Source organism: Sus scrofa, chromosome 1, assembly GCF_054392235.1.
Source record: "Sus scrofa isolate SSC_HxYL_T2T_F1_AM1 chromosome 1, Sscrofa_HxYL_maternal_Yorkshire_Landrace_v2.0, whole genome shotgun sequence".
In the NCBI taxonomy this organism is placed as follows: Eukaryota; Metazoa; Chordata; class Mammalia; order Artiodactyla; family Suidae; genus Sus; species Sus scrofa.
Window position 1 is genome coordinate 71,290,905 of NC_139383.1, and position 1,097,513 is coordinate 72,388,417.

At 40.2% G+C, this 1,097,513-nt stretch overlaps 5 protein-coding genes, 3 long non-coding RNA genes and 1 pseudogene across 33 annotated transcripts; 5 read left to right on the forward strand and 4 right to left on the reverse strand.

The window, feature by feature from the left end:
• The first annotated feature begins 36,970 nt into the window (after positions 1-36,970).
• On the forward strand, positions 36,971-178,585 carry LIN28B (lin-28 homolog B). Of its 5 annotated transcripts, XM_085004470.1 has the most exons (5): positions 36,971-37,286; positions 45,541-45,589; positions 53,331-53,518; positions 118,970-119,154; positions 173,608-176,150. In XM_085004470.1, exons 2-5 carry the CDS (start codon positions 45,556-45,558, stop codon positions 173,975-173,977), a joined length of 777 nt encoding a protein of 258 aa, XP_084860596.1. In that variant the 5' UTR covers positions 36,971-37,286; positions 45,541-45,555; the 3' UTR covers positions 173,978-176,150.
• A 10,983-nt stretch (positions 178,586-189,568) lies between these two features.
• LOC110256964 (uncharacterized) lies at positions 189,569-196,698 on the forward strand. The gene is made up of 4 exons (XR_002339057.2): positions 189,569-189,987; positions 190,190-190,347; positions 191,198-191,348; positions 192,121-196,698. It is a non-coding gene; the product is annotated as an uncharacterized LOC110256964 (long non-coding RNA).
• BVES (blood vessel epicardial substance) lies at positions 193,058-239,125 on the reverse strand. Of its 2 annotated transcripts, none has more exons than XM_021087483.2 (8): positions 237,719-239,125; positions 234,869-235,105; positions 231,962-232,086; positions 228,924-229,111; positions 227,943-228,051; positions 219,896-220,063; positions 218,504-218,645; positions 193,058-196,957 (listed from the first exon to the last, which is right to left on the reverse strand). In XM_021087483.2, exons 2-8 carry the CDS (start codon positions 235,092-235,094, stop codon positions 196,833-196,835), a joined length of 1,083 nt encoding a protein of 360 aa, XP_020943142.1. In that variant the 5' UTR covers positions 235,095-235,105; positions 237,719-239,125; the 3' UTR covers positions 193,058-196,832.
• Positions 239,126-239,210: 85 nt separating this feature from the next.
• Positions 239,211-395,292, forward strand: LOC106508909 (uncharacterized). Of its 9 annotated transcripts, XR_014806494.1 has the most exons (8): positions 239,211-239,828; positions 295,577-295,728; positions 315,035-315,323; positions 359,995-360,206; positions 381,660-381,828; positions 389,008-389,062; positions 392,048-392,310; positions 393,049-395,292. It is a non-coding gene; the product is annotated as an uncharacterized LOC106508909 (long non-coding RNA). The 9 variants fall into 9 exon arrangements; XR_014806506.1 differs by lacking the exons at positions 381,660-381,828; positions 393,049-395,292 and adding an exon at positions 297,162-297,272 and having other exon boundaries at positions 315,035-315,090; positions 392,048-392,406; XR_014806499.1 differs by lacking the exons at positions 381,660-381,828; positions 393,049-395,292 and adding an exon at positions 336,495-336,538 and having other exon boundaries at positions 392,048-392,406.
• POPDC3 (popeye domain containing 3) lies at positions 259,609-279,038 on the reverse strand. 4 transcript variants are annotated; one of them, XM_085011064.1, is made up of 4 exons: positions 278,871-279,038; positions 262,974-263,325; positions 261,285-261,341; positions 259,609-260,083 (listed from the first exon to the last, which is right to left on the reverse strand). In XM_085011064.1, exons 2-4 carry the CDS (start codon positions 263,085-263,087, stop codon positions 259,802-259,804), a joined length of 453 nt encoding a protein of 150 aa, XP_084867190.1. In that variant the 5' UTR covers positions 263,088-263,325; positions 278,871-279,038; the 3' UTR covers positions 259,609-259,801.
• LOC146406140 (uncharacterized) lies at positions 337,327-343,451 on the forward strand. Its single transcript, XR_014806517.1, has 3 exons — positions 337,327-337,820; positions 337,944-340,018; positions 340,056-343,451. It is a non-coding gene; the product is annotated as an uncharacterized LOC146406140 (long non-coding RNA).
• On the reverse strand, positions 375,204-937,642 carry PREP (prolyl endopeptidase). 10 transcript variants are annotated; one of them, XM_085011429.1, is made up of 18 exons: positions 905,962-906,055; positions 579,996-580,086; positions 555,216-555,345; positions 553,784-553,976; positions 509,678-509,752; positions 488,961-489,094; positions 487,678-487,808; positions 480,651-480,860; positions 475,839-475,960; positions 450,504-450,609; positions 435,374-435,565; positions 431,061-431,258; positions 425,055-425,158; positions 395,806-395,942; positions 393,110-393,204; positions 390,023-390,154; positions 378,865-379,021; positions 375,204-375,955 (listed from the first exon to the last, which is right to left on the reverse strand). In XM_085011429.1, the coding sequence occupies exons 4-18, from the start codon at positions 553,889-553,891 to the stop codon at positions 375,661-375,663; spliced, it is 2,196 nt and encodes a 731-aa protein (XP_084867555.1). In that variant the 5' UTR covers positions 553,892-553,976; positions 555,216-555,345; positions 579,996-580,086; positions 905,962-906,055; the 3' UTR covers positions 375,204-375,660.
• Positions 937,643-1,013,572: 75,930 nt separating this feature from the next.
• LOC100513702 (large ribosomal subunit protein eL6 pseudogene) lies at positions 1,013,573-1,015,711 on the forward strand (annotated as a pseudogene).
• Positions 1,015,712-1,087,800: 72,089 nt separating this feature from the next.
• Positions 1,087,801-1,093,747, reverse strand: LOC106507207 (uncharacterized). The gene is made up of 4 exons (XM_085013101.1): positions 1,093,711-1,093,747; positions 1,092,099-1,092,518; positions 1,088,196-1,088,354; positions 1,087,801-1,088,100 (listed from the first exon to the last, which is right to left on the reverse strand). The coding sequence occupies exons 1-4, from the start codon at positions 1,093,745-1,093,747 to the stop codon at positions 1,088,039-1,088,041; spliced, it is 678 nt and encodes a 225-aa protein (XP_084869227.1). The 3' UTR covers positions 1,087,801-1,088,038.
• Between the last annotated feature and the right edge of the window lie 3,766 nt (positions 1,093,748-1,097,513).

The following is a 1,097,513-nucleotide window of genomic DNA, read 5'->3' on the forward strand; positions in this document are numbered from 1 at the left end:
TTTGGTGGTAGAATAAAAAGCATTACCAGAGACAGAAAAGAATTTCCATTGGACAGATGAGACTGAGATCTAATACATCAGATGAGTTGTCCAGAGCTACACAGCTAGTTATGGCAGAACTAAAATTAGCATTCTTAATACGCACTACTATCTCTTCTCTACAGTAGTCCATCTTCTATAAGACATATTGCCTTTTATGAAAATCTCACTACAGATTTGATTCTGGAAATATGCTCCTACATATGGAAGGGACACAGATCTGCCTCAGTGATGTATGAAGTGATGTTACTTACATGAAGGCAAATATCTGGGTTTTGAGAAAGATTAATAATGTACAATATCACTTATTTGTGGAATCTAAAAAAGAAAAACTTAGAGAAACAGAGAGTTAGAGTGGTGGTTACCAGGAGTTGGGGGAAGGGGGAAATGGAGAGATATTGGCCAAATAGTACAAATTCCAGTTATAAGAATAACAAGTTTAGGGATCTAATGTACAGCATGGTGATTATAGCTAATAATATTGTATCATATACTTGAATGTTGCTAGGAGTTAGATCTTAAATGTTCTCATCAGAAAAAAGAAATGGTAACAATGTGATAGGACTGAGGTGGTAATCATTTTGCAATTTTGGGGGGGTCTCATTCTCGGCATGTGGGAGCTCCCAGGGATCAAACCAGAGCCACAGCAGTAACCTGAGCCTCAGCAGTGACAATGCTGAATCCTTAATCACTAGGCCAGCAGGATTAATTACAATTATTACTGTAATTGATAAAATTTCTAAATGTATCAAATCAACACATTGTATACCTTAAATTTATACAATCACATCTCAGAAAAGCTGGGAGCAGGGAACAGCTAATACAAGAGGAAAAAAAAAATCTGAGATTTAAGGGAGCAAGTAATGTTTTTAAGACCTTGTCAATAATATGGGGTGCTTTTGTGCTATCACCCCCATTAAGCAAATCAGATGATTATGTCCCTGTCAGTGCTCTTATGTTGTAATTGCAGTAATTGTATACTCAATCAAAGTAACAGAGAACAACTGACAGGCAGTCATGAGTGCATGGATGACCCAGAGTGAAGTTGTCAGACTCTACATGTTAGGATGTAATTATAGGACCAGAGCAGAATCCACCATGACTGGAAGTCTAATTTTGGCTCGGTACCATGACTCTGGGAAAACTAGAGAAGTAAAACACTACTGCCAGGTATTTTATAAGCTCAGACTAACAATTCATCATGTCTACATGGATTGTGGTAATAATAGATGGTAAACAGTTTCTTTTATCTTTAAAATTGCATCCTTTTTTTTTTTTTCCTACACCAGGAAGTCCCAGAAGCTTGTCATTAGAAAAGTGAGGCAACAGATTCAGTCCTAAGATGAAATAGGTTTGTTTTTTGGGGTTTTTTGTTTGTTTGTTTGTTTGCTTGCTTGTTTTTGTTTTTGCTTTTTAAGGGCCACACCTGTAGTATATGGAAGTTCCCAAGCTAGGGGTCAAATCGGAGGTGCAGCTGCCGGGCCACAGCCACAGCAACGTGGGATCTGAACCATATCTGTGACCTACACCACAGCTCACAGCAATGCTGGGTCCTTAACCCACTGAGCAAGGCCAGGGATCAAACCTGAATCCTTGGAGTTCCTGTCATGGCTCAGCGGTTAACGAACCTGACTAGTATCCATGAGGACTTGGGTTCTGGTGCATCCCTGAAATGACATAAGGCAAAAAAAAAAAAAAAAACAAACAAACCTGAATCCTTATGCATGTTAGTTAGGTTCGTAACCTGCCGAGCCACAACAAGAACTCCAGTATCTTAAATAGAGGAGTAAATTCCTTTTTCATAACTATTACTATCTCTCGAATGCAGTGAAGTTTAAAATTCAGTTGGCAGGAATTCCCATCATGGCTCAGTGGTTAACAAATCCGACTAGGAACCATGAGGTTGCAGGTTCGATCCCTGACCTTGCTCAGTGGGTTAAGGATCTGGCGTTGCCTCGAGCTGTGGTGTAAGTCACAGACGAGGCTCAGATCTCGTGTTGCTGTGGCTGTGGTGTAGGCCGGCAGCTACAGCTCTGATTAGACCCCTAGGCTGGGAACATTCATATGCCGTGGGTGCAGCCCTAGAAAAGACAAAAAACAAACAGACAAAATAAATAAATAAAATTCAATTGGCAAAGAAATTATACAATATTTTAATGCATATGTGTATAACAGACCTATACATTGATCACATTTAAATTTACATGTTGATATTAATTCTTTTTTTAAGTCTTCGAGGATAGTACCCACAAACCTGATAATGATGTCAATTCTGAGGAGGGACATTATATTGAGATAAGAAAAGTTAAGATTACATACAGAAATTTATGTATTCCATGTCTCTGTATTTTTTAAAAAGTTTTTATCAAAAAAAAACAAAAAAACAAACCTAAGTTGGGAGTTCCTGTGTGGCTCAGTGGGTTAAGAACCCCACTAGTATCCATGAGAATGAGGGTTCAATCCCTGGCTTCAATCAGTGTGTTAAGGATCTGGCATTGCCAAAAGCTGTGGCATAGGTTGAAGATGTAGCTCAGATCCCACAGCATAGGCCAGCAGCTGCAGCTCTGATTAGACTCCCTAGCTTGGGAACTTCCATATGCCTCAGGTGTGGCTCTAAAAAGAAAAAGAAAAAAAAAATCCCAAGTTGTTTTGTGTTTTATTTTTTCTGCTTTTTATGGCTGCACCTGTGGCATGTGGAGGTTCCCAGGCTAGGGGTCAAATCGGAGCTACAACTGCCAGCCTACACCACAGCCACAGCAACTTGGGATCCGAGCCACATCTGCAAACTACACCAAAGCTCACAGAAATGCCAGATACTTAACCAGCTGAGTGAGACCAGGGATCGAACCTTTGTCCTTGTTGGATCCTTGTCGGGTTCGTTAACTGAGCCATGAAGGGAATTCCTGCATTAAGTATTAATCTTGCAAGTTTAAAAAAAATAAAAACTCATGAATTGTTAGAGCAGGATTTGACACTGACTTGATAGAATTTCCTATGCCCTTAATAGCTCTGTTATAGTGACATAATTCTATTATAAGCATATTTACATAAAACATTCAAAATAATTTCAATATGTATCTGGTATTTTATTATGTAGATGTAATATAATTTTATTCATAAGTCTTTTCTTTCCAGCTATGTAAAACAAATTTAGAACTTTTTGTAGGAGTTCCCCATGTGGCTCAGTGAGTTAAGGATCTTGCTGCAGCTTGGGTTTCTGCTGTAGTGTGAGTTCAATCCCTGGCCAGGGAACTTCTGCTTTCCATAGGTGTGGCAAAAGAAAAAAAAATTCTGTTATGCTTTTCAGACACACAAAAAAGTAGAGGGAATATATGTAAGGAACCCCCAAGTATCCATAACAGCATCAATAATTATCAATTCTTTTTTCTTCTCTTTCTCTTTTTTTTTTTTCTCCATGCCTATGACATATGGAAGTTCCTGGGCCAGGAATCAAATCCATGCCACAGCAGCAACCAAATCATCTTTATCTGAAGATAAAGAAAATATCTTATCTTTTTTTTTTTTTTTTTTTTTTTTGTCTTTTCAGGGCCACACCCACAGCATATGGAGGTTCCCAGGCTAGGGGTCCAATCAGAGCTACAGCTGCCAGCCTATGCCAGAGCCTCAGCAACACCAGATCTGAGACGCGTCTTTGACCTACACCACAGCTCATGGCAACATCGGATCCTTAACCCACTGAGTGAGGCCAGGGATCACACCCAAAACCTCATGGTTCCTAGTTGGATTCATTTCTGCTGCTCCACAATGGGAACTCCTTTTTTGTCTTTTTAGAGCTGCACCTGAGGCATATGGAGGTTCCCCGGATAGGGGTCGAATCGGAGCTACAGCTGCTGGCCTACACCAGAGCCACAGCAACGCCAGATCTGAGCCGTGTCTGTGGCCTACACCACAGCTCACAGCAATGTTGGATCCTTAACCCACTGAGCGAGGCCAGGGATTAAACCTGAAACTTCATGGTTCCCAGTTGGATTCATTTCCGCTGCGCCAGGATGGAAACTCCCAAGAAGATATTTTATAAATATCTGGATTCTGTTCCACTGACCATTCTCAACAGCTTTAACTAGGCTTTGGAACCATCTTTCATTACTACCAAGGTCATTTATCAGAGTTTCAAACTATTGGGGCAAGCTTATGTAAAATCTAGGTCCCCAAAGATTTCTCTACCCCTGTGACAAAAACAAAATATAAAAAAAATACAAATCCTGTGCAAAGAACTATAATGATAATTATGGATATAAACCTATCAGTGTATACTAACAGATATTAAAGAGGTAAGTAAAATAGAGGGATAAGAAGGAATTCCTGTCCTGGCTCAGTGAAAAAGAACCTGTAGTATCCATGAGGACACAGGTTTGATCCCTGGCCTCACCTAGTGGGTTAAGGATCTGGTGTTGCCACAAGCTGTGGTATAGGTCACAGAGGCAGCTCAGATCCCGTGTTGCTCTGGCTGTGGTGTAGGTTGGCGGCAACAGCTCTGATTAGACCCTTAGTTTGGGATCTTCCATATACCGAGGGTGCAGCCCTAAAAAGAAAAAAAAAATAGTGACAGGATATAAGGGTTGTACTCACACTTAACAATTTCTTGGAGTTCCCGTCGTGGCGCAGTGGTTAACGAATCCGGTGGCTACAGCTCCGATTGGACCCCTAGCCTGGGAACCTCCATATGCCGCGGGAGCGGCCCAAGAAATAGCAAAAAGACAAAAAAAAAATTTAAAAAAAAAGAAAAAACAATTTCTTTCAAGTCATGGTCTTTGGTTTTAAACAACATCTTTTGATCAAATGAAAATAAACTCAGGTGGCAGATATAGACAAATTCACTTTTCAGTATCTCCACCTAGTATCCTCTTGGAGGTGGCTGCAATGTAAAATAGTGTTCATGTCCAGTGCTTGGCAGAATAGAGGCCAAGACCATGAACAAGGCTGGAGAGCAAGATAAATGGTGTGTAGGTAAATCAGAGAAGACACCATGGTGTTTTAGCACAGCGGTGTTTCAGGACCATGGACAGTGGTGTACATGCTCATGCCCCCTTATCAACTTATCTACTTTGAATAGTTTGCTTTTCCAGAAAAGCATATTTTATTGTATGTCAGGAATGACTGGAGTGAAAGCACAGACAGTTCAGAGGCCAACTGCAGAGTCCAATCTGACATCCACAGAACTCAAGCAGAGGCATGGTAAAGGTCTTAAAATCTAAGGGCAGATAACCAGATAGGGGAAAAGAAAAATCAAATCTGAGGGCAAAAGGAAGGCTTGGTGTACAAGTTAAGGCTGAATAAAATAGAAAATGGAAGGTATCCAGACTTGAGAATTAGAAAAAGTGAAGAAGCAGGCAAGTAGATGCCAAAAACTGTGCACTCAGAATAAGGTCTTCCTGCCCTTGACCTGATTCAATTCAAGTTGATTCAAACTCACAAGTACTCGGTACATGCCAATAATAGGGAGATAGTGGTTTTAAGCAATAATTCATGTGGACAGATAAGCGCTGACAGATTTGCTTGGCTCACAGGTGTGAACAGCATTAAACGGAGACCATTGATTACACCTGTGAATAGGTCTTCTGGAGCACTCATGATCTTGACATTTTGGAAGGAAATACCTTAATTCAACTACCAATTATTTTGCACTAACCCATAGAAGATCTTTTAAAAAACAGAATGAAAAGAGGTGAGAGGTAATTTAGGGAAGGGGGGAAATTAATGAGGACCGACATGATTATTCCCATCCTTATGTTAGGTATTTCATTTCAACATTTTTCTGGTCTCTTGAGACAAAAAAATGACTTTATATAAACTTGCTTTAGGAAGAAAACCATAAGTGTGTGTGTGTGTTTGTATACATTTGCTTGTAAGTTGAGAAAAACTTTTGATTTCATTCAAAATAGTTAAAGGGGTGCCATAGACAAGTAAATATAGTATATATAGAAAAGTTTTTTTAATTCAAGAAGAAAATCACCTCTTACTTAAGGTAAGAATCCTTTTAATCTTTTTTTACATATTTTAAATAAAGGGCAGTCTTATTAGGAGAAACAAAATAAGAGGACAAGAGGTTAGATGCTTAACATCAGAGGCTCTTTTCTAGAGACTGGCAATGCTAGCTGGCCAACTTAGTGGGAAGAAACTATAAATAGAAGTTCAAGAGTTAGGCAAATAAGCAAGCAGAAGTAGTAGAGGACCATATACCCACTCTCTTTGTTACATCACCAGTATAATTATCATAGATACAAATGTAATGTGGTATTAACATAAGTTTATTGACCTCTACCATGGATTGGTATGATGTGAGTGACCATATGGATGTCTTCAAACCTCCAAGTGTACTTTTTCCAAATTTGTGCTTTGTTGGTCGTAAGATAACTTTCCAGATAAGAGATTCACTCTCTGGTCAGAGATATACATGAAACTATACTACTGCCTAAGACATTCAGGTATTCCTTAATAACTAGGAATATCAAGGGCCAAGCCTAGACCATAATGATTTTTATTCTGTACACACTATGATTGGAGCATTGGAGCCAACTCCTAGAATAAGGGTTAACTAATTTTCTATAAAGAGCCAGATAGTTAATATTTTTAAGCCTTTGTAAGCCCCAAATTCCTCTCTATCACATATGCTACTTCATTTTAAAAAGTTTTGAACAACAATTTTAAAATGTAAAAAGCAAAACAAAACAACATTCTTAATTTAAACAGACCACAAGCCAAATTTGTCCCATAGGGCATAGTTTGCCAACTCCTGCCCGGAAAATGTTTAGATAATTAGAGTTACTTGGCCTAAAGGAAGTAGTGGGATGAGGGCCTATTAATTAAACCAGGCTAATATAAATGACTTTCTAAAGAAGATGTACCACTTTTTTTTTTTCAAAGGAACAATATGGCCATGTTTTATATATTTTGGGGTTTCTTATTTGCAGGGGGGGGGGTCATCTTTTTAGGACTGCACCTGCAGCATATGAAGTTTCCCAAGCTAAGGGTCAAATTGGAGTCATGGCTGCAGGCCTACGCCACAACCCTATAGCAACGCCAGATCCTAGCTGCATTCACGACCTATGCCTCAGCTTGCAAAAACAGCAACACTGGATGTTTTAACCCACAGAACGAGGGTGGGGATTGAACCCATATCCTCATGGATACTAGTCAGGTTCCTAACCTGCTGAGGCACAACAAGAACTCCTATATGTTTTGGTTTTTTTGACAACCAAAATTAATTTGTCCCTTGGAAAACAATATGATGTGTCCATTCCACATGAGTAGCAATGTTTACAGCAGTAAATTAAGAAAGACAGCTGATGAATTCAAGTGGAGTATCACTCTTGTCCTTGATTTTCTTCCTTAGAACTGTTTATGCAACAATTCAAGAGAGGAAAACTTCCCTCTATATTGTGTGGAGAAAATCTGTATGTGTATAGGTATGTATATATAGGAAATAGATAAAATATGTGTTATATACATGCATATATAATAACAAATGAAATAAGCACAGATATAATATACATAGGCATGTACTTACATATTTTCACTAGTTCATGTCTCCTACTTTTGCAGGACACAGCTTTCACACATAATTTTAAAAGATATATAAAGGAGGTAATGGAGTATGATTGGGCGAGTAGGAATAGTCATTGCACAGTCATCTAATTCACTAGTTTTATGCAGTCATTGCCTCCCACCCCGCAAGGTACTAGACATACCCAACTTATGTAGCAAAGAAGTTTCCAGTGTCACATTAGAGCAGTGTTCATGTCTGAAGTGAAGAGACTTCTGCACTTGCCTGATGACCATGGCCAAGATACACCTGTTTCCATTTATCAATCTGCCACTCCTCTTAGGGGAAAAAGATTTTCATAAATGTATGTATTTGGATTAAATGTATTGTCATGGAGGTGACACTGCTTGCTACAAGTGGATCCCATATGTGCTAATTACCTTACAGAACACAGAAGCTATAGAGAGATTAGGATAATGACTTGCATGGATGAACAAATAGGTCAGCTAGAGATGAGGGAACTGATTTGTCTAATATTAGAACCAAGCCCTACAAACCCCCTGCCTGAACTAAATCATTCAATTTCTTCTGCAGCTTCAGAACTTAAAGTATGATTTTAAACCTTCGAAGTTTTTGATCTTAATGTATTTGCAGGTCTCCTGCCTCTGGAGAATTATGGGAGAAGTAAAATCACACTATCTACCAAAATTACATTCCTAGAGATTTAGGATTTGTCAAAAGATTCTCTACCATTCTGTAAGGCTTTCCTGATTTCTCTAATACCCATTATAGAAAGGTTTTGGGCATGAAAATCCTCAGCAACTGCCTGAGCTGCAGTCATGAACAAATATCAAAATATAACAGAAGAATGTTCCTCCATAATATTTATCAGCAGATTGCATTTTATGATTTGAGTAGATAATAGAAGGTGATAAACTAAGCAGCTAATACAGAGGGTTAGTTAGCCAGTACAGGCTCTTGCCTCAAGGGGCTTTGTGAAGTTAAGATATTTAACCCTTCAGTGTCTCATTTTTCACCTTATAAAATTGATTTCACATGCTAGAATTTATACCTACGCTAATGCTAACATCTGAAAGAAGGAAAGGAGAGGGTTCTTTAATATTTTCTTTTCTTTTATTTCCTTTTGTCTTTTTGCCTTTTCTAGGGCCACTCCTGAGGCCTATGGAAGTTCCCAGGCTAGGGGTCTAATCAGAGCTGTAGCTGCTGGCCTACGCCACAGCCACAGCAACATGGGATCCAAACCGCATCTGTGACCTACACCACAGCTCACGGCAATGCCGGATCCTTAAGCCACTGATCGAGGCCAGGGATGGAACTCTCAACCTCATCTTTCCTAGTCGGATTCGTTAACCCCTGAGCCACGATGGGAACTCCAGGAGAGGGTTCTTTAGTGTGCATTTTCCCCTGCCTTTCAATATACCCTTCTTAATTTTTATCCCACAAAAGTAAAAATGCCAGATTTAGTGACAGGATGAGAAGGAGCATTGGTTAAAAAAAACCCCAAAAGCTAAGCTATTGAACAATATGCTCCGATGTAACAGATTTTAATTTCCTTAAGAAACCAAAGACCATCCTAAATGTGCTGCCTAGGCATCTCACCTCTACGGTAAGAACTAGGTCAGAGAGTTTAAAAGAGACCAGTTCTTCCCACCACAAGAAAAATTGAAGGTTGTTCATACGATTTGATGTAGCAGGACCTTACTGCATCAGAACCAGCATTTAGACACGTCTGGACCAGACTTTTATTTTTCTACTTTTCTTTTTTCCCCGGCTCTCTCCCACACTTGCACACTCTCCACAACCTCAAAGAGAAAACATTATGTTCTATGACTTAGGTGCTCATCCTCAAGCTCTGTTACATTTATTCCTATTGGAGTCCTTCAGAAAGAGAAGTTACAAAAAATTTCCAAGGAACATGTTATATACAAAAAATTTCCAAGGAACACAGCTTGATATAAGCATTGTTATATGCTTGATAAAAGGTACATTCTCCACCTGTCTTTTCACAGCACAGCACGACTTGGCATCATCATCAAGAGCCTCAGAAAATTCAGGGCTGCTTCAGGACCTCCAGATTTGGCAGCTCTGAAAGCAATGCAAGATGGTACCTTCAATAGATTCAATATTGTATTGGAACATGGGCAATGAAGCCAGGTACCACTTCAAGGACTTCTCTTTTTGGGCAACCTATTAACAAAGTGACCAGAATTCCAGAGCATATGAGAGGATGTCCTAAGCTGATGTGAAACATACCTTAAGGATTTAGAGGGATCTTGAAGGTCCAGTGATAGTAGGTGAGGGCAGGAATGTGAAATTTGATCATTTGTAACCATGGGCTGGTGAAAACTGAGGAATTCAGCATATGCGGATTTTCTGGTGAATTCTAGATTTCAGATAAACCACGGAAATGCATAAATTTCATCTTCAAATTATATGCCCATGGAGTTCCCATCGTGGCTCAGCAGTTAACAAACCCAACTAGCAACCATGAGGATGCAGGTTCAATCTCTGGCCTTGCTCAGTGGGTTAAGGATCTTGTGTTGCCATGAGCTGTGGTGTAGGTCACAGATGAGGCTCAGATCCAGCGTGGCTGTGGCTGTGGCACAGGATGGTGGCTACGGCTCTGATTGGACCTGGGAACTTCCATATGCCTCGCGTGCAGCCCTAAAAGGACAAGTAAATAACAACAACAGCAAAAAACCCAAATTATATGCAGTAATTGGGGCAGAAATATGGTTACCATATTCATTTGTTATTATCAGAGAGGGATGGGGAGACCCTTGCTAAGAGAATAATCATTTTCATTGATTGCTGAAATTCCACCATAAATAATGTACTCCTTTTTGTTGAGCACAGCTCTCTGACAGCAGATCTGTTCCTTTATCAGATGAAAAGAAGATAGAAAGGGAGTTTAGATAGTAGGAAAAAGCAAAAATGAGAGGAAACAATGAAGAAAATATCTTGTGCCATATAGTCTTCCGCTGTCTGGAAGGTAGCAAGAAAGGGGCCTTTCAGTCTCTGCTCAGTGTCCCCCTCCCACTGTGTCTCTGAGCAGTTTTTAGTTATGCTGGTGAGACGGATGGCATGGTTTGGTGAAAAGATCACTTGACTTAGGAATAGGAAACCTAGTTTTAGACCTGTATCTCTGCTAGCTAACAATAGGTTCTTGGAATGAGGGGTGGTGGGAGATGAGTGACCATGATTTGTGGTATTTGTCAGTTTCCTTGATGTATATATTCCCACATGACCTATATCAAACCACCAGCTTGAGGTCAATGAACGTGGAGTTGGGAAAAGTGGCACAACATCATACAGTATTGCCACTATGCAGATAAAACAGACGTAAATAGTAACCCCAAGAACATAGACGACAATAGAATGTAGTAAAATAACTGGGAACTAATGAGCTCTGAGTGTTTCTTACCTGTGTGTTTGTGTGTGAGTTCATAATAGCTAAATTTTATTGAATTACCACTGTGGGTCAGAGTTTTGTTTTGTTTTGTATTGTACACTTATTTAAATTTGATAATTTTTGATATATGTGTGTACCCATGAGACCATTAACAAAATATCCATTCCCCCCAAAATTCCCTTTTACACTTTCATAACCCCTGCCTTCTGCCCCTCCCATCTTCACTCGATTCCTCAGGCTGATTTGCTTCCTGTCACTATAATTTGGTTTTTGTAGAACTTTATGTGAGTAGAGTCATACAGTATGTATCCTTTTGTTATCTTGCTTCTCTCACAGACTAATTATTTTGAGGTTCACTTATGTCATATACATCAATAATTTATCCTGTTTATTGCTGAACCATATTCCATTGTGTGAATATACTATAATTGCGTATCCATCTGCCTACTGATGGATGTTATGCTTGTTTCTATTTCATAGTTCAATGGTGCTCATTTCATTAAAAAAATTCTTTTTACTCTTTGGGTTTCATTTTATCCAGTTTCTATTGCTGTGTATTCAAGTTTGGCAATTTTCTACAATGTCTAATCAGCTGTTAATCCAACCTAGTATATCTTTTCATCTCTGACATTGTCGTTTCATCTCTAGAAGTTATGTATGGGTCTTTTTTTTTTTCTTCCATGCTTCTACTTAAATATTGAGCACACAGAATATAGCTAAAATAAATGCTTTATAGTCTTTCTGATAATTATGACTTCTATCTAGTCTGAGTTGGGTTTAATTGATTTCTTTTCCTTTTTATGGCTCCTGTTTTCCTGCTTCTTTGCAATCCTGGTAATCTTGGATTAGATATTGTGAATTTTACCTTGTTGAGTGTTGCATATGTTTGTACTCCTCTAAATTTTCTTGAGCTTTTTCCAAGATGTAGTTACGTTACTTGAAAACACTTTGTTCCTTTTGGGCTTCAAATATCAGATTTTTAAGGTGAGGCCAGGGCAGTATTTAGTCCAGAAATAGTTATTCCCCACAACTGAGGCACGACCTTTCTGAGTTTTTATCCACATTATGAGTTTTTACAGCTAACCAGAACAGATCCTATTTCAGACCATGTATAAACACAAAATACTATTTTCTGTAATCCTTTCAGATAGCTGTTTTGCCAGGATGAAGTAATTTCCTTGGATACATGTGTTGCTTGGTACTCTACAGGATACTGCAGAGGAACCCTGTCCAGGGCTCTGAGATGCTCTTTCCCCGCAGCTCTCACCTGAAGACGGTAGCTGCCTTGGTTTTCCTGGACCCTCAGCTCTGTCTTCTCAATTCAGGGAGTCCTGGCCTCTGATTTCGTGTTCCCTCCCCGCTCCATGGCCTGGGACCTTTCTCAAGGCAGTAAGCTGGGGCCATGTGCAGGCTTGTTTTTGTTTATCTCTCAGGAATCACTCCCTTTTGTTACTGGATGTCCCGTATCTAGAAAACTATTGTTTCACCTGCTTTGTCTAAATCAGAAAATTTTTTTCAGGTGGAAAAATCAATCCATTTCTTGTTACTTCATCATGGCTGGGAGCAGAGTAATTACCTTTACTTTTAGTGCAATTTATTTCATTATATGTGTATACAATTTAATTTTTAATAATGACTGTGTAAATCAACTGGTTCACCAAATTCCTGAAAATTTAGCAATTGGCTCTCATAAGCCGGTATAAGCTGCCTCGAGCCCACCTCTGAGCTTCCCTTTCTATATTCATCTGATAAAGAGGTAATGTCAGGAGTTCCCAGCATGGTGCAGTGGAAACGAATCCGACTAGGAACCATGAGATTGTGGGTTCGATCCCTGGCCTCGCTCAGTGGGTTAAGGATCCAACGTTGCTGTGAGCTGTGGTGTAGGCCAGCAGCTGCGGCTCTGATTTGACCCCTAGCCTGAGAACCATATGCTACAGGTGTGGTGCTAAAAAAAAAAAAAAAAAAAAGGAGGTAATGTCAAACAATTTAAAATTTCTTCTAATTTGTTAAGTCTAATTTCCATGACCTAAAGAAGAACTGAAGATTTATTTAGTAATTTAAGAAAATGAAGTAAATGGGGAATTTCTGGTGGTTCAGTGGGTTAAGAATCTGGCAATTGTCACTGCTGTGGCTCAGGTTACTGCTGTGCTGTGGGTTTAATCCCTTGCCTGGGAGCGTCCACTTGCTGCAAGCACAGCCAGAAAAAAAAAAAAAAAAAAAAGGAGGAAATAAAAATAAAAATAATAAATTCTTCAAAATTCAGCCTCAGGATTTAACCTACTGTATTACTCTCTTCTCTTTACTCAATGGAGTCTTCTGCCTCTATGCAAGCCAAGGCACATTTTTGGCTTAGGCCTTTGCGTAAGAATAACTTCTAGAATAAGAAGTTACTGCAACTGGCATTTCTGCTTTTAGTTGTGCTTCTTTTCAAGTCTACTCTCCATGACATCAGGGGAAGCAGCATTCTAAAATCATAGGTTTGATCAGGTGTTTTCCTATCATCTGTAGGATGAAGTCCAAGCTCCTTAGGATAATATGAAAGTACTTGGCAATAAGTGAAATATAACAAAATAAAACACTGCCGAATCTTATTCCTTTTGGTAGTATTTTTTTTCCCCACACCCATGACATATGGAAGTTCCTGAATTGGGGATTGAACCTACCTGGCCACAGAGACAATGCCAGATCCTCAACCTGCTGCACTACAGCGGAAACTCCCCCCTCGACAGTATTATACCTTCACATCCTTCTCATCGGGGCCCTTGACCTGGGGTGTCACACAGGGCCTCCCCACCTCTGACTTTGGACTTAGCCATGTGATTGTCTTGACCAGTGGTATGTTTGGAATGTGACTTGAACAGAGGCTTCAGATGAACGGAGGCTTGCATGGTTGGCCTTGTGCTTCTGCTATCACTATAAGAGCATATCCTGATAGCCTTTGTCCCTACAGCCTGAGCTCAGGATGAGATATATGGGCAGGACCTGAGGCAGAGCTTCCCAGCCAACACCAGCCTAGACCAGCTGATTGGCAGTTGACCTGCAGATCAATGGGCGTGAAAATAAATACTAATTATTGCAGGCCATAAAAATTTTTGTGGTTATTTATTATGCAGCAACAGATGATAGATACAATAATTAACATTTTAGTCCTTATTCAATGGCAGGAAATTTCACATATATTACCTCATTTAACTTTCCTGATAACCTATGAAACAGTCTTTCTTGCATCTCTGGATAGGAGAACTGATACTTGTGAGCTTAGGTTATTTGCTTAAGTATACAGACTAAGTAAGTGTGGTAGATATGGGATTTGAACTCAGATTTGTCTTTCCCCACTTTATAACTTCATTTCCTACTGTTTCCCTAAATTCTCCTATTTTCTGCTTTAGCAATAACATACTCTAAATACCATTTCTCTCTCCAGCCTTTGCACATGCTGCACCCCATTAGGTGCCTACTATATAGTAGATAGTCAATAAATATTTATTCATTTTTTCTTTTTAGAGCTGCACTTACAACATATGAAGTTCATAGGCTAGGGAAGGGTTGAATCAGAGCTGTAGCTATTGGCCTATGCCACAGCCAACAGCAATGCCAGACTGGAGCTGAATCTGTGACCTATGCCACAGCTTGTGGCAATGCTGGATCCTTAACCCACTGAGCAAGGCCAGGGATCAAACCTGGATCCTCATGGATACTACTCCAGTTCTTACCCGCTGAAACCACAATGGCTACTCCCAATAAATATTTATTGAATGGGAGTTCTGTTGTGGCTCAATGGTTAATGAACTTGACTAGCATCCATGAGGATATGGATTCGATCCCCGGCCTCACTTGGTGGGTTAAGGATCTGGCATTGCGATGTGCTGTGGTATAGGTCACGGACATGGCTCGGATCCCGTGTTGCTGTGGCAGTGGTGTGGGCCGGTGGCTGCAGCTCTGATTCAACCCCTAGCCTGGAAAACTCCATGTGCTGTGGATATGGCCCTAAAAAGGCAAAAAAAAAAATTATTGAATGGCTAATGAATAAATGACTAACTATAGTGCCTCTTCTCTGTCACCTAGGTAATTCATAAATAATCTCCAAAACCTGGTTTAGAGATCACTCCTATGTGAAGCTTTTCTTCATCTCTTCAATAATTTCCTCTTTTGTGCTTTTCAGTCTTTACCACAGTAAAACTTTTCCCTCTCATACAAACTTGCAATTATTTCATGACAAATTTTCCTTACCTTAAAATTTCTCAATGTTAAATTTCACAATAATTCGCTTTATATTCCTAGGGCTAATCTGGGCCATGTCTAATAAGTGTATGTTTTAATTCTGATTTGGTCTTAGTGATCACCAAAGTAGTATGAGATCTAAGCTTCCGGGAAATTCCAGTGAATTTAAACATTATGATCATTCAGCAATGCTATCCACATTCATAAGCAGACACTAAAGAAAAACTTAAAACCAGAATGTTTCAAGAAGTTTAGGAAACTCCTTACTTGTACCCTTGGATTCCCACCTCTATTCCTTTTCCTTCCTAAAAATCATTGAAATAGTAGGATGCTATGATCTGAAAGCACTGCACTTGTGAAGGGCATACTTCAAGGGAGAAAAGTTTGAAAATCCTGCATTTAATTTCAAAATTGAAGAATGATTTTTCCTAACCAAAGTATTTGAAATACATAGAGTTTTATGAAGAGGGATAAAATTACCTAAGTTTTGCAGTAAGTTCTTTTAAAATCACTTATTTTAATAGAACATGCAGAAAAGACTTCCTGGATATTAACTTTCTCCAAGAATAGCAACAACCACTAGATGTCAGCACTTATGAACTGCAAGGCTGCCAATGGGTCTGGTGTCAGTTTCATTTTTTCTTTGCGTTTATAATTTAGGGTAAATGATAACTGGAAAACGTAAGAAATGTTTGCTTAAATTATATATATAATGATATTAGAAAATAGCAAACTCAATTATGGTGTCAGTTCTTTGCCGTGCCCATTGGCACATGGAAGTTCCTGGTCCAGGAATCAAACCCTCATCACTGCAGTTATGAAAGCCACAGCAGTGACAATACTAGATCTCCAACCTTCTGAGCCACAAGGGAACTCCAGTGGTGACAACTGTTAAAATGAGAATAAAAATTTCACTTTACATGATGTTTTGCAAGCCCTGGAGGTTCATGAACTGGCTCTTTGACAAAACAGGCCCAGGACAAAATTCTATACGCAAGGACTCTCCATAGGTAATACACTAGCATCTCAAGAACTGAAGAAGTGGACTCTGAAACTACGTATCTGGGATTTTCTTCAGGTTGTGAGAGCAAGATGCTCTTCTTCACAAAAGAACCACACTAATTATGGTCCTGAACACTTGCTCCCTGTGTTGCTTCTTGGCACCTGTCCAACAATCGTCTTCAATCTCTCCTTTTAGACTTAAGCCATGAAATCACTAAGTTCCCTAGTGCACCTCTTTTGAAGTACAGTCAACAAATCAAAAATCAGTGCATGACAGGCTATTTAAAATACAAAAGTTGTTTGTTTGTTTTTCCTAGAACATAAAAATCCCTCTTGGGCTGCTTCTAAACAGCAAAACAAAGTGAGATCCATCAGAAGAAAGGAGACTGGCAAAGGTGTGCCCACTGGGCGGGGTCTGTGAGCCTGTGGCTGAAAGTAATGCAAGTCTAATTAGCTGCTTAATGAACCATTATTAAGCTGTCTAGGGTTGAGTGAGGAATGCACACACTTGGCTCAGCTGACAGGCATCATTTGCTCAGAGTCTGAAATGAAACAATAGAATTTGTTAGGCCGTTAGATATTTTCACAGGTATGCTTAAAAATCTCTTCCATAAGCAACGTCTATACTGTGAGGCTAGTTAAATAGCCCCAGTCTCTTGCAGCACCTGACCTTAATTTTAAGAAAAGAAAAATTTTTATTTTAAAAATTAAAATATGGTAAAATCACATCATTAACATTTCTATTTAGCCTGCCTTTTGACAGTGAAGTAACAGAAGGCATTAATATTGCTTTCCATTTTCCCCAACTTCACATTTTGGTTTGCATGCTCTGAGAAGTATTACAATTAAATTATTATTATACGCAAAGATTTTCTTTCAGTGATTATAAGATTTATATTCTGCTTTTTAAACTATAATTACCAGTTATTTGAATATAATTCTGTGTTTAAGTGGCTTCAGTGTGTATTGATAGTTCTTTCCTACACACTGCTCGTATATTTTGATTTACATTTTAATAATAAAGAAAAAAAAATTTTTTGGCCATGTCTGTGGCATGTGGAAGTTCCAGGGCCAGGGATCAAACTCTCACCAGCAACCTAAGCCACTGCAGTAACAACACTGGGTCCTTAGCCCACTGTGCCACAAGGGAACTCTAAGAAAAAAATTTTAAGTGCTTTTGTTTACTTGTTTTAGTAACTATTATACAGAGGGCAAGAGATAGAATTGGGGGTATTAGACATTGCCTTGTTTTGTAGTATTCATATTTTCTTTAGTTGTTTTTCCTGTTTATATATTTTAAACCTTTTAAAAGATTGGAGTATGGTTAATTCACAATATTGTGTCAGTTTAGGGTGAACAGCAAAGTAATTCAGTTATGTACATATTCTTTTTCAAATTATTTTCCATTATAGGTTATTACAAGATATTGAATATAGTTCCTCGTGCTATACAGTAGGTCCTTGTTGTTTATCTATTTTATATATGGTAGTGAGTACATGTTAATCCCAAACTCGTAATTTTATCTCTGCTCCCCATCCCCTTTAGTAACTATAATTTTGTTTTCTATGTCTGTGAATTTGTTTTTATTTTATAAATAAGTTCATTTGTACCATATTTTAGATTCCACATAAAAGTGATATCATATATTTGTCTTTCTCTGACCTACTTCACTTAATATGATAATCCCTAGGTCCATCCATGCTGTTACAAATGGTGTTATTTCATTCTTTTTTACTCCTGAGTAATATTCTGTTGTGTATACATACCATATCTTCTTTATCCATCTATCTGTCCATGAACACTTAGGCTGCTTCTATGTCTTGGCTATTGTAAATAGTGTTGCTATGAACATTGGGGCGCATGCATCTTTTAGAATTAGAGTTTTCCTGAGATATATGCCCAGAAGTGGGACTGCAGATATGGTAAATCTATTTTTAGTTTTTAGGAACCACCATACTATTTCAATAGCTGCTGCACCAACTTAACATTCCCATTCCCACAAGTGTAGGAAGATTCCTTTTTCTCCACAACATCTCTAGCATTTATTATTTTTAGACTTTTTGAAGATGGCCATTCTGACAAGTGTGAGGTGATACCTCTTTGTAGTTCTGATTTGCATTTCTCTAATAATTGCAAGTGTTGATCATCTTTTCATGTGCTTGTTGGCCATATGTATGTTTTCTTTGGAGAAATGTCTATTTAGGTCTTCTGCTCATTTGTGTGTGTGTGTGTGTGTGTTTAGGACCCAGGCTAGGGGTAGAATCAGAGCTATAACTACTGGCCTTTTCCAACAGCCACAGCAACACAGGATCCAAGTTGCATCTGCAATCTATACCACAGCTCTCGGCAATGCCGGATCCTTAACCTGCTAAGGAAGGCCAGGGATTGAACCTGCATCCTCATGGATACTAGTCAGATTTGTTTCTGCTGAGTCACTATGGGAACTCCTTCTCCTTATTTTTTGATTGAGTTTTTTTTTTTTAATTGAGCTTTATGAGCTGTTTGCATATTTTGGAAATTAACCCCTTGTCAGTATCATCATTTGTAAATACTTTCTCACAGTCCAGGTTGTCTTTTTGCTTTTTTTTTTTAATGATTTGCTTTGATGTGCAAAAGCTTGTAAGTTTAAATAGGTCCCCTTTATTTACTTTTGTTTTTATTTTACTGTAGGAGATGTATCCCCCCAAAATACTGCTGCAATTTATGTCAAAGAGTGTCCTGCCTATGTTTTTCTCTAGGAGTTTTATAATATCTGGTCTTACATTTAGGTCTTTAATCCATTTTGAGTTTATTTTTGTACATAGTATTAGAAAATATTCTAATTTCACTCATCTATATGTAGCTGTCCAGTTTTCCCAGCACCACTTATTGAAAAGACTGTTTTTTTCTCCATTGTGTATTATTGCCTCCTTTGTCGTAGATTAATTGACCATAAATGCATGGGTTTATTTCTGGGCTTTCTATCCTGTTCCATTGAACTCTATGTCTGTTTTGATTAGGGTAGCTTCTTAGTATAGTCTGAAGTCAGGGAGCATGATGCCTCCAGCTCTGCTCTTCTTTTTCAAGATTGTTTTGGCTATTTGGGGTCTTTTGTGTTTCCATACAAATTAAAAAAAAATTTTTTTTGTTCTAGTTCTGTGAAAAATGCCATGAGAATTTGATAGGGATTGCATTAAATCTCTAGATTGTCTTGGGTGGTATATATTTTAACAATATTGATTCTTACAGTCAAAGAACATGATGTATCTTTCCATCTGTTTGTGTCATCTTCAATTTCTTTCATTAGTGCCTCCTAAGGTAGGTCTATTCCTAGTTATTTTATTCTTTTTGATGGGATGGTAAATGGGATTGTTTCCTTAATTTCTCTTTCTGATCTTTTGTTGTTAGTGTATAGAAATACAACAGATTTCTGTATATTAATTTAATATCCAGCAACTTTGCTGAATTCATCAATGACTTCTAGTGGTTTGCTGATAGCATCTTTAGATATTCTATGTATAGTATCATCTGACTGCTATGGCAATCAGAAAGAATTTTATCCTTCTTATTCAGTAGGATGTCCTTGAGTGTTGATTTATTCTCTAGCTTAAGTGTGAATCAAAGAATCTGGATAAAAAAAAATCAGGTTAGTGTGACAAATCCAGGATTTGTTAACCATTTTCTTTTTCTCTTTCTTTCTCCCTTCCTTCCTTTCTCTCCTTTTCTTTCTTCCTTTCTTCTTTCCTTTCTTTCTTTCTTTGAGTCAACCTATACTTTTCCACCCAATCATTTTTGTTCCTCTGCAGCAAATATGCTTTCTAATATAAACTTCCCTCTGTCTTACCTTTGAAAGCTCTATTACCCTGATTAAGAAGCCAAATTAAAGAATTTTAAAAACAGCAGCTAGGGGCATAGGGCCTATTACAAGTGACCATCTGCAGTGAGGGAATGGGCTCCAGGAGGCTTCATCTCTGTTGTTCTTGCTGCCTCCCATGCTTTTAATCTTGCATCTTCAAAACAAGGGTATAATGGAAATCTTATTACCTTGACTTACTTATGACAATACTACAAATGATGAGAGTTCCCACTGTGGCACAGTGGGTTGAGAATCCAGTGTTGCCACAGCTGTGGTGTAGGTCACAGCTGTAGCTCAGTTTTGATCCCTGGCCAAGGAACTCCCATATGTTGTGGGTGAGGTTGAAAAAGAAAAAAGCAAATACTGAACTCTTAACTCTGAGAATTCTGCTAGTTACATTACATACTCTATCATGTTCTAATTTTTCAATAAACTTGTTTCATTTAAATAATTTTAAGATTAAAGTTTAAAAAATTAGTCAGCTTTAATAATGCAGCAAATAAATTTTTAGTACTGGAAATTTAAATGTGTAATGTATGTAAAATATAAATAATAAGAAAATACTTTGTAGAAGAAAATGGATAGAACTATGATTAGAAGTATCAATAATAAACAAATATTTCTAAAATGAAGATAAATTCACCAGAACAAGTACATGAGCTGAAGAAAGGGCACTAGTTGCAATGCAATTAAAATTATATTAAATATAATTTAAATATCAATTTGAAGAAAATATTGAAGGAAAAGGGGTCTACAGCTTCTTATTGAACTAACTTCAGAAATGTTCAAACTTTGAAGATGCTGGAACTGCTTTTGCATTTATAGATATGCTCTGATTTTCCCAATTATCATGAAAATGATTCCAGTTCAATAAACCACAGGCATCAATCATAAGCCCTTGAAAGAACCTTCCAGGTGTTTCTATGAGTTGGTGATTATATTGCAGATGCTCACACAGATATTATAACTTGAACCAGACAATTCCCTCATCATACATTAATTATTATTGAAACCCCTTCCAAGTCACCTGAACAGCTAAGTAGGGATGCCTGTGTTCCAAGCCACTACAGAACCCTGCAGAAACCTGAGAGTTTAAAGAATTTGAGCATCTCCACACCACTCTAAATCAGCAGTTTATTTTATGGCTAACTGCCCCACAGGTTTATTTTTTATTTTATTCTTTTTATTATCAATGAGCACTTACTAGATGTTCATCAGAAAATGAGACTTCCATTTGTACAGAAAGTTTCTTCTTTTTTTTATTTTTTTATTACTCAAATGAATTTATCACATCTATAGTTGTATAATGATCATAACAATCCAATTTCACAGGATTTCCATCCCACAACCCAAGCACATCCCCCCACCCCCCAGACTGTCTCCTCCAGAGACCATAAGTTTTTCAGTGCCTGTGAGTCAGCATCTGTTCTGCAAAGAAGTTCAGTCTGTCCTTTTTTCAGATTCCACATGTCAGTGAAAGCATTTGATGATGGTGTCTCATTGTATGGCTGACTTCACTTAGCATGATAATTTCTAGGTCCATCCATGTTGCTAAAAATGCTGGTATTTCCTTCATTTTAATGGCTGAGTACTATTCCATTGTGTATATGTACCACATCTTCTTGATCCACTCCTCTGTCGGTGGACATTTAGGTTGTTTCCATGTCTTGGCTATTGCAAATAGTGCTGCAATGAACATTGGAGTACATGTGTCTTTTTGAGTCATGGTTTTCTCTGGATAGATGCCCAGGAGTGGGATTGCTGGATCAAATGGTAGTTCTATGTTTAGTTTTCTGAGGAATCTCCATACTGTTTTCCAGCCACAGGTTTATTTTGAAGACAGGAGCATCACCATAGCAAAATGAGTTGTTAGATAAAAGCATTGTTCTATCAATCAATATCATAGGTCATATTTTAGTCCCAATTCTGCTTCTTATTAGTTGTGTTAAACACAGCCCCATTCGTCTCCAGTTCATTTTCCTATTATTGGCCAAACAACCATTGGAATAACCATACCATACCTCCCAATGTTTTGGGAGGTGATGAGAATTGGCTTGAGCTTCTACCTACCATTAGGACTGGGTCCTAATCCCTTTCTTTGACTAGCCCATGTAGTTCATGCTTTTCTTTGGTAAATATTGCAGGATTCTATTCCTTGGCAAGGCTTTCTAGGCTACCATTTTCACTATCATCCTGAAGTTGGCACACTTCTTTGCATATCCATCCATAATGTTTTCCTGGTGGTTGTTGTATTGACCCCACAGTGGAAGGCAGAGAAGTGATACATTGTTCTTTCTAAATGATACCCTTTTAGCCTCCAAATTTAACTGCTACTATGAAATAATTTCTCATTCTACCCTAAAGTGCCCTCTATGAAGGAAGGCACCCAACTCTGTCTTGTTCATTTCCACATCTCTAAGGCACTTCCTGGCACATAGTAAGTGCTTAATAATATTTGCTCCATAAATGTTCCAAGTCTCTCAAGGATTGGCTAGAGAATATTTTAAAGGACAACACTGCTCTTTCTTTCTTTCTTTCTTTGGCTGTGCCCATAGCATGTGGAAGTTCCTGGGCCAGGGACTGAATCCATGCAATAATAGTGACTCCAGCTGTTACAGTAACAATGCCAGATCCTCAGCTCACACTGCCACAGAAGAACTATAACACTGCCTTTTAAAATAGTCTTTCCAGTTGGGTTTTTCATCCAGATAACATAGTACAGACTTGTCTAAGTATGACTATAAATCCTGAAAATAACAAAAGAGGCAATCATAGAGGACTCTGAAAGGTGAAAACGGAAAGGCAAACTGGCTAGGGACTTGAGACTGGAGGAACCACACCGTGGCTGGTATCTTATGATCCTCCCTACCAGCAATAATAGAAGGTAACCCACCCCACCTCCCCTTGTCTCTCAAACCTCAACCTAGTGGCAGAAGATGACCCAGGAGGGCTCATCCCACTCCTGGATCAAACACAAGCCCCACCAACAATACCAGGCAGGCCAAGTGGCACTGGCAAGGGGGACAGATTGGAAGCACCCCTGAAAACAAGTGGCCTGGAGGAACAATTCATCATCCCTGTGGGCTGAAGACTTCCTTTTCCCACTTAAAGGCCAGATGGCCTAGGACCAGGGTCTTTCATTCACACAGGGATCAATGGGAACCCTAGTGGCGCTAGAGGAGCCAAACAGACCAAAATAGCACAGCAAAGGCTTTGAAAATTAAATTGTCAATGAAATCACAGGCTACAAGAGGGCCAGGCCCTGCATACTAAACCTAAACAGAGTGGTTACCTGCTAAAATAGCAGATTTCTATAGGATCTAGAATTTCCCAATACAACAGCCCAAATGTCCAGGATACAACAGGAAGTCGCCTGTCACACTTAGAGCTGGCAAAATCACAACCTGAATGAAAGAAGACAAAATGCAATGACCAACACTGAGATGCGTCAGAGGTTGGAATTATCTGTCATGGATTGTTGAGGACCATCATAGAAATGCTTCAATAAGCAATTAGAATTTTCCTTGAAACAAATGAAAATGCAGAAAATTGCAGCAGAAAAACAAAGTTAGGAAAATAAGCCAAGGGAGCTCCCATTGTGGTTTAGTGGGTTAAGAACCCAACCAGTACCCATGAGGATGCAGGTTCGATCCCTGGCCTCGCTCACAAGGTTAAGGATCCAGCATTGCCCGCAAGCTACTGTGTATGTCACAGATGCTGATGCAGCTCAGATCTGGCATTGCTAGCTGTAGGCTGACAGCTGCAGCTCCGACTTAACTCCTAGCCTGGGAACTTCCATGTGAAGGAGAAGGAAGAGAAGGAGAAAAAAACGAGCCAGGTGGAAAAGAGAAAACTGAAAAATTCAATAACCAAAAGTTAAAATATCAGTGGATGGGCTCACTTGTTAGAATGATGACAGGATAGTAGCAGTGAACTTGAGGACAGATAAAGAAAATTCACTGAGCCCAAATACCAGGGGGAAAAAATTAGACTGAAAAGAATATCCTTTTTCTGATGATCAACAAGAACCTCTCTTTTGCTATGTGGTGCACTGTTTCCCCTCCTAATGCATTAATCCCAACCCCTCCTCCACAGAGGCTGAGGGATTTCATCTCCCCTTTGCCCTAATTTCATTATCACAGGGACCTAGCTGTTAGGTGCAAATCTTTCTCCAAGGGCTCCTAGGACTCTAAGCAAAACAGGAAATTCTGTAATATGCTGTGAGGTTCACACTGGGTGGATTAATTACCAATGCGACTTTTTGCATCTTTCTATCTCCCACTCATCAGATATTTCTTTTCTTTTTCTTTTCTTTTCTTTTCTTTTTTTGGCCACACTTGTGGCATATAGAAGTTCCCAAGGCTAGGGGTCTAATTAGAGCTGCAGATGCCGGCCTACACCACAGTCACAGAAACACCAGATCCGAACTTCATTTGGCAAATTACAACATAGCTTGCAGCAACCCTGGATCCTTAATCTACTGAGCAAGGCCAGGGATCAAACCCACATCTGCATGAACACTGTGTCAGGTTCTTAACTCACTGAGCCACAATGAGAACTCCAAATATTTCTTATGGTTCCTCATTAAGATAGCGCTGGGCTGCCCCACTAGGATTCAGAAGCACAGGCTCCTAGCTGGAATCTACTCATGACAATTCTTTGAGCTCTAGAAGTTAGCTCTGTAAATTTGAGAAGCAAATGTTTAATGTAAATATAAAACTTTTATTAAAAGAAACAAAAGTGGAAAGTATACAAAAAGTAAAAGAAACATATTTGAGGTGCAAGTCACATTCCTTTCAGAGTAAATCTTATATCTAAGCTTCCTTGATCTTTAGTTTTCTTTGCTACCTTTAAGAAAAACAGATATCTTCCACTTCTGGTATTTGGGACCTGTTCATAACTATGTTTGCTGTTTCAATTTGCATGTTCTACTCTGGGAACAATTTTGACATCTAAAGACTTTGGCTGTTTCAGCTGCTTTGTGACTCTATGTTGTTAATGCTTAGGCAGAAGGTCTGTTGTTAAGTAATTAGCTCTGGCTAATTACTTACATAATATAATTGCCCCAGCTATCTATGACTGAATCCACCATAATCTCTGGGACCTGATTTCTCGGCACTTCTCTCGCTGTCAGATCTGGCTTCTGTCTGTTTTGATGCTTGCCTGCTAAACCATCTCCTTCCTGTCTCTCTTCAAACCAGGAGCCTAACAGCTTTGGTATTCTAGGGAAATGGTCTGTTGAGAAAAGTAACCACACTTATGCATCTTCCCAGTTAAGTCTCTCTTCCCATTTGATCTCCTGGGGTTTGTGCTTAGAATACTTTGCATATTATTCTTCCTGAGTTTAAATCTTAAAGACTGTGTGTCCATGAGTAAACTATTTAACACCTACTCCCCACCCCCCAAGCCTCAGTTTATCCATTTATAAATAAAGAACTCCTTTAGGACCTATTAAAGTTAATTCTGTGGTTAGGATCAACTGAGTGTTATGATCACCCGGAATATAGTAAGCATATGATACATGCTGTCACTCTTCTTATTTCTATTACTGAAATAAGTTGTTCTCATCTCCTTTATTTACTGAACTATAAATTCTGCGAGGGTGGGACAGTCTTATTCATCTCTGAATACCATTTTAGGAGGCTTTACCTGAAACCGGTTGACCCTGTTTCATGGTTTCTATTGCCACTGCTAATTGTCACCATCACCACCGACTGTCATGCTCTTCCAAGCAGAGCTCTGTGCTATGTGGCAGCAAAAAAATAAAAAATAAAAATAAAAAAAGCAGAACTCTCTATTATATGGCTACAATACATACTTACATATATTCTAAATGTCTAAATACAAATGTACTAATATCCATGCCCAGCTTAAAACTATCTGCTAGAAACATGACTGGAGGCTACTTACAGTTGTCTCTGTTACTACTCTCTGGACTTGACATTTGAAGCAGTGATTCCAGGTAAGTAGGTCACTCCATGGTCTAGACAGTGAGAAGCATTACAAAGCTAGATTGGTTGTTGATCTAAGCCCTAGTTTTCAAACTAGCTTTTCTTCTTCTTCTTCTTCTTCTTTTTTTTTAATCTCCATCTGCCTTGCTTCTATCTCCATAACTTAATTGTTTCAGAACTAGGAAAGGAGAATGGAGTATTATTTAATGTCTCATCAAGTCAGCAGAAACTAGTGACAAACTCAAGGCACAGCAAGGAAAGAAAAATTAGTGTGCTGTAAGAAAGTAGAAAAGAAGCCAAAATAAGAAAAGCAAAATAAAAAGGATATATTTCAAAAATAACTACCAGTGATAAGAATGGCACTAACAACGGCTTTCAATGCTGTTTTTGACAGTCAATTGAGGACAAGACTAGGTAGACACTAAAGTCTAGAATGCTGGTCCCTTTCCTCTTGATTAAGCTGTCTTCATTTGGAGATTCAAAAAATAGTAATGGTCTGTTTATAGTACAGACCATTATAGATACAGATACTGGTCATTAAGGAATTTTGTCATGAATGGAGTTAGATTAACTGACAACTTTACACTCACTCACCAAAGGAGTTCATATGTTTTATACTTTTTGTGTAATTTGGTTCTTTGGTTCTCTTGAAAGTGTCTCAGAAATTATGACTCAGGGGAATCTGATTTGAGGTCCAATAATTTAAACTGCTACTAAACTCTCTAGGTGATATTGGTGTAGGTGATTGGTGGAACACCTTTGAGAAACATGGAGTAGCCATAGAATCCTCTTCTGTAAAGGGAAATGATTATGCTTACTTTATAGGTTTTTAAAAGAGATATAAATGAGATAATGTACATAAATGCTCAGTACAGGGTCTGGCACTTAGCAAAGATTCAACACAGTTAATTCTTCACCCACATGTCTTCCTTTCTATTTTAGAGGTCATTTTCCACTATACAAAAAAAGAAAAAGCAGTGAATTGCAATATAATTTCTCCCTACTCAATTAGATCACAGTAAATACATTCTGGTGTTCAGCTAGATTTACTTCTTTTCTTTTTAGGGCCAAACCTGCAGCATATGGAAGTTCCCAGGCTAGGGATAAAATTGGAGTTGCAGCTGCCAGCCTATGCCACAGTGGCAGCAATGCCACAACTGTGAACTACAATGAGGCTTGTGGCAATGCTGGATCCTTAACTCACTGAGCAAAGCCAGGGATAGAATCTACATCCTCAGGGATACTAACTGGATTCTTTTTTTTTTTTTTATTTTTATTTTTTGTCTTTTGTCTTTTTGTTGTTGTTGTTGTTGTTGTTGCTATTTCTTGGGCCGCTCCTGCGGCATATGGAGGTTCCCAGGCTAGGGGTCGAATCGGAGCTGTAGCCACCGGCCTACGCCAGAGTCACAGCAACGCGGGATCCGAGCCGCGTCTGCAACCTACACCACAGCTCATGGCAACGCCGGATCGTTAACCCACTGAGCAAGGGCAGGGACCGAACCCGCAACCTCATGGTTCCTAGTCGGATTCGTTAACCACTGTGCCACGACGGGAACTCCCTAACTGGATTCTTAATCACTGAGCCACAATGGGAACTCCTGGATTTACCTCTGAATAGCTTTGCTGACTGTGTACCACTAGTCTATCACCTGCCACAGGTTAACATCCATTATATTATGTTTCTAATAAATGGAGATCAAGAAGGCTACCACCATATTTTAATTGTTCCATAATTTAAGCTAACTTGTCCATGCTTATCTTAAATAACAAATACAATTTGTACTTTAACAATATCTTTCCCTGTCTTGATCTATAGGGCTGAAAGCACAGCAATTTCAGTTACTAAGGTAAGACTAATGGAGGAAATGACCCAGGGAAGGTCATCAGTTAGGGATTCTTCACCCATCAACTCCATAACGCTTTTTTAAAAATCAACTATTTGGGAGTTCCCACCGTAGCTCAGCATAAACAAATCTGACTAGCATTCATGAGGATGCAAGTTCCATCCCTGGCCTCATGCAGTGGGTTAAGGATCCGGCGTGAGCTGTGGTATAAGTCACAGACACGGCTCGGATCTCACATTGCTGTGGCTGTGGCTGTGGCTGTGGCTGTGGTATAGCCCAGCAGCTACCGCTAGCCTGGGAACCTCCACATGCCATGGGTGTGGCCCTGAAAAAGACCTCACCCCCCCAAAAAATCAAGTGTTTAATACTATGCTAAAGTTAAATAACAAGACAAGCTGTGTGCAACATAACAAGACAAGCTGCGTGCAACTCTGTAAAGTTTTGAGGCATCCTTCATTTTCCTTCTTTAACATTTCAAAATACGTTGAAACGGATTAAATCCATTCTCTTTCTATTCTCAGTTGATATATTCTTACGACAATCCTTGACCCTTCTGTGAATTTTTTTTTGGGGGGGGAATCTAGAATTTAAAACTTGAAAATAGGCTGTAAAAGTTAGATACATCTTCATGCCTACCACCACCTACAATCCTGATGGACACTTCTGGTTAAAAAGAGAAAACCATTTACAAAATTATTTAAAATACATCATCTCATATGTTGTACTTCTGACAAAACTAAAAGCTGATGACTCCAGGCACTCCTCTTCTGCATTAAATGATTATACAACAGAAACTTGAACTATACTGCCATAGTACCTCTTATGATTTATATTTAGAAAAGTTTGAGTAAGATTATTGAAGGGAGAACTGTCGAAAGATGGAAGTTCCTGAATTTATTTTTATTCATATGTCATTCTTTAACCTTTTTATTCAGTGGCTAGTGAGTCAGTAATAATTTTATGTAAAAAAAAAGATGAGCATAATTTGAAGATTAACAAAGTGTTCTCCATCTATGCTTCCCAAATACCATTCCCTACTCCCCCATACTGCAAGTGACTCAAACCAAATTTGCCTGTTCTGGACATTCTTTGCCAAGAGTCCTGTTTAGAAAGCAAAGATAGGAAAAATTGTGTGAGAAGCCACATAAACAATACTAGCCTACGATTACATGTACACAAACAGTTTATTTACCAAGTTAGTTCTTATCTGAGTGAAAGTGGGTGTGGATGAAAATGGGAGGGTAACAAAGAGGCCATGGAAAAATGCCCTGACCCACTTCTCCAGGTGTGAGTGAGTGGACCCTCTTATCCTAGAGACATCATACGATAGAGGCTGGCCATGGGTCTCAGGATCTGAGTTCATATCAATTACCTTCAGCTATGTAATAACCACCTGAAAATGTTGTGCCTAAAATCTCAAACACTTAGTATTTCTCATTTATCTTTGTGTTGGCTGGGTGACATCTGGTCCGGATTGACTTGACTTGTGGCTAGATGGTCTTGGATGGCCTTATTCACTTGTAAGGCAGTTGGCCTACTGGTTGATCTAGATCTTACCTGGTAATGCCTTTGGCAGAATAACTCTAGCAAACTATAGGCTTCTATTCTATATGATAACAAGCCAGTTACTGGCTCACTGTGCCATGAACAATACCCATAGTTTATTCCGATTTTTTTTTCCGCCTTTTTTTAGGGCTTCACCCATGGCACATGGAAGTTGCCAAGCTAGGAGTTGAATTGGAGCTACAGCTGCAGCCTACACCACAGCCACAGCAATGCGGGATCCGAGCCGCGTCTGCAACCTATGTGGGATACTTAACCCACTGAGCGAGGCCAGGGATCAAACCTGCAACCTCATGCTTCCTAGTCAGATTCGTTTCCACTGTACCGCAACGGGAACTACAGTTTATCCTGATTTGAATTATTTCCCCATCTGTCTCTCTAATGATGAATGGTTTGAAAAATCCATACCTTAGCCTCTTTTTCTTGAGACAACAAAAAGCATCCCAACATCCCAATGAAGATTTATGGGTGTTCCATCCTTGATTTGATCTTTGTACTAAGATATCATGACCCTTTCAGATGTTTTTTGTTTAATTTGGCTTCTGATTCAAGACCAATTTTTAATTAGCCAAAGCTTTAAAAATTCTTTTAAAATGTAGAAAAAAAAATGTAGTCACTTTTTTAAACACTGCAAGACCCTGAATATCTGACCCTCTCGTGGCTAGTGTTAGTAAACCCTTTCCTGCCTCAAAGTTCTGGAAGAACTGAATGAAATTAGTGCAAGAATTGAATCTATTCTACAACTGTTTGTTGTATACCTACTCTCTCTCTCTCTTTTTTTTTTTTTTATCTTTTTGCCATTTCTAGGGCTGCTCCTGCGGCATATGGAAGTTCCCAGGCTAGGGGTCTAATCGGAGCTGTAGCAACTGGGGATCTGAGCTGCGTCTGCGACCTACACCACAGCTCATGGCAACACCGGATCCTTAACCCACTGAGCGAGGTCAGGAATTGAACCCGAAACCTCATGGTTCTTAGTTGGATTCGTTAACCACTGAGCCCCGACGGGAACTCCCTGTATACCTACTCTTAAGAATAAAAATAAGCAAATACACCTGTCCTCATGGGGCTAAATTGTTATTACATTATAACACTTGAGATGTAGCTCAGTGGTAATTAACCCAAATACTGTCCATGGGGAGGCAGGTTTGATCCCTGGCCTCACTCAGTGGGTTAAGGATCTAGAGTTGTGGTGAGCTGCGGTGTAGGTTGCAGATGTGGCTGGGATCTGGCATTGCTGTGGCTGTGGTGCAGGCCAGCAGCTGCATCTTGGATTCAACTCCTAGCCTGGGAAAGTCCATATGCCACAGATGCAGCCCTAAAAACCAAAAAAAAAAAAAAAAAATATATATATATATATATATATATATGTACACACACACACACACACACACACACACATATATATATTGAAGATGATGCTACAAATTCAGAGTCATTAAATCTTGGGTCTTAGTTTTCCAGAAGTCAGGAAATGAGGATACAGTTCCTGTTAATCTGTACTTTTTTTTTTTTCTTTTTCTGTTTTCGCTGTGCCCTTATGCAACACCAGGGCAGGATTAGGATTGTGTACTGTCCCTGGAATCCAGTCTGGATGCTCAAGTTCAGCAGTCTCCAAGTAGAATGAGCACAGAAGAAAACCCAGTGAGAAATGGGAAATACATGATTACAATTTGATTTTTCTTTCATTATCTTAAATTTCTACTTTGTACACATTTAAAAGTGTATACAATGTATTAGTACACAACTATATGCACACTCTCTATCTGTGTATCTACTGGAGGTGTGTGGTCACTGCTGGGATACAACGTAAAGATTTTTACACTGTGATTCTAATAATTTAAAATACCATTAAAATGCAACTAGAGATTATCATACCAAGTGAGGTCAGAGAAAGACAAATATTACACGCTATAACTTATATGTAGAATCTAAAATATGACACAAATGAACCTATCTAAGAGACAGAAACAGACTCAAGGACTAGGAGACTATACTTGTGGTTACCAAGCAGGAGGGGATTGGGGGAGGGCTGGGGTAGGAGGTTGGGGTTAGCAGACGTAAGCTTTTATACATGGGAGGGATAAACAACAAAGTCCTACTATATAGCACAGAGAACTATATTTGATATCCTATGATAAACTATAATGGAAAAGAATATTTAAAAAAAATATATATATATATAAAACTGAATTACTTTGCTGTAGAGTAGAAATTAAGACATTGTAAATCAACTATACTTCAACAAAAAATAAAATACAATAAAAATTTTTTAAATGAACACTAATTACTCTTTTAGAAGTTGGAGCTAGGTGAGGAAGTTTGATTTTAAAACTCTGGGGTCTAGGAGTTCCTTGGTGGCTCAGCAGGTTAGGGATCCAGCATTGTCACTGGGATGGCTCGGGTAGCTGCTGCTGTGCAGTTTTGATCTTCTGCCTGGGAATCCCTACAAGCTGTGGGCATGGCCAAAAAAAAAAAAAAAAAAAAAAAGTTGGAGTCTATGGCAATATGTATGACTATGACAGGTACTGTTGACAGGGCTGTGGGTTGCATACAGTATGATACTATAATAAGTCTTTCTGCCAAGCATTCCTTTCCTCCTGATTGGCTTACTTGACCAGACTTACCCACTCAAAAAGGTTTTAGTGGTTATTGCCTTAAAACCTTGAATTAGGTAGACTTCCCTAAAGCCAGGCATTTCAGGAATTAACTTTTTTTTTTTCCTGTCTTTTTAGGGCCGCACCCACGGCACATGCAGGTTCCCAGGCTAGGGGTCTAATCAGAGCTACAGCTGCCGGCCTAGGCCACTGCCACAGCAAAACTAGATCCAAGCCGTATCTTTGACCTACATGGCAATGCCGGATCCTTAACCCACTGAGCGAAGCCAGGGATGGAGCCTGTGTCCTCATGGATGCTAGCTAGTCAGATTTGTTTCTGCTGAGCCACAAGTGGGAACTCTAGGAATTAACATTTTTAAGTGACATCTGATTTCTCTAACTTTTTAGAAATTTATCCAATTTTTAGATAACTCATGAAATTTTATAAATTCTAATGATTATGAGAACATTAGAATTATGATGGTCAAACACATAAAATTAAAAAGACCATTATGATGAACAATTCAACAGTTAAGATTTTGCTATGTTCCTTCATTGATCCATTCTCTTTCATTTTTTTGAGACATTAACAATTGAGCTTTCAAAAACCAAAAAGGTTTTACAGAGTGTTTTTCATACAAGTAGCATTAATAACTTGTCATACTTTACTGGTTTGACTAAAACTTTTTCAAATAAGTAATACCCTCATATGGTTCAAATATCCAAACTATGTAACAAGCATATATTGTCTTGCTCCCACCCCTATTCCATCCACTCTGATCTCCCTATCTGTCCCCAAAAGGCAAAGATTTCATTTCCTATGTATCCTTCTAGCATTTCTATATACAAAATAACAACAAATATGAGCAGTATATTCCTATTATCTCTTCCCTTTCTCATAGGACAGGCATCATATGGGGTGTCTGGCATGCAGCCTTTTATATTTAACAATGTATCCTAGGAGTTCCCGTTGTGGTGCAGTGGTTAACGAATCCGACTAGGAACCATGAGGTAGCAGGTTCGATCCCTGGCCTTGCTCAGTGGGTTAACGATCCGGCGTTGCCATGAGCTGTGGTGTAGGTTGCAGACGCGGCTCGGATCCCGCGTTGCTGTGACTCTGGCGTAGGTGGGTGGCTATGGCTCCGATTCGACCCCTAGCCTGGGAAATCTCCACATGCCGCAGGGATGGCCCAAGAAATAGCAAAAAGACAAAAAACAAACAAACAAACAAAAAACAATGTATCCTATAGTCCTCTCCACAGAGAGATTTTCCATCCATTGTGTCCATGTACCATTGTTTTTTATTTATTCAGCCTTTCTACATGGATACAGGTTATTTCCATTGTTCTGCTATGATAAAAATTTTCAATCCAGCTACACACATACTTTGCTGTGTATGCACTTATACCTGTAGGATAGTTTCTCAGGTCAGAGCACGTAATTTTAATAGATTTCACCAAATTGTCCTTAAAGCTGTGCCTTTCTGCACTTCCACAGCCTTGCCAAGGGAGTATGCTGTCAAACCAGGATTTTTGACAGTTTTGAAAACAAGTTTTGCTAGGTGAAAACAAGTATGTCATAACTTATATGAATGTTAAACTTTGTGCCCACTTTTTTCTCTTCTATATCTGAGGGACAGTTCAATAGATCCCTTTTAATTTGGGTGACAGTGCTTGCTTTATAAATTTTTAATTTTTTAAAATAAGAAAAACTGTGTTCTTGATAGGCATATAGAAGTTCTAAAACAGGCACTTATCACTGGAAGGAGTTAGTTTTTTAATTAAAGTTTTTCTTTTTTTTTTTTTTTTTTTTTTTTTTGGCGATGCCTTCAGCATGCGGAAGTTCCTAGGTCAAGAATCAAACCTGAGCCACAGCAGTGACCCAGGCCACTGCAGCGACAATGCCAGATCCTTAATCCACTGTACCACAAGGGAACTCCAGGAGTTATTTCTTTTACCATGATACATGGGGGGAAAAAACTCAGTGTGGATCTAGTCAGTTCTCTGTAGGAAGATGTGCACTTTTTTTTTCGGTGAAGAAACAAAATCATCTAGTTTAACAATGATATAAGTTGAATTGTGCCTTTTCCAAAAGATATTGAAGTCCTATCCCCAGTACCTATGAATGTGATTTTATTTAGAAATAGGGTCTTCACAGATGATTAGGCTAAGACTATTAGGGTGTAAGACTATTAGGGTGAACTCCAGCAAATAAATCCAATATTATTCTTTCCTTATTCTTTTTGTTTGTTCGTTTTCGGGGCCATAGCTGTAGCATATGCAAGTTCCCAGGCTAGGGGTTGAATTGGAGTTGCAGCTGCCAGCCTACACCACAGCCACAGCAACTCAGGATCTGAGCAGCATCTGTGACCTACACCGTAGCTCACTGCAACACCAGATCCTTAAACCACTGAGTGAGGCCAGGGAAACTGCATCCTCATGGATACTAGTCGGATTCATAATCTTCTGAGCCACAATAGGAACTGCTTCTTTCCTTATTCTTAAGCTCTATTTTAGAAGTTGTTTTAGAGCAGGAGAATAAATATGTAAAGAGCCTAGTTTTCCAATATTGTAACATCCAATACTTGTAATTCATAAGTAAAATGACATGATGTCTGCAATTTACTTTCATATATTATAGTCATTAAAAAAAAGAGAGGATAAGATATAACACACTGTATTCTATATTTTCTAAATGTCTTGTTACTTATTTGCTTGAAAAATGTAATCAGGGTGCATTGTTATGCACTAATTAAAAAATGACATTTCTTTCACATCCACTCTGTGCCAGTTCTGTTGTAGGCACTGGGGATATCAAGAAGAGTAAGATAAAGCCTGTGCTCTCAGGGACTAATTATCAGATATAATTTTAAAGTAAAGCAAATTACCACCATGGCCCCAGGTAGAAAGATACATTTTTAGAAAGTAATTGCCAAGGGCCACATGCAAATGATAAATTCACTTGCCTTTAACTTTCTCTTGTGGCTTTTAATCCACTTCTAATCATGCTAAAATATTCTTTAGTAAGTATTTAGTCTATCAAAGTTCATTATCTCCTCTTCCTGGCACCTGGTATAATACATTAAGTATTATAATGGCCCATTTTTCATTTCTGCAACAGCAACTGATGCCATGATGATAATTAGTTTTAAATAAAAAAGACGACTTCGTGATTGTTTGGAATACTACCTCTAGGTTATATTTTAATGTTTTTTGTTTTCTGATTAAAATTCTCCTCAGACTTTAAACAGGTAAATGTACTTAAAGTCTTATAAAGCACCTAAAAGACATAGGATTGGGAAAAAAAAACAAACCCAACCAGTTCGTTCTGTAAGCGTATCATCTGTAAATTCCACTCATAAATAAAAAGTCACTAAAATGCTTTTAAGTCAAAGCATATCATATTTCAGATGGTGATATATAATTAATTGCTTTGTTTTTATTTCTAGTGACCAATGTCTGCATTCTTTTCAACTAAGTTATATTTGAACTCATTAAGTATGTAACATTATATCAAATCATTTGCAATGGATTGATACAAAGGTTATAACTAACAACTGTATCTAAAAGACTCCTCAGTATATTCAATGAGTAATGTGAAATACTTTATGTACTTGCCAAGGAAAAGGCAAGTTTAAAGTCAGTCATATTAGAAAAAAAAAAGAAGAGAGAGAGGACAACAATCAAAAACCCCCCCCAAACCCAAAGTCAGTCATGTCCTACACATGCTCAGTGGAAAACTGGGCAGCCTTTTAGGGATTTGGTCAGAGGTAGCCAATTGGGACATTCTTAGGGAGTCAAATGGGATTTTGCTTCTGATCAATTTGCACTTACCTCACCAGCAGGCTAGAAAAAAAATTTTTTTTCCCCAAGATTATGGCTATCTCTGACAGATGAACTGATTTCCTAATCTTAATCCAAGGATTGGAAGGGAGAATATGATCATTTCACAGGAGTGGTTTGGAGGCTTGCCTTTTAGTCACAGGTTATCCAGCTAACTGGGTTTTATTCATCATGTTCAAAGTCTTCCAATTTTACTATAGATACACATCTGGTTTTTAGTTTTCTGAAATATTTAACCCCTTTAATCAGTTCCAACAAATAGACTTTATTTGATCATATCCATTAACAGATCGGAAGGCTGTGTTCAGTTTTGTAGCTGGTCAGACTATGATTGATCAGGACTATTTGTTTCTGAGAAAACAGAGAAACTTTGACAGGAAAGAACTCTGAAGTCATTAGGTAGAACATAATAGGGGAGAAGGCAGTGATACTGAAAGAAAAGAAACCAAAATACCACGGTTAGGTATACACATAGCATAGTGTTTTTGGCCACAGATCTTTTGGCATCGTGTGAGATAATGTTTGTATTCAATTTAAGGGTGAGTACTTTATCGTTTAGGAAATGCAATGTAGACTACAGCTGACAATAGTATCAACTTCGACACTGTGATTCTCAAAGGATTCTGATATATACTCACTGCTTTGAATTGCACAGTTAGGAATTCACTATATCCTATTTTCGTTTGTTAGTTATGGAGCAGACACCGGGGCTGAGGACAGGATTTGGTACCTTCTTACAGTTTCGCTCCCACCTCCCTCAAAGCGCACCCCAGGGGCCGCCAGCTGAGGTTCCCGTAGGATCCCATGCAGCCGAGGAGGGACCCGAGCGGCAGGCCTCGACGCTCGCAACCGAGAAGGCGGGCAGCGGCGGCAGCGACCGTGCGCGCCCACAGTTCGCGCGAGGACGCGCCTTCGGGTCGGGGCGGGCGGCGCGCGTCCCCGAGAGCCGGCGGGGAAAATTGCACCGCCTCCGCGCGCGCCCGCCGGGCCCAAGAATGAATGGAAAGTTCAATCTCGCGCGCTCGGCGCTGTCAGCCAATGGCGCAGCCCAGAGCGGCGGCGGGCAGGTGTGCGCGTGCCGCCGCCTGACGCAGGGCTCCAGTGTAGCAGCCTGGTGCCGCCGCGCCCCGCGCCCCCCCCCCGCCCGGCCCGGCCCCCTCCTCCCCGCCGGGCAGTGGCGGCGGAGCGGCGGCGACAGCGGATTCCGCGTCCGGCAGCCGAGCGCCGCCCTTGCTCTCCGGCCCTTCCGCGCCGCGTCCCTTCGCCGGCTCACAATGTGCTGACCCGCCTGGCCCTGCCGCGCGCATCCAGGGTCTCAGGCTGCCGCGCTCCCTCAGGAAGTGACAGACACCAGGCCCCTTCCTCCGCCCGGTCCCCCCGGACTGAACGCCACACACGTACTCACACCCAATCCCCCGCTCACACCCGGGCGAACGACGCGACCATGAGGCCCCGGAGGTAAGCAGCGCGCCCTGCGGCCGGGCGAGTGAGACTGTAGCCGGGTGTGCGCGCGGGAGCGGACGCCGCTCGCGGCCCCGGGGCTGGCACGTGAGCAACGTCGAGGGGAGCTGGGTGCCGCCGTGCAGGAAGAAAGGAGGAGGCGCGAGCGCCAGGGACGGGGAAGGACGGGGCAAGGTGGGGAAGTGACAGGTCTCGCAGCAAGTTGCAGTTCGGGAGCTGGAGCGGCGTCCTGCCTTCGCCGGCCCTGATTTATTGCCCCGGTGTTCCCACCGAGATGCGGGAGGGCGATGTACTTCCGGGTTCACACCTTTCTCTCCCCGCTCCGCGCCGCTGGGTCGGCGCTCTGTGCTGGCGCGGCATCTACTGCGAGGCCACCTGATCTCGCCGCAGCGGTCGCCGCCCGGCAGCGGGAGCGGGAGGGCCCTGTGGGGAGGGGGCCGAGGCGACTCCAGCGCTGTGGTGATGGTGGGCTGGGGTCCCGGCGGCCTGTCGGCGCCTCGGGGGTCGGCGCCTTGGGCCCGCGAGGTTGCGCCGCCAGGGGGCGTCCGCTCCTGCCCTTCCCACACTCCGCAACGGAGCTGCTTTGTAGCCGGCAGGCGTCGGGGATCCTTTTTGCTTCGGGATTGGTAATGTAAATTCATGAATTAAAATTAAGGATTTGAGGAGAACGGAGAAAAACGCACTTGGATTTAGATTGCTTTTGGAAAGAAAAACCAAAGAAGAATTGATACATTCGCAGGAGCAGTATCTGACTACTGACCGGAACACTGGATGCGGGTGTCTTACGACGATTTGTACTCCAAAAACTTTCTTTCTTTTCTTTTTTTTTAAACTGCATGTTGGTAAATATTGAGGGTTTCCGAATAACATCTTACAGTATGTATTTAGTGTCCTCATTGCGGAAATTTCTTAAATGTAAGTAATAGTCCGCCATTTTGAATTGTTTCATGTAACACAGACTGAAATCTTACGTTCCTGTGTTTCCTTGGGTTCCTTTCTGTTCTTTCTGTGGATTTGTTTTCATCTATAGGACTTTAAAGTTATCAGGTATAATTTTTCAGTGAGAATTTTTATGCCTACAGTTGTTAATGCGAGGGGGATATGCTCGTGTTTTAGTGTAGTTTTTATTCTTGGTCAAAATATTGTGGAAGTTAAAACTACACCTGACAACTGGTATTAGAATGACTTTAAAACATTTTACAACATCCTTGGAAACGTGTGACTTTAAATGATTTTTACCCGGATCAAAAAATTCCTCGTGTTTCATTTTTTGTGCAGATTACCACATTTAACTAAATGTTAATGTTAATAACGCTTTTTAAATTGCATCTGTTGGTAAAGCACATTTTTGGGTCCAACAATAAGGTATGAAGCATCACGATTTAATTTTATAAGGACTTAAGGGAAACTTTAAGATTTTAAACTGAATTATTGGGAATTCATGCCAATTTAAGTGATTTTCAAAATGTAAATTTAATTGTTATGAGATTTATGCCTTTTTTGTTATGGGTTTGCGCAGCTGTAATAGAGGAGTCGTATAATAAATGAACAATACAATATGTAATAGTATTTCATTTAGACTAATAATTAATTACACCCTTGTTCATTTGTGGGAGAATTTCTGCTTCCCATATTCCTTATCCCTGAACATATGAAATAAGGAGAGTCCAGTGTGCCTAAATTTCCAAAAAAGCTTTAGGAATTAAACTGACACAGGCCTCTTTCTAGTGCTTGGTGGGAGGGGGAAGGTTCTGCAAATGAATAAAATGCTCTGACGTTTCCATTTTACTAATAGGATCAGCTAATCATTGCTTGATAATAAAATGTCAAAAGAATGTAAGGATCTAAATCAATTTGTGGTGCATATTGGTTATTAAAACTGTTTGTAGCTGCTTCGCGGTTGCTCTGGAATCAAATGAATCAACGATCAAGTCTCATTAATTCTTGTCAAATTGTAAAATGTCTTATTATATGTCTGTGTCAGATTTATTTCAGAAATAATGAAAAGTTTGTTGTGAAATTAATCAGGATTTAAATAAAAAATTGACTATATTATGGGGGGAAATGCAGTTAACTATACCTCTTTGTAAGTCAAGCAGATTGTTTTAATATGGTAGTGCTCAAAGTCTTCAGAATGACTTAAAGTTTGTTGTACATGTAAATTAAAGAAATCACTAGAATAATTAGTAAATATACTGGATTTAAGGGTTTTTTTCCTCCCTGTTTACTCTGAACAAAGAGAATATTAAACAGATCTTACCTAACAGTTTGGTAATGTTTGGTATCTGATCAGTAACTTTTTTTTTCTCTTTGTAACACACTGCTATCATTATTTACAAATCATGATTAAGAAGAAAGTAAGCTATTAAATGAAACATACATGCATGTTTTCAGGTAACAGTCTTCATAACAATTCTCAGGTAAAGAATTGATGTTTCTTTTAAAATAATTGAAGTGCTATTCAAAACTACCAAATTTGGGGACTGTGTTAGAAAGCTCAGGTTAAGAAATGATCTATTAACATTTACCTTAATCCATAGTGAAGCTGATTGAAAAAAAAAAAAAGGAAAATGGAGATTCAGAGATGAATCAGTTCAGGAGTTAATTAGAGCTATGGATTATGAAAGAGACATTACAAAATTTTGGTCAGTTAAAGGATTTCCTTATTTGGTAATTTTTAGTAGAATGTTATTTCTTTTCAAATTCTATAGTCCATAAATGCCCCAAAGTTTTTATGTATAAATGATTTAGAGCCTGTACTTTATTTTCTTGCCTTTTAAAAGGGACTATATTTTCTTTATAAATAGTACTGGGTTTGATGAACCACAAGGTAAAGAATTTCTAGCTTGCCAAGCAGACTGATGAAAATCCTTTACATTATAAAACTTATGATTGATTTATATGAACATATATATGAATATATGAAGTGTAGAATCACGCTGGTTTGAGAAATTTGCCCAGTATGTACATGTACACTGTTGGATTTCTCTGACACAATGACGCTCTATGAAGTCGCTGACCATAGTGCTGAACCAAGACAGCCATATTGGTCACTGCTAAATCTGACTAAAAACTGTACACAGAAATTGTGTAGGTGTTCAAGTAGCATCATCACTGTAGGAAATATATACATATATTTCACATATTCTTTTCTGTATATTCTTTTTACCCACATGTATTGAAATCAATGAGAAATTGTGATAGAGAAATTTTATCTCTGAAGTATATTAATGTAACATTGATTTTTGAGTCATGTCGGTAAAATCAATGGGATCAATGCTAGAGGTTTTTTTTTTCTTTGAAAGCTGCCACTTGCAGATGAAGACAAGATTTTAAAACCAATTTAAGTGACCAATGAGTTCTCTCAAAAACTACAATTTTAGGGGATGCCACTGTAAGCTTGAGTATGAACTTGATATTTGCAATTTTTGATTCATGTGTATATATCACTGTCAAACTGGCACTATCAAAACCAACATCAAAACATGGTGATCAGAAATAATAAAGTTATATTACTCATGAAATAAATTTGACTTAGAAACAATAATGCAGGCAACTTTTAAAATAGAAAAATGTAAGTCTTGAAATTATAATGATCTTGACTTACCACTTTGGGGAAATTTTCTATTGTTTGAAGCAGGACAAACACCAGACTGTCACTCCTAACAATATTATTGTGTTCTGCATTGTAGGAAATGAACACTGGTATGAAACCACTGCAGAAATTACCTGAAAACAATGTTGTAATATGTTTAATATTTAAGTAAAAAGTACTATTTTAGGCATAGAACTTTGACATTATTTTCCTAAAAATAGAATGGGTTGACATGAAGGATCATCAAATTAAGGGTCAAAGGTGACAAACCAGGACAAAGGGCATGCAGCTCATTTTCAAGCAATCAGTTTCTAGTTTTTTCATGGCTGAACAAAAGCTTAATTATATAGGGAAAAGGACTTAGTATTGAATGACCAGTTCTAACGGTGGAAAAACGTTTTAAATTTTTTAGATATTTTCAAATTAGTATTTCTTATTTGAGAATGCAAGAGCTGAAATGCTACTACTTTTATATTTTTCAAATAATTCTTTTACGTAACATTTCTTTCAAGACACTACAAAGACATGCCCACTAAAATATTCTGTGCTGTATAGATAAAAACAAACTTTACTTGTTTGTAGACTTAAAGTTTTAGGGAAAAAAATCTATAAATTAAGTTTTGTCTTTTTTGCATTAGTTTCCCGGCATAATCTTTGCTAGTTAAAATCCTAATTTTTAAGAAATGTCAATTTATTACACTATTAGATTACTGGCAGGGATGTAAGTGAGCAGCTTCTAAAACATCTCTTAATCTTTATAAAATGTTTATTGAAACTATTTCAAATGCACTAAACGTTCTCATTTAGTTTTTAATCTCTTGATATAAAATTTTAACCACTAATGTTGTAAATTAAAGTGTATATCAAACAAAATTTCTTGTTAACACTGTAATTATTTAGAAGTATTCAGGTTTACTTAGAATTATTTTTGCTTATCATATCAAGAAGCTACTTCAAGTTTTTAAAGTTATGGTGGGTATTGAAAATATATGTGATTAGCTTATTTAAGACAGGACTTTTGCCATTATTTTGACTCTTTAATCTAAAACCACTTTTTTTTATGCGATATGACCGCAACAATAGTTCATCTATGAGGTTTATTATATGAAACTATTGTTTGATAAGGTGAAAAATAACAGTGATTTACATTAGCAAAACCAATTGTATCATGACCTGTGTTATAACATTCACTTTGACCCAAAGAATTGTCTTTACCATTTGTGTTATAGTTTTACTATACATTATTATATATTTACTACATATTAAACATTTCTGTAGAGGACAGTGTAAGAAAACATTCTCATAAAGCACACAATTCACATCAGTGTTGACCTTCCACATTTGATGTTTTATTTCATGTGTCTGTATGTTATATTTAAGGTATAATGAATGTAAATAAGTACTGTGCTCTAGTTTTTACTCTAGGGTGGTATGTTTGCTGTATGATTTTAAGTAGTCATTTAAAAACTTTTCTTCCAACTATTCTTCTAACAAAGGAGTCACATTATTCCTTATTTTGCTTTCCAAAGAATGTTTTTAATTCAGTAATGATTGAGATGTGTTGTAAATAGACTAGAATTTTTGTTATAAACCACAAAGTGAATATTTAGTAAACTATAATGTGCTTTATACTGACATTATTTTAGAAAATACCAATAATAAGAAAAACAAAAACTTGTTATCGTAAATTTTTTTATGTTGAGAAATTGTAAAGATAAGAATAAATAATGAAACAATTTTCATTTTATTATGGTGAATATTGATTGTAAAATCATTTTTTTTTGGCAACCTAAAGTAACTTTCACATTTTAATATTAGAGGTAAAAGCTGATATGATGTAAACTGAATTGAAATAAAGTTCTCAGTAATATGTTATGTGGTAGTATTTTATTTTATTTATTATTATTTAGTTCTCTGGGCTTGACAGCTTGGCAATTTTTCAATAAATTACAGTATGTAATGCATAGTAGTAATCATTTTCCTTTACATTCAATAGTTAGAACAGTGTACTAATAGCAGTATGTTATGTACTTAGAAGAATATTGTTAAATATTTTTTTGGCTGCACCCCAGCATACAGAAGTTCCCAGGCCAGGGATCAAACCCCATGCCACAGCAGCGACCCCAGCGGCAGTGACAATGCTGGATCCTTAACCTGCTGTGCCACAAGGGAACTCCTTGTCATGTATTTTAATAGAAGGAAATATGAAATCTAGGAGTGTTTGCAGTGAATGGTGTTAAGATAGGCAATTTTGTAACAGTAAGTCTATAGTATATTTAAAAGGAAATTATTGAAGTCACTTTGTATGTACACATTTTATATTTGCAACAAAAAATAATTTATTGCCTATCACATTCTCTTTTGATGAAAAGATGGTTTTTAAGAAAAATTTGTGTACAAGTCCATTTAATTCAAAAAGGCCTCCTAGAGATAATCAGCACAGGTTTGGAAATCCATTGTTATTGATTCAGTAAAAAAAATCCATATTGAATACTAAAGAAGGCTAGGATTATAATGATATATGTTATATACACAGTCCTTCTCACATGGAGCATAGAATCAAGTTGGGAAAGAGAACATCTTCATGGGCTATTACAGTCAATTTCAGTATAGTATTATATGGTAGAGGCATTGTACTCAATATGAAACAATAAGAAAAAGAGATCTAAGTGGAAATTTAAATGATGACTAGGGATAATTCTGGTGAAGGGGCAGATAAGTGCATTATGATAAGTAGAAATACCTGTGTGTAAAATTACAAATAGCTGTTTGGGAATATTTAAAGAATTACTTTCTTTCTTCATGGTTATTATTTCAAAAGTAGTCAACCAATAATAAGAATATGACATTTAATATTGTGAATATTTTATATACCATTAACCTATCTAATTGCTATCATAGTTGTTCAGTAAACATTGGATAGATTTTAATATCCATATTTAAACTTAATTCTGTTTACCAACTCTTGTTTTTGAAATATTTTAAGTCATTACTTAACATCAGTGAAATATATTAATATCTGTGAAATATTTCCATCTTACTTTTCTTACTGAAAAGGATGATAATATTAAATCCACCAATAACCAAAAATATCACGTGTAAGTTTGGATAGTGAAAAATCTGAACGTCTTTATCATTCAAATTGACTGGCTTTCTTTAAACCCCAAAAGCTCACAGATAGAGCTCCTAAAGTTAATGTTATTTAACTAACTTTCTATCACACCATATGACTTTCCCTTTATTAAACCTATTATTTATAATAATTTCTCATCTGAATTATTTAAAAAAATTTGCAAACACATTCCATATTTCTTTCACATCTTTAGAATATATTGTTTTGAACTTTTTTTGTAAATAAAATAAGAGTAAGCCTGAGCTGTGGGCTATTAGAAAAACATGAGCTAGATTTTGTTGAAATTTATGTGTAATATTTAAATATACCCTCACATAAACCAAATGTGTGAAACTTAATATAAGCTTAGTGTAAAGGAAAAGTATTTGAATAAGTTTTAATAATGAATTTTGTTAACATTAGAATTATCTTCTGTCTTTTGATTGTAAACACAGGATAACTGAAGGATTTAATATACAGACGTTCACGTGCCTTTTGTTCACATTCTTCCTCTATTCTTTTCAAATCTTACTCAGTGGGATTGTCATCCTTTGTAAGAAGAATCTTGGGTCAACATTCAGTAGAACTCTGCACTTGAGGAAGCCTCCCTTTCATTTTGAGAAGGAAATTAGATTGCACCTTAAAGAATTTACATATAAGGGTGTATATTTTTTGTGAGTTTATATAGTAGGTATGGTGAATAAAACTTAGTAAAGGGAGGAAAGGTAACCCTGGGTAGCAGATGAATGGATGCATGTTCAAACCAATCTATTTCCCAAGCCTTAATAATTCTGACCTGAGGAGAAAAATGATAATTCAGTGGTCATCAGGAGTTCCTCTTCCAATCACTATACTTCATTACCGGGTGACTTCTTTATTGCAAGTTTTATTGTGTTGTGCCATCTGCCAGTAGATATAGTATAAAAATCGGTACTTGTTTATTATTTTTTGAAGGAGGGTTTTTTGCTTTTTAAAAACTGGGTTAAAGCGTATTAGATTTTTTTTTATAAAATATACTGAAGGATTAAATGTATTACTATTAAACTTTTTTTCTCAAAAAATATTTGAATGTAATAGGCCAGTATTATGCGGTATATTATCACAATAAGATTCTCATGATTTATCTTCTAAAAGATACCTGAAGAGAATAGTCAAATAAGTTCATCAAGGAACAAAATATTGTAGGTTAGGTTTATTTTTAACTCTGGTTAAAAAAAAATGAGATTTTTGAAATACAGGGTAAAATGAAATATTAAAAAATAAAAATGCATTGTTCTTGAGATCTGAATCTTTGAGTACATCTCATTGGTTTTGTTTAGAATGTTTTTAAAACTACTATCCCTTAATGGAATGAAAGGCAAGTTTATGCCAACTGGTTATCAAATTTTGCTAGGTGAGTCTTAAATTGTAAAAAAAAAGTTTACAGGTCACTTCACAGAGTCAAAACCTAAGCATTTTACTGCTTTCTAATGAGCCATTAAGCTGAAGAAGAGGCAATTAAATGAGCAATTAATGTAGTACTGACTTGAGCTCTCTGATTTTAGGTTCTTCAGAAGACAATGAGGTCATTCAACCAGGTTTCATCAGCCCCAGGTTAGTCTTTTTTTTTTTTTCCCCCAATGAAATATTTTACTTAACTAATACTTATTTAAAAAGCTGACTGGGGGCATAAGAGAAAACTTGACAGCCCTCAGGAATTCTCTACTTTGGCAAGGTAAATACCATATCCTGCTATACTCCAGATAACAATCTATGAACTGATAGTCCCACAAGAATTGCATGGATGAAATCTTCTCATTAACTGCTTACTTCTTTTCTTCCTGATTTTAGCAGTACTGGATTTTGTGGTTCCCTTATCCATAACTCAGGCAAAATACATAATAGATATTTAAATGTTTATGGAGCTGAATCTAAAGTATTTGTGACTTGTTCATTTTCGTAAATCCCAAAGGAAAATGGACATTCACACACATCTGTTTAATTAATTTAAAGATAGAGACTTGCTACTCTTTTCAAAATAATTGACCATAACATAAATAGCACAATATTTTAGACATTTTATTCAGGGAATTGAAGAATTCTCCTAATCTAGGGAAGCTCCATTTATTTTGCTTTTCATGAGCATGTATCAAATTTGTTCCTCATTATATTACAAAAACGAGTCATATAAACTTTCAATATCTTAAACCTACACTTTTAAAATATATATCCAGGAGTTCTCTGGTGGCTCAATGGGTTAAGGAGCTGACATTGTCACTGATGTGGCTTGTCACTGCTGTGGCTCAGGTTCGATCCCTGGCCTGGAAACTTCTGCATGCTGTGGTGTGGCAAAAAAACCCCAAACTTTATTTAGGTGTACTGTAAAACCTAGGCTTTTGATGTATAAATATTTTCTTGTTTTATTGAAATTAACTGAAAACTGACAACACTTTTTTTAATAATCATTTTATTTGGTAATGTATTACTCTGGCTTTTGCTCTGTTGAATTTAATGTCTTGTCTCTGCTCTTGACTAATACTACTTTCAGAACACACTTAAGAGCTGTGAGATGACAGAGTTTATGAGCAGGTGAAAAGATGTTATTCTATTATTCTGATCAAATACTGGATTGTAGGTGGCAAGAGGAAAGCAGTAGGGATCAAAAGTTTTAATGAGGAAACCACTGTTCTGCATTGCCTTTTGACAAGCACTTTTTTCTAAAGTGAATCTTTTGACCCAAGAGATTATGCTCCAAAGAGTATCATAAAAAGAAGATTCTGAAAAGTTGCTAAAATATTTTAATTTACCAACTAGTTTCCCCATACCATTGATTGTGGTTTTCCTTTGGGGGCAAACTGGAAGCAGTCCAGAGGCCCTTTTCTCTTCTTTTGGGATAATGTTAACACCAATGTGTTAAGTGACTGCAATAAAGTTTCATGCCTGTGTTTCCTTGTGATTAAAAAAGAGTTGGCCTGGGAGAAGTTCCACTTTCACCAAAAGGTTATTGCCAGAGATTACATTTATGCCAAAGACTTGAACATCAACTGCTCCAGTTTCCTCACTTTGCAGATGAGGAGACTGAGGCCCAAAGAAGCTTAATGATCCAAGATCACAAGGTCACTAAGTGGGACCAGAACTCTGGCCTCCAATTTCTAGCTGGATGCTTTTTCTCCACAGGTTTGCCTCCCATACAGACATCTTTAAAGCCTGAAGATTTCTTCTCATTTGTCTCATCTTTTACTCCTGTACTGTTTTTTCCCTTCCCATTGTCCATGTACCTGTACTTTTCCCCCAAACAAACTCTAAGTAAAAATATTAAAAGAAATATCTGAGAAACAGTCCACACTCTTCAGTTGTTTGTTTTGATGAGATTAACTTTTACAGAATAAACCTTCATTCATTCCTTTGAGAGGGGGGGCAGAATTGTATGTTTATATTTATTGGTGTCATTTCTGTAGACTCAATATTTATTGCAAAAAGATCTTTAAATTATGAGGTATACATGTTCAAGTACTATAGGTGAAAAATATGGATTCATCTTTTCAAATAAAATAAGCTTTCTTTTTTGCTATTCTGGGCAAAGTAATATGGTGCCTATTACTAACTGATTTCTCTATCCTATTGCTATTATAGTTAAAATCACTTGGAAAGTATTTATTGAGCACAGTTCAGAACCTATTTGGGAGGAATAATAATAAATTTTTAATTTTAATTGAAGAAGTATGTTAATAGAATATGATTTTTTGCTATTCAATTAAAAAAATTCTACAAAATAGTGTTAAAATAATGCCCATTTTCTGAATTAATTTTGTTGCACTAAGTACTTCGCTTGATGAAACATAATGGACCAAAAAGCAGGAAATATTTGCAAATGCTTGTTTTTTGAAATATAAAGATAATTTGGCAAACTTAAAATTTATGCTAATCGGTTCCTGTATTTTCATAACTTTATACCTGGAGAAATGTATTAAGATATTTAAGGAAAAATTTTAAGGGATTTTTATAGCTTTGTAAAAATTCTGAAATTGAAACAATTAAGCCAGAGCATTTAGATTCCAGATAAAGAAATTAAATGTGAACGGAATTTTGCTCCTTGGAAACAAAAACAAATAGCCCCCATGTTCTAAAGTGCCTCTACTATAAGACCAAAGTACCCGGCCGAGTACTCCTTTCGTCGACTCCGTATTTTAATAATTTCATGAGTTATTTACCAGTAGTTTACTGAAACGCAGTTGTGAGACCTGCAACAGTTTGCCCGACGTGCAGGTCCGCAGCTTTTGGGCGGGAAACCTCAAGCCGCGGCCAAAGAGCTGGTTCCCCAAAATCGCCCCCGGCCGCCCCCCACCCCCTTCCCCGCAGAGGGCTTTTCCTGATCTCCCAAAGGCGCTGGGCGACGTTTCCGTGGCTTCCCGAAAGGATGGCGCCAGGGGTCTGTCTGAAGACAGCTCCATTTTAGGCATGGCCTGGTGGGGGAGTGGGGGTGTGTGTGGTAATTTTTCTCGGGTTCTCCTGGTCCCGTCCCCCACCCCGCCCTCCTCCAGACTTGACTTTTCTGATTGCGGAGACTTTGACATCTCACAGATGAGAGGGATCAGATTATAAATGATATATGTCTGGAAATGCAGTAAAAGTAGATTGTGCCAAGTGTTGTCTTCATCATGGTGAAATGAAGGCAAAGGTTTCTTTTGTTTGGTGTTCATTTTGGGGGGACAAAATGACATGTGAAAGTCCCCTAATTAGTGAGACATCATCATCCTTCCTTGGAACTGCGCGACTTCTAGAGAGGAGGTGGTGCTGTGGTGAATAAGGGAAAGGTGACTGAAGAGAGAAAGGGGAGAGGAAGTGCAGGGGCGGTCGGTGGAGGGAAAGGGCAGATCCGCTGACCTGGGGGTCTCAGCCACCCTGGGGCGCGAGCTGCGCGTGAAGCTCCGCGGCAGCGAGGGCAGTGTGGGGGCCGCAGACCCCAGCCTTATTTGCCGGGAGGATGGCGCGGGTGGAGTCGCTCGCCACAGTGCCGCAGCCCCTCCTCCTAGTTTTAAGAAAAACCGAAGCATTGTTTCTGCTTTAATAGAAGTCACTCATGGCTTATAGTTGAAAACGACGGCGGTGGGCTCTGCTACCTCTTTTGGTTCCTTGCATTGAACGGTTGGAGTTTTAAAAAAAGAAGAAAAGAAAACGTGTACTTCGTTTTTAAAACGTAGAAGTCTTAGGTTGCGATAATCAATGGCCGTAGGATAGGTTATTTCCTTGATTTTTTTTCACCCCGAGTGCACTGAGGATTCTTTGTAGCTACTTGTACTCATTTTAAAGACATTTTGAAAGAAGTAGGATAAATCAAGCTACTGAAACATTTGGCTTCCACAAGTATAAAACATGCGTTTTGAGTAAAGCACAGGTCTTTCTGGCCCTAAAAACAAGTAGGAAATGAGAAAAAAATTAAAACCAGAAGACTTCAGGAAGGTGACAAATTGGAAAGCGTTCTAGGAGATTCATGGGACATTTTAGGTGAAAGAAGCACTCTATGAGCTTAAAGAGATTATGGTTAGTTTTATAAAAGGATCTTAGGCTCAAAAGATTGGGGGGGGGGCGCAGAAAAGATGAATCTATTTAAAAGAAAGTGCCATGTCCCTGAAATGGGTTCTGATATTTTCTGTGTCACTGTGTCTACTTTCTTCTCCCCCCCCCCCCAATTCTCTTTCCTGCCTCTCTTCATTCTGCCCTCTCCTTTTCCTTTCTCTTCTTTCTTTTACCCTCCCCATCTCCCACCCCCAGGTATGTAAATGAATTTGCCTTAAATTCTTTGTGAATGAATGTTAGAGGATTTTCTCAAAGTTCCCAGTTGGAAAAAGCTTTCTACAGGACTTGAAAGGCCGATGTCCCTCTCAGGAAATGAATGAGTCGATAACCTCTGACACCAGTGACCAGTCCAGTGAACCCTACCTTAATTCTACTAATACTGGAGGCCCCCAATCAGGCAAGACTGAATCTCATAACCATACCATCCAGTGTGGTTCACTTGTGGTATTTCACACCTTTCATCAGTGTATTTATAGGTTTGAATTTCCTCAAATTTAGCAAACAAGGATTCAGAATCTACCTACACATTTCTGATTTTATGATGACTAGACTTTTCTAATTAAAAGCAAACTTACAGATAAAATATTGTTTATCATAAATGTGTTAGTGACAAAACTAAATTATACTGGTCTGTGAATTTTATGATAATTTTGCATAAATACTGGCATTTCCCCTAAATTTGCATGAATGCTTTTTCAGATTATTTTTCTGTCACCAGATGTTGACTTTTATAAAAGTAAATCTTTCATTTAAAATTAAAAAAAAAACCACCCAACTTAAACTAGTTTTTCTATTTTGTGTTATTCAAAATATTTAACCTGGAACATAAAGTTATTTCATTATAGGTCAGTGTAATCAGTTGATTTCTGCTATTAAAGTAATATGTAGTAAATGTTTTGTTAGCAAATAGCTTTTTTTTTTTTTTTTTTTTTTGAGCGCTTCAAGCTTTTGGGACTCTTGCAAAATCATTTGGATTTTTACACCTTTTTCTTTCCTCCCAACCAGCTGGCACATGGTTATCTATTGCCCCCCCCCCCCCCCCCCGCAAGTAAATAAAATGAGAAAGCTTTGCCCCCTTTCTTGAGCCAACAACAAAGGAAATAAACGAAAAATGTTTTCAAATTCATCAGTCCCTTTGCCTTCTACCACAAACAGCTGAAAATACCATTTTATTTATGTACAACCATTTATTTCAGGTCTGAACTAATTAATATAAATTTATATCTTTGTTTAAAATGGGGAGGAGGTGTAAATAGGTGCATTATGTGGGTTTCAAAAGCTTTTTGATTTGGAATCCGTTTTAGTTTGTATGAAACAATGTTAGAGTTAGGAGTGTGTTTGGAGAGACGGGGAGGGGGGTTGCGGGCATGGTGGGGGAGGGTCAACTCGGTAGCTTTGCCGAAGGGAAGTGGTATCTGTACAGTTTCTCCGTAAACTGCTTGTTTAAGAAAATGGGGGGTGGGGTGGGGGGAAGAGTAGTGGTGCGTTTTAATGTTTCAAAGGCGTGCGTTATTTTATATTCTAAAGGAAATCAAGAATTTCTAGTTGATCTATAATATTTGCTGTAGTAGTCGATGAGGGAGGCATTATTGGTGTCAGCATCTAGTAATCAACAATCGTTTGAACCAGTTTGAAAGGTAAACAGTAAGCATTTTGAAACTGGGGGCTGGCCGGGAAGGGAAGGTAGGAGCCTAATCCGTTATTAAATTTTCGTTTATTCAACTCTTCTTTCTACTGGTAGTGGACTTTTTAAATGTCAGGTTAGAGTTAATACGATATGAATTTACCTTTTTTCTCCCACTTGCCCCTTTTTCACCCCCCTCCCCCTGCCCGAGCCCGCTGTTTCTCCCCCACCTCTTTCTCTGGCTCTGCAGCCGCCTGTGCTGGCGGCTCCTCTTCACCTCCCCTGCCTGGCGCTCCCCTCCCCCTCCCTGCCCTATGTCGCCTTGCTCTTGGGGAACAATCGCCACTGATTGAGGTTCACTCTATGTTAGGCTGGAAAACCGGGCTGTTATTTAGGAAGTCATTAATCACATCTCCTCCCCCGGAAAGAGATGGCGGAGAAACCTGTGAAGTACAATTCCTTACCAACCTCCTACAAAATTTTCGAAATGGTAAACCTAAACACAATTTGACTACATGAAGGTGATACCGATTTTTCCAGTAGGATTTTATTTTAAATTTGAAAAAATTTCCGGGCACAATTAGGTAATTGTGTGCATTTATCTTATTGGAGGTGTAGGTTACCACTATCCAAAGTTTCATGGGTATGTAATTAGATTTAATTAGATCTTTCGTTAATTATATATTTTCCTCTAAGAATTGAATTAAATATGAAATTTGTGCCCCAAGCAGGTTTACTGTTATCAAGCAGCTGAATTCTTATGGGAAAAAGAGCATAACATCGGTTGCTTTATTTAAATGGCTTTTTCCCCTAAAAGATTATTTAGACAGCCTTGTGCGTAAGGCACGCGTGTGCACATACATGACTGCCGTTTTTTCTAAATCGACGATTCACAAGGACCCTCCATTGTGTTTAAGCAAAAGCACGAAATCGGCATTCTGATTTATCGTAAAGAAGCGTCCCAAATTGTCTTTAAGATAACATGTTTGAGTTTTTCTTGTTCATTCATAAATTATTTTGATGTCAGCGTAGATGAAATGGCGATTGGTTATCTCTTCCTCTTGCCAGCCCCTTAAGGATCCGAGGTGAAATTAGTAGCAAGAAAGCATGTAATTGACAAAGTCACGTGTGCTCAGGGGGCCAGAAACTGGAGAGAGAAGAGAAAAAAATCAAAAGAGGGAAAGCACATTAGACCATGCGAGCAAAATTTGTGATCGCACAAAATCAAGATGTTAGATTGATGCAGAAGATCACTCCGTTCCAAAGGGAAAGTTTTCATCTCACGAGTTTGGAGCAGAGGGCCCGTGGGGCAACATGGCCGAAGGTTAATTTTCTTTTCTATTGTTTTACTGTGATTTTCTCTCTTCCTTTCTCTCTCCTCCCCCTCTCCCACCCTCTTTGCCCGTCCCCCCTTCCCCTTTTACCCCAATACTGAGCAATACCCCCACCCCCCACCGCGCAAGGGGGCTTTCTGCAACCTATTGTTATAGATCTCCAAAAATGTTTTGTACCGCCCACACTGATTCACAACTTGAAAAGCTTTCAGGGGGCTATTGTTTGAATTGTTTGAGTGTGATTAAGCGCAGTTTCAGTTAGCGAGCCCAAGAAAACTTTTATACACCTGCCCCCTCCCCCATTCCACCCTAACTTTAATTGAAAGTTATGGGGGGGAGGGGAACGCACATTGCAAATAACCCTGCATTCACTGCTGCCGCTTGTGCATTAACTAGTTCTAACCATCTTCACTATTTCTCTTTCCTCCTCGTGCCCGCCGGAAAAGAATCCGTTTCGCTGAAAATTTCTCTTTGTAAATGGGATCAGTGTTACAGCAGCAATATGCAAGTAAAGTATCGCATGCTGTACTGTAATATGTGGCTGAAAAACGGAGTTAAATGAAAAAGTACACGTATGTACAGAAACGTGGAAGTTGTGATCGATAGAACAGTGTGGCTCCCCCCTCCCCCGCTTTCCTTTTAACCCTTTCATTTAAAATATTTTTCTGCAGAATAAAAGAAGGAATCAACCATATACTAGCGTTTTTTTTTTTTTTAGTTTTTATTTCCACCCTCCACCCCCACTCCCAAGCAGTTTTTTTCCCTCTTTCAATGAACAGTTTGGGACTACTAACTGACTTTTTTGTCCTGTTCTACCCAGGCGGGGCAAGCAAAGGTGGTGGAGAAGAGCCCGGGAAGCTGCCGGAGCAGGCAGAGGAGGAATCCCAGGTTTTGCACGGAACTGGCCACTGTAAATGGTTCAACGTGCGAATGGGATTTGGATTCATCTCCATGATAAGCCGAGAGGGAAGCCCCTTGGATATTCCAGTCGATGTATTTGTACACCAAGTAAGCCAAAACTTTTTTTTCCTCCCCCTTTTCACCTTTTTCCAGAAGGAGTTGGTCGGTCGTTTTGTCAATGGACTTAAAATAATGTGCCTTTCAAAATCTCCCTTACAGTCACGGGTGAATCCAGTTTTTAGGGCGTGTTCATGGGCTTCTTCCAGGATGTCTTTTCTTAAGCAGAAAATCTTTGAAATTTCACTGCTGGGTGTTGGCTGATTTTTACTAAGCAAGTTCCCCTCTTCATTCGACAGCGAAATTGCCCTGGTGTAGCTTCCGGTATTATTGGTTACAGTGCATTCTGTGGCCTGTGCCTGGGGAATGAGTGCGAAATGAATGTAGAAATAGTGGTCATTTAAATTTAAAACAACAACAACAACAACCAATTTGCCGTTAAAAGAAATCTATAGATCCTCTTATTTTAGACATTTCTTATCAATAGCTTCCCGTTTCATCTCTGCCTGTCTGGTAGTCATTTGTAGAGTCGAATTGAAAATAATTTGATTTCACAGTAAAATAAAGATGAACATTGTTGGCCTAGAATGAGTTTGAAAAAAAATGCAAGAGAGGATTTTTCGTAATCAAACATTTTGGAAATGTGCATCCTGTTGGGTATAGGTTCAAGGATACTGTCCCTTTAAGAGACTGAACTCAAAAAAACATGTGGCCAGAGGCGGCTCTAGTATGTGTGTTTAAAATGTGCTAGTAGGCTACTTGGAATAAATTTCCACCATTGCTTATATTGTATTGTAATTTTTTAAGATGCTTAAATACCAAATAGAATGCCATTGCTTCTTATTTTTTGAAATTTTACTCAGGAACAAGTAAATTAATACCTCTCGCCTTTTCACTCCTCTCTCTTGTTTCATCTCTTCATAGTAAAAAGATGTATTTACAGTTTGCAAGCTTGATTGTTTGATCAAAAAAAGTTAAAGAAATATAAATTATCTATAGTAAATTATTTGCTAGGATAAGAGGGATTTAGGACCAAAGAAGTTTATTTTTGCTTGTCATCTAAGTTAAAAAGCATTGAATGAATGGATCTGAGGACTTCAGGTTGACTGACACAGATACATGCAGGAATACTTAGTATATTTGCATGAAAATTATCTGTCTTGTTTGATAGTATGTTGCATGTTCCTGGTAATAATTTACAACCTCCTTTCTCCCTAAGGAATATCATCTTCAAATTAAGTATATAAACAATAGAAACATATGAAACCATTCTGTTTTGATCTGTTGTTCTGTGTGCTTGGTAGCTTCCTGACCTTGCTGTATGGTGTGTGTTTTCCTTTCCTTGAGGCCTGGCTATCATTATTGGCTGTTTACATGTGGAAGGATCAGCATAATCTGTGAATTGAAACAGGGTTTAAATACATAAATAGAAGTCCACAGACAGGCTACTGGATTTTATCCCTCCTACTTCACATGGCTGTATGAAGCCATGTTTTCTGCTTTTTTCCTCCCTGGATTGAAAGACTAAAAGCATTGACAAATCCGTTTTCGCTCAGGCTCTGGCTTTCCCCCCTTTGAACCTCCTTTAGGTTGTTAAATTGTTCTTTACAATCTCATAAATTTGTTTTATAGATGAATGAAAAAAAATAGCCCTTTTCTTCTTTGTCTGATCACACCTTGTTGTAATTTGGTTTTCTGTGTTTACCTTTTAATATATTCAAATATTAGACATTTTATTAATTGATATTATTGTTTAGAACCATGAGATACCCAATTTTAAGTCATTTAATGGTTATATGTTGATAAACATTGCTGTATCCAGTGGGTTAAGAAATGCTGTATTGCTGGAAAAGTTTTCTTTATGTAGATAGTGAGCACTTTCTAGAGTACAAACATTGATTATTCATATTAGACTTCCTTTAATCTTCTATTACACATCATATATTTACTAGTAGAACAGTATTAAAATGATGTATATGATAAAAACTCAAAATATGTGTATTTGTATTCTTCATAAGGATATATCTGGATACATTCTTGGGAAGAAGTATGTAAAAAGTCAACAAAACTCAAATATTAGCATTTTTGTTATGTAAAAAACCAGAGCAGTAATAATCTTTAAATTTAAATTTGGAAAGTGTCATTGTAGGGCATCTTTGATGGTCGCAGTATATGTTTTGTGAAATATTATCTCAGTTTATTTTTTTTCTCCCTAGGGAAAATTATTGAAAATCAGTAGCTTTAGGTTTTTTTGTTTCTTGACTTTGATACCTAGGTAAAGGGGTTTCTGTCTTATGTTGAAACTTCTAGATTGCATTTAAATCCTATGAATAATTGTTTTGAAGAAGGCAGTATCCTACTGATTTTAGCCAACAACCACAAGTAACAATTTGGTGGCCACAAATGATGTGTGCAGGTATCATGTGAGCATCACTTACACAATCAGGTTGCAATTGAAGACCATTTTACAAAAGTTTTAAAGATATTTAAAAATTATTATTTTAGCTGCCTTTTTTTAACTGTATGAGCATTTTTGAAAGCATACTAGATTTTGTGTATAATTGTAAATTAGGCTTTCTCCATTATGTCTATGTGCTATTTTGTTGGAAAATAATAGATTTCACTGATAATTAGGAATTTTAAATATCTAGGTATTATTTTAAATATATAAAATAGTGGTTTTTACTGTTTAGAAGTACATGTGTCATTGGATTTTTTTAAAGTATTCTGAAGCATGTTTTTAATAGTGGATATTTGGGGAAATAAAAACTAAATTATTTAGTTTCTTTAAAATAATATTTAAAAATTCATGCCAAGGATATTTTTCAATCTTTAAAAATATTGACTGCAAGGAAATGCACATCAAAAACAATTTAGTTACTATGGAATAAAGAGTGTATATGTGAGTGTGTTTTTAAAATAGAGTTGTGCATTTGTAGTTCCATAATTCTATTTGAAATTTGTTAGCAACAATACAATCAAACTTTCTTTTACTTTCTGTAATGTCACCACCTCAAAAAGAATCCCAAGACCTAGGTGCTGTCCTTTCTCTGCCTTCAGACTTTTTGATAAATGAAGTGAGACTGTTGTTTGAGGATGGTATGTGACCATTTTGGTTGAAAATGACTTTCTTCATTGGACTTCTTGATGTTAATTGGAGATTTAAATGTTTGTATTTTTATGGATTTGTAATGAATAGATGTATTATGACACATTGAAAACTTTCAATATTTTTAAAAACAACAAAAATCTTTAAATATTATATATTTGAATTTTGTCACACTGTTTGGAGTTTTTCCTTAAATTTTTTTAATATTTAAATTTTTTGATGATTTATTTTGTAAATAGGATAAGTTTGTAGGAATTTCTTAAGTGTGCAATGCGAAATACAGTTTTGTCTCTCAATTGAAGTAAGAGTATACATAATGAATACAGATTTGTAAGTCTGGGTTCTACTCAGGTGATTTTATCAATTAGAATACAGTTTTTTTGTAAGTGCTAATAATTAATAATTCTCTCAACTGATTGTTATTAATAACTTTTTAAAAATTTGCATCCATAGTTAGATTGTGGAGTAACATGTTTAAATTACCTGGAAAGGTCTCTGGCAACTTTCTGAAATATTATAATCTTTTAATAGAACTTAAATATGTGGTGGTACTTTAAATGAATCACATGATAATTAAACATTAGGTATTTTTTAGAAGAAGACAGTATTACTCAACAGCCCATTGAGGCTATCATGTTTTTTTTCACACAGATTTTGACATTTATTTTTAAAGTCATTATCTCAACTGATACGATAAAATGATCATTTGAACTTTACTTTGTCCAGCAGTGGGATGAACTCATTCTCCTTATTACCCTCTCTTCAGCTCATTTGCGTAATGATATTTTCTTATTGGGTTATATAGTTGGGATTCTTTGCCATCAACTATGATACAAAAATTTTTAACAAATATTTCATTTATTTCATAATTTATATAAGAATTCTTTTTCAAAGAGAAGGAATAATTTCAAAATGACTGCATTAGCTACCATTACTCTTTGGGCTTAAATATTTATTTTAATTTGGTTTTGAAGGCTTTATTTATTTTTCAGGTATTGATGTTTTCTTCTTATGCCCTTTATTTCTGATTTATAGTTTGATTTTTTTGGAGAATACAGATGCTTATATTACAAAGATTTTATATATTTTATTACTTTGCTCAGAAAACATTTCAAAGAATAATAGAAACAGGAAAAAAGTAAGAATAACTATTGTAAAAGAGTTAAGTTTAAAGCATTTTTATTAACAATATAGGGTATAAAAATATTTGGAGATGACTAATATTTAAATATATGAAAACAAGTATCATACACAGTTCTGTTGATATAGCAAGGAGATTGTCTCAGTGTTTTCAACATTAATTAGTTACACAATTATGAAAACAAATTTATTCTAATATGCTCATGTTTACAGGCTTTTCATAATACCAACTTATTAGCCATATTACTTTTATCATAGATTAGCATGAAACCATTTTTCACCTGTGGGATATGACTTATTATTCTTGGAGCTATTGAAAAAGTCTATATCTATATATATGTGTAGGCATATAGATGTATATTTAGACAAATATTGTAAGTGCAAAAATGTGATCATATAGTAGTTCATTTGTTTGTGAGTTATGCATTTTAATATTTTGAAATTGGTTCCTGAAGCTACCAAATTTTTAGGATGATTTGCCCAGTTGATAAGTTTGGAGGAATCCCAAGTGAAGTCCTTTAAAGCTACTTAAATCATAAAATCACATTTTTAAGGCATTTAGTTAAAGTGTTGTAAGGCTTTAACTATCTTAAAAGATAGTGAGTACTGTCCTGATTTTCAAATGCTGGTCCATTTTCAGGATCTTTTTTGTGTATTTCTAAAAAGATATTCTCATTTAATTTAAACATGAAATGTGAATTGAGTACATAATTAGGACATTGTCTTCCCTCCTCATTTTAAAGATTATTGATGTAACTCAGGTATTTCCCTCTTACTTATTTGTGATTCTTTTTTAAAAAGACCATTTACAACAAATGAAGGCAATAAATCTAAGAATTGTTTTTTAAACAAATATATAACTGACAAGCCACTTACAAGTATTTAGCATGACATCTTCAACCTATCTTTTAACTCATCTCAGAGTTCTTCAGTTTCATAAGAAGTTAAAAACTTCTTTTGTTACCTGCATTCAACATCGTAGTCCTTCATTGTAAATTTTGTTGCTTTTGGATATCAAGGAACACTTATTATTTGAATTTGATTGAATTCATCTTCCTGTTCAGAAACTACTTAACTACTGCAGATAGTTTTATACATCCTAGCTGAGCTGTTCTGTTGGTTTTGTGATTAATTTGAAAGTTACTGTTTAAAAATACAGTGTACTGTATTTTTATTTCTAAACCAAGTGTAACCTGACAAAGTAAGGATATTTCTGATTAATTAAACTGGAAATTTGTTACTTTAAATATGATATTTTAGACAGTTTGGAACTAAATATTGAGGTATTTCTCACTGAATTTTATGTAGCTGAAACTTTAGTAGTTACTAAAGTTATGGCATTGTAACATACAGTCCATAAGAAATTTAAACGATTTATATTCTTCTCTAAAACAATTTGATTATAACACTTTCTAATATAAACATTGATAACAGTAATATATTCAATAAAATACATTGTAGATCAGTGAGGTACATTTAGAAATGATCTTTTAAAGAGAACTCTATCAAATGAGTAAAAAAAGTGTTTGTTATGTTACAACAGATTGGAAGATTATTTTATGATTGTCCCTTTCCCCATATCTAAATATTTGACAATTTATAATTATCTGACAATTTAGACAACTTATAAATCTATAAATAAGATTTATAGATAATTGATAACTTTAGTCATATTTCTTTCTATAATCAACTGCAATTTGGAATAACAATATCTATCTTTGTGAAGAGTAGCGATATTGTTATACAAATTCCCTAGCAAGTGTATGTTGAATAAACAGGTTTTATTTTAATAGTTTGTTATATCCTGAGATTTTACCTGTATATTCAAGTATAACTCTTCAGTTCGTGAATTCCTCAGTATAGGCTAAGGAAAAAACATAAAACATTGTGATAATTTAATATCTATTGCCCTATTAATAATTAATCCTCATGAGATACTATACAATGATATAGAGTCTAGTCAAATAGATCAGTGTTCAAAGCCCAGTTTATTATGTGTCTGTAGAGGAAGTGACTTACCTTGTTAGTTATCTTACAAAGGACGGGACAACCCTTTCTATAGGGTTATTATGAGGATTAAATGTTATTACACATGTAAAGCATTTAACACAGAGCTTGGCAGATAGTGAGAACTCAGCAATGATTGTATATAGTATTATTACCAAAGAGATGTCATGTGTTAGAGTGAGGTAAAAAATATCAAAAATGAAGGTTTGGGTTTGGTAGTGCAACTTGGTAGGTTTTTTACTTTTGGCTAGTTCTTCCAAGGAGCTACAGTATTCTTATGGGTAAAATATGGTTGATAATATCTTCCCTCCCTAATTTGGAGGAGGAGGGTAAGGGTCAACTGAGGTAGCATACATGAAAATAATCTAAGAATTCTAACCCTCCAGGTTTAGTTTTAATCTTTAATTCAGGCAGTATATTTTTATTAATACTTTCACCATATTGTCAGAATTTAAAAAAGATAGTAAATTATTCTTGCCTGGTCAACTTAATTGATGAAATTTATATAGAATAAAATTTGCCAAATTTAATCGTATGTGATGTTTTGACAAATTGTGTAACCATCACCACAGACAAGATACAGAATATTTCATCACCGTTCCCCCAAATTTCCCTTGTGCTCTTTGTAGTCACCTTTGAAAATGAGAGTCCCAGCTGTCCTATATGATATTGATATGTCTATCATATTAACTGGTTAAATGACCTATTTCCTTTTAACTCTGTCTCTCTGTAAGCTATAATCCAGTACACTTCATGAAATACAATCCACACTTACTTTCATGTTTTTTGTTGTTTCTCTAGTTATTTCTGTTTGGCAATGGCCTTTTCACCAGTAATTTCTGTGCTCGTGAAAGTGAGATTAAATAATATACATTTCACTAAATCTTCAGTCATTCCTTGCTTACCCAAGGACATAATTAGGCTTATTGATATTCATATTTCTTATCAGAAATTTAATGAATAACTGAGTTTTTACATATACATTCCTAGAGGTATAAATCAGCAAGATGGCTATTATATAAAAGTTTGTATAAAATTTTTAAGAAAATGGTTACTTTAGAAAAATTTCTAGTTTAATAACTTATCTATTCAACTAATTTTTTTAATTGATCACATCCTAAGTGTAAAGTACTGTTGGATGATAAATTTAAGACTTCTGCTCCAGATTGCTACATATTCTGTTTTCTTCCTTATACCAAACTTTTTAATAAGATTTTCCAAAATAATTCTCATTCTTTTCATACAAGGTTGGAAGCAAGGGCTCATTTTTTTCCCATATACTTTCATTTTTTTTAACAAAGTTTAACTCTGCAACCTCTACCCATAATTTGAGGATAATTATGATGAAACAAATAAATGTTAGTTTTTAAACTTTTGAACTAAATACAATGATTTCCCATCAGTTACAAAATATATAGTTTCCAGGAGTTCCCATTGTGGCTCAGTGGTAACAAGCCTGACTAGTATCCATGAGGATGCGGGTTTGATCCCTGGCCTTGCTCAGTGGGTTAAGGATCCAGTGTTGCTATAAGCAGCAGTGTAGGTTGCAGATGTGGCTAGGATTCTGTGTTGCTGGCTGGCAGCTGTAGTTCCTATTTGACCCCTAGCCTGGGAACTTCCATATGCTGCAGGTGCAGCCCTAAAAAGAAAGACACACACACACACACACACACACACACACACACACACACACACATATATTTTCAGATTTCATGCATAGAAACTGCCTTTACCATTCTGAGAATAATATCATTCTATTGTGCTATTAATAATATATTTAATTTTTATCAGATGCTCTTTTTGTTATGAGACACTTTAAAAACTCAGACCCCACTGAAATGTATTACTTTTGTTGGTCTTCACTTAGCTTCTATTTCAAAATCTTGAATGTTTAATTTGCTAATAACTCTAAAATTTTTGCTCAGTTTTATTAGTCTACATTATGTAAATAATCTATGTAAATTTCAAATTAATTTTACTTTGGCTGCAATTTGTTCATGATTGTTGCTTAAGCTTTGCAATTCCCTAGACCATTACTGATAATAGCTAGGATGTTCCCAGAAAATGTAATTCCTCAACTCTTTTATCTTAACATGTTTTCATTCAAATGCCTTGTCTTTATCCTTAGTTCAGTCTGTAGCAGAAATCTGACAACATGGGTTTTATCTATCACTTTAAATACTTAATAGAGCATTGATGCGTTGTAAAGCTTGGTGTGAATAAATTCTATCAAATTTTTCCTCAAGCTAGGATTTTAATAATATATCATTGTCTCTATAATATGGAAACACCGGTGTTTGGAAATGAATTCCACTTTTCAGCAACTCCTTTAACTAGATTAAATCATACTGGAGAGATGTACCTAACATAGTTCAGTGTAAGCCATACATTTAAAAAGATAAACAAATGAATCTTTTTCAATTTTTTCAAATCTTTTTAGGATTGGTTAAACTATGAGTCAAATTTAATCACAGCATTGACCTCATTTTTTTAGCTCTCTAATTAAAATTTTTAGTTGAATACTAAATCTAAGGACAGTGGATTTGCATGTTTGCCCCTTGCACTGTTTCCTCCCCCTTGCCATTGAAGAATTTTGAATGGTGAGGAATTTGCGCCCTTTGGCTCAGGTTGCAGACCCACTTGATCAAACCAGAGAAGCCCGGGTCAGAACTATTCATTGCTTATCTTTTCCTTGGGCCACATATAAATCCTGCCTTTCTGCTCTCAAAAAAACAAAACAAATCCCCCCCAAAAAAACAAAAACAAACAAACAAAAAAACCCCCTCCTTATATTAAACTTACAATAAAGCCTGGAGGAAAAAAATGAGCATAATAGTTGATGCTTGCTTGTGACTCCACAAAGTTTAATTTCACTATTTTGGGAACTTTTTCATGGCATTGCAGCTTATTTAATGATGTGATTTTGTTTACATACAAGCTATTTAATTAGATATTAGAAAAGCATCCCATTGGTAGTGAAAATGTGGTGATACGATATTCTAGCTCAGGTTGAGATTTAACACCTTTGAAATGTAGTGATTACTTTTAAGTAAATTGAATTAGTTAATTTGAATCAGATCTATAAAAAGCCCCAAAGTATTTTGTTTAAAGCCCCAAAGTATTTTGTTTTGATGTGCTTAATTTCTAGCCTTTATGCTGACACTTTAAATTTGTCTGAATCAATTAGGGCACAAGTTTATGAACTGTATCAATAATGGTGTAAAGACTTTAAATATAGACCCAGGTTTAAGCAAACACAAAACACTTTGTTCTTATCTCAGCATCCCTCAAAAGTATACAGCTCTGGTTCAGGACCTCAGGACCACCCATCACCCTGGACATTGGATACTCCTATTTATTCTAGAAGCTTGTGAAGTATCTGTGTGCTGGTGGGGGGATGGTGTGTGGATCTGTGTAGGGAATCACAGCTAGGTGATTTTACCCCCAACAAAAGCAGCAACATTGTTTATAAACTGAATTTTGTCCTGGTAGAATTTCCTAGTTGGTAAAATCTAATTTACGTTAAATGTTTGTTATTTCATGCACATGCTAGTTGGCAGTTTTCACATTTTTGCTGCTTTCAGAAGGTTAGAGTGGGCCCCCATTAAGATTAACCTCAGTCCATTACAGCTTTTTGGCTTGCAGGCCCCACCCATTGGCCTTGGATAGCTAATACCGAGCTTTTGTTTCTTCCTGTAAAAAGGAAAGGAAAGAAAACTGTTCTTTCTCTTTCATTGTGTAAGTCATGTGATTTCCTTTTTAGTTAGTTACAGATAAGGTCCAAGTGAATCTCAAAATGCATAAGATATCAAATTTTATGTTTATATGAAATATTTATTGAAATGTGCCTAATTCATGTATTTTATACATTAAAATTTTTATTTTGAATAACTACCTTATTTTACATTCACACAGTTTTGTAGAATTCAAAAAAGGTTACTAAATAGATTTAAAAAATAATGCTGATCTTTTTATCTACATCATGGTAGTTTCTTAGTGTACTGATTTTTCTCAGTTATCTTGTAGCATCATTTGAGGTTTCTAAACTAGCTAATTTCTCAGAACTCAGTGTAAAGAAAGTAGGGGTAATGGTTTGGGATGATTTAGCAAGGAAAAATTGCTGATAGGAAAAAAAGAAATGTGGTATAGGACTGCATGTAAATATCAGAAGGAACTAATTGGATATATTTCTTTTGCTTCTCTTCTGACTCACCTCTCTATAATAATAAGCTGTGTAACTAGCTGTTAGATGGGAAGTGCTTTACAGCTCTTAGAATATTTTGGTTGATGTTTTAGTCCCAATATGGTGATTCAGTCATGATGTTACAATTTGCTATTAAATATTTTATCTTTAAAATTATTTGAATTTGTTCTTAAGCTATTTTTCCAAACCTTTAAATTCTATTTTAGTAAATAGTATGGCTGTCTTCAAATAATAAATAAAATGCTTTTAAAAACAGTAGTTCTAAAAGAAGTACCCTGTCAGCAGTTTTTAAAATGTAATGTTCCTTGACTCATGGTATTGCTGAGCACGTAAGTACTTTTAAAAGACTTCTAAGAATTCTATTGTTTTAAAATCCTGCAGTCATTTTTATTTAAAATGTTGTGTTTTAATAAAATAAATTTTTCCATAAAAGCGTTATTTCTTATATTTTACTAGCTTTGTAGATCTTAAAAGGCAGTGATATGTAATCCTATGATTTTGCTATTGTCCAAGATAACTTGGTTAGATAAGATTTTTTAATATGAAAAATGTGTTGAGATTATAGAAAAGCTACTTAAGTTTGATTAACACTGGGTTATCAGGTTTTCGATAACCAGGATCTGGTATGAAGTCTGTGATGTGTTCTGTATTTTCATTGACATTAAAATTTATAGCAAGTGATTTATTTTGCATGTGCTTTTTGAACATTTGAATTTCAGCTTATTTCTTTAATTGACTTCTGAATATTTATTGATTATTGAATGTTTAGATTGCTTCTAAAATTTTGCTTTGGGGAAGGTTTAGGATACTGAATCTTGCAAATCTGTGATAATCCTTCATTTACCATTTGGATTGCACAGTATTCATAAAAAAGCAATGGTCTATTATTAGGTATTTGAATTAGTACTGACATTTTTTGTTGAAATAATCATTTAGTATCTTTGTGTCACTATGAGTTTAAAATGAAGAGATTAAGAAACAAAGTCTAAACTGGAAGGTGCATACTGGCCACAAACATGATATGTTTCTAAATCCCCCCCAAAAAACCCCCAAAACCAAAACAAACAAAAAAAGAAACAAAGTCTAACTTAAAAAAACTATTAACAGGTTTTTTTGTACCACATACTTTTTTTTTTGCCTCCCTAACAAAATTTGGTATTAGAAAGTGTGAAATTGAGTGCTATTCCCTTTATAACTCTATTTTCTTATGCAAAAGTTTTCTTTAACTTGTGTGGAGAAAAGTAGTTTTTAAATTAAATTATGTGGCTTTAAGTGTCTTCATGTTTAGTCAGAAAAACAAGGTTCATTTGTGGGGGAGTAACACCAGTTGAGTTATTGCTACTTATTTTTGTTAGAGTTATTTTAAATATATGATTGATGAATGATTTCTGGACTTTCTTTTTCCTAAAATAAACTATAATAAGTGGGAAATAATTTTTCAAATTGTTGAAATATCTGAAGGCCAAGTAAATAGGGACATTTATTTCAGTACATATTCTTTACATTAGGGTTGGGTATTCATGTTTTTATAGATATTCTAATATAGAAGAACCTTAACAAATAATGTTTGGGAAGCTGTCTTGTTCGTTTTTGACCACTTTTCCATACTCTCTGCCTTTACTTTTAAAAGTATCTAGTATTATTAAATCATTAATATTCCTAAATGTAACCTAAAATTTCCTATGAAATTCAGTGCTCCACCTGTATTCAGTTACCTGAATTTACAAAATTCAAATGATATTTGGAACATCTCATAAGACATGGGATAATATTTTCTGATTAAGATTTAATAGAATTCATTATTTTGATACATGTTTCCATTTTTAGCTTAAATTGAAAAAAGAAATTGCTGCAATTACTAAAGCATTGTGTTGCCCCCGAATTATTCCCTGTCCTAACATTACTATTTGATCTACCACCAGGAATTATTACAGCCTTAAGTGGTCTCTCTCTTTAGTGTCCTCCTCCCCTTTCTTCCCCTCCCCCACCCCCTTAGGGAAGGAAGCCTGGGGCCCCTGCTCTAGAGATACCAGGAAAAAAGCAGTCACTCAGCAGAAAGTGTCTGTCTCTAGCAGAAGTATCATCCCTTGGAGAAGAGGGTAGTTGAGTAGAGGTTAATAATAGGAGAGTTTATCAGATTTACATTAATTTAGAATTTATTTTTTGTTATAGCTGGATATTGTGCTATGAAAAAAGAAGTCTACTTTGTCTCAGGCATTAGCAAAAGTCAAATCCAGTCCTTTCACCACTTTCCTCTCTTCACTTAGCTTTGGTTAAATCTTTCCTACTTTTTCTAAAGGCTATTGCCAGTGATTTTCATTGAAGAAGAGAGTGAGTTCTGAATAAAAGCCATGGATGGCTAGGTAATTTTAACATTTCTAAACATTTACTGATTATTTGCAATATTTTCCTAAATTTCCAAAGAAAATATATATATGAAATGTTTTACTCTGTATCATTTATCATCTAAGGAGAATGTGTGTAACACTATTTTTGCCTAGAAGGCTTTTTAAACCACAGGCTAACTCATAAAAGGCTAACAATGAAAATAAATTGATATTGATAGATCTAGAAATGTTTTCTTTACTTCCATAGATTGTTCATAAATCCCTTTTGTTTTGTTTGTTTCAGGATGAGTAGGGAAATGCAGATTCAGTGGGGTACTACAGTTGTAGTGTAAGATTGATGCAGGGCCCATGTATCTTTTATTGTGCTATCTAGCTATTTCTGCTAGCATTTCTTCATCTTAAAGGGCAGTCCCTTTACTTAGCTTCACATGTGAGGCTCTCATACTTGTTGATCATTGTTTGAAAAACTTAAGCAAATGTACATGGGATCTCACAATTAGCTTAAAAAGGATTTTAGAAATTATAATTTATGTTGAAAGATAATAAAAGAGAATAATGCTTAATATTTATGTTTTATAGGATGAACCAGTGATATTTTGAAATTTTTGAATATCACTTATTAAAACAGAACTAATTGCAAGCATATTTAAGGTAACATAAAAATGATAAGTAGAAGCAATCTTTTGATAGAGTGACTTTAAAAATACAGTTAGAATGTAACCATATATTCCAGTAGTCTATTCCCATTCCAGATCAACATTTGTATTTATTTTGTTTTAGCTGCTTGCTAATGCTAAGTTCCCACTACTACATTCCCTGAGGATAGATCCCAGTTTGTCATCATTTGATCCTATCTCCTCATCATCCAAAGATTCTGGTGTAACTCCCTTATATCAAGGTTTCTGTTCTGCCAACACAAGAGAATCCTTCAACTGTGGCCAGTCAGTATTGTAGCAATGACAGTGATCATGACATCAGCAACAGTAGCAGAATGGTAATAATAGTATCATGTAAGTCTTATAGAGGTTTTACATGTGCAAAGTATTATGTTAACATTTTACATTCATTAAGTTTTTGCAACTTGATAGTTACTACTTTTGTCATTTTTACAGATGAAAAAAAATGATATTAGGATAGGTAATTGCCTAATTTCACACAATTGATCCTGCAGTTTGACTCCAGAGCAGTGCTCTTAAATCTGTCAGTTCCAGCCACATTTCTGTCTGTTTTAATTTTATGTTAATGTGATTAGGCTGAGGGCTTTAAGATTCAGTTGTGAGCCCAAAGCAGAGTGGGATTGATTCTGACTTCATAGAGATTAAAGAACAGTAGAGGAGACAAACAATCTGATCACACTAGTGAAAGTAAAATAAAACCACTATAAGTGCTATGAAGAAAAGGTACATAGTGCTGGGAGTATATAACCATGAGACCCCTAACCTAGACTCCGGGTCAAGGACGCTTCTTTGGGGCAGTAAATTTGTGATGAAGGATGAAAAGTGAGTAGACAAAGACATGGAAAAGAATATTCCAACAGAGGAAGGGTTGATGTGCAGAGGCAGGAGTGAAAGTAAATATTAGCTTTATAAGGCGTTAGGATTACAAAGATCAGTAGTAAATTTCCAGTCCCTGTCTTCAAGAAGCTTGCAGTTAGGTGTGTGTGTGTGTGTCCAGCAGTGACTACAGTGATAAGTGCTATAGGAAAAAGATCATGATGAAAACAGGAATTGCCGTTGGATTTTGTTTGTTTGTTTGTTTTTTTCTGCTTTTTAGGGCTGCACCCACAGCATATGGAAGTTCCCAGGCCAGGGTGCCAATTGGAGCTACAGTTGCTGGCCACAGCCACAGCCACAGCAATGCCAGATCCAAGCCGAGTCTGCGACCTACGCCACAGCTCACGGCAAAGCTGGATCTTTAACCCACTGAGCAAGGCCAGGGATTGAACCCTCAACCTCATGGTTCCTAGGTGGATTTGTTTCCGCTGTGCCACGACGGGAAGCCTACCCTTTGTTTTAGTAATGAGGAGGGCGTTATAAAGAAAGAGACAATTTGAGATGGACCCGAGAAATACCTAGGAGCTTGGCAGCCCAAGAGGGCATTTCATAAAGTTCTTGTGCAAAGATGAGAGGTGAAAGAGCTTCTAGGGGCCAAAGTGTAGATAAGGTACAGGTGGCTTGATGGGTGGAAGGAGCAGGCAGAGGGCCTGGTGGACCAGGGGTAGAAGGTGAAACTCAAGCCAGGGCTGGGCCACTTTGAGATCAGGCAGGTTTATCCTTTGGTCCTCACCCTAAACATTGCTTTTGGTGAATTTCTTTAAAGTACTCCCTCCTCTAAAATCTTCACTGGCTATTTGTTTTCAAATATAATTTAGACTTTTTAGCCAGGCATCTCAGCACTTCATGACCTGATTGAATCTACTTTTCCATTTTTCTTCTCATATTTAAGTTGTTTGCTCTGTCAAGTCACTTGGTAAATGTACCCTATACTTCTTTGCCTCCTCCCCTTTGCGTAGACAATATGATGTCTTTCCTCTAAATTCCTTCCTACAATCATTTTTGGAAATCCTTGCCTCCTTTCAGAATCTAGCTCCGAATTCAGTTCCTTTTTTCCCTGAGGCCTTTCCTCATCATTCTAGGTAGAATTGCTTGCTTACTTATAAACTCCAGAACTCTTTATAAATAATGTATCACTTGTCATAGATTGTTTTCTATTACATTTTTTCTTGTGTCTCTGACTTAATTGCAAATTCTAAGTAGAATTGTTTCATCAAGTTTTTTTTTATTCCCTGCAATGTATGGGTGCATGCTTTTCATAATTCCCACTCAAAAACACTTCTTGAACATTTAAAAAACACATGTTACAGGAGTTCCCATTGTGGCGCAGTGGTAACGAACCTGACTAATATCCATGAGGATGCGGGTTCAATCCCTGGCCTCTCTTAATAGGTTAAAGATCGGGCATTCTCATGAGCTATGGTGTAGGCCACAGATGTGGCTCGGATCTTACATTGCTGCGGGCATAGGCCAGCAGCTGCAGCTTTGATTTGACCCCTAGCCTGGGAACTTGCAAATGCTGTAGGTGCGGCCCTGACAACCCAAACAAAAACAAAAAACAAAGAAATGAAAAAAAAAAAAGCTGGAATCTTTTCCCCTATCTTCCATTGGTGGATAAAAAGATAGTGGATATTATCCAAGAGATCATATGTAAACTCTTGCTTAAGAAAACCTAGGCTCCAACTTACGTTCAGTTCCCTTTTAGTATCACTCTTACTTGTTCGTTATGCATCGAGTTTTGCCTCTGTAGGCTCAAAATGTTTTTGGGCTTCTGCCTGTCCCCCTCCCTGCCTTGAGCATTAAAGATGGTGGCTTCTGTGCCATATTTATTACCAATTTGTTGCTAAGTGTAAAGTCTCTGAAGTTTATTGGAGGGGAAGCATCTATGTGTCTTCTCTTTTTAAGTCCAGAGAACTTGACATGGATGTTTAATAAATATTTTAAGTGGCGGAGTTCCTGTTGTGGCGCAGTGGAAACAAATCCAACTAGGAACCATGAAGTTGAGGGTTCCATCCCTGGCCTTGCTCAGTGGGTTAAGGATCCGGTGTTGCCATCAGCTGTGGTGTAGGTCGCAGACGCAGCTCGGATCCAGCATTGCTGCGGCTGTGGTGTAGGCCAGCAACTGTAGCTCCGATTCGACCCCTGGCCTGGGAACTTCCATATGCCGTGGGTGCAGCCCTAAAAAGACAAAAGACAAATATATATATGTTTTAAGTGGCAATATCATTAGAGATAGTAAATGTAAATGGTAGAGACATTGTAGTGAGATAGACTTGGGTTTGAATACCAGCTCTAGTTCTTACTAGTTGTTTGAATTTTGCCACTTACCTTACCTCAGATTTCCTACCTATAGAAATCAAATAGCAATAAACATTTTATAAGGTTGTGAGGATTAGAATTAATGTATTTTAGTGTCTAGCCTAGTGCCTAAAAGGAGAGTAAAAGATACACCGAATGCCCTTCTCTTTTTGTTTTGTTTTTTTTTTAAATAAAAAAAAAGTAGTTATGCTACAACTGATATAACGCAGAGAAGGATATCTGGTGTAAGATATGGCAGGGCCAAGGTTTAGCAGATAAATGAGCCTAACCACACATGTGAAACTTGATGGAGAAAATGTAGATATCTGCATCTTAAGAGCGTAATGGATGGGGAAGTCAGTTCCATGTAGGATGGGCCTAGTCTTGGTATCTGCTTGTGTGAGAAAGAGCTGAGGTGTTTGTAGTGGACACTGTAAGTTGGCTTCTTCAGTCTTGAGGGTGCAACTGTTTACATTTTATTATGAATAGATTCACTGTTCTTCTACGTCTGTGATTCTTACCTTCTCTCTACCTTTATTCTGTTCCCTTGTGTAGAACTCCCACCAGTAACAATTCCTTTCATATATAGTCTCTGGGTCAGGGTGGAGCTTTTAGGCTAGATAGTTCTTTGTTGTGAGGGGCTTGCCTGTGCTTTATAGGAAGTGTGGCAGTATCTGACCTCTATTTACTAGATGCCAAGAGCATTACCTCCCCAGTTTTGATAACCAAAAATATCTCCCAATGTTGCTAAACATCCCCTGGACGGCAAAATCATCCCTATTTGAGAGCTGTTGATTAAATGACTTTGGTAAGTGCTTTACCAAATATATAATGCTTCATAACTAATATCTATCATCTTTTGTTTAGACAGAAATATAGTCTTAAAATAATTTTAGAGGGCCTGAACACTTGGGATAAGAAATTACCAATAAGTTCATATTTAAGTAACAATATGAACTGAAAGCTAAATATGAAACATTTTAACAGTTTTATTTTTAGGATGTTACACACTGTATTCTGATGATAAATGTAGTCCATGTTGATTACAGGAATTTTAGATAAAGAAGAGTATAAAAGATGATAAAAATCACCCACTGTCCCACCATCCAGAGATAACCACTGTTTACCTTTCAGTGTATTTTTTTTACTCTTTTTCTCCTCTTCATAACTTAAAAAAAAAACACTATTTTTGAATCATTTATTTTTTTATGCTATTTGCCTAAAAGTTTTTTTTTTTTTACAGATGGGAAAAATAACTTTCAATTCCCCTTGTCAAAATACTGCCAATTATAAATTAGAGAAGTTTAAAAGTAATAAATTATAATAGGAGAAATAGATTTATAAATTAATTTATAAAATTGTGTCATCTCAGACAATTCAGAAAAAAACAATAGAATTATATTAAAATGTCTTTATTTTTACATGCTAAAGAATGGACTGATATATTGTATTTATCTTGTATAAAAATTTAGAAGCTAACATTAAATCTTTGGCTAGTTTTCAGTTTTATAGGCAAGTTAATGATTTTTTTCTCATAGCTGATATGGAATTCAATTCTGCTAGCCATATTTAGAGATGACCTTCATTTCTAAAATATATTATTTAAAGTTCTGTAATTTAGTTGTCTTAAATTTAATAAAATGCCATAAAGTAATTGTTTTTAAATGTATCAAGTTTTGATGAATCTGTATATATAGCCAAAGTATGTTTAGTACCGTGTCAATGTTATTTGCCTTTGATAGAAGATGAGTTTTTATTTCTTCTTGCCATAGAGCAAGAAGGAAAAGCATTGTGGACAGGAAAAATGATATAGATATTAAAAGGTGGAAACTGTCCTTTTTTGAGTTTGAACATTTTATATGCCATAGCAAGTTCCCAGGAGCCCCCCTCAACTTGAAATTCCCAAATTGGTTTCAGAGATGCACAAAGTACATATTCCTTTTATGTTGACTTAATTTTAAGTGGCGAATATACTTCAGGTCTATCTTGCATTATAGGAATTAAAGACCTGGATTAAAGGAACAATTTTCATGCAATATGAAAGGAAACAGCGTTTATTATGTACCCTATTTAAATGTTCCTTTCTCAACAGTGATTATTTCATTATTTGCTCATCCACATATTCATTAGTTGCCACCTATGTATCTTTAACACTGAGAATCTCTCTACACTCAAACTGAATTAGCATTTTCATATCATGTCCACTTAAATTGTTGGCTAGTCTACTCTTTTCTCAACACAACCACTAGGAACAGCCCATCCCTAATTTAATGCTATTAATTTTATAACAGCCATATATTCAAAGGTATGTATATTGCTGTCAGATTCTGCTATGTATTTCTTGCTATAATTTTTTTCTTGTTTCCTGGGTGCTTGGCCCATTTTTAATATAATATTAATCAGATTTGAGGTTGGATACCACAGTAGAGTCTGGAACGTCTTATTTTAGCTAGCAAAAATAAAGCATCACAAAGGATGCAGGGCATATCCTTCCACATTATAAATTTCCCTTAGCCTTTGTTTCCTTTGTGCTATTATTTTTCCATCTTTTCTAAAACAGTGCTATTTCAAAAATCTTTCATCATTTTGCTTCTCTCACCAGTTTGTGTGTGTGTATGTGTTTCTTCTCTTTCTCAACTTCCACCCCCACTCCCTCTTCCTGGTGTAAAGAGCTTCTGTAGGAAATTGATAATCGGTGTCTTTCTGCTTCAAAGTCTTTAACACATGGAGCTGGCTGCTAAGAGAAATTGACCAGGTTCCTGTGATCCTTGTCAGTTTCTCTGATTAATCAATTTTTCTTTACTGGAGAAGCTGCTTTTAACAAAAGAAAACTAGCTTGAAATTTCAGTCATTTGCCCATTGCTGCCCAGTTTATATCTGCTCTTCTTCTGTTCTTATCTGTAACTTTACCGTTTTTTGGTAAACTTCTAATTCTTGGCTTTCAGTTACCTCATTTACACTGGAGACTGAAGAGCCAATTTCATTTAATTTGTATATCCTCCACAATTACAGCTAATTCTAGTACTTGCACAATTTAATTTTTAAAGCTTCTTCCTATTCAGAAAATGAATAGGAGAGAATGACTGCAAATCAAATGAGTGCATTTCTTTCCTAATTCTAGTTGACTTTCTTACAAAAACGGAGGCAAAGCAGTTCCAAAGCACTTAAAAGGAAATCATGCTGTCATAGAAATTAATGCAATGAGGTCTAGAAAAACCAGGGAGAGTTACTATATTGCTTTTTTTAAATAGAGATATTTCTTTAAACATGTCTAGTATTGTTATACTTCGGTACAGTTAAAAGAATTTGTCTTTAGGTCATAGACAAGTTTGAGCAGCCAGCTAGTCTGATAATAAGGTTATAAGATCTGATGAGAAAATTTACAAAATGACCAAAATGTATTTGGACTATTCCTTTGGCATTATATAAAGGCTTTTGCATATAATAATATTAGAGATGTACAGGATTATTGTAGGATGGAGTTAATTTGAATGGCTTTAAGCCACTGATGAGACTGAGTGATGGCTAATACTCCAAAGCATGTTTTGCAAGCAAGTGGTTCTGTGGTGTTTTAGCAAGTGTTCCCTGAAAGGGGAAAAAAGTCCCTTTTCAGTAAGTTTGGGAAATTCTTGGTTATACGAAGTTCAGCCTGTTCTTCATTTGATATATAACTTCTCAGTGCCTTATTTTACCAAAGTGTGTTACTAGTCTCAAGGTAATGGCGTGGGGTATAGTATTTTCCATACTTATTGAACACTGGCACCTCTTTTTTTTTTTTTTTTTTTTTTAAAGAATTGTCTTATGGGGCATGATTCCATGGAAAGAAGCACTGAGAAATTCTTGCGTGATGGTCAAGAGTTAGTCCAGTTAACAGTTATATTAATTATCGTGTGATAATCATATATCAGTATATATCAGTAAATAATAACATCTTTACTTTTTAGCTTATAATTTATCCTTAAGATAATTAAGGTTCTTTTAAACATTTTTTAAACTTTTTTTTTCTTTTGTCTTTTGTCTCTTTTAGGAATGTACCTGCGGCATATGGAGGTTCCCAGGCTAGGGGTCCAATTGGAGTTACAGCTGCCAGCCTACGCCACAGCCACAGCAACGCCAGATCTGAGCTGCGTCTGCGATCTACACCACAGCTCAAGGCAACGGCAGATCCTTAACCCACTGAGCAAGGCCAGGGATTGAACCCACAACCTCATGGTTCCCAGTCGGATTCGTTTCCACTGTGCCATGACGGGAACTCCTCTAAACATTTTTAATGATATATTCTTATTTTTACAAAACCAAAAATATAAATAGTATTTAAGATATCCAGACAAGCTGGGAGAGGGGGGTGGTTCATCATATAAAAATAGCCTGAGATGAACTAAAATCAGGTATTTAGAAAACATCAGCCATGCATCTGGGCATTTAAAAAAGAGTGAAGATAGCTCAAGACTGGTAAATGGTAGTGGTGGTGGTGGTATAAGGAATCTGAAATTTGGCCACAGTAGGTTAAGTGTCAGATGGAATTAAAAAAACAGTAAGTAGTACTCATTTGTCTTTCACTAGCAGCTTCTGGGGATGGCCTCTGGCACCTGGCTGCCTTTTTTTTTTAATTGAAGAAATGAGATATAGTTGATGTAAAATATTGTTTAAGTTACAGGTGTGCAAGATAGTAATTCATAATTTTTGAAGTTATAGCTTATAAAATTTATAGTTATTAAAATATTGGCTGTGTTCCCTGTGTTGTATAATATATCCTATTATTCATTTTATACATAATAGTTTGTACCTCTTAATCCCCAACCCTATCTTAACCCCTGCCCCCCATTCCCTCTCCTAACTGGTAACTACCAGTTTGTTCTCTATATTTGTGAGTCTGTTTCCTTTTTGTTATATTCACTAGTTTGTTGTATTTTTTAGATTGAACATGTAAGTGATGTCATATAGTATTTGTCTTTCTCTGTCTGATATATTTTACTTAGCATAATACCCTCCAAGTCCATCCACGTTGTTGCAGTTGGCAAAATTTCATTCTCTGTTATATAGCTAGCTGCCTTTTTTTTTGAGTAACAGTGGAGTTTGCTGGAAGGCAGCTACCCCAGTTGCTCAACAGGACAATTTCAAGTGTACTCTCCTGGCAAATTTTGACGTCCTAGAGTAGTGATTCCAGGCTTTTTTTTTTTCAATATAAAAAATTTCTGATCTCTTGCACACAAATGCTTTTCTCAGTTTGTATCCTTGTCATGGTCCAATAATAAACAGCTTACTTACCAGCACTGATCCTCAGATTTCACGAGCAATGTTTCTGAATTATCACCGCTTCTACCCTGCTCTCAACTTGAAAATGTCTCACCACTTACAACTGCCCCAAATTCTTCCTACCGAGAACTAAACCGTTTATTCTACAACTAGAGAAAAAAGTGATTTGAAAGTATAAATGCTGTTTCTGTATCAGATTGTAATTTTGGTAATTTGTGGACCTGTAGACATTAAAAAAAATTTGGAAGTAGTGATTTGGTAAATCTTTAATAATTGGCTTTCAAAAAGAAATTGAGTGTGTCTTATAAATTTCGCTGATATAAAGGATGTAGAATACAGTTTGCATATAAGAATACATATATAATACTCTTTATTATAAATTCTATGTGACCAATTGATTCTCACAGAATACCCTCCTTGATTTTTTTTCTGAACTCTTGTGTCTGTTGTCAAACTCTGCTTGCAATTGATGAGCAAATATATTTCTTACAGGGATGTTAAGTGATTTTTTTTTAATACTAATGAGTTAACACTTTATTCATTTAGGAAAACAACAAAGAAAGATGACTGTTGGAACTTTATTGTGACTTCTTTGCTGAATCAGATAACAGTTTTTGAATACTGTAAGAATATTTCCTAAATTTTTATACTATTTACAATATAATAGCTATGGACATGAATCACTTATATTTAACGTGCATTATTAACATTCTTTCCATCACTTTCCCAAGTATCTTGACAGTCAGCACAATAATACATCATGCCTTGATTTGTAGTACTTGCCAATTTCCATGGTGTAAATATTTCCATCATGGCCAATTTCCGGCTATCAATGTGATGTCAGTGAAGAGAAGTGGGAAGAAATGCATAGTGACACGTCATTATGTAGTAGTTCCACTGTACAGATTCAAGAGAGGTAAAATAACCTCACAACACAGGTGATAATAGTACAGTGTAGTAAAATAATTAGGGAGTAATAAGTTTTGAGTATTTTTTACCTTTTTTCATATAATTATTTAACTTTATTTTTATAATGTAATTTTTATAATAGCTGTGTTTAACAATTATCTTACGGAATTCCTACAAATTTATCAGTCAGCTGTCTTAAACTGATAGAAGCCAGCTCCAGCATATTGCTGCATTGCCTCTTTCTTATTTTGCAATGTGAGGACATTTATTTCTAATTACTATCATTTCATGAGAGGAGTATCATCTCTGAATATAGGAAAAACCCTAAGAAAGACAACTTGAAGCATCAGCATTGTTCTTATGTTTTACATTTCTGCAATGGAGTATTTAAAATGGCATCGGACAGCTCTGTGGGAACCACTTTTCTGGCTAGTATGGTGACATTTAAATTAAGCTAATTTTTACTTAAGTCTAGCAAACATGTACCAGGGATCACCCAGATACTTTTCTGTTTTGATAGAGATAGTGAGTTACTGTTAGTCATACAAATTTCATAATCTAAATGGGCGAGGAGAGGCACTCACGGATAAGAAAGTATGTAGAAAACAAACCCCAAAGACTTAAACTTTTATGTAGGCGTTTATTATTTTTTTTAACCTTCCATGTTGCAGGAGGAGGTAGATGCTGCCTAAGAGCTATTGTTACCCTGGGGCTGTTATTTTTGAGCTGTAGGATAGTCCTTGAGCACTACTTCCTGCAGTTTATGAGGTATACATTTTTTTTTTTTTACACTTCTTTTCCCGTCTTTTCCTTCCTCCCAATTCGATACTGAATTACCACAAACTCAGTGGCTTAAAACAATACCTGTTTATTGGCTCTCAGTCTATAGGTCAGAAGTCTGGCACAGTGTGTCTCGGTTCTCTGGTGCTGGGTGCTCAAAATGTCGCAAGGCTGAAATCAAGGTGTCAGACAGCTTGTTTTCATCTCTAGCTCATGGCTCTCTTTCTAGTTCATTCTTGTCATTAGTACAAATCAGTTCCTCGTGGTTATAAGAACTGAGGTCTCCATTTTCTCATCAGCTGTGAGCCAGGTTCCAACCACTCTCAGCTCCTAGAGGCCATCTTTACATCCCTGCCTCGTGGACCCCTCCATCTTCATGTCAGCAGTAGTTGGTCAGAGTCTTCTCCTGCCTCAGATCTGTGACTTCCCCTTCTGTCACCAGCCAGAGAAAAATTTTCTGCTCTTAAAAAACTTATGTGATTATATAGAGCCCAAGACACACCCCATAATCTCCCTTTTGATTAACTCAAAGTCAACTGGTTAGTTACTATATCTATGTAACATAATCACAGGAGCGACACTTCCCTATCACCTTCACAAAGGGGGGTATTATATAAGGATTAGCAGAAACTGGGAGTGATAAAATTCTGTCTGTCAGTTTTGTCAAACAAATACAAAATATATCTCATTTAAACCTAATGAAGGCTATGTTAAAACTTTCCATATAGTGATAAAGCTTTAAAAGTTGTATCTGAACCCAATAGTCATTTCCTTTAGAACAGAAATTAATTTTTAGTATACATAAAAATTTAATCTCTTGAATTAGCAACTTAAAATAATGGGGGGAAGGTACCGATGTGTAGAAAATAGTGAAGTAAAATAGTGAAGACAAGATTGTATTGTATTTTATTCTTAAGTCTAGGTAGTAATTATTTACTTAAAATATATTACAGAGAAAACTTATTTTGAATGTTATCTAAATGATGGATCAGAAAACCAGTTCAAAGATATCTAAACATTATCTAAAAAGGAAATACTTAATATACCTGTATAAAATATAAAGCCTTGTGTCTGAACAGGTAGTCCAACTAATATGCTTACCCAAGAAGAGGGAGTTTCTCCAAGGTAGTGGTAAAAAGGTTGAAATTCATACTAAATAAAAATTATTCTTTATTGAAAAACCTGGCTTATAAAGAAATAGTTAAGTCAAGGTTTATGGCAAAATTTATTGCATTATTGATAACAATGTAAACATTGACATGAAGAAAAATGTACAAAAATCAGCCAGTGGTCTAATTATGATATGTCCATACAATGGAAAAACTTGGACTTACTCATCCATTGTTTATTGAACATCTACCATATGCCAAACATTTTATTCAGCTCTGAATAAAATAATATACTACCCATCAAAAAAATAATTGAAGAATAACTAATGATTTAGGGTATGGTCATTATGTAATGTTAAATACTATAAAGCTAAATTTACTACTGATATGCATAGAAAAAATAAATGCATTTTAAATAATTAAATTTTGAATGGTCCTTTTTATTTTTCTTAATCATGGTTATAAAGGGTTAAAAGCCTCTTTTTCTTAGTTACTCCCCAAATTTACACTCTGGTTTTCTATAAAACATTCCTGAGTTCATGTAACAGCTGTGTTAACATGTTAGTTTTGACTTTCTGACATATAAATTATTTTGACAATTTTTTTAATGTCATATTAAAACATAGTGTAATCTATGGCATGGGGTACTTTTTTGATGCTATATAGTTTAATATTATGTTTTTTTCTAAGTTATTCCAAAAACAAAGCTTTGAATTTAAAAAAAAAATGAGTAAAAGAGGAAAATGTCTTTTTACTCAGAAGAAGAGTAAAAGAGCAAGGTTTGGTTATTTTGGAGAGATCAGAATAGCCTTCTGTTCATGTGGAAAGAGAAAGGGGGATGTGGGAAAGGCAAATCACATTTAGGAAGTTTCTAATAAGGGTCAGAGAGATTTGTTATTTCACTTAATTTCATCTTGATATTCATCTGGGTTAGATATCTATTATTCCATTTTTTAAAAATCATTTTTATTTTTTGTCTTTTTAGGGCCACACATGTGGCATATAGAGATTCCCAGGCTAGGGGTAGAATCAGAGCTGCAACTGCAGGCCTATGCCAGAGCCACAGCAACCCCAGATCCAAGCCACGTCTGTGACCTATACCACAGCTCACAGCAATGACAGATCCTTAACCCACTGATCGAGGCCAGGGATCAAATCTGCGTCCTCATGGATACTAGTCAGATTTGTTTCCACTGAGCCAGGACCGGAACTCCTTATTCCATTTTAAAATGTGAAGATTGAAGCTCAGAAGGTTAAATAGACTTTACTGAAGTCACAGAATTAGTAAGTGCCAGAGCCAGTATTCTCATCTGTGACAACAGATTTCCTATTATATTTTTGGTAGGAGAATGGAAATGTAATTGTATGGTTTGGGTAGCTGTGCGGTTTCAATGGAGATTTTAGGTGTGAAAGGACCTAGAGAAATGTAAAATGTCTTTTTTTATAACCAAAGCACCTTTCCATCCAACATCTGAGCTTTGATTTAGTGGTGATAGATGAAAAGCAAAAAACATTATACTTTAATATAGACTTATTATTTAAAAAAGTCAACAGCTTATTAAGATGCCAAAACTAGATATTTTATAGTTATGCCGTGCATAACAATTCTTCTTAGTTATGTTTCTATGAAGGAAGCATTTGGGGTTATATAGTTCAGTATGATAATGACTTGTAAAATATAGCTTTTTAGGAGTTCCCTTGTGGGGCAGTGGGTTAAGGATCTGAGATTGTTACTACAGTGGCTTGGGTTGCTGCTGTGGCACAGTTTCAACCCCTGGCCTGGGAACTTCCACATGCCGCAGGTGTGTCCCCCTCCTTCCTGCAAAAAAAAAAAAAAAAAAAAAAAAAAGTATACATATATATATCTTTAAATTAATTAAATTTAAAATTTAGTTTCTCTGTTGCAATAGCCACATTTCAAGTGCTCAGTATCTACATGTGACTAGTAGCTATTGTATTGCATACTATAAATAGAGGATGTTACCATCATCACAAAATTCTGTTGGGTAGTGCTGACTTAGATCCTTCATTTTTATTTTATAAAAAATAACTTGTTGGAGTTCCCACTGTGGCACAGTGGGTTAGAATCTGACTGCAGCAGGCTTGGGTCACTATGGAGATGGGGATTCGATTCCTGGCCTGGCAGTAGTGAGTTAAAGGATCTGGCATTGCTGCAGCTGTGGCTCAGATTCAATCCCTGGCCCAGGGAACTTCTATATATTGAGGGTGTGGCCATTAAACAAAAAGTAGTCAGTCATACAATAGTTTTTCCATTTATATTTCTTTGGGATTAGAACAAAATAAGAAGCTAAGAGGTAGTTTATTATGGCTTTTTTTTTTTTTTTTTTACTATTTAAAATTGATTTTTGTGCTTAATATTTAAAGACATTATTATATGTAGCTGTAATTAATCCATATTCATATCGATATTCATACATCCATAATTTGTATTGTATATGACTATACCATAATTATTCTATTATCACTTTTAATCAATTGATTTTTTAATGTTTTTGCTGTTATAAATAATACTCTACTGAACAGTCTCTTACAAGTCTTCAAGTGCACATACGCAAGAGTTTTTCTAGGTTACAAATCTAGAAATAGAAATTTTCAGTCATAAGGTAGGTGTATTTTCAACTTGATTAAGAAATGTTGGAGTTCCCATCCTGCCTCAGTGATAATGAACCTGACTAGTATCTGTGAGGACGTGGGTTCCATCCCTGGCCTCACTCAGTGGGTAAAAGATCTGGCATTGCTGTGAGCTGTGGTGTAGTTCACAGATGCTGCTCAGATCTGGCGTTGCTATGGTTGTGGTATAGACGGGGCAGCTACAGTTCCGATTTGACCCCTAGCCTTAGAACCTTCATATGCTGCAGGTACAGCCCTAAAAAGACAAGAGGAAATGATAAATTGTTTTCTACAGTGGTTATCAGTTACTACTCTGAGATTATAAAGTTGTTTTCCTTAATTTTGTTTTTAAAGCTTTAAAATATTTTCTTTTAGGAATTTCTTAGTGGCTTGGTGGTTTAGGGGTCCAGCATTGTTACTGCTGTGGCTTGGATTTGATCCCTGGCCTGGGAATTTTCTGTATGCTTCAGGCACAGCCAAACAAAATTTCCTTTTACCTTTAAGTCCCTGATTTTATAGGTTTCTATTAATTAGCATTATTACAATTAATTTTAGACTTAAACCAAAGATAAGACACCATAAAACTCTTAGAAGAGAATATAGACAAAACATTTCTGACATCAACCATATGAATGTTTTCTTAGGTCAGTCTCCTAAGTCAGTAGAAAGAAAAAAACAAAAATAAACCAGTGGGACCTAATCAGACTTACAAGCTTTTCCACAGCAAAGGAAACCATTAAAAAAACAAAAAGACAACCTACAGAATGGGGGAAAATAGTTCAAACAAAGCAACCAACAAGGGCTTAATCACCAAAATATATAAACAACTCACACAACTCAACACCAAAAAAACAACCCAAATGAAAAATGTCCAGAAGACCTGAATAGACATTTCTCCAAAGAAGACAGACAGATGGCCAACAGGCACATGAAAAAAATGCTCAACATCACTAATTATTGGAGAAATGCAAGTCTAAACTACAATGAGGTACCACCTCATAACAGTCAGAATGGCTATCATGAATAAGTACAAATAAAAATTGCTGGGAGTTCCCGTTGTGGCTCAGTGATTAATGAATCTGACTAGGAACCCATGAGGTTGTGGGTTCAATTCCTGGCCTTGCTCAGTGGGTTGAGGATCTGGCACTGCCGTGAGCTGTGGTGTGGGTCGCAGATGCAGCTTGAATCCCATGTTGCTGTGGCTCTGGCGTGGGCCAGCGGCTGCAGCTCCGATTCAACCCCTAGCCTGGGAACCTCCATATGCTACAGGAGCGGCCCTAAAAATGGCAAAAAGACAAAAAAAAAAAAAAAAAAAAAAGATGCTGGAGAGGATGTGGAGAAAAGGGAACCCTCCTATACTGTTGGGGTATAACCACTGTAGAAAACAGTATGGAGGAACCTCAGAAAACTAAATATAGAATTTGAAAAGAAAATATATGCTTGGTTTGTCAGGGTATTGAAAAAACATCTGCGGTCATTATTAACCTGAGTTGTATAAGGGGAGAGTATTTGTCATTTAGACTTGCAGGGAAGTGATTCTCAGAAGTGGGAAGATTACGTACGCCCAAAGCCTGGCATTTTCAGGACACTTCAAATAGTTGAGTGTGACTGAAGGATGAGGGACAGTGCCAGAGAGTCAGTTGAAGAGGTGGAAAAGATGGAAGGTTTGGCCTTCAACTTAATGACACTGGGGAGCCACTGGAGGATTTTAAGCCAGGAGCTGATTTGAACAGGTTTTTCAATCTAGATAGTTTTGTGCTCTTATATTGAGTATGGATTTGAGGGACATAAGAGAACTGTAGTTTAAGAGGAAGGGTGGTGAGGAACTTAACAATGGTACTAATGCCGCAAGTAAACAGGAAGATGAGGAATGCTAAGAAAAACAAAAAATGCTCAAGATTTGTTAAACTATTAGTTAAACTATTGTTAAACTATGGTAGAGGAAAGTCCAGATTTCTGACTTGGATGATTGAGTGAATGGGAGAGACCCAGGTTTTGGGGGCCAGATACTGACTTCTGTTTTAGAAATGTGAGCATTAGGGCCTTGGGAGTGTCCAGTTGGATAGGTCCAGGTGTATCTTAGAAGAAAAGTCTGGTTATAGTTACAGATTTAGAAGTCAGCAGACTTAGGTGGTAGGGAAAGTGAGGTGGGTAGCCTCAGATCATATCACACCAGAGGAAAATGTAACTGGGAAGAGAAAGATCCAGGAACAGGATTTTGGAAAGTACCAGTACATAAAAGGGATTAATTACATATACGTGCCTTCTTTGTAGTGAAATAAAGTTACAAATGTTTCGATCCACAAGGAGCTTATTTTTGTTTTTTAATGGCGTTAATAGGCAAATGTATATATATGTTATTTTTAATTAATGAAATTTATTGCATTTATAGGTGTACAACAATAATCACAACCAAATTTTATAGCATTTCCATCCCAAACCCTCAGCACAACCCCTCACCCCCCCAACCTGTTTCATTTGGAAACCATAAGTTTTTCAAAATCTGTGAGTTAGTATCTGCTCTGCAAAGAAATTCATTGTGTCCTTTTTTTAGATTCCACCTGTAAGTGATAGCATTTGATGTTGGTGTCTCATTGTCTGACTGACTTCACTTAGCATGATAATTTCTATATCCATCCATGTTGCTGCAAATGCCATGATTTCTTTCCTTTTCATGGCCAAGTAATATTCCATTGTGTATATGTACCACATCTTTATCCACTCTTCAGTCATTGGACGTTTAGGTTGTTTCCATGTCTTGGCTGTTAATTGTAGTGAAAAAACCTCTGCTTAATGTGTAAGTAAGTGCATAAAATGTAATATGAGCTGTAAAAGTGTATACTGAAACTAAAAATACCTTGGTTTCAAATAATAGAGACATTTTAGTTAATATGTGATCTGAACAAAACTAAAAACAGTAAGCATTATATAATTATATATATACATATTTATATATATGTAAACACACCTGAACCAAAAAAACCTGGCTTTATGAACTTGGTAGCAAGGGACATTGCACATTGTGTGGAATCTTGGAGCATCTCATAAGGGTGTGTTAGAAAAGACTTATCATCAGATTGGGGTTTATGTTAAGTGATTTGCTGGAAAGGTCGAGGAAGTGAGATTTTGCTCTAGAGTGGATACTGTGAGAAGAAAGGAATCATTCTGTGATTAGGTATCTTAATAATTCTTATCTAGAAGACAGGGAGAACCTGGTGGGCTCTAACTGGAATTGGTTAGAAAGTAGACAAATTAGAAAAGGGGAGTGTTTGACCATTTTTTGATTTGGACGGTGTTTTTGTTTCTGTTCAGATAAAGTCACAGAGTGGCCTTGTTTGGTGTTGGTGTTCTCTGAAAAGGTTTATGTTCAGAATAAAGTGCTAATGTTATGCACATCCTGGAGTAACTGTGAGTGCCAAGCCAACTCCCAGCAACATAGCACCTGACTCATAGCGACAGGCCAGCCCCCAGCTGTCAGGGGCTGCGTTTGTGTTTGTCAGTCTATAATAGAGATAAGTGAAGAGGAGATTTCAGCAGAGGCACAGTGGCAAAGACAAATGTTGGGTGTCATTAGGAGGTACTCTAGTAAGTCCATAGTTAGAATACAAAAAAGATAGTAAGTAAGGGAGATTAGGTTACCCTGGAAGGGCAAGGAGAGACCAGTTGATGACTGGTTTTAGATTATCAACTTAGAATATAGTTTTGTTTTGTTTTGTTTTTTAGGGCCATACCTGCAGCATATGGAGGTTCCCAGGCTAAGGGTTGAATCGGAGCTGTAGTCGCTGGCCTATACCACAGACAACACAGGATCCGAGCCACATCTGTGACCTACACAGCTCACCCAAACCCCAGATCCTTAACCCACTGAGCGAGCCAGGGATTGTACCTGTGTCCTCATGGATGCTAGTCAGATTCGTTTCCACTGAGCCACAGCAGGAACTCCAACCTAGAATATAGTTCAGGTAGCTTCCTAAACCAGATTATGGTATAATGAGTATCTGTGGGTGATACAACTGCTTTTAAAGTATATTTTCTTACATTGCTATTATTACAATTTTATATTCTGAATTTTAAAAAGTTTTTGGTCAGTGTACCACCATACACTTTATTCTGTGTTTTTACCTTGTTAGAAGATCATTCCATTAGTTACATGTGAACTATCAGTTTTCTTAGGGAAAGACAGTAAAAGCAGTGATATAAGGGAAATGGCAAGCATCTTGGAGGAAGAACTAGTAAAGCTCTGTTACTGATAAATGGAGTGAAGTGAAGTGAAGAATAAAAAATTCCGAATCCTTGAAAGTGACAGAATTGAATTTATACTTAGATACATAGTTTCTTCATTGCATAATGAGTATCAACAAAGGTATCAAACACCCACCAATGCTTTTTCTATAAGACATTCTAAAAGTTGTGAGGTACGACATGATTATTAGAGGGTTAGTGTGTGTTTTTAGGTTGAAAGTTTTAACATTTGGTGACAATGGTAGAAAATCTGATACAGTAGACTTTGCTGGTGGTAAGAGTTCATACTTAACACTAAACTCAGAATTTATAATCTGTGTGTGGCTAGGTTCAAACCCTATAAAAATTAGTCTGAGAGCAGTAGTGAAGGCTGACACTTTATGTCTAGCATCCATCCCCATTACCTTGGTGGCATTCATTGGAAGGAGCACTTGTCTTTCATCCTTAATTTGTACCCTGGTGCCTTTTCGATGAGATTTTTTTCTTTAGATGTCTTTGAAAAAACTGTCTTATTTATACACAGTAATAAACTAAGGAGAGAAAGGTTCCATTATTGGCGACATCTGGTTGTTCAAAGATTGTTTTAAACACTTTAATACTGTAAATTGTAAGCAGTTTTGCTGTCCACTTAATTTGTTTTTAATCATATACAGAATAGTTTTAGATGTAGTATATAGTACAAATCAAACCATATTATAGCGGAGTATTAAAGTGAATATGCCTAATTCCTGTCCCATAATTTTAAGAAGTATTTCACGTTGTAAAACTTCATCAGGAAAAAATTTAGAAATGGTCGAAGTTCATTGTAGTAGAATTTAATCTATCATCTAATTCAAGTCCTAAGACTACAATTCATTCATAAAGCATAAAGTTCAAAAAAAGAATGTAATATTAATTAATATTTTATCATTTTATTTAGATTTTTCAGTGTTAAAACTTAAGAGGAAATGTGCTTAACAATGAACATAGCCTGAAATAATTTAGGATTAAATGATTTACTTTATCTAATTTTACTCTTAGTATAATTGTTTAATTTATTGTTAAAATATAGACAATAACAACAAAGTAAGATTTGTGATTTGAAACTTTTTTGACCTTTGCTGTTTATATTTAGCTGCTTTTTTCTTTCCAGACGTGCCAGCTGTGTCATATTACAACTGCATGTATAAAAAATTAATTTATTCTTGCTTCTTCATTTCCTCTTAGGATCCAATATCATTAATCATTCACTGACATTGACACTTAAAGTCAATTTTATATTTAGATGACCTATCGCTTATAAAAGTAATGATGGCTACTTATTTTATTCCAAATATCTTTTAATTTCGTAAAAGTACAGTTTAGTTACACAGTTTGGAGTCTTACACATTTAAGTAAAGTGAGTAAATTATGTGTAAATTAATATGTATGTATCCAGATTTTTTTATATTATGCTTGACCATAGATCTTTTTCATATTAACTCTATTTTTATTTTTAATGATTTAAATAGCCTGTAGAAACTTATTAAGAAATTAAGGAGTTCCCGCCGTGGCGCAGTGGTTAACGAATCCGACTAGGAACCATGAGGTTGCAGGTTCGGTCCCTGCCCTTGCTCAGTGGGTTAACGATCCGGCGTTGCCGTGAGCTGTGGTGTAGGTTGCAGACGCGGCTCGGATCTCACGTTGCTGTGGCTCTGGCGTAGGCTGGTGGCTAAGCTCCTATTCGACCCCTAGCCTGGGAACCTCCATATGCCGTGGGAGCGGCCCAAAGAAATAGCAAAAAGACCAAAAAAAAAAAAAAGAAATTAAAAGGCAAATTGCAAAGTAAGATAATTATTTACAATGCAAAGGCAAAGGATTAATGTCCTTGCATTATAAAGAAATCTGGTGACTTAGTAAGAAAAAAACAAGAAAAAATCAATTTATCCTCATAGAAAATGGGCAGAGAACGGGGACATAAAATTTCACAAAAGTATAACTAGAAAAGAAAGTGCAAGTTTAGAATAGCATTTAATAGGAGTTCCTGTTGTGGCTCAGCAGTTAACGAACCTGACTGGCACCCATGAGGATGCAGTTTCGATCGCTAGCCTCGCTCAGTGGGTTAAGGATCCTGCATTGCTGTAAGCTGTGGTGTGGGGTCGCAGACCCTGCTGACACCGCTCTGATCCTGCGTTGCTGTGGCCCTGGTGTAGGCTGGCGGCTACAGCTCCTATTGGACCCTGGCCTGGGAACCTCCATATGCTGTGGGTGCAGCCCTAAAAAGAGAGAAAGAAAAAAAAATAGCATTTAATAGATTAAAGTTTGGCAATATTATTATTTTAGTTATCAGATGATGTTAATAAAGATGCAAAGACATGGTCAGTCTTACATATCTCCGGCACACATGTGCTAATAAAAGTTTCTAGAGTATAATTTAGCAATACATTTGGCAATACATGTAAAAAGCCTGTAAATAATTAGGATAGATATACACAAAGGTTTTTCTCATAGCACTTTTTTTTTGTCTTTTTAGGGTTGCACCCTCAGCATATGGAGGTTCCCAGGCTAGGGGTTGAATCAGAGCTGAAGCTGCCAGTCTATGCCACAGCCACAGCAACACGAGGTCAGAGCCATGTCTGCGATCCACACCACAGTTCAAGGCAACGCTGATCCTTAAACCATAGAGTGAGGCCAGGGATGTCCTCATGGATACTAGTTGGGTTTGTTACTGCTGAGCCATGACAGGAACTCCCATAGCACTTTTTATAATAACAAAAAATTGGAAGGAATTAATGTTCTTCATTAGGTGAAATTATGAACATCCATGTAATCAAATACTGTATAGCCAATTTTTAAAAAATGTTTTCAAACTTTGATTGTTAAACTGTATTCAGAAGTGCCTTTGTTTTCCTTGGAGGAGGGGGAGATCGAGTACAAATTCATTCTGCTTCAACCAGTGCAGTTTTGTCTGTATTAGTTTTTGATTTTTGTTTTTATTAAAGTATAATTTACTTACAATATAATATTTGTTTCAAGTGTGCCACATAGTGATTCGATATTTTTTACACTACAAAATGATCACCACGATAAGCCTAGAAACCATCTGGCCCCAAAATTGTTACAGTATTGTTGACTGTATTTCCTAGATTGTACATTGCATTCCCATGGCTTATTTATTTTATAACTGGAAGTTTATACCTCTTAATCTCCTTTACCTAATTCACTCATCCCCCCACCTCCCTCCCCTCTGGCACCCATCAGTTTGTTCTCTATATCTAAGAGTTTGTTTTTATTTTTTTATCTTTGTTTCAGTTTTCAGGTTCCACATATAAGTGAAATGATACTGTATTTGTCTTTCAGTGTCTGACTTATTTCGTTTAGCATAATACCCTCTGGGTCCATCCATGTTGTCGTAAATAGCAAGATTTAATTCTTTTTTTTTTTAATATAACTTTATTGGGAAATAGTTGACCTATGGCGCTGTACCAACTTCAGGTGCACAGGAAAGTGAATCACCTACATGTATACATATATCCCTTCTTTTCTCAGTGTAGGTTACCACAAACCTCTGAGTAGATTTCCCTGTGCCACACAGCAGACTCCTGTTAATCATCTGTTCTATACAGTAGTGTGTATGTGCTATTCCCATCCTGCTAATTCCTCCCTCCCCTGCCACAACTTCCCCTGCGGCAACCGTAAGATTGGTTTTGAAATCTGTGTCTGTTTCTATTCTATAAACAAATTCCTTTGTATCACTTATTAGACTCCACACATAGGTGCTATTATATGCCATGTGTCCTTCTCTGTCTGATGAGCTTTGCTGAGTATGATAATCTCTAGGTCCATCCATAGGGCTGCAAATGGGATTACTTCACTCTTCCCTGTGGCTGAGCAATACTCTACTCCATATGTGCACCGTATCTTCTCTATTCATTCCTCTGTCAATGAACATCCAGGTCACCTCCCTGTCTTGGGCACTATAAGCTGCGCTGCAACGAACATTGGGGTACATACATCCCCTCGAACTATGTTTATTTCTGGATATCTGCCCAGGAGTGGGATTGCTGTGTCACATGGTAGTTCTATATTTGTTTTTTAAGGAACCTTTATACTGTCCTCCATAGTGGTTGCCATTCCCACTGTGTAGGAGGATTCCTTTTTCTCTACACCCTCTTGTGCATTTATTGTTTGTGGGCTTTTTGATGATTGCCACCCTGATGGCTGTTAGGAAGATTTTGTTCCTGTTTGTTTGTTTATTTTAGGGCTGCACCTAGGGCATATGGAAGTTCCCAGACTAGGGGTCAAATCAGAGCTGTAGCTACTGCCTATGACACAGCCACAGCAATGCCAGATCCAAGCTGCGTTTGTAACCTACACCACAGCTCAGGGCAATACCAGATGCTTAACCCACTGAGTGAGGCCAGGGATTGAACCTGTGTCCTCATGGATGGGTTTGTACTGCTGAGCCACAATGGGAACTCTGAAAATGCTTCTTTACCAAGAATAATAGCAGAACTATAGGATATACTACATGCCAGGTACAGTGCTAAGCAGTTGACATATGTTAACTCATCTAATTTTTATAACAACCCAATTTAGGTACTGTCCTTACATAGAGAGCTTAAATAATATGACCAAGGCCATATTCAGATTACTTGGATGTATCTGCTTTTGTTTTCAAAGAATTTCATTTCCCTGAATCCCAGTTCATATCACTAATTATGTTAAATTTCAGAAATAGTTCCTAGATGGTAGATGTGAAAACATAAATATGTTGACATGTTTGTATATATTTTATATTTGCTCATATTTTCAGTTTTTTATGTCATCTGTTAGAAGCCTTTGATCTGCTACTGCTATTGCTTCACTCATTGCCACCATTTTATGCAGAAAGGACGCAAGAGGATCTTTCAAGTCAGTCTAATGCCCATTCTTTTTTTGTTGTTGTTGTCTTTTTAGGGTTGCGCCTGTGGCATATGGGGGTTCTCAGGCTAGGGGTGCTGTTCCCACAGCCACAGCAACGCAGGATCCAAGCCACGTCTGCAACCTACACGATAGCTCACAGCAATGTTGGATCCTTAACCCACTGAGCGAGGCCATGGATCGAACCTGTGTCCTCGTGGATGCTAGTCAGATTCGTTTCCACTGAGCCATGTCGGGAACTCCCTGATGCCCATTCTTATTAAAACATTTTAGAAGCCTGTCTGTGGTAGCCCTGGCCCTGAGTTACTATGTTTGCTTCAAAGTAAGCCGAGTACTGTACTTCTATGGAAAGTGTCTACATGCTGTGCCTCTGGAATAAATAGAAATCATTTGCCCTTGGAACACACACGAATCACAGTTTTTTGTACTCAAAGATGTTATTTCTTTTGGTATTATTTCCTGGTCCAGACTTTCCACTGTCAGCAGGATTTCTGCTTGACTTATTTATGGTGGTAACTGATTGTGTCGAGCCATCCGCATACTCTCTTATCCATGATCCTGGGGGCCTTCACAGAGCTAGGTAAAAAAGCTAGGAGTGGTCTGAGTGCCTTTCAAGACCAATCATTTTTAGGAATATGCTTTTTTTTCCCCCGGCAGGAGATAGTTTATTTCCAAAATGCTGTATCAGTTTGTTGAGCGTTAGGAGAAAAATTATCAAGATTTTAAGGGAAAAAGAGACATGTATAAGAGACAGGAAGAGTTATTACCAAGGGCAATGAAGTATTCAGAATGATTAGGTAGAGAAGTTTAAAGGCTATAAATATAGGGTAAACAGCGAAAAATCACAGAAATTTAAACAGTATTACTGAAAGATGATAAGCTAATGAAAGAAATACTATGATATCCCTAGGAGTAAAATCAGCCCTTCTCCAAGATTTTCTTGATAGTAAAAAATTTGTATTCCTAGCTGGAAGTTAATTTTTTTTGGCAAGTACTTAAATGTGAGAGAAAGGGGAGGAGGAGTGAAATACACAGCATGGTCATGAGTTAATGAAGTCCTCACTTAAAATTTACGTAATTTTTGTTTTCACTCCGGTTATTTGGAACAATTTGTAGTAATGCAGACATTATAACGTGGCATAGCTGGGACATTGCCTTACATGTATCCAGTGATTTATCCAGTGAAAGAATTAGAGCAGAGTTGTGGAACTTGTTTCATGCCTGGGGAGATTCCCTGGGGCTTTGTGACCCTTCTGTGATCACTGGAGCAGGCTGGGCACTTGAAGAGATCTCTGATTTTTTTTCAGAGGAGGAGGGTTGTTCATTTATTTGCCCAACTTTGCACCAGCCATAAAGATTTCTCCCATGACATGTATATCCTGCTCTCTGATGCATAGATTGGAAAAAGAAGATGGTTAGGTGGTCATGCCATCAGTAAAAAAATTTCAAAATAACATCATCCCTTTGTCAGACTGAGCAGTATAGAGATGTGATTTCCTTCCTTCCTTCCTTCCCTCCCTCCCTCCTTTCTTTCTTGTCCTTTTAGGGCCACACCGAGGCATATGGAGGTTCCCAGGCTAGGGGTTGAATCGGAGCTGTAGCCACCTGCCTACACCACAACCACAGCAACACAGGATCTAAGGCACCTCTGCAACCTACACCGCAGCTCATGGCAATGCTGGATCCTTAACCCACTGAGCAAGGCCAAGGATCAAACCTGCATCCTCATGGGTGCTCATCAGATTTGTTTCCCCAGAGCCACAATGGAAACTCTCGTGATCCATTTTCAAACCTCCTTTGCAAAGTAGCTCTCAGATCTCTATGACATAATTCTAAAAGTGCCCTGTCCAAGATGGTAGTCACTAGCTTGATTGGCTATTTAAATTTAAATTAATAAAAATTATAAAATATTATGTATTTAGAAAATGGAGCACTAACAGTCTTTCAAGTGCTCAGTTACCACATGTTGCTGGTTAGCAGCTACCATCTTAGACAGCTCAAATGTAGAGTGTTTCTGTCATTGCATAAAATTCTTTTAGTCTGCTGTCCTCTAATAAATTTTATCTGTTGAGGCAAGTCATTGGTATTGCCTTATCCGTAGCTTTTAAAGTGTAGGTTTATTGAAGAGAAACCATTGTGTTCTTTCAAGTTGGGCAGACATTGTTCTTACAACTTTGATGATACATAACAATGACAGTGGATTTATGAGTTAGCTAACTTTAGTATGAGGGGAGTTCTGTTCAAGTTACTCGGTAATGGCAATTTGCTGTGTTAAGCTATAAAATACTGTCAGGGTGGGGCTTGCGGGAAACTGCATTATGAAGGTCAAGAAAAAGAACACTAACTTTTTTTTCTGTCTTTTGTCTCTTTTTAGAGCCACACTCACGGCTAATGGAGGTTCCCAGGTGAGGAGTCTAATTGGAGCTGTTGCCGCCGGCCTACACCAGAGCCACAGCAACGTGGGATCCGAGCCGAGACTGCAACCCACACCACAGCTCACAGCAAGGCTGGATCCTTAACCCACTGAGCAAGGCCAGGGATTGAACCTGAAACCTCAGGTTCGTAGTCAAATTCGTTTCTGCTGTGCCACAATGGGAACTCCAATGAACACTAACTTTGAAAGATAGGAAATGTGATCTTGTCCTGGCTTTGCCACTAACTAGTTGTAAGATTTTAGATGTTTAATTTTACGAGTTAACTTGGGATTTAATTTCTTTTTCTTAAAATTGCAGATTTAAATGAAAAAAAAATTTTTTTTTTGTCTTTTTAGGGCCTTACCTGAAGCATGAGTGTTCCCAGGCTGGGGGTCAAATCAGAGCTATAGCAGCCAGCCTACGCCACAGCAACACCAGATGTGAACCACATCTGCAACCTACACTGCAACTCATGGCAATACCGGATCCTTCACTCATTGAGGGAGGCCAGGGATCAAACCTGCAACCTCATGGTTACTATTCAGAGTCGTTTCTCCTGGGCCACAATGGGAACTCCCTAAATGAAATATTTTTAAAGTCTCTTTTGTTATAGTATCTAATTCTGGGTCCTTTGTTCCCTAAGTACAACTTTTATCAGAGGCCTATGGTTTTGAATGAAAGAGGTAATACAAAGAGAAAAAGAAGGTGTAAATGAAGCTGCTAAGAGAACCAGGCCCTTATTCACAGTCATTTTAAGATAGAGCAGTTAGCTGTAAAAACCACTAATGGTGGCCCAGGAATATGAGGACTGCATTGGTCTTAAATTATAGCAGCTTATTTGAAAATGTTGCTTTCATTGTATTCTTTCCTTCTACCTAAAAAACCTTTTTAGCTTTGGACTCATGCATACCTGGCTTTAGATAGCATTTCCCCATTACTGGCTGTGTGACCTTGAGCAAGTTACATAACCTACCTGCCTCCATTGCCTGTGGGACAAATGAAATGAAGTGATAACATTGGAGCCTGCAGTCGGTTCAGAGAGAAAGGCACATAATTACAGTAATAGATGGGAAAGTCTGTAATAGACTTAAAGTCTGCATACCAGGTATTATTAAAAGAGAAAGTGAGGTTGTCTACTTGAGAGCTGGCCAAGGAGAGAAGAGAACACTGCAAAGCTATTCCAGGCAGGGTGGCATGTGCCTGGGCCCTGGGAAGTGAGGTAAGCCGGTAAAGCATTGAGAAGGAGTACAAGAGTACATAAGGGGTAAGTCTGGGAATAGAAGCAGAGACTCGAAAATAAAGGATTAAGAAGGTTAAACTTCATGCTGGGAGATCCCGTTGTGGCGAAGCGGAAACAAATCCAACTAGAAACCGTGAGGTTGCAGGTTCCATCCCTGGCCTTGCTCAGTGGGTTAAGGATCCGGCTTTGCCATGATCTGTGGTAGGTCGCAGACATGGCTTGGGCCCTGCGTTGCTGTGGCTGTGGTGTAGGCCAGCAGCTGTAGCTCCGATTTGACCCCTAGCCTGGGAATCTCCACATGCCACAGGTGCGGCCCTAAGAAGCAAAAAAAAAAATAGAATAAAATAAAATAAAATAAACTTCATGCTGAACACCAGGGATACACTGAAAAGTGTTAAACTTGTATATATGAGCAGGGTAGTATAAAGGTGTGGGGAGAGAAGGAGCAAACCTGTGCCTCAGGATGTTCACTCCAGAAGCAGCATGGAGAATGGGTTCAAGGGAAAGAGAACAGCAGGAAGCTCTTACTCCATTTACTTACTAGTCTCTGCTTCTATTCCCAGGCTTACCCTTGCGTATGAGATACATATGAGATATGGTGAAGATTCATCTTAGGGAACTGGGAGGAAGGGGCAGATTCTGCCCCTTCCTGTTAAAATAAAATCAGTATGCATTGTACTTGGTGGCTGATGGATGTGGGGTTGAGGGAGGTGGAGGATTCTGTCTCAGGTGACTGGATGGATGATGGTCACTTTTCACTGGGTAAGGAAAACATTGACTTGACCGGTGCGGTAGTATAGTATGTGTCTCAGAGGCTAGTCCTTGGAGCCAGACTGCCTGGGTGAAAAATCCTAGCTTTGCCATTTATTAGTTTTGTGGTCCTGGGCTTGTTACTTCATCTCTTTGTACCTTAATTTCATCCATTAGGTTCATTTACACATGTGTTAATGTGTGTAAAATGCTTAGGATAGTTCCTGGTGGGTAAGCCCTATATATCTTCGCTGTTATTATTATTGGAGGATTGAGTTAGTTAAATTTTAGACATAATAAGGGAGAATCACGTGGAAATACGTAGTGAGCAGTTGATACGTAAGGCTGGATGGAGGCGCTCAATAGAGCAGTCTGTGCTGGAAATACTACAGCGGGAGTTATCATTAGAGGTTAAGGGAATATAGAAACTATCCCAGGGAAAGCAGATAGAGTGAGAACAAGGCCAAGGTGGAGTTCTACAGAAGCCCAATAATTTAGAAGTCAAGGAAGATAGTCTGGCTTTCCATGAGGGGGAGTGACCAGAGGCATGAGGAAGAAAATCAGGCCTTAGGATTTGAATACTAGTGAGGAAGTGATTAATGTCAAATATTGTAAAGCTGATAAGTATGATAAAGACTGAAGATTGAAGAGTCCACTGGATACACAATGAGAGCATTTCTGTAGAGTACCGTGGAGGTACTCTTCCTCTCTTTCACTGATTTAAAAAAGTTAGTTTCATCAAAGTTGTAGTTTAAAAATCAAATAGTTTTAAAAAGTGAAATAGAAGGAAAAAAGGACAAACCAGTCCTGTGCCCCATTTCTCCACACCCCACTTCCATTTTTATAGAGGAAATGTAAATAAAATTGTCCAGCTGTTTCTTCTGGACTTTACAGCCGTGTTTCATTCGATTACTTTTTCTCCCAAGATATCATCTGTAGACTTCCTGAAGACTTAGCTACTTTATTTCCTCCATTCTTCAAAAAAAAAAAAAAAAAAAGAATTTAGCACAATTTTTATTCAATAAATATTTAGTATTATTTGTAGCTGTAGTTGTTAACAGTGGAATCAGTGTACTGTGTTTTTCTTTTTTCCTTTTTTAAAACAGTTTTTAGAGTTAATTATTACTTTTTTCTTTTGCTTGATTGGTATTGTTACTATGTCTCTAAACTATTCAGCAGAACTGGAGAGCTACTCCATTAGCTTCTAACATCTCAGAGCATCTGCCAATTTCAGGTTTTTTTTGCTGTTGGCACATTCCTCCCAGAGTTTTAACCACACTCTGGCTCCAGTCTAAATTCTGTTGTTCTTTTCAGGCCTGCTGGACAACTGTTGTCCTCATGGTTTTTTTTTTTTTAAACTCTCATCTTTGGAATTTCCTTTGCCTCATTATTCTTTCTGGAACTCTTATCTTTATCTCTCTTGGTTTTATCCCAGTTTTGGATGGAACGCATACTTAAACTGCTTCCTAAGAAAGAGTACCGTGGAGGTAAAGCTTTCAAGATTCCAGTGTCTGTTAGTTTGGCTAGGTATAGAATTCATCTAGAAATACTTTTTCCTCATATTTAAAAATATTTCTCTATCATCTTCTAGTGTCTGTTGTTGCTGCTAAAAATTGAAATGCCATTCTGATTCTTATTTCTTTTTAGAAGACTCCTCCTTTCTTTCTTCCTAGAAGCTTTTGGTCTCCTCACCTCCCACCAACCTCTTAAAGCCTCTACCCAAAGGTATCTAAGCTACTTCTACTCACATTTCTTCTTATTTATTTATTTATTGTCTTTTTAGGGTTGCATCCACGGCAAATGAAAGTTCCCAGGATAGGGGGCGATAATGGCAGATATTTTAGGCTTTGGGTATGGCCACAACTCACTTTTAGGTTCCTTTTTCTGTACCATGCAGGAGAACCTAGGTTATGTTTTGGTAACAAACAACTTCAGATTTTCAGTTGTGTACACAGTTCTGTCTCTGTCACATGTACAATATGGTCTTGTACTCATGATCCTTACTAGAGGACTCAGGCTGTATTGGAGGCTCCGTCATAAAACTTGCTTCTCTGCTCCTTGAAGCAGGGATAGGTAATATGGCAGATATTGCACTAGCTCTTAAAGCCTCTACTCAAAGGTATCTAAACTACTTCTACTCACATTTCTTTTTATTTATTTATTTATTTATTTATTGTCTTTTTAGGGCTGCATCCATGGCAAATGGAAGTTCCCAGGCTAGGGGTTGAATCAGAGCTACAGCTGCTGACCTGCTCCACAGCACAGCAATGTGGGATCCTAGCCACATCCTTGGCCTACACCACAGCTCATGGCAGTGCTGATCCTTAATCCACTGAACGAGGCCAGGGATTGAACCCACATCCTTATGGATACTAGTCAGGTTCCTTAACCGCTGAGCCATGATGGGAACTCCCACTTCTACTCACATTTCATTGGCCAAAGCATGTCACATGGCCATGTCTAATTTAAAATACTGGTGAAGTGCAAGCCTACCATTTGCTCAGGGGAAGAGGGCAACTACCATGTTATTTTCACTTATACATGTCCTATGATTTCTTTATGTTCTCGCTATTTTAATGAATTTTACAATATATATAGCCTCTAAGAATGAATTGTCTAAGAAAGTTCCTTTCCAGATTCAAATCCTATGGGTGTAGGAGTTAATAACTACCACTCATCCCTGAAAACTTGTTGAAAATTACTGTGTTCAATAAATGTAGTGAAAATAGAACCACTAATATTCCATCAGAGATAGGAACTATTTTTCTCAATAGCAGTGTATTTTTTTTTTTTTAAAGAAACAAATTTGGAAGCTTGTCAGAATTGTAGGACACTTTTGTTTCTGTGTTGAATCACTATCAATATTAACAACTGCTTATGTTCTTAAATTATAAGCATCCAATTCGGAGGTTTTAAGTGACCAGATTCGGAGTTCCCGTCATGGCGCAGTGGTTAACAAATCCGACTAGGAACCATGAGGTTGCGGGTTCGGTCCCTGCCCTTGCTCAGTGGGTTAACGATCCGGCGTTGCCGTGAGCTGTGGTGTAGGTTGAAGTCGCGGCTCGGATCCCATGTTGCTGTGGCTCTGGCGTAGGCTGGCAGCTACAGTTCCGATTCGACCCCTAGCCTGGGAACCTTCATACGCCGCAGGATCCGCCCAAGAAATGGCAAAAAGACAAAAAAAAAATAAATAAATCAAAAAAATAAGTGACCAGATTCCTCAGCTAACTTAAGTGGTCTTTCTTGGTTGTATATTTTTAAATGTATCTTTTTAAAAATTATGTTATTCTGTGTTGTTTTTAAGTTACCTCAAATACCTTGGTACCCTTCAGTCAGATGAAGTTTCAGGCACATTTATTTTGTGCTTTAGGTTCAAGCTTTAATTTTATTGCTGATGTTATCCTTGTAAGCCTAGTGACACTGTAACACTGCATTGCTAAATCACTAATCTTTTTCCCTGTACATGACTCTTTTCCCAAAATATTCAATTTAGTAGTTAATTTAAATGACACAGTTTTGTTTTTCCAAACCACTAAGTTGTTCAACTTACTCTAAAAATAAATTAACAGCTTTATTTTCATTTTGTATTTGAAAATGACATTGTATCTTGACAGTGATCATGCAAACAACTTGTTCAATTTCATTATTTGAAATCCATGTATGTTTGGACAATTTTTATTTTCAAAAAGGAGTACCCCAGCATGAAATAATGTTATAATATTTCCTCGACTTTGAATGATGATTTTATATGAGAGTTTTAGGCACTATTCACCTAGTAGAAACAGTTGAACAGTTTGTTATCAGCATAATGAAACTTATTTTGCTTTGGGTCTACAGACTCAACACATTTATTATTTTTTTTATTGAAGTATAGTTGATTTACAATGTTATATTAGTTTCAAGTGCATAGCAAAGTGATCCAGATAAATTCTCTTTCAGCACATTATTTTTTGGCTGTGCCCATGGCATGTGGAAGTTCCTAGGCCTGGGATTGAACTGTTGTCACTGCTGCAGTGACAACACCAGATCCTTAACCTGCTGCACCACAAGGCAACTTCCTCGACATATTTATTTTTAAATGCTCTACTTTTAGGCAAGAAATAGAAAATCTTCTCAGCTTTAAAAGTAGTTATTTCTACATTAACACACATTGATAGTCAGCTAAGAGGAACTCTTGAAATATTATAACAAAGCGTGTTATGTTTTCTCTTGTTAATAAACAACTGACAATTGCATTATATGCTAGGGTCTTGCCACATTTGTGTTATCATATGTGCTCTAGTAGTAACTGCATTTATTTGACTTTTTTTGTGAGTGGCCATGAACAAACCAGAAGCTTTAATGAAAGAGCAATACAGGGAATTCCCGTCGTGGCTCAGCGGAAACGAATCTGACTAGCATCCATGAGGATGTGGGTTCGATCCCTGGTCTCACTCAGTGGGTTGAGGATCTGGCGTTGCTGTAAGCTGTGGTGCAGGTCGCAGACAAGGCTCAAATCTGGCGTTACTGTGGCTGTGGTGTAGGGCAGCAGCTGCAGCTCCATTTCGATCCTAGCCTGGGAACCTCCATATGCCATAGATGTGGCCCTAAGAAACAAAAACAAAAACAAAGAGCAATACAGGGCCATACTATTTTAAATCAAAAGCACAAGTTTTAATATATACATTAAAAAATATCAGTAGAAACTTCTAAAATCTGCACCCCCAAAAATGTGTAAACCCAGTGGTACCAAATAACATGTTATACATTCTACTGACTCAATATTGAGTGTCTAGTATGATTGTTGTATGCTATAGATCTTAAGAGACTTTAAAAATATACCTAAAGATAGAAATCCAAATCAGCTATTGTAGACTCACTGAAGCTTTTCTCTGAACTCCAGAGTTTTTTAAGTTGCAAGCTTTCAGAATTACTCTTTCAGAGGGCATCAGATGTGGGTGAGCAGGATGAGTTTTGGAAAGCTGAGTTAACTGATTTTTTCCCGCATTAAATAAACCCAAAAAGATAAGCTTGGAGTTTTTGTTATCATCTGTGCAACTTGAGAAGTTTCTAATTTTTTCCTTAGCTCTAAAGAGAAAGTGGATGCACTTTTCATTGATTCATCTTCTGTGCTACCCAGCCCCAACAGTGGTCATGGTGATAAAGGGTGAATAATCATACTGTTCTCAGAGCTAGATCAGCTCCATGCAGAGGGCGAAAGCTGCCTTGCAGGAAAGGATCCAGTGTAATTCCTCTGAGAAAATCTGCTAAATTGGAGATCAGGATACCCCTATCAATTGTTCCCTGTCGTTTCAAGATCTGTGTTCTCCTGTGCTGTGCTGTCATCTAAATCACTTTCCTGCTGCCTTGCAAATTCAGGCAGCAGCTCAGCAGCCCAGAGCGTAGAGTCAGAAAATAATTCCACACATTCATTCCAAACATCTTATATTCATTTGTTCTCAGTTCCATTCATGTTTATATTTATTCTTTCTTTCCTTTTTCTTCTTTCTTTTTTCGTCCACCCTGCGGCATATAGAGTTCCTGGGCCAGGAATGAGATCTGAGCTGCAGCTGAGGCAAACACAGGATCCTTAACCTAATGTGCCAGGATTGAACCTGTGTCCCAGAGTTCCAGAGATGTCTCCTATCCCACTGCGCCACAGCAGGAATTCCTATATTCATTATTTCTTCTTATTCATCTCTCTTTCCCTGCCATCTACTTTCTCTTCTTTTCCAATTAGACAAGTAATATAAAATGTCAGATTGTTGAATCAATAAAATATTTAATTTTCTAAAACTTGTTGGTAATGTCCAATATAATGCCATATACAAGCTGATCTTATTAGATACTTTAAATATAATAATGATAACTTTAATTTCAACTTAATACTTGAATAAAATTTAAGTATGCTGACATAACTCTTACTTGAAATCACTCCTTATCAAAGATGTGTTTTAACAGTATTTTTAAATGAAAAATTTGAAACCTACAAAGAAGTTGAAAGAGTTTTTAACAGTGAACTCTTATATCCAACATCTAGTTTGTGTAATTAACATTTTCCTATACTTGTTTTTTCACATAATTCTGTATCTGTTAATGTGGATCCATTAATCTGGGTTTTTTTTTTTTTTTTGGTGGTTGTTGTTGTTGTTGTTGTTGTTGTTGCTATTTCTTGGGCCGCTCCCGCGGCATATGGAGGTTCCCAGGCTAGGGGTTGAATCGGAGCTGTAGCCACCGGCCTACGCCAGAGCCACAGCAACGCGGGATCCGAGCCTCGTCTGCAACCTACACCACAGCTCACGGCAACGCCGGATCGTTAACCCACTGAGCAAGGGCAGGGACCGAACCCGCAACCTTATGGTTCCTAGTTGGATTCGTTAACCACTGCGCCACGACGGGAACTCTTTTCTTTTCTTTTCTTTTCTTTTTTTTTTTAATCTGGGTTTTTTTTGATGCATTTCAAGAGAAGTTGCAAACATCAATGCACTCCCCACCTCAGTCCTTCAACATGCATATCATTAACTAGAGTTCAATATCTTTTTTGAGGTAAAATTGATAAACAATGAAATGCACAAACTCTAAGTGCACCATTCAATAACTTTGACAAATGACTACACTTTTTTAACCTGAGTCACTCTCAAAACATTGAACATTATTACTCCAGAAGGATCCCTTATGTCCTTCCTAGTCAATTCTGTACTCTTTTTGTATAAAGCTGCTTTTACTCTGTATTGTTGGGAAACAGTTTTCCCTGGGTCTCCCAGATTGCTGCCTGTTTTGTGCATGAGGCCCTGACTCTCCTTTGTCTTAGACTGTATTTTCAAGGATGTTTATGTAGCAAACAGTCTTGGAACATAGAGTGTTTTCCTTCCAGAGTCAAGTACCGTTGCCCATTATAAAAATCCAGGTTCCCTAAGGTCAGTGTTCTTCTCTATAATGCAACTGACTGTGTTTTATTTGACCTTCTTCACATCACCCTGTGGGAATCAGAGTTTGTAGAACCTGCATAAGGATGCTAATGCCCTGGTTACTACTATTGCTCTGAATAATAAACTGTCCTTTGTCTGTGAATCATTAGTACTTATATCAGCATCTGTGAAGTTCTAGTGGGCTAATTTTTAAACCTGTATTTGAGGTAAAATTGAAGACCCTTTGCAGTTCTTGACAAGTATTATGATGTGTATACCAGTAGTTCATTCCTTTTTATTTCTTAGTATTGTGCTGTTGTATGTACATAGCAGAATATTTCTGTTCTATTATTGAAAGTTACTTGCAGTGTTGCTGGTTTCTTAGCTATTATAGATAAAATCATTATAAACATTTGCATATGTCTTTAGGGGTGCATGTGTTTTCATTTATCTTGGGTAAATACCTTGGAGTGAAATACTAAGCCATATGACATACATGTCAGTAATTCTATTAGAAATTACAGAATTTTTTCCTAAGAAGATGTACCATTTCATACTCTTACCTACAGTTTATAAGAATTGTAATTGTTCCATAAGATTCTGACTGTAGATTTTTTGACCCTACCACTAAGCAGTCCTATGACACCAGCTGAGTGTACTACATTCAACTCAATTCTGACAATGTCTACTTGGAGATAGCATCATTTCCTGCAGTTAAAGACTCAGTTCCACAAGACTGCACCCCCTTTTACATGCCAATTGCAAGCCCACATTGTTACCTGCACTTCTGACTGTATAGCTATTTAATTAAGGCTCCTACGTTCCTCTCAGTTTTGATTAATTTGTTAGAGCAGGTCACAGAACTCAGAGAAACGTATAACTTACTAGATTACTGTTTTTATTATAAAAGGATATCACTAATGAACAGCTAGGTGGAAGAGGCTCATAGGTCAAGGTATGTGGGGAGAGGGACAGAGCTTCCATGTCCTCTCTGAGCACCCTCTCCAAGTACCTCCATGTATTCACCAACCCAGAAGCTATTGGAATACAACTTTTTGGTTTTTATGGAGGCTTCAATACCAAGGCATGATTGATTAAACCATTAGCCATTGGCAATTGAACTCAACCTCTAGTCCTTCTCTTGTCCCCAGAGGTTGATGCCTGGGGGTAGGATGGTGGTGCAAAAAGCATGCAGGGGGCAAGACTGCAAGTTCCTAAGCTCTCACTCTAGGTTGGTTTCCCTAGCAACCAGCCTCCATCCTTAGGTGCTATCCTGGAGTCACCTCATCATAATAAAAGACACCTTAAGGAAATTTCAAGGGTTTCAAGAGCTCTGTGTCAGAAACTGGAATGAAGACCAAATATATTTCTGCCTTTCTCACTGCCCCCCACCCCATTGCAGTGGTTAAGACCTCCCATACATTGGAATAGAGGTGATGAAAGTGAGTATCTTTGCTTATCCCCAGTCTGAGGAGGAAAGTGTTCAATACTTCATTAGTTAGTTTGATTTTCCTTTTTTTTTTGTTTTTGTCTTTTGTCTTTTTAGGGCCACACCTGAGACATATGGAGGTTCCCAGGCTGGGGGTCGAATAGGAGCTGTAGCCACCAGCCTACACCACAGCCATAGCAACAAGATCTGAGCCACATCTGTGATCAACACCATAGCTCACAGCAATGCCAGATCCTTAACCCGCTGAGCGAGGCCAGGGATCGAACCTGTGTCCTCGTGGATGCTAGTTGGGTTCATTAACCACTGAGCCAAGACGGGAACTCCCAGTAAGTTTGATTTATTAGGTTTTTCATAGATGTTATTTAGTGGATCAGAATGTTTACTTCTATTCCTAGTTTGCTCAGAGGTTTTGTTGATTTTTATTTTATTTTATTTTCAGTTCTTATTTTCCCTTTAAATTGTCTTATTTTTCAAATAAGAAAATTTGTCCATTTGTCCTAGGCTGTCAGGATTTTTTTGGTAATCATTTATTCATAACATACCTTTACTTTCCTTTCTATGTAGGATTTCTAGGCCCACTATAGTTCCTGCTTTGGATAATTTGTGTTCTTTTTTTTCTTGTTAATCTACCTAAAGGTTTATTAGTTTTGTTGAAAGCCCTGACTTTTGGGTTTCTTAGTTTTCTCTATTTTCCTCTATTTTATTGATTCATGCTCTCACTATTTTTTCCATTTACTAACTTTGGATCTTTTTTCTTTTATTTTTTTCCTCCCTTCTTAAGGTGAAACCCTATGACATCAACTTGAGGCCTCTCTTTTATTTCTAATATAAACATTTAAATCTGTAAGTTTTCCTTTATGGATGGTTTTAGCCACATTACACAAATTTTGATATGTTGTGTTTTTTATTATTTATTTAAAACATTTTTCAAATTTCCATGTGATTTTTTTTTTCTTTTATCTATCAGGTTAATCAAAAGCAATTAGTTTAGTTACAAAAATTTTTATTTATTTATGGGTATTGCTTTCTATTTTAATTCTGTTTTGACCTAAGGATATACTCTGTAAATCATCTGAATTGTATTGAGACTATTTTTTATGGCATACCTTATGGTCCATTTTGGTGCACAGGTCATGGAATTGCAGAAAATTTTATCTTCAGTTGATGATAGTTTATAAATGTGTGTGTGTGATCTATATCTATTTCTATATCTGTATTTATTTTATTAGGGTAAATTGCTTAATTGTGTTTTTTAAGATTGTCTTTTGTCCGAAGTTATTTTTTTTTTTTCTAGCTCTGCCAACTGCTGAGAGTAGCATATTAGAAAACCTCCATGGAGTCCCCTAGTGGCTCAGTGGGTTAAGGATCCAGTGTTGTCATTGCTGTGGTGCAGGTTTGATCCCTGGCTTGGGAACCTCTGCAAGTTGTGGGTGCAGGCAAAAAAAAAAAAAAAAAAAAAGTAAAGAAAAAGCAAAAGAAAAACTCCAGCTGTGATTTTGGTTTTGTGTCTTCTTTACAATTCTGTCAATATTTGATTTATGCATTTCAGAGCTCTGTTACCAGGTAATACACGTTTAAGATTGTTATGACTTCTTAGTAAGTTATGTTTCATTTCATTTTGAAATGTCATTCTTTATTTTTGGTACTACAGTATCTTAATTTCACTTTTGCCATGATTAATATAGCTTTAACCTTCTTGTTGCTTATTGTTTTCATGTTGTATCTTTTCCATTCTCTTCTTTTTTTTTAAGTATTCTGTATCTTTTTATTAAGGTATTTTTTTTCAAACAGCACATAGTCATAAATTGCCTTTTTATCCATTCTGTCAATCTTTGTGTTTTAATTGGAGTATTAAGATCATGTATACTTAATATATTCATTTATATGGTTTGATTTGGATCTGCCACTTTGCCATTTTTTGTTTATACCATCCAGTTTTTTGGCCTTTTTTTTGGTACCTCTTTTCTTTCATTTCTGCTTTCTGTCTTAGTATAATGTTTTTAAAGTCCCATTTTAATTCATCCATTGGCAGTTTTAAAAAAAAATTATTTATTTATTATTTATTTATTTATTTTTGTCTTTTTGCCTAGTCTAGGGCTGCACCCGCGGCATATGGAGGTTCCCAGGCTAGGGGTCTAATAGGAGCTACGTCTGAGCCACAGCGACTCGGGATCCGAGCCACATCTGCAACCTACACCACAGCTCACAGCACCACCGGATCCTCAACCCACTGAGCAAGGCCAAGGATCGGACCCTCAACCTCATGGTTCCTAGTCAAATTTGTTAACCACTGAGCCACCACAGGAACTCCAGCTTTTTTTTAATGCAATTTATTTATTTATTTATTTTTTTGGCTGCATCTGTGGCATCTGGGTCAGGGATTGAATCTGAGCCACAGCTGTGTGACCTATGTGGCTGCTTGTGGCAACATCAGATGGATCCTTAGTGCACTGCACTGGGCTAAGGATCGAACTGGTGCCACTGTAGAGACAATGCTGGATCCTTAACCCGCTGTATCACAGCAGGAACTCCCCATGGGCTTTTTTTTTTTTCCTTTTATGGTTGCACCTCCGCATATGGAAGTTTCTTGGCTAGGGATCAAATGGGAGCTGTAGCTGCAGGCCTATGCCACAGCCACTGGCAATTCCAGCTCCAAGCCACATCTAAGACCTACAGTGCAGCTTGTGGCAACAATGGATCCTTAACCCACTGAACAAGGCCAGGGATCGAACCTGCATCTTCATGGACACTGTGTCTGGTTCTTAACTCACTGAGCCAAAAAGGGAACTCCCTCAAGGCTTTTCAGTTATGCTTTTTTGTATTACTTTTAGTGGTTGCTCTAAGGCTTGCATTCTCGAAGAAGAAAATATCACAAGAGTATTAAAATTGGCTTTGGGGAAGGGGGCAAAAAACTTCCAGATATAGTAGTGTGTGGCCGGGCAAAGACCCACGGTACAAAAATATTCAGTATATCTATGTTATTAAAAATTTCATGGGGATGGCAAATAAGAAAAAAGGCTTCTTATGAGGGGATGATGAAAAACAGGTTGAGAAACAATTCTCTCTGTTTATAGTATATACCCTTATTTCACAATGTACATCCACTTAATATCTTACCACAAATTAAACCAGAGGTATTTTTTAAAAATCATTTTTGTTGGAGTTCCCGTCGTGGTTCAGTGGTTAACGAATCCGACTAGGAACCATGAGGTTGCGGGTTTGATCCCTGGCCTTGCTCAGCGGGTTAAGGATCCGGCATTGCTGTGAGCTGTGGTGTAGGGCAGACGTGGCTAAGATCCTGCGTTGCTGTGGCTCTGGTGTGGGCTGGCGACTACGGCTTCGGTTTGACCCCTAGCCTGGGAACCTACATGTGCCGTGGGAGTGGCCCAGGAAATGGCAAAAAGACAAAAGACAAAAAAAAAAAAATCATTTATTTTCATGACATTTTATGTTATACCCTTTAAGATTTTATTTAAGGTGGTTTTAGGTTCAGAGCAAGATTGTGATGAAAATATAGAGATTTCTCATGAATTTCCTCCGCACATGCATTGTCTCCCCAATTATCAACATCCCCTGACAGAGTGGTATGTTCGTTACAGTTGTTGAACCTATAGTGACTCATCTTAATCACCCAGAGACCATGATTCACCTTAGGATTCACTGTTGGTGTTGTAACATTCGATGGGTTTGGTCAAATGTATCATGATAATGTATCCATTGTTATAGTCTTATACAGAGTATTCCACTGCCCTAAAACCCCTCTATGCTCTGACTATTCATCCATCTCCCTTTTTTCAAACCCCTGGGAAACACTGATCTTTTTCATTCTCTCCATAGTTTTGCCTTTTCCACAAAGTATCTAACTGGAAGCATACAAAGTATGTAGACTTCTCAGATTGGCTTTCTTCACTTAGGAATGTGCATTTAAGGTTCCTTCATGTCTTTTCATGGTATATTAGCTCAATTTCCTTTCAGTGATGAATAATATGATATTATCTGGATGTACCACAGTTCCTTTATCCATTTACATACTGAAGGACATCCTGGCTGCTTCCAAGTTTTGATAGTGATGAGTAAAGCTGCTATAAACATCTGTATGCAAGTATTTGATGGACATATGTTTTTTACTTTTTGGGCAGATACCAAGGAGTGAGTTCAGTTACTGGATTGTGTGGTAGGGATATATTTAGTTTGGTTAGGAAATCACTAAACTGTCTTCCAAAGTGGCTGCACAGTTTTGTATTTCCATCAGCAATGAATGAGATTTCCTGTTGCTATACATCCTGCCAGCATTTGGTGTTGTCAGTGTTACAGATTTTGGCCATTCTAGTAGGTGTATTATTATATTTCATTTTAATTAACATTTCCCTGATGACATACAATATGGAACATCTTTTCATATGGGTACTTGCCATCTATGTATCTTTTTTAAAATAGGTATTTGTTAAGATCTTTGGCCCATTTTTAAAAACAGATTGTTCATTTTCTTATTGTTGAATTTTAAGAATTCTTTGTGTATTTGAATTATAGTCCTTTATCAGAGGTGTCATTTGCAAGTATATTTCCCAATCTTTGACTTATCTTCTCATTTTCTTGACCTTGTATTCTGCAGGGCAGAATTTTTAATTTTAATTAGGTCCAGGTTATCGGGTTTTTTTCCATGGTCATGTCTTTGGTGTTGTAGTTGAAAAGTCACCATCATACCCAAGGTCATTAGGTTTTCTTCTCTGGTATCTTTTAGGAGTTTTATAGTTTTGTGTTTTAAATTTAAGTCTATGATTCATGTTGAGTTAATTTTTGTGTAAGATGTAAGAGCTGTGTAGACTTTTTTTTCTCTAATGTTAATGTCCAGTTGGTCCAATACCGTTTGTTGAGATGAATTTTTTATAAGTAAGATATAATTCTATGTGTTATATGTATAATTATATCTAATTATATACTTAAATATATTATAATAGGTAATGGAATTATTATTAATATATAAAATAAATATATAATGGTTTCTATTTGATGAAACATGAATATAGTTAAAGCTTACAGTTGATTAGGATTTTAAAAAATTTCTTGGAGTTCCTGTCATGGCTCAGTGGTGATGAACCTGACTAGGATCCATGAGGATGCGGGATAGATCCCTGGCCTCGCTGAGAAGGTTAAAGGATCTGGTGTTGCCATGAGCTGTGTTGTAGGTCGCAGAAAAGACTTGGATCCCATATTGCTGTGGCTGTGGTGTAGGCTGGCAGCTGAAGCTCTGATTCAACCCTTAGCCTGAGAACTTCCATATGCCATGGGTGCAGCCCAAAAGACAAAAAAATGAAAAAATAAAAATGAAAAAAATAAATTATTTAGTCATCATGTATTAAGTAACCTCTTATTTTCGAAGGGTGGCAATAAAAATGAGATGTTCTACAATAGAAAGATTCAGTTCTTAAAATTTAGTGTATCAGCTAAGAAGTTTATTATTTTATTTTATTTTATTTATTTATTTTTGTCTTTTTGCCTTTTCTAGGGCCGCTTCCCACGGCATATGGAGGTTCCCAGGCTAGGGGTCTAATCAGAGCTGTAGCCGCCGGCCTACACCACAGCCACAGCAACTCAGGATCCGAGCCGCATCTGCAACCTACACCACAGCTCAAGGCAACCCCAGATCCTTATCCCACTGAGCAAGGCCAGGGATGGAACCCTCAACCTCATGGTTCCTAGTCAGATTCGTTAACCACTGAGCCACGACAGAAACTCCTAAGAAGTTTTTTAAAAGAGAAATTTTTAAAGAGTTTAACAAAACAATTTTAACAAAAAAATTTTACAAAAAATTATTTAAAAAGAGTTTAACAGGAGTTCCTGTTGTGGCACAGTGGAAACAAATCTGACTAGGAACCATAAGGTTGCGGGTTTGATCCCTGGCCTCGATCAGTGGGTTGAGGATCCGGCGTTGCCGTGAGCTGTGGTGTAGGTCAAAGACACGGCTCGGATCTGGCATTGCTGTGTGTGGTGTGGGCCGGCAGCTACAGCTCTGATTGTATCCCTGGCCTGGGAACCTCCATATACTGCGGGTGTGGCCCTAAGAAGACAAAAAGACAAAAGACAAATGACAAAAAAAAAAAAAAGTTTAACAAGAGAGCAAAGATGTGCATGAGTTGAGCGAGAAGGCCTGCCAGAGGCCTATAGCATCAAGATTCTAAACCTAATGTGACTATGGTGTTGTGGGACAATTGAAATATTCTGGTGTTGTGAGATCCCAGATATTAAATTGTATACTAAAGCAATCAGGTCCTGCTGCATAGCACAGGGAACTATAACCCGTCTCTTGGGATAGACTATTATGGAAGAATATAAGAAAGGGAATATGTGTAAGCATATATGACCAGGGCACTTTGCTGTGCAGCATTATAAACCAACTATACTGTAATAAATTTTTTATAAATTGTACTGCACAAGGACAATACCTAAAGTAAAAATAAAAATGTGACACTAGGCATCATGGTATGTAAAGGCTTTTGATGTTAAAAGATCTAGTTTTGAGTCCTGGCCCTATCATTTATCAGACTTGACTTCTCAGTGTCCTTATCTAAAAGAGACAAAGTCACAGCTCCTTTTTTTTTTTTTTTAGGGCTGCACCTCTGGCATATAGAAATTCCCAGGCATAGGGGTCAAATCAGAGCTGCAGCTGCCAGCCTACACCACAGCCACAGCAATGTGGGATCCAGGCTGCAGCTGCCAGTCTACACCACAGCCACATCAGTGTGGGATCCAAGCTGCATCTGCCACCTGTACCACAGCTCACTGCAATGCCGGATTGTTAACCCATTGAGCAAGGCCAGGGATCAAACCCGGGTCCTCATAGATACTAGTCAGGTTCATCACCATTGAGCTACAGCAGGAATTCCACCAAGTTACAGCTACTTTGTCCTTCTTGTTCCCTCTCTCCTTTGCTCCCCACCACCCTAATTCTCCTCCTTGGCCTTGAATATATATTGAGCACCTGCCATGCTTCAGGGAGAGTTGTAGGTGTGGTGATGTAAACGAAAAATTATATTTCCTTTTAAGGAAGTTTGTAATCTGATACGAAAACAGTCACATGTTAATGCAGTATAGTAAGTGTTATAAAGATGATATATGCCATGTGTAATTTAAAAAAGTACCTGTATTTGTTCAAGAATGTCATGAAGAGGTTTGAAGATGAGATCATGTTTATACTGAAATTCAGTGCTGTGCAGACGTTTGCCAAGTGGAGGTCAGGGGTAAGTGTAGTTTGGATCAAATGAAAGCATTCAGTTAGTGTCTGTTTTTGAATAGGTTCTTGAACCTGTTTGTTTTCTCTTACCCTCTCCCATACTTGTGTTAGCAGGTAGAGAAGCTGACTGGATACTTAGCAAAAAAGTATAAACCATTTATTGAGCTGCTCTTCAGTCTGCTAAGCATCCTTTTAGACATTTTACCTTAATTATTTAGAATCTACCAGTAACTGTGGTAAATACTTTTTATTCCTTGAAGATGTTACTATCCTCAGGTGATAGATAAGGAAACTGAGGCACAGGTTTTTTTTTTTTTTTTTTTTTTTAAGTATCTCTCTAGTCATGCAGTTTGAGGTTGTTAAGCAATAGGATTAGGATTCAAACCACTATTCAAATCCAGCTTTAATCCCTGCATGCTTTCCATTATGTCTTTTTAAATACAATTCTAGCAGTGTTGCCAGTTTTAGTGTATCGTTCTCAGTTTTGAAGTATAGGCTAGATGAAGGGACTTAGTTAGGATTTACTTTAATATCAAGAAAAGTAGAAAAATTTATTTTTTAATCCTGTTTATGTGAAATTGAGTGATGTGACTGGGGCTAACTTGGATTTTTATCTATGTAGGTAAAGCTGAGTAAACATCAACTTTTTCTTTTAGTTTCTGTTTTTAGAGATTTAAGTGAGAACTAAAATCTCGCTCCTCAAGTAAACTGGAAAATTATAAGAATACCTAAAGGGAAATTTCAGTCTTGACTAAATAAATTGTTGCTCATTCATTTTGACCATGTCTATATAGACAGAGTGAAGTTATAGAATTAAATATATATACATATATATATATGTATATATATTTTTAATGAAGGATAGAGACTCGTGTTCTTCTATAACAAAGAAAACAGGGGACCCACCCAATGGTAAGCAATTTGTCCCTGGTTGTGCAACACAGTAGTTGTTGTTGGAGCCAAGGCTAGAGCCCAGATCTCCTAATACTTAGCCCAGTGATATTTTTATTGTGTTCCTGTAGGTGCCTCAGACTTAATGATTCGTGGAGTATCTTGGCATATAGATCAAAAGCATATAGTCCTTAACAGTCTTGGCCATTACTCATGTATATTGTATAATATCTTTAATGCATATTGTATAATAATTAATTGCCCATCACTAATTGTATATTTTTCCACTGATACTTTAGAAAAAGTAGTCTTTCCCTCATAAAAATATTGAAAAGAAACAAAATGTGTTTGAATTTTCAGCTCTTCAGCCTCATAATATTATCTGTTATTCTAGAAATCTGTATCACCCAGATTTATTGGAGAAATTCTTCTGCAACTTAATTTTTAATTATATTCTCATTATATTGCCTAACAATGAAGTGAATCACTTAAATCTATGGTTATAATTAAAGTAAGCTGGCTATCATGAAGGTATTAATTGGCTCTTCAAGGAATGGTGGTTTAAAAAATGCCAGTTTTTGATTTTTAGAGTTGTCTTCCAGCTGACAGTGTGTTAAATGATCTTTTTTTGTGATGAAGTACTTGGAGCAGTCTTGCAAATATGTTTGTGTTGTTTGTATAATGTCACTATCCATTTACCAGTAAATTGTTACATAAGGCAAACAATGATTTTTTAGCAGATGATATATATGGCTTAGAATGGGTTTTTTTTTCAAAACCAGTTCCTTCTTTCATTTTTTAGTTTAGTTGTAACCTCCTCTTGCTGAGACTATGACAGTTACGTTGTAGTAAGGCATCCTCACATACATTCCTCATGTCTCCACACATCCATGGTATCGCCAAGCAAGTTACATATTTTAAAACACAGATTTGATCTTGCTACTTTTGATAGCAAAAATGAATCAGTAGGTGTTTATACGGAATAAATGCTTAGGATGTCAGTCATAAATTTCCGTTACTTGGCTCTAACTTGGATTATCTATCCTCATTTATGGTCACCCTCTTCTCACTCATACACTGAAAATAATAAGCTTCTTTCCTTCTCTAAACATGTATTAACTATCATGCTATGTAAGCATATAGTTAAATCCTTAGCTCAGTTTAGATTACTGTCTTTAATCTCCATTGAAATTTCACTCTCTCTTCATGCATTTAAAAATGTACTTAATATGAAAAAGCTTATATATATAATGTATACTCTACTCAGTATAGGCCTCTCCTTAATGTTCCCTTTAGATCTGGGGAATTTTCTCATACTGTGCATTTTTGAATTTGTCTTCCTCCATCTTCTGTATTCTCTTTCCCAGGGTTCTCTATACTTCTCTTTTACCGCCTTTTTTTTTTTTTTTTTTTTTTTTTTTTTTGGTCTTTTTGCCTTTTCTAGGGCTGCACCCGTGGCATATGGAGGTTCCCAGGCTAGGGGTCGAATCGGAGCTGTAGCCACCAGCCTACGCCAGAGCCACAGCAACACGGGATCCGAGCCTTGTCTGCAACCTACACCACAGCTCACGGCAATGCCAGATCCCTAACCCACTGAGCAAGGCCAGGGATCGAACCCACAACCTCATGGTTCCTAGTCAGATTTGTTTACCACTGCGCCACGATGGGAACTCCTCCCTCATACATTTCATTTTGGACAGACAGTCTGTTTATGCTATGTCCTGAGAGATTTTCTAAATTTTTTTCCAGCCCACTTAATTCTAACAATCATTTTTAACTTTCTGAGAGTATTTTAAAAATTCTCTGATTGTTTTTAGTCATGTTTTGTTGATACATTGTCTCAAATATCTGTGGAGATAACTGCTTAGATGGTGTATAAAATTTCTTTTGTTCCCTCATTTATCTTGGCCTTTTGTCATTATGCTGCATGTTTTGTGATTCTTGGTTCACCCTTCAGATATATGAATGCAGGGTGAATGTGGGATAGGAATGATTTAAGGTTGAGTGGGTAAGGAGACGGCTCTTGCACCAGTGGCTTCTTAATTGTCAGAATGAATAGAGGTTTGTGTGTAGGATCCAATATTTCACAAGTTGCCCAGATATTTCCTTCTTAAGAGAAGGGCCTGGCATTATTTGCAGTGGGGTGTTGTTTGCCTGTTTTTACCAATGTAGGTGGGACTATGGGTGGGAGATTGAAATGGGCATCTTATCCATATACAGACCATCCATCAGTACTTCTCTTTTCATTGTATGTGTAGGGTCTCAGCACAGCCTCTCTGAGTTCTGTTAGGAATGCTGGTTCCTATTTTTGCTGCTGCTTCTTTCATTAGTTTTCCTAGGGTCTGACTCCTATTCAGTTAATCAGTCAGCAGTCTTTCTAACTTCCAGAAGTTTCTTTAAATCTACTTTCTCTTAATGGTATCCCTCTTATTCTCTTCCTTATTGTGAGTTTTTTTTCTTTTTATTATTTTGCTGTCCTTTTGATGGCTTCTAAGAGTAACATGAGACACATTTATTCAACCTGCCACCTTGAATTAGAAGTCAGTTTATGCTTCTAGAGTAGAAAATATACTCACTCTATTGAGGAGAATCAAGAATATAACTGTAGCAACACCTTATCTTCCCAACCTAGTTAGAAAAAGCATGTGCCAAAGAGATAAGTAATCTCATTACTGACTGGAACCTTGGGTTAGAACACTTGGCAAATAAAGCATAGTATTTGTTCCACTTTCTTTTAACTCCATGTTCCTATCATTTTAAAATGATTGGGAGGAGGAAAGGGAGTATAGCAAGGAAATTGAGAGCCAGTATTTTTGTAATTCTATAATAAATTCCTTCCAAAATGAATTTTAAAATTTGGGAATGAAGGGAAGTGGGAGGAGAGAGAATCACAAATTAGAGATGTTGGATGAGATAATATTTGCACGGTTGGCTTGTCCCCTTTGCCTGATATCTTAGTAGACATGGCAGCAGCTTCTTCTTCCTTTTTTTCTTTTTAGGGCCACACTTGCAACATATGGAAGTTCCCAGGCTAGGGGCCGAATTGGAGCTGCAGCTGCCAGCCTGTGCCACAGCCATAGCAACATGGGATCAGAGCTGCATTTGTGACTACACTGTGGCCTACAGCAATGCTGGATCTTTAACCCACTGAGTGAGGAGAAGGATTGAACCCACATCCTCATGGATACTTGTTGGGTTCTTAACCTGCTGAGCTTCAGCAGAAACTCCAGCAGTTTCTTCTAAATGCTTCTTCATTCATTTGGTCATTCCTTTATTCATTTAATAATTTTAATTCTGTCCTGTAGGAAATAAATGTTTATTTTGTCCAAATAGCATCACAGATGACAAAGTAAACCCAAACAGCAAATGTCTCACCTTATGCAAGTCTTATGTTTATAAATTCACGGGTTCGCATAGGAAGAATATCATGAATTGTGAGGCATATCAGTGAGAGTGACTGGAGAATATTGGAAGAAGGAGGAATAAGAAAAATAGGTTCATATTAACTTCTGAATAGAGTCAGAAAATAACATTATTACCATGAACCATTTTAATCCTATCAGCATTTTAACCTACAGGTACCATGCAGTATCACATTGACAGTAAAAATAGGAGAAGTTATTTTATATAGCAGAAGTAGGAGCTGGGAAGTTTAACTTTGCTTCAGCAATTCTCTTAACCTCTTAGGGTTCAGTCCACCTTTTTTTCAAGTGGAAGTTGGACTAAATAGTCTAGGACTCCTTTAAGTACTTACTGAATGATAGTTATTTGCAGGCATTGGGCTAAACCATTTAGGAAAAACAAAGATATATATCATAATCGCTTGCCTTCAGGAGAAAAGTCCAGAAGAGCAGATAGAAGTAAGGCATACACAAATATATGCATTACACACCAGTGAATTGTAAAAAGTATATAGGAGAATCAACTAAATGAAAAAGGAGAGAATTTCCACCTTGGGTAATTGAGAATGATGCATAAAGGATGATCTGAATTTTGCCTTGAATCTTTTTAAAAAATTTTTTTTTATTTTTTCCATTATAGTTGGTTAATGGTATTCTGTCAATTTCTATTATACAGCAATGTGACCCAGTCTAACACACACACACACACATATGTATCCTTTTTTCTCACATTATCCTCCATCATATTCCATCATAAGTGACTAGACGTAGTTCCTTGTGCTATACAGCAGGATCTCATTGCTTTTCCACTCCAAAAGCAATAGTTTGCATCTGTTAACCCCGGACTCCATCCCACTCCCTACCTCTCCCTCTTGGCAACCACAAGTCTCTTCTCCAAGTCCATGAGTTTCTGCCTTGAATCTTGAATAAGATTTTGATAGATAGCTATGACTAAGACAGTGTATCTGCTCCAGCATAAGCTCGAGTACAGAGGTGAGAAAACATCAAGTATGTTCAATAAAGTACAAGTCAGCCAGCTTTATTAATGGAGGAGTTGTGTCATAGAGTAATGGGAAAGGAACTGACAAATGGGACTAGAGGTAACATTAGAGTGGTCTCACCTACAACTTAAGAGGATTGTAGATTTTTTTTCCCTTTGGTCTTTTTTCGGGGGAGGGGGCACACCCGTGGCATATGAAGGTTCCCAGGCTAGAGGTAGAATCGGAGCTGAAGTTGCCTGCCTATGCCACAGCCACAGCCACACGGGACCTGAGCCGCATCTGTGACCTACACCACAGCTCACTGCAACGCCAGATCCTCAACCCGCTCACTGAGCAAGGCTAGGGAGTGAACCTGCGTCCTCATGGATACTAGTCGGGTTCATTAACCACTGAGCCACTACGGTAACTCCAGATTGTAGATATTTTGAAACTGGAGAGGAACAGGCTGATTTATTCAGAGAGATATGCAAGTGTGGAGCATGCTAAGGAGTAGGGAGGAGATGTGATGCTGAAATAGCAGTGAAGAAACTTCCACTCATCCAGGTAGGAGATAGGACCAGAGAAAGGGCAGCAGCAATCCAATGAAATGGTTGGGGCAGATGAGATTATGAAGTAAGAATGCACACAATTCAATAAATGGTAGAACTAAGGACTGAAACCAGTGTGATTCGAAAAATGGAGGCACTTCTAATAAAAAATTTCCAAGGCAAGAGGAGAAGTTGATTTTTGTGAAGAAATAAAATGATCTATTTTCCCATCTTTCAACAAATCTTTCCCACTTATGTAGCTGCAATTTTGGTGTAATAGCAAAGATAGGATACTCTCTGTGAATTCTTGTCCTTTTCTTGCAAAGCCGTTATAGTTTCTTAGGGACTTTTCGTGTGCGTGTGTGTGTCAATTATTGTGAATCTAAATTACCTTATACTCATTTGGGGAAGGGGGGCAGTAAATGATAGAACAAAAAAAAGTATTCTTTCACAATATGAAGAATAGTCAGAACTTAGTGGTCCATAAGAGCAAATTTGGAAAAGCAGTTCACTTATAAATAATACCTTTTAAAAATTGTAATACTAGAAAATGAAATCAAATTAAGAGTACCTGTACACAAGGAACTATGAGGAAATAAGTGATAGAATGTTGATTCCAGAAACAAAATATGAACCTATGATAGCTCTAATTAAAACTATCCCTCCTTTCTCTTAATTGTGGTAGGTGACTGATGCTCCACTTCATCTGATTTGATAATCTGCACTTTCTTGAGTGGGGAGTAAGAAGGAAAATGAAAACAAAGGACTATTAATAAGTAGGAGAGAGCTTGGGAGAACAAAAAAATAGAAGATTTGGAAATAGTATATAAAGCTTTCAAAAAAAGAATTTAAAAAAACATTTAAAGCGTGTAGGCAGTTATCTGTGTCTCCCTCCCCCCACCGCATCAGAGCAGTAAAGATGCTGCCAAACTGTACTTCCACATGAAGGTTTCTCAGTATCAGATGACCTGCGTTAGAAACAGGTTAAAAACCCTGTTTTCATGTGTCGTATTACTTTCACAATGACTAATCTCTTTTATCCTTGAAATTTGAAGCGTTATTTTTATTGTTTCCATGTAATTATTTGGTTACATGTAAGTATTTACCTGCCTTTAGAGTCATAGACTTGGGAAGGGTGGAGATTTTTCTGGTCCAACATTTCCCTAAGTATGCTAGTCATCTTTGGTTATAACGAAAGCACTCTGAGATCAATTAGGTTGGAAATTGCTGGGTTGACACAGTTACACAAGGTTTTTATTTCAGTGGCGGTGGGGAAGGCTATGGAACCTCAGAGATTTTAATACCTACTATGGTTCAACTAAGGAGAAACTATAGATAGCAATTCTAAACGTATGTGACCACCAAATCTTTTTTCGTAGGGTCTTTTCAGAATGCTTTTTCCTCAGAGGACATGTGGGAGAACTCAATCCTTTAAATTTACAGATAAACAAAAAGGAGATAAATGGCTCATTCAGAGCTGCATAGTTATTGACTTAAAGAACTATACTTGAACCAAGATCTCCTGCCATATTCAGATTTGCTTCCTTTTGCCCCCAAGTTCAGAAAAGTCTTTAAAAACTACGTGGTCCTTGAGATTAGATCTGTAAACTGTACCCAAGGGGATTTGAAGAAATAAATAAAATGACTGATTTAATTATTTCAGTACATTTTGAATTGGCACATTTCCTTTGAAAGAGATTGAAAGAGCCATTTAAGGAGTTTCCTGGTGGCTCAGCAGGTTAAAGATCTGGCTTTGTCACTGCTGTGGGTCTGGTTACTGCTGTGGCATGGGTTCAATCCCTGGCCCTAGAACTTCCGCATGCTGCAGGCATGGTCAAAAAAAAAGCTCAAAGCTTAGTACATTACAATGATGTACAATAATATGTGTATCTGAAATCTTCCCCTTTTTCCCAAAAAAGACTGGCAAAAATGACTATAATTTGCTGTTTTGTTGTTCCAGATCTCATTGCTGCATGTATACATGTAAACGTGCATCTTTTATTTATTTATCACTCAATGAATTTATCACATCTGTAGTTGTATAATGATTGTCACAATTCAATTTCATAGGATTTCCATCCCACAACCCAAGCACTAAACATGTATCTTTTAAAAACTTCTTGGAGTTCCCGTCGTGGCGCAGTGGTTAATGAATCCGACTAGGAACCATGAGGTTGCGGGTTCGGTCCCTGGCCTCACTCAGTGGGTTAAGGATCCGGCGTTGCCATGAGCTGTGGTGTAGGTTGCAGACGCGGCTCAGATCCCGCGTTCGTTGCTGTGGCTTCGGCGTAGGCCAGCGGCTACAGCTCCTATTCGACCCCTAGCCTGGGAACCTCCATATGCCGTGGGAGCGGCCCAAAGAAATAGCAAAAAGACAAAACAAAAACAAAAAAAAACTTCTTTATATAGGTGGGATTATGGTGGACACATTGTTTTTTACCCTTAATTTTTTTTACTCAACAGTATTACGTATTTGTCTTTCCCACATTAATACATGTAACCTTCTGGAATTCCTGTCGTGGCTGAGCAGAAATGAATCTAACTAGCATCCATGAGGATACAGGTTCAATCCCTAGCCTTGCTCAGTGGGTTAAGGATCGGACGTTGCCGGAAGCTGTGGTGTGGGTTGCAGACTCAGCTCAGATCCCGCATTGCTATGGCTTTGGTGTGGGCCAGCAGCTATAGCTCTGACTCAGCCCCTAGCCTGGGAACTTCATATGCTGTGGGTGCAGCTGTAAAAAAAAAAAAGACAAAAAAATACATGTAATCCTCTAATGGCTCAATAATGTTACATTATATGGCTCTACTATTAATTTATTTAATCTGTTTCCCATGGATGAACATTAGAAGAGCTGTAATTTTTTTACCAGACAGCAGTGCTGTAGTGAATTTTGATACAGGTTGTGGGGGGAGCTTTGTGTGACTATGTCTGTAGGAGAGTCCTTGAAGTGGAATTGCTGGGTCAAAAAATAAACATTTTTGAATTTTGTAAGTATTGCCAAGTTGCCTTAAATATGGTGTAAGTTTTATTCTCCCGCTTCTAGCATTGCAACAGGAAACTTTTAAATGGTGTACCTTTCACTGGACTTAAAAAAAAAAAGGATCTTTGTAAGATTTTATGCCTTATAATGAATAACTGCAAATATCTTTTGTCAATTTTAAAATCATAGAGATAATGTGTAAAGCATTAATGATCCTGATCCCTCTTTCTCTCTCTCTCTCTCCCTCCACTGCTCTTTTCAGAGCAAATTATTCATGGAAGGATTTAGAAGCCTAAAAGAAGGAGAACCAGTGGAATTCACATTTAAAAAATCTTCCAAAGGCCTTGAATCAATACGGGTAACAGGACCTGGTGGGAGCCCCTGTTTAGGAAGTGAAAGAAGACCCAAAGGGAAGACACTACAAAAAAGAAAACCAAAGGGAGACAGGTAATTTTACTTTGTTGATTTTGAGTTGATTGTATTTGGAAAAGATTTCTGAAAACTCAGTTTATATTTTCATTATGTTATTGGACTTTATATCATCTAGCCAAAATAAAATGCCACTGATGAGTATTTGAGTGGAATTTATTAGAGATATAGGCCATCTTGCAGTTAGAACTCTCTGAAGAATGTACTTACCTAAGCCTTTAGCACTGAGCACTGGACAGTCTCCCACCCACTATTTCCATCTCTCTGGAGACCACGATGTGGACTTGAAGTTTCCAACAGGCAGAGGTACCCCTCTGAACATCTTAACACCTCACCAGTCTTTTTCAAGTGAAAATACACTTATTGTTTTTCTGCTTTGAAAAGATAACTTAATACTGAAAATTCAAATATTAAAAAAAAAAAATCACTGGAAATTTTAACTAGAGGTAGGAATCAATACATATGCACTGTTTTTGAAATGCATCTTTTTTTCACTTAACAGGGTGTGGTGGAATGTTTCATGTCAGTCTTTAGCACCTGCATAAATTTCTGTTGTGTGAATGTACCAAAATTTAAACGAGACTATGCTAAATTAATTTAATTGTTAAATTTAGGCTATTTTCAATATTTTTAATTTATCAATAGCACCACAGTAAGAATCCATATATATATTTTTTTGAAAAATTGTCTGATTATATGATGAGTTAAATACCTAATAGTGAAAAATCTGGGTCAAAAACTATGCACTTCGGAGTTCCCATCATGGCTCACTGGTTAACGAATCTGACTGGCATCCATGAGGACACAGGTTCGATCCCTGGCCTTGCTCAGTGGGTTAAGGATCCCACATTGCCGTAGCTGTGGTGTAGGTCGCAGATGCAGCTCAGATCCTTCATTACTGTGGCTGTGGTATAGGCCAGCATCTACAGCTCCAATTCGACCCCTAGCTTGGGAACCTCCATAAGCTGAGGGTGTGGCCCTAAAAAGCAAAAACAAACACACAAACAAAAACCTATGCACTTAAAAAATTTTGATATCAGTTTCCAAACTACTCTTCAGAAACGTTTAAGGCCAATGTACAACTGCTTTAAAAGTGAGACTGTTCATTGAATAATGTCATCTTTTTAATCTCTTCCAGTTACTTAGACAAATGCCCCTCATTTTTTTTCTTTGCCTCCTTTGATTTGAGGTTAAATATATTCTTACGCTTTAATTTTCATTTTTATTTTTTTATCTATGAATTGTGTGTTTCTTGTCTTTGCTTATTTTTCTACTGAGATGTTCATTTGCTGTTATTGATTTCTAAGTTCTCTCTTTAGAAAAAAATCTGTTTTCCTCTTTCCTATGCTGGGAAAAACTCAGTTTTTCCATTTTATGTTTCTCGCCTTTATGTCTCCATTACTTTTACAGAGAACAGTATACTTCTGGTCATGAAATGTGTGGAGGTTTTTCCGTACACCAAGCAATTCTCCACAATGCCAGCTGGCTGTCCTACACTTTAACTCAATTCTAACCCTATCTACCTGGAGATAGTGTCTGTTCCCACAGCCTAAGAGGTCAGTCCCATGAGACTGCTCCCACTGTAATTTAGATGCCAGGTGCAGGTACCCAGTTACCTGCAACTCCTGTCTGAGTTGGCCCCAAATTGGGGATTTCCATGACCCCTGCCTCAGGTTTGATTTATTTGCTGGAGTGGCTCACAGAACTCAGGGAAACACTTATATATATATCAGCTTATTAAAGGATATGACAACAGCCAGGTAAAGGATATGGATGAACAACCAGATGGAGAGATAGGTTAGGCGAGGTCTGGGAGGGTCCCAAGCACACTTCTGTCTCCAGGAGGCTAGGGTGCTTCACCCTCTCAGTGTGGATTGTTTACCAATCTAGAAGCTCTTTCCAGCTCATACTTTTGGAATTTTTCAGAGGCTTCATCACATAGGTTTGAAAAACAAAGGTTTTTCAGCCCCTTTCCCTTCTTTCAAGAAAATTGGGGGTGGATGACAATTCTGAGCCTCTGAAGCTTGTAGTGACCCTCATCCAGGAGCCATCTGGTAGCCCACCCAGAGTCACTTCATTAGAACAGAAAACCGGGAGTTCCCATCGTGGCACAGCAGAAACAAATCCGACTAGGAACCATGAGGTTGTGGGTTCGATCCCTGGCCTTGCTCAGTGGGTTAAGGATCTTGTGTTGCCGTGAGCTGTGGTGCAGGTCACAGATTTCGGATCTGGCGTTGCTGTGGCTGGGGTGTAGGCCGGTCTGAATAGACCCCTAGCCTGGGAACCTCTATATACTGCTGGTGTGGCCCTAAAAAGACAAAAAAATAAAAGAACAGAAAACCCTTCTGTCACACCAGGATATTTTAAGGGTTTCAAGAGTCTTGTGTCAGGAACAGAGATCAAAGACTAATATTAGAGAAAAAAGTTCTATTGGATTTCTTTGAAAAAAATTTTTTATTATAGTTGATTTACAATGTTTTATCAGTATCTGTTTATAGCAAGGTGACCCCATTATACATATATATATATACATGTTCTTTTCCTCATATTGTATTCTATCGTGTTCTATCACAAGTGATTGAATATAGTTCCCTGTGCTGTACAGCAGGACCTCATTGCTTATCTGTTCTAAAGGTAATAGTTCCCACCTACTCACCCTAAACTCCTGGTCCATTCTAATCCTTCCCCCTCCCCCTTGGCAACCACAAGTCTGTTCTCTGTGTCCATGAGTTTATTTCTGTTCTACTAGTGTTCTTGTCATTTAGGAAGTTACAAAGGTCTTAGGAGCTCTGTGCTGGGAACCAGGAGCAGAGACCAATATCTATTTCCTGTTATCTCACATTCTCTTATAAAGTCCCCATGTTAATCTTTGTCTCAAATATATAAGAAATATCCTTTTCAGCTTGTGAAATGTATTTTAGCTTTAATTATAGAGACTTTTAAAAATAGTACTGATGTTTTGATAAGTCTGTCACTCCCTCCTTAATACTATCTGGCTTTTCAAACCACCAAATTGAAAATATACTGAATTCATCTATATTTTCTTACATAATTTTTATTAATTTATCTTTTACATTTAACTGTCTTTTTTTGTATGTAACTATTTTGGAAGAGAGGATTATAAGGGTGGAGCTTTTCTTTCCTCTGCAGATTGCTAAGTAGTTGTCACTACAGTGTTTATCGTCTAGTGCATATTTTCATACTGGTTTGAAAAGCCATCAGTAAGAGAATAAATTCAGTTTCCATCTTCATTTTTTTAGGAGTTCATTTTATATAAAGAAAAGTCCACGAAAACATGTGAAAGTATAATGATACACTTACCTATTAAAGTGATTTTTTTTAATCCCAAAGAGAGATTATATATCCACATACATTCAAGTAAAGCAGAGTAAAACGAAACAAAATCCTTTCTTTTCCTATGTCTTTTAGATAAACTCTTTAACTGTAGTTGTGGCGTGTTTTACACATGTGCTGAATTGAAATCTCTGCAAGAGAGAGTTATGGAAGCTGATAGTAGAGAAATAAGATAGCAAGACATTCCTTCATGTAGGATCTTGTCAACCATTGTAAGGACTTTGATTTGGGGAAAAATGAGAAATCTTTGGGAAAATCTTAAATTTAAAAGTAACATGAACAGATCTAGTTACCTAAAGTATCATTCAGGCAGCTGTGAAAACAACCTAAAGTGAACAAAGATGGCAGCTGATAGATGACACGAGGGCAGTTCTGGTAATACCAGAAAGGGAAGAGGTTATGGTGTTTCCCATTGGGATGCTAGAGTAGGAGTGGTGAGCAAAAGTTCTGAAATGTTTTGAAGGTAGAAACAACAGCATTTACTACCAGATCAGATGTTGACTCTAAGAGAGAGTGAAGTGTTCAGGAAGACTCCAGGATTCGATTGGCCAGAGCAACTAGAAAAATGAAGGGAGTGTTTACCAAGATGAAGAAGCAGGGAAGGAGCAAACAATCAGAAGTATGGTTTTGGATGTTTTAACTGGATGTGCATAATAGACATCTAAGTGGAATGTAGGTTAAACAGATGTGTGCATGAACATGGAGTTCCAGAGCTGGAGGCAAGAATTGGGTGGTATTTGGCCAAAAGACTAAATGAGGTATTTACAGCCTTAAGACTAAATGAGATCACTGTCAGAGTGGGTATACATAGAAAAGGGAAGAGGAGGAGTTCTCCTTGTGGCTTAGTGGTAATGAGCCCGACTAGTATCTGTGAGGATGAGGGTTTGATCCCTGGCCTTGCTCAGTCAGTTAAAGATCTGGCATTGCTGTAAGCTGTGGTATAACTTGCAGACATGGCTCAGATCCAGAGATGCTTTGGCTGTGATGTAGGCCAACAGTTGCAGCTCCTATTTGACTCGTAGCCTAGCCTGGGAACTTCCATATACTGCAGGTGCACCCCTAAAAAGGCAAAAAAATAAAAATAAAAAAAAAAAGAAAGAAAGAAAGTAAAAGGAAGAGGACTGAGCCTTAGGCCATTTCAGCACGTAGAGATCAAAAAGATTAGGAGATGCCGAACAGCAGAAATTAACAGAACATTGTAACCAAGAGAGGATTTTACTTCAAAAGTCAAGGCAAGAAGTGCTTGAAAGAAAGGGTATTAGATGTGTTCAATGGTGCTGCTGGTGAAAATGATCAAGTAAGATGACCACCAAGACTTGAAAATTTAGCTACAAGAAAGTCTTTGGTGAAATTGGCGAGATCAGATTGAGTGCACTGGTGGGAGTGAAAGCCTGAGTGGATTTGTGTTCTACTGAGAAGGAAAAGAGAGGACGTGGAGACGGCAAATATAGACAATTTTTTTAGTTTTCCTACAAATGGGAGCAGAAAAGTGAAGCAGTAGCTGAGGGGAAGAAATTATAGCATGTTTATGCATTAGTGGGGATAGTCTAGTATGAAAGGAAAGATTGAGCATTCAAGAAGGGGAGAGGAAAATTGATGGAGTGATTTCTTTGATTGGGATTTAAAGCACAACTGAGAGAGCTAGCCACATAAGCACAGACAATTTGTTCTTCAAAATGGGATGTATGTAAGGCACGTATACAGGTATAGATACAAATGGGTAGGTACTTGTGAGGATGGGGTAAGATTCTCACATTTTTATGCTATTTGCTTAGTGAAATTTGAAGCAAGGCCATCAAGTGAATGATGGTGGAAGAGGAGGTTGTGGGGATTTAAAAAGAAAGGAAAAGATTTAAAATAGGAAAATAGAAGAGTGAATGCATTAAGGAGGGAAATGTAGAATTCCCAGCTAGATCAAAAACCCACTTATGGTTAGGGGGCATGAATTTAAAATAAAGTTAGTCAGTATGATCGTGAATTTTCTCCAGCCTTTGCTGACTTCCTTGCTACAGCTGTCAAATAGGCAGAAAGATGGATTTAACTAGAATTAGGGTTTTCCTAGTTGAGAATAATGAAAGGAGAGAAGCAAGAGCACTGAGCAAGGGATTAGTTGTAGTGGTGGATCATAGCATATAAACTGGGTACTGAGTAAAGACACAAAGAGGTGGCAGCCTCATGGTGGGTAGGGTGCAACTGCAGCCGGAGAATTGCTGTAGCTGGAGGACTAGAGGGAGTGATCTGAGAATGTAGAAAAAAGATAGTGGTGGTCAAAGGGTGAGTAACTTCTCCAACTGCCTATGTTGTGTGTCTTTTTAACAAAATTTTTACACATTTCGTAACTAATGATTTTCAACTAAGCTCAGGAGGTCCATAATTTTTGTCACTAGGATTAGCAGTTCCAGCTTTACATGTGCCATTTGTTTTTATAAAATAATAGAGATAAACTGCAATAAAATACTCAAATAAGCCTAGAGATTCTGTTGAAACTGAAACAATGAGAAAACAAGATGTGACAGTGGTAAGTGATGGCTGAAACAGTTACTAAGGTGTTGATTTTCTCTGTAAATATTTAAAAGGCTTTAAAGAGCTTTTTCTTCCCTTTCTCCTTGATTAGATATTTTATTGTACTTCAAAGAACTAACTCTGGATTAATTTATTTTATACTTTTTGTCTAATGCTTTCTGTGATTATGTTTATTACTTCCTTCTATTTTATTATGGAAATTTTCAAAATAAAAAGAGTATATCATGTATACCCACATTTTTTTTTGTCTTTTTTTTTTTTTTTTTTTTTTTGCTATTTCTGGGGCCGCTCCCACGGCATATGGAGGTTCCCAGGCTAGGGGTCCAATCGGAGCTGCAGCCGCCGGCCTATGCCAGAGCCACAGCAACTCGGGATCTGAGCTGCCTCTGTAACCTATACCACAGCTCACGGCAACGCCGGATCGTCAACCCACTGAGCAAGGCCAGGAATCGAACCCGCAACCTCATTCGTTAACCACTGGGCCACGACGGGAACTCCCCCACATTTATATTTTGATAATTATAAACATTTTTGTGGAAACTGTTTAAACTAGTATATTGCAGGTGCATTGCACTGTAATACCATGTCTCATTATTCATATCAAAGTGAACAAGACATTCTTAATAGGAATCTAATACCAGTCCATATTAACATTTCCCCAGGTTTCCTCTGGCAGCCACCAATCTGTTCCTAGGATATAAGAGCTTGATTTTTGTTTTTATTTTTATTTTTTATTTTTTTGCTTTTTAGGGCCTCACCTGTGGCATATGGAAGTTCCCAGGATAGGGGTCAAATTGGAGCCACAGCTGCCAGCCTACGCCACAGCAACGCTGGATCCGAGCCTGGTCTGTGATCTACACCACAGCTCACGGCAATGCCGAATCCCTGACCCACTGAGGGAGGCCAGGGATCAAGCCTGCATCCTCATGGATACTAGATGGAATTGTTTCCGCTGAGCCATGATGGGAACTCCCTGTTTTTATTTTTAGACTCTACATATAGGGGAGATATATGGTATTTGTCTTTTTCTGACTTATTTTACTTAGAGTAATGCCAAGAGTAATGCCATCAGTGTCCATCCATGTTGTCACAGTGGAAGGATTTCATTCTTTTTTATGGCTTTAATGTTCCTGTGTGTGTGTGTTTATATCACACACACACACACTCAAACACACACACACAAATCATATCTTCTTTCTCCATTCATCCATTGCACACTTTGGTTGTTTCCACATCTTGCCTATTGTAGATAATGCTGCAGTGAAAGTGTGATTGCATATATCTATTTAAGGTAGTGTTTTCTTTTTCTTTTCTTTTGTTCTTTTTTTTTTTTTTTTTTTTTTTTTTTTTGGTCTTTTTAGGGATGTACCTGTGGCATATGGAAGTTCCCAAGCTAGTGGTTGAATTGGAACTGCAGCTGCCAGCCTGGCACTACAGTCACAGCAATGCTGGATGCGTGCCTCATCTGCAACCTACACCACAGCTCACAGCAGTGCTGGATCCTTAACCCACTGAGCAAGGCCAGGGATCGAACCTGCATCCTCATGAATACTAGCTGGGTTCATTACTGCTGAGCCATGATGGGAACTCCTCAAGTTAGTGTTTTAATTTTTCTTCAGATAAATGCCTGGAAGTGCAATTGCTGAATAGTATTGAAGTCCTATTTTTAATTTTTTGAGAAATTTCCAAAGTGTTTTCTGTAGTGGCTGCATGAATTTACTTTTTTCCAACAGTGCACACGGTTTCCCCTTTCTCCACATTGTTGCCAACACTTGTTATTTCTTGTCTTTTTGATAATAGCTGTTCTAAGAGGTGTGAGGTGATATCTCACTGGTTTTCATTTGCATTTCCTTCATGATTAGTAATGTTGAGCACCTTTTTATGTGCCTGTTGGTCATTTGTATATTCTCCTTGCAAAAATGTCTCTTCAGTTCCTCAGCCCATTTTTTTTTATTGAGGTATAGATTTATTATATTAGTTTCAGATGTATAGCAGTGATTTTTATAGATTATACTCCATATACAGCTATTATATTTTTATAGATTATACTCCATTTTGAGCTGTTATAAAATATTGACTATATTCCCTTTGCTGTATACTATGTCTTTGTAGCTAATTTATTTTATAAATAGTAGTTTGTATTCTTGATCCTTTACCTCATGTCTCCCTCCCCCCATTTCCTCTCCCCACTGGTAACCAGTAGTTAGTTCTCCATGTCTATAAATCTGTTTCTCTTTTGCTCTATGCATTCATTTGTTTTATTTTTCATATTCCACATACAGTATTTGTCTTTCTCTGTCTGACTTCTTTCTCTAACATAATATCCTTAAGGTCTATTCATGTTGTTGGAACTGGCAAAATTTCATTCTTTTTTATGGCTAAGTAGTATTCCATTGTACGTGTGTATGTGTGTGTGTGTGTGTATTTACATATCACGCTTTCTTTATCCATTCATCTGTTGATGGACACTTAGGTTGCTTCCATATCTTAGCTATTGTAAATAATAACATTTGGGTGCACATATCTCTTTTAATTAGTGTCCTTGTGTTCCTTAGACATATACCCAAGAGAGAAATTGCTGGATCTCATGGTACTGTTTTTAGTTTTTTTGAGGAACCTCTGTAGTGTTTCCCACAGTGGCAGAATCAATTTACATTCGCACCAATAGTGTACAAGAGTACCATTTTCTCCTCATCTTCACAAACATTTGTTATTTGTGTTCTTTTTGATGATAGTCATTCTCACAGTTGTGAGGTGACATCTCACTGTGGTTTTGAATTGGGTATCTCTGGTGATTAGCAATGGTGAGTATCTTTTCATGTGCCTATTGGAATTAATGGAATTGCTTAGGTTTTGATATTGAGTTGTATGGGCTATATATATTTTGGATATTGACCTCTTATTGATTGTATCATTTACAAATATTTTCTTCTCTTCAATAGGTTGTCTTTTCATTTGTCATTGGTTTCCTTTGTTGTACTAAACCTTTAAGTTTAATTAGGTCCCATTTGTTTGTTTGTTTGTTGTGCTTTTGTTTTCTTTGCCTTAGGAGACAGATCCCAAAAAGTATTGCTGTAATTTATGTCAAAGAGTGTTCTGCCTGTGTTTTCTTCTTGTTTTATGCCTTCCAGTCATACATTTAGGTCTTTAATCCATTTTCAGTTTGTTTTTATATATGGTATAAGAAAATGTTCAATTTCATTGTTTTACATGTAGCTGTTCAGTTTTCCCAGTACACTTATTGAAGAGACTGTCTTGTCCCTGTTGTATTCTTTCTCCTTTATCATAGATTGATCATAAGAGTGGGTTTATTTCTGGTCTTTCTGTCCTGGTGCATGGATATATGTGCCTATTTTTTGTACAAGTACAATATTGTTTTGATAACTATAGTTTTGTAGTATTGTCTGAAGCCAAAGAACATGATTCCTCCCACTCTGTCTTTCTTTCTCATGATTATTTTAGTTATTTGGGGTCTTCTGTGTTTCCACAAAAATTTTAAAATTATTTATTCTAGTTCTGTGAAAAATGCCATTGGAATTTTAATAGAGATTGCATTGAATCTGTAAATTTTCTTGGCTGGTATGGTCAGTTTAATAATATTAATTCTGCTACTCCATGAACATCTTTACATCTGTTTGTGCCCTTTAATTTCTTATCAGTGTCTTATAGTTTCTTGAGTACAGATTTTTTATCTCCTTAGTTTATTCCTAGAAACTTTGTTCTTTTTGATGTGATTGTAAATGGCTTCTGCCCGTTTTTTTAATTGGATTACTTGTTTGCTGTTGACTGGTGTGATTCCTTTTTTATACTTTGGATATTAATCCCTTATCTACCTGATAAAAATATTTGCAAATACTTTCTCCCATTTTCTAAGTTGCCTTTTTTGCTAATTGTTTCCTTTGCTGTGCAGGAGTGTTTTAGCTTGATGTAGTTCCATTTCTTTATCTTTGTTTTTCTTGCCTTTGTTTTTGGTGTTGAAACCAAGAAATCATTGCCAAGACCATTGTCAAAGAGATTATCTTATATTTTCTAAGTTTTTAACCTGTTTTGAATTGATTTTCATGTATAGTGTATGGCAGTGTTCAAGTTTCATTCTTTTGTGTGTGGCTGTCTAATTTTCCCAACACCATTTATTGAAGAGGCTATCCTTTCCCCATTGTATATTCTTAGTTCCTTTGTTGTAAATTAATTGGCCATATATGTGTGGGCTTAGTTTTTATCTTACCATTTTATTCCATCAATCTGAGTATCTGTTTTTATGCCAAATGCCATACTGCTTGAGTACTATTGTTTTGTAATATAGTTTGAACTCAGGAGGTGTGATGCCTCAAAATTATTTTGGCTGTCCAGGGTCTTTTGTGGTTCCACATAAATTTAAAATAGTTTGAACTATTTCTGCACAAAATGCCATGGGAAACATCAATAAGGGTTGTATTGAATCTGTAGATCACTTTTGGTGATACAGACTTCTTAATAGTGTTAATTCTTCCAGTCCATGAGCACAGAAATCTTTCCATTTATTTGTGTTTTCTTCAATATCTTTCATCAAATGGCTTTTAGCTTTTAGCATATAGATATCTCACGTCTCTGGTTAAATTTACTCCTAAGTATTTTCATTGTTTTTCATGCAGTTGTACATGGGGTTGTTTTCTTAACTTTCCTTTCTGATAGTTTGTTGTTATTGTATAGAAACCAACTGATTTTTATATTGATTTTTTTTATCCTGCAAATTTATTGAATTCATTTATTCTAAGAGTGTTTAAATGGAGTTTTTGGAGGTTTCTAGTGTAATAATACCATGTTATTTGCAAGGATTTACCTTTTCCTTTCCAATTCAGAATGCTTTCCTTTCTTTTTCTTGCCTAACTGTTCTGTCTATAACTTCCAGTACTATGTAAATCAGAGTGGCAAGAATAGGTGTTCTTGATCTTAGAGGAAAGCCCTGGCTTTTCACCATTGTATGTCAGCTGTGCTTGTCACTTATACCCTTTATTATGTTGAGGAATGTTTTCTATACCTAATTTATTGAGAGAGGAATTCTGTCAAATGCTTTATATGCAGCTACTGAGATGATCACTTGGTTTTTATCTTTCATTTTGTTAATGTGGTATATCACATTGATTGATTTGCAGGTGTTGAACCATCTTTGTATTTCTGGAATAAATCCCACTAGATTGTGATGTATGATCCTTGTAATCTGTTGTTCAATTTGGTTTTCTAATACTTTGTTGAGGATTTTGCATTTGTGTTCATTGGGGATATTGACCTTTTTTTTTCTTGTATTCTTGTCTGGTTTTGGTATTAGGGTTATTCTGGCCTCATGAGATGAGTTTTGAAGTGTTCTTTCCTCTTCTATTTTGGGGGAGAGTTTAAGAAGTTTTGCTTTTAAGTTTTTTTTTAATGTTTGGTAGAATCCAAGAGTAATCCACTTGGTTGTGGACTTTTTGGGGAGGGTTTTTTTTTTTTTTTTTTTAACTGATTCAGTCTCCTTACTAATAATTGGTATGCTCAGTTTTCTATTAATTTATGATTCAGGCTTGGTAGGTTGCATGTTTATTTCTTTTAGGTTGTTCTTTTTGTTGGTGTGTAATTGCTCATGGTAGTCTTTTAGAATCCTTTTATTTATGCTGCATCAATTGCAATGCCTTCTCTTTCATGTCTAATTTTATTTATTTGTGTCCTCTGTCTCTCTCTCTCTGTAAGTTTAACTCAAATTTTGTCTACTTTGTTTAATTTTTCAAAATATCAGCTCTTAGTCTCATTGATCTTTTCTATTGTGTTTTTAATCTCTGTATCATTTATTTCCACTCTGGTCTTTATTTTCTTCCTTCTACTCATTTGTGCTAGGTTTGTTTGTAACATTTTGAAATTGGCTTCTTTTACTCAGTGTAATGGCTTTGAAATACACTCAAAAGCTTGGATGACTCAATACAATATTCTCTACATAACCACATTTTTGCTTTCAGTTACCCATGGTCAACAAAAATATTAAGTGGAAAATTCCAGAAATAAACAATTCATAAGTATTAAATTATGCACTGTTATGAGTAATGTGAAGAAATTTTGCACCATTTACTTTGTCCTACCTGGGATGTGAATCATCCTTTTGTTCAGCATATTCTGCCCATTAGTCACTTTGTAGCCATCTTGGTTATCAGATTGACTGTCATAGTATGACAGTGCTTGTGTTCAAATAAACCTTTTTAAACTTAATAATGGCTCCAAAACACAGGAGTTGTGATGCTGGCAATTTGAATGTGCCAAAGAACAGCCTCAAAGTGTTTCTTTTAAGTGAAAGGAGAAAATTATTAACATAATAAGGCAAGAAAAAATTCATGTGCTGAGGTTGCTAAGGTAATACGAAGGAATCTTCTATCTGTGACATTGTGAAGAAGGAGAAGAAGTTCATGGTAGTTGAAACTGCAAAAATTATGGCCACAGTGTAAGTGTATAGTTAGGATGGAATAGGCATTAATTTTAATACAATAAGATACTGTGAGAGAGACGTTCATATACTTTATTATTATTATTATTGTAAACCTTTTCCTTTGCCTCATTTATAAATTAAACTTAACTATAGGTCTGTATGTATAGGAAAAAACATTGTATATATAGGTTTTGGTACTATCTGTGCTTTCAGGCATTCACTCAGAGTCCTGTAATATGTCCCTGACAGATAAGGCAGATTATTATAGTTTATTCATTTTTATTGCTTAGTAGTGTTCCATTGTATGGATATAGTACTGTTTTTCCATTTATCTATTGAAGGCCATTTAGGTGGTTTCCAGTTTGGGCTGCTGTGAAGATTTGTGTACCAGTTTCAGTATGAACATAATTTTTCATTTATCTAGGAATGAAACTGCTGGATAATATAGTTACAGGTATCATGTTTATAAGAAACTGCCAATTTTTCCCCAAATTTATCATAATGTTTTGAATTCCTACCAGCAACATATGAGAGTTCCAGTTGCTGTACATCTTGACCAGCACTTGGTATTGTCAGTACTATTTTTTTTAAGCAAATTTTAAGCCATGTAATTATGCAGTGGTATCTCTTTATAGTTTTAATTCCCTTTTCTCAAGTGGCTGCTGATATTTAGCTCCTTTTATGTTTTTGTTATCCTTATATCTTCATCAGTGAAGTGTGTTCATACATTTTGCCCATTTTTTGCTAGATTGTTTTCTTGTTGCATTTTGAGAGCTCTTTATATAAATTGTGGATACAAGTTCATAGGTACGTGATTTGCAGTTATTTTTTTTCCAAGTTTGTGGTTTATTTTTCCAGTCTTTTAAATATCTCTCACAAAGCAAAAGTTTTAAATTTTAAATTCTGAGATATTTCTCAATCTTTTATGTCATGTTTAAAAAATCTTTGATTAACCCCAGATTTGATTAATCACAAAGTTTTTTCCCTCGTGTGGGGTTGAGGTCTAGGCTCATTTTTTGCCTGTGAATAATGTGAATTGTTCAAACAACATCTATTGAAAAGAGTGTATTTTCTCTTGACATGTTTTTAATTAGAATGTTTAATTTCTAAGTTAAATTTTCATTTTAGGTTAAAAAAGTAAAACTTTAAAGTTTTTGTTACATTATTAATAACAAATTCACAATTTAGTTTTCATCACTCATGAAAACATACTTGTTTTATATATATTTTGTGAAGATTTTAATTTTTGTGGCAAGAAGTGTAATTTTAAAGATTCTGTCTTAATTTTAAGTAAACTATTTACAAAAGAAAGTGGGTTTTTTTTTTATTCTGTCCTAATTCTGCTGAATTTAGTGTCCAGTTACTAGTGTCCAGTTACTCAATAGCAGTGTTATCTTGTTTTATTTTAAATTCTCCACATTTAAAATGTCTTAAAATTTTAACTGAAATAATTTTTGATTTATATTTGCTATTTACTTTTTCCTATGTTCATTATCAAAAGAGTAAAGAGATTTAATGACTCATAAAAAGCTCTCTATATATTAAAATAAAGGTTGTTAATAAAAAACTTAAAAACTTTATTCTTATTCCAAAAACTGGCCTATACTTGATACCTTTTTATTCTTTAAAGAGCCACAATTTACCATGAGGAAAAAGAAATAACTTTTAACAGAGTGAAGATGTGGGGGAAGATAGTAGAATGATGATTTTATTTGTTTGTCACTATTGAGTTTTCCTATTAATATGAAACAATCATGTCAACCTATAGTATAGAATTAAATATTTTATATAATAAAATTTTAGTTTATAGTAATGAAAACATTGTATTAATAAAATGGATGTGGACTGATACAACTGGTTGGAAATCTTTCTATGTAGGTTAAATGATTTTAATCTTTAATAATAAATAAAAATGTATATAATTAAGAAAAACATTTTTGAAATACATGTATACATGATAGATATATATGTTGGGTGTGTGTATATATATATATATATATATATATATATATATATTTGTATTTTCTTATTTATGGTTTCTTTTTTATCCCCCTTTTTATTCTAATTTTTTTCTAGGGTAGTGACTGTCTTCTTTGTTCTCCTTAACCTTACACATCTTTTGACCCAAACCACACAGTCGAAGAAGTGCTATTCATAATAATGCAAGTTCCCTTTCAACAATGTTGACTTGAGATTTTTTAAATAACTTAGGAAATAATACCAATGTTCCTTTGCTTTCATTCCATTTCAGGCAATAATTCATTTGCATCACTGCATTAGCACATGTGTAAGCTTCTTGATTTTCTACATGAGTTGAAGTTTTAATGTATTTTGTTTAGAAAGGTTAATTGTTATGATGTTCAGTATTACTGCTTTTGGCATGGAAGCGTAGGAAATTCCTTTTATTTGTTCATGTTAGAAAGACACATTAATTTATCATTTTTAAGATACTTTTCATTTATTCTTAAAAATTCGATTATGAAATTTGACATTCCTTTTAGTCCAGAATTAAAATGGTGTTAGAGTGGTACACCTAACATGTATTTACTGTTTATGGTCAGAAAGAGCAAGGTGAACATAAATAGAAACTCATTATGTATGTCTAAATTATCCTCAGCTCAGAGGAGCCAACTTGCCCTTTTCTCAAATTAAAGATGTATGATAGAAAAGTTAATTTTACAAAAGGGCCATCATTTTGTGGTTTCAAATTCTTTAAATTTGCAAGAAAGTGTGGAAACCATAAAACTTTTTTGTTTTTATCTATTTAGGCTGTCTTCATTGAAAGACTGAATTTTCACTTCTTTATTAAAAAGAAACATTTATTTAATACCCTCATTCACCTTCAGAGCAAGTCAGCTCAAAACTAACTCATGGTAACCTTCCTCCACCCCCTTCCCCATCCACCTCTGAGGCAGTACAATCTCTTTGACTCATTATCTCTGTGGTATAATTTGAGGTTTTCCAGGTACTTTATACTTTGGAAATCTAGTACTCTACTTTTTGAATTCCACATGGCATTCCTGAAAATAATAAACTATACTTAGGTTTGTGGTGCTATTTTATTAAGTTCTTTTAATGACTTTATTCTCATATTTATTCTAGCACAGAACCTGTTTCCAAAAGAAAAAGAAAAATATTCTTTAGGTGTTGGAGATGTTTGAAAAATGTAAATCAACAAATTCCAATAAATAACTGTTTCACCCTGATACTTGTGTGATTAGATTTAGGAATTTGCTGTTTAGTAGGTTCCTATTGTGGAAGAGAAATCTCTCAGGCATGAATTGATAGTCCAGATCCTTTGAGGTCTGTCTAGTCTGACCTATGACCCCTATTCTTACAGGGTCAACATCTGAGGGCAGGAGATTAAGGCAGTTTAAAGACCGGAATGGTAAATGGAATGGAAAAATTAGCCAGCACATTTTGGGTGCAAAACATCAAAGTCATCAAATAGTTTGCTTATTTTAAACCTGGCTTATGGTTGTAACAAGCTAATTTTACTGTGTTTGTTGAAATCAAAAAATTTCATAATTTACTTCAGGATTCTATTTGTATAGTATAATATTAGCTGTATAATACAAATTATGTTTGTAAAGCTAAATTTCAAAATATCAGGAAATGCAAAAATAGTTTGTCACAGTTTTAATATGTTTTATTTTTTATCCAGTTTAGACGTTTAATTTAAATTAAAAATGGGAAAATATTTACCTTAGCTTTTACTATGAAATAATCCTGATTTATCAGCAGTGTTGAATTTATATATATACATATATATATATATATATATATATATATATATGCTGATAATTTAAAGTGACCGAGGATTTAGTTGTAATTATATGCTATTAACTTGTAAGAAAAATATGTTTTTAAAAAGTAGAGACAGAAAGTAGAGGTAAATTGGTCAGTCAATTTCCTTTTTCCCTCGTTTTTTCCTTTCTTTTTTACCCCCTCCTGTTCTTATTTGCTCTTTTATGTTTTACATCTTTCTCTCTTAAAATGTTCCGTATGTCTTTAATTGTGTATTCTTCATTGTAATTTCAAAATACAGACTTAAAGTCTTAGTTCCTAATTTTGGTCCCTTGTAAGTGGTTCTCCACTACCTTTTATTTTACATTTGTTTGTAATCTGGACAGCTGTGAATTTGCATCTTCTGCTTCTTACTATTGACTGGCCAGGGCTAGAGTTGAATAACTGAACTGTTACATCCAAGTTTACATTCATTCATACAGTGATTTAGGAAATTAGTAAAACCAATTGATTACCCAACTCTCCTTAATTCCCCTGCATTTTAAAAATTTACTCCAAATCTTCCTTATTATAGACTCAATTTTAGGGTGGTTTTCCAAGGCCTTTCTTCTTGTGACTATTTGGCCAGAGATCTCCTAATGAGGCAATTATGGTTGTTTCCTTCATTCACATTATCTTAGCAGATGCTCTCCCTGCTGTGACCTCTGTTCAGACTGGGCAGACAATGTGCCATTCTCATCACCCTCCACAAGACATTGTGTGGGGTTGAGCTTCATTTGGCGCTGCATAGGTCTCCCAAGATGCCTGATGAGAGTGGTCAGAAGCCCAGTGGCAGAAAATCACAATTTTAGGTTGATTTTTTGATTGTCATTTTATTCTAAGGAAAATAAATAATCAGATAATGCCTATAGGAAAAAATGGTCCAGAAGCAACTATGATAATATTACAAATAGAATTTGTGGGTTTAAGAAGTAACTTTACATGGCTTCCTTCCTTTAGACTGTGGTCTTGGTAAAAATAAGATTAAATATTTATTGTATGGTTTTAAGATAAGGGATTATGAAATATGGGTGGTATTTTTAAACTTGGAGATCCTTTCAAAAAGAAAACTAATTTAGCCTTTAATAGTAAGAATGTGCATTTTTAATGAACAGATGACATTGTTCAGAATGTTACTTTTAAACTTTTAAAAACATAAATTCTTATATTTATATTTGCTATGAGGTCCAGTCTATTCCTGTATGAACAATAAGGGCTGATTAAGCTCAAGACTAATCAACAGAAAATTTTTATACTTTATTTTATAATGCTAAATCCCTCCACTGAAATACTAGTCCCATGCCCCAAGCTCAAGTAATAATTGAGAGAATTACAAAGTTGTTAGCAGCTTTCAGCTAACCTTTCTTTTTGCAAAGCTCCTTCTAAATTTACAGCGGAGTTTTATTTTTTGAAATTTGGTTAAAATAAATTAAGAGCTATGACTTGAATTATTCTCATATAATAAAGAAAATGTTCTTTTCGTTTGTGTAAAAGGATCATCAAATTTTAATAAATAGATTATAATCTATTTGCACTCATCAGTAAGAAGTAGTAATTTAGTAAAGCAGGTTCTATTTTTGTATAATTAGGTCAATAAAAAATTTCCATATAAAGTAAAAATTTTAACGTGTGTTTTTACCTAATGAAGGACTTCCTGTAAAGCATAGGTTCTCTGGATATAAAAGAACAGATATTAAATATAGAGAATGTTTTGTAAAGGGGAGAATGTTCTCTTAAATGAAAATCTAGAATGAGTCAAGCAAGAATTCAAGAATTTTGACTTCTAAAAATTTTTTATTTAAAAATTTCCGGAGTTCCCGTCGTGGCGCAGTGGTTAACAAATCCGACTAGGAACCATGAGGTTGCGGGTTCGGTCCCTGCCCTTGCTCAGTGGGTTAACGATCCGGCGTTGCCATGGGCTGTGGTGTAGGTTGCAGACGCGGCTCGGATCCTGCGTTGCTGTGGCTCTGGCGTAGGCCGGTGGCTACAGCTCCGATTCAACCCCTAGCCTGGGAACCTCCATATGCCGCGGGAGCGGCCCAAGAAATAGCAACAACAGCAACAACAACAACGACAACAACAAAAAGACAAAAAAAAAAAATTTCCTTTAAGTCTTAGCTGTTGTATGATTATTTTAAGTATGTGGGTTAATAAGGATCAAAATCAAGAGTTCCCTGGTGGCGCACAGTGTGTTAAGGATCTGGCATTGTCATTGCTATGGCTCAGGTCACTACTGTTGCATGGATTTGATCCCTGCCTGGCCCAGGAACTTTTGCATGCTGTAGGTGTGCTCCAGAAAAAGGATTGAGCTCAAATGTTTCCTTTCCTTTTGGTATAGTTATTTGTTTGCTCTTAGTGGCTATAGAAAATATTTAGAATCTCTAGAAATGCTAAAAATATACTTATGCTCATCTATAAAGGCTAATATTATCTATACTTTTTTTGCTTTTTAGGGCCACACCTTTGGCATATGGAAGTTCCCAGCCTAGGGGTTGAATCGGAACTGCTGCTGCCAGCCTACGCCACAGCCACAGCAGTGCCAGTTCTGAGCCATGTCTGCAACCTACACTGCAGTGCATGGCAACACTGGACCCTTAACCCACTGAGTAGGGCCAGAGGTCAAACCCGCATCTTCATGGATACTGGTCGGGTTTGTCAATGCTGAGCCACAATGGGAACTCCTTATCTATACTTTTTATAATTATTTTTACAACTCAGTTTTTCAAGAATCTTTTACTAAGTACTACTAAGTACGTTGAATTTCATAGATGTCTTCATTAATTGGGAAAGCAGGTATATGATCTTAGAGGAGCACAATTGCCTTGCTAAATTTCAATTAGGATTCTCTTTATACCTAAACTGCTTCTTCCCTAGTCAGTTCTCTACTCTTATAAATAAAAGCCTCTGGGGACAGGGACATTTTTTAATGGGATCATTGTATGGAACTGCTATTAATTCAATTCTTTCTTTTTCCTGCTTGACTTACTTGAGAGTCTGTTCTCTTAATTTAAGCATTTGCTCTTAGTCCTCTCAGTTTTAATAACCCATCTAGGCTTATTTTGTGTGTGTGTCTTTTTGTCCTTCTAGGGCTGCACCCACAGCACATGGAGGTTCCCAGGCTAGGTGTCTAAACAGAGCTGTAGCCGCCGGCCTACGCCACAGCCACAGCAATGCCAGATCCGAGCCCCGTCTGTGACCTACCACCACAGCTCATGGCAACACCGGGATCCTTAACCCATTGAGCAAGGCCAGGGATCAAACCCGCAACCTCAGGGTTCCTAGTTGGATTCGTTTCCGCTGCGCCATGACAGGAACTCCAATATGATTTTATATTCATGGTTTTCTACAAATAATTGGTATAAATAAAAGAATTTCACAAGATTCACAAAAGTCAAACTGAGAACAACTAAACATCTGGAATGTTAGTATAGTTTTTTATCCCAGAAACTCACAATTAGAAATTGTAATTTCAAAAAAGTGTTTGTTTCACAGGTGGAACATAAACTATAGTATACTGTACTTAGGACTAAGTCTAATAAAACTATGAAAGACTTTTATGTAGGAAATGATAAACTTACACTGAGCAATATAAAAGCAGACCTAAACAAATAGAGAAAGATATTTTATTAATGAATAGCAAGACTCAGTATTTTAAAGAGGGTAATTCCCCATAAGTTAATCTACAAATTCAATGTAATTTCTTTCAAAATTCCAATAAGGTTGATTTTAAATTGGTTTTGAGGTGAATAGGGCCAATAAAACCACAGTTTTATAGATGAATATCAAAGTGTGAAGACTCTCCCTTCTATTTATATTTATTATACAACTTTGTAAGTATATGTAATTAAGTGAGTTGATGGCCCAGTGAAAGACGAATAGACCACTGAGAATGTGAGTATGTATACATCTTGATAAATGCATTTTAGGTCTTAGAAAATAATGGAAAGATTATAAATGGTCCTGGGAATATATATGACCATCAAGAAAAAGTAAAATTGAACCTCTTCCTCATTCCATATTTTAAAAAAACCCTAAAAGTGTAAAGCAAAACTTTATAGCTCTTAAGTTTGGGAAAGATTTTTTTTAAACAAGACAGAAAAAACACAAACTGTAAAGGATAGCATTAAATTGACTACTTCAGAATTTAAAACTTATACCTGGCAAAGGTTTCATTTGGAAGACTAGAACTAAGCATGAGGAAATTTGAGGATTTAGATCTTACACAAATGTGCGAGTTCCTGGGGCAGGGAAGAGTCAACACATTGGAGAAATAGTTACTAACCAGTCCTCAGAAGTTTTGAACTAGATTTTAAAAATCAGCACTTGCAGGAAAATACAAAAAGCCAGACATAACTGGTATTGCAGAGGAACTGGGAAGAGGGAGCCCCTGGGGAGGTCAGTGGAAACTGCTGCCTCTTTGTTGTGATAGCCTTTCTGAGTTTGCAGATGAGAGATGGTGGCAGGCTGCTGGGCAGCAAGACCAATTTTGGGAAGACAGGCTGGGCACAGAGCGCAAGAGAGGACAAGCAGGGACCTGCTGGGCAATCTGTGTCTGTACCCGTGTATGACTGTGATGACCCTCCATGAATAATGGCTTCTGTTTTATTTTTGCTTCCTATGTTTTGTATATGAGTTTCTCTTTTGGCTGACTCTAACCTGAACCATCTAGAAAAAATGATTCTGGGGAAAATCACAGACGTAACCAAATTGGCATAAAATGGTCTAGCACCAACAATGTAAACAAAGTTAGAAAATACAATATAGAGTGGGAAAAGATAGTTGGAATGAGTTTAATTGAGAAAGTATTCATATCCATAATATATAAAGGACTACAATTCAAAAAGAAGTAAAAACCCAATAGAAAAATAAGCAAATAAACAGTACGCTATAAAAGAGAAAAATAAATATTCAATAAACAGGTAAAAAGATACTCAGCATTACTGATTTAAAAGAGACACCATTTCATTCCCATAGAATTAGAAGAAACGTTAAGGTCTGACAATACTGCTTGTTGTAAAGAATGTCAGGCAGTCCTGATATGACTCATAACTGATGACTCTACCTGAGAGAGCAATCTGGTAATATCTGCTGGAACCAAAATTGTTCATATTCTTTGATTCTACTTCTATGTGGATTTCCCAGGGCAGCGGAAAATTGTGGGTTGGGACCCACTGGTGGCTTTTGATATTAATTTGTTAGACTTATGACAAGTATTGTTACTATTTTTTAATGAAATAGAATAATCATGTGGGTAGTAAGAATAACCATTGCTTCATATACTTTTGGGTCATGCTAGGTATGTTTGTGTGCATGAGTATTGAATTGTGATGCAAAATGTTTTCTCTCTGGGTCGTGGTTGTATGTACATGAAGAGAATTGTGCAAAAAAGTGTTTATTGCAGCACTGTTTGTAATAGCAAAAAAAAAAAAAAAAAAAAAAAAAAGGAAACAGCCTAAAAGTTTGTTAACAAGGGAATGATTAAATTGTAGTATATTCTCATACAGAGTTAAAATACACAGATTACAGCTTCCTCTATCAATCTGGGTTACTCTTTAAAATCCCACTATAATGTTGAATAATAAAGCAAGTTGCAGAATGGTCCCTGCAATGTTAATTCATCTTTATTAATTTTTAAAAACCATCATATATTGTCTATGGATACTTGCATGTGTGATAAAAATATAAAAGCATAATAAACTCCTAGTTCATGATAATGCTACTCTGAGAAGCAGAGAAGAGAATGGGATTGGATGAACAGAGGTTGTATTGACCCATTTTTTCAAGTTATTTTTGTATCCTTTAATAGGTTACTTAGATTTCCTGCTGTTCTTACGATGATTATTCTTAGGTATTATAATTTTTGATGCTATTGTGAATGATTTTTTTTTCTTTTAACTGATTATTGCTACTATAGGGGAAAATGATGGAAATGGGGCATAGTTTTGTCTCTTTTCCACTAGTCATATATTTTATTTCATTTTCTTATGGAATGGACTAGAATTTCCTAAACAGTGTTGAAAATGCTGCTGACAGCAGGCATCTTGTCTTTTGAGTTAACGAAAATGGCTTTACTATTTCAAATTTAATCTGTTACTGTTTTCCAGTATAGCATCATGTTTAATTGCCTCCCTTCTCTTTTGCTAAGTTTTTATTATGAATAGCTGTTGGATTGTAACAAAAGTCTTTTCAGCATCTACTGACATAATTATGTAATTTTTGACTTCAAGTTATTAATAAAAGAATTATATATATAGATTCTTTGAAGTTGAACAATTCTTATATTCCTGAAAAAAGGCCTTTCTTAGTCATGATATGATGATGTGTTCAATTTTTCTGCTTCCTGTTGGTCAAACTTGGTATATTTTGCTAGGAAGTTACTTCCTTTATATTTTCTAATATATTGCCATGAAGCTGCAATTAGAGTCTCTTATTCTTTTAGGCTCTTCATTATGCAATTGGATTTTAATAATCCCTAGCATTTTACATTTTTTCTTTTCCCTCTTCCTATTTAGGCTTCTTGTGGATTTAGCTTCTTAAACAATTAGCTATTTCTTATCTACTTTTTTGCTGCTTTTCTCTGTTTCTTTACTTTCAGATCTTAAAGTAAAAATGTCTTCAACTTCTTTTAATTTTTTTCTGTTTTCTGAAGTTGAATACTTAGCTTATTTTCAGTCTTTATTTTTATTAATGATGAGAATTTCAGACAATATTCCTTTTAGAAAAGCTTCACTGTGTTGCATTGGTTTGGGTATAAGTTTCTAATTATTTTCTAAATAATTTAAATTTTTCATTTTAATTTTTACTTTGCTTCAAGAGTTGCTTTCCATCTGACTAAAGATATGTTGGTCACTAATATTTTTGGTGTAGGTAATATGAACCAGCTTGTAATGACTTAAGGCAGTTGTTCATAATTGTGGTCCCAGGAGCACCATCACCATCACATGGAGTCTTGTTAGAAATGCATATTCCCAAGCCCCATAGAGTCTCACCTCAGGATGTGGATCTTGGCAATCTGTCTTTTGTTCTGTTACGTTTTTTTTTTAAACAAATTGCGATGTGCTCTGAAGTTTGGGAACCACTGGCTTAAGGAAGAAAAAAGGAAATTTATTGACTCATATAATTTATAGTTCCAAGAATTAGAATAGTTTCAGATACATCTGGATTTGAGTGCTCAATCCACATGCCAAGAGAAATAGAATTCTGAGCAATTGTAAGAAAAAGCACAGGCATGATCATATTGTTGCAAATCAGTGTGGCACTCTGGTTTGCTAGACAGGACTCATTTGCCCACCCCTTGAGCTGAGGAGTGAGGTGAGCCCCCATACCAGGATTTAAATTAGGGGAAGGAGGACTCTCCACAAGAAAACCAAGGTGCTGTTATGAAAGGAGATACTGGATGAGTTAGGCAAAACAATTGATATCCATAAAACTGTGGTGTTTCAAGCAGCCACTCTGCAGACTCTTTCCGTTTTTCAACACCACCAGGAACTTGTAACATAATGTGAAGCATGCTGCTTCCTTCACTGAGAAAGTCTTAGTACAAAAACAGTGTCTCCTGTACTAAATATTTATTTCTTCACGTGTTTCGATTTTCTTCTGTAATTTTTTACTTATTTCCTGTTTCCTTTTCTCTCTTTATTTTCATAACAAGGGGAAACTGTTTATTGGACCTAACTTTTTTTAATTCTTTTTTTAAAATTATAGTTTCCTTTTCTCTTTTTAGAACTCTTCTTATTAAACTCTTAGTTCCAACATTGGTCTTCAAAGTTTATCTTTTTTCTGGAGTTCCCTTCGTAGCGCAGTGGAAATGAATCCAACAAGGAACCATGAGGTTGCGGGTTCGATCCCTGGCCTTGCTCAGTGGGTTAAGGATCCCGGTGTTGCCGTGAGCTGTGGTGTAGGCCGCAGATGCGGCTTGGATCTGATGTTGCTGCGGCTCTGGCTCTGGCTCTGGCGTAGGCCGGCAGCTACAGCTCTGAATGGACCCCTAGCCTGGGAACCTCCATAAGCAACGGGTGCAGCCCTGAAAAGACAAAAAACAAACAAACAAAACAAAAACAAACAAAAAAACACCTAAAGTTTATCTTTTTGTTATTAGATTGTTCCTCTTGAACTTCCAGAATGTGGAGTTCTCAGGTGTGACTGTAGCTTTCATTGTTCTTTCTTTTGATTGATTGATTGTCTTTTTAGGACCACACCTGCAGCATATGGAGGTTCCCAGACTAGGGGTCTAATTGGAGCTATTGCTGCTGGCCTACACCACAGCCACAGCAACACCTGATCTTTAACCCACTGAGTGAGCCCAGGGATCGAACCTGCATCCTCATGGATACTAGTCAGATTAGTTTCCACTGAGCCATGATGGAAACTCCTGTTCTTTTTCTTTAATTTTAAAATTACAAATCATGTTATTAGTTCCAGAGAAACTACCCCCCTCATTTTGAGCTAATTGGTTTATGTTAAAATTTTCATAGAGAATTTCAGTAGGAGCCACATTTTCTAAAGATGCATCTTTCTTCAGCTTACATTGTCTCTGTGAGTTGCTGTGTTTTTTGTTTTTCCTCTAATTGTGGGTTTTCTTCCCTTAATATTAGTGCAGAGCTGGCTTTTAGCATTTCTTGAGCAGGGACAGCTCTCCAAGCTGTGGAAGGTACAGTTTCTGCTTTTCTGAGCTGTCATTAAACAAACTCTCAAACCATGACCCTTCTGTTAAGGCAGATAGGAAGATGGAAGGCGGAGGAGAGAAACTCTGTATCTTTCTCTGCTCAGTGAAGAATATATTTCATTTTCCAAGGGAATGAAAAATGAAAACAGGAATAAAGCTTAATAAGAGATATACAGGACCTAAATAAAGAAAATGAAAACTATGCTTTGTTAGCATAAAAAAGAAGTCAGGTAATCTAAACACATGTCTAAAATCTATCCTGGGGCATGTTATCCGTGTGTGTGTGTGTGTGTTTTACTAAAATTGACATTTTTTCTCTTTTTTCTAAATAGAATTGATTTTGTATAATTTTTGTAACCAGCCACCTTCTTTTTATTGATTTTAATAATTTTTCAATGTATTTATGGTTTTCAAGGTATGCAGTAGTTTCACCTATAAATAATAGTTTTGCTTCTTCTGTGATAATTTATGACTTTATTGCTCTTTTCATTTGGTGAGGTCTTCCACTTTGTTCTGGCTTTGTTTCTAACAGATCAGATAAATACTAATGTATGTTTTTTCTGGTTTATTTCTTTCAACTCAAATCCATCTATATTTAATTTGTAACTTTATATAATATAAAGCTTTAATCTAAATTTCTGCATACTCAGTATCTCTTGTTTGAACTCTCTCCATTTATTTGTGAAGACTTTTGTTACATGATTTCTTCTATGTTACTTCTAATGTGTATGTTTCAAGACTTTAATTTTGTATTATTTGTCTTGCTTTTTTCTTCCACCAATTGTTTTTATTTCTTTATGCTTGTAATACCTTTTAGTTCCTAGAAAGCCAAACTCCCTTTATTACTGTTCTAAAATATTCTTGTAGCTCCTAGATGATCTCTAAAATGGCATTGACAAGTCTTCCTATTACTATTACCAAGAGAATCTCACTGGTATTTTGCTAGGAATTTAAGTTATTTTATTCATGAAGTTCTTGAGGTACAGGAATCCCAGTTTGGCCGTTGATAAATCTGAGGTACAATACTATAAATAGAAATTTAAATTTCTATGATGAAGTCATAGATCTAATCATAGCTAGAAACCTTGATCTATTGTTTTCGTGCTCTAAGAATTGGATTAATACAGCCATTGGAAATTAATAGCAACAGTTTAAAATCTTCATCTTTATTAAGAATAACTTACTCTGACATTTAATATCTATCACCATGTAATAAAGTAAAATTTGGATCTATAATATATCAGAAAGATGTTGCTAAAAGTAGAAGGGAAAAATAATGCAATAAGTATATGTATTATGAATAATTTAGCAATTAAACTGTTAAGAGTAGTAAGAGATAAAGCAGATAAATAATCCCATCACAGACTGAAAATTATAGGAGGGCATTGTCTGTCTATTCTATATAGGCAGACCTGTTTAATTGCATTCTGAGTGATCATATCTGCAAACACTTGAATTATGCTAAAAAAAATCACTCATTTTTTGGCACAGCAGGGAAGTCTCATGTCCAATTATAGTACATGGCCAGGCTGCTTTGCAAAGTCGATTTGGTGGGATACTGTGCAAAATCTGGCCAGAACTCAAAACTATAAACTTGGACTATATCCCTCTCCAAATGATCAATATACGATGTGCTTGATACCTAATACTACTTTTTTTTAAAAAACTGAAGTTTAGGCATTCTTTTATTCATATAGTTTTCATTCTATTTTATGAAAGAGCATTTTTATAGTAATTTTAATTAATGCTAAGTGATTTTTAATGTTTTAACATAACTTTGTTTTTGTATTATAGATCAATTATAGGCTTCATTAATTAAAATTTTTTCCTTAAACACAGATAACCAAAATATCTGAGAAATATTGACTTAGCCACTTTGTTTTATTAGGAAATTCAAGACATGGTATAAAATGTAAGACTTTTATAAATGATGCTGTGAAAGGTACATAGGGCTCTTCTAGGCAAAGGAGATATATCTAAAAGAAAAAAAAGCAGTTATACTGGAAAGTTGCTAATAAATCTTAAGAATTCTCATCACAAGAAGAACAATTTTTGTAACTATAATGGATTATTAACTAGACTTATTATAGTTATCATTTCACAATATATAAAATACTGAATCATTATATTGTACACCTGAAAATCATGTAATGCTGGATGCCAATTACAGCTCAATTTTTTAAGAAAGAAAAAAATGCAGTTTTTAATGAATAAAAGAAATGGACAACCAAGGAACACCTGGTTGTAGCTGAATTTCTAAGGGATGTTGTGTTTTATCTTTGTTTACTTTGCTCAAAAGATTTTTTTTTTCTTTTTTTTTTTCTTTTTTGGAGGGGGACAACATACCTGCAGCAGGTTCCTGGGCCAGGGATCAAACCTGAGCTGCTGCAGTGACCTGCAAATCATTCATTCCAGTGATTATACTAGATCCTTAACCCGCTGCACCACAAGAGAACTCCTTAAAGGACTTTTTTAAAGTTTCAAAGAAGTGTGTGTCATAGAAAGAGCAGAGGGCCCAGGGACCTGCAGTCTGACTTGCTTTGACATAGAAAATCCATGAGGATAGGATCTGCTTTTCTTTGTTTATCACTGTATATCTAGCTCCAAGCACCTAGTGTGGTATATAATTGGTCTTTGGTAGATACTTAGTATAAGCAGCTGTGGCCTTGGGCATTTAACTTTCCTTGAGCCTCAGTTTCCTAATCTGTAAAATCATTCATTCCACTGTTATCTGAAAACACACACACACACAGACAACCTAAAAGTTGAGAATTACATTTTGTTTGGCACACTTTCTGAGAACTTAAGCCTGGAAGACAGCCTCAGATAGTTCTAAGGGACTGCTCCAAAGAGAGAAGGGAGGAGGCAAGATATTAAGGAGTTTTTGCATCTAAAACCAAGTAGTTAGAACATCAAAAGATTATTGTTAATTAAAGAAAATGGACAGCTCAGGTTAATGAATTTAGTGCTTTTCTATGTATGGGAAGATGCAACAAGTCTGGGTTCATTGCAGTCATTCCTTTGATATACACCTTAACTATCTAGGACCTGTTTTCTCTCCATCCTGAATTCCCTCAGGGTGCACTGCAGGGGTGAGGCGGGTGGGGGTGGCTGCATTGGTTATGATTTGGTGGCTACAACATCCTTGTTTACTGATATGGTTGGGCATATCCTATCCCAAAGAAGAATATATTCTTTGTCCACACCACCAACTTCTGTTGCATACCTACTGTGTGCCAGGCATTGTTCTCAGCACTGAGCATATAGTGGAGAATGAGACATATATGGGTTTTGCCATTCTGGAGCAAACATTTTGGAGTGAGGCTGATGGCAAACATATTTAAGTAAATGCTAAATGTAAAGTCAGGTAGTGGTAACTCCTGTGAAGAGGAATGTAGCAGGGTAGAGGGACAGAGGGTAGCAGTAGGACTCTTTTAGGTCAAGTGGTCAGGAAATGCCCAAGGAGTTGACACCTGAGCAGAGACCTGAATGAAGAGAGAGAACAAACCTTATAGGGAAGTGCTTCCTATTCAGAAGGCAAAACTAATCAAAGACTCTGAGACAGTAATAAATTGATTCTGTCTGAGGGGCTGCCAGCCAGCCAGTGTGATGAGAGTGAGGTGAATGGTGGGAGAGGTGCAAGATTATAATTTTCCCAAAATATATCTTCTCAGAATTTTCTGTACGAACATCTGTTTGTATTTTCTCTCAGCATTCTGAAGACATTATGATACTGATTCTTGGTTTCCATTAATGCAGTCTAATTGCTATTTCTTTGCAGCTGATCTTTCCTGTCTAGCTGCTTGTAATATCTTTTTATTCTAGGTGTTTACAGTTTTACTATATCATACACAAATATGGATTAATTTCTACTTGTTCTGCTTGGTATATGTAATAGTCCCTTTATCTGTATGTTAAAGTCTTTCATTTCTTCTGGAAAATTTTCAGCCATTCATTATCTCTTCAAACATCATTCTCCTTTATTCTTTCTATTCTCTCTTTCTCTTTCCTCCCTCGCCCCCAGACACAAACACACATACAAACACATGTATATGACGTACTTTATAGACATTCTTACTTATGATGTACTTAGACATGTTTATTCTCAACATCTTTTTTTTTTTTTTTTTTTTGTCTTTTTGCTATTTCTTGGGCCGCTCCCGTGGCATATGGAGGTTCCCAGGCTAGGGGTCCAATCGGAGCTGTGGCCACCAGCCTATGCAAGAGCCACAGCAATGTGGGATCCGAGCTGCGTCTGCAACCTACACCACAGCTCATGGCAACGCCGGATCGTCAACCCACTGAGCAAGGGCAGGGACCAAACCCGCAACCTCATGGTTCCTAGTCGGATTCCTTAACCACTGCGCCACGATGGGAACTCCCTCAACATCTTTTAACCCTTTACATTTTCAATCTTACTTATTCATGCTATATTGTGTAATTTCTTCATATTTATTTTCCAGTTGACTAATCTAACCTTTAGCTGTGTCTAAGTGCTATTTAATAGTTCAACTGAATTTTAAATGTAAACCATATCATTGATATATAATGATTCTATTGATTACATATTTTCAAATATGCTTGGTTACTTTTGCTAGTCTCTTGTTAATTGTTCATTTTTGTAATTTCATGTTTTACTTCTTTAAAAACTGTGTCTCTAGCTATTTTATAGCCTGTTTTTGACAATTCCAATAAAGTTCTTAGAAGTCTAACTCCGTAGTTTGTTGTTTCTGGTGACCCTTACCTCATGGTGGTTTATTTCTTGGTGTCTCATTATCTTTGATGAAGTCACACATGTTTGATTATTATCTGTGGAATTAGTGCAGGCTTAAATTGAGAAAACTCTCCTTTAGAAAGAATTGTATTTGCTTCTGCCTGAAACTAGGGATTTCCTTAGCTTTGATCATTATAACTAATTTCAGAGATCCTTGCTTTTGTGTGGAAGTGAGTTTAGATGCTGCTGGTCCCATGACTAGTCATTTGTTTTTTCTAGGTGTGTATTTTTTTCAAATTTGCCTTGTGATATCTAGAGTCTTGCTTCTGATCATATTTTTAATTCCTTGTTATTTCTTTAGAACAGTGATTCTCAACCAGCATGGTCCAATCACACAGAAGGTATTTGGAAATTTCAGGAGGGTATTTTGGTTCTTTTCTGTACACTTGATACTCAGTGATGGGAAAGGGTATTTTGGTCATCTCCACTTTGGTCAATATTGGGAAAAGGTAGTTGCTGTCATGTAGTAATGCTAGACAATTCCTGTGTTTGAGAAAGTCTCACATAACACACACATTGTTCTACCTACATTATTACTTTTAGATTTTCATGCCAGCATTTGTATGGCTAAAAAACCTGTTAGTAAATATCTCAGCATCAAATTTTATTCTTTTTTACATTTCAGTACAAATGTACTGAATGGGAGGGACTCTTTGATCTATTCTAATATAATACCAAATTTTATAGATGTGAAACTACTATAAATCAAAGTTATGCTTTGTTTTGTTTAAAAGTCTTTGTTTTTCAGAAAATGACGTCACTGACAGCTGTGCCACAGATAATATTTGAGTTGCCAACACAGCACATCAGTATAAGCATGCATTTGTAGTTGTCATATGTAAATATGTTGAAGAGAAAATTTGAGCTTTCTTTTAACAGATTTGAATTCAAATATTGTCAAGTTAGCATACACAAATGAGTAAGGGTTATATAAAATATTTTCATCATCCCATGAAATACCTCATGCCTATTTCCAGCCAATCTTTGCTCTCTGCATGAAATCACTCTTGATTTTTGTCCCTATAGATTTGTTTTGCCTGAACCTAAGATAAATGGAATGAATCATGCAGTATACAGTTTTGTTTCTAGTTTGTTTTGCTCAATGAAATGATTGTGAGATTGATTAATCTTGTTGTCTGAATCACTAGGTCATTTTAATTTCAATTACAATGTAGTTTTTGTATGAATATTCCATAATTTGCATATACATTTACCTGTTGGTAAATATTTAGCTCATTAACAGTGTGTTGCTTTTATAAATAAAGCTGCCATAAAGTTTTGTAAGAGACTTTTTGTGCACATGTATTTTTTATTTTTCTTGAGTAATTCCATGAAAATGGGATTGCACGATCACAGAGTAGTTTTCCAAACTTTGTAGGAAACTGTTAGTTTTCTAAACCATCAGTGTTTGGTTTCAGGTTGTTCCACATCCTTCTCAATACTTAAAACTCTAGTTTGTTTTTCTTTTTTTCCTTTTTAGAGCCACACCTGCGGCATATGGAAGTTCCTCTCCTGATCGACTGGGAACTGCAACTGCTGGTCCACACCACAGCCACAGCAACACCAGATCCAAGCTGAATCTGTGACTTATGCCTCAGGTTTCGGCAATGCTGGATCCCTAATCCACTGAGCAAGGCCAGGGGTTGAACCTGCATCCTCACAGAGACTAGTTGGGTTCTTAACCCACTGCGCCACAGTAGAAACTTGAAAATTCCAGTGTTTTTAATTTTAGTGTTTCTGTTGATGATGCTGTGATAGCTCTTTTTTTTTGTCTTTTTTTTTTTTTTTTTTGTCTTTTGTCTTTTTAGTGCCACATCCGTGGCATATGGAGGTTCCCAGGCTAGGAGTTGAATCGGAGCTGTTGTTACAGGCCTATGCCACAGCCACAGCAATGCATCTCCAACCTACACCACAGCTCATGGCAATGCCGGATCCTTAACCCACTGAGCAAGGCCAGGGATCAAACCCACAACCTCATGGCTCCTAGTCGGATTTGTTTCCACTGTACCACGACGGGAACTCCTGATATCTCATTTTGATTTTAGTTTTCATTCCCATAATGATGAGGAGCATCTTTTCCTGTACTCTGAGCCACTTGTATTTCTTCTTTTGCTTGTTTGTTTCTTAAATTGGGTAGCTTTTTTTGTTTCCAAATTATGAAAATTCTTTATATATTCTGGATACAGTCTCATTGACAGGATGTACTGAGAATATCTCTTAAGTCTGAGGTTTCTCTTTTTCATTTTTATATCAGTGTTTTTTTCTTTGAGGAGGGGAATTACTCCTGGCATCTAGTGGGTAGAGGCTGTGGATACTGTTAAAAATCTTAGGATGCATAACATAGCTCACACAACAAGAATTATCTGGCCTAATGTCATAGTGCTGAGATTGAAAATCCTGCTGTATCTTTATAGTAACTCTTGAAATCAGGTAGTTATCAGTCCATATTTATCTTTTTTCAAAATTGCCTTGAATATTTGAGGTTCTTTGCATTTTTATATAAATTACAAATGATCTTATAAACTGGAATTTTTTTTGTCTTTTGTCTTTTTAGGGCCGCACCTGTGGCATATGGAGGTTCCCAGGCTAGCAGTCTAATCGGAGCTAAAACTGCTGGCCTACACCACAGCTCACGGCAACACTGGAACCTTAACTCACTGAGTGAGGCCAGGGTTCAAACCCACAGACTCATGGTTCCTAGTCAGATTCGTTTCTGTGCTCCATGGTGGGAACTATGTAAACTGGAAATTTGATTGGGATTGCACTTAATCTACTGTATGCAGAATGTTGTTGGTAATAGTTGTAAGGAATCTGGGCTTTTATCTTTTTTTATGAAGTGTTGAGTTTTATTCTGGCAGGCAATTGAATTATTGTTAGAATTTTATTCTGCCAGCCTTGTTTTTATTCTAACTTTGTATAGATCTATTTTGGTTTTGTGTTTAGTCCTAGGTTTATAGCACTTCTTCTGGGATATGGTCCTTATTCCTGAAGTATGAATTTCTGGGATCTCAATTGAAGGTGCCAGATGCTGGATTAATAATTCAGTGTGGGAGTTCCCGTCGTGGCTCAGTGGTTAACGAATCCGACTGGGAACCATGAGGTTGAGGGTTCGATCCCTGGCCTTGCTCAGTGGGTTAACGATCCGGCATTGCCATGAGCTATGGTGTAGGTTGCAGACACGGCTCAGATCCTGCATTGCTGTGGCTCTGGTGTAGGCCAGCAGCTACAGCTCCGATTAGACCCCTTGCCTGGGAACCCCCACATGCTGTGGGAGCGGCCCAAGAAATGGCAAAAAGACAAAAAAAAAAAAGGAATCCAGTGTGGGAGTTCCTGTCATGGCTCAGTGGAAGAGAATCTGACTAGCATCCATGAGGACGCAGGTTTGATCCCTGGCCTTGCTCAGTGGGTTAAGGATCCGATGTTGCTGTGAGCTGTGGTGTAGGTTGCAGACGAGGCTCGGATGTGGTGTTTGCTATGGCTATGGTATAGGCCAGTGGCTACAGCTCCAATTCAACCCCTAGCCTGGGAACCTCCATATGGTGCAGGTGTGGCCCTAAAAAGCCACACACAAAAAGAATCCAGTGTGGTCTTACCACTCTGGCTGGGTAGAACTCCTGTATCTCCCAGCACTGTGTGACCTTGGATATCTACTTTTCTCTCCACCAAATAGCAGCAGCCTCTTCCTGTTGTGCTCAGCAGTCACACTTTGTAATTGGGGGTAAGTGCTGCTCTTTTGTACAGATTTCTCCTAGCCAGTAGTCTCTTCCACAGTTTCCACTGCTTCATAAACCTCTAGCTCAGATGTTTAATTCTTGTGCTCATTGACACCACTGTGCTGTGCCTGGGTTCCATCTCTTTGACCCTTCGTCCCAAAAGTCTACTTAGAAAACCAGGTCACACTGAGTGCTTACTTTGGTATTTCCCTTCTATAAAGCATCACAGTTTCCACTGCCTGTTGTCCCATCTTGTGCCTATAAACAGTTACTTCATATATCTTTTCCAGTTTTTTATTTGTTTACTAAAGTAGGACAAGTATAGTAACAGTGAGTCTGTCATGGTTAGATGCCTACTGAACCTGTATGTTCTTCATTTTTTTTCCATAACATAGATTAAAAATTACATGTAGAAATTATTCATTTTGGGGTTGCAAGATGTTTTTCAGCCCCACTATAACATTGTCTTATTGTTTTGTTTTCCAATCCATCAGCTATTCCTTGTCACCTATTACAGGGTATGGTTTCCAAAGTCTTTTTATATACTTGTCACTGAATTCATGTCTCAGTGTATGGTAGAGCTCAAAGATAGATGGTATGTTTTCTGCTCTGCTTTATCACTGCTGTTTACCATATTATATATAACATGGGGAATGGGGCACTGCATTTAGAAATAAGGTCTATCTCATTTGAAGAGTGTTGTATTTTCTCATATTTTATATGTTGATTGTTTTTTGGATTGTTTTTTAGTTCGTCTTGACATGATATGCTGCTTCAGTTAAGGTCATTTCCTTTCTTGTTATATATGGCACACTACTAATATTTATCCTAGTGTTGCCCTAGACCTCTTCTTTTTTTATTTGCTGGTACTTGTATGGAATGGTTTCTCTTAAGTCCAAATTTATTTATCATAGACAAGTATAAGCGCTGACAATTTTATTATGTCTTATAGTGTAGTTTTGTTACTGCATTTTTTTATTCAAATATGTATTGTTTCACTCTAAATTACTTTTTTCCTATATTTTATACTTAAGATGTGTATAAATATGTGAATACATATGTAGATTATATATAGATTATATTATTTTCTAGGAGAATTACAAGATTATTTTTTATAAAAAGTAGACATGGGGAGTTACTGTTGTGGCTCAGTGGTAGCGAAACTTACTAACATCCATGAGGATGTGGGTTCAATCCCTGGCCTCTGTCAGTGGGTTAAGGATCTGGTGTTGCCATGAACTGTGGTGTAGATCACAGATGCAGCTTGGATCCTGCGTTGCTGTGGCTATGGCATAGGTTGGCAGCTGCAGCTCTGATTTGATTTGACCCTGGAAACTTCCATATGCCACAGGTGCAGCCCTAAAAGGACAAAACAAAAACAAAAGTTGACATGGGCCTGATAATGTTAAGAACAATTGCTTTAAACGTATAAGAATGTATTTGTTTTACAATCTGAATCTAATTAACCCAATATCTGAAGTCTTTGTGTCTGATTCTACTGGCTATGGTTAATGGTGCCCTATTTTTTTTTTTTTACGTTTTTTCCTTTTTCTTTTTTCTTTTCTTTCTTTTTTTTTTTTTTGCCTTGTCCGCAGCATGTGGAAGTTCCCAGGGTAGGGGTGGAACCTGAGCCATAGCAATAGCAATGCCAAATCCTTAACCCGCTGAGCCACTAGGGAACTCCTTTTATGATTTCTTTTTTAAACTAGTCATATTTCTTGGACTTATATCTATGGGAATTCTTTGACTCTTGGCTTGTAATACATTTTTCCAGAGATTTTGTGTGTGTATGTATTTGCTTTATCACATGCCTGGAGACACTTGTACCAGCTGGGAACCGTTATAAGAAATGCTCAGCTGATGTATGCCACATCCCCACGTGAACTGCAGTCTACATTGTGGTTATCATTTCGCAGGGGAGACTTGTTTTCTCTTCCTCCCAGCACCATGTTGGGGGTGGGAAAGTTTCCATGGCATCCTCTTCTTCAGGGCAAGTTTATTTTTCATTTGTCTTTACATTGTGGGTGCAGATTTTGGGGGGGGGGAGGTTCTAGCTCTGTTGAAGAGGATCTCTGATGACACCCCCAACTTCGGGGCAGATTCCAGACTTTGTTTCCTGCCCTTTTTGCTCCATCATCCCCTTTACAAGGTCAAAGCTTAAGGTTGTCAGTGTTCTGTGGATGCCTCCAGGGTGAGAGTCAGTTCAATGCTCTACTGAGGGCCCTGGTTTCCTGCTTTCACTTCCTTTTTGACTTCTAAGCATTCCGTACTTTATTGTCTGATCAGTTATGCATTTCAAAAGATGTTTTTAAAATATTTTGTCCAGTATTTTTAGTCATTCTCAGTGGTATAGTCAGAGTATTTTTATATGCTACTTTAAAGGGAATATAATTTATTGCTTTTTTTGGTATAGTTGATTAAAAATTTTTTCATTTTTACTAGTGTGTGTATTTAAAAAGTATTTGCGTCATTTTTCTTTCCCTTTTTTTGAATTTCCTATTCATGTCTTTTTTATGTTTTTTTTTTTTTTTTTTTTGACTCATTTTCAAAAGAAAATGCAGTAAACAGCTTTGGAAAGGGCTTATTAATACTCCACCCTCTATGAGAGACCCCTATTTCCTAAGATAAGTGTGTTTGACTTTGAGGAAGTTAAGTTTGATACTGGCACTGCAGTTCACTTTTAGCTCCTTCATTCTGTGTATTCATTGTATGTTCTATCTGAGGCTCCTTATCACCTCCTGTTTGCTAAATCCATCAACCTATTTTAATACCTTGTCCTATTTGGTCACTATTAGCCACTTTCTCTGCTACAAAACTGTGCTTTCTTTTTTTTTTTTTAACTAGGGAAACACCTCTTTTTTGTCTTCCTGTAATTCTCCGACTCTTCTTTCTTAGGCACCTCCCTGGTTCTCTGCCTGAAAATTATTGAAAAGAAGTATTTCTGAAAACTTTATCGGCAGGTCTCTTCTCACTCTTCTCATTTTGCTGATAGACCTCTGTCCCATGGCCTTAACGACTGTCTGTCTTTTCAGTGCTGCCTCCCAAATCTGTGACTTCACCCTCAGGACCTCCTCAGATCTCAGGCAGCAGTAACTCCAAAGATGTACATCAACGTACATGTACAGTTAACTTTTCTTTCTCCTGTTTCTGCTACTTTCAAAACTCCTTATATAGTGATCACTGAAGCTTAGTCAAAAGCCTAAAAGACTTGTCAAAATACGACCAGGTATTGGAGTTCCTGTCGTGGCTCAGTGGCTACCGAATCCGGCTAGGAACCATGAGGTTGTGGGTTCGATCCCTGGCCTTGCTCAGTGGGTTAAGGATCCGGCGTTACCGTGAGCTGTGGTGTAGGTTTCAGACGAGGCTCGGATCCTGCATTGCTGTGGCTCTGGCATAGGCTGGCAGCTACAGCTCCGATTAGACCCCTGGTCTGGGAACCTCGATATGCGGCCGGAGCGGCCCAAGAAATGGCAAAAAGACAAAAAAAAAATATATATATATATATATACACACACACACATATATGTATATATGTATATGACTAGATAACGGGAAATTGAGCTGAGTTCAGTCGTTTTTGCCCAGGAGATGAGGCTGCTGCCATAGGGTTATATGATAGCTTAGTGGGAGAGTGTTACTCTGCGGTATTGACTAGAATACGTGATAGTAACATTGGTACAAAAAGTATGGTAGATGGGAATTTATGCTTTTATTTCTCTTTGACATTAATCACTCTACACCTCACCCACTTTAATGATGCTGCCCTTTTGGTACTAAATTCTCTCTTTTCCACCTTCAGGTTCCAGCAGCTCATATTAGTTTCCTTTTCATTGATTTTATTCTATTATTACACTGTTAAAAATAATACAGTGACTAATTTAATAAATTTTGTTAGTTTCATTTACATGATCTAAGGTAATAGTAATATGATCATACATGAGTGGCCCAGGTCGGTTGAGAGATGTACCTGGATTATCAGTTAGCATGACCAATCTTTGGCTTGGCATGAAGGCAGGAGACCAGAAATCTGTCCCCACAAGGACAAAAAGTGAGAAGACTGTTTATAGGTTTAGGAAAGTTGACCCACAAGTAAGCTTTATGTTTCCATTTTTGCTTTTAAAGGACGAAAAGATAGCAAAGATTTTAATTGTATCTTTTCCTTTTCTTTGAGCCACCCAAGTAGTATAACAATAAACACTCTGAATGGGATGATGAATGATGGAACTTACAGGAAAATTAATCAATATTGGAAGACATCTGGAAACAAGGGGTCAAAATGGCCTTGAATGGATGAGTTGAGTTAGAGTTTACATGAAGACATCAAAGTGGGAATAATATAATAAAGAAAATAGTTCATTTACAGGAAATGGGTCGGTTTTTCAAAGGAGAGATGCTAGAAGAGCTTATATTTAGATCTTGGTGAATCCAGGAAGACACTGAGAATAAGACAGGAAAATAATGTCAGAAGGTACAAAGAAAAGCAATGACATAGAGTATCCTAAAGGCTAGATGAAAGAATAGTTTCTAGAACATAGCCATAGTGAGCAAGTTTCCCATACATAAAACTCTATTATTCACAGATTAATGTCTTTATAATTTTCTTTATCTACAAAATTTTCTGATAGAATTTATTAAAATAAAGTTACCCTAGATTTGATTTTTAGGGACTCCAATATATAAATCAGAGAAATACTAAGTGTTTCAACTACCTACATACAAGAAAAAATGCTTGGCACCTGCAACAAAGCACATTAATTTACTGGTACCTCATCAAAATGCAGAGCAGGATACGGTAAAGGAAATAGTAGTGGAAAATGAATGGTAAATGCAAATTTAGTATAGAGCATCCATAAGATATGCATAATAGCATTATTAGGCTATTTAGTTGGTTCTTTACTATTCTTAAAAAGGGAAATCTACTTTAAGCTTTTCCTGTCAGTTATTTTTGCCTTTTCCCACCCTAATTCCCAAGAACTTCAGTTCTTCTACTGTTAATTATCTTACTACTAGTGGGGTAGAAGTGCTTCAGGAATATAATATCTAAGATTTGGGAAAGGCATTATATCTACCATTTATATAGAGCTTTGTGACTTGCAAAGCATTTTTAAATATTTATCTCATTTGAGATCAACAGCAACTATGTGAAGTAAGTGGGAATCATTATCATCTTTAAATAATGATTCCTGAATGATGAACTTTATTTATGGTTGAGGAAACCCAGAGAGATTAGATGATTTATCATGCATCACTGGAACTATAGGGTGAAACCCTGGGCTGTCCATTATTAGGTTTGTGGTCATGAGCAATGTGTGTCAACTTTGAAACTCAGTTTTTTCAAGTATAAGATGAAAGATTAACAAAAAATTTAGTTACAAAATACATTTAATACATTTAATCTGCTCAGTAATCTTGGTTTCCATTTTCTTTTCCAAGCTAGCCAATTGCCTTCCTAAACGTATCCTCCCGTTTTCTAGTTCTGTCTTCTTATTCATGGCATATACTCACTTCACATGTTTTCTCTTCCATCTATATAAATCTTACTCATTGTAAATAGCTTTTAACTAGCTTGTGGTATCCAGGCAACTCCCTTACAAAACCATTTCTATTGCTCCCAGTAATTGCGATGATTTCTTCTCTGGAAAAGATGTAACACTTTCTATCTTTTGCACCATTTATCAAATTCTACATTTTATTAATAACAGTATACTGGGAAGAATAGTCATTACCAGCTATCATCTGAGTCTAATGGACTCTTGTATAACATATTTAAAAATTTCACAAATAATAAAAATCATTTAAAAAATTTTTACAAATAATTTACAGATATAAACATAAAAGAATGTTGTGAAAAACAGCTGGACTGGAAATTAGTAAGAATTTAAATATAACATGCTGAAATTTTATTCCTTACTTTTCTGGTGTGAATATACACATATCCACAATGGGCAGCATCCTTTGAATGAGAATAATTGCTCATGGAGGAGCCTGGGACATCGCCATCTGATAAATAATGATCAGATTTCAAATATATTTTAAGCAATTCCAGATTTTTATTACCTCTGGTTCTTCTTGTACTTGTTTTGTCAAAATGCAAAAAAGCTTTGAAACCTTTCATGGTTTATAATTTTGTTGAAGAGAGGGTGGTTATTTTCATCAGTCAGTAGTAACAAAATGTTTTCATTTTTAGATATTGATTAGAATGATCAGTTCAATGAACTTTTTCATTTCTGTGCTATTTATTTCCTTTCAGTGCCTTCAGCATTTGTTTACCTGTGAACCATATCAAGTAAATTCCCTAGCACAAACTTGATAAAAGGTGAAAATGTACTGTTAAATGTCCTTTAGCAAACATTTCTTATGCAGAAAATATTGCATTATGATATCCTCCTTGTAGAGTGACTAACTGGAAAACAAATTTCCTATTTGTCCTTAAAAGTATTTTGTTCACTCATTGATTCTTGAGTCTGAGAAAATATGCTTCTAGGATATATTATGTGACAGCTTATAATCTGAGATTTAGCTGATTAATATCATCATCATCATTTGAGTCTGGAGTATTGCTGTCTTTTTGTATTTGTGTTCTTATTCATCTAACGATTGCAAATTATCTTCTGTCAGTTTTCTTCTCTTTGCCATTATGGACAAAAAGGGAAAATTTCTGAATTCACAACTGTATTTGATGAAGGGTTAAAAAGAAAAAGACAACAAAAATCCTGTCTTTTGATGTTTTTATACCTTCTGGAAAGATCAGACGATACTTTGGGCGAATGCATTAAGAAGGATGATTCGTTCTTGATTTTGGTGCAGTGAGTTGAGGATCTGGCATTGTCTCTGCAGCAGCTCAGATCACTGCTGAGGTGTGGGTTCCATCCCTGGCTCCGAGCAGTGGGTTACGGCAAAACTGTTGCTACAGCTGCGTTATAGATTGCAGCTGCAACTAGGATTCAGTCCCTGGCCCGGGAACTTCCACATGCTGTGGGTATGGCAAAAAAAAAAAAGAAAGAAAAGAAAAAGGATGATGAAATAGCAATGATTTGTTTCAGGATTTTTTATCCTTCTAGATGATTACATCATTTTTAAGCTTTTTTTTTTTTTTTCTTCTATGAAAGCTTTAAATTTAATATGGCTATTTTCCAGTTAACAGAAAAGTATGTCATTATAGTTAATAGATCACTATGGAGGCAGATCAGAATAACGTTAAACAGGCTTAAGTCTCTGCCAACACTTTTGAACTCCAGCTTGCATGGGGCAGTTGAATGATAATTTATATAATCTCATTTCCAAATGAACATATAGTATAACTGATATTTACAGTTTGACGTTAGATAAGATTGAGACTGTTGGGTCTAGGTATTTAAAAATCCATCTTCTCCCCTTGTTTTTTCATCTTCTGAGTTGTTTTAGTCTCACGTGCCTTTCCTCCCAGTTTGGACCCACTCATTTCAATAATGCTTTTACCAGCAAACTAGTCCCCCTCATCCCCTTGTACCTTCCCACCATCTACCTTCCCAACCCCAACTCTGCCTCCCACTGACCGACCACTGTCAGGCTGGCACATATTTCTTGGAGAAAGTCATAAAATCAGACTGAGTTGTGCATTATGAGGGTAGAGAGATACCAAGATCATAGACAGTTTAACCTGGGATAGAATCAAGAGAATTTGCGTCCCAGCACCGTCTTGCAAGTGAGTGGAGAGTCAGTGAGTAGTAGAGCTCTCAACAGGACCTCAGGTTTCCTGACCATTGTTTCAGTGAGTTTCCAGCATGGTGAATTGGGAAGTAGGAAAGTTGTATAAAACATGAGAGAAGAGGAAGTTCCAGTAGGCTAAGGATCTGGCATTGCTGCAGCTGTGGCACAGGCTGCAATTGCTGCACAGGTTCGATCCCTGGCCCAGGAACTTTAGAAGAAAAGAAAATATGACCGAAGAGAAGAATCATTAAAGTGGCATGAGGTACTTTAAGGGGAATATTCTAATCCCCCTCCCCGCCCCAGCTTTATTGAGGTAATAATCAACAGGTAAAATTGTAAAGTATTGAAAGCATGCATCGTGATGATTTTATATACATATACATTGTGAAAAAATTCCTTCCATCTAGTTAATTAACACGTCCATCACTTCACATATTTATCTCTTTTTTTGTAAGAAAATTTAAATACTACTTATTTGACTAATTTCAGTTATACAGTACAATATTGTCTTGATTAAAGACAATATTGTACTGTATAACTGAAATTAATCACCGTGTTATACGTTAGACCATCACCTTATTCATCTTACAGCTGAGAGTTTGTATTTTTTTACAAACTCCCTATTTCTCCCACCTCCCTCCAGCCCCTGGCAACCACTTTCCTATTATCTGCTTCTATGAGTTTGACTTTTTTTTTTTAAAGATTCCACATGTAAGTGTTTGTTGTTTAGCGTCTGATTTATTACACTTAGCATAATGCCTTCTCAGTCCTTTCATGTTGTAAAGGGCAGTATTCCTTTTTTCTGAATAATATTGGATTATGTGTATAAAAACACCATATGTTCTTTATCCGTTCATCCATCAGTGGACACTTAGGTTGTTTCTGTGTCTTAGCTGTTGTAACCCCAGTGAACATGGGGGTGGAGATACCTTCTCAAGGAAAGGATTGCCTTTCCCTTAAATCTATATCCAGAAGTGGAATCGCTGGATCCTATTTAATTTCTTGAAGAAAGTCTGTACTGTTTTCCATAGCAGCTGCACCACTTTACATTTCCACCAGCAGTGCACAAGGGTTTCCTGTTTTCCGCACCCTCACCAACTTGTTATCCCTTGTCTTTTTGATGACAGCCACTCTAGCCAGTGTGAGGTGATATTTCATTGTGCTTTTGATAGGCATTTCCTGGATGATTATGATGTTAGGTGCCTTTTCAAGTGCCTGTTGGCCATTTGTATATCTTCTTTGGAAAAATTTAGTTGTTTTTAGTTATTTTAAGCTCCTTAGCATAGTTGGAAATAATTTCCAGGATTATGAAAGAGCAAAATGTTTCAAGGTATAGGAAAAATATGGTTACTGAGAAGAAACACAAAAAATTAAATTGGGTCCCATAACCCTGAGGGTTAAAGTTAAAGTTCAGTTGGGCATTTATCTGATCTCTTTTCTGGGTCCTGTGTGCTTAATGATCTTTGCATCACTTGCAGAGGCTTTCATGGTATAAGAATTATAGGATAGTTTTCAAAATAGGTAACATGATGATTCTCATACAGATAACATGAGCAAGTGTTAAAGAGTTTATTTAACTCAAATGAAGGAAACAAGCAGATGTTATACCCTTTTCAGAGGAGAATCCAAGGACCAGACACATTTGTAGAGCAGTAATATTGAAATTAACATGCAAATGGAAACAACAGGAGCCCTTTCCAGGTGGGAAAGGGAAGTCAGTTCATCCTGACAGAGCAGAATTTGCTGCTCTTTGAGCAAGAATAACTTTGCAGTTATTGGCGATTTAAAGAGCTGTAAAAGAACTCCCACAGAATCAGAATCAGATAATCAGTAATTGTGAGTACTAGGTCTGAACAATGCACAATTTTACACTGAAACACAGCTCTTTCCTTCCACATATGTTGTATTCAAGTAAATTATAAAAATAAAACATATAAAGGAGTTCCCATCGTGGCACAGGAGAAACAAATCCAACTAGAAACCATGAGGTTGCAGTTTCCATCCCTGGCCTCACTCAGTGGGTTAAGGATCTGGCATTGCCTTGAGCTGTGGTGTAGGTCGTAGACGTGGCTTGGATCTGGCATTGCTGTGGCCATGGCATAGGCTGGCACGATTAGACCCCTGGCCTGGGAACCTCCATATGCCACGGATGTGGCCCTAAAAGGAAATAGAAGAATAATGATAAAACATAGAAAGAGAACTTCACACTCAGTGAAGCCATTTGCAGCTATCATATTTTAAAATGCTTATTAGTTTTCTGAAATACATACCTTTTGGAGTTTCTGTTGTGACTTAGCAGCTTAAGAACTGGTTGTGGTGTCTGTGAGGATTCAGGTTCAATCCCCAGCTTTGCTCAGTGGGTTGCTGCAAGCCGTGGCATAGGTTGCACATGTGGCTCAGATCTGATGTTGCTGTGGAGTAGGCTGGCAGCTGTAGCTCTGATTTGACCCTTAGCCCAGGAACGTCCATATGCTGCAGGTGCAGCCATAAAAAGAAATACATACATTGTTAGATTAAAAAGATCAAGTATCATCCAGAGAAGGTTACCTCTTTTCACCACATCTGCCAGAATATTTTTCAAGACTTTTGTTAGAAAAACATGGAAAAATTATTCAGTGGCTTTGTTTCTTTTGTCCCATTTAAGAGAATAAACCAAATTCTCCATGTTAACTTTACCAGCCAAATTCAAAGAATGACCCAATGAGATGAAAATTCCATTTGTTCAAATGCTAGAGGAATTGTCTTCAAGACAAGCCATCATTTGGCTTATAAAATATGCACAAAAAGAATTGTTAATGTGTAGAATCTAGTTATAATTGTTCATACTTATTAAGGGTGTTGGACATGTGTTAACCCCGCCTTGACTCGATCCAAGGACCTGTCTGCTTTAATCATACCTACCTTTATTCTTGCTTTACTTTTTATGTCCATACCTACCCTTTTATTCATGCCTACCTTTAGTTTTTATGTCCATCCTTGGCCTGACAACCGTCTCTTTCTACACCAGTATCCATGTATTCGCAAAGTCACAGCCTTATAATGTTAAAATAGGGAAAGAAGATTACTTACGGGATCAGTGATTAGAAAAAAGATCTGCAAGGATGCTTTAATGGCTTGACCATCAATCTCGAGTCATTTGAAAAGCTGGTTGATGTGAAGGGCAGCTGCAACAATAAGGAGGAAAAAAAAGAAGCAGCCATGAGGCCTAAAGTACCTTTTACCTGACTTTACCTTAAACTTTAATTTTCAGAATCAGATCTACACAGAGAGGAGATAATATCCCAATTTATGGAGGTTATCTGAACAGAGTAGTAATTTTCCTTGTTCAGTTTTCACCTCCCACCCACCTACCTACCTACCTACCTTCCTACATGGTAAACAGTTTGAGAACTGCTGATTCTAGGCAAAGGGCAGTATATAGCCAGTCAGAGGAAGACCAGTGGACTGGAGGGGGCAGTGAGCAGAGGTAATTAACATCTCACCTGTACTTCATCATTTCCCTAGCAATAGCTGGTGCTGGAACAGGAGATCAAACTTATCGATCATTAGAAGCCTTTCCTTGGTGACTTCAGCAGAATAGTTTTAACTCCTTCTGATTCCTGAGTAGCTAGAGCAACAGAGATGGCTTAACACAGTCTACTTTTGCATCTTGCACAGAAATTAATCCTGAGGGTACATTTTGGATAGCTCGCACCAAGCAACATGTTCTAGGACAGCAGGTCTTTATGTTTTTTAATGCTGCTCACGTAAACATTACCAAAATGGGAAGTTTACACATAGTTCTTACTAATTCAGCAAGATAGCAACAACATGGTATTAATATTAAAAATATTAATTCAGTAATACAATAGGGAATTATCTTAATGTTATCTTTATGGAAACTCAAATACTACTCACATTATTACTTATATTGAAGGTAATTAAGCTGAGGTAACTTCTACGCTTCAAATAAGCATTTTGGCTAAATAATACTAATAATAACTCATTTGGCTAGAACTAGGATCGAATCTTTTAATCCAGCCCTCTTTTTGTATCCATCTTGCAAATAACTAGCATAAATCTGGAATTGTTATCTAACCTGGGCAGTTCATTAGTCATTGCCACTAAAATTCTTGATCTGTCTACATCTTCCTTTCCTTTGAAATTTCTCATGCTGTCTCTTCCGTCTATATTTTAACAGAGGAGGTGTGTGTGACAAAATATGAATAAGTCCCTTTTTTTTTTTAGTCTTTTTAGGGCTACACCCACGGCATATGGAGGTTCCCAGGCTAGGGGTCGAATTGGAGATGTAGCTACCAGCCTACACCACAGCCACAGCAATGCCAGATCTTTAACCCACTGAGCAAGGCCAGGCATTGAACCTGAGTCCTTATGGATACTAGTCAGATTCGTTTCCACTGAGCCACGACGGGGACTCCTGAACTAGTCACTTTATAATTTTGCAGTCCTTATTTGAATACCTAAGGTTTTAAAATATCTAAGTATTTCTTTTATGTGTTTAAATTATTTCATATATTGTTATGTTTACATTTGATTCTCTACCTAACACATTATTGTTTCACCTATCAAGTAATCATAATGAAATTACTCTTTTAAAATCTATTGCGCCTCTGGCCAAATGTTTAATAATAAGAAGAAATTCAATGTACACATAAAGAGAAATATATCACTTTAGAATGATTTGTGAAATAATGTCAGCCATAAAAATCAGGCTGGTTTTCTGAGCCAGAGCCTAAAAGAAATCATGTGATGAGCAAGAAAAAAGCATTTATAAAAGTTGACACGGATGTGGTGGTGGAATTGTCTTTCTTCAGGCCAAACTGGTGCTTATTTACAGAAGGTGTCACACCTCTGACACTGGCGAGTGTGAAATGGCCTGGTGAAGAAGAGAGCAGACAGCTTTGGGGGTTGTAAGTTTTCCCACAAGGCTGCTATCATAGATAAAGGAACCACCCTTTTCGGATTGCTGTAATCAGATTATTATAATCTGATTCTTCCATCTAAATAAATACCTAATTTTAACCATCTCAGGAGAAGTTAAATACTGAATGTCTGCGCCTTCATATTTAACACCTGCACTTCTAAAAATACTGTGTACCCGAAGGTCATCATGACCAAGTATGGGGATAAATTGACCTTGGTTCCTGCAGTTTGGATAGCTGCAACACTGCCACTGCAGAAATGCATGTGGCTTGTGTGTGTGTGTGTGAGTGTGTGTGTGTGTGTGTTGTCCTGACCTAGACACACCTCCTTAGTTGTGTTGGGATCATAAAAGCCATGCTGGCAGAGTGCCCACTGCATGTGAGATTGGGGTCCTATTTTATAACAAACTGCTTTTACTGCCAAGAAATTGGAAAACATTAAGTTATCTGCGTTTGAGTACATCTTTCTCCTTGTTTTTTTCACCTTTTCCATTAGGCAGAAGAGATTACCTGTGTGGGATATTGTTTGTCACCTAAAAGATAACATTTCTATTTCAAATACAGATTTGACTTATGACCTAGAATTCATTATTATGCTCCTTCTCAAGTTCTGGTACAAAGTAACCAATTCTCAACAAACAATTATTTTTCCATAGAATTGCTGCATTACTTAGGAGCACTTTTAAACATGATGGAATGAAATACAAAAATGCCTGACTCATAATTAATTACACATGATGGAAGGCCCTTCCATAAAAAAGGCTCCTTCTGTCCCAATTTCTCCAGTGATTTCTTGCCCCTTTCATGTCCTCTTCTCTTTAAAAACTGCTGTATGTTCCATTTCTGCTTCTCTTGACCCTGCACCAACATTCATCACGTATCTGTCCCCCACATTCTCCATCTTATCTTCTTGTTTTTATAAGATGATAAAAGGTTTGCGAATAGAGCCATTACTATATTTTAGCTGGTTGTCAAGATATTCTGGTGCCATTTTAGCTGGTGTTATGATACAGGCGACAGACCATGGCATTAATCAGAGAGAGTGTCCAAAAACTAATAAACATAAGACCATCCAAAAAGCAGTCAGGAGAAGATATCAAACATGATTTTACACACACACACATACACACCCACTACCATCCAACTAACAATTTGCATACATTTCCCGAGTAGTACAAAGTCATATTCATTGTAGATATTCGTGTCTTTTTTTTCTATTTTTCATTTGACTTTATGAAAATGCTTGCATGGATATTAGAAGCAGATGAATATACTCACTAATAGGCACGGTATCTAGATAATTGCACATCATAGAAGCAGATGATACAAGAGGTTAGAACAGTAGTTGCTAAGTAAAAATTTCCCCTTAAACTCAGTGCACACCCTAGATTAGTTAGTAAATGGGCTGAACACTGAGGTTTGGAGGAGACAGAGTGTTCATGTTTCACTGCCAGCAGTTTTGGTTCCATCCACAATAGACTGACCCTTGCTCACTATGACTAAAGCTAGGCAACTCTGCGCTATCCACACATCTGTTTACCCACCAGAAAGAACTGAATGGCAGTTTTATTGACTAAATTTTGCTTTTTAAAAATAACATTGAAAACTGATCCTTGGGGTAGTCTAATAAACAGGGTTTTTTTTTGTTTTCTTATTTTCAAATGATTTTTATTTTTTCCATTATAGTTGGTTTACAGTGTTCTGTCAGTTTTCTACTGTACAGCAAGTGACCTAGTTAAACATACATATATACATTCTTTTTGTCACATTATCCTCCATCATGCTCCATCATAAGTGACTGAATATAGTTCCCAGTGCTATATAGCAGAACCTCATTGCTTATCTAATAAGCAGGTTTGAAACCATTTATGATGCACTTTCTTTTTCTCTAAGTTTAGAAAACCAAGTGAACAATAGTAACTTTATCAATGGCACTCTTAGGTGAAATATATTTTAAATATTAGAGGTTTTTTTTAGGAGTTCCCATTGTGGCGCAGCGGAAAAAAATCCAACTAGGAAACATGAGGTTTCAGATTCGGTCCCTGGACTCACTCAGTGGGTTAAGGATCAGATGTTGCAATGAGCTGTGGTGTAGGTCACAGATGCTGCTCTGATCTGGTGTTGCTGTGGCTGTGGTGTAGGCTGGCAGCTACAGCTCCACTTAGACCCCAAGCCTGGGAAGCTCCATATGCCATGGGTATGGCCCTAAAAAGACCCCCCCCCAAAAAAAAAATTAGAAGTTTTTTTTAATATTCCATGACTAATAAATTTTAGAAGAAGCAGAGTTTTTAAAATTATATTTATATTTATTTTCTATGTAAGATCCAACAGAATTTGACCATTGAAAATGTTTGCAGGGATCTCTCTGTGGCAAACAAATGTGTATGGTTTAAGGAATTATTTTAGATGCAGGCAACAAAAGATGAAGAATTAAAACAGTTATTATGGGAAATCAATAAATGTTAATCGGTAATGATAGTGAAGTTTAGAGAAAGGAGCAATTGATTCAAGAGCTGTAAATTACCACCCGTTTTGATGACAGGGGGCCTTCACCATTGAACCCATCCTTGATTGATGAACCAAAAATTGAGTAATGGTCTCAGAAACAGAGAAAGCACTTCTGAAGCTAAACTCAGTAGATTTTTGCAATGTTGGCCTTCCAAAATCGGCAGGAATCAGTGATGGTAAAAAATTGTAGGTTTATGTAGCCAGAAATTTCAGGAGGGAATCATTTTAGTTCACAGTAAAGAAATAGGATCCATACACACCCTTTGCTTCCTTCCTCCCTCTCCCTTCTTTCTCCCTCGTTCCCTCCCTCTTTCTCTTCTCCCTCCCTCCCTCCCTCCCTTCCTGTCTCCTTCCTTTCAAGGCATCATGAACTATTGAAAGAGCATTTCAGCAGTAGTTCATATTCTGTTTTGACCACATTCCTTATGGTTGGTAAGGCTCTCAGTGCTAAACTCAGATGTATACATAGTAGCTACTCACTGTCACTTGGGGGACTTTTTTAAAAGTACTGATGCCTGGGACTCCACACTCAGAGATTCTGATTTAATGATCTGGAGTAGAGCCCAGGCATAAGTAATTTTTTTTAAAAAAAAGCCTCTAGGATGATTCTAGAGTTGAAAATGATACGTTTACTGCCAGATGACTAATAATAATAATGAAGGTCAAATTACACAATGGAAGTGCAGCTTTATAATTACTTTTTCCTTTTTTAATTACATAAATTATATATTCTGGTTATTTAAAAAAGAAACTACATGAGCGGGTTCCCATCGTGGTGCAGCAGAAACGAATCCGACTAGAGACCATGAGGTTTCGGGTTCTATCCCTAGCCTTGCTGCTCAGTGGGTCAAGGATCCGGCGTTGCCATGAGTTGTGGACGCGGCTGGGATCTGGCATTGCTGTGGCTGTGGTGTAAGCTCCACTTAGACCCCTAGCCTGGGAACCTCCATGTGCAGCGGGTGCGGCCCTAAGGAGACCAAAAAACAAGAAACTATATGAGAATTTATGGGGAGTTCCCGTTGTGGTTCAGCGGTAACGAACCTGATTAGTATCCATGAGGATGCGGCCACAATCAATGGGTTAATAAGGATCTGGCATTGCCTTGAGCTGTGGTGTAAGTCACAGATGCAGCTTGGATCCCGCGTTGCTGTGGCTGTAGTTTAGGCAGGTTGGCGGCTATAGCTCTGATTCGACCTCCAGCCTGGCAACTTCCATATGCCCCACGTGCGGCCCTAAAAAGAAAAAAAAAAAGAATTTATGGAGTAAAAATGAAAGTCCCCCTTTATCTCTTCTCCTCTCTAGACGTAATATACTGTTTATCCTTCCAGTGGTTTTCCATGCATTTTAAAATGCATATAATTACTTACCATATGTAGTGCTTTTGAAACACAGTGGAATTATGCTGTATTTATGTAGTATCATGTGGTTTGCTTTTTTCACTTAATTTGTCGTAAGAGATCTTTCCCTGTCAATGCATGTAGTTCTATCTTATTTTAAAAAATATTCTTTTACGTCATTCCTTTTAATGCCTATAGGATATTTCTCAGTATATGGTGGCTTTAATTTCTTGTTCATTTTCGCATATTTGCAGCTTGGTGGCAAAGAGTAAAAACTCTAGCTAGACCTAGTTTTGATTATAAATATTTATTATTATTTTTTGTATTATTTAATTTTTCTATTTTTTACCAATATGGGCAACAATCTAGTAATTATTTTAGTACCCAAATCATTGTGCCTACCTGTGAATATTCCTGTATGGCAAATTCTGAGAGTTAGATTTGCTGGGTCAGAGAATATGCATATTAATATTTTGAAATATGCTATCAGATTTCCCTCCAATAGCAATTTATATTTACTTCAGCCACTAGACTCTCATTGGAATATTTATTTCAAAGCCTAAATAAATGATTCACATCACAGTGTGACTTCATGGGCTAACTTAAGTGGTAGAATTTATTTTCTTTATTTTAGCCAGAATGTCATTGAGTCAGTTTGATAGCGCTGACAGCATGTCAACCTGAAGTTCCCATTTATAGTCTTACACATATGATAAAGGAGAATGGAAAAATTATTTACTGTTTTAAACAAAAATTTTTAACATAAAGTACATGAGGGGTAGAAATAAAACTGGGCATTGGCAGTGAAAAGTTTGGACTGGACTAGTTGCAGTCTTTGATTTTATAGATGAGAGAGTTCAAAGACAGAAGCTTACTGCTCCACAACATAATGACGGAACAGTAGCCCAAATCTCGAGAATAATCTACTTCAGTAGTTCCCTGGTGGTGTAGCAGGTTAAAGATCCAGCATTGTCACTGCAGCGGCTCGGGTTGCTGCTGTGGTTCAGGTTCAATCCCTACCCCAGGAACTTCTGCATTCCCCGGGCATGGCCCCCCCAAAACAAAAAAGACAAAACTACACTCTGGATCCTTTGCTCTCTTCTGCTGTCTCAGGTTCTGTGATGGCCTTTCTGCCCATCCACCTCCCTCCCGCCTCCATACTGAGATCTGGCTATCCCAAGTCTTAGGTTGATTGACACACAGTAGAATTAGTGTTCAGACAGTGAAATAAAAAGTTGTAGACTTGGAGTTCCCTTCATGGCTCAGCGATTAACAAACCCAACTAGTATCCATGGGAACTTGGGTTCGATCCCTGGCCTTGCTCATTGGGTTAAGGATCCGGCATTGCCATGAGCTGTGGTGTAGGTCTCAGACATGGTGTGGATCTGGTGTTGCTGTAGCTGTGGTGTAGGCCAGCAACTGTAGCCCCTATTGGACCCCTGGTCTGGGAACTTTTTTTTTTTTTTTTTTTTTTTTTTTGGCTTTTTAGGGCCACACCTGCTGTACGTGGAGGTTCCCAGGCCATGGGTTGAATCAGAGCTTCAGCTGCTGGCCACAGCCTCAACCACAGCAATGCCAGATCCACGCCATGTCTGCAACCTACACCACAGTCCACGGCAACGCAGGATCCTTAACCCCTGAGCAAAACCAGGGATCGAATCCACATCCTCATGGATACTGGTAGGTTCCTTACTGGTGAGCCACAACAGGAATTTCCTGCAGCTTCTCTTTACCTCTCTGGCCTCCCATTTGGAAACTTTATTGATGCTTTCATCTTTTTTCCAAGGCATTTTTATGTAGTTCTTTCCTTTATTCATTTCTCCTCCCTGCCCCATTGCTTGCTCTCTGTCTGCAGTGTCACCCCTCTTCTCATGTTTTAAAAAAACTATTTTTTTAAAGTATAGTTGATTTACAATGTTGTGCCAATTTCTGCTGTATAGCAAAGTGGCTCAGTTACACACACACACATATACACACATACACACATTGTTTTTTTATCCCTCTTCCCATTTTAAAAAATCAGTTTGGGGACATTTTTAGTGCTTGCATTGCAACCTAAAATTCATTCAAATTAACAAAAGCAGGCTGATTTGGAAAGGTGTGGAGAGTGAACAAAGAAGACTAGTATCACACAGAGCTTTGTATGGAATATGTGGTGTGGTATCATTTGTGAGCTGAAAGGTAGCTGAACATTTTCATTTTGGTGTCAGCCCCTTGGGAAGGAAGGGATCTCATAATGGGGTGTGATCTGCACTCTTAGAGTGATTGGCATTGAATGATTAAATAGAAGAGCATACATACCACTCCTCCCCTTTTAAGGCTAAGCACATATACACTGAATGCAAATCTTTTCAGTGTGGGAGGCAGTCTGGCCTAATGAGAACTGGAATCTGAAAAGCTAGGAGGGCGAATTAACTATGCAGATCAAAATGCAAGGAAACCAAAATTACATAGTATTCTTAAAAATAACCTTAAAAGCCCAAATGTAATGGTAAATGCAAATATGGAATATGATGGAAGACCCCATGTGTAAAAATGGAATCCCGACATCAGGCCCTTGGTAAATGAGTGGGCGAATGGTCCCTTGAATCGGATAACACAGTGCACACCACAGCAATGGATGAAATTGATGTGTCCGCGGGAGAGCGGCTCTATTACTCAAGCCTGTAACCTATTTTCTCTCTTCAAAAATGAGCTCCTAAGTGGTTGTGATCCTTAAGGAAGTGAATTTAATTCAAAAGAAGACATTTTATAGATGGGCAAATTTAAGTATCCACTTAGCCATTTTGAAAGACAAGTATGGGGAAAACATTATCATAAGTTATATGGTTACTTATATTCCTCAGATGCCATTTTTTCGTGTATTTTGGGCACCTGAATTTCAAGTATTAGTCAGTTATTCTTATTGCTTTTTAATTTTGCATGATCTTTTAGAACAATTGGCTGAAACAATATTGAATCTGCATTGTAATATTGTTTCATTAATTTATGATACTAAGGTATGTAATTATACAATAAATAATTTAATCGTAACAATGATTTCTTGGTTTTTCCCTTAAATTTCTGAAAACTTGATGCTTTCTCTTTTCCTGACATAAATACTTATTAATTACTGCAAAGAATAAAAGCCCATCTTGCTAATTCATTATTCTAAAATCTTCGAGGTAATATTGATACCTGGAGAAGCAGGCTGTAGTTATCTTAGTTTTTCCAAGTAAAAAAACATCACTCTATAACATCTCAGAAGATAAAATACTAAATATACTACATATATTTACCAGGTTAATAATAGCTTGTCTTCGAAATATATGGTAATATATTATTAAGCGTGCAGGTCTCATACACACACTAATCTAATTAATTATAATTAGGTATTTTGTCATTATGATCTTAAGCTGATTCTCACAGTTACCACCTGTTTTGCTGTTGCTTTTTAAAAATGTGACCTATTGTGTATATTTCATAATGAGAATTATAGTGTCATAAATGTATTTGGAAAATAAATTTAAAAGAGAAAGTCTTTAAAATGCTTCATTTAGAGACAAATTAGTAAATTTCATACTTGAATAGAGCAAAACCCTTCTTTAAATACAAAATTCTATTTTTCTCCACTGGATGTTTTATTGTTTTAGTATAAAATTTTAAACAAAAATCTGATTGAAATTGAGCAAATATATCTTCCAAATAATTTTTCAGCTTTTAGAAGCTGTCAAAATTTTACACATATAGTATAAGCTGTGTCCCCAGTGTGCATTCAGATATTAATTAAAGATGGATTAATATTTATTTCAATTTAGAATTTACCCTAAAGAAAACTTCTTAGAGAAAGAAAAGAAAGCACATTTTTCCCGTCGCTGAACCAGCATCAGGCTTTATTAATCTGATCTAAGTATCTAGAAGCTTTCTTCTGTAGCATTCTTCTGATTCAGATACTTTCCGTCTCACTCTATCTGGGTAATTTCCCAGATAGCATTCACGGTAGATGTCTGACTTTCTTATTTATCAAATTTTCACTGCACTAATTTGTGCAGAGGGAAAAAAATTCTTCCAGTGCAACTGGTTTCCGCAGCCAAAATAATTAACATCCAAAGAAATGTTAAACTCATAAAATTTAATTTGGTCTCTAATTTTCCCAATTGCTGATTCAATTGGCATTGCCTATTAAGTCAGCAGCTGTGTTTTTAACTGTCTTTTTAAGGCTGTGGGTTGTTTTTGTTGAACGTGGCCGCCCTCTAGTGGACTAAACTTTCTTTACCATAACTTGTCAGCTCCAAAGAAGTCATTTCTCTGTGGAAGTGATTAAATAATCCTTCATGCTTTAGTACTCTTGTTTTTCATTGACCTTTGTGTCTAGTACAAGTTTTATACCTTTGCTGGGGCATTTTGATAGTGATTATCTGTGAAGCAATATACTTTAAATAGCATTACATACTTATTAAGAAGACCTATTAAGGAGTTCCTCCTGTGGTGCAGTGGGTTAAGAACCCGACTGCAGTGGCTCTGGTCGCTGTGGAGTTGTGGGTTCTATCCCCTGACTGGCTCAGTGGTTAAAGGGTCCAGTAACAGTATAGATCACAGCTGTGACTCGGATTCAATCCTTGGCCTAGGAACTTCCACATGCCTCAGGTGTGGCCATAAAATAAAATTTTTAAAAAGAAGGCCTATTAAAATAGGCTGATCTCATCGACAGTTGGTGTATTTCAGTATATTTTTGACTTAGGTATTTTATGACCCATGCTCCCACTTAAGATGCTTTCATTATTCCTGTTGCAGATGCTACAACTGTGGCGGCCTTGATCATCATGCTAAGGAATGCAGTCTACCTCCTCAGCCAAAGAAGTGCCATTGCTGTCAGAGCATCACGCACATGGTGGCGAACTGCCCTCATAAAACTGTGGTGCAGGCGCCCACCAGTTCTCAGGGAAGACAGGAAGCAGAGCCCCAGCCATGCACGTCGACTTTCCCTCGAGAGGTGGGGGGAGGGCATGGCTGTACATCACCACCGTTTCCTCAGGAGGCGAGGTCCGAGATCTCAGAGTGGCCAGGCAGGTCGCCTCAAGAAGCTTCCTCCATGAAGTCCTCTGCAGCGCCAGAAGAACAAAGCAAAAAGGGGCCTTCCGTTCAAAAAAGGAAAAAGACATAACCCTTCTTCTTAGCGTGTCGTTTTCTCTCCCTGGTTGGGACGTCTACCTCATGCGAGTACAGGGGAACAGTATTTCACAAGAAGCAGCTGACCTGGGATTTTAACTACTGTTGAGGAACTGTGAATTTTTTTAAACAGACAAATCACTCTAAGCAAATTAACCTTTGAGCAGGGTGTCGTGTTGTATGTGACTCAGAGGACAAGATGCTGTGTATCGGATCGTGCATGTGTGAGAGGGAGAGAGCCTGCGTCTGTGTGTGTGTGTGTGTGTGTGTGTGTCGGAGGAGTTTATAGAGAATGTAGACATGTATATAAAGAGGGCCTGTCTTTATATATGTGTGTCTAGAGCTAAAAGCACACACCCTCCCTCCCAGAATTGGACATTCCCAAGAATTGAAGACCCATGTGAAGCATTTTAGATGGTTTGGAAAATAACCCCTGGAGTTTTTCTTGAAATACCAGTCCCTGTAGGTTACATTAAGGAAAAAACAACAACAAAAAAAATGTGACTGTTACCTTTTGTGTGAACCAAAGGATTCTCCAGATCGCACAGCTGCCAATCATATGGTACTAAAGGTTTTTAAGACATCCGTTCTCCCAAGTTCAGGATTGCCTCTTTTTCTTGCTATCTATAGAGTGTGTCCCTCGCTCCCATCCCCTTTGAAGGCAGTCCCTTAACTCCATATGCCTCTGACTGCCATAAGCTCTTTTGAATCTGGGATACATAACTCCAGAAAAGACAATGAATGTGTACTTTCTGTGCCGATATTTCAAAAGTTTTTTAATTCCTATGTTTTAATTGTAAATTAGATGCCTATTAAGAGAAGTGAAGGGGCGGGCCGTGTCTACATGTAGTGACTTGATTGTTGTCAGTGGTATTTTGATACCAGCTCCTTATAATCTCTTACCTGTTGTGAAGCTTTTATGGGACTGTGGCAACAGCAGCTTCCCTTTGACTGAGTCCATCCTTCCGAGCATCACTTCGAGCGGGGGCCTCCTAGTTTACTACTGAAGATCTTGGAGGAAAACTCCAGTCATTTGGTGTATGTTTTTGGTGGCTGTTTTTAATTTCCCCCTGGAGAGTGACCCAACTTGTTTCTAAAACAAACAAAACATCACAGATACGAGTAAAATGCCAGGGTTGAGAGTGCAGATTAAGTGGATGTTCACAGTTGCCCCGTATGTCTGACCCGGAATAACGTTAGAAAGCGCCGAGTTTGGTGGCAGGCAGCGCGGAGAGTGATGAGCCGGGGGCTAGAGGTTCCCAGGCCTCTCCTAGCCAAGAGCTAGGAGTGTTTTCTACAGTACAGTTGATCTTATGGAAATTCCCTCATGACTCATACTGAAGGGACCTGGATGGTGGATTCAGGGTGAACACTCAGTGATAGGGACCCTTCTCAGGTTGCTCCTCAGTTACGTTAAGAAACTGGCTGGGGGCCAGTCGTAGTATTGGTCCCTTCAGGTTTCAGTCATGAAACCTGACAAGAGGACAAGAAAGTCATTTTGGTGTCATCTTGGTTCCAGATGTTACAGATAAATTTCAGAAACATCTCCTAGAAGATTCCAATGAGTGATGATGCCGAACACAGGCAGTAAATATAGTTTCGTATGAGCCAATTGGTGGAAGCTCAGATAATCAAAAAAAGAAAGAAAGAAAATAACATGATTCAAATGAGACACAGCTTGCTGAACAGTTTCTGCTCCCTCCCCGGCTGGTCCTGCCAAGGGAGACAGGGCTGCTGCCCCGCGCCAGGAGAGGGTGCTCAGGCTGGGCTGCCAGCCCTTCCCAACTCAGCTTGAGTTGACAGTGTTTGTGAGAATCTCTGTGGGATACACTGAAATATCAGTGTGCTGCGATGCAAAGCTTACCTTTGACGATATTGAATGTGATGATACATAGCTAGAGAGAAGTACTTCCTTGCCTTACGTGAGGATCGTAAGCTTATTTAAATTATGTAGACAAATCAAAGTGGCATTGCTTAATTTCTAGCAGGTGTAATAAGCAGGTTAACAGTTAAAAAAAAAAATGCAACCCTAAGAAGTCACTTTGAGAATTCAAACCAAAGTTCCTTGACCTTATTAGAAATAGGAAATTATGGACTTGAGAATTGGACATTCCCTGTTTACATATAAAACGTTCATAACTGAGAGATCATGGTTAAAAACAAAGAAACAGAGAAAGAAAGCTTTTATAACCGTGGACCTTATGGGTGCAATTTGAAATCATTTTCAGCATCTTACTAGACTGAACTGAGAGCACATACCGAACCTATCTTATGATTAAAAGCTGGGGTTTATTTTTTATAAAGAATATTATCACTATTACATAACATACTCAGGACAAAGAACTTTGCTCAGGGAACATACCATGTAATATTGTTGTTTCTTTACAGAATAGTCTACAGTCCTGCTTACTCAAAACAAACCAAAAGACTTAGACCTTTATATAAGTATTATTATGTACTGACGCTAGTAATAACTACCTCTGAGTTTGACATAGATCAAAATTTCTGAATATCAGATTTCAGTTCTTCTATTTTTGTTTCATGTGAAAAGTACTCTAAAGGAGACTTCCCGAGCTCCTCGCATATGTGAATATCACTGACGTAAGCACAGTGTCCATTTACATGGGTGAAATATTATTCTGTTTACAGCAAAAGGCTACCTCATCGTTGATGCACAGCATACCTTTATGCTGCTCCAGCCTTACAGTGGCTGATAATTCTCTGGTACAGAACCTTTTTTATCTCTAGGATAGATAGCAATTCACAACTGCATGTTCCTGACAAACACCCGTCAATAAGGAAGCATCTCATTTAGTTAGCAAAGTCTCCAAGCATCTCCTTCAAGTTCCATGTATTTAGTTTAAAGACTTACGGGGCCTCTTCCACTGAAGCAAGGCAGAACCGGCAAGCAGTTTTGGAAACGGCTGCTTTGCTCAGACGTCGGTAGCGGGAAAAGGTGGGGAAGAGAGGTTGGGTGTGTGAGTGTGTTTGTGCTGGGCAGAAGTATCAGAGATGCCAATCTCCTTCCTTTGTGGCTGTGCTACCCCGAGGCCAAGTGTAGTGCAGCATTATTGTCCTAGAAGTAACTAAGGAGCATAGCTGCCAAGGAGTGAACATAGAGTGAACGTGCAATGCCATTTCTAGCTACTGAGGGGTAGGGTCTGTGAGAAGCATCAGTTTACAGGAGTTGCTAACGGGCTGGGCAGGAGGTCTGTGAATTAGCTGCCCCTTGACCTCATCTCCTCCCCCCCTCCCCATGTCAACACAAACGTAATTCCTAAGAAAGATGCACTGCCGGTCTCAGCCCTGTGAGCTATTCATTGTTACATGGCAGATTATAGTAGAAACATTTTTATACTTGCATTTCTAGTCCTTACTAGAAGACTTTGGATGTATTTTTACAAGTGGAAAGATTTAGAAAGATTTTTACCTGCTTATAACTTGGAAGTTTGGCGTGCAATGTAGGGGAAAAGATCAAGAAACATCGAGTTATTCGCATTGGTCCACCTACAAATATAGGGTGTTTTTATTGCCGATACATTTTTTTTTTTTCATGTTCTGGCCTGGTTTTATTTTGCACCAATGTGGCCCCACATTACTGCTCGTTGTATTTAGTTTGTGAATAGAAGCCCATACGTGTTAATAGACTTTGTAACATTCACTGTAAGATGAATTATACAGGACATGGGAAATCTCATTAAGTCTTAAAGTTAATTTAAATTAATTTATCTGTTTTCTCTAAGAAATGTTTATCATAAAATATATATGTGTGTTTCCCCTTTGGTTATAAAATTTGGAAAAGTATGTACAAGTGCAGCTGCACGGACTTTCATTTTCTAGATGTCTTAATGAGATTTATTTGTTTTAGGGAAGAACAACTTTTGATCAAAGCATCGAATTCTGTCTTACATCACTGTCAACAGCCTCTTTCAGTTGTGGTGGTTGTGTGTGATCTGTGTCATAGTTGTTCAATTAGAGTGAGGTTGACCTCTGAGTTGTTTTTAAATTGTCCATTTGGAACAAAGCTACAACGTTGTGGTAAAGTACTGTACTGGGAGAGACTATTACAGCATTTAATACATCTGTGGCTTCGCACATGTGAGAGTTACCAGCTTGAAAATGATGGTGTTGACTACCTCTTGAATTACTTACATCCACCAACCACTGGCACCCACCACCAGCTGGCTATTATTAGTATGTGTTGCTTTTTGGTATTAACACCTTTAACCATAATAGAGACCAAAGTGAACACTGATTGCTATATGTCTTTAATATGGTGTTTTATCTAGTGTTTTTAAAATTATCCTGTGTAGTATTTAGATGACCTCATTGTCCATTTTGGCTCCTGTTGTTTACAAGTGAAAAAACAAAACAAAGCAAAACACTTGAACTATATGTTTTTAAAGGACATAAAAAGCGTAGGTGTTTGGAATGGCATTCACTCGTGTAGTCATCTTATGGACTAAAAAGTACTGTTTGCCTTTCTGCAGACCATGGATTTTATATGCTCATTTCATGCCTAGTGTCTTATTCTGTCAATTATGGATATTTTGAGGTTTAAAGAAATTACTTGATTAAAAATAAAACATATAACGTTGGCATTTATGGTGAGTTTTGGAGGTTTTTCGTTATTTGTGTGATTGAAGAAAAGGCTGCTTAGGCAGTATTTATACCAATCTGATCATAAATAAAATAGTTTTAACATATCCTCAGCAGTGATTATAAATATAAAACTTACTTATGGGAGTTCCCTTATGGTCTAGTGGTTAGCACTTGGCACTCTCATTTCTGCGGCCTGGGTTTGATCCCTGGTCGGGAAACTGAGATCCCACATCAAACTGCTGCATGCTGTGGCAAAAACAAACACAAACACCTTACTTATGACAATACAAAATGCCAATAAATTCTGAATGAATGAAGAAGGAAAGGTGGGCCCTGTCATTCTTAAGAATTGTTCCTACAAAATGAAAGTAAACTCTCAGAAAACAAACCATGGTCACCAAACGAGAAAGGAGGGGGAGGGATAAATCAGGAATTTGGGATTAATATATACACATTATTATATATAACATAGATAATCAACAAAGACCTGCTGTATAGCACAGGGAACTATATTCAACATCTTGTAATAATGGATGAGGGAAAAGAAACTGGAAAAGTCTGGATATATATATATATATATATAAACAAATCACTTTGCTATACAACTGAAACTAACCCCAAATTGGAAATCAACTATAATTCAATTAAAAAAAAAAATCGTCCTGCATCAGCCAGCATGGACTCGGCAGGTTTGTGAATCAAGACACATACTTCACGGGGTCAGGAAAAGTAGCCTGAAACAAAAGTGTTCAAACCTTTTTGGAGAAACGATTTTAGGATTTTCGTGTGATTTTTTCCCTAAGAATTTTTGACTCTTTGAAAAGAACACCTAAGGCCAGGTTACCTCAGTACCAAATATCTAAAATGTAAATATAGATTTATCAAGCTTTGCATACAGCCTTGCTATACTCTACAAACAATTTGATAAAAACTGCTCAGTTCCAGGAGTTCCCGTCGTGGTGCAGTGGTTAACGAATCCGACTAGGAACCATCAGGTGGCGGGGTTCAGTCCCTGCCCTTGCTCAGTGGGTTAACGATCCGGTGTTGCCCTGAGCTGTGGTGTAGGTCGCAGACATGGCTTGGATCCCGTGTTGCTGTGGCTCTGGTGTACGCCAGTGGCTACAGCTCCGATTCGACCCCTAGCCTGGGAACCTCCATATGCTGCGGGAGCGGCCCAAGAAATAGCAAAAAGACAAAAAACAAAAACAAAAAAACAAAACAAAACAAAACAAAACCCTGCTCAGTTCCAGAAATTGTCCAGCCCCACAATTTTACACTGATTGTCATTTCCGCTCTATTATGTCCCGGATGATTTACTTTTTTCCCTTTGTGGTCTACTCTCACTTTTTTTCCCTTTTAATTACGGCAAAAACACAATAATGTCATTTATCATTTTAACATCTCTTAAGTGTAGGGTTCAGTAAGATGAAGTACACTCACTTTCTTGTGCAACAGTGACGTGAAGGACTTGATCTTAAATGCTCACTACAAGCTTATTACATAAACATTTCAACCATGTTTACTTTCATTGATAACTATTATTGGAAAGAGTAGCTTTTTGTTACAAGCATACTTACTGTACAGAATATGGAGAACCTTGAAAGAAAATTAAAATGGTACATAATCCCATCACCTGCATTTTATTAATTTAAATTTACATTTAAATTTATTTTAAGTTTAAATTTTGAATTTAAATGTATTAATTAAATATAGTTTTATTGATTAAACTTAAATTTCTTAATTTCAAATACAGACAACCTTTTAAAGATACATAATCTCATTACCTACAAGTAACCGTTAACAGTCTTCATTGATTTTCAATGTTGTGTGTAGATGGAGTTTTAAAAATAAAATTAGATTAGAAATGGTTTCCAACTTTACGCTTTTCCCTTAACATCAATTTTTTTTTTTCTTTTTTAGGGCCATACCCATGGCATATGGAGGTTCCCGAGCTTGGGGTCTAATTGGAGCTGTAGCTACTGGTGTACGCCAGACCACAGCAATGCCAGATCCAAGCCGAATCTGTGACCTACACCACAGCTCAGGGCAATGCCGGATCTTTAACCCACTGAGTGAGGCCAGGGATCGAACCCTCAACCTCATGGTTCCTAGTCAGATTCGTTTCTGCTGCTCCATGATGGGAACTCCCATCATTTAATGTTTTGTCACACCAGGAAACATTGTTAAGAAACACCATTTTTGGTAAGTGCACATGTGGTCTGAGAAAGGGAGATCAGGCAGTAGGGCAGGGAGGATGGGCTTGGTTTGAGAGGGAAACGGAGGCGCATTCTTCAGGACAGATGAAACGGCATAAACACAAGGTCAGAGGTGAAACCAAGCAGTGCAGGTGTCATCGATCAGTAAAGAGATGAATTTGGCGGCACAGAGTATTAAAAGCAACTTTTTGAATGGAGGGGGAGGGCCACCAATGCAGCCAGGAACTCGAGGGGCTTACCATTTTGAAAAGGGAAAAGTGCAAGCTGAGCACATTCATCCCACCTTTTGCCCTCTGGTCACTTTCCAGTTCCCAGAGAACTGGAACCCAAGTGGTAGAATCACACAGGAGGCAAGCAGTCTTACTGAGCTGAGGAAACAAATGCAGGGCTGTCAGACCAGCAGAAAATTGAGGGACAAGCCCCAGAGGGTAGGGGTCACAAAGAAGGAAGACCCCCAAAGCTTCAAAGAGATTCCTCTCAAGTCATTGACTGACTCTTAAAGACTCAGCAGAAAACAGCCATCGAGTGCAGGGCCACAACCAGGGTGAGGTGAGGGAGGCCCCTGGGGTGTGAAATTTAAGAAGGTACCCACCTAAGGTGGTACCTTGACATAGGGTAGCATCCTTGCCTCATCCTAGTCCAGCCCCTGGCTGGGAGACAAGGGAGTTACCACATATTTCCGTAGCCATCTTTGCTGGAGAGAGGGAACTGCAAGGCACAGAGATTAGATGGGCCTTGGTAAACGCCTGAGCTTTTTCTCTAGCTCCCAGAGGGCTAACCATAGGAGTATAGGACTAACACTTTCAAGTATAGGACATACACTAGAAATAGGGCAAAACTGAAATAGACCAGCCCTAACAAAGCCTAAAATAAACACTGGATGGGACCAAGGTGACTAGCTGGTCCACTACCTACCTACCAAAGGATAACTCAACCCTCTTTGGAAGAATTTAACATCATCCATTTGTTACAAATTTTCATCTACACTGTCCAGCATCCAGTCCAAAAGGATGAAGTATGCCACTAAATAGGATCAGTTGACTGGAAACAAAGAAAAACAAACATACAAGCACACAGGAGACTCAGATATTGCAATTGTCATACAAGGACTTTAAAAATAACTATAGAAATTAAATAGAGATAGTACAGAAGTCAAAACGCAATTTTAGAACCAAAAATTAAAGCTAAAACTAAGAATGCAACAGATAATTTTTAACAGCAGGTTAAAAGCAACAGAACAGAAGATTAGTCAATGAGAAGACAGGTCAATAGAAAGTATCTAGATTGATGGACAGAAAAATTTTGATGGAACAATATGGGTGAAACCAAATCACTGAGGTTTTAAAAAAATAATGGAATCTACGCTTGTTTGAAATGGGAATGAGAGGGAGGATAAATGGAAAGCAGCAACTAGAAAATGTAAAAGTTAATCTTTTAAGATGAAAAAAAATTGACTACTTTTAAAAAATTTACTGTTTATTTCATGATTGGAAAAATATATAAAATAGCAAAACAGTGAATGTGGAGAAGCTACAGGTGTTAAGTGATCCAGATGATTACAAAGTTGCTTCCTTAGAGTTCTTTCAATGTTATCATCTTGCCTCCCAACTTTTGTGCTACAATCGTAGCTGCCAGCCCTGTTGAAATTCTACTCTTTAGTTTTATTCCTGAAGGTGTCTGTCTTTCCCAAGACCTCATTGTGGGTATGAAACCAGAGACTCTGATGATAAAACAGGCAGAAAGGACAGACAGGTAGACAAGACAGACAGGCAAAGAGACAAGACACACCTGTCCTAATACCAGGGAAAAGCAACCCTCTGCTTCTAGCCCTTAATAGCAGCTTCTCATGACCTTGTCCTTTTCCCTCTAGGGTTACTGAGCACGTGTTTGAAGGCAGAGGGAATGGAACCAGTGAAGAGAGATGTACGTGACGTTCTAGAAGAGGCTCTAAGTATGGAACTACTTTCAGGAAAGAAAAGCAGTTTTTCTTTCGGGGGGAAAAGGCTTCTCACCACTCCCTTTGGTTGCTCTATAGGTGGTCCTTTTTTGGGGGCGGGGGGCAGAGATCATTGTTGAAAAGCTGGGGCTCAGGTAGTCTAAATTTTTCTAAACATTTGGAAATGCACAAGCATGTTCCCCTGGAGCACCCCGTGTGGAGTTGGAGACATTTCCCCAAGCTTCTCCCCTCCAGAGAGCTACCCTGGGGGAGGAAGTTGGTGTTTAAATGATGGGAGAATTAAAATATAGGTAGTCCAATAGGCTTCTGTAATTAACGTTTCCTTTCTCCTAATAGAGAGCACATGGAAGGCTCATTCCAGAAAATGGGAAGCTCCAGAATCCTCGGTTTTTAATTAATTTTTAAATTTTTTTGTCTTTTAGGGCCGTGCTAGTGGTATATGGAGGTTCCCAGGCTAGAAGTCGAATCGAAGCTGTAGCTCCTGGCCTATGCCACAGCCACAGCAACACCAGATCCTTAACCCACTGAATAAGGCCAGGGATCAAACCTGCGTCCTCATGGATGCTAGTTGGGTTTGTTAACCACTGAGCCATGAGGGGACCTCCAGACCCCTCAGCTTTTCTTATGTATCCACAGAGCACTGCATTTGAGCCACTTCTCATGTCTGCTCCTCTTGTATAAGCTTTTTGGAAAAGCTTTTATATGAAGCCAGGCTCCTAAATCAAAACAAAATTGCTTATGTGACAGTCTAACATTTTGTAGCTAGATCCTGCTCCTGTTTTCTTGTTATTTTCATGAAATTGATTTTTCCTCAAAAACACTGTGTATTCTCTGCTTTGCTGTTTAGAAACAATTAAAATTTAAAAGAAAAGCCTTTATTGTTACTCAAATATAATTTGTCATCTTCAGTTTAGAAATTATTGTACATTACTCTTTCTAATCCTCTCTCTCTCCCTCCTTGCCTCCCTCCCTCCCTCTCTTTCACACACACACACACACACACACACACACACACACACACACACACACTCTTCCTGAAGTGGTCTTAGGTATCCTGGAAGATGATAAGTGTTTCTGAGGCTGCATATCAGGCGTGTTTCTTAGCACAATTATTTCCACTCACAAAGTGTCCTGACTTTAGGACACATGTATGCATACTTTGCTTTTGAAATTAAAGTTTTTTGGAGATGTGAATTGTTTCACTCACAGTCAAGGGCCTAGATTTCTAGTTGATTTCTGAGCTGCCTATCATCTAGAGCTATCTGCCTGCTCCAGGTGGTAAAAATTCTTTAGGATACTAACTAGCCTTGGGGTTTTTGCTTACTCCTAAATGACATAGTTCAGTCTGCTATTGTCAGAAAAACTGGACTCATACCTAAGTATTATAGCAGCAGCAATACTGCAAAATCAGAGTATAGGGGAAGACAATTTCATGCAAAACTCAAACCATATTTACATTTGTTTTGCTTTTTCTTTTAGCTGCACCCACAGCATGCAAAAACTCCCTGGCCAGATATTGAACTCTCACAATAGCAGAAGCGGCCTGAGCCACTGCAGTGATAAGGCCGGATCCTTAACCTACGGAATCACCAGGGAACTCCAAACCATATCTAGGTTTGACTTAGTTCAAATACATGTATTATTGACATGTGGTCTTGTCGTCCACATTTTCTTCTCAGAATGTGGCCTCATTCCTTCTAGCCCTACTTTTTACTTCTTTCATTTAGATTATGTCACATATTCAAGTCACTACATTTATCTCCGCATTGGGCTCTTCAAATTCTCTCATGTCTTTTTTTTTCTTTTCTTTTTAGGGCTGCACCTGCGCATATGGATGTTCCCAGGCTAGGGGCCTACACCACAGCAATAGCCACAGGAACACCAGAGCTGAACACCCTCCCCACAGCTCTTGGCAACACTGGATCCTTAACCCACCAAACGAGGCCAGGGATTGAACCCACATCCTCATGGGTACTATGTCAGGTTCTTAACCCACTGAGCCACGACAGGAACTCCATAATTCTTTCATGTCTTGGTGAAATTAACTCTGTACAGATAATTGTCATTAACTAGTCCAGATATTAGTTTGCCATTCCTGTGTTAACTTTGCTTCTGCCATTCACCCAGAGCAATCCATTTAAAACTACAATAGTAAAATCTAATTATGACCAAAATAAACTTTCTCATGGTAGAAAATTTGAAAAATACAAAGAAGCGGCTGAAGTAGGAGCAACTGTTGGAGAAGCATTCTGGAGATGCGCTAGCTCACTCTACTTCTCTAGGCATGTATTTTCATTTTGTGAACACTGCACAGCAGTAAAAGGGAGACGTATCAGATTTCCAGGGAGAATTTCACATAGAACATAATGGTCAAAGAGGACCCTGAAATGTCATTTGGCCCAATAGTCTATCTTTTGTAGGGTTACACTGGATCATCCTGGATGGTTATTCCCAAAACCTGCCACAGAAGATGTAATAAGTCCATCAGAATCCCAGCACAAGGTTTAAATGTTCCAACACAATACCCAACAGCACTCAAAACCAAAACAAATAAGCAACAAAAAACTCTGGGCCAAGATCACATTATTTAAGAGATTCCATTTGGAAGTGCCATATTAACAACCTACAGTTCTGCTTTTCATTTTTATTTTTTGCTTTTTGGCCGCAAGTGTGGCATATGGAAGTTCCCAGGCTAGGGGTCAAATAGGAGCTGCAGGCCTACACCACAGCCACAGCAATGCCAGATCTGTAACCCACTGAGCGAGGCCATGGATAAAACCCAAGTCCTCACGGATATTAGTTGGGCTCTTAACCCGCTGAGCCACGACATGAACTCCTACAGTGCTGCTTTTTAATTAGAAATTTCTGGAGTTCCTACCATGGTGCAGTGGGTTAAGAAATCAACTTCAGCAGCTTGGATCATTGCAGAGGTGTGAGTTTGATCCCTGGCCTGGCACATTAGGTTGAAGTTTCCAGCCTTGCAGTGTAGGTTGCAGCTGCAGCTCAGATTCAGTCCCTGGCCGGAAGCTTCATATGCCACAGTGCAGCCATAAAATATATATAAATGGTACACTGTCTCAATTAGAATTTTCTTTAGGCCTCTGTAAAAGATAAACTAAATAATATAAAATAATTAAAATGTGTGCTCTAATGGAGTCCTTGTTCAATGGGACTTTCGAAATGTAAAAAGTCTTTATGGTTAAGATGAACATATGAATTGGAACAACATTTCAGATAAGCTGTACTTTAATTAAAAAAAAGATGATGTAGGTTGCAGACGCAGCTCGGATCCCGCGTTGCTGTGGCTCTGGCGTAGGCCGGTGGTTACAGCTCCGATTGGACCCCTAGCCTGGGAACCTCCATATGCCACGGGAGCGGCCCAAGAAATAGCAACAACAACAACAACAACAAAAAAAGACAAAAAAAAAAAAAGATGAAAGTTTGACTCAAGAAACTAGAAATGTTGTTTAATAATTCTGATTAAAGACCGCACATTTCGGTTATGCATGCTGCCACTAGAGGGCACCCTTCACTTACTCTCAAACAATTTTACAGCAGTTCAGAGCTACCCACATATTTGAATGAGTATTTCACCTGAATAATAAATTTATCCAGGAAAATCCATAGTTATGTAATGACTTAATAGGCTCTTTTGCACAAGACAGAGACTGTTAATATGAAGTCCATGACACTGAAGGGATAGTGATAGTAATAACTTGTCTAGGACAAAATATTTTATCAGAATTTTTCTAGGTCTTCTTGTAATTAGAAAAAATTCACAACTGTAAACACCTGTATAATATTAAGTACTCACAGTGCATTACTACCCCATAAATTCTCATCTACCTTTCAATCTATAAGAAATACAAGACTTCTAAATTTTTTGGTGGGGGACAGTGCCTGAGGCACATGCAAGTCCTCTGGCCAGGGACTGAACCTATGCCATGGCAGCAACCCAAGACGCTGCAGTGACAACGCTGGATCCTTAACTCGTTACACCACAAGGGAACTCCAAGCCTTCCAAATTTTTTGTTTGGGATTTTAGTACTTAAAAATTTGAAGTTGTCTTTCTCACTTAGACACATTTCTAAGTCTGTCTGTGCTCCCATTATCTGAGAGGAAACCGTATCTTGTGAAAATGCACACATCATCACCCCCAGGTGTTCTGGATTTAAGGTTTGTGTGTGCACACCAAGAGGCGAGGACAAATTAGATACAAGTTCCCAGAGAATTCCCAGACATAATTTAGTGAAGATATTTCTTTTACCTCGAGCTTCCATTTATATGTCATTGGTTAACATAATTACAGCTTTCACTTTTATAATGCTTTATAGTTAACATGGGCTTTGAAATTTGGTTCTGACAAAACCCTTCCAAGGAAAAGATGGCAGAAATTACTATGCCTATATTACAAAGGAATATACAGTTGGGCTTTACCATTTACTGCTCAGGCCACATAGCCAAGCTTGGAGCTAGAAAATTCACCTCAAAATTCTCATTCTAATTATTCTTTTCTCCTGAACACCAAAACCAGGTAGTTAGCATCTTTCTCACTCTGTAATTTAGGAAGCTATAGGAAGCCAAAGGAAGTAAGGGAGTTAAAAGGATCAAAATCATACACCAACAGTGTTCAAAAGGTGCAAACCTTTTCAAAGGTATAATTAGAAAGTCATGGAAATGTGATGTATAGCATGGTAACTATAGCTAATAATGCTGTCTTCATATTTGAAAGTTGTTAAAGAATAGATCTTAAAAGTTCTCATCATAAGGAAAAAGTTTTGTAACTGTGCGGTAACAGAGGTTAACCAGACATATTTTGGTGATCGTTTTGCAATACATACAAATATCAAACCATTGTTTTATACCTGAAATTAATAAGTTATAGGTCAATTACATCTCAGTAAAAAAGAAGCAATGTTCCAAAAATAAACATTGGTATATACAGGAAAAATATCACACGCCAGGACGGCCTCCCTTTGCTTTGGTCTAAACATTTCCCCCTATGCTGCCTGCTTCTGCTTGTCACGCTTCAAACCTCACACTAACACTTCTGTGGTTTTGTGTCTCCTAAAGCAGGAGCAAGACCAGGAAAGGTTTCACCTGCAAAGTCTGGACCAGCCCACAGCTACAGCTGAATTACCTGGGATGCCTGTACTAGTGAGGATTGCCGACCTTCCTCCAGACCAGAGCTTCTCAAATTTACTACCCATTTGAGTCACCTGGGGAGTTTTTACGACTCCTGAAGCCCAGATACATTACTCAAGAATCTCTGACTCCACTGTGAAGCCAGAGTTACCACTCCCTGTTCTAGGTGTATTGAGTTCCTGGGGCCAGATTTTTACCTGGTTTCCTAAGTGACTCTTTCATTAAAACTTTGGGAACTATTGGCCTAGAGCCAAAAAAAAAAAAAAAAAAAAAAAAAAAAAAAAAAAAAAAAAAAAGGCAATTTGCTTATGACTGAAAGTCATTGGATTATGATTGAGGATCCCTGAGTTCTGGTTTTTCTTGGGTTCAGGCTTCTCAGCCATACCCTCTTAAAGGGGTTGGGGCTAATTACAGGGACTTCAAAGTGTGGTGCCTTAATGGCATCACCCTTATCTGGGAACCGACTAGAAGAGCAGTGTTTGGGCCCTACCCCATGAACTGAATCAGACTCAGGGGGTGGAGCCTAGCGAGTTGGGCTTTAAGGAGCCTCCAGGTGATTCTGATACTTGCTCAAGTTTGAGAACTTCTCGATGAGTTGAACTTTATCTATCTATTCCAAAATCCCACAATGTTGTCCCTGGCAAAGGGAAACGTCAATCCATGCCATTCCAGAAGGGCTGAAGAGGGGTTTTCAGCAAGCTGACTGCTTTGAGAACAACTTCTGAAAAATCCTTTAAATGATATACAAGGAAAAACTGTGAACACTTGGTGATAAAGGACCTGGAAGGACATGGGTCTTTTTTTTTTTTTTTTTGTCTTTTTGTCTTTTTAGGGCCGCACCTGCAGCATATGGAGGTTCCCAGGCTAGGGGTTGAATCTGAGCTGTAGCCACCAGCCTACGCCAGAGCCACAGCAACGCCAGATCCAAATCACGTCTGGTGACCTACACCACAGCTCATAGCAATGCCGGATCCTTAACCCACTGAGCGAGGCCGGGGATCGAACCCGAAACCTCAGGGTTCCTAGTTGGATTCATTTCCAATGTGCCATGACGGGAACTCCAGAAGACCTGGGTCTTGATAGCTGTGGTACTCTCACAACTTCAAACTGAGGCGGCATTTGTGAGGACACGCCGAGGACGGGGGGCAGCCTGGATAGGAAGATGGCAGGTGAGCCTCTGCCGAACCCCCAAATTATCCTCAGCCCAATCCAACAAAACAAAACAAGTCGTGATTCACTTGGATCACAAGGAACATGAGGGGAAAAGAGACACCATGTCAGCCCTTAAGAAGCCCGCACCCTGGGAATTAAATTCAGGCACCAGAACCGGAAGAACCTTCACCTGGTCTGACCTCATTTTACAGGTGACACTGAGGGCCCAGAAGCAGACACAAGCTGTCATCCTTTAGCCATCAAACCGCATCAGGAACACACATCTCCTGCATGTTTGAGAACTTCACCCCCCACCTCACAATCTGTGGTCTAGAAGACCTTCTGGTGTCAAAACTTACCCATCTTGGGCTCCATGTACCTCCACCCATCTGCTCTTAGCTCTCACATGGTCACCATGGGAATTCTTTCAAAACAACCACAGCTGAAGGCATTCTTCCTTCTCTTCACCTCCTGGAGTGCCTTACTTAACCTAACGCGAGGGTTTTCCACCCTCAGCTACCTCAGAAATGCGCCAACAGCCTCCTCTCCCTGCCTGCTGCTCCCTGGGGCCACTTGTCCAGGTCAGGCAGATCCAGAGAGACTAAGCCTATGAGCCGGGCCCCTGGCCCGTGGACATTAATCCTGTGAGCAGAAGGGGCCTTGGGAAGGGTCCCCTGCTCTGCCTGTCCCTCAGGTCCTGCTGGCATCCATGCTCTGGCTCTTTATGAGGACTGTGGTTGTCAAGGAGTCCAGAAACCTTAAGGATTCAACATGGCAACCAAGGGGAAAAGAGGATGAGAAGGAACACGTACGTTCTGTCATGTTTGGGACGGTTCTGGAAGGCACGCAAGGGCACAGCGGCTTTAAAAGGGGAAATGACTTGCTGAAGAGGTCAAGGGAGACGAGAGACGAGAAATCTTTTGAGGGCAACAGGTAAGTAGGACCCCACATTTTCACACGAGCAGATAGATTTGTTTTTTAATGCATTTTAGGGCCACACCTGTGGCAGCGGGTAGATTGTTTTAAAGGTCAATATCAAATGTTAGCTTCTCTTTTTTTTCTAAAAGAGTCTCTCCCTTAAAAAATACATTTTTTTTCTACAAAAACTAAAAAGCATTATATTTTTAAATTTCAGCATGGAAGCTCCTTGATAGCCTGAGGCAGGAAGTTGAGAATAAGACAGGAGCTGCAGGCTTCCTGAGGAAGGGGGTTGGAAAGAGCCGCAGAGTGAGCAGGTCTGCAGGCCAGAGATCTGGAACGGGATCCCGACCTTCTCCTAGCTGGGCTTTCGTGGTAAAGTCAACCGATCTGAGCTTCAGTTCTATTGCCTTACCCACCTGCCAGGATTTTTGTGAAAATACTAAGTGGTGTGTTTTAAATGTCTGTAACTGCCTCTGGTAAATAGCAGGCACTCGATAGGCAGCTATTATTACCACATCACATTCTATTGTAATTATTCTTGTAGCAAAATGTGTCAGTACTAATAGGGAGAAGAATTGAAAGGGATCAAATGACTGTCGTCAGATGAATGGATAAAGAGGGTGTGGTACATATGTATATAATGGAATATTACTCAGCCATAAAAAGAACAAAATAATGCCATTTGCAGCAATGTGGATGCAACTAGAGATTCTCATACTAAGTCAGAAAGACAAATGCCGTATCATCACTTAGATATGGAATATAAAATATGGCACCAATGAACCTATCTATACTATAGAAACTGACTCATGGACGTGGAGAACAGACTTGTGGTTACCAAGCAGGAGGGGGAAGGGAGTGGGATGGACTGGGAGTTTGGGGTTAGTAGATGCAAATTATTACATTTAGAATGGATAAGCAATGAGGTCGTATTGTATAGGACCACAGGGAACTATATCCAGTCTCTTGGGATAGACCATGATGGAAGATAATGAGAAAAAGAATATATATACCTATGTACAACTGGGTCACCATGCTGTACAGCAGAAATTCTTAGTTTAAAAAATATGCAGAATGAAACAACAACCAAAAAAAGAGGTCAGATGAGAAAAACATGGTGGGAAGCACATTGAAGAAGATTGCTGTGGTCTCTGAGATAACACAAACCCTTCTCTGAGAGATGGATTCAGAGCAGCTGACCAACTGGTTGTCCTATTCCCAGGGCAGCACCGCCACCCATCAGTCTGAGCTTCTTCTTGGGGACTCCGTGTCTCACCTTTGTCATCTCGGCACAGATGGCCTAATTCCACATAACCACCAATGAACTGGAGCAGCTTGGAAAGTTTTCATCATTGGCAGAGAAGTACCAAGAGGTAAATGGCTCTGATCATGTCCCCCTGAAGACTCCTTTTAAGAACCCGGTTATCCTTGTGGGGCTTCATTTAATCAGCTGGAAGGTAGTTTAGTGACATCCAAACCATGTTTGCTTCTGCTGGTCTGTCCTGCAAGAAGTTAGAGGGTGAAATCCCGAGCCAGCCCAGTGATGCAGAGTCCTGGCTGCACCAAGCAGCTGGGCCAGGTAGACAGGGGAAGAAAAGCCGAGATCTTAGCTGCCAGCCGGCAAGTCATAGGTGCTTTAGTGACAGGGTGAGGGAGGCAGCTGGGAGGGGCTGAAAGTCAGTGGGGATATGCCTGTACCTACTAAATAGCAAGAACATGGTTTTATTTTTTATAGTAGGACATGATTGTTTATCTATTTTAGGTATAGTAGTTCGTGTCTGCTAATCCCAAACTCCTGATTTATCCTCCCACACCCCCTTTCCCCTTTGGTAACCATAAGTTTCCTATGTCTGTGAGTGTTTCTGTTTTGTAAATAAGTTCATCTGTGCCACATTTTAAATTTCACGTATAAGTGATATCATATAATATTGATTATTCTCTGACTTACCTCACTTAGTATGAGAATCTCTAGGCCATCCATGTTGCTGCAGCAAGGAAATATTGATGTGGTGTATCCATTCTTATTTATTCATCACACATGCACCCACACACATACACAAACACAAAACCTTAGAAAACTTTTTATATACTGGGAAGCTGTCAAGCTCATGGTGCCATCTTCAACTCTGAAATCTGTATCTTTAGCCTTGGCCCCTTGACTGAGTTCCAGATTTACTCACCCACCTGCCTACTTGACACCTCTCTGCTCCCTCGAAGACCCCTCAAACTCAGCTTGAAGAAAACACGCTCAGTCTCTCCACTCAAGTCTGGTCCTCGCTGGAGAGTGGCCAGCAGTAACTCTGGCCAGAGAACCTCTGAAAGGCTCCCTGTCTTACCATCACCTCTGTCCCCACAAATCTGAAGCCAAATCCTGTTGATTTTTCCACCGGGTGGGTTGTACCTACATCTGTCCACAGAAGACACCCCCATGTGGATGTAAATGGGAACTCGTAGATCTCATAGCACAAACCAGGTAAGGGGGATTGGCCCCAAAGCAGGCTCAGCAAGAAGTTCAGGGCTCAGAACCAGACCTTAGGGCTAGTGACACAGCTTCCTGAGCCAGAGGATTAATTCCTTTACTAGTAGCATAAGAGGACCCTTCCAGCTGAGTCCAATTTGGAGGCTGATGAGGGCAAATTTATTAGATGTCAAAGACCTACGATCAAGTGCCAAGAGGCGGGCTGTGCAGTTCCCTGTCCCACCCTGAGCACAGGTGATGAGGAAAACATGGGTTTCTCCCTGAGTAGAAAGACTGCCCCACACAGACGTTTTCTGCTTCTTTCATGTGACTCTGTGCATTGCTGAAACTTATGAAACCAGAAGAGGTTTCGAATACAGTGGGTTAATCTACCCACACAGAGGAACTCTGGAGACTTCTCAATTACTGCCTGGTGGCCCCTTCTCTTCACAGCCAAAGGTGGCAAGATTTCGGACCTCCAAAATGATGTGGAACTAACCCAAGAGCATGCTCGGCACATCCGCATGGGCAATTCCCATCACCTCTGAAGATCCTTGAACCTCTGGGCATGACGTTAGAAGAAACCAACTACATGTCAGAGAAATGAAATAAAAAACATGCACATTTTCCACGGAAGAAATTTATTTGATCAAATGACCATATGAAGATATTTTAAACTATAAGGCTCTCTTCCAACAAAATGTAAATTTCATATAAAGTAAAATGGTATCAATGTAAATGGCACCTAAAAGCAGAAAGAATGCCTCTCCTGTAAATAGCATATCTGTATAAAGTAGTCACAAATACTCATGTACTCTAGGATTTTGACAGTCTACCTACCACGCTAATGAGGCACCTCCTCATGCACTTTAAAACTGGGTTGCAGGTATATCAGAAAATTCACCTGTAAATAGTACTTAAAGTGGGTTTCTTAAATTTCTCTTATAAGATGTCATTCCATGCAGGTGTCTGGGGGTCTGCGGCGACCCAACCAGGCTGCCATCAGTAGGTGATGTAGGATGAGCACTGGGCTACTTAGAGTTTGCTACAGTGTCCATCCCTTCACATCCTTGGGAATCTGAACTGCATGGGTGGGAATTTCTAACCACTCTAATTAGGGATAATTAGGAAAAGAGCTTGGGAGACAAGGGATGGAGAGGGAAGGGAAGCATGGCAAGTTTCTGAAGAGCAGCTTTAGAAATGATCAAGGAAATGGATTAAAAAAATAATATGGTTGATCCTTCACACTGCAAGAAGAGGTCTTCACGGAAGAGGGCCAGTCCCCAAAGGTCGGGACTGACCAGCATGCCCAAGTGCTCAGCTGGGTGCCACCACCCACGAGCATGAGACCTTCACAGGTGGCAAGGTCATCACGTGAGCAAACCGAGGACAGGGCAGAGTGTACAGGCTGCATCCACTCTCCCAACCTTTTTTTCCAGCATCCAAGTGACTCTGACTTTGGGGCCACGATAGGACCTGGGAGGCAGGAATCGGCAGCTCCCAGTTATACAATCAGAAAAGCCTCAGGTATGTGGAAGGAGAACCAGACAGGAAGGTGGTGACATCTCCCAGTTGACCCAGCACGCTGTCGGCAGCAGAGCACAAAGGTACCCGATGATTAAAGTGAAACTGAACCATAGGGAGAAGAAGAATCATAGAGCACCCATTATGACCAATCAAAGATCTATAAACATCACAAGGGAGCTACATAGGGCCTGTGCTATTATTTTATAAATATAAATATTTATGAGGGCTTTCAAAATATTATAAATGACATACATTCTGGTATAAATGTTACACTCCAGATTCATACAGCAGACGATGTTACATTTAAACATAGATTTGGGGTAATATACAGAATAGTTTTTGCACATCGCTTTCTGAACCTTGGTCACACGGCTCAATGAATGACAAAAAACACAGGAAGCATTATTGGTGGCTTTGGCAGCAAACATGTTTTTTCTCTATGTGTTCATTATACAAAGATACACTTGTTAACTCACTCACAGGAGATCTTTTTTGCGCTGTTATGCTTCTTTGCTGTCAAATCCAGTGGGAGGGCTACTCAATGGCTTCGGCTCCTTTTCTCTGAGTCTCATTGTCCTCCTCAGAGGGATGTATTTAAAAATAGTTTTGTGTTTCCTATTCAGGCTAAGTGGTTCTTTGAAGATTCCTAATCTAGAGATTACAATCTTCATCCTCAATGGCACAAAACACACATATACATTTTAATAAAAACGGTAAATGACTTCACATCACCTACATTTTAGCAGTGCGCTTTTAAACATGTTTATTCTCAGCACTAGAGAAAATAACCTCCAAACACATTCACGTTCATCAGTAGAGACGACCCTCTCTGCTGCCTGAGGTTGATAAAGTGAGACCTGAAGATGGGTCGGGGTGAGAAACCGTTAAGGTTCTGTGGACTCACTGAGCATCAAAAACCTGGCTTTAGTAGAATCTAAAATTATTCAGAAGGATGCACTATCTAATGACTCTATAGAGTGGCTTTGCAAATTAGTCATACGCATGTGTAAACTCATTGGGCCACGTGACCTCACCCCCCCCCAGTTAAAGGAAAGCAGTTTGAACACCATTGTACCATATGCACATGACTGAGGTGCAGAACCAGAAGGTTCATGCTCCCATCTCTTTACAGTCTTAAAGTCAAGGCAAAGTCATTCTTTCATTTCATTTCCCCCAAAATAAAATGACACTTTAGCAAATAGAAGAGACCATGATAGCAGTAAAGTGAAGTCAGCCGTTCTACTGTGAGGTTAATAAGCCCACATGTGATAAATACATTCAGAGCTGGATATCCAGTCTGGGCAAGTTTTCTCAGTGAGTGACCAAGCATGTAAATTTAACTCCAGTGAAATGACTAAAATGACTGGCTTTTAAAAATGAGTTTAGGAAAATGAGGTGACCCTAGAGTAGCTTTTTTTTTTTTTTTTTTTAATATCTTCTCTAACAGAAATCACCTCTTGGCAAAAGATGCTTTTGGCTCAGCTCACCTGAAAATAATCTCATTTGCAACTTTTCTTGGCTATTTAACATCACAGGGGACTGCTTCAACATTGGTACCAGTGGTATGTTGGTACCCCCACTGACCAAAATAAAAGTCAGTGGGGGTAAGTGGGGCACAGCCCATCAGGGGGCTTCCCCCCGTGGGTGGCCTGGCCAAGTGCCACCGTCACACTGACCAGCCTGACGATTCAAGCAAACTGCTAATTTCCCAAATACCATCATTTCTGGAGTTAAGGCCCTCACGGCACTAGCTAGGCTGGTGCTCACACAGGCCTGTGGTGGACTAGCTGCCCACCGCTGTGTCCATGTGTCCGGCCTTGGTACCCCACACCCGGACACATCAGAACAAACAGCCATGGCCCTGGAGGAATAATCTGAAACGTCAGAAGAGCAACAAAAGAGTGCAGTGGCTCTGATGGCCCTGTCATCCTGGGCCACTTGATTGGCCCCTTGACTCCTCAATCATCCTGCCCCAAGTAACGTGCTTCCTGCAGCAGCATGTGGGGCCAGATGGCTCCACATGGCCGGTGAGTTGGTTTAGCCGAAGGCCGGCGCTGAGCTCAGAACAGCTTCCATCTGTCATCCTTCTTTAGGTTTCAGCCCCGCTTATGAACATCGCTCTACAAGGGAGATGTGAGCAAAGTCTGACGAGTTTTGTCCATTATCAAGCCACCCACACAGGGCCCACCTAAGTGAGGCGATCCGGTACGTGTCCGGCCTGAGAGAAAAATCTGCATGAGTGACATCACATCTTTCTTTAAACTTTTCCATCCGAAAGAGTCAACAAAGCCTGAGAGTCCCTGCCTTTAGATGTTACCTCAGCCTCGATTTCAGATTGACCTTGTTAAAATGATCACACAGACAACCCCACTGCCGTGGCAGAAAAAAAATCATCTCTGAAGAAAACCCACAATAACTTGGAAGGAGAAAGTGAAGGCATTTGCGATGACAAAGCGCTAAGATTTTAAGTTAAGTGATAATATATCTAGAAAATACTGTGAAAATATCTCTCTCAAAAATAGCACTAGGTTTAGTCAGAAGGCTCAGTAAAACAAAAAGCTGACTAGTGAAGACAGCAGAGATACCTCCCTCCCCCATTTTTTTTTATTTTGCCATGTGCATGGCATGGGGAAGTTCCCAGGCTAGGGATCAAACCCTTGCCAGTTATGACAATGCCAGGTCCTTAACTGCTAGGCCACCAGGGAACTCCCAACCTTCCCATTTTTGAATCTCCATCATGTTCCTGCCCTCAGACTCTACCAGGCTGGGTGTGTTAAAGCAGAAAAATCTAAAAGCCGTGAAAAAGTGCTGGTATTTTTCAGGATCTCTTCAAGAGAGTTTCCTTCTTGGTAACTTGAATCCTCTCTCCAGATCAAGGCAATTGGCGAACTTTGAATGTATTTGGAGTCTCTGGTTCAAAGACCTCATCGTCATCCTCCACTCCTTCTTCTATTGGCTTCATCTTGGCAGAGGCTCGCTGGTGTGGGGATGGCACATCTGTCAGAGACACAGAAAGGAAAACCACTCAGTGGACACCTGCCCTGATGCTGGTGTGAAACATCAAAGATAAACTCCAGCTGAAAAAGAAAACTCTCTGGGAACTGTAGCTGGCACCAGGAATGCCATTTCCCTAAATATTGTATTTTCAATCCAGCATTTCAAGAAGACAATAAAGGGTGTGCAGACGTTTGATCCACACCAAAAGGTCTCTGGAATGTGGTCCTATCCAAAATATTCATGAGTAAATTTGGCTCATGCCAAAAAGTCCTTGATACATGGCCCCTTGCAAAACATCCATGCCAAATCATTTTGGACAAGACCAAATACCAAGGGCCTTTTAGCATAAACTAATGTCTTTTGGATATTTTGGACAGGACTAGGTAGGTGGCCCTGCAAATATCAAGGACCTTGGTGTGGACCATATGTCCTGCCAGGCCAGCAAAGTTAAGGAGCCATTCTCAGTGGCGAGGACAGATGTAGAGGGGATTCCACTGCAGGTGTCTGGCTGGTGTAAGCATCTCAAACAAATGCAATTCCCAGCGGGTTGCCCCAGTGGGTTCTGAGCTTAGAGCTCAGAACATACATTGGTACATTAATAACATACATGGTGGTGCAAGTCCCTCAAGGCTGATTTAACTCCTAATTTCCCTGAAGAATGGTTCTACTCTAAAACCACAGAACCTAACCAGTTAAGAGAACACTTCTTGCCACCACTCCCTGGACTCTTGTGGGAGAGAGAGTGGGGGGAGGATTTGGAGGGGGGGAGAATGGAGACTCACAGGAGGAAGGAGCCAAGCAAGAAAATACTACCCCAAAGAGCAGCAGATCCACAGGCCCTTGTAGCATATGCCCTTACATCCAAGGAACCAAACATAACTCATTCATTCCATCCCTCATTCATCCATGCATTCACCAAATGCTTATTTAGGACACCATGATTGATGTAGAAAATATACTTCCTAAAAGTAGGAGTACAAGTTATTATAAATAGGTGCAAAAGCGTGTCAAAGTGCCTAATGTCACCACACACGCCAACTCTCCTCCACACAGTTCCACATTCTGTGTCAGGCTCCGCTTTGTCCAGGTCTTTCTCGGCCCCACCCACACCTGTGCTGCATTCTTGCTCTGCACTCCAGCAGGGCGGGGTCTGTTAGCAATACGATCAATCCGCAAAGGAGTAAGGTTGATGACGGAGGCGTAATGAGTGAAATCTGACTTTTCAAGCACTTGCAATAGAGCAAAGGACAGGAAGCAGAATGGTTTATAAGAAATTATCAAGATCAGCTATTAATCCCTGGCAAGAGTCCGCAGCAGATGCAGGGCCAGGCCGCCCAGAGAGCAGTCAGCCAGAAGGAGGGGCAAGGCCTGGGGTGAGCTCCACATATATACAGGGGCCCCGGGGGGCCAAGGCCAGAGACTCAGCAGACACTTCCAGGGTTCACATCCCTGCTGTGTGGTGTGCCTTTCCTGCACTGCTAAACCTCTCCAGGCCTGTGTCCATATCTTTGGAAAAGAGGCATTCACAGGGCCTGCTTCATGGGGTTGGAGAGAGGACTAAACAAAATAATCATCGCATGTGCTTGGCTGGGTACATAGAAAATGTCACTGTCACTTATTATTTTTTCTATATATATATATCACTTATATGTGGAAGGAATACATAGATATCACTTATATATATATATACACATATTTTATTTCATCTTTATTCATCTGGATAAAAAGCATATGACATTGCTTATATTTAGATAGAATTTTGAGATCAGGATAAAGATACCTGGGAAACTGACTTTGGGCGGCCTTATATGTACATACTTGGGGGCTCTGTGTGTTCCTTCCACTGACAATTTCATAAGCAAAGTCACCATTGTTGAGAGAGAATGTTAATATCATATTTAGCAAGACATGATTTGTTTACATGTTCTTATTTTAATTTAAGAAGTCTCTTGGGAAATACAACATTTATCACTGTTTTCCAGTTAGAGAAACATCATTACATAAATGTTCACATTTTTTTTGTTAACGTTATTGAGGAATAGTTGATGTACAATGTTATATAAATTAAGGTATACAATATTCACAATTTTTAAAGGTTATACTCTATTTTTTTTTCATTTTTTAAAGTTTTATTGAAGTATAGTTGACTTACAATGTCGTGATAATTTCTGCTGTACAACAAAATGATTCAGTTATACATACACAAATCATTCTTTTTCAGATTCTTTTCCCATATAGATTATCACAGAACATTGGGTAGAATTCCTTATGCTACATAGCAGGTCCCTGTTGGCCAGTCATCCCATATACCTCAGTGCGCATATGCCAATCCCAAACCCCCAGTCCATCCCTCCCCTCCCCACCTGTCCCCTTTAGTAACAATAAGTTTGTTTCAAAGTCTGTGAATCTGTTTCTATTCTGCAAATAAGTTTATTTGTATCCTTTATTAGAGTCCACATATAAGCAATATCACATGATGTTTGTCTTCACTGTCTAACTTCACTTGGTATGATAGTTTCTAAATCCACCCATGTTGCTGCAAATGGCATTATTTCATTCTTTTTTAAGGCTGAGTAATATTCCATTGCATATACCTACCACATCCTCTGTCTGTTCCTCTGTTGATGGACGTTTAGGTTGCTTCCAGGTCTTAGCTATCGTAAACAGTGCTGCAATGAGCACTGAGGTGTATGTATCTTTGAATTATGGTTTTCTCTCGATAGATGCCTGGGAGTGGGATTGCTGGATTATATGGCAGGGTTTTTTTTTTTTGTCTTTTTAGGGCTGCACCTGTGGCATATGGAAGTTCCCAGGTTAGGGGTCAAATCTGAGCTACAGCTGCCGGCCTACACCACAGCCACAGCAATGCAGGATCTGAGCCACGTCTGCCACCCACATCACAGCTCACAGCCATGCTGGATCCTTGACCCACTGAGCAAGGCCAGGAATCCAACCCATATCCTCATGGATACTAGTCAGGTTGGTTAACCACTGAGCCATGACAGGAACTCCCTATTTTTTGTTTTTTGAGGAATCTCTATACTGTTTAACAAAGTGTAAAATGTATCAATTTACATTCCCACCAATGGTGTAGGTGTTTCCCTTTTCCCTGCACCCTCTCCAGTATTCATTGTTTGTAGACTTTTTGATGGTGGCCATTCTGGCTGGTGTAAGGTGGTGCCTCATAGTAGTTTTGATTTTCATTTCTCTAATAATTAGTGATGTTGAGCATTTTTTCATGTGTTTTTTTTCTTTCTTTTTTTTTTTTTTGCCATCTGTAGGTCTTCTTTGGAGAATTGTGTGTTTAGATCTTCCGTCCATTTTTTGATGGTTTTTTTTTTTAATTGAGCCACAGGAGATGTTGTATATTTTGGAGATTAATTCCTCGTCAGCCACTTCATTTGCAAATATTTTCTCCCATTCTGTGGGTTGTCTAATTATTTTGTTTATGGTTTCCTTTGCTGTGCAAAAACTTTTAAGTTTAATTAGATCCCATTTGTTTACTTTTTTCATTGTCATTACTCGAAGAAAGTAAAAGATCTGAAAAGATATTGCCACAGCTTTATGTCAGAGAGTGTTCTACCTATATTTTCCTCTAAGAATTTTATAATTTCTGATTTTACATTTAGGTCTTTAATCCATTTTGAGTTTATTTTTGGTATGGTGTTAGAGAAGGTTCTAATATCATTCTTTCACATGGAGCTGCCCAGTTTTCCCATCACTCTTATTGAAGAGACTGTCTTTTCTTCATTGTATATTCTTGCCTCCTTTGTCGTGGATTGTTCACCATAGGTGTGAGGGTTTATTTCTGGGCTTTCTGTCCTGTTCCAATGATCTATATGTCTGTATTTGTGCTGGTACCATACTGTTTTTGATGACTATAGCTTTGTGGTATAGTCTGAAGTCAGGGAGCCTGATTCTTCCAGCTCTGTTTTTCTTTCTCAGTATTGCTTTGGTTGGTTACTTTGGTTGGTTACTAGGTCTTTTGTGTTTCCATATACATTTAAAATTTTTTGATCTAGTTCTGTGAAAAATGCTATTGATAATTTGAAAGGGATTGCATTGACTCTGTAGATTACCTTGGGTAGTATAGCTATTTTGACAATATTGATTCTTCTAATCCAAGATTATTGTATATTGTTCCATCTGTTTGTGTCATCTTCTTTCATCAAAGTCTTAAAAGTTTTTAGAGTACAGGTCTTTTGTCTCTTTAGGTAGGTTTATTCCTAGGCATTTTATTCTTTTTGATGCAATGGTAAATAGGATGGTTTCCTTAATTTCTCTTTCTCATCTTTCATTGTTAGTATGTAGAAATGCAGTCAATTTCTGTGTATCAATTTTGTATCCTGCAACTTTACCAAATTCACTGATGAGCTCTAACAGTTTTCTGGTAGTGTCTTTAGGATTTTCTATGTATAGTATCATGTTATCTGCAAATTGTGATAGTTTACTTCTTCTTTTCCAATTTGGATTCCTTTTATTTCTTTTTCTTTTCTGATTGCCATGGCTAAGACTTCCAAAACATGTTGAATAAAAGTGGTGAGAGTGACTATCCCTGTCTTGTTCCTGATTTTAGAGGACATGCTTTTAGCTTTTTCACTGTTGAGAATGATGTTAACTGAGGGTTTGTCATGTATGGCCTTTATTATGTTGAGGTAGGTTCCATTTATGCCCACTTTCTGGAGGGTTTTTTTTAATCTAAATGGATGTTGGATTTTGTCAAAAAATTTTTTCCTCATCTATTGGGATAGTCATATATTTTTTTAATCCTTCAGTTTGTTAATGTGGTGTATCACACTGATTGATTTATAGATATTGAAAAACTTTGCATCCCTGGGATAAATCCCACTTGATCATGGTGTATGATCCTTTTAATGTATTACTGGATTCAATCTGCTGGTATTTTGTTGAGGATTTTCGCATCTATGTTTATGAATGATGTTAGCTTGCAGTTTTCTTTTTTTGTGGTTTCTTTGACTGGTTTTGGTATCAGGGTGGTAGTGGCTACATAATGAGTTTGCGAGTATTCCTTCCTCTGCAATTTTTTAGAATAGTTTCAGAGGATAAGCATTAATGCTTTTCTAAATGTTTGATAGAATTTACCTGTGAAGCCATCTGGTCCTGGACTTTTGTGTGTTAGAAGTTTTTAAATCACAGTTTCAATTTCAGTACTTGAAGTTCTGTTCATCTTTTCCATTTCTTCCTGGTTCAGTCTTGGAATATTGTACCATTCTGAGAATTTGCCCATTTTTTCTAGGTTGTCCATTTTATTGGCATATGGTTGCTTGCAGTAGTCTCTTATGATCCTTTGCATTTCTGTGATGTCCATTGTAATTTCTCCATTTTCATTTCTAATTTTATTGATTTGAGCCCCTCTCCCTTTTTTTTCTTGATGTGTCTGGCTAAAGGTTTGTCAATTTTGTTGATCTTTTCAAAGAACCAGCTTTTAGTTTCATTGGTCTTTTCTATTACTTTCTTCATTTCTATTTCATTTATTTCTGCTCTGATATTTATGTTTTCTTTCCTTCTGCTAACTTTGGATTTTGTTTCTTCTTATTTCTCTAGTTGCTTTAGATGTAAGGTTTTTCTTGTTTCCTGAGGTAGGCTTGTATTGCTATAAACTTCCCTCTTAGAACTGCTTTGGCTGAATCCCATAGGTTTTGGATTGTTGTGTTTTCATTTTAATTTGTCTCTAGATATTGTTTGATATTCTCTTTGATTTCTTCAGTGATCCATTGGTTATTTAGTAGCATAATGTTTAGTCTCTACATGTTTGTATTTTTTCCAATTTTTTTTCTTATCATTGATTTCTACTGTATTGTTGTAGTCAGAAAAGATGCTTGATATTATTTCAGTTTTCTTAACTCTACTAAGGCTTGATTTGTGGCCCAGAATGTGATCTATCTTGGAAAATGTTTTGTATGCACTTGAGAAGAGTGTGTATTCTGGTGCTTTTCTGGTGCTTTTCTGGTGCTTTTGGATGAGATGTTCTAAAAATATCTATTAAGTCCATCTGGCCTAATGTGTCATTTAAGGCCTGTGTTTCCTTGATCTTCTGTTGGGATGATTTGTCCATTACTGTGAGTGGGGTGTTAAAGTCCCCCACTATTATTGTGTAATTGTCTATTTTTCATTTTATAGTTATCAGCAGTTACCTTATATATTGAGGTGCTCCTATGTTGGATGCATATGTATTTACAATTGTTATATCTTCTTGGATTGATCCTTTTATCATTATGTAATGTCTTTGTCTCTTGTAACCATCTTTAAATTCTATTTTGTCTGGTATAAGTATTGCTACTCCAACTTTCTTTTGATTTCTGTTTGCATGGAACATCTTTTTCCATCCTCATTTTCGGTCTGTATGTGTCTCTAGAACTGAATTGGGTCTCTTATAGACAGTATATATATGGACATTGTTTTTGTTTTTGTATCCATTCAGCCAGTCTATGTCTTTTGGTTGGAGCATTAAGCCCATTAACATTTAAGGCAATTATTGATATGTATGTTCTCTCTCTCTCTCTCTCTCTCTCTCTTTTTTTTTTTTTTTTGCTTTTTAGGGCCATACTTGTGGCACATGGAAATTCCAAGGCTAGGGGTTGAATTGGAGCTACAGCTGCTGGCCTATACCACAGCCACAGCAATGCAGGATCCAAGCCATGTCTGTGACCTACAGTACAGATCGTGGCAACACTGGATCATTAACCCACTGAGCAAGGCCAGGGATCGAACCTGCATCCTCATGGATCCTAGTCGGGTTCGTTAACTGCTGAGCCACGAAGGGAACCCTGATATGTATGTTATTATGGACATTTTGTTAATTGTTTCTGGATTTGGTCTGTTGGTCTTTTTTCTTCCCTTCTTTTATTCTCTTCTCTTGTGGTTTGATGACTTTTAGCGTTGTGTTTGGATTGCTTTTTCTTATTTGTGTGTGAATCTACTATAGATTTTTGGTTTACAGGTACCATGAGGTTTTGATATAGGAGTGTGTATACACACACACACACACACACACACAGGATTGTTTTATGTTGCTTGTCTCTTAACTGCAAATGCATTTCCAGTACCCTGTATTTGTACCCTCCTCTTCTCATGATTGCTGGTTTTAATATCATATTTGTGTCTGGATTATTTTCTATCTTTGCTATATGTTTGCCTTTACTAGCAAATCTTCTAAATTGTAATTTTCTTGTTTCTAGTTGTGGCCTTTTCTTTTCCACCTAGAGCAGTTCCTTCATTATTTGTTATAAAGCTAGTTTGATGGTGCTGAATTCTCTTAGCTTTTGCTTGTCTGTAAAGTTTCTGACGTCTCCTTCAAATGTGAATGAGACCCTTGCTGGTTAGAATATCTCGGTTGTATGCTTTTTCCTTTCATCACTTTAAATATATCATGTCACTCCCTTCTGGCCTGCAGAATTTCTGCTGAAAAATCAGCTGATAACCTTATTGAGGTTCCCTTGTATGGTATTTGTTGCTTTTCCCTAACTGATTTCCATACTTTGTCTTCAATTTTGGTCATTTTGATTAATGTGTGTCTTGGGGTGTTCCTCTTTGGCTTTATTCCATATGGTATTCGTTATGCTTCCTGGATTTGAGTGAATGATTCCTTTCCCATGTTAGGGAAATTTGCAGCTATTATCTCTTCAAATAGTTTCTCTGGCCCTTTTTCTCTCTTCCTCTGGTACCCCTACAATGCGAATGTTAGTGTGCTTAAAGTCCCAGAGTTCTCTTAGACTGTCTTTTCTTTTTATTCTTTTTTCTTTATTCTGTTCCTCGTCAGTGATTTCCATCAGTCTGTTTTCCACCTTGCTTATTTGTTCTTCTGCCTCCTGTATTCTGCTGTTGGTTCCTTCCAGTGAATTTTTCATTTTGATTATTGTGTTGTTCATTTCTGCTTATTTATTCTTTAAATCTTCTATTTCATTTTAAACATTTCCTGTAATTTATTGATCCTGCCTCCAGTTTTTTTCCTCCAAGATCTTGAATCATCTTTACTATCATTATGCTAAAGTCTTATTCATGTAGGTTATTCATCTCCAGATCACTTAGCTATTTTTTTTTTTCTCGTTCTTTCATCTGGTTCATATTTCTCTGCCTTTTCTTTTCTTTTTTTTTTGTCTTTTTGCCTTTTCTAGGGCCGTGCCCACGGCATATGGAGATTCCCAGGCTAGGGGTCTAATTGGAGCTGTAGCCACCGGCCTACATCAGAGCCACAGCAACGTGGGATCTGAGCCGCGCCTGCAACCTACACTACAGCTCACGGCATCGCCGGATCGTCAACCCACTGAGCAAGGCCAGGGATTGAACCCGCAACCTCATGGTTCCTAGTCGGATTCGTTAACCACTGCGCCACGACGGGAACTCCTGCCTTTTCATTTTGTATAGATTTTTGTATGGTCTCTTTTTTGCAGGCTACAGGGTTATAGCCTCACTTGCTTCTTGTGTCTGCTCCCTTGTAGATGAAGTTGACACAGGGGCTTGTGGCAGGCTTCCTGATGGGAGGGACTGGTGCCTGACTGCTGGTAGGTGAAGCTAACTCTTGCCCCTCTGGTGGGTGAGACTTTGTCTCTGGGTGTAATTAGAGGCAGCTGTGTGCCTGGGAAGACTTTAGACAGCCTGTTTGTTGAAGGTATTTACACCTTGTTTGCTGTTTGGCCTGGGGCTTCTCAGGCCTGATGAGAAGGGCCAATTTTTTCCAAATGGCCACCTTCAGGGGAGCTCATGCTGATGATTATTCCCTGGGATATTCCCTCCACCACTAATGTCCTGCCCCCATGGTGAGCCACAGCCAACCCCTGCTTTCCTAGGAGACCCTCAGGTAGGTCTGACGCTGACTCTTATGGAGTCCCTGCTTTGCCCTGGAACCCAGTACACATGAAACTCTATGTGAGCCCTCCAAGAGCGGAGTCTCTGTTTCCCCCAGTCCTATGGTGCTCCTGCCCTCAAGCGCCATTGGCCTTCAATGCCAAATGTTCCAGGACTCCTCTTCCCAATGCCAGACCCCCAGGCTGGGAAACATGATAGGAAGTTCAGAACTCTCACTCCTGTGGGTGAACCTCTGTGAAGCAGTTATTTTCCAGTCTGTGGGTCATCCACCTGGCAGGTATGGGATTGCTTATATTGCAAAAGTGCCCCTCCTACCATCTTGATGTGGCTTTTTCTTTGTCTTTGGGAGTAGGGTATCTTTTTTGGTAGCTTCTGGTCTATTTTGTTGATGGCTGTTCAGCAGTTAGTTGTAATTTTGGTGTTTTCATGAGAAGAGGTGAGCTTGAGTCCTTCTACTCTGCCATCTTGTCTCTCCAATCTGCATTTATTGTTATTATAAAATGTTAGCTGTATTTCTGTGCTATACAATATATCCTTGTAGTTTATCTTATACATAATAGTTTGCACCTCGTAGTCTCCTACCCCTAATTTCCCCCTCCTCCTTTGCCTCTCCTCACTGGTAACCACTAGTTTGTTCTCCACATCTATAAATCTGTTTCTTTTTTTTTATATTACTAGTTGTATTTTTTAGAGTCCAGATATAAGTGATATCATATAGTATCTGTCTTCTTCTATTTCACTTGGCATAACACCTTCCAAATCCATCCATGTTGTTGCAAATTCTTTTCTACGGCTGGGCTTTTTTGGCGTGTGTGGGCGAACAACTAGTTACATATAATAACTGTCACTTATTAATTACCTATGTAGTTATTGACATATATCTGGGGAGATGCCATGACCCACAACCACATCTTCCAACATTAAAAGATCATAATTATGCAGGGCTAGACTTTGGCAGAGCTAATGTGTTTGTTGTACATACACAAAAATTGTTTACTTGCAAACATCTATGGTCAATTAAAATACTGTTTCTAGAGAGACAATTACTGATGTAAAGTCTGTAAAGGCTGTAAAATCAGCCTCTATTAAAACAATCCAAGAAGACAATTCTGCCTCTTAGCACAGCATGGAGAATCTCCCAGGTACATTCTTTGCATCCTTTTTCACAGGGCGACGGCAAACATACCAAACACAACCTCAAATTGGCATATCTGCTCAAATGGAAATGTAGCCTATCTGTGTGACCTTGGGTGGGTTACTTCACTTCTGTGTGCCTTGATTTCTCAGTCTATAAAACAGGAATCATAATAATGCCATCTACTTCATATAGTTATTAAGAGGATTACATGACTAACACTTGTAAAGGTCTTATATCTGTGCCTAGAATGTCATAATCCCGTTGTAAAAAGTCAGTAAAATGAGTTAATTAATATGATCTAGGGAAGGCAATGACCTAAATCATTAGAAAATTTATTAAAATTCATCATCGCTCATAGCAAAGGCAAATAAAGGAAATGGGACTTGTGCTCAAATAGGGATTTGTGGTTTTCAATCTAAACTGTCCTGAGTACAGGAAAAAAAAAACTTTTTTAAGAAAAAAACAATAGCCATAGAGTTCCCTGGTGGCCTAGAAATTAAGGATTCAGTGTTGTTACTTCTATGGCATGGGTTTGACCCCTGGCCTGGAAACTTCCGCATGCTGCAGGCATGGCAAAAAAAAAAAAAATCATAATCATAATAATAGCCATGGCTTCCATCATATTTTGAACCTGAAGTTATGACTGAATCTCATGAAATATTAAATTAGACTGAATATTTGCAATCAGATAAAATGCTCAGAACAAACAAGATGGGATGTCTAAGAGCATTAAGCCAAATCAATAATGTAGAGCATTCGAAAAATAATTGTACAATACACATAAACACAAACATGCCCACGGCATTATGCCTGGAGAAGTGGGGAGAATTAGTCTCTGGTTTTTATGGTCATCTATCAAACCAGGGGTGACACTCTGTAATAACCTGAAGCTGCCATCTGCATCAGGTCAAATGCTATCTGACTCTCTTGACTGCCTTTTTTCCACTGAGAGGGTAAGAAAAAAGGACCCAATACAGCTGGAAATGACCTAGAGAAACTTTCTAAGAACATTCAACTTCTCTGCAAAAGAATTTATTCAGTTCTCATTCTATTTGCCTGGGAAAGGAAGGGCTGTAGAGCTTATGATAGAACCTTAAGACAGAAAAGCAAGAGCCATCCTCAGTCCTAGGGTGACCCCTGGGGTCTCCAAATTGGGCCTCTTTCTCTTCTGGTTCAAGCTCTGGCAAACTCACTGCTCCCCAAATCCAGCCCATCCTCTTCCTCTTCTCCTCTTGCTCTTCCCTTCCCCTAGAATGGTTTCTCCACTCTCATCTCTGCCCATAAAATTCCTACCCACTCCTCAAGGTGGGTTTCAAGGCCCTCCTTCACTGCTGGTCTTCCCTAGTTCCTTCTGTGGGGAGACACCATCTTCCTCTGCATGTGTGCATCCCTTACGTGCGGTGGTCACAAGGACTTGCATCTCCTTTACTGGAAAACAAGCATCTCGAGGGCTGTCATCCCATCCTCTCTGAAGCAGCCTACACATAGCCAGGTCCTTGACAATTACTTAGTACATGAGAAAAATCGCACCTCTAGAACTCAACACGGGGCCTTCTGAAAGCTGATCCTGAGGAACGTGGGAAGATCACATGAACATACCCTTGATCTCAAAAGGGTCAGGCCCCACCCTACCAGTGAGGCACCAGCAGCATCCCTCACATGTAGTGGGGCTCTGGTCACACCTCACTATGAAAAGTGACTGTTATCACTCTATTCTGTACCATGTCCCCTGAAGGAAACCACTTTCATAGCGTTGATGACTTGAAAGTACTTACAGCCCAGGCTCCTGGAAGGGGATCTAGGCTTCTCTGTGTGAAAAGAACATCAGCGCACATGTTCAGCCTTGCATGGCCATGGAGTACCAAGCCCTGAAGTCAGCGCCAGCGAGGTTTGTCACTACTGTCGCCAGCTACAAAGTTTTCATCCAATCAGCCCAAAGAAGTCCCAAATGACTACAAGGTGCTGGAGGCTGGGTTAAAGGTTGGGGAAATCAAAATGAGCCAAGCATAGTCTCTGCCTCTAGCTGGTTTTATTTCTCGGGAACTGCACTGTACTTTCAGGAGCAATCTATCCTCATTACATCCATATCATTATTTCTACTTTCCACTCAGAGGCTGAAACAAAGACAGCCTGGATGCCTGTGAAAGAAACAGAGCAAGGGAGACGCAGTGGGCAAATACCTTTCCCACCAGGGAGGGAATCACTCAGAAACGGATTTGGCCCTAAATAAACCAGGGTGCCCTAATGGCCATGCAAGGCTGAACATGTGTGCTGATGTTCTTTTCACACAGAGAAGCCTAGATCCCCTTCCAGGAGCCATGGCTGCATCACAGCCCATGAGCCCCCTGCATCCCAGTTCCCAGCATGATGCTGTGGCTCTTTTGCTATCAGGCCAGATGCACCAGAAGATGACAGGAATATCATTGGACTTGTAGATGCCAGCGTCAGCGGGCTGCCTGATCCCTCAATAGGAGTCAGAGGCACAGAGAGAACCCACTCTGTATCAACCTCAGATAGCCTGGGCTGTTCTACCACTAAGGGCCAAGTGTGATGTTCACTTGGCCCTACCTGGGAATTGGCCTCAGTCATGGCCAGGAGAAAGGTGGGCTTCCCAGGGAAGGGGTTCACTGGCTTTGAACCCAGGACTCTCCACTCTCCCCAGAGACTTGCTAGTTCACTGAAAAGTCTCAGAGCTGATCACTATGCTGCTACAAATCATTTCTTTGTCCACTAATAAATCCAAATCCAACTTGGAGTATGAACAAAAAGAAAGAATACTCTGCTTCAATGGGACTGTCTTACATTTCACAAGTTGAATGTTAATAAATTCTTTCTACAAGGTGGTCTCATTTGTCATTAATCTCATGAGCTGATGCATCATCAGAAGTTCTCCTAGAAGGCCTATTACCTTCCCTAAGTGTGAGAGCAAGAGGAGAGAACAGAGGAAGAAACTGAGCTTCTCTTTGGCTAAGTGTTTATTAATGTTTCTTTTGCCCCTCAAGGATGCTACTATGAGGTTTATGGCTTCTGTATAATGCTTTACTTTTCATTTATTCCAAATTCTAGAGGAGCAAATAATTCCATATCCATAAAATTTCCAGAAATTGGATTTTTATCCTTCTATTAAAATCACGTTTACAAGTGGGAGACAGAAGTGGTTAACTATATTTTTGTATTTATTATAATCAAAAAGGGATAATTAACATTATTTTTGGCTATTACCTACCTCTCAATTGGCTCTGGATGCTAATTAACACAGTTTATTCTAAAAGTATGTAAAACAAAGGCCTTGGACTGAACTTTAATCCAGACTTATCAGGTGTGAAGTTGGCTTGTTTGTGTATTTGTTTGTTTTTTGCTTTTTTAGGGCCACACCCGTGGCATATGGAAGTTCCCAGGCTAGGGGTCAGAACTACAGCTGCTGGCCTACGCCACAGCCACTGCAACGCAGGATCTAAGCTGCATAGACATCAAGGGCTGGAGAAGGCACAGGCAGCAGAGAGGCATTTACTCTGAGCTGTGCACCAAATTCAGCATGTTCAGGTGGGAAAGAGAATGGGAGCACCAGGCAGCAATCCTGAGGGTCAAAGAGAAGAAAACCTCAAAAACACAGGCTCTGAGCAAAGGTTGAAGAGAGACTTCAATGTAAGATGCCTGAACTAAGCAGTGGACACCTCCACTCCTGCCAGACCACAGAGGGGTGACAATGCCAGGGACACCCAGAGGGGAATTTGGATCTGGGAAGCAAAGTCTCTCCTCAGTAGACCTATTCACATAGTGGTTCCTGGTGGAGCCTAGTTGAGAAGAAAAGGAGCTGGTGATCGAGACCCACTCTGCATCTCGAAGGGTCACTGCCTACAGGGGCAAACCAACCATGGGCCTCCACAGGCTCAGGCTTTTCCTGTCTTCTAAGTTCTGAAGTCAGAGAACCATAGGAAGCCCTTTTATGCACAGACCAAGGAGATCCTACACAGCAACCAGTTCCAACTCTGCTATCCAAGTGGTAAAGAATTGGGTGAGAAAAATTCCCTTTGACAGAACTCTGTCCTTATTGAGCTTATTTCTATTTCCATGTGCTTCTGGTTACATGAGGGCCTGAGGGTCTCTCTTCCCAGGAAAAAATAAACAAACATATTTGTTGTTCTTAAATCCAGAGTGAAGATCACACCTGTTCCCGAGAATGAAGACCCGACCTCAAGTTTGATCCTCAAGTAAGAACAGGACTGTGATACGAAGATTGTCAAGTGGCTTATCTCTCTGCTTCAGAAATACAGTTTTTAACAAGGAGTGACACTTTTGTGAAGTAAGCAATATAATGCTGTAAGGTTTTTCCCCCCTTTTCCTCTGTTAACTTTGATGACATTTTCATTCCTTTCAAAGTGTTCTTATATTTATTATGTTGAACCATCTGGCCAACTGCCTTAGCAAGTAAATTAAAAATAAGGATTTGGAATTTTAATTAGATGATACATTTTTTTTTTGATGAATGGGGATGGGGAAGCATTTAATGGTTTCTTTACTAGAAAGGATTATCATCCCCTTTCCTGCCTTTGCCTATTTATATTGTGACTTTTTTAAATTAAAAAAAAAGTTTTTTTTTTAATTGAGGTTATAAGCTTTTTTTTTTTTTTTTTAAATTGGAGAAACTGACTTTGGATGGGAGCTTTCTGGACAATAATGCTGAAGGGTGGGTATGGCCTTTGTGTCTAATTTCCCATAGAGGGACTCAGCACCAGCACTGAGGGATGCAAATAAAGAATACAAGTTATGGCAAATGGGGAGGATGAGGAGGTTAGTGGATCCCATGAGGAGGTTTGCAGATCAGTTCCTGACTGCTCAGATAGTCAGGGCCCTGGGCTGCAAGGACGAGTGGGAATTCTGTAGCCCCTTCCTGCCCCAAAGAGAAAGGTTTAGGGCTGCAGAGATGGTGGGTAAGTTCAGGGGAACAGGGGAGGTGGTTTCAGGAGGCAGCTGTGCAACAGACCCAGAGAATCGCTGGGCCAGGGTGACACGGGAGCATGGGAAGCTCTGTGTGGAAGGCCTGAGAAAAAGGGGACATGGAGTTAAGGGCCTGAGAGAGTGGGGATGTATGACAAAAAAGGCAGGGATGAGGGAAAAGAAAGGCAACTAGTGATGCCAATAAAACAAGAAGAGAATGGAAAGGCATGGCTCAAAGAGGCAACAGCCACTCAGACGTTAAGAAGAAATGAAATGATTCGCCTGAAAAAATGAGCAGCTAGAAGACACCACAGACGTGGTGAATAAATGCCCCAACAGGAGGTCAATGAAGCACATGAGGGGAAGGAGGAGGGTCAAGGCCTGAAGCTCACGGAAGCAGAGAAGAAAGCTTATGTCCATGTGACGGCATTCAATCACTCTCCTGTGTCTCGGACATCCTATCTCACGATCACACTTCCAAACATGGAACTCAAGTAAATGAAGCAAGAAGAAAGCAAAAAAGTTAAACTGCCTGGATTATATGCTACTGAATAAACAGGAAGCAGTCTTTCTCAGACTATGTCATTATTTCACTTTCTTGCCTTTGAATGATCATTTGAAGTGGAATCCAGACTCTGTGGTAAAGAGTAGAGATCTTACTCTGGGTTCAGCATCACGTGTGAACACAGAGCACAGGATAAGAAATGGGGTCAGCAGCAACTTTGTTGAAATAATTCACTTCAAGTTTCCCTTCTTTCTCTGACTGCATTTCTTTTTTAAAATTATAGTTGATTTACAAGTTATGCCAATTTCTGCTGTACAGCCAAGTGACCTAGTCAAACAAATACACACATTCTCTTTCTTATATAATCTTCCATCATGTCCTATCCCAAGAGACTGGAAATAGTTCCCTGTGCTGTACAGTAGGACTTCATTGCTTTTCCATTCTAAATGTAATAGTTTGCATCTACTAACCCCAAACTCCCAGTCCATCCCATTCTCTCCCTGCTCCTCCTGAGCAACCACAAGTCTGTTCTCTATGTCTGTGAGTCTGTTTCTGTTTTACAGATAGGTTTATTTTTGCCATATTTTAGATTCCACATGTAAATGATGTCATATGGTATTTGTCTTTCTCTTTGTGACTTACTTAGGATGAGAGTCTCTAGTTCCATCCATGTTGCTACAAATGGCAGTATTTTGTCCTTTTTATGGTTGAGCAGTATTCCATTGCGTATAGGTACCACATCTTAATCCATTCATCCGTTGATGGACATTTGGGTTGTTTCCATGTCTTGGCTATTGTGAATAGTGCTGCTTTGAACATATGAGTGCAGGTATCTTTCTGAATTATAGTTTTGTCCAGATACATGCCCAGGAGTGGGCTTGCTGGGTCATATGGTAGTTCTATATCTCATTGCATTTATGTTTAACTAAATGTTTGCTGTTTGATGTTATGCAATACATCTGTGGCATTATATCCCACACTGTTTGAGATCTTTAAAAGTAGAGCCTTCACAAGAACCTGGGTGAGCTTCAAGAAACATCTTCATCACCTACCACAGGAACGCAATCAGCCAAATTCAAGGACACAGGCAATTCTACAGCCTCACTACCCCAAGTATAGTTCAAGGACCAGTCACATCAACCTCACCTGGGTGCCTATTAAGCACAGGGGCTCCCAGGCCCCATCCTAGTCTGCAGCACAGAAACCTTTCATAATATCGCCAAGTGATGCGTGTGCACAGGCATATTTAAGAAGCTCAGCTCTACAGGACAAACAAAACAAGACAAAACAAAAGAAAAAAGCAGAAACACATGGAGGGAGACAGAGATGGAAGTGGAGCCTCGCGATTCAGACAGAGACTTTTCAACCAAATGCAATGGGCACATTCTGATCCTGATTTAAAAAATAATTATGAGAAATGTTGAAATGAATGTTAATGAATGAGTGACTAGAATGGCTAATGTCAAAGTTGTTGGATTAGGAAAATAAATAAAAACTTTAATTTGTACAGAGCAGCACTGCTCATCTTTCTCTCAGTTATATATGAGGTAACATGAAAGCTGATGCAAAGCTAACTGACCAGAGAGGATTACTGGATAATTTTAAATGTTCCTAGGTAGAAGCCCCATACAAAGAAGAAGGCCAAAATTTTCTTTGAAATGGAAATTAAGAAAACCTATTCAGGGAGTTCCCGTTGTGGCTCAGTGGATTAAGAACGTGACACAGTGTCCATGAGGATGCAGGTTCGATCCCCAGACTTGCTCAGTGGGTTAAGGATCCAGCATTGCCGGAAGGTGTGGTATAGGTTGTGGCCCTACATATTTCCATACTCTGTAGGTGTGGCCCTAAAAAAGGGAAAAAAAAAAAAAAAAAGAAAACCTATTTGCAGCACCGCTAGGTCCTAATGAAGGAATTAGGGGGGAAGGTAAGTTTCTCAGAGGAGGCGGGTGGAGGGGGAAGAAGTGACTTTGGGCCAATATTCCCTTCTCACTGAGTGTTATGGACTCTGCAAAGACGTAACAGCAGCAGCTGTGCCCAGCATGCAGAACCACCAGGTTCAAGGGCAAGAATGGGTGTGAAAGCTACCTGTACATTATAAAGCACTGGTCAAATATTTCATGTGTCTTTTCTTTTTCTTTCTTTCTTTTTTTTTTTTTTTGTATTTTTAGGGCAAAAGGCATATGGAAGTTCCAAGGCTAGGGGTCTAAGCGGAGCTACAGTTGCTGGCCTACGCTAGAGCCACAGCAACATGGGATGTGAGCCACGTCTGCGACCTACACCACTGCTTACGGCAACACTAGATCCTTAACCCACTGAGCGAGGCCAGGGATGGAACCTGCAACCTTATTGCTCCTAATTGGATTCGTTAACCACTGAGTCATGACGGGAACTCCTCCTTTTTCTTTTTTAAACCACAGGGGCAATATGGTCTAAAGCCTGGCCTGAGGGGTGAGACAGGGTGTGTAGGTCTATCTGCCAGCACCTCTCCCTGCGGAACTGGCACAGTGAGTAAGCTTCTCATAGTCCCAATTTCCTCACCAAGGTAGATGGTGTTATTGTCAACATACCTGCTTTCCCTGGTCCCCTTCCCATGGATTAAAGATCCACCCACTAGGGGTAGTTCTGGCTAAGTGACCTCTCTGGTCCAGCGGACATAAGTGCGAGAGGCAAGTGCCACTTTGAGACAGGAGCTTTAAGAGCCGTGGGGTGATTCTGCCACCACCGCCTGCCCTCTTCCATGCATGGCAGTGACCCAAACACTGGGCACTCCCATGTCCCAGAGTGAGGAGGACACACCTGGAGCAGCACCCAGTGAGAGAGAAAGAAGGCAGTGTCTTTCTTCCTTGTAGCCAGAGGTCCGGGGACTGTCTTAGCACAGCATCATCTAGTGAAAGCTGAGATACCTCTGTGCAGGGTTACAGTGAAGATTAAATGTGATTATGCACAGAGAATAAGAAATAATCCTGGTGCTGCTATTGTCAATAAACATTCCCTTCTGTCCACCAGCATTCATGCAGCTGACATACTGGTGCTGAGAGCAGCTGCCCCCACGTGCACATCAAAATCCAGAAGAATAAGAACTGAGGCACCCATTTTAGGGACCTAACATGGACTAAGGCTTACCATGTGCTCAATATGTGCTAAGTTTTGTTATCGCAGCCTAACATTCCTAAGAGATTGGTTTCGTAGTCTCTATTTCACAAGAAATGTCATTTGTAACATGGAAAAGTCAATGGCATATTGATGGGTCTGGCAATAGAAAAACAAAAACAGTCTTCAGAAGTTCTGGGGTAAAAATCTAGGTGAGAGAAATAAGAACCAACCAGTTTTTAATGCATCATGTGTTAAGGTGAATTAAATAATTCAGAATGGAATATCAGTGTTGTGCTCAAATACTCATGTCTTTCATTAAACTGCAGGAGTGAAGCCAAGAAACTCAGAGGGAGGACTGGTCACAAGGAAGCAGGTATGAACATGGATCTGCTGTGCAGTTCACACACGCATACACACACACTCACATTCAAAAGTATGCACACAGATGTGGCTCTGCATTTGCAGAAACATGTAAGATTTTGTATAATAAACCCAAGGCTAAGATAATTAAATAAACAATGTAAGCAGGTTGAACACATTTTTTAGCATAGCAAAGTTCAACTGGACAAGGGAACTGAGAAGAAATGCTGCAACCCTGCCTCCCAGGACGGCATACCTCTCCACAGACATGGAAGCATCAATTATCCACACAGGGATTGGCCTTGAAATTAAACTTGAAATTCACCGTAAGAAGAGGGAAGGGGGCGTTCCTGTTGTGGTGCAGTGGTAACAAACCCGACTAGATCCATGAGGTTGAGGGTTCGATCCCTGGCCCCGCTCAGTGGGTTAAGGATCCAGTGTTACCGTGAGCTGTGGTGTACGTCGAAGATGCAGCTCAGATCTGGCGTTGTTGTGTCCGTGGTGTAGGCCTGCAGCTGCAGTTCCAATAGGACCCCTAGGCTGGGAACTTCCATATGCTGCAAGTGCGGCCCTTAAAAGAAGAAAAAAAAAAAAAAAAAAAAAAAAAAAGAGGAGGAGGAGAAGTAGGAGGGGTTGAAGAAGAAAAAGAAGAAAGGAAGGAAACAGACCAGGAGTTGTGACTAGATCCAAGCCAATGCTGAGATATGACAGCTCATGTCAGGTTAGAAAGGTCATGTGACTTCCACCAAGACACACAGCTAATGCTTACTGGAGCCAAGAACCCTGGCCTGTATGCACAGCATGTCATCCACCCACAGAACACCAGGAAGTATGGTTCTGGAGGCAAGTACAGTACCAATGTTAATCTGTAAAACATGTTTTAATTCTATTTAAGTGACGTACCCAAGAGAAGCTTTTTGCCCCTAAAACGTTATTTTACCACCCAAAGATTTAGATTCTATAATAAAAATAGTATAGATAAATGATTTAAGAAAATGGTACTGCATAGCACAGGAAAGTATATCCAGCCTCTGGGAAGAGACCATGATGGAAGATAACATAAGAAAGGGAATGTGTATATATGTGTATGTATGACTAGGTCACAGCAGAAATTGGCATACTATTGTAAATCAACTATACTTAAAAAACGAAAGAAAAGACAATGAATGGTCTCAGTGCTTCCTAAGCAAGCCTGTAGGATTAAAAAAAAATAGTAACTACTAAAATATGCTATTCTATAGGAAAAATAATTCACATACCATCTTTAACTATAATTCTCTTTCTGCTGGCTTTCTTAGTAATCGTTATGCATGTAAGTAAGATGGATCCATTTGAAAATTCTTACCACTAACCATTTTCAACAAGGCTGATAATACATTAGATTTGCTATTAGATTCAGAGTTTGGTCAACCTCAGTTATACTTCCAGAAAGTTACTTTGGAGTAAAATATAGCCATTTCTAACTGTGTTGCTTCCCAAAATTTCCCTTAGGTGCACAACGCATTTCTATGCTCAGGCTTTTGCCAACCACAGGGACCTGTAATTCCACCCTCTCCTGACTATGAAATACTTAAAAATCTTAATCCAATGTATCTAAATCATCCAAAGTTACAAGATTATTTTACATAAACACTTAGGGCTGTTGAATGTGTATCTGGATTTTCTTAAAAGTTACTTTGGATTAACATACAGTTGTAAAGATTAATAATTTTTAGCTCAGGCAGTGGGAGAATCTGTCTGCCTTTTTGCTATTTCCCATGAATTTGTTCAGCATTATACAATCATTTTTGGAATAATTCTTACAATAATTTTAAGCATTTCTTGAAATCTTTTATTTCACTTATTAAACTTCAACATTTGTCATTAGTGTTATTTAAAATGTTTTAAAACAAGCTAGACTCTCGAAGAATCTTGGAAAACTTGCCTCTTGGTGGGTGTGTGAAGGAGGTGACTCACAGGGGTGTTGAGTGGCCTCCTTCATCTTCAGGAAAATTCTAGCACCCAATTACCTGTTAACTCCTGGTGCTCACCCCTAGATAACAAGTTGGCAGCAAAACCTCCAGCATGTTTCCTGCCATTTTAAACACAACACTGGGCCTGAGACTTTCACTAAAATCATGACAACAACACGGCCAGATCCCCAGCAAAACACGTGGACTCTTTCACACTATGCTACTGAACTAGCGTTTGAGAAAAGTCTATGGCAAAAAAAGAGGATAATTTCTGAAATAGAAATGAGAGTTCTAAAGTTGGATTTTAACTCATGTGCTAAATAAGAAAAGAAGCTAGGAAAAGTGTGATTATTTTTATTGTTACTTTTAGGTTGCCAAATAGTTACTATCTGAAAAGTTACTTTTTTTTTGCTTTTTAGGGCCACACCTGTGGCATATGGAAGTTTCTGGGCTAGGGGTCGAATTGCAACTGCAGCTGCCAGTGTACACCAGACACAGCAACACCAGATCCAACCTACATCTGTGACCTATACCACAGCTCATGGTAATGATGGATCCTTAACCCACTGAGCAAGGCTAGGAATCAAACCCACATCCTCATGGATATTAGTTGGGTTCGTTACCACTGAGCCATGACGGGAAGTCCTGAAACCTTCTGATCAGAGTTGTCATTTGTCCCTTTCCAGCAACATCCATCAAAATCCCACAGTATCATCGGGGCGGGAATGACTTACAAAGAGAGGACACGCTGGAGGTGCCCCGAAGAAACTGGTGTAAGCCGTCCTCGCTGTCACTGGTGCTGACTATGCTGTTCCTCATTTCCAGCATGGAGAGCTGCGTGCAAAGACTGAGCTGGTGGTCCAACTTTTTGATTGTCTGCAAAGAGAAATTTTAAGATTTCTGAGCTCTATAGGACTTAGATCCTACATTCCCTGTAAGTAGCATTTACTTTTCCTTGAAATAGAAAACTATTGGTACATAGAAAGTGCCCATTACATATTAGCTTTAATTTTTATTGTAAGTTATTAGTACAAATACATTATAAAAATTTAATATACTCAATAGATATTTATTAATCCAAACAATAATTAGCACCAACCTTAATTTTTTTTCTTTTTTAGGGCTGTACCTGTGGCATAAGGAAGTTCCCAAGCTAGGGGTGGAATCGGAACTGCAGCTGCCAGCCTACATCACAGCCACAGCAAAGCAGGATCTGAGCTGCATCTGAGACCTACATCACAGCTCACAGCAATGCCAGACCCTTAACCCACTGAGCAAGGCCAGGGATCAAACCCGCGTCCTCATGGATACTAGTCAGGCTTGATACTGCTGAGCCATGACAGGACCTCCTAGCACCAACCTAATTTGATAACATCCCAGACCAGAAGACCTGACAAGTGCACACACCCCTACTCACAGTCCTTAGAGAACGTCATCTATCACAGAACAATGTTTTGCAAGTTCTCTTCTAGAATTGTTTTAATTTCCTTCTACACAAATGTGGTGAAATGAAGCTCAAGTTGCAAACCGTTGAAGATCTGCATGGCTCTGAAATTCCTAACTGAATGGCCACAGGCTTCCATTCCATACCTCTCTTGTCAGTTATGATCTTTCTGGGGACCTGACCAGGAGGATGTGCAAGACTGGAAGACGCAGGGTCAACACGCCGACCTCCTGCTCACTGGGGTCTGTCAGCCTTTAACAGCCTGCAACCTCCCCGCTGCCTGGCCTTCCCTGGCAAAAGCCACCCCCAAGCCCTCTTTCAAGCAGCCTAAGGAAGATGGTAAGTAAGTCGGGGGTTAGGGTTATGGGGGACTCACTTACCATCTTCCTTGGACTGCTTGAAAGACTATAAAGAGGATAGCACTTCATCACCACAAATGGAGGCCCCTGACATTCACAAGAAGACACCTCACTAGGTCATGGCAAATTCATGATATTTCTTTACTCTGGATAAATGGTTCCCTGAAGGGTCTCCAATTTGCAAGCATCCTCGTTTCACCCTCATTTCACTTAACACACGACTACTTAATGAAGATCCAGGAAAACATACATTGCACAAAGGAAGGTATACCTCACTAGGCATATTTATTCAATGAAATAAACACACTCAGAAAAACACTTACTTTATCATTTAAGGTGGGATCATTCAATGAGTAGAGCTTATTTGTAATGTCTTTTCCTATAAGATATCTAAATACTTCATACAGGAAAGGCTCTGATTCCAGAAAGTAGGTTAACCTTTCTCTTGACCAGCATAAAAATCTGCAGTTATCATCTGCAATAATGGTGACCTGACACAGAAACAAACAGAGAGAGCAAAATGTATTTGAGTTGTGACATTAGTAACTTGGGGAGAGGGCAGAATAATTTAGTGGGTATTATTATAGCAATGATTTGTCATATTCGTTAAAATAAGATCCATACACACAAGCTTATCTGTGTATAGCATTATGATTAAAATCAAGCAATCTGCAGACTTCATGAAAGTAAACTCTCCAAGTTTTGCTGTTCTGGTTTTGTGAGGTCTGGTGATGGAAGACCAGCCACCATGTCGGTAGTCCTGCTAAAGAATGTACTAGACTAATGATCCAATTGGACAGATAATTTATGACTAAATATTCCTTTTCACCCAGATAAATACCCTACAGAATGAGAAAATGGACTCATGTGAATTGCTTTTATGGCCTCGACTGTTACCGAGGAATACAGCTAGCAAGGGTCCTACTGTCATAGGCATTTCTTCCTTCCTACCCTCCCTCCCTCCCCCTTTTCTTTTCTTTTCTCTTCTCCTTTCCTTTTTTCTTTTTCTTCCTTCCTTTCTCTTTCTCTCTTTCTTTCTTTCTTTCTTTCTTTCTTTCTTTCTTTCTTTCTTTCTTTCTTTCTTTCTTTCTTTCTTTCTTTCTTTCTTTCTTTTTCTTTCTTTTCTTTCTTCTATCTTCTTCTCCTTCTCCTTTTTCTTGTCTTTTTTAGGGCTGCACCTGCAGCAAGTGCAAGTTTCCAGGCTAGAGGTAGAATAGCAGCTGCAGCTGCTGGCCTACCACAGCCACAGCAACATGGGATCTGAGCCACGTCTGAGACCTACACCACAGCTCATGGCTGGATCCTTAACCCATCAAGCAACGCCAGGGATCGAACCTGCGTCATCATGGATACTAGTCGGGTTCCTTACCACTGAGCCACGACAGGAATTCCCTGTCATAGCTATCTCTTAAGTGTGACCTGCCAAAGCTAGCTTCAGCGTTCCCATAGGTGACAGACACGGAGATCCCCCAGTTAGCTCAGAACTAGGAAACCCCACCCTTTCTTTAAGAATTCTTACATAGGAAAGTGGGAAAGCACTGTAACTCACTATGCAGAGCCCAAGTATTCCTTAAAAGGGCCTCTCTCCAGGGCGATGGGCCATGCCCTCACTCCAGGCTCAGTGTCAGTAAGCCCTTTCTCCTGGGCAGGTCCTCCCATCATCTGCCTGTGGTGATGCTATCACTGAGCCCAAGCTCATCTGTGGTGCCCTGTATCTCCTGAGCACCCTTAAGGAAGGGGCTGAGTATCTTCCCAACTGAATACCTGGCTCCAACACAAAGTGGTGCTCGGTACAGATTTATTGTACAAAAGAATTAACAAATGTACATAAATACTGTGGAAGGCACAGACCATTTTTATATCCTCAACATGAAACCCGATGCCTGTCCAAGTGGGAGATTAATAAAGGTTTTTCAAATTGACATAAAATCATATCTGGGCTCAGAAAAAAATATTTTGAAAGGAGCTCTTTCCTCTTTGTTAGTCAAAAAATTGAACATGTTTCAGGTGGAAAGGGGGTATTTATGTCTACAAAGAGAGAACACAGAAACCTCAGCCTCCTTCCTTAACCAGTGGCTGAAATCTGATCTTTTAAAAATTGGCGAATTTGGCTGCAACAGGTGGGTCAATGTTCCAAGGGAAATTATTCTTATTTATTATATTAAAAGTAGAGACCCCCAAACCAAGCACACTGGGATTTAAGAAATGCATCAGCAGCTCTGTGACTCCATATAAAACACTAGATTTCATTTGTTCTTTCAACTAACATTGTTCGGTTCATACTTCACGCCAGATGCTGTTCAAGGCACTGAAGTTATAGCGGTGAACAAGAAAGACAAGATCCATGCCCTGTGATGCTTACGTCCTGGTGGAGGAAGCTGATGATACGTAAAGAAATGTGACAACCTCAGGTGGCAATAAGTGCTTTGACAAATACAGAACAGGGGAAAAGGGTAGAGGAGTTCTAGGAAATGACAGACACACATAATGCCACTCATTTTACCTATGTATTATATTTTAAACTTTAAGGTCCTTGTCTATCTATCATGTAAGCAGATTTTTAAAACTGCCTCTGAGATAAGACAGAACATTCTTCCTCGTTTTCCAGATGCCCAATAAAAAGCAGGAAGAAACTTAAGAACATGCTAATGAAGGGTGGAGCAAACACTTCTGACTTCCAGCCCAGACATATTTTCCCACCAGGTCAAACCCTACCCAAGGTGTCCTATATTTATCAAGACAGTCAGTCACACAGAAAGCACTTTGGTGAAGTGACCACAAGCTTGGCTCACCATCGAGAATCCCGCATACAAAGAGCAGCTGTGCACTGTGTCATGAAGCCTACATTCTAATGGAGGAAGCTGATAACAAGGAAAAACAAGACCAAAAAAAAAAATTTGTATATATATATATATATATATATATATATATACACATATATATATGTATATATGTGTATATATATATATAATAAAGAGAAGTATAAGGTCAAGAGACATATAAGCCAATCCTGAGGTGTTCCCAGAAAGAACAGGGGATGGGTATATAAATACAAAGCCACTGAATGATATTCAGTGGAAGAAATCCACTGGAAGAAACTAGAGAAAGTGAGCCCTGGGTACTCAGAGTGGCCCAGTCAGGCACCCAAGGGTTGCAGAAAGGGTTAGGGGAGTTGAGGTCTCCATTTCGCAAAGACTTCGCCCATGCCTTTGGAAGATACAATCCATGCACAGATATAATCCATCCAAGAAGTGGAAAGAGGAATTGGAAATCATCCAGGAAAAGAAGAAATGTACTTAGGTGATGTAAATGCATTTAACTTTTCTTTCGCCGTGTTAATAACCTCACATTTCCACTGAGGCACTTTTCCACAATGCCACTTTTAATATGCTACTATAATTTGCTTAGCAACTGTTTCCTTTTTTAAAAAAACATTTATTTATTTATTTATTTAGTCTTTTTAGGTTATACCCATGGTTCCCAGGCTAGGGGTTGAATTGGAGCTGTAGCTGCTGGTCTACACCACAGCCACAGCCACAACAATGCAGGATCCGAGCTGTATCTTTGACCTACACCACAGCTCACAGCAACACCGGGTCCTTAACCCACTGAGCGAGGCCAGAGATCGATCAAACATGAGTCCTCATGGATACTAGCTAGATTTGTTTCCACTGAGCCATGATGGGAACTCCAACAACAACAAAAATTTTATTTTTTCAAGTGAAGTATAGTTGGTTTACAGTGTTTCAGGTGTACAGCAAAGTGATTCACTTATACATATGTATGTATATATATATATATATATATATATATATTTCTTCAGATTCTTATCCATTATGAGTTATTACAAGATATTCAATAGAGTTCCATGTGCTATGCATTAGGTCCTTGTTGTTTATCTATCAACCATTTCTTTTTTAAATTGGAGTATAGTTGATTTATAATGTGTTAATTTCTGTTGTACAATTTCAGTTATACATACATATACATTCTTTCTAATAACTTTCTCATATTACAGTTTATCACAGTAAACTGTGTATAGTTTACTACACTATATAGTAGTTGAATATAGTTCTCTTGAATATATAGTTCTCTATGCTATACAGTAGGACCTTGCTGTTTATCTATTTTCTATATAATAATTAGCCTCTGCTAATTCCAAACTCCCAATCCTTCCTTCCCCTGCCCTCCCTTCAGACATGGCAACAACATGTCTCTTCTCTATGTCTGTGAGTCTGTTTCTGTTTTATAGATAAGTTCATTTGTGTCATATTTTAGATTTCACATATAAGTGATAACATATGGTATTTGTTTTTCTCTGACTATGTCACTTAGTATGAGAATCTGTGGGCCCACCTATGTTGCTGCAAATGGCATTATGCAACCATTTCTTACTGATGACTGAAAACTAGTTTAAACTTGTTTAAATGATTATTACATTTAAATGTAATAATGGCATTCCAGTAATAAGCCATACCTACAGTATGTATGTGTCTTACAAGCTCATAAGAGTAGGCATCTAGCTGGAAGAGGGTAGTTAGCATATTGACTGAGGTCATTTTACTTGGTAGCTATGGCTTCATTTCTGCCAAACAGACAATTTTGCTTAATGATTTCCTGGGACAACAGTCAAGTGAAACATATTTTTAAGGAGTTTTTATGAAGCAATCTAGGAATTTTTAAAGCTTCCATAAAATACATTTGCTTCTTAGGTTATTAGGGACCTCAGCAGTGCCATGCTTGCGTTCTTGGCAAGAATTTCATAGAAGAAATAAAAGTAAACACATTAATGGAAGATGCAAGAGAATTTCTTTCACGATTAGACCAGGCATTTGGAAGTGAGTTTGCTGTGATTATCTCCAGGCGCTGGATGAGTCCCAAACCAAGCCTACACCCTCACAGAAGGAAAAGACCTCACCCAAGAACAAGGGCACTAGAGGGAACTGCTGAAGGTGCTAGAACGGCAAATGGCAGGCTGACGTTGGACTGTCCTCGGGGGCGATTTTATTATCTTCATCATGTGCTGCACAACATTTCACACACCAGGAACATGAAAATGTCCAGAATGTGGTCTATTCAACTAATTCTTCTTGCGTTCTCATCAACACTAAAACACAGCAGGGTCAGGTCTTGCAGATTAAATTGCTTTGCAACCAAAAGATCTACTAAGCACCAAGATAAGGTTTTATTGAAATGCCAGCGAAAACCTAGTCTTCCTTTATTTCACCAGAGCTTGGACATCTGCCTCCAAGACATTCCTCTTCCCTTAAAGTCAATAAAGGTTTGATTTTAAGGCTTCGAAGCACAGGACATGCGACTGACTTTGGGAAGGCAATGGGGAGATGGAAGCTGAAAGAAAAATGGGCATGGCAAAGCTCACCGGATATAAAGCAACTGCACAAAGAAATCAAACCCCAGAGACTACTTCTGCCTTTTGTAATAATGATACTCAAGATCTTCCCAGCAGTTCTGAGCAGTGGCTTGGGTCTGTAAGTGATAAAACAGCCCTGGGGAGCAGCTAGAAGTTCAAAGTTGCTGTCTCAACTCTGTTACTCTGCTTGGCACTATAATTACCACAGGTACCTGAACAACATTCGCTGTGCAGGTTGAAGGGGCATTGAGTCCACTTGCTTTCTCTTCTTCCTCCACCCTACTGTAGAACTCATTGGAATGAATGCCAAAGAATGGATCTTTTTTTTTTTTTTTTCAGGGCCGCAGGTGCGGCACATAGAAGTTGCCAAGCTAGGGGTCGAACTGGAGCTGTAGCTGCTGGTCTACACGACAGCCACGGCAACTGGGGCTCCAAGCTGAATCTGTGACCTACACCACAGCTCACAGCAAGGCCCAATCCTTAACCCACTGAGCGAGGCCAGGGATTGAACCCACATCCCCAAGGATAGTAACTGGGTTCATTTCCACTGAGCCACAATGGGAACTCCTAAAGAATGAATTTAAAAAGATAAAAAGGCAAGAGAAGCGGGGTCTTGTCAGAACACCTGTAACTGGGCAGAGTTAGAGAAAAATGAGACCAGCAGGTAACAGAGTGTGTGGGTGGAGAAATCTGGCCACTGACAATTCCAAGTGTCCTCTGCCATAGGCCCAGATAGGGAAAAGCTGGTCCTTGGGAACACATGACATTTTTTCATTTGGGAACTTGGTCCGGGAAGAGGCAGTAGACTCCCAAACAGATGTGCAAGAGCTATTTTATTCTTGAGCGTCCGCCAGTCGGAACATTTGGTAAACAATCAAAACAGAATTTCTCCCGAGGGCCTGCTCTGGTGGAGTCTGCTCCAGTTCTACACGGCACAGGTTCAGCGATGGCTGGGGTAGTTTTTATCCACTGGCTAATCAGGAAATGCCCACCAGACTCTATGCAGAGAAAAGTTGACTAACTTTCCTTCACTCCGTGACCTTGAGTTTGGTCATGTTTTTAGAAACATGAGGAACACATCAATCACGAGGAACATTTCTCAACTACCAAATCCTAACCCTGGACCCCCAAAAAAGAGAACTGTGTGACTAGCAGAAGAAATGCCCTCTTTCATGTAATCATACATAGAATTTGAAGTCTGGTGGAAAAGACAGTGCATGTTATATGCTAGGATATATATATATATATGCATATATCCATGTATGCTTCTGAAAATAGAGGAGGTTCTGTTCCCACCCTTTCCCCAAATGACAGTCTCTAGGATTATGTGAAACTGAGTTATTGTGTAAAACCATTTGCGACTATAAACAGAGAAACGGACGTATCAGATAGATGCTGGGCTTTGGAAGAAAAAATTGTAAGGCAGTCAGAGACAAAGGAAAGGAAAAAGATGTGGCCCTGTATGTCTTTTCCCTTTCCTTTGCCTCTGACCACCTTACAATTTCTTCTTCCAAAGAAGATGGTGGTGATTAAAGACACTATAGAATCAGTCTCAGTGCTCAGCTGACCCTCGAAAACACAAGGGAGAGTATAAACGAGAGGAGCCAGGATTATAGCATCTGCTTTCTCCTCTTGTATTGTCAGCTCAGGCAGCTTGGACACAGCACTGCAGCCAGGTAGTAAATTTATATGAGTCCTTCTGGAAGATGCACATAACTTTAACAAGTTGTGTGGTTACTCAGGCAGGGTGGGAGCATGGCAGGCCTGAAACCTCTGTACATAAACTTAACAAATGTCTAAACGCCTCCTTTCATCTTCACGTGGCCTCCTGAGTTGTATGGCATCTCAAAATGAGACTCAAACATTTTGTCATCAAGAAGCACTGATTGTTTTCCTTCCTCAGGTGAGAGCATCCTTCTACTCCATTTTCTACCTAAAGACATCCTCCCTCCTGCTCCTAAGAAACCCTGTTCTCAAGTTATTTCCTTACTGCTCTTTATCTTGAAGCTGAGACTAAAGGAAACTCTCACCCATTACTTGGTTATTGTCCTAACAATCATGAGGGGAATGAAATAGGAGAGCTGGACACTTGACAGGAAGAGTCAGAACAAAGTGTCACAAAATGGAATATATATATATTTTTAAGATACAAAAAGAACCATGCCGAGTAGTCAGGTTCTAATTATCATGAACTGTGAAGAACTTTGTTCTTTGCTCTTAAAGATATTCATTAACTATAAGAGGATAGTGGTTAGATTTTTTTTTCCCCATAAGGATTAACAAAGTTAAGTTCTCTAGGGCAAAGTCAGTTATCTGGTTTTCCCCAATGAAGGTAACCAATTAAATGTTTCAAGAACACTAATTATCCATAACTGACATTTTCCCCTTTTTCTCATAATGAATGCATTAGCTGTTCTCTACGGAGAAATTATAACAATTCAAATAAGCAAAAAAGGAAAACAAAAAAAGCAATTAAGCGCACAACCCAGAAATGACAGGTTTTTTTGGTTTCTTTGTTTGTTTGTCTTTTTGTCTTTTCTAGGGCTGCATCCGTGGCATATTGAGGTTCCCAGGCTATGGGTCTAATCAGAGCTGTAGCCACCAGCCTACACCAGAGGCACAGCAACGCCAGATCCGAGCCGCATCTGTGACCTACATCACAGCTCACGGCAACGCTGGATTCTTAACCCACTGAGCAAGGCCAGGGATTGAACCTGCAACCTCATGGTTCTTAGTCAGACTCGTTAACCACTGAGCCATGACGGGAACTCCCCAGAAATGACAGTGTTCACAAGAGGGCTAAATCAGGTCTTTCTAGACCTCTGCTTGTGCACGTACACACACTTCTTTAAGTTCTATAAAAATGGGATCATACTGCATATACCATAGGGGCACTTCTTTTTTCAAGAAATCATGGCCACTTTTCCATCTATAACCTTTGGATTCTGAATGAGACATTAACTTGTTTCAATCTCCTGAAAACTCATGCCAAAACATACCTGGAATTTTTCACCTTTGTGCATCTGGGTTGATCTAAATTCAGGAGAATCTATGAAGGCACAGGGGTAAATGTTATGCAGAAAGTGTCCTCGATAGGAGACCTTCATTCTGAGAACAGAGATTAGTGTTAACAAAGACATGATATTTCACACAGAACACAGAAAGCCATTTTAAAATCTCCATCAACTAATGGGTTTGTATTTTTGTCAAGTTTTAAAGACCCCACAGATGACTGCCATAATGAAAAAGCACTGAAGCACAAGTGTGTACTTCAAAATAAATTTCACCACCAACAAGGAAAAAAAGGAGTCCATATGGAAGGGGACATGGGCCTTCCAATAGTTATCATCACTGTTATAGCTGGAATGACCATAAAATTTACTACTCAAACCAGGGCACTTTTGAGAGGGAAAGAAGTTGTATAAATATCTATGCCAGGGCAATAGACACTAGCTTTCTCCTCAGGAGACTGATATTCCTGGAAGTTGTTTTGTGACATTCAAAAAAATAAGCAAGTCACTTCTGAAACACTATAAGCTTCTTAAATTTTTTTTGGCCGCACTCATGGCATGTGTTAGTTCCCAGATCAGGGATCAAACCCATGCCAGAGCAGTGTCCTTAGCCAATGCTGTGACAACGCCAGATCCTTAACCTGCTGAGCCACACGGGAACTCTGAAGCTTCTTAAATTTTAATACCTAATTTAAACCTACTTCAATTCTGCCTCATTAAATTTAAACAAAACCTCCCCCCCCCCCCGCAAAGGTGAAAACTATGCACAAATGAAAATCCTGATATCAACAAGATGCGGAGCAGTACATTCTTTCTAACTGCAAGCTGTCCAGTGGAAGTTCACCAACCGCCAACTCTGTGACCACCTCCTCCATTGGTTGGCAAGATTCCCTTCCATTCATCTCCTGCCCAGAGGCCATGGGAAGCTTCAAGGCAACGGAGGCATTTCAGTTTCCACAGAGCACTTACTTTCCTTTCAGGAGAATACTCAGACGGTCGTCAACTGAGGTTTTATCCTCTGCAGCATAGGCCTGGCCCTTTTTCAACGTTTGGATCATGCAAAACTGTCCTGTTAATCTTTTGAACAGATCTGGAGGCACACGGAGTGGTTCAAACAATCGCTGGTAGATGCCTTTGAGTTCCTTTTCGATCTTCACCTGAAACACAGCAATGACCAGATGCTGTACTAAGGCGGCGAGACTGAAACATTGGCTTCTGTGGTCTAAATGGGGTTTTGAGAGCGGACAAGTCTGCAGCACATGCTATCACCCTTGGGTGTTTTGCTCAGGCGAACCTTACCACAGAGGGTAAGCAGTGACACAAGTTTAGGTGTTAAAAGGGCACTTCTGCAGTTCACCTGGACTCTGAGAACATATGGTGAAGATCTGTGCTGCTGATTACATCTCTCCCTGTAAAGCAGCTGTGGAGGTTCTGAATGCGGTTCACAACACTCACCTTGCCAATCTCTGCATTTTCTATAAATAACGCAAGGCCCCTTCATTTTTAGAACACTTTGTTTCACAGAAAGAAACTGCACTAACTTTGAAATATTACAGCAAGAAAATAAGCACATAAAGTAGGATCAATTTGGATACAAATTTATGAAGATACATACATTACACACTTTATGTGACTGTTATCCAACACGTTAATATAGGAAAACAAACATCCACAGCGGCAATCTTCTCTTTTACTTATTCTGAAGCAAAGTGAAGTGTCGTAAAAAGGTTTCCATGTAGCAGTTGCACCTTGAGCTACCCTAAATTTGGTAGAATGGAGAACCCGAAGGCTACCAGAAGAGAAAGCAAAAGGGCTCAATCATCCACCGCTGTCAGACTATCCAAGGCCCAGGTCATGCCCTGCCTTTGGGCCCAGCAAATGTGGGAAATCAGAACTGCGTGTGAATGCACTTAGGGGTTTAAAGGATCATCTATTTCAATGGAATCAACGGCAACCAAGACGTGAAACTTAGAAACCCAACTGATGAGGGCTGCTCAGATGTCTCTGCAGCCTTTCCAATGCTCCCATGTGTCCTGCCGTTTCATTTTAATTAGGACCTAGCATTTATAGTTTCCAAAAAGGTAAGTTTATAGTCGAAGAAGAAACAAAAGCACAGATACTAAGTAATATTTCCTTGTTGCTACCATCACATTAGCAACTTTTGAATCTTAGGTTTAGAACTAGGGGTCCTAGTAAGTTGATATTCAAAAGATAAAATCCTGATTATTATTATCATCTACCTTAGAGCTCTCGTAATGAGTGTTTAAAATAATTTATTCACAAATATGTCTCGCTTCCGGCATGCATACTACCCAATGTGGCATAGCAACGAACATACGAACTGACAAATTTGATTAATATTCATAATCTGCTCATCCTGAAAGTTTTTACTCAAGTACTAATTCCTTCTTGAAACCCTCTTAGGAGTTCCCTTCATGGCTCAGTGGTTAACGAACCTGACTAGGAACCATGAGGATTCCGGTTTGATCCTTGGCCTTGCTCAGTGGGTTAATTAAGGATCCGGCATTGCCATGAGCTGTGGTGTAGGTTGCAGATGCGGCTCGGATCCTGCTTTGCTGTGGCTATAGCATAGGCCAGCAGCTGTAGCTCCAATTTGACCCCTAGCCTGGGAACTTCCACGTGCCTCAGGTTTGGCCCTAAAAACAAACAAACAACAACACCTTGAAGCCCTCTTAATTCTTCTCTTTGAAAGCATCCACTTACCAAATGTTTTTCTGAGCACGTATTAAATGCCAATCATGGTTGGCAGGAATTGAGAATACAACAGTCAGTGTGGTAGATGACAGTATTGTTTCCAGCTATTTGCTGCTCCCACCTCCTGTAAGAGGATTGTATATCCTCTTATGCCATCCCACTCCCACATTATCTGGCTTGGCCATGTCATTTCTTTGGCCAATGAAATGGGAACAGAATTGACACATGCCTCTTCTGAGCAGAAGTTTTAAAAGACATTGTGTATCATTTTTGTTCTCTTATATTTTTCTCTCTGCCCTAGGAATACATGTCATGTCCAAATAGAAACTGCAGCTTCAGCAGAGACTCTGAAATAAAGAAGACACCTGGAATACAATCACGGTTGACACACAGGCTGCCACAGTCAGGTGAGTGAGGAAAAAACACCTGTTACTGTTATATGGCACTGGGATTTTCAGATCACTTATACAGCATAATAGTGAAATCTGACTAATACAGTAAACAAAAGAGCCTGGGTTACAATGTTTGAGGAGGTGACAATCTAATGGAATGCCTATTTTATATATATATAATCTGTATCACTGAAATTATAACTTCCTATGAATTGCCTGGTTTTCTAATGGTTTAGTTTTCTACATGACTGGCTGGCTTTGAACATAAGATTAGAGCAAGCTTTATATCTTTTACTTTACTGAATATTTCTGTGGTCTTTGGAGAGTCAGCAAAGGGCCATGGCATGATTTACATCTGTTTGTTCTTGGTATGACCAAGAAAACACAAGATGAATCAGAGTGGAAAAGAAAAAGTTAAATGTAATGTTTTTAATAATAACTCACCCAAACGGTGATTTCCTTGAATGAGTGTTTGGGGCATAAGAAAAAATAATTAGTCATTACATTTTAAAAATAACATGAAAAATAGCACAAGCTATTTGTCAATCTTTAGCATGTTTATGGACATTGTCTATGAGTACTTAATTTTATAGCTAGGCAAAGACAGTCCCAAGTGATAATGGAACATCATTAGGCAAAAGAAATAATATAGTTCTAAAAAGAGAGAATAATGTAAATTGCCCTAATGATTAAAAATGTTTTTAGTCATTTGTAGAACAAATTTCATGGTATTCAAGTGTGCTACTTTCAGGGACATGCACATAGAAAGTTGAATCTTCAGCAAAATGATATTAAAAGGGTCTCAAGATGCTAGGCACTCATTCTCAAGTCTGAACAAAATACTTCAAAAGCTTTTCAGTGTTAAAGTCTCTCCCTTGATAATTAATTCTTAGTAATTACCGGTCTCTTCTTGTACAAAAGATATGAAAGATGCAAAACGTTGATCCCCAGGAACACAGAGTTCCAGATCATGATATCCAAGGCACAGCGGTAGAGAGTGGCCCAGACGATATAAAGGGTACATCCTGTTGAACAATGAAGTAGGCATGTTATACATCGAGAGTAGCTTCAGCAAGTAGCTTAAGACATTTGTGGTCCTCTGTATATAAAATACACCAAACACTTCTTAGAAACACCTAAGCCAAAAATCATATTAAGCTACATTTTGAGAGTTCCTGTCATGGCGCAACGGAAACGAATCCAACTAGGAACCATGAGGTTGCAGGTTCGATCCTTGGCCTCGATCAGTGGGTTAAGGATCCAGTGTTGCCATGAGCTGTGGTGTAGGCTGCAAACGCAGCTTGGATCTGGCATTGCTGTGGCTGTGGCGTAGGCTGGCAGCAACAACTCCAACTAGACCCCTACCCTGGGAACCTCCCTATGTTGCAAGTGCAGCCCTAAAAAGAACAAGAAAAAAAAAAGTTACATTTTGTTTTTTGTCTGATTACCAAAAATAAACAAAACCAAATGGTGCTTTTTTGCAGAAAACTTACAAAGTATAAAAAACAATTTTTAAAAGGGGGAAAAAAAACCCCTCATAATTCCACTACTTAAAGAAAACCACTATTGATAGGTAATACTTTCTCACAGTTTCTATGCATTTTTATCTTAAGCAAACCTAAAGAATACACAATTTAAAACCTACTCTCTTACTGCAGTGATGTTCCAATTTCATTAAAACTCTTCATATACATAGCTTTTAAGGACTGAAACTGATTAAACCCTAATTTTTAAACCATCTCCCTACTGGTAGACAGATGAAATATTTTGGCTGTAATTTCTGGTAAGTAGCCAAAACAGGTTTCTACATAAAAATGTTATCTGTTTTTATGACTGCTTGCTTAGAGGGGATTACCTGACAGTGTGCCAGGGGAAGGAACTTTATAGGTTTTGATGACATTAAAGGACTGTTTTCCAAGAAGTCTGTACAAATTTGCAGTTTTGGGAGATCAATTTTATGATAGAAGATTCAATATATATTTTTAATTTAAAATAAAATTATAAATACTAATGATCAATACAAGTATATCAACAGCATATATGCACATCAAAACTAACCTCCCATTTAAAAAAATTATTCATTTGCAATTTTAAATTTCATCTGAGTAATTTGGGACACTGGAGTAATAGCCCAAAACATAAAAATGTAATGTTCTTTAGATAACATTATATACTAAATATTGAAGACATTTAAAATATTATTACTCAAAGGAGACAGGGTAACATAACTGAAGGACTGACTAGGAAGTTGGAAGACCTGAATTATAGTGCTGGTTTGGCCACTTTCTCCTGGTCTTAATTTTGGATGAGTCATTTAATTTCTCTGGGCTTCAGTTTCTTCATTTATAAAAATGTTACATTTAATGATCTCTCTCCCTCCTGTTTCACCTCCAAAACTGTCTTAAAATTCAGAATTAGCTTTTGATTTTTATAGAGTATGGTTTTCTTTTCTCATTCACACTGCTCCTCCTGTTGTAATCCCTACCCTACTCAGAGGTAACAAGCCACAGAAGTCCTACAAGCTATCTTCTAGCTATCCTTCCAGTATTTTCTTTTTGGCCACACCTGCAGCCTATGGGAGTTCCCTGGCCACGGACTGAAGTTGAGCCGCAGATGTGACCTATGTCACAACTGTGGCAATGCTGGATACTTAACCTACTGCATCAGGCTAGGAATGGAACCCGCGCCTCAGCAGTGACCTGTGCCTGGCACGGAGACAACAGCAGATCTTTAACTAGCTGCACCACAGCAGAAACTCCTCCAGCATCTTCTTTGACCATTCCTTGTCATCTGTCATATATTTCAGTCACCATGAACTACTCCGCATTCTCCCTCAATATGCGGAATCTTCCTCTCCTCTGTGTCTTTTACCTGGATACCACACTCACACTCAGAAATTCTCCTCATCTTCCAAAAGCCAGCTCTAATGCCATCTCCTTAGTGGGACCCTCATCCATTTCTCTCAGACTCTGGGAGCACACCTGCAGCATAGCATCTGATGTATCGTATGTGACCACCTGCCCATCTGTTTCTCTCTGGCCCCCAAAAGAGTGTCCTTCTCAAGGACGGAGACTGCATTCTTCAGTCTCTGTATGACATATTACAGGTGCTCAAAAATGCACCTGAATAAATGAATCATCAGGGACATAATCATATCGACTAATTTGTTAGGAATCACTGGCTGAAATAGTAAATTGGATCATTTTAGTATTTTGATGAGAATTAATTTAATCTGCTTCATCAGGGTTAATGGAATGTCCCCTCTCCCCCCAATTTTACTTGAACAATTGTGTCTGGGTAACTGTTTTTGTTCCCATTGTTGCTTTACTGGTCAGAGAAAGTAAACGGCTATTCAAATAATGAGATTTGAAACTCTGGAGTATTTACCATGTGCCAGGCATTATTATAAGTCAAATATCTCTCTCACACACACACCTAATTCTCACTACCTCAGGAGGTGATATTATTCTTACCCTTATTTAACACATGGGGAAACCAAGGTATAGAAAGGTTATCACCCCAGTTTCAGAGTTGGAATGGCTTCAAGGTTCACATTCTCACTCATGGATGGATTTTCTGATATCTGGAAAACCTAAACAACTCATGAACACATACTTAGCTTTATCTAAAGTACATAAGGGTGAGCCTGTGTTCTCAGTTACCTGATCTACTGTTAATTTGTTAATGAAGACTTAATTTTTTGGTATGCTATAGACCTGACAGAGGAGTACTCAGAAGCCCCCCATACAAAGTCCATCTAATGCCAGTTATAGAAAGGTTACATAAAATCTCAGTTAGGTATCTTACCTATAGTTAACATTCCCCTAAGAAGTATCATATGAAGGTGAAGAGTAGTTGGAAGAACCAACCCAATGGCAAAAAAAATATTTGCTACATGAAACACTAGATGATGTATCTCTCGCCAGTTTTCGCAGGTGGTCTCATTGGAAGGCACAGGTGTGATACTTCCTAACTCAGGTGTGAAACCTATGGCTGTTGATTCTGCCAATGGGCTGGACTCGGTGTAATTCATCTTGAAAATTCCTATAAAAACAAACAAAAGGAAGATAAAAAAATGACAGCTGTATTTTATCACCCCAATGGGTGTTACACCAAATTATTTCTGTGACCTAAATGTTAATGAATAGATTTCTCTGGTGTTTATGAATTAGGCCCAGGTTCAAATCCCGGCTCTGTCACATTTTAAATATATCCTTATCAGTTAATGATAATACTTCACTGACTTTATGATTAAATGAAATATATAAAATACTTAGCATAGTGTACTACTATTCCTTGACATAGATATATGTCTATAGATAGATATATATCTCCATATATTTATATACTTGTATCTAAACGTACTTGGAGGAGAGAGGAATAAGGGAATTAACTAGTCTCAAAGACAAAAACCAATGTTCATAAACCACAGCAATTACAAAGTTATTTATCATAGCTTTCCATCATAGTCCCACTGGTGACACTGACTCCAACCAAACACAGGAAAAATAACTAGAAAAACAGATTTTTTTTCATACTTTCAAAAAAAATTAACACCCTATTATTTACTATTTGAAGGCTTAGGATATTTGGAAGGTTCTAATTTTATGCTGTTGTTAAATCACTATGTAATACATATATACATTCCATGTTCTCGCATATGCACATGGTAAATACATTATTTATTTATAGAGAGTCTCTGTAGAGAGAGACTTTACATTTACTCCTTCTCTACCTGCCTAAAGATCTAAAAATAATAAATAAAAATCTACTTTCTTTCCCATAAAAATTCTAACTGGTAGCATCTCACAAATTGGAAAGTAGTAAATTTCCTTACATGGAGGAGGAGTCGTGAATGTACATTTGCCTACTTAGTATTAGAATCTGTAGCAAATACATTTCAAAGAATATACATTTTACACATGCCTACCTAAGCCTTAATGCAAAGGGCCATTATTTCCTGACTATATGATCTGTCTTTGTTCCCTGGTACTTAAAAAAACTCTTCCTATTATTAATTATACAAATTGGCCCCTGTCAAAAATTATGTAGTTTTACAGAATGTTTGAATTGCTCTGTTTCAGAGAAAGAATTCCAAACAGGGACCCAAAATACCTTTAGATTGAATTTAGAAATATGAATTTCTTTCCAAAGAAGAGTGTGCCATAAGCCTTACTTTTCCATTTTTTTTATTACTAAAAAAAAACAAAACAAAAAAAAACAAAACAAAAAAAAACTAAAGGTTTTAGGTGGTAGAATAAATTGCATTGGGTTGGGCCTTTTGAAAGGATGTTAACAGATTAATGTGAAATAATTCCATATCTCTTAAGATAATGGAAAAACATACATACCCAAATTTATAAATTATGAATGAAATGATCAAGTCAATTAAAGAGCTCTTTCTATAATTCTAAAACAGATCATAAATACGAGAAATAGCTGAATTAGATATAGATTTGGTACAAAAAGGAAAGAAATCATAAAAGTTCAACTACTTTCCAAGTGTTTTTTTCACGTCAGTATACTTGATGTGTATTACATAAGTTATAGGTGCACAATCTAGTGATTTACAATTTTTAAAGGCTATCATTTATAGTTATAATAAAATACTGGCTATATTCCCTTCTTAATCCCCTTCTTTCCAAATGTTTGAGACAATAAAAATATAAGCCTATTGGGATGGGGAGGCATCATTATTTCAAAAACTCAATTTATAAAAAGTTTGTTTTCAAGAACCAAGCCAGACTCAATCTCATCATTTCTTCAGGAGGAAGAATGATATTAAATGTCCTGCAATACTCATGATGTCAACATTAGCTTATGCATTAGCATTATGTAAGCTAATAATAATTACCATTTCTAGGCAGTTTAGAAGGTGCTTTCACTCCCACTGTCCCATTTGTTCCTCTAATTACCCTATGTTCTTTATGGGGCAGGGACAGTGTCACATTCGTCTAGGTATATCCAAGGCCTAGACTCTGCAGAGAATGCCAGAGGCAGACGTGAAAGCCATATGGAAGAAGTTACAAAAGAATGACAAACACTTTTGGAAATTACTTTTCGGTCGCCCCAAACCTCAGTGGTAAAGACAAGAGAGTACCAAGCCTTCCTGAGGTTGAGAGGGTGAGGTTCTATACCACAAGCCCCAGGGAGACACATAAGCCAGGGGAAGTCACTTCTGCTCCTTGGGTCACCTTTTTCCTCGGAATTGAGACAACTGGATATGTTATCTTTGAAAGCCCTCCCAGTTTTACTAGTCTGTGGCTCTAACTCATATTTCTATAGTCAGTTAATGAATACATATTCCCCTTTAGATTCACTTATTACACCTACTGCCAACTAAACCACTGTAATTAAATTTCAAGCTTTTAAAAGTTCTCCAAGTGGCACTAAAGAATTAATTTCTGGTCAAGAGAAATGACAGGAAAACTATGATCTACTAACCCAAGAACCAAGGACACAGTAATATGAATCTTTAAAAGATGAGATAATCCTACAACACATTTTGATGCACCGCAATGTATTAAAAATATATAGTCCATATATTCATTTTATTTTCTCTATGTATTACATATTGCATAGTAATTAACATAATATATGATTCATTTTTGTATGTTTATAACATACAAAGTCTATTATTTACCTATGTATACTTACCTGTGTCTCTATTTTGAAACACCAGTAACCTATTGTCAATAAATATCGATCGGATCTTGCCGATTTCAGCTTCTTTTGACCACTACTTAAAGGAATTATGTGGCTTAAGCTGAACTATCCTTTATGCTGAGAACGAATTGATCTAACAAGGAAAAGTTAGACAGGTAAGTTGACAAACGTTCAGATTAATTTTGACGAAATCAAGGCAAATTTTCTTTCTCCTATTAGTTCCCGGAGTCAAATTCCTTAAAGTCCCTGTTCTAGTAAAGTCCTGTATATCTACTGGTTTTCAAATAGGTGTGTGCAGGGCTGAACAGATAAAGGCGGAACTAACATTAACCCTTCACCAACCTACAGAATTGAAAAAGGTAACAGCGGTGAGCAAAAGTGGTGCTGGTAGACTCGCTCAATTCATTCTGCAATTCTAACTGAACCTTGGCATATCTTCGGAATGGCAAAAGGCATTAAGTTGCTAAGAGTCTTTTCACACTTATTCTTGCCTCAAAGCCAACAGTTTCTGGGACTTGTCCGGCCAGCAACCGGTTTCCTAAAGCCTCAAAAATGAAGGCGCGGGTGGATCACGGGTTCTCCAGCTATCTGCGCTCCCCAGGCGCCCTGTTCACCTTGCTCCTTAATGAGAGAGGGTCAGTGTCAGCTCTTCTTGACCCGAAGCTCTCGGGCTCCGGGGTGTGGGTAGTGAGCGCCTTGACCCACTTCGCATTCCCTGCGCCAAGCCAGGGCGGGCGGTACCGTGCGCCTAGCGGCCCTACAGGGGGCGAGGAGGAGCCGTAGTAGGTTCGCGGACCGGGAGCCCCGGGAGCCTCGCCGGGAGAGGAAAGGCCAGGCTCATCCACGGCTTGAGGGCAGCAGAGCGCGGGAATGGCCACCCGATGAGGCCGGAGCGCCCGAGGACGCTGGCGCTGTCAGACCCGAGTGGCGGCAGCTGACACCTGAGGGTCTCTGAGGGCGAAGCCCAAAACCGGGGTGAAGGGCGGCTTCCAAGGACAGGGAACCCCGGGAAGGCGCGGCTAGAAAGGCGAGGGCGGGGATCCCGGCGGCCGAGGCTTGGAAAACAGGCAGCCGCTGCCCGGGAGTGCAAAGTTGCTCCCAACCGAGCAGGGATCCAACTTTCGGTTCCCGATTTAGCCGGGGGAGAGCTGGGCTGCAAACAGCCGGGCGCGCTGGGGGAGCCGCCGACAGCTGCGCCTCCCGCTCCTTACCTGGCTAGTCCCTGGAGCAGAGCCTGGGCGGCGCTGGCCAAAGTTTGGGGAGTCAGCGGCGGGACGCGAGGGACACGGACGCGACGGCTCGACGGGCGCCAGACGCGAAAGCCTCGGCGGATCCGCGGGTCAGAAGGCTGCTGCGCGGATGCCGGGTCCCAGCGCTGGCAGCGGCTTTGACTAAAATAGGCATAGCGGAGACCGCAGCCAGGGCTGGGGCCGCACCGCGCACGCGCCCGGCGCCCCGGCGCCCCCCGGCGGGCGGAGTCCCCGGCCTTGGCCAGGACTCCCCGCCCGGCTCTTCCAAGTCGCCGCCGCGTCTGCACAAGCGTGGTACATTTGAAACACCCGCTTCTTTCTTTCCTGGTTTCCTCCCTACTTCTCGGTTCTGTCCTTGTTTGGGCATGAGTGGGGGGCGAGGAACGTTTTGGGGTCAGCGGCGTTGGTTGCTCATCTCCGCGGGGATAACTCGAGCAACAGGGTTCTCGCAGAGAGAGCAATCAGGAATAGAAGAACTAGATCCTTCTTTTCCCCACAAAATCAAACGACCCATTCGCACAATTCCTTTCTGGGACAAACGCCAGCATCTCCGCACAAGCCGGAAGAACCGGGAGAGTGCGCAATCGGCGTCCGAGCATGGCAGCGAAGGTTGGCCGTTTGGTCCACAGGGACGCGGGACAGCGCCTCCGGGGACCCGGCAAGGAGCGGGAGCAAGCCAGCCCTGCTGCTGCAGGGGCACTTGGAAGGGCGCGTCGACCTGAGCCACGGTTTTATTTCCATAGAAGGAGGATACTTATCCGAAATTTACATTCTCGTGGAGGCGCCTGGCCCTCAGCTGTAGGCAAAGCTCCATCTGAATCTGGCACGTGTGTTTGGCATTGAAAACCAAGGTATGAAAGTATGGTCCAATCCATCATTACTTTTATAGAGGATCGTTCTTTTGGGTGAGGAATGCTGGGTGAATTAATGAAGAATTGGTATAGGGGAGGAGTTGGAGGACAAAAGAGTAAGTAAGGTTAGCTAGGCATTCAGTTTCCAGCCAGAAGTGTCCCGTGGACGGATAGAATTTGTGCTGATTATAAGAAGATGAGGTTTTTCCTGCGTGCCAAACATGACCTAAAGACCACAAGTACGTTATAAAGTGAGTACCTGGGTGTGCACACGCGCCAAGTCTGTCTAGTGGAGAAGCAGCGTCTTCAAGAACCTGGGCGATAGTGCTGCACAGGCCAGGTTTGAATCCTGCCTCTGCTACCAACTGACTGTGTGACCTTGGGGAAGTTACGTGGCTTTTCTGTGTCTGTTTCCTCTTGTGTTGAGGACTAAATGGCTAGATATATATAAGAGGCTTAGAATGGTGTGTGGTACATAGTAAATTCTATGTATGTGAATATATATTCTACTTACAAAGCTCTGTCTCTCACATTTGAAATTTGCTCTAACGGCCCAAGATTCATTTTCAAGGCTGCTTCTTCAGAGTCTTTTTCTTTTTAGCTGCTTGGCCAGCCATTTTGATAGCTACCACTACGTACATATTAAGTAAGGTTTAGTAATAAATGTGCATAAATCTATCTTTGCATGGATATTTGAGGATGGCTTATAATGACAAACACTGGAAATAATCTAAATTCTAACTATAGGGGACTAAGTAAATTATAGGACATCCAAACAATCTTGTTCTAAGCAGCCATTAAAATTGATTTATAAACAGATATTAGAGACATAATAACATCTGCTAATTATATAGAACAGAGGTTAGCAAACTCTGGCTCAAAGGCCTAGTCCACTGCCGATTTTTGCACAGCTCATGAGCTAAAATGGTTTTTACATTTTTTAATGGTCCAAATCACCAAAAGAAGAGTATTTCATGACATGTGAAAACGATATGAAACTCAAATTCACTGTCCATAAAGTTTAACTGGAACCCAGCCCCACGCTCGTTCATTTATGGCTGCTTTTGTGCCAAAAGGCAGCATTGAGGAGTTGTGGCAGAAACTATATGAACTTGCAAGGCCTAAAATATTTACAATCTGGGTCTTTACTGAAAAAAAGTGTACTGCCCCTTGATAGAGGATGTATTTTGTGCCAGGCAGTATTATACATGGTTCAGATATATTAAGCCATTGAATCCTCATGGAAAACTCTGTGAAGAAGTAGCTTCTGTTATTAATCTCCATTTTATAGCCAGGAAACTAAGATAACAGCAAGGTCGAGTAGGCTGCTCAGGCTCACACAGCTAGTGAGAAGCTGGGCCAGGATGTTAACCGGGCAGTGTAGTTCTGGAACTTACACTCTCGTCCGCTACCTATATAGTTTCTGCCACCTTCTATCACTGCCTACACTGCCTCCTGTACAAAGATGTTAAATAGAAAAAGGCAAGTTACAAGAGTGAGAAGAACATGACAACTCATCCATGATGTTAAAAGACTAAAATGCTTATGTTCCTTGCCTCAGAGTGTTGAGATTATAAATGATTTTTCATTTTTCCCTCCTTCCTTCCTTTCCACCTTCTCCCCCTCTCTCTTATCTCCCTCCTTTCTTCTCTCCCGTCCTTCCTCTCTCCCTCTTCATCTTCTAACTTCTGCTCTTCCTCCTGCTTCTTTTTTAAATTGAAGTATAGTTGATTTACAATGCCGTGTTAATTTCTGCTGTACAGCAAAGTGATTCAGTTATACATATATCTATTTATACATTTTTAAAGTATATATATATAGAGAGAGAGACAGACAGACAGAGAGAGGGAGAGACAGAGAGTCCTTTTAGGGCCACACTCGCCCTAAATGGAAGTTCCCGGGCTAGGATTGAATTGGAGCTGCAGCTGCCGGCCTGCACCACAGCCACAGCAATGTGGGATCTGAGCCATGTCTGTGACCTGTGCCTCGGCTCATGGCAATGCTGGATCCTTGACTGACTGAGCGGAGCCAGGGATCAAACCTGCATCCTCAGGGATACTAGTTGGGTTCGTTATCACTGAGCCACAGTGGGAACGCCATATTCTTTTCCATTATGGTTAAATCTCAGAATATTGAATATAGTTCCCTGTGCTGTACAGTAGGACCTTGTTTATCCATTCTATGTGTAATAGTTTGCATCTGCTAATCCCAAACTCTCTGTCCATCCCTCCACCACCCCCTCCTCCTGCTTCTTCTGTTTAATTTTCTATGATGATTACATGTTACTTTTGTAATAATTTAAACTCATATTTACTAAAATTGTAGAGCCCAGTTCTGGCTTTGCAGACTGGAATATCAGACTCCAGAGGTGCGGTTATGGAGTCAGCTCTTAGAGGATGAACTCACTCCTTACGGGACAGGTTAAGATCTAAGGCATTTAGATCCTTTCAAGATCGTGCACTTTTATGAAAAGAGTACTGGATTCAGTATCGTAAGACTTGCATCCCGAACTTGGATAGAGTCTGCTTTGGCTGAGTCTGTGTTCCACAGAGACAGGAGACTGAACTAAAGCTCTCCCCTACGTGACTATAACCCATTTAAGGATTAAAAGCATACATTTTATGTTTAAATTTCTCATCATTGATATATGAGTACCAGTTCTATAAAATGAAAAGTAAGAATTCTAGACATAAAAACTCAGGTTTGGGAGTGCCCTAGTCTCCCTGGTGTCCTCCTGCTGCTCAGATTGAACGATTCTGAGCACTATTTGAAAACGAATGTGAGGCAAGAAGGTAACTTGCATCGAAGCGTAGAATGAAAAGGATATGAAGCATAAATAACAAAATACAGGGCAGCCTGTCTCCTCTGCAAGAGTGCCAGCTAGTACAGCTTAGATTGACATAAACAGTTACTTCTACCTTTATTTCTCTATGGACATCTTAGTTTGCTTTTATAACTTGGACATAACCATGATGAGATTTCCAAGTTCAGACAGAATAAACTCTGTGAAAATAAAACAAGACCTGAGGGAGTCACTGGTTTTGAAAGTGTATAGCATTACTTTCCTCATCTCTATCTGCCCATGGTTTACATCAGTGTAGACTTTCTTTTGTATGTTAGTCCCAATTGCACAGAGACCGTGGCTTCTTCTGGTATGGTCTCATAGCAGAGAGTTCTGATCACCTATTAAACAGTGATTTGATTAGATTTTTTTTTCTTTTTAAAATTTTTTATTTTATTGCCATATAGTCGATTTACAATGTTGTATTAGTTTCTGCTGTAGAGCAAAGTTAGTTATATATATGTGTGTATGTGTGCATTCTTTTCATATTCTTTTCCATTACGGTTTATCACAGGATATTGCATATAGTTTCTTGTGCTATACAATAGAACCTTCTTGTTTATCTATTCTACATATAATAGTTTGCACCTGCTAATCCCAAACTCCCAATCCATCCCTCCCCTACCCCCTTGCCTCCTTGGCAATCATAAGTCTGTTTTCTATGTCTATGAGTCTGTTTCTGTTTGGTAGGTAAGTTCATTTGTGCCGTATTTTAGATTACACATATAAGTCACATCATATGGTATTTGTCTTTTTTTTTCAGACTTCACTTAGTATGATAACCTCTAGGACCATCTATGTTGCTGCAAATGGCATTATTTCATTCTTTTTTATGGCTGAGTAATATTCCATCATATATATATGTGCATTACATCTTCTTCATCCCTTTGTAGATGGACATTTAGATTGCTTCTATGTCTTGGCTATTGTAATTTTTTTTTTTGTCTTTTTTTTTTTGCTATTCCTTTGGGCCGCTCCCGCGGCATATGGAGGTTCCCAGGCTAGGGGTCTAATCGGAGCTGTAGCCGCCCGCCTACGCCAGAGCCACAGCAACGCGGGATCCGAGCCGCGTCTGCAACCTACACCACAGCTCAGGGCAATGCGGGATCGTTAACCCACTGAGCAAGGGCAGGGACCGAACCTGCAACCTCATGGTTCCTAGTCGGATTCGTTAACCACTGCGCCATGATGGGAACTCCCCTTGGCTATTGTAATTAGTACTGCAATGAACACAAGGGTGCATGCATCTTTTCGAATTTTTTTTGGAGGGGGAGCATATGCCCAAGAGTAGGATTGTTGGATCACATGGCAACTCTGTCTTTAGTATTTTGAGGAACCTCCATACTGTTCTCCATAGTGGCTGCACAAATTTACATTCTTACCAACAATGTAGGAGAGTTTCCTTTTGATTAGATTCTTTCTGCACCTTAGCTTATCATGTTATTAAATGTTACATTAACTTTTTCATTGACCTGTTCGACAACCAACTTTATTAGCTCTATTAAAATTTATTTTCCTTTTTAAAAAAATTAATAGACTTGGTTTTGTTAGAGCAGTTTTAGGTTCATAGATGATTAAGCAGATAGTAGAGAAAGCTCCTATATACCCCCTTTTTCCTCAGTTCACAGATCCCCCAATTATTAACATCTTGCATTAGCATGATAACATGTGTCATGATTAAAGAACCCATATTGTTACATAATTATTAACGAAAGTTTACATTAGGGTCTGTCTTTGTGTTGTACAGTTCTTTGGGTTTTGCCAAATGTATTTGTCACGTATCCACCGGTGAAATAAATAAGGAATATATATTTGGTATCTTCTCCCAGTTCCTGAAGCAGCGTTCCTAAAACCCTGTAATTTCCTGACTGACTGGGTGCTAGGAGAATCTTTTGTTCTAATATCTAGTCTTTCATCCCCAATTCCTGACATAGGGCTCCTTCATAATTTCCTGAGTAATGGGGTGATAGGAGAACCTTACACAGAGCTTCCTTAATGCCTTGGAAATTCCTGGGTGACAGGAGTGTGTTTTGTTCTAAGGAGGTGACTCTGAGTGGGCCTCTGAATAGCTTCAGAATGGGGCCACATCACCAGAAAGACCAAGCCACAAAGCTTGGAACTTTCATCCACCCTCCATCCTCAGGGGGAGGGAGAGAGGCTGGAGATTGAGTTAATAATCAATCATGCTGACATGATGAAGCTTATAAAAAAAAAATCCATAAACTAAGGGGTTTTGAGAGCTTGGGTTGGTGAATACAGCCATGTGCTGGGAGGGTGGCACACCCCAGCTCCACGGGACAGAGGTTCTTGCACTGGGGAACATTCTGCACCTTGCTCTATGTACCTCTTCATCTGGATGTTCATATACATCCTTTATAATACACTGGTCTACATGTTTCCCTCAGTTCTTTGAGTTTTTACTGCAAATTATCAAGCCAGAGGACAAAGTTGTGGGAGTTATAGCCGAGTCAGAATGAAGTATGAACCTGGTGGGCCCATTACTTCTGACGGGCATCCAAAGTGGGGGCAGTCTTATGTCACTGAGACCTTGTGTGGTGTCTGCGCTAACTCTGGGTAGTTAGAATCAGAATTGAATTGTAGGACACCCTTTTGGTATCTGGAAGTTGGAGAAGGGGTTGGTGGTAGAAAACCCCCACACATTTGTTGTCTGAAGTGTTGTGAGTACAGGAAGCAGAGTTTCTTTTTCTTCTTTTTTTAAGTAATGCCATGTAGCCACCATTACAGTGTCATACCTAATAATTTCACTGCCGTAAAAATCCCTGTGCTTCCCCTGTCCAACCCTTTTCTTCCTCACCTCCCTAACTTCTGGCAGCCACCAAATTTTTTTTTTTTTTTTTTTTTTTTTTTTTTTTTTTTTTTTGCTGTCTACATACTGTTGCCCTTTCCAGAATGTCATATAGTTGGCCTCATACAGAATACTGACCTTTCAGACTGGCTTCTTTCACTAAAATTTTCATTTTGGCTTCTTCCATGTCTTTTTGTGTTTTGATAGGTCATTTTTTAAATCACTGAATAATATTCCATTGTGTGCATGTACCACAGTTTGTTTCTCCATTCAACATCTTACGAACATCTTGGTTTCTTCCAGTTTGGCAATTATGACTAAAACTGCTATAAACACATGTGGTAGGTTTTTGTCTGCCCATGTTTTGAGCTCATTTGGGTAAATGCGAAGGAGTGCGATTGCTAGATTGCATGATTAGACCCTGTTAGCTTTGTAGGAAGCTGCCACATGGTCTTCCAAAGTGGCTGTACACCATTTTCCAGTCCCAGTAGCAATGGACGAGAATTACTGTTGCTCCACATTCTTGCTAGCATTTGATACAATCAGTTTGTGGATTTTAGCCATTCTAATAGGTACTGCTTTTTGCTTAGACTGACTCACTTTGTTAATTTGTTCAAAATAACTGAAGAGGTTATGCACTGAACAGGTTTATATCTTGGCTAAATAAAAAACAGGAAATAACAAAGCGAAGAGGTATAATCTTTCATATTATTGCATCCAAAAGACCCACAGTCTAAAAAAATGGTAAAACACTGTCTAAATATTTCTAATATTAAATTTAAGGAGAGGCTCCCTTAAAATTTGAGTGATATTTGAGTCATTGAACAATGAGTTTTTATCCAAAATGGTTCAACCCTTAAAAGAAACAAAACCTAACTAAAACTCAAAAAAGTGACCCAGTCCTGGAGTTCCCATTGTGGCTCAGCAGTAACGAACCCAACTAGGATCCATGAAGATATGGGTTGATCCCTGGCCTCACTCAGATCTTGCGTTGCTGTGAGCTGTGGTGTAGGTCAGCAGCTGTAGCTCTGATTGGACCACTAGCCTGGGAACTTCCACATGCCACGGGTGCAGCCCTAAAAAAAAAAGTGACCCAGTCCTTTAAGAGGACAGTAATTATTAAGGTAGTCAAAAGAGTGAGGGATTTGGAATTAGCAGCTGGGTTTGAACCATGGTTTTATATTTAATAAACTGGGCAAAGTCAAATCACTTATTAAACTTTTCTGAGCATCAATTTCTTGTCTGCAAAAATAATTCTTAGGGAGTTCCTGTTGTGGCTCAGGGGAAATGAATCTGACTGGTATCCATGAGGACGCAGTTTTTATCCCTGGTCTCGCTCAGTGGGTTAAGGATCTGGTGTTGCCATGAGCTGTGGTGTAGGTTGCAGATGCAGCTCGGATCCTGTGTTGCTGTGGCTGTGGTGTAGGCTGGTGACTACAGTTCCAGTTTGACCTCTAGCCTGGAGACCTCCATATGCCTCGGGTGCCGCCCTAAAAAAGACAAAACAAAACAAAACAATTCTTAGTTTACAGGATTATCTTGATCTTTAGAAACTATGTTTTAAAAAATGCCTGGCATCCAACTTTGGTAGCTTAACCATATTTCTTTTTACTCCACTTACGAGTGTTCTGCACATGATACGCAATCAATAAAAATTATTAGAATTTCCATCATCAAAACTCCCGTTTGATGAAATAGTTGAAATAGTCTAACACCTGAAATAAAAATGTAGTTTCATCTTCTATGTATTTGCTTGTTTTAAATAGCTGAACGTAGCATATGCAAGACTTGAGATTTCAAACCAAATTTGTAGATTGGAAGACTTTGGCTAATGCTAAAATATCCAGTGGTTTGGGATTTCCCTGGAGTAGCCAGAAATGAGATAGTGGCTTCAAAAGCAAATTCATAAAATATGCAATAGTATAGATTCTTGAAAGTGGGCACTTGACAGAACTAAGTTACAGTAATTCACTGTTTTGGAATTTGACAGAAATGTGTGCACAGTGACTATGGTCAGAAACTAAAAGCCTGATATTTCCTCTATTCTTCCTCATGTAACTTTCCTTCTAAAACAGAAGAGTCACATTTGCGAATTATTTGTTTAAAACATTAAAATAACAAAGGCCATAGATGAAGAATTTAATAGGATTTTCTAACCATTCTGATGGTAATTTCTAAGAGAAAGAAGTTAATATAAGCAACTAAGCATAACAGAATCATATTTTTTTTTTTTCTAAAGTGGGAAAAGAGGATCAGGGAAGTAGCTCTGAATTCACAGTCATTCCCAGAGAAGCCTCAAAGCCGGGCCCATGTTGGATTCTCAAAACAAAAATGAATCCCAGGCCCAGGCAGATCCCTCCCCAACCCCCAGAGAAGCAGGTTCAAAAGTCTTGCACTGTTGAAGGAAGGGGGGACTTCCTTCCAGGGCCTGAGCATGGGCTCTTGTCTAACACTGGGAAGTGTCTGAGGAGATGCATGTGCTGATGAAGCAAAAGACTTTATTCGGAAGAGGCTCCTGGGCAGAGAGCAGCAAGGTCAGGGAACCCAGGAGAATTCTCTGCCACGTGGCTTGCAGCCTCAGATGGTATGGGAATGGTATTAGTTTCAGGTGGTCTCTGGGCAATTATCCAGCTCGTGTCCATATTTGGTCTGGCTCAGGGCCCTTCCTGGTGGTGCACCTCTCAGCCAAGAGGGATTCCAGGGAGGCTGTGAGGGCTTCAGGAAGGTTGATAGGACACACTACGGACTGGGGTCTCCTTCAGCCCCTCCCGAATTCTCTGAGTTAGTTTTCAGCAGCACCACCACCAGCAGCAGCAGCACCAGCAGCACCAACACCAGCAGCAGCAGCAGCAGCACCAGCAGCAGCAACACCACCAGCAGCAGCACCAGTACCACCATGTTCCTTATCGGCACCTCCTCTTGTGAGACAGTGTGCAGGCAAGTGGTTATTATTGCACCTGACCAAGACAGGTGGTTCCCATTAATGGTTTCCTAACAGCACCACCCACTGTAAAGACCTCTCGTGTTTTGTTCTTTCCCTTTTAGGAAATTCCAGAAATTCACAGACCCTTGAAGCCTGTCTCTGAATCCCACTTTAAGCACCTCTGCTTTTGTTAGGGAACCATTGACTGAAAGCTCCTACCTTGGGCAGGCATGATAATAACTGCTTGCATGAGTTGTCTCATAACTGGAGGACCCAATAAAGAACATGGTGCTGCCCTGAAAACTAACCAGGAGGATTTGGGAGGGGCCCGTAGGAGAGAGGAGACGACCAACCTCCCAGAATCCTTGGCGCTGGAATCCATGTTGGCCGAGAGATGCCAGTGCTGCCAGGAAGGGCTCTGACTCGGACCAATATAAGCCAAGCAAGATGATTGGCCAGAGACAACCTGAAACTAACCTCATTATCTGAGGCTGCAAGCAACTGGTTCCCTTACCCTACTGCTCTCCTCCCAGGAGCCCCTTCCCAGAAAAGTCTTTTGCTTTGTCAGTAGGTATGTCTCCCTCAGACAGTTCATTTTCGAGTGTTAGACAAGAGCCCACGCTCGGGCCTTGAAAAGGCCTCCCCCTTCCTGCAACACTTTTAGAGAAGAGAAATGCTACAGCTCTGAAGATGATGCTTTTAAAGGTACTGTTTCTTAGTGTATAAATAACTCCTTTACATGATTAATTTGGTGATTAGAAAGGAAAAAGTGTTAATGATAGAAAAATAACTCGACAATTTTTAATAACACGTAATTTTGAATGTATAGATAAGATTTTGATTGAAAGTGAAGCCAGGGCGTAGCTTTTAATCTATATCTGGTGAAAGCAGAGCTTTCAATCATGGAGTTTCTACTGAGCGATATCAATCTGTTATGTAATTAATCCTTAAAAAAAAAAAAAAAGCTGGTTTTGGAAGACTGATAATAGCCAGCCCAGTGATTGACATTGGCTAGAAACAAAACCCCAAAGCAACGCATTATAAAGATGGAATAATAAAATAAAACTGGGAATAATGATGCTGCCATCCAGCATTAATTGATGTGCAAAAGTACTCAGAGTTCCCAGGAGAAAGGAATTATTTAAATGCAAATTTTTATTACTACGACTACGTAAATTGTTGTAATAAATCCATGAAAATAAGATACCTCACTGGCTTGATGCATATATTAAAACTAATAAAATATTTATGAGCCACACAACAGCAACTTTATCATTTGGCATAAAAATGGTAAACAAGATGAGTCATTACTTTAGTCCAAGATCAAACATATTTAGTAAAATTAGGCCCACATAAAGTGATGACAATGATGTCTGGTTTGAAGACTATGGCGACCCCACATAGGAGAAAAAAAAAAATGACATGATTTGAAAAGATGCAGATTTGACTGTCACCGCCTCTCTTTAGAGCATGGGAAAAACTGAAGTACTTGGGAATTCCTTAATATTTATTACATCGACTACATCACTTTAAGTTATCCAGAGAGAAGTATAATGAATATAAGCTCAGAAAATGGCATCTGAAAGCAGCAGAGCGTTCCAACGTGAGTCAGGAAATCTTGTAGATGATGTCATTTGCTTAATGAGTGCATAAAACCAAGAAAATAGATGCTGAGCGGAAAAAAACATCTAGTAGAAAATATTACTGTTAATGACCATTGTAATATGCCATATGATGAAGTCATTAAAAATACCTTGACATTCATACCGACATCATTGATGACTCAGCCTGCTGGCATGTGATTCCCACCTATTTTCAAGTGATATTGCAGAGATGGATTCCCCAGAGCAGTTTGTCTCTGTCTCTATCATGACTTTTCTTACTTGCTGCCTTTAACATATTGACCTACAAGTCCTACTTCTCCTTCAAGGTTGTAAGATTCTGGAGGGTAGGAAGTGTGCTTGATTTATCTTTCATGTCTTCATGGTACCTCACACATGGTTCGTGTATATTTGGGACTCAGTAAATATTAGGTAATGGAATAATGGAGTACATTTGCTTTCACGTATTAGTCTCCAATAGAAGAAATAATTAAATATTTTAACAAACTGTGTTTTCAATTTAAATTTTTATGACTGGGAGATAGAATAGAAGAAATATATTCCAACACGTTAATAGAAATTGGGTTAGAATAGTGAAATTGGAGTTCCGATCGTGGCTCAGTGGTTAATGAATCCAACTAGGAACCATGAGGTTGCGGGTTCGATCCCTGACCTTGCTCAGTGGGTTAAGGATCCAGTGTTGCCGTGAGCTATGGTGTAGGTTGCAGACACGGCTCAGATCCTGCGTTGCTGTGGCTCTGGTAGGCAGGTGGCTACAGCTCCGATTCGACCCCTAGCCTGGGAACCTCCATATGCCGCAGGAGCAGTCCAAGAAATGGCAAAAAGACAAAAAAAAAAAAAAAAAAAAAAAAAAGAATAGTGAAATTAATGTTTTTCTTTTTTCTCCTTCAACTTGATTATGATACAGTCATATTATCTTTCTAATAGAAGGAATAAATAACAGCAAAATGACATTTAATATTCTCCCAGATTAAAAATCCCTGGAGTTCCCTGATGGCCTAGTGTTTAGGGATCTGGCATTGTCATTGCTATGGCTCGGCTCACTTCTGTGGTGCCGGTTCCTTCCCTGGCTCGGGAACTTCCATGTGCCCTGGGCGTGGCTTAAAAATTACTTTATTAGAATTACCATGACCTCTCCATTATAACAGTGATAATAGTGACACTCCTCTCCCCTACCCCTGCTCACTCTCACCAATATCTTCCTCTCCCCTGACTTACCACCTAAATGATTTATGATGGAACAGAACAAGGTGGAAAAGATAGGTTTGGAAGGAGAGAAGGGGTGGTGTTTAACCATGAGATGTACATTTATTCATTTAGAAACACTGAATAGTCTGATGGTCGGCAATTGCCTGGGGTCAGGACACAGCAGTGGGGGAGGGTCACAGAGCCCTCAAGTCAGAACCAACTGCAGGACCCTAGGGTTCCCCATCCTGGATGCCCAGAGATCATGTGACCAAGCAACATAGCAGTCAATCCAGGAAGGACTTACAGGACAGGGAGAGGCTGAAACACCTCTTCTGTTCTATCATGAGGTCTTATAAACTTGTCCCTGCACCTCCCGGAATAAGGAGAGAAACAGAAAGACTAATGGGTTCATTTTAAATGACTGTTTAAAATGGGAAGAAATTACTTTTAAGTGGTAGGATCAAGTGTTTTCTGTTGTCACTGGGAAGAGGGTGTGAGAATAAGGATGAGGTCAAAGAAAGATGTGTTTTGCATATGTCTGATCAGTGTCTCCTCAATTTATACCTGCTATACATTTTATTATCTTTTTAAAATTAATGAGCACTTACTATATACTAAGCATTAGATCAGGGATGACTTGTTCATAGAAAAGTGTACTTATAACAGAAGTATGGAGACTGGCTTTACATGAGGTCAGAGGAGCTCCTAAACTATATAAATTTTTGAGAAAAATGAAATACAAAGGCCAGTTATATTATTTATCATTTAAAATGGAATTACTTACAGGGAACACAGTAATCTGTTGTGTTACTAATGCAAAAGCCCCTAAGCTAAATCAGCTTTCAGGTTTTCAATGCAAAGAATGATCTTGAAGCCTGAAAACTAATAGCTAAATTCTGAACAAGTGCTGTTAAATTCACTTCAACAGTATCAGCAAGAAAAATGTGGCTTTGAAAGTCATTTAAAGAAATAATATCTCTGCATCATGCAGAAAAAAATGATGTGCAGGAAAAATAAGATTATTACCTCTTACATTTTATTTCATGATAAAACTTCTGATGGCATTGCATCATGAAGTCAGATTGGGAGGGGGATTCATTGTTAAAATCCAGATACAGATTCAAGAACAGATGCAATTTCTTTCCTTCTACATAACAAATATTACAAAACAGCTGTCATATGCCAGGCACTGGTTCCCAAATGGTAAACAAAATGTAGACTACTAGGGAAGTTAAAAAGAGAATTCCTTTTCTCAGAAAAATAGATATTGCGCATGTGCATTGGCTGAACTTTTATCTCAGATGAACCAAGTTACATCCCACTTCAGATATATTCCTTGTTCTTCAGAAACCTCCACTTACTCCACATCAAAAAATATCTTCTCTGTCAGAGACCTTACTGGCTACTATCAGAAAAAGCTTCAGTTTACAAAGTTTCAGTATACATCAAATTTTATTCCATTTCAGAAAAGAGAGAGAAAAACAGCACTAAAAAGATCACTGAATTCATTTATCTGTAATAAACATCAGGGCGGCGCCACAAAAAGCATGATAGCCTTCTTGGGAAAATTTCTGGAGACATCTCAAATGAGCTGTGGAAATATATGAAATGAAATTGGAGAGATCCAAAATTTAAAGAACTTATTTCAACTGCCTCGAAGAAGCTTGGCTATGCTTTCTTATCATAAGCTTATAGCCATTTAAATAGAGTTACGTTTAATTGCATATTTCACCTGTAAATCGCATTTGAGCTTAAGGTAGTTGATGATGACTCGGAAGAAAGGTTCGTGATTGAATAATATTCCTCACGCTCTCACTAACAAGTCCAGCAGATGTGTAGCTAGCATTTGAGTTTTGAGTTTTCCCTTAGTTCAGATTAAGGGCATTTTAGTTCTCTTCAAGACACTTAGTGGCTCCATGGTTACTGTAGTGTGAAAAGTCTAAGATCACTGCTTTGGAAGAACTGGCTTGAGTTCAGTGTCACCGTTATCTGTTATTCAACCTTTCTAATCTTTTTTAGCCTATTTGAAAAATTCTTTTCCATTATGACTTATTAGAGGATATCGAATGTAATTCTCTGTGCTATCTAGTAAGACTTTATTGTTTATTTATATATGGTAGTTTTTAGCTGTTAATTCCGAACTTCTAATTTATCCCTCCATACCCTTTCCTTTTGGTGACTATAAGTTTGTTTTCCAAAGTCTGTGAGTTTATTTCTGTTTTGTAGATAGATTCATTTGTGCCGTATATTAGATTCCAGATATAAGTGATATCATATGGTGTTCATCTCTTTCTGACTGACTTACTATGAGAATCTCTAGTTGCATCCATGTTGCTGCAAATGCCACCATTCTTTTTTATGGTTGGGTAGTATTCCATTGTGTGTATATATACACACACATACACACAAATATATATCACATCTTAATCCATTCATCTGTTGATGGACATGTAGGTGTTTCCATGTATTGGCTATTGTGAATAGTTCTACAATGAACATAGGAATGCATGTATTTTTTTAAATTACAGTTATGTCTGGTTATACGCCCAGGAGTGGGATTGCTGGATCATACAGCAACTCTGTTTTTAGTTTTTTGAGTAATCTCCATACTGTTCTCCATAGTGGCTATACTAATTTATATTTCTACCAACAGCGTAGGAGGCTTCCTTTTTCTTTACATCCTTTCCAGTATTTATTATTTACAGACTTTTTGATGGTGGCCATTCTGACTGATGTGAGGTAATATCTCATTGTCGTTTCGATTAGAATTTCTCTAATAATTAGTGATGTTGAGCATCTTTTCATGTGTTTATTGGCCATCTGTATGTCTCTTTGGAGAAATGTCTGTTTAGGTCTTCTGCCCATTTTTTGATGGGGTAGTTTGTTTTTTTTTTTTTGTTACTGAGTTGTATGAGGTGTTTGAATATTTTGAAAATCAAGCCTTTGTCAGTTGTATCATTTGCAAATATTTTCTCCCATTCTGTAGGTTGTCTTTTTATTTTGTTTATGGTTTCCTTGTTGTGCAAAAGCTTATAAGTTTGATTATAACCTCTCCAATCTTTAGCCATAAAATGGAATTCTTCCAAGGAACAAGCAAATGAAATCATGTATAGATGCTTTGTATACTATGAAGTATTAAATAGATATATCGTTTTGTAAGTATATGTTTTGGAAGATAAGTTTATATTGAATAAGTTGTAATCTCAAGTTAGATGACTCAAAACATCTGGTGTTATATCACATGGAGGTAAAAATCCTACTATTATATAGAAACAAATATTTGGGGAATCCAATAAATAAAATAAATTTATTAAATTTGCCAAAGCTTAAATCAAAAGAGAGTAAAGGGAAAAATTAGAGTTCAAGACTAATTATCAGTTCCAAGGGGGAAAAAGTTACCTGTCAATCTTTAATAGCTAGCAGGTTTTAAAACTAGTCAAATGTAGCATAATAATAAAACTTCATTATGTTGAAACCATGCTGATATTATATGCAAATGTACAATCAAGCGTTAAAATGATGGTAATTCTCATAATGAGATGACTAAGTGCTAAAGAACTAATATTTCATTCTTGCCGCATCTTTTCATTATTGTAAGATTTTTTGACCTTGAAATAATATAGTTCTATCAAATTAAACCTATATTTTATTATAATAGGTCTATATGATATTGATATTTATTTGTATTTTAAATTGATATACAATGTGTTAATTTTTGGTAGAATGAAGAAAAATAATGGGATTAGGTCCATTGATTTCTCCAATTTGTATAAAAACTGTTTTTTAATCTTTCATTAAAAAATATTAATTTGAAAACACCATTTCTGAAGATTAATTTCTTCTATAACCACATGTAACATTAACAGAACATGGAACCCAGTTAGATGTGCAATCCAATACCACATTTATATTTATACCCTTGATCAAACCAGAGGACTCAAGTACATACTGTTGTGTAATATGTTGCTCTTATAATAATGTATACTGTCTGCCGAGTACAATATGTTTTGTTTTATGTCTCTTGCCAGCTTAGTTGAGGGATTTCACTATGTAATGGCTCCGTCAAATCAATTCTGTCCTTCTGGTTCTGTGCCGTGTGACAGTATGACATCCAGAGCTTATTCAGATGAGCAGAGAGCAAATGAATTTCCTTCTGCTCCTCTGTTGAAGAGGAGAGAACATTCTTCAACCTGTAAATGCTGAGTGAGCATCGTACTATTTTTCACGGTAGATGAATTTCAGCACCCTCTGTTCCTAAGGGTGCGGAGTCCAGTGCAAATCACACTGGTCCTCTCTTATATTTGCACAGAGGTCAAAGCAAGTTCAAAGGACTCCCCCCTCCCCCGCCGCCCCCAACATCCTACCCCAAGGAAATGGGAAGCCTCCAAATGGCCAGGTGAAATAAAAGACTGTGTAACAAGGGGCCTGCAACCTCTGGGAACTTGTCTTGGTGGCTGGGGTTAACTTGGGGTGCATGGCGGGTGGGGTTATGGGTTCATTTTAAGACAAAGCCACTCCCTTTCCCCCTCAGGCTACTTCTCAGAGTCCTTCCTCACCACAGAATTTAGGACCAAAAAAGCACAAAGCAGTCACCTCAGGAACTTCAAGTCATAGGGACCACACTTGGACAGGGCCAGCTTCGAGGGCCTGTGATCTTTACAGTCGCCAAGAGCCCCAGGCTTGGAAGAGCCCCACACTGGGGATAATGCTCGAATGCCTCGATCTTGAAATCTTTTCAACAAGGTGCTCCACTTCTTTGGGCATGTACACATAGTGTATACAGAGCCACAAAGCATTTTTAACACAAGAAAATATCGGTAGCTTAACTTACAGCTTTCTTACCAGCGATAAAGGAATCCAAGGATTTTAGGGCTGGAAATAATTAGGCTGAGATTAAAATGAGCCCAATTTTTAATAGAGATTAAATTTAAGTGCACTGTGATACTGCACTTCCAGAGTACTCTTCCAGGACATCAGTGCTTTCTCCTTTCCCTCCAGGTTGATTAGAGTATTTGGAGATAGTAAAATGTGGTTTGCTAGACATTTCAAATAGAAGTCACTATAGGGTTTTTATTTTATTTTATTTTATTTTTTGGTTTTTAGGGCCACACCTGTGGCATATGGAGGTTCCCAGGCAAGGGTCTAATCGCAGCTGCAGCTGCTGGCCTATGCCACAGCCACAGCAACACTGGATCTGAGCCCCATCTGCGACCTACACCACAGCTCACGGCAATGCTGGATCCTTAACCCACTGAGCAAGGCCAAGGATTGAACCCACAACCTCATGGTTCCTAGTTGGATTCGTTTCTGCTGCGCCATGATGGGAACTCCTATTTTATTTTATTTTATTTTTGGAGGTGCGAGAAACTGGGTGCAAGCCAAGGTGTTGGATAATTTCCGATCTGTTAATACTGAGGGATGGTGCCTGACCTACCCAAAGGTGTGAGGATGGAAAGGTTTCACAGCATCTCTTAGCATCTCCTTATCCTGTGATGTTTGTCCTCCTTCCCTCTCATCCTAAAAATGGTTAGATTCCTGGAAAACTTATATGTAAATCCTTCCCCTTCCTCTGCCACCTGATTTGAGCCAAAAGTCTATATCCTATTTCTGTGTGACTTTGTTCTCAGTTGACTTTCATGGTTAGAAAACTATCTGATAATCAACCCCTGTTACATTATTAGCTAGGAATAACTTAAGGTATGACTGCTACTTGGGGTGCTCTGTATTTTAGTATTTAATACCACAAAGTCTTACAGATGCAAAGGAATGAATTTCTCCCAGAGCCACTGTGAAGCCAGTGGATACTTCTTGGAGGCCTCCAATGGCACCAGAGAGCTGCCATTGTGTTTGCTTGTAAGAGCTGCCTGTGACAGCCATGTGTGGCTGGGAGACAAAAGAACCTTCTGACTGTCCATTTAGTTCATGCCCCGCTTGAATAACTCAGTAGCTCATCCCAACTAGTGATTCAGATGCTGTCCCACTTAGGGCAGATGCCAACCTACAGACAAACTAAGGTACTTTACATAACCCCAATACTTCCTCCCCATCCTCTGTGCTGACTTTCCCTCTCAGGCCACTGAGAAAATAAAAGTAATTATGAGAGAGCTTTCACAAGCTCCCATTACATCACGCATTTGCCAGAAAGCTGCATTCCCGTTTACTCTGCCCTCTCTTCTTACTGATGATTAACTGTCCCAGTGCCTGTTTAAAGTCATTGGATCCCATTATCACTCATCTTCCCACAGTCATCACTCCAGCAATTCACCCCTTTCTTCTGGATCATTCTCATCAGCAAATAAATCTGCCATGAGCAGAAGCTGGCTTCTTGCCTCTCATTTCCCCTCAATTGAACTTCAGTCAAGTTTTTATCCCCAGTCACTCCACTAAAAGCGCTTCCTGTCAAGCTCACCAGTGGCCTCCATGCTGCTCAACCCAATGGTTTGTTCTCAGGTTTCGCATCACTGACGGGGACTTCTGAAGCGGTTCATTGCTCCCTTCTCCTGGAAACACTTTCTTCCCTTGGCTTCCAGGACCCCACACTCCTGATTTTCTTCCTCCCTCACCACCTGCTCCTTCTCACATCCTTGCTGACCTCTCCCCACCTCCTTGTCCTCCTAACTAGGTTGTGCACTTGAGGAAGTGACCTTGGACCATTTTTTCTTCTGAATCTACATTCACTCCCTTGACCATCGCATCTAGTCTCGTGGCTTTAAATATCAACTATATGCGAAATACTCCCAAATCTTTCTCTGGAACTCTAGACCCCTCCAACTCTTTTTAACTTCAGAGCATCTCACAACTAACCCTGGTCCCCCTTCCAAATCCCTTCCTGTCCCAGTTTCCACTGGTCTGTTCTCAGCAGACCAGCCAACGTGATTCTATTCAAACATGGGCAGATCACATTGCTCTTCTGTTTAAAACTCTCCAATGGCTTCTGGTCATTCTCAGAATCAAAGTCAAGGTCTTGCTATGAATAACTGGGCCCTACAACCCCCTCTTTGCCCTCTCTCCCTAGCGCTCACTCTGTTTAAGACCTTTACATTTGCTCTTCTTCAGCCCAGATTGCTCTGTCCCCAGATATCTGCATGGATGTTCCTTTGCCTCTTTCAAGTCTTTGTTAAATGTTATCTTTCTCACCTGGGCCTTCCTTGACCACTATTAAAACTGCAGTGCCCCTTCCTATCTGTCTTCCCTGATTTAGCATTCTCCATCGTACTATCTCTTTCTGCCTCTAGGTGTTTCTGAGTTACTGTTTTATCTGTCTCCCTCACCTCCAGAAGGTAAGCTCTATGAGGGATAAGATCTCTGTCATCTGCAGTATTCAGGGCCCAGGTCAGCACCGGAAGACACAGTACGTGCTCAATATACACTTAAGTGTAGGATGCTCTTTCTACAAAAATAAATAAATAAATAAATAAACAAATAAACAAACTTGGCCTACACGTGACTTTCAGAAACCCAGACTTCAGTTTTCCAGATAGGGATCAGATCTGTGACAGAAGATCTGTCTTTCTCTCAAGCTCTTCTTTACAAATCCAAGGAAGGGCTGAAAGGCAGGCTCTCCTGCTTGTGCGGTGGGTGGGGCTTTCAATAGGAGTCCCTCACTGTCCAGTCAAACCACCTCCTCTTGCACTTTCAGCCCAACAGGTGAAATTGAGATGTTCTGCTACATTTTTACTATTTGTTCACAGGTAGTCTTTTTACTCAGTAATTAATACGTAGCTTTGTTTCCCATGAAATGCCTCTTTTAAAGTATTTTATAGTAATGATTAAGCCGATCAATTACTTGCAGCAATAAAATAAAGATTGGAATACTATCATATCTAGCATTTATTCTACTTTCTATCCATATTAAATAACTTCACATTGAAAATAAATAGTTGCCGCCCACTGCAATAATATATCTTGATTTCATCAGAGGTTGTAGCAAAAAAGTGGATTCTGGGAACACTGATGTGGACATTCTCTTGCTGAGAGAACTTACTGTCTGCTTTTTTTGCTTTTTAGGGCCGCACCTGTGGCATATGGAAGTTCCCAGACTATAGGCTGAATCGGAGCTGCAGCTGCCAGTCTATGCCACAGCCACAGCAACGGGGATCTGAGTTGCATCTGTGACCTACACCACAGCTCACAGCAACACCGGATCCTTAACCCACTGAGCAAAGCCAGGGGTTGAACCTACATCCTCATGGATACTAGCTGAGTTCATTCCTGCTGAGCTGAAATGGGAACTGTCTGCTTCTTGAGAAGCAACACCTAACTCGATAGGGGAAGGCAGCAGATCTGAATAAATCTGGGGACATATTCGAGAATGGAGAATTTCATTCTGCCAGTTCTCAAGCAGAAAAGGGCAAACTACCTATGGTTATTCACCCCTCCCCAAATATTCCAATGAGAAATACAGAAAAAAATTGTAAAATTTATTGACAATGCACAAGTTGAAATGAATAAAACAGTTGGCAATGGCATCTTGCCTCTGAGTTGGATTTATAAAAATATCAGTGAACTCAATTTTCTGTATTTTGCTGTTACATCTGGGGAATGATAACGAGAGTCTTTTTTTATAATTACAAAACTTCAGACTTTGCGGGGTCACTTATCACAATATCTTCTGGAATTCCGAAACTGTTCCGTCAGGGGTGATCTGGACATTTCTGGACTTGACATTTGATAGAAGTTGGGTAACCGAATATCGTAATGATATCTTTTTCCTATATATACCCTGTCATTCAAGGCATAGAGTTTGTCTGCAATGTCACTGCCAATTAAGACTGAAAACAGGCGGGAGATGTAACGATGTTGAGCCAAGAGCAAGTATAATTTCTTTCTCCTCCAAGACACATAGCGACAATCAGTTTCTGCTGTGAGAGTTACCTAAAAAAAAAAAGACCACACACATAAACAGAGGTTAAGAAACAAGAAATGTTCTGCCACAAGGTTTTTTGGCTCCAAGGTGGATTTTTTTTGTTTTTTTTTTTTTTATTTCTTTGTTTTTTTCATGGCTGCATGTGAGGCCCACCGAAGTTCCCAGGCCAGGGGATGAATTGGAGCTGCGGGTGCCAGCCTACACCACAGCCACAGCAAAGCAGGATCTGAGCTGCATCTGGGACCCACGCCACAGCCTGCAGCAATGTTTTAGACTCAAGTTGTAAAGGAATGTCGCTTGCTGATTTTTACATTAAAAAAAGCCCATGGACTCTCCATATTTTGTAAAAATAGAAACTATAAAATTTATTACTATGTATGTAATTAATAACACAAATAAGCGCCATGTCGTGCCCATCACCAGTTTGTTTGTTTTCTAAATTCAGGTGTCTATATTTTGCATTTTACTGAAGTGAGGGCTACTTAATATTAAACAATAGTAAAGTTAGCTAATGTGAGAGAAATAGTTCTAAGTCTATCCTGAAGACTAGGGACATTTAACCCTAATACAGTTTCTGTCATACGGAATAGAATTTATTTACCTATTCTGCTGATGTATATGAATCTGCATTTGGGTACACACACAGGTATGTCACGTGTATTAACCAGATGAAAACAGTACACCATCATAGACAGTACCTACTGAAAGAATTATCTTTCAAAACGACCAGACAGGACAGCAGAGTAGTAACAGTAAGTTTAGTATTTTGTTGCCAGCAAACAACTGAAATTCATCAGCATTTTGAATTTTAAGTCACTAATTTTGAAATAAGGACAGATTTTTTTTTTTTTTTGGTGGTGTTTTTTTAAACTGTGACAGGGGGCAGTGTTTAGTTTAGGGTCAAATATCAATTAATTATATTTCAATTCCCATATATGCAGCTAAGTGAAGGAAAATAACGTTTATCACAGACTCCTTTCAGGCATATGTTAAATCCATTCTTCTGTTGCCCAACCTGTAAAGCGATATTCATCAGCCAGACTCAAGTAGGATTGAGAAGTCATGCCTGCTACCCCGTACGTTCCAGAGTCAAATCTAAGTTATTCCTGGGTCATCTGCCGTTCCATTTGTTTGCTAGCCTGTATTTAAACAAGGCGTGATTCTGTTGAGAAGAGGCAGTGTTCACGCCATGGTCTAGTTATCCCTTACCTGAAAGATGCCTTCCTCTGTGGGTCTCAGTGAGTCCCATTCAGGAGAATCCAGAAACTGGAAGGGGAAAATGTAATGCAGAAATTCGCCATCAACTGTCACTCTGATCCTACCCAAACACAAAGGACATCAGTTATGAGGGAAGGAGAAAGAGAGCACTAAATTGGGGATGGGGGGCGGGCAGCAGTATTTCAGATCTCTGATGATTATTTTTTGGCTTTTAAAATCATGAAGGGCAAAATATTAAATTCATACATTATGATAAGTGACAGAAATCTCTTGTAAGATTTATGTACTGCTGTTCCTCACATAGTTAGGATTCTGGTATAGTGGGTGAAATTCATCAGAAAATTCATCAAACTCTACGCTTATGATATGTGCCCACTTATGTGTGTATAATATATTTCAATAAAAAGTTTCAATGCACTCAGTCAGATTTTAAATTAAGGAGAACACTGAAGAACATAAAGAAGTAGCACTGGAAATGCTTCTGGAAACTAAATATTGAGCTTTTTTAAAAACATGAATAATCACATTATTGTTTCCTCCCCCAAACTTTCTGTTTACAAATTTTATATATAGTTCACTTCCCCCCACTTGCACTTGCTAGAATTTACTGAAAACACTGACCATTATAAAATGTGAATATTCTCTATTACTTTTTTTTTTTTGTCTTTTTGCCTTTTCTAGGGCCGTACCCACAGCATATGGAGGTTCCCAGACTAGGGGTCTAATCGGAGCTGTAGCCACTGGCCTATGCCACAGCCATAGCAACTCGGGATCCGAGCTGCATCTGCAACCCACACCACAGTTCATGGTAACGCCGGATCCTTAACCCACTGAGCAAGGCCAGGGATTGAACCCGCAACCTCATGGTTCCTAGTCAGATTCGTTAGTCACTGAGCCACGACAGGAACTCCTGAATATTCTCTATTACTTAAAAAAATGCCCAATCAGAATCTACTTTAAACCCTTTGCATGCTGACATAAGTATTCTAAAAATTCAAGCTGGCATCATCCTCTTCTTGACTCTTAGTGATTAGCTTGGAAGCAAATAGCATATCCAGACAAACCAATTCATCCATTTGATTTCTAAGAAGAAATATGAAGACTCTAGATTATATCTTGCTTCAAGCAAATAACATCATGGACTCTAAATGACTCTGCCCTTGATTCATGTGTCAAGGGCCTTCTCATGCCTCAGGGTGCAGAATGCTGCCCAGGACTATGCTATGTTGAGACGGGAAAATGCAGCAGAAAGAAACATAAGGTACTAAGTAATAAAGAGGAAAGACATGCAAGCACCAAGAGTACAAACCTTCCTGAAACAAGCAGGGAGAGTTTGTCAATGGAGGTTTTCCCCTGCATGGCATAACAATGCTCCTTTTCCAAAGTAACCACTTCTGAGCTCAGAGCAATAGTTCTGAAGTCAGGTAGAGAGGTCCCCAGAGGCTGGAAGAGGGAGCTGTACAACAGCTGAAATTCTCGGGCAAAGGTTATGCTGCGAACTTGATAGGCAATGTGAACAAACCGCATGAAGCAGATGACAAACAATATAAAATTCCAGGAAAATATGTCGGCTGCACAGACATCCACCCAGGCCCAGATAGCGGAGCACAGAAAACCCAGCCCCAGCAAGCTGAAGACGTAAAGGAGCCCGAAGAAGCCGCTGCCGCCCATGAAACCTACTACAAATAAAATACTGGCGAGATGACAGATGGCTCCCTCAGCCTCCTGCTTCCAGCTGGTGCAGACTGGGTGCTCATCTATTAAGTTCTTCCATAAACTTGAATTTCTTTCCATGGCTGTGCTATGGTCTGCTTCACGTTTCAGTGGATGTGAGATGATATCGAAGCAAGTGATTAAGTCCTTGGCTTTTCCATCATCAGAGTTTTGCTCTCTTCACAAAATCGAAAGCCTGGACACTGGACTGGGGCTTGATGTATATGGATCTTAAAAAACTAAGAATCCCATGTTATAGCATCCTTAAGTTCATCTGGGCCTCTGACTTACATGTAGTCCTCAAATATTCTGTGGTTTCCTATGGAAGAAAAAAAAAAGGATCCTAATTAAACAAGGGGAATTGAGAACTAGATGTAATGAATCACCAGCATTACTTATTCAAATTGACATCCTATTTTCTATGAAGTTAAAATATTTTCAGCACAAATTCTGTCGTGTTAGATTTCTAAGATATAGAATGCATATTTTAGAGTTATGCTTATTAATAATAATAAATTACTTACAGAAATTTTAGTGTTTGTTAGAGTTAGCTGTCATGTGAGAATTAAATGTTAGTGTTACATATTTTTCAAGAAAGCCAAGTGCTAGAATCAGCTGCTCTCTATAACAGTAATTCAGTGTAACCCAGAATCTCCTGGGACAGTGACTAAAATGCAGATTCACAGACTGTTTCCAGATATCCTGAGTCAGAATCTCTGAGGGTGGGGCCCGAGTGTTGGGATTTTCAACAAGATCCCCACATGATTCTGATGCATCCAGCCATGGTCCACCCTTTGAGAAATACTGTTTGACAATATGTTATTCGCTCTTTACTGATGAAGAATCTGAGGCTCAGAGAAGCCCAGTAATTTATCCCAGGCCTCACAGTGCTTGGTGGCAGAGCAGAACTTCAGTACTTGAGCCTGTATGCCAGACCCAATCGGGTGGTCTCCCATGAAAGATATTTTATTTTATTTTAATATATATATATATTTTTTTTGCTTTTTAGGGCAGCACCTGTGGCATATGAGAGTTCCCAGGCTAGTGGTCTAATCGGAGCTAACAGCTGCAGGCCTACGCCACAGGCACAGGGACTCGGGATCCGAGCCACATCTGCGACATACACCACAGCTCAAGGCAACACCAGATTATTAACCCACTGAACGAGGCCAGGGATCGAACCCGTAACCTCATGGTTCCTAGTCGGATTCGTTTCCACTGCACCATGACGGGAACTCCCCCATGAAAGATATTTTAAATTAGGCACTGTAAGGAGCCTGAATAAATCAGTAAACATAAGAAGCACAAAATTAGGAGTCAGATTATAAGAGCACATAGTAGACTGAAAATGTTTAATTAAAAATTGAGAAATATAAATTCAGTTTTACTTGACTGTATTAGAGGCTATTTCAGGTTAAAGGCTGCATCCACATAACTAAATAAATAATATTAAAATTCCTGCTACTTACACATTTATTTACCAGATGGTCAAAAATGTTACTGACTTGTTCCTCCACACATATATTCCCTACCCTTTCAGCCATATGGTAAAAATGCTAATATGTGATCTGACTCACCAGAGATTTAACCATGATGACAGAAGCTGTAGGGTATGTATCATTTAGTACCAGTGTTAACAATAAATGGTTTCTTTTTTTTTTTTTTTTTTTTCATTTTAGGGCCGCACCTGCCTATGCCACAGCCATGCCAGATTCGAGCTGTGTCTGCGACCTATGCCACAGCTTATGGCACTGCCGGATCCTTAGTCCATTGAGTGACTCCAGGAATCAAACCTGCATCTTCATGGATATTAGATGGGTTCTCAACCTTCTAAGCCACAATGGGAACTCCGATAAGTGGTTTCAATGTGAAGTATTCATTAAACTGATTTTTTTGAAACAAAAATAATATTCAAGAACCTTAAACTTGTTGGCCATATTTAGTGTTTTGATTTTTGAGACGGATTTTTTTTTTTTCCTGGAACACCTGAATAAAAGATCAGATACCCCAGATCTTGTCTCAGGAAAAAAAAAAAAAATACATACATACAGAGGTGAAAATGACCTAGCTGAAGTCAAAAAAAGGAACAGCATTACTCCCAACAATGAAAGAAATGAAAATAAAGAAGCTACTGCTGCCGAAGTTCCTAGTTTTTCATCCTGGTTAATGATTCTTTTCTCAGCAAGTAATGACTTTAAGAACATCACTAAGTGAATCATTAAAAGAAAAAAATAAACAACACGGATCTACAACTTACAGTCCTATGGTTATTTCTACTTATGCTGCTCTCAAATACATTTTAAACATTCTGCATCCTTCTATCACTCCACCGATCCCTCTGCGAGAGATGAGATTCAAGGCAGACTGGCACCCTGAACATGTTTCGTTTCTCCCCTTTAAACAAAAATGCAAAAAGACAAAAATACAAAACAAAACAAACAAAAAAAAAACCCCGCAAAAAACGCAAGACTATGTATTACTGGATTTTCACAACAAAGAAACATTTTTTTAAAAAAAAATACGAGTAGCGTGAAATGCAGACTGCAAATGTCAGTCTCCCTGCCGCTTTACTTTTAAAACTCAGGTATTTTTAAATTAATCACTTCCTCAGGATGCCAAGCATTGCCACGAAAAGTCAATATAAAAAAGCACTGCCGTTAGAGCCCTGAACTTGGGTTTGAACTGCCTGAAAAATTTATAATCCTCCACAAATTGTTAAAATGATGCTAATTGAAAAAGACCATGTAAAACGTTTGTGGTTGTTCAGAAGGGCTCTTATGGCAATTCCATCCCCTTAAACTCTTGACGTGGGGGATGTGCTGGGCCACCTCCATTCCTGGAGTATGACCCATTATAAGAGGAACAGTACTTCCGGCCCTTTCCAGTCAACTTCTGTTTCAATGAGCTGCTACAAAACCATCTTCCTATGCTTGATACTGTATCGCTCAACAGGGAGTGCTGACTTGCCCTGATTAAATTACTCCACACCCAGCCTTTCTCCACGTGGTGTGTTTTTATTCAGTCACCAAAACAGATGTACTTTATTAGGAGAGGAAGAACTGACAGGGGCAGGTGATGAGCCTGAGTGTTCCTCTGAAATGTGCCAGCAGCACTATAGGAATGTTGAACATGATTCATCCACCAGCTGCCTGTTTTAAAGGCCTGTAGGCCTAAAGTCATGTTTGGGGTAAATAAATGCCGAAATGCCCAAGTAGCACAATGGATTTCTTCAGTAACAAAGTCAATCTTCCCTGTGAAAGAAGTTAATATACGGAGATACAAATGATGGAAACAAAATTAAGTACAAATAAACAATATTTCTGAGTCCCCCCATTTTTTCTATTTAAATTGTAAGACCGTGGAGTTAGTTCCCATCGTGGCTCAGTGGTTAACGAATCCGACTAGGAATCATGAGGTTGCGTGTTCGATCCCTGGCCTCGCTCAGTGGGTTGAGGATCCGGTGTTGCCGTGAGCTGTGGTGTAGGTCTCAGACACGGCTCGGATCCAGTGTTGCTGTGGCTGTGGTGTAGGCCAGAGGCTATAGCTCCGATTAGACCCCTAGCCTGGGAACCTCCATATGCCACGGGTGTGGCCCTAGAAAAAGACAAAATAAATAAATAAATAAATTGTAAGACCGTGAGATACAAGGAACAAGGGCGTTCAATGAAACGTAATATAAACTTGGTGGCAAACGGTTGATTAGTTCAGAAACGGCATTTATCAGTTCAGAACTTGGATATTTCTTATCTCCGTGCATCACAGGGCCAGGAGGGAGGCAGTTTCTGAATCCTCATGCTCAGCTTACAGGTGAGAAAGGCGGGGCACAGGGTAAGGTTATAACTTGCTTCAGGTAAAAGAGGCTGTTAGTCTCAGCAGGGGGATGGAAGTTCAAGTCCACCTCCGCTCAGCTTCCTGCCCTCCCCATCAGGCAATGCTCCTCTCAAGGTTTCAAATGCAATTTAATATGTTGCGAGACCACTGGGATATTCTGCCAGGATGGTCTGCCAGGAAAATAATCATCCTAACAGTGGCTATCTGAGATGTGCTCTATCTGATTGTACTGCTCAATCCATAATGCTTAGAATACTGCCAGGGACAGAGACTCATGAAAGAGTCTGATGTATTACTGTTCAACATTGACTCACTCCCCTTTTCTAGGTTCCAAAATTCTAAGGGGATGAGACAAAATATTTTTGTATTTCTGACCCCTGACATACAATGAATGTGGATTAAACACACGGGTATAGAGGTGCAAGCTCTCTCCCTGCCTTCTCCATCTCATTTCAATTCAACAGATGTTCTAACATCTTCTGTCACCTCGGGAAAAGAAATGGGGGAGGTCCTGACATTCAAGGGAATTTAGAACGAAGACACTAAAGGGTTGGGACATCACTTATTTAAAAGATGTCTGGCACAACTCCAAATTCATAGGAGAATCTTTTTCTTAAAACATTCAGTTCGTGAAGAGCATCTGAATTCCTGATCTGATTAAAACAACTTTAGTAGCTTGTGGTATTGTGTTAGTTTTGGTTGCTAAGCAACCCAGAAGATCAAAATTCCATCAATATTCTACTCATTAATTGGAATCATAGCCCAACTTTGGTATGTGTGCCATATGGGAAATAATCATTAACTTAAAGCTAGTTTTCCCTACTTATCTTTCAGGAGGTATACTTACTCAGCAACTATGTGCCAGACATATTTAAAAATTATCTCACTCAATCTTCACAACAGCCCCACAAGGAAGGTATTATCATCTCCGTCTCACAAATGAGGACATTGAAACCCAGAGAAGGCAAGTAAATTGTTAAAGGTCACCACACTGCTCATATTGGAACTAAAAGTCTATCCAGGTCTGCCTGACTCTGAAACTCACAGTCTAAATCAGAAGCAGATCATTCTGCTTCCACAGTACCAGAATTTAGCAAATGTAGGCATCAGTTTCCTCCCTGCGACTTAGATGAACTTAGACATGTTTATTCAGCAGTGAAGCAGAAGTAACATTACCTATTCTGTCCACTTTAAAGGATGCTGGAAGATTCAAATGAGAAAATCTCCGTTACTCCTTAGCAATGTAAAAAAATAACATATTAATGGCATTACTGTACTTGGCACTTGCATGTTACAGAGCTGAGCCATTTGAAGAATAGTTTTTAGAAGAATGCTTTCCTTCAGGGGATTACAACTGAAGGCAAACTAACCTTATATTGTAAATTCTAAATTTACTCATTCCTGCAGGAGTGATCTCAGTTATTCTCTATCTTGTTTCCTAACCACCTGCTGCTGGTAGGTATTCACTCAGAACTAACCCATCCTGAACTCTTCACTTTCCGATAGCCAGGAAGCCAGTCTCTGGAAGCCATCAACAATTTTGTACCTTACACCGGTGCCTAGTGATTCCCAGCGAGTGTCCTCCAATCACTTCCATCAGAATCACCCAGGTGGTTGGTTAAACCGCCCCTTCCCTGGCTCTGCCCTAGAACTGCTGAGCCAGGAAGGGACCTAGGAAGATGCATTTCTGATAGGATCCCAGTTAATTCTTATGCCCTCCAAAGTTTGAAAGCCATTATTTTATGCTATTCCTGAAGCATCTCTGAATTATCCTTGCTTACAGGGCTTCAGCTTTGTCCATGTCTGGCTGATTTCTATCTTTCTGTGCTGATTACTACATGTTATGTTCTCTGATCCCTAGTTATCTATTCACGGCAGTGGTCCTGGTGTTAGTGCTCCTGTCTGCTATCTATTCGGTCCAGTTGGCATTCCTACTTAAGAGAAGGGTCCTAGTCTTAGCTGTGCCCCTAAACAGCGTGTGGTTTTAATCTTCCCAGACCTGTTTCTTCACTGACAAAGAATTACACAAATAATGTGAGGCTCCTTTTAGCTCTAAAATAACATGGCTCTCTATGATACGGAATAGAAGATTTATTTCTAGCACAGGTCAAAATATAGAGCTGAGGGGCAGACCTGAATTATGACTACAGGTCCTAACACCAGGTTTGTGCCTGGACCAACCCTAGAGACTGTTTAATTACTTTGGGCTTGTGGTGGAGCCTGGGCACTGGCATTTTTACACAAACTGCCCAGGGATTGTGTTGTGCAACCAGGGTTTGGAACTATTAGGAGAGTGGGGTTGAGAGACACCAGAGCATTCTGTAGAGTAAGGATCTGGATTTTATTCCTTATTTCTAAAGGGCTGGAAAGGCACATTTTATCCTGTGGGTTCTCATTTCCATGCTTTGCTCAGGTGAGGAGGCATTTTTCTTCCTCACACTCATCATTCCAGGGGGGCTCAAGGTTTGTGGATGTTTTGCTGCAGCCTTTCCTTAACATGGTGGCCTGAGGTGTACTTTCTAAGCCCTGAGGTCTTATGGCTTTTGTTATCTGTCTACATGGCTTCCACTATATATTAAATTGACCATTAAGTAAATGTTCCTTTTTAAAGCATCATGATTTCTTCTCTCAGATGGGATATATATTTAATTTTTTAAAAAAATGAATGTAGATAGTGTGTATTTTTAAAATATTGGCTTTATTAATTGGCCATTCTCTGATGACTATATATGTATATATACATAATATGCTATGTATTTAGCATATATATATATATATATACACACACACACACATATCAGTGATAATAATGCTCAGGTGGGAAAGCAGTGTTTAGAACAAGCTGGTTAATAAGCCAGGAAGCTCAAGTGAGATATAACCAATACCAGAATCAATGTCTTAGGTGTTAGACTAAAAGGAAGAAATGAAAGGAAGATGTCTCTACTGAGATATTGAACACAAAAGGGGCAAAGACACTTTGGAATTATGAGATCTCGAAGCTTGGAAGGAAATCCAAGGAAAGGGGGACTCGACCTGAGTCATGTTTAACCTAATGCTCCTGGTCTAGCAATAGAGTTCACAGCCGAAGATAAAGGGCAGGATGGAGGGATATTTAACAACGATCCTATAATACCACAGGATAACACTGAATAAGGACTGGAACTGGTAAAGTTATTTATAAAGTGAGCACAAAGCAAAATGAGAGTCAAAGTTCAACGCCCATGACCAGAGAGACCTTAAAATTCTAGAATTGTGCTGTCCATGGCAGTAGCCACCAGCCACACATGGTGGTGGGGCACCTGAAGTGTGGCTGGTTTGAGTAAGATGCAATGTATACAAGGGATTTTGAAGACTTAGTGCAAAGATTACATTAATAATTTTTATAAATGTGATGACATGTTGAGATGATAATGTTTTGGAAATACTGGGTTCAATTAAACAGATTACTAAAGTGAATTTCACTCATTTTTTTTTTCTTTTTCCATGTTACTAGAACATTTTAAATTACATGTGTGGCTCGCATTACATTTCTCTTGGACTGTGCTGGTCTAGAGCCTCTCAAGCAACAGAGAGGAAATGAAAAGACTTGGCATGATGCTGTGTCAACAGTGCATATGTATAGCATATAAATGTATAAATGTGGAAGAATTATCTAAGATTAAGAGCAGGAGTTGATATAAATGTAAATGATATTTGGCTACAATATTCACATGCTACAGTCAGATGTTATCCAAGGCATAGATGTGTCACCATCTGGTCTCTGCCTATATAGACGGCCAACCCTACTCAGCTCTTGGCCTCTTTATCCTACAAAGGAAGTCACTACTTTTTCCTTTTGCCTTAAGAGAACTCCACTTTCCTGAGCACTTATAAGGAATGGTTTTCTCATTTCATCTTCTGATGATACTTCGTGGAAGTATCAGACAGACCATCTCAGACTGGAAATCTTAGATCATTTCATCCATACCACCCTTTATTTTTACATAATGCTCGAGTCTCTTATAGGCTTCTAGCCTGCAGTAATACCTTTGACCTTTCATACCAACGAAAGCTTGCCTTCTCTTGAGACTTGAAATTAGAGAACATGCCCACAGACTATGCCAGGCTTCTCTGATTGTTGTGTCTCAGCTAAAGCCATATTTGATTATCTGCAGCCATGGTTGATTTCTCACTTTATGACATATGGTGGCAGGGAGGACCCTAAGCTGACCCCCAAGATTCCTGCCCTGCTTGTGTACACACCCTAAAATCCTCTTCCCTTGAATCTGTGTAGGACCTATGAATGAGGTGGGTCAGTGGCTCCTTGATTAGAGAATCTTATATGGCCAATGGGCACCCCTGTGATTATGTTAAGTTATATAAGACTCCACTGTAGGATTGGAGAGGACTTGGAAAGTAAAGAAACATATTTTTACTGGCCTGGAAAAAAAGCAAACCCTGTGCTGTGAACTGCCTATGGGGACCACAAGGGAAGAAAATGTAGGCAGTCTCTGAGTTGAAAGAAGTACCCAACCAACAGTTACCAGGATAACAGGAACTTCAGTCCTGCAACTACAAGGAGCTGAATTCTGCCAACTACCTGAAAAGCTGGGAAGAGGAGGATGGACTCCAAACAAGGAGTGCAGTGTGGCTGACACCTGGAGTGTAAGCTTTGGAGGCTGATCAGAGGATTCAGTTTAGCCGTGCTTGGAGTTCTGACTCACAATAATAGAGGTAATAAATGTGTGTTGTTTTAAGCCACTACACTTGTGGTAATTTGTTATAAAGCAATAGGAAATGAATACACACAGTTAGTAATACTCATTATATGTGAAGCTTTTCGTTAACTTCATAATCTCCATTATATGATGGACTTGGACTAGAGGTCTATAGAGCAAAAGATACTCAATCCTTGCTAGATTTAAATTAGGAAAATCAGGTGATAACAGGTCTTTGATCATGTCTGGAAAACAGGCAGGATAAGTGGCCCTGGGAATGACATTTAAATTCACTCATAAATTCATTCATAAAGTGGTTCCCAGCACCACTTTACAGGTTTTCCTCATGGAGTGGCCCCAACCTTGTTGAGCATTTGGACACAGGGGGAATGTCTAGAATAGTCTGGTCATTCATATACCAATCTCCAAAGTCCCAGAATACCATGCTTCCTTGGTTGACCTTCAGTTGGATCAGTTCTTTGTAAAATTGAGCCTTATATATATGGCAAATATTTGATCTTTTGGACACACCCAGAGATTAACACTAAAAACAAAACAAAACAGGCATCCCCGTCACGGCGCAATGGAAACAATCCGACTAGGAACCATGAGGTTGCAGGTTTGATCCCTGGCTTCGCTCAGTGGGTTAAGGATCCAGCATTGCTGTGAGCTATGTTGTAGGTCGCAGACACGGTTTGGTTCCCGCGTTGCTGTGGCTGTAGTGTAGGCTGGCAGCAACAGCTCCGATTCCACCCCTAGCTTGGGAACCTCCATATGCCACAGGTGTGGCCTTAAAAAGACCGAAAAAAAAAATCATTAAAAAAAAAAAAACCCAGGAGTTCCCGTCGTGGCGCAGTGGGTAACAAATCCGACTAGGAACCATGAGGTTGCGGGTTCGATCCCTGCCCTTGCTCAGTGGGTTAATGATCCGGCGTTGCCGTGAGCTGTGGTGTAGGTCGCAGACGCGGCTCGGATCCCGCGCTGCTGTGGCTCTGGCGTAGGCCGGTGGCTACAGCTCCGATTCAACCCCTAGCCTGGGAATCTCCATATGCCGCGGGAGCGGCCCAAGAAATAGCAACAACAACAACAACAACAACAAAAAAAAAAAACCCAGCAACAAAAAAAGAGCCCATAGAAACTCATCACAAATAGTTCTGTAATTCTTCTAATTGTGTGACTCTACCAAATTTAGATAAGTTGTGCAATGGGAAATTAATGTAATATCTATTTTCCATCTTTTTTTAAGTGATTTTTATTTTTACCATTATAGTTTGTTTACAGTGTTCTGTCAATTTCTACTGTACAGCAAAATGACCCAGTCACACACACACACACACACACACACATACATACATTCTTTTTCTCACATTTTTCTCCATCATGTTCCATCATAAGTGACTAGATATAGTTTCCTATTATTTTCCATCTTCTTAAGCCTCATATACTACTACCAGCACTCTTACTGTTATGGTATTACCTACATTTACTAAACACTCACTACATGACAGGCATGCTTCTAAGAACCTTAATATATTACATCATTTAATCTTCACAACTTTTGAAGTAGGTAGTTTCACTGTCTCCATTTTACAGATGAGAAAAACTGAGGTATAGGGAAATTAAGTAGCTTGTTTAAGGATATATTAATGATAGAGTCCAGATTCACACCCAGGCAGGTAGATGCCAAGACTCTGCTCTCTTAAACCAGGACATGCTGCTTCATGCACAGTTTGGATCTAAATATCTTGACCTAATGGAACAAACCAACAACATTCTTGTTTCCCCCCTTCAGTCCTAGATTCAATGAATTTAAATGTCTTCTTAAAAAATTACAATTTCTCAGCAGGACAGATGAGAGAAATAGATGAGGGAGATTAAGAGGTACAAACTTGCAGTCACAAAATAAATGAGTCATGAGCATGAAATCTACAGTGTGGGAAATATAGTCAATAATTATACAATATCTTTTATGGTGACAGATGGTAACCAGCCTTATGGTGATCATTTTGAAACGTACAGAAATATCAATTCACTATGCTGTGCACCAGGAGCTAACACAATGTTGTAGGTCAATTATACTTCAAAAACAAACATAGAAAAAGAAATGAGATTTGTGGTTACCAGAAGCAGGGGGTGGGAGGAGAGGGAACTGGATGAAGGTAGTCAAAATGAAGAAACTCCCAGTTATAAGTAAATAACGTATAACATGATAAATATAATTAACATTGCTGTATGTTATATGTGAAAGTTGTTAAGAGGGTAAATTCTAAGTGCTCTCATCACAGGGAAAAAAATATTTTTTCCATTTATTTAATTCTGTATCTATATGAGATGATGGATATTTACTAAACTTGTTGTGGTCATCATTTCATGATGTGTGTAAGATCAGTCATTATGCTACATGTCTTAAAGTGATACAGTGCTATATGTCAGTTATATCTCAATAAAATTGGAAAGAAAAAAAGAAATTACAATTTTTGGAGCGACAGAAAGATAGGAAGTTGATCCTGTGCCAAATCACTCAGTGCTTTATAACTGTTAATTTGAAGAAACAGCAGTAAACCTCTCCATTTGATCACTTTAAATGAACAGTCCTCATGCTCTGCTTCAAGCTCTTCTGACGTCTGCATATCCTGGAAATGGTTAAAGCACAAGCAGGAAGCCACTCCCTTTCCATCAGCCGCTATCACATCACGCAGTAGGTTCCCCCGAGATTCCCGATGAAAGATGCAAGAAAAGCTGGACTCATGGATGCATCAAACAGTCTTTTCTGGTATGAATCCAAGGTAGACACCTCCCTTTACCTCTCCTCCAAGTGACCTACATGCAGCAAATGAACTCACTTTTTTTCTGGTTATCTACTACAGGTTCTCAGGTTCTTTGCTGGCAAACACACCTAATCAGTTCCTGTGTGCTAGCTAATTGGCTATTGGCTTTCCTTTCTCATTTTGGGGGCTAAATGAGCATGTGAGCCACACACCAGGGTCAGCGATGTTTGAAACCATCAAAGCAGCCATGACAGATGCCTGAAGGGCACAGTGATTCCTTTTCAAGTGTCCCTCTGGAGAGAGGAGCTTTCTCGTTGACCGCAAGAAAGACTGTTCATGGTCCTCCAACCACATGCTCAACAGTCTTTCCATTTCTTCCATTTCTTTCAGCCTCGTTGTTACTGACATTGTGGTAGTTGAGGTTCCAGCCACAGATGTTTCTTTGATTTCTGTCCACTGCCTGTCATGATCCACATTGTGTGTACTTCCCTTATTCCTGCTGCTCAGGAAATGACACATATTCTCTTGATTCTTTCAAAATGTTTGATTATCTCAAGCTTCTCTTCAATACTGAAGCTTTCCTTCTGCATGCACTATTTGGCATTTTTGAATCAAGATGCTTAGGTATTCTTGCGGTGTTACATGAGTGTGTTTTATGTAAAAAATTCATAAGTGCAAAAGAACAGGAAAACACAGTTTTGCAGGATACCATGCCATGAAGCAAGGTAGCTGGTGTTTGTCTGAGGTCTGTGTGTGTTTGCAGTTTGTGTATTCCTATAGGACTCGGCTAGCTGGTTGCAGGTTAATGTGTTCATCTGGTGCTTCTGGCTGAGTAAACCATGTATAAGCAAGTGCAAAATTCACATTATGCTCAAATTGTTCCTTAATATTTTAACTGCATTTGGAATGTTGCTGGTTTTCAAAACAAGCATTATAGTATAGTTGACTGTATCATAAACTTGCAAATGGCCAGGAAAATATTACTAATGAACATGCAGTAATTCAATAAATCCCTCATGGAGCTTGCATCTTAGTAAAATTCAGATGTTGACACTGTTGAAGCCCAGTTTCAAATGATGAGATCTGTTTTATATTATTTTATTATTATTATTATTATTTTGCCTTTTAGCGCTGCACATGCGGAATATAGAAATTCTCAGGCTATAGCAACACAGGATCCAAGTCGTGTCTGCGACCCGTACCACAGCTCAGCTGGATCCTTAACCCACTGAGCGAGGCCAGGGATCAAACCTGCATCCTCACGGATACCAGTCGGGTTTGTTACTGCTAAGCCATGATGGGAACTCCCATGAGGTGTATTTTAAAGAGCTAAAAATACATCTTAGATGCAAATAAACTTAAGCTACTTAAAACTCATTTAAAGTCAGAGCTGTTGCATACTGAATTTTTAAATAAATGCTAAAGTTTAAAAAGCAGTCTAAAGTCCTGAAAATCAAAAATACAAACAACGGAGTTCCCGTTGTGGCGCAGTGGTTAAGGAATCTGACTAGGAACCATGAGGTTGCGGGTTCGGTCCCTGCCCTTGCTCAGTGGGTTAACGATCCGGCGTTGCCGTGAGCTGTGGTGTAGGTTAAAGACACGGTTCGGATCCCGCGCTGCTGTGGCTCTGGCGTAGGCTAATGGCTACAGCTCCGATTAGACCCCTAGCCTGGGAACCTCCATATGCCGAGGGAGTGGCCCAAGAAATAGCAAAAAGACAAAAATAAAATTAAAAAAAATAATAAAAAAAATACAAACAAGTTTGTTTTTTCAAAACTTCTATCAAAGACTAAAAATAAACAAACCCTAAAACACTATACAGAACATTACATATTAATGTGTCTGTATCCTTCTATTTGCATAAATGCAAAAAATGCAATGATCTTCACTCACTGTTAGGGATAGTTATTTCTGGATGGTGGGACATTATTTTTCCTTTGCCATTTCTGTATTGTTTGCTACTTTTATAATCATTTTATAAAAGGTGATTTCAGAGAATAAAAATCCATGAACCCAACATCCAGAATTAACAAATACCAACACTGTCACATTTTTGGATCTTTTTAAAATAAAAAAAAAGACTCCACAAAAAACTGAAGGTCACCATGGACTGCCTTCTAGTACCATTCCCTACCCATCCACTTCTTCCATATAAGAATCACTAAGAGGTCATTCTGTTGAAAAACACAAAATGAGAAGGTCTCACTTTAGGTCTGTGTGAATTGATCCCTGAACTCCCTGGGCTGGAGGAGGAGCCAGCATTGTTACAGGAGCTTTAAGTTTTCATTTTTTATTTTTTCGCCTTTTAAATTATTTTATTTTATTTATTTATTTTTAGGGTCACGCCCACAGCACTTTGAGGTTCCCAGGCTAGGGGTCAAATTGGACCTGTAGCCACTGACCTATACCACAGCCACAGCAGCACAGGATCTAAGCCGAGTCTGCGACCTACACCACAGCTCATGGCAACACGGATCCTCAACCCACTGAGCGAGGCCAGGGATTGAAACTTTGTTCTCATGGATACTAGTCAGATTTGCTTCTGCTGAGCCATGATGGGAACTCCTAATGTTTTTATTTTTTGGCCACAGCATGCAGTGGCTTGATGTGGGATCTCAGCTCCCAAATCAGGTACTGAAACCAGGCTACAGTGGTGAAAGCACCAAGTCCTAACCACTAGACCAGGGAACTCTCCTGGTTATTTATTTAATTTACAAAATGACCTGTTGTAACTTTCATTTTAAGACATTTTTCTGTAACTACTTAGATAAAAGAGAAATATTTTTTTTTCCTTTTCCTTTAAAAAATTATTAGTGATTCAGTAGACTCTTGTAAATTCTTCCCTATTCTCTACAGCTCATAATCCCAGCTGACCAACAACCGTAATTACCAAAAAATGATTTTAAGTGCAATTTGCAGGCTTGCAAATCTATTGTGGATATTTTCTAAAGCACTTTTGAAACTTCTTGCTTGTCATGTTGCTTACGTGTTGCTATGCTCATGTACAACAGCAAATGCTTCATAACCATTCTTGATCTTACCTGGGGACTGTTTCAAAATAAGCAGACCTGAATGCTGCAGTGTGTCAACCCTATTAGTCTTGTGATAAGAAGCATGGGATTTTGGTTTCCCATGACACATTTTTACTTAATAGCATAGACTGTCACCATTTAGAAACACAGGATGCACAATGATTCAGCTTTTTTGAGAGACTGATGAGATTAAAGAAACTCAACCATCAAAGGTCTCTCAGTTTATATGCATAAAATTTTAGGACCGATAACATCTTACTCTAGATTTCACTCAATCTGTGTATCCCAAACTCTTCAAAAGACAAACCGAGTCCCTCAGGGAAGGGAAGAGCCTTAAAGACCATCTGGGATCCACTGGACCACTTCATTTTGCAAATGTAGAAAGAGATCTAATTTTTGTTTATATTTTGTTTCACCTACTTCTTGTTTGGTTTTCCATTGCCACAAAGAACAATGCCAAGTTCCTGTACTGTCACACGAGGGGTATGTTCATGCAACAGTCCCTGGTACTAAAAGTGACAGAAAATGGCCACCAAACCTTAGTATAAACAGACAGCAATAATTTTTTTAAAGCTGCTATAAAACTCACTTGGCAGTGTGCAAGCTTGCAAACTGAAAATGCCAAACCACGAAAGAGTAAAAAGTTAGGAAGGAAGATTCTAGAAGTTTGGTAAATCAAGTTAGGTTTTACGTTCAAAAGCAGGCTTCTAGTTTCACTTTTCCATTTATTATTCACATATAGAACTTTTTCACTTTTTGCAAAATGTCCCCTAAAACTTTTTTTTTTTTTTTTTTGGTTATAGCTCTATTATTGCATTTGATTCTGTGCCTTTAATCTCTTGTAAAATACCGACACTTAAAATGTATCGTTACCTCTTCACCGATCTTGGTGAGGAGGTAATTTAGTGGTTTTCAAATATCTTTTCTCTTTCTATCCTCTCCCCACCCCCCACCCCCGCCGCAGGGGGATTCCCCAAATAGAGTATGCAGGTCAGCTTGACCTTGGATGAGGCCGCTTTCTGCGTCCCCAACTCAGCCGGAAAACCCTGCCCCAGTGAGACCCTATGCAGAGGGAAACTCCCCGCCGCTGCCCGACTCCCCCAAGGCGAACCTAAAGCTCTCGCGGTCCCCTGGACCAGCTTTTCTACCTAGGAAATTCGCCCCCCAAAGAGGGGAACTCCAGGGTGCTCATTGCAAGAGTGGGAGCGACAGCAGATCTGAGAGGAAGCTTCGCCTCTATGGGGCGGACCCCCGAGCGCCCACCCGCAGCAGCGACCGCCAGCCCTTCGAGCTCGAGCGGCGCGACGCCTACCTGAGGGCTCCCACTTAGCCCGAGCGGGGCCGGGAGCCGGGCGGCGCGGCCAGCCGGGGAGCACTGGCTGCGAAGGGGCTCTGAGCGGCCTGAGGCTCGCGGCCCCCACACTGGGGCAGGGCCCGGGCGGAGGCCGTGCGGGTCGAGCAGCCCCGGCTTCGCGATGAGCGAGGGTGCGGACGGCGGCGGGAGGCCGGGGCCGCGGCGCCCCGGCCCCTCCTTACCTGGATTCCTCGGCCCCTCGCGGAGCTCCAGCCTCTCACCCGCAGAAGTTTCCCAGCCGAAAGCGCCGGGCCCCACCGGCAGGTGCCAAGCTCCTGACGCCGGGGTCGCGCGCTCCTGCCCGCCGCCCGCCCAGCGCCAGAGCTCTCAGTGACCGCAGCCCGGCTCCCGAGCGGCTCGGCGGCGCGGGTGGGGGCCGAGCCCGGGCGCGCGCCCCGTGGGCCGCGGGGAGGGTGGGGGCGGCCGTGCGGGCCGGGCGGCCGCAGCCTCGGGGGAGTCTCTCGACTGGTTATGAGCCTGGTGGCGGCGGCCGACCAAAGTTTGCAAAGACGGGTTTCCCGAGGTGAACACCGCTGACAGTTATAAAATGAACCTAGTCTTCGCTGTTATCCTAGGCAGAGAGCCATGGGGTGGCCTCCTGGGATGGGAAGCGACAGTACGTCTGCCCTCTCACTCCCCGCCCCCCACTGTAAACAAAATGAGATAAAGGACCCGAGCAGGGATGAGAATATTTGGGTGTATAGGACCCAGAGCGATTAATATCTTGATTCAAATCGATGAACGGCTCAAAAAAAGCAGAGAGATAAAGAGTATGGACAGTCATAGAAGGGAAAAACGTTAAATACAAATGATGAAAAAAAAAAGTTTAAATTAGTAATAAGCCGATGCATACAACTTAAGGCAAAAATCAAATGCATTTTTTCCTTCGATGAAGTTGGTGGGTTGGTTTGGTTTTGGTGATCAAACCCTATGGTGGTTGATGAAAGAACAGCAAAAACCTACTCACTTTCAGGTTATAAAGCCGGGTTGGTGACATTGATTCCAGAAACATTTACTGAGTAATCATTGTCTCTTTTGAGGAATAACCACAGAAGTAGTACAAATGGTAAAACTAACCTCCTTTAATTGCCTCCTTTTGGCACTGAGGGCCAAAATATACCCATATTCCTCCATCCCATATGTGGCCAGAAACCACTTGTCTTCCAAGCCTTCGCTCTTATTCTTCACTCTGGGAATTTACTCAGTAGTGTAGGAAATCTAGTTCAAACTGAATCTAGTCCATGGTATATACATATATCTTTGAAACAGTGCTAGGGAAGCGAGAAATCATGAGGTTTGACATAAGCTGTATTCTATGTTTAGATTTTACTTCTTAGTGTAGTACATTACAATTTTTTTTTTTAAAGATTATACTCATGGTCATTTTTATTTAATTACTTACCTAATTAATTTTTATGGCTGCATATGGGAGTTCCTGGGCTAGGGGTCAGATCAGAGCTGCAGCTGCCAGTCTGCACTACAGCCACAGCAATACAGGACCCACGTGGAATCTGTGACTTATGCCACAGTTTGCAGCAAGGTGGGATCCTTAAGCCACTGAGCCAGGCCAGGGATGGAACCCGCATACTCATGGACACTATGTCAGGTTTTTAACCCAGTGAGTCGCAACAGGAACTCCTCCTGGTCATTTTTAATTTAAAAACTCAGAAGCAACAAAGGTATGCTTATGTGATAGACAGATTGTAAGGTGGCTTCATGATTCCCACTACCTCCTGGTGTTCATGCCTTTGTGGGATCCCTCCCCTCCAGTGCAATTGGGACCTGACCTGCTTGTAAACAATAAATATAGCACAAGTGATGGATGTCACTCCTGTGATTACACTACATTACAAAGGACTCAGTCTTGCTGACACACTCTTTCTAGAGACTGTGCTTTCTGGCTTGATGAAGTAAGTGGCCATGCTGGGGAAGTCCATGAGGTGAGGAGATGCAGGTGGCCTCTAGGAGCTAAAAGCAGCCTCCAGACAATAGCCAGCAAGAAGCCAGGACCCTTGGGGTTCTACAAGGACAAGGAAATGAAACCTGTCCACCATCTAAGTGACCTTGGAGATGTTCTTCCCCAGACAAGCCTCCAGATGAGAATGCAGACCAGGAGACACCTTAATTTCAGTTTTGTGAAACCTTAAGCAGAGGACCCAGTTGAGCCATGCCTGGACTCCTGACCCACCCAAATTGTGTGTTATTTTAAGCCATTAAGTTTGCAGTAACTAAGATAGCTTGTAAGTGTTGTTCACCATGTTAATACACACAGCATACTCCCTTCTTTGATAAATTTTGTGTTAAATGTTGCTGTCCTGTTGCATTCTGACTTTTCTCTTTCTCCTTCACATACATGTCCTTGCCTTGATCCTCACTGCAGAATCTCCATGAGACAAAAACTAATGAAATGGTGCCCCATAGATCAGTCACGGGTCCAGGGCTGTCTGAGACTTCCAGCCACACTTCTGCTTCAAAAACTGTGTGTCTGAGATCCACAGCCTTTGGTATGGTCCTTGATGAAACTTCTGTGGCTGAATAGAAACAGTCAATTCAGCTTGCACAACTCAAGTGGTAACTGCAATGTGAGGAGTGTTTGTGGTAAAGAAGTAGTAGCAAACAAGTACTAAACTAGGTCTCATTTCATCTAGTGTGCTTGCTTGTTAATTGCCCCTACTTCCAGGTATGAATCCAGCCTGGCTTGCTCACTACCCCCTTTTTTCATCCTTCCTTCCCCCATTCTTTCTTTCTTTCTTCCATGGTGTTCATGCCTTTGTGGGATTCTTCCCCTCCAGTGCAGTTGGGACCTGACCTGCTTGTGAACAATAAATATAATTTTCCATAATTCTTTCCCTGTATCCATCATTTCTTTTTATTAACAAAGTTTTTTATTATACAAGTAATACGTAGATATAATGTCAAAGACTAATGTACATTGTGTGGCATCAAACTACATTGTCAGCTATCTTTTTTTAGAACAAAAAATAACTTGGAACTCATTTCTTTTTTCATATATGTATAAAATATATATGACTATATAAAATACACAAGAATACATATGATTATATATGAAATATATATGTACGTGTGTGTGTGTGTATATATATATATATATATAATCATTCTTTTAAACTACTGTGTAATATTAGGGTATTATTAGTGTATCAGAATATATCCATTCCCAGGAGTTCCCATCATGGCTCAGAGGAAATGAATTTGACTAGGAACCATGAGGTTGCAGGTTGGATCCCTGGCCTTGCTCAGTGGGTTAAGGATCTGGCATTGCCCTGAGCTATGGTGTAGGTCGCAGACACAGCTAGGATCTGTCGTATGCTGTGGGTGTGGCCCTAAAAAGCAGAAGAAAAAAAAAGTCCATTCCCTTAACTATTTAAGTTATTTCTGATACATGGGTATTATTAGCAAATGTTGTATGTATGATTCCTTGCACACATATGTAATGATCTCCCTAAGGCAGATTAGATACCAGAAGTGGAACTCTTGAGTATGTCCATTTTATTTTTATTTTTTATTTTTTATATTGAGGTATAATTGGCATACCACATTATATTAGTTTCAGGTGTACAACATAAAGGTTTGATATTGGTGTGTATTGTGAAATAATCACAATAAGTCTAGTTAACATCTGTCACCTGCCGTAGTTACAGATTTTTTCTTGTGGTGAGAACTTTTAAATTTATTATTTATTTATTTATTTATTTAAGGGCTGCACCTGTGGCATATTGGAAGTTTCCAGGCTAGGGGTTGAATTGGAGCTACAGCTGCTTGCCTATGCCACAGCCACAGCAACACAGGATCCTTAACCCACCAGCAGGGCCAGGGATTGAACCTGTGTCCTCTGGATACTAGTTGGCTTTGTTATTGCTAAGTCACAACGGGAACTCCAGTGTGATGAAAACTTTTTAGCTCTACTCTCCTAGTAACTTTCAAATCTGCAGCAGAGTATTACTAGCTAGAGTTGCCATTCTGAACATTACCAGGTTATGTCCATTTTGATTTTATTAACTACTAACCAGTTATTCTCCAAAGTGTCTGTGCAGTTCATGCTCCTACCAGCTGTGAGGGAGACAGCTTCTATCCTCATAGGCCCTCTGACACTTGATATCACTAACTTTAAAATTCTTGCTCTAGTTCTCCTTTCTTTTCTCCTTTTTCTCATCCTCTCCTTCCCCCCATTTTTCTCTCCCTGTCTCACTTCTCCTGGATCTTGTACTCTTAATTACCTTTGCAATTTTGTTTCCTTATATTCTTTTGTTTTTTTAATTCATAATTTTTTAATTTTGAAGAATTTTTTTAAATTTTCATTTTTTCGTGACATGTGGAATTCCCAGGCCAGGGATCGGATCTGAGCCGTAGTTGTGACCTATGCTACAGCTGCCACAATGCAGGATCCTTTAACCCACCATCTGGGCTGGAGATTGAACCTGCGTCATAATCCGATTTATTACTTAAAGAAAATCATGAAAATATCTGTCAGCAAATGTACGTTTATAAAATCATTGTCAAAGGCTACATCACTCTCCCACCATACTTTCAAAAATTAAGGTAAAATATCCTTAACATAAAACTAACCATTACAAGTTCTACATTTCAGTGGCATTTAGCACATTGACAATGTCATACAACTACCATCTTCATCAAATTCCAAAATATTTTCATAACCCCAAAAGGAAAGGGTATGGGTACCTTGTACTCATAGAGCAGTCACTTCCCAATTCTTCCTTCTCCCTTCCCCTGACAATCACTAATCCGATTTCTTCTCTATGGATTTACCTATTCTGCGTATTTCATATAAATGGATTTATACAATATGTGTGCATCTAGTTCCTTTAACTTTGCATAATGTTTTTGAAGTTAATTCATGGTGTAGCATGTGTTTGTACTTCATTCCTTTTTAGGGCTTAAAAATGTTCCATTGAATGGATATGCCACAATTCATTCACTCGTTCATTAGTTGATGAACATTTAGGTAATTTCCACCTCTTGACTATTTTGAATAGTGCTTTAATGAACACTTGTGTATAAGTTTTTGTTTGAACATATGTTTTCAGTTCTTTTGGGTCTACACAGAGTGGAATTTCTGGGTCATATAGTAATCCTATGTTTCCCTTTTTGAGGAAGTGCCAAACTGTTTCCTATAGCAGCTATACCATTTTACATTCCTACTAGCAAAGTATGAAGGTTTATGTTTCTCTACATTCTTGACAACCCTGTTTTTTTCTTATTTTTAAAAAAACTATGGCTATCATAATGGATATGGAATGGTATCTTGTTATTTTAATTTTCATTTCCCAATAACTATATATATATATATTTCCTTTTCTAGGGCCGCTGCCACAGCATGTGGAGGTTCCCAGGCTAGGGGTCTAATCGGAGCTGTAGCCACTGGCCTACACCAGAGCCACAGCAACTCAGGATCCGAGCCGCGTCTGCGACCTACACCACAGCTCACGCAACACCGGATCCTTAACCCATTAAGTAAGGCCAGGGATCGAACCTGCAGCCTCATGATTCCTAGTCAGATTTGTTAACCACTGAGCCACGATGGTAACTCTCCCCAGTAACTATTGATATTAAATATCTTTTCAGGTATTTGTTGGCCATTGGTATATCTTCTTTGAAGAAATGTCTATTAGTCCTTTACTTATTTTTAAATTGATTATCTGTCTTCTTGTTGAGTTATAAGAGTTCTTTATATATTCTGGGTATTAGACAACACCTATCAGATTTTTTTTCAAAAATTTCTCCCATGTCATCGTTGTCTTTTCACTTTCTTGGTAGTATCTTTTGATGCACAACAGTTTTTAATTTTGATCAAGTCTGATTTATCTAATTTTTCTTTTTTTGCTTATGCTTTGGGGGCCATATCTAAGAATGCATTGCCAAATCCAATGTTACAAAGATTTACCTTTATGTTTTCCTCTCAGAACATTTTGGTTTTAGCTTTTATATTTGTATTATTGATACATTTTGAATAAATCTTTGCATGTATGAGACAGGGGTCCAGTTTTATCCTTTTGTATCTATATCTAGTTGTTCCAGCATTAATTGTTGAAGAGTTTTATTTTTTTCCCCATTGAGTGGTCTTGGCATCTTTATCAAAATCAATTGACCATAGGAGTTCTTGCTGTGGCACAACGGGATCCGCAGCATCTTGGGAAGCACTGGAATGCAGGTTTGATCCCCGTGTCAGTGGTTTAAAGATATGGCGTTGCTGCAGCTGTGGCTTAGGTCACAACTGTGGCTTGGATTTGATCCCTGGCCTGGGAACTCCATATGCCATGGGTTAGTCAAAAATGAAGAAAAAAAAAAAAAAAAAAAAAAGTCAGTTCACCATAGATGTATGGATTTATTTTTGGATTCTCAATTCTATTTCATTGATCTTTATGTCAGTACTACACATTGTTTTTATTACTAATAAGTTTGCTTTAAGTCTTTTTTTTTTTCTTTTTTTTTTTTTTTTTTTGGTCTCTTTGTCTTAGGGCCGTACCTGTGGCATATGGAGGTTGAATCAGAGCTGTAGCCACCATCCTCTGCCAGAGCCTCAGCAACTCGGGATCTGAGCCGCAACTCAACTTACACCACAGCTCATGACAACACTGGATCCTTAACCCACTGAGCAAGGCCAGGGATCAAACCAGCATCCTCATGGTTACTAGTCGGGTTCATTAACCACTGAGTCACGATGGAAACACCTGTTTTTCCTTTTTCAAAATAGTTTTGGCTGTTTGGGCTCTAGGGAAATTACTTTTGCATTTTTGGATCATCTTTTCCATTTCTGCACAGAAAGTAATTGGGATTTGGATTCAGATTACAAAAGAATCTGCACATGACTTTGGGTAGTATTGCCATCTTAACAATGTTAAGTCTTCCAGTACATGAACATAGAATCTTTTTCATTTATTTAGGTTTTCTTTAATTTCTTTCAGCAATGTTTTATAGTTTTCAGGGCATAAATCTTATACTTTCTTGGTTAAATTTATTCCTAACTCTTTTGCTCTCACTCCCTATCTATCCTTTTTCTTTGTTGTTGGTTTGTATCAGAAGTGGAACATTTCTCCCATTTAAATACCAAGTCCATTACAAAACTTTAGGTCAAAGCACTTCTTAAGTTGCCCAGACTCCACCTCCTTGCTCTTCCTGTGATCTTTTCATAGAAAGTCTTTGAGCTCCTCTTCTTTGTGCATATGTCAGTGTCAAGGCTGTCAGAGCTGCTTCCAGAATTGCAAGTGCTGCTGCTTTTAGGTGGATGACATCCCAGCAGACCTTAGGGATGCAGGACCTGGGCTGGGGATTTTCCAGGGGAATAGGACACCTTTTGTGATGTAGTCCTACACAATACCTGTGTAGCTCTCCATCAGCACCCAGGAAAAACCTGTCATTTTTATTCCTGTCTGAAACAAGTGCTGTGTGGTATGTCCAGGCTGTCCATTAGTTTCTTTTTGGCGGTTTCCCTCTGCTTTCCCAAAGCCTTGTGTGTTGTCTCCATTTGAACATGTGCCTAGAGTCAGTTCCTTGAGAGATTCACAAGCTCCCAGCTTTTAGGTGAAGGTCATATCCTGGGGGAAGAAGTTTGCCCCTTCATCCACCAAGAAGCCCTTATTCTCTGTTTAACAGCAGAAGTGTCTGCTTGGAGTAGATTGGGGGATATCTTAGGCATTCAGAATTCTTAGTTTAGTGAACCCTGATAATCAAGAGAGCCTCTGGTTGGTATAGAATTTCAGTGCTTTTGAACATTCAACTGGAGATATTTCCTGAAAGATGAAACATGAACTTATGCATGTCCCAGTGAGGCCCAGGCAATTTTCAAAGTTTCAGTCCTCATCTGGAGATATTTTTTTCTATATTGTAGTGCAGGAGGCAAAAGACTTAGGTAAGGATAGAGTACTGAATATTATGGAAAAAATAATACCTAAATTTTTACATCATCAAAGGTATGGCATCATTGTTTTTACATACATTTTGTTCTGAACAAGACCTAAATTCAGGAAATTCAGTATGTAGCTAGTTGCTTTTCGAATGGTAAATGAAACTGATTGATATAAAAGTTACAGTTAGATCTAGACAATATCATTATGGAGCTGATTAAAGAAAGATAAACACTGATATATGAACAAACGAGCAAGAACCATGATATATTCTCATTCCACCTGAACAAATACAAAATTAATTGCAGTTAGTTATGTCTCAGTAAAAATTAATTGTAAATCGGAGTTCCCGTCGTGGCGCAGTGGTTAACGAATCCGACTAGGAACCGTGAGGTTGCGGGTTCGATCCCTGCCCCTTGCTCAATGGGTTAACGATCCGGCGTTGCCATGAGCTGTGGTGTAGGTTGCAGACGTGGCTTGGATCCCGCGTTGCTGTGGCTCTGGCGTAGGCTGGCAGCTACAGCTCTGATTAGACCCCTAGCCTGGGAACCTCCATATGCCGCGGGAGCGGCCCAAGAAATGGCAAAAAGACCAAAAAAAAAAAAAATTAATTGTAAGTAAAAATGGGGAAAATGACGATAATCAATATATACAGTACAAATGAAGAATAACCAATAATAAAGAAATTTATTTATTTAGAGAGTTCCCATTGTGGCCCAGCAGGTTACCAACCTACCTGGTATCCATGGGGATGCGAGTTCAATCCTTGGCCTTACTCAGTGGGTTGAGAATCCAGCGTTGCCATGAACTATGGTGTAGGTCGCAGACATGGCTTGGACCCTGCATTGCTGTGGCTGTGGTGTAGGCTGGCAGCTGCCGCTTTGATTTGACCTGTAGCCTGGGAACTTCCATATGCCACAGGTGTGGCCGTAAAAAGAAAAAAAAAATTATTTAAATGCTCACTCACCAACGATGTCATTCAAATATATGTAAGTGTACAATTAAACTTTTTCTATTATAACCATTCAAAGAGAATATTCTTCTGTGTATCCTATAAAGAGGGTGTCGTCACATGAGTAGCTATAACTGGAACACAAATCTTAATGTTAGGAATTCCCATTGTGGCACAGCAGAAGTGAATCCAACTAAGAACCATGAGGTTTGGAGTTCGATCCCTGGCCTGGCTCAGTGGGTTAAGGATCTGGTGTTGCCATGAGCTGTGGTGTAGCTCTCAGATGCGGCTCAGATCCTGTGTTGCTGTGGCTGTGGTGTAGGCCAGCGGCTACAGCTCTGATGAGACCCTTAGCCTGGGAACCTCCATATGCCGCAAGTAAGGCCCTAAAAAGACAAAAAACAAAACAAAACAAAACAAATCTTAATGTTAATAAGCAGTTGTTCTCTCTCAGGAATTTGGATGGAGACCTAAATAATATCTAACAGCTACTTTTCTACTTTGTGTCAAAGAGGTTCTTAGGAAAATTATGAAGGTCAGCATTTGAGGTCCAAGTCAGTATTCATGAAAAGACCTCACTCTCCTCTGTAGCAGCAACTCAACTGCAGCCAACATTTGAGGCCAGGAACCAAATGATTTAGGGTGACTGCCCTTTGTGCAACCTGGGAAGGGCTGAGGTTTTCTTGGCTTGGTTCCTGGTAGGAGGCAGAGACTAGAGCTGCCCATTTCTCACTGTGCTCCTAGGATCATTTCATCATTTGCAAATTCATTCATTCTACAAATATTTATGACGTACCACCATGTGCCAGACAGTTCTAGGCATACACATGCCCACAGCCTTCATTATGGCTCTATGGTACATTGCCACGGCACGGCAGTGGTCTGAAGTTGGCAGCTCATCTCAAAACCCAAATTCCAAGGAAAATATACTCAGGAAAAAAAGCAGATTAGCCTTTAAATGTATTCTGCTCACCTCTCATTTTTTTTTTCTTTTTCTTTGTCTTTTCTAGGGCCACACCCTCGGCACATGGAGGTTCCTAGTCTAGGGGTCAAATCAGAGCCGCAGCCGCCAGCCTATGCTAGAGCCACAGCAACACCGGATCCTCAACCCACTGAGCAAGGCCAGGGATCAAACCTGCAACCTCATAATTCCTAGTCAGATTCGTTAACCACTGAGCCACGATGGGAACTCCCCTCTCATGTTTTTAAACCTGATTTGAGTGACCTGGTAGAGTTGCTTTAATGTGTGGAATTAGTGAATGGGACATGTCTATTTTTCTGCCTAATAGGTAACAGTTGGAATTGAGGCACAATACAAAGAAAAATACATTACGTTTTTTTTTTTTTTCTTTTTAGGGCTGCACCTGAAGCATACAGATGTCTCCAGGCGAGGGGTTGAATTGAAGCTGCAACTGCTGGCCTACACAACAGCCAAGCAATGCCAGATCCGAGCCATGTCTGAGACCTACACCACAAATCATGGCAATGCTGGATCCTTAACCCACTGAGTGAGGCCAGGGATCAAACCCACATCCTTATGGATACTAGTCAGAATGGTAACCCACAATGGGAGCTCTCTAAATAAATTTCTTTATTATTGGTTATTCTTCATTTGTACTTTATATATACTTTATATATTGATTATTGTCATTTTCCCCATTTTTATTTACTTTACAATTAATTTTATATTGAGATATAGCTGACTACAATTAATTTTTTATTTGTTCAGGTGGAATGGAAATATTTCATGGTTCTTGCTCATTTGTTCATATATCAGTGTTTATCTTTCTTTAATCATCACAAAAAATTTAGTTTCCATTCATCACCATGCAGTTGATCCTTTTTACCCATTTCCCTACCTCTGCCCTTCTGGTAACCACTACTCTGTTCCTTAAAGGATTTTTAAATCAAAAATTATCTCAGTTCCAGAGGGGAGAATTAATGTTTAGAGTTAGTAGAAAAATGGAAAGTTGCTTAGAAATAGAAATACAAACCAACCAAAGTAAAAGAGAAAACAAGAGTTTGGAAATGTGGATTCCTCTGTAAGGACTTTACAGTTTTTATTGACCATTGTTCAATATTATATTACATTCCAAAGACAATTCTATTAAGAAATTGTAGATGAGCAGTTTATTATTTAGATGTTCTGATCTTTTTTTTTTTTTTAATGGCTCCATCCATGGCATATGGAAGTTCCAGGGCCAGGGATTGAATATAAGCTGCAGTTGCAACCTATGCCACAGCTAGGGCAACACAGGATCCTTTAATGCACTGTTCTAGGCCAGGGATCGAACTCTCACCTCCACCATGGCCCAAGCCACTGCAGTCAGATTCTTAACCCACTGTACCACAGTGGGAACTTCTGTGCTGGCCTTTTAAATTCTTTCATAAAGCTTAGTAGAAAGTTTGTATTAGCATCATCTTTACTAGTTACAAGACTGAAAATTACAGAATTAAAAAGAAAAGTAGACCTTTACAGAGGGTCATCAAAATAAAGTGTGGCTGAAGCACAAACTCTAAACAGTTCTGAAATCAGACAGATAATTTTACTATTGGCCAGGTGATTAAGTGTGGTGGGCCATTGTTGAATTTTCAGATTAGCAGAGTCAAGAGGGGCCTTACAAATCTAAAAGCTTATTAGTCATATTAATTTTTGTAAACTCAGGTTGTAATATTAACCGTACCTCTGAGGCTATAAAGATGATAAGATGAACTAGCTGATTTTGATATTCTGGTATCATTAGATTTTTTTTTTTTTAAGAAAGGGAAAAGAAAATATCTGGAGTTCCTGTCGTGGCGCAGTGGTTAACGAATCCGACTAGGAACCATGAGGTTGCGGGTTCGGTCCCTGCCCTTGCTCAGTGGGTTAACGATCCAGTGTTGCCGTGAGCTGTGGTGTAGGTTGCAGACGCGGCTCGGATCCCGCGTTGCTGTGGCTCTGGCGTAGGCTGGTGGCTACAACTCCGATTCAACCCCTAGCCTGGGAACCTCCATATGCCGCAGGAGCGGCCCAAGAAATAGCAACAACAACAACAACAACAACAAAAGACAAAAAGAAAAAAAAAAAAAAAGAAAATATCTAACTCTTTAAAAATGCCATAATGGATTGGAGCTGGAGGAAGTGTCAAATAATTCCTGTCCAAGATTTCTTTCATTAAGAGAGATGATACAAGGTGGGCGGCTCAGCAGATTAAGGATCTAGAGTTGTCACTGCTGTGGTGCAGGTTCAGTTCCTAGCTTGAGAACTTCTGGGCATGGCCAAAAAAGAGGCTATGCAAATTAAGCCCTTAGCACAGCATCTGACACATAAGCTATTTCATTATTATTATTACTGTTATCCATATCATAAACATATAGCTGAGTTTTATAAGGAAAAAATACCATGTATAGTAAATATATGATCTTTTTTAAAAAACTGAAATATAGTTAATTTATAATTTTGTGTTATTTTCTGTTGTACAACAAAGTGATTCAGTTATACATATATATTCTCTTTCAGATCCTTTTCCATTATGGGTTATTACAGGATATTGAATGTAGTTCCCTGTGCTATCTGATTTTCTTTATATTGTTTATCTGCTTTGGTTTACTTTTCTGTTTTTTCCTTTTTTGTGTTAATTATGTGGTATGCATAATCAGGGAAAAAAAAACTATTAAGAGAAAAAGTACCCTGTAGAAAGAGCATGGGCACAAGAAAGGATCTGACTTTATCGTGGGCCAGTGATTTGAGTAATGGGTCTCTTTCACAGGCCTGTTTATGCAGAGGGGAAGAGCTGAGCTGGGCCACAGGTTTATGGCACCAGCCATCACAAACATTCCTTTGATTACACCCAAATTACACCCCCCATGCCCTGGGGCCCTGTGCACTTCTTCTCCTTCAGGGATAGGTGTGGACCCTCCCTGATGTCGTGGGGCTGCCTGTCAAGCAGTCCCTTTTCCTGTGAATTGAGTGTCTGGGCCTCACCTCCCACCATTAAATGAGAAGACAGTAAAGTCTTATCCCCCTTTAGAGAGGTGTTCCAGGAATCTGCTGAGAACTATCTGTCACTAGCTGTGGGCAAAATCTGTCTAGCTTTGCCACATTCCTTAGTGATGTCCGGGGTGGATTCCAAGAACCCTGAGATGGAAGGGACTCTCAGGAGGCACCTGTCCAAGCCCGACTTCAAGGAGGGCTGCAATTAAGTGACCCAAACTTCCTGGCTGATTCTTCCTGGGCTTCCCTGCATAACTCATTTATGGCTCTAGAACCCAGCAGAGCCAGTAATGGCCTTTCGCTCCCTCTTCGTATCTTTCCACCCGTAAACTGCATCCCTCTTGGACCTTCAATCAAACAGGTTCCTAGTCTTTTTGGACTTCCTGCAATTTCTATGCATTCAATTTGAGAAGCTCTAAACTCAACCTTGCCTCTAATAGATGCTAAGCATTCTTGTTAGAGCAGAGAAAAGGGTAATTTGTACCTTCCATTGTCATACAGAGGTGATCGATTCAGGGCCGAGGGAACATGTAGAGGGAAATTGGGGGCTTCAGTGAACTGAGATCAATATTCTGCTCCACAGCACACCTGCCTCAGTCCCTCACAGGTGAAAAAGGAATACTTACAAATACTTCATAAGGCCACTGTCAAGAATAAATGAGATACTTTGTATAAAGTGCTTGGTTAATGTGGTGCTTGTTTTTTCTACAAGACTGGCTTAAACGCAAGTCAATTTCTTTATTGGGTGTTTAACAGGAAAAAAAGCGATCTGTTTGAAAGCTGGAGGAAAAAAGTGACTATAGTGGATTTACTGACAAAGCGGAGTTCAAGAGTATTTTTTTTTTTTTTTGGTCTTTTTGTCTTTTTAGGGCCTTACTTGTGGCATATGGAAGTTCCCAGGCCAGGGGTCCAATTGGAGCTGCAGCCGCTGGCCTACACCACAGCCGAAGCAACTTGGGATCTGAGCCGTGTCTGCGACCTACACCACAGCTCAGGGCAACACCAGATCCTTAACCCGCTGAGCGAGGCCAGGGATCAAACCCGCACCCTTGTAGATGCTAGTCAGGTTCGCTAACTGCTGAGCCATGACAGTTAATCCTAATGTGTGTGTGTGTGTGTGTGTGTGTGTGTGTGTGTGTGTGTGTGTGTGTGTGTGTGTGTGTGTTTTGGGGGCCATGTCTGTGGCATATGGAAGTTCCCATGCTAGGGGTTGAAACAGAGCTGCAGCTGCTGGCCTACACAGCCATAGCAGCATGGGATCTGAGCTGAGTCTGCGACCTACACCACAGCTCAGGGGAACGCCAGATCCTTAACCAAATGAGCGAGGCCAGGGATCAAACCCATATATCCTCATGGAGATGTTAGGTTTGTTTTCGCTGAGGCAAACAGGAACTCCCAAAAGTAAGCTTAATTATGTTTAATTTTTGCCTTAAATGCTGACTTTAAAGCTAGACTCCGTGATAAAATCCAATTTCCCTGAGTGAGAATTTACCTGACAGTTTTAGAGCTCTCAGCAATTTACAATGCAGTTCTGATAACCACTTTTTAAAGCTTAGTGGTTTTGGACCCATTGCCCCAAAGATAAATAACTTAACACCTAAAAGTCCTCGCAAAGGAATAGCTTGATTTAGAAGTATCTTCTTCACGTCCCAGAAATCCCTGTGAAATAGGATTAAAAAACATACATGAGCAGTGTTTGAAGTAGTCAGTGCTTGAAGGAGAAAAGGTACTGCCCCAGGTTTGTGGGACAGAGTAAGAATCATGTAAATGAGGCAATGTCCCACAGATTCAGTAACAAATAAATGAAGGACAAAACCAACCTTAGCACGTTTCCCATGTGTCCATCAAGGTAAGTAACATTTAATAACTGCTTGTAATAGATAAGTTGTTGTTCTAAGCAAATTGCCTGCATTAAGGAATTTATCATTCTATGAACTTATGGGCAGGTATTGTTTCCATCCTCACTTTCTAGGTCAAAAAGCTTAGGCACAGAGATATTCAGTAATTTTTCCAAGGTTTTTGTTTGTTTGTTTGTTTGTTTTTGTTTTTGTCACATGTGGCAGAGCTAGATTCAAACCCAGGAGTGGGTACCAAGAAGCCACAACTTTTGCCCCTGTACCACTTGCTTCTCTTGAGTGTCGCTTGTTGGGAACTACTGGCACAGCCCAGTCTTTATCCCTAACTTGGGAAGCAGTTACAGCACAGTAGTCAAATGTGTGTATTGGTACCTAAAAGATTTTAATCCTGGCTCCACCTTTTAGTGGAGAAGCAGGAAGGGAGATGATGCCTTCCCTGTGCCCTCCATTCCAAAGCCTGGCTGATAAAGAAACTGAGGTCTAAGGGAATTAGCTCTTTAAACTAGAATTTGTGTTCTCTACCCAAACACTGAATTGTTTTGCCACCTCTGAGTCAGCTTGCTGTAGTCAAATTATCATGTATTTGGAAAGGTTTCTGGACATCAGCTGTCGCATATGTACTTACTGGTGTTTGGTTTTGTTTTGTTTTTTAATAATCTATTAAGGAGTTCCCATTGTGGGCCAGTGGGTTAGAGACCACATATTGTCTCTGTGGGGATGTGGCTTTGATCCCTGGCCTCACTCATTGGGTTAAGGATCACGTGTTGCTACAAGACGTGGTATAGGTCGAAGCTGCAACTTGGATCTGGTGTTGCTGTGCCTGTGGTGTAGGCCCCAGCTGCAGCTCAGATTTAACCCATGGCCTGGGGACTTCCATATGCCACAGGTTTGGCTATAAAAAAAGAAAAAGAAATCTACTGAGTGTACATGGTTAAGGAAGTGTGGATTGCGGAGAAAATTAGTGTATTAGCGTATTAGTTAACACTAATTCAAATAAGATAAATTGTTACTATTTCCTTTGATTTGGTATGTAATCTTCACTATTACCTGAAGCAGAAGTATCACATTGATTTAATGGTTTAAGCAGCAAGTAGAAATGCTTACCACTTGTTGAGTACTTTGTGCGAGGAGCTTTGCTTAAATTATGTCATTCAATGTCTCAGTGAGGATGGTTGCTATCCTACCCCTCATTGTTGATGGGACGTTGAGGTATAGAGAGGGCTCCAGCAATTAACATCAGTTCCATCATAACCTTAAGTGACAGAGGGAGTATTAAAACTTTGAATCCTTCTTGTGAGTCCCCTGGTGGTCTATTGGTTAGGACTCAGTGCTTTCACTGCTGTGGCCCAGGTTTGATCCCTGGTCTGGGAACTGAGCCCACATCAAGCCACTGCACGCTGTGGCCAAAAATCAAAACAAAACAAAACAAAAAACAAAACTTTAAATCATTCTGATATCCTCATGTGCATATTTATCATAATCTTCTACTGCTTCCCAAGGAACAAAGACAAGGCTATATTTATAGCTTCTGACCTGCTCTAGCTTTAAATGTCAGTATCTCTGGAATATGCATCTAATAACCATTTTTTACAACATTTGCATAGTTGTTTATCACCTTGAATACCCTGCTTCTCTAAATTAATCTCTAATCTGGCAGATTCCATTCTCTGATCCTCAGTAAAAAAATGTTCAAATAAAAAACCAAAAGGCTTATTTATGGCTCCCTCCTATTATATGGAAAGGAAGGAAAATCAATTGACACCTTTCTTCAAATGTGGATAAAGATTAGCTCTGATTAACTCAACCTCTGACTCGGTAACAAGGGCAAGAATTCTTGGCTGTGTTAATCACATTTGGATGAAACATCAAGTTTTATAGAAATTATCCCCACATCATTGCTTTGTTTCCGGCACCTCAATACAACCACTTCATCAGCAGAATGAACAAGCCATTCCTGGAGCAGAGCAGAGCTTCCTTTGATGAAACAGAGCCACCCCAAGCTGTTCTTCAGAGTCTGGGAAAGGGTTGGATGAGTCTGTGTTATGCATTCTTTGCTTTTTAATTCAAACAGCCACTGACAAGAATGTGCTCATAAGAGCTGTTTAAGGCAATAGGAAACCTAGTTCCAGGACATGAGTTCCAGGTTCTTGCTGGTTTATTTTTTCAAATATGCTTTTTCTAAATTACCTAATTAACGCATGTACACATTCACATGCCATTTCAGACCATATGAATTTCTTCATTGTGTGACCTGGTCACTAACCAAAAACGAATGATTGAGAGAAGTAAACAGAAATGAGCCAATCCCCAGTGGAAATGGGAATCAGAGCAACTGATCTGAACTCCAGAGACTCCTCTTTCCCCTCCATCTCAAAGGTAAGCACACAAATGGGTCAGATCTTGTTGCTGTGGATGTAGATGGTGAGTAACAACTCTCTACTTGTACTGAGCTGACCAAGGAGACCCATAGAACAGAGATGGTTGGTAAGGAGTGGTAAGCATGGTGGTCCCTCCTTCCAATTTTGCAAAAAAGACCAATTCCCTACTGAGCAAAAGAAAACAGAAATTGTCAACATGTGTAGAGTCCCTAGACACATTCCGTATAAAATATCTCCTACAGCTGGGTACATTTTATAAAATAGACATGGTGCATGACTTCCTTGATGAACTGGGCTTGTTAAGTTGACAGTAATTAGGTCTTTAGGACTAGGGTAGAGAGGTCCTTTCTGAAAGCTATAATAATGTTTCTGAGCTACAAAGATGCATTATTGGTTCCTATGGACTAGGGGTGACTAAATTGTACTCTTGTGCTCTAGGAGGGCTGGGAGAACTTGGCCAGAGTCACAACAGGAGGACATGGGAAGTAGAGCTATCACAATTGCAGGAAGGGAAAAAGTGGACCTAGGGACTTAAATATATTTAAATGTAAAACTATCTTTCAGAGGATCCTAGGTGTGACATGCTTGAATTAACCTGACTTATACCATGTAGAAAAATAAACAACTACCAGAAAAAGGAAAAGTCATGAAAATTTATCTACACAACTAAAGAAACTGGATGGATTTTTTTAATCTACCCATGATGAGTGGATATTCAGCTCCTTTAGCATTTTTTTCCCAAAAACCTCTTTTGTTTCTCGATCTACAAAGAGAAATCAATTTATAATGACAAACTGACATGTTAAACACCAAACTCAAATTTAACTGAAATTATGTCATGCTCCTGTGAAGCATGATAATCCTTTTTTGTTTTCTCTTGACTATGGAAGGGGAAAAAAAGAAATAATAATTTTAAAAAAAAAGGAGCTCTCAAACTCCTTTTGCCTTGTCAAGAGCTCAGGGAGGAGGGCGGTTGAATGTTTGCATTTAGTGTTTGAGATACTTAAGAGGATAATTTAAATTGGGTGAGGCCACACAGAAGAATCCCATTATTTTGTGCCCTGTAGACATGACGTGGCTCCCTTCCAGGAGCTCACACTCTGCCCCTTCTGGGTAAACTGAAGTGACGGAAGTTATGCCAAAATGAGCCTGAGTAACATGTCCCCGCAGAGACAGCCATGGTGTGACTGGCAGCAAGCCAGGGTTTTATCTTCCGTTGGATCCTTCATGGTGGGCATGCCTGACTAGTGAGTGAAGAAACAAAGAAATGCTTCACTTGCTCCCGGAAATGAGTGAGCAAGGGAAGGAACCTTCTCCTCCACTCAAAGAAGCTTCTCTCCAAAGATGAAAGCTGCCTGCTTTCTCCCTGGGGCAGAGGATCTGGTGCAATTAGAAATTTAATTTATGACTTTTACTTTCATCCCTTTTAAGTTTCACCATAAACCAGTGAGAGGTGGGAACTGGCAAAATGCAATACCTAATCATACAATGTGTTGAGCCTGCACCATGGGCCAGGTACTCTGCTGGGATCATGCACACAAAGTAAGTATAAGGAGGTCCCTGTTCTGAAGGGAGGGGCATACGTTCTAGTGGGAAATTGAGACCAGAAATTGTCCATGAAATTGTTGTGTTGGTATACTAGGAGGAAGCTGTTCTGAACTTAAGGATTCAGTCTTGGCAAGAAGGCAGAGAGGAAGACAAGGGGTGTTTGGGGTGTTTCATACTAGTAAGGTGATGTGCTATATGTTTTAGTAAGCAGGATACATAATTCTTTTTCTTCCTGTCCATTTCAATCTAAAAAGTATTTAAAGAGTTCCTCCATAAACGATTATGATCCAAAGAAAAGAATAAGATAAAACCTCAGGTCAGGGGGGACCCTAATGAAATTGAAATATGTAATTTATCTGATTAAGAATTCAAAGTAATGGTCATCGGGATGCTTGCCAAATCTGCAAGAAGAAAGGAGGAACACAGTGAGAACTTCAACAAAGTGTTAGAAGCTGTAAGAAAGAAGCAATTAGGGTTGAATAATACAACAACTGAACTGGAAAATAAATTAGAAAAAATCTACAGCAGATGATACGGAGATATGGATCAGCAATCTGGAAAACAGAATGGTGAAAATCATCCAATCAGAAAAAAAAGAATGTTTAAATGAGGATAGCTTAAGGAAACTCTGGAAAAAAATCGAGCATACTAGCCCCCCCCCACTTTTTTTTTTTTTTTAAAGGGCCACATTTATGGCATATGAAGCTTCCCAGGCTAGGGGTAGAATCAGAGCCATAAGTTGCCAGCCTATACTACAGCCACAGTAACTTGGGATCTGAGCCTCATCTGTGACGTATACCATCGCTCACAGCAACACCGGATCCTTAACCCTCTTAGGGAAGACAGGGATTGAACCTTCGTCCTCATGTATACTAGTTGGGTTCATTTACCACTGAGCCACAATGGGAACTCCAATACTAGTACTTTTACTTGCACTGTAGAGGAAGGAGAGAGAAGAGACAAAGGTCCAGAAAAATTGTTTGAAGAAGTGACGTCTGAAATCTTCCCTAACCTGGGGAAGGAAATAGACATCTAGTTGCAGAAGTGCAAAAATTCCCAAACAAGCTGTACTCAAAGATTCATACCAGGATATATATAATTGACATGGCAAAAGTTAAAGGGAGAATTTTAAAGACTTTAAGAGAAAAATAACTAGTCACATACAAGGGAACCCCAAAAGACTATCAGCTGATTTTTCAACAGAAACTTTGCAGACTGTATGGAGTAGCATGTTTATTCAAAGTGCTAAAAGGAAAAAACTGACAGCCAAGAATACCTACCCAGCAAGGTTATCATTCGGAATTGAAAGAGAGAGAAAGATTTTCCCAGAATAGCAAAAACTAAAAAAGTTCATCACCACTAAACTGGCCTTAAAAGAAATGTTACCAGGTTTTCTTTAAGTGAAAAAGAAAAGGCCATAACCGGGAATGAAAATATATAAAGAAAGCATCTCACTAGTAAAGGCAAGTATATATCTATATTTATATCTGTATATATCTATATTTATATATATAAATGCAACCACTTAAAAAGCTAGCAGGAAAGTTAAAGACAAAGTAATAAAATTAACTATAAAATGAATAGTTAAGGGATATACACACAAAGATATAAAGTATGACACCAAAAACATAAAACGTGGCCAGGGAGGATTAAAAATGCAGTGCTTTTAGAATGCATCCTGACTTGCGTAATTATCAGCTTGAAATAAACTAACATATTATAGGTCAATATATGTGAACCTCATGGAAACCACAAACCAAAAACCAACAGCTGATGCAAAAAAAGAAAGACAGACAGAAAGAAACAACCCAAATAGAACACTAAAGAAAATCATCAGACCACAAGAAAAGAGTCCAAGAAGAACAGAGAACTCCAAAAACAATCCCAAAACATTTAATGAAATGGCAATAAGTACATATGTATTAATAACTTTAAATGTAAATGGTAAAAATGCTTCAATCAAAGCACATAAGGTGTTTCTCTGATAATTAGCAATATTGAGCATCTTTTCATATGCCTGTTGACCACTTATATGTCTTTCTTGAGAGGTGTCTATTTACGTCTTCTGCCCATTTTGACTGGGTTGTTGGGGGTTTTTTTAATATTAAGCTGTATGAGCTGTTTTTACATTTTGGAGATTAATCCATTGCCTGTAGCATCATCTGCAAATGTTTTCTCCCATCCTATGGTTGTCTTTTTTTTTTTTTTTTCTTTCTAGGGCTGCACTAGTGGCATATGGAGGTTCCCAGGCTAGGGGTTCAATCAGGGCTGTAGCCTCTGGCCCACACCAGAGCCACAGCAACGCAGGATCTGAGCAGCATCTGCCACCTACACTACAGCTCATGGCAGTGCTGGATCCTTAGCCCACTGAGCAAGGCCAGGGATTGAACCCACATCCTCATGGATGCTAGTCGAGTTTGTTAACTGCTCAGCCATGACGGGAACTCCTCTATGAGTTGTCTTTTCATTTTGTTTATGATGTTCTTTGCTGCTCAAAAACTTTTAAGTTTAGGCCTAATTTGTTTATTTTTGTTTTTATTTCCATTATTCTGCCTATGTTTTCCACTAGGAATATACACTTTTCCATTTAGGTCTTCAATTTATTTTGAGTTTATTTCTGTATATGGTGTTAAGAATATGTTCTAATTTCATTATTGTATGATAGTTATCCAGTTTTCCCAGCACCACTTATTGAAGAGATTATTTTTTCTCCATTGTATATGCTTACCTTCTTTGTATTAGATTAGTTGACCATAGGTGTGTGGGTTTATTTCTGGACTTCCTATTCTTTTCCATTGATCTATGTGTCTATTTTTATACAAGTACCATATGATAGTACTGTATGACTGTAGCTTTGTAGTATAGTCTGAAGCCAGGGGGCCTGACTCCTCCAGTTTTGTACTTTCTCAAGATTGTTTTGGCTATTTGGGGTCTTTTGTGTTTCCATACAGATTTAAAGTTATTTTGTTCTATTTCTATGACAAAATGCCATTGGAAATTTAATCAGGATTGCATTGAATCTGTGGATTTCCTTAGGATTCTTCCAATCCAAGAACACATTATATCTTTCCATCTGTGTTGACTTCAGTTTCTTTCGTCAATATCTTACAGTTTTTGGAGAAGAGGTCTTTTGCTTATTTAGGTAAGTCTGTTTCTAGCTATTTTATTCTTTTTGATGCCATGGTAAACAGGATTGTTTCTTTAGTTTGTCTTTCTGATATTTCATTGTTAGTGTATAGAAATGCAGTGTATTAATTTTTAATCCAGCAACTTTACTGAATTCATGGATGAGCTCTAGTGGTTTTCTGATAGCATCTTTAGGATTTTCTATGTATAACACCACATCATCTGTAAGCAGTGATAGTTTTCCTTCTTTTCCAATTTGGGTTTCTTTTATTTCTTTTTCTTTTCTGTTTACTGTGCCTAGAACTTCCAAAACTATGTTGCTATTATTTCAACAATATCCAAATCAAAGAGAAATGCAAACCAAAATTACAATGAGATATCACCTTATGCTGGTCAGGATGGCCATCATCAAAAATCTACAGACACTGGAGAAGGTATGGAGAAAAAGAAACCCCCCATACTGATGGCAGAAATATAAATTGGTGCAGCCACTATGGAGACACCATGGAGGTTCCTTAAGAGTCTAAAAATAGAGTTATCATGTGGTCCTGCAATTCCACTCCTGAGCATATATCTGGTGAAAACTGTAATTGAATAAGATACATATACCCCAATGTTCACTGCAGCACTAGTTACAATAACCATGACATGAAACAACCTAAGTGTCCATTAACAGATGAATGAATTAAAAAATGGAATATTACTCAGCCGTATAAAAGAATGAAATACTGCCATTTGTAGCAACATGGATGGACCTAGAGATTATCATATTAATTGAGGTAAGACAGAGAAAGACAAACACTATATTATGATATCACTTATATGCGGAATCTAAAAAAATGATAGAAATGAACTTATATACCAAAGAGAAATAGACTCATAGACATAGAAAACAAACTTATGGTTACCAGAATGAAAGAGATGGTAGACAAATTAGGAGTTTGGGATTAATATACATACATACTACTATATATAAAATAGATAACAGACAAGGACCTACTGTATAGCACAGGGAACTATATTCAATGCTTTATAATAACCTATAATGGAAAAGAATCTGAAAACGAATGTATGTATAGATTTATACATATACATTCTGTGTGCATATGTATATCTGAATCATTTTGTACACCTGATAGTAACACAACACTGTAAATTAAGTATACTTCAATTTTTAAAAAATCTTAAAAAAACTTAAAAAAATCACATAGGGTGGCTGAATGGATTAAAAAAAAAAAAAAAAAAAAAGACCTAACTCTATGTACTACCTAAAAGGGACTAAATTCAGATTTAAAGACATACACAGACTCAAAGTGAAAAGATAGAAAAGGATATTCCAGGTAAATGGAAATGAAAAGAAAGCAATACTCATACCAGATAAATAAACTTTAAAACAAAGAAACAAAGACTAACAAAAGACAGAGGTCAATACATAGTGATAAAGAGTTCAATCCAAGAAGAGGGTATAACATTTATAAATATTTATGCTCTCAACATAGGAGCACCTAAATTTATAAAGCAAACACTAACAGACATAAAGAGAGAAATTAAGAGTAATATAGAGAAATTTAATAATCACACCTACATTGATGGATAGATATTTCAGACAGTAAATCAAAAAGGAAGTGCTGACTTTAAATGACACATTATACCAGGTAGATGTAACAGATATACTTAGAACATTTCATCACAAAGCAACAGAATACATGTTCTTTTCAAGAGTGCATGGAACATTCTCCAGGATAAATCACCTAGGCCACACACACACACACACACACATACATACCCTAAATTAATTTAAGAAAATTGAAATCATATCAAGCATCTTTTCCAATCACAATGCTATGAGACTAGAAATCAACCACAAAACATTGCAAAAATCACAAATGTATGGAGGCTAAAAACATGTCGGCAAACAAATGGTTAACTGAAGAACTCAGAGGAAAATTAAAAAAAAGTACCTGGAGACAAATGAAAATGGAAACACAGGAGTTTCTGCTATGGCATAGGGGATTGGTGGCATCTCTACAGCACCAGGACACAGGTTTGATCCCTGGCCTGGCACAGGTTAAAGATCCAATGTTGCCACTGTGGTAGTATCAGTCACAACTGTTCTTTGGCTTGATACCTGCCCTGGGAACTCCGTATGCCATGGGTGGCGCCAACACTCCCGCCCCACAAAAAGGGAGGTGCAGCAAAAGCAGTTATGAGAGGGAAGTTTATAATCATACAAGCCTATCTCTGGAAACAAGAAAAATCTCAAATAAATAACCTAAGCTTACATCTAAAGGAACTAGAAAAAAAAGAGCAATCAAAACCTAAAGTTAGTAGAAGGAAAGAAATCATAAAAATCAGGGTCGAAAGGAATGAAATAAAGACTAAAAAACAATAGAAAGTATCAGTGAACCTAGGAGAGGGTTCTTTGAAAAGATAAGCAAAATTGATAGATTATTAGCCTGACTCATCAAGAAAAAAACAAAGAGAGCCCAAATAAATAAAATTAGAAAAGAAAGAGAAGAATTTACAACTGACACCACATAAATATGAAAGATCACAAGAGATTAACAAACAAGTATGGGCCAATGCAAAAGAAAACCTAGAAAAAAAATGGAAACATTCAGAGCAATATGCAATCCCTTAACAGTGAATTGGGAAGAAATAGAAAATATTAACAGACCAATTATTAGTAATGAAAATGAAACAGTAATTGAAAAGTTCCCCAAACCCAAAAGCTCAGGACCCAGTCAGCCTCACAGGTAAATTCTACCAAATATTTAAAGAAGAGTTAGTAATTATCCTTCTCAAACTATTTCAAAAATTGTGGAGGAAGGAATGCTCATTCTACAAGGCTAGAATTATCCTATTATCAAAAACAGACACGGATATGACAAAAAATTATAGGCCAACACCACGGATGAACATACACCTAAAGATCCTCAAACCTTAGCAAACAAACAAGCAACAAAAAAAAGAATTCCCCAATGGCCTGGTGGTTAAAGATCTGGTGATGTCACTGCTGCAGATTGGGTCACTGCTGTGACACGGGTTCAATCCCTTTTGTATTAAACTTCTGCATGCCGCAGATGTGGCCCAAAAAATTAGCAAAGTAAATCAACAATACATTAAAAGAATCATACACCATGATCAAGTGGGATTTACCCCAAGAATGCAAGGAAATTTCAACATTTATAAATCAATCAACGTGATACACTACATTAAAAGAACAAAAGATAAACATTATGTGATCTTCTCAATAGATGCAGAAAAAACATTTGATAAAATTCAATATCCATTTACAATAAAAACTCTCAACAAAGTGGATATAGAAGGAACATACCTCAACATATGAAAAGCAATACATGCATAAGTTGTTTTACTACACTTAGCTTTATTGCACTTCACAGATGTTGTTGTTTTGTTTTTTGTTTTTTGTTTTTACAAATTGAACATTTGTGGCAACTTGATAGCAAACAAGTTTATATTTTTTCTGGCTGTGCCTGCAGCATGAGGAAGTTCTTGGGCCAGGGATTGAACCTGCACCACAGCAATGACCTGAGCTACGGCAATGACAATGCCAGATCTGTAATCTGCTAGGCCATCAGGGAACTCCTCTGCCATTTTTTCAATATCATTTGTTCGCTTCATGTCTCTCTTTCACATTTTTGTAATTCTCAGTGTTTAAAAATTTTTCATTAATACTATATTTGTTATGGTGATCTGTGGTCTGTGATCTTTGATGTTACTGTTGCAAAATATTACAACTTGCTAAAAGCTCAGATCATGGTTAGCCTTCTTTAGCAATAAAGTATTCTAAAATTAATTTATGTACTTTTTAAAAGAACATAATCAGTGCTATTACCCACTTAATAGCAGTGTAGTATATACAAATCTTTTTAAGCACTGGGAAACAAAAAAAAAAAGCGTATGAGTCTCTTTATCGTGACACTTGCTTTATTGCAGTGGTTTGGAATTGAACCCACAATATTTTTGAGGTATGCCTATATAGGACAAACTCATGAGTAATAGCATACTCAATAGTGAAAAGCTGAAAGAATTTCCTCTAGGATCAGGAATGAGGCAAAGATGCCCACTTTCTCCACCTTTATTCAATATAGTTTTGATATTTCTAGCCACAACAATCAGACAAGAAAAAGAAACAAGATACATCCAAATTGGAAGGAAAGAAGTAAAATAGTAACTATTTGCAGATGACATAATACTATATATAGAAAACCCTAAAGAGGCAACAACAAAGCTATTAAAACTAATCAATGAATTTTGTGAAGTTGCAGATACAAAATTAATATACAGGAGGGTTCCCTTTTCTCCACAGCCCCTCCAGCACTTGTTATTTGTGGATTTATTAATGATGGCCATTCTGACTGGTGTGAGGTGGTATCTCATGGTAGTTTTGATTTGCATTTCTCTTATAATCAGCGATGTTGAGCATTTTTTCATGTGTTTGTTGGCCATCTGTATATCTTCTTTGGAGAAATGTCTTTTCAGGTCTTTTGCCCATTTTTCCATTGATTGATTGGTTTTTTTGCTGTTGGATTGTATAAGTTGTTTATATATTCTAGAGATTAAGCCCTTGTCAGTTGCATCATTTGAAACTATTTTCTCCCATTCTGTAAGTTGTCTTTTTGTTTTCTTTTTTGTTTCCTTTGCTGTGCAAAAGCTTTTCAGTTTGATGAGGTCCCATGGGTTTATTTTTGCTCTAATTTCTATTGCTTGGGAGACTGACCTGAGAAAATATTCATGATGTTGATGTCAGAGAGTGTTTTGCCTATGTTTTCTTCTAGGAGTTTGATGGTGTCCTGTCGTATATTTAAGTCTTTCAGCCATTTGGAGTTTATTTTTGTGCATGGTGTGAGGGTGTGTTCTAGTTTCATTGCTTTGCATGCAGCTGTCCAGGTTTCCCAGCAATGCTTGCTGAATAGACTTTCTTTTTCCCATTTTATGTTGGAGAAAAGGGAACCCTCCGGCACTGCTGGTGGGAATGTAAACTGATACAGCCACTATGGAGAACAGTTTGGAGATACCTTAGAAATCTACACATAGAACTTCCATATGACCCTGCAATCCCACTCTTGGGCATCTATCCGGACAAAACTCTACTTAAAAGAGACACATGCACCCGCACGTTGATTGCAGCACTATTCACAATAGCCAGGACATGGAAACAATCCAAATGTCCATCGACAGAGGATTGGATTCGGAAGATGTGGTATATATACACAATGGAATACTACTCAGCCATAAAAAGGATGACATAATGCCATTTGCAGCAACATGGATGGAACTAGAGAATCTCATACTGAGTGAAATGAGCCAGAAAGATAAAGACAAATACCATATGATATCACTTATAACTGGAATCTAATATCCAGCACAAATGAACATCTCAGAAGAGAAAATCATGGACTTGGAGAAGAGACTTGTGGTTGCCTGATGGGAGGGGGAGGGAGTGGGAGGGATCGGGAGCTTGGGCTTATCAGACACAACCTAGAATAGATTTACAAGGAGATCCTGCTAAATAGCATTGATAACTTTGTCTAGATACTCATGTTGCAACAGAAGAAAGGGTGGGGAAAAAAATGTAATTGCAATGTATACATGTAAGGATAACCTGACCCCCTTGCTGTACAGTGGGAAAATAAATTTAAAAAAATTAAAAAAAATAATATACAGAAATTGGTTGCATTTGATAATGTACAATAAGAAAGGGAAATTAATAATAAAATAATCCCACTTACAAGTGCATCAAAAATAATTTAACATTTAGGAATAAATTTAACTGAAGAGATGAGACATATACTTTGTAAACTGTAAGACTTTGATGAAAGAAATTGAAAACAAAAAAAGTGAAAAGATATATCATATTCATGAGTTGAAGAAATAATATTGTCAAAATGTCTATATTACCCAAAGGAATCTACAGATTCAATACAATATCTTTCAAAATACTCATGGCATTTCTCAGAGAACCAGAGTAAATAATCCTAAAATTTGTGTGGAACCACAAAAGATAGTAAATAGCTACAGCACTACTGAGAAAGAAAAATGGAGCTGGAGGAATCAGCAAAACACAAAGGCAACCTGCTGAATGGAAGAAGATATTTTCAAATGATATATCCAATAAGGGTAAATATTCAAAATACATAAAAACTCATACAACTCAATATAAAAAAAATCCAGTTAAAAAAATGGACAGAAGACCTGACTAGACATGTTTCCAAAGAAAACATACAGGTAGACAACAGGCACATGAAAAGATGCTCAACATCACTAATCATTAGGAAAAAGCAAATCAAAAACGCAATTAGATATTACCTCTTACCTAATAGAATAGCTGTTATCAAAAAGACAAGGAATAGCAAGTGTTGGCAAGGTTGTGGAGAAAAGTACACACTTGCGCATTGAATATAAATTGGTGTAGCCACTATGGAAAACAGTATGGAATTTCTTCAAAAAATTAAAAATAAGACTGCCAAATGATCCTGCAATTCAAGTTCTGGGTATTTATCTAAAGAAAATGAAAACAGTAGTTTGAAAAGTTATATGTACCGCAGTTTTCATTGCAGCATTAGTAACAATAGCCAAGACACAGAAGAAACCTAAATGTCTGTAGATTGGAGACTAGATAAAGATGATGAGGTATATATACACAGTGAAATATTACTCAGCCATAAAAAAGAATGAAATTTTGCCATTGTCAACAATGTGATGTGCCTGGAGGGCATTATACTAAGAAAAATAAGTTAGAAAAGGAAAGATACGTAATATGACTTCACTGAGATGTGGAATAAAAACCAAAACAAATGAACAAACAAAACAAGAATAGACTCATAGATACACATAACAAATTGGTGGTTTCCCAATGGAGGGGGATGGCAGAATGTGCAAAATAGATGAAGATGATTAAGAGATACAAACTGCAGTTATACAGTAAATAAGGCCTTGGGATAGAATGTACAACATAGGGAATACAGTCAATAATACTCTAATAACACTGCATGGTGACAGATGGTAACTAGACTTACTGTGGTGATCATTTTTTAATGTATCAAATCTCTATGTTGTACACTTGAAACCAACATAGTATTGTAAGTCAGTTATACTTCAATAAGAAAATTTTAAATAAATATTTTAAGTGTGTTCAAAGGTAAAACTACCATGTGTTCCCTCTAAAAGATAAAAGTGAGAAGTATCCAAATTATCTAAGAAGTTATATTAAATTTATGTTGGCAATGCTGAATTCACTTTTTAATTTTTAAAATTAAGTATCAAATACATCAAAAGAGTATTTATACGATATGTATGTTGTGATTCTCATCCCTGGGACTTAAAAATCCTGTTATGAGCAGTTTCAAACATACACAAAAAGGAAGAGAATATGGTGAGCCCTATACCTATCACTCAGCTCCATGAATTATTGACACACAGTTATTCCTGTTTCATGTGATCCTTAGCTATGGCATTATTTTAAAGAAAATTACAGATTTCATATAGTTTCATCCATAAATACTTTAAAATGTATTTCTAAAAGATAAGGACTTGTGTTAAACCTAATACCAGGGTCATATCTAAAATTAATTGCAGTGGAGTTCCCATTGTTACCGAATCTGACTAGAAACCGTGAGGTTGCGGGTTTGATCCCTGGCCTTGCTCAGAGGGTTAAGGATCTGGCGTTGCTGTGAGCGGTGGTCTAGTTCACAGACGCAGCTTGGATCCCTTGGATCCCAAGTTGCTGTGGCTCTGGCGTAGGCCGGTGGCTACAGCTCCGATTCGACCCCTAGCCTGGGAACCTCCGTATGCCATGGGAAGCAGCCCTAGAAAAAGGCAAAAAGACAAAAATAAATAAATAAATAAATAAATAAATAAATAAATAGAAATTAATTGCAGTAACATGGATGGAACTATAGACTCTCATACTAAGTGAAGTAAGAAAGAGAAAGACAAATACCATATGATATCACTTATATTTGGAATCTAATATATGGCACAGATGAACTTTTCCACAGAGAAGAAAATCATGAACATGGAGAAGAGACTTGTGGCTGCCAAGGGGGAGAGGGAGGGAGTGGGAAGGATTGGGAATTTGGGGTTAATAGATGCAAACTATTACCTTTGGAATGAATAAGCAATGAGATCCTGCTGTATAGCACTGGGAACTATGTCTAGTCACTTATGATAGAGCGTGATAATGTGAGAAAAAAAGGTATACATACATGTGTAACTGGGTCACCTTGCTAATACAGTAGAAAATTGACAGAACACTGTAAACCAGCTATAATGGAAAAAATAAAAATCATTATAAATGGAAAAAAAATTAAAAAATAAAAGCAAAAAAACTAAATTAATAATAATTCTTAGGTGTCAGTATTTTCCCAGAGCCCTTTATAGCAAATATAGATGCTGTTGTAGTTATCGTTGCTGTGCAGCAAACTACCCTGAAACCTGGAGGCTTTAAATAAGAGCCCATTATTATCTCTCATGTAGAAAGGTTTTTAGCCTTTTTTTTTTTTTTTTAACCACACCCTCTTCACATGGAATTTTCCCAGACCAGGGACTGAATCTGAGCCACAGTTGCGACCTACATCACTGCTGTGGCAACGCTGTTTCATAAGCCTCTGAGCCAGCCCAGGGATCAAACTGTGCCAGCCACAGAGACAATGCTGGATCATTAACCCACGGCGTCACAGTGGGAACTCCAAGGTTTTTAATCATTAAGTCAATTTCTTTTTTTTTTTTTTTTTGTCTTTTTGCCTTTTCTAGGGCCGCACCCTGAGGCATATGGAGGTTCCCAGGCTAATCAGAGCTGTAGCCACCAGCCTACACCAGAGCCACAGCAACACAGGATCTAAGCCATGTCTGCAACCTACACCACAGCTCATGGCAACAATGGATCCTTAACCCACTGAGCAAGGCCAGGGATTGAACTCGCAACCTCATGGTTCCTAGTTGGATTCGTTAACCACTGCACCAAGATGGGAACTCCTGTTTTTTGCTTTTTAGGGCTGCACCCTTTGCATATGGAGATTTTCAGGCTAGGGGTCCAATCGGAGCTACAGCTGCTGGCCTACACCACAGCTGCAGCAACATCAGACCCGGGCCACGTTTGCAACCTACATCACAGCTCATGGCTACGCCAGATCCTCAACCCACTGAGCAAGGCCAGGGATCAGACCTGCATCCTCATGGTTGCTGCTCAGATTCATTAACCACTGAACCACGATGGGAACTCTGGGTTATTTTTTATTATAACTTTTTTTTTCTTTTTTCACTCATTAGCCATTACCTTTGCCATCCTCTCGGAGATAGGAGTTCATCCTTCCATTGAGGATTTACTCTGGGTGCGAGCTCTACTGTCTGTGCGTTTCAAAGCTCCTGTTCACCTAGTTCAGTGTGTGCCCTCAAGATGGAAGCAGACCAGCGTCCTCTCCTCCCTGCATGCTCTCCTTTAGTTTTTGACCACAGTATTTCTTATGGTCTCTTCTCACCAGTTTTCAATGCATTTAAGAAGTTTTTTGGGGGTTTCATTTTTTGCTTTTTTAGGACCACACCAGTGGCATATGGAAGTTCCCAGGCTACGGGTTGACTAGGAGCTGCAGCTGCCAGCCTACACCATAGCCACGTCTGTAATCTACACCACAGCTCAAGGTACTGCTGGATCCTTAATCCACTGAGCAAGGCCAGGGATCGCTCATGGAAACTAGTTGGGTATATTACTGATGAGCCACAATAGGAACTTCCTAAGAAGTTTTTAAAAATTACATATTATCCATCGCTTCTCACTGGTTGTGAAACTAGTCTGCTATAGTCCATCAGGTAAAGCTGATATTGGCATCTTATTTGGTGACTGTTGAATTCCTGTGACATGGAATAAGTAACATATTTCAGAAGATCAAGGCTTTGCCATTTCTTGACACAAGCACTGGAAATGCTCTTAGAGAATAATTTAACAAAATATGTAGAGTGAATGTTCACAAATAGTAGCCCAACATCTAATAAAGACATACACACTGAAAAGAGAGAAATCATATATTTTTAAGTTCCATTCAGAGTCCTCAAAAATACAGCCAATAAATCTGAATTGACTGCCATATGTTTGGCAAAAAAATACATAGGAGTATTCATAGCAGCATCTCTCCCATCAAAAATTGAAGGAAAAGAAAAGAACCAACAAATACCTATCAATGGTAAGACAGATGCTCCATAGCAGTAAGAATGGACAAACGACAAGCCATGCAACCATGTAATGAATCTCATAAATAGTGTTGAATGAGAGACACTCAGAACAATAATATGTAAATTTGTGTGGCTCCATTTATATGATGTTCCAAAACAGACAGAGTTAATTTATTGAGTTACAATTCAAGATGTTAGTGATAGGGGTGGGTGCATGAGGACTTCTGGGGATCAGTTCATGTTCAATTTCTTTATCTGAAAGCTTGTTACATAGGTATGTTTATTTTGTGAAAATTGGTTGAACTCTATGCACTTTTTGTATATATACTTCAATAACATTTTACACTACAGAAAATCCAGAGCGAAAGATAAAAAGTCGCTAATGTATTTAAGAAATGAAATATCCTCCTGAGACTGCTCTTGATTTTTAAAGGAAAAGTTTATGCTAATGAAGTGTTTAAAAAATGAAACTGTAACTGTTTAATGACTCCTCTGGAAAGCTTGTGACCTTGATCTTGAGAAGTGGGAATAAGGAAAATGGAGATATATTTCCTCTAAGTGTAGGAAAACGCTCCAAGTTATACTGTGGAATTGTGAAGGGCTCTTTGTTTTTTTTTTTTTTAACTCTCATTTAAATGTTTTAAATTGAGGTATAGTTAACATACAGTGTTTTGTTCATTTCAGGCATACAGTAAAGTGATTCTGTTTCTTTCCTGATATATACATCCAGGTTCTTTTCCATTATAGGTTATTACAAGATATTGAATATTGTTCCCTGTGCTATATAGTTTAATAGTGTTTATGTTTACTGATCACCCGCAAAACTTGTGGAAATTTAAAAATCTATTCTTGTGAACTAGTGCAAAAAGGCTCCAGCACAGAAACCCCTTTTCTACCCCTGGGCAGCTTTGTGTGACCTTGAAGAAATTACTTTACTTATGGAGCTTTAGTTTTCTCATCTGAAATGTAGTGATACAATATCAGGTTATGGAAAAGGGTAAAACATTTGTGACCATGCCTCACAGATGGATGGATCTCTTAGATGGTTAGAGCTCTAACCATCTAAGAGCTCTTCTTAATAGGACAATAGAAAGAGCCATTTGTTAGTCTTATTCTTTGGCAGTTGCCCTCATTCCACTCCAAGCCTGCATCTTCATCTGTAGAAAGAGAATACACACTCTGTCCGGCACCTGGTAAATGATCTTTTGATTATTAATAATATTATGAGAATATTGATGAGCACCAGGTCTGGTTCTAGTTGTTTTTAATTTCTGCAGTGACTCATCATCTAAGTGCAATTATATCCCTGAGGGCCCTGAATGATTCCTCTGCATGTCACAAAGAAACATCGAAGTGGTTTCCATTCCTGGCCCTCCCAGTAAAATCCTCTTTGCCACCAGTAAAGCATCATGATCTTACTAAGAAACGCAGTGGGTCATTTCATTCTACGCATATAGTTTGTCTTGGGCTACAGAAAAATCTCAGGTTAGCATTCCAACTCTGCGGACTTGCCAAAACTTGTCAGTAGATTTTTGGATTCTTTATAAGAATTTTGGTTCTTCATTTTAATTCATGCCCTAACTTTAAACATAGATTATCCCCTATTCTGCTATTTGTCAAGATGCCTACATTTTTCATTTTAACCTCATTTTCTGCATCGTAGGTTTCCATTCTGAGATGGAGATAAATCATGCTGCCCCAGCCTGTTCGTAGGGTATTAATCATCCAGTTCTCTTCAATGGGCTTTTCATATGGTTGCCTGTTTTACATCTGTTCATTCTTTTCTCATATAAGAGGTACAGCCTACTCCTATTTCTATTTCTTTTAAAAATCTGATGTAAAATAGTGGATTTTCCCCATGACATTTGCATTGGTTGAAGATTTATCAGAAATTATTTGACTTAGGAGGATACCATAATTTCTGTTTGCATTATTTCTTTGCATTTCATGGTATCTCACCTCCCAAACCCCTATGGGGAAGCAGCACTGGCAATAACCTCTTAAACTGATTCTCTCAAGTCTTCCTCCTTAGAGTTTAGGCAGGTCTCAAATTTCTTCAGGGCAGAGATTACCTGTTTCCTTTATCAGCTAATCCATAGGTAAACCTAGTGATTCTTTTGCTATGGAAGGATATAGGGAGGAATTTATTTGCAAGGCAAATAAAAGAAAAAAAAACTGAACCTTTATACTCTTAGGATAGGATGTTGGGAGAAACTTATTCTTCAAAAATGTTTATCTTTTCTTAAGACTTAGTCATTCCTGAAATAAACATCAGTTGTAATTTTTACTTTAAAATTAGAGTTAAGCTAGAAACTGTTAATAAAGCCTTGTATAGACATTCTGCTGCTGCCAGTGACATTACTTTAGTCATGTGATAGTAACCATGATATCATTGGTATAACCTAATATTCCTTTGCATTTGGGGTTATGTTTTGACAGTGACCTTTGTCTGTGTTTTTCAAAGGATAGATAAGCAATTGCTGAATTTTTTTTTCCCCCAAGCAAGCATTTGAAGGCTATTATCGGTATATTTCTAGACAAAGTTCTTTTCTTTTTGTCTTTTTAGGGCCGCACCAGCTGCATATGGAAGATCCCAGGCTAGGGGTTGAATTGGAGCTGTAGCTGCCGGCCTACACCACAGCCACAGCAACTTAGTATCTCGGAATGGGTGCTTCTTTGAAGCACTGAGTTGCTTTTAACTTGGGGTCTCAATGAAATGTGTGCTTGCTTGTGTTTCTCTCTGCTTTGCCACTAGGAAGCTCAGGACTGATTTGGTGGCCTTTGTTGTTGTAGTTGTTGTCATTCAGGGTCTGCCTTTTGCTTTTGTGTTAACCTTAACCTGCCTTAATTCTTTTCCACTCAATTTTTTCACCTATTTATTTTCATCCTGCTATAATGTGCATATTTATATAGCCTTATTTTGGAATAGTCAAAGTAGAACTACTGTAAGTAATATGATATGAGATGTTATATATATACACTCCCTTCTGAACATCTCCAGCTTTGATGGTCCATATGGATATAATTTTTTTTCTTTTTACAACCACACCTGCAGTATATGGATGTTCCTGGGCTAGGGGTTGAATCAGAGTTGCAGATGCAGGCCAACGTCACAGTCATCAAAACACCAGATCTGAGAGGCATCTGCGATCTACACTTCAGCTGCGGCAACGCAGGATTCTCATCCCACTGAGGGAGGCCAGGGATCAAACCCTTAACCCGCTGAACCGCAGTGGGAACCCCCCATGTGGGTATAACTTAAATTCCACATCTTAGAAATATATCCTCCTCCTAACACTCTCTACCATGAACTGATCTCCCAAACTAGTAGTAATCCTAACTTAATCTTTGACTCTTCTTTCATCACATCCAGTCAGTCACCAAATTCTCCCAGTTTCTTGTGGGACTTCTTTTTCATCCCCAGTTTGTTCTGTGTTCTGCTTTCAGAACAACCATCCTAAAATATGTATCAGATCTTGTTAGTGCCAATTTAAAACCCTCCACTGTCTCCTCATTGTCCACAAGATAAATCCCAAACCACTTTGCATCATGAGCAAGCTCTTCATGATTTGAACAGTGAACTCTTTTCTCTCCATAGTGGGAGCTTATTCTCCTTCCAGAAGTCTGCCACTCGCCAAGTCACTGTTTGCTTCAGGTTGGGTTCCCTTGGAAGCAGACCCTGAGGCAGACAGAATTGGAGTGTAGGAGTTTGATCAGGCTGTGCTCTTTGGGATTACCATGACAAGAAGGGGACAAAGCAGAAAGGGGCTGAGAGAGAAGCTGAGCTGTCCTAAGTGGAGCCTGCTTGTGGGAATTGGCCAAGGCTGTCAATCAGGGCTTTCCCTCCTCCTCTGGAGAGCCAGCTCCCCTCAGCCCCGGCCCCAGCTCAGTCTCAAACAAGGCCTCAGCTGCCCCCACAGAGTGTTTGAAAGCCGGGATGGCCCTTTGGGGTTGTCCTAAATTTGAGGTGAGAGGGCTGGGCCTCTATACCCCTCTGTTATCAGTCCCTGGGTGTGGCCGTCTCCCTGGAAGGGGGCATCGCCTGGGGCAAACTCTCTTCAGCTGAGGCAGTTCCCAAAGAAGGCTGTCAGCAGAAGGCCGTGTGGAAGCACCTCCCCGGCAGCTGGAGTGGGAGAGCTTCAAGAGCAGCTCACGATGAGGTCTAGAAGCCTCGCCAACTTGCAGCTCTCTGAGCACCCCTGGTTCGGCTGGGTTGGGAGCCACGTGACAGTGTGCAACTCAAGTTTGAGAGTGGCTCTCATAGCCTGGCCCCTGTACCAGGTAAAGGAGTCTTTAGGCAAAGTCAGATGGAGTCTCCTGTTTTCTCTCCAACCTTTGAATTAAGGATTTACGAATTATGGACTGTCACCTTCTTTTATTAAGCTCTCCACCCCTGAAGTCCTTTACTTTATCAGCTTCTCCATGTTCTTTTCTGACAGTGGTTCTCAACTGGGGACAAACTTGCCATCCAAGATGATACCACAGAGTTGGTCTGGTGAGGACACTGCCCTGGGCACCCTGAACACTGACTTGTACACCCTGTGCCTTGGCTAGGGTGTTCCACCGCTGGTGCTGGGTCCTTGCAGCCCCTCAGCCCTGGGTGCCGCCACTGCTGCCACTGTGGAAACTCTGCTTGCTGTTCCTGCTCCTTTGCATCCCCTGTCTCAAGGTCTGGAGTATATGGAACCCGTGAAGCTCGAGATGTTAGCTGCAAAGGATGCTGAGAGCGTGAGTATCTGGCAGTTTCAGCTTGGACGGTGGGAGGTAGTCATTACCTGTGACCAAAACTCACAAGGAGGGCCAATTCCCAGACACAGAAGGTGTTTTAGATGCTGGAGAGCAAAATAGCGACTTGTAGGTGAAAAAGGTGTGCATTCCTCCTGCCACTTGCATGTATTTCAGGCCATTTTGTTGTACGATCTCCAACAGCAAAAGCTTGGGTGTGTATAGCACTCTATTTTTCTAGTGCATTATCTCAGGTTAATTCGTAGATTTCTGACCCTGTCATAACTGATCTTTACTTTATTACACACATACACACTCATACCTTGGTGCGATAGCCTAGTTACCGTATTTACTTCCTCTGTGTAAAAATAGGTGTATGTCTCCTGAAGATCTTACCTTTATTATTCAAATTCATTTCCTCCTGTATTAGCAGTGCCAAAATAAACAATGCTGGAAACAGCTTCCTAATGAAATAGAGCTAGACAGTGTGACTTTTCATTTCTGTCTTTGATTAATTATGTGCTTGTCTTCTCTTTTATGAAAGAGAAATCCACACGTAAAGCTGTATTGAGGCAGAAAAACAAAGAGACTCTTATTAAGAGTTCTTAGTTCTAGTGTGACATTTTCTTTTCTTTTTTTTTTCTTGTTGTCACTTGATGGATCTTTTCATTCACCTTTTCTGACATCCAAGTTGAAAACTTTTATGTTTCATAGACGAGCTGCTGATCCTCTGACAGAGCTCTGCAAAAGTTTCTGGGTTTGCCATTCTCATAAAATACCAATATTGTCTGGAAGACAGCAGAAACTGCCAGTGTAGTAGGACAGATTTTCAAGTGAATTTAATGAGACATCCTGAAGGAAGAATCCAGAGGCAGATCCAGTTTGACTTTCACATAAAGACTAGGGGCGGCCAGTTTGCCTGTCACTGTTGGAGATGCTTGGGTATGTGGGTAAGAACCCATCCTGCAAGTTAACAAACCCAGGCCTAGGATCACTTTTTCACTGCTCCTCGAGATGTCCCCCCACACTGTCATCGATCATCATTCCAGCTTTATAGATGGAGAAACTGACTTGTAGGAAAAGCAGCCCACAGACTCAGTATTAAAAGTAATAGGAAAACAAATCATCAAAGCAAAAACCCAAGACTTTCCAGAGCAGGAAGGAAGGAGGGGAGTCCTTCCCAGTCGGAGGCTGCCGATCCCCAACCCGGGTTTCTTAACTCCTCAGAATGGCAGGCTTTGTCTTCTTTTTAAATAAACTTTTAATTTTAGAAGAGTTTTAGATTTATAGAAAAGTTGTAAAGATAGAACAGAGAGTTCCAATATTCCCATATTGTTAGCATCGTATATTAGTATGGTACATTTGTCACAGTTAATGAGCCAAGACTGAGATATATTATTATTAACTAAGTCCATAGAGTTGATTCAGATTTCCTTATTTTTTTTTAATTTACTTTTTGTCTTTTTATGGCCGCACCTCCAGCATATGGAGGTTCCCAGGCTTGGGGTCGAATTGGAGCTGCAGCTGCTGACCTACACCACAGCCAGAGCAACTCAGGATCTGAGCTGCATCTGTGATCCACATCACAGCTCAGGTAACACTGGATCTTTAACCCACTGAGCAAGGCCAGGGATCGAACCCAAGTCCTCATGGATAATAGTTGGTTTCATTAACTGCTGAGCCATGACGGGAACTCCCAGCTTTCTTTAGGTTTTTTTTTTTTTTTTTAATTGAAATACAATTGACATACATGATTATGTTAGTATCGGGTGTACAATATAATGATTGAATATTTGTATACATGCCAAAATGATCACCACAAGTTTAGTTAATGTCCATCACCACATGTAGGTACACAATTTTTCCTTGTGATGAGAACATTTAAGATCTACTTTTTAGCAACTGTCAAGTATACGGGACAGCACTATTAACTGTAGTCACCATGCTATACATTACATCCCCACGACTTATTCATTTTATAGCCAGATGTTTGTACCTTTTGACCACCTTCATGCATTTCATCCACACCCTCCCCCTGCCTCTGGCAAGCACCAATCTGTTCTCTGTATTTATGAATTAGAGTTTTTCCCCCAGATTCCACGTACAAGGGAGATCATTTGGTATTTATCTTTCTCTGTCTGATTCGTTTTATTTAGCATAATGCCCTCAAGGTACATCTATGTTGTCACATATGGCAGGATTTCCTTCTTTTTTTTTTTTTTTAGCTTTTTAGGGCTGCGCTTGTGGCATATGGAGTTTCCCAGGCTAGGGGTCGAATCAGAGCTATAGCTGCCAGCCTATGCCACAGCCACAGCAATGCCAGATCCAAGCTGTGTCTGCAACCTACACCACAGATCATGGCAATACCGGATCCCTAACCCACTGAGCAAGGCCAGGGATCAAATCCACAACCTCATGGTTCCTAGTTAGATTCGTTTCCACTGTGCCATAATGGGAACTCCAGGATTTCCTTCTTTTTTAATGGCTGAATAATATTCCACTGCACGTGCATGCGTGTGTGTGTGTGTGTGTGTGTGTGTGTGTGTGTGTGTTATATTTCTTTATCCATTCATCTGTCAATGGACACTAAGGTGTTTCTGTGTCTTAGTTCTTGCACATAATGCTGCAGTGAAAATGGGGGCACATATGTCTTTTACAGTTATTGTTTTAATTTTTTTCAAATAAATACACAGATGGAATTTCAGATTATATTGTAGTTCTATTTTGATTTTTTTAGCTTAATACAGTCCAATGGTTTATTTTTGCTTTTGTTGTCTTTTCTTTCGGATTCAAACCCAAAAAATCATTACCAAGACTGATGTCAAGGAGCCTATTACTGTTTTCTGGTTTCAGATCTTAATTTTTGTGCATAGTATAAGACAGTGGTCCAGTCTCATTCTTTCGCATGTGCCTGTCCAGTTTTCCAACACATTGTGTATTCTCAGCTCCTTTGTCATAAATTAATTGGTAATATATATATGGGTTTATTTCTGGGCTCTCTATTCTATTCCATTGATCTATGTGTCAGTTTTTATGACAATACCATACTGTTTTGATTACTGTAGCATTACAGTATAGTTTGAAATAAGGGAGTATGATGCCTCCAGCTTTGTTCTTCTTTCTTAGGGTTGTTTTGACTATTCGGAGTCTTCTGCGGTTCCATACAAATTTTAGAATTGTTTGTTCTATTTCTGTGAAAAATGACATTGGAATTTTGACAGGAACTGAATCAAATATATAGGTTATTTTGGGTAGTATAAACATGTTATCAAGTTAATTCTTCCAGTTATGCTTTTTTTGTTATTTATGAAACTAATCATGAAATTCTAACTCATGTAGATTGTCTCCCATGAAGAAATATAAAGCAGGGTCAGGGGATAAAGGACGATAGGGGCCATTCTAGGTAGGGTCATCAAGAAAGGGCTCTCTGAGAAGAGACTTAAGAAAGTGAGACAAAAATATATGAAGACCCAGAAGGGAAAATACCAGGTAGAGAGAAGAGAAGGGCAGAGTTATTTTATTTCTGAATGTAACATATGTGATTCGTAGAAACCATGGTCCAGTCACATCTGGATTATGGATTCTTCAAATAATTGAATGCAACATACAATCAGACTATAGACACACACACACACACACACACGCATGCAGGCACACTCTTCTGTCAACAAGCCAACCAGGAACATGAATTAGATAAATAGTTCTCAAACTCTAATATGCATGAGAATGACCTGGAGAATCTCAGTAAAAATGAAAAGTGAACATTGCAGGATGGCAGGCAGGTTGCTAGGTGTTCAATTAGCTCTCCTTTTCATTGTAGTGATCAGGTTTCAATTTTCTCAGGATCCAGGAAGCAGAAGGTTCTCATTGAAAAGAACAAAGGGTCACTTCAAACTGGAAATAGCAGATGAGCACTTCTTCCACTGGAGATAACTACAAAATCTGGATGAAATTTTTAAACATTGTAAAGCACTGTAGAGATAAAACAACTGTATGGATTTTCTAGGCCAAATTTCTGGATAGGAAATTCTTAGTCTTCTGTCTTTGATCTGGAAGAATCTGCTAAAAAAATGGTCTTAGGACAGCAGGGAGATGGTGGGAAGGAGTATCATAAATCTGAGTCTAGTAAGTAGCAGCGTTAGAAGCTGCTGACTCTCTTCCTCAGGCCCTGGGTTGGGATCCAAAGGGCCCTGCCGTGCAAGTGAGGCTACAGATGTGGGTCATGGACTGCTTAGCACCCTCAGGAGTTGGTGGAAGAAATACTTTCTAGTGGGAGAAAACATCATTGTAGATCCAAAGTAGTTCTATAACTTTCTTTTTTAAGCACAATGCACTGCAAAACAAAAACACCAAAATCATGGTCAACCCAACCATCCAGACATTTTCGTACTGATGACACTTGAATGCATCTAATCGAAATTTAACAGCTAACTGTTAATAAATTAGAAAATACTAATTTCACTACATTACATTACTAGTCAAAGCAGCTACTGGTCAAACACATAAATTATGCCCAATGGTAATGAAAAGGAATTACTTCGGCATGAAAAAACATGGGTAGATATCAAAAACATTAAGCTAAACAAAAGAAGGCTGCCGGGTACTGTATCTATGTATGTATGGTACCATTTATATGAAATTCTAGAAAAGGCAAAAATAATCTAGAGTGGCAGAAGTCAGATTAGTGGTCACCTGGAGCTGGGGAGAGAGGGACTAAATTCGAAATGGCATGAGGAATCTTTTCGGGTGATGGAAATGTTTTAGATCTTGATTGTGGTGATGGCCACAGGGGTATATAGGCTTGTCAAATTCATCAAATTTTACACTTAAAAATAGATGATTTTATTGTATGTAAATTATACCTTAACAAAGTCGATTTGAAAAAGATATTATAGGGAGTTCCTGTTGTGGCTCAGTGGTTAACGAATCCAACTAGGAACCATGAGGTTGTGGGTTCGATCCCTGGCCTTCTCAGTGGGTTAAGGATCCGATGTTGCCTTGAGCTGTGGTGTAGGTTGCAGATGTGGCTCCGATCCCATGTTGTTGTGGCTCTGGCGTAGGCCGGTGGCTACAGCTCCGATTGGACACCTAGCCTGGGAACCTTCTTATGCTGTGGGAGTGGCCCAAGAAATGGCAAAAAGACAAAAAAAAAAAAAAAAGATATTATAGCCCACCTTCTGCATTCTTTTATTCTATGTACTTTTCTCATCCAAACAATTCCAAGACATTTAATATGAGGATTACCGCATTATTTGTTAAAATGTGCTCTTATTTATTATGTGCGTTGGTACTCTCAATAGTAATAATAATATTATCAGCCACATTTTATTAGACTGTTGCTCATGTTATTTAGTGAATATCTTCTTTAGGACCTGCCTGATATGAGCATCCACAGCTAAACTGTGCTCCTGAAAGCCATCCGACAAAACTTTCTCATTGGTTTATTCTTTTCTGCTGAGAAACAATAGAGATGTGATGTTTCATAATTTTAATACATTATGAAATACACAAATATATATTTAAATGTGCATTAGAGGATTACAACAAATTGGTGAGTGTGATTTCCATCTTGGTCTTTTTGGTTGGTAATTATTACAAATAATAGGTTATTGAACCAAAGTTCTTATTACTGCTAGAATTGGAATTACATTAACAAAATAGGACTAACAAAGGAAAAAAGATGGAAAGAGCTCAAATAAAAAGTATTTTTACTTGAGAATTGTGAATCTCATAGGAAGAAATAAAGAATGAACACAATTGGCATTTCTGAGAAGTATTGGAAATCGTAATCCATGCTAGCTGGTTCTTTTGTTTCTGTTAACAAGCCAGTCACTTCTTGGACTCAGATTGAGAAAGTCATTATTTTTCTTTGTTGGCTGTAATTCTGCTGATGCTGGTGCTCTTGTTATAGCAATCCTGTAACTCAGTTGGCTAGGATGCATTTGTAGACTCTGGGTCTTTATTGATAACTTTACTGACCTTGTAAGAATCACAGTTCCTCATTATGGCAAAAGTCCAAAGTGCTTCATGAAACAAAATGTTTTGGCACAAGCATGTGATTCTGTGAACAGCAGACTGAAGAGAGCTTGCTTTGCAATGAGAGCCCATGCTGCTTAAACCAACCATTTCCCTGGAAGAGCCCAGTGCCAGATACACACATGGATGTGTTTATCCTTCAGCAGGGCACATCTAGCTCCCTGCTCCTGCATTCTTTATACTCCAAGAAAATTAAGGCATGCCTCAAATTCTGATAATGCAGAGTCAACACAAAACCCACTAAATCTTATGCATGTCTGTGTTGACATAAATTGAGATCCTTTCCAGCTCTCATAGCAAAATTGAATTCCTCCAACAAGATGCAATCTCTTAAACCTTTTACGAATGGTTTCTTAGCATTAAATCTGGAGAATTATGTTTTGGGAATGTGAATACGTTAGTGAAGAAAATAATGTTATGAAACTCAGAGAAGCAGCTTTTTATTGGTATTCATAAAAACCAAATCCTTTTTTGCTGGAAGAGCAGAGCAAATGATGACATTCCTTGCAGTAACTTTATCAGTTAGTTCATAAATTTCCTTGAGTGTCCACCCACGGAATAGAGAAGCCTATTTCATCTGCCCTGGAGCATCAGGAGAGGAAACACAGGAGGAGGTGATTTGCCCCCACGTTACATAAATTTTAATCACTATTAACTGAGAAACACAAAAGAACACTGTGTGTGTTCGTGTGTGTGTGCGCGCGTGTGGTGTGGTGTGGTGTGTGTGTACATATACACACATATCTACATTATCTATCTATCTATCATCTATCTATCTTTATCATCATCATCTATCTTCTGCAACTAAATACGAGGTTAACCAGGGGTGGTGGCTGTGCTTGGGCAAAGGGGAAGTAAGTGGATCAGCACGGACAATTAATGTCACTAAAAAGAAGATCTCTGCTAGCACTGCCATCATCCTTTACTTCCTCCTCTTAAGTAAAGGCCTTACTTTGACCACGTATTAGACATGCACTAGGCACAGTGACTCCTGCAGCAGGAATACAGAAAGAACTTGCTACAGTTGGGTTCCAAAGGACTCACTTGGATCTTCAGTGTTCCCCACCAACCTTTCCATTTTAGGGAGAACCATAATCTGGTGTGGACATTGGCAACTATTTATGAAATCTTTTAGTGTATTTTTTTTTTTTTTTTTTTTTTTTACCAATGCCACTTACCAGCCAGAGTCTGAGAACCAAGCTGATACTCCAAGGATACTCTGACACTTGGCACTTACCTTCTGTCTACATAGGCTTGTCTTACAGGAAATGTGTAGCCCTTCTCTGGCTCCTAGCTTTCCTCGGGAACATTCCAGGCCATCTGGACATGGTTCCATTATTTTTTTTTTAAGGGCCACACCTGCAGCATATAGAAGTTCCCAGGCTAGGGGTTGAATCAGAGCTGCAGCCCCCAGCCTATGCCACAGCCATAGCAACACAGGATCTGAGCCACATCTGCAGCCTATACCACAGATCATGGCAACAGAGGATCCTTAACCCATTGAGTGAGGCTGGCGATCAAATCCACATTCTCATGGATCCTAGTCAGGTTCGTTACCACTGAGCCACAATGGAAACTCTGGTTCCAAAATCTTGAATCTTGAAAAAATAGGACTGAGGTCTCAGTTTTTTCCCTCCAGAAGACTTCTTATCTCCCATGAAAATAACATGTGTTTAATCAAAACACAAAAAAACAAAAAAATAAAACTTCAAACTCATATGATAACAGCAATAGAGATATATATTATGTGAAGATACCTACATGCTCACCAGATGCTTACCAAGCCAGGGTTGTGTTAAACCTTTCTGTCTAGATCCCCTGTACCTCCTTCAAACAGGGAGTATAACTCAGGGAAGTTAAGTATCAAAATTTAAAGCTGTTACATGTTTTCCCTGAAAAAAATCAAGAAAAATATGCACGCTAGTATACATACAGTCTTATTTAACAATAAAATACTCTTAAGAAATTTGTTTATGGGAGTTCCCGTTGTGGCTCAGCAGGTTAAGAACCCAACACGATGTCTGTGAGGATGTGGTTTCGATCCATGGCCTTGCTCAGTGGGTTAAGGATCTGGTATTGCTGCAAGCTGCAGCATAGGTGCTGTGGCCTAGTCCTGAAGCTGTAGCTCAGATTTGACCCCTAGTCTGGGAACTTCTATCTGCCACAGGTGAAGCCATAAAAAGAAGAAAAAAAATTGTTTTAATTTGTTTGTTCCTCAAATATTTATGTGAAATTGACAGCTTAGAAAATGCCCTACGTTTACTCTGTGGTTTTGCCTATATTCTAGTCCACTGTCAAGGTGGGTATAAATACTCAAGTTAGAAAAGCATGAAAGTGATCACTGACTTGCAAAAAGTACAAAGCAAGTGCTTTAGAATCTCACAGGAAGGAAAAATCATTTCTGTTTGGAGAATGTTCAAGGAAAACTTGATGGAGGAGTTATTTTCAATTGCTTCAGCAACGGCACAGACTTGGGCCAGCCTCCACCCGTCGCTTTGCTCTCTGCAGTGCTTCTCTCTTCCTAGTTCTGCTGCAATTTCAAGACAGCAGTTTGTATGGAATTTTCAAAGAAGGTCAAGGAATGGATAGGATGGAGGGTATGGTACTGAAAATAGGTGAGTTGTATTTGCAAAATTGAGAGACTGTTTTGGCTGGATTATGTCAGGTTTATGATGTCAGGGTAAAGGAGGGGTTACTCTCAGACGTCAAGGGCACATTTGATAGAAACGCTCCTATTGTACTAGTCTCTGAGGAGAAAGACCCTTTCTCCCAGCCCAGAAATCAGAGTGCAGCCCTTCTCTCTGCCTGCTTCCATTAGGGGAATACAATACCTTCTTATCTCTCTTGTGATATTATCAGCCATTGATAGGTAGAAAATAATGGACCCATTATTTTATAAGAGATTGTGAAATGGTGATATTTTAGTTCTATAATTTCTTCATTATATATTAACTCATATAATGCCAATTTCCTTTGTGTCTTCATCCATTTGGTTACCCTGTACCTAATGATGTTCCCTAGAAACCAAAGTTTTAGGCAGAGTTTGCATGCTGAAGTTTTTTTGTTTGTTTTTTTGGGATTTTTTCAGCCATGCCAGTGGCATGTGGGAGTTCCCAGGATGCGGATTTACATGGTAAAGTTTCACTGGAAGAGGCAATTCAACGACAGCGTGAGTGAAGGAGAAAGGAATGGGAGGCACGAAAGGAGGAAAAGCAAATGTAAAGTGGCATGTTAACTGCACTGGCATAGCCTCACAAAAACATACACAGGACGGCTGCCAGAGAGCAACATGAACACTACATCTTGGAACAGTCCATAAAGGAGGAAGAGATGCAAATTCTATCTGCTGATGATTTCCCATATCCGGTTTTTTCTTGGGCAAATTAGAGCCCATGCACTAACATTTGACACTGTATCTGGGTCCAGAAGTAGTGGGAAGAGCCATTAGTGGGAGGGTCCAGAAATAGGGGGAGGAGCCATTAGTGGGAGGGTCCAGAAATAGGGGGAGGAGCCAGTAGTGGGTGGGCCCAGAAATAGGGGGAGGTCCAAAAGTAGTGAGAGGAGCCATCGTGGGAGGGTCCAGAAGTAGTGGGAGGAGCTTTATGTCTATCCTCTCAAGTTGGACCTGAACCCCAGAGCTGCTGCTGCTGCCTCCATAGCAGCAGGGATGACAGGTGCCACACTCAGAGTTCAGACATTTTCTCAGGGGAGGCTGAGACAGTTAGCCATGTTAGGAGAGCAGGCAGTGGTGGTAGTGGTGGGGATGTCCACGTCTCAGGGGCAGGTGGGCTGTGCAAATGTGGGGAGGTGCAGGAATGCAGTTTTACAGGCTCTGAGGTCTGCTTCATACAAAAAAGTAGGATAAATGCTTGAATTTTTCCTTTTCAAACCGTTTTTCAGAGTAGTGACTTGGTCCCGTAGATCCTCCAAGGATGATCAATGAGGATTTTAAATTTTGTTTTGGTTTTTAGGAGGATGAGCATATCACCACAAATCCATCGATTTTTAAAAAACTTAATTGATTTATTTCATTCCATTGAAATTTGTATTTCACCTAAAGGTGTATTTTTTAAATGTTCAAACTGTCTCTTCTTTGGCCAGTAGAAGTTGTTTCAAGTTGCTTCCTAACTTATACTGACATGACTTTGGAAGTCTTCAAGAGCTTCTTTGCTTTCTGATGTAACAAGGTATCTTCTACATTTCCTACTTCAGCCCTGTAATTGGTCATGTCTGCAGGGTGCCCTGGTTATTTTTTTTTTTTTTTCTTTTTTGGCCACCCTGCAGCATATGGAGTTCCCAGGCCAGGAATTAGATCCAAGCCATAGTTGTGACCCAAGCCACAATTGCTGCAATACCTGATCCTTAACCTGTTGTGCCAGGCTGGGTTCAAACCTGCATCCCAGTGCTCCCAAGATGCTGCTGATACCATTGTGCCACAGCAGGAACTCTACCTGGTTTCAGTTTTGTGAGAACATATTCAGAGCCACACTAGGCACTAAGGGTAAAGTAGCAGAGTGTTGAAGGTAAATTCAAATGTTAGGAAAGTTTTATTAAATAAAAAGCTTCAGAAAACAGAAAAATTAGGGAGTTCCCATTGTGGCTCTGTGGGTTAAGAACCCGATATAGTGTCCGTGAGGACATGGATTCAATTCCTGGCTTTGTTCAATGAGTTAAGGATCTGGCAGTGCCGCAAGCTGCACCGTAGTTTGCAGATGTGGCTCGGATCTGGCATTGCAATGGCTGTGGCATAGGCCTGCAGCTGCAGTTCAGATTTGACTCCTAGCCTGGAAATTTCCATATGCCGCAGGTGTGGCCATAAAATAAAAAAAATAGAAAAATTAAATCTCAACAGGAAAACTAAAAATTTGACTAATGCATTTAATGGAATTGTTGTATATATTTCAAACCTAAAGGAAAATTCAAATTTTTACTTTAGTGACATGGCAAATTCCTCTTTAAAGACTCCTTAAAGAAAGCTTTTCATTCAGCTGGTCAACTAAAATTATTTGGGTACTTTCTGTTGCAAATTATTTGGCTCTCTGAGTGCTCATAGGTTTTTAAAAAGTGTTCATGGGTCCTGAGAATGGAAGCCTGCAGCAAGCCAGGGACCTGTGTACATATATTTTACAAAGGAAACTCTCTCTCTCTTTTTTTTGGGGGGGAGGGTGGGTGGCACACCTGCAGCATAGGGAAGTTCCCAGGGGGTTGAATTGGAGCTGCAGCTGCCAACCTACACCATAGCCATAGCAATGCAGGATCCAAGCCGCATCTGTGACATGCACCACAGCTCACAACAATGCTGGATCCTTAATCCACTGAGAGAGGCCAGGGATCGGACCCTTATCCTCATGGATACTACGTCAGGTTCTTAACTCGCTGAGCCACAATGAGAACTCCAAGGAAGCTCTGTTAAGTACAATAGTTATGCATAAGTGGACCCAGGGAGAATGGAGTGACAGAGAGAATTTATTTAGTTAACAGCCATTTACTTTCTATGTGCTGAGCTTTGCCATGGAGAATTCAAAAATGAATTTAAATATAATGTGTATCCCTCTAAGTATTTCCAGATAATTTGAAAGTAATAAAAGAAAATTGCTAATTAAAATACCGTATCTTAACTAGTAACTGGGCTCCTAACTTTTGTAGACAGAAGAGGGAGAGAACTTCAGCCAAAGTGGAGCTGGGGGAAGGCTTCCAGGAGAGAGAAGCATTAAACTTGGGCTTGAAGAATGACTTATCCAGATAGAGAATGGTTGTGAAAAAAAAGAACACATAAGCTATAGAACAAAGCAGGTGCAAAGCCAAAGAGATGGGAAATGGTCCCAATGGAATGACAAAATGGTCTGTCTGTTGAAAACAAAAGAGTATGTGGAGCAGGTCTGTGATGGGGAAAGCAGAAGAAATTGAGGCTGGAGATGCAAGAAGTCTGACTTAGAATGGGGTTATATGCCATGCTAAGCATTTGAGCACTTTAGATAATTTAACAAGATTGAGTTTGTGTGAGACGTATCATTTAAGAATACAGGTTTGTCATTTCCTTCATAGATAAGGTGTTAACCTTAACACAAGTTTTGAACTTAGGTGGAAAGACCACAGTATTCTGAGTAGATCAGAGAGCATTTGGAGGACAGGGGGTCAAGCTAGGGGTGCAGGGAATGCAGGTGGGAGGTGGCTGCTCCAGAGAGCCAGGAGGGTCCCAGAGCACCCTTACTGTAGCCCTGATTTCATGACGGCAGTTCCGCTCTTGACGTCTAGCCTTGACCACATAGTGACTTCATTAAGAACTCTATTTCCTTCTTAGTTCTTGACTTTGCTGATGATTTTCCCAGTGGCAGAATCCTCTAGGATAGGAATCCCTAGTTAGTAATGGGAACCATCTTTGGGCCCTGAAGTCTCACCTAGTTTATCTTTAAGCTGATAAGACTGTAGGTTCCTGACAGTGTTTATAAATTGATCTATTTGGGGATTGGAACTTCCATGGGAGTTTGAAATAAGGTCTGACAAATGAGACCCTGTGGATGGTGTCTCACTACTTGTACTGGGATAAATCTAAACTTTAGTAATAAAGACACTCCCAAATACTGTGACTTTAATAATAATAATAATAACAACAATTTCTTTCTCTCTCACACATAACAGTATCAAAGTGAGTGTGGCAGGTCAGTGGGATAGCTCTGCTCCATTGAGGACCCAGTTTCCTTCTAAGTCATGACTCTGCCATTTCTTAGCCAATGAATTCAAACTTCACTGTGCTTATGAATTCTCTACGGATCTTGTTAAAATGCAGGTTTGGGGTGGGGCCTGAGATTCTGCATTTCTGACAGCTCCCAGGTGATGCAATGATGCTGTTCCCTGACTATGCTGGAGGAGCAAGACCCTAGGGCATTATCATAGTCTGCATGGTCAACACTGAGTCACTGCAACATTCGAGGACTAACCTATTGGTAAGGGAAGGGCAGGGGGCAGAGGCTGATGGGTTGGGGGAGACATATAACACTTCTGCTCACATTACCTGGGTAAAATCTTAGTCACCTGGCCACACTGAACGGCAAGAATGTCTTGAAAATGTAATCTTGCTGGGCAGCCATGTGCGCAGCCAAGGTTCTTACTTCTGGAAAGCAGGGAGCAGATGTTGGCAGACAACTCGCAGTCCTGGCCACATTCCTCTAGCTAAAGTCCCCTCCTGCACCTCTCAGAGGCTTGCGGTGGTCGCCCAATAATGTGAGGTGTACTCAGGGAAGTGTCTGTGATGTTTTCCAGACGGCTCTTCACAGCATTCTTTATCCCACGTGTTCTAGAAATATCCCGCTCCCAGAATTTCCTGGGTACAGAGGTAGCCTCTTTAGGAGAGAGCGCATGAGTAGACTTTCTCTTTACCTTTATGACTTTGAAAGTGAACGAGATGCGAGATGACCTGATTATACCTCTCCAAGATCTACTTGTTTAATGCTTCCGGTTTTTGCGAGGATAAATCAAAGCTTCAAACCCAGTAATACATTATCCTGTTAAAGACAGTCTTGCTGGGCTGAATCGACTCTGCTGCAGGTTTTCGCATCTGATGAGTGAGATAAGATAATAAACGAATCCAGGCCGCTGCAAAATACACAGGCAGCCTCAGAGAGAAGCATAACTACGGTACATTTATAATCAAACCCCAGTTTATATGCTGGCCGACAACAGCATTAGAGGGTCAAATAGCTCAAGGATATTGAATGAAAACTTACAGTTCATGAGTGATAATATTTTCCCTTCTATTTTTATTTACCTAACTGAAAAGTGCCCAGTTTATTCACTGAAAGAAATTTTCATTTCCTGATCCTCTTCTCAATATTCATGCCAGTGAAATAGAATTAACTAAAAATGGAATGATATAATCTGTTTTAGGCAAAGGGCTAGAAGGGCAAAGAATGATTAAGAATTCCATGGCTGCTTTAATGTGTTCTTAATAAACAAATATCTAGGAAGAGATACTAAGCCGCTCTCTGAAAAAAAAAAAATTAAATATGTATATTCTCCCCTCAAAATACAAGCCTAGGGAACAATGAGCCTTTAGTTGAATTTTCTCCTCAGCATGACATTTCTCGTTGTCTTTCACTGAAATGAAAAATTTCAAAGCAAGAAAAAAAGCCCGGAAATACTACTCTTGAAATCAAATAAGGCCACCATGTCTGTCCATTAGCCCCAGTGGTTGCTTCCACCGATTATGACCAGATTTTCTCATTTGTGCTTTTTGGAGAAACAATATTTGAATCTCAGGAGGACAGCTGAGGATTGAATCAGGTTATAAAAATGCTCAAGACTGTGGCAGCAGTCTAGAAGGGAAGGAATATTTCTCCCCGGATTCTAAGTCAAAATATATACATTTCAATTCCAGACACTTAGTTTTCAAATAATCATGGTGATGTTGAAAAGAGGGATGACAGAGCTGATGATGATGATAGTAGCCAGCATCTATGGAGGGCCGACTAAGAACATGACAGGGTTCAAAGGCTTTCTGTGTATTAACTCACTTCATCTTCATATAGACTCTTAGAGGCAGGTCATATTCTAATCCCTACTTTATCGTTGAGAACAAATGAGGCACAGAGATGCTAAGTAAGTCTCCCGGGGTCACACAGCTAGTATAGCAGAAACCACATGCCTAAGATCTGTTTCTTCTTTCTTGGCATATAGCCAGCTGACATTTCCCAGTCTCTTTTGCAGGACGAGTAGCCACCAGGCTAAGTGCCAGCTGATGGAATGTGAGAGATGTGTGCCCTTTCCAGACTAAAGGTTTTTAGAGGCAGGAGTGCCCCTCCTTGCTCTTTCCCCATTTGCCTGCTGGAGGGACTATAATGAGGCCCTGGGGGATGGCAGCACTGTATGTGGAAGGGGCCTGAGTCATTCCCACCAGTCAGGAGCACCCTCCTTGGCGCATCAGAGAGAAGAAAAACACATTTTGAACCATTACACCTTTGAGGGGTCTACTTGTTACACAGTATAGCCATCCTCACTCACTTAACACCCCAGAAAGTAGTGGAATCTGGATGTGAATCTAGGCAGCCTGACTGCATAGTCCACCTTGGTTATTGCTTCTTCATTTGAAAAAATGGGAATGACCATTAGAGCCGGTCTCTCCAGGCTTCTAAGCTGGTGTCTTGAGGTCAGGTCGGTGTAGCTCCTGAGGAAATCTGAGATGGGGTCAGAAGTATCCTAGGCGAGGTGTTCTGCCAGGATCAGGCCTTAGCATTGCTAGGGCCAGGATACTCTTTCTGCAGATCTTAGTCATCACCTGGGCTTCTATAGGCTCTGTGAGGCTCGTTGTGCTTTTACCTTCTCCAAATGAGATGTCTTCTGGTCCAGGGCAGACCCAGTCCATCCCTTCTCTGTAATGTGCTCCATGGCTTTCCCTCTAAGGGGTTTGCCCTTTGCCAGTGCCTGTTCTAACTGCAGTCCCTCCCACTATAGCTTCTTTCTGTTTCTGACCTGTCTACTGCTGAGCTCCTGGTGTGACAGAAACCATCTTGCCTAACTTTTTCCCCTGAGAGTAGCTAACCTACCTTACCTGACTGGGTTATCGTAAAGATGAATGAGAGTTAGTGTAAGGATGAATTTAGGTGTATAATACTGTTTACTGGTTCAAATGTATGGTATAAAATGAGATATTACTATTAACATGTTTAAATCTTTGATTATCAAGTCAAAGAGGCAATTTTATTTTGTTCAAATAGATGTTAGTTGAAGAAATGACCTAAATTTTTTTTTAATTTTTTTTTATTTTCCCACTGTACAGCAAGGGGGTCAGGTTATCCTTACATGTATACATTACAATTACATTTTTCCCCCACCCTTTGTTCTGTTGCAACATGAGTATCTAGACATAGTTCTCAATGCTATTCAGCAGGATCTCCTTGTAAATCTATTCTAAATTGTGTCTGATAAGCCCAAGCTCCCAATCCCACCCACTCCCTCCCCCTCCCATCAGGCAGCCACAAGTCTCTTCTCCAAGTCCATGATTTTCTTTTCTGAGGAGATGTTCATTTGTGCTGGATATTAGATTCCAGTTATAAGTGATATCATATGGTATTTGTCTTTGTCTTTCTGGCTCATTTCACTCAGTATGAGATTCTCTAGTTCCATCCATGTTGCTGCAAATGGCATTATGTCATTCTTTTTTATGGCTGAATAGTATTCCTTGTGTATATATACCACTTCTTCCAAATCCAATCATCTGTCGATGGACATTTGGGTTGTTTCCATGTCTTGGCTATTGTGAATAGTGCTGCAATCAACGTGCGGGTGCATGTGTCTCTTTTAAGTAGAGTTTTGTCCGGATAGATGCCCAAGAGTGGGATTGCGGGGTCATATGGAAGTTCTATGTATAGATTTCTAAGGTATCTCCAAACTGTTCTCCATAGTGGCTGTACCAGTTTACATTCCCACCAACAGTGCAGGAGGGTTCCCTTTTCTCCACACCCCCTCCAGCACTTGTTATTTGTGGATTTATTAATGATGGCCATTCTGACTGGTGTGAGGTGGTATCTCATGGTAGTTTTGATTTGCATTTCTCTTATAATCAGCGATGTTGAGCATTTTTTCATGTGTTTGTTGGCCATCTGTATATCTTCTTTGGAGAAATGTCTTTTCAGGTCTTTTGCCCATTTTTCCATTGATTGATTGGTTTTTTTGCTGTTGGATTGTATAAGTTGTTTATATATTCTAGAGATTAAGCCCTTGTCAGTTGCATCATTTGAAACTATTTTCTCCCATTCTGTAAGTTGTCTTTTTGTTTTCTTTTTTGTTTCCTTTGCTGTGCAAAAGCTTTTCAGTTTGATGAGGTCCCATGGGTTTATTTTTGCTCTAATTTCTATTGCTTGGGAGACTGACCTGAGAAAATATTCATGATGTTGATGTCAGAGAGTGTTTTGCCTATGTTTTCTTCTAGGAGTTTGATGGTGTCCTGTCGTATATTTAAGTCTTTCAGCCATTTGGAGTTTATTTTTGGTGTGAGGGTGTGTTCTAGTTTCATTGCTTGGCATGCAGCTGTCCAGGTTTCCCAGCAATGCTTGCTGAATAGACTTTCTTTTTCCCATTTGATGTTCTTGCCTCCCTTGTCAAAGATTAATTGACCATAGGTGTCAGGGTTTATTTCTGGGTTCTCTATTCTGTTCCATTGGTCTGTCTGTCTGTTTTGATACCAGTACCACACTGTTTTGATGACTGTGGCTTTGTAGTATTTCTTGAAGTCTGGGAGAGTTATGCCTCCTGCTTGGTTTTTGTTTCTCAGGATTGCTTTGGCGATTCTGGGTCTTTTGTGGTTCCATATAAATGTTTGGATTATTTGTTCTAGTTCTGTGAAAAATGTCATGGGTAATTTGATAGGGATTGCATTGAATCTGTAGATTGCTTTGGGTAGTATGGCCATTTTCACAATATTGATTTTCCCAATCCGGGAACATGGAATATCTTTCCATTTCTTTACATCTTCTTTGATTTCTTTGATTAAAGTTTTATAGTTCTGGGCATATAGGTCCTTTACCTCCTTGGTCAGGTGTATTCCGAGGTATTTGATTTTGTGAGGTGCAATTTTAAAAGGTATCCTATTTTTGTATTCCTTTTCTAATGTTTCATTGCTGGTATACAGAAATGCAACTGACTTCTGAATGTTAATCTTATATCCTGCTACTTTGCTGAATTTATTAATCAGTTCAAGGAGTTTTGGTGTTGAGTCCTTAGGGTTTTCTATGTATAGTATCATGTCATCTGCATACAGTGACAGTTTGATCTCTTCTCTTCCTATATGGATGCATTTTATTTCTTTTGTTTGTCTAATTGCTGTGGCCAGGACTTCCAAAACGATGTTGAAGAGCAGTGGTGAGAGTGGGCATCCCTGTCTGGTTCCAGATTTGAGTGAGAAGGCTTTCAGTTTTTCCCCATTGAGTATTATATTTGCTGTGGGTTTACCATAAATGGATTTGATTATATTCAGGAATGTTCCCTCTATACCCACTTTGGCGAGGGTCTTGATCATGAATGGATGTTGAACTTTGTCAAATGCTTTTTCTGCGTCTATTGAGATGATCATATGATTTTTGACTTTTTTTTTGTTAATGTGGTGTATGATGCTGATTGATTTGCATATGTTGAACCATCCTTGTGTACCTGGGATGAACCCAACCTGGTCATGGTGTATAATTTTTTTGGTATGTTGTTGGATTCAGTTGGCTAAGATTTTGTTGAGAATTTTTGCATCTATATTCATCAATGATATTGGCCGATAGTTTTCTTTTTTGGTGGTATCTCTGTCTGGTTTTGGAATGAGGGTGGTGGTGGCATCATAGAATGTCTTTGGGAGTATTCCTTCTTCTTCAACCTTTTGAAAGAGTTTAAGGAGGATGGGCACCAATTCCTCTTTATATGTTTGATAGAATTCACCTGTGAAGCCATCTGGTCCTGGACTTTTATTTGTAGGGAGTGATTTTATGACCTCTTCAATTTCATTTCTAGTGATCGGTCTGTTCAGTTGGTCTGTTTCTGCTTGATTCAGTTTTGGCAGGCTGTAAGATTCTAGAAAATTGTCCATTTCTTCCAGATTGTCAGACTTGTGGCAGTATAGTTGTTCATAGTATTCTCTTATGGTTTTTTGTATTTCTGCTGTATCCATTGTGATTTCTCCTTTTTCATTTATAATTTTGGTTATTTGGGTTCTTTCTCTCCTCTTTTTAGTGAGTCTGGCCAGGGGTTTGTCAATTTTGTTCACCTTTTCAAAGAACCAGCTCTTGGTTTTATTAATTTTCTCTATTGTTTTTTGAGTCTCTATTTTATTGATTTCTTCTTTGATCTTTATAATTTCCTTCCTTCTGCTGACTTTAGGACTTTTTTGTTCTTCTTTTTCTAATTCGTTTAGGTGGAGGGTTAAGTTGTCCATTTGGGATCTTTCTTCTTTTTTGAGAAAGGCCTGTATTGCTATAAATTTCCCTCTGAGCACTGCTTTCGCAGCATCCCATAGATTTTGAGAGGTTGTGTCTTCATTACCATTTGTTTCAAGGTATTTTTTAATTTCCTTCTTGATTTCCTCATTGACCCATTGGTTTTTTAGTAGCATGTTGTTTAGTCTCCATGGAGTAGGTTTTTCCTCTTTCCTTTTCCCATGGTTGATTTCTAATTTCATGGCATTGTGGTCAGAGAAGATACTTGAGATAATTTCTATGCTCCTAAATTTATTGAGGTTAGCTTTGTGTCCCAATATGTGGTCGATTCTTGAGAATGTTCCATGAGCATTTGAGAAGAATGTGTATTCTGCTTTTTTTGGATGTAGTGTCCTGAAGATATCAATTAAGTCTAACTTTTCTATTGTTTCCTTTAGGATCTCTGTTGCTTTATTGGTTTTCTGTCTAGAGGATCTGTCCACTGATGTGAGGGGTGTATTAAGGTCTCCTACTATGATTGTATTCTCATCAATATCTCCCTTTATGTCTGTTAAGATTTGTTGTATGTATCTGGGTGCTCCTATATTTGGGGCATATATGTTGATGATAGTAACATCCTCTCCTTGGATGGATCCCTTAATCATTAAATAGTGTCCTTCTTTGTCTTTCTTTATGTCTTTTGTTTTAAAGTCTATTTTGTCTGATATGAGTGTTGCGACTCCTGCTTTTCTGTCATGTCTATTGGCGTGAAATATTTTTCCCCACCCTTTCACTTTCAATCTATATGTATCTTTTGTCCTAAAGTGAGTTTCTTGTAGGCAGCATATTGAAGGTTTTTGCCTTTTTATCCACTCAGCCACTCTGTGTCTTTTGATTGGGGCATTCAGTCCATTGACATTTAAGGTGATAATTGATAGATGATTATTTATTGCCATTTGAACCTCGTGTTCCAGTTGATTCTATGGTTCTCCATTCTTCCTTTCTTTTTTTTTTTTTGGTTGGATGGTCTCCTATTGTTATCTGCTTGAGTGTATTTTTTTTTTCATTTTTTGCAAATGCAATATTTGGTTTTGGCTTGTGGTTGCCCTGTTTTTTAAATATGCTAACCCTTTCCCATAATTGTGTGTTTTAGCCTGATGGTCCTGTAAGTTCAAACACTTCATTACTATATCAAAATTAAGAAGAGAAACATACAAACAAACAAAAGGGTTATTTACTTCCTAACATCCCTTGCCCATATTTTATGGTTTTGATGACTCTTTTTTATTTTTTTCTTTTTAATTTTATTTTGTTTGAAGCATGTTCATGATTAAATCTGTATGCTGGCTTATTTGAGTGACTGCTCTCTGATTGTGGTTTCCTCAGTCCTAGTTCTTCCTCTTCTTCTTTTTTTTTTCTTTTCTTTTTTCTTCCCTTTCCTTCCTTTCTTTTTGGTTTAGAGAAGCCCTTTCAATATTTCCTTTAACCTGGGTTTTGTGTTGCTGTATTCTTTAAGTTTTTGTTTGTTGGAAAAAATTTTTATTTCCCCTTCTATTTTAAATGATATTCTTGCTGGATAGAGTATTCTAGGTTGCATATTTTTTCCTTTTAGCACTTTAAATATCTCTTGCCATTCCCTCCTGGCCTGTAGTGTTTCTGTAGAGAAATCATCTGATATTCTTATGGGGGTTCCCTTGTAGGTAACATTCTGTTTTTCTCTTGCTGCCTTTAGGATCCTCTCTTTATCACTAACTTTTGCCATTTTTATTATGATGTGTCTTGGTGTGGGTCTGTTTGGGTTCAGTTTGTTTGGGGCCCTCTGTGCTTCTTGTATCTTGAACCCAGTATCCTTGAGATTTGGGAAGTTTCCATCGATAATTTCTTCAAGTATATTTTCCATTCCCTTATCTTTTTCTACTCCTTCTGGAATTCCTATTATGCGTAGATTGGCCCGCTTTATATTATCCCATAGGTCTCTTATATTGCTTTCCAGTTTTTTGATTTGGTTTTCTGTCTGTTGACTGGATTGAGTGATTTCCATTATTCTATCTGGAATAATGATTCGTTCTTCTGCATTATTCATTCTGGTTTTTACTGCCCCTAGTTCAGTTTGCATCTCTGTAAATGAATGTTCTAGTTTTTCTTGGCTCCTCCTTATATTTTCTAGTTCCTTTCTGAGGGTATCTGCATTACTGTTCATATCTTCTCCTAATTCCTTCAGTATTTTCACTATTTCTCTTTTGAACTCCAGGTCTGTCTGACTGCAGAGATCTGTTTCATTGCTGACTGTTTTAGGTGAGTTCTCCTGTTGGTTTGACTGGGGGTGGTTTCTCAGCTTCTTCATCTTGCTTGTTGTTTTCTTTCTCCTGAGGGAGTTGTACTCTCTGTTATCGGGCAGTGTTTGCCTTGTCACTGCCGTGGATTATTTCCTGAGGGCTGGCGTTGTTGGTCAATCTTTTTTGAGGCAGTGTGGCTTTTCTGGAGTGTTGATGGGGCTAACAGTGTTTCTTTGAAGCAAAGGACGGCTTCCTGAGGGCAGACAGGACTGGGAGGTCCACACCACGATGGTAGCAGATTTCACTTGGTCATGCAGAGCTTGCTCTGGTGTTTTTAGGCTGTGGGGTTCTTGCAGGGGGTTGGCGGTGTTGGGCAGCTGCTCCTCAGGAGTGCAGCACCCCTTGGGGGCGGGAGCAGCTATCTGGGTCACTGAGAACCTAAGAGGCTCTTTCCTAGGGCAGCCCAACTCAGAAGGACAGCCTGAGAATGTAGGTGGATCTTTTCACAATCTGGCCGAGCTTGTTGCAGCTTTTCTGGGCTGCAGGGGCTCTTCCAGGGGGCTGGTGGTGCTGAGCAGCTATTCCGCGGGAGTGGGGCACCCCCTGGGGGCTTGGGTGGGTAGCAGGGCCACTGGAAACCCAAGAGGCTCCTCCCCAGGGCAGCCCGACTCAGAAAGACCGTCTGAGATCTTTTCCCGACTCGGCCAGGCTTGTTGCAGCTTTTCTGGGCTGCAGGGGGTCCTGCCTGGAGCTGGCAGTCCTATGCAGCTGGTCCACTAGGTCTCAGCACCCCCTGGGGGCTTAGGTGGGTAGCAGGGCCGTTGGAGACCCAAGAGGCTCCTCCCCGGGGCAGCCTGACTCAGAAAAACCGTCCGAGAATTAGGCAGATCTATTCACAGCCTGGCTAGGCTTGTTCTAGCTTTTCTGGGCTGCAGGCCTTTTCTCGGGGGCTGGTGGTGTTTGGTGCTGCTCTGCGGAAGTGTAGCCCCTCCAAAGGGCAAGCAGGCCTGTGCAGGGACAGCCCCTGCAGTGGTAGGCTTCAGGCAATTGTTGAGGCCAGCCCTCCTGGATGGCAGGCAGCCCCAGGTTCCGCGAGAGCGTAGGGGGTGGCAGGGGTGGGGGGAGGGAATGCACTGGGAAGCACAGCTTTCTGCTAGCTAGTGGGCCTATAAGCTTGCTGTGGCATGGGGGGTATTCTATGGGGACCCACCCCTTCTTCTCTCCCCTCCCCAGCACGGGCGCAGACCAGGCTCTTCTCCCAGGTTCCCTCTGATGCGGCTTTCCACTTCCCCGCCCCTAGAGTATTGTTCCCTTCCTCTGCGACAGCTTTGTTTTCTGGTCTCCCAGGCAGTCTCTGCCCCGTCAAATGGTTTCTAGACCTCCCAAGCAGTTTCCGCTCCGCTCCGCCCCCCCAGCCCGGGGAGTAACCTCCTGGGCCGAGGTCTCGGTGCCCAGCCCCCACCCAGGCGCCCCCCGGCCCTTTCTCGGGGACTAACCTTCTGCGGCGAGGTCTCCGTGCCCAGCCCCCACCCAGGCGTCTCAATTTTTGGTGACTGTGCCCGTAGTTCAGATGGTCCGTTGGGTTCTTGATCGGCTTTTCCGTACTCCAACTTACTGCTACACTCTTCTCTGCATCTGGAGATTTCTCCGGTTTGTTTGATCTTTCCCCCGGTAGGTGACTTTCCAGGGTGCGGGATCCCTTTCTCCTCCGCAGTTCCCTTTCGGGAGTGCCCGTCCCGCTGGGATTCACCTTCTCTCACTCTCCTCTTTTCTCCCGTTCTGCCCAGTAATGTCACGAACTTCTTGCCGTTATTGGAGTTTAGGTTCCTCTGCCAGCGATTGGTTGCTGTTCTGTGCGAGTCATTTATTCTGTAGATGTGCTTTTTTTGTTGTGTTAGTGGGAGAGGGCGAGTGTGTCTCCCTACTCCTCCGCCATCTTGTCCTCCCTAAATGTTTTTTAAACACTAGTTTAAAAAAATTTGGTTTTGGCTGTGCCCATGGCACAGGGAAGTTCCCAGGCCAGGGATTGAACCTGAGCCCACAGCAGTGACAATGCCAGATCCTTTAAGTGCTAGGTGACCTGGGAATACTTAACATTTTCTAAATTGAAGTATAGTATATTTAAAAATTAGTTTCAGGTGTACAGCATTGTGATTCAGTATTTTTATAGATTATACTCTGTTTAAAAGTTATTACCAGGTGATAGTTATAATTCCTTGTGCTATACAATATACCTGTTGCTTATCTATTTTATACATAGTAGTTTGTATCTCTTAATTTCACACCCCTAATTTTCCCCCAATCCTTTTCTCTCCTCTTTGGTAACCACTAATTTGTTTTCTATATCTGTAAGTCTCTTTTTGTTTTGCATATACATTCATTTGTATTATTATTTATTTTTGTATTTTTTAAAACTTTTTTGGCTGAACCCACAGCATATGGAAGTTTCTGGGCTAGAGACTGAATTTGAGCCACAACTGCAACCACAGTTGTAGCAACGTTGGATCCTTAACCCACTGTGCCATGTTGGGAATATCTGTATTATTTTTTAGATTCTAAATATAAGTAATATTATATGGTATTTGTATTTATCTGACTTATTTCACTAAACATAATAATCTCTAGGTCAATTCATTTTGCTGCTCACAGCAGGATTTCATTATTTTCATGACTGAGCAATATTCCATTGCATATGTAGACCATGTCTTTATCCATTCATCTGTTGGTGTACATTCAGGTTATTTCCATATCTTGGCTATTGTAAAAAAGTGCTATTATGAACATTGGGGTGCAGGTATCTTTTTATATTCACTTTTTTTTCTTCCAAATATATATCCAGGGATGGGATTGCTGGATCATATGGTAATTCTATTTTCAGTTCTTTGAGGGCCCTCCATACTGTTTTCCATAGTGTCTGCACCAATTTATATTCCCAGCAACAGTGTACAAGGGTTCCATTCTCTCTGTATTCTCTTCAATGTTTGTTATTTGTAGACTTTTTGATGATAGCCAGTATAGCTGATGTGAGGTGATACCTCACTGTGGTTTTGATTTGCATTTCTCTAATAACTATGCATATTGAGCATTTTTCATGTGCCTGTTAGCCATCTGTATCTCTTAGGAAGAATGTAGATTCAAGCCTTCTGCTTTTTTTGATTACTTTTTTTTGATATTGATTAGTATGAACTGTCTATATAGTTTGGATATTAACCCTTTTTGCTCATGTCATTTGCAAATATCTTCTCCCATTCTGTAGGTTTTCTTCCAATTTTGTTGGTGGTTTCCTTTGCTGTGTAAACTTTTACATTTAATTAGGTCCCCTTTGTTTATTTTTGCTTTTATTTCTTTTGCCTTAGGAGACAGATCCAAAAAACACTGCTATGATTTATAGCAGAGTGTTCTGTTTATGTTTTCTTCCAGGAGATTTACTGTTCAGGTCTTACTTTTAGGTCTTTAAGCCATTTTGATTTATTATTGTATATGGTGTGAAAAAAATGTTGTAATCTCATTGTTTTACATATAGCTGTCCTTCCCAGCACCCCTTGTTGAAGAGACTATTTTTTGTCCACTGCTTCTTTTGTCACAGATTAATTAACCATAAGTGCATAGGTTTATTTCTGGGTTCTCTATTCTCTTCTATTGATGTATGTGTTTGTTTTAGTGCCAGTACCATACTGTTTTGATCACTGTAGCTTTGTAGTATAGTCTGAAATCTGGGAGGGTGATACCTTCAGGCTCTGCATCCTAAGATCAAGTGTTTTCTCTGGTTCTTACAGCCCCAGATCCAGTGCCATGTTGCAGTGTGGAATGAGTTTTGCTGGAGCATTTACTTAGCTTGGACTAGAGTCTACAGTGAGGTGGTTGCAGGAAATCTGGCAGCTGCTAGAGCAGACCTCTCCCCATGCTGCAGTGGGAGCATGTCAGCCCATGCACACTCTTACCAGCAGAGTTCAGGCTTCTCCAAGCTTTCCAGCTGTTACAGTGGTCCTCCAACCAGCCAAGAAAGCTTGTCTCCTCTGCATAGGACTCCAGGATTGGAATGCCCAGTCTGTGGCTTGACTTGCTCACTGCCACTGGTATCTACCAGTGTAATCTCCCTTTTCATCTGAGTCCTCTCCCTGGGGTACAGGTCCCTAGAAGATTACTTTTCTTCCCTTCCTACCTGATAATCTGTAGCCTTGGTTTTACAAGAGTTCTTCTGCCAGTTTTCAGTTAGTATTCAGCCAGGACTGTTCCACATGCAGATGTATTTTTGATGTGTTAGTGGGAGAAGTTAAAGTCTATGTCTCCTTACTCTGCCATCTTGATCTCTACTTTTAGTTTTTAAAATTTGATTTTGCAGGTAAAATTAATCTAAACACACTATGTGTTGTAAGAGAGTTTTAGAAAGAATTGGAGTGAAAAATGAAGGTGGTGTTGGAGTCTAGAAGTAATTACCAAAGATCACAACTGAGAAGTGTTAATAGTTGCAAATAACATAGTCACTAGCAATTCTTCATGGCAAAGACTACTGGTTCCTTTTATGCTGAATTATGGCACTGAAGCAAGCTGTTAATTTCAAAAGGCTAAGATGCAGCGTTTTCAATGCTGACCTATAACTCTTATTTGCTCATCTTTGGTAGATGCTATCCCCAGGCATCACAAGCTCTGCCCAGGGGGTTGAAAGTATTTCTATAATATTAATTTCATTGTTGAGGAGAAGGCTTTCTTCCAGATCCACTCATCCTGGTTGATTTTAAGGAACTGGGTTTCAGCTTCCAGGCAAAGCAAATTCAGAATAAATGAAACAGAAGCACCAGGATGGAGAGAGTTCTTCTGTACTCTTCAGCAGCTTCTGCCAATGTTAACATCTTACAGAGCCACAGTGTATTTGTCAAACTAAGAAAATAATGCTGGAATACTATTAACTCAACTACAAATTTTATTCACATTTCTCTGGCTTTCCCACTACTATCCTTTTTCTAGTCCGGGTTCTGGGATCTAAGATACCACACACTGTATGTGGTTGTAATGTCTCCATAATTCGTTTTAACATCTCCTTTATTCTCCTCTGGTCTGTGACAGTTTCTTAGTCTTTCTTTGATTTTCATGATCTTGACAGTTTTGAAGAGTATTGGTCAGGTATTATTTGTAGACTGTCCCTCAATTTTTGGTTTGTCTGATGTTTTTTGATGACTATACTGGCGTTCGAGGTTTGGGGGATGAATGCTACAGAGGCAAAATGCCATTCTCACCATATCATATCAAGGAGTGTATTTGACGAACTTGACTTCTGACTGGTGATGTTAAGTTGTTAACCTTGATCATCTCTCCAAAGTAGTGTTTGATAGGTTTCTCCACTGTAAAGTAAGCCTCCCCAGCTTACCATAGTCTGTTCTTTGGAAGGAAGATGCTAAATCAAGGAGGAAAGAGGATTTAGCTTCACCTCCTCGAGGATGGGGTATCTACATGAATTATTTGAAATTATTTAAGCAGGTATTTTTCTCTTCTCCCACATTCATTTCTTCGATCATTCATTTATATCAGTATGGACTCGTGGATATTTATATAGTAACTTGGGTTATAATCCAATGCTGTGTTATTTCATTGCTCAAATTATTCCTGCTTTGTCCATTGGGATCTCTTTCAGGTTTATTTTTTGTTTTCCCCACCCTACAGCATATGGAGTTCCCAGGCCAGGGATCAGATCCAAGCCACAGTTGCGACTTACACCACAGCTTCAGCAATGCCTGATCCTTTAACTCCCTGTGCAGGGCCAGGGATCTGACCTGTGTCTTGGTGCTGCAAAGATGCCACTGGTCCCTTTGTGCTATAGAAAAGACTCCTCTTTCGGGACTCTTGAGTCCCTTTGACATTCCATGTCTTTTATTTTTATTTATTTTTTGAGCAACTCCATCTTTTCTGGCACTAAAAGATTATCTCAGCTTATCTTGTATTTTCACTGTCCTCCAACCAGCCATTTATTTAAGAAGCTCTGATTCCTTTAACTGGAGAATCTTACCTCATATTTAATACTAGCCTGGAAGCTTTAACAGTGGTCTCTGTAAAGAAAACTTTGTCACAAGCAGGTTGGCCTTGGCCCAGATTGAGGATTGAAGTTCAGTACTCTCAAGTGGCCCTGCAAGGGGCTTTGGGGGCCTGGGTCCAGAAGATTTGATATCATGGGTAAAGTGACAGGACTATCTCTTCTTGGCCTTTCGGATTTGATGCTGAGGAATGTGAATCTTTTTGCACAGTTTCTCCACAGGAATCGGGATGCCTAAGTCCATTGTATCCACATGCCTCTGTTGTTTTCTGTGATTGTTAGGCTTCCAGAATCAATCTTAGTGTCTTTATTGCCAACAGCAGTTTCAGTTAGAAATCTCTTTTCTCAGTCATAAATTGTTATTGGAACTTGTTGTGTGCGGATGTTATAAACCAAAAACAGACTGGAGATGTCGTTTGGAGATTGTGTGTTAGAGAAAAGTTGAGTAACAGTGAATTGTCTGTTAGTGGCAGAGAGATGATAGTGAAGACTGACGGGATTAATCAGTAAAAGACTTTGGTCAAAATGTTCCTTTAAAAAAGTCAAATTTACTACTTCTGATATATCATTTTTATGCTTTATTCGTGGTGTTGTGGGAGATTCAAAGAATAAAAGATTAGGAGTTCCTGTTGTGGCTTAGAAGTAATGAACCCAACTAGTATCCATGAGGATGTGGGTTTGATCCCTGGCCTTGCTCAGTGTGTTAAGGATCTGGTGTTGCCATGAGTTGTTGCGTAGGTCACCGACACTGCTCAGATTTGGCATCGCTGTGACTGTGGTGTAGGCCAGCAGCTGTAGCTCTGATTCGACCCCTAGCATGGGAACTTCCATATGCCACAGGAGCAGCCCTGAAAAGAAAAAAAGAAAAAAAAAGAAAAAGAAAAAAGAAAGAAAGAGAGAAGAAAAAGATTAATTCCCACCTACCCTCTGAAACCAAAACACCTCTAACTCGAACAGAGGCAGAACCCATATTGGAACTTGAACCCACAATTTTTTAATCATTCACCTGGTGTTTGGACTTACTGAGGCTTAGGTTCTTTGTTTCTCAGCTCAGAAGGAATTCAGTGAGAGACAAAGCAATAGGCAAGAAATATACTTGTTAAAATAGGATGCTTGTGAAAGATACATGTGGGTGGGTGAGAAGGCTCTGCCCTGAGGATTAGGTGGGCTACATTTTTATAATCCAAGGCAAGTGGGGAGGGGAAAAAGATTGCCTTCTTCCTCCTTCTTCAAGTAGACATTGTAAGGTTGGCTGAAAGGACAAGACCTGAGTTCAGGCATAAAAGACTTTATTAGCGGGGTATACTGCCGGGCTGACCCACAAGGGGAGGTCAGCAGTCAGCCTGTTTGAGGAAGGAGGTTATATGTGGGTGCCAATAAAGGGGGTTTCTGTGCAGAAGCTGATTGGCCATTTCTTATGTAAATAGGGTGAAAAGGAACAGGCCAATCAGTTTGGGGGAATTGTTAGTAGGATATGAACAGAAGTTTAGACATTCTCCTGGGTAGTGGGGTAGTCTTTAAGATTGGGTCACATGATTTCGGGGAAGACTTAGTCATGTCTTAGCCCTGTCTCTCCAGGAGCTGGGCGAGAGCCTAGAGCTAAGTCTTGTTTTTCCCGGGACGAACCTAACAGACATAAGGCTTACATCATTAGCTCCTCCTTCATATCATGTAAGAGAATATTTGACCTTCTGAGGTCAAACTAGGACTGTCATGGCATTTTTTCAAATCAGTAGAAGGGTGGTGACATATGCTAAAATATGTTGAATCATCTCAGGTTTCCATATAATGAGGGTCTCCTGCTTTGGAATGTCATCTTTCCCTTAAATTCCTCTCCTAGGTCCTAAGGATTTTTATGTTGTTGAACTTGAATGCAGGTCCCATTTTATTTTTCACTTAATTGCTTGAGGCGTATCTGGTGCTTTTATTTATGCAAGCCTGCCCCATTCCATGATGTTCTGATGGCTTTCTCTATCGATTACTAACTGACAGTGGTCTCCCAAAGTTCCCTAGGTTTCCCTCTCTATCCATGGTCCCCTCCTGGGACTTCTACAACTACCTGTGTAACTATCCTACTCTCTTCCTACCACTTCCCCTGATATTGTGATATTATAAGAAATATATATTTGGTCTTTGTCTTCAGTTCCTGGCACAGAACTACTAAAATCCTTGGAATTTCCTGAATGATAGGGGTTAGGAGAGTGTCTTTGTTATATATTTCAGCCATACCTGAGTTTATGCTAATAAGGTGGCTCCTAGAGGGTGACAACTGGTTGTCAGAGGAACCAACAAAGCTGTGAGAGAGTTAGAACTTTCAGCCCCACCCTTGACCTCTGGGGAAGGAAAAGGAGTGGAGACTGACTAATCACCAATGGCCAATACTATAATTGATCATATGTATGTAATGAGGCCTCCATTAAAAGCCTAAATGATGGGGTTTAGAGAGCTTGCAGGTCAGTGCCATGTGCTGCAAGGTTAAGGGAACACAATTTCACAGAGATAAAAGCTTCTGAGCGCAGGACCCTCTGGACCTCACCCTGTGTACCTCTTCTTTTGGCTGTTCATCTGTATATCCTTTATAATAAACCAGTAGTAGTAAGCAAAGTGTTTCCTTGAGTTCTGTGAGCTATTATATCAAATTATCAAATCTGATGAGGAGGTTGTGGGAACTCCTGATTTGTAGCCACGTTGGTCAGAAGTACAAAGGACTAGAAATTATGATTGGCATCTGAAGTGGGGGTGCTCTTATGGCACTGTGCCCTTAACATGTAGGGTCTGATGCTAACTCCAGGTGGTTAGTGTCAGAATTTAATTAAATTGTAGGACATCCAACTGGAGAATTGGTTGGTTTGGGTAAAACAAAATAAAACAAAATAAAAACAAGCAAAGCTCACACAGTTGGTGTCAGGGTGTTGCGAGTAAAGAAACAATTTTTTTTTTTATCCTCCCTTCTTCTCTCTCTACTTCCTTAACACATACATGTATTACATACATACATATATATATATGTATGTATGTAATACAAACACACACACATCCATTCCCACCCCCATTTATCAGAATTAGATCTTTGCTCTTGTGCTCTAGTATTCATAGCCCCTGAAAGGAATTAACAGTTTTTAGGGACTGAGAACCAAACTCTGAGCAGTAAGGACTTTTCTTTTCATCTGAAAGGTGTACCCTTCAAGGAAGGAAGGGGCTGGGATAGAATCTCTAGAAACTGTATTATTCTGGAGATGTCTGAACTTTGGCACATGGAGTAGGAGAGAGTGGAGTGGAATGTCCATGTCTCAGCTTGTGGACAGCAGGAAGCACCACTGAAAGGGCAACGCTGGAAATGCCTGGGCCACAGAAAAAGAAGCAATAGTGAAATAGCAGCCATAGAATTACAGCTTCTTGCAGGGCTCTCCCATAATTCTAGGTAGAGCAAGGAACCTCAAAAATGACAACAATATATATCAGCCTTGGTGAACGATGGATCTGGACCAGGATTGCTTTGATAAGAAAGGTAAGGAAAAATTATAGCGTCTGAACTGGAAGAATGGCTATCATGACTCACAGGATTCAGCTCATTATTGTACTCATGACTATGATTTACTGCAGCGAAAGGATATCAAACATGATCAGCAAAGGGAAAAAAGTGCATAAAGCAAATCTTGGGAGACCAGGTGCAGCTCCCAGGGCCCTCTCCAGCGGAGCCTCAAGGCATGTGCTTAATTCTCCCAACAAGTTGAGATGATATGTGTGAAATGTTGCAAACAAGGAGAGTTCATTAGAGACTTATTGTCCGCAGGTTTTAATGGGACCCTCTCTGCCTGGCAGATACCCAGATCCAGACTCCCAGAAGGAAAATATGCATTCATCGCAAGCCATATTGTCTGTACAAATAGTTTAGGTACAGTGAGACACTCACTATTATTAACTGATAAAATTAGTCGTGGGAACCCTCCTGAATTATAACTTCTGGGACACCAGTCAAGGGCCACCTTTGTAAGCACACCTTTCAAAAGATGGCATCAGGTCTGCTACATGAGCTTTTTTCTGCACAGCATGGTTTTAAACTCTGGGTAGGCCAAGTCTCTAGAAACTTTGTATTACTCTTCCTTCAGAATGTATGGAAACCATTGGTGGTTCTGACTGGACCTTTGTCTCAGTTGTATACCCTTCGGATTTTTAATGTATGGAGGTCACCAATTAACAATACAGAGAGGCTAATGCCATTGAAAGAAGAATTTTTTACAGTTCCCAAGAGAAGGGTTGGAGGGACAGGCCATGCCAGGCAGGGCCACATGGAGAAGCACCTGGTCTGGTCGAAAGGCAGAAGGAATAAAAGGAAAGCATGGCTCAGAGTCTTTATTGTGTTTCCTATAAGAAACGTAAGGCAGGGTGAACAAGGTCCTCTATAGAATTAACTAGCTCAGATAATGTCAATGGGCTCTGGGCTCTAGGTTGCTCTCTGGTTTTCTGGTACTTGGCCCTAGACTGACCTAGGGGAGGGGAAATTTGTCTTGGTGTATGAGTTACATAAAGGCAGTGGTTGAGGACATGGATTTGGGATTAGCTGGTTTGTATATGAAAGTCATGTTTGTAGGTGAGTTATTCCTTATTATCTCTAGGAATCAGTCAGCCCTAGGAGGGACATTCGTTCCCCTACCAGGAAGGCCCTTGAGATGTCAAAACATCATAAAATAAAAAAGCATGACCACCACACACTTATTCCATTTGTGAGTATTTACACAAGACAGAAACAAATAGGGGCTGTCTGTTAAGAATAAAGAAAGGAAAGACAAATCCTCCAGCCTTGGCAACATGAAGGATGGAGAGCAAAAAGATGGAAACAACTCAAGTACCCATAAACAGATGAATGGATAAACAAAGTGTAGTATATACATACAATGGAATATTATCCACCTTAAAAAGAATAAAATTCTAATACATTCTATAAGATGGATAAAGCTCGAAGACATCATGCTAAGAAATTAACCAGACACACAAAGGAACAAATGGTGTATGATACCACTTACATGAAGTAATGAGAATAGGCAAATTCACAGAGATGAAAAGCAGAATAATGTTTACTATGAGCAGAGGAAAAGGGAAATTATTTTTAATGAGGACACAGTTTCTGTTTGGGATGATTAAAAAGTTCTGGAAAGAGATAATGGTGGTGGTCACACAACATATGAATGTATTTAAATAACACCAAGTTGTATGACTAAAAGTGGTTAAAATGGTAAATTTTAGGTTATGCATATTTTACCACAATAAAAAAAAAAGAAAAACACCATGGGATGAATGACAGTTGAAAACTGAGATGATGAGCAAGGGAACAAGATGGGTGGTAACTCTGAGGGGTGTGGGAATTTGATGGTTGGTAGAGCTGATACCAAGGCCTAGACTCTATAACTACATGGACCTATCAGGTTTCTCGAGTGCCTGGGCACTGACTGCTATTACCCCTCGTTAAGCACTGTGTGAATGCATGGTTTGCTGGGAGTGAGTACTGATGAAACAATGTCACTTTATCAGTGCTCCTGAAAAATAACATAAATGCTTCATAACAGTGAATCAGGAGATTGGTCTGTGTGTATATATGTGGCGTATATGAGTGTGTGTGGCTAACGTAGAGATACTGTTCATACCAAAATATAATAATAAACCCCAAAGTATCAGGCAAAGAACAAGAAATCAAAGGACTGGCTGTATTTGTAGAAAGAGCTGTAGACCAGGCGTCCCACGTGTGAGTGGTAGTTCTCTCTCTGGCTTCACTGCCTGACCTTGGACAAGTCACCTGCCTGCTCTCAATCTCAGTTTCCTAAATTGTCCTTCATTTCCACCCCAAAATAAGGAAGTGACTCACTTTATGTCTGTTTGTGGACATTACCCTTAAAAATTTTAATTCATAGTTACCCTTTAAAATGTTAAATTTCTTTAAAACTAATCAGTACATCTTCATCTTGGGGGCTGGCACTGTTGCTAGCCCACCCAAAGGCTGATCTTCTTTTCTTCCTTGTCATAGAGTTTGCCTCCCACCAAGGTATTGAAAATAGCAATACCCCTTTGCTGTGCTCACTTTTCTAGCCTATCTTCCATCAAGAACACCAGCATTCGACAGACCCCTCACCCAGGTGCCTGAGGGGAAGTCTGCTGGTGGGAAAGTTTTCCTATCTGGAAACAAGAGACATGTGAGGAGCAATGCAATGTTGCTATCCCTCATCTGTGCCACTCTTCAGATACTGTTATATATGCAGCAGCCACCCTACAATCACAAAGAGACAAGCTGAAGCAGGTTGATACCTGAGGGCTGCAAATGTAAATCTGGAAAGAGCCAGAATCCTGGAAAGAGTCACCCCTGAGCTACTGAACATAACCTGGGACTGTCTACTTTAGAATTTCTTATAATGAGTGCCATTATTTAAGCCATTTTGGGTTGGATATTTTCCCTTTTCCAGCCAAGATATTCTATATGGTACAAACCACTTCCTGAAAAATACAAAAACTTTATAAAAAACATGAAGAAATTCAAACATGACTTCAATACCCACCCTTTGAGTGTAGCCATCTACTCCTCTGTGTGCCCACACCCTGCTCCCCATCTGTTACAGCAGATGAGCCACCCTTGCTCCTGCATAGACTACCCCTTCAATTGGACGTGGGTCCCATCCTCTTCTTCTTACTCAAGGACATCCATCTCTTTCCTCATGGCCAGTGTTTACCTCTTTTCTGGGTTATTCCCATCAGTATACAAATATCTCCCCTTCAATACAAAAACAGAACAGGGAGTTCCCTTTGTGGCTTAGTGGTTAATGAACCCAACTAGGATCTATGAGGATGCGGGTTTGACCCCTGGCCTCACTCAGTGGGTTAAGGATCCGGCGTTGCTGTGAGCTATGGCCTAGGCCAGCAGCTATAGCTCATGTTCAACCCCTAGCCTAGGAACTTCCAAACTTCCATATGCCATGGGTGTGATCCTAAAAAGCAAAAAAAAAAAAAAAAAAACAAAAAACCCAAAGCAATAAAAAAAACAAAAAATCCAAAACCAGAACAGAACATAACGAAACAAAACAACAACTGCTTGACTCCATCTCCCAATAGAGTCATTACTGCATTTCCTTACTTCCCATTACATCAACATTCTTTGAAATATTTCTCTGTACCTCACATTTTTCTGTTTACTCTCCTCTCTTGAGCCAACTCCATGTAGGTTTTTGTCTCTTCCACTTTTCAGAGACACGTAGCAGTCACCCGTGACTTCCATGTTACCAAATTCAATGGCCAATTCTCAGTTCACATGGTTTTTAACCCCTCAGGAGCATTTGATACAATTGTCACTCTCTCTTTGACATTTAATTCACTTGGCTTTCACTGTTTACTTCTCTTTCGTTTGTCTTCCGACATCCTGGGGCTCCTCCTCAGTTTCCTTTGAGGGCTCTTTTCAACTTCCTGACCACTAAATGGTGGAGGGCTTCAGAGCTCAGACTTCAGACTCTTCTGTTTTCTACCTGCACCCCCCCCATGTGGTTTTATTTAATTATATTCCATCACTACAATGACAGATCTCAGCTCAGAATGACAGCTCAGTACACCCAACTGTCTGGTGGACATTTAGGTTTGGTTGTCTAAAGGGCATTTCAAACTTAATATTGTTTAGTACTATACTCTTTATGTTTCTCTTAAAACTGCTTTTTTTTTTTTTTTCCATTCCTTTTCCATCTTATTAAATGGTCTGGCCAAAATCTTAGAGTCATCCTTAAATTTTTTTTTTTAAATATTCTATAGTCAATCAATCAGCAAATGCCTCTCAGTTCCATTTCTACTGCTACCATCTTTGTCCAGTCTACTGTTAATGCTCACCCATATTATTGCAATAGATTCTAAATCAGTCAAAGACTGAATCTGGCTATGAGGAAATTGTTCACAAAAATGCTCTTTTCTTGGACTAGGATTGTTCAGATAGTAAAGGGTCTTTAATGCCACAAATAAATAATGGGATTATCTTGCTGTAAGATCTCTTTCCCAGCATAATCATAGTAAGGACTTTTTTAAGCTTTTCACTAGGAAAGTTTTCTTTTTTTTAATTGTGGTACAGTTGATTTATACTGTTGTGTGAGGCAACAAGGATTTTTGATTGCTTCTCTTTCCTAACACTATTCATCCTCACCTTTGTGAACAAGGGAAAGAACTGCTAGCTCACTCCTCATTTTCCCTAAAGGACTGTTCCTAATTCTTAATTTGCTTCACCAGGACAGGCCTATGACCTCCTGTTTTTCTTTCCATATATACAGTGCTACAAAAGGCGCTGCTGAAGAATGGCTTGGTTTGACCCTGCTATCCCACACCTTCAATAAGCTGAAATTGTGGGGAGCAGCAGGCAGCCATAGCCTGACCCTTGCTTGCCCCCTCTGGGAGCTGAATACTGTGGCACTCATTAAATATTCAGCAATCTATTCCCAGTTTAAAACAAACAGAGGTGATCTTTTCAAACCATCTAGTGGATCTGCATTACAACTGAAGAATGACTTTCCTGCTTCATTAAACATTTAGGTCACTCCTAGGCTTGGGGGGCTGCCTGTCATGGTGACAGCAGGCAGAGTACAGCAGTGCAACTCCCTTCCTGATGCAAGAAAACTCCCCTCACATTCTTACTGATGATTTTATTTATTTATTTATCTACTTTGGCAAAGATGACAAGAAGGAGGATGAAAGTATCCTCTAATTCCCAGGAAGTTGGCATGTGTTCTCAAGACACAAGTGTTAGGGCTATCTCATATGCAGGGTGTTTAACAATTGCATTATAACCATTTATTTCACTTTGGAAAGGCATTCTCTCCTACTCTGTAATCATGGTGAAAGCATCAGGGATGTCTAAGAACTGAACTAAAACCATTCGTACATTATTAGTCATACTAGTGATAGTCATACTCATGATGACCTAAAACAGGCACTAAACGTTTAAGCTTGTCTGGTACCTTCAACTTTCACCTTTACCTTGGGAGCTGTTGGAACTTCCTACATTTTACCATTATTATTTGAAGATTATAATTTTGTCATACAATTGTTTTAAGAGCCCATCTATGATCTGGGTTGTCAACTGCTGCTTTTGTAGCATATATTTGACGTCCCTGAGTAAGCGCTGGGCGCACTGGGGTTTCAGAGAACCCATGCTCGCACTGAACTAGTTAAATAATAATGAAAACTGCAACTGCTGTATACTTGCAAAGTGCTTTAAAATTGTGCTCATAACACTTTTTTAAATTTATGAGACAACTTTGCCTTTCTTCTTTCTCCCCTAAAAGCAACGAAAATGTAAAAGATATTAAGTATGAAGGAACTCATGTTAAATATAAGGTCTCAAATTATTTTGTTTCCTTTCACTGTCTCTCCAGCTTCCATCAATTTTTTTCTTGCATTGGCACCTCCTCTGCGTGGTCCCACAGAGCCAACCTCAAAAAGGCTTTGGGAGTAGATCATGTGCTGTTTCAGTTTTTGTTCAAATTCTACCTTGGAGCAGGGAGGGGTTTTTTTTTTTTATTGGTTTTAATGCAGTGTGTCATAGAAGACATTTTAGGGGATAACTTGACTTTGGCCTAATTCTTCTGCTTTCTGTTGATTCTTAAATATCATTTAGCAATGCCATTTTTAAACTGAATATGATCTCAGAGATTATCTAACTTCCTTCTTTTATAGATGTGAATCCGAGGTCTAGACAAGTGACATGCACTGTCTGAGGATTGTCTCAGGTCCTCAATTTTCTCAATCTATTTTCTATCCCATAGCATAAGTGTTTCCTATTTGTCATCAGCCCCCTGGCCTTTATGAGGCTCCACTTTGTTCCACTTACCATGACCTTTTGAGGGGCATGCCTTTCTGGGTTGTACATATGTCTCTCCCACTCCATGTTATTTCTCCAGCTTCGTTACATTGTGTCAGGGCATTGGGGGTGGGTGTTTGACCCTTGACCTCCAGATCTTGTCATCCTCTGCCTTATACAAATTTATTTAACTGAGACGAGATTATGTATAAGTAATGCCCGACTTCCTCTGATAGTAGAGCCAAGAAGTGTTTTCTGAGTCTTCGTCCTCATTTGAGCTGCCTACAAAGATTTCCATCCATTGGATCTCCATACCTTGTTCTGATGAGTCACGTAGAACAAACACACAGTAAGTTGACACCGAGAAACGGCTTAGGGTAAGTTTTGTTTTCCTTCCTTCAGTTAATGTCCAAAGTCACCCTTGCTCTTGCATTCTTATACTGTAGATTTCCTTCTTCGTGTTCTTTCAATTTAAAACCTGTGATGGGAATTTTCACTGGCCCAGCTCCCATGCATACATCTTCAATAAAGAACCATGTCTCCACTTTCTTTTGTGGCTTTTCATTTTTTGCTTTGTTGACTGTTGTTTTACACTCTCTGGGTTATCAGATCTGAATGGCAAGCCAGAACACCGATGTATTCATTTGCATGGAGACATAAAACACTCAGAATCAGCATCCCTTTCCCTGGACAGGGCTGACTCACCCTCACACACCTGTCCCCTTGACTTGCCTTTTCTAGGCTTTGGGCTGAACAACAGTTTCCTAAGCATGCTGCTTCTTGCTGTCAGACCTGTGGTTCAGTGGCATAAAGTACACTGGCCACATTCCAGACTCAGATCTGTACCCTGGTCACCGTGATAGGGCTCTGCCAGCTCCTGGCACATGACATGAAATAAGAAACCCTTAGGTGTTTATTTAAGTGGATCTATTTTAATTTCCAAGTACCAAGCAGCAACATTTCCCCAACAAATACTTGGGTGGCTTATTCTCTCTTCTGCTTGATTTCTCCCATTTTATTTATTAGCTTCCTTCTGAAGGTGCCCCTCATCTCCTTCTTTAGAGGATTTATTTCAAGTTTATCAAATACAATAACAATTTCTAGATCTGTTCATTTTTTATTTTTGTTTTTATTTTTTATGGCTGTACCTAGCGCATATGTACATTCCCAGGCCAGGAGTCAAATCAGAGCTGCAGCTGCAGGCCTACACCAAGGCATGGAGACACCAGATCTGAGCCACATCTTGTGGCAAGGCCAGATCCTTAACCCACTGAGCGAAGCCAGGGATCAAACCCGCATTCCCACAGATACAATGTCGGGTCCTTAACCCACTGAGCCACAACAGGAACTCTTAGATCTAATGTTTAGGAATGTCAGTGGTCTTCAGGGCCAATATTCTCCCTATTTGCTTGTACAATTAATTCTTGCCAGCTCTCCTTATTTCATTGTGCTTTTCTTTCGGTCACAGCTCTCTGTGGACCCCTCTCTGGCTTCCATCTGGGTGAATACTGGGGCTAAAGCACATGGTCTCAAGTTTCATGGCACAACAGCAACCTTCCTCTCCACTTATCTGCTCTCCAAAGCACATGCCTCTCTCAATCAGCAACTTAGAATAGCACAGAGAACGTCAGCAGGCTTCTAAGCTAGCTACTGTTGTCTCTTCCTGGCTCCGGTCCACCAGCCAGCTTCTAACAGATCGTGGCCTAGAGATGTGCCATTTAGTCTGAGGGCCCTGCTAGTACCTCAGCCTCCTCCACTTGATCAGAAGCCAATGGCCTTGAACCATAATGATTTGTTTCGAGGTGGTTTAATTGCTGGTCATTAGGAGAACTCAGTTTCATGGAAGCCACTCCTGTATTGGCTGTAGAACAACTTAAGGGCATTTCTAGCATGTGACTCAGTGTCACCTGGATGAGAGCTTGTGTGAGGAGTGTCCTTTAGGATCCACCATCAGCACTTCCATGGCATCTTGTTTTCCATTGTTGCACAACTAGTTTTATAGTTGCTCATCTCCCCTCTCTGCTCCCTCCCTAGACTGTACATTCCTGGCACCCAGCCCCTGACTTACTCATCCTACATTGCCTGTAGCCCTGTGTCTGGAAGGAATTGTCTGAAATGTCTGTAAAGGCATTTCACAAAATATTTCATAGAACTGTGGTTGAGAATGTGCAGAATCTTTGAAGGATGGTCAAGAGCTGTTGGGGCAGCAGAAGACCTTTCTGCAGCTGTCAGAGGTTTGAAAAGCTGAAGTTCTTACAGTAAGGAAGGCATCATCTTTTGAAATAGTATTTAAAGAGAAGGAGTTTGGAGGTTCTTGTTGTGGCTCAGCGGTTTCCAACCTGACGAGTATCCATGAGGATGCAGGTTTGATCCCTGGTCTTGCTCAGTGGGCTAAGGATCCAGTGTTGCCGTGAGCCATGGTGTAGGTCGCAGATGTGGCTCAGATCCCGTGCTGCTGTGGCTGTGGTGTAGGCTGGCAGCTGCAGCTCTGATTCGACCCATAGCCTGGGAACTTCCATATGCTGCATGTGTGGCCCTAAAAAGACAAAAAAATAAAAATAAAAAATAAAGAGAAGGGGTATATGTGCTTTGATCCAGTTGTCTTGTAATCTACACATGACCATGGGATAGGAGGTGATGTGGTAAAACAAAAAGCCACATGCCTTGCTTCCCCTGCAACTAATCCGTGCTTTCCCCAAGTTCCCCATTTAATGTAGTCTTCTGAGGGGAGATTTTAAGTTCTGTTTAATCAGAAGAAAGGAAATGTGAGGTGGAGAGAGAGACTGTTACAGTGGGAGATGTGTCTTTCTGGAGAATGTGTATATTCTTGGAAAAAAATAAAGTGCAGATTTGCATTTTCTGACCGGAAATATCTGGTTTGCCCTGAGGGAAGATTCGGAGCACCACAGCAGGCGTACAAAGAGAAAGATTCGATATCTGGCCTTTGACACCTGGAGGAGGACTTCTGGGTCTGCAGAAAAACATTTGATTTCAAAGGCAATCTTTGTGGAAAGAGCATTTCTTCTGCATCTACCAAGAGCTGTCCTGTGGACTAAATCGTGAGAAAAGCCTGGGAGAGAGAGAAGTCAGTGTATGACTTAGAAGAGGAGGCATGTGTGAAGTGGAAGGAAAACAGAGTGAGAGGAGACAGGTGGTGAGACCCGTGTCTTCAGCACTCCTCTTTGGGCTGATATCCAGGAGCCCCGGGAAGTAGGTGGACCCCAAAGCAAAGACCAAACAAAGGGCTCTGTGCCCTGCATCCTTCCGGGTCCCCAGGAGGCTGGCAAGATCCCCTGGTAGGCACATCCACCACCCGCCACAATGCAGCCCTAAAGGAGAAGTTGGCTTGGCAGACAGGCCCAGGAAGCTCCCAGCTGTCCCAGCCTGCCAGAGGTGTGCAGGGAGCCAGCGGTCCTCAGTGGCCCACTGAAGACTTTCAGAGATTCTGGGAGGGCAGAGGACTATTTGGAACCTGAGTCAGGGTGAAGAAGCTATAGATGGAGGGGAAATGGCCAGCATGCTGGAGCCAGCAGGTGGGTGACTGAATGCTGTCCCCAGGGGGCAGACCAATGGTCTCGCTGAGCCCCAGCAGTTGCCAGTGGAGGACATGAGCAGGATATTACCATGTCATAGAGGCTGGACCTGAGGAGGAGGCTGGAGAGAGACCAGCTGGAGGAAGACGGGAAGAAGATTCTTAGTGAGGGAAGATGCCACCCACTGCATTGTATGTATATTAAGTCCTTTGAGCCAAACAATTTTTTTTTTTTTTTTTTTTTTTTTTGTGGCTGTAGAAGCTGCGGCTCCTGAAGTTTAGAGTCACTTATCGCAGTCCTGGTGGACTCAGGGCAAAAATTCAGCGCTCCGCTCTAGCAGTTCATCCAGCAATTCAGCATTGCTTTCTCTGCTCCTCTGAAGCATTTTATGTTTTATGGTTTTTACTTGTAGATGTCTTGTTTAATTTTGAAAAATACTCAGAGATCTTCCAAGATCCACATTCCAAACAAATAAAATGCAGTGTGGTTTGGTGCTGTGGTAATGACTCAATCAATCACCTTTTCATAGAAAGGCTATAGTAATCCCAAATGAAAAATTCCACACCAGATGAAAGTGGCTTTGGGAAAAACCCCTGATTCATTCTCTAGCTGATTTTATGACTCACTCATTTGGAGCTTATTGGATTTACAGTTTAGACTCTACTCTCAAGAGGAAATAGTTAAACATAGCAGAATACTGAATTTTCAAGGCATCGCTCTTCATGTATTTTCCATTTTCCTGTGCTTAAGTCTGTGACAAAGCTTTATCTCAACACCTGTATTTTCCTCATTAATTGACCAAAACAGAAAATATGACCCAAAGAAACTCCATCCCTTAATCAAGATTTTGTCATAGTTTATGTTGTTTTTCTTACCAGATAAAAAATGTGGGAGTTTCTGTTGTGGCTCTGTGGTAACCAACCCCACTAGGTTCGAGTGGCCTTGCTCAGTGGGTCAGGAATCCGGTGTTGCCATGAGCTGAGGTGTGGTCACAGACACGGCTTGGATCCTGCATTGCTGCAGCTGTGGCACAGGCTGGCATCTGCATCTCCAGTTCAACCCCCTAGCCTGGGAACTTCCATATGCCGCAGATGCGGCCCCCAGCCCAAAAAAGATGAAAAAAAGTATACTTTTGTCACCAAAAAAAACTAATGGAGGAAGAAGGAGGTGGTGAAGGATTTTAATTAGTGCTCAGCCTGAGAAGGAGGCACATTCTGTGTGGTTTTGACTTAGAGACAAGGAGCTTAGGTGTCTGGGTGCTTATAGCCCATCACAGCCAATCATACACCTGCTCAGCTCCTCATCTTTTTTCTCTGCCAGCATTTCTCCTAGAAGTTCAAATGCAAAACTCTTCCAGAGGTGGAAGGAGGTATGGGTTGACGGTAAAAATAAACAAACAAACAAACCAAAAAAACTGACTAAATGCCACTACTCTTATATTATTGGGAGATAAAATATGTGTTCACATTGTATATTTAATTTTTTTTCTTTTTATGCCCCCCTGTGGCATATGGAAGTTCCTAGGCCAAGGGCTGAATCCAAGTGGCATCTGTGACCTTCACCACAGATGCTACAATGCTGGGTCTGCACAGGGCTGGGGATCAAACCAGCACCTCCACAGAAACTGGCCAGATCATTACTGAGCTGCAGTGGGAACTCCTCACATTATATATTTAATTTGACTCTAAGTCTCATTGGTATGATATGTATTTTGCTTAAAAATGAAGCTAAGGATTACTGTTGGGAATAATTTTGAGACTTACCTAAGTCTGTCATGGGGGTTTTGGAAAGTTTTGATCCCTATAAAAGTACAGTAAACTTGACATAAAAAATTACTTGCTTGGGTTCTTGAAATTGCTTAGTTTTTACTTAAATTTGAAAATATTTGGATGACTAAAAATATATTATTTAGCACTGGAACTGACTGTGTTTGTTTTTCAAACTTCAGGTGCCAAGATGACACAAAGTTGGCACTTATTAAGGTGCCACCACCAGGCTCACTGCCCAGCCAGGGTTTTAAACTACAGAGACCAGTGCTTGGCGAATGCCTTTGCTGGATACTAACAGTGGTTGGGATCTTTAAAGTAGGACAATAAAACTTCATATCATGATCCCAAAAGGATTATATTGGCACCACAAGGGAGTTTTAGGAAATAAAATGACCACCTTTTAAAGTTAGAACAATTAGAGTTCTGTTATGGCTCAGCAGGTTAAGAACCCAACCAACATAGTGTCCCATGAGGATATGAGTTCAATTCCTGGCCTTGCTCAGTGAGTTAAGGATCTGGCATTGCTGTGGCTGTGCGTGGCCCTACAGCAGCACCTCCAATTCCACTGCTAGCCCAGGAACTTCCATATTTCGCAGGTGTGACCATAAGAAAAAGTAAATAAATAAATAAACTTAGAACAATTATAACATCCTTGTAATATGTGCAAGTTTGATAGACATGAGACTATGCCAGAAATTATTTGGCAGAGTTTTATTTAGTGTAATTTAAAATAAATTTGGGTGCATTGAACAATTACAGCAAAATTGCAACAGCATTTCAGAAATTAAGGAGTTAGAGAAAATTTTTCTTGTAGCTCCCCCTAAGAATGAGTATCATTTTGATGTGTTTAATCAGTGATTCCTTGGGGTGATCCCATCTTATTTGCTTTTTAAAGCTCACTCTGGAGTTGATGAGTAGATAGAACTTGAGAAGAGCAAGACTTGGAGTCAGGGAGACAAATTATGAAACATGGTGAGAGCAGAGAGAAGTGGACACAGCCAAGTCATATTTAGAAGATGGAATTGGTAGAAGCTGCTGATAGCTGATTTAGGAAGGAAGTATCGAGATTTTGGAACAGAAAAAGACTACTCTTTGAGATAGGATGTGGGGTTCTTATGTGTCCTATCTGAAAGAGTAGTCTTTTTCTGTTTCCAAAACCTTGATTCTGTGTCCTGATCACTATATGCAGAAGCGTATATCCTCTGTTATCATTTCTCTCAAATACTTTCCCCAAAGTGGTGTTTAAACATGTATTTTAATTTGGGTAAAATATAGTCACCATGAAATTATAACATAAGCTTCAGGAGGGAAAAGTGGCCTTCTTCCATGGTATCAAGGTCCCTGAAAGGCATGGAAAAAACTGAGGCACTGTCACAGACTGAAGGAGACTGAGGGGATGTGACAACTAAATACAATGTGAGACCAGGGGCAGAAAAAAAAAACATTTAGTGGGGAAGCTGAAAAAATTTAAATAAGATGCGTAGGTCAGTTTATATTTGTGATAGTTTCCTGCTTTTGTTAAATGTACAATGATTATGGAAGAGGTTCACATTAGGAAAATCTGGCTGAAGGGCACATGGGCTCTCTCTGTACCATTTTAGCAACTTTTTGGTACAAATATTAAAATATAAAAAAATTCACAGGCAGCATTTATTTTGGCAACAATTTCAAAAATATTTTACTATTTATTTTTTCTCAAATTTTTAACAGTTTCTGGGGTAAAAAACACTGGTGCTTGAGACTGTATATGAGGTGGACAGTATCTGTGTGATACTGTTAATTCTGGTTCCTGTGAGTCTAATAATTTTCCTTGATCAGTTTGGACTGGTTCAGGCTACAAAACCTCTGCACAGTTGACCCTTGAACAATGTTGGCATTAAGCGGATCAACAGCCCTTCCAGTTGAAAATCCGTGTATAACTAAAGTTAGCTGGATACGTGGTTCCTTAGTTTCCAAGGATCCACATCCGTGGATTCAACTAAGCACAGATTGTATAGTAGTGTAGTACGTATTGGGAAAAAAAAATCTGGGTAGTTTGAAATGCAGTTCAAGCCTGTTTTGTTCAAGAATCAGCTGTATTTTTACCACCGTGACCATTGCTCTCTGCTGGGGCTCTATGCATTGTGGGATTGGGGCAGGGGTAACTCTTTTGCAGCAGGTGAGACCCTGTTAACCATACTCCTGGGCTGAGATCCGAAAGCAAGAGTGAAAAGTAGGTAAACTCTGTAATATGTTCCCTCATTTCCCGTCCGGAATTGTCTCTTCCCAGAACCCACCAATGTATTCTGACCATTCTCACCCTCGCCAAGTAAACCTGAAACCCGCTTCTACCCACAGGCGGGCCTAGCTTTGCCATTCATTAGGAAATAGCAAAATCAACTCAGAAGTTCAGGTGTTAACAACTGATGAAGCCCCGCCCACTCAATTTCCTATTAAACGGCATTCCCATTTAACCACCGCCTTGGACCAACGAGAGGGAGTCTTACACCGAGGCAAGAACAGCGGCCAGCGGAGGAGCTGGCGAGTTCCCGGAGTTCCGGATTCATCAGGTACGTGCAAATTCCGGGGACTGAGGTTTGGGGGAACCCGGCACTCCGAGAAAGGCCGTTTCCAGGGCTAGTCCCTGAATGTCTTGGAGGACGTAATGTGGCATCACCTGGGTTAAGTTCTATCATTTCCTCCAGAATTTTGGGTTATGTTTTGCTGCTGACCTTGTTTTCAGGTTACTCCTTCAAAAGGACTGGAAACTCTTGCCTTTGATAATTAGCAGAGCCTGTCATACTTTGGAACTAAAGAGTCACAGATATATTTTCATTGCCGACTAAATGTGAATCACTTGCTAAATCACACATAACCATTAAGGTGGTTGGTTTACAGTTCCTAGGGTTAGTTCGCATTAACAACTCCTGTGAATGAGAACTGAAACACTCTCTTCAACAGTATAGAAAACTATTGCTTTCTCAGGTGTTCACCCAGCATTCAACACAGCCTGCTTGCATCTGTGCCTCCTGCCTGCCTTAGGGTGCTACAGTTATGGCTCTGCTGGAGGCCCTGAGCTCTGGAACAGAGAGAAGCCTGGAAAGTGGCTTCTGGCATTAGTGGTATCAGCAGTCTGCCTTCAGGACCAGAGAGGGAGCGGGACAGCTGTGCCCCGAGAAGTGAACTCTGCCACAAGAACCTTCCTCGAAATAGTCCTTGTTCTCCTTGCTGGAAGCTGATGAAGCTTCAGTCTCAGTTGTTTCCTGTCACCTGCCTTTCCTATATGACCTTGCAGTCCTCCAGGTTTCCTGAAGGTGCTCATCCAAAGGTTCACCTGCTCCTTTTTTCTCTCACTACCAGTTTATCCTGGCAACTTTATTAAAGTATAACATATGCACCATGAAATCCAGCCATTTAAAATGTGCAATTCAGGAGTTCCTGTCGTGGCGCAGTGGTTGACAAGTAAGACTAGGAACCATGAGGTTGCGGGTTCGATCCCTGGCCTTGCTCAGTGGTTAAGGATCCTGCATTGCCATGAGCTGTGGTGTAGGTTGCAGACGCGGCTCGGATCCCGCGTTGCTGTGGCTCTGGCGTAGGCCGGTGGCTACAGCTCCAATTCGACCCCCTAGCCTGGGAACCTCCATATGCCGCGGGAGCGGCCCAAGAAAAGACAAAAAATAAATAAAGTGTGCAATTCAATGACTTTTTGGTAAATTTATGGGATTGTGCAACCATTACTATAACCCAATTTTAGAACATTTTCATCACCCCAGTAAGATCCTTTATGCCCAATTAGTTAAGCCCCAATTTCTCCCCAACTCCAGGCAATCTCTTTTTATTTTTTCTTTTTTGGTCTTTTTTAGGGCCACACCTGCAACATATGGAAGTTCCTGGGCTAGGGATCGAATCTGAGCTTCAGCGGATGGCCTACACCATAGCCACAACAATGCCAGATCGAATCTGCATCCTTGTGGATACTAGTCATATTCTTAATCGCTGAGCCACAACAGGAACTCCCCCAGGCAACCTCTTTTCGATGTTCTTCTGTCTTTAGAGTTTTGCCTTGTCTGGACATTTCCAGACAAGTGATATCATGTAGGACGTGGTCATCTTTGTCTGGCTTCTAAACATAATATTGATGAGCTTCATCTTTGAGGTAGCACGTCAGCTATTTTTGTGATGATGGGCTCCTGCTCCCCAACACCAAAATTCCTTAGAGGTGCTAAGGCCCCCTGCTCTTCATATGGTGCTGCTTCTCTTCACTTGCCCTGCAGTCAGTGTTCCATGTGGTTGTTGAGTCTGATGCTCTTTCACTGCTCAGATCCCCAGATGGCCTCACCTCAACTGAACCATCCAGTCTTCTCCAGTCTGTCCCACCAGGTTGGGGTCTCTGTTCAAATGTTCCCTCCCTTTAAAGAAGTCCTTGCTGACCTCTTTCACTAAGATGACATCCTTCGTCATGGCTATTCACTTGGCCTGCTTTGTTTCTTAATTTTATTGACTCTTGAAATATATTTTCTGCTTAGTACCTTTATTTATTTTTGGCCATGTCCATGGCATGTGGAAGTTCCCAGGCCAGAGATCAATCCAAGCCCCTTCAGTGACAACACCAGACCCTTATCCCACTGCGCCACGGGAGAACCCCTGCTTAGTACTTTTATTTTTAATTGAGATTTAATTGCCATATAATCTTAGCTTCAGGTGTACAACATAATTGAGTATTTGTATAAATTGTGAATTAATCACAATAAGACTAGTTAATATCCATCACCACCTATACTTACAATTTTTTTTTCTTACAATAAGAACGTTTAAGATTTACTCTCTTAGCAACTTTCAAATAGCCAGTAGAGTGTTATTAATAGTCACCATGCTGGAAAAAACAAAAAACAAGGCTTTCCCATCATGGCGCAGCAGAAACAAATCCAATCAGGAACCATGAGGTTGCAGCTTCGATCCCTGGTCTCGCTCCCTGGTCCCGATCAGTGGGTTAAAGATCTGGTGTTGCTGTGAGCTGTGGTGAAGGCTGGCAGCTCTAGCTCCAATCAGACCCGTAGCCTGGGAATCTCCATGTGCTGTGGGTGCAGCCCTAAAAAGCCAAAAAAAAAATAAAATAAAATAGTCACCGTGCTAAGCATTACAGCCCCAGGACCTATTTATTTCACAACTACAAGTTTATCCCCTTTGACCTTCTTCACCCATTTTGCACCCCCTTTCCCTCACTTCTGGCAACCACTAATCTGTTCTTTCTACAAGTTAATATTTTTTTTTCAGATTTCACATATAAGAGAGATCATACATTATCTGTATTTCTCTGATTTATTTCACTTTAATGCCCTCAAGTTCCATCTGTTGCAAATAGAAGGGTTTCCTTTTTTTATGACTGAATAATAAACCATTGTGTCTGTATTCCATATTTTCCTTATTCATCTATCAGTGGAATTCATTTGTTCCCATATATTGGCTATTGTAAATAATGTTGTAGTGACCATGGAGGTGTAGATATCTCTTGAAGATGATGTTCAATATCCAGAAGTAAGATTGCTGAATCATATGGTAGTTCTATTTTTGACTTTTCGAGGAACCTCTATACTGTTTGTCATAGTGGCCGCATCAATTTATATTCCTATCAACAGTGCACAAGAGTTTTCTTTTCTCCAGAACCCCATAATCTCAGAATCACTTGATATTTCTTGTTATATTGATAATAGCCTTTTTTTTTTTTTTTTTTTTTTAGGGCCACACCTTACAGAAGTTCCCAGGCTAGGGGTAGAATCAATTGGAGCTGCAGCTGTAGGCTGATGCAATGCCAGATCCCTGAGTCTATGACCTACACCACAGCTCATGGCAATGCTGGATCCTTAACCCACTGAGCAAGGCCAGGGATCAAACCCACATCCTCATGGACACTAGTCGGGTTCATAACCCACTGAGCCACAACAAGAACTTCAATAATAGCCATTCTTACAGGTATGAGGTGTTACCTCATTGTGATTTTTTTTTTTTTTTAATAAGGGCCATACCCACAGCATACGGAGGTTCCCAGGCTAGGAGTTGAATTGGAGCTGCAGCTGCTCACCTAGGCCACAGCCACAGCAATGCCAGATCTGAGCTGCATCTGTGACCTATGCTACAGCTCACGGCAATGCTAGATCCTTAACCCACTGAGTAAGGCCAGGGATTGAACCTACGTCCTCATGGATGCTAGTCAGATTCCTTTCTACTGAACCACGATGGGAACCCCTCATTGTGATTTTTGATATGCCTTGCCCTGATTATCGATAAGTGATGCTGAGCACATTTTCAAGTACCTGTTGGCCATCTGTATATCTTCTTTGGAAAAATGTCTATTCAGATCCTCTGCCCATTTTTAATTGAATTTATGTGGGTTGTTTCTTTGTTTTGTTTTGTTTTTTTTGCTATTCAGTTGTGTAATTTTTTTTTCATTTATTTTGGATCTTAACTGCTTATCAGATACATGATGGTTGGAAATATTTTCTCCTGTGTGGTAGGTTGCCTTTTCATTTTGTTGATGGTTGCCTTTGCAGAAATTTTTTAGTTTGATATAGTCCCACTTGTTGATTTTTGCTTTTTTGCCTTTGTTTTTGGTGTCAAAACTAAGAAAATACCAGAGTTCCTGTCATGGTGCAGGGGAAACGAATTGACTAGGACCTATGAGATTGTGTGTTCGATCCCAGGCCTCACTCAGTGGGGGTAAGGATCCAGCGTTGCCATGTGCTGTGGTGTAGGTCACAGATGTGGCTCGGATCCCACATTGCTGTGGCTGTGGTGTAGGCCGGTGGCTACAGCTCCAATTTGACCCCTAGCCTGGGAACCTCCATATGCCATGGGTGCAGCCGTAAAAAACAAACAAACAAACCAAAAACACTAAGAAAATACCTCCAACACCAGTATCAAGGAGCTTATGTCTTTGTTTTTTCTAGGAGTTTTATGGTTTCAAGTTTGTATGTTCAGGTCTTTAATCCATTTTGAGTTAATCTTTGTGTATGGTGTAAGGCAGTGGTCCAGTTTCATTCTTTTCCCAGTGGTTGTCCAATTTTCCCAACACCATTTATTGAAAAGATGATTCTTTCTCCATTGTAAATCCTTGGCTCCTTTATTGTAAATTAATTGCTCATGTATGTGTGGGTTTATTTCTGGGCTCTGTTTATCCACATATTTGTTTTTATGCCAATATCATACTGTTTTGATTATTATAGCTTTATAACATTGTTTAAGATCAGGGATCATGCTGCCTCCAGCTTTATTGTTCTTTCTCAAGATTGCTTTTTCTATTTAAGGTCTATTGTGGTTCTGCACAAATTTTATGATGAATGTTTTCTATTTCTATAAAAATGCCATTGGAATTTTGATAGAGATTGTGTTGAATCTTTGGGTATTGGATCCTTTGGGTAGTATGGATATTTTAACAATATTAATTCTTCCAACATATGAGCACAATTTTTTTTCCGTTTATTTGTGTTGTCTTCAATTTCTTTCATCAAAGTCTTATAGTATTTTAATATGTTATATAGTCTTTCACCACTTTGTTAAACTTATTCCTAAGTATTCTTTTTTGGGGGGGATTAAATTTAGTTTATTTCTTTTAAATTTTATTTAAGTATTGTTGATTTAACATTAATTTCTGCTATACATAAAAGTGATTTAGTTATACATATATATGTATATATATACTTCTTAAAAATATTCTTTTCTATGGTTTGTCATAGGATAGTGAATATATTTCTTTTATTGATTATCCTGTCCCTGTATCATAGCTCATATCTGCTAACCTTCTGTCCATGTATTATAGCTTATATCTGGTAACCCTAATCTCCTACTCCATCCCCCACCCAAACCCCTCCTCCTTGGCAACCAGTTTTTTCTCTGTGTCAGAGTCTGTTTCTGTTTTGTAGGTTCATTTGTATTATATTTTAGATTCCATATATAAGTGATATCATGGTATGTGTCTTTCTCTTTCTGACTTAACTTCCTTTAGTATGATAATCTCTAGGTCCATCCATGTTACTGAGAATGTCATCATTTTGTTCTTTATGATGGCTGGGAAATATTCCATCGTATGTATGCACTACATCTTCTGTATCCAGTTATCTGTTGATAGCCATTTAGGTTTCTTCCATGTTTTGGCTATTGTGGATGATGCTACTCTGAACAGAGGGGTGCATGTATCTTCTTGAATTAGAGTTTTGTCTGGATGTATGCCTCAGAATGGGAATGCTGAATCATGTGGTAATTCTACCCTTAGTTTTCTGAGGAAATTCCATACTGATCTCTGTCGTAGCTGTACCCTCTTCAGCATTTGTTATTTGTAGACTTTTTGGTAATGGCCATTCTGACTGGTGTGAGGTGGTACCTCATTGTAGTTTTGATTTGCATTTCTCTAATAATTAGTGATGTTGAGCATTTTTTTCATGTGCCTGTGGGCCATCTGTATGTCTTCTTTGGAGAAATGTCCATGGAGAAATATCCATTTAGGTCTTTTGCCCATTTTTCAATTTTTTTTAATTGTTGTTGAATTGTATGAGCTGTTTGCATATTTTTGAAATTAAGCCCATAAGTTGTATTTGTTGCATCATTGCAACTATTTTCTCCCATTCCATTTGTTGTCTTTTCATTTTGTTTATGGTTTCCTATGCTGTACAAAAGCTTGGAAGTTTATGTCCCATCTGTTTGTTTGTTTGTTTGTTTTTTATTTCTATAGCTTTGGGAGACTGACCTAAAAAAACATTGATATGATTTATGTCAAAGAATACTTTTCCTGTGATATGTTCTAGGAGCTCTATGGTATCATGTCTTATATTTAAGACTCTTTTTTTTTTTCTGTCTTTTTGGGGCCGTACCCATGGCATATGGAGGTTCCCAGGCTAGAGGTTGAATTGGAGCTGTAGCTGCTGGCCTGTGCCATAGCCATAGCAACATAGGATCTGAGCTACATCTGCGACCACTGAGCCACAACAGGAACGCCTGGCCAGGCCTTTCAATACTATGTTGAGTAAGGGTGGTGAGAGTAGGCATTCTTGCCTTGTTCCTGATCTTAGAGGTAAAGCTTTTAGCATTTCACCACTGAATATAATAGTAGATGTGGGTTTGTGATATATGGTCTTTATTATGTTGAGTTATATTTCTTCTTACCCATTTTGCTGATAGTGTTTAATCACAAATTAATGCTGAGTTTTGTCAAAAGCTTTTTTTTTTCTTTTCTATATCATTCTTTCTGCTGCATTTTCTCTATTTCAAGCCACAGGTCTACTTGGAGGGTCATGAAGCAGGTGGTTATAAATAAAATCAGAGTCTGTGAATAGTGTCATGACATTAAAAGACAGAATTGCTGGATTCTCTCAATAGGTAAAGAACTAGCATCTTTGGAATCCATGAGTTGGTATTATTTATGGCATACCTGAGAGGTACCTTGCTCTGATTAACATTACCATGCTATTTACTATAAAAAAGCACAAGGGTAGACTGCAGAAGATACTAGGATCACCACTTTCTGAAGACTGACTTGTAACTTAACCCATTGACTTCATCATGGCTTTTTTTCCACATAGAATAATGGGTTTCACTTTCCTCAGTGTTGATCAAAAGCTTTTTCTGCATCTATTGAAATGATCATGTGATTTTCATTCTTTAATTTGTTTATGTGCTATATCATGTAGATTTTTTTTTTTTAAACAGACATTGCACCATCCTTATGTCCTCTGGGAGAAATCCCACTTGATAATGGTGTATGATCATTTTAATGCATTGAATTCAGTTTGCTGACATTTTGCTGAAGATTTTTGCATCTATATTCATCAGGGAAATTGGCCTATAACTTTCTTGTGGTGTCCATCTCTGATTTTGTTATCAGGGTAATGCTGGACTCATAAAATAGGTTTTTAGAAAGAGTTTGAAAAGGATTGGTCTGTTTTCTTTAAAAGTTTGGTAAAATTTATCTGTGAAGTCATCTGGTCCTGGACTTTTGTTGTTGATAAGTTTTTGAATACTGATTCAATCTCCTTACTAGTAAAATCAGTCTATAGAGATTTTCTGTTTCTCACGACTCATTTTTAGTAAGTTGTATGTTTCTAGGAATTTATCCATTTCTTCGGGGCAGTCTAATTTGTTGCTGTATAATTGTTCATAGTAATTTCTTTCTTTCTTTCTTTTTTTTTTTTTTTTTTTTTTTTTTTGGTCTTTTTGCCATTTCTTGGGCCGCTCCCATGGCATATTGAGGTTCCCAGGCTAGGGGTGGAATCAGAGCCATAGCTGCTGGCCTACGCACAGCCATAGCAACACAGGATCTGAGCTGTGTCTGCAACCTACACCACAGCTCACGGCAACGTTGGATCCTTAACCCACTGAGCAAGGCCAGGGATCGAACCCATAACCCCATGGTTCCTAGTTGGATCCGTTAACCACTGAGCCACGACGGGAACTCCTTTCTCTGTCTCTGTCTCTCTCTCTCTCTCTCTCTATCTCTTTCTTTCTTTCTTTCTCTTTCTAGGGCTGCACCTGTGGCATATGGAGGTTCCCAGGCTAGGGGTACAATCAGAGCTGTAGCCTCTGGCCTATGCCACAGCCACAACAATGCCAGATCCCAGCCAAGTCTGTGACCTACACCACAGCTCATGGCAACGCTGGATCCTTCACCCACTGAGCGAGGCCAGGGATCAAACCTACAACCTCATGGTTCCTAGTCAGATTTGTTTCTACTGTGCCATGATGGGAACTCCTCATTGGCCTTTTCTACCTGAATCTCTATTTCATTTATTTCTCCTCTGATCTTTACTTCTATTAATTTTAGGCTTAGTTTTTTTCTTTTCTTAGTTTCTTGAGGTGTACATTTAGGTTGTGTAATTGAAACTTTCTTGTTTCTTACTGCAGGCATCTTCACAATGAACTTCTGTCTTAGAACTATTTTGCTGCATCCTATAAACTTTGATATGTTCTATTTCCATTTTTCTTTGTCTCTAGGTATTTTTAAAGTTATCTTTTGATTTCTTTTTGACCCATTGCTTGTTCAGTGGAATGTTGTTTAATCTTCACATATTTGTAAGTTTTTCAATTTTCTTCTTGTAGTTGATTTTCTAGTTTCATACCATTGTAGTTGGAAAAAATGCTTGATATGATTTCAATATTCTTAAATTTAAGACCTGTTTTGTGGCTTAACATATGATCTATCCTGGAGAATGTTACAGGTTCACTTGAGAAGAATGTTCATTACTTTTGTATAGGATATTTTGTAGATGGCAATTCCATCTGGTCTAATGTGTCTTTTAAAGCAAAAATTCCTTATTGATTTTTCTGTCTGGATGATCTATCCATCGATGAAAGTAAGGTATTAAAGTTTCCTACTGTTACACATGGCTATTTATTTCTCCCTTTAAGTCTGTTAATATTTGCTTTATATATTTAGGTGCTCCTATGTTGGGTGCATAAAATATTTACCAATATTATATTCTCTTGTTGGTTTGACCTCTTTATCATTTATATAGTGAACTTTGTCTCTTATTACAATCTTTGTCTTAATGTCTTTGTCTGATAGAAGTATAGATATCCCAGCTTACTTTTGTTTTCCATTTGCATGAGATATCTTTTTCTATTCCTTCACTTTCAATCTGTGTGTGTCCATACATCTGAAATGAGCTCTTGTAGGCAGCATACTTATAGCATGTAGGATCTTGGTTTTCTTTTTTCTTTTTTTTTCTTTTAATCTATTTAACCAGCCTTTGTTATTTGACTGGGAGAATTTAGTCCAATTTTACATTTAAAGTAGTTATTCGCAGGTATGTACTTATAGCCATTTTGTTAATTGTTTTCTGGCACTTATGTGATGCCTTCCTTCTTTTCTGGCTGTCTTCCTTTGTGATTTGGTGATTTTATGTAGTGGTATGCTTAGATTCCTTTCTCTATAGTATACCTACTTTAGGTTTTTACTTTGTGATTCCCATGAGCTTACACAGAACAACTTACATTTGTAAGCCTGTTTTAAGTTGATATCAACTTAAATTTGAACACATTCTAAAGCTCTATATGTTTATTACCACTACTCCACCCAGTTTTATGTTCGTTTTGATGTCACAATCTACCTGTTTTTATCTTGTGTATCCATTAAAAATTTTTGTAAACTAGTTTTTTTTAAAACTACTTTTGTTTCTTAACCTTCATACTAGCTTTACAAGTGATTAACCCATCACCTTTATATTAAATTATTCTGAATTTTACTATGTATTTACTTTTACCAGTGAGATTTAGGCTTTCACGTGATTTCCTGTTACTAGTTAGCACCCTTTCCTTTCAGCTTAAGGAATTCTCTGTAACATTTCTTATAAGGGCAGTTTGGTGGTGATGAATTCCTTTAGCTTTTGCTTATCTGGAAAACCCTACCTCTCATTCAATTCTAAAGAACAGCTTTGCCAAATATTCTTGGTTGGCAGTTTTTTTTTCCTTTCTGTACTTTGAATGTATTGTCCCTCTCCTTTCTGGTCTTCAAAGTTTCTGCTAAAAATCTGCTTATAGTCTTACTGGGATTCCTCTGTACATAACAAGTTGTTTTCCTTTCAAGAGTCTCTTCTTTAACTTTTGACAATTATGTGTCTTGGTGTGGGTTTCTTTGGGTTTATCTTATTTGGTGCTCTCTAGACTTCCTGGATCTGGTGTCTTCTTCCTTCCCCATTATTTCTTCAAATAAGTTTTCTGCCCCTTGCTCTTTTTTCCTTCTGGGGCTCCTATAATGCAAACATTGCTCTGCTTGATCTTGTCCCATAAATCCCTTAAGCTCTTTTTACTCTTTTTCATTTTGCTTCTCTTATTATATGAGCTCCAGTGCCCTGTTTTTTATTTCACTGATCCTTTCTTTTGCTTTAACTAGTCTGCTGTTGAACCCTCTAGTGTATTTTTCAGTGCAATTATTGTATTCTTCAACACTGGCTTCTATTTGGTACTTTGTTATATTTTTCTATCTCTTTTTTGAAGTTCTCACTTTGTTCATTCATTCTTTTTTTTTTTTTTTTTGTCTTTTTGCTATTTCTTGGGCCGCTCCTGCGGCATATGGAGGTTCCCAGGCTAGGGGTCTAATCGGAGCTGTGGCCGCCAGCCTACGCCAGAGCCACAGCAACATAGGATCCGAGCCACGTCTGCAACCTACACCACAGCTCACGGCAACACCAGATCTTTAACCCACTGAGCAAGGGCAGGGACCGAACCCACAACCTCATGGTTCCTAGTCGGATTCGTTAACCACTGCGCCATGACGGGAACTCCTGTTCATTCATTCTTATCTCAGGCTTGGTGAGCATCTTTATGACTGTTACTTTGAACATTTTATTAGGAAATCACTTTTCTCTTTTTCATTAAGGATTTCTCTGTGGTTTTATCTTGTTCTTTGTTTGAAATATATTCCTTTCTTTATTCATTTTCCTTAACATTTTGTTTTCTATGCATTAGCTAAAACATCCCCCTCTCCCAGTCTTGAAGGAGTGGTCTGGTGTAGGAGATGGACCTTATTGTTACACCCTAGTCTAGCTCTTGGTTTTCTCGAACCTTTGTGATTGTCCAAGCAGGCTGCTTTATTCTTGGTGCCCTCTGGTAGTTGAGCATGTGTAAATACTGGTCATTGTCCCAAAGGGGAGGATCTCAGTCAGCATCTAGATTCAGGCTAATGGCAAAGCTAGATCCTCAGGCAGAAGCTTTATAGGTTTGCAAATATAGCTCTTTCAGGGGTAGATGGGCATTTCTGTCTGCTTTCTCTGTACTGGGACCTGAGGTAATAACCAATTAAGAAGTTTATTTGATGCTATCCCATTAATTCAAGAACACAAGCCTTGCTACTCACCAGACTCGGGCTATCTAGGATGTGGCACAGCTACAAAAGTTGGGGTACCACACATACACCAGTGTCTCCTCTTTTGGAGACACTGGAGACCTGGGGCAAGACAGAGGGAGAGTGTGACAATGATACCCATTGGCCTCCCTGATCTCTGGAGGCCTTTAGAAGTAAGTGTTTAATTAGAAGCCTGCCCCTCAGGCCACAGCTATAAAGATATAAGTAATAGCCTTTTTCACAAAAAGTCTGGGGGTATATTTCAGTCTCTGTGCTGTGCCCTGGGGTGGGTAGCCAGTTAAGAACTGTTTCTCCATTTGCTGCAGTCCTGGGGGACCCACTGACCAATAGAGCCAGGTGATCAAGGAGTGTCCCTTGGGTGGCGGCCACCAAGAACCAGGGCACCGGACATGTGCACAGGGTCCTTTCTGGGAGGTACTGGTGACCCAGAATGAAGGAGAGGGAGAGTACTACAGTGGCCCCACCAGCCTCTGTGATCTTTGGAGAGTATTTCAGTAGGCTTCCAGATGTGTGTTAAATTAGAATCCTGCCCCTGAGGCCAAAGCTTTAAGATAAGAAAGTAAGTGTCTTTCCCAGAAAGACTGAGTACTTTTCAGGCAGCAACCTTTCCACTGAGCCCTGGGGCGGGTGGGAGGGAGGGTAGCCAGATGAGTCACTTGAGCCCTTTAAGACCTGTTTTTGGGTGGTTAAATTGGGTGAAGATGGTAGAAACTTCCAGCTATAAATAAGTTCTGGGATGTAGTGTATGATGGCTATAGTTAGTAATACTGTATTGTATATTTAAGTAGATTTAAAAAAAATACTTAAAATTTTAGTAGATTTAAAAAATTTTCCACATGCTCAGAGCTTTTTAATCTTTTAAATTAAAAGGGTGACTAGAGAGTAGAAACAAAAACAAGTTTCTTGTTCACTATAGCCTGGTGTTCTCATAGAGGCAAGCATTCTTGACTTTCAAAGCTAAGTGTTCTGGAGGCTTGTCTCTTAGATGCAAGTCTTTAAAAGCTGGGGTGCCTGATGTGGGGTCCAAACCCCACATTCTCCTTGGGGAGAAGGGAGGAGTTGTGGGTTCCCTCCTGACTAGGTGGCTGTGCCAGGAGTGGGGTGTTTGGTGAGACTGTGTCTTGGTCCCTCCTACCTGTTTCAATGTGGGTTTCTTCTTATTCACCTGATGTGGAGAAGTTGTTCAGCTGGTTTGGGAGTTTGTTTCAGAGCACAACGTTCTGTGTGCAGCTGTCGATTTAGGTGTGTTTGTGGGAGGAGTGAGTTAAGGACCCTCCTACATGACCATCTTGAGCCAGAACCCTCTTGCTTTTTATCTTCTTATTTGACTAGTGGGTAAGATACCATCTCTAGGGTCTAGCTGCCAGGGTTAGTGCTCAGCATTTGTGCTTCCTGGCCAAGGAACGTGTGCCTTTGTCAGATGGGGGTAAGGGTAGCACATGGTTTATAACACACACACAGAATGCTTAGAGCATAGGAGACTGAGCAACATAATTTGTCATCTGTCCCCTCCCTTTGGAGTGTGAACTTCATCAAGACAGGACTTTTTTTTCTTGGCACTCCCAGCCCCTAGAATAGGAATGGATGCAAAATACCGTCAAATGTTCTTTATTCCCTGACCTCAGCCCTCATTCCACTGGCCTGACTACCCCCTTAAAGTCTGACCTTTGCTTTTTTATGGGCCTCCTGACAGCTTTCCAGCCTGGCCTTAACTCATCTTTGAGGCTCTGTAAGCCTTCTGGGCATTGGTTATGTGGTCTGCTCTGGGGAACTCTCTGAGGCTATTAAAATTATCTGATCAACATGGAGCAACAGGCTTTCTTCGTTGAAAGCTGACCTTTCCTACCAGCAGCACCATTTGTGTGTAACTGCCTAAATTTTCGTGGGAACATTAGGAAACATGATTAATCGCAGTTTTACAATATTCCAGGTGTGTATACATTAAATGTCATAAATGTGATGTTACCTTACCAAGGTAGCAAAGGCCTTGTGTGTTTAGCAGGGCCCTGTGATGAGATAGTTGGAACACCTGGACAATGTATGCACATTTTGCTCAAAATACCAGGGTGCAGCATAAGATGGAGCAGCAGAGTAGAGCAGGACACAGAGGAGGATGGCGCCAAATAGCGAAAACACTCCGAGATCTGGGGAGGAGCCCACCTCCCAAGTCCCAAGTCATCTAGCATTTAAGGTTTAAAAAATCTGCCTTCATTCTGTGGGCTCAGTTGTTCAGCTAAAAATCTAGATATGAGAATTAGCCTGGGAAAAGAGAGCTAACAATTGGAGACCAGTTACACGCTAGGCACTTCTAAGTATATTAGCTTTTTTATTCCTCATAATCACAAAATGACAGTTCATATCTGAACCTGGGCCTGATTGACTTTTCTTGAAGCTGAGACTATACACTGCATTTTCACTTTCTGCTGTTAAGACCTCAGTGGGGAAGTACTGTTGGATTCTGTGCCAACTTGAAAATGCTCTGGACTGAATGGATACAATGCACATGTCTGTACCCCACATGACCAAGACAGTCTAGGAATAAAAGTTGTCTTTGGATTACCCAGACAAATGTATTTTTCTTTTCTTTTTTTTTTTTTTTCCTGCCACGCTGATCAGGGGTTAGGTAGCAGCTGGTGTTAGTATCTCTCCAGGCAGATGGTGATGTCAGCCTTTGTATGCACTGCTAGCTTGTGGCACACTTTTCCTCTGGAGATTGAAAAGTGAATCATAAATGGCAGCCGCATTCTATACAGTGCCTTTGTTTTGTCTTTTTAGGGGTGCACCCATGGCACACGGAGGTTCCCAGGCTGGGGGTTGAATTGGAGTGGTAGCTGCAGACCTATGCCACAGTAATGAAGGATCCAAGCTGTGTCTGCAACCTACACCACAGCTCACGGCAACGTCAGATCCTTAACCCACTGAGTGAGGATGGGGATGAACCTGTGTCCTCATGGATGCTTGTCAGATTCGTTTCCGCTGAGCCATGAAGGGACCTCCCTACAGTGTTTAAACTAACAGTAACAGAAAACATGATGCTAGAAAAGCCAAACCATGTAACCACCTTTCAGCTGTGCTTGTTATGTAGTGGTAAGTTTAAAATAGTGTCTAACTTTAGACCACAATTTGAGAGGTAGAGCTCTCCAGAGAAGCACAAATATGTATGATTTGGAAAATAGCACTTACCTGGAAAAGAACAAGCTATTAGAATGATGAAGCAATTTTTTAAACTTTTTTTAAGGTTAAAATTCTTTTTACAAAATAGTAATTTTTGTGACATCTGAAAAATAAGACAGAAGAAACTGTTTTTTTCCCCCTTCATAAATTAGATCAGCACTTCCCAAACTGATGCCCAAAGGAACAACGGTTCATGAAGTGTTAAAACAAATGTCTTAATTTTTTTTTAAATGGGCAATAGTTTGAAGAATGATATATCCTCCTCTTACAAGGCTGGGGAGGCTATTTTTAAAGTATGACTATTTCTATTTCTAGGAAGTGGTCTATGGGGAATGAACTGCTGTCAAATGCTGAAATTTCTGGTCTCTTGGTTCTATAATCCTAGGTACTTTGATTTCCAGGAATATTCTGTAATCAAATTGATAGACAGGTGAATGTGAGTCCAGTGACTTTCACAGTCTGGGAACCAACCTGTGTGGAAAGTGATGGATGCAGTGCAGGGTGACAGCACCTCTGGGGAAGGAACAGAGGAACCAGAAATCAAGCCTCCCATTCTTAAATAACATTTATTATTGTTGCAAAGAAGTCTTTTTTTCATGAGAGCACTTCCCACATTTATTTAAAGATATATTGGTTATCGTGATAGAAGCAAATTTCCACTGAGGTGCAATATATGAAGTATGCCCAACTACGATTCTTAATTCAGCAAAATCTCATATTCACAATGTGAGGGCTGCCACTCAGCTCTTTATCCAAACATGCCTTTTTTTTTTTTTTTTTTTTCTTTCAAAACATGTGCCTGCACAGGGCGGAAAAGAAACGCCAAGGGCCAGTTAAAAAGGAGAAGCCTAGAAAAGATAAAATCCCCGAGGCAGTTCTGTTCAACTGCAGTCTGAGTGCAGGCTGAGTGTTCGTGTGGGGAAGCGTGACGTCCAGTGGTTTCTCCGTTTTAATGGCGGGACAGCCCTTGAGGTTTTCCGCAGCTGGAGGAGTGGGAATGTCAGTTACGGAATCCAGTCGATGTTCAGGCACCGCGCTATGAAGGCGAACATGTCAGAGACTTCTTCTATCACTTTGGCTGTGGGCTTTCCTGCCCCGTGGCCCGCCTTGGTGTCCACGTGGATAAGCAGAGGGTTGTTCTGCTTCCGGCTGCGGCCCACGATGTACTGAAGGGTGGCAATGAACTTGAGGGAGTGAAGCGGGACCACTCGGTCATCGTGGTCGGCGGTGAGGAGAAGCATGGATGGGTACTGGATGTCGTCTGCCTCTGGCAGCTTAACGTTGTGCAACGGAGAATATCTGAAAGGCGAAGGCATTTCCATGAGGGCAGATATGAAAAGCACAGCTGCGTGTTCACTAGGGGAGTCAAGGGGCGTGGCGGGCAGTGACCTGTGTGGTTCACTGGCAGTGAGGTCTGCAGCTAACTGGCATGGGGGTGACCGCTGTGGAGTAGGTTGGCATCAGTTTGGGCTGTGACTGGCCAAGGTTACTGGAAGCTGGGGAGCTGTGTCCTTTATTTGGTTCCCACTTTGGAAGACTGTGTAAGAAAGAAACTCACAGGGTTCTTGAAGCAACCCAAACTCTATGCCCACTAACTGTCCTGAGCTGAATATTTTCATTTTATTTTTCACTGCTACAAAGTGGACTGATAGTCCATTTTTTTTTTTTTTTTCTTTTTAGGGCAGCACCCACAGCATATAGAAGTTCCCAGGCTTAGGGGTCTAATCGGAGCTACAGCTGCCAGCCTACACCACAGCCACAGCAACGCCAGATCCTTAACCCACTGAGCGAGACCAGGGATAGAACATGCATCCTCATGGATGCTAGTCAGCTTCATTTCTGTTGAGCCATGATGGGATCTCCCATTTGTTTTTTACATGAAAAAAATTTATAATTGATATGCAGCTGATTTACAATATTAGTTTCAGGTATATAACAGTGATTAAATATTTTTATAGATTATATTCCATTTGACGTTAAAAAATATTGGCTATATTCCCTATGCTGTATAGTATATCCTCATAGATTATTTATTTTATACATGATAGTGTCTTAATTCCCTACCCCTATCTTGCTGATTGTTTTTTTTAAACTACTGACTGTGGATATAATAGGTGCAAATCTTTCTTTTGTCGAAAAACTTGAAATCCAAAGTGTCTTATGGAGAAACAAGTTAGTAATATCTCTTAAAATACTGTGCCACATTTATACATTAAAGATTCTTAGAAGTTTTGAAGAAAAAAAAATCTGTTAGGCTTTATCCTAGCCATTCACAAACTTGGAGATCTAGATCTTTTGGGGGGGGGGAAGCTCCTTTAATATGCTTGATTGAACTCCCTGCTCGTTTGGAGCAGCATGTAAGAGGAAAATACAGCCCTGTGAGTGCTGGGTTGGAAAGTTAAAGTCTGAAAGAATATTATCACAGACATCTTGAGAAAAATATTTAGAACTTGCTTTAAAATTAATTTTAGAGGTATTAAGTCCCATTGAATTATTTTGTTGCCTTCAATATACAATTAACTCAATATACAATTAACTCAGTCTTCTCAACTGAGTTTAAATGGGACTTAACCCCCTAAGGACATTATTTTATGTATGCTACAAATCTGAACTACAGCTTCAAATATTCAGCTTTTACCAGTGTGTGTCAATGAGGCTATATGTGTATTTTCAAAGTAATAGCCTTCAAAGTAAATTTTTCTTCCCCTTAAAGAACAGAATTTTAATAGTTTTTTAAAGTATTCAATTAAAAAAAAATTCAGTCTCTAAGTAGAGAGCTAGCCACACAAAGCACATAAAATGAAAAAAAAAAAAAAGACTTTGGAAATTACTCTATCAAAACTTATAGCTGACTGAGAAGACAGGGGACATAGGCTTCTGATACAATTCCAAGAGCAATGCCTAAACACTGCTGATAACAATCCCCAAACCCTATTTGTGAGAAGTAAAGAGTGAAAAGCCAAAAAAGAATGTAGCTTATAGTACCAAGCATCTAAATGAATGCAATTTTCTCACTATTATTGCCAAAGTGGTTGAGGAATATGAATATTTCAGTAATGCAACTTGTAGTTCCAAATATATGTGGTTGTACTGAAAGTAAAAAAGTTTAACTGTACTTGGTATATTCCTCTTTATTTCCTTATTTCTAAATTTAGAAAAAGAAGTCCCATATATATGTAAGTTATGACACTTTTTAAAATTAGTTTTTGACGGTTGCAGTAACAGATGACCACAAATGTAGCAGCTTTTAAAAACAAGACAGGTTTCTGATCTCATAGTAAGTCAGAAGTCTGTGTTGGCTCAATTGGGCTCTCTGGCTCTTTCAAGGCTGAAATCAAGGTGCTGGCTAGCTGGGCTCTTACCAGGAAATTCTAGGAAAAAAATCTGTTTCCAGTCTCTTGGCAGAATTCAGTTCCATGTGGCTGTAGGTGGGTTTGTTCTTAGGTCCTAAAGGCCCTCTCCTCCTCCTTCAGGGCCAGCAGTGACAGGCTGAGTCCTTCCCGCACTTCTGGTCCCTCTGACTTCCCCTTTCTGCTGTGTCCCTGATTCCCGCCAGAGAAAGTGCTCTGCCTTAAGGGTTTGTCATTAGGTTGGTCCCACTCAGATAATCCAGGATAATCTCTTTAGTGTAAGGTCAGCTGATTAGTAACTTTAATCTGTACAGTCCTCCTTCACAACACAACCTAGAGTGGTGGTTGACTGAAGAACCAGGGGACAAGAATCCCAGAGACCATCTTTTTTTTTTTTTTCTTTTTAGGACCACACCCATGATATATAGAGGTCCCCAGGCTAGGGGTCGAATTGGAGCTACAGCTGCTGGCCTATGCCACAGTAACGTGGGATCCGAGCCATGTCCACACCACAGCTCATGGCAATGCTGGATCCTTAACCCACTGAGTGAACCTGTATCCTCATGGATACTGGTCAGGTTCGTTACCACTAAGCCATGAAGGGGACTCTGTAGGGTCTATCTTTAGAATTCTGCCTATCATATCTTTGTAGAGTGTTCTTTTTGTTAAAGACCAGATCAAAACAGGGAAGACAAATTGGTATTCCCACCACTTACCCTACTTCTATAGAAAATTACATGCAAATATGAGTCATGGAAGGGGACTATGAGTCCAACACTCATCCTTTTGACTCTGTTCAGTATTCTGATAACAAACTGGTAGCAACACAGATATGTCAAGATGATTTAAAAACCTTACTTGATGAGCCATTCAAAGTGTTGTTTGCTGTCCGAGCACCCATAATCGGTGGTCCAGGCATGACCAATGGTATATTTATGGAACTTCAGCATGTCCATTACTCCAACTTGAGCAATAACACAACCAAAGAGGTCAGGTCGTTGATTTGCACAAGTAGCTAAAAACCAAGATAGAAAAGGGAGGTGGTCCATCATTAAACATTTCTGTAATGAACGAAACCAAAATAGAACACAGCAACACTTAAATGCTTTCAGAATTCTAACTTTTTTTTCCAAGAGCACACAGGAAGACACCATCAGAAATCACATACTCAGTGGCCCATGAGCTCTCCCCCTTCCTTCCACTGTACCCAAGGGTGGAATATTCTCGTCAGTAGTAGAGATTTACTCCCTAAAGAGAATCTCAAAAAAGACGATCCAGCATTGACTGCCATGAGGTGTGGTGTAGGTTGCAGACATGGCTTGGATCCCTCACTGCTGTGGCTATGGTGTAGGCTGGCAGCTACACTTCTAATTCAATCCACCCCTAGCCTGGGAACCTCCATATGCTGTGGGTGTGGCCCTAAAAAGACACACACCAAAAAAAAGACAAAAAAAGAAATACCTATTTTTCCTTGACCCTGGTTCCTAGAACAGAGCTCCTAAAACCCTGGGAATTTCCTGAGTGACGGGGTGAGAGGAATGTCTTTCCAAATTCCTAACTAGCCCATTTCAACCATAGCTGAGCTTATGCTGATGAGGTGGCTCCTGGTAGGTCCCTAGATAGCTTTAGGATGGGGGCTGGTTGCCCAAGGAACCCGCAGTGTGGTTAGAGGATTGGAACTTTTGGTCCTACCCTGAAGCCTGGGGAGGGGAGAGAGGCTGGAGATCAAGTTAATGATTTAATGGCTCATGATTCAATCCATCTTGCCTGCACAGAAGTTCCATACAACCCACCAAACAAGTCTGGAGAGCTTCTGGGCTGGTGAACAGACTGAGATGTAGGGAGGGTCAGGTGCTCAAGGACAGCATGGAAGCTCTGCATGCACCTGCGCCCCTGCCCCCACCTCACTCCGTGCATCTGCTCGGTCTGACTGTTCCTGAGTTCTACCCTTTATAACAAACTGATAACTCTAAGAAGAGTGTTCCTGAGTTGTAGCAAAGTATGAATTGAACAAGGAGGGCATGGGAACTCACAGGATGTCAGTCAGAAGTACGGGAGGCCCAGAACGTGCACTGGTGTCTGAAGTGGGGGCAGGCCTGTGGGACTGAACCCCTCCCTGGTGGGGTGTGTGCTGTCAGAAGTCAACTGAATTGCAGGACACCTGGGGGGTGTCTGGAGAGTTGGAGAACTGGGTTGGTGTGGGGGAAAAAAAATTCTGACACATGTGGTGTCAGAATTGTGAGTACAAACAGTTCATGTAGACTGAGGCAGAAGGGGGCCTAAACCCCAGCTCAGAGCTCTAACCAATACTGACAGAGCTTCTTGTTCTGTTTTTTTTTTTGTCTTCTTAGGGCTGCACCCACGGCATATGGAAATTTCTAGGCTAGGGGTTGAATCAGAGCTGCAGCTGCCGGCCTACGCCACAGCCACGCCAGAACTGAGCCTCGTCTGCGACCTTCACCACAGCTCATGGCAACTTAACCCACTGAGAGGCTAGGGATTGAACCTGAGTCCTCATGGATGCTAGTTGGGTTTGTTACTGCTGAGCCATAATGGGAACTCCTTGTTCTGTTTTTTTAATACTCTTCTCATATACTTAAAAACTTATTTTTTAGATAATTCAACAAATACTTATTGAACTACTGCCACATGCCTGACTCTGGGCTTGGGGATATATCATTGAACAATTTAGTGGGAAAGATAAAGACGTGAACAAGTAATCACAGTGCAGCTCTCACAACTGCTGGGAAAGTACAGGTGCCATAGAGCAGGGATCGGGGTACCTAAGGCAGCGCAAGGAAGTGGAGAGGCATTGGGAGGAAGTACATCAGAGGTGGAGTGACTGGGAGCTACTTGAGGGAGCTGAACTTTTCCGACCTCTGGGAAAAACAACAACAACACAAAAAACACAAGGTTCCTGTTCCAGTTCTGACTTCAGTGTTTGTGATCCTAAATCCTGAGTGCTACCCCTGGAGATCCTATTTCCCACTCAGAGGACAGAGGGGCAGGAATCTGGAATCTGGACTTTCATATAAGTATCTCGGCAGCCTGATGGGGGAACTCAGGTTCCTTAAAGGACTTGGTTTGTTAATAGGCATAAACCAATTCCTGAATATAAAACTCTGAAAATAAAATGGAGTTATACGATGGAACTGGTAAACTGTAACACAGCTCTCCTACTATTGAAATCAGATGGCATTGCAATGTCCTTTCCCATTAAATTTTACACTTGCCCTTAGTTCTTCTCTTCCTTTAACCTCCATATTTAATCTGTATGCAAATTTATTTGGCCCAAATTCAAAATATACCCAGAATCTGACAACCCAGGTCCAAGCCACCATTTTCTCTCACTGAGACGGAAGCCACATACCTGGCCTCCTGCTTTTCTGCCCTTGCCTCCCCTTCTGTCTACCCTAACACAGTAATGGGATCAATGCATGATCCTGATTAAAAAAAAAATATGCCAAAGGAGTTCCCTTGTGTCAGAGCAGCATAAGGATCTAGTGTCACTGAAGTAGCTTGGGTTGCTGCTGTGGTGCAGGTTTGATCCCTGGCCCAGAAAAGTCTCTATGCTGTGGGCATGGTCAAGGGAAAAAAAAAAAAAAAAAAAAAAGTCAAATTATGACACTTCTCTGCTCAAAACTTTCCCAAAGGCTTCTCACTTCACAGAATAAACTATGTTCTCTACACTGGTGAAGACGTCCATCCCTCACCTCTCCCAACACCCTCCTGGCTCTCTGCGCAGACAGATGTGGGCCATGCTGGCCTCAGGTGTGTCGTCTGCCGCCTCTGACAGAAGGAAAGCTCCATGCAGGCACAGAGGTATTTTCTGTTCCTTTTGCTGACATATGCCCAGTAGTTGGAAAAATGCCCAGCACTTCATGTTGCTCAACAAATATTTGTGGAGTGCATGAATTAAACTTGTGATTATTTGGTGTTTAAGAATGTTATCCATACCCTTTCTAAATTAAGGTTTTAAAAAAACTGAAGTATAATTGACGTATATTAGTCTCAGATGTAAAACAATGATTTGGTATTTTTATAATCACAAAATGATTATCATGATAAGTCTAGTTACCATCTGTCACACAATTATGAAATATTATTGACTATATTCCCTATGCTATCTGTACATTATATCTTTGTGATATTTTTATAACGAAGCTTGTATCTCTTAATTACCCTCATCTCCCCACTCCACTCCCCTTTGGCAACCACTAGTTTGTTCTCTGTACCTATGAGTCTGTTTATGCTTTTTAGTTTCCTCATAAAAGTGAAATCCTAAAGTATTTGTCTCTTTCCAACTTACATCACTTGGCATAGTATCCTCTAGGTCCATCCATGTTGCTGCAAGTGGCAAGATGTCATTCCTTTTTAAAGAGCTGAGTATATTCCACTCTGGGTATCTCTCTCTCTCTCTCTCTCTCTCACACACACACACACACACACACACACACACTCTATCCATTAATTTATCAATGAACACTTAGGTTGCTTCCATAACTTCGCTATAGGGAATAATGCTGCAGTGAACCTAGGGGAGCATGTATCTTTTTGAACTAGCGGTTTTGATTTCTTTGAAAAAAAAAAAAAAAAAAAGAAGAAGGGGAACTTCTAAATCATACAAGCAGTTCTATTTTAAATTTCCCGAAGAACCTTCATACAGTTTTCCATAATGGCTGCAGCCAATTTACATTTTGACTAACAGTGCATGAGGGTTCCCCTTTAGCCACATCCTTGTTAATACTTGCTATTTGCTGTCCTTTTGATACTGGTCATACTGACAAGTGTGAGGTGGTATCTCATTGTTGTTTTAAATTTTTTTTTTTTTGTCTTTTTGCCTTATCTAGGAACAATTCCGCAGCACATGGAGATTCCCAGGCTAGGGGTCTAATCGGAGCTGTAGCCACTGGCCTATACCACAGCCACAGCAACACTGGATCCGAGCTGCATCTGCAACCTACACCACAGCTCACGGCAACACCAGATCCTTAGCCCACTGAGCAAGGCCAGGGATCGAACCCGCAACCTCATGATTCCTAGTCGGATTTGTTGACAACTGTGCCATGACAGGAACTCTGTTAAATTTATTTTTTTTTAATTTTATTAAATTTTTTTTTGGTTACACTCATGGTATACAGAAGTTCCTGGGCCAGAGATCAGATCTGCGCTGTAGTCGTGACCTACACCACAAGCTGCTATAATGCCAGATCCTTAACCTACTGTGCTGGGCCAGAGATTGAACCCATGCCTCAGCATTGACCTGAACTGCTGTAGACACCATACCAGATCCTTAACCTGCTGTGTCACTTTTCCAACACCATTTATTGAAGAGGCTGTCTTTTCCCACTGCACATTCTCAATTCCTTTGTTGTAGATTGACCATATATGCATGGGTTTATTTTTTGGTTCTCTATTTGGTTCCATTGATCTATACCTCTGTTTTTGTGCCACTACCATACTGTCTTGGTTACTAGAGTTTTGCAGGATAGTTGAAATCAAGGGGTATAATACCTCCAGCTTTGTTTGTCTTTCTCAAGATTGTTTTGGCTCTTTGGAGTCTTTTCTGTTTCCACGTATGTTTTAGAATTCTTTGTTCTGTGAAAAATGCCATTGGTATATTGATAGGGATTGCACTGACTCTGTACAATGCCTTGGGTAGTATGGCAGTTTAGGCAGTATTAATTCTTCCAATCCAAGGGCATGGTACATCTTTGAATTTGTTTGTGTCATCTTCAGTTTCTTTCATTAGTGTCCTATAGTTTTTAGTGTACAGGACTTTTACCTCCTTGGTTAGATTTATTCCTCAGTATTTTATTCTTTTTGATAACAATTTTAAATGGGACTGTTTTACTTTCTCTAATAGTTGTTAATATATAGATATGCAACAGATTTCTATATTAATTTTGCACCCTACAACTTTACTGAATTCATTTATTAGTTGTTTGCTGGTATCTTTAGGATTTTCTATATGTAGTATCATGTTATCTAGAAATGGTGACAGTTTTGCCTCTGACTTTCCAAACTGGATTCCTTTGATTTTCCTTGTCTGACTGCTGAGGCTAGGACTCCCAATACAATGTAAATAGAAGTGGTGAGAGTGGACATCCTCGTCTTGTCCCTCATCTTAGAGGAATGCTTTCAGCTTTTCACCACTGAGTATGGTGTTAGTGGTGGGCTGGTCATATGTGGCCTCTGTTATGTTGAGATATACCCTCTATACCCTGTTTGCTAAAAGATTTTAATCACAAAGGGATGTTGAATTTCATCAAAAATTTTTTCTGTATCTATGGAGATATGATTTTTATTCTTCAACTTGTTAATGTGGAATACCACATTGATTGATTTACAGATACTGAACTATCCTTGAATCCCTGGGATAAATCCCACCTTATTATGGTGTATGATGCTTTTTTTTTTTTTTTTTTTTTTTTTTTTTGTCTTTTGTCTTTTTGTTGTTGTTGTTGTTGCTATTTCTTGGGCTGCTCCCGCGGCATATGGAGGTTCCCAGGCTAGGGGTCCAATCGGAGCTGTAGCCACCAGCCTACGCCAGAGCCACAGCAACGCGGGATCCGAGCCGCGTCTGCAACCTACACCACAGCTCATGGCAACGCTGGATCGTTAACCCTCTGAGCAAGGGCAGGGACCGAACCCGCAACCTCATGGTTCCTAGTCAGATTCATCAACCACTGCGCCACAACGGGAACTCCGGTGTATGATGCTTTTGCTGTATTATTGAATTTGGTTTGATAATACTTCATGTTGATTTGTGCATCTATGTTAACCACAATATTGGCCTGTAATTTTTTTGTGTGTGGTGTCTTTGGTTTTTATATATGGTTGTTGCTGGCCTTGTAGAATGAGTTCAGATGTGTTCCTTCCTCTTCAATTTTTTGGATCATCTTGAGAAGAATAGATGCTTAAGTCTTCTGTAAATATTGGTAGAATTCACCTGAGAAGACATGTGGTCCTGGACTATTTGGGAGGTTTTTTTTTTTCTTTTTGTAAATTTCTGATTCAACTTCATTACTGGTAATTGGTCTATTTCTATTTTCTACCTGATTTGGTCTTGGGAGAGTTGAAGTTTGCAGGAATTTATTTCTTCTAGATTGTCCATTTTTGTTCATAGTAATCTCTTATAATCCATTGCATGTCTGTGGTGTTGGATGTAGCTTCTCTTTCTAATTTTCTTTGGACAGGCCCTCTGTTTTTCTTAGCAAGGCTGGTAAAAGGTTTATCAATTTTGTTTATCTTTTGAAAGAACCAGCTCTTAGTTCTACTGATCTTTTCTATTCCTTTTTACTCTACTTTTGCCCTGATCTTTTATTATTTTAGTTCCTTTAGGTGTTAAGTTAGATTGAGATTTCTCTTGTTTCCTGAGGCAGGCTTATATCGCTATAAAGCTTAGAAACGCTTTGGCTGCATCCTACTGATTTTGGATCACTGTGTTTCCATTTTCATTTGTCTCCAGGTATTTTTTAATTTTCCTCTTTGATTTCTCAGTGACCCATTGGTTGTCTAGTAGCATATTTAGCCTCTATGTATTTTTTTGTAGTTTATTTCTTATAATGTCTAATCACATATTGTTGTTGGGAAAGATTATTGATATGATTTCAGTTTTCTTAAATTTATTGACATGTTTTGTGGCTTAGCATTTGATCTATCCTGGAGAATGTTCCATGTGCACTTGAAAAGAATGTGTATTCTGCTGTTTCTGGATGGAATGTTCTAAATCTATTAAGTCCACCTGGTCTCATGGATCACTTAAAGCCAGTCTTTTCCTCAATGATTTTCTGTCTGGAACATCTATCCACTGGTGCACTTGGAGTATTAAAGTCCCCAGTTACTGTTTTGTTCTCAATTCCTCCCTTTATGTCTGTGAATATTTGCCTTATACATATTAAGTTGCTCCTATGTTGGGTGCATACATATTTATGCATATTATATCCTACTCTTCTATTGACCCCTTCATCATTATGTAATGCCCTTCTTTGTCTTTTGTTAAAATCTTTGTTTTAAATCTATTAGGTCTGATATGAGTATAGCTACCCAATCTTCCTTTTTGTTCCATTGGTATTTAATACCTTTTCCCATCCCCTTACTCTCAGTCTGTGTGTAGTTTTGGAGCCAAACTGAGTGCACATAAGTTTCACATGCTCCAAGTCCTAGCATAGAGGCAGTAATTAGAAAGTAGCATATAGTTGAGTCTTATTTTATTATCCATATAGCCACTCGATCTTTTGATTGGAGCATTTAGTTTATTTATATTTAAATTAATTATTGATGGGTATTTTTTTGCCATTTAAAAAACTTTTCCTGGTAGTTTTTGTAGTTTTTATTTTTAATTTTTTGCTCTGTTCCCTGTGATGTGATGATGGTATTTAGTGTTTGATTTATTTTCTCTCTACTTATGTAGCTACTGTTGATTTTTGTTTTTGGTTGTCATAAGGCTCAGATATAACAACCTAAATATATTTGTGATTACTTTAAATTGATGACCTATCTCTTAAACTTGAGTATTTTTTAAAAATTCAATGACATTTATTATATTTATAGTTGTAAAACCATCATCACAACCTAGTATTAGAATATTTCCATCCGAAAGCCCCAGTCTACCCCCCCCACCAGTCCCTTTTGGTAACCATAAGTTTTTCAAAGTCTGAGTCTGTGTCCTGCAAGTAAGTTCATTTGTATCCATTTTTTAGATACCACGTGTAAGTGGTAATTATGATGTCTGTCCTATCATATCATATGAACACTTTCTAATGATCCTGTATTTATATTCCCCCCTGCCATGTTTAATGTCTTAACATATTTTACAACTTTTTGTGTATCGCTTTATTATTATGGATATAAATTATTTTACTACTTTGTCTTTTAACTTTACTAGCTTTATTAGTGATTGATCTATCTTTACGTTTTCCTTTACCAATGAGGTTTTTTTCTTTCATAATTTTCATCTTTCTAGTTGTGGGCTTTTTCTCCCCACTTAGAAAAGTCCTTTAACATTTCTTTACAGCCAGTTTAGTAGTCCTGAACTCTTAGCTTTTGCTTGTCTGTATAAGTCTTGATCTCTCACTCAGGTCTGAAAGAGAACTTTGCCAGATAGTATATTCTTGATTGTATGTTTTTTCCTTTCATCACTTTGAGTATATTGTACACTCCCTTCTGGCCTGAGGAGTCTGATGAAAAGCCAGCTGACAGTCTTATGGGAGCTCCCTTATAAGTGACTAATTGCTTTTCTCTTGCTGCTCTTAAGATTCTCTCTTTAACTTTTGTGATTTTAATTAAAATGTGTCTTGGTGTGGATCTTTGGGTTCATTCTGTTTGGGACTTTCTGTGGCCTCTCAATCTGGATGTCTGTTTCCTTCACCAGGTTAGGGAAGCTTTCAGCTATTTCTCTTCAGATAAGTTCTCTGCCCCTTTCTCTCTCTGCTCTCCCTCTTGGACCTGTATAATGTGAATGTCAATTTGATGCTGTCCCTGAGGACACTCAAGCTATCCTTATTTCAAAAAGTTCTTTTTTCCAGTTCTCTGATCCATCCCACTATATCATCTGATCTACTGTTGATTTCCTTCTAGTATGTTTTTTATTTCAGTTATTGTACTCTTTAACTTCTAGCTGGCTCCCCCCTTATATTTTCTCTTTGTTAAATTTCTCACTGCGTTCATCCATTCTTCTCCTTCATTCATTGAGTATCTTTATGATCATTACCTTGAACTCTTTATTGGGTAGGTTTCTTATCTCATCTTCTGGGGTTTTGTCTTGCTCCTTAGTTTGCAACATAGATAAAAATGAGAAGTCAGAGGATTCATTCTCTGTGTTTCTATGTATTAGGTGGGATGGTTACGTTTTCTGCCCTTGGAGAAGTATCCTAAGGTAGGATGTCCTATAGGGCCCAGCAGCATGCTCCCCTCTGGTGAACAGAGTTATATGCTCTAGGGGTGCCTCCTATATAGGCTGCATGGGCCCTTCAGTTGTGGCAGGGTGGACTACTTTGGGCATGTTGGTGGGCAAGGCCTGACCTCTGCATGGCTGGCTACAGAACTAATAGCCAGAGGGATGACTCCAAAATGGCACTTGTCAGCAGCAGCAGCCTTGTAGTAGAATGAGCTCCCCTGAGATGACTACCACCAGCATCTGTGTCCCTATTAAGAGTCCCAGTTGCCTCCTGCCCCTGTGGAAGGCTCTTTAAGATCAGCAAGTAGGGAGTTTCTGTAGTGACTGAGCATAACAAATCTGACTAGCATCAATGAGGACGTGGGTTCAATCCCTGGCCTCACTCAGTGGGTTAAGGATCTGGCATTGCCCTGACCTGTGGTGTAGGTTGCAGACACACCTTGAATCCCGTATTGCTGTGGCATAGGCTGGCGGCTACAGTTCTTATTCAACCCCTATCCCGAGAACTTCCATATGCCATGGGTGAGGCCCCCAAAAAGCGCACACACACACACACACACAAATTAGCAAGTGGGTCTGACCAGGCTCTTTTCAAATTGCTGCCTCTGCCAGGACTTGGAGCATGTGAGAATGTGTGTGTACTCTTTAAGCGTGGAGTCTCTATTTCCCACAGCCCTCTGGCTCTTCTGAAAGTAAGTCCCAATGGCTTCAAAGCCAGATGTCCTTGGGGCTCATCTTCCTGGTGCAGGGGAGCCCACTCTGGGTCTAGACTCCCTCTCGTGTTGGAGAGGACTTCTGCAAATGTGATATTGTCCTATTTGTGGCTGCCTGCCAAAGTTTTGGGTCCTGACTATACTGTGTGTCTGAGCCTCCATACCTGTCTCACAGTGGTTGATTCTTTCTGTCAGTCTTCAGGTTGTTCTCACACACAGTTGTTCCATAAATAGTTGTAATTTTAGTGTGCCTGTGAAAGGAAGTGTGCTCAGAGGCTTCTAATTTGCCATCTTGGCCACATCTCCACCCTTTCCAAATTTAAACAAATTACTTTGGACATATATATTTTTCATCCATGGGAAACTGTGTTTTTTTTTTTTTTTTAGACCATATTCTACTGGGATGTAAAAAGTAAGAACAGGAATCCAAGTCTTGACATAGGTAAGTATATTTCAAAGACAAGGAAACTTAGTGAATGTGTCATTATCTTTGATAACAGTGGATTGAAAACTGAAAATTGTCATGTGTTTTTTTAGGTTGAGTCTATATGTACCAATCTACATTTGTACAATTGTTCCCTCATTTCCTAATGACATTAGATGTTGGATCTAGCAAGGAAAATTCAGGCCCACCATAAATTCATTATAATGTTAAGTGCTGTTGAGAGACAAAAAAGCAAAGTACCAAAAATGAGGAAAATCTACTTGGAGGCAGGGCCACATAGAGGTCACAAAGGCAGAATCTAAAGCCACAGTGCTCAGTATCAATCCCAGTTTTACTGTCCTACTAACAAGCCATTCAACCTCTCAGTACCCCAGTGTCCTCCTCTGTCACATGGGAATAACACCTAAACCCATATCCCAGGCTGTGTGCATAGACTCAACATGGAGCCTGGCACACAAGGTGCTCAGCAAGAATGAATGATTGCTGTGAGCTATTTCATTACTATCAAGCTGCAGACCCATCTCTGCATGTACCTCATGTTCTGTAATAACTTCTCTCTCTGTACCCACAGTGTTTAGCACCCCACAGCTTATAAGCTCTGGGTAACACAGTCATAGGGATGTTATTAGACTCTGTCCTGTGCTGACTGAACCCTAGAAACCAGGGGTCCACTTTGTGGAGAGAAAGGGGTCCTACCCAGGGTGGGTGTTTGAGAACTCTGGTTCAGCCCAGAACTCAGAGCAGGAGGAGGAACAGTTTTTCAGGCTATGACAGGTTGAGTCAGCAGTATAATGGGGGTTTAGCTATGTCTTCATATGCTGTTTCTTAGATGCCCAGATACAAATAAGTTTTGCTTTTTTTTGTACCACAGCTCCCATCCAATAGCCAAAGTAAAGTGAGTATCTGAAAACTCCAAGCGTTAACTAGTAGATATAACAAATAAAACTGAATTCTCACCTACTAAGAGGCCTCCATTTGAACCTCCGTTAATAGTTAGCCTCTTGGGAGATGTGTAACCTTCCTTGATAAGATATTCAGCAGCACACTGAAAGTCATCAAAGCAGTTCTGTTTATTGGCCAAGATACCACCTACAATGTGCCAAAGTGAAAGAAAGTTAATTAACAAAACATTAAAAAACAAACAATATTTTAACCTAAGGGGAATTCAAATAATGATAAGGCATAGTTTGAATTATTGACAACTTAAAACACAGAGGGCTAACACAAAATGCCTCGATTTAAATTTTGTTATGCATTGTGGAAATCCACTGTCAGTACCACAACTGCTACTTCCTATGGTGGATTTGTGTTTTTCTAAAATCTCTTAGAATTTAAAAGGCAAATGCCTCAAAGGGAAAAAAGATGGTCTGTTAAGACATCAGAGAATGACAATGTGAAAGTGTGTCATCAAAAAGAACCTGAGGTCTGGGAGGAGCTGGATTAAAAACTGAAACAAGAGCTGGAGCAGTCCTGTCCTGCTTAAAATCCACATAGCAAGTGAGGAGGAGGCTGAGTGTATGGCCCCTACCCCTTCGGACCCCCCCACCACCCTACAAGGAAGAAAGAGATTAGTGCAGAGAGGTGCACTTCTCACCCCTCCTCTTTGCAGGGGTTTGAGGTGGGTAAGTGATTAGGAGAACTCAGCTCTCGGACTTTAAGCAACTAAGGGCAAAGAACTTAAGTAGGAATTAGGTGGGGAGGTGGCAGTGCACAGAGCACCCCATTACAATTTCTTCAGTCTTGAATGAAGAGGAGCTGAGCTTCCTCCTCTAGAAGTCATTCCACTATATAGAGCCAAACAAAAAAACTACTTAAAGAGAGGAACATTTGTAAGGTCTTGGAACATTTTAAAAGTAAAGGCCAAAAGTCAAAGTTGTGCCCTCGAAGGATGGATGTCTGAAATAACTATCTATGAAATGAACGAAAAGCAGACACAGATCTAATTAGATATTTGAGATTAATCACTTTTGCCGAAATACAATTAAAGATGAAGAAGTACTACTGAAGAAATTTTTTCATATCAAAATAAATGTTATTAAGATTCTAATAAGAAATTATTGGTGAATTAGAACAGCTAGGATTACTTAGTTTCCAGGAATAATATCATTTTGGGTATATAAGTATATTTTTTAAAGAACATTAAATTTTAAACTCAATTAACAGAATGGAATCTAAATTTATCAATCCTCACTATACTAGAGTCTAATTGGAAAAAGTCCATTTTGGGCCCCTTCACTGCCTAAATTAGGAGAAAGTTTGTGATCAGTCTAAACACAGGTAATCAACTTTTAGCCTCAGTCAAGCTGCAAACTCCCCTCCCCTCAAGGCTTTTGGATAATAACTTGGTTATAATTAACACAGAGTTGAGAAAGAGAGAGGTGACCAAGACCAGGACACCCTTCCCTATCAGAGCATGGTGGACACCTGATAACTAGAGGAATTTGTGGTGAAGAACCCAGGTTCTTGGGGTGAGAAGGCCACGGGGTCAGGAGTCCATGCAGTTGGGTGTCTAAGTGTGTCCCTCACCAACATCTTTACCCAAGAAAACAGGTGAGTCAAGGGGTCCAGACTTTAGCATATAGATTTGGGATATAAAACATATGATATGTGCAGGGATTTTATTTTTATTCTTCTTTTATTAGTCATCTCTTAATATCACAGTTTTGCAGTATGATTTTAGTGGAATTAAACTCTAATACAGGTCCAAGTCAAAACTGCACAAGGAATTCCATGCTGCTGTAAGTACAATGACAATTGATAAAGTCTTCAGGGATGACACCTGGCAGCAGTGACCCAACAATGGCTGACAGGCTGGGGCTTGTGTGTGAAGTAGGGACACTCACTTTTGCTAAGATGCTCAGATGCTCAAAGAGTCTGCTGTCTGACATCGGTCCTAGGGGTACATGCTGAACACCCAGAGGTCAAGCTCGGGGCTTTCCTACCTCTTGACACCTAACAGGTCCTTATGAAAACTCTTTACAGGTCTACCCCCCTCATCCTTGCTAATGTGATGCAGAAAACCAGAGCCACTGGCCTAGGGAGGCAGAAAAGAACGAGAGGGTGCACAGACGTGAAGGGTGGTCTTGAATGCTCCTCTTGCGGGAGAAGAGCCCCCTCGCCGGGTGCTGTGGCCATGCTGAGCGCTGGGGGCAAGCTCGTCCCAGCAGAGTCTCATACACAGCAGGTGATGTGCAGAGGAGTGAAGGTGCGCCTCACATGCCCCTCCCCCAAAACACAGGACTAAGGTAAGGGGAGAACGTCCTCTTCCAGTCATTGGTTAGTCTATGAATTCCAGTTACACAGAAGTCTGGGAGGCGGGAGTGCTCCGTATATAAAGAAAAGGAAAAGACAGGGTTTTAAAAATAAAGATTGCCATATTTTTTTTTTAAAGAATGACAACCTAGGGAATAAAGCCGAGTATAGAAGCAATTTGCTCAACTAGAATACATACTTCAGGGAGGCCAGAGCACGGGGACAAAATCATTAAAACCAGAAAAGAAAAATGACTGCGTTCTTGTGTTTAATAAAACCTGTACGTGATAGAGCCCCAGCAGCAGTGCTAGGAGGATGCAATTTCTCAGCAGTGCTGGGAAAAATCAGAGCAAACAGGCAAAAAGATGCCCAAACTGGGAACAGAAAGTTCTATTTCAGACTGCTCTCTGCTTTCATAGAGAAAATGCTATGTTATGAGATAGCTGGGCTTTTACTGTTTAGCATTATTTGGCTAACAGAAGACACAATAAATACCAAAAGTGTCCCCAGACTCACCTCCGACAGTGAAAGATAAAAATGTACCTCATTCATTGCTTAAAAAAAAAAGTGGATTATGGTCTTTAGGGGATGCTTCTGAAAAATACGTACTTCACTAAACAGACTGTAAAGGAAAAGAAAACGTGAAAAGACCAAGTTGTTAACATTTAAAAGGGGAGTGGTACCCGAACTGTGTTTGAAAGTATCCTTATTTTTCTGCCCTAACCTCTCAGCTCATTCAGACCTTGCTTTGATGATGCCATATTCGTGTCCCTGCAGAGAAAAGAACCTCACCTTTGTGCCACGTCTCTCCGTATTCGCCGCCTCCTCGGATGTTGGCCACTGCAAGGACACCACCCATGTGCCTCACAAAGATGAGCCTGGACACACTGAGCACAGTAAGAAGAGTTAACCTGCCGTTAACTGCCTAGTGAGGACCACGCTGCCTCCCTCCATCCCCCCGCCTCTCCACGTATCCCTAAGACACTGCACGTGACGGCATCTAAATAGGAGCCCCATACTTAATGTATATTACTTGACTGAAGTGGAAAATAGAACTTCTGACAAATGATTAACTGCAAAGCTCATACATTTTCATGAGCATTCAGCATTCCTCATTTTTAACAACTGTCTTGGCAAACAAAATACTGCCAGCCATGTGACACTGCAAGTGAATGGTGCTGTGCTTGAAGGAACATGGGTAATGGTCCCTGGTACTATTTTCCTCAGTATCTCTCTCCAAATTGTTCAAGTTGGAAAAAAGAAAGCTCCTGAGTTAGTGTCGTGACTCAGTGGAAACGAGCCCAACTAGTATCCTGAGGACTCTGGTTTGATCCCTGGCCTCACTCAGTGGGTCAAGGATCCAAAAAGAAAGCTCCTTCTGAAACAGGAATTTAAAACAGGTTTTCCAGTTTCAGAGAAACTGCGACAAACTAGGTGGGATGCAGGTAGAGGAGATCAAGGATACAGACCAGAAAATAAGAATGCAGTGCCCAGGACTGCTAGACATCAACAGAAGAAACCTTAGCACAAAGCTTCTAGGAGAAAGTTAAGTTCCATTGGAAAATTTGCATTTTATGTTTTCCTCCTTCTCTTCTCCTCTGACCCTAACAGTACTGAATGAGGCTAGCTTTCAATGTGCTGTTAGCTAAAATTAATTTTGCTTTGAGAACTCTTTCTGAAAATTTTATCTTTCTTTCTTTTAGTAACTGGGGAAACTGCAGGCTTCTGCAACCTGAGGCTGTAGATGGTCTGAGCGCTAATTTTCTGGATGTTGGGGATGCGAGGAAAGGAGAGTTGGGGTGAGTGATCAGACTACACCCATGTGGCTCTCTCTCTTCAAATTTTTTTTTGGGGGGGCGTCTTTTTAGGGCTGCACCTGTGGCATATGGAGGTTCCCAGGATAGGGGTCGAATCAGAGCTGTAGCTGCTGCCCGTGCCAGGCACAGCAATGCCAGATCTGAGCAGTGTCTGCAACCTACACCATAGCTCACGGCAATGCTGGATCCTTAACCCATTGAGCGAGGTCAGGGATCAAACCTGCATCCTTAGGGATATTAGTTGGGTTCGTTACTGCTGAGTAACGGACATTTTTCATGCACCTCAGATGGTCTCTACTGAAACTATCAGCATACCCGCTGGGTTCTAGGACACTTCCTTACTCATCTTTGATTCCCGACCCAGAGCAAGCTTAGTAAATACTTGTTGCACAGATGTGCTCAGGCAGTGTTGTCTTGCTCCAAGCTCCCTGTGGGGACTGAGGCAATGGGGCTCAAGTGCAGTCCTCTGACTTGTTCGCTGGATAAAACACATGTTCATGCATCTCTGTGACTTGAAACTGAAGCCTGTGTTTCATCACTTTCAGTGATAAGAGGGGCAAATAATAACACATTTCATTTTTTGCTGTAAGGACTAGGTAAAGCTAATGAACCACTAGCTAGTAGCTGATGCACAGACTAATAATGACAGAATAAATATGGTCCTACCACACAGACATGGATGTACCAATGCAAAGGCAAATCTCACTGCCTGGGGAACTCTCTGGCAAGAGATGAGCAGGCCGTCTATGGGCTCAGACTGGGGCTTGGTATAAAGAAGTCACCACAGAATGTAGCTTCCAATCAGTTTCCCTTCAATTTACTCACATGAGGATGTCTTAGAAATCTTCCAAAAATATTGTTCTATATGATGATTTCATACCTTCATCAACTCTTCACTAACAAAAGGATAAAATCAAACTCTTTCCCCAGCTGGTCAAAGAAGCTCACAACTTGGCAATAAACCACTTGAGGGCAGGGATTGAATTTCAAACCTCATCAGGTCTGAAATAACTAGCAGAGTGCTCTGCTGATATCAGTGCTCAACTTAACTCCTTGATTTTATTCAAAATGCTCAAAATTTAAAAATCATCAAGAATTTGCTCAAATTCCATTTTACACTATGAATGGGATAATAAAATCAATAGCAAATGTAAAAAATGTATGTTTTTTTCTCCCCGAACACAAGTTATTAGGAAATAGTCACAGAAACAGTACAGAACAATTTACAACGGTTGAATAGAGTATACAAAAAATATACTTGGGCTGAATATTAAGAGAGCCTATTTTAAGACTGTGCTGCTGAAAAATAGAGTCATTAGCCGAAACATCATTCCTCTGGAGAGAACCTCAGGGCAGGGGGTGGCAGCAAATGACAAACACGAGGGGGGAGCTTCCTTTCTTCTAGGCCTCACTTGACACTGACCTTCTGCAGCCTGGCAGCTGGCCTCAGCATCAAACCACTTAGTGCACTAAAGATGCAAAATTAGCTTGTCATGATCCTGAAACTCCTGACACTCCAACGTAGGTAGTTAACACATAATCCTGCCTCTTTTTGGAAACAACCAGCAAGAAACAGACACTTAAATGTATGAGAAAAGCATGATGCAGCAGACCAGTCTCTGGTTCTCTCCACTGTGGAGAGAAGATCCGCTACAGCTGAGGTTCCCTTACCTGTAGTTGGGAGTGATGGATATGTTGAAGCCGCCGTAGCCGTAGAGGAAGGCAGGATGAGAGCCATCCAATTTTATGCCCTTTTTATGGACGATGAACATGGGGATCTTTGTACCATCCTTGCTAGGGTAGAAAATCTAGGACAAAAGAAAGTAGAATAGTTAAGAGTTAGCATCCCTGAATAGACGCTTGCATGCTCTCACACGGGAAAAACAGGAAGAGAATTTTCTCTTCAAGATGCAGAGCCGCACAGTGAAGATCCAGCACCACGCAGCAACTAGCTGATGGTGAAGAATCTTTCTGTTTTCAGGGAGACAGTGTGGAGTAGTGAAAACAGACTTGAATTTGAATTCTTATTCCATAACGATCAAAAGCTAGGTGACCCCTGGGAAGCTGTTTATCCTCGCTCCACCTCAGTCCTTCCCTAAAAGGTGACTGTCACACCCACCTCCCAGGGTCTCCTCATGGCCCACGGAAGAGAAGAGGCCTTCAGTTCTTTGTTCACTCCCAGCCTCCCGCCCCAGCACTGGAAGTCAAATTTAGCTCTTCTGCCAAACAATCCAATCAAGGAAGACTTCTTTTCTAGGACAGAAATTTCATACTCGATTTCCTCTCTAAATGTGAAGACTCAACTTTTCTTCATGTCCCTATGTTCAGGTATTAAATAAACATTAGCAACAACATGTATTAGCTTAGAGAACAGAAGAGGAACAACTTAGAAATCCTATTGTTCCTGATTAAACAAAGACACCTTGTCCAGTATTAGCAATTAAGGCCCATGAGACCTTTCGGAATCTGGGCAACCTCAGGCCGGTTAACATTTCTACCTTCATTACTTTTTGGATAAAAGAAATAAGAAAATAAGGATTAGGAAGAGAGCAAACGGTCAGCCACAGAAAAAGCCCTAAGTCACCAAAAGCTGATAATCGTTTCTTTCAGATAGAAAATATGTAAATAGCTTTCTCTCTGGGCAATCCTGCTGTCTTTATCCCAAATGACACCTGGAAAGTGCCCCAGCCTAGAAACCTCTTGATGACCTCACATGTCACAATCAAGGACAAAAGCTTCTATACTGAGTGTGACTTGAAGCCATATTCTATCCAAAGCTTTTAAAGGTACAGGTGCTATTGTAAAGTCCTTTGAAATGAACAGTTGGTGGGCACGGGGAGAGGCAAGGTAGATTTGGAGAAAGGCACTCCAGGGCCACAATGAATGCCTGCAAATCTGGTCATTTTTTGAAACCTGCCAAGTAGTATAAAAAGCATTTATTTCTGACTTTGGAGAGAAACACTGAGAGGGACGTAAATTTGGCAGTTTAGGACTCATGGAGAATACACTGCAGAGTTCAAGATGATCAGAGGTGACACAGTTGTATTTAAAGCTAATGCCAGTCACTGTGTGTGTGGTAAAGTAAATGCAGAGTAAGAGGAACACGTGGTTGGCTGGGGCCAATGAGCTAAAATAAAATGCCTTCAACCAGACTTGGGGACGATCTGGAACATTCTTACCACAGAAGCAATGGCATTGAAGAGGCGGAGGGCCAAACTGTCTCACAGGATTCTACCGATACTGAACAATCTATTTAAAAATGAGTGTTCCCTCCAGTTACCTAACTTACCACCTATCCTCAAATTCCACCCTGGGCCCCATCCCTCTCCAGTCCTGCTAAGTCCTCATCAGGCAACACCCTTCCTGCACCCCCCTGTCAGCTGGACGGTGCACCTCTGTCCCCACTATGCACTCTCAGACCCTCCTGCTCGTAGAGTGCACCCATCACCTTGCTATAGCTTGGCCCTTAGAACTTGAAACTCTTCTGTAAGGAATTCGCATTTTCCTGTGACTCCAACTTGTTCTTTCTCCACCTCCCTCCCTTCCTTCCTTTTTTTTTTTTTTTTTTTTTTTTTTTGTCTTTTGTCTTTTGTTGTTGTTGTTGTTGTTGCTATTTCTTGGGCCGCTCCTGCAGCATATGGAGGTTCCCAGGCTAGGGGTTGAATCGGAGCTGTAGCCACCAGCCTACGCCAGAGCCACAGCAACGCGGGATCCGAGCCGTGTCTGCAACCTACACCACAGCTCACGGCAACACCGGATCGTTAACCCACTGAGCAAGGGCAGACACCGAACCCGCAACCTCATGGTTCCTAGTTGGATTCGTTAACCACTGTGCCACGACGGGAACTTCCCTTCCTTTTTTTAAAAGAAAACTTTTATTACAACATTCTGTCCCTTATGTCGCTCCACTGAGCTTTCCTGCACAGCTTGTGACCCTTAGCCAGCCCTTTAAGTGTCACTAATGCTTGAAATCTTCTAATTCTAACCTAACCCACGGGGTTCCTTTCCTCCTCTGGGCTGCTGGGCACTCAGGAAATGCCAACTCACTTCATTACATATTAGTAATATTGAACACATGGGCTCTGAACGTATGCCTTAGGTCTTTTTTTCTTTCCTCTAATGAATTTACGTTTTTTTCCCCTTGACTTTTCTTTCCTATGTCTTTCCCAAGTGTCTTTCTTATACCTATTTTTTTGTGCCTAATTAATACCAAAGGAGCTGTTCTCAGTGTTCTCCATTTTCTTCCATTCCCAACACTGCCCACTGTAATCTCCTCCTCTTTGTCCCCAGCTTTGCCTATCTTCACGGGGGCCGTCTGTGTGGAGTTCTTGAAAGACCTGCCACCAACTTCACTCGCCCTCTATGACCCCAGAGAAAGACGGACCACTTGTTTCTTACCAAGTCCACCACCCTCAGAATCTTCTAGTTACCACAACTTTTCCTTTTTGTACTGTCTCCCTTTTTTGGGCAAACAAACAGACTCAAATTTCTCCTATCCCATATAACTAAAGAAAAGAAACAAAATCTTCTGTACTGCCCTGTTGGCCTCTCAAGCTAAATTTCCATCCCATTTCCTTCCTGATGAAACAAATCCACAGTAACCTACACCCACAGCTCACAGGTCCCCACATCTCACTCAGTCCTGTCCCCAAGAGCACCCTTTCAAAGGGCATCGATGAATATTTCCATCCTTCTTGTACCTCCATCCCTGCCTCTATATATAATGATGTATATCCTTGCCAATGTTTTCATATGCTTATAACAAAACCTCTATTTACACATATTCATATACACAGGTTAGTATTAAATGGCAATAGAATCAGTCCAATGTCAGGCTACAACTTCTGCCTCCTCTCTTACCAAGATATTATGAAATTCTTTCCAGGTGAGGACACCCAAACTTATTACCTCATCAAAAAGAAAAAAAAAAAAAAAAAAAAAAAGGCTGTCTAGTATTTTATCGTATGAAAGTACACACATTTATTTAACTGTTTTCTCTTCAAAGGCTATTCAAACTATTCTTTGTTTTTCTGTTAATCAACAATGATGGAGTAAGTCCCTTTTACATAAATCTTAAGTACTTATGCTATGATTTTTCTTTTTCTTTTTTTTTGGAGGGGTCTTTTTAGGGCCGCAACTGAGGCATATGGAGGTTCCCAGGCTGGGGTCAAAATGGAGCTTTAGCCTGTGGCCTATGCCACAGCCACCATAATGCCAGATCCAAGATGCATCTGTGACCTACACCACAGATCACAGCAATGGCAGCACCAGATCCTTAAACCACTGAACAAGGCCAGGGATCGAACCTGTGTTCTCATGGATACCAGTCAAATTCACTTCTGCTGAATCACAATGGGAACTCCTGCTATGATTTATACAGGATATATTTTTAGACATGAGCCAGCTAGATTAAAGTGTATGTACATTTAAAACGTCGATAGATTCTGACAAATAATTCTCTAAAAATGGTATATCAACATAAGCTCTTAATGACAGTTATTACCTAAGTGTCAATTTCTCATTAGCAGTGGATGTTAAGATGGATTTTAATCTTCGCTAGTCTAAGAGGCAAACATTACCATCTCATTATCATTTTAAGATTCAGTTTTTAAGTTACGAGACATTTTCATCTGTTACTGTATAGCTCTTCCTCAGAAAACGAAGTGTGCCTACCTTTTCGTGTGTTACTTTCTCATTAGTTTACAGAAATTCTTCTTTTTTTTTTTTTTTTTTTTTTTTTGCTTTTTAGGGCCACACTTGTGGCATATAGAAGTTTCGAAGATAGCAGTCCAATTGGAGCTACAGCTGCCGGGCTACACCACAGCCATAGCCACATCAGATCCTAGCTGTGTCTGCAACCTACACCATAGCTCTCAGCGATGCTAGATCCTTAACCCAGTGAGCAAGGCCAGGGATCATACCCGTAACCTCAAGGTTCCTAGTCAGATTTGTTTCTGCTGCACCATAACGGGAACTCCCAGAAACTTTTCTTATATTAAGGATATTTACCCTTTTTTTCCTACCATACATTTTGTTGGTATTTCCTCCCCATCCATATAGCCTGTTTTTAAACTTTCTTTGAATATAGATGCCACACACACACACACATATATTTATGTGTATACATATATATATATATATATTTACGTATGTGTGCACACACACACAAATAGATAGGACTCCCTCACTCCAAGTTGTAGAAAATATTTTTTTGTATTTTGAATTTTTATATTTATAGTTATAACCCAAATGAAGTTTATTTTTACATATAGCCTAGTATCTAACCGCTCTTCCCCAAATGGCCAACTACTACACCAGAATAATTCTTTTCCCCACTGTTCAGAAATGCCACTTTTGAATTAGGTTCTGCCCAGGCCTCATCCATTTCGATTCCTATCTGGCAACTGCTTCTTTGGCTTCCAAGTTGGAATATTTCTCTTTTCCAACTTTCCCAACAGATCTACTACTAGCTCTTCCTCCTGCTGCCAAATGCATTGTTTTGCAGTTGTCTACTTTTGGTCTTCTCTTTTCTCTGTGAATTCCCCACCTGCCATCTCACAGAGCTCCAGTAAACTACCCTGGGCTAAGGACCTTCATTCTACACTGGCAGGTCCCCATGAGGGGCTGGTTAGGAAGCCCCTCTGGCTGCACTGCTCTGAGGGCTATGGTTGCACACGGTGGGTGGCCTGTCTGCATCCACAAGCCAACGTGCTCTAGGAATACCTGGTACGGGCTCCTCTTTGGGGCCTCTCGTTTTGGCTAGCAACAGGGGTCCCTTGTCACACCCCAACTGCCAACTCTGGAATCGCATCCTGTGTCAAGGACCCCACCCTCAGGCACCAGTTCCTCCATTCCTCTCCCATGTGTACTGGTGACCCCGCCCGGTTCCCTCTGCTGCACTAGTCTCAGACTACCTGGTTTCCTGACTCCTCTCATTTACTAAAAAGAAGCTGTGGCAGGAGTAATAGAACCCTGGACTATTATTAGTAACATATACTAATCACAATGTACTTTTTATATTTATATCATACAGAAGCCATTGGTGCTTGATGAGGAGACAACTGCTGGAGCTTAAACCCACGGGCGTGTTCCTATTATTCAATAGTTTATTGCTACAACAACACTCAGGTTCAAGTTAAAAAGCAGAAAGGCTTATTATACTTCATTCCCTCATACTTGTAACCAAATGAGAGTGAACTGACAATACAAATCCATTCCTTTAGAGTGTCCATTGCGGGCACAGCCCTGTACTGAAATGCCAAAGCCTTCAGGGGCCCCTTAGTGGACAGGAAAACAAAGTGCTCACATGGGATCTAGCAGGCAGCCACTTGAGGAACAGAAAGGCTGTCCGTCACCCAGGGCCAACTGCTCACGCCAAGCTGACCCCCTCCCCCCGCCCCCCCATCTTCCCCGATCCTGTCAGTGACAGAGCAAACACTTTGTGGGGCAGAGCCAGTCCAACCAGGAGCTGGTGACACCGACATGAGCCCCAGGGTCTTTGCCTGGCACACCTGTCCACCTTTACAGACACAAGCACCACCAAAGAAACTGAGATGGACAGAAGGTCTTTAGAAGGACCCATGAGACCTCATGCGAGGGACTCTCTTGGCATGTTTCTATGTGTCCCCTTCATCAGGGACACCACAGCCGAAAAATAAACAAGACCATGATCAAAGCCACAGTTATTCTAGACGTGAGTGAGCTGACCAACTGATCGAACACTGAATTAAGAAAGGTTCCTTCCTTAATCTAGTGTTCCTCCCTTTTAAAACTTAAATTCTTCATTGCGAGACGCTCACAGCAGCATGACAATGTTAGTCCATACTTAAAACCAGGACATTCAGCACAAGGTGATAAGGAACCAGACCCCCTGGGAAGCCCAGGCCACTTCTCCACAAAGGATGGAGATGGGTATTTTCAAGCAGTTGTGAGACTGTGCCACCTGGGGAAGAAAGCTGGTGTCAGCTCTTTCTCAGCCCTAGGATCATCCCAAATCCTGGGGAGAAACATGAGACCGCTACTCTGGGACCTCATCTAGCTGGTCACCCTCTTATTTTACAGCGAGAAACCTGAGATCCATGAAGCTAAGATAAAGGCCAAGGTAGCACTGCCAGTGCCTATAAAATTATCTCCTAGTCCCAAAGTAATTCACTTCAAGCTGTTACTTCCTGGAAGCATCTTTACTGGGTGTAATTATGTAAAATTTTGCAAACGTTAGAACCTTTGGCATAGGTATAATAGTTCCTCCTTCCCCCAAGACAGTGATCACCAGTTTCTGTGGAATCTAGGGGACAAATATTTGGCTAGAGATATCATACTTTATTTACTTTTCTGTTTCTGTTACCCTCTTGAAAACATTCATTCCAGACAGAGGGGTTATTATTACTATTTTTAAGGCAAAATGAAGTCTGCTTATAAAGATCCTTATCCCAGGAGTCATCAATGTTAAAATCTTGAGGACAGAAAGAATATTAAAACAGTAACAAAAATCCCACTCTCTCACACCATTCTACTAAAAAATTCAATTGTATTTTTAAAAGGCACAATTCACTTCAGAATTAAACAAAAAATACTTGAGAGAACATAAGCAAATTAAAGCCAACTTGCTAAGTAATCACTTTAAAGCAGCTCATTTTGCACATTTAAAACCAGATGCTAATGAACAACTGTTTCACAGATAAGCATTCACTGATCTTTGAGATGAATCCTTTAAATTAAAAAACACTTGAGGAAAAGAAAGAAAAGGTTTATATAATTGTACCTCATCAAAAGTGTCAGAAATGAGCCATTCTTATTGTCAAGTATGACAGTGCAGAAGTATCACTAAATATAGAGTGCTTTTACTCTGGAAGTGTGTTGGCACAGAGGGCACTCCCTGTATGTATGTCCAGCTGTCTTAACATGTGAATCTGGTTTCTTACAGATGAAATAAAAGCATATTCCTTTAAAGGAAAAACAGGAGCAAGGGAATGTAACAAATCAAGGTTCCGTTACTGTTCTTCAGAATGACATCAGGGAGTTCCCGTTGTGGCTCAGTGGGTTACGAACTTGAGTAGTATCCATGAGGATGCAGGTTCGATCCCTGGCCTCAGTGGGCTAAGGATCCGGAGTTGCCCTGAGCTGTGATGTAGGTTGCAGAGAAAGCTTGGATCCTGTGTTGCTGTGGCTGTGGTGTAGGCTGGCAGCTACAGCTCTGATTCAACCCCTAGCCTGGGAACCTCCGTATGTTGCAGATGCGGCCCTAAAAAAGCAAAAAAAAAAAAAAAAAAAAGAATGACATCAGTCATGAAAAGATCACCTCTCTACCGAAATGATTCCTTTTCTTGAGATAAAGATATTTAGTAATAAAATCAATCTTGCTAACACATTTGAACATGTGTAACCATTTAACTTCCTCAAACAAGCGATCTTCACCCCCACAGTTTGCTCCCTGAGGCAAACGCCAGGACTCTCCTTATCACCGGTAATGGGATGTGCTCATCCTCAGAAGATGAAGGAAAACTGTAAAGTGCAAGCCTTTCGCAGAGGAGAATGTCTGGTGACAGCAACTCCCACCTAATTTTAGAGGCTCACAGGTTGAAAGGAGAATGTTCACGAAAGGGTGCTGAGCTTCCCTTTTCATCAGACCTGACAGAGGCCACTCGTGTGGCCTGTGCTGAGTGTGGCAAATACATGTGACGAGGAGCAGAGCTGCTCAGAAATTCCATGCTCAATGCAGACAGGGAACAAGACATTCCATCACCCAAAGAGCTGGGCAGAGGGCAACCTCTGTGCCCCATTATCTTGTAAGACAAGTGGATGCAGAACTGTGAGGAGGCCCTGTACATTTCTGTGCTTAGGTTAAAAATACCAGCCCGGCACTGGGAGGCTGTAATCCTATCTCTTTCACAGACTTGATTTTGGAGGGGCGGGAGGAGTTTAAGTTACCTCTGGGCAGAAAATATATAGGGGAGTGTCTACTCTGGATTGTTTTAGCTTGCATTCCAAAGGACAGCTAAACACTTTTGTACCACCAGAGATGTAAAGAACTCCCGTGAGGCACCTCTATGACAGCAAAGTCAGTCTATTTAAAATCCACTTTGCCTTTTGGGGCACTTTTTGAGTCCCAAGAACGTACTAAGTGGTATATGCAGAGTCCCTGCAGAAATGCACCAGCTCTCAGAGGCTCAGCTATCTGTTCTTTGGGATAACAAACCTATTTCCAGGCTCAAACTGTGCAGCAAGATGTGAATTAGAAAGTGGAAGGTTCTGAACACAAGTAAAGACAATGGTACTGGCAGAACTGGAACATGACACTGATGAGCTTGGAAGAGTTGAGAAGTGTTCAGGTATTTAAAGGTAGTAAGACATCTGGGGCTGTGATGAAAAACAGGATTTGACTGTGAGACAGAAAAGCCGTCTTTAGTTCCACTGCTCTGATCTCTTTGTGGTGGAGGCAAACACAGAGACATTTCCATCGAAGTGAAGGACCTACTCACTACACGCAGAGGTCCTGTTTTGTAACAGAGATCAGTTCCAAGGGCGTGCTCACAGGACGCACGCTGCCCTGTGATGAGGCTTACTACAAGGGGGTCAGGCTGCACAGGGAAGGCACGTGTGTTTGCTTTGTTCTTCATTAAAACGGCACGATGAGTCCACCTTCAGGATTACGAGTGTTGCACTATGTGCATTCAATAAATGTTTGCTGAATAAATAAATGAGGTAGAACTCCATATTAACCACTTTTTCTGATTGCATCAATACCTTATTTACCAGCTTGCCTCAGTTCCTCAGGCTCAAAGTCACCCTGGCTGCCTCTCACATATCATCTTATCTCTCCCTGCCTATCCACATGGAGGCCTTGTTTCCTAACAGGACTCTTGCTTTCAATTTGGGGAAATCTGTTACCAGATTAATCTTCCTGATATTAAAACAAATGTCCCCCTTTTTTTGGTCTTTTTTTTAGGACCACACCCAAGGCATATGGAAGTTCCCAGGCTATGGGTCAAATCAGAGTTGTAGCTGCTGGCCTATGCCACAGCCATGACAATGCCAGATCTGAGTTGTGGAACTCCTCAACATCTATTTATGATAAAAACTCTCAACAATGTGGGCACCGAGGGAACATACCTCAACATAATAAAAGCCATATGTGATAAGCCCGCAGCTAAAATCATACTCAATGGTGAAAAACTGAAAGCTTTTCTCTAAGGCCAGGAACCAGACAAGATGTCCATTCTCGCCACTATTTTTCAACATGGTATTGCAAATCTTAGCCAGAGCAATTAGACAAGAAAAAGAAGTAAGTATCTATACTAGAAAAAAAGAAGTAAAACTGTAACTATTCTCAGATAACATGATATCATATATATAAAAACCCTAAAGACTCCACCAAAACACTATTAGAACTAATCCACAAATTTAGTAAAGTGGCAGGATACAAAATCAGTGCGCAAAAGTTTGTTGCATTTCTTTACACTTATAATGAACTATGAGAGGAGTTCCCGTCATGGCTCAGTGGTGAACGAACCACTAGTATCCATAAGGACACGGGTTCAATCCCTGGCCTTACTCATAGGGTTAAGGATCCAGCATTGATGTGAGTTACATGGTCACAGATGCAGCTCAGATCCCAAATTGCTGCGGCTGAGGTATAGGCTGGCAGCTACAGCTCTGACTGGACCCCTAGCCTGGGACCCTCCATATGCTGCAGGTGTGGCCCTGAAAAGACCAAAAAAAAAAAAAAAAAAAAGAAAAAAAGAAAAAAGAAAGAACTATGAGAAAGAGAAATTAACAGTCCTATTTGCAATTCCATCAAAAAGAATAAAAGACCTAAAAATAAGTCTGAGGGGGTTAAAGACCTATATATTGAAAACTACAAGACATTAATTGAAGAAACTGAAAAAGACATAAATAAATGGAAGGACATTCCATGCTCATGGACTGGAAGAATTAATATTGTTAAAATGCCCATATCATGAAAAGCAATATACAGATTCAATGCAACCCCTATCAAAATTCCAACAGTTTTTTTCACAGAAATGGAAAAAAAAAATCTTAAAATTGGTATGGAACTGCAAGAAAGATCCTAAATAGCCAAAGCAATCTTGAGAAAGAACAAAGCTGGAGGTAATCATGCCTCCAGATTTCAAACTATATTATAAAGTTACAGTAATCAAAGCAGTATGGTACCAGTATAAAAACAGACACATAGATCAATGGAGCAGAACAGAAAACCCAGAAATAAACCCATGCTCATATGGTCAACTAATTTACAACAAAGGAACAAGAATGTCAAGAGAGAAAAGACAGTTTCTTCAACAAATGGTGACTGGAAAACTGGACAGCCACGTGTGAAAGAATAAAAATGGATCACCATCTTACACAATACACCAAAGGTAACTCAAAATAGACTAAACACTTGGCCATAACACGTGAAACCATAAAACTCCCAGATGAAAACATAGTTGGTAAGTTCCTTGACATGGGTATTGATGATTTTTTGAATCTGACACCAAAAGCAAAAGCAAGAAAAGTGAAAATAAGTAAGTGGGACTAATGAAACTAAAGCTTCCGCATAGCAAAGGATGTATAACCTTTAGACCATCAATAAAATGAAAGGGCAATCTACTAAATGGGGAAAAATAACTTCAAATCATGTATCCGATAAGGGGCTATTCTCCAAAATACATGAAGAACACATACACCTCAATAGAAAAAAAGCCAACAATCCAATTAAAAAATGGGCAGGAAGAAAAAAATGGGCAGAAGATCTGGATAGACATTTTTCCAAAGAAGACATACAGATAGCCAACAAGTACATGAAAAGATATGCAACATCAGTAATCATCAGGCAAATGAAAATCAAAACACTGAGATATCACTTTACCTGTTAGAATGGCTATTATCAAAAAAGACAAGAAATAATACATGTTGGCAAAGATGTGGAGAAAAGGGAACATTATGTACTATTGTTGGTGGGAATGTAAATTGGTGCAACCACTATGGAAAACAGTATGGAGGTTCCTTAAAAAAAACAAAAACAAAAAAACACCCAGAACTATCATATGATTTAGCAATCCCACTTCTGGGTATTTATCTGAAGAAAATGAAAACACTAATTAAAAAAAATATATATGCACCCTTATGTTTTTGCAGCATTATTTACAATAGCCAAGACATGAAAATAACCTAAGTGTCCAACAACAGATAAAGAAATGGTGAGATACACAAACACACATATACAGGAGTATTATTCAGTCATAAAAAAGAATGAATCTTGATATTTGAGACAATATGGGTGGACCCTGAGGGCATTATGCTAAGTCAAATAAGTGAGTCAGAGAAAGACAAATACTCTGCCATCTCTCTTACATGTGGAATCCAAGAAAACAAAGTAAAAAAACCCAAAACAAAACCCTGCTCATAGAGAAAGACTGGTGGTTGCCAGAGCTGGGGGTGGGGGAGAAATGGGTGAACTGTTTTGTCTTGTTTTTAGCTTTAATACATTGTATAAATTTTTTTTAAAGAAAAAACTCCAAACAAACACAGCAGTCGAGAGTCTTGCATCAAAATGTTTGTAAGCTGAAAAGTAAGAAAGTATAAATTAACTCTGGTTGAGGTACTTAAGAGACTATATAAAGCATGGATAAAGTCCCAAACTTCCAACTTATTACTAATGAAAAACACTGCACATCTGACATTTTCCTCTGTGTAGCTGTTAATCTATTAATTTGGCAATGCCATGGCAGATGAGCTTTACGGCTCTTAAACTGTTCAGTTATGTTAATTTACTCATGAGATGGCACCGGCATCATAAATATCCAACAAGAACACTTGTAATCCATTCCAAATCTTCATTAACTCAAACCTACAGCAGACCACTTTTTAATTTTATCGCACTAGAAAAATAAAATTAATAACCAAAATGCTGGAAAGACAAACTCCAGCCAGACTGTTCAGTAACAGACGAGAAATGTGCAGCTTACCAATTTGTGGCTGGCAGTCATGCATCCTTAAAAGCATGAACTATTAAAGAGAGACAGATGTTAGGAGAAAGTGGAGTGGTGCTTCTGCCATCAAGCAGTTTGTGGTCATGGGGGCAGGGGGGTAATAAAATAACCTGCACAGAGTGGCCCTGAATAGAGGACAGTGTTGGCAAAAGCCCCAGAACCAGGAAGCTGGCACAACTGTCCAATTACCGTTTTCCCTTTGAACATCCAAAGGAAAACTGCAAAACACTGAGGAGCAAATGCACACAAAATAATCCAGTTGCAGAAAAATGAATGACTGGAATACTGAAAGGGTGAATTTGGAAGTAAAATTCATATCACAAAGCTATTTATTTATGAGAGTTTCTGCTGGCATCCAATACTACCATTACACTCGGATCTACTTCTACCTAGTTTCTCAGACAACCGACATGCAAACCACCAAAACAGACCCCTCAGGTGAGTAAGAGGTAAAAAAGAAGCCCATCATAGATGATTTCATGTCACTTTAAAAACCATCATTAGGAAGCTCATGAGTGCGCAGTGCCTTTCACTCCCCCCAATAGGACAAGTAGGCCCAGAAGTGGACTTGTGCTGGCGAGGATGGGCTGCAAAAGGGTGGCCAATTAGAAGGGACAGAACAGAGGCCCAGAGGCACAAACAGCTACTGGAAGGCAACTCACCAGGGGGCAGAGAAGAGCAATGGGGGAAAAATGAAGGCAAATCACAAAGTTCAGAAATCCTCCCGTGAAGGTACAAGCACCATTCTTCCATGTTTTCTGTTCTCAACTTGGCTGTGTGAATGCTTTATATGTGTGCAGGAGGATGACAGTAACAGAAGTCTTATCAGGGAAACCATATATAATCTTTTTTTGATGGCTGTTCAATGCCTCCCACTGCCTTGTTTACCCCAGTGCTATCAGGGAAGAAAGATCTTTTCACTGAAAAATATTCTAAAATATGGAAATAATACACTTTTGATCCTACATACATACCCCTTTTTTATTATCACCTGTCATCAAAACAGTGCTAAAGCTGTGAAAAATCAAAATCTAAGAAAAATGAAAGCTTAAGATGAACAATTAAATCACGTTCATGAAGACATAGAAACTAAAGACAGATGGCATTCAGGATGGTGAATGGAGAACATTCAATGGTTATGAGGCACTGGGGCGGGGGTGGGGGGTGCAGAAAAGCTGGCTACAAAGACGGCGCACCGGAGTTCCCGTCGTGGCGCAGTGGTTAACATATCCGACTAGGAACCATGAGGTTGCGGGTTCAATCCCTGCCCTTGCTCAGTGGATTAACGATCTGGCATTGCCGTGAGCGGTGGTGTAGGTCGCAGACGCAGCTTGGATCCTGCGTTGCTCTGGCTCTGGCGTAGGCTGGCAGCTACAGCTCCGATTCGACCCCTAGCCTGGGAACCTCCGTATGCTGCGGGAGGGGCCCAAGAAATGGCAAAAAGACAAAAAAAAAAAAAAAAAAAAAAAAAAAAAAAAAAAAAAAAAAAGACGGCACACTGAGTACAAAAACTTTTATTTAGTAAATTTTGTGTAGTATCTTTCCTGCCTAGTAATCAACCTACACAGCCCAGGGCTGTAAAGAGACCCCTCACTCCCTTAGAAGGGGATGGGTCCCCTGGCTTCACTCACAGGCTCTTCAGGCCACTGCCCCTGACTTGCTGGATGCTCTCCCTACCAGATGGTAGTGGCCAAGCCCGACACTGACAATCCACAGCCATGACTCCCCCGCCTCCTTCTCAAAACTTCTCCCCTGTGATGCAAGCTCTCCTGGCTCCTCTGGTCCTCTCCGCTCTCTATACATACTACTGGGGTGCTCAAGCTGTGCCCAGATGCCATCCACCACCACCCTGCCCACCTTCACGACTCTCCCTGACTTCCTGACACCTGGTACACGCCCCATGTACCTTCGGCTCAGGCCCTTTCAAGGGCTCCCCACTGAAGAGCATAAAGAGCTCACCCCGTTTGGGTTATATCAGACCCTTTGCATTTGGGCCTGTCTCCTTTCCAGGCTCATCTCTTGCCACCGGGCTGCAGCCGTGGTGCCGAAGTTAGTGCTGCTGTGGACAAGCTTTCCTCCCTCAGAACCCTGGCCCTGTCTGCCCAAAGCCCCTTTTCTGGAAGCTTTCTTCCCAAGAACAGTCTTAGATGCTCCCCATCCTCTGGGTTCCCACATGACCTGTGATCAATTTAAATCTAACTGCTAAAAATCTTTGATTGCATCCCCATTTCCCTAGTAAATCCTAGCCTTTCCTTATATTCCCAGCACTGTCAGATGGAAGGCAGCTGCTTAATACGTATTTGTGAAATAACTTTTTATTTGCTTAAGCAATTGTTTCACCCAGTCGTTCTTAGATACTCGCTGTAATCTCTCACTTGAAAATTCCATTAGTTAGTAAAACTATCACTGTCTGAAGCATCCTTTGTCTTCTCTCGGAGGCACAGAGACTTCTGGGACCTCACATGGACTAACACAGCGTGGAAACACCTTATAAGAACCAGACACACAATCAATAAAAATGGTGAGAAGTGAAGAAGGAAAGGGAAACTGAATGCATGAAATAAGAGGCTGCTTTAGAAACAAGTTAGTGGGACTTTCCTGGTGGCTCAGTGGGCCAAGGATCCAGGACTGTCACTGTTGAGGGTTGGGTGACTGCTGTGGTGAGGGTTTCATTCCTGGCCTGGGGACTTCCACATGCTGTGAGAGCAGACAAAACAAAACAAAAAAACAGAAAACAAGTTAGAAAAGCCAAAAGCCACTTAAAAGAAAGTTTAGCTTCCCAAGTATGGAAAAAGTAGTAAAAAAAATCCAAAGTAAAGATTACAAACTCTCATAAAACAGAAGGAATGGGGTCAGTTGAATTTACATGTTAGTAGAACTGCTTTTTGTATTGCTCAACTTGTCTAAAAGGTTCCCAAACATTTGCAGGCAGGCATCAACACATCAACAACATCATAAATGTGTACTAGGACAATATAAAGAAAATTTTACTCTGATGCTCTAAGAGGGAGGACAGTGCTATTTCCTGCTTTTGTCACCGACTATGACTCAAAATAGTCTTAAAAGTCTAGATCACACAAAACATTTCACAGCAGTATATATGGTAGTAAACATTCATTTTCTGACATTATTTGTTGGTTTTGAATGGACAGAACCAAGGATCCCAGGAGAGAAGGAAACGGTCCAACGCAGAACTTTCACAGAAAGGAAATGTTCCATTTGTATAGGTTTCTGGCAATGATACCTAGATGATTTCAGAGCACTGCATCAATCATGGCCTCTCTCTTCATTTATGAAGTACTTATATGCATCTACTCTGGGCCCTGGAGACTCAGCAGTGGGGAAAAACCACTTTCTAAAGGGAAGAGAAATGAACACATAAACAAATAAAAAGATGTCAGCTGGGGATAACTGTGATGGGGTGGGGTGGGATGAAGCTAGGCAAGGGACCAGGATGGGGCAATGAGAGTAGGTGAAGGACAGCCCCAGAGGGGGGTGGATGTTCCAGGCACAGAAAAAGAGAGGGGAGGAAGGGACTGTTGGGGGGCAGTGAGTGTGCCTGGGCGATGCAAGCTAAGTGAGGTGGCCAGTCTGACTGCAGCTGGGTGGATGAGGGGGAGACGGCAGGGGCTGGGCCGTGGGGTCTGTGGGCATGACTCAAGGCTGGTCAAGCACAATCATAAAGGATATGCTGCTTATTAAGAAGCCACATCAGCCTATGAAACAATAGTAACGAGCCACTTCCCTAGGACCACTGATCTCAGAACTGGCTCTCCCGCCTGCTGGTACCGACCCCAGCCAGGAGGTCTGCCTGCCATTGTATCAAGAAGAATATCAATCATTCACCCAAACTGACACCACCCTAAACCCTCAATACTGTGGGTGATATGTTTACAGAGGACTGTAACTCACTGATGTCACCCAAGGGAAGACCCTGGCTACATCACATCTGCTTTTGCCCACAGACGAGGGTCCAGCAGCAATCTAGCAGAGTGCTCCAGTTTCATCTCCCACAGACCAGCCCCGCTCCTGGCCAGCCCTGAGGCTGTGGAGGAGAGGGCAGCCATAGAGAAGATCCAGCCCTCAGAGGGGTGGGGAGAGAGGGAGGAGGCCTGAGGGGTAAGACAAAGAGGGCAGGGGCAAGGAGGGGCTGGAGCGAACAGATGGAAAAGTTAAGGAGAATGAGGACAGGCCGTGTAGCTGAGGGGGTGACGTGGCCACAAGCCCCGGGTGCCCCCTGCCTCCAGCATCGTCCTGCCCTCCTCTCACAGGCCAAGGCGGCTGGAAACTGTGGGGCCCCATCCAAGTTCCTGGATCCAGATGGGTCCACCAATTAGTAACGGAGGCCCCAGGGCTATGGGCAGAATTCCCAACAGACCTGTGAGACGATGCTGCAGAGATCAGGCTGGTGTGTGGAACCTTGACAGCAGCTCTATGTGTTCTTTATTAAGTCACCTGGGACAATAAACATTACTTTAAAGAGTGTGTTCAGGATACACCCTCTCCTACAATTTTGAACCCACCAGAGACTAAATAAAGGTCCTTGGTTTTCTAGAGCTGTTTGTATTTCTGAAGAAAATACATGGAAAAAGGAAAGCTGGAAAATAATGGGATGGATTTCTAGTGATGGAATTCTAGGTGCTGTGGTTTAAGGATGGGGCTGGGTACAGAGGTAAACCAAGCCCCACGGAGGCCTACTCTGCCCTCTCTGGGGAGGATGTGTGGTGTCTGCATCATATATCTTAAGGCATCATCGCTAGTCCAGGAGACGCTCGAAATTCAAAATTGATGTACAGTTTCTACTGAACTTGTACTGCTTTCACACCATCGTACAGTCAAACCATCACAAGCCGGGGACTGTTTGTATATGAACACCATGTACATCCTCTCCCCTCTTTCTCCATAAACCCTCTTCAGCCACCAGTCTGGCCCAACTGGTCAATCACTGCACATGCTCTTGTCAACATCGTCAATGAATCCACCGTGTTAAATTCAAGAACTCCTCTTTCCTCCTTACTGATCAGCCAAACACGCTGGGTGTGGTCTGCCACTCCCTCCCCTTCCATACTTCCACCCTGGCTTCCTGGTCTGCGGCTTGACACACTTGTGCTGAAGATGCCCTCCTTTATGACTCCCGCCCACATCTCTCCTTTGACCATAAGACCCAAATATCAAACTCCTTACTTGATTTTGCCACCTGGATGACAATTTAACAGGCAGGCCCCACACTTTTTCCCTCCTAAACTGGTCCTCCTCGACCCACTGCTGCCAACCTGATTTATGATACCAGAGGTTCAATTCAAAATCTGAGTCATCTTTGCTGTGTCCCTTTCCCTCTCCCCTGCAAATCAATCCCTTCCTCTGTTCGGTTGACACGGCCCAGGTGTATTCCAAATGATGATGCTTTCTCTAAGGTCTTAATAAAGCCTCAATATCTTATGTTGATTTCCACATGAAGGCCTAGAACGCCCTACCTCAGGGCACTAACTGGTGTGTTGTGGCTGCCCGATCAGAGAAGCAGGTGCAGCTGCTCAGCAGCACTGCAGAATCGGAGACCTGGTTAACATGCCACTGTGTGATCTGGGGCAACTCATCTAACTTCCCTGTACCAGAGGCTCCTCATCTAGAAGATAGAGATCACGAGAGCACTGATCTCCAAGGATGGTTTTTCTCAGCAAAAGCATGATAATGTGCAGAGAACCCTGGTGTGGAGGCAGCACATTGTGTGCACACACCCATGCTATGTGAATATCCCCTCTCCTTGTGCGTTGCTTTTGACCAAGTTCCCGAGCGCAGGAAGAAGGGAGGCTTCTATACAGGAGCTGGGACTTGGCTGAATACTGGAAAATGTGCAGAGTTTCAGAGAGCGGAGTGACGAAGTCGAGTGGTGCCAGGATGGAGCATGGAGGAAGGAGATCCAGGCAGAGGCAAGTCTGAGGATGGTGGTGGAGGGCCATTCAAGAGGTGCGCCTGGGTGGTGGAAAGTTTGGGGTAGGGACTCAGGGTGCTGAGGTGGCACCCCTGTAGGGCTGGATGGAGGTGGACACCAAGTGTTGGGAGAGCAGCTCACGTGTGACACCGACAATGCTAGAATCCCTCGTGTGTCCCTGTTAAGTACCTCATGATGCCATCCACTTCCTATCACGTTCATCACTGTGACATTTCTAACCTACGCCTGACGCTGTGTCAGGCACATCAGGGCACACTGGACCCAAATCAAAAGATTATACTTACAGAAACAGAAAATGTTTCTTCCCTTCTTCACAGACCAATGATAAGCCAGGAATGGCTTGTCCTCCAGGGAGATGATAAATCATCCAGTGCCTGGTACTCCCGCCATCATCTGCTGACCCCAATATAACACCAGGCAAAGGCAGAAGGCAGGGAAGAAACTGTGATATGTAGGGAGTCCACCCTAAGCTCCCATGGTCTCCCCTCTCCTTTCACTCGAAGGGAGAGTAGATAGAGCAGGACACCAAAGAGCACTCATCTAGCTGGCAACCTACATAAAAGGCACCCTGGGGGTTAGGAGTGACGCTGTCACAGAAAAGCTAAAGAAAGATAAACCCCTAACTCTCTTTTGCTGAGCTTTCTCAATGCAGGGAAAATCCAAACAGTTATCAGATCTCTAGAGACACTCCTAATCCTACTAATTCCTTGTCCTTCTTCGCCTATGAAGAAGGCAGAAAGCCGCAGACAGACCCTGGAATGGATGTCTCTAAGAAAAAGCCATAGAGAGAAAGTCTGCTTCAGGCAGTTAAGTTGCTTTCCAGGTCACAAATCTTGGGTTAGAGCTTCCAAAATAAATCTGTGAATATTCTGACTTTGAATGAGAGGCAACCTGGTGCCAGTGTGAGTATTAATACCAATTCCTGAGTAATAATCTTAGGGGAAGTCCAGCAGAGAGAGGAGAAAAGCAAAAACATAAATACTTGAATTTTTTACTTCTAAACATTACTTTAAATGGAGTTTCAAGTTGCCACATAGTAACCTATATTTAAGACCTAAATAAAGCTCCTCTGTATATTGTATTTTTTCTTTTTTTCTCTGTATATTTTAATACATTAAAATATAAATGTACACATTTTCCTGTACATTATAAACATGATATAAATAAATGGATAAATGAGAATCTCTACTAAAATACAATGAAGAGACTAGAAGGGAATATTTAAATAAATCATAGCAATATTTGTAAGTCATTAAAAATAAATTTATGGGCCCTTATTGCCTCCCCTTTCACAGAGGGCATTTTTATTATTTAAGAGGTTCCATAAAAGCCTACAAAGTACTCACTAGATCTTTACCTGATGTAGAAACATACTTTTATAGGTAAGGAAGCTTAGGGCTTTAGAGGCCTTTAGTCTAATTAGTTTATTTCAAAGCTGAAAAAAAAACCCCAAAACAAAACCCGATTGAGCTATAGAGAGTGCAAATAACTTATTGTCATGACAGAATGTGCAGGATTTGCACAGCTCTGGAATTCTGCACTCCGTCTCGGCTCTGTCAATTACCTGATGGTGTGACCTTAGCAGTAGTTTTCTCATCTTTAAAACAAGAGTGTTCGAAGTTCCTGCTGTGGCACAATGGGATCTGTGGCATCTCTGTAGCACTAGGATGCAGGTTCAATCCCTGGCCTGGCACAGCAGGTGAAAGGATCAGGCGTTGCTGCAGGTGTGGCATAGACTGCCAAGTGCAGCTTGGATCTGATTCCTGGCCCAGGAACTCCATATGCCATGGGTTGGCCAAAAAAAAAAACAAAACAAAAGAAACACCACCAACTCCCCCACCCCAAAACAGAAAAAAAAACAACAACAACAACAACAAAAAAAACCCAAAAAACACAACCTGAGAGGGTTCAAATAGATGACTCATGATGTGTATGTAATTTGTCCAGAGCCCAAATCCTTATTAGTGGAAAATCATACCACCTGGGAAAAAGCAGAAGTGGTACCCATGAAATTAGGGACCTAAAGTCTGATTTGTGCCATGCTTCCATTCCAAAGAGCAGGCCCCCTCCAGAACGGCCTGTGTCCACATCCTCTACAAGGACAGTGTGGGGGTGGGGTGGGAGTAGTTGAGGATTGGTTATTGCAGGCAGGAAGAAGACTCTAGCACAGAAAAATACACCTGGAGAGCCACATGCACACTGCTTACCTAGCTTCCTCATCATGGCAGGGGTAACCTCTCAGTTCATCTTGATTTGAATGCTCAAACAGTCTCATAGACTTCTGCACCACTCTTGTTAAAGTCAAGATGAGAGTTCAGGGCCAGCAAATACTCATGTGCCAGAGGTAATACTAAATATCTTTCTTCATGGGGGATAAGAGCCTCTTTAGAAGGTGCCTCCATTTTTTTAGTGTGTGATTTCTACTGCCCACAATGATAGTATTTGAAAATTCAACTTTTTTGGAGTTGTTCCAATGGGAGTACAAGGTGGCATTTGGATTCTGGAGTCTCAGGGCCCACAGCAACCAATTTTGTTGCAGGCTTGTTTTACCTCATGTGGCAAATTGCTAGCTGTCCCCCAATATCCATTCCTCCATTTATTTGATTATAAGGCCCTAATTTTTAGCTGGCACACTTTTTCTGGGAATAAAACTACATCGCTAAACCTCCTTGCGTGAAGCGTGGCCATATGAGTAGGTGTCACCAAAAAAATGAAGCAGAGACAATACATGTCACCTTCTGGCAAACATCCTTAAAAGACACCTTCCCCCTGCCCTTCCATTTTCTTCCATATTACTGCCCCCATGCTGGCTGGACAGTGGATATAAGACGGCTGGAACACCTGCAGCCTCTAGGACCATGAAGGGATGATGGGAATGAAGCCATGTATGGATAGAGCAGCAAAAGAGAAGCAGTTTGGATTCCTTACATCTTAGACACCGAGCCTTCCCGGGCTGATCTCCCCTGCACTTCTTTTATGTGAGAGGGAAAAACAAACATCTCTCTCCTTTATTTCTGCCTTCTTCTCCTGCTGCTCACAGTGGAATCTAATCTGAGTAACACCCCTTAAATTCAGATTCATTTCTAAAAACAGAAATAACTACAAAATGGCAAAAGATAAGCCCCCTTAGCACACATACTATTCACAGATGATAATGTTACTACTGATTCAATCCTAATAAGAAACAAGCGACTTTCTACTTTGTTTTTAAAGGATAAGGAAACACAACCTTCTTTTCCCAAACTAGTTTTCAAGCAAAGAGCTGAGCTAGTTGTTTGCTGCGAATAACCTGAAATCTACCCACCTCAGTATCAGCAAAGCGCAGCAACTCGCAGCTTCTATGCATCTCAGAAGCCATGACACTTGGAAAAATTTAAACACAATTTGAATCTATTTAAGTGGCTTTATTACCTATAACAGCAAACTCAGCATCATCTGTAGATACATAATATTAAAGATTTTGTGTATACTAAGGATGAACAAATCTCCAATGAGTACAGCTGTCATCTATGGTACTGAGTTTTTGCGAAGCCTGATCTCTGACAGTTACAACCTCAACCCACAACAACTCTGTTAAAGAACAATAAACTCAGCCGAGGGCCAGAAGTGAATCTAAGCCACCTAAACTAAATTCACACCTGTTTAACTCATTAACTTCTCAGCAAAATAAGCTTAGCAAACTCTCAAGATGTCAGGTCATTGCCACGACCCCAGGCAAGCCGACCCATGGGGCTTCTCTTCCTGGCCGCCCTCCCCAAGCTTTCAGTCACCAGGCATGGGGGGTTCAGCTGCTTTCAAGGTCCCCGTTTCCTTGAAGACCCCTTTCCTCAGACCAAGTTCAGAGACACTCAGAGGAAGATGGGCCTTTAGCTGCTGTCCACCTTGCCACAAGGAAGCCTCGCAGGAGACTCAAGAGATTGCCCCAGGTTTATGGTTCTGGGGACTGAATGCTCAAGCCCACCTTGTGGTTTTTACTCTAAGTGGGTTACATTGTCTCGGGCTGCTGCAAAGCAATGTCCTTTCTAAAACATGGAAGAGGATTTATTTAGTGGTATAAAGACTGCAGAAATCACATACCTGGGCCCCATAACCCAATTCTCTACTATGAAAGAGCAAGAAAACACAGACTTTTTTTTTTTTTTTTTTTTGGTTTTTAGGGCCACATCTGAGGCATATGGAGGTTTCCAGGCCAGGGGTCGAATCTACAGCTGCTGGCCTACACCACAGCAACGCAGGATCCTTAACCCACTGAGCAAGGCCAGGGATCGAACCTGCAACCTCATGGTTACTAGTCGGATTTGTTTCCACTGCGCCACAACTGGAACTCCCAGACTTTTTCTTACCATCTTTTATAGTCGAATTATTTCAATACGACTGCTATCGAAAAAGAGAAGAGACACAAACACATGCCCTCTGAATACGAATATTCTCAATCTAGAATGCCTGCATGACAAAGAGAATTCTAAAGAAAGGCAGGAATTTGTTTATGCAAAAATATGTTACTATGAAGCATAACAGGCACAAAATCATCAAGAACAACTGATTCAGTTTGGAGCAATTCCCTAATCATATGCAAGCACCATGTCCTCTCAGAAGGTTTATTTTGAAAACACTCCCCCATTCACTCTTCACTAACACGTTCTGAAGATGTCTGACTTATTCCTAATTGTGAGAACACCGAGCTACAGGAAACATTATCAACCATCAGCTCACCAAGGATGTGGATGAGTCAAAAACTGCATGTGCCAGGCATGCTCTCAGCACAGAAGTTAATGAGCATGAAAAACACTAATTAACGTTCTGAGAACATGATCTCTGGATGGCAATGCCCGTACACTTACAACTACAAATTAGATACCAATGTTAGAAAAATCTAGACTGAATTAAAGGGAAAAAAATTCTCACTGCCTCCACCCTTAGATCATAAACCCAAAGGATCATCTAATTTTAACATTTCTGGTTAGCTACAGAGTAAACCACCCTTGGGATATTCTTGATGTTTCACATGCATTACTGCAGGTAAACCTCAGAAGAGTAGAATTCCTCACTATAAGAGAACAGAAAATCAAGATACTAAAATCTGTGTCAAAGCTTGTAATTCTTACCATTTTTGTACTATACTGATTTAGGTTTGCTATCACCCCATAAAAACTGAATCTTCTTTCTTTTTCCTTGCTCTTTAGGGCTACATTTATGGCACTTGGAAATTCCCAGGCTATGGGTTGAATAGGAGCTGCAGCTGCCGGCCTACACCACAGCCACAGCGACACAGGATCCAAGCCTTGTTGTCTGTGACCTGCACCACAGATCATGGCCAGATCCTTAACCCACTGAGTGAGGTCAGGGATTGAACCCACATCCTCATGGATACTAGTCAGATTCATAACCTGCTAAGCCACAATGGGAACTCCCCTGAATCTTCTAATTCATTCCTTTATAAAATGTGAAAACTATAGTTAATGGAGTTTATTCAGAGTACACTCAGTTCATCATTCCTTTAAAGGTCTATAAATTTTGTCTTTCATTTTGGGAGGAAAAGAGCCAACGTTTCAGCTGGCTGAACAAAAAGGAGATACTGAGAAACCATAAAGTGCATTTCTGCTACACTATATCCTTTCTCACTTCAGCCCTGGGCCGATACCACTCCCATTCACAGAAGACAGCTGCCAAAGGCAAATCTGCAGCCCAGGGCGCTGAGGGTACCATTCCTTTCTCAAATGATTGTGAAGTTATGAAATTACACTGCTGAGGAAAGGGTTGTGGTAAAGTACTCACGAGCCCCAGTGTGGACCTGGGCATCATGAAAGCCACCACTGCTCAGAGCCCTGCCCAGCGCCCACCTTTCCCGAGATGGGCCCTGTACCAGCCGGCCAGGACGAGACAGCACTGACTGAAGCCCTCACTTTTCCCTCGAGTCCTGAGATGACATGCTTGGGGTGTCTGGCCTTTTGGATCTCTGGATCTCGACTTTTTCAACTTTCCAGTCAGACTGTGAAGGTTCCAGGGGCAGCGCCTGTGTCTGGAATTTCTTGTATTCACACAGTACCACCTGGTTTTGCATGTCAGGTCATAAATATGTGTTGAGGGGTAAATTAACTACCATTTCTGCATTTCTTTGCTTCTGTTTAAAATGAAACTTATTAATAGTGATTATAAATACAGATTTTTCGAGTAAACCATTTATCACCAAACCAGTTTTATAAATGTAATTTTCAATGGTTAGTATTTCAATCGCTTTTTAAAGACATGGGCACAGAGGTTCTAACCAATATTATGTGGTCATGTCACCCACAATAAAAGAAGGAAAAATATCAGTCAATTGCAGATTTGATAAACCTATCTAACACTGAATTCTTCTGTGTACCTCAGATTGGAAGATAAATAGTTTTTCAAGGATATGATTTTAAAAATCATATTTCTGATCAGATCAATTTTTCTCCTCCCTCCCTCTCTCTCTTTCTTCCTCCTTCCTTCCTTTTCTCTCTCTCTCTCTCCCTCTCCCTCTCTCTTTCTTCCTTTTTAGGGCTGCACCCCTGGCATATGGAAGTTCCCAGGCTAGGGGTTACATCAGAGCTGAACCTGCCGGCCTACACCACACTCACACCAATGCCAGATCTGAGACTCATCTGTGACCTATATCATAGCTCACAGCAATGCTACATCCTTAACCCACAGAGCAAGGCTAGGGATCAAACCCACATCCTCGTGGATGTTAGTTGGGTTTATAAACCGCTGAGCCACAATGGGAACTTCCAGGCAAATTTTCTATCCACAGCTGTAGTCAGGAATAATAAACACCATATGGTTTTATTCTAAGTCTGTTGGGAAAATACAACACCCCATCTCCCAGCCATTCGAAATGCTCTGGATCCTGAATGGAAGTACATCCTGCAAAGAACACCCCGCCCCCACACATGGCTTACTTAGCCACGTGTTCCTTCCTTCCGTCCTCCTCCTCTATCTCTCTCCTTGGCTTGGTCCATCTCACCAGCTACATCACCAGGTAGATCTGCATGGTCGTGACCACCATCAATCACGCTGACCAACCAGGCAGGGTAATTAGTGCTGTAGTACTTGCTTCAAGATGATAACGTGCTCCACAGATGGAAGACAGATGACAAACAGCCTGGGGGATTTTCTTTTAAAATCACATACAGAGTAAATATAAGCATCAGTCTGATTAGATCCCATTGGTTTATTTTTGCTTTTATTTCTGTTGCTTTGGGAGATTGAACTAAGAAAACATTTGTATGGTTCATGTCAGAGAATGTTTTGCCAGTGTTCTCAGAGTTTGATGGTGCCTTGTCTCAACGTTTAAGTCTTTAAGTCATTTTGAGTTTATTTTTGTGCACGGTGTTAGAATAAATATAAGCATCAAGGTCAAGCGAAATCAAAAGCGGCATTATCCTGAAATAACTGAAAACAGAAACAGGGTATCTATACCCCCCCTCCCAAAAAAAAGGCTAAGGTTTCTAGTACACATTGTGAGGATTTTTTCTATTCACACACAAATTCCTCTCTAGGGCCTGTTTTTATCACAGTAGGTCATTTGTTGGCTACACCAACAAGAGCCCGATCAAAATGTGAGCACATCTGTCACACACTTCCTGTCAAATCTCTGCTGTGCACACCTGAGCTAAAGCATTGCAAAGTAGGTTTTAGGTCTACAGTGACATCACAGTACCTTCAAAGGCACCTTTACACAATCAAAGAATTCTATTTTAATAACTCAGTGCAATATGTATGACGTGTATAATCAACAGATACGAAATCATCTGCTGGCATTACACTAGAGAGGCTGTACTCTGCTCACAGCAGAGGTCCACTTTCTCAAACATGGAAACGAGGAGCTGGGCATCAAGATTTGTAAAACCAGTGCATTCTGTCCAGTTACTCAATTACCATCTCTTTAAATATTTACCATGAATCTTTCATTTTCTTTCCCCTATTGTAGCAGTATGAATAAAATGTTAGTAAGTATTTCAATAGCTCAACATCAGAGAAGTTTTCCTTTGTGGACAGTCAGAGTTGTTCAGTGAGTTTTCCAACTCCTGGATAAAAAGGAGTGGATAAAAGAGGAGAAGCATAGCAGCTGGCATTATTAGCCCAGCACATTTCCTCCCCAGTTTAATCTAGAAATTTCAGGTTGCTATGCACATGGCTGAGGGATTTCTGTTCCACACAAGTACTTGCTGAGCTGTAAAGTTTTACCTTTTCATTTAGAGACAAAAATAATACATCTTAGGTTGGAACTAGTTTCTCTGTGTAGAGAAAGAGAAATGAGAAGTGAGATACTCATGGAGAAGTGAGTCACTTCGCTGCCTCCCCGGCAGCTGTCAGCATTGCACAAGGACCCTTTCCCTGCCCGAGACTCCAAAGGTAACTATTCACTTGGGTACTAATTGTGGGAAGTGGCTACAAGAGGAGAATAACTTCTAAAAAAAAATCCAGACCAGAGGGGCCGCACAGTAGAGATGAGAAGATGGGCAACTCTGCCCCATCCTAGAGCAGCCATGGCTGCACCCCTGTGAGCAGAAGAGGGAGTCACTGGTCCCTGCCTGGGCATCCTTTGAATTTCAGATGGGAGAGGCAGTGGCACCCCTACCCCAGCCTCAGCCCCAAGGATGCCCAGGCAAGGATAAGAAGCAGTTCCTGAGAAGGCCAAATGTTACAGTTGATGGGGACATATTCCCTACACCTGGAGGGAAGGAAAAATAGTGAAGAAGGACAGCCTGAAAGTGACTTTAAAAAGTCTAATGCAGGACTGGGGTGAGTTAATGAACCATTTAAGCACTAGACAGGTGCTACTGGCCCCTACAGATTTCCAGGCAACAGCTTGCCTTGAAAATGCAAGAAGCCAAAATAGCCAAGGAAGACTAACAGTCTGCTCTATGTATCTCTAACACTGATGCTATTCTACATACCAGACACTTAACACAAGCATACCTTGCAGATACTGCAGGTTCACTTCCAGACCATAATAAAGCAAGGATCACAATAAACTGGGCCACAGGAATTATTTGGTTTCCCAGGGCATAGAAAAGTTACGTTTGCACTGCACCGTGGTCTATTCAGTGTGCAACAGCATTAAGTCTAAAAAAAAACACTGTGCATCCCTTAATTAAAAAATATTGCTAAATCATCTAAGCCTTCAGTGAGTTGTAATCTTTTTTGCAATAGTAATATCAAAGGTCACTGATCACAGATCATATCAAATATAATGAGAATGAAAAAGTTTGAAATTATGAGAACTGCCAAAATTTGATAGAAACATGAAATGAACAAATGCTACTGGAAAAATGGCCCTGACAGACATTCTGGACTCAGCATTGCCATAAACCTTCAATCTGTAAAAAATACAGCATCTGCAAAGCACAATAAAATGAGGCATGCCTGTATACAGCATTTCCTATAGGCCTGCAAGAATCTTACAGATACTATCTCTGCTTAACTGCTGAGAAAATGGTGGCAGGAAGGGGAAATGACTCGCCCAATGTCACTCAAGGAGCATATGCAGATTTCAGTCCTGGCAGAGCTTCATGACAAAGGCCCTGTGTGTCTCTACTGAGAACACTCTGATTTCACATATAGTAGAGAGCAAGATCAACAAAGTTTTTCTTAGAGGGCCAAATACTAAGCATTTTAGCCTCTGCAGGTCACACAGTCTCTGCTGCACTGTTAAAGCACTAAAGCAGCTACAGGCACCATGTGAACAAGCGGGTGTGGCTGTTCTCCAATAAGACCAGAGGCCATTATACAGAATGGGGGTTGAGGAGTTCCCGTCGTGGCTCAGTGGTTACCGAATCTGACTAGGAACCATGAGGTTGCGGGTTCGATCCTTGGCCTTGCTCAGTGGGTTGGGGATGCGGCATTGCCATGAGCTGTGGTGTAGGTTGCAGACGTGGCTCGGATCCCGTGTTGCTGCGACTCTGGCGTAGGCTGGCGGCTACAGCTCTGATTCGACCCCTAGCTTGGGAACGTCCATATGCCACAGGAGCAGCCCAAGAAATGGCAAAAAGACCAAAAAAAAAAAAACCCCAAAAAACAGAATGGGGGTTGGCAAACTGCAGCCCCTGGGCCAGATCCAGCCTGCCATTCGTTTCTGTAAACAAAGCTTTATGTACTTGTGATTTGGATCTAGCCTGTCATCTCAAGAGTATTCCTAGACAGGTGAAGGGCAATTCACTGAGCTAACATAATGCCCTGCTTCCACAGAAACATTCTCGGTAGCAACCAGTGCTCTTTTATCTAACTTTCCTTTGCAAACGACACTCTGATCCCTAATCTGTGGTCCATGTGGTCAAACTCCCAGGGTGGGAAAGCCCTGTTAAACACCTGGTGCCCGGCAGGTGACCTCTCACTGCAAAGGAACAGTCATTCTGCTTCTTCGATCAATACGTGACTCAGTTTCTGGGAAACTGAGCACCTTTTGGGAGCTGAAACACAAAAATGGAGATTCTTAACCTGAAAGAATGGTGACCAGAGACTGAGCTTGTGGTGCCATGACAATTAGGTAGGTAGGTAATTAATTAAGTAGTTTCATCCGTTCTAATTATTTTATGGCTCCCTCATCCCATGCTGGGCAGATACAACAGTGATCTTGAGACTGAAAAGACTGGTTCACAGCACCTGAGTGAATACTTTATAGATCAAATCTATGTTGTTACTTGTGACACCACAAAACCTGAGCCAAAAAACAACTCACTTTCAAACAAACAGATAAACTGTGGCTCTGATCTCCCCGACAAAGGACTTTGGATTCCCATCAGGAGGAGCAGCTACGAGAGCAGCACCTTTAAGCACTGGGCCGGCAGGGACCAGGCTCAATGCCAAGAAACAGCAGGCGTCCCAGAAGTACCTGCTGTCTGTCTATATTGTTGAAGATTACCTCCATGGCTTCTAATGGCCTGGGGTGTGCATGGCCCTGACCTCAAAGTCAGATTTCCTAACTCACTTTATCGAGATCAGATGCCCCCTACCTGGACCGTCTGGTAATCGGAAGCATCAATTCCTTTCACCGTCACCTCGCGGAACACTCTTGGCTCCAGTTCTTCTTTGGTCAGATCACAGTGATAAATGATACCTAGAAAGAAGCAGAAGTCTTAGTTCAATCCACAAACTCACCCTGTACACGATGGGCAAGGAAGGATCACAGAGCACGGTCAGCTCTGCATGTGCGGTCACTGCAGGAAGAGCTCTCATGGGTCCTCTGTGTGGATGCTACGCAAGCATGCCTGCTTCAGCACCATCATCGCGTGTGGCCTTCCTTCTTCCAACAGTCACTGCATATACATTTTAGACCATTCTAATGCATTCCACAAGTATTCGAAGAGGTAAAACCTAACGCAGGAACTGAATAGGTCTTCCCCATGCCGGGTTGCTTAGGAGTACAGATTAAAGGAGATGGGAAGCTTCCCTGTAGAGCCATTTTTGCCGAGAAGTAATGAAGATGGAAAACTCAAGTGATCTGCCCAAAGTCAAGAGCCATTCAGGGGTCTCTTGATGGGGACTCTGGGACGCCTGCTACCTGACACCCACCCATCTGTGGACACACACGTGGACAGCAATTAGGGGCCAAAGAGAGCCTTTTAGGGAAGCCTTTTAGAATTGCCTTTAAAATTTGGATTATCCCAGTAATTGTGCACAACACAAATTAATGAATACACACCAATAATTTTCAGCTTGTTTAACCACGAATTAAAATTCCATTTCCTTAACTGAATGCTACCGCACTGTTAACATTTAAGAACTAAATTAAAAGAAATGCTAAGTAAGACAAGTCATTACTGTTTGAAAACAGCAACACTGCTATGGTTTATGAAACAGAATTAGTCACCCAGAGTGGCTGGTGTGGAAACAGCCCTCCTACATAATACTTTAAACATATGCTATCAAGTATATGAAACATTGATTGAGAGATCCCAATACTTGCTGGAAAACCAGAAACTAAGAGGTACTCCCACTGGGCACATTCAAATTGACTGATCATGTACGAAAATGGCAGCCTGCTTTCTTTTCAGCTCTTCTGTGTATGTACGTACTTCCCTAACAGCGGAATATAGGACTCTGCACCCACGGCAAAAAGTAATGCATTAGATTCACTGACAACACGACTGCTAAGCCTAGGAAGGTTACCTCAATCCTCATGCTTACAAATTGTTTTAAGGTTTATAACAGGAAATGTGATTAACACAGACGTGGAAGAGTTGTGTAACGTGACTGGAGTACTGGCTTTCTTAGTTTAAATGATACTTGGGTAGCTGTCAGAATATATCTTTATATATAAAGTACTGCCAGATTATATGCTGGACATACATTCTAAATGACCAGATACACCACAGGTCTACTTGCCTGAATACATGGAATCTCAAGGGCAAAGGCTGCCTTCATGTATCTGCCAATTTTTGAGAAGCTTCTTTATCAGTACCTGTCCCCATTCCTTAAAACAGAAGAAGCACCTGAATCCTTGGGGAAAAAAAAAACAAAAACAAAACAACCAAAAACCCAACTAACCAAATAAAAACAAGAGATTGTAGAACAAGTAGGTGCCCTTTGCACACTGGGCTCATCCCAGCATCACTGCTACCTGTGCTACAATGAACAAGGAGGGATCTGGGAGCCAGGACTCCCAGCTCTGACCACTGACCAGGTCAGTGACCTGAGATAAGTCACCAAAGTATAAGACTGCAACTTCCCCAGTGAAAGACAACCAGTTGGAAACACACCCTAAACACCTGTTTATTTAGAAAAGTTGAGACATCAAAGCCACTAATGGCAGAATGAAGTAAGCATACAACATGGCTGGTTACTGTTAAGTGCCAAGTGCTAGATCTCTATCCTTCTGCTTGGAGCAATAAGTGTCACTTTGGGGGAGGCTGGATTATACCTAATGGTACCAGAGCTTACTATATTTGATCAATCCTTTCTAGTTACAGACCCATCTGGGCCAGTCCAGGTTAGCCCACTGCATAATGTAAGGTCAATCTAATGATGCTCCGTACCCTGGCTGCACTGGTCTGGTAAGGACAGAAGGGGGCAGGGGGCTGGAGAAAACATCCTAGAATCACAACTCCGAGAGAACTGGTTATGCGATCTCTGGAAAATAATTTCAAAGTTTAAGGGCAAAAGAGAACTGGATTATGGAAATAAATCCCTTAAGCCCAGAGGAGGCACGTGGACTTGAGCAGCTGCCACGGTGCTTTAATAAGGCAAACTCTAGCAGTAGGAAGGAGGCAGGGATGATTAGTTCAGATATTCCTGCTATAATCTGAAATAAATGTAAGGAGGTAAAGGAAATGGGAGTGAGGAGGAAGGGGCAACTCTAGGAGAAACCACAAAAGAATCATCAGAGGAATTTGAAAATTCACATATGCAAAGAGAAGGTGAAAGAATTTTGTAAAGAAAACCCAGGTAGATACTGTTTCATCCGATTATAGGCTGGGTCTCAAGGTTATCAAAATAAGAAAAAAAAAAAAGCTAAAACGAGTCTCTTAAAATTTTCTTGCACTCCTTGGATATTTACCCAAAGGAGTTGAACACATGTTCACACAGAAAAGGGCACATGGGTGTTTAAAACAGCTTCGGTCATGACTGCCCAAACTTGGAAGCATCCAAGATGACCTTCAGTGGGTCAATGTGTAGATAAGTTGTGGGACATCCAGACAATGGAATATTATTCACCATTAAAAAGAAATAAGCTCTCAAGCCATAGAACAACCTTAAATACATATTGGTAAGTGAAGGAGCTGATCTGAAAAGGCTACATACTCCATGATTCCAACTATATGACATTCTGGAAAAAGGCAAAGCTTTGGAGACAGTGAAAAGATCAATGCTTGCCAGGGGCTGGCAGAGGAGGAAGGAATGAAAGAGCAGAACAGAGGCTTTTTAGGGCAGTGCAAATACTCTGTATGATATTGTGATGAGGGATACATGTCATCATACATTTGTCTAAACTCATAGAACACCAAGAACAAATCCTAAGGTCAGTTACGGGCTTTGGGTAGTTATGATGTGCCAGTGCAGGTTCACCAACTGTAACGAAGGTACCGCTGTGGTAGGGATGTTGATATCAGGACAGGCAGCGTGTGGGGGCAGGAAGAAATCTGAACCCTCCCTCAATTCTGCTGTGGGCCTAAAACTGCTCTAAAAAAATAAAGTCTTAAAACATTTTTTTTTTTTCCCTTTTCCCAAAGAGTCTTAGAAAAGTTCTCAGACTTACCCTGTTTCTCAGAACCACGCACCTGGGATGGCTGTACTGATTATGACAACACAGGCAAGTCTACCGTGAGCCTCAGACAACTCTCTGAGGTTTCACAAGTACAGAATCAGTCAGTTCCACCACTAAGTGGTTTGAGTCACAGGGAATAAGTGCATCGTGCTCCAAGTTGTCCTGGCTGCCTGTTTTCCTCCAAGTGTAACTCCGGGTACAAATGGCTTGGCTCACGATGTGCTTGTACCACGTACCTCCATAGGAAATAAAGTCAGCGGGTGTACACCTGTCAGACGTGCCACATGGCTACAAGCAGCTGGCACTGCAGGTATTTCTGACTCTGGGACTGTCTGCTGTTTCCTGCAGTAGTGGACAGCTGACCTTCAGAGACCAGTGCCAGACAGCTTTTGAGCTGACAAGCAGGTACAAGGACATGTCGATGCAAACCACCATTCCTGCTTTCAAGGGATCTCATTTAATTATCTGATGGCCATTTTACACCTAGATTAGAAGATCTGAGTCTGGAATCCCTTGGTTTTAGAAATCAAATTACATTAAGGAGAGAAAAGAAGAGGCTGGAGGCAAAATGAATCAGAAAAGACAAAGGAGAAGAACAAAGCATGTAACAAATGAAAGCTTGTTCAGAGGCTGCCTGTTAGTCCAGAACTGAGAACCATACTTCTTCTCTTTCCAAACTTCACAGGCACAGTCCCAGGTAACATTTCACTGCTTGGCTCAGAACCAACATTTTATGCTGGGACAATGGCCCTTTCATCTCCAGGTAATGATGAACTTGTTCCTGAAATAAATGGCCACATGGGGTCACTGAAGGTGGTTTATAGGCCTCTGGGGATCTGGCTTTTATGAAGAGCAGGTGAGTCAGCCCTGCTCTGTTCTCCTTATTGCCCTTTACTCTGACTGTTTAACAGCTATAAGGTTTTCCAAAGCAAAATTTCTGGGACCAGTGTAAGCTGAGGAAATAAAGTGCAGACCCCATAGCCATGGGCTGAGAATGGCTATCTAGAGGAAAGCAATTTCCCTTGGTTCCTGCTGACTGGCTGTCATTGTCCTACAGGTCCTGGGGAAGGAGAGGTGAAGCACAGGATACTCTGACATGAGTTTCTTGACCTGTCTGTCCTAGAATCCTGGCCTTGGGCATGGTTTTCACATCCTTGTGGGCACTCTTCCCAGCCCCCAAGATCCTCTGAAAGGCACATGGACAAGTAAAGCTTATAAGATGCTCCAGGGGCACCATCAGACCTACATACAGAACAACATTCTTTTGGCTTCAAAAACCCTGATAGCAACCCACTAAGGTAAGACGGTAAGATGCTTTATAGACTGCCTGCTCTGCAACTCCGAGGTGCAAAGAGGGAAAAAAAAAAAAAAAAAAAAAAATTAGTCACCCAACACTGTCATCTGCCAAACCCCAGGAGGAAGACAAAGCCATTTTTGCACCTGCCTGGCTCTCCACTATGTCTGCTTTATTTGCCAAGGCCCAAACTATTGAAAAAAGACTGGGTAAGACAAAAAGGATGATGAAGGAGCTCCAAAAACAGACAAGAAAAGTGTAAATATTTTTTCAGCCAGACTGATTTTAGGATAGGGTCTGCCCGGTCAACTGCAAGCTGCCAACTGAGCCAGGCTCCTGGGACAGATGAGAGTATGTGTTACAGCTTCAGCTACAACACAAATAGTGCAGCCAAGTGGAGACACAAGGAAAAAAACCAAAACAAGCAAAATAAATGTGGCCAATTTAAAAAAAAAAGTTATAAAGAGAGGTATGTTTACTTTGGGGAAAATTACTTGGTACTATGAAAGAGCAATCTGCAAGGCTTTTTGTTTTGTTTTGTTTTGTTTTAGCCGCACCCAAGGCATACAGAGGTTCCCAGGCTAGGGGTCCAATCGGAGCTATAGCCGCCAGCCTACGCCAGAGCCACAGTAACGCCAGATCCGAGCCGCGTCTGTGACCCACACCACAGCTCATGGCAATACTGGATCCTTAACCCACTGAGCGAGGCCAGGGATCAAACCTGCATCCACATGGATGCTAGTCAGATTTGCTTCTGCTGAGCCACAAAGGGAACTTGCAAGTTTTTTTTTTTTTTTCCTTTTCTACTAGAACCGAATAACAAGTTCCCCCTGCCATATGATATAAAACTATATGTTCAGATTTTTTTTTTTGGCCATACCCACAGCATATGAAATCCCCATGCCAGGGATAGAACCTGAGCCATAGGTGCAGCAACACCAGATCCTGAACCCACCGTACTAAGCCTGAGATTGAACCTGTGCCTCCAGAGACAATGCCAGAACCTTAACCTGACGTGCCACAGCGGGAACTCTGTAGAAACATTTTAATCCATTTTAACAAAAGCAGAACTTACTCTCAATTCTTGAACAGTTTTTAAATGTCAGATGTAACTACAGATTCTTATTTAATGCGTTTAGTTATCGGCACTGTGTGTGTTCTGGTATATACAGACCAAAGGTTGAAACTAAGGCAACACTTGTTCATATGAATTTTCTAAATCAGCCTAGAACAACCGGTGGTCCTGTCCTTGGAAAAGAGACTCAGTATATAAGATTAATGAGAGTGCAGTTTTAGGTGTTCAGGTTTCCCTTTGTTCTGAGCTTCTGTTTTACTCCCACTAAGTAATTTTGGCTGTAATGCAGCCTATGTGATCTTCAACAACACAGCACTGTATTTCCATTCCTCAAAAGACACCCAAACGTTACTCTGATTTTTGAACACTGCTGGAAAGACTCCCACCTGGAGATAAAAAGGAAGTAAACTGATAGAAGATTTCCGTGTCCTTCTTCTGACCGCTGTAGCCCACGACACTGCCGACCTCGAGCGGGAAGATCTTGAGGAGAGCACCAGTGGCCAGGTCGTGAAGCTGCAAGGTATTCTTCACATCATGGAGGTAGCACAGCACCAAAAAGTTGGACCTGACGCAAGCCACCCATTCTGAAAGGACAAGGCCAGATAAAACCGCATGTAGTTTTGAAAATTAGCCCCAAACACATTCCTTTCACTGAACACAGTCCTTGAGCTCTGCATTGTGCTCTGCAGCTGTGCAACTTGCTTGGTGATTTTTATAATTGGTTTTAATCATTCATTGAGTTTTCAGCCTATTCCTTTAATAAATCACTGCAACTGTCACATCCGGAGGAAACAAAATATTCTCCACCTGGGCCAGGAGCCTTTGATGATCCAGATAGCATGTGTAATGCAAACAGCCCTGCTTACCTATTTTATGTCTAATATCACACTACAGGAGGTATAAAGACAGTAACAAAAACTCTATCATGCATCATGTCTGTCAGGGTTGATTATTCGCAGAAATGTTTGGTATGTATAGATAACCCGCAAGGTGTTAGACAAGCAAAGGGATGAGGTCACTCCTGCCCTTGAGTTACAATCATGCAAAATTACAAGTAGTAACCTGTAAACAAAGGGGAGTAAATGGTTGGTCGGGACCCCAAAAAAGTGGGAGCTTGTCAGCAAGTGCTGAATTACATCTCGAGGACAGGGGTATGAAGGTGGGGGTGCCTGGGTGGTGTCACAGATGGACTGCTCTCTGGGGGACAAGGAGGTGAAAACACACGACTCTGGGAATGAAGGCCAGACCTGGGAATGAGGAGAGGGAAAAGGAGTATGAATGAACAAACAGGAAGGGAGGGAGTGAGGGGGACTGAGAGCAAGTGAGAGGTCTATTTGTACGAAGAAGAAAACAGCTACTCCATCATTCAGGGTAGGCGGGGCCAGAGGTGGTGGTGTGCTGGGGGATTTTGATGGGAGATTCAGGCAGAGGGGAGTTCAGTTCTGACCCAGCTGTCACTGAGGAGCTGCTCTTCAACAGAAGGGCGACACAAATATGGGCGACACCCAGAAGGCTGTGTGGCTTGTGGCTGACCAGAGCCCAGTGGAGGTGCCTGGAAGGTGGGGTCAGAGCAAGACTGCAACTAACAGGCAGAACACCACATCCAGCTACAGATGAAGTTGGGGGCAGGGGGAATGAAGGGCATGTCCCAGGAAGAGTCACCCTGACATGATGACCATGGGCATATAGAGAGTGGGGCAGAGATGCGAGTCCCCCTCGGTCACCAGGGCTGCTGCTCAGTCATGGCGCTGCCAGTCAGGGAGCTGGGCAGGTGGAGGTGCAGAGCAGTGGAGGAAAGGAGAACGCAGGAGGGCAGGTGCAGAAATCGGATTGCAGCAAGGCCGGGCGGTCCAGAGAGAGACGCTGTGGTGCAGGGACAAGGCCAGGGCTGCAGGTAATAGCCCTGGCATGTGGCCAAGACAAGTCTTTCTTGGTTGTCACGGTGGGTGTGGGGTAAGGGACTCTTAACTAATTTTTATAACCCAAGGAACTAGTAGTTTACACACACAACATTATCAATTATCCACAAGACACTGGCCAGAGGGAGCTGCGAGGGTCACCAGGGGCCTCAGTCCTGCTGGGAGCTGTTTAGATCACTACTACAAACTCTTCCCCAAGAGAGGATATGGGAACTCTTATCCAAAAGCAATCTGCTCATTCGCTAATATGATATTTTACAAAAGGGCTTCAGTCAAGCCATATATTTCATGTGGCTTTCATGTTTTAAAGGAAGTAGGGGGGGAAGACAGAAGTCAATTCTTTCTGTCAAAAAATAATCAATCTGTGTTAACTATGAGTACATCAAAATTATAAAACAGAGAATGTGAAGAAGAAAAGGACAAGGTGATTTGTAGACTGTCGTTAATAAAAGCTCTGACTTTATAGCTGTACTTTATGAGTCATCTCTAGTTTTATTCTCAATAGGGCATTCAGTGCTAATGATATATGGCAAATTCAACTGTGCTTCTCTCTGAATTGATGAGTTCTAGTGAATAGTGAAGGTTTCCCCTTTCCAGTCTAAAGAACTTATAACCTCTCAGAAGGAAGCTTATAAAAACATATCACCCCTCCCCCCAAAATCTTGAAGCCCTGATGTGCATTTCATTAGATCTACAGTGAGATAGGACGTCACCTTAATGCACAGTTAAAATTGCTTTGGGGAGGCTTTAAAAGGCAGAAAATTCACATACTTTGGGGACTATGTGCATCTGATGATTCCCTATATAAGAATGTTCCAATCTGACTTACACCTGAAAACCCCCAGGGCACCCCTTCACAAAGCCGTTCACAAAGACCTGTGTCACCAAGTCTCCTTCAGACCCACCAGGGCACAAGGGTCCCTCCTGTGTGGCACTCAGGAAGTACTCACTAAATGCTGGCTCTTACCAACCTTTTGGGGGACGGGGAGGGAGGGACACTCTGTTTCGGTTTGGACAGAAGCCATCAGGCTACCGAAGTCACTGCGAACCAGTCTCCTCGCATGAAGGTGTTAATGGAAAAGGCCAAAAACCTTATGAGGGTCAGAAAGAGAATGGAAGGTTTTGAGGAGATAAGTGAAGAGATTTCCTTGGAAAGGGCCCCTGTCACATGGTAAGTCCTGCTCCCTGCCCCCATGCCCAAGACGGCAATGGTGGAGCACTAGTGCTCTCACAGAGACAGAGCATTGGGGCCCAGTGCAAACCTGACAAGCAGGTTTGACTGTGGAAGAGCCTGGGATGGGCTGCTGCCTCGGGACTGCAGATGTGGATTTTGCAGGACAGAGCATGGATATCAGTGACCTCTGTACAGAGCAGATGGAGGGGTGAGCCAGATGCCCAGGGGCTGAGGGGATCCCAGGCGAGCACTCAGGGCAGGGCCTCCTCCAGGGCCAAGGGAACTGCCCAGATCAGGGCCTGGCAGGAGTGCCCTTGGATAGTGCTCCCTGGAAGTCAGCTAGAGTCTGCCCACCTTCCACTCTGCCCAAAAGGCAAGTCCAGGTTTAAGTATCCGCAGGCACAGAGCACACACCCTGAGCTGGGGCGGGGCGGGGTGTGTCCTTGCTTTTCCAGGATGTGCACCTACATCTGTTTGACTCCAATCCCTGCATTAATTCACTGAAAAACCCAGGCCAGGAATGGGACAGGGCCACTCTGCAGCTCTCAAAAGGAGTTATTCTAATTACAATAACTTATATCTTTATACACACACACACACACACACACACACATATATATATATATTTTTTTTTTTTCCTATGGCTGCACCTGTGACATATGGAAGTTCCTGGGCTAAGGCTGGAGCTGGAGCTGCTGGCCTACAGCACAGCCACAGCAACACAGGATCTGAGCCATGTCTATGACCTATACCAAAGCTCAGGGTAACGCCAGATCCTTAACCCACTGAGCAAGGCCAGGGATCAAACCTATGTCCTCAGGTCCTTAACCCGCTAAGCCTCAAAGGGAACTCCCCTTTCTAGTTCTGTTATGGCCCTAGATTTTATACCCATTCAACCCATCAGAAGAAATTCATATCCACAAGCAAACTATTCCTTTGTTTAAAGGTACCAGACTATCTTTTTGTGTCATAAACTGTAGCCAAATAAGTGAGTCTCCTTTTAAATCAAATCCAGCTTTCAGGCAGTAAATAATTTATAAAGCAGTGTATCATTTTTGGGAAATCACAGAGAAAGTAAATAAAAGGGAACGCAGAGGCACTCTGAAACACAATGGATACAGGAGTGTGGTTCTCAAGAGGTTACTGCAGCATAGCTCACAGCAGCAAGCACAATGGATTTCAACTCAGTCTGACTACAGTCTATTCTCTTTTCTGATAAGAGGACTGTAAATCCACCCTAAGCTCTACAACAGGTAGAATACAAACAGCTAAAGGTTATTCAGAAGCTAAAAGCTAAGGATTCTGAACCTAAAAGGTTTAAAAAGAAATTAAATATTATTATTATCAGAGTATAACTACGTAAAGATGACTGGTACATCTTTGAAAGTCTGTCTTCACAACTTCAACCTTTTATGAAGACCCTGCACAGTACTGATCTAACGAGAAAGGTGTCATACAGTAAACCCTTGGTTGTGCTATTGCGACATTTCACAATTAGCGATTGAAGGTCTTTTATCTTGTCACCGGTCACCAGACAACGAGAGATGTGCCAACTTCTTGACTTTCTCATCAGAAAGACAGCACAGCTTCCGAGCAGCACTCTTACCTAAGACGTCCTTCTCGTGCTCAGGCACGAGCACCTTCCACTTGGACTCCTCGGGATCCGTGAAGTCAATGTTGATCAGGCGGTAGTTGGGAGAATGGCGGTTTGTCTTGAACGTGAAGACCGTGCCCTCGTTGGTCACGTAGTCATATTCTCCTTCGAAGTTGTCGATCAGTTTTACCCACTTCAGGATTCCTGGTGAGAGACCAAGTGCCTTGTCACCTCTCTGGGTCTGAAATGGTGCAAATCTGGGTATAGGGAGGGGATGGATCTTTCTGTTTATAGAGCACAAAGCAGACACAACATCTGGGAGATTGAAGTCACTGGAAAGAGCAAGGACATGGGTGGGTGAATTTTGAGGTTTCCAAGAAGGGCAAAGGAAAAACCTGGGAATGAAGGAGAGTGGAGAATTCTCTCAGCTCACCTCCCCATGCAATCAGGCCCATCCTCTTCTACCTGAGGGGGTCTCCAGTCAGAGCACATCTTTCTACCTCTACTGCCATTGCTCCATCCTGAGTGTTCACCATTTCCCCCTGGTCTATGGCAGTGGCTCACAAATGGGGATGATCTTACCCCTCCAACCCGCCACCCCCAGGGGCTTCTGGAAATGTCTGCACACAAAGGTTGTCGCAACTTGAAAAGAGAGAGGAGGTTCTACTATTAGCCTCTGCTGGGTAGAGACCAGAGATGGAGCTTCAATGCACAGCACAGCTCCTTGGACAAGGAATCAGCCAGCCCCAGACATCAACAGTGCGTGCCTGAGAAACCTTGGTCTGCAGCATCAGAGAACTGCTTGGTCTTCCCACTGCCACTCCTGACCTTCCTGGGAGCAGCCACAGCAATGTCTTCATATCCTAAATTGGTTGCTGTTGGTCCCCTTCCTAAAAATTTCCCTGTTGCTCTCTGAATACAACCCAAATTCCTTCTATGGTCTTCACGGTTCTGCACATCACAGTCCTCGCCCACTCAGCCAACCTCAGATGTCCCAACTTCTGCCTCACTCCCTGCCTTCTGGCAACACTGGCCTTTGTTAGGCCCCTCAAGCCATGCTTTCAGGTCTTGTCACACGCTATTTCCTCTGCCTGGCCCACTCTCAAGTGGTTAGGCACCTCCTGCCTGCACCCAGATCACCTCTTCACAGTGCTTTTCAGCTGAACCCTCAAAAAACAAGGGTTTGAACTGTGCAGATCCACTTCACACTCAGATTATTTTGAGCAGCAAATACTGCGGTACTACATGGTCTGTGGCTGGTTGAATCTGTGGATGTGGCGTGTCCAGGGGGCTGACTGTAAGTCATACACAGATTTTTGACTGTATAGAAGTTGCACTTCGTTGTTCAGGAGTCAACTGTACCCACCTATTTGCTTGGGTTTTTTTGTTGTTGTTGTTTGCTTGTTTTTTGTCTTTTTAGGGCCACACCTGTGGCATATGGAGGTTCCTAGGCCAGGGGTCGAATTGGAGCTGCAGCTGCCAGCCTACACCACAGCCACAGCCACAGCCACACCAGATTTGAGCCACGTTTTTGACCTACACTTCAGCTCATGGCAATGCTGGATTCTTAACCCACTGAGCAAGGCCAGGGGTAGAACCTGCATCCTCACGGATACTAGTCGGGTTTGTTAACCGCTGAGCCATCACAGGAACTCCTTGTTTGTAATTTGTCTTTTTTATTCATTATGTAATACTCAGCACCTACACAGTGTGGCAAATACTTCGAATGTGCAAAATAAAACTGGCATCAAATGTAGGGAGGAATATTTTCCAATCCTTCCATCCTAAGAACTAGTCCGGAGATGGTCATCACTAAAATAAATCTTCAATGTGCTCAGTACCACCATTATTTTAAATGGCTCACTCAAGGCTACTTTTACTATATTTTTTAAAAAACCCACGGGGGTACACACCTGGCTCATAATGTATCAGACATAAATGTTCAGAGGACATCTCAAACGTTTTATAAACAAAAAAGCTCTAGGACTTCTAAACTACTCAGAGGCAATTCCAGATCTCAGCTATTGTCCAATTAATCTCCTATGTTCAATTTTACAGTGAAACTGCTCCATTAATTTGGATAGTTCATTTATATTCCTGGTGATTTTATATTATCTCATTCATCTCCATAACATAATATCTTTATATAATTTGTTGAATTAAGTTAATCAGGGAAATATAATCCCATGGTAGAGTGTTTTTTTTCAGTGAGACATAACTGGATTAACTCCCCAGCTTCACCACTATTTAAAGTTGTGTGACCTTGAGCAATCTCGTTATCCCTTCCTAAGCTTCATTTTCTCACCTGTAGACAAGAAATAATAAGTCAATGCAAAAGTTATTATTTAGTGCCTACTAATACCTATCCCCAAACAAAACTCAATAAATATTATTTTTAAGTGAACTAATGGAATTAAAATAATAGATAGTTTTAAAAAATCTATAGCTTTTCCACATGTTAACCATACCAGTTAGAAAATACAGGGCTGGGGGGTGGGGGTGAGGGATGTCATTTACATTAGAAGCATACCTAATGAAATCTTTAGGAATGTACTTAACAAGAAATAGGGACTCTTTATGAGAAAAGCTCTCAAGTTTTTCTAAGGAACCTTCAACGACAAACAACAACAACAAGCAAAATCTGAATAACTGGAAATACAAACCATATCCCTAGAAGAGAACAAGATTTCAAAGGTGCAAATAATTCCAGAGGAATTTACAAATTTAACACAATTCAAGTCAAAATCCAAATGAGCTTTTTAGGAAATTTGACATTATTCTATAGTTCATCTGGAAGAATAAGCATGCAAGGACAGTCAATACATTTTTGATAATAGAATAAGGAGGAACTTCTTGTGCGATGATGTCCTGGGCAAGTCGCCTCTCCCCTGAGGGCAACTATCTTCACTTCCATGTGAATCACTTTATTTTTTCTTTGCTTTTTTTTTTTTTTCTGCCTTGATATGCACCCATAAACACTATAGTCTGTTTACACCTCATTTTTGAACTTCTAATACAATGAAACCTAACAACATGTATTCTTTTGTGTCTGGTTTCTTTTCTTTTGTCTTTTTAGGGCCACATCTGCAGCACATGTAAGCTCCCAGGCTAGGGGTCGAATGGGAGCTGTAGCTGCCTGCCTGGGCCACAGCCACAGCCAATGCCAGGTCCGAGCTGCATTTCTGACCTACACTGTAGCTTATGGCAGCACCAGGTTTCTAACCTGCTGAGCCACGCAACTCTAACCCATTAAGCCACGCAACTCTAACCCACTAAGCCAGGCAAGATCTGAGCAGTGTCTGCGACCTACCCCACAGTTCACAGCAACGCTGGATCCTTAACCCAAGGAGTAAGGCCAAGGATGAAACCCATGTCCTCATTAACCACTGAGCCATGATGGGAACTCCCTGGGAGCACTTTGAATTAAATTCTCGGCATGAGGATTTTTTTTTTTCTTTTAGTCTTTTTGCCATTTCTTGGGCTGCTTCTGCAGCATATGGAGGTTCCCAGGCTAGGGGTCAAATGGGAGCTGTAGCCGCTGGCCTATGCCAGAGCCACAGCAACGCGGGATCCGAGCCACGTCTGCTACTTATACCACAGCTCATGGCAACGCCGGATCCCCAACCCACTGAGCAAGGCCAGGGATCGAACCTGCAGCCTCATGGTTCCTAGTCGGATTCGTTAACCACTCAGCCACGACGGGAACTCCAAGGATTTTTTGACATCATAGAGACAATGTAGTTAACTTGCACCTATGTGAACGTCAGCCCTTCTCATGTTTTAGGAGAACTCGCATCCTGCCTCCCCCTCCTCCTTCCTAGGCCAAGGCAGCGATGGGGAGATTTCCTTATCATTCCCTGCCCTTCCCTACTCCCCAGCTCCATCACTGGCAGGTTTATTTTTCCATCATCCCTCCACTGAAGGTAGCTCTCCTTAGACTCTCCACCATGGAGAACCTGAGGCTTTGTCTCTCACTCCCCTTGTCCTGGGTGGTCACCAAAGGCAAGCTTAGCCTGGAGGCTCAGTAGAAACGGTGTAACAATCCAGCTTACATCCCAGGATCCCTGCTTTCATTTTGTCTTTGGTCTCTACAGTTCTCTTTTGTGCCAATTAGCAATATACTTAGTCATGCTTCATTTAACTTTTTACAACATAACAGCTGTTTCAACTGGGAGATTATTCAGCATAAATCATCTGCAAACTCCTACAAACAGAAAGTCCTTACAATTAGTTTTCATAAATAATTAAGTTTTGCATCTGAGCAAAACGTTGGTTTGTTTTTCCCCCCAGTGATAAACTGCTAACCTCAAAAGCAGGTGATCCATTCAAATATAAATGCATCTTAGTTTACATAAAACAGTGCTTTAAAAGGAAAAACAAAACAAAACAAAAACAAACCAAAAACTATTCCTTAGAAGAGTAAGTAAAAAAAATCAGTTGGCAATACAAAATTTGCAGATAATCAGAAAGCTACATTTGTTTGTAATAAGGATGATGAAACACAATTATCTGGACTATGACATTTGTGGACAAGAGTCTTGGTTCAAGGAAATGTCAGATTCCTTAAATGTTCCCCTTATAATAAAATATTTCCTGATGCGAAACCTTTATTTTTCAAAGCAACCATCTTATGGGTTCCACCTGAAAAGGTCTTGCAGCCGCTGCAGTGGTATTTATCATGACCCTACCTGCCCTTGCTTGCAAAAAAGTCACTGAAATATCCATCAAAGACAAAAACACAGTAAAATTTCCTTTGGTACCTCTGTATAATCAGGGGAGCCTGAAGATGTGGTATGCTTGTTTTAAATAATCAAGCTCCTTAAAAAAGTTTGTGGTCATTAACCACCATCAATTGCTGAGGCATTCCCTTTAGTCATAAGTACACAAAAGTCCTAAATTCACGGAGGCTCAGGAATGTGGCTGGATGTATACAAATCCAAGTAAAATCTGAAAACCTGCTCAAAGTACAGGCTCACAGGGCAGCATGTTTTAAATGGGGGCTCAAGAAATCCTCTGGCTCTCCAGAAACCCTTGCTCCTCAGGCCTTTGGCCAAAAGGTAACTCAAGAGAAATGCTATTCCAGTTGAACAATGGGGCTCATTCAGTTTTGCTATTCACAAATTAAAACACTACTGATTGAATAGAAAATAGGAAAGCTGCTTCAAAAAAAGAGCTGTGGCTGGACTCCAGAACTATTTCATTTTTTGTCCATCTTTTCTGAGGTCTCTTGGTTTCTAAGTGGTATTCTTCCCTCGGAAGCCAAAAGAATTCGATTCCCAAACTTCTCCACATTGAAGGTAAAATTACTCCTTACAAACCTACTTCTGGGTGGGGCAATGATTTGTTACAGAGTGAAGACGATCTTAAAGTAAGTCCTCTAAAGCTTTCCCTAGAGTAAAGTCAGTACTTTTTAATACTGTCTTTGAAAATCAATGCTATTAATTATATATTTCACAGCAAATGTTTTGTAAGCTCTCTCTTAAGAGGAGCTAAAAAGTGCACATCCACTTGACAAAACACAGACAGCTTGGCCTCCCACAACAATAACCAACACAGAGCATGCACAGGTCATGCTCTGGGGCTGAGGGGCACAGAGGGCTGCTCTTCTCTCTGGCTTGAGGCCTTCAGTCTTGCACCTGCCCACGGTGGAGGCCAGAACCCAGGCATGGGAATTAAACTGCCCTAGGTCTGAATCTATAATGGCATCAGGAAACCTAATTGGCCTCACCAGCCTCAGTGGCCTCCAGATAACAACGTGTGCTCCTTGAGGTTGTTGAGAAGACAATGAAACAGCTAGAGGCACAGCACCAGAACCTGGCATGGAGGAAATGTTAAATAAACAATACTTACTACTACCCCAAATAACCCCAGCATTCTTCAAATGACAAAAAATAAGCAGATGTGGCTTTTGAATAGCACCATTTGCTAACAGTGAACTTACAAAATCTAGTTTCCATCTCTCAGGGCACACAACCACTTTCCTAGAAAAAGCCTTTCTAATCGCTAACTTAAAAATAAGTAAAATTTGAGTTCCCATTGTAGTGCAGTGGAAACGAATCCGACCAAGAACCATGAGGTAGTGGGTTCGACCCCTGGCCTCGCACAGTGGGTTAAGGATCCAGTGTTGCCGTGGGCTGTGGTGTAGGTCTCAGATGTAGCTTGGGTCTGATGTTGCTGCAGTTGTGTAGGCCAGCAGCTGTAGCTCTGATTGGACCCCTAGCCTGGGAACCTCCATACGCCATGGGTATGGCCCTAAAAGCAAAATCAAAAAAAAAAAAAAAAAAAAAAAAGAGTAAAATTATTAATTTTATCACTAGTACTTATTTTACTTCAAAAATTCATGTTTTCCTTATTTTTGTACTGTCTTTTGATGTTCCAAGTTTTAGGGGTTGTTGGCATTCCCACTCTGAAATGTAATCTTATTTTCTAATAACTCACTGCCTCTCAAAGAAGCCCTCCTCCCTGTCAGTCTGACTTTAAGGCTCAGATGACTTTGCTAAACTTTAGACAACTCATTTCTTACAAGTTTCTTGGATGTTTATCTCCCCCTTTCCTCTCCATCTCCAAAAAAGCCAAAGCTCTACCCGGCATGAACGTAGGAGTCAAAATTGTCCCAGTTACTTAGAAACAACAGGTCATCTACCCTGCACTGCCAGATATGGCTAAATGAACAATCCAAGTGTCTGATAAACCCTGAGCCTCCTTTTGTAGCTATATATTAGCATATAGTGTAGACTGACTTCTTATGCAGGAGAAAACCAATTTTCTTTAATGAAATGAAAGCATTAAAATGAAGACAGGGTGAGTGCTGAAAACTTTCATCAACCTAAAATGATCAAACTTTCAGCAAAAAAAGAAAAAATTCAGAGACAGGTGAGTGAAAGTCTGGGCGATGTACAGGACAGGCTGCCATTTCTTTACAAAAATTAGTATGTCAGCGTCATCCACCTTTTCCAATGAAACCCTTCATAAATGCTGTGAGGTGAGCAAAGACCACTTCCGGTCCATTATAAGGATGACTACACTGAAGCAGAAGGGTGTTAAGTTACCAACAACAAAGATTTTAGACCTTAATAGTTCTTTGTATCTAAGAGTTATTTGCTAAGGATTCTATTTAAAAAGCTCTGATGTACTTGTTAATTTATTCAGAATAGGGCCAAATGGTCAGCATCTGTTCTGCTGCTGATTATCCTATAAAATAGGGCATAGAGTAGCCGACCATCTCCAGAAAAATGAAAGGACCCAAAAGAAAGGGAACAAATAAAAGAAAAACAACAGAGAGGAGTGAGAGAAAGCGTAGAGTTTTCTAACAGCAGAGGTCCTAACCCGGAGCCTGGGTGTGCGCTTGGCCACGGCACTGATAAGCCCTGACTGCACTGGTGGCTCACGGCCTCCGTCCAGCCGGCAGGGGTGGGAGACACACAGCCAGCGGGAAGGGCTGTCATCACCGCTGTCACCGAGCACGGCACCTGGCACAAAGTAGGACATCGATACATGTCTGCTTCACAACTAAACATAACATTTACACAACCCTACACTTCTGACTGAACCTTACATATATATCAAGAAATCTTGATAATGTAAAGACAACAGAAGTAATGAGTTAAACAAACTTGGCTATCTCCTCTACCTTTCCAATAAGACTATTCAGAAATATAATACACCAAGTTAAATATGTATAAAAGAGTGTTGAAAATCATCTTTTATTTTGGGCATAAGCTAAGTTTTCATGAAAAAATTTAAAAGTCCATGTATTGGCAAGAAAAGGTACAACTCTGAGGCCTAACATTTAATTGTAACATAAAAACATGTGAAAATCTATTCTAAATTTAGTCCATTGAAGCAACTTTATGCATGCCTAACATGTACAACAAACTTAGAGGAAGAAATATATCTATCAATCTAGATTAAAAAAAAAAAACAAACCCCAACAATCTTGATTTAGAAAAATACTGAAAATATAACTAAGAAAATCCAGACACAAATTTTCTTGCAAGGTTCAGGATGATTACTTTCAACTAATCTGCAGGCATGAATCACATTAAGAATCACAGGAGTCAAGACTCAGCTGTCTTTTCTACTGCAATACTAATAAAATGTCACGCCTGCCTGGTGTCCTAAGTGTTACCTTGATACCTCCATACTTTCAATTTTAAACAAGAGAAGCAGACACCTTCTGCTCATTTGATACAAAGGACTGGAGACACATGGTCTGTACTTTTTCATCATTCTCAGGGTTTAATTAAGGATAAAAATTTAATTTTAAAAAGTTAGGCGGCCAGAAGGGTAAATACCCACAAGTAAATTAACAGTTACAGATGGAAGATGGCTTCTCCAGCAGGGCCACCTGGGCCCAGGATCCCTAAAGGGACAGAGGAAGTCACTGGAGACAAGCTGGTACCCACCTATGAGTCTGTATTAGAGAAAAGTTATGGTGGCACTTGTGAAAATGGTTAAGAAGACTTATTCAAGACTATTATGGCAGGTGTCAAGACGACTGCAATAAGGGAGAGAGGTCAGGCTGAGCTTGAATACAGACAAGACAGCTGGAGATGCACAGCTGATGTGCAGAATAAGGGGGGTCAGTGGATGGAAAACGACTAAGAGAAGGTATAAGCATAGGGGATTTTTGGTGAAGGCAGGTCACGGTAACCAGGTAGCAGGTAGGGGATGAGGAATCTGATCAGATATCAAGGAAGGGGACTCTCTTTAACTGACATAGCAGGACTCTCACTACTAAGCTCTTACTCTTCAGCAGGTCAGCAAGGAGGGTGGGAGGTAAGGAGCCAAGGTTGAGGCCTAACTGAGAAGAGGCTCAGACGAGCCTGACGGAAGTCTGGTCAAGGAGAGAATTTCTGTTGTCATCAGGCACTGTTCTAGGTGCTAGAGACTCCAAGGAGAGCAAGACAGAAAAGGTCGCTGATCTCATGCAGTTCAAAAATACGGACTGTGGTTTTGTATGGAGAGAAAAATCAGAATAGGCAAACGGGACAGAAGGGCCAACTATAGAGAGAAAAGCAACAACCAAAAGCATGAGGTAGCACGGTAACTTCTAGAATCTTCTTCCCCCAAAGAAAGCAGACAGTGACTCAGAACATGTCTCTGGCAGCCAGTGCAGAAGAGAACGCCATCTTTTTTGGAGGGGACCTACCTAGCTGTTTTGAACACTTGGAAAATTATGCAGACCGAGGCCCAGATGCCTAGCCCCTTTTCTATACAGTGATGAATGGAGTGAGTCAGGGGAGTTACCAGTTCAGAAAGGTAGGGACAGGAAGAGCTACAGCATCCACTGCAGGCTGAGGAAAGGCTATGGCTCACTGTTTGTAAAAAATGAGTTCATATTCCTCCTAATTGAAATTCTGCAAATGCAGATGGTGGAAATGAGGTTTTTCAAATGAGAGGCAAAGGGATAACAGGAAGCAATCCTGCTCACAGAGTAGTTCACAGGAAGGTCAGCTAGTCCTTGAACGGCAAACCAAATGCACATGACAAATGTAAAACACAATCGGAGAACTCTTAACTCTCAAGATTCTAAGATTTTTTTCATCCTGAATTTATGTAGTTTTGTTTTTCCTGTGTTCTTTTTCTATTTTTAAATTTTTTACTTTTTTTTTTTTTAAAGGCCACCCCCATGGTATACGGAAGTTCCCAGGCCAGGGACTAAACCCAAGCCTTTTAACCCACTGAGCAGGGCCAGAGACCTGCACCTCTGCAGTGACCTAAGCCACTGCAATCAGATTCTTAATCCACTGCTGTGTGCCGTCTTTTTCTGAGATTAAGTAGCCACTGGCCACTCTTTTTATGTTTCTCATTTCTTACTTTTTTTTTTTTTTTTTTGTCTTTTTTGGGGGTATACCCACGGCATATGGACATTCCCAGGCTATGGCTCGAATCAGAGCTATAACTGCCAGCTTATGCCACAGCCTCAGCAATGCCAGATCCGAGCTGCATCTTTGACCTATACTGTAGCTCATGGTAACTAACGCTGGATCCTCAGCCCACTGAGCGGGGCGAGGGATCGAACCCACAAACTCATGGTTCCTAGTTGGATTTGTTTCCACCGCACCACAATGGGAACTCCTATGCTTCTCATTTCAAAATGCATACAGGCAGAAGGTTTTCTTGAAAGACAAAGATGACAGAAATGTTACAAAAGCACTTCGTAAGTAAAATTATTTAGTTTTCCAGACAGGGAATTTGGTGATGCACTAACAAATAAATAGTTAATGTATAGGAAAATGCTAATAAATCTCCCTGCCTTTAAGGTAAAAATGATTAATATTATAATTGAAAGGCTTGAGGTTATCAAAAGGGATATCAATTTCAGCACTATAACACTGATGATTTCATCACATTGGATTTAACTTTCAGTCACCAGCTATTCAGGTTTAAATCACCCAATATTTCAGTTAACTAGCATGTTTAGCGTTTAAGTTAAATGTTAATTGTTATTCTTCCCTTTACTTTAAAAAGGGTAACAAAAATAGGGAAGCAGTAAGGAAACAGCAAGAAAAGGACACTGGGTGTCAGTCAAGGTCAACAACTGGGCATATGCACCCTGGAATTTTCAATTGCCAACCTGCAAAATTAGACAGGTCTCCCAGGAGAGGCACACCTCTTGCGTTTTCCTCAACGTAAGGATTCCTTTCCGATAATGCATTGAGTTTTATAGAAAACCAATCAATACCGAGACCTGTGTTTAGGGTAGCTCTGATACTGAAGATAAATTTTCTTAGAGCACCTTCAGTCTATTTTAATCCACTACCTAAAACCAGTGTGTGGCGATTCCAAATATTGCCCTTTCAGTCTAAACAAATAAACAAACAAAAACAAAGGAAAAAAGAAAGAAAGCCTACTGGAGAATCCACTGTATGCCAGGAACCCTGCTAAGCCCTTTTCTATGCACTTTGATTACTTCTTACAATTCCTTATGAATTAGGTATCACTGCCCCATTTGAGGATGTGGAAATATTGAGACAAAGGCTAACTTTCCAGGGTCCTCAGTTATTTAAGTTATTTAAAGCTGAGATTAAAGCTCAAATTTGATTTAAAAGTCTTGGAGTTCCCGTCGTGGCGCAGTGGTTAACGAATCCGACTAGGAACCATGAGGTTGCGGGTTTGGTCCCTGCCCTTGCTCAGTGGGTTAAGGATCTGGCGTTGCCGTGAGCTGTGGTGTAGGTTGCAGACACGGCTCGGATCCAGCATTGCTGTGGCTCTGGCGTAGGCCAGCGGCTACAGCTCCGATTCGCCCCCTAGCCTGAGAATCTCCATATGCCGCGGGAGCGGCCCAAAGAAATAGCAAAAAGAAAAAAAAAAAAAAAAAAAAAAAATCAAAAGTCTCCAAGTATTTATAACATGTAGTTTTCTTTCAACTCCCTTAAAAGGAGCAACTGAAAAAAAAAAAAAAAAAAAAAAAAAGAAAGTCTTAAGGTTATTGTCTCAATATACCCAACTGTAATTAATAAGAATTATTTTTTAAATTTTAACAATCACTATCTCAATCTGCTATATCTCTCCTGTTACTAGTCAAACTTTTTCATCAGTTAAATTCACACACAGTACTTGTCTTTTTTTAAATCAGTCATAATCATATCATTAACTCATAATGAACCAGCAATCGATTAAAAAAAGAAAGCAAAAAAATCAAGATCTTTCTAATCTTGACCTACACAGTGGACTTTTGGTCCCAAGGGTAGAAACTGATTTCCAGTTCATTTCTTAATACTGGTTAATCACTGCTACTGCTGAGAGCATTCAGAATCCCAGGACCACCACTCAAAAGAAGAACTCCTCTGAGGTTTGTGTTACCCACAACTTTAATGCAAGTAAGGCAAAAATTTTTAAAAGATGACAAGCCCAGTGTTACCCCAGAATGTAACAGATACCACTGGAGAATACTCTCCAAATGGATCCCAACCCATCTGTACGCAATTCAACAGCTTAAAATCCACCTATCTTATTCACTTAAATTCTATATTCTTGTTTACAATATATTATGTACTTTTCTAAATGACCCAATGAATCCCCCACACCGGTCAGTTTAGTACTCTTATTAGAAAATGACATCAGGTTGTTATTATAAGACTTGTTTGCTGACTCCTTTCGAAGTGGTTTTCTAAGAACTCACTGGGAGGGTCTTTCTGACATGTCAAGTTGTCTAAACTGATGTCTTGAATTAATCACCAAACACTTATCAGTGTTTCTGTGAAGGTATTTTATAAATATGATTAAAGACCACAATCAGTTGACTTTAAAGGAGAAGATCCTAGATAATCTGGGTGGGCCTGATTCAATCAACTGAAAAGCCTTCTGGCAGAGCTAAGGCTCCCCTGAATAAGAAGAAATTTCAGGGAGTTCCCTGGTGGTCTAGTGACTAGGATATGGGGCTTTCATTGCTGTGGCCCAGGTTCAATCCCTGGGTCTGGGAACTGAGATCCCACGTCAAGCCATGGCCAAAAAAATGGAATTAAATACAATTTTTTAAAAATTAAAAAAGGAAGGAGTTTCTTTCATGGTTCAGCAGTTAACGAACCCTACTAGGATCCATGAGGATGTAGGTTTGATCCCTGGCTTTGCTCAGTGGGTTAAAGATCCGGCATTGATGTGAACTATCGGATCTGGAGTTGCTGTGGCTGTGGTGAGGGGCTGGCAGCTGTAGCTGTGATGCGACCCCTAGCCTGGGAACTTCCATATGCCCTGAGTGAGGCCCTGGAAAGCTAAAAAAAAAATTAAAAAAGAAGTTCTCTTGTGGCATAGTGGGTTAAGGATCCAGGGTTGTCACTGCTGTGGTACAGCTTTTATCCCTGGACCAGGAACTTCTGCATGCCAAGGGTGAGGCAAAATAAAAAAGAAAGATATTATATCTTAAAAAAAAGAGAAGAAATTCCACTCATGGACAGCAGGTTTAGCCTGTGCTCCAACATTCCAGCCTGCCCTTCTCGATAGTCTGCTCTATTGACGTCAGACTTACCTAGCCAGCCCCACAATCATGTAAACCAATGCCTTGCAATAAATCTCTTAATACAGATCTCCTACTGATTCTGCTTCCCTGGTTAAACCTTGACAGATACATTCATAAACCATCAATATTTCACAAACATAAAACATGTAAAATATATGGTTCCTATATAACTCAGAGATGTAGTCCCAAGTAAATTTATAGGTTTAAACATAGTCCTAGTCAAACCTCTAACTGGGTTTTGTTCAAATGATGACAAAATAAGTTTCTCTGGAAGTATAAAAAAAGAGAAAACAATTGGAAAATAACAATTGCTAACATTTGCTGAGTGCTTACTCTGAGCTGGGCTCTGCACTGAAGCTGCACAAAACCCAACTAGGAAATAGAGGAGACAATGATCATGTAAATCAAGGAAAGATCAAGTTGGGAAGGGAGGCCAAGACCTAGCTTATTTTGTCAATCACGTCTTCCAATCTGCATGCATCACAGCCCCTAGACTTTCTTAGATGCTTCCCTTTTCCCCTCATGTTCATTCAGGGCTGCAATATCCAGAATTTTATTTATGAGGGTCTGGTGCACATCTACACTGTCTTCCTTGTGGAATCCCAACCTCTGGGTATCACACTCTCTTCTCTAAGTCCTCACTAATGCTGCAATGATAAAGTAGGAGAGGCAGTGGAGGAAAAAAAAGGACCAAGAGGTCAGGAGAAAAACCGATGGTTCGTTGAGTTCTGCCAGGACTTGTTAAGTCTCATTCAAAGTATTGCCCTCCATTTTTAAAGTGGTCACAGCGAGAGCAGTTCAGTAGATGAATATGTGGATGACATTTTCCTCTCTGTATCTGGAGTAAATTAAGCAACTTGTGGGCCTTTCAAATAATAAGCCTACTCACTCATTTAAAAAATATAATGAAATTTATTAAAACAGAAAATGGAAGCAGCACTCCTTGGAGGAAGAACACTGTGACTGAAATTTTTGAAAAACTGCAGGAAGGAGAAGTCCCCTGACACCATTCCACACAGGGACAGGGCAGGGCAACAGCACTATAACAGCTGGCGGCTTCTTTCAGATTCGACCGTCAAGGCTCAGCTCTGTGAAGACCTAGACTTGCAGCTCCAACAAGCAATTCTTGGGCGGTGGTGTATTCCTGTCAGAGAATGTGAAACTGATGTGGCTGATGCCATTTTCTTGAGATCAAAATGGGTGTATCTTTTTTTAAAATAAAAAAAACAGAAAAGTACCCTTACTCCATGGATATATATTTAACATTAGAATAAACATTCTTGACTTCATCGTGTTTTATGTGTGAATGGTGCTCTGGAAGAGTCGAGAAGGTCAGGATGAAGATCTTGCTCAGAGAAGCTTAAAAACAATGCAGTGCCCAATCAATATGAATTTTTATAAGTATACATTTTCTGATGATAATGTAATATAGATTAGATATTAATAATTAGGTAATCTAATCGACAATTAGAAATGCACTCAATACTGAATAGTTTGAAAACCTGTGTACATCAACCAGAACATGATGTGATTAGTTTAGTGTCCTTACTTGGGTGCTAGCATTTCCCTAATGGAGTTTTCGGGTCTGGGAATTTTCAGAAGAGTGAACTGTGCAATTGAAAAGCTTTAATGCTTGATGGTGGTGCTGGTCTGATGTAAATGTTGGAAGAAAACAACACTGAAAATGGACCATCTCCAGAATTTGCAACTGGCTGGTTCTATGCTTATTATCTAGTTACACAGTTTAAGGAAGCAAAATCAGGCCAATATTGTACACGTGTGAAGTACTGAGAGGCTGTCTTACCTCTACCTGTTAACCCGATAACAGGTGTCCTATTCCTTGCCTGTGACAGTCTGCATCATGAAATCTCAACAGTCACAGTGCTTTACAGACCAAAGGGTCAGTTTCTCCTGGACACTCTTCATCTGCACTATGGACAGGATACTGTCACACTTAAAAAATATGCTTAGCCTCAATCTACTGAGAAAATGTGAAGGCCAACAAATAGCTTCATTCAATACTTTTTTCATTTTATGAAATACTATCGAAAGAAAAAAACCATACTGAGATGATGTGGTTAAATGGAAGAAGGTTTCTTGGGAAATCAATGAGAAGACCAACAAAATTGCTTTTTAATGGAGCTTCCTGGAATAACTGTCCATGCCTGAACACCAACTTACCGGTGATGCCATTGGACTCCTGCTGCAGGTCACAGTACCAGAGTCGGTTCACTGGGTCGCAGCCCTCCCTTATTGACAACAAGACGTAGCGACCATCGTCGGATAACTATGAAGGAAACAAAAACAGCACAGGGGACTGAGGAGACTATATATGTTTTGCGAGAACACTGTTAACTATCAAGCATAAAATAAAGATTCATTGCAAATGTAGTATCTTTACTCCCAACTTGGGATTGGATAAGAAAGCTATGAGAAAAAAAGATGAATATAAATTTTAACTTATTTCACTGTTAATCACAGTTTATCTCAATAAAACATAATGAAATATTTAAGTTGCAAATATCAGTATAAACAACTGAATGTCAGAAGAATGTAATTTTTATTTAAAGTCTATGCTTTACAGTCAATAATACTGTAATAATTTTGTACAGTGACAGATGGCTATTGGACTTGTCCTAGTGAACATTGTGCCATGTATTTGATTGTTGGATCACTATGCTGTGTATATGAAACTAATGTAATGTTGTAGGTCAATTATGTTTACATTTTTAAAAAGTTTAAAAAAGTCTATTCTTTAATACAATACATGCATGAAAAATACATTCAATCTGTCATTTTGAATATTAATGTTCCTGAATTTGAAATCTGCCATGGGATACACATTTTAAAAGCTGTTCTAGATGAGTAAGAATTAACAAGTGGCCATGGATGCACAGAAGTTCACTTGTGATTCACACTGGTCACATCAGCAAGTTACTAGTGAGCAACTTTTCTGTGTGTTATCCTTAGTTCCCTATATAGCACTAGGCAGCAGAGATAAAAGAACTGTGCTTCCATGGATTTCTTTAAAAATATTAAATGAAAAAAAAATTAAATGGGAGAATCTTAGGTAGCAAAAGAATCTTGGTAAAAAACTAATGCAACAAATAATATGTTATGGTTTTGTTATCAAGATTGACATGAGTTGTATCAGACTATATATATATCCTTTTACAAATAGTATTTTTCACTCAACATATGTATATTTGCTTCATTTGTTTTACCTGCTGCACAATATTCCAATCTAGGAACACACTAAAACTAATTGATCCATTTTCCTACCAATGAGCATTTAGATTATTTCCATTTTCTTCCTTTGTGGTTTCAGTTCCTATTATAAGTCAACCTTTAGAAAAATGCCTGACATGTTTATTTGTGGCCCCATATCCATGCTTCCTGGGTACATAACTAGAAGTAAAACTGCTCAGTGGTACAACATGCACATACTCAGCATTAAAAGATATTGCCATATTATTTTCCAAAGTGGTTATATGGACTAACACTCTCATATCAGCAGGGTATGAGAGTTCCTATTTTTCCACATCCTACTCTGAAGGTGAATTTTATCTATCATTGGCTAGGCAACAGTACCCAGACATTAGGTCAAACATTATTCTAGATGTTTCTGCAAAGGTGCTTTTTTAGATGAAGTTAACAGTGAAATTAGTGGACTTTGAGTAAAGCTGATTGCCCTCCATAATATAGGTGAGCCTCAACCAATGAGTTGAAGGCCTTACTAGAAAAATGAGCTCCCTCAGCCAGAAGGAATTCTGTTAGCAGACAGTCTTTCGACTCAAAATGATACTCTTCCCAGGTTTCCATCTTGCCAGCCTACCCTGCAGATTTTGAAAGTGTCAAGTCTCCACAATCACATTAGTCAATTTTTTTTTTTTTTTTTTTTTTTTTTTTTTGCTTTTTAGGGCCATACCCATGGCATGTGGAAGTCCCCAGGCTAGAGGTTGAATCAGAGCTACAGCTGTCGGCCTATGCCACAGCCATGGCAACTCAGGATCCAAGTCGTGTCTCTGTGAACTACACCACAGCTCATTGCAACTAGGGATCCCCAACTCACTGAGTGACGCCAGGAATTGAACCCCCATCCTCATGGATACTAGTTGAGTTTGTTTAGCCAATTTCTTAAAATAAATTTCTCTCTCTAAATCGGTGACTAAATCAAGAGGGAGAAGCTACACTCTAGCAGAAGAAACAGGGACATACATATGAAGTAATGCAGTATATTGTAAAGTGGTAAATGACATACAGAACCTGAACGGGTCTGGGTAAGAGAGCTAGGATGTGTGGGGAGAGACCATAGTTTTAAATATGGCAGTTTTAAATATGGTAGGCTTCATTAGGTGACTTTCCCTTGTATTCTGACTTGCATTCTTTCAGATAAGTCATTCTTTTGTCTCTCTCCCTATGTGTAATGCACTTTTTTTTCCTTTTTTTTCCTTTTTTCTTTTTTAGGGCCACACCCATGGCATATGGATGTTCCCAGGCTAGGGGTCTAATTGGACCTACAACTGCTGGCCTACGCCACAGTCACAGCAACAAGGGATCCAAGCCATGTCTGTGACCTACATCACAGCTCACGGCAACACCAGATTCTTAACCCACTGACTGAGGCCAGGGATCGAACTCGAAACCTCATGGTTCCTAGTCGGAATCGTTTCTGCTGCGCCATGACGGGAACTCCCCAATTTTTCTTATCTGGCTGTTTTTAAGATTTTTTTTTTTTTGCCATACCCATGGCATGCAGAAGTTCTGGGGCCAGTGATTTAACCCAAGCCACAGCAGTGACAATGCCAAATCCAATTGTTAGGCCACTAAGAAACTCTAAGGTTTTCTTATTACCTTTGGTTTCTAATTGATTATGATGGGCTTTGCTGGAGTTGCCCTGCTGCAGATTTGTTGAGCTTCTTGAATCTGTGGGTTTGTCTATTTTATCAAATGCATAAAAATTTTTGTCCATTTTCTTCCTCATATAATTTTGTGTCCCCTCACCCCTAACTCTAGGGCTTCAAATACATAATGTTAGAGCATTAGGTACTGTCATACATTCAATGACTGTTCATTTTTATTTCAGTGATTTTTTTTTCTCTCTTTGTGTCTTACTGTCAACTATGCTGTCTTCAAATTCACTAATTTTTAAAAAAATTAAAGTATAGTTGATTTACAATGTTTCTTCAACTTCTGTTGTACAGCAAAGTGACCCAATCACACACAGTTCCCTGTGTTGTACAGTCGGGCCCTACTGCCCATGCATTCCAAATACATCAGTTTGCATCCCCAAATGCCAAACCTCTGGTCCACCCAAGTACCTCCTCTCTCCTCCCGGGAACCACTGCTCTCCTTGGCCATGATCTGTTTCTGTTTTGTACACAGGATCATCTGTTCCATATTTTAGATTTCACAAATACATGATACCATATTGTATTTGTCGTGTTCTTTCTGCCTTACTTCGCTTCGTATGAGAATCTCTAGTTCTATCCATGTTGCTGGCAAGTGGCATTAGTTTATCTTTTTTATGTCTCTGTAGTATTCCACTGTATATATGTACAACATCTTCTTAATCCATAAATCTGTCAATGGACACCTAGGTTATTCCATGTCTTGGCTATCGTGAATAGCATAGAGGTGCATGCATTTTTTTCTATGAAAGTTTTGTCTGGATATATGCCCAGGAGTGAAATTGCTGGATTATATGGTAGTTCTACATTTAGTTTTCTGAGGTAACTCCATACTGTTTTCCATAGTGGTTGTACCAATTTACATTCCCACCACAGTGAAAGAGGGTACCCTTTCTCCACACCATCTCCAGCATTTTGTTAATGACAGCCATTCTGTGTGAGGTGGTACCTCATTGTAGTTTTGATTTGTATTTTTCTAATAATCAGTATGTTGAACATTTTTTTCATGTGCTTGTTGGTCACCCATATGCATCCTTTGTTTATTTAGGTCTTCTGCCCATTTTTCAACTGGGTTTTTTTAATTTTTAATTTTCCCACTGTACAGCAAGGGGGTCAGGTTATCCTTACATGTATACATTACAATTACATTTTTCCCCCACCCTTTCTTCTGTTGCAACATGAGTATCTAGACATACTTCTCAATGCTATTCAGCAGGATCTCCTTGTATATCTATTCTAAGTTGTGTCTGATAAGTCCAAGCTCCCCATCCCACCCACTCCCTCCCCCTCCCATCAGACAGCCACAAGTCTTTTCTCCAAGTCCATGATTTTCTTTTCTGAGGAGATGTTCATTTGTGCTGGATATTAGATTCCAGTTATAAGTGATATCATATGGCATTTGCCTTTATCTTTCTGGCTCATTTCACTCAGGATGAGATTCTCTAGTTCCATCCATGTTGCTGCAAATGGCACCATGTCATTCTTTTTTATGGCTGAGTAGTATTCCTTGTGTATATATACCACTTCTTCCGAATCCAATCATCTGTCGATGGACATTTGGGTTGTTTCCATGTCCTGGCTATTGTGAATAGTGCTGCAATGAACATGCGGGTGCATGTGTCTCTTTTAAGTAGAGTTTTGTCCGGATAGATGCCCAAGAGTGGGATTGCGGGGTCATATGGAAGTTCTATGTATAGATTTCTAAGGTATCTCCAAACTGTTCTCCATAGTGGCTGCACCAGTTGACATTTCCACCAACAGTGCAGGAGGGTTCGCTTTTCTCCACACCCCCTCCAGCACTTGTTATTTGTCGATTTATTAATGATGGCCATTCTGACTGGTGTGAGGTGGTATCTCATGGTAGTTTTGATTTGCATTTCTCTTATAATCAGTGATGTTGAGCATTTTTTCATGTGTTTGTTGGCCATCTGTATATCTTCTTTGGAGAAATGTCTTTTCAGGTCTTTTGCCCATTTTTCCATTGATTGATTGGTTTTTTTGCTGTTGGGTTGTATAAGTTGTTCATATATTCTAGAGATTAAGCCCTTGTCAGTTGCATCATTTTAAACTGTTTTCTCCCATTCTGTAAGTTGTCTTTTTGTTTTCTTTTGGGTTTCCTTTGCTGTGCAAAAGCTTTTCAGTTTGATGAGGTCCCATGGGTTTATTTTTGCTCTAATTTCTATTGCTTTGGGAGACTGACCTGAGAAAATATTCATGATGTTGATGTCAGAGAGTGTTTTGCCTATGTTTTCTTCTAGGAGTTTGATGGTATCCTGTCGTATATTTAAGTCTTTCAGCCATTTGGAGTTTATTTTTGTGCATGGTGTGAGGGTGTGTTCTAGTTTCATTACTTTGCATGCGGCTGTCCAGGTTTCCCAGCAATGCTTGCTGAATAGACTTTCTTTTTCCCATTTGATGTTCTTGCCTCCCTTGTCAAAGATTAATTGACCATAGGTTTCAGGGTTTATTTCCGGATTCTCTATTCTGTTCCATTGGTCTGTCTGTCTGTTTTGATACCAGTACCACACTGTTTTGATGACTGTGGCTTTGTAGTATTTCTTGAAGTCTGGGAGAGTGATGCCTCCTGCTTGGTTTTTGTTTCTCAGGATTGCTTTGGCGATTCTGGGTCTTCTGTGGTTCCATATAAATGTTTGGATTGTTTGTTCTAGTTCTGTGAAAAATGCCATGGGTAATTTGATAGGGATTGCATTGAATCTGTAGATTGCTTTGGGTAGGATGGCCATTTTTACAATATTGATTTTCCCAATCCAGGAACATGGAATATCTTTCCATTTCTTTACATCTTCTTTGATTTCTTTGATTAAAGTTTTATAGTTCTCGGCATATAGGTCCTTTACCTCCTTGGTCAGGTGTATTCCGAGGTATTTAATTTTGTGAGGTGCAATTTTAAAAGGTATCATATTTTTGTATTCCTTTTCTAATATTTCATTGCTGGTATACAGAAATGCAACTGACTTCTGAATGTTATATCCTGCTACTTTGCTGAATTTATTAATCAGTTCAAGGAGTTTTGGTGTGGAGTCCTTAGGGTTTTCTAGGTATAGTATCATGTCATCTGCATACAGTGACAGTTTGATCTCTTCTCTTCCTATATGGATGCCTTTTATTTCTTTTGTTTGTCTAATTGCTGTGGCTAGGACTTCTAAAACTATGTTGAAGAGCAGTGGTGAGAGTGGGCATCCCTGTCTTGTTCCAGATTTGAGTGAGAAGGCTTTCAGTTTTCCCCCATTGAGTATTATATTTGCTGTGGGTTTATCATAAATGGATTTGATGATATTCAGGAATGTTCCCTCTATACCCACTTTGGTGAGGGTCTTGATCATGAATGGATGTTGGACTTTGTCAAATGCTTTTTCTGCGTCCATTGAGATGATCATATGATTTTTGACTTTTTTTTTTGTTAATGTGGTGTATGATGCTGATTGATTTGCGTATGTTGAACCATCCTTGTGAACCTGGGATGAACCCAACCTGGTCATGGTGTATAATTTTTTTGGTATGTTGTTGGATTCAGTTGGCTAAGATTTTGTTGAGAATTTTTGCATCTATGTTCATCAATGATATTGGCCGATAGTTTTCTTTTTTGGTGGTATCTCTGTCTGGTTTTGGAATGAGGGTGATAGTGGCATCATAGAGTGTCTTTGGGAGTATTCCTTCTTCTTCAACCTTTTGAAAGAGTTTAAGCAGGATGGGCACCAATTCCTCTTTATATGTTTGATAGAATTCACCTGTGACGCCATCTGGTCCTGGACTTTTATTTGTAGGGAGTGATTTTATGACCTCTTCAATTTCGTTTCTAGTGATTGGTCTGTTCAGTTGGTCTGTTTCTGCTTGATTCAGTTTTGGCAGGCTGTACGATTCTAGAAAATTGTCCATTTCTTCCAGATTGTCAAACTTGTTGGTGTATAGTTGTTCATAGTATTCTCTTATGGTTTTTTGTATTTCTGCTGCATTTGTTGTGATTTCTCCTTTTTCACTTATAATTTTGGTTATTTGGGTTCTTTCTTTCCTCTTTTTAGTGAGTCTGGCCAGGGGTTTGTCAATTTTGTTCACCTTTTCAAAGAACCATCTCTTGGTTTTATTAATTTTCTCTATTGTTTTTTGAGTTTCTATTTTATTGATTTCTTCTTTGATCTTTATAATTTCCTTCCTTCTGCTGACTTTAGGACTTTTTTGTTCTTCTTTTTCTAATTTGTTTAGGTGGAGGGTTAAGTTGTCAATTTGGGATCTTTCTTCTTTTTTGAGAAAGGCCTGTATTGCTATAAATTTCCCTCTGAGCATGCTTTCGCAGCATCCCATAGATGTTGAGAGGTTGTGTCTTCATTACCATTTGTTTCAAGGTAGTTTTTAATTTCCTTCTTGATTTCCTCATTGACCCATTGGTTTTTTAGTAGCATGTTGTTTAGTCTCCATGGAGTAGGTTTTTCCTCTTTCCTTTTCCCATGGTTGATTTCTAATTTCATGGCATTGTGGTCAGAGAAGATACTTGAGATAATTTCTATGCTCCTAAATTTATTGAGGTTAGCTTTGTGTCCCAATATGTGGTCGATTCTTGAGAATGTTCCATGAGCATTTGAGAAGAATGTGTATTCTGCTTTCTTTGGATGTAGTGTCCTGAAGATATCAATTAAGTCTAACTTTTCTATTGTTTCCTTGAGGATCTCTGTTGCTTTATTGGTTTTCTGTCTAGAGGATCTGTCCATTGATGTGAGGGGGGTATTAAGGTCTCCTACTATGATTGTATTTTCATCAATATCTCCCTTTATGTCTGTTAAGATTTGTTGTATGTATATGCCCCAACATATATTTGGGGCATATATGTTGATGATAGTAACATCCTCTCCTTGGATGGATCCCTTAATCATTAAATAGTGTCCTTCTTTGTCTTTCTTTATGTCTTTTGTTTTAAAGTCTATTTTGTCTGATATGAGTGTTGCGACTCCTGCTTTTCTGTCATGTCTATTGGCGTGAAATATTTTTCCCCACCTTTTCACTTTCAATCTATATGTATCTTTTGTCCTAAGGTGAGTTTCTTGTAGGCAGCATATTGAAGGTTTTTGCCTTTTTATCCAGTCAGCCACTCTGTGTCTTTTGATTGGGGCATTCAGTCCATTGACATTTAAGGTGGTAATTGATAGATGATTATTGCCATTTTGAACCTCGTGTTCCAGTTGATTCTATGGTTCTCCATTCTTCCTTTCTTTTTTTTTTTTTTTTTTTTTTTTGGTTGGATGGTCTCCTGTTATTATCTGTTTGAGTGTTTTTGTTTTGTTTTTTTTTTTTTCATCTTTTGCAAATGCAATATTTGGTTTTGGCTTGTGGTTGCCTTGTTTTTTAAGTATGCTAACCCCTTTCTATAATTGTCTGTTTTAGCCTGATGGTCCTGTAAATTCAAACACTTCACTACTGTATTAAAATTAATTAGAGAAACATACAAACAAAAAGGGTTATTTATGTCCTAACATCCCTTGCCCACATTTTATGGTTTTGATGACTCTTTTTTATTTTTTTCTTTTTATTTTGTTTGAAGCATGTTCATGATTAAATCTGTATGCTGGCTTGAGTGACTGCTCTCTGATTGCAGTTTCCTCAGTCCTAGTTTTTCCTCTTTTTTTTTTTTCTTTTCTTTTTTCTTCCCTTTCCTTCCTTTCTTTTTGCAACTGGGTTGTTTTTTGTTGTTGAGTTGTATGAGTTGTTTGTATATTTTGGATATTAAACCCTTGTCTGTTGCATTGTTTGCAAACATTTTCTCCCACTCTGTGGGTTGGTTTTTTAGTTTTTTTTTAATGGTTTCCTTTGCTGTGCAAAAGCTTTTGAGTTTAATTAAGTACCACCAGTTTATTTGCGTCATTACTGTCATTACTCTAGGAGGTGGATCGAACAAGATGTTGCTGTGATTTATGTCAGAGTGTTCTGCCTACATTTTTCTCTAGGAGTTTTATAGTATCTGGCTTTGTATTTAGGTCTTTAATCCATTTTGAGTTTATTTTTGTGTATGGTGTTAGAAAGTGTTCTATTTTCATTTGTTTACATGTAGCTTTCCAGTTTTCCCAGAACCATTTATTGACGAGACTCTTTCTTCCACTGTCTGTTCTTGCCTCCTTTGTCATACATTAGTTGACTGTAGGTGTGTGGGTTTAATTCTGGGCTTTCTATCCTGTTTCATTGATCTATATTTCTGTTTCTGTGCCAGTACCATGTTGTTTTGATAACTATAGCTTTGTAGTATTGTCAAAAGTCAGGAAGCTTGATTCCTCCATTTTCGTTTTTCTTTTTCAATATTGCTTTGGTTATTTGGGGTCTCTTGTGTCTCTGTACAGATTTTAAAATATTCTGTTCTAGTTCTGTCCTTGGTAATCTGGTAGGGATTGCAGTGAATCTGTAGATTGCCTTGGGCAGTATAGTCATTTTGACAATAGTGATTCTTCCAATTCATGGGCATTGTGTATTTTCCCATCTGTTTGTGTTGTCTTTTATTTCAATTTTCAGAATGGACCTTCTGTCTCTTTAGGTGGGTTCATTTCCAGGTATTTTATTCTTTTTGATGTGATGGTAAATAGAATGGTTTCTCTGATTTTTCTTTCTGATCTTTCATTGTTAGTATACAGAAATGCAGTTGATTTCTGTGTATTAATTTTGTAGCCTGTCTATGAATTTTGCCAAATTCATTGGTGAGTTATAATAGTTTTCTGGTGCTGTCTTCAGGGTTTTCTAGTTATAGTATCAGGTCATCTGCAAACAGTGATAGTTTTATTTCTTTTCCAATCTGGATATTTTGTTTTATAGCACCTTAACTGCTACTGAACCCACATAGAAAACTAGATTCAGACAGTTTATTTTCCATCTCTTGAATAATACCTGGTTCTCATAATGTTTTCTATTTCTTTGTTCATTTACATTTTCTAAAATCCTCTTAAAATTTTTTCTATAAATGCTTTAAAAAAGTCCATGTCTGCTAATTCTACTCCCTGTCATTTCTAAATCTGTTTTTACTAGTTTTTCAACCAGCTTTAAGTCACATTTTTCTGCTTCTTTACACATCTAATAATTTTTTTAATTGGATTCTGAACACTTGGAATGCTATCTGGATTTTTTTTTGGGGGGGGGTCTTTAAAAAGTTTTGAGGCAGTTAACTTGTTGATGGATCAACTTGATCCATCCAAGGCTTACTTTCAAACTTTGCGAGGGAAGGTCTGTAGCCCTCTGCAAAGACATGGATAGCCTTTCTGGAGTCTTTGCTGAGCACCCTAGGTGTTCACAAGGCCTTTCCACATTAACTGGTTAGAATACAAAAGTCTCCCAGTTAAACCTCTGGTAGCTGTTAGCTTCTAAGTCCCTAGTGGCTCTTCTCAACTTGAATCATGGAATCTCATTCTATGTGTGTGTCACTTAAAATGCAAAGGGACACCAACGGGACTTCTGGAACACTTAGTGGGTAGTTCCCCCCTTTGGCATTGTGCCTGCCAATTTCAGTGGTTTCACTTTTCTTGAATTCCAATCTCTGGATCCTTAGTTCAGTGAGAACTAAGTATTCTGAAGGTTCCTCCTCTTTGTGCTAGAGTCCAGAAAATTCCTTGATAGAGAAAGCTGGGGCAATCACAGGAAAACCTCTCTCTCTCAGATTACAGTCCTAGGACACCTGTAGACCAGTATCTGCAAACAGATGCTTGGTCTATTTTGTACAGTTTTCTAGCTGTTTATGGCAGGAGGATTGGTCCAGTACCAGTTGCACTGTCACGGCCAGAATCAAAAACTTGTCATGTTTTATTTTTTTAACTCATTTTTAATTCTTTACTGGCTAATTACATTTTTAGCGTATATTATTGTATATGTTTAGATGTACAGATGTAAGGATTAAGAATCTAAGACCAACAAAAAGATAATATTTATGATTAATAAAAAAATATAACAATGATATATTTCCTCTTGTCTTACCACATAGGAATATTTTAGGGTTTTACTTACTAGCAGCATCAAGTTTTTAGATTTGGAGGGATTATAGTCCAGCTCTCCAGAAATGTCCATCCACTTTCTTTTTTAAAAATTTATTTTTTATAAGGGTATAGTTGATTTACAGTGTTGAGTCAATTTCTGCTGGAGAGCACAGTGACCCAGTCATACATACATATACATTCTTTTTCTCACATTATCTTCCATCATGGTCTATTCCAAGAGACTGGATATAACTTCCTGTGCTATACTGTAGGACTTCAGTGCTTATCCATTCTAAATGTAATAGTTTGCAGCTACCAACCCCAAACTCCCCATCCATCCCCCTCCCTTGGCAACCACAAGTCTGTTCTCTATGTCCATGAGTCTGTTTCTGTTTTGCAGATAGGTTCATTTGTACCATATTTTAGATTCCACATATAAGTGATTATCATATGGTATTTGTCTTTCTTCCATTCATTTTCTATTTGCAGGTTTGTTTTGGTAAACCAGCCGTTTGTCAGTCAGGTTCTGTCATTGATAAATTAATCACAAGGGCTATGTGTGTCTAAAATGCTCAGCGTTTTTAGCACTTGGCAGCACACTGGATGTTTAAAGTTAAACATCTCTTCCTGAGGAAAAAATATCTTAAAGTACAGAGGTAATCTGTTTGTGAAACAGAAGTGGGATTCCAAGTTATAGTTTTATAAGATTCCAGCAAAGTCCTGTTTAATTTGGCTGTTCTTTCTTGGTGACACTTTTTCCTAGTTCTGAAGTAGTCTCCTTTCCAAAAAATGAATCACGTTTTGCTGTATGAGTTTTAGTCACAAACTACACATAACACCAGATGAGTCAGGTGCCCTCTCTTCATCTCTTTCTAGGCCCCTTATAGTCTTTTCAAGGATCGTCAAATGGTTTTGGAGAAACTGCATATACATTTATGATTTCCATGTATTCTTTTCTCTATTCTCATCTTCAGTGTATTTCCAAATTACTTGTCATTATGTTTTAAGTGGGTCTCTTGAAAATGAACATCTAACTTGATGGAGTTTAAAACTTCACTCTAAGAATCTGTATTTTGTTTTAATTGTTACTGCTTCCACATTTTAATTTTAAACATTCTGGTCACCTCATTCTCCCCTCTCCTTTCCTCTTTATACTATATTAACATAAATTTCTTTATAAACCTTTCCCCTTCATTGACCACTCTGGGAGTTAAATATTCTATTTATACATTTCCTTAAGCGTTTCATAGATAAAGCTAATAAACCTGTTTCTAGAAATTTAGTTTCACCTATTTTTAAGCTGTCCTATATTAAGAATATCATTAACAACCTCACAATTTTAACTTTACTAAACGTAATGAAAGCAGCCTCATTAATAGTATTTCATACTTTTGTTCACTTGTCCTTTAAATGAAGACAGAATCTTGACAACTCAGTGCTTAGAGTCATGCTACATCAATCATAAATGATAGCTAATTCAGCTGCAGTGATTCAGCCAACAGAATGATAGGGCAGTAAAACTCACTGAAAGAATCACACCAAACCTTCGATGACAGCTGTCTCAAGCACATCTAATGAGTTTTTCTCAGTATTTCTGGCTGCACTAAATGGTTGCAGCAGTTGATATTTAATCTAAGTCAGGACGTTCCCAAGGAATGGCTGCTGGGATGCCAATTAACTCGGTCTTTTTCACTCTCTCTTCATCACAACCCAGAGAGATTCTATAGCCGCTAAACAAATCTGCTAAATGGGAAACAACTCTGACTTCTCAAATGCTCAAGGTCGCAAATGTCAAAATCACTTATAAGTCACCGTTGCCCCCAAAATACATAGATTAGAAATAACAGCTTCTTCTACTAAAATTTAATTGGTAACAATGCATACTGAACCATGGCCTCACATTCAGACCATTTCAAGACAGTGTTTTTTTCTTTTTATGTCCACAGCCATGGTATATGGAAATTCCCAGGCTAGAAATCAAATCAGAGCTGTAGCTGTGAGCCTATGCCACCGTCACCACAACACCAAATCTGAGCTGCATCTGTGACCTATACTGCAGCTTGCAGCCACACCAGTTCCTTAACCCACTGAGGGAGGCCAGGCATTGAACCTGCATCCCCATGGATGCTAGTCGGGTTCTTAACCTGCTGAGCTACAACGGGAATTCCCATTTCAAGACAATTTTTAAAATGAATTTTAGAAATCATTGGAAAAGGAAGACAAAAATACTGTTGATGAGGAGGACACTAGAATCTCAACAGAACCATGGCCTCACATTCAGACTATTTCAAGACAGTGACTTCCCTAATATTCAGATAAAAGGAAAAGAGAAGAACAGGAGAGCCAGGGAAGGCCTTCATGAACAGTATAAATTCCAGTTCACAAAACACCATTTTTCTTTAAACAATATGACATCAGCTAGAAAACGCATGCTCTCTGGAAGCAATTAATCTGATTCAAAAGCAATGACCTTCTTCAACAGGGTTGCAATAATACTAGTCTGACCAATTATGAAATACGTAATTCTTTTTTTTTTAGCTGCACCCACAGCATATGGAAGTTCCCAGGCCAGGGATTAAATCCAAGCCACAGCTGCAGCAACACTGGATCCTTAACCCAGTATGCCAGGTCAAGGATTGAACCGTCACCTCTGCAGTGACCTGAGCCACTACAGCTGGATCCTTAGCTCCACTTTATGGAGTGGGAACTCCATAAAACATATAATTCTTAAGTCCTACCTTCCTTCTACTTTATAGCTTGCTTGTTTGCTTGCTTCATTTTGCTTTTTAGGGCTGTACCCGAGGTATATGGAGGTTCCCAGGCTAGGGGTCGAATCAGAGCTGTAGTCGGCAGCCTACGCCACAGCCACAGTAATGCCAGATCTGAGTCGCATCTGAACCTACACCACAGCTCACGGAAATGCCAGTCAGATTCGTTTATACTGTGCCACAACAGGAACCCTACTATATTATTTTAAACAAATTTTCCTTAAGTCAAAATGATTTTATTTTGTGAAAACCTACCTTGTATGTAAATAAATATTAATAAACAAACATAAAATTCTAGGAACTTCTGTGAATAAAACATTTACATTTGCTGATATTACGTCTACTGCTTGCATTCCAAACAATACCAACAGGGATGAAAGCTACAGCTCTTTACCATTCTTATTACCAACAATTTTTTTAAAAAAGTATTTCCCTTTAGATATAAGTTTCTTTGACAATCTAATTCTGTGAAGTGATTTGTTAAATTACATTTAGAGTACCGGTTAAGTATCTTTAGAAATTGTTAATTAACGAAGGCGGTAATAACATCTGTCAATAAAAGTAATTGGAAAGAAAAAAATTCAAACGTACAAAGCATGTGGTATTCTGCCACTAGGGTAAATAACATAGGAAATCTGCTGGTACTCAGCTATTCATTATCCATAACCTGATGACCATGATAGATAAAAAGCTAAGTCAAAAGCCATCCTCCTTTGGTCCTGGGGTAGATGAAGTCAGAGATAATACTTCCACTAAAGGTAGCTGGTTTTAACAGGAGAATCTAGGTGCCAGCCAATTTTCCATCCCCTGCACTAAAGACATAATTTAACACGTGCCATCAAATGCAGAGTCAGAGCTGAGGCTGTTTATCTGAGCAACTGAAAGTCTGCTGCAGCTGAACAAGTTTTGGCGCACACATATCAATAGACCAGGACCTTCACGAGCACATGCTCAGGTGGGAGTCAGACACACACACACATAAAGTAATACTGTAAACATTAATAGTGAGAAGTATAAAGCACTGATGAGTGGCAGGGAGGAGCATCTAACAGGGAGGGGAGCTGCGAAGAGAAGATCAGAGAAAGTTCTTGGAAAGGGATGGCCCCTAAATGATTCTTAAAAGAAAAGAGTTTCTCTAGAAACAGCTGCCTGAATTTTTCCATTCCTAGAACTGCTACACTGGCATGGGTATCTGGCTCAGAGAACTATGTCCAACAAAAAACTGAGCTAAACGCAGAGTCATTCTTAGGTGTATATCCGCATGAGCAGGGGACACCGTGGTCTGTGGAAGCACCCATTCCCCCAACCACTAGGGCAGGCAGCTCTTGGCCAAGAACCCCAGGGCCTTGTCTTCCAGTTGAAGAGCCACCCCTCCCAAGGTCACAAATTCTTTGGGTTCATTGCATATGCAATGATGATCAATGTGGAGGTATAACGACCTGGACCCTTCACCCCTAGTTAGGAACATGGTAGGAGGCTAACTCAGTTCAAGAGCTCCCTGGAGGACTGGCCGAGGCCTTTCTTGTAAGAACTTAACTTCTCCCTCTCTGTCTTCACTCTCCAGTGCAAGTGGAGGTTTGGAAAGCACTCCCACTGAACTTGTAGATGCTGCTTCCCAGAAACCTGACCTGGGACAGCATGCCAAGCGTCCAGACGGCCCTGCAAACGTGGAATATGCAGACCAGCTCAGCAACTACTGCTCTTCTACCCAGTCTCTGGAGCAGGCCCACTTCTCCCTGCTGGTGTTCCAAATCAACCAGACATGAAACAGGCGTCAACAGAGAGAGAACCAGACCTCAGCTTGACTGCCAATAAGGTGCTCACTGAAGAATTCAGCTTAGGGCTGTGAGCTCCCAACCACCCTCAAATCCCGCCCCTGAGAAACGCTGATGAAGGAAAATTCCTCCACAGGGAAGCCAGAGGAGTGGGGAAAGAACTGTTTCCCTCTTAACTTCATGGTGGTGTCTCATCTTCATGTATTTTATGCCAACCAAAGGAAACCTTTTTATGTGGTGGCTTCTCTTTCTGAAGAGGGCAGCCAATAACAGCTGCCCTGTGCATCTACATCTACCTAGATGTAGGGCATAAGGTATGGGGTTATCAGATTTCACATTTTTGTTAAAAAAGTCAGACTAATTCACAGAGGAATTCTGACTGCAGACTGTGGTACTCAGCTTTCACCAAGACAGTAATATTTACCAAGGAAACCTTTGACAGACATCATCCAACCTATCAGACAGCACGTGTATTGTATGCTTCATCCTGTTAGATGCCCACATGCTGCTCCAGCAAAAATATGACTCAGCACCATTCAGGGATCTAAGCCCCACAAACCCAGGAGCCATAAAACCATGAAATGGAGAGATAAGCTGCAACCAGAGCATACCTCTGGAGAATCTAGTCCCAAATAGTATGTTTTTAAGAAATGTCTTAAGTTAATACCTCACAGAGGCATGCCTGTGATCCACTCAGACCAAAGTCTGGGTTAAGCCGCTCCATGTGCGCCAGAGGTCATCAGCTCCTCCATCAGTTCATCTGAAGCTTTTTTAAAAAATATGAATCTACAGAAAATAGGTGTGAAACAGAACTAATATGTTGATAATTGCAGTTCTCTAGAGAATGGCATTTTTATATTTTATTTTAAATGATAAACTTACATTATTTATTATTACCACATTATAAACATTTTTAGGTAGATGCATCTGCTATTTTGAGTCTCAATACTATTTAGTAAGAATGGCTGCCTTTTCCAGATTACCTGAATAAGCTAGCTTTTCTTCATGCATCTCATGTTATGGGAAAATTAACAAAGGGTCATTTATTAATGCTTTAGACTTTCAATCATTTAATTTCTACAAAGCTGCCTACAAAGCTGCCTTAAAGTAATATATATATATATATATATATATATATATATAATATATGGAATTTAATCAAACTTATCCTTTTCAAAGAAAAACTCAAGCTCTTTCATGCTAGAGCTACTACATGGTCTTATGTTAATAACCAAATCTTTGTGGACATGAAATTTCCTTAATATATGTAATTTTTTCCACTTAGAATCCAACAAGAAGAGGGTGGAGAAGGTTTTTTTCATAATTTGAATCTACATGCACTTTTTCAAATTGAGAAGTTTTTTCTTTTATATGACAAAAGAAGTAATTGTGTGTATCAAAAAAAGTATACTAAAAAGCAGTGAGACTTAAAATTGTCTGGTAAATTATCAGAAGGAGGGAAAATGGATTTTAATGGCTTTGAGAGTTAATCATGTTTCTCTCAGAGCAGGAAACGTTATCAATTTGATTTCATAGACTCTTGGATTCCCTTCATAATGGTTCTGAATCATAACACCATCTCTTTAACATTAAGAATGTTTCCAAAACATAATCTAGGAAAACTTTTAAACGTCAAATTAATGATTGCAATGGTGGCTTTTCATGAATGGGCCTCATGGATCTGTCATAAAAACCAGAGGTGGTGTCAGAAGCAGAAGCGCAGGAATAGTCATAAGCAAGGGGATATGCTCTGATGTAAACGTTTCTAGTGGTTGTCCTTAAACCAAAGTACCCAGCTCTCCCAATAGAGTGTGGTACTACAGGTGAGGCAAGAAAGAAATCAGCCCCAACGGTGCATCGCTCAGGATGCCAGAAACAGACGTAACAGAAAATTCTAGGAAAAGATAGCCCAATTCTAGGAAAATGAGCAATGGAGGTCTTGGCCACTCTTGTTTCTCATATACCTGATTATTTCTCTAGCACATAAGCTTGATTATTATTTTTTCCTGTGGCACATGGAAGCTCCCGGGCTAGTGGGTAGAATCAGAGCTGCAGCTGCCAGGATACACTGCAGCTACAGCAATGCCAGATCCAAGCCACATCTGCAACCTACCCCGCAGCTTATGGCCACATTGGATCCTTTAACCCACTGAGGGAGGCCAACGATCGAACTCCCATCCTCATGGACACTATGTGAGGTTCCTAACCTGCTGAGCCACAATGGGAACTTCCATAACTTGATTATTTAAGAATCTACTATTTGTTTCCTTTTCTCTCCTACTAAGCAATAAGAGGAGGCAGGCGAGAAAAGTGACAGACTAGCAAATCCAACCTTCCTACCATAAACTCTCCTGCCAGGAGCTGTTTTATGAACAAAGCAGAGCTATCTTCAGCCTTGCTCACATCCAGGGCTTTAGCCTGGCTTCCTGACATCCTGCCTTCCCCACCAGGCTCTGAGATATTCCCATGTGCCCATCAGCATGACAGATACTATCACTTCACACAGTGCTGGTTAGGAAGACGGACGCTGCAGTGAGGCTTGGAAATACACAGTCCAGTCAAGAGTCCCCCGGGGCCAATATAAGGACACCTACTCCTGTGCTAAAGGAGGAGCACAGGAGTGCTCTGTCTGTAGGCACCAGTGAAACTGCAGGACTCCCTGGCACAGCACAAGGGAGCAAAGGGTCACCAAGTGGAACTCATGGTGGCAGTCTCAGGTTCAATTACCAAAGTCAAGGTCAAGAGGACAGTGGTGTCTTTAAAGTGACACACAGGAGTTCCTGTCGTGGCGCAGCAGAAATGCATCTGACTAGGAACCATGAGGTTGAAGGTTTGATCCCTGGCCTCGCTCAGTGGGTTAAGAATCCGGTGCTGCCACAAGCTGTGGTGTAGGTCGCAGGTGTGGCTCAGATCCCGAGTTGCTGTGGCTGTGGCGTAGGCCGGCGGCTACAACTCTGATTAGACCCCTAGCCTGGAAACCTCCATATGCGGTGGGTGCGGCCCTCAAAAAGACAAAAGACAAAAGACAAAAAAAAAAAAAGTGACATACAAACTGATGGGAATTTCATCAGGGGCCCCCAGCCTCTTTGTAGCCCTTAAAAATTTTTATATGGAATAGTTTACTATGTCCATACCATCTTCCACCAGGACCAGAGCCTGCCTGTGTCTGCTCCCGAGTACCACCTGCCCCTGGCACAGCAGTGGACCCAAGGTAAGGGCTTATAGGTATTTGGAGAATAAATGCATTAACTGTGCTGACTGGGAAGAGGACTGCCAAACAATTCCTGCTCCAAGTCGAAATTATCCAGTAAGAAAGCGGCAGGTGAGGCAGAGTTCCCTGAGGCATACTGGACTTTACCAGTGTTCACAGGGTCTCCCTGTGTGTGAACCTCAGTAGGGGAAGGGGTGGTATGGAAATTAACACTCACCCAGTGCCCAGGATGAGGCGAGCATCAGGTAATTACTTTACACATCTGATGCATAAAATGTATGGACATAGGTACACATACACATATGTATATAGGTGTGTATCATATGTGTATGTACAGACACACTCATTTGACCCTGGAACAACACGGATCCACTTACAGATTTTTTCCATAGTAAATACCATATACTACAAGAACCTGGGGATGTGGGATAGTGGCTATGGAGGAACCACATGTATGAAGGGCTGTAAGTTATAAGCACCCCTAACCCTTGCACTGCCAAGGGTCAGCCGTATAGAGTCTAGTGACTAGGGATCAGACAGTGAGCACACAGTGGCGGCTAAAGAGATAAGATCAAGATTACCCTTGTAAAAAAAACAAAAAAAACTTTAACCCCTCCCCCCACCAAGAATTAGGTAGGACAGAACTAGGTTCTCAATGTAGGATTAAGCTAGATAGTCACAAAGAGGGTGGGCATTTTTCTCCTTACTCCTTTCCAAAGGGACTATCAAGTTTCAGAATCTATATTCTAGAGCACCCTCTGCTGGGAAAAGTGCCTCAAAACGCTTAGTTTCCTTCCCTCACCACCCCCCCATGCTCTATTAGTCACTTTAAAATAGAGGGGTTTTTTGTTTGTTTGTTTTTGTTTTTGTCCAAAAGAACCTTCTAAAACATGACCATTTTGTTATCCTCCCCCAATCCTGCCCTCCCACAGATACCTCAGCCTATCTTACGTAATAACCGACACCACCATGCCTCCAAGCCAAATGCCAGGTATGTGTTTCATGTTGCTCCCGGGGCAGGGGGAGGCTCTTCCTGGGTGGTACTGGAGGGCCCGAGGGAGGGCCAGAGACCCCAGGCTGGCAGGTGAGGAGGGCAATGGTCCTCACTGCCTGCATGTCCACGATGGACCCACCTGGGGCTGTGGCTTCCCCTGGAATAAGAGGCATCAGGAAGGGAGCTGGCCTCCAGTCACCCTGAAAGGTCCCTGCTGAAAAAGGATGGCAAAGGGAGCACCAGAGATCCATGAACCTCAAGGTTCATGCTGGGGGCAGAAGCTTTGGGGGGAAGGGAGGACAATGCAAAAGGTCAGCCAGAGAGTTCACTGTCTATGTGAGGGAATGGCAAACAAAGTACAGAGGTCCCCAGAGTCGAGGGGATGTCACCACAAAAGGATGCCACAAAGAGCTGGTGCCTAGACACTCATCATGCTTGTGAGCTGCTGGGAGATACGGACACACAGCTCCGGGTGAGCAAAGTTCCTGCTGCCCTTCTCCAACTCCTCCTACATGGCCACTGGAGAAACTAACAGAGGGGAGGCCACAGGCCATTCTGTCACTGCTCAGAGCGGCCATCCTTCAGCCCCCCAAAAAACCTAAGTTCCAGTGTTCCAGCCTGACCATCCCCAAAGTTTCCTGCTGCCCCTTCATAGTCCCTCCCTCTCATTCTGTATCCCCCAGTCCCCAAGCAACCACTGAGTGGCTCTGTGTCACTGGAAACTCATCTGTATTTTCCAGTGCTAGGTAAATGGAATCAAACACGTGTACTCTAAGCTCGCAATTATTCTGAGATTTAGCCCTGATGTTGCGTGTATCAATAGCTCATCCCTTTTTACTGCTGACTAGTATTCCACTGTAGAGATGTGCCACAGTTGTTCACGCATGAACCTGTTTATGGATACCTAGGGTGTGTCCAGCAGGGGGCTACCATGGACAAAGCCACTATGACCATACACAGCCAAGTCTTTGTTAGAGGAAAAAAAGTAATGAAAAGGAGGGAACAAATAGTACCTACCCTACCTGCTAGCCCTCCCTGTGCCCACCAAACTTGAGCATGTAAGTGGGAGAGCTGATATTTCATAATGAGCTGCAATGGGCCTCTGGTAACAGTTCTAGTACCTGAAGCGTCCAGAAAACTATGGGTTCGGCGGGGTGGAAGGTACTGTCCTGGGAGAGATGCTATCCTAGGAAACAGTGGGAAAACCAAACCGCTTAGAGACAGAAACCTAACGGGCGGCTCGGGGCCAGAAGGATGTGCCCAGGCAGGAAGGCAGAGGAGGTATCTGCGAAGGAGGGAGACGAGATACAGGAGGTGGCACCTTGGATAAAAAGGCAAGTCCTCCATGCACCTGGACTGCAGCAGCCAGAAGTGAGGAGGACGGCAGCTCCCAGAGAAGTTTACACCTGTCCCTGTGCTGAGCCAGCCACCTGCCACATGCACCTCCTACCACACCCACAGCGCCCAACACTCCAGCCCCACTGCATTCACACACCGCCTGGCTCTGCGTCCTTGCCCAGGGCTGGCCTCAGGACCTCAGAGCTGTGAGATGCCATGACTGAGATGCAGACTGAAAAAGGCTCTGGAGGAGACTTAGGAAACAGACTTGGCAAGATGACGTGACCTGCCCAAGGCCACACAGACAGGACTAGCACTAAAATCTCCTGATTTCATGGGGTTCCTGTTGTGGTAGTGGGTTAAAGACCCAACACTGTCTCCGTGAGGATGTGGGTTCAATCCCGGGCTTCGCTCACTGGGTTAAGGATCTGGCATGGCTGTAAGCTGTGGCGTAAGTCACAGATGTGGCTTGGATCTGGTGTTGCCATGGCTACTCCACAGGCCCCAGCTGTGGCTCTTATTTGACCCCTGGCTCGAACTTCCAAATGCCCTAGGTGTGGCCCTAAAAACAGAAAGAAAAAACAAAAATCTCCTGATTTCTGTTCCAGGACACCTGCAACACTACAGCACTGGCCCTCCATTCAGAGACACTGTTAAGCGTATTCAAGAAACACTAGATTCAAAATGACAGTCCTAAAAGCAATCACTTGAAAAATAAGAGCCACAACTACAGCACCTGCATTTCACATGCGGTTATGACGAGGATCACTGCTTTTCTCTAAGGTCTGGGTCACTAAATAAAGGCTGTCAGGAAACCATCTGTAGCACTTCAGTGAACACCCTGAATCCTCATCTGTACACCAGGCCTGGGGGCTCCTGGTCCAGCCAGCTGACAGCGCAGCAGCTTCTGGACTCCCCTGGGCTTTCTCACACTCCCTTGACAAGTACGAGAAACTCCTACACCAAGATGGTCTACAATTTTTTCAGATCTGTAACGGAAGCATCCATTCAGGACAGACCTGCGGCTCGGAAGGCTTCCCACCTGCAGAACGAAAGCACCCATGATGAAATGACCAAGGATGCTCTGCCAGGTAGTGAGAAGGTCTTCTTGGCTCAGGAGGATCAGACAGAGTTGGGGAGGGAAGGCAGGGGACACTGCCCTGGTCAGTAGGACCTGCCCAACTAACCCTGGCCACTGGAGGGACGACATCTCTCTAGCAAGACCCCCCGCCCCAAGCAGGTGGAATAGAGCGGAATGAAACCTATACCCAATTTGAGTTTCCTACGCCCATGAGCTTTCTTAGAGGTGTCCTCTGCACAGCCTGTTCATCAGGGCCCTAAGCCAGTACATAGTTCCTTAGGACAGACTGTATAGGTTCCTTTAGTTTTTCTTTTCTTTTCTTTTTTTTCCCAACAATTTCATTGTTTCTGTTCAATACAGATGCATCTCTTCATTTACTGTCATTCTTTTTTTTTTTTTTTTTGTCTTTTTAGGGGCGCACCTGCAGCATATGGAAGTTTCCAGGCTAGCAGCTAAATGGGAGCTGCAGCTGCCGGCCTACACCAGAGCCACAGCAATGCGGGATCCAAGCGTGTCTGTGACCTCCGTCATAGCTCATGGCAATGCCAGATGCATAACCCACTGAGCCAGGCCAGGATCAAAGCCATGTCCTCATGGATGCCAGTCAGGTCCATAACCTGCTGAGTCACAACAGGAACTCCCTACTATCATTCTTTAAATGGTCATTCCTGCTGTTTTCAGATGACCTCTTACCTTTTGACCAAGGAGGCAGAGGGCAGGGTTGTTAAGAAGATACAGGCTGTGGGGTCTAACAAACCCAGCAGGTAGTTCCAGCCATGGACTTCCGAGTTAATCAGCCTCGCAGGTATTTTGTCTATGCAATGGAATGTTCACTGCCTTCTCAAAGTTATAGTAAAGATTATATTAGATAAGTTACATACAGTGAACATTTATTGAGCGAATGGTAGAAGTATCCCCCAAACTATTTTAATCTGCTTTTCTTTTCAGTTGCCCAGGTAGCAGAAGTGAATATACATATGTTAAACACATATATCATATGATTCCTCTTTATTTGAAAAAACTGGCTGTTCACAGCAGCATTATTCACAATTATGCTGTTGAAACACCCCAGGTGTCCACTGACAGATGAATGAATAAAGAAAATGTGGTATATATACATAAGGGAATGTTATTTAATTTTTAAAAGGAAGGAAATTCTAGGAGTTCCTTTCGTGGCTCAGCAGGTTAAGAACATGACTAGTATCCATGAGGATGTATGTTCAACCCCTGGCCTTGCTCAGGGGTTAAGGATACAGTGTTGTCACGAACTGTGGCATAGGTCGAAGACACAGCTCGGATCTGGTGTTGCTGTGCCTGTGGCGTAGGCCTGCAGCTGCAGCTCTGATTCAAACTCTAGCCTGGAAACTTCCATAGGCACAGCCCTAAAAAGTTAAAAAAAAAAAAAAAAGGGAAGAAAATTCTGACACCTTCTAAAACATAGAAAAACCTTGAGGAAGTCATGCTAAGTCAAAGAGTCACACAAAGACAAGTACCATGTAATGATGCTTACACAAGGTACCTGGAACAAATACACAAAAACAGAAAGTAGACTGTGGTCACTGCACACTGGGTGGAAGAGGGGCTGGAGAGTATTGCTTAATGGGCACAGAGTCTCAGTTTCGCAAGATGAAAAAAGTTCTGGAGGTGGATGGGGGTGATGGTTGCTCAATAATGTGAATGAACTTAGTGCCGCTGAATGCTACACTGATAAACTGATAAATTTTATGTTACGTATATTTTATGATGATCTTAAAACCTAGCTGCTTCAACCAAATGCTAATAAAGAGATGTGAGCAACTAGTCACATATGTCTTCTACTGAGAAGCTTGTTTTCTTTTAGACCAACGTGCTAATACATCAGTATTACATCAGTATTCTGGCACTTATTTTCAGTTGTATTTCATTGTATCAACCAAATAATCTTACTTTAATTAAAACAAGTCTGATGTAATTTTTTCCTCATCAACTTCTTTCTCTCCAAAGAGTGAAAAGAAACACATGGTGCAACATTACAAATTTTTGGGGGGTAACATATTTACCTCCCTAAGAGTTTCACTCAAATGAAGGTAAAATGCATATGATTTTATAAATAAATAAATACCTATTATCTGTAGTACACAGAAGCCTTAGATATGAGAAGTTGGAAAGAAGAAAACTTAGCACAATTGACAGAGACAAAAAAACATTAAAAAAAATACATGAGAAAAATGACAACAGTAACCACACAAGAAAACCTTATAGGGTGGAGAGTTAGGTGTTGAAGAAGAAGCATGAAAAAAGGGGCACAGTTTCAGACAACAATATATAAGCCCTGTTAATTCACTTTTAACAGACGGCATTGAAGTTCTGGCAGATTTTTTCTATTAAGGGCCAGAAAGTAAGTATTTTCAGCTTTCTGGGCCATGCGGTCTTCTGTGGCAACTAGTCAACTCTGCTATTACAGCTTGAAAGCAGCCACAGATAAAAGGTAAATGAATGGATGTGGCTGTGTTCCAATAAAACTTTATTTATAAAAGCTGGCAGCAGGCCAGATTTCAGCTTAGGGCAGTAGTTTGCCAACCATGGTTCTAGAGAAACAAAATAAATAAAAGGACAATTTAGAGTAATGTATATTAATACACATAGACTAAAATACTGTGGACTCATAGTTTATGCGCCAATGAATAGGACCCATGAGTAGAAGTTCAAATCTAAAATGCCCCCATTTTTACCAAAGTTCTGATTGTTTCTCAGAGTTGAGATAAGAGGTTTGACGGACTAACAAAGTTTCTAGTGGATTCCTCCTTCCCACAGAAATGAGATGATAAGTCCATTTCTGTCTGAAATCATCCAGAATGCTCTCCTCTCTTAAAAAAAAACAATATGAGCTAAGAGGAATCCAATTCTTACTCCAAGCACCTCTAAGTTTTTTTTTTACAGCTGATTCTTAAGGTACAGAATAAAATCTGGGGCAGTAACTAAAAGACACATCACTTCAAAAGAGGGTGGTAATTATCAAGACCCCAAGAAATGTGTGAACCATCTATGAGGTGGGAAATTATCCAAAAGATAACACATTTCAATGCAAAAATAAGTAAACAAGAGGCATGAAAATCAGTTATATAAAAAGAAGAAAACATGCTTTCTTTCCCCCTGACATTCTCTCGTGTATACAAGGAAAATTTTTGGAAGGAAACTCTTCATCTCTGAGTATTAGGATTCCAATTCTGAATGTTCATGTTTTACTTTACGTTATTTTGCAGTTTTATTTTTGACCATAAGCATGTATTACTTTTAGGATTAAGATTTTTATACTGGGATTGCAGTTAAAAGGTTTATCACCTTCATTACTTAAGAGTCCATTTGAACACTACCATTTTAAACAAAAGAACATTCACTCCAAGGGCTTCTACTATCCATAAAGAGCATCACATAATGAGACTATTTATATAAAGAATCCATGGGAAATGGTCTTTGTGGGTAAAATTTCTCAGTAGTACAATACCTCAGCTCCACCCATCCACTTAGGCTCATCAGGAAACTCAGCACACAAAATATCTTCTGACTGATCGGTTCCCAAGACATGGTAGTAGAGCTTTTGGTGGAGATTGGTGGATGTTTCTGTGCCTGAAGGAGTTAAAAATGTATACTGAAATGCAGCTGGCAACTTTAAAAAAATCTATTCCTCCCATTCCTTACAATGCTAGGAACACTGAAAAAGTTAAGTATCTCATTGCAGGTTACAAAGTTAATACACAAAAGTTAATCACTTTCCTATATACCAGCAATGAACAAGTGGAATTTGAAATTAAAAACAGTATGATTTACATGAACAGCCCCCAAATTGGAATATGCAGGTATAAATCAAATAAAATATGTAAAAGAGGAACACTACAAAACTGATGAAAGAAATCAAAGGGTTAAATAAATGGAGAGATGTTCCAATGTTTATGGACAGAAATATTCAATATTGTCAAGATGTCAGTTCTTCTCAACTTGATCTACAGATGTGATGCAATCTCATTCAAAATCCCAGCAAGCTATTTTGTAGATATGGGTTAAGTGATGCTAAAGTTTATGTGGAGAGACAAAAAAAAAAAAAAAAAAAAGAAAGAAACCAGAAGAGCCAGCACAATGTTAAAGAAAGAGGACAAAGCTGGAGAACTGACACTACCTGATTTCAAAATTCACTGTAAGTAATTAAGACACTGTGGTATTGACAAAAGAATAAACAAACAGATCAAAGGAACTGATAGCCCAGATACAGACATACATAAAAAGTCAATACAATGGACAAAAGATAGTCTTTTCAACAAAAGGTGCTAGAACAACAGGATAGCCCGATGCAAAAAAAAAATGAATCTAGACATAGACCTTACACCCTTCACAAAAATTAACCCCAAATACATCACAGACCTAAAAATGTAAATGCAATCATAAAACTCCTAGACAATAACATAAGAGAAACTCTAGATGACCTTGGGTTTGGTAATGACTTATTAGATACAAACTAAAGGCATGATCCATGAAACAAAGAACTGATAAGCTGGACCTCATTAAAATTAAAATCTTCTGTTCCCTTATTTTACCATGGAGTTTCCACTGTGGTGCAATGGAATCAGCAGTGTCTCTATAGTCCATGGCGCAGGTTTGATCCTCCACACAGCACAGTGGGTTAAAGGATCTGGCGTTGCCAAAGCTGCAGCGGTAGGTGGCAACTATGGCTCAGATCTGATCCCTAGCCTGGCAACTCCATATGCCATGGGAGGCCAAAAAAAAAAAAAAAAAAACAAACAAAAAAAAAAAACAACCCAAACAAAACAAAAACAAAAGGAAAACCTTCTGTTCCACAAAAGACACTATCAAGAGAATGAAAAGTTTGAACTACAGAATAGGAGAAAATATTTGCTGAGGAAATGTCTGATAAGGATTGTTGTCCAAAATATACAAAGAATTCTTAAAACTCAACCATAAGAAAACACAGAAGCCAATTAAAAAATGAGCCAAAGCCCTTAAGAGACACCTCACCAAAGACAGGATGGCAAACAAGCACATGAAAAGATGTTCCACAGCGTATGTTATCAAGGAACTAACTGCAAACTAAAACAGTGACATACCATTACCCACCTATTAGAATGGCCAAAATCCAGAACACTCGCAACACCAAATACTGACAAGATGTGGAACAACAGGAATTCTCATTGACTGTTGGTGAAATGCAAATGGTACAACAAGATAGCTTGGCAGTTTTGTACAAAACTAAACATACGCTTATGACACGATACAGCAACTGTGCTCCTTGGTATATACCCAAATGAGGTGGAAGTGTATATCCACACAAACTCTTCCCTGGATGTTAACAGCAGCTTTATGCCTAACTGCCAAAACTTGGAAGCAACCAAGATGTCCTTCAGAGGTGAGTGGATAAACAACTACAGTACTTCCAGACAATGCAATATTATTCACTGCTCAAAGGAAATGAGTTACCCAAGCCATAAAAGGACATGGAGAAAACTTAAATGCATATTACAAAGTGAAAGAAGGCAATCTGAAAGGCTACCCACTGTATAATTCCAACTCTATGACATTCTGGAAAAGGCAAAGCTACAGAGACAGTGAAAAGATCAGTAGTTGCCAGGGGCTGGCAGGGGAGGAAAGGATGTATAGGTGGAACACAGAGGCTTACTAAGGCAGTGAAAATACTCTGAATGACACTATAATAGTGGATACATATCATTATACATTTGCCCAAACCCAGGGAGTGCACACTACCAAGAGAGAACTCGAATGTAAACCACGGACCTGGGGCGATCACAATATGTCCGTGTAGGCTCATCTATGGTACCCTCTTGTAGGGATGTTGATAATGACAGAGGCTATGCAGGTGTGAGGGGCAGAGGTTCGTGAGAAATTTTGGGACCTTCTGCTCAATTTTTCTGTGAACCTAAAACTGCTTTAAAAGATTAAGTCTAAAGAAAGAGTGAATTATCAGTTGGGTATCACTCTGGAAGTAATGACACATATTTGCTGATTTTGGAGGCTGTTATGAAAATGTACCAAGCCTTCAGAACAATGAAGAAAAAAGGAAATAATGCCATTACATTAAAAAAAAAAAAAAAAAAAGCTTTACGGTACTTGGTGGTTTCCCATGGTTTTCCAGGAACACTGGTAAGAAGCACCTGGCTGCAGAGGTTTTCTGGGTAAGAGGACAGCAAAATTACAGCTGGGAGAAGATGTTGGCTTTCTTAAATCAGCCACAATTACTAATAATTACTATTTCTGCCAATGCAACTTGAGGCTAAATAATAACTGTCATGTTTTTTCACAAGTTAACTCAATAACATTGTTCTCTAACAAGAAATGGCCACTTCCATACTTCTTTGGTCTCCTGGAACTTGGCAACAGCCCACATCTAACTTAGAAGCACTCTAAACACAGGCAGCTAATTCTGTGTACAGAGCACAGAGGTCTTTCTTTAGCTAACATCTTTGAATCAAAGCCTACTTCCTGAGCTTCTCTTGTAACTCACTGGTAACTAAAAAAAAAGGTATTGAGTAATCTAATCAGAGGCAGCAAAAGCTAAATGTAGCTAAAAGAAATGCAAAGTATTATACTCTTATTCCCAATTCAACTGAAGGGGAAAAGAGAAAAGAAAGCAAGCATATCTAAAGATGACAAATATACAGCAATTCATGGTAAGGGGACAGCATGTGCAGGAGAGAACATTGGATGAGCTGTACTTCCTGCCAACTTCAGGCCCTGCAACAAGCAAATGAGACTATGCATTCCAGCTCCAAATCTCTAACAAAGGGATGGTAAAACCCACCCATATAGACCAACCAGGACAACATGAAAATTCTGTACACCACATGGAAACATAGAGAAGCATAAGGAAGAGGAAGACAGCTTGTACCAGCAAGGTCCGAGCTACAGAGAAATACAAGCTTCCTGCCTGGGAAGGTGAGAGGTGAAGGGGGCAAGAAAGAAAGACCACCTGCATACAATAGGATTGCCACGCAAATGCAGAGAACAAAGGCATGTCCTGAAAGTCATCACAGATGAAAATATTAAAATAAATGTGACCGGAGTTCCCGTCGTGGATCAGTGATTAACGAACCTGACTAGGAACCACAAGGTTGAGGATTTGATCCCTGGTCTCGCTCAATGGGTTAGGAATCCGGCGTTGCTGTGAGTTGTGGTGTAGGTCACAGATGCGGCTTGGATCCTGCATTGCTGTGGCTGTGGTGTAGCCCGGCGGCTACAGCTCCGATTTGACACCTAGCCTGGGAATCTCCATATGCTGTGAGTTCAGCCCTAAAAAGCAAAAAAAATTAAAAAAATGTGACGGAGAGGTGACCTGTAACTTCTGAGCAGAGGAAGAGATGTGATTACTGCAGTCAGAAAACTTCATCATCACTCAACATTATTAAATGAGTTGGTTCTGGAGTTCCCATTGTGGCTCGGCAGTAATGAACCCAACAAATATCCATGACAATGCGGGTCCAGTCCCTGGCCTCGCTCAGTAGGTCAAGGATCCAGTGTTGCTGTGAGCTGCATTGTAAGCTGCAGATGCAGCTCGGATCTGGTGTTGCTATGGCTGTGGTGCAGACCCACAGCTGCAGCTCTGATTTGAACTTCCATATGCCGCAGGTGTTGCCTTACAAATAAAAAAAAGAAAAAAAAAGTTGGTTTTGTTAAAAAAAAAAAAACCCCACAAAAACCCATCTTCTCCATGACCCCCTGGTAGAGAGAACACATCTATCAAGAATGGACTGCAATAAAAACAGCCCCAATTTTTCACAGTTCCCAGTGTGTCTCCCCTGCCCTTGACTAGCAATTGGTCCTATGACTTGCTTTGGCCAAGAGAATGCAGTGAAATGATGTTTCAGGAGCAAGCCCAGGCATCAAAGAAGTTGTGCCTTTTGGTCTTCTTGGAATCCTGCAGAGCTGCCATTCAGTCAAGCCTGGGCTGGCCTGCCAGAGGGTAGGAGACCACATCGATCAGAACTGAGGCCCTAGACATGTGAAAAAGTCACACTAGAATCAGTCAACTGACTGGCAGCTAATCAGAAGCACCAGACAGAAGTCAGCTATGCCCAGAAGAACTGCCTGGCCAATGTGCAGACTCACGAGCAAAAATAAATGGTCATTATTCTGAACCACCATGTTTTAGGGGGACCTGTTACTAACTGATATAATGTGCTTTGAGGAAACATAGTTCTAGACCAAGCAACCTCTAGGTAGGTCTAAGTTTCTCTCCAAGTAATGTGAAGTCACATTTCACCAAAAAGGTGCTTCATCTGAAGTCTCAACTTACCATCACTTTTCCCATCCTGTTGGGGGTATGCATTGTAGAACATTCCCTTCCCATCATGGGTCCAGGCCATACAGCTGAACTTGACTCTTTCAAGCACATCCGGAAGCTCTTTGGCACCATCGACTTTCATGAACTTGATCGTCACCCAGTCTGAGCCGCTGGCACTCAGACCATATGCAAAATATTCACCATCTTCACTGAATGCATAGCCTAGGGGACACATGAGAAATTATCACGGTGAACATGGGGACACACCTCCCAGGGTTGCCCACCTCCCACTGTGCTGTCTGACAAAGCTGCATTCCAGCTCCAAATCTCTAACAAAGGGATGGTAAAACCCACCCATACAGACCAACCAGGACCACATGAAAATTCTGTACACCACATGGAAACATAGAGAAGCATAAGGAAGAGGAAGACAGCTTGTACCAGCAAGGTCCGAGCTACAGAGAAATACAAGCTTCTGTTGCACATGGAGGCAGAGTGTGGTAAGAGAGCAAGGCAACTGGTAGTGGGAACTCCAGGGGCTCACCCAGGTCTGCCAGTAATTAGTCCTAGTACCTAAGTTGGACAAAATTTCCTAACCTCTCCAGGTCTTAGTTTCTTCATCTGTAAAATGAAGTACTGGATTATATGGCACTAAGATGCTTCCATTTTAAAATTTCTCTAACTCAATAAGCAGTTTGTTTAAGAGCAGAGCTCATCTGAGACGTCATCATATTTCATTTATTCTCAAATGAGAAGGCAGGGGAAAAGGAGAAGGGCAACTGCTTTCAGAGTACTGACTGACTGTAACAAGACTAAACTGGAGCCATGACGTAATTTCTGGAATGGATTCCAAACTATTTGAAATCACTCTTTACAACCTCATTTTCTTGAGCACTGCTGGCACTCAGGGATTAATGTCCAACCCATCCGACCACCACAAGCCTGAGCATTTGCAGTGCAGGCTCCTACAGTGTATATTCCAAAAGTGACCATGGAAGAGAAAGAAAGGCAATAGCGCTGACGGATTCCCTACCACATGGCATCCAATTCCTTAGTGCTATCACAGACAGAATGTTCTAACTGCTGTGGAATGTTTCCTGATATTTATGTTTACATTGGCTTTTATTATTATAAAGAATGTATAGTATTTGGTACCAGACGCTGATATCAGAGATTCCCTCTTACAGTGTCTGCTAAACTTCACTGGAGGTTGAAAAATTTCCTAAGAAACCCAACTGTATCCAGAGGTTTCCTACTAGTTTACACAGAAGTTTTATTAATAGAAAATAAGTTTAAAATTTCACAAAACCTACTTATTAATCACTTATAATTCCTATAAAGTATCTAGGCTCATAAGTATATAAATGCAGAAAAGAGTCAAGAAAGTGATGAGGGCTATTCACTTTTTTCTCCACAGAAATTATATATAATTTTAAATTTTTAAGAAAAACTTAAAGTACTTCTGATTTGAAATATCTGTTTAAAAAAATCATATATACTATCAAAAGAACCTGAATGTCTACCTGTGCTGTAACTTCTCTATCATATCATTTCAAAACTCAAAGACTGAGAACAAGCTCCATGTCTAATTTACCTTGTCATCCATCAGGGCCTGTATATGACAAGCATTACATAAAAAAGGAAATCCTTCTGGATGAGCTGCAAGTTAGATTTTGGTAAAATGAAATGATTTTGTATAGAGGGTATATTACTGCATAGAATCAGTGTACTAAATTCATTTTATAACTCCAAGATCAAATTCATGGAAGAATATTCCAATAAGCTGGCTGGCATGTTATTTTCAATACTGATTACTCTCAATATTAATTAGATTAAGGACTATTATTTACATACACAGCCTACTACGGGAGAGGAGATGGAACCCACTAAATGACTGAATGCCCTTATGAAAGGAACTCTACACAAATCTGCTAGAATAGAGCTCTTTAATTTCCACATCGATTACAGATTACAGGACTTTAGTGCTCCAATTACTCAATGCTGTAGGGCTGAACTAACACCTGTGTTTGTTTCTAAAAGAGAGAGGATGCTACAGAGGAAACGTTGAGCCAACTTCACTAAAAACAACTAAAATGCTAGCCAGAGATGATTCTCAGTGTGTATGATTTTTCAACCACAGAACCAAAGTACAGCCAACCTCCTTACCCTAGAAGTACTACACATGGCACAAACCTGGTGTAATCTTATAGTCCATGGAGGGGGTTATCTTGGGGGGAGTTATTTAGGAGACAAAGAGGAACTGCATACATACTTATGCATACAGCAAAACTTATTTGAGTTTTTAAATTTGCACCCTCAGGGGACAGAGTGCCAAGGTGCCTAACTTCTATAAGACTGTGTTTTATAAACTTCTTATTCTAACATACTAACAATAAACTACATTTTAAAAACTCATCACTTTTTACCTTCAAGGAAGTTGATCTCATAAATATTCTTTCCTGATTTATATTTATACTTAAAAAAATTCTTTGTACAGCTCAAATTGTTTATAGAGACTTACTATGCAGCGAAGGGATTAAGATGGCTGAGTAGAAGGACTTAAGCTCAACTTCTCTCATGAAAACACCAAAATTACAACCAACTGCTCAATGATCAACAACAAAACAGACTGGAAACTACAAAAAAAGATATGCTACACACAAAGATAAAGAATAAGCCACGCTGAGACGGTAGGAGGGGCACTTCTGTGATATAAGCAATCCCATACCCACCAGGTGGGCTACCCACAGACTGGAAAATAACTGTTATCACAGAGGCTATCCCACAGGAGTGAGAGTTTGGGGCACCACAACAGGTTCCCATGCCTGGGGGTATGGCATTAGGAGGCATATGGAGCATTTGGCATTGAAGGCCAACTGGGCTTATGCACAGGAGCTCCATAGGACCAGGGCAAATGGAGACTCCACTCTTGAGGGGTGCACACGGGTTTCATGTGCATTGGGTCCCAGAGCAAAGCAGAGACTTCATAAGAATGTGGGTCAGACCATCTGTGGGTCTTGGAGAATTTCCTGGGAAAACAGGGAGTGGCTGTGACTTGCTCTGGGGGAAGGACATTGGAGGCAGAAGTCTTGGGAATAATCACTGGTGTGAACTCCCCTGGAGGTGGCCATTTTGGAAAAATCTGGCTCCATCCATCAAAGCTGAGAAGCCCCAGGCTAAAAAACAAACCTGGTGGGAACACAGCCCTACCCACTAGCAAACAGGCTGCCTAAAGTCCTTCTCGCCACCCAAACTTCTAACCATACCCAGAGACAAAGCCCCACCCATCAGAGGGTTAAGAATTAGCTCCATCTACCAGTGGGCAGGCACCAGTCCCTCCCATCAGGAAGCCTAAAACAAGCCCCTATACCAACTTCACTAACAAGGAGGAAAACATCAGAAGTCATTTTGCAGCCTGTAAAAATGACACCACAGAAAAATCTATACAAAATGAAAACGCAGAGAAATATGACCCAGATGAAGGAACAATAAAAAAAACAACAACAAAAAACAAAAACAAAAAACCCAGAAAAACAGCTAAGTGATCTGGAGTTTAGCAAAGTGAAAAAGACTTTAGCGTAATGACAGTAAAGATGATCCAAGATCTTGGGAAAAAAACTGAGGCAAAGACTGATAAATTACAAGAAACACTGAACAAAGAAATAGAAGATTTAACGACTAAGCAAGCAGAAATGCAAAACACAATTATCTGAAATAAAAAATTCACTAGAAGGAACCAGTAGTAGAATACAGGAGGCAGAAGAAGAAATAAGCAAGGTAAAAGACAGACTGGTAGAAATCACTGACACAGAACAGGATAAAGAAAAAAGAATAGAAAAAAAATGAAGACAGTCTAAGAAAACTCTGGGACAACTTTAAATGCACTAATATCCAAATTACAGGGTTGCCAGAAGAAGACAGAAAGAAAGGGCCAGAGAAAATTTTCGGCTAAGAGATAACAGCCGAAAATTTCCCTAACCTGGGAAAAGAATCACTCAGTCAAATCCAGGAAGAGCAACAAGTACTATATAAAATAAACCCAAGGAGGCACACCCTGAGACATATTTTAATCAAACTGACCAAAATTAAAGACAAAGAGAAAATATTCAAAGCAGCTAGGGAAAAGCAATAAACAACATACAAGAGAACCCTGATAAGGTTATCTGCTATTTTTCAGCTGAAACTCTGTAGGCCAGAAGGGAGTGGCACGATATACTTAAAAGTGATTAAAGGAAACAAACCTCCAACCAAGATTACTCTACCCAGCAAGGTTCTTGTTCAGATTTGAAGGAGAAATCAAAGGCTTTACAGACAAGCAAAAGCTGAGAGAATTCAGCATCACTAAACCAATTTCACAACAAATACTAAAGGAATTTCTCAAGTGGAAAAGAAAAGGCCACAATTGGAAACCTTAAATGGAACTGGACTAAATGCTCCAACCAAAAGACACAGACTGGCCGAATGGATACGAAAACAAGACCCATATATATGCTGTCTTCAAGAGACCCACCTCAGTTCCAGGAACCCATACAAACTGAAAGTGAGAGGACGTAAGAAGATATTCCATGCAAACAGAAATCACAAGAAAGCTGGAGTAGCAATACTCTTATCAGACAAAACAAACCTTAAAATAATGTTACATGAGACAAAAGACATTACAGAATGATCAAAGGATCAATACAAGAAGAAGATATAACAACTGTAAATATATATGCCCCCAACATAGGATCACCTCAATATATAAGGCCTTAAAAGGAAAAACTGACAATCACACAATAGTGGGGGCCTTTAATATACCAATTACAGCAATCAACTAATCATCCAGACAGAAAATCAACAAAGAAACACAGGCCTTAAACGATGTATTAGACCAAATAGACTTAATAGATATTTTTAGAATACTCCATCCAAAAGCAGAAGAATACACAATCTTCTGAAGCACATAGGGAACATTCTCCAGGAGAGTTCACATTCTGGAGCACAAATCAAGCATCAGTAAATTTTTAAAAACTAAAATCATATCTAACATCTTTTCTGACCACAACACCACTATAAAACTGGCAATCAACGACAAAGAAAAAACTGTACTCTGAAAACTAATAAGATGCTGAAGAAAGAAGTCAAAGATGATACAAACAAATGAAAAGATATGCCATGCTCTTGGATTAGAAGAATCAGTACTGTCAAAATGACTATGCTACCAAAGCAATCCACAGTTTCAATGCAATCCCTATAAAACTACCAATGGCATTTTCACAGAACTAGAGCAAAATATTTTAAAATCTGTATGGAAACAAAAAAGACCCTGAATGGCCAAAGCAATCCTGAGAAAGAAAAATGGAGCTGGAGGAATCAGACTGACTTCAGACTCTACTACAAAGTTATAGTCATTCAAAACAGTATAATACTGGCATAAAAAGAGAAATACAGATCAGTGAAACTGGAGAGAGAGCCCAGAAATAAATCCACACACCTATGGTCAACCAATACTATGACAAAGAAGGCAAGAATAGAAGTGGAGGAAAGACAGTCTCTTCAATAAGTGGTGCTGAGAAAACTGGAAAGCTACATGTAAAAGGTTGAAATGAGAACACTAACACCATACACAAAAATAAACTCAAAATGGATTAAAGACCTAAATGTAAGACCAGCTACTATAAAACTCTTAGAGGATAACACAGGCGAAACACTCTCTGACATAAAGGACAGCAGTATCTTCTCAGATCCACCTCCTGGAGTAATGACGATAAAAACCAAAATAAACAAATGGGACCTAATTAAACTTAAAAGGATTTGTACAGCAAAGGAAACCCTAAACAAAATGAAAAGACAACCCACAGAATGGGAAAAAATATTTGCAAATGAAGCGACTGCCAAGGATTAATCTCCAAAATATATAAACACCTCCTGCAGTTGTATCAAAAAACAACTCCATCAAAAAATGGGCAAAAGATCTAAACACACATTTCTCCAAATAATACAAATAGATGCCCTCCCAAATACATTAAAAGATGCTCAACATCACTAATTATTAGAGAAATGCAAATTGAAACTGTAAGATACCACTTTACACCAGCCAAAATGACCATTATCAAAAAGTCTACAAACAATAAATGCTGGAGAGGGTGTGGAGAAAAGGGAACCCTCTTACACTGCTAGTGGGAATAAAAATTGGTACAATCACTATGGAAAACAGTATAGAGGTTCCTTACAAAACTAAAAATAGAATTAGCATATGATCCAGCAACCCCACTCCTGGGCATTTATCCAGAGAAAACCATGACTCATTTGCAGCACTATATACAATAGCAAGATATGGAAACAACCTAAATGTCCATTAACAGCAGAATGGATAAAGAAGATGTGGTACATATATACGATGGAATATTATTCAGCCATAAAAAGGATGAAATAATAGCATTTTCAGCAACATAGATGGACCTAGAAATTGTCATTCTAAGTGAAGCTGGACAGTGAGAGACAAACATTATATGATGTAACATGTAATCTAAAAAAAGGATATAGATGAACTTACAGTATCACAGACTTTGAAAAACTTATGGTTACTAAAGTGGACAGGTGGGCGTAGGGAAGAATGGAACGGGGGTTTGGGATGGAAATTTGCTAAAATTAGGTTGTGATGATGGTTGCACAACTATAAATATAATAAAATTCACCGAATTATTTTTAAAAATTGCTTATAGAAGAGGATGAATTTTTTTCTGCTAACACAGAGAGGCCTCAGGGATGCTATAGGAAATGATGATGATACTTCAAAATCCCAGAAGCCCTAGAAGCTAATCTGGGTCCAGTGAGAATTATTCTCTAGTTCTGCTTCACGCCATCAGAAGAACATGTGGCTATTCATGTGTTCTAAATATACTGTGCAAAAATTAGCTTTCCTCACACTGAAAGTGTGTCTCTTCTACAATCTGGTCCACACTCTGGTTATTTCAGAGGTCAGGCAACTGTGCCAACATCAGAGCTGCGAGCAAGTCGGGGGCTGGGATTCGCGTTGGCCTGGCTATGTAGCTCTCACCTCGGAGTGCCACCGTGCCGTCATCAGAGAGTATGTTGGGGTCGAGGAACACTCTGGCTTCCCCCTCTAAGGAATCCTGTACATATAATACTCGTTGGTTCTGCAAACCTGTATTGTAAAAATAGAAATACCTGGGGGACAGAAATGGTCTGTATTTAGCTGTGGAGTTTTCTATTTGTGCAATAAAATCAAACACATATAAACAAAGAAAAACAATATACAAAGGTACAACCTCAAATAGGCCCTGCCAGGGACATGCAGACAAGAGTGGAAGGCTCCACCATCTCCCTGTATTCAAATAATCTACTAGCTAATTCTGCATACTAGCTAAACAAATCTGCTTTATTTGCTAAAATTAAAACTGATTTCAAATAAAGCAGTAACTTTTTCTTTTCAATGCTGGAGACAGCAGATTTGCTAAAATGAAGCGCCAGTTCCCTTCCTGAGCTAGGCTGCTAGGGGAGGAGGTGGACAAACCTTTTCTGTAATGGACAAGACTACGAATCATTTTGTACACCATACAGTCTCTCATGCTGCTACCCAACTCCGCAGCTGTGGTACAAAGGCAGTTTACATGTGGTACCATGTCAACTGGTACAACCACTATGGAAAACAATATGAAGGCTCCTCAAAAACCTAAAAGTAGAATTACCATATGCCCCAGAAATCCCACACATCCAAACGGGTATGGTTGTGTGCCATTTAAACTTTATTTACAAAATAAGGGGTCAGCAGGGCGTGGCACGCAGATCATATTTTGCTGATCCCCATGCAGGGGGAGTCTAACAAATTCTAAAGTAACTTCATGGCAAGGAGACTTAAAAAGTGAACAAGAGACTTTATTTAAGGGGATGTCAGAGGGAGAGGAACCAGAGTGAACTGTTCGGGATGACTTCCTGGCTCATTTCCATTCTTGGATGGAAGAAACACAAATGATAAAACTTTTTCAAGCAGTATAAGCCAAAGAGAATTAATTTTAGAGGGAAACAATCTCCACTGCTGTCTCTGAATCATGTTATCTCACCATTACTAGACCTAAGACAATAATTTCCTACAATCTCGACTTTGTCCCAGGACACATCTCCACTAAATTTTTTAGTCCTTCTTTTAAGAATTTCGACAACAGGCCAAAAAATATTACTCTCATATTCAAGCATGGAAATGAATTGATTTTATAATGAATTAGGTTTATTAACTAATAAGTTATCTGGTATTTATACTGCAAAATTTCAGAATGCATTAGAAAAGTAAAAAGAAAATTAAATGAAAGCAACTTCCCATACCTTTTTCCTTTTTTGAAGTGGCAACTATACTTGGGGTAGTCATACAATTCAGTCATCCTCTCTTTGTATAAACCTCTGATAGGACACTGCTCAAGAAATGGCACAGTGATCTTGTTCTGGGCTTCCACGAAAGCCTAAGGAGAAAATGTAAATGACCAAAGCAAGTCAGATATAACATTTTCCACGTAGAGTATTATCCATTAACATCTATCGGCGAGATCCAGCAATTTCACTCTGGTGTTATATTCTAAGGAAACAAAACACCATGTCAAAGTGATATCTGCAGCCCTATGTTCACAGCAGCATCATTTACAACAGTTACAACATGGCAACAACCTCAGTGTCCAGTGCTGGATGAATGCATAAAGAAAATGTGGACAATATATACACGGTTACGTATTACTCAGTCATAAAAGAGTAGGAAATTCTGCCATTCGCAACAACACAGATGGACCTCAATCCCTTGAGTCAAACAGAGAAAGCCAAATACTGTGTGAACTCACTCACAGAATCTTAAAACATAAAACCTCCAAACTCATAGAAAAATCAGATTTGTGGATACCAGAGGCAAAGGACAAGGGGAACTGGGAACTGAATGAAGGTGGTCAAGAAGTACAAGCTTCCAGCTATAAGATAAATATAAGGGAGTTCCCGTTGTGGCACAGCGGAAACAAATCTAAGAACCATGAAGTTGCGGGTTCGATCCCTGGCCTTGCTCAGTGGGTTAAGGATCCAGCGTTGCCATGAACTGTGGTGTAGGTTGCAGACGTGGCTCAGATCCTGCATGGCTGTGGCTGTGGCTGTGGTATAGGCCAGCAGCTGTAGCTCCAATTCAATCCCTAGCCTGGGAAGCTCCATATGCTGTGGTGGGTGCTGCCATAAAAAGCAAAAAGAAAATAATAATAATAAAAAATAAATAAATAAAAGTTAGCTATAACCAGAGGTATTAATGTACAACATGATAACTACAGTTAACACTGCTCTTTGATATACAGGAAATCTGATGAGAGAATAAAACCTAAGCGTTTTTATCACAAAGGAAAAAATATTTTCTTTTTTTTGGTATCTGTATGAGATGATGACTGCCGACCAAATTTATCTTGGTAATCATCTCATGACATGTAACTCAAATAATTTTGCTATACACCTTAAATTTATACAGGGCTCTACATCAATTATATTTCAATAAAACTGGGGAAAATGTTTTTTAAAAATTTATCAACAAAAGCATACTTTCCCTCAATAAATAACAATAACTACCTAATACTTACATGGCACTAACTATGCACCAAGCAAGTATTAATTCATTTAGAACTCATAATCTTATGGAGAAGGTTCTTTTTTTAGCCTAACTTTATGGATGGGGAGACGAAGCCTTAGAGTGGTTAAAAAGGTGCCCAACACAACATGCAGCTGGGAAGTTGCAGAGCTGGCTCCAGAATCTACGCTCTTACCAAACGCACTACATTTCTTCTCACCCACTGTTGAGAAACTACATGTACCCTGTGCCAAGGCTCCCGGACTCTTAGCAGCTGGTAATCCCAAATACATCAGCGTTAAAGAAATCAAGTTAGAGACTCCCATGTGCAGCTTTCTAATAAGACCTACTACTCTTGGCAATTTCAGAGAACACTGCTAAATTCTGAAACTAAAAACAATTTTTAAAAAAATTGGAAAGTGGGTGGCAGTGACTAAGTATATTAACAAAAATGGTTTATAAGAAGAGCAAGAGATGGTTTATAGGAAGTCAGGAGGTCCTGGCAGCCAAGGCGGGAAGGGGCAGTTTTTACAACAGCCCAGTTGTATATAAGCATAACCTATTTAAAACTAAGCAGTGAGAAAGTTTAGACTACTATAACGATACTATAATAGTATAGTATAATAGTATAAAATCTTGGCCTTATAGTAATTTATGTATGGTTATATGAAACAAGAATAAATGTATCAGCTCTAAATTCAATTGAAAGTTTAATCAGATGTGTATACAAAAGTAAACCTTTTTTTATAGGGGAAACCCTCAGGGAATTAACAACTTAATATACTTGGAATGGCAGACAAAAATGCGTTAATATCAGGGTCCATCCAGATTTAAGGGCCCATCCCAGCTCAAAATGGCGTTTAAGTGGGCTCTTCTATACAGGTCACCAAGCCCACTCTGGAGAACCCCGGTTCTGTGCTGAGAGAAAGCTGTGACTCAAAGTTTATCAATGTGCTTAAAAACAAGAGAGAGGAGTGTGAGGTATGAAGACAATGAGGAACAACAGTTTTTGCAAAGGATCAATTCAAGAGAAATAAAACTGTCATGGATCACATTTCTTATTTCACTCAAACAAAAAATAAAATTGATTGAGTCCCACAGAAATACAACTTCAACTGCCTATCACCAGGGGCTGGCACATCTCACCCTGGCCTGCTTTCCTACGGCACTTGAGCTTAGAATAGTTTCTGTATTTTTAAGTTAGGCACACAGGTGGAAAATCCAACACTGACCTTCCCGGTTCACAACATGGAAAACATTTCACATGGCCCTTTGTAGGAAAAATTTGCTGACCCTACTCTACCTCATTAAAAAGTGTCAGCAAGGAAATTAACTTGCGTTTTAAGTTACAAAATTAATGCACAGCTGCAAAGGGGAAGGGGAGCGTTCTGCAGATCACAGTAAGTGTGTGCATGAGCATGACTTTGAGCATGACTTTACGGAGGAAGGAAATGCCCAGGTCTACTTTACAGACATGGAAATGGAAGCATGTGGTATTGAAGTCACCTGGCCAAGGTCATACAGTGAGTTAGCAACAGCGCTGAAGCCGGAATTATGTTACTCCAGTCACTGTAACAGTGACTGAAGCAGACTCCTTGCCTGATAGTGGATGTGAAGACAAAGCAGACCCATCCAGGGAGAAATGGGGGCAGCCTGGGCCTCCCATGATTTCCTCCTGCGTGGGCTGGGCTGGGCAGGCCTGTCAGGGTACTGGCGCGTCCACAAGGATTTACTAAGAACCTACTGCGCCAGCACTGATTCAGGCATTGTGGTGACAAATCCAAGACCAGACCCCTGCCAGGGTGGAGCTAACATTCTCCTAGGGGACACAAAACACAAAGCACAGAGTAGTCAGCCTTAAGGACACTCCCAGAAAAACTGTGGAGCAAAGCTGCTACTGAAAGGAACATCCACAGCCTGCACTGCTCTGAACCCGCCATGTGAGTAGGGGTTTGTGGGAGTGCCACGAGCAGCCTCATGCTGCTATGACACCCCAGTTACATTTTACAAAATTACCAAGCCCTAATGGGAATTTAAAACCCATCATTCCCCACAAATCCTGGGCAACAATGGGAGGGAGTGTCCTTACTTCTAGCAGGTGGTGGGCGGGGCAGGCTCTTCTGAGGCAAGAGGGAGCAGCTCCATAAAGACAGGAGCATTCCAGGACTGAAGGGCAGCGCAGGGCCAGAGCAGAGGACCAGGAGAGGGAGGAGAAGCAGGAGCAGGAGTAGCAGCAGCAGCAGCAGCAGGGCACCGTGAAAAGGGATAAAGTGTCAGCAAGGCTGGGAGTGAGAGACCCAGGCGGGAGCAAGGTCACATGACGCCTGGTGCTCAGCCAAGAAGTCTGACTCTTCACTCCAAGTGCAAGCAAGCTAAGACTGGGTGAGGAAACAGCTACCTTTGAAATGGGCTACTCTTGGTTTGGTAGACAACAGACCATAGGGGAACAAAAGTAGAAGCAGGGAAGACAGTTAGGAACATGGGGCAGGGGTCCAGTGTTGAGAGACAAGGCCAAGTGGAAAGGCTGGTCTCTAAATGGGGCAGGAACAACCACTGCAATGGGAGTGGAGATAGAGAAAATGGGCACATATTTCCCAGAAGGGAGTGGCCTTACCAGGATTCCCACCCTGAGACCCTGGTATGCTGAGGGTCATGGCTGGCCCCGCCCCCTCCCCTCCCACTGGGGGTCCTCTGAGGATGGAGCCCTGCAGACTCTGTCTCCCAGGGCCTTCTGATCTGTGTTCATAGGAGGCTGCACCTGGGCTTTACCCTGGCTCCAGGAGAACCATACAAGTCCCACAGTTACAGACCATGCAGTTCATTCTCCTTGGAAACATGGAATGGCGCTCTCCCATGGTTCTCTATTTGCTTTGTTTTTTTCAGATGTCTCATGGTCTCACTATAGCATCACAACTGCTGTGATGGAACCCATCTCATGCAAAAGCTGACGCACTGGCTTTTCTCATTTAAAATGTTCAGACGGGAGTTCCCGTCGTGGCACAATGGTTAACGAATCCGACTAGGAACCATGAGGTTGAGGGTTCGATCCCTGCCCTTGCTCAGTGGGTTAACGATCTGGCGTTGCCGTGAGCTGTGGTGTAGGTTGCAGACGCGGCTCGGATCCCGAGTTGCTGTGGCTCTGGCGTAGGCCGGTGGCTACAGCTCCGATTCAACCCCTAGCCTGGGAACCTCCATATGCCGCGGGAGCGGCCCAAGAAATAGCAACAATAACAACAACAACAACAACAAAAAAGACAAAAAGACAAAAAAAAAAAAAGACAAAAGATAAAATGTTCAGACGACCGTTAGGCCAGCCATAATCATGCTACTAAATAACTAAAAATCTAGGCTCATTATATACAATTTTATCACCGCTCATCCACAAATGTTAGTCAATTATTTTAAGTAGAGCAGTAGTTAACTGCACCCGTCCAAGTCAAATATCTAGATGCAAACTGTGTTCAAGTTCTCCAAACTCTAGGTTCTGTCAAAATGTACATCCTGATAATCTGGGCAAAGTGAAGGTGGGGACAAGTCTTCTGCAAAGGGGCTTTGTGATATTTAGGGTTACAAAGAATGTCAATAAGGTCGTCTTGGTCATTTATGGATTTAACAGTCTGGCTTTTTGGTCTAAAAATTAGAACAAATTTGGGGGAAAAGGAGAAGAGGTCTAAGGATAAAGAAAAAAAAAAAAAAAAACAAAAAACTGGAGGAATGTCATGATGATGAGAAGTCCAGGTGAGGAGAATTAAGTTCTCCTTGCTCCTCAGGAGTCTCAGCATCTAACGTCACACTCCAGGATACTATTAAAGTCACTGCAACCTGAAAGCCCATGACATGACAGCAGCGGCTGAGCCTTAAAGAGGATCACCAGTTCAGATTTTATAGCTATGGCTGAGTCTGAACACATTTTTCTAAGAATAGCTGCTCAAAGCTGAGAAATCCAATTCATATTTCACTTTGTCTTGACTATTAGAAACCTTCAAAGCAAACTTTCAGTTATGCAAGATGATTAAATTCTAGAGACCTGCTATACAAAACTGTGCCTCTAGTTAACGATGTCACACTGGACACACTAAACCTTGCTGAGAGGACAGATCTCATGTTAAACATTCTTACCATAATTACAAAAAAGAAAGAAAGAAAGAAAGAAAGAGCAAAGCTCCACTGCTAAGAATAGCTCAGTTGGGAGCTGGAGATGCCTTTACCTTCACTGTCTTTAGAAAGAGTTTTCTTCAAGTTGTCCTCACATGTACTATATTTTAATCACAAAATATCTCAGGTCTTTTACAAGCACAATTCTTACCTGCATGAATAAAAAGAATGCATACAGTAGCTCATTTTACACACACACACACACACACACACAAACACTCTGGCATGGGTATTACCCAAGTAAAACGAGAGGTGGTGCTATTTACATCCACCAACTTTGGGGAGTCTCCAGTTCCTGCTATAGCACAGTGGGTTAATGATCTGGCTTGTCTCTGTGGTGCTGCCGATTTGATCTCCAGCCTGGTACAGTGGGTTAAGGATCCGGCATTGCCACAGCTGCAGCTTGGGCCCAAAAAAAGGGAAAGGAAAAAAAAAGAAAAAAAAAAAAAAAGGAGTTTCTGCTGCAAATTATATACACGTATATATATAAATAAATAAGTGTATATATATATATATTTATAAAATGAGCTTGTTAAAGCAAGTGGTCGGTGTGACAGCACAGCCTGGTGTGTGCATATGCATGTGTGTGCATGTGTGTATATGTGTGTATATGTATATATGCATGTGAATGAGCCGGTTAAAACAAGGGGCAGGTGTCGCAGAGCACAGCTAGGCAGAAAACCCCAATGAGAGTCATGTATGCAGGGCTGAGAGCATCCTAGAAGCCAGAGGGGGAAGCACACCTGGACCCCCTCACTGCTGGGAGTGTAGCAGAATTCGGAAATGACTCCCCACGGGCAGGGATATCCCTGTAAGAAAGAAGGCAAGAGGTGGTAAAGCTCATGCCTGAGACCACAGGACCCAGGACCAGAAGGGATGGACGGTCACATGGAAAACTGGAGGCAGGTCATGCCAAACAGAGGATGAGAGGCAGCTCCTTCAGCAAACAGGTCCAGAAGCTGAGGCTAGAGTGGAACGGAATGAGGTACTTTACAAGGTGAATTTAGGAACCTGTACCCAGATAAGAAAAGAGTGCTCCGTGTATTCCAGGACTCTCGGAACATTCACAATATCAGGATCCTAACGGCAAAGGAAACCTGAAATCCCAAGATGAAAAGCTTGTTCAAGTCATGTTGCAACGACAATGCCACCACCTCCATTACCACGGATGTCTTCTGCCCTTCTCTTCCTACAAATCCCTGTGAACCCTGAGGAGGAAAAATGCTGGATCCAATCGCTGAGAGCCTCAAACCCACGGGGCTTGTCTTTTAACATGAAAAAGACAGAGTAAGTCCATCTCTCCTCTGGGACCATCTGCTCCCAGGTCAGGAAGGCACCCATTGAGCTTCCCGCTGCACATATGTGGGTAACATACCAGGTGGGCCCTGCAAGGGGCCCTGCCAGCCCTCTTTCCACCATCTCTGCCTGTCCTGGTGAGGGAAAATCAACCTGTTCCCTCACTGGGCTAGGTACTATCAATCAGGAAAAGAAAGCAGAGAGCCTCATTCTGACCTCACGATTCAAGACTTGTTCTCAAATATCGCCCCTCCCAAGGTGCCCATTCAAAGCTGGAACAACAACCTCTCCAACGTACACACCACTGGCCAGAAACCTGACAAGGATAGAGGTGATCTGCACATCAAATCTAAACCCAACGAAAAATCCAACCAGAAGAAATTAACCATCCATACACATACATCCTTCTTTGAATAATTCCTGAATCAATGAGGGAACACAAACTATAACAAGAATATTTAGAAAAAAGGAAAACTAAACCATTAAGAATTAAAGTTCTTGGAATGTGGCAAAACCACCTGGAGTTGACATCTGTTTCTTTCTGATACCTTTAGGAAGCCCCACTGCTAGACTGGGGGAGGGAGGTGTGACCTCTGCCAGCCATCAGAGCATCCCTTCTCAAGAGCCAGGGACTGATACAGGGCCAGGCATGACATCCATGCAGGATGAGGCTCAGGGCTGGTCTAAGGCTTTGTTTCATGATCACCATGCACATTGGGGTAGCTGACCTGATCTAGTCCACAGGACAGGACTCAGGAGTGTATGAAACAGGCTCCGGAGACAGAGTTGGTGCCTGGCTGTGTCCCATTCTGAAGGACAGTGCCCATACTGTGACTGAGGAGGCACCTATGGTCCAGGTGAAGTGCTCTGCACCCAAAAAGAAGCCTGGGTCTGGAAGTGACAGTTACGCCTTAGCAAGTTTGGGGTTCCCCCTCTCTCCTGATCAGATTTTATCATTTTTGGGTGCTGGCAGCTTATACCACCATCTGTCATAGATAATGCTAGTGACACCTCTGTCTGTATTCTAATTATGCTATCTCCTGTCCACAGTCCTTATATAAGTAAACCCTGTTCATTTTCATAAGCAGAGTCTTTTGTCAATTCTTCTCCACATGCAACAGGCAATAAAGTAGTTATGAACCAAGGCAAAGAAACCAGAATCCTTTTTCAGAGACAGAGGTGAACGCTGGGCTGGAAGAAGTTATCTCATGTTGACGTCTGGGGTTGTTAGAATTGTGTAAAAGCTGAAGAGCCAAGGTCCATCTTTCCCCACCACATGGGAGAGGCTTCCAGGAAATAAAACAGAGAAAGGCGGTTGGTTTCCAGAAACAGGTTTCCAGAAACGCCACATGCACTCCTGATCAGGCTGTGCCTAAAGGTGTGTACTAATCTTCAGTTACGTGGGCCGCTCAGCTTTTTTTTTTTGGCCATGTTTGCAGCATGTGGAAGTTCCTAGACTAGGGATCAAATCCATGCCATAGCAGTGACCCAAACAGCTGCAAGTGCAAGGCCAGATCCTCAACCTGCTGCACCCAAAGAGACCTCCTCAGCTCCTTTTTTTACATGAGCTAGTGTGAGCTAGCTTTCATGTGCTGCTGTCAAAGAGTCCTGACTGACACAGCTCTTCTAGAAGCCCTTGGGATTGCTGAGCAAGGGGAGGCTGGCTGAGCCTGGGCAGGCTGGAAGAGGGGGAACAGACCCAAAGGCAGGATGGGGAAGCCTGGAAAAGGCGATCTACACCAAAGTTTCATCAGTGAATGAGAAAAGGTGAAATGTAACTAAAAATTAAATCAGAAAGTTCTAAAGTGACAAAAGAAAATAAAAAGAAATGAATGAGCTAGAAAATTAAAGTGTGTAACTTATAAGGCTTAGAACCATTTCTTTCTTAAAAACAAACACACATTCAACCAAAGCTATGGCTGAAAACTCATCAAAAAGGAGAGAAATACTGACAATGGAAATTAGAAATGATAGCAAAATAGACACACGAACAAGGAGAGTAATATCATTCTAAGAAATATTTCATAATGACAGTAAATTTTAAAATCTAAATGATATGGTAAATTTTCTAGGAAATACAAAGTGACTAAAATTGATCCAAGTAGAAAGGATATCTGAACAGAGCCCAAGAATTCATTGCAATAAAAGAGTTTGTTCCAGATAGCTCTAAAGAGTATCTCAAATTATCAAGCAGATAATTCCTACAGTATTTAAGCTATTTAATAATGAATGCAATGGCAAGCTGTTATTAAGCACTGACTTGTGTTTATCCCTCTGCTATATGTTTCAAAAACATCATCACTAAAATTTCACAACCATACACAGTAGTTTTCTCCAGGTTATAAATCAGAAAATTGAAGCTTAGAGAGGTTAATGAGCATGACCTATGTCACACCTCTGATGAAATGATAGATTCAAACCCATCTTTCTACCTCCAAAGCCATTTATTAATGACTATACGCTACTGCTGGAAACAAGTTCCAAGATCTCTAAGGGTTCTCATTAGTTGCTGGGGAAAACAGGGTATAAAGAAAATTCTGGAAAAGGGGAGGCAAGTCAGGAAGCTACTGAAGGTCTAGCCCAGTGGCAGTGCATGCCTGAACCAGGCAGCATCTGCAGGGATTAAGAAAAAGATGGGTATGAGATTTTACGGAGGCAGAACTGGGGCCCTACAGAATCGTGTGCATGACTAAATGGAGAGCCCATCGAAATGGTCAGACTTCCACCCACACAGGAGTGGCGCAGAAGGCTTTATTACGACACTGGCCTTGGTTTCCTCAATGAGAAAAACAAGAATCACAAACACCGCCTCTCCAATTTACAAAGATGCTATAAACAAGTAAGGCGTCTATGAGAACCTCAGCTCCTTGAGAGTGCCCTACATAAACCAAAGGTGAGATTATCGTTCTCTAATCATGTGTAAGCGTTCTCCAGGGCAGTTTCCCCACACTTTCTGGATCTTAAGAATTAGCTGGTGGAGTTCCCGTCGTGGCACAGTGGTTAATGAATCTGACTAGGAACCATGAGGTTGCGGGTTCGATTGCTGGCCTTGCTCAGTGGGTTAAGGATCTGCCGTTGCCGTGAGCTGTGGTGTAGGTTGCAGACGTGGCTCGGATCCCATGTTGCTGTGGCTCTGGTGTAAGCTCCAATTAAACCTGGGAACCACCATATGCTGCAGGAAGCAGCCCTAGAAAAAGGCAAAAAGACAAAAAAAAAAAAAAAAAAAGAATTATCTGGTGAAATTTCTACTTATATCAGACACTCTGGAAGTAGAGCCTATGCATTTGTATTTTTAACAAGTACCAGGTGATTTTTCTGACTGAGTGCTCTGTCCCTGGACATGTCAACGTGGGGTCGTGAATGGATTTTAGATCCATAAGAGAAGAGAAAGAGGCTGGGAGAAGGCAGAATTCTCTTCATTCTTCAGCTGTCAGTTCCTGAATAACTGTCTTCCCAAAGATTCCACGTCTGCTATCAGCATTTTCCATAGAGGAAAGAAAGATTATTGAACCAAAGCTGAGTAGCTGTCTACAGGGAAAATATTAATGTTAAATACACACAAGCACCTTAAGAATTTCATCAATGGTCTGGGGTCTGCTTTTCTAAAATGGAGCTTTCCCTGATGGTGAACAAATGAGGCAAGACTCCCAGCCTCTACTTAAGATGTGGCTCAGCCTCCTTTTGGCACTGACCTCTAGCAGCTCAAAGGTGAAGTGGCTCAACCATCCCCCATGTATGGTCCTCCTAGGCTGGCATGTGATGCCAAGCCACCACGGGCCCATCTGTCCTGCTCATCCCCCATTTAACCTAAAGCTTGGTGCTGTGGACACACAGGCACACCCAGGACTGGGGAGGAAAAGGATGGCACATACACCTACTGAGAGGGAGAAGGAATGAAACCAGCGGACTTGTGGCACTCGGGCTAGCCAGCATCTGTGCTTCTCCCTGCTTAGTGAGACGCTAGCTCCACATGGCTGTTTTGCCACCACAGAGGCCAAAGAGGGTCCCTAAAGCTTCCACCAAATCTTGTTTCACTGCTACAGACAGGCAAGGAGTGAGCACACGTCTGGAGCTCGGCCAACCAAACTCTCTCTCCTGGGATGCAGTCACGTGACCAAGTGACAGCGGGCTGAATGACCATAACCAAAGACGCCATTAGCAGGGCTGGGTGAAAAGTGGAAACTCTTGCCATGTAGCCCTAGAATTATCTGGCTCCCACCTGCTCCAAGTCTGGCCCTTCAGTCTACCCCAGGAGCTGGCCTTATATATGTGCCATGAATTCCTTATCTGCCTAATGTGGCCAGAATTCATCTCGGCTGCTTGCCTCAAAAACCTTGTTTCAGAAAGCAAGAGAAAGGAGACAGAAAAGAGAAGGCACTACTCAGAAAAGACGGCCTAGTACCAGCAAATTCTATCATACTTTTGACAATTACCCCACACACAGATCAAAAGGAAGTTCTCTAAATGCATATTTCCACTGTGGATTTAGAAGAATTATGTTTGCAAACTATAATAAGGCCAAGTATTTCCGTAGGAGGTGGTGAGTGAGACATTTAAGACCTTAGAAGTCTTGGAGGTTGAGATGGTATGTGATAATATATTTACCTAAAGCGTTTCCTGTTTCTACCAGAGAAGGAATTGTAGTAATTCTCAATCCAGGTCCTTATGTGAAACACTGACGAATGGAGGGCAGGATGTTTCACAGGCCAGCTTTGCCAGCGGGTTCACAAAACACCAATTAAAATAGCTTTAAGGTAATCTCTGGGCCAGTTTAATCATCATGCTTCAGAACAATAAAACCAGTCGTAGTTTCATGGGGGTGGGGGGTGCAATGTTCAGAATGTAAGTTATCTTGTCTATAAAACTGGAACTCAAAGAAAATTCTGCTTCGTTTTGTGGATGAAAATAAAAAGACAGAGGCATCTTTAAAGTAACAAGCTGAGTAAGTAAATAGAGGGCTAAAGTCTGAAAATCTATATCTTGATAAGTTTAAGCAGCAATGCCCAGGCTGTACCATATTTGAACAGAGCTCTGCTGTGGGTGGAAAATGAATCTTTTTTTTTTTTTCTTTTTAGGGCCACACCCGTGGCATATGGAGGGTCTCAGGCTAGGGGTCTAATTGGAGCTATAGCCGCTGGTCTATGCCAGAGCCACAGAAACTTCAGATCCAATCCGTGTCTGCGACCTATACTACAGCTCATGGCAATGCTGGATCCTTAACCCACTGAGCTTGGTTAGGGATCGAACCCACAACCTCATGGTTCCTAGTGGGATTTGTTAACCACTGAGCCACGATAGGAACTCCCCAGATTCACTTCTTACATGCATGTTCTCAGTTGGGTATCATTAAAACCTTGGCGCTAGATGAACTGAGTGTGACCATATTCATTTCACAGGTGAAGAAAAGGAATCCCAGCTAAGGCAGCCTGCTGTGCTCAAAGGACAAGAAAGTGGAAGACCAGGGGCTATGACGTCTAGTTCCATCTGGCAAATACTGTTCCTCCTCCCTACTTCCCAACAGAGGTGATGTGAAAAATGCCTGAATGCTCACAGGATGATGGAACAACACACAATGAGGACATAGTTTGTCCTACAGTCTTCAAAAGAACACCGTAAACCCAAACCAGTCTTTTTTTTTTTTTTTTTTTTTTTGCTTTTTGCCTTTTCTAGGGCCACTCCCATGGCACATGGAGGCTCCCAGGCTAGGGGTCTAATTGGAGCTGTAGCCGCTGGCCTATGCCAGAGCCACAGCAATGCGGGATCTGAGCCACATCTGCGACCTACACCACAGCTCACGGCAACGCTGGATCCTTAACCCACTGAGCAAGGCCAGGGATCGAACCCGCAACCTCATGGTTCCTGGTCGGATTCATTAACCACTGAGCCACGACAGGAACTCCCCCAAACCAGTCTTCCATGCAATCCTTCCATTATACCCAGCAATCCTCAGCTCCCAGTCAGCTTGATCTACTTACTGTCTGTTGGCTGAGAAACACTAAACTAGCCCTCCATGTGACTGCAAGTTTCGAGAGCAAGCCTGCACTCCACGGGCTCTGCAGCCTGACAGCAAGATGCAAGTGGAGAGAAGGATCTTGGCTCACTCAGCTCTCTACTAGCTCTTCCCCCACGCTAGGGAGGGCACCCTGCCTGGGGAGATCCAGGCCAGAGAGACAGATACCAGCACAGAGCAGAAACTCCTCATGCTACATGATTTTAGGGTTAACCTAAATAACAAAAACAAAAGCAAGCAGGCCAATAGTAAGCCAGATTTCAGGGGAGACAGAGAGGGTCCCAGGGAAAGGTGGTAACCACAGAAACTTTGTTCTCCACTGACCTCTGGGACATAAAAATACCTACACAGGCATTGTAGGCTATTTAAATAGCCTAGAGAGGATTAGAAATCCTTTAAGATTTAAATCTTTCCTGCCAAGGAAGGGAATGAGCGCAGGCAGGGGAAGAGAAAGGTGCCGTTTCCAGTTTCCTTACCTGTCAGACTGAAGGCTACCCTCACAGCCCCTTCTCAGCAGGTGGAATTGGGACCCCTAATTATGCAGCTAAATGGGCTGTGGGGGAGGGGGCAGAGATGCCATCATAGAAAAGAAGACCTATGTCGTGTATTCCTTTGATCCTATTAGGTAATTTAATTTTTTAGAAGGAATGAACAAAAAAAGCAATTTTTTTTCTTTTTTTACTGGTTCTTATGAGTTTTTCTCTCATGATCCATAGGGGAAACGAAGCTGCTGTTACTTTCATTCTGCCCAGGGAAGCGCTCAGGGAGAGAAAAAAAAAAAAATCAGTCATTTGATATACTGATGCAGCTGGCATTTAACATGTGGTCACCTCCTGTACCTAAGCCCTGGGTTAGAGTTTCTGTGGAAGCCAGACTTGACAATTAGTTACAATTAAGCAGCTATCGCTTGAAAGGCATAAATTTGTCCTTTCTATGAGTATTTTGCCTTCACTAACTCGGTGATAAATTTGGAATATTCAACCAAGAGGTTGAAAGCACAACAGGCTGGAGTACGGTGGGGAGACTCTTTAAAGGACTACAAGGACATTGCTTCCATCTGGACCTTAGGGCTGCAAAACCAGGCCCAGGGATGCAGAGAATCTCTGACTGTCAGGAAGGCGAGCAGATGGCACCGTGGACTGACTGCACTACGGTGGGCGGGGGAGGCCAGGGAAAGGAAATATGATGCCTTTGGTATTCTTTTTTTTTTTTTTTTTAGGGCCACACCCTCAGCATATGGAAGTTCCCAGGCTAGGGGTTGAACTGGAGCTACAGCTGCCGCCTGTGCCACAACCACAGCAACGTAGGATCCGAGCTGTGTATGTCACCTACATCACAGCTCATGGCAATGCTGGATCCTTAACCCACTGAGCGAGGCCAGGAATCAAACCCACAACCTCATGGTTACTAGTCAGATTTGTTTGCCCTGCACCACAACAGGAACTCCTAGCCTTTGGTATTCTTGATAGCGAGACAGCTGCTTCAGTGACCAAGGCAGTGTAAGCCAACTCCAGGGGCTGGAGAGGCCAAGGTGACAGGCAGAGCAGTCCCTGTGCCAAGGACAAAGGTCTCTACAATTCGCCAGGATGTGTGGTCCATCTGCACAGTGAAGAACATGGATGATGGGAAGGTCTCAGGATCTGACAACTGGGCCACTGCTGGTCACAAAGCAAATGCTTTATACTGATGAGAGAAGGGACAAAGGGAGGAGGGGTTTCAGCTCCTGGAAGGGCACACAGTGGCTTAAGGGACAGGAAGAGTGAAGAACACCTGCGAGAAGATCTAAAATGAGATCTGAACAGGGCACACAAGGGGGCCAGGATATCAACAGAGAGGAAGAGGTGTTGTAAAAAGCTAAGGCAGAGAGAGTGTGGGGCTTGGGGTTCATGTTTGTTTGCCATAGGAAATTCAGGAAGTTTAAGATTAGGAAGTCAAACACACATGGTACTGTCAGCGGGGGGGATAGGTACCTTGTAGACTAAAGGTTCAAGTCACCTCTGTGTCAACACATCGGGGTACATCAAGGCTGATATACACTTCCTTCCAGGATCTGCAAAGGACAAGCTGGAAAAGCCTGCTGCATGGGAAGTACGGGATAACCGCCTGTGGGGACCTGCCTACGTGTCTTCAAAGCTTTTTTTAATGACTACAAAACCCTCTCTCTGGCACCTCATGCTGAAAACTTCCAAGGCTGTTACCTGGTGTCCCAGTTACTCAAGAGTGAAGTTTCACTATGGTTCAGACACCTCATGAGTCTATCACACTTTGCAGATGTCTAAGGTGCTTTTAACCCAGCACCTTCCCTTGATCTTATTTTTGTTACATCTGCATTTGCATACAGATTCTCTTAGAGTTACAAAGGTGGTTTATAAAGTTGAAATCATTGGGAGCACTGCAATGTGGCATCCTTCTCCCACTTCATATTCTACCATAAGCACTTTCCAGTTAGAAACAAACTTTAGAGTGCAACATTTTAATAGGTGCATGTACTATATTGCCAAGCAGATCCACCATATCTGGCTTAAACACTAGCCTATTGTTGGAAATGGAGATTTCCAATTTTTCACTATTAAAAATAATGCCCCAAACTGGCCCTTTGCTAGAGCTTCCTATTTCTTTCTTTCCTTTTTTTTTTTTTTTTTTTTTGGTCTTTTTGTCTTTTTAGGGCCGCACCTGTGGCATACGGAGGTTCCCAGGCGAGGGGTCTAATTGGAGCTGTAGCCGCTGGCCTATGCCACAGCCACAGCAACACCAGATCTGAGCCACATGACCTACATGACAGCTCATGGAAATGCCGGATCCTTAAGCCACTGAGTGAGGCCAGAGATCGAACCCACAACCTCATGGTTCCTAGTCGGATTCGTTTCCACTGCACCACAACGGAAACTCCAAGATCTCCCTATTTCTCAAGTGACAATATTATTCTCCCAGCAGACCTGAAATTTCTTCTTCTTTAGGTATTTGCTTTTTATTGCTGCTTTCTGATGGGTTAATATATCATTACTGATGGCATATATGAGTGCTCCTGATTTTATATTTATTTTGTATATATTCACTTTATTGAACTCATTAATTTTAATAAGTTGTCATTTGTTTCCCTTGGATTTTCTAGAGGCCTGATCATAGAATCTATAATTAATGATGATTTTATTTTCTCCTCTACAAATTTTAGTTCCTGTTTTATTGCAGTCAAAGCTTTGCAAACATACAAAAATAGTAGTGACAGAAATATTCAGCCCAGTGTTTAGGTTGTTTTGGATACTTATTATCTTTTTTATTTGCTTTTTAGGGCCACAGGTGTGGCATATGGAAGTTCCCAGGCTCAGGGTCAAATCAGAGCTAGAGCTGCCAGCCTATACCACAGCCACGGCAATGCCAGATCCTTAACCCACTAAGTGAAGCCAGGGATCAAACCCACATCCTCATAGATACTAGTTGGCTTTGTTACCTCTGAGCCACAAGAGGAACTCCATGAATATTTATCTTATTAAAGTTACTTCTAATTTCAATTTTCAATTTTCATTAATTTTTAAAGTATTAACTAGGACAATTATATAGATTTATTTAATCTATGAATATACTAATATTAAACTGTTCCTGAATTCCTGCGACAAATTCTGCTTTTTTAAAAATAAATCTGGAGTTCCCGTCGTGGCGCAGTGGTTAACGAATCCGACTAGGACCCATGAGGTTGCGGGTTCGGTCCTTGCCCTTGCTCAGTGGGTCGACGATCCGGCGTTGCCGTGAGCTGTGGTGTAGGTTGCAGACTCGGCTCGGATCCCGCGTTGCTGTGGCTCTGGCGTAGGCCGGTGGCTACAGCTCCGATTCAACCCCTAGCCTGGGAACCTCCATATGCCGCAGGAGCGGCCCAAGAAATAGCAACAACAACAACAACAAAAGACAAAAAAAAAAAAAAAAAAAAAAAGAAAAAAAAAGAAAAATAAATCTGCTAACCCTTGTTTATACTCTTTACACCTCTATTCACAAGAAAGGTCGGTCCATATCTTTGCTGTTTAATTTGGTGGCCACTGGCCACATGTGGCTATTGAGCATCTGAAATGTGGCTGGTCTGAATTGATACGTGCTGTGAGTGCAAAATACACATTGAATTTTGAAAACTTAGTTTGAAGAAAAGAATGTAAAACATTTTATTATTTTATATTGATTACATGTGAGATGTTAATATTTGAGTATACTAGATTACATTATTACAATTTCACCTGTTTCTTTCTATGTTTTTAATGTGGCTGCTAAAAAAACCTGAATTATATATGTGGCTTACATTCTATATCTACTGGGCAGGGCTGGCCCACTGTTCCCTCTTTCCAGAGTAGCTCTGTTGAGTTTTTATATCAAGGTTGAGCTGACCTCAAAGATGCAAATGATTGTACAGGATCTTCTACAATCTCGAACGTCTGCTATAAAATAGGGTTACATGGCCTTGACAGCTTGAAAGGATTCACCCAGATTTAAGCTCCCCCGACTACTGTCTTTGAGAATTTTCGAAGTTATAAGTCTGTTCCGACATTCTCTTATAAAGGATAAAGCCTCAAGTGACAGGAAGTATCAGAATTGGATAACCTATATTAAATATTAGATTAAATCAAAGACCCACTGATAGAATTTCTGATCTTAGTATAAATGAGCTATCAATGTTCCTTGCCTCTGGGCTGGTTTTTACTGAAAATGTAACAAGTGGTTTTTGGTTTTGAAGGCTATGTGAAGATTCTCCTCACTACACCAAGCTATGCCTAATCCACCACTGGGTAGGTGCCTCTAACCCTGTGTAGAATATGTTCTTGCTGCTCTTCTGCACATGAGAAAAACACACCCTGCCCTTTTGGGTCTGAGACCAAAACTGAACTCATCAGATCCCAGATGAAAATGAGCTCTTGTCAATGACAAGGCTGTTCAAGGAGGAGCGGGAAAGCTGTGTGTGAAGGATGCAGGGGAAGGGCACAGGCCACACTCTGCTGACACCTGAGGTCTGCTGTCTGAACAGGTTGGCTCGGTAGTAGGGATGGGGGTAGCCAGGGTCCCTGCAGGAGGACCTGAAAAGGCAAACACAGACACGAGAGCCCTACAGCTTGCATTCCCAAAGCTATTATATCCAGAGTCTTTGATCTTTTTTTTTTTTTTTTTTGGACTGTGCCCGAGGCATATAGAAGTTCCTGGGCCAGAGATTGAACCCACGCCACAGCAAACTCAAGTCACAGCAGTGAAAACATCAGATCCTTAACCCGCTGAGCCACAAGAGAACTTCTTCTATCTTTTCTTTAATGTGAAGTTGATAATCACCTGGGCTGCCTGGGTTGCATTCTTATCAGCTGAGTGACCCTGGACATGTTAATCATTTTAACTCAATTTCTTCATCTGTGAAATGGGGAAAATAAAAAGATCTATTCCAGAGTTGGAGAACTGAATGAGAGAGGGTATGCAAAGTTACCAGTGACATGGCCAGCACACAGTAAGTGTCCAATAAACATAAACCATGAAAACAACAGTTTATACACCAATGTCATTAGCATCTAACTAATGCTGACTGCAAGGTCACTAATTAGCGAAGTTTCATCTACTACCCCAGGACCAGTCATTGTCAATTAAGGAACAGCAAAGTATGTACTCATTAACACATAAACAAAAACTGGGTCATTCTGACATAGCTTAATCACTCAGTCATCATTAAAGGCTAAAGAAATGGTTGTACCCAATATCTCAGACAAAGTAATTGTCACAGAGACAGTCCTTGCAGACAGTTTTCCAAGAGATGCACAAGAAGTTCATCCCCTTCCCTCATGTTTTCCATCCATTATGGGCTGTGTAGCTGCCTGTGACCCTCCCTTTCCAGGTTCAATCCTTGTCTCAGCTCAACGCAAAACTAGAAGATCAAGGTCACTGGCAGAGCGGAAGGGAAGAGGCAGCTCCACACCTGCTCCTCCCAGTCTCACCTGCAGAGTTGGACCCTTTGCTTACTCCAAAAGTTACCCATCCATTTCTCTTTAGGGAATCTCTAATCAGTCACCTCGCCAACCCATGCTTCATGGAAGAAAAATGAAAGCCTACACAGCAATCATTCTTACCCATGAGACTTTTGTCTTTTTTTTTTTTCTTTTTTTTTTGGTCTTTTGAGGGCTGCACCTGAGACACACGGAAGTTCCCAGGCTAGGGGTTGAATCAGACCTGTAGCCGTCAGCCTACACCACAGCCACAGCAATGTCAGATCCAAGTCACATCTGTGACCTAAACCACAGCTCACAGTAATGCCAGATCCTTCACCCACTGAGCAGGGCTAGGGGTCAAACCCGCATCCTCCTGGATACTAGTTGAGGCCGTTTCCATAGTGTAGTAGTTATCACGTTCACCTCATGCATATTAGGTGAGTTCATAACTGCTCCCAGGTTATGACCTCTAGGAACTCCCAGAGTCCTTCTCTTTAAACACTGTTTCAAAAGATGATGCCTTTCTTACTATAAGAACTTCAGAACAGCTTTTCAAACCTCTGACAGGAACTCCGAGACCTCTGTCTTTCTTGAAGGGAATTAGGAAAGGGAGAGAATGAAGGGTAATGTGCTTGCTTTAAGGACAGAGTTAAGGGACGAAGTTTTAAGAGCTTCTGCAGCGGGGAGGGGAGAGAAATGCTCGTTGTGAAGAACAAATGAGGGCAGCAGAGAGGAAGGCAGGTGGGCCAGTGCTGTGGGACCAAGGAAGAAGAGAAGACGACCTGGAATTTACCCTGCGAGGAGGAACCTCTTTCTAACTCTACCTTCTCTTCCACGTATCATCCTGCCCAGCTAATAAGCCCTTCACCCCGCTCTGTTCCTGGTCAAGTTTCTTCTCAAAAACATCAAGGCGGGGGAATCTGCAGCCCCACTGACAACAGAACGTGTGTGCTGGTGTAAGGAGTGGGCAAGGGCGAGGAAAGCATCCCCAGCCCACGAGCCAGGTCCACATCAGGAGGGAATATCTTCCTGGCAAATGAGTTGCCTTGGAAATCTGAGTTCAGTTCTCCAGAGAACACTGGTATATATGGTGGCAAGGGACCACAGGATACTGGAGTAGTTTTTAGAAGCTAGCCTAGAAAACCACTCAGCATGCATTTAACATTTTTTTTTTTTTAATGGCAAATGTACTCTGGGATTTTAAAGAAGCTCAAACTTCTGCAATGTTGAGCATATCAGAAACTGTACACTTACTCCTACGTATTCAGCTGATATATAAATACATTTACACATAAAAGAGTCAAGGAACTTGAAGTGGTCGGGAGAAACTCCATTCCCTGATCCAGACAAACTTAACTAACCACATATGGTATATGTAAATGATGAATCCCAAATGGCAAGTCCCAGGCACGCCAAGGACATGGGCTATGGCACTTAGAGGAAAGCTCATTAATGAAGACTTCAGCTCGAAATACTACACATTTCCCCAAAAGAATAGGAAAGCTTCATATTTTTAGACAGAGCAGAAGATTCTCCCCTTCCACCCATTACTCCTATAAAATATAAGAAGATACTTACAATTTAGTTTACTTATAATTTAGTTGTTTTACTGTTGTTGCATTAAAATCAATAAGTAATCCAAGACCAACACTGAGTTTTCAAGAGCTGATATATAAGGACATATCTTTCAATATATAAGATTTTCTCTCCTTTGGAAAAAAAATATTATTAGGCAAAAATCACATGATTGTTCCCTATGTTTTCATTTTTCTTTGGTAAAAATCAGTTTTCCCTCTTTCAAATATTTTCATTTCAAATATTGGTTAATCGGTATCCCTGTAAACCACAACCACTTTTCAAAACAGTTACTTGATCTTCTTTGAGGCTGAAAACGCTTTCACCGTTTTCCCCACAGATCATTTCACAGAAAGCTGTAGTGCCACTCCACAGCACAGAACTCAGGGAGATACTAGGAAGGAAAAGCCATGGTTACTGAGGTCTAGGGTTTGGTCCTAACTAGGAAGGCTGCCTTATCTTTAATCATAAACCCTCAATTTACCTTCGTCTGCTCGCTGTCTGGGTCTTCAAGCCAAGCGTAAGGGTCACAGACTTTATGTCCATGATAATCCTGGATCTGCAAAAGACAAAATGTGGTATTAGATCAGCAGTGTCTAAACCCAATTAAATTAGTACTTTCTGAATGTGGTGGAGAGATAGGAAAGGGGCAGAGAGAAACACTCCACTTGGCTCACTGGCAATGTGTCTGCCCAAATTACCACATGAACCGAAGTTGGCAGGTTCTCAAAGGTGCCAAGCCACCCATCATGAAAAGAACGTTTTCGCTGGAGAGGGAAGAAAGATGAAAGGTCAGAAGAGAAACGGCTCTGTCTGTACAACACAAAACAAAGACCTGCCGCTGTGCTAAAGAAACTTGAAAACGTGCTGTCAGTGGCAGAGCACAAAACTACACAATGCAGTGGAGACTCAGGAAGGGCAGCCTTGGGAGGGGCCCCCACACACGTGCGTGCACACTGCCCTGTTCTGGCTAGGCTGACTGATGATTAGAAAATCTCCCACAAGGTACAGTATGATCAGTTTCACCTTTAAGTCTAAACTGCCAAAAAGCAAGTAACTAAGTATAACGATGCTAACTGACATCAGCTGAAAAAGCTGACACGTGCAATGAAAGAACATTTCTAAAATCGAAGCCTTTCTTCCCTTCAGTGCACTGTTATGAAATGCTTTCTTTCACTGGGTAGAGAAGGAGATACGGCACCACCCATTCGGACTACCCTGATATTTGATGAAATAAAAATGCTGAGTGTGAGAGCAGGGCCTGACTGAGGGGAAGCCTGGGGAGCAGTCACTGGGGCTGATCTTCAGAACCATGCGGGAGCTTCTGAGAAACCAAATTCCTGGGCCTGGCCTCAGAGACTGACCAAGACTGGAAGAGCAAGTGGCAGTCACCACTCCCCAGGTATTCATGCCTAAAGAAACTATCCACAGGTAAATGCTGTTACAAAACCTCTCCATCTCATACTAAGGCAATTCACCTAATTAGATGAAACCACACAGACAGGGTCTTTCTAATCAAGACTCTCTTAACAACTCTTTCTGGTTAAGGCTTCTGGCGTGAGGTTGTCTGGAAGAATACCAGTGTCTGGGCTGAAATTTGCATCTGTCTCCTTGCTTTGTTTTATACCCCAAGGGAAAGGCTAGTCCTGAAGCAAAAGTGAACATTCTCCTGGAAAAGGAAAACCTGCTGATTCTACAGCTGGTCAAAACTTCAGTGTGGCTGCTGACCAACTGAGAAAGTCTCACCTAGTGTCAAACCCCCAGCCTTCTGCAAGGGGTCAGCATATGTTTCCTCACCTGGTGCCAGGGGTGAGAGTACCTGGGGAAATGCACACCTAGACAAAGGAGTGGTTCAGGAGGAAGACGGGACTGTTCTCAGCAAACAACAACTGACAAGTGCAAGGGACATAAAACCAGATGGAAACCTTCCTCCAATGACCAATTTTCAATCCTTACCAAAATCCTCTCCAGCTGATTATCATCCCTGAAATAAAGCTTTCTGTTATGTCCTATCATCTTCAAGTCTCTTACATTTTACACACCTTGAAATGGTTACAGAATGTTTACAATAACTATCTTTCCTCTGACAACAAGAAATCAGAAAAATTTAACCTTGTAACAGATCTTCTCATCCAGGAGCAATGGCAGGCACAAGATGGCCACATGCCCAGGGCGACGTGAAGTTCAAAATCAGCACTGTGACCCAAAGCAATCTGCCAACAGCTTTTCCCCAAATACTCCTCGGAAGGGATGGACCAGGCACTCAAAAATGTTCCTCGATTATGATGCTACTAAAACTCAGACATATCCAGAGGCTTAACTTTCCACAAAGAAGAGGAAAAAATTAACTGCAAATCACATTAGTTTTATGACGAAGTGAAGGTATTGCCAAGTGCTGGACCCAAAGCAAGGAACATTTGTTGAATATTCACATTGTTGTGCTGGATGTTTTAAAGCAACTTTATAAGAGAGTTGATGATATTCCTATTTTACAGACTTAAGATTGCAATTCACAGAGTTTGGAAGGGTAAAGGATTTACTGTTTATTTAGAGATCACTGTGAGTTCAACATTGCACCATAGTTATATTATCTGATCTGGTCCTCACCGTGAGGTTATTACCAATTCATTTTCCAGATGAGGAAACTGAAGCTTTGGAGCTAAAGCAATGGATAAGGGTCAGACTGTTAATCAGCAGAAGGGAGGGATGTGACTTATACTGAGCCTACCCCAAAGCCTATGGACTTAACCTCTTGCTAAAGAAGGCCAGTTGTGGACTGGCAGGTGCACAGCCAGACCCTAACTCAGAAACCCAGTGCATCCTACACATACTGCCTCCTGAAAGGTGTTTGTCTCTGAGCAAACAGCCCCATCTTCCCAGAACCAGCATTATTATTTAGAGCAGGCTGAGGTCAGTTACTGAGCAGACATTTTTAACCAGGACAAGAAAGTGATTTTCTCCAGGACAATCCCAGGAACCAAGTGCCCCCCACCCACCTGCTCCCTACATTTTTCTTTTACAAGACCATGCCCCACAAATAGGGTGGTCTCACAGCCACATTCCCTGAACACAAGCTGTGCAGTATCTGATTTGCCCATCTGATTTAAGTTTGCAAACCATTCCTCATCTTCCCAAGAGTCTTTAAAAGTAGAGTCCTGATAAGACACTGTTACTATACAAAAGTTTACCTGTATTGTTCAACAGCTTGCCTGTGGCCTTTAGAACAAAACGCAGACTTGTACACACAGCAGGCAGAACCCATCAAACGTGGCCCCATTTTCTCTTTTCTTTTTTTTCCTTTCCAGCCCCCATCCAAGCTTATCCACCCATAGATGTTCTGGTCACAGCGGCTTTTCTGCTATCTAAAACAAATGCAATTCCGTAACTGTCCAACCTACATAACTATGGCTTTATTTTAACTCACACAGCCAAGAATGGACTTTTTACCTTATTCAACTGGCCAACTCCCAGGTTCAATTCATTCAGTGTCTCCTCCTCCTGATGGCAATCAATCCCATTCTTCTGTGTTCTCTAAGCATCCTACTTGCTCTTCTAACCCCAGCAGCAGGCCTGACTTCCCTGACAGTAACACTCTTGGGGGATGGGCAACAGATTACACTGGAAAGGCATGGTTTTCAAAAATCTCACTAAAGCAGAAGTCCACTGAAAACTGCTTCGACCCCACAGTTCAGCAGGAGACTGCCCCCTATGTGGCTGGAAGGTAAACAAGAGAGACAGAGAGCTACAGCAATCTCTAGCACCTGCTGGAGAGAAACAACCCATTCTAGACATCAAGGCTACAATTTGAGCAAATGCATTAAGTCAAGCCCGGGGCTTAGAAATCAGGGCTCTGTCACAGGAAAAAGGTATCCAACTTAGGATCTCAGGGCTGGGATAAGTACATTGTGTGATGCACTGAGCTGAACCAGAACTACATGGCCATGAGGCTTATCATTAGTTCTTTGATGAAAAGGAATTGGAGAGTATTAAAATCCACAGTACAGCCTTTTGAGTTTATTCACAATATTTTTGATGGCTTCATAAAATCTTCACTTAGCCCTTCCAGAACTGTTAAACATAGATAAATGAACTACAGAATTTTGGTAACCCCAAAAGGGAAAAACTAAGCAACAACCACCACCACCCCACCCCGTCAAAAACAAAACAAATCTAAAATGGCACTTGTCAACCCACATGATGGGTAGTTCTTTATAGTTTTACCTCTCCTGAAAACTCAAAAGATTCTCAAGAACCAAACTGAGAAATGCCTGGCTTCCCATTACTAAAATCTGGCACTGCAGGGCTAGACCATCATGTTAATGAATGAATAATATTCTCAGTACAGAAGCAAGTAAGTTCTGTGGTTAGCCAAGTCATCCCTAATAGTTCATACTATTAGGGAGGGAAGGCCTGTAGCAACAACTAAGTGATCTGCCAAAGGGCATCCAGTGAGTGAGTGACAAAACCAGAACTAGCGTTCAGGTCTTCTTATTTGGTTTGTCCTCTTTTTCATTCTGGCTGGATCACTTTACTCCCCTACACAAAGGCCACAACTCTTTCAACCACAGGGATAGAGCTTCTTGGGCTGATAGAGTAAATTTAATAAGCAAGCAGCTGAACAGACTGAGAAAACATGGTTACCAGATGGCCACAGGTCAAAGAAAGCAGGAATGCATCAGTGCCACTTGGAAGTCTTAATTGAAAACAATATGTCCTTTACTCTAAAGCCCCGGTACCCTTTACCCCCAAATGAGATGCGCTTTAATGTACAGACTTTCTGGCATAAATCGGGCCAAAGCAAGCAGAAAAACAAACAAAAACAAAAATTAGAACTATATTATGCAAAAATCTTTTTATTCGGATTCTATTTTAAGTAATCCGAGGAATTTACCTTTTCCTAAGAGAATCAGGCCAACAACATTTGAATTTTTTCCAGTTCCTAAAATGCCAAACTAATTTTTACACACAAAAAAAGTGTTTGCCCAGAATTCCACCCAGGGGATCTCAACAGTGACCCTGAGCTCACGGACAGCTTAGGTAAATGGTGGGCAACCCCCGCAATAGGCAAAACTTCATCCTGAAAAAAGCCATCCTCTCTCCCTTCTAAGACCTCCTCTCACCCCCATCAACTAACTCCTGCTCCTGTTTAGGAACACTTGGATCAGCACTACCGGGCCCTGCATTCCCAGCACCCGCAGCCCAGCACCTGGCCAGGGACAGGGTAAGCGCTCCACACACGTTTTAAAATCGAATGAATGAACTTCAACTCTAAGTGTTTTTATTTCGTAAGTTGAAAAAGTTTGCTTTTGTTTTAAGATTGTACATAATCTGCATGCACAAACACTTTGTCTCCCTACCATATTGAAGCAAAAGCCTCCTCTGCTAAAAAGCAGTGACACGTTCTGTCTTCCCGCTCCCTTAAGACGCCCATTCCCACCTGGGCGTCTGCCCTTGACCCCGCGGATTGCAGGAAGCGGCCCTGCGGGCTGACCACGGGCTCAGCCAGCCAGCAGACGGAGGGTGACGGCCACCAGGGCCCCCGCGGCTCGGGAGGAGCCCAGCGCCCCCCGCCGGGTCTCGCAAACAAAGGCCGAGGGGGAGGGGAGGGCGTAGGGGGCGAGGGGCCGCGAGTGGTGGGGAGAGGGCCGCGCACCGCTGGGGTACTCACGGCGGTCTCGTCGCGGTACACGTCGGGGTACTGGAAGGACAGCATGGCTGGGGGCGCGCGGGGGTGGCCTGGGGGGCGCGGACTCCGGAGCGATGTCTAGTGGGCCGGGCGGGCAGTGGGGCGAGATATGCGCTGGGGCCGGGCAGGCGGCGGTGGCGGCGGCAGCGAGCGGGCGGCTCTCGGTCAGGCCTCGCACGACCGGACCGGCGGCGCGGCGGCGAGGACGTGAGGGAAGCAGGAAGCAGCTGTCGGCGAGGCCCGGAGCCCCTCCCCGGCGGGCGGGCCCAGAGGCTGCGGCGGCGGCAAGAGGGAGCGGGCGGCGCCTTGCGTGCGCCAGGCCGGGCGCACAGCTCCCTCTGCAGGAACGCCGGCCGCGCCCGCGCCCGCGCCGCCCGGGCCCACGGACCACTGCGCCTGGCGCGCGTCGCACCCACGCCCGAGCCACCGCACCAGACACCCCGTCACGGCGCCGGCCACACGCCGGCCGGGGACACGCCCAACACGCCGCCCCCGGCCCACAGCGCCCGCCACACGTGCGGTCACGCCGGCGAGCCCACCACGCCCCCTCCCTCTCCCGCCCCGCCCCCTCCGAGTCTCCCCGCTGCCGCTTAGCTGCAGCCAAGCTCGCTGCCCGCCCTCCTCCCTGAGCAGAAGGAACAGCAGGGTTTGCTTACTCGATCCCCCCATCTTCCTATTCCCGGGCTGAGAAGGGGCCTCGCCCCCGCGTTGAAAGCGGAGGGCTTGAGATGACCTAGTTTCCACCGCCTGTGGCTCTGGACTTGGAAAGGAAGGAATAATGGATCATGAGGACCAGGAAGGAAACACATCTCTCCTCTCCTGAGCACCCCTGGAGGGCGCTGGGTAGTTGGGCATCCGCACCGTGGAGGTGGGATGAGGCGTGGGTAGGACGACGGTTGAGCCCTTATCTGAGGTTTGCCAGTTGAAAGGGGACAGAGGTGGGAAGACTGGAAATCATCTTGGGTCTTTTGTTCATCCTACTGGTTCTTTTATCCCTTTCCTGCGTTTGTTGATTGAGCATCTTTTATCATGTATTAGATGCTTGACCTCAAACCTATGAAATTTTAATAGTTAGATTTACTCATCGTCGGCCTAGTGATAGGAGTTCTGGTCTTGCTTTCTGGACCATCGAAAAGAAGCTTTATGGCTCCAGTTATCATAGTTGGAGTGTGTGTCAATGTGTTTTGTACTCCTGGCTTCTTAAAAGTCCTGGGAGGAGGGCAGGGGTGTGACAAGAAAGTCGTTCAGGTCCTGAATTCCAGGTGGCCGAGGTAATTACTGTGACCTTGTGTCTTCTGTCCTTTTTATTATCATCCCAGTTCCGTGCCTCACCGGTAGGTCAGTGTTTTTGTTCAGGTTGGGGTGTTTGATAATCATGTTTCACAGTTGTTTCCAGACCCACCCTTCTTGAGCAACTTGAGAATCCTCAGTTCTGGGAGAGCTCACACTATTGATGCCCACTTTGTAAAAAAAACAAAACACAGGGACTTAGCATTCTGCAGCCCAGTCACCACTCCTTGCCTTGCTTGCCTGTCACCTGGCCCAAGGGCTGCCAGGCCTTGCTATTGCTTCTGCAACTTGTGGGGGTTTTAAGAGTAACCCAGGAATACCTGGCCCAGTAAATCCCCTAACAACAGCAACAACAGTAATGGTTAATGTTTATTGAGTGCTTCTAATATGCCAGGAAATTACCTTATTTAAACTTTATGAGATAAGAACTAATAGTATCCTGATTTTACAGTTGAGGAAAACTGGGGCTGCCTTTAGCCCAGGACTTCACAAGGGGGGGGGGGGCGATATTCAAGATTCCAACCCAGGTCACTCTGATGCCCTCCTTCTTCCTAAATAGGTAGGACTCTGGTCTAAAGCACACCTGTTAGTAGGTGAAACTTCCCTAGGACTTCATTTTATCAGGACCTAAGGTAGAAATGAGAGGAATTATGATTTCCAAAGGACAAGCCACATCTCAGGGATCATCCTCTGTTCCCTTCCAGGCAGTTATCCTGGTGCCCAGTACCTCTAGGCCCTGAAAGCCAAAGGTTTGTATGTGGCCCAGCAATAGGTAGTCTGCACCTGGAGTGATGTGCTTCCAAGAGGAGGACACCACAGCCCCATTCCCCTCCCGCCGGCCAGACTGATCGTCTGCTACCTTTGTTTACCATGTACTTGATATGCATTGTCTGCTTTAATCCTCCTTAACAAAGCCCATTTTGCAGATAAGGCAAAGGAATCTCAGCAGCTTTAAAGGAACTTGTCCGACGTTATCACACAGCTAGCAAGGTGGGTCAGCTCTACCTTGACCCTAGAAAATGAAGAGAAGTCAAGTATTTGGGCCATCTCAGACATGGAATTCTACCTCTAGAATAAGCGCCAGGGTGCCCTTTGACCTCTGCCACTGCACACCATTTCCAGGGGAGTTATAAAATTAACACTGACAACTCATGCTCTAAGCTAAAACAACCCATTCCTGCAACACAAGGCCTTTGGGGGATGGGGACCAGCAGAGATACAGAAGTGACCTCCAGGGAAGACAGCAGCCCCTTCTCTATTGCCTGACCTCAAACTTTGTAACCTACTTAGTTAACCAGAGTCACCCTCCCAAGGAGCCAGCTAGCGGTCATTTACTGATGCTTGGCTATCTCAACCCCACTGCAAGTTCTTCTCAAATACTACCCCCAACCAACCAGAGTGGATTTCTGGTAAATGCACAGGGATGCTTAGCCGAGGGGGTGAGTTCAGACAGAAATCCACTTCACTCTCCACTTGCCACCCTGTGCACGCAAGCACTGGCTGCATTCACCCAGAGTAAGGGGGGTCTTAATAGCCTCACAAAGGTCCACCAGCAAGGGGCTGCATCTGCTCAGGGGAAGCCTGTTTTTCTTAGTCACACAAGAGTGCCACCTTGTTAGCTAGCACCACTTAAAGACTGATGCTTCAGGTGCTTGCCTGGATAATCCATCCTTTAATTTGACTGGTTTCCAGGTAACCAGCTAACCTGACTAATTGGTGGAATGCAGTCATTTCTGATTACTTTCCCCCAAAGATTGATATTACTTTTTTCAGTGTGACATTTAATTAAAATTCATATATGTTACTGTGTCTCTAATCTCTGTGAAGCATCATGAAATGTGAAATAGTGCCTAGAATAAAAGTGAGGTTCCCTTCCTGGCCCTGCCACTGTTTCACTAGCTTTGAATGAGCCCTTATATCATCACTATTTTAAATCTACAACAGGGGAGAATTGGATCAGGTGGTTTCAAAGAATTCTAAGATTCTTTAGTTCTAATTAGGAACTCAGGTGAAGATGTAGGACCCTCAAAGCTAACTCTGGAATTAAGAACAAAATTGGGGGAAGGGGGGGTTCTCATTGTGTATCAATGGGTTAAGAACCTGACATAGTATCCATGAGGATGTGGGTTTGATCCATGGCCTTTCTCAGTGGATTAAGGATCCGAGGTGCCACAAGCTGCAGCTTAGATCTCAGAAGCAGCTCCAATTCGACCCCTAGCCTGGGAGCTTCCATATGCCACAGATGTGGCCATTAAAAAAAAAAAAAAGAAAAGAAAAGAATGAAATTTCCCTGGGGGAGTGCTGTCCATACCTTGTGGACAGATGAAACAGAGAGTAGGCAGTAATTGTCTATTTACCTGAAAGGGCTTTCTCTAGTTTTCTTCTGTTTTCAAACCATCTACAAGCACAGATTTGGCTCAGAGGTCATTGCTGGGCCTGTGGTTCTTACTAAATTCATAGATCTGGTTTTTTAGGAATTGTCAGTTTCCCTTCTAATAACCTTCTTTCAATATAGCCACGTGGTTAAAAGGATAGGTGAGGTGTCTGGAATTACAGCTCTGAAATCTCCACTCCCTCCTTCCCCTCTCAGCTTAATTCCTAATTGAATGAAATACCAGAATGAGAGAATAGGGCTGATTTAAATCCAGATAAAAAATTGGGGCAGAGAAAGTGGATCAAGAATGATTATGGAGTATTTTGCCACTTCAGTTCATGGAGTTTATTTATACCATTTTTAATGAGGCTCCCAAGTTAGGTATATTTCCAAATCAGGAGAGAGAAATCTTTTTCCTATTTTGTTATGAAGAGAAAAATCAGATGTGGCCCCCACATTTAAAATGAACTTGTTTCATTTAAGTAAAGAAAGATGAAATGATCTATTCATCTGTTTTAAAATTAGAACTTAGTACCTTTCAGTAAATACAATATGCAATACAGAAATGTGTCTGTTGAAAATTCTTGGCTGTAAAAGAAGAGAGCCAGGAGATTAGAAAGGAACGGAGAGAAAAAGAAAATGAGATAGACAAAGCAAGATAGACAGCAGCCTAGATTTTATGTGGTCAAGAACAGTAAAGATAAGCACAAAAATATAATATGGAGACATGATAAACACATGAAAATGCATGCAGAAAACCAGAGGTTGGACACATAGAGAGAGAGTCTTGTACAAAACAACACCTCATTATATGGCATTTAGAATGTTGGTGTTAAATTTTAAGGTCTTGTTGGAACCTTTACAACTCTGGGGTAATAATGATGGACCATTGGTGTTTTTCTCAGCTGAAAGTAAGCAGAGTATCTGATCTATACACAAGAGGTTCTTTGCCCTGTTCAGCACCTTTGGGTCTCCCTGGATTTATTGAGACGCAACCAGCCTGTTTTTCCATTTACTGCTGCTTCTCTCATGCAGTCCTCGCAAGTATCACCTTGAATGAGCTAATTCTAAAAACCAAGACTATCTGACTTGACATTTATGGTGTACCCAGTTCTCTATAGGCTGCAGCATAGTATTATGGCCTCTAATAAGCAATATGTACTGGGAAGCATTGGTCTGCGGCCCGTTATGCTCTGCACTTTGGTGATTCAGAATCCTGTAAAACCTAAAGAGTTTGGTGCCCAGCTGGTTAAGGGGTGTCTCAACCTCTGGGATAAGCGAAGTTCTCAAAACCCTCTTGGGTTGATAACTCACATTCCATTAAAAGGTAGCTAATAGAATTCCCAACTCTATACTGGCCTAACCATTTTCTGCCTTTTTTTTGGGGGGGGGGGGGAAGTAGAAAGAAAATTACTTTATTGTTTTTGTAAAAGTACTACATGGAGACTTCCAGTCTGGGCCATAGGCAACCTAAACAGTCCCTGCTAAAGAAAGAATTGGTACTGCAGTGTCAGGTGCCCAGGGACGCCTTGCGCACTCCCTCCAAACAGACTGGCTGTTAAAACATCCAGGAGAAAACTGTGGAAGCAATAGAGTCCCCAGGATAAGGGATTAATAGCCAGCATATATGAACAGTTCATACAACTCAACATCGGAAAATCAAACAACCCAATTAAAAAGTGGAAAGAAAGACTGAATAGTCATTTTTCCAAAGAGGAAATGCAGATGGCCAAGACGCACATGAAAATGTGCTCAGCATCGCTAATCAATAGAGAAATCCAAATCAATATCACGAGATGGCTCTTCACACATGTCAGAATGACCATCATCAAAAAAATTTACAAATAGCAAATGTTACTGAAGCTGTGTAGAAAAGGGATCCCTTGTACCCTGTTGGTGGGAATGTAAGTTGGTGCGAACACTGTGGGAAATAGTATGGATGTTTCTCAAAAAACTAAAAATAGAGCTGCCGTATGACTCTGCAGTTCTACTCCTGGGTATATTTCTAAAAAAAAAAAACAAAAATACTAATTTGAAAAGATACATGCACCTCAGTGCTCATAGCAGCGTTATTTAGCATTGCCAAAATATGAAAGCTACCTAAATGTCCAGATGAATGGATAAAAAAGAAATGCCCCCACACACACACACAATGGAATACTACTCAGCCATAAAAAAGAATGTAATTTTGCCATTTGCAACAACATGGATAGACCTAGAGTTAAGTATTATGCTGTGTGAAATAAGCCAGACAAAGCCGAATACTATATGATATCACTTACATGTGTAATCTAAAAAATACAACAAACTACTGAATATAACCAAAAAGAAGCAGACTCACAGAACAAGCTAGTTACCAGTAGGGAGGAGGAGGAGCAACATAAGAGTGAGGGAGTGGGCGGTACAAACTACTGGGTATAAGACAGGCTCAGGGGCGTAGTGTATAACATGGGGGATATAGCCGATAGTTTGTAATAACTATAAATGGAAAGTAACATTTTTTAATTGTTTTAAAAATTAGAACACAAAAAGAAACCCCAAAAGACTTGGGGAATGGATGAGGGGAGGAGGACAAGGTTTGAAGAACAGGATGGTTTCATGGTACAGCATGAGATTAGAGGTCTCAGAGCAGAGACCTTCAGGGGTGACAATTATGTAAGAATGCTGGCTCCCTTTCACTAGCATGATGCTGAATGCTTTCTATATGGACTGATCTGGAAGTAAAAGACTCTCTCTAGAAAAAATAATAAATCACTCATTTACTGAAAATAAAAGAAATATTAAAATACAAGTAAGAACAGGAGAAGGGGAAGCAAAGAGTCGCCAGGATTAAAAAAAAAAAAAAAAGGGAAAGAAAACTCCAAGGAGCATCTTTTGCATCGCATTCTATGTAAATGTTACCCTCTGGAGTTGTGCCATGTAGTTTCCATGTACACACTCCAGAAAGACTGCCCTCAAAACAAATGACCGGGTACCTGCTGCATATGGAGATTCCCAGGCTAGGGGTCCAATCGGAGCTGTAGCCACCAGCCTATGCCACAGCCACAGCAACACAGGATCTGAGCCATGTCTGCAACCTATCCCACAGCTCATGGCAACGCCAGACCCCAACACTGAACAAGGCCGCAACCTCATGGTTTTTAGTCAGATTCATTAACCACTGAACCATGACAGAAACTCCTGAAGGCTACATTTCCTAAATGCCCTTCTGGCTTCTACTTGGTTCTGTCAGTGGAAGGAAACAGAGATGAGAAAAGATAGGAGGAGAGATGCTACTCTTTTTTGCATAGGTGCTGGCGATGGCAGGTACCTGCAGAGCCCACCAGGCTCCACTGCACAGTTGGGTCTGCAGTAGGGAACCTTTAGCAACTAAAGCATCAGCAGCAAATTTGCTGTTTCTAAAGGACTGTGGCCTCCCAGGCTCTTGCAGCATCAGTGGGGGTGCAGGCTATGGAGCAGTGGCAGTCATTAGTGACAGTGTGGCTGATGTAGCATCATGGGGTCTGCATGACACCACTTCTGCTTTTGCTCCTCCAACCTTAGGAGAAAGAGTGGCTCATGACAGGTTTGTTGTTGTTTGTTTGTTTTAAGGGAGGTACCTATAGCGTAAGTAAGTGCCCAGGCTGGGGTTGAATGGGAGCTGCTGCTGCCTGCCTACGCCACAGCCACAGCCACAGCCACAGCCACAGCAACACTGAATCCTTTAACCCTTTGAGTGAGGCCAAGGATGGAACCCGAATGCTTCCAGAGGAAACATTGGGTTCTTAACCCACTGAACCATAGCAGAAACTCCAACAGTTATTAATCTCTAGGTAACATCACCTTCCCGTTTCCAATCTTCTGGGCGAGTCATACTCACGTAACAGATTACTTGTACACCTGTTTTAAGATCTAGGATGGTTATTTTTTTTCTACCTAGACATTTTATATATAGGAATATGAACAAATAACAAGCAATATGATTAGACTCTCTGAGGGTTTTAAGTATTGGAAGGATCAAATACACAATATAGAATGCCAAGATATGAAATGTTTCAAGAAAAAATATCATACCCAGATTAGTGAGTTGAAAGAAAGTAGTAAAACGACTATTTGGATTTGGAAAAACAAAATATATCTTTCAGAAATGAAAAATAAATTGGTAAAATAGAAAATTGTGGATAGATTAAATATCAAATCGGAAAGGTGATTAATAAACTAGAAGATAACTCTTGGAGTTCCAATTGTGGCTCAGTGGGTTAAGAACTCAACTACTATCCATGTGGATGTGGGTTCAATTCCTGGCCTTGTTCAGTGGGTTAAGGATCTGGCATTGCTTCAAGCTGTAGCATAGGTCAAAGATGCCCCTCAGATCCCGCCTTGCTGTGGCTGTGACACAGGCCAGCATCTGCAGCTGGGATTCAGCCGCCAGCCTGAGAACTTCCATATGCTGTAACTACAGCCCTAAAAAATAAAAAAATAATGAAAGGTAGATCTGAGGAAGTGACACTAAGTGCAAAACAGAGAGATGAAGAGATGGAAAATATGAAAGGACAAATATTAAATATGATAGTAGAAAACCATTTGATCATCTCTATATTTTGAGAAAACAAAATTTCATACTCATTCATGAAAAAAAAAAATCTCGAAGAAAAGTAGAAATAGAAGAAAATGGCCTTACCCTGATTAAGGTAGCTATAAAAAAACAAAAAAGACCTAAAAAGCCAACCCCCAATACCGCAATCATTTTAAACATGGAAATATTGGAAGCATTCCCTGTATAACCTCAAAAGAAGAACAAACATGCTACAATCATCACCTCTACTCTACATTGCACTGGAGGATTAGAAAAGGGAAAATTAAACTGTCATTATTTTTATAGAACTGTTTCCTTAGAGAACAAAACTTCTGCCAAAAACTTACGCAAAATAATAAGAGAATTGCTCATTGTGGCTGGATATATAATCAATGTGCCAAAGTCAACTGTGTTTCTAGATACATGAACAAATAAACAGATATGTTAAATTTTTAATAAGACCTACTAACACTAGCAACAGAAAGTATAAGTTATCTGGGAATAAATCTGAAAAAAAGATCATAGAAAATTAGAATACTTTCCTAAAAGACTGAAAAAAAAAAACCTAAATAAATGGAGAACTATCCCATGTTGATGTGCTATATTTAACTTGAAAAGATATCAGTTGTCCGTAAGTTAATGTGTACATAGAATGCAACCACAGTTAAAAATCTCAATACTTTTATTTATTTATTTTTTGGTGGAACTCAACAAGCTGTTTCTATAATTTAAACAAAAGAATGAAAGGGTAAGAACTGTCAAAACATGTCAAAGGAAGGAGGACTTTCCTATCAGGAATTAATAAAAAGCTATTCAGACAAAAATTATAATTCAAAAAGATACATGCACCTGTATGTTCATAGAAGTACTATTTAAAATAGCCAAGAAACCACCTAAATGTCCATTGACAGACAGATGAATGAATAAAGAAGATATGGCATATATATACATATTCACAATATCTATATATCTCCATCTATATCTATATAAGGATATATACAACGAAATATTACTCAGCTGTAAGAAATAATAAAATAATGCCATTTATAGCAACATGGATGGAACTAGAGATTATCAAGTGAAGTAATTCAGGAAGAGAAAGACAGATCACTCCGATGTGGAATCTAAAATATGATGCAAATGAATGTATCTATGAAACAAAAACAGATTCACAGAGAATAGACTCGTGGCTGCCAAGGGGGAAAAGGGATGAGGGTGGAAAGGATTGGGAGTTTGTGATTAGAAAATTCAAACTATTATATACAAAGTGGATAAAAAACAAAGTCCTACTGTATCACACAGGGAACTATATTCAATATCCTGTGATAAACTATAATGGAAAAGAATATAAATATATATTTATAGGAGTTGCCATCATGGCTCAGTGGTTAGCAAATCCGACTAGGAACCATGAGGTTGTGGGTTCGATCCCTGGCCTTGCTCATTGGGTTAAGAATCTGACATTGCTGTGAGCTGTGGTGTAGGTTGCAGACATGGGTTGGATCCTGCGTTGCTGTGGCTCTGGCGTAGGCCGGCGGCTACAGCTCCAATTCGACCCCTAGCCTGGGAACTTCCACATGCCGTGGGAGTGGCCCGAGAAATGGCAAAAAGTCAAATATATATATATATATATTTATAACTGAATCACTTTGTTGTACAGCAGACATTAATGCAAGAGTATAAATAAATTATGCTTCAATTAAAAAAAATTTTTTTTTGCTTTTTTTTAGGCCACAACCATGGCATATGGAGATTCCCAGGCTAGGGGTCCAATTGGAGCTATAGCTGCCGGCCACACCACAGCCACGGCAACACCGGATCCTTAACCCACTGAGCAAGGCCAGGGATTGAACACGCAACCTCATGGTTCGTAGTCAGGTTCATTTCTGCTGAGCCACGACTCCAATGCTTCAATATAATTTAAAAAAAATTAATATGAAGCCACCCTAATTGAGATGCCATGGTACATGAACAGAGATAGAAAAATGGAATAGACCCAAAGAGCCACAAACATTTGCACAAATACAGGGAACTTTGTTATGTAACTCTGGTGCTACTGTACATTAGTGGAGAATAGAGTACAGCTGACCCTTGAACAACATGGGTGTCAACAACGCTGAGCCACTTATATGTGAATATACTGGAAAATTTTTTTGATTTGTAGCAATCGAACCCTGTAGCCCAGAAATAGCAAAAAAATTAGCAAAAAATTAAGAAAGGGATAGGTCATAAGAACATAAAATGTATGTAGTAGTAGTCTAGCCTTACAGAGGCATAAGTGATATTTAATATAAAATTAATAATGTGTTCATTTTCTTACTGTTTTATAACTTTGCTTTCAAAGAATTACGTTGCTGTAGAGTATGCCTCTCTCATAATTGGAGAAACTGTGTATCAATTCTCAGGCAAATTTTTTTTTTAAATAGCAATGTTTCCAACACTCTATTATTAATTAATTAATTACTATGACTGAAATACTGTATGCCATAAAATTTTATAATGATCCACTCATTAATATATAGGCGAGGCTATTGTGAAGCAATCATAATGCTTACACTAGGCTATACCACATTGAAGCTTTTTCATTTTAAATTCATGGTTATACCAATAAATAAATATGAATTTCTTTTTCATATTATCTTTTCATTTTTGAGGTCTAGTTTACTAATACATATATATATGTATATAACATACATAGTACTTTGTATCATGTAAGAGGATATTGATGTAGGTACTGAAAAACAGATCATCTTGCAAACAGATGATGTAAACTTATGGTATCAATAAATACACCAAAGTACTAAAAATCAACTTTCTCTGTCTTATAATTTTCTTAATAATGTTTTCTCTTCTCAAGCTAACTTTATTGTAAGAATATAGTGTATAATATATATGACATATGAAATATATGTTCATCAACTGTTTATGTTATTGGTAAGGCTTCCAGTCAGCAGTAGGCTATTAGTAAAGTTTTGGGGAAGTCAAAATTATATGTAGTTTTTTTATTGTAAGGGGGTCAGTGCCCCAGCCCCTACCTTGTTCAAAGGTCAACTGTGTTTAATAAGCAGAGTCAATGTTTAAATGAGGAAAAAATAAAATTGTTTTCCTACCTCATATCATACCAAAATAAACCAAATAATAAAAATCCCCAGGAGTTCCCATTGTGGTGCAGTGGTTAACGAATCTGACTGGGAACCGTGAGGTTGTGGGTTCGGTCCCTGGCCTTGCTTAGTGAGATGAGGATCCGGCATTGCCATGAGCTCTGGTGTAGGTCGCAGACGCGGCTCGGATCCCAAGTTGCTGTGGCTCTGGTGTAGGCTGGCAGCTATAGCTCCAATTTGACCCCTAGCCTGGGAACCTCCATATGCCGCGGGAGCAGCCCAAGAAATGGCAAAAAGACAAAAAAAAAAAAAAAAAAAAAAAAAAATCCCAAAATAAATTCCAAAAGGATTAAAACCCAAATTTAAAAAGCAAACTGCTAAGACTTTTAAACAAAAATACAGAAGAATTTCTTTCTTAACTGGAGCCAGAAAAAATTTCTTGAACATGCCTCACCAGAAGGTCACCAAAGAGGACATATTGATTAATTTGGCTGCATTAAAATAAAGAACTTCTAGACATCAAAGGACTCTTTGAAGAGAGTGAAAAGGCAAGTCAGAAATAGAGAAAAGACATTTGCTGCACATAAAATAACTTCCTCTTGGATTGAAAAATGAACAAACAACTCAACAGAAAAATGGACAAAAACCACAAATCAGAAGATTGGGGACAGAATGGAAACACATATAGTCAATAAACACTCAGAGCTGAACAATAATATTAATAATCATGGAAGCTGAAATCATGATCATAATAAAGTCTTATTTGATATCCGTTCAATGTATCAAAATATAAGAAATAAAATAGAAGAGGATATAGATTCTTACACAATGCTGGTCTTATGACCATATAATTTAAACCTAATGATACCCTAAAATATAAAGCAAATATTAACAGAACAGTGACAAAGAACAAATTCATAATCATAATAAGAGGGTTTTTAAAAAAATCTTTTAGTAATTAAAGAGCAAGCATGCAGAGTTAATTAAAATATATTAAAGTTGAACACAATGATTGACAGACTTGATGTTCTGAATTTTTCCCCCAGAACATAAACTTTATACTCAGTGAAAGTTAATCAGCAATACTGAATGTTCTCTTCTTTGAGATATGGTTAAGATTTATAGAAATATTAGGGAGAAGAAAAGATTTAGGTCACAAATCTTAATTTTCACTAAAAATGTTACACACACTGAAGTCAGATAAGTGGGCTCAAGTTTTCAAGCTTTTGCAGATTGATTCTATCTAACAACTACATATTATGCACTCTTTTAGAGCACAAATTAAATATTATAAAGCCACCTGGACCATAAGCAAATTATGTTGAGCGACACGGGAAGTCCATGAGAAAAGCAAATTATAATGGCTAATAAACTTCTTAATATAGACTCTAAAATATTAGCCATGTACACACTATTGTATACAGAATGGATGGTCAATGGGGACTTGCTGTATAGCACAGGGAACTCTACCCAATAGTCTGTGATAGCCTAAATGGGAAAAGAATCTGAGAAAAAAATGGATGTGTATATGTGTATAACTGAATCACTTTTTTTGTGAAGCAGAAATCATCACAATATTGTAAATCAATTATACTTCAGTAAAACTTTTAAAATAAATTACATAAAATATTAGCAATGTATAGAAAGAACAGTCCATCATAATCTAGTTGACTTATTCCTAGAGTACAAGATTGCTTTGACGTAAAATATCAATTAATAGGGGTGTGTGGCCAAGGTGGCAGAGTAGGAGGACACTGAGTTCACCTCCTCCCACTGGCACACCGAAGTCACTACTATTTACAGAGCACCTATTATGAGAAAGATCTGAAGACTAGCAGAAAAAATTTCCTACAATGAAAGATGTAAAGAAGGAACCACACGACATGGATGGGAGGGGGGAGATGCAGTAGAGTCAAGGTTCACATGCCAAGGTGGGAAGCCACAAACAACAGGACAATCACAACAGCAGAAGTTAAGTTCTCCCCAAAGAGCAAGGAGGGGTCTAAGCCCAACACTGGGCTCCCCAGGCTTGAGGTTCTGCACTGGGAAGGTGAGCCCCCAGAACATCTGGCTCCGAAGGCTGGCTGCATGTACAGACAGGAGCCCAGTGGGCTGAGGGAAACAGAGGCTCTGCTCTTAAAGGGTGTACACAAAAAAAATCGCATATGCTCCAAGACCTAGCGCATGGGAAGTAATTTGAAAGGAGCTCTGGGAGACCCACTTGCTGATCTTGAAGAACCTCCTGCAGAGGGAGGAGTCAACTGAGACTCCCCCTGAGGACACAGACACTGACCACTGCCACTGTGGGGGGCTCTTTCTACCGCAAGGATTTTGGTGCTGACAAGCACCATTTTGGGGTTCTCTCTCCAGCCTATTAGCCCTGGGGGATTACCTGCCCACCAGCCAGTCAGCATCAGTCTTGGGATGCTCCAGATTGAGAAGCCAGCTGTGTGAGGACCCATGGACCAGCACCAGCACCAGGCTCCCCACCACCCAGACCATCCCCAAGGAACCAGCTCTGCCCATCAGTGTGCTGGCAGCCTTTGCATGAGGCAGAGCCCAGCAGCCAAGCAGCAAGGGTCCAGTCCCACCAACCAGCACACCCACAGTAGTCACCCTCAGCACAATAGAAAAGTCCATGTAGCCCATGCAGGGGAAACCCCTATTGCGTGTAGCCCCAGTGGCCAGAGAGAAGCATGTTGCTGGGACCCATGGGACCCCTCCTACATAAGGCCAAGGCCACTTCCCCAAGATTGGGAAATATAACCAACCTACCTAATACATAGAAAGAAAACCAGGGAATTGTGCAAAATGAGGAAACAGAGGAATATATTCCAAATTAAGGAACAAGATAAAACCCAGATGAATTAAGCAAAGGGGAGATAAGCAACTTACCCAAGAGTTCAAGGTAATGATGATAATGAACTTAGGAGAAGAATGGAAGGACACAGTGAGAAGTTTAAGAAAGAGGTAGAAAATATCAAAAGAAGCAAAAAGAGGAGTTCCCGTCGTGGTGCAGTGGTTAACGAATCCGACTAGGAACCATGAGGTTGCGGGTTCGGTCCCTGCCCCTGCTCAGTGGGTTAACGATCCGGCGTTGCCGTGAGCTGTGGTGTAGGTTGCAAACGCGGCTCAGATCCCGCGTTGCTGTGGCTCTGGCGTAGGCTGGTGGCTACAGCTCTGATTCGACCCCTAGCCTGGGAACCTCCATATGCCGCGGCAGTGGCCCAAGAAATAGCAAAAAGACAAAAAAAAAAAAAAAAAAAAAACCAAAAAGAGCAAAGAGAATGCAATAACCGATATTACAAATATACTAGAAAGAGTCAATAGTAGATTAGATGATACAGAGGAACAGAGAGGTGAAAAGATTTCAAGCTATACTATAAGCTACAGTAATCAAAACAGTATAGCACTGGCACAAAAACAGACACATAGATCGATGGAACAGAACTGGACCACTTTCTCACACCATATGCAAAAATAAACTCAAAATGAATTAAAGATTTAAATGTAAAACTAGAAACCATAAAACTCCCGGTAAAAAAACAGGCAGAGTGTTCTTTCATATTGATTTTAGCAATATTTTTTGGATATGTCGCCTCAGGCAAGGAAAACAAAAGCAAAAATTAACGAATAGAATTATATTGAATGAAAAAGTTTTTGCACGGTGAAGGAAACAACCAACAAAAATGAAAAGACAACCTACTGAATGGGGGAAAATATTTGCAAGCAAGAGATCTGATAAGAGGTTAATATGCAAAATATACAAAGAATTTACACAACTCAACATAAAAAAAAGAAGACAAAACCAAAAATTAGTAGCAACCCAATTTAAAAAATGGGCAGAAGACCTAAATAGATATTTTCCCAAAGGAGACATACAAATTAGCAACAGACCTGTGAAAAGTTGCTTAACATTATTAATCATCAGGGAAATGCAAATCAAAACCACAATGAGATATATCACCTCACACCTGTCAGAATGACTACTATCACAAAGACAAATAACAAGTGTTAGCAGAATGTGGAGAAAAGGGAACCCTCGTGCATGGTTGGTAGGAATGTAAATTGGTGCATTCACTACAGAAAATAGTATGGAGGTTCCTAACAAAATTAAAAATAGCAGTACCATACAATCCACTTCTGGTTATTTTTCCAAAGAAAACAAAAACACTAATTCGAAAAGATATATGCACCCCTATGTTCACTGCAGCATTATTTATGATAGCATGATGTGAAAGCAACTTAGGTGTGTTGCAAGACATGTTTCCTTGAAAACTCCATCTTGTCCTTCTTTACTTTATCCCATCTTCTTGTCTTATTTTATCCCATCTTCCTTCTTGGAAAAACAGTCACAGTGCTGGTAAATGACTTAAGCTTAAGAGCAAAGACCTAAAGGCATAAGTGACTTAAGCTTAAGAACTGTTATGTGCCTAGAGGTCAGAGTAAGAGCTTAACCCTTTACCACCTAAGTGGCTTTCTAAATAGTAAAAGAACTTATATAATAGTAAACAAACCCTGTATCATTCACCCATAGCCACTCCTCACTTGATCTCACAATAAAAGCCGTGTGGTTTCTTGAGGCAGGGCGCTCTTGGTCCCTGAGACCTTGAGTCCTGCGCTCTTGGTCCCTGAGATCTGGAGTTCCCCGGTGCTCTTAGTCCCTGAGACCTTGAGTCCTCGCTCTTGGTCCCTGAGACCTTGAGTTCCCCGGCTCCCACCTTTACTTAAGATAAATGTCTCTGTGTCTTGTTTTATGTTAACTATTTTTCCTTAAGTTCCACAGCACCCGTTCTTCAGCCCCATCCTGCTGAGCTGGCCCCGGCATAGGTGTCCATTGATAGATGAACAGATAGATAAAAAATGGTACATGTGCGCGCGCGCGCGCACACACACACACACACACACACACACACGCATGAAATGGAATATCTTTCACCCATAAAAAAGAATGAGATCTTGCCATTTGTGACAATATGGATGAACTGACAGGGTGTTATGCTAAGTGAAACAAATCAAAGACAAATACCATAATCTCATTTATATGTACAATCTAAAAAACAAGAAAAATAAACATAACAATACAGAAATAGAATCATAGATACAGAGGATAAACAGGCAGTTGCCAGAGGGGAGGGGAATTTTGGTGATAGTGAAACAGGTGAGGGAGATTAAGAGGTATAAACTAGTTACAAAATAAATTTGTCACGGGGATGAAATGTACAGTGTGGGAGACTATAGTCAATATTATTGTAGTAACTTTGCATGATGACAGATGGTAACTAGACTTAGGGTGATCATTTCGCAATATATAAAAATATAGAATCACTATTGTGCACCTGGAATTAATATAGTTTTGTTGGTCAATTATGCTTCGATTAAAAATAATTAAAATTGAAACCAGTGAACTGTACACTTTAAAAAAACCCCAAAAGTCAATTAATAAAATTTGTCACATTAGGATAACAAATAAGAAAAATCATGTGATTAAGTTTTATAGAAACATGTTTTTGATATTCAATATCCATTCAGGTGTTACGAATAAAGATGGTATGACTACATATGTATATAATTTTTAAAAAATATGTGCATAAATGATTAGAATGAATAAAATTTAGAGAGCTATTGGTTATAAAAAGGATATATAAAAACCAATTGTATTCTTATAATTGGTTTTTATGTAATAAATGATGCTAAACATAACTTTTATGTACAATTTTATATGTAATAGAAACTTTTATATAATAAATGATGCCAAAACATGAAATACAATAAATGATGCTAAAACAATTACGTATTAATATGGGAAGTTTAAATTTGGACCCACAGCTCATATTATACATAAAAATAAATTCCAAGTAGATTAAAGACCTAACACAAAAGAAAGAGCAATAAAATTTTTAAGACAAAACAGGGGGAAGAAAATCCTCTTAGTTTTAGGGCGGGGAAGGATTTCTTAAACAGAGGTACCAACCATAAAGGAAAAGAATGACAAAGGTAACTACATTAAAATTAAGAACCTCATTCATCAAAATAGATCATAAAGAGAGTGAAAGTAAAAGTCTACATTGAAGACAATATCTATAGCACATATCACTATCAAAATCTAATGTGCAGAATGTATTTTAACTATACTAAGAAATCAGTAAGAAAATATTTATCAGTCTAGTAGAAAATGGGCAAAAAGGTTTAAATAGGCTCTTCATAAAGGAAGAAATCCAAACCAGTTAACACACATAATGGTGCTTAACTTCACTGGTAATCAGAGAAATGCAAATTAAAACACCCAGTAGATTAAACAAGTTAATTCTGAAAATTCCAAGTGTAGGAGACGAGGTAGAGCAGAGGGAACACTGCTGTTTACTACTTGCAGGGTGAGGAGTGGAGGGATTTGGGGGATGGGGGTGGGGATAAAAGGATGAGGGAGTGGGGAAGGGTAGAGGTGGGAGAGGGTAGGGGTAGGACAGAGGCAGAGCACAGACTCCTAAAGCTATTTTTAAAGATTTTTAAATTTTTTGGTCTTTTTTAGGGCCGCACCCATATGGGGGTTTCCAGGCTAGGGGGTCAAATCAGAGCTACAGCTGCTGTCCTAAGCCACAGCCACAGCAAAGCCCCATCCAAGTCATATCTTTGACCTACCCCCACAGCTGATGGCAACACAGGATCCTTAACCTACCAAGCAAGGCTAGGGACTGAACCTGCGTCCTTGCGGATGTCAGTCAGATTCGTTTCCACTGAGCCGAGATGGGAACTGCTAAAATAAATTTTAAAATTTAATTTTTACTTGACTTTAACAGAAGAAAAAGGAATAGAAATAAAACTGAAACGCTAGATATGCTGAAACGCTAGAAATGTTAGTTCTCAAAAGAGCTGTTTGAAGGGGGTAGATGAAAAAATGAATAAGCTTGCATTTCCTCCCCCACCACTTTTTGAAGAGCCAACAGTTGAATAAACAATTAATTGTAGTTTGAAAAATGAAGACATCATAGTGCTTATGGAATATTCTTGTGTGTGTGTGTTCTTAGGTATAAGAGTAAATCTGACCGTATTTATTGATTTCTTATTCTCTCTCCACTCAGTTGAGAGTCATGATAGAAATCAGTTGTTTTATTTTTTAAAATGATTTTTATTTATTTTCCATTATAGCTGGTTTACAGTGCTCTGTCAGTTTTCTACTGTGCAGCAAACTGACCCCGTCACACATACATACATACATTTTTTTTTTTGCTCTATCATAAGTGGCTAGATATAGTTTCCGGTGCTGCACAGCAGGATCTCATTGCTTATCCATTCCAAAGGCAATAGTTTGCACCTATTAACCCCAAATTCCCAGTCCATCCCACTCCCCCCCTCCACCCCCGCCACCCCTTGGCAACCACCAAGTCCATGATTTTCCTTTCCGTGGAAAGGTTCATTTGTGCCATATATTAGATTCCAGATATAAATGATATCATATGGTATTTGTTTTTCTCTTTTGAAATCAGTTGTTTTAAATTTCGAGTTTAAATTTGAATTTTGATCTTGAATTTCTCTTGGTATCAGGGATACTAGTGGCCCAAGACTACTCTTCGCACAGGTTTTGTCAACTTACTTGTCAGATAATGGAGGGAATCTCGTCACCAGAGAGCCCACTAAGCTGGTGCCAACTCATAGTTTACTTTGGGGACCAGAGACTGACCTGATGGTCACAAAAGCACAGGGAAGCAGTGGACCCTTCCTCTGGGCCAGCAGTTGTCCTTCAGGTTGGACAAAGAGGTAGGATAAGTGTTATTGGAGGGAAGAGACTAATTCAAAATGGTTAGACTTCTAATGTCTACTCAACAGAAGTCTGGACTCTTTCCTGGTGGTTTCTTTATTCTGTTAAGGCAGCTCCAATTTCACAGGCAATCCCCCACCCGTTACTCACTAACAGTTCATACTTGCATCTTGCCAAGCAAGCTCTCCTAAGCCCCAGCCACCACGGTTTCAAAGTTCACTGCTCTGCCCTCTGCTGGCCTGACTCAGAATTGGTAGCTCTGCTTTTTTTTTTTTTTTTTTTAAAGCATATGCTTTTTATTCTATCATAGATTGATTTTTTTTTCCCCCAGGGGAAAAAAATAAAATTTATTTATTTATTTTTTTAATTTTCCCACTGTACAGCAAGGGGATCAAGTTATCCTTACATGTATACATTACAATTACATTTTTTTCCCCCACCCTTTGTTCTGTTGCAACATGAGCATCTAGACAAAGTTCTCAATGCTACTCAGCAGGATCTCCTTGTAAATCTATTCTAAATTGTGTCTGATAAGCCCAAATTCCCAATCCCTCCCACTCCCTCCCCCTCTGCTTTTACTGCAGGCAGAGTAAAATATTAGACTTCTTATTCGGCTACTAGAGTTAAGTATTAGACTTCTTATTGGGGAAGTTTCCAATTCATAGAGAACTTGGCAATGCTTATGCTGTTGTACAGTTTCTGCAAACCTTATATAGGGCACTCAGGAGACCTCCCTTAAGTCTGCTCACTGGCTCATGGCTTAATCCCTCTAGGGACATTTTCTTCTAAGGCCAATTTCGGAGACTCGCTCTACTTTCTAAGCTACTAATCCTTTCTTGGTTCTCAAGTATGTGGTACAACACTTTACCTAGATCCTTAAAATGGAGTTAGAGATCCCTTTCCTGAGTCACTAAAGCCTGGAAGTTTGCAGTGATACCAAGCGCTTCCATTCTATTCTGATCAAGACCCTTCCCAAGAAAACACACATGCATACAACTGCCAAGAGCACTCTTTCTGTGCACACAGCCCAGGACGTCTGCTTTCAATCTGCTCTGCAAAGGACACACAAATATTAAAAATATATTATCTACTATCATGTGAAAATATTGTAAATATATGATCCACTAGAAGGCAATCTCTCATCACAATTCAGTACAAACATGAGGTGTGTTATTGAGAATTTGCCTAGAAACTCAAGATTTGTCATAATAATTAAAAACCTTGACAAAAATATGATTTTCTTCGCTTCCTATCCCTAGTTCTTGAGAATCCATTCTCTTAGAATACCTGAGTGTGTATGTGTGCATATATATATGAATTTATTTATATATATATATATACCCATTCCATTGCTAAAATCAGCTTCTCTCCAAAAGACAAACCACTGAAATCTTCTATCCTTCAGATTAACACCTTAGCCTCAATTCTAAACTTGACCTGATGTTGTTCTACTTACCTAAAGTATTTCATTTGCATTTATGTCAGTTTTGAGGGAATCCATTCCTCATACATATTTAATTGTTTCAATGGTTACATTGGTCTTTCAGGAATTTTCCCAATTAACACTCAAGAAAAATTTTACTTCTTATGCTATGAAAGTACATCTAGGAAAATGGATAAGACCCAATTTTAGGGTAAAATGTAAATATTGGGTCAAGCTCCAAATTTTTTCCCATTTTCCCCTTCAATAACAAAATGTAAGTCTTTTTCAAAGAAAATAATCACTTAGATATGTACAGGCAACATCCATGTACGGGAGGTTGAATTAAACATTGGAATGAATTATAGAAAGATATCAAGTAAGTTGTATTATTCTCAAGCGTTATCTCAGTTTTTTATTAGGATTTTGATGGCTACTTCAGGAGGAAGTTTTCCATTTAATAAAGGGTTTACAGAGTGCACCCCACATTCCAGGCACCATGCTAGGATCCGGGGATTCAGTCATGAATGTGACACAATTCATGTTTTAATGAAGCCTAAATTCTGGAAGGAAGACTAATACCATAGGGCCTACAGGTCATGGTGCTGTGGGAGCACAGAGGTCCCCCAACTCGGTCTTGGGGGAGGAGGGAAGGGGCCCCCAAGGTAGTAATGGCCCAGCTGCCATCTGGAGATTGAGTAGGAATTAATAAGTTTCAGATCAGAAAGGAGGAGTTGTGATGGGAAGGGCAAGGGAGGAGCATTTAGGGAGCATCCTATGGAAACTCTGAGAGCTGAGGGACAGAAAGGCGTGTGAGGGAGCATGAGAGTTCAGTAGAGCTGGAACACGTGGGACAATGTGGGGAGTGAGGAGAGATGAAGCTAAAGAAGAAACCTTGTCAAACCAAGCGGGTCTCTATATTCATTGCTGATTGAGGATGAAGAGAATTGTGCACTGGATTGGTAGTTCATAACAGTATGTGAGTCAGGTCATGTCATGGACGTGATAAAAAATAAGAGCCAGGGCAGGCCTTGCTACAGCAACAAAGAAGTCCTAAAAATTCAATGGCTTAGAGAACATGAAGTCCTTTCTTTTTTCATGGGGCCATGTGGTTTCCAGTCAGCAGCTGGAGATGGGAAAAGGGGAAAGTGGGCTCTACTCCTTACAGAAATCCAGGCCAATGCAGTGATGCTGTCTTTAACACACGGCTTCCAGTGACACCGCCACAGGCAGCCAGCAGGGGAAATGGGGACCATGAGCAGACGGCTTTTATGGGCCAGGCCTGGAAGTAGCACCCAGAGCTTCCTCTCACATTCCACCAGTCAGAGCCCAGACACATGGCTACACCAACAGCAAGGAACCAGGAAAATGGAGCCTCTCTGTATGCTGGGGAGAAGAGGACTTGGGGGGAGAGCTGGCAGTCTCTGCTACAGTGATGGGGGAAGGGCACATGGACTGCTGCTTACATTTTCCCTGAAAGCCCTTTGTCTGCTTGCCTCTGAGAATCTCACAGCCCTTGTCTTCTTTCATTTCAAAATTCCCTCTTGCAGACATATATAGCCCCCTTTAATTTATCTCAGTCCTAATCCCTGGTCTTTCCTCAACTACATCCCATACTTTGACCAAGCTGCTCTGACTCTGAGCATGACAGGCTGTTTGCTTGTCCAGCTTGGTCCATCTTAAGGAGAGCATCCAGCCCTGCTGGTCAGTTGGGGGTAAGCAGAAATGCTGGCTGGTGAATCAGTAGGTGGCACTCTGGACCAGCAAGACACCAGTTCCACCGCGACACACGCGGACAGGGTGAGGAAGCAGTCACGCTCAGGAGAGCACGACAGTGGCTCACTTGACCTACTTCCTTAAGACTCAGCTTTCAAAACGAGCCACCACACCCAGACTGACCAGTGAGTCGTTAAAAACAGGGATATCAACATGCTCTGAACCGAGGGCCAATAAAAACATTTCCTTTGTGTGGAGGCTTTCTTCCCCTCGTGCTCAGGAAGGGCAGAGGAGTCCGTCTGACCTGTCTGACTGGAGAGAGCATGAACTCCTCTCTTCGTGGCTTCTGAGGGCTGCAGAGCAAGGCGGGAGTGTTGTTTTAATGGCAGTTGGACCTTCTGCTTTCATAACCACTGATTAGTCCTATTCGCTATGAGGAAATCAATCCTCAGGCTCTTTGTCAAAGGCCTCATTGTTTGCTTATTTCTTTCTTTCACTTGTGTCACCCTGGTAAGGTGTCCTTTCACTCAGCAATGTCTTCTGGGTCATTTTTCATGACCCTGGGAAGGTGTGGACCAAAATGGTAAAACAGACATTTGCAGATCCTTTTCCTTGCTGAGAGCTGAAAATGGACCGTCAGCAGAGATAAGCAGGGATAGAGATTTTGTTCATGATGAATTGCTTGTTCTCGGTTTATGTCCCTTGGGGTTGCCTTCTTTTTGTCCAAATTCAGATATTTCAAAATCATGTATCTGTGCTCCTATTCATGGAGCCCTCTGCTGATGTGATGAATTAAAAGAAGAGCTTAGAGAAAGGATGTTTCTGTGTTAGGCTTTTTATTTCTTTCTTCATTTCATACACAAGCCTCAAAGGCATGCAAGCAAAGAACTGATTTTCCTTAAAGCCAATCTAGGTATTATAGTGTATGAGAGATTAGTATTTGATATTGTCTAAAAACATCGCATAGTTATTATTATTACTACTATTATTACTATTATTATTATTACTATTACTATTTTCTTTTTAGGGCCACACCTGCGATATATGAAAGTTCCCAGCCTAAGGGTCAAATCTGAGCTGCAGCCGCCAGCCTATACCCCAGCCACAGCAGCACCAGATCCTTAACCCACTGAGCAAGGCCAGGGATTGAACCCACACCTTCATGTCAGATTCTTAACCTGCTGAGTCACAGCAGGAACTCTGACATAGTTATTACTGATCACCTGATTCGTAGCCGTATTTCAAGCTAAGCTAGCCAAGTGAACATAATCGTGCTTTCATTAGTAATGCTCATCTCTGAGCCTGTTAGATTTTTTTTTTAAACCTCTCCTAAAACATCTCTTTCAAGAAGGCCTCTTTCAGTCATCTCTGCTTGACTCATGTTGCTTCTTTATATTTTACATTTGTATCCCAGATGTGGCCAGGCCCAGGGATCAGTCAGGATAGGCCACAAGTAATGTTGAAGTAATCATTGACCAAACTCAGGGGCTTAAATCAACAAAAGTCTGTTTTTCTCTGACACTCCATGTCCAGCATGGACCGGTAGGGGCCTCTGTTCCTGAGCCTCCTCCTGGAGCCCATTTAGACTGACAGAAGCCTGGAGTGAAGAATTCTTTTCGTTTTGACTGACTCTTTTCTCTTTCAGCCTCAAACATGAGCCCTCTGGGGCATACCCAGGATCTCCACATCCTCTTGGGTCAGACTTGTGGCCCTCAGCTCTTGTCTCTCATAAAGATGGACTCTTTCCCAGAAGGCTTTTCAGCCACTCCTGTAGACACCTGGTAAGTCCACCTTATCATCCCATCCAGACATGCCCATCCTGGTTTGAATTTCAGATCAAACGGCCCTACTTGCTACCACACTTTAGAGAGGCAGAGACTTGTTCTTCCATATGGGGAAAAAAAAAAAAATTACCAGTTCAATGCGAACTATTACATTTAGAACAGATAAGCAACAAAGTCCTGCAGTACGGCACAGGGAACTATATACAATCCCTTGTGATAGAGCATGATGGAAAATAATATGAGAAAAAATGTGTATATTTATATATGTGTGTGCATGTTTATGACTGGGTGACTTTACTGTACTGTAGACATTGATAGAACAATTGAAATCAACTATAATACACAATTAAAAAAATATTACTAGTTCATGTAATGGAGTGAAGCACAAGTATTTCAGGATGTGTGCCAAGCAGCACGCATTTCAAGTGCTCTGCCACCTAAACAGTGAGAATCACTGGTACAGGAAGATAAAACACCCAACTCCAAGGCCCAAACTTGCATTTGACTCTCAGGTCTGCCCCTTTTGTGTGACCTTGGGAAAGTAATTTAGTCCTTCTGAGCCCTTTTCTCATTTAATAAAATGGAGGAAGTGGTATGGATGGATTTCTGAGGACTTTTTCAACTATGGAAGTTTGTGATTTGTGAAGACAAGATTTATTATTTGCAATTACTGTCAACAGGTGGCAGCAAAAATCCAATCTTTAGTGAGTTAGAAAAAGGGAAATCGAGCTGCCTTTGATTTGTCTTCAGAAGTTCCGAGAATGTTCATGTTAAAAATAATGATAAAATTAAAGCTCTACATAAAAAGCCTCTGGGATTGAAAGAAAATATGTACAATAGATATTGTAAAATGAATTTAAAAGTGGGGCTTTTAAAATAAATACGTCCTGTAAACAATTGAATATAGTACTCTCTTTCAGTCATTTTGAATGTGGCCATGGCTAAAGGTCTTAGGATACTAAAACTGCCATATAAAGTAATATTCAGATGGGTCTTTTATATCTTTATTTTTAACATAGATATGGAAGGATGGACCAACAGTTTCAGGAGTTTCTTTTTGCATGTTGTTTAAGTTTGGCATTTTTGTATTGAGTTGGAAAAAAGTTAATATACATGACAACATACAATGTCATTAGATTTTATTGTAGCTCAGATCTCATCAAAATGAATTACAAAGAACAATTAAAAGTGTAAAACCTGACTCATTTATAAAACTTTGTAGGTTTTAACCTTTTGAAGTGAATGGATCAGAGTAAGCAGCAGTGTAAGTATAAAAAAATAAATGTGTTGGAGTTCCTGCTGTGGATCAGGGGGATAAGGACCTAGTGTTGTCTCTGTGAGAATGCACGTTCAAGCCCTGGCCTTACTCAGTGGGTTAAGGATTCAGTGTTGCTGCAAACTGTGGCAAGGTTGCAGATGCAGCTAAGATCTGGCATTGCTCTGGCTGTGGAATAGGCCTGTAGCTGCAGTTCCGAGTCTACCCCTAGCCCAGGAACTTCCCTATGCTACAGGTACAGCATAAAAAGACAAAAAAAAAAAAAGTAAAGTTTATCGACTATGGTACTTGGTGCTGTCATTTCACCATTAAATCTCTTTAGCTGTAAAGTAGTAACATTCAGCTTATCAGAGAAGGATATACTTAAAGTTTATTTTTCAGGATTTTATATGAATTCTGTGTTCCTAATCCTAATAAGGATTATACCTTGTATTTTTTCTCAGTCTTCCTTTGTCTATTAGTTGCTCTGTAATCTTTTTTTTTTTTTTTTTTTTTTTTGTCTTTTTGTCATTTTAGGGCCGCACCCGTGGCATATGGAGGTTCCCAGGCTAGGGGTCGAATTGGAGCTGTAGCTGCTGGCCTACACTGCAGCCGCAGCAACTCCAGATCCAAGCCATGTCTGCAACCTACACCACAGCTCATGGCAACACCGGATCCCTGAGCAAGGCCAGGGATCGAAGCCACAACCTCATGATTCCTAGTGGGATTCATTTCCACTGCGCCATGACGGGAACTCCAGCTCTGTAATCTTAATGGTCATCGTGATGATGGATGTTTAAAACTAATTTTTTTCCTTTATTAAAGTATGCTTATTTACAATGTGCTGTCAATTGCTGCTGTACAGCAAAGTGATCCAGTCATACATATATATTCTTTTTCTCATATTGTCTTCTATCCTATCATGTTCTATCACAGGTGATTGGATATAGTTCCCTGTGCTATACAGCATAATTTTTTAATGTAAAGAATTTTATAAAGATTCAAACACTGCTAATACATAATGTGGTTAAATTTACCAGTCAAGGTACCTGATTATCCAAGTCACTTTAAGTTACATGTTCACGTAAAATTCTCTTTTCTCCATCCTAAGCCTAAGTAGAGATGTCATGTGGGCAGCTGAATGTATAAATCTGTAGTTCAGGAAGAGCTCAAGACTGTTGTATGTATACTCTTTCATTTTCAAGGAGTAACATATCCTGTTTTGGACCTGATAAACTGTATCTATCTAGACAGTTGTGCCACCAAATAGAAAAGATAGACAGTAGGTCAGTGGGTTGCCCTTTGATCCACTTCATCTGGGACTGTCTTGGCTGTCTGCTTTACAGAAGTGCGGGCCCAGGATTTAATTATAGCAGATTCTGTGATATCTGGTTTTTGATCTTTGAGTGAATCTTGTCAATATGACAACTTACTCTACTTTAGAATAGTTGTGTTATATAGGAGTTCCCTGGTAACCTAGCAGTTAAGGACTTAGCATTGTCACTACTGTGGCTGAGGTTCATTTCCTGGTCCAGGGACTTTGCATGTCATGGGCATGGCCAAAATAAATAAATAAACAAATAAAACTAAGGCTTCAGATTATTAAAATTTTTTAAAAAGATGAGAGTTCCCATCGTGGCTCAGCAGGTTATGAACCCGACTAGTATCCATGAGGATGCAGGTGTGATCCCTAGCCTTGCTCAGTGGATCAAACCTGCATAAAGATCTGGCATTGCTGTGAGCTGTGGTGTAGGTCACAGATGGAGCTTGGATCCCATGTTGCTGTGGCTGTGGTGTAGGCCAGCATCTGCAGCTCTAATTCAACTGACCTCTAGCCTGGGAATATCCATATGCTGTGGATGCAGCCCAAAAAAGCAAAAAAAAAAAGTTATTGGGAAATATTGAGCAATTATACCAAATTTCAGCCTGTGAGACTAATCTCTGAAGACAAGTAGTAAGTAGCAGAAATAGAATAAATACTCTTTGTTGTAGGGCATCTTCATAGTTTTGGGGGCTCGGAGTCAGAGGACTTGCCTTCTGGGTTTGCCTTCTGGCTCTGCCTCTCAGTTCTGTACTAGCGCATTCATAAAATAGACGTCTTCGAGTGAGAATATTTCCAAGATCTCTTCCAAACTTCAGATGTAACTCTTTTTTTTGTTTGTTTGTTTTATTCAAATGCATTGAAAGAGTATGTCCTAAAAGAACATTTTTAGATTAATACTAACCCATAAAGACTGGTATATACTTCTCAGACAATCAGAACTTTCATGCTTGAAGGGGTCTTTAATTTCTAACACTGGCATATCAAGTTTCTCCTGCCTTATCCCTACTTTATTTACTTTTAACAATTAAGCCTTTTATTTATTTTTATTTTTAAAAATAGCTTGTCATGTCAGGATTTATTCAAAGAATCAGAAAATAAAGCTCCCAATTAATTTTCTTTCTTTCTTTCTTTCTTTCTTTCTTTCTTTCTTTCTTTCTTTCTTTCTTTCTTTCTTTCTTCCTTCCTTCCTTCCTTCCTTCCTTCCTTCCTTCCTTTCTTTCTTTCTCTTTCTTTCTTTCTTTCTTTCTTTCTTTTTCATTTGTCTTTTTGTCTTTTCTAGAGCTGCACCCACGGCGTATGGAGGTTCCCAGGCTAGGGGTGTAATTGGAGCTGTAGCCGCTGGCCTACACCACAGCCACAGCAACTTGGGATCCGAGCCGCATCTGTGACCTACACCACAGCTCATGGCAACGCCGGATCCTTAATCCACTGAGCAAGGCCAGGGATCGAACCCGCAACCACATGGTTCCTAGTCGGATTCGTTAACCACTGAGCCATGATGGGAATTCCCTTTATTTTTATTTATTTATTTATTTTTGTCTTTAAAAAAGTTTCCAATTAATTTTGAAGCCTGTGTATCTGTCACAAGCCTAGCATACAAGGGTGAGGAAGTTTTGGACACAATCCTTTCAGACCACTGAGGTCCTTTGTCAGACAAATAAATGTTACAATTATCGAAAAGTACTATGGAACCTGTAACCTTTCCACATCAGCTACCCAGTGCAAAGCTGGGGGTCCCACATTCCCCCTGTCTTGTGACATCAGTTTAGAGTTCTAAGGTCCCCAAGACCACCTCCAGTTTGCTAATGCCCTAGACAGACTCATAGAATTAATTCAAAACTATTACATTCATAGCTGCAGTTTAGGGCAGTGAAAGGATACAGATAACCATCAGCCAAGGGCAGCAGAAGATGGGGAAGGGTCCAGGAGAGTCTGAACACAAGCTTTCAATTGCTTTCTCTTGATGGAACCTAGGACAATAACTCCTCTTAGTCATCCAGGGGAGCTCACCTCAGCCTGCTCTATTTGATTCAGGCTTGCTATGGAAAAATGCAAAGTTCCCTGTTGGAAATAATTAGAGAGGGAGGTTGGCCCTAACTGATCTATGCTTTCTCTTGCAAATCTCAGATTCTTCCCTTGTGTGGGTAGATGTCAATAAAAACAGGGTTTCTCAGGGATTAAACTGGAGAAGACTGTTCTTTTCTAACTTCTTCGTATGCACTCTTTCCAGAAGAGAACCATCGACGGACAGCGGCTCTTGCAGAGATAATTAGTACAGCCCTTCTCAAAGCCAATGGCATGTTCCACCTGCATAGGTGACATGATCTTGTCTCCTGTCTTTAAAAAATAGTTCCAAGCTTATTATTTATTTATTTATTTATTTGGCCTTTTTAGGGCCACACCTGTGGCATATGGAAGTTCCCAGGCAAGGGGTTGAACTGGAGTTGCAGCCACTGGCCTACACTACAGTCACAGCAATTTCAGATCTGAGTTATATTTGTGCCCTACACCACAGCTTGTGGCAATGCTGGATCCAGATCTGTAACCCACTGAGAGAGTCCAGGGGTTGAACCTGCATCCTCATGGACACTAGTTGGATTCTTAACCCCCTGAGCCACAACAGGAACTCCCCAGGCTCATTTTTTTTTTGTTGGCACAATGCAGTTCCTTGCCTTTGCTGACTGTCAGCCAGAGGCTAGTTTCACCTCCTAGAGGCCCTCCTCACTCCTTGCCATGGGGCCTCCTCCATCTTCAAGCCAGTAATAGCACATCAAGTCTTTTTCATGCCTTGAATCTCTCAAAGTCCTCCTGTGTCCTGGCTTGTCTGCCTCGCACCGCTGCCGCCACAATCATTCCACAAGCCGACCCAAGATGTGTGCTGTGGGTGGGGGCTTGAGGTTGCAGCTGCCGCTTTGTCTGAAACCCCTAGCAGGTTACTCTGGGATCTGAGGAGAGGGGAAAGTCATCTAAGAGGCTCTAAACCTTTTATTTTATTTTATTCTATTTTATTTTATTTTATTTTATTTTATTTTATTTTATTTTATTTTATTTTATTTTATTTTATTTTATTTTATTTTATTTTATTTTATTTTAATTATGTCTTTTCAGGGCTGCACTGGTGGCATATGGAGGATCCCAGGCTAGGGGTTGAATCAGAACTGTAACTGCTGGTCTACGTCACAGCCACAACGACTCGGGGTCTGAGCTGCATCTGTGACCTACACCACAGCTCATGGCAACACCAGATCCTTAACCCATTGAGCAAGGCCAAGGATCAAACCAGTGTCCTCATGGATACTAGTTGGGTTCGTTAACCACTGAGCCACGACGGGAACATCTAAGCCTTTTATTTTAGAATAGTTTTAGATTCACAGAGAAGTTGTCAAGATGGTACGAAGCACTCATGTACTTTGCTCCCAGTTTCCACTATTGTTACCATCTTACATTACTACAGCACATTTGTCACAGCTAATGAACTAATTTTAACATGTTGACATGAACAAAACTTCATGTTATATTCCGATTTCCTTAATTTTGACTTTTAATGTCTTTTTCTGTTCCAGGGAAGATCCCATCCAGGATACTGCATTATATTTCATTGTCATGTCTCCTTAGGCAACTCTTGGTTTTAGTTTCTTAGGCTATCCTTGCTTTTAATGACCTTGACAAATTTGTGGAGCACTGGTGAAGTGTTTTGTAGAATGTTCCTCAACTGGGATTTGTCTGATCTTTTTCTCAGAATTAGATTGGAATGAGAGGTTGAGGAGAGAAGGACCACAGAGGTCACATGTCCAACTCATCTCACTATCTCACAGGTACATGCTATCAGCAAGACTGAGCACAGTTGCTGTTGACCTTCACCACCTGGTGAGCAAAGAGTTGCCAGATGCTCCCATTATAAAGTTGCTTTTTCTCGCCCTGTCCTGTACTCTTTGGGAAAAAAATTATTTTGCCCGGCCCACATATAAGGGGATTTAACTCGGTTTTAAATCACCATAGACAGAATTTTAGAGTAAAATCTCCTCAATATTTAACCACAGTTTGGATCCTATAGGTAAGTTTGGCAGCCAACAGTCTTTGAAGTTCCTAATAAACCTGAACAGCATTGCTAGGGGAAAGAAAAGGGCTATGACTTTTCCTTCTTTTATATTTATTTTCTCCCTTCTCCTGAGGGGAGCTGTACTGACTCTCAAGAAGTGTAAAACAGAGTTCCCGTCGTGGCGCAGTGGTTAACGAATCCGACTAGGAACCATGAGGTTGCGGGTTCGGTCCCTGCTCTTGCTCAGTGGGTTAACGATCCGGCGTTGCCATGAGCTGTGTTGTAGGTCACAGATGCGGCTCGGATCCCGCGTTGCTGTGGCTCTGGCGTAGGCCGGTGGCTACAGCTCCGATTCGACCCCTAGCCTGGGAACCTCCATATGCCGCGGGAGCGCAAGAAATAGCAACAACAATAACAACAACAAAAAGACCAAAAAAAAAAAAAAAAAAAAAAAGTGTAAAACAACATGGTTCTCTGCCTGCCCCCCAACCAAGTCTAGTGAAAATAATCTATTACATTAAAGGTAGAGGAAAGCATGCTCCCTTTTCATTGCTTGAGCAAAGGATTGGGGAGATCTGGCCAGTGGCATTTTTTAAGGTCTAGTCACTTGAATCTTCACATTTATATTAAACAGTTTCTGTGCTTCAGCACCCCTGAAACTTCCTTTTGTCTTCACCCTTTCAAGAACAACCTATTGCTAAAGTGTGAATGTTGATGCCCGAATCAAACATTTTCAGCCTATCATTTTATCTTCTTTTTATGTTAAAGAAGTGATATATATTTTTCACAATAAAAATTTTAGCCCAGAAGTATATAAAATATAAAAGGAGAAGTCCCAGGCTCTGCATGTAGTAGAATGTATCAATAAATATTGAATTCTTTTTGGCTCTTAAGCCAAGAGGCCGGCGTTGTTTTATTAAAGAAAGTCTACTACCGCATAGTGAATAGACAGTAAAAAGGAAAAAGATTTGTTTAAAATTTGGCTTGGCCTTATTACTTATTAATAATAAATAATTGCATAATAAATAATTGAACACCAATTATGAGCTAGGTGCTGGCACATATGAGGAGGTGTAAATAATGCGAAAGCAAATTTATCTGTCTTTGAAAGAGCTTCCAACGAAAAGGGGGTAGGCAGGCTTCCATAACCAAAAAGGAAGTCAACACACCTCTCCATGCAAGCACAAATGTCACACACAGCACTCTGAAAAACTAAGTTTTCCTTTGTTAATAAGATCATGCCCTACTCACATAATATGTATTAGTTTATTTCGCTTGTTGAATCTGGAACACTATTAAAAGCTCTTGAGCTAATTTAAAACATGAGTGAGAACGGATTCTGTGTAACTATATAAAACACTTTCACTGTTTTCCTGTAACTGCCTGGAGTGATACTGTTTTTTTTTAAGATGATGATAAAAGATATTTGCTACTGATTATGCCATGAAAAGAGGATGCAAAATTTAACATTTTAATCTTTTCAAGTATATTGAGTACACCACACTTAAAACCTTTGATGACGAAATAATTTCTGTGAAATTCTATGGTAACTAATCTCCTAACAGCCCCTTGTCTATAATGATATAAGAAAATGTACACTTCACCATAATTAAATTTACTAAACATGAATCAATCTTATTTTATTAAAATATTATGTTAAAATTTATTATATTGTAATAAAATATGATTGTGTTGATTAAATCAACTTTGAAGTATTGTATTAGAAAATTTTAAAATACACAAAAAAATCTCATAGAATTAATTTCCATTACTTACAGACCCTTTCAGTATAAATAAAAATTATTTCATGATTGTAGACTTTTGTATATACAGATTTTTACATTATTTTTTACTTTATGTTTCATAAGTGTACTTCCATGTCTGCCCATCGCACTTATTATTTTCATGGTTGCCTAATGGTCCAGTATTGATATTTTATTAAATTAGCCTCTTTTGTTAGAAATTTAAAGTCTTTCCAGTTTTGAGTGGTACATGTAATGCTGCTCTAAGCACATCTCGTTATTTCAAGGTACTTTCCAATAATATGATTTCCTCTTCTTAAATTGTTTTCTTAAGACATGTTTCCAGAAATAGGATATTATATTGTCTGGCATTTGATATGCATTGTCAAGTTATTCTCCAAAAGAAATACTACCTAGTCACAAAGTCTAGAACAATAAAATGGACACAATTCTTTTTCTGAAGCCCTGCCAGTAGTATAATGATGAAATTCCCTTTGTGCTAGGCAACACAACTCAGACTCACTTCTTCTTTTTTTTCTTTTTTTGGTCTTTTTTCCTTTTCTAGGGCTGCTCTCGTGGCATATGGAGGTTCCCAGGCTAGGGGTCCAATCAGAGCTGTAGCCGCCAGCCTACGCCAGAGCCACAACAATGCAGGATCAGAACCGCGTCTGTGACCTACACCACAGCTCATGGCAACACCAGATCCTTAACCCACTGAGCAAGGGCAGGGACCGAACCCGCAACCTCATGGTTCCTAGTTGGATTCATTAACCACTGCACCATGATGGGAACTTCCCAGATTCACCTCTTATTTTAGTGGCAAACCTTGGAGTTATTTGGAAATCTCTCCTTACTAATGTAAGACTCATGACATCAACCCATAGAGCATACCCCTGACTCCAGGACGGCTCACAGGGAGCACAACTCACTGCAGGCCATCTGAGAACCCCCACTGAGACTACCCTCTTCTCTCCTACCCTTCCTCCCTCCCTGCCTCTCATTCTTTCTTCTTCCTGAACTTCGATTTGGAACCGCTGAAACTAGAATGGGGCCAGCACAAGTGAAATGGAATAGTGAGCACTGAAGGGCCTCTGTCTCCCTGAGCATGGCCTGTAGCTTTTGCTTTTCTACAGGGAAGGGGAGAGGATATACTATCTTCCAACCCTGGAAACCCTGCTTAATGAGCAGAGTGAATGATCCTTTTACGAGGGAAATCCTGCATGGCCACTGGTGTCACTCATAGAGTCAAACTAATACAAAGGGAAAAAGAGTCCCAGAATATATTGTGAGCAGAACCAATTGCTTAATAAAGCATCAACATCAGTTCAGATTGCTGGGACATTCCACTGCTACTAAAATATAAGAAGGCTCCCTTCTCAGATGCAGCTTTCTAAAAGAGAGTTCCAGAGTCCGTACGAGGGCCCACAGTCTGAACTTTGACAATTATGTGAAATAAAGGACAAAGAAGGGGTTATCGATAATCATAATTTATCAATGGAAGTGTGTTCTCTACCTTTCAATGTGTCTTGAACCCTTCAAATGGCACCATTGTCTCCTTAGATGGAGTTAGCCCGGCGACTCCCCGGGGAATCTTTGTTGCCTTCCTTGAAAAACATTTAAAACAAACAAGCCCCTTTCTCTTCCCATAGACGGAACAAGCAATATTCATGGTTATCTACCTGTGATAAGCACAGCAGTCTCATCTTACCTGACTTGAAAGGGTCATCTGTACTGTCAAGCCCAATTAACTTGTCTTACCCTCACACAAAGATGGAAGGTTACCGAAAGGCCACATCTTGCCCTGTATCTTGGCTGCTCTGGTACAATGGCCTGATCAAAGGCCATCAAAGCATCAGGCCAATAAAGGCAGGCCCTGCTTTTTGAGGATACTGGCAGAGTGCCACACGTGGAAGCCTGTGGGTTCATACTGGGAGGCTCAGACACCAAGATAGGATTTTACGTGTACAGGGCCCCTCAGAGGATGAGAGAGGCCCCAGGCTACTTCTTAATTTTATAGCAGGATTATATATAATTGTGGCATATTTTAAATATTTATGGTTAATAAATGAATGCTTTTAATACAAAAGCAGTGCAACATAATTGGGCTGTTCATAAGATAATTAACAAGATTTATTAAAAATATATAAGTATACTATAGGTAGGACACCTATAATGAAACAGAAGCTTAAATTTTTGTTTGTTTGTTTATTTTTTGCTTTTTAGGGCCACACCTGTGGCATATGGAAGTTCCCAAGCTAGGGGTTGGCCAGCCTATGCCACAGCCACAATTACACAGGATCCAAGCTGCAACTGTGACCTACACCACAGCTCACAGCTCATGGCAATGCTGGGTCCTTAACTCACTGAGTGAGGCCTGGGATTGAACCTGCATCCTCATGGGTACTAGTTAGATTTTTTGCTGCTGAGCCACGATGGAAACTCCAGAAGCTTAAATTTGAATGATGAACATCTTCTGTCAGTCAAAGACCCCCTTTAAGGAAAAAGAACCAAAAGTTCACATTCGAAGCCCTGGATAATGGGAAATCTGAGTCACCTGCAAGTCTCAGGCTTCCCCTGATATAGGCTCTGTAATTCAAGGAGATCACAAGACTCATGTGATTTTCTGGTCCACAGAGCCTATGTCAGCACTGAAAATACACTGGACACTCAGATAACTGTTGGTATATGTGGTTCTGTTTCATAGACTTCCAATGCTAAAAAGAAATAAATGAAAAAAAAATTTTTTTCTTTTTTAAGGGCGGTACCCATGGCATATGGAAGTTCCCAGGCTAGGGGTTCAACTGGAGCTACAGCTGCCAGGCAATGCCACAGCCACAGCCACAAAGGATCCACGTGGTGACTTATACTACAGCTCCTGGCAAAGCCGGATCCTTAACCTACTGAGCGAGGCCAAGGATTGAACCTGCAACCTTAAGGTTCCTCGTCAGATTTGTTTTGCTGTGTCATGATGGGAACTCCAGAAAATGTCATTTTTTTAACTCTCCTGCTTCTGGGAAAGCTTGACTTTAAATCACCTTAGATGCTTAGCCTACAGTGTAGTTCTTGCTTCCTTTAATGGCTCATTTCAATGCTGACATATTTGAATTTTTGAAAAAAACTTACACGGGACTGAGGTTATTTGATCTGGAAAAAAAGGGAATTTGGCAGGGTTTCCAGATGTCCCATATGGCTGAGATTATCTGGTAATTCTGTGTTGAAAAGAACACACACACACACACACACACACACACACACACACACACACACAAACTCACATGTACTAACACAGACAATATTTGAGTCCATGTTAGACAGCATGGGGTTAGCATAAGGTTTGTCAAATACCATATCCTCCAGGTGTAGATCTGGCAAACCTAGCAAGGATGAACATTGATACAGATCTTTAAGTATCTAAATATTTTCTGTATAAAGTTGAAAACCATATTTTTTATGGTTCTATTAAGAATACAAAAGAATAAGTGGATTTAAACTACTGTAGATCAGGAATACATGCCAGGTAAAACTATTAAAGCAGATCACAAGACTCATGTTCAGAATACATTGCCAAGAAAATTTGTGGAGCTGTATCTTCTGGTAGAATGAAGATCTTAAAAACTAAGCAAGGTGACTTTCTTAGATGTACATTGTTTGACCCTTACTCTGGTACAGAAAAGGAATAAATGAAGAAAAATCATTTGCGGTCTCTCAGAACTTTAAAATATGATAATGTACAACTTAAACATCAAATTTATCTTTCTTGAAATACTTCTAACACCTTTTTTGGGCTACTCCTTTCTGATAATCCCAACTCAACTGAATAGACTGAGTCATGACTTGAACTTTAAAGGTAAATTGAATGTCTGTCTTGTCTTTTAATCAGGTCAGTGTTGGAGCCCTGTTGTCTTGAGGTATTTTGGAAATGAATACCTAGGAAGGAGGAAAGGCCAACAAGAGATGGGTCTGGGATTATTATGAGCCACTTTATGAAGTTAGGAGATGGCAGTGGCATGGCAGAGTGCAACAGAACTTTGTACAGAGGCTTCGGGGTGTGATCCTTGGGGTCTTTCTGAGCAGGGGAAGCTCTCAGTGCCCCTAGTAAAGCCAAAGAACAGAAGAATGAGTGACAGGAACTGACCTTAGGTTGTATTGCCTTGACTCTCTTTGCCTTCTCTCCAAGTTAGTAGGCAGAGCTGCTGTCCCAGATAAGGGCTGACACCAAGGTATCTATGGCTGCCAGGCTTAATTTTAGTACCTAATTTTGGACAAAAGAGAGCCTGACACCTAACTAATCAGTGGATCTTTTGAATAAATGATTTTAAGAATGTCTTTTGGCCCCAGTGTTACTCTGCTAGGTAGGATTCTGGTCCCCCAAAGATGTCCATGTCCTAATCTCCAAAACCTATGAACATGTTACCGTGCCCAGCAAAGGGAAATTAAGTGTGCTGATGAAATTAAGGTTGCTAATCTGCTGGCCTTACAACAGATTATCCAGGTGGGCCTGTTATAATCACAAGGGTCCTTGTAAATGGAAGAGAGTGGCAGTAGCATAGGTCAAAGTGATTCGGCATGAGACAGACTGAAGCTGCCTTTTCTGGCTTGGGGAGAGAGGCAGAGGACTGAAGCCAAGGAATGTGGGCAGCCTTGTGATGCTGAAAAAGGCAAAGAATTGAGTTGTGCCCTAAAGCTTTCATGAAGGAATGCGGCACTGTCAACATCTTGATTTTAGCCCAATGACACCCATGTTGGACTTCTACTCTACAGAAGAGCAAACAAATTGAATGTGCATTTTTTCAAGTCCCTCTATTAGCAGAAATTTGTTCCTACAGCCATGGAAAACTAATTCCCAATGACATTCCTCCCACCACACTAGATGGTCCTTAGGAGGGAGAAAAGCAGAACCATGACTCTTTAGTGGCCGGTATGCATGTGGTAATGGCAATGAAGACTCTGTGATACTGCATTCACCCACCCCCCAAACAGAGACACTGATCAGCCTCACAGCACCGTCCTCTTGTCTTTCCCACCTCTCCAACAAAAGCCCTCCTCGCTGGCCCCTAAGTCATGATTTCCTGCTCATTTTCATCCAGAGAACACATGATAGAAGGTGACGCACACAGCACATTTTGCTGGGGATACTCAAGTCTCTGTGAGTGCATGGTGACTCCATATTCCTTCTGTCCAGTTCAGGGATGAGGACACAGTGACAGGTGAGTGTTATAGAAAGCAGCCATCCTAATCAAAATGCTGATCATGCACAACAGGTACCCCAAACCTACACTTTTTTTTTTTTTTGTCTTTTTAGGGCCGTACCCACAGCATATGGAGGTTCCCAGGCTAGGGGTCGAATTGGAGCTGTAACCACTAGACTACACCACAGCCACAGCAACGCCAGATCTGAGTCGCGTCTGTGACCTATACTACAGCTCATGGCAATGCTGGATCCTTACCCCACTGAGCGAGGCCCCGTGTCCTCATTGATGTAGTCAGATTCATTAACCACTGAGCCATGATGAGAACTCCCCCCAAACCTAAATTTTAAGACAGAAAGTAAATGGTAGTTGATACCAATTAAGAAGTTGATTTATTTTCTTTACCTACTAGTCTTTTTGTGCATACAGTTTAGTTTTCTTGGATTCACTAAGATTCAGCAGTGAGAACTAAAGTTTATCTCTGTAGAAGGGATAAGGGGTTTATCCACCAAAGGATTCTTCAGTTTCCTACAAAATGAGAGTGAAATTAGAACCTTTTATGCTTTAGCACAAGCAATGGGTGGCAAGGCTGAGAGCGCTTTTGAATCACGTCCTTGGGAAATAAGAAACTCTGAGATATGAGTTAGGGAATACTCCATCCACCTCTTATTCTTACTAAATGCTGCATATTTTTAGTCTCTTTAGCATTTTCAGTGCAATGATAACTAATGTGTGTGCTGGGTTTATATGAATTTTTATATTTAATTCCCCCATGTTACAGATGAGAAAATGAAGGGAAAAAAAAAAAAAAAAAAAAAAAAAAAGAAGGAAATTGCCCAGTAGGATACAGTTAGTACTTGGTGAATCCAGAATTTAAATCTAGACTTCTGGGACTTCATAGCCCTAGTTTTTTTCCCCCTTTTTTTAGGGCCACACCCATGGCATGTAGAAGTCCCAGGCTAGGGGTCAAATCGGAGCTGTAGCCACTGGCCTTCACCACAGTCACAGCAATGAGGGATCCAAGCCATGTTTTCAAACTACACCACAGCTCATGGCAACGCCGGATCCTTAACCCACTGATCGGGGCCAGGGATCAAACCCGCAACCTCATGGATTCTAGTCGGGATTGTTACTGCTGAGCCACAACAGGAACTCCCATAGCCCTAGTTCTTAAGCATGGAATTTTATCACCCTGGAAAGGATGCCCTTTACCATGTGAAAAGATAGGCTTAACACACAAGGATCTTGTACAGCATACCTTCACACTAGGAATTTTCCTTTCTTCTCAACTTGCCCAAACCCTACTTAACAGTCAGAGCCCAACTCTTTCCATTTCCTCCCCAAGACCTTTCTCCTTACCTGGCGAGCAGGTCTGTGGGAACTAAGGAGCCATCCTGTATCCTTTGCAATGCTCAGCCCAGGGCTTTTCATGTAGTTTGTAGTTGGCAGCTGCTGGGGAGGAGACATGCCCCCAGTCTTTGTCTCAGAACAGTCAGACTAGAATCTGCTTTCCCACTTATTGGCAGTGTGGCCTGAGCTCCGGTGACCTCATCTGCCAAGAAAAAGGAAAAGAAAGGAAAAATAAGTAATATTTATCTCCCAGATTTGTGATTGAGAGAAAATGAGCTCTTGTTTAGAAAACCACTTTGTAAATTAAAGGACCATTCCAATACAAGGGATAATAGGATTATCAAGTAGGATTGTGAAAAAAATTTCATGTTGCATTTCTTGAACTAGTCCTGAGATTGCAGAAGCAGGGTCAATTTCATACATGAGCAGATTATCACGAAGGCATTCTACTGCCATTGAGAAAGGCCGTGAGATCAGAACTGTTTACCCTGGTAAAGAGAAGTAAGTTTTCAAAACAATCTCCAAATGTTTGTCTATTCAATAGACAATTGTGAGCAACTCCACAGAGTCTCTGGCCTCAAATTAGAGCAAAAAAGGGATTTGGTCCAGACATAAGGAAATGCTTCATGAATATAGAGACTGAGAAACCTATTATTAAGGGAAATTGTGGAGACAAATAACAGCCACAAATAAGTGACTTCATGCTGCCAAATTGACCAAGGAGAAAAAGAAACATGTTTATTTTTCAAAATGTGGATGTTCTGAAGCAATTAAATCTCTTCCCTCACTAAATTGACATATTTTTGGTCTTAATGGCACTATAAAATTAAATCCTTTAAAAAAGATTTAAAATATAAGAGATGGCATCTCTTCTGGGGAAGAAGGGAAAACAAAATGAAGAAACTATTAAAAATAGAACTGTTCAAGAATACATATTGTAGACTACCATAAAAACTTATGGGAAAAGAAATGGTCTCAATGAAATGAAAACCACCCCACAGACCCCTCTCTTTTCCCCCCAGGCTGCCTCCTTTGCCTCCTGCAATAACTGCTCCCTCTGTTTGAGCCCCCATCACTATTAGGCTAAGATTGGGGACCACTGCTCCCTACTTGGCTTCGTCAGTGATCAGTGTTGAGAAAGCAGAGTGGCCTGAAATACCGGTGAGGATGTGACACAGAACAGGTGAAAACCCTCATGCCCTCCCAGACGTGGTTTCCGCCTAGCTCTCCTTCGTACACATCTTTCAAAAGGATGGGACCATTCCTGTGACGACTGAACACTGACAGCAAAGGTAACCTGAGTCCAGCTAAAGGTCACTGACCGGGCTCCATGCTCTGCAATAAGCTTATCTGGGCCATCTCTTGAAATAATAGTCACTTCCCAGTCTCCTTCATCTTCTTTGCTCGTTACCTTTCTCCCTCCTCCCCCAGCAGGGCCCACCCTTCCCTTTTGGGCAGGGATCCTTCAGCACGGTTCTCTCTTTTCTCGGGCTTTTCCTGTTGCCATCACAAAGCCCTCAATGTCCTGTGCAGGGTATCTTCATCTAAGCTTGAGTCAAAGGCCATTCTTGCTGCAGGAAAAAAAAAAAAAAGAAAAAAGAAAGAGAAAATCTCCTAATTTAAACGTCTTCCTTAAAAAAGAAAAGGATATAGTTTTAAAATAAACAATGAGTAGAGACTGAAGAAAAGGATTCTATGTGAAGCAATGTCATTTCATAACTGCCTTAGAAAACCTGGGAGTAAAAAGCAGAGTTTCTACCAATGTGTGGCATCTGCCACGCAGGCAGTGGTCCTAGGCGCTTCCTGGGTCATTCACTCAAGACTCAGTTTTCCTAAAATACAGAAGTGGATTATTAAACAAATGCTTCTACGGAGACTGCCAAAATGATCACTAAAATAAACTTGGGCCAATGCTGCTCCAGGTCTTAGGACATTTCAGATACTTATTATCTTGAGCAATTGTATGCTGAGTTCCAAGATCAGCAATTATGTGGAAATAAAAATGATAAGTTTTTTATTGCAGCAAATGTTTCAAATGATTGCCAAAGACAAATTCACTTGTGCATAAAATTGCTAAAACCTCTAAGTAAACCTGACAAAGGTTATTTTGCATGGCTGTTGAGAGTTTGTTCCTGTGTCGTTTATTCGTAGTTGTTAACCAGTTATTTTGCACAGTGTTCACAGTGTCAAAGAGCTGCAGGATCCTTGGAGTGAGTGAGACCCAAGCCCTGGGCTCAGTGGCTGGGAATTATTCTGATAGCATTGAAGCTGGGTCTTTGACTATAACCTACAACCATTATCATCCAGTCCCTGAACCTCCTCTTTGCCCACATCTCCATCCACTTTCCTCCTGCCTTCTGCCCTCTCCTATCTGCCTGGCACTTCACCCAGATTCATACCTGCAGGACCCCCTCCTAGCTTCATTCAGGTCTCTGTTCAGACTTCTCCTCCTCAGAGAGCCCCCCATCCCATCTGACAACACCCCTGTCACTCACCATATGCTATCCTGGCCTTCATATTTTTCATTTACCTTCTTTTTTTTCATTCGCAGGTATGTCTGTAGTGCCTCCTATGGTACCTTTACATGGTTGGCGCTAAGTAAACAGCACTCAACCAGTGAACGGATGGATGGATGTCCACATTAATGCGGGGATTGGACAGATTCACAGATCACTACAGTACAGTCATTGCTAGAAGCTTCATCTTCTGTCCTTTGAAAGTTCCTCTTATCCCCACTCTCCTTAGCCCCTTAATTCCCCATTCCCCCATTCATCCAGAATCACGTGCTCCCTGTGATGCTCTGAAATCTCCTTCTGCCACTAGCTTTATTTAAGCAAGGTGTTTGTTTTATCCCCTACAGATGGAAAACTCAGCAGTTTTCTTGGCTATGGTTCAAAAACGAGCGAGAGAGAGAAAGAGAGAGAAGGGAGGCGAGGGAGAGAGGGAAATTTAGTTCTCTCCTTATACCTAAATTCTCATCTGAGTAAATTTAAGCTGAAATCTAGCTGTGACAATAATTTGATAAATCTTCTCTGTAAGAGTTTTTTTTTTTTTTTTTTTTTTTAAACATCCCCAAGGCCCAAGTAAAGCCAATAATACTCCTTCAGGACACTTAGCTACTACCATCATTCCTGAGAAAGACGGGTCAAAGAACTACCTAGCATTTATTAACCATCTACTCTATTCCATGCACTGACTAGGAGATTTAAAACTTCATTTAAGCCTATGGCAGGGTTCCTATTTGTTATGCATTACTTGCCAAGGTAATCAGAATAACAGTAGCATACAAGCGTACCTCCAGTACTTCAGGCATGTTAAGACCTACAGAAATACATGTGATATCTCTTTTTTTTTTTTCTTTTTGCCTTTTCTAGGGCCACTCCTGTGGCATATGGAGGTTCCCAGGCTAGGGGTCTAATTGGAGCTGTAGCTGCCAGCCTACACTACAAGCCACAGCAATGCAGGATCCTTAACCCACTGAGCGAGGCCAGGGATCGAACCCGCAACCTCATGGTTCCTAGTCAGATTCGTTAACCACTGAGCCATGATGGGAACTCCATGTGATATCTATTGAACGACCAAGCATATTAGGTAGTGTAGAGCCTAAGCTGTTGTAACAAAGATCCTGTAAAATACATCACCTTACTAAGAGAAAAGTTATTTCTTTTTCTTGTAACAGCCTCAGAGTATTCTAATAGGGCTGAAAAGGCAGCACTGCCTTACAAAGTCACCCAGGAACCACTGTTCTGCAAGGTCATCCAGGAATCAGGCATGTGGGTTGCTTCTGATAACAATATACACGTCCATGTCTAGATTCAAGGCAGCTTGTCCAATTGTTGTCATTTCTAAGTCAGAAGGAAGAAGAAAAGAGGAAGTGTAGGCTAAGAACTTTCATCTTTAAAAAAAAGGTGGAGGAGCTGCAAATGCCATCTTTTTCTTACTTCCCATTGGTGGGAATTTAGTCACATGGTCCTGCTAGCAAAGGAGGCTGGGAGATGTAGTTTCTAGCTAGGTGGCCATGTTCCCAGCTAAACTTGGAGGGAGTTATGTTCCCAAGAAGAAGAAGGGGCAAGAATGGTCCTGAGTGAAGGTTGGCATTTTTGTTTTGTTTTTTGTTTTTTATAAAATTAAGTTGTTAATTGACTGAATTTTAGGCCTGAGGAATAAGCACTCTGAAAGATGTAATGGACATTGGCATATTTCTGCTTGAGTAGAACTTTGTGAAGAGTTTTCCTGAATTTGGAGAATTTCCTTCTGACTCCGCATGCGTAAAGGTGATAGCTTATTTTTCTAGCATCTCTGACAGGTAGAGCCCAAGCACGCAACCCAGGTTCTGCTGACCGGATATAATCTAGGAGACTTCAGTTCAGAGGCAAGCAGCCTGAGGAGCCATGCAGAATCCATTTTCTGATGGGGGCAGCAGCACAGATATTTGATTTGGGGACAGCAGAAGCACTGGCTCTGGTGTCAGTTATTTAAGCACAGATAACCCAGAAGAGGAAGTTTGGCTATTCTGGCCAATTACAGAGTTTCCTTCCCAATTTTTGACTTGGTTTGGGTTTCCTTTGTTTTGGTCCTTGCAGGCCAAATATATATAGAAATTGTTTGTGTTTATTATCCCCCTCAGGCTCTTCCTGGAGGTAAGTGTTCTAACTTGGGACAGAGATTTTGGTTAGCTTTTTAATCAGTTGTGTGCCAGTAATGGTTTTTGTGGGATAAAATCTCAACCTGGATCTCAGTCATTATGGACAGCCAGTAAGTTTAAGAGCTAGAGGTTTATTAGCTTCAGAGATTAAGGCAGTTGTTTCTGAAGACATTTTTTTTTTTTTTAAAGATCTTGTTCTTTAGAGAGCTTAGCTAGATTGTGTTCTTCATCCTCAGAGAGCCCTGCTGCTGGCTGCTAGTTCCTGTGTCAAACTTGGTCTCATCCCCCAGGTTTGCATTTAGGACAATTAGAAGGATGAGGTCTCAGCCCCTGCCACCCACACCTCTTGCTTGTCAGCCCCGACTGGGCAGAATGTCAAAGCCAGCTCAGCGCACACAATCTGGGTGGGAAGAGCTAAGGACTTTCATGTTCTGTCTCATTTCATTTATTTCTGTCTCATCATCATCTATGCCTGCTATTCCCCTTAAATCTGCCATAGATTCAGTCATGAGCCAGGCTTATAACTGGACTTGAATTAGTGGATACAAGAAGCGTAAAAGACATTCAATAAATATTGGTCGAATTGAATTAAATGGGACTGAAAAATACCCCCACTGAGGAATAGAACCCTTAAGGATTCTTTGGCTGCAAAAGCTGGAAACCCAGATGACTAGTTAAAGCCAAAAAGGGGAATTTATTGGAAGGATATATGGATGTCTTTATGAAGGAATGCATGAGAAGTAGAAATGTACCAGGAATGAAGGAAAACGCTCTTTACAGTGCTGAGTTCTTTTATTTCTAAAAAATTGCTCTATTCTCTCTCTTTCTTTTTTTCCCCAGAATGAATTGTTAAAATGTTATTGAAATAGGATTGACCTACAACACTATGTGACAGACTGACATTTTTTACAAATTAAAAAAGTTTTTATTGTAGTTTATTTATAATGTGCCAATTTCTGCTGTACAGCAAAGTGACTCAGTCATATATATATATGATATTTTTAAAAAGAATTATGCATATCTATATATATATACATATATACATTTAAAACAAATATTATTTTGCATCATAGTCTATGCTAGGAGACTGGATATTGTTCCCTGTGCTATACAGTAGGAGATTATTGTTTATCCATTCTTTTTTTTTTTTTTTTGGTCTTTTTGCAATTTCTCGGGCCGCTCCCTTGGCATATGGAGGTTCCCAGGCTAGGGGCCCAATCGGAGCTGTAGCCACTGGCCTACTCCAGAGCTACATCAACGTGGGATCTGAGCCTCGTCTGCAACCTACACCACAGCTCACGGCAACGCCGGATCCCTAACCCACTGAGCAAGGCCAGGAATCGAACCTGAAACCTCATGGTTCCTAGTTGGGTTCATTAACCACTGAGCACGATGGGAACTCCTGTTTATCCATTTTAAATGTAATAGTTTGCATCATTAACCCCAAACTTCCAGTCCATCCCACTCCTCCCCTCCCCCTTGGCAACCACAAGTCTATTCTCTGTGTCTGTGAGTCTGTTTCTATTTTGTACATAGGTTCATTTGTGCCGTATTTTGCATTCCACATATAAGTTATACCATATGGTATTTTTTCTTCTTTTTCTGACTTCACTTAGTATGATAATCTGTAGTTGCATCCATGTTGCTTCAAATGGCATTATTTCATTCTTTTTTATGGTTGAGTAATATTCTGTTGTATCATACATCTCCTCTCCTTCTTTTTTTTTTTTTTTTTTTTGGTTTTTAGGGCTGCACCTTTGGCATATGGAAGTTCCCAAGCTACGGGTAGATTTGGAGCCACAGCTGTTGGCCTATGCCACAGCCACAGAAACAGGGGATCCAAGCCATGTCTGCAAACTCTACCACAGCTTACGGCAACACTGGATCCTTAACCCACCAAGTGAGACCAGGGATCGAACCCTATACTCATGGATACTAGTTGGATTCATTTCTGCTGAGCCGCAATGGGAATTCTGATGTACCACATCTTCTTAATCCATTCATCTATTGATGGACACTTAGGTTGTTTTCATGTCTTGGCTATTGTGAATGTCTTGGCTGGTATGAACATAGGGGTGCACGTATCTTTTTGAACTATACTTTTGGTGGATAGATGATCAGAAGTGGGATTTCTTGTTCTGTATTTTTCTGAGGAATCTCTGTACTGTTCTCTACTCCTGGGCATCTATCAAACAAAAGTGTAGGAGGGTTCCCTTTTCTCCAAACCCTCTCCATCATTTGTTATTTGTAGACCTGCCATTCTGACCAGTGTGAAGTAATATCCCATTGTAGTTTTTTATTTTTTCTTTTTACAGCCCCACCTTTGGCATATGGAATTTCCCAGGCTAGGGATCGAATCAGAGCAACAGCGGCAGATCTACGCCAAAGCCATGGTATCACTGGGTCCCAGCCATGTCTGTGAATTATGCTGAACCTAATTATGCTGCACCTTGTGGCAACACCTTAAGTTAACACCCACTGAGTGAGGTCAGGAATTGAACCTGCATCCTCACAGAGCTAATATTGGGTCCTTAACCTGCTGAACCACCACAGGAACTCCTCATTGTAGTTTTGATTTGCTTTTCTCTAAAACAGTGATGTTAAGCATATTTTCATATGCCTGCTGGCCATCTGTAAGTCTTCTTTGGAGAAATGTCTATTTAGGGCTTCTGACAGGTTGATTTTTTTGACTTCTCAGTTTACATGACATAAAACAGTGTCCTCAACCCCATATGAACTCCACTTTGAAGTGCTCAGTTTATGTCAACTACAGCCATTCTGTCCCCAGTATGTGTAACACCTGGGCACTGGCTTGCTTTCAAACATTGGCTCAACATCATTGTCAAGCAGAATTGTTTCCCACTGATCTTGGATGTTGCCTCACATTCTTATCAACAGAGAGCTCCAGAGAGCCATTACCAGCTGTTTGGAAATGCCCATCTCTATTTAAATTCCTCTTTCACTGGACAGTCCTCCAAACATTTTAAAGTGGGGGTCTTCTGTGAGTATGTCCCTCTAAGGCTAAGTATTTCTAATTTCTTGAGTTATATGACATGGTTTAGAGACTTCCTTACTCTGTTGGCAGCAGCTGGTAATAGCAGAATTATATCAAAGGCACATTTAAGGGAGTTCCCGTCGTGGTTCAGTGGAAGCGAATCTGACTAGCATCCATGAGGATGCAGGTTTGATCCCTGGCCTGGCTCAGTGGGAAGGATCCAGGGTTGCCCTGAGCTGTGGTGTAGGTCGCAGATGTGGCTTGGATCCTGAGTTGCTATGGCTGTGGCTGTGGTGTAGGCCAGCAGCTACAGCTCTGAATGGACCCCTAGCCTGGGAACCTCCATATGCCATGGGTATGGCCCTAAAAAGCCAAAAAAAAAAAAAAAAATGCTCATTTAACCTACAGAGATTCAGTGACACTGGTGTTACACCAAACAACCACAAAAGCCTTGGCGGGAAATCCCTTTATCCTCCTCTCCTCTTTTACACTCACCATTCCCACAGGATTCATAGTGAACTGGGGAAAGGGAACCCATAGAAAATATACATAGGCCAACAAAACGAGTTCATCTGTGGCTTTTGACCTGTCCAGGACCCAGGTGCTGGCAATATAAAATCTATGTAAGGAATTTCCAAAGATAAAATTGAATATATGCAATTTATAGTATGTGATGACTTTGGAACTTATATTCCATTTAGTTCTTTTTTTTTATTTTAATTTTTTCTTTTTTTACAGCTGCACCTGCAGTATATGGAAGTTCCCAGGCCAGGGATTGAACCTGGATTGTCGCGGACACTATGTCAATTTCTTAACCCACTGAGCAGCAGCAGGAACTCCTTATATCCCAATTAGAATGAGATGCCACTCGATTGTCTTTGGAAGGGGGTCCTATTTGCCCCGCTTTTACCTGGAGAAAGGTCTTCAGAGTTGGAAGCAGGACTCGCCGTGTGGTCTCAGTGGCAGGAGACAGTGTGGTTATCATCTCATCTGTTCTAAATGCTATAATTTTACACATGTAGCACCTCAGCAGTACAGGGCTTACCGAAAACATCCTGCATCTCCTCACATGCACAATAAAACCCAAAGATGATGCATCTACTCAAAACATGATTGCAAAGTGAATCCAGTCAGCTTCCCCCCCCACCCCCCCTGCCAGCTCCATCGTCATTTACCTTGCCTTATCTTACCCCACTTGGTAAAGTCCAAGGGTGTGATTTTACTATAATTTACAAGATGACTCAAGCAAAAAGCACTGAAGAGGATGCAGTACCAAGAAGACATGCAGTAAATGTTCACCTCTTCCAACCTCAGCAGCTGCTTTATCCTACACAGGTGCAGATTCTGATTCACTGACGGAAGTTTGGACAGCATTTTCTTACATTTTCATGTGTTCAAACCGAGAGGGAGATAGACAGCTCAGTATAACAGAGTGCCACATGGTTAAAAATATTCTAGAATGTTATTTAATGATTTTTTTTTTTTTTAAATCACATGTGTTGAAATAACTTTCTAGGCCCCAGATGGGGCACCTTGCCTGGTGCCACGTCAGCAAACTGAAACTGAGATGACTTTCCTGTCCGTATAAATGCTCCATTTAACTGTAAACAGAATATACAGGCAACCAGTCTCCAAACACCAAGCCACCCCTGGGCCTTCTCATCCCAAACCCCAAACAAGTTTGACTATGTGGCCCCAGCCAATCAGATATTTTCTATTTTTCTCTTCCTTGCTCTTGATTCTTGACCCTATTAAAACTTCCTGCCTTCTGTCTCATTTTGCAGTTCTGGGAAAGGAGACTGCTTCAGGAAGTGTTAAATAAATTTTGTTTATATCACCTAAATTGTCTTCTTTAATCATTTTTAAACACAGGCAACAAGTTGAAACAATGGAACACAACCCCCGTCTGGTCTCTGTTACAAAGTAAAGATTCCCAAGTAGCAGAAGAGAAATAAAGGAACAAGAAAATTAATATTTTGTTGTTGTTCATTCTTATTCCCTCAAGTTTAAGGCCCTGAATTTGAGAATCCGTCTCCCTATCTTCCACCTGTGGCTCTGCTTCCAGCAGCTTTGCTTGTAGTCACACCTGTCCTAAGCCTGCAGATACATAAGACAGGAAAGTACACAAAATTCACCAAAGGCGGTCAGAAGAGTCTCTCCAAAGGATTAAGGATGACAATACTATGCAGAAAATAAAGCCCTTGAGAGATGTAAAATGTCCTAAAGGAAGAGAAAATTTACCTGCATTCTTTCAGGAAGGCTTCTCATTCCATGTGATACCCAAGATCAATGCCCGAGGGCAGGACAGGCAAGAAGGGAAAGGGAAGAAACTGCTAAAGAGGGGAGAGAGCTACAAAGAGAACCGTGAATTTCTGCAAATAATGAGGCTGAAAAGGGTTCAGTTTATGTATAGATGACCTAGAAAGAGAAAACAGAATAGACACATGAAAACTCCAACATGCCCCTCCTTCCTTGCAACTTCCACGGATGAAGGTCAATATTTAACAGAACTAGAGGTTAATCAAGAAAGACACCCCCCCCATGCACAGAGATACATAGATAATGTTTTATTTAGAAATAAAACATATAATTATGTTATAATTAATAACATTAGAAATAAACATGTATAAAACATTATGAAGATCAAGATTAAAATATATCCTGATATTGCAAAAAATACAGTAAGAAACATGGGAGAAAAGATGGACTGGGGGTTTGGGATTGGCATATGCACTGTGAGGTATATAGAATGACTGGTCGATGGGAACCTGCTGTATAGCCCAGGAAACTACCCAATACTCTCTGATAATCTATGCGGAAAAAGAATCTGAAAGAGAATGGATGTGTGCACATGTATAACTGAACCACTTTGTGGTACAGCAGAAATTATCACAACTTTATAAACCAACTTCAATAAAACTTAAAAAAAAAAAAGAAATATGGCTGAAAAACTAAGAACCCTGAATGATTAGGGATGAGATTTTGTGTCGCTTGCTATATCTATATCTATACACACACCTATATCATTAATAAAACTGGTTAAAACTTTAAGGCCTGAACGCTAACATGCAGAGGATCAGAGTGGGACAGAAAACTGCTCTAGGATAGGGCATGGTGTCTGGAACCAGAATACCCCAGGCTTGAGTCCTGGCTTGGCCACTTGCTGGTTATTTTGATTAAAATTTTCTGAGTCCCACTTTTCTTATACTTAAAACTGACATAATAAGAGACAAGTGACAACATGCTGTAATCTGTAAAGTCTAGGTAAATTATTCATTATTAAGAGACTGTTTCTCAGCCAAATACTTCCTCCCAAGATTCATGAATATTATCTCCTTTCAGGTATTTAGTAGATAAGAAAATGAGCATAAAGAAAAATTCTATTTCTTAAGCCAAGAGTTCCTGGCTGTGCTGTTGTGTTTATTCCATTGATTTTTTTAAATAATTAGAAAAATAGAAACGATGGAGGCACCAATTAAAATGACCCAACTTGGAAAAAATAAAGTGGCTAGAAACCTGATTCTGATGTGTATTTTTATACATCAGAAAACGTAATTTATTTTGTGATGCTATATTGGGACCATCCCTAGGGGTCACCCATCCTACAGCCAAGTTGTATTCATCAGCAGTCCAAGTTCAGGGTTGGATAGAGAAATACCTCCAGGTATTTTAAGAGGAAAGATTTCAAACAGAGAAGAAGGCACTTCAAAAATTGCTGGACGGGCTGGAGGTCACCAGGGGGATGGCTGTGCTTGAGGATAAACTGCTGCTATTTCAGCAGCCTCTTCAATACCCACCCTCCTCCCCTCCTCAGCACAGCTTTGCTTGTCAGTGGGGAGAAAAAAATCAAAACTACAGATCATTTCTACTCATGTCTCTAGAGAAAAAGATAGCCAATAAGAAATCTCAGTGTGTTAGTTACTAAGAGAAGTGTTAGGTCCAAAGGAACTATTGCTTGTGATGGTAGGGTTTTTATTCCTGAGCCTGCTGGTAGCATTCGGTGTTCTGGGTGGACAGGAAAACACAAGGTCACCTTCTTCCTTTATGAACCTTTTTTTTTTTTTTTTTTTTTTTGTCTTTTGTCTTTTCAGGGCTGTACCTGAGGCACATGGAGGTTCCCAGGCTAGGGGTCTAATTGGAGATACAGCTGCCGGCCTGCACCACAGCCACAACAATGCCAGATCCGCGCCACATCTTCGACCTACACCACAGCTCACAGCAACGCTGGATCCTTAACCCAGTGAGCGAGGCCAGGGATGGAACCTTGGTACCCGTTGTACTCAGAGTGGTTCCTAGTCGGATTCGTTTCCGCTGCACTATGACGGGAACTCCATTTATAAACATTTTTAATGAGAGACACTCAAGTTCGATATCAACCATTCTGTCTATTTGGTGTAGAATTTGAAGAATGATGAAAACAATTTTAGAAACAGAGATACAACAAAAATATTCTTGGCCACGAGGCAGAGAAACAGAGAATTATTTAACGACCATTTCTCCCTTACATTATAAATTTCCGAACTTGGCCATGTTGGTGGCCTTGAAAGTGAAGTTGAGGGAACTTCTAGATAATTACCCAGACCTGAGACTGGAAAGTACCCTTAGACCTGTTCTACATGGAGGCTTAGAGCGCCTGACGCATGCAGCCTCGTGTAAGTTGAAATTGAAAGTTGGCTCTGAAATAACGAATGTTACAAAATCCAGTAGGTTGAGACTTGAATGAGAATAAAATTTTGTCTGCATTAAAAAAAAGCTTCCGTTTCTTCTCTGACTTTAATCTCAAGGCATGTGGTACCAACAGTGTTGCCTTACTGGTACCTTCTCCTCCAAAACTTGACCTTCTTGTACTTGGTTTTCTTCCTGCCGTCCTAGGCAAATCGTAACTTTTTTGGTCAGTTGACAGACATTATTTGAACTGCTGTCCCTGTAATAAGATTGGGGAGAGGACAGGCTTGGGTAGGGAAGGAAGCAGGTGTTTATACATTCACCATCTCACCCTGTCTGACTTTGCACACTCCTGAGACCGGGAGGTCAGGGTCACATTCTCTCCACCTGGTGCCTGGGTACCCGTTGTACTCAGAGTGGTTTGTTTCTGACGGTTACAGCTGCTGGATCGACACTTATTTTTTTCAAAATGACTCAGATCTTTATGTTCTGTTGCTTTAGGGTAATACCTATGACAAATATTAGGACGTGAGGGTGCAGGGCCAGAAAGAGTGGACGTGACAACTGGCACTCACTTTAGGAAAGTAGTATCTGAAGGTTGTAACTCTTCAAGTCTGATGACTCAGCCACCCAAACCCAGGTACCTCGGTGTCATAATCCTATAAACACCTGATGTTTCCCGCCATAACGTATTATTAGGTTTTTCTTATTACATCATGGAGACATAATAAAAGTTGAATTTATTGACCAAGGTTTTGCTGTCCAGAAAGTCCCAGTGCTGGGAACATGGGCATAGCTGTGATCATTTCTAAGTATGGATGACTCTATTATTAACTGCTCAGATCAATTGAGACATGATATGCCAGGCACTTCCCTTCAGGTTTCTGTGGGATGGCTCTGTGAGACAGGCACTATTATTATCCCCATTTTGCAACAGAAACCGACACACAGAGGAGGTAAGTCATTTGTTCAAGGTCACACAACAGTGGTATCCTCAGAATCTAAATCCAGGCCTTTGGGATGAGATTCCTCCTGGGATCTCTATTAGTGTTACTGTCATTATTCTGGTCATCCAGGCTTAAAATATTAGATCTGGATGGGATCTTAGAAGCTATAGCTGTAAGATGAGAAAAAAATGAAGCCAAAAGACCTTTACCTGACTGTCTTGAGGATCCCTGTCTGGATCATGCCAAAACCAAGACTACAACCAATTTTTTTTTTTTCTTTTTCTTTCTATTACATCACACTTTGGCTTTTCACTGCCATTGTTCCTCACTGCTAATGAATCACCAGGTCTTATCCACTTCCTTCCTAGCTTTTATGATCTCTGTCCCTTCCTTCCTATCCCTGCTGCTGTCACCCGAATCCAGGCATTGGCTGCTCTTTGCCTAAAAGAGTGTGGTTGGCTCTGACTAGCCTTAGGATTGCCCGTCTCTCTTCTTTCAATGGGAACAAAAGTAATTAGCAGTTATAAAATTCTCCTTTCAAAAAATGTTGTGTCTATTCCAATCAGTCATTCCCTAAATGTGGTCAAATTTCTCCTTTGTAATCGCTAATTGCTATTTTTTAAACATCTTTAAATGTTATTAATGCTCAACTCTCCCCTGTAATTAGATGCAATTATTATTTTTTTTAAATTGAAGTATAGTTGATTTACAATGTTGTGTTAGTTTCTGGTATGCAGAAAACTAACACATACACATGTACACACACACATATGTTCTTTTTTATATTCTTTTCCATATTTTTTCCATTATGGTAAATCATAGGCTATTGAATATAGTCCCCTGTACTACATAGTAGGAGAATGTTGTTTATCTATTTTATATATAGTAATTTGTATCTGCTAACCCCAAACTCACAATCCATTCCTCCTCCACTCCTACCCCTCCTTGGCAACCGCAGGTCTGTTCTCTACGTCTGTGAGTCTGCTTCTGTTTTGTCAATAAGTCCATTTGTGTTATACTTTAGATTCCACATATAAGAGATTTCACATGGTATTTATCTTTCTCTTTCTGATTTAACTTAGTATGATAATCTATAGGGCCATCCATGTTGGGGCAAATGGCATTATTTTATTCTTTTTATGGCTGAGTTGTATTCCACTGTATGTGTATATATGTCCTTTATCCATTCCTCTGTTGATGGACATTTAGGTTGCTTCTATGTCTTGGCTGTAGTCAATAGTGCTGCTGTGAACACAGGGGTGCATGTATCTTTTTGAATTACGGCTTTCTCTGGATATATGCTTAGGAGTGGGATTACTAGATCATATGATAGCTCTATTTTTTAGTTTTTTAAGGAAACTCCACAGCGTTTCCTTAGAAACAATTATTAAAACACAGTTTATACCAAGCTGGAGTTTTGGGGTTGTGGTGTGTGAAACATCCATCATTGCTAACTTGTTCCTTGACATAAATTCTTACTTGTCTACCTTTGCACAAACTTAAAACTTTTAAAGATACAAAACATGTTCATTACAGACAACCAAGTGCATATAAATAATTACAGATGAAAAGAAATTAAAATACCTAGAGTCATATTCATCCAAATCAAACTTCACACACTGCTGTATACTGTTTCTCTTCTATTTGCAGATTTTTTCTTTTTTTAAAGAATGAATTTGGGAAACCACCTAATTTTCCTCTTTGGTAAAATGTAGATAGTCATATCTCTCTTATGAGTTTGTCGGAAGGAGAAAATGAGAATATATACAAATATGCTCGGTATATAGTAATTACTCAATGGATGACAGCTATGAGCTGTTATTACATTTAACTCTTCCTTCTGGAATTAGTTTTGATTTCAAGATCAAAATAGAGGAATTTTTGCCAAAATAATTAAGTTATTGATTCGTTCTTTCAAAATTAATCTTTTAATTTTGAGATGATTGTAGATGCATATGCAATTGTAACAGATAATAGAGAGATTCTGTGTACCCCTCGCCCAGTTACCTCCAGTGGTAACATCTTGCAAAATTATAGTACAATATAAACCAAGGTACTGACATTGATATAGTCAAGATACAGAACATTTTGACCACTACAAGGATCCCTCCTTTTATAGCCCTTTTATAGCCATACCCACCTCCTTCCTATTCCCATCTGCCTCATTATAACCCCCTGCAACCACTAACCTGTTCTCCATTTCTATAATATTGTGGTTTCAATAATGTTATATAAATGCAACCATGTAATCTTTTTGTATTGGCTTTTCTCACTTAGCATAATTCTCTGGCGATTCATTGCTACATCATTATCATAATTCTTTCCTTTATAGATGAATTTAGGGAGAATAGGCCCATTTAGACATCATAGAGTCTCCGTCAATTGGTCTCCTTTAAAGTCCCATGGAAATAGTTGGCCATTGTCCTTGTTTAGTTACTGCATATTTTTTGTAAAGTTTATTTTTATGTAATGTATACAAATGTATGTATTATGGACCTAATTAACTTTTAAAATTTATTGGAAATACACTTGAACAAAGTCCACAAAAAGTGCCATTTCCTCAAGTATCTGAAATAGTTAAGTTTACCATTCTTATAGTTTGGGGCTTGTCCTGGTTTCCTGCGTTAAGTTCCCATTTCGAATTTCCCCATAGGACCTAGAAGGCTATAGGGAGCATTGTATCCCAGTAGTTCCACTTCCTTCCATGAGGACTTAATTTTAATAGAAATTTAGTTGCACATTTCATATGGTAAGAAAGAGAAATGAATGAATCCTGCTTGGAAAAAAAATATTTGAAGAGCTAAACCTGATGCATGAGACATTTGGTTAATATCTCTTAGAGACAGAACTCATTTCTTACATAGGCAACGAGGGAAGGATAAGTTATGTTGAGTTCTGCAAGTACAGTATTTATTATAGGTAATGATTTGTGAGGTTTTTTTCTTTTCTTTTGGCTTCTCTTGTGGCATGAGGAAGGTCCAGGGCCAGGGATTGTATCTGCGCCATGGCAGTGACCTCAGCTGCAGCAGTGATCATGCTGGATTCTTAACCTGCTGTGCCACCTGGGAACTCCAGATTTACTTATTTTTTTTCCTCCATTCAAAATCACCTTGAATTTTATTACGTCAAAGACATATATTAACTCCATGTTTCTGGTATTCTCTCACTTAACTTGGTGACATGAAGTATAATTTAAGTACAATAAAATGTGTCCATTTTAAGTATAAAATTCAGAGTTGTGACAAACGTATATACCTGTGTAACCACCAGCACAACCAAGATAAAGAACTTTTTCATTACCCCGCAAAAGTTTCTTCGTGTCTCTTCTCAGTCAATTTCCTCACCAGACTGTGGCATCCATTAATTTGCTTTCTGCCATTATAGATTAGCTTTGTCTTTTCTAGAGCTTTATTTAAATGAATTCATACAATATATACTGTTTTGTGTCTGGTTTCTTTAGCTCAGCATAATGTTTTTGATTTTCATCCATGTGGTCAGGTGTATTGGCTCTGGAAGTTTTATTTATTTTTACTTTTTTCTCTTCCAAAAATAAACAAATCAGCCTATATCAAACTAAAAAGCTCCTGCATAGCTTTCTGGAAGGAAACCATCACAAAAATGAAAAGGCAACCTGATGAATGGGAGATTATATTTGCAAATCATATATCTGATAAAGGGTTAATATCCAAAATATTTGAAGAACCCATATAACTTAACAACAACAAAACAACCTGATTTAAAAATGGGCAGTGGCAGAGTTCCCATTGTGGCTCAGCAGTAATTAACCTGACTAGTATCCATGAGGATGCAGGTTCAATCCCTGGCCTTGCTTGGTGGATTAAGGATCTGGTGTTGCTGTGAGCTGTGGTATAGGTCACAGATGCGGATTGGATCCTGAGGTACTGTGGCTAGCAGCTGTAGCTCTGATTAGACCCCTAGCCTGGGAACCTTCATGTGCCACATGTGTGGCCCTGAAAAGCAAAAAAAAAAGACAAAAAGTAAGTAACTATTGGTGAGGATGTGGAGAAAAAAGAACTCTTATGCATTGTTTGTAGGATTGTAAGTTGGTGCAGCTACAATGGAAAATAGTATGAAGAGTTCTTAAAATATTAAGAATAGAACTACCATATGACCCAGCTATTCTACTTCTGGGTATTACCTGAAGAACACGAAAACACTGGTTTGAAGATTATATGCACCACTATGCTCATTGCAGAATTTTGTATAAGAGCCAAGAAGTAACCTAAATGTCCATTGATGGATAAAAGAAAAAAGAAGATCTGGTATACACACACACACACACACACACACACACACACACACACACACACAAAATGAAGTACTACTCAGCCATAAAAAAGAATGAAATTGTGTTACTTGTGACAACATGGATGGACCTTGAGGGTATTATGTTAAGAGAAATAAATCATAAGGAAAAAGACCAGCACCATATGATTTTATTCATATGTGGAATGAAAAACAAAACAAAACAAAAACAAACTCATAGATATAGACAACAGATTGTTGGTTATCAGAGTGGAAGGGGGCTACCCGTATGATGACAAACAGTAACTAGACTTTTGAGGGTGACCACTTTGTAGTGTGTATAGATGTCAAATTATGATGCTGGGTACCTGAAACTCGTATGTCTAAAGAAAGGGTTCACTATATCAACAGTAATAAATATCCCTGATGGAATCAAAAGAAAAAAAGTTGTGCCCAAGTGCTGTTAGAGGAAATGTGAAAGAAAAAAATTATACTTAGCACATATCTACACTTGAAAAAATTACTATCATCACAGAAATAACATAAAAATACAACTTCCCCTTGTAGTTTTCTAAACAACACTCTTGTGTTTTTTGGGTTGGTTTTTTTGTTTTTTGTTTTTTTGCTTTTTAGGGCTATACCTGTGGCATATGGAAGTTCCTGGGCTAGGGGTTGAATTAGAGCTGCAGCTGCCGACTAACACCAAAGCCACAGCAATGCCAGATCCGAGCTGCATCTGCAACCTACATCACAGCTCACAGCAAAGCCGGATCCTTAACCTACTGAGTGAGGCCAGGGATCGAACCCAAATCCTCAAGGGTACTAGTAGGGTTTGTATTGACGACGGGAACTCTTGACAAGTACTTTTACTTAAACTATGCAAAGTACTTTTAGAAAGTAGGGAACTGGAGAGAAATTTAGAACAGGAAATAAAAAGCATATAAATACTTGGGTATGAATTCAATTTGCCTTGCATGGTCAAAAAACTGATTCCCTTGGGACTGTAGTCATACACAACTCAAGATCACCATTTGTTAAAATTCTCATCCGAAGGACCAAGAACCTAAAGGTTTGACACGGTAAAGAAGGACATTTCATTTTAAAAGGGTCTTTCTGGCAATCTAGTTCATCACTGCATTTACTGTCAAACCTTGGCTCAGATTCTACTTCCCTTAAGAAACTTCCCTGACATACTGTACCCCTCCCTGGTCACTCCCTTATTCATATTTTTGCCAAAAACTTCTGTGGCATCAACCCACCATATAATTTATGTTTCTCTAACTAAACTACAAACTTCTTGAGGTCAAAACCCCATGCTTTTTTTCTTGTTTCTTTTTTGACTTTCTTACCTTGATGCTAGGTATAATACTAGGCCATAATTGGTGCTTGACTAGTAAATAAGTGTTTAAAGAATGAGCAAACAACTAATATATGGGGGGGCTTAGAAATGTTCCTAACCACTGAAGAGAGAATTAGGGAGGAATGGCTGGACCCTTCTACACACATAATTTCATTTAGTCATCACCATGACTCCACGACAGAAGTATTATTATTACTATTTTTGTCTTTTTAGGGCTGCATTTGCGGCATATTTGAGGTTCCCAGGCTACAGGTCAAACTGGAGCTGTAGCCACTGGCCTACGCTAGAGCCACAGCAACACCAGATCCTAGTTGTGGCTGCGACCTACACCACAGCTCATGGCAATGCCAGATCCTTAACCCACTGAGCGAGGCCAGGGATCAAACCTGCGTCCTCATGGATACTAGTCAGATTTGCTTCCACTGAGCCATGAAGGGAACTCCGACAGAAGTGTTATTATTATTATTTATTTATTTATTTTGTCTTTTTGCCTTTTTAGGGCTGCACCTGTGGCATATGGAGGTTCCCAGGCTAGGGGTCTAATCAGAGCTGTTGCTGCCGACCTACGTCAGAGCCACAGCAACACCAGATCCAAGCTGCATCTGCGACTTACATCACAGCTCACGGCAACGCCAGATCCATAACCAACCGAGCAAGGCCAGGGATCAAACCCACAACCTCATGGCTTCTAATTGGATTTGTTTCTGCTGTGCCACAACAGAAACTCCAGAACTATTATTAATGTTACTACTTAACACAGGAAGAACCTGAAGCTCAAGAAATTAAATAACGCTTGGAGTTCCCCTTATTTAACCCCAGCAGCCCCAGACTCAAATCCCTTCTCCTTCCTGCCTAGAGAGGCTCCCGTGAATGTATTCTCTCTTAAATCTCATTTGCCAACTGATTTAATGTATATCACAACACACTTCTCTTACAGAAGGAGAAGCAAACTATTCACAAGGTTTTAGCATCTAGCCTGCTAAAGAGACATGGCACTGGCCTGGGTAATAGATGGTCAGCATGTTACCCTGGAAACAAAGGTCTGTCACATCCTCCTTGCCTTCATCCCACTACTCACAAATATTGCTGGCTCTCTGTGTTCACCCAAAGCACCATTTTGTTCTTATTCATTGGTAAGTGTCCAGAAGGTTCACATAAAATTTTTAAAAATTATCCAACATGGTATTAACAGACAACCAGGTTCTTCAATGATTTAAGGATGATACTGATGATAACTCGCCTCCCTACAACCCAAACTGATTAAATAAGTTATTCATGCTAGAAAAATATGGCTGAACTAACATGATCACCATGCCAGTATTTTCTAGTTGTTTTAAAGCAGTGTTGTATATGCTGGGAAATTGCAGTGGTTTTCCTTTTTTTGTCATCTGATCTTCTGGTTGAAATAAAAATATGCCCAGTTTCTAAGCATGTACAACAGAGAAAAGCAAGGCTGAGGGAATTTAGAATGGGGTGTGGTTCCCCTGTCCTGCTCCCCTGCAATGCTTCTTTTAGGGGGCCACAGAGAAGGCTCCTCAGGAGAGAACTCGAACAGCCCTAGTGGAGTGGGAGGCCTGCCCCAGAAGCCAGAAGACTTGTGTGGAAGATCTGGTTCCAATAGTAATTAGTTGTGCAATGTTGAATAAGACAGCTAACCTCCATCTTTTCCCCTGATAAAGTGGGGATAATAATATTTGCCTATTCTAACTTTCAGGGTGGTTGTTAGGATCAAATGACATGATGGATATGAAAGCGCTTTACAAACTGTAGAAATTAGTATAAACATGAAAAATGCCTCATGGCACTTACAGATCAACAACTATTTGTTGCTAGAGACAGAACTGTATAATCCAGAATAACTAAAAGTGCCCTTTTAAAAACTTTTTATTTTTTTATTTTTTTAAATTTTTTTTTTGTCTTCTTGCTATTTCTTGGGCCACTCCTGCGGCATATGGAGGTTCCCAGGCTAGGGGTCTAATTGGAGCTGTAGCCGCCGGCCTACGCCAGAGCCACAGCAATGCGGGATCCGAGCCGCGTCTGCAACCTACACCACAGCTCACGGCAACGCCGGATCGTTAACCCATTGAGCAAGGGCAGGGATCGAACCCTCAACCTCATGGTTCCTAGTCGGATTCGTTAACCACTGCACCACGACGGGAACTCCTTAAAAACTTTTTGTGGCCCTAGTAATTTTGAGGTAGACTACACCTAAGAATTTTGAAAGAGTATCTTTTTACTGTGTATAAGCAGGACAATGCCATTTTTTCTCACCGTCTCTTGTTAGCAAGGTGATGTACCATGAGTTACATGCTTGGTTCTAGAAATATCTTAAAACGAATCAATGGAAAAAAAGAGGGGGAAAGAGTCTAAATGTAAATTGTGTGCATGGTAACGATAAATTCCGTGAGCTCATGGGAAAAGATCACTTGAATTAATTGGCGTCTCCATCAATCACAGGCTGTTGATTGCTCTAGGAACAGGGTGTAAATGCCATGAAATGAAAAGTGGGGCTGCAAAATATCAATCTGCTTTAACCTGCTTGTTAAGAAAGGAAATGAGTAGCGTTGTCCAAATGTTGTATTTCCACTTGCCAAACGCAACAATTAGACCCACGCTTTCATGAATTAACCTGCAAAGTGAATAAATCTCTTCAACAGTTGCATGTCACTGGTTCAAATGGTGTAACGTTTCTTACATAAAGAACTTAAAGGAGAATAATCCATTAGGGAAAGTTGGGGGAATTAATTGTACTCCGGGGCTGTGCTTTTAAACAGACCTCCTCTGTATTAGAACAAAAAATGGCCTTGTGTTTAAGGACCATCAATTCCAGGTTTGCAATAGGCATTGTAAGAAAGCAACAAACTGTGTATTTATTCCTCCTGTCTTTACACAGGGAACTGTGTTGCCTATTATTTGTAACTCACCTAGTGCTTAGCAGCTGTTCCCTGGAGATGAGGGGAAAAAGACCTGTTCCCCAGGTCAGTCATTACAACTTAATTTACTTTTCCAGTAAAAATTGTATTTTCTTAATTTCTACAATTGGGGTAAAAATTAAATCTGTAAGCTGACATATGATTTCTGTCGGCCACCTCAGAAACTTCCTGAAAACACCTTTTGCACATTACATCATTTCCCTCTGATGTGCCAATTTTTTTCTCTTTTTTCGCTGGAGGGGCTGCAAAGAAGGCCACTCTGCCTTTTCAATAAATATCAACAGTTCAGTGGGAAGCTGTTTATTTTTCTCCTGAAGCACATTAATACTACCAACCAACAATAGTGGCTTTTCAAACTCAGAAAGCAAAACTAAAAAAGGGGCCAGCCACAACTCTGTAGCAGTGATAACAAATGCTTTTTCACCTCAGGCTATTTGTGAGAAAGGATTTTCTGTTTTTCCTTTTAGGGCCTCTTTTCTCATTCACTGATATTCACCCCTAACCCTACTTCAGGGAGGATAAAAAGGCTCAGGAACACCTTAAAGTTGGGCTATTAAAAATTTTAAAAACACCAACTTGTAGAATATGCATTAGATACAGTGAGTTAAGGCTTTTCACATCAGAATAGATCAGGGTAGAGTTTCCCACAGCCCCCTTGATGGAGACATTATTTTTTTAAGATAAATTTAAATATATAAATTGAAATAAACGATTTTTTCTCATCCATGTTCTGGAACGTGCAGGCTTTAGCTAAAAAACTTTATGCGCAGTGCCAGAAAGTTGGAGTTTTTAGGCAGAAGTAAATTTTTATCTTCAGAGAACAAGTTACCTCTATTTTTTTTTTTTTTTTTTTTTTTTGCCATTTTCTTGGGCCACTCCTGCGGCTTATGGAGGTTCCCAGGCTAGGGGTCTAATTGGAGCTGTAGCCACTGGCCTACACCAGAGCCACAGTGACTCGGGATCCTAGCCACGTCTGCAACCTACACCACAGCTCACGGCAATGCTGGATCCTTAATCCACTGAGCAAGGCCAGGGATCGAACCCTCAACCTCATGTTCCTAGTCGAATTCGCTAAGCACTGAGCCACGAGGGGAACTCCAAGTGACCTCTTAAATTCTTTAGCTATGTCCACAATCAGGGGTGCTCAATTTTTTTTTTCATTTTTTTAAAGTTTTATTGAAGTATACTTGATTTACAAGGTTCTAATAATTTCTGCTGTACAACAAAGTGATTCAGTTGTACATGTACACACATCCATTCTCTTTTAGTTTCTTTTCCCACATAGATTATCACAGAATGTTGGGTAGAGTTCTCTGTGTCTGGGGTGCTGAATTAATAAAGGTTAAGTGGATTATGGCAGCAGCCAAGTAAAGCCAATTGGGACATATACTACTAGTCATTAAAAAGAAACAAAGAAAAAAACAAGTCCTATCATAGGTGGATAGAGTACTTTCCACCGCAGCTCAATCTTTATGAATCCACCCTTCTTTACTACCTTAGAATCTATAGCAATTCCCGTTGCCTTTTTAAAAAATCTCTTATTAGTTTTTGGAATAATCTCAATCCTTTCCCTTATCTTCTTAATTCCTGGAGTGGTGTTTTCCATCAATTCCAGTACTCATGACAGTTTTTCACTGAACCTCTGAAAGGCATCCCCAAACTCACATATGAATAAAACCAGCAAGTTGCTAAAACTCAGAGCAATCAGAGAAGCAAACCTGATTTTTTCAATACACAGCTAATTTTTGCCAAGTCATTGGAAAAGGCCAGATTTCTGGATGCTGCCACGCTATAAATTACTTTGCGGGTATAAAACCATAGTCTTTATATAGATGTTTCTCCTATGTATTACCTCTCTACTCTGGACTCCTGTTCCATCAGGGTAGGGACCATAACTCACTCTTTTCCCCCTAGCATCTTATACATGCCTGACACATGGTTAGGGGCTTGATTATTAGTTTTTGGGCATCACTCCCATCTACTATTTAATACTTCTTTAACTGGCTGATGAATATGTTTCCCCAACTTGACTAAAGTGCCTCAAGGGCATAAACTGAGAACTAAAATACTGCCTGCCACATCAGTAAACAAAAGATGTTGCAGCAATCAAGCCAGCACATTACAGTTGCCTGGACGCCAAACCCCAAGGGAATTCAGGATGGAAACAAATGGGCTGCCCACTGCGAAACCCATCTAGCGGTCAGTGGCTGCAGCCACCCGCTGATGGTTCACTTGAGGAAACTCAGGATGAAAAAACGCAGGATACTGGCCCCAGATAGCTGAGGTGCCTATCAAAGGAATGATTCCAGTGAGTCCAGATTCTTGCATCTTCCTATACAGAGAAAAGCACTAAATTCCTTAACTTTAGCTACCTGGTTTTCTTTTATTAACAATACTATTTCGATATTCTGACTACCTGATTTTGTTGCAAAAACACCTATATTCCTGGCATCCTCCTTCCTCTTTAGCGCAGGGTTTGGCTCAGGGTTATTTGAGATGTTGTCTCGTGGGCTTGAAGTCCTAAGAATGTCCACTGAATAAAACATATCTCTCAACTTTTTAGGTTGTCTTTTTTTTTTTTTAGTCAACAAAATTATGTCCTATTACCTATTATTTTGAAGATCTTTTAGTTCTTAGTAGTATTTAGCACAGGTAGACTTTTTTTTAATTGCAAACACAGAACAATGTTATAGAATGATATCAACCCAATTTTCTGAAGAAGCACTACGGTAGGCTGAACAACAGCATCCCAAATATGTCCAAAAGGAACTTTGTAGGTGTGATTAAGCTAAGGATCTTGATTTGGGAGATAAGCCTGAGTGATTTGGGTGGCCCACTCTAATCATGACGGTCCTTGTAAGACGGAGAAGGATCAGACAGGTGAAGTCAGACAGAAGAGAAGGGAAGTGACCATGAAGCTGGGAGAAGAGTGATGGGCTTTAGAAAATGGAGGGAGGCAGCCCCAAGGAGCTGGAAGAGGCAAGGAAACAATTTTTTTTTCCTGCAGGGCCTCCAGAAGGTATCAACCCTTCCAACACCTTGACTTTAGCCTAGAAAAATGATTTTGTACTTCCAGCCTCCAGAATTTTGAGAGAATAAATTTGTAGTCCTTTGTTACAGCAGAATCATGGGAGACAGATCCAAGTGTCATGAAGGCAATTTCTGCAAACTGAAGAAAGCAAAACATCCAACCACAACTCGACATACACAATGAATAATAAAATTGGAAGAGACTTTGAAAAATTATCCTTTCCAATCACCTGGCCTGAGGCGAAAGACAGGCTTCAGGATGGATGGTGGATGTTTGTCCACTGTATTTTTCAAGATCTCTGGGACCCATGACTACATTTTATTTTTTGTTTCGTTTTTGTAGAGTGGCAGAAGATAAAATTCTGCTTGCCTTTCATCCACACGAAACAGATAGAACTTCTTATCTGGTATTTACCCAGAGAAGAAAATAAGGTGAGCTGTGTGGCTGGGAGGCAGGCAAATTCACCTGAAATCTTTTGAATATAGATTTGAATCTGAAGATACAAGTAGTAGCAATCAAGCAAAGCAATCCAATAAACAGATGGTTTTGGAAACAAAATATCTAGTTTTCTTTAAGCCAATTTACTTCTGCTGTGGTCTAGCCCTGACCTCAATTCTACTTTTTAATCCCACAATTTGTGGTCTCTCTCTGTGTGTGTGTGTGTGTTATTCTTGTGAACTAAGCTTATCCTTGGCTTATGAAATATGTGAATTGGAAGGCTGTTCTCAAAATGAGCTCCCTCCTGGAGGATTTCCCAAAGCTCAGCCTGCTTTAATTACATAACCAAGAAGTTTTCAATGAACTGTTTTGAACCTGGCATTCACAATACACTTGCCTTGTACTGAGCGATAGCCTTATAACAGGAAGCTTTGTTAGTGGGACCACCCGGGGATCACAGCTTGAATAGAATATGGCTGCCTGTCGACTTAAGAATGTGGGCTCTTCTGGACATGCCACACCTGTGTTCCCTTAGCTGCCCCCCAGCTCCTGTTCATTTCCCATGTAATTCAAGGTGTTGAACTTAATGCATAGAGCTTTGCATCAATAGCCTCATTTATGGGTCCTCCTCAAGCCCTGCCTGTGTTAGAAACCACTTCCTATATGGTCTAAAGGTGCTGGAAGGTTGTGTAGATTATGCATTCAATGATATCTGAGATATGACAGAAGTGTATGTATGCAACAGCTCCAAAATAGTTTGAAAGTGTACTCTTCAGGATTCCCTAAATAGTTAATTTCAATTGTGACTGATTTTACCATTTTACAATCAAAAGCAAAATCAAAGCATTATTTAGGTCAAAAGAACCAAACTGATTCGAACACAATTTCTCCTTCTGATGGAGATTCCTGTAATTTCAAATAAGTCAATAGTCTTAGCTTACCTTATTGCGCTGCAATCCTTTTTCTGGTAATGCATCTTTTTTTTGTTTGTTTGTTTAGAATCCACTCCTCCCCCGATTTTGTGGTAGGGTCCTAAGGGTAGAGCACATTACCCAGATTTAAATTTTATTCCTTTCAACCCCCAGACTGGGAACTTCCATGGGTGTGGCCCTAAAAAGGAAAAAAAAAAAAATATTCCTTTGTTCACAGTCGTTGGTTCTGAGATTAATGTTTGAATTAAGATGGAGCAATCAGAGTCAATTTTGGAGTTTTGCTAGGAAAGCTGGGACAAAAATGTTTGCTCCTTTAGATAGATTTAAACCCAGAAGACTGTAGTCCCTGAACCTGCTGTCAGTCATTTGCAGGTATTTTTGACCTAAAGAATGGAGCTAAGACTGAGAAATGGAGCCTAACCCTGGGGAATGAAAAACTGGTTCCTGGTGACATTATTGGAATCATTCTTTCCTGATAGTTTAGTTACCTAAACCACTAAATCCCCTTTTTTGCCTTAGTGCTTTTGAGTTGGTTTTTGTCTCTTACAACTAAAGAAATAATATTTGTTACAGTGATAGCATTATAATGACACTGAAACTTCAGATATTGTTCAAATCTGGTGGTTTCATGTAATCTGTGAATGTGTAGTACTTGTATTGAGAACCAAGTCCTTGAATTCAAGCACTTTCTAGGACTCTCTCAAAAATCAGGGAGGTGGGACTTTTGCTATTGTTAACATACCTAAAAATATAAAAGCCGTTTTTTTGTTCCTGAAAACATTTTCTTTACTCATATGTAAATATATTGTTCACCTCTGTGAGAAAATGATCACAATATTTGTTTGCATAAGCAGGCCCCATTTCTTCTTCAGGGGTATTGAATACAAAAGTACTGGATGCATTCCTGCCGCAAAATTCAAATTGAGGAAAATAAAATACATCTCTATTTATCCATGGGCACTCCTGTGAGGATTAACTTATAATGTTTTGACAAATGGTAAGTTTTTAGAATAAAGTTATACAGAATTTTAATCTATTTTCTTAATTATTTCTGACTGAATATTAGATTAACTTTAGTTAGCAACAGAGATAGGACCTGAAAGATTTTTTTATTTTCCTTGTAAGAATCTGAAATTTTGGAGTTCCCGTTGTGGCTCAGCCAAAACGAGTATGAATAGCATCCATGAGGACGCAGGTTCAATCCCTGGTCTTGCTCAGCGGGTTAAAGATTTGGCATTGCTGTGATCTGTGGCATAGGTAGCAGATGCGGCTTGGATCTGGTGTTGCTGTGGTTGTGGCCTAGGCCAGCGGCTACAACTCCAATTAGATCCCTAGCCTGGGAACCTCCATATGTTGCAGGTACAGCCCTAAAAAGAGGAAAAAAAAAAAAAAAAAAACCCTGAAATGTTGAACTTTTGAATTCATCCTTAATTGAAAGTTTCATTTTGTCTCTCTTCCAATGGCAGCTAACAAGGATCTTTTCAAATATATCTGCAATATTGTTGAAATATTGTTTTTTTTAAAAAATCAAATACGATTTCTTATATTTAAAATCTTTTAGTAGGTAAGATGACTTAGAAGTCAACTGAGTAAGAACAAGTAATAGCATAATTATATTGTGATTAAAATGCCCTGAGATATTTATCAATATATTTTTATATTATCAAACTATTCTTATATTAATAATTAAATATAAATATTATTATAATCAAATTCTAAACATTAAAATAATAATGTTAACAAGGAAGTTGTTTCATTTAAAATTTTATTTTCTCTTTGTATCTAGCTCCTACACATCTTTCTTGCCTCTTTTCTTTGTTCTTCAGTTTTTTGATACTGCTTTATTCTCTTTTCATCCCATAAATTTATTATCTTGGACATGTGAATCTGGAATTTTTCTAGATAAGAAGGGGTTGAATTTTTTCAGTAATTTCATATAGTTCAACCTAAAACATTTACTTTTTAAAGGAAATTTTATAGTTTTACATCTCAACATCCAGGTTCTTCTTCCCCCCGTAATCTTTATAAATGGATTCTATTTTTATCTGAATTATGATGAGACTCTCCTTTTCAAGGACAAAAACCCAAAACCCCAAGTTGTCTGAACTAGGATATATCAGTTGTTATAGGCTGAATTGTACTCCCCCCACCAAAAAATAAAATAAAATAAAATAATAAAGTAAAATAAAATAAAATAAAATAAAATAAAAGATATGTTGAAGTCCTAACTTTGAATACTTCAGAATGTGAATTTGGAAATAGAATTTGACAGAGGTCATCCCATTAAAAGGTGGCTTTAGCGTGGGCTTAATCCAACATGACTGGTGTCTGCATGAAAAGGGGAAATTTGGACAGGAGCCGAGCACTGAGGGAAGACTGTGTGAAGACACGTGGAGAGAGGATGGCCAGAAATGCCAAGGCTTGCTGGCAAACACCAGATGCTCAAAGAGGCAAGGAAAGACTCTGCCTAAGAGCTGCCAGAGGGAGCAAAGCACATGAATTCAGCTTCCAGAACTGTAAGGAAATCCATTTCTGTTGTTTGGGGCCACCTAGTTTTGGCTACTTTTTTAGAGCAGCCCAAGGAAATGAGTACAGAAAGAACTATTGGCACATGGGCTTGTCAGTGGTTTACCAGATCTCAGATGAGAGATTGGCACTATTTTTTTTTTTTTTTTTTTTTTTTTTTTTTTTTTTTTGTCTTTTTGCCATTTCTTGGGCCGCTCCTGAGGCATATGGAGGTTCCCAGGCTAGGGGTCTAATTGGAGCTGTAGCTGCCAGCCTACGCCAGAGCCACAGCAACGCGGGATCCGAGCCGCGTCTGCAACCTACACCACAGCTCATGGCAACACCGGATCCTTAACCCACTGAGCAAGGGCAGGGATCGAACCCGCAACCTCATGGTTCCTAGTCGGATTCGTTAACCGCTGCGCCACGATGGGAACTCCGAGAGATTGGCACTATTAAGTAACAGCTTGTTTTCTGTCTCCAGTAACTGGAGGAGAGCTAAATGAATAGAAAAATTCCCTCTTGCTCAGTCCCCACAAGAATATCTCTGTTCAATACTATTGGAAAGACTACGGAGTAGCATTCTAATGACTATGTATTCTTGTTTGGAAACTCTTTTCACAATTATAATATGTGGCCTGTCAAAAAAAAGAGACTGATTTCAACAGACCACTTTGAGCCCAATCCATATTTAAATGGTTCTCAATGTATAAAAAGGACTTTAGTAATAAAAAAATCATTTTAAAGAATCTCTCACATCATGATAGACATGGAGTCTAGTTCTATGGTTGTTATAGAAAGTATCCAACTTTATTGGTTTTAGTGAAAATTAAATTACATTCTAACTATAGTAATGGCTGAAAATTTCACATTAGACAAATAAATGTCCACAACTACTCAAATTATATGTGTCTAATCTGAAAACCTCAAGTAAGAAGCAATTTTAGAAGGCTTAAAATAACAAATACCATTAAATATAAAGTGGAGATTTGGCATATATTTGAGATAAATATGACTAGATATACATATATGCCATTCTCTTTGCTTGCTTTTGATGTACTTAATGATGATGATAATGTAGATACAGCCATGAAATCTTTTCTTTTCTTCTTTTTCTCACTTTCCATTAAAGGATTCACCTTATTTTTTATTGCTATCCATGTTAACATTTTGATATTCTTTCCAAGTATCAATAAGAATTTAAATTGAAAAGATATGTAGGAGTTCCAACTGTGGCTCAGCAGAAATGAACCCAAGTAGTAGCCATGAGTGGTATCTTAGTGTCCTGAATGGGGCCTGATCCCCGGCCCCGTTCAGTGGGTTAAGAATCTGGTGTTACCATGGCTGTGGTGTAGGTCAGCAGCTGTAGCTCCGATTTGAACCCTAGCCTGGGAATTTCCATATGCTGCACCTGTGGCCCTAAAAAAAAAAAAATAATAATAATAATGTCGTCTGTGAGCCACATAATTATGGCATACTCCTTTAAAAATAGGTATAAGGAATACAGGACAGGTGGCCAAAATTCTAGAACTTGAACTATGACCTTAACAAAACATAACTAATATTTCCATCTGCTGTGGGCTTGACATTGAGACTTATAATATCCATAATAAACAGATTTTTGGATATGCAACTTGCTCTTCTATAAAAAAAAACCTTGTATTTTTGTTGATAACTTTAAACTAATTCTGTATTTTCTTTGTATGTTTGAATTGATTTGCTAAAAGATATCTACTGATAAGAACGAACAGCTAAAACTCAGAATTCTCAGGTCATGGGACTTGTTCAGAGCCAAATATAAGTTTTTTTTAAGTTTTTGTACAAGTCTCAAGAGAGGAGATAAAAATTACCTTATTAATTCTAATGAGGTACATTCTAAAGAAATCTCAAGGGCCAAGTAAGTTGAAAGGATGAATTAAGATAACCTGTATACTATGTGAAAAGTCAATTTCTTTAAAAACTGCTACCAAGTCAACCCTGATTTGTAAGTAGGAAAAGTTATTATTTAAAAAAATAGAAATATTCCCAGGTGTATGCTTCTGCCACAAAGAAATTAAGAATTAATATTTTGGAGTTCCCGTCGTGGCGCAGTGGTTAACGAATCCGACTGGGAACCATGAGGTTGCAGGTTCGGTCCCTGCCCTTGCTCAGTGGGTTAACGATCCGGCGTTGCCGTGAGCTGTGGTGTAGGTCTCAGACGCGGCTCGGATCCCGCATTGCTGTGGCTCTGGTGTAGGCCGGTGGCTGCAGCTCCGATTCGACCCCTAGCCTGGGAACCTCCATATGCCGCGGGAGCGGCCCAAAGAAATAGCAAAAAAAAAAAAAAAAAGACAAAAAAAAAAAAAAAGAATTAATATTTTACTGAACATGTTTAGTCATTGTGGAAATCAAGAAAAAAAATCACAGTGGAAACCTATTTGAAAATACGTATAAGTTTAAATAGTCATTGGGAAGGAATTAATTAAAAATAAAGATAACAATAAAAAGGAAATGTTTGCATGGTCTCATTATCTTCACATTTATCATCTATTCAGTAAATTTGTATGGTTCCTTTAAACATATCAGACCACTTCTTCAGGCGTTATCATTCATTATCATTCAGCCCTCAGATTCTGCCAGAGTGTGCTAAAATAGTACTGTGAGATTAAAGTAAATGCATATCAGAAGGTATGGTAATTTGAATGTGTTCCAGAATCAATTGGAAATTAATGTGTGTTATTGTGGAGGTGGGTACATAATTACAGGCAACTGAGACCTGGGTACATGTGCTCAGACACTTGTGTTTTTGTACATGTTGATGTAATTCTGTGAGATGAAGGAAAAGGCCTTAAATTAAATGGCTGCTTCTGCTTTATTTTCTGGTTGGCTGTTCAGTTGACACCACAAGTTACAACAGATGGGAGATGATATTATTTGAAGAAGTCTAGGCCTGCAGGTTTAAGTGCAGCTGAGCATTCACTCTGGGGCTGTGGCTCACATCCCAAAACCCTCTCATAAGCTGTCCTTGTTATTTTCACCTGCCTATCTCAATCCCTATTGGGCTTCAAATGTGAGTATTGACCCATTGGAAACAGATTTTTCTCCCCTCCCCCCAACTACTTCTTCACTTTTGGTTTGTTTTTTGTATGCATATGAATTATAATTCTCTTTGGATTATCCATGTCCACACTGGCCCTTGACAATGCCTGAGGAAATCCTAAATTCTTAGAACATAGGGAATACAAGTGGCCTCCTTTTACGTCTGGCTGCTTGTCTTCTTGAGAACGCATGAAACCTTTTTTATGACTGACAGATTTGTTTTATCTAGGAAGCCAACTAAGGAGTATGGGTATCTGACTCTGACATCCCTAAATTAGATGAGTGGCCTCATTTTCACTGACTTTCACTCTGATATACATATTTTTGAGAGCTTCCCCCTTTCTCTTCCTTTTTAAAATTGGACATGTCAAACATGTCCCGACTGCATTAGCATTGCCTAGCTGGTGAAGCATTGCTGGAAAATTTACACTTAAACAGCACCTCCATGAGTTCTTAATGACCTGGTGCTGAAAGGCAGCTGGCTCAAGTCCAAGTCTGGGGTTTCACTGCTCAGGCAGGAAGGTCAATTTAGTCCTAAGGGGAAGGAAAAGAAAATACTATCCTCTGTATATCCTGTGAGAGAAAAATTACAAATTCAGATGTAATATTGAAAATACTTCCTTCTTAATTTCAAAGTGACTGTTTTTAGTAGCCAGTGAACTCCCAATGGTTAAATGATTAGCTTAAGACATTTTGCTTTAGTTTAGATAAAAACCTCTAAGTGGCCTACTTTCATTTTCGTCTGGCTGAACAGTTTGTGGTTATAATATTTAAAATAACCTTTTAAAATGATCTTGGTGAGGGGGTAAGGGAGAAAAATAAAACCACCAAACCTCAATTTTTGAAAACTTTTTCCTGAAGACGTCTGCCTAATTGTTCCAATAAGGACACAAAAATCTAAATCAATTATGCAAGTTTCTTAGAGTCTCAGAAGCAAGGGAAAGCAAAAAAAAAAAAAAAAAAAAAAAAACCAAAAAAAGGCAAGTTTTGTATTATTTCTTGGATTAGCTGTTCATCTTGTTTTTCATAAATTTTATTTTTTTGTATTTTTAAATTAAAGTATCGTTGACTTACAATGTTGTGCCAATTTCTGCCATACAGCAAATGTTTTTCACAAATTTTAAAAACGTGGTTGTATCTACCTGAGGTGGAAAGAACAGGGGGTCTGCCTTAACCTCTCAGAAGGGAAATCTTAGTGACATAGAACCACATGCCAACTGACAAGGGGACTAGCTATACGTGATGTGTGTTCTTCAGTTATCCCGAGAACCCCTGGTCCGATTAACTGTGTGGTTGGGAGGTGAAGGCGAGGACAGACAGATTAACATCATCACTTTTCTTCACAACTAAGTCATTGGTTCAATAAAATCTACAGGAGAGCTGATGCCATAAAAGAAGTTAGATAGCATGGCCCCGGTGTTATCACTCTTGTTCTCCTTGACCTCTAGAGAGGCAAATGATCTTCAAATAAGCAGTATTTAAACAAATCCCTTTTCAAACGAAATGAAGGACGGGAGAGTTTATTTAATAACCACCACAGACATTAGGTAGGTGGTATAAAAATTCTGCTTTCCTGACTTACTTTTGATAACAATCAAATGTGCTGAGTAAGCTTCCAAGTCCTAAAAATTTAAACATCCCCCCAACCCCACTGCCCCCCCTCCACCGCCCCGGCCCTGGTCGCTTCCCGCTGTTTAGTCTGCTGACAAAAACAATGGCTTACTGCTTTGGATTTTTGAGCATACAGCTTGTTGTTGAATGCAAACTGAAGAAAGCTGGCTAGTGGACGTCAAGCATCTCAGAAACAGCTCAAGGGCAGCATAACATCACGTTGAGGTTTGAGAAGCTACCCAGCTGCCATTACACCAGTTGAAAACGCAATAGGCAACTTCTTGTAACTTTCTGTCCAACTTGTCACTGCATGAAAAACAAGAAGGCTGCAGTCTGCTCTGTGATATACTAGAGTATTTTGATCTCTTTGCTTGGGGATTTTATGATGTCTGAGATCACTCTGAAGGGCATCCATTAAAATGTGACTGTTTTTTGATTATGTGCAGATTCTTGTATAGTGATGTTCCTTATTCTTCTTTTGGGTTATGGTCCCCTTTGCGAATTGGTCAAAACTATAAAATCCAGAGAATATGCACACACACCCCACTCAGAAGTTGCATATATTGTTAAGGAGTTCCATGAAGTTCCTGAGCTTGTCCATGAACCTCTGCTGCTTGCAAACTTTGTCTGAATTCATCTTGCATTTTTATAGCCTTTCCCGGCCACCTGCATTTTATTAGTACTTTTTGGTAAGGGAGTCAAAGCTCTTTTAAAAATCTACACAAGGAGTTCCCGTCGTGGCGCAGTGGTTAGCGAATCCGACTAGGAACCATGAGGTTGCGGGTTCGGTCCCTGCCCTTGCCCAGTGGGTTAATGATCCGGCATTGCCGTGAGCTGTGGTGTAGGTTGCAGACGCGGCTCGGATCCCGCGTTGCTGTGGCTCTGGCGTAGGCTGGTGGCTACAGCTCCGATTAGACCCCTAGCCTGGGAACCTCCATATGCCGCGGGAGCGGCCCAAGAAATAGCAAAAAAATTAAAAAAAATTAAAAAATAAAAATCTACACCAAAAAAATTGGGCTTAACCTATGCATACTACTGTATACAAAAGAGATAACTAACAAGGACCTACTGTGTAGTACAGGGAAACCTACTCAATATTCTGCAATAACCTACGTGGGAAAAGAATCCGAATAAAAATGGACATACGTGTGTATATAACTGATTCACTTTGCTGTACACCTGAAGCTAACACAACATTGTAAATCAACTAAACTCTTAAAAAAAAACAAACAAAAAAACCCCCCAAAACCATGGTTCCTTGAAATGGAGAGGTGACAAACAAAACTGAAAACTCAACAACCCTAAGGATTTGGCTCCTTTAGGAAGATCTGTATCTCACTTTTCCAGGTGCTGATATTTTATTTTCTTTTGATAGTGAAGTTCTGGTCCTTTCCTTTCCTTTGTGCTTCCACCTGCTCTTCTGCCTCCCCCTTACCCACCCCATCAGGGACACATCCTTATCTGTTCTGTTCGGAACTAGTGTGACACAATTGCAACTCATTTTATTTGTGAAACCAGGTCTTTTTCCTCCAGTGTATGCAATTTTGTGTCACAGAATTTCTTCCCCTTTCTTTTGAAAAGACATCTTTGAGAAGAATGAGTTCTGAACTTAAGAAATATTTTCCTTTCTCAAATTAGCTATAGATATAGTGCATTGACTCATTTCAAATCTAAGAGATTGTACATGTTTTCATCAGTAGAAGTTTGCCTTTTGCCCTTTTAAAAGCTAAGTCTAAGCCAGTTTCGCACCTCTCTTTCCTTTTAGCAATTTATCCTTATCTCTACACCCCCAAAAGAGTAGCATCTGTAAGATTCTGTGGCCTCCTAACCTGCAGGCAGACAGCGGTGGTCTCCCATTTAAACGGTTTCTCTTTAAGTGCAATTTTCCCCCTTTCCACTAGTTGGGGCTCTGTACAAAGGAAAGAAAATCAAGGGGCTCCTTTGGAAATATTTACTAACAAAACAGTATTTTATATGTTACCTCTAAACTATTTTCTGAGTCTCTGTTAAGAAGCTAGCTAATTTTATTATTGTCATGAGGTTGTATTATGTTGTTGGAGCAGTTGTGTTTGCTTTGCCTACCTCAGTTAAAGAAGTCCAAACCCAGCTGACTGCTTTTGGTGTGGTCTGCAGGAATCCAGTGCACCCAATGCAAACTTAGAATATGTGAAATTAGAAGGTGCATAAATGGAATATTTGGTCTGTAAGATATATCTTTTTTAAAATTTATTATTATTATTATTATTATTATTATTATTATTATTATTATTATTGCTTTTTAGGGCTGCATTTGTGGCATATGGAAGTTCCCAGGCTAGGGGTCGATTTGGAGCTCAGCTGTTGGCCTGCGCCACAGCCACAGTGACACAAGATCTGAGCCATGTCTTTGACCTACACCACAGCTCATGGCAATGCTGGATCCTTAACCCACTGAGCAAGGCCAGGGATTGAATCCACATCCTCATGGATACTAGTTGGATTGTTTCTATTGGGCCACAACAGGAACTCCAAGACCATCTTCTTTGTAAGTTTTTTCCTAGGACAGAGTAACAGCCACTCATTTTTACCTGCCATGGCACAAAATCCTGCACAAGTTAGACGCTTAATCGATGTGGTCTGATTTCTGCTTCTACCTAAGCATAGAGTTTGGACATTATCTGGTATCAGTTCTCTGGGAAGACCTTTGGGAAACTGTCTTGGTCCATGCAAACTTAACATTTCTCTCTCTCTGTCTCTCTTGGTTTTAATTAGTTTGTGTCAGGTTGAAAGATTACCTTGGGTAGTCACATATAATCAAGGTCTCCCAGCCCTTTGCTTACACTTGGGTTTTGTTTTAGGTTTGTTTATCCTGTCTCTCTCCACCTCCCCGGAGATCCTTTGGCAAATCTGATAAACAATGCTTTTTTCTTGCTCAAGGCAGAAAGTCCAGTAGAATACAATGGGAGGCCAGACTTGGCTGAAATGCAGGCTGCAGGTGTGCTCTGCATTGTGGTCATCTAAACCAGATGCTGAGAGTTGAAGCACCTGCTTCCCTTCTCTGTCTACACTCTGGAGACACCCCCACCCCCCACTCCTGCTCCTGGGTAGCAGAGGCCAGAGAAGCAGGCTGAAGAGAATGAGGTACACCCCACAGCATCCTCCTGACAGACAAATGAGTTGCCCTAGAAATAGGTTCTTGAAGTTCCCTGTAAATCCTCAAACACCTACAGTTTGATCTGTGCCCCCGCCTTCCCTAATCTGACACCACTGTCCTCTCAGCACACACACACTTGACAGCAGACCTAGTAGAAACAGACACTCAGCGGCAACTTTATTTTCCTCTGGATTATATTATCTTGAAACATGAGACTGGCCGTGGACAAGAGGGTGATGATTTTTATGGCTCTGATAACAATAAGATGGACGCCCAAAGCCTTGCACAGCCTCAGCTTTTATGAACATTTCCATAGGGGCCATAAATCTCTGAACAATCCAGAAAGGACATGGAATCTTCTATCTTGAAGGTCGATCATCAAATAAGAAAGTGGGAAGAAACTTGCCCTTGTGGGGAGGTGACTATGCTCTAAGTGCTAGTGGCCAGAGAGGTTGGTTCTGATATATTTATTAAGCTGATTCAAAGTTGTATTATTTTAGCTCTAAATATTAGCAATAAATTGACGGTAGGCATGTGTATTCAAATCCTAAATAGGAAATCTGTATGAATTAAGTTCTTTCCTGCTGTTAATATTTTATTTTATTTTATTTTTAATTTAATTTTTTTAGGGCTGTACCTGTGACATATGGAAGTTCCCAAGCTATGGGTCAGAGCTGCAGCTGCCCGCCTATGTCACAGCCATGGCAACACAAGATCTGAGCCCCATCTGGGACCTACACTGCAGCTCATGGCAACGTCGGATCCTTAACCCACTGAGTGAGGCCAGGGATTGTACCCACATCCTCATCGATACTTGTTGGGTTCATAATCCTCTCAGCTGAAATGGGAACACCTTCCTGCTTTAATATTTTAATTTTCAATTGCAGTGTTACGTTTTTCATGATGCCCTTCTAGAACAAAGTTCACACTTTGCATTCACACAGAGGAGTCTGTTTTCTCTGTAAATCCTTGTACTATGCTCCTAAAAATCAATTGGGGAAGTTTTGCCTTGAAAAATGAAGCCCTGAACCTGCTTCACGCTGGAGATTTCCATGCAAATACACCCAGTGAGGGGGCCAGAACCCATGGCCTGGAGGTGAGGCCTATACTGGGCTTGTGTCCTTCTCAATGTCACTAGCTCCTCTTTCCAAGAGAAATCTGTCTTCTCTCTGTGAGCTTCCACTGACATGGCAGCTTAAGGAGGCCCTTTACATTTGTTCCCTACGGCTCTGTCAGAAACAGATATATTTTTGTCGCTGCCTCCATGGGAAAGAATAATTTCCGAAATGAAAAATCGGATTTGTGGGCATGAGAGGGAAAGAGGGGCAGGAGTGTGGGTGAAGGGTGACAAATTCAAACACGCGAGCAGAGTTGACTCGAAAGGAAGGGTGTGTGGTATTTGGTGAGAAATTTTTTAAATTGCCCAAAGGTTTCATAATGTATTTCCAAAAAGGAAAGAAGAAAGATGACTCCTCTTCATCGCATGCCCACATTCTTCTCAGTCAAGGCCTCCTGAGAAGGGGCGCCCAGACATAACACAACCAAGGGGAGAGAGAGGATGGTTCTGAGAGCAGGAAAGGGAACCCCAGACACCAGAGGCCCTCTGATCTGCAGATGTGCAGCGCGGTGGAGTTTGGAATTCACTGGGGGGCTGCTAATGGGGTAGCGGGGGCCACTGAGATGAAGATGAATATGGAAATGGAGATTAGATAAAGATAAACAATGCATCTTTTCTTTAATATCACTGGAACTGTTTTCACTTATCTGCGTGACTCTTTCTTTGGTGCCTCTTAATTTGTCCTTGAAGTTCTGTATCTAATCATTAGCTGAGCAACCAATAATTTTCCCTCAGTCCCCCACCCCTTTTTACAACCAACTTTAATCTTTCGACTCAGTGAAAAACATGTTTCCCCTATCATAACTGGTTTAACAAAAATTCTCTTTCAAGTTCAGATTGCTCAGATACAATGGCTTTCCTGCAGCTTCATGCTCCAGAAAGGAATTTACATTAGAAAAGAGATTTATGATAGCATTGAATTTCCATTTGAATATGGATAGTTAATAACATGCATATGTTTTTTTTATTATTATTATTTTAAGGTTTAAGCTACGCCATAGGCAAAAAAAGAATGCTGGAAACGGGGCTGGCAGGGCTGAATGAATAATTTAATCTGGATTTCATTCACAAACAGCAGCCCAGTCCCAGGGAAAGGACCGGTGCTTTTCCCCAGATCGGAACTGGAGTAAGTGCCAGGATTTCCTGATTTGTTTACATTTCTCAAAAAACTTTTTTCCCCCGGACTAGGACAGAATTAGACTTCCTTTTCCACTTTTGGCTCCTTCCAAGCTATTCTTGCTCAAGGTATTCTCTCCCCTTTCCCTGCATTCTCCTTTGTTGAGGTCTCAGCTGGGTTCTTTGTCTCAGGAAAACACGAGAAGCAATGAAAGATGCTGGCAGAAGAAGAATGGTCCAGGGGACAACAATGCGCCCACCAAAGCTGGCTTTTTCCGGACACTGCCGAGTCCGCCCCACCTTCACATTGAAAACTTTCTGGTCTGTCTCTCCTGGAGCCTCCGAAAGGATCCTGAGAGGCCAGGGTGTCAGACCTCAAGGGACTTTACCCAATTCCTTAAGGAGACACTGAAATCACCTTCACTCACCGCAACTTCGCTGCTGCTGAGACTTATTCAGATGGTGAAACTTCAGCCATATCTAAACCTGGGACCCAAGAGTTTCCTCTTCAGTGGCCAGGCCTTTGGGACCTGTGGCTAAGGGCCGCTCGTCCACCCTCTCCTTCTTGCCCTGCTTGGTTTCACTTTCACCATCTTGATCATCTATAATTGTCACAAAGGTTTGTTTTGAAAAGTTACTCTAAATTCATTTGTTTATAAATATTTGGTAATCCGGGGATGAACTCCTTTTCTCAACAAGGGAAATGCAGGCATTGGTCACTGGCCAACTGCGAGGTTAAAAGGCACCCAGATCTTGTTCGGGGCCCACCACCAACGAGAATCAGTCAGGGAAACACAGAAGCCTTTTGAGGGACTTGTGGCAAGTCCACTAAAAGAGAGGTGTGCCTCTCTTTGGCTTATTGACATTTCGATTTCTTTTTTCCCCTTCTCTCTGGTTTCTGAGGCTAAAGGTCTCTTTGGATTCCACTATTTGGATTCCACTAGGTAAATCACGTCTGTTTTGAAACATGTCTGCGTTCTAGCCCTAGGGCTAATTGTGAAAACTCTCTGGACTGAAGCAACCCTGTCCTCCGAGCAGGACACCTTTCTCCTCACCGTGGTTCCCAGGGGACAGTCAGTGTCATCTGTCTTTTCTGCTTTCCTAGAAATCAAACCCAACTCTTGGCCGAAAGCCAAATAACTTTGCTTGTAATTACTTGGGGCAGGGTTTTAAATACTTCCACCATCTCGGAATTATTTGTACCAAAACAGGAAAAAAAAAAAAAAAAAAAAAGCCTTCTTAAGGTGAGAAATGAACTTTTAGTTGTGGAATTTATGATAGCACTAAAGGTCCTTGAAGCAAAATGTAGTCCAAGTGCCCCTGAAATCACATACTACTGAGGGTGGATTATGTTTAAGATATGGGTCAAGTCAGGCACATGTTTGTTTGTGCCCCTGTGTATATATATGTAGCTGTGCACATGCAGAGAGACATGGTTCACTACAAATATCCTACCGCTGCTGCTGCTGGGGGCAGACTGATGAATGACCATGAGCCTTTTCTGAGCCGTATGCTAATATAGCTGAATTATACAGCAAGACAATATTTCCCTCTTCTAAAATGCCCTTTTGTAACATTTACTCACTCAAGTCACTGTGGGAGTGACTACCTTTTCAAAGGCCAAAATAGACTCTTCTCTATGACCTCTTGCAAAGTAAGGCTGGACAAGTGGCCACGTTCTCATTATACTCTAAACACACATCCAGATGCACCCAGAGGACTGATGTGCAAAAAATTTCAACTAACGCTAGCGCATTCAGAGACAAAAAAATTTCAACTAACGCTAGCGCATTCAGAGACATCAAAAGAATAAAATTTTTCTTTTTTCCCTCATTGGATCCAGAAACAATATGTGTTACAAAAGAAACTAAGGTTTAACCTTTTGATGATCTGAAGGACCCAGTCCTACTCAGGATTATCTTCTGTTACAGGCACTTAAGAAATGATCAGGAGCTCCTGCTATGGCACAGCAGAAACAAATCTGACTAGGAACCATGAGGTTGTGGGTGGGTTCGATCCCTGGCCTCACTCAGTGGGTTAAGGATCTGGCATTGCTTGAGTGGTGTAGGTTGCAGACGCTGCTCAGATCCTTTGTTGCTGTGGCTGTGGTGTACGCAGGCAGCTGTAGCTCCAATTCGACTCCTAGCCTGGGAACCTACATATGCCTCGGGTGTGGCCCTAAAAAAAGCACACACACACACACACACACAAAAAAAAGAAATGATCAGTTGACAAGTATAAGTGAAGCACATAATCCAAAATCACATGGTATCTTCATTAGAGTTTAGAGAAAGGTATAAAATGAGTAATGACATGATGTCCAATGTGAAATATATCTTCTAAAGGGGAAAACCTCATCAGCAAACACGTGCGATAGGAAGGGAGAAAAAAGATTTAGAACAATGTTAATAGAAAACCTAGAAATCATTTAAATCACACAAACTAAAAATGTAAATTAGATGGTGGAATAGGATACATTTTATTTTATTTTTTAACTTTTTAAACACTCTTTTTGAGGTAGAATTGACATCTGGAAGCCTAAACACACTTAATGTCTTCAACTCCATGAGTTTGGGGAGAATATGATACATTTTATTATATTTTATCTTATGTTTGCAGGCATTGCAATGCATTTCTAATACATTTCATACAAGCTTCTAAATTCCAGATCTTTATTTCAAGAGAAGGCCAGAGGTAGGAAGCTTACTTGTGAGGGTTTTCCCTACATATAGGAATATAGTAAATATTTTGGAGGACTTTCATATTTCTCTAGTTTTAGCAAACAAGGCCAACTTGCTCACTTGAAGGCACCCTTAGGAATCCAGCTCGCAGTGCTGTGAGGCTGACCTGGAGTTCTTTGGGGCTTGTCTTTAATGCTAACCTAGACTCCAGTAGAGAGGAAACACAAATTAGCTCCACAACAGCCCCAGTGTCCCAGGTTCTGGGGGTGCTTCAGACAGAATGGATTTCCAAGTAGCAAGTACATAGGCTGGATTAGCCTTATGCTTGTTAGAAGCCTGAGCAGCAGAGAGCAGTCCAGGTCCTGGCAGACAGACTCTGAGCCTGTTACTGAATAATTTTTTTCTCTCATGCAAAAGCGTGCTTGCCTTTTTTCGGGAGCTAGCAATGTTGAGGGGCTGCAGAGGTACGCATTTTCTAGGCACTAATTTCTGTCTTCTCACATACTGTGTTCTTCCATAGCTACAAAACTCTGTATGCTGAATAAGATATAAAAACATGGTGGTTTCCAATCCTAGAAGCAAATTTTTCAAAAAATAATTGCCAGACTTACATAAAGCCACACATGTACAGGGTGGGAGAGTGGGTGAGAACAGATTCCTTTTGTTTTGTTTTGTTTTTTTCCCACACCTGAGACATGTGGAAGTTCCCCGGCCAGGGACTGAACCCATGCCACAGCAGTGACAAGGCCAGATCCTTAATCACTAGGCCACCAGGGAACTCCAAAAAGAGGGCAGATTCTAGTTGTACATAAATGAATTCATGTTCTTTTTTTTTTTAATTACTCAGTGAATTTTATTACGTTTATAGTTGTACAATGATCATCACAACCCAATTTTTACAGCATTTCCATCCAATAAATAACTTCATGTTCTTTTAAAAGACTTATTTGGGGCTTGGTCCCTGGGGTGTCTCCACTGAATTGAGAGTCTTTACCGCATAATGAGTTGGGTTCTCCTTGGCCTTTAGGCAGGTGCTGTAGACAAGTCTGCTGCCTTCCAAATTCCCAAAGGGGCTTAGAGGGAATTGCTGCTCAAAGCCATGGTTTCTCTGTAGTTTCATCAGTAAGAGATGAGCAGGGCCTCTGGGGCCCATGGGCAGCAGTCAGTGTGAGGGGAGGCGAGGGGAACACGAAGTTAAGTTAGCAGCAGATTAGGAAGCATGTCCTACAGGTCTTGGTCCAGTCTGTATTTGACTTTTTGATTCTGCAGTCAGAGCCTGGGTGGAACTAATGCCAAGTCTGGAGGTCTGTGACTGTGGGAGGTGGGCAGTGGGATCCTCAGACCCACTGCGGAAAACAGGCAGGTAATCTTGGTGTGTCCAGCTTGGAGATTCGGCTTTCCTGACAAATCCCTGCCACTCCACACCTGACAGGTAGTGTAGAGTCCCCTATTTCAGAGGAGAGAAAGCTGGGTCACATGAGGGTGTGACCACTCAAGGCCCCTTTATTATCCACTGACAAAACAGGATAAAAATCATCCAGTTCCTGACTGTGGGACCCAGGTGGGCCCAGGCATGTTTTGTTGTTGCTGTTGTTGTTGTTGCTTGTTTGTTTTTATGGCCGCACTTGAGGCATATGGAAGTTCCCAGGCCAGGGGTCGAATTGGAGCTGCCGGCCTACACCACAGCCACAGAAACGCCAGATCTGAGCTGCCTCTGCGACCTATGCCACAACTTTAAGCAAAGTCAGATCCAGAACCTACTGAGTGAGACCAGGGATTGAACCTGCATCCTCACAGACACTGTGTTGAGTCCTTAAACCGCTGAGCCACAATGGGAACTCCTCCAGGCATGTTTTGAGGTAGTGGCAGAAGTGCCTTCCAAGCTGCCTTTTCTCCCCTCCACCCAGCTCCCACACCCCTTCCCAGCACTTCAGCTTGACACAAGGCCCCCTGAAGAGAAGAGGACCTTGGCTGGGACAAAGTCCACACCCACCATGCCCACTCCCCTGGGGACAGCCCTGTTATCTCCCTTGGGAGTGTGATTTAGTACCACCTGACACTAAGATAGCTAACCTGAACTCTTTGCTACCTTGGGAACAACCACAAGACCATGTGCTGTGGGATAGCTCTGCTGATGATAGCTCAGGAGGTTTTATCTCGGAAGCAGATGGAAAATAACCCAGAGCCAAGAATTGTTTTGGCTGGCTAAAGTGAATTCAGAGATAGACCAAGATCTGGCCACTTGCTAAGAAAATCTTGAAAGACATGACAACTGTCGAGGCTGCACCTCTTAGCAGTTATCACCTACTTTTTGTTTTCTGCTTCATCAGCTCTACAACCCTGCAAGTTTCATTATTAGGGTTTCCTGCTACACTTTTAATTTTCAGTTACAAATTGACTAGGGACTGCCAGTATGTCTGGCCTACTGATGTTTGCTGGGAGGTGATCCTTGTCAAAAACTACTCTTGGGAGGGTTCGTTTTGTAAAGGTACTGGGGGAGAGCAATTCACACAAATTCCACAGCTTCCTTGCTCGTGATGGTCCAACAACTAAGAACAAAACAGAAAGATGGCCTCATTTTAAACAAATCTTCTTGTTTAAAATAACAAACTGAACAGACAAACAAGCCCCCAAACACCCCATGGTTGAATTTACCCAGAGAAAGAGTTCAGACTTTGCCCCAGTCAGGGGCTGTGAACTGACATGCAGTTCAGGGATTCATTTTCCCTTTTCTCAATATTGAATGGAATTCCCTTTTTTAAGGCTTATAATTTATTGTCTAAAACTGGAACTGGGACAAATACAAAGCAGGATGAAAGGAAGTCTCCAAAACAATAGCACTGAAATTCTCCCAGGGCTGTTTCAATTGTGAGAATTTAGTGCACCTGAATTGCTACACTGTGGTGGAACAGAGGGCCGCAGAGAGTGACAATGTACCTAAATGCCATATTTTTGAATCTCAGTCTAAAGAGGTGGCCTCCTTGGGCAGAATGAACATCGATAAGGTTTTTTTTTTTTTTTTTTTTTTCTATTTTGTTGCAAATATTCTACAATTTTCCAGAGGTTAAACAGTACTCAAGCTAAGCAAGCTCTGAGCATAAATGAAAATAAGAGCCTGTGATCCAGTTCTCAATACAAAACATCAGGGAGTCTTTGTGAGCATTTACTGCATACCAGGTTCTAAGCAACATGCATTACATGCATTGGTTCATTTCTCTTCACAACAATATGATGGGCATAGGTACTATCACTTATTTTATTTTGGCCATGCCCACAGCATGGGGAAATTCCTGGGCCAGGAATCGAACCTGTGCCACAGTGGTGACGGCATTGGATCCCCAATCTGCTAAGCCACCAGGGAGTTCCCATAGGCACTATTATTATGCCTATTTTACAGATAAAGAAGCAGGGGGATTAAGAAACCTGCTTCAAGCCACATGGGTAGTGAGTGGCCAAATCAGGATTTGAAGCTGAGCTCATGTCATTGCCATACTTTTAACCCCTTAGCAATATTATTCCTTAGAAAAGCAAATTGCCTATATTAAGGAATGTTGGGGATGGAGGGATAATAGCAATTGATATTTGGTCCCAAGAAGCCCAGCATGAATCCTGGTATCACTCTACTGCTGAATAAGGCCAGATGAGTTGGGTGCTGCCATTTTCTTGCTACACGGCTGATATTCCCCCTTTTTTTTTTGCCAGTTCTAGGGCCGCTCCCATGGCATATGGAGGTTCCCAGGCTAGGGGTCCAATTTGAGCTGTAGCTGCTGGCCTACGCCTGAGCCACAGCAACGCGGGATCCGAGCTGCGTCTGCAACTTACACCACAGCTCACAGCTTAACCCACTGAGTGAGGCCAGGGATCAAACCCGCAACCTCATGGTTCCTTGTTGGATTTGTTAGCCACTGAGCCATGACAGAAATTCCTTTTTAAATTTTTTTTTTTGATATTCCTGATTCTGTTAGTTTTATTCCCAATCTGCCTCTTTCTGCAAATGATTGAAGTAGCTTACATGCACATGTGTATCTCTGTTCCAGGCTCTACGGAGCTCCAAAACCTCTTTATTAGGACTTTTCTGTAATACTATTATCTGGTCACTCAGACTCTAAAAGTTTTATTTCCCTCTTTCCTATTCTGTCCCCTGCCTCAGCCCCTCTGCAGTACATGCTCAATTCATCATCAAGTCTTATTGAGCCTCTTTACCCATCTGTCCCTACCCATCCCTACCGCAATGAACCGAGTTTCTAAAACCAGATTTTAGAATACATTTCCAACCAGTGTGTCCATGTTCAGGCTCTCTGCTCTCAATACAGCCACTAGATTAAAGGTGGGCATCAGTTCCCTTGACAAGCTTTTTGTGTTCTCTGCTGTGCCAGGCACTGTTTGAAACTGGAAATGCATCACCTCTCTGCCTTGCTCTGCCTACAACCACATTATTGTTTTTTGAGTCTGTCTTGTTAACCTCCTACTTCATATATCTTCCTCATTATCCCTGGAATGGAATCCTGCCCCTTCTGCTTGAAATATCCATCTGCATTTTCCCCACTGACCAGTATTTCTGCTTCAGCAGCCACTGAGTTCTCTGCCTCTGCTGATAGAGGAAGTCTCAGGATACACATCCCCCCCCCCCCGCCCCACCCCTGCCCCCCCCTCCCTGACCTGATGTGGGGTGGATTTAAAGACCCTAGGACTGTGGTCGCAAGTCTCTGTGATAATTCAGCCTGATCACCCTCCTCAGTTTTTGCTTTAATTCTAATACTCACCCTAGTCCTCAGTCTTAGCACCTAAATTTATGCCACATTGTTATTATTTTTTTATTTTAAATTTTTTTTATTATAGTTGATTTACAGAGTTATGTCAATTTCTGCTGTATGGCAAAGTGACCCAGTTATAAATATATATAAATATATACATATATATATATTCTTTTTCTCTCATTATCCTTCCTCATGTTCCATTACAAGTGATTAGATAGAGTTCCCTGCACTATACAGCAGGATTCCATTGCTCATCCACTTCAGGTGCAATAGTTTACACCTACTAACCCCAAACTCCCAGTCCATCCCACTCCCTCCCCCTCCCCCTTGGCAACCACATTATTGTTTTTTGAGTCTGTCTTGTTAACCTCCTACTTCATATATCTTACTCATTATCCCCGGAATAGAATCCTGCCCCTAAACACCACCTGTGTGAGACCCAACTTCCCCCAAAGACTTTTCTGATCACCTACCTGCCTCTTTGGAAACTAGAATTCAATGGTTTTTTTTGTTCAGCAATCCTTGAAATATTTGGGGAAGCCCTCCGACCTCCTGGCTACACAACACATGACAAGAAGGACACCTTCCCATCCTAACGTGCTTACTCTCTCCTTGGGGCAAGTGATTGAATAAAGAAGCAAGATAAGTTTAGAGAGCAAGAAAGATGATAGAGGAAATCAAGCAGGCTGCTGAGATGGAGGAGGGGGAGGGCAGAGGCTGGTTTAGGCAGGATGAGCAGGGAAAGCACATCAGGCGAGACCTGAATGATGAAAAGGAGCCAGCTGTGCGTCAAACTGGGGAATGTGCTCCAAGCAGAGAAAACTGCAGATGAAAGATCCTGCAGGGCCACCAGCCTTGTGTGATTCAGAAACTGAGCCCAGGCCAACAGATCAGAGCAATGGAGGTGAGAGTGGGAAGAAAGGCACTCAGCAGGGACCAGAGCATGGAGGTCTTGTGGCCATATTTTCCAGAAGTAATTTTGTTGGATTCTTCCCAGTTGTTACCTGCCTGGCTCTTCAGATCTTCTACACGGTTGGCCAGACTGACCTTCCCCTTGATCCCTTCACTCTGATTTGTCTTCCCCCGATCACTAGATGAGCCCCACTTTGACGGCAGGGTATGGTTAGAGGCTCTTTGGTCCACCACTGCCCATGCATTAGGTGGGCAATGCCACTTTAGCACGTCCAAGGTGAGTTGGTGCCCATTCAAGTTCTGCTTGTCCTTCAAAGCCTGATTCCCATGCCAGTTTCTTCACGACATTTTCCTGAATAATCCTGGCTGGAGAAAGATCCTTTCCCAGTAGCTTGCCTTGGTCTGAGCCTTCCCCCAGCTTTCCTCACACACTACTTTATACTCTGGTATTACCTTCCCTGCCAGACTGTATACCAGACCATGCCTGGTCCAGTTTTGTTCCACTTAGGTTAAATAGCATGGTGTCCTGCTCTCAGTAGCCATGTGAGAATAACTGTGTTTTCGAGAATAAACTCTTTGTGATACTACCTGGCTATTGTCATGAGGATTAAGCATATGTGTGAAGCATCCAGCGCGGCAACTGCCACATAGTAGCTTCTAAGTAAATTGTAACACTATGATTATTTTCATAGTTGTGTGGTTTTGGGGCATACTGCTTTATGTTTAATGATGTTTAATGATGCTTCTGGATAGAAGGATTTCTACAATGTTTTCTAGTTCTAAATGTTGATCATAACTTGGATGAACACCTTGAAAAATCGCTAGAAAAGACTGTCTTTGGCTGTTGCTAATTTTTTCCCAGTGGGAAAACTTGTAGGCATTGGAGTCATTTTCTTGTTTGTTTGTTTGTTTGTTTAGGGCCTCGCCCACGGCATTTGGAAATTCCCAGAATAGGGGTCAAATCAGAGCTGCAGTTGCAGGTCTACACCACAGCCACAGCAACTCAGGATCCGAGCTGCGTTTGTGACCTACACCATAGCTCATGGCAACACTGGATCCTTAACCCACTGAGCAAGGCCAGGGATGAAACCCTCATCCTCATGGATATCTGTCAGGTTCATTTCCATTGCGCCACAATGGGAGTTCCTGGGGATTTTTTTAATTTTTATTTTTTGGTCTTTTTGCTATTTCTTGGGCCATTCCCACGGCATATGGAGGTTGCCAGGTTCCATGAGGACCTGCCTACGCCAGAGCCACAGCAACTCGGGATCCGAGCCGTGTCTGCAACCTACACCACAGCTCACGGCAACGCAGGATTGTTACCCCATTGAGCAAGGGCGGGGACCGAACCTGCAACCTCATGGTTCCTTGTCGGATTCATTAACCACTGCGCCACGACGGGAACTCCCTGGAGACTTTTTTAATGGCATTGTTGGGATGTTATTTTCAAGAATGCAGCAATTGTGCATTTGTTCTTAGAACATTTTAGGCATTTTGGGTAGAAAGAGCAATAATACTTTCATCAACTGTAGAATGACAATACCAGGCATTGTCAAGAATGTGGATACACAGAAATTCTGATATACTTCTGCTGGGTGCAGTCATCAGAATAGCCTCCTTGGAGAGTGATTAGAAAATAGGGAGTTCCCGTTGTGGCTCTGTGGTTAGGGAACCTGACTAGCATCCATGAGGACACGGGTTCAATCCCTGGCCTCACTCAGTGGGTTAGGGATCCGGCATTGCCATGAGATGTGGTGTAGGTTGCAGATGCCCTCAGATCTGTCATGGCTGTGGCTGTGGCATAGGCTGGCGGCTACACCTCCAATTGGACCCCTAGCCTGGGAACTTCCATATGCTGTGGGTGCAGCCCTTAAAGGCAAAAAAAAAAAAAAAAAAAGGAAAAAGAAAAAAGAAAAAGAAAATAGTTGGGAAAGTAAAGATGCACATATTATGTGATCCAGAAATTCTAAACCTAAAGTAACTCTATGCACCTATGTACAAAGAGGCTTGTTCAAGAATATCCATGGGAACACTGCTTCTCATCACAAAATGTGAAGCAACCCAAGTGTCCATAAACAGATAGGATACATAAAATGTGGTGTATTCTCATATAACCATTAAGATAAGTGAGCTACATACAAATATCAAATGAGATACACAAAGTGAGATATATACAAATATCCACATAGGCAAATCTGATGATAATGTTTAGTGAAAAACAAATTTCATAGTCATAATATAGTCTAATACCTTTTAGATAAAGGTAAAACCTATAACATATGGGTTATGGATATGAACATTATAATGTAAAAGTATAAAAACATGTATGGGAATCATCAAATTCAGAATAGTGGTTAACTCTTGGAGGGATGAAGGTGGAGGAATGGAATTAGGAGATGGTTATATAAAGGGCTTAAACTAAATATAGATTGTCTTTTTTCCCTTAAAAAAGATCTGAGGAGTTCCCGTTGTGACTCAGCAAGTTAAAAACCTGACATAGTGTCTGTGAGGATGTGGGTTCAAGGATCTGGGGTTGCCGCAAGCTGCTACGTACTTTGCAGATGCAGCTTGGATCCGGCATTGCTGTGACTGTGGTGTAGGATGGCAGCTGCAGCTCTGATTCGACCCCTAGTCCAGGTACTTCCATATGCCGCAGGTGTGGCTATAAAAAGAAAAACGATTTGAAAGAAATAGGGCAATACATAAAGATTTAACAAAGCTGAATTCACATATCAGTGCTTAGTATTAGCCTGTTCTTTTCTATACTTGTATTAGTTAATAAGAATAGAATATGTAACTATTAAAATATACTTGTAAATAGTTGGATTTGAAAGAAGGCAGATAATGTAAGTTACTAGTGAAATGGCTATCTAAAACCTAAGCATTTTTTTGAAAAATTTACAATGTCATATTAGTTTCTGGTATGCAACAGAGTGATTCAGTATATACATAGACATACATATACTTTTTAATATTCTTTTCCATTAGAAGATACTGAATATAGTTTCCTGCGCTATATGAGAGGACCTTCTTGTTTATCTATTTTACATATAATAGTTTGTATCTGCTAATCCTAAATTCCAAATTTCTGCTTTCCTCCCACCTTCTGCTTTGGTAACCATAAGTTCCTTTTCTATGCCCATAAGTCTGTTTCTGTTTTGTAAATAAGTTCATCTGTGTATCTTAGATTCCACATATAAGTGATATCATTTGATATTTGTCTTTCTCCTTCTGATTTATTCACTTAGTATGATAATCTCTGGGTCTATCCATGTCGCTACAAATGGCATTAGGGCATTCATTTTTATGGCTGAATAATATTCCATTGTGTGTGTGTGTGTGTGTGTGTGAGGTTATATGTGAATATACTACATTTTATGTATCTCATCTGTTTATGGACACTTGGCTTGTCTCTCTCTCTCTCTCACACACACACATACACACACACACACACACACACACACACCCCCCACATCTTCTTTATCCATTCATCCGATGATGGATATTTAGGTTGTTTCCATGTCTTGGCTATTGTGAATGGTGCTGCTGTGAACATTGAAGTATATGCATCTTTTTGGATTAGAGTTTTCTCCCAAAATATAAATCTTGATGTTTGCCTTTCTGTTCACATTAGAAAAATACCTAGATTAGGGTTTTGAGACTAGGTATAATTTTAATTATACTTTTATATCAATTTTAATATATCATATTAATGTATCAATTTCTCTTATATAAGAAACCTAGGCACTCCTCTGAGCACAGAATTATTTACCTACTAAAGACTTGGATTTTCCTCTAGGGAATAGGACATGACAGTATACTTTTCCCAATATACAGGTGTCCCAGTTTGCAGGACACCACAACAAACCAATGAACCAAACTGATAATTTATCACAGTGTTAGTAAAAATGCATGCATCTATGGTTCTTTTGGAGAAGGCAGCCAGCCTCTCAGCCATCCTCCCGTGCAGTGTGAAATGGTCTCTCCACACACTGGCTCCCATCCAGGAAACACACACCTTACCCCTCTGTTCTATTTTGATTGACACTTGTGTTTCTCAAAGGCAAAAGTCAGTTTTGAATATTCGGACCTGAATACTCATTGAGTTCTCAGTGAGGGCAGGACAAATTAGAGGATATGGGCAAATTTTTCAGCAATGTGGTTGAAAGCAATCTTTATTTTTCTCTAGTGCCGAGTCCAGCTTTGAGGTTCTGTATTTCTATTTCCACCAGATATAAAGCCAAGCCTTTGTAGTGTGTTTTGTTTTGTTTTGTTTTTTTCCTCTCCCCCCACTTTTTTTTTTTTTAATGTGAGCTGGCATCTCTCATGAAAAGATAAAGGCATCAATTAAGTATACTACCAAACCCCAAGGATAAAAGCTATTGTTGTGAACAGGAGTTAGGCACGCACATGGTATCAAGTAAGGGCCTGGAAACAGACTGCTGCCAAGGAAAACAGATGTGTGTCTTTTTTACGGAGCCCAAATTATGTGTATATTAGCAATGGCTAATCTCCTGATTGGCTTAACAATGATGGTATTGACGAATAAATTTGGGCTGAGTACCATCATCACCATTACCATTGTCACAATAAAATTTAAAAACTCCGATTCAAGCGGCTAGTAACAAAGGACAGCGACAATAAAACAATAGCCAAGGAAACATCCTAAAAAAGAAAAGGATGCATCAAATGCAGAAAATGATACAGGGTCAGACGGCTCTGCTTCTATCCTTTGCCGTTACGGCAAAAGTCCAGATGTGGGTAGGTGAGGAATTCCCCCACATAACAGTGAGTAATATCGACTAACTCACAATCATAGGATGCATGAGACAATGATGAATTGTGTATTTCCAGCCTATAGAAGACAATCAAAACAGTCACTTTCTTCCTAGTGGAATACACCATAAAATTGGGAGTGAGAGAAAATGCCGCTTGAGGTTTTGCACCCTGTTTTTCCTGTTTTCCTGACATGGTTATAAATAAGAAAAAGTGCAGATGTTCGAATCCTCATCTCTGTCGCATGACTGTGTTTCATCCTTTTATTGGGCTGTTCTTATTGTTTCTTTCATGTAGTTGTTTTTAAACTCCCCCGCACATGCTGCCCTGGAGAGCTCTGGATTCTCTTTTCTTTCTCTCTCTCTCCCTTCCTCCTTCCTTCTCTCTTTCCCTCTCTCCCTTCCTTCTTTTCTCTCTCCCACTCTCTTTCTTCCCGTCCTTCTTTCCTCTCCCAGCCCCACCCCACTTCTCTTTCATTTTTTCTTCTGCATTTCTCATTGCTTAGGATTATCAGAAGAGGGGGGAGAGGAGAGTTAGGCATAGACCATGAGCTGGAATCAAGAGAAGAAGGATTCAGTCAAGAGTGTCAGAAAAGAGAAAGGACCATGTCCTGGCAAAGCCCAGCTGACGCTCTGTCTCCTTAGAAGCCAGTTCTGTCCTCATTTACACTCATATTTAGGGGGCATATCCAGAAATAGCTCAAGTTGAAGGTTAAGTAACTTCAGCATGACCAGGGTGTCATAAGAACATTGAAAAAGTACCAAAGTCAAGTACCAGATGTTCAAGTTCACTTTTGGGAAGCAGAGGGTCCAGTTCAATAAGTTATGAATGATACTGATATAAGATTAGTCTTGATCATTGACTTGCTTCAGAGCTCAGCTCCCTGTGGTGCCTTCCCAGGGATTTGGGGAATGGACATGTAAAGAGGTCCACTAGCTGGGTCAAAGCCTGCAGGGTCACTTGAACTGCAGTGGGCTTTGGTGTGTTTTCTTTTCCTTTGCATCAATTCCTCTGGCAAAGCTGTATTAAAACTATGTGTTTTACTCAAGCTCTTTTCACTTTTTAAAATGAATCTCCTTATTCTCACGAAGGTCTTAGGAGACCCACAGTTCTTACTAGCAGTCAGAATAAATAATGCCCAAATTCTTGGGCTTCCCTTGCCCGGTGATCCCAGGCTGTGTCTACAAGAAAGGAAACACCTAGATGACTCCAGATTTTGGATGTTGGTCTGCCTGTTCCAGACATCTGGATAGTCTAAAACATCAGGATGTTTGGCATCAAGCAGACAAAACATCTGGATGACTGCTTGAGTTTTTCACTTTTTCTCTGGATGTTTGGTGTCATATAGACACAAGTTGAAGCTCTGACTTCATCTTGTAACAGCTCCCAGGCTGCCAGGCTGGCTCCAGATTCCTTTTATTGCAACTGACATTTTTACAAGAAAACTTTGCATTCTGTGTGATGCCTGCTGTTCTTATGCTCAGAAACAGATTCATTATACGTGGAAAAAAAAAAAAAAGAAATGGCCCCAACCAACTCCCAAAGGCCACATGCTTGAGGAAGAGTTTGAAGAAGCTGGAGAATTTCAGCATCACCACTATCTTTGTGTACAAAATCATGACATAACTTTAGTAAGAGGAGGTGGCTGGAGAGAGTGAAGGTCTCTAGAGTGGTAAATATGCCAGATCATGTCTAACAACCCTCAATTTGTTTTACTCCCATTTCAGCCAAGACACAGTTTCCTGGGTGGCAAAGGTGGCGTTCCTCCATTGTCAGATGTAGACTAAGGACAAATGGCCAAACATTCTGTAAGATACACCAGTGATTCCACAAAAGAAACAGTGGAGATCATTTAGAAAACACCATTTTTCCCAGAATTTTTACAAATAAGATGCCCCACTTGGCCTAGTTTGAGTTTGACAACCCAAACAAGGGCTTATGCACTTCCCCACTTAGGAACAATTGTGCCGGTGATGAAAGTAAATGATCAGCAGCTATTTATTGACCACCTTTTATGTGCCTGGTTGTCATGAACTACCTGACTTGACACCCTTTCTCATCCCTGTTCTTGTCAAGTACACTTATTAGCTTCTCCAATGAGCTCATACCTGCCTACTCACTGTGAACAGCCCTGCTCTGAGGCACAGAAGGATCCCTGGCCTTAGAAAGCTGTTGGAACATGTTCAAGCTACACCCCTTCTTTTCCCTCCATGCCTGATAGACAGGATCCCTAGCCTGGATCTTCCTCCTTGATATCTCAATCTCTGGCCTGTGCGTTTAGTCGCTATTTGAGTCTCTCATCATTTATATTTTGGTCTCAGAGGCTAGATTCTTTATCTCTGGGCTCCAATCTCCAATGCTTGGTGAGGCTTATTAGCTACTGAAATTATAGGATTTGGTCCTTGCTGCCTTTCTTAATGGCAACCATCTGGTTAGTACAGGATCTAGCATTGAGTTGACCTTTTTAATATACTCTTTTATTAAATCATCATGTGAGATTGGTAGTGTAAATTGCTATTTCATAGAGTTGAAACTGAGGGTCAGGGAAGTTAACAACTTGCCCAAGTTCAGAAGGTAGAAACTAGTAGAGGCAAAGCCAGAATTCAAACTCAGGATTGACTCCAAAGTTCAGACACATAACCGTTCTTCAGTACTGCCTTAGTTTGATTTTTCGGGTTCACTCCTTGCTCATGATACATCTCCGCTTCCGCACTTTGACTTTTCTTCACTTGACTGACTTCACTTGACCCTATGCCTGATATACATTCTCTCTTTTCTTAATTAGGCAATATATGTTGAATGACCACTTTTGTGGCAGACATTGTGTTTTGTTCTAAGAATAAAATAAGGAACATGTTAAGACCCAGGCTCTGTCTTCATGGGCACACAAGCTTCATGCCTAGAGGGAGACAGTCTCAATGCAGGGCAATCAGTGCTGTTTATAATACCTGGAGGTTACATTCATGATCCTGAGTCTGTCTTGTTTTCCCTGCTACTGGTCCAAGTTGGTCCCTTTTTCCTCTCCCTGATTCAGCTAACACTGGGCCCACTGAGTCTTCTATTAGAAGGCTCACTTCCACCCTAAGGTCAGGCAGATGGCAGGAAGGGAGGTGGGCAGCCTCAGAGCCACTCTCTGGGGGAAACTTAGTATTGGGTTCTGTTCTGGATCTGGAACTCTGCGGCTCAGTTGTAACTCCCAGGCTCCTCCATGCTCTTTCTGCCTCCTTTATAGCCTGGGAGGCATAGGTTCTGGGGGCTAGGGTTCTTGGTAGGAGTTGGCTTATTGCCAGTATTTTCATCAGTGGTTCATAAAGTGAAGGTTCAGTTAAAAGCGTCAATTGTCTCAAGTGTTAGGCTAAGTCATCCTCCTCAATACTTTCTGGGTGTTCTCTAGGATTGGGGCCACACTATTCCCTCACCCCAGGGCAGGGGTTCTGTAACCTGTGGACCACGTGACTCCTGACTTGGACTGCTGTGCAGAGTTACTTTCTGCCATATTTCATCCCCATGTGAGATCTCCTGATGCCAAGTGTCCCCTGAATCTCATATAAAGAAGCAAGAGAATCCACTCTGAACATGGGACCATTTAGCCAATCTATCTATCCAGGATCACTTACCATAGACTGGTCACTTTACCCTCGACCTTGTATAATACTGGTGACTTTCTTGGAAACACAGAGGTATAGAGGGAACTATAATCCCTCTGAGAGCAGTGATCATATGTACTACTAGATGCTCAATAAATATGTGTTGAAGGAATTAAACCAAGTAAAGCAAAAACCAGAACTGGTGCCAGCATTCACATAGCAGAGATCCTCATACTCACTGGTCACACAATATCCATTTGCTAATTTGAAGTCGTTTGGATTGAACTATAATGTATCTGGAGAGATAAGACTTATAATATGAAACAAAGAGCAATAAAAGCACACATCAGTGTCTCTGTATCATCTCAACTACCTCATGGATAAAAGAGATAGCCCTAGGGATCAGAGTAGTCAGCAGAAAACTTACAGAAGGTGAAGGGCTTGAGGTGGACTTTGGCCATTAATTCATTTTAAGAAACAGTTAAAAGGGGTTGCGAGATTATTTAAAGGGCATTCAAATATGAAATGGTAGTTTTGTTCAAATGTGCACCTGCTATGTGCTATGCTTTATTGCCAAGAATAAAGCATATGATGTGGCTGAGAAAAATGCAATGTCACCTTCAGAGCACTACATTGGTATGTCTGGGTTATAAATAAGAAATTAAAAAACAATACAATAGGAGTTCCTGTCATGGCTCAGTGGTTAACGAATCCGACTAGGAACCATCAGGATGAGGATTCGACCCCTGGCCTTGCTCAGTGGATTAAGGATCTGGCGTTGCTGTGAGCTGTGGTGTAGGTTGCAGACTCGGCTCAGATCCTGCATTGCTCTGGCTCTGGCGAAGGCTGGTGGCTACAGATCCAATTCGACCCCTAGCCTGGGAACCTCCATATCTCACGGGAGCGGCTCTAGAAAAAGCAAAAAGACAAACAACAAACAACAAACAAAAAACCCCAATATAATGAATACTAAAAAAGAATGATTTAACAAGTACTATAGGAATGGGTGGGTGTTATAACCTGCCTTTCTGACCATGGCAGGAGTGGGAAGACATCTGTAAGGAAATGTGATGGATCTGGGCTTTGAAAGATGACCTTTAGTTCCCTGTGCTAGGGAGACAAAGTATCAGAGTGGAAACTGCAAGAGGTAAGTTTCGTATTGGGAAAGAACATGGCATACACTAAACCTGGACAGAAAGGATAAAAAGAGGCAATGAAGTGCCTCCAGTACTTTACCAAGGCAGATAAAAAGGGACTTCTAAACTTGTGCTGTCTTCTACAGATTCTAGAGGTGTCTTTCCTCCACTTTTCTTCTTCCCACCTTAGCATCCAGACCTGTACTGTCTGCTGAGTTCTTACTTGTCTAAACTCATTCATGCAGAGGGACCAGATGGAAAAGGGTCCCTAAAGAGGACTTTGGTCCCTGACAGCTATCCACAAGGATGTCTGTGCTTGGGCCATCTCCAGGGGTCTTTCTGTGTAGTTAGATTCTGCCTTTGTTTTCATGGGGGAAGTGTAAATGAATGATGCCCGCAAACCTCTCACAGAGTCAGGATAATTGCTTTTACACATTCCTAATGATATTCAGAATAGTTCAAAGCATGTTACCTGTAGAAGGGACAGAGCAGAATATGGTTTTCTCCACCATGGCATTTATTCTGGCCCCTGGTTCCAGAAGCATTTATTTTTAAAGATGGCCAAAGATCAGAGCCAAGCACGTCATTATATCTCATATTCTATAGATCTGCAGATGTGATTCTTTCCTCCAAAATATTAGGCAGTTCCATGTTTCATTTTTGCTGAGCAAAGTCTTTTTAAAATTCTTTCTTTTAGAAGTCAGACTGGCTGGAGAGAGAGCATCTCCAAATTCACTAAAGCACGGAAAGGATCATCCTTCCTTCTGGCCCCATGACAATGCACTCCAAGATTTTATCTTTGGGCATTTTTTTTTTTTTTGTCTTTTTAGGGCCACATTCATGGCATATGGGGATTCCCAGGCTATGGGTCCTATTGGAGCTGTAGCCACCGGCCTATGCCAGAGACACAGCAACAGGGGATCTGAGCTGCATAAGCAACCTACACCACAGCTCACGACAAGGCCTGATCCTTAACCCACTGAGCCAGGCCAGGGATTGAACCTGTGTCCTCATGGATGCTAGTTGGGTTCTCTAACCTCCAAGCCACGACAGGAGCTCCCAATCTTTGGTCATCTTTGAAAATAAATGCTTTGTATGGTCCATTAAACTATCTCTCTGTCATGGTGAGCCTTCCTGCCATGAGCCCAGATCCACATGAACTAGAAGCTGATGGAATTGTCTTCCAGGGAAAATAGAGCCTAGGTGAAGTCAACACATCAGGGTTTCACCCCTCTATAGCAGTTTCAAGGAAATGGTACCTATTGGGGACCACATCAGGACTTCGGATGGACCAGACTATCTGTTGCATGGTGCCTGAAGCCTGTCCTAGTGCTGACTGGGTTTACAAAATAGCACCCTCCCCTTGTGGATTCTTACTGAAAAGAAAAACACTTTTGTTTTTTTTCATTTTTCCCAAAATATGTATGTCTAACCTCACATCTTCCAAATGTTCCATGGCATAGCCAGATTTCTCATCTCACTCGATATCTTCTCAAATTCAGCTGTATCTGAATTATTTGTTGAATTTTGTGAAGAGCAGCTTCTGATTCAGGAGAGTGAGGTGGGCCTGAGCCTCTGCTTTTCTAGGAAGTTCTCAAGTAATGACCAAGCTGTAGATCTGTGGATTGCACTAGGGGTAGCACAAGTGTAGAAAACTGGGCTCCTCCTATGGACCAGGCATTGGGAGAGGTGATGAGGACATAGGGGAGAAGGAAATAGGTGTACTTTACATCCTTTTAACAGTGTACAATCTCAATTCACTAATTAGTGAAACTTGATTTTATTCTTTTTTTTTTTTTTTTCCTCTCATTTCTTTTTATGGCTGCACCTGCAGCATATGGAAGTTCCCAGGCTAGGGGCTGAATCAGAGCTGTAGGTGCAGCCTATGCCACAGCCACAGCAGTGCCAGATCTGAGCCACATTTGCAGTAATATGTGATCTTTAACCCACTGAGAAAGGCCAGGGATTAAACCCACATCCTCACAGAGACAACATCAGATCCTCACAGGCTAAGCCACAATGGGAACTCCACAAAACTTGATTTTATTCTTTTTTTCTTTTTCTTTGTAGGGCGACAACTGCAGCATATGGAAATTTCACAGGCTAGAGGTCAAATCAGAGCTACAGCTGCCAGTCTACACCACAGCCACAGCAACTCCAGATCCAAGCCGTATCTTCAACCTACACCACAGTTCACGGCAATGTCAGATCCCTGACCCAGTGAGTGAGGCCAGCGATTGAACCTGCATCTTCATGTATACTAGTCGGATTCATTTCCGCTGCACCACAAAGGGAACTCCCTTCATTTTATTCTTGATTGAGATTGAAATTGACCTAAAGTTGAACTCCACCTAATTTTATCTAATTAAGATGACTAATCTACTTACAAGCAGAGTCTTCCAACTTTTAACTCTCTAGGAAATATAAAGTGGTCATCATTAACTCTGATTTCCCAGGATTTGTTCCCCCTGTAAGATGAGTGCAATGCATGATGATTTCTTCCTAGGGGTGGGTGCTTCCAGATCCCTTCCATTTCATAACTTAATAGACAAATATAAAGTTGGTGTATCACCCCAGGGGAAGCTTCTTGCCTTTTGAGTGACCACTGGCCATTGGAAAGCAACTGGCCCAAGGTCTTCCCAGTGGATAGCCAAACTTTGACTTGACAGTAACCCATACCCTCAGCCCCCTGATTGGCAAGCTCTGATTTTGCTCTAATCCCTCAACTTCAGAAATTCACGTTAAATATATATATGTCAAAGATATTTATATTGGGGACATTTGGGAAGAATGACACTAATGTTACTATCAGTTAAGACTCCAGTGGAAATTGAGGGCTGACCCAAATAAAGGAGGGATCTGGGAATGATCTAGAACATGCCAAGAAAGAAGCAGAAGCACAGAAGGCAGGGCAGGGCAGGGCAGGGCAAGGCAGGAAATCAGGGGTGGTGGAAAGACAAGGGTGTGTTCGCTTTCCTCGAGTTTTGCCAAACACCTGCCCCCAATAGTTCCCCTTCTCCAAGCAAATATGGTGAATCTGTGAAGACTAAAGTAAAAACTGAAGTGGTAGGAAAAAGGGGCAGGTATCTCTCTCTTTGCACAGATTTTTTTTTTTTTTTTCCTCAGTGAGTTGAAAAGCAATGATTTCAAATGAAAAAAATTCTTGTGAAATGTTTCTGTGATAGGGAACTAGCACCCAAGCCCATGTAGACAGATAATCCCCTCCCACAACATGTGTTTTCCTCTTTGGAGGCCAAAGTCGGCAAACATTTTCAATCAAGGGCCAGATGGTAAATATTTTAAGCTTTGTGGTCCAAGCCATATCTGCAGCAACTATTCAGCCGTTGTGGCATCCATAGACAGTGCCTAAACCAAAGGCCAATGGATGTGATCCAATAACATCTTATTTACAGGATCAGAGGGAAGGCTGGATTTGGCCTACAAGCTCTAAGTCTGTGGTCCCGTTATGGACAAAACTTCATATGTTATTGAACCAAAAATAAAAGTTGAATGTGGAAAAAGAACAGAGCATATTGACTTCAAAGGTAAGGGAGACAACAGAGGTTTGAGGACTGAGCCTTCCATCAGAAGCTGAACACAAATACCCACCCAGGGCTGCTGGAAAGAGGTAGTAAGGTTGGCAGATTGCCCAGGATATAAGTGGGAGTGTGGAGACTTGGTTAAGGCCAGTGTTCTATGAAATGGTCTTTCTAGGTCAATTTGGCAGATAGGTTTAAAACTCCACCATTCTGCATACGTTTTTGGGTTTTTTTGTTTTTTTTTTTCATAAGTTTTCCACCAGCCCTTGGCCACAGCAGTTGTCACACATGAGATGACATTGAGAAGCAGTAGTCTGCAGAAATACTGCACAGTTGGTATAGCTTGTGTTTTCATGTTTTATTAAAATTCTTCTTTGACCACATAGTGATTTATCTCTGTCTTTGAGCCCATGAGACCATCCTAATTTGGATGTCTGTGGTTTATGAAGTGGGACCATCGAGCTGCTTAAACTCTACTCTGAGTTTCTTAAAAGAGGCCAGATATAGACTCTAAATATTACGATCTCAAAATACAACAGATAGATAAGTGAACCTTTTTAGGCTTGTAAAACATATGTGCACATTTATCGAATGGACTATGCAAATATGTATGTATTTAGAAGTCACATTTTTTTCTTCCTGTGTGGCCTTAACTTTATTAAACGTCATTTGAAATGTAAATTAAAGGTATCTAAATACAAGTGCTTTTATGTTCATTGCCCAAGTAACAATTTACTTCACTCGTTTATGTTTCCATTTTTGTTTTGTTTTCACAGGAAGTGAAATGCCCGTCACCGGAGAGAACAGTAGGTAAGACTGGGATGTCTTGTTTGTAATAAGTGTGTTGTTCACATTATGCCTTTTAACATGTATCCTAAATCAACCCTTTAATCTAGGAGTCTTTGATCCTAGTTTCTCTCTAGAGCCTTCAATACCAGGACTTCCCCCAAGTCATTCTGTGTAAGTCGATATCATGGCTCTGAGAAGGCAATAAATGAACAATGCCACATCCAGTATTTATAACAACAGGGATTATTGACTTAATTACCTGACCCTTTTGAAATATCTGAAGAAGAATTATGACCTCTGGGACACCAGCAACAACCACCTAATCTGTTTTTCAAGTTTTAGCAGCAAAGTCTCCAGCAGCCATCCCTTTGTGATCTGGCTTATTGCAACCCCAGGTGTGGCACTGAGAGGGGTGTTCTGCCATGGAAGGCAAAGTGCTGCTTCCAGGAGTTTTGAATTTCCTTAAAAAGGTAAAATTTCAAAATTAAATTTGGGGACCCATATGAAAGGGTCAACTTTTCATTTTGTCAAGTGAGGACAACAAACAAAAACCTGTCGTTCAGTGCTTCAGGAACTTCAAAAAAGGAAGGCTATTTGAACACCAGAACAGGGAGTAGGAAAAAAAATCTCAAACTGGAGAGCAGATCTTTTTGGAACAAAACAAATAACAACTCACTATATTGTTTTTATTTTATTTTTTTCCATTTTCATATAGATTGGGAAGCAGATGCATACATGATAAAGAAGACAGGGAACTTAGAAATCTTAAAATCTTCAGTGGAATTAGAAGGGTTACTGTCTGTGTTTAGAGTAAATCACTTGACACCATTTCTTTACAGTAAGTGTAGTTAAAAGAGTAATTGATTTAAGAGTTAAGAAAAGTTTTCCCTTCAAATACTGTAAATCTATGGGACATGTTCCTTCAACAGGATAGGCCTGTCCTTAGAGTGCCATCCCTGGAATTACAATGCAGGGAAATTTATCTCAATACTCTCTAAACTTTTCAGATGATCAAATGAAAGCCACTACTCAAGAGAGCTCTTAATATGGCGATTTTAATTGGCAGTGATAAGAATAACCATGTACAAATATTAAAGAATGGCAGTCCTTCTAGATTAAGCAATATCTCTGGTAAATCTATTTTTAAAACATTTTAAATGGGAAAATGATCAGACCCTGCACAACCAAAAATTTATAGAAGATGTTTTCAGTGCCTTTCCTATCCAGTTCTCATTTCCTGTCCATTGGCCTGAGGAATACGAGCCAAGGAAAATTTCAAAGGCCCTTGGAAAAACAGAAGCTCTGTGTATGTGTGTGTGTGTGTGTGTGTGTGTGTGTGTGTGTGTGTGTGAGAGAGAGAGAGAGAGAGAGAGAGAGAGAGAGAGAGAGAGAGAGAGAGAGGGAGAGAGAGAGAGAGAGAAAGGAGGGGGTTAAAGGACAGTAAAATGAAAACAGATTAAAACTGTCCCTATTGTGTCATGTCATTTGCCTATGACTTCAAAAGCCTCTGACACAGACAAGCTCTGGCTTTTTGAATTTCCCTGTGATGGGCAGCACCTGATTGATAAGGTGCTACAGTGAGGGAATCCAGTGGAAGCATTCACTGACGGAACATAGATGGTTTGAGAGACACCAAAGCTATCTTATCCCCTGGGTTATCAATAAAGCACCTATAAATATCAACACTTAATCCATTACCTAGTTAAAAAAACCCACAGAGGGTACTAACTGGGACCCAGACTGGGTAGGTTCCAGCGACTCAATAGCCTTTGGAGACGGAGGGCCAGGCGGAGCCAGTACCATGCAGCAGAGATGGAGAGGTAGAAGTGGATGCTTGGAGTTGTGAGTCAGTGTACTTTCAGACACAACAGTGAGTGTCGCTGTCTGGACCATCTGCACAGAGAAGGGGCCATTAAAAAGTGAAATCCCTGCATCATGAGATTCTGCAGCCATACAGGAAATCTACATTCGGATTTGTGGTTTCCTGCAGAGGGGGAAATCTAAGAGAACATTTAAAAAAAAAATCCACATATTTCAACTATCAGTGGAGATGTTACTCAAAGATTTCTCACTCTGTAAGTGGCAGGGACAAACACATGGGATCAAACAGGAGGTCGAGAGCAGTCATTTTAAAAGCTGGGCATAGGGAGTGTATAAAATATTCACTTAGGATTTTGATGGTAACCTTGTCTGTAAGAGTGAGGCTGGGTGATGAGTTAATGAAAAGAGAATAATGGAAATCATAGCTCATATTTACTGAGAAATGATTCTGTTGCGGGCACAATGCGAAGAGCTCTATTCAGTTACTTAACCTGTGCTTCTGAAAGAGAACTCGGGGGGGCATGGGGGGGATTCAGAAGGAAATCATTTAGGGTAGTTGCCTTTTGTTACCACCACTGGCAAAGGTACTGTCTTTATGATGCATTCCAGGTGACTAAGAGCAATAGATTGTCCTCTGGTTATTAGAAAGAATGAAGTCTAAGTACTAAAAAAGGATAAACAACATACAGATAAATATTTTGAAACGACCCACATTTGGAAAGTCCTAATACATTTGCCAAACTTTCAACATTTTCCTCGCCACAGAATGACTCCTCTGAGAACAAAGTAATTGCTGACTTCAAAGGGCTCTGAGGAAGTTTAGTGGATGGAAAGAATTTGGCCAGCAACTGGGTGAATCAAATCTAGAGTTTTTCTATCACTGTTACGTGTGTGTATGTGTGTAAGCACATGAATATTTCTATGTTTAACTCACTACCTGAAGCATTTCTCAAGGTCAAGAAATTCACTGGAGAGTTGGAATGCTGCTTCTGGGTTGCTCTGTTCGTGGGCTGCTCTTGGACCATGTTAATTAAATGGACACAAGAAGTTCCCAAACCCAGCTGGGCCTTGAATGCTATGGAGAGCTTTAAAGGTATGTGTTCTCAGTCCTACTCCACCAGCATCTCCAGGAGTGGAGCTGGCATCGATGTTTATATCACTTATGCAAATGATGCTAATGCCAGTTTGGGTGTATTCATTCAATTCAGGTCAGCAGTGAATCCTGGGAACCACACATCTAAACAGCTCAATGGACACTCAGGTTGAGCGGCTGTTACCTTCTCCTATTGAAGTTATTTCCTTAATAGCAGCAGATCTGGGCAGATACCTCAAGGGCATTAATTTTAATGGGTTCGCTGTTCTACCCTGCCACTGCTTTGCATTCTTGCCTTTCAAAGAACATGTTCCATCTTGAAGTCCTAAGAGAACCTAGCCAAGCAGCTTTGGGATGGATGCCCCCTAATGGATTTTGGGAACATGCCTTAATATCTGCCCACAGCAAGCTGTCAACATGGACTCCAAACAAGCAACTCAAACTTGGAAAACGTCTCAAGGGCCACATGAGACATTACGAACGGATGCTGTGTTCTGTGTAGTCTTCTTCTCTCTTTCAGTTTTCTCTGTCTGTACAGTCTCTTGGTTTTAGAGCTCTCCCCCCTCAGCTTATCAGCCTGTTGGGCTCTCGTCTTGGCAAGAGACAAGGGCACCATGCTGCCAGCTGCCCATCTGGAGACCAGAGCGGCTTGAATTTTTAAGGCCTCAGAGTCACTGGAGAAGAGCCCACTTTGATGACTGATCTTCCTTTCTTTCTTGAAAACGACTTTGGTAAATCAACCTCCACCAGCATCTCACATGTGTTTGTAAGTTTGGCGGAAAAGAGCAAAGCATATTCAAGATCTCTGCCTTGGTTCCTTTCTGGGGGAGACAGGGAGTCGAGCACTTGCCCTTATTCCCAGGGAAAACAGCCTATCAGGTGTCAGAAACACGGCTTCAGAGACACCGATTTTCCCCTTCCTATTCCAGTCCCCTTTCCTTTCGGGTCTCCCCAGTTATGGACATTGGGAGGAATGTGTACACCATCACATTTGTCGCTGACCGGAGGACTACACCATGTCTTTCTCATTGCCACATGCCAAGCACTTTGAGGAATCCAAGAGAAACCGTGGGGAGAATAAATTAGATATAATTTCTTTTTGTTTTTCTTTTTTTCTTTTGTCTTTTTAGGGCCACATCCACGGCATATGGAAGTTCCCAGGCTAGGGTCAAATCAGAGCTACAGCTGCCAGCCTACGCCACAGCCACAGCAACGTGGGATCCAAGCCGCATCTGCGACCTACACCGCAGCTCACGGCAACGCCGGATCCTTAACCCACTGAGCGAGGCCAGGGATGGAACCCAAGTCCTCATGGTTCCTAGTCAGATTTGTTAACCACTGAGCCATGAAGAGAACTCCTGGATATAATTTCTAATGCAAAGTCCAAAGTGATTAGCAGCATGAAAGAAGAGCACAAAAATACTTGAGCCGTGTGGTCAGAGCTTGTCTATCAAATTACGGAAGAGAAGGTCGTGGGGCAAGTTCCCTCTCTTTTCTCCCTATCGCCAGTCTCCAAGTCTAAATGTTGCGAGACATGTTTTTATAATATTTTCTTAGCCTCTTTGCTGAAAACTCCATCTTGTCTTTCCTTACTTTGTCCTGTTTTCCTGCTTGAGAAACTGTCTCGGTGATGGTAAATGACTTAAGCTTAAGAACAAAGACCTAAGCACATGGGTTATTCGCGGGGTCAGCTGAATGTGGATATAATACAATGGTCTAGGCGCACCAGACCTGTGCAGATTGGCACGCCATTTGCAAGCATGATATGTCCTCTAAAGAATAAGAGAAAGAGGAACCTCATGACCAAGTGGTTTATGAGTGGTCCTTAACAGAATATGCATTAGAAAAGAGAACCAAGGTGCAAACCTAGGCACACAGGGTTGCTACAACTAAGCATGCCTTTTGCAGAAGCACAGTGAGGATTCTCTGAAATGCTATGCATAGATAACTAACTCAAATGCTAATGATTCTTAAATGCCTAAAGTTTAGAGTAAAAGTTTAACCATCTACCAGCTAAGTGACTTTTAAAATAATTAAAAAAAACCCTATATCCTGCACCTACAACCCCCTTTTCGCTTGACATAATCCTCGAGAGCACAATAAAAGCAGTGTGGTTTCTTGAGGCAGGCTCTTGGTCCCTGAGACCTTGAGTCCCCCGGGTCCCACCTTTACTTAAGATAAATGTCTCTGTGTCTTGTTTTATGTTAACTTTTTTTTCCTTAAGTTCCATAGCACCCATTCTTCAGCCCCATCCTGCTGAGCTGGTCTCGCCATCTAAATGGTGTAACGGGTGCACCACAACAGAAATCCCCAAATCCCTCTGAGGTCTTTTGTCTCAGGAGTCTCTGTGGAAGTGTCAGCATCATAGAGTTGAGGAAGACTGAGGCTAGCTTTTTGGCAGAAGGTGTCAGATCAGCTGTGAGCCTGTTGTGCTTGGAGATTCCCACTTGCACCTCAGAGACCTGGGTCCACAAGACTGGGCTCAGTCGTGACCCCTTCAGAGACATGTGCAAAATTCTCCCAGGAAGGGAGTTCCCATTGTGGCTTAGCAGGTTAAGAACCTGACATAATGTCCGTGAGGATCCCTGGCCTCGCTCAGTGGGTTAAGGATCTGGCATTGCTGTGAGCTGTGGTATAGGTTACATATGTGGCTCAGATCTGGCATTGCTGTGGCTATGGTGTAGGCCGGCAACTGCAGCTCCGATTTGACCCTTAGCTTGGGAACTTCCATATGCTGTTGGTGCGGCCCTCAAAAGACCAAAAAAAAAAAAAAAAAGAATTCTCCCAGGACTTAGGCCAGTGTCTCCCCATTGAGAGTCAACTCTTTGAGTCAGAACCATGTAAAACTTATTAAGATCCACAAGAAGAGAGGAAGAAAAGTAACTGTTGAGCACATCACGGCGCTCACTTATGGCATTTCATCCTCACTGCCACTCATTTTTCAGATGTGGAGATACACTGAGAAAAAGGTTAATGGTTGACCTGAGATCATAAGTGGTTAAGTAGTAGAACCTGGTTCTAGACCCAGATCTCCTGACCCCAAAGTCCAGTGTTGGGTCCATGTTGTCTCACTGGGCACAGAGTAGTTCTTTCATCAGAAGCTGCTGAATGGAACTGAGTCAGAGACAAAGTAGTGCTTCCAGAGTGCTTGGCTGTGACAGTGGATTCACCTATTTCTCTTTGCAATTCTATTAGTTTTGTGATGGGCATTGATGAAGAAAGCTGCACTTCTGGCACCTTTCCCTGGAGCAGGTGACTAGAGCTTGGCATGGAGGTCACATAGACACAGCCGGATAAAGCCTGCATTGCATCTTTCCTTCTCAGTTCTGTAATTCTAACAATGGCTGAGGTGCAATGTGCTAGAGGCAGAAGATCTTTTCCTCAGCTTATGGAAGTTTCCAGGCTAGGGGTTGAATCAGAGCTGCAGCTGCTGGCCTATACCACCACCACAGCAACACAGGATCCTTGACCCAGTGAGGGAGGCCAGGGATGGAACCCCCATCCTCATGGATACTAGTCAGGTTCCTCACCTCTGAGCCACAACAGGAACTCCTGGCTCTACTTTTTGACGTAGACAAAGGGAAAAGCCACCATAAAAAGTTCAATTTTTTTTTCCCTCCAAGTTGCCTTTCTTTGTAAGGCTTGCATTAGCAGGGCTTATACTCTGTCTGCACTGGTTACACCATCCAGAATAGCTGCAACCATTGCATGAGCAATCAAGAAAGCTGAGATGTTTGCCCCTGGAGCCATGGCAGAGTTTTCTGCAGTTTCTATCATCTATAATGATGTTTTCTTTCAAAATACAAAAAATCACTTTTCTTTCATTTGGTGTAACATCCGTTTGTTAGAGAATGTTTTTATAGACATCTACAAATCAACTGCAGTAGAAAGATCATGAATTGAATACTAGATGGCTCTGCTGACTCATGTCTACATGGAAAGTTATGGTTTGAGATATTCAGATGAGATGTCTTCTATCAATTTAAATTATTATTATTATTCCCATCACATATTTTTTGTCATCTGAGATTAAAAAAATGTTTCTAAGCTTTACTTCCCCTTTATGGTTCAAAGCCTTTATCTTGATCATTCGGACTTTTTGGCTTTCTTCCTCGATGCTATGATTCACTGGTTTCCTGTCATTTCACTCTGCGGGGTCTGGTTTTCCCATTGGGATAGCCTACCATATATCCTCAGCAACAAGAATTAGCCTGAAGTCATTCGGGACTGAGACGGCGGCTGCCCCGTTCATCTCCGTCTATGGGGAGGCAGCCACAACCAAACAAAACAGCCCAAAGGAAAAGCTGCCCGGTCCTCCCATATTTGGACAGCCCAGATGTTATTTACAGCTTTGTTTATGAAGTATTTTCTTGACCCTCCTGGCTAGGATCCACACACTTTGTCAGTGTAGAGCACACACGTCCTGTCACATGGTGACGATGTGCCCTGAACAAGTAAACAGGCTGAAAGACTATTAGGAGGGTAGGAAAAAATCTTTTAACATAGCACTCTGCTCCCCACCCCACCCCCTTTACTTCCCCCTGAAGACAAAGGAAAGCAGAGAGGAAGAGAACGGAAAACGGTTTTAATTTTAGATTTTTTAATCACTACAACCCATGCAGCCATTTTTGAAACCCCTACTGTGTGCAAAGTGCTCTGAAGAAAGAAGCTGGTTAGTGCCTAAGCCCAACTCTCAGGATCCTCCCATTCTAGGGAAAGGCAGATGTTAGTAAACACAGGGAACCAGATACGATCTGAAGGTGCGTTTGCTGTAACGCTCAGGATGGGGTACAAACATCATACTATAGTTATTGTAAATCCTACTGAGAAGGTAGGAAATAGCACAGCCCCCCAATTTACCAAAGGATTAATTAAAGTCTGTCCTGTCAATGGAGGGCTGGGCTGGGCTGGCCTGTCCTCTTCCATCCTCACCAGAAATCTCGCCAGCCAAACCTCCCCCCCAGCTCCCCATGGCAAGGTATAGTCTCCAATTTTCTGATCATTCCCCCAGCACCTCCATCATGCCACCATCAGCAGAATCTTCTGCATCTTCAGCTTATGCTCAGAACATCCTTGTTCTACCTGAAATCTGAATGTTCCCTGAGGATGGTGTAGCCCACTCTCAGAGGCTGAGATGTTCTCATGCCCCAAATCCCATAGCACCTGGTGGTATGTGGGTGTCTTCCTGGCCCCTCCCTCAAAACCACCAGTTCTTTTCATGCTCCTGTGCCTTTGGGTCCTAGCTGCTCTCTATCCTTAATGATGCTCTGGTCATTCTTCCTCAGTCACTAGGATTGTAGTATGTGCCTTACTCCATTTCCATCTGAAGCCATCCTGTGGGTTTTTCCACCCTCTTCCCCATAGATGATTTATCAAATGGACTGTCCTTGACCTTGTCCGCAGTTCTTTGACCTTCTCAGGTCTGATGTCTTTTTCCTTTGTTACATCTCCTCCAACCCCTTCCATGGTTATGCCCTAGAATTTGACATTATCCATTAATGCACTGCCTCCAAAAGTTCAAGCTTCCCACTCTCTGCTCACCATCTCCTGCTTTTCCACCTCACTTATAATAGTTCCCCTTATTCCATTTCTTGGACCATATGGGGTCCACTAATCCATCGACCAAACCATTTTTCAGTGCCCATTATCTACCTCACTGAATGTCTCCATGGTTCATGTCCATAATCACTTCTTTGCATATGCTCTCAACCTCTGTAGTTGAATAGCATCTTCCCCCAAATTCACATCCACTCAGAACCACAGAATATGACCTTATTTGGAAATAGGTTCTTTGCAGACATAACTAGTTGAGATGAGGATGCACTAGATTGGGGTGGGTCCTAAATCAAATGACTGGTGCCCTTAGAGGAGGAGAAGGATGAACAGAGGCACAGACACAGGGAAGATGGGCCTGGGAAGTGGGAGGGAGGGAATGGAAGTATATAGCCACAAGCCAAGGAATGCCAGAAACCAGCAGAAGGTGAGAGAGAAACATGGGACAGTTTCTTCCCCAGAGCCTCAAGAAGGAACCCATCTTCCTGACACCTTGACCTCAGACTTCTGTACGTTTTTGTTGTTTTAAGCCATGGAGTTTGTGGTAACCTTTTAATGGCAGCGCCGTGGAAACTAATACTGCCTTCCATCCCTCCCGCTATAGTCCCCCGGCCGCAAAAATCCCAACAATGAATAAACCCCATTGTCCACTCTCTCTGTGCCTGTACCTAGGTGGCAGATTTCAGGCGAAAGGAAACTCATGAATGTATAACTGGTCTCATTGTACCATTTTGACCACAGATCTTATGCAGTGTCTTACCAATTCATGGCAATTCAGTGACATTGTGTGGCGTATTCCTTCTATTTCTGGGGCAAATATTTCATGCTTTCTTTTGATTTCCAGACTGGTGACTTTGCCTCTCACGACACTAAGAAAATAGAAGTAATGACAAGAGAAAGAGTTCTTTTTCCTTCCACCAGATCTCCTAAGCTTGAGATGCATACTAATAAACATTTGCACGCATATTTTCCTGTTTTTCTTCCTGCCTCACTCATTTAATACACAGATATTTATTAAAGGGTACTCCATACCCAGGCAATGTTATGAATTCTGGAGATAGCAAACAAAGTCCCCTTCCTTTTATGATTAGATTATTGGGTAATAAAAATAAATCAATAAACAAATATACATTAAATATAATATTTGACATGAAAGGTATTATGAAGGAAAGCAAAGCTATGATCAGCAGGTAGGGTACTATTTTAGAAAGGATGTTCAAAGAAGAAATCTAAAAAAAAAAAAGAAGAAATCTCTAATCAGATCTGAACCGAGGTCTGAATAAAGTGAGGGATGGATGAACTGTCTGTACTTCTTTCCAAGACTAAGAACCTATGCTCTAGACCCCATCCTCCTTGTCCTACATGGAGACCCTTTTCCTACAGTTTTCACCCACCTCATCTTGCATTATTACTATCTCCCTCTTTACTTGATCATACCTACTAATATACAAACATGCTCTATCTGCCATCTTGCAGAAAATGGCCCTCGAATCCATATTCCCATTAATTTTTTCTTTTTTGTTATAAAACTCCCCCAGAGAGTTTCAATATTAATAGCCTCACCTCGAATTACTCCAAATGTTTTTTTTTTTTTTTTTTTTTTTTTTTTTTTTTTTTTTTGTCTTTTTGTCTTTTTTTGCTATTTCTTGGGCTGCTCCCGCGGCATATGGAGGTTCCCAGGCTAGGGGTCTAATCGGAGCCGTAGCCACCGGCCTACACCAGAGCCACAGCAACGCAGGATCCGAGCCGCGTCTGCAACCTACACCACAGCTCACGGCAACGCCGGATCGTTAACCCACTGAGCAAGGGCAGGGACCGAACCCGCAACCTCATGGTTCCTAGTCGGATTCGTTAACCACTGCGCCACGACGGGAACTCCTCCAAATGTTTTTTCATTCCTACCAGCAGCTTCCATCATGTCAATTGAAACCATCAATTTTCAACCCTTATCTCATTTGATTTCTGAGCAGCATCTGAAGCAGTTGATTACAAAACTTCTCTCTCTCTCTCTTTTTTTTTTTTTTTTGGCTGCATCTGTGACATGTGGAAGTTCCCAGGCCAGGGACTGAACAGGTGCCACAGCAGTGATAACACTGGATCCTTAACCCACTGAGCAACAGGGGAACTCCTAAACCCTCTTTTAAAAAACATTTTCTTCTTTGACGTCTCAAGTATTCTGATCCATATCTTCCTTTACCCTCATTCTCAGGGCCTAGGTGTCTAAATGTTGGCATGCCCCAGGGTTTAATCCACAGTACTCTTTGCCTCTGTATCTACACTCAAGTATTAGGCAAAATAATTCCTTCTCAAGGCTTTAAAACCATCTATATTCAGCTGACCCAGATTTTATCTCCAGACTTGGAGCTCCACACTCCTGAATTTCCTATTCAACATTTTCCCTAAGAGGCATATCAAATTTTACATGTACAAAACCAAACTTGATTTCCTTGCCCTAATAAGTTCAATGCTGTCTCATCCCTCTCTATCTCATTTACCATAGTTGCTCAGTCTCAAATGCTAGCTACCTGTTATCCTGAATGCCTTTATCTTTCTATGCCTAAATCTAGCACTCCAAATTGCAGACATTACTTTCAAGTTGTATCTTCATTTTAGCACATTTATCACTGTCATCCCAACCCAAACCCCTGCTATCTCTCTTCAGGTCAGCAGTAGGTTTCCTAATTGGCTTTCTGTTAGATTAACTTGCCTTCCTTTCATTGTTTATCCCCATACACTATCCTGAATGGTCATATTCAAATATGAATCTGACCATGTCATCCCCCATACAAAATACTCTAGTGATTTCCCATTATATTTAGAATAAAATCCATGGGTCCATATTGTGACTCACAAGGCCCCATGTGAGCTGATCCCTTACCAATCTTATCAACACTGGTTCTCAGCATTCTGCTCCAGCCATCTTCAACATCTTGGGACAAGTGTGTCTAGCTCAAGGTCTTGTATTTATCCTCTTTGCTGAGGAAGATGTTCTCTTCTGTTACCTACATCGCTTATTTTCTTACTTCATTCAGGACTCTGTTCAATTATTTTCTCCTTAGAGAGGCCTGATCTTACCATATTATTTAAAAGAGCACTGCACCCATACCCTCCTATTCAACATCTTCTAACTCCTAATTTGCTTTATTTTTCTTTGTGGAAATTGTTAGTATCCGATACTATATATTATATTTATTCACTTACTGGCTTATTATCTGTCTTTCTTTTTAGACTATAAATATCACAATGTAGGGAGTTTGTCTTACTCATAATTCGAACTCTAGAATCTAGATCATGGTAGTCATCAGATAAGTATTTGTTTAATTAATGGAGTAAAAATAATTTTAGGAAAAATTTAAGGGCATGGAACATATTTATAAAATAAAGTTAATAATCAGAATAGCTATTAATCACTGAATAGATTCTAGGCAGTTTGCTGAGTGCTTTACAATATGATGTCTTTAATTCTTATATTAACCTGAGGACTAAGGGTATTATAATCTCCATTTAATAGGTGAGGAATGTAGAGTTTAAAATGTATAAGATACTTGCCTACTGTCATACAGTAGTAGGTCAAAAAGCTGGTATCCAACTGAGATTTGTCTGGAGCCAAAGCTCCAGGATGAATTCTCAGCCATGTAAATGTTTATTCTTGTTTATGATAGAAAAAGGGTTGGCAATATTTCCAGTAGCATGCTGGAGTAGATACCTTAGATGACACTCCTGATCAAAACAAATTCTTGGATAGAACAAAATTGTTTTATTAAGCCAGAACAACGTAAGGAATTCACCAAGCACATGAAAGAGAAACTAGGAATGCTGGAAGGTAAACAAAGGCCCAAAGTGGATTCCAACCTGGGGAATTCTGAGAAAACCTGGGAACTTTGAGCTCCTTCTCTGACTATTGCTTGGGGTTCAGCAAATGGGAGGAAAGTCTCAGAGCTTCACAGGGTGGGGAATTCTTACATAAGTTTGGGAGAATCTCAAATAGCTACATCCCTATGACAGAGTGAATAAGAAATAAGTCCCACTGGACAGGAGAGGTAAAAAAATAATTTCTTTTCCAGCCTTCAGTTAGGAAAGGAGAAAAAAAAAATCTCATTGAGAATTCATCATCATCTTTTGGAAAGATTAGCTGTTAGAATTCATACTTTCAAGCTGAGAGTTTCCAGTTTGCAGCACTTCCAGGTAATTGGAAGAAATAAGCACAAATCTGCTCTAGAGAACTGAATGCTCAATCTAAGCCTCAAGGGATTCTTACAGAAAAAAAATGGTTTTAAGGAAAATGAGCAACTCACAGCCAGAAATCACAAAACACACTAAGAAACAACCTAAAGGAGAACTTCAAGAAGAAAATATTGGCAACCAACTCTGAAAGAATTAACCAGGTCGATTTTTCAGACACTGAGTATGAACTATATTCAAAATATGTTTGAAGAAGTGAGAAAGACATTGAAAATATAAGGAAAAGACAGAATTTTTTTTTAAAAACAATAGACTGTCTAGAAATTGAAAAGGTAATACTTTAGCCTATATTTATTTTCCTACCAAATAAATGTTGCTTGACCACGTCATCGGCAGATCAAATACAGCTGAATAGAGAATGACTGAGCTAGAAGATGGAAATCTTGTCCAGAGAGCCAAGGGAGGAAGTGCTGAGTCAGCAGACTCATTAGAAGACGTGAGGGAGAAGTAAGGGACAATAAATAGCCCAGAGCATTCCAGCAGACTGTATGGAAGCTGAGGATGCCAGGTCTCAAGTTGCCCCTGCAGCAGGATAAGCATGGAGACCATCAGGACACATGGTCTTTTCTCTGAAAAACAGAAGCTCTACTAGCACTCACTAAGGACCAGCATGAGACCAGGATGTCTTTTTTGCTTAATCCCACGAGGACACAGAAGTCACACCTATTCTTCTATATACTTGGAGGGCTCAAGAATTTTTACAACAATGAGATACTATTATTCAATTTTTTTTTAAATTACCAAATTTTATTAATATGAAATTATATTGATATTTTTGTTAATTTTTATCCACAAAGCAGTTAGGGTTGTGAATAAAACTATGTTAGTTGTAGACAAAATTACAGAGCTATATTTTCTTTTCTTTTCTTTTTTGTCTTTTTAGGGCCAAATGCACCCATGACATATGGAAGTTCCCTAGCCAGGGGTCGAGGGGTCGAATCTGAGCTACAGCTGCCAGCCTACACCACAGCCACAGGAAGGCAGGATCCAAGCTGCATCTGCAACCTACACCAAGCTCACAGCAACACCAGATCCTTTAACCCACTGAGTGAGGCCAGGGATTGAACTCATGTCCTCATGGGTATAACTGGGTTTGTTATCACTGAGCCACTATGGGAACTCCCAGAGCTACATTTTCTTAGCACTTCTGGATATATGACATGATGAGCTTTGCATACATATTTAACTGGCTAAAATCGCATCTAATTCACCTAATTATATTCTAATCTAGTGTGTCTTATTCCTTCCAAGTTTATATTATTGATTGGAAGATAAAATTAAAGATATAGGGGGAGTTCCTGTTGTGACTCCGTGGAAACAAATATGACTAGCATCCATGAGGACAACAGGTTCGATCCTTGGCCTTGCTCAGTGGGTTAAGGATCTGGTATTGCCATGAGCTGTGTTGTAGTTTGCAGATGTAGCTTGGATTTGGCGTTGCTGTTGCTGTGGCTGTGGCGTAGGCTGGCAGCTGTAGCTCTGATTCAACCCCTAGCCTGGGAACTTCCACATGCCATGTGAGCATTTGGCTCTAAACGGACAAATATAAATATATATATACATAGGGGAAAATTGTTTCATCACAAGTTTTATTGTTGCAATGCAATTGAATGCATTGAAACAATAAAACTTGTGATAGAAGCAGTAAAATTTTTTTTATTACTTAATGAATTTTATTACATTTATAGGTGTACAACAATCATCGCAACCAAATTTTAAGGCATTTCCATCCCAAAACCTCAGTGCACCCCCGCCCCACCTCTCAACCTGTCTCGTTTGGAAACCATAAGGTTTTCAAAGTCTGTGAGTCAGTGTCTGTTCTGAAAAGAAGTTCATTTTGTCCCTTTTTTTTAGATTCTACATGTATGTGATAGCATTTGATGCTGGTGTCTCATTGTCTTACTGACTTATCTTAGCATGATAATTTCTAGGTCCATCCATGTTGCTACAATTGCTATTATTTCTTTCCTTTTAATGGCTGAGTAATATTCTATTGTGTGTATGTACCACATCTGCCTTATCCACTCCTCTGTCAATGGACATTTAGATGGTTTCCATGTCTTGGCTATTGCAAATAGTGCTGCAATGAACACTGGAGTACGTGTCTTTTTTTAATCAAAAATGCAACTTTCATGCAGCACTTAAATCATCTAAGTAATAGGTTACTTGATTCTTTGTGTCTGTTCCAGAGACTTGGATTCAGTAAACCTTTTAAGTAATTCTGCAAGTTTGGAAGGGGGAGGAAAGAGCCAGAATTAAAGAATGTTTCTCATTTCTGCCTATCTAAAAAATTGCTGGCATGGAGATTTTGGAGAGCAGAGGATACTTGGAGGCCTGGAGTCAAGAGTGAGACACTAGAGCCGCCCTAAGAATGCCCTGGTGGTCACTGCAACCTCTGTCTCAGGGAAATGATTTTGCAAGCTCTAAAAAATTATACTAAAACATTAAAAATGTGTCAAAAATATTTATAATCTAGTTTAATGTGATTCAGTACAAACCCAATGTTAGATTTACCACCAGCTATAAGAAATAAATGAACAAAACAATTAAAATCCCAAATAACTGAAATATATAACTGAAGATGAGCTTTTCTACCTTTCTTTCTTTAGGAAGAATTCTGATAATCATTTCTTACCTCTTTTTAGTTAATGACTAAGCCTATTCAGTTTCTTACATAGTTCTAATATTTTATTTCTACCTCAGCATTCCTACCATCACTCTTGGTTAAGCTTTCATTATCTCTTGCCTGTATTCTTATGAAATTAAAGAGAAGAAAGCAGAAGGAAAGAGATCAGTTATCTAAGGCTCACTATGTGCTGGGCAGTTTGTCATATGAGGCTCTGGAATGAATTAGACACTGTCACTGTCCCAAAGGATTTCACGGTCTAAAGGGGGGACAGACATGCAAGCAAGTAATTATATTAGATTGTAATTAGAACAATAGCAACAGCAAAAAAACACAGCATTTGCCGTGAGGAAGGTGTGATGAACTTCCGAGTGGGGGTTGAGAATTCTTTCCAGTGACTTTCCAGAAGTCACTTCAGAGCTGGCAGTGAAGGGAGTGGCTGGGCAATCCAGGAAGGACAAGTGGATGGTCTGGCCCAGCCTGCCTTTTCCATCCTGTACCTCACACTCTTGAGGTCAGATACTATCAAAATAATACTTTCCTCTGTAATACACATGGTTTTATGCCTTTCTGCTTTTGCACGAGTTATTCCCTGTATTTCCTACCTTTGTCTTGTAAGTGATGAGAGCCATGGAAGATTTTTGAGCAAAGGAGAAATGTGATCAAATTTATTTGAGAAATATTATTAATGTGGCTCTTCTGAGGATGAATTGAAGGAGAAAAAGATGATAGAGAAATCAATTGCAATACTACTATAAGAGTTAACAAGAACATAAACTAAAGCAGTTGCAGTGGAAAGGCAGAGAGAATGGATAGGAGAGATGTTAAAAAGGTGGACTGAAAAGTACTTGAAGATTTACTGCATGGGATGAAGAGAGAGAAGAAGAAATTGAATGGAATTCCCGTGTGGCTTGCAGAAGAAGAAACTGAATGGAGCGAGGGGATTTTAAGATGCCCCTTAGGTTTCTGTCTTGAGACACTGGGTGTCTGGCATTCCACAGCCAAGGTAGGGGATACAGGAGGAAGAGCACCTTTGGGGGGGAACATTAATTCTGTCTTGAGTATAAGTGTCAAGTGAGTCTTTTGGGTACAGATGACAGTGAGTAGCTGGATTTGAGGCCAGGTTTCAAGAGGTTTAGGTTAGGGATTTATATCAAGAAGAACCATCAAGCAGGGGATAGCTAAAATAAATGAAGAACATTTAAAAAATAGAGAAAATGTGGGCGAAACTCATGGCTGACTTCTAAGAGGAGAGACTTACTGGGGTCACTGTTATGATAGAATCTGCTCTTGGAGTAGCCCAACTGGACAGGATTCTACAATTCCCCCAAGAAAGTGGACTTCAATTTCTCCAACCTGATAATGACTAAGAATGACTCATTTAGTATAGGGGAGACCCAGCCTCTCAAACTGTGGCCCTTACACACTTGCCATCCTCAAAATAGGAGTATTTGAGTGCAAGAAACTTCCCTGGATGTACCACCTGAAAATAAGGTGGCAGCTTAATGAATAAGGTGCTTTCCTCTTTCAGTAATTACAGTAAGCACACTAATTACTGCAAACTAAAACAATTTGAAAGGAAGAAAGGATGTGATATAATAAAAGTGGAAAAGAAGTCTTTCCAGACTAGTAAAAGAGGTACAGAGAATATCTGTGATCCTCCAGTTATAGTCTAGATAGGACTGCACTGACCTGCCAACACAATGCATTAATGGAGTTGGCAGGTGGAGGGTATTTTGAAATAGTAAAGAGAGACACATCCAGCAACTGTAGTGAAATAAAAATATCTTAAAATCACTCATGACATTTATTCTGATGAATGCACTGTAAAGACTTCAATTCTTGTGCAATTCATCAATGATTTAATTGTTTACCAATTTGTCTTTTTTTGAGGGCTGCACCCAGGGCAGATGGAGGTTCCCAGGCTAGGGGTCTAATCAGAGCTGTAGCCGCCCACAACCTCAGGGTTACTAGTCAAATTTGTTTTCACTGAGCCATGACAGGAACTACTACCAAGCAATTTTCTAACTTTCACTTGCCTTTCTGAGTAAATTCACCTTTTGGAAAGAGAAAACATTGAGCATTGGACGTGGATGTAGAACTGTTGTCAGGATATGCCTCTGGTGTATCTGGCTCATAGTTTGGTGCTCAGTAAATCTTGAGGGCGGAAAGAAAGGATGGAAAAATGGTGGGAAGAATGGTTAATATCTCCATATACATTTACTCTCAAGATTCTGGGCAGTGTAAGTGGTATGTTCTAGGTCACCAGTTCTTAACTTTGGCTATGTCTGAATCACTCAAAAGCTTAAAAATAGAGACTCAAAAAAGGCTCTACCCTAGACCTACTGATTCAGAATTTCAGGAGGTGATATCAGGCTGTATACAAATTTTTAAGCCTCTGCTGATTATTGACTCTGCTGCACAACTTGAGTTGAGGATGGTTATCTTCAGATCTGATATATTCTGATATGCTAATTAGTGAAGTTCTAGGCCAGTAGAAATGAGAGATCAGATCTTGAACCCAGAGTATCCTCACTAAAAGGTAGGACAGCATGGGCCTCTTCTCATTAATTTGCCAGGTCTTGCTGTAACTGTGGAAAGTCATGGTTGTCTGTACCTTGTTTAATATATAACCTCAAGCAACCTAGTAAATGAGGGTAGGATCGATTCTTGACTAATTATTATGTTTGAGGAATTATTGATTGCACCAAGCCCAGCTATCCTTCCCCAGCAGTGCTAATCTGGAAAGGGTTCTTATATTCTTGCTGTTTTTTTTTTTCCTCCTCAAAATAAACAGATTTCCACCTTCCCTGTCACTGTTAGAACAAATGAAGTCACTGAACGTATTTCATAGAAAACACTAGAACCCAATAATTATATATAAAGTTGTAAGTACTTGAGTTTATTGTAACATCCTTGATGATCAAACTCAATGTATTAAGTTCTATTTTCACTCTTAGAGGAAAAGAAAATAACCAACATAATCCACCATTCACCTGTCTTGGTTATCCAAATATAATCCTTCAATAAATCCCTTAGCCCCCAAATTCACAGCTACCACTGAATCACGAGGCAGGACAATGGGCAGGGAGGCCAGAACTTGACAAGGTTGTAGATGAGGAAGCAAACTTACAGTTCACATTCCTTTTTCTGATATTTGCTCCAATTAAAGAATGGCTTTACCATCTTGGAAAGTTTGATAAGGGGAGTTCCTATTGTGGCACAGTGGTTAACGAACCTGACTAGCAACCATGATGTTGCGGGTTCAATCCCTGGCCTTGCTCAGTGGGTTAAGGATCCAGTGTTGCTGTGAGCTGTGGTGTAGGTCGCAGATGCGGCTCGGATCCCATGTTGCTGTGGCTCTGGTGTAAGCTGGTGGCTACAGCTCTGACTGGACCCCTAGCTTGGGAAACTCCATATGTAGCAGATGAGGCCCTAGAAAAGACAAAAAAAAAAAAAAAAAAAAGAGAAAGAAAGAAAGTTTGATAAGGGAGGAAAAGGTAGGAAAAAATGTATTGACCTATGTCAATGATTTTTCACCTAATAATAGTCACTGTTTTCTGTAACCTTGAATATCAAACATTCTCTAAAGAGCTGAGACTAGTTGGAAGAACATATTTTTTTTTTCCTCTACTAAAAATTTTCACTTTAACTTTCCCATTGATTAATTTAAATAGATTGGTCCAGAGTTTAAAAAATAATGTTTTACCACTACAAATATCAGGAAATGTTTTTCTTTTCATAGGTTTGTTTTCTTGGTATGGTAATAGGCCTGTCTAGATACAAGATGCAATCAATACTTTTATGATAGAAAGTCAGCCAACTGAAAATGCTTCCTTAATTCTAAAGATAAATATGACATTCATTTACTGCCATGGTTGATTTTTCCAAGTTCAGGTTATCTTTTTGATGGAGAAAAAGTTAGGCTGAGTTTAGACAGATGGTTCATAGATGTCACTGGAACTGGGGTTGGAAAGGGAGAGGCTCTTTAGATCATCATCAGAAGCATGAAGTTGTGTCTGACAGGAAGGACAGACCGAGGAATAACTGGCATTTAGAACAACCTTCCAGAGAAGAGTGGTTCAGAACCCCAAGGGAAAGCACCCCTGATGATTCAACGGAAACGCAGACTCAGATTCACACATTCACTGATGCTTGAAAGCTCCATGGGAAAATGTTGCCCTCTTCTGTGACAGGCTAATCTGCATCTAAAATATGCATTTCATCTATCAGGAAGATTCTGTGTCATTAAGTCATACAGAAGGAAAAAAGACAGTTTTCAGGAAATACTTGTAAAAAGTCAAATTAAACCTTCCCAAGAATTTTCTACACATTCCTCTTCTATGATGACTTGATGCTTAGAAATGATTATGATTTCTGGGCACACGTGATGATGATACATAAAAATTCAGAAGACAGTCATTACTATACATTCATATTCATAAGTGCATTTCATAAGTGCATTATATACACATACCTACATACACTATATACTCCTTCACTTATAAGAATGATGATCAATATTTATGGAATAGCTCCTACATTTAAGACCTTCTTTCAAAATTTGAGGTGGTAGTGGATTCATAAGGGCTTCAGTAAGGAATCAGATGGCATATTTTAAAATATCTAACTGAAACTCATGTAAAGAAAGGATTGTTTATAGTAGTATGATCAAGATTAGGGAATCCAACAAGGAATGGTGAAATAATAGGATGACTGGGAACAGCTGGAAGCTCTTACCACCACTGGAGCTGAATGAACAAGGAGGGCAATATAACCAAAATATGGGGCCCTGCAGACCAAGGAGAAGCATCCCCAACAGGATCTGTGGTTGTAGAGAAACTTGCTGAGTCAGGGAAGGAGCAGTGATGGAGCACGAGGGTTACTCCACTTCTCTCTGCCCAAACATCTGGTCTATTGTTAATGTCTTCCACTGGCCAACCCATCAGAAAGCCAGAGGTCATGGACGTGGATGATGCAACCCAAATATTAAGCCTTTTAAGACACAGAGCAAAGCAGAGAAAAGATTTGGGGAGGTACATGGAGAATAAACATTTAAATAAGAGAGCAAACATACACAGAGGAGTTAACTAATGATACAAAGCAATGATACAAAGCATAAATAGCAAACATCAAAATTATAGAGGATTATCACAATGGACAGTAGGGGAGAGCAGAGCCTGGTAGTTAAAATCATAGACTTGGAGGTTGGCAAGCATTCCAGGCCCTACTACCCACTACTGTATGAGTGACCTTGTCAAGTTACTGAACCTCTATGTGCCTCAGCTTCATTCAGATGCAAAGAATAGTATTTACCCCTCAGAACTGTTAAAAGATTGAAATAACATCATACATCTTTTGGCTTGGTATGTGGTACATAGCAAGTACATCATCATCGATGGAGGAAATTAGTTAAACCAATGGCCATTGGGGGTCAGAGAAGGATGGGTAGAATTTGGAAATGTAGAAAGAGAGAGGACGGAAATCTGGAGAGGTTTTCTTGGGGAGAGATGGCATGAACAAAAATTAGGAAGCAGGGATTCATAGCATACTCTTAGGGTTGTATCAGAAGCAGGTTATTCAAGCTTAGGAAAGATAAAATATGGAAGGAGGGGATGGCCCAATGATGGGGCCTTTGAACATGAAGTCAAAAGTTTGACTTTTATCTTGGACATTGTGGGAAACAACCAAACAATTTTAAAGCTAAATGTCAAGGTAAAAGTAGTGTTTTTAGAATGTGATATAATGTGTGTTTATAATAGTAGTGAGTTTGTAATGTGGCAGAATTTAGGATGAACTTAAGCAGAGGAAAAAGTCAGTTTAACCATGAATCATCAAATTCTTTGATAGAACCTGGGGGAAACTGACATAAGTAAAACTACTGATTAATATCTATGAGTTGTTATAAGTACACTTACTCATTTATCCACCTAACAATTACTGCTGTCTTTGCAATTTCTGAGTCTTGGATGTTGCTTTTATACTCAGTGATTTCAGTGTTAGCAACATTTGACCATTAGGTTCTTACAACTTAAAACATTTTAAACATAATCGTTATTGTTGTGTTCATAGGAGAAAGAAGGGCTTTTAATAATAAAAGCATATATATATATTTTTATGACTTATGATATTCCCATTGCTGCGTTTTATAGGTCTTAATGCAACAATTCTATGAAGAAATTCTATTACCGTTTCTGTTTTATAGCTGAGAAAAAAATAAAAGCCAAAAACATCTAAGTAACTTATGAAATACACACAACCAAGAAGAATTAATCGAGAAATCCAGATTTGTACATAAGAGTCTATGTACTGTGCTATATGTTTCCCAAGAAATTCACCTGCACGGTGTACACCTCTGATAATTCAAGTTTGGTCTGAATGTCATAATTTTGCCTTGAGATACATTATATTTCATCTCTGCATCTTATCATGTGCTATATTTTTAAAACCCTTCCCCATTCACAAAGTTGACATCCAAGATAACCATGATGTAATAAGTTGGAAGTGGTTAAGTAACTTGTTCAAGGTCTCCAACTTCTAGGTAGTATGGTTAGGACTTGATTACAGGTCTTCAATTAATTTTTCCACTAGATAAAAAGAGATTTAATTAAGAGCAGAAAACTTAAAGAGACATCTATTTTTTAACATCATCATTTACAAAGCCAGGTTATGTCTCTGAAAATATCCTGGGTACTAATCCAAAAAGAAAAAAAAAAATCTCTTCCTTTAAGGTACTCATCACTTAGAGGGGAAACAAACAAACAATGATAGTTGCAGAATGAGAGAGGCTGTCATCTTATTGGTATAGATACTAGATGAGAAAAGGAAAGGACCTGCTCAGCTTGGAGTGGGAGGAGGTAACGGTTTTGGTGGTTTGTGACTGGTGTGAGAAGAAAGATTTACTAGAGAAGTGACATATGAGTTGAATTTTTGAAGGACTTGTGTGTGGAGATAGCAAAACAGGAAAGCTGGTGCAAAGATTTGGAGCCTTAGAGCACATAGCATTGGGGAGATTCATGATGTCTGATCTAGTAAAAGTGTCGCATAAGAAGATGAGGCTATAGAACAAGCCCAGTATCTGATGGTCCAGGATGAGGAATTGGGATTTCACTCTGAAGGAAGGGAGTGATGTGCTCATATTTGCATTTCAATAGCCTCATCTTGGAAGCCATCTAGAGGAGGAAATGGAAGGGACTGAAATTGGAGATTCAGACACCATTTACAGAGGTGGCTTACTGCAATAGTCATGAGAAAAATCATTGTATGGAGATGTACCAGATGCATGGAAGGGTAGGTGGACTTGAGAGTGAGTAAAAGGTGGAATCCTTAGGGATTTGGGACTCTTTGGATTCAGGAGTAAGGGAAGAAGTACATCTAGAATGATTTCCGGATTTCTGACTTGGGCAATTGTGGAATTTAGGGGAAGTAGAAAATACAGTGATGGGACAGAGAAGGGATCTCATGAGAATGTCGAGATGTGCTTTGTACATGCTGTGTTTGAGACAGCTGTTGAAAATCCAAGTGGAAATGTGTCATAGGAAGTTAGATGTGTTTGGAGGCAGAAAGTAATCTGGGCTGGTGATAGAGATCTAGAAGCCAGCAATGCATAATTGGTGCTTAACAGTAATAATAGTGCCAAATATCAGTTGACTACCATGTGTGAGACATTAATTTTTCTGGACATACTTAATGTTTTATTGTCTCATTTAATCATCCCAAGAAAATTTTATGGAGGACATTCTTTTCCTTAGTTTACAGGAGAAAAAAAAAAGGAGATTCAAGGAGTTTACAAAATTAGCAATGAAGTTGTAACAGTGGATGAATTAGGGACATTATGTAGAAGAAAAAAGTAGTTACAGAGAACAGATTTGTGGTTGCCAAAGGTGGAGGATGGGTGAAATAGATGAAGGGGGTTGAAAGGTACAAAATTCCAGTTACAAGAGAAATAAGTCCTGGGATGTAATATACAGCATGATGACTATAGTTAATGCTCTATTGAATATTTGAAAGTTGCTAAGAGAGTAGATCTTAAAAATTCACAAGAAAAAAATTTTGTAACAATGTTTGGTGACGGATGTTAACTAAAATTATTGTGCTGATTGTTTCACAATATAAACAAATATCAAAACATTACGTTGGGAGTTGCCATTGTGGTTCACAGGGTTAAGAACCCAACATAGTCTCCATGAGGATGTGGGTTCAATACCTGGCCTCACTCAGTGGGTTCAGGATCTGGCATTGCCACAAGTTGCAGCATAGATCACAGATGCAGCTTGGATCCTGTGTTGCTGTGGATGTGGAGTAGGTCGGCAGCTGTAGCTCTGATTCGACCCCTCAGAACTTCCATATGCTGCAGGTAGAGCTGTAAAAAGAAAAAAAACTTTAAAAAATTGTTGTAAACACAATACTAATATAATGTTATATGTAGATTATATTTCAATTTAAAAAGAAGAGAAGGTAGCATGCAGCTCAGGACACTAAGGAATAACCTAAACAAATACTTTTTGAATGCCGGTTATGTGCCAGGAGCCATTTTATTTTTATTATTATTATTTTTTATCATCATTTTATTTATTTTTAAATGATTTTTATTTTTTTCATTATAGCTGGTTTACAGTGTTCTGTTAATTTTCTACTGTACAGCAAGGTGACCCAATCACACATACATATATACATTCTTTTTCTCACATTATCCTCCATCATACTCCATCATAAGTGACTAGATATAGTTCCCAGTGCTATACAGTAAGATCTCATTGCTTATCTATCTAAATGTATTGGTTTGCAACCTCTAATTCCAAACTCCCCATCCATTCCACTCCCTCCCCCTCTCCCTTGGCAACCACAAGTCTGTTCTCCAAGTCCATGATTTTCTTTTCAGTGGAAAGGTTCATTTGTGCCAAATATTAGATTCCAGATATGTGATATCATAGGGTATTTTTGTCTTTCTCTTTCTGACTTATTTCACTTAGTATGAGAGTATTTGTGTCATCCATGTTGTGGCAAATGGCATTATTTTGTTCTTTTTTATGGCTGATAGTGTTTCTTTGGGTATATATATCACATCCTCTTAATTAATTTGTCTTTCAGTGGACGTTTAGGTTGTTTCCATGTCTTGGCTATTGTGAATAGTACTGCAATGAACATACAGGTGCATGTGTCTTTTTCAAAGAAAGTTTTGTCCAGATATATGCCCAAGAGTGGGATTGCTGGGCCATATGGTGGTTCTATATTTAGTTTTCTGAGGTATCCCTATACTGTTTTCATAGTGGTTGTACCATTTAATTCGTTAGCGATTTTTCTTAAAATTGTAGTAAAGATATCCATTACTTCAAAAAAGCCCCCATGTTTTGAAAAAAAATCTACAAATGTTTCTTGAACTATAATATTTAAAAAATACACCTGGGAAGAATTCAAGGGAAAGTTTGTGCTTACCTAGCCCAAATTATTGGTAGGATTTTGAAGAGCAAGATGATGTGAAAAGAATAATGCCAAAATTTTTTTTTTTTTTTTAATCAGGGAAAGAAACAAAGATTTCAGATTTCTGTTGAATGTGATAGCTCTTTGGGGGGGAGTTAGCAAGGGTGGTGACACAGGGCCTGGGGACTGCTCTTTGTCTTTACTCTTCATTAACCACGTAACTCATGTAATAAACCCTCCATGTGGCGTTAGTGGAGAGAGTGAGATAATACCTGTAATAATACATTGACACAAGGTAAGCACAAAACTGAGGGTAGATATCATTAGAACCTAACTCTGAATCATATATAACCTTGTATGGCATTAAGTATAGGTTTCTTGGTTTCCAGTAACCATAGATACCACTTATTGAGATACCAATATCTGTTCCCAGATCCAGTACCAAGAAAGTTACAATCATTATTTTATTTACCAGACTAATGACAGAGGTTGTCAGCTTGCTATCAGTCTTATAAGATTGTTCTTATTAACATGAGGAACTTGAGTCTCACCTGAAGTCATTAACCTACATGGAATCTAAAGAAATGACGAACTAATTCCATCCTATAGATAAAATCCTCGGGAGGCAGGTCAAAGAAAGCCCTTCACAACCTTATCTAAAATCATTTGCCTCGTTTGCCCATATCTTAGATTTGCAGAAAAATGACTGAATATGTGCCCTTTTTTTCCCCCCATATCCATGGCATGTGGAAGTTCCTGGAGCAGGAATCGAACCCATGCCACAGGAGTGACCTCAGTCTCAGCAGTGACAATGCCGGATCCTTAACCTGTTGTGCCACCAGGAAACTCTCTGAATAGGTACTTTTTTATCCTTCTCCATTTACACAGATGTTTTTGTCATCTTCCTCATCATCATCGTCATCATTCTTGAAAGACAACAAAGCAAAGCTGAGTGAATAACAGGAGGTGAATAGGAATGGTTGTGTTTCTGACACATTTACAGTCTAAGAAGCTAAAACATTATTCAGACTGTCCATTTGTCTCTATGTAGTTCCCAGGCCTAACACTGTACAAACTGCCTATGAAAAGTATGTCATAACACTTATGGTGAGGGGAGAAGTGAACTTGGAGGAAATGACAGTGCTTACCTAGCTAGGAAGTCTGTCACATCTTCTCATTAGTTAATAGAAAAGATTTCATGGAAATGATGGAATTTCAGGAAATGTATGCTGATTTCACATTTCACTGTATGAATCACTGTACCTGGCTTCTACAGGATATGTATGCAAATAATATCCTAACTTTAAAAAAAAACAAAAGAAAAGAAAACATGATGGCAACTCACGCTTTCCTCGGGGGAATTAAGTCAACTACTCTGTGGTTTCCACCATGTTTACCCAAATGAATTATCTGGATTATAATATTTCAGAAATATATTGAATGAAATAAAACTTCTCTGGTCAAATACAAAGCATTTAAATTTCAGTATTTGGTAAGTTTCTACTGAACAGCATGACAGTGTCCTTTGTTCCTTATTAGTAGAGAAAACACAGTTTAGATAGAATACATTATCATGGGAAATAGTATCCATTAAAATGATTAAGATGGTTAGTGTTTCTTAAAGCCAGTGCCTTTCCTCTAAATTGCTAAAGGAACTTTGCAAATATTTACAGTATAGAGAACAATGTATGTTATGAACTTAGCTGTACACTAAAATTAATTTAAATGTTCATGTGAAGTTTAAATTATGTTCAGTTTTTACCACCAGCTTGACATTTTATCTTTAGCTACTTGTTTCTGAATTAATGTGACTCAGCTTAGTGAGTTTTCCTATACTAGATCAGGAGGTGAAAACAGAGCTCAAAATACAACCCCAAACAATAAAGCAATTAAATACTTTCTGTGATTATAAAATTATTTCCAATACTATACATATAAATGTCGCTATAGATATGGCTATACAATACACTATCTTCATATGGCCACATAAAATTACTTTGAGAATGAAATATGAAGCATAACTATAATAGTCATAATTATAATCATTATTGTAATTATTTTATTGTCATTATTATATTTTCTCTTCTAAAGACTGACTTTTAGCAAATGTCTTTTACAGATGAGAGAACAGCAAATTCAAATAAATAAATACATGACAAAAATAAATACATAAATAAATACACAAATAAAAGAAAATAGCAAATTCACTTATCAGAATGATGCTTATTCTTCTTGGTTCCTGGTAATCATCTGCTGGTTTTTAACTAAAATATTAAATTGACTATCATCCTCAATAATGTGTTTCAGTTTCACAAGTATGAGTGAATTTCATTCAGTGGCAGCTCCCAGCAGGAACTCACTCTGTGTGTTCATACTTAATTGCTGTAATCATGGCAAGGGATCTACCTTAAAATTAAGAAATTATTGTCCTCCTTAATATATCTATACCAGGACCCTAATTATTAGCAATTCTCGATCTTTCACATGTTAATCCTTATTAGTCATTGGCTTCAAACAACAGCTTCAAGCGTAATGAATAACAAAATTCATTAGTCATTTGTAGTAGATTTGCTAAGGCAAAATCACTGAAGCACATAACTGTTTTCACATTTTTTATTTCTGAATCTATCTCAAAGTCTGTTTTTCTATTTTAATTGATTTTACTCTACATAATTTCCCATTAAGTTGGTGACAGAATTAATATTATGAACTGAATTAATTAATTCATAGAGCTTAATTTCTTTTTTTATGATTTTTATTTTTTCCATTAGTTGATTTACAGTGTTCTGTTAATTTCTACTGTATAGCAAAGTGACCCAGTAACATATTTATATATACAGATGTATTCTTTTTTTTTTGGTCTTTTTGTCTTTTTAGGGCCACACCTGTGACATATGGAGGTTCCCAGGCTAGGGGTCCAATCGGAGCTATAGCCGCTGGCCTATGCCAGAGCCACAGCAACATGGGATCCGAGCCGCAGCTCATGACAATGCTGGATCCTTAACCCACTGAGCGAGGCCAGGGATCAAACCCGCGTTCTCATGGATGATAGTCGGGTTTGCTAACCACTGAGCCATGATGGAAACCCCTATATATATATATTCTTTTTCCCACATTATCTTCTATCATGTTCCATCACAAGTGACATAGTTCCCTGTGCTATACAGCAGGATCTCATTGCTAATCCACTCCAAATGCAATAGTTTACATCTACGAACCCCAAATTCCCGGTTCACCCCACTCCCTCTGCACTTTATTATGATTACTGTTAGTGGTTATTTCCCCAATACAATTTTTTTTCCAACTGTACAGCATGGTGACCCAGTTACACATACATGCACACATTCTATTTTTGCACATGATCATGCTCCATCATAAGTGACTAGACATAGTTCCCAGTGCTACACAGCAGGATCTCATTGCTAATCCATTCCAAAGGCAATAGTTTGTATCTATTAACCCCAAGCACCCCATTCATCCCACTCCCTCCCCCTGCCCCTTGGCAACCACAAGCCTGTTCTCCAAGTCCATGATTTTCTCTTCTGTGGAAAGGTCCATTTGTGCCATATATTAGGTTCCAGATACAAGTGATATCATATGGTATTTTTCTTTCTCTTTCTAATTTAGTATGAGTTTTTAGTTCCATCCCCGTTGTTTAGTATGAGTCTTTAGTTCCATCCCCCTTTCTCTTTCTAAATTAGTATGAGTCTTTGTTCTTTTTTATGGCTGAGTAGTATTCCATTGTGTATATATACCATATCTTAATTCATTCACCTGTCAATGGACATTTAGGTTGTTTCCATGTCTTGGCTATTGTGAATAGTGCTGCAATGAACATATGGGTGCATGTGTCTTTTTTTAAAGAAAGTTTTGTCTGGGTATATGCCCAAGAGTGGGATTGCTGGTCGTAGAGTAGCTCTATATTTAGTTTTTTTGAGGTAGTTCCATAATGTTTTCCATAGTGGTTGTATCAATTTATATTCCCACCAACAATGTAAGAGGGTTCCCTTTTCTCCATACTCTCTCCAGCATTTGTTGTTTGTTGACTTGTAAATGATGGCCATTCTGACCAGTGTGAAGTGGTACTTCAAAGTAGTTTTGATTTGTATTTCTCTAATAATTAGTGATGTTGAGCATTTTTTCCTGTGCTCTTGTTGGCCATCAGTATATGTTCTTTGGAGAAATGTCTATTCAGGTCTTTTGCCCATTTTTCAGTTGGGTTGTTGTTTTTTTTGCTGTTGAGTTGTATACATTGTGCATTTTAGAGATTAAGCCCTTGTCAGTTGCATTGTTTGAAATGATTTTCTCACATTCCATAGACTGTCTTTTTTTTTTTTTGGCTTCCTTTGCTTGTCAGTTTGCTTAGATCCCATTGGTTTATTTTTGCTTTTATTTCTGTTGCCTTGGGAGACTGACCTAAGAAAACATTTGCATGGTTGTCAGAGAATGTTTTGCCTATGTTCTCTTCTAGAAGTTTGATGGTGTCTTGTCTTATGTTTAAGTCTTTAAGCCATTTTGAGTTTATTTTTGTGCATGGTGTAAAGGTATATTCCAGTGGCATTGATTTACATGCAACTGTCCAGTTTTCCCAGTACCATTTACTGAAAAGACTGTCTTTTTTCCTATTTTATATTCTTGCCTCCATTGTCAAAGATTAATTGACTGTAGGTGTCTGGGTTTATTTCTGGGATTTCTATTTTGTTCCTTTGGTCTGTATGTGTGTTTCTGTACCAGTAACACACTCTCCTGATGACTGTGGCTTTGTAACATTGCGTGAAGTCTGGGAGAGTGAAGCCTCCTGCTCATTTTTTTCCCCTCAAGATTGCTTTGGCAATTCTGGGTGTTTTATGGTTCTATAGAAAATTTTGGATTGTTTGTTCTAGTTCTGTGAAAAATGTCATGGATAATTTGATAGGTATTGCATTGAATCTGTAGACTGCTTTGGGTAGTATGACCATTTTTATGACATTAATTTTTCCAACCCAGGAGAATGGAATATCTTTCCATTTCTTTGAATCCTCTTTAATTTTCTTGATTAATGTTTTATAGTTCTTGGCATATAAATCCTTTACCTCCTTGGTCAGGTGTATTCCTAGGCATTTAATTTTTTGGATGTGATTTTAAAAGGTATTATATTTTTGTATTCCTTTTCTAACATTTTGTTGTTAGTGTACAGAAATGTAACCAGTTTCTGAATGTTAACCTTGTATCCTGCTGCTTTGCTGAATTCGTTGATCAGTTCGAGTAGTTTTTCTGTGGAGTCTTTAGGGTTTTCAATATATAGTATCATGTCATCTGCATAGAGTGACAGTTTTACCTCTTCTCTTCCTATTTGGATACCTTTTATTTCTTTTGTTTGTCTGATTGCTGCAGCTAGGACTTTCGGTACTATGTTGAATAAAATTGGTGAGAGTGGGCATCCTTGTCTTGTTCCAGATTTTGGCAGGAAGGCTTTCAGCTTTTCTCCATTGAATATTATATTTTTTGTGGGTTTGTCATAAATGGCTTTTATTATGTTAAGGTATGTTCCCTCTATACTCACTTTAGTAAGAGTTTTTATCATGAATGGATGTTGGACTTTGTCAAATGCTTTTTCTGCATCTATTGAGATGATCGAGTGGTTTTTGTCTTTTCTTTTGTTAATGTGGTGTATGGTGTTGATTGATTTGCATATATTGAACAATCCTTGTGAACCTGGAATGAATTCCTCTTGGTCGTGGTATATAATCCTTTTGATATGTTGTTGGATTGGGTGGCTAAAATTTTGTTGAGAATTTTTGCATCTATAATCATTGAAGATATTGGTCTGTAATTTCTTTTTTGGTAGTATTTTTGTCTGCTTTTGGTTTTACGGTGATGGTAGCTTCATAGAATGTCTTTCTTTGGGAGTGTTCCTTCTTCTTAAACCTTTTGGAAAATTTTAAGGATGATGGGTTTAAGTTTTTCTTTGTATGTTTGGTAGGATTCACCAGTGAAGCCATCTGGTCCTGGACCTTTGTTTGTGGGGAGTGTTTTTATTACATATTCAATTTCATTTCTAGTGATTGGCCTGTTCAGATGATCTGTTTCTTCTTGGTTCAATTTTGGTGGGCTGTAGGTCTCTAGGAAGTTGTCTATTTGTTCTAGGTTGCCAAATTTGTTGGCATATCATTGTTTATAGTATTCACTTACGATTTTTTTGTATTTCTGCAGTTTCCATTGAGATTTCTCCTTTTTCATTTTTTATTTTGTTTATTTGAGTTCTTTTTCTCTTTTTCTTGGTGAGTCTGGCTAGAGGTTTGTCCATTTTGTTTACCTTTTCAAAGAACCAACTCTTGGTTTTATTAATTTTTTCTTTTGTTTTTTGAATGTCTATTTTATTGGTTTCTTTTCTGATCTTTATGATTTCCTTCCTTCTGCTGACTTTGGGTTTTATTTGTTTTTTTTTTTTTTTCTAATTCTTTTAGGGGGTAGGTTAAGTTGTTGATTTGAGATTTTTCTTCTTTTCTGAGGAAGGCCTGTATCACTATGAACTTCCCTCTAAGCACTGATTTTGTGGCATCCCATTGATTTCAAATGGTTGTGTTTTCATTATCATTTGTATCAAGGTATTTTTTAATTTTCTTTGTGATTTCCTCATTGACCCATTAGTTTTTTTAGTAGCATGTAATTAGTTTTCTCTCATTTCTTTTCCTGTGGTTGATTTCTAGTTTCATGCCGTTGTGGTCAGAGAAGATACTTGAAATAATTTCTATACTCTTAAATTTGTTGAGGTTAGTTTTGTTCCCCAGTATGTGGTCAATCCTTGAGAATGTACTATGTGCACTTGAGAAGAATGTATATTCTTATTTTTTTGAATGTAATGTCCTGAAAATGTCAATTAAGTCTAACTTTTCTACTGTGCCATTTAGGATCTCTGTTGCCTTATTCATTTTCTGTCTAGAGGATCTGTCCATTGATGTGGGTGGGGAGTAGAGCTTAATTTCTTGGATAAATTTTCTACTTACATACATTGGTTAAAACATTGAGAATGAGTTGAAGAATTTTCCAAGGAGTTAAAATCCAACGAAATATAGTCCTCTAAAGGCCCCTCAGCTAACATTTCAAGGCAGAATCTGCAGCAATATGTTTTCTCCAGGAGGGCGTAGGTGATTGCCAAGATATTGTTTTAGACTACAGTAAGCTGGGATAAGATCTTTCCAACTCATCCAAAATATTTAACCCAAAAGGGCTGTTCCAAAGAACTGCAATGACCAAATCCACTCTGAACAAATGACAGGGAGTGGTGCAGTGTAGATAGATCACAAGCTAGTTCTTCCTGGGAAAATCATCGAGAGTTAAAATGAAAGGAAGTAAACCATGTCACAACTTGCATGCACTGTCATCAGAGTTTCCAAGTAAGAGACACGTGGCTTCCAGACAACCAAGTGAGATGAGACTGAGGCTTTCAGCAGATGACCTGAACGATTTCTCTGAAGGGCTTCACACCCACACTCTTTTGAATGCTTTATTTAAAAAAGTTAGTGGCAAAATGCTTTTGGAATTTAAACAACAACAAACCTCTCAACATTTGCTACTGTCAAGTTATATTTTAAGTAATTATAAAAAGACTTAATACCTGCATATTTGATAATGGTAAATAGCAGCAGAAATTACATTACATTATTTTTCATTGGTGGAATTATTCTGAACTAATTTTTGCAGAGAGGAACAGTAATGAGGAAAGAGAAGACCTATATACATAGTTATACAAGGATGAAGATTTTGAATTCATAAACTGTCACTTTTTAAAAAAAATTTTTACAGCCACATCTGCTGCATATAAAGGTACCCAGGCTAGGGGCTGAATTGGAGCTGTAGCTGAGGCCTTCATCATAGACACAGCAACACCAGATCCGAGCTATGACTTATGCCATAGCTTGAGGCAAAGCAGAATCCTTAACCCACCGAGTAAGGCCAGGGATCAAACCTATATCCTCACAGAGACAACATTGGGTCCTTAACCTGCTGAGCCACAATGGAACTCCTGAATTGTGACATTTGAACACACTCCTACTCTAACTTCTCTATTAAAATAGTAGTGCAGTACAGAAGTTTTTTTTTTCTAAAAAAAAAAAATGATGCAAGGGCATGTTCTCAGTAGAAAAAAGAGCAGGTAAATTAAATATGCAAACACATGAAATAAAGAAATATAATGGAAGTTCAAAATCTTGCCATCCAAAAAGACTGTCGGACAGAATCCATAAATATAACTCTTGCTTGTTTAAGCCATATGTGTGCTGACATCACAGATCCGGTCATCAAAATTTGATTCTGAAATCATATTATGCCAGCTATTTACCTTCACAATACACCCTGCCCTCAATAAATTCACTATTTTCTCATTTGTAATCTAGAAAAGGCTCCAAAAAACAGTGAGGCTCATTGGAATATAGACCTTTTGCCCCACACATGCAACTGAGAAATTCAACTATATTTTATGGAAATGTATTTAAAACATATATTTTCAAATGCAGAGTCTTTTCTGCTCATCCCATGTGTGTTATCCATATATTAAATTAATGGTTACCTGGGCTTACCTCAACTTTCTCTATCTGCCTAACCCCAGGTACCCATCTTCAATATTCAGCTTAGGTTATAAACCCTTTGGATAATTCTTTTTTAATACCCCCAGTTTGATTAACTGCACCTTCTACTTATCTTAAGGTAACACTCCAGTCTGTATGGTGCTTACAATTTACTCTCCTGCTTCCACCCTAGAGCACATGTTTACGCAGGACAGTGAGCAATTTCTAATATGGATCACTTTCTCCCTAGTACCAAAGAGTAATCCTGGCACACGGAGAGGCTCTCAAAATATATAGATGTATGTATTTTGATGACCATAAAGTTGGGTGTTATCATATGTACTAAGGCTATTTTTTTTAAGATTAATAACATTAAAAATGATTTTGCATGCTGAAAGTCAGAACCAAAAAATCATGTGACATCATTTTTAGAAACCTTAGAAATACCTTGTAAGGTATTTTTTTATACCAAAGGGGGGAAAAAAGCCATAGCGTGAACTCATGTTTTTAGAAAGAAAAGATTTGCCGTGAGTACCCAGAAGGAAGGTGTGCTTTGAATGGCTGTTTTAACCCATGACCTGAGCAGGATTTTGCATGAAAAGAGTAAGTGCCCGATTAGATGATATTAGTCTGAGCAAAATATTCCCTGTGGGTAGGTTTAAATCTGAATACTGAAAAATCTGCTATTTTATTTTCTCATAAACAGAGCTTGTGGAAAATAATTTTTAGAGAAAAATATGCTAAAGCAGGATATAGAATTATGCCACTGGTGATTTGAAGAGGCAGTACTACTCACTGAAAACAGGTCAGTCTTAGAGACAAACCATTCTGGATTCAAATTCCAGCTCGATTCTTTAATGGCTTGAACTTATAAAAGGTATTAAATTCTTAAATTTTTTTTTAATTTCTCCATCTGTAAAGTGGGAAAAATAGTACCCTTCTTACAAAGTAAAAAACAAACAAACAACAAAAACAATAAAAAAAAAAAACCCACGAGGACAAAAATTTTAAAAATGTGCAGGGCTTGATACATGGTATATCTTCAACAAATATTTATTATTATTTTATTTTACCTGCTGATCCTGTTGATGACCATTAGGGATTCAGGCATATATCTTAAATCTTCTTTTGAATCTCAATGTAAGAAGTTAAATTAAAATTACACACATCAGATGAAAAAGACTGTTATTAGAAGATTGAAAGTTACTAGAGTACCATATCAATATAAAGTGTTATTAAATACTAACATGGAAAAATATTTTTCAAACTCAAAGAATAAAGGATGATAACTGGCAAAGACAGAGGTCCAGGGTAGGGACAAAGTTATCATTATGAGTTTATTTACTAGTCATTCCTTTTCTTGGAACGTGGAGAACTTATCATTACAAATTAAAGGAAAGCTGCATTTAACAGTGCTTTTCAAAATAATTGAAAAGACAGACTTTAGTTTGCATGCCTCAAAATGATATATATCAGTTACTCCCTAGACATCAAAGTTTCTATCCAGTAAATAGTTATCTTGTCTGTCCTGTGGGGAATCCAACTTGTTTTGCTTTAACCAGCAATCCTAGGAGTTTTTTTTTTTTTTTTTTTTTTCCTTATTTTAGCTAATGGATAGAGATAGTATATATAGTACCTCCTGTGTTTCTGGTGGTTCTGAATCTGGGCTCACTAATGTACTAGGTCAAAAACAAACACGTGGCCATTCTGTCTCAGGCACATTATAAGAAACACAAAGACCACATCCAAAAGTCACTTGAGATCCTTTTTCAAGGCTGTAAAATTGGATGTCCGAGGAGCCCTCTCAGAGCTGCCAGCTCAAGCATTGACTTATGAACCCATTATGCTGCAATAAAAAAGTCACCTAATTTTTCTTTAAAAAATAATGAAAATAATAACTACATGCAAGTTTACTACTAAAGAGATGCTTTCACACCCCTTATTTGACTTCCCCTCATCTCTCTCTAAGAAAGGGAGAGAATAAGGATTATTCTCATCCCGCACTTTCTAGATGAGGTCTGATGATTTGTCCAAGTGACAACTATAAAGTTTAAGAGACAAATATTTAGCCTGAACCCCATCCGAGTTAGACCTTGAGCCCTTTCCTCTGATGACCAATAGTTTCTGAAAGTGTGTCCTACCAAATATTAGCTTCCTGTGGTGACATAGGATAAAAAGTGGCAGTGTCAATGAAGGTATAAGCCACTGTGTGAAAGAAAACTCAACTGTTTACCTCGTTCCTGGCAGTGTGTCTTGTCAATAGGAAAGAAGAAGGAAACTAAACTTATTTGACCGGGATAGTCTATAAGTCCGACAAGATGAATAATTTATAGCAAACTGCCTTATGTTATGCTTACTGTAGAGCATGGATGTTTTAGCTGATGTTTAATAGTTCGAAGTTCTGACTTAGGCCCTGGCTTTCTTCTCCAAAGCCAGCTGCCATATTGTACCCCAAGCCCCCCTCACAATGGAGAGGGATGATGAATTGAAATTTTGGTCCAGATGTCCTGATGAGTTTATCCTTTCAAAGTCAAAGTCCCCCCAAAGTGAATAAATTTGTTTTATTCTTAAAAATATTTTAATTTGGAGAAAATAAGCTACAATCTCTTTTTTTTTTAATTAAAAAAAATTTTTTTTAGGGCCTCATCCCCAGCATATGGAAGTTCCCAGGCTAGGGGTCCAATCAGAGCTGCAGGCTGCTGGCCTGTGCCACAGCCACAGTAATGTGGAGTCCAAGCTGTGTCTTCGATCTATACCACAGCTCATAGCAACACTAGATCCTTAAACCACTGAGCAGGGCCAGGAATCGAACCTGCGTTCTCCTGGATACTAGTCGGGTTCATTACCATTGAGCCAAAACAGGAACTCCATAAGCTATAGTCTTGAACATGTGCCTCAATTAAAAAGTTGTCTTGCTTTAGACTTTGGGACAGAAGTTAAAATAAACCATCTCTTATGTTTTTGAGTTTTATTGAATCTGTTTAGGGAGTTTGTTGGGGGCCTTTTGGAAAAGAGGAATGGATGTCACCATGTGGAAATAATAGTGCTTTTGGAAAAAAAGAATGAAAGGAATATTATTTAGTGTTATATGCACTCATTCCCAGGGGACCCATATAGGAAAATTAAAAAGCAAACCTTCCCACCGTTGGTGAAACAAATGAAAGATTCTGTTTTCACTGGCTTACCAAATAATCCCCCAAATATTTAGCAATAGTACATTTATTTCTCTCATTTCAGATGCTTCATGGGGATAAAAGACTTCATTTACAAGTTGGAAATAGCCATATATATAATTTCAACCATCCAAATTGAAAACTAGTAGCATCTGACATTTTTAATTAATAACATTGCTGCCATTCACATCAACTCATGTGGGATGGATGCTAGTCCATGTGCTATAATCTCATTCAAAATATAAAAAAGCCAGAGAGAGAGATGAAGTAGATATATGTCCATGGTTATGGTTTTTAACTAAAATAATGGAAATTTGTAGCTGGTGTAAAGGAACCACAATTATAAGGATATACCTGTATCTTAAAAAGGGAGTGTCAACTTAAAGGAATAAGATTCCTTCCAATGGCAGGGATAGAAACATTCCAGCTACTCAGCTGGACACTCAAGACACTCCTGGGTTTGAATCCTAGTCTTGCTGGAACTCACTAGCTATTTGACAATCTGCATGTTTCTTAACCTTTCTCTAAGTCTCAGTTGCTTGTAAGATGGAGACAATCCTACCTATTTCTCAGATCTACATATTGTATTGAGGATGTCTTTAGTGTATTGAGGAGGAAAAAATATTGTGTATGTAAACAGTAAATGTTCTGATGCGATTTAATCACTCAGTGACTACTGTCTTTACCTGCAACAAAAGTGGGGTTAGCCAGAGGGGAGGCTGAAAACTTCAGAGATTTTTTTGTAAAACTGATAAATCTCTCCAGTGTGTCTGAGTCAAATACGCACGATCCCTGGAGATGGTCCTCAGAAACAATGCAGTATATTTTTACCTCTTTTTGGACTATTAATTCCTTGTTCCCCACAAGGATTACCTATACATGATCTGTATATTTTCTTCAGAAAAAAAAAAAATTGGGGCCCTACCTCTGAGAGAATTAGACTTTTACAGGTTTACTTGATATTTCTGGTGAAACTGCTGAAAAACAACAAAACAAAAAACACTCTTTAGCTTGAAAAAGCAGAGGCCAAGAAGGGATATTTAAAATCTCTAAAATCATCTAAACTATGGAGGAAAATAATTCAGATTTGTTTATAAAATCTGATTTAATAGAATGTGGAAAATGACCAGAAAATTCAAGAGACAGAAACTTAGCTCAAACAAGAATGATATGTCTCACATAGTGAGTAGTGTCTATATATGATATTTGTTATCCCCAAAAGATAGTTTAGACAATATAAATCACTTCCAAAATAATCAGCTACAATTCATGGATGACAGGTCCATAATGTACTTCTGAGAGAAATCAGAATGTTTGTGCTTTATCTAGAATCTTTTGAGGTCACAATGATACTGGGAGAGCATCTCCCATAAAACATTCCTGGCCCATCCTGGTATTGATTTTATTTTTAAATGTTAATGTTCTTAATTGGAGGAGAAGTTTTGGTCCATTTTGTTTTGTTTTGTTTTCTTTTCTTTTATTCCCCACATCCACAGCATGAAGTTCCTGGGCTAAGGATCAAATCTGAGCTGAAGCTCTGACCTACACCACAGCTGAAGCATTGTTGGACCCTTAATTTGCTGCACCATAATGGGAAGTCCTGTCCATTTTCAGCTGTAGTTTTGCTGCTGTAGAGTTGGATAGTCTCATGTTTTGCTAAATTCTGGACTACCTAAGGCCCTTCTACTTTCTGTACACACACTGGATTGGAGAGAGTGACCCAAGTTCTTGGAGATGGTAGATCTCGGCCAAGAAACCTAACTCAGCTTCTTCTCATCAAGCTAAGATTAAAGAGAACAATGCATGACAAATAGATAGGTTCTTCATTTGTGCTCAAGGATCATGACCAGAGCTTGGGGAAACAATTTCTTTGACGTTAGTCTGTTTATTGACGTTAGCCTAATTGTCAAGACATTTCCTAGACACTAGAAACACCTGAAGTTTGAAAGAGAGAAAATGAACTTATATAACAACAAAGAGGCAAGATAAATTAATTTACTCTTGAAGACATCTGAATTGCTTTAGAGTATCCGTTTTCTCCAAAAAGTTGGTATTTGTCTTGGACTCGCTTTATCAGGATGAACAATACTCACTCTTTTTTTGATTCCCGTACACTCTTGACTGAACAGTAAATACCAGCTTTTAAGATGGAAACCACTATGGCAATACACATTGGTGATATTTCTCATGGGATTGGTTCTGGAGTCTGACGCCCTTGATGGTTGGCCTGGGAAAGCAGCAAGGCAATTGTTCGCTTCTAACTCCCCCACTCTATTTATACACCACTATTGAAAGTTAGAGGCTTTCTCCCGGGGCTTGGCCTCTTCAATGGTGTGCAAAACACAATTCCCACTAAGATGCCACTTGAAGTAAGGAAACCGTATTCATATCCTGTGAGCCAATGTGGATTTTTCCACTCATGCCCGTTTAAATGTCTCAGTTCCTGAACGCAAGGATGGGGGTGTCAGAAGCTTAGCGTTTCCAGGATTTGGGATCGGGGAATCCTGTGAGTGCTGTCTCATGACTTGAGGAAATTTATCTATTCTGAGAAACTCATAGTTATTTATCCCTATAATAATTACTCATTCTAATTTGAGAAAGAGTCATTAGAAAGACAAGAGTCTTGTTGCAGTGATTCATTTCTTTCTTTCATGGGGATTAAATGCACTACTGGACAAAGTACAATGTGAGTTGCATCATTTCACACTACAAATGAGAGCAATATGAGATATTAAGGAATGGACATTTTCCAAAGTCTAATTCTGCTTTGTGTCAACAACAGGATTAACTTTGAGGGTGTTCTTTCTCTCTCTCCTTTTTTTTTTTTTTCTTAAATTTCTCCATTTCCAATGCCATGTGCAAGGGGCTCTCAGAAATGGAACCAGGACAGAAAACATGTGGTGAAACCTCCTGTTTCTCATCCCACAGAGGGCACTTAATTGGTGGTCCTCTGAGGCTGGCCTTTGTACGAATTGTGGGAACAAGACTTAGGGAGAGGGACTGTCCTGAAGTGAAGAAGCTTGGGCCATCTGCGTGCATTAAGACATACACCACATGGTGACCAGGTAGAACCCAAACACTCGTCTGAAAGAGGCAAAGACAGCTTTATGAAAAAGGCAGTAAGGTCGTGAGACCAGTGTGTGCGTGTGAGTGTGTGTGTATGTGTATGTCTAAAATTAGGGAACAGGATGATTGGAAACTAGATGATCTATATAGAATAATAATACAGAGAGCAGTCAAGAAAAATATGAAGATGGAAATGTGAATACAAAGGTGTAGAATTAGTAGAAGACAAATGCCTTCAATGAGTACATTTTATCTTTGAGCTCAGTGCACCTTGTAAACCCTTTCGGTTATTGGCAAGAAAACTTTGGGAGTAAAATGGATTTTTTTTTTTTTAATTTTATGGCCACATCCATGTAACATGGAAGTTCCTGGGCCAGGGATTGAATCTGACCTATGTTGTTTTTGCAGCAGTGCTGGATTCTTTAACCCACTGTGCTGAGCAGAGGATCAAACTTGCACCTCCACAGCAACCTGAGGTGCTGCATTCGGATTCTTAACCCACTGTGCCACAGTGGGAATTTCTATATTCCTTTTATAATCAATAGCAACTTGCTTTGGTTTAGGAATAAGAAATCTTTTGGAGGGTGCTAGTAGTTAGATGGATGTTAAGAGATAAAAGTTTTTTCCTGGCCCTATCATTAGACAAGTCACCTGGTATCTCTGGGCCTCAGTTTTTACATCTGTAAAATGGGTTAAAAGAGCCTAAATTTCCTCCCATTGCTGAGATAATCAACATAAAACTATTTTTAGGAGCATTTTGGACTTTTCTTCTTATAAACATGAATGTTCACCCACTATTCTGATTCACTGTAACTTCTGATATATTTTCTTCAGAATATAACTGTAAAAGATTTCTGTTTCTTTCCAAAAAGTCAGGCTACCATTTAAGAGACAAAATCTCCTCAAAATGAAGTAAACAGAAGTACTTGGATTATGGGTTACAAATTGGTATTATTGCTGTTATCTGATGCTTTAGCTGTTTGTTTCTAAACCTTTGCACTTATTTCTAATTCCTTTACCTTGCTGTATTTCTTCATGCTAATTAAAGATAATCTGTTATCTATTCTTGGGTTACAAAAGAAAAGAAAGAAGAAAGAATGATGGATGGATGGATTAATGGATGGAAGGAAGGAAGGAGACATGAAAAATTTTAGGATGTCTGTTGTTAGTGTTTTACATGTTATTCTATCACTCTCAAGCTAGATTAATAAACTAAAGCAGATGACAGTGTTTCTCTTGGAGGATGTGTGGGAGTGAGAGCTGCTTTAGTCCAAAACATAAACACATAAGCCTATACATTTACTAACCTCTCTTTCCTTTCCTAAAAGCAGAGCCTCACACAAGTCTACACTTCTTTATGCTTCCTTACCTTTCATTAACTCCTCACCTTCCCCACACCTGACTTCTGAGCCCACCCTAGCACTGAATCTGTCTTGGCCAATGGACACAGCTCACCACTCTCTAGCGCAATTAACACCATGTTTTCCTTCCTGAAAATGCTGTCTATCCTAACATACCATGACACCAATCTTTCCTGTTTTTTATTTTCTCTACTTCTTGATCATCTATTAGAATTCCTCTTTGTCTGCCCAGCCCTTAAATGTCTGTGTTTACCAGCCCGGTCCTTGACCCTCTTTATTCCTTACATGTTCTTGCTGGGTTATTCTCCTCCCACAATTCTTATCTCAAGTCTAGATCTCTTCTCCGAAGCTCCAGGCCAATGTTTCCTTCCAGCTGCCTTCCAGAATTCTTCACCCACAAGCATCTTACATGCAAACATTTAAAATCCAACTCTTGATCTTCCATCCAAACCCACTTCTCTTCCCGCAATTTCTGTCTCAGTAAATGCCCCATCACCCACTGAATCATCCAACACAACCTGGAAGCATCTCCTCATCCCTTACTCCTGGTCAATTACCCAGCACATCCTTTCTCTCTGTTTCCATGCTCAAGGTTCAGGACTTGGTTGTTTCTCAGTTGAATTACTGCTAAGGCCAGTCCTTTCTTTTTTGTGATCTATTTTCCAATATGCAACCAGAAATGTTTTTTCTTAAACATCATCAGAGTTCCCATTGTGGCTCAGCAGGTTAAGAACCTGACTAATGTCGATGAGGATGCAGGTTTGATCCCTGGCCTCGCTCACTGGGTTAAGGATCTTGCATTGCCACAGCTGTGATGTAGGTAGCAAATACGGCTTGGATCTGATGTTGCTGTGGCTTTGGTGCAGACTGGCAGCTGTAGCTCTGATTTGACCCCTAGCCTGGGAATGTCCATATGCCGCAGGGGTGGCCATAAAAAGAAAAAAAAAAAAAAGATGATCTAACAATGTCATCCCACCCCTTCCTTCCCAATGTTGGATGCTGGAAACCTTTCTGTTTAACTTCATGTTAAAAATCTGAACTCTTTGCCCTGATTTTCTAGTGCTTCTTCACCTCCCTCTCATCCATCTCTCCAATTTGTCTTCCAGCACACACCCTCTGCCCTGCCAACTTGTATTCATTGAAGTCTCATGAACCAGCCATGCTCTTTCAATAGCTGTGTTTAACAAATATTCTTTACTGACTGATGAGTCTGGAACATCTTCTCCCAAGCTTGGCGGATGTGTTGGGTTTCCCCATTGGTCTTCTACGTCCTGATGAGGAACTGATGAAGATGAGATCTGCGTCTTACACCTCTCACTCCAGTGCTCCTGGCAGTTCTGAATGAAGCAAAACTCAGTGCATGAGTTGAGATCTAGTTTTTTTTTTTTTTTTTTTTTTTTTTTTTTTTTTTTTTTTCGTGTTTGGCTGCACCCATGGCATGTGGAAGTTCCCGGGACAGCGGGACAGGGATCAAATCAGACCTATGACACAGCTGTGGCAATATGGGATCCTTAATCCACTGTACCACAGAGGGAACTCCCTGAAATGTAGTTTTTAAATTTCACCTTGCTTATAGAAGTTATTTTAAAATTGCTATATGATTAAAGTATGTTTTATTTCTTCTTCTGATCTTAGTTTTTTGTTTTTTGTTTTTTGTCTTTTTGCCTCTTTTTTTTCTTGAGCTGCTTCTGCGGCATATGGAGGTTCCCAGGCTAGGAGTCGAATTGGAGCTGTAGCCACCGGCCTACGCCAGAGCCACAGCAACATGGGATCCGAGCCGCGTCTGTGACCCACACCACCTCTCATGGCAACGCCGGATCCTTAACCCACTGAGCAAGGCCAGGGTTCAAAACTGCAACCTCATGGTTCCTAGTCGGATTCGTTAACCACCGCGCCACGACGGGAACTCCCTTCTGCTCTTAGTTTTATTAAATTATATACTTATTGTTTATTTCTGATAAAGAAACTTAATTTTTGTTTATTCCTATGTTCCATTCCTAACAGACTTAAATCATTTCCTTCAATGATCATTTACAATTTCTTTTAGAAGATCCCAACCAATAAACATGAAGTATTCAGACTTTGCTTTACTATTCTGATCACAGTATAAAAACTTAGCTGCTTGCTATCTAACTAAGAAAAAGACAAATGATAAAATGTCAAATAAAATGACAAGTGTAGATTTTCTTTCAAGAGAATATTTAAAATTCTTCTGCCTTTCTTAGTAACTAACATCCCTCCTTGATTTATTTTATGGATAAAGAACAAAACTTATCACACTCGATTGTTTCTGCTCACGTATTTGCCTGGCTCCCCCTTTCTCTGTGAGTCCCACCAGGGAGGGACTATGTCTATGTTTTCAACACTGTATCTCTAGCACCAAGCCTTACCCACAGTTGGCTCTTAAAAAACATTTTAAAATGAATGTTGAAATATCTTGTTTTTGTTTCATCTTATGAAAGTCTGATTTTTATACACATAAAAGACAAAGTCAATCTGCCAAAGATGAGAGAAGAGTCATTCAAGGTCACAAAAATTTTCCTGGACCAACTCTTTATCATGAAATGCCAAAAAGTTTTTTGTTTCCCCCAATATCATTTTATTCTAAGTTTGCCTCTTATACATAGCTTGTTGAAAGTTTTGCAACTCAAAGAAAGCTTTGGGTCAATCATAGCCAGTCCACTAAATGAATCTGGGATGAGTTTAGGACTGATTAAACTTGGCAAGCATCTCTGTAGGAAGCGAGGCTCAACATGGTGAATTTCTATTTCTAAGTCAGAGAAGCAAAGACAAAGTCTTCAAGAATTACTCTACCTCTAACAACACGAATATTGGTTTCAGAAGTATCCATTAGCCCTAACAGATTGTTCAACAATAAACGTTCCCAGTATTATAAGTTTTCCTTCTGCTGTTCCTTCATTAGTGAGCATTCATCAAGAAGTCATACCACATCAAGAGATGACCATAATAGACTCAATATTCTCCATGTTAATACCATTCCAGCAAGCCATTGTCTTCACATTCATGATTGTTTAAAAAGAGCAGAGTCTTTTTCAGTCTGTGCCTCTGGTTAGGAGAGAATAGGATAAACCCCAAGTTACAAAAAGTGACGTTTTTGTTTCCTGATTCAGCATGAGGAAAGCCAGAATCTGCAACTCCCGTGTTTTCCCCAGTGCGGTGGGACCCTAGAGCCTAAGGCCTGATCCAGACAAAGGTATTGCCAAAATGGAATGAGATAGCCTGCAAGGTGGCCGCAATGCTTGGAATGGTCAGAACAGATTCCATCTTGCTGGGAAATGTCACTCCGTTTTGTAATAAAGCTGGAAAGACTTCCCAACCAAGAGGCTTTCAGTGAAGAAAAGCTTGGCCTGCATTCCAAACGCAGGAAGAAAACAAGTTTGATAACTGTTTATAATAACGGATCCAGTGAAAAGGGGCCTCTGTCAACCATAAACATTTACTTTATTCTGTGTGTTTGAGATGGGAAAGGACACACTGAAAGTCAGCCAAACATGGTCAGTATTAGTCTCTGCAAAGTTCCTGAATCTTGGGTTGAGAACATTCTCTAACAGCTTTCGATTCTATTCCTCACATTGATTGACTGTGGGCAGTCAGAGAAAAAAGTGAGGACAAACTAAAAGAGCATAAAAATCCACACCCTTCCTGTGCAACTTATGTGATGCTTTTCCTTTTTGCTAATTCTGTTGTCTCAGTTCTGTCTGATCTCAAGAGCCAACTCCTCTCCAACCTGACTAGATGTCACCTCCTGCACTTCACACTCTCAGAAACACAGTCATGTTCTGCCTTACATGACTGTCACATGTGTCCTTACACTTTTGAGCTCCACACAGACATCCAAACTTATCTCTACAACACCTACAGTCGTTCCTCTGCAATGGAATCTTTCTAGAGTAACCAACCTTTTTAAAATTTGTGAGCATTTGATCACACTATAACTGGTATAAATCATACTAAATTGCTACAAATAATGAAATTTATGTTGAACATAGACACATTTAGTAATATCTTTAATATCATTTAGTAATATCTTTAATGTAGGTGATTTCCATAAATGAAAACATTAATATGAAAATGGCACAATTATCTTTTGCTCTTTTTTATTTTGTTGATTTCTAGAGTCTATAAGTAGCATTTCTGCTGATGATCTTTCCTGATACTATTACTGCTTAACTCTAATGGTCCTTTAAAATTTTTTTAACTTACTTTTTAAAAAGTAAAAAAAAAAAAAAAATTGAAGTATAGTTCATTTACAATGTTGTACCACTTTCTGCTGCACAGCAAAGTGACCCAGTCATACGTATATATGGATTCTTTTAAAAATGCTACTTGCTGGTCTATCCCAGGAGACTGGATATATTTCCCTGTGTTAGACAGTAGGACCTAGTTGCTTATTCATTCTAAAAGTAATAGTTTGCATCTACTAAGACAAAACTCCCAGTCTATCCCTGTAATGGTCTTTTTTAGATATATTGTGATTCTTACATTAGTTTAATATTTTCCCTCATAACACCTGGGTGGGGTTCCTTTATTTCCAATCCCCACTGCTGTCACTCCTCTAGGTATTTTATTCAAGCTGTCATTTTTTATTTGGTTTGCCCTCTGATTCCAAATACCTAAGGACCCCTGTCCTTTAATTCAGTGGTAAATATTTGGGTTTCAAGGGACTTAAAGCAAAAGAAATTGGGGCCCTTGTGTGATAGAGGAGATGGAGGGGACTGTTTGATTACCATTATGAAACAGGAGACCCAGATTAGTGGCTAGAAAGAAAGGGGAATGGAGAGGATTCGAGGAAAGGAACACTGGCTAAAATTATGAGAGTCTTGTTGGTGGAAGAAGAGTCATAATCCATGTGTGTCTGGCTCTGACATCTGCTGAAGTTCTAGCTGGGACTAAAGCACAGACATGGGAGTGGGCAGGGGAGGAAGAGCCTGCCAGCTGTAGGCCATCTCCTAAGAAGGGTGCCAGCAGACCCTATGGCAGCGGCCAAGGGATAAAGTCAAGTCTGTGGCTGGCTAGAACCAAAGGCTACACATCAAGTTTAGTCATGAGGAAGAGCCAGGCTGCAGGGAATCCTGGGTAGAGGATGTGCTTATTTTCTAGCAGGTGATATTGTCAGATTGAAGGAGATCTTTCTGTGCCAAGAGGGAGCCCCTTGAGTGGCCAAAGGTTCAGAGATCACACAGGATTGCAATGCCAAGTAGAAACCAGAATACAACCCAAAATACAGACTGAGGGACTGTGTCAAGAGATGAGGGAGGCCACGGTGACTCAGTGCACACAGGGAAACATCAACCCCACTGGAAAGGGGACATTGGTGCCAGCACCACCCCCTCAGGGAAGATGGAATTCCAAGTTGGTTTCTTTTGCTCCAGTTAATGGGCAGGGCTAGTACAGGGCCCACTGTACATGTATGGCATAACTCAGGAATAGGCAGGTAGTAACACAAGAAAGAAAGGCAGGAATTTGACGTGGGCCTTCGACTCTCCTATCATCCCCATGGACCTGAAGTGCCTTGCAAACTCTAAATAAACTGTTCAAGTCCCAGATCTGACATGTATGCTTTACTTAATTCCCCATGCACAGTGGGCACTTGACAAGAGATAGCCATCACCACTGTCATTATTGTCATTACAACTATTATTTCTTTCAGGGTCAATATCATGATCTTAGCGTTACATGGTAACCCTCAACTCCCTTAAAATGTTGTCCAACTGCCCATCATAATAGACCAACATTGTTTTCAAATGTTTTTCACTATAAAATTAGACACAGTATTTTAGACAGCACATAACTTAGAGGCTTATCAAAATTCTGTGAAAATGTTTAAAATATAAATTGGGTGGACCAGTTCCAGTGCTTTTGGCTGGAAAAAGGAGAAAACCACTCTCCAACTGGCTTAAACAATAACAGGAATTATCTGGCTCATGTGGTGAGAAGTCCACAGGGAGATCTGACTTCAGGTGTGGCCTGGTCCAGCAGCTCAATGATATAACCAAGGAACAGGGTTTCTTTCTCCTCTTCTTTCTTGCCTTCTGAGGTTGGCGTGTCTCTGGGGCAAGCTTGCCAGAGTTGCTAGGCTACACACATGTTTATTTATGTACATCAGGGAAGAGAACATCTTTGCCTTAGCATTCTAGAAACTGTCTGGCACTTCACTCTGAGTGGATCATCTTCAGGACTTGCCAACTCAGGAGCCAATCACTTTGTTGATTGGCTAAGAGGTCACATGTTCAACCCTGGATCCTGCGGTGATGCCAGTTTCCCCAGAACCACGTGAATTCTAAAATGGAATTGGAGCTGTGGGGAAGGATGAAGGAAGAAAGGGCTACTGCAAGGCATCAATCAGGGTCCTAAAGTGCAAACAAGAAAGTAGCTCTAGTTAAGCAAAGAAACTGATTACATACAATGAGTAGATCAACAAACTGTCAAAAAGCCTGGCAAACCAGCTTGGGTAAAAATGCATGCGTTAATTTGCTGAGGCTGTATCTACAAAATGCCATAAACTTGGGGCTTCAATAAACAAATAGAAAACCCCTATCATCTCAAAGTTCTTGAGGCTAGAAGTCTGAGATCAAGGTGTCAGCAGGATTGGTTTCTTCTGTGGGCCGTGAGTGCAAATCTTTCCCAAGCCTCCCTCATAGCTTCTGGTGGTTTGCAGACAATATTTGGAATTCCTTGGCTTTTAGATGCACCACTGCAATCTCTGCCTTCATCCTCACTTAGGGTTCTTTCTGCATGCACATCTGTCTCTGAGAGCATGTTTCCCCTCTTTATAAGGACACAGTCTTATACTAAACTTGGGCCCATCCTGATTATCTTAACTTGATCATCTATAAAGATCCTATTTACAAAAAGATCCCATTCATTGGTAGAGGGGGTTAGGCTTCAACATCTCTGGGGAGGACCCAAAATCAATGGATAAGTGTATAAGAATCAGCTCACAACATGGCAATCAGGTGGCTAGGTACCCCCTGTGACATCTCAGCCACTAGATACTTGATGCAACATTTTCTAGCTCTGGAGGCCCCCGAAACTGCCCTGCCTCACAGTGTCACTCCCTTATGCCAGCTCCTTAACATCAGGCTGTGGATAGAGGGAACATCTGACTCCTTCTCCTTCTCCAAGATTCACAAAATTTTATGTTCTCCCAACACAGCAAAGTCTTCAGTTGCTGGGCAGAGCCAAAAATGAAAACTGTCCACTATAGGTGGCAACCAACAAACTACCATGTGGCAAAGGTGGCTTCTCTCCTGATTTGTATAAGAAGAGGTTGGGGAAAAGGTATGTGCTGTGTTCTGAACCCACTAGGAGATCTGATTCTGCTGTAGTGAAAAGCAGCAGAAATGGTTGGCTGGAAAGCCAAAGACAAACTCCTCGTCTGCACATTGTCCTTGAGGTGACTCAGTTCATCTTCCTCTACCTGGGGATGCAGAGAGACAGTGTTCAGTGGTCTTTTGATGCTGGGCAGGGCACCCAAGTGGAGCTCAGCCAAGCCATGCTCAGGTGTGAGGGCTTTGGCATATGGTGTGGCAGAAGGACAGCAGAGCCATAGTCCGAGTTGTCCTGGTGCCTGCACACTGGCAAACTTGTGGGACATCTTGATTAGCCCCAATCCACCACTGACCTTCGTGATATTGAAATAGCTCTAAGAAACAGCTCTAAGAAACCTGTGTATCTGAGATAAGCCTACTCAATGACAGGCTAAATCTTATGTTCTAATCCAGCTATGGTTCATCTCCTCTGCTAACTGTTGATGTGTCCACTTCACTTACAAGGTTGTAACTTTCTGGAGGTGAGAGGATGTCTCATTTATCATAGTGTTTTCAGTGCCAAGGATAGTACCTGGCACACTTCTAGTGCCCAGCAAATGTCAGATGAGTTAGTAAATGGATCGATCAACAACATTGGGGTTCGGTGTGTGTTGATTTGGAGGGTGAGGCAGAGAGAGAACTTATTCAACAACTTTCTTTTTTAAAAAAAGAATTATTTTTTATTATAGTTGATTTACAATGTTGTGTAAATTTCTGTTGTACAGCATAGTGACCCAGTCATACACACACACACACACACACACACACACACACACACACACACACACATATTTTTTTTTTTCTCATACTGTCTTCCATTATGTTCTACCCCAAGAGATTGGACATAGTTCTCTGTGCTGTACATTCTAAATGTAATAATTTGCATCTACCATCCCATTGCCATGCCCCCTCCCTCAACAGCTTTCAAAGGCTCTCAGTTTGAGAAGAAAATATCCTTTGAGCAGTTCTACTCTCTTGCTCCATAACTGGGCCTTAGTGTCAGCGCAGCCATGGTTTATAGTAAACTGATGGGAAACAGAGGTCTTAGGATGTATATTTTCTGCCCCAGAAACACAGGTCTTGCTTGGCCTGTGTTTGTGTCTCAAAGGTTGCAGAGGTTTCTAACACTGGAAGGTTAGGGCTACTTTTGCTCCTTCTCCAATGAGAAACCCTAGCAATTAGCAGAGATTTTGCTAACAGATTTTGACAAATCTGACACATTTAACCTTCAATAGAAATTCTGGGAGTTCCCGTCGTGGCGCAGTGGTTAACGAATCTGACTAGGAACCATGAGGTTGTGGGTTCGGTCCCTGCCCTTGCTCAGTGGGTTAACGATCCGGCATTGCCGTGAGCTGTGGTGTAGGTTGCAGACGCGGCTCGGATCCTGCGTTGCTGTGGCTCTGGCGTAGGCCGGTGGCTACAGCTCGGATTCAACCCCTAGCCTGGGAACCTCCATATGCCACGGGAGCGGCCCAAGAAATAGCAACAATAACAACAACAACAACAAAAAAGACAAAAAAAAAAAAAAAAGAAATTCTGCCCACAGATTTTGCCAACTTACACCTTCCTAATGTGACCCTGAAGAAAATTTTCATTATACCTGTTCCAGATGATGACTTATTGGTATGTTTTTTTTAACTCATATCCTGAAAATCAAGTAAACAATAACCCCCCAAAGCAATAAAAATCATTTAAAATTTGAAGTGAGAATGAATTTAAAATGTTTTAGTGTATGTTAAATTCAACTCTGAAAATACATTAGGTCAGCCTTTTGAATTTGTTTTCCCTCGTAGTTCTAGAGGCAAACAAGAATTCATTTCAAACAAAAATCTGTCTTATTTGGACAATACAAGTTTGAACTTAGAAAAAAACATGTTTTTTAAATTAAATTTCCTTTGAAAAACAAAGGCTTAAGTTAAGGGGAGAATGTTTTGGAAAACTTGAAGTTTCAAAAACAAAACTTGAAGGAAAATAAAAATGGTTTTAGGGCTTTCTGAAAAAATCCCCAATTCTGCTGATCCCCCCTCCCCCGTTCTTAACAGGATGGGTCTAAAGGAGCTTTGGTGGCGTTTGCAGTACCAACCCAGAAATGGAACATTTTAGAAGTGCCAATAAAGCGTTAATTACTCTTTTCATTATTATCTTGATACTTCTTTTTTATCCTTGTTTGTAATTTTCAATTAAGATGCAAATGACTTGATGTTGCACATTTTAAAATATCGGGTGCTTCTTAGCATAGAGCGAGTGCATTTGAATGACCAGTACTAATCAGATGTATACAAACTGAACATGTCAATCACTTTTTATCCTAAATTATCCATATGAATTTTTTAATATTTGAAAAAAACCCCTGATCTACAATTAAAAAAAAAACTTTAAAATATTATTTAACAAGCACATTCTCAAGCGTTAATTATGTATATGGCATCCTGTTAGGTGCATGCCCCCAAAGAAAGATTTGTTTTTAATGATTTTTATTTTTTTCCATTATAGTTGGTTTACTGTGTTCTGTCAATTTTCTTTTTTTATTTATATAATTTTTTTTTTTTTTCCCACCGTACAGCAAGGGGGTCAGGTTATCCTTACATGTATACATTACAATTACATTTTTTCCCCCACCCTTTCTTCTGTTGCAACATGAGTATCTAGACAAAGTTCTCAGTGCTATTCAGCAGGATCTCCTTGTAAATCTATTCTAAGTTGCGTCTGATAAGCCCAACAATTTTCTACTGTATAGTAAAGTAACTCAGTCTCTCTCTCAGTCACACACACACACACACACACACACATTCTTTTTCTCACATTATCCTCCATCATGCTCCATCACAAGTGACTGGATATAGTTCCCAGTGCTGTACAGCAGGATCTCATCCCAAAAGAAAGATTTTAAAAAGATATTCCTAAACATCTTTGGTGTGTTAATCTACTCATATCTTAACTCAGACCCAGCTCCTAGGTGTCTAGATTCATTTTCTACTTCATTTTTAGGAAGGCGTCATTTTCCTTGTACAGTTCCTATGACTATTCTCCAGTTCTAAAAATCTTCTATTCATCAGTCTCATTGCATAAAAGTTCTTGCCTATGTTACTATAGCAGGCTTTAATAAACAGACCTATCAGCATCCTCATGAGTTTATAGTAATCACATTCTTATTATTACATCTCAGGATGGCTTGGGTAGGGGTAGTAAACTCAAATGCATTCATTAACCAGGAGGATAACAGAACGTGTGAAATAAAAAAAAAAGCAGGGGGGATTGTAGGCCTTTGACAAACTGAGGCATATATGCTTTGCCTAAAGGCATTTAAATTCACTTAAGAACATGATGCCAGCCTAATTGAATAGAGCAGTTGATTTTGATTTTCTCTCTTAACATTTTGGACAATGGTAAGACAATACAGTCCTTGCCCTTTTCAAACACAAATACAAAGATTTCTTGTCAGTTGCTTACTCTTGAGTATGATAGAAATTAGTATGATAAAATGTTTTCTGATGAGAGTGCTGTTAATTGAAATAATAAAAATATTAGTAACTGAAAAGCAATTTTCTTTCTTTTCTTTTTCTGTTTAAGGCCACACCTATGGCATATGGAAGTTTCTAGGATAGGGGTCGAACTAGAGCTGCATGCAGCTCCCAGCCTATGCCACAACCACAGCAATGCCAGATCTGAGCTGCATCTGTGACCTCTGCTGCTGCTTGCGGCAACACCAGAATCTTAACCCACTGAGTGAGGCCAGGGATCAAACCTGCATCCTCACGGACACTCTGTCGGGTTCTTAACCCACTGAACCACAACGGAGACTCCTGAAAAGCAATTTCCATTACCCTCAGAGTCTTATGGCATATAGAATTCCTAGGAACTATTATGATTGCGCTGCTATTTTATTTATTTTTTATTACAAAGTAATTGTTTGAGAGCTTTTGTGGGGAGATTCTTGCCCACTGTACTTACTATATATCATTAGACATGGTGTTTGTTTTCTACAGTGTTGACTCCAAACTCAACCCAATAGTTTTCAAATTGTTGTCCCTGAATTCAGCCCCAATTCAGGAAGAATGCTCAATTTACCATCATAGAGAAGGAGTCAATCTCAAAAGAATAATGGGAAAGAACAACAGCTGCTTTAAGCAAATCTTACAAACACAATTTAGCACAGACACAGAACAGGAAGAGAAAATAAAGACTGACTAATCACCAGTGGACCAGCGTGTGCCCTGAAGCCTTGAATCTGGAAATTATTAATTCCTATTTTTTCTCTCACCTCCCCAAAGGTTCAGTGAGTACACTCATGTCTGGAGTAAAATGCACACAGATGCATTTTCACCACAGCATCTGGTTCTCTGGGAACTGCGTTGCCTGTTTTCTTGCTGCCTCTAACCTTTCATCTGCAGTATTTTTCTGGCAGCCAAAGATGTGTCTGAATTACTCTGTGTTTTCAGGAATCCCACTTTCTCTTCACTCATAAAATCTGCAACCTGGTGTGGGGCTGTTTGAAGTAGATTTCCTGAGTCTGTCCATTGTGGGGAGAGTAATGGAACGATTCACTTTGGATCCACCCATATTCCAGCTCTCATCCCACCCAGAGACTGGGCTTTCCTTTTGTCCAATGGTCTGTAGCTAAAACCACAAATCCTCTAGTGACCAGTGAAATCATGTCTTTGTTGTCTTTGTCCAATGAAAGAGGTAGCTATTAGATCTCTGTTCTTTTGTGCAAATAATCCAATGAAGTGAATGTAAAAAGGAAAGCCCACTGAGTTTTGAAGAGCACAAGTATTCAAGTTTGACAGATACTTTAGATTTATGATACTATTGTTGGTGTCAAACCTAGATGCTTGGTTACATGAAAAACATCTTTGAAATAGCAACCTTTTTAAGAAGAGGGGGAAGAGCCTCAAATATGTATCTCTCAAATAAGTGTCTTCCTTTCCTGAACCAGAACCAAATATGTTACATAATGTGAATAAGATAAAACCACAATCACTGGTCTTCCTCCTCCAAACGGAGGTGACTTCTTAAAATGGCATGGCCTCATTACACCATTTTCAGTGTTAAGAATCATGTGGAATATCATCGCCACAATGATTAAGATTTTCCAAAGAATGTTCTATAAGTCCTTGTAGCAACAATTTCTCTATTTCCATTCTAGGCTGTGGGAAGGTTACTTAGGGTTCAGTATTTTTTTTTTTTCTTCATTCTCAAATGGTATATCCTGTACTCTTTTATTTTCTTCTTTCAAACAGAGCATTTAGGTAAGGATCCTATAGCAATTAAATTAAAGTAACTAGATCCATCAACTTCACACTGATTAGATGTAACCCTGGATATTTAATGAGTCCTTGTGACTCTATACACTGCAAAGTACTTTTCTAATCTTTTGAGGTCACGTATTAAAGATGTTCTCAGAGGGAGAAGCTGAGCTGCACAATGCTATGCACATCTATTCTCCCAATAAAACACTATGAATCATGTGGACATATAGATATTTGTGAGTGGTGCTTGTTATCATAGATAAATATTAAACTAAAATTTACCTTTGGAAGGCTTGTATGCTAACCAGCTATTCAAGATAAACAAGTGCATTTACTCAAAAGAAAAAATTTATATTTCTCAAAGCACTTGAACAAACCAGAAAATAATTCTATATTAAAATTTTTAAAAATTCATTCCATCTTTGAGGATAAGATTGAGAATCTTAAGGTCACAGTTTTACGTAGTCATTTGTATGAAATTAGTAACACATCAATTTTGTCTTAACTTCATTAATAACTAATGTTTATCTAGCACTTTCATTTACCCTGTTTGAACCTCATGCATGTAAAGAAAGGTGGGCTCAAAAAATTTAAGTGATGCTCTTTAAAGTAGTTGAGAGTAATAGGTGGAAATGGAATTGAAATCCCTATGTCTGACTCCAGAGCCCATGGAATGGTCTTTCTAACAGTGGTTTCAATGACCCACTGAAAGAAATACACCATACCATATTTGAATTACAAGTTTTACAAATTAATGCTTATCCTTATTATGAGTAAATCACTTCTATTTTAAAGTTGTGTGTATGTATTGAAACTGGTTACAAACCACATCTTAAACTGGTTTTCCATTGAATGGATTCCAATTCACAAATGGGCTATGACCCACAGCAGGACTGTCTCATGCAGCCTGTGTATTTTCAAAGGGTTCCATGCTCAGAGGGGCTCTTGGATTAATGTTCTCAGGTTGTCATCTGAAAACCTTAATGCTAAGTTTATCCTTGAATTGTGTTTTGGAAGTGAAGTCCAATGGGACAAAGAGCATGAACTTAAACAGAGATAGGCGAAATCTGTATCTGCTACTCCTCTCCTAATCATGTACTGCATTCATGATGCCTCATGAGCACAGAGTTCTGGTGGCTCAGCATTGGGTGGGGATTCAGTGATACTCATCGTGCTTTCTCTGTGACTGAGTAAGTGGGCCTGCTGACAGCCTGGAGAGGCTATGCTTTCAATTTAAACCTGAATTTGCTTCACAGGAGAAGCAAGGCAATGATAATTTAAGAAATACAAATTACCAAGTAGCCTTATCATATCCTTTCTTACTCACATTACTTCCCTGTATTAGCCAACCACTTATGCTGAAAATGATGTCATAGAAGGAAAGGGTGAGATAGGGCAATCCAGAGTGCCTTTTCCTTTCAGTCCATCCTTAATCATCAGTGGGGCAGAGAGAGGGGGAGAGAGTGCTGGTAGAAAGTGTGTGTGTCAAGAAATGTAATAAAAAACAGTTGACTTAAATTGTTTTATGCAGTTTATCAGATGTTTTGGTAAGAATGAAATACATAAGCCTGCATTGGTTATGAAATGCAAATTATGTAATTTTGGTGATTCTGCACGGAACAAAGACGAATGATAAAATTCATGCAAATAGTTTAAATATTCTTTTCTTAGAATAACACTGAATAGCAAATAAAAACCCATGACAAACTGAGAGGGAGAGATCACCAAAAGAAAACAAAAAGCTTTTTTTAGTTCCATTAATGGCACAGTTTTCCTGGTTTTTGAATAAGGGGCCTGGTATTTTCATTTTGCTCTGGGTCCTGAAAATTACGCAGCTGGCTCTAGTAGGTTTAATGTGGATCTAAATGCAATGTCTGTGTCCTTATCTCTGGAACCTGTGAATATTACCTTATATTGCAAATGCGTAAATATCACTTTATTTGACAAAAAGAGTAAATATTACCTTATATGGTGAAAGACATAATTAACTTTAGGATCTTGAAAGGAGGGCTCCATGCAGGATTCTCCAGGTGGATCCTAAGTCCTTAAATGCAATATATGTGTATAAAAGAGATATACAGAGAAGGGGAGGAGACAATGGGATGGATTGGGATGACGTAGCCAAAGCCAAGGAAGGCTTGGGGCCATTAGAAGCTGGAAGACACATGGAACAGAATCGCCTCTAGGGTCACTGGCTAGAGCCCAGCCCAGCAGACAGCTGGCTTTTAGACACCTCATTTCCACAACCATGAGAGAAAAAAAAAAAAAAAAAGGCTATTGTTGCAAGCCATCCAGCTTGTGGTCATTTATTACAGAGCCCTAGGAGACCAGCACCCTGCCTCTTCTTCGGTGAAGTTTTCTCCAACAAGACATGTGGACCTTGCTTTACAAGAGCGTAGAGATCCCTCCCTTCTCTTGATGTGGTTGCTCTGCATCCCTCACCAGGAGGACAGTGGTTTCTGATTATTTCACACATGAATTTTGCCCCTTTCTCTTGGCTCTGGTCTCTGAATTCCTTGGGAATAAAAAACATGTCTCAGTGGTCATCCCCTCTGGACCATCTTGGACAATGCTAATTTCACAGAAAATTCTCAGTGGATTCCTACTGATTGACCAGTGGCTTTAAATTCTACTGAGGTTTTTGTTTTTATTTTGTTTTGTTCTATTTTATTTCTACTTACCATTTAGAGGACTCATACAAGGAAACTAGTCTCTCACCCCTATATGAAAGGAACAAGAATATTTGGTATTGAATCTCAGACTAATTTATTTTAACAAAGTCACTATTGTACAAAAGCCTAAAAATGATTTAAATCCAAAATATCTAATAACCTTACTTTTGCTATGAAAGAAGACCAGTCCCAGGTAGCAGGGCACCAGAGGCCTTTCTTCTGTTGCATCAGTTATTGTTGCTCTGATCACATATAATAGAACTTAAGGCTAATAGGAGAGACATTGAGGGACAAGGACTTTTCCGTATTTTAATCACAACTTGGACAAGAGCAGACTGCATAGTAGATAGAGTATACAAGTCTTGCTTAAAGGATACATGGACCTTAATTTAAGTGTATTTTAATTGTGTGGATTTTTTTTTTAAATTTAGAAGATGGTCTAAATTAAATTTAATTAAGCAAATATTTATTGAGTATCTTTTCTGGAAGACACCCTTATCAGGCAGCTGTGGGCTGCACAAAAATGAGTAAGACATAGTCCCTGTCTAGAAATGACTGACTTTTTAGCAAAGGCAAGCAATGACATAAATAATTTCAATGTGGTAATGAAGTCTACAGACACACACACACACACACACACACACACACACACACATACATAAAAGGCATGAGAAGGAAAGTAAATAATTCTCAGAGGAATGATTGGGATGGGTTCATTAGAGATTGGGATATTTGGATCAAATCTCAAAGGATGGAAATGTTGTCTTATTGTCACTAGCTGAATAATTTCAGAGGAAGTGTACTCTAGGAAGAGACCTCACACAAATCAGGAGAATGTAAGCATTGTGGTCTCTGCAGAGTCCTGCTGATACATTAATAATGTTCTAGAGGGTGCGTTGGAGGGAAGATGTAGTGGGAGATGTGACTTAAAAAGGTGTTTGAACTTGATCCCTCAGAACCTTAAACCTTAGACTAAGAAGATTATACTTTATCCTCTAGGATGTGAGAAAATTTGCAGGTTTTTGAGTGGAGGAAACTTGTAACTGAACATTTGTGTCAGGTTAATGAGGTGTGGGTTGAAGAGATAAGGGTTTAGTTGTAAAGGGGGCTATTACATAGATCTAATGAAAAGATTACAACAGCATGGATTTGGAAAGTAGCTTGGGCAATATAAGAAAAGAGATAAAGTTGTTTGAGAGATAATTTAAAAATTAGAATCAATAGGATTTAGATACTGATGAGATATGAGAGTAGGAAGGAGTTAAAGAGAGTCCACAAAAAAAGCAGAGTAGGGAGGTTCAGTGAAGATGCAGTTCTGTAAAGAAAACTCTTCGGAAGAGCATAGGTTCAGGACATGGTAATTCTGAATTATCAGTAAATTTTCCCTTTTTTTTTTTTTTTTTGTCTTTTTAAGGCTGCACGTGCAGCATATGGATGTTCCCAGGCTAGGGGTAGAATTGGAACCACAGCCACAGCAGTGTAGGATCTGAGCAGTGTCTGACCTACACCGCACCTCATGACATCGCCAGATCCTTAACCTACTGAATGAGGCCATGTATCGAACCTGCGTCCTCACAGAGACAATGTTGAGTTCTGAATGCACTGAGCCACAATGGGAACTCCCATAATATTTTCTTAAGTTAGATTTCTACAATATATTCTGTCACAAATGGATGTGGGTGTTTTTAAAAGAAGATTGCTTTTGTTCATTTTATTTATTTATTTATTTGTTTGTTTATTTATTATTATATTCATTTTTCTTGTCTTTTTGGGCTACACCAGCAGCGTATGGAAGTTCCCAGGCTAGGGGTTGAATTGGAGCTACAACTGCCAGCCTATACCACAGCCACAGCAATGCAGGATGTAAGCCGCATCTGCAACCTATGCTGTAGCTCATGGCAACACCAGATCCTTAACCCACTGAGTAAGGCCAGGGATTGAACCTGTGTCCTCATAGGTACTAGGTGGATTACTGCCGAACCACAATGGGAACTTCTATCAGCAAATATTTTTAATTGGAGCTCAGGAGAGGTAAAATTTTCAGTCATCAGTGTGGAGACCATGCTTGAAGCCACAGAGAGGATGAGATCCTGGGAAGAAAGTACAGAGTGAGAGGAAGGGAAGGAAAGCAGTGGGGGTGGGATATGATAGTAAATCTACCCCAGGATCCCTGAACCCACAATGCTCCTGAAACTCAGAGCCAAAAAAAGATTTTTTTTTGGTCAGATTTTTGAAATATAAATTCAGATAGTGGAAGTCACCTTCTGAAATTCTATCAGTTTTGATGGCCACATACAATTGGGCAAGATTACCAGAGTTAAGGTCTAGAGCATTTCCACTCTTCTCCAAAAGGTGTCACACACTCTTAAGTGTTAACATCTATCCACACCCCAGCACCTGGGCAGCAACTAGTTAGTTTTCTAATTCTATATTTTCACTTTTCCACAATGTCCTATGGATGGAACCATCATAACCTGTAACCTTTTGAATCTGGCTTCCCTTAGTTAGCATAACATTCTTCAGAATCATCCAAGTTGTTAAAAGTATCAGTAGTTTATTCCTTATTATTGGTGAGCAGTATTCCTTTGTGTGGATACAACGCAGTTTATCCATTCACCAGCTGATATACAATTAGGTTGCTTCTAGTTCTTATTGATTATGAATAAAGAAAGCTGCTATAAACAGGCATATACAGACTTTCATGGAATCAATCTTCATTTTTTATTAAAGTATAGTTGATTTAGGGAGTTCTTGTTGTAGCTCAGTGGTAATGAACTCAACTAGTATCCATGAGGATGCAGGTTTGAGGGTTCCATCCCTGGCCTTGCTCAGTGGGTTAAGGATCTGGCATCCCACGAGCTACAGTGTAGGTTACAGACATGCCTCACATCTGCCGTTGCTGTGGCTGTGACTGTGGCCGGCAGCTGTAGCTCTGATTGGACCCCTAGCCTGGGAACTTTCATATGCTACAGGTGCATACCCCCTCATGGTGCAGTGGAAACAAATCCAACTAGGAACCATGAGGTTGCAGTTTTGATCCCTGGCCTTGCTCAGTGGGTTAAGGATCCAGCATTGCCGTGAGCTGTGGTGTAGATTGCAGATGCGGTTCGGATCCTGCATTGCTGTGGCTCTGGTGTAGGCTGGTGGCTACAGCTCTGATTCAACTCCTAGGCTGGGAACCTCCATATGCTGAGGGAGCAGCCCTAGAAAAGGCAAAGACAAAAAACAAACAAACAAACAAAACAAACTTAATCCAAGCTTATCCTTGTTGCTAGAAAAATCACTTATGGGGAGCCCCCGAGGAGGTAATTTTGATAGCAGTGAGCTATGCTACTGGAATGAACATTATCTATCTATCTATCTATCTATCTATATATATAAACGTGGTTCTTCAATGTGCACTTGATTTTACTGGCATTTACTTCAAATTTTCCTGAGAAGCAAGTTCACTCTACCACTGAGGCCACTGACTTGGCTGGAAAGAACTTTTGGGCACACAGAGTGTTATTGTGGCTGGAAAAGCTTTCCCCAAGTACATGTCCAAGGGTTTTACAACACGCAAGAGTGTGCTGTCAGGACATTTTACAAGTCAGCTGATTTGGGCTGTAGCACCACAATGATTACCCTTTGCCGATGGCCTGCTGCTGGGTGCAACCCCAGCTAATCTCTCTGGGCATTCGCCCCCACCCAAACACAGAAAAGATGAATGCACTGAAATAAGGGAATCAGCATGTGGTCAGTCAGGAGTCACCACTATGCTCTCAGTCTGCGTAGATTACGAGAAAAGTTGGGGAAGGAGGGAAGAAAAAGTTTTAGTGAAACTCAGACATCTGTGCTCAGAGAACAGTTTTCTTTTTTAAGGTTTTTGTTTGTTTCTTTGTTTTGTGTGTTTTTTTGGCTGCACCCAAGGCATGTAGAAACTCCTAGGTCAGGGATGGAACCTGCACCACAGCAGTGACAACACCAGATCCTTAACCCACTGTGCTACAAAAGAACTCCAGAGAACCTTAATCATAAGGTATACTGTGAATCCGAGAATGATCCATTCCTGAGTCTCTCTCTGTGCTCTTTGAGTGCATTGAAGAAACTAGGAAGCAGAAAACGCACAAATGTACCCTCCCTGACCATCTCTCCTCGCTTCTTCCCTCCTTCCCTCCCTCTCTCTCTCTTTCACACACACACACACCCTACCTATAAATTTTGATTCATGCTAGCTCAATAGCCAATCCTCCAGTGTTCTCACTTGGCACTGACCAAGCAAATACCTGGTATTAGGGCTGTGAGTAGCTTGTTCTCCACAGGTTCATTTCTAGAGCGGTTAGAATAAGAGTATCATATGCATGACATTACAAGACTAGAAATCTCATCTAATACTACTTCTTCTCCTTGACTTGTCTGAGATACTACACTCACAGTTCCACTTGAATTCTTAACATGTCAATTCCACACCCTAGAAAAGTTCACAAAAGAGGTTTCTGCAACCAGTGTGGTCCTGGGGAAAGATCTTAGGATGTGGGATCAAAAGTGATGGGTTTAGCTCCATACCAAAAAAACAAACAACCCCATCAAAAAATGGGCAGAAGATCCAAACAGACAATTCTCCAAAGAAGATATACAGACAGCCAAAAAACACATGAAAAGATGTTCAACATCACTCATTATTAGAGAAATGCAAATCAAAACCACTCTGAGGTACCACCTTACACTGGCCAGAATGGTCATCATCAAGAAGTCTACAAACAATAAGTGCTGGAGAGGGTGTGGAGAAAAAGAAACCCTATTACACTGTTGGTGGGAATGTAAATTGATGCAACCACTATGGAAAACAGTATGGAGATTCCTCAGAAAACTAAAAATAGAATTACCATTTGATCCAGCAATCCTACTCCTGAGCATCTATCCAGAGAAAACCATGACTCTAAAAGACACACGTATTCCAATGTTCATTGCAGTCCTATATACAATAGCCAAGACATGGAAACAACATAAATGTCCATCGGCAGAGGAGTGGATAAAGAAGATGTGGTGGATATACACAAGGGAATATTACTCAGCCATTAAAAGGAAAGAAATAACCGGTGTTTGCAGCAACATGGATAGACCAAGAAATTATCATGCTAAGTTAAGTCAGTCAGACAATGAGACACCAACATCAAATGCTATCACTGACATGTGGAATCTAAAAAAAGAATGCAGTGAACTTTGCAAAACAGATACTGACTCACAGACTTTGAAAACCTTATGGTTTCCAAATGAGACAGGTTGGGGGGGTGGGGGGAAGCACTGAGGGTTTGGGATGGAAATGCTGTAAAATTTGGTTGTGATGATTGTTGTACTCCTATAAATGTAATAAAATTCTTTAAGACAATAAATAAATAAAAGGGGGAAAAAGTGATGGGTTTGAGACATAGCTCTGTTATCTACCAGCCATGTCACTATGAGGCAGTTACTAATTCTTCTGGTCTCAGGATTTTCATCAAACAAACAGCTCCTAATTCATATTTCATCTTGTGTTGGGTGTTCAAATAACGTGGTGAAAGTTTCTATGAACTCTAGATGGTTCGACAGTTACAGGGCATTTCTATTAGCATTCTCTACAAACAGACAGTCCTGGCTTCACTCTGACCCCTCCTCACTGGGAGCTGCCATCAGAGCTTCCTTGCCCAGGAGGTCTGTCCCCGTCCCCTCCTTGCTGTGCCTTCCTTTCAACTTCCAGAAGCAGACTTAGACTCCTAGTGCAAGCTGCACTTCCTTAGACATCCTTACAGCTGATGAGTTCCTGTGTTTCCTTGGCTCTGTGGCTCTCTCTTCTTTGTCCATTTCATCATTACGAGTAAGGATAATCTTTTCAAAATAACTCCTCCCCTGTGCCATTTACTACTCCTTTCCCAATCGCATTGATTTTGGTCGATTGGTGGGATGCCCTTGATTGGAGAATTTAGGGAAGCATGACTGCCAGTGAACCCCTGGGCCCTGAGGAGATGAACTGTGGCTCCAGTTTTCTGACACATGTGAGAGCAGGTAGTTATTTTCTTGAGAGGAGTATTACACACGTTCTTCTCGTCTTCACTCAACCATTTTCTAATAATGTTCCATCTGGATTTATGCGATTTTTAACTAAGGCTTGAAAAAGAAAAAGCTTATGTGAATGAAAGCCTTTATCATCCTTATCACTGCAGAGTTTTAGACAAAGCACTACATAGTCAGACTGGTAGAAACAGAAAACTTGTCAAGGTGCATGATAGATAAGATAAGTGAGCTTATGAGAAGCCAGGACCTAAGATAATGTGAATCATGTTTTATCCTGCAGAACTGGAGCTACAAACTGCCCTTTGCCTGTAAGAATATATCCTGCTCATACTAGTGTGAGTGGTATGCTGAGGCCAAGGACAAATGTGACCCTTTGGGATTTCAAAACTGGGTGAAGACTTTGAAATAATGGTTGAAGAGCTGGTCTAAGTTCCTCATCACATGACTGAGTTAGAGACAATGATCTCGTCTTGCTTCAAAGTCCCCTGGGGGAATGATGTGGTTTTTGTTCCTCTTCTCTGATCTGCCCAATGTTAAAAAATAATGTTAAAAGTGGAATGAGTGATTATACACATCAAAGAAATCCTGTTATTTTGCCTTTTATTAGATGAAATTGGGTGTGTTTTCTTTTTAAAACCATAATGTGATAAACTGAATTTCTATACACAGAGTCCAATAGATGAAAGGCACTGGTAACTATTACTTAGGTGAAATTACATGTAAGATGGGCTTTTGTGAGTGCCAGGTCTGCTGCTTGATATTCAGTTGTTAAAGTGGCCTTTCTTTCCACAGGTCTTTTTTTTTTTTTTTTTTTTTAGGAAATGATTCTTGTGCTATTACCAATCCCAGGTGAAGGGCAAAGAGTGAGAAGGCATCTAAAAGAAGGTCTAGAGAGATGGAATTAAATCCTAACTTCTCTCAAACCTTTAAAAATTTCCTTTTCCCATTTTTTTCTACTTATAATAGCTCCATATTGCTCTGGGGTTGGATGGGCCCTGGAAGAATCAACACCAGCCCAAGGGGCCTCTTCGAGATGTACCATTCCAGTCAAAGGCAAACTGACCCTAGAGAAGCGAGCAAGTTGGCCTTTCTTTGGTGACCTATGTTGGGAAGACTTATTTTGGATATTTAATTACTTTTTAATTACAATGGTAATTTACTATAACTGCTCACGCTCACCTTCCAAAAGAGAAGTGCCTTGGGTTTTCCACTGCACAGCTGAACCGTTCTATGGCAACTTCATTCATCAGTCAGGCTCACTTGGAGGGCTATTTGCCAGCATGGTGGTCACCATGGGAGCTGCCTGTAAGTCCTCACTGATGTTCCATCCCTACCACCGCAAGAGGAAAACCCCCTCTGGCTTTGCCAGAAAACAACAGGCTATTGATTGAATGAAAAATGAATAAATGTCAATGTAGAACCTGCTTTCTTAGAAGCATAGTATCTTCAGGTATAAGATTCAGGTCAGGGAGTTCCCATCCTGGTGCAATGGGTTAAGAATCTTACTGCAATGGCTCCAATCACTGGGGAGGTGTGGGCTCAATCCCGGGCCTTGCTCAGTGGGTTAAAAGATCTGGCATTGCTGCAGCTGCCACATAAGTTGCAGCTGTGGCTCAGATTCAATCTTTGGCACTGAGGGTGTGGCCATAAAATTAAAAGAAAAAAATTAGGTCAGAAAATACTATGTATCAGCAATGAAGATAAATACTCCAAGCCATGCACTTTCATATCTGCTTGAATTTATGGGGTTAGCTTTATTGAATGAGCCCAAGGGAATTTTCAAAAGTCAGATGAATTTTATTTTAAAAGTAAGGAGGGAGCATAAAACTTGAAGAATTAGTTTCTGAGAAGAGGTGACTCATGGATAAACATAGACAAAAAGCTACGAAAGGGTTAATACCCAGCTAACTACATTCCAGGGCAGTCATTTGTGATATGATACATGAGTGCTAAAGAGAAGGAAAAAGTTCACTTTTTAAAACCATTAGCCCGGTGATAAGATCTTTGAGAATTTCATCCAAAGCACCATTCCCTGCCTATTGAGAGTATCTTAATGTTTGTGCGAGATAACCTCTGACTTTTTTTCTCTGCAATAGGCCTTGTCTGGTGAACATGGAGTTCAGCAGAAAAAGATAACACCTTCCCTCCTGTGGACTTTGACAAATGACAAGTTCTGAGTATACCAGAACTATTTTATTCTTATCCTAAGAAATCTATGGCTCAACATGTTTCTTTTACTCAAAGCACTCACTTTCTAATTTTTGCTTAACCTTTGTTATAGCATTGTTTTCTGTGGACCCTGGCAATTTGAGCAAAGATTATGATACTATTATTAAGGTTAAAATTAAAGACTTGAATCTCATGTAGGTTTGTGAAATTCAGTAACAATGAATATAGTTGACTTTTGAACAAAACAGGATTGGGAGGGATTAATGGTGTCAACTCTTCATGCAGTTGAAAATCTGAGTGTAATATATAGTTGGCTCACCACATACCCAGTTCCTCAGTATCTACAGTTCTGCATCCACAGAGTCCACCTACAGTGGATTATGTAGTGTTGTTGTACATATTTATTTTGAAAAATCCTCCTATAAGTGGACACTGGAAGTTCGAATCCTTCTTATTCAAGGGTCAACTGAATAAAACCACTTGGTGATTTGGGAGCAGAGGAGGCACTTTTCGTAAGCGAAGCTAATATCCTATAGCTCCAAGGACAGGAACACATTTAAACACCAGGGAACCAGTGGCACCTGTGACTGAGTGTGGGCCCTGCACTGACCACTGATGAGTATTTAAATTTGATGCTGCCCCTTTCGGATTGCTTTACTTTTGACAAATTACTCGATTTTGTTAAATTCCATTTTCTTATCTGAGTAGAGTCACCATTCCTATTTCATAGTTGTCCTGATTAACAATGAGACGATGTGTGAAAAACTGTACATAGGGAGCTTAGCGGTAATGAACCTGACTAGTAACCATGAGGATTCCGGTTCAGTTCCTAGCCTCACTCACTGGGTTAAGAATCTGGCATTGCTGTGAGCTGCAGTGTAGGTCGCAGATGTGGCTGGGATCCTGCGTCGCTGTGGCTGTGGCACAGGCTGGCAGCCACAGCTCCAATTTGACCCCCAGCCTGGGAACTTCCATATGCAGCAGCTGCAGTCTTTAAAAAACAAAACAAACCAAACCCCAAACAAAAAACTGTGAGTAGTGCTTGATACAGCGCAATACAAGCTGGTTTTCCAGTCTCTCCACCTTGGATCCACGACAGAAATTTTAATGATCAGAAGTTCATAATCATCATACAGTTTCAACTATTCACTGGTCCTGAAGGAAAAACTTTAAAAATAGGATGAGAATAAAGCTCAAATTTCCCTGGCTTTAAAATGGATTAATTATGTTAGCATGATTGTGAAAACACAATTCCGTGGGAACAGAAGTTTTGTACCACCTTAGAAGGTGACTTTCTGGAAGCACGTTTCTATTGCCACGAGAGTGAGCCTTTTCTTTTGTTTCTTCCTAACCAAATAACTGGGGATAGTTGCTTCATAATTTCTTCTACCACAGCAAACCTATAACTGATAGGAGAAATGTCAGCTTTGTCTATCCCTGAACTCTTTCTTTTCTCACTGAAGTGGAATTCATTTGTGTCATGGGGATTGAAAATGAAAAGCAGATGCACAGAGAAAGTGGTAGCATTAGTACTGGTCATAATGAAGACGGCTAACATTTATTATGCTATGTGCCAACTACTTTAATCCCCTCAACATTTTTATGAAGAGAGGAATGTTATCAACTTCACTTACAGATGAAAAATTCGAGGCGCAAAGATGTTAACTAAGTTGCCCAAGGCCATATCTCTAGGAAAGTGGAGGTGGGAATTTAAATGCAGGTCATTTGAATGGAGAACCATGGTCTATAAACCACCACACTTTTGGGAGCCTGAGAGCAGTGAATCAGAGAAGGAAGAGCTAAAGGGGGACTCACCAACACGCTATCTTAGTGGGCCATTTCCCAGCAGTGTTATTCCTGTAGTGCTGAGGTTCCCTGGGGATTTACACTGTTCTTTAAGGAAAGTAAAGATGGCTATCAGATCTATATCTATAATTACATAAATGTAAAGAAAATAGAATTTGAGAGGGTGGTATTTGTGAATATGTTTATCCTGGTGAGTCTGAAAGACACTTAGGAAATCCCGGGACCTGACTTATGATTTAATAATGGTTGGATGTATTAAGCATGAAAGAAATGGTGTGTGTGGAATCCTTAATGCTTTCCTGGTTGGGTGGGGAATCTCTGCCTTGCTTTGAATTGATCATCTCCTATCATATGTAAAAAACATGTAAAAACAAACAAGATGATTAAAACAATAGGCAGAAGATCTGGAGAGACATTTTTCCAAAGAAAACATACATATGGACAACAAGGGGCTTGTTGTACAGTCTTTGCTGCAGCACAAGGACAACAGGTGCATGAAAAGATGCTCAACATCACTAATCATCAGGGAAATGCAGATCAAAACCACAATGAGATATCACTTCCACTTGCTAGAACAGCTATTGTCAAAAAGACAAGAAATAGCAAATGTTGACAAGATGTGGGGAAAAGGAATCCTTGTACACTGCTGGTGGGAATCTAAATTGCTACAGACACTATAAGGAACACAGTAGGGCAATTTAAAAAAAATAATGACAGAACTACCATATGATCTAGCAATTCCACTTTGGGATATATTACTGAAGAAAATGAAATCACTACCTCAAAGAGATACCTGCATCTGCATGTTCATTACAGCAACATTTACAAGAGCCAAGACATGGAAACAACACCAAATGTCCATCACTGATGAGCGGATAAAGAAAACATGGTACACACAGTGGAGTATTATTCAGCCATAAAAATGAAGGAAATCTTGTGATGTGTGACAACATGGATGGATCTTCAGGGCATTATGCAAGTGAAATAAGTCAAAGACAAATACTGTATGATCTCATATTTTTAAACATAAAATCTAAAAAACACCAAAATTTGAACTCATAGATACAGAAAAGAGATTAGTCATTGCCAGCACTGGAAGTTGGGTGAGAGGGTAAAATGGGTGAAGGGGGTCAAAAGGCGTCACCTGTCCGTAATGTAATAAATAAGTCATGGGGACGAGATGTACAGCATGGTGACTAGAGTTAATATCACTGTATTGCATATTTGAAAGTTGCTAAGAGAATAAATCTTAAAAGTTCTCATCATAAGAAAAATTTCATAACTGTGTATGGTAACTAGACTTATTACAGTGATCACTTCACAATACACACAAACATTAAATCATTATGTTGTACACCTAAAATGTGTTATAATAATATGACATAGGTTATATGTCAATTATACCTCAATCAAAAAATAAAGGTCCCAAATAAATGGATAAATGTGTAAGCCTGAATTTCATCTGCTATAACCTGGGCTATTTCCCTCTATTTCAAGGTGAATATTGGCTAGTATATGGAGGAGTGGGATAGAAATCCAAATTAGAAACTGAGTGGTTACCTGAGAAAGAAACACAGAAGTAGAAACAAAAGGCAGGGGTCACCAGCTGAGTGAAAAATAAATTTCACTAGCTACAACTAGTCACACCACAGTGTGCCGTGTCTCCCATTTGCCGTGTCCCCTGGATATCTCAGGTCTTCACCCCCTAGCAGCCCAGGGCCCACTCTCATTATTTAGTTAGCATCTTCTTGTTCATATTGTAAACCTGTGATTGCCTTGGACAGCACTTTTCAAGGGGCTTGTTGTACAGTCTTTGCTGCAGCACAAGGAAAATATTTCCAGGTTCACTCAAACATTATTTGAGGCTCATCTCTATCTTGACTATTGTGATCTCCATAGGTCATCTAGAAATTTCCAGAGATGTAGGTCCTAGTTAAGGGCCTGGGCTTTGGAGTTGGACTTAATTTGAAACCTCTTTGTGAAACACTGGGGATGGTGTTACCACATACGCCGCAGAGTGGATCCAACAATGGAGTGGTGGAACTAGGGTTTGTGTCACGGACCCATTTGATAGTCTGGGGAAGGAAGTCCTTGGAAACTCTTCTCAGAATCACATATTTTAAATACATAAAATATAGGATATGTTACTATAAAGCAAACCGGTCATCTTAGAGCTTTCCAAGCCTTTAAAAAACAATTTATGATTATTAATAAATACATTAAATAATTCTAAAAGTAGATCTAATGTCAACAGGAAATTTCAAGTTTGTGATAAGTATAACTATTATTTTAAGATAACTGTAATGCAATATGAAAGGGCTCCTAATATAATAGGGCTCATAATATCTGTGATTTCTACTGGTGACAGAAACAAAGATACTGCTAATGTCACCAAAGTTTGCTGCTTGCACCTATCATTCCAAGGTTGGAGTTAAAGTTTTGTGAAAAGAAGTGTGTAAGATCTTGTTTTTCTTTTTATGGTTTCATCTATGGCTAGGAGTGGGCTAGGAGTTGAATCAGAGCTACAGCTGTTGGCCTATGCCACAGCCACAGCAATGCAAGATCTGAACCGCGTTTGCGACCTACACTACAGCTTGTGTCAATGCTGGATCCTTAAACCACTGAGTGAGGCCAGGGAATGAACCCACATCCTCATGGAGACAACATTGTGTCCTTAACCCACTGAGCCACAATGGGAACTCTAATGTAACATTTTTCATATAAGTTCATAGATCCACCTCAATTCTAGCCTGGATTTTTGGGGGGTGTCTATTGGCCCCAGGTAAAGACCTTGTATTATCATTACACAGGGCCTTAGAACAGCATGTAGCTCTCAGTATAAATTACTCATTACTCAAAGATTTCCTCTTAGGAATTGAAATAACGCCATGTTATTAGGGTGAACCATGTGACAATGCCAATTTTGTAGGTTAAAAAAAAATCAAATTTTGGCAATTCCAAATGATTCAATCCAATATAATTTAGGAACTCCATAAAGTATCTTGTGAAGTTATTTTAATTCTTTAGCTTATGAGTATTTTTTTCCCATAAGAAAGTATTTTTGAGCTTAGTGGGTTTTTAAAAGCACAGACTATTTGGAATTACATTTGACTATTTCGTTTTTTTCCGGTATTTTTTGACAAAGAAAAATGGACACATTTGGGGGTTATTCTGAGATTCATTATGCTTTTAAACACACATCTTTATCTCTTAATTAGAGAGCATTTGTTATGTCTATGATTTACTCATTTCTAATGATTCATTTGGATCTGGAATATCTCTTCCATGTTGACAAAATTTTAGTCTTATTAATTTGGAGGAAGTCCATGACCTAGCTGCATTTAGGTGTCACACATTATTTGGAAAGATAAATACGGTGCCTCCATCACACCCAAGTAAGTATCCAGTATAGTTGCAGAAGTAACATGTGTGGGTAGCACTACACTGTTTCTGGATTGAAAAAATAGAGGCAAGGGGAGATTTCAGGCACTTAAAATAAGTGCAAGTTCTTACAACAAAGTGTTATCATTGCAGGTTTATTTCTGAGTAGCCCGTTAGATGGCAAAATCTGAGGGTAGGTATTCTCTCTCTTGTGCTTTATAGTATCTTCAGTATAGCTCTGTGGCTGGCACACAGTAGAGATTCAAGGAACTTTTGTTTAATGATCCAATTGACAAGGGCTTACTCTGCAAAATATACAAACTGCTCATACTACAACTCAACAACAACAAAGCGAACAACCTAAGTGAAATAAATATGGGGAGAAGACCTAAATAGGTATTTCTCTAAAGAGGACATATGAATGGGCCAACAGGCACATAGAAAGGTGCTCAACATCACTAATTATTAGAGAAATGCAAATCGAAATTACAGTGAGGTACCACCTCACACCAGTCAGCATGGCCATCATTAATAAGTCTATAAATAACAAATGCTGGAGAGGGTGTGGAGAAAAGGGAACTCTCCTACACTGTTTGTGGCAATGTAAATTGGTACTACTTCTATGGAAAACTGTACAGAATTTCCCCAGAAACTAAATATAGAACTTCCATATGATGCAGCAATCTTACTCTTGGGCATCTATCCAGACAAAACTGTAGTTCAAAAAGATACATGCACCCCTATATTCACTGTAGCACTACTCACAATAGCTAAGACATGGAAACAAACTAAATGTTCATTAACAGATGAATGGATTAAGAAGATGTGGTACATGTACACAATGGAATACTACTCAGACATAAAAAAGAACAAAATAAAATCATTTGCAGCAACATAGATACAACTAGAGATTGTCATACTAAGTGAAGTAAGTCAGAAAAAGAAAGACAAATACCATACAATATCACTTATTTCTGGAATCTAAAATATGACACAAATCTACAGAACAGAAATACACTCACAGACATGGAGAACAGACTTGTGGTTGCCAAGGAGGAGGGAGAGGGGTGGATGAGGACTTTGGAGTTAGTAGATGCAAAATATTACATTTAGAATGGATAAACAACAAGGTTTTACTGTATAGCACAGGGAACTATCCCAATCTCCTAGGATAGATGATAAAAGATATATATATACACACACACATATGAATGTGCATATATATATATATATATGTAAATTTGAGACAGTCACTTTGCTGTACAGCAGAAATTGGTACAACTTGGCTAACAAACTATTCTTTAATAAAAAATAAAAAAGAAATGCTTGATGAATGAAAGAATGAAGAGATGAAGAAATGAAGAAATGGTAGCCTCATCAACTATTCTTGTCACCTCCTGCTGATAGATGAGTCAGTGATTATGATTCTGGTTTGGTTTGCCTTCAAAATTCCATTATTAAGTTTGCACTCTCAGAAATACTGCCAATGAAACAAAATATAATTACATGAGAGGGAAATAATTGTAAGCATCAAAAAATAGATTGCTTTTGAAGATGATGCATTCTGTGAAAAAGAATGTTTTAATAAAATTAAGCATTGCTTAAAGTTTGACTTAAGGAAAATAAAAAGCACCTTTCAAGCATTATCAAGCTCTTTAGAGGCATGTCTCCATTCAAACTACTGATCATATGATTAAAAATCAATAGATTATGGAAAATATGCTCACAAAAATATTAAGTAAATATATTCATAAGAAAACACTAAAAGCTCATGGCATATAGTAGATGCTCAAAAATAATGCTATTGAATTAATCTGATAAATAAAATGTCATCAAGTTATTTAAATGTTTTCATTTTTTAAATTTGTGACAAAACTTGGGCATCTTTTCACATATTTATTAACCATGTGTATTTCTTTTATTCTCAACTGTCCAGCTGTTCCCTTTTTATTAAAAATGGGCTCATCACATTTTTTAATAGCTATATGAAAGATCAATCTTTTGTCTTAAAAATTGACAATGTTTTCTCCAGTTTAACGTTTATCTTTTGGCATTGTTTGTGTGTATGTAAGTGTGTCTGTTTTTGCCATGTCAGTGATGGATTCTATTCTATATTTTGAAAGGTTGTATTTGATTCTTTTATAGTTTAACTTTTTTTCCATTCACAACTTTGATCTAATTTGGGGTTAAGGGATTATATAGAAATCTAGCCTTATTATTTTCCAAATGGCTACCTATGTGTCCCAAAATTTTTATTGTAAACTTCTTCTTTTTTCCCCCACTGATTGGAAAACCCAACTTTATCAAAGTCACTCTGTCATAAACATGTGATTGTTTCTAAATTCTTTCCATTGAGCTCTCTATTGTTGCAAACCACAATTACAGTTAGTTAATCTGCACTCACTACTTTTTTTTCCCAGAATTTTCTTTGCTATTCTTGCATGTTTATTTTTCAGATAAACTTTAGTCATTTTGCAAGTTCCTCTGTACTTGTGATTTTGATTAAGGTTTTATGAACACTCAAGCCAGTGCCTGACACACAGTAAGCCCTTTGTAAGTATGAAGAAAAATTGTGATTTTAATAATAATTATGTTAGTATTAGTCACATTTCTGTATACTAACAATGGAATATTAGAAAAGGAATACAAAAATGCAATACCTTTTAAAATTGCACCCCCAAAAATCAAATACCTGGGAATACACTGGACCAAGGAGGTAAAGGACTTATATGCTGAGAACAATATAACATTAATCAAGGAAATTAAAGAGGATGTAAAGAAATGGAAAGATATTCCATGCTCCTGGATTGGAAAAATTAATATTGTAAAAATGGCCATACTACCCAAGGCAATCTACAGATTCAATGCAATCCCTATCCAATTCCCCATGACATTTTTCACAGAATGAGAACAAACAAGCCAAAAATTTATATGGAACCACAAAAGACCCAAAATTGCCAAAGCAATCCTGAGGAACAAAAACCAAACAGGAGGCATAACTCTCCCAGACTGCAGGCAATATTACAAAGCCACAGTCATCAAGACAGTGTAGTACTGGTACCAAAACAGACATACAGACAATGGAACAGAATAGAGAACCCAGAAATAAACCCAGACACCCATGGTCAATTAATCTTTGACAAAGGAGGCAAGAACATAAAATGGGAAAAAGACAGTCTTTTCAGCAATATTGCTGGGAAACCTGGACAGCTTCGTACAAATCAATGAAACTAGAACACACCCTCACACCATGCACCAAAATAAACTCAAAATGGCTGAAAGACTTAAATATAAGACAAGACACCATCAAACTCCTGGAAGAGAATGTAGGCAAAACATTCTCTGACATCAACCTTATGAATATTTTCTCAGGTCAGTCTCCCAAAGCAAGAGAAATAAGAGCAAAAATAAACCAATGGGACCTCATCAAACTGACAAGCTTTTGCACAGCAAAGGAAACCAAAAAGAAAACAAAAAGACAACTTACAGAATGAGAGAAAATTGTTTCAAATGACACGACTGATAAGGGCTTAATCTCTAGAATATACAAGCAACTTATACAACTCAACAGCAAAAAAGCCAACAACCCAATGGAAAATGGGCAAAAGACCTGAATAGACATTTCTCCAAGGAAGACGTACAGATGGCCAACAAGCACATGAAGAAATGCTCAACATCCTTGATTATTAGAGAAATTCAAATCAAAACTACCATGAGATACCACCTCACACCAGTCAGAATGGCCATCATTAATAAGTCCACAAATAACAAATGCTGGAGGGGGTGTGGAGAAAAGGGAACCCTCCTGCACTGTTGGTGGGAATGTAAGCTGGTACAACCACTATGGAGAACAGTATGGAGGTACATTAGAAATCTATACATAGAACTACCATATGACCCCGCAACCCCACTCTTGGGCATATATCCGGACAAAACTTCCCTTGAAAAAGACACATGCACCCGCATGTTCACTGCAGCACTATTCACAATAGCCAAGACATGGAAACAACCCAAATGTCCATCGACAGATGATTTGATTAGGAAGATGTGGTATATAAACACAATGGCATACTAGTCAGCTATAAAAAAAAAAAAAACAAAATAATGCCATTTGCAGCAACATGGATGGAACTAGAGACTCTCATACTGAGTGAAGTAAGTCAGAAAGAGAAAGACAAATACCATATGATATCACTTATATCTGGAATCTAATATAAGGCACAAATGAACATTTCCACAGAAAAGAAAACCATGGACTTGCAGAATAGACTGTGGTTGCCAAAGGGGAGGGGGGAAGGAGTGGGATGGATTGGGAGCTTGGGGTTAATAGATGCAGACTATTGCCTTTGGAATGGATTGGCAATTTGATCCTGCTGTTTAGCACTGAGAACTATGTCTATTCACTTGTGATGGAGCATGATAATGTGAGAAAATAGAATGTGTACATGTATGTATAATTGGGTCACCACGCTGTACAGTAGAGAAAAAAATTGTATCAAGGAAATAACAAAAAAATAAAAATGAGATGTTAATAAATATAAAATAAAGAAAAAAATTAAAAAAAATAATTATGAGTACACAAAAAGAGATGAGTATACAAAATAGAGATGAAGAATCTTAACATATTTGCCATATTGAGTCTTTGTATCCAAGGGAAAATCTGCATAATTTCTATTTATTTAAGCTTTTAAAAAATGTACCTCAGTACTTGAAATGTTCTTCTAGTCTATTCACTGTCAATCCCTCCTTAAGCCTCCATCATCCTCCTCAAATCTTTCCCAGTGTCTATACTTTTGTAGAAAAAATTATCACCTGGCTTCAGATCTTTATTTCCTCAGTCAAGTTTTCAACTCCCTCCATTGTCATTCTTTCTCCCCTTCTCCACCCCAGTTACAAATAATCCTTCTATTGCTAAATCCAATGGTCATTTCCATGCCTCTTCTGACCTGATTTCTCAGCAGAACATCTGAAACAGGTTTTACAATTTCTTTCTAGAAATACTCTGCTTCCCCAACATCACTTTTGGATTTTTCACTTTCTGACTATGCCTTCTAAGGCTCCTTGAACTTTAAATGTCAAATCCATCAGGAATTTCCTCTGGGTCATTTTTCTTTCTCTTTTCACTCTGTGTATTTCACTGACAATGATCACCAACTTGACTTTAAACATCATCTATGTGCCAAAGCCTTAAAAAGCTTTTATCCCTGACACATACCTCTTTTTCTGTGTTCCAGCTGAAAAGATCTACTTGCCATCTTGAAATGTCCACTTGGAAGTCTTCCTGGCATCTTAGATTTGAAATTGAACCATTCCACCCCATACCCCACTTCAGATCTGTACTTTCTCTTGTCCAACCCATGTGAGAATATGGTTTCTCCATCTACTCCACTACCCATGCCAAGATCTGGGTTTAATCTATAATGTCAACATCTCACATTCAAATCATTACTGAATCTGTCCAAATGATCACTGACTAATGTAATTATAATTATATCTAATTATATCCAAATCCTTACCTAATCTGTGACTTGAATCTCACATTCAAATCATTACCAAATCTGCCCAAATCATTACCAAATAATTACCAATATAATTACCAATTATATCCAAATCATTATCAAATGTGTTTCATAAATCCATTTACATATCCTCATCCTCACAGCCCCCACCCAATTCCAAGGATCCCATCATTAACCTGGACTTCTACAACAGATTCCTTTTTTCTGCATATTTGTCAGAATCCCTTCCAACAAAGCTGTTCTTACCTAAAAGTCAAAGTAATAGTTTAAAAATATAAATTTGATGTTGTTACTGCCTTGCTCAAAGCATTTTAGTGGCTTCCCATTTTTCTCATAATAAAGTCACTATTACACACAGAGCCCTGTATGACTTATCCCCCAAACAGTTCTTTACATTACCTTCTGTCAACCTTCCTACGATCACTATTTTCTGCTGAGACCTCTTTCCCTCAAAGGTGAAAATCTTCTCCTTTTTTTTTTTTGTTTTTTGTTTTTTGTCTTTTTAGGGCTGTACCTGTGGCATATGGAGGTTCCCAGGCGAGGGGTCTAATCAGAGCTATAGCCGCCGGCCTACACCACAGCCACAGCAATGCCAGATCTGAGCCATGTCTGCAACCTACACCACAGCTCATGGCACCACCAGATCCTTAACCCACCAAGCGAGGCCAGGGATCCAACCCGCAACCTCATGGTTCCTAGTTGGATTTGCCTCTGCTATACCATGACAGAAACTCCCCAAATCTTCTTTTTCTTGCCTTTCTGTTTGGCCAATTTGTACTCATTCTTAGAGTTCATTTTCAGTGTTACATCTTGAGGGAGGTCTTTTTTGACCCTTGAGTACAGTCTAGATTCCAATACGGTATGCATTTATGGCACACAGTACTTTTTTCTCTAGCTACATTATATGGTTTTGTGTGTGTTTATTTCTTTATAATCTATTATTAGATTGTATTCCACACATCAGGGATAATACCTTTTTTAAACCTTTTTAAGATAATAGTAGAGCCACATACATTTGTAAGAAATAGTGCAGAGGGATCCTGTGTACAGTTCATTTTCCCCAAAGACAACATCTTGAATAACCATAGTATAAGAGCGCAACCAGAAAACTGACATCAATAGCATCTGCCACCTTGATGCAGAGTTCACAAGTTTTATATGTGCTCATTTGTGTGTGTGTGACTCAATGCCATTTCACCACATGTAGACTGGTGACCACTACCATAGTCAAGGTGTAGAACAGTTCCATTATAAGGATCTCCCATTCTACACTTTATTTATTTTTTCGTCTTTTGTCTTTTTAGTGCTGCATCTGCGGCATATGGAGGTTCCCAAGCTAGGGGTCTAATCGGAGCTGTAGCCACCAGCCTACACCAGAGCCACAGCAATGTGGGATCCGAGCCGCATCTGTGACCTACACCACAGCTCACGGCAATGCTGGATCCTTAACCCACTGAGCAAGGCCAGGGATCGAACCTGCAACCTCATGGTTCCTAGTCAGATTCGTTAACCACTGAGCCATGATGGGAACTCCCCCTATTCTACACTTTTATAGCCAGTCACCCCCCTTCCCTGTGGTTTTTTAAATTGAAGTATCTCTAAGACTTCAGGCAGAACTGATAAATAGCAAATATGTAAGGAATATTTGTTACATCAATAAAATAAATTATATAATTTATTAAAATTGGAATTCATTAAAGGAATGTTTACCATAACCAAAAAGGATTTATCCCAGAAATTCATGGGAGGAAAACCTATCAAATTATCATTCTGGAGTTCCCATTGTGGTGCAGCAGAAATGAATCCCACTAGTATCCATGAAGATGTGGGTTTGATCCCTGGCCTCACTCAGTGGTTTGGGGATCCAGCATTGCTGTGAGCTGTGGTGCAGGTCTCAGATGAGGCTCGGATCCTGTGTTGCTGTGGCTGTGGCGTGGGCCAACAGCTATGGTGCTGATGCGACCCCTAGCCTGGGAACTTCCATATGCCACGGGTGCAGGCCTGAAGAAAAAAAAAAGAAAGAAGAAAAGTTCTACTACAACATTTTAAAAATGAAAAATTAAAATGTTGTGTCAACTTCAAAATAAACTTGCTTTTTAAGTATAGACATATTCTTACTTGAAGAAGGAAACCACATTTTAAAAAAAAAGCAAGTTATTGATTTCATGGTAAAACATGTTAGTCCTTTGCTGTCACTATTATTATTCTATGTTATTTTAGAATCTGGTCAATGTAATGAAATATGAAAAAGAAATAAGAAAAGCTTGATATAAGAAACTATCAATGTCTTCTAGACAAAAACCACCAGGAATTCACCAGTTGTTAAATGATGTGGAATTATTACTATTTAGAGCAAGGGAAGGCTTGCTGGAGAATGAAGACAATGGAGATTTGTGGGGTGTCTTGGTAACAAGGTTTGGGAAGAACTTATTATAATTTGGCTTGTCCGAGTTCCCATTGTGGCTCAGCTGTTAACGAACCTGACTAGCATCTGTGAGGATGCAGGTTTGATCCCTGGCCTCACTCAGTGGGTAAGGATCCAGTGTTGCTGTGAGCTGTGGTGTAGGTCACAGACACAGTTCAGATCCCATGTTGCTGTGGATGTGGTGTAGGCTAGTGGCTACAGCTGTGAGTTGACCCCTAGCTTGGAAACGTCCATATTCCTTGGGTGTGGCATAAAATGCCCTAAAAATACAGAAAGACCAAAAAAATAATAATAATACTTTGGCTTGTATTAAGTGACTTTGGAGGATTTAAGGAAGCAAGGTTGGAGAGGATGTTGCCAGGAAGTAGGGATAAGTCTGTGACTGTGTGTCTTAATAAATCTTTTCTAGAGGTATGGAAGAACAGACCAAAACTAAAGCTATAAAAGCAACAACACACATATTAGTCAAAATAGGGGCAAGTTTGGTATTCTGTGGTTTGGTCATTGCTCAATATTTGTTTGTGCTCAAACATTACAGAATAGACTTGTTTTTGTCTGGATCCATGATGGCTTTGTCTGATGCTGATGCTCTTGAAATTATGTATATTTAATGGAAGAACCCCAAGGCCTGGCTAATAGCACCAGGCCAGCTCCTGATGTCAGGGATTGCCTCTATTCTTCTCAAGAAAATTGTCATTATTTGCAAACCATATTAATATATGTACAGAAAGCATTACAATAATAATTTACCTTAATATTTATCAAAAGTATATATTGTTCAGTGGATATTTGTATATATTCCTGATATATATATATATATATATATGTCATTTTAAAATAGTGAAAATGAACTTCAAGTAGAAAACACATAAATGGATGACACTTAGTACCACATGTCAAGTAGTTTTAAATAGAAAAAAAAATTGTACTCACACATAGATGAGTCAAACACTTAAAAATGTTTTTAATAAATATGGCACATTTCTTTTTTACTGAAGTATAGTTGATTTGTAATGTATTAGTTTCAGATGTACAACATAGTACTTCAATATTTTTATAGATTATATTCCAAAGTTATTGTAAAATATTGACTATGACATGGAAGCAACCCATGTGTCCATCAGCAGGTGAATAGTATATGTTTTGTTATATATTTTGCAAGGCCTCAACTACTTCACATATATGCTTTCTGCTTTCCTCTTCTCAGTATTATCAGGATACCTCCTATGAAAGGAAAGCTATATTCTTTCCTAAGTGTATTTCAAGGTCTAGTCTACCATACTGAAATGAATAGGAAAAAAAACCCCAAAAAACTGGTGAGAGACTAAATCTTCACGAGCAAGTATTTTCTAAGAAACTAATTCTAAGGTTAACTTAAGAATTTACCTTCTAAACATTGATTTCACATCGGGGTGATTGGCATATGTTATAAATGAAGCACCTCATTCATTATGTTGTCAAACCATAGTATTTTAATGATGGGAACAAGATTTTTTATTCTTACTTACTAAACAAGTTAGAAATAAAAGCAGAGAAAATGAGAAATGACCCCAAAATATTTTTCCAAACGAGAACAGAGATTTTTCTTCCACACAAAGTTTTTTTCTTTTGTCCAATGAGAGGTAGCAATTGTGGAGGAATGAATACAATTTCTGGAAATCAGAGGGATCTGGCTACAAATTTCTTCAATTTATTAGGCTGTGGGACTTGTGCAAATTTTTTAAGTTCTGAGTTTCATTTTCTTCATCTGGAAATGGGGCATATGCCCAACACATGGCACTTTTACAACGATAACATGAGCAATACATTAAACATTAGAACTACTTTAGTTCTTGCCACAGAGCAGTTTCTCAGAAGAGAAAATGCAGATATCTGATATACGTGAGACAGATTGAGAAGCAAGAGGACTTTAGGCTACGATTCTGAATAAATACCTGACATTAAATATTGTGAACCCTAATACATAACTCTGAATGCAATAATTGTGACTTATAATAGTAAATTTAAAAACTTTAAAAAGACATTCAGACAACTTCCTTAAAGGGATTCAGATCATTAATTCCAATGTATATGTATGGGATGGGGTGCAGGGTAGTGCTGGGCATGATTTCTACATACCACCAAGCAGTCCTCAGACACAGCTGAGGGTCTTGCAATTTAGTTCAATTCTGTCACCAGAGCTGGCATCAGATTCCAGAGGTTAAGAGCTCAATTCCACTAGAATGCCGCACCTCCACCACTTCCCACCTCTGACACCAATAAACCAGGTTGTTACCAGTACTTCTTGACCCGCTGGCTATACACGGAAGGCTCCCGTGGCACCCTTCCTGTGTTTAGTGAATTTGCTAGAGTGGCCCACAGAACTCAGGAAAACATTTTACTTACTAGATCATGGGTTTATTATAAATGGTTATGACTCAAAAACGGCCAGATGGAAGTGATACCCATGGGGAAAGAGCTTCCATGCCCTCTCCAGACACGCCACACTCCTGGCATCTTCACGTGTTCACCAATCTGTAAGTCCCCCTAATTCCCTCCTCTTTGGGGTTTTTACAGAGGCTTCATTACCTAGATGTGATTGGTGAACTCATTGGCCACTGGCGATTGATTCAGCCTCCAGCCCCTCTCCCCTCCCTGGAAATCATCAGGTGTGACTGAAGCTTCCAACCCTCTATACCTGATTGGTTCTCTGGGCATCTGGCCCCTATTCTTAGGACATTTCCAAAAGTCACCTCATTACCATAAACCCAGATGTGATAGAAAGGGGCTTGTTATGCATAACAGAACACCCATGTCACCTCCACGGCTCTAGAGCATTTTCAGGAACTGAGGCCCAAACCAAATATTACAATAAAAGATGCTCCCATTGCTCCCCTCACTCAGGAAAATTCTAGGGGTTTTTTGGGAACAGTGAGCCAAGAACCATGTGAGCCAAGACCCAAAGATCAAATACATGTATTTCTCATAAATCACAATACTGCATATCTTTCCTGAAGTTCTTTAAGTTTAGGCTATGCTGAGACTTTCTGCTCCCTGTAAAAAAACTGTCTATTTCTGGCCCACTAGCAGTCCCAGTTCAAATGCCTATGGAGATCACAGGTGTTGGGGAAAATAACCCCTGGTGTTTCTTCATTGAAATGCTGGAACAGAGATGTGACTCAATACTTTTTACCTGGCTCTCACAAAGGACCTGACAACCACCACCAGAGTTGTTTCTCTTGGTGATCTTGTGAAAATACCAGGATCTTCCATCCAGTCCTGGATTCTCCTCAGTCTGTCAGGAAGGGTTCAAAGCAGTCTTCTTTAGACTGTGGCTCCCACAGCCCCACCCCCACTGCTTTGACAGCCTAGACTTTGCTGAAGGCTATGTAACACATTGGTGATGGCCAGCTTGTGATTGTCACTCAGACCTTCTGACTCCTTCTCTGGGAGGTGACTTGCTGCCTCTCCTTGAGGCCACTGCCTCCCCCCATAACCCTTTCTGTTGCTAACTTAGTGGAGCCTTTCCTTATCTCTGTGCTTCTCTAAAGCTGAATACCAGGGACATTTACAGACTGGACTGGGAGTGAACTTGGAGCCACTAAGCTCAAGTCTCTTGTGAGCCAAATCACCATTTAATCAATTTGGTGGACGTAGAACAAAGAGCAAAACCACTTAAATATGGACGATAACAGTCCCCAACTTCACCTCTACTTGGGAGAAATAATCACTCTTCCCAACGACACATACGGTAAGTTAGGAGATTGCCATTTACTGCTCTTGGTCTTAGCATATTCCTCATCATTATATATGGTGTTCCACCCATCAGCAAAAAATTCAATTGCATTGACATACAGGTTATAAATTCACCTAGAAAAAATAAGACCCCTATTGTGGCATGGATATATAATACATGAGTATATACAACTTAGTTCAGTCTTACTTTAATTATAATATGCAGTATCAAATAACTTATTTGTTTTCATCTTACTGCACTTTTTTAATGTTCAAAAAGTCTGTGATGCATAACTTTCCTCCTATTCTATATTTTTCAGTTGAGAATTTTTTAAATTGAGAAACTATTTTTGTTCACTTCTATAAATATTGCTGAATTTTTCTTGAAATGTTAATTACCTTTTGAAAGAGGAATAAATATTATCATTGTCAAAATTTGAATATTATAATCTATCTACATGACTATTAAGGTTTTTCACTCCTCAAAAAAGTCTGTATTACATGATAGCTATCATTACAGTTCTTTTGCTAAGCATTTTATACATATTATCTCAATTTATCTTCACATTACCCCAACAGGTGGAAACTCTGTTATAAATATATGATCTACCTTGGACTTTAAAAAAGTGAAACAGGAGTTCCTGTTCATGGTGCAGCAGAAACAAATCCGACTAGGAACCATGAGGTGGTGGGTTCGATACCTGGGTTAAGGATCCGGTGTTGCTGGGAGCTGTGGTGTAGGTCACGGACACAGCTCAGATCCCACGTTGCTGTGGCTGTGGTGTAGGCCAGCGGCTACAGCTCTGATTGGACCCCTAGCCTGGGAACATCCATATGCCTCGGGTGCGGCCCTGAAAAGACAAAAAAAGCCAAAAAAAAAAAAAAAGAGAGAAAAAGTGAAACAGGGGTTTCCTGGTGGTTTAGTGGTTAAGGATCCGGCATTATCACTGCTGTGGCAAAGTTTTGATCCCTGGCCTGGGAACTTCCACATGCCATGGGTGTGGCAAAAAAAAAAAAAAAAAAAAAAAAGCGTGGGGAGGGGGAATAATTTTCTCAAAGTCAGACAGCTAATTTACAGTATTTACTCAATTCCTGTCTCTGTATCGCATTTTGATAGTTTCACAACAGTTCAAACTTTTTCCTCATTATTATATTTGTTCTGGTGATCCCATACACTTTCAGACTTAGGATTTGCTCCACTTTGGGTTGCCACAAATCTTCCATTTGTAAAACAATGCCATAAAATAAAGTACAATAAAATGAGGTGTGCCTGTAAATTTCCACATACTCCGGTGTGCAAAATAGCATGTTCTCTATAGATTATAGAAACTTAATTTCTGATTCCAAGCCCTGTTAGTCAATCCTTCCAGCATCCTCACCCACTTTGTCCCAAAGCCCACAACGCACCTCACATTGGTGGGAGGCATAAAATGATGCCATGAGTGGAGGAGCTTTTTGTAGGGTGGTCCCTGGTCATTCAGCTTAGGTGCACCTTGTATCCACTCCTCCTTGAAGGTTTGTCACCTCCTTGGCATTGTGCCTTGCAAGCAGGACCCAAGTCCACACCCCTCCCAAACCTCTAGAACTTTCTCACCACATTCTTCGGTGTATCTTTCTTTTCTTTACACTACGGGCAGTGAAACAGGGGAACCGACAATTGCCTGCTCTCTGCACTTCTCCAGTTGCTCTGTCTATACCTGGGAATCCCATTCTTTTATTTTCCACTCCAAATATTTTCCATTCACCTATGGCTTTAGGACTTAAGAAAAAAACACAGAATGGCTAACGCTCTCCTTCTGTTTCACACCTGGCCTCAACCTCCCCTGAGGCAATGGAGTTTGGAGCCAATTGCCTTCTTGAATGAGAGAAAATGAAGGGTAAGGGAAATACAGGAAAAAACATAAGATAATATTGCAAAATACAATCAAATGTCACAAATATTTAGAAAGTATGAGAATTATCCTAAGTCTGAAAGGGTATGAGAGAGAGGTGGAGGGTGCCCACTAGATAAAAGAAATTGTCCTTACCGCTGAGAAATCACAATCACTGAATAATTGGAATAAAAGAAAAACAAACTAATATGTATGAAACTGTCAGATAACAACAATGCCAAACTGTGCAACAGGAAATCAGAGAGAACTTAGAGCTGAAATAACAGTAGTATCGTTGTATTTTAATAATAACTACTGCCAAATTAATTAGATATTACCAATGCATTTCAAAATTATATACTAAGCATCTATTGAGTACCAAACACCCTACTAGGCACCAGGAATACCCTGGGAGCATAATTTTATCTTCCAAGTCAGGGTTAGATTTTCTTTTTTCTTTCTTTCATTTTTTTTTCATCAAATACTCCTTGGTTAGAGATTTCCTAATAGAACATGAGGGACTGGGAAGGGGCTAGTTCAGATTCCCGTATATAGATGGAGGATGAGAGTTGAAACAGAATCTGTAGCTTGTAAAATGGCCTGCACTAAGACTAGCAAGACAGATAAATGGCCTAAGGTCAAAATTGTATAATACCTCTTTGTTTAAATCCTTATGTTCCAAGACAGAACCACAGCCCAGCCAGAGTGATGTAACAGTAATTCTGCAAAGAGCATATGTTCTAAAAATGAGACCACTGACTGTTCCAGCAACTTGCCTGTTTTACAGATTCTGAACCATCCATGCCAAGACCGTCCTGTGACTAATTCCAGCCCCCAGGTCCTCCAAACACCCTACCCTACGCTCCCCTATTTTTGACTCACTCCGTGGTTTGTGTTGTATTTGATTCACTCTTCTGCTTTGTGCTATCTTCTGCAGGTGGCTAAATCAATCTGTTTTTTTCTTTTACTGCAGGTGTGTGCTGGTGGTATCTGGTCGATGGGTTTTAATGAAGCAAGAGCCTTTCAAGATCTGTCAGACTCTTAGTGCTATAGAGTCAGACCCTGAGGGATAGACATGCCTGAGAGCTCTCAGACTCTACTCCCTGAAAGCCACTCTGCCTTGTAGTGACAAATCAAGTCTTTCTATCAATAAAAACATTGGTAAATATTGGTTGAGCCCTTCACCATTGGTTTTATTTTGTTTTATGGATAAAATTTCCCAGGACTTTTTGGTAATTTGATCATATTTCTATTCCTTCTCTTAAAGGTCTGCCAAGTATAATCAATACTTTCATATAGCCTCTCCTCCTGTCTGATGTCTGTGTATTGGCAATTCTGTGATACAGCTAAGGGAGTCAGAGGGCAGGGACAGGCATAGGTCCAACTAATTTGCACTGTGCTCTGGAAGTTGGTTATTAGTTATCATGGAAATTATTTTGACCTCTCGAAGCAACAGGGCTTCTTGTACTTTTATGAGAGATGAACATTTTTTGAATCATTTGATAAGGTAGGTCTTGTGTAGTAGAATTTAATACTTAGGAGAACATACATATTTTGCCTGAAACATGGACAAACACTAAAACAGGGATCATTACTCAAATCTGAAACATATTTCCTCTATCCCATAATCAATATGGATTTTTTTTTCTCCCTGTAGGGAAAGCCAGCCGCCACGTCATGAAGACACTCAAGCAGCCCTGTGGAGGCCCACTTGGTGAGGAACTGGGACCTCCTGCCAACAACCATCATCAACTTCCCAGTCCTATGAGTGGCCACCTTGGAAATGGACCCTCCAGCCCCATTCAAGCCTGTAGATGACTATAGCCTTGGCTGACATCTGAACTTTCTCAGAGATACCAACCAGAACATCTTGGCCATGCCACTCCCAAATTTGTGGCCCACAGAACTCTGTGGGAAAGAAAACAAATGTTTATTAAGTTTGGAGCAATTTGTTTTATAGAAATAGATAAATAATATAACAGATGATTAATATCAAGACAGACCATGAATACCATAGATAGCTGATAGCAAATGGCCTTTTCATTTAATCTGGGCTTGAGTGGCTTATCTTTGCCAATGTCTGTATGATCAGTCCCACATCTAATTGTCAAGGACAGTGGTTTTGGAATTATCATAATCATTGGACAGGAGTGCCTGTTAGCAATTCAGAATTGAACCAGCAAAAAGCTAAATCATTGCCCTTTACTGAGATTTTGTACTATTCCTTCCAGAAGACTCAATTTCTGATTATTGTTGGGCCTTTAGGTAATTCTAAGGAAGAAGCAGGAATCCCTGTTTATGATAAGTATGGTACTGGCCTTTAAGATGTCCTCTAATGATCCCTGATTCCTGATATTCATGCCACTATGCAATGTATTCCCTCTGAGCACAGATGTATCTAGTAACTTACTTGTAAGTAATAAACTACTACAACAGAGATGGAATATCATTTCCACGATTAGGATACCAGAGTTCCTTGTAGTGGCTCAGTGGTAATGAACCCAACTAGTATCCATGAGGATGCGGGTTTGATACTTGGCCTTGCTCAGTGGGTCAAGGATCCGGTGTCGCTGTGAGCTGTGTTATGGGTTGCAAATGTGGCTTGGATCCCGCATCGTTGTGGCTGTGGTGTGGCCGGCAGCTGCGGCTCCAATTTGACCCCTAGCCTGGGGACTTCCAGATGCCCTGGTTTCAGCCCTTTTAAAAAAAAAAAAAAAAAAAATATGGCTTCCATCTTCCTTGCCTCCCTTGCTCTCTTACTGGCCTGTGCAGAAGGAAGCCAGCTGCTATGTTGTGAGCTGCCCAATAGAGAGGCCTGTCCAGCAAGGAAATGATATCTAGGCCAAGAGCCAGTCAGGCTAACAGTCCACAAGGAGCTGAATTCTGCCCATGTGTGAGCTCGGGGGGGGGGGTCCTCCCCCAATTGAGCGCCTGTCAACTCTTTGACTATAGCCTTGAGAGAGACCACTGGCCAGAGGCATCTCGCAAAGCCATGCACAGATTCCCTGACCACAGAAACTATGAGGGAATAAATGTTGTTTTAAGCCACTAAGTTTTGGGATAACTTGTTATATAGCCATAGATAATGTTTCATCCACTGACAGATGAAATAAGATTAAATCATTCTGGTTAATTTTTATAATAAAAATCATTATATCATTTATATATCATTATGTTAAATAATATTATGTAACAATATTAGAAAGGAGGTTTTTCTCTTTTGCAGTTTTATACACAGTTTTATAGAAATTTGGTCACTGATTATCTTGAGAGTAAGACACTGATAAATCATTAATTTAGCCCAGAATAAATGTCACTAGTCAACAAGGTTATTTCAGCCTTTAGAAAAAAGGCCTTTTTTTTTTCCTCTTGTTATTCTATTGACAATTACTAAACTAGTCTTTATGGGTGAGCACTAAGTATATCTCCTTTTAACCTGGATCATGTTTGTAAGGAACATATTTTAGTTAAACAAAACCCAGGAGTGCTGAACATCTTGTTTGACTTGTCAAGTTTTTCTTTCTTTTATCATATGTTTGATTAATATGAGGACTATTTCAATCATTTTGAAATCATTACAATTTGGAGAATTGCAAACCAATCTAATTTTTTTCATCTTTCACTTTATAAAGCAGAAGAACAAATATTTACACAGAGACATCACTAACCATTTTATTCTTTGGCGTTCAAATTTGGCAAAGACAAAATCAAGAAAAAAAGCTCTTATTCAAAAAGTGAGATGTGTGATGGGGAGTTACCTCTCAAAAGGGCACAGGACTCCATTTGCTTTCCAAGGGATTCTTTCAAGTATATAAGAAATAGATTTATGTTATTTATTCTCTTGGGGAACATATCAAAAGAGAGAGAGGACACTTCCCTACATAAATGTATGAAGTTAGAATAGCTCTGAGAGCAAACTGGGCAGAATGAATGAGTAGTGGGATGGCGGCAGAAATGAGAGATCCAGAAAGAGGGGCTAGAGAATCTCTCAGAGCAGCAAAATGAACAGGGACCTCTGCAAACATTTTACTCAAGGATCTGAGCTCTGATCAACCATCTGCTCAGAGAAGGATTTCATGCTAAATATAGCAACTGGCCGTTGAACCAGTCCTGATGCCCCTGAAATTAGATGTATACTCTTTACACTCAAAATTCACTTGTCTTTCCACTTGCATTAAAAAAAAAAATCACATGTTAAATTGTAGCATCAATTATAGAATCTGTCGAGCTCTTTATTACAAAACAAAATTAAGGGATAGAATTTCCTCATCTTTTCTTATGTCATAGCTACTCCCTTGGTTTGAGACCACTGAAAGAGGGTTGATGTTTCCATGGAAACCAGCTAAATAACAAGGTGGTGATGTTAAGGTTTCCTTCAGGAAACAATCTTGGCCTGTGCTTTTAGGCGATTCCTAGAGTCTCTGTGTGTGCCAGGACAAAGCTAAAGTAGCAAACATACACACAGAGCTGAACATCAGCGAGAGGGGGAGGAGTTTGGAAGCACAAAAATAATCATTTCAGAGGATTGCTAGGGACCTGGAAAGCAGATTCTAAGCGATTAACACTCTGGATAAATAAAAGGCTATTTCTGGCTCTGTTTGGCTTTTGATACATAATCGTCAACATCCAGCTGGCCGTGGAAAAAACTCCCCAGAAATGATGCATATCAGGTACCAAATTCAATTAAACACCTAAAACTCAGCTGGGGATGTTCCTTTCAAAATTCTGTTTCTTCCTGCCCCTAAAATCCCCAAGAGGCAAGGAATCCAGGCTTCTAGACACTGCAGGATGAGTCAAGGTACCACGGCCCAGACAAGCTAAGAACTGGCTCTGTCACACACAGACACAAAGGCATTCAAGAAACCACAGCCCTCCGGTTTCGAGGCTCTTGCCTTCTTAATCAAATCGACACAGAGCGCGTACATACGCAGAGTTCACCCACAACGCCACCATATGCCGCGGAACACCTTGGGGCGGCTGGCCAGCAGAAGTGTCCATCGAGCTGTGACTCACTGATCAAGAGGAGGGCCTCCGAGGGCAGCCAATCAGAGTCTGGCCCAGGGAAAAATGGCTTGGCTCTTACAGGAAGCCATCTAATTATGTTACTGTAATCCCCGGGCTTGCATTTTTCAGCCACCTCAACACGAACTCACAGACTTCATTGATTATGTAATTACGGAAAACTGCACGACAAACATGAAGATTCCTTCTGGAGGCCACATTGCGGACTGGGATGTGCATATGAGCGTGGGAGGGAAGCACACGGCCCACAAAGGGAAGAGCAAAGAGATTTATTGAACTTAAAAGGCCGCAGTTTAAAAGGAGCCTCTAGCAGACCTCCCTTTTCGTGTGCACATTTTTTGCACCTGCAACTGTTTGTGGGCTGAAAAGCAAGAGCCCTCCCCCTTCTCCCGAGAGACCATGCTTTAATGCCTTGGCCCCAAATGTGTCATTTTGCTGCCAGGGGGGCAGAAATCAAAAGAAACCAAGTTTTTAGAATTTTGCTGTAAAGAAAATAATAGTTCTGAAGAGGATTGGAGCCACATTTTCAGGTTAGACACAGTTGTTAGGGAAATGTCATAGGGGAAAACATTTCTCTTCACTTTCTTTCCCTACTTGCTGAAGTTCTTGATCGCACAGGGCTCTGTGTGACATCTGTAACATCTATCTCAGCGGGGGCGGCGGCAAGCTTCCCACCCTGAGGCATCAAGGGGGGCTCAGACCAGCGTTCAGAGGCTAGAGTCCAAACGGACCTTCCTGACTCTTCCGGGAGAAGATGCCATATAAATTATTTCCATTAAAACCAATGTTTGATACCAGAAGTGAACTGTGGAATCTTAATTACCAGGCTCAGAACGGAAGTGCTGACAAATGGTCCTGCTTTAGATGGCGTTTGTGGGTGGGGCTTGCGTTAAGAGCTGGGATCAAAACTTGAGGGTAGCCATTGATCCACTTCCTCCCTCCCCCACCACCCACCTCATCTGTTAGATGAAAGAGTGGAAAGCCTCTTTTAAACCATTATGAACTGTTTTATTCAAAGAAGCATCTGTGGATTTTTATGACTGGCCAAGATTTGCCCAATTATTTTTTCCATCCCATCCAGGGAATAGAAAGTTTCAAATCAAGGGTCATAATTGAAGCAAAAGTGTTATGTTCATAGGAGCAAGAATCCATCACTAAATAAAGGGGGTACAAAAAAGCCCCTTATGCAGTATATACAAGAGCACACAGATGAACTTGATTGAACAGATGAGAATAGCAGATGCAAATCAAGCAAACGTTATTTCTTTGGTTTAGCTTGGAAGACTTTGAGGATTCTCTACATTAGAAATCTTGATGCAGGGGTTCTCATATATCTTGCAAAATACTAGTGTGACATATATAGTTTGAGATTTTTAAAAAGTAGATATATTTAATCTCCTCAGTGGGTGGAGGTTGGGAATAATTGTTATCTCAGTTAGAGAGAGTGGTCCTTTTTTTCTCCCTTCATTCTTTGGTTTAATCTAGTATTAACATTTTTGAAGGAGGTAGGTTTGGATTCCTGGTTCTTGCAAAGCAAAGCCCGTGATGTTCTTCATTTCAGCTGTCTTATGAGGAGAAGGCTTAAGTGGTCCTTTATCACTGGCTACTGAGTTACACTTATACACAGAGATTTACTGATGACATGGAATGGAGAGGAGGTGTGTAGGTGAGGGATGGGAAACCTGGGGTATCAAGAATACAGCTTAAGGTACTGGAGATAATGGAAGAAGGAAGAAAGAAGAAATGAGGCAAACTTGGGAACAAATTATGAAATAGTAAATGATGGAAAGTGCAAGGTTTCATTTAAACCCACACTGGCCTGACCTCATGGGGGTCAAAAGGAAAAGCTAGGAAGCCAGCCTAGAAAATGCCAATAGGGAAGTTTTAGAGCCAGAGACAGCAAGTTCATGGTTCTAGAAGGCTTTCTATTCACATAAAGGCATTCCCCATATAGTCTTATTTTAGGTCTCTGCTCTCAAATAAAATAATTCTTCCTTTGATGGAAATTCCTCTCATTTCCACAGGAGGAAAAGGATCAGGTGAAAATTTAGTGCCAGGGGAGAATAGAATCCACTAAGATTAACTTGGGAGGAAGTTTTCAGAAAACTGAATACATTTAGGAGCTAGAGAACAATATTCAAAGATCTCCACATCCCATGCCATTTAGGTCCCAAATGCAGATTTAAGTGCCTGTGGGGAATTTGTTGGGTACTGGAACCCCAACACATCTTTTTACTCTGTGAAGCTTCTTCTCTGGTTGGATTTCCTCCCCCCTTGACTTGTACAAATAATACAGATTGGGGGAAAGGGCAGTGGAACAAAACCTTGATGCCTCTGAAACATCTTTAATTGTGGTTTTATTTGGAGAAGTTTTTCTTTCTATTCTGCTTTTCTTCTCTCCTTCAGAAAATACATCATCGTTTGATCATGTCTACTTTAGCCTTTTGGTATGCCCATACTGGAAGGACTTTCTTCCAACAAGAGAGCTTCCCATAGGTTCCTCTGAGGTGCAGTGAGGTTCCTGCAGAAGCCCCAGAGAGTCCAGCTGTCATGAGCATTGGGGCCCCTGGAGCGTTGGCAAGCAAGTTCTCCAAATGCAGCCCCATCTCCAAGTACATGGAATTAAAAAAGAACTTAGAGCCTATTTCACTTCCCGCTCAACAAATAGAGCGTACCAATGGTTAAAAAAGAAGCGACAGGCTCAAAATGGAGTCACTTGTGCTAAGCCCCAGGTCAGCAAACCAAAAATAATATCTAATTAATAATATCTAACCTAACTGTGGTGTCAGCCTCTCCCAGGAATGGAATTTTAAACTGATCAGTCTGGAATATTTTTTTTTTCTCCTGATCAAGGTAATCTCTATGATGGACCCCTTCCCTTCCCCCAAAGGAAGGTAACCTGGCCTGAAAACTCTGGTTTTTTTTTTTAACTTCCCACTCCCCTTCCACCTTTAAAAGCCTTTCATTTTGTACAGGTCCTTCGGTACCTTCCCATATACCATATGAGCTGCTTCATGGCTCAATTAGATCTTTGAATTTACTCAACTGAATTTTGTTTTTTAATGCCAATTAGATCTTTGAATTATTAATGCCAATTAGATATTTGAATTTACTCAACTGAATTTTGTTTTTTAACACAGGGGTTCTAAGTATTAAAGTTTATTTTGAAAAGTTGTCACTGGACCACCCCCAGCCTTGTCGAGGAACTCGAATCCTCCACCATGGCATGGTCCCCTTCTGAAGAATGACCTGATTTATGGACACTGTCATAACCCAGGGGCAATTAGCAACTCGCTACTTGCCCCACCTAATAGATTATCCATCTGCAGTCAGGAAATTCCATTAGCCACTTCTTGAAAACAAACTTTCTATGCTATGTTTTAGATGACAGCTGTAGAGTGCCAGGACAACTCCTCTGCACTGGTCAGTGTGCACCCTTGCAGAGAGATGCCTAAGCCTCTTTGCCCCAAATAATCCCTCACTCCTTCTCTGTCCTAACCTAGCCCCTGACTGCTTTTTAGATTTTTCAGGGTTTCCCTGGTTTACAAATAATAGCTATTTCTCCTTGAGAGGGAAAATTCACCTGGACAATTCCCCCCCAATATTACCAGTAAGAACACACAAAATAAAAAGTAAACCATTGTGGATATATGGTTCAGGTCTTGTCACTCTGTCCACAGTATTTATTGAGTGACCAATGTGTGCAGGGAGGGCCTGGTAAGAGATAGACTTTGGCGATTATAAAACAACAATAACAACCATCAGCAGATTAAATGCCAGCTACAAGATTCAAAAGACTCAGGAAATGAATATTTATGTAGGTTTCAGAACGTAGTCATTGAATACAGCATCTATATGACAAAACAAATCTTTAAAACACTTCGTATTAAGGTATTAATTCACCACAAGTGAAAACATATATTCCAGGGTGTAATAATCAAGGAAATGTTCTTTTGATTTACCTATAGGTATATCAACATAAAAAGAAAACTAAACGGCTAATATTTGGTGTTTATTTGTTACCAAATCTAGGCTCTTAAAAACTTGGTATATGAAATATATGTACTTTTAAAATATGCTTCTCTGTCACATTAATAAAAATAAGACTTGGAGGGAAAATCATATTAGTTCATCACCTTTATGTTTCTGAATCAGAATGATAATGAATTAAATCTAAAGATAATATCAGGGAGCAGCCTAAAACTCTCTTGGGCCAGGGGTAACACTGGCAGACAGATCCCATAGAAGGACTCAGATAACAATTCTTCAGGCAAATAATATAAAGGAAAGAAAGTTCTGGAGAATTATCAAAGCCTAAGAACTTACTTCTGACAAAGAAGACTTTTTGAACACAGCGTCTTGGAAAAAATTCAAACTGCCCTTTTTCAGTGATTCATTTTACAATAATTCTATGTTGGAGTATTTACCATGTGAGGAAAAGAAATAGAGCATTTTGTCAGACTTCTTAAGAAAAGGTGCTACTTAGGGGATCCCTGGGCTCCCTAGTCTTGATGTCAGTCCTGGTCTGAGGTGAGAGGGGCTTAAGGAGGCTGAGCATGGAACATCGCCAAGGTTCCTCCTGCCTTGTTCCCATACATGAGCTTCTGCTTTGTAAGACCAAATCCCCGCCTGTGGGTCCCTGACTCAGGGTCTGAGCCAGAGCCACCCCCGGGAACCCGATGTTCCCAAGGTCCTCTGGGCTGGGAGTTTTTCTTCCCAGAGAATGGAGAAACACTCCTTTGTTTCTAACGCCTGCTCCTTTGTGGTGGGTTGTGTGCTGCTGTCTGCCTCCCCAACATCCACACGCTCTCTAGATGCCCCTTTCAGCATCTATACATTCCAGCTCCCACTTAGCCAGCAATTACCTTGTATCAGTCACCATGCAGAGCTCACATGCACTAACGCCCTATCTCCTTTAAGCCTGGCAGCAAGGCCATGAGTCAGATTATCATTCCTGTTTTACAGAAGAGGAGTCTGAGGCTTTGAGAGCTTCACTTGTAAGTGGTGAACCTGGGCTTCAAACCTGGATCTATCTCATTTCTGCCTCACCCCCTCCCACCCCGTGGTCTGTCTCCCTTCCGTGGAAGGCAGCTTATTCTAGAAACTTCTCATGGCGTGTGTGCTCTGAAATACAGTCAGCTCCTTTGAACTTTTCAATGTCGTTTGAAATGAGCTTTTGCTCGTCAATGGCAGTGTCACACTTTCCTCTTACGGCTGCCACAGTCATATCCTCAGCAATGTGTCAGAATCTAACAAGCGTGTTAGGAAGCGCACAAAGTCCCTAAGCATCCTTGCCTCTGGGACGTATAAGAGTCTCTCCAAAGACATCATAAAAGGAAAAGGATGGAAACCTGTCTGAGAGGAAGTTTTCTGAGAGTGTTTACGTGACAGAGAAGTCAGGAAAATAGGGTATTGTTGTGACTTCTTCATCACTGCAGGATCTGAAGAGGTTCATAAAGAAAGACACTCCAGAAGGAAGATGGACTTCCAGGGGATGTGAGTCATGAGGAATATGGAAGACAGAGAAAAGTGACTCCTTCAGATGGACAATGGGCTTTTATTTGAACCATATGGAAGAATAGAGAAGTGGGAGTGAGGAAGGGAACAAAGAGGATAGAAGATGTTCCGGGCTTGGGCAGACTGCACGGGGGAGCGGGGGAGGCAGAGGCAAAGGAAATGCGTCGGGAAGGGACACAAATAGAGGAGACTTTTGTGTATGAAGTGGAGAAACAAATGTCCTACTTTTAGCATCTTGAAAAATGTTGCCTATTTACTAACAAGGACAAAAATAAATTTCTCTCATGTTTTCTTCCAAATGACTCAAAGAGCTTCAAAAGCTTTCCACTTATGCCACACATTAGCCAAGAGAAGATCGTAACCTTCTCTCCTCTGATAGGCCAGACGATAGCAGAGTTTCCAGTCTCACGAAGGGATGGTTTTCCAGAAAGACATGAGAAGTATGTTTCCTAAAAGAGATACCAAAAAGTTTATTTATTTATTTTTTTAGCTTGGCTATTACCCGTAAGCCTCAAGAAAAACAAAGAAAACAAATCCAGGCAGAAGAAGGGACTCGGCTTCCTTGGCTGGTTCACCTCTCCAGCCTCCTCCACAGGCACAGCGGTGTGTGGGTGTGTGTGGCTTCCTTTAGTGACTCTTATCGGTCCTCAAATAAAAATTTGCGACGACTTTTCCTGTCTCTCTGAGGAAGTGCCCGTATCAGAAATCTCTGTTTATAATACCAAGTACCTCAGAAAATGCCATCTGGTGCTCTTGAACTTAACATTCTTGTACAAGTTTATCCTGATGAAATCCTTGGCATTTTCCCGAGGCTTTTTTGGCCTTCCTGCCAAATGTTAATTGGTACCTGTTCCTGTAAGTCTTGAGTTCTCCTTTCCCAGCTGTAGAGATCAGCCTTGAGGGCGCTTTTTACTTCAAAATCTTTTCCCTGAAACTGTGTTCTGTTTTCCCGACCAGAGCCCCCTCCCCAGGCTCTGCACTGTAGTGTTATCTCTTTGAAGCCTTATGCTGCATTTATTCTCCACTTTCCAGAACTGACTCGCTATATGCGTTATTTGAAGGTTTGCAAAATTCTTTAGGACGTGCCTTGTTACATGTCATTTCGTGTTCGTAAGTCAGAATCTGTGCCTAAGGAGTTCCCGTCGTGGCGCAGTGGTTAACGAATCTGACTAGGAACCATGAGGTTGCGGGTTCGGTCCCTGCTCTTGCTCAGTGGGTTAACGATCCGGCATTGCCGTGATCTGTGGTGTAGGTCGCAGATGCGGCTCGGATCCCGCGTTGCTGTGGCTCTGGCGTAGGCCGGCGGCTACAGCTCCGATTCAACCCCTAGCCTGGGAACCTCCATATGCCGCGGGAGCGGCCCAAGAAATAGCAACAACAGCAACAACAACAACAACAGACAAAAAGACAAAAGACAAAAAAAAAAAAAAAAAAAAAAAAAAAAAGAATCTGTGCCTAAGCCTTCAGCAGTATCTCTGGATTGTCATTCAGCTCCTTTCAGATAAAGAGCCCACATATATACATATGTTCTTCCTTAAGCATGATTTCCTTTTCCACTGTTCTTTACGTAACAGTCTAGGCCTGGGAAATAGCATGACGGAGGAGAAAAAAAGCATTGACTTTGATGCCAGAGAGAGATCTAATTTTATTTTATTTATTTATTTTTATTTTTTCAGAGAGATCTAATTTTAAATCCTGGTTTCCTCTTTTTTTTTTTTTTTTTTTTTTTTTTTCCTCTCTGAACTTGGGCAAGTGACTTATTTTCTTTCTTTATCTTTAAGGTGGAAGTGATGGTGGAGTTGTAAAGATTAAATGTGATAATGCATTCAGGTGGCTAGCACATAGTAGGGGCTGAAAATATTTGTTGGATAAAAGAATCAAGGAATTAAGAAGTTAATACAAGGAGCGGGCCGAAGAAGAAAAAAGAGACCTAGTTTTCACCTCTCCACTTTGTGCTGCTTTTATGGTAAGTCTCTCAGTTCAGGAAGAGAAATAAAACTACCAAGTAAGTAGTGATTTTGGAAGAATTGCAGGGAGGGGACTCTGGCACACAGAGGAGAGGCTCTATGCCAGCCTTATGAAGGAAGAGAGGCAGGGGAGAATTTAGATCTTCTCTCTCCCATTAGATCTCCCCTTAGATTGGCTTTGCTTGCCTCTTGAACAGTGATCATTTACCAGCATATTACAGTTTTATGTAAGACAAGATACAGTGATCCTGTGTTGTTTATCACACTGTAGAAATTCAACCACCTTGAGTGGTGACTTAGAGACATGATGGAACTGGGCCATATAAATACATATAAAGTATAAATAAATACTTTATAAGTATTTAAGTATACTTAATCATAAGTATACTTAATTAATACTTATGATAAGTATACATATAAATACTTAAGTATTTATATGCCATATAAGTACATATAAATATATATAAAGACATGTAAAGTGTGTCTAGGAAATATTCACACTTTCAAGGCTTATAGAAGATACTTTTTAGAGACATGATATGAAATATCAGTATAAATCTTTGACACAGGAAAACGGAATTTGGTCTTCATTCTGTTTCCTACACAGTTTACCGTCTACAAAGGCAAAGCCCCAAACCTCCACGTTCCTCAGTTTTTAGATACAAAATGTCACCAAAAAGTATCTGCGTGCTACTGAGATGGTGTTAATGATGTGAGGTAAAAAAAAACTTGTGGCTATTTCTCCAAAGTTATCCATTTCTTATAGAAAGATTGATTCCTAATCCTGACGGAGGTATTGGTCGCCTCAACACAACCAAAAAGATTGCTTTTCCCTCCCTTCCGTCTTTCCTTCCTTCCCTCCTTCTCTTTCTTTTCTTTTTCCCAAATTTTAAGTAACACATTTTCCCTATGTTTAGATAATTTTACCCTAAATGAAAGTGTTGAAATGCTAGATAGACCCCACAAAATCAAATATTTTGATACATAGCACCTTCTACTGGTAAACATTTCCCCCCTAAAATTAGAGGAGAGCCCTGATCTCAGTATTGTTCTCCTGTTTTGCCGATGAGAAAACTGAAGCATAAATACAGCCTAAATGACTCGACTAAACTTTTGTAACAGCTTAAGGGAAGGTCTGGGAATCTTTAAAATGCTTGTGTTTTCAAGTCTGTTGCTTAGTCATGAAGCAGAAAGCCCCTCAAGAACTACCAAGACCATTAAAAATGTTCTCTTAGGAGAGGTCAGTGGTTCTATTCCCAGGATGTAAATGCGATAAAATGCAGGGAGGCAAATAAATCACCTCAGAACAACAACAACAAAAAAACCACATTTGAGAGTAGTGGGAATCTCAGCCTCAGCTTGAATATTATTCTTCAAGGGTTGGAAAATTATGTGAGATGACTGCCCTGGATTTGGCCACTCTTCAGCAATGTCTATGCTATTCAAGCACTCTTGTGCAAACTCAGTTTCTAAAAGTTACGAAGGAAATTTTTGTTCAACAAAATGTTCTTGTAAAAGTCATCTGCTATTAAACTGCAGACACAACTCCAAGGAATCTCTTACTAGAAAGCAATGCATGATTCCAACATGAATCACAGGCTAAATTGACTATTTTCCCAGGATGTTACAACTGACTGCAGGATTCGGCTGAGAACTAGGATACTCTACTCTATCTGTGCTAGAGATGCCCATTGAACAACCATTTAACCAAACAGTCTGGGTTTGTTGTAAGTAAAAGAGAACCCAGTGGCATGTGGTCAGGGCAACTTTCGACTCAAAACACTGCAAATTAGATAGAATGTGGATAGGGGATGTTAATCACCACACACTTACACCACAATTAAAGTGGATCTATCAGACACTTCTGGGACATTTGACCTTTTCCCATCTGGATGTCAGGTGCAATAAAATTCCAACATGGAAAGAGAGAGTCGCTCCACAGTCAAGCCTTGAGAGACTAAATCTTTTTTGTGTTTCAAGATGGATATGGCTCTCACATAAGACTCATTAAGTGCCCAGAAGCCTATGGCACTGTAATTGGTAATGCATAGATTAGGAATGTACTTTGTATGTGTGTGTCTTTTTGTCTTTTTAGGGCCACACACGTGGCATATGGAAGTTCCCAGGCTTGGGGTCCAGTCGGATCTGTAGCCGCTGGCCTACACCACAGCCACAGCAATGCCAGATCCGAGCCATGTCTGCGACCTACACCACAGCTCACAGCAATGCCGGATCCTTAACCCACTGAGCAAGGCCAGGGATCCAACCCACAACCTCATGGTTCCTAGATGGATTCATTTCCACCGCACCACAGCAGGAACTCCTCATCTTTACTTTTAAATAAGGAAACTGAGACCCACATGAAGCTAAGACATTTGCTGAGTTCAAATAATACATTAGCATCAGAACTTAGTCTAGAAATCCAGATTTCTTTCTTTTTTATTTTTCTTTGTTTTTTTCTGCACCCACAGCATGTGGAAGTTCCCCGGCCAGGGATGGAACCCACGCCATAGGAGTAACCAGAGCCACTGCCAGATCTTTAACCAGTGACAATGCTGGATGTTTAACCCACTGAGCAAGGGAACTCCTCATTTAAGCTGTTAATCCTCCTCTATGACTTTCATTATGTACTTTCAAATAGACTTTAATATTTCCTGATCTCAAACAACAAATATTTGGCAGACAAATAGACTTTAATATTTCCTGATCTCAAACAACAAATATCTGGCAGACAATTTTATACAAAAAACTTCTGCCTTGGTTCTAGAAATAAAATACTTGTTGGCAAACTTTTTCTTATGAAAAAACACTAGATTTTTTTTTCATTGATTCATGAAGTAAAATTTTTTTTCTGTAGCAATATGAAGCTTTTTTATTATTTGTCTTTATTTTAAAAATTAAAAAATTAGAAAGCTATGGTAAATATATATAAATTTATATATTCATAAAATGAATGTGAATGTACTTACCACATAGCATTGACCAATACTGAAATGTTCTGGTTTTACTTTATGTATAAATATGAAGCTGATAAATCTCCTCACTTATTCATCATTTGTGTACTTTAATAACATAAAATTCCAGATTTTTTTTTTTGTCCCAGAAGCCGTAAGTGTGAGGTCACACAGACCATGTAGAAACACAGAGCCCTTCCCCTACTCCGGTGAGAAAAGCTCTGACAGAAAAAGCTTGAGTTATCAACAAGCCTCTCCCCCAAGTAAGACACAACCAGCAGACCCCAGACGTAATGCTGCTGGTCTCTTCCTGAGGTAACCATTGAGTCATTATTTGCTGTGTTTTTCTAGAAACTTTCTTCTAAAATTTTAGGTAGCTTTTGATCCATACTCAGCTCTGTAGGGGGCTTTTGAATAACTATTTCTTTAAAACTGTTTATCTGTCTATCTGTCGATCTACCTATCATCTATCTGTCCCACCCGTCTATCTATTTATTAGCTCCCAGTGAAAGGGAAAGGGGAAAGTGCCTTGGGCAAGAAGAGTGACTGTAGCTGTTATTAGTGCAAAGTATAAAAATAATTGGTTGTTTTTCCTTGTCTCTTCAAGTTCCACAGATCAGCTCTTCTGAAGGGTAATAAACTAGTTCAGCATATTGAGAAACTTAGGGGAAAACTGAAGTAATGCGAGACCTTAGGGGCTTTTGCTGTCGTTGTTGAAAGGTAAATACCGTTTTGTATTCAAGTCGTGTAATGTATGTGGCAAATGAACTGGTGAATGAGTCACTTGTTGTTGGAAAGTGAACAAACTTGTCTAATGATATAGCTTTCTTTTCTGTGTGTGTGTGTATGTGTGTGTGTGTGTGTGTGTGTGTGTGTGTGTGTTCTTTTTGGGCGATGTCTCCCTTTGACTCATCTCAGATTTTGCATTATGCGTGTTTTTTTTAAACTAGCAAAGTCATTTTCAAATTGTTTCTACCCATTCACTGGTTTCTTCTAATTTACGGATATGGTTGAAGCAACAGAAATACAAATGGAACCCCAAACTTTGACTGTTACCCCAAATTTTGTCTGTTAGAAACTTTGGGGTAAAGAAGACAGATCAGAACAATGCAGAAGGTATATTTCTGAAAATCTGTAGTTCATGATAAATTTGATCTTTGAAAGAGTTATGTACTGAAGCTTGAGATATTGATAAAAGTGCTATGCTTAACCAACATAAAATATTATTATTAACATAAAATAACACATATATAGCTATACAATTATATCCAATTTATCATGATAATTATATGACTTTTTTTACTTATTTAACTCATTTCTTTTTCTTCTTTGGGCTCCTTTTTTTTTTTTCTTGTTTATGTAAATCACTTCAATGCTTTGTCTGAGACAAATTACACATGAATTTGTGGGTTCTGAAATGTGAGATCCTCTGTTTCAGTGCACTTGTGTTTCTTCAGGGCCAGCACCTTCATGACTGATACGTGGGAAAGAGGACAACCTTACATCCTTAGCAAAGAACATCCTTAGCAAAGAAAGCATGGGGGTATATTTTTTGTTATTGTTGATCTTTTTCTTGTATACATTCCTGTTCACTGGTCTTCTCCTAGGGCAACTTGGATTTCCATGTTTTTCAAAGCCCTTTGGGCTTCCATTCTGTGTTCCTCTCTGACACACATATTCTAATTCTTATCTGTGCTTCTCTCCACTCTTTCAAGATTTTTATCAATCAACTCATCAGCAGATGAAGCACTGACAGGTGCCAACATGTGAAAATTTTTAAGCACACCTAAGGTGGTAGCTCTCCAGCCCCATAGTTCAGAAGGGGTGGAAAGACTCTATTCTGTAAATTAAAATATTTAGAAAGACTCTGGAGAAGACGAGCTCTTCTCAAAGAAAAGAATGGTTAACATACCCAGATGGTTTGTTGCACCTTGACATAGAAAAACAGAATCTATGACAGAAAAACAGAATTGTCAAATACCAAGTAGTCTGAAATGGATAATGCTGCTCTTGTTGGTATCAATGACTGAAAACATTGACAAGCTCCATAGTTTAGAGATAACATGTCCTGAAAGTCCAATTTTTTTTTTTTTCTCACATGAATGAAAAGGTCAATCTGATGCATGGGTTCCAAACAGTGTGTTGATAACATGAATGATGCCCTTGGCACTATTAATACTTTGGCTACTGATTCTTGTCCCATTGAGAATGCATGAATTTATTCATATGCCTGTGATTTACCATGGTTTAAGCACTCCTAGGGCACTGTCAGTAACTCAGTGTTGTATAACTGACTTGTTTTCCAGGATACCAGTTACCCTTCCCGGCTTACATCCTGTGTGGGCTTGGCAGACATCAGCTCCCGAGCACCTAGAAGGCACTTCCTTCTCCAGAGGAGCTTCATGGAAACAAGGACTCTGTTGCAACTGGCTGAGGTTGGAACTAATTCCTCCTCTGTCTGCGTTACAAAATAAGTGAAGACTAACCAGCCCGGGCAGGTTTTTTTGTATCCTTGGATTGCTCTCTGCCTCTTTTCAAGAGCTTTTGCTGTAAAATAACCAGACTACATCTAAATTTAGCCATGTGATATGGCACAAACAGGCTTTCATGCCTGCTGTGTCATCAAGGGGATTTCAGGATTTTCTAATTGGTCTGCCTCGGTGCATCTGATGCAATCGCCCATCATCAGTTTGTGCTCAGGAGTCTGGGTGGGAAGTGAAAGTACAGACAAGCCTGCCTAGGCCATCTCTGCCTTGCAAGAGCTTGCCGCTAGCTGTGTGTGGCTCTGAGACCCAGATTCAGGCCAATTCAAAATGAAAACCTTCAAATGAGTGCTCCGAAAGTAAAACAAAAACTGAATCTACTTGCTACATCTTGATGAGGCCCATAAGGTAGCAAAGGTTTGGGGGTACAAGGTCAAGCTGAAGGGTTAAGGCCTGAAAGGGGTTTGCCCCTCGGATAAACTAAACATCCTTTGCCAGTGGCATGCTGTGGAAAGGCGGCCCTGAGGAAAGGCTAGTGACCCATGGGGGATCCAAATTTCCACGGCTGGATGGCATCTCTTCCAGGCCTTTCCCATGGAGGCAAAGACTCCAGACTGAACTTGAAGAGTTCTAGGCAATCCTCTCAGAGTTAGGACTTTGAAGATCAAATGAGAATGATAGGGATTTGGAAAAACTAGTACTTGGTCAGTATTTATGCTTATGGCTCTTTACCAGAAAGGAAAAAAATAATTGCTCTACTATCCTCTAAGTTATTTTTATCACTTAAATGAAAAAGAACTAGCTGAGGTTATTTGGCATATCACAATGTTTTTCTTATTTTTTTTTCTGATTATCAATTCATGCTCGCTGAAAAAAATAGTCAAATGTTACAGAAATGTGTAACATAGAAAATAAGAAGACTTCTCCTTCAGCACAACCTCCAAGGTAAGTTTGGATAGCAATTTGTTTTATAGGCTCATTTCTTTTCCCCCCACAGATACTCTATCTATCTATCTATCTATCTATCTATCTATCTATCTATCTATCTATCTTTATAAGAATGAAATCTTCCATGATATACTTATAAATTGCATTTCCATTCAACAATATACCTTTCCCTGTTTATTTATAAAGACATACCTGGATGCCTTGTTTGGTTTTTAAGACTAGATTTCTTTAAAGTTATAAGTTACACACAGAATTAAAGCAGAGAATACAGAGATATATATTGAAAATAAAAATGCTTCCCTCCTCTCTACATCATACAGTATTATTCTAGTGTTTGGAGTGCTTTTAAAGTATAGACAAATAGATGCATATGCATGCTTATTTACTGTTGTATATATATATGTATTTTCCATACAAATGGAATTGCATTGTAATATTCTGTGTCTCAGTTTTAAAATTGAGTACAAGAATGCCTTTCAATTGGACCAAAGACTGGTTAACCTGAAAGCACAAAAGCACACTCTAGGATGGCAGAGACCACATCTGCCTGGCTCCCTGCTGTGTGTACTTTGCCTGGCATCCATACTTGAAGCCCCAAGAGTCTTCTATTGCAGTCAGAAAACCCCTGGGAGAAAAACCATCCCTTGGCCCCAGATGCTCAACAGACCCATGGGAAATCTGCTTCAATGGATTCAAGGTTTAGCTCTCCCTATAAGAGGGCTTCCCCTTCTAGGCACCAGCTTGTAGTGAGATCCTATGGGAGTCACTGGGTGCTCCAAAGTGGGTAGGGGAGCACATGCTGGCAGGATGAGGGAATAAGGAGGCCAAAGAGCTCAACAGACCTTGACTGCACTGAAAGTCACCCTCTGTCTCTGTGAAATATGCCCAATCTTCTTGGGAGCAGAAAATCCAACTTTGAGAGCAGAAGCGGATTCCTAGTAAACAGTAAGATTATTAATGAAGAATCTTAGTGAAAGTCTTCATGGATTTTTTAGTAAATTTCAAAAATGATTTCCATGTATATATGTGTGTGTAGAGGGTAATATGGCCAAGTAATAAATATTAAACAATGTGTGTGTGTTTATTTAACTCTTACAGCCGTTACCATTTCTCTAATTTACTCTATAATATGCTCCCCCTCCCCAGATGAGATATTTGGTTTTTAATTCTTCAGTGTTTTTTAATTCTTCAGGGAGAAAAAGGGACTCATGCTACTCAACTTGAGCATCATTTCAGGCTATAAAAACCCAAATATTTTAGAAAATCTTTAATCATAACTTTGGGGTTAGCAGAAGTTAAAATCAGTATATGGTATTCCATTTTTTCTTTTCTTTTCTTTCCTTTTTTTTTTCTTTTTTTTTTTTTTTGCTATTTCTAGAGCCGCTTCCCGCAGCATATGGAGGTTCCCAGGCTAGGGGTCCAATCGGAGCTGTAGCCGCCGGCCTACGCCAGAGCCCAACAATGCAGGATCCGAGCCACGTCTGCAACCTACACCACAGCTCACGGCAACACCGGATCCTTAAGCCACTGAGCAAGGCCAGGGATCAAACCGGCAACCTCATGGTTCCTAGTCAGATTTGTTAACCACTGTGCCACGATGGGAACTCCTCTTTTTTTCTTTTTTACAGCTGCACCTGCCACCAATGGAAGTTTCTGCATCAGGGGTTGAATCAGAGCTATGGCTGGAGCCTATACCACAGCTATGGCAACATGGGATCCGAGCCACATCTGAGACCTACCCTGAAGCTTGCGGCTACATCAGATCCTTAACTCACTGAGTGATGCCAGGGATTGAAACCATATCCTCACAGAGACAACATCGGGTCCTTAACCTGCTGAGTCACAATGGAAACTCCTATAGTATTCTTGAATAAGAAAGAAAACCTATCTATTGGAGAGACTTCAAAGGTCAAGACATCCCAGAAAGGCCCTAACTTAGAAGAAGAGACATTTTTTATGCATTGACTTTGGGACGTTAAAGTGTCGCCGTTAGGATTTATGGATTTTGAGAAATGTGTACAACAGTTTCTGTGGGGAATTTTTGTCATCCCAAAGGATGAAGATGATAGAAAGGAAGCATTTTATTAGGGCTTACTCTTAAAATGCTTAAAAAGTGCTAAGGAGTCAGGATGACTGTTGTCCAGCTGGCTACAGGCAGTCAGTACATAAATCAGAAGGAATTGACCATAGTGAGCTCTGTATGGAAAAAGCTAACACAAACTGGCAACTGATCGTTCCCTTTCCCTTATTTCTGAATAAACTATTTACAGCAAACTATGTGCCAGAGTGTCCAAGAATAGTGACATTCTAATCTACAGTAATTCTTGGGAAATGTAATTGTAGGAACAGATTTCATAAAGTGATTTCCATCTTATATAAATTGGTATAAATCATAGACCCCTGTAAATGCCATTTGGACCTCAGTGCTCTAGCTGGGACAGCAGCCTTGCTCCCTTCTGGAGCCTCCTGAGGGCAGTTGCTGATTCCCCAGGGGCCTTTTGTTCTGGGATTGGGGGAAATTTCACCCCTTTTGCTATGCCATGAATTTGCCCCCTGAATTTGAAAGGCATCTGTCTTTCATAAGGAAATACCAACCCTCTGTTTCTGACTCATTTGCACAGAGAGTTGCAGATGCCAGAACTGGAGTGATGGCTTGCTGTCTGTCCCTGGCTGTGAACAGGCTCTCTCTGTTGAAAACCCAAAATTTAGGGGGCAGATGGCATGAGTCTTGTTTAGTGGTGCGCACTTCCCTCCATAAAAGCACTTTTAGATGCATAAGAGATGACAGAGTGAGACTGGAAATGATTTGCTCACAGCTTCCAAAGCTGGTGAGCCTCAGTGAATGAGCCTCTTGGAATGCGGGGCAGTCAAGCATCCCTCCTCTGATTCACAGATCATCCTGTAAGAGAAGTGGCAAGTACAGAAGATGCAAAGCTATGAACACAGAGCAGGTAAAGTTTTTGTCCCACCGTTCATGTTGGAAGAATCAAATAGACTAACTGCTCCGATCTTGGTTGTTACCCAAATGGAACCATGTCATTCTCCAAAATATGACCCTAATCCCACCCCTCTTCTCCATTCGGTCTATTATTGTCCCACCCCAGGCCTGCAGGATCTCTCACCTGATTATGTCTGCAGTCCCCAATTTGTTCCTCTGATTCTAATTCCTAACTTATCCTCCAGGCTGTTGCCAATCATGATCCATCTACCACCTAAATCTATCATGTCATCCTCCTATTTATAACCTTTTGGGGTTCTACCACCTAAAGTCCATCTCAGACTCCCAAGGCCTGCCTGCTGCTCCAGAGCCCGCCTGTACGCCTCTGCCTCACACTGGATACTCTGCTAACATGCTTGCCTTCCTCACGCTCCACGCTCCTTCTCATCTCTTGCATTTGTTGCGCCGCTCCATTTACCTAAGACCTTCTCCCTCTTCCCTCCATTGGGCTGACTACCACTCATCCTTTAAGAGTCAAATCACATTCTACCTTCTCCAAAGATCATTCTCTGGCTCACCATCCCTCAAGTCCGATAAGGGGCCCTGAGCTCTGGAGACTGCCTCCTTCTGCAGGTCTGGCCCTCCTCGCACTAACTCTATTGTAGCCTCTTCATCTAATTATGTGTTTTCTGGCCTGTAACATGCTTCAGCACATAAGCTGCGATTTAATCATTGTTGTGTTCTTACCCCCAGTAGAGCACCATGTCTACTGTATATCTGGTGCCCTATAAATGCCCGATGAATGAATCAATGGGGCTGGAGAGGCAATGTGAGGAAAGGAAGGGTTTATATTTTTATACAGGGTGTAAGGGTTACAGCAGGTTATATAAGGTTTATAGTAGGTTTTATATAAAGCTACATAGGTTTTACAAGAAGCAGATATATTTGTAAATAAGTAGAATGACTTAAACATATGTTTTAGAGCCGGAAGTGAATTTAGAGAGCATCTAGTCCAACACCTTTCTTTTATAAAAGGGGAAATTGGTACCCAGAGAAGCCCTGACCTGTCCAAGGTCCCACAATAAGATAATAATAATCTTTAAATATGTCCACATGTAGTATTTGTGGAGTCTTTTGTATGAGTGGAGGTCTGCATAATATATGCTTTAGTATTTAAGTTCAATTGAAAAATCAATATCATGATGCACTAATGGTGAAGTTAGCCCTATGATGCATAAATTTAGGAGTAATACAAAGTGTCCAGTATTGCAACATTTTCCTCAGCCACCATCTGCAACTATGGTTAGTATCCCGCCAACTCCTGGATATCTTTAGAACCACCCCCTGGAACTTGAAGAGGAGCAAGAAAATGGATATTTAGCACTCCTAGAAAGGGATCTTTGACTCTGTAATCTGAAAGGTAGGACTTGATAAATTAATTAATGTGTCTTTGTCCTTTTCTATACCTATATGCTCATGATACCTAATTCTCCCCACATTCCAGAGCAATGTCGATCTCTGATGTCAACAGAGATCACAACCCACAAGCTTTCATGGCGTTTGGTCATGGTCCTTTTGTCCTGAGGACACAGAGCATGAGAAGTGGAACAGTGTCTCCCTGGGGCCTGGACAGGGTTCATCATCAGGGCTGATGTTTAGGGGTATGGGCTGTGCTGTGCCAGCACTGAGCACTCAAGTGATGGCTTATGAATGTGTGTGTTTGTGATACATGGTGTCCTCTAAAGCCCAGGGACCAGGGTGACAGTCCCTCTTGCCTCACTTTAAGATCAGTACTAAACTGGAAAGCATTCATACACAGTGAATATCACATGCCCCATGAAAGTGTCCTATGATGGTAATGAGTCTATGGGGATCCTTAACACAAGGTTTCTTATATTCTTACGGCATTCCTTTTAGAACCATCTAAGGTATAAAGGTCTAAGGGGAAAGGGCAGGAAACTGGGAATTTTCAGGCTTGAATTGTTTTCTTAAACCTACTCATTACCTATAGGGTAACTTTGAGGAAAAAAAAAAAAAAACCAACCTGTTAATGGTTAGCCATTTCAGCGTCTCTACTCATAAAATAAGCCATAAATTATCTACAGCCTTGCAGAAGTCCTGCAAGAACAACTGTTCAAATGAAAGGTACTGTGTAAGTACAACATGGTTTTACGAAGTTTGAAAGCTGTTCTAACCTCCATTTAAATTGTTAGCATGATGTCAGGTTCACATCAAGAGAGAACGCAATATAACTAGTCCTAGATGCTGTCAGGGGTTTTCTTTGAGCTACTCAAAAAAAAAAAAAAAAAAAAAAAAAAGTTTTCTAAATCCAATCTATTTTCTTGGGTAAATGAATTAAGTTTGTGTTTAACACGACCCTATCATGTTAAAAGACTCCATTAGGAAAACAAGACTCTTGCCTGAGAGCCCCTTCCATTCTGTTTATATCCCCTCTGTCATTACCTGTCCTCTTCTGGGCTTCCTGCAACTCCTACTTCTCTTCGGCTGGTTATTAATAGGACAGACTGAGTCTTTTGCCTTCCAGTGCCACATTTAAGCCATCGGAGCCCTTGAGTCTCCTTAGAAAAACCTGTGATCTGGATTAAGGCTGTATCAAGTAACTCAAAGACCCTTACAAATGAGGTTAAAAGCAGATATTTTTTGATTTAGGATGGGGGTAGGGGGGACAAACTTCACAAGCTTGATTAAGGAGGCTCTCCGAGAAAGCTGGCCACACCAAAACCATCTAATCCTGGCTGGAAGGGCCATGGGAACCTTTCCATGGATGGAGTCATCCTCCCTCATCAGGAATATTAGGTCTCAGAAGCAGAAAGAATCCCCCCCTCCCACCCTCCACCCTGCACCTACAAACAGTGCTGAACTGGTCTCTGGGGACATAAGAACTTTGGGACCACCAGACAGAGCATGGTTGGGCGCCGGGGACCTCTGACTGCCTGAAGTTCCAGGTTGATAAACTAACCCTCAAAATGGGAGACTCCTAATGCTATGTGGAGTTGGGCGGTTCCTCGGCACTGTTCCTTTTGACACTGAGAAGGATCTTTCCCTTGAGAGAACTCAGAGCCAGTGGTGGGTGTTTTCCATTCTCCATAAGCCCACTGAGCCAGACCCATCCTGTTCATCTTCCTGTTCATCTACATCTGTCTCGGCCTTGACCATGATAGATGCTCACACACACAAAATATTTGTGGAACCAACCAGCAAACAAATAAAACATCATTTCATTACCCTTCCCTTGGTAAATATTCAACTCAAAAAGTGGATACCCCACTTACAAGAACTTCAGAAGAATTTTTCCCATCCTAAAGTTCCCAGAAATCCAATGGACAAAATATTTCCATTTTAATTTTTAAATATCAGAAGAATGCAGTGACCACAGTTTATATTTTCCCTCCTATTTTCCTCAGGGCCTGCGTTGCTCATTTAAATGCAATTTGCTGCATGTTTGGGTCAGTGACTTAAGTCAGGAGGCTCTTACAGTAAGTCAGCCCTGTGGAAATCCCAGAACTTTGGCTGGGGTCTGGAGGAGAAGCCCAGGGCTGGTGGTTCTGGAGGCCATCCTGGTGAGCCCCAGTCAGAGGCCCGGCTGCCTCGGGTCAGCAGGTCCCCAGCCTAACCAGTTCGGCTTAGCATGGAGTCAGTCAGCAATGCATGAGAGAGCCAGGAGGCCAGGCAAGACGACTAAGAAGGTTATAAACCAGAAAACTTCCGCTTGGGTATTTGAAAACCACACGGTATTTTACAACATTCCTGTCTATTAACTGCTGGGAAGGGCACTACCTTATTGCCTTTTGCATAATGAAACCAATCTTTCCCCTCAGAGGCCCCCGTGTTGCTTTGATCAAGTTCAAAAGATGAGGGAAATGATGACTCAGGACCTTGGGAACCAGACTGAAGAATCTCACAGACATACTGAAGGGTTTTTGGGGGGACTGCTGTTTTTTGGTTTTTTTTTTAACTGAGGCATCATTTTGGTAAACAATTCCTATAGTCTGTGCACTTATCAAATTCCTTTACCCAAATATTTGCTATTTATAAAATAATCAAGGAAACAGACTTGTGTTTACTATTCCAAAATCAGCAGCAGTTTGATGAATTAAAAACAGTCTTACTTTTCCTTCTTTCCTCTCCCTTTACCAGCCTCCTGTCAATGTGCCAAACTTACACACCCAACTCTCTCTCTCTTTAAACAGTAAAAACAAAAAATAAAAGTGACCTCGGTGAACTGCGTGTTGACGCTGCCCAGGTTAGACTTGGGGTCAACTGGCGGCCCCCCCTTGCATCAGAAGTAGATGTTTGGAACCGAATGGGTTGGAAAGCGCTACTGTAAATGTCTGTTTCCGGTTCACAGAGGCCTCAGCGTCACCGCAGAGTTCAGACGTCTGACCAGTTTCCTGACTTTGAGAGTCTCCAACTTTAAACACGAGGGATCAACCCTGGAAAGGAAAGGAAAGACACGCACAAGTCTGTCTCTGACTCCCCCGACCGTTGCCCTCAGGACAGTTTCTCTGGACGGGACTTAACTATTTTGAGTGGACGGTGCTTTCTGCTTCCCCAGGCACGCCATGGGGGTGTTGGGTGGAGAAGGGAAGGCCGGCTTGGTACTGGGCAACGTAGCTTCCAGGAAAGCCCCCTGTCCACTCATGTGGCCAATGCACAGAGCAAAACCAGACTCTTCAAATTCAGAAAACCCTTGTGGGCGAGATGGTAGTTAAGTGGTTCTATTTCTATTTTACGTTTGTGAAAGCAAGGCTTTGTTAGGGGTGCACCTCTAAACTTTGCTTTCTAAAGGAGACAAACCTGCTAAATCATTATGGGAAACCGAATCCCTGCAACGAATCCTTTCATTTCAAAATAACTGCAGTTATCCATCATCAAGTCACAACTCCAGCGGTACAAATAACTTCAATTATACGCAGAGTTGCCACAAAGCTTCATGTATGTGTTGACATCCCTGAGCCCCCTTTAAAGCCGCTCCACTCTAGACCATCCTCAACTTTGTCCTTATTTTCCTGAGTATGTTCCTTTGTCAATTAGGGGAATAGTGAGCCTCACAGAGGTCTGAAGTTCTCTCACTCGCTGCTCCTATTCCTTCATAATAAGCTGAGTTGGCTGAAAATCAGGTTCCAGCTCAACTAAGGTAAGAATGGTGGTTGTTAACTCCTGAAGGGAAATGGGCTTCTGTTGGCATGATTTGGTTGAGAGAGACCAAAGCACCCTGTCTCCCAGAGGAAAGGTGGGAGGATGGGGCAGGGGTAGGGGGACAGGGAAGAAGAAGGTAGGGAGGAGAAGGGTAGGGGGCAACAAATGTGAGCTGGCATTTGAGGAAAATAGTGTGTCACATATTCATAAGTCAATATTAGATATTTATGGATAAAATTTTCATTTACCATTATGAAAGGAAGAATTTATATTATTAAGTACAAATTTCAGTACAAAATTTCATAATAAGTATAAACTTAGCGGAATCCTAGAAGCAGGAATCACCTCACCCCTCAAAATAAGAGAAGCCTGAGTAGAGGCTTGGAGGCAACGCTGCCTTCAGCTGTCAGTCACAGGACTCCCAGCAATGGAAGTCCATAGAAGAGTGGGAGGGAATAAGCTTTTTTTTTTTTTTTTTTTTCCTCTTGTTTACCAGCATTATGAAATGATGAGGGAGGCTGGTCCCTTAGGACTGGATGTAAGACTCGCCCAGACAACTTTCTCTCAGGAACTTCTGCCTTGAACAACTTTTAGGCACTGGACTAGTTCCTTCTTGCTGGAAGAATGTTCTTGTATTGTCTGAAATAGTGCATGCTTCCTTCCTGAATGCCAGCGGAAAACCCCAATGGTGCTTTTTCCCACTAAACTATTAGGATTTCTCCTTCCAGTAAATATGAAAAGACGAACATGCAACCATTGCTAACTGGCAGCCTAGGAAATTTTTAAGTTGAAAAAGCTACATTTTTAAAAATCTTAAAATTTCTACTGATATAAGCTTTACAAAGGCAGAGATCTGCCAGGCATCTTTTATCCTCACAACATCCAGTATTATTTATGCACATAATCAGAGATGAATAATGTTTTTTTAAGGGAAGGAGTTTGCACTGCCCCACCCCTCCTCCTTCCCCCAGCAGAAAGCTTTTGTTCATATAGATATTTGACCAAGCAAAGGCCCATAATATCTGTAAATGTGATGAAGAAGCAATGACGATAGTCCTTGTCCCACAGTCTAGTATAAAAATCTAGATTGATGACTGATGTTCATTCCCTATTTTAATGCAGGGAAGGAGGAATTGGAATCATTGAAAAACAACATAAAATTCAAATAAAACTCCTCTGAATTTGGCTTTGATTTGCGATAAATCTCACACCTCAGTAGTGCCCATAATCCTCTTCCACCTATCCTGAAGTCCAACCTCTGTGCCGCAGGCCCTAGCTGGAGGAGGGCCCAGGAAGAGAGTCCAAGCACCCAGAGAGACTCATCTTCTGGAAAAAGAGCAGGGTGGGGAAAGGTGCTGGAAGGTAGGACCTAGGAGTCATAACTGATGCTTATCTCTGCTACTATATCACTGTGTGCCATTGGGAAACATTTTTACCCTTTTCATGCCTGAGGGTTCTTTTTGTCAACTAAGATAAATGGACTAGATTGTGTATACACTTCCTGATGGGGATCTGATTGAAACTCACATCTAAATAAAAATTAATTGAACTTTGCATTATTATGGTATTATGCTGAATGTGGGAAAAGCTTATGAATATAATAATAACAGCTAGAAATGGATAAACTAAGTCAAACAGAATCATCAAAAGCTCAGAGAAATTCAGGGACAAAGATGGCAAAAAGCAAAACATGTACATAGTCTTAATTCCAGATTTTACAACTGTTTCCTCCTACAGCTTATTTCAACACACACTTCAAAGTTACCATACTTTTGAGTAAAGCCCTTCCTTGACTTGGATGTATGCAAATTTGATCCCGGTCATTTGAACTTGACACAATTCAGCAATTTTTGAAATTTGTATACTAGTTATTCAAGTAAATGAGTAGTGTCATTTGCTTATTTGATGTTTTATTCATTTATTTTTTAAAAGCTCCTTTGAGAAACTACTCCTGGGTATCAATACTAAAATGAAAACACTGGCTAAAATCATAAAAGCAGGAAAATTAATTTCAGGGCATTTTAAGCTCCCCCTGCTTCCTGGGCTCACAGGGCTTCAGAAGCTGGGAAATGCTCTCTGATGTCACTGCTCTCTGAAAGCTGATCCACTCGAATCCATATGGTGGACATCTTTGAATCACACACTGCTTACATTTTTCAATGTCTCTGAAAAAGAAATTTTCCCTTTTAATCCCTAAAACTAAACTCGAATGAATTGTTTTACCCACCTGCGGTTTCCTCCAGGAATATAAATTCTTTGATTCAATCCATAATTTCCTCATCTTCCAGGGCCCCCAAATTTATCCTATTTTAGTTTTAAATTCAAATCATTATGACTGTCACTAATTCTGAGCTGGGAAAATGGAGAATTTTTTTTTGTGATGCATCATGGAGCTATTACACAAATACAAGTCAGGAAATTTCTAATTTCTTGAATTTTCTACCACCATCTACAACTTTATTAATTCGGTGACAATTCAACATGGCAACACAGACTGCAAATCCAGAGACCTTTGGCTCGTAAATCCTCTTTTAAGGAAAAAAAATATTTATCTGCTAAATAATAAAGACCAAATAGAGGAATGGAGTATGGACTCCACTGCCTTGAGCCTCAGAGAGAGATCCCTAGTGGCAGGAACCAAAAAGAAAAGACTGGGTAATGTAGAATTGCCACTGGTTCAAGAAGCCCTCACACATTGCCCAAGAGCTGGTCATCAACAAATGGTTGATGGGTAGATCTTTTCTTGTCTCTGTCTCACCCCTGTTCAGCAAACACCTGCACATTCTATCTTTGCATTTTTCAAGCTCTGCTTCCATCCCATGCCAACACCCCATTAATGTCTCTAGGTACCTTTCCTACCTGCACACATTCTATTTTGTGTCTTTGTTTTGTAAGGACATGTACTATTGCAGAAGTTTTAGACTGAACATAAGATGCAGTTCTTGAAGTACATAATGTCACTGTGCAATCATGTGTTCTTTTTTTTTTTTTTTGGATTTTTGCCATTTCTTGGGCCGCTCCCGTGGCATATGGAGGTTCCCAGGCTAGGGGTCTAATCAGAGCTGTATCTGCCAGTCTATGCCAGAGCCACAACAACGCGGATCCGAGCCTCGTCTGCAACCTACACCACAGCTCACGGCAACGCCAGATCCTTAACCCACTGAGCAAGGGCAGGGATCGAACCCGCAACCTCATGGATCCTAGTGGATTCGTTAACCACTGTGCCACGATGGGAACTCCAAAATAATGTGTTCTTAATCCATATCCGGGGCCATCTGAGGGAAGAGCCACTATTTGCACCCAGGCTATCTATTCTATATCCTATAAGACCTGATTTTTATCACATGCTTTGTGAAGCCTCTCCGACTGTCCCCCTCCTTGGAGCTTCCCAAGCATTCTGAAAACATCTATCATAGGTTTTAATTGACTGTCATGGACTAAAGTATGTTATCCTCTAAATTTGTATGTTGAAGTTCTGACTTCCAATACCTAACAATGTAACCAGATTTAAAAATAAGGCCTGTAAAGAGGTGATAAAGTTAAAATAAGGACATTAAGGTGGGGCCCTAATCCAACATGACTGATGTCCTTGTAAAAGGAAAGACAGCAAAGATGCATGTACACAGGAAAGCATGTGAGGGCACAGCAAGAAGGTACCACCTGCAAGCCAAGGAGAGGGGCCACAAGTAAAAACAGACTTACTGACACCTTGATCTTGGACTTCCAGCCTCTAGTACTGTGAGAAATAAATATCTTCTGTTTAAGCCATCCAGTTTGTGCTATTTATAGAAACATTTCTATAAGAAACCCCTAAGAAACAAATGCACTGTCCTACAAATTATTGCCTTATCTGTCTCTGCTTCTCTTAAAAGGGATTGCCATTCATCTCTCAATTCAAAGAAACTAGGAGAGCACTTGGTATAGATTTTTAAAATGTTTGTTGAATGAAGGAAGGATCCTCCTGACTCTCAGATTCAATCATGAGCATCTAATCACTTATTCTCTTATTTTCCTCACTATTTTTATTCATCCTCTACTATCATAATTCTAATAGTTTCAACATGTCTCTGTTTTGCACCTAAGTCTTCAATGCCGTCAAGTTTATTCTTAGTCTTCAGTGATGTCATACAGGACATCAGCCATATCTGGAACCACTCCTCTTGTACCGGCTGTACACGCAGAAGCTGAGCTCTGTGGTTTCTCAGCATGGCAACATGCCCAGCCAAAAGGTGCCAGTTTATATAAGTACAAACAGCAAGACCATGGTACAAATGCCCCCTTTCTAGAACTAACACCTCCATCTCAAGGAGGCTAAAACTGCTCCTAAGAAGAGCCCTTCCAATGGCCAGTTCTCAAGTGACTGAAACGAGAGAGGAGGTAGTTTAAATGGTAACCAAGTAAATGTCCAAGGGGGTGGGAAGTCAGCTCAGCGGAGGATTGGGAGCTGTATAACATCCTGAACTGATCACTCCATAAAACTCCCTTATGTCTAGGAGTTTCCATTCTGGCTCAGTGGGTTAAGAACCTGACTAGTATCCATGAGGATACAGGTTTGATCCCTGACCTCGCTTGATGCGTTAAGGATCTGGCTTTGCCACAAGCTTTGGCATAGGTCACAGATATGGCTTGGAACCAGTGTTGCTGTGGCTGTGGCATAGACCGGCAGCTGCAGCTCAAATTCGACCCCTAGCCTGGGAACCTATATATGCCACAGGTGTGGCCCTAAACAAAACAAAAGGAAACAAAATAACAAAAAACAAAAAACAAAATTCCCTTGTATCTATATGTACATGTGTGTGTATTATACAATTTGGCATTCACATTGATTTATCTAATACACTGGGGATCAAAAGAGAATGTTAAAATCTCAGTTATGGGATACCTCTATCTAACTGTGAAAGATCCCTTTTATGTGAATAGGACAAGACTATACTTTGAAAACTTTTCCTTCCAAAATCGCTCTGCTCAAATCTCCTAGGCCCCAGTGAATTTTAAGTAAGGAAGAGCTGGGCAGAATATTAAATATCCATAAAGACTAGACTTCTTTTTATCCATACTACTTGCTGCCTAACTCTGCATTCTTGCTTTCGAAACATTATGTTGAAATGCAATGCTATGTTATATCAGTGGGGCCAGGATGAGTCCTCTTGTAAAAGAATAGCCTTGACCTGACGCAAACAGACTGGGTGGCTTGGTACTCCGGATGTTGGTTTGCAAAGTTTGCAGTGGATGCTGTTTGAGCCTCATGTTTGGAGGAGTGTTTCCCTTATAACGAGAGTTTATAAAGGCAAATCATTTATTCCCACATCCCGTTTTATTGTATATGCTTTATTTTATTTTCAAATTCCAGCTTAAATAGTAAATTTAGCAATTCAGACCCTTTTGTTTAAGTACCTTAATGTGCTAACGATGCTGAAATACTTGGCCAGTTTATTTTGCCTTCCAGAGGGGTGTTATGAAGTAGACTACACATTTAAAGGAAGAAATGCTCTAAGTTTTAGCCCAGGACGCCCTGAGATGAGGAATCAAGAAAAAGGATCGCCTTTTTGTTTGTTTGTTTGTTTGTTTATTTAGGGCCACACTAGTGGCATATGGAAGTTTCCAGGCTAGTGGTCAAATGAGAGCTGTAGCTGCTGACCTACACCACAGCCACAGCAATGCCAGATCCTTAACATACAGAGCAAGGCCAGGGATCGAGCACGCATCCTCATAAATACTTGTCAGGTTTGTTACTGCTGAGCCATGATGGTAATTCCAAAGGATCTCATCTTAACTTGAGATAAACATGAGGATCCTTCAGTGAATTCCCAGGACCACCTCTTCTAGAGACACGATTAAGTAAACTCCACATTAAAAGTCCATTGTGCGCAAGGTACTTGTGAATATCTCAAGGGCCATAAAGGATAAAAATCTTTTAAATGTTTCTGACCCTCAAAGTATTTACAGCAAAGTTGGGGACAAACTTTTTAATCATGTTCAAGTTTTAAATTTAACTAAATACAAATACAAATTCCAATGACAGATCTAAATAGAGACGGCTGCTCTTGTGAGGCTCTTCATGGTCAATTGCTAATAGAATTCTACAAGCAGAAGGTGCTCTGAGACCTCAGAGAGCACAAGCCTAGGAAGGCAACTTTCAGGAGATGCAGATGTAGGTAGACCGAGGGGGAGGCTGAATAAACCCATCAGTTGTCAACAGACTGTGAGACCAGGCAGACCTGGGCTCAGCTTCCCCCAGGGATGACCTTGGACAAGGTGCTTTCTGCTCTAAATCTGTCTTCTCAGAATAAAACAGACAAGAGGTGTTGTGAGGAGTAGATGAGCTCTTGGCATAAGTAACCTCTTGGTACAGAGCCCTGCACAGAGTGGCATTTATAACACCAGACATCACACTGTGCATCGCTGTTTCTTTCAGTCTATTGTCTGTTTCCTGCACTCAAAAGTAGGGTATTTGAGGGTTGGGCCTTAATATTATTTTACCCTTGGATGTACCACATCTGAGGTACTCCTGGGCACTAATAATAAGTACATATTTAAATAAATAAACCAACAAATAATTGAACCTCAAGAAAGTAGATTAGCTAGTATCATTGTTCAATCCTGTTTTTCTTTTCATCCCTCTCCATTTTCTTCAAACTTGAGAGATGTTGTGAGCAGCAGGCTAAGTTTCCAATAAGTGGGATCATTTGGAGTTTTAAAGTTGTCCCTAATAATTAAGGTTATTGGAATGTGGATTATTTGCCTTGAAAAGAGTAGACGATACAATGGGGAAAAATTGTGTCTTCCCTTTAATCCTCCTGCATTATTGTCTGGGATGATTTTACCCATCAATATCCAAAAATAAAGAACAGAAACAAATCATGGGGAGGAAACCAATCTTTTTTTCCATGGAGACCTTCCAACTCCTATGGAGAAGGGGTTGGAATGTAACTTTCCTTTTCTCTAACCCACCTCAAGTCCACATTTTTAAGCCCAGGAAGAGTCAGTTAGTTAAATCATACCAAAAGAAGCAGGCCGCTTAGAAAATGTGGTGTTGGCCATGACACCAGGTCAGGCCAGAATGGGCTTCTGCTGTGAGATCACTTGGTTTTATGCAAAAGTTTCTGTTCCTACCTCCAGAGACGGGCTTATTTTGACCTAATTCTCCATTTCATTATGATTTTGTAAAGTCTAGTTAAATTAGGTTCATTTTAAGCACCTCAATCAGGGTTTACCTCACTGGTGGAAGGGAGAGGATCAACAATCAACATTTTATCATCTTGTGTTGGTGTGTGACCAGCTAGGGAGTCTTGCTAAAATCTCCTTTGCAGGAAATGGACTCATTTATAGCTCCCCCCTGGATAGTATGTTTGTTAATAGGTCAGAGAGGAGGTAAAGTGAATCACAAAAGGTCATCCCTGGATCAAGTGAGGGTCCTCTGAGCTGCAGACCATGGACACCTCATTGTGTTTTCCCTGTGTGGCACACGGTCCATTCATGCACACTAACCTTTTAGATAAAAATCCTCCCCCACCTGACCTGCAAAACCCACTATTGCCTAAGAAAAGCTAGAATTACTGCATGTTTTCTTTTCTTCTGACTTAAAACACACGTCATCAACCACGTAAAGGAAAAGGACAACGTGTGAAGTATTCTCTGGGGTTTCTCACCACTTCTCAGATGTTCTTACAATGAGTTCTCAGCTTAAACATGGTTTCATCAGACAATGTTAACATCCCTGTGTATTTCCAGAGAGGCAAATAAAGGAGATCCAAACATCTCAGGGAGAGCTTGTGGACATGTCGATTCCAAAACTTGGGGACTTTCGTTTTTCATGTGAAAAATATCTTAGCGTCTACACAAGGGTCTTATGGGTTTTATAAAAATGTTCTATAACTGTACCCAGTAGTCAGGGTCCTGGTGAGAAACAGAATTCTCCCCAGAAGTTCCCATTGAAGATAGTTTTAATAAACAACTACTTATGGAGGTATGGATGGGCTGAAGGAACAAACAAGAAGTGGAGGCACCCAGAGACTACCAACAGTGGGAAGACATTACCACCCTTAGGTCTGAATGCCAAGGGTGGGGGAAAGTGCTACCTGAAGCCAGTGGAACCTAATGGAGGCCATGGTCCCTGCTAGAGACCCACCAAGAAGATAGAAAGCCAGGAAGAAATGCCCCAACATTATCTCCTTCCAACCTTTGATCTCCTGCTGGTGCTTCTCATTGGTCTAACTGAAGTAGAAGGCAGTGGCAAGGGAGACTGGGTGATACAGTCCCTAGGAGTCAGCTGCCCAGGACATAAAGCAGGGTGGAGAGGGGCAGAGAATGGATCTGCTAAGGCAACTGGAGCACAACCCACATAGTGTTCTCCATATGCAATGAGTTAGCCCAATTTTTGGCCAATACATTTGCAGCTATTCATCCAGACTTGTTCTCTATGCTGACCCCCTTTGAGGTCCTGTGATTTGTACTAATGTTCCAGGCCCTGAAACAGAATTTCACTCTGTGCAATGCCAACTCTTATCTATTGGAATTAATCCTGATCTCATCTCCATGTCAACTAAATAAATGTAAAATTATGAGAACTGTGGAGACCCTTCTGCACGCTATGAATCCTTGCATTCATACTCTCAGAACTTGGCACAGTTTCATTCCTTCAAGGACATTAAAATGGTTTTACTTCTGTTATCTCATAGATCTGTACCATATGTCTGATGGGTAAGCATCTTGATATAGTACCTAGTACAGTGGCACACGGAAATAGACGCTTAATAAATGCTCCTTGACAAGACGATCATGATCAAACACTGGGCAGATAGGAGAGCTTGCACTGAAAAGTTAAGCAACTCGATCAGTATCTCATTGTGCCAATAGGATTGGAAGCCAAGGCGAAGGATTGACCCTGAATATGCTGCCTCCAAACAGAGATGTTGCAAACAGGGCAAGAATTTGAACAAGGGTTTGTTTTCTTCCTGTACTTTGACCCAATCTTAAGAATAGTTGAGAAATTCAGCCCACGGTTTTTCAGTGGATTTCTTTACTAGATTTCCAGAGGAAAGCACAACTTGATATTTCTTCTTAATCATTAGACAGGAAACATTGTCAACAGTGGGAAAAAAAGTGGAGTTATACACTTAAAGAAATCGAACTAAACTATTATGGTCTTTTCTATTATTTCTGGGATGGGGGAAGGGGAAAGATAAAGGGGAGATTAAACCTGAGAATTACATGTGAGATCAGTTATACACCATTCTTTGTTATCATTGGTCACTTTGTTGTGCAACAGAACATGACCCAACATTGTAAATCAACTATACTTTAATAAAAAATACAATTTAAAAATTATAAAATATTTTAAACAGAAAAGTACAGAGACGTGTTATACACTGTCATCATTGTACCCACCAAAAATTTAGCAATTGTTAAGCTTTTTTTTTTTTTTTTTTTTTTTTTTTTTTTGTCTTTTTGCCATTTCTTGGGCCGCTCCCATGGCACATGGAGGTTCCCAGGCTAGGGGTCGAATCAGAGCTGTAGCTGCCTGCCTACACCAGAGCCACAGCAACGCGGGATCCGATCCACGTCTGCAACCTACACCACAGCTCAGAGCAACGCTGGATCCCCAACCTACTGAGCAAGGCCAGGGATCGAACCTGCAACCTCATGGTTTCTAGTTGGATTCGTTAACCACTGAGCCACGATGGGAACTCCAACAATTGTTACGCTTTTGCTCTAAATTCACTAGATATTATTTTTTTAAAAAAAACTAAAACATTACACTAAAACTAAACATAAAACTAAAATATTACCTCTGTACCCCTTCCCAGTCTCATTTCCTTCCCAACCTAGAAATAATTGTTTTTCAGAAATTGTTATTTATTTTTAAGGGTACTCAAATGCAGATGGCCATAACTGATTTATAATATATTACTTTGTATGTCCTTTAATACTTACAAAAATGGTATACTGTACTCTTCTACAACTTTTTGGGGGGTCAGTATTGTTTTTGAGATTTATCTATACTGATAAATGTAGATAAAGTTCATTATTTTTATTTCTGTAAAGTAGTCCTCATATAATTATGCCGCTTAAAAATATCTCCATTCTGGAATTCTATTATGGTACAGTAGGTTAAGGATACAGCATTTGTCACTGCAGCAGCTCAGGTTCGATCCCTGGCCCAGGAACTTCCACATACCAGAAGCACGGCCAAAACAAAAAATACTCCATTACAATATTGTTGTTGGACATTTTAGGTTTTTTCAAGTATAGAAATATTCATATAAATCACACAGGTATTTTATGATTTCACTAAAGCAGGTACCTAAAATAGGCAAATTCATAAAGACAAAGCAAAATAGAGGTTACCAGAGGCTGGGGGTGTGGGCAATGGGGAGTTATTGTTCAATGGTTTGAGAGTTTCTGTTTGTGGTGATGAAAAGTTTTGTAAATAGATAGTGGTGATGGGTGAACAATGCTGTGACGTATTTAATGCCACTGAATTAATTGTACACTTTCAAATGGTTAAAATGGCAAATTTTACATTATGTATATCTTATCACAATAAACAAATTACGAACATAAGCATTTAACGACAAAAAAAAAAAAAAGAAAAGAAAAAAAAGGATAGGAGTGATCTGAGAAAGGAAAAGTATATGGTTTTAAGACCTCCACAGCTGTGGTCAATCCATCTTCAAACAAACCTTCTACTATATTCCAAAGTTGTAAATGCCAGTTTTTCTCAAATGTCACTGGTTTCCTGCATATCCCATGACGGACTTGTATAGAGAAGGAGAAGCAGAGGGTCCTGATTCACCACAAGCCTGATCAACTCTTTGTGGAATAGTATTAAGTCAAGACAATCAAAATTTTACAAAGGGTTAAATCATTCATCAATATGAAAAGATCTGCGGAGTTCCCATCGTGGCGCAGTGGTTAACAAATCCGACTAGGAACCATGAGGTTGCGGGTTCGATCCCTGGCCTTGCTCAGTGGGTCAAGGATCCGGCGTTGCCGTGAGCTATGGTGTAGGTTGCAGACACAGCTCGGATCCCACGTTCCTGTGGCTCTGGTGTAGGCAGGCAGCTACAGCTCCAATTCGACCCCTAGCCCGGTAACCTCCATATGCTGCGGGAGCAGCCCTAGAAAAGGCAAAAAGACAAAAAAAAAAAAGAAAAAAAAGAAAAAAAGAGAAGACCTGGGCATAAGGCTGGACTGTAATTTTGGAGGCCTGGGTCATGTCTGTTTTTGGAGATTGTTGCCAGCCTGCTGGATTTGGAGGTGGTTCCTGGGCACAGCCTCACAGTAGGCGCACATGACATCACAAGGGAAACTAACAGAGGGCTCAGTTCTTCTCAAAATCATATTTTATGGTTTACTTATTTATTTAAATTTTTATTTTTTGGTTGTGTTCATGGCATTTGGAAGTTCCCAGGCCAGGGATCGAACCCACACAACAGCAGTAACCAGAACCACAGCAGTGACAATGCTGGATACTTAACCTGCTGAGCCACCAGGGATCACTATGAAAATCACATTTAAGTCAGTGATAACTAGTTTCTCAATAACTTATGTCTCTCATTCAGGCATGATCCTCATCTCCCTCTGCTCTCTCCTCTTACCTATAATCACAATGGAATCCTATCTATTTATCTCTTGGATGTGACCTTTGCCTAGTCCAGGCCACTTATCTACCATTTTCCATCTAGACTCTCATGGGCCAGATTCTTAATTGATTTCCCACCATCTACTCTCCCACCTTCACCCCCTTCTATGCTGCAACCATCATCACTGCCTAAAAATTCAAATATGCTTAAGTCACTACCTGGTTTAAAATACTTCAGAGGAGTCCCATTGCCTTGAAAACCATACTTCTTATCATCATCTCTCCAAGCTTATCTCTCTCCTACTTCTCCCTTTGCTATTCTCTATCTCACACTCCCCTTTGTCAGCAAAAAATTCAAACTCAAGGCTTTTTATAAACTGACCACAGACTCTTTTTTCAGCTCCATCTCCTACAAGTTTCTTCTTTGCCCTCCACATCCAGGCATACACTTCTCTGGAAAACACCTAATCTCTAGAGACTCAGCTCAAATGACAGTTTTTGGAGTTCCTGTCATGGCACAGTAGTTAACGAATCCAACTAGGAAACATGAGGTTGCGGGATCAATCCCTAGCCTTGCTCAGCAGGTTAAGGATCCGGCATTGCTGTGGCTGTGGTGTAGGTGGGCGGCTACAGCTCTGATTGGACTCCTAGCCTGGAAACCTCCATGTGCCGTGGGAGTGGCCCTAGAAAAGGCAAAAAAAAAAAAAAAAAGACACTTTTCCCACAATACCACCCTCTGCCAGGTCATCCTAGTTTAATAGACGTCTAAATTAGTGCGTGGATCACACTGTAGAGAGTTTACTGTTTACATGTCTGTCTCCTCAGGAGACTCTAAGGTAATAATCAGTCTGTTCAGGATTTTAGTTTCTAATTGAGCATGAGCACTGCTCTTACACCAGGAAAAAGTAGGTTCCATGCTTCAAAGACCCCTCTCTGGCCTTCTTCCAGCAGTTCCCTCCCTCCACATGTGCTGACAAGCGTATGGAACCAACAAGATGTGCCTTGCTGGGTTCTATGTCTACCCTGACCTCATGCTTCCTGCTTCTAGACCATGCTCTGCTTACCCAGATCCCAAGGACTCCTTGTCCAAATCATCTGACTCCCCTTTAAGGGGCTGCACAGGCTTCTTTCATGGATCTTTCCTTCAGAGAAGATGTGTGCTCACCCCTAGATCCAAGGGGTGGTCAAGCTTGGCTATTTGTAGAGGCAGAGGGACAGAGCTTGTTCAACAGGCTAGACTAGCCACAGACAGGCATGCAAGGTGTCTAGTGGTACAGATCAGAGCAGGAAAAGGCAGGGCGAGAGCTGAGGCCTGGGACTTCGAGGAATTGGAGTGTTCCAAAGTTGAACCTAACCTTCTAGGTAGTCATGAAGGGGTATTTATCCCGGTGAGAAAATGGGTTATGTCTTGTCATTTGCAATCTTGAAATATTTAGGTGTATGCCATGTGAGCCTCCGTTTTTGCTCTAGCCTGGACCTCTACAAATCCTAGGAAACTAGTATCTTGCATAAAACAGTGCAGGGCACATAGGAGATGCTCAAAATGTGACTGAGAATTGGCTCACAGCAGAAAGGTGTGGAATAATTGAGACTCGAGGGAAATAACTCTGCAGCATTTGAGTAAGAAAAAATAATAGAAGATATGAATTATAACCAAATTATCAAACTAGTTAATATGGTTTCTAAAAAGGCTTATATTCAAAGGGTCAAATCCAAAGACCTGGCTAGATGATGTTATTTACCAAATTGATGGTCAATTTTTTAAAGCCTCACTTGAATTTTCCAGCATTCTTAGAATTTCCAAAATACAACACTACTCTACAAAATACTACACAGATGGGTTAAGAATGAAGACAAAGGAGTTCCTGTCATGGCTCAGTGGTAACCAACCTGACTAGTATACATGAGGATGCAGGTTCGATCCCTGGCCTCAATCACTGGGTTAAGGATCCGGTGTTGCCGTTAGCTATACTGTAGGTCACAGATGAGGCTTGGATCCGGAATTGGTGTGGCTGTGGTGTAGGCCAGGAACTGCAGCTCCTACTTGACCCCTAGCCTGAGAACTTCTGTATGCCACAAATGTGGCTCTAAAAAAGCGAAAAAAAAAAGAATGAAGACAAAGCAAGAGTCAGGTGGCAAGCTCAATTTGAGGGTTACACTCCATCCAGAGAGGAAGAATTAATAAATTTAGCAACAAAATTTCTTAGAACCAGCATCTCTGGTCTCTCTCATTTCAAATGACTCCTTTTTGTTTCATTTTGAGGAAGAGGAACATTCATCTTTCAGGTGGAACCTTGAAAACTAAGGTCCTGCATGCCACAGATATGATGATTTCAATGAACACAGGTATTTTAACTTTTTGTCAGGTATAAGAATCAATGGTTCACTAGGGTAAGTAACCAAGACTTCTTATCTCTCATCTCTTTTCTAAAGATAATAGTTTTATTGTCACATAAATGTGTGCTGCTAGCAAAGGGAGAAAAAATTTTAGGCTAAAATATATTTATGCATATGCTTAATATGTGTGCATGAACATACAGATGGGAAGAGAGGAAGAGAATCTATTTAATCTGGAAAATCAACTAAGAAACATCCACGAAGTGACTTCTTCATACCCAGCATTTGCCACATTATACTAAGCCTAAAGGATAAAAGACAAGGTCTTAAAAAAGCAGTGGGATACCACCATACACCTAACAGAATGGACAAAATCTGCAACACTGACAACACCAAAGGTTGAAGAGCAGGTGGAGCAAGAGAAACTTTCCTTCATTGCTGATGGGAATGCAAAGCCACTTTGGAAGACAGGTCGGTGGTTTATTACAAAACTAAACATACTCTTACCATATGATCCAGCACTTGTGCTCCTTGGTATTTACCTAAATGACTTGAAAACCTATGACTATACTTGCCCATGGATATTTAGAGAAGTTTTATTCATAACTGCCCAAACTTGGAAGCAATCAAGATATTCTTTAGCAGGTGAATTAATAAGTAAACTGTGGGACATCCAGACAATGGAACATTATTCAGCACTAAAAAGAAATGAGCTATCAAGCCATGAAAAGATATGAAGGAAACTTCAATGCATACTAATTACTAAGTGGAAGAAGCCAATTTAAGAAGGCTATAATTCCAACTATAAGGCATTGTGGAAAAGGCCAAACTGTGGAGACAGTATAAAAATCAGTCAATTATCATAAGTTAGGGCAAAGGGAGGAGAGATGACCAGACAGAGCACAGAGGATTTTTAGGGTAGTGAAAAAATTCTGCATGATACTATCATAATGGATATCATTATACATTTTATTGGCTGTGTCACTATACATTTGTCCAAACCCTTAGACTGCACAATACCAAGAATGAACTGCAATGTAAAGTGTGGACTTTGGGTGACTATGATGTGTAAATGTAGGTTCATCGACTATACCACTCTGTTGGAGGATATCGACAATAGAGGAGGCTATGAAAGTGTGGGGGCAAATGTGTGTGGAAAATTGCTGCAACTTCTGCTTGATTTTGCTATCAACTTGAAACTATTCTTTAAAAAAATAAAGTCTTGGAGTTCCTGATGTGGCTCAGTGGAAACGAATCTGACTAGGATACACGAGGATGCAGGTTCAATCCCTGGCCTTGCTCAGTGAGTTAAGGATCCAGCATTACTGTGAGCTGTGGTGTAGATCACAGATGCAGCTCAGATCTGGCATTGCTGTGGCTGTGGCATAGGCCAGTGGCTGCAGCTCTGATTTGACCCCTAGCCTGGGAGCCTCCATGTGCCATGAGTGTGACCCTAAAAAGACAAAAAAATTTAAAAATAAAAAAAATAAAGTCTTAAAATAAGAAAAAAGAAGAATGACAACTTGTCCTTGGAAAATTTTCAGTATTTGATGGGAGTTGGGTCTAGAGTGACAGGAGAAGTATCATAGGTTGGTTGGAGGTGAAGTGGAGAGGGTGGCTCAGATTTTCCAGTTACTTCCCATGAATAGACACTGGGATTACATGTATTATATTAAAGTATCTCATTTAATGCTCCCCAATCCAGTGCATGTAAATATTAGCCCCATTTTCCAGATGAGGACACTAATATTTAGAAGAAGATCCCAGTGAAAGGGCAATCCAACTAAACAGTTGCCAAAAGAAGCACTTAAAGGAAATTATGGGAATGAGAATTGGTACAGTAAGTATGGAAAACAGTAAAAATAAAACTACCACATGACCTATAAATCCCAGCTAAGGGTATATATTCAAAGGAAATGAAAACAGAACATCAAGAGCTATCTGCCCCCTCATGTTCAATGCAACACTGTTTATAATAGCCAAGGCATGAAACAGTCTAAGTGCCCATCAATGGTTGAACGAATAAAGAAGATGAAGAAGATACGGCTAAAGCAGGTGAAAAGATACGGCACACACACACACACATGATCAGCCATGAGAAAGAAGGAAATCCTGCTAAGTGAAATGAACTAGACATAAAGACAAATACTGCATTTTATCACTTGTATGTGGAATCTTAAAAAAGCAATAACCCATAGAAACGATAGAAAAATGGTTGCCAGGGGCTGGGGACTGAGGGGAATTGGGAAAGTTTGGTAAATTATATAAACTTTCAGCTATAAGGTGAGTAAGGTGAGTTCCCATTGTGGCTCAGCAGGTTAAGAATCTGCCTAGTATCCATGAGGTTGTGGGTTCAATCCCTGGCCTCGCTCAGAGAGTTAAGGATCTGGTGTTGCCATTTGCTGTGGTGCAGGTCACAGACGCGGATCGGATCCCACATTGCTGTGGCTGTGGCTCAGGCTGGAAGCTGTAGTTCTGATTTGACCCCTAGCCTGGGAACTTCTGTATGCTGCAGGTATGGTCCTAAAAAAGCAAAAAAAAAAAAAAAAAAAAAAAAGTTCTGAGAATCTAATGCATGAACATGCTGATTATAGCAGATAACACAATTGTATGGCTGAAATTTCCTAAAAGAGTAGAGTTTAAAAGTTCTCACACACAAAAAAAGGAAAAATCTGTGAGGTGGTAGGTATGTTAATTACCTAGATGAGAGGGATCCTCACAATGTATATTATAGCAAATTATTAGGTATACATTTTGTCAATTATACCTCAATAAAGCTGAAAAAAAAAACCTGGATGAACAGCTGAATCAGATTGCTCATATAATTCAATTATGTTGTCAAAGACACAAGCACTTCCCTCTCAACTCATGGCAGGGTCTGCAAATGGAAAAAATGGATGCGTTTCATAGGGATGATCAAAGCTTCAGACACAGTGATTATCTGTACTGTGCTCACTTAGTGCACGTAATGCTCAAAATCAAGAAAAGATTTAAAGGCAGAATCCAGTTAATGCGTATTTATAGTATCATCAATCCCTCCTTCTTAACTGTTTTAAGTTTTTTTTTTGAAAAATGTTTCACATGCGTGTAAGAAAGATGTTTATTCTCTAATTATTGGGTGTAGGATCTATATATGTACCTATTAGATCATGCATATTAATTACATTTTAAAATGTTCTGTATCTTTACTGACCTTCTGATGCTTGATCTTCAAACAATTAAGAAAGATGTACCGAAATCTCCTAGCAAATATAAGACACTTGTAAATTTCTCCCTGTAGCCCTATCAATTTTGCTTTATATGTTTTGAGCTATTTTGGTATTATTAAATCTTAGTAAGTTGAAAAAAGAAATAATAAAATACATGTAAACATTTTGAGATTAATCAGGAATACAGTGCTTGTTAAAGTAAGTTTATCTCATGTTTCATATGTAATTGGTAATGTGTAAATTGGTCCCCTTTCTGCCTTAGCAGGTATATTAACCTCTCACTTCAATTTAATTAAGTAACAAGAAACAGTTACTCATGCATTTTAACAATTTCTTTACTACCTCACTCCTCACCAGGTAAAGTCTGGTACTGGGCTCTGGTTCTTTGATTTGTCAACCTCAAGGAAATCTTTCCTTGCAGTGAAATTGTGTTTCACCTAAGTGAAGTGTCCCATGGAAAGAAGTTGCAAGTTTAGAGAGAGAAGCCGAGAAGACAAAGTTACTCTGCAATGAAAGGTGGAGAAAATCTCAGGAGGTATAAGACCTGAGGATAAAGTGTCAGAGCTGGGAAGACTGATCCCTGGAAGAAAGAGGGAGAGGGAAGAGACCTGGAGAGACATGCCTCCCTCTGCAGGGCAGGTCCTCCATGGTGTCTCTGATGACGTCTACACGGGTCATCAGTGCTTTGACTTGGAGGAGCTGGAGCCATAGGACAGAGAATGAACAAGTTGTCTAAAGCAAAGAAATGTGAATCCATTTCTCTATGTCCTCACTGAGTAAGGATAAATATTTAAGGACTACCAATTTGAGGGAGTACCTGGCTGTCATCCTGCCTGGGGCACTGATAGTCATCTCTGATAAAATAACCTGGTCAGGCAGTGGCCACTGACAGGATGGAGATTCTCCTAGCCCATGCTTTCTTTTTCCACCCACCATCTCCTGTGCAGTACGAATCATTTCAAACCTGGAGAGGGGCAACTTAGCCATAAGCCTTAGCGTTGCTACTTATTAAGGTTTAAATTAGTATAACGATCTAAATTAGCTTCTCTGGTCTACATCCAGTCTCTTCACTGGTCAATATTAAGGATGAAATGAGAAAACATTTTGTAGACTACACAGAGGTTTAAGAGACTGGGTCAGTCAACCCCAGAAATAACTGGCACACTTAGCCTGAATGAAAGGTCCTGGGTTCAGCAAAAACCGAGGATACTGAAGAGTGCTAGTCACTGGGTAAATGCCAAAATGACTGGAATGCGAAACAACAACACACACACCCAAAATGAACAAATCTGAGAGATCTGGCCTTTTATTTTTTATAATCAGTGTCAAAGTTTAGTCATGTGACTTCTCAAGCAGTTTAATATTTTTTTTTGATTCCTGGGAATAGAATGGGAAGAAAAAAAGTTAGGATTCAATAGAGTGTTTTGCTGGAAGTTCATTGGGTGGTACCCTTTCTCTCAACAATTCTGAGAATTCTGGAAGTCAGATTGAACTGTTTGAATGGCAAGTGCTACAATGAAAGCCTTCTTGGTTTATGCATTTTGAAGATGAGAAGGCTCTGAATTTGGTGTCCCTAGTGGTCACAAGAGGTCCTTAGTATCACTTGCATCCTGGTACTGACAGACCCAATATAATCCCCGCTAATCTTTATTGTCATGGCCTAAACTTTTCCTTTCTCTATTAAAGGATTTTCCAGGTACACAAAATACAAGTATCTTCCTAAATTGAGCTTTTATTCCTCAAGATAAAGGAGAGAAGTGAGTGCCAGAATGAATTTATTTGGGAGTCATTCTCTTTCAATATCACTTTTTTCCTCATACATGAGAGTCAATTGAGCCAAACTAATAACGGGGTTAACATCACCCTTCCTTGATCAACCAGTTAAAAGCAACTAAACAGTAAGAAGTAAGGAGGAACTTCATGCAGTGTTGCAAATTTTGAAAGTTCTGTCCTAGAGATCCTTGCGGCTCAGGAGATGTTAGTACCAGGAAAATCTGCATTTCTATCTTCCTTAGGCATATATTCTTATAACAGATGATTTTAGATTTTGGAAAAATCATGCTTGTCCTAAAACATACAAAAGACAAATGAATCAGCTTGTGGTCCCAGTCCTGGGGGTTGTGTTTGTCATAAGGAAGGATTTATATTTCACCATCTTCAGCTTCAATTATGGTTGACACTGGAAATTTCAGCTTCCATGCCTAGCATATTTTGTGATGTTTTTACTAACCTCCTAACTGAGACAAGGCTGAGCTACCAAATTGTCAATCTGGATGTCTTAAGGACTAGAGGATGATCATCAACCTGCCCTCAAGGCAATGCAATGAAGACGTGAAGGCCATGTCAACACAAGACTTTGAGAACAGTGTGCTCAGGAGAGTGGGAGGTAGAGCTGGAACAGGGTTTCCTCTTCTATCTCCCACAGCACTGATACAAAGGTGAAAAAATACATGATGGCAATAAATGTTGAATTGAATTGAATCAAGACTGCTGAAGGAGATTAAATCTAAGAGAAAAGTCAAAGCGATAAGTGAGAAGCAGGGTATTAGAAAAAATCGCAGGCAGAAACCAAATCAATCTTTCAAAAGGATACTAATCAAAAATCCATCCTATTGAGTCCACTTGCAAAAGTTCCTTTCCCCACTGACCTCCCTGCCTATCTGGTCTTCCATTGATAATGCTGACCTCAACCAACTACCAAAATACATCCTTTAAGACTTCCCTCCAAACCACCTCCCCTGGGAAGGCTTTCTTGATCTCCCCAGTGAGTTGTATCCTTCTCTGTGGAGCTGGGACCCGACTAGCAGTTTGCCCTTGACTTTGTTTCAGCACTAATCTCATTATATGTTTATGGTATGTTTACATGTCTGTCTCTTCCCTCCTCAAGACCCAGACTATAACCTTCTTAAAGATGCTACATTGTTTTTCTTGTTATCTATGACTGTCATCTATGTGTCCAGTCCCTAACTCTGTTCCTGGCCCACAGGAAGTACTCAGTAAATGTTTAGATAACAATGCCCAGTGTAGCTGTCATTTGTGGTTTCCACTGGACTCAAAATGCAAAAAAAAAAAAAAAAAAAAAAAAAAAAGAAAAGAAAAGAAAAGAGAGAAAGAAAGAAAAAAGATTTCTCAAATGGCTGATTCAACTGCAGGAGAACTATAGAACTATGGCTATTTCTCAACAGACAAGAAGAGAAAGCATTTTAGACACAGAAGAAGCACCTCTCATAAACATAATTCTTACCTAAATGTGGAAGCCACAACCCTGCACACTTAACAATTCCTATCCCTGTGGAACAAAGGAAATCAATAGACATTCATGATAGGAAAGTTTTCAAAAGATCCTTTGTTCCAGCTTCACAATAGGATTCCATGTGGGATTACTTTCTACGCTGCTTTCTCAAGAGCCTGGTTTAATCTAGTTTTAAAATAACCACTACAGAGAAGGCTCCATTAATTCCCCAAGATGGCTGTGTCCTGGATTAGTAGACTTCTAGGGATCTCTTGTACAAATAAACAGTTTGTGACACTGAACCAGGGCTGGCCTGCTTTGGTATTTCTCTGTGTGCAGCTTAACTGAAACATAGCTGGACTTGGAACATGTTTATACAAACTAACTAATCCTACTAGATCATCATGACCTGCAATTACCCTGCTCTTCCCAGCCTGCACTCAACTTGTGCCAAATGAGGCAGTAGTTTCATAAAGAAGGAAAGAGTTTCCATTAGAGAGACGGGTCAGACTCCTGCATTACTTTCCTTTCCCTCAGGGGTCCTAAGTCTCCCCACATCTCGCACTCTTCTGGAAACAAAAGTCAGGGCACCCACCTCCACAACGTTGCTGCCCTGAATTTAAAAGAAATCTTCTCTTTGTTACCAGTTGGATCAGACTTAGAAACTCTGAGTTGGAAGCTTATTTCACCTTCTGGTGGCAGCCATTTTGCCTAAATGGGACCTTATGGCCTCAGAAGTTTCACTCCATTTATGATAACTCTAGTTACTGAATAGTTCACTTACACACCTATTAATAAAATGATATTCCTAAGGGCTTGCACATACTTTGAGTTCATAGAATGTCTATAAATATTATACATTTGGAATCTCATGGAACCTCAACTATATTTTCTCTTAATTATCTCCTCTAAATTTTTTAACAACCTGAAGATTCTAGGGGGGGATATTAACCCATGTGTTTCTAATTCATTTACACTCATACCATTAGAAGAGCTAGCTGATGTTCAAGAAACCAGTTAAGCTTTTAAATAATCTTTGTAAAGGCTTTTTTCTTAACAACAGGAAGATATGTTTGCCAAAAGAAAATGAACTGAAACACTAGAAAATCTGGGTTTGATTCAAAGCTAACTCAGGCAGTTTAAAAGGGCTGTAAACTTGGTGAGTGAAAGGAGTTTAGTTTCCATATTCTACATATCCATATGCCATGTTGATGCTTGGAGTGTGTATGCTTAGCTCACACGTGCTCATGTGTTGTATTAACATTAGGAAAGTCAGAGCCAGTTGGCAGGTTAGGTTGGAACAGGGTGCTAATGAGGTCAAGATTCCAGGCCCAGTCTTCCTGAGGATCGGGTGCCATTTCTCTTAGGCCAACCACTCGCCACTAATGAGCTCATTGGCCTTGGGCTGCTCTGATTCAGTCTGATTTAATGAGTTTACTGAGGTCTGCAAAGTGCAAGCACTGTGCTTGGCACTGGAGCCACTCTCAGGACTATGATGTCGTCCCTACACTAAAGGAGCTCACAGTCCACCTGGAGAAAGAAGTAAGTCAATGTATCAAGGAAGCAGTACAAGAGAGGAAAGAGGTAGGACTTACCAATCCTTAGGGCAAAGGGAGGCTTCATGGAACATGCCTTTCCTCATCTTTCAAAGCTTAGCACAAGCCCTCCATGATTCTATGCAGATTTCCCTAGGCAAACATAGGTATTCCTTTCTCTATAGTCTCAGTGTCCTTGGAAGAGACCTCCATTGAAGACAAGGAAAATTTGGTGAAGAGATGGTAGAGATTATACAAGATTATAGAAGGAGTTTAGAGAAGAGAAGCACATACCAGACAAAGGAATGGGAGCAGAGGAAATTGGAAGGAAGGACCAGTGGATGGGAGAATAGCAGAGGATGAGGCTGGGAAGGTAGAAAAATAGGATGCAGCTCTTGAAGATTTTACATGTCCTGCAGAAAAGCTTAGATTTCCTTTTGTAGATTTATTAAGAATTTTAAGAAGAATTTGATTTGTGTTTTAGCAAGACCCACTTGGTAGGCTGCTTGGGTGGGAGGTAAATGAGCCTGGAGGCAATGCAACCAATCAGGAACCTACTGCCACTCTCTAGGCAGGAGCCAAAGATGGCCTGAACTTACATTTTAGTGGAGAAAATGACAAGGACAGGATGGATCCAAGAGATAGACAGAAGGCAAAGTCAGTGAGACTTGAAGAATGATTGGGTATGGAGTGAGGAAGGGAAGGGGTACTGCATGACCGTAGGTTTCTCCTTTGGAAGATGAGGTAAATGATAGTGGCACCAGCTAGCATAAGCAATGTGGAAAGATGTTGAGGATTGAGTGGGGCATAACATAAGAAGTTCTATTTCAGAAGCAATTAATTTCTGTTGTTTATGGACATTTGTGAGGAAAGTGTGGATTGTTCAATAAGAAATGAGCTATTTCTTCAGGAGTTTGGGGACATCAGATGTAGATATGAGATAGAGAAGGAGATGATGGCAATGGAGATGGCAATGGAGATAGACATCCAGGAAGATCAGGTAAGGGTGAAAAAAGAATAGGAATGAAACAGAGAAACACCTAGGGACCCTAACATTGAGGAGGTGGACAGAGAAAACTGATGCAACAAGACTTCTGAGAAAGAATGTTCAGATATGTAGAAGATTAACCAAGAGAGTCACGGGAGGCAAAAGAGGAGGGATAGAGTGGCCAGTTGTGTCAAGTGCCCTAGGAAGACCAGGAAAGGAAGGGACTGAGAAGAGCACACTGCATTTGATGTCAGGAGATAAGCAATCACTCTACAAGAAAAAGTGTCAGAGGCGAAGACTCATTTTCAGAGGAAGTTGTGACTAGATGTGGGGAGTGAACCACATCTATTGTTGGAAGGCTTGAGGATGAAGAAAGGGGAGCATGAGGTCAAAGATGGGGGAGATGCATAGAGGGTCTTGCTTCCTGTAGAAAGGGAAAGATTTAGAAAGGCCAGGAGGTTGAAAGTGAGAAGCACCCCCAGGAAGGAAAGAGTAGAAAAAATGTCTCCAAGAAGGAGACAATAAGTACAAGGGAGGACTAGTCTCAACAGGAGGTCTAATACCTCAGCCTCCGGGGAGAATGTTCTTTCTCAACTTTTGGAGTATTTATGATGTTTTCATTCAGAAACCTTTTATTCCATTGTTTATCTACAAATATTCCTGGCCTCTCAAAGCCTTTTTTCTTCATCTTTGTCCAACCTACAAAACAGGGCTCCCTGCAGGAGGCTCAAATCAGATCAGCTCTGTGAAAGCTCTTCTCTTGGTAAACTAGTGCAAGACAGTGTTAGCAACTGTGTCCATTTTCCTGGGCCCTGAGTCTTTTTTTTTTTTTTTTTTTTTTTAAATTAAATTTTATTTTCCCACTGTACAGCAAGGGGGTCAGGTTATCCTTACATGTATAAATTACAATTACAGTTTTTCCCCCACCATTTCTTCTGTTGCAACATGAGTATCTAGACATAGTTCTCAATGCTATTCAGCGGGATCTCCTTGTAAATCTATTCTACGTTGTGACTGATAAGCCCAAGCTCCCGATCCCTCCCACTCCCTCCCCCTCCCATCAGGCAACCACAAGTCTCTTCTCCAAGTCCATGATTGATTTTCTTTTCTGAGGAGATGTTCATTTGTGCTGGATATTAGATTCCAGTTATAAGTGATGTCATATGGTATTTGTCTTTGTCTTTCTGGCTCATTTCACTCAGTATGAGATTCTCTAGTTCCATCCATGTTGCTGCAAATGGCATGATGTCATCCTTTTTTATGGCTGAGTAGTATTCCATCGTGTATATATACCACATCTTCCGAATCCAATCCTCTGTCGATGGACATTTGGATTGTTTCCATGTCCTGGCTATTGTGAATAGTGCTGCAATGAACATGCGGGTGCATGTGTCTCTTTTAAGTAGAGCTTTGTCCGGATAGATTGGGCCCTGAGTCTTTTTGGTCCTATTTGACCTTCAGAGCCCCCCTTGTTTTGGGGGGTTTCTGTTTTTGGCTATGCGCTAGGCATATGAAGTTCCTGGGCCAGGGATTGCACTGTGCCACAGCAGTGACCCAATCTGTTTCAATGACAACACTGGATCCTTAATCTGCTCTGCCACAGGGAACTCCGGGGCCTCCTTGATTTAAATGAGGTAACACATGCATATAAATCCCTTAAACATTGCTTGGCACAGGTAAGGACACAATAAAAGGTAATGATGATCAGGATTTCCTTCACTTTTTCCCACCTCCAATGCTGAAATGTGCCTCAACCAGCCACCCAGATACTGCATGGCCTCTAACAGTGTCCACCTAAGACCCTTTCTGCAGCATGTCATGCTACCCAGAATGAAGGCTCACTGGTCTTGTGTCACATTTCATCACACATGCCTGCTTCTTAGCAGCTATTACAATGAAGCCCACCTGCTTAGCTAATTCTCACTACAGCAGGAATGTCTGAGAATATTTTAAATGATTACTCCTCCCAAGAGTATTCACAGTTTAGAACAGCATTTGTCTTTAGCTGAGAAATGAACTCTGTAATGGTGGAATATAAAATATGTTCGGCAGGCTAACGCTGCAAATTAAATGGAATTCAGTCTTGGTAAATTTGATATGACTAATATTTTCCCTCATAAATGGGAAAGTGAAGCTGAATGTTTCTTGGGAATGTCCAGTGTTAGCATTTTCATTATTCATATTCACATTTACTGTTTGTTTATACCACAGGCCTTTCTGAAAAGGAATCAGCTTATAAGAACATGTATATATAGAGATTAATAAATCAAAATAGAAAATTAAGACTACAGTAAAAATATTAAAATGTTTTAAATATTATATGTATGTATACATCTCTATATCTATCTATACACATATATTTATGTTAAGCAAGTAGACTGTAAGTCTACACACACACACACACACACACACACACAAATCCTACAAATTTGACTTTGAGCTTTCCTGATTGCCTGGGTGAAAAGAAAAACAAGACAATTAAGTTCTGCAGTGAGAATTATACCTGTTAACCAAAGGCTATTCCTTTCTAAACATGATGTTTTATATTTTCCTTATAGCTAACTCAGCTACAGCTATAGCTAACTCTAGCCAATGGGTTATAAGTGGAATAGATAGATGCAACTCACAAATCATATCCTTTAGCATAAGAGACATGAAATGGAATGCAGATGTAGTAGCAGGAACTGTGGCATCTATTTGGAACTCAGAGGGGCTGTGTTTTGAACAGCAGAATATTTGTACTAGCCCTGGACTGCTGGCCTTTTGGGCTATTATCTTTCTGAAGGTACTTCAGTTTTGAAGTTCTTTTGTTTCTTCACCTCAGACTGTACCCTACTAATACAGAAGTTAGTATCTAGAAGTGGAGTTCTATAGTAAAAATAGAAACTCTGAAATAGATGATAATGTCTTAATGGTCAAGCAATAGACACTGAGGACAAAGACATTGAGCTCTATAAAGCTATTGGCTTTTGCCATGTCGTGACAAAAATGGTTTTACATTTGGTAAAACTACCATAAGTGGTAGATGACTAGTAACTGTCAATCTTATCAAAGGTTTACAAGAGTGGTTAACTCAGGTGATAGCTAGTTATCTTGCAAGCATATCTCTGCTCTGGGAAGCTCTCTCTTGCCTGCAGGCTACAATCTAAATCAAGAGAAAGTCTAGTAATTCTAAAGTTTGAAAAACACGTCTGTTTTTGTACTACCACATACACTGAGAGAAGAGACTATATAATGCCAAGTCTTCCTCAGAGCCTAATACAGAGTGTTCCTACTAGACAATGGGGTCATGCCCAAGGTTAGGGTTATGGGTGTTGCCTTCTCACTCAAAGCTATTGTTTCCCCTTAAAGAGTTCTCCAGCAATATGAAAGAGAGGTTTATTGATCAAAGAGAGTTAAAGCTAGATGAGATCTTTGGCAGTTGTTACTGGTATCTGGAACTGACAGGAAGCAAGTAGACCTAAGTCTATTAAGTTTTAAGGGAATTGTATTGCCGAAGAAACCCCAAGCCCAGCTTGCAAAAGATGATGGCCACCTGAACTTTTAAAATAATTGCCAGCCTTCTAAACCTTCAGCAGCAGGCAACCCGCTGGGTCTCTTTATAAGTGGCCATGAAGGATAAAGGCAAGAAAACCTCCCGCAGGACCACAAGAGTTGCTTCTGGCATCCCAGTATAACCAAGGGGCCCTACGCTGCCAGGGCACGAAATCTGCAATTCCCATCTGATGGGGCTTGACAGTTGCTGTGGATGAGCGGCTGCTGTATGTTCATCATCTTTCACTTTTCTGAATGGGAGTTGTTATTGTGGTTATCCACAATAAAATGGTCATAAAGCTTTGTTTATTGTGGTATTTTGGGTGGAAGGTGGGGCTGAAGATAACTTGTCTCTTCGTTTCTAGGTCACCAGATTACAGGAGCTAGAGCTAGACTTGATGGAGAGGACAGTACATTAGGCATGAGATTCTGGGTGTTCAGCCTGAGGAGAATGTTCTGTGGTGGGAAAGGGGTGCATGGGGATATTTAAACAGCCAGGGGTGCAAATTTCAGCAAATACAGGGTTTGTCCACAGATATCTATGCTTTTTTCTTCTTTAATAGTCAAGCTATTTTCATCCTCCCTCAAAAGTAAGCATGGCCATGAGACTAATTTCTAGCCAGTGGGAGAAATTAGTGAAGAGAAGTAATGTCAGCCACTTCTGGATCCCCTTTCCCTTTATCCCTTGGAACAATCCCCTTTGAACCCAAAGACAGAAGCTGTGTGTCAATGATGGCAGAGCATCCTATCAGCTCTAGGTCACCTATGTCTGAACTTTTACACAAAATAGTAATAAATGTCCAATCTGTTGAAGCCACTGCATTTGGGGTATCTTTGTTATAGCAACTTGGGCTAACACACTATGCTTACTAGAAAGGAGAAAGATACTCCAGGTTTTGTAAGAAAAAATCTTTTTGTTTATCCCTGCTCTCAACTCAAAAAGAAAAATTTCCAGAACATGGGGTATTCTGTGGACAATATCCTTGGCAGCAAGCACTTTATAACAAGTCAGGAGTGGTTTGCACATGGCCATCCTCCACTCTCTCAGCTTTTTAAAATGTTAAAACCTAAAGCATACCTTTGAAGAGCATCTCAATGAAAGCAATACTTTAAGAGACTCCACCAGAGTGCTTCAAGTATGGACTCTTGAGGTGTTGGAGGTGGGAAGCAGGGGGGATTTGATTCCAGGATGGAGCTTAAAAACTTCTGGAGCAGCAGAATACACAGAGTGCTTCCCAATCAAAATCATCTAAAACATCTCTGGTAAGCTCCAGCAATGACTATGTAGTTCTCGTGATGTGTATTTGATGTTGCTTTGGCAGTCTGTGTAGTATATAGATGGGCTGACATTTTATCAGGAAACCAGAGAAGCAGAACCAGTGTTCTCCAGTGCATTACATCTTACCCCAGCCACCTTTGAAAGGTAAAAAAGATCTCTGGCTCACCAGAAGTTAGGGCTTTGCTCAGGATAGGCTCAAGCACAGGTACCAAAGATGCCTTCAGTGTCATACTTCTTTACACCCTGAGGTGCTGTTCCCCTCTATAGGTCTACAAGCAACACAAGAAGTGGACCCAATGCTTCTTCCATATTTTCAAAATAAATCTCAGAACCCAGACACAAACAGCTTACCTTTGAAGCACTGGTTCTTGGCACTTGACTACCCAAAGAATCCCTCAAAAGCCAATCCTCTCTTTAGTTCCCTGTCAGGCAAAAGGTACTTTCTATTCCAGAATTCAGAGTATATTTTATAGTAAAATAGCAGATAGCATTTTAATCTGTCTTCTTGACTGTTTACAGAATTACTGGTGTCGAAGTTGCATTATTTCAAATCAATTCAGAAAAATATACTAGGGACTTTGGGTAGACTTCTGCCCATGAGCACATATAAGCCTCTGGTTCTATACCATAGCAGAGCACAGCTGATTCAGACCTGGAAAATTTTCAAGCCAGATGTTGCTTTGACACCTGCCTTACCCATAGAACATCTATAATATTTTTATGGATTTCAACCAGCCAAACAGTGACCTTCTGGGTGTCTGAAGATATAAGCTTGCCGTATGGGGTTATTTGATTTTATATATATATATATTTTTTTTGTCTTTTTTGTCTTTTTGTTGTTGTTGTTGTTGCTATTTCTTGGGCCGCTCCCGCGGCATATGGAGGTTCCCAGGCTAGGGGTTGAATCGGAGCTGTAGCCACCGGCCTACGCCAGAGCCACAGCAACGCGGGATCCGAGCCGCGTCTGCAACCTACCCCACAGCTCACGGCAACGCCGGATCGTTAACCCACTGAGCAAGGGCAGGGACCGAACCCGCGACCTCATGGTTCCTAGTCGGATTCGTTAACCACTGCGCCACGACGGGAACTCCAATGATTTTATATATTTTTAAATATAGAGATTACTTGCCAACAACACTGGTTTTGGATTCAGCATAATATTGAGCCCCATTTTTATCACATACTTAATGCCTGACCATTAGCTTCTTTGGGCCACCAGAAGCTTTGAGGGGGAAAAAAGCAAACTTGATTCAAGGATAAATTTTAAAACCCTTTGGAGTAGTGGCTACAGAGTGCCTCTCAACACATGGCATCTAAAATCTCTCCAGTATATTCCAGCAATGATGACAAGGGTCTTGAAAGCATTCATTTTATTTACTCTGAAGTTCTGTGGAGTAGACAGGGGGTTGATATTCTATCGGGGAACCTGAGAAACCTCATGATCATAAGACCACTGCCAGGGAGGCTCTCTGCTTACTATCTGATACATAGTTTTAAGTGCATCCAAACACTGTTCTCAGTTCATGTCAACTGAAAAAAGATGGATACAAAACTACCCACATAGCATTTGTGTGTGTGTGTGTGTGTGTGTGTGTGTGTGTGTGTGTGTGTGTGTGTGTGTTTATAATTTGGAGGGTGAGAATAAGGATCTTTATTTTCTACTTAGTGCATGCTTTTATTCTTGAAATGAAGACATCTTACTTATATATTGACTAAAATACTTTAAGAATTATCCCCCTTCAATCTACCAGAATTTTATAACAGAGGGATTGGGCTGACATTATCTAAACCCACTGGCCTGGACAGTTTTAGCGCCTTTTTAATTTAATTTTTTTTGTTGTGTTTTTCAGAGCCACACCTATGACATATGGAAGTTCCCAGGCTAGGTGTAGAATCGGAGCTGTAATCACTGGCCTACACCACAGCCACAGCAACGCAGGATCCTTAACACACTGAGCCAGGCCAGGGATCAAACCTGTGTCCTCATGGTTACTAGTTAGATTTGTTTTCACTGGATCATGATGCGAATTCCTTAGCATCTTTAAAAGGGTGACAATTAGACATTATATACTTCTTGATGTGAAGTAATGGGATACATACATTATCTACCCATGAAATATTCCTTGTCAACTGTACTCCCTCCTGCCCACACTGCCACCCCGCCCAAATCCTAAACCTAAATAAATCAAGCCTCAAGATCTGATTGCCAGTCTACAGGAAATACAGGAGTTAGAGAAATAAGTTAAAAGACATTAGTAGGAAGCAATCTACCAAATCCAGAATTATGTGGGTATTCTATATGATAAAGTGCCTGGTTTCTTCAACAGAAGAAGGAAAAAAATGTATATATAGCAGTAAGAAAAAGGAGAATAATGTTAAAGACTGAAAGAGATTTATGAGAATTAATAATTAAATGAGGATTTCCCTTTGTGGCTCAATGGTTAATGAACCTGACTAGGATCCATGGGGATATGGGTTTGATCCCCGGCCCCACTCAGTGGGTTAAGGATCCCTCATTGTGTAGGCCAGCAGCTATAGCTCTGATTTGACACATAGCCTGGGAACTTCCATATGCCACTAGTGCAGCCCTAAAAAGCAAAATATCAATAATAATAATAATAAAATGAAACATGTGGGGCTTCTTTAGAACCTAATTCAAATAAACCAACTATAAAAAACAGCTTTTTTAGAAACCTGGGGAAATAGGAATATCAAGTAGAAATTGGATCTTTATTAAGAAATTAACTTGAAAAGTTGATTGAGAAAGGAAAATAACTGTCAATCTAGAATCGTGTATCTAATTAAACTGTCCTTTGAGAGGGAGGGTGAAATAAAGATATTTTCAGTCTAACAACCTCCCTCTTCCCAAATTCATCATGGCATTAAGGTGAAAATTAAGAGCATGAGAAGAGTAAATAAGTCTCCTTTTATATCAGTTGAATCTGCGCTATAATCTGACAGTCTCTGTCCTGCTGGAATTCTTGCAGAGGGATTAAAATCCAAGTTTTTCAGCATCAGTCACCACTCTACATTGATGTAAAGTACAGAGAATAGGTTCCTCAGAGTGATGGAGTAGCATAGATAGATATGAGAATAAAATGATAAATAAAATATACAAACAGATGTACAGTATTTTCTTCAAGATGGATATAATGTTAGTGAATATATCAACATGCCTGAATTCCAACTTTTCCTCAATTAAGATTTTTTGCACTAAGAGATGCACACACCTGCCTTTGTCAGAATGCTAATTCAGATCTCAGTTTCCCTCAATGTCTTCCCCATGGAAGGGCAAGGATCCCCAGGAAGCAGCCAAATGGTTGTTTCCACAATGGCAAAGATTTTTGTGTTCTAGATTCCCAAGAATCTAGAGCAGAGACTGGCACAGAGTAAGTGCTCAGTATTTGGAGCTTAAATTTAAATGTGCACCATAAATAGACTATATTAAAAGAGACCCTGAAAGTTAGCCTGGGGATTCCAGCCCTCACTTAGCAAAGAATGTACTGGAGGGGGAACCACAAAGGTTCTTCTGTGCTCTTATGTGCAAGACTACACTGAGACCTTAGGGTAAGAAACATGGGAACATAGTGTGGGAGGGATGATATAAAATGAGGGATTTGTGAATAAACTGACATGCTGGGAGAGTTTAGGCTGCAATACAGGATCTTATTCTTCTTTCTAGAGATGTCAGAGCTATAGGAAAAGGTTCTCAACTTACTCCATTTTCAGGATTTCTTTGTAGAAAAATGAGGTTCGTGAGTAGAGTGGGAAGATTCCTGATTTGGTGGAAATAATCAGGGTTGGATTGGCCCCATTCAGATAATGAGTATGTTGTATTTTGAGTGGATAACCCAAATGGGAACATCTATCTCTTTCCTACAAAAACCTATGTCCTTGCCAGCATTGTACCCATGGCGATAAAGGAAGGGCATTTTTACACATGTGTTTTGATTAAAATCATATGTACATTCAACCTGCATCTGCTGACTCTTAGCCCACATCTGTAGTCCATTCAAGCCCATTTATTTATATTGAGATCTGCAGATTTCATAGGGAAATCCACAGATATGTAGATCTCTTCTTAAAGAGTACCATCATACCCAATAAATTCAACTTGGGAAGCTTGGCATGAAAACTCCCATGGGCTTAGTAGAAGATCTGATTTTAGGTGCAACTTAGCACACCAACAGTCCCATTGTGAGGTTATCCCTGGTAATTTAGCTATTTTAAGTTTCTCCCAATTTGTGAAATATTTCAAAGATGTTGGAAAACAACCAGTGTGGACTTGTTAAACATAAACACTCTCTTTCCTATTAATGTGAAGATTTTTGTGCAAACATTATGGCTATAACAATGGCTATAAATGTCATTAATTTTCATATGTATTTAATAGCTCAGTTTGTACAAATTTAAAGGGGAAAGGCTCTTCATTGCCTGGTATATTCTAACTAATCATTCTACCTTGATTCTCCCTAGCTGTGCCAAAATAAGTTTTCATCTTGATGGGTGTGACATAAAAGATGAGGGAAGTGCCTTTCTGCAGTTCTTGGAATGTTTTTGTCATTAAGTTTCCATGAATGTCTTGATTGTACCATCATGTTAATAGTCTGCTCTGAATTAGGAGGAAATTTTATTTCATAACACTTGTCACCAAAGACAAGCCCATCTCACCACTCATCCATAACATGCATAAACATATGAAAAATCAAATCCAGGTGTACAGTTAAACCTGAGATCCTAAGATGGAACAGCTTAGACTGGCAGAAGGAAAAATTTTATAAGGTTTTGATATTCCTACTTTGCAAGGCATAAATAAACGTTTGTCATGTGACATAAATTTGCAAGTACGGTCAAGCAATTTTTAACAAATAAGAATAAAGTTGGGTGAGGGGAAAACATATCCTATCTGATATTGAGACATATTATAAGGGCATGGTAATTAAATGTTTGTAAATGCTCAGGAACAAAAAGACAAATCAGCTAAATGGAGAATTCAGAAGCATATGGGAAAAAATGTATAGTTTGAGAAAGAAAATGAATGTTATATAATTATGGCCCCCAAAGAAGTTGATTATCAAAAATCTGAAACCATTGAATGATGTAGCTATCCCCAATAATTCTTCGCTATACACTCAGATGTTATTCAAGGATAACAAAAATGTGTGTTTATGAGAAGCACTATCAGGGGCACCATTAACAATAGCAGAATACTGGGGCCAATATAGATTATTTTGATGGCAACATACGCTTGGAGGCTTGGAGCTTTCCAAGTATTCCATGGCAGTAAAAACCACAGACTATCTCATTCAAGCTGTGACACTCTGGAGAATGAAAGAGAAATCATGAATAATTATGGTGAGAGAACACATAATTCTGGACCATCCTGGAATAATCAGGACATAGAGTCATCCTACCCATGCCCATATAATTCTCGGGACTTCACATTAACTCTAAAGCCCTTGGGGGGCATTTTCATTGCCAAAGTCAACCCCAGGGATCGAAACCTAGCTTTGGGTGAATCTATACACTTTGTTTTGGCCCTGAGAATTGTAGAAGCATTTATTCCAGAATCTCCACCATTCTTTTCCTTCCCTCCATACCCCAACATCTTTTAAGTTCTTTCAGTTTTGGGTTCTAATCTACAGGAAGCAGAAACTGGGGTACATTTCATAGGCAGAAAGAGGAACTCTTGATGACTAGAAAGCTAGCATTTTCCAGAACCAATCCATTCTACTGTGACTTGAGCTAACCTAGCCAAGAAGATGGTATAGACTACATTTTCTACTTATGTTATATGGTTCTATCATTTTCAGGCCAAGACCTTTCAAAGCTGGTAAGATGCCAAGATGCATAAAGAAGATGGGAAGGGGGCAGGTGGGAAATTGACTTTTCATGAGCACCCAGAACATGCCAGGCACTGGGTTTGATGCATTATAAAGATTGCCTTATATCAATCACCCCAGAGAGTCTATGAGATAGGTGTTTTACACTCAATTTTAAGATGGAAATATTAAGCCTCAAAGATGGTAATTTGCTTGATATCACACAGCTATTAAGAGCCAGCTAAAAAGAATATTGCTACCTTATGTTTTCCCACTTCCACGTGAATATCATCACTTTGCTATTGGCTTCATCCTGTTAAATATTCCAAGTGATAATAATGGAAACTTAAATACACAATGATTGCAGGCATATCCCATAGAGAGAAATAAGCTGAATCCCCCAGGGCGGAGAGGCAAAAACACTACCAGATGGTCATTTAAAAGAAAGAAACTACCAGAGTGCCCGTTGTGGTACAGCGGAAACAAATCCGACTAGGAACGATGAGGTTGCAGGTTTGATCCCTGTCCTCACTCAGAGGGTTAAGGATCTGGAGTTGATGTGAACTGTCGTGTTGGTCGCAGATGCAGCTCGGATCTGGTGTTGCTGTAGCTCTGATTAGACCTCTAGCCTGGGAACCTCCATATGTTGTGGATGCGTCCCTGAAAGACCAAAACGACAAGAAAAAAAAAAAAAAAAAGGAAAGAAAAAGAAAAGAAAGAAACTAACTAAAGAAAAATGTATAAAATTTAGTTTTAAATTTCTCAGGCTATTGGACCTAAATGGGAGTTTTCTACACCGAAAACACAATTTTCTGTACTGTGGCTTCAGCATATGTTCCGAGTTCTCAGAAATCATCCTTTTTCTGTTCACTCCTTAGAGTCTCTGTCACCCTGGTGGTGAGTCCTGTGCTTAAAAAGCTGATGCTCCCCCAGTGTCAGATGTGCTGTTTACATGTGACCACATTAGTCGCTTTGATTCTCAGTTTCCTGTACATCTGGCTGAAGAATGGCCGGATGGAAAGTTGAGGGGGTGCAGTCGTGCACCATGCTGTAGCACACAGTGGCTACAGCCTGCTGAATTATATACCAAGCCTTTAAATTGCATTCTAAAGATGACTTCACACTCTATCAACTCATTTATGTTGAATATGGAGTGCTCCTGAGTCAGGCAGATAAGTTCCTGTGCTTTTTTCCCTAGTAGTTTATCATTTCAGCTTCTTCTAGTTCATTTCTACATTTAGTACACCTCTCTCTCCCTCTCTCCCTCTCCCTCTCTATCTCATCACTTTCTATTAGGCTGGATCTCCTAAGAGGTATACTGAACCTAACACAAATGCTCATGGTTAAAAACTCTAGCAAGTCTGTAGAGAATTCACTAGGTTTTGACCACAACCACCCCAACTCCCCACAATAAATACTGGAAAATTAGAAAGCAGATTGAGAAAAATTGTTTTGAGAAGTATATAGATTTGACTTTTTGGTATGGACATACTTGTATTTAAGTAACAGGATTATTCATTGTGCTCAGAAATTACAATAAACAGGATACTTGACAAACAAGGATAATGGAATCATAGAATTGCATCATGGTTCATTAGAGCAAACAATGATCCTTATGATGCTGTGTGTGTACAGAACATTATTATTTATTCCAAGCACAAGCACAAGTATGGAACAGACAAACTAATGAGTTGAGGTGTCATCCGAATTTCCATGGCTTCCATTTACAGCTCAGAATTGTAGCTTTATTGAATGGTGCCAAAACATTCTTACTTTATAACAGCATTAGTGACATTTCACTTAGATAATCCTATTTGTTTTCATTGATTTTAATGAGGTAGTTTGGGGTGGTAATCTGCAGTGGAAAACTGGGGAACAGGTGACAGCATGATTTGAACTGCCTCTTGAACTGAAAGGTAGTTTAAAAGCTAAACTAAATGTTTTAGATGCACAGTGGTTACCCAGCACTATATAGTTTACTCCAAAAACAGTGAGACTAAAGTGCCAATTTTAAGAACCTAGGACTTTATTACCTTTTAAAACTTTCCTGCATGGATGAGTGGATAATAAGGACTAATTCACGGCATTTTTGTGGCCTGTTTCCACATGTTGTATTTCCCAATGATGCTTTCTTTATGGAAAAGAGTGTGCTGGGCACAACACATTTTTTTCCACGCAGTGATCATATGTCTATGATTCATTAAATCCATCAATATATTCACACAGTCAGTGGTGATGCTGATGGCTAACGGCTATGGATATTTGCCAAGACTTTAGGTGCCCCAGCTTATAAAAGGGGTTTCTAACATTGAAAACTTCAATTATGTCATTTAAACCCATCAACCTTTTTCTCTTGCCTAATGCCATAAATCTTTTGGATCTTTTATTTCTATAACATTTGATGCCTGGAGTGAAAAGAACCCTTCTGACATTTTGGTTTCCTATTGAGTCTTAGAATGAGAAAATGGAATGTCTGTAAGTCTTCCTTATCAATTAAAAATGAAAAGCCTTTCTTCATTCCATCATATCAAAGGCTAACTCAGCTAGTAAGTAGACCTCTCACATCTTTCTGGGGACCAGGATAAGAATGCATACACAACCCTGGTCTTTTAGGTCCATGGAGGGAATAAAGAGCAATAAGATATTCCCTCCACAGAGCACAGTTCTTACATCGCTTCTAGGCACGCCTTGCAAGATCTAGTCAATGTCCAAGTGAAACAGATGAGAGGTATAAAGGAAAGAACTCCTGTTTTATCAGTGTCCAGGGCCAGCCAAGAGACAGATTACACCAACGGAGAGAATTTAATATAAAGAATACGAAGAATCATTTACTAGGTACTCAATTACTGAAAAGCCACAAAAGACACACTAAGTTATCATGGAAATAGGATACAGTTACCACCTGTCAGGCCAGGGAACACAAGGAGGAGATGGGAATAACTAAAGCCAGAAGCTTAGAGAAAGTGCCCCAATGGATCCCTCCCTCAGAGGTCTGAGGCAGGACACTGCTCTGGCGGTGCTGGGCATCAGGTCTTACAGGGTGGGCCCTGTGGAAGGCAGACTCATTCCTGCCACAGGGAGGTAATAGCTGGCAGGTGATGGTATATCTAAGGCCAGTGGAAGGGCCTCTGTGATTGGCCCAGACATCTAAGAAGGGGATGCTGCTGGTTGAAAGAGTGCGGGGGGACCACATGATTGCTTCTGCAAGTTTTGGAAACATTGCAGACTCAGTGTCTGAAATATCAAATGCTATTACCGGAACCAACTGTCACAGCTTGGGTGAAGAGGTGTTGCTGGGCGATACTGAAAGGAAATGCCAGTAAAATGGGCTTCAGGGGTAGCAGGAAGGAAAAGAAATTTTCTCCTCCTCCAGGCTTGCAGTTACCCTCCAGCATCCACTTTAGGCAGAGCCTCACAGGGAACTAGTGGCCATGGAGAAACCAGTGTGTTTTGCCGGGATCCAGTATCCCAAAGCAGAGTACAGAAGTAGAAGGATGGGTTTGATGGTGAGAGATGACAGATAAATAATGAGGGAATCACTTTATACATTCAAAAATACTGACCATGAGTGGAATTCTTACAATGAATCTTACACTTAGTACTTCTTCTCCACTTGCCCCCATGTCAGCTTCTCTAAGAACACTTGTTGGTAAAACTTGAGTCATGATTTTTTCTTCCTAACTTTGGTGCATTATTACAACAGAAACAGAGTAGAATCAACTAGGATGGTCTTTTATAGAGATTACCTTGATGACTTTTACTTCAGAGAGTTGTTTATCATTCTGAGGAAGGTTTTTTTTTTTTTTTTTAGATCTACTTTTACTTAAAAAGAAAAAGCAAACCCTCCTTGAGAAATGATTTATCATGGAGGTCTTATTTATGCGCACAGGCAGCAGTAAAATGGCCCTCATCACGCTCTAGAATGTGAAACACCTGCTCAGGAAGGTACTTCATGCCATCCTTCTTGAGTGTGGAACAGAACCTACAAAGTACATGGTTTCCCTTTCAAAATCTCTAGGCTTCAATCCTGGCCTTCTTGTCAGTGCTGAGTTGACTGGGATAACAGAATGAGCAAGCCCCTTTATGTGTCTTATTTTTTAAGTTTTATTTTTCACTTGTGGAACACGACCCTTTTATCTAGATTTTTCTTCTGAAGTGCAGAGAGGCCTGCTTCTGTCTCCTCATAGGAAAGCAGAACAACAGTTGGGTTTGGCTGGTATTGGGGGCTTGAGTGGCTGAAAACCAATATCTGATTCATCAGCTGCCAACGATCAATCAGCTGCCTGCCACTTGGTTGACAGAGAGCACCTTGAAAATCCCTGGGGGCTGGCTTACGTAACAGCCTCTCACAGTTGAAAACACAAAGGCAAGACAGAGTGGTATTGTTTTCAGTGTTTCTCCTGGAGAAATTAGTTTGCCGCCTGGCAAGAGGAGAGACGTGCTATGTTCCTAGAAATACAATCTTCCTGTGTGCTTGAAGGTGCGTCCAGAGTGGAAGAGACTTCTTTGTAAAGGGCAGCTGTCAGTTTCTGTCCTGCAAGCCTACCAGTGGGGATTTCCCCAAAGGAACTGGGAAAGAATGACTTAGGTCTCAATGTACACCCTGAACTTGATTTTGAACCATGTTCCTAACAGAAGAGTAACAACAGGTGTTGTAAAGGTGTTTTGCTCAATAAACTGATTGAAACAGATCACTGGGCAAGATTTATTTGCATGAGAAAGATAACTTGGCATGGAAAATTTCCATCTGAGAATATTTGCAAATCAGATAAGTATCATCACAAAAAACAATGAGGCCAGGCCTCTGCTAACATGACAATATGAGCACCATTTTATTTACTTTTGGATGGAGGAGAGTTAGAGATTATCTATTTAAGTTCCTACAAAACTTGATTTCCTCCATAGCAGAACCGGTCCAAATTGCATGTATATTCTCATGTAGACACTGGGCATTCCCTCAAAATTGAAGAGTTCAGACTACCAGGCTACTAAGACTACTAAGAGGAAATCTGGGACAAAGCTGTAGGTTCTATCATCAAAACAGAGGCCTTCTGTATTCCTATTGTCTGGTAAATCACCTGGAGAAATCACAAAACATCCCAAGTCTTAGGTTGCACTGCAAGGCGCAAGATCACCCAACCTTCATATTCAAAGAGCCACCTGAGGATGCCCTCACACAGCCCCAGACAGACAGAGGGGGACTTGGTAAGACTTTCTCTCCAGGGTACAGGGTGGCTTAGATTCTGTTAACAATCTGAACAAAGGGAGCCAGACCAATGCAGTCACCACAATAGGAGGTCCTGAGTGCCTGTCTTAGAACAAATGCATTAATAAACCAAGACATCTGTAAGTAACCTTCCCACCAACACTAACCACACCAAAAGCAAGCCAAACCCAGGCTTCTCATAATTGGTTCTTATTCCGACACAAGAGTGAGAAGAGACATTTGCTGTGGCCAACGGTTACTACCGCTCTCCTCTGTAGAAAGCCACTGTCTTCGAAGAGCTTACTAAGGGTCTCCACTAAAGAACAAAAAAACATGGGTAAGACTGGTTTCCCTCTAAAGTTATGACTCAACTTTGGTCACCACACTTCCACTTGGGCCTATTAACATTCAGTGGCCAGAATGTCACTCTTTTTCATTGGCTGCTCTAGCAAACAACAGCCCAGCTACCTTGCAGTCATACAGAAAGCCACAAGAATATTTCCTTTTGACTGTCTTCTCTCCACATCAGACCCACAAGTCAAGCTACTGCCGAGATCTATCATCTCACAATCTACTAGAAAGTGGCCTGCTTCGACTTGCTTATCCTGCTAAAATGAGAAGCAAGAAATAAACAAATTCATGTGAATTCGAGAGGGCACTGGCTATTGGGCCTGCCTATGCAGTGGCACGATGGAAATGAAGGAAAGTTTCACTCATCTTTGCCAGAGTCTGGAGAAGTACCTCTTGAACCTCAGTACCAGGGCAACTGACAGGGATCCCCACGAGCTCTCACAGACTTCTGGACTTGGGGGGAGAATGAGAGGGGGGAAAAAAGCTATTTTCCTTTCTCCATCTATCCTGGAGCTCAAAGAACAATAGCAGGTTCTGAAGGTCACTCTTTACACGTGATCCTCTGTGCTCATGTACATATTAACAATTTCATGCTATTACTTGGCTTTGAGATTTTATGATCATTACTGCTGTTAATATTATTTATAATTATAGTAATCTTAAAATAATAGCTAAAATTTATTGTGCCAAGAACTATGATAACCATTCAACTATTTTGCCTCCTTTGAACTTCACAGCTGCAAGTTGAATTAGATACTAATAGTATCCCCATTAAAAATTAGGAGCATAGGAAGTTCCTGTTGTGTCTCAGAGGGTTAAGAACCCAACTAGTATTCACGAGGATGTGGGTTCAATCCCTGGCCTTGCTCAGTGGGTTAAGGATCCAGCACTGCCAAGAGTTGTGGTGTAATTCACAGACATGGCTTGGATCTGGCATTGTTGTGGTGTAGGCTGGCAGCTACAGCTCCGAATCAACCCCTAGCCTGGTAATTTCCATAGGCCAATGGTGTGGCCCTAAAGAGACAAAGAAAGAAAGAAAGAAAGAAAGAAAGAAAGAAAGAAAGAAAGAAAGAAAGAAAGAAAGAAAGAAAGAAGGAAGGAAGGAAGGAAGGAAGGAAGGAAGGAAGGAAGGAAGGAAGGAAAGAAAGAAAGAAAGAAAGAAAGAAAGAAAGAAAGAAAGAAAGAAAGGAAGAAAGAAGGAAAGAAAGAAAAAAGAAAATTAGGAGCCTGAGGCATGAAGAGGTGAACTCACTGGGGACCAGGCCAAGAAGAATGGCATAACCTGGGTCCAGCTCTAGGTTCAGTGCCCCCAGAGCCCATTTTCTTTCTCACTTCAGGTCAGTCCCTTCCCTTTAAAACACTGACCACTGAACCCACCAAATGGTTAGCCCTCAGAATCTATCAAAAGTAATTATCACAAATGCCACTGTTTGTTTTCTCCGAGGTGCCTCTCAGGATTATTAAATTCAGTCCCTTGCCTTTTGCACCAGTAGTTTTAATGCCCCTTCAGTAGCATCTCAGTGTCATTCCTTCTTTCATTTCTTCACACACCCTCATCTCCACCCATCCACACTGAGACTTTCTCCTCAGCCTTGAAGAGGTAACCCAATTTCCACCTCTCCAAAAAAGCCTTCTCCAACTACCCTAACTCATGCCTATGAATTCCTATAAACTTGACTATACTCCTCACCTGGCACGTATGTTTCATTTTTTACAGTTATTTTGAGAATAATCCCACTTCAAGCTGAATTCGCTATGCCCCATTTTTCATTGATTATTTGTAATCCTTGAAGTCAAGGATTCTACATTAGAACATTTTTCTTTCTCCAAATCCAGCAAGCTCAGGCACCCAATGAATGACCACTGAGCACTGGTTAGAAAGCCTAGCTCAGGGGACAGTGGGGAAAACTCCTGTCTTCTGGAGCTCTGCCGAGCACTGTGGATTACAATTATTAAGAATAGTCTGAGGAGTCTCCTGGGGTAGAAAACAGTCCTCTGACCCCTCCATTCCTGGCTTCCGATGTCCCAACTTCTCTCTCATTGTCCACTCAAACTTCTAAATTTTGAACTCAAAGTATGTAGAGTGTCAGACCCTGAAAAACAACACCAACTTTTACTTATAGGTTTCACTTAGCTTCACACCTGTGGTTTGGAAGGTGTCAAATTTCCTCTGAAGCCTTTCTGAAAAGCTTTATCCCCCTCCTTTTTCCACTCTGCCAGTCATCCCTGTCAACAGTGACAACCTCCTTGTCAAACAGAAGCCACTCAGCTTTCATTAGCTTTGAGTTGGGATAATCCCTGCTTCCTAAAAAAAACTGTGTTCCTTCTAGGAATTGCTGGTTCCTTTTTATTTAGGGTTTTTGAAACTTCTCTAATGAAAGCCCTCCTGCCCAGATGGTTTCTCAAGGTTTTCTGAAGATTTCCTGCTACAAAGATTCAGTAAAACTTCATTTTCCATACATGGTATGATAAAAAGGTTGATGTATTACTTTTTTTTTTTTAAACTATACATGGCACCCATGAGAGTTTCATATGCCCTAGAAAGGGGTATTGCCCCTTGGGGTAACTGTTCAAATTACTTTTTATTTTCAATATGATCTGCTTCTCCACCTCTTCTATTTCCTAACTAAAGCCCATCCTTTGATGACATGAGCTAAGTGAAAAAAGTTTTGCCAACCTTGGAATCCTGTCTGTTTTAAATACAATAATCTAGAGGAAAGCCATAGAGAGTGAATGTAACTATGCAAAAGGACCCCATTCACCCAGCTTGCATGGGTGCTGATTTGAGGTGGTAGATAAACCGATAAGGAAATATCCAAACCTGTTTTATGTCTGCCCTACCCGCTATGACCATTTCTCCATTTTCAGTGCGCCAATCCTTTGTCCTCACTTTCAACGTTTTAGAGAGTTTGAGCTTCGGGGAGGGATAAGCAGCCCTTCATCTTCCCATGAAGTTGAGCTGAGCCATGAGCTCACTGATAATGAGCTATAACCACAAAATTATCTCAATATGCAGAGAAAGCACTAGGTAAGAAGTGACAGAAATGATGCCCCACAGGTGACTTAGGACAATCTAATGAAGCTCCAGGGGCAGAGTTCTCTTCTCTCAGGGGTTTGGTCTTCATGCACCTGTAATTAATGCAAAAGAACCAGGTGACTTGGGTAGCCAGATTGGTGGCCCAACGTATTTTCATTGACCAAGTGCCTGGGACGTTCGTGTTAAGGTATAAAGACAGTAATTCGTCTTAAAGCAAACTGTTAGAAATATTGCCAGTCTTTCTTGTCTAATTTCCCTGAAATCAGCCAATGGCAAAGCAGAAGCTCTAAGGCTCTGACTTTCTTTCTAAAGCACAGAACAATCACTCCCAAGAATCAGAAGATACACATTCCAATCCTGCATCAACAAGACACTAGCAGTGCAACCTTGGATACAAGATTTAGCCTCCCCCAGGATTCGTTTTCTCAAATGTAAAACACAGATTTAGCCCCAATTATCACAGAGGGATGTGGTGGAAATTGACTGAATTAATATATAAAAATACTTTATAAACTTTAAAGCTTAAACAAAATTATAATTAGGAGTTCTCATTGATGCTAAGTGGGAACAAACCCAACTAGTATCCATGAAAATGTGCGTTCAATCCCTGGCCCCACTCAGTGGGTTAAGGATTCGGTGTTGCCATGATCTGTGGAGTAGGTCACAAATGTGGCTTGGATCTGGCGTGGCTGTGGCTGTAGTGTAGGCTGGCAGCTGTAGCTCTGATTCAACCCCTAGCCTGGGAACTTCCATGGTGCTTATGGTGCAGCCCTAAAAAAAACAAAAAAGAAATTGTAATTACATGATATAATCATTCTATTTTTGTTTTCCCATTAATCCTAATTTCCTGCCACTTCTCAAACCCACTCTTTGAATGTACCGATGTTTCTTTACTGGAATATTGAATTTTTTTTTTTTTTTTTTGTGGTTTGAATTCCATTTCTAATTTTCTGCCAAATAAAATCAAACAAAAAACCCAACTTCCTTGACTGTTTCTGGATAAATATTCAGGCATTCTGCTCTTTAATTAAAAAAAAAAAATAACTAAAGGAGCTGGTTTTCTTTTGAGAGTTTTTTAAAACATTAATTTAAAAAATTATTTTGTAATAAAATTTGGTGGTGCTGTTGTATTTTGCTTAGAGTCTTCTTTTGAGAGCCGTATTTAAATGTCAATATATTTGTATTTATTTTTTTTAAATAAGAAAGGACACAAATGCCAGCAAAAGGAAGAAAATATCTCATAAGTCTTTCAATACGTATTATAGGAATTTTTTGTCTTTTTAAAAAATTGAGGTATAGTTGATGTAGGACATATGTTTCAAGTGTACAACATAGTGATTCACAGTTTGTAAAGGTTATATTCCACCTACAGTTATTATAAAACATTGGCTATAATCCTTGTGTTGTATAATATATCCTTGTAGCTTATTGACTTTATATATAATAGTTTGTACCTCTTAACCCTCGTCCCCTGAGTTTTCCCTTCCCCCCTTCCCTGTCCTCACTGGTGTCCACTAGTTTATTCTCCATATCTGTGTATATTTTTTTCACTAGCTTGTTTTATTTCTTAGATTCCACGGATAAGTGATACCATACAGTATTTGTCTCTGCCTGATTATTTCACTTAGCATAGTGCCATCCAAGTCCATCCGTGTTTTGCAAATGGCAAAACCCCATTCTTTTTTCATGACTGAGTAGTATTCTTTCTTGCTCATTTAAAAAAAAATTTTGGACCCACAAGAAAAAGACTGAAATCTCTTTAAACCTGACTCTGAGACTACAAGAGCTCTCAATTATGATTCATATTATGCTGTTAGATCTATAGATCCAAGAAGCATTATAAATACTGTCCCCTCAATCATTGCTTCTGTGTTATTACATGCATTTTTAGAGCTAAAAATTTTTGACTGAAGTATCTTGCCAAAGTGATCCCACTATCATGTTCAAAAGCATAAAATACATGAAAAAAATAAAGGATCTGGTGTTGCCACAGCTGCAGCTAGGTTGCAACTTTGGCTCAGATCTAATCCCTGGCCTAGGACTCCATATGCTGCAGGATAGCCAAAACAGAAAGAAAGAAAAAAAAAAGATTAGGACTAAATGAGAGTCCCCTAATGCTGAAATGAACAATTTATATGATTCAATCATTTGATCTCATAAAAAGAAAAAAAAATCCAGACAACATAACCAAAGATTCACTTCTTCCTGAACTCTTCAACTGATAATTTCAGTTTCATTTAGAACTGACCCCAGATAAAACCAGAAATCAGCTCTAGTGTTAATCCTTGTCAACAATGAAGATTCATGGTTTGTTAGTTGATGCTAAACTTTTTAAAGGAGTGTAGGCATTTTAAAGAACCACAAAGTTCTTGGAGTAGGTAAAATGTTCAGAAAGTGAGATGAGTTGCCATGCAGTCACAATTTGAGGTAAAACTAAGGGTTTTAAAAATGCCAAGCAAAACATTTTCTTATAAATTGAATTGTTATTTCAAATATGAAAGTATTGGGCTTGAATTAGGGATATAATACTGTCTGAATAGATGAGAGGTTTAAAGACAATGTGTTGCCTGCTAAGCCAACTACCCATGGTAGATGTATAGAAATATCCATTCATTTTCTTACTATTGGACCACACTAAATATTAACTACAGGAAATTGCTCTGTTGTGAGTAAAGTGGGGAAATCATAAAACACAAATCAATAGCTTCAAATCATGTTTCCTTTTGTGACACAAGGAAGAAGCTACTCTGTAAAGTATGGTAAGAAACAAGAAGTACGACAGGAGGAAAGCAATGACTTAGACCCTGAACTGACACACAGGTTGCGCAAACTGGATTTCACCTCTTTTTGACTGTCATGCATCTTGACCTCCCAAAAAGAGAGGTCAATGATCCAAAATGCTTTTTGAAAAGCAAAAATAAATGGGTGGAGTACAATCCCGAAGGCAACTGAATCGTAGTTTACACATTTTAATTAGTTTGAATTAAAAAAACATATTCTTCGTGGCCAATTATTTCTGACTCAGCTGTTTACTTACTATGAGAGTGACCCATGGAGTATTGATTGAGCCAAGAGAGATATTCTGTAAAGCTCTGTCTGATAAATGTTGGGGCACCTCACAGTGAAGTGTCACAACCTACTGACATCTACATAAATAGTTCAGTATATATGAGACCACTTTGAGTAAAAATATTTTACCTAAACGATCATTTAATTTACTCTTTTTCCTATAAACATTACCCATAGGGTGTTAATTTTCACATCACCTTTGAGAGCAAGGTAAGTATTATTAGTCATTGAGACTAAAGTTAATTTCATAGATTCACTCTTCATAAATACAGTGCTGAAAGGGGGGTGAGACCAGAGGTTGACAACAGCAAGTCATTCAATGTTTATTGGTTCTTCTTTGCTAAAAAATAAGAAAGGAAGAAAAAAAAGTGAATAGGAAGAATCCAGAAAAGATGAAGTTCAATGTAAGAAAAATAGGATAAGAAAACATGAAAAAATGAGAATAAACAGATTTGTTCCAGTGGGAAATAAAACCTGTAAATTCTGATGGTATTCTGAATCTTTGATTCTGATCTGCAATTTAGGTTAATTCCTGAAAGGAAATTCTTTTTTCTTTTTATGGCCACACCTCAGGGATAGTGAAGTTCCAGGCTAGGGGTCAAATTGGAGCTGCAGCTGAGACCTTTGCCACAGCTACTGCAATACCAGTTCTGAGCAGCACCTGTAACCTATGCCACAGCTTGCTGCAATGCCAAACCCTTAACCCACTGAGTGAGGCTAGAGATTGAACCTGCATCCTTATAGACACCCTTCAGTGTTCATAACTCGCTGAGCCACAATGGGAACTCCAAAGGGAAATATTTTTAAAAGAACTCAGAGAAAATTGTCTCTTCTTCTATCAGAAGCTTAAAATACCTGGACAGGCAGGATTATTCATTTCAGAGATTGTTCCAGAAGACAAAAAAAAAAAAAAAAAAAAAGATAAGTGTCTACACAGTGGGCTGAGACATGCGGTGACTCCCTTCCTCATTTTCACACAGCCATACCTGAGGGTATCAAACATCCCCATCGGTATCAGAGCTTTTTTGTGGCCCTGATCCACATAGGAATGTGGGGCGAAAGGTTTGGTCCAGCTAAGATGAGTGGCAGCATTTAGGTCAGACAGATATCATTCCGATGTCTGTGTGTAAAAATGAGAATGTAGAACTCATGTGGTTCCTTCCAGGAGAAGTGACTGACCCAGGCTGAGAGGAGGCCCCATTCTGCCCCACAAAAATGAGATCACCACCATGGGCGCCCTCCCATGACAGTGGTACCAGAGGGCTGGGGACTGACCTCATTTCCAGGCACAGAGCCTCATTTCCAAAGTTGGAGCCCTGTTGAGAGATACGGGGTGGGTGGGGGTAATTACAACTTGGATGGACTGGAGACTTTGTCTCTGAGGAGATCACTTAAATGCAACCTGATTGAGGAATCACAGAGCACTAAGAAAGAACACCATAAGACCAGATTCCACTTATGTTTCCTAGAATGAGCTTATTAAGTCTTATTATGTGGTTACACCAATATAGAGAGTACTATATTTTAAAAATAGAGATATAGTTCACGCATCATAAAATGTACCCATAAGTGTACAATTGAGAGGGGCTTTTAAATGTATATTCACAAGGTTATACGGTCATCATCATTATCTAATTTCACAACATTTTCATCATCCCATAAAGGAATCTTATAGCTATTAGTAGTCCTTCCCTACTTTGTCCTCCCCTTAATCCCTGGCAACCACTAATCAGCATTCTGTCACTATGGCTATGCCTAGTCTGGACATTTCATACACATAGAATCATAAAATATGTGGCATTTTGTGTCTGCCATCTTTTACTGAGCATGTTTTCAAGGTTCATCAATACTGTGACATGTATCAGTAGTTCATTCTTTTTTATTGCTGAATAATATTCCATCTTATGCATATACCATGTTCTGTTTATATATTCATCAGTGCTGGATGTTCTTTCCACTTTTTGGTTATTATGAAGAATGCTTCTGTGAACACTGACAGACAAGTTTTTATATAAATATACATTTTCAATTTTCCTGAGTATATACTTAAAGGAGGTTGTTGGTCATATGGTAACTTTTATGATTTAACTTATTAAAGAAATGCCTAACTCTTTCCTAAAATGGCTCTACTATTTTACATTTTCATCTGTAACATCTGAGGGTTCCAATTTCTCCACATCCTTCCAACATTTGTTATTTTCCATTTCCTTGATTATAGCTTCTCTAGTGGGTGTGAAGTGGTACCTCACAGTGGTTTTGATTTGCATTTCTCTAATGACTAATGACATGACACTGAGTATCATTTCATGTTCTTATTGGGCATTCATATATTTTCTTTAGAGAAACAGCTATTCAAATAGAAATTTCCATTTTAAATTTAAATTTTTAAATTCTCTTTTGTTGAATTATAAGATTTCTTTACATATTCTGGATAATAAATACTTGTCAGATAAATGATTTATAAATATTTTCTGAATCTTTATGGGCTATCTTTACACTTTATTAGTAGTGTCTTTTGACACCAAAACTTGTCAGTTTTGATGAAGTCCAATTTATCTATTTTTTTCTTTAGTTACTTATTACTTGTGGTTTTGGTGTTATAGCTAAGAAATCATTGCCCAATCCAAGGTCATGAAGATTTACCCTATGTTTTCTTTAAATGTTTTATCATTTTAGCATTTACGTTTAGGTTTTTGATTGATTTTGAGTTAATTATTGTATAAGGTGTGATGTAGCAATCCAACTTCATCCTTTTTCATGTGGATATGAAACTGTCCCAGCAACATTTGTTCAAAAGACTAATCTACCCCACTGAACAGGCTTGGCATCCTTGTTGAAGATCAATTGACCATAAACATATAGGCTTATTTCTTGTCGATTCTATTCCATTGACCTATATATCTGTCCTTAAAGCAGAACACACTGTCTTGATTATTGTAGATTTTTTTCTTTTTAAAATTTTTTTGGCCACACCTACAGCATATGGAAGTTCCCAGGCCAGGGACTGAATGAGCCATAGCTGCAACCTGAACCATAGCTGTGGTGACATTGGATCCTTTAACCCACTGTGCAGGATGAGAGATTGAACCCGCACATCCACAGTGACCTGAACTGCTGCAGTCAGATTCTTAACCCATTGCACCACGGTGGGAACTCCTATTGTAGCTTTATAATAAGTTTAAAATAAGAAAGTGTGAGTCTTCCAATTTTGCTTTTTCTTTTTCAAGGTTATTTTTCTCTTCTGGGTCCCTTATATTTCCATATGAATTTTAGGATTAACTCGTCAATTTATTCCAGAAAAGCAGGTAAAATTTTGATAGATATTTGACTGAATCCATAGATCATTTTGGAGATAACTGACACCTTAACAATACTGGGTCTTCCAATTCATGATTATGACATGCCTTTTCATTTACCTAGGTATTTTAAAATTTCTTTCAATTACTTTTTTTAAGTATATGTTTTGCACTTCTTTTTAAAGATGTATCGCTAAGTATTTTATCCTTTTTGATGATTGTAATGCAATTGTTTCCTTAATTACATTTAGTTTTCTTAATTACTTTTTACTAATACATAGAGATACAATCAATTTTTGAATATTGATATTGTGTCCTACAAACTTACTCAATTTACTTATTTGTTCTAATAGCTCTTTAATGAAGTCTTAAGACTTCAATAAGGCTTTCTATATACATGGTTATGTCATCTACAGATAGAATTTGTTTTACTTTTTCCTAATCTGGATGCCTTTATTTCATTTTCTGCGTAATTGCCCTGACTAGAAACTTCAGTATAATGTTGAATCAAGTAGTGAGATTGAACGTATTTCTCTTAGGAAAGCATATAGCCTTTCATTATCAAGTATAGAGTTAGCTGTGAGGGATTCATAGATGTTATCAGGTTGAAGTTTCTTTCTACTCCTAGATCTGGATGCTTTCACCATGAAAATGTGTTGAATTTTGTCAAGTACTTTTCTATTGAGATAATCATGTGGTTTTTGTCCTTTATTCTATTGATATGAAGTATCGCATTAATTGATTTTTTCATGTGAAGCCAATATTGCACTCCTGGGATAAATCTCATTTGGTCAATGTATTTGTTTTCTCAAGCCACCATAACAAAATACCATGGACTAGGTGACTTAAACAACAGAAATGTATTTTCTCATAGTTCTGGAAATATGAAATCAGGGTGCACGAATGGTCAGGTTCTGGTGAATTGATGGCTGCCTTCCCACTGTTACCTTACATGGAGGAGAGAGAGGGAGAGTGATTCCTATCTCTATTTTCACATCTTACCAGAAATACTCAGGAAGAACTAAGCCATTCCTTCAATGTTTAACTTACGTATATCTTCAGCTAAATGCCCAGTTTCATCACTCTCAAGTTCTACCTTCCACAAAACACCAGAACATTGTCCATCCAAGTTCTTTGCCACCTTATAATAAGAATCACCTCTCCCGCAGTTTCTAATAACCTGTCCCTTACTTCTGAGTCCTCAGCAGAATCACCTGTAACATCAATATCTCTACCATGTACTTAAAAACTTTTCTGTCTACTCATCACCCAGTTCCAAAGACATTTTCACATGTTTAAGTATTTGTTACAGCAGAACTGAACACTTGGTACCAAAATTTGTCTCAGGCTACAGTAACAAAATGTCATAGACTCAGTATCTTAAACAATAGAAATTTATTTCCTTACAGTTATGGAGGCTGAAAGTCCAAAATCACAGCTAGTATTGAGAGGGGCCCAGAACAGGAGAAGGCTCTGCAATACTGAGGCCATATGATTCAGAAGATCCAATGAAATGTCAGTGACAGGCAGAGATGCAATTTGGAGCCTTTAGCAGAACCTATGAATTAAAGGGCAGGCCCTTAGAATTATTAAGCAAAGCCCTGTCATCCTCTTTAGATAACAGCTCTCCTTTTGAGAAGCAGCTCTTGGCCTGTTATTTGGCCTTGGCAGAGTCTGGATGTTTAGCTATGGGCCACAAAGTTACCATGCGAGCTAAGCTGCCCATGAAGAACTAGATGTTATCTGACCCACCAAGCTATATATAAGATCAAGTCTGAGAAATCCTTGAAAGCACAAGAAAGTTTTATCAATAAGTAGCCCAAATGCCCATGGTCCCCACTCCTTCTATAATGTCTTCTCTCTACTACCCTATACTCATGGCCTCAGGGGATGTTCCCTCTGATCACTTGACAGAAGAAGAGATAATTTATACCTGGTTTACAGGTAGTTCCACACACTAAGCTGGTACCACCTGAGAGCAGACAGTTATACAGTTTTGCCCTTTCCTGAAGGACAGTGGTAAAGGGGAAACTTCTCAGTGGCCAGAACTTCAAGCAGTAACACTCAATTACTCACTTTGCCTGGAAGGAAAAATGGCCAGATGTACAATTTTATACAGATTCATGGGTTGTGGCCAATGGTTTGACTGGATGGTAAGGGACTTGGAAGGGACATAATTGGAAAATTAGTGGCTACAAAATTTATGAAAGGGGTATGTGGGTAGATCAATCCCTCTCTCTCTACCACTTGATTCCTGGGACCATGATTTTTGGTTATGGGATAAATATTGGCTTGTGTTGGTAGATCATTCAAACTACTAACAGCCATTGAAGAACATTACCCTAGTCCTGTAAAGTATTCCCACCTAGCTGGTGCTATAACTGAGTCTTCAAAGGATGATTCCATTGTTCCACCAAACCAAATGCTACAGGATGGTGAGGAACACGTTAAGTCTAGTTAGTGCCATGAGCATGGGCACATTTGCTATTAAGTGAATTCCTTGATCAGAAGCAATACTGTGTGGAACACCATGACAGTGCATAAGGCATTCTGCAAAGACACAGAGTATTGCCTGCAGGGAAGGCAAATCCATGTCCAAAGTAGGTGTCTGTTACTATAAGAATAAAACACTGCCCCTTCCATTGATTGACGTGGTCCAATATAATCAACCTTCCACCAGGTGACTGGCTGACCACCCCAAGAAGTGGTACCATACCGGGAATTCAGTGTTGGTCTCTGCTGCTGGAAGATTGGGCACTCTGCTCTGTCTGCAGCCACGTGGGCCTCAGTAAGTGTCAGTCCATGGTGATGAGCCCATGTGTAACTTCCATCCCTACCACCAGGACCACTTTGTTCATAAGCCTAATGAATAATTACAAGTGTGGCTGGTGAGAGAGGCTGACCAATACCTGCAGAATGAGTCACCCTATCAATCTGATCATTAAAATTCTCCTCTGCTGAGGTTACTCTTTAATGAACATTCACATGAGACACAGTCACATTTTTTGGCCCATTCTGTTTCTCTGGAGAATCCTGACTAATGCAGTCTTGGTACAGAATCCTTTAAATAGACTGCCAGATGCATTCAGCTTGCTAATATTTTGTTGAGGATTCTTGCATCTATATTCATAAGAGATATTATTCTGTAGTTTTTGGTGATCGCTTCATCTGGTATCAGGATATCATGAGTTGAGAAGTGTTGCCTTCTCTTCAATTTTTTTGGAAAAGTTTCTGAACAATTAGTATTAATTTTTAATTAATGTTCTTTTGTTTGATAGTCTTTACCAGTTAAGTCATCTGGTCCCAAGCTTTCTTCTGTGGGATTTTGTGTCACTGTTGTTACTAATTCAGTATTTTTATTTGTCATGTGTCTATTTGAATTTTTAAATTTTTCTTGAGTCAGTTTTGGTAGATTGTGTCTTTCTAGAAAGGTGTTTATGTCAGTAATTTGATGGAATACATTTGTTCAGAGAATTCCCTTATAATTCCTTTTTTTTCTGTAAGGTCAGAAGTGATGTCCCTCCTATCATTTCTGAATTTAGAAATTTGAGTCTTCTATCCTTTTTTCTTGGTCAGAATAGATGGAGTTTTGTTTATTTTGTTGATCTTGTCAAAAAACCAACTTTTGCTATTACCTATTTTTTTAATTCTTTCATTAATTTCTATTCCTTTTTGAGCTAGTTTAGGTAATTTGTGTATCTCTAGGAGTTTATCTGTATTGCCTTGGTTATCTAATTTGCTGGCATACAATTGTTTACAGTATTTCTTTATAATACTTTTTATTTCACTAAGTAGTAAGTGCCTATCTTTAGTCTTGATTTTAGTAATTTGAGTCTTCTCTCTTTTCTTCTTGATCAATCTAGTATAATGATTTGCCAATTTTGCTGATCTCTTCAAATAACCATTTTTGGTTTTATTAATTTTTCTTCTATCATTTTCCTCCTGGCACCATATTTAAATCTGATTAAGTTCTCAATCTTCTGTTCTGTTCTGCCCTTCCCTGGAGTGGTAGGGAGGCTATGAACATTACCTTATGGACAGGGTCATTGGGCTTTCTGGTACTCTGTTTTTTGTTGGATTCAGCATCAGCAGCTATGGGGAAGAAGGAGAGGTTGGGAAATACTCTATCCCCCTTACTTCTGCTTCAGGGTCACAGTTTTGGCAGCTGCTGCACAACTTTTGGCAGGAAGTCCTTCTGTGTCTCCAGTTCATGTTGGATGCCTGAGACACCATTGTCTCTCATTACTTTTTTACGCCTAGGGTTGATAATTGCTGCCCATTGTTGCTCATCTCTGGTCACCTCAACATCCCTTGTTTTTTCCATTAATATTGCCTACATTTGTGCTGTGTCTCTTTACAAAATTCTCATGAAAATCTTATCTAATTGTACCTTCTGTTTCCCTCTGAGACCCTGACTGATACAATCTACTTTTTTTTTTTTTTTTTTTTTTAACAGCTTCACCTGTGGCATATGGAAGTTCCCAGGCTAGGGGTTGAATAGGAGCTGTAGCTGCTGACCTATACCACAGCAACACCAGATCCAAGCTACATCTGCAACAATGTGGCAGCTTTCAGCAACAACAATGCCAGATCCCTAACCCACTGAGTGAGGCCATGGATCAAATCTACAACCTCACAGAGACAACCTTGGGTCCTTAACCTTCCAAGCCACAATGGGAACTTCACAATCCATACTGATTATCTCAATGTGTATAGTATAATCTGCTACAATATTTATCCTCTCAGCCAACAACCTTACTTGAGAAAGTATATATCTATACATATATGTATATCTGCATCTATATCTAAATCTATATATACATGCACATATCTATCTATATGTATCTCTGCAACATTAATCATAGACTGCTTTTCAGAAAATATTTTAGAAAAAATAACCTTACAAAAAATAAATAAATAAAAAATAACCTTACACAAATCCATAATGCAGAACAACTTTAAAAGATATATTTGATTGTATGAGCCCATTTACATAAATTTATAAAGAGGCAAAACTAATCTATGGAACAGTAAGTCATAGAGCGACTCTTTTTTTTTTTTTTTTTTAAGGGCTGCACTTGCGGCACATAGATATTCCCAGGCTAGGGGTCAAATTGCAGCTGTAGCTGCTGACCTACACCACAGCCACATTAATGCAGGATCCAAGCCACATTATCGACCTACACCACACTCACAGCAGGGCCAGATCTTTCACCCATTGAGTGAGGCCAGGGATAGAACCTACACCCTCATGGATGCTAGTCAGATTTGTTTCCGCTGAGCCACAACGAGAATTCCAGAGTAACTATTTTTGAAGGAGGAGTTGTGTTTGGGAGGGAGGATGATGAGACCTTTTCAGATACCAGAAATATTCTGTTTCTTCATCTTAGTGGTTGTCCCAGAGTTGAGTTCACTTTGTGATAATTATTGAATTGTATATATAAGATTTGTATAAAGGAGTTCCCGTCGTGGCGCAGTGGTTAACGAATCCGACTAGGAACCATGAGGTTGCGGGTTCAGTCCCTGCCCTTCCTCAGTTGGTTAACGATCCGGCGTTGCCGCGAGCTGTGGTGTAGGTTGCAGACGCGGCTCGGATCCCGCGTTGCTGTGGCTCTGGCGTAGGCCGGTGGCTACAGCTCCGATTCGACCCCTAGCCTGGGAACCTCCATATGCCGCGGGAGCGGCCCAAGAAATAGCAACAACGACAACAACAAAAGACAAAAAGACAAAAAAAAAAAAAAAAAAAAAAAAAAAAAAAGATTTGTATGGGCTTCTGCATGTATAATAGTCTTCAATTTTGAAAGTAGTCCCAGAGTTGAGTTCACTTTGTGATAATTATTGAATTGTATATATAAGATTTGTATGGGTTTCTGCATGTATAATAGTCTTCAATTTTGAAAGTATAAAGATGACCAAAAAACAGGTATTCCCCATTGCATTACACAGATGAAATTTATGAGAAATCATTACATTTGTTCACTACAATGAAATTCAAATAGTTGGTTATTATGTAAGAGATAAAATGTGTTTTCCAGCCTCATTTTTTTCTTACAAGGTTTAGGCAAGCTCTTAATCAGATTAAAATTTTTAAAGCAAATTTTAGCCAATTCTCTTCTAATAATGCAAAGTATTCTTTTGGCTTTTTAAATTATTTATTATCTTTTTATTCAATAACCATTTTCTAAGTGTTTAGTATGATCTACACCTTGTGCTTATGCAGAGAAAATCAATAGGGAAAGAAAGATCCATGCCAGAAGGGATTCCTCACTGAAGCAAATTCAAGAAAATGGAATTTGATATAATTTCTCTGGTAAGAGAAACAGAGACTTCAGGAGCCTGTGAACCTTTGGAATCTCTGCGCTCAAGTAAAGGGCAAGGATTTAGCTGCTGCTCTGGAGGTAGGGGTGGGATTGCTGGGAATGAAAGAAGAATCATAAAATTCTGGAAAGCCTCTCTTTTCTGAAAATTCTGAAAGGTCATTCTTTTTTTGAAAGCATTTATTTTATAAAATACAATTACTAAACTCCTCAGATGCTTATACAATTTTTTTGCAGAAATATTTTATTTATTGTATTCTATAATTTCCATTGGATTTTTCAGTATATTCTACTTCCCACTGACCTTCTACATCTTGTAAGCTAGTTTCCTGAGTTATTATTTAATCATAATTATTTTAAAATTTATTCCTGGTGACTCCAATATTTCTACCTACTTTGAGTCTCTTTCTAAGGGCTAGTTTTGCTTTTTGTTTTTGGTTATTTGCTCATTTTTCCTGGCAAGTCTAGTGATTTTATTAAAAATAGATTTTGTGTATGAAAACTTGGGGAGGCTCTGGATGATGTTATCTTCCTCCAGAGGAGGTTTAACATGTTTTTTCTGGCAGGCAGTTCTCTTTGTTGAGTTTGAAACTTTAATTTGTTTTATTTCTGGTTTTTCCTTGCCTACATACAGACCTTCAAGCATCTCAAAGAAAGCCTGAGTGTTTACCAGCACTTTTTCTTCTTTGGGTAGGGAAGGAGAACTCTGGACTTCAACATTTTTTCTTTCTTTTTTTTCTTTTCTTTTTTTTTTTCAGATGGCAAAAACCTCTGAGAGGAATTTTTTTACCCTCCCAGGAGCCCTCTTCTGCCTGGGTTCTTGATCTCTCAATTTCTGACTGCTTTGACTACCTTGAAAAGCTAATTTTTCTCTTTTTAACCTGCATAGGCTTCTGCAAGCTCCAAGGCTGCTACTTTCTGTTTAGCCTTGCTTTATAAAGCCTCAGACTGGAGTCTAAAAATAGAACTACATGTATGTTGTCAATTGATTTTTGACAAAGGTACAAACTCAATTCAATGAAGAAACAATGGTCTTTTCAAACAAATTGTGCTTGAGAAGTTGATAACATATACAAAAACATGAACTTTGGTCCAATCTCAAACCAAATACCAAAAAAAAAAAAAAACCCAAAAAAACAAAACCCTCAAAGACAAATATCATATGAGATCACTAATACATGGACTAGAACTTACAACAGAAACAGACTCCTAGATTTCAAAACCAAACTTATATTTACCAAAGGGGAAATGTGGGGGGAGGGATAAATTAGGTGGTTGGGATTGATGTATATACACTACTGTATACAAAATAGATGGGTAGCAAGGACCTACTGTGTAGAACAGGAAAAGTTACTCCATACTGTGTAATGACCTATATGGGAAAAAAAAAAACTGAAAAGGAATGGATAACTGATTTACTTTGCTGTAAGCCTGAAATTAACACAACTTTGTAAATCAACTATATTCCAATAATTTTTCTTTTTTTTTTTTTTAGAAAACCCCAAATGAATCACAGGCCTATGTATAAAACCTAATAGCTATGAAACTTCTAGGAGAAAATTTTGGATAAAAAAATTTTGCAACTTTGGATTAAGCCAAGAGTTCTTAGGCATAAAAGCAAAAGTATATTCCATAAGAGGGAAAAAAATAGTGAATTGGAGACCATTAAAATTAAGACTATCTATGCTTTGAAAGGCACTGTTAAGAGAATAAAAACACACACCACAGACTGGGAAAAATATTTGTAAATCAAACTAGCAAATGCTCTGAGGGGAAAAGAATCTTGGCTTTACAAGTACTGTTGCCTCATTGTGGTTGTTGTTTTATTATTTTTAAATTTGTCTTACATTGTTTCTCTGCTTTATTGAATTGTGTCATTGGTGTACAGTAAACTACAATTTAAAGTGTACAACTTGAGGAGTTTTGATGTATTTATACACCTGTGATACCACCACCATAATCAAGATAAAGGACATTCCCACCACCCTCAAGAATTTCCTCATTGCTCCCTCCCCATTCCTTTCCTACCACCTGTCCCCAAGCAACCACTGGTCTGATTTCCATCACTACATTTTATATTTTCTAGAATTTTATAAAAATGGAAATACGTAATATGTTGTTTTGTGCCTGGCTTTGTTCACTGAACATAATTATTTTAAATCCATTTATGGTGTTGTGTATACCAACAGTTCATTCCTTTTTATTGATGATTAGGATTCTGTTTTATGGCTATAACACAACTTATCTCTCCATTCACTTGCAGAAAACCTTTTGGGCGGTTCCTGATTTTTGTTATTACAAATAAAGCTGCTATAGAGATTCATACATGAGTCATCCCTTTATATCTGTTGGGTCCATTAATACCTAGGAGTGGAATGATTGAATGTATTGTAGGTATACGTTTAACTTTTTAAGAAATTGTGAAACTGTTTTTCAGAGTAATTGTACCATTTACATTTTCACTAGCAGTGCATCAGAGTTTCACTTGCTCTACATTCTCACCAGAACTTGGATATGAACAGCCTTCTGAATATTATTCACTCTATTTGCTATCTACGTTGCTTTTGGTGTAGTATTTAAGAAATCTTTGTCAACTTCAAAGTTTCTAAGATTTCCTCTTGTTTTCCTATAGAAGTTTTATAATTTGGGGTTTTATAATTCATTCTGAGTTCATTTTTGTATATATTATGTGTGAGATAAGGGTAGAGATTATTTTTTGCAGATGAGCAATTGTTCCAGCACCATTCATTGAAAAGATTACTATTCTACACTTAATTTCCTTGATATCTTTGCCAAAAATTAATTGATCATACATGTGTGTTTCTTTCTGGACTCTATTTTATTCCATTGATAGAGATTTCTCTTTTTATGCCAAATCATACTATCTTGTTCCCTGTAGCTTTGTAATAAGAGGATAATCAACTAGCCTAAGTCTGCCAATATTGTTCTTCTTTTTCAAAGTGGTTTTAACAATCCTGAATACTTTATATTTTTTCCTATAAATTTTAGAATCAATTTTTCAATTTTCACAAGTTTAATACAAATTTTATTGGGATTGCACTGAATCTACAGATTAATTTGAGAAGAAATGACAGAGTTACAGTATTGTTTCCAATTCAGGAATACAATATATCTCTCTTATATTTAGTTCTTTATTATTATTATTATTATTATTATTTATTTTTTGTCTTTTTGTCATTTCTTGGGCCACTCCCCCAGCATATGGAGTTTCCCAGTCTAGGGATCAAATCGGAGCTGTAGCCGCCGGCCTACACCAGAGCCACAGCAACAAGGGATCCAAGGCGCGTCTGTGAACTACACCACAGCTCGCGGCAACGCTGGATCCTTAACCCACTGAACAAGGCCAGGGATGGAACCTGCAACCTCATGGTTCCTAGTCGGATTCGTTAACCACTGTGCCACGATGGGAACTCCTCTTTATTTTTTTGTGGTAATATTCTGTCGTTTTGAAGTTGTACTCGCTTTTTTCAAATTTATCCCTAAGTGTTTTAAATATTCTGATGCATGTGGTATTTTTAAAATTTAAGTTGTGATTGTTCACTGCTAGAATATTGTATATAAAATATTATATATGTGTGTGTATATATATATTCTTTTTATTTATTGACCTCTGTCTCACAGCCTTGAAAATCTCACTTATTAGTTCTTGCAGTCTTTTTGGTAGATTATTTAGTATTTTCCATATAGATGATCCTGTCCTTTACATACAAGGGGAATTTAGTTCTGCCTTTCCAATCTGTATAATTTAAAAAACGTCTTTATTTGTCATGATGCAGCAAAAACACAAATTTTAAAGCCAAACTAAATATTATCAAAGAAAACTATTTAAAGTATGTGTAAGGAAAAATTAGTTATAAAGAATCAATTATAGATACAGCATATGAAAACATATCGCTTTTAAAAGCCCTTAATGGATTAGATGCACATCCTGGTGGTATTGAAGTATGAGTTAGGAATTTGGAAGACCAGAATAAAGCACATGTTATGAACCAGAGAATAATAAAGAGATAGGAGAAAGGATAAGCAAAAAGTAAGGAAATATGGAGAAGTATCAACATTCATAAAATTGAAATCCCCAAAGGAAAAACAAAAGAACAAAGTGATAAAAACATTGGAGAAATAATGGCCCAGAATTGCCAAAATTAAAGAAAAACATAATATCTGAGATTACAAAGTATCATAGAATAACAACAAGCATGGAAAAATAAAAAAACATACCTAGAAACATAAATAGTAACACTTAAGAATCTCAAATTTAAAAATTCTAAAAACTTCCAGGGAATAAAATTTATCACCTGCCCCAGAAACAAGAATGAGATTAACATAAAACTTCTTAGCAGCATCCCTGATTACAAAAAAGTGGAGAGATATTTATTGATGTTAAAAGAAAAAACTATCAAATAAATTTTATTTATACCTACAAGAGCAGAATAAAGATTTCATTATAGTTCTAATACCCAAAATTGTTTATTATATAAAAATGGTCTCGAAACACACATGAGGGATATATTTCAAGAAAAAGAGAGCTAAATGCAAGAGGAAACTATGGGACTTGGGGAAATATGGCTGAGTAAACAACTGATGTTCTCTATATGCAAGTACCAACATGTCCACACACACAGACACACATAGAAAGAGGAAAAATAAGTATATAATAATCAGAAGAAAAATCTAAACATTTCCAAATTGTGGTTGGGAGATTGTCTGGCACAGGAGCAAAAAGAGGAAAATAATATAAAGAGGAAAAACAAAACAAAAGTGTACATAATAAAAACATGAAATAGGAGATCCTGCTGAATAGCATTGAGAACTATGTCTAGATACTCATGTCGCAACAGAAGAAAGGGTGGGGGAAAAAACTGTAACTCCAATGTATACATCTAAGGATAACCTGACCCCCTTGCTGTACAGCGGGAAAATAAAAAAAAAATAAAATAAAAAAAAATAAATAAAAAAAAATAAAAAAAAAGAGAGAGAGCATAAGTCCTATTAAAACTATGATTATAAAAATGCAAATGACTTAAGTTTTGTGATGAAAAAACAAAGGCTCTCAAATTGAATAAACACACAAGACAATAAAATTTTGACTATTACATAGTGAAAAGAAAATGATACATAAAAGTAGAAAGTAAAGGAACAGGAAAATGTATGCTCATTTCATACGCATCAGATTAAGGGAAATAGAAAAGTCTGACGAAACCAAGTGAGGGCAAAAATGTAAATATAAGCATTATGATGCACAAATGCTAAGAGTATAAGTTCATATGGAGAACAATTTTGGAGAACAATTTTGCAATATCCTGTAAAGTCCCTAGGATCTTACAGTTCCACTGCTTGGTAATATTGGTCAAGGTAAATATTGCTAGCTGCTTGTTCTGTATGGAACTGCATCCTCCTCCAAACTCATATGTTGAAGTGCTAATCACCAGTGCTGTGAATATAACTTTATCTGGACATAGGTACATTTAAGAAGCAATGTAACTTAAATGAGGCTGTATAGATGGCCCTGATCCAATCTAATGTCCTTGTAAGAAGGGGAAATTTGGGCACACACACTGAGAGACCGGAGGGATGCAAATGCACATAGGAAAGGCCACATGAGGACACATCAAGAAGGCAGCCATCTACAAGCCAAGGAGAAAGGTCTCAAGAAAAGCCAAACTTGTGCCAACACACTGATCTTGGACTTTTAGCCTCTGAAATTTTGGGAAAATAAATTTCTGTTGTTTAAGCCATCCAGTCTGTGGTATTTTTTTTTTTTTATGGCAGACCTAGCAGACTAAATACACCAATGTAAAAACAACCTCAAAACATTAGTAGCTGAAAAGAAAAATGTTCTGTGTTCACATAAATGGCAAGTTAGTATTCAGTGATGGCCTTCCATCCAGTGATTCCAGGTCCCAAGGTGTCTCCATCTGGTGGCACCACCATCACACAGACTTGAGTACCTCACTATATGCTCTGTATCTAGCCAGAAAACAGGAGAAAAAAAGAGGAACACTGAAAGATCTTCTGTGGGAAGTTTTCATGAGATAGTACTTGAAACATCCTGTATCGTTTCTATCCACATTCTACTGGACACACACCAGTCATGTGGCATCCCACTAACAACTGTAAGAGAAACTGTGGGAGTCATTCCAGCCATAGTGCGTACAGAGAAAAAGAAGACAGGAATTAATTAGTACATAGCAGTCTCAGCCACACAGGTACATAACTTAGAGAATATATCACGCATATGAACAAAAAAGTGTCAAAGGATGTTCAATACAGCGTTGTCTGAAACAGCAAATGGCCTGAAAACCCTAAATGTCCAACAACTCAAAACTGGATTTAATAAACAGACTTATTTAAAAGACCTCAAAAGCACAAACCATAAGGTAAAATTTTAATGGATTTCAGCATTAAAACACCAATGAATATCCAGCACAAATGAACATCTCCAAGAAAAGAAAATCATTGACTTGGAAAACAGACTTGTGGCTGCCTGATGGGAGAGGGAGGGAGTGGAAGGGGTTGGGAGCTTGGGCTTATCAGACGCAACTTAGAATAGATTTACAAGGAGATCCTGCTGAGTAGCATTGAGAACTATGTCTAGATACTCATGTTGCAACAGAACAAAGGGTGGGGAAAAAAATGTAATGTATACATGTAAGGATAACTTGATCCCCTTGCTGTACAGTGGGAAAATTAAATAAAATAAAAATAAAAATAAAAATAAAAATAAAACACCAATGATGACATCAAAAGTCACAGACTAGGAGACGATATTTGCAACATCTAAACTTAAGAGCATACTTGAGAGCAAAAGAGTGTCCTCTTAATTATTAAGCTAGGACAGTGGGCATAAAACTGGCATAGAATCACCTTATCTACAACCAACAAGGTATTTACCTCTAGAATACCCACATAACCTCTACAGATCAGTAAGAAAATATACGAAACCTAACAGGAAAGAGGAGGGAAGGGGGAAGAATTGACAATTTGTGGAAAGGAAAACTGAGTGTTACTAGTGCCTATACAATGGAAATAGTACTAAGACCAATGAAAAAGAGGTAATGACTTGCATCCATCAGATCTGCAAAACTCACAAAGTCAGATAATATCAAGGGTTCAATGGGATGCAGGGCAACAAGAGTCTCTGCGTACTTCTAGTGGGTATGTGAATTGGCAATTCCATTCTGAAGAGCAACAGGGCAGTACTTTGCAAACACATACATTTACCATATGACCCAGTCATTCCACTTCTAGGTATGTGCTGTGATAGACATATGTGCAGATGGCCACTACATTAAGGGCTGAAGGCAAACTTGGTGTTCGTTATTAAGTAAATGGAGTAATTAAATATAATGGATGCATACTGTAGAAATACCATAAAGTAGTTAGAAGTAATGAACTTTGCGAGATGAATTTATGTATATACAAATTCATATTATATGAAAAGACCTTAAAAACCTAATATGAATTTTAAAAGTAAATTAAAGATCATAGATGTAGACAACTAGTCATTACCAGTGGGGAGAAGGAAGAGGGAGGGGTAAGATAGGGGTAGTGTATTAAAAGGTACAAACTACTATGCATAAAAGAAACAAGCTATGAGGATATATTATACTGCCCATGGGATAGAGCCAACATTTGATAATAACTTTAATGGAGCATAATCTATAAAAATTTGAATCACTATGTTGTACACCTGAAACTAATACAGTGTTATAAATCAACTATATTTCAATATAAAAGTGTAAATGATAGAATGGAATTGACAGAACAAAACCATTTATGCAAATTTAAAACACATGCATACATATAATATTCTTAAAGCCTATATGCACATCCAAAGACATATAAGACATCAAGGGTGGCTGCTTATGGAGGGGGAAATAAAGAAATAAAGCATGGTTTGCAGAGGCCTTGACTGGACTGATGGTGATGGATCATAAACTGGTGAAATAATTAGCTCAGAAACATGCACCTAGAACCCCTTGCTCCAAAACCCCTGAATAGAGGGGAGGGGGTATTGAGGCTTGCAGGCAGGAGGGCAGGCAGACTAGCTAGAAGGTGGGAGAAAAGTATAAAAGAGTCCCTCAAAGTTGAGTCAATTCTTATTCAATCAGGATGGTTTGACAACTTAAAAAGCAAAACAAACAGAACACTCTCCTGTGACACCATCGGTTTTGCAGGGTGTGAGAAATTTTGTGGGGTTTGGGGTGAGCTTTCTTTTTTGTTGAGAAACACATGGAGTGGTTTGAAATTCTAAGCATGGTTTGCCACAATGAGTGCCCTATACTGTAATTAAACCATTGGCTTAGAGGCCCGTTTGCCCCATTTAACGGCTTTGTGAAGCTCAGTGTTTGCTTTTTGTTGTTGCTGAATCTTTGTGACAAGAAACTGGGAGAGGGAAAGTCTGCATTGCCTTGCTCTGCACTGAGGCAGACGCCGCTTGCACTGTCGCTCTTTAAAACACTGCCCCATCATGTCTATTGGACTTTTAGTTACAAGTGTTGGCAGGAGATGTTCCAGGAGACACGAAGAAGTAGTTAGACTCTGTGGTCCTTTGAGATTCAAAATTATAAAGCAGCCACAGAAATGAGTCAGCCTCTTAGGTTAGGCCATAACCACAGCTAGCTAGAGCACACAGGCACGAGATGCACATAGCTCTTCACATGCTCCATTCCTTTCACAAAAGGATATGCACTCAGGACACCTGGAGCTATCCCTTCCACAAAGTTTCCTAAATGAATTTTGTTGATTAACCGCTAAACACACACACGCACACACCTGAATCTCAAGTCTTCAACAAAGTTACAGTGTTCTTAGAGTTCTAAAATTATTAGAATTAGTCACAAAATTTAATGGCAGAAAACAGGTTGTGGAAGATAGAACCTGACAGATCCAGGTTTTGAATGATGTCAACCTCTGCAAAGAAATGCATGGCAGAGTGAAATCAAATAAACGAATTTTTAAGGGCAATCATAATTTCTTTAAAAAAAGAAAAAAGCAGACTCATGGGTGGCAAGAGAAAAATGCAAAACTATCAGAACTAAGTGCTTTAAAATATCACAGGAGAGTGTCTAGTGAAATATAAGATATAAATAGCAGGAAGTTTAACACTCAACTGTGTTTTAAGATTCTCTCCTGGTCCCACTTATACCTCTGTCTACTTCAGTATTTCTCAGCTCTCCCTCATAGTAAAACTCCTCTAGAGAATGGTCTCTACTCCCTGTCCTCTCTTGAAAACACAACAAACACAACAAACTTTTCTTCTCACCACTTCCATGCACTTGCTCTTAGTAAAGTTAATGAGCTCCATGTCGCCAAATAAAACACTAACTCCATGTCCTCTTCTTAATTGATTTTTCTGTGACATTGGCTTGCTCCTCTTCTTGAAACTGCCTTTAACCATTCTTTTTCAATGACTACTTTCAAATACTTTTAGACTCACACAGAAGATGCAAAAGAGTTCAGAGTTCCTGTGTACCCTTCACTCGGCTTCCTCTAATAATAGCACCTTTCATAACCGTGGTGCAACTGGGCTCAAAACTTTTAAACCTGAAAACCTGCTCCTTCTTTCAGCTTTTTCCTCACTTGGCTTCCTCGCCACCATCCTCTTGGTTTTCCTTCTCCTCTCAGTCTCTTAAGTGAAGTCTCCTCTTCTTCTCTGTTTCTAAAAGTAGGCATGTCCCAGGGCTCAGCCTTTGTACCTCTTTTTGTTTTCATCTAAATTCATGTCTCACATGACTTTGTCTAGACCTGTATCTTCAGATGGCCTGTATATGAAGAAATTCCCAGATTATTATCTCCAATCTTGAACCTGCCATTGAATTCCTGGTGTGTACATCAAAGTACCTATCAACCTCTCCACCTTGGCATCTAGTGGGTATCTCATTTTAACTTGTCACAGCTGAGCTCATTCAAGCCCTTCGCTCCAACACTTTCTCCCATGTTGCCCTTCTCAGTAAATGGTTTCATCATTCAGGCATGCACTAAGGCTGAACACTGGATTGTCCTGGACGGTTCCGTTTCTCTCATATAACTACATTTGGTCTAACAGCATGACCTATTGGCTCTTTCAAAATCTGACCTATGTCTGAGCAGCACTCACTACCTCTAGTTTCTATCATCCCAGACCAAACCTCTTTCATCTTTGCCCCAGATTATTGCCAGAACCTCCTAACTGATCTCTAGGCTCGCACTCATGCTCCCTAAAGTTGATCCAAGGATTGATTGATTGATTGATTGATTGATTGATTTGTCTTTTTTGCTATTTCTTGGGCCGTTCCTGCGGCATATGGAGATTCCCAGACTAGGGGTCCAATCGGAGCTGTAGCCACTGGCCTACGCTAGAGCCACAGCAACACGGGATCCGAGCTGCGTCTGCAACCTACACCACAGCTCATGGCAACACCGGATCGTTAACCCACTGAGCGAGGGCAGGGATTGAACCCGCAACCTCATGGTTCCTAGTCGGAATCGTTAACCACTGCACCACGACGGGAACTCCAAGGGATTCTTTTAAAGTGGAAATGATGTCATAGTACTCTTCTACTCAGCATCATTCTGTAGATTTAAATCCAGTGCTTCTACAGAATAAAGACCATGGGGCTCGTCATGCCCTACAAGATCCTATACAATCCCCACCATCTTCTCCCACCAACTATCCAAATGCATTTGCTTCCTTAGCTTGCACAGCTTCATGGCTAGTCCCAGAACACCTAAGCATGTTCCCACATATGGGTCCCTGCTCTTAGGCTTCTCTCTGCCAGTAACACATTTCCCTAGCTATTCCCATTTAGGAATCTGCTTATTCCTCAGAGAAACCTTCTATGACTGCCTTATCTGGGGAGGTACCCCTGTTCCCATAGCTCTATCCCTGTTTAGGCTTGTTGTTCTTAATAAGAATCTGACATCTGGCTGGTTGGTTGGTTGGTAGGTTGTCAGTCTGTCTATCTATCTCCATAATAGAATATAAACTCCAGGAGAACCAGGACTTTGTCTGATTTTGGTTCACTACTGAGTTTCCACATGACACACAATATACACACAATAAATATTTGTTGACTAAATAAATAAGCAAAGGGACTATAAGGACCATACATAGAAATGCTCTCAGAAAACATAAAATATTTTAATTGGCAATGATAAAATGTGAAACCCAGGTTAAAAATATAAGATTTTTATAAGACTAGTTGAAATATCTGTCACTTAATGATGTAATGACTGTCTTTGGCCATTCCAGCCTTACTGTGTAGAAAATGTCATTAATTAAAAATCTCTGGAGTTCCTGTTGTGGCACAGTGGTTAAACAATCCTACTAGGAACCATGAGGTTGCAGGTTCGATCCCTGGCCTTGCTCAGTGGATTAAGGATCCGGTGTTGCGGTGAGCTGTGGTGTAGGTTGCAGACGCGGCTTGGATCAGCTCCGATTCGACCCCTAGCCTGAGAACCTCGGATCAGCTCCGATTCGACCCCTAGCCTGAGAACCTCCATATGCCTTGGGAGAGGCCCTAGAAAAGACAAAAAGACAAAAAAAAAAAAAAATCTCTGAATTATCCATGGGTAATTACGTGTATGTCAATGTCAAATATTTCAAATGTAAAACCATTTTAGTTGGTTTACTTCAAAGAATTTGCAAGCAATTTGAAGTAATATATGAAGTCCACCAATTCCTCACCATGTAAATAAAAGAAGCATGGCAAAGGGTTTAATTTCTGTCCATTGACTCTCCTCTCTCCTAACAATATATAGGCTCACTTGAACAATAAAGGTGTGAGAGTTTTAAATTATATCCTTGGTTAGTGTAATATTATAAACATTTTCTTCATATATATATATATATATATATATATATATATATACACACTCACACACACATGAATTACAGGTATAGACTACATTCTTATTAACTGTATTTCTCATTTTCCCTGAGCCAGTGATCTACCATTATGTGCTTTTTAAATATAACAACCAATGACAGGTATATCCAAACCAGAATATTATATCACTATGCTTTATCATTACCACTTTGTAAATCAGCATGCTATGCTACAATCTCTGAGGAAGTGGGCCTAAATAATAATCATATTTTGGGGCCAAAATAGGTTGGGGTTTTCATCAATATTCTATACTGAGAAGAAATTTAGAGACACTCAAGGAAAGAAAATATGGTCCTGTGATCTCACAGACAGAAAGTATAAGGATGCAAATAAATAGCTTTCAACAGGCAAGAATTCAAGGAATATATTTCCTAGGATCCCTTTTGGGGAGTCCTATTAGAGATGAAATATAGTCAACCAAGGATGACTAGGAAGACTATGACAGTTGGACAGGAAGCATATATTTAATATATTTAACTGGCAGAATATAGAATGTAAATATTTTGACATAATAGACACTATACCCTAAGAAAATGTGAGAGGGAAAAAGGAAAGAGAGAAAATTATTATAAAGGTAATCAGTGGAAAAGAAAACTACAAACTTTCCTGAAAAACTGTATCTACATACATAAAGTAAAAATAATAATAATAATAATAATAAAATAAACCACATAGTTACATTTCCTTAATTAGAAAAAATAAAAAGCATAAACTAGTATGACAGATCTAAGCTCAAATGTATCCATCATAATGTTAAGTATAAATGAACTTAATACAGCTATTGTATCAGAATCTAAGCTATTACATCAAAGAGAATCCAGGAGTTCTGGTTGTGGATCAGTAGGTTAAAAATCTGACTAACCACTAGTATCTGTGAGGATGCAGGATCGATCCCTTGTCTCATTAAGCGGGTTAAGTATCTGTCATTGCTGCAAGCTGCAATATAGGTCACAGATGTGGCTTGGATCCAGTGTTACTATGGCTATGGTATAGGCCAGCAGCTGCAGCTCCAGTTCAAGCTCTAGCCCAGTAACTTCCATATACTACAGGCTGTAAAAAAGAAGAGAGAGAGAGAGAGAGAGAATCCAAACTATAGCAGAGTAAATAAAGTAAATTTTTCCTTCTTGTAAAATGTCCCAGAAACAAACATTCCAGGATTGGAGGGAATCTCTGTACCAAAGGCCATCCAGGAACTCAGGTCAATCTACGTTGTAGCCTGGACATTTACTAATTACTACAGTATGTTGTCCTCAACAGCATTATCCAGGCTGGCCTGTCATTCTCATAACCCCAAGATAGGAGACAAAGGAAGGCCAGAGCCAGGGGTTTCCTCTTTCAAAATAAAGTTGCACAATTTCCTTCTACTCATATACTTAGTCATGTGGCCAAGTTTAACTGCAAGGGGGACTGTAAAATAGTGCCAACATTCCATCCTGGCATTTCTTAGAAATTTATGTTTTTCTGAATCCTAACCTCAAGAAAATTTATCAAGAATTCAGGATAAAGGGGGGAAATGCAAGTTTTCTTGCAGGAATCAAAATCTTAAAATCAAGATGGAGATATTACACATTTGAAAGAATCCACTGACATCAAGTTAAAAGCAAGGACAGGAAATGATGAATTGTGGATTTGAAGGTTTAGGTAGACATTTTCAGGGAATCAGGACATGGGTATATAGGAGAGAAGCAGTCACAGTATAATCAGTCTATCTTTTTTAGCTATTGCTGAATCTTGAAGAGAAGAAAGCTAGAGAGAGACAGAGACAGATTGAAAGAGACAGAATGCTCTGGGTATCTACAGAGGTTTCTTAAGTCTTCACCTGGGTAGTAATTAGCTCATTCACATGAGGAAACTAACACTGAAGAAAGAATCATTCAAAAGGATTGAAGGAAACATTCCTTGGAACTTACACAAACCAAGAATTTTCTGTTTCTGCTCCCAATATCCAGAGTAGAAATCCTCATAATTCAAAAGATATCAGATAAAGTACTTAGAAGGCTATTGCCTTAGTACTGGAGAAAAATTAGCCCTAAAACAACTGCAGTTCTGGCCCCGTACAACAAAGCTTAAAAGCCAGATCCCAAAAATATTCAAACTGTTTCCAGATAACTGTGTTGCAGAAGAAAGCTCAAGAACATTTACATAAATGAAAAACTATCAAGCACATAACAAAGTAAAATTCGCAATATGTAACACCCAATCAATAATTACCAGGCATACAAAGAAGCAGGAAAATGTGATTCATAATGATGAGAAAAATAAATCAATTAAAATTGACCCAGAAATAATACAGGTAATAAATTAGTAAATAGGACATTAAAACAATTATTACAAATTATACATTTTGTTCAAGAAGCTAGAGAAAAGATTGAGAATATTGAGTATAAACATGGAAGACATGGAAGAGATCAAATCAAATTTCTAGAAATGGAAATAATATTTCTGAGATGAAAAATATACTGGATGGGATTAATAGAATATTAGACAAAGAAGAAATGATTAGTGAACTTTAAGATATAAATATGAAAATTATCCAAAAATTAAACATAGAAAAACTCTAAAAAATAAAAGGAACAGAGCATCAGCCAAATATACATGTAATTAGGGTAGGGGATAGAGATGAACAAGAGGATAAAACAAGAATTTGAATAAACAATAGTTGAACTATTTGAAATTTGATGAAATGATAAACCTACAGATCTAAGCATCCCCAAAGTGCAAGAAACATAAATAAAGGTATGAAGAACATTGTAATCAAATTGCTTAGTACTAATGATAAAGACAAGATCTTAAAAGCAGTCAGAGAAAAAAGACTGTCTTCTTGTAAGAAACAATGCAAGTCAGAAGATAGTAGAGCAATATATTTAAAGAACTGAAAGAAAAAAAAAGCATCTAGAATTCTAAATCCAGAAAATTTTTTCAAAAACAAATGTAGAAAAAAAAAGACTTTTTCAAGTGTACAAAAGGAGAAATAATTAGTCACTAGCAGATATGTACTATAAAAAATGTTAAAAGAAAGTCATTTAGGCAAAAGGAAAATAATTAAAGATGGGAAGCTAAGTCTACCCAAAAGAATGGCAAGTGATGAAATGGTACCATGTGGCTAAGCACAAAAGACTTGTTCATTTCTTAATCTCTTTAAAAAAGGATGATTTAAAGCAAAAGACATTGTATTATAGAATTATCACATAACATATTTTAAATGTTTCTGCATCTAAAAAGTTTCCAAATACATGAAGCAAGGACTGCAGTAAGAAATAAACAAATCTAAGATTACAGTCAGAGATTTCTCCTAACCCTACTCTTAATAATAGGAAGAACAAACTGGCAAAAAATTCTGTCATGATATTGAAGACTTAAACAACACTATCAACCAAATTGACCTGATCAAGATTGTAGAACACTCTACCCAACAACAGAAGAATAAACATTTTTTAAAGTGCAAGTGGAATATTTATTAAATATTTACTAAAATTGTTCATATTCTAGGTCATAAAACAAGTCTAAATTTAAAAGTATTCAAATTATGTTCTCTGACTGCTATAGGACTGAATTACGAATCAATAAAAGGAAGAGGTCTGAAGTACTCCTAAATATTCAAATCTAAATAATACATTCATGCAAGTCAATTGCCTACTCAACAATTAAATAATAAGGTTTTTTTAAAAGCACTAAGATAAATATGATTACATATTTGAAAAATAACCATTAAGGTGATTTCAAAGAGATGTTACTCTAATAGTCTAAGCTTGATTTGAACAGGTATATGGTCTCTCAAGAGTATCACCATAAAGGACAACAGTTATTTGGGTGTAGGAATTTGGTTAGTTTGCTAGAAAATCAGGCTTATTTTTATATAACCACACAATATTTTAACATTCTTAAAATTATTTGCAAGGAAAAATTAATACTCCAGCAACAGACTTGCCAATTGAGCTGATATCCTTTGACTTTGTCTCAAGGAAGAAATGTAAACTCTTACATTTACTCTTGCTTTTGCTGAGTGTTCAAATATTTAGCAAGTAACTATGGAGTACTCAGTATGTGCCAGGCACCACTGTAACAGACCAAGAGCAAAACACAGTCCCTGTTTTCACAGAGATTACATTCTATTAGGGTGAGTGGGAGAGATGCCCAGTAAACAAGTAAAAAAATAATGTCAGGTGAGAAAAAACATGTGACAAAATAAAGCAGGCCAGATAGCTGGAGATATTGATGAAGGGCCAGAAGGAAAAAGAATGTTTCCTAACATGAGAATTTTATTTGGAATTTTCTAAATTTAGGGTTAATTTCAGCTGCCTTTGAATGAAATCATCATTTAATCAAACTGTCTAGACTTTTAAAGACTTTTTTGTGGAAGCACAAAAAGGTATAGCCCCTAAATGGCAAACATTCAAACATCTTAAATGGCAAGTGCCAGGGAGAAATCTCTAAAACAATAGCACAAAGGATGGAGGAAGCTATGAGTTGCCTTAAAGTCATCAAATGCCAACAACTTGGTCTCTGAGGCCTGTTTTCATTACTAGGAAGCTTACAACGATAAAAATGAGAGAAATTTAAAGAAGGAAAATATACCCATTTCTCAGCAAGTTATTAAATATTACTAAGATTTCTCAAACATCTCCACAAAAGGCCCTTCTGAAACTGGTTATCCAAACAAGTTGTCTTCTTCCAATTCATAATAGTAAAAATAAGGAAGTCCATATAAAGATGAGAATTTTGTGTGGTAGATACAGTACTAGATCTTATTAAACAGGATCAGGATAATACATACATTCCTCTGGTTAAGAGGAGGCTGGACAGGTATAGTTTATAAAATCTCTTTAGGTGATCTTAATTAGCAGCCCAGCAAAGGACCACAGATTCCCATTTGACAATTACCAACCCATTGCACTGTCACTGCTAGCAGAATGAGGCTTGATTCATTGCAAAGAGGCTGGGCATAGGCTGTGTGCACACTCCAATATAGCCATTATTTGAAAGGCAATCCAGTTAGAGGTCAGATTTAATGAAAAGTTAAGATACAATATGGGGGCTTGATTTTTATAATTATTAAACATGTTTTTAACAGATGATCAAGAATCATAATTCTGTAATTTTTTTTAACTTGACATGACATTGTTTTTCCTTTGTTTTGTTAAAACCTTGGAAAATCTTACTTTTACTTTGGTTGGTACAAATATCCGCAAAGGTCTGATACTCGAGGAGTCAGGGATGGACAGTTGGGGGCAGGAGAGAACACATTTCAACCTAGGATTTCCATTTATGTTAAAACTTTAGCACAACTACCACACACATACATATATACATACATACATACACACACCACACATACACACATTCCCTTCAACACATTCTAGTAACTGAGTTAAAGAAACAGCCTGGTGCCAGCCTAATTGAGCTTGAATCTATCTTCCCCAGGCCATTTGACCAAGTTCACATTCTGGTTAGTCCTGAATATCAAAGTCTAGTTCAGTTTGACATGAACATCCTACAGACTCCTTAGTATGGAATGCATATGCACCGGCAATTAGCTAGTGGTCTTCAGTCACATGGATCTTCATGATCATGGTGTCTAGGTGGGCTATGTAGTGACAGAATTGGTCCTAAATAGTGTTGCCATCTTCAGATGAGAACTTTTGAAATGGGATAGTAATCTTGGACATTATCTGCTTCTTCTAATTTTCATTTTTCTCGGTAAAAAGATGTGCACAATAAATCTTGTTCCTCCAAATTCTATTGCATTTGAGGTTCTTATACTATGGAATATTACTCAGCCATAAAAAATAATGAAATAATGTCATTTGCATCAATTTGGATGGACATAGAGATGATCATACTAAGCAAAATAAGTCAGAAAGAGAAAAACAAATATCGTATGATATCACATGTGGAATATGAAAAACAATACAAATGAATATGTATACAAAACGGAAACATATTTGTAGACATAGGAAACAAAATTATGATAACTAAAGAGGAAAGGGAGGATAGAAGGGATAAATTAGGAGTATAGGATTAACAAAGACAAGGTATTATACATAAAATAAATAAGCAACAAGGATTTACTGCATAGCACAGAGAACTATAGTCAATATTTTGTAATAACCTATAATGGAAAATAATCTGAAATATATATATATATATATATTTATACACACACACACAAAACTGAAAAAAATTTTACATATATACAAAAGTATATATGTGTACACATATATATATATATATAAATGAATCTACTTTGCTATACACCTGAAGCTAACACAATATTGTAAATCAACTATACTTCAATTTTTTTAAAAAGTTGCTATAAATGATCAATATAATAGTATACTATAAATATTTTGGGAAAAGTGAGTTTTCGTTTTCATCACAATAGAAATCGAGCTTTTACATCATATAATGAAATAAAAGATTCAAAAATTTTGAAAATCATTGGATGAGGACACAGAGTTTTGTGAATGGTTAGGATGTTTTTCTTTTCAGGATTTATTATAATTTACATGTAGCATTGTTTTTTCCCATCACAAAAACAATGGCAAAAATCTTGCCACCAAAGCTAAGACCTTTCCCTGCTTCTCTGGGAACTGGTAGGTCCAGCCATAGGACTGAGTTTGTATCCTAAATAGAAATAGGGAATGTGTTAGACAAAAATAGAGGCTGGATCAGTCATCAGGGAATGTTTTTACTCTGACCTAGCGCCCATGTTCTTCATCTCCATGTGATGCCTTAGGTTTCATAAGAACAGCATATTTCATAAAGAGGTCAAAATGACAGGGAAGAGCCATCTTGGAATCTGGGAGTTTCCTCCACCACATGAAAACACTCTGCCAGCATGCCACAGGTGTACATCACAGCAGCACACAGGAAAATATGGCATTGCAAAGAGTGTGGAAGGAAAGAAACAAAGAGAGAGGTAGTGGTTATGTTCAAGAAAAAAAGCAAACACTTTTTCTTTGAAAGATGACTACGACTTAAACCTAAAATCTGTATATAGCTCTGAAAAGTTTTTACACAAAGTATCTTGGTGAGAGACATTGGTGTGGACTGTTGAAAAACAGAAGTAGTTCACCAGTACTCTGATGTTCTTTACACTTCTTTAAAGTTCTGGGCATCTGATCCTGAATGGGTGAGTGACAGAAACACCATCTGATTTTAACCACAGAAACCTCCATCACAGCAACATAAAAGGGCAATGGTAAGGGCTATGAAATCAAAGTGCGCTCAGGACTTTGATGTGGGGAGGGTTGCCTGGTGCTATGAGTGCTACCTTCCTTGTCTGTTTCCCCACCTGTGACCATCAGTGGCCACTGAACCCTATCTGTCCAGGCTGATTCACTGGCAGGTACAAGGTAGTTAGGTTCAACTTAAAATGTGTAAATCTATATTTGCACATGCTGTGCCTGAAACCCATCCTCAAATCACCTCAAAATAATAATTCAGGGAGAAGTTTGAATGCTTGTATCTTATCCACCCTGATAGATTCCACTCAAGCCAAAAATTTGCCTGTTACTTTATTTCTACTCAGAATAGAAAGCCTCGCCTTCAGGTGTCAGCCTAACAGGACCATAGACTGACTAGTTTACAGATTTGTACAGCATCATATTTTTTTTTTTTGTCCTTTTGCCATTTTCCTAGGGCCACTCCTGTGGCACATGGAGGTTCCCAGGCTAGGGGTCTAATCGGAGCTGTAACCAACCAGCCTACTCCAGAGACATAGCAACGCGGGATCCGAGCTGCGTCTGCAACCTACACCACAGCTCACAGCAACACAGGATCCTTAACCCACTGAGCAAGGCCAGGGATTGAACCTGCAATCTTATGGTTCCTAGTCGGATTCGTTGACCACTGAGCCACAACGGGAACTCCGTACAGCATCATTATTAACACCTCAATCCAATGCCAGGTATATTCAGCTGAAGCCACTCTGGCCCTTTGAGTGGTTTTCTTCCAACCCAAGGTCAAATAAAAAGTTCAGAGAATATTTAGTTCTGTCGCATAAACTAGAAGGCAGAAAACACTCAAAGGGTTGACATCACAATTCAAACCAAAATCTGCAATTGAAGTTAACTTATTAAAAATCAGAACCTGGGTCAAATGCAACATTAAAGCAATATTTTTCTGAGATTATCAACAAAACTACTTTACTACTATTCTATATATTTCCTTGTGGATATGTAGGCAAATTGAGCTTGTCTGATGACTTCTCTTCTGCATAGTCGCAGAGTATAGAAAAGGAGCAGGAGAGAGGGTTAGAACTAAAGTGGATAGGAAGAGTGAGCCTCAGGCAGGATACATGATTTAGGTCTCTTAGAGATAGAGTGGCCAGGCTAGCCTGGAGGCTGACACCTCTCTCCATAGAATGCCCTCCCCACATACTTCTAGAATTAAATTGCCTTCTCTGCATATACACTCTCACTATCTCTTGCTTAGTGCAAATTGGAACTTTTTAAAAATATGAACAATACCATACCAAAATCAAAACAGAGAATCTAGGAATTTTATGAATGAATTCACATAGGAAGCTGGGCCAAACTAATGAAGTTGTTATATTTACTGTTTATTTAATAATTCTCTATTGCAGAGGATAAAATTTTTCAAGAAGAGGCCTCCAAGTTGACCTTGCTAAGAAACAAATAAGCTAGAGAGAAAGGAGCATGGGATTTAGAAGGAGATCTATTTAGTTTCAAATCTTGGCTCTAACAGTTATTAGCTGTGATCAGGAGTAAGATCATTATTCACCCTAAGCCTTGCTGTCTTCATCTGTAGAATGAGGGTAATAAACTGTCTTACTGGGTCATTGAAAATACTAAAAGCATAATGCATGAAAGTTAAGCTCCAGCCCACTGTCCAGCATATAAGGTCTCTTTCATTCTCTTGCGTCTTTCTACTTTTCTCTCTGCCAATTATATAAAGCTATTAGTCTTTTCACAGGTTTTTACAAAGCTACCATTAATAAGATATGTATAAATTATTGCCTTCAGAAAAACAACATGAGTCAAAGGTCTCCTGACCTCCAGGTAATGATAGGGCCTCTAATACCCATGATCCAGTTGATCATGAAGAAATGCATTTGTTTCTTCCAGGAAGCCTTCCTTGATTACAGCATCCCTAGGTCGTTTCTTCTTCTGCTGCTGACCCACAACTAAATCTTGTACCTCATGGCACAGAACTTCCTTTTATAGTCTCAGCCATTTTGGGTGACCAATCTTGGCTTTCAAATAAAAGTGAAAGTTCTTAATGTCAAGGTATAATTTTATTTTCTAGTTTCGGCTTTGAGAATAAAAGGATATTCATGGATTAGTCTACTTAAGAAGAACTATATTTTGTCCTGGACAAAACAATCATTTCAAGAACCCCAACATTAGCAAAAACAATAATGCATTCTCACAAACTCTGAAGATTAACATTCCATTGGTAATCTCAAATAATTAAATATACTCTTGAATTAAGTACAATTTAATTAAGTAGAATTCAAAGTTTTGAAGTCTTGAGTTAAATGCAATTCCTAAAAAGCTTCTCTGAAAAAAATTGAAATGAAAGAACATAGCATTAATTTTCAAAGGTGTTGATAAAATTAAATGAATATTTTACATATTTTATTTGAGAAGCAATAAAATGTACCTTTCCTGGGGATTAAAGTTTTTAGGGAACCCATTTGTATCTGATTTATCCAAAGACTACATATAGAGTAAATTTTAAGAACTATGTAGTATTATGTATTCTCTCTCAATTTTTAACTTTTCCAGAGCATAAGTACTGAGTTTCTTGCAAAAAGAGTTTGGAAATGAAGAGAATTTAGTAATATTATAACAATTCTAGACTTTCTATAACTTAAAGATCTACTGTCATAGAACTAGTTGTTTGACCTTGCAGGATAGATCCTCCCCCCCCCCAACACCCCCTTCCCCCTGGAATCAAAGAGACAACTTCCCTATGGAAAAGTAGTATAGGAAATAAAAAAAAAAAAGGGAAGCTTATTTGTGAGGGTTGTGGTTGGAAAACTGGTCACTATTCACCTATTGAGGTTTTTGAAAAGTCCCCTCTCTACTCCTTATTTCCACAAAGGATGAAAAACAGGCATCATGTGAACTGGGAGGTACACAATCCTATTTTTACAGTTAGCAAATACTAATATGATTAGATATTGTTGACTGCTGGAATGCACCGTATGTATAGGTATACACACATACACACACACAAACATACACACACACACAGGTATACATGATTCATATCTGTATGTATGGTTCAATGCTTCAATGGCATTTTTCTCTTTAATATACTTTACGTTGTTCAGTTACTTCTTAATTACTTATATGAATATAATTTACCTATTTCTTTAGCAATATCATTGTCTAACTAGACACAGGAACAAAACATGTAGCAGGATTTGCTTCTGAAGCTATACAAGCAAAACTGGGTATTTATTTTTTAATCAATTTGAATTGTATTGAGAAGTGACCCAGATTGGAAATGACCCCAGGGAGCATCTGGAGAGCCAGTCATAGGCAGATGCACAGATAGATGACCCTTAGGGATCCCAGGCTTAATTAGAATCTTTCCCAGACTATTGGCATGGTGCGGGGAGGTGGGGGGCTAGGTCTCCTAACTTGTTTGGCTCCAGGCACATGGTCACCCCACAGAACGAGACCAGCTCGGTTTGGAGAATCAGCCACTTCAGGCTCCCTTCTTCACACTTGTTAGCGCGTCAGGGGAAAACTTACCACCCTTACACAAAAAGACTATTGAGGGGGCCGTGAGTCAACTGGAAAACATACATGGCACTTTCTCAACTTGTTTCTTTCCACTCCTGCAAAATAGCATGTCTTTTCATTTGAATTTCCACTCATGAAAGGAGGGCACCCTTCTGAAAAGCATTTACAAGTGGGCCTCAAGGCAGGGCGGAGTCTAGTTCATTAGAACCAAATTTCTAATGTAATTTCTAAGTAAACACCTTGACGGGCCAATCCAGTTCATAAAATCAGGCCCAGCTATTTTGTGTCTAATTTTATACCTCTCTGGACTCCTGAGCCCCTGGAAACCATGAAAAAAACTTGTGGTGAGGATGGAGGGTGCAACAGGGGATCCCACTCTATTTACACTGGAGGTCTCCCTGGCCACTTCTCCATAGAAACAAATACTGGGCTGCAGGTCACACATACTTGTGTCTTCGTTAGTCAGTGTAGTGGAGTCAAAGAGTTATGTGTAAACAATAGCAGGAAAAAAGAAATGTGCCCCTGGCAGCTTGCAAAGGGAAATTCTGTTTCTAGTTTATTCTTTTATTGAGTTCTGTGTAAAGGGATTCTGAAACCTTTCTCTCTCTTCTCTCTCTCTCTCTCCAGCTAATACTGTTTTCCAGTCTCTGAGCTGCCAATGTACCATGAGAAATCCACTCATTGACATGACAGAAAAGGCAGTTGTACAGCATAAATGGTACGGTCTGTTGCAATAAATTACAGGTTTCCTTTTCATGTTCCGCACAGGAGGCGGCCCTTGTGCAATTAGCTACAGCTTGTTAAAGAAAGAAACCACGCATCTGTGGACAGATCAGACTGAGAACTAACTCTTATTTTCTGGCATATATCACTATCGGAACAGGGAAGAGACCCGATTTGCATTCCTGAGCATAAGCCATTTTTAAAACTTGTACATCCCCCTCTGAATCACCAAGACAGTGTGCCATCTGGGGAAACAAACGTACAGTCACGTTTTTTCCATTAAGGTCACTGGTTATGACAAATAGCTGAGTGTCTTCCACTTGGTTCTTGCCTTCTCAAGCCTAGCAAAATCTTTCTTCGGAGTATCTTAGCCTCATGCCAACTCTTACTAATACACCTCCCATTGTGTGCTATTCTCAGCTGAAAGTTTATACTGATATGCCAGGGTCCTTCTAGAATGATGATTTGATATGTTTTATGTCTTCCTGTGAGTGTTGAATGACAATTTGCATGATATAATTTGCAGTTTCTTTCAGAAAAACTAAACATTCAGGAACTCTCAAGAACCATTCTAATTGCATGTATTTGGGACACTGGATCATATACATATATTAATAACATATTCATGTCACTCTATTTTTTTTTCTTATGGTTGCACCTGCATCACATGGAAGTTCCTAGTCTAGGGGTCAAATCTGAGCTGGCGCTACCAGCCTAACCACAACCACAGCAACATGGGATTGGAGCTGTGTCTGCAACCTGCACCACAGCTCATGGCAACACCAGATCCTCAACCTACTGAGCAAGGCCAGGGATTGAACACGCATCCTTGTGGATGCTAGTCAGGTTCATTACTGCTGAGCCGCAACAGGAACTCCCTCATATCACTCCATTGTATAGAAGATGTGAAACTACTTGAGTGCATTTACCAGATGAAGAATTTGTCTTCAAGAGACAACCTAAGAAAATACTAGCTATTACCAGTTCGAGGAAGGCATGGATATAAGTCTATAGGATGCAAGTACATTCTAATGATCCAGTTCCTCATCATCCAAGCAAGACTCTAGCTCTATTTTTTCCTCAAATAAAGTAGGCTCTAGGAAGCCTGGGACTTATTTCCCAGGCCTATGATTTTAAGATAATTAAATTTTTGAGTCATTTCAATATTTGAAAATAACAATTCTCACAAATCCTGTTCGAAGATAAATCTACTTTATAATGAAAGTGGGTAAAAGTCAAGAAATTAAGACCAATCATAAGATTAAAATTGTTCCCATTTATCTCCCAGAACTCTTGGCGGACCCAATTAAATTATTAACAATGCGTTTTGACATATTCAAATCATGCAATTAAGAAGCTATTTTGCCTGGGTGTCTAACACAGAAAAGAGAAATTATAATGGAAATCATCTGTAATTACTGACGCCTCTCCCTGCCCCCTCCTCACCCCAAGGCTCTGTTTGTTTTATGGAAAAGCAGGAAAGCTACTATGTTTAAAAGGGGAGAAAAGGGGAAAAATAACTTGACAGCCCAGCTGAAGATCACAGGGCATTTGTTGAGATGTCTCCAAAGCATTTGCCTGAAGATTCATTTTGAAATCTGTGCTTAAAAGTAAAAAGCATTTTGCCAGTTTCCCTCCCTTGTGTTGCAACCAACCTTCCTGGGCCATCAGAACAAAGGCAACAATGATTCCCATATTTTTGTTTCATTGGGTTTAAGAGAGACATACACAGAGCAAACACCCTTTAAACAGAAAATCAATATTACATGTTTGGAAGGAAGGAAAAGAACCAGAGTGTGTGCCCAGACAACAAATTTCTATCATCTCAAAACCTGTAATTTACTTGAAAATGTGTGGTTTCCTGGTACTGGACTTACAGACTCCTTGTGTAATGAGCAACTTAAGTGTGAATGGAAACAGGTTGGGGGGGTGCAGACTATGAGATCTGAAGGCAAAGGTTTGCAAAGTTGTGAGAATAAGTTTTTTTTTTTTCTTTTTTTAATGCTTTCCTTCCAGAAAGACAAAGTTTGCTCTTGAAGAAAGAACAGGCTGGAGAGACCCCCAAGTGCCAAAAATTACACTCAACTGGTATCTATTTAGTAAAAACCATCTTCCAATAAAAGCAAAACTCACCATGGAGTGAAAATAAGAAAAAAATCAAATGTAAACCATTATAAAGACCTACTGGGAATCATAGCTATTGAACTTTGAGAGGAAATAACCAATTCACTGTGCCTGAAGACATCTCAAGCTGAGGGGGACCAAACACTAAAATCTAAATCTGTGTTAGTGTCTAAAAAATAGCATTGGTAAGATAAAGATTTATCCTTCTCTTTGAGTCCAAAAATAATAAATATTCTCTACTGTTTTTGAACATCACTTAGTCAAAGAAATGTGACAAAGTATGAAATTGTTAAATAAATATAGTCTGAGAGTCACAACAATTATACAGAAATTGCCTGAATGTATATCTTTTATTTATACCTGGAGAAAAAAATAACAGTTTCCTAATTGAAATCAAGGTATTTCAATAGTGCTTCGAATGAGGTCATAAAATATAGAAGAAATGTCACCCAAGCCTCAAGCCCAGAACTTTGAACTGCCCTTCGAGAGAGGATAAAAACTGATAGTTTTGATAGGATGATTATTTCCTTTTAAAACACCCCTAAGGAGGATATTGAGTTGCAAATGAGAATCAAAAAGTTATCAGACACAACCTAGAATAGATTTACAAGGAGATCCTGCTGAATAGCATTGAGAACTATGTCTAGATACTCATGTTGCAACAGAAGAAAGGGTGGGGGAAAAAACTATAATTGCAATGTATACATCTAAGGATAACCTGACCCCCTTGCTGTACAGTGGGAAAATAAAAAAAAATTAAAAAAAAAAGTTCTTACTTCACTGAAGTCCCATTACTGGTGTTTCATGCATAAGCATTAAATTTGTTCATGTAGCAAAATATATTGAGAAACTACTACTGCCAAAGACTCTTCTGGGCCACATTAGGAAACAAGGCAGACAAATATACCTGCTTACACAAAGCTTATAATCGAGCAGGGCAGACAGAAGATAAACAATAAGCAAAAGTAAATCATATAGCATGTGAGTAGATGGCCAGAGATATGAAAAGGAAAACATAAAGTAGGATGGGGGGGGAGCGAGCCGGTAGTCCATTAAAGAGGATGAGCAGAGAAAACCTCATTGAAAAAGTGACATCTGAGCCCAGAGCTGAAGGAGTTAGGCATGTGGATAAGCCAGTTTCTCCACCTCAGTTCTAATGACAGTGTGCGCTAGATCATTCTTTATGGTCCAGTGCTGTTTAGCCACCTCCCAGCCTCTACCCTCTAGATGCAAGTAATCTACACCCCAATCTTGGTTGTTAACAAACAAAAATGTCTCTACAAATAGTCAAAACGTCCCTAGTGGAAAACAAAAACAGAGTTGAAAGTCACTGGTCTGGCAGCATCATGACCAGCAGGGTTAAGAAACAAAATGAAGTCATGATATGGTTAGAGTGGGGTGGAGAAGGGAAGAGTCCGGGCTAAGGCCAGAGAGGTGGCAGGAAAGATCCTTAAGGCCTTCATAGACCCATGTAGACCCTTCGTCTTTTACTCCGAGTGAAATGGGAAGGTACTGCAGAGTCAAAAAACATCACTCCAGCTGCTGTGCAGAGAAAACACTAAGGTGAGTGGGTGGACAAGGGCAGAAGTGTCTCAGGTGGATGTGGGGTGAGAACGCTGAACCCTAACCACTTGATGTAGGTCCCTAGTACTTGCCCCTTGGAGAAAGAATTCGGCCAAGAGACTGAGGCTAGTGAGGCAAATATGTGTCTATTAAGAGAGAAGAGAAGATAGATATGGAGAAAGCATAGGCAGGGTCCAGTGGTGAGGTCGTTGGAAGGCAGAGAGAAAAGAGAGAAAGAGCAATGCATGCTTTGGAGGTGGTTTAAATCTCCTGTATGAAGACGGTTCTTCTGGGCTTCCTCTGGCTAATAATGTTGCTTCATCTGGCCTTGAGCCCACATTTGGCCTGACTCAGGGCCCTCCTCCATGTGCGTCTTTTAGCCAAGACGGGTTCTACCACCAGGGTTTCTGGGAAGTTGACAGGATGTACTATGATCTGGTGCCCCTCTTTTCTCTAACCCCGGAGGAAACTTTGTATGAATGTGTAGTTCTGTTGCAGAGGTTTCCTTGACCTCAAGAATGAGAAATAGATGGTCTCTATCTTTTATCCAAGCAGGACGCAGAGCCTCCTTGCTCCTCCCATAATCTTTATCTTGAAGTTATCTGTCCAGGGACCAGGTTACTGTTGCTCAGCCTGGGACCCATCTGTCTCCAGCTTCAGAAGCAAGGAGCTCAATTAGGAGGCTGTTACGGTGATCTAAGCAAGGGATGATGATGGCGTGGTTGTAAGAAGTGTTTGGATGCAGGATATCTTCTTAGTATAATGAATGAGATTTCCTACATATGAAAGAAGGGCTTGAGAAAGAAAGGAGTTCAAGATCCCTGAGCAACTGGAGGGATGGAGGTGCCATCAGGGAATTACAATCGACAGAGCACAACTGGGAGAGTAGATGGGGGCATGCATTTTAAAATCAGTCCTTGGCAAGTAAGACACAGGAGAATATTTTTGCAGATGTTATGATGTTTTAAATCAAAGCAGTGAAAAATTTTCACATGCAAATGTAATACTGGGTAGGAAGAGAGACAAAAACTTTCTCTTAAGGCAGAATCTGTTTAAATGCTTCTCTTTGCTGCTGTAGGATTATTTGGTAGTGAGTGTATTTTCTAATATGAGAATCTCGGTGTAGACATGTGGTGTGTGTGTCTGCCCTGAACATAAAGCAGCATTTCTTGAATTGAGTACATTCAGGGGCTCTTTTAATAAAGCTACAAGATGTTTGAATGTTTTTCCTAAAGAGTAATGATAATTGTTTTACAATAAAGAATTATCATTCTAAAATTTACTCATGGAGACCCAGAGTACAGAACTGTGCTCTTACATGACTATGTTCTCACATCTGTCACAGCTGTGACCAGGCTGGACCCCTATCTTACACTTTTTGGCATTTCACTCCCACTGAACCTTGAGCTGTTTAAGGTCATGAACTAAAGGTTCTCTACCTCAGTATCCCAATGTCTATCATCGGTACGTATCAACTGTATGAATGAGTGAGTGATAGGATGACAAGGAACACAGACCTCGTGGTGTACATTAACCATACAGCCTTAGGCACACACACCAGTCTCACAAAGGTCGAGGCCAGGATTCTGCTTCCTCTCCTCTCCTTTGCATTCCTTTCTTCTGCTGTTCCTCTGGCCTGGTGTGAGAGAAGACTGGCAGACCTGGAAACCTCTCAGACCCGAGATGGAATCCCAGCTCTCCCACTGGTGAGTTAGGTGGAATTTGGATCCATTACCACGTGAGAGATCAGAGTCCTTGGTAGGAAGATGGGGTCCCATGTTGATTTCCCACAAAACAACAGAATTTTACCTTCGAAAAATCTAAACATCCAAAAGTAGTTCTTTGACTTTCCATTCACATATGTATGGTTTTAGCTCCAGGGACACAAATCCGGGAGGTGGTAGTTCCCGTAAATGTCTTAATCTCGCCCTGAGGCTGGCACTGTTTAGGTCCTCAGGAAATAGGAAAAAGGACAGGCTTACCCTTGCCTTCACGGAGCTTTCTGCCCAGTGGGGAAGGCAGATTCTATACAAATAATTACGGAGATAGTCATTTATTCGAAGTTGTGGTAAATGTTGGGAAGGAAAATAATGGTAGAGTGTTCAAAAAGAAATCCACCCAAACTGGGGGGCAGGCCAGGGCCGGGGATCAGGGAGATGCAGGAAGCTTTTCTGTGGAAATCACATTTAAGCTGAAAACTGAATCCTGAGTTGGAGTTTGGAAATGATGTGCAGAGTAAGGGGAGGGAATAAACTGGAGAACAAGGGAGTTGGGAAAGAGAAGTGGGAAAGAAGAGTGCGCCAAACCTCAGGCAGTTAAAGATGTCTAGGAAGGATCTGGGCTTCTGCTTTTCAACGTCAGTAAAACAAATATAATCCCCATAGTAGGTACTCAGTTTGTGTTTGATGGATGAATGAATTCTTGAACTCCCTCCTTCTGGTAGCTACCAGACTTCATACACACATTCTCATCCATCCCCTAAAATGCCAAAGTGAATCACCCGCCCAGCCCCAAGTTCCCAAAGAACTCAGGCTTCTGGTTTGCAGGTATTCAAATGGCCACTCTGTCTTTCATCTAAGCTTGTCTGAATCCCTCTTCACATCACATGGCACTTGACAGCATCTGTGCTGTGAATAAGATTCCATCTTTCACCTGCAGTTGGCCCTGGCTGATCAATCATTTCCAGTGTGTGCTGTATCTGTGTGACTGGTGGGTGTGGTCACCCATTCATTGGATGGTGTAGCTGCTGCTGTCCTTATGAAATTAGAACTGGTGTCTGCTTTTGTTTTACTTTTAATGAAGCCTGCAGACTAGAGGTCTTTTTCAAAGCCTTATATTTTTCTCCTTAGCTCAGAAGAAACTTAATGAAAGGGGGCACTTCCCTTTTATTTAAAGAATCATTAGAGATAAATGTGCTCAACCAAATAAGGAAAATAAAACCTGAAGGCTTGTTCCTGTAGTCACATCTTCATTGCCTGGTGCTTTCCTGGGAACCTCTACGGCTTATATATTTATGTTAACTCTATCATAAAACATGATCTTTATCGCAACTTGGCATATAAAGTTTCAGCTCGGGGCAAGTTTACTTTCCTCTCAAACTACATTGGCAAACTGGCCCTTTTGAAAAACATTTGAACATTTTAAAAAGGAAGACAAAACTAGCAGACTGAATCCTAATTCATTCTTTTATTGTAGTCACTTCAGTACTGATAAGAAAAGGGAAAAAAAAATCTGGTGAAGAATTTGCCCAGCTCATGATATAAGTTTCTCTCACACCTCTGTAATTTTGAAAATGAAATTGCCAAGATATTTAGAGGTTTATGATTTTTTTTGAATTCTTGCAAGTTTCACATATTCTATTCATGTCACAGGAAAGACCTTGAACAACTGTTACTCCAGATAACCAACAAATTGTGCACATCCACAAACTGGCAGCTTTTCTACATTACTTTCTAAAATTTTTAAAATCTAGTTTAATCAACACAGACTCCAGAGGCAAAAAGTAGCATGTTACATTACAGAACAAACCAAAATTAAAGAGCAGATGTGGGAAATACAGCCATGGCACATTGTGCATTGAATCCATATAGACTGAGTGAGGACAGTGTGCTTGCCTCTATGGAGGAAGACAAAAAATAAATGGATTGCTCCTATTTTAAGGAGTTTAGGATCTCACCAAAGAGATATGATATACACAAATAGTACACAGTATTATGACCCAACTTTTTCTGCTGAGGATGACTAGTTAGAAGAGGCAGGTGTTGGAAGCTCGTGTGTGGCATGTTGCCAAAACTGCAATGCAGGTTTGACCCCTGGCCCGGAACTTCCACATGCCTGGGTGTGGTAAAAAAAATAAAAGAAAAAAAAAAAAAGAAGAGGCAGTTGTTTCTCTGGGCCCTTACCATCTTCACACATAAGCTGCCCTGAGACTGATGCCTGATGTCAGCTTCCCAACTGGCCCTGTTGGTGTTATACCTCTCGGCTTTGGAGAATAGTCAAGACTTCCTTGTCCTGCATGTTTCAACAGCTCAGGCCATGATATACTGCTGATAATGAGCAGATTCCAGCCCCTCCTCCACCTCCTCCTCATCAGGTAGCCTTTATTGAACACCGCAAAGAGCAGTAATAGAGGCTAGCCAGACTCAAAGGGGTGGAAGGAGGCCATGAAAAGCCCCAGGTCTACCATCTAAAGGTGTTTCATGTTTGTGCCTCTGTTCAAGTATGGGAAGCACAAGTACACTTTTGAGATATTTTGAAATCCTATGAGGGAACACCAGTTGTGGCCTGACCCTCAACTCTGAAAGAACCGTCACTGCTGTCATATTCCATGCCTCAGAAGCTATGTCTCCACATGCTCAGAAAACCTACATGTAACAAAAATTTTTACCCACCTTGGAAACTCACTCCTGTCAGTAAAATTCTCCAATTGTATAATAGCACCTACTTCATTTAGAGCTAGAATTACAAAGTTCCTGAAAAAATGGATAGCAAAAACAAAGATGACCTTAATAAACCAGTAGAAAATAGTGTTCATTACAGCATGTTTTTCAAACTGCAGGTTGAGATCCTTTAGTGGGGGCGGGGGTGCAGGGAAGGGGTGAAATTAATTTTATGAAACCAAACACAGGCATTGGAGATATTGTGGGTTTTGTTCTAGACCACCGCAGTAAAGCAAATATCACAATAAAGTGAGTCACACAATTTTTTGGTTTCCCAGAACATAGAAAATTTATACTTACACTATACCATAGTCTATTAAGCGTGAAATAGCATTATGTCCAAAAACAAAAAACAATACACATACCTTAATTTTAAGATTTATTGCTAGAAAAAAAATACCTTATTTTAAAAATACTTGGTTGCTAAAAAATACTAACCATCATCTGAACCTTCAGTAGGTCATAATCTTTTTGGCAGCAGCAGATCTTGCCTAGATGTTGACGGCTGCTGACTGATCATGGTGGTGGTGGTGAAGGTTGGGGCAGCTGTGACAATTTCTTAAAAAAGAGACAATAGTGAGGTTTGCCTCATCAATTGACTCTTCCTTTCATAATGTCTCTGTAGCATGCATGCTGTTTAACAGCATGTTACTCACATGAGAACTTCTTTCAAAATTAGAGTCGATCCTTCCAAAGCCTGCCACAGTTTATGTGGGATACTAAATTATTTGTTGTCATTTCAACAATCCTCCCAGCATCTTCACCAGGAGTAGATTCCATCTCAAGAAACCACTTTCTTTGCTCATGCATAAGAAGCAGCTCCTCTTCCATGAAATGTTTGTCATGAGATTGCAGGAATTCAATCACATCTTCAGGTTCTCCTTCAAATTTTATTTGTCTTGCTATTTCCAGCACCTCTGCAGATACTTTCTCCTCTGAAGTCTTGACCTCCTCAAATTGTCCATGAGGGATGGAATCAGCTCCTTCCAAATACCTGTTAATGTTATTTTGACTTTTTCCCATGAATCTATGAATGTTCTTAATGGCATGTAGAATGGGGGATGCTTTCCAGAAGGTTTTCAGTTTACTTTGCTCAGATCTATTAGAGGAATCACCATTTATGGCAGCTAGAACCTTATGAAATACATTTTCTTTCTTTCTTTCTTTCTTTTTCTTTTTTTAGGGTCCCACCTGCAGAATATGGAAGTTCCCAGACTAGGGGTCAAATCGAAGCTACAGCTGCCAGCCTACACCACAGCCACAGCAATGTGGGATCCCAGCTGTGTCTGTGACCTACACCACAGCTCTTGGCAACACCGGATCCTTGACCCACTGATTGAGGCCAGGGATCGAATCTACATCCTCATGGATAGTTGTTGGGTTTGTTTCTGCTGCGCCACAATGGGAACTCCCGAAATATATTCCTTGAATAATAAGACTTAAAAGTCAAAGCTCCTGTATTCCTGGGCTTCAGAATGGACATTGGGTTAGGAGGCATTAAAACCACATTAATCTCTTGTTCCTCTCCATTGGAGCTCTTGCATTGTCAGGTACACTGTTAATAAACAGTAATTTTTGAAAGAACTATTTATTTCTGAGCAGTAGATCTCAACGGTGGCAAATACTCAGTAAACCATGTCATAAACAGATGTTCTCTCAGCCAGACTTTGTTGTTCCATTTATACCACAAGCAGAGTAGATCTGCATAATCCTTAGGGGCCTTAGGATTTGGGGAAGAGTAAATGAGCATTGGTTTCAACTTAAAGCCACCAAATGTGTTTGCCCCTAACAAGTCAGACTGTCCTTTTACACTTAGAAGCCAGGCATTGACTTCTCCTCTCTAGCTATGAAAGTCCTAGACAGCATCTTTTTCCAATATAATGCTGTTTCATCTAAACTAAAAATCTATTTTTTAGTGTTTTTACTTTAATTATCTTTGCTAGCTCTTCCTGTTACCTTGCTGCAGCTTCTACATCAGTACTTGCTGCATTACTTTGAATTTTGATGTTATGGAGATAGTTCCTTTTGAGTTTTGATGTTATGGAGATAGTTCCTGTCCTTAAATTTCATGAACCAACCTCTGCTAGCTTCAGACTTTTCTTCGTCATCTTCCCCACCTGTCAGCCTTCATGGAATTGAGGAGAGTTAGGGCCTTGCTCTAGATTTAGTCTTTGCCTTAAGGGAATGTTATGGCTTGTTAGGTCTTCTATCCAGATCACTCAAACTTTATATCAGCTATAAGGCTATTCTACTTTTTTATCATTTGTGTATTCACTGGACTAGCACTTTTCTTTTTTTTTAAGAACTTTAACTTTGCATTCACGACTTGGCAACCTGTTAGGTACAAGCGGCCTGGCCTTCAGCTATCTCACCTTTAGACATGCCTTCCTCACTAAGCTTCGTCATTTCTAGCTTTTGATATAAAGTGAGAGACATGCAAACTTTCCTTTCACTTGAACAGTTAGAGACTATTTTAGGGTTATTAACTAGCCTAATTTCAATATTATCGTGTCTCAAGAGGGAGGTCCAAGGAGAGGGAGCAACATGAGAGAATGGCAAGTCAGTAGCAGAGTCAACGCACACACAATATTTATCAATTAAGTTTGACACCTTAAGTTTGTCAGTGGTACCCTCAAACAATTCCAACTGTAACATTAAAAATTACTGACCACATGCCATCCCAAATGTAATGCTAATGAAAAAGTTTGAAATACTGTGAGAATTATCAAAATGTGACAGAGAGATGAAGTGAGCATTTTTCCAAATGCTGTTAGGAAAATGGTGCTGATAGACAGGCATGATGCAAGATTGCCACAAAACTGCAATTTGTAAAAAATGCAGTATATGCAAAGCACAATAAAGTGCAGTACAATAAAACAAAGCACGCCTGTATTTTATTTTTTGGCCACACTGTGGCATATAGAGTTCCTGGGCCCCGGATCAGATCCAAGCCATAGTTTTGACCTACTCTGCAGTTGGGGCAATGCTGGATCCTTAACCCACTGTGCCAGGCCAGGAATCAAACCCGCATCCTGGTGCTGCAAAGACATTGCCAATCCCAATGCGCCACAGTGGGAATTCCATGCCTGTATTTTTTCAAAATTTAATAGAACAGGAAAGAAGGGAAAAGAAGAGGGAAAATAACAGAGGGTTCCTCATAAGAATAAATATTGACTATAGGTCACGGTGAAATCATATGAAAAACATATTATACCACAGCTTCAAGACACTCATCAACCTAAATTCCTCAAAAAACAACCAACTTGCTATTGGCATGACACTTGGATCTGCCCCATGGTCCTGTCCCAACAGAGCCATGGCAGTGGCTCCAGGATGGGATGGAGCAAGAGAATACTCTCAGACACACTAAATCTCAAGCCTCTTTGTTTACTAGGCCAATTAATCATAAAAACAGACAATAATTGATGTCTTTTTCACCTTTCATTCTACTACATTAGCATCCTAAAAGCAACTCAAAAAAATCAAGAAACTGAGACTCAATTAAGAACACTAATTCACTGATGGATGGATGTGACTAAGGTACTTCGTGGTGATCATCTACCTGTAATGTATTCATCCAAATACAGCTCTGAAAATATAATCAGAAAAAATAATTTGGCTTGTGAAGCAAAACAACAAGATTTTTAAAATCAGTTATTTCATCGCTCCTTTCCTTTAAATAGAGAAGTTTATAACAAATTTATTAATAATAATCATTCCTTTAGATCTAAAGTTTGTAACTGTGGCTCTCGTTTAAACTTCCCTTTACACCTTGACTATTATGCCTTGTTATTTATTCCTCCTAGTTTTTCCTATTTAAAAAAAAAAAAAAAAAAAAAAAAAACCTTCAAATGCTGATTTTGTTTTGTAGGTATTTAGAGATCTGGTTTACTTGAAAACAATGAAGCTGACAGAATTCCCTGAGGGCGACTCATTGAGAACTGGGAGGTCCTAGTGGCACAATTAAACTGGCAACAAATCAAGAGAAACAGAAGAGGAAAGAAAACAATAATTAAAACATTCTGTCAAAAAAATAGAATAGTAATTCAAAGATGCAAACTATTGTTTTGCCACACTAATTACATTTTAATTTTCAATAGATTGCTGAAGACTATAAATAGACTTGGCCTTTTATCATATTTTGGTGTTTCCTTGCTAGGTTGATAACACTATGATTTTTGTCACAACTGAATGGCAGGTTATTTTCGCCAAGAACGGATGGGGAAAATAGCAAAATGTTGCCCTGCTTGCTACATAATGTGAGTAAAACCCTTTGTTGATCATCCTGGTATGGCCCATCGTGGTTCATGTGTTTACATATGCACATAAGATGGTTTCTTATCACAAAGATGAAGATGATAGTGAAGACACAAAAGGGACTCTCTTGAGTACCATGTAATAGACACTTTGCTAAGCATTTAACATGTATTATCTTATTTAATTCTCATAAGAAATTTAATACTTAGGTAATTGTATTATTCTCCTATTTTATAGCTGAGTAAAATGAGACTAAGAGAGTTTAAAAAAAAAATCTTGTACATGGTCACACAGCTAATAATTAGAGGAATCCAGATTTGAATCCACTTAGGCTCCAGAACCTGCTCTGTGAGCCAACCAGAGCTTTCTGACCTTATAACAAGGCAGCAGAATCAGCTACATGTTTGCTCTGCTCTTACTAATCATTGCTAGACTCATGTAAGTGACTACAAGTATTCGTTTCATGGGTACTATGATTTCAGAGTAGGTAAAACTGTGGGGGAGGAAGGAAAGGGTGCCTTCTAACTCTTCCAAGGAGCTTTGATGCAAAGAGAGGGAGAAATAGCCATAGCTGGAAGGAAAAGTGTGGCCCAGAGAAAGTTTGAAATTGCAAGAAAGAACAACATACATGTACATTCATAGAATGATTTGGTGAAAGGGAAATATTGAATGATGTAAGAGAGAAAATAGTGGATTTCTGGAGTGATTTCATTTGAAAGGGTAAGAATAAATGGAAAATAGAGCAAAAGTGGAGGATTGAACTTGAGTGAATTTGATGACCATAATAGGCGGGAAGCTGAGAATATGGTGCAGCTGGTAGATGTGTGAATAGATGTGGTCAAGAGTGTCTGTGGAAATTCTTTTAAGATTGAGAAACTTGAAAAACTGGAACAATCAGAAATTTCCATGAGTGGTTAGTGTTCAAAAAACTCAACAACTTAGAAATGCATACTGAAGGTATTTTTAGGTAAAATGACACAATGTCCAGTATTATTTAAAATACTTCTGAAAACAACTTTAAAAGTCCATCTCAGGTTAATGAAATGTGGTAATAATAATACCAGCTGATGCTTATTGAGTACTCACCACGAGCCACTGTATTGAATGCTTTACAACTGAGCACAATTCTTGGCTCTCTTGATAGGGTTTCCATGTGCACCCATTCTCTCGGGAGGTTAAGAGAGACTCATGGCAGCCTTTCCTTCTAAACCTTTCATTCTTGTATCCACAAGCCTAAAACGCCTTGGCTATCCATTGGGAACCAGCAGTGACCATGGAGTGAGACACTGAAGATAGTTTCCCTGCCTGTTGCTGTGCTGCAAGCAGACTGACTACACTGCTTGCGCTAAAAACATGCAAGTCTTACAAGCTTGGGCAGTCCTTAACTTTCAGTCCTCCTACTTCATTGTTTGGCTTTATTTCTCTGAGGTTAAAGAGGCACTGTTAGGGAGGTAGGGAATACAGAGACCCATTCAGGGGCAACTGTATGAAAAACTCTGTATCTGCATATAGGCAGCAGGATGCTGTTCTTGAACTATTAATTAAGGGTTTTTTTTTTTTTTTCTTGGTGTTTTCTTTTACATCCTGCCCCAAAGTCCTCTCATTTAGTCACCTAGATTGCCTCGCATCCACTGCTCAAAAATGAGATATAAGCACTAAGGGCAAAAGAAAAAGGAATCCACTTTCTGACCACTGAGTTGCTGAAGTGTAGATCTTTAGAGGACAGAGGGTGATATTCCTAGCACAGAAACAATTTGAGATGAAGGCTTGAGAGGGAGAACAGTCTTCCACTAGGTATGAAACTAGACATAATTTATGAAGGGGAAGTTGGGTGGTGGGCAAACCAGGCTGGCAAGGGGGTGGTCAAAGAAACAGAAATGTCAGAAGAGCTCTGAAATAACTACCATAATAAATTACCACAAACTGGGTGGCTTAAACAACAGAAATGTATTGTTCTCATAGTTCTGAAGGCTAGAAGTCAGAAGTCAAGGTGTTAGCAGGGTGTGCATCTTCCAAAAGTCATGAGAGAAAATCTGTTCCAGGCCTTTATCCTTGGCTTGTAGATTGGCCACCTTTTCTCTATGTCTCCTCACATCATCTTCCCCCTACTTGGGTCTCTGTGGGCAAATTTTCCCTTTTTATCAGGACATCCGTCATACTGAATCAGGGCACACCCTCAGGACCTCACTTTAACTTAGTTCCCTCTGTGAAGACTCTAGTCTCCAAATACAGTCACATTCTGAGGTATTGGAAGTTAGGATTTTAACATATGAATTGGGGGGAGGGTTACAGGGGTAGGGAGTGGACATAATTCAACCCATAACAAGCTGGAATATGAGAAATTTCTTGAACAGATGCAATGGATATGCACCACAATGACTGCCTATCACTAGAGCTCTGGAGCCTCATGGTAACTGAGGCAGCCTCTACCGACAACTGAGCTCCTCTCACTCATTCCCTGGGCCACAGGATGCAGCTCTTATCATCATCTGGTGACAACTCTCCTTTGTCCAGTGGGACAACTGCAGTGGGCACCCGGCAGGAATCATGCCCAGTCGTGCTCTAATAGCTGAAGCTGCCTCATCTGACTTATCCAGGCAGAGTAGTCTCTTGTGCCAATTGCAACAGATTCCACTGCCACATCAGGTCAGTAGGACCCTGGCTATGGGGCAGCATGGTGGCAGAAAGACCTCTGTCACTACTGTGATGGAACCACAGAGCACTAGCTAGCAATGCTATCAGCAGTGGGCAGTGCTAAAATCCATTGCTGGAATATGGAATATGCAAGATAGAGATATTTGTATTACACATTTCTTCACTTACAAAGATTTTTCTTTTCATGGTCTGTGTCTAGCTTTAATAGTTAGGAGTTAAAAAATTTTGATAGTCTGCCTTCTAATTCCTAACTTGATTCCAAATTTTCAATGTACTTATTAAATCCAAGCTATGAAAAAAGTACCAAACACAAGACTGGAATTAGCAAAAATGCAGGTCTGCTTTTTAATTTTATAAGGGGAAATCTCATTAATCATCACACATTATATAAAATAATAAATGCCCTGTAATAACATGTAATAGTATATAATGACAAGTAATATTCAGTTTTATGGTTTTCTCCCTGATTTCTAAAGTCATGGCTGGAAAACTCAAAAGGAAGTTTGAGTGTAATTTGCTTCCCCTCTTCCAATAACATTGTTAGACACACTTTGAACATAAATTTGGTGAGCTCTGCAAATTAAACCAAATTTTGCCCCTAATTCAAACCAAGTTAACACAAGTCTTAAAAGGCAGGAAGTGAGTGGGGTGAAAAAGTATCTGAAATCAGTTTGAATCAAAGAATCACTATCACTGCCAGGATGTGTTGATTTCTATCTCTGACATGTCAATGTCTACCTTGGAGGGAGATTCAGAAGCCTCTTGTCAACTATTCATAAAGGCACCAGTTTGGCTAGGGCCAAAAGGACTCACAGAATGCTGGACATCTTTAAGTGGCATATTCAGGTAGAAGAGAAGGTATAATCATTGCCTTGTACTGATGAGTGTACTATGTCGCTTTACCTCAATACAGATGATAATAGTTCAAGGGAAGACCCAAAGAAATGAAATTTAAGTTATTATGGAACTGTAGCAGTTTCTGGGGTAAGCTATGTTAAAAGAATTAGAAGTCTTAGATTTGGCAGAAAAAAACAGAGACAATATAATTAAAGTTGCTAAAATGATGAACAGTAAATTCTGGAAAATGGAACTTATGCTTCTTATATGCAGATCCCCCAATTCTAGCCATGTGCCAAAGGAAAGTTATTCACAGTTTAGACTAATATGATGCTGATGCTAAGATATACTCTGAAAATATCTCTTCTTTCCATAAATACAGTCTATTGTTAACAATTACAATGAAGTATAAGCAATTGAATTTAAAAATACAGCCCTAAACTCACAAGAATGGCAGAAGTAGGACTTACAGATGTGAGAGCAAATTGCATGTAGATAGGAATTTATGAGAACCTAGAGAATGGGAAGAGAACCAAGGACAGAACATAAGGGAATAGTAAAAAATGTAATTGAAAATGGCTTCCAGGAAACTTATCCTGGAAGCCATCACATGTACAATTTCAAGAAGGGGGATGGTCTGAATTTACATATTAGAATAGGTAGTTAGGTCACCAATGGCTTTGATATATAGAATTTCAAGAGAGAATTATAGAGTGGCTGGCAGTGGATGGAAGCACACATGAAGGTTGGAGAAGTGGAATCAGTGGGTATAATCTAGCTAAATTATTCTTTCAAAATTATCAAGAAGGGAAGGCAGACATAGACATGAAAAAGGGGAACTCAATCTTCGTACAAGACAATGGTACAAAGAAAAAGAAAGTTGGAGAAAACTGAACTTCTATGTGATTGAAGGGAAGCTTGCCATCCTTGAAGGAAGTTCCCTAGGATTATAGGGCACGAGGATAGCTGGAGAAAAAATGGCAAATGAAATGATAGATAGGTATGTCTCAGGAAGGTGAAATCAGGCTGCCTGAGTAGGAAAGCACAAGAGTCCATGACTATATCTAAGTGCCAGCTTGAATTATACAAAGGAAAAAATAATAGTCAAAATGAGAGCCACTGGGGCACTTGAGGCAAAGTGGTGCCATAGTCTGACTTATGATTTTGTTTTTTTAACTCACTCTGGTACTATGTTGAGTATAGACTCTAAGAAGACAAGAATGGCAGCAAGGAGATTAGTGAGGAGGTCTTTGCAATAGTTTAGGAAAATATAACAGTGACTAACTGAGATGGCAGTAATGTTGGTGACAGTAAATGGACAGATTCTGATTACATTTTCAAAATAGAGTTACCTGGATTTTCCTGACAGGAAGGAACCAAGGATGAGGGAAAGGTGTGAGGACAGAGAACTCTACTGATGGAGTTTCCATTAATTGAGATAGTTTCAAGGCACAGAATGTAGTCATCAGATTTGTGGTTAAATAGGCTACTGTGAAGGCTGGATGGGCTCTATTTAAAAGGAGCAAGACTGAGGTCAGGTTGTGACAAAGATCAGGTTATTATAGCAGTCCAGCAAAGAGATAATTCGAACATGCATCAGAGGAAGGACAGCTGAGAGGCAAATGAGAGACCGAATTAAAGAAATATTTAAGAGAGAATGCAAATCAAAACTACCACAAGACACCACTTTGCACCAGTCAGACTGGCCATCATTAATAAGTCCACAAATAAACAAATGCTGGAGGGGGTGTGGAGAAAAGGGAACCCTCCTGCACTGTTGGTGGGAAATGTAAGCTGGTACAACCACTATGGAGAACAGTATGGAGGTACATTAGAAATCTATGTATAGAACTACCACATGACACAGCAATCCCACTCTTGGGCATATATCCGGACAAAACTTTCCTTGAAAAAGACACATGCACCTGCATGTTCATTGCAGCACTATTCACAATAGCCAAGATATGGAAAAAACCCAAATGTCCATCGATGGATGATTGGATTAAGAAGATGTGATATATATACACAATGGGATACTATTTAGCCATTAAAAAAAAAGACCAAAATAATGCCACTTGCAGCAACATGGATGGAACCAGAGACTCTCATACTGAGTGAAGTCAGAAAGAGAAAGACAAATACCATATGATATCATGTATCTGGAATCTAATATACAGCACAAATGAACCTTTCCACAGAAAATAAAATCATGGACTTAGAGAATAGACTGTGGTTGCCAAGGGGGAAGGAGTGGGATGGATGGAGTGCTTGGGGTGAACAGATGCAGACTATTGACTTTGGAATGGATTAGCAATGAGATCCTGCTGTGTAGCACTGGGAACTATGTCTGGTCACTTATGATAGAGTATGATAATGTGAGAAAAAAGAATGTATACATGTATGTGTAACTGGGTCACCATGCTGTACATGTACAGTGGAAAATTGACAGAACACTGTAAACCAGCTATAATGGAAAAAAATAAAAATCATTATATATAAAAAAGGAAATATTTAAGAGAGAAAACGAAAGTCTTTTCTACATTTATACATAATTGTAGCAAAAAGGAGTAATGCTGAAGGATATAAGCTTAAATTTTTAAAAACAGAAACAAATGTCTAGCTCAATAGAATTTGTAAATTTTGTTTACTTGAGAGTTCAGTGATACACATCCTTTTTTATAATAGATGTAATGCTGGCTCAGAACCATTTTCCTTGGTTAGTTTTTAAAAAGAGAGAGAAACCTTTCAACATGTATTTGCTAAAAGATTATCCCCCAAGAAGAACGACAAAAGGAAAATTTTAATCAAAATGACAGCATTTATCATCAACAAATACTCATTAAGAATCCAAAATAGTGAACTCCAGGAAATGTAATAAAATCATTTTACCTCTGCTTTTTAAACTTTTCATTCAAGTACAAATATCTACACAGATAAGTGAACAACTCTTAAGTATACATTTCAATGAATTTTCAGAGTGCACATACCCAAAGAACCAGCACCCAGGTCCAAAAACAGATCACTGCCCCCTCCCACCATAGCCCTGACCCAAACTCCCTCTTACTCCCTTCTGGTCATTACACCCCCCAGGGTGGTCACACTCCTCACTTTCATCCCCATGGAGAGCTTTGCTTTTCAAATTAGGTGTAAAATAACACAAGTACTACTCTTTGCCTCTGGTTTCTTTGACACCACAGTATGTTTATTAGTTTCAGCAATATTATCACATGTACTTCTTTCATTTCCATTGATATCTATACTTCAGTTGTTTGAAAGTTATGTGATTTATCCATTTTACTGTTGATACACATTTGAGTTATTTCTACTTTTTAGCTATTACGGCAGCACTGCTCTGAACATCCTTGTAGTATCTTTAGATCTATATAGGAATATACCAACGTAAATCTCTCTCTCTCTCTCTCTAAGGTATATACTCAGAGTAGAATTCCTGAGTTATAAATCATGTCTCTATTCAACTTTAATAGATACTGCCAATTTCCAAAGTAGTAATTACATTACCTTTTTTTCCCCCTGTTTAAATATTTAGAAAATACTCTGTTCTAGAACTGATTTTGGCCTTTCATGGAAATAATTTGATCATACACTAAACATTTTGTCATTGCAAGCTGTGTATCAAAGTAGATAACAAAAGATTCTGACCATGTAAGGAAACTATTTTAGAAATTTAGTTCACACAAGACATAGTAAGGGAAATCAGAAAGTTAAGGAACAGGTAAAAAATATACAGCAATCATGATAATAGCTAAGTTTTTTTGAGCAGCTACTGGTTCTCCTCATGAAGGAGAGCAGAAGTTCCTAAAGAAGGAATATGTAGCTTCTTTCCTCCAAATGCCCCAGCCTGGGTGAAGTTGTGCCTCATTGAGCCAAATACCCACCTCTGAATAGAGCCCAAAACCTAGCCATTCCAAAGGCTTGAGTAGGGTCAAGTTATTTCAACTGGCGTGGCTATGCCACATTTGCTATGCTGTGTAGTGCGGTGTCCTTAGCCCTTAACACAATGTCTGACATATGGTACGTGCTGAGTATATATTTGTCCAATGAATGAATAACACCTAAATCAATTATTTTAAAAAAAGATAACAGCCAGCAAAAACATCCAGTTGGAAAAGATGAGCCTAAAGATTTGTATTACTGGTATGGTCACACCATAAAACTGCACTCTGTCTCTTTGCTCTTCAGTGACATGTGTGACTTGGAATCAGCTAGGTCACCCTGCCCTTCAGGCTTCCAATGAGTTTGGCCCAGAACACCACCACCTTCAGCCTGGAAACCCAGTGTTTATCCTCATCTCTCCTGAGAATCTCAGAGGAATCTCTATTTTTGTCTCATCCCTGATGGTTGCATACACCCAAATTTTATGGATTAGTTCAGCTTGTGAATTATCTGGCCATATTTGGTGTGCTCTCCTTTTCCTCTACTGTGTGGTCTTGTGCTAGACACCAGCCTGATTCCTTTCTATCTTCAAAGCACCACCAATAAAGGATAGCATGTACAACAAATTTTTACTAAGGCTTGGAATAGTAGTTGAACCACAGACAACTTAAAATTAACTGTAGATAGCTTTGTTGTAAAATGTCTCCCAGACATCCTGACATCAGGAATCTTACTAGTTACTACTTCTCAGTAGATGACTTTTCTTCATTCATTCCAGCCTTATGACTAATTGTTTAGTTTTCCTTTCCTGAACCCATCTCATCCCCCTCTCCTTTTTCAAATGCTTGTTGACTTTACATGTAAAGAGTTTAAATTTTCTGGATTGATCTATTGCTAAGCTCTTGTCTCCTACTTTCCATTCTTTAGAATTCATCATACAAAAGCCAGGGTAAATTTCTTAAAATGTAAATCTGATTATGTCACTCTCTTGCTACAACCCCTCCAACAGCATGCATGCACACTTCTATTAAAACACAAACTCCTTGCCAACACTACCAGGTCTTACCTGCTCTGGCCTCTGTTTTCAGTTTAGACCTCATCATCTCATCTCTTTTTTTTTTCCCTGGCCATACCTGAGGCATATGGAAGTTCCCCAGCCAAGGACTGAATCTGAGCCACAGCTGTGGTGAAGCCAGATCCTTAGCCCACAGCACCAGGCCAAGGATAGAACCCATACCACTGCAAAGTCAAGGCTGGATCCTTAACTCGCTGCACCACAGTGGGAACTCCCATCTCATCTCCTTCTTGCTCACTATGCTCCACCTGCCCTTGTTTGCTTGTTAGTTAGTCCTTAAACACATTAAGTTCATTCTACTTTAGTGCCTTTATCTCTTATGTTTCCTTGTACTTAGATCTTTAACAGTTCTGTCTTCTATCATTCAGAACCTACCTGCTCAAACATCACCTCCTCGTGGAGACCTTCACTGAATTACTGACAAAATTGCAAATCCCTTCTCCCATTTTCCTCATAGTGCTTACTGTGATTTGCAATCACACTATTTAAAGGTTTTTAAAATTTTCTCTCTTCCCACTAGAATCAAAGTGCCACAATGATAGAGAATCTCTTATCTTCTTTACTTATTTCAGGGCCCAATATTGTAGAAATAAAACCGGGTACAGAGAAGCATTTCCCTAGACATTTGTTAAATAAATGAGTGACGAAAATCCCTTTATGTCACTCTTTCCACTTATGTCAGAACTTGTAGTTATTACCTCAACTTCTACATTCAAAAAGACCAATAAATATGATTAGCTAAAAATAATTTTAAAAAACAAAGGTGGAAGTATCATGCACCCTAATTTCAAACTATATCACAAAGGATATAGTTTGCCACAAAGGAGCCAAGAATATACAATGGAAAAAGGACAGTCTCTTCAATAAATGATATTAGGGAAACTGTACAGCCATATACAAAAGAATGAAACTGGACCATTACCTTACACAATACTCAAATATTAATTCAGGTTGAATTAAAGACTTGAATAAAGACCTGAGACCAAGAATTAGCAAGATGGTGGAGGAGTAAGAGGTCACACACACCTTCTCCCACAAGGACATCAAAAAAACACATCTACATGTAAAACTACTCACACAGAACATCAACTGAATGCTGGCAGAAGAACTTAAACCCCCAAAAAGGGCAAGAAACTCTTGACCTGACTGGGTAGAATAAAAGAAAAAAAGAGAAAAGGAATCAGGACGGGAGGGACTAGCATTCCTGAGAGGGAGCCGTGAAGGAGAAAAGGAACCTACCTCCTGGGAAGCCACCTAACTGACAAAAGATCAGCTGAGTCAGCACAACCTCAAAGTCCTTGAGAAAAACACAGCAGCTGGGCTGAGAACAGCAAAGCAGAGTGAGAGCCTCACAGACCATATGAACCACTGGCCAGGACACCTGAGATGCTCAGGTAGGGGCTGGGCACTGAGACTTAGGCTCTGGAGGTCAGTCCCGGGGAGAGAACTGGGGATGGCATGAGGGGCTAAGGAGCAGAACCATTGGCTAAGGAGGGCAACACCATGGGCTAAGGAGGGCAACACCATGGAAGAGGGAACCCAGAAGAAGGTCCAGACCTACAGGAGAGGCAAGGCGCCATTGCTGGGGAGGGGAGAGGAGGAGCAGTGGGCCACCAAAGGAAACTCCCTGCTCTGGAGTATGCACATGCCTACCGGCTTGGAGGGCAGGGCGTATCTGCAGAGGCTATGGGCAGCAATAAACCTCTTGCTCATTAAAGGGGAGATAAGCTGCTTCTTGTGCAGGCTACCAGTGGCCAGGCAACTATTGTGTGGGCTAAGGGCATAAAGGGGCTAAGTGCAACGTGGTGCCTCTCGCATGATCTACAGGTGGCAGGGACAGACTGTGACATGGTGCCTCTTGCATGATCTACAGGTGGCAGGGACAGACTGCGGTGGTTGCCTCAGAGGCCAGAGGGAGGCGTGGCTTGCTACCACTGGGGGTCTGTGAGTGGGCTCTACCGGTGACCCCAGTCACCTCAGGGGTTGGCGAAAAAGAAAAAAAGAAGGCATTGCAACCCAGCACCATATGCTGTTGCTCTCACTCTGAGATACAGGCCTTCCTCAGAAAAGAAGAAAGATCTCAAATCAACACCTTAACCTAAAAGAATTAGAAAAAAAAGAACAAACAGAACCCAAAGTCAGCAGAAGGAAGGAAATCATAAAGATCAGAGAGGAAATCAATAAAATAGAGATTAAAAGAACAATAGAAGAAATAATAAAACTTTTGTTTTACCTTTGAAAAGGTAAACAAAATTGACATACCTCTGGGTAGACTCACCAAGAAGGGGAGAGAAAAAACCCAAATAAAGAAAATCAGAAATGAAAAAGGAGAAGTCACAATGGATACTACAGAAATACAAAAAAAAAAAAAAAAAGAGAGAGAGAGAATGCTATGAACAATTGTATGCCAACAAATTTGACAACCTAGAAGAAATGGACAACTTTCTAGAGTCTTACAGCCTGCCAAAACTGAATCAAGAAGAAATAGATCAACTGAACAAAATAATCACTAGAAATGAAATTGAATATGTCATAAAAACACTCCCTACAAATAAAAGTCCAGGACCAGATGGCCTCACAGGTGAATTCTACCAAACATACAAAGAGGAATTAAACCCATCCTCATTAAACTTTTTCAAAAGGCTGAAGAAGAAGGAACACTCCTAAAGATATTCTGTGATGCCACCATCATCACCATTATTCCAAAACCAGACAAAGATACCACCAAAAAAGAAAACTATCGGCCATATCTTTGATGAATATAGATGCAAAAATTCTCAACAAAATTTTAGCCATCTGAATCCAACAACATACAAAAAAGATCATATATCACGACCAGGTGGGATTCATCCCAGGTGCACAAGGATGATTCAACATATGCAAATCAATCAGCGTCATACACCACATTAACAAAAGTCAAAAACCACTCGATCATCTCAATAGATGCAGAAAAAGCATTTGACAAAGTCCAACATCCATTCATGATAAAAACTCTTACCAAAGTGGGTATAGAGGGAACATTCCTTAACATAATCCAAGCCATTTATGACAAACCCACAGAAAATATAATATTCAATGGAGAGAAGCTAAAAGCCTTCCTGCCGAAATCTGGAACAAGACAAGGATGCCCACTCTCACCACTGTTATTCAACATAGTACTGGAAGTCCTAGCCACAGCAAAATCAAAAACAAAAGAAATAAAAGGCATCCAAATAGGAAGAGAAGAGGTAAAACTGTCACTGTATGCAGATGACATGATACTATATAGAAAACCCTAAGGACTCAACCCAAAAACTACTTGAACTGATCGATAAATTCAGCAAAGTAGCAGAGTATAAGATTAACATTCAGAAATTAGTCACATTTCTGTATACTAACAATGGAATATTAGAAAAGGAATATAAAAATACACTACCTTTTAAAATTGTACCCCCAAAAATCAAATATCTGGGAATACACTCGACCAAGGAGGTAAAGGATTTATGTTCTGAGAACTATAAAACATTAATCAAGGAAATTAAAGAGGATGTAAATAAATGGAAAGATAGTCCATGCTCCTGGATTGGAAAAATTAATATTGTAAAAATGGCCATACTACCCAAGGCAATCTACAGATTCAATGCAATCCCTATCCAATTCCCCATGACATTTTCCACAGAACTAGAACAAACAATCCAAAAATTTATATGGAACCACAAAAGACCCAAAATTGTCAAAGCAATTCTGAGGAACAAAAACCAAACAGGAGGCATAACTCTCCCAGACATCAAGCAATATTACAAATCCACAGTCATCAAGACAGTGTAGTACTGACACCAAAACAGACATACAGACAATGGAACAGAATAGAGAACCCAGAAATAAACCCAGACACCCATGGTCAATTAATCTTTGACAAAGGAGGCAAGAACATAAAATGGGGAAAAGGCAGTCTTTTCAGCAGGTATTGCTGGTAAACCTGGACAGCTGCCTGCAAATCAATAAAACTAGAACTCACCCTCACACCATGAACCAAAATAAACACAAAATGGCTGAAAGACTTAAATATAAGACAAGACACCATCAAACTCCTGAAAGAGAATGTAGGCAAAACAATCTCTGACATCAACCTTATGAATATTTTCTCAGGTCAGTCTCCCAAAGCAAGAGAAATAAGAGCAAAAATAAACCAATGGGACCTCATCAAACTGACAAGCTTTTGCACAGCAAAGGAAACCAAAAAGGAAACACAAAGACAACTTACAGAATGAGAGAAAATAGTCTCAAATGATGCAACTGACAGGGGCTTAATCTCTAGAATATACAAGCAACTTATACAACTCAACAGCAAAAAAGCCAACAACCCAATGGAAAATGGGCAAAGGACCTAAATAGATATTTTTCCCAAGGAATATATACAGATGGCCACAAGCACATGAAAAAATGCTCAACATCCCTGATTACTAGAGAAATGCAAATCAAAACTACCATGAGGTACCACCTCACACCAGTCAGGATGTCCATCATTAATAAGTCCACAAATAACAAATGCTGGAGGGGGTGTGGAGAAAAGGGAACCCTCCTGCACTGTTGGTGGGAATAGAAGCTGGTACAACCACTATGGAGAACAGTATGGAGGTACATTAGAAATCTATACATAGAACTACCATATGATCCAGTAACTCCACTCTTGGGCATATAAACAGACAAAACTTTCCTTAAAAAAGACACATTTGCCCGCATGTTCATTGCAGCTCTATTCACAATAGTCAAGAGCTGGAAACAACCCAAATGTCCACTGACAGATGATTGGTTTAGGAAGATGTGGTATATATACACAATGGAATACTACTCAGCCATAAAAAAAGAATGAAATAATGCTGTTTGCAGCAACATGAATGGAACAAGAGACTCTCATACTAAGTGAAATGAGTCAGAAGAGAAAGACAAATACCATATGATATCACTTATATCTGGAATATAATATAAGGCACAAATGAATCTTTCCATAGAAAAGAAAATCATGGACTTGGAGAATAGACTTGTGGTTGCCCAGGGGGAGAGGAAGGGAGTAGGAGGGATTGGGAGCTTGGAATTAACAGGTGCAAACTATTGCTCTTGGAATGGATTTACAATTAGATCCTGCTGTGTAGCCCTAAGAACTATGTCTAGATACTTACAACGCAGCATTGCAATGGGAGAAAAAATTATGTATACATGTATGTGTAACTGGGTCCCCATGCTGTACAGTGGAAAAAAAAGTGTGTTGGAGGAAATAACAATTAAAAAAATAAAAATAAAAAAGAACTTTTGCAACTCACTAATGAGATAATCTGATTTTTTGAAAGGATAAAATAAATGAACATATACTTCATCACAGAGGGTGTATTACGGCCAATAAGCACATGAAAAGATACTAATACTAAACATCATTAGTTACTAGGGAAATGCCAATTAAAATTACAATGAGATACCTGAACGCCTATTAGAATATCAAACATTTTAAAGATTAACAAGTAGATGAGAATGTGGAAGAAAAGCCCTCATACTTTGCAACTGGGAATGCAAAATAGTGCAATCACTTTAGAAAGCAGTTTGGCAGTTTTATCAAGGCTAAAATTTGCAGATACCAAGCTGATTTTCTAACCTCTTTATCATGCTGGCATCACATGACTAAGACATCCAAAGAGAAGATGAAGGAATAACAACCATTGAAACTGAGTTTTCTTGGAGTTCTCGTCATGGCTCAGTGGTTAACGAATCTGACTAGGAACCATAAGGTTGCGGGTTCGATCCCTGACCTTGCTCAGTAGGATAAGGATCTGACGTTGCTGTGAGCTGTGCTGTAGGTCACAGACTCTGCTCAGATCCCGCATTGCTGTGGCTCTGGCGTAGACTGGCAGCTACAGCTCCAATTAGACCCCTAGCCTGGGAACCTCCATATGCCACAATAGTGGCCCTAGAAAAGACAAAAAAAAGAAAAAAAAAAAACTGAATTTTCTTCATTTGAGGTCTTAGGTGAGGAAGTACTTTAAGGATGCCAGTAAAGCAAGGACCTCAGAATCATATGGAATTGGTATAAAACCTCTCACTGGTAATTTACTCATACACAGCCTTTAAAGAGGTAAATCTCTCTGAGAGTTGATTTCCTCTGCTGTAAAATTGCAATAAGGTATTTCTTGCAAGGTTATTATGATGATTAAAGGTATTCTATGAAGAGCTTAGTGTAGCATCTTAGCAAGCAGTTAAGTCTACACTGTATTTTTGAGCTCTTAGTGAAGTAGAGGTATTCTCTATTAAAATAAATTTAAGGAATGTGGATTAATAGGCTTCTACACATCAGGATGTTTTAGAGCCATCAATACATAACAATCATTTTTAATCTCCAGGTAGGGAAATATATATGAGTTATTTTTCATGTGTTTTTTCCATGAAGTCATGTTTCCATGCTACGTGAATTACAAGGCTCTGCTTTTTAAAGAAGTATATGTCGCTCCTTCTTTTCATCCAGTATTTTCAAGTTTGTTCGTCTTGAACATTTCAACATGTAAAGACCATAGTTAAGAACATGGGCTTTGCAGTCAAATTCAGGGGTTCAAATTCTTCCTGCACTACTTCCCAGCCATGTAACCTGGGCCCAGGATAACTCTGTTTCCTCATCTGTAAAGTAAAGATAATAACCTAATGTAAAGTGTTATTGTAAGGATTAAATGAGTTCATAAATATTAAGCATTTGGCCCAGTGCCTAGTACATCATAAACACTCAGTAATTGTTAGCTATCACCTAGTTTTGGTGTTTTGATTTAGGAAGAAGTCTGTACTTCAAAATAGCCACAAGGAGAAATTGAACTGATTAGTGCTGTCTGAATAAGAGATGACTCTTCCCCCAAACACGTGGGTACCTGTCTGCTAACCCCTTCCCACTTGCTGCATGCTCAGGGTATGCCTGGGCAGGAGAGCCAGGACATCCACAGCTACTTCAGGCATGAAGAAAAAATTTCATGCCTGTGGGGCCACACGGTTACCTTGTGGACAGGATCTGACCTTTGTAATCTCTATGATGACATGATATTATTGGATAGAGTTTGCTTTCTAGCTAACTGGAAGGAGTTCAGAGGAGGGCAACCAGCATGATAAAAGGTTTAAATATCCTATGAGAGCATATGAAAAACCTGGGCATGTTCAGTCTAGAGAAGAGATAGGGCAGCCGCATGGGTGCACCATGTTAAGGAGAAGACAGATTCGTTATTCTCAGTTATGCATCAGGCTACCACAGAGGACATGGGGTTTAGATTTGCCCAGAATCATTTTGGAGAAAATGAATACATTTCACAATGAAGTATCAGACAACATAGAAGAGTAGAATGATGATTAACTTATTTTCAGGAGGAATGTTTAAGACCCCAGGAATTGATCAAATGGTTTCCTGGAGTAATTCAAGGATAAAGAAATCACCCACACAAGAATAGAAAAGATGGACAAGGTGTAGCAGGCAGGATCCTTTGGCTGTAAACAACACAAATCCTGGCCACCTTTTTGCAGAAGGGGATTTTCATGGAAGGACATTAGACACTCCGATGTCCAAGTACCAAGTTTGAAAGAAGACAGTAACTGAAGCAGCTCTAGAGGTCCAGGCATCAGGAACCAATAGACAATGTCTTCAGAGCATCAATTAATTCAAGATTCAAAGTCCCCAAACAGGATGATTGACTTAGTTCCAGCCACATATGCACCTCCTGCTTAGGTGAGAACTGAGAACTTTGGCAATTAAACCAAGGGAGAGGTAAGAAAATCAACATGCTATTACCAAAAGAAGGAAAAATGAATGATAGATGGAAAAACAGAAAACCCTCTATTTCCTATATTAAAACTAGTTACATCATTTGAGTACTTAATATGAAATGTGAGAATATTGAGGCTTAGAGGGTTTTAAGGTACTTGTCTAAGGTCATAGAGCTAATAATTTGTGGAGAAGGGACTCAGAACCCAGACTTACTGCATCTGAAGTTCAGTTTCTTAATATACCATACCATTCCTGCTCATCTTTTTCAGAATCTCTGCTATCACTGCCACTCTTTAAAGCAACTTTAGCCCGTCACCAACAGATAAGACAGAGGTCAAAAAGAGTTATCATGATCCTCTTCCCTCTGAAAAATTATGACCCAAGACTGAAAGCTCATGTTCCCCACATGTACATGTCACCCCATACCTTGAGTTTGGAGGACCTTGGGAAGGCAATCTTGGGAACTCAATTCCCTTGCCATGAACCAAGATTTGGTCTTGAGGGGTTTGGAATAAAGGATTATTGGGAACACCCACTACAGCATCAGAATCTCCTTATCCTCCTAAGAATCTTGAAGAGCAACTTGAAAGGCTACCCTAAGTTATTACAGAGATGAATAGTTTAAAAAGGCACCCTGTGAGGTGATATCTCTCTCTCCACATACCCTGTTCTGTGTAACTAGACCATAACTTTTCTTGTTTGTAGCCACTGAAACAATAGGCATGTAATTATGTGGATAAAAGAAAACACAATGAAGTTAAAGGTGATCATTTTGACTTTCTGGTTTTAGATCTAGGATAAACCTCCCATTTCATGACCTCTAATCCTAAGTCTTCAGATTCTATAAAGCCAAATCAGAGTTCCAGAAAGTGAAGGAGGAAAAAAAAAGGAAGAGCTTTGCATGTGTGGAAATAAGAAATATTGCAATGTCATTCAACATCAACAGTGAGACAGTTGGAAAAAGGAAAATTCATCCAGTCTAGTTTCATGGTTAAATCACAGACTTTGGAATTAACCAGATTTGGGCTCAAATTCCAACTGAGCTACTTACTGTTAGAGAGACCCAACAACTGTTAAATTGTAGGGGAACTTTTACAAATGACCCTCTACATTTCAGTTCCTTCATCAGCAAATACATAGGCCTAACAAAATAGTATAGAAGATTAGATGAGCTTATGTATGTGGAGCCCATAGCATGGTCCTTCTACCTAGTAAGCCACAGCAAATACTAGTCATTATTTTAATACTTTGCTTCCTGTCTTTCTACAACCACTACAATGGTGGAGCTGGGGCTGGGTTGTGCCTGATTTTACAGTTACTGAATAATTTTAGAGGCTCTAGTCTAAAATTATTATAAATAATATAATTTCTAGAAAGACTTCACAGCTAATATGGTCTATATCTATCATTTTATACCTAGATATACCTTTTTTGTTGCTGAAAATTATTTCCTAATAATTTTTCACTCTTAAATTTGAGTAATTTTATGGCAATATAAGTCAACAAATTTATATTTATCATCTCCTCTGGGCCAAACACTGCACTAAGGAACTAGAAATATACAGATCTGAAACACAGTCTTGGCTGTAAGTTGCTTGGAGCCCAGAAGTATCAACATGTTGCAAACAGCAGGGGGGAGAAAAATGTCAAAAAATTAGAAAATAATCTCAAAAAAGTTACCCTATAACAGAGATTAGTAAAATGAATGAAAAGATAAAAGATGTGAAAAACAGTCCCAGGAAAATGTTTATACATCATCATAATATGTTATATAACAAATATATACATTAAATTCCAGAAGATAAGAAAGCAAATGGATGAAAAGCTAACATAAAAACTTACAGAATTTGACCTAAACTATTGGGAAACTTATAATTAGATCCTTAGGATTTAAATTTGTAAAGTATGATGCAAAATTAATGAGACAACTGAGTCAATATTTTGAATTTCAAAGGGAAAGAAAAATCCCACAAACTTCATGTAGGGAAATAGACAAACACCACCAGTTTCCTTGGAATAGAAAATTTTGCAGCTATCACTGTCTTCTTTCCCTACAACAATAAGTTTCCAAATTCCCTACTTATCCCTACTCTTTCTAATGCATAAAAACAATAGAAAGACCTATATATGTGAATGAGGATAAAAAGAGACCAGAAATTATTTACCCTTTCTGATATCTTAATTGAAAATATACACCAGCTGACCTAGAGCGTAACAAAAAAAATTCAAAAAATACTTATTCAACTTAATACAAATGTCAAAAATAAGCTTTGAAAAAGAAGATAAATATTGTAAAGGATTCTCCGAGCACAATAAAAATAAGGGCAGTAAGCCAATTGAAAAAGAAGAAAGAGGAAATCAAAGAATGCTACATTTTTATTTTATTCAGGGACATCAGTAGTTTTACATAAATGTTAGTCTTAGAAAGATATAAATGTTAAAACACGATAAGCTAGCTTCTCAAACCATCAAAGAAAAAAAATGGATTACTCAACTTCTGGTTAAGACTACCAGCTAACTCTGTGGCAAAATATAAGGTTAAAATTACTACAACATAAAAGGCACCAAAATGAATACCAGATGGAGTAAAGATTGAAATTCAAAAAATAAAATCATAATTATACTAGCATAAAATATAAGTGGCTATATAGTCTTATGAGAAGAAAACTTTTCAATGTGTGTGGCACTGAAGACAAAAAAAAAAAAAGAATGAAAAGACTGATAAATACAAATACTTGGCAAATGGGGAAAAAAATTTCCATTTGCAGCAACATGGATGGACCTTGAAGGTACTATGCTAAGTGAAATAAGTCAGATGGAGAAGGACAAGTACCATATGATTTCACTCATGCAAGAACTATAAAAAAAACAAAAAACAAAATGAATAAATAAATAAATAAAAACTAAATGTAAAGAAAGCAGAGAAGTGGTTGCCAGAGGGGGAGGGGCGGGGGGGGTGGAGGTGGGGCGTGGGAGGGTCAAAGAAGTAAAGAGCTTCCAGTGCATGCTGATGGATTGAAACTCAATTTTTGGTGGTGAGCATGCTGTAGTGTAGATAGAAGTAGAAACATAGTGTTAGGCACATTAAATTTATATCATGTTATAAACCCATATTACCTTAATAAAAAATTGATAAAACATTTTAAAAAGTACATTGACATGTTCAAAATTCAAACAATAAATGGGGATGTTTTAATAGTGTTTATTAAAGAAAAAAAAACTTTCAGGACACAAAACAGATACTCGGCAAATATGTGCTAGAATGCTTTTTCCTTGCGCTTTTAATTTCTCCAAGTCTTTTCTGAAAGTAACTATGAGTTTGATACTATAGGGGACAGTAAGATCAGAAGATTGCTTCATAATTTTATTCTACTAATGATGGTTGCTTTTGTTCTTAGCTTGCTTCTCCTTAACAAGCAAAACCTATACATCATTTTAGACACCTTAAAAAGTGATTCATTATATCTCCATTGGAACCAAAACTATAGACACTTAAAAGTCAATATAATTAGAAAATTGATTTGTGTGTATAAGTTACAACATTAGAATTAGTTCTTTGATTTGACCAGTTTAAGGCAAACCAAATTGTGTTCTGTGTATGTGCATGTATGTGTTTTCCTTTAAAATTTTTCCATTTCATAAACATAACACAAAGTATTTTGCATATATTTTTATTTCCCTTTTTAAAAAGAAGAAAAATAGTTCCATTCCCCATTCTACCCCTGCAAGCCCCCAGGCCATAGTTGGAAAATATGAAGAAATTTATCATTTCCAGTTTGGATGAATCTCCAGCCAGATTAATTAATTAATTTCTTTGAAAGATCCTGGGAGCTCCAGCCTAGGCTTGGCCCTTGGTGAACTGGAGGAGAATACTGGAAAGGCAGGATCAAAACCAAGATTAACCTACCAAAACAAATCTCCTCTGACTTAGGTTCAGAATGATTTGGTCCCTTGGATCACTTGAAAGTAACTAGGCTTCTCTGCGAATCCTGTAAACCTGAAGTCATCTGAATCTAGTGTATGCAGGACCCACATATTTCTGGATCCAGTACTCAGAGGATTGGATGGATTCAGGTTGCCTTTAGAAAGTGAAAGAAGAGTTGAAAAAATCACCAAATACATTAGCTATAGAAACAGCAGAGATGAAAGTCAGGGGGCCGTGGCAGGGGGTGGTTGAAAGCTCAATGGAAAGCAGGTAAAATTTTATTACAACAAACAGTGAACCTAACAACTCATTTCATTAGAAGGTAATTTTAAGATAATGGATATATTACGGGAAATAATGTTCACAGTCTTATGGACCTGGAGAGAAGGAACTAAGGCCAGGAATAAATAAAAACTAGGGAAACAAACAAAGTCAATGGGAAAGATAGGAAAGGGAAATTTCACCTTCAGACAGCTCTCCCATTTTATTTTCCCTAATGCCAGCCCCAAAACCTTCCTTAAAAAAAAAAAATTGGTATATGGGTACACTTCTTTGTTTTGGTGGATGGTTGGGATTGCTTATGGATTTGTTAGCAGTCATAGCATTTCCTTGTAGGGAGGTTAGAATGTTTGATTGTAAGAAAGAGGCAAGAACGTTGAAAAGTTCCTACTATGTAACAGAAGGACATAAGGCCTGTTAAGGTCTAAGCTGCAGTAAGTGTTTCAATCCTTCTCCCCCATGCCAACTGCCAACAATTAGTTAATTTTATCATACAGACTAGCAGGGGCATCGAGGGAGACTAATAAAAACATTTGTTGAGTTTATTAAGGAGAAAAGGCTTCAGTTACTTTCCCCAAAGCACTGTCATTATAGACCAGTGTCTGCCAGGTCATATAAACAGCTTTACTGTAAAGAATGTTTTCCTTTAAATGGATCTATTGTCATGGGACTTTATCTATCTGAAAAAAACAGAGATTTATCAGTGAAGAATATAAGAATGGGAAGCTTGTGACTTGTTATCCAGAAGAAAAAATTAAAGAGATGTCTTCAATTGGATTAAAATAATCAGGTTAGTTTCAAAACCATAAAGGAAAATGTACAAATCAACAATTTATAGGCATTTTAAAGTTTTTAGTTGCCTGAAATTATCTGAAGCTTAGAAGATGAAACAATTCTAAGACCTTGCCTAATTTTATTAAACATTTATTCAGTCTTCTAAAGCATCTTTTATATATTCATGTAACATACAAACACACACACACACATATACATCCTCTCAGTGGCTACTCTTGGGAATGGAAGAATGTAGAAAACAATTCCTATAATCAATTTTTCTGATTTCTTTTGAATTGGGTCTAATATTTGTTCTTTTCTTTTTTGTATAGAGCTCTACCTGCCCAGGAGTCACAGCTCACTTCCAGGGCAGCTCTTTCAATGATGGAAAAGAATCAACAGTGACAGATCCATCCCAAAAGAACTTTCTCATCATCTCTCAGGTCTGGTGGTAAATCCAACCATAGTGACCACATCTACCCACTGGTCTTACTCAGTGGTTATAATGTTTGTGGTGCAATAATTATTATTAATTTGACATGTTTGTATCTTCAAGGTACTCAGGCAATGGCAAATGAACATAAAGCCCCACTCTTTTCTTTAAAGGAATCCAAGATAAGAGCATACTTTACTGGGAACATTACTTTGCTTGTAGAAAGGGAGAATTCCTATATTCTCTGGGGCTTTTGAGGCACTTTTCCTGTGGGCCAGCCACTAGAGGGCCTCGTGATGCTATATACTTTAATATTTTAAATATTGATTACTCTCAAAACACTGCTCTTCATGCTCAGAGTTCTCATTTAAATGGATAAAAATGGAAAGGATAAAAAATTGTCTTCAATTATATCTGCATTTAAAACATTGGGCAGAATTGGAGACAGAGGGTAAAATCCCATCTTGCCAAATCTACTGACTCACACGCCAAGAGAATCCATCTCCTGAAAGAGTGGATATGGCCAACAGAAAATTAGATACTTCACTATGACTCTTGAAAGACATTTATACCCTGTTCTGTCATTTTTTCATCCTAAGCATTATAAGCCAAGAACCAACATTCAACTAATTGCCACTCTGGAGATAGCCATGTTCAAAGTTCAACTTATTATTTCTCAGAAAATGAACAAGGTGATTGCTTCTCCTTCTCCTTCCTTTTTTTTTTTTTTTTTTTTTTTGGCTGCACCTGTGACATACAGAAGTTCTCAGGCCAAGGATAAAACCCAAGCCAGAGCAGTGACCCAAGCCACAGCAGTGATTGCTACTTCTTGATATAAGACTTCTGGATGGCAGCCAATGGTTTATCTCTAACCTGCCAGTTTGGGAGAAATTGTTGAGTTATTAAGCTGGGCTTGAATTCGTTAATACAATGATTTCTTGATTTCTTTTACCCAAGTTAAAACATTTGGCAAAAGACATCCAGGACATGTAGCCTTTTGTGGTGCATGAATAGCCTTAACTTAAACATGGACTACAACAAATTATTTTGCCTAATGTGTAATTATTTCTCAACAAACTTGGGCTAATATTGGTTTAACTATGTTTTGTCTATTTCTCTAAAAAATAAGCTTTATTTTTTAGCACAGGTTTAGGTTCAGAGCAAAACTGAGCAGAAAGTACAGAGAGTTCTTATACATCTCCTGTCCCTACACCACCACAGTGGTACATTTGTTCCAGGTGAAGAGCCTACACTGACACATCATTATTGCACAAAGTCCATAGCTCACATTACAGTTCAATCTTGTTGAAACTATGGACTTGACAAATGTGTAGCGGCATGTAGCTACTACCATTGTCATATCAGACAGAATAGATTCATTGTCCTAAAAATCCTTTGTGCTCTGCCTATTTATCTCCCCCTTTAACTCCTAACCCTGGTGACTACTGAGCTTGTTACTGTCTTCACAATTTGCCTTCTCCAGCATGTCACATATCTGGAATTAGACAGTATGGAGCCTTCCCAGTTTGGCTTTTTTTCACTTGCTATTAAGCATTTAAGTTTCCTCCATGTATTTTCATGGTTTAGTAGCTCATTTCTTTTTAGTGCAGAATAACATTCCATTCTCTGAATGGACCATAATTTATTTATCTATTCACTTACTAAAGAACAGTCTTGGTTGCTTCCAAGTTTTATCAATTATGAATAAAGTTGTGCTGGCGTTTTGTGCAGACATAAGCATTCAACTCATTTGGGTATTTTGTTTTGGTTTTAGCTGATCTGAGATTTTCGAGGGGTGTTTCCTTAGAGTAGCTGATGTTTGGCCATTTTGGTTCTGTTGACTTTTAGAGAGCAATCTGGTATCTAAACTGAAAGGGAACGTGGACAGGTAATCCAACCACTTGTTCTATACTTTAGGAAACTGAGGCACATACATGTGAACTAGTTGTTATTCTATTCTTTTTAAAGGACAAATATTGCTGAGTTCTGTTTTCTCTTTGTTTTGCTTTGAGATGTTCTTAAAATGCAGCCACTTTGGTTTTTGAATGAATAGTAAATTTCAAAGATCTCTTGACTATTGGCTTCAGTCTTGAATTTTACAACTAGCTTTTTCAAGAAAAAAAATTTAATATGAAAAATACAGCAAATAATTTTTAAAATACAAAGCTTGGAGAGAGAATGGGCATGGAGAAGAAACACTTTTACAGTTGGTGTTGTGGTTAAAAGCTTGCCCCAGCTGGTGGTTTTATTTCAATGTTGCTACAAAAAAATCTCATCTAGCTGACTGTCCAGTTGGCCACAGCATCCTCATCCCCAGTCAACCCTCAAAGTAGGATAATGGCCTCCAGTTTGGAAAACTAGCCACAGTAAGTATAACTGGAAGCTAAATGAGACCTTGCCTGTTATCTCCCTTTCAGCTGAGGTCCCAAAGGGGAGAGTCATAGGTGACAACTATACCCACTTTCTAAAGAAAAATCATCTCTGCAGAACTTGCCGAGGAAGTGGACTTTTCCTTGGCCTGATCAAAAGGATGAGAGTGGGGGTTTCTTTGAAGAGCAATGTTGGAGGAGAGGATGGTGTTTTCCTCACTCCAAGACAAATGAAGAGAGCCTTTGCAAGAACCTGAAGAGTCTTTCCAGGAGGGGATGTTGACCTTTAACCCATGTCATGCATCTCTTCTCCCTTCTCCACAACCTCTAAACAGAGATCCAGAAAAGAGCCTAGTGGGTTACAGAGTTCTTGGGAAAACTTGGCCCTGCCTTTCCTGTAATATGGAGACTGGTGTCTAATTCTTACCTGGAAGTGTCTAAAGAGTAGAAGAAGTCAGTGTGGGTGTCCTGTCACCTGCAGTAGCTGGGCTGGCATGGCAAGCCATCAGCCAGAGGAGCACCCTTTGCCCTAGGAATAATAATGCTGAAAGTTCTCCAGGGAGGAAAGGAGTGGTCTCATCAAGAACTTACAAAAGCACTTTCATCAGTCAACAGAGGTGCCCCAAAATCTTAGGAAGAGCTAAAGGAGCAAGCCTGCTTAGAATGGTTCACAGAAAGAGGTAGAACTGACCCACTAGGGGAACTAGCACTTCTGGGGCCATCGACTGAACTAGACGTGAAAGCCACATCCACCATCAGGTCTTTCCACACAGGAGTGTGGCAGTGGCCCAGGAACAGAGCTGCAGGTAAGCCTCATGTTTCCACTATCCTGCTCGTTAGACACCACTGCCTAAAGCCTCAGGAAGATGGCCCCCCACCTCATGCCTGCCTTCCATACCTCCTGGTGAGTGCATTCAATGAGCAAAAAGAATTCACACCTAGAAACTTTTCTGCAAGGGAGTCTGGGAAGTGTTATTTTCATCTATCCAACACCTCCTACTGGTAGCAACATAGGAGGAGACTATGACAACATAGGAGTGGGCCCTTCCCAGGTATCCAGGATTCCAGGAGAGAAAGGACCCATGACTGGGTTCCTGCTGCACAGAGAGCCTCACTGCCATGTGACAAAGGCAGTAGCCAAGTAAGATATTTTTTCCTTTTACCTCACTTCATCTCCTTCTCCTTCTCTAGCCTAGAGGAGCCAGAAGTAGGACATAGCTGGGACTAGCAGCCAAGGTGAAGAAGTAGTAAAGAGGCCATGTCCATTTCTTACTTTGCCAGTGTGTGAGACTAGGTTGGATCTGTGTGATACAGAGGGAAAAGTTTTGAGTTGATATTAAATCAGAGTTTTGACATTAGACAAAGTTGAAAATACTTTGGCTGAAACCATGACTGGTCACTAGCATAAGAAGGTGAAGATGATATTTAGTATGTCCACCAATGAGGACAGCATGAGCACTGACAAATCAGAATGCACACTAGCCATTAATAACTAGTGCATGGGTCAGGCTGGACATTGGCCCAGCCTGAAAGTGCCCTGAATTGGAGAGAGATCATCCAAAGTTTGAGCAATTGTTTAGAGCAAGAAAAAAAGGATATCGACCAGAACAGATGTAAAAGTTAAGTCTTAAGTAAATACAGTGTTGGGTTACTTTTTGTTGTTGTCGTTGTTTTTTTTTTGTTTTGTTTTGTTTTTGCTTATGCCTTGCTAGCTCAATTCATTTGATCAACTAATTACAACAGCTTTTTCACTTGGGTTAATCCCATTGATCACCTTATTGCTCTGTATTAGTCATCCATGGCCAGAGCTCAAAAAGAGATCAGGTTGGGGGGAGGGTCCTGTCATGGTTCAGCAGAAATGAATCTGACTAGTATCCATGAGGACACAGGTTCAGTCCCTGGCCTCACTCAGTGAATTAAGGATCCAGCAGTGCCATGAGCTGTGGTGTAGGTCACAGACACAGCTCAGATTCCATATTGCTGTGGCTTTGGTGTAGGCTAGCAGCTGCAGCTCTGATTTGATCCCTAGCCTGGGAACTTCCATATGCCATGGGTATGGCCCTAAAAAGACAAAAAAAAAAAAAAAATAGAAAGAAAGAAAGAGAGAGAGAGAGAGATATCCTGGACTTTTCCTTCTTGATTCCGAGTTTAAAGAGTTGGGTCCATGCAGGTCCCCTGGACTCATCTGCTGGGTGACTCATTCCTCCTTCCATACTTCCAGATGAACCATCCACTCAACAGGAAGCTTATCCAGGTATCTCAATCCTAACATTATCTTTCTGATGCAAGAGGTAGAATTTATCAGATGGGAACAGTGGATGATTATAAAAACAGATTGTGTAGATATCTGAGATTTAAACAGGTGACTTTTTCATGGGTCCTGGCACATATTCCCAAAGGTAACAAGTCATGTTACATACATTCTGTTAAGCCTGGTGTTTTAATACATTAATCTTTTTGTACAATATCCCTAAACACCATTCTTTCTGAAACATTTGAGACTTATTTTGGCTTGTACACAATACACTTATTTTTCAACTAAAGATCATGCAACAACAGTTGATTAAAATGCAATAAGCCTTCCTTCAGATTTATTAAGTAATTAAGCTTGCTTTAGAAGATGGCCAATCCCACCTGTCATTTGAAAACACCACTGAATTAAAGGACATAGTCTTAGCATTCATATTGGATTTTCCCTGTGGCTGCATTATTTCTGTACTGTTAGATCCCAGTGATTTTTAGGTGCTCATAAATAGTGGGTTACTTTGCAAAAGTAGTGTATACTGAAGTATGATTGGTCCAAATCAGTTCTATTCTCTGACTAAAGTGATGCATCTGCTATCTGTAATGTAGGTGGGTCTCCATGCATAGAAAGAGCACCATGATGTCTAATGCCTCCTTGTTGCTATTTTCCAATCATTGCTATTGGAGGGAGAGGAACAATGGTCATTAGTTAAGGTTTAATGAAAGCACCTGGTTTTGATATAGATTTCAAATGAATCTTCCAAAATTAGCTCTTAGAAAAGTTTTAAAAATAATTGTTTAGCTTGGTTCTCCCTCTGAACCTAGTCTTATGCACCACCTCCCACCAAAATAAAAACAACAACAACAAAAAAAACAAAAAACAAAAAAAAAAAAAACATGTCTGCTCACTATAAAATCAGGCCTATATTTTCTGGTCCTTATTTTGTTTAAAGTTGATCTCTGTTTGACTCCCAAAGCCAAATATTTAGTTGCTCCTGTTGACGTTATGTTGGTTTTCTTCCAAACTCTGACCCCACTTTTTTAGTTTATTTTATTAAGCAGAATGGGTATACTCACAAGCACATCCTACCAGGCAGAATATCATAAAAGGAATAAAAAGGAACAAGTATCCATATTAAAGAAGACAAACAAGGTGATAACCAAAATTCATCTTCAAGTTGATCTGAGTTAAATTATGAGTCTAATACGGAGGTTACTTAAAGAAAGAAAAAAAATCCATTCTCATTCTTCTGTTTGATACAAACCTGGGTTTCCAGATTTAGGCCAAACCCACACATGAGGTTGCCTTCAGCAAACACAATGCTCATGGTGGCTCCAAATATCATGGTATCTGTCTTAGCTCAGGCATAATTATGCCCCATCACGGGGTTTATTAGCCTTAATTCTTGCCTTGTGCTTATCGTTAGAACAGACAAGCTTCCATTGTTTCATTTCCTTCTAAGTAGAAAGAAAAGACTCAGGTGTGGAGATAAGGAAAAACATTTCCCTCTCAGAAACAGTGAGGTTCTTGCCTGTGGCAAGATGTTTGAAATGTGCCACATAAAACTTCTCTTTCTGTTCCCAAATAGGCTTTATATGCCTGTGAAGATGGAAGTGGAGCACTGTGTAAAATTAAAGACAGTTTTGCCTTTCATCACAACAGATGAGGAGCTGACTCATCCTGGACACCCTAACCAGTCTCTCTTTCTTTCTCCCTCCCCTAATACCACCCCCCCAAAAAAAAACCTGGTTTTGCAATGGATTTTCCACACTAAGAGCTGTAGAACTGTACCCAGGACTTCAATTCATCCTAGCCTCTCCGATCCCAGATAGAGGTGATCTAGAGATAAGAAGTGAGAATTCTAGAGAGATGAGACTAGCAAACAGACTGAATTAAACTGAAATGACTCCACCAGAGCAAGGCTGGAGCATTGTGACAGTCAGATTTAAGAACCTTGATGCCACGATGGGAAGTCTGCTGTCTGAGTGTTGCCCAGATTCCTGAAGTCTCCCAGGGCAATGCCCAGAAATCAGGTCCTTATCCCTTAGTGCGTGCAGTGTCATTTGTGAAAGCTCTACCCACAAAGCCATCAGATGGTAACAATTTTCAGTCACTTCCAACATGAGATGGTTTTGAACTTTAATATGCAACTTAATTATGACTGCAAACACTTTGTTAAGCAAACAAACTTCAAACCCCTTTAAAAAAAAAAAAAAAAAAAAAAAAGCTCCTCTCTGGTCATTTTGTCTTGCACAAAGGCTTTAAAAATAAAACTGTGTGGGGAACTAGGGATTCCAGGGAAAAAGGAAAAAACTGCACAAAATTAAATGGCTTTAATATAATTACCACTTTGTGTTGAGTGTTTGAATGTTTTCTTTCAAATCAAAACCTAGCAAATACAACAGCCTACGTCCTATTTCCACTCTTTAACCATTTGGTTTCTACCCCAGAATTACAGATAATATTTTGAAAGGCAAATAGACATTTTTTGTTTGTGCCCCAATTTTCCTTTGCTTACTAACTTCCTCTCTTCTGATTCTGAAAAATCCAAGTCATTTGAGGTTTTGTTTTTTTTCCTCTCCCCCTTCTCTACTGTTTTTGATGATCCCACAGTCATTTTCTTTTTGCCTTTCTTAGTTGGTATTGAAGAACTGGGATCATTACATAGCAAATAGAAATCCACAGATATCCCCTTTGTGGGACAAAATCAGGGAACCTGGCAAAATTTGCAGTGTGAGGGGATGGCAGAAATGGCTGGACCCTGCAATAAGTCATCTACAGAGACTGCAACCTGTGTATCCCCAGACCCTGTAGAACTCTGCCTTCCTCCCTATCTGTATGCTGTGACCCCCAAACTCACCCCCCTGTCTCCTCTCTTTACCAGAAGACTTTGATTAGCTCATTGAGTCTTCTTCATTCTGCTTCAGAGAGAATTCAGGACATAGAGAATAGATCTCTGAATCCTACCCATATCATTCAATACATTTAAGAAGGAAAAGACACAGTAAACATATTCTCCAGACTCCACAACACTGAGCTCTTCTTCCAAAAGGGGAAAGTTACCAAGACCAGGAAACTTCAGAAGAAACTCTAACACTGACCCCATTCAGGAATCACCTAATGTAACACCTAAAACCCATGTTGGGTCACCATCTCTCCCTGCTTTTCATTTCCGAACAAGGAATTGCTTCACCTCTTTGTGAAAATGGGAAAAGATTGAAGTTGAAATATTGTCAATATTCAAGCATATGAGAAGAGCACACTCTCTTCTAGGAAATCCTCTCTGTGCTTCGTGTGTCTAAAAACCTCCAACTTTGTGATAAATGCTTTTTATTGCCTATGAAACTACTCAACTATATAAGCTATCCCTCCCTGTGCTTCCTCTTCTCCAACAGTGAGGTGTAAAGTATGCTGGGAGCTCAGAGAAAGTGTCTGTTATTGGTAATAAGAGATTCACACAGGAAGAAATAGATACTTTGCTGCCTCTTGATCTCACTGTCTGCATTTGAGGGTTGGAATGATGGCAGCCATTTGGGGTTCATGAAGAAATTCAGCTAAAAGACAAGGAGATGGAGAAACAATGTGACCTTGATGATATCATCTGAACACTAATTAAATAATTCTGGAACCACTGAAATTTCAAATACCTTGTAATGTGAGACATAGGTTCTCTGTTGCTTAGGTTACTTTCAGTTGAGTTTTCTTTATCTACAATAAAAAAATTCTGATGTTGATGACTGGATTAAAGCTTTGAAAGTAGAGACACATTGAAAATTATTTTGTTGTAATCTCTATTGGCAAACATTCTTATTTTAAATTTTTAGCACAAAATGCCTTGGTATGTGGAGAGTAGTCACCAAATAGCACTGTGCCTTATAAGTGATAGCATTTTTTTTTTTTTTTGCTTTTTTTAGGGCCACACATGTGGCATATGGAAGTTCCTTGGCTAAGGATCAAATCAAATCAGAGCTACAGCTGCAGGCCTACACCAGAGCAACACAGTATCCAAGAGGCGTTTGCGACCTACACCACTGCTCATGGCAATGCCAGATATTTAACTTACTGAGCAAGAAGAGCTACAGTATCTCCTTCTTCCAAGTCCTCGTGGATACTAGTCCAGTTTATTACTGCTGAGCCACAACTGGAACTCCTCTGACAACATATCTTAATCTTGGCCAACCAGCAAAACTGTAACCCTTCCACCCTGACGGACTGAAAACAAATGTAGATTCATTTACAAACTTTGAAAATTACATTATTTTAGCAATTTGGGAACCGTTAACCATGACTTGGTTATTTTTATCCTTTCTCATTTATCATCTATATTACCTCTTCAATAAGTCAACATAGAAACAACAAAAGCCAAATTTCTACTGTGATGGCGATAGCTTAAAAAATGAAATTGATTGTTCCCTGTGCCAAAAGAAGGCCCCAGTGAGGTTATTCACATTAGCAATGTGGCAAGGTAAGAATGCTGATAAACATGCTGTCACTATTTTACCTTAAAAGCGAATTAAGAGTCAACCTCAAGTACAGTTTTACAACTGAACTTAGACAAAGCCCAGGTTCTGACAGTTTTGGTGGAATTTTTTAATCAGAGCAGAAGCCTTTTGCCCTCAGCCTGCTGCTTCAGTTGATAAGGTAGAAGCTCCATGACTGGCTCTCAGCCTGGTTCAGGAGGGAGCATGGCGGAGGGTAGGGGTGGGAGTCCGGGAGGGGAAGGGAACCACTAACCGTGGGCTGAGGCCATGAGGAGAGTCTCTCCTTTCCAACTAAGAGGCTATGTGGACCAGAAAGAAGAGGGTATCTTTTTCCCTCCTCCTCCTCACTAATGAGACTGAAAAAGAAAGGCTTCACAGGTGCTGCTCACCTAAAGCCTTTCTGGATGGACACTCCTGGGTGGAGACACCCCAGGGGCATTTAAAAAACCCACTCGGTTTTCACTCTATTAAGTGGAGCACTGCATTACGAATTAACTGCTGCTACTTAACTACCTCTCTGGGTTTCCCGTTCTCACACACATTGATTTGGGGAACAGCTGGAGTCTAATGATTAAGTACCTATGTGGGTGACCCTGTGCTCTCTAGGGAGAGGAGACTGGGGGGCTGGGGTCCTATCTTGGGATGATCTACAGTATCTCCTTCTTCCAGCTAAACTGGCTTATTTTGTCTGCCCCTGCCAGGGGTCTGGGTAATCCAAATTGACTTTCACCAGAGACTAAATTGTACATTTTGGGAGATTTTCTGGTCTTTTATAATTTTTATATCCTCCATTTTGTTGGTGGTGTTGTTCTAACAAGAATGTTCTTCTCTCTTGTTCACCACCATTCTTCCTCTTTATATGGTTACATTAAAATATGCTTAGAGCATTTAATTTTATCTAATCATTCCAAGGTTATAGGCATTGGGGAGAGTCATGTCAACTTAAGGAGAACCTTGAGAAATGAACATCTCATTTAAAAATGAATTTTGATAGAATCCTAAGAAAACTTCTCCAGTCTGGAAAAAAAAATTACAATGTGTTGTTTTGTTTGGTTTGAGGAGTGTTAATTGGGTGCTTGTAACTACATTTTAAGGTTTAATGCAGAGATTTCTCTTGACTATTAATATTGAATAAAATGGCTGGTGGTTGGTAAGCATGTGTAGCATAGGGTTCATTCATGGAAATGGCTCTTTGACAGGTCATAAAACTGTAGCATAGCCTCCATTCATGGAAATGGCTATTTGATGGGTAATAAAACTAATTAAAACCAAATTTTTTACAAAAGAAGAAATGCTGGCAATAGCATTCAGGATGTGTGTGGCCAACTTCAGTTTGTTATAATATTACTCAAAATGATTCCTTCATGTGGGAAAATATTTTACTGCAAATAAATACAGAAAAATATAATTGATCTAGACAAACAAAACAGTCAGACAAATCAGCACATGCTCAAATCCTAGGGTCTAAAATAAGTCAGACTATGAAGCCTAAGAGAAATTCAAAAAGCTCTTTTATTTCTGTTTCCAGGTAGCTTTTCACAGAATTCTCATGTGTGGTTACTTGACCATGATTCCAGAGATTAGAGATATAATTAGGAAGCAGAGGCAAAGGGAATGCCAAAGAAAAGGAAGGAAGGAAGGAAGGAAGGAAAGAAAGAGAGAGAGAGAGAGAGAGAGAAAGAAAGAAAGAAAGAAAGAAAGAAAGAAAGAAAGAGAAAGAAAGAAAGAGGATGGTAAGTAGGAAGGGAGGAGAAAGAAGGAAAGAAAGAAAGAAAAAAAGAAAAGAAGAGAGGAAGGAAGAAAGGAGAAAAGAAAGAGTAAAGCAGGACTCCTAACTAGTTCAAGTAGATCTGTAGAGCTTCAACAGAGCTAAGAAAATCAGAGGCTGCATTTCAAACACGAGTGAAATTAGTATGCAAGCAGCACTGGTATCAGAGCTCTTCTTTTTCAACAAAGTTTATTTATAGAATCTGAATAGCTCTAGAAAAAGATGCTGATGATTCACATTGCTTTGGCCTAACCTTTTATTTATTCTTTCACTACATCAAATATTTATTAAGAATCTTCTGTGTGGCAAACACTGGAGCTGGGCGAACAAGAGAAATTTGCAGGCCTCATGGAGCCTATTAAAAACAAGTACTCAAGTCGTCATTTGGTTACAGTTTGATTAAAGCTTAGAGGAAACTATAGTGTGCTTTGAGAGCATACTAACTTTGGGGCGCGGGGGATGTTTAGGGAAGATCCCTACGGATTTGATGTTCCAACTGAGACAGGAAGATTGAGAATGAATTAAGTACTCGGTGGTGAAATTCTGGGAGTTCCTAATGTGGCTGAGCAGTACAATTCCTTTTCTTTGGCATTCCCTTTGCCACTGCTTCCATGAGGATGTGGGTTCTATACCTACCCCGCTCAGTGGGTTAGGGGACCCAGTGCTGCCATGAGCTGTGGCATAGGTTGAAAATGCAGCTCAGATCTGGCATTGCTGTGGCTGTGGTGTAGGCCAGGATCTGCAGCTCCGATTTGACCCCTAGCCTGAATAAGCCTCAGGTGTGGCTCTAAAAAGAAAACAAACAAACAAAAAAAAAAACAAAAAAAAAACAAAATCCTGGAAAGATTCCTTGGCAAAGGACACAGAATGAGGTGGGACAGAGGTGTCTTGGAACCAGCACATTCAAGGAAACCAGAGAAAGCCAGAAGGTGACTACAGGGGCGATAAGCAGGCTCCTTATAAGCAACAACTAGGTCAGGATGTTCTAAACATTTAGCAATTGACAAAAGCATAGAGCCAGTGTGTCAGAAGGGCAGCTGGCTGTCAACAACCTGTGTGGTGGAACCAATCTAATTGGCTGACCATCAGCCCAGCAAGGTCCTAACTGGTAGGACCTTGCTACTTAGAGCCAGAGAAGGTATCAAAGAGTTGTCAGCAAGAGAGCATCAACATCAAAAGTGAGTTGAAAACATTTCCTAGAAAGAGCAACCTGCAGAAGATGGGTTCAGCTTAACCATGAGTACTCAAAACACAGATGCCAAGGGTTGTGGGGGAACATTGAGATAAAGAACAGATGCTGTTGTATATAAAATAGGTAAACAACAAGGACCTACTGCAGAGCACAGGGAACTATACTCAAATCTTGTAATAACCTATAATGGAATAAGAGTCTGAAAAGGAATATATATACACATATATCTGAATTACTTTGCGGTACACCTGAAACTAACACATTGTAAATTAACTATACTTCAATAAAGATAATTTTTAAAAAGGACACTGCAATCAGTGCCCCAAGAAAGCTCACAATTGATAACTAATGCCGCCTAGATATTATTTACTCCCAGATCTGCCTTGGTTGGCTAGAAAGTTCTAAAAGCTCTTCAGAGCAACAGAGGGAGCAGAGACACAGCATCTGTCTCAAATACATTCTTTCTTTATATAGGAGATGAAAACACCATCCTAGGAGTCCCCATTGTGGCTCAGTGGGTTAAGGACCACACATTGTCTCTGCAAGGATGCTGGTTCGACTCCTGGCTTCCCTCAGTGGGTTAACAATCCAGCATTGCTGCAAGCCGCTGCTTAGGTCGTAGATGCAGCTCAGCATCTGGCATTGCTGTGGCTGTGGTATAGGCCCGGGGCTGCAGTTCCGACTTGACCTCTAGCCTGGGAATTCCACATGACACAGGTGTGGCCTTAAAAAGAAAAAAAGAAAATACGATCCCAGTTGCTCCGAGTGACAAAGGGAAAATAAATTTTTTAAAAATTTTTTGCTTTTTTTTTTTTTTTTTTTTTTTAGTGCTGCACCTGACACATATAGAGGTTCCCAGGCTAGGGGTTGAATCAGAGCTACAGCTGCTGGCCACAGCAACACCAGATCCGAACCATGTCTGTAACCTACACCACAGCTCACGGCAACAGCGGATCCTTAACCCACTGAGAGAGGCTAGGGATTGAACCCGAAACCTCATGGTTCCTAGTCAGATTTGTTTCTGCTGCACCACAATGGTAACTCCCTAAATTTTTTTATTATTAAAGGACCATTTTTTCCCCAAGAGCTCAGTATTTCTAGCCACATCACTGCTCACCAGGCCTGCATATATTACTCTCCAAATACAGAAAGCCCAAGAATTTCTGTGAAGGTTTCATTTCCCAGTGAGCTGTCATCAGCATTCACACCTCTGTCTCCACGTATCTATCAGCCTGGGTGTTGCCAGACATGGAGAGGCCAAGAACAGCCAGAAACACTTCCCCATGGGTCCCATCAAGTCAGCTGGGCAAGAGAAGAGGTTGGGGGAGGTCTTCCCCAAATGTCCCTATCATGTCAAGGTGGTCTCATCTAGTGGTTCCCTTCCTGAGGGAATGCTTTAGCCAAGCTGATTAGTATTGACCCACCATGTGGGGTAGGAGAGAGCCATCACCGTAATGGCAAAGAAAATAGACTAAGGTCAAGATTTTATTTTTAAATCTTCATATATTTTAAAATTTAGTTAAAAAAAAAAAAACCTAAGTGGAAAACTCCTTGTAACATATTCAGAAAATATATACAGATATGTACAAAATTCTCATTTCTCTGTTTAATCTCACTCCTCGGGGGTCCAATTTAATATGTATATATTGGCATTTTTCTATATTTATCAATACATAAACATATGGGTTTTATTCCTCATAAAAAGGACCATCCCAACGTATTATTTTGGCATATTGTTCTCCTCAATAATATATCCTGAACATCTTTCCAAGGTCATCTATATAGCAATACCTCATTCTTTTTAATAACCATATAGCAATTCACAGAATAGGTTTATTGCCATTTTGTTATGTATCCCCTTACTATGGAGTCATTTATATTGCTTTCCATTTTTTTTCTGCCTTCTAAGTAATGTTGTCATTGTATTTTTATGTCTTTATTCATTTGTAAAATAAGATTCCTACAAGTGTCAGAGCATAGAGAATTCACATTTTTATATTAAAAGATAATTTCAAGCTGCCCTCTAAATAGGGTTACACTGATCTACTCCCCCCAAAAAAAAATCATTTTAAATGGGGCAGGGGAAGAAATGACCCCATATATTTAATGCCACTGACATTTTCTCACATCTCACATTACCACGGGGTCACTACGCTCCTAGGAAGTGGGCAGAGCAGAAATTGTGAGGTCATTTCACTGCTGACACATCTGGGAGTTGGGCCATCACAGCCACCCAGGGAAACAGATCAAGGGAAAGGTAGAGGGGAAGGCCATGGGCTCTGACGACAGGCTGTCAGTGTGCAAATCTTGCCTCTTTGTGGCTGATGACATGAGCTTCATGATGGTTACGTTATGGGTCAACTTGGCTAGGCCTCAATCCCTGTATATTTAGTCAACACCAGTCTAGATGTTGCTGTGAAAGTATTTTTTAGGTGTGATTAACATGCAAATCTGTAGACTCTGAGTAAAACAGATCACCCTCCATCACATGAGTGAGCCTCATTCAATCAACTGAAAACCTTAAGAGAAAGACTGAGGTCTCCTGAGAAAGAAGAGATTCTGCCTCCAGATGGTCCTCAGACTTAAGGTGCAACATCAGTTCTTCTGTTTCTCAGCTGGCCCGTCTGCCCTGCAGCTTTTGGACTGGCCAGCCCCCACGAGTGTGTGAGCCAATTCTGATAGATAGATAGATAGATAGATAGATAGATAGACAGACAGACAGATAGATAATAGACAGATGGCTGGATAGATGGATGGATGGAGAGACAGAGAAAGATAGAGTTGTACACACACATACCTTATTAGTTATGTTTCTCCAAAGACCTCTAATACATTCTCTAAACCTGTTTCCTCATCCATAAAATGATGACAATACTATTTGCTTTGTGAAATTACAGTACAGACTAAGTGAAATAATCCATATTGATGTGGATGGGCCTCATCCAATCAGTTGAAGAGCTAAATGGAAAGATGGGGGTCCCCTGAGAAAGGAGAAATCCAGCCTCCAGATGGCCCTCAGACACAGGCTGCTACATCATCTACCAGAGCCAGGCATGTGGTCTGTAATCCATAACTTTTGACTATGATTTTTAGAAAAATGAGCTTGAATCCACTGGTCTGTTCATTACTACCCTCCTCCCCCTCCTTCCTCCAATGCACAGCACTTCTCACACATGTACACTCCCACACTCACTATCTCTCTCACACCAGACCCTCGGGAAAACTCTGAACACAGGCCCTTGTGTTTACAGACAAGTAGTAGAAGCCCAGGCTGTGAGGATATACATTCAAGAGCTTCCTGAGCAAGGCTGCACTAGCAGCGAAACTATCTCCATCTTATGAAGGCTGCTCCCTCCATAACCTGGCCTCCCTACTATGAGCTGGGAACTTCTAGTTCCCTTAATTTAAGCTGTTTGTTTCCCATCCCACATAGGGCAGGAATCTTGACCTCTGCATCACATGTTAGTGGTGCCCTGGACTTTCGCTGCTTCTGCTCTGTGTCCTCTTTCATGAGGGCCCTCTGTGTCTGCTCCCTTTCCCTTGGGTTTTACTTCAGTAAGTCAAACTGCAGGAGGAGAGGGAGAGGAGAGAGAATCAGAGAAGGAAACATTTATCCATGACAAACTCAGCTAAGCCACTATCTAAAACCAGACAGGTCACTGCTCCATGCTAGCCCACAGGAACGAAGCTCTCACCACCTTTATTTTGCGATAAGAGTGGACCTGAGGAGGTTAGAGCTAGAGTTGACCCCCAATTGCTTATTCTCCTAAATATACATGGTCCTGTGTGGCCAGCAACACATGCAGGGTCACGTTCACTCCAGCTTTGACTTTGTGCTTTTAAGGATGCTGCTATTATTATCTTGCTCTGCTCAGTGCTTTAGGCAGGTAGGCTTCCCAGAATATGTCCAAATACGCAGGAGAAATTTGAAAATGTTCTCATGGCTGAACTGTTGACCCAGAGTGACATGCAAGAGTGGCTCAAACTAAAATTTATTTGTACATATAAATTTATCTTGGTGAACACATAGCATTTTGATATCTTAAAACTCATTCCCAGTATAGAAGTGGACACTATTCTTGCCTGGAAGTCATTTGCTGAGCAGACAGAGTAGAAGAATTGAGGGTGATGTGCGTGCCCATATTTGCAGCAGACCTGCCAGAAAGTATCTTCCATCCAAGGCTGAGAAACTCAAGTTTGAGGGTACAACGTTGAGAAATATTAAACAGCCTTACTTATTGTTTGTCAACACCAACAGTGCTTTGGAGAAATTTAATAAGTTGTCGTAAAATGAGCTAAAAATGGCAAATAAAAGTTCTAAATTGTGAATAGGCTTTGAAATGCTTAAACCTTTCCCTAGTGAATATATTTCTGTTCTTAGTGAAATTCATTACAATTAAGTCTTTTGATGAAGATCACCTTTGTAACTATGTACAAGTCAACCAAAAGCCCATAACTAATCCACAATGTGGTGGGCTGCCTCTGGACGGGGTCAGAGGCCAGACACCATGTTTATGTCTAGGTGTCTGTGACTCCTCGGTGGCTCTGTCACTTGAATGGTTTCAGAACCTGCAGATGACTGAGGTCTCTCTTGTGAATTTAACTGGATGAGCTAGTTCTCAACCTAGAAATACAAAGGGAGTCACATCTCTTTTAATAACTTCTTTGAATATTTAACCTGCTCCATTAACCAGCCATCTGGTAATTCCCTCTCAAGCAGTATCCAGCAAATGATCCACAAGTCCAAAGGCATTTGTAGGTTCAAGACGGTGCAGGGACCCAGAGTCAGATGCGGTCACGGCCAAGGATGCCACTCAGCGTCACACAGAGGCTGTGGATGCTCCTCTCTCCAGTCCTACCTGCTGTGACTTGCCATGCTTGCCTGCTGAGTCAGGACTGCCCAGCCCAGGGTCAGGACCCACTTGGGCCACTATGGCTAAGCTCTTCACTTTCCTGTCACAACTATCTCCAAGGCATACCCACCCCGCCAGGCTATGGGTAAACGAATTTCCTAGGGCAGCTATAACAAAGCAGCACCAACAGGGTAGCTTAACAACAGAAACGTATTTTCTCCCAGTTCTGGAGGCTGGATGGCCAAGACCAAGATGTTGGCAATGCTAGTTCTTTCTGAGGCTTGTGAGGCAGGATCTGCACAGGCCCCTCTCCTGGCTTCTGGTGGCTTCAGGCATTCCTTGGCTTTAAGATGATGCTCTCCCCATGCCCTCACATTGTCTTCCCGCTATGTGTCCATCTCTGTGTCCCAATTACCCCTTTTATAAGGATACCAACCTTCTTGGATTTGGGCCCACCCTCATGACTTCCTTTGGACTGGCTTACTTTCCTAAAAACACTATTTCCATTAAGGCCACACTCACAGGTACTGGGGGCTGGGACCTCAACACCTACGGGGGCGGGGGGGCAGGGTGCAATTTAACCACACCACTGGGTCAAAAGGAACATCCCTATTCAGGCAAGCCAAGCACTGAATATGCACCAACCACACCAGGTGTCCCAGACCTTGAATCTCCAGAGGCAGGACCTGTGGTTCTGATTCTTCCTCTCACAGAAGACCCTTTGCTTCCCAGGTATATGAGTCTACCATCTCCTCTCAAACAGGATTATTTGACCAGCATCTCCATGGCCTTCAAAGCACAGCAGTATTTTACCCACAAGCAGTGGCTATGATGGTTCAGTGATGGTTAGTCCCAAAACTCCAAGGACTACTCAAGTAACAGGACATACTTCTCAATTTCTCTCAACTTGAAAAATCTCTGCATGAAATAAAGATAATGGTATCTGTTTTAACCACTTCATAAAGCTGCACAGACCATAGGAGATGGTAGGGAAGAAAAAAAACATGATAAATCCTAAAGGACAGCTCAAGTAAAACCTTATCATACAGCAGATGTCCACAAACTTTCTCTGTGGACCAGATAGTAAATACTCTGGGCTTTGTGGGCCAGGAGGCAAAACAAAAATATTATGTAGATACTCATATAGCAAGAGAAAAAAAAACCTTATTTTCATTTCTTTGGGGACAAAACTCAAAATATGATAATAATTGAGCATAATACTTTGTAACAGAGGACTACTGATAAGAATGAAATTCTTTTTGGGAGAGGGACTAACATTTCCTTAACCGTGATTTAAAATCAGGGTTCCACCTCCCGCACTGTTGGTGGGAATGTAAGCTGGTACAGCCACTGTAGAGAACAGCATGCAGGTACCTTAGAAAACTATACATATAACTACCATATGACACAGCAGTCCCACTCTTGGGCATATATCTGGACAAAACTTTCCTTAAAAAAGACACGTGCAACCCACGTGTTCATTGCAGCACTATTCACAATAGCCAAGACATGGAAACAACCCAAATGTCCACTGACAGATGATTGGATTAGGAAGATGTGGTATATATACACAATAGAATACTACTCAGCCATAAAAAAGAATGACATAATGCCATTTGCAGCAATATGGATGGAACTAGAGACTCCCATACTGAGTGAAATGAGTCAGAAAGAGGAAGAAAAATACCATATGATATCACTTATAATTGGAATATAATATAAGGCACAAATGAATCTTTCCACAGAAAATAAAATCAGGGCCTTGGAGAACAGACTTGTGGCTGCCTGGGGGGAGAGGGAGGGAGTGGGAGGGATCAGGAGCTTGGGGTTAACAGATGCAAACTATTGCTCTTGGAATGGATTTACAATGAGATCCTGCTGTGAGAACTATGTCTAGATACTTACATCGCAATACAACAATGGGAAGAAAAAGTATGTACACATGTATGTGTAACTTGGTCCGCATGCTGTACAGTGGAAAAAAATAAAATTAAATTAAATTAAATTAAAATAAGGGTTCCTTATCATTGAAATTGGTTGCAAACATTCATCTGTTAATGCTGATCTTCAAAAAAGATTTCATCTATTTCATCTTTGAAAATGTCTTCTCATGCACCTAGGTGATCCCCATAGCATGCAAATCACTGTTGCATTTATAACCACCTCTGCAATTTTCAGCACGTGGAATGGTGGTGCAAAGTAGTGACAGTACCACATATGGCTTCTTGCACTGCTCCTTAGCCTTACTGTTAGAGCACAAAAAAAGTCACAGATAATATTTACACAAATGGGCAGGGCTGAATTCCAATAAAGCTTTATGGACAATGACATTTGAATTTCAGGCAATTTTCACTTTTTCACAAAATGTTATTCTTTTGATGTTTTAAAACCATATAAAAATATATAAACCATTCTGAGGCCGTACAAACACAAACGATGGGCCTGATTGTGTCCTACGACTGCCATTTGCCGATTCCTATTGTAAGGGATAATTTAACTGGAAAAAAACAATCCTTATCTGGATTACTTCTATTTGACTGAGATAATTTCATCATCTTGGCTTCCTCCAGTCCCTCCCCCACTGATACTTGATACATGTTTTCTTTTTAATACATTACCTTTATTTTATGCCTAAATTGAGTCGTGTGCTCTGTAAATTACTTCCTATGGACAGCTCAGGTGAAGACAGGGGACCCTGGTTTGCTTCTTCACCTCCCAGCAGCTCAAGCCATGTTTGTTGTAGAGTCATCTATACAATGTGAACCTTATAAAAATCCTCATACAGGACCTTCCTAAACTGTGCCCATCATCTGGGCCCAGAGCCAGCTCTCACTCCCCCAGGAAACATTCTCTAGCTCTTCCAGGCCATCCTAACAACCTCCTTCTTACCTTCCACTGAACACATAATCCATCCACATCACTGACCAGCTAACCCTTGATGAAATCTCACCGTAGTTTTGACTCTTCATTAAGACCAAAAACAGTCCAGGAAAGAAACTGCTTATTTTTCTTTCCTTTGGAAGGCAATCAACTCCATCCTAAGGGCAATCAGAGGCTGCAGGTTCCCTGAAGGGCAGGACCAGCTGCTCCCCAGGCACTCCTTCAGGGATCAGCCTGGCTCACCGTCCACCCACTTCTCTCGCCCAGAGCATTTTGCCAAGGCCTGACTGCACTGAATCAACAGTGATGCCATCCACGTGGGCACCGAAACTCCAGAGCTTAAGGACAGACGTGGGTCCCCACCACTCCAGCCATGGCTGGGAGCCTCAAAACTGATTAAGTGAAAAAAATATTCATTAACAAAAAGATTTTCTCCTGCACAAGTGTAGAGAACACGAACCAAGTTTATTGCCTAATGTATACCCCCACTAAATATACAAATTTCTTTTTTTTTTTTTTTGTCTTTTGTCTTTTTTGTTGTTGTTGTTGCTATTTCTTGGGCTGCTCCCGCGGCATATGGAGGTTCCCAGGCTAGGGGTTGAATCGGAGCTGTAGCCACCAGCCTACGCCAGAGCCACAGCAACGCGGGATCCGAGCCGCGTCTGCAACCTACACCACAGCTCACGGCAACGCCGGATCGTTAACCCACTGAGCAAGGGCAGGGATCGAACCACTGCGCCACGACGGGAACTCCTAAATATACAAATTTCTAAAGGGGAAAGTCCAGTGTCTCCCAATCCAGATTCCTCACTCAGCATTTTCTTTCTTAGAAGGTATTGCAGTAATTGGTATAAGATGTTGACAATTAGAAGCCCGATCCTGGAGTTCCTGTCATGGTTCAGCAGAAACAAATCCGACTAGGAACCATGAGGTTGTGGGTTTGATCCCTGGCTTCGTTCAGTGGGTTATGGATCTGGCATTGCTGTGACCTGTGGTGTAGGTTGCAGACAGGGCTCAGATTCTGCCTTTCTGTGGCTGTGGTATAGGCTGGAAGCTACAGTTCTGATTAGACCCCTAGCTTGGGAACCTCCATATGCCTCAGGTGCAGCCTTAAAAAGACACCAAAAAAAAAAAAAAAAAAAAGAAGCCCGATCCTTACTATATAATAGGAGCCCCACAGCAGTAACCACTATTTTGAAGCTTGTCAAAGGAGGGGTTTGAAGCACTGGGCTAAGATGGTCTCCTTTACAGCTGACTTGCAGTGCGAGATTAATAAAAACACTCCAAGATGTGGTAAGAATAGGTGATATCACCACATCTTGGGTGGGGGAGGCCACTTGGCATGGCCCACTGTCTTGCCACACCCCTGAGGTGTGGCAGAGTATGAGTATCGCCACACCTATTGAGCCTGACGACTCAGTGAAAACCAAACACTTCCAAAGGCAAGAGGAGGGAAATCAAAAGAGGCACCTCAGGTAGTGATACTGGAAACTGCTGTGCTGCTGGAGAGCTTTTCACTGCCAGCGGGGGAACGTAATTAAGAAGAAGACCACTCTTTGAAGGGCTGGGGCAGCCTTGTCAGGGCCACTTGTGCCTCCACAGCCTTGATTTTGGGGTGGGTTGGGATTAGTGTCTTCTCTGGTCCATCTCTATATAGGCCGTTTCCTAAGTTACTCAATTTTCTAAACACTCCAAGGGTTTGGAGACAGAGCCGAAAACTGAATTAGCATTATGAAAACTGTGGGCTTCTGGTATTTCTAGTAAGCTTAGGGAGCTGCCAAACCATCCTGCCAAGTTTCCTTGAGCCTGGAAAGGCCTGGAAACGCTCATCCAAGAAAGTGGCTGGCGGGTACTACAGCAAGTACTGATTATTTTACAGGCTGGAAGGGAAATGCTTCCAGACTGGGGAGGAGGACTTCCTTTTATAAGGATGTACGTTGGTTTTGGAAGAAGTTCTAGATGGAAATGGACAGGGTTAAGGAGAGTCTGCGAGACCACAGAGACACAGGATGTAGGCATGACAGTTCAAATGCCCATCCTCATCTGCTGCAGCACCCACCTCCCGCAGACAAGAGCAGATGTCAGGATCAGAGAAATCAGTTCCAGCAAACTATCTTCCTCGGTAAAGCTGGAGGATGCCAAGGTTACCAAACATGATCATAGGGACAAAAACATACTATGTTCCTGGATGAAAGCTTTGGCTTTCACACAGGTTTGTTTTTATGTAGATAGTTTTTATGCAGGCACCTGACTTCCTCCTTATTTTTGTTCTACTTCATTTATTAGATAACTGGCTAGCCATTACAAAGAATCTATTTTTTTTTTTTTTCTTTTTGGCTACACCCAAGGCATGCGGAATTTCCCGGGGCCCGGGATCAAAGGGTTGAGCTAGGGCAATGCCAAATCCTTAACCCACAGAGCCAGGCAGGGAATCTGGGGATCAAAACCTGCACCTCCACAGAGACCTGAGCCGCTGCACTTGGATTATTTTTTATTATTATTTTATTGTATTTCATTAATTTTTTTAAGGCTTGTGCAGCATATGGAATTTCCTGAGTTTAGGGATTGAATCTGAGCCACAGCTGTGGCAATAGTGGATCCTTTAACCCACTGTGCTGGGCTGGGGGTTGGACCCACATCTCTGCAGCCACTCACACTGCTACAGTTGGATCTTTATTCCACTGCACCACAGAAGGAATTCCCTGCAGTCAGATTCTTAAACTGCTATACCACAGGGGAAGCTCCATGGAAAAATTTTTTACAACAACTATTTTCAAGGCTCATACATAGCTGATATTAAGAACACGATTTAGTAAAGAAAGGAGTGGACAAACGAAGCAAATATATTGAGCCTTCTGTATGTGCCCGAATTTGTGTTAAAGTATTCTACATTCATCATCTCTTTTCTTTGAAGAAAGATATTTTCTGTAACTTTTAGAATTGATACAAATCAGAAGCACTATTCACTTGCAGAGGGCTGAAGGGTAAATGAATAATGGAGAAGGGAAGGTCCTTCAGCTTACTTCTGGCTGGGTAGAGGAATCTCCACTGTCTTGATTGGCATGTAAGTTGATTATGGCACTAGCAGGGGTCTCACTCCATTCTTCCAACAACAATTACCCAAATCCTCTGCACCTTTCTCTCCCCATACATGCCACCACAAATGACTCACTCAATAGAAGTGGAGCATCAGTCATCTTTTGGTTTTTCTGAGGAAACTTTCCTTGACTTTAATTTCCACCTAATGCATACTGTTGGTTATCACTGCATCTCACAATCATTCATTTAATCAACCATTATTGATTGAGTGTCTACTCTGTGCCAAATATTGGCCTTCACACTGTGCAGCCAAGGTACGATCACTGCCTTCAGGAAGCCTGCTGACAATTCACTTCTCCCCTGGAAGGGGGAGTCAGGGATGCTGGCCAGAGCGGCAGGGTGGCACCCAGGGTGCCCCTCCAGGCAGGGTGTCCTCAACACTTCAACATGCAACTTCTCCACCTGAACAGGAACTGGAGGATGATTGCTTCTAGAAGATCAGGGTCAGAAGTCAAACAGAAGAGTCTTCAACATAGAAGAAAAATCCAATTAGTGGTCAAAATGGAAGAAAACATATGAGAGTGACTGTTCTCTTTTGGGGGCAGAGGAGGACATGGAGGGATCTCTGAGTAAAGGGGGCCTGGTGTGCAGACACTTTTACTGGGCTTGGATTCCTCCATGAACACTGAGGGTTCCCTTTAGAACCTGTTCATGGCACTGAGGCCCCTAGGAGGTCCAGAGGAGGAGAAAGGACAAGAAACCCAGTAACTGTGCTAAAAAGGAATACAACATGTCATCAAGGGACTAGAGGTTTAAGCATCATCCCAGAGCATCAATCTTGGCACCACTGCTTCCTTGGATGAGTAACTCCAGCTCTGTGATGCTCAGTTTCCTCACCTCTGTAATAGGAATAATGTTTTTGTTGTGAGGATTAAATGGAATGATATAAAGACCCCGATTCTAGACATTCAGTAAGCAGTAGTTATTCTGATTATTTTTAAGTGTGGTAGCATAATTGCTACAATAGCAGAAAGTACCCCAAAAAAGACATCTTTAAGACTTTCCCAGAAAATGTTTCACTGGGGCACAGCCTTAAAGAATGAGAAAGAGTTCCCCAGGAGGTCATGGAGGGAAGGGAGAAGAAATGACCTGGATGAAACACCTCTAGGGCCTACCAGTGTGGCAGTATGGCGGGAGCATGGAGGACAGAACACATAAGGGAGAGCAGTGAGAGGAGAGGTGGGGCCACATGAGGGACCATGCCCTGAGGCAGATGCGTGGCAGGTAGAAGGGCTACAGCTTCCATCACTGGAAGATGGTGAAGAGTCGTAAGCTGGAACCCACAAGGTCAGATAACACTAGCTAACACTTTTGCAGCTGACACTTAGAATTCCCATGTGCCACTCTTTTTAAGCCCTTTACATGTATTAATTCATTTAAGCCTCACATGATCCTTTGAACTAACTCCTAAGAAAACTAAGCCACTAGTAGCTAATGAGCTGGCCCAAAGTTTATCATACTAAATGACCTCAAATGTGTACTTGGATGGATAAGTCTAGGAGGAAGGACACTGCAGAGGAGACCAATTAGAAAAGAGAAAGCAATAGAAACGAGCCGGGAGCAAAGGAGCTGAAGGTTGTAGAATTAAAGCAGCGGGGGAGAAGAAGCAGAGGATATATTTACATGCAAAATTCAGAGTATAGGGGGGCTAGTAATCAGCTTGGATATGGGAAAAACTTGTGAATTCAGCTGCTCTGCTTTTCTCTTTGAGATATTTCTATAACATTGTCTTTTTCCAAGGGGATGGCTTTATAAGAATGACAGCTTGCACTTTCACCAACTTCCCTTCAGTTGTCCTGCAGCCCCCAAATCTAAAGTCAAGGTATTAGGCCTTCCCAAAAAAACTCGACCTGGTGTTTTAGTTTTCACCCTGAAGTGGGGTATTCGTCATCTCACAATAGACATGTTGTTTCTATCTTCGAGGAGTTTCACTTTGATGTGTCAAAGGAAATGCCATGAACTCTAGGGGAGAGTCATCACTGCCTGAGTGCAGAATAAACAGCAGGTGTGGCTGGGGCTTTAGGAGATGTGCCAGGCCTCCTATTCCATTTTTAGGGATCAAAAAGACAAATATTTCAAATGCTTTGGTTCTCAGAAGTGAAAGACAGTTTCCAAAAGAGTCTGCAAATAGAAACCCAATACTTCAGAGTGAAGCTGAGTCACAGAGAGGTGCCTCTCAACGTCCTGTTGATCATGATCAGGATGCTGAAACCAACACGCTCTTTCTTAGCATCACTTGGGTGAAGCAGGTGGGAGGCAGTCTGCACTGTCTGGACACCTGGGTATGTTGAAGGCAGCTCTACGTTTGAACCCAAGCAATGGCCTTCCCTTTTAGAACTTACAAACTAAAGACACACATAAATAGACAACCTGCTTTTGCCAACTCCAGGGACCAGAAAGAGATGATGACAATAATCCCTTCCTTTCTTATTACTTCTGTATTTTTCACCCAGTGGTCTCACTGAAATGATAGAGTGCAAGTTCTTGTCCCCATTGAACAACTAAGGGGTCTGAGGCTTAGATGTGTCTCACCCAAGGTAACAGCATGATGGAGACAGAGTGGGACAGGTCTGGCTGTAAGCCTTGGCTACCACACCTTGATGAAGTAGATTGTGATGTCTTGGGTTCTTATGACAACAGAATCCTTTCTGACAATAGAAAGTTATCATTCTTGGGGGGATACTACTCCCTAATTTATGAATGGAGATATAATCTAGGATGTGGATCTCCTCCATTTGGCTAAAAGAGAGACAGCTGATCTAAGCTGGCCCATGTTCCATTCTCCTCTGTCCTCCTCATCTTTCTCTTTTGGTAAAAGATGTTCTCTTTCTGTTGAGGTTGGTGGTAGGCTGGTTGTCCTAAATAGCCTCTGGCCAGCATACTCACCAGGGTAGAATGACTTGCAAAGAGATGGAGCTTGAAATGAATCTCACTTAAGCCTCTGATTCCAGCCAAGTCAGAAACTAGCCCTACCTGTGGACTGTTCAGTTCCATCAGTTAATATATTATTTTTATTGCTTAAGCTCATTTGAGTGTTTTGTCTTGGTTTGGGACTTTTGAGTTTGGTCACTTTCAACCAAGAGTCCAGACCAACCAACTGATTCCTAGTAGAAATACCAAACCTCAATATGAGTGGCTCAGAGAAGACTTCCTGAACACACTATGTGATTCTCCACCCTTTCTTTCCACTCCCAGGCCCACTCTCAATGATGGTTCACCCATGCTGTGAGTAGCCTGTAAGCCAGGCTTAGGTCAGTGCACTCTGATCCATCCCTTCCTACCACCAGAATGGTTTCTTCCTTCCTCTGTCCTGGGTTCTCAAAACCACACCCTGAATCAAGTCAGCAGCTGGGATAAGGGTTTCTGGGAGCTGGAAGGAATGTATACAAGTGGGGCTCTGGTGGTTATGCATGGCAATATCATGGATCAGAGGGAGAGGGATGGCTTCTGTTCATCTTAACTTGTACGTGCTCTTTCTGGAGGCCTTTAAGGCACCAAATCAATAAAGCAGACTCCTTCACAAGACTCCCTATGGCCAGGAAAGCCCATGAGGATCTGCCTGTTGGAGCTCTTCCCCACTCTCCTAGCATGTAGGCTAGCCCAGCAAAGACAAATTCTGCGCCCCTTCGTGTCTCTCTCAAAGCTAAACAGAGACAGCAATGGGACCTAACTATGTTTGCTTTTCCTATTTCTACCAAACATACAGTGTTTCAAAAGCAATGTCTTATGTAAACACAATAACACAAACTAATATGCACATAATGAAGTTAGAAGGAAACCGTGCCCTGTTCCACTACTACAACTTACAAATTGCTTTGCTGGCAATGCTAAATTCTGAGAAAACCAGAGCAATTTTGAGGCCTGCATTCCAGCCCCCCAAACTGAAACAAATATCTTTGATTTCTTTAAATAATGACATATAGGAGGTTTGAGCCAAAGTTGTCTCAGAGCCCCTCAAGAACACACCCACGCCTATGACGGGCTGGCTGCTGGTGGCTGGGCATGTCAGCTCCCATGCGCTGGCCTCAAGAGCATTGCTGACATATTGTTGTTTGTTTTACTCAGGATTAGCAGAAAATTTTGTGGGTGTTTTACGTCATTGAAGCACTGAAAAGTTGTCCCCGCCTTGTTGATATTTCTGGAAAAAAACTCTAAATTATTAGAAGAAGAGGGGGGTGGGGCGGCCAGGAAAGAAAAGAATGAGTAAGAATCAAGAAAGCCCCATCAGGAAAGTCCCACATGGAAAACTGAAATGATGGCAAAAGGGATATCTTGCATGCAGCAGCATTCAGCTCTTCTGGACAAGGAGATAGAAGTTCTCCTTGTCTCAGAGGGGTGGGAAAAAAGTATGGATCGCAGCGCAGCGTCTACCAGTCTGTAGAACTAAACTTTGGCAAACAACAGAGTACAAAGCAGCAGAATTTCCCTTTCAGTAAATGACAGATCTGTGTATAATTGGATGGAAAGGGCCAGTAGAGTTTAGTCTGGAAATATTTGGTATGAAGTTTGAGATTTTTGAGATAGTCCAAAGAAGTATAACAGTCACGGAAATAATGTCTAGCCCACAAGGTTTTTTCTTTTGTTTTCTTTTGTTTGAAGGCACAAGAAAAAAAACTAACACTGAAATACAAGAACAGGCAAAAGATATGGCTATACTATTTGCAAAAGAAGAAATGCAAATGCCAGGACTCAAAAAAACAGCAAAAACAAAAATGAAAACCCCTGACCTTGTTTAAAATCAAAGAGATGCAACATAAAAAAATAAGGCCCTATATTTTATCCATTAAATGATTAAATATTTTTTCATGTAATAATCTCATCTTTGACAGGGTGTCAAATGATAGGGACAACTGTATACTGATTCAATGAATACTACCATTAAGGAAAGTAATTTGCCAGTATTTTTTTAAAGGTGGCCCTTTGTCCCACTAAGCTTACTTCTAGGAATTTACCCTAAGGAAAATTACAAGTAGCACACAAATACTTACATTCACCTGAGCACTGTTTAAATGTTGAAAAATGGGAAATAACCCAATGTCTAACAATAGGAGAAGGGTAAAATGAATTAAAGTTTTCTCATATAACTGACTATGACAAAAATGTTTAAAAGCATTTCTTCAAAAGTGTTTAGGGTCATGGGAAAATGCTTGATATAATAGTAAGAAGAAAAATCCAATTCCAAAGTTATATTTTAAAATATGATCTCATACATCACTTATATAATGTAGACATATATTAAATATCTATTACATAGTAAACATCATGTAGTATATAGCATTATATAGTATATATTATTAGTAAATATATTATCTATAGTAAGTATTTGTACATATAAAAAATATGGGAGAAAGGAAAATTTGTTCGTGGTAGTAGTTACAGGGTGATGAAACTATAAATTATTTATATACATTTAAATATTTAATTATCTGCAATTTTTAAATATTTGGGATGTGGGAAAACTAAAACAACACCACCACCAACAAAATACCGTTTAGATGTCCTATATTTCTAAGGTAGTCAGATAGCTAGATACAATTGAGCAAAGCATTTACTCTTCAACATTTTACTGAACTTATCTTTTTAATAGCAAAGTAGAAGCATGGCATGAAATTGTAAAGAAAAAAAAAAGTACTGGACTCCCAAATATGTTACATGTCACATAAAATGTGGTCTGCTAGGTAATATGTGTGTATATGATATGCATATCCCCAGAAAGACTGTGCTCTCTTAATAGTAAGAAGATGCATGAGAAGCAGGTCAGTTATAGATACATAAAAGGAAACTTAGAAACCCTTTGGAATATTAGGCAAAAGTGAAAGTTCATACTACCAGAAACAAGGAGTATATTTGTATAAACACTATATTTAGCTCTGAGCTTCTTAGAAGTCAAGCCAAAATAAGGAAACATAATGAGTTATACGATTCTAAATATCTGATGAAAGGAAGCACGCAAGTGTACCTGGAAAGACAGACTTCTTCCTACTGACTCCCAATAGAAATTTTCTATGCATATCTCTATAAGAAATACAGCATAGCCAAATAGATATTGATCTTTGAAAGGAGTCAATGACATCATATTAAAATAAAGCTCAGTAAATATTTCTCTAAGGAGTCAGGTGAATACAGCCTTGAATATTGATTTCTGGTGCGCAAGCTTGATGCAGAAATAAAACTTAAAGAATCGTGAAAGGATTCAAACTGGCTGCCACAGGATGAATTTGGCAAGAGGGTAATATATGAAAATTTTTACTCCATTGCCTACTTTCAAAAATCAGATTTTGCAACCAAAAAGAAAAGAAAGAAACAAAGGAAGGAAGGAAGGAAGGAAAGAAGAAAGAAAAAGAAAGAAAGAAAGAAAAAGAAAGAAAGAAAGAAAGAAAGAAAGAAAGAAGAGAGAGAGAGAAAGAGAGAAAGAGAGAAAGAAAGAAAGAAAGAAAGAAAGAAAGAAAGAAAGGAGAGAGAGAGAGAGAAAGAGAGAAAGAAAGAAAGAAAGAAAGAAAGAAAGAAAGAAAGAAAGAAAGAAAGAAAGAAAGAAAGAAAGAAAAGAAAGAAAAAGAAAGAAAGAAAGAAAGAAAGAAAGAAAGAAAGAAAGAAAGAAAGAAAGAAAGAAAGAAAGAAAGAAAAAGAAAGAAAGAATACAGCTTGGGAGTTTCTTTTAATATTTGGCAAACTAAATCACTCTTTGTAAGCATTAGATGGCTTTGAGCATGACCCTGGGAAGGGTCATGTGTGCACTGTGATCTCAGAAAGCTTCCTTCATGTGCCACTGTGGCCTGGACCTGGAGACTTCTGCACATGCAAGACTAGATGTAGAAGAATGGACAGAGAGCATACACTTTGGATTATATCTCTCCAATATAAATGGTTTTATGTTCACTAAATCTAGATAACAGTCAACACTGAGCTCTCAGTGCCTTAAAAGGCAACACAATTGATTCCATGATTCAGAAAAAGTTCATGAAATAGCATGCTGGGAGTTGCGAGCTGATAGAGTCAGGCACCACTGAAGCAATTGTCTTAAAGAAGTCATGTGTTAATGTCCAAGGGGCTTTGGAATCTCCATTTCCTCTGAAGAACAAGGTGGTTGGCACACAATCAAGCAAGTGCTGCCTCTCCCTCTACATTTTTCCTTTTCCCCCTTTCTCCGGCCCCATGCTTCTGACTCTTCCCAGCACTGCCATGAGGCATTTGTCTGAGTTTTCCTGTAGCAGTGATGAATTGTGCTGGCCCACATGCACTCTCCCCAGTTCTCCCACCCTGCCCTCCACCCCCCCACACACAGGATGACTCAGGCTATATACTTGTGAAAAGACAAGTGGGAATTCAGAGTTCAATTTGTGGCCCTGAAATGAGAGGTGTTAGCTAATCCAGACAGAGAGTGAACTATTAAAAAAAAAAAAAAATGCCCTTCACCTTCTTAGTCAATGTTACACCCAAAGAAGTTGAGAGGTCTCCAGCCCATTTGCCTCCTGAAACATCTTTAGTGGTAGCAATAAAGAGAAGTTTTCTTTAGTCAAGCAGTCCATGGTAGAGAGTGTTGGTTACGCAGTTGATAACCATCCCCTATCTTCTTTCTTCCTCATGGTTTTGTGGGTCAGAAATTTGAGAATGGTGAGCTGAGAAGTTCTTGCTTGGAGTTTCTCGTACAGATGTAGGCAGATGTTGGCTGGGGCTGCTGTCATCTGAAGGCTTGACATTCAAGACAGCTCATTCTTGTGGCTGGAATAGATGTTGGCTGTTGACTGAGAGCTCAGCTGGAGATGTTCACTAGAAAACCCACATGTGGCCGCCGCAGCATGGTCATCTCAAAGAGTCAGACTTCTTTCATGGCAGCTCTCCCCAGAGTGGGCATCCCAAAGGAAGCAGGCAGAGGATGCACAGTCTTTTCTCCTTCTATGGCTTCAGAAGACACACAACGTCACTTCCACCACATTCTATCAGTGGAAGTAATGCCAAGCATGTCTTGATTGAAGCAGGTAGAACACAAGCCTCCCTACTCAATGGGAGGAGAGTCAAAGAATTTGCAGATGAGTTTAAAATCTTTTGCAAATCGTAATGCATCAGATAGGCCTACATTCGCAAAGATGTGTGCTGTCCAGGTAAGCCATTCTTTTATTTTATTTTATTTTATGATTTTTATTTTTTCCATTATAGTTGATTTACAGTGTTCGTCAATTTCTACTGTACAGAAAAGTGACCCAGTCATACATATACATATATATTCCTTTTCTCACACTATCCTCCATCATGCTCCATCACAAGTGACTGGATATAGTTTCCTGTGCTTTACAGCAGGATCTCATTGCTTATCCACACCAAATGCAATAGTTTGCATCTATTAACCCCAGACGCCCAGCCCATCCGACTCCCTCCCCCTCCTCCTTGGCAACCATAAGTCTGTTCTCCAAGTCCACGAGTTTCTTTTCTGTGGAAAGTTTCATTTGCACAGTAAATCAGAGTCCAGATATAAGTGATATCATATGGTATTTGTCTTTCTCTTTCTGACTTACTTCACTTAGTATGAGAGTCTCTAGTTCCATCCATGCTGCTGCAAATAACAAATGCTGGAGATGTGTGGAGAAAAGGGAACCCTCCTACACTGTCGATGGGAATGTAAATTGGTACAACCACTATGGAAAATAGTACACAGGTACCTCAGAAAACTAAATATAGAACTACCATATGACCCAGATATCCCACTCGTGGGCATATATCTGGACAAAACTTTAATTGAAAAAATACCTGCATCTGTATGTTCATTGCAGCACTATTCACAATAGCCAAGACATGGAAACAACCTAAATGTCCATCGACAGATTAATGGATTAAGAAGATGTGCAATATAAACAATGGAATATACTACTCAGCCATAAAAGACAACAAAATAAAGCCATTCATTTTAAATGCAAGAAGGATACTGGAATTTGCAGTGCTATGAGGGACCACAAGTGAAAGGCTTCTCTATCTGCCACCTCATTTTTCCACTCACATTTTTATTAACTGTGCAAGAGTGTGGTTCTTTCTCAGGCTGCCCCAGGTTATTCTGCCCCTCATATTTATGCCCTTTTCCTCTCTCCCTCCCTCTCTTCCTCCCCCTCTCTTTCTTTCATTTCCCTTCCTCTCACCTCTCTCCCTCCTTTCTTTTCCCACTGCAACTGGATCTTTTTGCTCTTCATCCCCACATACACACAACTCAGTGCAGACATGGCCACCTCACCATCACCCCAGTATTACCCAACTGAGATTAAAGACATTCTCTGGGTTGTAATTCCAAATTCCTGGATCCAGAGTAAACTTGTTGAGAAAGAGCAATGAAACTTAGGAAACCTGATCTATTATATTTGAGTAGCAGATAAACAATTAATTCTGTATAAGTTGGCTTCTAGTGACACATGATAGCTCTCCCAATCAGCATCTTCTTCACTGGCTTTCCGTTCCTTCAACAAACCTGCTTGATTTGAGCACCCTGTCTTGTGCTCTCTGCATCCACATCATCTGTGATCCCCATGGGCAGTGATGCTTATGTGTCTTTGTTTCCTTTACTTGCACAATGCACTGATTCCTGACACAAGCTCCCAATGCTACTTATCAGAACACAACATTTCTAGTCACATAAAACTAATCTCAAACGTTACTGACTTTGGAAAAGTAATGGCAAACAAATGGTCAGATTGATGGCTATACTCAGATACTCTTGAGCTTAAGGCAGAATCCCATTCTCTAGGGTCGACCCTTCTGGTGCCCACCCTTCCTCTCGAGGCCACATCAACTTACAGGTGTTTCCCTTGTGGAAAAATCCCCATTTGCCATTTCCTTACATTTGTATTTTTGTATTTTCTTAAAAAACATTATGGAAGATAAAATGAATCTAGCATGTATAATTTCAACATTTCTAGTGTAACACTGCTCCAGGCATGTGTAGCTGGGTCACTTAGTCATGAAAATCCACAGGATTTAGGAGCTTGGTTTTATGTCTATCATTAGATAGGTGTTTAAAAAGCTCTCAAATGCTGCAGCAATGTGGATGCAACTAGAGAGTCTCATCTTTTTTTTTTTTTTTTTTTTTTGCCTTTTCTAGGGCTGCTCCCGCGGCATATGGAGGTTCTCAGGCTAGGGGTCGAAACGGAGCTGTAGGTCCCAGCTTACACCAGAGCCACAGCAACACAGGATCCGAGCCACGTCCACAACCTACACCACAGCTCATGGTAATGCCGGATTCTTAACCCACTGAGCGAGGCCAGGGATCAAACTTGCAACCTCATGGTTCCTAATCGGATTCGTTAACCACTGAGCCACGATGGGAACTCCTGGAGAGTCTCATCTTAAGTGAAGTAAGTCAGAAAGAACGACGAATACCAAGTGATATCATTAATACATGGAATCTAAAATAGAACACAAATGAATCTATCTACAAAACAGAATCAGACCCACAGACAAGGAGAACAGACTTGTAGCTGCCGAGGGGGAAAGGAGAGGGAGTGGAATGGACTGTGAGTTTGGGGTTAGTAGATGCAAACTATTACATTTAGAATGGAGAAGCAATGACATCCTGATGTACAAAGGAAACTATATTCAATCTTCCTGGATAAACCATAATGGAAAGGAACATGAAAAGAATGTATATGTGTGTATAACTAAGCCACTTTGCTGTACAATAGAAATTAGTACAACATTGTAAATCAACTATACTTTAAAAACAGGAAGAAAGAAATACTCAGATGAATCCTTTACTGCTTCCCCAAGATAAAAAATGTTGATGTACATCATCCTCAGTTGTCAAGGAGAAGGATGCTGCAGGAGCAGTAATTGTTGGTGGGATGAAGGGAGGGAGCTATCTCCCTGTGCCTGCTTCCTTCCTAATGAGAAGAGGAAAACACCACCCCAGAATGCTGAGGAATTCAAAGACCTAAGATACAGTGTTTCTAGAATCTCAAAGCATGTAAATTTATCGGTCAATCCAGTCTCTACTAAAACTCATAAGCAAGAGTATTACATATTCCAAGAAAATAAAGAACTACATTCTTTTCAGTAATTTTAGCAACATGAGACTTTTTCTATTCTAAAAAATCCACAGATCATAAGCTGATAAGCCTCAAATTCACAAAGCAAAAACGAACAAACAAACAAAAGTATTATATTCCAAACATGACCCAATGAGTCTCTGAGACAAGGACAGTGAATTTAATCCAATGATTAATTTATAAATGTTTGATAAACCACTCACAATCTCATCCTAAAGCATCTGAGAGGAGCAATCTACTTTCTCATAGATCAGAGTTTAAGTCACTGTGCCCTGCTCTGATTGCTTTCAATCAAGAGATGAAAATTATTTATTTGCTATAATTTGGACATGTCTTTGAGACTAAAACTTTTACTTAACCATACATAATCTCACAAGCGACAATGAGCAGAAAAACACCAAGACAAATACAACATCCACCATTTTCAGCTCTTTTATTCTTTCCCTCCTTGTAGATGAAATGTACATAGACATGATTTTAGTACCAACCACACCTTTAAGGATTCACCAAACTAACAGAAGAGATAAAGATCTAGGATTAGCCACTGTGTGGGACTGAGAACCATGGCTAAAATGAAGTGAGATTATCTCTGTTTCGCTTATGAAGCCTCTTATATCTATTTTTGGTGAACTCAAAGGAACACCTGAGTTCAAATTAACTGACTTCATTACTTTAATTGTGCTTTTAATTTCTTTCTGAAGATAGACACATTTTACTCACTGAATAGATTGAAAAGATAATTCTCATATAGGCAGGACATTTTTCACACTGTATTTCATTATGTTTTATGATTGTTTATTTTCTTATGTACTTATATTATTTTCCTTCCACCTCTTATGTCATTGATGCATAAACAAGAGCAGTTGGTATATTCTGCCTCTGACTTATTCTGGAAAACAAACAAGATGTTTCCCACTATTATCTATTATTTCTACAGTCAAGCTTATGAAGAATCCAGGTTTGGAGGGGTTATTGAGAGTTTCTGAAGCATTTATCACTGCCCTCAACCTGTTTTACCTTTCTCTTAAGATAACTCAAGAAACACATCATCTACCTCATGAGCAAGTCAGTAAGACTGAGAGGTAGCTTTAAGAACCGGAAGCTACTAAATGCACATAATAACATGGACAAACAATGTCTAAGTGATACACAAAGGTTCAAGTCCCATCTCAGTGCAGTTAGAAATAAAGGAGGAAGTAAATAAGCAGTGGTCAAGGGTTCAAATTTTGTGGTCAAAACCATCTGAGCACAACCCCCAGTTGTGTGATCTTGGGCACAACCAATAATCTCACCAAGCCTCAGTTCCCTCTCACATAAAATAGAAAAATAAGAATAGATACCCCATATACCCCCAGAGTTCAGTCCTCTGCCCCCTTGTCTCCCATCTACATTCACCCCTTCAGTCCTATCTTCTAGTTCCATGGCTTTCCATACTATCCATACTATCCATAACTTTGAGCTCCCAATTTTTACATTTCCAGTATTGACCACGTGCCTACTCTCCAAACAGACATTTCCATCCGGTCAGCTAACAGAAGTCCCAAACTTAAACTGTTCACATAGTCAAACCATTTGACTCCCAACGCTTTCCCCAAATAAAGTAAAGCCTTGACCTCCTTTAGTCCCCTTCATCTCAGCAAATGGCCACTCTACCACTATATTTCCAGTTGCTCAGACCAAAACCTTTAAGTGGTCCTTGACTTCACTCCTTCCAGTACATCTCATATCTAATCTTTCAGCACATCCTGAAGGCCTTGTCTTCAACATATACCCAGGACCCAACCATTTCTCGCTGTTCACCAACTAAACTTTTATCCAAGCCACCATAGTGTCTGGGTTATTGCAACAGGCTCCCAACTGCTTTCTTCGCATCCATTCTTGCCCCAACATCTTCTTTCACAGTAGCTAGGGGGAACTGTTTAAAGCATGTCAGAGCAATCTGCTGTTCGAAAATTTGGGGGGGCTTTCCATTCCACTCAGAGGCCCTGGCCTGGCCCTTGTGCCCGCTGCAAAATCTACCACCTACCAGGATTCTTGCTCCCTTGGCTGTCTCAGCTGGACCATTGTAACAGCTTCTCATTTCTCTGCTTCCTGTCTTGCCCTCCTCCCATCAGTCTCCTTTGATCTCATTGGCCTCCTTTCTATTCCTTAGATACTCTAAGCTCACTCTCTGCTAACAGCCTCTTGCATTTGCTGTTCCCTCTACCTAGAAAAACCTTCCCTCAGAGAAACTATTTGGCTTGTACCCTCTCCTTTTTAGGTCTCTGCTCAGGCATCACTTAATCAGAGGGAACTTCCTTGACCATCCTAAATAAAAAAACAGTCTCCATCCTAGTCGCTTTCTATCCTTTTAACCCACTTTCCTTTTTAGCACATAGGAACACTAGACATGCTGTGTTTATTCATTTATTGTCTGTCTGTCCCCACAAGGTTAACTCCATAAAGGCAAGGATTTTTCCAGTGCCTAAAACAGTGCCTGGCCAATGCTCAGTAATTATTTGCTGAATGGATGAATGAGTCTATGAATAAATAAATGGTCTTCCACTCAATTCACTGTTTGTAGTAGGCATTCAAAGTTTTTAAAAGTTAAAGGAGTAGGTCATGCTTGAATGAGTTAGAAAAAAATAATACTAAAATAAATGAGGAGGTCCCGCTGTGGTACAATGGAATCAGTGGTGTTTTGGGAGTGCTAGGATGTAGGTTCAAGCCCCGCCTGGCACAGTGGGTTAAGGATCCAGTGTTGCCACAGCTGCAACATAGGCCGCAATTGTGGCTCAGATTTAATCCCTGGCCCAGGAATTCCATATGCCATGGGAAAGCCAAAAAAAAAAAAAAAAAAAGAAGTTGGTTAATTGTCCAGTTGCTGCCATTTTTCCACTGCTGATATTTCCAATCAAAGATTTTCTTCCTGACTAAAACCTACCACCAGGCTCAGTCACATGGGACATACTGCTAGGCCAGATTTTTCTTCTGGGCAACCTAAATGACTCAAAGTGCCAGTGACAATGTCAGTTTTATGTCCCAGGGACTTCACTTAGAAAGCTGGAATCCACTGTTGACTTCAATCAAGTCTATCTTGTTTAACGTGGCTAACTGGAAATGTTCATTCCTTAAATAAGATTGCTGCTCTATCTTTTGTCATCCACTTGCTGTGTGACTAATTGGAATGTTAACTTTTTTTTTTTTTTTTTTTTGCTTTTTAGGGCCACACTCACAGCATACAGAGTTTCCCAGGCTAGGGTTTAAATCAGAGTTAAAGCTGCCAACCTACGCCACAGCCACACCACACGGGATCCAAGCCACATCTGCGACCTACACCACAGCTCACAGCAACGCTGGATCCTTAACCCACTGAGCGAGGCCAGGGATTGAATCTGCAACCTAGTGGTTACTAGTCAGATTCATTTCCACTGTGCCACAAGGGGAACTCCCAGAATGTTAACATTTTTAAGTGAAAACACTTTAATGCTAAACAAAACCATCTGAAGACTTACAAATGTCTGGATATGATATTTTGTGAGGCAGGAAAGGGTAACTTAAGACTAAATAAACTAAATACACATAATATACATAATATATAATATATATAATATACATAATAATACATAAATATACATAAACTAAATAAACATGATTTTCAATGACTGTCAGGAGTCGAAACCTATCCTTTAAAAGTAAGAACATTTTATCAAGTGCTCAGTATTGTATATGCCCTTTGAATTTATGTCTCACATATTAACAAATTATGCTAAGCTTCTAAGGCATGAAAGCCCCCCTCCCTCAACCAACCATGACTACATAAAGTGAGATGAACAGGAGTGAGGTACTCAACCCAACAAAGAAGGTGTTAAGCATTTTTACCCTTATTATTTATTATCGTCATTATGTTTTAGAAAAAAAATTTTTTAATATTTTTAATGAGTTTTGGTACTATCTTCACAATCAATTTACAAATCCATATTGGTATTCAATGACTAGACAGAAGTCTTTTGGATAAAAGGGATGAAGTGTTAGTATTTCTCAAGATTATCAGGGAAACAAAAAGGGAGCAAAGAAAGTAAATGGCTATGCTGTTATAACCAAGTTTTAAAAAGAAGCCTGGATCGCCTTGTGTGATGGTATGCAACAGCACACAGACTACTCCTTTGTGTGAGTTTTTGACCTTGCCTTAGGGAAAATGATCAGATTGGTCAATTTTCATCTCCAGAGAGAAGGAGGGACTGCACGGAGCTTGGGATACCCAGGTAAACTTTCTAAGGCAGTTTCTTCAATGTCTCCCAACCTGAGATACTGGTTTGCCACTCCCTGGAACATATGCTTTTTGGTCTATAAAAATGAGGCCACGGCTGGCAACAATGAGCCAAGAACTGGACACAGTCGTGCAGAGTGCCATGGTAAATTCCTCAACAATATGAAGAGAAATTGTAGCCTCTAACATGATCGTGATAAAGGGTGACATCTAATGACATTTGGTTCTCTGGGTGGGTCAGAACATTTAGAATTCCTCTCCTGCAATCCTTGACTTTCTCAGCAGATCATAGGAGGGCACAAGGGACTGGGGTCAAATGTCCATCACTTAGCTAAGTGAAGGAACTCTTTTATTCATTAATGGTATCAGTGCAACATTCCACAATCTCTCTCCTACAGAGTCAAAGAATCTTATGTCTGAAAGCCTCACCAGCTTCAATCCTATTCAATCCATAAGGAGATATTGATTAGTTACCAGGCAGTGTGTTGGATACTTGGAATTGCAAAGACACAGCACAAAAGGCTCCCGGAGCTCCCAGCCTGGTAACTAAAATCATAGCACTGCTGGGATCAAAGGAAGATGTTGCTATGGGTGCAGAGATGGGGCCTTGGAAATCTGCATGTGGCTCTAGAGAGAGAAGGTGCAGCAAGGATAGGAAAGCCTTAAATCTTGAAGAACAAGTAGGTGACCTGACAATAAGGATGTAGAAGTGGAGGAAGAAGCTCTATAAAGGGGAAGACCATTTGAGCTGGACTGTCCCGTCCCCGTAGATACTAGCCACTTGTGGATATTGACATTAATTAAAAATCAGTAAAATATCAATGTTTTCCTCTCAGTCACACTCATCCTGTTTTAAGTGCTCAGTATCTACATGTGGCTAGTGTTTACCATATTGGACCTCATTACAGAAAATTCTATTGGAGTGCACTGGATCTGAACAAAAAGAAGGGTAACAGCACAAAGACCTAAGTGCAGATGTTGCTGGGATAAAGCATAACTGGAAGACAGGGTATCTGGGAGGCTATCCAGGTGTTGAGGCAGGAGGCATAGGCCAACACAGGCAGAACAAGGTCTTGGCTGCTACAACAAACTGTAGGAGAACTGGAGTGCTGGCAACTTCTGCCTCTTATTATCCACCATTCACCTCAGCGCTGGAAAGTTGCATGGCCAAAAAATTTCATCAAGCATTCTTAGTTCACCAATTGTAGTTCTGAAACCATATGTCTTCTGGTAATGATGGCAACTTAACACATCATGAAAGCATTACTTTCCTTTGAAAAAAAAGGAGACTGAATGTTTTATTTAGGCATCTTATGCCACTCTATATTTTTTACACTATATTTTAAAACCAGTGTAAGATTTTTTACTTAGAAAAACTGAGTTTTTATAGTTTCTACAACATATAGATTTTGGTAGAATCAAGTTTAAGCTGTAGGAACACATGCTCACACTAGTAAGAATTCAGAATGATTCTAGAGAAGCTCCATCCAACCTCATCGAGCATTTTTTCCTCAAACAATTAAAAAAAGATCAAGGAGTTTCAGTCGTGGCTCAGTGGCTAATGAATCTGACTAGGAACCATGAGGTTAAGGGTTCGATCCCTGTCCTTGCTAGGTGGGTCAAGGATCCTGTGTTGCCATGAGCTGTGGTGTAGGTGGCAGACGCGGCTCGGATCCGGCGTTGCAGTGGCTCTGGCGTAGGCTGGTTGGCTATAGCTCCAATTAGACCCCTAGCCTGGGAACCTCCATGTGCCCCAGGCATGGCCCTAGAAAAAAACAAAACAAAACAAAACAAAAGATAAAAAAGATCAAGGTGATACTTTTAAAATAACATAAATTTAGAATGATAGAGGATTTCCTCAATCATTTAGAATTACTCTTCTGCAATCCTTGGCTTTCTCAGCAGACCATAGGAAGGCACAAGGGACTGGGGTCAAATGTCCGTTACTTAGCTAAGTGGCCTTGGTTCTGTCCTTTACCCTCTGCAACCTGTTTCTTCATCTGGAACAGGGTGTTAAAAATGTCTCGGAGAGTGGCAGAGACTAAGTAGGTTAACATTTGTAGAACACTTAGCATGTAAGATAGCCTATGTGTTTGTTGGGGAGGGTAAAGGGATGTAGAGGGTTATTGGTCTGGCTTTTTATGTACTCCAATGATGCCACAAGTTTGTTCCACTGCCTCTGGTATTAAGTTTCCTGGTATTTAATCCTCTCTGCAACAAATATGCACATCAAATATTATGAAGTAACAAAAGCACAAAAAACAGATAACTCACATTTATGCCAGATGCCTGCGTCCAGCACCTACAAGGCTTTCCCCAGATGGATATTTACCAGTGAGATTCCCAAACTTTCTCACAGTATGATTAATGACTCAGTAATTTTTCTCACAAGGCCCTAAACCAAAATATGTCCATAATACTTTTTTTCTTTTTATGGCTGCACCCATGGCATATGGAAGTTCCCAGGCCAGGGGTCAAACTGGAGCTGCAGTGGCCTGTCTACACCACAGCAACTTGGGATCCAAGCTGCATCTGTGACCTATACCACAGCTTGGGGCAACACCAGACACTTAACCCACTAAGCGAGGCCAGGGATTGAAACCACATCCTCACCAAGACTAGGTTGGGTCCTCAACCCGCTGAGCCACAACAGGAACTCCTTTATATTTTTATTTATTAAATTGCTAGAGCCAAACAGTATATTACTATAACTCATGCAGCATTCAACAGATGTTACTGTGTTTCCTAAGAAAACTTAAAATAAGCCACCGCACCCTTAGGACTTCATTGCGACACCCCAGGGCATCTTGGTACTGAGTGTGGGAACCATGTGTCCTGCATTTTACACTTTGGAAAGCACTTTCACAACTATCTGCTCACTTATCGCAAATACTGTGAGACACTATGTAGATCAGAAAACTGAAACAAGAAAGCAAGTTCAAAGCGTCATAGTTAGGAAGTTGCAAATCAAGATGCAAGTTTCCTGGATTCTGATTCCTGAGTCTTTCCCTCATCTGTATGCTATTCCTTCCTCTGCTCAGAATGTCAGTCGCTTCTTGTACTCATCTTCATTGTTTTCCACTATTGCTCCCCACAAAAACTTAGTAGAACTGGATATGCAAGAAATATTTCCATGTTAGGATATTCCTTTTCGAATTTATATTTTAATTCCTCAACTAGACAAAGTGTTATTTCAAAATATTATTTGACGATAAGTGAAATTCGATCAAAAAACTTTTGTAATTGAAGCAGGTGTATTATGTTTAAGAATAAAATAAAATACAGGTTTCAGGTAAGATGAGTAGGAAAGTTGTTACGCAAATAGAGAATGAAAATAATAGCTAAGAGTTACTAACAAATTAATAGGTGCCAGACACTTTACTAACTAAATGATTTACAAAAATGAAACTTTCCAATAACTCTATGGTGTAGATATGACTATTATTGACATGTTTAAAGTTGAGAAAGGAGAAATCAGAAGGCATAACTTAACCCCTATACAATTAAAATAGATCTGGAATAGGCAAAACAATCTTGAAAACAAGGTGGAAGACATATACAACCTGATTTCAAGATTTACTATAGGAGTTCCTGTCATGGCTCAGCAGAAACGAATCTGACTAGCCCCCATGAGGAGGAAGGTTCGATCCTTGGCCTCGCTCAGTGGGTTAAGGACCCCGCATTGCCTTGAGCTGTGGTGTAGTTCGCAGATGCTGCTTGGATCTGGCATTGCGGTGGCTGTGGTGTAGGCTGGAAGCTGTAGCTCTGATTTGACCCCTAGCCTGGGAACCTCCATATGCAGGGGTACGGCTCCTAAAAAAAAAAAAAAAAAAGGATTTACAGTAAGTTATAGTAATCAATATAGTAATCAAGACAGTGTGATACTGGTCAAATGATAGACATATATGTTAATGGAACAGGATAGAGTCCTTAAGTAGATCTACACAGTGGGTCAGTTCAACAAAGGCACCAAGGCAATTGAATGGAGAAGTTTACTCTTTTCAACGAATGATAAGACATCCATATTCTAAAAAAAGAATCTCAACCACTACCTTGCACCACATATAAAAGTTCAACTCTACGTTACATAGAGTTAGTAAGTATAAAATCTAAAACTATAAAACTTATAGAAAAAAAAATAGGAAAAAATTTCTGTGATCTTGGGACCCACAAAGATTTCTTATATGTAACAACAAAAAGGTATGATTTATAAAAGGAAATTAATAATGTGGACTTCATCAAAGTTTAAAAGACTGTTTTCAAAAATAAGCCACAGACTGGGTGAAAATCTTCACAAGACACATCTAATAAGGAATTTGCATCTTTTGGGAATTCCCCAAACTCAATAATAAGAAAACAATCTTTTTTTTTTTTTTTTTTTTTGCTTTTTAGGGCCACACCCACCGCATATGGAGGTTCCCAGGCTAGGGGTCGAATCAGAGCTACAGCTGCTGGCCTACACCACAGCCACAGGAACACAGGATCCAAGCCACATCTGCAACCTACACCACAGCTCACGGCAATGCAGGATCCTTAACCCACTGAGAAAGGCCAGAGATTGAACCCACAACCTCACAGTTCCTAGCTGAATATGTTTCCACTGCACCACAATGTGAACTCCCATAATCTACTTTTTTTCTGAAAATGCATTTATTTATTTATTTCTATATAATGATTTTTTTTTATTATAGCTGGTTTACAGTGTTCTGTCAATTTTCTACTGTACAGCATGGTAACCCAGTAACACATACATGTATACATTCTTTTTTCTCACATTGTCATGATCCATCATAAGTGACCAGACACCCATAATCTATTTTTTTAAATGGGCACAATATGCGATCAGTTTAGCAAAGAAAACATACAGATGGGGAATAAGCACAAAAAATGTTCAAAAAGTTTATCATTAGGGAAATGCCTCTTAATGGGAGTGAGGAGTTCCCATTGTGGCACAGCAGAAATGAACTGGACTAGTATCATGAGAATGTGGGTTTGATCCCTGGCCTTGCTCAGTGGGTTGGGGATCCAGCATTGCCATGAGCTGTGGTATAGGTCATAGACATGGCTAGGATCCTGCATTGCTGTGGCTGTGGTGTAGTCCAGCAGCTGTAGCTCTGATTCAACCCCTAGCCTGGGAATTTCCATATGCTATGGGTGTGGCCCTAAAAAGCAAAACAAGCAAACAAACAAAAAACCAAACAAAACAAAACCGAAAAAAAAAAAACAAACCCGCAATAAGATACCATTACACACCTATTAGAATTGCTAAACTTTGTAAAACTGAGAAAACCAAGTGCTGCCAAGGATCGAAAAATATAGAGCAACTGGCACTCCCATGCAATCCTGGTAGGAAAACAAAGTCATGCAAGCCTTTTGGAAAATAGTTTGCTGATTTCTTGTAAAGCTAGGCATATACTTAACTATTCAACCCCCACAATCCACAGCAACATATTTTCTCCTCAAAAATTAAAACATATATCCACATAAAAACAAAGATATATAGCAGCTTTATTTATAATCACAAAAAAACAGCTCAGATCCCTTACATATTAATCTTTGTCAGTTTCTAAGATATGTCTTTTGGATTAGACAGTAACAGGAACTTTGTCTCATATTTTTTTTTCAACACTCAGTGTTTAGGGAGTTGCAGTGGAACTCCATGAAAATTTGAAAACATATTGAAGAAAAATTCACCTATCAGACAATTGGTTTAAGAAGATGTGGTACATACATTCAATGGAATATTACTCAGCCACAAAAAAGAATGAAGTAATGCCATTTGCAACAACATGTGTGACCTAGAGATAATCGTACTAAGTGAAGTAAGTTAGACAAAGACAAATATCATCTGATATCACTTATATGTGGAATCTTAAAAATGATATGAATGAACTTATTTACAGAAACAGAAACAGACTCATAAACACAGAAAACAAATTTATGGTTACCAAAGGGCAAAGAAGGGCAGATTAGGAGTATGGGATTAACAGATACAAAGTATTCCATATAAAATAGATAAGCAAAAAGGATTTACCATATAGCACAGGGAACTATACTCAGTATCTTCTAATAACCTATGGAAAGTAATCTGAAAAATATGTATATAACTGAACGATTTTGCTATACACCCCAAACTTACACAATATTGTAAACCAACTATATTTCAAATTAAAAAAAAAGAAAGTTCAGCTTCTGAAATAGAAACTGGCAAATCTCTTTAAGTGTGGCTTAAGAGAGTTCCTATTATGGTTCAGCAGGTTAAGAACCTGACTGGTATCCATGAGGATACTATTCAATCCCTGGCCTCACTCAGTGGGTGAAGTATCCGCCATTGCCGTGAGCCGTGGGGTAGGTCGTAAATGCAGCTCAGATCCCATGTTGCTGTGACTGTGGTATAGGCTGGCATCTGCAGCCCCGATTCAATCCCTAGCCTGGGAATGAACTTCCATATACCGTGGCTGTGGCTCTAAAAAGAAAAGAAAAAAAAAAAAGGTATGGCTTAAAAATGACAGCAAGACTGTCATTCACTTATGCATCTGCTGTGACATCACCTATTAGGTAGGTGAAAAATTCCATTCTATACTATGGGAGGCTGAAAGTGAAAAAAGCAAATATTAGTATTGTTGGGTAAACAGTTTTGACTCTGTGGAATCCCACATTGAGAACCACTGCCTTGAGGAACGTCGGTGGAATCATTTCCAGGTCCCTGATGGCCTGTAGAGTATGGAGCTCTGCCGCTCTGGAGCACTCGCCAAGCACTACATTAAATATCTGGGGATCTCTGTCACAGGAATGCGTTCCCATGATTGTCTCAGGAGAGAGGACTCTGCCATCCCTTATCCACTCAGCCCACTTAGCCAGCCCTGATTCACCTCCTGGTTTCTCAGTGTCTGAGTCCCTATTTCACTTCCAGTGATCACCATGGAGCCAGGGAGAGCTCCCCTCCTCCTCCACTGGACCCAATCCAAACTCCTTCATGTCTGAGTCTAGATCAAATACATTCCCTAGCTCAGAAAGTAGAAGTATCCTAAGATCTTTCTCTCTGAAGTTTCATCCTTGGCCTGATATTAAGCCCTCCTCAGAATGACTGACTGTGGACATAGTCATTCCTCTTCAGATAACCATCACCCTCATCCACAGGCCAGGGTGTGTTCTGGCCTTGACGCCTGTGAAAAAAAAAATAGCCTCTTAACAATCGACATTGATATATTACCCAAAGCCTAGATTACACAGACGTTACCACAGTCACCTGGTTAAAGATCCACAAAAATAAATAATGGCAGCATTGACAAGGGCCAAATTAATGGCATACACAATTTATTCTGTGCTAACAGACTATACTGGTAGGAGGAAGAGAGTGATATGTGTTTTCATGACATTTAAGGAACTTAGTGAATCCTGACCAACACTTGTGTAAAAGAAATAATAGAATCGAGCAGACTAGAGTGTAATCCATGCCTGGATGCATAATGAGTTCTGCCATTTACTAGCAGTGACTTCAGGGAACTTACATTTTGACTGCTCAGTTTCTTCCTCTGTCAAGTGGGGGTAATAGTTGCTATCATTTAGAATTATGAAGATTTAGTGGGTTATTATTTTTAAGGTACTTAGAACAATACCTGAGACATACCAGGTACTAAAAATAAAAGCATTTGTTAAACATAATAACAAAGTGTGTGTGTGTGTGTGTGTGTGTATGTGTGTGTGTGTGTTTGTGTGTGTGTGTATATCGGCTGTGATTCAATGTTACGAAAAGCTCAAAACTAGAGGAAATAAGACATAAATTTAACCTATCAGGAGACAGATAGGATAGAGACAAGCAAAAGGAGTGTGCAAGACGGGGGTGAAGGTTCTAGGGTAGGAAGCATAGACTCTAAGGGTTTCTCTTTCCACAGTTTAGGAACCACCAAAGGAAGGGAGGAGAACACTAAGACAGGAGAGGAAGTTGTTATTCTACCTTATGAAGAATTCTTTTATGTTCAATTCCCTTTATTAGGACCCAGATGTCTTAAAAATGTCACCACGCTGTGATAAAAACAGATACAAATGCAGGAAATAGACCACATCTAGCAAGGAAGACTGTTGGGTAATTCAGGTTATTAATGACAAACACTGTGTAATAACCATCTGCAGATAATCAATTAAAATAAATCCCCAACAGTCACTCGTTATGGCTGTTATTGTTTTCAAAGCTTTCACCTCTAAAAAACGTTTAAATCCATTTACCCAGTTGAGCTGAAGGCAAATCGCTGTTAGTTATTGAATCCCAAACTGACATAAGGAAGGTGGACAGTATGATTTGAAGATCTCTACTTCCTAAAGTTTGGAAGTCAGCACAAAGGGGTACATCTGGGACTTCACTAACCCACACAACAGTGTAGACAAGATCACTCTGAGCTGGTAAACCCATCTAACTTAGATCACTAGACAGGGTTTTAAGCCCCTACAATCTTGACATGAGAGCTCATCTGATGACTCCTTATTTGTGATATAGAACCATCCAAAGCCACCTGATCCATTATTCAGCAGGAGCAAGAATGGGGGATAAGGAAGGTAAAGGCTTGCTGGGTCCAAGTGCACTTCATCTTGGCATCCACGAAAGATCCTTGCATTCAAATTGGTTCAGGAAGTTCCTGTCATGGCTCAGCAGTGACAAACCCAACGAGTATCCATGAGGATGCGGGTTTGATCCCTGGCCCTCCCTGATCAGTGGATAATGGATCCAGTATTGCCGGGAGCTGTAGTGTAAGTTGCAGACGTGGCTTGGATCCCTCGTTTCTGTTTCTGTAGCTGTGGCATAGGCTGGTAGCTGCAGCTCCGATTCGACCCCTAGGCTGGGAACTTCCATAAGCCATGGATGTAGCCCTAAAAAGACAGAAAAAAAAACAGTGTTCAAAAACAGTCAGGCAGGGAAATTCTGTACTGGTGATATAACAGTATGTATGGTTCGGAATGAGAAAGTAAGGAACCTGAAAAGATTACCATTGAGCAGGCTGCCATGAGGTAGGTAATGTATTATTATAATCCCCATTTTATATATGAACCAAAAAAACCAAAAGAGATTAAGCAACTCAAATCATGAAAGTAACAAAGGGCAAGGGAAATGTAGTACCCACAGCCAGGCATCCCAGAGTGTTCTTGGTGCCACATTGCTGGGGCTTTCCCCATCTTTGTTTCTGTTATTCAAGAACATAGCACGTGTTACAAGTCAGGTATCAGCTGTGTCAACAGGCACCTGACCTGAAAGAGACGTGTCAAATACCTGTAAGGCTGGATGGCCCGAACTGCAGTCCACGTGACAGAATCCAGCTGGCATGAGGTGAGTATTCACTCACTTCACATTTCACACATAAGCCAAACAACAGCAACAAAAACTTTCCTTCAGATGGCTGGTGATTCAGAGAAGAGACATTCACCAAACTCACGGTGAGGGAAGGCAGTCAACAGGTTTGTCTACATTATACTTAGTGGAGGGTCGGTCACGGCTTTTCATGGAGAAGCAAGTTGTTTTGGTTTTTTTTTTTTTTTAAATGACATAGTTGCATGTACTTAGGAAGGGGCGTGCCTATTCAGATCTATGACTAGGACACCAGGAAGGACAGCATTAGCATGAAATCCATGAGGCAATGACCTTAAGTACAGGTGGTTGCCACAATGTCTATTATTAGGATCAATGAGGTACAGTCAGAAGCAATGTTGCAAAATGGCAGGATGGAAGGCAAGTTTCCCTTGACAAAGTGCAAAGGCATGTTACAAACACTTGCATGGACAAACAGGCTTAGCGGCAACCACGACCAGGAGAAAAGTCAGAGGAGGTTTTCCACAACAAAGCAAGCATTGTCCTCCCGTGGTCACCCTTAAATCCATCCTTTGTTGAAGAAGACGCTTGGGCTCCATGATGGCTCTGTGGTGTCTCACACAGCAGTCTCCCCATGGGCTAAGGGAGGGGATAAATGGATTCCTAGTGAATTGTTCCTCTTAACGAGAGATCCTACATCTTTCATTCCATAGTAAAGGCTTCTCCAAGAAACAATGAGATACAGCGGGCCAAGCTCACAGCTGGGAAGGCAGATGTGAGCAGAGCAGCCGCTCTCCCAGGGGCCAGCACCCAGTCTGACCTGCAGCAGGACAACTACCTCAGGGCTCCCATTTCCTCTTATTCCTGGTAGGGCTCCCCAGGCTGGACCTTGGTGATGTTATCACCATAGACAAGCCCACAGCCCTTCTATGAGACTCCTTTTTGTCTTTTGACAAGTTAGGGAAGCCAAACACCTGTTGGCTAAGAGAAATCAAAAGCTTACAAGAAAAAAACCTTAAATAAAAAAAAAGAAGAGTTCCCATTGTGGCTCAGTGGTTAACAAATCCGACTAGGAACCATGAGGTTGCAGGTTCGATCACCGGCCCTGCTCAGTGGGTTAAGGATCCGGCGTTGCCGTGAACTGCAGTGTAGGTTGCAGACGTGGCTCGGATCCCAGTTGCTGTGGCTCTGGTGTAGGCCGGTGGCTACAGCTCCGATTCGACCCCTAGCCTGGGAACCTCCATATACTGCAGAAGCAGCTCTAGAAATGGCAAAAAGACCAAAAAGACCAAAAAAAAAAAAAAAAAAAAAAAAAGAGAGAGAGAGAGAGAAAGCATACAAGGAAACACATGTTATTTGTGTCACAGACACACAGACACAGATGGGGCCAGACAACCATCTCAGTTCATGGAGAGTCAGAGGGGGAATTACACAAACAGGGATAAGAGGAAATCTGGGAAACCCTCCAGCTGGGGAGCCCTGGGCACCCTATGACTCCACCAATACTCTCTCTCTACCCACCCCCGCCCCCAGTGGGAGATTAATCATCATCTCGGCCGTGTCATCAAGGTGTGCCCGCTCTCATTTCTGCCTTCTTGGTATCAAAGTCCATGCCTTTCAAAAACATTTCTTAATTCAACAAGAACATCCCTTGAGCACCTCTCCAGTTCTTTGGCAGAAGTAGATGGGATATAAACGATTAGTGAGCTTGAACCGTGTGCTTGGCACCAAGGACATAAAAGGTGACTAAGACATGGCCCAGGTTTTCCAGAGACTCCCAAGCTAGTGAAGAGCCTGACAGACAAACACATGGGATCAGGGCTCCACTGGAGGCGGCCAAGAGTGAGCAGAAGCCCCGAGAAATTTCCTGCCCTGCGAAGGCGTGTGTGTGTGCATTGCGCTTGCCTGTCCTTGCACGGCCAGGAACCTTGGAGACTAGCACCTTGTCTTCAGAGGGTCCCCACCCCCCACCCTCTGGATCTAGTCAGGTAAGAATGAAAGAAAATAATTACAGGCGGGGTTCGGAGTGATACATTTGGTGTAAGTTCAGTTAAGCTAGTAAAGCCCATGGGCGAAAGAACTTCCTGTAAACAAGGCACCATGACTGTCTCCCAACTCATGATGAATAAATGAAATAATGGATCGCAACAGACACATTGTCTGAAAGAAAGTGGCTCACAGGATAATACCGTCTTTTATTTTTCCTCTTCTGGGTGTGGCTAGGCGACTTTCCCTTGGTGGAGGGACTTTCAGGTCTGGGTACATAAGGTTAAGTGCCATTGCAAAGTTGAAAGGACACAGCCAGGAAGTTATTTGGGATTTGATAGGGGAAAAAAAAAATCGCTTGGTGTCATTAAATGAAAAACACACAGACACACACAAAGACACACACACGGCAAAAACATTTTTAGCTCACTGACTTTCATTTTAAACCCTGTTATTACGTTTTGTGATTGCTTATTGGGGAAGCATTTCCCAATGCATTTTTATTAACAGACATTGTATAAAACACAATTACGAGAAAGATAAATGCGTGTCGCTTTACTTCCTCGTGTCCCTTCCAATCCAGAATACTCCACTGCTGGAGTTCCCGTCGTGGCGCAGTGGTTAACGAATCTGACTGCCAAAAAAGCCCTGTGAATATAGAGATGTTTGTCCCACTCTCCTAAGCTTTGTGTTCCAGATCTTCCAGTCTACACAGATAAAGGTTTTAAACCCTGCAAAGTGGTTTTCTTTGCTACGGTCTCTCGTTCTGCTTTGAACAATGAAATACCACTTACCTTCCCCATCATTTTTTTTTTTTTTTTTTTTTTTTTTGTCTTTATAGGGCCACACTTGTGGCATATGGAGGTTCCCAGGCTAGGGGTTGAATCGGAGCTGTAGCCACCAGCCTACGCCACAGCCACAGCAACGCCAGATTCTTAACCCACCAAGCAAGGCGGGATCGAACCTGCAACCTCATGGTTCCTAGTCAGATTCCTTTCCCCTGTGCCACAGCGGGAACTCCCCCATCAGATTTTAATAGATTAATTTCAAAACTAAATCTGAACATTAGCTTCAAATTTATACCCGAACTTGAAAATTCAAAGGAAAATATCTGTGGTGCTCCGTTCCCTCTAGCAGTAAAGGTACCTCGGGAGGGAGACAGAGACCTGGACGAGAGGCAAATCCATCTTCCTCCAAGTCTTCTCCCCAGTCCTGCTTGCATTATTAAGTTCACTAATAGTCCTTTTTGAAAAAAAAAATCAATTAATTACAGGTGATGGATTCATAGAAAATAATGACGAATCATCCTTTCCAAATTAGGAGAAGAGTAAGAGGAAAGACAGAGGGTAGAAATTCTTCAATTTTGTTACTACTGACTCTATAGCTGCTTTATTGTGTGCCTATGGCTTTTCCTTTTTCCCAAAAAATAAAAATACTGAGGAAGGAACTAATTTAGAGGAAAAAATGTGAGAAATTTTGGAAAATAATCACAGCCAATACCGTGAAGTGCTTGCTCTGTGCCAGACACTCTTCTAAGCACTTTATTAACTCACTCATATCTCACAATCCTATGAAGTTGAATAGATTATTAACTACATTTTATAGGTGAAGCAATGAGGCACAGAGAGGGTAAGTAGCTTACCAAGGACACACAGCTATTAAGCTTATATCTGAAGTGAGGTGGTACAGCTCCAGAATCTGTTTTGTTTTGTTTTTTAACCATTAAGCAGCTTTACCTCTTTACACTTTAACCCTCATTTGAGAAGAATTTATGGAGCTTCGTATACATAGTAGGATGAAGGGGGAAATGGGCAGGGATGTTCAAAGGAAGTTTGAGTAAGACAAGGCTGAGGCTAAAAGCACTGCCAGCTGAAAGGCAGAGGGGCTCGTCACAGATCATTCGGGTCTCTCATTGAAAGCGTCTGGAAACAATACTGATGGGGAATATTCAGGTGTTCCTGGAGGCAGAGCTTCTAAAGTCTCACATCCTTGGAGCTGGAGGGTAGCAGGGAGCTTCCCCAGAGTCTCCCTGTGGAACGAGCCACTTGTCAAGGGGTGTCTCTTGCCCCAGGCTCCCAGGCTGCCTTCCTTCCTGCAGCTCAGGGGCTGAGTTTTGAGGGGAGACACCAGCTTGGCTGTTCCCACCCTGACTTGGACTTTGGCCATTAGTTTCTTCCAGAGAAGCAGCCACATCAGAGCCTGTGCAGAGTCCCTTTGCATCTCTCTTTCTAATCCATCTTTTGTTTGTTTGTTTGTTTGTTTGTTTACATGTGAACCTACTTTTTTAGCTACAGGTATTTATTATAGTTCATACAGACTTTAATTTTATAGTTTATGACTATGTATAACCTTATCACGATAAGGGCAAATTGTACATGGGGAGAGCCACAGGCCAATCATGTTAGGCATTTCTCTTGCTACAGTCCCAGGAACACATCTTGCCCTTCTCCATCACAGCATGAGCAAACATCAGCCTCACAAAGAGCTGGGTGACTATCTAGCTGGGGTTTCTCCACCAGGGCCAGGAGTTGCTGAAGAAGACCGTGTGCCCAGATTGAGGGAGGTGAGCAGAAGCTTCTGACGTTGTTCAAAAAGGGTCGTGTCTTCTTAGAAGGTTCAGAACCGATCTTCTGGTTCCATTCCTTCCCTGGTAGCCAGAAGGGTGAAGCTCAGAGGGATGAAATGACTTGGGAAGAGGGGTGGTCCCTGAGCTAGTTAAAGACCAGGGAAAACTAGAGCTCAGATCTGGTGTCCTTGGGTCTCACCAAGCTGTTCCCACTGTGTGTTGAAGGCAGCACCTGGCACTCACCCGTGGCCTCCTCCTCAAGCCGCCTCCTGAATTCTTCCGGGGACGTCACAGTGAGGTTTCCACAGACCTCTGCAGCCCTCACTCCCTCAGCCCAGAAACCACCTTTCAAAACACGAAAGAGCGCAAGTCGCCGCTTTCACCCTACCCACATGCCTCTTCCCACACTCCTTTTCTGTCCCACATCTAGAAAGATCCAGACACTGATCTTTCTCCTGGACTCTTCCTTTTTTACTATCTTCTCCATCTCTCTTTTGCATTTTTGGCAACCAACTCTTGTGAGGTTTAGGCCAGGGCACCCGCTTCTCCCGGGCCCGTTTTGCTGGCCTGCCTGTGGGGGTTCAGCCTTCCACCTCCCTTCCCGCTTGTCCACGAGGTGGCGGGAGGGCTGTGTGCTTCCACAGGCTCCCTGCTGGTGGCCAGTGATGACCACGCGGGCTGCATCCTGTACCTTACCCGTCAGTCCCCCAACACCTGGGCAGAACAACTGAGTGGCCTGTCTGAACGTGGACCCCCCAGATTCCAACCTCACAAACACAGATCGACCCACATCGCACAACCCCTATCTCTTCCCTTCAGGGGAAGCCACAAAGCCATGAAGTTGCCTTCACGGTCTCCATTTCCATCTCCAAAGAAGATGACAGCAAACTGCTCTTTATTGGACACTCAACTCTGTGGCAGGAATGTCCCCAGGCCCTTTGCACACATCACGGCAAACTTCATAAGAAACCTCTGAGAAGTTGTTATTCTCACCATTTTGCAGATGAGGAAGCTGAGTTGTCTTAAGCCATTCATCCTCCTCTCCCACAGTTGTTAAACGCTGAAGTTGGGACTGAAACCCAGGTCTTCCAAGCTCTTCCCACCACAGTCCCCTCTCCTTTGGGCCAGGGTTATGTCATTTTAATTTCAGGCATTTCACTGAAAAACATTCTAGTAAATTAGTCCATCCCAACATTTCTATTGAGGGCTCTGTTCTCTCCCTCAGTGGCATTTGGCTGGCGCTTGGTGCTCTTCTGCTGTCCCTGTCCTTTTGCCTGCTGCCCGGGAGCCCTTCTTGCCTCCTCGAGTCCCTGTAGAGGAAGTAATTAAAAGCAACAGAGGACGAGGGACTTCCTCCTCGGCTCTTGCCCTTTCCTCGCTCGCCACTCCAGTTTTGCTTTCTCCAGGTACAGAGTCCTGCCATGTCTGTCTCTTCCCTTCCAGCCAGAACATCAGACCCTTTCTTCCGGGGCTTCAGTGAACAATTAGCTCCTGGAGGCAGCCACCTGGCTCTTGATCAGCATGCCATTTGCCTTCCTGACGGCTGGTTTCCATTCTGCTATCATCAAAGAATGTTTGCTGGGCAAATTTCTTTATAATTAAACCTCCCCCCTCCCTCCCAAGCCACCAACAACCTAGCTGGACGCTCAGTGCCCCAGCCAGTAGGAAGGACCCGCAGGGTGAGTGTCATGTTTCTGCCAGGAAAGGGCTAACACTTTATGGAAGCCACAGGGCTTGTCAGAGACAGGGCACCAACCATAATCTCAACTTGAGACAGTGGGCAGTTTCTCTTAGAGTCTAATAGTTTATCTATTACACAAGAGGGTCTCAAACTTGGCCTCAAAAGTAGAGCTGATTTTCCACTCAATTAGGATAATGGGGAGACAAAAGAATAAGGGGTAGGCTTTGATCATTTTTGTTTGTTTCTTCTACATTTTCTAAAATTTAAAGGTATCTCATCTGAACAAAATAGTTTCTAACAAAATATTATCAAAAAGATATAAATATATCCAAGTATTTGATATATTAGGTGGCTTATTTACTATTTTGCAATACACATAAAATATACACATAAAATAAATGGCAGTTCCTGCTAATAAAATTACTACTTCCCAAAATGGAATTTATTGCATCAAAATGTAATTCCATGATATTCTGCTGGGAGCCCCTGGACTGGATTTCCTTAAGGAGAGAGTGGGTTGGGGGGTAGGTGGGAATGACTGAATTTGCCTGTTCTTCACCAGAATAATTTGAATGCAAGATGAGCCTTGGGCAGTTGGGATCACAGCATCTGCCCCGGTTGCCAAGGATATTGGAGCTTCCTCTGTGTCACTAGAGTGAGATGGAGCCAAGGGTGGGAGGAAGCCTACAGGAGAAGCCAGGGATGGATAGTAGGGGCCAGAGTTGGCTGTGCAAACCACTCCCAGCTTCTCTTCTCTGCCTCCAGCTTTTTCTTTACCTTTTGCTTTTTTTTTTTTTTTTTTTCCTTTGTCTGTTGCTCTTTTTTTCTCAGGAGGCTTCTCCAGAGGATGCTGATTTTCAGCTTCCAGCCCTTGATTTGTGGGGGGAAGAGGCAGCACGTTGCTGTGGTCAGGAGAAGCTGGTGCCCTGGCCATTACAGTTTGGGACCTTCTACTTGCTTTCTAAGATCCAACACCTTTGGAATAGAGGTGGCAAGAAACAAGAGCTGCCTGACCACTTTTGGTATCTTGTAAGTCTCTCGCTTCCATGAGCTCCAAAGATATTGAACACAGTCCCAAAATAGCCACCTCATCCAGCAGTGAATGGGGAAAAGACAAAGGCACCAAAAATGCTACAGATTCAGGCTTCCATGGCTAGATGCTTCCCTGTCTGACAGAAGTATTCAACTTGATAGCAAGCCTACTCGAGAGAAAACCGTCTCTTCCTCCGGCTGTATGAAAAACGAGAAAGGTCACCCAGTGATTTCAGTAGTGAAACTTTTGCTCATGGAAGGCCAGACGTGCGATGTGGTGGGCAATGTGCAGACAAGCAGGAAGCCGCATGTCATAGAGTTACTTGTCCTTCACGAAGCTGGAGGTGGTGGCCACTTGACAGGCAGTACACTCCCTCCTCAACAAAATCAATGAGTTCTTTTTGATATTTTGAAGGCAAGTCTGTCAGGGACGCTGTCTCCCTCCACTATAGGATGTAAGTGGGCAGCTTAAGTCCATCTTCAGTGTAAGTAGAGAACAAGGTTTCAAGAGCATCCACAAGCAGACACCAGAGCAGGGCTTGGCCACTCTGTCGTGCTGAGAATGACCTCGTATGATGCTCGCCCTCTCCTTCCCACCCCCACCCTGATTTAATGGATCTGGGTGAGGGGACCAGAGTCTTGGGATTCTGGAGACCAACCTAGCCGGTTGGAATGTGCAGCCGGAGTCGAGAACCACCTCCCTGGTCAACTGGATGATTTGCTCCAAGTCTCACTCAGAAGCATGGTGGCCCCTTTATGATCAAAAAACAAAACATCCTCTTTTCACTCATTTGGTGCCAGAGACCCTGGCTCCTATACCACATTTTTTTGCACAAGCTCTCAATACAGGAAACAGTGCAGCTCCAAAGGAGGAGGAGGCCTGGGTTCTCAAGAAGCCCAAACTCAGCTACTCACTGGGCTAGTGCACAGGATAGGACCCAAATGACCTTCAGCCCAGAGACTCAAAGAGAAAGAGCCCACAGTTCCCAGGCAAGTTACTTCACATCCTTGGGCTCGGCACCTTCTTCTGGAAAACAGAGGACTGGACTCACTAGACAATCTCTGAACATTTTCTAGCTTTACAAATGTGTGAGCATCTAGTGTTTCTGTCAATACATCTAAGCATTTCAATCTATACTAACCTGTTCTTTCCACCTACAAAATAGAAACAAAACACATCCCCTCCAGGAGGTCTGACGTTCCCATTCTTAGTTTTAAAAGCCAAAGGGTTTTTAAGCTCTTTGTAGCTAAATCTTACCTTAAATGTATGAGTTGAAGCAAATCGAGTCTGGTCAAGGCTTACACTGGCAGAAGGTAACATGAGATCCAGTGCTGTTTTGACACACTTCTGAAGGACACATGTTCCGAGGAAAGGAGAAGAGGCTGGGGCATGTGGCATTTTCTGCTCAGAGCCCTGATTATCTCTGGTGATATGACTTCTTGAAAGAATCGGCTAGGCTCTTCCTGATGCAATTCTCTTGGTAAATTGCTAAAGAATATGGATTTCCAATAGCAGATGTCAAGGTCTGGGCTCCCAGGAATGCTTGATTCACATGAAAATCTGACCACACCTGCCATCTGTCACTGGGCAGGAAAGGGGCACAATGAAGTGGGACCCAAAGCCCTAGGAATTTAAAATTTGCACAAGTGAAACTGGCAGTTTGCCATCCTGTCTATGCACATGAATTTCCCTTTCTGACCAATTTCTTTTGTAGAAAGGGTAATTAGCTTTACTACTACCATTGCCTCTATTACTACCTCTAGGCAAATCATTAATAGTCAGCTCCATCACCTAACCATATTTCCAGTACTTGAACTTTTACTCCATAAAAAACTCACAAAAGATAGATAGGCAGGTACATATATATCTATTTATACATACATTTATGTGTGCATGTATATATACACATATATATAACAAATATATATTTTTAAGTATGAATACACAGCGTCATCAACATCAATATCAGCCACTCACTATATTGAGCACCTATCACAGTCTCTGTCTTCTTGCAATTTAACTACAGAGGTGCGGGGGCAGAGGGTGGGCATGGGAATGAGAATACAAATATCCATAAAACAAGATAGTCAGTAAAGCATAAACTGTCAGTTCTCAAAAAATAATGGCAAAGATGAATCAAGAAGAAATAGATAATTTGAATAGACCAATAACTATAAGTAAAATAGAATATGAAATTTTAAAAACTCTCTACAAATGAAAGTCTAGGACCAGATGGGTTCACAGGCAAATTCTACCAAACATGCAAAGAACTTATACCAATCCTTCTTAACTCTTCCAAAAGATTGAAGAAAAGGGAATAGTCCCAAAGACATTCTATGAAGCCATGATCACATTAATACCAAAAACAGACAAAGATATAATCAAAAAAGAAAATTATAGGTCAGTTATCTTTGATGAATATAGATGCAAAAATTCTCAACAAAATTTTAGCCAACCAAATCCAACCACACATGAAAAAGATCACACACCACAACCAAGCCAGATTTCTCCCAAGTTCACATGGATGGTTCAACTTATGCAAATCAATCACCATCACATACCAGTTTAACAAAAGGAAAATCAAAACCACGTGATCATCTCAATAGATGCAGAAAATCATTTGAAAATTCAACATCCATTCACAATAAAAACTCTTACCAAAGTGGGTATATAGGGAACATAACTCAACATAGTAAAAGCCATTTATAACAAACCCACAGCCAATATAATACTCAACAGAGAAAAGCCAAAATACTTCTTGCTAAAATCTGCAATAACACAAAGCTTCCCAATCTCACCACTTTCATTCAACATAGTATTGGAAGTCCTAGCCACAGCAATCACACAAAATAAATAAATAAGTTAAAAGCATTCAAATTGGAAGAGAAGAGGTAAAATTGTCACTATTTGTAGATGACAGGATACTATATATAGAAAACTCTAAAGACTCCACACAAAAACTACTCAATCTGACAAATGAATTCAGCAAAGTAGCAGGAAATAAGATTAACACTTAGAAATCAGTTACATTTTTTATGCAAACAATGAAATATCAAAAAAGAAATGTAAATAAAATATCTTTTAAAATTGCACCCAAAAAAAAAAAAAAACAAAACACCTAGGAATAAACCTGATGAAGGAGGTAAAGGACTTATATACTGACAACTTTAAAATATTAATAAAGGAAATTAAAGAGGATTCAAAGAAATGGAAAGATATCCCATGCTCTTGGACTGAATTAATATTATTAAAATGACAGTACTACCCAGAGCAATCTGTAGATTGAATATGATTCCCTATAAAATTACCCAGGATATTTTTCACAGAACTAGTACAAGCAATCCTAAAATTTATATGGAATCATAAAAGACCCAGGGAAAAAAACAAGGCAAGAGGCAGAACTCTCCCAGACTTCAGACAATATTACAAAGCTGTAGTAATCAAAACAGTGTGGCATTGGTACAAAAACAGACATGGATGGATCAATAGAGATCCCAGAAATAAACCCACACACCTATGGTCAATTAATCTTTGACAAAAGAGGCAAGAATATAAAATGGGAAAAAGTTTCTTCAGCAAGTGGTGCTGGGAAAACTGGACAGCTGCAGGTAAATCGATGAAATTAGAACACACCCTAACATTATGTATGGAAATAAACTGAAATGGCTTAAAGACTTAAACATAAGACATGGCACCATAAAACTCCTAGAAGAGAATAGACACGACATTCTGACATCAACTGTAAAAATGTTTTCGTAGGTCAGTCCCCCAAGGCAATAAAAATAAAAACAAAAAATAAGCAAGTGGGACCTAATCAAACTTGCAAGCTTTTGTATAACAAAGGAAATCATAAAATGAAAAGACAACCTATAGAATGGGAGAAACTAGTTACAAATGATGCAACCTACAAGGGCTTAATCTCCAACATATGCAAATCACTCATTCAACTCAACAACAAAAAAACCAAACAACCCAACTGAAAAATGGGCAGAAGACCTAAATAGAATAGACCCTTCTTTGTCTGCAAAGAAGACATGGAGGACTGGTAGGCACATGAAAAGATGTTCAACATTGCTAATTATTCAAGAAATGCAAATCAAAACCACAATGAGTTACCACCTCACACTGGTCAGAATGGCCATCGTTAATAAGTCTACAAATAACAATTGTTGGACAGGATGTAGAAAAAAGAGAGCCCTCCTACATCGTTGGTGGGAACGTAAATTGGTACTACCACTATGGGAAACAATATAGAGGTTCCTCAGTAATTATATATAGATCCAGCAATCCCACTCCTGGGCATATATCTGGACAAAACTATAATTCAAAGATACCTGCACCCATATGTTTGTATTAGCACTAGTCACAATAGCCTAGACCTGGAAACAACCTAAATGTCCATTGGCAGATAAATGGCTTAAGAAGTTGTGGTACATACATACAATGGAATACTACTCAGCCATTAAAAAAGAAAGAAAGAATGCCCTTTGCATCAGCATGGATGCAACTAGCGATTATCATACTAAGTGAAATAAGTCAGAAAGAAAAAGACAAATATCATGATATCACTTATATGTGGATGTAAAATATGGCACAAATGAGCTGATCTACAAAACAGAAACAGACTCACAGACATAGAGAATAGACTTAGGGTTGCCACGGAGGAGGGAGAGGGATGGACTGGGAGTTAGGAGTTAGTAGATGCAAACTATTAAATTTAGAATGTTTAAACAGCAAGGTCCTACTGTAAAGTATAGGGAAATATATCCAATCTCTTGGAATAGATCATGATGGAAAATAATATTTTAAAAAAGAAGATATATATATATATATACATATACACACACACATATATATATGTATGACTGAGTAACTTTGTGGTACAGCAGAAAGTGGCACAACATTGTAAATCAACAATACTTTCATTTTTAAAAAAAGAAAGAAAAAACAATGGGAAGATTAATGCTAAACATGGTAGTATTAAAATGTGTATGAGGAGATTTGTGTGAAGTGATAGTTTTCTTTGCAGACTTAATTTGAAGAAAGGATCACAGAAAGCCTCCAGAAGATGAGAAGAGAAGTATTAAACATTGAGTGGTTTATTTCCCAACATGAAATTTCAACATCAAAGGTAAAACTAAGCCAGAATTTAGTAAGGAGGGAGGCACAGTAAGTGACCATTATTTCCTACGTGGGTCAAGCCAACCTTGTGTTAAAAGATGCAATGTCTAGTTATCTAATACATGATATACTTTCCTGAAAATAACTTCGAGGGTTTTTTTTTTAATTGAAGTGTGGTTCATTTACAAGTTTGTGTTAATATCTGACATAAAGCAAAATGATTCAGAACATAACTTCAAGTTTTGAGATGCTTGTGGCTTTTTTAAATATCATATTTTTATTTTGTAAAAACTTAAAGGTCACTAGGTCTCATAAAAATGGCATCTAATTGTTTTTTTAAAAACCTGTTTTCACAAAATAAATATTGGAAACAAACACTTCAGGCATTTCAAATACTTTTTATATTAAGTACCTCTTCTTTTAAACAAGAATAATATCTTCCTGACAGACACACCATAGTTTCCATCTGCACCCAAAGTTCTGCAAGTCTATAAACATTTTATCAAAATATTTTAAATTGGTCAAATATTTAATCCTAATAACATAATGTTAATATTTAAGTATAAAATTACTTGATTTTTTACACATAAGTTTTACCTTTTATTGTGCTCCATTATACAATTTTACATAGTGACATTATTATTTTAAATAATTATGCAAACTAAATTCACGTTTTTGAGCTCTGCTTCTCAGTTTATAGATTATCGGAAAAAGTATGAACAAAGAACACTGGTGTAATTTTCCAAGTACTTTAAAGTTGCTTAAATATTTACAGATCTGTAAGCAGCCTGTTTGAAAACATGAACATTCTGGTGTCAGGAAGAATTTCTATAACCAGTTCTATAGGAATAAAGTTTAATTAAAATGTAATTTGCTTTTAATATATTGCTAACGCATTAACAATTTTTTAAAAAACCAAAACCAAAACAAACAAAAACCCCAAAAAACCTAACAACCACAGATAAAGAAAGCTGACCCCCTACCTGTCTGAAGTGGGTTGGGAAGTTGAAGAGGCACGGCTTGCTCTCCACAGGAGAAAGGGGGCGGCAGCAGGCACACATCCCTCTTCCTGGGACCCCCTGTCCACCTCACGAACCTGTGCAACTGTGTTCTACTTGCTTTCAGTTCATTTTGATAATTTAAAATAACACCACAGAAGATGGGGAGGGCATGGTTTAAGTGCAATATGAAACCCGATGGAACTGTGTGCATATTTGCTAGCAGTAATATTACCACCTAAATAATAAGAGTTGTGACACTGTGAGTTCTCTTTAGCATAGTTTTGATACAGAGAACAGCCAGTGTAATTTACCACTTAGGGAAACATTTCCTGTACAGGGTTATTCATCGTAGATATTTTCTTATAAGCAGTTCATTCAAACATGATTTTATGACAGGCCCATGAATCCAGCAAGAAAAATAAGCTTGTAAAAGTATCTGTCCTGTTATCTCTTCAGCGGAATGGAATTTTTCTGTAATTTTCCATAAAGCACTTCTCTAATTTTTACTTAAAGTACCATACATGGACTATAGGCAAACATTTGTTATTTTCCAAACCAAGCATTGTGAAATTTCTCTTTAGATAAAATAAACTTTGCCTTTCTGCACTGGCATACATCTCATTTTGTATATGGGCATACACACACACACACACACACACACCATGACACACAGAGGCAGCAAAAGGAGGGTGGAAAATCTATGGATTCAGAAGCAGAAACCTTGGGAGCCAATTATGATTCTGTGTGCCAAACTATATGACATGAACAAAGTCACATAATTTTCCTGAATTCCAATTTCCTTTTATACCAACGAGTTATAATATTTACCTCTCTGCCTCTCTCAGAGAAACATGATAATACCCTCAAAAGATGACATATAGGAAAATATTTTGTACAAAGGTAGGATTTTCACAAAATATTTAAATATATTTCTTATGCTTTAGGGGCTCAGTTTCGATAAGAACTATCTTTGTTAGGCAAAAGTTAAGTTATGAAACTAAAAGTACAACTTTCCATATGATGTGGAGTTTCCTGTTCTGTGTTTTACAAGGCCATGTCCCAGATGGGCGGTTATTTATTACCATATGACCAACTCCAGCTTTGATTACAGTTATTAGAACATGAAAATATTGACAGAGCTGAGATCTCAGTTGTGCAATACAAGGACCATGAGAATCTAAAATGTCATGAGGGATCATCCTTCCCTCATGGGTTTCAACAGCTCAAGAGGTCGAGGATAATTTCAACAAAGCCATTAGGGTTGGAAATAAAAGGTTAAATATTACCTTACCGGTGAATTGACTAACTAGACTTCCCTGCTGGTCCTCAGTGGTCATGCTGAGACCTGGACTTTGACGTGCCTGGTGAGGCTGACCTAAGGCCAAGGAGGAGGAAGTCAGTCCTTTCTGGGGGGCACCGCCTGCCCTGGAGCTACTGGGCTCCATCCCAAGTACCTGTGGGCTCCATCGCTCTGGACCAGTACCGTAGCCATAGCTCAGGGCCTGGGGTGGGGCCTCCCTCCTGAACTGCCCCTGCCTCTGACTTCCCATCACTCCCAAAGGGCTTCTTGTTGTCTGTGAAGTTGCTGCTCTGGATCTGGCTTTCCTGTGCCTCGTACAAGTGCCAGTCAACTTAACTGATCAACTGAGTTCAAGGGCCTCACCCCGAAATGACTCCAGTGGGCCGGGCAGATAAAGTAAAGGGTAAAATGGGCCAAGCAGAGACTGTCACCCCGGAGGGTGCCTGAACCATGAAATCAGTGACCTCTGAGCTACAGTTCTTTGTAACATCACAGAAATAGAGGACTCAGGGTGGCCAGAAATTATCACCAGAATCCAGGAATCTGTGTTTTTAGCTAAAATCTTGACTGTTTAAATGTTGGGAAGTAAATCCAAATATTTTCTAATGTTTTTTAAAGTTTGTTCTTTGTTTGCCTTAAAGTCTAAGTAGACAGAACACATCAACAAGCCATATTCAGCCCACCAGCAGCCACCTTTCCACCTCTCATCTAACAGGTGCAAAAGGGAGAATATTAAAGGAGGATCCCTCCCCGTATACACACAGAATCCTCTTTGCCCTGTCAGTTAACATATGTGCATCAGAGAAACAGCCTGTCAGTGCCCCATTTTACTTTGTTGGAAGTCAAAAGGAACTGGTTCTGATGAGTACTTCAGACTAGATTGGAAGAAAAGGTGACCCATGTCACCAAGGAGGAAATATTGTCGGAAATCAGGCCTCACAGCTTCCCCTTTGCCCTCTCTATGACAAATATAGCCCACTCTGCACTAAGACAGCCCTGAGAACTTCATCCATGGGGGATGCCATATGGTCGCCCTGCCAGCTGCTTTGTAACCCCTCGCCCAGGCCTTTGGCTGGTCCAGGGTCTCTGGGTGAAGGGAGAAGATTGTACGCCAGAGGGCGGGACATACACAAGTCAACACGCCAGCCCAGTGCCCACATGAGGAAGTCATGGGTCGGTTGGCAAGTTATTAGCAAAGATAGAAATAAGAGCAGAGTTCATTATTTCCAATGAATAAAAAAAAAAAAAAAGTTACTAATTTAGAGAATCACAGAGTAATGCCCAGAGATGCTTCTAAACCCGCTATGTCAACACGATGTGAGGGCTTACAGTGCAATACAAACACACTGAAGAAAAGATGGTGCCCTGTACCCAGGCCCTTCATGTAGGTAGAGACTTTTCTATATGCTGCAGAAATGTCAGGCCAGCACTTCTCAGAAATGGAGAAGGCCAAGAGACGTTATCAGTGGTCAAGAGATTATTCTAGCTGATTACACTGCCAACACCCAATAATTGTCTCCATTTCAACCAGAAACTGATCAAGTATGACAAATGTGGCCTTGTTACTCAAGAGGTCTCTGGAAAGCATCGCTCTGCTGTTTGTGACTTTTGAAAATCAAAAAATGACTCAACCCAAAAGAAAAAAAAAAAAGATTTGATTGAATTACCTTGCAGAAACCACCTTTAAAATCAGTGAGCCTGCAAATGGGATCTTAGCCAGTCTGGAAGCAGGCCATGATAGGCTCTCTCTACAGAGAACCAGTCTGTCCAAAGCCATGGGAAGTGCAAGCTTGAAAGTCCACAGTCCAGGATCAAGACCTGTCTGGCTGCTCTGCCATGGCTGAGAAAGGAGCTGCTCCTCTTATGTAATGGGAGCCAGGCTTACAACACAGGGCACCAAGAATGGCTCCCAGTGAAAGCAACAAGGGCTGCATGGTAGCCATCACCCACAGGAACTGGTTTAACTGTCACATTCTGCTTTGTTGGCATATGTTTTACTGGGAGGTTTTTATAGCTTTCATTAGTATTCCAGAAAAAAAAAAAAAAAAAGATTATCAATCATGTCATTACCAGTCCTCCCATTTAACCTTGGAGAAACTAGGATGAGCAGGTAGCCTTTCTCAGCTCCCTTCCAAAATTAGTCGCTTTGACATATAGGATGCTGTAGCCCAAACCGCTGGCCACAGCAGTAGTCCCCTCCATTGCGATGAAATGTGACAAGAGAGGGAGAAGATCCAGATGGAGTAGGAAGTCATCTCTTGGTTTGGGTCTGTTAATTTATGAGAGAGGAAGGGGTCGTCTCTACCATTTCAGAAATGTCAGCTGAGACTTTAGATTGTGTCCACCCAGAATATTTTGTTGTTCCCCCCCCCCAAAGCACTATGGAACCATATTCCGCTTTAGGAACAATTTCCAAGTGTGACTTCAACTGGAAATTTTATGAGCTCATTCAGGCACGACCTGTGTCATTTAACAAAATGCTGCTTCAGTGCAGAAATAAATATGCTTGTAGGGGGTGGGGGGGATCCCTATGTCTAACCTACAAAGGAGTCCTTAATTCAACCCACAAAGAACTGGCCTATTACCTATCATCACAGGCTCAGCAGGGAGGGAGAGAGCAGCTACTCAGGTCAAGTTTTGTAGAGGGGAAAAAAAAAAAGTGTGACATGCCCTATAAAATAAAATCTTTTATATTTGTATAGTAGGAGTTTTAAGATGCTTTTTTTATACAACTAATGCAATTCTCACAACCACCCTTGTTTTATAGAAGAAGCACCAGAGGCTCAGGGGTGTTAAAACTTGCCCAAAAGCCCTTCCCTTCTAAAATGCTCACAGACACAGAGAACAAGCTTGTGGTTGCCAAGGGGGAGAGAGAGGGAGTAGGATGGACGGGGAGTTTGAGGTTAGTAGCTGCAAACTATGAGGTCCTCCTATATAGCATAGGGAACTATATCCAATCTCTTGGGATAGACCAAGATGGAAGCTAGTATAAGAAAAAGAATGTATATATATATGCAGGACTGGGTCACTTTGCTGTACAGCAGAAATTGGCATGACACTGTAAATAAAAATTACTTAAATAAAATTTAAAATAAAGTAAAAAAAAAAGAAAAGAAAAGAAAATGCTCCAGCCCGCCTGACAATGCCTCCAGCCCTGCTGCCCCTTCAAACCGACGCTCTTCCATCTCCAACCCTACTTCCCCAAGTAAAGAAGGAAGCCTGGCTTTCTCCCTCTGGGGCTCATCTCTTATTATGAGATAAATGCTTTCATGCCCTTTCCACAATAAGTTGGTCCCCTGCTCTGCACTTTGGGTAAAATCCTAAGTCATCATCACCACGACAATCAGGGCCACACCAGCCTTCCTCCTGCTCTTTCCCCAAACCAAGTATGATGCTATCTACTAGTGTAAAAGATATTTGCGGCAGGGACAGAGGGAGGATGGGAAGGACGAATGGAGGAAAGAGATAAGGAGGGAGGAAGAAAGGGAGGGAAGGAGGGAGGAATCTTAGAAAATCCATCTTCTTTCCTTACAGCAGCAGCTGACCCTACATAAGTGTTTTTAAGGACTTGCTGTGTGCTTATGTTCTACTGGGGTATGAGAAGTGCCCATCAGGGACCCCAGGGCTGGGAAAAAGGGAACCCAAATGGAGTCAAGAACAGTGTGGCACGGACTGTCAGAGTCAGGAGTTCAGAAATGAGGACACGCTGAGTCAGGAGAGGCTCTGCAGACGAGGGGCCCTGGGGAACCTCAGAGCTTCCCAAGGTCTCCCTTGGGGGACAGGAGATCATCTTCTCCCAGGGAGGGCAGGCCGATGCAGGAGGAACTGGATTTCCAGGCTTTACCTGATTTCCATGATGTCCGTGCTTTACGTGCTTTACCGGCTCAGGACACCACAAGGTGACACTGGCTACTCTGTGGGCATGAAGTGACTCTGTGAGTCATTGCTAGAATGTCAAAGGGATTTCTTAGTCAGGAAACAGTCTCTGCCTTGGTATTTATGATCAACAATGCAGACAAACAGAAGTCTAAAGAGCAAATGGGCCAGCATAGTGCCCCAGGATGCAGGCCTTACCCCGCTGGGTAGGAGAAGACCCTCAGCCTCTGCATACCAGGCCCTTTACCACTCCAGCAAAGCATGTGAGGCTCCACTGATGGCCCTGCCCTCTGCTTAGCATTTCACTTGGGAGGGAGGGGGAGGGGGAGGGGGTGGACCAACATCAATGCAAACAAAATGCAGTCAGAGAAGATAGCTTGAAAAATCATAATATAATTGTGTGGAATGGATTTGTCATTTGCACATAAAAATACTGCAAAAATCCTAATCCAAGTCACTCTACACAATTCCCATGGGGCAGACTCTGGCATTGTGTAGCCTGAAATTTAAATGACATTCCTTGAAATAATGTCATTTGCAGCAGCATGGATGGACCTAGAGATGACCATACTGAGTGAAGTCAGCCAGAGACAGACAAATATCATGTGATGCCACTTATATGTGGCATCTAAAACACAAATCAATACATCTATGAAACCAGCAGACCTGTGGTTGCCAAGGGGAAGAGGGTGAAGGAAGGGAAGAACTGGGCATTTGGGACTGGAAAATGCAAACTATTATATATAGGATGGATGAACAACAAGGTCCTATTGTACAGCACAGGGAAATATATTCATTATCCCGTGATTAACCACACTGGAAGAGAATATGAAAAAGACTATATATATATAACTGAATCACATTGTCAGACAGTAGGAAGGACCACATTATATCAACTCTACTTCAATAAAATTTAAAAAATAAAATCACCAATGAGATTCTGTTGTATAGCCCAAGAAACTATACCTGTTTACTAGTGATGGAACATGATGGAAGATAATGTGAAAAACAAAGAATGTATACACACACACACACACACACACACACACACACACACACACACAACTGGGTTACTTTGCTGTATAGCAGACATTGACAGAACATTGTAAATCAACTATAATAAAAAACTTTTAATTAAAAAATAAAATCAGGAGTTCCTGTCATGGCTCAGTGGTTAACGAATCCAACTAGGAACCATGAGGTTGCAGGTTCGATCCCTGGCCTTGCTCAGTGGGTTAAGGATCCGGCATTGCTGTGAGCTGTGGTGTTGGTTGCAAATGCGGCTCAGATCCCGCGTTGCTGTAGCTTTGGCATAGGCTGGCGACTACAGCTCCGATTTAGACCCCTAGCCTGGGAACCTCCATATGCCTTGGGAGTGGCCCTGGAAAAGGCAAAGAGACAAAAATTAATTAATTAATTAATTTAATTTAATCACATTCACCTTAAAGGGAAGGTAGTTTACATAATTTAGATTGAAACAGTTTACAAAGATAAGGTTTATGTCTTGCTGGACAAACATGTAGAACTTGACAGCACCCATTGTTGGTCTCATTTCGCTCCTGATGATAAGGCTTAACTGGGGAGGCAAAGGATCACTAGTCTTCCCTTTCAGCTCAGAGATTCCATGAATTGGATCTCTTTGGTTTCCTGCGGTAGAAAAGCACACTAAAGCTATGCAGTCTTCTCTCGGGGACACCTGGAACCCTGACTGTTGTGAATGACTAGTCAAGCAACCTCAGCCTCCTCAGGCCTCTCTCACATGAAGGGCCATTATCTCTCTCCTCTTCACTTAGACTGAGCCAAAGACCTGCAGATTGGGAGCTGCTACTAGCAAAATTATTTCAGTAGCATTTCGTTTTCCTGAAATAAATAGTATCCAGTCTTTCTTTGTCCTAAAAAAACCCCACACAATTATTCTGCAAACAAATGTTCTAAACATTGGCCAAAAGAAAAAAAAGACAGAAAAATAGAGCACCAATCTTTGAACTAGAAAACCTGGATTTTAGTGCTGGCTTTACCACTTGCTACTTAGGTGACTTGATTCTTGCCAACTCAGACCTCATGAACCTCAATCTCTTAGTTAAGGGGGTGGGGGAGGCAGAGGGCCTTCCAAGACCAGTTCACAGGTTTGCCTGAGAGAGTCAGGACATAAATGGTGTCAAAGTGCTTCATAAAACTTAATGTGTTCTACCAATGAAAGGGATCATGGGTGGTTTATTATTATTATCATCATCATTATTGTCATTATTATTATTATTACTATGAACCATTGTTCAAGTGACTGGCAGAAGCTGGATCACTAAGCATACCAAGAGCCTAAACGTGTGTTACAACGTGGGCCTAAAAGTTCAGGCTTTGGAGTTTCTGTTGTGGTTCAGCCACATAAGAACATAGTGTCCCTGAGGATTCCTGGCCTCGTTCAGTAGGTTAAGGATCTGTGGCAAAGGTCAGAGATGCAGCTCGGATCCAGCTCTGCTGTGGGTGTGGCTCCGATTCCGGCCCCTGGTCCAGGAACTTCCATATGCCACAGGTGTGGCTGTAGAAAGAAAAAAAAAAAAAAAATCATGCCTTCAGCAAAGGAAGTATTATGTCTCTTACTATCATGACTGAGAGGACAGAGAGAATTTAGTGTCAACAATCAGAAGAAAACTCATCACAGGGAGCTCCACCCTCTCAAGATTATTAAATATGTGACAACACAGGCAACCTGACACCTGGAGCCCCTCCTACCCTGAAGCAACGCGGGTGACAGTGGCATAACTCACCCTTTCCTGGGTATCGAGTGCAACTGCCACTGAGAACCCCACCCTCATCCAGGTAATGACAGTCCCCAGGTGGGTCAGCGTCCCCTCCTTGGGAAACACAGCCCATGACAGAGTCCTGATGCCACACGTATCTCCACCTAAGGGGTCTGGCTGGCCACAGAGACCTCAGAAGAAGCTGAACCTCTATAGCTCTTTGCGATCCCAGGCTGTAGGAGAACGGTTCCAGGCAGAAAGGAACACTTGCCTTACCTGGGTTGGCCTCTCCATGACAAGTAGCCTGAAGAGTCACCAGGCAAAAACAACATTGGGTTGGGTTTCACTCTTGCAGGGCAGAACTTTTCCTGAAAATCCTGATGTTCAGATGTTTACAATTATAGGCAATGGGGCTCAGAGAGCCAGCCTCCTGGATCACGTGGGTGTTATTTTTGGTTTTGTTTTCATTAGATGCGACACTGAGCTGAGCCGTGAGCCTTCTAGGGAGTTGCACAAGCTCAGCTTTTAGAGATTGTGTTTCATGGTCACGGAAAGAAAAAAAAAATAAAATAACTGGATTTAATAGGTTTTCACAATCATATTATCTACTTAACCTTCCAAGATCATTACTCACTTAATTACAAGCCCAAAGGAAAAGATTACAGGGTAGGGGCCCCCACTATGCAGTCGCAACAATAAAAAAGCAGATTCTTCACAACTGATGTAAATCTAAATCTAATATCAAAAGTCATTTCAAGAGCTCTGATTAGAACCCCTCCGATCTGAAATACCTGCACTCCTTTGGTAATTATTCCTATTACAAAATGGATATTTATATAAGATTATGTGTTTATATATGAATGTATTTTTACGCATGCTAAAATAGATTCGATGAGTCTAAATTGGCCAAAAAAATATATATATCTTGAAGGAGTTCCCACTGTGGTGCAGCAGAAATGAATCCAACTAGTATTCATGAGGATTCAGGTTCCATCCCCGGCCTCGCTCAGTAAATTAAGGATCTGGTGTTGCTGTGAGCTGTGTTGTAGGTTGCAGTTGTGGCTCAGATCTAGCATAACTGTGGCTGTGGTGCAGGCCAGCAGCTGCAGCTCTGATTAGACCCCTAGCCTAGGAACTTCCATATGCTGTGGGTGCGCTCCTAAAAAGCAAAAAAATTGTGTGTATATATATATATAATTTTTAAGCCATGGGTGACAGGCTTTTGCTCTCTTACTCTGTAGCTTTGAACAAATGCTCTAATCCTCGGAATCTCCAGGTCCATTAAAACCCTGTGCCCCCACATCAAAGTGGTGAGCATACAGAACGCCATCACACAAACTGGATAAATGTGCTTCTGTCACAAGTGAATTTCTTTGTTTAGTTCTAGAGGACCACGACAGGCCATTCAGGTCGAGGCAGCTTTAATTATCCTTTCTACAAATGAGAGAGCATTCATCAGTCTCCAAAAGATGTTTCCCATCTTGATGCTGTCAAAAGGAAAATCTTGAATGAGACTTACCCTGAATCTGGTTCTTATTCTCTCATTTACTTTTATGGGATTAAAGCAAAACAAAAGCACTTTTAAAAAAATTATCGTAGTTGATTTACAATGTTCTGTCAATTTCTGCTGTACAGCAAAGTGACCCAGTCATATATATATATAGATAGATAGAGATATATATATAGATATAGATAGATAGATATTATTTTTCTCCTATTTTCCATCATGTTCCATCACAAGTGATTGGATCTAGTTCCCTGTGCTACAAAAACCTCATGGCTCATCTACTTCAAATGCAATAGTTTGCCTGCAAAAGCACTTTCTGACTCTCTCTCCAGAGCGTTCGACATTTGGATTCCTCTTTCCTGTGCCGAGTGGAGGCATTGGGTCCACATTGCTTTTACCAAGTTTTCTCTTCAAGCTGCAATGTCCCCGTTTGTGTCCCCTCCTGGGATTCCAGGTGACACCATCAAGCCAGGCTCAGACTGTCCCACATCCTCCCACGGAGGTCTTGTTTTGATGTTGAGACAGACTCCGCCTGAGCATGCAGTCCAGTGCATTCACGATGCAGCTGGAGAGCTGTCCCAGGAGGATGGTCCCAGGTCTCAGGGAACAGCCGAGCTGACAGCTGCAGATGAGCCCGGCTGCTGATGGGGAACAGCCACACCGAAGTGTAGCCAACACTAGCAGGCTCCCTGGGCTCCAAACTCTCTTGTGAACCAGGGCTGGGAAGGACTGTTCTAATCTAGGCCTGCCGACTTTTCCTAAGTCTGCAGAGCCCAACAAGCAGAGAGCCAGTGACTGTCTGCAGTGGCTGAATGAAAAAAGAAGAAAAAGAAAAAAACCTTCCTTCTATTTTCAAAAAAGGTTTGTAATTCTTCCTATAAGGTGCAGGAGAACAAAGAAAAATTATATGCTCCTGGTAAACCATTTCTTTCAGAGAGGTACATAGAAAGGAAGGCAACATTATAGTCCTAAGATTAAAACCTCATTTATTCTGTATGATGTTAAAAACCCATTTTATAATTAAGTAATTCCTTAATTAGGTGGCCAAAACAAAAAAGATGTGGTTAAATTACCATTCTACTTTTCAAAAGGATATTTTCAGGGAAGGGTGGTGTTTGGTTCCTTGGTTGCTAAAACTCCAAGGGCTTGCAGGGGGTTCTGGACACCCCACACCAGTGGTCACCAGTAGCGCAGGGCAGCCACAGTCTGCTCCAGGTTTTATCCACCGCTCCTCTGCTCCCCTCCCCCACCTCAACCCCACTGCTGGCCTGTGGCCAGCTCTAGCGTCACTCACGTCCTTTGTCTCTTTTCCAAAAGCAGCATACTCTTCTCAGTGTGCTTCACAGAGCCTCACTTCCAGGCATCGCTCCTGACCCTGAGCTTCCTGTGTAGTATGTGGGCATCAGTGTTCTAACAACCGAGCCACAACTAAGAGATGCCATCACACGGTCCGCTCCCGAGATAACACAGGCCACGCTTGGCAGGCACACCCCATGGAGGCTCTGAACCTCAAGGGGTCCCAGAACTACTGCGTCACCCCCGCCCCAGCACCTCCTGGAAGGATGTTCCCCATCCTCCATGGCTGCGCACACCGCCCTCATTCACATCCGCACAAAATGTTCTGGAACCTTTTGCTTTCTACCTCCCCCAGCAAGCACCGAAGCAGGACAGAAAGCTTATTTTAATAACCTTGGCCTTTGTTCAAAAACCGTCTACTGAGAACCTACTCTGTAAAGCACCGTGCTAGGTGCGAAGGATCCAGAGATGAAAAGACAGGTAGACCAAAGTGGTGGTGGGTGTTAACCATCATCATTAAGGTCATCCTCATTCCTTTGTTCTTACTCCGTGATCACTAGTAAACCCTGAGTTTTATAGAGGCCTTGAAATACTTTGGCATACTTGATCTCATTTGATCTTGGCAACAATCTTGCTGGACAGGGATTGTTCATCTTGCAGAGGAAGAAACTGAAGCTTGAAGGGGCTGAGTGAGTTAACCTGGAGTCACACAGCTAGGGAGTGGCAGAATGAGGAATCAGACTTAAAACTTCTGCTTCTAAGTCTTCCTCTTGCTCTCTATATCACCCAGCTTATGGAGGGCCAAGGGGAAAAGGATTTTTCCAAGAAACCTTCTGGTAGCAACACAACCATTAACAAGTCTTGAACAACTACCATATGCAAAATCTGCCCTGGCCTCTGGGAAGGAGATGGAGCAATACAAAGATGAGTGCAGCACTGCCCTCCTCAAAGGAGTTTAGTGAAGGAAGGAAAAGTCACTGGAGGTGAACTAATCCGAGGAAGTGAATGAATCCAGGGAAAGGGAAGGAGAAAGTGCTGGTAGGGGTTGGAAACTCAAGGATCCAGATTGAACTGGGCATTGTGTTGGGAGCGGCCATACTTACACTCCGTCTCAATCACTCTTGGGCCAAAAAGCAAGGAGTAGCAATATGGTTTTCCATGCAGACTTTTTTTTTTTTTTTTAATCATAGAGAAAGTGTGCCATCCAATTGACATGACTATTCTTTTTGTGTGTGGGGGGGTATATTTTTGGTTTTTAAATTTTTTAACTTTTAAAGGTTACACTCCATTTGCAGCCATTACAAAATATTGGCTACATTCTCCATGTTGTACAATGCAAATTTGAGCAGCTTTTACACCCAATAGTTGGTACCTCTAACGCTCCCACCTCTAAAGTGCCTCACCCCTTCCCACCCTTGTCTCCCCACTTGAGAGATAATTTGTTCTCTATATCTGAGTGTCTGCTTTTTTTGTTACTTTCCCTACTTTGTTGAATTTTTTAGAGTTCACATATAAATGATATCATATGGTATTTTGACACAGGTATTCTGATTCCTGAGAATTATCTCCTCAATTACAAATTGGAAGAGTATTTTCACAACAATCCCCCAAAGTCCCTTGGAATTGGAGAACGACACATGAGTCTTTAAGAACCTGAAAATGTTGAGAGAACTGATAAAATTAAGTTTTTGAAGCTACAGAGCTAAAAAGAAGACCTTGGATCTATTATGATTCTCTCAAATTTTACCCAAAATGACCACCTAGTCTGTTTGGGGCATCTCTTTAGCCTTGAAACTTCACAATGGTAGGGCAGGACAGACTGAGGATGAGGAGAAATTCACCAAGAGTTGGCACTAGTCATAGTGAACAGCTGAGAAAGTGCTACTCACTTTCAACCGTAGCAACTGTAGTACTAAAAGGGGCTCTAGGCTAGGTTAAGTTCTCCTTAATAAGATGCTACCAGAGAAGCTGTTGTGCAAGGGGAGGGCCAAGAGGTGTTTCCCTTGTATGGATGGGATGGAACTGTGCTGTCTCTGCAGACTATCAGGGCTTTCTTCTGCAGGAGCATTAGTCCTATAAAAACTCAGTCATGCTCTTAGCTGCTGGAAAGACCAAACAGGGAGTTTTGGAGTAACCCATCAACCCCACTCACTTGTCCAATTCACCCCAACCTCTCCAGACTACAAACCCAGATAAGAAGCCATCATTAGCATCTGGCACTCATCTGGAGATAGATGCTGTACTTCCTGAGGAGGAGGTGAGAACCTAGACCCTGGGAGACTTGAGAGAAGGAAGAGAAGACTAAGGAGAAAGATGGGAGAGAGAAGGAGATCTGTGAATGCCTCTTTTCAAAGCCTGCTGACCCTTATGCAGTGGAAAGAAATGAATTCCCAATCCTGTTATGCTACTCTGCTCTGTGAGGTCTACCAGATGTTGGAATAAAAAAAACTGTGCTTCTCTGCCTCCTTATCCAGAGATCTAAAACCAAGTCAGCTGCCTTTGTGGATCATTAGGGATATCATTACTGGCTATTAATATTCTTTTTTTTAAGCTGTCCAAATTTCATCTAAAATTATTTTTTGCTTAAGTTACCCATAGTTACTTTGTTTTTTGAAGGCCAAGGATCCCAGATACTCCCTCCCTAATCTTTCCAGGCCTGCACTACCAAACCCACCTAGATCATCATCTACATTCTCCCCACCCTCTTGTTACAATGAAAGAAGTATCCTCCCCACCCCACCCCCACACACACCCCCCCCCCGGTGTAAAAACAATCCCTTCAATGGGTTCTAGACTTCCCCTCCTCCCCTACTCTTTACAACTCCATTCCTTAGGTTCTTTCCTCTCTTCTGCATCACTGGTCTCTCCCTGACTCCCGAATCATTCACAGCCTATACACAGACTCTGCTAGCAACCACCTCAAACTATCACACGTGCCCCTACATCCCCTGCTATCACCACTCCTTCCTTCTGCTTCATTTTATAATTGCTCTTCCATTGAGCATTGTGCAGATGTGCTGTCTCCATTTCTTCTCTTTCCAATTCTCTCTCCAACTCACTCTTGCCTCCATTCTACCTCCAACTGGCCACTGGCACTGAACCTGCTTTGCCAGGTCACTGGTGACCTCCACATTCCAAATCCACTGGATATTTTCTTGCACTCGTCTTACGAGGCATTTTGGTAGCAGTGTCCTCACTGCCCACCCCCTCCTTCTTGAAGGCCCTTATGACTCATAAACAGACTGCTCTTGCTGAACACAGGGCGAAAGGGCAGCAGCTGCAGGAGCCGAGGGGTCAGAGGAGCCAGGAGGCCCAGGGGAGGGAGGATGGAAGCTCATTTTCATTCTGACACAGCAGTACGTATGTATGGTCTCCTTAAATAACTCAGATCACTTCACTCCCCTGATTCGAATCTTTCATTGACATCCCATCATGCTTAGAGTAAAAGCCACCCTCTTTTAAGTGCCCTCAGGAAAACCCCACATCTTCTGGTCCAATCTAGTTCTCCAGTGTAAAAATATTCTCTTGACTTGTCTGATGTTCTGCATTTTCATTTCAAAAACATAAAGAGCTGCTTAAGAGTTATTTTCTTCAGTTTTGTTGTTTTGATCTATACAAAATCATTGTGGTACTTCAAACAGTGAGTAAAGGATGGAACTCTTATTGGCTATTGAATCCAACAAACATTTATATACAAAAGTCTATCACTGCCAGTGAGATTTGGAGAAGTACCAGGCCCATGCCCATCTTGGGAGCTCTCTGTTCTTTCCAGCAAACAAAACAACAACTACTTTCTTATTATTCCATAGCCATTTGTACCAGACCTGCCACCTGAACCAGAGGTAACACAGAGACTCTGTCTTATAATATACTGGGTGGTAAGGGACGTCACAGAACCCAGTTTTAACCATGTAAGTGAAGATGACATTCAAGCCAGTACATGAACTTGTTGGCCACCTAAGAAATTTGACAAAGCATGCTAACTATTGCCTTCGGAGTGGATAAGCAATGAGATCCTGCTGTATAGCACAGGGAACAATATCTAGTCACTTGTGATGGAGCATGATAACATGAGAAAAAAAGAATGTATAACGTATGTGTGACTGGGTCACCTTGCTGTACAGTAGAAAATTGACAGAACACTGTAAACCAGCTATAATGGAAATAAATAAAAATCCTTAAAAAAAAAAAGAAACAAACAAGAAAAAATATATATATATATCGGGGAGCACAGAGCACACCAATCAGGCTTCTATGTCACCTGGGTCCTGTGCAAAGTAGAGAAAAGAAAAAAAAGAAAGAAATTTGACAAAGCAGTTGACTTATTGACAAGAGTTAGCATTCATGCCAGACTTGTCTTTCCCTTGCCATGAGGGTTTGAGATTTAGCTGCAATCTTCAAACAATATACCTCCATTTCATGTCACATTTTTGCCTTATACCAGTACCCCCAGGGAAATGTGTCAACAGCCATGTTCAGATTTTTCAGAGGAACTACCCCACCACTTCAGTCTGTACTGTTTTCATGTACAGCATACATTTACGTTGTTTTGCAAAGTTTATCAACGCAAGGCAAAGAGTGCCCAGGTTGCCTCTGTCTGTTGGTGGAGACAGCTATACACTCATTAGGACAGGAAAAGAGTGGTTTCCTAGGAGGTGAAGAGGTGGACCAAAGGCGGGGGTTTTCGAAGAATAATGGAGTAAAAATCTCTGGAATTCTAATCTCCTGCTTTTGCCTGTGGTTTGCAGTGGTCTGTACTGGGAGTCAAGATGCACCACTTTTTCCTGACAAATATCACTTGACAAAGCTATCCAGAGAGTTAACCTAGCTAAATACCTATCTGGATTTTATCAACCTGCTATGGGTAGGAAAATAAAAGTGATTTTAAAAAACAAAGTGGAAACCCACACTCCCTTTTTAAGTAAAAAAGAGGTTTTTTTCCCTAACTCCATGGCTTCTTTTTTAGCCTCTTTCCCTCTTAAGTTAATTTTCTTGGTTATTTTATCTTCTTCCAATATATTCTTCACCAACATCTGGGTGTAAGAGAATTTAAAGAGTCTATCCTTGTTCCTTTTTCTGAAGAAGTTGTATGTAAATGTGACTGGCCTAGCAGAGCTGAAACAAATCATAGAACCCTGTCACTTGGCACTGTTAAACTATAAAAATTTACCTTTGGAGAACTTGAACTTGGGCTTCAAGATTGGCTGAATCAGTAGACATCACAAAGAGATTCAGTGGCACTAACTAGGATCAGTCAATCAAATAATGAATCATTAGGAATTTGCTAAAAACTCCTGGAAGTACAGAGATTAATCCAGCACTGTGAAATTTAAAGACTAACACTCATCTGGTCCCTTTTTCAAAAAGCTTATAAGCTAGAAGGGGAAACAAAATCAACAGCAAACTTTCATGGTCTCCTTCACTATTCTTTTGTTCTTAGGAAAATTCATCACCCTCCAGTCTTAAGATAGGCAGAACTTTGAAATCAGCACCCATCACTACAGAAATATAAGAATGTGGCTCCCTAGGGCTTCCTGTTCCGTTCCCAGCCCACAAGCAGCTTTTGCAATTTTCTAATTTGTCCCTATTCCTTCATCCTTCCTATTATTTGGATATTAGTCTCTCTTCTCAATCTAGATGGGTAGGGTGGTGTGACTGTGAGGCCTCTCTTTGAGTGCTCAGATGGTGCAATTATTCCTAACTGTATCCCCACCCACCAGCACTTGTCATTGCACATGGTACATAAGTGTACTCAAGGAGCATTGCTTTTTTTTAATTTGAAACCAAGAAAGCTCAATGAATAATATAAATGCCTCAAAAGCTGGATGCAAGGAATGATGAGAAAATGCAGAGTTCTGGGGAAATTTAGCAACTGAGCAGAAGAGATCAGATTGGAGTATGGGAGGCTGGAGTCAGGCAGGTTGGCAGGGAAGGGCAATTAGTGACATAGCCATGAGATGCTGAAGACCCAAATTAAGAAATGGAAAGGATGAAAGAGAATAAGGGGTTGGTGGGGGGAGTGGACAACAGTAGAACTTGAAGAATATCAAGCATCACGGGGAAGGGCTGGGGGGCAAGCCAGGATCCAGGCACCGGAAACAGTAAAGATGACTTCGAAGTTGTGAGTCGGAAAAACCGTGAGACAAGCATGTCATGGCCGAGACAAGGAACTTGGAAGGGGAACTGGTTTTGTGGGGGAGGTGATGAGCTCAGTTAGAGACTGTGGGATATGAACTGATGGGAAGACTTTCAAGTGAAAATGACCAGTGAGCAGCCAGAGATATGGGAATAAACCCTGAGTGAGGGACAGGCAGGAGGTGAGCTGCAAACCTATGAGTCATCAGCCCCCGTGCTTGCAGCCCTGAGGTCGGAGACAAGTTCTATGCCTCAGGGTGCCCAGCAAGGAGAGATGAAGACCCAAGGGTAGTGGGGGGCAGGGATGTCGGGGGAAGGGGGGGGGAACCAGAGGCACATGGGCAACTTCAGGATTAGTGGAAAGTTAGCAGGGACACAGGAGAGTTTAATGCTGGAAATGTGAAAGGATAAAAGTTTTCCAAGAAGAAGAGGGTGGAAAAATAATGAGGGCTGCAGAAAAGATAGTGAGACTGAGATCAAAAGACAGACTCTGGATATTAGAATTGGCAACCGTTGACCAGTAGGAGCCCATGTGGGCAAAGCAGTGAGGGTGGAAATTAGATTTCAGGGAGTTAAAGAGGGATTAGGGAGAAAGAAAACAGAGCATATGAACCACAGAGTCGAAAAAGTGTCAGTGGAAAAAAATTAGTATCGTGGCTAGAGAAGGCAAAAATACACCCTTATTGTTTGTGGGAAACTTTTAGAAAATATTTTATCACATTTTTTTAAATGAGGCATTTAATTCCTCAGTCTCTTGTTGACATGGAAACTAGAAATTCAGATGGAATTTAAATGTTCTTGAAGCAGAGCTTGATCCTCACTCTACCCCCTCCCCCTCCACACACACACACACACACACTCACACACACACTAATACACACTCACACTCACTTTAAAAGTTCACAGACACCCCTGCTTGGGCCACAAGGGTTACGTTTCTCAGAATGTGGGCTTCTAGATAAAGTCAGACTGAAACTTGCCAAAATGGGCAATCCCTACTTTCATGATATCAAGGCTGGGTATCGACCACTGCCAAATGCCACCTGTCCCTCACAGGAATGCTCTTATTTGGGCGTTTGATCTCAGCCTTCACCCTAGTGTTGACAATCCACCTTTTGTGTAAAACCGCCTTTGTGTTCAATGCTCATGTTTATTCGTTAACCAGCCTAGCCATATTAGGGGTTTTGAAAATGACTCATTCCATCATTATTTTATTTTATTTTTTGCTTTTTATGGCCTCACCCATGGCATATGGAGGTTCCCAGACTATGGGTAGAATCGGAGCTATAACTGCCAGCCTACACCACAGTGACAGTAATGCAGGATCCAAGCCATGTCTGTGACCTACACCACAGCTCTCGCCAACTCTGGATCCCTGATCCACTGAGCAAGGCCCAGAATTGAACCAGCATCCTCATGAATACCAGTCAGATTCATTTCTGCTGCACCACAGTGGGAACTCCCTAATTCCATCATTCATGAGTGGTCAGCCCTGCAGTGGTTTTAACAGTGTTTCTGGGAAGACTGAGAAACCTACAGAACCAATGGCTAAGCCTGTGCCAAGAAACAGCAAGAACACAGTGACCAATATCTTTGTGTTTCCCATGACCACACATTGGTCTAGGCCATCCCATCTCCTGTCATCTGGTCCCTACCTTCTCCCAAAACATAAATACACTTGGTCTTTCCAAGGTTAAGGAAGGTATGACCTGTGAACCTAGGAGCTGTGTTTACCATGTAACTATTTAATATTTCAAATCCAGCACCTATGAGGTTGCTCGACACCAAGCCAAATTTAGATTTAAATTTGGAATATAAACTTCCATAAGTTTAGTTTGGAAAAAAAAAAGTTTTCTCTAAACCTGAAAACAGTAAAAACAGATGCCCTCAGAAAAAGAAATAGAATGTACCCATGATTTTAATTTGGGGATTTAAAAAAGAAAAACTACCAAATTCTAATATACAAAAAAGTGCACAAGTTTCAAGCTTAATGAATTTTCACAAAATAAACACATTCTTTTAAGCAGTACCCAGAAGAGGAAACACAACATGATCAGCCCCTTAGCATCCCCTCACCACCGGGTCCTTCTTGAGCACTACTTCCCTGCATAAGAAACCATTATCCTGACATCTAAAATCATGTATTGGTTTTACCTGTTTTTAAGTTTTGTAGAAATAGTGTTGCAATGGATACATTCTTTTGTGTCAGGCTTATTTTACTCAACATTCTGTTTGTAAGCTGTGTCTATGTTGCAGTAGTTTGTCATTGCTGGTCCACTGTATACATATACTACAATTTATTTATCCATTCTTCTGTTGATAGATGTTTGAGTTGTTTCCATTTGGGGGCTACTGCAAAGAGTGCTGCTGGGAACTTTCTTGCATGTGTCTTTTGATGCCTATGTGCTTTCATTTCTCTTGGCTATAAGTGTAGGTGTAGAATTGCTGAGCCATATGGCATGTACACTGTCATCTCCAGAAAACAGTGCTGAGCCATTTTCAAAGGTGTTAGACCTGGTTTGTCTCCCACCACAGTGTACTAGAGCTCTGATTGCTCCATTGCGTCACCAGCACTTCATATTGTCGGGTATTGAGTTTTTTCCTTTAGTCTTTGCGTTCTGATGTGAGGTTTGTGTTTGTTTGTTTTTTAGGAAGTAAACTGTCTTTATTTGCAGACCTGATTGTGAGCACAGTACACCAAAAGTGATCTACAAACTATTCATTTTAATCAGGACTTTAGCAAAACTCACTAGATACCTTATTTCAAGACTTCATAGGAACTAAGAGAGTGTAGAATCCGTGATCAAGGAACAGAGTGTAGAGCTTGGAATCAGCCCATGGTGTGCAGAGCCCCTGATTCATGACACAGACACAACTGCAATCCAGACACAACTAATCCAGAAAAGGATGCATTTTTCACCCACAGTTCTAGAGTAATTGGATATGCATAATAAGAGATGAAACTTGACCTCACACATCACACATAATACTAATTTGCAGGGCATCCTATCTCTAAACATAAAAGCTAAACCATAAAATTTCTAGAAGGAAACTTGGAAGAATACCCTCGTGCTCTTGGGCTAGGCAAAGCTGTCTGCAATAAAATGCCAAAGTCACTACCCATTAAAGAGTGATAAACGACATCCTTAAAACTGTAAACTTTTGTTCATTAGAAGACAGATAGGTGTGACCACAATATGGGAGACAGTCTTTGTAGTATGTATGTCTGACAAAGGATTCACATCCAGGATAGGTAACGAATTCCCAAAAATCAGTAAGAAAAAGGAAAACAACCCAACTTAGAAACGCGCAGAAAGGTAACTTTTCATTTTGGCCTGGAATGACCTTTCAGTCGCCCCTGTCCTAGGACAATTCAAAGGCTGAACCACCTAAGACCAACACCACTTCTTAGACCTGTATGGAGAGGACAGGCGGCTGATGCAGAGATTAGGACTTACCGCAGAGGTGGCTCCAGGACGCCAGCGTGGGCAGGGAGGCCTGAGCTATAGGTGACCACGGCTGGGAGAGAGCAGGGGTCCAGCTGTGCAGTAGCTACCCCAGGAGACGCCCATCCATGGTCCTCACATTTGGGTGAGTTTCACCTCCATGAGCACCACCAGCCTCTCACAGGGAATATCAGGGAAGATATGCTACCTGCATCAGGAGAAAAGGGAACCGTCTGGAATCCCTAACAAGGCACAAGTGAAACTAGTTAACCTGAGCCTCACCCAAGGGGGTTTAATCAGAGCCCAGCTGACCCCAGGGAGAACTGGGCAAAAGATTTAAAGAGATACACAAGAGTAAAAGCGGATACCCCAAAGGCCAGCACACAAGGGAGGAGGGCTGGACCTCATCGTTTAGGAAAATGCAAGTGATGAGGTTTTTCAGTGGCCTATTCAATTTTTTTTTAACCTTTTTAATTTTTAAAAATATATTTTATCGAAGTAGAGTTGATTTACAATGTTAATTTCTATTGTATAGCAAAGTTATTCAGTTATACATACATATATATATAAACATTCCCTTTCATATTATTTTTCATTATCATTTATCTCAGGATATTGACTAGAGTTCCCTGTGCTATACCATAGGACCTCATTGTTTATCTATCCTATACATAATAGTTGCATCTGCTAATCCCAAACTCCCAATCCTTCCCTCCTCTACCTCCCTCTTGGCAACCACAGATAGTTCTCCATGTCTGTGAGAAAGTTTCTATTTCATAGATAGATTCATTTGTGTCTTATTTTTCATACCATATATAAATGGTATCATATGATATTTGTCTTTCTCTGTCTGACTTACTTCACTTAGTATGATAATCTCTCGGTCCATCCATGTTGCTGCATATGGCATTATTTCTTTCTTTTTATGGCTGAGCAACAGTCCATTGTGTATATGTACCACATCTTCTTTATCCAATTCTCCGTCAATGGACTTTAGGTTGCTTCCATGTCTTGGCTATTGTAAATAGTGCTGCTATAAACATAGGGATGCATATATCTTTTTGAATTAGAGTTTTGTCGAGATACAGGCCCAGGAGTGGGGTTGCTGGATCATATATGGTAGTTCTATTTTCAGTTTTTTGAGGAACCTCCATACTGTTTCTGTAGTGGCTACACCAGTTTACCTTCCCACCAACAGTGAAGGAGTGTTTCCTTTTTTCCCTACCCTCTCCAGCATTTGTTATTTTTAGACATTTTAATGATGACCATTTTGACCAGTGTGCTCTGTGTACCTCATTGTAGTTTTGATTTGCATTTCTCTAAAAATTAGCAATGTGGAGCATCTTTTCATGGATTTGGCACTTTTTAAATTCTCTGCAGAGACCACAGTGTCAGAAACAACACTGACACTGCCCCTCAGTGAATGTTACTCATATTGAGAATTCTCCATTTTCAGAATTCTCCATTTTACAATTCTGAAAATGATCTTTTTTAATATCTGAAACTTTGTGTTTACATTGAATGGGGATTTCACTGGTCTTTAGTCTAAAATTCATACAATTTGTAAAGATAAACTGAAGTGCCTCAAATCCTTGAGGCTTTAATGAAATATACTCCCTGCCCTTACGTGGTTTTCAAGATAAGTAAGCTCCAAAACTTTATCCCTAGGAGGTTTTTTTTTTCTTTCTTTTTTTCTGCCTCTACTACCGCCAGAATTTTTCATTCTGCCTCTACTACCGCCAGAATTTTTTTTTTTCCTGGCTAACTCGCAACGTGCCGAAGTTCCCAAGCCAGGGATCAAACCCGCACCACAGCAGTGACACCACCAGATCCTTAACTTCTAGGCCACCAGGCAGGGAACTCCCCACCAGATATCTTAAAAAATATACAAAAGATAGGAAAGGAAAGATGGCAGAAAGAGGCAAATAGGCAGGTAGACAAACTTTGTTAATTCTCATTAGCCAAAGAAATCTCATAAACATGACTGTTTTCAACAAGAAAAAAGGAACAGGTTCTATAGCAAAATGACTTTAATTCCCTCATAAGTACCTTATTCTTTGGGAATGACCATGTCAAAAAGTGCATGCACATACACACACACATACGTATTTATATACATGGAAAATAAAGTAAAAATGTAAATAAAAATAAATGAAGTAAAGCACTGACATCTGTGAGAGGTTATCCCCAGTCTCGTGGTCCTCCAGCATGTTGAATTTTCCTGAATTTGCCTGAGAGTTGCTGGGAATGTCCCAGAAATGCCTGCCATCTTCATAATCATCACTTGAACTAACCATCCACAAATCCTTGAAACACTCTCACCACCAAAATGTAGGAGAATAGGCAAAGGGAAAAGGAACAAGCCATCTGTTAGTGAGTTCTTCGCTTGGCTCCACACCCAATGTAGACCCTGCTCAGAAGCAGACTCCCTGAGAAGACTTTCAAGTCACGCTCGATCTGTCTCCCTGAGCTCCAAAAGGGCAGAGCGAGCCACCTCCTCCCCAGATCCCCAAACAAAAGGGGCTCCTCCTCATCCTCCCAAAACATGCTGTGTTCACCCCATCTGAGCATCACAGGCCTCCTAGTTCGCCCATCTTAGCGTTATAGCCTTGGGGTGCCTGTAGACTTCCCTAAAGATGCTGTGAGATTCAGAAGGGCAGAGCCCAGATAATGCTTGTCTTTGGAGTCTCCCAGACCTACGAGCCTCACAGGCACAGAGTAACGCCCAAGAAAACTTATACATTGAACTGCCTGCTCCCCCCCGCCCCACCCCCACACCCCACCCCACCATCCCCAGGCCAACTCTGTTCATACTGAGAGTGGTAAGTTGCCCAGAAGTTTAAAAAGTAGAAAAGGTAGGTATTCTTTTCTACAATGTGGAACAATTTTGATCATGTTTCTATCATTTTGGATACTTCCAGCCTACTCTCTCTCTTCCCCCCACAACCTCTCTCTCACACACACACCCCCACAAACACACACACAGACACACACACACACACCCCTTCCTCCCTATCTTACAAATATGCATGAGAACTGCAAAACCACCCTACTGGCATGGATCAATCACATCCTGCCTAGATTCACCCTGGTAAAAATGAAAGTGCGGGAAGCCGTGTGATGGGAAAGGCCAAGATTGACAGAAGGAGCACAGATTCCTGCTCCCATCAGCCACAAACCCACTGGGGCCCTTGTCTCTGGAGCCTTGCCTTTCCCACGCAGGAGGACATCTCTGGGGCTCCTACAGTATTACAAAGCTGGGTGTCCCCAGAATCCTTCAGAAGGAAGAGCCCCCCTGCTGCTCTTCAGCTTCCCCCAGGATGCTGTCAAAGTCTGAGCAAAGTTTGAGTTTCTCTTTGCTCAGAGAGCTAGTTGTCGGTTACATCCAAGATCAGTTTATTAAATCAAAGCCGATTGAGAAGACTTCCTGCCAGTTCTGGCAACAAGAGACTTGGAAATAGGAACTCAATGACTAGCTGGCAGCACTCAGCACTCACTCTCCCTTTCCAAACCCAGCCTGCATGGCTAATTGGATGAGGGAAAGGAGGAGACCCTTCCAAGGAGAACCAGAGATTGGGCAGTAGGAGCCCAACAGCTAAGAACTTTATAAAGAGCTCAGCCATTCTCACCCTTTCCAGAGCTGAAGAGCCATCATTTTCTAAATTACTTTTTGCCAGATTGCTGCTCATGAGCGCCAATGAGGTCTTGGCTTTCTCCTAATCCTGAACAGGTTGAATCTTAAGATGTCTAAGGAGATTTTCTCCTTCGAGCCCGTCTGATCCAGGATGAAGTCTGGGGCAACAGCCCCCACCTCCCCTCCCCCGTGAGTCCGTTTGCCTTTTCTCCAAAAGCCAAGACAAAGGAAATCACTCTCTGAGGGCAAAAGACATTTATTGAAGTTTCTCTTTCCAGCACAAATTAACAACCTGGATGGAGGGGTGGATAGAATGTTGACTGAACAAAAAACTAAAAAATAAAAAAAAATGAAATTGGTTCCCTTCCAAAAGACATAGGTCTATGGGTCTATGGTGTGCCTGGCTGTTTTCACAAGATACCTGGGGGGAAACCCAACCTATTTCCTCTTCTGGAAGAATAAAAGAGAAAACTCATTCTGGCTCCGAAGATCAGGAGTGAGACTGGCTTTTTTTTTTTTTTTTTTTTTAATTCCAGCCTGAACACGAACCCAGCCAAGCACCAGATGTTTAAAGTAGTCAACAGCTGGAGTTCTCAGCAAAGGTTGTTTAGCCAATTGCACTTGGGGGGTGGTTGTCCCTGCTGGTCTCCTGCCCCCTCCCCCATTTTTTTCTTTTAAGGATAAAGTTCATCCCCAGCTCAAGCTGCATGCAGAGAGTGGGAGTAAATGTCTGGCCACAGAGTATAAGGAGGTGGGGAGGGTGACTTTCTCTGCAGTTGTGTGTCCTAGATTTTCTGAAATGACTACATTCTGAGGACTCAGAGGCAGCTCACACTTTCAAGTCTGAATGCTGACTCATGTCCTCCCCTTCAGGGCAACGGAAAGGAAGGGTGGAGTTGAAGGATCTCGGGTTGGGGAGCAGGGTGGGAACTGGCAGGGGGTTGAGGGGGGAGCAGAGAGAGGGATGTGGTGTGGACACCAGCAAGACCCCTTTTTCTGAACATGAGCCTTCCAATTTTCTTTAGGACTCATGGAACTGGAGGGAAGAATCTGCACAAGTTGCCCATATAGCATTTTTCCATCCTTTTCAACCCACTCTTTTCCTTTATTCTTTCGAGAGGTTTGGGACTTGAACAGTTAAAGAAAACTAAGGGAAAATATCAAAAGACTATTTTTGTCTTATGTGCAAGGATCAGTGAAATGAGTCAAGTAGATTGAGGAAAACCAAAAAAACAACAAAACAAAACAAAACCAAAAAAAACCCATAACTCAGGCTGACCCCAAAGGGAATCTTTGCTGAGACTTAAAAAGTGTCATTTCCTCCAATGATATAAATGGAGTCATGAAATTTGGGGTCATTCACACAGCTGGCCATCCACATGGACTTTGAGTAGCCTAATCTTTTAAATAGCCAGCAGTTTGACGGTGTTGTTTATCCGGCTATTAACTGGAAACCCACACTCCTTTCCAAGTCTCAGGCCCTGTTGGATTCGATAGAATATCAGGGGATCCATGCATAGTAGACCCAGAAGCCAGCACACCTCTGGTGACCCAGGACAGGTGGAAAGGACACCTTTGAAACCAGCATTTTATGTTACTTTTCTGATATATACAGATATGCCTACCACAGAATTGACGATTAATTATTTTTTTATGTGTCCTTTTAGGGCCACACATGAGGCATATGGAGGTTCCCAGGCTGGGAGTGAAATCAGAGTTGCAGCTGCCAGCCTACACCACAGCCACAGCAACAAGGGATCCTAGCCGCATCTGCAATCTACACCACAACTCATGGCAACACCAAATCTTTAACCCACTGAGTGAGGCCAGGGATCAAACCCGAGTCCTCATGGCTACTAGTTGGGTTTGTTACCACTGAGCCACGACAGAAGCTCTGATGATTAACGATTTTTGATGATTTTATGGTACTCAGATAAACCCTGGGTGACCATTGGTTCATTTCTTCAACAAATATTGATTCTGCGCCTACTAAGTGTAAGGCACCTTAGTGAAAGCTGATGATACATGGAGGACCTGTCTACTGGGAAGTCTGACTTTAAGCACATACACACAGCCACACACGCCTCCAGTGGTAGGACTGGACAATGAGGTGGAATCAGCTGAGTAAAGAAAGATACTGTCAACTCCACCAGCTGGAGCGAAATGCCAAAATGGGGTCTCTTTCATCTTTATGGCCCCTTTGCCCAACCCAGTGAGGAGCACACAGTGGACATTTAGTTGTGTGACTCTAAGCTCCACCTGTCTTGGGGTGACATTCAGTTTAAGAGCACTGGTTTACTAATTTGTCAGTTGCTATAGCTCAGAGACTCTGCAGTGCCCTCCTCCACTCAATGCCCTCCTCTTCCCCTGGTCCATACCCAGACCTTCCCCACAATTTAGCAACTAAGGGGGTAATGGATCCACAGCACAGCCAGAAGCTTCAAGACCTTGCTCTAGCATTCCCACTGGCGCCCACTCTCAATTTGAGTGCTAGAGTTGTCTTGGCTGTTAAATAATTCAGAAATTATCCCTGCTTATAAAACTGGGGGAGAGGGGAGTTAAATGAGAAAGTATAAACTCAACTGGCTTAGAAACAGCCATGTGCCTTGGCGGAAATGGCTACGGTTTTGACAGTCGTGTCCCCTTTACCAGTGTCATAACTGCCATTAGATAGTTTCTCCCCATCCCAAGCCCTGGAGTAGAACAGTAAAGAAATGAAACATGGCTTGTGCCTTTTAATAGTGTACACTTGGGAGTTTCTGTTGTGGCTCAGCAGTAACCCTGACTAGTATTTGTGAGGATGTGGGTTCAATCCCTGGCCTCGCTCAGTGGGTTAAGGATCTGGCATTGCCTGAGCTGTGGTGTAGGTCATAGAAGTGCCTTGGATCTGGTGTTGCTGTGGCCGTGGCATAGGCTGGCAGCTGCAGCTCTAATTCAACCCCTAGCCTGGAAACTTGTATATGCTATACCTGCAGCTCTAAAAACAGAAGAAAATAGTATATTTTTTAAAACACATAAGGTAGACTTGGGTGTGAAGAGGGAAGACATTCACATTATCTCAGCAAGTTTGATTTGGAACAAAGACAGTTCTATCAAAACTGACTCTTTCCTCCAGAGCCCCATCTGGCATTCTAGTCACTGTGGTAAGTCAACCAAAACAGTGACAACTCTCTTCAACTATAGGAACAGGGAGAAGCAGAAACAGAAAAGATCTGTTTGATTACCCTTTCCTGACATAAACAGAAAACATATCTACATATTTAATAGTAAAATAAAATTATTAAAATAATAGAAAACTATATATTTACATTTAGGGGCTCAAGATAGAGTTCGGAGTGAAATTTTGGAAATCTATCACCACTTAATCACAAGTAAGGCATCTTGCTCTCTGTAGCCCATCCCTGCTGAACTGAAGTCTGATTCTACTTTTTCTGATGTAAGAGAGCTCTCTCCAGTCACTGGTGTCTCTTTCTACTCTGGCTCCTGGTCAAAGGCTTTGGGAGAAGTAAGGACCTACCAGTCCTCTCCCTAATAGAGAGGAAAACATCACTTTCCTCTCAGGAGGCTTAGCTGAACCCATTCCTGCTTACTGTCTCAGCAGAGGAGAAAAAAAAAAAAAAAGGGAGTTCTTCCTGGTGGCATCTGTCTAGCCCACCTGTCTAGTTTTATGCCTTTAAAACCAGAGACTCTTCTATGGGGCTGAGAATAGAGGATAAACACCCCAACACACATATTAGGAATAGCAGGAACATTCCTTCATGGACCAGTGGAGTTTGCAGGGCCCTGAAATCCCTGTCAGTGGTGCTCTGCCACTCCTCATCTTATGAGTTTTATCACATGTCTTTTGTCTTCCCCAGTCCCACTTCTTCTCTTCTGCCTAAGCTTCTACCTCCTAATGGGATCACTCAGTTTAATACTTCAGTTCAACTCATGTTATTAGGAGGATGTCGGTGAAAGTACTTTGTAACAGGTAAAGGTTTTTGTTCATTTTAATTTTGTTGTCTTTTCAGGGCCACTCTTCAGCAAATGGAAGTTCTCAGGCTAGGGGATGAATTGGAGCTGCCCCTGCCAGTCTACACCTCAGCTGCGGCAATGCCAGGTCCAAGCCACATCTGTGACCTACACCACAGCTGCTGAGCAAGGCCAGGGACCAAATCTGCATCCTTACAGAGACTACACTTGGTTCTTAACCTGCTGAGCCACAACAGGAACTCCAAGTACGTGTTTTTTTTATATATAAACTAAAGTTAATATTACTAAATACTCATCCTGTGCTAGTCTCTTTGCTGGGATGTAGACAGGGGGTGATGGTGAGGGAAAAAAAGATAAGAAGCCTTGACTCTTAGTCCAAGAGCCTGGTGTCTAAGAGAAGAGATGGAGGATGCCTAAGAATAATATGATGACTGCAGTAAGAATTGGAGCCCACGGGTCATGAAAGTAGTCTTCCACACCTCCAGGAGAGGAGAGAGAACTTGAATGCACCTAGAAAGGCATATGAGACTTCTACTGGCACAAGTGGTAAGAGCGTTGAAAAAGCATAAGACTTGTGGTATGCCTCTTGCTTAGGGATTCTAGGTGACATGAAAAATGTGGATCCCTTCCAACAAGGAACGAATCCCACCCATCAATAGTAACCCTGGGAGGGAGAGAGAGACAGAGACAGAGAGAGGGAGATAGAGAGGGAGAGGATTCAAGTCATCTCACCAGTTTCCGTGATGTTAAATGTAAGAATTAAGTGTCTAAGTTTCATCTTATTTTGAAAGATGTCAAGTTACTCCCATGGGCCTTGAATAAATACGACAGAAATTCACCTATGCAGAGAAAGGAGACAATTCCCCTCGGTCCTGTTGAGGACCTGAAGAGACGAAGGGTTTCTTTGAGCCACAGAGAATAGTCTGGGAGTGGAGGGTACGAGGTGACATTCTTCTAGACAGAGCGCAAACACTCTTATAAAGAAGGTGCATTTAGAAGGAATGCGGTCCCCATATATCACCTGTGATTAGCTTTGGGGCAACTTCCATGGACAGGAAGGCTTCTATTCAAGAGAATACAATTCACCTGCTCACCTTGTGGATCTGAGGTCATCCCCTGAGAATGGAAACAATGCCCCCAGACCTGTGGAGGAAACCCTATCAAGCAACTCAGGTGTGCAACGAAGCATTTGAAGAGCCATTGAAGATGATATTTACTCTCATTGGCTTGTGTGTGTTTTTGTTTTTTTCTTTTTTGGCTGGAGGTAGACAACCTGATGTCTTTTACTAGAAATGATATCTGGGAGATTTTTGTTTTTCTGTTTGGGGCTTTTACCAGTTTCTGTAATCAAAGACCAATACAAAACCCCTATTTACTTTCTGTCCTGAAAGATGCTGTCAGTTGTGCTATGAGCACTTCCTAAAAAACCCTCCCCTCCACCACCCCAGCAAGCCTCTTTAATTTGACTACAAAAGGCTATTTACCTCTGACACTTAACCATCAAGGTTCAAACCTCATCAGCTTTTTACCAGCCCTGAACACACAAAGCCACACTCCCCTAAAAGGATGCTGGGCTCTCCTGGATGCATTTCAATCATGTTTTTCCCCTAACTTTTGTATTTTGGAAATGCAAAAAAAAAAATGCAGAGAACCAAATCTCTTGCCCATTGAAGACAATTTTGTCAGCTGTGATTTTCCGAGGGCAGGGATTCATATTCAAAGATAAGAACAAGAGGAAATTTTAAACTAGATATTAAAGGAAAAACAAAAAAACAAAACAAAAAGGAGTAAGCAATCTTGGAATTGCCGCCAAGCTTTAACCTTTCCAAAGGAAAGGAAGAACAGAACTATGATTAGAGTCTCAGATTATAACCTTTTGATGATATCCAGGCTCATTTAAAATCACTGCTTCTCTGATGAAGTTGAAAAACTGAGTATCTAATATAAACTCTCACTGGGTGATTGAAAATGGAAGTAGGGGGCTTGGAAGGTACTCTTTAAATTGCACTCAGTGCGAAACTAGCAACCTAGATGTATGAAAGAAGGAGTGAGTGAAACAAATCTCCAGAAGATGTGAGAGAGGGAGCGAGAGCTGGGCAGTTTTTCTTCCAAATATCCAATTCGGTGTGTTTGGCTGGCTAGCTACTGCTGCAATTAGACCTGCAGAGAAAGAACCAAGACGACAGATAGTATATCAAATAGCATGGCAGCGTTTTTGTGCCAGGAGACCTTGTAGAGAGGGAATGTTTCTTATTATTCTCAGGGGTGGTGGGTGGGGCAGGAGAAACCCTTCTGGCATCTACCCACACAGAAAATTTTTGTACTTCTTACCATAGAAATATGAACTTAGAAGAAAGGAACAGACCCTTTGGGGACTTCCATCCTAAAGGCTTTCTGAAAGGGAAATGCCCAGAAATACATCCAGAAGGGAATTGACTGGCAAATGGATTTGTGCAGAATCCAGACACCAGATATGCCTGCACAAGTCACACTTACTCACCGGAGGAGGAGGGGACAGATTACTTTCTCACACAGTGAGACACTGCCGTCCTGGCTGCTCCCAGCCCACAGCCCACTTGTCAAGCCCTCAGCAGAGCCTCTCAGTTTTTGTTGTTGTTGTTTTAACATCACTTTACTGCACTCATCCCTGCTAAAAACATACCCACTCCCCATAGCATCCTAGGCGTCCCAGATGGTTGCCCTGCTCAAAATCATCTTTGATCCCAAAACTGTAGGACCCAGGCACTAGACACACACAGAGATCCAGCTTACTCTGCAGCCCAAATCCATTCATCCAAAATAAATCTCCCACTTCCTAACATCTCATGAAACAGAGTAAGAGGGGGTAATCTTGGGGGAATGCTAATGTGCTTTCCTTGCAGACGATTTCTCTCTGTTTCTTTTTCCTTCGAGGAAGAGAATTTGTGAAAGCATTTGCACAGTGTCCTAAGGAAAATCCTGGGTTTGGCATCCATTCCTTTCCATTTACAAATACTACCATATTCAACCGCAGGCTGACGGCTGGTCACAAGAGGCTGTAGACTGGAGGTACTCTTATAACACCCTGCTAATTCAGTGATATATTTTCATCAAGTCCCAGATGCCCATATGCTTTGGGTTCAAGGTAAAGTAGAAAGACTGGAAAAGAAAACACAGTACATGCACCCCTTCTCTGGTTCCAGGAGTTCCCCCAATTCCAATGTATATTTGGGATGACATAATCATTGAATCTAAATGTCCATCTACAGTTGGACAATTATTCAATTCTTGCCACATAGCTCTTAATGATTTGAAAAGGGGGTTGTTCTCAAATGAAAGGTGCTGAAAAAGAAAAACATTTTTCATGGAGAAAACTTAGGGGAGAATATTTTAAGTCTTGAGTTCCAGATCCCACTTGGCCTCCAATCAGCTATCTCAGAATTTTTCTGGCTACCTAGATCCCATCCAAAACATAAAAAGGGTAAACTAACAGGTTTTTAAGGCCCCTTCCAAATTAAGAGTTCATGACCCATGTTCTTCATACAAATATTCAATTATCCAATTATCCTACTGCCACTCAAAATATCCCTTCCCTGCCACCCAGCCTGTTGCAGCCAAGCTCAGAGCAACTGCCCAGCCAAGAGAGAGTTGGGATTTTGCCGCATTCCTAAGCCACATCAGGCTGCCTCGTCTATTGCTAATTGCTTGCAGCTCTTCTTCTCCTGCTTGGTACATATTACTCAGAGTTAATTCTTTAGTTGATTCAGCCAAAAATCACCTGGCAGATGTACATCCTGGGAAGTTTGCCACACATGCAACAATAGGACATTAGAGCATCAAAGACCCTAGAAACTATGAAGACAAGTTGGCCTGCAGGGTCTCAGGGAGGGGGGTGGTAGGTATACAAGAAGATGCATCAGGATATGGGGAAAATATTAAATCACCTGATTTTATTTATTGCATCATATGCATTTCACATTTTTATTTTATGGGTATGTTGTATAATATACATGGTATATTAGAACCTTACAGATTCATAGTATTTATAAGTTAGTCTACAACTACCAAGGCATGCAAGCTAAACTTTTCTTGTTCTTACAGGAGACTTTGAGCAACAAAGATTAATCATATATGGCCCCAGACCAAGTTCTGTTTTTGTAAATAACATTTTATTGGGATATAGCCACACCCACTCATTAAACAGTATCTATGGCTGTTTCCACACTACAAAGGCAGAGTTCAGTAGCTGCAGCAGAGATGGTATGACCCATAAGTCCTGAAATATTTATCTGGCCCTGTACAGAAAAAACTCACTGACCCTTGATCTAGACCAGCAACCTCAGTTTTATAGATGAAGGAACTGAAGACCAGAGACGACAACTAAATTGGCAAAGCAGAACTAGGACCATGGGTCTTCTTCAAAGCATTCTTCAGCTGATGCTTTGTGCAAAATATTCCACTGCCATCCCTACACCTTGTGTTCTTTCAAGTCTTTTTTCATCCAAACTAAGATACCACTAGACAAAAATTCTGTTTCACCCACTAAGACTATGTCTGCCCGAGCTCACCTCTCACCTTTCCCCCATATCTCAACACCATCCCCACCCCAACCCCACCCTCTCTACTCTGCTGGGAGGCATCAGCTTTTTTTTTTTTTTTTTTTTTTTTTTTGTCTTTTTTAGGGCCACACCTGCTCAGCATATGGAAGTTCCCAGGCTACGGGTCTAATCAGAGCTATAGCTACCAGCCTACACCACAGCCACAGGAACACCAGATCTGAGCCGCATCTGCAACCTACACCATAGCTAACAGCAACGCTGGATCCTTAACCCACTGAGGGAGCCCAGGGATCGAACCCACAACCTCACGGTTCCTAGTTGGATTCATTTCCACTGCCCCATGACGGGAACTCCGGCATCAGCTTCTTTTGTGCCACAATGGTGGCCTAACCCTCCAAAAGATGCTGTCCCCACTTCTCATCTGACCTTTATCCCAAATAGAAGATTACCTATTTTTTCCTTGTCTTTACATACTCTAATCAGTACGCTGCATTTCTTGAAACACCTGGAAATGTGGTGATCAATATCACATTCACCACTTTGGAATATCTGGCAAAGATGTTGGTCCTGGTAAAATAATGAACATCAGCCAGAACTCTCCAACTATGGAATTGAAATAGGAGGGAAGGGGGAAGGGCACAACCTTTAAAACAATGACAGAGCAGTTGAAGATGTCACAAAAACTGGTGAGAACTGATGAGGCCCCCAGATGGGGGAAGGTGCAACTTCCAACAGACTTTGAGCCTCATTATGTGCTCATTGTAATACATCCACATATAAAGGACATGCCCACAGGTGCTGTGACAGTTCCTTTGGAGGCCAACCATACAAGGCTAAAAAGTGGGCGGTGGCCCAATGCCTGGAAATCCCCACCCCTTCTCCAAGATGGTTAGAATATACTGCAACAGACCACATTCTGTATATGGACTGTATATGTCTCTAAATCTGCTTTTTCTACCACTACTGACCTCCCCTGAAGTCTCAATCCTGCCAACCGTCACTGTACCTTTACTTGTGCAGAAGTTCCAGGGAGAGATATTAATTCCTTGCCTTCAAAGAAATTTCATCTTGTCTGGTCATTTTGCACTGCTGCCTCAATGCATTATTTTAATGCTTATCAAGAAAATACTAAATACAAAACTCTCTAGGTAAAAATGAATTGCGTACGTCTTTCTCAGGGAAAATTTAACCAGTACCATGGAGTTTACATTCTTGTGAAAAAGATCAATTTTGAGCTAAAAAACAACAACAAAAGACCGCATGCAAACAAAGATTATGGGAAATCCAAGTCAAGTGCTCTGAAGGAAAGAAACCAGTTGCTACCTGAATGTATCATGAAGGAACTTGACCTAATGAGGACACTTCCCTGAGGAACTAACATTTGATCTAATCTATCTGCAAGACAAGATTTAAAAACAAAACAAAGCAAAAAAAAAAAAAAAAAAAAAAAAAAGAGAGAGAGAGAAAGCAGTGTCCAGTAAAAGGAAAAAGTACACCCAAAAGCCCAGTGGCAGAAGGAGAATGTATTTAGAAGTGAAAGCAGACCAGTGAGGCTAGAGCACAAAGTGGGAGTGGATATGGCAGAGGAGGAGGCACGGGGAGCGAGAGGTGCCCTGTGAAAAATCCTATTCGTGGTTCTAAAAGCGAGATCACTCTGGCTACTGTGTGGGAAATTGCAAGGAAGCTAGAAGGAAGTGACTGCTGTAACTGTCCAGGCCAGACAGGAAGGTAGCTTATGTCAGGGAAAGGCAGAGAGAAGTAAATAGATTTTGGAAGATATTCAAGCACTAACAATAAGAAGACTTGGTGGCAAGGGACATGAGGAAGAGGAAGAGATCAGGGAGCATTTGTTAGTTTCCTGTGTAGGGAACTAGATAACTGTTCACAGAGAACACTGAAAGAGAAGCAGCTAGGGTTGGGTTTGGGTAGGTGTGGAAAGCTTGTGAGGTGTGTTTTGAATGGGCATCTTTGGGGTCCTTTTGATACTTACAAGTGGAGAGTTCTTATAGGCAAGGTAAAGTTCTTCTGTAGTACATAAGAAAGACCTAAGCTGGACATATAAAATTGATATTCACAGGCATAGAGATGATAATTAAATCTACAGGTTCAGAGGAAATTACCCGCGGAGAATATATACAGACAAAGAAGAGGATCTGACAGAGAAAGACAAATACCGTATGATCTCACTTATATGTGGAATATTAAAAAAGTTAAACTCATAGAAACAGAGAGTAAATGGGTGGTTGCCAGAGTAGGGGAATGGGGAGATATGGGTCAAAGAGTACAAACTTCTGGTTATAAGATGAAAAGTTTCTAGGGATCTAATGTACAGCATGACTATGGTTAACAATACAGTATTGCATACTTGAACATTACTAAGAAAGTAAATCTTAAATGTTTTCTCCTCTCACCTTCACACACACACAGAGTAATTATGTGAAGAGATAAGATGTGTTAACTAACCTTAATGAGGTAATCGTTTCTCAATATATATGTGGATCCAATCATGTAGTACATCTTAGACTTACACGATGTTTTGTGTCAATTATATCTCAATAAACTGGGGTGGGGAGGGTGGAAGAGGCTCCAGGTAAACTCTTCATGAAATACATGAGGTCATGTACATATGAGAGAGTGCTCTCTCTCTCTGAGATGAGTAAGAAGAAAGACTGAAGCAGTTGTGCGAAAGAGTGGAACATCATGAAAACCAATACAAGAAAATGTTTCCAGAAAGAAGAGGTGGTCAAGATCTCTACTCTGGGGTAGAACTCTAGGCAGAGTGACTGTTTTGTAAGAGATGTGCCCATAAGCAAGAACGTTGGTTAGGAAATGAGCCAAAGCTAGAAAAATCATCAGAATTTTGTTCACTAAAAAAAATAATAATAAAATCATCCTGCCCTATTGACTTTGTCAGTTTTGGAGATACAAATCTTTCCAAAAGATTGGTGCAGCAGTTAAAATTCAATTACTTTTTTTTTTTGCTTTTTAGGGCCGCACCTGCGGCATATGGAAGTTCCCAGGCTAGGGGTTGAATCAGAGCTGCAGCTGCTGGCCTATACCACAGTTCACAGCAACTTGAGGTTTGAGCTGTATCTGCAACCTACACCATAGCTCACAGCAATGCCAGGTCCTTAACCCACTGAGCAAGGCCAGGGATTGAACCCACCTCCTCATGTATACTAGTCAGGTTTGTTACCACTGTGTCACAACAGGAACTCCTCAATTACATCTTTAAAAAAGATAATGTACAAAATTTTCTCCACATAGTAAATGCCCTGCAAAAGTCTCCATCTCCTAAGCTCTCTTCCAAGGCCCCATCAGGTGGCTTAGATTTTTGGACAGCAGTGGAAATTCCTTTCTTAGTGTTGGCTAAGACAACAAATACAACACCTTCAGTCTAAAACTATGTCATAGGGGAAAATATCGAGTAATATCAAGTGTGATTCACCCTCAGTCTCCTAAGGTGATACAACACAACATATGTGCAGATCATGGAAACCATGTAAATGTAGTAATCAGCACAATAGATAAGTTACTGCTTTGGATTCACAAAGGTCCTTTTAACAATAGCTTCTAACATTCCCATCTGGTCTGTTGTATATTACCTCATCAAGGCTATACCCAAGGGATTGACACAAACGGTTGTAATGACTTGGACAAGACAGCACAAGCTGGACAGGTCTTGAGAGCAGAGGCTATCTGCCAGAGCAGGGCCTGTATCTTATTCTTCTTTGTGTTGCCCACTAATACAAATGAAAGTTAGAATATGAACCTAGGTTGGGGGTGGAGTAGCTATTGACTGATAAGGGACATGAAGGAGGAGTGGATACATACGAAAAGTATAATTGAGCAGTACACTTAGAATTTGTGTACTTTATTCTGTATATGTCATACTTCACTAAAAATAAAATAAACATAAATATTGTTTGATTTCAAAATGTTTACCCTGAGTTGCTTGACCTGAGACTGTAACCACTCACACCAAACCATTAACTTCGTTTAATTTTTTACAAGAATGGGCAGGAGGGTGGGGGGAAGGGGCACATGAAAGTGGTTGGCTCTGGAGGCCTATAACTTGCATCTTCTGTACTAGGCACTTCAGAGACATCATTTTAATCATCACAGACATTCAATGAAATAGTTATTATCATTCTGCTTCACAGATGAGGAAACTGAACCCCAAAGAGATTAAGTAACCTACTATATGTACCTGAGCTCAGAGACAGTGACTTTTTTCAATAAACTCAATGTGTAATAAAGAAATGTTGTCCAGGAAGCGATGTGGCCAAGCGGTAAGTCCTACCAGTATCCTCACATTCCAAGGTAAGGATACAAGAAAGACCTGTTAAGGAGGAAGGCAAAAAAGAAAAAAGGAGGGAGTTCTCCTTTAGCACAGTGGGTTAAGGAGCTAAATATCCAGCATTGTCACTGCAGTGGCTCTGGCTTCTGCCACAGCTAGGGTTTGATCCCTGGCCCAAGACCTTCCCATATGCCATGGGTGCTGCCAAAAAAAAAAAAAAAAAAAAAAGTGAAAGGAGCCAGATCATGAAAACAAGCTTGAATTATGTGTGGGAAGCTTGGTGAAAATCGTTACACATGCTGTATTTTTCAGAAAAGTAAAGCATATAGAGAAAAGACATAAAGAATTTTAACTCTTTAGATGATTATAAACCTGAAGAGGACAGAAAAACAGAAATACGTCATTTCTAGACAAGTTTTCTTTGCCTGTTTAAAAGCCTATTATGCAATTCTTTTGAAACAAGTCTGTCATGTCATTAATTCATTTACTTGCATATCTTTTTTTTCTAAATGTTCTTCCTTGGGTCTGGCCAGTTGCTGAACTATCATTAACTCTAATAGTTGATTATCTTCTTTTTTTTTTTAAGTAGATGTTCCTATAATCCAAAAATAACAATTGACAGTTCTGCTTCTTTCTTTCCAATATTTGTGCCTCTTATTTATTTTTCTTAACATATTGCATTGGTTAGATTTTCTAGCTCAGTGTGAAACTATTAGTAGTGATAATATATATCCTTTTCTTTAATGAAAATGACTCTAATTTCACAACTGTGTTCTCATTTCCTATATTTCAGCTTCTCTCTCCTGTTTTTGCTCTCTCTTTGTTTTCATTGTATTTATATCTACCTTGCAGGAAAATATTGAAAAAATGTGAATTAATCTTCTTTTAGGCATGGAAAATAAAGGCCAGAAGGACTGGAAGCTCAGAGCAGCTGAATCTAGAGAATCTGAAGAGCACAGGTCGGGGAGGAGATGAACAAGCATACACTTATTACCAACTAAGTAGAAAAGGCAGATGCTCACCTTCTAAAGAGTACTGAGGGAGTGGGGGCTTCGGCCCAACCATATCCACATGTAAGCATCAAGGAACCAGCGCCAGCTCCTAGCTTCAGATAAATGATCTGGGCACACATTTATCTTTTCAATACCATGAGCAGATGTCAATAGATATTTTCATATGGACAAGAGTTTGCCACTTATTTGGATCACTGGACAAAAGAAGAAACTTAATACTGAGGAGATGTTTCCTATCTTATAAAACCTGCCATTAGGAATTAAGATCAGTTGTTTTCAGACTTTTTCTTTCAGGAAGTTTATTGATACTGAGTAATTTTTCTGCCCCACAGCATCAAAATTAATACCCTATTAAAAGATATTTAAAATCAGCAGCATTTCCTTCACTGAGGTGGAGAATCTGTAATGAATTCTGGCTTCCTATTTCTTTCTCTTTTTTTCTTTCTTTTTTTTTTTTTTTTTTTTTTTGGTCTTATTTTGCCTTTTTTTTCTTGAGCCGCTCCTGCGGGCATATGGAGGTTCCCAGGCTATGGGTCTAATCAGAGCTGTAGCCACCAGCCTACGCCACAGCCACAGCAACTTGGGATCCGAGCCACACCACAGCTCACAGCAATGCCGCCGGATCCTTAACCCACTGAGCAAGGCCAGGGATCGAACCCGAAACCTCATGGTTCCTACTTGGATTTGTTAACCGCTGCGCCACAATGGGAACTCCTGGCTTCCTATTTCTTAAATTGTTCCCTTGGCAGAACCCAGAGACTAACAGAAATGTTTCAGTCTACCTAAGAATCACATCGCATGGAGAGACTAGAAATGAACTCTTTTACAATCTTATCAGTTGATACTTATTTATATTTAAAATATTCAGAATGTGGATATATACATGAGGAAATTGGGATAAGTACAGTGTAATTTTAAATATACATATGTATCAATTAAATGACTTTGAGTCTGCTGCTATCCTTTGTGTACACGTAGACACTGTACCATCTGAGAATCTGTAGATTTGACTAACCCCAAACAGAAACTGATCGCCAGCTGCATTAGGTTCTCCTGGGAAAGCTGTATAGCTATGAATCAGACATCACCACAGATACATATCTGACAGCATTAAAAAAGAAAAAAAAGAAAAAAAAAGAAAAACCTCCTTTTCTCAAAATCACTATTGCCATTGCAATCCTGTGAAGATATGATAGAAGGACAATGTACACCAGAAGACAGTACTCTCTTCCCACAACAGCTACTCCAACCCAGGCATCATGCCTCCCTTCACTTCCTGCACTAACACTCTGCAGACAAGGGAAACCCATCGGAGCCAGACAAGGAACACAGAGGTGAGACCTTTACTTAGAGTGGAGGTTAGTTTTTGACATCTTAGCCTGAGAAAGAGAGAAAAGGGCCAGAAGAATGAAACTATGCCTGTGCAACTAAGAACACAAGAATAATAAAGGAAACAAATACAGTGTTTCATTCATAAGAAACATGGATGGAGGGTGAGCGATTGCTATTCCATAGCAAGGGGTCTAGTGAAGATGCAAACTTAATGGGGATTCCTGGAGAGTCATTCTGTAAGAGGAGGTTTGGTCCCTAATAGCTTCTCACTTGCAGTATTTTCTTTTTGAGTCAAGACTTTGCTTTTACAGCAAGCGTTGGGGGGGGGGGGGGCAAAATATTTAAGAAAATTACCATTTGAAGAAGAACAAAAACTTCCCTCTGTTTACACTATTTCCTCATCTTGGGAAACGTTAAAAGGCCAAATCTTTAGCAAGCTGAATTTTGTTGTAATTCTCATGTGTAAAATTGTAGCCAGTGGAGCTGAGTTCTTCTCAGATTTGAAGCTCTGTTATTAGGAGTTAAAAAAAAAATGTATAAATCCCCTTATATTTTCTCCCTGAGATACTCACTCCCACCAAGAACAAAGACTCAAACCAAAACCCAGTATGATATTCAGAAAAGCTAGTAGCTAAAGAAAGTCAGTCTGTTCAAGAAAGGCTTATAACGTCTTACCTCTTTCTTCTCTTGGAATCCAATCCTTAACCTACTCATTCACCATCAGGTCAGCAAACCATGGCCCACGGGCTAAATCCAGCCCACAAACTGTCTTTGTACCACCTACAAGCTGAAAATGGCTTCATATTTTTTAAATGGTGAGGGAAAAAAAAACTCAGAAGAGTATTTTTGAGATGCAAAAATTTGTCACACAAATTATATGAAATTCAAATTTCAGTAGCCTTAAAAAAAGTTTTATTGAAACACAGCTACACTCATTCATTGACTTATTGTCTATGGCTACTTCCCAGCTACAGCAGCCAAGCTGAATAGTTCTGACAGAGACCATGTGACCTGCAGAGCCTAAAATATTTACTCTTTGATCCTTTACAGAAAACATTTGCCAACCCTTGCACTATATAAAATTTGGCCATCACCAGCCTATAATTTGAAAGCTTCATATTTCATAATGTACTTTTTTTATTACTCAATGAATTTATTACACTTATAGTTGTACAATGATCATCACAATCCAATTTTATAGGATTTCCATCCCACAACCCCAGTGTCATAATGTACTTACTGTAATCTAAATGTAATACCATTAAACAAGACAAAGGCAACCATTTATACTGGATTTTGTGGGACACTCCTTATTTTAAATGTTCTGCCATGTTGCCAACATAGCATTTCTCAATGTTTAAGTAAGTAATGTCAATATTGAAGCTTTCACACTATATCTCCAGGTTCCCACTTGCATCTAGAAAAGACAAAATTCCTCATCAGAGAATCGATGCCCCTGATTTGAGGCATGGAAACATGCTCGCTGAAACTCTGGTGCTCCTCCTGAGTAAAATGAACCCAAAGTTAGCAATCGGATAGACACAAGCAACCAAAGAAGGTTACCAAGAAGCACAAACATGGAAATACTCCCAGGAAAACTCAGCCAATTACATCATTACTCTTAATTAGTAGAATCAATTCAGCCTGCTCCATTCAGTTTCTCATGCCTTGAGGAAGAAATCTATCTATTCCATCTACCTGCGAATGTTTTTCAACTGAATTTCCTCCTCAAAGAGTTGACATGTCTATGGTTATTAAAATATTTGGAAGCAGTTTTTAAATCTTTTCAGATTAATGGGGGGGTGAAACAGTGAATGGACACCCTCTAAAGGGATTAACATAGAATGTAAAAATAGCAGCTTCGATTCCAACAAGGCTCCTTCGATCCAAATAGAATCCTGAATGCTTTGTAAAACAAAACTGGCATTTCCAAAGCAGCTCTCTGAAATGTCTAGAGGCTGATGTTATAAAAACCGCCATCATCATCTGAAGCATGTTTCTCAGAAGAAGAGGAAATGGCCCAACAAGAGCAGTTCATCATCCGATCATGTTTTAAAGATAGTGAATCTGTTATTTTTTCTCAAATAGCTAAAATAATTACATAGGAAACAGTCAAACGAGAGGAAAACCTTACTTGGGCTTTGAGAGTAAATAGTTTATCATGGTCTCAGAGTTCTCCAATCAGCCGCACTTACAATCTGAGCCTGTGCCATTCATTATGTACACGTGGTACAGGTTGTGTAAAAAGGCAGGCACCAATCCCAAGGGGCTTGCACACTTTGCCTGCTTGTTTGGGAGTCAAGATAGAACTTTACACTTACAAGCATTTCCAAAAGAAACTCTTGTGGAACAACATAGAGAAAGAAAAAAAAACCACACCCTAAAATTAGGCAGGAGTTCAAGAAGACCCAAATGTACTTGGGTTCTCAGTTGCTTTTGCTTATGAGGCAAACAGCTCTGCTCCAAAAAATGACAGCGAGGTCGAGAATGAAGCAGAAATTGCTGTGTTTTCTCTTTATCTGCAGAAAAGGTAATTGAAGGGTAGGAGTTCTGATGCAGCAACTAAACCTAAAGATACCAAGAATCAGGAAAAATGCCTCTAGGAAGGCTGAGCATGGAGAGGAGTCAGACAGCTGTGGTGTGGATGGGGGTAGCTGAGCAGGGGAGATCCACAGGAAACTGTCCACAGCGTGAGAGAGACTGAAACTGACAAAACTTCTCTGAAACTGTACCACAGAATTGGCCAAGGACGTCTAACAGTGTTCTCACACATATGTGTGTGGCGCCAAGAGGGAAGTTTAAGGAACATGGTGATAAAAGGATGTGTGTGATTGGATGTCCTGAGGGAATATAACTGCACCAATGTAACCATGCTTCCCATACAGTAACTTGGACTTGTCTTGGTCAGCTTTCAGAGTCTCACTCAATTTTCATCAACATCAAAAGCACCCATTTAAGTGGGAGGGAGCTTCCCAAGGGATTATAGTCTATAGTCTTAAAAAAAAAAAAAAAAAAAAAAAAAAAAAAAAGCCCAAGCAACAGCCCCTCTATAAGACCAGACCTTTGGGGACCATCCTCCAGCTGAAGAGCGCATGGCGTCTGGTCTTTCTGTGCTGTCCCCACCCTCTCTGACCAACCACCCAGGTCACAGAAGGTGAACACCAGGCCAGCTCCTCTGAGCTGTAGGTTCCATACACACTTTTCTCTACTGATCAGGGGAATGATGTCTCAGTGCACCAAAGGTCCTTGGGCAATTCCCTGCTTTGATATGCATTTCTGGACTTGCATGTAGCTTAGGGTACATATGCTTCACAATTCTTTCTGTTTTATAAAACTAATTGCCTCTGTAGCTGTTTCTACACCCTTAGGTGCCATTGCAGTTTTTTTTTTTTTTTTTTTTTTTGTGAGCACTCATTCAAACTGACTTCAGAGCTATGATTTATGGAACAGCCTGAGTCACTCATCTTGACTGGCTGTCTTTGTCCTGCTTGGTGTACTTCCTTCTTTTCTGAAGGGAATTTTCTTTGAAGAAAAAAAAAATCACTTTTAGATTACTCATGACAGAACTTTTTTTTGAAAGGGAGTTTTTTTGGGAAATTATACCAATCCAATAGCAAAGTTCTGGCAGAGCAAAAAATCCACTCTTTAATTCATGTTGTGGACATTGACAAAGAATCTAGAGAAAACCATCTGTATGGAGATTGTTTACAAGGCACTTTAATGAAAAAATAATTTCTTAATAAACTGATTTGGAGGTCTGCCACTATCTAGCCATGTAACCTCTCTGGGCCTCTTGGTATCCTCCTACCATGAAATAAATTAGATAATGTAATTGTAGTCTGTCGTGCTAAGAAGAAACATAAAATGAAAAGTTCTGTTAATACTAAAGTTAAAAATGGGCCCTACTTTTTAAAAATCCTGATTTATGAGCCAATAAAACATGAGGTAATTCAAATGTTATGAGACATTTTACTACAGGGGTTCTAGTCATAGCTGGGTCATGCAGGATCTCTCAAAATGTGATCCAGTTCACCAAATAGATCCACTTCACAAAAACTGATGAAGGCAACCATTTTGAAGCCCTTATCCTTCTTCAGTACGATCCCTTTGTGGTTTTTTTGTTTGTTTGGGTATTTTTTAAATTAAAATACAATTGATTTACAATGCTGTGCCAATTTCTGCTGTACAACAAAGTGACCCAGTCATACATTGATCCCTTTGTATATACATTGATCCATTTATCAAAATTTAATAGGTATATATATATATATTTTTTTTTTTGTCTTTTTGTCTTTTGTCTTTTGTTGTTGTTGTTGCTATTTCTTGGGCCGCTCCCGCAGCATATGGAGGTTCCCAGGCTAGGGGTCCAATCGGAGCTGTAGCCACCGGCCTACACCAGAGCCACAGCAACGCGGGATCCGAGCCGTGTCTGCAACCTACACCACAGCTCACGGCAACGCCGGATCGTTAACCCACTGAGCAAGGGCAGGGACCGAACCTGCAACCTCATGGTTCCTAGTCGGATTCGTTAACCACTGCGCCACGACGGGAACTCCTAATAGGTATATTGATATTCTATGTTTCATAGATATTATCCAATTTAAGTTTTAGGAACTGGAGTTAAAGCTGGGGTTCCACTGATGACTGTTATGTGAACCCCACCTGAGTCTAACAGAAGCATTTATACTAACTGTGCTTCATAGCCTCTGGTTCCAATGAGTCTTTACTTTGGCACAAAAAGAGATCTGGTTAAGTCCATTTCTTCTGTTAAAAGAGATTTTTGGTTTGTGTTCCTTCCCTCCCCCAAAAAAACTCCTTTCAGTTGAAGTTTGTTTATTTGTTTTTTTCTCTCTTGTGGCTAGGTTTGATTTTAAACAGACTTCTTAGGAAAACGATGTTCCTATAAAACTGGAGGACCAGAAAGCCCCCTGACTGGGATAGGCAGGTCCTATTTGAGGGTGTGGAGTTCTCTGGGAGGGTGACTAACCCACCTCAGTAAATCTCTAGAAGGGATTCTCTCATACATACGTGTGGCTGGTGACCTCACTCTCTTCAGTTCATATAAAATATTTGAATGTTGTTCTCTTTTCTAAATGAAATTATAAAAGGATTTCAGCTTCACTCCAGCTCACTTATTAAACCTAGGTGATCAAGGAGATTTAATGTCATTTTCCAAGAGAATTAATCCAAATGGTTACTTCCAAAGCATTGTCTTCCCAGTTTTAGTTTAGTCTATAAGCAAATTAAGGGAGTTTCCTGGTGGCTCAGTCAGTTAAGGATCTGGTGTTGTCTCTGCTATTGTGCAGGTTCAATCCCTGACCCAGAAACTGCTGCAGGTGTGGCCAAATATATATATTTATCTTTAAGCAAATTGAGACCTGTCAATTATTGGGAATATTGGCATCGGCACTTTGCCTGTGTGCCTAGTTCTTGGCACTGAAGCTGTGGCTTGAGAACAAATGACAATGGTGCCAAAGCCTTAAAAAGACTGCCTTCTTTTCTCCCCATTCTTTTCTTTCTAACCTGCTATTCATAGAGTAACGGGAATTTTGAGAGCTTTCTGTTATAGATTTGATTTTTGAATGGAGATATTGGCTGAATGTAATCTAGTTGGATGGGATTTCTTTAAAACTGAACTTTTTATTGACTATTCCGCATTTCTGATTGAGAAACATCTTGTAAATTCCAAAAGTCGGCAAGCTGGTAGCTTCTTCATGTCCAACATCTTTTCCTGCACACTGACAGGGCTGCTTTCTGGGTCTGGAGACGAGTCGAACGTGTTCCTTCACCACAGTCAACCCAGCTGTCTTCAGATGGACGGTTCACACTGAGACACATCATCTTGACTAAATTCTTTTCATGGCTGTGAACTCTTCTGCTTCCACAGCTGTCTTCATTGACATAAACAGGATCTTCTAACCCCGGCCCAGCAGGAAATAGAAGAAAAGTCTTTTCAGAGCATGTCTTTCTCTGCCACAGAGAAAGTGTGAGGCCCAAAGCTTGAAATCGGCACCATGTTGTAAAGCTAGGCCTTGGCGTTACTCCAGAACGCGTGAGATCTTGGGAACCAGGTGTGCAGGCAAAAATAACTGCTTTCATTTCTAGAACACTGAGAGTCAACAAAACTCATTTACATATATTATTTCATTTGATTCTAACAGTAATCCTGTGAGGGAAGCAGGACAAAAACCGTGATTGCGATTTTTCAGATTAGGAAGCCAAGATTCAAATGTTACCATTGGGATTATTTTACAACAAGAGCAACTAACAGAGAGTGGGGTACAGGGCACGCAATGCAAGTTCATGTGCATTACCACCATTGCCTTGGCAACAAGGCTGCCAGGAACTCGGACAAATCCTCTTATTCCAGTATTTCAGATGAAGAAGCAGATGAATAAAGGTCACCTTTGTGAGAGTTTCGGCTAACAAATGTCTTTACAGAGCTTTGGCAGACATACTTCCCTCAGGAACTGGCCCTCTCCGTGGGCAGCTGTGTGAAGAGGACAGGCCAGGCCTCTCTGTGGCAGGTTCTGCTTGCTGGCTCTAACTCCACCCCTTTCCTCCCACTCACTTCCAAACCCACCGGCCAGCTTCAACACAGCTGTGGAGAACAACTCAATTAGACATATTTTTATTAAGAATTTGAATAAAAGTAATATAAATAACATGACTGAAATTTTGGAAAATAGAAAAAGAAAAAAACCACCAAGAAGTCCCATGACCCTAGCTAAACTTCTCTTGGTATTAGGGTAAGTTTCCTCTAGCTTTTTTATTTTTTATATTTTCCCTGTGCATCTGCTTTTCTATTTGTAATTATAAGACAAATTTGTATGTATTTTAATTTTGCATTGTCAGTAACTGTATCATGTCACTACACTGGTCTTTTTAACGGTCATTCATTCTATCCAGCAAAAAAAAAAAAAGAGAGAGAGAATTAATTGACTATGCCCCTGTTGTTAGGCACATATGCGGTTTCTGCTGTTTCAGGGGTGTAGCTTTCTCCATAGTTTGGATTGCTCCTTAGGATAGATTCCCAGAAAGGGGATTATGAGGTCAAAGAGCATTTTGCTGGCTCCTGATGGCGCCAAACTATTTTCCTATGGATTTATCCTAATTTAAACTACCAACAGGAAAATAAGAGAGATATTTCATTAGAATAATTACTGAGTTTTAATTTTGGATATTTTCTTTTCTATTATTCTATTATTTAAATTTGTATATTGCTAATAATTAATACATTTCAACATTTCCTTATTTTCATATCTGAGTATGTGTGAATCATCTATTCAGGACAAACAGATTTTGAAGGTATTGTTAAAACTATGAGTGGGTCCCAGAACATGGGGTGGGGGGAGGCATAATCAGGGAAAAATAATGACTTCTAAAACCACAGTTAAATGCCTCAGAAATTCTTCTGCCTGATGTTTCTCATAGGTATTATATTAGAGTTTGATTCATGTGCGTGATATGGGAAGCACAGTTAAAATTCCATCAAGTTCCATAAATGATCCTAAATCAAAACATTTGCCCTGTCTTTACACTTGATGCTATTCTCATTAATGAATAAAGGAAAAAGTAAAAGTAATATATCACGAGATCAAACCCAGGCTCTAGCAACCTATACTCCATACCAACAGAGTTAAATGATTTTGGATAAATCAACTAAACATGCTGAGCCTGTGACTATAAAAAGGAATAACATTAATCCCTACATAGTCTATTGGGATGACGTATAGCAATTTTGCCTTCATTTTGAAACACAACTTATACAGCTAAGAATCCCTCGTAAAGATAACACTTGACACTGGAAGAGCCAACACAGACACAGCTTTCTCATTTTCTAATCACTGAGGACACACAGCTAAGACATATAAGAACCAGATAATATTTTCTTCTTCTATGTTTGAAGTTCAATATAACTAAGAAACTTTATAAAATCTACCAGCCATTTTTGTAACAACCCAACAGATACTGTAGGCACTGGACAATCGTGGTTTCAAATATAAATGTTTCTTAATTCTAGATCCTATGGGAACAGAAACTGCAAACTCTCCAATGTCTATTGTTATGCATGGCACAGTAGGTAATCAAAAATACATATTTATTGAATATAGAAACTAATCCTGTCAGTGTCACTAGAAGTTATTGATTCCTGCCTCAGGCTGAATAAACAGACTGACTGGAGGAACTTAAGTTTGCTAAAGACATCTGTTTGAGGAAGAGTGGGAGGTAAATGACCTGACTTACTAGTGTAAAAAAATACATACAAATTTAAGCACCAAATATATGCAGTCTGCTTCACAATAGCATTCAAGGGCCTCACTCTCTCGCCTCTCACAACATATACATGCAAAGCACAAGAAGAACCAATTTGTGTTTGAAATCCCATCACTGTATCCTCTTGATATTCTTCACGAAACACATCCCCCCGCCCCCTGAGCTTCAGCAGGACAGCCAAAGAGTTCCATTTAAAAGCAGACTTAGTAAGACAACAATGTGTGTACCAAGGACAGTGAAAGGATCTAGTCCACCAACATGTTCAAACGTTTTAAGGAAAGCTATTATTTCAAGCACATGTCAAGATGATGGGGAGGGGCATGTAATGAATTACAGAATAACCGGTGTTTGTGCCTGCGAGGTCCCTGGGCTGCTCTGAACCTCCTGGAAATTGTTTATGTGCCCAAGTCCTGTGATCACGGGGCTATGATTAGCGGATGCTGACAGTGTGACAGCGGAGGAAGGCATGAATCACCACTGCTCCATACAGGAGAAAGCTGAACGAGTCAACTCTGCCTTAGAGATGGACTTCTTTTTCCACATGCTGCCTAAATTCTAGTGACTTGGTGCTATGGGCCAGGATGGGGAAAGAAGGGGAAGGCAGATGAGAGATGAATTTCACCATTTCGGGAAATTCCACCTCTTCCTTTAATCATCATTCCTCTCATCATTCAGGGAAGTACAATTTCTTAATATGTACCTAACTACAAATAACCTTCTACCTTTTCTTCCATATTGATCCATCAACTTTTTTTAATTGAACTCCCCGAAGTACCTAGTAGTGCACCTCTGAAATGATTCTAGCAATAGGAACACTCACTTCTCTTCATTCCATGCTTTCTCTGTACTAAGAATCAAAGATAGAAATACCACCAGTCAAGGGAAGGTAAATACAACTTGGTGACTTTCCCTGATTTCTAGGAATTATCCACCAATGAATTTGACAAGACGATTGGGTCATAATAAATATGTCACAGCACTAGAAATATTTTACCATCTGGAAATGGTAGGAAAAAGCCAGAAAAAAGTCTTTCCTGAACATAGGTGGAGATGTCCATTATTGGCCAGGTCTGTACCATACTTCTTGGGTGAGGTGTTCTCTCTCTAGCTGCAAAGACAGAATATAAATCTCAGTTGAGGAGTTCCCGTCGTGGCGCAGTGGTTAACGAATCCGACTAGGAACCATGAGGTCGCGGGTTCGATCCCTGCCCTTGCTCAGTGGGTTAACGATCCCGCGTTGCCGTGAGCTGTGGTGTAGGTTGCAGACGCGGCTCGGATCCCGCGTTGCTATGGCTCTGCCGTAGGCCGGTGGCTACAGCTCCGATTCGACCCCTAGCCTGGGAACCTGCATATGCCGCGGGAGCGGCCCAAGAGATAACAACAACAACAACAAAAGCCAAAAAAAGAGACAAAAAAAAAATCTCAGTTGAAACAAGCAGCCAGAAAAAAATGTGGTGGTACACTAAAACTACCTAAATCAGTCACAGGACACAAGTTTGCTTCAAGTATGGACATTATTTGATTGAAAAAGACTTGATAGCACTGAGTCCCTTGAATTTGTAATGGCTGATCCTTTGGGTGAAGTATAGCCATTCCATGTCTTACTCTCCAGTCAAAAGAAGTTCATGAACAAAAGCAGACGTGGAGTTCCCTTCATGGCTCAGTGGTTAACAAATCTGACTAGGAACCATGAGGTTGTGGGTTTGATCCTTGGCCTTGCTCAGTGGGTTAAGGATCCGGCGTTGCCATGAGCTGCAGTGTAGGTTGCAGACGTGGCTCAGAACCCCCATTGCTGTGGCTCTGGCAGAGGCCTGCAGCAACAGCTCCAATTGGACCCCTAGCCTGGAAACCTCCATATGCCACGGGTGCAGCCCCGGAAAAGACAAAAAAGACAAAAAAAAAAAAAAAAAAAAGTAGACATACTCACATGCACTCACATGGGTACCAGTGGTGAATTTGGAAACGTAGCCTTGTCTCATCTTCCTGCAGGCCCTTCTCCTATCTAAGTCTAAAAAGCTGACCCAGGTCTAACCCATGGATGATCTATGCGGAAGACCAGTTAACTGCAAGTAACCAAGAAGAAAACACCTTAAGAATGACAGGAGATGAGACAGACTTGATGTCATTTGCTGATGTCTCTCCAGTGATTTCCTTAAGAAGAAATCTGTCCATGATCAACTCACACAAAGTAAAAAGCTTAGGGTTAGAGGAGGGCCTTTATTCACAGCTGAAACTGATGAGGCCTCTTGGCAAAACCCCAAAGCACTTTGTTTCCTGTCTTCTCAAAGTCCTGACCTCCAGTGTTTAAGGAACCAATAACATTTTCTCATTTCTTGAGTTATTTTTCTCAGGCAACTCATGGCAGCTGTTTGCCAGCTCAGCATTGAGGCTAATTTTTTACAGAAAATAGGGTTAATGTGTGTTTACCAAATTCGAAAGATTAGCCATAAAGACCTAAAAGGATGTTATGTGCAACCAATAAGGTATATGATACCTTCATCAGTCATACGTATTGTAAAGTTAGAACCTTGAGATCCAGAACATTTAGTATCTAGGTATGTCTCAATTTCTCACTTGCTGTTTTGTTTTTCCTTGGAAAAAAGGATAACAAAATATTCTGATAATGATTTACTTCTTAAAAAAAAACTTTCTGAAAAAAAAAACATAATTTTTGTATTAGTGACATACAAGTGCTAATTTAAAATATTTTTCTTTTGTATTTATAGTAACCATGGGATTCATAGGTAGCTCAGCCATCTTGCATACTGGCTTTGAGGACTGAAAATTTCTGCCCAGATAATGGGAAAGAAAAGAAAGATACATATATGATGTTCATTTTTGCAAATACTAAAATTTTGCAAATACTTAGCCTCTGTATATCATGTTCCTATCTGTTCCCACTTGAAAAAAAAAAAAAAGATTAGTGATATTCAAGTACAAGAGGGAAAAAAGTTTGATTTCCCATTGACAACTAAAATCCATTAGAAACCACATATATTCACTTCCTTTTAAAAAAATTTCCAGTAACTCTTTCTAAAGAAAAAAACCAAAAAGCTCCCCAAGCTGTAGCCAGCCCCTTGCTCCTTTGTCCCTTGTGGGGTTTTATAGCACTAGTTGATGGGGGGAAAGCTACTGAGTTGTGGGGCAACATTTTCTCAAGGTTAAAGCCTTCTCAAAGACTGGAGTTAGGGTCCAACTCAGGAATGCTGGTGCATGATTGTATACATTCTTGTCCAAATGCAACTTTCTGTTCCTAAGAAGGGAAAACACTGGAACAGTATGGTAAAAAGGATCAAAGGCTCCTTGGATCAAAGAGTGCTTTCAAAACCACATTTTGATGAGTTAAGCGTTAAGCGAATCAGAAACTTATGAATATATTTGGATATGGTGGTATCACTTGGAGGGATTAAAATGAGACCCTTAAAAAAGATCATAACTTTCTCTTTTTTTCTTCTTCTCTTTTAGGGTCACATCTGTGGCACATGGAATTTCCCAGGCAAGAGGTCAAATTGAAGCTGCAGCTGCCGGCCTACACCACAGCCTCAGTAAGGCGAGATCCCAGACACATCTGTAACCTACACCACAGCTTGTGGCAACACTGGATCCTTAACTCACTAAGTGAGGCCAAGGATTGAACCCAAATCCTCCCAGATACTAGTTGGGTTATCTCAACCCACTAACCACAATAGGAGTCCTCATAACTTTCTTTTATAACATCAGCTTCTCTGATGGTACAGCCATACCCAGTATTGATTGAAACAAGAAATGAGTGGGGGGAAAAAATGTCCCCAAGACAATGCATTTAGTATATTGCCTATCAACATTTAAAAGAAAATAATTCAATAATTGCAGCATAAAAAAATGATTCACCCGGGATTGATCTGAGAGTATGGACATGTATTTCTGGTCTCCCAAACTCAGCATAACTACCCTCAGGGACTCACCTCATATGATCCAAACCAATTTAAGCACAAAAGTACATACTTTTTCTTAAAATGGTAACCAGTTTCCTCATTGCTTAGTATTTTCTTTAAAGTGTAAAAGCTGAAAGATACCAATGGCAATGGACAGAGTAAAACCTAACACAGTATTCTCTACCTTAACTCATTTATTCACTTTTTCACTCAATACTTACCAAGCACCTACTGTGTGTCAGGCACTGCTCTGAGCTTGAGGAATCATTAATAAACACAGTAGATAAGGCTTTGTATTTACGGAAATTACCATGACAGGAAACCTTCCCACTCTTGTTACTATGGTGAAGCAATTCCTTAGCTATTGTCAAAAACTTGGATTTGGACGTCTGGATGACTAACTCTGCGTCCATCCTGAACATCTGGGGAAGAGAGAGGAATCAAAGGTCCCAGGGGACCCTTAGTGAATTTGTCAGAGGCGGGCCTCAAGCTTATGAGTTGGCTTTCTAGCAAAGATGCTATGAACGAAATGATGTCAATTGATCTGGTTTTCAGAGAGAAGCTGATGTTATAAAAGAATGCTATGTTTTTGTTTTTTTTTTAGGGCCACACCAGCAGCATATGAAGGTTCCCAGGCTAGGGGTTGAGTCAGAGCTGTAGCTGCCAGCCTATGCCACAGCCACAGCAACATGGAATCTGAGCTGCATCTGCAACCTAAACCATAGCTCACAGCAATGCTGGATCCTTAACACTGAGCAAGGCCAGGGATCGAACCCTGTGTCCTCATGGATACTAGTCGGGTTTGTTAACCACTGAGCCATGATGGGAACTCCTATGATCCTTTTCAAGAGTCTTAGTTTAATCAACAATAAATGATACAACCATGGCTGACAGAGCACAGACCTTTAACCACTATATATCAGTTCAACAAGACAAATAACTCAGATAGCATTTTATTTATTCCCAGCTCAAGAGAGGTGCTATGAGGAACAGTGGATGTGATCATGGGACCTAAGGAGCAGCTTCATTGTCCAGCACTTAGATGCCCTAGGCCTACATGTGTATCTTATAACGACAAGAAATTAAGGCATATCTCCAACTCCCCAAAATTGTCCACAGCTTCTACCTTAAACTATACACACCAACCCAACTGCACAGCTATTCCAAGCTCTGACCTCATGACCGCCCCTATCTCCATCCTTGTATGCCTATATCAGTGGCCACCCCTTCACCCAAACAGGTACCCCACTCCCTCAGCCCCAGCCTTCTTTATCTCAGCCTCCTATATTTCCTTCACTGTTAAACCCTCAATGCCTGATTCTTAGTAACTAAAATATATTTTGTTGGTTGCATGGCCAGAAGGAAGGATAGATGGATGGATACATGGATGAGCTTCCCTGGAAAAATTCCTGACCTGAGGCTCCCAGTCTTCCTGAGGCTGAGGCTTCCATGCAGACCCCTAGTGAGAGACCCTTGATAGATTGTCCCCATTAGTAAATTCCTGATAGATGTCTACACAAGTGGACTCCACCATCAGAGACGAGAGTGAAAATTCCAGTTCTCCGGTTTATGTGCTGGATTACTTTTACCCATGACTTTCTCCCTCTTGGTCTCAAGGCCTCATATTATACCTGTCTCCTCAGGTTGTTGAGGATGGCATGAGCTGGACTCCAAAATGCATCAGGCACATGCTAAATTCTCCCTCTTCACCCATCCATTTTCAAAGATAAAATCAAGACAATTAAGCTGGGAAAAAAAAAATCAACCACATATAATTAAATTGAACTTAAGAACTCTTGAGGAAGAGGGCTGGGAACAGCAGAGGAAAAGGCTGGGAGGTCTTGAGATAACTATTGTGGACATTTTCTTGAGAACAGCTGTGCCTAGGGAGAGTTGCCAGGGAGACCACTGGAAGAGAGCAGGAAAAAGGGGGACCAAGTTGGTCCTAGAAGGAGTTAGATTCAGACTATGTCAGGAAGCAGTGGCAAGGTCAGTGGTCTCCAAAGTACCTGAGATGACCCACTGGGATGTAGAAAGAAAGCATTACAGTCTCTACTTATAATTTTTTAATCCAAAAAGAAAAGGTTAAAAAAAAAAGAAGAAGAAGAATAAAAAGAAAAAGAAAGGAGTTCCATTGTGGCTCAACAGAAACAAATCTGACTAGTATCCATGAGGACACAGGTTTGATCTCTGGCCTCGCTCAGTGGGTTAAGGATCCAGCCATAAGCTGTGGTGTAGGTCGCAGGTGCAGCTCAGATCCCAGGTTGCTGTGGCTGTGGTGTAGACCAGCAGCTACAGCCCTGATTCAACCCCTAGCCTGGGAACCTCCATATGCCACAGGTACAGCCCTAAAAAGACCAAAAAAGAAAAAGAAAAAGAAAGAAAAGAAAAGCTTTTTAATAATTAAGCTTTATCACTATATACCAAACAGGTTGGCACTGGCCTTCTCATCTCATCCATCCAGCAAGAGTGCAAGGCCAGAGTGGCCACTCAGGAGGGGTCCTGAGGGAGAGCGTCCTCTCGGTGGACAGGGGGGCTGGGGGCTTACAGTGTACATCAGCTCCGCTGTGCCTGGATAACTGGGCTTACAGCTCATAGAGTCTAGTTTTAGTTAGGCTAACCTTCTCGGTGCAGTCAGGTGGCCCAAAAAGTTTATTCTAAAGAAATTATGGATTGAAGCTAATACTCATGTGAGGATCTGCAAACAGCAAGAAGCTACAAAGCCAACACTTCTGCTCCAAGTAAGAGCTCTTCGTCATCCACATTACAAGATGAAAAACTGTAATGATCTCGTCAGAACTGGTATGTTAACTCACACAGCTCTCATTAAAAATATTATTAACAATATTTATCTCAGCAAAAACAAAAAGGTCTTTGTAGCACTGAACTAAGTAAGTAAAATAAAAATTATGACTAAAACATCATTGCTGCTGAAGCCCATTCCCTTAAAGGTACATATCATGTATGCTGTGTAAAATACATTTTTTTTGACATAGTAGAACATTTGACATAGTATGAATATATTTAATCCATAAATAAGTAGGCATACACTAGAGACACATGCTCATAATTTTTCCTGACAGGGATTTCCCCTGTTAGCTCGGGAGACCTTGACCTTGAAAGCAGTTTGTGCAGCATAACACACTGCAGGAAATCACCTGGCTGCAATGACAGAGCCTTGCAAGTGTGCATCAGCATGAGCCAAGGCCTGTCTGGGTTCCTGGAGACCACCAACAGTCAGGCCGTGGGACAGGATCCATGGTGGCTGGCAGGCACCCCAGAGCAACCACGTGGTCAGCAGTGGGGCTGGGGTGGTGGGGGGAGGCAGGAAGACCAGCCCAGGTGAAGATCCATTAACAGTAGTGGACATTTATGGCCCTGTTTATACCCCTTACTTGTGGAGCATATTTTGAGGAGGGAGTTAGAAGAAAAAAATGGAATCTGGCTTTTTGAACAGGAAGGGGGAGACTTTCAATTGTTGTAAGCAGTCTGGGGGCATGCAGCAAGATAGGATTTGAAGATAAGAATACACCAGCAACAGCAGTGAGAAAAGGTGACTCAGCCAAGGGCAGCCTGAAGAATGAAATGAACCACTCTTCTAACAAGCAGAAACAGGGAAGGAAACCCCTTTGATGCCAGGATTCTCCTTCTGAGACATAATAATAACGACATGCTTCACAATGGCAGAAGGAAATGCAGGAAAGAGGAGGGGTGGTGCCTGGGACTCAGCCCAACTTAGGGATGAAGAAACAGGCGTTCGCCATCTTGGAAGTTGGCTGAGCGCGCAAGGAGGATGCTGCCTCAGGGGTAAGTGCTGCCAAGAAACCCAGCGCACAGTGAATCAGAGTGGGGAGCGCAGAATGTCTCTGCTCCATTGGCCTCCCCTGCTGTCCCTTTTCCTCAGTGTGCTTGGGCCTTTCCAGGAGCAGGCTAGCAGGGGCCAGGCTAAGGACAGATGAGAAGCGAGATGGACCTACTCACAAAGGAGGTAAAAAGGAAAGAACCCCAAGAAGATGAGAAAAAGGAATAGCAAAAAGAAAGAGGAGGAGGGGAAGTCGCTGGCTGTAGCAATTGAAACAAAAGTAGAAAAATCACATGAAAAATAATTTAGTAAACTAAAGGGTGATGAAAATAATGGGGTGGAGATGTAGAGTTACATGAAAAAAGGTAGGAATAAATCAGACAGAATTATACAATCTAGTACAGCCAAATTTCACTCATATGACTTTACAAAGGAAAGACATCTTTAGAGCACATTGTGGGGGAGGGGGCAACCCCTCATTTTGGAAAAAATGAAATCAAGTCCCCGCCCACTCCCCAGAAGGACATCAACATACCCTGGAGTTGGGAGGGGCACACATGCCACCTGGCAGCTGGACCAAGCCTCTGTCCTCACCCTGTTGTTATTCAAACATCTGGCCATATCCCCCAAAGTCTATGCCTCTGAATCATGAGACTTTCAGACTGCCAGATTGTTGCGCTGGCACTCCATGGGCAACATGATCAGGAAGGAAAGGAACTGATAATAGAATGGAGAAAAGGGTATCAAGTGATTGGGAACATTCAAAGGCAACCCCAGGAAAAAAAAACAATATGTGCAGTTATCATTCACATAACACTTCCTCACAGAGGACCAACAACAGCAAGTAAACTTAAATTTAGCTGCTATCATGTCCTTCTGTATCTGGCCAGGAGCAAACATATCTACTAGTGCCCTTCTCTGAGGAGAGAAGATTTTCCTTTGGCCATCAACTGCATTTCTTGGAGCAAAATCAGCATTCTACTTTGCATCTGAAAAAAAAAAAAAACAGGCTAGTTAAGTTTGGAATTGAGCTCAGCTATTACTTGTGGAATTCTTCATTCAGGGAGTTCCATACTGAGGTTTGACAGCCTGTCATCACCATGGCTGATAGCTAACTGGATTTTTAAGGTCCTAAAGGAATCAAGGACAACTAGGCAAGAAGTTAAGAACTATCACCTATTAAAACAGCAGCAACAACTCCACAAAGCTTCATCTTTCTTTTTTTTTCTTTTTTTTTTTTTTTTTGCTTTTTAGGGCTGCACCTGTGGCAAATGGAAGTTCCCAGGCTAGGGGTTGAATTGGAGCCACAGCTGCCAGCCTACACCACAGCCACAGCAATGCAGGATCCGAGCCACATCTGTGACCTACACCACAGCTTATGGCAATGCCAGATACTTAACCCACTGAGCCACCAGGGAACTCCAGGGCTTTGTGTTGTTTTTTGGTTTTGTTTTTTGTTGTTGTTGTTGTTGTTTGCTTTTTAGGGCCACACTTGTGGCATATAGAAGTTCCCAGGCCAGGGGTCAAATTGGAGCTGTAGCTGCAGGCCTATGCCACAGCCACAGCAATGCAGGATCCGAGCCAAGTCTGTGACCTACACCACAGCTTACAGCAATGCCGGGTCCTTAACTCACCGAGCAAGGCCAGGGATTGAACCCGCATCCTCATGGTTACTAGTTGGGTTGTTACCACTAAGCCACAAAGGGAACTCCCCAAAGCTTCACTTTTTATCTTATGTTAGACCTGTTATTAAATACTAAGCAAAATATAGTTACTTAAAGACAGTGAGAAGCCTGCATTGAGTGCCCATGCTCCTCTTAAATGTTAAGTTAAAAGCAAATAAAATGTTCAGGAGCAAAAATATCCTATGCAAATGTTGCCCACTCTTCAGCTAACATGAAAAAACTATATCGATCTTCTGTGAAACATAGCTTGATATTTTCCCTAACTTTTGTATCATATTTCACAAAGGCTAATTAGGTAAGAGTCACATGAAAAGAAAGACATGAGGGACACTCAATATATGTGAAGCAAGTGCAGCTTGTAAAGCTACCCGAGGTCCCAGGATTCTGATTCTCTCCTTTGCTGTGGGTCATCAATACCTAAGCATGAGGCAAATGCCACCAGAGGTGGTGCCTCATTTTAATACCGGGAAAGTTACTCCATTCTCTTTCAGTCTTTCTGACTGTATCACCTAGAAACTTTCAGTTTGGGCACCGTATCTCTCTAACAATTGCTTTTCTCCCCTTTTTAATTTCAAAGGAAAGGCAGCCCTCGGTCTTGGGCCACTCAACAGATGTCCTAATCATCTCAGGCTGCCGTTACAAAATTCCGCAGGCTGGGGGCCTTAAAAACAGGGCTTGGAAGGGCCAAGATCATCTGTCAGATTAAGAATCTGGTGAGAGCTCCCTTCCTGGCTTGGTAGGCGGTCACCTTCTCCCTGTGCCTTCAGGCGGCTTCTCCTTGTGCACGCGTGCAGAGCCCAATAGAGCTTTCATGGAGAACTGAATCACTTTGCTCTACAGCAGAAATTAACACAACATTGTAATTCTACCTCAATAAAAAAGAAAATAAATACGTCAAAAAGTTAATTCATTAGAAAAATACTAAATAAACTGTAATAAAGGGGTTATGAAGATATGGCAAAAATCATGAAGGTGGTAGAAAAATGACTAATTGTCCTAGAAAGCCATGCAAGGAAGTCCCTCTTAGCCTGGAGAGTCTGAATGGAAAAAACCAGAGCGCCTCACAGCCCTCCCTTGCTCCATTCCTCCAAGGCATAAGTCACTTGCACATACAAAATCCATACTCCTTATCAAGAGCATTTGGGCAGTCATTCCACAGACCACAGTTTGACTGGCCAACAGGGACCTGCTGTATAGCCAGGGAACTCTATCCAATATCCTATGGTAATCTACATGGGAAAAGAGTCTGAAAAAGAATGGAGGTGTGTACATGTAGAACTAAATCACAGAGATTATCATCAATTGTAAATCAACTATACTTCAATAAAACTTTTAAATATTTAAAAAAAAAAAAAGAGGATTGGGCAAAATTCAGATAACTGGCAATCTGAGATGAGTCTAGAAAACTGCTCCAGATTTCAGGAAAACCCTCATTTCCAGCAATTTAACTTCCCTAGGGTAGATTGCAAGTAGGTTTGGAAAATATAAAAAACATTCCCAAATGGATGGTGAGGGAACAGAAAGCTTCACTATGAGGTTTCCCTGTGGAAGAGCCCACACATCAATTATGAGAGGTTCACCCTCAATATCAAGGGTTTTCGAAGTCAAAGGAGACTTGCTTTCTTACTGTTGCAGACTCTAGGTGAGTTCTGCAGCTTTCCAAGAGAGCTCCCTTCCAATCTGTGACTGAGGAATCAGGCTGCTTCTACATTGTGGCTCCATAATTTTAACCCACAGTTTCCAGGCCAGCTCGGCAAGGGAAGAGAGAGCTTCAAGGCTGCAAGGGCTTCCCACTACCTCTACCTAGAAGGCACGTGGTCCGTCATTTCTATTCATGGTCCATTGGCCAGAAATAGCTGGGAAACGGTCTCCCATGTGCCCAAGGAAAACAGGATATTGGTGAGCATCCAGATGATCTAAAACAGTATACAATCACTCCTTTTAAAATAAATTATGAATTTGCCAGAGAATCTGTGAAGAATTTAGAAAATGAAACCGAGAGCATGAAATAAGCCACCTATATTATCTCAGGAGTACTTTGAGAGAAGATATTGGTCCCCCATCCAAGGTGCCTAAATTCCCCTGTAATACCCTAGGGCAGAGCTGCATTCTTGAGCAGGGAGTCTCCTGCATAAATCATCAATAGTAATTACCAATTCCTCCCCGGTTAAAGAGAAGTTTTTGTTTTTACCAAAACGTTAGTACAGAGTTTCTGATAACAATAAAACTATTTCCTTGTCCAATAACTTGATAATTTTGCTTAGGATCAGGGGATGAGTCAATTCAGTGAGTGATGATTCTCTGTCACCTTGGATCTTTACCAAGTTCTGTTCCATCAACTTCAATGACCTTTCTACAATGTATCTGTCCCCAAAGGCCCCCTGTGTTCACTTACAACACTTTAATCTTGACCAGAAGCCTACAAGATCATTTACAACACAGGTCAAGTTGCCATGTGTAAAGGCGGGAGTAAAGTGCCTGGGGTCCCCTGCCACAAGGAAGAAGAGCAGGATGAGCATGGCTGGTGACACCCCCCCCCCCACTGTAGCCTGTTTCTCTGGAACATGTGGAGAAGACACACCCAGCAAAACAGCAGTTTACCTCCTGCTCATTCTTTGTCTTGGTTTGAGCCATGATAAGGGGGAAGGTGGAGAGGTGCCACAAGACTTAATTTCACCAGGATTGTCTAAATTATCAGTGACTCCAGGGGCCTGGACACCCTAGGACAGGGGCCAGCTCTAATCCACACACACAGGGAACTGCAGAAGAATCACAGTGCTTATGTACAGTATGGCGGTGCTCAAGCAATTCTTAGAAATGCCCAGCCCTCTGTGGAAGGTCCAGAATGTGAAATCCTGACCTTCGGAAGCAGGGGGAGTCACCTCCCTCCTTAGCCACAAGCACTTCCTTTCCCTCATCTATGAATTAGGGGTTTAAAAAGTAGTAATATCCAATTCAAATGGCAGTCGTGAGGATTGATGAGTTAACACCTAAAGCAACAGTGTGGGGCTCAGTCACTTTAATCTCCCGGTAGGATTAGTTCAGAAAGAGAATAGGCTTGAGATGCAGGCTGCAATACAGGGATTATGCAGAAGACAGGAAATTTTTCCTTTCTTCCTTTTGTTCCTACCCCTCTCAAGTTCTACCCTGCCTTCTCATCCCATACTAAACTCTCTTAAAATCTGATCATTCCATTGAGAGTAGCGAAAGAAATCTATTGCTCTAAAATTTAAAGAAGCAAATGGAAAAATGAATAAAACTGGATCGGCTGAGTCAAGAAGAGTCAGGAACTTTATGAGCCAACCCTAATAGAGTGTTTTCTCCCTCTCTTCTGCCATCTTGACCCTCTTATAAAGAGGCCCCTGTTGTGGAATATTATGGGAAGTTTTGAAATGCAAGTAAAATTGGATGCCGAGACCCACAGTCGTGTCCACACATGACCTGAAGCCTCTGTTTGACCTAGCCTCTTCAGAGGAAAAAAGAATATTGCATCAAACGACATGTGTTAAGACCTAGACCTTTAATCATACAGGTTCACTATCCTAAAGGTGGCCGCCACTAATTTAAAATTGTCTGACTACTGCCAGCACATGTAATGTTTGCAAGAGAATGGAGCAATCCCAAATCTGGCCATAAGGACCAAGGTCTCTGCCATTTAGTGCCCCCAAATAGGCAAACAAAGACATGAATCGTCTTATTTCCATCCTGTGAGATTGCGGTATAAATGATAAGTAAACTTTCATGGACACAGATGGCAGGCTCTCCGCAAGACAGTCTATTAACTAGCAGTCCAGCCTGGTTACTTCCACCTGAAAACACTTATCAGCTATCGACTGATCCCAAGGAGAAGCTTGCTCAGACAGCATAATTCCATCAGAAATTTCCAGCAAGAATTAGTTTTATAATCATATTCTCACTTTGACAAGCAAGTTTTGAGTTGTATATGTTGACAAAGCCTTTTTTGTTATTTTTGGTACCCCTGGCAGCTTTGAAAAGAAGTCGTGACTCTGGACAAAGAGGGATGACCTAGTCTATGGCCCAATGGCCCAACATCTGTTATGATGTTTTATAATCATTTAGTTCTTAGGATACAAGTAATCACTTTAAAGTTAATCCTGGTTCACTGCAGCAACTTTGGCGAATATGATAAAGAGACTAAGAACTCCTAATCCCACTACCCAGACAAGCACTGTCCCCATTTTGGTTGTTTTCCTTCTTTCATACCTATCGACCTGAATAGCTGAAACCACACAGCCTCTTTGTGTACTGCCCTTTCCACTTGCTGTTTTATCTTCAGCACTAAGAATCATTCAGAGTCATCGGTGGTGATCACTTTTACAGCTTCATTCTTTTCCATTGAAGGCCATGCCGACATTTATTTATCCATTCTCTTAAACCAGGTTTTCTGCTCTTGTGAGCAATGCTGTGTTGAACAGCTTTATTGCATACATTTCTGGGGTTTTTGTTATTTGTTTTTTTAGGGCTGCACCCATGGCATATGGAAGTTCCCAGGCTAGGGGTTGAGAATCAGAGCTATAGCTGCTGGCCTATGCCACTGCCACAGCAATGCCAGATCTGAGACATATCTGTGACCTACACCACAGCTCATGGCAATGTCGAATCCTTAACCCACTGAGCGAAGCCAGGGATTGAACCCTCAACCTCATGGATACTAGTCAGGTTTGTTACCTCTGAGCCATAACAGAACTCCCTCTACATACATTTCTATCAGCATTTTAAACTATTTCCACACACCAAATTACTGAGGCAGAGCATATGAACATTTTATATATGTTTGTTTTTAACACATAGCATTGGTACAGGGTCATGCTTGACTTTCTAAAGTGAGATTAAGGGACTAGGCAGATGAGGTTTAGGCATGGGAGTAGGGATGAGTGGCAAGGCAAGCAGGACCCCAATCTCAAGTTATCCTACAAAACTTTCAGGCATCTGCACCAGCTGGTGAAGTGGTATCTACTGCTCTAGCTCCTGAGGTGTAGGATGTGTTGAAAGAAGGACAGGAGGAAAGAGCAAGCTTCCTCTTTTCAGAAGAGAAGGGCCACTAGGCCAGGAAGATCATGGCCAGGGCACTTTATTCTGTGGTACCCCACAGCTTCCAGACAACCCCTCCCATTCACAGCCCCTCTTCCGCCGGTGAAGGGGAGGTACTCCTGGTTTCCAGTGCCCATGACACTTACTGCCGAAGGACATCCATGCAGCTACCACCTCTGTCCAGAGAATACCCAGCCTTTTGCATTTAATATACAAGGAAGAAATCGAGTGACTTCTTTTCCCTTTTTTCTATTTATTGTCACATCTGTGGCATGTGGAAGTCCCCGGGCTAGTGGTCGAATCAGAGCTGCAGCTGCTGGCCTATGACACAGCCACAGCCACACTGGATGGAGGCAAGGTTGGGTCCTTAACCCCTTGAGCAGGACCAGGGATTGAACCCACATCCTCATGGATACTAGTTGGGTTCTTAACTCAACTGAGCCACAATGGAAACTCCTCAAGTGACTATTTTTAAATGTTTATGGAAGTCCTGTGCATGTTTAGCAGGTATGTCAGACCTGCAGGGAGGCAGCCATCCCTTCCACTGGGATCCCCTCAACTCACCTCATAGGAAGGCTTTTGAATGAGGGAAGAGCTCATTCATGCCTTTCATTCCTCAATTTGTACTTTGATTCAAAATATATTTGCTAGACCCTATCTCCCACCATGTAGTAGGTACCTGCTGGCCAAGGAAGACTCAACAGTATACACGATGCATGGCCTGCCCCCATAAAGCCCCTGGTTTAATCAAAGAGACAAGCCATTAAACAACCCGTGACAGCACAAAGGCACAGCAGGGCCATGGCAGCATTAAGGAGCCAGCCTGGGGAAGCTAGGCTCCCACGGAGAAGAGGGATTGAGCGGGGGGTCTGTAGGTGACCCCAGAAGAGAAGCACCCCAGACTGAGGGAGGGGAGGCAGCGAGGAAATGGCCTGGGCAGGAAGGGGTGTGTGCTGGGAAGGCGGCGCTAGTCCAGGAGCCCAGGCTGTGTTCACTTTAACCCCTGCTTAGAGTCAGAAAACCAGAGGGCAGCAGGACGAGGAGGAGCCCCTGGCCGGGAGCTGGGGGTTCTCAGTAAACTTCCCTTTGCGGGCTGCATACATACACATTCCTGTGTATAAATATATATGTTCTACATAATATCAACAGACACATGTAATAGGGACCTTTAGGTTTACAGAGAAATCGTTTGACTTTACTTCTACCCCTCTATGAATGTGGCTGAAGTCCAACACTTGAACTGCACTAAATAAATAGTTGGGGTCAAGGGCGGAAACAAAGCAGCTGCATTCATCACTCTGGCCCACCACCGAGAGGAGGCACTTCCCTACTGAATCACTTGAAGGCAGAGTGGCAAATCCCATCATTTGTAAGTATGGAGTCCACCCCTGGGCAAAGATGAAGACTTGAACACAGGAAATGATGCTGAAAATGAAACGGTAGCCATGGGTGGAAGCCCTCAGACATTGCCCGCCCAGAAGGGAGGTCAATCAAAGATGACGCATCATACACTTATACCTTTAGGACATCAACTTACCTCTCCTGAGCCGGCAAAATCCTCCCCCTCTATGTCTTCCTGTCCATCTTGCTAACTGAGCTGCACTAATGGATGTCAGAATAGTCCTAGTGTTTTTTCCTATCAAATCTGCTAAGAGGGGAAGAAGGTTCCTGTTGTTAATTGTGGGGGATCTCCCACTCTTTGTTTTAAGGAAAATTTAAACAAAACGATCACCCACTCTGAGGCTTTAAACAGAGTTCAAACAGAACAAAGTACTCTTGCCAAGGTTTAAGGCAAATTTCCTCTGTCCAGATGGCTTCCTCAGGCAGGGCAACGAAAGAACCGAGACACTCAACCCTGCTGCCTTTTAATGCTGCTCCTTGATTGTAGCTAACGATCCCCAGCTGTCCAGCTTTGCTGGCTCCTTATCCACTCTCTACCGGCCACAGCTGCCACAACTCTGAGCAGAGAGGGAGATGGTGACGAGAGGCTGCCCCCAGAGCAACACAGGTGGGCTCCTACGTGATGAGACCTCGCACTGGGGCCCGGGTTAGGAAATTCCTTTCTGCAGGAAGCTGCAGATTCAGGGTCATTTCTGGTATCAGGTAAATAAACCCGATTATGGGAAATGCCTTGAACTAAAGCAAACCCACCAAGAATCCAGACATATATGGTCATTATCCTGGGCAAGCCACTTTCCCTCTTGACTGGCCCACAGATGGAACTGGGAAGCATGTGGTGGTGGCCATGAGAATGCTGAGTGTTCCAGAAACATATGCGCACCCTCTCCCCTCTCCTCCCCTGCTGTGTATTCCCCATCACCCATAAGACACACTCGCTTTGGATCTGCACCAGCTACTAGCTCACATCCATGCTCTGTATTGATTTAATGGTTCCCCTCTGTTTTTGTGCATCCTCCAGACTCCGTTTTAGCTATGTTTTGATGTGCCCTGAGGTCTTAATACATAGGCCTGACTGGAAATCCATTCAATTAGGACATTAGAAAGTGTCTTCTAGTGATATCAGCAGCTACATGCACAAATTTTAATGGTCAAATCCATGTCGTCTATTATGCTTGTCTAAGTTCCCTTTCTTTTCCAGATGCTTTTTCTCAAGGGAAGCAAGCTTATTATCTTTGTTTGTTTGTTTGTTTTTGCTTTTTAGGGCCACACTCGAGGCACATGGAGGTTTCCAGGCTAGGGGTCGAATCAGAACTATGGCTGCTGGCCTACGCCACAGCCACAGCCACACCAGATCCGAGCTGCATCTGTGGCCTACACCACAGCTCACTGCAACTCCAGATCCTTAACCCACTGAGTGAGGCCAGGGATCAAACCTGCAGCCTCAAGCTTCCTAGTCGGATTTGTTTCCTCTATGCCACAATGGGTACGCCACTGTTTTGCTTTTTTTTCTTTTTTTTTTTTTTTTAAGCTTATTATCTTTAGCCTAAAATCCAAACATAAGAAGCTGACTTGTTTATTTGCTTGTTTCTGTGTTTTAGCCCATGTTAGGATATTATCAAGTTTTCTTCTTTTTAATTCCAAATATTGGAAAAGAAGTTTGAGCTCCCCAGTTCAGCTGGTAAATGCATGGCATGAGGATGACGAGAGGCACAGAATGTTCTAGAGCAGAAGAGTGGCAGGCTTTGCCTTAAGACCTGGATTGAGATTCTGTTCCTTTGGTTATTTATCCTCTGACACTGCCCATATTTGGTGGCACATCTGAGCCTTCGCCTTATCATCTGTGAAACTAGAGGACATGCTCTGGCTTTCAAGATCATTGTGGGGATTAGAGATAATAAAAAGCTTCTAGCCCAGTGCCTGGCATTTCATGGGCACTATGGTAACTCTTATTAGATGTGAATAGGTCTTTACATTTAGTTGAAATATGAGCCGATATCTTCCCAATAAATGGCCCCCAGTCCACAAGGAAATGACAGGAAAGAGAGTTGCTGGCTTGGTTAGAAAGAAAACTGCCAATAGATGCAAAGTGGCTGGTGACCACAGTCTGCTCACATCCAGTGACCCTGGGGGAGCAGCACCCCCAGCATCCCCCTAAAAGCCCCTTGAGTTTTCTATGCCTTAGGACAGGCTGCTAGACCTCAGCTGCACACCTACTTCTGATTACAATGAACCTCTCAACTAGGCAGGCAAAGGTAGAACACCACACTGGAAACTCTATTAAATATTTGACCGCTACTGTGTACCCTTGGTGCCTAGAACACACCTGGCAAGAGGGGAGGTATACAGATACCATTCTAAGCCAAGAAAACTCTAAGGTGAGGCTTCCTGATGCAGACCTCAGTTTTGCCTTGACCTTTGCTCAAATAATGTAAAGACTTGATGAGAAGACTTGACTGTCTCTTGTCAGTGTCATGCCCCTATCCTGTCCTACACACGAGTCCTAGAGTGACAGCAATTAGAAGCAGGACCCAAATGCTGTCCGGGACCTTCAAGAGTTACAGATTACAAAGGTGTAACTCTTTATACCTTTTGATAAAAGTGAGAGCAGTGTGGGAGGCAGGGAGCTTTATTTTCTCACATTAAAACACAAGATAAGCCTTTCAGGGCCTCCTAATCAATGATATATTGAGGAACTATGGCTTACAACTTTCGAGGCAAGTCTATAAAGAAGTGGTTTTTTTCCTACCAAAAAGATGGCTGGGCGATTATTGCCTGAGTACTCTCAGGCCAAAAGGAAGGAGCAGGCAATGTCAGTTTTAAAACAGCTTATTCTTTACACAACACAAAATTCCCTATATCCATGGACACTAGCAAATATATTCTGGATTTCACTAGTTTGTATTTTTCAGACTCCCTTCAAGTTTTCAACATCACTCATCTTTAAAGAGGATTATGATGAAGCTTGACTTGATCAATGCCCATGCTGTGCCCCTCTTTGAAGGGAAAGCAGAATTATCACTGGTCCCTTCTCCTAATTCAGAACTTGCCTCTCCAGGGGATCCAGAGGTTTCCATGCATCTGTGGAGCCCCAAGAAATCTGCATTCTATTCAAAAGAACAACAACATGGCATGAAGTTTTTGTGAATATAAATAAAACATTATGTAATGATGAACCAACAATAGTAATAAGCTCTGTAACACAAAATAAAACAACAGCAGCTGCAGCCTGGAACAGGTGGTGAGGAGCCCTACCAGAAATCAGAAACAGACTTTGTGCCGAATCGAGGCCTGGGAAACCCGCCTCCATCTCTGTGACTTGGCCAGCAGGAGGTCTGCCCCTCGGAACAACAACCAGCACAAAACCAAAGAGAGATGGTGGTAGGAAGAATGTTTTGATCCATTTTCCTTTCCAGCATGGCCAGCTGCACTGGGGGACATCTTCGAGGGACTGGCCTCTTTGCAGGTCCTGGCACCATCAGTGACTCCAGCCACTGTCTCAGCACACAGTCCTGCACATGCGCAGGTCCTTAGCAGAGTTATTTCCAAAGACCTAGTTTGGCCTGATGTTTCCAGCATCAGCTCTGGTGTCCATATACCCAGGTAAGCAGGGCAGGGTAGAAAGTCTGCAAGGTGAGTTCCTATGTAGAAACCAGGAGGTCATTGCAATGGACTTAAGATAACAATAATGTTAATCTTCTCTTTCGACTGTTATATTGTGGGGGTGGCAGGAGTGTCTTTGGGTCAAATGTGACAGATAAGAACAATTAAGTGTTGCAAAAGTTGGAGAAGGAAGGTTCTCCCCATAGAGCTTAAGCTGTGATAGTACAATGCAATTGCAAAGGGTATCACGTTTTTCATTTGACTTATTTTTTAAAGCTTTAAAGAAAATGATAAAAAAATGGATTGATTACAGATGCATTTAGTGTCATCAACTTTAGCAAAAAAAAAAAAAAAGAAAGAAAGAAAGAAAGAGGAGCTGATCATGTAGTAGCGGCAAGTAATAAGCATGATTAGACCCTTTGATAACATCACATTTTAAAGCCATTTACTTTTCCCTTGTTGAGTTATTGAATAAGCAGATCCTTGGTAATCAACTCTTGAAGCACTTTTTTTTTCAGATGGGGTTAATGTACTCACAGGCAAGAAACTGACATGCTTCATGGGCAAGTCTGACAATCCAGCTGGCCTGCAGAGTAACAAACGCAGGAGTGACAAGAGCAATAAGTTCAGCTGGCTTCTTGGGGGGGGGGCGGGGGGGAGGTGCCATGCAGACTGCACTGGATGACACAGATTCATGTGTACGTGACGTGTGAGGGCAGATGAGGAATGACAGACCCAAACCCCAAAAAGAAAAGGCAAGAAATATTCCCAGCACTAGTAGAACCAAGAGTTCTGACACAGCAAGTTTCCTTCCTCCTTCACCAAGGGCTCCCTTGGTCATTGAATCGTGTGAACAATACATTGCTCTTTGGGCCTCTGAGGGATTCTCCTCCTGCCAAATAAGGGAGAATAGATACTCTAATGATAATAGTGAGCAGCCATGCTGACGGTCTGCCTCTGCTGGATTTGAAGGAGGAAAGGCAAGAGAAGGGGAGAGAAGAGAGAAGAGGAGGAGGGAGAGAAGTTGTTCCAAAGCCATGCTGGACCACAGCCAATTCCTAACCAAAAACCGGAAAATCCTCCTTGAAGATAAAATCTTCACGTGAACTCCACTTCCCCAGCTCTCTTCCATTCCTCTCCCCTCTCTTACCTTCATTTTCCTCACAGCGTATTCTCTTCCTTCTCTTCCCTTTAGAATCACCCAGCAGAGTTGAAATGACTTAAAAGCAACCCCCGAACCAAAACTTTTACATATAAATCATCTTAGAAATTCAGAGGCAAAAATAATACATATAAGAATAGAATGTCGAGGCAAAAGGAATAGGGAAAGCGTAATTGCCAGCTGAAGCTCTCACAATTATGCAAATCAAGCTCCAGATGAAATTCTTGGTAGACAAAGTGAAAAAAGAAATCCAATTCCATGTTTTTTTATAGTTCATGTCAGGACTAGGAAAAATGGGAAACTAATTCTAATCCTCAAACTCTGCCTGACTGGCTATATTCTTCAGTGAAACTGTATTTTCCCATCTGCCAAATAAGAAGTATACCTACTTTTATATTTTATAGTAATAGATACAGTTACAAATAGTGAGATATTGTATACAAAGAATTTATCTTATGAAATAAGCAGTATATGTTTTTCCTGGTGGTTTGGAACCAAAGAAAGCACAGCTTGGATATTAAATATGAATAATCAAACCTGTAACCTGTTTATAAAGTAAAAGATCAGATTTATACTTCATTGAAATCTGGATTTGTGTAATTGCTGCTGGGGGTTTTTGTTTGGTTCATTTTGCTTTTGTTTGCTATAACTATTTGATAGAGTAGGATTTCAACTCCATCTACTAACTCCGGTGGAGATTTAATAGAGGTAAATTATTCCACAGTGATTATGGGAGCACGTTAATTCATTTAATATTTGGGGAGGACTATGAGTAGCTACTAGAGAAAATACCTGACTAGTCTCCAGAGATAGAAAGGATCCGTTCTAGATTCCCATTGCAAAATCTTCCTAAATTTTCTGGCAGTCAGAGTCTAAAAAAGAAACAAAGAAAACTCTGTTGTGGCCTATTTGTGTATCAACCCTACCCAAAAAGAAAATTCAATGGAGAATACCCAATCTGAATCTTTGCTACTTATATGCCTTGAAGCAGCTGGCACCTCATTTGTTCTGTTGTGTCTGTTCTTATACAACTAAGATTGACATTACAGTGACAGATATTATAAAATTATTATAATTTATTATTTCATTTTATTAGGTATATTGCACAAACCACAGAACCTCAAACATGGGCACTTAATTATCAAAACAATAAGATGAAACAGGAATAAAAAGTAAAACTGCTAGAAAGAAGAAAATTATGAATTGAAGACAAAATGATAATTTACTAAGAAAATCAACAGGACATAGAGAACAGACTTGTAGTTGCCAAGGCGGAGGGGGAAGGGAGTGAGATGGACTGGGAGTTTGGGGTTAATAGCGCAAATTATTACATTTAGAATGCATAAGCAATAAGGTCCTAATAATAACTGGAGAGTGTACATCCAATCTCCTGGGATAGACCATAATGGAAAAAAATATATTTTTTTAAATAGGAGTTCCTTTCGTGGCACAGAAGTTAATGAATCTGACTAGGAACCATGAGGTTGTGGGTTCGGTCGCTGGCCTTGCTCAGTGGGTTAGAGATCCGGCGTTGCTGTGACCTGTGGTGTAGGTTGAAGACACGGCTCGGATCCCGCGTTGCTGTGGCTCTGGTGTAGGTCAGCGGCTGCAGCTCTGATTGGACCCCTAGCCTGGGAACCTCCATGTGCCGCGGGAGTGGCCCTAGAAAAGGCAAAAAGACAAACAAACAAACAAAAATGTATAGAGAAAGCTTCCATGCCTGCCCACCTGCATCTCTCACAAGCATCCTATCTTAATAAATCTATTTCTTGCCTAAAATATATAAATAATGATTTTAAAATGTATACATATATATGACTGAGTCACTTTGCTGTACAGCAGAAATTGGCACAACACTGTAAATCAATTATACCTTAATAAAAAGAAAAAAGAAATCAATGGGAAAGTAATAAAAGTAAGAAGGTAGTTTAGAAAATTGGCTGGATTCATGATAACTGTAAAAAAAATTTATAAGATTCCTATATACTTTAGAAAATTACTGCTTAGAAAATATAAGGGGAAAAACTTTTCCTTTCAAAATTGCAATAAATGATAATCTAATGCAGAGAAAACCCTAACCAACTGCATAGCCATATTAGTCAACACTAAATTGATTTATTTATGAATACGAATTAGCAACCATGGGTGGAAAATGAGCAATAGAAAAAAAAAAGAAAATGAGTAATAGAAAGACAAAGACCAAGATAAACAAACAAAAACTGACCCCAGAAGAAAGAGAGATCGTTTAAAGAACCAAGGAGAACTTTTTGAAACAGTGATTGGCAGTTGGACATTTAATGTCAGGGCCACTTTAAAAAAAGGAGCAGTTAGAAAACATTGTAGAGCTTCATAAAATAACAAATATGATTGTCAAAATAAAACAGGTAGAAACTAAAGAGTAAATTAGGTGAGCAAAGACTAAATTGGTATTCCAGATAGTCAGTTCAGACATTATTCCAGCACTTAGAGCAAAAAAAAAAAAAAAAAAAAGTTAAAAGAGCTAGATATGAGAGAAAAGGTCATGAGTAGGAAGATACATCTAAGGAGTCCCTTTTCCATTTAAGGGAAAGAATATACACATAGTAAATAATAAAGCAAAAAAAAATCAAATAAATTTCACCAAGATGAGGACAATCACATGTCCTGAGAATGAAAGGGCTTTACAAATGAGGGAAGTGATAAAATATTAAAAAGATCTACTCTTCCATATAAGACTGTGAAGTTTCAAAATTGTTTAAAGAGAAAATTCTACTGGGTCCCAAAGAAAGTAAATGGATTACCTCTAAACAACAACAACAACAACAAAATGAGAATCAGACTGACATCAGACTTCTCATCACCACATTAAATGCTAGAATGAGAAGCAAGGCCTTGAATTTTCTAAGGGAATTTATTTGTCTCTAAAAAGACAAATAAATTACCAATTAAGGGTCAATAAAGACATTTTTAAACATGCAAGGACTAATAAATCTTACCATCCAAGAATCCAATATGAATACATTATTCAAGGAAGTATAACAGCAACACCAAAAGTGATTTTAAAACAAAGAAAATTACAAGAGAATCAAAACATTAGTGAATGAATATGACCCAGGAGGAGTAAAAGGAGCTGAAAATAATTAAAAGAGCGTCCACTGGACCTTGACACTTAAGACCGTTTATTCTGAGCAACAAGATTTTCAGAGCAACAAGATTTTCAGAGACACAGGATTAACTTTCCTTCAAAATGGGCCCAATCATATGACTTCATATTTGCTGTTGCAGGGGACTTAAATTTTTAGAAGTCTTTAGAGTAGTAACAGAAGAGCTTCATTTTATTAAAGGAAAAAATGTAAATGACATAAACCTTGACAATTTAAAAATGATAAAAATCAGAAGTTGAAGCAGGAAAGGGAAGTGAGAAGTAGTAAAATGCTCTTGATTCCTCATGGGGGACGTAGCATGCATTAGAAAATGATAAAGCAGGAAAGAAAGTTCAAGTGTGACTATGTAGGGTAATGAAACAGTGAGCTTTCTTGATCAAAATGGCCACATGAGGACATGCCTCTCTTCTCTTCCAAATGCAAGAAAACATAAAGGAAACTGAAAAGGTATAAGCCCACTATATCAAAGAGAACTAAATAGGAAAAAAACTGCCAGAACAGGAGGGCTTTTTAAAAGTCTCTGAAAAATGGATGAAGGATTGATCAATTAAGATAGGATGAAAGGGGAGTTCCCGTCTTGGCACAGCAAAAATGAATCCAACTAGGAACCATGAGGTTGCAGATTCAATCCCTGGCTTCACTCAGTGGGTTAAGGATCTGGCATTGCCGTGGACTGTGGTGCAGATTGCAGATGCAGCTCGGATCTGGCATTGCTGTGGCTCTGGTGTAGGCCGGCAGCAACAGCTCCGATTAGACCCCTGGCCTGGGACCCTCCATATGCCATGGGTGCAGCCCTTAAAAAAAAGAAGACAAAAGACCAAAAAAAAAAAATAGGATGAAAGGAATCTCTATCAATTATTCATGGGGAAGAAGTTGCCATAGAGGAAGAAGCAGGGCACCCCAGATGTGAACAGGTGTGACAGAGGGCAAAGGTGAGAAGAATGGTGACAACATGATGATTAACTGAAAGTCTTAATCTGGGAGAGTTACCCACCTGGCCCCATCCCAGACCCTATTCCTGAACCCAGACCTATGGATAGCTACACATTATCTCTAGGCTGCCCCCCGACAAATAGTAGGGTTTTTGCTAAAGAAAGTAAATGCACTCTCAGAGGAGAACTAGGGAAACTAACATGAGGTCCCCTCATTCTGATGTCTGAGGGACAGTTAGTGTACAAGGCAGCCCCACAAACTTTCTATCTAAAGCAGACAAGCCCCTCCCACCACAGCACTGCCGACAGCTTCCCTACACAGCCCTCTATACCCTCAAACTTAAATCTGAATGGATAGAATCAAAGTATAAAATATGTACAGAAAAATATAATGATCATTAGTGTACAGTTCAAGGTAACATCATCACAAAGTGAATACGCCCATTAACTGTCACTGTCATTGAAAATCTTGTTGCTCAGAATAAACAGCCTTAAGCGTTAAGGTCCAGTGGATACTCTTTAATTATATGTTCAGCTTCTTTTACTCCTCCTGGGTCACAAATCACCTAGGTTTTTTAAAATATTTCTATTATTCCAACCTCAGAAGCCCCCTTCATGCCCGCTTGTAGTCACTACTCCCTCTTCTCCACAGAGGAACCCCCCGAGTTTGTTTTGTCTGTATTTGAATTTGACCTGAATAGAAGCATGTAGTATGTATGTCTCTGTCTTCTTCCACACTACATGGTATTCATGGGATTCATCCATGAGTCTATGAAAAAGATACATACGGCCCTGCCCTCATGGAGCTCACACTTAAGTGTGTGGAAACACTCAGCAGCAGGCAAATAAGAAAAATCACAAGGAATTCCCATTGTGGCTCCGGGGGTAAAGGATCTGATGTTGTTGCTCTGTGAGAATGAGGGTTCAATCCCTGGACTCGCTCAGTGGGTTAAGGATCGGGCATTGCTTCAAACTGCAGCATAGATGGCAGATGTGGCTTGGATCTGGCATTGCTGTGGCTGTGGTGTAGGCCTGCAGATGCAGCTCCAGCTCCAGTTCAACCCTGGTCAGGGAACTTTCATATGTTGCAGGTGCAGCTATAAAAAGGAAAAAAGAAAAAAAAAATAATAATAATAACAAAACTATCAGATACACAATAATAGAGTTTTGTAATAGAGAGAGAATAGGTAGCTCCTTTAGACTGCAGGAGCAGAAGAGCCTCCCCGAGGCAGTGACGTTTGAGCTGAGACAAGAAAGAGCCAGTCGTGATCAGGATGGCCCCATAGATAAGGAGTAGGGTAGAAAATATAAAAAGCTCCCCTCTCCACCTTCCATACGCACACACACAATCAGTAAGAAAAAGTCTGTCAAAACAATAAAAATTGGGCAAGAGAATGGAATATTCCTTATACAAAAGAAGATATCCAATAAATACATCTGCTATCTATATAGCCAATAAATATTCTACATGTGCTCAACTTCATTAGTAATCAATAAGACTAACAATTTATAGCCACCAGAAAGGTTAAAAAAAAAGCCCACACACAACAGATTTTACCATGTTAGGAAGGATATGAGAAAAACTAGAGCTGGTGCAGGAGTGTGAATTACTACAACCATTTGGAAGACTGTTTGCCATTATCACTAAAGCTGAATTTAAGCATATTCTGCAGCCAGAAATTTTTTTTTTTTTTTTTTTTTGGTCTTTGTAGGGCTGCACCCATGGCATATGTAGGTTCCCAGGCTAGGGGTCATATCAGAGCTGTAGCCACCAGCCTACAACACAGCCACAGCAACAAGGGTTCTGAACAGCATGGGCAACCTACACCATAGCTCATGTCAATGCTGGATCCTCAACCCACTGAGTGAGTCCAGGGATCAAACTTGAGTCCTCATGGATACTAGTTGGGTTTATTACTGTTGAGCTACAATGGGAACTCCCAGAAATTTCTATTTATGTCCAACAGAAATTTGTCAAATGTGCACCAAAACACATTTTTTTAAGTGTTTATAGTAGTTCTGTTTGTACAAGACAAAAACTGGAAACAACCAAATGACCAGAAACAGAGTGAATAAACTGTGGTGTATTCACACAATGGGCTACTGGCCTACAGTAAGGATGAATGAACTGCTGCTATACAAAACTTGAGAGAAAAGCCAACCTCCAATATCCCTTTTTGGTCTTCCCAAACTTGGGCCTTCAACCCCCTGCCCTCACTGAACTGGGAGCCTCCGTCTCCTGCTCTGTGCTTCCTGGCTCTGGGTCATGAGAAAGCCACACAGACACCCCTTTCTTCCCTTGCAGGCTCGCTGGCAGCTGGTAAGGTCTTCACGCTTGGATTCTTCAGTTTCTGCCTGGTGACACTGACTGACATGAAGGAGTGGGGGGGACGGTCCATGCCAGGACAGCCTGTGTCTGTCACCAGTTTGCCCAACACCTAACAAAGCCTGACCCAAAGAAGGGGCTTAATAAATATTTGTTGAACAAAAGGGTGACTGTTCCATTTGGGACCTAGTGAGATCTAACTGCTTCAAGAAGTGCACTGTTAAGAAAAAAAAAATGGATAAGCAATGAGATCCTGCTGTATAGCACTGGGAACTATATCTAGTCACTTGTGATGGCACAGGACAATATGAGAAAAAGAATATGTATATGTGTGTGTCACTGGGTCACTTTGCTATACATTGGAAAAATTGATAGAACACTATAAATCAACTATACTGGAAAAAAATAGAAATCATTTTTAAAAAAAAGAAGAGCACTATCTGTGTAAGGGGTTGAATTCAGTGGTAGCCCAGGTACTCTTAGTTGGCTAATTTTGCACATTCGCGCATGCACTCATGCACACACCACCACCACCACCACCACCACCACCACCAAAATGTGTGTTTTACTCTCAGCTGTCTTTTCAAATTTAGATAGCGGGTGGGCAGCTTATTGTTCCCAGGCAAGGATGAATTAAATTTGGTTTCACTTGGTTTGCCATTACAGATGGAAATGTTTAGGAGGGTGCTCTCAGGCCCTTAAACTCAGAGAGTTTAACCAAGGATTTGAAGAAATCTTTACTTCCTCGGGACTTTCTTATCTCCTAAATGTTCTCCTTTCCTTCTTGTGTAAGGCAGGCTGAGAGATATATTGAGAATCAAAATAAGTTCAAAGAAAGAAATAAAACAGAAAATCCAATGGTAGAGTAGATTTAAATGGAGATGAATTCATTAGTAAATAAATGGCAGGGCTTGTTGACCCTTTGGTTAGATGGTAATTTGCCCACAGAGTGCTAGCAATATCATCTAGCAGCTACTGTGTACTGAAATATATTATGTACCCAGCAAGAGGGTTAACACTTACCTGGATAAAGGCAGGATAGATTGATTTTATCAGGGTGCTAGATCAAGCCTGGAAAAATTCAGTTCTTATGTGAAATTGATAATTCAGTAGTCGATGCTCTGGTCAGAATGGTGAAAGTCAGAATGACTAGTTTCCCCTGGTCCTTGGTAAAATTACTTGGCTGTAAAACTGGCTCTTGGAAAGTCCTAGAATTCTGAAAAATCATAGCAGATACAAAGATGAATGTAAGATTCAATGCCCACCTTCGAGTTGTTCACCATCTTGAGTGAGAAAACAAATAGAGAAGTTCCCCTCATGGCTCAGCAGAAATCTGACTAGCATCCATGAGGATGCAGATTCACTCCCTGGCATTAAGCATCTGGCGTTGCCATGAGCTGTGGTGTAGGTTGCAGATGCAGCTCAGATTCCGTGTTGTTGTGGCTGTGGCTGTGGTGTAGGCCAGCAGCTGTAGCTCCGATTGGACCCCTAGCCTGGGAACCTCCATATGCCACAGCTGCAGCCCTAAAAAGAAAAAAAAAAAAAAGATTAATTCAATCCAGAATGTTAAGGACTATAAAAGGCATAGGCGCCAAGCACTGTGGGAGCCTGGGCTTACCCAAGGAAGTGGTATCTCAACCGAGCTCCTGAAGGAGGAGTATGAGTCTGGAAGGAAGACTCCCCCCGAGGCAGAGGGGCCAACACAAGCCCAGAACCAGCTGTGGGAAAGGGCACCCTGCATGAGGGGAACTGAAAGCAATTCAGTTTGGCCAGAGCACAGAGTGTGTGTGGGCATGGCAAGGCCTAATGTGGAGACGTAGAAAGAGTCCACACCGAGAACATTTTGGAAGCCAAGCTAAGCCGTTTGGAATTCATCCTGTGGACCATGGGCACTCACAGAGGAATTTAAAGCTGGGGAGTAACTGATCAGATTTGTGTTTAGAAAAATCACTTTCCAGGGGTGAGACAGGGTGTTGGGGTAGGTAGTGATTTCAAGGAGATGTGGTGATGACAACATAAGTCAAATTAGAAGCAATAGCACTGAAGAAAGTAATGAAGAAAATCAAGAGAGCGAAATAAGAAGAATTTAAAGATGGCTCCCAGGTTTCCAGACTGTTCCAGAAGAGACTATTACAGTTTGCAATATATGATCTAGGATGCTTCCAAGTCAGCAAAGACATATTCATTCGTTTTTCAAAACTTCAAATTCTATTCATTACGATTATAGTGCTGCTAATACCATCAGGGGGCTGGACCATAGTTAAGAGGAGGTTGCTTCCAGTGGGGGAATTTATGGGATTCCTAGTTCATTTCATCTAAGGAGAAAGAGGACTTGAAAGACAGTTAACCAGAGGCACCAACTGATTAGTCTAGGGAGAGGCCTAGAGAGAGGCAAATTAGATGTTGGTCAGTCTGAAGAACAGAGGCTCCTGGCAAGGAAGCAAAGGGAAAATTGAGCCACAGAAGATTATTAGTGTTAATGAGATGTTAGTGAGGTACCACAGGTGGGGGGTGAGCTCAGGGTGGAACCCAAGAGTCAGATTGGATAGGATGGGTTGATTTGCTGAGAAGTGATTGGCAGAGATGAGAAGAGGACCCTCTGCTTGGACCTGTACTGGAGAAGGTTGCCTTGGAAACATGACAGGTGTAACCCAAACTGCTTCCTGATGGCTATTAGTGAGTGGAGCCAAAGCACTGGGAGAGCCTTTCCTGCAGCTTGCAGATCTGCCCTGTGTGCTATGGAAGGGGAGCTCGTCCCCTAAAGTGGTTGTGTTGCAGACTGAGCTCTGACTAGGACTAGAAATGCTCACCTACTTCTGAACCAGCCAACCACTGCAAGAGGTTCACAGGACATGCATTAAGAAGAGCACCAACAAACAAACACACACTACTGTTTATAAGCCTCCTGTTTTCTTCTGGCAAAATGGGCTGGACTATGTGAAGCCGGAAGCCTCCTTTCACCTAGAGTCGTGCCCTAAGGTCTGGAGAAGTTCTCCAGCTGGGCTTTAAAACTCCCCACAGGACTGAAGAAGCATTCTTAGGAGTCTCCAAGTTCTCAAGGAGATTTTTTGATTTGGGATTTCTACCGAATTCAGTAATGACTTAAAAAATTAATGTAAACATATTTTGAGTTAACTTGAAGACCTTCTTAAAATCCAGTCCTTCCCAGTAATGCCTGCCTTGTCTTTGTTTCTAGTTTACAGACACATTGGTGGCAAGCAGTACTTTGTTGTCACGAGCTGATGAAGAGGGGGGAAAAAAAGGAAAGTCGGCAGTAGCAGTGATTCTCCAGGTGGAGTACTCCTAAGTACTTCAGTAATGCTGGAGTACCCAGGGTACAGCAAGTGGCTCAGTAGATAATATTTTAAATGCTAAAGTAATTCTGAGGTAGCACTAAGAGCAGTCAGGAAGAAAGAGCTGCATTCTGCTCTGAAAAATGACAAGATAAATCAGTCTTGGTCAGAAATGCCCCCAAGGAGAAATCGGAAGACACAGTTAAGGCAAGAAGGAGATAAAGATGAAGAGCAGAGAGGTGGCTGTAGGACCCTGGCTGAAAGCATCAGAAGCTAAAGTACGGAGGAGGAGAGGAAGCCAAGTTCTGGATGGAGCAGAGGATAAAAGAGGAAGGTGCTTGGGATGCCTTAGTAAGAGGCAAGACCTTTGTCTTAAAGTCCTTCTCGAAGGTAGGATTTAACTTGATTCTTTTTTTCTCTGAGCATACCTAACATTTCTGTTGCTTGCAATCCATAATACCTAAATATGAGCTGATTTTCTGACAATAAAATCTTAAGGCTGAGGTTAACTTTTATTTTAGAGAGGAAAACTTTTGTGATTTGTTACTTTCTACTAGGGTAACGAGGAAAAGCATCCACCGTAATGACAGCCCCAGGCCAACACCAGATTTGTTGATTTATTCACCAAACATTACATAGTCAAGGCCCAAAGTGGCTGCGTCTCTGCCCCCATGCAGCTCTCTACAGTCTGGTGATCTAATGAATGTTCAACAAGGCTGGACCACACTTAAGGTAGAAAAGCTCCTCCCATCTTGACACTACACTTATATTTCGGTAAAAACAATAAAATAGATGCCAATGTATTGATAAGGTCTGTGCTCTGGGACCTCCTTTTCAAAGTGTAGCTCCTGTTCCAGCAGCAGCAGCACCTGGGAACTTTGAGAAAAGCAGAATCCAGGTCCAAACCCAGACCCGCTTCCCTCTGACTGCATTCTTATTCCCAAGGGTTCCCCATGCACATGAACAGTTTTTAAGAGAAATGGCTGTGTTTTATCTCTGAAGATAAATCTGCAAATACTTATATGTATTTTTTTAGAAAAAAAAAATCATCTAGATTTGATCATAGTTTCTCTGGATGAGCCCCATTTCAATAGGTCTTTGGCCGGCCAAGAAAAGTGTGTCTGGTAATAATCTAAAAATAAATTCTCAAGTTCCCTTTATAACTTCTGCATTTCTCATACTTAGTTTTTAACTTTTACTTCCAAATGGCCTATTGAAAGGAAAAAAGTCTCGATGGCTATGACTTCTCTTGAAAACTTGATGAAATCTTTAACCTCAGGCCTCATGTATTTAGAATATTTATTCAGATTGTCTACAACAACAATCATCAATCTGATTGACCAAGAAAACCTCACAGTTTGAATCCTTAAAAACTAAGACTGTTAACTATCACAAAGGTTTTCCACCAATTATATTAAAAGTAGGTATTCCTTTTATATTAAAGTTCCTTTTTTAGCAACTCTAAAGATAATCAAGGGAATTAATGAGAGAGGGAGACACTTTGTTTACCAAACAACATTAAATAAAACTATTTCAGGGCTCTCCTTGTTGCACAATCAAACGACAAGGAAAGGAAGAATTGTTTGGAAAACACTATCAGTTCTAAGCCCTGCTCTACTTGAATATCCCACTTTTCTGCCTCAGGGCTTTCCGCCCACGTGTCCCATCACCCAGAAAACTTTCCCTTCTCACTGGTTGTCCAAATATCTGATTATTCAAGGTATTTTGTTTTGTTTTTTTAACTTCTTTCTTTTCTTCCTTTCCTAGAATTCTACTACTGGAACCCCATACTAACCCACACTTTAATACATTCAGCCTTTCATTTTTGCTGCTAAAATGTCAGGCTCTAAAAGACAGACTTTAGGAGTTCCCGTTGTGGTGCAGCAGAAATGAATCCACCTAGGAACCATGAAGTTGCAGGTTCAATCCCTGGCCTCACTCAGTGGGTTAAGGATCCGGCTTTGCCAGGAGCTGTAGTATAAGTCACCACGTGGATCCTGTGTGGCTGTGGCGTGGGCCAGGAGCTGTAGATTCATTTCGACCCCTAGCCTGGAAACCTGCATATGCCATGGATACAGTCCTCAAAAGCAAAACAAAAAACAAAAAAACAAACAAACAAAAAAAACCAAACAAAATAAAATAAAATAAAAGACAAAATTTAAATTATAGATACAAGAAATCTGAGCACATAAAAGATGCCCAATCAATATTCACTCACTGATTGGTCAACTAGGTGAAAGCTCTACTTGGCAAAGAGTGAACCAGGATACTAAAAGTGTTCGTGTTCACCTAATTTAAATGAAGCTGCAAATGATTAGAATGAATAAGATTCGCAGTGAACACCTGGCCTAAAGTTAAGAAATTTAGGGGTTTCACAGTATTTGGTTACTCTTTTTTTGTCCAGTTTCCCCTTCAAATTAACTAAAGAACTAAATCAATTTAGGAAAGGTTCTTTTCAAAGTGTTTCTGTACCCACAGTTCTCATCAGTATTAGTAACAACCTTATGAGCACAATCAAATGGGAGCTAAAAATAAAAGGAACACAGTGTAATAAGAATTCACAGGCACATGCTGACCTCTAAGAAGACATAGCTCAACTTGAAACTTTGTCTACACATGACTCCATAGTCGACCCCAAAAAGCCCAGAATTAATTTTAAAGTTTCCTGTCCTCTGGTGTCTTTTTGATAGTTTATGTATCTTATGCTAAATCTTCAAAGTCCATTAAAAGTCCCATCTCTTCCATCAAGCTTTTACTCCTACAGATAACCACCACCCCTCTCTTCTACACACTGCAATTAAACTGAGATTTTTCAACTACCTTAAAGAGTGTTTGTTCTCATAAATGCTGTGTGTTTAGGTCATATTACATTTTTTTAAAACTTGGTATAGCTGTACAGAGCTAGGCACACAGACACACAACAAAAATTTGCTAATCAAATAGAATAATTCTAGATATAGTGACTAAAGAAAAAAGTGACTATTTGCTTGTATGTAGCAGGGTAGGAAGTTTGGGGAGTAAATCAAAATCCCGAACCACAAAGGTGAAGGTTGGAAAATGTTGGATAAAAACAATGAATTATTTTATATCTCAGAAATGTGTGGTGCCATAGATGTTTCTGATAGTATTCAGGCATGAATTTAAGAGGCAGATACGAACACACCCTCCTCTCTGTGGACGCACGGGCCCTAAGGAGAAGGCAATGATCTCTACTCATAAAACAGATTCGGAGCCTAATAGATTCAGCTCAGAGTTACTCTTTTCCAAAGTCAAATGTCAAATCCTTTAACACGGGCCAGTCCTCAGAAACCATAAAATAGCTGTCAGTCTAGCAAATATGATGGAAGAATTTTTAAAGTTCCTGGAATAAACATCACTCTGGGTATATATATATTTTTCTTGTCCTATGGGAAACCAACACAAGACCCAATTTTATTAGAAAACTGTAACGTTCCAAATTTCATCACAGTCAGTTCATCCTTAGCACACAGACAAGTCCCATGCACCTCACCCCACCACCTCTACTCCACAGTTCCCAGTGATAGAAAAAAAAAAAAAAAAAAAAAAAAAAAAAAAAAAAAGAACTTCACCCAAGGTCTGCTGACGTCAATGGGTGCTTGCGTGCAAAGACAGTCTTGTGGATGGATTGAAGACAGCAGTGTTGTAACTTTTCTTAAGGCCTCAGTTATTCAAAGAAACCTCGCTTCTAAAGGGAAGTGTCAGAAAGTCCAGAACTCTATTTCAAGGAAAAAAGCAAGTAAATCTTAAAATAACTGAACGAGTTTCAAACTATATTCTTAAACTGAAAGTTTACATTCACATCTTGACATTGTCCTAAACCTCATAGCAATAAAAAATGGTAATCACATCTTCTTAGAGGGGAAAAAAAAGAAGCATGAATAAGAATAGAATCACAAGGATTCACAATTTTTTCTTATCTAGGACTTTTTTTTTGTTTCTTCAACATTTTACTTATGCAAAATACCATCTATGAATCCAAGTTCTCATAGAGTTTTCTGACTAATCAGAAAATTAGTGCTGGACATTCAGATATCCACAAAGAGCCACTTGCTCAAAAGAATAAATTAACACTTATTAAGAAATTAAAATGTCACATTTGTGCTGCATGGTGGGGGATGGTGTGAATCTGAGAAAACTGAATTAGAGAGAGACATTCTTGCTCTCAAACTCTCACAATCTACTGAGAGGGACAGGTATATATTCTGCCTTCTTGTTAATTCAAAAAACATTTGCTACCAACCAGACATATGTTATGAAATCATTGAATAAGGATTTAAACATCAATTGACCAATAAAAGGCAATGACAAGTACAGTCAATCTTATGTTCATTCTAAGATACATGAGCAGAGGTTGGTGGTATCAGGGGCCACGGTGGGTTGCCCACGAGAAAATACTTTATTTAGCTCATTCTTAAGACTGCTTATTTCTTACACTATACACTCTCATAGACAATGGGCTAAGAAAATATTTCTGTGACTTGAAATTATTCTCATCTACAAAACACTGTCAACTGTAACTTTAAAATAAAAGTGTAGTTCTTTTTCAATTTCTATATGAAAAGGAATCCTTTCATTCCAGGAAAGACAGTGTTACCCAAATGAATCACAAAATTGTTGCTTTGACACACTTCCAGATTTGTGGTTGTTAAAAACAACTTTCAAGCAGAAAATGCTGTCTAATTGTCAAGCAGCTTATTCCTCCGAGTCTCTTCTGAAAGGCTGGGTACAGATCAGCTGACAAGTTATTTAAATTCATTTCAGTTCCATAAACCATGTGTAAAGATCTGTTTTCAGGGCTGAAGTAACACCAAAAAAATGAAGACAGAGCCTCCGCCCCCATGGACTCACTTCTACACAGAACCACGCTCGTGCCCCCACGCAGCCAGAACACAACAGCCAATCTGGCTACATTAGCCTCGCTAGCTTGCTTTTTTCATGCATAAAAAAATGCCATTAGAAGAGGATGTGGATGGGGGTGGGGAGGCTGTGCTTGTGCGAGGACTTAGGGGAAATCTCTACATTCAGCTCAATTTTGCTGGCAGCCTAAAACTGCTCCCCAAAGTACATTCTGTTTTTAAAATGCCATTAAATGAGAGAAGTGTTTTATTCAGTATTTGGATTTTATTTTACTATTTTTGTCTTAAAGGATTCCCTCACCTCACTAGGTGTTACCTTTTCTCTCCACTCTCGGAGAGTTTTTCTAGAACTGTCACCAGACTTTGGCCTTCTCTCCCTTCCGGCTCATTTGTGTTCAGGGAAATGCTATTGTCTGTGTGTCCACGGTGTATTTCCTTACTAGAACATAAGCTGCATGAGGGCAGGGCCTTTGTTTTTTTCACCATCGTAGCCCCAGACCTTGGTACCGAGTAAGGACTCAGTAGAGTTAACCCACTGCCTGGCAAAGTGAATGAATAAATAACTGGAGAACCAACCACAGATCCAGACTTCCAGATTCTGCCTTGCTAATGCTTCTCTAAAACCTGCAAATGACAAGGGATTCAGTGAACGTGTGATATATTGATGAATTGAATCACAGCATCTCAGAGCCAGTCTAACCGTAAAACAGACATTAATTCTGCATGTCCCTCCTGGATAAGCATTCAGCCTCCTCTGGATGCTGCCAGGGAAGGGGGCTCAGTATGTCTGCTACCATTTCTGCCCTTACATTAGCATAGCAAATGAAAAAGAATTCATTATGTCTTTATCCAGATATGGTTAATATATATTAAAAAGCATTATCCTGTTTAAATATATTAAAAGGCATTATCCTTGCCTCCCTAAAGATGCTTCTTTCTAGCAGAGCAGCATCACTGAGCCCAAGATGATGACTCCTCTGGGTGTCCACTTGTCTCTGTTGATAACCCAAGGCAGTGTCCTTCACAACATGTATGTACCTCTGAATCATCTATGGGCCTCCGAAGAAATATAAATGCCCAGACGCCTCTTCGAACCCACTGGGTCAGAGCATCTGGGAGAGGGCTCTAGGGAGACATATGTATCAAACGAGGGCTGAAAAAACACTTGAGATAGGGACATATTTAGTGTCAGGTTCAAGAAAGAGAGATCTTTACATAGAGATCCTTAAATCTGGAGTGAGAGAGAAACAGGTTTGAAGACATTCCTCTGCCCTGCTCCGCAGATGGTTTGGGCTCCCATGAGGACAGCAGTCAAGCAGAGGTGGGGACATTGAGAGATCTGGTGGCATTGGGACCGTTGAGGGAAGCAAGCATGCTGATGCAGTGCAGATATTTGCAGGGAGGAGCTGCAGCCACCAGCACCTCAGGCAACCCAAAGAGGCAGGGTAGGGGACTCAGAACAGACAGAGGTCACAAGGGGACTGTGGTTGACAGTTGGATTAAGCACATGGCAGACGCCCTGCTGGGGACTTCCAGTCTGCTGGGAAGGAGAAGAACTCTGCAGAGAGTCATTCCTTCATTGAAAACGTTCCTAGTGAGCACTTACTATTTCCCAGACTCTGTTGAAGGTCCTGAATTGACAGGACAGAGTGTGGAATAAATGTAGAATAAAGTATAGGAAGTGTGAGTCCTTAATGCTCATGAGGCTGTCAGGAGCTGTGCCTAGTTAAGTCCCAAGGCATTAGGAATACAATGTTAGGAGTTCCCTGGTGGTGCAGTAGATTAAAGATCCAGTGCCATCACTGCAGTGGCTTGAGTCTCTGCTGTTAAGGCAGGTTCAATTCCTGGCCTGGAACTTCAACATGCCAGCCAAAAAACAAAAAGGAAAAGAACTAATATGGTGTTAATAGCTAAGGTCAAATCAGATATACACAGATCCCAAAAAATGTATGCTTTGTGAAGTAAGTCAGAGAAAGACAAATACTCTGTTATCACATATACGTGAAATCTAAAAAATAAAACAAATGAGTATCTATAACAAAATGACAACAGAACAGACTCACCGATATAGAGAACAAACTAATAGTTACCAGTGGGGAGAGAGTAGGAGGGAGGGGTAAGACAACCGTAGGGGATGAAGAGGTGCAAACTACCACGTGCAACATAGATAAGCAGCAGGATATATTATACAGCACAGGGAAATTTGGCATTGTTTTATGGAAACTTAAAATGGAATACGATCTATAAAAATAGTGAATTACTATGTTGTACACCTGAGACTAACATAATGTTGTAAATCACCTGCAATTCAACTTAAAAAAAGAAAAAGATACACAGAAAAAGATGGAGTGGATATTTCTCTTCCTGGCCTCTTAAAGAAAAGGGAAATCACTTTTTGGCCTGCCTGGGTTTTCTGTAAAGGTGCAGGGTCACAACACACCAGTGGCACTCTCTCTGGGCTACCAGGCAACCTTTCCACATGCAGTGGTCTTGGGCTCAGTTCTCACTTGGCCCCATAGGGCCGGGGGGACAGCATGTGGTGCAGCCTCCCTTTGTTCTGGCCGTGGCCCTCTCTGCAAGGATGGGTGCACGAAGAGCCCAGGGTAACGGTCTTGCCCGTAACTGCTCACGAGACGGCTATGAAAGGCTAAACAGGCTGCCACATGAACGCAATGCTCTTTAATTACGAGGTCCCCCCGTGGAAGGAAGGCCGGCAGACAGGCAGACACATTCCAATTACGCTAATACACCTTGTAAACATCAAATATTTTTATTCTGAGATTAAAGAGAGCCTGTATCCTCACAACACTCCTGAGACGACCGTGCATCTCAGGGCTGTTGCCAGGGCTGCTGGGGAAACAGGATTTCCTTTGGTTAAAATAGACTTTCACAAAAATAACAGCCTCGAGTCTGGAGGTGGTCAGATGTGACTTCCACTGCAGACTGTCCAAAATTTCAATCAGAGTTCTCGAAAAGCTTTCAAAGAGGACCGCGTTTGTATTCTCAAAGGAAACCGATTAGCCTCTCCTGTTGTGTTCTTTTTTTCCAGACTTTACCCCAACCATACAGAGCCTGTGCTTGGTTCCCTTGGTTAAACCTGGTGGTGAGGAGCCTTGGGGCTTAAGTCTGGTTGCCATGAGGGTCACTCAGTGACTTTACTCAGTGTCAGCTCTTCATGGGCCACACGCTGGTTGAACTAACTCAGCCACCTTCTCTTGTTCAGATCAGCCAGGGACCAGTGGCCTGAATGTACCGGGTGAACTGTCTGGGTCACTAGCCACTGGCTCCCGGCTAAGCTGAGGCGAGGGGGTAATGAGATTAAAGAAACCCACACATATGCCTTTCTGAGAGCAGGCTTTTGGGTGGATCACCATCAAATTAAAAAAAAAAATTCCTTGAAATTCCTGATTCTCTATTACAAATAAATGTTGGAAACAAATTAACTCCCAAAGGAATAGGTTTTCCATTTGAACCAGTAAAACTCAACTCCTACAAGATGAAAAAAAATCCTTCTTAGTGCAAACAACTCCACGTGACGACACTAGCTGTTTATGGTCTGCTGAACAGTTGCAGGCAAATCAGTCTTTATAAGGGCATCACAGTTTTAACACCTAGGAGAGTTCAATACAAAGAGAGGACAGGCAGCAAATCCCTGAAAACTGGGCTCTGGTGGCATAAAAAATCACTTCTACGTTCTCCATCACATTCACTTGGATTTTGTGTATCATTCTCTCAAAGTGAGTGTTCATGCTGCAAACTGGGGGGGAAACTATGCCTTCTGAGTCCCTCTACAAAACACAGTCTCTCTGAGACGGGGCGGCAGGGAGGGGAGGAGGTGATGAGAACCAGTGACTCTTCCACTTTAGGGACCCTTGGGGCAAAACTCTGAGATACTTCCAGGCTACAGGACTGCCTCAAAAGGCAGGAAGTGAGCGAGGTGGTCCTGAGAAGGAGAAACAAGGTCCTGCCTACATCCTCCTGCCCAGCCTCCCCCTCCGCCTCACCCTGGGCTTTGCTCAGAGTAAGGCAAACATCGCAGGAAGCACTGAAGGGCAGTTCAGTCGCAAGGGCACTGCACGGCGAGGGTGAGGAATGAAAGACAGGGTTGCATCCCACATCTGGGCGAGGGAACGCATGCCAGTAGGATGTGCTTTAGGCTCATTGCTAGTACCCAGGAAGCAGGGCCTCCATTGCTTTATTCACTCAGTAAACACCCTGACTACTTAGCTATGATGGAACAGGCACTGAAAATGTGAGTTGGACCAAGCCCTCAGCTTCAAGCTGCTGAGAGTCTGGTACAAAAGACAGACAAAGAAACACATTTAAAAATAAAAAATATGGGCAGGGGGGAGAAAGTGGGAGGGACAGGGAGTTAGGGATTGGTAGATACAAACTATTACCTTTAGAATGGATAAGCAATGGGGTATCACTGTACAGCACAGGGAACTATATCCAGTCTCTTGGGATAGACCATGATGGAAGACAGTTTGAGAAAAAGAAGGTGTATGTGTGTGTGTGTGTGTGTGTATGACTGGGTCACAGCAGAAATTGACACAACACTGTATATAAACTATAATGTAAATAAATAAAAATAAAATTTAAAAATAAAAATATAAAAGCTCATCGTAACATGATGTAAAAAGGGGACCAAGTACAAAGGGAGAAAATGATTACCTTGATGTAGGTGGAAGCATGGTGGTCAAGGCTGTAGGGGGGGGTGATCTAGGTTTTGGTGACATGAATCAGGCCTTAAGAGTATAAAAGAAGGAGTTACATCACGGCTCAGCGGTAACCCAACTAGCATCCATGAGGACACGGATCTCTGGCCTTGCTCAGTGTGTTAAGGATCCAGCGTTGCAATGAGCTGTGTGTGGTATAGGTTGCAGATGTGGCTCCAAACTGGCGTTACTGTGGCTGTGGCGGAGGCCAGCAGCTACAGCTCCAATTTGACCCCTAGCCTGGTAACCTCCACATGCTGCAGGTGTGACCCTAAAAAGACAAAAAAAGAAGAACATAAAAGAAGCTCATCAAGGGAAAATGAGAAAATAAAATTCTAAGCAGAAGGAACAATCCATGGAAAGGCGCAGGTATGTGCAAAAGTGTGGAGCACTCCAGCAACGCTGGGGCCTTTAGGATGGCTAACGGCGCTGAGGGCAGAGGCAGGAAGCCAGCTGTGGGGACGCTCAAATACCAGGATAAAGAATCTCGACTTGGGGAACCACAGAAAGTTTGGGGGCAACAGAGTCACTGAATCTGAAATGTGTTTTGAAAAGATCACTCTGGCTGAGGACGAGAGGATTGATCAGAGTGAGGGAAGACCGAATGAAATGCAAGGTTTTGGCTCAAGTTCAAGGTAAAGCAGCGAGAACCTGTACCAGGGCAATGGCCATGGAATGGAGAAAATAAGAGAGGCTGCAGTTAAGTTTAGGAGTCAAGTTTATGGGTTGAATCATGATGGGATTTCAGGAATGAGGGGGAGGAACCACATGTGGAATGACTGCTAGGTCCTTGGGTGCTGGAAAAGGAACACCGGGGAGAAGGTGGGAGGAGCGTGAGCTGGATGATGAGTCGAGATTGAAATACTTGGAATCTTAGGTTCCTGTGGCTTGTACAACGCTGAAATGTAGAAGAGAGGTCAATGCTGAGTAAATATCTCAGACTCATCTCTTCCAAAATTGGGCAGAGCCTCAGCACAGAGGCACCCGGGATATATATTTTTAATTAAAGAAGAGTTTAGTGGAAAATTATGATAGCAACAAGAATTCCAAAGAAATACCTAAGAGACTGTCCTGACAAGAGCATGATAAATTTCTGCTCAAATTTACCATATTTGAGTATAAATACCAAATTCTCACCATCTAGTGAATCTGGTGAAACTTTTCTAGGTTAAAAAAATATCTTTTTCCCTTTTCTTAAACTTCATGTGGAAATGACTACGTGAAGAGTGACAAGTAGCTTCATTTCCCATTCCAAATTTGTTTTTACTTTTCATAAAAACTGAAAGTGATGCTTTTGAGCAGAAATGGATGAGCATTTTAAGGATTGCCTTCTGTCATGAAATCAAATCCATGTCAAACATTTTTTTACTAGAAATTACTAATACATTACGAAAACTCATACTTCTTTAAATAGAAAATAAAAGTCCACTTTCCCATAACTTAGATCAGAAAGACTGCTTCTTGTTTGCTGGGGGTTTTTTATAGTTGCAGCTTAAATTCGGGATGATTTTTATGAGGCAGGGAAGACGTAGATCCTTTTGCAAAAAGAGGAACTTTCACAATTAGTGAAAACCAAGAGTGCTGACACCAGGGGCTGGGAGAAGACGATGTGACTACAGCCCCATGGTGAAGGGAAGCGGAGCCCCAGCCTCCTCCTACCGCCCCCTGCCCCCTGCCCCCCAGCCTGCGTGCCAGCCCCCCACACACCCCCACGCTTATGGATGCTCTTCCCTGGGCTCCATCTGATCCCTGGAGCAGGTACCACAATAAAGAGCCAAATGCCTAGCTTTGCTTCTAATATTGAAACCAGCTGTGTTTATCCCTCCCTGACCACCTCTCCTTCTGCCTCCCCTCATAGTCTGCACAGACAAAATGTTTTCAGGCCAGACAGGCAACCTTTCAACTTCACGGAGCACGGAACTTCTTAATAGCGAAAGCCTTTTGTTGGCTTGTTTTAAGAAACGGCAAGTCCCCAGCAGAAGCCACGATGATGTATAAAAAGGATGTTCCCCTCTTAGAAGGAGAAACTTCAAAGCAGTCCCCTGACATGCCAGAATTCACTGCTTTTCCAGTAAATATTATCTGGTTTTGGCCAGAGAATTCTAGGTTTAGGGATAAATTCAAAGATGAAGAGCTTATGTTTGGCGTAGCCTCTCTATTTGTAGTCTAAGCTGGAAACGTCATCTGCTGGGTATGCACAACCTCACAAGGTGGCTGCTCAGACGGAGCCGAGCGAGAGTTCACTTTGGCTTCACTGACCCGATTTTTGAAGAGCCATCAGCAAGCATGTGCACAAGCCCAGGGCAGGTGCTGTAGCGACACACACAGAAGCAGGGTGGAAGGGAAGTCTGTGCTTCAAACAGTGATCACCACACATGAGCAGAGCTGGTACCATAGCAGAAAGGAAGCTTAAAGGATTTGATGCCTAACTTTAAGGATGCAAAAAAGACTATAAGGAGTTCCCCTTGTGGCTCAGGGTAACAAACAGGACTAATATCTATGAGGACATGGATTTGATCCCTGGCCCTGCTCAGTGGGCTAAGGATCCGATGTTTCCATGAGCTGTGGTGCTGGTTTCAGACACAGCTCAGATCTGGCGTTGCTGTGGCTGTGGTGTAGGCTGGCAGTTGTAGCTCTGATTTGACCCCTAGACTGGGAATTTCAATATGTTACAGGTTCAATTTTAAAAAGACAAAAAGACTGTAAGATAACTGCTGTATTAATTATGAATACATTGTATATATGTATATATATATATATTTGTTAAAGAATTTACTTAAGGAATTACAGGGGTTTTCGGCTTATGTGTGTTTTGCGTGTGAGGGGTTTTTTTGCTTAATTTGTGTTCTCGATTCTCATTCAAAAGATGTCTTTTCTGTCCCTAGCCTGGGCCCCACTTTCACCTCCATCTTTCACACACTTGCCCCAATCTTTCTCTGTAAACCTCACCAAGAGTTCAGGTGGATCATTGCTGGCTTTGCTGCTGATGCAAATTAACTTCCATTCGGCAGAGAATCAACCTCAGCAAAGCCCAGGAACACATTTTGTGTTTTTGATTGTTTGTTTTTTGGTGGCAAGAGGGGAAGGAAATGTTTCACTCTATGACTTTGAGCTGCCCTGGGTGAGAGCTCTGGTTCTTTGTCTCTTTATGATCATAACAAGCACATCACATGAACTCCTCTTTACTGTGTGCAAAAGAAGATCTCAATATCTCTGACATGAAGGAATTCATGAGCCAATCAGATCCAAGGCAGTAGAAAGACGGTGTCCAGAGGAACATAATGCAGAGAAAATCTGGGCAGAGCAATGCTGCCAATTGGAATAACTGAGATGGAATTGGCCTGAGCACAGGATGAGCGGTCAGAGACACGGGATCTGAATCCCACTTTGCCATTGACTCACAGAGCAGCTGTTCACTTCCCCTTTGCTCCAATCTCTCCACCATGTAATTAACCTACCTACCAGCTAGGATGCACAGTTATCTACTTTTTTTGGACCAAGTCTTTATACAGTTAGTGTGAAAAGCAGCATTTTTTGAATCTCTGCTTCTTAGGAGAAAAATTGTCTCAAATCTTCTTAGTGTCTAAAGAGTAGAGTCACTTCCATTAGATGCCCAGGGACCCCCTGCCCATCCCAGAGCCCTGTAAGCATGAACCAATGATTTTTTTTATTATTATTATTCATCTTAGGAAGTCTGGCTGGGAGTTCCAGACTGATTCTCACAGGCATCTGTCCTTGATGGAGCCACTGCAGGTTCAGAGCTCAGTCTTCAGAAACTCAGCATCCATCAGTTGAGCCAATGGGGATCCTGCCATAGGCAGTGGGGTCACTGATTATGTGACTGAGCAACTGATCAAGCGGCATACAAATGAACTGATGGGCTGGCCTGGTACGAGGCCTGAGTCCATGCGTCTGTGAAGGTTTCCCTTTTCTGGTTGGGTTAGCCATCCAGAAGATCAAGGAGCAGATCACTGCTTCCCGAGCTCCACTTTCCATCAAAGGCAGCTGGTTGCTGTCATGGACCAGCTTCTTGATACTCTTAGAAAACTCTAAGCTCCAAGGGAGCTTTCTATACTGTACTAAGAACAAAGGCTGGCTGCCCTTAAATAGAACACATCCTTATCCAAATACAGCTGGATAGACTTCTTCCTCCTTGGCTTGCTTTTTCCTAGGCCCTAAACATAGCACACCCTTCTATTATTGCAGCCTAACAATTAGTCAAATTGAAATGTGGCTTGAGTAGTTCACACTTTAACTTGCTACATTTCCGGCTTTTGCTGACAACATCCTAGGATCAGCAGCAGCATTTTAACCATCTCTTAAGACAACCTCCTTCATTTTCTGTTGATTCTTTCCAGCTTCTGTTTCATAAGACAGTTTTTTTCACTGGGGCCTCAAATTTTGAGAGTCTGCCTTCAGAACCTGCTACTCCCCAAGACACCGACTGTACAGATGTGCCCCACGGGTGACTCTGAAACAGAATCAAAACAGGTCTGACATGTGTCACACACAACTAGGCATTCTTAAATGAACTACACTGTGTGATAAGAGAAATCAGACCAACTGAGGGTAGAGTTAGCCTTGTCTCAATAAAGAATGCTACACTGCAATATACCAGCAGTATACTCTCCTTTGGGAACAGTAAAGAATGTTCCAGAACATTCTTTGCTGTTCCCAGAGGACAGTCCTTGGACCAACGGATTCAATTGATTTAAAAAACTACACAACTGGAGTTCCTGTTATGGCTCAGCAGATTAAGGACCCAGCTGAGAATGCGGGCTCAATCCCTGGCCTTGCTCAGCAGGTTAAGGATCTGGCATTGCTGCAAGCTTCGGCATAGGCTACAGATGCAACTTGGATCCAGCATTGCCATGGCTGTGGCATAGGCCTGCAGCTGCAGCTCCAATTTGACCCCTGGCCCAGGAACTTGCATTTACTATAGACATGGCTGTAAAAAAAAACTACACAATTTTTAAAAATATGCATTACTATTACCTCTACACTAATTAACACTTCTTTCAACCCTGCAGCCTGTCCTACTCAGAACTTTAGCATCAACATCAGCTGATAGGAGTAAAATCTTTCTGATTAGATTGTCTTCACGTTCAACTGTGATCATGTATTACTTTTTCATGTGTACCTATAAGATTTTTCTGTCATGTTTCAAAAGTAAATGCTTTAAGATAAAAACAGCAACGAAATACCACCCACACCAAACCTACAAATATTAGACTCTCCTTTGGTAAGATCTAAGAAGCTGTATTTTTTTTTTTTACCTTTTCTAGACATTTCTTTTCTTTTTTTTACCAGGAATCTCAGCTCTGCCATTACTTAGGGAAATATGCTGGGGAAATTACTAAGCCTCTCTGAACCTGAGTTTCCTTCTCTATAATACTCGACCCTTCAGTTTTTGTGAAGAATAAATAACATGAGGGAACTACATGACACAAAGTTGGCACCCTGGACACGGTCGCCATCAACAGCAATAATACAAGAGCAACGCAAATGAGAATGGCCTGTATCTGGAGCAGGCAGAACACTGTGAGGAACTATGCACAACCCTGGCTCATGGGCTGAGGGGCAGATGCCCCTGACGGCATCGGACATTATCCATCCCAAAAGGCAGATGTCACGTTCAAGTGCAGACCCAGCTGTCAGCATGAGAGGCACCATGAGAAAAGCAGGGATGTCCTGGGACATCCTAGGAAGAAGTCCTTGGGACTAGAGGAAGAAGCCCGGAAGCAAGGAATCCAAAAGCCTCAGAAATCCAGGCTGACCAGCAGCCTCTAAGAAGCAGGCAGCCAGGAGATCTGACAATCCCGCTTCTCGGTGTGTAGCCAAGTAAAATCACTCTCTGGAAGAGCTATCTGCTCACCCATGTGCACTGCAGCACTATTCACAATAGCCAAGATGTGGCACAACCTAAGAATCTGTCAGGTGAATGGATAAAGGATGTGTGATTATATATACACACATATATGTACCCATGTCTACATATTCAGCCATAAAAAGGGAGATCCTGCCCTTTGTGACAACATGGATGAATCTGGAGGACAATATGCTAAGCAGAGAGTAGATGTGCCAGAGACTGGGGGATGGGAAGAAAAGGGAGATATTGATCAATATTGATCAAAAGTACAAACTTTCAGTTATATTGAAGTTGACTGATTAACATCAAGAATCAAAGTGTATAATCAAGCCAGTCCCAGGGAAGTGGGTGAGAAGGAGGAGGAGGAAAGAAATAGGTGAGGGAGAGTAAGAGGTACAAACTTCCAGTTGAAAAATAAATGAGTCACAGGAACGAAATGTACCGTGTGGTGAAGATAGTCAACTATGTAATATCTTTGTTATGACATGTTATAACTAGCCTTGTGATGATCTTTTCTAAACGTTATAGAAAAAAAAAAATCACCGTTGTGTAACAGGAACTAACATTGTGTTGTAGGTCAATTACACTTCAAAAACAAACGAACGGACTAACAAATCCAACAAATATTGAGTAAGAGAGATCAGATGTGTGCTTACCAGAGGCAGGGGTGGAGGGAGGGGAACTGAATGAAGGCAGTCAAAAAATGTACAAACTTTCAGTTATAAGATGAATAATAAGAATTGGAGTTCTCTTATGGTGCAGCAGGTTAAGGATCTGGCATTGTCACTGCAGCACCCCGGGTCACTGCTATGGTGCAGGTTCATTCCCTGGTCTGGGAACTTCCACATGCGTGGGCACAGCCAAAACAAGATAAATCAGTACTAAGGATATAATGTACAACATGATAAATGTAATTAACACGGCTGTGTCTTATATATGAAAGTTAAGAATAAATTCTAAGAATTCTCATCACAAAACAATTTTTTCCTATTTCTTTAATTTTGTATCTATATGAGATGATGTTCACTAAACTTATTGTGATAATCATGTCATGACACATACAAATTATTATGCTGTGCACTTAAATTTATACAGCATTGTATGCCAATTACATCTCAAAGAAACTGGAAGGACATAAATACATTCAATATCCATATTCCCCACTGTATGTAGTTTGCTTTTAGTTATACATTTTTTTTTTTTTTTTGTCTTTTGTCTTTTTGTTGTTGTTGTTGCTATTTCTTGGGCCGCTCCTGCGGCATATGGAGGTTCCCAGGCTAGGGGTTGAATCGGAGCTGTAGCCACCGGCCTACACCAGAGCCACAGCAACGCGGGATCCGAGCCGCGTCTGCAACCTACACCACAGCTCACGGCAACGCCGAATCGTTAACCCACTGAGCAAGGGCAGGGACCGAACCTGCAACCTCATGGTTCCTAGTCGGATTCGTTAACCACTGCGCCACGACGGGAACTCCTAGTTATACATTTTTAAAAATTTCTTTCCCCACAGCATTGACAGCAGAGATATTCATTTTACTTGCCTATTTCACCTCTACATACTCACCACAGTTACTGGGATTATGTGAGGCAAAAGGAATAAACCTAATGGCTATTAACCCAACATGGCTATCTGGAATTCTGATAGGAGGGTTACCTGCAAAGTTACTTACAAAGCGCCTCAAAGCCCAACCTAAGACCTTAAATAAGTATTGGATGCCTAATGGACAGCATGGCGGCTACCATTAGTAATAATGTATTATACACTTGAAATTTGCTAAGCAAGCAAATATCAAGTATTCTCACCACACCACAAAAAAAAAGAAAGAGGACTATGGGAGGTGATGCATATGTTAATTAATCCAATTGTGGAAATCATTTTACAATGTGTATGTTTCTCAAAACACTACGTTGTACACCTTAAATAAATATAATTTTTATTTTTCAAAAATAAATAAATAGGAGTTCCCGTCATGGCTCAGTGGTTAATGAATCCGATTAGGAACCATGAGGTTGCAGGTTTGATCCCTGGCCTTGCTCAGTGGGTTAAGGATCCAGCGTTGCCATGAGCTGTGGTGTAGGTTGCAGACACAGCTCAGATTCCCGTGTTGCTGTGACTCTAGGGTAGGCTGGTGGTACAGCCTCAATTAGACCCCTAGCCTGGGAACCTCCATATGCCGCAGAAGCAGCCCTAGAAATGGCAAAAAGACAAAAAATAAATAAATAAATAAATAAAAATAAAAACAAAATGAAGAAAGGAAGCAGGCAGTCCAGTCTGGGTTACCCCATCAGGATTCCACAGCAGGATTCCAGTCCCTCAAGGCAGAACAGGGGACTGTGGAACAGGCTCTTTTCAAAGACAAAGATTTAGGTACAAAGAACAGGGCAGAAGCCCAGATATCAAAACTCAAGATAGGAGTTTCTGCTGTAGCTCAGCAGTAATGAACCCATCCAATATCCATGAGGACTCAGGTTCAATCCCTGGCCTTGCTCAATGGGTTAAAGAGACGGCGTTGCCATGAGCTGTGGTGTAGGTCATAGATGTGGCTTGGATCTGGCATTGCTGTGGCTGTGGTGTAGGCTGGCAGCTACAGATCCAATTAGAGCTCTAGCCTGGGAACTTCCATATGCCTCAGGTGCAGCCCTAAAAAGACAAAAACAAACAAAAAAACCCTCTAGACAAATGACCCCAAGAGGACAGGGCCCAGAACCTCTCCAATTTCTTCAAAGAGCATCAGCCTATGTCTTTGTCAAAATTGGTTTGACTCAGGCGAAAGCCACAGTGCAGCTCTAGCAATGGAAAAAATGGCTCTAGATGGACCTAGGCAGCAGGTACTGGAATGGTCACCCTGCAAGGGCAGCTGGCAAGCGACCTGCTGTGACTAGACGGCAGGTGAGCGTCCCGTGATGGGAGAAAATGAAGGACTTTTCCTTCCCAGGCCAACAGAGCCTTAAGGCATTTCTTGTTGAGCTTGGTCCTCCATTATCTGAGGAGAGAAGATCAAAAGCCACACCAGTGTGTTCTCTGCGGTCAAACAGAAGAACTAAACTGGCTGGAGGGTGGGCAGTGAGACAAACTGGGAGGCCCGGACCAGAGGGTATGAGGCAGACAGGAGAAGGATCACAGAATAAGACATCAGGTACAGAGTGAATGTGATCAAGGGTGAGGGTAGGGGAATGAGAGGCTCCCTAAAATTTGGGAAGAGTAGAGAAGACAGCAGAGAATGTACCGAAAGGCCTATTGCGAGCTACATTCCGGAGAGTCAACTCACCCATGTTAGCAAGAGGCTTAGAGAAAGATGAGAATTTCTGCCTCGGCTTCTTTAAATACAGCACTTTGAGACTGGACCACAGGGGCCCCAGCTGTCCAATGGCTGCAATGAGTGGGAGGGGCCATGCTGGACAAAGAGCAGAGCCCACAAGACCTCCACCATTATCACCTCTCTAGAGTGAGAGTCTTGTGGAGAAAAAAAGAGTCAGGCACCCCTTGCCAGAGCCTCCTGGGCTGTCAAGACCCAACCTGCCCAATCTCAGCTCTCCCCAGACTGCCGGCCATACCCCAGGCCTGGCTGCGTGGAGCCCCATTGCACAACCCCTGGCCCCTCCCCCATGCCAGGTCTTCCTGCCCAAAGGTCCCCTAAGTGTATGTCCTCCCAGGGTATTCACCTTCTCTGAGGGAAGTATGAGCACTGCTAACCTCAACCTGAGCCTGCCCCAGCCCTCCTCCACTTCACCTGCCAGCAGTTCCCAGGATTGGCCTTGCTCACCATTTCATCCATGCCCTCATCCTAACAACCCTGGTGACCTCAGGAGTCATCCCCTCCCAGTGAGGTGATCCTACCTCCATCAATTAATCAACCAGGAGGCCCCATTCCAGACAATGGAGAAAATGAAGAAAAAGGAGAAAAACAATTCCAGAGACCAGATTAGCGCAACATGGTAAAGGAAGGGCGAGTGAACAGGCTATACCAGAGTCCAGGGTTCTCAGTTGGACCACAGACTCCAGATCTGAGGCAAGAAGAATAATTCGAGGTCTCATTTACCAAGTGGCAGAGGGGCTGTTAACCTCCTGCCTCTTCAAGAGAGCAGCTTAAATCCTCAGCAGCAAGGGGGGTTGGAGGCAGCTACCTGAGTGAGAGATAAAGATGGCAAAGTCTGAGTACCCGGGACTTGGCTGGGCGGAGGTCACGGAGGGCAGTGCCGGGACAGGTGGGGGGTCGGATGAGATGTGACATTTGTCAAGTACCTACTAATTGCAGAGCCCTGGGAGCTGCTTTTTATTTGTCATCTCTGTTCATTCTTACAATAACACTGAGAAGCATCTCCATTTCGGGGGGGGGGGGGGGGGTCTGCCCAAGCCTCAGTTTCTCCTAAGTCCCAGCTAATGAGCAGTGATAGGGCTTCAATTTGAACACCTGTGTATCTCATGCCACACTCTGGGCTTGTTCCCACAGCCCCACCGAGTGTGAACCAGACACCACAGAGTGACACAGGATCTGGCCCCAAAGTGCGCCTGGGTGAAACCAAACGGTATCTGAGATCTATGTCAAAATCACCTAGGGGGGTGGGGGTGGTGAAATGAGTGGGAGGAGAGGAGAAATAAGATTGGCCACGTGTTCATAACGGTTGAGGCTGGAGGAGGGCTGAGCCCAAGGCTTAATGTACTATCCTATTTTTATATGTGTTTGAAATTTTCCATAACACCAAACTCTCTTAGATGTGCCCTATGAACAGTCAAGTTGACCCACCACTTCCCCTGGCCTTACCCATCACTAAACATGTGCCCTTTGACTTGGGGTGTTGTAAAACTGAAGGTTCCATTTAGCAAAGAATTCTCACATTTTCTAGGAATTTTCTTCTGTGTTGGGAAGCATACACATTAGGCTTAGTTCCACTAAAGAGAATGCTTTCAGGTATTTCTTGTCCCGTGGAAAGACCTGAGCCTTTTGTCATTATAATATTAAAGGGGTAAAAAGGATATAAAACCACATCTGAATCACAAAATGAAATTTATGTAAATACATATATAGAAGAAGGAAATGCCCTAACATAAAAACCATGGAATTAATTTTCTGAATTTTACAAACTTGACATGGACCATGCATGAGTTTGAGAAGCACAAGGAAAATATTCTAATGAAAGATTTTTTTTAATGGACGTTAGGGGCACAGAAGTGGATTAATTAAATTGTTTGGTCTCTAACACTGTCTTTGTTCTAGCAGTGCCTTTTCAGTGATTAGTGAGGCTAGTATTAATCAAACAGCTATTATGTGTCAGGCAATGCCTAGGTTATTTCTAACCTTTACAAAAATCCTACAAATCAGATGCTTTTACACTGATCTGGAACTTGGACCTGCTGACTCTGAAGCCTATCTTGCTCTATCACACCTTACCCCCTCCCTCTTTAGCTCTCACATTCTAGAATGGAGAAGGTACCAGAAGCGGGTCCCTGGAACATAGGACTAGAGCTGTGGCCCGGGTTTCCCCTACCCTGTCATGACCCATATTGCCTAGGAGTCTCAGCCTGGCCAGGATGCAGCTGATTACTCACCATCTGGCCAACCAGACAGACCAGCCTGATCTTCCTTCCTGTGAGCTGGCAAACCGTAATCCCAGCACCCACTTTATGGATTGGTTTCTTCTGATTTATACCAGAATATGACCATCCTCCCCAAAGACTATACCAATTGGCCTATGATTTAGTTGTGGACCTTGAAAGGGAGACCTCTTTCCATAAAACACAATTTCATTAAGGGGGAAATGGGCCAGGATGAATTCCCCCCTCCTCTGACAGCAGAAGCCACTACCTGGTAACCATGGCGAAGCACAGGGAGGGAAGAGGTCTCTCAAGGTGACTGGGGGCAGACACTGAAGGCAGACAGAAGTTAGGAATCTGACCAATGACAATAAAAGAGGTTTCAGACAATGGCCTAGAAGGACTCCTGGTGCTGGCAGCCTCTTGAGGTAAGACGATAGGTTGGCCTTTTCATAACTGACCATCAAGAAAATAACCCAGTCAACAAGCCAGGTCTGGAGATTTACAGGCTGTGAGTTGTCATGACTGCCATGGTTTCTTCTAGCCACCCACCACCACCACTAATTCTGAGCGACTGGGAGGCCCGGAGCAAACCCATTTCGTTTTCCTGTTGCTGAAATGTGGAGACACCTGCTCCTTGACAGGAAGGTCTCTTGTGCTATGAAGTGTGTTGAGCAACTCAATAAAAAGTATTATATACATAGTTCTATTTTACAACAAATTCCCCCAGAAAGGGCCAAATCATTTCCCCTGGTAACTAATGCTGCCCACCGCACACCAATTCCCCAGTGGTGGGTTAACCACTGTGGCGGCACAGCTGTGCACACGCCCTGCAGCCTCTCACACCTAAACAGCCCCCGAGGGTGCTTGGCGAGATCTGTTTTCCAGGCAGTCAGAGACCTGGGTGTTGTGTGCTGCCTATTCTTGGTCTCTTCTCTCTTCTACTCAAATTACAACAACCAAAAGTACACCTGCTCTTCGCAGCCTGCAGAGCTATAAGAATAGGTAGGGATCCAATTTGGGAGGGGAAAAAAAGAGCCCAGGAAAGTATTCACAACTACTCTCTTCATGAAAAAAAATGGAGATCGAAGAAGGCAGCCATCTGCGAGAAAGAAATCCTTCACCTTTGCGGAGTAAACCAGACCTGAGTGGGATAGAGGTTAATTCCTAAAATATAGTGAATGCTGAAGACACGGGGCCTGAGTCGCTGAGAGCAGGCAAGGAGTGACATTTCAGCAAAAGGTTAACAGTAACTCATTGGTCGTCGCTGAATGATTTGGTCCCATCTCAGCCACTGCGGCCTCAGTTGTCAGGCTACCTGGCTGACCTGGTCATAGCAGTCTGTCCTTTGCAGGTTTCCCAGGGAGCTGAGTGACTCCCATTCCTTTTGGGCTACATGGATTGGACACCTCGCTTTGTATTTAGCTGTGATCCCCAAACATTAGTCCTGAAATCGACAATGCCTTAAGGTAATTTAAAGAAAGGAAAGGAAGTCATCTGAGTCTTCGGAATTCTGGCTTTCTGCTATTTTTGCCGTATAGTGGGTTGTTTGCTCTATTTTTAAGGGGCAGGACATTGTCTAAAACATTTAAGATGACTTTTTTTTCTTTTTTCTCTAACTTTGTATCTGTATGAGAGGATGGGTGTGTGCTAAACTTACTGTGGTCATCATTTCATGATGTAGGTAAGTCAAATCATTATGTTGTATACCTTACCCAGGGCTGTATATCAATTATACATCCAGAAAACTGGAAGGAAAAACATTTTTTAAATAAAACATTTAAGATGACTTAAAGGACTAGACATCAGTTTTGGTTTGATTTTATGTTTTAATTATTCAAAATTTACTAGCCATGAAAAAAATTAGTAGCCATACATCAAGTGCTTTTACCTTCAAAAGCACCTTTGTGTGTAGTGGTTTTGGTTTATGTGGGTTTTCTGGTTTTGTTTTTTGGTTGTTTCTCTTTTTTTTTTAGTGTAAAGGGAAAATGGTAGGGGAAATACATATTGTATTTTATCAAACCCCAAATGTGAAAAATAGTTTAAAAGACTGCTGACGCAATTGCAGCTGGGTTCATTGAAGCCTAATTAAAATGCCAGTAACACATGATCCTGCCCAGAAGTGCTGACTACCACTAGGCAGAAACCAGGGCTGTTTGGCTGTACAATATTAATAACAGCAGCCAGAACATTATCATAAATGTTTTGAGTGAAGCCCCCAACCTCTATTTCAAGGTTTACAAAAATCTATGATTTTCCAGGCAGTGGTAACCACAGAGAAACCAGACTTAATTACAGAAGAAGAAACCAGCAACTGAACATATGGCTTATGCTACTGGACTGCTCAGTCACTATGATTTAATTCTTCAGTCATTGTTACAGAAATGCACTAGAAGCTGGGGAAATAAAATTGGAATAATGTTATGATCTATGACCTCAAGAAAGCCAAAGTCAAGAAGGCTAATGCATTACAAATCTTGGACTTGAAACTTACATTTTCTGAATCACAAAGAGGTGGTGGAGAAATAAACTATAAATTAACTCCAGACAAAAAGGACAACATGAAGGGCTGAATAGAAGATATAGGAAAGGAGTTATATATGAATCCCTCTGCTGAGTACTCTAAGAAGACAGTTTAGTAAATAGAGACAGTAAATATACTGTCACTCAAAAGTATATACTGCCCCAATATACCTCGTATTATATTGGTAGCAATTAAAATAGATTTTATTTCTGCTCTAACAATAGTAGGTAACACTAAAATAGTGCCTTCTATATGCCACACAGTATTCTAAGCATGTTACATACATTAACCCATTTCATCCTCAAAACAACCCCATGAAGTAAATACATTATCCCCATTTCACAGATGAGGAAACTGATAGTAATTCATCCATTCAGCTAGCAAGTGATGGAACCAGGATTTGAACCCAGGCAATCTGGCTTTAGAGACTGTATTTCCAACTACCATGTTATACCTCTCTCCTATGAAAATGGTTATATTAAAAACAAAGGAACCATACATAAACACAGCACTCTTGTTGCTAAATTTGTTTCTCATGGGGGTACAGGTTAACAATTCTGAAACTGCTTTACATTTATGCTGTGGTTGAACAAATATTAAATGGACAGTGGGAGCCAGGTTTTCTACTATTGAAGAGGGAGTTATAGATAAGCAAGAAAGACTAGAATGAACACTATAATGCTGTATTACGGTCAGAGGTACCAGTATAAACATGTTTAGTTTAATAACATTTATATAAACATATAAACATATATATATATTAGTCATCTGTGTGTGCATATCTGTGTATGTGTGTATAGACATGGTTAGATACAGAAATAATTATAGATATGTGTTATGTGGCTAATATACACACATTATTCCAAGCTCTGTCTGCTGACAGAGCCCAGAAGTAATGGGACCCCAGAAGCAATAAGCACACCCAGCACCAAGATCTTGGTTTCTAAATACCTCTTTCCAGTTAAAGGAACCAGGTTCCTTGAAGAAATGACTATTTCTGGGAGCAGGGAAAGGAAAACACAAGATGTGTCTGGAGCATCTTGTTTTACTGAAAAAGAGATGGGTTCAGAAAAAATAAAATGAAAGGGATATATCAAAGAGCACAAGAACCAACCTGAAAGAGCACCTGTGGCCAAAGCTGGAACAATTTAAACAACAAAATAAATAACACCCTATAGGATTATAACCCAAAGCATAAAATAAATATATGAGTACACAGTGATATAAGCAAATAATTAAATAAATAGAAGAATGAAAAGAGATAAATCTTCTTTTAGAAGAACTCTAAATAATGTATATAGACACTCTCCATTCCAAGAGGTACAGCCTACACTCTCCTGGCTTAGGAATGGGCTAAACTTTGTGACTTACTTCCAAAGAATACAGTGGGGAAGTTGTAAAATAATACCTTTAACAGTAGAGAAAACTGCCTGCTAAACGCTACCTTAACCAAGTGAGGAAGTTTAATATCCTCTGTGATATTATGTGGATATAATGTACCCTGTCATATGATGGGACAAGAAGGACACTCCACTTTTGTAGTATTCTTCCCCAGAACCTATAAGCCCAGTCTAATGATGAAAAAACATCTGACAAATTCAGACTTGAGGACACCCTGCAGGGTTTCTAGCCAGGACTCTTGAAGACAGTAAGACTGTCAAAGTGGTGAAAGACAAGGAAAGAGGGAGAAACTGCCACAGACCAGAGGAGACCAAGGAGACGTATCTAAATGCAATGTGCTCCCCTGGATTGAATTCTGGAACAGAAGGAGGGCATTCACAAAAAACAAACAAACAAACAAACAAACAAAAAAACTGGTGAAAAGCACATAAAGTCTAGAGTTAGGTTAGTAGCAGTGCACCAATGCCAATGTCTTCATTTTGACAAATGTACCATGGTCATGTAAGATGCTAACATTAGGAGAACTGGTGATGGCCATGCTCTCTCTGTGCTATCTTTGCAACTTCTCTGTAAATCCAAAATTTTCCAAAATAAAATGTTTAAGAAGTCATTACATTCTATAAAATGGGCAATCTGTACAAAATAAGTAGAAGAGCCATTACATATCATTGCCAGAAAAAGGAAACTAGAAATAAGAGCCTAACAATTTTAACATTAATGTTAGTTTTCTGCTACCCAGAACTACTGATAGGACTGTATTCCTTAATTCTTCACAAAGTATTTTATAAGGGAAACACTGGACCTAACCACACTCATTTATTCACAAATGCTTCTTGGGTACATACCATGTGTGCTGAGTGCTGTTCTAGCTACTAAAGATGCTCTGGTGGGCAAGACATGCTTCCTGTGTCCAAAGAAAGTCCAGCTTCATTGGCAGGAGAGAGATAAATCAACACAAAATAAAACAATTAAGTCTAAGAAGAGGTAATTCCAAGATGGTATGGGCCCACCCAAGAGGAGCATCTGACCAATTCAGTGCCAGGGCACCATGGAGAACAGGGATGTTCTCCTGTAAGAGTCCGTGAATGATCCAGTGTGCCTTATGACCATCTCAAGGAACCCCGGTAAGAGTCCTATACACCAACCTCCTTCTGTCAGCACAAAGTCCATTTGGGAAACACAAATTTAATTATGCCATCTCTTCCTGACAGACTTCAAGGGCTTCCCATTACTCCTAGGATCAAGACAAAGCTCTTCACCTTGTGCAATGGGTAGTTTTATATGCCAACTTGGCTTTTAGGTAATAGCGCCTGGTATTTACCCACTAACTGAAGTGTTTTTGTGAAGACATTTTTTCATGATGTACTTCACATCTACAGTCAGACAATTTTAAGTAAAAGAAATGACCTTGATGATGTGGTGGGCCTCATCCAATCAGTTGAAGGCCTTAAGAGCAAAAATCAAGGTTTCCCTGAAAAGAAGAAATCCTTTCTAAGAAGAAATTCTGCCTCAAGATTGCAGCATCCACTCCTGCCTGAGTCTATAGCCACCTGCCAACCTAACACTCTTCAGACTTGCCAGCTCTTTACTTAAATATATTTCATATAAAGTTTATATATATGTAATTCTATATGTATTTAGGATGTATTGTATATAATAGAATGAACATTGTAAATTAGATCTACATATATATAACATATTCATATAAATATATACACACACATATCTATACATAAATTATACATATATCTATACATCTATTATACATACATAGATATAGTATATACATATATCTCCTACTGGTGCTGTTTATATATTTAAATGGTCTATCTCTTCTGTTGGTTCTGTTCTCCGGAGAACCCTGACATAGCCTGGTCCTGGTCTCCAGGCTTCATGTAGTCTAGCTCTTATCTTCCTTATCAGCCACATCATCCTCATTCCTCTTGCTCTGTCTCTTCCACTCACCCTGGCATTTTCTCATCCTGAGTCCTTTCAACTCGTCTTTTTCCCTCCTTCCAGTGGCCATTCCCTATTTCTAGATCAATCTCCCTTCTTTTCCTGAGGCACCTGCTCATGCCGTAGTCCTTAGCTCAATTGCTTCTTCCTTAGGGAACATGCCCTGACCACCCAATGCCACACCCACTTAGTAAAAACTTTCAGATCACTTCACACCTCTCCCAAGTAGCTGGACGAATTGCATCTCCAGGGGATTCCTTATTTGTAAGCTCCATGAAGGCAGGAATGATGTCTGATTTTGCTCATGTTTTGTAATGATATTCCCTAGCACAATGCTTGGGACATAAAAGGTTCTCAATGAGAATTTGAAGAATAAATGTCAACACAGATGTTAGGAGAACAGAAAATTGCCCCTCTCCACAGCCACAGCCTCTGCAGTCCTCACAGGTAGAATCCAGTGACCCAGTCCTCTTGATAATTCATCAAGCTGAAACTCAAAGTCAAAAAAAAGGGGAACTTGGAAAGGCAGGCAAAGCAGGCAGAAGGAGGGGGCTTTCATTGCTGGAGACAGAAACGTCTCTGCAGATGGGCTGGAGGTGGTCAGTGTGGCTGCAGCCTCAAGTTGACACCGACTTCTCCAAAAATACCACCTGCCTCTTAACCCAGACTGGGGTTTATGTAATCACATTTCCCACTTATTACCAACTGCCAAATGTTGAAATTCTCAGAAGCCCCCCCCCACCAGCTGCTTTTTTTAAGCCTTAAAAGAAATAATAACTCTAGCCTCTTAAAGAAGAAAAAAAGAAAATGAAGACAAGTTCTTACCAGATCTCTTTTCATACAAATGGGCTCCAACCTAAAAAAAAAAAAAAAAAAAAAAAAAAATCTAGCCCTGGCTGAATTTTGATAAGTATAAGCAAGTAATTGCTACATTTCTTCAGGTTAATTTATCCTGAGTTACCTGATTCAAATTTGCACTGAATAAGCCAGCAAATTTCCCAGGATACCAGACGACTGGGTCATGTTTCTAAAGGCAGTAGCTACAGCTGATTTCTCAGTTCCCATAAGTGGCAATTTTAAAGCATATCATCACATTTATTGACATTTTTCCTAGTGACAGGTAAGGTCTATATCCCCTGCTTTTGAATCTGGGAAGTTTGTGACTCAAATGTATACAATAAAACATGATAGAAGTGCAACTGAGTGACTCCAGGGCTTGGTTATGGACAGCAATACAGTTCCACTTTATTCACAGGGATGGTCATTGTGGGAGCCCTGAGCCAGCAGGTAAGAAGTCTGACTCTCTGAGGCTGCCATGCTGTGAGGAAGCCAAGCCACACAGGGAGGCTGCAGGAAGGCACTCCCGTGAGCCATCATGGTCCTCGAGTCCTCTCCCAGGTGCCAGATATGTGAGTGAACAAGTTCTCAGATGACTCTCTTCCCCAGCTGTTGAGGCAACCTCAGACTTTGAAACTTCTCAGCTGAGACCTCACATGTGGGGAGGGGAGGCTCAAACAAGTCACCCTCCACTGTTCCCTTTCTGAATCCCTGCCCCCAAAGCATACAGTTATTGCGTTACACTACTGTGTTTGAGGGGGTGTTTGTTATGTAGCAATGGTAACCGAAACAATATAGAAAAATGGATGTCAAAACAAGTGTCTAGGGAGTTCCCATTGTGGCTCAGCAGGTTATGGACCCAACGTAGTCCCGGTGAGGATGTGGGTTTGATCCTGGCCTTGCTCATTGGGTTACGGATCTGGCACTGCTACAAGTTGCAGTGCAGGTCACAGATGCAGCTTGGATCTGGTATTGCTGTGGCTGTGGCATAGGCCTGCAGCTACAACTCCAATTCAACCCCTAGCCTAGGCACTTCTATATGCCACAGGTACAGCTGTAAAAAAAAAAAAAAAAAAAATACACTCATAAGTGTCTAACTTTTCTCCAGAGGAGTCAACACCCATCAACAGCTTTTAGCTCTGATAAGTCTCTCAGATGTAAACAAGACAAACAAATAAATGCTGGCCCCAACATTTCATGAAAGGATTAGATTGCAAGCATCCAAGCAGAAAGATACTTACCCAGAATGAGAAAAAAATGGTTTTTGGGAAAGGAAGAACTCAATCAATGTTTGATGAATGAATAAAGGAATGGCCCAAAGAACAATGAAATATTTAGGAGAGGATGTAACAGAAGGTGAAGTATCAAAAAAAAAAAAAAAAAAAAAGAAGAAGGTGAAGTATCATTTTCCAAGATCAATGGCAACCTTAGCCCCCAGTTCAAAAAAAAAAAAACAGTCCTACAGAAATTCCTAGGGCTTATCCTTGTATTCTCATTCTGTAATATTTAAATGGTATTTATCAGCACATTTTCTGATGCAAAACTGAGCTGGATAACAAACACATTGAATGACAGAGAGAACCAAAATTATTTTGACAAGCTGGAATAATAAAGCAAGATAGGCATAAGTGACTAAAGTTTCCTTATCCCAGAGGGCAACAGAGGAAACCATATCGAGACCTCAGAGTCTTTGGGGGATGGTGTTGGACTCAAACTAAAGCTAATAGGAAGCTATGGAATACTTTAGACTAGGGAAATGCTTCCCATTGTGTTCTGATAAAATACAATGTTTTAGTGAATAAATTCACTATCTCTCTATACGGTGAAGTCAAGGGCAAATAGAAGTCCACTTAGCACCTGGGAAACATTTGCAGTTCCACAACAATGAAAGTACACGGATCTGGGCTGGGATGACCACAGTGAGAGGAAAAGAGGGGGCAAAGATGATTCTGTGGCACAACCAGGAAGACTTGGGCAGCTGGGGGCATATCTAGAGCACAGGTGCAGGAAGAGTCAAAGAAGACTCAGAGGCCTTGAGTGAGAGATCAGTAGAACTGATGGAAACAGAAAAAAGAGAGGAGGAAGCATGCTTGGAGAAAGAGGAAAGGAGCTCCGTAGGGACCTAAGGCCTTTGAAATAGTGCTAGCTAGACATTTCGGTAGAAAGAGCCAGTGGAATATTGGAGACCATGGATTAAAGTTTTGGGAAAGAGACAGGCCTAGCAAAGTGGATTTGGGGATCATCAATCTGCAGGCAATACCTAAAGCCATGAACAAATTCCCATAATGTAAAATCTTTGGTCCTTATGGCATATTATAATTCAGGATGAAATATTTAGACAGTATCTTTGTCATGTAGTGGACTGCATAACAAGGTCTACCACAGCACAGCCATTTTATTGATCTTTAACAATTAAGAGACAAAACAGGAGCTCCTGTCATGGCACAGCAGAAACGAATCCAACTAGGGAACCATGAGGTTGTGGGTTCGATCCCTGGCCTCGCTCAGTGGGTTAAGGATCCAGGCGTTGCTGTTAGCTGTGGTGTAGGTCGCAGATGTGGCTCAGATCCCGAGTTGCCATGGCTGTGGCATAGGCCTGCAGCTGTAGCTGCAATTAGACCCCTACCTTGGGAATATGCATATGCCTCAGCTAGGAAAAAAAAAAAAAAGAAAAAGAAACAAACAAACAAAACGTAAATTGCCAGGAGAACTGATATTCACTTTGAGCCTCAATAGATCTTGAACTGTTCCTCCTACTCACTTCCACGGACAGGACTGGCCACAGAAACTAAGAAACATTTTTGACACTTTTAAAGAATATCTGGGTGGGCCACCATCCCTATGGCTCTCAGCTTGAATAAACTGTAAGAACACCAAGAGCTTTTGTAGCACCAAAAAGAACTAAAGAATGTGCAGCTGGAAGTTTCAGCTGCATATTGAGTTCTAGCCAAAATACCTCCCCAGGGTGTCCAGCTGTAAAGAGAGAAAGAAAAAGAGAGGAAGGACAGTCATTCAGTGAGGGATGCCAACAGTGGCTGAAGATTCAAGTTGGCCAAGAGTACTGTTACAGTTGGGTACCAGAAGATGTACGGCTGCCACCACACTTGGGTAACTTACAATTGCAAAGCGCACATCTGTCTGAGACCATCTGTCTGCAGGCAGCCTGAGGGTCAGAGGCACAGCAAAATAGAGACCTGAAAGTGGAATGAGATAAGATAAGGAGAGGAAAATATGTAAGGCCTCTAATTGATTTCACTGAGAAAAAGAGAGCCCGTTGCAAGAAAGCATGGGGCTGGGTCTCCTTAAATAAATTATGACTCAGCAAGTGCCATTTTATCTGTCTAAGAAAATAATTACAGGAAAGCAGTGTTTCCTGAAAAGTGCCTCTGTGAATGAGCCAGTTTGGAAGAGCAGCAGAGGTAGCTGGCAGATAGAGGGTAGCACTGCCTGATTTCAGAGATGGCCTCACCCAAGCTCAGTTCAGGTATAGAGCTGAGCTGTTATTGCAACCATGCCCTTCTAGAAAGCACTGCGTTCCTCAGCCTCCATGGTATCTAGTATATCCCATGCGAGGACTGTCCTCTGACCTCTCACTATTCCTTCCTCTGCCTGTTTCTTAATCCTGGAGCTCCTCCAGGCGCTAAGTCCTCCTCTCTCCACTCAAAGACACTCTTCAGGGGATCTCATCTGCTCTCTTGGCTTTAGAATCATTCATGTCTTATGATGGTCAAATACATTCTCACCCAGATGTCTTGTCTGAGCCCAGACCTACTCAGCAACCAGATACTGCATACCTCCTCTTGGGCATTTTACAAACTCAACTGGGTCTAAAATTGAACCCATAACTCCTGGAGTCTCCTGCCATCTCTACTGTCCCCTCTCAGTCAACAGCACTTCCACTCTCTTGTCAGCCAAAGTGGCCACCTGGGAGCCCTCATTTGAATGCTCTTTCCCTCGGCCCACACTTCGACCACACACCAGTCACCCAAATTAACCCACTGCTCTCCAACGCCATCTCCATTACCCTAGACTAAGGAACCACTACGTTTCATTTCATTTCATTATTCTACAGCCGTCTGACTTGTCTTCCGGTCTGTGATCTTGACTCCCCCAACTGCATCCACATTCCACCCTCTAGCACGCATTCTGAAACAAATCCAAACATCTCACTTCTTCAGCCTGAAACTCCTTGATGAGTTACTACTATTGCTCTTAGGATAAGGTCCAAATTCATTAATATGATCTGCATAATTTGGCGCATTGCATCTTCTTACCCTGCATCACTGCCTCCTTTTATAGTCCAGCCATGCTGAGGTTTTTCTAGTTCCTTGAACCCACCATGTACTCCCTCAACTACAGACTTTTATAGAGGCTACCTGGCATTCTCTTTTCCCTATCTTTGCTAAACAATGACTATTCCGCCTTCAGATCCCGGTTTAGACAAAACTTCCATGACAATCCTTCCCTGACCAATCCAATCTGTTAGGTGACTTATGGTGAACTCCCAAACACCCTGTATTTTTCTCCATCAAATCACACTTCTTCTGTTGATGTCTATTTGCATGTCTTTATCTTTCACTAGAACTTGAGCTCAATGAGGGCAGGAAGCAAGTCTGTTTTGTGAGCAGCTGTAAACCCAGCACTCAACCTAGCATAATTATATGCTGCATGATTAAAAAACTGCATGAAATGTGGGATTTGTAGACCCTCTGATCAGCAGCAAGACTCTGCTAGGTCTATGTCAAACAATGTCCCCGCAGAGAATTAGAAAGATTTTCAAAGTTCTTTTGTCCAAAATGAGTCTGGCAGCTGCGGCATTTCCAGGAACATTCCTTCCCTGGTGTATGGCTAGCAGAAGTCTACTGAGGGTTCTCAGCTTCAGCTCACTGCCAAGCTCTTCCTCTAAGCACAGAATAATCTCTTCACTTCCATCAAGGGACATCAAGCAATAAAAAATCTAGGAGTTCCCAACGTGGCTCAGTGGTAATGAATCCGACTAGGATCCATGAAGATGTGGATTTGATTCCTGGCCCTGCTCAGTGGATTAAGGATCTGGCATTGCTGTGAACTGTGGTGTAGGTCACAGATGTGGCCCAAATCTGGTATTGGTGTGACCGTGGTGTAGGCCAACGGTTGTAGCTCTAATTAGACCCCTAGCCTGGGAACCTCCATATGCCGTGGGTGAGGCCTTGAAAAGACAAGGAAGGAAGGAAGGAAGGAAGGAAGAAAAAAATCTTTCCTTTGGTGTCAGGAGCCTAGGAAGACAGAATATAAAGCAGAAAAGTCTAGATGGGCTCAGCATCCTCTTAAAGAAGATTGTACTGAACTCTTCCCTCAATCGGTGGTTTTACGACTTGAATCAGAATTACCTGGAGGACTTGTTAAAGCACAGATGTCTGAGCCTGACCCCCAGAGATTCTGATTCAGTAGGTCTGGGATGAGCCCAGAGAATTTGCATTTCTAACAAGTTTCCAGGTGATACTGATGCTGCTGATCTGGGGACCAAAACCTTGAGAACCACTGAACTGAACATTTGAGTCACGGTCTTAGTCATACAAACATAAGAGAAGTAGGTCCCCACTGTGCTGGGGGAGGAGAGGTCCCCTTCCTAAACCCCTAGAGAGGGCGCTGTCACTACTGGGCAGGGAGTGGGAAACTTGCACAGGGATTCAAGAGCCTCTGGGAAACAAGCATCAGAGAATAAAAACTCCAAACCCTTCTGTCAGAAGTTCCCACTGTAGCTCAGCGGTAACAACCTGGACTAGTACCCAGGAGGATGTGGGTTCAATCCCTGGCCTTGCTCAGTGGGTTAAGCATTGCCGTGAGCTGTGGTACAGGTCACAGATGTGGCTCAGATCCTGCATTGCTGTGGCATTGGCTGGCAACTGCAGCTCCGATTCAACCCCTAACCTGGGACCTTCCATATGTCATAAGTGCGGCCCTAAAAAAAAAAAAAAAAAACCTTCTGTGTTGAGGTTGAAGGCTGCTAGAACCTCTCTGAGGCATGGGTTTGATCCCTGGCCTAGGAAATTCTGCACGTGCAGCCAAAAAAAAAAAAAAAAAAAACCACTCCAATAACTTAGGACAGTCCCAATTATAATAATTCTTCAAGTAAAGGATATCAAAGGGGCCTGTGATGGAAGTGCCTACCCAGCATTCATTCACAGGTCACAGGGAAGGGCCCCAAACATAGGTCTGTCCAATAAGTGTGCGCGCACACATAACCTACAAGGATTGGTTCAGAGCTGGCAAGACCCAAGTTCATCTAGTGAGTGTCAGCCCAAACAATCTTAGAAACTGTAAGAGACCCTCTTTGTCCTTGGGCTTGCCAAACCAATAGGAGGTCGCTCTCGGGCTTCCAATGGCCATTGCCACCAGATGGAAGAGTGTGGCAGAGAAGGACACCAACACTGAAGAAAACTCAGCAAGCAATAACAGAGCTAGACTCCTGATAGCATCATCTGAATCCAGCAGGGCCAGAAATTAGAATAGGCTTGAACTTGAGCTGAGTTTCTGTCACTCTTTCAACTGAAAGAGTCCTGACGGAGTTCTACTAGCAAACCCACACATTGCTCTGGTCTAGGATGTTTAAGTTACCATCTGCTTTAGCAGTTTCTGCCAGAATAGGCAGAACTGCCAGGCCTATGGCTTTGCCAGCCCCTCTGGGATCCCACTGCATAAAACTTTTCCCAACAGATCACTGCTTCAGCATAGTACTTAGCCATATCACTTGCCTTCCTCCCCTCCTCTGTGAGCTCCCGAATATATGCTCTTTCTAACAGATTTCTTGATTACCAGGAAAGGTAGCTGACTTACAGTTACTCCATTAAGTGATGGTTTGCAAACAAAAAAATAACAAGTTTGGGTCAGATTTGTCTGCACCCAAATAAGAAAAGAGGGAGGAAAAAGGGGAGGGGAACAAATATTCCTTGTGGAAGGAATAGTAAACTAAAACAGAGAAAAGGAAAAAAAAGCAGAGTTCCCACTGTGGCTCAGTGGGTTAAGAACCTGACTAGTATCCTTGAAGATGGGAGTTCAATCCCTGATCTCATTCAGTGGGTTAAGGATCTGGCATTGCTGTGAGCTGTGGTATAGGTCACAGATGTGGCTTAGATCTGGTGTGACTGTGGCTGTGGCATAGGCCAGCAGCTACAGCTCCAATTCAACCCCTGGCCTGGGAACCTGCATAGGCCACAGGTGTGGCCCTAAAAATAAAAATAAATAAATAAGCTAAAACAGGTCATAATCCGTAAAGGTGAGCTTCCAAAGTCAGATAAATCTTGACTCTGCTCCAGAGTATTTCTAACTGAATCCCAGCTCCCACTGGAAGCCTCACCATTTTTCTTTCCTTTGAAAAAGGCATTCTGGGAGTTCCCGTCATGGCTCAGTGGTTAACAAATCCGACTAGGAACCATGAGGTTGCGGGTTCGATACCTGGCCTCTCTCAGTGGGTTAAGGATCTGGCATTGCCATGAGCTGTGGTGTAGACACAGTTTGGATCCCGAGTTGTTGTGGCTGTGGCGTAGGCTGGAGGCTACAGCTCCAATTGGACCCCTAGCCTGGGAACCTCCATATGCCATGGGTGTGGCCCTAGAAAAGGAAAAAAAAGGGGGCATTCTGGAGGGAGGGTGCCAGAGAATGACAAGTGAGATGGTGACTCCCGCAGCAGTCAGCTTCCTCTTCCCCAAATCAATTTCCAGAAACTCTGCCACATCATGCAGTGAGAACCCCCTGGCTTCTAACTCAAAGGAAAGTCTTAGAGCTCTCGAGCACAGACGACAGCAGTCCTGCTTTGGTGGCTTTGGTTGGTAAATAGCTTCCTGCCAGAGAGCACTCCCCAACCTTGACTTCGTGGAAGAAAATCAATACTCGGGAAACAGAACCCAGGAAAGGGGTGGCTGCCTACTGGGCCCAGGGCTTGTCACTCACATCTTCTTGTTAAACATGCCTGCTGCCTCTTAAGGAGTCTATCAGAATCCCTGGGCACAGCTGTGGTCATGGACGTTCCATCCAACAACTGGACCCGAGAAGTGACCCATCTTTCTGACATCAAGAGACCTGCCATGGAAGAAAAACAGAAACAGCACAGATGGTGCTGCCTTTTCAAATCCTTGTGGATGTCATGAGATTAGCAGCTTTCCTCTAAGTCGGCCTCAAAGACTTCCTTTACAATTGTTCGTAAGCTAGCTCAAGGGATCGGCAGTGAAGTTCACTAAAACAAAAACATAACCTCAGACATCCAAAACAGCTGGTGGAAATTGTGACTGTTTTAGAGGAGCTGACTTATCTAGCTGAGTCAAAACAAGTGTGAGCACTTCAAACAGGCACGAGATCAGAAACAAAATTAGGTGTTTATTGAGCGCTGTCCCTCTTGATTTTTTGTTCCCCCCCTTGCTGGATGTGAATCTCCTCTTTAGCTTCACGCTGATAGGGAATAAAATCCTTTAGGATATAAGAATTGACATTTGGGAAATTTATTTTTAAAAAATTTTTTTCCTAATTGTAAAATTAGTACATTCTTTCAAGAAAATTTAGGAGACACGCACAAAAAAACCCCACAAATCAGAAAATTAAAATCACCTGCAATCCTATTGCTACCATTTCCATTTTGCATTTTTTTGACTGGCTTTTTCATACACATCCACACACATATTTTTTAAATATATACATATCTTGATTAAAATGACTCATTTTGATCCTAACTTTTCACATAGTATGTATTATAACCAGTTTCCCATATCATCGACGTATTCTTTCACATTTTTATGCCTGCATGTGAACTTCATAAATAATGGAGCTAATGCCCATTGTAAACCTTTAGGATATTTCCAATTCCACACTATTGGAAACAGAGCTGTGAAGAATTTCCATGTTGATGAATCTTTGCACATGTCCATAGTTAGAAATTTTACTTTCTCTTTCAGGGCACTGAAATTCAAGAGAGAAAAAGGATGGTATCTGCCACTGGAGGAGTGGAGCCCCTTTCCACCTGAGAGTTTCTGTCCATTTGTCTTCTTTTGCATATTTTCAGACAAGTTAGCTACTCTTAGAACTTCAAGGCCTTTCTAGTTTCATAGAAGCCTTGCTTTCAGCCAAATTAATGGTCTCTTCAGTTTGCAATGCAGAAACACTGAAATCAACTGTTTTTTTAATGTATGGCAATAAGTGAAAGCAAATATTAGAAACGATTATTCATCTTGCTAGGAAAAAGAAAATATAGAAGAGTAACTTCATCAAAGGAGGTATCAGACAGATTAGACCAGGCTACTCAAAACTTGGTCTTTTCAGAAAACTCAAACAGAGATCATCTGTAGCAGGATTTACAACTGTAAGAAACGAGCTAAAGTTTTCCACCTTCTTATTTTCCCCATTTTCTAATCCAAAAAGTGAAATGAAACATTCCTAAAGAGAAGACTCTTAACTGGCATTATTATCTCTCATTCGAGATTTACTGCCTACATTGGGCAGCAATTGCTTCTGTATTGTCACCAGCCATTCAGTCACTCACCATTGGAGATGAATCACTCCCCATGAAAAATCACTCCAGACTGTGGATAACAGAGAAGTCCGCCTACAGCCAAAGGCCCAACAAATGCTGGTAAAATTTAAGAAAATCATGATCCTGAAAGCCTGCCATGATTTCAAAAAGCACCTTTGACTGCACTCTATGACTGCTAAAAAAAAAAAAAAAAAAAAGGCGCAAGCACAACTTCATGCACACACCCGGCCCTTGCCATTTTCCTTTAAGTCTTATTCTCTTCATCAACACTGAGTGGAATTAAAAACAGTTGGTCAGGCTCCACCAATCAACAGCTGTTTACAATTAGATGAAGCATTTAGAGCCTTTCTCTTATCTACCTTCCCAACTGCCTAACCATTCCGCATCAGCCATACACCAAGATAATTTGCCAGAATGTTTATCTCCAGTGGTTTCTATACCTTCCTTATTTTCCAGTCTTCCCACACACAGTCTGACTCTTCCAGTTCCTCTGGTTAATTTAGGGGTACACAGAGAAGGGATTAGTTGCAACCATGTCAAGCGGCTTTGTGTCAAGTTGGAAAATTCGACCCAGGCAACTATTAGAGGGCAGAGTAAATCTTGATGATGCTCGAAGAGGAGAGAAAAGACGCCTTTTTTCCTTTAAAAAAAAAAAAATGCACTGGAAAGTTCACTGTAATTATTCTCATCAAGAATGGTGAAGAAAAACAAAAGTTCCTGGGCTTTGGGAAACTCCAGTTCTCGTAACTCAGAGACATCAATTTCGGAGTAGGGAGAAAATGCACAGAAAATGCACTTTGTTCTATCGTTTTTCTTCACAAACTGGGCATTGAGACTTGAGATGCTTTTCCCAAGGTCACAGAAAAAAGTGGCAGAGCATGGCCGGAAGCCAACTCCCCCACTCTCAGTCCAAATGGCTTTCTGCTATTCAGCTCCCTTCGCTCGAGAGAACTTCTCAGCTCGAGAAGGAGGCAGAGGCCAGCTTCACCACTTGCTCTATGCAAGGGGAATCCAGCTGTCCTCCCAAGCCTCTCTAGCCAGGAACCCATCCTGGGGCTTAAAGGTTGGTGAGGTGGGTGGAGGTGGGGGGGACAGTCATGATGTGGCTTCACCTATGCAGTCGTCTTTCTCACTCTCCCACTCTTTCTCACTCTCCCACCTTCTGCCCCCACAAACTTTCAACTATAACATAACTGTGTTTCTTCTTTATCTCACTTTCCCTGATACTTATCCCCATCGCACACCCTTTGACCTGTAGTGTGGGGAAGTGGGCAGGAGTGGAATAAAGGGGAAGGGAAGAGAGAAGGAACCAGAGGCAGAGGAGGGCAATCAGTAGGTGGGAGCAGTGACCGACTCGAAATTCAAGAAGCAGAGACAAAATGGGAGCCCTCCCACCCCAGCCCTCAGGCCCGCAGCCCTGGCTTTTCCTATCTCTGCTCTTTGACGGGCTAATCCCTTCTTCTCCAGAAACTTCCTCCCCACATCCCCAAGTGTTCAGTCCACTCCTCCAGAGAGTCCTGGAATCCTTTTGTAGCCAAGGACAGTTCACTTTCTCTTAAACTCCTATTTCCATTATACTTACAGAAGAGAGTTTTCCTGATGTATTTCTTTGCTTCAAAGGCTGGTTTTTCTTAGGGCCACACCCACTGCATATGGAGATTCCCAGACTAGGGGTTGAATCAGAGCTGTAGCCACTGACTACAGCCACAGCTACAGCAACATCAGATCTAAGCCGCATCTGTGACCTACACCACAGCTCACAACAACGCTGGATCCTTAACCAACTCTGTGAGGCCAGGGATTGAACCTGCATCCTTGTGCATACTAGTCAGATTCGTTTCCGCTGAGCCATGACGGGAACTCCTGCTTCAAAATTTTTTTATTGATCATTTTATGTTCTCTGCTGTCTATATTTATATGGATATAGATAATTTTCCTATTATGTAAATGTAGATATAGATATATAAAGATAACTATAGATATATACAGATTGAGATAATTTTTTCTGTGGCCATAATGTTCTAAATTTTAAAAAAATAAAAATACTACTCTGGCTCCCCCATTTTGCAAGATGGTGGGTGAAAAAAAAAAAACTGAGAATCTGGATAATAGAAGAAACTTGAAGCCAAGAAGGCTAATGCCAGAGTAAGGTTAAGAAGGGTAACCTCAAGGCCAAAAACACCTCAGAAGGGGAAACCCCACCACAACTGAAACCCCATCCTAGTCAGAGGAATTGGCACCTTTTTCCCCATTTGCTGTGTTCCAGCAAGGACATGCAGAAGAGGAAGTATTCAGCAGCTACATTTAAGGCTGAAAAGGAAAGAGAAATCTCTTGCTGCTGACACAACCAGTTAGTGGTGACGGACATGGTGGGACCTGAGTGGTTAAGCATCACAGAAAGTCTGGATACTATTCCTCTGAAAGGTGCCTTGAAAGCTGTTGCGCCCTGGAGAAAAATGCTTCAGTCAGATGAAGCTGCGAGCTAGCATCACTCCTGCCATGACAATGACGATGCTCACTGGGCACCAGGGGTCACAGCGGTGCTTCTCCTGAGGCAGCCGAGCAGTAGCTGGCTCTTTGTGACTGGACTTCAGTCTGATCCTCAGTCGAGTTCCCCTGCTAGAACACACCAGAAATTGGTCATCGCTGCCTCCACTAAAATCGACATGAGTGATGTGGAAATCCCAAAACATTTCCCTGGGGCTTACTTCGGGAAGAAGAAGCTTTGTTAAGCCCAGACACCAGGAAGGTGAGAATTTCGATGAAGAGAAAGGGAAATCCAAGCTCACGGGGCAGCTCACAGTTGATCTGAAAGCTGTGGACTCATAAATTTGGCCGAAAAATCAAAGCTGTTCCTCAGCTCCAGGGCCGCCTCTGTTGTGTGTTTTGTCTCACAAATGGAGTTTATGCTCACAAATTGGTGTTCTATATTTCTTACAAAGAACCTAATGAGATAACTGATACATTTCCAAAAAGTTATTATTCTAGGTGGAGTCGGTATTACATTTACCACAAGTACAGAGCTGAGCAACATAACATGAATATACTATAAATCTGGTAGATAATTATTAAATATATAGATGAAGCTCTTAATGAACTCAATGATATTTTTTTATCCCAATTAATCCATATATCTATGATTTGGTAGTACTTCATGTGAAACTATAGCAGTTTTCAGAATTGATTCTTTTTCAGTTTTTCATTTTTATGGAGGTTTTATGTACCTAAATAAAGAGGAAATTTTTGATATAGCAATGACACTAAATGCAAGAGTCTCCTTTCTAGTTATATACCCAAAAAACCCCAAGTGATCCATCATCAAAAATTGTTTTTAATGCCCTACCTGCTGACAGTTTACTTAGGGCCTCCTTCAATTTTGTTGAAAGCCAGTAACTAGAGACTCATTGACTTGAGAATAATTCTTTTGTTTTTATTCCATGATAAATCATTAATCTTGTTTTTTTTTTTTGTTTTTTTGTTTTTTTTTTCCTCTTTTGGCCATACCCATGGCATATAGAAGTCCCCAGGCCCGGAACTGAATCACGGCCACAGAAAAGCCAGATCCTTAACCCACTGGGCTGGGCCGGGGATCAAACCTGAACCTCCGCAGAAACAAGCTGGGTCATTAGTCCACTGTGCCATAGCAGAAATTCCAATCATTCACTTTTTTGAGGGTTTGGGGGGGTGTTGGGTTTTTTTATTTTATTGAGGTATATTTTGAGTTATGCCTTGACTTGGCCCCTGAGTAATTTTACACTCTAGGGCAAGATACACAAGCAAGATTCACTAGGAGATAAGTTTGCCTTCATTCCTAAAGAGGTGAAACGGTAAATGAGCACTACCAAAATACTGGCCCTTGGGCAGATCCATTTTAGGAGAGCACAAAGGAAGATGATTCTCTTATCGCTACAAGTGCCCCCCTCTGCTTAGAAAGGCTGCATGCTCTCCAGGAATACACGCATTCCAATGTGAATATCACTGGACGAAGGACCCTGAGTGAGCTAGTCCCTACCTACCTTCCAGTCTCATTTCAAACACTTCTCTCGTTCATGCTTCCAGTTCCTCTGGATCATTGACATGCTGTTCCTGCTGCCTGGAAGCTATTACCTCAGACACCTCCAACTATCATACATACAATAGTTTTCCTGCTTGGCACACTTTCTCTTTTTCTCCATTCCCCTCCCCCCACACACACACACCAGTTCTCTGCTATTCTCCTTCCAAACACTTAGCACAAACTGCTATCAGACACTTATCCGTATTTATTTAAGTAGCGCACCCAACCCGTGTCTAACAAGGTCCCCTACCAACATCTTCAGCATCAATTGAGAACTTCTTAGAAAAGCAAATTCCCAGGTCCCACTCCAGACCTAACGGATCACAAACGCTGAAGCCATCTACATTTTATTAAGTTTTCCAGGTGTTTCTGATGCTGCTAAAGTTTGCAGCCTGTGTACTGGATAATGATCTCCATGAAATGAGAGCCTATGTCTGTTTCTTCGTCACGAGGTACCCAGGACTTTGCCCAGTGGCAGACACATAAGAGGTGCTCCTTAAAAATGTGTTGTTGAATAAACTCAAATAAGAGAAAAGCTAGGCCAGGGTAAGAAATGCATTTCTATAACAACCCATTAAATATGTGGAAATCTATAACATATAAAAAAAATTCCACAAAATAATACTCTCACAACATGCCATGGACTCCACACATTCTCCATCTTATTCTATTGGTTTGATTTATTTTCTTCCTTTTGTTTTCTGATAAGAAGACCCCTAAATTGACTTCATACTCTGCTAATGGATCTTATGTACAATGTGAAAAACACCAGACCCTGAGGGTGTTCTAAAGGAATTCACAAATATGCCCTCATTATTTCTTTAATCCAGAATTCCCTTCCTTCCCAACTCCTCAGGCTCTTCAGGGCTCGCCTCCCAAAGTGGATTCTCTGTCGAGAAGGTCATCTTTCCCTTTGGGAATCTGCCCCCCACCACCCCATATTTCCTCTGCACTCAGCCTAGGCCATTTTTTACTAGTTCCTTTTAATATACTGTTTATGGAGTATTGCTGTGTAAAGTTAATCCTTCAGAGCAGCAACCATGTCTGCTTCATCTTTGGATTCTTCACAGCCTTTAGCATATAAATTCAAATAAGGTTTCCTAAGTAAATTAGACTTCAAAGGTTCTGGGAGAAATAGTTCTAAAGGAATATTTTATTTCAACAGCTGGCTGAGAGAGGGAGGATATGAGAGGGAAAATGAACCATGAAGGCAAAGTGCCCACCACAGAAGCAGGAGGCACGTGCGGCGTGTAATGGGTGCAGTGCAGAAAAGGCGGGAAAGGCAGGCAGGTCAGATGGCAGAGCACCTTAAAGGACCCAGACTATGCTGCAAGGAGAGGAGAAGCATTACAGGTCTATGTTTGTTTGTTTTTAAATAACAAGCATCATAGGTCTACGGTTGGGGTTTTTTTGTTTGTTTTAAATATGGTTGGTTTTTTGGTTTGGGTTTGGGGTTTGGGTTTTGTATTTATTTATTTATTTTAATAAATAACATATGGGTCCACCACCATGTTCATGCCGGGGACATTCTTTCCCCGCTGGCCCCGACCACTCACTGGTGGAAGCAGCATGGACCGATTCCTGTGCGACACGGGACTGCTTGGACTTTGGCCCAAGGACTCCCACTGACCTGGCAGCAGCCCCAAGAAGGGCTCCACAGTGAGAGCCTCTCCTGCTGTCCTCCTCCTCTCCCTCAGCTAGATCTGCACTGCAGAGGGACATTCTTCCCTCCTCCTCCACCTCCCCACCGCCATCCTTCCCAGGCATTTCCCCTAAGAAAACCTCCTACTCTTCTAATCCCATCTTAATGGCCATTTCTCCGAGACTATGAACCCCCGATAGAGGAGCAGATAAGATCAGAAAGGAGGTAAGAGGCAAAGGAGGTAAGATGGACAAGCCTGTGCATTAAAATACACTTATGCCTAAAAATCTACCTACGTGTTCATAAATGTATACATACAGATGTTGACTACACAGCAAACACTCAAACGTACTGAAATTATCAAAACCGAAGGCAGGAAGAGTTTGCTTAGGAAGCCACCACTAGGAAAGAAGGCAGATTTTTCATCACACCGCATTTCTTATTAGGCATAAATCCAGTGGAGGTCAGATAACACGGGATAATCCTTCACAAAATTCGAGATGCCCGGCTGACCAGAACACGCTTGTCCTATCACGTGCTGCCAGAGAAACTTGGACCGCAAAATACAAGCAGATGTCAACACTTTCACCTTCCACTTTCTAAATATCGCTGATTGGGCCAAGTTTCATTTCACTTATTGGGTCACTTTCCATGTTGGGGAGAAGGGTTGAGAAAGGGCGGAAGAAAGTGTTAGGATTCAAGTTTCATATCTGCTAAAGCCAACTGATGTTGCTTACTGCTGGGTTTCAAGAGAAAAGCTTCCCTAAATCAGCCAGCAGTTGCTCAGAGGAACACATAGACCCTGGGCAGTCAGAGGTTTTCTGTAAAGAGCCAGATAGTAAATATTTTTGCCTCTACAGGTCATGAGGTCTCTGCTGCAACTGCTGCTCTACTTTTACAGCAGGAACGCAGCCATTGACAACACAGATATCAACTGTGTAGCTTCATCCCAATAAAACTTTATTTATAAAAACAAACAGTGAGCCAGATTAGCCCACGGACCATCATTTGGCCACCCTTTGGTATAGAGCACTAGGAATTCTTCCCCGAAATACCCTCTTCTGGTTTGGATGTGGATGCTCCACCTGCTTTCTAATCTTTTATCTACTTAATACAAAAAGCACACAATTAAAATCTAGTCCAAAATGATCAGTTATATTAGACACTATTGCTAATGAGGGAAATGGCCATGAAGCAAGCTGCGTGCCTGGAGGAAAGGAGTCAAAATAGTTATCAGACTTCAACCTGAAGTTAGTTTTATGTACTGGACCAGGGGGGTTCTCAAAGGGGGGTCCTTGGACCAGCAGCATCAGCAGCACCAGGGAAATTGTTAGAAATAAAAAATTCTAAGCCCTTCCCAGAACTACTGAATCAGCATATGTTGTGGGGGCAGGGGGCTCAGTGTTTAAACAGCCCTCCAAGTGATCCTGATTCAAGTCAAGCTTGATAACCACTAAGACAGGCTATGTCTGCCTGTGCCTCAAGTTCTTTGGCAGCAAAGAAGGGATATCAAAATCTTGCTATTGTCTCCATCATTAAGGTCACAAAGAGATTGCCATACCACGCTGATAGACGCTTAAGGCGTTTTACTTTATCAGTCCTTAAGTCAAAATACATGTTCTTTTTTTTTTTTAATTTTGAATTTGGATCATCTGCCATTTAGAAGAAAAGACTATTTAGTTCTAAATCAAATATATATTCATAAAGACTTTCTTCACATAATTTTTAGAATGATCAACAGAGTCCCTAGAACTATAAAGATAAGATATATATCTTATAATGGAGATCAGAACCCATGGGCCAGAGCCAAGATTTGTTTATCACTGGTGTGTGGAATTAGATAATACCCAAACCCCACCCGAGAACCTATTGGCAGTCCTAATTTACACGGGGACCAAGAAGCATCCTGGAAGAAATCGTAAGCCATATCTATGACAGGGCCTCAAATATTACAGACACATCTGGGAAAGATGGTGGATAGAAGAGGATGTGTCTGACACCCCTTGTGTCCTGTATCACATTCGCTCTGCCTCACCTTTCATTTATCTCAACAATCACTACAGCCACTGGTTTTGCTCAGATTCCAACTGTCCTCAACCAGATGTAAACTGAAGGGCCTCTTCTCAAGGAATCCTCTTGCCTCCCAACCTGGGGCTTTGCTGTTAAGACTGGGGAGAGAAGCAATTAATACCCCTTGGTGAAGTTTTGGACTAATAAGGGTAGGATTAATGAACATTTCCATCTTCTTCCCACCACCACCACCAGATGGAAGGATCTGACACCCATTCATTCAGTTAGGAAGACCTCGGAGATCAAGAAACAAAGTTGCCTGCAATGTGATTGACTGGATATGGAAGGCTTGTCTGAGGTCTCCCACCTTCCTTGTTTCACAACCCTGTCCATTACTAATGATTCTTGAATCACATTCCCCACCCCCCCGGGAATATTTGCACTTAAGCCTTTGGTATAGGCTCTGCTTTCTGAGGCCTCCAGGCTAAGGCAGGAATGTTTTCACTTTCACATGACTTAGAAGTATTACTACATTTGTGGTCAATAAAAAATTGTTGATCCTTCAAGACAAACAAGTAGTACTATTTTCTGTCTTATATGATTTATACATAGTGTAGTAATTCATTACATGCTTCTAGCAAAGATATAATAATCCTCCCCTACTTCCATAGAATCCTAATGTTGCATTTTCAACATAGAAAGAACTTTTCTAAAAAGCTAAATATAACCATATGCCAGACCTCTAAGAATTCATTAAACAATACTCTGGTGACCTCAAACAGCAATATCAAACAAGATGTGAAACAGATTCAAGATACATGAGAAGAAATACAAGCAGAAAGAAGACACGAAAACTACAGCCTTAGTTTCAGCAAAGAGAATGAGCAATTGAAAACTTACTTTCTATAGCTATAATGTTAGATAATCATTTTCTAAAACCTAAGGGTAAAAATGTCTTTACTCATATTTAATTTCCTATCCTAGTCTGTCCCTCTCCAACTTCCCTTCCCCATCCTCCTACTAAGTGACTGTTGCTTCTCTGAACTGATGTTTGCTGCTTTATTCTGCTTTCTGTTTCAGGCTTTAAAACTCTAAAAGACCATTTTGACTGCAGGCAAGTTCAAGGAGAATATGCTAATTAAGGGGCAGAAAATAAAGTAAATGCAGCTGAGATTTTCAAAACAATCTCTAGGTTAAAACATTTTAATTCTTATTTAAAAAAAAAAAATTCTTGGAGTTCCCATTATGGCTCAGCAGGTTACAAACTCAGCAGGTCATATCTATGAAGATGCAGATTCTATCCCTGACGTCATTCAGTGGGTTAAGGATTCGGCATTGCTGTGGTTGTGACATAGGCCTGCAACTGCAGCTCTGATTTGACCCCTAGCCTGGAAACTTCCATATGCCATAGATGCAGCCCTGAAAAGAAAAAAAAATAAAATGAAAATTTTGTTTAAATAAATAAATAACAAATTCTTGCAGTATGAAGGTTGAACATAGGAAGGAATTCCCATTTTAATATACTCTTTTTATTTATTTATTTATTTTGTCTTTTTGCATTTTCTAGGGCTGCTCCTGCAGCATATGGAGGTTCCCAGGCTAGGGGTCTAATTGGAGCTGTAGCCGCCGGCCTATGCCAGAGCCACAGCAGTGTGGGATCCAAGCTGCATCTGCAACCTACACCACAGCTCACGGCAATGCTGGATCCCTTGGCAAGGCCAGGGATCGAACCCGCAACTTCATGGTTCCTAGTCGGATTTGTTAACCACTGCACCACTATGGGAACTTCCCATTTTAATATACTCTTTAATCCAAAATAGCAAAGGATGCTGGTACAGATTGATTTTTTTCCATTTTTAATTTCTTGGACATAAATGTAAAAATGACCTTCCTTCTTTGTCGTAGACAGCACATGAACAATCTTGTAGATCTCAGACATCCCTAATGATGCTAGGCACCTCATACCATCAACCATTAATCCTCTTTGGTCTATGCCCAAGACCTCTACAGGTGTGAATCTTTTTTTTTTTTTTTTTTTTTTTGTCTTTCTGCTATTTCTTGGGCTGCTCCCGCGGCATATGGAGGTTCCCAGGCTAGGGGTCGAATCGGAGCTGTAGCCACCAGCCTACGCCAGAGCCACAGCAATGCCGCAGGATCCGAGCCGAGTCTGCAACCTACACCACAGCTCACGGCAACACCGGATCGTTAACCCACTGAGCAAGGGCAGGGACCGAACCCGCAACCTCATGGTTCCTAGTCGGATTCATTAACCACTGCGCCACGACGGGAACTCCATGAATCATTTTTAATCCCAGAAAATAAAGCTTATTCTTCAAAGATAAGGCCTTTAAATGCTATTAAAAATATTCTTTGGGACTTTTGTCATCATTAGGCCGAATTCTCAACCCATACAGCTCTCATGGATCCATCCCTAAGGATAGCATAGGCTGACCATCTGGTCCTTTGGCCTTGAACCACTTTGTTTTGATGACACTGCCTTTTGATCACAACGATGTGATCATCCTATAAAAAAGTACCACTTTGCTATAACTTCAATATAAGGATCAATTAATTTACTAAACAAATGATCTTGTTGAAATCGAGTTACATGAAAACTTACTCAAACTCACTTTATGTGCCCTCACAAATGTCCCCAATAGTAATCCAAGACCCACACAACTATGCTAGGGAAGGAAACCTCAGCTCATTTGATTTTTCCCAACAAAACAAAATGGCTGAAATAAATAAACAACCTACAAAATCAAAAGAATACATAATACTATGTTTCTCAACCTCACAAATGTGACTATGTTCTAATACGATGCAATAAATAATAAATTATAAATTTATAATTTTTCCTAAATTCATCTACAAATACAATATGATCCCCATAAATTCCCTTCATTTTTTCCCCTAGAGCTAGACAAGTTGATCGTAAAATGATTGGTTCTTCTGTGATTGGTCATTAAAAGAAGCCTTTATTCCTTTCCTCCTTCCTACAGTTAAAAGTGAAATGGCTGATACAGATGACAAATATCATATGATATCACTTTCATGTGGAATCTTAAAAGATGATACAAATGAATTTATTTACAAAACAGAAACAGACTCACAGATATCAATAATAAATTTCCCAAAGGGGAAAGGGGGGAGGGATAAATTACGAATTTGGGGTTAGCAGATATAAACTACTATGTATAAAACAGATAAGCAACAAGGACCTACTGTATAGCATAGGGAACTATATTCAATATCTCATAATAATCTATAATGGAAGAGAATGTAAAAAGAACATATAGGTTTACATATAAAACGGAGTCACTTTGCTGTGTACCTGAAAGTAACACTGCATTGTAAATCAACTATATTTCTATTTTTTTTTAATTTTAATAAATATATAAAAGTAAACCAAATAAAGTGAGACAGCTGGAGCCCTAGCAGTATCTCAGGCCATGAGAGTTCTTGCAGATGAATGCCATGGGCTAGGCTGGTGAACTAGAAAGACAGAAAGAGCTTGAGCCTCTGATGATGTTAGAACCCCCTTACCGACATTGAACTCCTGCATTCAGCCCTGTTCTACCAGAGAGAACAAATTCTTTCAAAACACATTAAGCTACTCTTGTCGATGTTTTATTAACCTTAGCCAAAACTAGTTCTATCTGATGCAATATACCATTGGCCAAAACGCAAGCTGGTATTATCCGTGATTCTAAATGAGTCTATCACTTCAGATGCCCACAGCTCACTTTGAAATACATTCCACCCCCCACCAAAAATAAATAAATAAATAAATAAGATAGAATGACCAATGGACAGAGGAATGGGTAGAGGTGGAGAGATATATGATAAAGTAAATACAGCAAAATACAGTGTAAATATAGAAGGTGGCTAAATGGGCATTCACTATACAACTCCTTCACATTGCATAATAAAATGCTGAAAATCCTATTGACAAGCCATCGGTACTATTTACTATGTTTTTAAAAGATACCCATAGTGATGAGGAGTTTTGTAGCTTCTTTTTCTCTCACTTAACAGAGCCACTTCTCTTCCTGTTCTATAAACACTATTGTGACCTTAAAGTCTAAAAAAAAAAGAACTGGAAGTACTGCCAATGGGACAAACTGGGTGCAAGTAAAATTTTTAAAGGCTGTATAAAGAGAAATCCATCTGGAAAGATGTTTTCTCCATCAGCACAATAAAAGCTAGAATAGAATTTCCCAATATAGATGTACTGTTTGACTCTCTACGGATCCCACTGGTACAAGAGCGTGGCGTTCTGCTCTTTCATTTAAACGTAACTCTCAACCATAAAACGAAGCTAGGAATGTTAGAATTTCAACTCAGCTGAGATCAGCACTGAGCTCAGCACTGAGCTCAACATCATTTTCTTCCCCTGTTAAGATTCTCTTCTCCTTCCCCATCAATACAGGGACATGTCTAAGGAGATACAATTGCAGTTTGGTCTTCTGATCAACTGAAGAATTTCTGTTGAGAAAGTAACAATTGTGGTATTGGATCTTTTCCCATTGGTCTGTTTTCTAAGCAAAACAAGATTGGAAATGACCGCTGCACAGTTCCTGGCAGGAATGTTCGACTTTGCAGAAGTACTGCCTTCGAACTGCCAATATAAAAGAAGTCTTTTCTGATTCTCCAAGATGAAGTAAGAATAGTAAGAATGTGACCTGGGGTTGCTGAAAACAGAGCCAAGACACTGATTTGGGAATGTTGTATCTACTAAAAGAATCTATTCGTTGAGATAAAAATGCCTTCAGAAAACTGTACAAATTTAATTCCAGAGAAATTAGCTCTGAACTCATCCAAGAGTATTCACTTATTATATTTATTGAGGAATATGAAAGCAGACACTGAGCTAATGGAAGAACATAGATTCACAGTATAATCCCGTACAGTCATTTGCTTGTGACTTACTGAAAATTTCTGCATCTGAATCAACATTTTCCAAATTTGATCTCATCTCAGAAAGAATGCTCTTACAAAGCCTGGAGAAAACATCCTCAGCTGTGTTTAAATTATTCAAGGATGAAAAGAATACTGTATATATATTTTTCTTTTTAGGGCCACACCTGTGGCATATGGAAGGTCCCAGGCTAGGGGTCTAATCAGAGCTATAGCTGCTGGCCTACACCACGGCCACAGCAATGCAAGTGGGTTGGGTCTGCGACCTATACCACAGCTCACGGCAACGCCAGATCCTTAACCTACTGATTGAGGCCAAGGATCGAACCTGCATCCTCATGGATACTAGTCTGGTTTGTCACTGCTGAGCCATGACGGGAACACCTGTATATTTAATTTCGGGAGAAAAATCACCCACAGTATGTAGAGTTTTATAGCATAGTCATATGGCAGAGAAATGAAGGATGAAGACCAGACATAATAGATGTTATCAGTATCAGGCAGAGTGGTTAGCACTTTACATGGACTATCACCCCTGAAATCCTATAAGACAAGGATTGTTATTCTTCCCATTTTATAGATCAAGAAACAGAGGCTTGAAAATGTTTACCCAAGGTAACTTGTCAGCAAGTGGTGGGGCCAAAACTGGGACCCAAGCCTATCTGATGCCAGGGTCTGGTCTTTTAACAATCATCTGACATTGCTGTGATCTTTAAAAGCCAAGTGGCCCCACAGAACACTCAGTGCAAGAGGAGGAAGAGGGGGAAAGAAGGAGGCAGAGGGGAGGGGAAGAGGAGAGGGAGAGGGAGGGAGAGAGAGAAAGAACTAACATATATGTTGGGAATATTATAAAAGAAGCATGTAGAGGTTACAAATATGAAGAACTTCACATCAAATCTGGTGATCTCTTTGTTTCTTGCTTATTTTTTTCACTCTTCCAGTTTCAGTTCTTCTGGTAATTTTTTTTTTTAAAGAGGAGCAAGTACTTATATCTTAGTCAATTATAAAATTGATTAACAGTAAATCATCTCTTCCTCCCTTCTACTTTTTCCAAATCTTTATTAAACACCCACATTAAACACTACTGTGTGCCAGACCCTGTCATTGATATTCTACCTCTAAATCCCACTTAATTTACTTGGAGTAAGATGAAAAAATATTTTAACTATTGACACAGACTAAGACAATGGGGCACTAGGTTAAAAAAGCAACAAACTGTCAGAATAGTAAAAGTGATGACATGAAAAAAATCAGATGAAGCCTCATGTTCATGAACCAGACCAGATGTCCAGCTCAAGTGACAACTCCACTCTCCCTGACCTTCACCATGAAAGACATAAAACCACCATTAATGCTTAGGCTACTTGAGAAAGGCCTTTTGTGGGAAAAAAAAACAGATAAAGGGAGTGGGCAGGAACCAGAGGATCAATGAGAGTCAATGAGAAAAATTGGAAATACCTAATTTTCATATTGTTTATGGCCTGGTGGCTCTGTGAATCATGAAAAAAAGAGTTAAGACCTGTCCATATATATATATATTTTTTTTTTTCTTTTTTGGCCTCACCCATAGCATATGATATGGAAGCTGCCAAGCCAGGGATGGAATCCAAGCCACAACTATGACCTACGACACAGCTGCGACCTACACCACAGCTGCAGCAATGCTGGATCCTTAACCCACTGCATTAAGGGGCTGGGGATCAAACCTCTGCCTCCACAGTGACCGGAGCCACTGCAAAGACACTGCCAGATCCTTAACCCACTGTGCCACAGTGAGGATGCCAAAACTTTGTCTATCTTGTTCATCATTACATCCACAGCACTTGGCATCCTACCAGGAATATAGAAGGTGCTCTATAAATAAAAAATTTCAATAGATAAATGAATTAATTAATAGGCCAGAAAATCACAAAGTAGCAGTGACTGTATTGTCTCTGTTATTTGATACAAAAAGAAGAGCCATTCATCCAGAAAATGTTGACGTCTCTATATCCCATTTATGTACATCCAGAAATCTCTGATAGCCTAGCAGTTCTATTATGAATCCACATCTCACAGTAACAATTAAAAAACACAGTCATCTATGACTCTGATATAAGATACAACCATAGATAAGAGATGAGAGGCAGCACGTGGAGGGAATTAGTCACTTCCTAACTTCTAAACCTGTTTGGTTTCATAAAGAGGTTCAGTCACCCTCAAGATTCGTCATAGCCATGAGGGAACCTTCCTCATGGAAAAGATCACCTTGTTGGTTTCTGTTTAATGACCCCACTGACCACTGCCTTCCAAGCATCCTGAATCAAGAACTGATTGTGAAATATGGGGAAATCTTGTTTAGCTCAAATCATAAGACCCCAAAGTCCTCCCCAAGAGTCACTGATATTTAGACTGATCAAGTGTAATGGGAAAAGCAAACAGTCTGCTCAGTTTTCCTCCATGATGTCACCCGTTTCTTTCTACCTCACCACAAGGGAGTTTTATATAGTAGTCATAAAAGTACCGTGTAAAAAAAAAATTAGAGCACATTGAATTGACAATAGATTTTAGTAGTCATTTTTATTCAGCACATATTAGCTCCCTGTCTTAACAATCCTCAGAAGCCACTGATAGTAATTGCCTTGGAGCCTCTCTGCCTTGACTAGAGAAAAGTTCAGACAGAACCCAAAAGAGCAAAAGACAAGCAAGGCTCAATGGAGGTGAGAAAGCACAGCTGCAAGGGGCATAGAGAAGAGGAAACTGGCGTGGAAAACAGGGTCACTAAAAAAACAGACAAGCAAAGCTCAAATGGGTTACAAAGCATTTGAGTCTAGACGTAGTGATAACAGAAGTAATAGCACCAAATAAAACATGAAGAAAGCAGTATATAGATGGATAGGACAGAAAGAGGAAGCAAAGAGAGAAGTTAAATACAATGTCAGAGAAAACCACACTTAGGCGATGAAGACCTGGGTCATAGAAAAGTCAAGACAGGGGGTTCCTACTGTGGCTCAGCAGGTTAAGAATCTGACTGGAGTCCATGAGGCTATGGGTTTGATCCCTGGCTTCACTCAGTGGGTTAAGGACCTGACATTGCCACAAGCTGCGGCATAGGTCCTGGATGCAGCTTGGATCTGGCATTGCTGTGGTTGTGGCATAGCCTGGCAGCTACAGCTCCAATTCAACTCTAGCCTGGGAACTTCCATATGTCACAGGTGTGGCCCTTAAAAAAAAAAAAAAAAAAAAAGTCAAAGCAGTAACAGATTAAAGACTCACTAGATTGTGTATCCTTGGGGTTGCCTGATTCTGGCACCACCATGCACAGTATATTTTTGTTGAATGAATGGGATGAAGAATGAAAAGATGAAGAAGAAAAGTGACAGGCTTGGCAGCTATAGGGTAGCTCTAAGGATTTACTCGAAAGAATAAGAAAAGGAGAAGTACCTGTGATAAGTTAGAGAAGCATAGCATTTGGCCACAGGATCAGAGTAACAGCAGGAATTCTGAGAGGAGCTGCCCAGTGAGCAGTCAGCAGTATGAGCTGACTGCTCAGTCCATGAAAGAATCAGGAGTGGAGCTGAAAGTTTAGGGGTACAATCTAGTGGCAGGTAAGTAAGTGAGATCACAAGAGAGAAGCTGAGGACAAGGCGCAGAGCATAGGCACAGTAGGAAAGGGAATGAACAAAGGGGGATAAAGCAAGATCAAGACAAAAACAAAAAACAAGAAGAACTAAGAAGATGTCATCTCATGACTTTGGTGGAGAAAGTTTCAAGGAATGGTTTGTGTTGTAATGAGAAGGATATGGGCCTGAGAGTGAAGGAGGCTGAACCTGAGCCCTGGCTCTGTCAGAAGCTTAATTTTGGCCTGAGGCAAATGCCCAAAGTTGTGTGGCCTCCAGGTAATACTCTGCAAGAGGTCTCTGAGGGTTATGCCAGCTCTCAGCATCCTTGGAATCCTGAGGACTGAAGATGTCAGAAATCAGGACAGAAGGAATAAGGAAAAGAGAGTGGGAATTAATCTCAAAGCAAAAAGTCTCCATTAAGGGCAGAAACCAACAGGCAAGGACTGAGAAGAAAAGAATAGATAGGGCTTCAAGATTTTGCAAACAAATACACAAGCCCAGAAAATCAGCAGGATCAAAAAGAGGAGAGACTAGAGTTCACTGAAGCCAAGGAGAGGAGAGATTATAAAGGTGAAAATTTGAGACAAGATCTTAGAGAAAATGAGTAAGGATCCAAAGTAGAAGTACATAAAAATGAAAGAACTTTTTCCCTGGGGTGCTAGGAAGAACGGTGCCATATCAGTAATATGAGGGCAAAAAAATTTAAATAGAGACTGCTTCCCTAGAGCTGAGTCTCTTAACAACATGGTCTGAAAAGATGGTAAATCTTTGTATTAGTTATCTTTTGCAGTATTACAAATTACCCAAAAACCTGTGGTTTAAAACACCAAGTATTACAGTTGATAAGGAGCAAGAATCCAGAAACACCTCAGCTTGGTTGTTCTGGCACAGGCTCTCTCATGAGACATGTAGTCATGATGCCTGCCTGGGCTAAAATCATCTGAAGGTTTGACTGGGGCTGGAAAATCCATCTCTGGGATGGCTAACTCACAGGGTGGTAGGCTGGAGGCCTCGCTTCTTTGTCAGGTGTACCTTAGGTCATGCCATGGCAGCTGACATCCCCCCAGAGCAAAAGACACAAGAGAGTAACCAAAATAAAAGCTACAATATCTTTATGACCTAGTCTCTTAAGTGACACAGTCATTCTACCATATTCTGTTTATTAGAAAAGAGCTCCTAAGTCCAGCTCACTCTCAAGGAAAGGTGAGGAGTATAAAATAACTTGTGGATAAATTTTAAAACCATCACGTCTTCAAAGACCATGTGGATTAGGAAGAGGACTGGTAATTTAGAAAAAAGTAGCTGTGAAATATCCACTGAGGGAATATTCTAGGGATTATTGAGTATAGATTAGAACATTCTCCAAAAGGAACCCTCCTACACCTTGGTGGGAATATAAGTTGGTGCAGCCACTATGGAAAACAGTATGGAGGTTCCTCAGAAAACTAAATATACAACTACTATATGATCCAGCAATCCCACTCCTGGGCATATATCCAGACAAAACTATAATTCAAAGACATACATGCACCCCAATGTTCATTGCAGCACTATTCACAACAGCAAACATATTGGAACAACTTAAATGGCCATTGGCAGATAAATGAATGAAGATGTGGTAATCGGAGCTCCCATCATGGCTCAGTGGTTAACAAATCTGACTAGGAACAATGAGGTTTTGGGTTCGATACCTGGCCTTGCTCAGTGGGTTAAGGATCCAGCGTTGCCGTGAGCTGTGGTGTAGGTCACAGATGTGGCTCAGATCCCGCATTGCTGTGGCTCTGGCATAGGCCGGTGGCTACAGTTCTGATTAGACCCCTAGCCTTGGAAACTCCATATGCCCTAGAAAAGGCAAAAAGAAAAAAAAAAAAATGTGGTAATATACACATTGGAATACTACTCAGCCATTAAAAAGAATGAAATAATGCAATTTGCAGCAACATGGATGCAACTAGAGATTATCAAACTAAGTGAATTAAGTCAGAAAGAGAAAGACAAATACCATATGATATCACTTATATGTGAAATTGAAAATATGACACAAAGGAATCCATCTACAAAACAGAAACAGACTCATGGATATAGACAACAGACTTGTGGTTGCCTAAGGGGGAGGGGGATGGGGGAGGGGTGGAATGGAAGGTTGGGGTTAGCAAATGTAAACTATTATATATAGAATGGATAAAAAAACAAGGCCCTATTATATAGCACAGGGAGCTATATTCAATATCCTATGATAAATCCTAATGGAAAATAATATTTTTAAAAAAGAATGTATATTTTTAAAAGATTCCTAAGAAGGAACTTAATGCTACAACAACAATAACAAAATGGTCTTTTACAAAGAGTGAAAATAATGACGTGACTTTATACCAGGAAAAATGCTATTGCTATCAGAGTAAAAGCTTTAAAAAAAAAAAAAAACATTAAGTCATAACAGATTAAGAGATTAAAAGCACACCAGAGCCACCAGACACATTGACTTCTATGGAATTACAAATGAAACACTGATATATGCATAAAATCTGGCACACGGCTAAGCTCACTGCAGTGGTCAATGAAGTTCAATTTGAGCCCTTATCCAATTAGGTAGGAAAGTTCTGTGCAGTTTACCCCAGTGCTCTCAGTTCCACTGAATTAATTATCCCCTGAAAGCAATTTAGAGCAAGAATCACATTGTTGTTGTTATTGTTGTTTATTTTAGTATCCCCAATGTTAGTATAACATCTGTAGGAAAGAAAGCATAGAGACCATGTGAATATCTATTTGATGAAAAGATGTGTGGGTGGATGGATGGATGAAACCAGTTCAAAAGGAGAAGATAATGCGTGTTATTTCCCTTTGTGCACTTTGAATGTTTAGATTTTAATGGGGTAAGAAAGTATTGAACTCACTTTTTCTTAACCTTGGAAATATTGGTCGTTTACATAGGATCATATAACACACGATGTAGTAGCCAAATATCCATTCTAAGACAGGAAATAATTAGCAAGTGTATTAGGGGTGCTATTATGTTGAATTATTAACAAAAATATTTGTTAAGGGAGTTCCCGTCGTGGCGCAGTGGTTAACGAATCTGACTAGGAACCATGAGGTTGCGGGTTCGGTCCCTGCCCTTGCTCAGTGGGTTAACGATCCGGCGTTGCCGTGAGCTGTGGTGTAGGTTGCAGACGCGGCTCGGATCCTGCATTGCTGTGGCTCTGGCGTAGGCCGGTGGCTACAGCTCCAATTCAACCCCTAGCCTGGGAACCTCCATATGCCGTGGGAGCAGCCCAAGAAATAGCAACAACAACAACAAAAAGACAAAAGACAAAAAAAAAAAAAATTTGTTAAATTTTTAGGTATATTTTTCAATTGTGTGATTTATTTATCTCTATTTTCTTCTGCCTGTCATTACTATTCAGTGATAAATGTGTACAATAGATCTGCTTGATTTTTTGTATTGTGAAAAAAGGAAGAACCCAAACTCAATTAAAACTTTCATACTCTAATTATTTTTTCTGGCTATCTTACTTTAGTTAAAATCTATGATTCAAAGCCCATGTTTGTCAAAAATAAATACATAAACAAGAGAGCTAATTAGGACACAACCTAAATTCCTCCCAATTATAGATAGTGCAGGAGTTTATTTTATCACATAGGAGATATTGTTCCCTTTTTATAAAAATATAATAAAATTACATCATATCATCATAAGTAGATATTTAATTTTGTTGAGGATCTGTTATAAATAAATTAGATATTGTACTGGAAATAAAGAGCATATGAATGTATTTATTTGGGTAAATAAAATAGAAATAATGTTTGGTGGATAGATAAAATAGTGGTCCAGATCTATTTTTAACATGGCTATAACTTTTCTGCACACTTTAGCATATAATGTAGAACAATATTAAGTTCAATAAGATTAAAAGCAAATGGGATTCTGTTGCTTATTTTAGTATTGACTTGAGTATAACCTATTCTAACTTATTATTGTACTCACATTTGATACCTATTATACATATGGAAATGTATAATGAAATACAAACAGTATATAAACGGGAAGGATGATATAAACATCAACATGTCAAATGGTCTTAAGAAAGGAAGACAAGAGTTCTCCTGTGGCACAGCGGGTTAAGGATCTGACATTGTGTGGTCACTGCTGTGGTGTGGGTTTGATCCCTGGCCTGGGAAATTCCACGTGCCATGAGTATGGCCAAAAATAAAAAAGATAGAAAGAAAGAAATGCATATTCTGCTCTGAACTTTTATAGAAAAAGATTTAAATTCATTTCTACTTTTATACAAACAAATTTCAATCATTTCTAAACACTAGGAAACGAAATATTCTATTCTTTATAACGGAAAGAGAAAGAGTTAAAGCTTGAAGAAACAGAAATAAAAAATTCATCTCCTAGATTCTTGTAGATGATTTCTCAGAGATGATTTCTCAAAGTACAAGGGAAAAATATTATGCATTCACTATGAACAAGAACAGGCTGACAACCGTGACTATTTTTGAAAGTGGGCAGTGATTTCATTGGACTCCTCTAGTAAGTATCAGATTCTATCAAACACACCAGGGTCTCTCATGCCCAACTGTAGAATAAATGACTCTAAATCCATTCCCAAGGCCTACAACCTGAGCAAGAATCCAGAGACTTCAGGTCCTGGTCCCACTGAAGGACAGTTGGGGAAAAACCACATGCCCACGGAGTCAATGTCGGGGTACATATTGGGGAAGGGGAGTGACAGGCAGTGTGCTGGAGTCAGCCTCTAGAGACCCTCAAGAGCCAATAGTGTGTATCTCTTCCCAGCTCCATGTTCAGTGATGTTGTACTGGTGGCTTGAAATGAGCCCTGTGAGAATATTTACACCACAGAAATTGGCCAATGACGCAAATCAGGGCTTTTTTTCCAGGGAGCCGGTTGTTGAACATTGATGGGCATTCTGCTGATTGACCACAAGTCAGCACATCCCACCAGAAAAGCTGGTGAGCAGGAGTTGTGCCACAGCTCCCCAAAGCAGTGATCCTGAGCAGATGACATTCTTCAAGCCCCAAATTTCTAGGTGAAATCAATTCCCCCGTGAAAGTATGTTAGGCTATCACTAAGAACTAAGTTATTGATTGTGCTGATCCCACCATCAAAGTCAATCAAATGTCACTGGATTCAAATTTCCTGAGTCTTTAGCAGCAAAGGGACAGAAAAGTATAAGATGGGAACATCCCAGACAGTAGCTAAAATGACTTTACTTTCCAGAAATGTTTATGGAAATGAATTGCTCAGACAATAGCAGTCAAATGTGAAGGAGAATGAAAGGGAAGTAAGCAGTATGAGAAGAAAATAGAGGAAGAGATGATAACTAACAACCCAGGGGTACCAGTTGCTGGATGGGGATGGGCATTCCTAAAATGCAGTCCATTCCAGACAATATATATATATATATATTGTCTTTTTGTCTTTTTGCCTTTTCTAGGGCTGCTCCCGAGGCACATGGAGATTCCCGAGCTAGGGGTCTGATCGGAGCTGTAGCCATCAGGCTGCACCACAGCCACAGCAACGCGGGATCCGAGCCGCATCTGCAACCTATACCACAGCTCATGGCAACGCGGGATCCTTAACACACTGAGCAAGGCGAGGGACCAAACCTGCAACCTCATGGTTCCTAGTCAGATTCGTTGACCACTGCGCCGCGAAGGGAACTCCCAGACAATAGATTGAAACAGATGGCCTGACTCTTTTCCATTCTGTTCCCCAACCTGCCACTAACCGAAAAGATGACTGGGCGTGGTATCCTTGTTTCCCTTCCCGATCTGCTCTCCACCTTTCTTCACCCTGCTCTGTGCCCCAGGAAATGCCCATGAACTGGATCTACTAAGACTCCCTTGTCCTCTGGCTCCTGGAAAGGAAAGTGGGGAGGAGAGCATGATCAGGACCTTTCCCCATGCTCTTTCCCTCCACCAAAAATTGGTGCATCCCTCCACCAAAGATCACAGCCCTTGTCGGGCAGCCCCTCCATAAAGGTCCCCACTTCCAGCTCTGACACCCCATCCTTCCATTACCCCTTTAAGCCTGGGGTGAAAGCAGTGCCTGGCCATGGACAGCTCCAGCCTATGGCACCACTGCTACGGGCTGCCCGAGACCTTTAGCTGCCCCTTTATTACATTCTCTTCCTATTACTCAGTGTGAACATGCCATCTATTTCCTGCTGAGACCCCAAATGAAAACCACAAAACATTTCTTCCCCTAATACCCCCAATACCCTCCAATGACTCTGCTGTACAAAATTCTCATGCTTTCAGACTCATTTAACACATCAGCCATGGAGTTCCCTTCACGGTGCAGCGGAAACGAATCCAACTAGGAACCAAGAGGTTGCGAGTTTGATCCCTGGCCTCTCTCAGTGGGTTAAGGATCCAGCGTTGCCGTGAGCTGGGGTGTAGGTTGCAGACGCGGCTTGGATCTGGCATGGCTGTGGCTCTGGCATAGGCCAGCCGCAACAGCTCTGATTAGACCCCTAGCCTGGGAACCTCTATGTGCCACTGGTGTGGCCCTAAATGGACAAAAGACAAAAAAATAAAGTATTAGCCAAACAGTCCGCAAGTGCTCAGGGAGACCCTGTCCCACACCTGGCACTGTCCTGGGCACTCTGTCCCAGGCTACCTACTAGGGGACCACAGTGGTCAACTTTTCACTTTTCCAACTTGAACTCCTTTTGGAGCCTGATCTAATTTCTCCCATAGAGCTGGACAGAGGTACATGACTATATTAACTTTGATATTATTTTCGTCTCCATATCAAACTCTTATATTTAGGTACAGGGTAGCTATCAAAAAGAAAATAAACCAAACCCACCTCTCATATAGCCTCAGCAGAAGGCTGGAAGAGAAGTGGTAGCAGAGAGCACATCAACCTCCAATATTCCAAACACTTGAGTCTAAACTCAATGAGAGAACCATACCGACCTCACTATTCTCACACGGAAGTATCCTTGCAGCCTGAATGATAAGACCTGATAATTGTTTAGTACTTCCTGCAGGACAGACCTTGTCCTGAAGGCTCCACCGCAGCTGTCTCATTCCACACCCCAAACAGCTCTGCGAAACAAGGGCACTGCCTTAGTATTCCCATTCTACAGATGATGAAATTGAGGCTTACAAGTTATGGTCCTGGTCCAAGCTCACACAGCTGGTCACAAGATGTGATCTGAATGAGGCAGCCTGCTGCTAGAATCCAGGCTCCTCCCCCATATGGAGCAGAATTCAGGCTGGGGTCAAGAGACTTCTGGGGACTGGAAAATCTTATTTATGTTTGAGAAGACAGTTTTAAAGAAGGGAAGACCTTTGATTTTCCTGCAAAGTATTCTTTTTTCCTCTCTGAAATCTTCGAGATTACCCACCCAGATCTGAGAGTTGCACTGGGGGTGGAGGCGGGAGGTATGTTCTATGTATCATTTTCATGATCTGGACAGAATATATTTTTGGCCTCAAGCTCTGCTCTCCCCACACTCCACAGGGTTCTCAAGTTCACACACTTCCAGAAGCCCCTATTGTCTTGGCTCCGTAAAGACTTTGCAGTGCCCAAGGCCATAAAGCATTTATTCCTGTAGTTCCTTATAAGTGACAAAGGCAAAAACAATGATTTCAATAGCTATTTCACCTCCACTTTCCTTTGTGATATTCCAGGTATGTAACAATTAATAGAAATTCCCCTGGGTGTTCTAACTATAAACTTCTTCCCACGGATATGGAAGGAAATGGTCTGTTTCACAGAAGAGTATTTTGTAAAAGTCAGATGTCCAATTGAGCTGAAAATGAGTTCAATTAGTTCACCTCGTCTTTTTCTTGTCCTTGGAACACCAGTACATCAAATCAGAACTTCAAGTAATGCCCACCAGCCGCTTCCTTTGGCAGCCAGTTTTGGTTTTGAATCATAAATTCACTGAAACTAGCAACCAGCCTTTGAAACTAGCAACCAGCCTTTTGGGTTTCTAGGAACATTACCGTGTCGATCGTCATCTGCTCCTTTTTAACTCTCCAAAAGCTCGATGTCCTGTTTCCTTTTCTCCCCAACTCTAAGGATGGAGATATTATCGTTTTATTAGTTTGCTAGGGTTGTCATAACAAGGTACCACAGACTGGGTGACTTTACCAGCAGAAATGCATTTTCTTATAGTTCTGGATACTAAAATTTCAAGATCAAGATGTTATAGGGTTGGTTCCTTTTGAGGCTGTGAAGGCAGGGTCATTTGCAAGCCTAGCTCCTTGTCCTGTGGAAGGCTGCCTTCTCCCTGTGTCTTCACAGTATTTTTCCCCTGTACTCATCTATCTCAAAATATCTTCATCTTATGAGAACACTACTTGGGTTGGATTCAAGCCCACCCTAATAACCTCATTTTAGCTGAATTACCTCTATAAAGGCCCTGTCTCCAAATACTACCATAATCTGAAGCACTTGGTGTTCAAATGTCAACATAGGAATTTTGGAGGCAACACAATTCAGCCCATAACAATCAGTGTTTGACCTTCAACCAAGGTATAGTCCTTATTATATCAACCTATTGATACTGAAGGTAAAAAGAAAAATCCAAACACACCTTTTTTTAACAAATAAAGCCCTTAACATTTCAGAAACTGTAGCTTCCCCACCCAACTCTGAAGACTTTTAACAATTGTTTTGTTTTGTTTTCAAAAAGAAAAGAAGAAACGAAGATAAAAACTGTGTATTGAGAAAGCTTAGGTTTTAAAAACCAGTCCACCTAACAGAGCCTCAGGTCCTAATCCTTAGAAATTCCCACCTAAATACCCTCATTTTATCATTTTTTATTCTATCTGGGTGCCAGCCTGCCAGTCTGCCTCTGCTTTTTTTTTTTTTTTTTTAATTACTGTTTTTCATTCTTTAGAACATTCATTGTTGTGGTTTTCTTTCTACATATTCCCCAGGGAGAATTTTCCCAACTGGGTTTTCCTTCCTATGTTTATCTTTCTCATGGCTTTGGGTGATGTCCATGTGGGCAGGTTTAGTTGGAGCGAACAAAATAAGGGTAATATATTCTCCAGACACCAACAGGAGCAAATGAGCTTCCATTCATAATGTTTTTCCTTCAGTGCCAGTTCTTACTTTTTAAAAAGAGAAAGAGAAAGTTTCTGTTAAAGCAAGAAACATTTATCACTGGCCTATTCGTCATCCCCACCAATTTCAAACACCACAAAATACAAATTACCAAAAGGGGTCAAATGGAGCTCACTGTGTGTACAGGAGCTGACTGGGTGTCTTTATCCATCTATGTTATTGTACAGAACTAGTTGGCCAATGATTTAACAGCAGAACTTAGTGATTCAGCCACTAACTAGTCTATCTAACCTTAAAGAAGTCATTTGCTATCTATGCCTCAGTTTTCTTATCAATAAAATACAAGTCACATCATCCAAGATAATAAGTTTACAGATTTTGTGTGAAAAAAGAAAGATAATATACGTTTTAGAAAAAGAATAAGCTATTTTCCACTTACGAATGGCCTCTATTCCAAAATAGACACTGACAATTCAATTACTGGGAGCTTAGAACACATTTTCCCTGAGAAATAATATGACAATATGTCCCTTCCAAACACCCCAAAGGAGCCTGAGCATCCCATAGGCAGGTGAAATGCAAAGCTGATGTCATCCTAGAAAACAATCAGGGCATTTTTGACATTCACAGGAAAAGTAAATTCATATCCCAGCAACAGGTCATCTGAAGACCTTCTGTGTCACAGGGACAAAGGGCACCTCTGATATATACATCATCCATAATAGAAGTGTCACCGCATCTCCTACAAGTTCAACTCAACAAGAAAGTCTAAGAGCAGAAGAAGGGGGTCTATAGGCTTACAGGAAGGGGCTTCTTAGAAGCAGAGGCGAAGAGGGGCTTGGCAGCCTCAAGAGTTGATAAAAAAGAAAAAACTGGAATAAAGGAATCAGGAGGGATGGGCTTTGGGGAAGATGTCTTAGAACCACTTGTCCAGGGGATCTGATGAATGTTGGGGCAGCAGGTGCTGATCTATGTAGTTGCCAGTGTACAAAGCACCCTAAATCAGGCCCACAGCCAAGTATATAAACAAATAGGCCAGCCCACATACAGGTATATGTGCATACACATATCTGTAGATATATAACATCTAATTTAACAGAGCACTTGTACACCTAGAGAATTTGAAAGCCAAAATGACAGGAATGGTGAAACATAATTTTCAAGATGAAGGATAACTTTTTATGGCACTGGAGGACAAGAATCCACTTAGCAGTGTTCAGGGTGTCATAAAAGCCACACTGGAACCTCATCAAATCTTTTTAGAATGAATGAATAAATATAAGAAACAAGAAGCCAGATAATGAAACCAGATATCAGAAAAGGCCATGGATATCCACTTTAACTGGAATACAGTTGTGTTACATTGCAAATAAAGTTAAACTTCCATCAGTAGGAAAAATACCACGCAGCTCTTTAAAAACAGAGCCTCTAAGAGCTCTCATTTCCCCTCAGTGGTAACAAACACAACTAGTATCCGTGAGGATGTAAGTTCAATCCCCAACCTCGCTCAGTGGGTTAAGGATCAGGCATTGCCATTAGCTGTGGTGTAGGCTGACAGCTGAGCTCTGATTCGACCCTCAGCCTAGAAACTCCCATATGCTGCAGGTGTGGCCCTGAAAAGCAAGACTAAATAAATAAATAAATATAAAAACAGAGACTCAAACCTGGACAGCTGCATGCAAAGCAATGAAACTAGAACACACCCTCACACCATGCACAAAAATAAACTCAAAATGGCTGAAAGACTTAAATATACGACAGGACACCATCAAACTCCTAGAAGAAAACATAGGCAAAACACTCTCTGACATCAACATCATGAATATTTTCTCAGGTCAGTCTCCCAAAGCAATAGAAATTAGAGCAAAAATAAACCCATGGGACCTCATCAAACTGAAAAGCTTTTGCACAGCAAAGGAAACCAAAAAGAAAACAAAAAGACAACTTACAGAATGGGAGAAAATAGTTTCAAATGATGCAACTGACAAGGGCTTAATCTCTAGAACATATAAGCACCTTATACAATTCAACAGCAAAAAAACCAATCAATCAATGGAAAAATGGGCAAAAGACCTGAATAGACATTTCTCCAAAGAAGATATACAGATGGCCAACAAACACATGAAAAAATGCTCAACATCGCTGATTATAAGAGAAATGCAAATCAAAACTACCATGAGATACCACCTCACACCAGTCAGAATGGCCATCATTAATAAATCCACAAATAACAAGTGCTGGAGGGGCTGTGGAGAAAAGGGAACCCTCCTGCACTGTTGGTGGGAATGTAAACTGGTACAGCCACTATGGAGAATAGTTTGGAGATACCTTAGAAATCTATACATAGAACTTCCATATGACCCTGCAATCCCACTCTTGGGCATCTATCCGGACAAAGCTCTACTTAAAAGAGACACATGCACCTGCATGTTCATTGCAGCACTATTCACAATAGCCAGGACATGGAAACAATCCAAATGTCCATCGACAGATGATTGGATTCGGAAGAAGTGGTATATATACACAATGGAATACTACTCAGCCATAAAAAAGGATGACATCATGCCATTTGCAGCAACATGGATGGAACTAGAGAATCTCATACTGAGTGAAATGAGCCAGAAAGACAAAGACAAATACCATATGATACCACTTATAACTGGAATCTAATATCCAGCACAAATGAACATCTCCTCAGAAGAGAAAATCATGGACTTGGAGAAGAGACTTGTGGCTGCCTGATGGGAGGGGGAGGGAGTGGGAGGGATCGGGAGCTTGGGCTTATCAGACACAACCTAGAATAGATTTACAAGGAGATCCCGCTGAATAGCATTGAGAACAATGTCTAGATACTCATGTTGCAACAGAAGAAAGGGTGGGGGAAAAACTGTAATTGCAATGTATACATGTAAGGATAACCTGACCCCCTTGCTGTACAGTGGGAAAATAAAAAAAAAAAAAAAACAGAGACTCTATAGGTGCTGATATGATATATATATATATATATGTTTATGTTTATATTTAAGGTATATTTAAAGTGACAAAGGCAAGGGACTAAAGAGTACATGTTTTTTAAAAACAGTAACACAATCCCACAGAAATATATATACTTGATACATAACAGATTTCTAAAAGGATATTAGCTCTAGTTTCCTTGGAGGAGTAGGAAGGTGAATTGATGAGAAAAGGCAGAAAGACAAAATTTACTGTTTTACCCTTGTATGCTACTTAATTTTTTTATCAGAATAAGAATGACATACATAACATAAAAATTATTTTAAGTGTCCAGTTCAGTGTAGAGCATTAAGTACCTTCACATTATTGTACAGTCATCACCACCATGTATCTCCAGATGAATAGGGAAACGCTGAAACTCTTAACCCATTAAACAATAGCATCCCATGCTCCCCTTCCCCCAGAATGACTTTTACCTTAAGCAACAACATAGAGAAACTCCTTCCACGAAAACCTCCATGCTAAATTAACTGGTAAGAGTGCTACCTTTGGAAGTGATAAACATCCTTAATCATTTATGATCGATCTAATTTGATAATAAATCCATGCTGTGAAATCAGACTAACAAGCAGGTTTTGTAGGTTCTGTTGAAATAAGAATCAGACTCTGTTTCTGAAACAGGAAATTTCAAAACACAGTATCAGATTGAGTATTCATCTGTATACAATTAATGTATGCAATTTATTAATCATTCATGATGGGGGTTTGTTTCACCTCCTAATTGTCCTGACTCCTGATCATTGCTACATCTAAGACTTTGGGACTTCAAAGCACCACGAAACTGAAGTATCAGTATGCTAATACATGCTAAATGTTCTACTCATCCTTCCCAGATCATTTTCCCCTTCCCTCTTCCTAGTTACATGCCAACAGTGATCCATCCAGAAGGAAAGTGTTTTATTTACACAAATGTATATCAACTTGCTCCAAAAGGGGGGCTCATATACAACATACACTGTACATATTTGGGTACCACCTGAGGTGGAGGACTAGCCAGAGGCAAGAGAGGGCAAGCTGGGTGGATGTGACATGAGTAGGAAGTATGACAGGAGAAGGATGGGGGGCAGAGGGGAAGGGTCCAGATGGCAAGCACAGCCAAGGGCAACTAGGACACAGACCTGGGGGAGCAAGAGGAGCCAAGACCTAGTTGAGGATCAAGAGAATGGAGAAGACAAATCTTAGCATCCAGAGGCCTGTGTGTGGCGCTACCTTGGATGGTGAGTTGTTTGGTCCATTCTGATCAACACGTTATTAAACCACACTCACTACTAAGACAAGAATATGGTATAAGTTTTCTCAGGATGTTTTGGTCTTCATTTGTCTGCCAGCTATGGGGAAAAAGGAAATTAGACTTTGGACTTCTCAAATTATAAAGATAAATCCACCTGCCTGAGAATGTTCACCTATCTAATTATTCCCCAAGAGAGCCAAGAGGCAAAATGGCACAAGATACATAACATAAAACTTACTGTAACCATAAAGCCGATGATACTAGCCACTCAGAGAAGTGGGTAGTGAGCAGGAAAGGTGTAGCTGAGGAATGGTGAGGCTAACCAAAAACCAGCTGGTCAGGGTGTGACCTCAAGGAGGCACATCCAGAATGAGGTTACAATTAAGACAGTTGAAAGCAAAATACTTGTGTTGAGAAAGTCTCCAGAAAGGTTAAGACGGCAGAAGGAAGATTGTCTTCAAAAAGCCTACGAAAGTAAGGACAAAAATAATAACAATGGGTAACCATTTCTTGTATGTATTATTCTGTGGCACACGGCATTCTGTGTTCAGCATATATTAACCCACAATCCCCTAAGAGGTCACTACTGTGAGTATTCACTCCATTTACAGGTGAGGAAGCTGCAGTATACAGCAGGAAGGGTGAGGGGATATTCTTATATTCCGGCCCCGTACAGAAGACAAAAACACTGGATAACTGAGCACATATTTTCTGCTCATTCAAGAGGCAGAGGCTACTGTTGGGCAGGCATGGCCCATGGGATTCATCCCAGCCTAGCTGACATGTGCATGAGGCCATCCACCTTTCTTCACTCTGATGCCATACTTTCCCGGAAATTATCTGAATATAAATTTTGCTTCCCTGGGACCCTGATTAGTGAGCAGAGTATGCTGGGTGCCAGAAAGGAATATCCCCCACACAGCTTAGTAAGTTTACACCCAGGCTTGTACATCAGTCTCTTGTGAGGTTCATTAACCTAAGTCGGCCTGAGAAAGCCTCCAGAGATGAAACAATCTCTGAACTTCCAAGCTGAGGAACTGGGCCAAGCTGGCCTCAACCCAGAAGGCCTTGTCTATGATGTGATTATTTCTGGTTCATCTAAAATAGTGAAAATTCATTTGTGAAATTTAGTACTGGTTCAGCTCTATTCTTTCCTTGTACACAGTCATGGTCCACCTTAAGCCTGCCCTTTCTCTAGTCTTTAGAGTAACAAGTCTGTTTCTTCACAGATGCCTGCTTATTCACTATCAGTAATGAAAGGAATCCCTAGACCCAGGATAAGAGAAAAATCACAGAGGGTTGTGTTTAAGACCTAGACAAACAAGCACATAAAAGGGAAATGATGGTAATTTAAGGAACAATAAATGGAGAGGAGTAGCCTGCAAATTTTTTCCTAGAACTTAGACGCATTACCAGGTTCCAAAACTCATTTTAATTGAAGATAGATTCAACAAATATGCATAAAGCATACTTCCACATCCCCAGCCATATTCTGGAGACATATAGGCCAACCAGACCTCAAAATCTCACAGACCTCAAGAAGCTCTCATTCCACAAAGGGACTGTTTCTGGGGTTTTTTTCCCTCTCAAGTCCAGGAAGATAACACTACACAATCTATAAATTATTTTTGAGTTAACTTAGATTTTGATACTTTCAGGAGTTCCCATCATAGCACAGTGGAAGTGAATCTCACTAGGAACCATGAGGTTGCGGGTTTGAATCCTGACCTCGCTCAGTGGGTTAAGGATCTGGCGTTGCCATGAGCTGTGGCGTAGGTCACAGACGTGGCTTGGATCTGGCATTGCTGTGGCTGTGGTGTAGGCCGGCAGCAATAGCTCCGATTGGACCCTGGCCTGGGAACCTCCATATGCCATGGGTGCGGCCCTAAAAGAACAAAAGACCCAAAAAAAAAAAAAAAAAAAGGCTCCTATTCCACAAAGGGATTGTTTCTGTTTTTGGGTTTGTTTTTTTTTTTTCTCTCAAGTCCAGGGAGATAACACTATACAATCTAGAAATTACTTTTGAGTTGACTTAGATTTTGATAATTTCAGATCTATAAGATAACCAAAAAGTTCACAGATATACTCAATCATCTGATTCTCTAATGCACTGTTTCTATGCATATTTCCACCAAGTTCTAATAGAAAAAAATGTTTAGTTGGGGAATAAAGCTCAAAGAAGGAAAAAAAAAACTGAGTTTAATCTTAAATACTTACAAACATCCCAGAGACCTATCATACTCGTAAAAGTCCCCTGCCTTAGTCATTTGTATATGAAAACTAGACACATACAGCTACCCACTAACAGAAAGTCTAAGTGTTTTAGTGAACACTTTCCTTCTCACTACCTTTTCCCTCCTATTTCTTTTGAATGACACAGCATGAAACAATTTTTCAGAGGGTAGTAAAGAATGTGATTAGTATTCAGCACAGTTTTACTGATCATCTACCAGAAGCCAGGTTCTACCTTTAGATCCATTAATAATAATTCTTAAACCTACTACATTGTTGGTAGGAAGGTAAATTGGTACAACTACTATGGAAAATAATATAGAGGTTCCTTAAAATACTTAAAATAGTGCTGCCACATGACCAGGCATCCCACTCCCAGGCATATATCCAGAAAAGATGAAAACTCTAATTCAAAAAGATGCATAGGAGTTTTCATTGTGGCTCAGCATGTTAAAGAACTCAACATAGTGTCCCTGAGGATGCAGGTCTGATCCTTGGCCCCACTTAGTGGGTTAAGGATCCAGTGTTGTTGAAAGCTGCAGCATATGTCACAGATGCAGCTCAGATCTGGCATTGCTATAGCTGTGGCATAGGCTCTAGCTGCAGCCCCAATTCGACCCCTAGCCTGGGAATTTCCATATGCTGCAAGTGCGGCCCTAAAAAAACAAAAAATAAAAAGATGCATACATGCTAATGCTCATAGCAGCATTATTCACAATAGCCAAGACATGGGAACAACCTAAATGTCCACTGAAAGATAAATGGATTAAGAAGATGTGATTATATATATATGTGTATATATATATATATATATATATATATAATGGAATACTATTTAGCCATACAAAAGACAAAATAATGCCATTTGTAGCAACATGGATGCAACTAGAGATTCTCATACTAAGTTAAGTAAGTCAGAAAGAGAAAGACAAATACCATGGAATCACTTATACATGGAATCATAAATATGGCACAAATGAACCTATCTTTGAAACAAAAACAGACTCACAGAAATGGAAAACAGACTTATGGTTGCCAAGAGGGAAGGGCAGGGAGTGGGATAGACTGGGGGTTTGGGGTTTTTAGATACAAACTATTACACTTAGAATGGATAAGCAATAAGGTCCTACTGTACAGCACAGGGAATTATAGCCAATATCCTGGGCTAGACCATGATGGAAAATAATACTTTAAAAAGGATATATGTATAGATGTATGAGTGAGTCACTTTGCTGCATGGCATAAATAGGCACAACATTATAAAGCAACTATACTTTAATTTTTAAAAAAAGATGGGAGTTCCTGTCGTGGCTCTGAGAAAACAACTCCGACTAGTATCCTTGAGGATGTGGGTTCAATCCCTGGGCTCACTCGGTGGGTTAAGGATCTGGCATTGCCATGAGCTGTGATGTAGGTCGCAGATGGAGCTCAGATCTTGTGTTGCTGTGGCTGTGGTGTAGGCGGGCAGTTGAAGCTCTGATTTGACTCCTAGCCTGAGAACCTCCATAAGGCACGAGTGCAGCCCTAAAAAGCAAAAAAAAAGATGGGCATGAGAAAAGTGCACGCACCCCAATATTCATTGCAGCACTATTTACAATAGCCAAGACATGGAAACAACCTAAGTTCCCTTTGACAGATGAATGGATACAGGAGATATGCATATATATGCACACAGTGTACACACAGTGGTAAGCTGTAACTAAGAATGAAATATTACCATTTGGAGCAATATGGATGGACCAAGTCAGACAGAGAAAGATAAAAATTGTGTGATATCATTTATACATGAAATCTACAAAACAATACAGGGAGTTCCTGTTCTGGCTCAGCAGTAATGAACCCGGCTAGTATCCACGAGGATGCAGGTTCAATTCCTAGCCTCACTCAGTGGGTTAAGGATCCCTCGTTGCTGTGGCTGTGGTGTAGGCCAGCAGCTACAGCTTCAGTTCAGCCTCTGCCCTGGGAACTTCCATATGCCAAAGGTACAGCACTAAAAAGCAAAAAAAAATAAATTAAAAAAAGGTTGATTCAAGTCACATTTTATGACTATATCGGTAGAAAGATAGATATAATCTGGGCAAGAGTCATTATTACATGCTTATTATTATTATTATTATCATTATAGCATTAGTTTCCTTTAAAAGAATTTAAAACTTGTTCATGACCCCTAAAAGGACTGTGGGCTCCAGACAACGGGCCTGTGGTGTTGAATGGACAAGTTGGTCCTGCGCACTGACGCAGATGTCCACCATCGGACCCCTGTCACCTCTCCAGTGACATCTGCACACACACACAGCCCCATCCCCCTCTGCCCCTCGCTCACTCGCTCACTCTATTCCAGCTCACCTGACTCTCTTAATCCTCCACCACACCCAGCATAGTCCTGTCCCAGCACCTGATTCCTCAGGGCCCATGGCCTGGAACACTCTTCCCCAGATCTTTGCAGGTCACTCAGGTCTCAGCATAAATGTCACCATCGCAGAGAGGCCTTCCCTGATCACCCATCCCACTCCCTGTCCCGTTACCCTGTTGTCGTTTCTTTCTGGTGCTTACAATGATCTGAAAAATTTTATCTGTTCATTGATTGTTGGCCTCTTAAGCCAACATGATATAAGGCAAGGTACATGAGGGCAGGGACTTGATCTTGCCTATTTTTGTCACATCCCCAGTGCCTGGCCTTTGCTGAGCTCTCAATAAACATTTAAGGAGTAGAAAGGTTCATTTGTGCCTTTAACCTAATCTATATTAAATTCCAGATATAAGTGATATCATATGGCATTTGTCTTTCTGTTTCTGAGTTACTTCACTCAGTATGAGAGTCTCTAGTTCCATCCATGTTGCTGCAAATGGCATTATTTTGGGGTTTTTTTATGACTGAGTAGAAAATCATGGACTTGGAGAATAGATTTGTGGTTGCCAAGGGGGAGTGGGTGGGAGAGGGGTGGATTGGGGGCTTGGGGTTAATAGATGCAAACTATTGCCTTTGGAATGGATTAGCATTGAGATCCTGCTGTGTAGCACTGGGAACTATGTCTAGTCACTTATGATGGAGCATGATAATGTGCAAAAATAGAATGTGTACATGTATGTGTAACTGGGTCACCATGCTGTACAGTAGGAAAAAAATTGTATTGGGGAAATAATAACAAAAAATTAAATAAAAAAAACATTTAAGAAGTAAATGTTTGAGTGGATAAGCTGCAGATATTTCTCAGCTGACTCAACGAATGTGGGAACAAAACAGAGAGTGGTGGCCATTTTGTTCTTTCGTCTTTATGGACAATGAGCCTCCAGCAGACAGAGACTGGTATCTGGAGGAGTTGGTGTCCACAGCTGCAGGGAGGAGAGGGCGGGGAAGCAAGCACTTTTGCACCTACAACCAGACCAGACTCCCAGGAGAGCACAGCACATCCCTACAGCTGCATTCTTAGCTTCCTCAGGAACTTCATTCAGCAAGTACCTGCTAAATGCCTGCTGTGGGTCAGCTGTCAACTAGGAAGAACTGGATTCATTTCTGCCCTCAAAGGATATAATAAAAAGTCAACCAAATCAAATGCTGAAGACTAGAAAGCACCTTGAAAGGACATATCCTCGGATTCCACTCCCTCCCTGCAGGCAGGCCAAGGACACTGTTAAAGACCCGGAGGGAGAAGAGTGGTTTTAGGGACCATGGGGGACATTTGTTGTTGGCCAGCATGCTTCTTTTGCTAATAGCATATCTATAAACTTTTGAGGAATTATCTCTCCCCTGTTATATATAAATCTGATGGGATTCTCATTCAAAGTCCCCGGCCCTCTTCTCTGAGAGATGAAACAGTGAGGTGACAAAAAGCCAGTCAGACTTTCTCCAGAGGCTTGAATCTTAGCAAAGTGGCTCAAGAGTTGGGAGGCTGGGAGTTGAAGTACTCACTTATTCCAACAGTGGCACCTTCAAAAGAACCATGGCATAATTTCCTACTTCCAAGAATCCCAGAGATGCCTTAGTATCCTTTTCTGAACCTGCTTCTCCAATGTGTCTTGATTTTGTGAACTTCCTGTTAACTGCTTTTCTGTTTAAGGAAGTCCAAGTCAGGCCTGGGAAGCCTCCTAACTAAGGCAGTGGGAGAGTTGTAGGGGATCATTAGTCCGGGTCTCCAGATGCAGAGAATCAGAATGACCCCTTCTTTGTGCCTTAGCTTCCTAAGACCTACTCCAGGAGCTGCCCAACATTACTGGGAGCTTAAAAGGAACAACTAAATTAATCTATCCATGTAGCATGTAGGTCTCCCAGGAAGCAGATGCTGAGATGGAGTTAGGAGCGCAAGTGGTTTGTTTGGGGATAACACCTCTGCAAGATAAAAGGGGGGAGAAGCAGAGCCAGGCAGGGAGTCTTCAGACCACAATGTGTAATCTTGTCAAACTGAATGCTGATGGGAACCTACAAATGCATAAAAACCAAGGAATCTTGGGGCAGGGGAGGCAGGGGAGGGATCCATACCCCAATCATTTCCTTTGCAAGATTCAAAATTATGAGTTATTGTTTGTTTCTTTCTTTCCTTCTTTTTTATGGCTGCACCTGCAGCATATGGAAGTTCCCAGGCTAAGGGTCAAATCAGAGCTGTAGCCGCCAGCCTACATCACAGCCACAGCAACGCCAGATCTGAGCCACATCTTCAGCCTACACCGCAGCTTGTGGCAACCCCAGATCTTTAACCCACCCACCGAGGGAGGGAAGCCAGGGGCCGAATCTACGTCTTCATGGACACTATGTTGGGTTTTTAACCCACTGAGCCACACGAGAACTCCAGTACTTCTTAAATGAGCTGTTCTAGTCTCCACTGGACCCCACAGGGGAACTCCCCCTGAGGGAGTGGCGGTCCAGGTTCACTACTAGGTCCCCAGGTGCTGCAGGAAAGGCTAGTTCTAACACTGCCCATGGGAGCCTGTCCTGAGCCACCCTTGCTCAGAATCTCAATTTCCAAAGCCCCAATTCAATGAACTCTCTAGACATCAAGCAACAGAGTTTTAATTTTTTTTAATTTTTAAAAGATATTTTCAGCACTGACTCCTTTCTAGTTCTACCCTCTGACATGCAAAGACAACTGTCAAAGTTAAAGGAAGAAACAATAAGTGAAGAGACCAAAAAAAAAAAAGCATTTTCACTTAAGTGAAAAAAAATGGTGCTCGAAGGATTTGAATCTGTTTAAACCTATTTCAGGCTGATTTGCTTTCGCAATGCAATTAATATACTTATCTGTAAAAGAAGGATAAAGATTTTTCCTGACCCATCTGAACTAGGCATCAAGAGGGAGAACAGTGGCTGAAAAATAACAAGCTTCTTTTTCAGATATGATTTGTGGAGTAACAAAATCAGGGGGTGGGTGTTAAAAAGGGAGGAATTCTTTTTCTCTCCCAAATTGCCCTAGTGTTGCCATTAGGAAGATTAACGTTTGATTCTAAGTGACCTTAGGATCCACTTATTTGTCATCTTGGAAACAATAAGCTAACAGTTTTCAAAATAACCTGAACAATATAAACAAACAGTTACTTTGACTAATCTGGGATCTATTGCTTCCATGAAGTCACCTCCGGGACATTTTCAGAAAGGAGATTTAAAAAAAAAAAAAAAAAAATCCTGACAGCATCAAAGACCTTGTCTGAAAACCAGTGCATAAAAGGAAGTTATCATTCACACTAATGGCACCTTCACCTTGCTCTCTTGCATCTTGAGCTGCCCTAGAGCTGAAATGTGAGGCTTCTTAACAGCAGGGATGGGCGAAAGAATTTCACCACCCTTCCTAGGTACTCAAAGTAGGCTTCTTCCTAGCAGATTTTCTTCCCATTTTCATCACAGATTACTATAATCACCAAGATAAAGCACTCAATTTCTTAGCACCTGAAAGTGATGACATAAATGGCCTCAAATGACTAGGGTGTTTAACTGCCGACTCCACCCCCCAGCCTAGCCAGAGCCATGTGTAGTGTACTGACACAGTCCATCTTTTATTCAAAGTGCTGTTCCCAGTTTGGTTTTTCTTGTCCCTGCCACCCACCACTGACATATGTACAATTTGAATCACACTCAAACGCTGAACCAATAGGCTAAGATGTTTACCGTTTTAATTCATCTACTATTGTTTCCCAAGTCTGGAAATTTTCTAGTTTTCATGTATTTTCCCTGGAGAAAAAAAAATTCTCCATAACCACAGACAGATAGCTTTCATAATCACTCCAAGGAAATGACAAGTTCTTCTTGGGAACAATTCCTTTTGCTTTCTGAAATTTGAGGCGAGAAATTTCATTTGTTTTTCACCAAACCACAGAAATGGATGATGTCATTCATATACCACAGGAACTGGTACTATAAGTGCTACCAAGAGAGGTATGTTCTCCCTTCCAACACAAATTATCAAATTATGCATAGTCCCAGTGAGAAAAGAAGAAAGCAGGGGTGAAAGCCACATTATAATTATTGATGATGCAGAACCACCTGCACAGCCCTCCTACCTGTGCTCTCCCCCAGGGATTCGTTCCAGGATGACCGCAGATAAGCCGGTGCTCAAGTCTCTTAAGTAAAATGGTATATACTACCGTGGGTCCTCAGTATTGTGGTGCTAAAGCTGCCAAAATCTACAAACAGTACTCTCTCTACGGCTGGTAGAATCCATGGTTGGTTGAATCCCCAGTTGGTTGAATACACAAGTATCGAACCTGCAGACATGGGGCACTGACTATATTCCTATATTTCTCCCTTCCCTTATTTTCTCCTGGGAAGCGTTAATGGAATATTTGGGGCTTATTTCTTTGCATCATTTCCCTTCAGTTGGAGGCTGCCAGCTAATTATCTAGATTGGTACCAAACAAAAGCAATCTACTTACTGAAAATAAAAGTTCTACTTTTCCATTGTTTTTGTAACAGGGTTCAGGTATACAGAGATATCACTGAAACTGTATCAGTCATGTGATAAAATATCTGCTTTATAGGTCCTTTGAATATGTTTTTTTTTTTTTTTTTTTTTTTTTTTTTGTCTTTTTTGCTATTTCTTGGGCCGCTCCCACGGCATATGGAGGTTCCCATGCTAGGGGTCGAATCAGAGCTGTAGCCTCCGGCCTACGCCAGATCCACAGCAACGCAGAATCCGAGCCATGTCCGCAACCTACACCACAGCTCACGGCAACGCCGAATCGTTAACCCACTGAGCAAGGGCAGGGACCGAACCCACAACCTCATGGGTTCGTTAACCACTGCGCCACGACGGGAACTCCTGAATATGTTTTTAATCAGATGAGCCTTTTCAAAACTTAGAAACATTGTAGTGCAGCCAGACTGCCCTCTCCATATGAGGACCAAACCACAGAGTTGTTTTTTCTCAAGATTGCACAACTAGAGACACAATGGAAACTAGAACCTAGGTCTTCTACATCTAACCTTATTGTATAATTATCATGGTGTTAAAGAAATTTTTATTGATAAAGTGGAATTTAAGCTAGTTTTATATTTAAAGAAGTGTTCAACACAATCAACACTATTTTCCATTTTAAAGCAATCTTACTGTATTTGGTCTTCAATACTATCATTTCTACACAGCTATCCAAATCTGTCTTCACCTTTACTGGAGAATAAATAAATCTGGGGAAAAAAATTTAATTGCAACATTGAGTATGAGACTCGAGGAAGAATATGAAAGGAAGGTTTATTGAATACAGGATTAACCAGGCAGGTAGTCAAGCATTAAAAGTTATAGAAAAATTGTAGAGCCCTTAAGGATGTGGAGCGTAACTGTCCACCACTGAAGTGTGGGTTGGGCCTACAGAATTGCTTCCAAAGAGTAGAGCATGCAAAGGGGGGAAAGTAACTGTACAGTGGAGAAACCTGGAAAACACCATCTCAGCCCTGTTAGCAAGGTTAACATTGTGTTGATAGCATGTACTCTTGATATGACACGATGAGAAAGACCCTTCATCTCTGTGGTCTTCCTGTCAAAACCCATAACCACTCTCCAACCATTAGAAAGACACAAGATAAACCCAAACTGAGGGACATTCTACAAAACACTAAAACAATACTCTTCAAAAATGTCAAGGTTATCAAAAACAAGAAAAAATTGAGAAATTGTCACAGCCCAGAAGAGGCTAAGGAGACATGATGATTAAATGTAACTCGGTGTCATAGATGAGATCAAAGGCATTAGGGGAAAATTAGTAAAATCTGAATAAAGTGTGTAATTCAGTCATCTACCAATATTATTTCTTATTGTGACTAATGTACCACGGTAATGTAGAGTGTTATAACATGGGGAAAATATGTCCAGGGTATATTGGGAACTCTCTGTACTAACTTTGTAACTTTTCTATAAATCTAAAGCTATTCTAAAATTAAAAGCTTCCTTTAAAAAAAGTATAGAGCAATCTTATGCCTTAGAGACAGTTCTGTATAACAGATAAATGACCTCCTTAAGTTTTCATCTTAGTATTGTATTTTGTTTCATTCAGAAATGAGACTTAGTGGAAAATTCACATGCTGATATATTCTGTGAGTTGTAAAAACCATTAGACCATCTCATATTTCACTTGTGGAAACATCATCTTCAAAAGTGGTTGAAATTTCTGCTGCTCAAAGTGGTGAATTAGGTTGTATCAGGCTATCCATCTTGATAAAAATGGCTAATGATCATGGATATAATATTTTTAAAATATGTTTGAAGCCAACAGAAAACATCTAAGACAACCGGAACTTGAGAAAGCAGGAAACTAGAGAAAAGGGATGTGTAAAGTAATGGGCATGACATGCACAGCAGCTTTTCTCCTCAAGGCATTTGCCAAAGTATAAGCAGCAACTGCGAAGTAGAAAAGCTTAGCAGAGCATTCTGCAACCTCATGGACATAAGGACCAAAAAACTGGAAGTCAGGGTGCTCCAAAGAAAAGCCCTCATAAATATCCCATGATTTCAGTTAAAATTCTTGAAGGACTTCACTGTGAAATAAAAGCAAATCAGAAATAGAACAGCTCTCATAAATATTGAAACCCAGCCTTGAATCCATGATTAGATTAAGCTAACTTAACTACCTGCCAAAGGTAAAAATACATTCTCTCTGGAAGAATATAAGATCACATGCTTATATATTCTGTGAAACTTAAGTTTTCACCAGTTTTTTTATATGCTCTGAACAGCATTCAAAAAAGATTACCAGAACATCCAGGAGATAAAATTAAAATGAGCCCAAATTAAGAGGAAGAAAACACACAAGAGAAGCATACCCATAGGAGATTCAGATATTTTGCATAAACGTAGTATTCAAGAAACTAAATTGCAAAATGGATACTTCCAAAAGAAAATAAAATGTGTAAGAAAGAATTAAATGGAAATTCTTAAAGTCATATAATAATTGAAAATAGATAGATTCAAAAGAGGGGGAAAAAAGGATGGGAAATACATGAAGGAGTATAAAAGATGTATGAGACATAGTTAAAAGAGCTAATATACATGTAAATGGATTCCCAGAAGGGAAATAAAGAGAGTGCTATTGAAGTAGAATTCAAAGACGAAATAGCCAAGAATTATCCCAAGCTGATAAATAACATATTAAGTTGTAAATACAGGAAGGACTGGGAAATGGACGCAGAATAAATATAAAGAAAACCACAGCTAGGTACATTGTAGTAAAATACCTGAGAACCATAAAAGCAAGCAGCCAATAAGGCATATTATCTTCAAAGAAACAATCATGAGACAGATGACTGACTTCTCAACAAAATGATGAAACTCCAAAGACAATGTAATGGTACCCTCAAAAACCATAAATAGAATGAGAACAATACAAAGACTTATATGCCAATTATTGTGATTATTTTTTCTTTTTTGGCCACACCCTCAGCATATGGAAGTTCCCAGGCTAGGGGTTGAATTGGAGCTGAAGCCACTGGCCTACACCATGGCCACAGCAATGCTAGATCTGAGCCACATCTGTGACTTACACCATAGCTCATGGCAATGCCAGATCCTTAACCCACTGAGTGAGGCCAGGGATCGAACCTGTGTTTTCATGGATACTAGTCAGATTCATTTCTGCTGAGCCATGACAGAAACTCCTAATGTAAAATTTTTAATGAAATAATTTTCCAGGAGTTCCTGTCATGGCACAGTGGAAACAAATCCTACTAGGAATCATGAGGTTGCAGGTTCAATCCCTGGCCTCGCTCAGTGGGTTAAGGATCCAGTGTTGCCATGAGCTGTGGTGCAGGTCACAGGTGCGGCTTGGATCTGGTGTTTCTGTGGCTCTGGCATAGGCCGGAGGCTATAGCTCTGATTAAACCCCTAGCCTGGAAACCTCTATATGCCGAGGGTACAGCCCTAAAAAGGACAAAAAAAAAAAAAAAAAAAAAAAAATTATTTTCCAGAAAGAAAGGATTTACTAAACTAACACAAGAAGTAATAGAAAACCAAGTCTCTCTTGAATTAAACAAATTGAATCTGTAATTAACAACTTGTGCCCTGATATATTCTTCCAAGCATTTAAGGAAGAAATAACCACTTTTTCATAAAATATTCCAGAAGATAGAAAGGGAGGGAACATTTTTCTAACCAATTTTATAAGAATAGCATAAACTTAACATAAAAATAAGACGATAACATTTCAGGAAAAGAAAATCCCAGTCAAATCTCTCATAAATATAAAAGCAAGACATCTTAAGCAAAATATTACCAAACTGAATCCAGCAATGTAAAAAGGAATAATGAAGTTGAATTTAAGTAGATGAAGAAGAGGTATTTCAAAATAATTCAATACTCATTCGATATTTAAAATAAAATAAGAATGCAGCATATTAGGAACAAAGGAAAATTCTTTGATCAGATAAAATTATCCATAAAAATCTTGCAACAAACATCACACTAAATGGTGAAATTGCTCTCGGATTGGAAGAATCAATATTACCAAAATGCGTATACTACCCAAGGCAATCTGCAGATTCAATGCAATCTCTATCAAATTACCAATGGCATTTTTCATAGAACTAGAACAAAAAAAATTTAATTTGTATGGAAACAAAAAAAGATCCCAAATAGCCAAAACAACCCTGAGAAAGAAAAATGGATCTGGAGGAATCAGGCTCCCTGACTTCAGACTATACCATCAAAAATGGTAAGGTACTGGCACAAAAACAGAAATACATGTCAATGGAACAGGATAGAAAGCCCAGAAATGAATCCATGCACCTATGGGTTTCTAATCTACAATTAATCTACAGCAAAGGAGGCAAGAACATACAATGGAGAAAAGACAGTCTCTTCAATAAGTGGTGCTGGGAAAACTGGACAGCTACGTGCAAAAGAATGAAATTAGAACACTCTCCAACACCATTAACAAAAATAAACTCAAAATAGATTAAAGACCTAAATGTAAAACCAGATACTATAAAAACCCATAGAGAAAAACATAGGCAGAACATTTTCTCACATAAACTGCAGTAATATCTTCTCAGATCTGCCTACTAGAGTAATGAAAATAAAAACAAAAATAAACAAATGGCACCTAATTAAACTTAAAAATTTTTGCACAGCAAAGGAAACCATTAACAAAATGAAAAGACAACACACAGAATGGGAGAAAATATTTGCAAATGAAGCAACTGACAGGTAATTAATCTCCAAAATATACAAACACTACCTGAGACTATAATAAAACGAGGCAGTGAAATAAGGATGCTAACTATCACCACCTCTACTTAACATTTGTATCTGAGGTCCTAGACAGCTCAACAAGGAAAGAAAACAAAATGAAATAAAGAATATAAGGATTGACGTACAAATCCATAAGAACCAACAGATAAACTATTAGAATTAGGAAATGAATTTTGCAAGGTCATTGGATAAAATACAGACAAAATCAACTCTATTTCTAAATAAACAGTAAGCAATTATAATAGCAACCAAAGACATAAAATACTAGAAATAAATCTATCAAAGAAATGTAAGACCTCTAGATCAACAACTACAAATTCCTAAGAGAAGTTCTAAAAGGTCTAAATCAATGAAGTGACATATACCATGTTAATGTGTTGGAAGATAATATTGTACAGGTGTTAATTCTGCTTAAACAATCTGAAGAGTCAAGCCATCCTAATCAAACTCCAGCAAGACTTTTTTGTTCCAGTGGTAATTATTTCTATACTTTTCCTTTTATGGAAATGTAAAAGATCAAGAATAGCCAAGACAATCTTAAGAAGAATAAAGTGGGAGAATATACTCTGTTAAATGTCAAGACTTAATATAATCTGTAAGGGAAAGGAATCTGAAAAAGAATATATATTTGATTCACTGTGCTGTATACCGCAAACTAACATGGCATTGTAAATCAACTATACTTTAATTTAAAAAATACATTTTTAAAAAGAAAGTAAATCAAATATTTGGGGGAGGGGGGTGCCCGTGTGGCTCAGTGGTAACCAACCCGACTGGGATCCACAAGGATATGGGTTCGATCCCTAGCCTTGCTCAGTGTGTTAAGCATCCAGCATTGCCATGAGCTGTGGTGTACGTGGCAGATGAGGCTCGGATCTGGCGTTGCTGTGGCTGTGGTTTAGGCCAGGATCTGCAGCTTTGATTCGACCTCTAGCCTGGGAACTTCCATATGCCTCAGGTGTGGCCCTGAAAAGAAAAGAAAAAATTAAAGATTGGGGGGGGACTTAATTTAAAGCTATAATTATTGCAAAAACTGGAGAACAAGCTGACTAGAGAAACTGGATAGATAGTTTTGAAGGTCTAGGTGAATGCAGTGACCATGAATTCTTCACAGCTTTTGTTGGAGGTGGGAAACTTGATTTTCCCTGACAGATGTTTCCTTATGAAGGAATTAACATTCCTGGCTTCTTTTCATCGCCTCAACTGATTCCCTTCCAAGCAGGAGTGGCTTACTTGATCAGTGAGTTTGGGAGAAGTCGCTAAACCTGCAGTGGACAGTGGCGGCCAGCCCACAGGAAGCACAGTTTGATAAAGCCAGGCTCCCTTAGCAAGCAGGCCTGGCAGAGGCTGTATGTAGGGATGCAACCCTGCAAAGGCAGCTTTGACCCATGAGTGTCTGAGGTGCTGGTAATCAGGTTTGTCCAGGAAATTAAGAAAGAACTGGTGTGGTTCAAAACTATGCTTCAGGGAGTTCCCGTCGTGGCTCAGAAGAAATGAATCTGACTAGTAACCATGAGGACACAGGTTCAATCCTTGGCGTTGCTCAGTAGATTAAGAATCTGGAGTTGCCGTGAGCTACGGTGTAGGTCACAGATATTTCTCGGATCCCACATTGCTGTGGCTGTGGCACAGGCCAACGACTTCAGCTCCAGTTTGATCCCTAGCCTGGGAACTTCCATATGCCGGGAGTGTGGCCCTAAAAAGACAAAAAAAAAAAAAAAAAAAAAAAAAACCACTTCAGAGACAGTGGGAAAATGAAAAAAAAAAAAAATTATAGAGGACTAGCTAAGATACCTGAAAGAAGAGAAAAATTTTCTTGGGAAAAGAATGAAATCTTAGAAGACCAGTTACATAGAATAAACATATAGAAAGAAAACAGAAGATGTACTGCGGACTAACGGTTCTTTGAAAGGAAATTCAAAACAATTCAAAACAAAAATTGATATCTCATCTGAAATATCAGAAGTTCAAAAATATCAGAATAAAATATTCAAAAAAATATCAGATAATTTTCAGGGTAATACAGCCATCATGGATGAGTTTATAGGTTTTGTCTGCATTCTAGGGAAAGATACTGAAGAAAATTGCAAAATTGGACTGTAAAGGCAGCCATAGAAAGGATCAAATATATGAATGGGACCCAAGAGGAATAGATTGTGTTCAGAACTGGATAAGATATTGGTCTGGTGGCTGGGATCATCTATTCCAGAAACCAAGGGTAAACAAAATGTGTTTGAACAAGGATGCTTTTGACAGACGCCTAAATTCATTGTATATCTCTTCCTCTAGGAGACACCCCCCCCCAAAATAATCTAGATTGTAAAGAAAAGTATAAGAAAACAAAGATCTGATCCATAAGTTATTAAAAAGTATTGAAAAAGAAAAAAAAAAAAAAGAGCTAGCCTCACCTGTGTTAGAGAAAGAAAAGGACCACATTTAAAAGAAGATGAGAGAGATGTTAATGAAATTGGTGGAGTAAGGACTTCTAAAAATTCTGGGCTTCACAAAGGCAATGAGAAAAGTGATAACAATTGTCAGAATCATTTCTGTAGTTCATTTATTCCTAGATTTTTATTTTTTCTGATGTTGTAAATGGAATTGTTTTATTTTTATTTTCTGTTTGTTCATTACTAACATATAGAAATACAATTCATGTTTGTATATTGAGTTTGTATCCTGCAACCTTGCTGAACTAATTCATTAGTTCTAATATGTAACAACCTTTTTTGTAGATTTCTTTGCTTATGTAGAAAAATAACATCTGCAAATAAAGATAGATTTACCCCTTCCTTTCAAATTTGTATTCTTTTGGTCTCTTTCTTACCAAATGCCCCTGGCTAACACCTCCAGTACAATGTTGGTTGAATAGCAGTGGCAAAGCAGACATTCTTTTCTTGTTTCTGAACTTAGGAGGAAAGCTTTCAGTCTTTCACTGTTATGTATGAAGTTAGCTACGGGTTTTTTGAAGGCTGAGGAAGTTCTTTCTATTCCTAATTTGTTGAGTGTTTCCACTATGAAAGGGAGTTTCACGTTGTCAAACACTTTTTCTGTACCTATTAAGATGAATGTGTGGTTTTTGTCTTTTACTCTATTAATATGGTATATTGCTTTGGTTGAAATAGTAATCAAAAAAACTTTCCACAAATAAAAGCCCTGCACCAGATGCCTTCAATAGTGAATTCTCCTAAATGTTTAAAGAAGAATTATCACCAATTTGTCACAAATTCTTACCCAAAACAGAAGAGGAAGGAACACTTGACAAATCATTCCATAAGGCTAGCATTACCTTATACCAAGAGTAGACAAAGATATCACAAGAAAATAAAACTACAGACTAAACCCCTTATGAATATGGACACAAAAATCCTCAACAAAATACCAGCAACTGAGTCAGGCAACATATAAAAATGATTATGCACCATGACCAAATGGGATTTCTCCAAGGAATATGAAGCTGGTTGGTCAACACATGAAAATCAATCAGCATACATCTTAAGAGATTTTTCTCAATCAAATTTGTTTTGAGGGTCATGAAATAACAACTGGCATCAAAGAACAGGAATCACAGCAAGACTGAAAACTAGAAGAATTTTTCCACTGAGTATCTGCCATGGCCTTTGGCAAAACTGAGTCCTGTGTTCTGGGAACATCATCTTGTTTGAAATAATTGCCCTAGGGTTGAGATTTGCTTGTTTTCTAAATTTCATGGATGTTGGTTATTGCTGTAACAATCTTGTGTATCCTATTTAATTCTTCAGACTCTTAAAAAAGGGCAGGCACATGAGAGCCTTTGTGGTGAATTAATATAACCTCTGAGCCTGTGAAGACCTTGGCTTCTGAAGAAAGAAAAACCTTTGAGTAAAAACTGAACAAAATAAGAAATTGGAGAGGATGCATTTGGGATTCAATTTCTTTGTACTTTAACATCTTTGACTCTAATTTTTTAGGACTGGAATTTTTGGACTTGAATTCCTTCCTAAAAGATTGATAATGGAAGAAATTTTTATTCATATATGGGGCCTCTCTACACTGGTAGCGCTTTATTATTGGAGTGTCCTTATGTGGGTATTTAATCTTATTGTAGAACCTCTCTACAATAGACGTAGGCAGACATAATTGGGGATGTGAAATAGAAGAAAGAGAGATTTCCACCTTAGGTTATTTTAAAGACTGTCCACTTTAACCCATTTCAGAGATTGGGGGGGGGGTTAGAATTTAAACAGTTTGTCAGTGTATCCAGTAGGTTTGGGGAGCTGCCTTATAGGGGTGGGGGAAGGAATGCTCTGGGGGCCAGTCCCTGAGTGATCAAAGGTTTAAGATTAAGCCAAAATGAATAAGCCCAGAAATTAGGCAGAGGGGGAAGGGTGCCAAGTATTTTCATAGGAAGGAATTTCTAGAAAGTGACACTCCTAGGGTTTCTCCTAAGGATTAGCAAGTCTGTGGGAAGGAGATAAGGCAGCCTGTAGGAAGCACACATTCTCTCTTCCTTTGTGCCTTGAGTTTTACAGAGGTGGAAGAAGATTCATGAGCAAGCTAGAAAGATGGGAGTTATGATCAGAGAATGAGAATTCTGAATTAGTAATTTGGGGTTTTGGGGTTTGGTTTTTTTGTTTTTTGTTTTTTTACCAGAGCCACAGCAGTGACAATGCCAGATCCTTAATCTGCTGTGCTACAAGGGAACTCCTGTGAATTAGTAATTTTGGAATAAGGACAGTATTGGGTTGATAGGATCTAGGGTGTGTGGCAATAGGTCATTGATGGGGGAGAAGAAAAGGACTGCTGGAGGTCAAGGAGGGCACAATCCAAGCCAGAGTATGGAGTGCACCAACCACAAGCATACCAGAGCCTGACAGCAGGATGTGGGGTGCTGAGGAAGACTCTGAGCCTGCAAAGCCACATCTTTGATGAAGGAGGCACACCTAGGAGGTGGCAGGTGACAATGGTGTGAAAGAACATGACATGCGCAGGCACCAGGCACATCAGGGGAGCCAGAGCTCCAGGTGAAGGTGGCACAGTGTGATCTGGAAGCAGCAATGGAAAACAAAGACAATTCCTGACCCCACCTCCAAACTCAGAGGTCTAGGCAGGTGAGAAAAGGAAAGCATCCAGGTGGCAGAATACATGGGAAGGGTGGAAAGTTTCCAATGAGATTACACACGTGGAGTAGGTTTGGCAGCAAGAATGACAGCAGGGTCCAGGTCATGTTTAAGGAAATAGAGAGTATAAAGTATGCATGTGTAGCAAATGGGAACTAGGAGCCACGGGGTTGCATTTCTTTACACTAACAATGAAATTAAAGAAAGGGAATGTAAAAAAAAAAAAATCCCTTTTAAAATCTCATCCAAAAAAAACAAAACAAAACAAAACAAAATGCTTAGAAATAAACCTGATAAAGGAGGTGAAAGACATGTGCTGAGAACTATAAATCCTTGATAAAGGAAACTAAAGATGATTCCATGAAATGGAAAGATATCCCATGCTCTTAAATTGAAAGAATTAATATTGTTAATATGGCCATACTACCAAAAGCAGTCCACAGATTTCATGTGCTCCCTACCAAATGATTCATGATATTTTTCACAGAATGAGAACGAATAATCCTAAAATTTATATAGAACAATAAAAGACCCAGAATTGCCAAAGCAGTTCTGAGGCAGAAGAACAAAGCTGGAGACATAACCCTCCTGGACTTCAGATAATATTATAAAGCTACAGTAATCAAAACAGTATGGTATTGGTACAAAAATGGATAATAGAACAGAATAAACAGTCCAGACATAAACCCACACATCTACAGTCAATTAATGTTTGACAAAGGAGGAAAGAATATACAATGCAGAAAAGGTGGTCTCTTCAGCTAGTGGTGCTGGAAAAGCTGGACAGCTACATATAAACCAGAAAGTATCCTCATACCATGCACAAAAATAAACTCAAAATGGCTTGAAGACTTAACTATAACACATAGCACCATAAAACTCCTAGAAGAGAACACAGGCAAAACATTCTTTTACATAAATCACACCAATGTTTTCTTAAGTCAATCTCTCAAAGCAATTGAAATAAAAGCAAAAATAAACAAATGGGACCTCATCAAGCTTATAGGCTTTTGCACCACAAAGGAAACCATAAACAAAATGAAAAGGTAGCCTATGGAATGAGAGAAAATATTTGCAAACAATGTAAACAACAAGGGCTTGATTTCTAAAATACACAAACAGCTCATGCAATTCAATAACAAAAAAATAAACAACCCAATCAAAAAATAGGCAGAGGGAGTTCCCGTCGTGGTGCAGTGGTTAACGAATCCGACTAGGAACCATGAGGTTGCGGGTTCGGTCCCTACCCTTGCTCAGTGGGTTAACGATTCGGCGTTGCCGTGAGTGAGCTGTGGTGTAGGTTGCAGACGCAGCTCGGATCCCACGTTGTTGTGGCTCTGGTGTAGGCCGGTGGCTACAGCTCCGATTCGACCCCTAGCCTGGGAACCTCCATATGCCGCGGGAGCGGCCCAAGAAATAGCAACAACAACAACAATAACAACAACAACAAAAAAAAAAGACAAAAAAAAAAAAAAATAGGCAGAAGACCTAAAATAGGTATGTCTCCAAAAAAGACATACAGATGGCCAATATGCATATGAAAAGATGCTCAGCATTACTAATTACTAGAGAAAAGCAAATCAAAACTACAATGAGGCACCATCTTGCACCAGTCAGAATGGCCATCATTAAAAAGTCTACAAATAACAAAAGCTGAAGAGGATGTGGAGAAAAGGGAACCTTCCTACTCTGTTGGTGGCAATATAAACTGATGCAGCCACTATGGAAAACAGTATGAAGGTTCCTCAAAAAACTAAAAACAGAACTACCATATGATCCAGCAATCCCACTCCTGGGCATATATACTGAGAAAATCATAATTCAAAAATGTACATGCATTGCAATGTTTGTTGCAATACTACAATAGCCAAGATGTAGAAGCAACCTACTTGTCCATCAACAGATAAACACACACACAATGGATACATTGTATATATAGGTATGTGTGTGTGTATGTGTGTCTATATATATAAACACAGTGGATATATTATATACATATATGCATATATATTGTACACATACTTATAATGGAATACTACTCAGCCATAAAAAAGAATGAAATAATGCCATTTGCAGCAACATGGATAGATATAGAGATTATCATACTAAGCAAAGTAAGTCAGATAGAGGAAGACAAATACCATATTATATCATTTATACATGGAATCTAAAATATGATACAAATGAATTTATTTACAAAACAGAAACAGACTCACAGACAGAAAACAAATTTACGATTCCCAAAGGGAAAAGGGATGGAGAAGGAATAAATTAGGAATTTGGTATTGGCATATACAAATTACTATATATAAAATAAGTAAACAACAAGGTCCTACTGTAGAGCACAGGGAACTCTATTCCATATCCTGTAATAAACCATAATGGAAAGGTTTCATATAAGTTTCATACATATACGAAACTCACTCTGCTATGCATCAAAAACTAACATAACATTGTAAATCAACTATACTTCAATAAAAAATTTTTAAAAAATAAAACTACAAATACGATTTAACTAATATTCAAATTAGAGGGAAATAGGCAAAAGGAAAATAATAAAAAGATTGTTACATATAGCCAAGAAGATTGTGAACCACTATGAAATTTGTTTAAAAAACAAAACAAAACAAAACCATGGGCGTATGGTTTACTAATAATACTTTGCTGAGTCCTATTGAATATCAGCTTTAATTCTATAAAAATGGAATACTAATCAGACAGCAGGAAAATAAAACTTTAATTATGCACTATGCTTAATTTGAGTGCAGGATTTTATCACTTGGACAAACAAGAGAAAAGGGGTGAGGGGGGATCTCTATTCCTGAACCACCTAGGTCCTTTATAGTTAGAGATCTGCCTATCTGAAACCAATGGAACCTTGATTTAAAGAGAAATTGAAATCACTTCTTTTCAAGAAAAAGGGGTTTGTAGAACTAATGTTCGGCAGACAGGTAGGATATGATGGGACTCAGAAGTAAGAGAAACAGTATGAATTTTAATGCATTGATTTACAGTGAACACAATCTATATAATTATACCTGCTGTCCTTCCACCGTGAGCAGTTGCTCCTCAGAAGTCATAAATGGGAACCAAGTTCAATGTCCTTTTAGGTGGCTTAGAGGGAATACTGAGAACATCTTTCAACATTTAGAGGTCTTATTTTAGGCAACCCCAGGTGAGTTTATTTTGAAGTTTTCTGATAAAAAAAGGAACATTCAAATGCCGCATTTTAGGAGCCTGTTACCTTACAGAGAAATATTTATACTCTGTATCTAACTCAATCCTGCCAAAATGTATGTCCATCATGCACAGACTTAATAAAGCTATCGACCTCTCTGTGTAACAGTCTACGTATTTGGTATTCATCACCCTGCATCACCCTGTATTTCCACTTTTTTTAATGTTACATGTTAATTTCTTTCATCCTTTCTTGAAAGTTTAATTTCCTCTTCCCTGTATCTCTGGTTCAGTTGCCTATTCCTTTGGATGTGAGGATTCAAGAGGCTAACAAAACATGGGCTTCTAAACAGGCTTGATTATTTCTGTATCTGGTATTTCTAAATTCGGTATGGTCCAGCCCATTGCCACTACTCAAAGTGTGGTTCCCAGACCAGCAGCATTTGAGCTCTTGTTAGAAATGCAGGTTCTTGGGCCCCATCTCAGCTACTGAATCAAAAGTTGCTGTTTAACAAGATCCCAAGTGATTCACTGCACTTAAAGTCTGAGAAGCACAGTTCTAGAGAAGCAGAAAATGAGAGTGCCACCATCAACCCCAACACCCTAAAAGTGCCCATTATTTTGATCCCTTAAACTGCTGATTTTTTTTCTTATAACCTTGTTTCTGGAACAAATTAGTAATTTATCTGTAAAAAATAGGTAAAATTCCAACATCATTTTTAGAGCCATCAAAGGATAATAGCCTTTATTTTAATCCTTTGAAAAGTTGTTTCTTCAAGGTGTCATTCACTATTTATCATACAAACGAAGTTCAATATATGCTACTTTGCATTGTTATTTGTTTCTGCTGATGCTAGATTATAAAACCCCTGAAAGGCAGGGATTGGGTTTTATCTCTCTTTGCAACTGAAAGTGGGCATATATTCAGATTTTTATAAGCAGTTGTTAATCATCGAAAAAGAAGGCATTTCTTTGCATCTTTTGTCCTAAACAATCAGCCCATGGATGCAAAAAGTTGAAGAGTCAATTGCACTTCTCAATTTCATTGTGAAAAAACAAAACCAAAATTCTTGTTAAAATCATTATAGATAAAAATCTGCCGCTTCCTTTTGCCCTCCCAATCCCATTATCCTACCACAGTAGGAGATAAGATAGCCTGATCACATTTAAGACTAGGCTGTCACTGCCTAGGGCTTCTTCAAATTGCTAGCAGATTAAATCCATGATTACTTTTTTCCTTATTAGCATATTTTAAGGGTCATCTTTTCTAAATTTTAGATACATTTTCCATTATACACAAGTTCTTAAAGATATTTAATGGCATTGCCATCTTCATCAATGTCCCATGAAGTGCTAAGGTTTTTATAGCCCTAAAATATGCCTATTCAAGGTCAGTTTGTTTAATTTTTCAAAAAAGCAAGTTCCCTTCTTCATTTTAGTTCCTCTTTCTAGTGAACTTTACATTAGGAGTAAAAGAAAACACTTTTTCTAAGGAGTCTATCTACTCCTTAGACAGACTAAGATTTTGCATTTTTCGTGTCATCTCTTAGCAGCTTTCCGTCTTAAGAAAGGGCATCAACTTTTTCCTTTACTATACCTCTGTTGCTTTGTATGGTGGATACTGTAGAGAGGTTTTTTTGGTTTGTTTTTTAAGTCTTCTTTCTGCCTAAAATCCTATGTTTCAGAGTCTTCCCTGGGAAAGATGAAATGCAAAATGGCTTTTTCCCAAGTGCTTTTCAGAACATGCCTACAAGCTTTCAAAACTTATTTGTATTTCTTGATAAGCTACTCATTTCACTTTTGGGGGTCAATCCATTTGTTAAAAAAAAAAAAATTTCAATACAGGATGGAAATACATAGAATTGTTTCTCTTATTTTTCATATTTTTATGTTTCTAGCATCACACACACACACACACAAGCACAATATAAGCTCCACTTTGAAACACACTATAAACAAGAAGCTGCTGCATTTCGTATCACAGCATCTCACCCCTCCTGGCCCACCTGACTGAGTAGGGGAATGTGCCCTTTTGCAGGTGATTTTCAAACATCCTAAGGTTATGAGAGCTTATCACCACTATACTTCTTTCTTGGTCTTTTTAGGGCCACACCTGTAGCACATGGAGGTTCCCAGGCTAGGGGTCAAATCGGAGCTATATTTGCGGGCCTACATCACAGCCACAACAACGCAGGATCCGAGCCGTATCTGCAACCTACATCACAGCTCATGCCAATGCCAGATCCTTAACCCACTGAGGGAGGCCAGAGATCAAACCTGCATCCTCATGGATGCTAGTCAGGTACGTTGCAACAAGCCACGATGGGAACGCTGACCACTATGCTTTAGTTCATAGAAGTCAAGCTAACAAGTGTACTGTTGAGTCCAGATCCCAGAAAAAGCTTTCGATCTCAGCTACTCTTTTTATTCTTCCTACTACTGCCCTAGCTCAGGTCCATGGGGCTTGCATGCGCCACTACATGAGATTTCCCACTGTCCTGTATGGTGCCCTAATTATTTCATATGAAAATGCTAGCCTGCCATTTCAACCACTTGAGGGAAATTACGCACACCTCTTCTCCATTCCTCAGCACTCTGCAAAACACCTAGTGCTTACCACTCCCACAATTCCCTGCACCTAATACAACCTCGAGCACTTCTTTGCTAACTTTGATTAGCTTTTACTCTTTCACAGTAAAGTCTGCATCAATACAACTAATGTAAAATTGAGAGTTGAGGCAATCACTGAGCTAATTAAAGAGAGAAAGCCCATCATTCTCTTCAGCCTCCATTTTCCTCCCACAACAAAACTTGCAAAATCGGCATTCTGGAGGCTCCCAACATGACTCTACACAGAGTCACTGGAGTTACTCAGTCCTCCATCGAAGTACTTTGTTTAAAAGTAGCCAAGATATGGAGTTCCCATCATGGCTCAGCAGAAATGAATCTAACTAGTATCCATAAGGATGCAGGTTCGATCCCTGGCCTCGCTCAGCGCGTTAAGGATCTGGCATTGCTGTGAGCTGTGGTGTAGGTCGCAGATGCGGCTCAGATCCTGCATTGCTGTGGCCGTAGTGTAGGCCAGCAGCTGTAGCTCTGATTCGACCCCTAGCCTGGGAACCTCTGTATGCCATGAGTGTGGCCCTAAAAAGAAAAAAAAAAATCTGACTTCTTTCTCTTTTGCAGGATGCAAAGTGAAGAGGCATTTTTATTTGTGTAGACTGGAGACAAATAAAACAGGCTTTCTAATAAACATCAACATTAGCTTTGTTTTCAATTAAAAATTCTCTCTACCATGTACAGAAAGTCTGTAACTCTACTAGATTTTACCAAAATTTTTTTCACAATATTTGGACACGTGTATGCATATGGACTTGGAAATAGAACTATATTTATTATTTTACTTACTTGTAATCACTTCATTCCCAAAAGGATGTGAGATGATATTCAGAAATGCAAAAGTCACATCCACACACTTACAAGCACTTATACACACACACACAGGTACTGTGAGACAGTCTAGGCACTTTTGAGAAGCAATTTTACAGCCAAATTCAAGCCTTAGTTCCTGTTTAATAACGTGTGTTTCATTTAATTACAGAAGGCAGCATATATAAATACTTTTATTATTTAAACTACCAGTTAAATTGTATTAAGCTCCTTTGCAAGTCAGATGTGAGCAAAGACGACTGTGCACTCTGATTTCAGGACTATAAGTAAAGATACACAACATCATTAGTCATCTTCAAAGTCTAGGAGGTCTTCACACCTTTCTCTCAGTTTCCCCTTTGCCAGGACCAAAAAAGGATACTATAAATGTCATGTTGTAAATGATAAATCACATCTTTATGGACTTGGAAGTTAATTTTGCTTAGAAGCATTTTTATGGACTTTGGAAGCTAAAGAAGAAAAGCAGCTCCTATTATAAGATCAAAAACGTTCCTTCCAGGGAGAAGCATTTGTTCTTTGTTCCAGGACATTCACCATTGGTTTCAGTTTCCTCTTGATATATTTTCCCTGCTAAGAGTTATAAACTGAAAACAACGTGTATGTAATGAAGGCAGCTTTTCACCTGGTCTCTCAATGGAAAGGGAATTTTGTTGTTGTTTTATGCATAGGAAACAATACAACAATATTGGAAAGCACTCCCCGCTGACCATGGACCTTTCCTCCTTGCTGATTTCATTCAGGTGGACACATTCCTCCTAAGACAGGAGAAAGGCTGGCCCAGGTCCAAGGGTCGAATGGTGGTAAGTCTAAGGCCTACAGAGCAATAAACGATAGATTAGGAAGGGGCACATGACCTAGGTCTGCTCCATTAGATCCCACTTCTGCCCCTACTTCTTGTCCCTCAATGGGACTGACTCTACAGCGGCCATCCTGCTGCCACAAGGGAAGCTAGGCCACCTGATGACAATGGCAGAAGAGAAACATGGAAGCTGGGTCTCTGGTGACACTATGGAGCCACTGGATTAACCAACTCTGAAACTGCCCTACTTCTCAACTTTCCATCACCTTGTGGAATACAAGACTAATCTTTTAAGCCAGTTAAACTAGGAGTTTTGGGTTTTTGCACCTGAAAACTGGTACACCTCCTTCTACCATGTGCTGTAATGGAGAAAGAGAAGGTTCAAAAAGCAGAGAGGATCTCTCAATATTTACTATATATGTAGCAGGAGAAAGGGGAATACAGGACCTGAGGGTGGGTACTCCACTCCTTCAACCTGTGTTCACTCACTCATTCCATCACCGGTTGTAGAACACTAAATCCCCTGGCATTCTCCCGGATATTAGGAAATGGACATGAGCACACTATAAACCTCACCTTCATAGGCCAATGCATGAAAGAGATGTGAGATTCAAGGGGCACCTAATTAACCCTGGGAGTGAAGTGCCAGCCATCTCATTTGGCTGTGTTAAAGGAAATAGGTTATTCAAGGAAGATTCCAGAAGGATTTTTTTTCCCTCCAGTTATATTTTCTTTTAATTCATCCAAACATTTCATTCATGAAGTCATTCATTTCAGACACAATCTAAGTGACCCTTGGAGTTGGTCTTAGGGAGTCAGCCTTAGCCAGACATAGGCATAGAGGAGGGACTGTCCAAGAAGGAAATGGCATGCACAAGGGCACAGAGGTACAAGAGAGCACAGCTGGGGACTAAAGGGATGGGAGGCAAAAGTGGACCTGAAGAAGTGCCTTGTGATGGAAGTCCTTATCCTGGTGGGAATCAAGAGCTATAGAGGATTGCAAGTGACAGAGAGACATTATCGTGTGTGTCTGTGTGTGTGTGTGAAGCAAACTGCCCTGGCAGTAGAAGGGATGATAAACTTGGAAAGAGGCAAGTTAAGAGACAGAGTGACAAGACTCTGAAGCTATTGCAGAAATCCACCCCAAAACAGGACCAAAGCAAAGGCTGTGGCCATGGGACAGAAAGAAAAAGGGGGAAGATGAGGATGATTAAAATAAATTGATCAGAATGTAAACTGGTGCAGTCACTATGGCAAACAATATAGAGGAACTGCCTCAAAAAACTAAAAATAGAGTTGCCATATGATCCAGCAATCCCACTCCTGGGCATATACCTAGATAAAGCTATAATTTAAAAAGATACATACACTCTTATGTTCATAGCAGAACTATTCACAGTAGCCAAGACATGGATACAACCTAATTGTCCATCAACAGATGAATGGATAAAGAAGATGTGGTACATATACACAGTGAAATACTCAGCCCTTAAAAAAAAAGAAGCCCATTTGCAGCAACATGGATGCAACTAGAGATTCTCAAATGAAGTCAGAAAGAGAAAAACCACATGATAGCACTTATATGTGGAATCTAAAATATGGCACAAATGAACTTATCTATGACACAGAAACAGACATAGAGAACAGAGGTGTGGTTGCCAAGGGGGAGGGGAGTGGGGAAGGGAAGGATTGGGAGTTTGGGATTAGCAGATTCAAACTATTGTATATAGGATAGATAAATGACAAGTTCACACTGTATAGCACAGATAGAAATATTCAATACCCTCTGATAAACCATAATGGGAAAGAATATGAAAAAGAATATATATATGTTATATATTATATATATTATATAATGTTATATTATATATGTTATATATTATATAATATGTTACTATATTATATGTTATATAGTATATATATTATATATATAATCACCTATCTCTACAGTAGAAATTAACACAACATTGCAAATCAACTATACTTCAAATTGATGGCAGAGTAGATGGAGGGATAGGTAAAAGGTCACCTAAACTGAACCCAAGGGGACTGGATTGGATGACAGGGGAGATGACCAGGCCAAGAAGAGAGACAGGACATTCCTGGAGAGGAGAAGAGTGGTGCAGCAAAAGCAGGAGACACAGCCTGGCCAAGAGCCATGAGGAGAGCTGCTGTGTGTCCTAAGAACAAAGAGTCCATCCAAGGGTCACCACTGCAATCTGAGTCGCTTGAAGCAGTTTATGTCACTCTTAAACTGTGACTAGACAGCTGTCAATGGAGCCCTATCTCCCCTTCCTAATCCTTTTCAATCTTCAAGTAACAGAAAACCTCGGAGGTAGATACAAATACATTGATTTATTTTATGATGTAGATAAAACACAATGTAATACTAGGGAGATGGAAGAATAAATTGAATATCTTTGTTAAGCTAGAACAAAGAAACTATAAATGAGCTCAAAATTAAAGAGAAATCATTGGAAGTGATTTTCCGTTTTTAGTTTGGCTAGTTGGTAAAGGCAACAGTTGACTTATTTTAGTATTTATATTTGTTTACTCATGTATGTTGCATAGGAAATAGGAAATATATGAATACATAGTTTAAGATACCTTCTGATGGTATCCTTAAAGACACAGATGTTGTCTGTGAATAAATTTACTGGCAGCCTTCAATGGCATTCTCTCTGAAAGGGAAATGGCCTACCAATAGAAGGAGAAGGAAAACCAGCTCTTTTTTGGCCTAAGATCAGTACCTGGGAGAGCAGAGTCCTGTTTCTTCCTGCTCCCCTTAGCCCAGGCTGAGAGTCAGCTCTCTCTCGCCAGCATCTCTGGGTATATAACAAATAACTGAGGTTGATTTTTCACTCGCTGCCTACCTTAGAAAAACCGTATTAGATTTGCAGGAGTCAGGCAGTAAGGAATGCCTACGACTCATGCAGGAAAAAAAGAAAAAATTCTTGGAGGCCCTTTTGTGGACAAAGTGCTGACGGAGATGTAGCTCCTGCCTTCAGGAGGTTTACAAAAGCATTTCTCCTGGACCAGTGGTGAAAAGAGTGAACTGGAGCAGTCCCGGAAGCTGCGAGCAAGTTTCTCGCAGTAGGAGCAGCTGATCTAGCTCTTGAAACAGAGTAAGGTTTCTTTAAGAGGCAGAAACAGGAAGAGGAAAGCATATTCCAAGTTAAAGGCACAGCATGAGCAAAGACATGAGGGCTAGAAAGAACGTGGGGTACACAAGACATAACTCACATGTCTGCTCTGGTGACTTCCCTCGGGCCTCTGACACCACTTGGGTGCCTCTGGAGCCCCTACTCCGTCTTACACTTCTTTCTTTCCAGATGCCTCTCCCCAGTGAGAATGCTAACTCCTGGAGACCCAGGATGCATTTTTTCATCTTGGCATTCACAGCCCAGGATGCTACACCTGGCGCAAAATTGATACTCAGCAATAGCTTGTTGAGTGAATGTGCCTGCCTGTGTGCCTCGGTGAAGGCAATTCCAGGCAGCTGGGCCAGGAGAGCAGCAATGAGATGGAAGATGAAATAAGAAGTGGAGATGGAGCCAGACCATGAAACCGCAAACCCCATAATTAAGAGTTTAGATTTAATGGCACATGTGTACTGTTTTCAAACTGGGACGTTGGAGGTGGACAAACAGATAAGAACCTACTCTGATGGGCAGAGTCCTTGAAGATTGGGATATGAAAGACACTGTGAGGCTAGAGGACTTGGCAGGTGTTTAGTCAGTGCTCACCAGGTGAGAGGCATTGTGCCAAGCAGTTTGTCTGTACCTGCTATTTCACTAAATCTTCACGGCACTTGGAAACAGGTGCTGTTATTCCCAATTTAATAATCCAGTGAGGATCCCTATAGATCCTTAAGTTGAAGATACCTAGGAGTTGCCACTGTGGCACAGTGGTTTAAGGATCTAGCATTGTCTCTGATGCGGCTGGGGTCAACCCCTGGCTGGGGAACTTCCAAATGCCTTGGGTGCAGCCATTTAAAAAAAAAAAAAAAAAGATTTCTTTCCAACTACCTCTGACCCCGAGAACAAAGTATTATTTTGAGCAAACAAATATGAGGAGTCCAGACAGGAAAAATTCCAGCACTGATCAAGAAACACAGTCTTCCAAAAGGACAGGGGACAGCCCTCCCAGGGAAGCCTAAGAAGGCATCCAAAGCATGAACATAAAATTCTATCTTTGCCATGATTTAACCTCATGATGAAAAATTTTAACACCAACTTTAAAATGTGCAGAAGTGGAGTTCCTGTTGTGTCTCAGTGGTTAACGAACCAACTAGTACCCAAGAGGACGTGGGTTTGCTCCCTGGCCTCAATCAGTGGGTTAAGGATCCAGCATCTCTGTGAGCTCCGGTGTAGGTTGCAGACTCAGCTCGGATCCAGCATTGCTGTGGCTGTGGTGTAGGCCAGCAGCTGCAGCTCCGATTCAACCCCTATCCTGGGAACCTCCATATGCTGAGGGTGCGGCCCTAAAAACACAAACTCACAAAAATGTGCAGAAGTGTGTAGTTTTTTATTTTGTATTCTCTTTAGGTGGTACAAGAGCAGAAATATTTGAAGACAAATATTGGACTAAACCTTGAACTAAATTTCTACTTAAAAATTTCCATGCAAGGAATAAATATTTTTTCTTTGAAGGTATGAATTTGCTCTTATTCTTTTTTTTTTTTAATTTAATACAACAGTTCACACATAGTTGATGTATTTTAAACCAACCTGAACTTAATCAGTTTGGGAAAGACAGAAGGCATGATAGTGATAGGCTCAAAATCCCAAGTGTTGCCTTGTGGGTCATGATTTTTCTTTCTTTTTTTTTGGCCGCCCCATGGCATGTGGAGTTCCTGGGCCAGGGATCAGATCTGAGCCACAGTTGTGACCTACACTGTAGCTGCAGCAACAGTGCTGGGCCACTGTGCTGGGCCAGGGATTGAACCTGCGTCCCAGTGCTCCCAAGACGCCAGCAATCCCGTTGTGCCACAGCAGGAACTCCGTGCCTTTTGGAAATAATTGTGACAGGCCTTTTTTTTTTTTTTTTTTTTTTTTTTGGTAGGCAGAGAAAGAAAAGGAGAATGAGAGAGGGTGGGAGGGAAGAGTAGAAGAGAGAAAGAAACCACAGACTTCATTCTGCAGGTTACAGTGAGAATTTCCTAGCAGCAGCCTCTTAAAGCCAGTTGCTACCAGGACGCAAAATCCTAACTGAGCACAAGTTAAAGTTTACTGCCTTCATCAAAAAACCACAAGGCAAGCATGGGAAAAAGTGAAGATCCCTATTGCCTGGAATGAAAGCTTGCATGGTGTCACGCAGAACTGACAAGGGCTGCCTGTGTCCTTTTCCAAAGAAAACAAACCCCCAGGTGATTTTTTTTAAATGGCCGCTAGGTAACAGTTTAGAGAGTGAGGAAAGAGTGATTGAATAAAAGAAACATTAATATAAGAAGATGGTGATGCAGTTTTATAGAGCAGTATTAATATTGCAACAAAAATAATTCAAAAATACTTTCACCTTGAAAAAGGTATGAATTTACTTAGTTTTGGTGTTAATGAACTTACCACTGACATGAAAAAACATTTTAATGAACACACTCATATCAAATGTTCATCATTCTAAATCTGTTACCTTTTTATTGTTTTCCTCATTTGCCTAGTCAGCAAAGGCTCTGAAAACATTCCTTTTAAAGAACCAAGGTCCCCCAACCAAGCATAACCCAGCCTGACCCTGCTTAGCTATGCCTGTAGACTATATGTGTGTGTGTGTATATATGTATGAAGCACTTGGCGGTGCACTTGAAACAGGAAAGAAGGAAAGGAAGGAAGGAAGGAAGGAAGGAAGGAAGGAAGAAAAGAAAGAAAGAAAAAAGAAGAAAAAAAAAGGAAGGAAGAAAGAAAAAGGAAGGAGGGGGAGGGAGACAGGCAGGAAGGAAGGAGCTATCAAGCCTGGAAAAGACATGGAGGAAACTTAAATACCTATCACTAAGAGAAAAAAGCCGATCTGAAAAGGCTACAGACTATATGATTCCAAATATACCACATTCTGAAAAAGGCGAATCTACGAAGACAATAAAAAGACCAGTGGTTGCTGGGGTTGGGGTGGGGGTGGGGTGAAAGCGAAGAGGATTTCAGGGCAGTGAAACTACTCTGTGTGATATTACAATTGGGAATACATGTCCTCATACATTTGTTTGAACCCCATAGAATGTACAACACTGAGAGAGTGAACCCTAATGTGAACTACAGATTTTGGGTAATGATGATGCGTATGAATAGGTTTATCAACTGTAACAAGTGCATCACTCTGTGGGGGAGGGTAAGCTTGAGAAGGGGATGTGGGGGAGGGGAGTATGTGGGAAATCTGTAGCCTTCCCCAATTTTGCTGTGAATCCAACACTGCTCTCAAAAATCATCTTAATAAAACAATTTTTTTTCGATCTTTTATCATTTTAGGGCCACACCCACAGCATATAGAGGTTACCAGGCTAGGGGTCGAATCAGAGCTGCAGCTGCCAGCCTACACCACAGCCACAGCAACGTGGAATCCAAGCCACATCTTTAACCTACAGCACAGCTCATGGCAACGCCAGATCCTTAACCCATTGAGCGAGGCCAGAGATCAAACCCCATGTCCTCATGGATACTAGTCGGGTTTGTTAACCACTGAGCCACGAGGGGAACTCCATTAATAAAACAATTTTTTTTTTAATTCCTTCTTGCCAAAGAGAAGGTAACTGCCATATTTTTTTTCAGCCAAGAACCTAAGAATATTTGTATTTTTTTTTTTATTTAGGTAACTAACTGCCTTATTTTTGAGTTAAAGGAAATTTACTTTCTTGATTTTAAATCTGAAACATGTGTCACTGGAAAACAACCAGTAAGTTAGCCCTTCACCAGGGCTTCCTCTTTACTGGGTTTTCATCAATATTGAAACAGAGGAGACTTGAGAAGAAGAAAAAAAAAATGTAATTAGTTTTTAAAACCAAAAGGTGTAGCTGAAACAAGTAATAAACTATGAGTAAAAATCCAACAGATTTGCTTACCCCAGGGGGAAATGGGACAGAGCCAACCCTGTCACATTCTAAGAGGTGTCGTCTGGCAGGGCTAAAGCGAATGTCCCTCTGGAGAAGGTGCCAGCAGCCAGGGCCCATTAACAGCAAGACGGACAGCCAGGAAGAGAGAAGGTGATTATGGAAGCTCTGTCTCCTAAAAGAATTTCCTGCCTCGTCAAGACTACAGGGAGCTGAAACCTGGGGACTGGAAGAGAATGAAAACATAGCAGTAAAAAGACTGAAAGACATCACCTCTCTCACTTTTTTCAGTTAGCTCATTTCATCTTGGCAACCCTAACACTTTTCTCCCTCAGCTTCAGGATTGACCAGGAACTGGTGGGGTGGGAGGGAGGCACAATTCATCCTTCATTGCTTTTTCTCTTAGGGGGGAGAGAGAAAAAAAAAAGAGAAACTTTTTTCCCTCAGGTAACTTCTCAGCTTTGGGGTTATGAAACAGACATGCATAAAACAGAACAAAATGTAAGACCAGATGTTTTAGGTGAACTAAGTAGTAGAACAGATAGGTAGTCAGAGATTATTATTGGACCTAAGAGTCCACGTGTTACATGCATTCCTAACATAGCTCTATACCTGTCATGGTCAGGGATGCAGCTTTATAGGCATCTGCTTTTACAGTGAAGGGTGAGTGCAAGTTTAGTAGTATCTATGGTCATCTCCTGTTAAATATTCAAATCCAAATAAGAGGCTCCAGACAAAATACATGACTCTTGGCTTCCACTGGATGCCTTCATCTGAGTCACCAAAGACCCAACTAGAAATGCCCTCAACTCTCAGGAACTTAGGTGCTTGCATAACAAACATCCAGAGAAAGACTAATTCCAGAGCTGATTACTTCAGTGGTTCCACAGCACAGTCTTGGACCCAGGGTCTTTCCATCCTCCCCCCTCACCATCCAGGTATGAGCCAGGTCTTCTCGTATCACAAGACAGTTGAAGCATCACATGCTCAAACACCCCTGTCCAGAGACTTGTGTCTCTTTTTAAGAGCTAAGATGCTTCTTTCAGAAACTCCTTCCCATCTCCTCGTAGAGAACTCCATCATATGGGCCCATGCCTAAGCCATTCACGAGTTAAGAAGAATGACACCTCTGGGACCAGCTTAGGCCAGTGGGGGTGGGCTGAGTCCCGTGGGTAGACGCAGGAGCCAGCCAGGTCACAGCTCTGGGTGAGCACTGAGAGCACAGGGTCTATATCGACATTGGAGTGAAATACTTGCTATCAGGTTCAAAATGGATAATTTCTGTAATTTTTTCTGGTTTGGTATTTTGCCTATTGAGAAGCCTAGTGAATAAAATGTTAGCAGAAACCCCATTTGAAATATCTTTATGCTGGTAGTCAGAGGTCATTCTAAATGAACAATTAGAACCCCTTTCTGGAGTTCCCGACGTGGCTCAGTGGAAATGAATCCAACTAGTACCCATGAGGTTGCAGGTTTGCACCCTGGCCTCGCTCAGTTGGTTAAGAATCTGAGTTGTCTGTGAGCTGTTGTGTAAGTTGCAGATGAGGCTCAAATCTGGCTTTGCTGTGGCTGTGGCATAGGCTGGCAGCTGCAGCTCAGATTTGACCCCTAGGCTGGGAACTTCCACATGCCTCAGGTGCAGCCCTAAAAAAAAAATTAAAAATAAGAAAAAAAACCCTTTTCCCAGGTAACATTTCCTGACACACCCGCAAACAGCCAAAGACCATCTAACTTCCTTGTTGAGAAAGGCATTCTCTGCAGCATGAACAAGTTCCACAATCCTGAGTGTTGATCAGTCAGCACCCCGTTTTGTCCACCTCGCAGTCTTCTTTCTGTTGAAAAACATAATCCCCACCACCTGGATTTTCCATATGGTTGTGACACCATTGTCAACTATAGTATCCACTGCAGAGGTGACGTCGACAGTCAGGGCACTCCCATCCCTTGACAACAATATTCAACTCCCGATTAGACATTTAACCCTAACCCACACAGGCACCCCCAAAAAAGGCCTTCTCTGAAATGTATCAGACGAAACAACAAGAGAACAAGCATCACCTTTCTTTTCTGGGATCCCACTCTGTTTGGATTCTGGGGACCCCAGGAGAAAATGTGGACAAGAATACACACCAAAAAAAGCAGAGACCACAAAAAAGCAGAGACAGGAGAAAAAGAGAGAGACAAGGAAATAAAGAGGTGGATCCAGCTGGCCCAACACTGTGAACTTCCCAGTGTCACTGATTGCATAACTGGCCCCAGTTTTCACTCTTCCACCACTTTTGCTGTGAGAGTGCAGCTTCCTTCACTTCCATGCGGGAAGTGTATTTCCCCACTCCCTGACTCTGGGCTTTATCAGGGGACTTACTTTGGCCAAGGGCATGGCGGCACACCCGACCGCACCAGGGCTCTAGGTCCCCTTGCCACCACCAGGAGAACCTGCCTCCATTCACCTGCTGTGGGAGGAAGCTAGAGGCATGTGGAGTGGACCCCAGGCTCTGCACCGTGGCTTCTCCAGCCTGTCTGCTGATGCCAGAACAAACTCAGCTGACATCAGCAGAGCTGGCCCAGCCACCCACAGATGTGTGAGCTAAATCAGCTCTTGCTATCACATGTCACTGAGATTTGTGGTTGTTTATGACGCAGAAATGGCTGTGGGAGCCAGGAGATCCCTCCTGGCTTTCTTCACCTAATCTCTGTTCATTTGTTTGTTTTTCATCACCAAAATGGAGACTTCCGAAGGACAGGGCTTTTTGCCAGTTTTATGTTACATCTTTAATACCAATAAAATGGACTGGCACATGGTAGACACTCGATAAATATTTGCTGAATAAAGCAAGTTTGAGCCACATTGCTGTCACTTCAAGCACGAGCTCTGACTAATAGGAGCCACAGAGCAAATGGGTTTTTTTTTTCCCCTTTGATTTTACATATATTTACGTCACAAAAATCACATCAATAGACTTTCGTCTAGTGGTTTTCTCCCATACTGGAGCATTTTCAGGGTCAACAAACTGTTAATGTATCAAGGGCTGGCACAAAACTACAGATTAATACTTAATGAAGTCCATCATCAATTGTTTCTTGACAGAGAAAACACAAGCCATAAAGCCCTAAGTTCACCCAGCCAAGGCCACACTACAGCTCCATGTGCTATTCCTTCCTTACCTACACCTCCACTGATTATTGAGACCAGAGTCTACCATTTGATTTTTATTTCTTATTCTTTATTTCACACAGAAAACTTTCAAGGATGCCACAAAGAATGCCCATATGCCTTTTACCCAGATTCATCAATTGTTAGCATTTTCTCTATTTACTTTACCATCTGCTCACTCTATTTTTCCCTCCTGAATCACTTCAGAGTAATTGCAGATAGAATTTCCCTTGATTAATAAATACTTCAGTGCACATTTTCGAGGAATAAGGACTTTCTTTAACATAACATGACCCCAGCACATTTATGAAAATCAACAAATATAACATAAAATACTGTATCCAACCCACCATTCATATTGCTTCCAAAGGCCCCAGTAATGTCATTTATAACTTTTCTTTTTTTTCCTGTTCTGAGATCCAATCCAGGATCACACAACTGCAATTAATTGACATGTATTTTTAGTCTCCTCTGATTGGGAATATTTCCTTAGCCCTTTACTCTTTGCATAAGTTTAACATTTTAAACAATTCGTAATTGAAACTAAATTTAATAGGATTTATTCTTTCTTGAGCATTGTACTGAATTGTATATTTAAGTTCTCTGAATCCCTCTTTCTCTCATTATATGATTGAGTGCATAGCAGCAAGGAATTCTATTTATCACAATTTTTTTTTTTCTTTTTGTCTTTTTAGAGCTGCACCGATGGCACATGGAAGTTCCCAGGCTAGGGGTTGAATCAGAGCTGCAGTTGTCAGTCTATGGCACAGCCACAGCAATACCAGATCCAAGCCGCATTTGCAACCTACACCACATATTGTGGCAACCAGATGCTTAACCCGGCGATCAAGGCCAGGAATCGAACCCACATCCTCAGGATACAGATTTAGCCACAATGGGAACTCCTATCACAATTTTTTTAAATGTGGTAAATACATGCAAAATTTATCATCTTAACCATATTAAAGTATATAGTCAGTAGTGTTAAATATATTCACATTGTTGTACAACCATCCCCATCCAACTCCAGAACTCTATACCTATTAAGCAATAACGCCCCATTCCTTCCTCTCTCCAGCTCCTGACAACATCCCTTCTACTTCTACCTTTATGGATTTGACTATTTTAGGTACCTCATACAAGTGGAGTCAAGTGGAACCACTCAGGGTTTTTTTTTTTAGGGGCAAGATTCAACTGGCTTATTTCACTTAACATAGTATCTTCCAAGTTTACCCATGCTGTAGCTTGTGTCAGAATTTCCTTCCTTTTTAAGGCTGAATAATATTCTATTGTATGTAGGTAACACCTTTTCTTTGTTCATTCATTTTTACATGGACACTTGAGTTGCTTCCACCTTTAGGCTATTGTGCTTAATCCTGTTATGAACTTGGGTGTACCCTGCTTTCAATTGGGGTGGGGAGTTAAATACCTGCCAGTAGAAGAGCTGGGTCATCTACTAATTCTATTTTTAGTTTTTTGAGGAAGTGCCATACTGTTTTCCATAGAGACTGCACCATTTCACATTCCCATAAACAGTGCACAAGGATTCCAATTTCTGTGTATCTTCACAAACACTGTCATTTTCTACTTTTTTATTTTCTTTCTTTTATTTTTCTTTTCCTTTTTTTTTTTTTTTTTTTTTTTTTTCCCTGATAGTAGCCATTCAGATACATGTGAATTTGACTGATGATTCCATGTGCTTGCTGGCTACTTGTACATATCCTTCGGAAGAATGTTTGTTCAAGTCTTCTGCCCATGTTTGAAAGGATCATTTCTTTTTTTTGTTATTAAGTTGTAGGAGAGCTTTATATGTTCTGGATATCAACTTGTTATCAGATATATGATTTGCAACTATTTTCTTCCATTCTGTGGCTTGCCTTTGATTGTATCCTTTCATGCAGTTTTTAATTTTGATGTAGTCAACTTTATCTCTTTTTTCTCTTGTTGCCTGGGATTTTAGTGTCACATCCAAGATATCATTGCTAAATTCAATGTCATGAAGATTTTCTCCTATGTTTTCTACTAAGAATGTTGTAGTTTTAACCCTTACATTTAGGTCTTTGATCTTTTTCAAGTTAATTTTTGTACATGGTTCTTGTAGAAGGTAAAGACCCAACTTCATTCTTTTTTTATTTTAAATAAAGTCAATGCATAGCAAATGGGTTTTTTGCTTTGCTTGTTTGTTTGTTTTTTGCTTTTTATAGCCGCACCCAAGGCATATGGAGGTTCCCAAGCTAGGGGTCCAATTGGAGCTACAGCTGCCGGCCTATGCCACAGCCACAGCAACATCAGATCCAAGGAGGCTCACAGCAATGCCGGATCCTTAACACACTGAGCAAGGCCAGGGATCAAACTCAAAACCTCATGGTTCCTAGTCAGATTTGTTTCCACTGCACCACGACGGGAACTTACCCAACTTCATTCTTTTGCATGTAGATATCCAGTTTTCTCAGCATCGCTTGTTAGAAAGCCTGTTCTTTATCTCATTGAATGGCCTTGGCACTCTTGCCAAAAATCTTCTGACTATATACGTGAGGTTTTATTACTGGGTTTTTATTGTACTCCACTGGTCTATATGTTTCTTTATGCCAGTACTACACTGCTTTGATCAGTGTAGCTTTATAATAAAAGTTGAAATCAAGAGTGTTGAGACATTCTTTTTCATATGATTTTGGCTATTCAGGGCCCCTCAAAAATTCATATGTATTTTAGGATGGGTTTTTCTATTTATGCAAAAAACACCATTGGGATTTTGACAGGTTGCATTGATCTATAGATTGCTTTAGGTAGTATTGGCATCTTTACAATATTAAGTCTTCCAACCCATAAATACAGGATATCTTTTCACTGATTTGTGTCTTCTTTAATTTCTTTCAGCCACGATGTATAATTTTCAGTATATAAATCTTTCACCTATTTGCTTCTATTTAATCCTAGGTATTTATTTTCTTTTTTATGCTATTATAAACGAAGTTATTTTCTTAACTTTCCTTTTCAGATTATTCATTGTTAGTGTATAGAAGTGAAGCTGATTTTTTGTATGTTGATTTTGTAAAGTGCAACTTTGCTGAATTTATTTATTAGTTCTAATGGTTTCTCATGGAATTTTTAGGGTTTTCTACACATAAGATTATGTTGTCTGCAAAGAGAGATAATTTCAGTTCCTCCTCTCCATTGTGAATGCTTTTTATTTCTTTTTATTTCCTAATTTCTCTAACTAGGACTTCCAGTACTATGTTGAATAAAAGTGGCAAGAATGGACATTCCTGTCTTGTTCCAGATTTTAGAGGAAAAGCTTTCAGTCTTTTACCATTGAATATGTTAGCTGTGGGATTTTTCTCATATAACCTTTATTATGTCGAGGTAGTTTCCTTCTAGTTCTAGTTTATCAAGTGTTTCATCTTGAAGAGTGTTGGGTTTTTGTCAAATGCTTTTTCTATATCTATAGAAATGATCATTTGCTTTTCTTCCTTCATTCTGTTAAAAGCCAATGATAAACAGCATATCTTTTTGCTCTTTGATTAAGAAGGTAAAACACGGTGTAGGTCGCAGACGCGGCTCAGATCTGGCGTTGCTGTGGCTCTGGCGTAGGCCAGTGGCCACAGCTCCGGTTAGACCCCTAGCCTGGGAACATACATATGCTCCAGGAGCGGCCCTAGAAAAGGCAAAAAGACAAAAAGACAAAAAAAAAAAAAAAAAAAAAAAAAAAAGGTAAAACAGTGGAGTTACCCTGTGACTAAGGGGGTTAAAGATCCAACGTTGTCACTGCTGTGGTTCTGGTTACAGCTGGGGCACAGATTCCAGCCCTGATCCAGGAAGTTCTGCTTGCTGCAGGCACAGACAAATAGAATCAAAGATAGATAGATAGATAGATAGATAGATAGATAGATAGATAGATATTAAAAATAAGGTAGGAGTTCCCGTCATGGGGCAGTGGTTAACGAATCTGACTAGGAATCAATAGGGTGCAGGTTCGATCCCTGGCTTTGCTCAGTGGGTTAAGAATCCGGCATTGCCATGAGCTGTGGTGTAGCTCGCAGACGTGGCTTGGATCCCGCATTGCTGTGGCTCTGGCGTAGGCCAGTGGCTACAGCTCCGATTGGATCCCTAGCCTGGGAACCTCCATATGTCACAGGAGTGGTCCTAGAAAAGCCAAAAAATAAAAATAAAAAATAAAATAAAAATAAGGTAAAGCAAGCTACTGTGACAGCAAAAATAATATAACTGATCCTCAAAGGGAAGTTCAAGTTAATTCATTCATTTAGTCAAATATCTATGGAGAAAGTATTCAACTTGTGGTAAGCAATTTTCTTGCCCCTAGAGTTGCAAGGTAAAGGCGTAGATTTTTTTTCCTTCAAGAGTGTCACAGTCTACTGAAGGAGACAGGCCCTTCCCTAAGCAGTTCACAAACTCTACCCTCTAATCACAACCATTTATCCTCCACATCCCCCTCTTTGCTCGTGGAGTTCCGAGACCATGATGTCCTGACTCTCCTCCACTCTTCTTTGCCTACCAAAAATCATAGACATTTTTCTAGTCCTAGCTCTGACTCTACTTCTGAAAAATACCCCCCAATCATCTTGTCCAGAATTCATTATGCCACTTCTGCAGTCTCTATTATATCCTTACTTCTCTGAAAATTAAAAAGTAAAGAGAAAGCATCAAGCACTTATCCTGCCTCTCCTACACATGGAACTTCAAGAGAGCCAAAGAACAGATGAGAGAAAGTTATTTACAGAAATATTTCAGTTAATAAACACAGATGAATGAGAGAGTGAGAAAATCACCATTCATAAAGCTCCAGTGAAATGTTAGATTTTCTAGGCAACAATCATCAATGGATCCCAACATCATTAGGTGAAAGGCTGATAGGGAGATTAAGCCAACACCCCCTGGGAGTTTCCATCATAGCTTAGCAGGTTAAAAAAACCTGGTGTAGTCTCTGTGCAGACAGACAAGGGTTCCATCCTGGTCTTGCTCAATAGGTTAAGAATCCTTTGGAGTTCCCACTGTGGCATCTTGGGATCGGAGAGACACGGATTGGATCCCCAGCTGGACACAGTGGGTTAAGGATCCAGCATTGTCACAGCTGCAGCTCAGGTGGCAACTGCAGCTCAGATCTGATCCCTGGCCAGGGAACTCCATATTCCTAAGGGTGGCCAAAAAAAAGAAAAAGAATCCTGCATTTCCACAAGCTGCAGCAAAAGTCACAGATGTGGCTCAGATCCAGTGTTGCTGTGGTTGTGATGTAGACCACAGCTACAGCTCCAATTCGACCCATAGCCCAGGAACTTCCATATGCCAAGGGTGAAGCCCTGAAAAAAGAAAAAAAAAGAAAAAAAGCCAACACTCCCTGAAATCACTGAAGTCAGGATAACCACACATTATGTGCTTTAGGAAATAATGGCAGGGTGAACACCCTATAAAGTGTCCCTCCCTAAATAAACTGAATTTATATCTCTAATCAGGGCTCCAGGTCTAACCACCTATCTGCTTGAAACCCAGGTAGAGGAATAAGGTAAGCACCACAAAGGAAGCAATCTGCCAAATCCCCAGAATGTGGCACATACTACAAAGATAAATGTCCTAGTTTCACTAATAAAACCATTACACAAAAAAGGAAGAGGGGCAGTTATAGACTAAAAGAGGCTTATGAGTCATAAACAATGATTTACAATGTGTGGACCTTATTTGGATGCCAATTCAAACCAACCAACCATAAAAAAAGATGTCATTGATACAGTTAGAAAAATGTGAAACAGCGCCAGATATTAGATGATATTAAGGTCTTTTGTTAATTTTGTTAGGTACACATGGTTAAGTTTTTTTTTGTTGTTTTTGTTTTTTGTTTTTTGTTTTTTTAGGGACATACCCACATCATGTGGAGGTTCCCAGGCTAGGGGTCCAATTGGAGCTGCAGCTGCCAGCCTACACCACAGCCACAGCAACACCAGATCCAAGCCACATCTGCATCCTACACCACAGCTCACAGCAGTGCTGGATCCTTAACCCACTGAGCCAGGCCAGGCATCAAACCTGGATGCTAGTGAGATTCACTTCTGCTGAGCCACCATGGGAACTCCGTGGTTATGTTTTTTAAAAATCTTTATCGCTTAGAGTTGCATACCAAAATATTTACTGGTGAAATGTTATGGATGCTGGGATTTGCTTTAAAATACTCCAAAAAATAAACAAATAAAAACAAGGGAACAGATGAAATAAGAATGGTATAAAGCTAAGATACATACATATATAGAGAGAGAGGTTCATACTATCTGTTCTATTTTTGCATACTTTTGGAATTTTCCATAATGAAAAGTAAAACAAGACTTAACAAAACACACAACCAACAGCAAGAAAAACCCTTTGACTAGTAGAGCATTGGCGCATCAGCAGGTGAGCATCAGCATCAGAGTCCAGCTCTGCCACTAACTAGCCATTCCACAGCTCTGGGTCTCAGTTTTTTTATTCGTGAAATGAAGAGTTGGATTTGGATTTCTAAAGCCTTTTCCAATTCTAACCTATCATGACTCTGTTACTCTGAAATCCCCATCTCTGTTTCCTTCTCAAGAACCCTTTCCCAACTAAGTAACTGTAAGCAATTCAGGAGTTTCCTCTAACTCTCCCAAGATTACTTTCTCTGAATAAATGACTTGCCTATCTCACTTTCGATTCTTTCATGCATAGAAAGCACCATAACTAATTCCTGTACCTCTAAGTCATTCAACACTTACTGCGCTCCACACATAGATCTGCTTCTGTTGTATATGTATACGTGTCAGTGTTGTAGGTCTAAGTCTGCAAACTAGGACACTGTCAACCCAACATACGGGTGTTTGCTGTAATCACACTGATGACTTAGCACATTGTCGGCACGCAGCAAATGTATAATCACAACACTCTGGTGTAAATAATGAGCTTTCTGAGCAATCTATTGCAGCTGACCCAACTGTTTGCAGGCAGTATACAAAAACCTGTATATTCTGGCTTGATGTGCTTCTTTTCCTCCTGTCCAATATTGTTGTTATTTGGTAGAGTGGATTTCCGGGGATAAAAAAGGTGAATAAGGAGCAGATAAAATAGTCCGTGTAAAATAGATTTAATCCACAAGATTTCTCTTTTCACTCACTAAATCAGAGTGTCCAACCCCCTTTCCTATTAGGAATGCAAACCAATTTTTGATAATTTCTAAAAGCCAGGTAGTGACCATATGAAGCTTATATGCATGTCTTTTTTTTTTTTTTTTTTTTTTGGTTTTTGCCATTTCTTTGGCCACTCCCATGACATACGGAGGCTCCCAGGCTAGGGGTCCAATCGGAGCTGTAGCCGCTGGCCTACGCCAGAGCCACAGCAATGTGGGATCCGAACCACATCTGCAACCTACCCCACAGCTCATGGCAACACCGGATCGTTAACCCACTGAGCAAGGCCAGGGATCGAACCCGCAACCTCATGGTTCCTAGTCAGATTCGTTAACCATTGAGCCACGACGGGAACTCCTGTGCATGTCTTTTTCTTTTCTTTTTTTTTTCCGGGACGAGGGGTACTGATGAAGAGAGGGATCAGATGGCTGTGCTTTTGAGTGTTTGACAAATTCCAACTGAGTCATCATATTTTACCTACATGTAAATTTGCCTGTAAGCAAATTTTCTCTATCCATCCTCTCAACTCTAGGATGATCTGTTCTAAGGATGTTAAACACTATAGGTAGGTGAATTTCAAACTGCTGAGGCAGTGTTTCAAAACCTTTTCTTCATAAAAGAAAAAAAAATGTGACTAAAGGGAGTTCCCATTGTCTCAGCAGTTAACGAACCCAACTGGTATCCCTGAGGATGCGGGTTCAATCCCTGGCCTCGCTCATTGGGTTAAGGATCCGGCATTGCCATGAGCTGTGGTATAGATCACAGATTCGGCTCAGATCCTGAGTTGCTGTGGCTGTAGTGTAGGCAGGCAGCTCCAGCCCTGATTCGACCCTAGCCTGGGGACCTCCATATGCCATGGGTACAGCCCCAGAAAGAAAAAAAAAAGTTATAAAAAAAATGTGACCATATATGTTCATCCAAGGCTGCAAAAAGGTAGCCCCTTACTGTTGTAAGTGACCTCACAGAACTATGCTGTTCAGGTAGTACTTACTTACTGAATTAAACACAAACTCCTCAGCTTGCACTGTATACCCAGGGTAATTATGGTTCCTATGTTTCAGAGCTCTGTTATGTGGATCCAGTATAATGCACATAAGGTGTTTAACACAGAGCCTGGGAGCAATAGGCACACAAGATAGTTCTTTGTAAGTACTCCCTTCCAGTTCCTACAAAGGATACATTTTCAATAAACATTTTTTTAATTAAACCATTCAATGACATAACGAGAAAGATAAGTTATTCAATATTATTCAATATCTGTGAATATCTCCCTTAATAGAGTCATCTAACTTGCCTGTGGTTGTTAGGCTGAGTATTAAGCTACAGAATGCCCCCACAGAGAATTTTAAAATCAAATAATTCAAAACTGGGAAGAGTTAATAAAGGGAAGGCCAATTTATTCCAATGAATCAACAATGAATCTGAGATGGAATCATGTTTTACGTGCAAGGGTCGTTCACCCCAGAATCAAAGCACTCACCAAATATCCCATTAACCCTGTAACACCCACAGGAAGCAGAGAGATGTCAAAGATGACCCACTTGTGACTGATGGAGAGAGAGCCTGAGGCCCAGGACAGTGAAGGGACTTGTCAGAGGCCACATCAAGTGAGTGAGTAATGGAGCAAGAAACCGAACTCAATTCTAGTCTTTATTCTGGCTGCATGATTAGGTTTTACCAGGAGGTTGCCTAACGTCTCAATTACTTTTTACTCTAAAATTCATTTAAAAAAAAAAAAAAAGCCAAGAGTCCAAGGTTCAATAACTAAGAAAAACAAGCATAAATCAGCTGGGGGTTTTGTTTGTTTTAATGGTTCCATGATATCAGTTTACAACATGCCTAGGGAAGAAAACTGACACAAAACATTGATTCAAAAAACTAACTTCTACATGAGGCAAATCGCTGTATTTTAGGGTAATTAATGTGAACCCTAATTTGCAGCTGAAAATACAAGGACTTGGTTTTTAGTTTCCAAACAGAATTGTAGAAGTTGAGCATATTTCTTCATTGATTTTCGTGTGATTCTATCTGGGCGTGGTGGGTAAACGAACGCTTTTTAATTGACTCATTAGAACAGGGATTACCAGAATCTTCAGGTATTTTAATCTCCAAATTTTCCCAGAAGCCCGCAGGATGAGTAGTTATGGTTTGAGTATTCCTTGACTGAAAATAAAATAAAGACCAAATGACCAAAAGAGCCTATGAATTCAGGGACATTCTCAATGGATTCGTGATTGCTACCCCCGCCACCCCCGTACCTCCTTTCAAGTAAAAACTGTGGCGCAGCGAAGGCGTGGGGGGTAGACAGGTTCCAGGATGTATGGGAGTAGCGCCCAAGCAAGAACCCTGATTTCGGCGGGACGGGAGGGGGCTCAGGGAGCTGGCCCAGGAGGTTGGAGTTGACATTCGTTCCATCTCTACGGGAATTGAGAAAAATGTGTTCACGGAGTGAACCACTCCGTTTCCATAGTGGTTTTTCTGATTTCTTATTTATTTGTTTACTTATTTACTTAAGCATAAAAACAGTGAGGACCAGGACCTTGGCACCAGCGCCTTACAGCGCTGCGCACGGCAGCCCCTGTTTCCCTGCGCGCCCCTGTCGGCGCGTCCCCGCCCGGGCACAGTGCCCCGACCGCCCGGCGCGCTCCCCTCTCCGCCCTGCGGAAACCCGCGCAGGAGCTCCTCCTGCACGCCAGCGGTCAAATGCAGGCGCGCTCTCAGTTCCCCGAGTAGTAGTTCCCAGTTTTTGGTTTCCTTCTCGAGACCATTTCTCCCTCGGGGTCTTCCGCGGGGATCAGACAGTGGCTGCTCCCCCAGCTGGGGAAACCCGCGCCCGCGTCGGGCGCTGTCTGTCCCGCCTTGAGTGGTTTATCCAAGTCCCACCGGCCGCTGCTTATTCCTACCCAGAAAATGGAGTTTGTGGGCCCCAGCAGAGACTTTGAGAAGAGGCTTCTCTGCTGAATTTCCTGGGCAGCCCGACGGGCGCACGCCAGGCCCGCGCTGACTGGGAGCAGCACTACCAGGACCCAGGACGCACTGGGCGGCCTCGGAAGCGCCGAGGGGATGTTTTAATGGCCTCCTCTCAATCTTGTGACATTTCAGATTCTAGACCTATTGCGCCTGAGGCTTGCGATCGGCCCTCTTTGCCTTCTTCCCCAAGAAGTTTGGGACTCTGACCCTGGACCCGGATTGGGTGGATTCTGGCCTTAGCGCCACCGTTTAGCAACGGCTTAGTGACCCTGAGCAAGTTACCGACCGTCCTTGGTCTTCAGCTTCTCTGTCTATACAATGGGAATTATAATAACAGCAACCTCAGAGGGCTGTTGTGAGAACAGCATAAGATAAGGAGTTGTGGCACAAGGATTGTTCTATTCATGTCAGGGGCTGCTTGGCAGAATTGGACAAGCTCGGGTATAAGGACTCATTCAACCAATAGGAATTGACTGACACTTCCTGCCAGCCCTCCCCTGGGCACTGGAAAGAAAGCAGAGAATGTAGCAGACAAAAGTTGCTGTGCCCTTGGAGCTTACATGGCTGAAGTTGGGGGGGAGGGTGTTACACAGCAAACATATAGTGTATCTCCTAGAACAGGCAGTAGAGTGCAGGTGCATCTTTAAACAGGGTGGACGGTTAAGCAAAGTAAGGGCAGTGAGGGAGCCATGGGAGAGGCTGGTCCAGCTGGTGGGAAGATCACTGTCCAAATATCCTTCTAAATCCTATCACCCACTTCCCACTCCCGGACCCCTCCCATCCCAGGCAAACACACACCAGAAGAGCCTGCTCCAGGGACCTCTGCCTAAGCAAACAGGCTGGGTAGCTGAATAAGTCAAGTGCCCCTACCTCTATCCCACCCCATACCTTGCAGCCCATCCTGGTACATCTTCAAAAGAATTTCCCTGATAGAACCATCAAGGGGGAAAACTCACATTCTCGCAAGGAATCCAACTTCCCCTTCCCCATTTCCATGGAAGACAGGGATGGGTAGGTGATGGTGCTGACACAAATCAAGCAAAAGTGGCCTTCCCCCTCCCCCCCCAGAGCTCTTAGCAGTAACAGTGACCACACACTTCACAGACATTGTACACAGAAATGTCAACAACAAAGAAAAAATTTCAGCTGATGCTACTTTCTTCTTTACACCACCAAAAACAGAGAAATGACTTCCAAAGACTAGATACGGTACAGGGCATATATGCACACTTATATGCATATATGCTTGAACACACGCTATCAATCTTATATATCAGTAAAAATCCTTACCACTTACTGCGCTCTTCTTATGTGCTTAGTGTTTTGTTGCACTTATTTATTATCATAGATCACTCTATGAAGTAGTATCTACCATCATTTTACAGATGAGAAAATTGAGTTTTAGAGCAGGTAAAAAACTTGCCCAAGGTTAAGCACTCCCTTTCTCCCATTTTATTGTGGGTTCATTTATAATTCAAAATACGTAAATATGTATTGAGTGCCTTTCATGTGATAGATGTTGTTCTAGGCACTGGAGATACAACTTAAAAAAAAAAAAAAAAGAATGCCTCCCCTATGTATTGATTTACATTTTTCTGGAAGGACAGAGCAGTAAGAGTGAGGAAAAGTATCCAAGAAGTTAAGTCACAGCAGAAAAATAAAGCAGGGAGAGAGGAAAGAAGGGGATGGGTCCCAATGGTAAATTGATGGTCAGGGAGAAAGTCACTCAGGGAGGAAGCGAGCTATGTATGCCTTTATGAGGACAAGTGCTCCAGGTAGAGGGAACAACAATTGCTAAGACCCTGAGGCAGGACAAACAGGCTGGGGGGTGGGGTGGGGGGCAAAGAGGAAGGAGTAGGAGTGGTCAGAGGAGGGGTGGTCACTCAGGGGTGTAGACTCTGAAGGACGCAGGCTGTGACTCTGAGCAAGGTGGGGAGTGACTGCGGGTTTCTGACCCTCATGGATCCAGATCAGGCTGGCTGCTGTTGAGAGTACCCTGCAAGGGGACAAGGTAGAAACATGGAGATCAATTGAGAGAGTATCAAAACAACCAGGGTGTGAGAGGATGAGGGTGTGGGCTCAACTGGTAGTTCACTGTGGTAAGGAATGGTCACATTCTGAGGCTGCATGGAAGACAAAGACACAAGGATTTCTGATAGCCTCCATTTCCTCCACGGAAAGAAGAGTCAAGGATGGCACCAAGGTTTTGGCCTGAGCACCTCTAGAAAAAAAGTCTTGCAGCTACAGAGGAAAGGGGAATGCTGTGGAGGGAGCAGATTTGGGGGCAAAGCTTCAAGCAAGTTACATTTGACCATCTTGTAGACGTTAGGGTGGAGGTACATACGCAGAAGGCAGTTGAATAAACAAAACTGGAGGTTGGCGCTTAAGGAAGAAGTTCAGGCTGGAAATATGTGTATTTTTAATGCGGGGATTGCCGGGCTGTAGGCGCTGTTAACTGCAAGAGCTCACTTAAAGAGGGAGGGCAGTTGGGGGGAAGAGGGCGAGAACACGGCCCTGGAGTGCCCCTACTTTTCCCACTTCGTGGGGACTGCTGTTCAGTGAGGAAGAAGAGCACAGCCTCCGCGGCGCTTGTCTTATTCCGTGCTTCCACTGTTGAAGCTCTGCCCACTCTCCTGGGCAGAGATAATCCTTCTCCCCTAGGCAGCTGGGAGGAAGCAAGAGTTTGGGGTGCCCCACTGGGCATTAAACACCCCGATGCACAAATGACACAATCCCAGGCAAGCCACTGAATCTCTCTGGTGTCGGTATTCCCGTCTGTAAAATGGGGATATTAACACCCCCTTATGAGTAGTAAACTGGGTTCAATGAGAGGAAGGAGCCCAGAAAACCAGCTCATTTGGTCCTTCCTGTTACTCCTGGCTCTCCCCATCATTTCACGTCCTCTTCACCGCCACGCATCGTCCTATTTTCTATAAGCGCTTCCCCAGCGCCTCGCTGGTACAAGATGGGTGATCAGGGAACGCATGAATGCAGCTAGAGTGGACTCCGGAGCCGACGCCCGCTGCGAGCTCGCAGAACAGCCGCCTGAAAGGCAGGGATGCCGCGCACCTGACCCAGTGCGGAGTCGCGACCCTGTGGCTCTGCGTGGAGCTTGAAAAGGGGGCGCGGTCCCTGACACCGCCCCCCACCTTCCGCCCGCGAACATACAGCCCTAAGCGAGCGCCTTCTACCTGCAGACGCGAGCCAGACAGAGCCGGCCGCGATTGTGCCTTCCCGGACCAGCTGCCAGAGGTTGGCAGCCGACGCGCTGAGCCGGTGCCGGGGCCTTGACACCAGGGGCCGGGGCCGGGGCCGGGCCGGAGCCGGGGTGAGGACCAGGCGGACGGTGCACTGGGAACCTGCGGGACCGCGGCGCCCCCGAGCCCACCCTGCAGGCCTGGATGCACCGAAAGGTGCCCTGGCTGCCGTTATGTTTTTTAAAAAGAGAAATTCCTTCCCCCACCCCCACTGCCTTCCCTCAGATTTCTGAAGGAAAGAGGAAGCCAAGATCGTGAAGGGCCCTCTTGGATCTGCAGCCCAGACGGTTCTGGCAGAAGCAGCCCGGGCGCCCAGGACGCGGCGGCGCGAGGTCTGCCCCGGGCAGGAATGCCCTGCCGGGAGGAGAACGCAAGCCTCAGGACCGTTTCCGGGCCCGCGGTGAAATCCTCAGGGCTGGTATGGAGGATCGCACACGTTATTGTAGAAATTCATTAAACCGAATATACAAGGCATCCTTTCAATACCTTCTAGCAAACCGGGCCTAGCAAGGTCCCAATCTGGCGACAATGGAGGAATTAATCTGGATGTTAGTCACAGTAGTTCAATTTTGGCCAGGGTGGGGTTGGGGGGGTGGGTGTCACCAATCTCTTCAAAATTCGACCCAAGCTATGGACCCTAGCTCAAAACATACAACACTCTGGGATACAAGTTTAATACACACATACAGAAAACACACCTCTCCTATGCTATACACCTGAAACTAACATGATATTGTAAATCAGTTATATTTCAATTAAAAATTAATAAATAAAATTAATGTTAAAAAGAACCAGCGCGTGACCGAGAGCATTAATAGGCTTTATGATCTCTGGAAAGGAAAACACAAACAAAACATCCACAGAGCTTGTTTGGGTGGTTGTTTTGGTTTGGTTTTTCGGTTTTTTGTTTTTTGTTTTTTCCTCAGTAACAAGTGGACAACAGCTAATCAAATGATCAAGTGAGTTTTGGTGGATTTGAAAGGATACAGATCTCCTGGGAAAGGAAAGATGCAATTAAAATAGAATCATTCCCTTGGGTTGTCCTGCCCTTTCCAAACCACCAACAAAAAATGTAATTAGGGCAACAATGTTTTGGAAGGAAGTTAGCAAACAGGGAAGGTTTCCTTAAACGTAATGATGACAGTTCTGTAATGTTGTTATTCTGTTAAGCAAGAAATTTCTAGGTTATAAGCCAAAAGACGTTTGATGGCCTGAGAAGCAGCACATGTGCTGGGGGGGTGGGGAGGGGGGGTGAGGAATGCCTTATATACTGCTCCAACGACAGCAGCTCTCCACCACTAACTGGCCTGCTGGTGGTGTTTTTGTGTAACGGTGGAGGATAACATATCTGTCTTATTTTATTTCACCAGATGGAGAAAATGCAACAATATTTGGGGGGGGGGACATTTCCTGTCTTTTTGTTCTTAACATAAAAAGTATTTTATGGCTATTTTTTTCCAGCATATTTTCTCCTCCTCTGGGGCACTTTTTCAAGCCTCAAAGCATATATTTGCCAGAAGTCTTTGGATTTTCACAATATTCCTACCTCTTTCTATAACCAAGACTTGCTGGACCTGCTCCATTAGGGAAACTTGTGTTTTACAAGCTGTAGATGATAACTGCAATAGCTAAGCTTTGTTTTTTTCTTTTCTTTTCTTTCTTCCTTTCTTTCTTTTTTTGGAGGGAAAAATTTAAACTTAAAACACTTAGTATTTATGGGCCGTTGCTTTTTCTTTTATTACCCATTTAACCATGTCTTTCCTTTGACGCTTTTCCAGAGGGACTCTCATCATCCATGGCTAGATCAGAGAAGTCAAAAGGAAAGGTCTTCATCATCTCTAATCTCCATCTCTCACCTCCCTCCAAAGCAGTTTACAATAAAGAGAACTCACTCCCACATCCTGATCCCCACGCTTCTTTGATCTTCCCCATCATTTTCTCATTAAAAACAACTGCTCTGTTGCCACCACCACAGTTTCAAGTTGTCTGAGTAACTATTTTCATCCTCAAATTTTTAACTTTGAAAATCAAGTCATATATTAGAGTTATTATGGCAAATACAATATCCCCCACTTGAAAAAACAGGGGAAATCTGTTGAGCACAACCTATTAATTTTCCACCAGTTGGAAAGCACTAAAATGCTACTTTCTGAATGTGGGTCTCTGGTTTTCCAGCCTGGCTTCTTCCTGTCTCAGTCACACCACCTTTCATGGTTTCTGGATTATTTCTTCCACTGAACAGTAATTAAAAGTGAGCAAATATTGAATTGCAGCCCCACCGACCTCCATTTTAAAAATTTGCATTCTGTAACAAGTTACCAAACTCCAGCCAATGATGCAATATACCACCAAATTCCAGTGGAACAAAATGATTTGAATAAGCCTTCGGATTTCATCGTCTTGGAATTTATTAACTACTAAAACACGCATTGCCTCTTCACCCATGAATGGGTCAAATAAGTGATCAAAGAAAATTATAAAACAAAGGTTAAAAAGTGTATGCTTTAGATTTTATACATAAAGATTGCAATCAAATTTGGGGAAAGGGCATTGACATCAGCCAAAGTTGAAAAAAAAATGAATAAAGCAAGGTTATTTACATTTTTGTATAATGCCTGGTACCTTATACAAGTCTGTAGGGGTTTCTTTCACTCACAGCTAGACATACACCTCCAGTTTCTGAATTTCTCTGCCTCTATGGTCAATGGTACATTCCACTTGGAATTATCTTCCTCCAGTAAATATGCTCTCATCCTACAGCTTTCACCAGGTGGGGTGGCTGAGTCAGGAGCTGCTGCTAGAGTTCCCTCAGCAGCATTTTGCCCTTCCATCAGAGCACTGGCTGAACACCAGGAAAGGGAGTATATCTGTTTTGTTCAGTACTGTATTCCAACACATTAAATATTTGATGAATTAATAAATAGACAATATAATAGATTTTTTTAAAAATGTTTAAGCCTAAGGAAGCCAAGGGCAAGAAACAGAGCCAGAGACACATGCCCTCCAAGTCTTTCATTCAATCTAGTAAGGAAGCCTCATGAGTAAAAAAAGAGTTCTGTGTAGCAAGTGGTCAGACACCTGAGTTGAAAATCCAGCGCAGATATATACCAGCTGTGTGACTCTGGAGAAGTTTCTTAACCTGTCTGAACCTCATTTCTTCTGTAGAAGAGATATAATAGAGCCCACCTTAGAGGGCTGTTTCAAAACTTCATAAAACACGAATTCAGAAAACACCTGACATATGCAGGCACTCTTTAAACAAACATTGTAGAAATAACAAGGACCCACTGTATAGCACAGGGAACTACATTCAATATAACTATATTCAATACAACCTATAATGGAAAAGAATCTGCAAAAGAATGGTTCATATATATAACTGAATCACTATTCTGTACACTTGAAACTAACACAACATTGTAAATCAACTATATGCTTCGATAAAAAATGGTTTAATAAGAAAAAAAACTTATCATCCATTCATTGGTGCATGTCTGCTATGAGCACTGGAGATACAAAGATGAATAAACCAAAATCCTTCCTTATGATCACAGTCTTGTAAGGCACAAGGCAAACACATACCAGAGACAATCCAAAGGAATGACAGGAGCAACTCAAATGGAGTGAGGGGTACAATCCAAAGGGAACATATAATTAGAGACACAACGTCTAGACACTATGGCTTGTGGAGGTGACTCCATGAAGTTGGCTTCCCACTAAATGCCAAGTGAGTCTCCAACTTATTACAACAGCTGATAAGAACCTGTCCAAAATCACACATGCTCATCCTGTCTTCTTTCTGACCTTAGCCCCTACTGCTTCCTTTGCTGGCTCCTCTTCCTGGTTGTGCTGAGCACCCTCCCACCTTAGGGCTTTCCACTGGCTGTTCCCCCTGCCTGGATTTTCTTCCTCTATTTATCTATGTAGCTCACTGTCTCACCTCCTTTCGTGTCTTTGCACTAATGTCACCTTTTCAAAAAAAAACCAATTGAGCAGCCTAAAATCACACTCCCCCATGCATATCATGTTTGTCTACTGTCACCTCCTTCCACAGAAACTCCACGAGGGCAAAGATCTTAGTTTTGTTTCCCAAGGTATGCTAAGTGCCTAGGTCAGGGGCTGGCACACAGTAGTGTTAAATGAATGAATCAAGTGTGGCTGAAATGTGAAGTCAGGATAGGAAGTGGAGAGAGGTGAAGCTGGAGTGGTGTGCAGAGACGTGCTGTGGTGAAGAGCTGAGATTTTTATCTGGTAAGTAAGGGGAAGCCATTAAAGGTGAGTGGCACATTCAGATCTGCTTTTTAGATAAATTGCTCAGGGAAAGGATTTGAAGGAAATGATAATGGCAGAGTCTTAGAGTTAAGAGGCTGCAGCAGCAACTGAGCTACAGCATAAGAGGAAAGTCCTATGTAAGAGCCGTAGAAACGAGAAAAGAAGGGAGGGGACCTGAGCCATAACTAGGAGGTTAAATCAGGTAGGACTTGATAACTGACGTAAAGCAGAGGGAGAGAGAAGAGTAGATTCAAAAATGATGATGTGAAAAAAGAATATATGTAAATGTATAACTGGGTCATTTTGCTTTATAGTAGAAATTGACAGAACATTGTAGATCGACTATAATTTAAACATTTCAAATTAAATAAATAAATAAACGAAGAAAAAAATACATAAAAGCTAACTGCTTATACAAACAAACAAAACAAAAAAGACTCTGCATTTGTATCCTGGGCAACTAGGAGGTTGAACTCGGTGAGGTCTAGACTATGGAGAAGGAAGGAGCAGGGTGTGGGGTGAGTCACTCCATACATATCTGTACCTAGTGGCCCCAGTGTCATTTGCGGAAAATTTGGAGCTCAGGAGAGAGGTTTAGATGACAGATATTCTTTCTCCTTAGTGAAAATTACATTAATTTTAAAAGAAAAACAACTTTCCTCTCAAACATCCACATTTACTTCCAAAAACAGCAGGAATTAAAACACAGCTGTTTCATAATTTTCCAAACCTATGTAAATATCTGATTTTCTTCTCCCAGATAGCAAAGAGAATGTGATTTCTGTTATTATTTAATTGACTTTTGCTCCAGACTTGACTTTTTGTTAGGAGATTTTCAGCTAACTGCCCAGAGGAAATGATAATCCCTTACCTCTCAAAAGTGACCATGTTTGGTGGTGGAATAAGTACTGGTATAATACAAAGAACATACCCTCTCATTTTGTAAAAGTGTAAGGGGGAAGTTAAAGAAATTCAAAGGCAATATTATATATTCAAAACAAATTTGAGGAAATACTTTCAAAATGATATGTAATTAGTTAGTGGAAGTGACTATCACAGCAAACGATTGAAACAAAT

Bases quoted from the DNA above. Each gene is read 5' to 3' on its own strand.
- LIN28B (XM_085004470.1), top strand. From the start codon at position 45,556: ATGAGGTCATTCAACCAGGTTTCATCAGCCCCAG. The intron at 45,590-53,330 runs GTTAGTCTTTTT...TGTTCTACCCAG, and splicing joins CCAGGTTTCATCAGCCCCAG to GCGGGGCAAGCAAAGGTGGT. The intron at 119,155-173,607 runs GTAATTTTACTT...TTCCTGTTGCAG, and splicing joins AGAAAACCAAAGGGAGACAG to ATGCTACAACTGTGGCGGCC.
- BVES (XM_021087483.2), bottom strand. From the start codon at position 235,094: ATGAATTACACCGAGTCCAGCCCATTGGCAGAATCAACAGCCATAGGT. The intron at 218,646-219,895 runs GTAAGTGTTTTT...TTCTCTTTGCAG, and splicing joins ATCCCACCTTAAATGATAAA to ACAATCAAAAAGTTGGACCA. The intron at 196,958-218,503 runs GTAAGTCATTCC...TGTCTCTGACAG, and splicing joins CTCCAGCGTGTCCTCTCTTT to ATGTGCCATCCCCACACCAG.
- POPDC3 (XM_021083799.2), bottom strand. From the start codon at position 263,087: ATGGAAAGAAATTCAAGTTTATGGAAGAACTTAATAGATGAGCACCCA. The intron at 261,394-262,602 runs GTTTGTACTCTT...GTGTTTGGGTAG, and splicing joins TCCCTGCTTGTTTCAGGAAG to GATCAGAGTGACAGTTGATG. The intron at 260,084-261,284 runs GTAAGGGATAAC...TTTTTTTTTTAG, and splicing joins CAGAGGAAGGCATCTTTCAG to GTAACTCTCACAGCAGAAAC.
- PREP (XM_085011432.1), bottom strand. From the start codon at position 553,891: ATGTCTCCTCCCCAGCAGCTGCCAACTACAAACTACATGAAAAGCCCT. The intron at 475,961-480,650 runs GTAAGTTGAGAC...TAACTCCTTCAG, and splicing joins ACAGGATGGGAAAAGTGATG to GCACAGAAACATCCACCAAT. The intron at 431,259-435,373 runs GTAAGAGTGCTG...TTGTCCTTTCAG, and splicing joins GCACGAGAAGGACGTCTTAG to AATGGGTGGCTTGCGTCAGG.
- LOC106507207 (XM_085013101.1), bottom strand. From the start codon at position 1,093,747: ATGGAGCAGGTCCAGCAAGTCTTGGTTATAGAAAGAG. The intron at 1,092,519-1,093,710 runs GTAGGAATATTG...TCCTCCCGGCAG, and splicing joins AGTCTTGGTTATAGAAAGAG to GGCATTCCTGCCCGGGGCAG. The intron at 1,088,101-1,088,195 runs GTACGGGGGTGG...TTTTATTTTCAG, and splicing joins CAGTTTTTACTTGAAAGGAG to TCAAGGAATACTCAAACCAT.